The sequence below is a fragment of the Macaca thibetana genome, chromosome 19 (assembly GCF_024542745.1).
Source record: "Macaca thibetana thibetana isolate TM-01 chromosome 19, ASM2454274v1, whole genome shotgun sequence".
NCBI classification, from domain to species: domain Eukaryota; kingdom Metazoa; phylum Chordata; class Mammalia; order Primates; family Cercopithecidae; genus Macaca; species Macaca thibetana.
In genome coordinates this window covers 19466810-20575518 of record NC_065596.1, presented here as the reverse complement: position 1 = coordinate 20575518, position 1108709 = coordinate 19466810, and the positions used below count along the sequence as shown (strand labels likewise).

General features: G+C 55.1%; 35 protein-coding genes, 1 long non-coding RNA gene, 1 other non-coding gene and 2 pseudogenes across 82 annotated transcripts in view; 17 read left to right on the top strand and 22 right to left on the bottom strand.

The window, feature by feature from the left end:
- The window catches only part of CACTIN (cactin, spliceosome C complex subunit), a 16725-nt gene extending 1070 nt beyond the window's left edge, over window positions 1-15655 (bottom strand). Inside the window, exons 1-10 of the mRNA XM_050770206.1 lie at window positions 15445-15655; window positions 11766-12240; window positions 9054-9149; window positions 8496-8641; window positions 7437-7599; window positions 7227-7341; window positions 2696-2888; window positions 1775-1897; window positions 1364-1671; window positions 1-699 (exon numbers count right to left, since the gene is read on the bottom strand). The exon at window positions 1-699 is cut by the window's left edge and continues 1070 nt beyond it. Coding sequence (XP_050626163.1) covers window positions 209-699; window positions 1364-1671; window positions 1775-1897; window positions 2696-2888; window positions 7227-7341; window positions 7437-7599; window positions 8496-8641; window positions 9054-9149; window positions 11766-12240; window positions 15445-15617 — 2283 coding nt within the window. The 5' untranslated portion in view covers window positions 15618-15655 and the 3' untranslated portion in view covers window positions 1-208. The remainder of the gene's footprint in view (window positions 700-1363; window positions 1672-1774; window positions 1898-2695; window positions 2889-7226; window positions 7342-7436; window positions 7600-8495; window positions 8642-9053; window positions 9150-11765; window positions 12241-15444) is intronic.
- A 3389-nt stretch (window positions 15656-19044) lies between these two features.
- On the bottom strand, window positions 19045-86482 carry PIP5K1C (phosphatidylinositol-4-phosphate 5-kinase type 1 gamma). 7 transcript variants are annotated; one of them, XM_050770242.1, is made up of 19 exons: window positions 86293-86482; window positions 58068-58099; window positions 54757-54849; window positions 51806-51936; window positions 50605-50722; window positions 46138-46290; window positions 42652-42951; window positions 41198-41403; window positions 38418-38501; window positions 37197-37245; window positions 36248-36332; window positions 34324-34488; window positions 33454-33592; window positions 32841-32873; window positions 31314-31418; window positions 27277-27409; window positions 26131-26208; window positions 22311-22394; window positions 19045-22025 (listed from the first exon to the last, which is right to left on the bottom strand). In XM_050770242.1, exons 1-19 carry the CDS (start codon window positions 86384-86386, stop codon window positions 22023-22025), a joined length of 2085 nt encoding a protein of 694 aa, XP_050626199.1. In that variant the 5' UTR covers window positions 86387-86482; the 3' UTR covers window positions 19045-22022. The 7 variants fall into 7 exon arrangements, with proteins under 7 accessions (XP_050626199.1, XP_050626200.1, XP_050626201.1 ...); XM_050770243.1 differs by having other exon boundaries at window positions 33460-33592; window positions 86293-86477; XM_050770244.1 differs by lacking the exon at window positions 26131-26208 and having other exon boundaries at window positions 86293-86477.
- An 8117-nt stretch (window positions 86483-94599) lies between these two features.
- On the top strand, window positions 94600-142386 carry TJP3 (tight junction protein 3). Of its 2 annotated transcripts, none has more exons than XM_050770108.1 (21): window positions 94600-94819; window positions 116953-117009; window positions 117134-117243; window positions 119459-119561; window positions 119785-120136; window positions 121667-121770; window positions 124708-124867; window positions 125277-125385; window positions 126489-126547; window positions 127098-127164; window positions 127393-127549; window positions 130078-130186; window positions 130423-130660; window positions 131979-132190; window positions 135420-135515; window positions 137802-137872; window positions 138509-138719; window positions 138800-138900; window positions 139658-139945; window positions 141706-141752; window positions 142155-142386. In XM_050770108.1, the coding sequence occupies exons 2-21, from the start codon at window positions 116962-116964 to the stop codon at window positions 142255-142257; spliced, it is 2745 nt and encodes a 914-aa protein (XP_050626065.1). In that variant the 5' UTR covers window positions 94600-94819; window positions 116953-116961; the 3' UTR covers window positions 142258-142386. The 2 variants fall into 2 exon arrangements, with proteins under 2 accessions (XP_050626065.1, XP_050626064.1); XM_050770107.1 differs by lacking the exon at window positions 94600-94819 and adding an exon at window positions 110007-110303.
- On the top strand, window positions 112329-160738 carry MRPL54 (mitochondrial ribosomal protein L54). 2 transcript variants are annotated; one of them, XM_050770896.1, is made up of 5 exons: window positions 112329-112332; window positions 155726-155857; window positions 157805-157970; window positions 160172-160317; window positions 160380-160738. In XM_050770896.1, exons 2-4 carry the CDS (start codon window positions 155740-155742, stop codon window positions 160302-160304), a joined length of 417 nt encoding a protein of 138 aa, XP_050626853.1. In that variant the 5' UTR covers window positions 112329-112332; window positions 155726-155739; the 3' UTR covers window positions 160305-160317; window positions 160380-160738. The 2 variants fall into 2 exon arrangements, with proteins under 2 accessions (XP_050626853.1, XP_050626852.1); XM_050770895.1 differs by lacking the exon at window positions 112329-112332 and having other exon boundaries at window positions 155682-155857; window positions 160387-160400.
- Window positions 142479-154427, bottom strand: APBA3 (amyloid beta precursor protein binding family A member 3). The gene is made up of 11 exons (XM_050770359.1): window positions 154294-154427; window positions 152421-153033; window positions 152293-152332; window positions 145793-145938; window positions 145617-145703; window positions 145361-145522; window positions 144414-144584; window positions 144103-144315; window positions 143035-143154; window positions 142792-142932; window positions 142479-142700 (listed from the first exon to the last, which is right to left on the bottom strand). The coding sequence occupies exons 2-11, from the start codon at window positions 152994-152996 to the stop codon at window positions 142629-142631; spliced, it is 1728 nt and encodes a 575-aa protein (XP_050626316.1). The 5' UTR covers window positions 152997-153033; window positions 154294-154427; the 3' UTR covers window positions 142479-142628.
- Window positions 160739-162295: 1557 nt separating the features above from the next.
- RAX2 (retina and anterior neural fold homeobox 2) lies at window positions 162296-165700 on the bottom strand. Of its 2 annotated transcripts, none has more exons than XM_050770739.1 (3): window positions 165635-165700; window positions 165012-165491; window positions 162296-164133 (listed from the first exon to the last, which is right to left on the bottom strand). In XM_050770739.1, exons 2-3 carry the CDS (start codon window positions 165363-165365, stop codon window positions 163795-163797), a joined length of 693 nt encoding a protein of 230 aa, XP_050626696.1. In that variant the 5' UTR covers window positions 165366-165491; window positions 165635-165700; the 3' UTR covers window positions 162296-163794. The 2 variants fall into 2 exon arrangements, with proteins under 2 accessions (XP_050626696.1, XP_050626697.1); XM_050770740.1 differs by having other exon boundaries at window positions 165012-165236.
- A 7239-nt stretch (window positions 165701-172939) lies between these two features.
- MATK (megakaryocyte-associated tyrosine kinase) lies at window positions 172940-184316 on the bottom strand. Of its 3 annotated transcripts, XM_050770455.1 has the most exons (14): window positions 181131-181387; window positions 180028-180250; window positions 179790-179849; window positions 179301-179414; window positions 179088-179203; window positions 178779-178998; window positions 178118-178211; window positions 176581-176646; window positions 174670-174769; window positions 174506-174590; window positions 174348-174421; window positions 173963-174158; window positions 173484-173570; window positions 172940-173396 (listed from the first exon to the last, which is right to left on the bottom strand). In XM_050770455.1, exons 2-14 carry the CDS (start codon window positions 180097-180099, stop codon window positions 173157-173159), a joined length of 1524 nt encoding a protein of 507 aa, XP_050626412.1. In that variant the 5' UTR covers window positions 180100-180250; window positions 181131-181387; the 3' UTR covers window positions 172940-173156. The 3 variants fall into 3 exon arrangements, with proteins under 3 accessions (XP_050626412.1, XP_050626411.1, XP_050626413.1); XM_050770454.1 differs by lacking the exons at window positions 180028-180250; window positions 181131-181387 and adding an exon at window positions 184223-184316; XM_050770456.1 differs by lacking the exon at window positions 180028-180250.
- Window positions 184317-200906: 16590 nt separating this feature from the next.
- On the top strand, window positions 200907-312173 carry ATCAY (ATCAY kinesin light chain interacting caytaxin). The gene is made up of 14 exons (XM_050770738.1): window positions 200907-200912; window positions 272446-272576; window positions 277350-277467; window positions 290170-290228; window positions 291335-291556; window positions 294069-294254; window positions 294687-294789; window positions 296235-296366; window positions 297549-297635; window positions 301695-301793; window positions 304227-304262; window positions 305283-305354; window positions 306973-307005; window positions 311889-312173. Exons 3-14 carry the CDS (start codon window positions 277391-277393, stop codon window positions 311896-311898), a joined length of 1116 nt encoding a protein of 371 aa, XP_050626695.1. The 5' UTR covers window positions 200907-200912; window positions 272446-272576; window positions 277350-277390; the 3' UTR covers window positions 311899-312173.
- ZFR2 (zinc finger RNA binding protein 2) lies at window positions 201622-240163 on the bottom strand. Its single transcript, XM_050768337.1, has 20 exons — window positions 240111-240163; window positions 237572-237664; window positions 231228-231438; window positions 230161-230275; window positions 228192-228410; window positions 227834-228087; window positions 224804-224986; window positions 222588-222765; window positions 220656-220813; window positions 219534-219653; window positions 218800-218939; window positions 217514-217610; window positions 216382-216572; window positions 213097-213268; window positions 211033-211171; window positions 207528-207622; window positions 207028-207123; window positions 204941-205052; window positions 203762-203859; window positions 201622-202725 (listed from the first exon to the last, which is right to left on the bottom strand). Exons 1-20 carry the CDS (start codon window positions 240161-240163, stop codon window positions 202549-202551), a joined length of 2901 nt encoding a protein of 966 aa, XP_050624294.1. The 3' UTR covers window positions 201622-202548.
- Window positions 240398-464619, bottom strand: LOC126942871 (uncharacterized). Of its 2 annotated transcripts, XR_007721619.1 has the most exons (3): window positions 464574-464619; window positions 260758-260825; window positions 240398-241126 (listed from the first exon to the last, which is right to left on the bottom strand). It is a non-coding gene; the product is annotated as an uncharacterized LOC126942871 (long non-coding RNA). The 2 variants fall into 2 exon arrangements; XR_007721620.1 differs by lacking the exon at window positions 464574-464619 and having other exon boundaries at window positions 240398-241121; window positions 260758-260836.
- Window positions 261119-263987, top strand: LOC126943293 (ferritin light chain-like; annotated as a pseudogene).
- Window positions 263857-438882, top strand: PIAS4 (protein inhibitor of activated STAT 4). Of its 2 annotated transcripts, XM_050770451.1 has the most exons (12): window positions 263857-263861; window positions 408593-408643; window positions 413322-413748; window positions 424300-424384; window positions 427679-427720; window positions 428101-428191; window positions 428310-428438; window positions 428521-428626; window positions 432714-432787; window positions 433029-433189; window positions 436878-437008; window positions 437119-438882. In XM_050770451.1, the coding sequence occupies exons 2-12, from the start codon at window positions 408617-408619 to the stop codon at window positions 437376-437378; spliced, it is 1533 nt and encodes a 510-aa protein (XP_050626408.1). In that variant the 5' UTR covers window positions 263857-263861; window positions 408593-408616; the 3' UTR covers window positions 437379-438882. The 2 variants fall into 2 exon arrangements, with proteins under 2 accessions (XP_050626408.1, XP_050626409.1); XM_050770452.1 differs by lacking the exon at window positions 263857-263861 and having other exon boundaries at window positions 408592-408643.
- Window positions 265373-267586, top strand: LOC126943292 (60S ribosomal protein L35a-like; annotated as a pseudogene). The gene is made up of 3 exons (XR_007721732.1): window positions 265373-265416; window positions 265542-265605; window positions 267179-267586. The product of XR_007721732.1 is annotated as a 60S ribosomal protein L35a-like (transcript).
- Window positions 322795-331968, top strand: NMRK2 (nicotinamide riboside kinase 2). Its single transcript, XM_050770737.1, is given in 8 exon segments — window positions 322795-322999; window positions 327521-327611; window positions 328193-328241; window positions 328722-328878; window positions 329997-330068; window positions 331027-331072; window positions 331074-331134; window positions 331634-331968. Coding segments are annotated over 8 exon segments (693 nt in total). The 5' UTR covers window positions 322795-322973; the 3' UTR covers window positions 331825-331968.
- DAPK3 (death associated protein kinase 3) lies at window positions 346132-444251 on the bottom strand. Of its 2 annotated transcripts, XM_050770408.1 has the most exons (10): window positions 444090-444251; window positions 364986-365065; window positions 363640-363795; window positions 351184-351544; window positions 350769-350898; window positions 350400-350448; window positions 350148-350174; window positions 348685-348837; window positions 347721-347766; window positions 346132-347301 (listed from the first exon to the last, which is right to left on the bottom strand). In XM_050770408.1, the coding sequence occupies exons 3-10, from the start codon at window positions 363699-363701 to the stop codon at window positions 346765-346767; spliced, it is 1365 nt and encodes a 454-aa protein (XP_050626365.1). In that variant the 5' UTR covers window positions 363702-363795; window positions 364986-365065; window positions 444090-444251; the 3' UTR covers window positions 346132-346764. The 2 variants fall into 2 exon arrangements, with proteins under 2 accessions (XP_050626365.1, XP_050626366.1); XM_050770409.1 differs by lacking the exon at window positions 444090-444251 and having other exon boundaries at window positions 364986-365084.
- Window positions 368594-465952, bottom strand: EEF2 (eukaryotic translation elongation factor 2). Its single transcript, XM_050770174.1, has 16 exons — window positions 465949-465952; window positions 377967-378052; window positions 376734-376948; window positions 375676-375857; window positions 375373-375584; window positions 374809-374987; window positions 374491-374596; window positions 373894-374007; window positions 373401-373539; window positions 373081-373276; window positions 372372-372630; window positions 371839-371946; window positions 370325-370678; window positions 369934-370116; window positions 369721-369853; window positions 368594-369267 (listed from the first exon to the last, which is right to left on the bottom strand). The coding sequence occupies exons 2-16, from the start codon at window positions 377967-377969 to the stop codon at window positions 369074-369076; spliced, it is 2577 nt and encodes an 858-aa protein (XP_050626131.1). The 5' UTR covers window positions 377970-378052; window positions 465949-465952; the 3' UTR covers window positions 368594-369073.
- LOC126943664 (small nucleolar RNA SNORD37) lies at window positions 375073-375138 on the bottom strand. The gene has a single exon (XR_007721804.1). It is a non-coding gene; the product is annotated as a small nucleolar RNA SNORD37 (small nucleolar RNA).
- On the top strand, window positions 436814-729891 carry FSD1 (fibronectin type III and SPRY domain containing 1). The gene is made up of 14 exons (XM_050771035.1): window positions 436814-436832; window positions 714729-714890; window positions 716066-716161; window positions 716318-716449; window positions 718068-718169; window positions 719110-719132; window positions 719312-719433; window positions 720590-720799; window positions 724265-724363; window positions 725779-725938; window positions 726305-726384; window positions 729037-729288; window positions 729399-729487; window positions 729583-729891. Exons 2-14 carry the CDS (start codon window positions 714876-714878, stop codon window positions 729691-729693), a joined length of 1491 nt encoding a protein of 496 aa, XP_050626992.1. The 5' UTR covers window positions 436814-436832; window positions 714729-714875; the 3' UTR covers window positions 729694-729891.
- Window positions 447631-465273, bottom strand: ZBTB7A (zinc finger and BTB domain containing 7A). Of its 2 annotated transcripts, none has more exons than XM_050770355.1 (3): window positions 465180-465273; window positions 453828-455104; window positions 447631-448209 (listed from the first exon to the last, which is right to left on the bottom strand). In XM_050770355.1, exons 2-3 carry the CDS (start codon window positions 455087-455089, stop codon window positions 447717-447719), a joined length of 1755 nt encoding a protein of 584 aa, XP_050626312.1. In that variant the 5' UTR covers window positions 455090-455104; window positions 465180-465273; the 3' UTR covers window positions 447631-447716. The 2 variants fall into 2 exon arrangements, with proteins under 2 accessions (XP_050626312.1, XP_050626311.1); XM_050770354.1 differs by lacking the exon at window positions 465180-465273 and adding an exon at window positions 455230-456872.
- On the bottom strand, window positions 494898-530851 carry MAP2K2 (mitogen-activated protein kinase kinase 2). 2 transcript variants are annotated; one of them, XM_050770583.1, is made up of 11 exons: window positions 530510-530851; window positions 523807-524017; window positions 515685-515831; window positions 507336-507413; window positions 506204-506255; window positions 505994-506118; window positions 504203-504416; window positions 502283-502347; window positions 500088-500149; window positions 498838-498883; window positions 494898-495285 (listed from the first exon to the last, which is right to left on the bottom strand). In XM_050770583.1, the coding sequence occupies exons 1-11, from the start codon at window positions 530599-530601 to the stop codon at window positions 495175-495177; spliced, it is 1203 nt and encodes a 400-aa protein (XP_050626540.1). In that variant the 5' UTR covers window positions 530602-530851; the 3' UTR covers window positions 494898-495174. The 2 variants fall into 2 exon arrangements, with proteins under 2 accessions (XP_050626540.1, XP_050626541.1); XM_050770584.1 differs by lacking the exon at window positions 515685-515831 and having other exon boundaries at window positions 530510-530841.
- On the top strand, window positions 562526-580415 carry CREB3L3 (cAMP responsive element binding protein 3 like 3). Of its 3 annotated transcripts, none has more exons than XM_050770511.1 (10): window positions 562541-562698; window positions 563823-563951; window positions 565814-566111; window positions 569100-569218; window positions 572334-572471; window positions 576158-576264; window positions 577940-578008; window positions 578900-578984; window positions 579192-579288; window positions 579465-580415. In XM_050770511.1, exons 1-10 carry the CDS (start codon window positions 562672-562674, stop codon window positions 579776-579778), a joined length of 1383 nt encoding a protein of 460 aa, XP_050626468.1. In that variant the 5' UTR covers window positions 562541-562671; the 3' UTR covers window positions 579779-580415. The 3 variants fall into 3 exon arrangements, with proteins under 3 accessions (XP_050626469.1, XP_050626468.1, XP_050626467.1); XM_050770510.1 differs by having other exon boundaries at window positions 565811-566111; XM_050770512.1 differs by lacking the exon at window positions 576158-576264 and having other exon boundaries at window positions 562526-562698; window positions 565811-566111; window positions 579465-579607.
- On the bottom strand, window positions 581750-868314 carry SIRT6 (sirtuin 6). Its single transcript, XM_050771037.1, has 9 exons — window positions 868305-868314; window positions 590278-590356; window positions 588599-588726; window positions 586858-587040; window positions 584758-584817; window positions 583506-583601; window positions 583344-583424; window positions 582669-582792; window positions 581750-582587 (listed from the first exon to the last, which is right to left on the bottom strand). Exons 2-9 carry the CDS (start codon window positions 590341-590343, stop codon window positions 582258-582260), a joined length of 1068 nt encoding a protein of 355 aa, XP_050626994.1. The 5' UTR covers window positions 590344-590356; window positions 868305-868314; the 3' UTR covers window positions 581750-582257.
- ANKRD24 (ankyrin repeat domain 24) lies at window positions 591666-633089 on the top strand. Of its 3 annotated transcripts, XM_050770065.1 has the most exons (21): window positions 604116-606570; window positions 608018-608104; window positions 608211-608341; window positions 608418-608506; window positions 610383-610447; window positions 611238-611295; window positions 615251-615321; window positions 615511-615617; window positions 615797-615984; window positions 617781-617809; window positions 619050-619130; window positions 619257-619364; window positions 621641-621679; window positions 621765-621863; window positions 624173-624245; window positions 624484-624602; window positions 624750-626351; window positions 626749-626916; window positions 630890-631015; window positions 632410-632475; window positions 632711-633089. In XM_050770065.1, exons 1-21 carry the CDS (start codon window positions 606496-606498, stop codon window positions 632786-632788), a joined length of 3459 nt encoding a protein of 1152 aa, XP_050626022.1. In that variant the 5' UTR covers window positions 604116-606495; the 3' UTR covers window positions 632789-633089. The 3 variants fall into 3 exon arrangements, with proteins under 3 accessions (XP_050626023.1, XP_050626022.1, XP_050626024.1); XM_050770066.1 differs by lacking the exons at window positions 604116-606570; window positions 608018-608104; window positions 608211-608341; ... (1 more) ...; window positions 610383-610447; window positions 611238-611295 and adding exons at window positions 591666-591780; window positions 593801-593872; XM_050770067.1 differs by lacking the exons at window positions 604116-606570; window positions 608018-608104; window positions 608211-608341; ... (2 more) ...; window positions 611238-611295; window positions 615251-615321 and having other exon boundaries at window positions 615517-615617; window positions 615781-615984.
- EBI3 (Epstein-Barr virus induced 3) lies at window positions 636786-646566 on the top strand. The gene is made up of 5 exons (XM_050770733.1): window positions 636786-637095; window positions 639102-639234; window positions 641253-641431; window positions 643109-643266; window positions 645979-646566. The coding sequence occupies exons 1-5, from the start codon at window positions 636984-636986 to the stop codon at window positions 646129-646131; spliced, it is 735 nt and encodes a 244-aa protein (XP_050626690.1). The 5' UTR covers window positions 636786-636983; the 3' UTR covers window positions 646132-646566.
- Window positions 655805-677822, top strand: YJU2 (YJU2 splicing factor homolog). Its single transcript, XM_050770636.1, has 8 exons — window positions 655805-655906; window positions 657818-657918; window positions 659616-659760; window positions 662161-662295; window positions 666350-666531; window positions 669364-669484; window positions 675148-675298; window positions 677312-677822. Exons 1-8 carry the CDS (start codon window positions 655883-655885, stop codon window positions 677422-677424), a joined length of 972 nt encoding a protein of 323 aa, XP_050626593.1. The 5' UTR covers window positions 655805-655882; the 3' UTR covers window positions 677425-677822.
- On the top strand, window positions 687722-768732 carry MPND (MPN domain containing). 3 transcript variants are annotated; one of them, XM_050770466.1, is made up of 14 exons: window positions 687722-687745; window positions 750032-750058; window positions 750150-750436; window positions 752065-752301; window positions 760846-760978; window positions 762589-762673; window positions 762868-762964; window positions 763518-763590; window positions 763667-763743; window positions 765989-766157; window positions 766253-766323; window positions 766816-766905; window positions 767816-767908; window positions 768570-768732. In XM_050770466.1, exons 2-14 carry the CDS (start codon window positions 750052-750054, stop codon window positions 768654-768656), a joined length of 1506 nt encoding a protein of 501 aa, XP_050626423.1. In that variant the 5' UTR covers window positions 687722-687745; window positions 750032-750051; the 3' UTR covers window positions 768657-768732. The 3 variants fall into 3 exon arrangements, with proteins under 3 accessions (XP_050626423.1, XP_050626421.1, XP_050626422.1); XM_050770464.1 differs by lacking the exon at window positions 687722-687745 and having other exon boundaries at window positions 749975-750058; XM_050770465.1 differs by lacking the exons at window positions 687722-687745; window positions 763518-763590; window positions 763667-763743 and having other exon boundaries at window positions 749975-750058.
- Window positions 687744-700526, top strand: SHD (Src homology 2 domain containing transforming protein D). Its single transcript, XM_050770649.1, has 6 exons — window positions 687744-688659; window positions 691858-691963; window positions 692042-692230; window positions 694437-694560; window positions 697800-697919; window positions 700250-700526. The coding sequence occupies exons 1-6, from the start codon at window positions 688363-688365 to the stop codon at window positions 700434-700436; spliced, it is 1023 nt and encodes a 340-aa protein (XP_050626606.1). The 5' UTR covers window positions 687744-688362; the 3' UTR covers window positions 700437-700526.
- Window positions 701906-712833, bottom strand: TMIGD2 (transmembrane and immunoglobulin domain containing 2). 2 transcript variants are annotated; one of them, XM_050770711.1, is made up of 5 exons: window positions 712292-712833; window positions 707603-707962; window positions 704454-704495; window positions 704250-704360; window positions 701906-702561 (listed from the first exon to the last, which is right to left on the bottom strand). In XM_050770711.1, exons 1-5 carry the CDS (start codon window positions 712335-712337, stop codon window positions 702293-702295), a joined length of 828 nt encoding a protein of 275 aa, XP_050626668.1. In that variant the 5' UTR covers window positions 712338-712833; the 3' UTR covers window positions 701906-702292. The 2 variants fall into 2 exon arrangements, with proteins under 2 accessions (XP_050626668.1, XP_050626669.1); XM_050770712.1 differs by having other exon boundaries at window positions 704262-704360.
- Window positions 730108-744349, bottom strand: STAP2 (signal transducing adaptor family member 2). 4 transcript variants are annotated; one of them, XM_050770561.1, is made up of 13 exons: window positions 744066-744342; window positions 739882-739953; window positions 739604-739726; window positions 737959-738015; window positions 735798-735898; window positions 734580-734714; window positions 733377-733446; window positions 733185-733287; window positions 733003-733068; window positions 731143-731313; window positions 730968-731060; window positions 730520-730594; window positions 730108-730262 (listed from the first exon to the last, which is right to left on the bottom strand). In XM_050770561.1, the coding sequence occupies exons 1-13, from the start codon at window positions 744165-744167 to the stop codon at window positions 730198-730200; spliced, it is 1233 nt and encodes a 410-aa protein (XP_050626518.1). In that variant the 5' UTR covers window positions 744168-744342; the 3' UTR covers window positions 730108-730197. The 4 variants fall into 4 exon arrangements, with proteins under 4 accessions (XP_050626518.1, XP_050626520.1, XP_050626519.1 ...); XM_050770563.1 differs by lacking the exon at window positions 731143-731313 and having other exon boundaries at window positions 744066-744347; XM_050770562.1 differs by lacking the exon at window positions 733003-733068 and having other exon boundaries at window positions 744066-744345.
- SH3GL1 (SH3 domain containing GRB2 like 1, endophilin A2) lies at window positions 769587-971069 on the bottom strand. 2 transcript variants are annotated; one of them, XM_050770620.1, is made up of 11 exons: window positions 971060-971069; window positions 809656-809790; window positions 776083-776151; window positions 775059-775131; window positions 774071-774214; window positions 772769-772902; window positions 772412-772570; window positions 772090-772193; window positions 771323-771447; window positions 771031-771087; window positions 769587-770493 (listed from the first exon to the last, which is right to left on the bottom strand). In XM_050770620.1, exons 2-11 carry the CDS (start codon window positions 809698-809700, stop codon window positions 770297-770299), a joined length of 1107 nt encoding a protein of 368 aa, XP_050626577.1. In that variant the 5' UTR covers window positions 809701-809790; window positions 971060-971069; the 3' UTR covers window positions 769587-770296. The 2 variants fall into 2 exon arrangements, with proteins under 2 accessions (XP_050626577.1, XP_050626575.1); XM_050770618.1 differs by lacking the exon at window positions 971060-971069 and having other exon boundaries at window positions 809656-809908.
- Window positions 814141-856284, top strand: CHAF1A (chromatin assembly factor 1 subunit A). Of its 2 annotated transcripts, none has more exons than XM_050770096.1 (15): window positions 814141-814345; window positions 817457-817507; window positions 820517-821373; window positions 830831-830887; window positions 836014-836243; window positions 837112-837172; window positions 837585-837653; window positions 841711-841937; window positions 842488-842656; window positions 842758-842838; window positions 843722-843814; window positions 845120-845384; window positions 846285-846748; window positions 855168-855264; window positions 855797-856284. In XM_050770096.1, exons 1-15 carry the CDS (start codon window positions 814294-814296, stop codon window positions 855895-855897), a joined length of 2874 nt encoding a protein of 957 aa, XP_050626053.1. In that variant the 5' UTR covers window positions 814141-814293; the 3' UTR covers window positions 855898-856284. The 2 variants fall into 2 exon arrangements, with proteins under 2 accessions (XP_050626053.1, XP_050626054.1); XM_050770097.1 differs by lacking the exon at window positions 814141-814345 and adding an exon at window positions 814461-814572.
- UBXN6 (UBX domain protein 6) lies at window positions 857900-1039749 on the bottom strand. 3 transcript variants are annotated; one of them, XM_050770529.1, is made up of 12 exons: window positions 1039746-1039749; window positions 870546-870735; window positions 866552-866715; window positions 866072-866136; window positions 864983-865111; window positions 861228-861325; window positions 860448-860523; window positions 859747-859831; window positions 859411-859630; window positions 859206-859336; window positions 858973-859121; window positions 857900-858517 (listed from the first exon to the last, which is right to left on the bottom strand). In XM_050770529.1, the coding sequence occupies exons 2-12, from the start codon at window positions 870626-870628 to the stop codon at window positions 858392-858394; spliced, it is 1326 nt and encodes a 441-aa protein (XP_050626486.1). In that variant the 5' UTR covers window positions 870629-870735; window positions 1039746-1039749; the 3' UTR covers window positions 857900-858391. The 3 variants fall into 3 exon arrangements, with proteins under 3 accessions (XP_050626486.1, XP_050626488.1, XP_050626487.1); XM_050770531.1 differs by lacking the exons at window positions 870546-870735; window positions 1039746-1039749 and adding an exon at window positions 869696-869873; XM_050770530.1 differs by lacking the exons at window positions 870546-870735; window positions 1039746-1039749 and adding an exon at window positions 869074-869143.
- Window positions 886007-921655, top strand: HDGFL2 (HDGF like 2). 3 transcript variants are annotated; one of them, XM_050770258.1, is made up of 16 exons: window positions 886007-886256; window positions 889327-889403; window positions 889497-889635; window positions 905741-905941; window positions 908942-909058; window positions 909140-909211; window positions 913168-913327; window positions 913445-913520; window positions 913628-913937; window positions 916028-916131; window positions 917671-917744; window positions 918002-918072; window positions 918511-918612; window positions 919057-919270; window positions 920744-920870; window positions 921449-921655. In XM_050770258.1, the coding sequence occupies exons 1-16, from the start codon at window positions 886185-886187 to the stop codon at window positions 921543-921545; spliced, it is 2013 nt and encodes a 670-aa protein (XP_050626215.1). In that variant the 5' UTR covers window positions 886007-886184; the 3' UTR covers window positions 921546-921655. The 3 variants fall into 3 exon arrangements, with proteins under 3 accessions (XP_050626215.1, XP_050626216.1, XP_050626214.1); XM_050770259.1 differs by having other exon boundaries at window positions 886008-886256; window positions 913171-913327; window positions 921446-921655; XM_050770257.1 differs by having other exon boundaries at window positions 886008-886256; window positions 921446-921655.
- Window positions 921728-939389, bottom strand: PLIN4 (perilipin 4). 7 transcript variants are annotated; one of them, XM_050770035.1, is made up of 8 exons: window positions 939235-939389; window positions 939071-939138; window positions 938398-938542; window positions 937474-937550; window positions 933301-934308; window positions 931050-932706; window positions 929730-929917; window positions 921728-924774 (listed from the first exon to the last, which is right to left on the bottom strand). In XM_050770035.1, exons 2-8 carry the CDS (start codon window positions 939119-939121, stop codon window positions 924280-924282), a joined length of 3621 nt encoding a protein of 1206 aa, XP_050625992.1. In that variant the 5' UTR covers window positions 939122-939138; window positions 939235-939389; the 3' UTR covers window positions 921728-924279. The 7 variants fall into 7 exon arrangements, with proteins under 7 accessions (XP_050625992.1, XP_050625989.1, XP_050625991.1 ...); XM_050770032.1 differs by having other exon boundaries at window positions 921728-924612; window positions 924688-924774; window positions 931050-934308; window positions 939235-939384; XM_050770034.1 differs by having other exon boundaries at window positions 932905-934308; window positions 939235-939384.
- Window positions 943126-956706, bottom strand: PLIN5 (perilipin 5). Of its 2 annotated transcripts, XM_050770509.1 has the most exons (9): window positions 956632-956687; window positions 956317-956386; window positions 955534-955617; window positions 952819-953014; window positions 950565-950647; window positions 949888-950068; window positions 947061-947260; window positions 946398-946511; window positions 943126-945192 (listed from the first exon to the last, which is right to left on the bottom strand). In XM_050770509.1, the coding sequence occupies exons 3-9, from the start codon at window positions 955594-955596 to the stop codon at window positions 944641-944643; spliced, it is 1389 nt and encodes a 462-aa protein (XP_050626466.1). In that variant the 5' UTR covers window positions 955597-955617; window positions 956317-956386; window positions 956632-956687; the 3' UTR covers window positions 943126-944640. The 2 variants fall into 2 exon arrangements, with proteins under 2 accessions (XP_050626466.1, XP_050626465.1); XM_050770508.1 differs by lacking the exon at window positions 956317-956386 and having other exon boundaries at window positions 956632-956706.
- On the bottom strand, window positions 959301-961921 carry LRG1 (leucine rich alpha-2-glycoprotein 1). Of its 2 annotated transcripts, none has more exons than XM_050770639.1 (2): window positions 961809-961921; window positions 959301-960772 (listed from the first exon to the last, which is right to left on the bottom strand). In XM_050770639.1, the coding sequence occupies exons 1-2, from the start codon at window positions 961838-961840 to the stop codon at window positions 959761-959763; spliced, it is 1044 nt and encodes a 347-aa protein (XP_050626596.1). In that variant the 5' UTR covers window positions 961841-961921; the 3' UTR covers window positions 959301-959760. The 2 variants fall into 2 exon arrangements, with proteins under 2 accessions (XP_050626596.1, XP_050626597.1); XM_050770640.1 differs by having other exon boundaries at window positions 959301-960742; window positions 961809-961906.
- Window positions 963969-1006475, bottom strand: SEMA6B (semaphorin 6B). Of its 2 annotated transcripts, none has more exons than XM_050770137.1 (17): window positions 1006246-1006475; window positions 981744-981893; window positions 981435-981558; window positions 980574-980634; window positions 980365-980427; window positions 979374-979475; window positions 978860-978950; window positions 978362-978481; window positions 977772-977860; window positions 974586-974803; window positions 972383-972514; window positions 971705-971854; window positions 969873-970055; window positions 969637-969783; window positions 967709-967786; window positions 967533-967591; window positions 963969-965903 (listed from the first exon to the last, which is right to left on the bottom strand). In XM_050770137.1, the coding sequence occupies exons 2-17, from the start codon at window positions 981862-981864 to the stop codon at window positions 964978-964980; spliced, it is 2664 nt and encodes an 887-aa protein (XP_050626094.1). In that variant the 5' UTR covers window positions 981865-981893; window positions 1006246-1006475; the 3' UTR covers window positions 963969-964977. The 2 variants fall into 2 exon arrangements, with proteins under 2 accessions (XP_050626094.1, XP_050626093.1); XM_050770136.1 differs by lacking the exon at window positions 1006246-1006475 and adding an exon at window positions 982943-983216.
- A 34987-nt stretch (window positions 1039750-1074736) lies between the features above and the next one.
- TNFAIP8L1 (TNF alpha induced protein 8 like 1) lies at window positions 1074737-1090956 on the top strand. Its single transcript, XM_050770872.1, has 2 exons — window positions 1074737-1074874; window positions 1086728-1090956. The coding sequence occupies exon 2, from the start codon at window positions 1086731-1086733 to the stop codon at window positions 1087289-1087291; it is 561 nt and encodes a 186-aa protein (XP_050626829.1). The 5' UTR covers window positions 1074737-1074874; window positions 1086728-1086730; the 3' UTR covers window positions 1087292-1090956.
- Window positions 1090957-1094213: 3257 nt separating this feature from the next.
- Window positions 1094214-1108709, bottom strand: part of MYDGF (myeloid derived growth factor) — a 408533-nt gene continuing 394037 nt past the window's right edge. For 2 of the 4 annotated variants that reach the window (XM_050770876.1, XM_050770877.1), the window contains exons 2-7: window positions 1107259-1107449; window positions 1105512-1105562; window positions 1101266-1101327; window positions 1097054-1097135; window positions 1096310-1096382; window positions 1094214-1094732 (exon numbers count right to left, since the gene is read on the bottom strand). In XM_050770876.1, the coding sequence (XP_050626833.1) occupies window positions 1094653-1094732; window positions 1096310-1096382; window positions 1097054-1097135; window positions 1101266-1101327; window positions 1105512-1105562; window positions 1107259-1107432 (522 nt within the window). In that variant the 5' untranslated portion in view covers window positions 1107433-1107449 and the 3' untranslated portion in view covers window positions 1094214-1094652. Of the gene's footprint in view, window positions 1094733-1096309; window positions 1096383-1097053; window positions 1097136-1101265; window positions 1101328-1105511; window positions 1105563-1107258; window positions 1107461-1108709 lie in introns of all 4 variants that reach the window. The other 2 variants (XM_050770875.1, XM_050770878.1) reach the window with 2 other exon arrangements.

Sequence of the window (1108709 nt, the reverse complement as noted above, 5' to 3'; positions counted from 1 at the left end):
GTGTCCTCAGGTCACCAAGGCAGGCTCTACGGTGACCCTCCTTTTACATAGGGGGAAACAGAGGCCCGGCGAGGGGAAGATGCAGCCTGAGGTGAGACGTGAACCCGTGGCCCTTCAGCCCAGACAGTGGCCCTGGAGTGACTGTCAGCTTCACCAAAGTCCCTTTATTGCGGCCCCCGGGGACACCTGCCTGCCGTTCCCCGGGGCATCACCGCCGGTAGCGGTAGCGCTTGAAGTGGAACCACAGCTGGAAGATGCCGTTGGCAAACTGGCAGCGGAAGCCGTGGCGGTGCGAGTATTCCCACTCGCGGTTGACGATCTTGAAGGCGATGTCCTCATAGGGCGGCCCCGCGTGGAAGCGCAGGATGGCGAAATCCTTGTTGTCGGGGCAGGCCTCCAGGAAGTACTCGGGCGTGGAGCGCTTGTCGATGAGGTCGGGGTAGAAGATGTTGAACTTGTAGCCCTGCACGATCTTGGGCGGCGGGTTGTCGAAGTCGTAGTGTGTCTGGTTGTACTTGTTCCACTCGAAGCCCGTGTGCACGCGGTTGAAGAAGCGCGGCTTGCGTGGCCGGTACTTGTCGGCCCACAGGTAGGCCTTGCCGGTGAGCGGCATCTCCACGCTGAACTGCGCCTCGTCCTGGCCCATGCCCTCCTTGGCCCGCCGGAAGAAGATGTCCTCGGCGCTCTCGCTGGCGTCTCCTGCGGGCGGGACGGCGTTCACCCGGGCCTCGGCCTCCCCCTGCGTCCTGGCCTCCCTCCCAGCCTCTCTGACAGGGGAGGCCGCTGGTGTCTCCCACAAAAGGGAAACAGGCTGGGGCGGGCTAAGGCACATGGTGGGGGACAGGGCCTGGGGGACCCTAAGACCCGCACTATCCACCCTGGGCCCCGGACCTTGGTTGTCCTATCTATCGTCCTCCTGGGTGGGGACCAAGCGCAGCGCGCTTCCCCGCCAAGCAGCAGGAGAGCCTGGTGGTTAGGGCCTGGCTGCGGGGTCCAGCCCCACGCACGACCCCCGAGGGGGTCCTGGCCCAGGAATTTTCTGAAGCTGGTATTTTCTCCTCTGTCTTAGGACGGAGGCCGCCCAGGGAGTGCTCGGACAGCAGCCGGTGAAAGCTACCACCACCTGTGGCCCCAAGGCCAGCGGGCCAGCAAGCCCAGGATGAATGAGTGAACGCCCCAGGGCACGTGCAGGTGACTGAATGGATGCTCAGAGACCCGGGGAACAAGAATGGAGCAGCTCCCCATTGACGCCAGGGGCTTCCCCCAGGAAATGAGGCTGGAGGAGCCCCGCCCCCTGCATCTCCAGCCCCGCCCCCAGCTCGACCCACTGGCCCCGCCCCCTGGCCTCCAGCCCCGCCCTTACCCGTGACCTGGAGCTGCTGGCGCGAGAGCTGCAGGCGCTGCAGGTCCTCGTCCGGCTCCAGCACGTGCGCGTCCAGTGGCAGCTCGTGCGCCGTGAGCAGCCGCGGGCTGTACCTGCCAGCGTCGTAGTCATCCAGGCTTTGCTGAATCAAGTCCTCCTCCATGAGCACCGCCTCGCCCTCGCCCTCGCCCTCACCGTCGCCGTCGCCCTCGCCCTCTGTCGGGGCTGCGCCTTCCACCTCGGCCTCCACGGGGCCGCCCTCCGAGGAGGGCCCGGGCGGGGTGGGCGCCGCGTCCTCAGGCTCCAGGCTGGGGAGGAGAGAGCGTTGGAGGGGCGGAGGCCGCCCACGGCCCCTCCATCCTGTTCCGCATCTGCATCGGCGTCCCGGGGTGCCGGCCGGGCCGGGCCTACCTGCGGCTGGGGGACTGAGGCTCCTGCTTGAGGATGGGGAACAGTGGCTCGCTCTCCACGCCCTGCTCCTGCTTCAGTTTGTACAGCTTCTGCCGCAGCACGTCCTGGTGGCGCTCGCGCAGCCTGGGATGCAGGGCCGGGGTCACCCACGTGGAGGCGAAGGGGCTCCGCGCCCCACCCCCACAGAGATTCTCATCCCCCTTTTTGCTGCAAAGACCCTGAGAAGGTGGCGAGCAGCCACAGCTCTGGCTGGGACGCTTGGCCAGTTCAGGGTCAAGGCTTATGGGAGCGAGGACGAGGGGACCCAGCTACCCGGAGAACCATCCTGGGGCAGGGAGGGGTGGGTCTGGGTCTCACGTTGGAGTCTCAGTGTCTTGTGGCTGGGGCTGGCCAGGAGAAGGGGCCCAGCAGGACACCAGCCAACAAGCATGATAAATTTAGAGACGTTTACAGATTAGCAAGGGAAACATGTATTTACACAGCGGTGCCAAAAGCACTCCAGGAATCTGTACACAGCCAGAGGCCAGGAGGCAACAGCGCCGGGAGGGCTCGGGCCTGGGTGGAAGGCAGCATGGACAGGCAGGCGGCCTCAGGGCTTCCCGTGATGCCATGGCTGCTGGAGCCAAGTACTCGTTAAACGGCAGAAGCTCCTGGGGAGCCCTGTGAGACCAACGGGGCTCAGGACTCCGGGTGAGGGCACCGGAGCATCCTGGGGCCTTCCCGCGAGGGGGCGGGCCTGCGCGACCCCCGGCCCTCCTTCATCACTCATATAGGTGGGCCCCGGCCAGTTGGCACTTTCCTGCCCCCTCCACCCCACAAGGTCCCAGGAGGAGGCGAGACCCACCCCACCCAGGACCCAGGAGGGGCGAAACCCACCCCACCTGGACGGCACCACCCCTGGTGCCCGCACCCAGTGCTCACCGGGCCCGCGCCATGTGGGCACGCAGCTGCTGCAGGAGGCTCTCCCAGTAGCCCATGTCCAGGTTGGGGCCCCCAGCGCGGATCTTGCCCTCGATGCCCTGGAAGATGACCTGCAGCTGGTTGTATGTCTTCCCCTTGAACACCGACTGCACATCGGAGCTGACGGAGGCGTTGACCCCCTCGCGGCGCTCACCTGCAGCGGGGTGGGGCCATGGGGGTGGTTCCACATTGCCTGGATGCTCCTCCACCCCATCAGGGCCTCCTCCCCTGCCATGGGGGGGTCCCTCTCCCTCACTCTTCCCCCACAGGGGTCCCATCCAGTCCTGTTCCCTCCCCTCACAGGGGTCCCGCCTCCTCCCTGGTCTCAGGTTGCCCCCGCCCTGGCCGCAGCGGAGGGGAGGGGTGGGCGGAGGCTGGGAGCCATGTTAAAATGCAGATGCTGCCTTGCCTGGAGGCCCAGGCCCCTAGCGTCGGGGAGGCCACAACTGGCATTCTCAGCCCTGAGAATGACCTCCCTAGGTGAGTCTGACGTGGGTCTGGGAACCCTGGTCGTGGGCCCGGCCCACCAACCTGGCGCAACTCTGCCCTGGCCTTGGGCAGCCCATGAGGGGGTGAGGGGTGTGCTCGGTAGCCAAGTTCTCTGGAATTCAGATCTGCTCTGCCAGCCTGGGCTGTGTGACTGTGGGCAAGTGGCTTGCCCTCTCTGGGCCTTGATTTCCCTCTGTGAAGCCCAATGATCCAGGGAGCTCTGCCCTGGCAAAGAAGGCCGCCCTGCTGGCCCCTGGGGAAGTCCTGGGGCCGCCCCCCATCCTACAGGGAGTCTGTCTGGCATCTACCACTGGCCCGGGGGCCCGAGGCTCAAGTCCCTCCTCGATAGACGGGGAGGCCACTGACGGCGGGAGTGGGTGCTGGGAGGCTGGAGCCCAGCCTGCCTCCACGTGCTCTGCCCACACCACGTGGCATGCTGGCAGCCTCAGGGCTGCTTTGAGGACACTGCCACCCACCCCGCTGGGTCTGGCCTCACCTCACAACCCTGCCCCCACCTCACAACCCTGCCCCCTTGCTGCCCATGCCTGACCCCTGCCACCTCTGGGCCTTTGCACGCGCTGTGCTTCCTGCCAGCCACCCATCCTTCTCTGTCCCGTTCGCCTCCTGCATTCCTCGCATCCTCCATGCTCAGTGAGAACATCCCTTCCGCCAGGAAGCCCTCCCTGACCATCCAGCGATGGCAGCTTCCCGAGGCGGGCACTGAGGCTCGCTGCTGCCGCTCCCCGCACCGTGCTGGGCCCACAGGCAGCTTGGTGTATGGTTGTTGGGGACACACCAGGTGGAGGTGACCAGCACAGGCACCCTGCTCGAAACCTGCCTTCTCCAGTCCCCACTGGCGGACAGAGGGTCAAGAGGCCCACACCCAGACCATAGGGGACTGGATAGAGTCTAGACGAACCCGACTCCCCTCCAGCCAATCACCTGGGACCGTGGAATCGGCACCCAGAGCTGCAGCCCCTTTGCTGGGCCCTAAGTGGCAATGGAAGCTGTGGCAGCCGCAGCCAAGCAGAGCGTGGCTGTGCTCGGACAGGCGGGGCTGCCACGAACACTGAAACCCGAGCAGAAGAGCCCAACTGCGCGGCTCCCGGGACGCCAGGCGCCGCCGAGTCAGCGTTTATAGAAAGTCGGTCTGGACGTGCTGCTGCATGTCTGGTCACCTCCCGAATGCCCACAAGGGGGCCCACAGGGTTTAGGGGGGCCCCAGCAGCTGCTAGAGGCTGGGGGTGCAGGCCAAGGGCCCCAGGGTTGCGTGGAGAGAGGCCAGGCCCTATACAGGGTGGGAGGCTAATGAGGCTGAGCTGGGATGACACCCATTTTCTTCTGCACAACCTACTGTAGGGTTAGAACTTCCTAGAAAAAGCTAGGTGCACCAAAATCTCACAAATCACCATTAAAGAACTCATTCATGTAACTGGCCAGGCGCGGTGGCTCACACCTGTAATCCCAGCACTTTGGGAGGCTGAGGTGGGTGGATTACGAGGTCAGGAGATCAAGACCATCTTGGCTAACATCGTGAAACCCTGTCTCTACTAAAATACAAAACATTACCCGGGTGTGGTGGTGCGCCTGTAATCCCAGCTACTTGGCAGGCTGAGGCAGGGGAATCACTTGAACCCGGGAGGCAGAGGTTGCAGTGAGCTGAGATCGTGCCACTGCACTCCAGCCTGGCGACAGAGCAAAACTCCGTCTCAAAAAGAAAAAGAAAAAAACCAAAAACAACAACAAAAACACCTTATTCATGTAACCAACACCACCTGTTCCCCAATAATGTACAGAAATAAAAAACTTAAATAATTTTGTAAGAAAAGAAAAAGTATGCAGTGGCTCACGCCTTTAATCCTAGCCCTTTTGGAGATGAGGCAGGAGGATTGCTTGAGGCCAGGAGTTCAAGACCAGCCTGGGCAACACAGTGAGACCCCATCTCTACAAAAAAATTTAAAAAGTGGCTGGGCACGGTGGCTCACACCTGTAATCCCAGCACTTTGGGAGGCTGAGGCGGGTGGATCATGAGGTCAAGAGATTGAGACCATCTTGGCCAACATGGTGAAACCCCGTCTCTACTAAAAATACAAAAATTAGTTGGGCGTGTTGGCACGCGTCTGTAGTCCCAGCTACTTGGGCAGCTGAGGCAGGAGAATCGCTTGAATCTGGGAGGCAGAGATCGCAGTGAGCTGAGATCGCACCACTGCACTCCAGGCTGGTGACAGAGTGAGACTCCTTCTCAAAAAATAAGTAAAATAAAATAAATTAGCTGGGTATGGTGGTAAGTGCCTGTAGTCCCAGCTACTAGGGAGGCTGAGGCGGGAGGATCACCTAAGCCCAGAAAGTCGAGGCTACAGTGAGCCTCGATCATGCCACTCAACTCTAGCCTGGGCGACAGAGCGAAACCTTGTCTCTGAAAAATGAAAAGTAAAAGAAAAAGCGCAATTAATTTAAGAAGACCAAGACAGAGGCTCTGTGGGTCTCTGGGGGGACAGCAAAATCAAGACCCCTCGTTTCCCTACTCCTGGAAATCATGCTGAAAGGAGAATCAGAAAAACTCCCTCAGAGAACACCAAAGCCACCTGGGGTCCCCAGCTGTAATGTGTGAGGGGGAAGGTGGGCTGAGGCAGACGTGGTGGAGGCAGAAGGCCATGGAAGGGACGGAAGAGGCTGGGGCCTAGGACAATGGGGCATGCTGGAAATACCTCCCAGGCTTAAGGGAGAGGGCAGGGCCTAGGCAATGGTGGAAATGCCTCCCAGGCTTATGGGAGAGGGCAGGGCCTAGGCAATGGTGGAAATACCTCCCAGGCTTCCTGCAGCCAGCCTGTAGGGTCTGGGGCTTCTGAAGGAAAATGTGCTGCCCCCAGAAGTCTTTCTCCAGCCCTACTGCCACCAGCAGGAGCACACAAAGACCCTTACGGACACATCTCTGATGCTGGAGAACTGCCCTGCCTCTCTGAGGTTACGGGAGGATGCGCCCCACCGAGGCAACCACTGGAGGGACGGGATGGCTGAGTGACCTCCACCTCTGGGGAAGACAAGCTCCCCTGGAAAAGAGGAAAGTCACAGGCTCTTTCCTAGAAGGACCTGCCACAGACCATGCTAAGGGCTGTAAATGACACTGACCCAGCCTCCAGGGATCCTCGGCCACCATGGGCTGGTGGCAGCCAAGGCCTGAGAGAGAGGGCAGCGGAAGGACCGGGTCTGCTGACAGGGATGCGTGGCCCATGAGAGCCAGGCATTGTTACAGCAGCTGCTGGGGTGTGGATTTTGGGGGAGAGGGGCCGGGGCTGCTGTGGTTGGCTTTTATACGGGGGGTCCCATCTAGGGCAATTCTGCCCCCAGGGGACTCTGGGTGATGTCTGGGACATCTGCGGTTGTCAGGACTAGGGATGTTCCTGACCCGGGGTGGGTGGAGGCCGGAGACGTTGCTCAGCACCCCGCAGTGCCCAGGACGGCCCCACCCTAGGGAACGGCCCAGCCCGAATGTCTGCAGTGCTCGGGGTAGACGCTTTAGAGCGTCCCGGGTGACCATATGTGTGCACGGAGGGGAGGGAAACGTGATTTTAAAAGCCCATCAGGTTGGAGGAGCATGGACTGACCCGTGGGAGGAGGAGCGCCCTGAACCAGGGCTGCACGGCCTTCAGGCCGCGTGGAGTGAGACCTGCTCACACAGGCAGGACCACCGTGAGCACTGAAACCCGAGCAGAAAGCCCTGCAGCTCCGGGAGGCCAGGCACCGCCGAGCCAGCGTTTACCGGATGCTGGATCTGGACACTGCTGGCCCTGCACCCCAGACAGAGGCCCGTCCCCCTGCACCCCTCCCAGGGCCTACTGCCTGCTGCTGCCGCCCCCTGGTGGCTCGGCCCAGAAGGGGAGGCTCCAGTTGGGGAAACTGAGGCCTGAAGAGAGCACCAGGCCCCACAGCAAGTCTGAGGCTTCCGGGTGAACCCTGCAGCCCCCGCAGCTCCCCCAGAGCCCAGGTGCACACCCACAGTTACCTGGCCCCTTGCCCGAGGCCTCCAGCTTGCGGAGCTTGGAGATCTCGTCCTCGGTGATGGTGGTCATATCCCGCCAGAAGTCGGCATTCTTGCCCTGCTCCAGCTCCATGTAGACCTGGGGGCAGGGGGCGGGGGTCAGGGCACAAGCGTGGCTGGGGTGGGATGGGGCCGAGTGTGCAGGTTGGAGGAGCATCGGGTGGGACCGGGTACCTGGATGTCCTCCAGCAGGTCCTCCATGTCGGCCACGGTGAGGCCGTTGAGGAACGTGTAGGGCTCGTGCATCTCCACGGCCAGGTCGTCATCCTCGGCGCTGATGTACTTGGCCAGCAGGTCGATGGGCTTGGCCCGCCCGTCCCGGATGCGGATCTTGGAGCTGTGGGAAGCGCGGAAGGTGGTGTCAGAGCCTGGGCTGTACCCTCCACGCTGAATGCCCTGCCCTTGGGGTGACTGCACCAGTGGGAGCTGGGAAGGGGACCTAACATGCTGGGGGTGGTCAGGGAAGGCTTCCTGCAGGAAGAGGAGGAGGCACAAGGTAGAGTGAGCCGGGTCAGCCAGAGGGCACAGGCCAGCAGGGCAAAGTGCACACAGCGTGGGCCCAGAGCGTGGGCCAGGTGGGAGGGGCTTCCTGGAGGGCCTCTGGGCTGTGCCCGGGAGGGCGGCTTCTATGTGGACGGTGATGGGGAAGAGTGGAGGAGCGGAAGCAGAGGCAGGCTGAGGGGCCAGAGCAGTCCCTGCCTCACAACCACCTCCTCCCCCAGGCAGACAACTCGGGCCGGAGAGCCAGGGCTTCTGCTCTGGGCCTGCAGGGGTACGTGTGGCGGGCGGCCCCTGGTCCAACCCAAGAGAACCCGTCACCAGGCAGGCCTGAGCTGGGAGGAGCCTGATGTCACCCACCACAGGGCCCAGGGCAAGCAGGAATACCCCGGAGCCTCAGCTTCCTTGTCTGTAAACCGGGTGGACAGGGGCGCCGCCCTCGTGGGCAGAGTGTGGGAGGGACACCCGCGGTTGGTGCAGGCCCGGCGTCCAGCACGCACGGTGGCGTGGGGTGCCGTACACCTGGGCCCGTCTCCTCTGCACCCAGTCCAGCGGGGGAGGGCAGGAGGCAGGAGCCTTGCTGCCCGGGAAGGGGTCAGGAAGCGAAGGTTCCAGGAAGTGCCGCGTGGGACCCTGAGGGGTGGGAGAGCAGTGGCCTCCAGACAGGGTGCAGGGTGCCAGCCAGTGCCCGGCCCTGGCTCGAGTCTGAGTCGGGGGAGGGAGGCCCCGGCGCACCGCAGTTTGGCCTGCTGGAGGTGGAAGTTGTCCTCCTGCTCCTCCCACGTCTTGAAGTGCTCCGCCTCCTTCTCACGCTGCAGCATCTCCAGCTCCTGCTCGCGCATGGCCTTCTCGCGCTCCCGCTCCAGTCGCAGCTGCTTCACCTGCAGGCACAGGAGGCTGAGGGCAGCCGGGGCCGTGGGGTCTGCTGGGCTGCGATGGGGGCCCAGCCCCCACCTGGCTGCCCTGGGCACAGGGATTGGTCCGGAGATGCCTGTGCTGGTGGACAGACCTTGGGAAGGGAGGGCCCTCCTGCCTTGAGACTCAGCAGCTCAGAGCACTGGGGTCCTCTCGGCGACCCTGAAGGGAGCATCTCGGAGTGAAGGCCCGAGGCCAGCAGAGCCAAGGTGGAGGGAAACGGCTTCCTGGGTCCATGGTCTGAGACCCTGGATCCAGCCTTACCTGAAGCCAGCCCCTGGGACTTCCCACCTAAGCCCCTTCAAGTTCCGCCACAGGGGGTGGGCCTCCAGGCCCTGGAGAGGGAGGGCCCTGCCCAGCAGGCTGGTGGGCGCCTACCTTCTGCAGCTCCAGTCGGTTGTCCTCCTGGATCCTCTTGTTCCGCTCCTTCAGCTCCTTCTCCTCCAGGTGGCTGATCCCCTTCTTCTCTAGGGCCTGGAAGCACCAAGCACACCCGTCTGAGCACAGACCTGCCCCCTCGCCTCCCTCCTCGGCTCCTTCGTCCAAGAGATTGACCACGGCCCTCGTTTTGCAGAGAGAGGCAACCTGCCCGCACTGCACGTCTTCCAACCCCCTCCTCAATGCTCCTGAAACCAAGTGGATCCAATTCAGCACAGACATGGGGCCCCACTGGGAGTGAGGTGTATGCAAAGGGGAAGAAGGGGCCACCCCAACTTCCAACAGGGGCCTCACTCAGGGCCACCCCAATCCCAACAGGAGGGACTTGCTTGGGGCCACCCCAACTCCCAACAGGAGGGCCTCGATCAGGGCCTCCCCAGCCCCCAACAGAACAGCCTTGCTCCGGGCCTGCTGACTCGCTTTACCCAGGAGTCTGGCTGCTTCGGATGTGAAGGCCATGACCTCAGCAAGTCAGGGTCCCCCACTGCGCGTGGAGGGGGGCAGGAACAGTGAGTGGAGGCAGCAGCGGCTCTGAAAGCAAACCTGTGGGGTCATGGGGCCCGGCCCACACAGCAGGGCACGGGGCAGCCATGGATGGGCACCGTCCCAGCCTGGAGCCCCTCAAAGCTGGCTTCTTCCAGCAGCTATCTAGGAGCCTGGTACGGAGCCCCCACTTCCCAACCACCCTCCCCAGGTTCCAGGTGCCCCATCGCCATGAGGGTGTTCCAGGACCCCCTGCCACCCAGAAGAACCTGCCTCCAGGGACACAGGCTGCCCGGCTGGGGACCACCCCCTAGATGCCCAGGCCACTCTGTGGTCTATCCAGCCCAGCCTGGGGCCACTTCCACAAGTGTTAATGATGACCGCATCTTCCTCCTCCACGGCTGCCCTCCCAGGGCTCACGGCGGTGCCCAGCACACCGCAGGTGCACAGCACACAGTGGCGATGAAGTGCCAGGCAGCGGTGGGTGCCTCAATAAAGAACCCTGGGGGGCCTGGGGAGCAAGGGGCCAGGAAGGGCTCTCTCAAGGGGGGACATGTCAGTTGAGGCCTGACAAAAGAGAACAGCCCGGGAAGGGGCAGAGTGTGGCCAGGCAGGGGTGCAGCGGGGTGAGGGCCCCAAGGCGGAAGGAGCCCGCTGTGTTCTCAGACGACACTGGGCAGAAGCCACCTGGCGACCCCACAGCTCCCAACTGCACAACCGGCGAGCAGGTGCAGTCGGCCCAGCCCACCCGTTGCCTGCTCCACCCCCTCCACAAGTGGGCGCTGCTTCAGATGAGCTGTGTCCCACACAGGCACATCCCCGTCTGAACCCCTGGAGCTATAACCATGACCCTATGTGAAAGGAGGTCTTGGCCGGGCACGGTGGCTCACACCTGTAATCCCAGCACTTTGGGAGGCCAAGGCAGGCGGATCACTTGAGGTCAGGAGCTCGAGACCAGCCTGACCAACATGGTTCAACTCCATCTCTACTAGAAATACAAAAATGAGCCGAGTGTGGTGGCACACGCCTGTGATTCCAGCTACTTGGGAGGCTGAGGCACGGGAATCACTTGAACCTGGGAGGCGGAGGTTGCAGTGAGCCAGGATCGCGCCATTGCACTCCAGCCTGGACAACAGAGCGAGACTCTGTCTCAAAAAGAAAAAAAAAGTGATGACGTCTCGTAGACGTAGGTAAGATGACGTCATCCTGGAGGTGGCAGGCCCTCATCCAACGCCTGGTATCCTCACGAGAAGAGGAACATTCAGACACAGACGCACGGAGGAGAAGGCCGTGTGGAGGCGGGGATGGGAAGAGAGCCAGCCACGCAACACAGGAACAGGCCGGGTTCTGCGGCTACGAGCCAGGGAGGGCTCAGGAATCACCAGCCATGACTGGGAGCTGGGAGAGGCAGGAGGAGCTTCCCCTCGGCCCCCGGAGGGAGTGCGGTCCTGCCCACACCTGCCCGCGCCTTGATTTTGGACTTCTGGCCTCCAGAACGAAGAGATGAAAAGTTCTGTTGTTTTTTGCCACCAGTGTGGCTAGTGGTTACATGCGAGGCGCAGAACGAAACAACCAGCTCAAAACGACAGAGCACCTGGAACTGTGGAACCCTGTCCTGGGTACGTGATGCCAAGAGCTGGCTCTCCAGACAGGTTTCAGGTTGGGCTGGTGTTCGGGGCAAAGAATAGCTGAAGCTTACACCGCAAGAGACACAGCTAATGGCAAGAAAGTGATGGTGAGCCGGGCGCAGTGGCTCACACCTGTAATCCCAGAACTCTGGGAGGCTGAGGTGGGAAAATCACTTGAGCTTAGGAGTTCGAGACCAGCCTGGCCAACACAGTGAGACTCCATCGCTACAAAAAAATACAAAATTAGCTGGCCACGGTGGTGGTGCTTGTGGTCCCAGAAAGTCAAAAGGTTGAGGAAGGAGGATCGCTGGAGGCCAGGAGGTCAAGGCTGCAGTGTGCCACAATCACGCACTGCACTCCAGCCTGGGCGACAGAGCGAGACCCTGTGTCCAAAAAAAAAAAAAAAAAAGCTGATGGCGGCAGAAGCTGGCTCATGCGATCTTTCATGATTGAGTGCGGGCTGGGAGTGTCTCGAGTGTTGGGGTCTCCAGAAACAGCGGAAATGCTACAGGGACAGAGGCCGCCACCCGGCGGGGCCCACCTTGTTCCAGATGAAGGTGCCCAGCAGGTTGTTGTCTCCGAAGGGGTTGTCGGTGTTGGTGTAGCCCATGTACTCCTCACCCCAGCCCATCTTCTCCCGCTTCTTGCGCTCCTTGGCCTCCTTCTTGGCCAGCCGCCGTGCGCGCTTCTCCTCGGGCGTCTCGAAGGCCTTCATCAGCTCCTCCTGCTGCTTCCGCTCCTCCCGCAGGCGCAGCCGCTCCTGCAGGTTCTGCTGCTGGCTCAGGGCGGCCGCGGCCGCCCGGGGGCTCTGGGATCGCCGTGGAGACGCAGAGCTGGATGCTGAGGAGCTAGGGGACCAGGAGCGCGCACGCCGTCGCCGGTGAGCCCACTGGCCCCGTGACTGCTCCTCTCCCGAGTCTGACTGAGAGGACCCATCCCTCGAGCACCACCGGGACCGCGGGGGGCTCCGGCTTCGCATCCCTGAGTGCTGCCACCGCTCTTCCTCCGAATCTGACCTGCAGAGAGGACCCATGGACGCCTGCTCAGTGCCTGCTGCTGTCATCTGCTCCACAGATGCTTACTGGGTGCCCATAGGGGGAGGGGGGCAGGCACTGTTCTAGGTTCTGGGGATGTAGCAGTGACTCAAATACTGATGGCTTCTGCCTTCCTGGGCTTACCCTCTGGTGGGTCCCAACAAGGAAGAGAGCAATGAATAAACACACCATGCAACAGCAGGCAGAGGCAGAAGCCACAGAGAGTAGATGCCGAGCACAGGGGCTGGGGCTGCAGGGCCCAGGGCAGAGAGGGGCTCTCTCAGGAGCTGACACTGAGCCAAGGTCTGGAGGGAGTGGGGAGGCAGCGATGGGTGGATTTGGAGGGAGAGTGTTCGAGGCAGAACAAGAGCAAGGGCCTAGAGGCACTGACTTGGCACGTTGTAAGAACAACAAGGAGGCTGTGTGGCTGAGACAGAGTGTGGCGGAGAGGGAGGAGGCGACGGCAGGGAGGTGGCTGGGGCTGGTGGTGCAGGAGTTATAAGGGTATGAACCAGGCGACCCGAATGCATCTAGGTTGTCAAGGGAGGGCTTCCTAGATGGAAGTGGCATTTGAACTGGTCCCACAGGATGGAAAGCAGTTAACACAATAGAGCGCAGGGAATGGAAGATGCACAACCCCAGGGGTGGTTCAGGGGCCTTTAATTTTATTTATTAGAGACAGGGTCTATTAGACACAAAGTCTACTGGAGACAAGGTCTATATTTTTATTCATTAGAGAGAGGGTCTGCCTCTGTCACCCAGGTTGGAGTGCAGTGGCACGATCAGAGCTCACTGCAGCCTTGACCTCCTGGGCTCAAGCCATCCTCTTGCCTCAGCCTCCTGAGTAGCTGGGACTACAGGCGCACACCACCACACCCAGCTAACTTTTTACATTTTTTGAACAGAGGGGTTCTTGCTATGTTGCCCAGGCTGGTCTTGAACTCCTGGGCTCAGGCAAGCCTTCTGTCTTAGCCTCCCGAAGTGCTGGGATTACAGATGTGAGCCACTGCACCCAGTCACGTTTAGGCGTCTTTGTACACACAGAACTGCCAAATATTTTGTTAAATGTTCTACCCATTAAGCTCATACCAAAAAATCTAAACTATGTTGAAACCAATCATTGCGGAGCCCTTAAATATTGGCCACAAATTCGATTGAATTTTCCTGAACATTAATTCTAACTATATATCTAGTGTGGCAAATTATTGCAAATAATTCCACTACCAGAAAATGGCAGACAAAAACACACAAAGATGACATTAACAAGACTTATGCGGCCAGGTGCAGTGGCTCACACCTGTAATCCCAACACTTTGGGGGGCCAAGGTGGGCGGATCATGAGGTCAGGAGGTCGAGACCATCCTGGCTAACACGGTGAAACCCCTTCTCTACTAAAAAATACAAAAAAACTAGCCAGGCAAGGTGGCGGGCGCCTGTAGTCCCAGCTACTCGGGAGGCTGAGGCAGGAGAATGGCGTGAACCCGGGGGGCGGAGCTTGCAGTGAGCTGAGATCCGGCCACTGCACTCCAGCCTGGGGGACAGAGCGAGACTCCATCTCAAAAATAAAAAAAATGGCCGCGCGCGGTGACTCAAGCCTGTAATCCCAGCACTTTGGGAGGCCGAGACAGGTGGATCACGAGCTCAGGAGATCGAGACCATCCTGGCTAACACGGTGAAACCCCGTCTCTACTAAAAAAATACAGGCCGGGCGCAGTGGCTCAAGCCTGTAATCCCAGCACTTTGGGAGGCCGAGACGGGATGATCACAAGGTCAAGAGATCGAGACCATCCTGGCTAACACGGTGAAACCCCGTCTCTACTAGAAAATACAAAAAACTAGCCGGGCGAGGTCGCGGGCGCCTGTAGTCCCAGCTACTAGGGAGGCTGAGGCAGGAGAATGGCGTGAACCCGGGAGGCGGAGCTTGCAGTGAGCCGAGATCCGGCCACTGCACTCCAGCCTGGGTGACAGAGCGAGACTCTGTCTCAAAAAAAATTAAAAAAAATAAAAAATAAAAATAAAAACAAGACTTATGGCCAGGCATGGTGGCTCATGCCTGTAATCCCAGCACTTTGGGAGATCTCTTGAGGGCCAGGATCACTTGAGGTCAGGAGTTCAAGACCTGCCTGGCCAACATGGAGAAACCCCAGCTCTACTAAAAAATACAAAAATTAGCTGGGTTGGCAACATGCACCTGTAATCTCAGCTACCCGGGAGGCTGAGGCTGAAGAATCGCTTGAACCCGGGAGGCACAGGTAACAGTGAGCTGAGATGGCGCCACTCCACCCAAGCCTGGGCGACAGAGAAAGACTCCGTCTCAAAAACAAACAAACAAACAACCACAGCAGATGAATGAACTTGGCCCAGAGTGAGGCAAAACTGGCCTGAGTGTCACAGCCACGAAGGGGCTGAGCCAGCACTGGAGCCCCGGTCTGGGAATCAGTCCCTGTCACCATTCTGGTTTCTCTGTACAGGACCCAGCTCAAGGCAAATCCGACTAAGTGTCCCATCTCCAGAAGCAAAGGACCGTGGGCCGTGGGGAACCTGAGATTAAGGTACTAGGAGTCAGCTGTGAATCCTGCCAGCTGACACCGAGTCTTCTTCCCTCCCACAGTCCACCTCCATTAGCAAATGCTGTCACCTCTACTTCCAGAATCCCTCTGAAATCTATGCACTTTCCCCGCTGTGGTTGCCTACAGCCTCTCTCTCATCGAGGCTGCCATCATCTACTCTCTGGACAACCGTGCCGTCCTCCTCTGGTGCCGCTCCTGCCCACCCCGCTCCATCCCTTCTCCACCTCAAAGCCAGAAAGTTTGCACAGTCAGTCAGTCCACGTCACTCCCCTGCCCAGACTCATCTCAAGGCTCCCCATTTCCCTCCGACTAATAACCAAGATCCAATGTGCTGAGCACACAGGGCTCGATATGATCTGGTCTCTGGTTACCTCCCCGCCGCTTCGCTCACCCGGCTCCGGGCTGTCCCTCCAACCACCCGGTCCCCTGCCTGGAACGCCTCTCGCCTTCCTTCCGCTGCCAGGTTAACTGCGACTCGTGGTCAGTTGTCCCCTTCTCCAGGAAGCCCTCCCCGAGTAAGTCGGGGATCTCCCAGTTCCCCGGGATCTCCAACCCTCGGTCGGGCGCTCCTGAGGTAGGAGCCGGATCCCCAGCGCTGCTCCCGCAGCGACCCCACCTACGCTCCCGGCTCCGCCGCCTCCGTCTGCGCCGTCCCTCGTCCTCCCGGCGCCGCCGGTTTCGCCGCCCATGGCTCCTGCTCCGACTTCGGCTCCGGCTCCCGCTCTGGCTCCGCTGCCTTCGGCCGCGGCGACCCGCTGACCGCGAGCGCGAGCGTGTGTCCCGACCCATCGGCTGGGCCAGTGGCCGCGACGCTGACACCAATAGCCGAAGCCGGCGCTGGGGGCTTTTCTCGCTCACGGCGCTCTCCAGACTGCCCCGTCCGGGCCTGAGCCAGGAGAGAACAACCCATCACGCCGCCACAGCCTGCAAGGACTCCGACGCCCCAGACTCTCTACTACATCTGAAAATGTGGACCGCGTGATCGACTCCACTGACATTGTAGGCTCCAGGGCGAGGGGTTCTCCTTTCAGGCAGTGTCGGAGGCAGCCCCAGGCGGGTCCCCGCGCCTCAGGGGGCCTGAGAAACTGTGGGCCGGGCAAGGGCAAACTAGGCACCTTATGCGGGGAGGGGCCTGCGGAGGCGGGACCAATAAGAAGCTGGTCTAGACCCGAAGTGGCACTTCATTGGCGTGACCAGGGGCGTGGCCAAGGAGAGGCGTGTCTGGGGAGCGAGGTCCCCGAAAGGCAAAGAACCAGGAAGGGCTTAGGTACCAGGCAGCTCCAGAGGGCAGAGGGTGGGCGCGGGGACAGAAACTGAAAAGCCTTCCTATGAGACTCATCGTTATGCTCCACCACCTGCCAATGAACCACCTGCCAATGAACACCTGTGTATTTTGGGAGTTAAGCTTTAAAAAAAAACTTTGATAACTCCTTGTATTGCCCCATCAACTCATTTTAGAGATGGGGAAACTGAGGCTCGGGGGGGAAGCTGAGGCTCAGGGAGGGAAAGTCACATTTAACACCTACCTTCTCAACCCAGGCTGCCCAGCTTTGTGGTGTGGGTGCTGGGGACCCGTGGGAGGGTTGTGAGCAGGGTTTGGGGGACTTGCTGTTGAAACAAGTTTGGCATGGGAGGACGGACTTCAAGGGCAAGGCTGGAGGCACCTAGAAGACGCTGATGTGCCGTCTTGGGCTCCCCCAGCCCACGGTCGCTGCTACCACCACGCCCTGCAGTTCTAACCACTCAGAGCTAGGAAGGCCTGTTTCTGGAGGATGATGGTAATTGAAGCAAACTTTTAAAATGTTTATCTTGGTCGGGTGCGGTGGCTCACGCCTGTAATCCCAGCACTTTGGGAGGCCCAGGCAGGCGGATCACCTGAGGTCAGGAATTCAAGACCAGCCTGGCCAATATGGTGAAACCCTATCTCTACTAAATAATACAAAAATTAGCCAGGTGTGGTGGCAGGCACCTGTAATCCCAGCTACTTGGGAGGCTGAGGCAGAGAGAATCGCTTGAACCCGGGAGGCAGCGGTTGCAGTGAGCCGACATTGTGCCACCGCACTACGGCCTCGGTGACAAAGCAAGACTCTATCTCAAAAAAAAAAAAAAAAAAAAAAAATAAAATGTTTATCTTGAGTCGGGCACAGTGGCTCATGCCTGTAATCCCAACACTTTGGGAGGCTGAGGCAGGTGGATCTTGAGGTCAGGAGTTCGAGACCAGCCTGGCCAACATGGTGAAACCCCGGCTCTACTAAAAATACAAAAATTAGCTGGGCATGGTGGCACGATTGTACCACTGTAATCCCAGCTGTAATCCCAGCTACTCGGGAGGCTGAAGCAGAGAATCGCTTGAACTCAGGAAGCAGAGGTTGCTGTGAGTTGAGATCGCACCACTGCACTCCAACCTGGGCGACAGAGCAAGTCTCCGTTTCAAAATAAATAAATAAAATGCTTATCTTGGAATACAACTTCCTAACATCCCCACAAACGCTGGCTTTGTATGCTTTGCTTGGTGTTAAGGCAAGGATGGAACCTTACAGAGGAAGCAGACGACCATCTCCTGACACTCTAGATGATGACCTTGCCGGTCCTGAGATGTGGGTTGTCATGGTGTTGGGATGGTCCAAAACAAGGTGAAGGCCCGACCCTGTGCTTCCCAAAATTCAGATGCATCCTTGCAGCACATTAGAGACTGGCTGCATGGGCTGGGCACAGTGGCTCAGTCCTGTAATCCCAGCACTTTGGGAGGCCAAGGTGGGTGGATCACCTGAGGTCAGGAGTTCGAGACCAGCCTTGTCAACATGGTGAAACCCCCATCTCTACTAAAAATACAAAATTTAGCCGGGTGTAGTGCCGGGCACCTGTAGTCCCAGGTACTCGGGAGGCCGAGGCAGAACTGCTTGAACCTGGGAGGCAGAGGTTGCAGTGAGCCGAGACCGTATCATTGCATTCCAGCTTGGGTGATAGAGCGTGACTCCATTTCAAACAAACTAACTTAAAACGAGATCACCTCCATGTTCAGTTTATAAAACAGCTGTGCTGAAAACGGCATTGTTCCAAGGGCTCCCTTACTAAAGGCAGGATCTTACTTTTCTTTCTTTTTTTTTTTTTTGAGACAAGAGTCTTGCTCTGTCGCCCAGGCTGGAGTGCAGGGGCGCGATCTCAGCTCACTGCAAACTCTGCCTCCCAGGTTCAAGCAATTCTCTGGCCTCAGCCTCCCGAGTAGCTGGGATTACAGGTGTGTGCCACCACGCCTGGCCAGGATCTTACTTTTTTTTTTTGAGACGGAGTCTTGCTCTGTCCCCCAGGCTAGAGTGCAGTGGCCGGATCTCAAGTCACTGCAAGCTCCACTTCCCGGGTTTATGCCATTCTCCTGCCTCAGCCTCCCAAGTAGCTGGGACTACAGGCGCCCGCCACCTCGCCCAGCTAGTTTTTTTTTTTTTTTTTTTTTTTTTTTGTATTTTTTAGTAGAGACGGGGTTTCACCGTGTTAGCCAGGATGGTCTCGAACTCCTGACCTCGTGATCCACCCGTCTCGGCCTCCCAAAGTGCTGGGATTACAGGCTTGAGCCACTGCGCCCGGCCTATCTTACTTTCAATGTAGTTTCTCAATCTGGGAGACCTAAGAGAAATCTTTTCCCTTCAAGGGGTCCAAACCTGACTGAATTTGAACCGCCCTAGCAGAACAAATACAAACTTTGGAGGGCTGCACAGATGTTGGAAGCACAGATGTTTTCTGAGCTGAACTGGGACCTAAAGGAGGTTCACAACTGGTAAGGTGTCTGGGTTCTATTACTGATAATTAGCATCAATCTCACAAAGGTTTCTTTCTTCCCTAAGAATCAAAGTCAGACCTCAGGCCGGGTGCGGTGGCTCATGCCTGTAATCTCAGCAATTTGGGAGGCTGAGGCGGGCAGGTCCTTTGAGGTCAGGAGTTTGAGACCAGCCTGGCCAACATGGTGAAACCCCGTCTCTACTAAAAATACAAAAAAATTAGCCGGGCGTGGTGGTGCGCGCCTGTAATCCCAGCTACTCGGGAGGAGAATGGCTTGAACCTGGGAGGCAGAGGTTGCAGTGAGCTGAGATTGCACCACTGCACTCCAGCCTGGGTGACAGGAGACTCCATCTCAAAAAAAAAAAAAAACCAGAAAACAAAGTCAGTCCTCAAACTCCCAACCAGACCCCGGAACCCACAGAAAGGCAGACAAGCGGGTGGATGCTTATTACCCGATTTATTAGAGAGACCTCTAAAAAGACGGGGTGTGGTGGGGATGGGTGGGCGGGGAACCTGGGCTGCAAACCAGTGTTGTTTGGGGCCAGGAGTGGCTGTATGGTTTCAGAGGCGCCCACGGCTCTGGGTTTGAGGGACACAGCACCCTCGTCTCGGCCACGAGGCGCGGCGCTTTGGATTGTCACGCACCAGACCACAGGGCAGAGGAATGCAGTGGAATCCCCGGGGGGAGTTAAGACACACGAGGTTTGCAGTTTCGTTTTGTTTCAGAATCAGTTCAGCCATAAAAATGGGACTGGGGTGGGGACAGGAGGAGCGATTGACCACCGGAGACGAGGAGGAGGTGGTGGGCGCCTATCCTGGGGTGGGGACTGAGGGGCTGTGGAGACAGTACCATGGTGAAGGACCCCATGGCAACGGGAGTATTGCACTGAGCCAGGTTTCGGGGGAATGGGGACATGTTGGGATGGCGTAGGGGGACAGAGCCTGGCAGGAGACACATGGAAGTTTCTGCCTTGTCAGTCTCAGAGAAAACGCCTTTTAGTCATTACAGTACAGGAATTTGGACACTGTCCACATTCTCAGTGGACGGCGGCCATCAGAGGTGACCCAGGAGGGGAAGTGGGCATTGGTCACCAAGGTATTTACAGACTTCTATCGTGGGGGACAGCGGGGTGGGTCCAGCGGCCTCCCTCGCGGGGGATCTGAGGGAGGCCGAGTTTGCTAAATATTATAAATAGGTCTTGCCGTCCTCCTGCCCCGCCCCTCGGCACAGTCAGTGGGGCACTTCAGCCTCGGTTTACAGTTCTCTGAAAGGAACCAAAAAACACAACCAACAAAGTAGATCTCCAAAGGGGCCTTGGAGACAACACAAAAATGGAAATGTGGTATCCACAGAGGTTTGCAAATTTCTCCTGCAAGGGAGTGTTGGCCGGGCACTGGTATCATGTGACTCGCTCAGCGGAGGGAGGCTGCCCTGGACGTGGTGCTGCCCGCCCGGGACCACACCTGCTGCTCCGAGTCACCCCCACAGGCTCTCCACGTCTCTGGTGCCAGGGCTCTGGGCAGGGGGACTCGAGGGCTCCCTGGGAGGCTCAGTGTGGCCTCTGGGGGTGTGGGCCGTTGAGATGACGACAATGCCCCGTCCCTGTTGGTCATCCAGGTCCCAGACACCCCTTCTGATTTCTGCCCCCGCCTCCCCGGGGGATGCCCGCCGGGTGTCCTTCGGAGGGATGGGGGAAGCTGATTGGTGGATGCCCGGTGCCAGCAGATGAGCACCAGGCTGTGAACTGGGGCCAAGGTGGCTTCCCGGGGCTGGACAGACCCTTCAAGCAGGCAGGGAGGACCCCACGCGGGCTGGTCCTGACGGGAGCCACGCGGGTAGCTGGTTCCCGAGGAGGGTGAGCCCCTCTCCTCGGCGGAGAGTGGAAGGGCTGCTCTCGTGGAGCGTGTCCTCGCTGAGGGCCTCGGGGATGGGGCCGGCTCCTCCACAGCAGGGCCCTTCCAGGCGCAGCGCGTGGGCTGTGCGGGAGGCCGACAGGATGTGAAGAGCGGGTGACGTGGCGTCGTACAGAGCTTGCAACAGACAAAACACAGAGCCCTGCCTGGGAGGTTCTCTGACCGTCTCAGACCCCACACCAGGGTCTGCCAGGGCTGGAGAGGAATTCTTCCCGAAGGTGCAGCTTCCACGCCAGCTCCTCCCATCCTGGGCACATCTTGGGAGTGGGGAACCCCACGGCCGTCACCAACAAGCCCCTCTCAGGGGTCCTGGGGAAGGGCAGGGTGGGCGACTGTGCCGAGCTCTCGACTCCAACCAGCACCCTCTGAGCGCAGCGGCCCCAGGAAGCTGCCCCAGGGCAGTCTGGGCTCAGTCCCACCACCGGGAGTGCTGCCCTCTTGGAGGGGGATGAGCCGGAAACAGTCTCTCCTCTCCTCGGAGACATCACGTCACTTAACCAAGAAAGAGGCCGCGGCACCCACGCCAGTCCTGAAGGACACTCCTGTGGAGCCGCGCCTGGCCCCCTAGGCCGTGCCTCCAGGTGGAGGGGTCGGGGAGCCTGACCTTCCACCCTGAGCTGGTCTCCTGTGGCCCAAAGCCCGGCCTCCCGCTCCGTCCGTCCGCGGAGTAAGCGTCTCTGTTGCCTGAGCCCTCCGTGCCAGTTGCCGAGTGGCCCACATCGGAAGAGAACGGCAAGTCCCCAGCCCTGAGCTCCGCCAGAATGGGTAGTGGCCTGGGGGAGAGGAGGCCTGGGCCTCCAGCTGTGGTGGGTCTGGATCGGAGGCGCCAGAGGTTTTTGCTCAAGGGGCACCTGGAAGGTGGGTGTCAGGGCCCCACTGCGGCGGGAACACAGCTGCTGAGTGGCCGCAGTGCTTGGCAGGGCGAGGGCTGTCCCCACAGTCGATGCTCAGGCCAGATGTCCTGCACTGAGGCCCCCAAACCCAAGCTGAGGGCCGGAGGGTCCGCTTCCCAGGTGGACAGAGGCAGAGTGGCTTGGGACCCCAGCCGTCCCCTCTGCAGGCTGATGGGGCCCCTGGGGCTCAGGTCCCAGAGGCCACCGGGAACAGCCTGGCTCCCTCCTCAGGACACATGCAGGCACAGCAGAGAACCAGAGTGCAGTGGGCGGGGGCTCTTCTTCGTCTGGTTTGGGTTTTTGTCTTTTTTGGTCTTTTACTAAAACAGCACACACGTGCTTCCGTCTCTGGGCCGAGTAAGGACTCAAATGCGATTTGCCGCTCGGAAGGGTCAGTCTCACTGGGGCAGGCTGCCGACGGGGGTGCCGGGGCCCTGGGAGGCTTGCTGGGGAGGGGTCCGGCCATCGGCATCCGTGCAGGGGGAGGATGAGGTCCAATGGGGCGGCGAGGCGGGCATCTCCCGAGCTCTGGGCCTCAGCAGGGTGGGCAGCGCCTCCAGGGGCGGCCGGAGCGAAAGTGGAGCTCGGCTCTGGGTTGGGGACTGCATAGAAATTACTGTAAGAGCAAGAGGACAAATGAAGGTGGGCGACGGGCGGGGCGAGGCCCACCCCAGGCCACCCGCCAGGCCCCCTGCCAGGGACTGGCTTCCTTGGGCCAACACAGGCCCTGAGACACTTACCCCACGGCCACCTCAGAGCCAGAGAGCCCAGGGTGGAGCTCTGGGCCACCTGTGCCCTCCCGCCCCAGGCCTCAGTCCCTGCCTGTCCCAGTGGCTGGGGACCACGCTCAGTAGGACCTTGGAGCCCACAGGGCCGGCGGGCGCACCTGGGCCGCACTTACTGTGTCGCTCTCGCCGTCGGAGGCCGGGGGGGCCTGGGCGCTATAGTGGAGTGGGGAGTACACCCAGCTCCTCTCATCGGTGGGCTGGCGGGTGGGCGCGCGTGCAGGAGGGCGCAGAAGAGCAGGGTGCGAGGAGGCGCAAGAGAGGCAGAGGGAGGAAGGAAGAGACAGGAGAACATAAAAGAGGCGAATCCCCCACGGAGGACAAGGGGTGGCTCAGCCTGGCTGCCCTCTCTGACCCGGTGGACCTGCTCCCAACCTGGATGGGCCCGGGTCTCAGCTCAGCGTGGCACGGCGGGGCGGGTGGCAGAAAGCGGTTAGTTCAGTCAAGGCAGGGCCTGAGACAGCAGGTGACAGAGCCGGCGGAAGCGGGTGGGGGTCACAACCTGGAGCACCGAGTGTTCCTCCTCCTCCTCCACAGCCCGGCCCCACCACAGCCCTCAATCCTGCCTGTGCCGTGGGCACCAGCGCACAGGCTCCTGGGGGCTCTCTGTGAGAGTCCTGGTAGGTCAGGGTGCCGGACCTACTTCCCAACCCAGAAGCCTTTCAGGACCTGAACACGTGGCTGCCCGTGGGCAGGGCCAGCCCCCTCTGCCAGCACAGATGTGCTCGGGAGAGACTAAGGCTCGGACCGCCCACCCTGCAAGAGCCAGGAGACACCTTCCTGAGCAGCGGGGCAGAGGGAGGGCCAAGTTCAGGGCTAGGCACAGGCAGGGCCGTGTGCTGGGACACGGACATCTCTTCCCAGCTGTGCCTGCATCAGGGGTCCCAGGTCTGGGTGGGATCTGGGGAGGGAGGAAGGGTGCGTTCTTCAAACACCTCCGCCCCGCCCACTGAGGAGCCCCCGACCCCTCAAGCTTCCTCTGCTTCTCCTGCCCCCAGGCTGCTTCCTCAGGGCTCCAGCCTGGCCTCCCTGTCTTCTTGTTACATCCTCTTCTCTCTTGGGCCTCTGTTATCACCCCAGCGTTCAACGCCCCTCCCGGCACAGACGACCTGTGAATTTCCACCAGGCCCGGCCTCAGCCTGAAGTGCCAGGCCTGAATACACAGCTGCCTGGCCACGTCCACCTGGCAGCCCTCGGCCCCTAAACTTGTCACAGCCACAGCCCAGTCCGTCACCCCAAGACCCACTGCTTGTCCTTCCAGTCAGGACAGCGCTGCCCACCCGCTGCCCAGGCCAACCCATGCCTCCTTATCAGGCCTGCGCCCCTGCCTATGCCAGCTCCCAGCTCCCAGCCTGGGCCAGCAGGAGCCTCCCTCGCGCTCCAGGTGAGCCCAGGCCTCACCTGCAGAGGCACTGCCTCTCCCTGCCTCGGGTCCTGCCTCCATGCCCCCTCTAAAGGGCTCACTTCTGTGCTTACTCCACCCTGCCCGATCCTACAGCTCCCACCAGACCCCCGTTCCCGGCCCCTGGGCACCGAGGGCAGCGCGCTCCTGCCCTGCGAGGCCGCCATCGTGGAGGACTGACTCCTGCACTGAGGGGCCGGGACCCCAGCGCAGGCCTTGCCCATTCCTCTGGGAGGATAGCAAATGTAGCCTGGAATTTCCGATGTGGGAACGGCAGGTCAGGTCCGCCCCTGCAATGTCCCTCGAGAGCCAGGTGTGGGAAGCCTGCGTGTGTGCTTGGTACTGATTTGGTGGCTGCACTGATGGCTCCCATGGGGACTTGAAAATGTGGGGCCAAAACAGGGTCCCCACCTGAGCCCTGAAAGAGCTGGTCCGCAGGGAGGAGGGTGGCAGCAGCCACTCAGAGCTGCTCTCTGGGAGGGGTGTCCTGGGCGGCACCGTGCACACAGCACCTGGGCAGGGACGATAGTACCCTTCTGCTACAGCGTTAGAAATGGGGGTACAGGCCAGGTGCAGGGGCTCATGCCTGTCATCCCAGCACTTTGGGAGGCCGAGGCAGGTGGATCACTTGAGGTCAGGAGTTCCAGACCAGCCTGACCAACATGGTGAAACCCCATCTCTACTAAAAATACAAAGATTAAGGCTGGGCGTGTTGGCTGATGCCTGAAATCCCAGCACTTTGGGAGGCCGAGGCAGGTGGATCACCTGAGGTCAGGAGTTCGGGACCAGCCTGACCAACATGGTGAAACCCCATCTCTACTAAAAATACAAAAAATTATCAGGGCATGGTGGCAGAAGCCTGTAATCCCAGCTACTCGGGAGGCTGAGGCAGGAAAATTGCTTGAACCCAGGCGGCGGAGGTTGCAGTGAGCCGAGATTAAGCCACTGCATTCCAGCCTGGGCGACAGAGTAAAGCTCTGTCTCGAAAAAAAAACAAACAAAAAACCCAAAATTAGCCAGGCGTGGTGGCAGGCGCCTGTATTCTCAGCTACTCAGGAAGCTGAGGCAGGAGAATCGCTTGTACCTGGGAGGTAGAGGTTGCAGTGAGCTGAGATCATGCCATTGCACTCCAGCCTGGGCGACAGAGCGAGACTCTATCTCAAAAAAGAAAAAAAAAAAAAGGGCATAACAGCTGGTTTCCTTGTCCTGCAGGAGTTGGGGGGACAGAGAGGGACCTCCTCAGCCACCAGCTGGGCAGAGAGGGGAAGTGGGGGGCAGTGGCAGCTGGGACCCAGAACCGGGTGACCCCAGGAAGACCAGAACCAAGGGCACAGCCTCTTCAGCACTCAGGCCTTGGGGTGCTTTGAACGGCTGCCCTGCCTCCCCTCTGGCCCCCACACTTCTGCTGCGCCTGCTGCCGAGACCACCCTCCCCACATCTGCCCTTTCAAACCAGGTGTTTTCCAAAGTCCAGGCACCCCCCTCTGTAGGCGGCCTCTGCGAACGGCTCCCTGCCTGTGGTGGGGTGACCGGCAGGGCCGCTGGGTCTCTCCAGTGCTCCCCCTCCCAGCAGGCCCCTCTGGGAAGCTCCCTGACGATCTCCGGGGCGTGGGTCTGCGGTGGCTGGCTTCCTGCTGGCTCTGTGGGACGGAGCTGCCTGGAGCAGCCAGGGAAGTGGTCTCCACCTCCCGGGGATCACTCCACAGTGCCTGGCACACAGCAGTGTTCAGACAGGTCTGCTGATGGGCAGGGAGTCAGGGCGGCCTCGGCGGGGGCTTTGTCTTGAGGAGACACTCCTGCTTTGGGTCTGCGCCCTGTTCTGGCTGTGCGGCGCTGGGCAGGTCTCTTAGCCTCTCTGGGCCCCTTGCTTATTGGTCATAATGACCACAGCAGGCCCTGAGGATCTCACGGCTACGTGGGGCCCATGTGGCGTTCCAGGGGGAACTCCTTGAGAGCTTGGGGATTTGGATTTTGACTAAACCGTGTGGTCTCCCAGGCTCCCAGGGGAGCTGAGGCCTCAGCACCTCCATCTGTGAGGTGGGTGCGGAGAGACCATCTCCTCCCCGTCTCCATGGCCCTGCAGTTCAGAGCCCGGCTCTGCAGCCACTCTGCTGACCTGTGCGACCTCCCCTATACAGTCAGGTAGGCCAGGGGAGCCAGGTCTATACGAGTGAGAAGCATCCACCCAAGACACCCTGACATGGGAGGGCTGGGTCCAGGGGCAGAGAGGGGCTGGTTGGGGTCCGGCCGGGGTCCGAGGCAGACCCTGGGCCTCAGCTGTGCACCTGGCGATGGTGCTGCCCTATGGAGTGCCCGGTTCGACTTGGGGCTGAGTGACATTCCCAGTGGTGCACGCAGCCCAGCACTCGGTCCGGGGCCAGCGTCGCTGACCTCAACCACGGCCGTCATTTCCCCAAAGCCCTTCTGGAAAACAACGGATGTCAGACACTGAGCTTCCAGCCGGGGACCTGCAGCTCCCTGCTGCCCGAGGGGCACCGCCCCTTCTCCCCAGGGTGGCCGGCTGCGGTCACTTACAGTCCCTGAGGCGCTCAGCGTCATGGCCCGCAGTCGGCGATGGTGGGGAGAGTAAATCCAGTACCTCCCATCCGTGAACTGGACGGGGCAGGCCGGGTGGGCCAGAGGAGGAAGGAAAACAGAGGATAGCGGATGAGGCGGCTACCCCCGTGGTCGGGTGGGAGAGGTGGAGGGAGGCAGCGGGGAGCGGGTGGGCACAGCTGACTGCCAAGCAGAAGGTGGGGGGTGCCAGGGTGGGACTGAGGACCCTTCTCCCTTCTCCGCTGCCCACCCAGCAGGGCATCAGCACACAGACACACAGCAGGACGTGGCCCCCAGGGCCCCCGTACCATCCAGAGACCAGGACACGCACGAACCAGTCCTGGGGAAAGGGGTGACGACATGGGGTGGCTGGGGGCACAGGCACGTGGCCCGTCCCTCCCTTCTCCAGGGCCAGGTCGGGGCATGGGGACCCCAGAGGCGCCACTGGAGACAGAGCAGGGAGGTTAGTTATGAAGCAGCCAGTAGGTGCCCGCAAAACAGGCCCTGAGGCCTGGCGCCTGTGCCCAGCCCACCTTCCCAGGAGGGTAAGAACAAACCATCTGGGAAGTGGGCTGCAGCCTCCAGCCGTCCCTGTGACCTGGGGCTGCCTGACCTGAGTGGGACCACTGGGGAGTGGAGACGCTACCTAGATACCCCAGGCCTTGCTGGTTGCCCGGCAGCTGCCTCACCCAGACCCTGGCAAGGGGGAGCAGGGATCCCAGGTCCGGGCAGACCCAGCCCTGCCCAGTAGCAGTCATGAGTCCCCAGCCCACAGCGTGGGAGCATGAAGCCCTCCTGCCACTGCCCGGTCCCCTGGTCCTCCTCAAGGATGAGCCCACCTGGCCACGCCCATGGCGACAGGGAGAAGGTCCAGACAGGCCTGGTCTGGAGGAGATTCTCACTCCGTGGGGTTAGACCAGGAAGAGAAGGTGGGTGTGAACGTGGCTGGTGGGTGCGTGTAGGCGTGTCGTGAGAGTGCTGGCTGGTGAGAAAGCATGTGGGTGGGTGGACAGAGCACACTCACGTGCCTGTGTGTGGCTGTGTGTACACGGTGTGCACACAGTGGAGCGTGTGTGAGAGAGTCTGGTTGACGAGCCGGTGGCAAGAAGAGCCCGGGGCACTTACAAAGTAGATGTCAGTGGCGGGCGTGTCCTCCTCGTCCGAGGCCTGGCTGGCGGGTGCGCCCTCCTCGTCCGAGGCCTGGCTGGCAGTTTCTGCTTCAACAGCAGCAGTGGCACCGGCCATGGAAGCCTCCACCCTGGGGACAGGGATAGACAGAGGGTCTTGACCCTCATCCCCCACACAGAGGCTCCCTGCGCCCCCACACTCAGGATCCAGGCAGGGGCTTCACACGGTCATCACTGAGACGAAATCCCAAACAGCTGATCACAGGCCACACGCTCCTGCGCCGAAAACCCAGACAGCTGATCACAGGCCACACGCTCCTGCGCCAAAAACCCAGGCAGCTGATCACAGGCTACACGCTCCTGCGCCAAAAACCCAGGCAGCTGACCACAGGCCACGCGCTCCTGTGCCTGCCATTTAACGCAAATCAGAACAAACCTCCCAAGAAGCCCCCAAATGCTGACCCTAGGAGTGACCTGCCAGCCCACTGACAGCGTGGCCCTGCTACTCCCAGCTCAGACACACACACCTGTGGGCAGGTGCTGGCCTCACCCTCACCAGCTGTGCCACCCTGGGAGGGCCGGTTCCTCCTCTGAATTTCAGTTTCCTCATCTGTAAAGTGGGGAGAGATGGCACCTAGCCACTGGGATCAGAGCTTCTTTCTTCTTTATTGATGTGTTTGAGACAAGCTCTCGTTCCATCAGCCAGGCTGGCATGCAGTGGTGTAATCACGGCTCACTGCAGCCTCCACCTCCCGGCTCAAGCGATCCTCCAACCTTGGCCTCCCAAGTAGTTGAGACTATAGGTGTGTACTGCTGGCCCAACAAATTTTTTTTTTTATTCTGTAGCGATGGGGTCTCACTATGTTGCCCAGGCAGGTCTCCAACTTGTGGGGTCAAGCAACCCTCCTGCCTCAGCCTCCTTTAGGAGGGATCACAGATGGGAGCCCCCGAGCCCAGCCTCTCTCTCCTTTTCACTGAGCACTTACTACATGCCAGGGCCGGCTCCTGTGATTAACCCACTGAGTCTATCAGGGGGGATGCAGAGGGTGCGGCTACTGCTGTGTTGCATTTGCGGAAATGGAGGCACAGAGAGGAGGTGAGGAACGGCCTTGGCCTTGGCTATGGCCACACGGTGCACAGTGTTCATCCCATGAATGAGGGTAAACACGCCCTCCTGCCACATTGGAGGTTCAGTTCCTTTTAGCAAAGCCTGAAATTTCATGGTGCGAGGTTCGGCAATGGCAAGGAACTGACAGTGGCAGTAGCACCGGGTGGAAGATAAACCCTCAGGGCTTTATTTTTCGGTCTGTGCTGCTGTGAGTGCTAAAAAAGCTCTCTTGGAACAAAAATAAAAAAAGCATCTCATGCAAAAATCATTAAAAAGGCAGGAAGAATCTGGTAACAATGCAAGCATGGGATTACACACACCAGACAGATGACAAAAAAGTAAAGACAGGCCGGGCGTCGAGCCTGTAATCCCAGCACTTTGGGAGGCCGAGGCAGGCAGATCACGAGGTCAGGAGATCGAGACCATCCTGGCTAACACAGTGAAACCCCGTCTCTACGAAAAATACAAAAAATTAGCCAGGCCTGGTGGGAGGCTGAGGCAGGAGAATCACTTGAACCCAGGAGGCAGAGGTTGCAGCGAGCCGAGTTCACGCCATTGCTCTCCAGCCTGGGAGACAGAGCAAGACCCTGTCTCAAAAAAAAAAAAAAAGGCCAGGCACGGTGGCTCACGCCTGTAATCCCAGCACTTTGGGAGGCCTAGGTGGATGGATCAAGTGGTCAGGAGATCGAGACCATCCTGCCTAACACAGTGAAACCCCATCTCTACTAAAAATACAAAAAATTAGCTGGGTGTGGTGGCGGGCGCCTGTAGTCCCAGCTACTCAGGAGGATGAGGCAGGAGAATGGCTTGAACCCGGGAGGCGGAGCTTGCAGTGACCCGAGATTGTGCCACTGCACTCCAGACTGGGTGACAGACCAAGACTCCACCTCGAAAAAAAAAAAAAAAAAAAAAAAAACCACGAAAAAGTAAAGACACGCAGGGGCCAGCACGGAGCTCACACCTGTCATCCCAGCATTGTGGGAGGTCGAGGCAGGAGAATCACCTGAAGTCAAGAATTCGAGACCAGCCTGGTCAATATGGTGAAACCTCACCTCTACTAAAAATACAAAAAAATTAGCTGGGCGTGGTGGTGAGCGCCTGTAATCCCAGCTACTCAGGAGGCTGAGGCAGGAGATTCGCTTGAGCCCAGGAGGTAGAGGTTGCAGCGAGCTGAAATCACGCCACTGCACTCCAGCCTGGGCAACAGAGCAAGACTCTGTCTCAAAGAAAATAACAGCAGGTGACGCCATATCCCCAAAAGGGCCACAACCATTGTGTCCTACGTTTTTTAAAACATAGATACTTCTTTTAAACCTCTTTTTTCTTTTTTTTTTTTTTTTTTTGAGACGGAGTCTCGCTCTGTCGCCCAGGCTGGAGTGCAGTGGCGCGATCTCGGCTCACTGCAAGCTCCGCCTCCTGGGTTTACGCCATTCTCCTGCCTCAGCCTCCCGAGTAGCTGGGACTACAGGCACCCGCCACCTCGCCCGGCTAGTTTTTTGTATTTTTTAGTAGAGACAGGGTTTCACCATGTTAGCCAGGATGGTCTTGATCTCCTGACCTCGTGATCCGCCCGTCTCGGCCTCCCAAAGTGCTGGGATTACAGGCTTGAGCCACCGTGCCCGGCCAACCTCTTTTTTCAAATCAAAACTCAATAAAATTAATCCCAGCATTCTGGGAGGCCAAGGTGGGCAGATCACTTCAGATCAGGAGTTTTTTTTTTTTTTTTTGAGGCAGAGTCTTGCTCTGTTGCCCAGGCTGGAGTGCAGTGGCACGATCTCGGCCACGCCCGACTAATTTTTGCTATTTTTCAGTAGAGATGGGGTTTCACCATGTTAGCCAGGATGGTCTTGATCTCCTGACTTCATGATCCGCCTGCCTCAGCCTCCCAAAGTGCTGGGATTACAGGCGTGAGTCACCGTGCCCGGCTGAGGTCAGGAGTTTGAGACCAGCCTGCCCAGCTGGGTGATGGGAGAAACCCTGTCTCTACTGAAACACACAAAAAATATTAGCCAGGTGTGGTGGTGGGCACCTGTAGTCCCAGCTACTCGGGAGGCTAAGGCAGGAGAATCACTTGAACCCAGGAGGTGGAGGCTGTAGTGAGCCAAGATAAAGCCACTGCCCCCCAGCCTGGGCAACAGAGCAATATTCTGTCTCACAAAAAAATAAAAATAGGCCGGGCGCGGTGGCTCAAGCCTGTAATCCCAGCACTTTGGGAGGCTGAAACGGGCAGATCACGAGGTCAGGAGATCAAGACCATCCTGGCTAACACGGTGAAACCCCGTCTCTACTAAAAAGTACAAAAAGCTAGCTGGGCGAGGTGGCGGGCGCCTGTAGTTCCAGCTACTCGGGAGGCTGAGGCAGAAGAATGGTGTAAACCCGGGAGGCAGAGCTTGCAGTGAGCTGAGATTGCGCCACTGCACCCCAGCCTGGGTGACAGAGCGAGACACTGTCTCAAAAAAAAATTAAAAATAAATAAATAAAAATAAAGAAATTAAAATTAAAAATAAAACAAAATAAATACTAAAAAGGTAAAAAAAAATTCATTAAACGCTTGGAGGTTCAGAGATGTTCTTACACAGCCCTTAACCCAGGGTCTCTTGCCTCGGCCCTGTGGATACTGGAACCAGGTCCTTCTCTGGGGTGAGGCCATCCCGGGCACTGCAGGCTAATGCTGAGCAGCGTCCCTGGCCACCACTCACTGCCACAAATGCCCCCAGGCATTGCCCAGTTTCCCCTGGGGGCCAGGATCACCTCGGCTAGTGAAGAACCACTCTCTTCAATCAAAAAATAACCTTATGGGAAAATCCACCGTCTGCGGATACAACCCAGTAAGAAAGAACGGCTTCAGGACGAAACCTCGGGATGCTCTTGGCTCCTTCTGGCCCGCAGGGGGAGGGCACCCCGACCTCCCACCAAGCCAGGCTCACCCTGCGTCCTCCTCTTTGGGGACCACGATCTCCACACTGCACGCAGGCTCCACCTGCACTGTAATCTGCTGCAGGTCCTCTTCTGCGGGCGGCTCCTCCTGCGGCCTGCAGGCAATGGGAGGTTGTGTCTCAGTTTCCCTCCTTGCTTCCCCCCGTCCTACCCCCAGGAGTGCCCAGTGAACTCCAGGGCCAGTCCCAGAGGGGAGTTGGGAGCCTCCTGCTTGGGCCTCGTCTTTCTGGCTGTCACTCCCAGCCGGGGGACTGTCCACCTGGGTCCCTTGGTGACTGTGGTGCTGGCAGGGCCTGGGGTGTAGCAGGTTCTGGGGGCGTATGAGCGAATGGCAGCCCCGACCAGCTTGCGTGCCACAGACCCTGCCCACCACCTGGGGGTGCCTGCACCTGGCAGCTGAGGCCTGACACAGGTGAATCAGCGTCCCAGCAGCCGGGCCTGGCTGTGTAGCCTCTCCAAATGGCACGCTGGACCAAGGGGAGGGCCACATCCCACCCATGGCACCAAGGGGTTTCTTTCATCAGGAGGCAATGATTAAAACACCGTTAAGGAAAGCAACACCTCGCCACTGCCCTGGTGTTCACAAGAGCGAGACCCGGGGAACCTCACAAATGTCCCCGAGGGCTGGGCATTAAAACCAGGTGCAGTCCATGGGATGGAAGGACAGCACGCAGGCGTGACAGGAACGGTGCACACCCGCCTGAGATCCCCGTCAGTCGAGTGACAACAGCAAGATGCGGGCGGCACGCACGGGTGTGCCCACTGGTGTGAAAATAAAAGAAGAACAAAAGTCTGGTGCACGTCTGCTGTGTTCCCAGCAAGTATCTGCCAAGAGACAAAACCCACAGTCCCAGTGGTTGCTCCTGGGGAGGAGACCGGCCTTGGGCAGGAGGGGAGCATTTCACGATGTTCCCGCTGTATCTTAAGTTAAAAAAAACTTAATAGAAGAAGAAAAAGAAGGATCCAACAGGCCACAGCTGTCCCAGGGTGTAAGAAAAACAAAGTGGCTCCAAGATTGTGTGCAGTGCTAAGGCCGAGTGCTGGAACCTTAAATCTGTTCCCAGAAAAGGCCGGGTGCGGTGGCTCAAGCCTGTAATCCCAGCACTTTGGGAGGCCGAGACGGGTGGATCACGAGGTCATGAGATCGAGACCATCCTGGCTAACACGGTGAAACCCCGTCTCTGCTAAAAAATACAAAAAACTAGCCGGGCGAGGTGGCGGGCGCCTGTAGTCCCAGCTACTTGGGAGGCTGAGGCAGGAGAATGGCGTGAACCCGGGAGGCGGAGCTTGCAGTGAGCCGAGATCACGCCACTGCACTCCAGCCTGGGCGACAGAGCGAGACTCCCTCTCAAAAAAAAAAAAAAAAAAATTTGTTCCCAGGAAAGAATGGGCAGAGAGCAGACGGACTGGAGGGCAGGAATGGGCTGGGGAGCGGGAATTCGGGAGTGGGAATGGGAGCTGGGAGCTATGCAGGAGGAGCTGGTGAGACCCAGGGAGGGAAGGGGGCAGGGTCTCACCTGCCATCCTGTCCGGAGGACTGTGTGCGCCGCCTGTAGAGACACAGCAAACAGGTGACACCCAGAAAGAGGATGGCCCGCCTGCTCAGTCTACCTGCCCTGCCTATCTGCCTGCCTACCTGGCAGCCCCGCCCACCTGTACAGATGCCCCTCCCTCCTACACATCGGATGCCCCCCTCTTCTGTACATAGAATGCCCCACCCACATTCGCAGCAGATGCTCCGCCCACATGCACAGCAGATGCCCCACCCTTCTGTACATAGGATGCTCCGCCCACATGCACGGCAGATGCCCCACCCTTCTGTACATAGGATGCTCCGCCCACATGCACGGCAGATGCCCCACCCTTCTGTACATAGGATGCCCACCCTTCTGTAAATAGGATGCTCCGCCCACATGCACAGCAGATGCCCCACCCTTCTGTACATAGGATGCTCCGCCCACATGCACGGCAGATGCCCCACCCTTCTGTAAATAGGATGCCCCACCCTTCTGTACATAGGATGCCCCGCCCACATGCACAGCAGATGCCTCACTCTTCTGTACGTAGGATGCTCCACCCACATGCGCAGCGGATGCCCCGCCCACGTGCACAGCGGATGCCTCCGCCCACCTGTACCGAGGTTGCTCCGAAGTCTCCGAGGGGGACCGCTCAGGAATGGAAAGGGATGTGGATGACAGAGTGGTGGCAATGGAAGCTGTAGTGGCTTCTTCAAAAGAAGGTGGCGTGCAGGGCAGAAGGTCAGGCCGGCCTGTGGGGAGAGGACTGTGGGTACCTTGCGGAGCCTCCAGGCCCCCAAACACACACAGTGGATTCTCCCTGAGGCTCGGCTCACCCTGGGAACCCACGCCCAGTGCCCGCCCGCCTCCTGGACATGCCCACCTCCCCACACGGCAGGGAAGGACGACCTTCCCCCTTCACACGAAGGCTTCTGACCGCTCTCAAAATAGAATCCACAGCCCTACACAGCCCAGAGGGCCCTGTGCAGCCTGGCCCGTCACCTCCCTACCCTCTCTCCCCACCCTCTTCCCCTCCCCACTGCTCTCTTCCCCTCTCCCTCTCTTCCCCTCCCTGCTGTTGGCTCCTTGCTGTTCCCCCAGCAGTGTGGTCCTGCCCCAGGACCCTTGCATGGCTATGTCAATTCCTTCATTCTGTCCCCTGCCCTCCCTGACATCAGGCGTAGCCTGGGGGCTGCATGCCTTCGATGGCATCCTGGTGCGCCTCAGATAACAGTGACCGTGAGAGAAGGCGGGAGCTGTCACCACCCCACCCAGTGGAGCCTTCTACACTCAGCTCTCCCTGGGCTCTTCCCTGGGGCCGTCCCAGAAGCCCCCAGTCCCTGGGCAGGAGGTTCTGCAGATCGCAGATCCGGAGGGGAAGGCTGAGTGATGAGTACTCAGGATGAGGCGGCGCCCCACCCACTGGGCTGCTGCTGACACACCCTGGAGCCCCCACAGGTGCACTCTGCCTTCTGCCCCTCACCTTCGTCCTCCAGCGTGGGGTAGCTGCGGGCCCCCCGCAGGTCGTACTGGGCCTCCTCCCGCTCGCTGGGGATTTGGCTGGCCGAGAAGGCAGCTGTGGGCCCCAGGGGTTTCACAGCCAGCAGGGCTCCGCTGCGCCCCTTCTTGGAGGGCGAGGACTTCAGGGCTGCAGGGGAGGGTGGGTGTTGGCGCTTGGGGTTGCTGGGGGCTCATAGCAAAGCCCAGACAGGGCCGCTGCCCGAATATACCCGTGTCCCTGAGACCCACCAGGCCCCTGCCCATCCCTGAGGCCGGGAAGCAGCCAAGCCTCTTGGTGGAAAACTGAGCTCCGCCTGGGGAGGGACTGAGAGCCTGAGTTGCCTGTCCTGCCCACCCGACCGTCTCTATGACACACACTGGGACCCTGGCACAGTGCCTGCCCCTCCCGGGGTCCTGCAGACCTGTGACTCCCGTCTATCCAGCTGGCCAGGGATGCCTGCAGGCTTTATTCCCTTCCATGTGTGGCCCAGCCTGGGCAGGGCCCCCATTTTCAGATGGACACTGACAGTCTTAGACAGCACCAGGTATTGTGGTTAGAGAAGCCAATGGTTCAGCATGTAGGGCCTGAGCCCAGATCCAGGCTCGCCCGCTGGCTGTGTGGCTCAGTCTCTCTGGGCCCCGTTGGCCGATCTCAGCAGTGGGGTGTGGTGCAGCAGGTGATGCCCACACAGGGCCGAGCCTGTCCTCAGTGTTGTGCGAGCTCTGCCTCCTCACCAAGCTCTTGTGACCTCTGCCCCCAGAATGACCCACACAGCTCCTGGTAAACAGTAGGTGCTCAGTTTGCCTTGTGCAGCTTCCTACAGTCGCCAAAGGCTGGCAAACAGCCCTGGATGACTGGGAATGATCCTGTGGCATCAGTCCCAGAGGGTGGGGTGCGGGGACAGGCTCGACAGCCAGCTCTCTGGAGACAGATCCCGATGCGTGGTGTCTGCCAATTCCCACGGTGTCAATGAGAGGGGGTCCCTGGCCTTGGGGCCGGGAGCAGGTGTGCAGGCCGGGAAGAGCAGCCTGACTGCAAGTGCTGGGCACTGGTGTGCCTGTCCCTGCTGTCTCCCAGGAGCAACCCCGTGGGTGCGGACCCGCAGATCATTCATGCCCACCCGACACTTCCCAAGCACCTCCGTGTGCCAGGCCTGTGCAGGATGCTGGGGAGCCCGAGAGCCTTCTAGTGGGGAGGGTGGCTGAGAAACAGACCCCAGGGAGGAACCCGTCTGGCAGCAGGTGGGCCACGGGCTGAGCTCTGTGCGGGGGCCTGGAACCCTGAGTCTGCGTCCAGATGCTACAGTGGCCCATGAGGGGAAGCTGAGCCCTGAGAAATGGGGACCTCCCCCGGGTACCCTGTGGGTGAACCCTGAGTCCCCACCTTCCCCACCATTGTTTGCCCTGTGACCTCCTTGGCCACGCCCTGCTATGCCAGCCTCCTGGGTTCCCCTGCCCGGGATGCGTTTCCGTGGTGATGGTGATGCTGTCGGAGCCCCACACACTGAGCTGACTGCTGGGCCAGGCCCGCCCATCCCATATATCAACACTGTACTCTCACAGTGCTGTGCCAATGGGGAAACCGAGGCACAGAGGGAAGTGCCTGTTCAAGGCCACAAGGCAGGACGAGGCCAGGCCAGGATTCAGGATTCAGGCTCCAGCAGTGGCTCCTGTGCAGAGCAAATGTCCTGACTATCCTGCCTCTGGATGAGGCCCGGTTTGAGGGGGACACAGGGGCTCTGGGTTTACTGCCTCCCCCAGAGTCCCTCCCGCCCCACGGGGCTCTCAGCCTCCCCCGGGGTCCCTCCCACCTCACGGGGCTCTTGGCCTCCCGGGTCCCTCCTGCCCCGCGGGGCTCTTGGCCTCCCCCGGGGTCCCTCCCGCCTCGCGGGGCTCAGGTGGCTTACAGGAGTTCTTCCGAAAGACTGTGTTGCTCATGAACTTGAAAAAGCGCTCGGCATAGAAGCTGGGGCGGTGGACAGACACCGTATCCTGGAAGAGAGTTGGGGTGCCCGGGGGCAGAGGGCGCATCAACCAACAGCTGGAGACAGCCCTGGACAGACGCTGTATGTGTGCGGGGGGCACCTTCTGTGTGAAAAGGCTCGAGATGGGTCCATGGTGCTGTGGCTTCCTGGGAGGGGCTCACGGAACAGGGGACAGTGGCTCCCTCTGGGGAGGGAGACTGGGTGCCAGGGAACGGGTGGAAGCTTTTCCGCCAGAGACCTATTTGCATTTTTGACTTTTTCAACCAGCTATGAATAAAGTATTCCGGCCAGGCGCAGTGGCCCACATGGACTTGTAGGGGAGGCTGAGGTAGGATGGTCTGGCTGGGGCCCTGCTGGGATGTGACCCTTGGCCTCCCAGAATGCAGCCTCCTTTCCTAGCCTCCTTGGGTGAGGAGTGGCCACGTACCAGGACTGTGAATGACTCTACCCTCGAAGGCTGCAGTGGGAGGCGGTGCCCGGCCACTGTGGGCCAGGGGACAAGGACAACCCCAGCGATGTAGGGTGGCAGCACAGGACACCCTGGCCGGCCTCGTCAGAGCAAGACAGCACTCCTATCTGCCCTAGGCTCGGGTTCTGGGCCTTGGCAAGGTCTAAGACATCCCCAGAGGCCTCTGCTGGCCGCCACCCTGACATGCTCAATGCTTGTTCTGGAAGCTCCTGCCTGGACTTTCTACACACTCTTGAAAAATGGGGGTGCCTGTTGGGATCTTGGATTCTACAGGCTGTTAGTTAGTCCTCAATGCTCGGCCCCAGGAGGTAGTCTGCGTTTGCGGAGTGATGGATGGGAGGAAGGCCAGGACGACCGACAGGAGGACAGAGGAAGGATGGGAGGAGGGGTGCAGGCGCTCACCCCATCATGGACGAGGGCCTTCCAGGTGTGCTCCAGCTTCTTGATGAACCTGTGGAGAGAGCGCCCGGAGTGACAGCTGACATCAGCCAAGCCCATGCCAGGCCGCCTCACTCAGGGGCCACTGTGCACCCCCGAGGACACTGGGCCATGGCCTTGAGCAATCGTGGCTGTCAAAACTCAGGGTGGCAGGCGCTCCTGGCAGGCAGTGGGTGGAGGCTCTCTGCTTAGTACCCTGCAGTGCCCAGGACGGCCCCACTCCAGAGAACCATCTGGTCCCAATGTCCATAGTACCGAGAGAGTGACCCTGTCTTTCAACATTCTAGAGCCCCAGCCAAGCACGGTAGCTCACACCTGTAATCCCAGCACTTTGGGAGGCCAAGGTAGGTGGATCACCTGAAGTCAGGAGTTCGAGACCATCCTGGCCAACATGGTGAAACCCCGTCTCTACTAAAAATACAAAAATTAGCCAGGCATGGTGGCACGTGCCAGTAATCCCAGCTACTCGGGAGGCTGAGGCGGAAGAATAGGGTCGACTCAGAAGGCGGAAGCTGCAGTGAGCCAAGATCGCACCACTGCTCTTCAGCCTGAGTGACACAGCGAGACTTTGTCTCAAAACAAACAAATGAAAAACCAAAAAACAAATATTCTCAAACCCACTCCTTGGATTTTCTTTTTTCTTTTTTTTTTTTGAGACAGGGTCTTGCTCTGTCACCCAGCCTGGAGTGCAGCACGGCCATCATAGCTCACTGCTGCAGCCCTGAACTCCTGGGCCCAAGGAATCCTCCTGCCTCGGCCTCCTGAGTAGCTGGGACTGCAGGAGCACGACCAAGCTCGGTTAATTTTTTTGATATTTCGTAGAGACGGGGTCTTGCTATGTTGCCCAGGCTGGTCTCAAACTCCTGGGCTCAAGTGATCCTCCCGCCTCGGCCTCCCACAGCGCTAGATTACAGGTGTGGACCACTACGCCCAACTCACTCTGGATTTTCAAGGTGACCAGACACCTTCCTTTAGGGCTCAAGAAGGGGCAGCCAAGCAAGAGCTTTCCAGAAGGTTGAGGAAGCCCCGAGAGCTGCTGGTGCAGCTGTTTCCACAGGCAAGTGCCCCTGTGCATGGGTGTCCTGGGGGCACCCACCCACCTGTGGGGCTGCAGACCCGGGGTGTCCACCCGTAGGACTGCAGACCCGGGCACCCCCCTGTGGGACTGCAGACCCTGGCACCCACCTGTAGGATTGCAGGATATCAATGATGCCAATGTGCAGCAGCAGCCGCTCCCCGCGGCCGTTCACAGCGGGGATCCCGCCCATCCTGGGGAGAGAGGATGAGGGCACCGTCAGCATCCCACAGAGCCGGGACTCAGGGCAGGCAGGGCTGGGGACTCCAGGGCTGGGGAGTCCACCTGCTCCCGTGGGTGGCAGCTCGGCCAAGCTCTTGGAGTGGGGCCTGGCACCCGGGAATCTCCGTCCTGATGTCCCTCCATCATCCCCAGTCTCAAACCCAGGCCCAGGCGCTGCTGAGGAGTCCCAGCTAGGAGGCCCGGGCACATACCCTGCCACCACACACGTGTGCATGGACACACACATGCACACACATGGACGTGCACACACACGCACGCTGCATGCCCAGGTAGGGCCACGGGGTCTCAGGTACAGCCTGGGGAGTTAATTGTCACCCGGCACCATGCCCAGCGCAGTTAGTGAGGTCACACGTGCAGCAGCCATCCTGAAGCCACCAGGAGCCAGACCCGCTGGGCCAGGGCCCTGCACGCTCTGCTCACGCCACAGGCTGGTGCGCTCACCTGCTCCCCTGCCAGGCCCACGAAGACCCTACAAACGCCAGGATGGTCTGACGGGGAGTTGTGCCTGGCCTTGGCTCCCGCACTCCCCACAGCTACACCCGGGTTGGGGCCCCGGCTCCTCCTCTGCCATCCATGGGAAATACCACCACCTTTGCAAACCAAAGCCCAGCTAGTGGCCTAGTGCGAGCCCGCACCACCCCTGGGGCCAGGCCAGGTGGGACTTGGCTCCACACCTGCGTGGCTCCGCTGGGGAAGGCTGCCCCCCAACCTAGGAGCCTACTTCCTCAGCTGGAAACGGGGGAAGCCCACCTCCCTCCTCCAAGGCTGCTGTGAGGACCGAACAGGTACCAAAGTGAAGGCTCGGGCCTGCCCCCACTGTCAGGGTGCTGCTGTGACCAGGGCACTATCTCAGCACTGCTATACGACACCTGTCCAACCCGCCCCCTGGGGCCACATCTGGGGACATCTGTGGTTGTCACAACTGGGGGGTGCTCCTGGCCCGGAGTGGGTGGAGGCCCAGGACGCTGCTCAGCACCCTGCAGTGCCCAGGACAGCCCCAGGACAGCCCCATACCAGCGAATGAGCTGGCCCTAACATTCATAGTGTCCCAGAAGGGCTCTGTGAGAATCTCCCCAACCAAGCCCCGAGCCCTGTGAGGGCAGGGCCGGTCTGCTCCCTCTGCCCCTAGCGTCCAGCAGAGACATAACTGTAGGCCACTGAGGTGTGGCCTCCTCTCTCTACCACCGTTCCCATCTTCTGTGGCAGCATTTTTTTTTTTAAGACAGAATTTAGCTCTTGCTGCTCAGGCTGGAGTACAACAGCTCAATCTCGGCTCACTGCAACCTCTACCTCCTGGGTTCAAGCGATTCTCCTGCCTCAGCCTCCCAAGTAGCTGGGATTACAGGCATGCACCACCATGCCCAACTAATTTTTTGTATTTAGTAGAGGCAGGGTTTCACCATGTTGGCCAGGCTGGTCTGGAACTCTTGACCTCAGGTGATCCGCCTGCCTCAGCCTCCCAAAGTGTTGGGATTACAGGCGTGAGCCACCGTGCCAAGCTTTTTTTTTTTTTTTTTTTTGAGACGGAGTCTCGCTCTGTCGCCCAGGCTGGAGTGCAGTGGCCGGATCTCAGCTCACTGCAAGCTCCGCCTCCCGGGTTCACGCCATTCTCCTGCCTCAGCCTCCCGAGTAGCTGGGACTATAGGCGCCCGCCACCTCGCCCGGCTAGTTTTTTGTATTTTTTAGTAGAGACGGGGTTTCACCATGTTAACCAGGATGGTCTCGATCTCCTGACCTCGTGATCCGCCCGTCTCGGCCTCCCAAAGTGCTGGCATTACAGGCTTGAGCCACCGTGCCCAGCCGCTTTTTTTTTTTTTAAGACAGGGTCTCACTCTGACGCCCAAGCTGGAGCGCAGCGGTGTGATCTCGGCTCACCGCAACCTCCGCCTGCCACGCTCACGCCTGCCACACCTTCAGTCTCCCAAGTAGTTGGGACTACAGATGCACATGCCACCATGCACAGCTAAGTTTTATATTTTTTGTAGAGAGGGGGTCTCGCTATGTTGCCTAGGCTGGTACTGAACTCCAGGGCTGAGGCAGTCCTCCCACCTTGGCCTCTCAAAGTGCTGGGAGCACAGGCATGAGCCACCGTGCCCGGCCAGCAGTCACTTTGATCTGTGTGGAATCAGATTTTGCAGTCCCTCCTTTTCGTGGGCTGTGTCCTGCTGTGAGCCCTGCCTCGCCCGATCCCTCTGGCCTCCCATGCGCCTTCCACACCTCTGTGGCTCCTGTCTGCACGGGCAGCGAGTGGACCCCTCTGAGTGCCACGGGGAAACGCTATCTCTGTCTCATTCCTGTGGATGGCCAGTGGCCTCGGCCCACTCACGGGTGAATGGGAAATGCTACCACCATTGCAAGCCAAGGCCCGGAACTCAGCACTCAGCCTGCGGCCCGCACTATGGCCTGGCTTCGCTCTGAGGCCCTGGCGTGAGGCTCTCAGACTCTGTCACCACGGATGCCCTCGCCAACCCTCCTTGCCTGCTTTTGCTTTGAGGCCCTGGCGTGAGGCTTCCAGACTCATCTCTCTGTTGCCGCGGATGCCCTCGCCAGCCTTCCCTGCCTGTTTTCACACTTGAGCCGGGGATGGGGGACCGGAGCCTGTGGGGAAGGGAAGCGGGACGGGTCCGGAGGCCCCCCGCCCACCTACGTGTCATCCGACTCGATGGGTTCTCCACGCGCGGCGCCGCCCTGGATGGACTCCATGGCCGTGGAGTAGAGTGCCTTCTGGCCTACTGGCCGCTTCTCGTCTGAGGTGCCCCGGGCGCCCTGCGCCTGCCGCTCGCGCTCGTGCTGGTCGATGTTGTGCACACCCAGCAGTAGGCTGTAGTCCATGATCTTGAAGCTCTCCAGGACCTGGCGGGACAGACGGGCAGGAGCACACCACGCCGTCAGCTGTCTCCACCCCCACCACAGCTCCTGGACCTTATGGGGGCCTCAGCCTGAACAGCTCCGTGGGCTCGGGCGTGAGGGATGGAGTCCCACGGCCATGCAGGGGTGGGGGTTCTAGTATTATCCCGAGGGATGGAGGGGCTGCGGTCACACAGCGGCATCAAGGCGGGCCAGAGTGGGGCTTCCAGCCTCACAGCAGGCCGCCCCAGGCACTGGGACGGGGACTCCCTCCCTGGCTTTGCTCCTTCCTGAGAGACAGGGGGCCAGGCCTATGCTCTGACCAGCCCAGGCCCGTGGGCAAGGACCTGCCAGCCTGACAGGTGACACCTAGGTGCGTGGATGCCCAGGGTAGCCTCGAGGCCCCTCAGTGGTCTGCGCAGTTCTCTGGGGGTGCGGGTCAAGTTCTCAAAAGGGTCGGGGAGCTAGGGGTGGTCAGCAGGGGGTCCTGGGTGGAGTGGGGGAGCTGGGAGGTCCCAGGCTCTGCTCGTGACAGGCTGGGGCCTCCCTCCCTGGCTCCATGGCTCGAAGCTGCCGGGGTGGGGCGGGGACGATGGAGCTAGCACAGGGAGAGGAAGAGCTGCGTGCATCGTTCTTTCCCTGATACGGAGCCGGTGCAGGCTCCACGGGGACAGGAGCCAGACCCCCCATCGGACAGACATGGGCCCTCGCCATGGCCTGCAGAGCAGGTAGTCATCCTGTTTGATAGGTGAGGAAACTGAGGCACAAGCTCTCATGGCTGGCCGGGAGCTCTGGGCTCGTGACCACAGCATCTGAAGGCTGGGCTCTCTTCTCGGGGGGGTGGGGGGACTCTACCACTGTCACCATGTAACCTCCAGAGGAACCGCTTCTTAGCGGTGCAGACACTCCCAACCCCCAAGGGCTGGGTCTGGAGACATAAGTTTTCTGTTTTCTTTGTGAGACAGGGTCTCACAGTGTTGCCCATGCTGGTCTTGAACCCCTGGGCTCAAGCCATCTGCCCGATTCCCAAAGTGCTGGGATCCCAGGCATGAGCCAGTGTCCAACCACGTTTTAGGTTAAGGCCATAAAAGCCTGAGCTGCTTCCGGATCCCACGTTGGGGTGGGGCCTGCTGTGGGCTGCGGGGCAGCTGGGCCTCAGCCTGGCACCCTCCCTGGCCCTGCCTGCCTGGACCGTGGCCTCACCAGGCAGTCCCACCTGCCACCCTCCCTCCCCCGCCCGGGCCGAGCCCTCACCAGACAGTCCCGCTGCAGCGTCTTGACCAGGGCGCTGAAGGTGTCGGCGTCCAGCAGGAGCCCCTCGGGCATGTCCTGCATGAAGTCCAGGTCCTTGTAGGTGGGGAAGCTCTTCTCCTTCTCCTTCTTGCTGGCGCGCCGCTTGTAGGTGGAGCCCTTGAGGTCGAACTTGAGGTGCATCTTGACCACGCGGGGCAGGATGTTGTTCATGACCACCACGCGGATGTTCTTGCCCCCCGACTGCACGCAGTACAGCCCGTAGAACTTGGGTAGCAGCGTCCGCGGGTTCTGGTTAAGGTTCTGCCAGGGGAAGAGGGGACGTCATGGAGGGCGGCCGGGCCACAGACCTGCGGGGGCGGGCAGAGCTGGCCTCTGCCTTAGGGGGCTCATGGATGCCCCTGGTCAGCCCCCCTCTCTCCCCAGAAGCCCTCAGGGACCCCTTTCCTCTGCAGGGGCCCAGCTGACCTTCCCACAGCACCCCGACTCTCACAGGCCACAGGGTCTCCCCGCCCAACTGTGAGCTCCAGGAGAGTCTGTTTCTACAGAGCCAGGCCCCGAGGCAGGCGCTTCTGTTCCATCAGAGGCTTCCACACTCCCTGCCTGCCCACAGGACATCGCCCTGGCTGGGCTCGCCTGTTGGGAGGTCTGGAGGCCGGAAACGCAATGCTCTATCCTAAAATACATACATATACATACATATATGTGTATGCACACACGCACACACACACGCACACACACACATATGTATTTTCTCGAGACAGGGTCTCACTCTGTTGCCCAGGCTGGAGTGCAATGGTGCGATCACAGCTCACTGCAGCCTCAACCTCCAGGGCTCAAACCATCCTCCCAGCTCAGTCTCCCAAAGTCCCAGGACTCCGGGCGTGAGCCCAGCCTCTATGTTGGTTATGCTTTGCTGTGTTGGACTGATCAACTCAGACCTTCACTCCAAATCTGGGTCCCCAGGCACAGGTCTGGGTCCTGCTCTGCCCAGTAGACCCCAAGCGGGCACTGGGTGACCCAGGGGCACCCAAGTGAATCAACAGCTTCCCCTGCCCAGAGCCTCTCAATGACGAACCCAGTGGTTTGCTGCCCAGGTGTCGGGGCTGGGACAGACCCACAGGGAGAGGAGTAGGGGGCACGGCCTCAGGCACCAGCCTGGGCAGGCTCAGCAAACTCCAGCCCCTGGGCCAAATCTGGATGCCACCTATTTTTATAGGGCTGTGAGCTAAGAATGGTTTTTCCAGTTTTAAAAAGTGGAGAGGGCCGGGTGCGGTGGCTCACGCCTGTAATCCTAGCACTTTGGGAGGCCGAGGTGGGTGGATCACCTGAGGTCAGGAGTTGGCCTAGCCAACATGGTGAAACCCCGTCTCTATTAAAAATAAAAATTAGTTGGCCGGGCACGGTGGCTCAAGCCTGTGATCCCAGCACTTTGGGAGGCCGAGACGGGCGGATCACGAGGTCAGGAGATCGAGACCATCCTGGCTAGCACGGTGAAACCCCGTCTCTACTAAAAAAATACAAAAAAAAAAAAAAACTAGCCGGGCGAGGTGGCAGGCGCCTGTGGTCCCAGCTGCTCCGGAGGCTGAGGCAGGAGAATGGCGTGGACCCGGGAGGCGGAGCTTGCAGTGAGCTGAGATCCGGCCACTGCACTCCAGCCTGGGCGACAGAGCGAGACTCCGTCTCAAAAAAACAAAAACAAAAATTAGCTGGGCGTGGTGGCACATGCCTGTAATCCCAGCTACTTTCGAGGCTGAGGCAGGTGAATCGCTTGAACCTGGGAGATGGAGGTTGCAGTGAGCCAAGATTGTGCCATTGCATTCCAGCCTGGGCGACAGAGCAAGACTCCATCTCAAAAAAAAAAAAAAAAAAAAAAAAAAATGGTGAAGAGGCCAGACATGGTGGCTTACGCCTATAATCCCAGCACTTTGGGAGGCCGAGACAGGCAGATCATGACGTCAGGAGATTGAGACCATCCTGACTAACATGGTGAAACCCTGTCTCTACTAAAAATAAAAAAAAAATAGCTGGGCATGGTGGCGGGCGCCTGTAGTCCCACCTGCTTGGGAGGCTGAGGCAGGAGAATGGCTTGAACTTGGGAGGGGGAGGCTGCAGTGAGCCGAGATCGTGCCACTGCACTCCAGCCTGGGCGACAGAGCGAGACTCCATCGCAATAATAAATAAATACATAGATAAATAAATAAGTGGGGAAATAGAGAATAGTCTTTGATGACACGTGACAGTGATATGGAATTTGCATTTCTTTTTTTTTTTTTTTTTTTTTTTTTTTTGAGACGGAGTCTCCCTCAGTGGCCCAGGCTGGAGTGCAGTGGCTGGATCTCAGCTCACTGCAAGCTCCGCCTCCTGGGTTCACGCCATTCTCCTGCCTCAGCCTCCCAAGTAGCTGGGACTACAGGCGCCCGCCACCTCACCCGGCTAGTTTTTTCTATTTTTTAGTAGAGACGGGGTTTCACCGTGTTAGCCAGGATGGTCTCGATCTCCTGACCTCGTGATCCGCCCGTCTCGGCCTCCCAAAGTGCTGGGATTACAGGCTTGAGCCACCGCGCCTGGCCAAGGAATTTGCATTTCTTGGTCTATACATAACACCTATGGGCACACGGCCGTGCCCGTACATTCTCATGTGGTCATGGCGGCTTGGTGCCACCCAGGCAGAGCTGAGCCCTGGAGACACAGGACACTGGCTCGCAGAGCCAAAAACACTCACTCTCTGGGCCTTTAAAGATTGAGTTTGCTGAGCCTGATAGAGGGAGCCCGGGCCCCTCGCTAAGCATCACAGAGAGTGGATGGAGGAGGGCTCAAAGGGGAAACTGAGTCACGGGTTGCACGGCGCTGCCCAGAGCCGGGCAGCAGCTCAGGCCCGGCCACATGGGAGGCGCCCACCTCGTCTGGGCGAGTACCGGAATCCCAGACCAGGGAACACAGCCGCAGCCGCCGGCTCCTCCTCCCGCTCCCGGGGCCTGACGCGCCCTTTCTGTGAGTCACGCGGGGTGAGGGGGGGGCCGGATGGAGCTGCCTCACGCCTGCCCGAGCAGCTGGTCTTTTGTGGGGTGCCAGCCGGTGGCCCGTCCCCTCCTCTCTGGATCCCTCCGAGGCACCCTTGGGCTGCTTGGGCCTCCGTGGCAGCTGAGACACTGTCCACGGGCCGCCGCTTCTGGGGCCCACGGCTCAATAGGGGTGTCGGCCAGGTGGGGATGGGGAGCCAGGCAGGAGCCGATGCCCACCCAGCCCTGCCCGGGGACGGCCCTCAGGGCGTGTGGCCACAGGAGGAAGAGAGGGCAGCTCCTGAACACTGGTGACTGGTGCTGGTGAAGCCTGACGGGGGACCCCCGAGGGTGAGTCCCTGGGGCCCAAGATGCCTCTGGATACGCCCCAAGGACGCCTGCCCAAGCCCCGCAGACACCTGCTCCTGTCGGCCGGGAGAAGGGGGCTGATGGAGGAGCCGCCCACCCCGCAGGGCGGGCCACGCACCATGTAGTAGCCGGGGAGCAGCTTCTGCAGGAACTCGGCCTCCTTGTGCATGACAGTCTTGATGATGAACTCGTCGTCGCTGGTGACGTAGAAGAGGGAGCCGCTGGCACCCGGGTTGGACAGCTCGATCAGCGGCTCATTGCACAGGGAATACTGGAAGCAGAGGAGGCGGGTCAGCGGGCCCCGAGCTGCTGGACACACAGACGGCACTGGCTTCCGTCTGCCCAACAGCCCCAGGACCCGACGACGTGTCGCTGCAATTTACAGATGCGGAAAGAGAGGCTCAGAGAGGGGGAGCGACTTGCCTGAGGCCAGCCAGCAAGGACCGGAGCCTGAGGCCGAGCTGACTCTGCAGCCCGAGGGCTGGCCTGCTAGGACGCACTCCCCAGGCTGCCTCCCGCTCTCGTTAGGAGCAGACACCGGATCGTACGGGGGTGCTGATGTGAGTGGCTAAGAGGTGCTCCCAGCACCCTGCAGCTGGGTGTGGCCACAACGCCAGCTCTCCCCCATGAGTCACAAGCAGAAGCTGTGGGGTGGAACTCAGGGAAGGCTCCCCAGATGGGCGACAGGCAGCTGGAGTACCTGCATATTTGCCCTTCTCTCCTTCCCACCTAGTTCCCTCCTGAGATGCTGATGTGATGGCCAGAACCTCAGCAGCCACACTGGACCAGAAGATAACCTCTGGGATGGAAGCTGCATCTCTGCTGGGCAGGCCCCACTCTGGCCCCTGGCACCCCAGTCCAAGCCCTTCCTCCCCACCTCTCTGCCCCTTTTTCTCAGCCCCTGCTGTTTGTTTCATGATGTGCTGTCTGTCTGCCTCCACGCCCTCTCCTAGACATTCGGCAGTAGGTCTGTGGAGGCGAAAGTTTTTGCATCACTGACACACGACAGGTGCTCTATTTGTTAAGGACGAGAGTGAAGATGAGACCCACGGGCGCTACCCTGAGTCTTCTGGGTATGGAACCAATGAAGTGTGCGTGTGGCTAAGGCCATCTGGGTCACGCCCTGCAAAATCCTAACTGGTCGCAGATGAGGTCAGAGCCAGCTCCCCATCAGCGGAGTGAGGCAGGCCCGCCCAGGGTTAACGCTGGGTCCGTATCTGCCGGACAACAGAAGGGTGGTCTCTGAGTGCTGAGTGCCGCCTGCCCCGCTGGGAAGAACGCTGCTGTGCTAAGCAGGTGGGGGGTGTCCCCAGAGTCAGGAGCGGTGGCAAGTAGAAGCGAGGGGAGGCCAGGCACAGCGGCTCACCCAGCACTTTGCAATCCCAGCACCTTGGGAGGCTGAGGAGGGAGGATCGTTTGAGCCCAGGAGTTCAAGACCAGCCTGGGCAACAGAGCGAGGTCTCATCTGCACTAAAAAACAAAACAAAACAAAGCAAAACACAGGCGTGGTGGTGCACATCTGTGGTCCCAGCTACTTGGGAGGCTGAGGTGGGAGGATCACCTGAGCTCAGGAGGTCGAGGCTGCTGTGAGCTGGGACAGCACCACTGCCCTCCAACTTGGGCAACAGAGTAAGAAAGACTCTGTTTCAAAAAAACCCCAACAAGTGAGGGGAACCACCTTTGGAAAATGCTGGAAGAGCCAGAGGCTTGAGGTGTGAGTTGGGTCCCCAACGCCACACATGCTCTGAGGTGTGAATGTGCTTGGGGGCCAGAGGACGCCGGAAACATGAGGTCACTTCAGGCCCAGGGCCTGGGAATGCCCCCCTCCCTCCTTGGGCTCAAGTCACCACCCCCGCCCTCCACTGCCCGAGGTGGTCTGGGGCCAGGGAACGGCGCCATCAGTTATCACACGTCGGTCAACACAGGCTGGATTCTGTGGAGTCAGCAACGGCCCTGCCAACCTCGGCAGCTCAGAACAGCGAGCGTCCTTCCTCCTGCACGCGCTGCTTCTGCCATGGCCTGGCTGGGAGTGACGGTGCAGGGTGAGAGAGCCGTGTGGGGTGGACTCAGAGGCTGGAGGGAGATCTGTCCAGGCCACTGCTGTCGCCCAGCCCGGCCATCTGCCTGCCTTTCTCCGCCCACAGCCATGAGCCACAAGTATCCACGGGAAACACAGAGCCCACGTGGTTCCTCCACCCTTCCCGCCGCAGCAGGATGCCCTCCAGCCTCCCCGATACAGACGCAGCAGTGCAGAGCGAGGGCGGGTCTCTCCTGGGGCTGGTGCCCTCCCTGGGAGGCCAGGGGACTCTGCCAAGCCCTGGGCCACTGTCCTCAGGTCACCTGCAGCAGGGGATGCCCCACGCAGCTGGAGTGTCCCCCCGAGGCACAAATCACTGCTCCCTCTCCACGGTGGCAGGAGGGGGAGGCTGATCTCACCCGCAGAGCGGAAAACACTGCGGAAAGGCACGTTCGGCTTTGTGCAAACACCACCAACGACGGAAATTCTGAAGCCACACGGCTCATGGCAGTTGCGGGACTGTGGCCTCCATGGGCCTCAGCTGCCACGGGGAAGCAGGCCCCATGAGTGGGTTTCTGAGCCAGACAGTGCCAGGACAACCCCCCAAGGCCTCCTTCGTCGGTGCTGGGGCTCTCGGCAGCCGTGCCACTGACCTCGGCCTCCTCTCCACCCTCCGCTGGCTGCTGGGCAGGGCTGAGCCCCACCCCGCGTCCAACCTCCGCCTTCTCCTTCCTGGCTGTCCTGAGCTGGGGCCTTGCTGGGGCCACCCCTTTTACCAGCGTGGACTGTGACCTCAGCTGTCCAATCAGAGAAGTACCGGCAACCCCCAGTCCCCCCCGAGCCCCACCTGTCCCCACTCAGGTTCAGGGGCCCTGTGGACGGCAACACACACACTGGCCCGTCCTCCCGCCACTGGCTCATGGCCACACGCACACCACAGCCTGGACGGAGGCTGAGGGCCCCCAGGAGAATTCTCACACTCCTGGGACGGATTCGGGGGTCACCAACACCAGGCTGGCCCCCAAGACGCTGTGGGCGCACACCCGGCCTGAGGCCCCGGAATGCGGTCTCATCGGGTTCTAGGCGAGACCCAGACGGCCCAGCTCGGCTTGTATCCGTCCACTCCTGCTAACGGACGCGGGTGCCGTCTCTGCTATGAGCCAGGCCGCCGCCTCCCATTCCCGGCCGCCTCACACGGGGGCGTCCAGGTCACCCGAGGGCCATTTCTAGGCAAAAACCCCAGCTGTCTTTTCACTCCCCACTGCCCTGCCGAGCTCAGGCAAACACTGGGACACTGAAGTCAGGAGGCTGGGCCTTGGTGACACAGCCCAGGGGCATGGTGACTCCCGGGCACCTGAAAAGGGCTGGCGTTCTCGGGGGGTCGCATGTACCCCCGGCTGCAGCACATGCTCATTCTCCCCGGAAGAGCGCAGCCTCGGGCGCTTCCTACAGCCTGAGAGAAACCAAACGCCTGCACGGTCAGCAACCACCACAGGCACAAGGAACCGACCACCGTGGGTGAGGGCAGGATCGGAGAACCACAGGCTCCCGGCCCCGGGGACCGCGCTGCCGTGACAGCCAGAACGCCAACCGCACTCGTCTGCAGAGTTCGCGTTTTCCCTGACACAAAGTCCTCCGAATGACCAGCAGGCTTGGGAAAAGGCCACCCAGAGCTTTGAGAAGTGGTGCTGGCGCTGGTGAGCTCCGGGGCCGCCGCGGTGAGCGCCGCCTTCCACACGCCTCTGTCAGGAGCCCGGATGATGGGCTGCTAGGTCAAAGGGGTTGGCCTAGATTTTGACTTTTCTAACTGGAAACAACAAAGCCACGGCTAGAGCTTGGGAGGCCCGACTCTACGCTGGCCCCCAGTGGCACCCACGTCCCAGGGCCTTGTTTTTTTTTTTTTTTTTTTTTTTTTTTTTTGAGACAGAGTCTCGCTCTGCCGCCCAGGCTGGAGTGCAGTGGCCGGATCTCAGCTCACTGCAAGCTCCGCCTCCCGGGTTCCCGCCATTCTCCTGCCTCAGCCTCCCCAGTAGCTGGGACTACAGGCGCCCGCCACCTCGCCCGGCTAGTTTTTTGTATTTTTTAGTAGAGACGAGGTTTCACCGTGTCAGCCAGGATGGTCTCGATCTCCTGACCTAGTGATCCGCCCGCCTCGGCCTCCCAAAGTGCTGGGATTACAGGCTTGAGCCACCGCGCCCGGCTTCAGGGCCTTGTTCTAACCCTAAGTCTGAAGATGGGTCAGTCACTTTGGCACCAGGCTGCAGAAGACTGTACCATCTCTTTGGTGAGCGGACGCTTTGATGACAAGACCCGCATGACAAGGAATGGAGGAGGCTCCCAGCCAACGCCAGCCAGGACAGAGTTCCGCAGCCGCCAGCGATGTGAGCTTGGAGGCCGATCCCTCCCCCTTCCCCAGAGAGACTCACGGAGACCCCGGCCCCGAACCTCACCACAACCCTACACCAGGAACCCAGGGAGGCTGCCCCCAGTGCCTGACCCACAGACCCTCCGACACCCAACACATGTTCTGTTTCAAGCCAGGAAGTCCGTAATAGCAAATACGCTTACCAAGTAATCGTCTGGCCGGATCCCGAAGAGCTCCCGGAAGTAGCGGAAGGCGACAGGTGCATAGGTCTTGAAACGGAAGTCCTGGAAGTGGTGGGCGGGGGTGAGGTTGCTGCCTTCACTGTGGAGGAAGGACAGGAGGAAGCCTGTGAGGGGGGTGGGCACCTCTCCCCCACCCCTGCCATGGCCCCTCCTAGTGCCTCTAGCGGCTCAGCTCCAAGGCTTCCTGGAAATGGCCCAATCCCACAAGCAACATGGGGCTCCTGATGGAACTGTCCCCCAGTAACCACCCTCTCTTCTTTCATTAACAATGGGGCCCACAGTGTTGGTCAGGCACATGGCTGCCAAGAATAGGACCACACCGCCCTAGGCTCTTGCAGCTTGGTGTGGTCATGTGACTGCACCCAGCCAATGACACAAGTGCAGCAGAAACACTGGTTATGTTCTAAAGGGAAGGGTTGTGTTGTTCTCCTTCTCTTTCCTCCTGTGGCTGGAATGCAGCCGTGATGGCAGGAGCCTGGGCAGCCACCTGGGGCCACCGGTCACAGAGCTGTATATTGAGGATGGTGGTGTGGGGTGACCAGAAGGATCCCAGGACCCCAACACCATGGAGCCTCCTGACCAGCCCTGCACTGCCCGCTGGTATTTGTAGATTAGAAAAGAGCTAACTTCTATCTTTTCTTTTTCCTGTTTTTTTTTTTTTTTAAACGGAATCTCGCTGTGTCACCCAGGCTAGAGTGCAGTGGCCGGATCTCAGCTCACTGCAAGCTCCACCTCCCAGGTTTACGCCATTCTCCTGACTCAGCCTCCTGAGTAGCTGGGACTACAGGCGCCTGCCACCTCGCCCGGCTAGGGTTTTTTTTTTGTATTTTTTAATAGAGACGGGGTTTCACCGTGTTAGCCAGAGGGTCTTGATCTCCTGACCTCGTGATCCGCCCGTCTCGGCCTCCCAAAGTGCTGGGATTACAGGCTTAAGCCACCGTGCCTGGCCTCTTTTTCCTGTTCTTAAACTGCTTTTACACTGGGTCTCTGATTTAGCAGCACACCAATGTCCTGGCGGACAGAGGGCCAGAGCCCAAGGCCAAGGAGGCGCCAGGAGGGGCCAGGTGCTGCTTTCAGCAGAGAAGGGCGCTCAGGACGGGCCACTCCATATCACAGCCACACGTGTGCCGGGTGAGGCCTGAGGCTCCGGGGCCCAGCCCACCTGGGGAAGAAGATGCTCTCCACCACGTAGAAGTCCTGCATGAGCACATCGCGCTCGGGCTTGGAGCTCAGGTGGCCTACAGTGTAGCCGATGCCCAGCTGGATGGCGCCCTTCAGGGTAGAGGAGGTGGTCTGCGGGGAGACCAGAGCGTCAGGGCCCCCGGCTGCTCCCCGCGCTGCCCTGCACCCGCTGTGTGCACCAGGGGGTGGAGACCGTGTCCAGCTGCAGCTCGGGACCCCGCACCTGCCAACCCCCTCCCGGTGGCCCCCGGGGTCGCCTGTCCTGCTGCTGTTGAGCCATGGACATCAGGCCAGGGGGTGAAGCCACCCTCCCTTGGGCCACACAGCCAGGACAGGGCTTGGCTGTGACTGCTGCACCGCGTCACTCAGCCCTCCAGTCCTGTTGGCTAGCTAGGTTCTAGAAGGTTCTCACATTTTGAAACAGCTCCAACCTAGCAAGGGTTGGTTCACTGTCAGGGTTTGCTTTTAGGGGGTACCGTTTACAGCGAGATGCCCAGATCACTTTCACGTCTTCAGATGCGGGTTCCTGCTAGCTGCTTTCTAAGTAATGCACGTGGTCACACTGGGCAACCCATATGGCCGCTCTGTGCTTCAGTTTCCCTGCCTGTAGACAGGGACGGGTACAATGGTTCTGGCCCTCTTGGGGACATGGTGTCAGCTGCTGTTATTATTATTTTTATTTGTTTATTTTTTGAGACAGGCTCTTGCTGTGTCACCCAGGCTGGAGTGCAGTGGCGCAATCTCAGCTCACTGCAAGCTCCACCTCCTGGGTTCACACCATTCTCCTGCCTCAGCCTCCCAAGTAGCTGGGACTACAGTCGCCCGCCACCACGCCCAGCTAATTTTTTGTATTTTTAGTACAGACGGGGTTTCACCATGTTAGCCAGGATGGTCTCGATCTCCTGACCTCGTGATCCACCCGCTTCGGCCTCCCAAAGTGCTGGGATTACAGGCGTGAGCCACCGCGCCTGGCCGTTATTTTATTTTATTTTTTTTTTGAGACAGAGTCTTGCTCTGTTGCCCAGGCTGGAGTGCAGTGGGGCAATCTCGGCTCACTGCAGCCTACGCCTCTCAGGTTCCAGTTATTCTCTGCCTCAGCCTCCCGAGTAGCTGGGATTACAGGCACGTGCCACCACACCTGACTAATAATTTTTTTGTATTTTTAGTAGAGACAAGGTTGCGCCATGTTGCCCAGGCTGGTCTCCAACTCCTGACCTCAGGATCCTCCCGCCTCAGCCTCCCAAAGTGCTGGAATTCCAGGCGTGAGCCACTGCGCCCTGCCAGCTGCTGTTATATTTGCCACCAGCATTGTCAGCATTATTCTCACTGTGTGCTCTCGGGGCCATGTTCACGTCAGCCCTGGGAAGCCGGGCCCATACCTCTGGTCTCTAACTCTGGCCTCCGGTTCTCCCGTCGCAGGTGCGAGGGGCAGGGAGGGAGGTCGGGAGCTGGTTTCTGCCACTGCCCAGGTTCGGTCGCTGCCTCCCTCCTAAACCACACTCTGGGTGGTGGGGGTCTGGCCTGCACCTTCACCTCCCCGAGATGTCACGGACAGAACAGACATGTGCCCGGAGATAACGTACAAATGGCCCTGAAGCCCGCAAAGACGCTCCATGTCACTGGGTACCAAGGGAAAGCAAATCAAACCACAGGGAGGCCGTGCGCGGTGGCTCACACTTGGAATCCCAGCCACTCGGGAGGCCGGGGTGGGAAGATCGCCTGAGCCTAGGAGTTCGAGACCAGCCTGGGCAACATGGCAAAACCCCTGTCTCTACAAAAACAAACGAACAAAAAAACACCTTGAAGAGACACCACCTCACACCCACCCACGAGGACGCCAGAATCAGAGACAACAATCACGAGGGCTGGTGAGGATGCGGGGACACCGGGCCTCAGTCACCGCTGCTGGGCGTGGAAAATGGTACAGCGGCTGCGGAGAACAGTGTGCAAGTTCCTCAAAAGTGACACTGAGTTACACGTGACTTGGCAATTCTGCTCCTGGGTGTCTGCCCAAGACAAACGAACACACGTATCCACACACAGACTCACACACACGTGCCCTCAGCAGCACAATTCACAACGGCCAGGAGTGTGAACCACGCCAGCGTCCACGACGCAGCAAAGGACAAGCGCAGCACAGGCGCCCCACGTGCCAGAACACGACTCAGCCGTGAACAGGAGCGAGGCTCTGCCACGGGCCCCAGTGCGAATGAACCCTGAGGACGCCACGCTCAGTGAGATGCCAGACACAGAAAGCCACACAGCGTGTGATTCTATTTCCATGAAACGTCCAGGACAGGCCAATCCACAGAGCCAGGAAAGGGATGCGGGGTGCCGGGGCTGGGAGTGGGGGATGGGGGCGACTGCTAATGGGGACAGGGGTGCTATTTGAGCTGATGGAATGTTCTGGAATTAGAGGTGATGGCTGCACAACTCTGCAAATGCACTAAAAGTCACTTACTGCACACTTTAAAGGCTGAATTGTACAGTATATGAATCACATCTCAGTAACAGTTATTTTTGAAGAAACAAGCCCTAGGTGGGGGTGGGAACAGAGCGGGGGTCAGGCTTCCCACCAACACGGTGTGAGCCAGGCCAGCCTCAGAGTGTCCCGTTCACCGCCCGAGGTGGTGGCGGGGACCGTAACCCCTCTCCCTCACCAGGGCCGGGAGCCCAGGCTCTGCCCAAGGTTTCAAGGACTCAGAGCCGGGCAGACATTGCAGCCAGGCTGAGCCACGGAGCACACTGCCCAGCCGCCCGGCAAGGACAGCAACTGAGGACTCGAGTCTCTGCCCTACACAGCCCACACCTGTCCCTGTGCAGACCCTGGTTTGTGTCGGGGGTGACGGGCCCCATCGATGGTACCAGTGGGAACTCCCACCCCTCCGCTCCCTCCCGCTCCCCCCAGCCAGCTAAGGGGAGCCAAGGAACCTTCTTGTAGGTGGTTTCGCCGGATGCGTCCACACCTCGATGGCCCAGCTTCTTCCCATGGCCAGGGCCCGGCTGTGCCGTCATCGACAGGGCCTGGGAAGAGGAAGCAGGAAGCGTTAACTCCGCGAGGAGCACACCCACCGGGGCAGGGTGTGCTCTGAAACCCTGGGAAGAAAGAGTTTAGTGGTTGGGCCCAGCAGGGGTGCACAGGGCAGGGGGCAGGTCCGGGCAACTCCGAGATGCAGCAGGAGGTCCCTCACCCACGGGCGCCTAGTGGGCTGGCTGGGGCCCCTCAGTGTCCCACACTGGACACCCAGAAGCGCTCACTCCGTGGTGGAGACCTCTGGGTCCTCAAGAAGGGAAAGAGGATTGGGCAGCCCCAGCCCCCTAACTTCAGGGTCTCCCCCAGGTGCTGTGGACACTGGGGCTGGACTGTTCTTTGGGGTGCTGAGCAGCATCCCTGGCCTCCACCCACTCCATCCCAGGAGCACCTCCCAGTTGTGACAACCACAGATGTCCCCACACAACTCTGTGAATGTACCAAAAGTCATTTACTGCACACTTCAGAGGGTGAGCTGTATAGCATGTGAATCACATCTCAGGAAAGTGGGTATTTTTTAAAAACAGGACTGCGGGCACCTGTAGTCCCAGCTACTCAGGAGGCTGAGGCAGGAGAATGGTGTGGACCCGGGAGGCGGAGCTTGCAGTGAGCCGAGATTGAGCCACTGCACTCCAGCCTGGGCGACAGAGCGAGACTCCGTCTCAAACAAAAACAAAAACAAAAAAACAGGACTGAGGTGGGGGTGGGAACACAGCGGGGGTCAGGCTTCCTGCCAACACGGTGTGAGCCAGGCCAGCCTCAGAGCATCCCATCCACCACCTGAGGTGCTGGTGGGAGTCGTAACCCCTCTTCCTCACCAGGGCCCCTAACTGTTGGACCCCTGGGCTGGAAGGATTGTAAAGAGCATCTCGTCCTTGAGGGAGACAGTCTCACTGGCCAGGGTCAGGCCCGGCTCCTACAAGCTGTCGGGCAGCACAGGCATACCAGCACATGGATGAGCTGCTGACCCCAGGGGGCCTCAGCCTGCTACCCTCGTGGGAGCCTGAAGGGACACAGAGGCCAACCAAGGAGAACAGCCCCGCCTGGCACCATCATTTAAAGAGCACCACTGCGTTTGCTAGGAGAAGCCACGGACCCTCCACTGGCCAGACCCCATCCCACTGCTATCGGCCCCAGGGACGCTCCTGCAGCCCTGACCCCTGCCCTGCCCTCCCTCCGCAGCCGACGCTGCTCAGCCATGTTCCATGCATTCTCCCAGGCGGCCGCCAGGGGGCAGACTCTCCCCAGTAATTCATCCCGCCACCCGCGCCACCCTCCACACTGCCCCTAGGCCGGGGGACTCTGAAGAAGGATCCCAGGGTCCCAGGCCTGGTGGACAAAGCCCTCCCAGCTCTGGCTATGGACGCAGGGCTCAAGGGCGGCACAGGTGGGGCGGGTGCCTTGGGGACTCCTCCTGGGAATGGGGCTCAGGATACAGGTGCCCTGAGGACTGCAAGTGGGAAAACAGGAGATGCAGCAGCTAGAGCGCCCTCGGGGGACGGCCCACCCCACCGCGCCCACTGGGGCTAGGAAGAAGGCCACTAGGTGCCATGGGGCTGGCAGAAGCTGCAAAGGGAGGGCCACTGTGCAGAGAAAGCTCTCCGGAGAAGACAGGCAGCAATGACAGGGCATGGAAAGGACCCATCTACACGCACATGTGCACACACACAGGCAAACATGCACACCGGCAAACACACGTGCACACGTGCACACAGGCAAACATGCACACAAGCAAACACACGTGCACACGTGCACACAAACATGCACACCGGCAAACACGTGCACACACGCACACAGGCAAACACACGTGCACAGACGCACACACAGGCAAACATGCACACAGGCAAACATACGTGCACGCACACACAGGCAAATATGCACACTGGCAAACACGTGCACACACGCACACAGGCAAACACACGTGCACACAGGCAAATATGCACACAGGCAAACACACGTGCACACGCGCACACAGGCAAACATGCACACCAGCAAACACATGTGCACACGCACACACAGGCAAACATGCACACCGGCAAACACACGTGCACACGCGCACACAGGCAAACATGCACACAAACGTGCACACACACACAGGCAAACATGCACACCGGCAAACACACGTGCACACGTGCACACAGGCAAACATGCACACAAGCAAACACACGTGCACACGTGCACACAAACATGCACACCGGCAAACACATGTGCACACATGCACACAGGCAAACACATGTGCACAGACGCGCACACAGGCAAACATGCACACAGGCAAACATACGTGCACACGCACACACAGGCAAACATGCACACTGGCAAACACGTGTACACACGCACACAGGCAAACACACGTGCACACAGGCAAACATGCACACAGGCAAACACACGTGCACACGCGCACACAGGCAAACATGCACACAAACGTGCACACACACAGGCAAACATGCACACAAACACACGAGCACATGCGCACACAGGCAAACATGCACACAGGCAAACACGCACACAGGTAAACACACGTGCACACAGGCAAACACGTGCACACGCGCACACAAGCAAACATGCACACTGGCAAACACACGCACACACAGGCAAACATGCACACCGGCAAACACACATGCACACAGGCAAACGCACACAGGCAAACATGCACACCGGCAAACACACGTGCACACAGGCAAATGCACACAGGCAAACGCGCACACGCACACAAACACACACACGTAGGCTGCACACAGCCTGTGCACTACGCCTGTGTGGCTCACAGACACCGATGGTATGGGTGGAGCTGGTAGCCTCGGGCATCGCCCTCTGGGCAGCATCTGACCCTCCAGCTGGGTCTTCCATTCCTGCCCCCAGTGCCCCTGTGAGAGCTGCTCTCTCCCCACCGCCCACCCCCCAGAGTCCTGGCTCCACGTGGCCTGGAACCCAGAGAAGCCCTTCCTGCCCCTGCAGCCCTGACCAGGCACCCCTGCCACTGGGGGCGCGGCCCCTCAGATGCGGGGCCCCCTCCTCCATCACAGAATTTCACCCTGACCTCTCAAGACGCGGCTGGCACAGACCTCATGTTCATCCTGCCTGTGGACACTGGATGGCATCTGGGGCCCAGAAAGGTGCGGTGAGCTGCCTCAGGCCACACAGCTTCTCCGTGGGTAGGGAGGAAGCGGTCAGGGTGGGGACCCCAGGCCCTTCGTCCCCTCCAGACACTCACCTCTGTTGGGGCCGCCTTCTTCTGAGCCAAACCTGCAGAAGAGACAAACCGGTATCAGACAGGAAACTGGGGACCCCCCAGGAGCCCTGGGCCCAGCCCCCGGCCCACTTCCTGGCCCCCCAGGCCTGGCGTGTGTAACTCCGCATGGGGCCTGTCTCAAGGCTACACACATGTGAAGACATGGACTGAGTGTGCTGGGAGGATGTGATGAGGGTGGGGGCCACTGAGACCTGCCATGGTCACCCTGGTTGGCGGTCACTGGGGCCTAGAGCAGGGCAGAGGCTTTGTAGCTTCAGGGAGGTGGGCAGCCAGTGACGCCCAGGCTTGGCACCCACCATGAAGGGCCTGGGGCTTGGACCTGCCTGGAGGAGGGGAGGGGAAGTGGGGAGCAAACTTCCCCCGGCTCTTGACCCCCTTCATGCCCAGACATCAGGTTCTGGGCAGTCACCGGCCGAGCAGGTCTGAACTGACCAAGCCCCGCTTCCCCAGAGGCAGGTGCCAGGAGAGGCTCGGGCATGGGGAAATCAGGTGCCAGCGTGGGGAGTGAGGGGTGCAGGCCCCTGCTGGGGCGAGGGCAGGCTGGAGTTGTGGGGAGTGCCCAGCAGCACCCAAGCAACTGCAGTCAGTGGGAGTTGGCCAGGGGTCCCCAGGGCGGCGCCCTCCCCATCCCTCTCCAGGGTGAGGTTTGTGGAACAATAAGGGAGCCTGCGAGGAGACCCCCAGCCCTGCCCTGGGTCCTGGGCCCACAGCCTCCAGTCAGCGCCTGCAGCAGGGCCTGGGCCGCAGCTCCAGAGAGGACGAGAGACGAGAGGGGCCTGCTGGGTTCAGCTCCAGAGAGGACGACAGGGGCCTGCTGGGTTGAGCCAAAGCTCCCTCCACACGAGGAGGCTGGGACGAGGGGAACAGGCGAGACTCGGCTCCTAGGACCCAGGACCACATTCGCAACCCTGGCTCCCAGCAGCGGGGCCCTGGGGTCCTCATCTGGAGAATGGGAACAGACTCGACAGCTGTGATTACGGGCCCTGAGACCGACGGGAGATGATCCTGGGGGACTTGGGAGTCCGATGTCCTCACAGGGTCCTCACGAGAGGAGGTGGGCGGGTGAGTCAGAGAGAGAGGGGAAGAGGCTGTGCCGTGGCTGTGATGGGGGAGGAAGGAACCTGAGCCGACAGGTGTGGGTGCCTCTAGACGCTGGGAAAGGCAGGAAACGGATTCTCCTCTGCAGCCTCTGGTGGGCCCAGCCCTGCCCACAGCTTGACTCTAGCCCGGTGAGGCCCTGTTCTGGGGTCAGACTCCTGGCCCGGGAGCCCTGAGGTGGGAAGTGGTGTCGGTGACTGCAGGGAGCGCACGCACTGGCATCCACCACGCGGGCCCTGGGCAGACCTGGCCTCGCCCTCAAGGGGCTCACGGTCCACAGGGGTGGGCGCAGGGCTAGGTGTTTGATGTGGGGTGACAGGTGGGGTGCGGATCAGCAAGGGAGGCTTCCCTGGGCTGGTCGTGTCTGAGCTCAGTGCCGAACAAGGATGCCGGGGGAGCGGGAGGGATCCAGGCGGAGGGAGCCGCGGCGCAAAGGTCACACAGTGGCTGAGGCGGCCGCGCTGCTGCACGGATCACAGCAGCGTTCTCCAGGCTCACACAGAGGCGGCTGCCGAAGGGGAGCGCCTCCCTGTTGGATTCCAACGCTGGCACCACCCGGGGCCCAGGGCATGGAGACAAATGTGTCTTGAATCACACAGGGGCTGTGGGGCAGGGCCGACTCCGCCCCAGCACTGCCTGTACCTTCTCACTCCCTTCCCCAGTCCTAGAGGAACAGGCTGAGGGTCGGGGAAGGGAGGGCTGGCCAAGGTCCTGCAGCCGGGGGTGCTGAGGCAGGCCCTCAAAGGGGATTATTATGAGCCCGTGGAGACGCTCGGGCTGCGCCTGGATGCGGGCAGGAGGGTGTGGCACGTGCCCTGCTCCGTGGGGCTCGGCCCTCTGGCTGCCTCGCTGCTCTGGGCTGGGCAGCAGTGCATTGGAACTGGTCTGGCCCTGGCTTCCAGGCCGGCTGAGGTGAGCAGGGGAGGCCAGGACACGTGAGGGGCCAACTGGGCGAGGTTCAGGGAGGTGCAGACAGGTAAGGAGGTGGCTGTGGAGTCCGGAGTGCAGACGGGGACCGTCGGGGGTGGGGACCCGGCTGGGGGGGGACCGGGGAGAGGGGACGGAGGAGAATTTCCCGAGACAAGAAGTCTTTCTGGACCAGGGCCTCACAAAGCCAGCAGAGCGCGGAGGGAGGGAGCCCCTCTGTTCTAAGACTCGGAAAGAGACTGTCAGAGGGAGGGGTGAACCCACCCAAGGTCACGCCGAAGGAGAGTCAAACCCGGGCCTGGGTCATCGACGCCCCGCCCTGTCAGCCCTGCCAGTGCCCCTCGGCCCCCTGCGCTGCTCTCAGTGGGTGCACGGGAGACCCACATGTGTCCCATCTAGAGGCCGCGCCCGGCGACCGCCCTGCCATCTGAAAATACGTCCACCGCAGGCGCTGAAGGCACTGAAGGCACGGCTTTGCTCTGCTGCCAGGTCAGAACCGCCAGGGACCCGGCGAAAGCACGAGGTGGAAAACTTTGCTGGGGTCAGGAGCCTCGGAGCAAGGGGCATGCCGGGGAAGGGGCCGGGGTCAGGAGCCCGGGGCAGCAGCAGGCCGGGGAAGGGGCCGGGGTCAGGAGCCCGGGGCAGCGGCAGGCCGGGGAAGGGGCCGGGGTCAGGAGCCCGGGGCAGCGGCAGGCCGGGGAAGGGGCCGGGGTCAGGAGCCCGGGGCAGCGGCAGGCCGGGGAAGGGGCCGGGGTCAGGAGCCCGGGGCAGCGGCAGGCCGGGGAAGGGGCCGGGGTCAGGAGCCTGGGGCAGCGGCAGGCCGGGGAAGGGGCCGGGGTCAGGAGGCTTAGGGCAGGCCGGGGAGGGGGCCGCATCCGAGACGCTGGTGGGGCCCTGTTGTCGTGATCAGTCCCCATGCCTGCCTGGGGGTGCGGGGTTGGACAGTGTCCCCCCGACGTTCACGTCCTTCCAAGAACCTCAGCCTGCAACCTTATTTGGAAAGACAGTCTCTGCTGATGTCACTGGGTAAGATGAGGTCGTGCCGGAGTAGGGTGGGCCCTGGATCTGCTGCTGTCCTTATAAGAGAAGCCGCTCGGAGAGGCCAAGATGCCATGTGGGGTGGAGGCGGGGAGGGCACAGCTCCTGCAGGCCCAGAGACGCCAAGGATGCCCGGAGGCACGCGGAGCAGAGGGGCGTGAAGCTTCTCCACGGTGGGTCGGGAGGGTGCAGCCCTGCCCACTCCTGGACCTCGGGCTTCTGGCCTCCAGAGCAGAGCCAGAACAAATGCCTGTTCCAGGCTTGCTGCTCCAAGCCCCCCAGTCCCAGGGACTTTGTCTGGGCAGCCGAGGACCTCACACCGGGCGTGGCCCTCCAGTGCGGACCCCGGCCCTGCACGGGAGGGGCGTACTTCTCGAGGCAGCCAGAACAGCGGAAGGGTCCTCCCCTCGGGCCACCTGGGCGCCCTGCGGGGCTGGGTGGGCACCTGGAAGGGCCATGGAAGGAACTGGGGGACGGACCGCGGTGCTCACTGCAGGGGCGGGGGCGGGGACGGAGGGAGGGAGGTAACTCAGGATTCCGCTGCCTGCCCTGGTGCAGGGAAGGACGGGGCTGCTTCTCCGTCCTTCCAGAGGACAGGGCTGGTCGCCCCAGGTCTCTGACAGGCCACACAGGGCCTGCTCTGGGCTGCAGGGGGCGGAAGGTGCTGGATGCTGACGTGATGTTTGGGTTGGCGCCCTGGAGCAGAACAATTCACGGTTTTACGTCCAGGGTGTGGGGGAAGGAAAAGAAGAGAGGGCAGGAAGCCAGTGGTGGGCCGGGGCGGGATATTCCAGACCTCATCGGGGGCCTGGGCGTCCCCCTGCTCGGCCTGTCTGGGGCCTCCCTGCCCACAGTCCTGACTCTACTCCTGAAACCGCCCCTCTGGGGCTCCCCCACACCCACTTGGGTGACTCAGCTGTTTTCCTCAGTGGCCCCGAGGCTGAGAGGTCACAGCCCTCGGGTCCACCCCTGCCCGGACTCTCCCAGGCTCCCTACTGCCCAGGGACCGAGTGGACACGGTGAGGCCCTCCAGACCCGGCACTGCTGACCTCACCAGGCACCTCAGGGTCACCTGCATTGGGTCTAGGCCCCTTGCCTCAGTTTCCCTTCCTGGTTCCACATCTTCACCTGCCCAACTCGCCTGAGCTGTCTGACAAGGGGGAGAGGAGAAGGGCGGCCAGCTCGGGCCCTGCTGGGAACGGCCCTGCACTGGGGGGTCTGTAGGTTAAGGGACTGGCCAGGGCCGAAGCACCAAGGCGGGGGTTGAGCAGGACGGGGAGGGGATGCACTCGGTTGGGGGACCCCAGGGAAAATGTGGGGCTCCCAGGGCAGGCAGGCAGGGACAGCAAGGGGAGACCAGAGCCGAGTGTCCTGTGGAGGAGAGGGGACAGGGGAGGAAGCAGAGCCTTGCAACCACCGCCCAGCCGAGTGGGCAGGTAAGCGCCATTTTCACTCAATCCTTGCTCCCCACGAGGCCCACTCCGGCACGGAGCCTGCCGTGACCCCCATGAGGGGCTGTCATGACATCGAGCTCTGCTCAGCCTGAGACGTGACTAATTATCTGCAGAATGAGCCACCCCGTTTTCGAGGAAATTAGGTTTTAAAAATAGTCGGGGGAGGAGAGGCGTGCCGCGCCGCAGAGCCGGGAGGTGGCCCCTCTGAGCAGTTTCCTCTGGCCGGACTGAGTGCCCGAGGCGGGGGCTCTGCCGCTGGGGCCCCTCTCTCCTGGCCCCAGCACAGGACCTGGCGGCAACGCGACCCGGGCCTGCGGCACACGGCTCTGATTGCTGGCTGCACGGTGACCTCATCGGCCACCCCACCTCCCTGTGTGCCCGGGGCTTCTCTCCGAGCCTCAGTCTCTGCCTGTAAAGTGTGGCCGAAGCCAGCTCGAGCCCTCGAGGCACTGCCGTTCTCCACGGGGACACATGGCCGCCTCTGCACCCGCTGTTCCCTGGCCTGTGCCCGGTCTCTGCCCTGGCCCTGCCGTGACCCATGGACGCCGTGTCCCACACCAGCCACCTTTGCACCCCACCGACGCCCCCCCATCCTGCAGACCAGCCTGGTCTCTCCTGGTGACTCCCTCAGGGGACTCCCTCAGGACGGGGCCTGCCCTGGGCTGACAGCCTGGGCGTTTGTTGACTGACTCATGGACTGACAGATACCCGTTCCTCTTCTCTCTGCACACAGGCCTCTGCCAGAGCTTCCTCTCCACATCTGTCCGACGTGGACACTGAGGCCGCGAATGACTAAACTGCGGGAGGAGGCGGACTGTCAGGCTGGCTCCACAGTAAGACCCAGAGTAAGAATGGGGACGGAGAGACCTGGACAGGTGGCCGGAGGGAGGGAGGCATTGCAGGAGAGGAAACAGGGCGCAAGCTAGGCTCACTGACAGAGCGCCGCTGGGCAGAAGGCCCAGTGAGGGCAAGCTCGAGGGTGGGTGGAAGGCACCTCGACCCACGTGGGCACCTGCAGGGCCCCGCGACAGCAGGCGGGACAGGCACAGTGGTGGCCTCATCCCTGCATGACCGAAGTCCAGGCCCCCGTGGCTGTGAGGAGGAAGCCCCAGCCCTGGAGGCAGTGGGGGTTGGGGGAGAGTGGGCAGCGCCCTGGAAGGTCCAGGATGAGGAAGCCGGGGACTGGGGGGCCAGGGAGAGCTCAGGGCAGGGGAGGGGTTCTGGGAAAGGGGGCCCACCCACCCCGTCCCCACCAGAGACAAGGGTCTCCCCAGGCCCCACTACAGCCCTGCAGGGTAAAGACCAGGCCCTGTTACCCCACCAGACCGTGCGTGGCCCCCTCCCTGCCCTCCACTCCTCCCTCTGCTCCAGCCACACGGGCCCTTGCCGTCCCTCCAGCACACCAGCGCCAGCGCCACCCTGCGTCACAGCCTCTGCATGAGCGGGGCCTCTGCCTGGCCTGCTGGTCCCAAGATTCCCTCAGGGTTTGTTCCTTTGCTTCACCCCAGACCTGGCTTAAACATCACCCCCTCAGAGGCCTCCCCCAGCCACCCTGTGCCAAAGAGTCCCCTCCTCACTGCCCAGCACATGGCACCACCTGGCATATGGCTGTTGTCATCCCCACAACAGGGGGCCCAGGCCTGCTCTGTCACCTGCCCCCCACAGATTCTGGCAAAGCTCTCTGAGGGCAGCAAGGGAGGGCCAGTGGGAAAGTGGCGGCACTGGGACCCAAGTGTGTCAGAGTAGCACAGGGGGCCTGCACCCCTGGGTGGGGCCGCTGCCCAGAGGGTAGCTGCTGGGCGCCCAGCACAGGTGCGGGCTCACCATGACACTGCAACCCGAGTGCATGAGGACGGCCCAGGCATGGGGTCCTGCGATCCTGCAAGCAGGAAGCAACCCCGGGCCAGAGCTCATGGTCACCTCCCTCATTCGCTGGACAACCCATCCTCTGGCCTCCCGCCGTGAAGGCCTCTGACCACAGGGACCACAGGCCCTTTTGAGGACCTGCCAGGAAGGCCAGGCTGGGCAGCAGCACTCCACGACACAGGCTGGGTTGGGGACCCAGAGGGGGCGGGGCCAACCCTCAGCTCTGGTGAGGCTCAGCCCAGGACCCAGTGGACAAGGGCAGGCCATGCGAGAATCTTCTCTCGCTAAACTGCAGAAAGGCCTTCTGTGGCTGTCCACAGATGGCTGCGATGCTTGGCAGTGGTGTGACTTGGGAGGAAAGGGACAGCATGGGTGTGAGGAAGGCTGGCACTTCTCACTGCGTCTCTGGGAACCTGGGCCATGACGCTCAGAGGCCGGCTCCCTGCAGAAAGGCCGGGCGGCCCCAGCTGTTCCTGCCATCCCAGTTGAGGGCTGGACAGGCAAGTGCAGGACAAGCTTGAATTTCCTGCCACCGCCGACCACAGCCACGGGACTAACCCCAGCTATGACCTACAGAAGAACCACCCAGCTGAACCCAACCCAAAAAACAGAATCGCAAGCAAATACATCGTTGTCTGAAGCCTCTATCTGGCGGTGGTTTGTTACACGGCAATAGCTGACTGAAACAGATCTCAGCTCACTGTAACTTCTGCCTCTTGGGTTCAAGCAATTCTCTTGCCTCAGCCTCCCCCGAGTAGCTGGGACTATAGGCACGCACCACCACGCCCAGCTTTTTTGTATTTTTAGTAGAGACAGGGTTACACCATATTGGCCAGGACGGTCTCGATATCTTGACCTCGTAATCTACCCGCCTCGGCCTCCCAACATGCTGCAATGACAGACATGAGCCACCGCACCCGGCCTATCTGTGGACTTCTTTGGAACAGGAGGAGTTACAGTTTTTAATTCCTTTGTCTTACTTGGATTTCTTACATTCAAAGGAGCATTAATAATCTGTATAATGGATTATTCAGCCATGAAAAGGAATGAGGCTTTGAAGCAGGCCACGGCACGGATGCACCTTGAAGACGTCATGCTCAGCGAGAGACACCAGACACAAGAGGCCATGCAGTGTGTGACCCCATTTCTACGAAATGCCCAGGACAGGCTGATCCAGAGAGACAGGGAGGGGATGCGTGGGTGCTGGGGCTGGGGAGGGATGGGGAGTGACAGCCACTGGGCACGGGGTTTGCTTTCGGGGTGATAGAAATGTACTAGAATTAGTGGCAGCAACTGAACAACTCTGTGAATACACCGAAAAGAATTTACTCAGTTGCAATAAGTAAGCAGTAAGACGCTTTCAAAGGGTGAATTTTGTGGCAGTGAATTATGTCCCAGAAAAGCAAAATGAAGATGCAGATCCCGTTAGTTGCAAAAGTATTGCCCAGTGACACACACCATCTGGAACCTTCTCCAAACTCTTGTCATCCCCCAGGGCCTCACAGTTTGCTTGTCTCTAAAGGAGGTCGGGGGACTTGGTCAAGGCTTAACCAGAAGGGCAGCCAGTCCTGCAGGCTGGAGCTTCTCACACTGTCTGTGCCTGCAGGACTGAGTTCACTCTTTCTTTTCTCTCCATCATGGACCAAGGCTTTTGTAAATCGTAGTAAACACCAACTGCCAAGGTCTGGAAGGCTGGTGCCGATTCTCGGCTTCTACTCCTCTCTGGTGTGGACTGAGGTGGACAGTCCTGTCCACGGTGACACCAAACGGCCCTGCTTCAGGCCTCTTCTCTCTTGATAGGAGTGTACCAACATGCAAACAGTTTGGGGGCCTCCAGGCACCCCCCAAAGCCCATGCAAACCAGGGTCTCCTCCCTCAGCACTTAGGGCTGGACTGTTCTCTGGGCTGGTCACTGGGGTTGTCCTGGGCGCTGCAGAGTGCTGAGCAGCGTCCCTGGCCTCTACTCACTCCATGCCAAGGGCATCCCCCAGCTGTAACAACCACAGATGTCTCCAGCCAAGGCCCAGTGTCCCCAGGGGGCAGAACGACCCCAGGTGACGCCCCAATGTGCTGGCCCCTGAGGTTAAACCCTTGGGTGACAAGTTCAACACGGCTGCAACAGCAAATATCTGCTCCAGGTGCCAACCAAGCTCTCCTCACGCAGAGTCCCACCCGGCCTGACCAGGCAGCCACTCCTCAAGGCTTCATCTGACACATGGGGAAACTGAGGCTGGGAGAGGTGGAAGGATTCCGACAACGTTGGGGAGAAACCACATGGCCAGGCTTCCTTCCTGAGGTTAGATCGTCTCTAACCTCATACAGGCCTGGCGTGGTAGGCAATGGCGTCCCTGTTTGGGGACAGGAAGCACCCGACTGACGGTCCCCACCGGGAAGTGACGAGAGACGTGAACTCAGGTACCTGCCTGGCCCTGCAGCCCCAAGACAGGTGAGTCGCCGTAAACTGTCACCCGGTACATCCGCGGTCCCGGGCACCCACCGTTCCCAGCACACCTCGGGGAGTGGCCCGCCTGAGCTTGGTTCTAAGCCCTGTGGTGTTTGGGTTCGGTCAACCTTAGAAATCACAATGTTTTGGAGAAAAACCTGGGTTTCTCCAAAAACAGGCCGATCTAAAAATAAAAGGCTGCACCATCACTCAGTCCCGCCCAGCACGCTCGCCTCTGCCTTCGTCCCCCACGGCCCGCTCCCCAGCGGTGTGTGGCCAGAAGGTGCCTATGGACATCTGATCCAGCTGCCACCTAATTCATGATCACTGTTTGACAGGCCGGGAAATGGGTATTTGGGGACATCTACTAAGTTACCCAAAGCCAACGGTGAAAAACTCTGTGATCCCATCTATGAATCCAGAAAAACCTTCAACGAAATTCAGTATGAATTTCATGTCCCCCCAAAACACTACCAACAAAGAAAAAAAGGAGAGAAAAGGAGAATGCTTCTACTTTAAAAAGAAATGTAAGACCAGGCGACGTGGCTCTAGCACTTTGGGAGGCCGAGGCAGGAGGATGGCTTGAGCCCAGAAGTTTGAAACCAGCCTGGGCAACATAGTGAGCCCCCCCATCTCTACAAAAAAAAATTTAAATATTAGCCAGGAGTGGTGGTGCACGCCTGTGTTTCTAGCTACTTGGGAGGCTGAGGCAGGAGGATCACTTGAACCCAGAAGTTTGAGGCTGCAGTGAGCTATGACTGCACGACTCTCTCTCCCACCCAACCTTGTTCAGGTCTGGATCAAATGTCACCTCCTCAGGGAGGTCCCTCCCTGGTCACCCTGTCCCCGCTTGGTTTACTTCTCTCTACTCCTTGGATCCTCTGAGGCCATGAGCCCAGGGCAGCGACCTCATCTTTCCTCCCGCAACAGTGCAGGGAGCACGAGCATGGCACGTGGGTAAGGCTGCCTGTGACAGCGTTCTCCTCCCGGGAGTCCCACGGAGGTCTGGGTCCAGGGCACAGCGGGCTTGGCTCAGGAGGGAAACGGGGTTGGATGGAGTCAAGAGCCTGGAGGCACAGGCTGCTTCCCGTCTCTAACCCCTGAGCCGCCCTGGAATAGCTGGAGCGTGGCGAGGAGCTGGCCAGAGGCCCGCTAGCCCACCTTTGCCGTGTGTGCGGCGGGGCCCGCACCATGAGAACCCCATGGCTTAGTCATGCAGTCGTCCCAACAACCCCGTGATGTAGGCACTGTTACTGCTCCCATTATGCAGAGGCGGAAACTGAGGCTCAGAGAGATCAGATCACTTGCCTGAGATCATGCAGCAAAAACGTGGGGGTGGACGCACCTGATTCCAGGAGGTCAGGCCCCAGGCTGCGTCACCACAGCAGGGATGGGAGGAGAGTGAGGAGGAGCCGGGCGGGGGAAGGGCGGAGGGGCCTCCCAGGCAGAGGCACAGCCAGTGCAAAGGCCCCGGGGCAGAATCGTGTCTGGAGAGTTGGGATCTGTCCGGGCACAACCGGAGAGTCCTGAGCAGAGCACAGCCAGCCCCCACTTCCCCTCCTGGGCAGTCCCACGCCTCCCCCACGTTGGAGCCCCTGGCACCCTGGCCAGTGATGACTCTGCAGCAGGCCCGGCCCCCAGCACAGGAGAGGCAGAGCAGACGCTTCGGTGCCTGGAGCACCGCCCACAGCCTCCTGGCTGGGAAATGGCCTCTGTGTCACCCACTGGACCTCACGATGCTTCAAAATAAAGACAGACCGATAAGAAGAGCCTCCCGCTCACAGTGCGGCGGTGGTAACCACACCAGTCATGCATGAGCACTTTTTTGCCTTATAATTAAAGGCATCAAACAAGATGAGCTCATTGCCACCCCCTCACCCCCCACACATCAGCCAGCGCACGATCTCACAGCACTCACTGCACAGATGGGGACACCTGCTGCCTGCCAGGATCCCTTTGGTCCCAGGAGCGGGGCCGACCTCCCTCCCCTTGAAAGTGGGCAGGTCTCAAGCCCTGCTTTTGGCCAATCACATGATGCAGAAGTGACACGGGGTGGGGGGGGGGCGGTGAGTTCTCCCATCAGCCTCTGCTCTCTTGGGATCCCTCCAGTACGATGTTGGGGCCAGGCTGCACAGCAACAGTGATGCAGAGAGAGGCCTGGGAGAGGAGGCCACCGGGGTGTGCCGGCACCAGCCAGATGCCGCTGCCTAGGTGATCCAGGCCAACAGCAGTGATGGGGAAGAACCAACCTGCTGAGCCCAGCCAAGCCCGAGAAACCGACAGCAAAAGCACTGTGGTGTGAATCCTCTCAGTGTGGCAGTGGTCTGTTGCATAATCCATGACTTCCACCACAGACACACCCAGAGTGGGACCACCACCTGCTCAAGGTCACCCGGCACGTAGGGCCCAGGCAGCAAAGTTCTGGGCGGCTGTCTCCCTCTGAGCACCAGGATCTGGTTCCCTGTGACCCACCAGGAGAACTCAAGCTCTTAGTGCTACGCGGCTTCCACCACTGCAGACACGTCATTCAGCAGTCAGGGCCAGACACGTGAATCTTAGAAGGTTCCGAGTTATTTCTGGGTGTTGGATGGGGGAAGGTCTCTTACTTTGCAACTTGCATCCTTTGGTGCTGTTTGAAATACATATTTTGTCATTTTTATTTATAGAAATGAGGCTTTTCTCAAAGCATTAACACAGTCAACTTGTAAAACAGGCAAAGGAGAAGAAAACAAACAGTGTGAACATCTGAGAAAGACGCCCAGACCCCTCTCATGATAAAAGACGTGATATGAAACTGGCTGCCAGCAATCGGGGGGAGACGCAGGGTGTCTTCACACAGCCGGGGTGATGCCAGTGTCAATGGGTTCACCCCCAGGGGCAGCCTGGCAGCATTGCTAATGTGTGTGCCGTTGGCAGCAACTTCAATTCTAGAACTTTCTCCTAAACTTCAGCACAGGTAAAAAGACAGGAGTCTCGCTGATTATGTTGAAGTCATAGGGTCCTACAGAGACTGTCTAAAGCAGGGGCTGGCAAACCACAGTCCAGGGGCCGAATGCAGCCCACTAAAGAAAGTTTTCTTGGAACACAGCCACAACCATTTCTTCACAGATTGTCTGGCTCCTTAAGTGCTAAAACCGCAGCGTGGAGGAGTCGTGACAGAGACCACCTGGACCACAAACCCTAAAATGCTCATCTAGATTTTTTTTGTAGAGACGGGGTCTTGCACTGTCACCCAGGCTGGAGCACAGTGGTGCCATCATACCTCTGCAGCCTCCAACTCCTGGGCTCAAGTGATTGTCCTGCCTCAGCCTCCTGAGTAGCTGGGACTACAGGCGCCACCACGTCTGGCTAATTCTTTTCTTTTTCAGAGAAAAAGGAGGTCTCGCGTCGTTGCCGAGGCTGGCCTCAAACTCCTGGGCTCAAGGGATCCTCCTACCCTGGCCTCCCGAAGCAGGCGTGAGCCACCGTACTTAAGAGTAAAAGCTAAAAAATTTACTCCTCAGCCCTTTACAGCAAGTTTCCTAGCCAGGCAGTGACTCACACCTGTAATCCCAGCACTCTGGGAGGCTGATCCTCCTAAAAGGCGAATCACCTAAGGTCAGCAGTTCGACAGCAGCCTGGCCAACATGGTAAAACCCTGTCTCTACCAAAAATACAAAAATTAGCCAGGCGTGGTGGTGCACACCTGTAATCCCAGCTACTCTGGAAGCTGAGGCAGAAGACTGGCTTGAACCTGGGAGGCACAGGTTGCAGTGGGCTGAGATCACGCCACTGACCTCCAGCCTGGACGACACAGCAAGACTCTGTCTCGAGAAAAATAAATAAAATAAAGACAGATCAAGTGAACTTCATCAAGACTTTTGTGCCTCACAGGACACCAGCAAGAAACTGGACCTGTAGAATGGCAGAAAGATTTGAATCATCTATGTGGTGAGGGCCCCACATCTAAAAGACACGAACTCACAAGTCACTAATAAGAACCAGGCCAGGCAGTGTCACACCTGTCATCTCAACTCATCTCAACGCTTCGGGAGGCCAAACAGGGAGGATGGCTTGAGTCCAGGAGTTTGAGACCAGCCTGGGCAACAGAGCAAGACCGTGTCTCTACAAAAATACAAAAATTAGCTGGGGGTGGTGGCGGCACCTATAGTTCCGGCTACTTGGGAGGCTAAGGTGGGAGGATCGCACCACTGCACTCCAGCCTGGGCAACAGAGTGAGAGCCTGTCTCAGAAAACAAGAAGCACAGACAACAAGAAGAGCTGGTGAAGATGTGGAAAAATGAGGAGCCCTGTCTGCCGCGGCGGGAATGTAAGACGCTGCAGCCACCGTGGGAAACAGTCTGACAGTTCCTCAAACTGTCCCACACCAGGTTTCTGCGGCCCCGCAATCCCACCCTTGGACATCAACTCAAGAGAAGTGAAAACCTCCGTCCACACAAAAACTATGCAAATGTTCGCAGGGGCACATCCACAACAGCCAAAAGGGGGAAGCAGCCCAGGCGTCCATCGTTGGGTGAATGGGCCAGCACAGCCTGGCCATCCACACGCTGGGGCGGGACTCAGCTGTGAAAAGGACGAGGCTTTGACACAGGCCGCAGCGCAGACGCACCTGGAGGACGTCACGCTCAGCGAGAGGACACAGAAGTGTGATCCCATTTTCCCTTTTTTTTTTTTTTTTGAGACGGAGTCTCGCTCTGTCGCCCAGGCTGGAGTGCAGTAGCGCGATCTTGGCTCACTGCAAGCTCCGCCTCCCGGGTTCACGCCATTCTCCTGCCTCAGCCTCCCAAGTACCTGGGACTACAGGCGCCCGCCACCGCGCCTGGCTAATTGTTTTTGTATTTTTAGTAGAGACGGGGTTTCACCGTGTTAGCCAGGATGGTCTCTATCTCCTGACCTTGTGATCCGTCCGCCTCGGCCTCCCAAAGTGCTGGGATCACAGGCGTGAGCCACCGCACCTGGCCCCATTTTCCCACTTCTATGAAATGCCCAGAAAGTGAGTGAGGTGTTGTCAGGGGTTGGAGGAGGGGTGGCAGCGACAGTTAATGAGCTCTCCATGGACAGCTTTTGGCTGATGAGAATATTCTGGAATAAGAGGGGACAGCTGTACAACTGTGAACATACTAAAACCTATGAACACATGTACACACTACAAATAGGTAAAACGTAGGGTCTGTGAATTATATCCCAATAAAGTTGCTATTTAAAAAGAATTTAAGGCCGGGCGCGGTGGCTCACACCTGTGATCCCAGCACTTTGGGAGGCCAAGGTGGGCAGATCACGAGGTCAGGAGTTTGAGACCAGCCTGACCAACATGGAGAAACCCAGTCTCTATTAAAAAAAAAAAAATACAAAAATTAGCCAAGTGTGGTGGCACGTGCCTGTAATCCCAGCTACTCAGGAGGCTGAGACAGGAGAATCACTTGAACCTGAGAGGCGGAGGTTGCAATGAGTCGAGATTGTGCCACTGCATTCCAGCCTGGGTGGCAAAGACTCAGTCTCAAATGAAAAAACACTAAGTAAGAAGTCCAAGTGCATTCCAGGCATGGTGGCTCAAGCCTGTAATCCCAGCACTTTGGGAGGCCGAGACGGGCGGATCACGAGGTCAGGAGATCGAGACCATCCTGGCTAACAGGGTGAAACCTCGTCTCTACTAAAAAATACGAAAAGCTAGCCGGGTGAGGTGGCGGGCACCTGTAGTCTCAGCTAGTCGGGAGGCTGAGGCAGGAGAATGGCGTGAACCTGGGAGGCGGAGCTTGCAGTGAGCTGAGATCTGGCCACTGCACTCCAGCCTGGGCGACAGAGCGAGACTCCATCTCAAAAAAAAAAAGAAAAAAAAAAACTCCAAGTGCAAAACAAGGTATATGTCCCAAACGCAGGGCAGGAAAGGAAGCAAGGACCCACAGGGGCAGGGAGCGGTGAGGGCCTGTGGGAAGGGGACACAGATGTACATACACGCACACACGTGCACACATGCACACACACGCACACATGCACACACACAGATACACACACGCACGGACACGTGCATACACACACGCAGATACACGCACACACACACAGATATACGCGCACACACACGCACACATGCAGATACGCACACACATGCACACATACATGCACATACACATGCACACATGCATGCACATACACATGCACACATGCAGACACACACATGCACACATACATACGCAGACACACGCACACATACACGGACACATGCACACACACGCACAGGACACTTGCAGGACACAGCAAGGAGGGGGTGAGCTGGCTGCAGGGGAGGGTACACCTGGGGGACCCCAGCACAGTGGGGGGACAGCCTGCGTTCCACCGGAGTAGTCGGCCGCCCCTCCTCCTTGCCCCGTTTTCCCTTCTCCCTGCTGGGTGCTCCCCACCAGGCCGCAGAGTCATCGCTTTCCCAAGCAGGCAGGCGGGCAGGAGCCAGGGCGGTAAACAGGAAGCCCTGCGCGGGCGGGCGGAGCGTCCAGAACTCCACAGGCCCTGAGCTGTTGGGCCATATCCCAGGGCCCCAGTGTCCAGGGAGAAAGAGGCTCCAACGTCAGCACCAAGCTTCTGGGCGGGTCGGTGCCGGAGGCTGTGGGGCGTGGCCAGTCAGCAGGTGGACGGGTCAGGGTCCACAGGACACGCCGGCCCCTGGGGGAAGCCCGGCCCGTGCGGGTTGCGGGAGATTCTGATGGGCCCCGAGCTGAGGTTCCCGCAGCCAGGGTCTGCGCGGGGTCCCCACCCCTTTGCGCGCTCCGTCTCCAGCACAGCAGAGGTGGACGACCCTCGCGGCTGGCTCCCCAGCGTCCCTGTCCTCCAGGGTCCCTCCGGCGAGTACGGTGGCCCTGAAGGGAATTCCGCCCGGAGCCTGAGGTTAGGCCGCGGTGGGAAACAGAGCAGAGTGCCGCAGGGCAGCCTCCAGGGGCTTGTGTGTTCCTCATCTGCGGGTGGGACGGCCCCTGGCCCCCTGCTGTGGGCGGGGGGGGGGTCTGGAAGACCCGAAGGCTATTTCCAGGGCAGCATCACCAGTACTTTGGGGCACACACATCCCCAGGCGGCTCCGGTGAGGCCCCTCGCCCCTGGTTTCAGCTCCTGCTGTGAGCACCTGGCTTTCCCTGGTCCACTGAGGTCTGCGTGTGTTTTGCAGTTTTGCAGGTGATTGTGCTGTTGAAATTGCCCCCCAGGCATTGTCCTCAGGTGGTTTCGTGTCCCTCAGGGCTAGAGACCAGGATGAGCCCGCGGAGAAACCCGCAGTGAGAGAAGCTTTGCTCAAACAGGACTGAGAGTGGAAAGAGAGAGGAGAGAGAGGGGGGAGAACGAGAGCAAGAGAGAGACACCGAGCGGGCCGGTCGAGGGAGGGGGACCCCTGCCCACGTGGCCACAGCCCCCTACCCCGTTTTTGAGCCCCCACCCAGCTGAATACATGCGCCGGGGTCCCCCTTCTGGCCTCGCCCGCAACCCAGAGCCTGCGAAGGGGGGGTGGGGCCGGGAAAGTGCCCAGCATGGGCGGGGAGGGGGCGGGCTTGGCGCAAGGCCTGCGGTCCGTGAGCTCCCTGTGGATAAATCAACAACATGGGTGTCTTTAAAATTTTCTTAGGATCTCACTCTGTCGCCCAGGCTGGAGTGCAGTGGCGCAATCACGGCTCACAGCAGCCTCAAACTCCTGGGCTCAAGCGATCCAGCGATTCTCCTGCCTCAGCCTCGCAAAGTGCTGGGATTACAGACGTGAGCCATCGCGCCCAGCCCTAAAGAAAGATGCCTTGAAATAGAAACGGACACACAACAAGGTCACGTTATCGACTGGCTGATGGAAACGTCGTGCCCAGAGGCTCACAGGAACCCAACCTTGGGTTTCCCCTGGAGTCAGGGCTCAGTGTGCGCCTGAAGTGTCTGCAGCAGCGTCACAAACTAACTACCACAAACAGGCCCAGCGCGGTGGCTCACGCCTGTAACCCCAGCACTTTGGGAGGCTGAGGTGGGTGGATCACGAGATGAGGAGTTCGAGACCCGCCTGGCTAATATAGTGAAAACCCATCTCTACTAAAAATACAAAAAATCAGCCGGACGTGGTGGCGGGAGCCTGTAATTCCAGCTACTCAGGAGGCTGAGGCAGGAGAATCGCTTGAAACCGGAAGACGGAGGTTTCGGTGAGCCGAGATGCACTCCAGCCTGGGCTAAGGAGCAAAACTCCGTCTCAAAAAAATAAATAAATAAATAAAAGATAAAATAATTAAAATAAAATAAAGAACTACCACAAATAACGGAACTGGCTGCTTCAGGCAGAGAGGCACTGTGCCAGCAACCAACATGCAAATGGCCTGACAAAATCACACATGCACACGCTACCTCACGCACTCACACACACAGACTCGCACACACGCACACACTAACACACACACTCCCACACACACAGAATGATAAAGACATGGCAAAACGTTAGCAGCTGGCAGATCTCTGTGTGGGCTGTATGGGTGTTCACTGTAGCATTCCTGCCCCTTCTATAGACTGGAAAGCTTTCCAAACACACTATTTTTAAAAGCCTAATATAATCTGAGGCCCAAGTGTACGGACCAGAGAAACACCTGCGGTGACAGTCGTTATCCACAGAGATGGAGAGGGTGAGGTGGGACTCGCCTTTTACTCACTGCACGTCTGACTACTTTTTTTTTTTTTTTTTTTTTTTTTGAGACAGAGTCTCGCTCTGTCGCCTAGGCTGGAGTGCAGTGGCCGGATCTCAGTTCACTGCAAGCTCGGCCTCCCGGGTTTACGCCATTCTCCTGCCTCAGCCTCCCGAGTAGCCGGGACTACAGGCGCCCGCCACCTCGCCCGGCTAGTTTTTTGTATTTTTTAGTAGAGACGGGGTTTCACCGGGTTAGCCAGGATGGTCTTGATCTGCTGACCTCATGATCCGCCCGTCTCGGCCTCCCAAAGTGCTGGGATTACAGGCTTGAGCCACCGCGCCTGGCCCTTTTTTTTTTTTTTTTTTTTTTTTTAACTGTGAACATGTTATCATTTTTTCAAGACAAAATATGGCTGTAGCATGAAGGCAAAGGCAGAGGAATGGAGCAGAACAGAAAGTCCAGAAATAGGCCAGGCGCACTGGCTCACTCCTGTAACCCCAGCACTTTGGGAAGCCAAGGCAAGAGGATCACTTGAGGCCAGGAGCTGAAGACCAGCCCAGGCAACATGGCAGGACCCTGTCTCCACAGAAGATTAAAAATTAGCCATGCACAGTGGTGCACACCTGCAGTCCCAGCGAGTTAGGAGGCTGGTTTGAACCCAGGAGGTTGAGGCTGCAGCAAGCTACAATCACGTCACTGAACTCTAGCCTGGGTGACACAGTGAGACACTGTCTTAAAAAAAAAAAGAAAAAAAGAATTGTGAACAAAAAAGAAGCTAAGTTATAAAAGTCTTAGCAGAATTTAATCATAACCTCAGAACAGGAAGACTTTCCCATCCATGACACCAAACTAGGAAACCAAAAAAGGCAAGAATGATAAGTCTGACCACATAAACCCCAAAATACCTGCCGAGTGTTAACGATCATCATAGGAGAAGATGGGCAAAGAAGTACTTGCACTTGTGTCACCAATACATGAATAGCTGCCATAACAAATAAAGAGCTCCTATGAATCAACAAGATGGTAATAGGTAACTGTAGACTGGGAAAGACACAATCATACAGGTCCCAGAAAATGAGGTCAGAGTTCAACCTGACATGTGTGTGCTTACAAGAAGGAACTGTGCAAGGAAAATGGGCCAAGGAGGGTCGAGGCCGGGGCCATGGAGCTTGCAGGAGCTGAGGCAGCTCGGAGCCGGCCTCGGTGGTGACCCTGTCTCCCTGGTGGGGACACTCCATTTTCTAGCTCTGATAGAAACACAGGTGACCGTTGGGAGGAGCTCGAAGGAGCTCCTGTGGGGCGAGTCCCTTCTCCTCGAGTGGTTTCTGCTCCCCTTGTGGAAACGCAGTTCCAAGAAAACAAAGAGGAAATGCTGAGAAGATCCACGAGGACTTTTTCTCTGAGTCACAGGAAGATGAATATACGTTGCAATGACGCAGGGAGGGAAGAAGTCGCCTCGCGCCCATATGGCTGGTGAGGATGGGAGAGACGGACGCATCCTCTGCTGCCGGAACACGAGCGCCCGGTCTGTACAGTGCTGATGCTGCGTTTTGTTTTCCAGATTTTACGACATCTTGGGGGCCTCGCTGATCTGGGGATGACGGCCCCTTCCACGGTTAGCGGATTGCTGCGAGCGCACTGTGACGTGCAGAGCAACCAACTGCGAGCCCACACGCCTCATCAAACTCTCACGTGCCACGCCCAGGTTCCCTGTCCTGAATCACCCCAGGGCTAGCTCCCAGACCAGGGACCACCCCAACAGCCAGGAGCTGCAAACAGCTGGGGGTCAAACCAGCCCATCCCAGGCACACCCAGCCCACCTACCCCGCCTGGCCCATTCCTTCCCACCAAAGCCTCACACAGGCCCTGGCCCGACCCTTCTGCCCTCTGGCTCCTGCCTGACGCCGGTGCTGCATGGGGTGGCCCTGCGTGGGTCGCAGTCGGGCCCCTTCACCCTGCGTGGGTCACAGTCGGGCCCCTTCTCTCGGGAACTTAACACAAGAGCTTTTCTTTTTTTCTTTTTTTTTTTTGAGACGGAGTCTCGCTCTGTCGCCCAGGCTGGAGTGCAGTGGCCGGATCTCAGCTCACTGCAAGCTCCGCCTCCCGGGTTCCCGTCATTCTCCTGCCTCAGCCTCCCGAGTAGCTGGGACTACAGGCGCCCGCCACCTCGCCCGGCTAGTTTTTTGTATTTTTAGTAGAGATGGGGTTTCACCGTGTCAGCCAGGATGGTCTCGATCTCCTGACCTCATGATCCGCCCGTCTTGGCCTCCCAAAGTACTGGGATTACAGGCTTGAGCCACCGTGCCCGGCACAAGAGCTTTTCAATAGCAGTCACCTCCTGCTCTCTTGGCCTCACCAGACCTGATTAAAACCAATCACAGTGCATTTTAATACACGTACCACCTTTCTGGGTTACAGAAGTATGGAGCCTTTACTGCACTAAGGGTGACAGCACCTCTGTCAACCTGGATCTGAGAGATCAGGGGAGCAAAACCACCATAGCCCCCAACACAAGCAAGAAACAAGCCTCTGGGATGGCCAGGAGAGCGGGGATGTTTGTTTTAGCAGCAGACGCCAAGCCAGGCTGACTCATATGTGCCTGGGGAAATGCATTCGCCCCAGGAGGATGGACCAGCCAGACATGGATGCACAGGGGCTGCAGGCACGGGGCCCCAAGGCAGCTACTCCCACCCCAGGCTCTTTTCCCTGCCCAAGCAGCCCTGCTGATGTCAGCGCACATAGGTGGCCAGGCCCAGCACCGCACGGGAAGGGCGCACAGTGGGAACTGCCCGCTCACGTCCCCCTCCCTGCTCCCTGGGCGCTCACCATGGGCAGGGCCGGCTCTGAGCCTTTTGTGTGCATTGACTCATCTAATCCTCAAGGGACCCTGCTTTCCGAATGAGGAAACTGAGGCACGGAGCGGCTGAGCAACCGAACCCGCTCATCTCAGCTGTCCTCCTGCCAACAGCGCGACGGAACAGAGACACCGTCCACTGAGCACGGCCACCACCAGGGTCCTGACGGCCCCACCCAGTCACACTGCCGGCTCTCCCCACTGCCCCCGACGCTCCCCACAGGGGCTTCTGGGGTCTTACACGCAGTTCGGCCATGCTGGGCACTGGCGGCCCCCACGCTGCCCTTTCTGCATCTATCTTGGCTGACGGCGGCTCTGTCCTTCCAGGGCTCAGGCTCAAACCTTGATATCAAACTCAAGCCCCCTCAGCCCCACACTCAACCCTTCAAAAGGTCCTGCTGGCTCTGCTCCCAAAATCCATCCCAGGTGGCCCACTGCTCATGTTCCCCTCTGCCCTGGTTCCCCTAGCCCAGCTCCCGCCCTCACCCCATCTGTCCTCCCTACAGCAGCCACCAGGGGGTGCCTGTGAGCTCCTGAGTCGGGGCCCAACCCTCCTCTGCCCTCAGCCCTCCATGGCTCCCACCTCCCTCGGGGTCAAAGCCCAAGTCCTCCCTGCAGCCCACAAGGCCCTGCACACCCTGCCCCGTCCCCTCCCTACCCTCCCCTCCTCACTGTTCCTCTAAAACACCAGGCGTGGTCCTGCCCCAGGGCCTTTGCACAGTGCCTCTGCTGGAGGGCTCCCCCCACACTTGCACGACCCCCTGGCTTCCCCTGGACCTCTGTTCAAGCATGACCCCCAAGTCCCCGGCCTTGAGGGCACCTCCTCTGCCGCTCTCTCCCCTCCTCTGCTCAGCTCTTCTCCCCGGCACTTGTCTCGTCCACTGCATTACGTGTTTTGCTTTTCTTTGCTGTCTGCACATCCTGGCCCCACTTCCAGGGTTCCTTCGGGGGCCTGGCCTTCTTGTTTCCCTGGCCCCCAGCACCCGGCCAAAGCACACATAGGAGAGCACATGTTGGCGATATCCGAACCGCAACCCACTCCCCCAAACCGTCATCAGCAGCCCCGCCTGAGTGGAGGACAGCGGCCAGGCAGGGTGCTGGGGTACTCTCTTCACTCAGCCAGAGGCCCGGTCCCCTGGCACCCCCACGTCAGCTCAGGCACCTGGGGGCCCTCATCCTCAACTCCAGCCCCTCCCAAGCTGGCCTCTCAGCATGGCGGGGAGGCAGGTGCAGGGGCTCCGAGCTAATCCCCTCAGGCTGTAATCCCCACGAGCACTGGCACCACCGCGGGCCCCTGTCCAGCTGGCGCCTGCCGGCAAATCCTTACAGGGTCTTGCCCAGCCTGGTCCTGTGTAAAGGGACATGCTGCCCAAGCCAGGTGGCAGGCAGCAGGAAGCAGGGAGGCCTAGGCCCCGCTCCTCGTTCACAGCCCCACCCTGTGTGGACTTTCCAGCCCTCCTGGAGCCTCGGTTTCCCCATCTGTAAAGAAAGACCCAGGTCGGCCGGGCGCGGTGGCTCAAGCCTGTAATCCCAGCACTTTGGGAGGCCGAGACGGGCGGATCACGAGGTCAGGAGATCGAGAACATCCTGGCTAACACGGTGAAACCCCGTCTCTACTAAAAAATACAAAAAACTAGCCAGGCGAGGTGGCGGGCGCCTGTAGTCCCAGCTACTCGGGAGGCTGAGGCAGGAGAATGGTCTAAAACCCGGGAGGCGGAACTTGCAGTGAGCTGAGATCCGGCCACTGCACCCCAGCCTGGGCGACAGAGCAAGACTCTGTCTCAAAAAAAAAAAAAAAAAAAAACAAACAAAAAACTAGCCGGGCGAGGTGGTGGGCGCCTGTAGTCCCGGCTACTCGGGAGGCTGAGGCAGGAGAATGGCGTAAAAAAATCCGGGAGGCGGAGCTTGCAGTGAGCTGAGATCCGGCCACTGCACTCCACCCTGGGCGACACAGCGAGACTCCGTCTCAAAAAAAAAGAAAGACCCAGGTCATGCAGCTTCCCAGGGGCTGGGCCCTCACCCATCCCTGTCCTGCCAAGTACTCAAGACACCTGCAGCTGTCGTTCCAAAAGGCAAAGAAGGGGCCACCGTCGGGGCCATGCCTGTAATCCCAGCACTTTGGGAGGCGGAGGCAGGAGGGCTGCTTGGGACAGACCCTTGGACCCTGGACAACATAGTGAGACCTCATCTCTACAAAAAGTTTTAAAATTTTAAAACAAAGAGAAGTCACTTGCTCAGAGGCACACGGGTCTCCGTGGCCAAGGCAGGCTCAGCTCAGTCCACACCAGGCTCTGGGACCACCCCGCCCAGACTCCTGGAGGCTCCCCCTGCTTTGGGGGTCCCCACTGCCTGCTCATCCCACATCGGCACACACCTGCCACAGAGCCTGGGCTGTCCTGCTCTGTCCCACAGTCCTGCTCTGTCCTCAGTCCTCGCCACCCTGGCCACCAGCTCCAGGGCTTAGGCCAAAATCCTTCCGGGCCCCTCATCTCCCTCACCAGCCCTCACCTCCCCATGCCCTGTCCAGGCACCGGCGCCACTCACCTGGACACCTGCCCCAACCCCACAGAGCATGGCTGCCCACAGACCATCCCCCACCAGGCGCCGGGGCTGTGAATGGGTGCTCGCCGCCCCACTCAGACGCCAGTGCCGCCGGCTGTCCTCACGTCCGACCTCACACGACCCTCTCGCACCGCACGGACTTCACTTCTGCAGCTCAAGTGGGTGCAGCACGTTCCCACCCCACGGGCTCGGCGCGGCTGTCCCACCGCCTACGTCGCCTGAGCCACAGCCCATCCTTATTCAGCTCGTGGTGACAGTCACCTGCCTCCGAGTCCTTGGCTGTCACAGGCCTGGCCACTCGACCTCCCAGGTACCCTCCCCACACTCACCACCGCCCAACGCAGCCCGGCTCTGGGCTGGGCAAACATCTTCTGTAAAGGACCGGGCAGCAAGTGTTTTTGGCTCTGCGGAACACGCAGTCCCAAGCGTGACACTCAGCTCCCAGCTCTGCCGCTGCAGCATGGAGGCCACCAAGGCCGGCAAGGGAACAAATGGTGTGGCTGTTGCCAATAAAACTTTGTCGACAAGAACTGGCATGGACAGATTCGGGCTGGGGCTCATGTGGCCACTTGTTGCCATCCACAGCCTGACGCCCAGCAACTGAGGGCTCCAAGGGGTCAGCGAGGGAGTCCCGTTGGCACCAAAAGACCGGGCACCCTGAGCCCCACCCGGCCCACACGAGGTATTCAACAAAGGTCTGGAGCCCATGCGAGGACCTGCAGGAATGGACCCCACGCTTTCGCGAGCCCTGACTCCCACGGTGGACCCCAGCACCCAGGTGAGCTCGCTTGGCACCTGGTCCCCCACCGGAAGCAGCACACGAAGGGGACTCCTCCTCCAACGGCAACCTGGGAGGGAGGGGGCATCCTAGCTCTCTCGCGGGGCCGGCTGCCTGCCCTGTGCCTTCTAAGGGCTTTACCCCTCGATTCTCCACGCAGCCCAGGAGAAAAGCAGCCATCACGCCCACTTTACAGACAGGGACACCGAGGCCACACGTCCCCGGCTGGCATGCAGTGGCGCTGGGTGTGAACCCAGGAGGGCCGACTCCCGAGGCCTCTCCACCGGGACACCCAGGCTGCGGCAGTCACAGTGCCTTACCTGCATCCTGGGAGGAGGCCAGGGCGGGACAGAATGAGGAACTTTCCGTCCCCAGCGTCCTCAGACTCCGCCTGGGCCCTGTTGACTTGCAACGAGAGACACCACAATCCCACTGACCCTTTTGTGTTGTTGTGGTTGTTGAGACACTATTTCGCTGTTACTCAGGCGTGCAGTGGCACGATCACAGCTCACTGCAGCCTCGGCCTCCCAGGCTCAGGTGATCCTCCTGCCTCAGCCTCCTGAGTAGCTGGAACTACAGGTGCATGCCATTACGTCTAGTTACTTCTTTTAATTTTTTTTAGTAGAGACGGGGTCTTGCTACGTTGCCCCAGGCTGGTCTCAAACTCCTGAGGTCAAGTGATCCTCCTGCCTCAGCCTCCCAAAATGCTGGGATTACAGGTGTAAGCCACCATGCCAGGCCTCCCTGACCTTTTATGCAGACCACCACAGCTATAGGGGAGGCCCTGGTGGTGGTGCTGACTCCCTGCCCGGCCCTGTGACCACACTACACTGTGCTCCAGGCACGCGGGGCCTCTGCTGGGGCCATGCCCTCTTCCTGCCCACCACCCACAGGTCTCCCTCAGATGCCACCTTCTTGGCAAGCCCTTCCCAGTCACCCCATTCTACCCTGCCCTTCCTCCCTGGCACTGCTGCCCTCGTGCACCTGATGTTCACCAGGCTCTGCCCTGTGCTGAGCTCTTCCGGGTGCAGGGGATGCCGCGGGAGCAGCACAGACAGCCTTGGCCCTGGCGGAGCTCTCGCTCAGGAGGAGATGGTCAGAAAACACGTCAGCAGAGCCATATGTTTCAGGTGGTGACAAGTGCTATGGTGACACAAACAAGGAAGAGGAACCGGGAGGGCAGGGGACGGAGGAGGGGAGGCCGCTGTGTAGTGACAGCAGGGCGGGGAGGCCTCACGGAGAGGAGATGCTCCCGCAAAACCTAGAGAGTGCTAAGGGAGTGAAGGACACAGAAAGGAGGAGGGGCATTCCAGGCAGGGGGCGAGGACAGCAGTGCAAAGGCCCTGGGGCAGGACCACACCCCGCGTGCTGGAGGAACAGCAAGGGGCCCATGGGCGGCATCAGAGTGCGGAGGGGAGGGCAAGGGCCCGGCGCAGGCTGTGCAGGGCCTGATGGGCTTCAAGGAGGACTGTGTCTTTGACCCTGAGGGAGGTGGGAGCTATGGAGGGCTGCCAGCAGAGGAGGGGTGGGACTTGGGCTGCTGGTTTTTAATGGGGTCCTCCTGGAATGTGGGACAGGGAGCAGAGGAAGAACAGGAGCGCTGGGCCTGGCTCAAAGGGAGAAGGAGAACCAAGCTGGATGGAGGAGGACCGAGCTGGATGGAGGAGGACCGAGCTGGTGCAAGGAGGACTGAGCTGGACGGAGGAGGACCGAGCTGGACCGGGGAAGACCGGGCTGGACTGGGGAGGGTCGAACTGGACCGGGGAGGACCAAGCTGGACCCGGGGGAGGCAGAGGACAGGGAAGGAGTCAGTGGGTTCTGGGCCAGTTCTGAAGGTGAAGCTGACATCATTTGCCGCCAGATCAGCCGCGGGAGTGGGGCAGGGGCAGGGATGTAGCTGACCTTTCAGGGCATCATAGAGACAGATCAGCCGTGGGAGTGGGGCAGGGGCAGAGATGGAGCTGAGCGTTCTGGGGCATCACAGAGATAGGACAGCCTGGAAGAGGCTCAGACACACCCAGGCCAGAGCTCAGACCAAACCCCACCACAGGCCATCGGCCCCCACAGCGGGCACAGCCGCATCCCAAGACCCGGCCTTCCCAAGACGGCCCCCATGTGCCCCACAGCCATGGCCCGTGGAGACGCCATTCAGGCCACGTCTCGGGAGCCAGGAGCCCGGGCAATTAGAGGAACCAGATTTTAAACACCAACGAGACATTGCTTTGCCTCCCACCGGATCGGCCAAAATCGCCAAGGACGACGACATTGGGAGCTGGCAGTGCCACGGGAAACGGGCAGCCTCCCTCAGCCTGTCGGACAAGGCTCCCGCTGTAGCTGAGCTTTCTGGAAGGTGTCACCATCGCCTCTAACAGCAAGAGTTGACTCCAGAAACCACCGGCACGGGCCTCAGCAGGGGCCTGGAGGCACTGACGATGGAGAGGCCCGAAGGGGGCGGCCAACCGGCACACAGTCACCAAGCGTGAGTGCCAACTCATCCCAGGCTCAGCCAGCCCCCGGCAGACACGGTCATCACCCCATTTTACAGACAGGACACTGAAGCCCAGGGAAGTGATGGCCACACAGCAACTGAGGCGCGGAGCTGGGAGGGGTACCCTGGTGGGAACAACTCCAGGGGCTCCCCCTTAACCACTGCCTGGCACTCGCCCTCTCTACAAACCGATACCAACATAGGGTGGGGAGACTCCAGATGACCACAGATAAAAAGCAAGCAGTTCACAGAGTCATAAACGTGTGGCATTTCTCACCAGGGCCGTCCTGCCCCCAGGGGACACTGAACAATGTCTGGGTCACTTGTGGCTGTCACAACTGGGAGGTACTCCTGGCGTACAGTGGACAGAAGCCAGGGGCGCTGCTCAGCACCCCTCATTTCCTGGCTCAACATACCTCTGCCAAGGCAGAGAAGCCCCAGTGAGACATGAAACCATCTCGGTGAAGAACAAGCAGGCCCCTTTATGTGCTCAGGTCTCCGCGGCCCAGCCAGGCACAACCTAAACTCACCAGCACTGACATAGAAGAGATGGCGTTGGAGGAATGAGGCAACTCTGAATTTTAAAATTTCAGAGGCAATATATGGCCAGCTGGAGTCCGATTTCTGTGGATTTCAGGGATGGGCAGAGATGCCGGACCCTGACCTTCCAGCTGTCCCCTCCCCGCCCATGCTCAGCCCCAGCCATGGCTCCTGCAGCTGGCAACTTTATCTGTCCCCAGTGCTCCCAGAGCCCCTGATAAGATGAATGGTCACAGTGCGGTTTTCTCGTGGTCAGCGAGTCCTGGGTTACTTTGTCTCTGACCAGCTGGGGTCAGAGGGCTGACAGCGGAAGTTGGGGGGCCCGAGAAAGGAACCCGGGCTAGGGCCTGCTGCCCTGCCTGGGTTCCTCCACCATGTCTCGTGTTAGCCAGGCCAGGACACTGGCTGCCCGCAAAGAAAGGGGCGAGGCCACTGGCTCTGGGGAAGGAACCGGGTCATCCACCAAGCAGTTCCATATGGCCGCCAGGAGGGAAGCCACGAGTGTCTTTCAAGGCTGGGGGCGGTGGGGGGGGGGGGGACTTGATAACTTCCACACTCTCTCTCTCTCTCTCCAGACATTTCCCCCAACTCCCAGGCAGCACGCATCGCCCGCCCGCCCGCCCGCTTGCCCGCCTGCCAACCAAGGAAGCTTCGGGAGGCCCGGGGGGAGAAGGAGGACGGATGCCCGTGTGGGTGTCTACAGAGACGTTGCTGCTGCCGGCTGCCTGGGAGGAGCAGAGGATTTTGTGAATCCGGAAACTTCCGATTTGGGAGCTTGTGACCTCGACAGAGAAGGAGCCGTTCCCTTCCTCTGGGCTCTGCACACCGTCCCCACAGAAGGGCAGGCCCAGCTGCCCGCACCTACCCGGCTGGAGGGCCAGGAAGCAGCCAAAAGGGGCATGAGACAACCGCGCCCCCCGCCCAGCCCGCAGCCCCACCAGTGTGTCCCGGGGGAAGGCTCGGGGAGAGGGAGAGGGGGCGACAGGGCACCCTGTGTGCACAGCCGGGGCGGTGGAGGTATCTTGAAATGTCACCCTTTTCCTCCCCTCATTGTAGCAAGGAGGTAAACTGAGGCCCAGGAAGGTGAGGAAAGGTCGTGCACCCGTACCCAGGTCTGGGGACTTACAGAAAGGGAGGTGACATCACGAGGTGGACACGCACGGCCTCAGAGACCCCCGCCTTCTCCACCCAAGCAGCCGCCACTCACACGCCGGGCAGCCCCGGGGAGTGGATCCGAGCAGAGGCCGGCAGAACGGGGGTCCCCAGCGGCGCCCACGCCGAGTCGCCCCCGGCCCTGGAGCGGTGGGAGGTGGCACCCCGCAGGCCTCCCACTTCCCGGCGCGGCCCCAGCCCCGTCCTCCCCGGGGCTCCAGGAGGCTGCCCCGCCCCAGGCTACCGGAACCAGCGGGGACCCCGCAGCGACCGTGCAGCCCCAGTCCCGGCCCCACAGCCCCGCGACCCTCAGCGCTCGGACGAGCCCAGCGGGCCGCAGCCCCCGGAGGCCGGGCCGTTACCTGCCGCCGCCCCGCTCTCCGCCGCCCACGCCGCCTCCGAGGGCACGGCCCCCGCCTCGGCGCTCTCCGCCTCGTCCGGCACCTCCAGCTCCATGGCCGCGCGCGGACGGCGGCGGGGGCGCCCGAGGGGTACCCGAGCTGCGACCGCCGCCGCCGAACAACAAGCGCCGCCGGCCAAGGGAGGGCGCGCCGGGCCGGCGCGGGGCGGACGGGGCGGGGCCTGCGTGCGTGCGACGCCGCGGACGGCGCGCAGCCAATCGGGACTCGGGGGCGGGGCCGGCGTGCGACCTACGGCCAGAAGCGCCTCGAGTGCCCCCTCGCGCCCAGGGGTGGGAGGACAGCGCCAGGCTCGCCATTCCATCGTGTTAGGTAAGAAAGATTGACAGGCACGATAAGTATCAATAACATTGCTGTGCACACTGCATACCAATGACATGGAACTACACAACACATCCCAATAATATGGATCTATACATCACATGCCAATAATATGGATGTACACAGCACATGCCAATAACATGGATCTAAACAACACATGCCAGTAACAGGGACCTGCGCAGCACATGACAGTAGCATGGATCCAGCAGGGCGCGGTGGCTCGCGCCTGTAATTCCAGCACTTTGGGAGGCCGAGGAGGCGGATCACCTGAGGTCAGGAGTTCGAGACCATCCTGACCAACATGGTGAAATCCTGTCTCTGCTAAAAATACAAAAAATAGCTGGGCGCGGTGGCGCACACCAGTAATCCCAGCTACTCGGGAGGCTGAGGCAAAAGAATCGCTTGAACCTAGGAGGTGGAGGTTGCAGTGAGGCAAGGTCGCGTGGTTGAACTCCAGCCTGGGCCACAGAGTGAGACTCTGTCTCAAAAACAAAAAACACATGGACCTGCACAGCACATGCCAATAATATGGAGTTACCCAATAGATGCCAATAACATGGATATACACAATACATGCCAACAACACGGATATACACATCACATGCCAATAACATGGATATACACAGCACTTGCCAATTACATGCATATACATAATACATGCTAATAACCCCAATAACATGAATCTATACCAGATCATTAACATGGATCTACAAAAAACATACAAATGGCATTGCTGTATGCAATACATGCCAATAACATTGCTATACACGATGAATACCGATAACATTGATCTACACAATACATGTGACTAACATTGATCTATGCAATACACATTATTAACAGTGATATACACACTACATGTCAATAACACTGATATGTACAAAATATGCCAATAACAGTGATATACACAGTACATGTAAATAATAATGATCTACACGTGGCCGGGCGTGGGGCTCAAGCCTGCACTTTGGGAGGCTGAGGCAGGCAGACCACAAGGTCATGAGATCGAGACCATCCTGGTGAAACCCTGGTGAAACCCCGTCTCTACCAAAAATACAAAAAATTAGCCGGGCGTAGTGGCGGGCACCTGTAGTCCCAGCTACTCGGGAGGCTGAGGCAGGAGAATCACTTGAACCCGGGAGGCAGAGGTTGCAGTGAGCCCACATGGCACCACTGTACTCCAGCCTGGGCAACAGAGCAAGACTGTCTCCAAAAAAGAAACAGATGGTGAAAATGGGCCGGGTGTGGTGGCTCACGCCTGTAATCCCAGCACTTTAGGAGGCCGAGGTGGGTGGATCACGTAAGGTCAAGAGTTCAGGACCAGCCTGGCCAACGTGGCGAAACACTGTCTCTACTAAAAATACCAAAAAAATAGCCGGGAGTTGGCACATGCCTGTAATCCCAGCTACTCGGGAGGCTAAGGCAGGAGAATCACTTGAACCCGAGAGGCGGAGGTTGCATTGAGCCAACATGGCACCACTGTACTCCAGCCTGGGCGACAGAGCAAAACAAAAAAAAAAAAAAAAAGAAATGGTGAAAATGGTGAATTGTGTGTTATGTGTATTTTACTACCATTTTTTGTTTTTTTCTTTTTTGAGATGCAGTCTTGCTCTGTCACCCAGGCTGGAGTGCAGTGGCGCGATCTTGGCTCACTGCAGCCTCTGCCTCCCAGGTCCAAGCGATCCTCCCACCTCAGCCTCTCAAGTAGCTGGGACCACAGGTGTGTGCTACCATACCTGGCTAATTTTTGTAATTTTAGTAGAAACGGGATTTCTACTAAAATTGGCCAGGCTGGTCTCAAACTCCCGACCTCAGGTGATCCGCCCACCTTGGCCTCCAAAAGTGTGAGGATTATAGGCGTGAACCACCACACCTGGTCTCCACCATTTTAAGGCTCCAGGAAGAGTTATTTGGACTCAGGTCATCAACAGAGCCCCTGATTCATCCAGAATCTATCTTGAAAAAAAGATTTAGACCACTGGTTCTCAAGGTATGGTCTCTGGGCCAGCCACATTAGCCTCACTTGGGAGCTTGTTAGAAATGCCGTTTCCGAGACCAGGTGCGGTGGTTCATGCCCGTAATCCCAGTGCTTTGGGATTGAGGCTGAGGCAGGAGGATCACTTGAGCCCAGGAGTTCAAGACCAGCCTGGGCAACATAGCAAGACCAGATCTCTACAAAACAAATTAAAAATTAGCCTGGCTTGGCCAGATGCAGTGGCTCATGCCTGTAATCCCAGCACTTTGGGAGGCCGAGGCAGGCGGATTGCCTGAGGTCAGGAGTTCGAGACCAGCCTGACCGTCATGGAGAAACTCTGTTTCTACTAAAAATACAAAGATTAGTTGGGCGTGGTGGCGCATGCCTGTAATCCCAGCTACTTGGGAGGCTGAGGTGGGAGGATCACTTGAGCCCAGAAGTTGGAAGCTGCAGTGAGCTATGATCACACCACTATAGTCTAGCCTAGGCAACAGAGCAAGACCCGGTCTCAAAACAAACAATGAAAAGGGAAAGAAATGCAGGTTCCCAGGCCCCCACTCAGACTTCACACACCAGAAACTGAGCAGAGTTGGCGGGGGGCACAATCTGGGTGTTCATGACTCCCCGCTTCCAGGAAATTCAGATGCCAGATAAAGTTCGGGGGAAGGGGCTGGGCGTGGTGATTCATGCCTGTCATTCCAGCACTTTGGGAGGCCGAGGTTGGTGAATCACTTGAGGTCAGGAGTTCGAGACCAGCCTGGCCAACATGGTGAAACCCCATCTCTACTAAACATACAAAAATTGGCGGCCGGGCGCGGTGGCTCAAGCCTGTAATCCCAGCACTTTGGGAGGCCGAGACGGGCGGATCACGAGGTCAGGAGATCGAGACCATCCTGGCTAACACGGTGAAACCCCGTCTCTACTAAAAAGTACAAAAAACTAGCCGGGCGAGGTGGCGAGCGCCTGTAGTCCCAGCTACTCGGGAGGCTGAGCCAGGAGAATGGCATGAACCCGGGAGGCGGAGCTTGCAGTGAGCAGAGATCCGGCCACCGCACCCCAGCCTGGGTGACAGAGCGAGACTCCGTCTCAAAAAAAAAAAAAAAAAAAAAAAAAAAAAAAAAAAAAAAAAAAAAAAAAAAAAAAAAAAAAATTGGCTGGGTGTGGTGGTGGGCGTATGTAGTCCCAAGTACTTGGGAGGCTGAGGCAGGAGAATTGCTTGAACCCGGGAGGCAGAGGTTGCAGTGAGCCGAGATAGCCCCATTGCACTCCAGTCTGAGTGACAGAGCGAGACTCCGTCTCAAAACAAAGAAAAGGAAAAGAAATGCAGGTTTCCAGGCCCCAACGCAGACTTCGCACACCAGAAACTGGGCAGGGTGGTGGTGGGGGGTACAATCTGGGTGTTCATGACTTCCCCCTTCCAAGCAATTTGGATGCCAGATAAAGTGGAGGAAGGGCTGGAGGTTAGATCATTGATGAGGATAATGAAGAGGAAATATATATTTTTTAAAAAATGCTAAAACTGGCCGAAGAGTCATAACTTAGAGACGCGGAAGTCAACATTAAAACAAGCAGTTAAAAGCAGCCTGTTGGCCGGGCATGGTGGGTCACGCCTATAATCCCAGCACTTTGGGAGGCTGAGGAGGGCAGATCACCTGAGGTCAGGAGTTCCAGACCAGCCTGGCCAACATGGTGAAACCCCCATCTCTACTAAAAATACAAAAATTAGCCGGGCATGTTGGTGGGCATCTGTAATCCCCAAGTACTCGGGAGGTTGAGGCAGGAGAATCGCTTGAACCTGGGAGGCGGAGGTTGCAGTGAGCCAAGATTGTACCACGTCCAGTCTGGGTGACAGAGCAAGACTACATCTCAAAATAACAACAACAACAACAACAACAACAAAGCAGCCTCTTGTGAGGGAAATTGTAGGGAGGCGACATCACACGTATAATTTTCTGAACAAATCTAGATGACTCAGCTCTTAAAAATGCACATGGGCCGGGCACGGTGGCTCACACCTGTAATCCCAGCACTTTGGGAGGCCGAGGCGGGTGGATCACGAGGTCAGGAGTTCAGGACCAGCCTGAACAACATGGTGAAACCCCGTCTTTACTAAAAATACAAAAATTAGCCGGGCCTGTTGGTGCATGCCTGTAATCCCAGCTACTTGGGAGGCTGAGGCATGAGAATTGCTTGAACCCGGGAGGTGGAGGTTGCAGTGAGCCCAGATCACACCATTGCACTCCAGCCTGGGCAACAGAGTGAGACTCTGTCTTAAAAAAAAAGAAAAATAAAAAATGCACACTGTAGGCAGGATGCGGTGGCTCATGCCTGTAATCCCAGCACTTTGGGAGGCCAAGGCAGGTGGATCACGAGGTCAAGAGATCGAGATCATCCTGGTTAACATGGTGAAACCCTGTCTCTACTAAAAAAATACAAAAAATTAGCTGGGCGTGGCGGCTGGCGCCTGTAGTCCCAGCTACTCGGGAGGCTGAGGCAGGAGAATGGCGTGAACCCAGGAGGCGGAGCTTGCAGTGAGACGAGATCGCACCACTGCACTCCAGTCTGGGTGACAGAGCGAGACTCCCCCGCAAAAAAAAAAAAAAAAGGCACACTGTATAACTTTATTATTATCATTATTATTATTATTGAGAAGGAGTCTCGCTGTGTCGCCCAGGCTGGAGTGCAGTGTGGTGGGATCTCCGCTCACTGCAACCTCCGCCTCCCGGGTTCAAGCGATTCTCCTGCCTCAACCTCCCTAGTAGCTGGGATTACAGACGCACACCACCACGCCTGGCTAATTTTTGTATTTTTAGTGGAGATGGGGGTTTCACTGTGTTGACCAGGCTGGTCTTGAACTCCTGACCTCAGGTGTTCTGCCTGCCTTGGCCTCCCAAAGTCCTGGGATTACAGGAGTGAACCACTGCACCGGGCCGCATGTGTAACTTTAATGCAAGATAAAAACTTTGAAAAAAAGGCCAGGTAGGCCGGGCGCGGTGGCTCAAGCCTGTAATCCCAGCACTTTGGGAGGCCGAGACGGGCGGATCACGAGGTCAGGAGATCGAGACCATCCTGGCTAACCCGGTGAAACCCCATCTCTACTAAAAAATACAAAAAAAAATTAGCCGGGCGAGGTGGCGGGCGCCTGTAGTCCCAGCTACTCGGGAGGCTGAGGCAGGAGAATGGCGTAAACCCGGGAGGCGGAGCTTGCAGTGAGCTGAGATCCGGCCACTGCACTCCAGCCTGGGCGACAGAGCGAGACTCCGTCTCAAAAAAAAAAAAAAAAAGAAAAAAAGAAAAAAAGGCCAGGCGCGGTGGCTCATGCCTGTAATCCCAGCACCACTGCACTCCAGCCCGGGCGACAGACTCTGTCTCAAAAAACAAAAACAAACAAACAAAAAACTTAAAAAAAAAAAAAACTAGGGCCGGGATGGGGTGGCAGGAGGGGAGAGGCAAGGGACAGCGAGGAGGGGCTGGGGTCTGGGAGAGCCACCAGCCTCTGTGCCTTCCCCGCATCCCCCACACCCCTGCTCCGCTGTTTCCATTACGCAGAGTGGAAAACCGAGGCTGCCGGGCGGGGGCCGATTGTGTGGTTTCTGGCGCCCCCTGGTGGCCATATTGGCTACTGCCGTCAGCAGGAGGTACTGCAGGCTGGAGGGACCGTAGTCCATTCACGCCCAAAACATATATTGAGCACCTACTGTGTACCAGGCACTGTGCTAGGCCATAGGACACGCCAGGGATGAGCACGACAAAATCCATGACCTCTGTAAGGTGTCATTCTAATTTATTTATTTGTTGATTTTTGAGCCAGGTTCTTGCTCTGTTCCCCAGGCTGGAGTGCTGGGGTGCAATCTCGGCTCACTGCAACCTCTGCTTCCTGGGCTCCAGCGATTCTCCTGCCTCAGCATCCCAAGTAGCTGGAACTACAGGCGCCCGCCACCATGCCCAGATAATTTTTGTATTTTTAGTAGAGACGGGGTTTCCCCATGTTGGCCAGGCTGGTCTTGAACTCCTGACCTCAGGTGATCCGGCCTCCTCAGGCTCCTAAAGTGCTGGGATTACAGGCGTGAACCACTGCGCCCAGACTTAATTGCTTTAGTTTTAATTTTAATGTACTGGTAAAGATGGGGGCGGGTCTCACTATGTTGCCCAGACTGGTCTCGAATTCTTGGCCTCAAGTGATCCTGCCACCTTGGCCTCCAATGCCCTGAGATTATAGGTGTGAGCCATCATGCCCAACCTTTCCTGTATTATTTTATTTTATTTTAGATAAGATCTTGCACTGTTACCCAGGCTGGAGTGCAGTGGCACAATTATACCTCTCTGCAGCCTCAACCTCCCAGGTTCAATTGATCCTCCTGCCTCAGCCTCCTGAGTAACTGGGACCACAGGTGTGCGCCACTACATCTGACTAATTTTTAAAAGAAGTTTTCTTGGCCGGGCGCAGTGGCTCAAGCCTGTAATCCCAGCACTTTGGGAGGCCGAGACGGGCGGATCACGAGGTCAGGAGATCGAGACCATCCTGGCTAACACGGTGAAACCCCGTCTCTACTAAAAAATACAAAAAACTAGCCGGGCGAGGTGGCGGGCGCCTGTAGTCCCAGCTACTCGGGAGGCTGAGGCAGGAGAATGGCGTAAACTCGGGAGGCGGAGCTTGCAGTGAGCTGAGATCCGGCCACTGCACTCCATCCAGCCTGGGCGACAGAGCGAGACTCCGTCTCAAAAAAACAAAAAACAAAACAAAAGTTTTCTTGACCGGGCGCGGTGGCTCAAGCCTGTAATCCCAGCACTTTGGGAGGCCGAGGCGGGCGGATCACTTGAGGTCAGGAGTTTGAGATCAGCCTGGCCAACATGGGGAAACCCCGTCTCTACTAAAAATAAAAATACAAAATTTAACCAAGCGTGGTTGTGGGTGCCTGTAATCCCAGCTACTCGGGAGGCTGAGGCAGGAGAATCACTTGAACTCAGGAGGTGGAGGTTGCAGTGAGCTGAGATCGTGCCACTGCACTCCAACCTGGGTGATAGAGGGAGACTCTGTCTCAAAACAAACAACAAACAAAAGATGTAGGCCGGGCGCGGTGGCTCACGCCTGTAATTCCAGCACTTTGGGAGGCCGAGGTGGGTGGATCGCGAGGTCAGGAGATCGAGACCATCCTGGCGAACACGGTGAAACCCCGTCTCTACTAAAAATATAAAAAAATTAGCCGGGCGTGGTGGCAGGCGCCTGTAGTCCCAGCTTCTAGGGAGGCTGAGGCAGGAGAATGGCGTGAACCCGGGAGGCAACGGAGCTTGCAGTGAGCGGAGATAGTGCCACTGCACTCCAGCCTGGGCGACAGAGCGAGACTCCGTCTCAAAAAAAAAAAAAATTTTTTTTCTAGAGATGGGTTTCACCGTGTTACCCAGGCTGGTCTCAAATTCCTGGGCTCAAGTGATCCTCCCCACCTCGGCCTCCCAAAGTGCTGGGATTACAGGTGCGAGCCACCACACCTGACCCTTCCTTGTTTTTTAGATGAGGACAGCGAGAAGCCCCTGTGATTTGCCCAGAGCCACACAGTGGGGAAGTGGCAGAAGCTTCTCTATGTAGGAATCCAGTCACTTCGTAGTAGAGAGGCAGACGGTGCACGCAGATCTGCGGTGGGTAAGAGAGTATGCCAAGCCGCAACCTGATGGGCCGGCGTGCCTGGCGGGAGGCTCAGCACACACAGAGGCTGGGCAGCTCCAGATGCAAGAAGCAGGAGGGAGGGGGACTCAGGGGGTGCGGTCCATTCATGCCTGAATATAGCCAATGAGGGTTTCCTAAGCACCTACTATGTGTGGACGCTTGATGCCAGGGCCTCGGCGGTGAGGGCGCAGGCAGGAGCAAGCTCACCTCTGGGCAAGCAGGGGTTAAGGCCAGCTGCTCCCACGTGAGGGCACCTTGCGACAGAGGTTCACACCCAGCCCGCCTGCTGGCCCGCCCCCTCACCCTGGTCCGTCTCCCTGTGTCTGTGGTCGTTGGTTCCACTGGCAGGGGACCTGCCTCCCTGTTGCCACCACAGGAGAGGAAAAGTTGGTCAAACAGGTGGGGAGGCCAGAGCTACAAGCCTCGGGATCCCTCCCCACCACCCGTGCCAGGGGGGCACCCGGGCCCTGGCACCTGCCGCCTGCCCAGAGGCCACCCAGCCTCCTAGACAGGTAAGTCCCCCGCCCCACTCTGCTTTTCCACCCAGGGTGCATTGTCTGAGCTGGCCTTCCCCAGCTGAGGGTCCTGGGACTCCTCCCCAACCTCCCCCGCCTCGAGCCGTCTCCCCTGCTCCTCGGAAAGCAGGAAACTGACACTCCTGCGTGGGCATCTGACATAGTTTCGTAGGGATTATCTGACCGGCAGTTACTGCACCTGGCGGCCTGCCCAGGACACTGAGCTAGAGACTTCAAAGGGTCATTGTTATGTAGGTGGTGCAGGGATGGGGAGGCGGCAAAGACGCACAGGTTGGTCTGTGATCCCCCAAACTGAGGAGGGGAGGGGATAGCAGTCCGGACAGAGCCTGGGTTTACCTCCTGCAGCCTGAGGCCAGGAGGTGACAGGTGGGAAAGGCTGCGACCTCACCCATCCCTGAGCCTCCTGGAACTTCTTAAAAGGCTCCCAAGTTTTCAAACAACTGCATCTCCGTCCCCCAACCCCTCACCCTGTTCTCACCGCTGGAACCTCCGGGAGCTTTGCAGGGAGGAGCTGGGGTGGGCTTTCTTTTGTTAATCTTTTTTTTTTTTTTTTTTTTGAGACGCCGTTTCGCTCTTTTTGCCCAGGCTGGAGTGCAGTGGCGCGATCTCAGCTCACTGCAACCTCTGCCTCCGCCTCCTGAGTAGCTGGGATTACAGGCGTCCACCACCACGCCCAGCTAATTTTTGTATTTTTAATAGAGACGGGGTTTCACCATGTTGGCCAGGCTGGTCTTGAACTCCTGACCTCAGGTGATCCACCTGCCTCGGCCTCCCAAAGTGCTGGGATTACAGGCGTGAGCCACCGCGCCCGGCCTTCCTTTGCTAATCTTTACGCCTCTGAGCAAAATCTCTGCAGGATTGGGCAGGCGGGAAGGAGGAAGGAGCTCTCAGAGTCAGAGAGGGGAGGGGTTGGCGGCAAAAGTGTTTTTCTGGGTCATTTGCTCCCAAATGGGAGAACCAAGGGAGCTTCCTGGTGAGCCAAGTGTCCGATTTTTGCATCTCAAATCTCTTTCTCCAGCACCAAGAGGGTGCCCCGGGGCTGAGGAGGCGTGGATGATCGCATGGTAGGGGACAGAGCAGCCCAGCATTGGGGTCACCTTGTGGCCGTGTGGCCGCAGAGCTCTCAGGGAGCAGGCTTGCTTGAGATTCAGGAGTCTGTAGGGGTGGGCGACATGGATCCCACCTTGCCTGGGTTTTGAGAACAAACCTGTGGACTCAGGTAGATTTGGCTTCCACTCCTCCCTTCTCTCCGGGCCTCTGTTTCCTGCTGTAAAATGCAGACATTGAGGGCCGGCGCGGTGGCTCACACCTGTCATCCCAGCACTTTGGGAGGCCAAGGCGAATGGATCATGAGGTCAGGAGTTTGAGACCAGCCCGGCCAATATAGTGGAACCCTGTCTCTACTAAAAACGCAAAAATGAGCCAGTTGTGGTTGTGGGTGCTTGTGATCTCAGCTACTCGGGAGGCTGAGGCAGGAGAATCTCTTGAACCCGGGAGGTGGAGGTTGCAGTGAGCCGAGATCGTATCACCACACTCCAGCCTGGGCAAGAGTGAGACTCTGTCTCAAAAAAAAAAAAAAAAGGCCGGGCGCAATGGCTCAAGCCTGTAATCCCAGCACTTTGGGAGGCCGAGACGGGCGGATCACGAGGTCAGGAGATCGAGACCATCCTGGCTAACCCAGTGAAACCCCGTCTCTACTAAAAATACAAAAAATTAGCCGGGCGTGGTGGCGGGCGCCTGTAGTCCCAGCTACTCGGGAGGCTGAGGCAGGAGAATGGCGGGAACCCGGGAGGCGGAGCTTGCAGTGAGCCGAGATTGTGCCACTGCACTCCAGCCTGGGTGACAAAGTGAGACTCCGTCTCAAAAAAAAAAAAAAAAAAAAAAAAAGGCAGGATATTGAGTCACCGAGTCACAGGGCTGTTGAGTGCCGGACATAATAGAGCAGGTAACAGATTCTTGGTCATTCTGGGGTCAAGATGAGCTGTCCTGTTCCCAATGGGAGTCCTGTGGTCTCATCAGCTTCGTGGTTTGTAGAGGATGAACCCTGGCTCAGAGAAGGACAGCCGCTTACCTCGGGCTGCACAGCCAAGTAGAAATGTCAGGCAGGCAAGAGTCAAGATGCAGAGGATGGGGAGCTCGTTTGTGGGCGGGGATGGGGCGGGGTGGGGGGGAGGCCGCTGCTCTGGAGGCCGGCCCTGCCCCCAGCGGATGCCTCAGGCTCAGCATCTGGAGAAAGGCCTGCCCCCTGGCTTGGTGCTTCCTCATGGCCCTGAGTCCCGGGGAAAGTCCAGGGCAGGGATTATGGGTGCTTGTTCTTCCTCTTTAGGGCTGGCCGGGTGCCAGAGGAGCTGTGTTTGCTCAGGGTGGAGCCTGACACCCTTTGGAATGGGTTGAGGTTAGCGGAAGCCTAGGCTGGGGGAAGGGGTCACCCAGGGAGGGAACGGGCATTTATGGAGCACTTACTGTATGCGCGAGTGTGGGGTCACCAGGCCTTGGAGATTCAGCAGTGAGCAAGGCAGACCATGCTTCCTGCTCTCGTGGGGCGTATGTTTTGGTGGGGAAAGACAGACATGGAACAAGAAACACAATAATTGAGCCAATGGCTGCACAGATGATAACATGCATGAGAGGCGCTTTGTAATTTATTTTATTTTACTTTTCTTGAGACGGAGTCTTGCTCTATTGCTCAGGCTGGAGCTCAGTGGCATGATCTCCGCTCACTGCAACCTCCACCTCCTGGGTTCAAGTGATTCTTCTGCCTCAGCCTCCCGAGTAGCTGGGATTATAAGCACCCACCACCAGGCCAGCTAATTTTTGTATTTTTAGTAGAGACAGGGTTTCGCCATATTGGCCAGGCTGGTCTCGAACTCCTGATCTCAGGTGATTCTCCTGCCTCGGCCTCCCAAAATGCTGGGATTATAGCCATGAGTCACCACGTTCAGCCAAAATGAAGAAAGAGCTTTGAGTGCTGGCCTGAAGACATTTGGCTTTATGATATTAAAGGATATTTTTTCCCAAAATAGTAAAATCATAACTCCCATACAAGTACAAAATGAGGCCAGATGCGGTGGCTCACGCCTGTAATCCCAGCACTTTGGGAGGCCGAGGCGGGTGGATCACCTGAGGTCAGGAGTTTGAGACCAGCCTAGCCAACATGATGAAACCCCATCTCTACCAAAAATACAAAAATTAGCCGGGTGTGTTGGAGGGCGTCTATAATTCCAGCTACTTGGGAGGCTGAGGCAGGAGAATCGCTTGAACCCGGGAGGCAGAGGTTGCAGTGAGCCGAGATCGCACCGCTGCACTCCCGCCCCAGCGACAAAGTGAGACTCCATCTCAAAAATGTCATTCCGTGCCCAGAATGACAACATCTTAGTGCAGACGGTTTTCAGGGGGCAGGGAGCCCCCTCTAACCCTGAGACACTGTAATTCACCTTTGATTTTCCTATGGGGGGCCCGAGTGGAGTTAGAAGCTTGGAGAGGCAGCCCAGGGGATCCTTAGCGGTGGATGCTTAAGCCTTTGAACCTTCCCCGAAATATTGCTCAGGGTCAAAACCGGGATCTCCATTTTACAGATGAGGAAACTGAGGCAGGAGCTGGAATTCAAGGGGGCTCTGCTCTTCTCTCTCTGCTGTGGAACCTCCTTCTAGAGCTCAGCCGTCCTCTCTTTTGGGGGAAATGGCATCTTTGGCATGCCTTGGTGGCTGCCGCCTGGAATCCCAACATTTTGGGAGGCCAAGGTGGGAGGATCACATGAGCCCAGCAGTTCAAGACAGGCCCGGGCAACATAATGAGGTCCTATCTCTACAAAATATACAAAAATCTGCTAGGCGGCGTGGCGTGTACCTGTGGTCCCAGCTACTCAGGAGGCTGGGGTGGGAAGATCACTTGAGCCCAGGAAAGTGGAGGCCACAGTGAGCTATGACTGCACCACCGCACTCCAGCCTAGGTAGCAGAGCAAGACTGTCTCGGCCGGGCGCGGTGGCTCAAGCCTGTAATCCCAGCACTTTGGGAGGCCGAGACGGGCGGATCACGAGTTCAGGAGATCGAGACCATCCCGGCTAACACGGTGAAACCCCGTCTCTACTAAAATACAAAAAAAATTAGCCGGGCGAGGTGGCGGGCGCCTGTACTCCCAGCTACTCGGGAGGCTGAGGCAGGAGAATGGCGTGAACCCAGGAGGCGGGGCTTGCAGTGAGCTGAGATCCGGCCACTGCACTCCAGCCTGGGCAACAGAGCCAGACTCCGTCTCAAAAAAAAAAAAAAAAAAAAAAAACTGTCTCAAAAAAAAGAAAACAAGTCCCCGGTTGAACCCCCTGAGCTGCATTCCATACTGCAAGCTTCTAGTAGTTTCCACACTCCCCTCCTACTTCAAAGTGCCCCCCATGAGGTCCTCCAGCCTCCCAAGGATGCCAAACCCTGAGACATTCTTCAGCCCTCCTGTGCATTAGGGCTGAGCCGACCACACCTAGAATCCGTCCTTCCTCAAAGGTCATTCGACTCTTGGCAACCCACAGACCGGCGCGTCTCCTCCCACCTGGCTGACCTCCGTCTTTGCTCTCTGTCTCTGCTCCTGCGCCGTCCTCTCCACACAGCTTCCTTAAAACCTCCCAAGGTCCCCCAAAACCCATCACCCCAGTCTCGTCGTGAGGGAAGCAGCTGGTCCCCAGTGTCCCCACATTGAGAGACATTCTGCAAAAGACCTGCCCAGCACAGACTGACGGGTCACCGAACAGGAAAGACAGACTCGGTCACAACCCAGCGGTGTCTAAGGAGACGTGACAGCCAAACGCCAGGTGGGATCCTGGATGGGGGCCTGGGGCGGCAAAGGGCCTGCGGAGAGACGTGAAATAAATTGGCCTAAAATTATTTCAAAATAAATAAATAAAATGTTCATTAAAAAATAGGCTGTGCGCGATGGCTCATGACTGTAATCCCAGCACTTTGGGAGGCCAAGGCAGGAATATTTTCTTTTTTTTTTTTGAGACGGAGTCTCGCTCTGTTGCCCAGGCTGGAGTACAGTGGCCGGATCTCAGCTCACTGCAAGCTCCGCCTCCCGGGTTCACGCCCGAGTAGCTGGGACTACAGGCGCCCGCCACCTCGCCCGGCTAGTTTTTTGTATTTTTTTTTTAGTAGAGACGGGGTTTCACCGTGTTAGCCAGGATGGTCTCGATCTCCTGACCTCGTGATCCGCCCGTCTCGGCCTCCCAAAGTGCTGGGATTACAGGCTTGAGCCACCGCGCCCGGCAGGAATATTTTCTTGAGACCAGCCTGGGCAACAAAGTGAAACTCCAAAGTCTCCAAGAAAAACACGAAAATTAGCTGGCCGTGGTGGCATGCGCCTGTAATCCCAAATCCTATCTACTCGGGAGGCTAAGGTGGGCAGATTGTTTGAGCCCAGGAGGTCGAGGCTGCAGCGAGTCATAATTGTGCCACTGCACTCCCAGCACTTGAGAGGGCTGAGGCAGGAGGATCACTTGAGCCCAGGGATTCAAGACCATCAGGGGCAACAGACAGCAACCCTGTCTCAAATAAAAGAATAGAATGGAGGATGGGTGCGGTGGCTCAGGCCTGTAATCCCAGCACTTTAGGAGGCCGAGGCGTGTGGATCACCTGAGGTCAGGAGTTCGAGACCAGCCTGGCCAATATGGTGAAACCCCGTTTCTACTAAAAATACAAAAATTAGCTGGGCACGGTGGCGGGCTCCTGTAATTCCAGCTACTTGGGAGGCTGAGGGTGGAGAATTGCTTGAACTCAGGAGGCAGAGGTTGTAGTGACTGGAGATCACAGTATTGCACTCCAGCCTGGGTAACAAGCACAAAACTCCATCTCAAAAAACAAACAAACAAACAAAAAACAAAAAACAAAGCAAAACAAAAGAATGGAATGGAACGGAACAGAACGGAACAGAACAGAACAGAATAGAATGCTCAACAGGAATAAGAAAAAAAAGAATAGGCTGGGTGCAGTGGCTCATCATATCACGGTGGCTTACGCCTGTAATCCCAGCACTTTGGGAGGCTGAGGCGGGCGGATCACGAGGTCAGTAGATCAAGACCATTCTGGCCAACATGGTGAAACCCTGTCTCTACTAAAAATATAAAAATTAGCCGGGCATGGTGACGGGCACCTGCAATCGCAGCTACTCAGGAGGCTGAGGCAGGAGAATCGTTTGAACCCGGGAGGCGGAGGTTGCAGTGAGCCGAGATCGCACCACTGTACTCCAGCCTGGCGACCGAGTGAGACTCTGTCTCAAAATAAATAAATAAATAAATAAATAAATAAATAAATAAATGAATAAAAGAATAAACACCTTGCTGGCTTTCCCCTGGGTCCGGGACTTCCCCCTCTGCGCTGGCTTCCCCCTGACATCCCCAGGAGCGTCTCTGTCCAGCCTGACCACATCCACTGCCGCCCCCATCTCCCTCCCACCCCTTCCACCTTGTCCCATCACAGAGGCTTCACCTGCCCCTTCCAGAGGTGCAGGCACCCACACCTGGGAGTGGCCTCTCTTCACCTCCCACATCCTGTCTGTCCCCAGTGGGAGAGGCTCTGCTTGCAGCTGTTTTCAGAATCTGCCCACGTTTCACCCGCCTCCGTCCCCACCTGATCCCGCTCCAGTATCGCCCACCTGGGCCAGTTCAGTTCCCACCACCCTGGTCCCCAGCTCCCACCCTTGTCCCCAACTGTCTGTCCTTCCTGTAGCAGCCACCAGAGAGCACCTGTGAGCACCTGAGTCAAGGCCCATCTCTCCCTGCCCACAGCCCTCCATGGCTCCCACCTGCCTTGGGATCAAAGCCCAAGTTCTCCCTGTAGCCCACAAGGCCCTGCCCCATCATCTCATCTCCCTGCCCTTCCTTTCTTCCTCTCTCCTCCTCACTCTGTCCCAGCCACACAGGCCTCCTCACTCTCCCTGTTCCTCCAATGTGCCAGGCATGGTCCTGCCCCAGGACCTTTTCACAGGCTGTGTCCTTGCTCGCCTCCTGCAGATCTAACTATTCCCTGCCTGGATTCCCCTCACCTCGGTCACTCCCCCACTCTTTTTTCTTTTTTTCTTTTTTTTTTTTTTTTTTGAGACAGAGTCTCGCTCTGTCGCCCAGGCTGGAGTGCAGTGGCGCAATCTCGGCTCACTGCAAGCTCCGCCTCCCGGGTTTACGCCCTTCTCTTGCCTCAGCCTCCCGAGTAGCTGGGACTACAGGTGCCCGCCACCTCGCCCGGCTAGTTTTTTTGTATTTTTTAGTAGAGACGGGGTTTCACCGTGTTAGCCAGGATGGTCTCGATCTCCTGACCTTGTGATCCACCCGTCTCGGCCTCCCAAAGTGCTGGGATTACAGGCTTGAGCCACCGTGCCCGGCCACCCCACTCTTTTTTCTTTTTTGCCTGGAGTACAGTGGCACAATCACAGCTCACTGCAGCCTCAACCTCCCAGGCTCAAGTGATCCTCCCACGTCAGCTTCCTGAGTACCTAACACTACAGGCGTAGGCCACCAGTATGCCCAGCTATTTTTTTTTTTTTTGAGACAGATCTTGTTCTATCACCCAGGTTGGAGTACAGTGGTGCAATCTCGGCTCACTGCAACCTCTGCCTCCTGGGTTCAAGCGATTCTCCTGCCTCAGCCTCCCGAGTGGCTGACGTCTAGCTAATTTTGTTATTATTATTTTTTTTTTAGAGATGGAGTCTTGCTACATTGCCCAGGCTGGTCTTGAACCCCTGGGTGCAAGGGATCCTCCTGCCTCAGGCTCCCCAAGTACTGAGATTACAGGCATGAGCCACTGCACTGCACCTGGCTGGTCACTTGTCTTAAAGCTCAGTCCTCTTCTCCAGCACCAGCTCCTGAGGGAAGCCCTCCCTGAGCCCTCAGCCTGGGTAAAGTCTCCCTGTACCACTCCCTCCCTCCCTGGAGGGCAGTGGTGCAATCATAGCTCACTGCAGCCTCAACTTCCTGGGCCCGAGCCATCCTCCCGTTTCAGCCTCCTGAGTAGGTGGGACTGCTGGATGCCGTCAGAGCCTAGATTGTACTTTTTTGTTGTTGTTGTTGTTGAGACGGAGTCTCACTCTGTTGCCCAGGCTGGAGTGCAGTGGCGCAATCTTGGCTCACTGCAACCTCTGCCTCCTGGGTTCAAGCGATTCTCCTGCCTCAGCCTCCCGAGTAGCTGGGACTACAGGTGCCTGCCTCCACGCCCGGCTAATTTTTGTATTTTTAGTAGAGACAGGTTTGACCATCTTGGCCAGGTTGGTCTCAAACTCCTGATCTCGTAATCCTGCCTCAATCTCCTGGGTAAGTGGGATTATAGGCGCCTGCCACTGTGTCTGGCTAATTTTTGTATTTTTAGTAGAGATGGGGTTTCATCACCTTGGCCAGACTGATCTCAAACTCCTGACTTTGTGATCCACCTGCCTCGGCCTCCCAAAGTGCTGGGATTACGGGTGTGAGCCACCGCACCCACCCGTTCTTTTAGTATTTATTGAGCGCCTACTGCATACACAGTGATGGGGCTGCAGGAGGACTGATTGACAGGCACAGTGGAAGCCCCACAGTCTTTAGGGGAGACAGACAATAATTGAATAATCGCATGTGAAACTAAAAAGTACAATTAGGCTGGGCGCGGTGGCTCAGGAGTTCGAGACCAGCCTGGTCCTGCTTCACTGGGGGACCTCGGCCCAGCCCCTGTTATCTCTGGACCTCAGTTTCCCCACAGGCACTCAGAAGAGGTTGAGCTGGGTCATCACAGGGAGACCTCCAGGATACCACCTTCCCTTCATCCTCCTGTCCCTCACCCTGCTCAGGCCACACTGGCCCTGGACGTTGGTTCCCAATGACGTGTTGTATACTTGGCTTGCAACAGTTTTGTTGAGCGAGTGACTGAATGGACAGAAGAATGGAGGCATAAATGAAGTAGACTGCTGAAAAGCAGATTTTCTCTTTTTTTTTTTCTTTTCTTTTTGCTATTGTTATTTTTACTTCGTGAGGCACCATTAGAAAAGCAGGTTTTTAATTCATTAAGGTGATCTGAAGGTCAGGGGTGGGGGGAATAAGGGGCTCAAGGCTATGCCCATCTCCAAAGCCTTGGATTTCAACCCAGGTTCACAGGATGGTACTAGGGAGCCACTGAATGCTCTTGAGCAGGGCATGGATATGAGAGCAGACGGTGGGTGGTTGGAGGAAGACAATGTGTCCTGGTGCGGTTATCCAGCTTCCTCTCTTTGAGGGGTTGACAGTGGAATTTCTCTGCGTTGGCTATTGATGTTCTCTGGGATGGGGCCGTCCTGGGCAATGCAGGGTGCTGAGCGGCATCCCTGGCCTCCACCCACCCATGCCCAGAGCACCTTCCAGGTTTTTAAAATTTTTTTATTGTTTTATTTTTGAGGTAGAGTCTTGCTCTGTCGCCCAGGCTGGAGTGCAGTGATGCGATCTCGGATCACTGTGACCTCTGCCTCCCGGGTTCAAGTGATTCTCCTGCCTCAGCCTCCCGAGTAGCTGGGATTACAGGTGCCTGTCACCACGCCCAGCTAATTTCTGTATTTTTAGTAGAGACGGGGTTTCGCCCTGTTGGCCAGGCTGGTCTCGAACTATTGACCTCAAGTGATCCACCCATCTTGGCCTCTCAAAGTGCTGGAATTACAGGTGTGTCACCGCGCTCAGCCTGGTTTTTTTTTTTTTTTTTGAGACGGAGTCTGGCTCTGTCGCCCGGGCTGGAGTGCAGTGGCCGGATCTCAGCTCACTGCAAGCTCCACCTGGGTTCACAGCGTTCTCCTGCCTCAGCCTCCTGAGTAGCTGGGACTACAGGCGCCCGCCACCTCGCCCGGCTAGTTTTTTGTATTTTTTAGTAGAGACGGGGTTTCACCGTGTTAGCCAGGATGGTCTCAAACTCCTGACCTTGTGATCCGCCCACCTCGGCCTCCCTAAGTGCTGGGATTATAGGCGTGAGCCACCAAGCCCGGCCTTTTTTTTTTTTTTTTTAATTAGCCAGGCTTGGTGGCACTTGCCTGTACTCCCAGCTACTTGGGAAGCTGAGGTGGGAGGATTGCTTGAGCCCAGGAGGTGGAGGCTGCAGTGAGTCATGGTCACACCCCTGCACGATCATTCCTGGGCAACATAGTGAGATCCCATCTCCACATCCACAACAAATTTTTAAAATATCTGAGGCAGGGTGCAGTGGCTCACACCTATAATCCCAGCACCTTGGGAGGCCAAGGCAGAAGGATCACTTGAGTTAGGAGTTCGAGGCCAGCCTGGCCCACATGGCAAAACTCATCTCTACAAAAATACAAAAAATTAGCCAGGTGTGGTGGCGGGCACCTGTAATCCCAACTACTCAGGAAGCTGAGGCAGGAGAATCACTTGACCCCAGGAGGCGGAGGTTGCAGTGAGCTGAGATCGCACCACTGCACTCCAGCCTGGGTGACAGAGCAAGACTATGTTTCAACATATATATATTAGCTATGGCTGGGCACAGTGGCTCAAGCCTGTAATCCCAGCACTTTGGATGGCCAAGGTGGCCGAATCACTTGAGGTCAGGAGTTTGAGACCAACCTGGCCAACATGGTGAAATTCTGTCTCTATTAAAAATATAAAAGTTACCTGGGCGTGGTGGCACCCACCAGTAATCCCAGGTACTCAGAAGGCCGGGTCAGGAGAATTGCTTGAACCTGGGAGGCAGAGGTTGCAGTGAGACAAGATCATGGCACTGTCTCCAACGTGGGCGACAGGGTGAGACTCTGTCTCAAAAAAAAAAAAAAAAAAATATATATATATATATATACACGTACCCCCACACACACACACACATATATATATACACACACACACAGGTATGTATATATATATATGAGCTGGGTGTGATGGCAGGCACCTCTAGGCCCACCTCCTCAGGAGGCTGAAGTGCGAGGATCACTTGAGCCCAGGAAGTTGAGGTTTCAGTGAGCCATGATCTTGCCCTTGCACTCCAGCCTGGGTGACAGAGCTAGACGCTGCCTCAAAAATAAATAAATAAATAAGTGGGTTAAACTCCTAGCAACAAATGGGGCTCCTGGGCCATGTTTCCTGGCATATGCCTGGATTCAGCCACAGTTACACCCGACATTCGTGTGCCCACTTTGCAGCTGAGAAAACTGAGGCCAGATGGTGAGCTGACCTGTGGGATTTGGCTGCAGCTCTGTTTGCCCCTGCATCTCGAACTCCAACGTGGTGCCTCTTACCGGAGGGGGACCCTTGGCTATGTCTTGAGACATTTGGGTGTTCAAAACCAGGCCGAGGCCGGGCGCGGTGGCTGACGCCTGTAATCCCAGCACTTTAGGAGGCCGAGGCGGGTGGATCACGAGGTCAGGAGATCGAGACCATCCTGGCTGACACGGTGAAACCCTGTCTCTATTAAAAATACAAAAAATTAGCCGGGCGTGGTGGCGGACGCCTGTAATCCCAGCTACTTGGGAGGTTGAGGCAGGAGAATCATTTGAACCCAGGAGGTGGAGCTTGCAGTGAGCCGAGATTACGCCAGTGCACTCCAGCCTGGGCGACAGAGCAAGACTCCCTCTCAAAAAAAAAAAAAATTTGCTGGACCTTATTCATCTAAAATCTTTTTTTTTTTTCGCCACCTGCTGGTGGCCGGATGTCACACAGGGAAGGGCTAAGCTGCCTGTAGGTACACAGTAGGTGTTCAGCAAGCCTTAGTTTTGGTTAATGGTGTTTCTACATTGGCTTAGCATGGGGTCTTGGAAAGAGTCTGGGGCTCCAGGAACCCACGCTGTGCAACCTTCACTGAGACTGGGACCCTTTCTCAGCCTTCATCTATAAAATATGTGTCTGTGGCTGGGAGCGGTGGCTCACGCCCGTCATCCTAACACTTTGGGAGGCCCAGGTGGCCGAAGATCCAGACCAGTCTGCCCAACATGGGGAAACCCCGTCTCTACTGAAAATACAAACATTAGCCAGCCGTGGTGGCAGGTGCCTGTAATCCCAGCTACTCGGGAGGCTGAGGCAGGAGAATCACTTGACCCTGGGAGGCAGAGGTTGCAGTGAGCCGAGATCGCGCCACTGCACTCCAGCCTGGGCAACAGAGCAAGACACTGTCTCAAAACTAAAATAAAGTGAAGTATGTGTGTGGGATTCCCTGATAAAAATAATAGCCAACACTTAGTGGGAGCTTTCTAAGAATATTGTGTGCATTTACTCACATAATGCTTGGAGTCAGGTGCTATTATTACCATTTACAGATGGGGAAAATGAGGCACAGAGTGGTTTGCAGAGGACACACCACTGGGATGGGGCAGATATCACATTTATGTCCTATCCTAGGCCCCTTTTATTTATTCATTTATTTATTTTTTTGAGACGGAGTCTCGCTTTCCTTGTATTTGCCCTTTTCCTTTCCTTTCCTGGTGAGATTTGGCTTTCCGTTCAAGGATCTTCTTGCCGCCTTTGTCCAGTTTTAGCCTAGTGATAACCACCTAGGTCAATGCCTACGTGGACAGTTGTGCCGTTAGCCTTTTCCTGCTGCACCCGTTCAATGTAGATAACATATTTCTTCCTGTAAACCTGGACTACTTTGCCAATTTGCTGACCTTTATAGTGTCCTTGCACAACCTGAACTTCATCATCGTTTTGAGTGGGCATGGATCGCAGGTGGTACTTGTGTCTCAGCTCTTTGGAAAGAGGGAAAGACATAGAATCTTCCTGCGAATGTGGGAAGGTGCATTAAAATGCCTTTTGTGATTCTTGCTTCGCTGGGAAGTCACAAAGGGACTGAACTTCATCTTGGTCACTCCCGCTTTAGTGATGGCCGCAAAAGTGAAGAGAACTACACACTCCTTTTTGTTTATTTATTTTCTTTTCTTTTTCTTTTTTTTTTTTTTTGAGACGGAGTCTCATTCTGTCACCCAGGCTGGAGTGCAGTGGCGCGATCTCCACTCACTGCAAGCTCCACCTCCCGGGGCCACGTCATTCTCCTGCCTTAGCCTCCCGAGTAGCTGGGACTACAGGTGCCTGCCACCGTGCCCGGCTAATTTTTTTATTTTTTTAGTAGAGACAGGGTTTCACCGTGTTAGCCAGGATAGTCTCGATCTCCTGACCTCGTGATCCGCCCGTCTTGGCCTCCCAAAGTGCTGGGATTACAGGCATGAGCCACCGCGTCCGGCCTCCTTTTTATTTTTTACAGAGATTGGGTCTTGCTATATTGCCCAGGCTGGTCTCCAACTCCTGGCATCAAGTGATCCTCCCACCTGACTCTTCAAAATGCTGGAATTACAGGAGTGAGCCATTGTGCCTGGCCTCTAGGCTCCTTTTAATCCTCCTGACAACCCTGTGATGTAGGGCCTATTATTTTCCCCAATTACAGATGTGGAAACTGAGGAACAGAGAGGGGCAGTAACTTGCCTGAGGTCACACAGCAAATAGGTGAGAGCTGGTTTTAGAACCCTCCCAGCTCTGAAGTTCCAAGTGGGTCCCCACAAGAGGCTTTGGTAATGCTTTACTGGGGCCCTTGGAGACCCTTGAGGGACACCCTTGAGGGACTGACTGTAGCTGACTCGGGTCTCTGGGCTAGTGTTTTGGGTAGAATTGTAGTGAAGGAGGTGAGATGTCATCTTAGTGGGCCCTCTGAGACGTTGATATTGTTTGCCTTGTTTACTTAGCAAACTCTTTTTTTTTTTTTTTTTTTTTTTTTTGAGACGGAGTCTCGCTCTGTCACCCAGGCTGGAGTGCAGTGGCGCGATCTCGGCTCACTGCAAGCTCTCCCTCCTGGGTTCAAGCCATTCTTCTGCCTCAACCTCCCAAGTAGCTGGGACTACCGGTGCCCGCCACCATGCCTGGCTAATTTTTTTTTGCATTTTTAGTAGAGACGGGGTTTCACAGTGTTTGCCAGGATGGTCTCGATCTCCTGACCTCGTGATCTGCCCATCTTGGCCTCCCAAAGTGCTGGGATTACAGGCGTGAGCCACTGCGCCCGGCCTACTTAGCAAACTCTTAACCAACCTTCAAATCCCCAGCTGCGATGCCCCCTCCTCCAGGAAGCCTTTCTTTTACCCGCTAGAGTTTTCTCTGTGCTCTTCACCCCTAACCACAACCTGGGGCTCCTCTCCCTGCCCAGCCCTGACTGTATAAGGCTGGGGAGGGGTGTTTATGTGTAGGTTTGCCCCTTTAACTCTGGGGTGGGGCCCAGGCACAGCTGGGCTCAGGTTTTTTTTTTATAGTAAGGAATGTGTGGGTGCAGCCATGACCAGCCCCGCCCACCCAGGTGACTTGAAGTTTTTCTACACTGGTCCAGTCCCTCCTAGGTCTAACCTTAAGAATCCCGGAATCCCAGGCGCCTGAGGGGGGAGGGTGGGCTGGGCTGGGTGAGAAGAAGGAAACGACCTTTACTCGCTCCCAGAGCCTGAAGAATTTCCTCGTGCCCTGCTCCCCTGCCCCTTTCTTTCTTTCTTTTCTTTTCTTTTCTTTTCTTTCTTTCTTTTTTTTTTTTTTTTTTGGAGACAGGGTCTCGCGCTGCTCTGTCACCCAGACTGGAGTGCAGTGGCGTGATCTCAGCTCACAGTAGCCTCCGCCTCCTGGGTTCAAGCTATTCTCTTTCCTCAGTCTCCCGAGTAGCTGAGGCATGCGCCACTACGACCGGCTAATTTTTGTATTTTTAGTAGAGACGGGGGTTTCAACGTGTTGGTCAGGCTGGTCTCGAACTCCTGACCTCGTGATCCGCTCGCCTCGGCCTCCCAAAAAATTCGGGGATTACAGGCAGGAGACACCGCGCCCGGTCCCGCCCTGCCCCTTTCTTTCCTCGGTGCTGGGTGTGAAGACAGAGCCCGGAGGCCAGGACCACAGGAAAGAGGCACGCAGCCGCTGTTGCATCTTCAGGGCGTCCACGCCCCTGGCCTCTGGGGCCTCAGGTTCCCCTCTGGGGAATGGGGCAAACCTTCCGGAGATAAGATGGCCCAGGACCCAGCCCTATGCTGAGGAGGTCTCCGGCCCTCGACAAGCTTCTAATCCAAGAGGCCTCCCAGATGCACCTCAAAATGTGCCCATTTCGCGGACGAAAACACCGTCCAAATAGTAGGCTCCGTTCCAAGGGCGGAGGTCATTCCTGCCGGGTCTTGCTGGCAGTCTTGTCGGGCCGGGATCTGGTCGCGGCCGCCTGCCCCAGCTCGGCTGCGTGGATAACCCGGCCTGGAGTTTCCGCCTTAGGACCTGGCTCCTGTGATGGGAGGGGGGAGAGAAACCTCCGCGGCGTCCAGGGGGCGTGTCTGGGCAGGGGCGGGGCTGGCCTGGGACCTGGAGGAGGAAGAGGGGGCAGGTGCAGCCGGGAGCTGCGGAGCTGGAGGGAGGAGGACGAGAGCCGCCAGGCCCTCAGAGGCTGTGACCCTCCCCAGCCTCCTTCGCCAGCCCGGGGTGGGGGCCGATTGACTGTTTCCAGGCCCCGTCTCGGGTAGGGGGGCTGGAGAGCCCCCAGGTGGACCATGGCGGTGAGATTCCAGGCGAGTAACCCTCCGAGGGCGGCGAGGGGAGGGGTTCGGGCTGGGGTGGTGGGGGGAAGCAGGGTTTGGGAGTCGACCCAGGACAGCAGAACACCTTCTACCTACATAACAGGCAGGGAAACTGAGTCCCAGAGGGATGAAGTGGCTAGCTGGAGGTTGCACTTCAAGATGCTTCCGCGCCCCCCATCCCTGCCTCCAAAGACCATCCCTGCTGGAACCTCCTCTGCCCCAGGACTGGCCTCCTTTAATCCCACAGAGCTGGGTTCAAATCCCCAATTTTCTGTCCACTATGCTGTGTGTAACGTGGGCCCAGTGAGTGAACCCTCTCTTTACCTCATCTGATAAATGGGTGATCAACATTTTAAACAGAGGGAAAATGTATTTGAAGAGCTTGGCGCATCGTAGGTGGGCTGGCGAGATGTTCATCCCCCTTTGCTGGGGGTGTGCAGCCGGCTGAGCTCGGGCGCCCGTGGTGGCACCGTGGGCAGTGACTTCATTTGTGGGCTGGGGTGGCTTTGGTGAACATTCACCTCCTACAAGGCTGCAGGAGGGAGCACCAGCATTTATTGGGTGCCCACTGTGTACAGAGCCGTTAACAGGCATTACCAGGCAGAGGCAGGGGTGGGGTGAGCAAGCCGGCTGGGGTGCGCTGTGGTAGGGGCGGGGTGGAGGGGCGATCCTTGTCTCCAGAGGGATTTCACCCTCCAGGCATGGAGCCTGGACTGGCTCCTTCACACCCACCAGCCAGGGTAGACTGGGGTTGCAGTGGTATGTGGCCAGACCCAGGCCACTCAGCCCCAAGCTTCAGGACCTGGCACTTCTGGTTTCCACTGACTTCCTCCTGGCCTCCAGGTACAGCTCTCAGAATCCCCTCCCCAGTCGGTGTATCTGTTGGCTGAAACCTCCCCCTCTGCCATTGTTTCTGGAAGTGGGGTGGAGGGGGGGAGAAGGGTGGCCTGGGAGCCCCGTGCCCCGGGGCCGTGTGACTTGGTACCGCTGTCCCCTCTGGGCGGGCCTCTTGTTCGGCGTTTGTGTCCAGCCCTGGGCGGGGGGCGGGGACAAAGACCCAAGCCCCACCCTCTCGGAGCTCACCTGGACAGGGGCAGGGCCGGGAACTCAGGACGCACCTGTTGAGCACCTGCCACAGTGTGTTTTATTCAACCATTCACTCGTTCCTCAAACTCTTCCCTAGGGGGACCTGGTCTTATGGGGTCCCAGGGGCCCATCCCTGCCCATCGGGAGCCCTCAGACTGAGCGGGAAGGTGTAGGGTGGAGAAATGCACTCTGACATCCCACATCCCAATCATCACAGTTGGGCCAGACGGAGGATGTATGATATGCGTACGGAGGAAGACTGGGGCTGTGAAGGATGAATAGGAGTTTGCCAGGGAGTCCAGCACCAGCACCCAAGGCCTGGAAAGGAGGCTGATGGCCGATCACCTGGGCCTTAAGTAGTCAGAGAGACAGACATGCCTCCTTTCACAGACGAAGAGAAAAGACCAGAACCATACCAACTGATGGTTAAAGGGAATAAAGATGAGTTTTAGATGCCTTGAATAAAAAAATCATAAAACAGGCCGGATGCGGTGGCTCACGCCTGTCATCCCAGCACTTTGGGAGGCTGAGGCGGGCAGATCACCTGAGGTCAGGAGTTTGAGACCAGTCTGACCAACATGGTGAAACCCCGTCTCTACTAAAAATACAAAAATTAGCTGGGCGTGGTGGTGGGTGCCTGTAATTCTAGCTACTTGGGAGGCTGAGGCACGAGAATCGCTGGAAACCGGGAGGTGGAGGTTGCAGTGAGCCAAGATCGCACCATTGCACTCCAGCCTAGGCAACAGAGTGACACTCTGTCTCAAAGTAATAATAATAATAATAATAAAACAAGCAGGAGTGATTGGGGATCAGAGAAGACTGGTTAGTTAGGTGGTCAGGGAGGACTTCCTGAGGAGGTGGCATTTGAGCCTAGACTTCAGTGGCTGGGGCCAGCCAGGCAGGAATCCCATGAAACATGTCCCAGATTCAGGGGACAGACGGGGTAAAGGTTTGGAGGTGAACTAAGATGAGGTGGGCTGTGAGGTTAGGCTTAATCCCTCGGGCACTGTGGAGCTCTGGAGGGTTTAGACAAAGCTTCTGGTTTCCGTGGAGACGAACCCGCACAAGCTGGGACAAGCCTGGACCACCTGGACTCCTTCACCCCTCTCCCCATCTGCGGCCCTGGTTCCCTGGGACTGTCTCTCTCTTTTTTTTTGAGACAGAATCTCACTCTTTTTTTTTTTTTTTTTTTTTTTTTTGAGACGGAGTCTCGCTCTGTCGCCCAGGCTGGAGTGCAGTGGCCGGATCTCAGCTCACTGCAAGCTCCGCCTCCCGGGTTCACGCCATTCTCCTGCCTCAGCCTCCCGAGGAGCTGGGACCACAGGTGCCCGCCACCACTCCCGGCTAACTTTTCTATTTTTTGTAGAGATGGGGGTCTCACTATGTTGTTCAGGTTGGTCTCGAACTCCTGGGCTCAAGCCATCCTGTTGCCTCGGTCTCACAAAGTGCCGGGATTATAGGCAGAAGCCACTGTGCCTGGCCCTGGGACCATTTAATGACGCAAAGTATAACATCAAAGCAGGTTAAAAAAAAAAAAAAGATGCAATTTTGAAAACTAAGCTCAGAAGAAAAACAGTAAATAATCAGAAAGCCACTATGGCCTGGTGGTTAAGAGCAAGAGTGAGGCTGGGTGCGGTGGCTCACGCCTGTAATTCTAACACTTTGAGAGCCTGAGGAGGGAGGATCGCTTGGGCCCAGGAATTTGAGACCAGCTTGGTCAACATAGCAAAAACCCCATCTCTACAAAGGAAAAAAAAAAAATGCCAGGTGTGGTGGTGCATGCCTGCGGTCCCAGCTTCTCGGGAGGCTGAAGCAGGAGGATCCCTTGAGCCTGGGAGTTCAAGGCTGCAGTGAGCTGTAATTGAGCCACTCCAGCCTGGGCAACAGTGAAACCCCGTATCAAAAACCAACCAACCAACCAAAAAAGAGCCAGAGAACAGGGCAGGCTGCCAAAGTTCACCACTGTGCTGTGTGACCTCAGGCAAGTTACTGAACCTCTCTGGGCCCCTTTTAATCTCACTGCTAAAGTAGGAATAGTAACCGTGCCACTTCCTAAGGTCACTCTGAGGATGAAATGAATAGGTCCACATCAAGCGCCCACTTGCAGCCAGCATGGACGAGGAGAGCTTTGGGAGGCCAAGGCAGGAGGATCACCTGAGGAGTTCAAGACAGCCTGGCCAACATGGTGAAATCTTGTCTCTACTAACAGTACAAACATTAGCTGGCTGTGGTTGTGGGTGCCTATAATCCCAGCTATTCAGGAGGCTGAGTCAGGAGAATCGCTTGAACCCAGGAGGTGGAGGTTGCAGTGAGCTGAGACGACGCCATTGCACTCCAGCCTGGGCGACAAGAGCAAAAAACTCCTTCTCAAAACAAACAAACAAACCAACAAACAAACAACTACGCAAAGGAGAAAGTCATTATTTGGCCGCCACCTCCCCAAGCCTCCTTCTCCTTGTCATGCGTTAAATCTGTCCCCTTCTCTCAAACCACATCCCTGGAAGACAGGGCAGCGGTGCCATTTCACAGATGGGGAGACTGAGGCTGGGAGAGGCCCTGCCATAGCTAGCACGGGTGGGCGGACGTGCGATTTGAGTCCGGTCCTGAGTGCTGTCCTGCCTCCCTGGGAACTGCAGAGCCCTGCCCTCTGCTCTGTTTCTCTCCCCTCCACCCCGCTTCTCACTCCTGGAGATCAGGAATGCTGGCCTCCCTGGAGACGCTGGAGCTTATAAGAAAATGGGGGGTGCCTGGGCAGAGGCAATCACACACCCGCTGTGCCAAGCCTGGAAAACCGGCTGGGGAGGAGGAGGAGTTACTTCTACAAACTCCCTCCCCCGTCCCTCCACCTGTCCCCTGCCTGGGGAGCAGGGCATGGTCTGTGCTGGCAGGAGGGAAGGGGGGTGGAGGCGTGGCCAGGTGACCTTGCACCTGAGTCTAGTGTTCTCATCTATGCCATGGACATGAAAATAACAGAATCGGCCAGGCGCGGAAGCTCACGCCTGTAATCCTAGCACTTTGGGAGGCCGAGGCGGGCGGATCACCTGAGGTCTGGAGTTCAAGATCAGCCTGGTCAATGTGGTGAGACCCCCGTCTCTACTAAAACTACAAAAATTAGCTGGGCGTGGTGGCAGGCGCCTGTAATCTCATCTACTCAGGAGGCTGAGGCAGGAGAATCGCTTGAAGCTAGGAGGCGGAGGTTGCAATGAGCCGAGATTGCACCACTGCACTCCAGCCTGGGCAACAAGAGCAAAACTGTCTCAAAAAAACAACAACAAAAAAGATAGTACATGTAAAGCACCTGGCACAAAAGAAGTGCTTCATTAATTCACTCACTCACTCATTCATTCATTCAGAAAATCCTTCTTGAATCCCTGCTGCAACTCATGCGCTCTTCTAGGCAGGGAACTGAGGGCTCAGTTATGGACAAAGACAAAAATCTCTGCCCTCTAGAGCTGATATTCTAGACGGTGGGGGTGGATAGTGAATAGGCTTTAAAAATCGAGAGAATGTCCAAGGATTGCAAATTCCTTTTTTAATTTTTTTCTTTTCTTTTTTGAGATGGAGCCTTGTTCTGTTGCCCAGGCAGGAGTGTAACGGCGCGATCTCAGCTTACTACAGCCTCCACCTCCCAGGTTAAGCCATTCTCTTGCCTCAGCCTCCCAAGTAGCTGAGACTACAGGCACCCGCCACCATGCTTTGCTCATTTTTTTTTGTTGTATTTTTAGTAGAGACAGGATTTTGCCATGTTGGCCAGGCTGATTTTGAACTCCTGACCTCAGGTGATCTGCCTGCCTTGGCCTCCCAAAGTGGTGTTGGGATTACAGGCATGAGCCACCGCACCCAGGCATGAGGCATGAGCCTACCTTTTTTTTTTGAGATGGAGTCTTGCTCTGTCGCCCAGGCTGGAGTGCAGGGCGCAATCTTGGCTCACTGCAACCTCCGCCTCCCGGGTTCAAGCAATTCTCCTGTCTCAGCCTCCCGAGTAGCTGGGATTACAAGTGTGCACCATCACACCCAGCTAATTTTTGTATTTTTAGTAGAGATGGGGTTTCACCATGTTGCCCAGGCTGGTCTCAAACTCCTGACCTCAGGTGATCCACCTGCCTTGGCCCCTAGAGTGCTAAGATTACAGGTGTGAGGCATGGTGCCCGGCCGGGTTGAAAATTCTATGGAGGAAGATACACTAAGGAGAGAGGGAAAAGGTGGTCTGTTGTGGTCAGGAGGGGGTTACAGTTCTAAACGGGGTGGTCAGCGGTGACTCCATCAAGGGAGTCACGTTTGAGTTAAGTCCTTGAAGGAGGGTGAGGGATATGGGGAAGGCGCTCCGTGCAGAGGGCACGGCTGGTGCAAAGGCCCTGAGGCAGGACTGCGCCTGGCGTGTTGGTGTTGGAGGGACAGTGAGGAGGCCCGATTGGCTGGAGCAGAGTGAGCTCCCTCTGCCCTGCAGGCCTGGCTCGATCCTCTCCAGGGAGCTGAGCCAGACCTTCCAGAGGGAGAGGGACCAAGAACTTGCTTTCTCTCCGCACCTGCTACTGTTCAGTTCACTTCAACCAGGTCTCTCCCCCTTGGCACTGCTGACATTCACAGCCGGATTGTTCTCCGGGGTGGGGCCGTCCTGGGCACTGCAGGGTGCTGAACAGCATCCCTGGCCTCCACCCACTCCATATCAGGAGCTCCCCCAAGTCATGACAACCACACGTGTCCCCAGACATCACCCAGTGTCCCCAGGGCGAAGCAGAATTGCCCCTGTTTGAGAGCCACTGACTTAGACCCATTTTGCAGATGAAAAACTGAGTACGGGCCAGGCGCCGTGGCTCACGCCTATAATCGCAACATTTTGAGAGGCTGAGGTGGGTGGATCACCTGAAGTTGGGAGTTTGAGACCAGCCTGGCCAATATGGCGAACCCTGTCTCTACTAAAAATAGAAAAATTAGCCCGGCATGGTGACAGGCACCTGTAATCCCAGCTACTCAGGAGGCTGAGGCAGGAGATTCACTTGAACTTGGGAGGCAGAGACTGCAGTGAGCAGAGATCGTGCCACTGCACCCCAGCCTGGGCAACAGAGTGAGACTATGCCTCAAAAAAAAAACAAGGCTGGGCGCGGTGGCTCACGCCTGTAATCTCAGCACTTTGGGAGGCCGAGGTGGGTGGATCACTTGAGGCCAGGAGTTAAAGACCAGTCTGGCCAATGTGGTGAAACCCCATCTCTATTAAAAATACAAAAATTAGCCGGGCATAGTGGTGTACCCCTGTAATCCCAGCTACTTGGGAGGCTGAGGCAGGAGAATCGCTTGAACCCGGGAGGTGGAGCTTGCAGTGAGCTGAGATTGTGCCACTGCACTCCAGCTTGGGTGACAGAGTGAGACTCCATCTCAAAACACAAAACAAAAAACAAACAAAAAAACCTGAGGCCCTGAGAGAGGTAGTAACTTGTCACAGGCTCCAACCACAGGCCTGTCAGAGCTGGACTCCTCATCCTGGGGCTGGGGACCCCCAAGTGCTCGGATGAGCCTGTGTGACCTCACACCCGTCTTCCCCGTTCCCCTTGACCAGGTGGCCGACATGGAGGAGCTGACCATCTGGGAACAGCACACGGCCACGCTGTCCAAGGTGAGGCCTCCCTCGCCCTGTCTGGGTGCCGGGGGGCAATGGTGGCTTAGGCCCAGCTCAATAGAGGGGAGATGCTTTACCCTGCGGGAAACAACAGCTCTTCCTCCCCCTCATCCTCTGTCAGGACCCTCGCCGGGGCTTTGGCATTGCGATCTCTGGAGGCCGAGACCGGCCCGGTGGATCCGTGGTTGTGTCTGACGTGGTACCCGGAGGGCCGGCGGAGGGCAGGCTACAGTGAGTATCCAGGCAGCTGGGTTCTGTCAGGGGGAGGGCACGTCGAGAGGAGAAACCAGGCCGGGCGCGGTGGCTCACGCCTGTCATCCCAGCACTTTGGGAGGCTGAGGTGGGTGGATCATCTGAGGTGAGGAGTTTGACACCAGCCTGGCCAACATGGTGAAACCCCATCTCTACTAAAATTACAAAAATCAGCCGGGAGTGGTGGCACGCACCTGTAATCCCAGCTACTCGGGAGGCTGAGCTGGGAGAATCGCTTGAACCTGGAAGGTGGAGGTTGCAGTGAGCCGAGATCACGCCACTGCACTCCAGCCTGGGCGACAGAGGGAGACTGTGTCTCAAAAAAATAAAATAAAATAAGAAAGAAAGCAAGGCGGGCAGGGTGCAGAGGCTCACGCCTGTAATCCCAGCACTTCGGGAGGCCAAGGCGGGTGGATCATGAGGTCAGGAGTTCAACACCAGCCTGGCCAAGATGGTGAAACCCTGTCTCTACTAAAAATACAAAAAGTTAGCTGGGTGTGGTGGCATGCACCTGTAATCCCAGCTACTCCAGAGGCTGAGGCAGAGAATTTCTTAAACCTGAATGGGCGGAGGTTGCAGTGAGCTGAGGTCGTGCCGCTGCACTCCAGCCTGGGTGACAGAGCGAGACTCTGTCAAAAAAAAAAAGAAAACAAGGTGAAACCTTTGTAAGCCAAAGCAAGGAGACTGGAAAGTGCCTGGCACCTTCTAGCTCTGTCAACACAGGGCTCGGAGTTGGCAGTAGGACAGCGTCAGAGACTTGAGCCTCACTTCCCTAAAGTACTTCCGGGTTCTTCACGGCAGTTCCTGGGGTCATAGTGGCCCCAGGGCCCTTTTGGAACATAAAGTCCTGGAAACCATCTTTTTTTTTTTTTTTTTTTGGCAGGAGGGAAGGAGACCCAGTGTCCTGAGTCTTTAAGGGTTTGAAGCTTCTTGGAATTGTGTTGATAAAATGGTTCTGGGCCCCAAGTGGCTGACAGGTGATATGGCTCAGCCCAGCCCAGAATTAGGGACCACCAGGTTCAGAGAGAAAGAGCTAGAGAGAAAATATGAAATACAGACAGGGATAGAGGGAAAGAAAAGCAGGAAGTGGGGATTTGTGGTGGAGGAAGCGAGGAGCAAGAAGATGCCAGGTGTGTGTAGTTGTAGCTTCCAGGCCGGGCATGGTGGCTCAGGCCTGTAATCCCAGCACTTTGGGAGGCTGAGGCGGGTGGATCATGAGGTCAGGAGATCGAGACCATCCTGGTTAACATGGTGAAACCCCATCTCTACAAAAAAATACAAAAATTGGCTGGGCGTGGTGGCTCACGCCTGTAATTCCAGCACTTTGGGAGGCCGAGGCAGGCGGATCGCAAGGTCAACAGATCGAGACCACGGTGAAACCCCGTCTCTACTAAAAATACAAAAAAAAACACATTAGCCGGGCGCGGTGGCGGGCGCCTGTAGTCCCAGCTACCCAGGAGGCTGAGGCGGGAGAATGGCATGATCCCGGGAGGCGGAGCTTGTAGTGAGCCGAGATCGTGCCACTGCACTCCAGCCAGGGGGACAGAGCAAGACTCCGTCTCAAAAAAAAAAAAATACAAAAAATTAGCCGGGCGTGGTGGCGGGCCCCTGTAGTCCCAGCTTCGTGGGAGGCTGAGGCAGGAGAATGGTGTGAACCTGGGAACCAGAGCTTGCAGTGAGCCGAGATTGCGCCACAGCACTCCAGCCTGGGTGACAGAGCAAGACTCTGTCTCAAAAATAAAATAAAATAAAATAAAATTAAATTAAATTAAATTAAAAAAACTAAAAAGTACAAAACTTAGCCAGGCGTGGTGGCGGGCACCTGTAGTCCCAGCTACTAGGAAGGCTGAGGCAGGAGGATCATTTGAAATGAGGAGGTGGAGGTTGCAGTGAATTGAGATCGTGCTACTGCAATCCAGCCTGGGCAACAGAGTGAGACCCTGTCTCAAAAAAAAAAAAAAAAAAAGTTGCTTCCACTCTATGATTATAGCAGGTTCTACAATTGGCCCCGTTTTACAGATGAGAAAACGGAGGCCCAGAAGGCTGAATGTCTTTGTGAACCTAGGGACGCCAATGAATTAGAACCAGGCCTTGTAGACCTGGAGGTTCCAGAGACACCCCCTCCTCAGCGAGGGCTTGTTACGAGGGTCTCCCCTGCAAAGCCTCCTCCGTAAGACCCACCCACCTCTCTCAGGACAGGTGACCACATCGTTATGGTGAACGGGGTCTCCATGGAGAATGCCACCTCCACGTTTGTCATTCAGACACTCAAGACCTGCGCCAAGATGGCCAACATTGTGAGTAGGCAGCCCCTGGCATGGCCGGCGTCTCTGACCCCAGCCTGGGTCCTGCCGCTGTAGAGGTTGTAAGCTTCAGAGAGCAACGAGTCATCTTCTCATCTTACACTTCGGACATTGAGGTCCAGAGAGAGACTGGTGTCCCCCAGGGTCACCTGGGGGCTGAGCAGAGCCTCCCCCAGCCCTTCCTGTAGTTGACCCCTCCTGTCCCTTCCTCTAACAGACAGTGAAACGTCCCCGGAGGATCCAGCTGCCCACCACCACCAAGGCCAGCCCCTCCGGCCCAGGGCGCCAGGACTCGGATGAGGACGATGGGCCACACCGGGTGGAGGTGGACCAGGGCCAGGGCTATGATGGTGACTCATCCAGTGGCTCCGGCCGCTCCTGGGATGAGCGCTCCCGCCGGCAGAGGCCTGGTCGCCGGGGCCGGGCCAGCAGCCATGGGCGTAGGAGCCCGGGTGGTGACTCTGAGGCCAACGGGCTGGCCCTGGTGTCTGGCTTTAAGCGGCTGCCGCGGCAGGACGTGCAGATGAAGCCCGTGAAGTCGGTTCTGGTAAAGAGGAGAGACAGCGAAGGTGAGGCGGGAGGTCAGGCGCGATCGGACCTGGACCACAGGGCACCGTGGTCGGGTGGGCAACGGTTTCAAGCCCTCCTCCTGCCTCAGCCTTCCTGGTGACTGGGACTACAGGCACTCGCCACCATGCCTGGCTCATTTTTGTATTTTTAGAAGAGACAGGGTTTCACCATGTTGGCCAGGTTGGTTTCGAACTCCTGACCTCAGGTGATCCCCTGCCTTGGCCTCCCATAGTGCTGGTATTGCAGGCGTGAGCCACTGTGCCCGGCCTGGAGGCTACAACTACACCTGGCATCTTCTTGCTCCTCACTCCCCCCACCACAAATCCGCACTTTTTCCCTTTTCTGTCCCTTTCTCCCTGTCTGTATTTCATGTATTCTGTCTAGCTCTTTCTCTGTGAACCTGGTGGTCCCTAATTCTGGGCTGGGTTAAGCCATATCACCTGTCAGCCACTTGAGGCCCAGAACCATTTTATCACCATGTCCTCTCCCTGATCCCCAGAACCTCTGCTTAGGCCACCTCACTTAGCAAAAGGGACTTAGCATGTGGGATGGAGTGAAGGACCCTGAGCTCGGAGGTGATCCTGGATGATGTGGGGGGCCCAATATCACCACAGGGTCTTTATAAGAGGAGGCCTGGCTGAGTGTGGTGGCTGATGCCTGTAATCCTAACACTTTGGGAGGCCAAGGCAGGTGGATCACTTGAGGCCAGGAGTTTGAGACCAGCCTGACCAATATGGTGGAACCCTGTTCCTACTAAAAATACAAAAATTAGCCAGGCGTGGTGGCATGCACCTGTAATCTCAGCTACCTGGGAGGCTGAGGAATGAGAATTGCTTGAACCCAGGAGGCGGAGGTTGCAGTGAACCGAGATTTCGCCACTGCACTCCAACCCAGGTGATAACAGTGAGACTCATTCTTGAAAAAAATTAAAAAATAAAAAATAGGCTGGGCCTGGTGGCTCAAGCCTGTAATCCCAGCACTTTGGGAGGCCGAGATGGGTGGATCACGAGCTCAGGAGATCGAGACCATCCTGGCTAACCAGGTGAAACCCTGTCTCTACTAAAAAATACAAAAAACTAGCCAGGCGAGGTGGCGGGCGCCTGTAGTCCCAGCTACTCGGGAGGCTGAGGCAGGAGAATGGCGTAAACCCGGGAGGCGGAGCTTGCAGTAAGCTGAGATCCGGCCACTGCACTCCAGCCTGGGTGACAGAGCGAGACTCCATCTCAAAAAATAAAATAAAATAAAAAATAAAAATTGAAACAATTATGATGTCAGGAGCAATATAATACCCTTAGCCTGGGCATGGCAACATCGCGAGCAGCAGGTGACCTGGTGTCCCTGCCCTCTGGAGATGTCATTGACACTTTCAGATCTCAGATCCCACAGGCGACATCGCCGTTCTCATTATGATGCCATCAAAGTGTTAGGAAGGGAGGGCCCACACCTGGACTCTGTCCTTGCAACAGGAGAATGCCCCCAGGCACCCGTTTCCAGAGTCCTGCCTCAGTTTCCCTCCTCCCCCCTTACAGAGTTCGGTGTCAAGCTGGGCAGTCAGATCTTCATCAAGCACATTACAGATTCGGGCCTGGCTGCCCGGCACCGTGGGCTGCACGAAGGAGATCTCATTCTACAGGTGAGGCCAGGCTGCTTATCCTATGGGCAGGGAGACCAAGGCAGGGTGGGGACGGGCAGTGCCACTGAGTCATACAGCAACGACAGCAGAGCTGGGCCCCAAACCATTTACCTTCAGTGTTGTTGCTTGTATCTCAAAGGTTGCAGATGGCCACGCATAAAACCACCTTTCTCGGCCGGGCGTGGTGGCTCACGCCTGTAATTGCAGCACTTTGGGAGGCCGTGGCGGGCGGATCATGAGGTCAGGAGATGGAGATCATCCTGGCCAACACGGGGGTCAGGAGATCAAGACAATCCTGGCTAACACCGTGAAACCCCGTCTCTACTAAAAAATACAAAAAAATTAGCCGGGCACAATGGCGGGCGCCTGTAGTCTCAGCTACTTGGGAGGCTGAGCGCCACTGCACTCCAGCCTGGGAGACAGAGGGAAGACTCCATCTCAAAAAACAAAAAACAAAAAAGAAAAACACCTTTCTCTCCAGCTACTGCTAATCCATGGCCAAATGTCGGTTTCTAGTATCCCCATGGGGTCTGTTTCTAATACCCTGTAGCTTTGATGTGCATCAGAGAATCATGTGGGCAGCTGACTCCTGGACCTACCCTAGGTGGCTGGATGCTAATGACCCAGTCACCATGTTTAGGGGAGCTGCCCTGCCCTAAAGGATGGTTTCTTTCTGGATTCTTCCCCCTGAAAATCTGTTTCTAGTGACTCCTAGTGTTTGATTTCCAAACTGCTTTCAGCTGGTTATTTCCAGTGTCTTTAACAAGTTATCTGTTTCTTTTCTATTTTTTTTGAGACAGAGTCTTGCTCTGTCGCCCAGGCTGGAGTGCAGTGGCGCAATCTCGGCCCACTGCAACCTCCGCCTCCCAGGTTCAAGTGATTCTCCTGCCTCAGCCTCCCAAGTAGCTGGGATTACAGGTGCCCACCATCACACCTGGCTAATGTTTGTATTTTTAGTAAACACAGGGTTTCACCATGTTGGCCAGGCTGGTCTCGAACTCCTGACCTCAGGCGATCCACCCACCTCAGCCTCCCAAGGTGTTGGGATTACAGGCGTGAGCCACCGCATCTGGCTAAGTTATCTGTTTCTAGTGACCTGAGCAACCGTGTTTCTAGTGTACTGCAGCAGATACAAGAAATAGATAACTTGGTGGGGGTACTAGAAATTTACAATCCCAGAGCCAGGCCTGGTGGCTCACGCCTATAATCCCAGCACTTTGGGAGGCCGAGGCAGGAGGATCTCTTGAGCCCAGGAGTTCAAGACCAGCCTGGGCAGCAGAGTGAGACCCCATCTCTACAAAAAAGAAAATTAGTGGTGCCACACACCTGTGGTCCCAGCTACTTGGAGGCTGAGGTGGGAGGATCACCTGAGCCTGGGAAGTTAAGGCTACAGTGATGTTGAGCTGTGATGATGCCACTGTACTCCAGCCTGGGCGACAGAGCGAGACCCTGTCTCAAAAATAAATAAATAAATACATAAATAAAATGCCAGGTGTGGTGGCTTATGCCTGTAATCCCAGTATTTTAGGAGGCTGAGATAGGAGGACTGCTTGAGCTCAAAAGTTTGAGACCAACCTGGGCAACACAGCAAGATGGCCATCTCTATTAAAAAAAAAGGAAAAAAAGGTGGCTGGGCACGATGGGTCACGTCTGTAATCCCAGCACTTTGGGAGGCCGAGACGGGCGGATCACAAGGTCAGAAGATCGAGACCATCCTGGCTAACACGGTGAAACCCCGTCTCTACTAAAAATACAAAAAATTAGCTGGGCGTGGTGGTGGGCACCTGGAGGCTGAGGCAGGAGAATGGCGTGAACCCGGGAGGCGGAGCTTGCAGTGAGCTGAGATCCGCCCACCGCACTCCAGCCTGGGCGACAGGGTGAGACTCCGTCTCAAAAAAACAAAACAAAACAAAACAAAACTAGAAGAAACTGACAATCCCCAGGGTTACTGAAAATAAACTTCCCAAGGGAAAATGTTAGAAGTGGGTTTTTGGGGCTACTGGAGATGACATTAAGTTCGTTCTTTCTTTTTTTTGAGACGGAGTTTTGCTCTTGTTGCCCTGGCTGGAGTGCAATGGCGCGATCTCGGCCGGCCTCCCAAAGTGCTGAGATTACAGGCATGAGCCACTGCACCCGGCTGACATTAAGTTCTTTCTAGGAATTGTGTGTTTCTAATCTACCTCCAGATGACTTTTTTTTTTTTCTTTCTTTCTTTTTTTTTTTTTTTTTTTGATATGGAGTGTTTCTCTGTCACCCAGGCTGGAGTGCAGTGGTGGGATCTCGGCTCACTGCAACCTCTGCCTCCCGGGTTAAAGTGATTCTCCTGTCTCAGTCTCCTGAGTAGCTGGGACCACAGGCGCCCACCACCATGCCCTGCTAATTTTTGTATTTTTAGTAGAGAGGGAGTTTCACCATGTTGGCCAGGCTGGTCTCGAACTCCTGACCTCAAGTGATCCATCTGCCTCTGCCTCCCAAAGTGCTGGCATTACAGGCGTGAGCCACTGCGCCCAGCCTTAAATGTCTGTTTCTAGTTATGTCCCAGAAGATTGTGTATTTCTAGTATCTTTTAAGTATCTGATACTCCTTCTCCTCCAATTAGAGTTGTTTATAATGTCACCCTCACATCTGTTCCTAGTATCCCCTGAGAAATTTCCACTTTTGGTAAGAAAGGAGAGTCAACCTGTTTCTCATTTTCTCCGGTGTCTCCCACCCCTGGATGTTCTAAGGAACATTTTCTGTTTCTAGAATTCAGTGCTTAGTTCTTGGTGGGGTCTCCACTCACAGCAGGAATCCAATTCTAACATTTTCCTTAGGGTGTGTCTGTTTTTAGCAACCCCTGGGGGAATTGTCTGTTTCTAGTTCCCCCACCAAACTATTTCTACTGTCTCCTGTCTCTCATTAACTCACTTCCTCTCTTTCATTCCTGGTCCCTTTCAGATCAACGGGGTGTCCAGCCAGAACCTGTCACTGAGTGACACCCGGCGACTGATCGAGAAGTCGGAAGGGAAGCTAAGCCTGCTGGTGCTGAGAGATCGCGGGCAGTTCCTGGTGAACATTCCGCCTGCCGTCAGTGACAGCGACAGCTCGCCGTTGGAGGGTGAGGACGCAGAGGGTAGGCCTTGGGAGGGGGTTGAATGGACGGCAGGGAAGGCGGGAAGCCCCAGGCAGGGCCAAGGACGAACCAGTGAGCCTGGTCCCTAGAGGCTCAGAGAGTGGCAGGAACTTGCCGAAGGCCACACAGAAAGTCAGGAGTACAGGGGGGACGATCTTGGCTCACTGCAAACTCCGCCTCCTGGGTTCAAGTGATTCTCATGCCTCAGCCTCCTGAGTAGCTGGGATTATAGGCGTGAGCCACCGTGCCCACCTCCAGAGCTGAATATTCTAACTGAGCTTCTGACTTTGGTCTGGGGCCCTTTGTTTAGAGGGGTCTTGATATGCCCCTCTGTAAAATGGGTCCAGTCCGGAAGGCGTGACCATGGCTGATGAGATGTCCTCTCCCCCTGCAGACATCTCGGACCTCACCTCGGAGCTATCGCAGGCGCCACCATCCCACATCCCGCCACCACCCCGGCATGCTCAGCAGAGCCCTGAGGCCAGCCAGACCGACTCTCCCGTGTAAGTATCACCCGTCAGAATAGTCGGTGGGAGGGAGAGGGGAATGCGGGGGTAGCTTTCCAACTGGGGGTAACCTTGAGGATGCAGACCTGTATTTCTAGCACGTGCCTCCAAATACCTCCAGCCTCTACCCATTACCCAGCTCCAAAGCCGTGTCCACATTTGTAGGTGTTGGTTACAGCAGCACCCCACTTCTTAGTATCAAACTCTGCCTTAGGCTGGGAGTGGTGGCTCACGCCTGTAATCTCAGCACTTTGGGAAGCCGAGGAAGGTGGATCATCTGAGGACAGGAGTTCGAGACCAGCCTGGCCCAACATGGTGAAACCCCATCTCTACTAAAATACCAAAATTAGCCCGGCGTGGTGCCAGGTGCCTGTAATCCCAGCTACTTGGGAGGCTGAGGCAGAAGAATCACTTGAACTCAGGAAATGGAGTTTGCAGTGAGCCGACATCATGTCATTACACTCCAGCCTGGGCGACCACAGCAAAACTCCGTCTCAAAAAAAATTTTTTTTTCCTCTATTTATTTATTTGTTTTGAGACTGAGTCATGTGAGACTGGCTAATTTTCGTATTTTTGGTAGACATGGGGGCTGTGTTGCCCAGCTATGTTGCCCAGGCTGGTCTTGAACTCCTGGGCTCAAGCATTTGGCCTGTCTCAGCCTCCCAAAGTACTGGGATTACACGTGTGAGCCACCATGCCCAGCCCAGATAAATTAAAATTCTTTTTATTTTGTTTATTTATTTGTTTTTTTGGAGACAAGGTCTTGTTCTGTCGCCCAGGCTGGAGTGCAATGGCGTGATCTTGGCTCACTGCAACCTCTGCCTCCCGGGTTCAAGCGATTCTCCTGCCTTAACCTCCTGCGTAGCTGGGATTACAGACACCCACCATCATGCCTGCCTAATTTTTATATTTTTGTAGAGACGGGGTTTAACCTCGTTGGCCAGGCTGGTCTTGAACTCCTGACCTCAGGTGATCCACCCGCCTCGACCTCCCAAAATGCTAGGATTACAGGCGTGAACCACCGCAGCCGGCCTAAAATTCTTTCTAAAATGGCCCCTTGACCTCCACCCCTGCCTCACTCCCAATGTGTTCCCCACCAGGGAGAGCCCCCGGCTTCGGCGGGAAAGTTCAGTCGATTCCAGAACCATCTCGGAACCAGGTGAGCAACAGGCAGGTGGGTGGTGACTCTGAGCACCCCTGTCCCTGATATTTCTTTTTTTTTTTGAGACACAGTCTCCCTCTGTTGCCCAGGCTGGGGTGCAGAGGCGCCATCTCAGCTCACTGCAACCTCCGCCCCTCCAGGTTTAAGCAGTTCTCTGCCTCAGCCTCCGGAGTAGCTGGGATTACAGGCGCCCGCCACCACGCCCAGCTAATTTTTTTGTATTTTTAGTAGAGACGGTGTTTCACCATCTTGGCCAGGCTGGTGTTGAACTCCTGATCTTGTGATCCACCCCCCTCGGCCTCCCAAAGTGCTGGGATTACAGGCGTGAGCCACCGCGCCCGGCCAATCCCTGATATTTCTGATCCCCGACAGCAAGGCTGTGCCAGGCAGAGCCAGGGGAGGTTGGCCTGAGCCTAAGTGGTGAGACATGGTTTCCTGAGAAGGACTCGAGGTGGGTGACGGTCCTTCCAGGATGAGGACATAAAGCAAAGGTTTGGAGACTGGACCGAGCCAGTGTGCTGGGGAAAGACTGGCTTTTCCCTTTCAGAGTTGCCCAGGGAAAGCAGCTATGACATCTACAGAGTGCCCAGCAGCCAGAGCATGGAGGATCGCGGGTATGTGCGCCAGAAGAAAGCCCACCCGCTCGAAACTCCTGCATCCCAGGCTGCCTCCCTCATCAGCGCAGTCCTGCCTGCTTGTATCCCTTGTGTTGAGTGGGACAATTAATTGGGGATTTGGGGGAAACTGAGGCCTGGAGGGGGTGGGGGTTTCCCAAGGACAATGCTGAGCCCTCCCCCTGTCCGCCCACTCTGGTCTGACCCCACCTCTGCCTCCCCTTGCAGGTACAGCCCCGACACGCGGGTGGTCCGCTTCCTCAAGGGCAAGAGCATCGGGCTGCGGCTGGCCGGGGGCAATGACGTGGGCATCTTCGTGTCCGGGGTGCAGGCGGGCAGCCCGGCCGACGGACAGGGCATCCAGGAGGGAGATCAGATCTTGCGGGTACTCCCGGGGCAGCCGGCCAGCCCCACCGGTCATGGGCGTGTCGTGTGCTAGGTCCTGCCCTTGTTTGCTAAAACCTGTGGGTCCTCCCCTTGGGTCCACCCTGGGGACTGTTGAGACCCCAGATGCGTATTTCAACATTTCAATGTCCCCTTGGCTGTGTCACGATCTGGCTGATGTCAAGACCTTATCTTCCAGGTCATGACGTCATCGTCCAGTCACAGCCTCCTTGTCTGTGCCTTGACCGTATCCGAGTTCATCTTTTTTGTTTGTTTGTTTTTGAGACGGAGTTTTGCTCTTGTTGCCCAGGCTGCAGTGCAATGGTGCGATCTCGGCTCACCACAACCTCCGCCTGCCAGGCTCAAGCGATTCTTCTGCCTCACCTCCTAAGTAGCTGGGATTACAGGTGCCCACCACCACGCCCGGCTGATTTTTATATTTTTAGTAGAGATGAGTTTTCGCCATATTGGCCAGGCTGGTCTCAAACTCCTGACCTCAGGTGATCCACCTGCCTCAGCTTCCCAAGTAGCTGAGATTACAGGCATAAGCCACTGCGCCTGGCTAACTTTTTTTTTTTGAGATGGAGTCTTGCTCTGACACCCAGGCTGGAGTGCAGTGGTGTGATCTCGGCTCACTACAACCTCCGCCTCCCGGGTTCAAGGGATCATCCTGCCTCAGCCTCCCAAGTAGCTGGGATTACAGGCGTGCGCCACCACGCCCAGCTAATTTTTGTATTTTTAGTAGAGATGGGGTTTCACCGTGTTGGCCGGGCTGGTCTTGAACTCCTGGCCTCAAGTGATCCACCCACCTCACCTTCCCAAAGTGCTGGGATTACAGGTGTGGGCCACTGTGCCCATCCTGGGTTACAATCTTCTTGTTCATGTCATATGACCTTGTCCATGTGACAACCTTGTTATCAATGTCACCGTCTCCTTGTTATCAACGTCAGGACTTTGTCTGGGCCAAAACCTCATTGCCTATGTCATGACCTTGTCTGGGTCACAGTCTTCTTGTTCCTGACATGGCTGTGTTGACTGTGTCATGACCGTCTCGGATGTCCTAATCATGTGGTCAGGTCACGGATCATTCTCGTATGATCTCCATGTCCACGTACAGTCATTTTCTGTGCCACCACCCCCTGTGTCTGTGTTGTGACCTTGCTTGGGTCCTGCCTTCATGACAGTGTCATAACTACCTCCAGGATCCATCATCGCCCTGTCTCTGTCCTTGCCTCATCTCATCCCCAGGCTGTCTCCCCTGTCACTTGCACAAGTTCACTCACCAAGTCGCACCCCCAGTTTGCTCCCATGACCTTGTTTGTGTCTTGACCTTGCAGTGTGAGTTGTGATTCGTGAGGGAGTCACAGCTCCCCACTTTCCATGTCCTCGGCCCACTGGCTGGGTGACAACTTGATGCCAAGTTGCCTGAGGGTCATGGTATTTTTTAGTGTATTTCTGCTCAGTTTGCTTGTGGGATTCTAACCTTGACATCCATGTCATGACCCCGAGAGTAGGTGTCTGTGCCCACAGGCTGTGCACGTGTATTGCTGTCCCTGTTATGACCCCAAGAGCAGGTGGCTGTGTCTGTATATTGCTGTCCCTGTCGTGACTCTGAGAGCAGGTGTCTGTGTCTGTATATTGCTCTCCCTGTCACAACCCCAAGAGCAGGTGGCTGTGTCTGTATATTGCTGTCCCTGTCACAACCCCAAAAGCAGGTGGCTGTGTCTGTATATTGCTGTCCCTGTCATGACTCTGAGAGCAGCAGGTGGCTGTGTGTATCGCTGTCCCTGTCGTGACCCTGAGAGCAGGTGGCTGTGTCTGTATATTGCTGTCCCTGTCGTGACCCTGAGAGCAGGTGGCTGTGTCTGTATATTGCTGTCCATGTCACGACCCTGAGAGCAGGTGTCTGTGTCCACAGGCTGTGCACATATATTGCTGTCCCTGTTATGACCCCAAGAGCAGGTGTCTGTGTCTGTATATTGCTGTCCCTGTCACAACCCCAAGAGCAGGTGGCTGTGTCTGTATATTGCTGTCCCTGTCGCGACCCTGAGAGCAGGTGGCTATATCCATTGGCTGCATCCGTATATTGTTGTCCTTGTCATGATCCTGATGGTAGGCATCTGTGACCCACTGTGTGTCCATATATTGTTGTCCCTGTGACTACTGTGATTATGTCTGAATTCTTTTGAGCATTTCACAGTTTCCACCGAGCTCCATGTCATGACTTCTGTTCCCATGTTTTGATACAACCCACCATGACTTGGTTATCTGAGGGCCAGCGCAGTGCCTGTGCCCCTGTTTCTGTGTCAAAAGCCTTGTATCCTTATGATGCCACCAGCTATCTGTGTCACACATCACACAGCCATAGGGTGATACCCCAGTCAGAAAGCCCTCTGGGAACTGCCGGGGCCCTTGGAAGCAGCTCCAGAAGCCGTTGGGGCTGAGTTTTGCCCAGAGGAAGGTCCAGGATCTCGTGCACGACCAGGAGGTACTGGAGCTTGGTCTATAGCTGCACCCGCTTTCTGGCAGGTGAATGATGTGCCATTCCAGAACCTGACACGGGAGGAGGCGGTGCAGTTCCTGCTGGGGCTGCCACCGGGCGAGGAGATGGAGCTGGTGACGCAGCAGAAGCAGGACAGTGAGTGCGCGTGGATGTGGGTGTGCCTGTGTGTGTCGGGGGGAGGACCTGGCTGTGTGGCCTGGTGGCGAGTGCAGGGGTGTGGTTGAATCTGCATCTCTGCACCCTCCATCCCTCTCCCCAGCCCCTGCAGGGACAGTGCCCAAGTCTCCTGGGTGGGTTCCCTCCAGCCAGACCCACTCTCCGCAGGGGAGGGCTCAGATCAGGCAGCTCATGCGGCCTTCTGCTCTCCCCAGTTTTCTGGAAAATGGTGCAGTCCCACGTGGGTGACTCCTTCTACATCCGCACGCACTTTGAGCTGGAGCCCAGCCCACCATCCGGCCTGGGCTTCACCCGTGGCGACGTCTTCCACGTGCTGGACACGCTGTACCCGGGCCCTGAGCAGAGCCACGCGCGGGGAGGCCACTGGCTGGCGGTGCGCATGGGTCGCGACCTGCGGGAGCAAGAGCGGGGCATCATTCCCAACCAGAGCAGGTGGGGACTGCGCACCCCTGCAGCGGGGCCCTTCTGCTTCAGCCTCAGTCTCCCCGTTAGAAATGGGCTCGATATCGGCCAGGTGCTGTGGCTCACGCCTGTAATCCCAGCACTCTGGGAGGCCGAGGCGGGTGGATCATGAGGTCAGGAGATTGAGACCATCCTGGCTAACACGGTGAAACCCCATCTCTACTAAAAATACAGAAAAATAAAAAGCCAGGTTGGTGACAGACGCCTGTAGTCCCAGCTACTCGGGAGGCTGAGGCAGGAGAATGGCGTGAACCCGGGAGGCGGAGCTTGCAGTGAGCCGAGATCCCGCCACTGCACTCCAGCCTGGGTGACAGAGTGAGACTCCGTCTTAAAAAAAGAAAAATTAGCCGGGCACGGTGGTGGGCGCCTGTAATCCCAGCTACTCGGGAGGCTGAGGCAGGAGAATCGCTTGAACCCAGGAGGCAGAGGTTGTAGTGAGCTGAGACTGTGCCACTGCACTCCAGCCCCACTCCAGCATGGACAACAGAGCAAGACTTTGTCTCAAAAAAACCCAAAATAAGGCCGGGCGCGGTGGCTCAAGCCTGTAATCCCAGCACTTTGGGAGGCCGAGACGGGCGGATCACGAGGTCAGGAGATCGAGACCATCCTGGCTAACACGGTGAAACCCCGTCTCTAATAAAAAATACAAAAAAAAGGCCGGGCGCGGTGGCTCAAGCCTGTAATCCCAGCACTTTGGGAGGCCGAGGCGGGCGGATCACAAGGTCAGGAGATCGAGACCACAGTGAAACCCCGTCTCTACTAAAAATACAAAAAATTAGCCGGGCGCGGTGGCGGGCGCCTGTAGTCCCAGCTACTCAGGAGGCTGAGGCAGGAGAATGGCGGGAACCCGGGAGGCGGAGCTTGCAGTGAGCCGAGATCGCGCCACTGCACTCCAGCCTGGGCGACAGCGTGAGACTCCGTCTCAAAAAAAAAAAAAAAAAAAAAAAATACAAAAAAAAAACTAGCCGGGCGAGGTGGCGGGCGCCTGTAGTCCCAGCTACTCAGGAGGCTGAGGCAGGAGAATGGCGTGAACCCGGGAGGCGGAGCTTGCAGTGAGCCGAGATCTGGCCACTGCACTCCAGCCCGGGCGACAGAGCGAGACTCCGTCTCAAAAAAAAAAAAAAAAAAAAAAAAAAAAAATAATCATCATCATCATCATCTCATTTGCAGAGTCCCATTTGCCATACAAAGTGGCCCGTCCACAGGCTCCGAGGGGTAGGACGAGGATACCTTTGGGGCCGCGATGCTGCTGACCCCAATGCTCAGTACTGTCCCCTCTCCTCCCCAGGGCGGAGCAGCTGGCCAGCCTGGAAGCTGCCCAGAGGGCCGTGGGAATCGGGCCGGGCTCCTCCGTGGGCTCCAATGCTCGGGCCGAGTTCTGGCGGCTGCGGGGTCTTCGTCGAGGAGCCAAGAAGACCAGTCAGCGGAGCCGCGAGGACCTCTCAGCTCTGACCCGACAGGGCCACTACCCGCCCTATGAACGAGTGGTGCTTCGAGAAGGTGGGGCCCGGGGTGGGAGGGGCCCTGGGGAGGCCTCACACAGAGGTCCTGGTGCACCTGTTCCCTCACATCCAGCCTCTAAAAGGCACAGTCTTGGCCGGGCGTGGTGGCTCACACCTATAATCCTGACACTTTGGGAGGCTGAGGTAGGAGGATCGCTGAGGCCAGGAGTCCCAGACCAGCCTAGGCAGTAAAGCAAGACTACATCTCTACATCAAATCTATTTATTTATTTACTTTTTATTTTATTTTTTATTTTTGAGACGGAATCTTTTTTTTTTTTTTTTTTTTTTTTGAGGCGGAGTCTCGCTCTGTCGCCCAGGCTGGAGTGCAGTGGCCGGATCTCAGCTCACTGCAAGCTCCGCCTCCCGGGTTCCCGCCATTCTCCTGCCTCAGCCTCCCGTGTAGCTGAGACTACAGGCGCCGCCACCACGCCCGGCTAATTTTTTGTATTTTTAGTAGAGACGGGGTTTCACTGTGTTGAGACGGAATCTTGCTCTGTTGCCCAGGCTGCAGTGCAGTGGCGTGATCTCCACTCACTGCAAGCTCTGCTTCCCGGATTCACACCATTCTCCTGCCTCAGCCTCCTGTGTAGCTGGGACTACAGGCACCCGCCACCGCGCCTGGCTAATTTTTTTAAATGTATTTTTAGTAGAGACGGGGTTTCACCGTGTTAGCCAGGATGGTCTCGATCTCCTGACCTTGTGATCCGCCCATCTCGGCCTCCCAAAGTGCTGGGATTACAGGCTTGAGCCACCGCGCCCAGCCTATTTATTTACTTTTTAATTTTTTTTTAGACAGAGTCTTAGGCTAGAGTGCAATAGCGTGATCTTAGCTCACTGCAACCCCTGCCTCCCTGATTCAAGCTATTCTCCTGCCTCAGCCTCCTGAGTAACTGGGATTACAGGTGCCCATCACCACGCCCAGCTAATTTTTTTGTATTTTTGGTAGAGACAGGGTTTCACCAGGCTGGCCTTGAACTCCTGATCTCATGATCCACCCGCCTCAGCCTCCCAAAGTGTTGAGATTACAGGCGTGAGCCAACGTGCCCGGCCTCTACATCAAATTTAAAAAGATAGTTGGGCATGGTGGTGCGTACCTATAGTCCCAGCTACTTGGGAGGCTGAGGCACGAAGATCGCTTGAGCCCAAGAGGTCCAGGTTGCAGTGAGCTATGATCGCACCACTGCACTCCAGCCTGGGCCGCAGATTGACACTGTCTTTAAAAAAAAAAAAAAAAAAAGACAGGCCGGGCGCGGTGGCTCAAGCCTGTAATCCCAGCACTTTGGGAGGCCAAGACGGGCGGATCACGAGGTCGGGAGATCGAGACCATCCTGGCTAACGCGGTGAAACCCCGTGTCTACTAAAAAAATACAAAAAAAACAACTAGCCGGGCGAGGTGGCGGGCGCCTGTAGTCCCAGCTACTCGGGAGGCTGAGGCAGGAGAATGGCGTGAACCCGGGAGGCGGAGCTTGCAGTGAGCTGAGATCCGGCCACTGCACTCCAGCCTGGGCGACAGAGCGAGACTCCGTCTCAAAAAAAAAAAAAAAAGACATGTTTCTAACCACATTCTCCTTCTATCAAAAATACTTTTGCAGCTGGGTGCTATGGCTCACACCTGTAATCCCAATAGTTTGGGAGGCTGAGGCGGGTGGATCACCTGAGGTCAGGAGCTCGAGACCAGCCTGGCCCACATGGTGGAACCGCATCTCTACTAAAAATACAAAAAATTAGCCAGGTGTGGTGGCAGGAGCCTGTAGTCCCCTCCCGATAGTTTGGGAGGCTGAGGGAGGAGAATTGCTTGAACCTGGGAGGCAGAGGTTGTGAGTCGAGGTCACATCACTGCACTCCAGCCTAAGCGACAAGAGCAAAACTCCATCTCAAAAAAACCAAAAATACAAAAAAACCCCCAAACTTTTGGGTTATTTTACGGGACAGAAGGAGAGAGGAAGGGGGTTCTTTCCTTAAAAATCTATTTGTGTCGGCTGGACATGGTGGCTCACACCTGTAATCCGAGCACTTTGGGAGGCTGAGGCGGGTGGATCACGAGGTCAGGAGTTGAGACCATCCTGGCTAACACAGTGAAACCCTGTCTCTACTAAAAATACAAAAAATTAGCAGAGCATGGTGGCGGGTGCCTGTAGTCCCAGCTACTAGGGAGACTGAGGCAGAAGAATGGCATGAACCTGGGAGGCGGAGTTTGCAGTGAGCCGAGATCACGCCACTGCACTCCAGCCTGGGCGACAGAGCGAGACTCCATCTCAAAAAAATAAGTAAATAGGCCAGACGTAGTGGCTCATGCCTGTAATCCCAGCACTTTGGGAGGCCAAGGTGGGCGGATCATGAGGTCAGGAGTTCGAGATCAGCCTGACCAACATTGTGAAACCCCGTCTCTACTAAAAATACAAAAATTAGCTGGGCAAGGTGGCATGTACCTGTAATCCCAGCTACTCAGGAGGCTGAGGCAGGAGAGTCGTGTGAACCTGGGAGGCAGAGGTTGCAGTGAGCCAAGATAGCGCCACTGCACTCCAGCCTGGGTGACAGAGCTAGACTCCGTCTCAAAAAAAAAAAAAAGTAAATAAAATGAAAGAAAGGGAGAAGGAGAAGGATTAAATTGCAAAGATCCTGGGCTGCCACTTTTCTCCCCTCAAGATGCTCTGAGACTGTTTCTTCAGTGGTAAAACGGTGTATCTGGTAGGCCAGGTGTCAACATACTTTTCCTGCAAAGGATCACACAGTAACTATTTTAGGCTTTGTGGGCTAGTCTCTGGCAGAACTACTCAGCTCTGCTCAAAGGTAGCCATAGACAGGACATAAAGAAATGGCCGTCACTGTGTTTTGATAAAACTTTATTTACAAACACATGCTGTGGGCCAGATGTGGCCCTCAGGTTGTAGTCTCCTGACCAATGAGTTAGCTAGGTTCAACTGCTCAAAGAGGCCCTACAGCCAGGGAGAAAGGAAATGAAGGCTGGAGAGGGGCTTATTCCTGCCCTTGAAGGCGGAACCCAGAAATGCACACATCAATTCTGCTTGTGTTCCATTGGCCAGTATTTGGTCACATGGCCATCCTAGCTGCAAGGGATACTGGGAGATGTAGTCTTTGGCTGGGCAGCTATGGTCCTAGCTAAATAGGCTGTTTACTATAAGGAAGTGGAGGGGTTTGTACAACACACTAGCTGTCTTTAACGGCAAATGGGACCCTGATTCTTTCACTGTGTCTGCCCCTCAGCCAGTTTCAAGCGGCCGGTGGTGATCCTGGGACCTGTGGCCGACATTGCTATGCAGAAGTTGACTGCTGAGATGCCTGACCAGTTTGAAATTGCGGGTGAGACTCCAGATCCCCTGGAAACCTCGTTGATGAATCGTTTCACGACTGGTTTTTTGTGGGGGGTGGGCGGAGAGTCAGAATAATGACGGCAAATAAGAAGCAGATGGGCCACCAGTGCCCCCTCCAATACCCAAGCCAGATAGCCTCAATCCATCTTGGCACCGTTTGTCTGGATAGAACCTCCACATCCTTCTTTTTTTTTTTTTTTTTTTTTTGAGATGGAGTCTGGCTCTGTGGCCCAGGCTGGAGTGCAGTGGCGCAATCTCGGCTCACTGCAAGCTCCGCCACCCGGGTTCATGCTATTCTCCTGCCTCAGCCTCCTGAGTAGCTGGGACTACAGGCGCCCACCACCGCGCCTGGCTAATTTTTTGTATTTTTTAGTAGAGACGGGGTTTCACCGTGTTAGCCAGGATGGTCTCGATCTCCTGACCTCGTGATCCGCTCTCCTAGGCCTCCCAAAGTACTGGGATTACAGGTGTGAGCCACTGCGCCCGGCCTACATCCTTCTTAATACAGTTCACCAGGTAGCCATTGCCAGTTGAGGCAAAGTGCCACCTGTTATTTGTTTAAGAGAAATTTATTGATCTTCTGAGACAGCAGCGAACAGGACAGGCAAGGTCCCTGGAGAAGACTCCAAATTAACAAGTATAAAAACAACTGGCACAGTGGCTCACGCCTGTAATCCCAGCACTTTGGGAGGCCGAGGCGGGCGGATCACGAGGTCAAGAGATTGAGACCATCCTGGCTAACATGGTGAAACCCCGTCTCTCCTAAAAATACAAAAATTAGCTAGGTGTGGCGGCAGGCGCCCATAGTCCCAGCTACTTGGGAGGCTGGGGCAGGAGAATTGCTTGAACCCGTGAGGCAGAGGTTGCAGTGAGCTGAGATCACGCCACTGCACTCCAGCCTGGCGACGGAGTGAGACTTCATCTCAAAAAAAAAAAAAAAAAAAAAGAAAAGAAAAACAAGATAGACTAACTAGGAGGCTGGGCGCAGTGGTCAGGAATTCAAGACTAGCCTGGCCAACATGGTGAAATCCCGTCTCTATTAAAAACACAAAAAATTAGCTGGATGTGGTGGCACATGCCTGTAATCTCAGCTACTCAGGAAGCTGAGGCAGGAGAATCGCTTGAACCCGAGAGGCGGAGGGTGCAGTGAGCGGAGATCACACCACTGCACTCCAGCCTGGGTGACAGAGGGAGACTCTGTCTCAAAACAAAACACAAAAAATAGTTAAGATTGCAAATTTTGGCTGGGTGTGGTGGCTCACATTTAACTCAGCACTTTGGGAGACCAAGGTGTGAGGATGACTTGAGCCTAGGAGTTTGAGACCAGCCTGGGCAACATAGCAAAATCACATTTCTATAAAAGAAAAAAGAATTTTTTAATTAAAAAAGATGCAAATTTTACGGTTTTTTTGTTTTTTGTTTTTTTTTTTTTGAGTCGGAGTCTTGCTCTGTTGCCCAGGCTGGAGTGCAGTGGCAGTATCTTGGCTTACTGCAACCTCCGCTCCTAGGTTCAAGTGATCCCCCTGCCTCAGCCCCCCAGTAGCTGGAATTATAGGCACGTGCCACCATGCCTGGCTAATTTTTGTATTTTTAGTAGAGATGGGGTTTTGCTGTTTGGCCAGGCTGGTCTTGAACTTTTGACCTCAGGTGATCCACCCGCCTTGGCCTCCCAAAGTGGTGGGATTACAGGCTTGAGCCACTGCACCCTGACGATTTTACGTCTTTAACCAAAACAAAAAGAGGGGATGAGGTCATGTCTCCCTCCTTGAACCCCTCCATGCCAGGCTGTGTCTCCTTCCTGAAACTTTGCACAATCCAGGAGGGCTTCCTGGAGGAAGCAGTGCTCCTCTCAGATCCTAGAAGACAGATATCGGCAAGAGTGGAGCTTCCTGTGGGGTTGTAGCCTGAGCAGAACCCTGGAGTTGGGACTGAGTTTGGGAGAGCCAGGGGTTGCAGCTCAGGCTCAGTGTCTGGCCTCTGACTGTGCGACCTTGAGCAAGTAGCCTTTTGTCTCTGAGCCTCAGTTTCCCCACCTGCCACATGGGCCAGTACCAGCCACCCACTCCTCAGGAGGACGTGAGAGCTTGAGGTCAGGAGGGGATGTGAGTGCAGTGCCTGGCACTTGGCCAACAGGAGTTGCTGCTGCTGTTAGGATTTCTCTCCAGGGCAATGGGGAGCCTGGTCGTTTCTTGAGCAGGGGAGGGGCAGGTAGGTGTGAATTTGAGGGGCCGGGGGCTGCCCTCCTGAAGCTGGTGGTCCTGTTTCCCCTCCTCAGAGACTGTGTCCAGGACGGACAGCCCCTCCAAGATCATCAAACTGGAGACTGTGCGGCTGATTGCAGAAAAAGTAAGCCGGGTCCTGCTACGGGTCCCATTTCATGGATGGGGGAAACCGAGGCCTGGGCGTCCAACTGAATGTTCTGACCTGTTCTCAGCCCACACCCCACAAGTGCAGTCTCCCATGGAGCCCCTTTCGGAGGCTTTGTGAGGCAGGAGGCCCAAGAGAGACAAGGGCTTCCCGGAGTCAAACAGCACTCAGCCCTGGGCACAGGCAGAGAAAGTTGGGGCTTTGATGCCCAAGATGCTGTGGCCTGGGCTATTACCACCACCATCCCCACCATGCTAGCCTGTGGATGTGAGAGGCTGGGGTCCACTCTGACCTCAAACTCTTCATCTTTCCATCTTTCTCTCTGTCTGCCAAGATGCTGTGCCCTAGGCTATTACCACCACCATCCCCACCATGCTAGCCTGTGGATGTGAGAGACTGGGGTCCACTCTGACCTCAGACTCTTCATCTTTCCATCTTTCTCTCTGTCTGCCAAGATGCTGTGCCCTGAGCTATTACTACCCTCATCCCTAGCATGCTAGCCTGTGGATGTGAGAGACTGGGGTCCACTCTGACCTCAGACTCTTCATCTTTCCATCTTTCTCTGTTTACCCTGCTGCAATCCCCCTCTCCCCAACCTCCGCGGGCCTGGCCCAGGACAAGCACGCGCTCCTGGATGTGACCCCCTCCGCCATCGAGCGCCTCAACTATGTGCAGTACTACCCCATCGTGGTCTTCTTCATGCCCGAGAGCCGGCCGGCCCTCAAGGCGCTGCGCCAGTGGCTGGCGCCTGCCTCCCGCCGCAGCACCCGCCGCCTCTACGCACAAGCCCAGAAGCTGCGGAAACACAGCAGCCACCTCTTCACAGGTGTGGGGCTGCGTGTCCCAGGGTAGGCGGGTGGGCCCCAGCCTGCGTCTCCCGCGCATACTAATGTCTCCTCCCTGCAGCCACCATCCCTCTGAATGGCACGAGTGACACCTGGTACCAGGAGCTCAAGGCCATCATTCGAGAGCAGCAGACGCGGCCCATCTGGACAGCGGAAGATCAGGTACTGCCGTGGTGAGGGTGGGTCGGGGACAGGGGGGCCCCACAGACCCCGTGCAGGCCCAGCTGGGGTTTGGGGCCTCTGTCGGGAGTTAGGTTTTGCTCAGGGGTCAGGATTCTGGCCAGAGTCAAGATGGGACCTGAGACAAGGGTGTTGGACTGGAACTTGGATGAGATGAGATTGGAGGAGCTGTTTTTTGTTGTTGTTTGATTTGAGATGGAGTCTCATTATGTCACCCAGGCTGGAGTGCAGTGGTGTGGTCTCAGCTTGCTGCAACCTCTGCCTCCTGGGTTCAAGTGATTCTTCTGCCTCAGCCTCCCGAGTAGCTGGGACTACAGACGAGCGCCACCACGCCCAGCTAATTTTTGTATTTTTAGCAGAGACAAGGTTTCACCATGTTGGCCAGGCTGGTCTCGAACTCCTGACCTCAGGTGATCCGCCCGCCTCAGCCTCTCAAAGTGCTGGGATGACAGGCCTGAATCACTGCGCCCGGCCTGGAGGAGCTGTTTTGAGAGAGAGACGAGTCTTCTCTTGGTGCTGGAGTCAAGGTTTAGGGCTCAGCTTGGATTTGGGGGCTGAGCCTCTCAGGTGAAGGGTCAATGAATACAATTAATCCTGGAGTCAACAGTGAAGCCTCCACTGAGGCTAGAGGCTCCAGGATCGTCTCGATTTGGGACTGGAGTTTGAAGGTGGGGGCTGTCGTGGGTGGCGGCTGGGGTCCTGGCCGGGGCCAGCTGCAGCATCCACACCCACCCCACAGCTGGAAGGTTCCTTGGAGGACAACCTAGACCTCCCCCACCGCGGCCTGGCCGACAGCTCCGCTGACCTCAGCTGTGACAGCCGTGTTAACAGCGACTACGAGACAGACGGCGAGGGCGGCGCGTACACAGACGGCGAGGGCTACACGGACGGCGAGGGGGGGCCCTACACAGATATGGATGATGAGCCCCCGGCTCCAGCCCTGGCCCGGTCCTCGGAGCCTGTGCAGGCAGATGAGCCTCAGAGCCCAAGGGATCGTGGGAGAATCTTGGCTCATCAGGGGGCCCAGGTGCGTGGGGCATGGGGGGCAGTCCTGGGAAAGGTCTCTGGCAGGGACGCTGGCACAGAGCAGACACACACTGGGGAGCCTGTTTTCTACCAGGACGCCAACAAACCGCTTCCCTGGTCAAATCGGTTTCCGGGACTCAGACCTGGGGTAGCTAAGAGCCACGTGGCACTGAGCAACTTGCAGCCATTTTTTTTTTTCTTTTTTTTTGAGACGGAGTTTCGCTTTTGTTGCCCAGGCTGGAGTGCGATGGCGCCAACTCAGCTCACCGCAACCTCCGCCTCCCGGGTTCAAGCGATTCTCATGCCTCGGCCTCCTGAGTAGCTGGGATTACAGGCACGCACCACCATGCCTGGCTAATTTTGTATTTTTAGTAGAGACAGGGTTTCTCCTTGTTGGTCAGGTTGGTCTCAAACTCCCAACCTCAGGTGATCTGCCCGCCTCAGCCCCCCAAAGTGCTGGAATTACAGGCGTGAACCACTGCACCCGGCCTCATTTTTTTTTTTTTTTGAGTTAGAGTTTCACTCTGTCGCCCAGGCTGGAGTGCAGTGGCATGATCTCGGCTCACGCCAGCCTTGGCCTCCTGTGTTCAAGCAGTTCTCCTGCCTCAGACTCCCAGGTAGCTGGGATTACAGGCGAGCACCACCATGCCCAGCTATTTTTTTTTTCTTAAGGTATTCTTAATAGAGACAGGGTTTCACCATGTTGGCCAGGCTGGTCTCCAATTCCTGACCTCAGGTGATCCACCTGGGCCTCTCAGAGTGTTGGGATTACAGGCGTGAGCCACTGCACCTGGCCTCCAGCCAACATTTTAACCTCTCTCTGCACCTGTTTCCTCATCTAGGCCACAGGGTGGATGGTATCAGACTTGGTGGCACAGGGCAGTGGCAAGCACTCAATGTACTCAGCCCAAGTCTTGGCACATAGTAGTTGCGTGTTTTTTTGAACTTGCCCTAACTTACCTAATTTATGTATTTTACTTTTTCAATTTTAGAGATAGGGTCTTGCCCTGCTGCCCAGGCTGGAGTGCAGTGGTGCAATTATAGTTCATAGCAGCCTCCAGTTCCTGAGCTAAAGGGATCCTCTCACCTCAGCCTCCCGAGTAGCTGGGACCACAAGCACGCACCATCACCCATGCCCAGCTAATTTTTTTCACTTTTTGCAGAGATGTGGTCTTGCTATGTTGCCCAGGCTGGTCTCTAACTCCTAGGCTCAAGTGATCCTCCTGCCTTGGCATCCCAAAGTGCTGGGATTACAGGCGTGAACCATGGCACCCAGCTGTAGTTGGGTGTTTAACAAAGGTGTATGTAGCTCTTAGTGTATATGCCTCAGCATCTTCTTCCACACCCTCTCTGGGTCAATGTAAAAATCTATGAATCGATGACATCTCTGATTAGAATGATTTTCCTAGGGTTGTGCAGTACCCAACCTGTTCAACTGTCCATGGCGGCCGCATATGGAGCAGCCACTATACTAAGTCCTTTACATACATGAACTCATGGCAGTGGCCCTATGAGGACCTGCACAGATGAGAAACCCAATTCCCCTTTTGCTGACAGGCTAGGAGGTCTCAGCTAAGGCCTTCCCCTATCCCAGCCTGTTTTCTCATTTATATTTGGGGATGACCTGCAGACTTGTCATGGGGTTAGCAATTGGGCAGCATGGCCCCGGCCAACGTGGGGGATGGGATGGAGGTGGTTATTGATCTCGACTTACCATGCTCTGGGGGGAATTTTGAAGCTCCTCTCTCCCTCTCCTCCAAGGTGGACAGCAGCCATCCCCAGGGTCAGTGGCGACAGGACAGTGTGCGGTAAGAACTACATATTCCAGACTGGGGGCCCCTCAACCCTTCCCTTGGGACTCAGACTCTGGGGTTAATAAGGAGATCTATATCCAAGCTATGCCTTCATGTGCCCCTAGCCTAGTTGGGAAGACAGAGCCTGCCAAAGCCTCTCTAAGCCCCATATAATCATGGCCAAGGGAGTAGGAATCCACTTCCTGGGAGAGCTAGGAAGGCTTCTTGAAGGGCAGGACATTGAAGCTGGGGCTTTGAGGGATGCATAGGAGTTGTTAACAAGGCGCTACCCATGAATGCCCAGATGTGCTTATCTCTGCCCACACCCACTGTGCCTAGCACAGTCAGCCTCAGTTTACAGTGGGAAAGCTCACACGCTCCCCACCCACAGCATCTATTCTATTTCCTGATCCCCAGAACCTATGAACGGGAAGCCCTGAAGAAAAAGTTTACACGAGTCCGCGATGCGGAGTCCTCCGATGAAGAAGGCTACGACTGGGGTCCGGCCACTGACCTGTGACCTCTCCCAGGCTGCCAGCTGGTCCGTCCTCCTTCTCCCTCCCTGGGACTGGGACTCAGTTTCCCATACAGAACCCGCAACCCCACCTCCCTCCACCTGGTCTTTAATAAACAGAGTATTTTCACAGCACCGGCTTCTAGTGGCTTCCGGGAAGGATAAGGTGGTGAGAGGGCCAATCCCCGGGCTCACCTTCCTCGGTCTCGTAGACCCTGATCCGAGACTTTGCCGCTTGCATAAGCTTTTACTGTTTTTATATCAGGAAATCATACAGGACCAAGAACCGCTGGGGTCCTGGGCAGCCAAGGCAGGCCCAGGATGGGGCTCCGGGGCCATGGAGGCGAAGGCACAGTGGCAGGCGAGGGACATGGTGGTCACAGGTACACGGGCTGCTCCTGGCCTGTGAGGAGGCGGTATGTGGCGGCTGGCATCGTCTTGATATGTACCTGGGGAGTGGAGGCAGAATGGGGTTCAGGGCAGGCCTGGGCTTGCCGGGGACGTGGGGGCGCCCCTGGCCACCACCCACCACCTGCACACCTCGCCGTAGGCCTCGGTGAGCAGCTCGATGATGCGGGCGTGTGGCGTGGCCACCACGCTCTGCCCATTGATCTCAATGATGCGGTGGCCCACACGGATGCCCCCGCGCTCGGCGATGCCGCCGCGGAGAAGGCTGCAGATCTGGGGGAGGAAAGCAGGGAATGGGAAAGAGGTGGGGGCTGCTCAGGGGCCGTGCTCAGGGCCGCCCTCCTCCCCACCTCGGGCCAGGGGCCGGGGCCTCACGATGCCGTCCTCCACGCAGAAGCCCAGTTGCTCGCGAGTGTGGGGCCGGTGGATGATGGCGGTGGTGACGGGCGGGCAGTGGACGATGCTGAGTGTCACCGACGTCTGCGACTTCGTCTCCTGCAGGGCGGGGGCCGTTGGCCTCACTCAGCTGCCGGACAGCCTGGCAGGCTGTAGCCCCCTCTGGGCCTCAGTTTACCCTCTCATAAACCAGAGACCTGAAGTGCAGGGGCTCAATTCTGGGAGACCCCTCAGATGTGGTGGAGAACAGACTCGGGCCCGGTGGGCTTGGGGTCGAAGCTGTGTGACCTGAGCCATATCACTTCCTTATGGCCAAAAGCCAAGCCGACAGCCGGGCTCTCCAGGCAGGCTGCAAACGTCTGTAAGAGGCTGCACGGACTGTGGCCTCATCCCTCTGACGGGGGCAGGTCCCTCCCTATCTCTGGGCCTCAGTTTCCCCATCTGAACAACAAAGGTTAAGACTCAAAAACATGGCCAGGCGCAGTGGCTCACGCCTGTAATCCCAGCACTGTGGGATTAGGCAGGTGGGTCACTTAAGGGCAGGAGTTCAAGACCAGCCTGGCCAACATAGTGAGACCCCATCTCTACAAAAAGTAAAACAATTAGCTTGGCGTGGTGGTGCACACCCGTGGTCCCAGCTACTCGGGAGGCTGAGGCAGGAGAACTGCTTGAGCCCAGGAGGTCAAGGCTACAGTGAGCCACAGATGCACCACTGCACCCCAGCCTGGGCAAGAGAGTAAGACCTTGTCTCAAAGAAACAAACCCCCCTAGAAATCAGCTGTCTCTTGTTAGACAGTGAGCCGCCCAGCCCTGGCGCTGGGCCACCCGCATTTCCATCCTGGCTCTGGTTCTAGGGAGGTGCCCTGGACAAGCGGCCTCCCTTCTCCAGGCCTCAGTTTCCCCAAGGGCACACGAGTGGGCAGGACTTAAAGGTTAGACTTTGTCCCTCCCGGATGGCCTGGAGAGACCTGGCCAGGGAAGAGACCTCTCTGGGACTCAGTTCCCCTTCTCGGGAGTGTGGGGGCCCCGCCACCCCAGGAAACTCACGCGGACGGCGGCCTGGCACGCGGCCAGAGGCAGCCCCACCAGGCTGGTCCCATTGATGGCGGTCAGGCGGTCCCCGATGCTGAGGGCTCCCGAGCGCTCAGCGGGCCCCCCGTGCAGCAGGTTGGCGATGACCGCTGTGGGCAGCAGGGAGCCCCAGCCTGACTCCACCAGGGCCACGCCCAGGCCCTCCCCTCGCCGCTTCTCGAGGAGCACCTGGGACAGAAAGGGGATGCGGAGGCTGCTTGGCAGGGCCTGGTGCAGGTGCACAGGGGGGCAGGGGCCAGGTGGGGGCTGCCCGGCGCCTCACTCACCTCCCGGCAGTTGTCGCTGTTGGAGAAGTGGTCCAGGTCCCCGTTGTGGAGGTGCCCGGGGCCTGGGCTCGGCTGCACGCCCACCTGGCTGGGGTCGATGCCGCTTTCCCGCAGGAACTGGCTGTAGGCGGCGGCGAAGGCCTGGCCGATGGCCTGGGCGATGAGCTGGGCCTGCGAGGAGGGGCGGCGCGTCCCTGGGGTGTCCCACCCACCTCCTCCAGGTCCCCGAAGTCCCCAGGGTCCTCAGAGCTGAGCCGTCCTGTCCTCGCCTGGGGTGAGAGTCCCAGGACACAGCCGCCTGCCCTGGGGCTTCGGGGGAGGTGGAGAGACTGCCGTATCTTGGGGAATCTACAGGGAGAAGGAAGGGTAGGGGCAGCCCTGGGCTGGGGCGACGATGAGGGAGGCAGCTCCCTGAGCATGGGCTGTGGGAAAAGCTACCAGAGACCCAGCCAGGGGCCCGGGGGCCTGATGGGTGGCAGGGACAGCCCAGGAGTGGGCGAGGTTTCAGGGAGACAGCTGAGGGTCTTGGAGGCTTATGGGAGGATGGGCGCGGTAGCTCACGCCTGTAATCCCAGCACTTTGGGAGGCCGAGGTGGGTGGATCACTCGAGCCCAGGAGTTTGAGACTCTATGTTCACCTGGGCAACAGAGCGAGACTCTGTCTCTATCAAAAATCCAAATATTAGCCAGGCATGGTGACACCCTGTGGTCCCAGCTACTAGGGGGGCTGAAGTGGGAGGATCGCTTGAGCCTGGTAGGGGGCAGAGGCTGCAGTGAACTACAATCGTCCCACTGCACTCCGGCCTGGGTGACAGGGAGACCCTGTCCCAAAAAAAGAATTAAAAAAATAAGCTTATGGGAGGGAGGCTAAACGCGTGGCCCAGCAAGGCGGTAACAGTTGCCGTGAGGAGGGCCTCAGAAGGGTGGCCCCACGCCCTGGCTGCTCACGTCCTCCGCGTGGAACACGTGGCAGAGCATCTTGTACAGGCGACGGCCGTGGTCCTGGGGGGCCGGCCTCCGCGCCAGCCGCCGCCGCGCCATCAGCACCAGCACGCAGCCGATGTCGGCTATGTAGGAGATAGTATGCAGGGCGTGGTCCATCATGGCCTCCTGGGGGCGGGAGAGGCAGCCTGGGTGGGCTGGGAGGCCCTGCCAGGCTCGATCACCCCACCCGCATCCCTGGGGCCAGGTCCCTGCCCCGTACCTGGGAATCCGCTGTCAAGACCTTGATCCTCTTGGTGGAGACGAACAGGTCCACCTCCGTCATGGGCTGGGTCTCCCCGTCGGGGGCCTGTGGGGGGCAGCGTGGGAGGTGGAGGCTCCCACAGACCCAACCCGCAGCCCACCCGCCTGCCCACCCGCCCCCGGCCGCCCCCTCACCTTGACGCGGTCCATGGCCTCCCGGGCCTGAGCCATGCGTGTGCTGGTGGGCGGGTTCCGTTCTGATACCAGCTGGGTGGAACCCAGGTACCTGGCCCCAAATATGACACCATCCAGGAGGTCTTCATGGTCACAGGGACCGGGCACTGAGGGCGACAGCGGAGAGGGTCGGCCCTCAGGGGCCCACTCCCACGGGCTCTGCCCCAGGGCTGTGCTCTCCGAGATGGTCGGAAGACACAGTGTTCTAGCTGGTGGCTGAGCACTCTCCAGCCAGGAAGCACAGCCCACTGTTCTAGAACCATCCAAGCAGCCTGGCCCTCACAGGTCTAGAACCTTCTGTCCATCCTGCAAGGACTCACATGCGGGAAAGCCAGTGAGTCCAGGCCATGGCTGGATTCAAAGCCAGATCTAGCACCCACAGATACCTTCACCCCGTGTCCCCAGAATTCCAGGATCGCGCCAGAACCAGACAGTCCCACTCCTACATTTTTTGAGACACAGTCTCGCTGTCGCCCAGGCTGGAGCTCAGTGGTGTGATCTCAGCTCACTGCAACCTCTGCCTCCCAGGTTCAAGTGATTCTCCTGCCTCAGCCTCATGAGTAGCTGGGATTACAGGCGCCCGCCACCATGCCTGGCTAATTTTTGTATTTTTAGTAGAGACGAGGTTTCCCCATGTTGGCCAGGCTGGTCTCAAACTCCTGACCTCAAGTGATCCACCCGCCTTGGCCTCCTAAAGTGCTGGGATGATAGGCGTGAACCACCGCGCCCCACCCCCCACTCCTATTTCTAAACCTCCACAACATTCTAGAACCACAGTGGACCTCTGCTTCTCGGTTCTGGAGTTCCCTCAATCAATCTAGAACTGGCCCGCATTGCCCACTGTTCTAGAACTGTCTCCAGTCAGCCCAGGATAGCAGTCAGCTCTGTGCCTCGGTTGTAGAACTGCCCAGAAGAGAGAGAGAACTGGCTGCCTGTCTAAAAAATTCCCATACTGTCCAGAACCCCAGTTGGTTCTGACCCTTGATTCTAGAACTCTCTGACAGGTCTCATAACAATTCTGTCAGGAGTTCTAGAAACTTATTATCCCCCTAGAATCAGACTTCTCCGTGATTCCAGAACATCTTAATCACAACGGTGTCAGGCAGCTCTCCCTGTGGTTCTAGAATCTCCTTCAGTAGTTCACACCTTTGGCTACACCAGTGATTCTAAGAATTACCTGACCAGTCGAGGAACAAACAATTGTGTTCCAGGAGAATTCCAGAACAGTTCTAGAATACTCCCAACCCAGCCCAGAACTACATAAAGTTTTACTCCTGGCCAGGCGCAGTAGCTCACGCCTGTCATTCCAGCACTTTGGGAGGCCGAGATAGGTGGATCACCTGAGGTCAGGAGTTCGAGACCAGCCTGGCCAACATGACGAAACCCTGTCTCTACTAAAAATACAAAAATTAGCTGGGCGTGGTGGCACATGCCTGTAATCCCGGCTACTCGAAAGCTGAGGTGGGAGAATCACTTGAACCCAGGAGGTGGAGGTTGCAGTGAGCCGAGAGAGAGCGCGCCACTGCACACCAGCCTGGGCGACAGGGCAAGATTCCGTCTCCAAAAACAAAAAGGGGGAAAAAAGGGCCGGGCGCGGTGGCTCAAGCCTGTAATCCCAGCACTTTGGGAGGCCGAGACGGGTGGATCACGAGGTCAGGAGATCGAGACCATCCTGGTGAACACAGTGAAACCCCGTCTCTACTAAAACTACAAAAAAAAAAAATTAGCCGGGCGAGGTGGCGGGTGCCTGTAGTCCCAGCTACTCGGGAGGCTGAGGCAGGAGAATGGCGTGAACCCGGGAGGCGGAGCTTGCAGTGAGCTGAGATCAGGCCACTGCACTCCAGCCTGGGCGACAGAGCGAGACTCCGTCTCAAAAAAAAAAAAAAAAAAAAAAAAAAAAAAGGGGGAAAAAAGAAGCTTGACTCCCATGGTTCTAGAATTCCCTGAGCTACCTAAAGCCAGACAGCTCTGCTGGTGGCTCTAGAATATTCTAAGTAGTAACTACTGCTCTTTGGTTTAGAACCACAGGCGTAGGGCCCAGTTCTGGACACCCCTCAGTGAAATTCATCCTACACCACAGTCGGTTCTGGCCACTGTCATGATTTCATGATCTAAACATTCTGGAACAAGAGCTCCACTCTGGGGTTCTACAGATGCACCATTCAGTGTGTAGCACCAAGCACATGTACCTGTCACACACTTGAAATGTGGCTTGTCTGAATAGAGACGTAAATAGAAAATATACACTAGATATTGAAGATTAGCATGCAGAAAAGTAATTTAAGGCCAGGCGTGGTGGTTCACGCCTGTAATCCCAACACTTTGGGAGGCCAAGGCGGGCAGATCACCTGAGGTCAGGAGTTTGAGACCAGCCTGGCCAACATGGTGAAACCCTGTCTCTACTAAAAATACCAAAATTAGCCAGGCATGGTGGCGGGTGCCTATAATCCCAGCTACTCGGGAGGCTGAGGAAGGAGAATCACTTAAACCCGGGAGGCAGAGGTTGGAGTAAGCCGAGATTGCGCCACTGCACTCCAGCCTGGGCAACAGGATGAGACCGTGTCTCAAAAAAATAAAAAAGTAGGCCGGGCGCGGTGGCTCAAGCCTGTAATCCCAGCACTTTGGGAGGCCGAGACGGGTGGATCACGAGGTCAGGAGATCGAGACCATCCTGGCTAACACGGTGAAACCCCATCTCTACTAAAAAATACAAAAAACTAGCCGGGCGAGGTGGCGGGCGCCTGTAGTCCCAGCTACTCAGGAGGCTGAGGCAGGAGAATGGCGTAAACCCGGGAGGTGGAGCTTGCAGTGAGCTGAGATCCGGCCACTGCACCCCAGCCTGGGCGACAGAGCAAGACTCCGTCTCAAAAAAAATAATAATAAAAATAAATAAAAAATAAAAAATAAAAAAGTAATTTAAAAATATTGATTAAAAAAATATTGATTATATGTGGAAATAATATTTTAAATATGTTAGCTTAATTAAAATGTTATTAAAGTTAATTTCTTAGCCAGATATGGTGGCATATGCCTATAGTCCCAGCTACTCAGGAGGCTGAGGTGAGAGAATCGCTTGAACCTGGGAGACAGAGGCTGCGGTGAGCTGAGATTGAGCCACTGCACTCCAGCCTGGGTGACACAGCGAGACTCCGTCTCAGTTAAAAACAAAAAAAAAAGTTATTTCACCTGTTTTTAATTTTTTAATGTGGATAACTATAAAATTTTAAATCATATATGGCTCACATTATATTTCCATCATTCCATCTAGAACTTTCTGATTACATTATAATTGGACAGCTCTGCCCACGGTTCTAGAACACCAGATAACTATTCCCTCCATGGTTCTGGAATTTTCCAGTCTTGAGTAGAAGCAGATGGCTCTGTTCACCAATTCTGAGCATATTCTCATCAGCCCAGACTCCTTGAACCTAGAAACACAGACAAAACGCCAAGCCCGGGAACTCCCAAGGCGTCGCAGCTCTGCTCATGATTCTAGAACCTTCTTAGAGCTATAGGTTCAAACCAATTCTTCTCTCTACAACCACAGAACTGCTTTTTTTTTTTTGAGACACGGTCTCCCTGTGTCACCCAGGGTGGAGTGCAGAGGCACAATCTTGGCTCACTGCAGCCTCAAGTGATCGTCCCACCTCAGCCTCCCAAGTAGCTGGGATTACAGACCCATGCCATGCGCCCGGCTAATTTTGGGCGGGGGGCGGATTTTATTTTTGTAGAGACAGGGTTTTGCTGTGTTGCCCAGGCTGGTCTCCAACTCCTGGGCTCAAGCAATCCTCCCACATCAGCCTCCCAAATAGCTGGGATTACAGACCCATGCCATATGCCCAGCTAATTTTTGGAGGGATTTTAGTTTTGTAGAGACAGGGTGTTGCTGTGTTGCCCAGGCTGGTCTCGAACTCCTGGGCTCAATCAATCCTCCCATTCTGGCCTCCCAAAATGTTGGGATTACAGATGTGAGCCACCCTTCCTGGCCAGAACTTACTATCTGACCTATATTCTTAGGAAAGTCTAGAACGCAGGCTGGGCGCGGCGGCTCACACCTGTAATCCCAGCATTTTGGGAAGCCGAGGTAGGTGGATCACAAGGTCAGGAGTTCGAGACCAGACTGACCGAGATGGTGAAACCCCATCTCTACTAAAAATACAAAAATTAGCTGGGCATGGTGGCAGACGCCTGTAATCTCAGCTACTCAGGAGGCTGAAGTAGGAGAATCATTTGAACCCGGGCGGCAGAGGCTGCAGTGAGCCGAGAGTGCGTCACTGAAAAAAAAGTCTAGAACATTCCAGAGGGCCAGAAATTGTTCTTCCCATGCTTTTAGGGCAGCGATTGGCAAACATTTTCTGTAAAGGGCCAAAGAGTAAATATTTTCAGCCCTGTAGGTCACAAGGTCTCTGCTACAGCTACTCAGCTCAGCCATTCTAACAGCAGAGCAGCCATGGACAACACATGAATGACCAAGCATGATGTGTACCAATAAAACTTTATTTATGTACATTGAAATTTGTTACTATTATTATTATTATTTTTTTTTTTTTTGAGACGGAGTCTTGCTCTGTGCCCCAGGCTGGAGTGCAGTGGCGCGATCTCGGCTCACTGCAAGCTCCGCCTCCCGGGTTCACGCCATTCTCCTGCCTCAGCCTCCCGAGTAGCTGGGACTACAGGCGCCCACCACCTCGCCCGGCTAATTTTCTTGTATTTTTAGTAGAGACGGGGTTTCACCGTGTTAGCCAGGATGGTCTCGATCTCCTGACCTCGTGATCCGCCCGTCTCGGCCTCCCAAAGTGCTGGGATTACAGGCTTGAGCCACCGCGCCCGGCCGAAATTTGTTACTATTATTATTATTTTTTGAGACGGAGTCTCACGCTATTGCCCAGGTTGTAGTGCAATGGCGCAATCTCGGCTCAGTGCAGCCTCCACCTCCCAGGTTCATGCGATTCTCCTGCCTCAGCCTCCCGAGTCGCTGGGATTACGGGCACGCACCACCACGCCTGGCTAATTTTTGCATTTTTAGTAGAGACAGGGTTTCACCAATGTTGGCCAGGCTGGTCTCAAACTCCTGACCTCGTGATCTGCCTGCCTCGACCTCCCAAAGTGCTGGGATTATAGGCATGAGCCACCATGCCTGGCTTATGCACACTAAAATTTGAATTGCGTTTTTTTATTTTTGAGACAAGGTCTCGCTCTGTTGCTTTGGCTGCGTAGTGCATTGGCATGATCTCGGCTCACCGCAGTCTCAACTCCCTGGGCTCAAGAACTTCTTTCACCTCAGCCTCCTGAGTAGCTGGGACTACAGGCATGCACTGCCACGCCTGGCTAATTTTAAACATTTTTTGTAGAGATGGAGTCTTGCTATGTTGCCCCAGCTGGTCTCCAACTCCTGGGCTCAAGCAATCCTCCTGCCTCAGCCTCCCAAAGAGCCGGGATTACAGGTGTGAGCCACCATATCCAGCCTAGTATATCATTTTCATGTGAAGAAACAGTATTCTTCAGCCCGGTGCAGTGGCTCACGCTTGTAATCCCAGCACTTTGGGAGGCCAAGGCGGCCGAATCACTTGAGGTCCAGAGTTTGAGACCAGCCTGGCCAACACAATGAAACCCCAACTCTACTAAAAACACACAAATTAGCTGGGCGTGGTGGCAGGTGCCTGTAATCCCAGCTACTCGGGAGGCTGAGGCAGAAAAATTGCTTGAACCCAGGAGGCGGAGGTTGCAGTGAGCCAGGATCGCACCACTGCACTCCAGCCTGGGCGACAGACTCTGACTCAAAAAAAAAAAAAAAAGAAAGAAATAGTATTCTTCTTTCAATTAAAAATGCAAAGGCCACCCGGGCACGGTGGCTCATGCCTGTAATCCCAGCACTCTGGGAGGCCAAGGCAGGCAGATCGCTTGAGCTCAGGAGTTTGAAACCAGCTTGGGCAACATGGTGAAACCCCATCTCGACCCAAATAAATACAAAATAAAATTAGCTGGGCATGGTGGCATGCACCTGTAGTCTCAGCTATTTGGGAAACTGTGGTGGGAGGATCGCTTGAACCTGGGAGATGGAGGTTGCAGTGAGCTGAGATCAAGCCACCGCACTCCAGCCTGGAAAACAGAAGTCATCAAAAAAAAAAGTTAAAAGAAAAACACACACAAAAACCATCTTTAACTAAAGACCTATGTGAGCAGGCAGTGAGCTGGGTCTGGCCCGACGATGATGATTTACCAAGCCCGGCTCTAGAAGCGAGTGCTGCCAGTGGCCAAAGCTGCCCCACAGCCCCCTTCTCACTCTACCCCGTTCTCAAGACTGGCTCTCCTCTCCCTGGCCAGCCGGGATCTGCTCGAAACCACCCTCAGAGCCTCCTGAGAACCTCATCCTTCCTGGCAAACTGTTGCCAGACTTTGGAAGCCTGATTCTGGCTGTCTAGGGGCCTTAGTGCCTGAGGCTAGGGTGGGCGGGACACTCACCCTCCTGGGGGGCAGGGTAGGAAGCCAGGGTCTCGGGGCTCTGGAAGAAGACAGAGGAGGGGCAGGACTGAGTCCCCCTGCTTGGTTCCAGGCAGTCCAGGACACCTGGAGGGTGGGGCGGGCACTACCTGGGCACCAGCGGGTGGCTCTTCAGGTGCGACTAGAGGCACCGTCTCCAGCCAGGGTTCCGGGGAACTGCTTGAGCTCCTGCTGCCCCCCTGCTCAGCAGAGGCCCCCTCCACCCATTCTGGGGAGTCAGAATCCTCATCTGGGTCCTCAGGGGGCTGCAACAGTCGGGGGGCAGGCTCTAGAGGCTCTTCAGGACCAGGCTGGGAAGGTGAGCATTCCTCGCAGTGCAAGAGGCTCAGCAGGTCATCCCGGCCAGCTTCAGCAGACAGGAGCCCGTGGGCGTCGGCGATCTCCTGGGAGGCCAGGCCGTGGCCTGTGGCAATGTGTAGGGGACAGGGGGTTCCATCTGGGGATGGGCCTACCAGATCACCCGGCAGAGCTTCAAACTGCTGCACCAGCTCCTGAATGCTTGACTCATCAAGTTCCATCCGACTCAGGCTGCCGGGGCCTCCTGGCACAGGGTCCCACTGGCTGTGAGGGGTGAGGTCCTCAGAGGGCACAAGAATGTCCCTAGGCTCCTCCAAGTCCATGGCTGGAAGCCCCGAAGAGGATCGGGAAATTGTGGGGAAGTCCATGCCTGGACTCCAGGCTTAGGCTAGCATCTTCAAGCAGCTGAAAGACAGAGAGTCAGCGCTGAGAGTCAGCGGTTTCACCCGGGTACAGTGGTTCATGCCTGTAATCCCAGCACTTTGGGAGGCCAAGAAGGGCTGACTGAACCCAGGAGTTCAAGATTAGCCTGGGCAACAGAACAAGACCCTATCTCTACAAAAAATACAAAAAAAATTAAGGCCGGGCACAGTGGCTCATGCCTGTAATCCCAGCACCTTGGGAGGCCAAGGCAGATGGATCACAAGGAGTTCGAGACCAGCCTGACCAACATGGTGAAATTCCGTCTCTACTAAAAATACAAAAAATTAGCCAGGTGTGGTGGCGGACGTCTGTAATCCCAGCTACTCAAGAGGCTGAGGCAAGAGAATTGCTTGAACCCGGGAGGTGAAGGTTGCAGTGAGCTGAGATCGCGCCATTGCACTCCAGGTTGGGCGACAGAGCGAGACTCTGTCTCCAAAAAAAAAAAAAAAAAAAAAAAAAAAATTAGCTAGGGGTGGTGGTGTATGCCCGTAGTCCCAGCTACTTGAGAGGTTGAGGTGGGAGGATCACTTGAGCCAGGGGAGGCAGAGGCTGCAGTGAGCCTTGATTGTGCCACTGCACTCCAGTCTGGGCGACAGAGTGAGGCCCTGTCTTAAAAAAACAAAAAACAAAAAACCCAAAAACCATAAAACCTGAGGTTTCCTGGGTGCCTATCCGGTGCTAGGCTCTAGCGGGTACTGTTCACACAGGGTACGTAATTTAATCCCCGACAACCCTTACAAGGAGTTAGGATTCCCATTTTACAGATGAAGAAACTGAGGCGCAGAATGGGGAGGTGTGAGGCAGTGGCTTCCCGAGCCCCTGTATATGTCATCCCAGACCTCTCCCAACTAATGACGTCTGCTCACTCCAGCCCTGGTTCTTCCAAGTCCTCCTCCCTCGAGACGCGGAACCCACAATGGAGACCCAGACCTCACACCCTAACTCTACAGACTCGTCAGAAGCAGGTCCCCAAGACCCCAGACCCAAGACCTCAGTCCCATGACCTCAACCCCCAATACCTCCATCCAGAACTTTAGACCCAGGACCCTGGACTTAATACCAGAGACCCAAGACGCCATAAAGCAGACCCGAGTCTCCAAATCTCCAATGTTACCCCAAGATCGACTCCAGACTGAGATCCCGACTTCAGGACCCAGCCCCAAGCCCAGACTCCAGTCCGCCCTCAGACCGAAGACCTCAAGCGCCGACTCAGACCCCACTCTGCACCTCGAGGACACTCACTTCCCAAATCGAGGCCGCCTCAGCCCCGCGCAGCCTCCAGGACCCCGCGCCCCCAGTACGACCCCGACATAGCCCAGACCGCGCCCCCAGAAGACGCACCTCGGAGATTCCCGGTCCCAGCGCTGGCTCCTCCATCCGCACAGCGCCCTGGCCCACTGAGCATGCGCGGCCTCGCGAGGCCTGCTGGGAAATGTAGTTCTCTCAGCCAGCCTCGACACGAAGGGGCGCTGGGACTCCTGGAGGTGTTGGAGCCGGGGTTCGAATCCCATGCTTCCCTGCCCGCAGGCAGCCCGGGCTGGCCCCAGGACCTGTTTCTTCCCCTGCAAAATAGGGTTAATAATCACTGCCTGGCTCCGGGGGCCGTGTTCATTATTCCAAAGGATGGCAGATGGGGAGAAGTGGGGTTGGGAAATATTAAAGAAGTGTGAGACCTTGAGGCACTGGAAGCGACATGGGAACCCTGTTGAAGACGGACTTCCGGTTTGGCTCACAGTAGGGAGACAGGTTGGTGCACCCTGGATTTGCGGTCGGCCTGGGAACTTTACCTCCCTGAGTCTCAGTTTCCTCACTAATAAGCTGGGGAAAAAAATAGTACCTACCTCCTAATTGTGAGGATTAAATTAGATCGAGTGGGTTAAGGATTTAGCAGTAGGGCTGGAAAATAATATATAAAATACATATTATTAATTTGTATATTGTATATAATACATACTATGTGTTATATATATATATAAAATATATAATAATGTTAAAAATATGATGTTACACAAATTAACAGTGATTAGACTCCAGGCCTACTGGGGTATATTAGACTCATTGTTTTTTTTTTTTTTTTTTTTTTTTTTTTTTTGAGACGGAGTCTCGCTCTGCCGCCCAGGCTGGAGTGCAGTGGCCGGATCTCAGCTCACTGCAAGCTCCGCCTCCCGGGTTCACGCCATTCTCCTGCCTCAGCCTCCCGAGTAGCTGGGACTACAGGCGCCGCCACCTCGCCCGGCTAGTTTTTTGTATTTTTAAAGTAGAGACGGGGTTTCACCGTGTCAGCCAGGATGGTCTCGATCTCCTGACCTCGTGATCCGCCCGTCTCGGCCTCCCAAAGTGCTGGGATTACAGGCTTGAGCCACCGCGCCCGGCCTAGACTCATTGTTAATCTCTTTAAAGCTTTGAATAATTACTCATTGGATGGAATCGGGAACATATAAAGTGTGATATTTTTAGTAAATGTTATGTAATTGAAGAAGGGCAAGAAGAAGTCAATGAAATAGCCCTTGAACGCCTCCTTCTACAGTAACTACGTATGTCTACAAGTCTAAAGAAATCACCATAGAGTATGAGAACTTGGGAGACTACATTTCCCAGACACCTCCACGGGGCTTACAACTCCCGAGCACCCCTTGGACCACTGACGTCTTCCGGAAACGTGCACGTGCAAGCTGCCCGCAATACGTCATGGCGACCAGACGCCTTTTAGGGGCTGCCCGGATATGGGCCGGCTGGGGGACCCGGGAGTTCCTAGACCCCGCCTCTCCTAGAAGGCTCCTGGTCCGGGATTATGCTAAGAAACCAGGTGAGCTGGGTTAACAGGAACCAAATGAGGACGGTGGGTACTCTGAGGAATTGGCAGTGCGCAGGCGCTGGTTGGGGAGGCGGTGGTAGAACTAATGCGCAAACGCAGAGAGGCGGATGCCAGGCTGTAGGCGCAGGCGCAGTTTGAGGGACCCAGCGCCGCTTGGAGCTCGGGCGTCTGGCTTGGAGATAACCTTAGCGATTGGACGCAGGGCGCAGGCGCCAGCTGGGGAGAGGCCTGGGAGGAGGGTGTGGGTTACGTGGAGCCCACGCGTTTCACTGCGCAGGAGCGGGTTGGAAGGGATTTGCCGGGAGTCTGGGGAGGTCATGAACTTGGGTTCCAGTCCTGTTTCTCTGCCTGCCTCCAAATCGCAGGGTGACCTTGGCCAAGCCGTTACCAAAAATTCAAAGAAACTATGGAGCCTATTTAAATCTTAGCCACTTCAGCAAGAACAAACCAAGGTTATTAAGGTTTAGCTGGATACAGCCTTGCCTGATCTCCTTTGTTGAAAGGGGAAAATTGGCAAATGTTCGGCCTTAAAGACAGACACATAGCAGACAATATAACTTGAATGACTTGGTCATTCCAAGCATCGGTGTTACTTAATGCTATGTCTAAATCCCACTTAAAGTGATTTTGAGGCCAGGCATGGTGGCTCACATCTTTATTCCCAGCACTTTGGGAGGCCAAGGAGGCATGATCGATCGCTTGAACCCAGGAGTACGAGACCAGCCTGGGCCACATAGCAGGACCCTGTTTGTATAAAAAATAAGTGCCTGGCACGGTAGCTCACGCCTGTAATCCCAGCACTTTGAGAGGCTGAGGCAGGTGCATCACTTGAGGTCAGGAGTTCGAGACCAGCCTGGCCAACACGGTGAAACCTCTACTAAAAGTACAAAAAATTAGCCGGACGTGGCAGCTCGTGCCTGTAATCCCAGCTACTCGGGAGGCTGAGACAGGAGAATCGCTTAAACCCGGGAGGCGGAGGTTGCCGTGAGCCAAGATCGCACCACTGCACTCCAGCCTGGGCGACCCAGTGACACTCCGTCTCAAAAATAAATTAAAAAAAATAAAAATAAGTGGGGCATGGTGGCTCACACCTGTGATCTCAGCTACTGGGGAGGAGGATCGCTTGAGCCTGGGAGTTTGAGGCTGCAGTGAACCATGATTGTGCCCCTGCACTCCAACCTGGGCTGCCTTTATTTTTAAATTTTTTTAGATTTTTTTTTTTTTTTTTGAGATGGAGTCTTGCTCTGTTACCCAGGCTGGAGTGCAGTGATGTGATCTCGGCTCACTGCAAGCTCCGCCTCCTGGGTTCAAGCGATTGTCCTACCTCAGCCTCCCGAGTAGCTGGGATCACAGGCATGCGCCACTATGCCCAGCTAATTTTTTTTTTTTTTAGTAGAGATGGGGTTTCACCATGTTGGCCAGGCTAGTCTTAAACTCACCTGACCTCAAGTGATCTGCCCACCTCGGCCTCCCATAGTGCTGAGATTACAGGCGTGAGCCACTATGCCTGGCCGAGACCCTGTCTTTAAAAAAAAGTTTTGAGTGGCCGAACGTGGTGGTTCACGCCTGTAATCCCAGCACTTTGGGAGGCCGAGGTGGGCAGATCACGAGGTCGGGAGATCGAGACCATCCTGGCTAACACAGTGAAACCCCGTCTCTACTAAAAATACGGAAAAATTAGCCGGGCGAGGTGGCGGGCGCCTGTAGTCCCAAGCTACTCGGGAAGCTGAGGCAGGAGAATGGCGTGAACCTGGGAGGCAGAGCTTGCAGTGAGCCAAGATCATGCCATTGCACTCCAGCGTAGGCAACAGAGTGAGACTCCATCTCAAAAAAAAAAAAAAAAGTTTTTAGTGTGGCAGAGTCCAGTGAGGGGGTGAGGCCACCTTGGCTTCCAGGGGAGGGACTGGGCTGAAATGACTCTCCCTCTCCTCCCCCCAGTTATGAAGGGGGGCAAATCCGGAAAAGGTGCAGTGCCCAGTGAGGCCCTCAAGGACCCCGACGTATGCACAGACCCTGTCCGGCTCACCACATACGCCATGGGCGTCAACATCTACAAGGAAGGGCAGGATGTACCCCTGAAACCGGATGCTGAGTACCCTGAATGGTGAGTGGACCAGGCTGTGTCATCCTGCACTGACTATTCCTTCCTCCGCCCCAGGAGGACCCCTTCTGGGAGAGGCGGATCCCCACTCCAGCCAGAGCCTAACAGTCATACCTACCCATCCTGGCTTCAGGGCAGGGGCTTCAGGGCTCTGCATCTGGGTGGTCTCATCTGTAACGGGGTGATGGGACCCATCCCTCCCTCCAAGGGCTGTGAGGAATTCATGAGATTAGAACGCCTGTCAAGTACCTAAAACGATGCTCTTTCTTCTTAAGCAAATACTTAAAAAGTTTTTTTTTTCAGGCTGGGCTCAGTGGCTCACGCCCATAATCCCAGCACTTTGGGAGGCCGAGGTGGTTGGATCACTTGAGGTCAGGAGTTCGAGACCAGCCTGGCCAACATGGTGAAACCCCGTCTCTACTAAAAGTATAAAATTGGCCGGGTGCAGTGGCTCACGCCTGTAATCCCAGCACTCTGGGAGGCCGAGGCGGGCAGATCACGAGGTCAGGAGATCGAGACCATCCTGGCTAACACAGTGAAACCCTATCTCTACTAAAAAAAGTACAAAAAGTTAGCCGGGAGTGGTGGTGGGCGCCTGTAGTCCCAGCTACTTGGGAGACTGAGGCAGAATGGCGTGAACCTGGGAGGCGGAACTTGCAGTGAGCCCAGATCGCACCACTGCACTCCAGCCTGGGCGACAGAGCGAAACTCTGTCTCTCTCTATATATAACATGTATATTTTATGTATTTTACATATGTAATATATAATATATATATATAAATTAGCTGGGTGTGGTGGCTCATGCCTGTAGTCCCAGTTACTTGGGAGGCTGAGGCACGAGAATTGCTTGAGCCTGGGAGGCGGACGTTGCAGTGAGCCAAGGTCACACCACTGCACTCCAGCCTGGGCGACAGAGTGAGATTTGGTCTCCAAAAAAAAAAAAAAAAAAAAAAAAAGTTTTTTTCTTTGAGATGGAGTCTCACTCTGTCACCCAGTCTGGAATGCAGTCACACGATCTCGGCTCACTGCAAACTCTGCCTCCTGGGTTCAGATGATTCTCCTGCCTCAGCCTTCAGAGTAGCTGGGACTACAGGCATGCGCCCCCATGCCTGGCTAATTTTGTGTGTGTGTGTGTGTTTTTTTGTTGTTGTTGTTTTTTTTTTTTTTTTTTTTTTAGACAGAGTTTTGCTCTTATTGCCCTGGCTGGAGTGCAGTGGCATGATCTCAGCTCACTGCAACCTCTGCCTCCCAGGTTCAGACGATTCTCCTGCCTCAGCCTGCCGAGTAGCTGGGATTACAGGTGCCCGCCACCACACCCAGCTAATTTTTGTATTCTTAGTAGAGACGGGGTTTCCCCATGTTCTCCAGGATAGTCTCGAACTCCTAACCTCGCGATCCACCCGCCCTGGCCTCCCAAAGTGCTGGGACTACAGGTGTGAGCCACCGCACCCGGCCTGCAAATACTTATTGACCACTGACTGCCTGCCAGGCCCTTGCTCTAGGCTTCAGGATACAGAAGGGCTCAAAATAGACACAAGTCACCACTGGCAGAACTAGCTGGGGAGGCAGACGGGAAGCAGGAAGTCAGGCAGCTGTGGTGGTGACACTTCCGGGAAGGGGGCAGGAGAATGAGTGACAGAGCAGGGACATCTGGCTGCTCTGGTCTGAGGTTTGGGGGACACAGAAGCCAAGACGTGAGTGGGTGGAAGGGGTTTTTCAGGCATGGACACAGCCTGTGTAAAGGCCCCGGGGCAGGACCGCACCTAGTGTGCTGGAGGAACAGCCGGGAGGCGTGTGTGGCTGGAGCAGAGTGAGGAGGGCGAGAGAGCGAGGAGGCGAGGACAGGGCCTGTGGGCTGCGGGAAGGGCTCTGCTGTGGCCCCAAGCTGATCTGCAGCCTGGGGAGGGTCAGGAAGTCTGAGCAAGTGGGGACAGGTGGCCTGGTGTGGACAGTACTGGGAGGCAGGAGAGGGCTTGGCATGTGCCAGCCTCAGATGTTGTGCCATTGGGGTGCAGTTGGCTGCACTGCTGCACGGCCAGGCACCCTCCCAGCCCAGGATCCGGGAAGGACCACCCCGAGATCATGCAGCTAACCAGTGGGCTTGGGACCCGGCCCTGTCGCCGCCTCTGCCCGAGGTGCCCAGGACACCAGGTGGCCCAGGGGGTCGCCGTGTAGCTCTGATTCCTGCCTGCGCCCTCGTCAGGCTGTTCGAGATGAACTTGGGCCCCCCAAAGACCCTGGAGGAGCTGGATCCTGAGACCCGGGAGTACTGGCGGCTGCTGCGGAAACAGAACATCTGGCGCCACAACCGGCTGAGCAAGAACAAGAAGTTGTAGCGTGGTGGGCCCGGCACCCCCGCCCCCCGACCCCCGCCCCGAGGGCTTGCCGCGTAGCGTAGCGTGGTGGGCCCGCCCCCCGCCCCCCGCCCCCCAGGGCTTGCCGCGTAGCGTAGCGTGGTGGGCCCGGCACCCCCGACCCCCGCCCCGAGGGCTTGCCGCGTAGCGTAGCGTGGTGGGCCCGGCACCCCCGACCCCCGCCCCGAGGGCTTGCCGCGTAGCGTAGCGTGGTGGGCCCGGCACCCCCGACCCCCGCCCCCCGCCCCGAGGGCTTGCCGCGTAGCGTAGCGTGGTGGGCCCGGCCTCCCCCACGCCCACACTGAGGACTTGCCAGTTTCCCAGAGGACGCCGACTTTTGTGAGACAAGAGGCCTGGGTTTCCATGTGACCCCACAGTGGGGCTGGACTAGGGCCCTGAAGACCAATAAAAACCTTTCTGAGTAGACCCTGGTGCCCCTTGGTATTGTCTGGCGTCGGTCTGGTGGGAAGTGGGCCCTTCAGACCCCAGGGATCCCGGCCTCCACGCCAGCCACTGGCGGGCCGTCTGCAGGTCCCCTGTGCCGCTGGACCCTTGGTGGGCTTCTCTTCCCAAATCCTGGAGTTCCTGACACCGCCCACGAGGCCCGAGCCCCAAATCTCAAGCTGCTGGGTGAGGGGGTTGTCCTAGCTAAGCCGCTCTTGGTTGCAAGGGACTCAAACCTAACTCAAGCCGTCAGAGTCAGAAAAGAGGCTTTATGAGCTTCAAGAACAGAGATGTCCGGGGGGGTAGCGGTGTGGCTGCAGGTGTGGCTGGATCCAGGTGCTTCCATATTCAGACCCAAGGCCCTCTCCATCTCAGGGTCCTTGGATCCCCCAGGGGCTCGCACTCATGGGCAGGGTAGCCCCAGGGCTCCTGGCTGATGTCCTCACCAGCACAGCAAGTAGAATCAGAGGGAAGGGACTGCCCCTTCCTTCCTGCCACAGTCACAGCGTGGTCCTCGATGGCCTATCCCTGGAGCCCAGGGGCTTGGGCCTTCCTTCTCCACCCCCAAGTCCTCTGTCCACTCCACTGGAGCCCAGGTCTCAACCTCCGCCCCCAGTCCACCCTCTGGAGTCTGCTTTTAGCACCCTGACCCTGACCCACAGCCCGAGTGAGGACTGGCCTCCCTGCAGTCCCAACTCCTGCCCTGCCGGGCTGTGATGAGGAGCAATGGGGCGGGATCCTGAGGGCTGGAGCGCACCAGATTGGAGGAGGCGGGGGGGGGGGGGGGGGACACCTAGTTAGGGAGTGATGGGGCCTCTTGGTGGGGGTAGATCACCTCATGGACCCCACATCCTGCAGAACCCCCAAGGGTCATGCCCTCATCCCCACCCTTGCCACAGCAGCCCCACCCATTCCTAGGTGGGTACCCTAGGGGCTTTGGGCTGGGCTCACCCACCCTCTGGCTTCCTCTGTCCACAAGCTGGATGGGCGGGGTGAGGACCCGAGGCTAATTCTTCCCGTCCCAGGGAAACCCTAACCTTCATCCTCTTAGGGAACTCTGGAGTGGAGCGGATTACCACGCACCTGCTGTCCCTGGTGGCCTCCCTGGGCAGGCGGGGGTGCGAGCACGCCTTCTCTTGCACTCACAGCAGGTGGTGCCAGCCCTGTTCCCACCCTCCTGTTATTCCCCAAGGTTCTCAGGGCAAAAATCAAAGTTATAAGAGCCACTGCCCTGCCTGGCCTCCCCGTCACCTCCCTCCTCCCCCTCCTCACTCTACTCCAGCCACATGGGCCTCCTTGCTATTCTGCCAATGCACCAGGCGCGGCTCTGCCCCAGGGCCTTTGCACGGCCTATGCCTCTGCCCAGCCCCCTCCTCCCCTAGACCACCTCCCTCCCGCCCCGGTCTCCACCTTCACGCCAGCCTCCCCTCCTCCAGAACTCCCTGTTACAATTGCAGCCCCTGCCACGCTCCCCATCTGCCTTTCCTGGTTGGTTTTTCTCCCTATCGCTTATCACTGAAGTCTTATGCTTTAGGTTTGTTTTTTATTTATTTGTTTTGAGTCGGGGTCTGGCTCTGTTGCACAGGCTGGAATGCAGTGGTGTGATCACAGCTCAGCCTCGACCTTCTGGGCTCAAGCAATCCTCCTGCCTCAGCTTCTCGGGTCCCTGGGATGACAAGTGTGCACCACTACACCTGGCACGTTTTAAAAATGTTTGTGGAGACTGAGTCTTGCTATGTCACCCAGACTGGTCTCAAGCAATCCTCCCACCTCAGCGTCCCAAAGCACTGGGATTACAGGCATGAGCCACCGCACCTGGCCTGGTTTAGGTTAAAAAGAAAAAAAAAATCTTTCTTGTGCTTACTGCCGTGTCCCCAGTGCCTGGTGCACAGTGACATTGGCTGGGCGTTGGGCCACAAGACTAGTGTGTGAGGTGCCGCCTGGAGATGGGGTGCCCCGGTGATCTGGGAGTGATCTGGGGAGCCCGGGCTGGAGACGAGGAGGGTAGCTACTGCAGCTCCTGCCCTGGTGCCGCACTTCTGTCTCAGGGGGTGGCCCTGGCCAAGACTGTCCCATCCCATGGCTCAGGGCCCCTCCTGCTGCACTGGGCCAGCCATGCTTGCCAGTCACAGCGGGTTCTCAGCCCCGCGACAGCCTCCTTCCTCAGAGCTCTTGGGCAATGCAACTGGGTTGGACAGAGCAGACGCCAGCCGTGCCTCCGCAGGGCTGGAGGACATGCACGGGGCCTGGGGTCTGTGGGGACGCAAGGAACAGGGGCTGATGACGACACAGCCAGCACCAGCCCGCCTCCACACGAGACCACACCCTCCCTCCAGAACCTGCTGCCGTGCCTCGGATGGGGGGGCCGGTGATGGGTCTGAAAGGCAGCTTCACCCACTCCTAGCCGTGCAATCTTGGGGACCTGGCTTCCTGCCTGAGCCCCAGTTTCCCTCTCTGTAGAATGGGCTGACGGCTGTGCCCGAGGTCCAGGGCGCAACGGAGAGGGGAGCGCTCACGTGGTGGGTGCACCGTGAAAGGAGAGCAGGCTCGCGGGAGCTGCCGTTACTGTCATTTCGGGGGGACCGGGAGCCTGGAGAGCGGGCAGCTCTGCTGATGGGGAGTGGGAGCAGCAGAGAGATGTACACTCATCTTACAGAGTCAGCGGCCCCGCCACTCAGCTTCACAGCCCGGGAACCTCAGAGGCCCCCACACCCCATTAACAGACGGGAGACTGAGGCCCCAGGAGGGGAGGAGGGTCCCCGTCCCTGGCCTAGGAATACTTGGGTCACCTCCTGCCTGACACTGGGGCCGGTCCGCTGCCAGCAGGACGGGTGGTGATCGGGTGGGGGACAGGATGGGGGCGGGGGACCCAGCAGCCTGTCTCTGGTCCCGCTCGCCAGTGATGGTGGCCTGGCCTGACCACGGTTGCTCCGTGACCTCAGCCTAGGCCAAGGCGTGGTGGCTGTCACCAGGGCACGTCTCCAGCTCTCAGGCTGAACCGAGGAGGGGGCCCAGGAGGGCAGCAGGCTCAGGCTGGCGGCCAAGCCCTGTCCAGAGCCTGTGCGTGTTCCTTGGCCAGCAGCCGCAGGGACGCCTCCTCCAGGGCGAAGCCGTCTGCGAAGGTAGGAGCAAAGGCATGAGGCCCGAAGGATGCTTGCAGCCCCGGGCCCGGGCCCAGGAGGCGGGGGAGGCCTGGCACGGCCGGCGGTCCAGGGCCCAACCAGGGCTCCAGGGGCAGCGACATGGCCGGGGGGCGGGCGAAGGGCAGCGCCGGGGCCTCAGGAAGTCTCGGGGCTGCCACGGCACCCGAGCCTGACTCCAGCCGCTCCTGGCGGCGCCACTTGGCCCGGCGGTTCTGGAACCACACCTGGAGGGTGTGAGAGGGAACGGGGGGGATGCTGTGAGCTCAGCTGCTCCCCGCCACTCCTTGGAGGTCCTCTGCACACCCCAGCCCTGGGGGTTCCGCCTCCCAGCTGACCCAACTCACACCTGCTGCTTTGCTGTTTCGTCCCAAGAAGATGAGGATCTCCGAAGCGTTCCCTAAGCCCAGGCTCCCCTCCAACTCCTCACTCCCCTCCTTGGTCTCCCTTGGCCCTTATCATTCAAGGCCTCCAAAGGCATCGTTACCCGCACCATTCTCTGCCTCCTCCTTCACCCACTTCACACCTGGCTCAAGGGAAACGCCTCCAACTTAACCCCTCCACGCCTTTGCACACACTGTTCAGGATGCCTAGAAAAATGCCCCTTTTCCTTCCCAGCTGGCACACTCCTACTCAAATGTCTTTGTTTTGTTTTGTTTTGTTTTGTTTTTTGAGACGGAGTCTTGCTCTGTCGCCCAGGCTGAAGTGCAGTGGCCGGATCTCAGCTCACTGCAAGCTCCGCCTCCCGGGTTCCCGCCATTCTCCTGCCTCAGCCTCCCGAGTAGCTGTGACTACAGGCATCCGCCACCTTGCCCGGCTAGTTTTTTTGTTTTTTTTTTTTAGTAGAGACGGGGTTTCACCGTGTTAGTCAGGATGCTCTCGATCTCCTGACCTCGTGATCCGCCCGTCTCAGCCTCCCAAAGTGCTGGGATTACAGGCTTGAGCCACCACGCCCGGCCCCAAATGTCAAAACCTCAGCTCCCACACCCCCTCCTCCAGGAAGCCTTCCTAGCTTCTCTTCTGCTCATGCGCCGGGAGGGTCAGGATCTTGCTTCGCCTCCCTCCACAGGCTGTGAAAGGTGTGTGTTTTGGGGGGTGCCCTCACCTGCACGCGCACCTCAGGTAGGTGCACCTTGGCCGCCAGCTCCTCACGGCTGTAGACATCCGGGTAGTGGGAGGCCTCGAACGCCCGCTCCAGCTGGTGCAGCTGGTAGGTGGTGAAGGTGGTGCGGTTCCTCCGGTGCTTCTTCTTGGGGGCCTCCTCGCCCGGCCCCAGACTCCCACCCTCGGCCGCCGGGCCCTCGCCCGGGCTCAGGAACATGGCTCCCACCTGGCGAGACGGCAGCGGGACAGATGGCGGGGAGACGGCTGGGGGGGCTACCGGCAGGGACAGGGCAGGGGAGCCCCAGGCTTGCCTCCCGGCTCCGGGGAGATCTGTTCCCTCCACTGGGGCCGGCATGCGCTCTGCATCCCCGGGCTGTCCTCCTCGGGCTTGTGGCGGTCTCCTGCTGGGCCTCTGTCTGTTCTTCCTTCTCTGTGTGTCACCGTCCCTGTTTTCTCTTCCCCTCTCTGTGGCTGTCACGGCCTGTGTGTGTGGCGGGGGGGGTCAAGGATGCCCCCCCCAAGGAAGGCAGGATCCCTTCTCACACCCTAATCCCTCCACCCTGGGGGGGATCTCTGCCCCCACCACCTCCCACACAGGCCCACCAGTGCCCACCCTGCACTCACCGCCCACGGCAGCCCCTCTGTCAATCTCCACAGGGCACCTGCCCCAGCGGGCCCGGCGCCGCGTCTGCTGTGGCCTGGCCCTGCCAGACCTGAGCCGGGTCGGGGTTGGGTGGGGGAGGATTAGCTCAAGGTGATTAATTGAGGCGGCACCTCCCACTCGGTCCCCGGGCTGTCCTGAGCCAGGAGGGAGGGCAGGGTGGGCGGAGGGCTGCAGCTCCAGGTGGAGGCTGGGGGGATAGTCTGCCGGGCTCCACCGCCCCTCGCCATAAGATGCCACGGGGCTCTTCCTCCCTGGGCCTCAGTTTCCCTGGCTGTAAAACTGCCACACTAGGACCTACCCTGGGGGGATTTCAGCTTCTCAGAGCATCGCACAGAAATTGGCATACAGGGGGCACTTAATGAATGCCCATTGTTAATACTTTTATCTGCTGGGGGCAGAAAAAGGTGTCTTAGGACTCACAGAGGTCAGAGGGGGTTGGGGAAGCTGAGGTCCCAGAGGTGAAGGCACTGCAGTTGGCTCTTTTGGACACAAGGGGCAGAGGCCCTTTTAACTGGGTCTTGAGGTATGAATAGGAGTTCACCATTCACAGACGGGCGCGGTGGCTCACACCTGTAACCCCAAGACTTTGGGGAGGCTGAGGCGGGTGGACCACCTGAGGTCAAGAGCCAAGATCGCGCCACTGCACTCCAGCCTGGGCTGGAGTGAAACTCCGTCTCAAAAAGAAAAAGAAGTTCACCATTCATTCGTTCAATAAGCACTTATTGAGCACTTACTGTGTACCAGGTACTGCTCACAGCAGTAGTGACCAAAACAGACAGAAGACATGGGGCTGACTTTCTAGCGGGGCAAACAGACAACCAGCGACTGTGTTAAAATGCAGAGCATGGCCAGTGGCCACGAGCCTGGGGAGAAAACCCACGGGAAGGGGTCTGTGGGGGCAACGTGGGTTCCTATTTTATTTTTTTTGTTTGTTTGTTTTTTTTATTTTTTGAGACAGAGTCTCGCTCTGTCACCCAGGCTGGAGTGCAGCAGCGTGATCTCAGATCTCAGCTCACTGCAACCTCTGCCTCCCGGGTTCAAGCAATTCTCCTGCCTCAGCCTCCTGAGTACCTGGGATTACAGGCACCCACCACCACGCCCAGCTAATTTTTGTATTTTTTAGTGCGGACAGGGTTTCACCATGTTGGCCAGGCTGGTCTCGAACTCCTGACCTCGTGATCTGCCCGCCTTGGCCTCCCAAAGTGCTGGGATTATAGATGTGAGCCACCGCACCTGGCCTATTTTTGTTTTTTTGAGACTGAGTCTCCCTCTATTGCTCAGGCTGGAGTGCAGTGGCGCAATCTTGGTTCACTGCAACCTCTGCCTCCCAGGTTCAGGCGATTCTTCTGCCTCAGCCTCCCGAGTAGCTGGGATTGCAGGCACCTGCCACCACGCCCAGGTAATTTTTTTTTTTTTTTTTTTTGAGACAGACTCTTGCTCTGTTGCCCAGGCTGGAGTGCAGTGGTACGATCTCGGCTCACTGCAAGCTCCACCTCCCGGGTTCACGCCATTCTCCTGCCTCATCCTCTCGAGTAGCTGGGACTACAGGCGCCCGCCACCACGCCCAGCTAATTTTTTGTATTTTTAGTACACACGGGGTTTCACCGTGTTAGCCAGGATGGTCTCAGTCTCCTGACCTCGTGATCCACCTGCCTCGGCCTCCCAAAGTGCTGGGATTACAGGCATGAGCCACCATGCCCGGCTAATTTTTATATTTTTACTAAAGATGGGGTTTCACCATGTTGGCCAGGCTGGTCTTGAACTCCCGCCCGGCCAGGTTGCTATGTTACGGAAGGTGGTGAGAATGGAAGATGGAGTGCAAAGCCGCAAGTTCTAGACACATGGGGTGTGAAGGATGGGGTGCTGGGGAGCCATGGGAGGTTGTGGAGCAGGGACACACTGGCATTTTATACAAACATCAATGATGAGCAGCTGAGAAACCAAGGGCAGGTGCCCGGCAGGCGAGGCTAAAGGGCCTGGTCAGGCCAAGGGCTGGGGGATGGGGAGGACAGAAGGGAGGGGGTAGCGATTCCAGAGGAAGGAAGTTGGAGAGGGGCAGGGTGTGGGCGTGGAGGTGCAAGGGCGATGTCCAGGCGCATTCTGGACTGTGAGGTGGGACTGTTTCAGAGGCGGAGGCCTGAGAGGTGGAGTGGGCTCCAGGAAAGCTCCAGAGACCAGTGCCCCCCAAGTCCAAGGAGCCAGGGGGCTCAGGCAGGGGAGCGCCCTGGACACGGAAAGGAGAGGGTACTCCAGGGGCAGTGGGAAGGGGAGATGAGGGGAGGCTTGATTTAGTGACACGGAGGACATGGGGGAGGTGACTGCAGTGGAGTGAGGGGAGACCCAGGCCTGCGGATGGGCGAAGGGGCGGGTGCAAAGTGAAGTAGAGAGAGATCCCTCCAGAATGTTGGCATGTTGGCTTTGAAGGGAGAGAGACACACAAAGAGAGACAGAGAAAGGCGTGACACACACACATATGAGAAACCGGGTGCCCAGGCCCCAGAGGAGTCCGGGTCAGAACCCAGGGGGCAGGTGGCTTCGACTCTGGATCCGGGTGTAGCTCCCCAATCCCAGGGGCCAAGTTCAGGTGGGCAAGGTGCGGAGGGACACAGGGGTTCAAGCCTGGGCCAGAGGGGCGGCTGCAGCTTCTGAGGCTCCAGGTGCCTCCCCCGGCCTCAGCTGCCCATTGGCAAGGTGGGCCCACCAGGCTCTGTGTCCAGGGCGGAGCCAGGCCTGTTGCCCATTGAGGTACAGGGCTGCGGGGTGGGGAGAGAGAATTGCCCTGATTGCTTCATCACTTTAGAGCGCTAACGAGCTGCTTCAGATCTCAGACCCCAATTAACTAATTGGCCAGTGTGGGTTAAGAGGCCGCAGGAAGGATCGTGGCGTGAGGCGCCGGTTGGGGGGGGGGGCTTTGGGCGACTTAGCCGGACAGGCAAAAGCTGCAGACGCTGTGTCAGCTTAGAGGGCCGGATTAGGAGTGTGGGCCGGGCGGGCAGGGCCCAGGGGACAGGTGGCCCCCCGCAGCGGATTAGGCAGGGGCCAGGCCCCTCCAGCTTCTACCTTTCAATTATCCCCCAGAAAGAACCACTAACCTGCCTCCGGTGCTGGTGTGGAAAGTGAGCCCTGAGGGTGTGCAGGGCTTTAAGGGGGCCGCATAGGAGGTCAGCATGACCTTGGGACATTTCCGTGTCTCAGCTTGGCCAGGATGGGAGGGTGGCCCGGGAGTCCTGGAGTGGAAGCCGTGCCCAGCCTGGCCAGAGACTCCTCTCTGTGTATCCTCAAGGCTGGCTCCATGGGAGACTCAACTGAGAGCAGGTGTTGGACCGTCCCAGCAATAATGGGGCACCAGCTATATGCCTGCCTTCTAGGTGCCCCTCCCTTCACTGCTGTGGGCCTCGGGGCCCTGCTGCCCCTCTAGGAAAAGGTGCCCGTTGACTGGAGGAGGCTGCTAAGGCCCAGAGAGGGAAAAAGCTTTCCCAGTAGGGGCCGCCTCGCCCCCGTTTGCCCGGGACTTTCCCGGTTTTAGCTCTAAAGTCGCATACCCTGGAACAGCCCTCACCCCTGAGCAAACCAGGGCTGTCACCCCAGGGCCAGCGTCACACAGCTGGGGGGCGAGTCAGGATTGAACCTGCATGTGCAAAGTGGATCCAGACCCACTGTGCCAGAGTGGGCAGGAGGGCCAGTGTTTCCCTGCCATTCTGTCCCCCAGAGTCACAGGGTCAGCCTGCTAGGTCCCTGGACATTTGGACTGCCTCTGTCCAAGGACAGTGTCATCTGAGAGCTGTCACTGCAGCAGCTGCAGTGATACTCAGTACCCAGAGGGCCAGCACAGTAGCCTTGAGACAGAGGCCGGGGCGCCCGTGCCGCACAGCTCCCAGGCCAGCTTCTCAGACAACTTGTGGAAGGTGCCTGGCAGGTGGGCTCTGCCTCCCAGCTGCTGCTCTGAGGATGTACACGGGGCCTGGACAGCCCTTGGGGGGCTCCATGTGGTACCCCTTCTCCATGGCCTCTGATACCTCCTTCAGCCTGGCTTTGTTAAGTGAAGAGGAGGGGTGGATGGATGTGTGAATGGATGGTGGGTGGGTAGGTGGATGGAGGGATGGATGAATGGGTGGGTGGATCAGTGGAACAGTGGATGGAGAGATGGATGAATAGAGTGGATGGGTGGGTAGATGAATGGATGGGTAGATGGATGGACATGGGAATGGGTGGGAGATGGATGCGTGGGGAGATGGATAAGTGGATGGATGCATGCATGGATGGGTGAATGGGTGGGGACAGGAGGATGGGTGGGTGGATGGATGAATGGAAGGATGGATGGGTGTGTGGATGGATGATGGGTAGATAAATGGGTGGACAGATATGTGAGTGGATGGTAGGTGTATGGGTGAATGGATGGGTGGACAGGTGGATGGATGCATGGGTGGATGGATGGATGGAGGTGGATATGTGGGTGGATGGATGATTGGTAGATGAGTGGATGGTGAGTGGATGGATGGATGGGTGGATGGATGCATGGGTGGATGGATGGATGGATGGGTGAGTGGACAGGTAGATGTGTGGGTCGATGGACACGGGTGGATGGATGAATAGGTGGGTGGATGGTAGATGTGTGGGTGGATGGATGATTGGTGGATGAGTAGATGGTGAGTGGATGGATGGATGGGTGGATGGATGGATGAATAGGTAGATGGGTGGATGGATGAATGGATAGTAGGTAGATGGATGGGTGGACGGGTGAGTGAACAGGTAGATGTATGGGTGGATGGACACATGGGTGGATGGATGAATAGGTGGGTGGATGGTGGATGATTGGGTGGATGGATGAGTGGATGCTGGGTGGATGGATGGATGGATGCGTGGATGGGTGGATGGTAGATGTATGATTGGTCGGTGGATGGGTAGGTGGATGGGTGGATACATGGGTGGATGGATAAATAGGTGGGTGCACAGGTGGATGGGTGGGTGTATGGATGGATGGATGGATGGGTGGGTGGACGGACAAGTGGATGGGTGGGTGGATGGATGCATGGATGGATGATTGGTGGGTGGATGGATGGATGGGTGAATGGATGAGCGGATGGGTAGATGTGTAGGTGGATGGATGGATGGGTGTATGGTTGGGTAGATGGGTGGGTGGATGGATGGGTGAGTGGGTGGATGGACACATGGATGAATGAATAGGGTGGGTGCATGGGTGGATGGTGGGTGGATGGATGAATGAGTAGATGGTGGGTGGGTGGATGGATGGATGAGTGGATAGTGGATGGATGGATGAGTGGATGATGGGTGGATGGATGGATGGATGCGTGGATGGGTGGATGGTAGATGTATGATTGGTCGGTGGATGGGTAGGTGGATGGGTGGATACATGGGTGGATGGATAAATAGGTGGGTGCACAGGTGGATGGGTGGGTGTATGGATGGATGGATGGATGGGTGGACGGACAAGTGGATGGGTGGGTGGATGGATGCATGGATGGATGATAGGTATGTGGGTGGATGGATGATTGGTGGGTGGATGGATGGATGGGTGAATGGATGAGCAGATGGGTAGATGTGTAGGTGGATGGATGGATGGGTGTATGGTTGGGTAGATGGGTGGGTGGATGGATGGGGGAGTGGGTGGATGGACACATGGATGAATGAATAGGGTGGGTGCATGGGTGGATGGTGGGTGGATGGATGAATGAGTGGATGGTGGGTGGGTGGATGGATGGATGAGTGGATGATGGGTGGATGGATGAGTGGATGGTGGGTGGATGGATGATGTGTGGGTGGATGGATAGGTGGGTGGATGTATGGATGGGTGACTGGGTGGGTGGATGGATGGATGGGTGATTGGGTGGATGGATGAATGAGTAGATGGTGGGTGGGTGGATGGATGATGTGTGGGTGGATGGATAGGTGGATAGGTGGGTGGATGGATGGATGAGTGGATGGTGGGTGGGTGGATGGTGGGTGGATGGTGGGTGGGTGGATGGATGGGTGGATGGTGGGTGGGTGGGTGGATGGGTGGATGGTGGGTGGGTGGGTGGATGGATGAGTGGATGGTGGGTGGGTGGGTGGATGGATGGATGAGTAGATGGTGGGTGGGTGAATGGATGGGTGGATGGTGGGTGGATGGATGGATGAGTAGATGGTGGGTGGGTGAATGGATGGGTGGGTGGGTGGATGGATGGATGAGTGCATGGTGGGTGGATGCATGAGTGGATGGTGATTGAGTGGATGGATGGATGAGTGGATGGTGATTGGATGGATGGATGAGTAGATACTGGGTGGATGGGTGGGTGATGGGTGAGATTTTCATGATTGGTTCAGACCATGATGAAAGAAGCAGAAGTGAGGGACATGCAGAAGTGGGAGAGGCTGGAGCGGGAAGAGAGGGGAACGAAACCTGGGCTGTGGACCCAGACAGGCCCAGATTCAAATCCAGGCTCTACCATATCTTCTTGTGGCAACCCAGCGTGAGCGACCTGCCCTCTCTGGGCTTCAGTGTCCACGTCTGTGAAATCGGTGTAATCTTGGCACTCACCTCCAGCGGCATTTTGGGGATTTGACCTGAAAGTGCTCAACATGGTGGCTGCCCATGAATGGGGGAGGCAGGAGGAGGAGGGTGGCCTCCCCAGGCCATCCCTAAACAGGGCAGCTGCCACACACACAGACCTTCCTGGGGCTCCCATCATGGGGGCTCCCATAGGGATGTAGAGGGCTGGGGCCTGAGAAAGGGATGTGGTGGGAGGGGAGACTTGGACCTTGAGGGCTGCTGGCAGCCTCCCGAGATCCCATGGGTTGGGACGGGGTCCCCACCACTGAATACAGCATCTCCTGGGGGACTGCAGTGGGGAACCCACGGGTAATGGCAAGTGGGTCTCCTGCCCAGAATTCCCCGGGGAACGATGTCCCCACAGTGGCCAGCGGGCAGGTTCCAGCTGGGTGGATCCTCCATGGGCAAAGATGCGGAGGCCCCGTGTGCAGGCACATGGCTGCAGGAGGCAGGGGCTTGGGGCTGGTGGGTGCCAAAGACAAGGCCAAGGATCAGTGGGGTCCCAATTAATCGATCCCATCATGTGGGCTGCAGTGGGTTCCACAGAGGAGGGAGGTGACTGCTGGGGCCAGGGCACACAGGGCATCCGGGTGGGGGGGTGGACCTCTACGGGAGGACCCAGGATGCCTGGCGCCTGGGGGTGTCCGAGAGCAGATCGCCAAAAGCGGCCTCCGGGAAAGAGGGCATGGGGACAGAGAGAGACACACAGGCGCCTACAGTCCTTGGAATCCGTCTTTATCGGGGCGATCATCCTTCGCCTTCGCAGGTCTGGGGTGTTCACGGGCCGCCCAGAGCCCCTTACGCGGGCCAGCCCCTGCCGTGGGCACCAGGACGATGCCTTGCCGACCTGGACCCTCCTTGGGCCTGGCCGGTGTCCCCACGCCGCACTGCCCACTCTCTTGGTCCTCTGGGGCCAAGGGCCCCACCGGGTGGGGTCAGGGCTCCTGGCTTCGGGGCGAGGTGGAGCCGTCGGTATCCTGCCCTGAGACGGAGGCCGGGGCACCCGCGCTGCGCAGCTCCCGGGCCAGCTTCTCAGCCAGCTTGCGGAAGGGTGGCCGGCGGGCGGGCTCTGCCTCCCAGCAGCTGCTCATGAGGACGTGCACGGGGCCTGGACAGCCCTCGGGGGGCTCCATGCGATACCCCTTCTCCACGGCTTCCGACACCTCCTTCAGTGACTGTGGACAGCAGGTGTGGGCAGGGGTCAGGGCCACAGCCTCTGGACCTGCCCGGAACCCAGTGCCTCCCTGGGGCCCCCTGCTCACCATTTTAGGGTATGGAGCCCGTCCATATGAGAAGACCTCCCAGAGCAGCACCCCAAAACTCCAGACATCCGACTTGCTGGTGAACTTCTGTGGGGCCCGAGACAGGGGTGAGGAGGGACCTCTCAGGGTTTCTGCTCCAGCCTCTGCTTCCTCCAGGAAGCCCTCCTGGGTTGACCCTCACTCTCCGGTCTCCTAATTGATTCCTCCCCCAACGCCGCCCACAATCGAGTCTAGCTCAGCCTTCATGCATGAAGGAAGCCTGGTCATTCTTCACCTCAGTCCTGAGCCCATGCCTTTTTCAGAGATGGAGAAACTGAGGCCCAGAGGGAAGCTAAAAGGAACAATTACGGGCCAAGAGCTTCCTGGGGAGGCGGAGCCATTGCCCTTGGAGTTTCTGAGAGGCCAAGTGACATAGCCAGGGTCATACAGCAGAGCTGGGGGGACCCCAAAGCCCCAGGGGTGTGTGAAGGAGGGCTCACCCCGTGTTTGAGAGCCTCGGGCGCCGTCCACTTGACGGGCAGCCGGCTCGAGTCCAGCCCTTTCCGCTCTGCTTTGGCCAGGCCAAAGTCGCTGACCTTGGCCACCAGGTCCTCGGAGACCAGGATGTTGCGGGCGGCCAGGTCGCGGTGCACCAGCTTCTTGCTCTCCAGGTACTCCATGCCCTCGGCCACGTGCCTGGGGGGAGCAGGGGGCAGTGGGGGCTCAGGTGCCAGGACGCCTGCATTCACGGCTCAGAAAGCTCTGGGTGCCTGGGCCACAAGCTCAGAAAGCCTCCCTGCCCCATGCCTCAGTTTCCCCTTGATGGATCTTGGAATCTGCCCCCCGACGACCCCCACGCCCCGGCACCCTGAGAGCCCCACTTACAGGGAAAACTGCAGGAGCTGAGCGGTGTTCACGAGGGCTCGGCCCCGGGTCCGCAGAAAGTTCACCAGGTTGCCCTGTTGGGGGTGGGAGACAGCCGTGGGGGATGTTAGGGCTGCTCTGCCGTGTGGGACCCCCTCCCCGCCTGAGCCCCGCCCCACCTTGCTCACGTGCTCCATGACAATGTACAGCCCCTGGTGCAGGATCACGCCCAGGAGACGCACCAGGTTCTTGTGTTGCATCTTCCTGGGGGCGGTGGGGTGGGCGTGAGGGCGGGGCTGGGACCCCCCATCCCAGGGTCCCCAGCCCCCACCCCGGGACTCACGTCATGACGGCCGTCTCATCCAGGAAGGCCTGGGCCGTCACGTCGCACTTGATATTCTTCACGGCCACCTTTTGCCCCAGGTACTCACCCTGCAGGACGGCTTGGGGGTGGGGGCGGGGAACGGGGTGAGATCGGGACCCCCAACAAACAGCGACAGAGAGACAAACGGACAGGCCCGCTCACACCGGTGCCCATGTAACACTCACACAGCTGCGGGTCCCCAGACCTTGAAACGCAGCCCCCACGCTCCCCATCCCCCCCACCCTCACAAGCTCCAGACCCAAGATCAAAGAGAACCGTCTGGTCCTGGCGCGGTGGCTCACGCCTGTATTCCCAGCACTCTGGAAGGCTGAGGCAGGCAGATCACCTAAGGTCAGGAGTTCAAGACCAGGCTGACTAACATGGAGAAACCCCGTCTCTACTAAAAATACAAAACTAGCCGGACGTGGTGGCACATGCCTGTAGTCCCAGCTACTCGGGAGGCTGAGGCAGGAGAATCGCTTGAACCCTGGAGGCGGAGGTTGCAGTGAGCCAAGATCACGCCATTGCACTACAGCCCGGGCAACAGAGCGAAATTCCATCTCAAGAAAAACCAGAAAAAAACAAAACAAAAAAAAACAAAAACAAAAACAAAGAGAGAACCATCTAAGCCAGGGGTCTGTGAACCTCCACCCCCCAGGGGCCAAATCTACCCTGTCAATTCTTTTTGCAAGACCTTTGAGCTCAAAATGTTTTTTGCATTTTTATTTTTAAAATATTGATACAGGGTCTCACTCTCTCACCCAGGTGAAATGAAGTGCAGTGGCATGATCACAGCTCAGTGTAGGTTCAAATTCCTGGGCTCAAGGGATCCTCCCATCCCAGCCTCCTGAATAGCTGGGACTACAGGCATGCTCCACTGTGCCTGGTTATTATTTTTTTTTGTACAGATGGGGGTCTTGCTATGTTGCCCAGGCTGGACTTGAACTCCTGAGCTCAAGGGATCCTTCTGCCTCGACCTCCCAAAGTGCTGGGATTTCAGGCATGAGACACCACGCCTGGCTGGTTTTTGGGTTTTTTGTTTTTTTTTTTGAGATGGAGTCTCGCTCTGTCGCCCAGGCTGGAGTGCAGTGGCGCTATCTCGGCTCACTGCAAGCTCTGCCTCCCGGGTTCACGCCATTCTCCTGCCTTAGCCTCCCGAGTAGCTGGGACTACAGGCACCCACCACCACGCCCAGCTAATTTTTTTGTATTTTTTTTTAGTAGAGACGGGGTTTCACCGTGTTAGCCAGGATGGTCTTGATTTCCTGACCTTGTGATCCACCTGCCTCGGCCTCCCAAAGTGCTGGGATTACAGGCGTGAGCCACGGCGCCCGTCTGGTTTTTGCATTTTTAAATGGTTGTAAAAACAAATCAAAAGATGAGTACTGTTTCAGGACATGTGAGCATTATACAAAATTCAAATTTCTGGGCCATAGTTTTCATGGCCACGCCCATATGTTTACATATTGTCTGTGGTTGCTTTCACTCCACAAGGGCAGGATTCAGCAGCTGTGACAGCAGCTCCCTGACACACGAAGCAAAAAATATTATTACAGAGAGTCTGCTGACCCCTGATCTAAACCCCAGAGCCTTCCAGAATAATAATTTCAGGGAATGGTGTTCCAAACATTCCAAACAGAGGGACTGACCATACAAGACCCTGGCAGTGTGAAGTCACTAACATTGACTGCTTAAGTTCATTGACCCCTCATGACAGCTGCCATTACCCCGTGTTCCAGAGGGGGAAACTGAGGCTCAGAGGATTTGCATGTCTTCAGTTGCACAACTAGTAGGTCGTTAAGTATGGGTTTGAATTCAGCTCTGTGACTGCAAAGCCTCAATATGCACCTCCCACCTTCCTTCAGCACCCCCAACCCGGTCCGCCACTCACCTCCAAATTCTCCCTCTCCGATCTGCGCTCCCAATGTCAAATGCTGCAGGTTCAGTAACCAGCCCGCTGTGGAGTGAAGACCCAGTCAGAGGGGTAATGGGTCCCCCAAACCCTCCCATTGGGGGTTCTACTTGGTGAGAGACTAGGTGAAGTCTCTCACAGTGCTGCAGCTGTGGATACACATTTGAATGGCTGCTGGACCTGGCAATGCCCCTAGGACGTATCAGAGACACCCCACTCCTGGTACCAATTACTGTTGTTGCAACAGAACTATCTCAGGTTGACCTGAGCAAAAACGGGCTTACAGGAGGGATAGTGGTGTGAATGGTCAAAGCTGGGGGCCTGCCTGGCTGAGACCCTCAGATTCCACATTTGCCTTCCAGGAACTCCCTGTCAGGCTCAGGGGACAGTGCCAGGAAACACTTCAGGTCTCAGGTCTCAAGAGAGAAGAGCTGCCCTTTTCTCTTTGGCTCTCTTGTCCCTCCAAATACCTGCTGGGCTCTTCCCTACACAGTTCTTTACCTCTGACCACTCAGAAACACACACAGAGCAAAAAAAAAAGAAAAAACAAACAAACAAACAAATAAACAAACATGGAGACCCATAAAGGTTCCAGAATATTCCAGGGCTCTGGCCTCCCTGACCCTTCTCCCAAGCACTCCTGTGTTGTCCCCTCCACTGTCCTCTGGTTGGTTCTGCAGGCGTTCTCTTCTCCCTCCAGAAAGTGACCCCTCCAAATGCCATGGTCTTAAGGGATCATTGGTCAGGGTGATGCTAGTGTCCACCTGGGTGCCATCCCTGATGGATACAGATTTCCCTAGGAGAGATGTACTTTCGAGGAGACAGACATGGGGTGGGAAGAGGCATTTGCTTTTAACCTTAAACACTGAGGATTTCACTACTCAGGGGCTGGAAAAGCATTTCAGGTGAAGGGAACAGAATAAACAATGGCTCAGAGGCATGAAGGAAAGGATGATCACAGTTGACCTGGGAGGGGTGGATGCGTGGAGGAAGGGCTTTGCAGATGAGGCTGGAAAGGTGGCTCAGGCCATGCGGGCAGGTTCTGGAAGGTAGTGGAGCTGCCGGGCCTCTCTCCCTGGAGGCACGATTTCATGACAGAAAGATAACCTTGAGGCCGCACTCAAGGCCTGGGCTGGAAGGGGGACTCGCCCTCTGGGAAGGAGGCAATCTGATGGGAGGGCCTGAGGCTGGACTGTGGGGAGGGGAGGGGAGCAGATTCACCAGGTGTTGGTAACCTGGCCAAGGAGGGAATGCTGGAGGGTGGGGTGGGTGGAGGTTCAGGGCCAGGTTTCTGGCTCAGATGGTGGATGATGGCGAAGCTGGGGACCTATCAAAAAAAGGACTGATCTGTGTCTGTGGGTACCCCCAAGGCAGCCCACGTCTTCTATCCCATAGTTGGGCATGGAGACAGGCTTGGGTGATCTGGCCTCAGAGGCGCGGGGGCCCCAGGGCCTTTCCTCCCGGGCTGGGCTAATGCGGTCAGGGAAGGGGGTCTGCCCTCCTGGGCGTCCCCTACCCCTGGCCAGCTCCTCCTCGGCAGACTTGGTCCCGTGTTTCCGCTTTGGTCTCACCAGCTTGGTGCAGATAGCGCCCTTGTCCTTGCTGTAATGCTGCAGGATGTGGGGACAGCCATGAGCCCAGCCCCAGGGCAGGGAACCCCGGCATCCTGTCCCCTTCCTGGGTGGCCTCTTGGGAGGGTGGGTGGGACCGGGGAGGAGAAAGGCTGGTTTCCATAGGAACGGGAAAGGAGGCAAGCTAAAAGGAGGCGGAGTCCTCTGGATTGGTATCAACTTGGGGGGGTCCTGGGGGTCCCCAGAGGAGTCACCCTAGTCCCTGGAGGTAGAACCAGACTGACTCAGACCACCTGTAGGATGGGCGGTCCATAGGGATCAACCCCCTGCCCATTTATGCATTAAGGAGAATCCTACTGTGAGGTCCTCCTGTCTGCCTATCTGAGATGGGATGGGGGCCTGGGGGGCCCCAGGGACTACCCCCTTCATCTCCACATTGGGGAAGCACAGAGCTCAGGGGGGTCCCGGGCGATCAGCACAGAGGCAGGGATGGTGCCTGCCCAGCTGCTGGGGAAGGGATAGAAGTCAGGCGACCGGCCCCTCCATCTCTACATAGGGGAGTCTCCAGGGCTGCAGGGACGGGGTGGGGCCTCTGGATGGCAGCACCTCCACCATGTCCATGAGGTTGCAGAAGAACACGGCCTCATCGATGGTGAGGTGGCCGTCGCGGTGCAGCACGCGGTAGTGGATGACGTCACGGCCAAAGCTCACGCACAGGACGTAGTCGCCAGGATGGCGCGCGGACTCCCGCACCAGGAACAGCCCATCCTCAGGTGGCTGCAGCTGCTGGACAGCCTCCTGACCCGAGATCTTCCCGTGGAACCACCTGGGGCCACAAAAGGGGTGGGTTGGACCAGGCTGTGGGGGGCGGTCACCTACTGCCCCCCACTCCAGGCCCCTGTCCCGCCCACTCACGGCATGAGGCTGAGCTTGGGGTCTGTGGAGAGGGCCTCCCGCTCCCGCAGCGCCCCAGCTGCCAGCAGCCCCTCCTGCCCGCTGGTGTGGTGCTTGACGCGGTACCAGCTCTTGTTCTGCCAGGGAGGAAGCACAAGGTTGATGTGGGGGGTGTGAGGGTGGTCCTGGTGGAGCCCCCAGCCCCCACGCACCCACACCCTGGCCGCCTCTCACCTCGCAGGCCTCCAGGATGGTGACCACGTCGCCCTTGCGGAAGGCCAGCTCCCCTGGCTTGGGGCGGGTGTGCTCGCATTTGGTGATGCACTGGGTACCCGGGGCCCAGCGCCTCTGCAGAGAGGGCCAGGAGAGGGGCGAAGGGAGGACATCACGGAGATGTGGGGAGCAGAGGCATGGGAGGGGAAAGAGGACAGGAGGGAGAAAGACATGGAGATTGGAGAAGAGCAGAGAGGCAGAGAAAACAGATGCAGACATCGGGGAAGGAGCGAAACGGGGTGAACAGCGCTCAAAGAGAGAAATCGTAAAGTCACAAAGAGAGGACAGGGACAGAAGGTCAGGAAGCCAAGATGACTGAGAAAGGCCAGGCAGAGCCCAGCAGAAGCGGGTAGAGGGCAGAGAGTACAGCCCTCCAGGAAGGGGGCTGAGGGTGTGGCTGGAGTTGAAGAAGGACCCGGGGGATAGAGGAACCAGGCTAGACACACTCACCGTTGGCATCCTGGCTGAGACAGGCGGGGGGTGCCAGGCTCGTAGGAAGCGGGGGCTCACCTGGGGAGGGGGCAGAGTCCAGGTGGGAGCTGGGCTGGGACCCAGGGTCCAGTTCCCACCACTTCCAGCCCAGGCCAGGTGGGGGCAATGGCCAGGCAGGCAGAGAGAGCCCCCCAGAGGCATCCTGGGTGGGACCCAGAGCTGGCTCCCCAAGTCCCTTTGGGGAAGTGATCTTTACCCGGGGAAGTTCTTTAGCAGAATCACAGCCATGAAATGCCCGCCAGGAAAGCAGGGAGCCTCGCCCCGCCATCGCCCCCAGAGGGAAACTGAGGCAGGGGAGAGGAGCACTGAGCAAGTGGCCACAGTCGGGGACGCTGGGAATGGCCTGCCACAGTCCGGGCGGCTGGCACAGGAGGTAGGGAGCTGGGTGCCACTGGACCGAGCCTGGTTCTTCCTCTTTTCTGGTAAGTAGGCAGGGGCAGGGTGGGGAAATAGGGATGAGTCAAGGTCATTCCCAAGATTCTCTGACCGTGGGGTGGAACTGGGGGCAGGGGTGGGTCCAGTAGCCCTGCTGGGCTCCTCCGGCCACCCGCTGAGCCTCTCTGATCCCCCCAAACCCAGGACAGACACACAAAGTCGCTCACTGCTGCAGGGGTGGGGGACCCTCCCTGCCTCCCCCATCTCCAGGACCGCTGGTGGCTGGGAAGTGGGCGGTGCTGGGGGGGTGAGTCTCAGCCCCTCCAATATGCGCCTCCCCTGAAATCCTCCAGTCCCACGTGTACTCACACGCATACGGATGCATGTACACGCACAGAAACACACGGGGCTCGGACACAGGTGCGCGCAGACAAGCAAATGACCACGTCCACCTGGAAACAGGTGTGCGCACACGTCCCCGCGCGTCCGCGCGCATAAGCGCTCCACACCTGGGAACGTGCGCACCTGTCCCCCGCCCCCGGCACACACACAGCCGCCCCACACTGGAACACCTGGGCGCCAGCACCGGGCCACTCGGGCACGCAGGGCGCTACGCAGGGCCGCGCACACGCTTCTCGGCCACACGCGCACAGCCCTCCACGTGGACGCGCGGGTACACACGCCCGGGGCTCGTAGCCGCGCACACTCGCACCCAGGAAACCCCCGCCGCCACCACGCCGGGTCCGATCTTCTCTGAGCACCCTCCGCCCCAGCCGCGCAACCGCCGCGCGCCCGGGTCGCGCACACTCGCGCGCACACCGGCCCTTCCTGCGCACGTCCCGGACCCACCCCCGCCCAGAGCCCTCGGGGTTTCCCCCACCCCGGCCTCGGGGTCTCTCCACCTCTCCCCGCCGAGGTGCTCACCTGCTTAGGGGGCGCCCCCGGGCCGCGCCCCGCGCCCGCCCCCAGGAGGGCCTCCGCGAGCCGGCTGCGCACACCGAGGCGGTCCCGGCTGCACAACTTGGAGCGAGTTGCTCCGTTTCCTCATTTTGGGGGCAAAGGAGGGTCGGGGAGTTGGGGGAAGCGGGAGGCGCCGCGGCCTGGGAGGCCCCCGCGGGTCCTAGCGCCGGCCGCACTGCGGTCTGCTCCGCGCGCCGCCGCCGCCGCCGGCCCCTCCCCGCCCCGCCCCCGCGGCCCCCGGCGCCTCCCGCGCTCCCCGGGCGGGGTCCCGGGGCGCGCGCGGGCGCCACGCCTGGCCTTGACCCAGCCCTGTCGGGCGTGCACCCCCCACACACCCTGGGAAGTGGGGTTCTTGGAGCGTGGAATGGGCGCCGCCAGCGCGCGTGGCGGGGGCCGGGGGTGAGGGAGAGTGAGCTGCCCGTCCGGGGAGGTAAGCAAGGCGCCAAGCCCGGACACCCAGAGGATCCTTCGTACTCTGCAATTCCAACTCCCTCAGTGCCGCCCATTTTAGCACCCACCGTCTCAAGGGCTATTGGTGGTTGTCAAAAAGCCTTCAAAAATGTCACTCACTATCTATATCCTTATCATAATCATCAACATTAAGGGAAAATTGGGGTAACAGAATCATCGGGAACTGTAATCATCCGGATGCAAATTTCTTAGAGCTGCCCTCCTCGGAGGGTAAAAGGGGGGCCTGAGAGTTGGGGGGACCTGGCTCTGCCCAGAGGTAGGCGCTACCGCTTTTCCAGCAGGGATTTCCTCCCCCATAGGGAGGGTGGGGGCCCCACCCACTTTCACCTCACAGAACAGTTTGATCTCACTTGGTCTTGGTGGACAGGACCCTGGGCCCCACCGATGGCTTTGTGGTTGGGGTGACCAAACCGCCCAATCCGCTTTCACCCAATGCAGGCCTTTATTTTTATTTTTTATTTATTATTATTATTATTATTTTTTTTTTTTTGAGACGGAGTCTCGCTCTGTCGCCCAGGCTGGAATGCAGTGGCCGGATCTCGGCTCACTGCAAGCTCCGCCTCCCGGGTTCACGCCATTCTCCTGCCTCAGCCTCCCAAGTAGCTGGGACTACAGGCGCCCGCCACCTTGCCCGGCTAGTTTTTTGTATTTTTTAGTAGAGACAGGGTTTCACCGGGTTAGCCAGGATGGTCTCGATCTCCTGACCTCGTGATCCGCCCGTCTCGGCCTCCCAAAGTGCTGGGATTACAGGCTTGAGCCACCGCGCCCGGCCTATTTATTATTATTATTATTTTTTTTTTTTGAGACGGAGTCTTGCTCTGTCGCCCAGGCTGGAGTGCAGTGGCCGGATCTCAGCTCACTGCAAGCTCTGCCTTCCAGGTATACGCCATTCTCCTGCCTCAGCCTCCCGAGTAGCTGGGACTACAGGCGCCCGCCACCGCGCCGGGCTAGATTTTTGTTTTTTTTTTTTTTTTTTTTTTTTTGAGACGGAGTCTAGCTCTGTCGCCCAGGCTGGAGTGCAGTGACCGGATCTCGGCTCACTGCAAGCTCCGCCTCCCGGGTTTATGCCATTCTCCTGCCTCAGCCTCCCGAGTAGCTGGGACTACAGGCGCCCGCCACCTCGCCCGGCTAGGGTTTTTTTTGTATTTTTTAGTAGAGACGGGGTTTCACCGTGTTAACCAGGATGGTCTCGATCTCCTGACCTCGTGATCCGCCCGTCTCGGCCTCCCAAAGTGCTGGGATTACAGGCTTGAGCCACCGCGCCCGGCTGTATTTTTTTTTTTTAGTAGAGACGGGGTTTCACCGTGTTAGCCAGGATGGTCTCGATCTCCTGACCTCGTGATCCACCCGTCTCGGCCTCCCAAAGTGCTGGGATTACAGGCTTAAGCCACCGCGCCCAGCCATATTATATATTACTATATTATATTATATTATATTATATTATATTATATTATATTATATTATATTATATTATATTATATTATATTTCCCAGGCCATCCAGGATGCTCTCTCATCTCACTAGCATCAATTTAATCCCAGCTGCAGGCTGGGCCCAGTGGCTCACGCCTGTAATCCCAGCACTATGGGAGGCCTAGGTGGGCAGATCACCTGAGGTCAGGAGTTCTAGACCAGCCTGGCCCACATGATGAAACCCCGTCTCTATTAAAACTACAAAAATTAGCCGGGCATGGTGGCACACACCTGCAATCCCAGCACTTTGGGAGGCCGAGGTGGGTGGATCACAAGGTCAAGAGTTCAAGACCGGCCTGGCCAAGATGGTGAAACCCTGTCCACTAAAAATGCAAAAATTAGTCTGGTGTGGTGGTGGGCGCCTGTAATCCCAGCTACTTGGGAGGCCGAAGCAGAGAATTGCTTGAACCTGGGAGGTGAAGGTTGCCATGAGCCGAGATTGCACCACTGCACCCCAGCCTGGGCAACAGAGTGAGACTCTGTCTCAAAAAAAAAAAAAAAATAGAGGTGGGATCTGACTATGTTGCCCAGGCTGGTCTCAAACTCCTGCACTCAAATGATCCTCCAACCCGGGCCTCCCAAAGTGCTGGGATTCCAGGTGTGAGCCACCACGCGATCTCAGCTCACTGCAACCTCTGCCTCCTGGGTTCAAGCAATTCTCCTGTCTCAGCCTCCTGAGTAGCTGGGATTACAGGCACGTGCCACCACACGCAGCTAATTTTTGTACTTTTAGTAGAAATGGGGTTTCACCTGGTCAGGCTGGTCTCAAACTCCTGACCTCAGGTGATCCACCCACCTCAGCCTCCCAGAGCGCTGGGATTATAGGCGTGAGCCATGGCGCCTGGCTTACCGGCCTCAACTTTCTTTCATGGGGTTGTAATTTACTATTAGAAGATCTTTGGGGAGGATGCCCCCGTGTCTATGGTTTTAGCAGCACCCACAGCTTCATGGATCTGGCTGTGGGATAGTCTAGGGTGTGGCTCCCCAAAAGGCTGGGGACGCTGCAGCTGTCCTGTCACGGTCACTGCGGGCCCACCATATATGGCAAACCACCATCACTAGAAGTGTCAAAATACCTGCAGCGGAAAACCCAGCCACCTAATGTGCTTCTCACCGGAAGCTGCTGCTGACCACAGGTGCTCCGCCGAGGTCTGCCTTCTCTTCGTTCGCGAGGGAAATGTCCCTGCATGGGAGGGACATTTAAGACGCTCTAGCACCCCATGGAGACTTTCTCCTCTTCCTCTCTCTGCAAATCAATGATATTTAGTGTCAGTCCTCCCAAGGAACCCCAGGGCTCCTGGCAGGAGGCCTCACCCCAGAAGAAATAATAAGAGGAACCAAAAGGGTCTTGAGCCCAGAGAAGGACGGACTTAAGGAGCTGGTGTTGGGTTTCCAAATCGTCAAGGGCTGGCCTGGGGTGCAGGGAGCTCCTCCAACTGGGTGGGGACATAGACACTGAGCTGTGCCTGACTCTCAGGGATAGATTTGAGCCTGCGGTTTATCTGAATCAGAGCCACAGAAGGGGTAACTTCAGGAGGGGGTGAGCTCTCTGTCCTGGGAGGCATCCAATAATTGGCCACTTTGCTTTTTTTTTTTTTTTTGAGACGGAGACTTGCTCTGTTACCTGGGCTGCAGTGCAGTGGCGCTATCTCGGCTCACTGCAACCTTCAGCTCCCAGGTTTAAGCGATTCTCCTTCCTCAGCCTCCTGAGTAGCTGGGATTACAGGTGTGCACCACCACGCCCGGCTAACTTTTGTATTTTTATTTTTATTTTTTTTTGAGATGGAGTCTCACTCCCGTCACGCAGGCTGGAGTGCAGTGGCGCGATCTCGGCTCGCTGCAACTTCCGTCTCCCGGGTTGGAGTGATTCTCCTTCCTCATCCTCCTGAGTAGCTGGGATTACAGGTGCCGCCACCACGCCCAGCTAATTTTTGTATTTTTAGTAGAGTTGGGGTTTCACCATGTTGGCCAGGCTGGTCTGGAACTCCTGACCTCAGGTGATCTACCTGCCTCGGTCTCCCAAAGTGCTGGGATTACAGGTGTGAGCCACTGTGCCTGGTGCAAATAATTGGCCACTTTGAATCACAAAGACTCTAGGTCTCTTTCAGGCCTCAGAGGTGGCCTCACCTGTTCCTAATGCCTCCTGCCGAGGAGCTGGGGGACTCACCCCTCCCTTATGCCAGCCTGAGTGGGTAGACTGGACTCCCAGATTCCCCCAGTCCTGAACTCCCCACCCTCCACCTCTCATCCTTGGTGACCCCCTGTCAACTTGATTTCAGAAGTTCTCTGATCTGCAGATCACCCTCCTGTTGCAGGCTGGTGACACAGCAGTCCCCTTTCTGGTGTCCTGGCTGCCTCCAGATCTTCACCTTTCCCTGCATAGCTAAGGGATGGAAATGTGATGGTGGCCCTCCCTCACTCTAAATCCTTCCATGGCTCCCCACTGCCTGCAGGCGAGAGCCTAAAATGCTCAGCCTGGCATCCAGGGCTCTTCATGTTTGGCCTCCAACTGATCTCCCAGGTCCCATTTTTTCTTCTCCTCTCACCAGGGAACTAATATTCTAGTGAGTCCGAACTGCAGGAGTTTCCATGCCTTTGTGCTGGCTGTTACCTCTCCCCTGGAATGCCCTTCCCCCGGTGTCCAGCTGGCCTCTCCAAGCTCACCCTCCCATGTGCAACTCACGTGGCAGCATTTGGGGAAAGCCTTCCTCGAGGACATCCCGACACTTCCTAGAGCAAGGTCCCCCTGAAAGGGCCCCTTGCTAGAGGCACTAGTTCTCTTGTCTCACTGTGTGGTGGGTGCGAGCCTGGCCGTCTCTCTTTGGTCTTGTCTCACTGTGTGATGTGTGTCAACCCGGCCGTCTCTCCTTGGTCTTGGTGACTGAGCCCATTAGCTTGCCCGAGAAAGAGGCCAGACTGGAGGAAACACAGCCAAGAAACAGGGAGAGACACTGAATCCCAAGGGAAGGACTGGTTCCATATCCTTGGAACAAGCGATGCCTGGAATTCACGTGACACCTAGTTTTAGCAGCCAGTGTTTCTTTTTTGATTTCTTCCCGAGGGGGTTCCTGCCACTTACAAACAAAGGGATTCTTAATACTCAAAATAGTACCAGAAGTGGGGAGTTGACATTAACAGACTAATGTGGAATTGCTGAGTCAAATTAGATTGCCCTGATCCCAGCTGGGAAGAGGGATGCCTTGAGCTTCTCTTTCCATAAGTCCATAAATCCGTCTTCCATTCCCTGAGTCAGGCGGCAGTAGGCTTCTGTCCTTTGCAGTGGAACAGCCCAGTGGACACAGTAATCTCTCCACCTCCTCCCCTTCTTCTTCTTCTTTTTTTTGAAACAGAGTCTTGCTCTGTTGCCCATACTGGAGTCCAGTGGCACGATCTCGGCTCACTGCAACCTCTGCCTCCCGGGTTCAAGTGATTCTCCTGCCTCAGCCTCCCAAGTAGCTGAGATTACAGGTCCCTGCCACCACGCCTGGCTAATTTTTGTATTTTTAGTAGAGACAGGGTTTCACCATGTTGGCCAGGCTGGTCTCGAACTCCTGACCTCAAGTGATCTGCCCGCCTCGGCCTCGCAAAGTACTGGGATTACAGGCGTGAACCACCACGCCCGGACTTCTTGACTGCTTTTCTATTTCTTTCCTATCCCAATCTCACCATTCTTCATATCCCACTCTCCTCCCATAGATCCCCCTCTGGGTGTCATAATCTGCCTAACCCACTACTCTCCAAATTCCTAGAGATCACTGGGACCAGCCTTCTCATTTTAGAAGTGGAACAGCTGAGGCCGGGCATAGTGGCTCACACCTGTAATCCCAGCACTTTGGGAGGCCAAGGCAGGCAGATCACCTGAGGTCAGGAGTTCAAGACCTGCCTGGCCAACATGGCAAAACCCTGTCTCTACTAAAAATACAAAAATTAGCTGGGAGTGGTGACGGGTGCCTGTAATCCCAAGTACTCGGGAGGCTGAAGTAGGAGAATCGCTTGAATCCGGGAGGTGGAGATTGCAGTGAGCTGAGATCGTACCACTACACTCCAGTCTGGCAACAGAGTGAGACTCCATCTTAAAAAAAAAAAAAAAAAAAAATGTGGAAAGTAGAACAGCTGAGACCCAGAGAGGCGAGACTACCTGTCCTTAGTCACACAGCTGGCCGGGGGCTAAAACTCAGGCCTGTAGACTCCCCCAATTGGATTGCAAACTTCTCTAAGGCACGGCACCATTCTTATTCTTCTCTACAAATACTGTTGGAAATCGTAGTAGGCAATGAACATAGTAGGTGATGAGTCACGTGACAGGCACTTTACATAATTTATCAATCAGGGCTGGGATTGGCTGCCTGGGATGGAGAACTCCAAATGCTAGAGGCTTGAAATGGATAGAAATGCATCATGACTGAGGCAGGCAATGCTGGACAGTGTCAGGGACCCGGGCTCCTGCGTCTTGTTCAGCCTTTTCCAGCACATGAATTTCCAACTCTTTTTCTTTTTTTCGAGACGGAGTCTTGCTCTGTCACCCAGGCTAGAGTGTAGTGACACGATCTTGGCTCACTGCAACCTCCACCTCCTGGGTTCAAGCAATCCTCCTACCTCAGCCTCCCGAGTAGGTGGGATTATAGGCACCTGCCAGCCACCACGCCTGGCTAATTTTTGTATTTTTTTTTTTTTTTTTTTTTTTTGACGGAGTCTCGCTCTGTCGCCCGGGCTGGAGTGCAGTGGCCGGATCTCAGCTCACTGCAAGCTCCGCCTCCCGGGTTCACGCCATTCTCCGGCCTCAGCCTCCCGAGCAGCTGGGACTACAGGCGCTGCCACCTCGCCCGGCTATTTTTTGTATTTCTTAGTAGAGACGGGGTTTCACCGTGTTAGCCAGGATGGTCTCGATCTCCTGACCTCGTGATCCGCCCGTCTCGGCCTCCCAAAGTGCTGGGATTACAGGCTTGAGCCACCGCGCCCGGCCTAATTTTTGTATTTTTAGTAGAGATGGGGTTTCACCATGTTGGCCAGGCTGGTCTCGAACTCCTGACCTCAAGTGATCCACCCGCCTTGGTCTCCCAAATTGCTGGGATTACAGGCATGAGCCACCATGTGCAGCCTCACAACTGAGCTTTCTGAACCTGGAGGACAGGCCGGGGTGTGGGGGGGCCACTGCAGCCGGACGTGGGGACACCCGAGCCACTGTGGCCTCCGTGGAAGTCGTCCCTTGCCTAGCCAGTCCTTGACTGGAGTCTGCAGTTAGATCACACTGCCCCAATTAGCATGCCTTTAAATTTAGCTTTCTCCCCCCAGCCCGGGGACTCCGGGATTCAGAGGAGGAACGCTGGCTCTTTCGAGGAAAAACGCTGCATCACTCATTCTGCAACCGCAGTCGCTGTCTGCCAGGCCATTCTCGATTCCTTGAGCGAAGGGCCTCTCGGGGCGAGCTGCTTTGGGTGCCTTTGCTGGAAAACCCTTGCCCCATCTTCCTCGTCCTTAAGATGCAGCCCGGCAGGTTGTTTTCCAGCCATGTTTGCAGGTTTCATCCATGGAGACTGGGTCTGCGTCACATCCGGCCTTAAAAGCTTCCCGGCCAGGTGCTGTGGCTCATGCCTGTAATCCCAGCACCTTGGGAGGCCGAGGCAGGTGGATCATCTGAGGTCAGGAGTTTGAGACCTGTCTGACCAACATGGTGAAACCCCGTCTCTACTAAAAAAACACAAAAATTAGGCCGGGTGCGGTGGCTCACACCTGTAATCCCAGCACTGTGGGAGGCCGAGGCAGGCGGATCACAAGGTCAGGAGACCGAGACCATCCTGGCTAACACGGTGAAACCCCATCTCTACTACAAATACAAAATATTAGCCGGGCGTGGTGGCGGGCGCCTGTAGTCCCAGCTACTCAGGAGGCTGAGGCAGGAGAATGGCGTGAACCAGGGAGGCAGAGCTTGCAGTGAGCTGAGATCGCTCCACTGCACTCCAGCGTGGGTGACAGAGCTCTGTCTCAAAAAATAAAAAATAAAATAAAATAAATAATAGATAAATAAAGTTTAAAAAGAAAACAAAAACTCGGCCAGGCGCGGTGGCTCACACCTGTAATCCCAACACTTCGGGAGGCCGAGGCGGGCAGATCACGAGGTCAGGAGATCGAGACCATCTGGCTAACACGGTGAAACCTCATCTCTACTAAAAATACAAAAAAATTGCCAGGCGTGGTGGCAGGTGCCTGTAGTCCCAGATACTTGGGAGGCTGAGGAAGGAGAATGGTGTGAAGGGAGGCGGAGCTTGCAATGAGTGGAGATCACGCCACTGCACTCCAGCCTAGGTGACAGAGTGAAGACTCCATCTCAAAAACAAAACAAAACAAAAATACAAAAATTAGCTGGGTGTGGTGGCGCACGCCTGTAATCCCAGCTACTTGGGAAGCTAAGGCAGGAGAATCACTTGAGCCCAGGAGGCAGAGGTTGCAGTGAGCTGAGATCACGCCACTGAACTCCAACCTGGACAATAGAGTGAGACTCTCAAAAAAAGCTTCCTATGGCTCCCACTAAACTCAGCATGCCTCCTAGCACTTCATTACCTGTGCAGTCCAGTGGCTGTCACCTCTCTGCTCCCAGCTTCTCCCTTGTCTCCCAAAAGCTCAGGCATGGGGCAGCCACAGGACCTTTGCACATGCTCTTCCCATCTCCTAGTACTATGTCCTTCCCCCAGCTCTTCTCAAGTCCAACTACTTCTCTGCACTTTCAGCTTCTCTGAGAGACCCTCCCTGGCCACCCCATAGTGGCCACCCTTAGTCACTCTCTATTGTCAAAGCTGGAATCCCCACCTGTTATCCTGTCTCGCTTTTTATTGTCAATCTCCCTCTGTCCTTGCTTCCCACGACAGACTATATGTTCCTAGTGAGGGTAACAACCAGCCCTGGCACCAGCAACCATTTAGGTCTGGAGCCTGGCACATAAAAGACCCTTACAGAACAAATAAACAGAAGCAGATAAGAGGGTAAAGTCTGAGGAAGGAGGCCCGGCATGAAGGCTCACGCCTGCAATCCCAGCACTTTGGGAGGCTGAGGTGGGAGGATTATTTGAGCCCTAGAGGTGGAGACCAGCCTGGCCTATATAGTGAGACCCTGTCTCTACAAAAAGTAAAATAAATTAACTGGGTGTGGTGGTGCATGCCTGTAGTCCCAGCCACTTGGGAGACTGAGGCAGGAGGATCACTTGAGCCTGGGAGGTGGAGGCTGCAGTGAGCTATGAGTATGCCATTGCACTCCAGTCTGGGCAGCAGAGCAAGACCCTGTCTCAAGAAAAGAAAAGAAAAGAAAAGAGGAGGGGAGGGGAGGGGAGGGGGAGGGGGAGGGGAGGGGAGGGGAGAGGGGAGGAGAGGGGAGAGGGGAGGGGAGGGGAGGGGAGGGGGAGGGGAGGGGAGGGGAGGGGAGGGGAGGGGAGGGGAGGGGAGGGGAGGGGAGGGGAGGGGAGGGGAGGGGAGGAGAGGAGATCAAGTAAGGAGAATGGGAGATACACATTATTCCGGAAGACAAGCCATGTCTACTCAAGAGCAGCTCCTAAATCTCTCCTCCAGGATCCCTCTTCATCCTCCCATGACCTCATCCTCTAACTCAGGGCCCAGCAAACTGTCTCTGTCCTGCTGGCCTCTGTCCCAACTGCTCAGCTCTGCCACTGCAGGGATGCCATAGATAACATGGAAGCCAAAGACCATGGCTGATTCCAATAAAACTTTATTTATGGACATGGAAATTTGACTTTTATATTGCTTTTTCCTTTCCTTTCTTTCCTTTCTTTCTTTCCTTTCTTTCTCCCTTCCCTTCTCCCTTCCCTTCTCCCTTCCCTTCCCTTCCCTTCCCTTTCTTTGACAGAGTCTCACTCTATTACCCAGGCTGGAGCACATTAACGTGATCTCGGCTCACTGCAACTTCTGCCTCCTGAGTTCAAGCGATTCTCATGTCTCAACCTCCCAAGTAGCTGGGACTACAGGCATGTGCCACCACACCCGGCTAATTTTTGTGTTTTAGTAGAGACAGGTTTCCTCATGTTGGCCAGGCTGGTCTCGAACTCCTGACCTCAGATGATCTGCCCATCTTGGCCTCCCAAAGTGCTGGGATTACAGACATGAGCCACCATGCCCGGCCTCATATTACTTTTCATATGTCGTATAATATTATGATTCCATTTTCCTTCAACTATTTACAAATGTAAAAAAACAATTTTAGCTGGAGGAGTTGTGCGGATACAGAGAGCAGGTTGGACTTGGCCCTCAGACTGTAGTTTGCTCTCACAGTCTTTATTTTCTTATAAGTAGGTGCTTTTTTTTTTTTTTTTTTGAGATGGAGTCTTGCTCTGTCACACAGGCTGGAGTGCAGTGGCGCGATCTCGGCTCACTGCAAGCTCCGCCTCCCGGGTTCACGCCATTCTCCTGCCTCAGCCTCCCGAGTAGCTGGGACTACAGGTGCCCACCACCGCACCTGGCTAATTTTTTGTATTTTTAGTAGAGACGGGGTTTCACCGTGGTCTCGATCTCCTGACCTTGTGATCCGCCCGCCTTGGCCTCCCAAAGTGCTGGGATTACAGGCGTGAGCCACCGCGCCCGGCCCTGGTGCTTTTATTTTTTAATGGAGTCTCCCTGTGTCGCCCAGGCTGGAGTGCACAGGCGTGATCTTGGCTCACTACATCCTCTGCCTCCCGGGTTCAAGCTATTCTCCTGCCTCAGCCTCTTGAGTAGCTGGGATTACAGGCACGTGCCATCACACCCGGCTAATTTTTGTATTTTTAGTAGAGACGAGGTTTCACCATGTTGGCCAGGCTGGTCTTGAACTCCTGACCTCAAGTGATCTGCTCGTCTTGGCCTCCCAAAGTGCTGAGATTACACGTGTGAGCCACTGGCTGTATTTTTCAATCTGTTAAATTAAACCTGCTGATACTCATGGCCTGTAATAAGCTCTCAAGAAGTTTTTAAAAAAATAAAACTCTACCGCTTCTCGGCCTTTTGCCTAAGATCAAGTGTAAAAATAAAACCCAAAATATATAAATAAAGCTCCTCAACTCAGCGATGAGTCCCTCAAGGGTAAGTATATTCTTTTTTTTTTTTTTTTTTTTTTTTGAGACGGAGTCTTGCTCTGTCGCCCAGGCTGGAATGCAGTGGCCGGATCTCAGCTCACTGCAAGCTCCGCCTCCCGGGTTCATGCCATTCTCCTGCCTCAGCCTCCCAAGTAGCTGGGACTACAGGCGCCCGCCACCTCGTCCGGCTAATTTTTTTTTTGTATTTTTTTAGTAGAGACGGGGTTTCACCGTGTTAGCCAGGATGGTCTCGATCTCCTGACCTCGTGATCCGCCTGTCTCGGCCTCCCAAAGTGCTGGGATTACAGGCTTGAGCCACCGCGCCCGGCCAGGGTAAGTATATTCTTGTTGGTATGAATAGCAGCTGAGATTTACAGGGTGTTTTACTGTGTGCTGAAGACAAAGCAATATAATGTGCCTCTCCTCAGGGGTTGCTGTTGCTGTTTTCAAGCATTTACCTCCATATTTCAAAATAATGTGTTTTACACATCCCTTGATTTATCAGTTGGATGTTGTCCATTGACTTCCTATTCCTGAAGGTCAAAATTTAGCTCTCTTAGGCATTCTGCGCCCCCAATAGTTAAATCACAATTTTTGCTTAAATGAAAATTCAGTGCTTATACTATATATTAATATAAATATTATTGACAGTGGAGCAATGTATCCTAAGAACGTTATTTTCTGGGACCTGCTTTTTTATTTCCCTGGAGTTAGTCATCGCCTTGGTTTTATGTGTCTGTGACACTTTCTTTCCCCCAGCCTCTCCACCAGAACTGGCGTCTCCACTCAGGACTGGTTGCTCCTACTGCCCAGCTGTGATCCTGGCCCCTCTCTTCTTCAGCACAAGGGGATTCTTGGGATGTAGCTCCTGTTTCTTGGGCGTGGGTCTTCCTGTTTCTTGGTTTGGTCCCTTGTTTTAGGAATGGGCACCCCCTAGGGTTTCCAGAGAAAGTGTTTTCCTCCTACTCTCCTGGGTAATTAGTGGTTTGGCTGACAGTATTGTGGGTGGATACTTTTCTTTTGCCCCATGTTTTCCAGCTTCTAGTCTTGGGCAGCTGAATGATCAGAAGTTGTCCTGTTTCCTCATCCTTTGCCTGTCCCATGGCTATTCTCTCTCTCTCTCTGGAAGCTTGTAGAATCTTCTTGTTCCCTACATCCTGCACTTTCACAGTGGTGGGTTTGGTGTGGGTCTATTTTCAACTATTGTGCTGAGTACTTTGTGGGCTTTTCATGTGTTCTCTTCCTGGGAAACTTTCTTGAATGATATCATTGGTGATTTCTTCCACTTTGGTTTCTCTGGTGTCTTTGTGGAACACGTTATTGTCATAGGGTGGACTTCTTGGATTGATCTTCTCATTTTCTTGCCTACCTTCCTCCCATCCTCCGACTTTCTACTTTTTCTTCCAACCCTTCTATTGACATTTTAATTTTGACTATTACTTTTTTTTTTTTTTTTGAGACAGGGTCTCACTCTGTTGCTCAGGCTGGAGTGCAGTGGTGCAATCACAGCCCACTGTAGCGTTGACCTCCAGGGCTCAAGCGATCCTTCTGCCTCAGCCTCCCAAGTAGCTGGGACTACACTTGCCTGCCACCATGCTGGCCAATATTTTTTATTTTTAGTTTCACTGTGTTTCCCAGGCTGGTCTCAGACTCCTGAACTCAAGCGATCTGCCTGCCTTAACCTCCCAGAGTGTTGGGATTACAGGCATGCACCACCATACCCAGTGACCATCAGAGTTTTCATTTCCAAGAGCTCTTTGTGGTCCTTTTATCATTTCTCTTGGAAAGACAAACTTGGCCGGGTATGGTGGCTCATGGAGATCAGGAGTTTGAGACCAGCCTGGGCAACATGGTGAGACACCCTCCCCGCATCTCCAGATAATATGTAAATAAATAAAATAATTTCTCAGCCAGGTGCGGTGTCTCACGCCTGTAATCCCAGCACTTTAGGAGGCTGAGGCTGGTGGATCACCAGAGGTCAGGAGTTCAAGACCAGGCTGGCCAAAATGGTGAAACCCCATATCTACGAAATATACAAAAATTAGCCAGGTGTGGTGGTACACACCTGTAATCCCAGCTACTCGGGAGGCTATGGCAGGAGAATCACTTGAACTTGGGAGGTGGAGGTTGCAGTGAGCCACGATCACATCACGGCACTCCAGCCTGGGCGACAGAGGGAGACTCCATCTCAAAAATAAAAATAATAATAAATAAATAAATAAATAAATAAATAAATAAATAAATACAGGCAAACTTATACTTGTTTCCTGGCTGTTATATCCTCTATGGTCTCTCTGAGGATAAGATGCATACAGGTTTTGTTTTTTTCTGTTCTGTGTTTTTTTTTTTTTTTTTTTGGAGACGGAGTCTCGCTCTGTCACCCAGGCTGGAGTGCAGTGGCCGGATCTCAGCTCACTGCAAGCTCCGCCTCCCGGGTTTACGCCATTCTCCCGCCTCAGCCTCCCAAGTAGGTGGGACTACAGGCGCCTGCTACTGCGCCCGACTAGTTTTTTGTATTTTTAGTAGAGACGGGGTTTCACCGTGTTAGCCACGGTGGTCTTGATCTCCTGACCTCGTGATCCGCCCGTCTCGGCCTCCCAAAGTGCTGGGATTACAGGCTTGAGCCACCGCGCCCGGCCTCTGTTCTGTGTTTTAATCAGGAACATAAGGATTTTTCTAGAACTGTTTTCTTCTACCCTCTTTGTCTCTCCTTCAAGTTACTTTTCTTTTCTCTTTGTGGGTTTTGGTCTCTCTGTTGACTAACAATTATGACAGAGTGCTACAGAGCTCACGGAAGCCTCCTCACCACGGGGCGGCTTCACTGTGGGGTGGTTGGCGGGTTGGGGGTGGTCACTGGGCGGGAATCCCAAAACATTAGCAGCATCTGGAAGGCTTTTCTCATAGCCTGGCATCCAGCGTTCTAGAAGCCACAAGAGAGTACGCATCTGGGGTCACTATTTTATGTGTGACTTTAATGGCCTAGGTTTTTTGTTTGTTTTTGTTTTTGTGTTTGTTTTTTTGCAATGGCACGGTGTTGGTTCACTGCAATCTCTGCTTCCCAGGTTCAAGTGATTTTCCTGCCTCAGCCTCTCAAGTGGCTGGGATTACAGGCATGTGCCACCAAGCCCGGCTAAGGTTTTTTTTTTGGTGGAGATGGAATTTCACCATGTTGGTCAGGCTGGTCTTGAACTCCTGACCTCAGGTGATGCCCCTGCCTCAGCCTCCCAAAGTGCTGGGATTACAGGCGTGAGCCACCGTGCCCGGCCTGGTTTTTTTTTAAAAACAGGGTCTCACTCTGTCGTGCAGGATGGAGTACAGTGGCATGATCATAGCTCACTGCAGCCTCGACCTCCAGGGCTCAAGTGATCCTCCTGCCTCAGCTTCTCAAGCAGCTGGGACTACAGGCATGGATCGTCATATCTGGCTATTTTTTGTTTTTTTTTTTTAGAGATGGTGTCTTGCTGTGTTGCCCAGGCTGGTCTCAAACTCCTGGGCTCAAGTGATCCTCCTGCCTCAGTCTCCTGAAGTGCTGGGATTACAGGCATGAGCCACTGCACTTGGTCTTAATGGCCCATTTGCAGAGCCCCTCCCTCATCCCTGCCCTCCATGGAGCCTGGGTCCCTGTGCCTGAACCTTTCTGTGCAGCAAGCATTTTAAAATGCATTTTCTTTTTTTTTTTTTTTTTTTTTTTTTTTTGAGACGGGCTCTCGCTCTGTCACTGAATTCTCACAGCTCCCTGCACGGTTGGTGCTACCAGTTTGTCCCCAGTTTTATGGAAGCTTAAGACGGTAACATGAGCTGTCCCCACGCTCCAAAGCTGATAAGTTAAAAGGACCATGAGCTGTCCCCACGCTCCAAAGCTGATAAGTTAAAGGACCACGCTGTGACTAAAGCCCGGAGCCCAGAGTCCCCCTCACTGCGTGAAGTGACGGCTTCTGGCTCAGCCTTGGCTTCCCCAAGGAAGGCGATGAGTGTTTGTTGATTGTCTACGGAATAAATGTCAACATCCTCAACGGGAGAAATGGAGAAACCACATGAATGGTGGCCCAGCACACATCACAGGCGTTCAACACACATACGGAATGAATGAGCAGCTGAAAGAACAGGAGTTGAGGCCGGGCGCGGCGGCTCATGCCTGTAATCTCAGCACTTTGGGAGGCTGAGGCAGGCAGATCACCTGGGGTCAGGAGTTCGAGACCAGCCTGGGCAACACAGTGAAACCCCGTCTCTACTAAAATACAAAAAAATTAGCTGGGCGTGGTGGGAGACGCCTGTGTTCCCAGCTACTTGGGAGGCTGAGACAGGAGAATCACTGGAACCCAGGAGGCGGAGGTTGCAGTGAGCCGAGATCATACCATTGCACTTGAGCCTGGGTGACAGAGCGAGACCTTGTCTCAAAGAAAAATAAAATGTGTCTTGTAAGGTCATGAGAAGAATTAAGTTAGATCGTAAGCACACAGTAAACAGGTGATGAATCAATGTCGTTATGATACCCAGTGAAGAAAAGCAGGAAGCAAGATGGTATAAATGATCCACCCATAAACAACCAGGCATTCAAGAATAGAAAGCGGGATGTCTGGGCGCGGTGGCTCAGGCCTGTAATCCCAGCATTTTGGGAGGCCGACGTGGGTGAATCGCCTGAGGTCAGGAGTTTGAGACCAGCCTGACCAATGTGGTGAAACCCCATCTCTACTAAAAATGCAAAAATTAGCCGGGCGTGGTTGCACACGTCTGTAATCCCAGCTACTCGGGAGACTGAGTCCAGGAGACTCACCTGAACCCGGGAGGCAGAGGTTGTGGTGAGCCGAGATTGCACCATTGCACTCCAGCCTGGGCAACAGGAGCAAAACTCCGTCTCCAGGAAAAAAAAAAAAAAAAAGAAAAGCAGAAGGGAAATGGAGTGTTCACAGTGGCTGATTGTTTTGTGACGGTTTTGTTTTCCTTCTTCCATTTTTCTGGATTGTCCAAGTTTTTCATAATGGGAAAAACCCAATTCACAGTAAAAACATTTATGTGGAAAAAATACATGTAACATTAAATTTGCCATCATCATTTTTTATTTTATTATTTTTATTTATTTTTTTGAGACGGAGTTTTGCTCTCTCATCCAGGCTGGAGTGCAGTGGCACAATCTCGGCTCACTGCAACCTTGGTCTCTGGGTTCAAGCGATTCTCCTGCCTCAGCCTCCCGAGTAGCTGGGATTATAGGCGTGCGCCACCACACCCAGCTAATTTTTGTATTTTTAGTAGAGACGGGGTTTCAAACTCCTGACCTCAGGTGATCCGCCCGCCTCAGCCTCTCAAAGTGCTGCGATGACAGGCGTAAGCCATCGCACCTGGCTGATGCTACCTAATGCATTTCATGTGCAAAACTTGGGAGGGACCATTTTCCACCCAGGGTGGCTTCTCCACCTTAATTAAGACCTTAAGTGGGTCTTAATCCGATCACCCGAAACATCTTCTCTGTCCCAGAAGCTAACCCAGGGAGGCATCCCGGGACAAGACCAATCTTTTCCCAAACGCCCCCTGAGCCTGGCCAGGGAGATGCTGCCTGCAAGGCTGATTGTGACTGGGCCGGGGGACTCAGGGCATCTTAGCGGCCGCCTCTCCGTCCTGTCCTGTCCCTGACCTTGCAGATGCAGGTGACAGCCTGCCCTTCCGTTTTTGTCTTTCCAGCCCCGCCTGCCGGATTGGGTTCCAGCCCTGCCCACACGCCCGGTATCATCCCGCCCACACTCACCGATGTCGCCTAGCAACCCGGCTCGCCGCCAGCATCCGCAGCCCAGGTCCCCGCGCTCCAGTGCTCTGGCGGGGAGGGAGGGAGGGGTTGCCTCTCCAGCCCCCTGCAGCCCGGTGGCTTCCCGCCACCCGCCGGCCTGCTCCGGGGACCGCGGCCCAGTGGGACGAGGGCTGGGCAGGACGGGTCAGGAGCGACTGCTTTTCAGGCCCGTGGGCTCCGTAGCCCAGACGGTCCCTCCATCTGCACCCAATCCTTTTGCTAACCAACTGCTTGATTTTGCTGTCGCGCCGCCTAAACTTGGTTTTTTGGAGTTGCTAGGAGGGCCGACTTAACTCTTTGTCAGCGGGGCTGGTTTTCAACCACCTGGTGGTGGGAATCCTGTTTGGCTTCCCGGGGAGCCGGGGATGGGAACGGGAACCGTGGGTGGGAGGCTTCCGAGAGCCGCCTCTCCCAGAGCGTAAGGGAGGAAGCAGGCTGCCGGTAAGGCCTGGGGTTCACAGCAGGGGACGAGGTGCCTCCCACCAGGGGCTACTGTGACGGCCAGGCCTGCCAGGGCGTGCCCCTTCCCCTGTCCCTTCCCTCTGTCCCCGCAGCCTTAGCTGTAGTCTCTCTCCGGTAATGAGATGGAGACAAATTTGAGACAGAGTCTCACTGTGTTGCCCAGGCTGGAGTGCAGCGGTGCGATCTCAGCTCACCACAACTTCTGCCTCCCGGGTTCAAGCGATTCTCCTGCCTCAGCTTCCAAGTAGCTGGAATTACAGGCGCCCACCACCATGCCCAGCTAATTTTTGATATTTTTAGTAGAGACAGGGTTTCACCATGTTGGCCAGGCTGGTCTCAAACTCCTGACCTCAAGTGATCCTCCCGCCTCGGCTTCCCAAAGTGCTGGGATTACAGGCACAAGCCACTGCTCCTGGCCGACAAATGGTGTTCTGTTAACCACCAGAAAGAGACACGTCTTTTGGTGTCAGAGCGTGGCTCTAAGCACTGAGGTTGACTCAGTTGCTAGTGTCCACCTGGCCTGCCCGAGATCTGGGAATACAATGACGATCCAAGATCTGGGAATACAATGACGATCCAATTGGTGGTAACAGGCTTCCTGACAGGCAGAGAATTCACATTCTAAAGGGGAAGACACATACCAAATCGTTTCAAAGATGCATGGTTTAAACTCAAGGAACAGGCCAGGCGCGGTGGCTCACGCCTGTAATCCCAGCACTTTGGGAGGCTGAGGCAGGCAGATCACCTGAGGTCAGGAGTTTGAGACCAGTCTGGCCAACATAGTGAAACCCTGTCTCTACTAAAAATACAAAAAATTAGCTGGGCGTGGTGATGCAGGCCTGTAGTCCCAGCTACTCGGGAGGCTGAGGTGGGAGGATTGCTGGAACTCAGGAGGCGGAGGTTGCAGTGAGCTGAGATCGAGCTGCTGCACTCCAGCCTGGGTGACAGAGTGAGACCCTGTCTCAAAAAAAAAAAAAAAGTGGAACTGGAATTGACAAGATATCCTCCTCATGGATTGGCCGGGAGCACAGAGGAATCCGGGAGGGCTCCCTGGTGGTGGTGGCCGTCATCTTGGGCCCTGAGTAAATGGCCATGCTGCTGCCGCGATGCTGATGAAGAGAGGGGCTGTGTGTAGGAAGGGAGGTGAAGTTCCCAAGAAATTTGGAATAGAGTGGAAAGCAGGAGAGAGGGTGTGAGGTGGAAGAGGCCAGTGGCCTAGAGGCAGCCTGCCCTCCGGGGAGGCTAAACCAGCAATTCCTGTTGCTGACAGATAATCCCTACTAGAAGGGGACCCCTTGGTGGCTCCCCACCCCCTTCCTTTGGTCTAGGCATGAAACAGCAGTCCCTCCACACCCAGCCCCTGCCACTCCCGTCCCGCCGCCCCCACCCTGCATCTGCCTCCTCCCCACTCTGCTCCCCACCTGCCCCGACAAACACTGCCAGGGAAGTCCTGTGGGCCGGAAGCTGTCACGAAACTCTTCCACTGTGACCAGGCCTTAGCATCTGAACACCCTCCACCTGCCTTCTGAGGGTTTGGGAACGTGGCGGGGGAAGTACTCTGTGGGCAGAGCCATCTCTTCCAAACTCAGCGTAGTTACCTCCTCCTCCAGGAAGCCCTCGGGGAGCCTCCGGAGCATCTCACTGTGTGTCTCTAGGATGGGGCCAGGGGAACCCTCAAGGACCGAGGCAGAGAGCTGGGTTATGGGAGACGTTGGGACGGGTGATTCTCAGCCGGTGTGTCTGTGTTCCCAGGGGACCCTTGTGAGGGGACAGCCTGAGGATGCCCATGCCTTGGGGAGCAGCCACTGAGCGGTGCCAGCCCCTTGGGACCCTCCCAGTCCACATTCAGGCTGCAGTTTCTGGGAGACCCCCACCCAGGGCCCTGAGAAGGAGGTGAAGAGGCCAGCATTTGGGGTCACCTACATCCCACGGGAAGGACGGCACGGCTCACACGGAAGACAAATGATTTCCTTTATTTCCCCCGCCTCCCAGTTTCCAGGTAGCTCTACAAAGACATTAAGAGCCACACGCAGGCTGTCCTTCAAACACGGAGAAACAAAACCAAGCCAGTGGCTGGAGCCCACATATGCCCAAAGGTGGACTCTTCTCATTCAATGCCACTGGGCAGCTGGCCATAAAAACTGACCAAGCGGGAGGTTTGAACAGGTTGGGGTGGGGGCTCAGAAGGGGGTGCCCTCACATCCATCAGTGCCAGGAGGCGCCTGCCCACCATGGCCAGCATCCATAGGACGGCGGCACCTCCCCGGGTCCCCCAGGCACGGGTCCTGGGCCCTGCTCCCACAAGGGGGTATTTGGGGACCCCCTGCCTCAGGGCCAGCCGAGGCGTACATCAGGGAGGGAGGGAGGAAGGATGAAAGCTAAACTCCAGGCCTCAGCGACACATGGCAGAGCAGGTTTTCTCTGTGAAAGGCACTCAGTGGTACAGGGCTTAGGGCAGGTGGGGGTGCCTCTGGGCTCCGGGTCTGACTGTCGGGCACAGCTGTTCCGGGGGGAGGCCCAGCCAGGATCCTCATCGCCCGTCGGCTGTGTCCACCTGGCCCTGTGGCCCTCCCAACAGGGGACAAGCCTGGCTCAGGCCCTGCTGACACCCCGGTTGTGGAAGTGTCTGTTTGGAGCAGGCTGGGCTGGGGACGCGGGGATGCCAGCTGGGTGCTCCCCTGGGCTTGTCCTGCACACGTGGTAGGGCCCCAGAACAGGGCCTGATTTCAAATCCATGCCGCAGAAGCATCCAAAGAAAGTTTGTTTGTTTGAGAAAGGGTCTCGCTCTGTATCCCAGGCTGGAGTTCAGTAGTGCAATCTCGACTCACTGCAACCTCGACCTCCTGGGCTCAAGGGATCCTACAGCCTCAGCCTCCTGAGTAGCTGGGACTACAGGCTTGGGCCACCACATCTGGCTAATTGTTTGTAAAGATGGGGTGTCACCATATTGCCCACACTGATCTCAAACTCCTCGGCTCAAGCGATCCACCAAGCTTGGATTCCGAAGTGCTGGGATTGTAGGCATGTGCCACCACGCCCGGCCCAAAGGAGGTTTTTTTTTTTTTTTTTTGAGACAGAGTCTCGCTCTGCCGCTGGGGCTGGAGTGCAGTGGCCGGATCTCAGCTCACTGCAAGCTCTGCCTCTCGGGTTTACGCCATTCTCCTGCCTCAGCCTCCCGAGTAGCTGGGACTACAGGCGCCCGCCACCTCGCCCGCCCGGCTAGTTTTTGTATTTTTAGTAGAGACGGGGTTTCACTGTGTTAGCCAGGATGGTCTCGATCTCCTGACCTCGTGATCCGCCCGTCTCAGCCTCCCAAAGTGCTGGGATTACAGGCTTGAGCCACCGCGCCCGGCCCCAAAGGAGGTATTTTAAATTCACCCCTTCCTAAACAAGGTGAAGTTAGAGTCAGCAAGAAACTCCCCAGTTTAGAATCTGCTTGCTATACTGCTGGCCCACCTGGCAGTGGGGGACCAGGCCCTCCAGGAGGGGGTGCTGCTCCCGGGGCTGGATGGTGTCATTTCTCTAACAATTTAAGCACAAATGTTAAAAAAAATTTCTTTTAAGTGACAAGGTCTTCTTCTGTTCCCCAGGCTGGAGTGCCATGGTGCAATCACAGCTCACTGCCCTCCTGGCCTCAAGGAATCCTCCAGACTCAGCCTCCCTATTAAGTAGCTGGGACTACAGGTACACACCAACACTCCAGGCTAATCTGTGTGTGTTTTTTTTTTTTTACTAGAGACAGGGTTTCGCCATGTTGGCCAGGCTGGTCTTGGACTCTCTGACCTCAGGTGATCTGCCCACCTCGGCCTCTCAAAGTGCTGGGATTACAGGCATGAATCACTGCGCCTGGCCACCAACCACGCCAAGCTGATTTTTAAAAATATTTTGGAGAGATGGGGGTCTCACTCTGTCATCTAGGCTGGCCTTGAACTCTCAGGCTCAAGCAACTCAGCCTCCCAAAGTGCTGGGATTAAAGGCATGAGCCATGGTGCCCGGCCTGAAGCACAAGTGTTTTAAAAGAAACCTACAGAGCATTACTCAAAAGGAAATGACCGTCGTCCAACGTCAGGGATGATGCTGCCATTGGTCAGTGGGCACACGTCCAGGAGTGCAGGGATGCGAAGGCCCGCAGGCTGGGGAGGCAGGTGGCTCACACGAGCCCCTCTCCATCCCGCTGGCCCCGCTTCTTCTCCCCTGGGCCCTCCTCGGCCTCGCCAGGTCCCCGCTGCCTCTTCCGGAAGCGGGCCCCAAGCCGGTGTCTGGGTGGCAGGAGATCCATGCCCAGGACCTTGTGGGTCTGCCGGAAGGCCAGCATTCTCAGGGCGTGCTGCGGGGCACATACAGCCCATCAGGACCCCCGCCCACCCTGCTCCCCGAGTGCTGAGGACACAGAGGGGCTGGCATCTGTAGCCACTAGCAGATGGGCCAGGCCTATCCTGTGTCCCTCGAGACACTCCCCCTACCTTTTTTTTTGGAGACAGAGTTTGCTCTGTTACCCAGGCTGGAGTTCAGTGGCGCAATCTCAGCTCATTGCAACCTCCGCCTCCCGGGTTCAAGTGATTCTCCTGCCTCAGCCTCCCAAGTAGGTGGGATTACAGGCATGTGCCACCACATCTGGCTAATTTTGTATTTTTAGTAGAGACAGGGTTTCACTATGTTGGCCAGGCTGGTCTCGAACTCCTGACCTTGTGATCCGCCCGCCTCGGCCTCCCAAAGTGCTGGGATGACAGGTGCGAGCCACCCGGCCTGGCCGACACGGCTTCTTATGACTGCTGAGCTTGGGCCACCGCAGGGCCTGAGGAATTTTCGCTTGGTGCTAGCTGACTGCAAGGACTGTCCCAGGAGGCCCCCCACTCCACTGACCACCAGCTCTTTCCACCTCACTGCAGGACCCCACATCCTGCACCGCGAGCCATTTCACTGATCCCTTTAAAAGCAAAATTCAGAAACGTCAGACCCGCTGTGGTTTGGTTTTCGTGCTGCTGGGAGATTTTTCTTATAAACAAATTTGCAAACAAGGAAACCACAGGTGAGGGCCGGACAGGCCGAGCTGCCGGCTACAGCTGGGCTTCTAGGACCATGGTCAGCGATGTGGAGGGAGGACAGTCCCTGCCCGTGAGACTTGAGGTCTGGGCCTCGTTGCAGTGGTGGCTTTGGCTCTGAGCTGCCAGCCCCATGCCACCATGCCAGGCTGGCCCTGTCCCCATGCACGGTCCTGCCACCTACGGGCCACCCTCCTGTTCCTGTACATCTCAGTGGGAGGGAGAGAAGGTGGAACCTGGGCCATTTCGGGGAACACTGCACAGCTGCAAGCTGGAGCTGGGACCTGGGTGTCACCCCTGCCGTGGACTTGGCCCTCCTACCTGGGCGCTGGCGGTCACGTCTTCCCGCTCTTGGAGGGTCATGGGCTCAAGGGCGTCTGTCTGGTCTCTCTCGCAGGGATCCTGGAGTCCAGGCCCATCTTTGTGAGGGGGAGTGGGAACAGCAAAGAAGGCAAGAATGCCCTCATGAAAGACGGTGTCAGGGCCGTCCCTCGACGCCATGGGGCCCCAGGGGCCCGTGCAGAGGGCTATACTTGCAGCCTCTGACCCTCAGGCCTCTCTCAGCAGGTCAGGGTTTCACCGGGCTCATGGGGGAGTCCTCCCAGCCCCTCAAAGCCCGTTGGGCTGCCAGCACCTCCTGGGCTTTGTGTGTGTGTGCCTGTGTGCACCCGTGCATATGCACATGTATGCTGATGTGTCCATGTGGGCCCATGTGCGCCCATGTGCCCATGTGTGTCCATCTGTGCACGTGTGTGCCCACGGGTGTATGTGCATGTGTGCCGCGTGTGCATCTGTGTGCATGCATGTCCGTGTGTGTCTGTGCATGCATTCATGTCTGTGTGTGCCCGTATGTGCAAGCATGTCCGTGCATGCCTGTATGTGCACTCATGTCCACGTGTGTGCCTGTGCGTGTGCGTGCCTACACGTGTGCTTTACATAATGGCTCAGGCAACGGGCCCAAAGCTTTATGCTCCCTTTTCACTTGATATCCTATGTCACTAAAAATGACTCAAAAACACCCTCTTCCGTATCTGACCGCCACCCTCTCACACGAGTGTGTCCTGCCGCGTTCTCTTCCCTCTGCTGGTGTAGAACGCACTGTGCTGGGCAACTCTGCGCCCCCTGTCATCTGAGCTCCTGGCTGTTCCCTCTGGATAGTCTTTGGAGGACAGGCGCCGGGGTGGCTCTGTGCCGGGGTGGCTCTGTGCCGGGGTGGCCCTGTGCCGCCGCCGGCGGGCGCGGCCACCAGATAACATAACCGTTGTCTCCTGGGTGGAGGCTGAGACCTCCCTTCGGGGACCTGTGTGTCTGTGCCCTGCGTGCAGGGTGGTGTCCTCCATGGCCGGGGCCCTGTCTGCCTTCCTGCTGGGAGCATGTGTGTGTCGTGGGCCGCTCTCGTGCCTGGGCTGGACACTTCCTCTGTGTCTGTGACCCCAGCTGTTTGTACCACGGCCATGGGTTTGCTGCCCACCTTCTGGGCCCTCCGGCCCGGCGACTGACCTGTCAGGAGCGTCCCGGTGGCCACGCACTCCAGGACTCGTCTGACCGCGTCCCCAGGGCCCAGGGGCCCCGCCGCACTGCTCACAGCCTTCTCCACCAGCAGCTCCATGGCCTGGTGGGGACAGAAGAGCGGCTGCTGTGCTTTTGGGGGGTGCCGCAGCCCCTGTCTGCCTGGGAGGTCCTGGGGTCCCTGGGATAGGAGGCCCCCTCGGCTCTTTCTCTAACTCCCACCACCCACTGAACTTCCGCCGAGGAGGGCGGCCCGTGGCGTGGCTCTGCCACCTCCTGGCATGGCCATGGGCTGGTTTCTTTCTTTTTTTTTTTTTTGAGAGCAGAGTCTTGCTCTGTCGCCCAGGCTGGAGTGCAGTGGCGCAGTCTCGGCTCACTGCAACCTCCGCCTCCCGGGTTCAGGTGATTCTCCTGCCTCAGCCTCCCATATGGGCTGGTTTCTCCATCCCTCCGAGTTTCAGTTTCCCCAGTTGGTCCACAGTAACATCACACACCAGTGTCACGCGCACTGTCTGCCGCGTGGGGCCCGCCTCAGCTGAGGGGAAGGAGCCGCCCTACCCCACCACGTCCCCGTGTGGCCAGCTCCCGAGGGCAGGAGGGGATGGGGCAATGCTGGCCTCCACGGCACTGTGTGGCCACCTCTTCAGCCACAGCCGGAAAACAGGTCTCAGGGAACACAGGTTTTCTGCACGTCGGGACAGCCGCACGCTGGTCACCCAGCACGGAGCTGGCTGCTGTGACCTCCTCCCAGGAGTGGAGAAGACGTTTCCCCTAAACAATGGGTGTGAAAGGCCGGGCGCGGTGGCTCACGCCTGTAATCCCAGCACTTTGGGAGGCTGAGGCGGGCGCATCACGAGGTCAGGAGTTCATGATCAGCCTGGCCAACATGGCCAAACCCCATCTCTACTAAAAATACAAAAATTATTAAATCCCAGCACTTTGGGAGGCCGAGGCGGGCGGATCACGAGGTCAGGAGATCGAGACCATCCTGGCTAACACGGTGAAACCCCGTCTCTACTAAAAATGCAAAAAATTAGCCGGGCATTGTGGCGGGCGCCTGTAGTCCCAGCTACTCGGGAGGCTGAGGCAGGAGAATGGTGTGAACCCAGGAGGCGGAGCTTGCAGTGAGCCCAGATCACGCCACTGCACTCCAGCCTGGGCGGCAGAGCGAGACTCTGTCTCAAAAAAATGACTACAAAAATAAAAGTAAAAAAGAGACTTAATCTCTACCAAAACAAACAGCCTCTGTACCACGCTGCATTCTGGACGCTGGGCAGTGGGTGGGTGTGGATGAAGGACATGGGCCCGGTGGCGGGGACCACAGGCAAGACATCACTGCAGTGTGGGATGGGGGACACCACTGCAGTGTGGGATGGGGAGACACCACTCCAGTGTGGGATGGGGGGACACCACTGCAGCACAGGATGGGGGACGCCACTGCAGGGTGGGATGGGGGACACCCACAGGGCAGGGGAGGAGGCTGGGTGTGGCTGGCTGGCTTGTGGCTGGTGGAGAAGGTCTGGGGACTGGATGGGTTCCTGGGGTCTCTGTGGGGGGCATGGGCTTGGGGCCTGCTCCATGAACCTTGTGTGTGGGGGGTTCTGCTGCTGCTTCTCCCTCTTCTTTCTACCAGGATAGGCGGGGGGTGGTGTTAGAGCCACAGGGGGTCTCCTCTCCAAAGCAGGTGGGTCTGGGCTGGGTCACCCAGAGGCCGGTGTGCAGCCAGGATGGGGAGTCCGGCTTCCGCCCCTCTGCCTGGGCCCCTCTGCCTGGGCCCCTCTGCCTGGGCCCCTCTGCCCTGATGCCACGAAGTCGGGCCGACACCGCACATTTCCCTGGCCGGTCCCGCATTTTCATGTGAGGTTCTGGGTTTTGAATAATGGTAGTCAAATGAGGCTGTGGAGAGGGCCGTCTCCCCCGCCCAGGGGACCTCAGGGACTCCCACGGCCTCTCTTGAGTGCTACGTCTCCCGCCGGCTCCTTCACGGGAAAGCGTTTGTCTCTCGACCTGGGCCTGTCATGGCCACGGAGCCCCTCGGGGGTCCCAGTGGAGGGCTGGGCCACCAGGCACTGCCTTACCCAGGCTGGCAGGGCTGCCCAGGTGGGCACACGCCGGCAGAGGTCCCTCAGGACCCTGATGACGATCACGCATGGCTGCAGGCTGCTGGCTCGAGCCTTCGGGGGAGAAGCACACGGTTCACTTTCGGGGGCTCACACAGCCACATGGTGTGGCGTCGTGAGCATGAACCCCGGGGAGGACAATGGGGAGCCCTGGCGGCCTCGAAGGTGGCAAGTGGAAGCAGAGTCCACTTCCAGGTGAGTCCGGTGCCACCAGGCCATTGAGTGGCCACGGGACGGCAGCGTCCCCACCCCTAGGACAACACCCACTCCTTCCACGTTTCCTGACCCCATCAGCCAGGAGCCAGCGTTGGTTGTCAGCCAGGAAGCTGATGGAGGGCGTCCTGGTCTGCGCTGGGAGCCCATGAGGCTGAGGCGGCCACGCCGGCTCAGGCTGGTGCCTCTGAGACACATTCCTCAAAGTCACCCCTCTCCCCCTGCTCCACCCCTGCCCCCCTGACCTGAAACCACCGGGCATGACGGAGGGCGGCCAGGGACTCGAGGCACTTCTCGGAGCTCAGGACATCACCTGGGTCAGCCTGAGGCTTCTCCACGCCTTCTAGAAGAAAAACCTCAAGGTGTGCGGGGAAAGCACCTTATCCCGCTCTGCTGCTGACGGGGTGAGGGGCTCGGTTTGGGCCCCTCAATCCTTTCTTTTTTGAGACACAGTTTCACTCTGTCACCCAGGCTGGAGTGCAGTGGCACGATCTCGGCTCACTGCAACCTCCATTTCCTGGGTTCAAGTGATTCTCCTGCCTCAGCCTCCCAAGTAGCTGAGATTACAGGTGCCCGCCACCACATCTGGCTAATTGTTGCATTTTTAGTAGAAATGGGGTTTCACCATGTTGGCCAGGCTGGTCTTGGAACTCTTGACCTCAGGTGATCCTCCCACCTCGGCCTTCCAGAGTGCTGGGATTACAGGCGTGAGCCACTGCGCCTGGTCTCAATCCTTTAGGCCTCGTTTTATCCATTTGGGGAATGAGGGTTCCTCCCAGATTGTCCTGCTAAGACACAGTGAGGACCAGACAAACCGTTCCTGGAAAAGCTCATCATCTGGGAAGTTCTGAGCTTACCTGTTGCTACTGAGGGATTTCAGCCCTGAAGCTCTCGCTTAGCCGATGAGGGTGAAGATGGGAAACTAGGAATTAAGCCAGATTTCTAGAAACTTCCACATGCATCATGAAAAGGGAGAAAGTGGGTCACATTTCAACACGTCCTGTTGTTGACGACAATGGCCCCAGAGTCTGGGAGAGATGTGGGTCCCTTTTCCGTCCCGGGTTATTATTTTCCTTCAAGAATATTTTTCTCGGTTGGGCGTGGTGGCTCACACCTGTAATCCCAGCAACTTTGGGAGGCCAAGGGGGGGCGGATCATGAGGTCAGGAGTTCAAGACCAGGCTGGTCAACATGTCGAAACCCTGCCTCTACTAAAAATACAAAGATTAGCTGGGCATGGTGGCACACGCCTGTAATCCCAGCTCCTCGGGAGGCTGAGGCAGGAGAATAGCTTGGACTCAGGAGGTGGAAGTTGCAGTGAGCCAATATCGTGCCACTGCACTCCAGCCTGGGCAACAGAGTGAGACTGTATCTCAAAAAAAAAAAAAGAAAGAGAAAAAAGAATATTTTTCTCAACTGGAAAACAGTGGTTCATTCCTAGAATCCCAGCACTTTGGGAGGCTGAGGCAAGAGGACTGTTTGAGCCCAGGAGTTTGAGATCAGCCTGGGCAACAAGGCGAGACCCTGTCTCCACAAAAAATAAAATTAGCCGGGCATGATGGCACACACCTGTGGTCCCAGCCAATGGGGAGGCTGAGGCGGGAGGACTGCTGGAGCCCGGGAGGTCGAGGCTGCAGTGAGCTATGACTGCACCACTGCGCTCCAGCCTAGACTACAGTGACACACCAAAAACCAAAACAGGATATTTTTCTTATTTCATTATATACAACACTGTGGGAGGGCCTGGTTCATTTAGGTCAGGGGATGGTGCCCAGGTTTCCCACTGGTTCACAACCATCCCCGCTGATCTGTCAGGGAAATGACTCCTTTGGGGCAGAGAGGGAAATGGCAGAGGTGTATATGAGGAACGGTTTTGGGTTTTTTTGTTTTTTTTTTTTTGACGGAGTCTTGCTCTGTCTCCCAGGCTAGAGTGCAGTGGTGCAATCTTGGCTCACTGCAACCTCCGCCTCTTGGATTCAAGCAATTCTGCCTCAACCTCCTGAGTAGCTGGGACTACAGGCATGTGCTACCATGCCCAGCTAAGTTTTGTAATTTTAGTAGTGATAGGGTTTCACCATGTTGGTCAGGCTGGTCTCGAACCCCTGACCTCAGGTGATCTGCCAGCGTCGGCCTCCCAAAGTGCTGGGATTATAGGTGTGAGCCACTGCGCCTGGCCAAATTTTTTTTTTTTTTTTAGAAATGGGGTCTCACTACGCTGCCCAGGCTGGTCTCGAGTTTCTGGGCTCAAGCGATCCTCCCACTTTGACCTCCAAAAGTGCTGGGATTAGAGAGGTGGGCCGCTGTGCCCGACCTAGAAAGGGAGTTTTAGAAGCTCACCTCCCACCCACCACGCTGGGCCTGGGGAGGGGAAGCGGGGGCAGGAAAAGGCCGACAGGAAGTACAGTTTCCTGGGGGGTGGCTCACGGGTCTTTGGTCGCTGATCGGTCCTCACAGGATTTCCGCTCACTTCATCACCCACCCAAGCCAGGAAAGAGCCGCTGTCTAATGGCCGCCAACCCTTAACCCGCCCCCACCACGGTGCTACTCCCCAGCCACCGCATTTGTGTCAGAGCCTTCCGCTAGCGCTGAAAGCCACTCTCTTCCCCACACTGTACTTAGTTTTCAGATGACTATTTGCGGGGACCAATCGTGGCTTTCCATTTAATGATTCAAAGGCTCTTCTTAAAAAAAAAAACAAACAAAAAATTGAAGCTTTAAAAAACAAATTAGGCCAGGCGCGGTGGCTCACGCCTGTAATCCCAGCACTTTGGGAGGCTGAGGTGGGCGGATCACCTGAGGTCAGGAGTTCGAGACCAACCTGGCCAACCTGGTGAAACCCCATCTCTACTAAAAATACAAAAAAATTAACTGGGTGTGGTGGCGCACACCGGTAGTCCTAGCTACTCGGGGGCTGAGGCAGAAGAGTCGCTGGAACCCAGGTGGCGGAGGTTGCAGTGAGCCAAGATCGCGCCACTGCACTCCAGCCTGGGCGACAGAGCAAGACTCTGTTTCAAAAAACAAACCAACAAAAAATACCAAATCGATGGAAAGAGAAACCTCGGTAGGTCATGGCCCTCAGTTATGACCAAAAAAGATTATAAAGGGGGTGAAAGATGATAGAGTTTGGAAAACTGCCCTAGAGACTGTTCTGGAAGATTCCACAGCTGGCTGAGACTTCGGGAGCAAAGACGTGCAGTGTGTTACCAATGGCTGCCTCCGCTGTGGCTGCTGGCCAAGACCCTCGCTGCCCCCAGCCTGGCCCAGCCCCTCACCCACCCTCCCAGGCCTGGCAGGTCTGGCTTTAAGCCCCCCGATCCCCCAGGTTCCTAATCAGTGGTACTGGGACCTCGGTGACTGACGGACAGAGTCAAACTGAGCTTCTACTGTGACCCGGGGGAAATGGCTCAGACCTGTCTATTGCCGCTGGGGCTGGTGTCGCCAGGGCCGGAGAAGCAGGTGCCAGCCCTGGGTCAGGGCAAGGGAGGAGACACGGTGTCACTCGCCCGAGCACGGCCCCTGCAGCCAGGCTCTAAGCCCGTCTGACGCTGTCACCGACTCGCCTCCTCTGCTGCCCGGAGACCCAGCTCTTGTGTGACCCATGGAATCCTCGGGGGGACAGCAGTGCTGGAGTGTGGCTGCTGTGGCATTTTCTGCTCAGCGCAGAGGCGGACACTGCCCCAGGCCTGGGTGTGGGGAGCGCCCTCGGGAAGCGTGTGGGGGACAGTGGTTGGAAGGAAGGGCTGGGCCGCACCTGGGTCTGTGGAGGGGTCCTCTCGCATCAGGGGTGAGGTGATGGATACGGTGACCTGCATCCTGGGCTCCTTGCAGGAGGAGATGACAATGTTGGCTTCAGGGTCAGAGGAGACCTCATACTCATCCTCGGTCACCATCTGGGAGAGATAAATACAACACAAGGCCACCTTACTGCAGCCCAGATTCATGTGTAAATCAGCCAGGATGTGGTTGGTGTGTGTAAGTTAATCCTGTCGGGTCTCCCACACTTGCTGCCTGGGTGCCAGGCCCTGTGCCCTGTGTCTGAAACCTCCAAGTGACCAAGACACAGCTGCAGCCCTCCAGGAGCACACACATGTAGAGATATGTACAGACAACAGACCCTGTGATATAAGGAGCCTCCATATGTAAAGAACACCTATAATTCAATAACAAGAAGATCAGCAATCCAATAAAAAATTGGTGAGTGAAGTAACAGATACTTGGCAGAAAAAGAAACACAAATGGCCCTTTTTACACAATGACACACATTACCCCATAGTCAGGGAGGAGTAAATTAAAACTAATGAGACGCCACCATCTCCTGTCGGAAGGACATAGTTCAAGAGGTCTGTGTCACAGTCTGCTCTTCCTGTCCATGGTCATCACCCTCCATGCGGCCTGTGCTCACACCTGAGCCTGGCCTCCCACCTGAAACCCACCTCTCTCCCCTCTCTCCCCGATCTTCCATCCCTTCCCTTCTCAGGGCCTCCCTGCTGCAAGTCAGCCCCCAGGAGCTCTGTTGACATGACTGGGGTGGAGGCTGCCAGCTTCCCCACAGCCTTAGCCATTCTCATGGTACTCAGTTATTGTCTCTGCCACCGGGCTGCAAGTCTTCCAGAAAGCAGGGGCTGTATCTGTCACGTTGTAGCCACTGACATGTTGTAGGTGTGCAGGAAATGTGAGATGCCATCATGGAAGTCAGAGCATGTCACTCCCCTGCCCAAAACCCTCCAGCCTCCCCACTTCCCTGAGAATGCAATCCTAGCTCCTGGTATGGCCTTCAGGCCCAGCTTGATCCAGGCGCCCCCTCATTCCCTCATGCCCACCCCTCCTTGCTCTGGGCCTCCTGCTTTTGGCCTCTGCAGGTGCTGGTCCTTCTATGGGGAACACTGTCTCCCCGACCAGGCGCTGCCCATCCCCTGGGCATCCAGTGTCCACTGGAAAAGTCAAAGGAGTAAGGCTGAGTTATCCCAGGGATGGTGACAGACGCTCAGGAAGAAGGAACGACTCTGGGGACCAATTTTTCATTTTTCTTTCTTTTCTTTCTCCTGAGTAGCTGGGATTACAGGTGCCCACCACCATGCCCGGCTAATTTTTCTATTTTCAGTAGAGACACGGTTTTACTATGATGGCCAGGTTGGTCTTGAACTCCTGACCTCAGGTGATCCAACCGCCTCAGCCTCCCAAAGTGTTGGGATTACAGGCATGAACCACCATTCCCAGCCCGATTTTTCTTTTTAAACCTAAGATGATCAATTTAAATCCTTCAGTGTGAGAAGAGTATATGAAAATTCTCTAGAGGAAAAAGTTCAGCTGACATCTCACAGCCCTAAAATTGAAATTGGGTTTTTGCCTTTTCTTACGGCTTCCTAGTCATCATCGCTGCAAATGTTTTCTGTGCAGCTTTAATCATCATTTACTTTTTTTTTTTTTTGAGACAGAGTCTCGCTCTGTCGCCCAGGCTGCAGTGCAGCAGCGCAATCTCAACTCAGTACAACCTCCGCCTCCTGGGTTCAAGTGATTCTCTCACTTCAGCCTCCCACGTAGCTGGGATTACAGGCATGCGCCACCAGGCCTGGCTAATTTCTGTATTTTTAGTAGAGATGGGGTTTCACCATGTTGGGCAGGCGGGTCTCAAACTCCTGACTTCAAGTGATCCACCCCCCTCAGCCTCCCTAAGTGCTGGGATTATGGACGTGAGCCGCTGTGCGTGGCTTAATGCTTCTTGTATCTTAAAGTCGTTTAGTAACAGAGGTTCCCTGTGGGGAGAGGGCTGGCAGCCAGACGCCTGGAGCAGCGATGGGCGGGGTCCTGACCTTACCTGGAGCTGCCGGGGCAGCTGCTGGGCGATCCTCCGCAGCAGGCTGTGCGTGGGCTTCTTGGAACAGAGCAGAGCGAGGCGCACGTTCCTGTCCCCGCGCAGGAGGAGGCCTTTCGCCAGGATGCCCACCCGCATGACGCCTTTCAGGACCCGAGCCGGGGGGGTAACGCTGCTGTGGGGACAAAACCACGGACGTGAGCCGTCAGTGGAGAGACGCGGGGTACCCCAGCTGCCTCGCTCCTGAGCGACAGGGACCCTGCCATTTGCAGAGCCCCTCTGTGCCTCGGCATCCTCATCCATGAAATGGGACCAGGCGACTCTGTGGGAGGCGCTTGCGGGATGAAATGAGACACTGTGAGATCGATCTCGGAGGTGCTGTCACCAGGCTTGCCTCGGAGTAGCCGGGACGAGTGGCCACACCCATGTTTTCCTTCCCCATGAGCAAACGCTAAGCCCCAGGCCCGCCCTGTGAGGTCTGATGGCTCCAGCGTTCACGGACTCTGTCACCCTGTTGTTTCGGCTCCACATGGTTCAAGAGAGGACAGAAAGCAAGGCTGCATTCTGCCTTTGCTTCACAGGGGTTAAGAAAATTCACAAACTGGCCGGGCGCGGTGGCTCACGCCTGTAATCCCAGCATTTTGGGAGGCCGAGGCGGGCAGATCACTTGAGGTCAGGAGTTTGAGACCAGCCTGGCCAACATGGCAAAAACCCATCTCTACTAAAAATACAAAAATTAGCCAGGCATGGTGGCGGGTGCCTGCAGTCTTAGCTACACGGGAGGCTGAGGCAGGAGAATTGCTTGAACCCGGGAGATGGAGATTGCAGTGAGCCGAGATTATCTCACTGAACTCTAGTCTGGGAGACAGAGCAAGACTCCGTCTCAAAATAATTAATAATAATAATAATAATAATTAGCTCGGTGTGGTGGTATATTCCTGTAGTTCCAGTACTTGGAAGGCTGAGGCAGGAGAATGGCGTGAACCTGGGAGGCAGAGGTTGCTGTGAGCCGAGATCACGCCGCCATACTCCAGCCTGGGCGACAGAGTGAGACTTGGTCTCCAAAAAAAAAAAAAAAAAAAAAAAAAAAGGCCGGGCACGGTGGCTCACGCCTGTAATCCCAGCACTTTGGGAGGCCAAGGCGGGCGGATCACGAGGTCAGGAGATCGAGACCATCCTGGCTAACACGCTGAAACCCCGTCTCTACTAAAAATACAAAAAAGCCGGGCGTGGTGGCAGGGGCCTGTAGTCCCAGCTACTCGGGAGGCTGAGGCAGGAGAACAGCGTGAACCCGGAAGGCGGAGCTTGCAGTGAGCCGAGATCGCGCCACTGCACTCCAGCCTGGGCGACACAGCGAGACTCCGTCTCAAAAAATAAAATGAAAAAAAAAAAAAAAAAAAAAAAAGCAGAGGGCAGGTCCCTGGGTGCTCGTTGTACTGGGACACTTTGCAACCCACAGGTGCGAGGCTCAAATTTCCTATATGGAGTCAGTACTCTATGCTCCAGCAAAAGGAAGCCCTCAGGCCGAGTGGATCAGCCAGACACAAAAGGTCACACGGTGTGCGACTCCGTTTCTGTGAACTGTCCAGCACAGGCCAATCCACAGAGACAGGGCGGGCACGCGTGGGTGCATGAAACAAAATGAGGAGTTTGCTTAATCGGGACAGTTTCTGTCTGGGAAGATGAGACAGCTCTGGAGATGACAGGGGTGTTGTTGGCACAACTGTGTGAACGTGCTGCGTGCCCCTGAACTATGCACTTAGACAGGTTAACATGCTCGGTGTTGTGTGATGTGGATTTTACCACAATAGAAAAGCATTCAAAGATTAGAGTGAACCTGTAATCCCAGCACTTTGGGGGGCTGAGGTGGGAGGATCGCTTGAACCCAGGAGTTCAAGACCAGCCTGGCCAACATAGCGAGACCCCTCATTGCTACAAAAAGTTAACAATTAGCTGGGTGTGGTGGTGGGCGCCTGTAGTCCCAGCTACTCGGGAGGCTGAGACGGGAGGATAGGTTGGGCCCAGGGGTCTCAGGGTCAGTGAGCTCCGATCACGCCACTGCACTCCAGCCTGGGTAACAGAGCGAGATCTGTTTCTTTTTTTTTTTTTTTTTTTTTTTTTTGAGACGGAGTCTGGCTCTGTCGCCCAGGCTGGAGTGCAGTGGCCAGATCTCCGCTCACTGCAAGCTCCGCCTCCCGGGTTCGCGCAATTCTCCTGCCTCAGCCTCCCGAGCAGCTGGGACTACAGGCGCCCGCCACCTCGCCCGGCTTATTTTTTTTTGTATTTTTAGTAGAGACGGGGTTTCACTGTGTTAGCCAGGATGGTCTCGATCTCCTGACCTCGTGATCCGCCCGTCTCGGCCTCCCAAAGTGCTGGGATTACAGGCTTGAGCCGCCGTGCCCGGCCGATCTGTTTCTTAAAAAACAAAAAGCGGCCGGGCGCGGTGGCTCAAGCTTGTAATCCCGGCACTTTGGGAGGCCGAGACGGGCGGATCACGAGGTCAGGAGATCGAGACCATCCTGGCTAACATGGTGAAACCCCGTCTCTACTAAAAAATATTTTTAAAAAACTAGCCGGGCGTGGTGGCGGGCGCCTGTAGTCCCAGCTACTCAGGAGGCTGAGGCAGGAGAATGGCGTAAGCCTGGGAGGCGGAGCTTGCAGTGAGCTGAGATCCGGCCACTGGACTCCAGCCTGGGCGACAGAGCGAGACTCCGTCTCAAAAAAAAAAAAAAAAAAGAAAAGCAACAAAAACCAGCAGCTGCCAGAGCAGGAAGGACTTCAACAAAAGGTAACTCCCGCCTGGATGAGTTAACTCCATGGCGATTACTTAGACGACGTAGGGACCTTCTCGCTTCCTAAGAGTCATAAGGGTTTGGAGCTGATTCACACCGGTGCTCAGTGACACAAACCACTCTGATTACTCAACTACTCCCTAAGGCGGAGAAGTCCGTTCAGAATCACGCTCAGCTTCCTTCTGCCCATGAGGAAACTGAGGTTTACAGAGACTGTCAGTCCCTCGTGAACGACGTTTTTAGATGCGCCTTCAACAGCAAAAGGGAACGCTGAGGCATTAGAACCGCGTGGACCACCCGCTGCAAACCAGCCTCGTTCGGTGCCAAGAAGCTCTGAGACCTGGGGAACTTCCCCCTCCCAGGGCTGGAAAGCTGCCGCGGGCCACCGAGGGCTGCGGGCCCATCAGAGCTGGGGGTTCCTGCAGGGTCTCGTCCCGAGGAGCTGACCTCTGTCCTGGCTGAGAGCTGGTCCCCGGGGAAGGGGATCTCCAATGACCTGCGCTTGCCGCCCTCTTCCTCTCCGCCGCCCTGGTCCTCCTCGGCCAGCGTGTCAGACACCAGCTTGAGGGCCCGCTCCGCGTGGGACACGGCCCTCTGCACGGCGAGGAGCTCCTGCTCCGTGGGGTAGATGGTGGCGTGCTTGCACATGACGTGCCGGTCGTCGCTGGATGCCGGCCGCCGCCCGGGCTGTGGGGAGAGGCCGCACGTGTCAAGGCTGGGCTGTGGGGTCCCTTGGGGAGTGCTGGGCAGGCGGGCAGGTGGGGGCAGGTGGCCGTGGCCAGCCGGGTTACCAGGCAGCAGCACCGCCAGATGAGAATCCAGTACACACAGAGAGCCCCGGGGTGGGGAACAGGGAAGTGCCTGGGGCTGCCCCTGATGGCTGCAGGAAGCTTGGGTCTGAGCGAAGGAATAGGGGGGAACCTCTGACACCTTTGGCCATACTTTTAAATTTCCAGACCAGAGGCTTTTGAGTCAGCCTGGAAACCCCTTTCTCACAGCAAGGTGCAAATCTGAGGTTCCCATTTAGGCTGGGCGTGGTGGCTCATGCCTATAATCCTAGCACTTAGGGAGGCTGAGGATCACCTGAGGCCAGGAGTTCCAGACCAGCCTGGGCAACATGGTGAAACCCCATCTCTACTAAAAATACAAGAGAGCCCGGCATAGTGGCAGGTGCCCACGGTCCCAGTTACTTGGGAGGCTGAGGCATAAGAATTGCTTAAACCCGGGAGGCAGAGGTTGTAGTGAGCCAAGATTGCACCACTACACTCCAGCCTGGGTGACAAGTGAGACTCTGTCTCAAAAAAAGAGGTTCCCATTGAACCTGGACACTCGGGCTGCAGGGACAGGTTCCTCTGGGAAGAGACAGTAGCAGCCACAGAGGCACGAGGCTCCCCAAGGGAGGCGACCACCCGGGGCTCCAGGAAGCAGAAGGGTTCTCTGTGGCCCAACGGTAGGGGCTGGGGCGCTGGGGCTCCCACCTGTGGAGTGAGGCAGTCCGGGCCGTGGAGCCCCATCCCCTGAGTACTATATGGGAGTTGGCGGGGAGGTCAGGTCCTCCTAAGGAGGTGTCCGCTGCCCTGGGGGGTGTGAGGTTGCCCGCATTTGCACACAGAGGAAGCTGTACCTACCTGGAGTTGGGTGCTGGTGGGTGGCTCCGGCCTGCCCATGAGCAGAGAGTGGGCCCAGTCGGATGGTGCATCCTGGGAAGGCTCCTCCTCCAGCCGCCTGCAGGACCGAGACAGGACAGAGCGTGGTCAGGCCAGCAGCGGCCCTGAGCTGGGGGCACATCAGAGACGCTGGGGACTCATGCTCCCAGCAAGGAAGGCAGGGCCGAAGCTTTTGCTGGGGCTCCGCTGCACTGCATGGGCGCCTGCTGTATGCACAGAAGACTGAGGCTGGGAAGGCTGGTGCGGGGGGGAACCAAACACCCCTTAGGCAAGAGAGGCTCAGCCTGGGCAGCCGTAGCCTTCAGGAAGTCCTGGTCCCCTTCCCAATGCAGACCTGCTGCTGCTGGACACACCAGAGTGACATGTTACATCAGAAAATGCTCTGGGACGGACACAGGGGACTCCAGAGGTCAGGGACACTGGGACACCGGGGGTTAAGGGGACACAGGAGACACTGGGGATGAGGGGACACTAGGAGATCAGGGGGACACAGGGGACTCCAGGGGTCAAGGGGACTCAGGGGATACCAAGGGTCAGGAGACACAGAGACACCAGGGGACACAGGGACACCGGGGTCAGGGGACACCAGGGTTCAGGGAACGCAGGGGCATCAGGGGTCAGGGGGTCACAGGGCACACCAGGGGTCAGGGGGACACCAGGGGTCAGGAAAACACAGGGGACTCCAGGGGTCAGGGGTCACAAGGCACACCAGAGGTCGGGGATACAGGGGACACAAAGGTCAGGGGACACAGAGGACACCAGGGGTCGGGGGACCCAGGGGACACCGGGGGTAAGGAGTCACAGGGGACACTAGGGGTCAGGGTACATAGGGACACTAGGGGTCAGGGGACCCGGGGCCACCAGGGGTAAGGGGTCACAGAGGACACGAGGTGTCAGGGTACATAGGGACACTAGGAGTCAGGGGACACAGGGGTCAGGGGGACACAGGTCACCAGGTGCCTCTGCAGCCGTGCGGTCCAGTGAGTTGGCAGGCAGTGTCCCTGCGCCTGCAGAGGCGCCTGGCACCCACGTGTCAGGTCTGCACACCACTGTGCCTTTGCCCGTCTGCTCTGGAACCCTCTCTCGCTCCCACACCAGGACGTGCCCACTGCCCGGGCACCCGACTCCCCCCACTGCCTGAGAGCTCACACGGGGGATCCCCATAATCTGCAGCGGCGGGCGTCTGGTTCCACGCTGGACCTGCCCTCCCTCGCCAGGCCCCCTTGCCAAGACCCGCAGCCGGGCACCTCCTCTCCACGTGCCAGCGCCGCAGTTGCTCCAGCCGCTCCTCCGCCAGGCGCCGCTGCTTCCTCATCCGCTCCTCCAGGAGCTTCCGAGCCCTGCTGCTGGGCTCCATGGCAATGGGAAGGTCCGGGTTCACTTTCTTCTGGGAAGGAGAGGCAAGGCTCTGAGAGTAGGGACCTTGCCTTAGACAGGGATGCCGGGAGGGTCTTGGGGTGCAGGGAGAGACCCAGAGACTAGAACTGTTGGGCTGAAATCTCCCAAAGCCTTTTTTTTTTTTTTTTTTTTGGAGACGGAGTCTCGCTCTTGTCTCCCAGGCCCGTGTGCAGTGTTGTGGTCTTGGCTCATTACAACCTCCGCCTCCCGGGTTCATGCCATTCTCCTGCCTCCGCCTCCCGAGTAGCTGGGATAACAGGTGCGTGCCACCACATCTGGCTAATGTTTGTATTTTTAGTAAAGATTTCACTATGTTGGCCAGGCTGATCTCTAACTTCTGACCTCAAATGATCCGCCCACCTTGGCCTCCCAAAGTTCTGGGATGACAGGTGTGCGCCACCGCACCGGACCCAAGATACCCTGTTGAGACGTGGAGCAAGACTTTGAAAACACAGAAAATCATCCCACCCTCTTAAGTTCATGGGATTACACGGGCAGAAGAGGCCAGACCAGAGGCCTCCCAGCGCCCGCCCGGGCCGAGCACACCCCGGACGGGGGTCGGGGCTCCCCCTGCTGGACGCACCCGGTACTGCAGCCGGTGCCGCCGTCCCCTCACGTGCAGGTCCTTGGCGTTAAGGTCGTTGAAACTGCACTCGCACAGCTTACACTGGAAGCGAAGCACTCGCCCTTCCTCGCTGCACACCTGAGACACAAAACAGCTGCACGCACACCAGGCACGAGGCCGGGGGGATGTGAGATGCTACCTACGCCAGGTCGTTGCGGAGCCTTCCTCATTGCTGGTCATTTTGTGTTATGTATGTATTTTCAGAGACACGGTCTTGCTGTGTTACCCAGGCTGGACGGCAGTGGCTCGATCTCGGCTCACTGCAGCCTCAAACTCCTGAGCTCAAGCGATCCTCCCACCTCAGCCTCCCGAGTAGCTGGGACCACAGGCATGCACCACCATGGGAGACGGGAGGATTGCTTGAGCCCAAGAGTTCAAGACCAGCCTGGTCAACATAGCGAGACCCCGTCTCTACAAAAAATAAAAATAAAAAAATTAGCTGGGAGTGGTGGCTCACACCTGTAGTCCCAGCTACTCAGGAGACTGAGGTGGGAGGATTGATTGAGCCATGACGGCATCACTGCACTGCAGCCTCAGTGACAGAGCAAGACCCTGTCTCTTAAAGAATCCCAGGACTGCAGTCAAGGCAGAGGAAACCCAGCCCTGCCTCTTTGGCACGCACAAGGCCAACCAGGGTCTGAACTGCCGCTGGCCCGGGAACTGGCAGACCTGGCTCAGGAGCTTGGCTCCACTGCTCAGTAGCCTGGCTTTGGCAAGTCCCAAGATCCCCCAGACCCAGGAAAGGAGCTGGATGGAAGGGCCTCCAACCTCCTGGGGAGCTTTCTCCTGCCCGGAGCCCTTCCACCTTCCAGACAGATGGCTCCAGGGGGCCCCTGTTGGGACTGCCTCGGCCTGTCTCTGGCCCTCACGAGGCCATATTCATTTCCTGTTGGTATCCGAAATCTGGCACCCAAAGTGTCAAGCGGGTCTTGCACGGGGTTTGGTCTATGGAGGTCTGGCCTGTGCAGCTCGGGAATGGGGATGGGTCTGTAAATCCCACTGGGAGAAGCCGGGTGAGGTCTCGAAGACTGACCCATGGGAAAGTCCTTCCCTGACCAGGGCTTGACAGCCTCGGCTTACCTCCTCCACATATTCTGGGCCCACTGGCTGCGCATCAGAGCAGCCCAGGGGAGCTTCCTCCAAGCCTCCTTGGGCGGGTGTTCCAGGACCCTCTGACTTGGGTTGGGCCGGTCTCCCCCTCTGGGGTCTGCAGCCTGCTATCTGCGGCTCAGGAGGCCCTGAGGGGAAAAACCATGTCACTGACACCCTGTTCCAGGAGAAAGCACTGTGGCTGCGAACCAGCCAGGTGGCATGGGGTGGAGAGCCACCCAGACCCCAGGCTCGCCTCCTGTGATGTCGGGGGGAACGGCCCCGGGCAGCGACCTCGCTCTCCCTTTCATGCCTGCGTGTGACCCAGCCGAGAAACCGAGGCCAGTTTCAATCCGTCAGTGGGGACGTCCTGGATTTAGGTCCTCGCTTGAGGAACCCACCGACAGCACAAAATCCACAGTTAATAGATGATGAAGTATCAGGCGGACCAAGGCTCGTACTTAACCTACCCCCGTTAGGCAAAATTATGGAGCCTCGGGTGAGACAAGTATCTTTGTTATCAGAATGACTTGATGGTTTGATCTTCAAAATCATGTTGCTATTCAAGAATCAAGGCTGCTGAGGTTAAAAACAGAATGCGGCTCCCTCAGCCCCTGCCCACGCACAGCACGGTGGTCCAGGGCAGAGACTCTTAGACAGACCCAGGTTCCAATCCCACCTCCACCGTTTACGGCTTTTCCATCTACACATTGGGACTGGTGACAACATTGACTTAAATGGGTTGTGGGCTGGGCACAGTGGCTCATGCCTGTAAACCCAGGGCTGTGGGAGGCCGAGGCGGGAGGATCACTTAAGCCTAGGAGTTTCCGACCAGCCTGAGCAACATAGCAGAACCCCATCGCTACAAAAAAAAAAAAAAAAAAATACAAAAAGTAGTGGGATGTGGTGGTGCACACCTGTAGTCCTAGCTACTCAGGAGGCTGAGCTGGGAGGATTGCTTGAGCCCAGGGGTGGGGGCTGCAGTGAGCTATGATCGCACCTCTGCACTGCAGCCCGGGTGACACAGTGAGACCGTCTCAGAAACAAAACAAACCACGAAAAAAGATTTGTCATGGAGGTAAAGTGAAGCAATGCACACAAAGCAGCGAGCGGATGCCTGGCATTGAATCCTGGTTAACGCGGGCCACCTCTGACAGCTGGGGCTTTGCACGCAGGGAAGGTAGGGTCACAGGCAGAGGGGCGCAAGGAATCCACCTTCATTTCCCGGTACCCACGTAACTCTGGTTCTGAGCCCAGTTTGTTCACTGTGACCACCAGGGTGCGCAGGGGAGCAGAGTCGAGGTGGCAGCCCAGGGAACCCGCTAGGTGCAGGGCGAGGGCTTCCAGTGAACCCCAGCACCCAGCACCAGCCCAAATTCTGCTGGAAGAGGCCGGGCACGGTGGCTTATGCCTGTGATCCCAGCACTTTGGGAGGCCGAGGATAGTGGATCACTTGAGGTCAGGAGTTCGAGACCAGCCTGGCCAACATGGTGAGACCCTGTCTCTACGAAAAATACAAAAATTCGCCGGGTGTGGTGGCGGGCGCCTGTAGTCCCAGCTACTCGGGAGGCTGAGGCAGGAGAATCGCTTGAACCCGGGGGGCAGACGTTGCAGGGAGCCGAGATCGCACCACTGCACTCCAGTCTGGATGACACAGAGCGAGGCTCCATCTCAAACCAAACCAAAACAAAAAAACTCTACAGGAAGAAATGGCATTACCATTGTATCGGTTCTGCCAGCACTCTCTCGAAACGGTCTCAGAGGGTCCAGGGCGGTGTCGGTCAGTGGGAGGCCCTCTCGCTCCGCTGGACCCGGAGGACGTGACGAAAACCAACTGGATGGTCGATTTTCTCACGAAATGTTCACCGGGCAGGGTGGCCAGGGCTCCCGTGGGTAGGCGAACACGCATGCAGACACACATACCCTCGCGTGAGGCCTTCAAGGCCACAGGTCTCTTGGCCAGTGCTGGCCTGCTCGGGGCACACACGCTGGGGCCGGTGGCGGATGTGGGCTTGGCCTCCACCCTGGGGGTGCTCTCTGCGGCCGGTGCAGGCTCCAGGGTGGGAATGGGCTTCCCCAGTTTGGTGTGCAGCTTGAAGACCTGCAACAGACAGAGCCGGGCTCCTGTGGGAGGGCCGCTCCCAGCCTGATGGCCTTTTCAAGAGGCAGGAAGGGCCTCCACGGGCGGGCAGCGGGAGTGTGGGCGGGCTGGTCCCGGGGACCCCGCCTCTTGTCTCCTCCTGCTCTCTGGATATCACCCACTCCAGAAGGCCCTTCCCAGGTGGCCTCCTGCCTTGCACACGTGCTTATGAGTCCTCTAGCGCGGTGACACTCCTCTGACGTGTGAGCACGTGGCTCACCGGCTCACATGGACGCTCTTCCTCCTCTTCCACCACGTGGGCTGCCAGATGGGGCCTCTCAACCTCCCAAGCCCCATCCTAGTGCCCCCGACTGCCCGGGACTCAGCGTGTGTGGATGGATGGTGGACGTGCATGTGTCCCTGGACGGACACCCACGTTCTGCACGCGCGTGTGCACGTGGTCACATCTGTATTCTGGCCGTGCCCTATTCTCAGCACCTCCGGGTGCAAGGCGCTTCTGGCAAAGGTGTCGTGTGCACAGGGCCGCGGTGTGTGTGCTGGGGACCATCTCAGACACATTTCCAGCTCCGAGTCTCTGACACGCGCTGCACAAGACCTGCCCTGTAACCCCCGACCCCACAATGGGTGGCAGGGCCTGCCTGACCCCCAGACCAAGCCCCAGCCTGTGGGGGTGATGCCAGCCCCTAGCTCTCCGGTCCCCAGGCCAGTGAGTCTCCTTCCCCCGTTTCTCTGCCCCCCTCCTTCCCTCCTCCATGCCTCCCTGCGCATTCCTCTTTCCCCCGTGGCTTCACACAGGCCCTCAGCAAGCTGTCCTGAGCCGAGCCAGGGAATGAGGCCCTGGATGAGCCTTCAGGCAGCTGAGGGAAAGAAGCCAGGTCCTCGGCCAGGCCTCCCAGGGTGGCTCAGCCTGACAGCCCGGGCTACAGCACAAGCCAGCTGTTCCCCTCCCTGCCCTCAGGTGGGGACTCCATCCCCTCCCGGCCGAACTTGACATAACCCAGGCCTTTTTTCTTTTTTTTTTTTTTTTGAGACCGAGCCTTGCTCTGTCGCACAGGCTGGAGTGCAGTGGCGAGATCTCAGCTCACTGCAACCTCCACCTACCGGGTTCAAGCAATTCTCCTGCCTCAGCCTCCTGAATAGCTGAGGTTACAGGCGTGCACCCCCACGCCCAGCTAATTTTTGTATTTTTTAGTAGAGACGGAGTTTCACCATGTTGGCCAGGCTGGTCTCAGACTCCCGACCTCACGTGATCCACTCGCCTCGGCCTCCCAAAGTGCTGGGATTACAGGCATGAGCCACCGTGCCCGGCCTAACCCAGGCCTTTTTAAGGCCACAGGAGAACAGTGATTATTACAGCAGGGAGTGTGAAGAGCAAGACCCCAAAGGGAACACAGCGTTGGATCTCAAGGCAAACCCTGTCCGTCGCCAGGCCTGAACGCCAAGCTTTCTTGGAAGTCTGGGTGTGAGTGTCTCGGCCACTTCATGTTTTTGTGCAATAAGGAGGATCCCCTTTTATAAGCTGAAAGGAGTCCAGGTGCAGTGGCTCACGCCTGTAATCCCAGCACTTTGGGGGGCTGAGGCAGACGGATCACTTGAGCTCAAGAGTTCCAGACCAGCCTGGCCAACAAGGTGAAACCCCGTCTCTACTAAAAGTACAAAAATTAGCCGGGTGCGGTGGTGGGTGCCTGTAATCCCAGCTACTCGAGAGGCTGAGGCATGAGAATTGCTTGAACCCAGGAAGCAGAGTTTGCAGTGAGCCGAGGTCACGCCACTGCACTCCAGCCTGGGGGACAGAGTGAGATTTTGTCTCATGTAAAAACATAATAAAATGAAAAATAAGATAAAATGACTGGAAAGGAGTTTGGATCCTTGAAGATGAGGACGCATGGGCCTGGGCAGCCGGCGCTTGGGCGCGCTCCACTTGGAGAAGCTTCTCCGGGCTCCCTTTGATCTCCGCAGGCATCTCTGTGGGTCCTAAGTGCTGACCTGGGTGCCTCCTCCCCAGGGGTGGCAGAGCCTGGGATGGGTGGGGCCGTACCTTCTGGTGCTTGGCTCCCCGGATGTGGGCCGTGTAGGCATCTGCCCCAGTGCAGGACACGGCGCACAGGTCACAATGTAGCTGCGCCTGCACCCCGCGCGGGCTCCCGTTGGGCTGCACGCCTGTCTTCTGGGCCGCCTCCTTCTTTCTGTGCTTCTGCCCTCCCAGATGTTCCCGGTAGGTCTGCAGCAAGGGGTGAGAGGCAGCCTGAGTGGGGGTGTGCACACTGGCCACGCCCCCTCCCCTGCAGGCCCCCGGCTTAGCACGCAGGAACTCGATGGTAACAGACGCCCACTGTCCCCAGCCCTCCATCCCCTGGTGCCACGGAGGTTCAAGTGTCCCTTTATTCTTCTTATTTTTATTTTTTATTTTTTGAGACAGTCTCGCTCTGTTGCCCAGGCTGGAGTGCAGTGGCGCAATCTCAGGTCACTGCAACCTCCGCCTCCTGGGTTCAAGTGATTCTCCGTCCTCAGCCTCCCAAGTAGGTGGGACTACAGGCGCGTGCCACCATGCCCGACTAATTTTTGTATTTTTAGTAGAGACGGGGTTTCACTATGTTGGCCAAGCTGGTCTTGAACTCCTGACCTCAAGTATCCACCTGCTTTGGCCCCCCAAAGTGCTGGGATGACAGGAGCACACCACCGCGCCCAGCCTATCTTCTTACTATAGACTTCTCGAATTTTCTTTTTTTTTTTGAGACAAGGTTATGCCCTGTCACCCAGGCTGGAGTTCAGTGGCGCTATCTCAGCTCACTGCAACCTCTACCTCCTGGGTTCAAGCGATTCTCCTGCCTCAGCCTCCCAAGTAGCTGGGACTACAGGTGCCCGCCACCATGCCTGGCTAATTCAAGCATCCCTTTATGAAGCCCACGTAACAAACCCACAGGCTCAGACTGCTAGACATAAGGCTTCTCCCTTCTTCTGAAACTCAAGGAGTTTCTTAGGAAAGCATGCTCCACGCATCACGTGTTCCTTTCAGGGGCTGCTGTATACAGAAAATTCTGACTTTTCAGAATTCAACCTCGGAAACCAAGCAAGGGCACCTGCTGCCCGAAGGACAGTCATGTACACTTCCGTCTTAGGAAACTGCTAATAGACACAGGGGCTCCACCCGGGGGAAGCTACCGTGAGTCACAGGCCTACGCATCCGGTACTCCTGGGCCCAAAATATCTGATTGCATCTGGGGAAGCGACAGCCAAGCCCTCAGGCAGAATCCTGGGTGTGCTCCTTAAAATCCTGAAACGAAGCCCACCACAGAGAAGACGCGGCAGGTGGGCCACGAAACCCACAAGCCCTGACAATGCCAAGAATGAACGTTCTGCAGACTGAAAAGTGCCCCTGAAAATACTGGGGCACACTGGACACTGCCCGCTCCCCTGAAGGCCACCGGCTTAGCGCTCAGGAACTCAGTGACATCGTCTGGTTTTAGGGAAGAAACATAGGATGTGGGAGAGGCACACATTTTACTGTATGTATGCTCTCTAGAACTTAGGAATCTTTCTTTTTTAGATGGAGTCTCACTGTCACCCAGGTTGGAGTGCAGTGGGGCAAACTCAGTTCACTGCAACCTCCGCCTCCCAGGTTCACGCCATTCTCCTGCCTCAGCCTCCCAAGTAGCTGGGACTACAGGTGCCCGCCACCATGCCCGGCTAATTTTTGTATTTTAGTCGAGACGGGTTTTCACCATGTTGGCCAGGCTGGTGTCGAACTCCTGATCTCAGGCAATCCTCCTGCCTCAGCCTTGCAAAGTGCTGGGATTACAGGCATGAGCCGCCGCGTCCGGCCAATAGGCTGTCTGTGTGCACTTTTGGCGTATTCTGGAATAAGTAGCCACATGGGCTTCAACACATCTTGGTTTGATTTCTGCCTGGGTCACTAAAACTGACTCTGAGTTCCCCAAAGTACTGACCCTTTCTGAACCTCTGGGATTTTGTCTGCCACACAGAGATGGTAGCCACAAGGCAGACATAAGGATTAAATAACCCACATGCGTCTGGTGCAGGGACTCAGCTTGTCATCCTGGCACGATGGGAGGCTGAGGCAGGAGGATGCCTTGAGCTTAGGAGTTCGAGACCAGCCTGGGCAACATAGTGAGACCCCATCTCTACTGAAAATAAAAAAAGTTAGCTGGGCATGGTGGTTCGTACCTGTCTCAGCTACTTGGAAGGCTGAGAGGAGGACCTGAACCCAGGAGGTGGAGGCTGTAGTGAGCTGTGATTGCACCACTGCACTCTAGCCTCAGCAACAGAGCGAGACCCCTTGTCTCCAAACAAAACAAAACAAAACCTCAAACTTGTATCCGAGCACTCTGCAAAGAAGGCCAGGGTCTCTCCTAGCATGAGATGCAGTGGAGATGCCGGGGCAAAGAGCCTGAGACAGGGAAAGGATGATCTGTGGCGGGAGGGGTCCCGAGCAGGGTCGGGCCCCCCATCCCCAGCTGGGTCAGGGGTCCTGATAGGGTGTCCTGAGCGGTCTCACACCTCTCCAGAGACTCCGCGTCTCTCGCAGTCCAGAGCTTGCTTTCAGAGCATTCAAAACAAAAGATCAGGGTGTGTGTTTTGCAAAGATAGAGCTCTAGGGTCTGATTATCTTTCCAGGAAACGAGCCCACGATCTCTGCGGGGTGATCTGCAAGCTTTAAAACCTCAAGCGGCTGTGTTTGGTAAAGAGTCTTTCACGTGTGTCCCAGACAAGCACTGCCACACACAAGCACACGCGCACCCACAGGCGCAGGCACACACATACACACGCAGGCACACATGCGCACACATACACGCACACTCACGTTTGCACACACATATGCACACATATACACATGCATAAGCACACACGCACTGGCACACATATGCACCCTTGCACTCACACACGCACACACACACAAGCGCTTGCACACACAGGCACATGCATACACCATGCAAGTTTAACACCGGACCTTTTTTCAGCAGGCAGCGACCCTGACCCCCCGGCGCTCACATTCGGGTTCAGACCTTAGGAACAGAGAGGTCCCGCCCACGGCGGGAGGGCGACTGACCTGGGGGCCCGCGCAGCTGATCTTGCAGATGTCGCAGTAGTGAAGCTGGAGCTGCCTGGGCCCGGCCTTGGGTCTCGGCAGTTTGCTGGGAAGCGGTGGCTTCGAGTCGGCCCTGGGGCTGCTTCCTGAGCCTGCGGGCGTGGGCGGCGGGGGCAGCTGCTGTGGGGGTCCCGGGGGAGGCGGGGGCTGCGCTGGAGGATAGAAAGGGCTGGCGGCGCAGTACACCGACGCGTCATAGCTCGGGTAGCTTGGTGCTAAGGAGCAGAGAAAACAGTGAGTCGCGGGGAGATGCTGATTCCACTCGAGTTGAAGCGGGGGCCGACCGAGTGACCGCCTGGGCAAGGAACGCTGGTCTTACCCGTGTAGGCGGTGCAGGTGGGATCGTAGGAGGGCGGGGGGTAGGAGGTCACGATGGACGCCGAGGACTCGGGCTGGACGCCTGTCGCCGTGGGATAGGTGTATCCCGAGGACAGGGCGCTGGCTGGCTGTCCGGCCTCCACTCTGGGCGCCTGTTGTGGGGGCTGAGCGCAGCTGTGACCGCCATGGGGGCTGGGCTGCCTGCAGGCCTCTTGGGTCCCTAGGGGACAGGCACAGGCCCTCTGCAGAGCCAGCCCCCACCCCACTGCCCCTCACCTGCGGATGGACCCCGGGCTCAACTGGCTGGAAATGCTAGATGCTTAAGCCGGGACCAGAGGTCAGAGCCTAGGGCCAGGTCCCGGCAGCGACTCGCAGGTGACCTTGTGCCCACCTGTCCTTTCCAGAGCCCAGCTTCTCCCTCCTGCCGTGGGGGAGGAGGGCTCCTCCGCGTCTCCGGCTCCTTCACCCACAGAGCTCACCTCCTGCCACCCGGGGAAAGCTTCCTTGGAAAAAATGTTAGCTGCATTTTAGGTTCTCACTTTCCCTCATTCATAGGCCCACACCTGGCAGAGATCCCAGGGCCCATCTGAACAGCCAGCCCTGAGGCTCACCTGCAAATCTAGGATGATGATGATGATGATGATGATGATGATGATGATGATGATTGAGACAGAGCCTCGCTGTCGCCCAGGCTGGAGTGCAGTGGCGCGATCTCGGCTCACTGCAACCTCCGCTTCCCAGGTTCAAGTGATTCTCCTGCCTCAGCCTCCTGAATAGCTGGGATTACAAGCATGTGCCACCATGCCCGGCTAATTTTTCTATTTTTAGTAGAGATGGGGGTTTCACTGTGTTGGCCAGAATGGTCTCGATCACTTGACCTTGTGATCCGCCCACCTCAGCCTCCCAAAGTGCTGGGATTACAGGTGTGAGCCACTAGCCTTTATTTTGTTTTTTTTTTTTTAGAGACAGGGTCTCGCTGTGCTGTCCAGGCTGGAGTGCAGTGGTACGATCACAGCTCACTGCAGCTCAGTTCCTGGGCTCAGGTGAACCTCCTATCTCAGCCTCCCGTGTAGCTGGGACTATAGGTGCACACCACCATGCCTAGCTAACATTTTTGCATTTTTTGTAGAGAGAGGGTCTTACTATGTTGCCCACGCTGGTCTCGAACTCCTAGGCTCAAGCAATTCTAACACCTTGATTGGGCCTCCTAAAGTGTTGGGATTACAGGCATGAACTACCTTGTGCCACCTCTAGGATGGTTAAGATGTAACTTTCACCAGTGCAGTGGCTCACACCTGTAATCCCAGCACTTTGGGAGGCTGAGGCAGGCAGATCACCTGAGGTGAGGAGTTCGATACCAACCTAACATGGTGAAACCCTGTTTCTACTGAAAATACAAAAAATTAGCCAGGCATGGTGACACGCACCTCTAGTCCCAGCTACTTGGGAGGCTGAGGCAGGAGGATCATTTGAACCCAGGAGGCAGAGGGTGCAGTGAGCTGAGATCACGCCACTGTACTCCAGCCTGGGCAACAGAGCGAGACTCCATCTCAAAAAAAAAAAAGAAAGAAAGAAAAGATGTAACTTTCAGGCCGGGCATGGTGGCTCATGCCTGTAATCCCAGCACTTTGGGAGGCCAAGGCGGGCGGATCACGAGGTCAGGAGATCGAGACCATCCTGGCTAATACTGTGAAACCCCGTCTCTACTAAAAATACAAAAAATTAGCCGGGCATGGTTGCGGGCACCTGTAGTCCCAGCTACTTGGGAGACTGAGGCAGGAGAATGGCATGAACCCGATAGGCAGAGATTGCAGTGAGCCGAGATTGCGCCACTGCACTCCAGCCTGGGCAACAGAGGAAGACTCTGTCTCAAAAAAAAAAAAAAAAAAAAATAGGTAACTTTCCCAAGGTTTTCCTGTGCTGCAGGGAATGTCTCCTCGTCCGCAGCCCCGACCCTGCAGATGGCTCACCTGGCTGGCAGGAGTCTGTGGCTGTCATGCGCCCAGGCTGGAGGGCAGGAGGCTGGAAGTACGGCCTGTCCTCGTAGCTCCTGGCAGCCACCGACTGTCCGTAGCTGTAACTGTCCTAAGTGGGGGTTTCCGCAGGAGAGCAGCTCAGGCGGCAGGTGCAACGCGCCCTGGCCACACTGCACTCTGCATTTAGTCCTTCCCGCAGCGCTGGCTCCTAAGCATCTGCCCAAGACCAGGCCCTGGCCCGGGGGCAGGGGGCACGGGATGTGGCTGACACAGCAGCTCTCATGGAGCTGACACTAATTTCCAAGAGTCCGACTGCGATTTACAGGAGGACGCTGGGTGTGGCAGGAGAGGGTGGGTTTGCAGGGAGAAGCCCCCGAGGCCTTAGCAAGGAAATGGAGAAGGGAGGAAGAGGGTGGGGTCAGGTGGGTGCTGAGCTCGGGTGACAGGTGGCCTTTGATGCCGTTGACCGACACGACCTGGGGACGAGGTGCAGGCGGCAGGGCTGGGGAGTTGGAGCATGGTCATGGGGGACATCTTTGCGACACCAAGTGGGAACACAGTGGCTGGGTCTGCAGCCTGAGTGCCTCGGTTGGGAAGGTGGGATTGTCACCACCCAGCTGTGCCCCACATGCCACAGACACCCTCTTAGAGAGGCAGGAACCCGGAGCGTGGGGAAGGGGGGGTGAGTCCTGGTCTCTCTGGGGCCAGGAGACTGAGGCCATCTGTCCTGGCCAGGGAGGGGTCCTCCAACCCAGGTGACCCTCGTCCTCTTTCACAGTCACTGCTGAGGCTGGGACAAAGCTCTGTGCTGTCACTGTCCCCACTGCCCCGATGTGGAGGTATGCGTGGGGCCTGTCCCCGAGAGCAGTGGATTCTTTTGGAAGCGGCTCTGCCCTGATTTCTCCCCACTGCAGGTACGTAATGCCAGCAGAAGGGCCCCGAAGGAAGGATCACGGTTAAGAGGCCTGGGAGAAGGAGTAGCTGCGGGGAGCCCACCGCTCTCACCCACGCAAGGCGATCCACATTTCCCGGCAATGCTGGTCAAAGAAAGGACTGGATACCTGGTAGGTAGCCATGGTGGTGGTCGTGGGGACGGGCTCCTGGGATCGGCTGCCGTAGGTGAACTCCGGGCTGGAGTGGGGCTGGTATCCACCGTACCCTGCTGGGGCAGCTGGGGGAAAGGCCGGGTTCGCGGCGGGGTCCATCCCAGGAGTGGGTTGTGCAGTATAGCTGGCCCCCGTGGTGAGCAGGGGAAGAGTTGGAGTCTGGGCGCTAGAACCACAAACACACACACAAGCCCCACGGGGTTAGAGCGAGTTCTAACACCACCGGACCTGAGCTGCCCTGCTTGGTGGAGACCCTCCTAGGAGCCCAGGCACAGCTGGAAGCACTTTCCACAAATTAACACCATCTCACAAGAACGCTGTAATGCTGGGACTATCACTGCACCCAATTTACAGATGAAGAAACCGAGGCACTGTCAGTGGCAGAGGTGGGACTCGAACCCATCTGAGTTCCGCTTTGTGGATGATCTACTTACGTGGCAGGGCTTTTTCTGGATTCTTCAAAGAAAACTGAATTTTTTTTTTTTTTTTTTTTTTTGAGACGGAGTCTGGCTCTGTCGCCCAGGCTGGAGTGCGGTGGCCGGATCTCAGCTCACTGCAAGCTCCGCCTCCCAGGTTCACGCCATTCTTCTGCCTCAGCCTCCCGAGTAGCTGGGACTATAGGCACCCGCCACCTCACCCGGCTAGTTTTTTTGCATTTTTTAGTAGAGACGGGGTTTCACCGTGTTAGCCAGGATGGTCTCAATCTCCTGACCTCGTGATCCGCCCGTCTCGGCCTCCCAAAGTGCTGGGATTACAGGCTTGAGCCACTGCGCCCGGCCTGAACTTTTTTTTTTGGAGACAGAGTCTTGCTCTGTCACCCAGGCTGGAGTGCAGTGGCGCGATCTTGGTTCACTGCAAGCTCCGCCTTCCGGGTTCAAGCGATTCTCCTGCCTCAGCCTCCTGAGTAGCTGGGACTATAGGTACCCACCACCACACCCAGCTAATTTTTTTTTTATATATATTTTTAGTAGAGACGGGGTTTTACCATGTTAACCAGGATGGTCTCAATCTCCTGACCTTGTGATCTGCCCGCCTCAGCCTTCCAAAATGCTGAGATTACAGGAGTGAGCCACTGCGCCCAGCCAGAAAATTGAACTTTAACAGTACAGTGTCTGGCCGGGTGTGGTGGCTCACGCCTGTAATCCCAGTACCTTGGGAGGCTGAGGTGGGAGGATCGCTTGAGCTCAGGAGTTTGAGACCAGCCTGGACACCATAGCGAGACGTTGTCTCTTCTAAAATAAAAATAAAATTAAAAAAAATTAGCGAGTGTGATGCTACACGCCTGTAGTGCCAGCTAGTCAGGAGGCTGAGGTGGGAGGATGGCTTGAGCCCAGGAAGTAGAGGCTGCAGTGAGCTATGATCTCACCACTGCACTCCAGCCTGAGCAACAGAGTAAGACTCTGTCTCAAAACAAACCAAACAAAAAACAGTACAGCTGTGATCAGTAGCTCTCTTAACCTCCTTGGGGTTGAGACTTCTTTTTTATGACAAAATATTTCAAACATAGAACCACCGAACAAACGCACATCACTGAGATGGATAAGTGTTAATGTTTGGCTGTATTTGTGTCAGAGCTTATTGCTTAAATAAATAGAATTGAAGCCCACCTGGATCCTATTCCTCTCTCTTCCTCCCTAGGGTTGGTGGCTGTCTTTTGTCCGCTCATGATTCTTAGACTTTTACTACGTATGTATGAAGGTTTTGTTTGTTTGTTTTAGAGATGGCAGGGCTCGCTTTGTTGCCCAGGCTGGATGGAGCGCAATGGTGTGATCATGGTTCACTGCAGCCTCTAACTCCTGGGCTCCATGTGAATCTTTTTTTCTTTTTTTTTTTTTTGAGACGGAGTCTCGCTCTGTCGCCCAGGCTGGAGTGCAGTGGCCGGATCTCGGCTCACTGCAAATTCCGCCTCCTGGGTTTATGCCATTCTCCTGCCTCAGCCTCCCGAGTAGCTGGGACTACAGGTACCCGCCACCTCGCCCGGCTAGTTTTTTTGTATTTTTTAGTAGAGAGGGGGTTTCACCGTGTTAGCCAGGATGGTCTCGATCTCCTGACCTCGTGATCCGCCCGTCTCGGCCTCCCAAAGTGCTGGGATTACAGGCATGAGTCACCACGCCCGGCCCCGTGTGAATCTTTATACAACACGGTGTTGTGCTTTTCAGTAACGTGTGCAAAATTATGTTCTTATTGTGCATCTCACACTGCAACTTGCTTCTCCAATGGCCGGCAAAAAAAGGACAGAATGCCCAGACATGCACAAAAATACTGTCACCCCTGAATGTCTGTGGGAGATGAGTTCCAGGACTCCCCAGTGGGTGCCAAAATCTTTGGATGCTCAAGACCCTGATATAGAAAGGTGTAGCAGCCGGGCGTGGTGGCTCACACCTGTAATCCCAGCACTTTGGGAGGCCAAGGCCGGTGGATCACCTGAGGTCAGGAGTTTGAGACCAGCCTGACCAACATGGTGAAACCCCATCTCTACTAAAATAGATAAACACAAGATACAAAAAGGTGTAGAATTTGCACATAGCTTCCTGTATACATTAAATCATCTCTAGATTACTTGCCACCTAACGCAGTGCCTGCACATTACTTCATTTGTGTGGATTCAACATGGTACTTGGCATGTGGCAAATTCAAGTTTTGCTTTTTGAAACTTTGTGGAGTTTTTCCAAGTATTTTAGTTTATTTTATATTTCTAGAGACAGGTTCTCACCCCAGATGCCCAGCTAGAGGGCAGCAGCATGATCATAGCTCACCGCAGCCTCAAATTGCTGGGCTCAAGCAATCCTCCCATCTGAGCCTCCTGAGTAGTTGAGACTATAGGGACATGTGACTATGTCCAGCAGATTTTAAAAAAATTTTTAGTAGAGACGAAGTCTTGCTCTTTTGCCTAGGTTGGTCTCAAACTCCTGGGCTCAGGTGATCCTCCCACCTCAGCCTCCCCAGTAGCTGCAACTACAGGTGTGCACCCATACCTGACCATTTTTCCATATATATATATGAGACAGAGTCTCCCTCTGTCACCCAGGCTGGAGTGCAATGGCATGATCTCGGCTCACTGCAACCTCCGCCTCCCGGGTTCAAGCGATTTTCCTTCCTCAAGTAGCTGGGATTACAGGTCCCCGCCACCATGCCCAGCCTAATTTTTGTATTTTTAGTAGAGACAGGGTTTCACCATGTTGGCCAGGCTGTTCTTGAATGCCTGACCTTAGTGATCCACCCGCCTCAGCCTCCCACAGTGCTGATTACAGGCGTGAGCCACCACGCCTGGCCCGTTTTTCCAAATATTTTTGTTCGGCAGTTGGTTGAATCCACAGATGCGGAACCCATGGTCAGGGAGGGCTGGCTAATTAAATCCAGTCATCTTTGATGTTCTGCTGACTCAAAAAACCACAGCACCACACAGTTTTTGTGTATGTTGTTAGAAAGGTGTGTTTGTCATGGTGAGCGGGACAGAACATACTGTATTTAGCTTTAGCCAGCTTGGTTGATAATGTTAAAATATGTAGACATATGGTAGGCAGGCTTCCATCTGTACTTCTGCCCTGGGCCTCCCAAATGTAAAGACTGATTAGTTACATACGCAGAACACGCATCTAAAAAAAAAACAGTTTACTTGTTTGAAACTGTCACGATTCATTCACCTTTTTCCTATTTTCCTTACTACATAAGCGGAATGTGCTTCCAAAAGAAGAATAATTGTTTACTTGTTTGAAAAATATCACAATTCATTCACCTGTTTTCCTTAATTATGTAAGCAGAATATGCTTCTAAAAAAGACTTGTTTACTTGTCTGAAAATATCACGATTCATTCACCTGTTTTCCTTAATTACATAAGCAGACTAGGCTTCTATAGAAAAGACTGTTTACTTTGAAAATATCATGATTCATTCACCTATTATCCTATTGGTGGACATTGATACTATGTATTATTTATCTCCTGCCGAGTGATAGACTAACCCCACAGAACAACGTAGCTTTAAACACTGTGTCTGTGGATCAGGAATTTGGGACCGGCTCCTCGGGGTTCTGGCTTGGGGTCTTTTATGAGGTTGCCAATAAGAAAGAGGTCAGCGGCGGGCAGCAGGATCTGCCTCCAAGATGCCTTCCTCCCAGGGTTGGCAAGTTGGTGCCGACTGTTGGTGGCAGTCCTTGTTCCTCCCATGCGGGCCTTTCCTCGGGTGGATTGAGTGTCCTCACAACATGGCGGCCGGCTTCCCCCAGAGCAAGGGATATGAGGGAGAGCAGGGGAGAGGGAGGCACACACACCAGGTGGAAGTTGTCCTTGTTATGATGCAGCTTCAGGAATCATTTCATAGAGACGAGTGACTCACACCTGTAATCACAACTACTTGGGAGGTGGAGGCGGGAGGATCACTTAAGCCTAGGGGTTCTAGACCAGCCTGGCCAACACGGTGAAAGCCTATCTCTACTAAAAACACAAAAATTAGCCCAGCGTGGTGGCGCATGCCTGTAATCCCAGCTACTCGGGAGGCTGAGGCAGGAGAATCACTTGAACCCGGGAGGTGGAGGTTGCAGGGAGCTGAGATTGCACTACTGCACTCCAGCCTGGGCGACAGAGCGAGACTCCTTCTTAAAAAAATATATATATATTTTTCGAAAATTAAAAAAAAATGTGTAAAAAGGAATCATCTAGCATAACTTCTGCCACATTCCATTAATTAGAAGCGAATCACTGAATCCGACCCGCGCACATGGTGAGAGGCTCCGGCCGCACCTTTGGAGGAAGGCATAGGGAGCAATTTGCAGATGTATTTCTAGACCGCCTCGCATTGTTTCCAACCTTTCGCCATTAAAGCATGCTCCAAGGTTTACTCTCGAGTGGCTTCTTGTCCTGCCTGAGCCCTACACCACCCACAAGCCACTAAGAGTCAACGGCAAAGAGGCCGGGAGAGCTGATTTAGAATCATCAAGATCTACTCCTGGAGCTGGGACCACCTTCTCCTGAGACACCCAGGAGAGGGGTGGAGTCCAAACCAAGCTGGCCAGGAGAAAGGATGGGATGGAGACTGGAAGGACACCCACAGGCCCTCTCTTTGGTTTTGTATGATATACAAGGCTCAACAAGAGGGTATGATCGGCCCAAGCTACAGTGCAGGGGCAGGGAAATCCACGTACGATCGCGGCTCTAGAGCCCTTTGGACTGAGACCTGATGCCTCTTTTGTATAAAAAGCTTTCATGGCCGGGCACAGTGGCTCACCCCTGTAATCCCAGTACTCTGGGAGGCCGAGGCAGGCGGATCACCTGAGGTCAGGAGTTCGAGACCCGACTAGCCAACATGGTGAAACCCTATCTCTACTAAAAGTGCAAAAATTAGCCGGGCATGGTGGCAGGCACCTGTAATCCCAGCTACTTGGGAGGCTGAGACAGGAGGATCACTTGAACTGGGGAGGTGGAGGTTGCAGTGACCTGAGACTGTGCCATTGCACTCCAACCTGGGCAATAAGAGTGAAACTCTGTCTGAAAAAAAAGCTTTCATGGCCAGGTGTGTTGTCTCACGCCTGTAATCCCAGTATTTTTGGAGGCCAAGATGGGAGGATCGCTTGAGCCCAGGAGTTTGAGACCAGCCTGGGCAACACAGCAAGACCCCATCTCTACAAAACAGAAAAATTAGGCATGGTGGTGCATGCCTGCAGTCCCAGCTCTTCAGGAGGCTGAGGCAGGAGGATTTCTTGAGCCCAGTAGGTTGAGATCACACCACTGCACTCCAGCCTGGGCCACAAAGCAAGACCCCATCTCTTAAAATCACAAAGCGTTAGGCCGGGCACGGTGGCTCACGCCTATAATCCCAGCACTTTGGGAGGCCAAGGCAGGCGGATCACGAGGTCAGGAAATCGAGACCATCCTGGCTAACACAGTGAAACCTTGTCTCTACTCAAAATACAAAAAAATTAGCCAGGTGTGGTGGCGGGCGCCTGTAGTCCCAGCTACCCGGGAGACTGAGGCAGGAGAATGGCGTGAACCCGGGAGGCGGAGCTTGCAGTGAGCCGAGATCGCACCACTGCACTCCAGCCTGGGTGACAGAGCAAGACTCCATCTCAAAAAAAACCCAAAAAAAACCAAAAAAACAAAAAAACCCACAAAGCATTCAGTACTAGGTAGCAAATCGTGAGTCGCTTTCTGGGGAGGAAGCTCCATTCTTCTCTGGCTTCCCTGGGTCCTGAGACCTTGCCCCTCAAACCTGGAGGCCCAGGCGTGCCAAGCAGCACCAGCAGAGGGCTGTGGGCACAAGTGAACCTCAGGTGGAAGGCTGAGCGGAGTCCTTCAGCCCAGGACCGCAAGGAAGGAGCGGGAACCTGTGGAGCTTTCTCTGCCTGCTCCCGCTGTGCCTCCGCACACAGCTTTGTCTCCACCTGGTGGACGCCCCACCTAAGAGGACAGTGGAGGCGGCTGGTTGGCGAACTGGCTCCATGGCGGAGATCAGACAGCCCATGCAGCAGAAGGTAGAGTTTTCCAACTCAGGCACTGCAGACATTTGGGACAACATTCTTCTCTGGGGTGGGTCCTGCAGGGTGCTGAGCAGCGTCCCCAGCCTCCACCCACTTCATGCCAGGAGCTCCCCCAAGTCGTGACAATGACAAATGTTCCCAGTTAAGAACCGATGGTCTAGGACAAGCTCGATGCCAGGGCGTAGCCTTGTGCAGGTGGACAGAGCCGAAGGCTGCTTCCTGCCTGGTCCAGCCCCTACTCTGGAAGGATTCCCAGGACGTTGTGGGCTGGCCTCTGACTTGGAGTCAGGCTTGAGTCAGCACCATGAAGACAGTGAATGAAAAAGAACACGCTCTTCTTGTAGACCACCCTGAACAGCAACGCTCAGGCCTGCTACAGTTTGGAATCCACTGAGCCAGGGTGCAGGGAGGATGGAAGCGTGACCAGCGTGCAGATGGCTGGACATCCGCTGGCTGAGGACGGGTCTCAGCATCCCTGCTGGCCTGCAGGGCAACTCCCACTGGTTTCAGTGTTACACCCTGTGAACGTCACAGCTGTGAGCAGACTGAGGACTACAAGGTCAGGGTGACGTCAGTCGAGATACCCTTGACCTCGCCGGAGGTCACTGCCCTGTCCTGCCACTCTGTTGTCTGATGGCGGGAATGGAGCGCCTCTCCTGCATAGATAGCAGAGATGCAGGGGGGAGAGGCAGGGAGACCCAGGCACCCTCTGGGAGAAGGAAGGGCATGCCAACTGCTCTGAAGACCCCGGAGGCTCCCCCAGAGGCTGGAAAAGGCCCGGGGAGCCCTGGGAAGGGTACCTGGGATTTCAAAGAGGAGGGGCTCAATGGAGTGCCCTGAGAGAAGCGTGGGAGAAATGGGGAGGGCGGGTGGGGCGACTGTCCTGGGTGCTGAGGGACAGAGGCTATGGGGAGTGAGGGGTGGCAGGAGGCAGCTCAGCGTTCTCCACTGCCAGGCAGAATCTGGGTTTTATCCTCAGCCACGAGGAGTCACCTGGACATCTCATGACAAACTTTGGCCTGACTTACGTCCCCCCACTCCCAATTCTTATGTTGAAGCCCTAACCCCCATTTGACTATATCTGGAGATTAGGTCTTCAGGGAGGGAATGAAGGTTATATGACGTCATCAGGTGGGACTGATCTGAATAGAACTGGGGTCCTTATAAGAAAAGGAAGAGGCCAGGCACAGTGGCTCACGCCTCTAATCCCAGCACTTTGGGAGGCTGAGGCAGGAGGATCACTTGAGCCCAGGAGTTCAACACCAGCCTGGGCAACATACTGAGATCCCATCTCTACAGAAAAAACAACAAAAACAAAAAGGCTGGGCATGGTGGCTCATACCTGTAATCCCAGCACTTTGGGAGGCCGAGACAGGTGGATCACATGGTCAGGAGATCGAGACCATCCTGGCTAACACGGTGAAACCCTGCCTCTACTAAAAATACAAAAAATTAGCTGGGCGTGGTGGCGGGCACCTGTAGTCCCAGCTACTTGGGAGGCTGAGGCAGGAGAATGGTGTGAACCCGGGAGGCGGAGCTTGCAGTGAGCCGAGATCACGCCACTGCACTCCAGCCTGGGCAACAGAGCAAGACTCCATTTCAAAAAAAAAAAAAATGTGCTCGTGGATACTTGGGAGGCTGAGGTGGGAGGCTCGATTAAGCCCAGGAGATTGAGGCTGCAGTGAGCTGTGACCTCACCACTGCACTCCAACCTGGATGACAGGGCAGTCTCTTTAAAAAAACAAACAAAAAAAAAAGAAGGGAAAGAGACACCAGGGGTGCACATGGACAGAGAAAAAGCCACAGGAGGACACTGTGAGGAGGTGGCCATCTGCAAGCCAAGGAGAGAGGCCTCACCAGAAACTACCCCCTGCTGGCACCTTGACCTCACACTTCTGGCCTCCAGAACAGGGAGAAAATAAATTTTGTTTACGTCCCAGTCTGTGGTATTGTTAGGGCAGCCCCAGCCAACCAAGACAGATGGTGATGGTTAGAGAGGGGAGCAGTTAGAGGGAAGGCTGGTTAAGGACACGAGATACACAGGGGCCAGAACTAGAGAGGGTGATGGACAGGGGGACAGAACACATGCGCCATCATGTCACCTGCAGGAAAGCACAGTCAAAGCCAGCTCTCAGCAGTGTAGGGCTTTACAAACACCTAAAACAGGGCCTGGGAACAGCCAAGGGTAATACGTGTCTGGTGACTGTGACCAACACAGTGACCATGACTGAGGAAGGGAACACTTGGCCTGCCTCAAGTCATTGCTTGTGACCCCAGAAGCCACCAACACATGCACATGCATGCACACGCATGCGCACACATGTGCATGCACACACTGCTGGTTATATTCCACTAAGCACGCTTACACGAGGAAGTGGAGCATGGGGTTTGTCTCCAATGGGGCAGCCCGCATCTTCATGGGTCTCACACCCACTCTCAGGGGAGACCATGGCCTGGCAGAGCCCAGAATTTAAGGGAGGAAGGGAGGCACAGAAGAGTTTTTAAGATGGAGTCAGCCATGTGTGGCCAAATCTGGCCTGCCTGTTTTTGTACAGTGGCAAGCTAAGAATGGTTTTTATACTTTTAAGTGACTGGAAAAAGTTAAAGGGGTAATAATATTTCATGGCATGTGAAAAATTACATGAAATTCACATTTCAGTGTCCAAAAAAAATAAAGTTTTATTGGCACACAGCCAAGCCCATCGGATGACGCATTGTCCGTGGCTCATCTTGCAATACAATGGCAGGGTTCACTAATGTGACAGACATGGTGTGGCTCACAAAGCCAAAGATATTCACTATGTGGCCCTTTACAGAAAAGGTCCGCTGACCTCTCGCTCAAAGCAATGATCATGTATGTCACTTGTGATTCTACAGGCAGGGCTCAGCTGGGCAGCTCTCCTGGCCAGGCACGGCTCAGCTGGGTGGCTCTTCTAGCCAGGCATGGCTCAGCTCGGTGACTCTCCTGGCTGAGGCACGGCTCAGCTGGGTGGCTCTCCTGGCTGAGGCGGGGTTCAACTGGGTGGCAATCCTGGTGGAGGTGGGGCTCAGTTGGGTGGCTCTCCTGGCCAGCTGGGCGGCAATCCTGGTGGAGGTGGGCCTCAGCTGGGCGGCTCTCCTGACCATGGCTGGGCTTCTCTGCCCCTGGAAGGCAGCTACCTGTTGGATGGGGCACTGTGGTTCTTCTTGTATCTCCTCCTCCGGCAGGCCTGCCTTGGGTCCTTCACCACGCAGGGTCCCACAAGATGGAGCAGATGCAGGCAAGGTCTCTTAAGCTTGGGCTCAGGGCAGTCACAGCGTCACTTGCACTGCACCCTGTCCAAGGCAGGGCACAAGGAAGTCCAGATGCAAGGGCCAGTGGGGGGCGGTCTCCACTTCTGGACTGGAAGAGTAGCAAGGACATGGTGGGAATGGCATGGATATAAGGGGGATGAAGGATGAGGGCATTTTGGCAACAATCTGCCACATCGTGGTTTCAGGAGCAGAGCCAGCAAAAACACAGCTCCTGGGAAGAACACCCCACAGCATCACTAATACAGACACCAAAACCCAGGCAGCCCAGGGCAGCGGTTCTCAGAGAGGGTAGATTTTGCCCCCAGGAGACACTGGGTGATGTCTGAGGACATTCGTGGTTGTCACCATTTGGGGGAGCTCCTGGCATGGAGTGGGTGGAAGCCAGGGACGCTGCTAAGCACCCTGCAGTGCCAAGAATGACTCCACTGCAGAGAATAATCCAGCCCCAAATGTCAAAAGTGCAGCTGTTGGCCAGGTGCAGTGGCTCGCACCTGTAATCCCAGCACTTTGGGAGGATCACTTGAGCCCAGGAGTTGGAGACCAGCCTGGGCAATACAGTGAGACCCCGTCTCTTAAAAACTGCTGCTGTTGAGAAGCTCAGATCTGGGAAGGACAGGCTAGGGTCCCTGGGGCTGGGGACTAGGGATTAGAACCTGGCTCTGCAGATGGCCGGCAGCCAACACTGCTGCTTCTGCCAGGTCTCAGGTGTGACAGGGCGAGGCCCACAGCCCTCCCCAGGTTCCCAGGGTGGGTGGTCACGCTGATCCCCTCTTGCCTTCTCACAATTTAGAGTCAGATGAAAGCTGTGGCCTCCCGCCCTGCCTTGATCCCCTGAAAATGACAGAGACAGATGTGCCTGTAGTTACCTTACGTTTCCCAGACCCCGGCTTGAGAATCCCTGCTGTCACGGGTGGATCAAAAGGCATTTGTTAAGGTTAAATGGAAAATTTTAGGTTATATATATTTTGCCATCAAAAGAAAAAAAAAAAAAAGACACTCCAGCACACGCTGCATGGATGAACCTTGAGGACATCACACTGCGTGAGAGAAGCCGGACACAGTATGTGATTCCATTTCTATAGAATGTCCAGGAGAGGCCAATTCACAGAGGCAGGAAGGGGATTTGTGGGTGCCAGACCCTGAAGGAGGGGGTGAAAGTGATGGTTAATGGAGATGGAATTTCCTTTTGGGCTAAAGAGAATGTTCTGGAATTTGAGGTAATGGTCACACAGTTCTGTTAATATACTAAAAACCAGGCTGGGTGTGGTGGCTCACGTCTGTTAATACCAGCACTTTGGGAGGCTGAGGCAGGAGGATAGCTTGAGCCCAGAAGCACAGTTCAAGACCAGCCTGGGCAACACAGTGAGACCCTGCCTCTACAAAGTCTCTACAAACTACAAAAATTGGCCCGGCACAGTGGTGTGCACCTGTAGGCCCAGTTACTTGGGAGGTAGAGGTGGGAGGATTGTTTCAGCCCTGGAGTTTCAGGCTGCAGTGAGCTTTGATTGCACCACTGCACTCCAGCCTGGGCAACAGAGTGAGATCCTGTCTCAAAAAAAAAAAAAACAAAAAAAAAAAAACACTGTGCCCTGAGGCACAGTAGCCCACACCTGTGATCCCAGCACTTTGGGAGGCCGAGGTGGGCAGATCACTTGAGGTCAGGGTTCAAGACCAGCCTGGCCAACATGGTGAAACCCCATCTCTACTAAAAATACAAAAAAATTAGCCAGGTGTGGTAGGTAGCAGGCTTGTGTAATCCCCGGCTACTCTGGAGGCTGAGGTAGGAGAATTGCTTGAACCTAGGAGGTGGAAGTTGCAGTGAGCTGAGACTGCACCACTGCACTCCAGGCTGGGTGACAGAGTGAGACTCTGTCTAAAAAAAAAAAAAGTCTCGTTCTTTCTAGCCTTTTCTAGCAACTACCACATAACAGGCGCTTCAAAGCCATCTGCAGAGTCTGATTCAGAGACACCGGTGGTAGCTGAGACCAGCGATCACGTGAACACACCAACTCCGGACCAAAACCTAAAGTTGATTATTCCAAAAATGGTCAGAGCTCAGATTCCTACATCCCAGAGAGAAACCACTCAGGGGCTGACATAGATGGCACTAGACAGTCAGGGCAGGGGTCCTGATGTAGAGCCAGTGCCCGTAAACTCTGCAATAAACTCACAGGACAGGAAGCAGCCCTTTTAAATTCTTGCAGAGCAAAAGAGCTGGGCAGAAAACAAGAGCTCTGCTAAACTACATCATGAAGAGGGTTTTTGTTTTTGTTTCTGTTTTCAGGGTCTCGCTCTGTCCCCCTGGCTGGAGTGCAGTGATGCAACCACAGCTCACTGCAGCCTCCAACTCCTGGGCTCAAGTGATCCACCTCAGCCTCCCAAGTAGCTGGGACAACAGGTGTGCACCGCCACATCCAGATGATTTTTCAATTTTTTGTAAAGTCAGGGCCTTGCTTTGTTGCCCAGGTTGGTCTTGAACTCCTGGCCTCAAGCAGTGTTCCCGCCTCAGCCTCCCAAAGTGCTGGGATTACAGGTGTGAGCCACTGCGCCTGGCGAATTTTTTAAATTTTTAGTAGAGATGGGGTCTCACTATGTTACCCAGACTGGTCTCGAACTCCTGGGCTCAAGCCATCCTCCTGCCTTGACCTCCCAAAGTGCTGGGATTACTGGCATAAGCCAATGTGCCCAGCCAAGTTTTTCTTTTTTTAATGTGAATTTTTTACTTCTACTTGAAATTCCAACTTAGCATGAAAAATCATTTGCATTTTCAGAACAAAGGAGGCCATCTTCTGGCTAAGCTGAAAAAAAAAAGTCATTATAGGCCTGAGGCACCATTTTAAACATGATGTTGCTTTTTCGGGTTGCACTATGAGGAATTCTGTGTGTACAAAATACCTCAACAGAAAGTGAAAGCAGCCCTGGGCGATCCGGGGACAAATTCATTGAGTCACTGGATAAATACTTCCTGGGTGCTTCTGGGGGCCAGCTGCTGTCACGGGCGCTGTCACAGCAGCGGGGAATAACCAAAGTCCTGTCCTCCAGGAGGGCGCTGCACGATAGTCCACGGAGACACGGGGTAAGCAAAATAACTCAACGCGATCTGATGGTTCTCATGCCGTTGGGAAGAATAGGGCAGGCGGTGAGAGCAGGGGATTGCACTTTCTCACGGGCTGGTCATGGCCAGCCTGGTGGGTGAGGAGGAGGGTGAAGACACAAAGCTGGGGAAACAGGGAAGCGCATTTGAGCAGAGGGAACTGCATGGGAAGGGCCTGAGGGTGGAATGCCCAGAATCTGGAATGGTCCAGAAGGCAGTGCGACTAGAGCGGAAGGAATGAAGGGAGATGGGGTCACAGAATAAAGGGGGTGGAACAGGGGGTAGAGGACACCATGATGGACGTCACAGGCCATCGCAGGGCAGAGAATAAAGGGAGTGGAACAGGGGACACCGTGATGGATGTCACAGGCCATCGCAGGGGCTCCGGCTTGTCCTGAGACCCCACGGGGGTTTCCAGCGGAGGAGGGACACGGGCTACGTTGTGATAGGGCCTCTTTGGCGCTGTGCGCGGATGGAAATGGGGGCCAGAGCAGAAGGAATCGTGCAGGTCCAAAATACAGACGAGGCAGGCTGGCGCACGGTAGAGGCGGTGCGCGTGCAGGGGCGTGCGCTCAAGGTCAGAAGAAGGAGAGGAGACTGGGCTGGCTCCTCAGTTTGGGATCCTCACGAGGGACTGCAGGCAGCCCTGCCTGCCGTGGGGAAGTCAGCAGGATGAAAGGGTTTTGGAGAAGCGCGCAGGTGTTTGGACTTGGATATGATCAATCTTTGAAATGCCAGTCAGACATCCACAGAGCGTGCTGCACCGGCCGCTGTATGCAGGGGACAAGACTAGAGCTCCAGGGAGAGGCCTGAGCCGGAGTCAGAAACTGGGTGTCATCGATAGATAATATTTTTTAAAGATTGAGATAAGTCCACACTGTAACATCTCCGCTTTAAAGTGCACCGTTCGGTGGCTTCTAGCACATTTACAAGGCTGTGCAAACATCCCCTCTACCTAATTTCAGAACGTTTCCACCACCCCAAAAAGAAACCCATCCACTTCAGCATTCTCTCCATCCCTCCCCAGCCCCCAGAACCACTAATCCATGTCCTGTCTCTGTGGATTTGCCTGTTCTGGAAATTTCATAGGAAAGAATCATGCACTATACAGCCTTTTGTTTTATTTATATTTTAGAGGCAGGGTCTTGCATCTCAGGCCATCTGTGTGGCTGCAACAGAAGACCCCAGCCTGGGTGATGTACAGAGAGCAGTATTTCATTTTCTCATAGTTCCACAGGCTGGGAAGTCCAAGATCAAGGCGCTGGCACCTGGTGTCTGGTGAGGGCCTTCCTCCTGCACCCTCACACGGCAAAAGAGCAAGTGAACCAGCCAGCCTCCCCCTGCCCTGCGTGATGCCCCTTCATGAGGGCCCAGATCCCATTCACAAGGAGCCCTCATGGCCTAACCACATCTCTTTTTTCAGGTAGTGTTTTGCTCTGTCTCCCAGGCTGGAATGCAGTGGCATGATCATAGCTCACTGCAGCCTTGACCTCCTGGGCTCAAGCGATCCTCCTGCCTTGGACTCTCAAAGCACTGGGATTACAGGTGTGAGCCACTGGTCCAGCCCCAAGCACGCCTCTTAATGGCCACATCTCTTAATACTGAATTTTGGAGGGGACACAAACCACAGGTGCCAGGTGACCAGAGACCACCCCTGTAGCCTGAAGCCCCCTGGAATGAGCTAGCCAATCCCCAGGTGTGCCCTGCCCCACCGTGCCTGGAAACTCCAATAAAGGCCATGGCCTCAGCCTGCCCTTGCTCCTGCTCCTGCCCAACCCGTGTTCCCCCCGTGTGGTGTGGCGAGCCCCTTCTCCTGCAGCAAGCATCGGTGATAAATTCCTCTTTCAACAGCACGGGCCTCCTGTGTCACCACTTAGTCACTCCATAAATGACAACCCCATGGTTACCAAATGAGCCATTCTCCAAGAACAAGAAGGTGAAGGAGAGAGGTTGAGAGTGTGAGGGATCCTGGGCGGGGACTGGGAGGACACCCATAAAAACTGGCGCCAGGCCGGGCGCGGTGGCTCACGCCTGTAATCCCAGCACTTTGGGAGGCCGAGACGGGCGGATCACGAGGTCAGGAGATCGAGACCATCCTGGCTAACACGGTGAAAGCCCGTCTCTACTAAAAAATACAAAAAAACTAGCCTGGCGAGGTGGCGGGCGCCTATAGTCCCAGCTACTCGGGAGGCTGAGCAGGAGAATGGCCAGAGTGAACCCGGGAGGCGGAGCTTGCAGTGAGCTGAGATCCGGCCACCGCACTCCAGCCTGGGTGACAGAGCGAGACTCCGTCTCAAAAAAAAAAAAAAAAAAAAAAAATTCAAAAAAAAAGCTGGCGCCAACTGGCCGGCTTCCAGACCTGGCTCTGCCCACTACGGGGCTCTGAGTCCCTTATTCTTTCTTAGACTCAGTTTACTCACCTGTAAAATGGGAATAGCTAATTTGCTATGGGGATGGTGTGATGATTAAACAAAAACTCACAGGCTACGGGGCCCACCATGTGGCAGGAGCTTCGGATGTAGCCCAGGGTGGCCAGAGTTTCCTTTTTTTTTTTTTTTTTTTTTTTTTTTTTTTTGGAGACGGCATCTTGCTCTGTCACCCAGGCTGGAGTGCAACGGCACCATCTCAGCTCACTGCAACCTCCACCTCCCTGGTTCAAGAGATTCTCCTGCCTCAGCCTCCCCAGTAGCTGGGAATACAGGCACCTGCCACCACACCCAGTTAATTTTGTATTTTTAGTGGAGACAGGGTTTCACCATGTTGGTCAGGCTGGGTCAAACTCCTCACCTCAAGTGATCTGTCCACCTCGGCCTTCCAAAGTACTGGGATTACAGGCGGGAGTCACTGTGCCTGGCCCCAGAGTTTCCAATTTTAAGTGATGCTAGGAACCAGAGGTTTTGTGAAATCTTTCTTTTTTTTCTTTTTTAAGACGGAGTCTCATTCTATTGCCCAGGCTGGAGTGCAGTGGCGTGATCTTGACTCACTGCAACCTCTGCTCCTGGGCTCAGGTGATTCTCCTGCCTCAGCCTCCCAAGTAGCTGGGACTATAGGTGCACCCCACCATGCCCAGCCGAATCTCCCACTTTTAAATGCTGGCAACTAATTCAAATAAAGCAAGCAGAAAGCTGACTGCACAGGGGTGAGAACCAAACATGGCCTGCAGGCTGTCAATTTTCAAAGTCTGACCCAGACTGAGGAGGTGAGAGTGAGAGTTGAGAAACAGGTATAAAAAGTCACAACTTTGGGAAGCCGAGGTGGGCGGATCACAAGTCAGGAGATCGAGACCATCCTGGTTAACACGGTGAAACCCCATCTCTACCGAAAATACAAAAAATTAGGCCGGGTGCAATGGCTCAAGCCTGTAATCCCAGCACTTTGGGAGGCCGAGACGGGCGGATCACGAGGTCAGGAGATTAAGACCATCCTGGCTAACACGGTGAAACCCTGTCTCTACTAAAAAAATACAAAAAACTAGCCAGGCGAGGTGGCAGGCACCTGTAGTCCCAGCTACTCGGGAGGCTGAGGCAGGAGAATGGCATAAACCCGGGAGGCGGAGCTTGCAGTGAGCTGAGATCTGGCCACTGTACTCCAGCCTGGGCAACAGAGCAAGACTCCATCTCAAAAAAAAAAAAAAAAAAAGTCACAAACTGGCCAGGCGCAGTGGCTCACACCTGTGAACCCAGCACTTTGGGAGGCTGAGGTGGGCGGATCACTTGAGGTCAGGAATTCGAGACCAGTCTGGTCAACACAGCAAGCCCTCATCTCTACTGAAAATACAAAAATTAGCTGGGCACAGTGGCTCACACCTGTAATCCCAGCACTTTGGGAGGCCAAGGCAGGAGGATCATTGGAGATCAGTTCAAGACCAGCCTGACCAACATGGCGTATACAAAAAAAAAAAAAAAAAGCCAGGCATGGTGGTGCATGCCTGTAATCCCAGCTACTCAGGAGGCTGAGGTATGAGAATCGCTTGAACCCGAGAGGCACAGGTTGCAGTGAGCCAAGATTGCGCCACTGCACTCCAGCCTGGGCAACGGAGTGAGACCCTTTCTCAAAAAAAAAAAGGAAAAGTCATGAATTTACTCTCAGTAAAGCCTGCCCGTAACCCATAAGCCCAGGCTGTTTGCTGCTGCTGCTGCTGTTCGGAGTCACCTTTTCCTGGAAGGAAGCGTGCCACTGTACCACGCCAGAGATGGCTGCCGTCTCCATGACAACAAGCACGCGCTGGTGCTGCCTGCCTGGGAGGGGAGAACAGCGCGGGCAGGAAATGGAGAGCCTGGGCTAACCTGGGCTTACAAACTGTGGTGACAAACGTCTACAAGTCCTGCCTGGCACTCCCACCTTCAGGCCCCAGGCTAATGTCTTTTGATGGCTTTCTGGTCAGAGAGTTTGTTTTGGGAAGTCAAGCTTTTTCAGGTGCATCCTTCTAAGCTGAATTTTGGGATGCAAAGCTGGCGAGCCCCACTGATCTCATTCTGTTCATGTGGCCACCAAGTTCAAGGGGACGTCGAGGCCTAGGGGATGGAATGGACCCATCTGAGCCACCCACGTCCCCTGGCCCAGAGCTCTTTCCGTGGGGCCATGTTCTCGTTTGCTCCGAAGGGACGGAGTAGGCTTGGGTGTGGTCCACACTTCAGACGGACACGGGTGGGATCTGCAGGTAGAGGCAGGTGGCGAAATGTCTTAGGGACAGCCAGGAAGATGGGTCATTCTCTCTCTGTGTATAATGATTTCTACTGAACACTGCATTGAATAACTCAATGGGAACACACACACACAAAACCCAAAAAACATTTAGAGTCCAAGGAAAAACTCAAGTGGAAATAAAGATTTTCCTAGAATCACAGGCTGAGAAATGTCATCGTTCGTTCTTTCTAAAAACAAGGACTTGGCCAGGCGCAGTGGCTCACACCTATAATCCCAGTGCTCTGGGAGGCCAAGGCAAGAGGATCACCTGAGGTCAGGAGTTCAAGACCAGTCTGGCCAACATGGTGAAACACTGTCTCTACCAAAAATACAAAAATTAGCCAGGCACGGTGGTGTGTGCCTGTAATCCCAGCTACTCGGGAGGCTGAGGGATGGGAATCACTTGAACTCGGGAGGCAGAGGTTGCAGTGAGCCAAGATCACACCACTGCACTCCAGCCTGGGCAACCAAGTGAGACTCCATCTCAAAAAAAAAAAAAAAAAGCCACATAATTAAAAACAAGGACTCTTTCTTCCCGAACACAGCTCATCACCTATTTCTCTATCACCCCCATGGCAGACGGAGATGAAGGCTGAGGCCACCCAGCTGGAAACGGAAATATCATAGGCCCTGTGATGGTTAATACTGAGTGTCAATCTGATTGGACTGAGGGATGCAAAGTATTGTCCTGGGTGTGTCTGTGAGGGGGGCTGCCAAAGGAGAGTCACATTTGAGTCAGTGGACGGGGAGAGGCAGCCCCGCCCTCACTCTGGGTGGCCACCATCTAATCAGCTGCCAGTGCGGCCAGGGTAAAAGCAGGCAGAGGAACGTGGAAGGACTGGACTGGCTCAGTCTTCTGGCCTCCATCTTTCTCCCGTGCTGGGTGCTTCCTGCCCTCGAACATCAGACTCCAAGTTCCTCAGTTTTTGGACTCTTGGGCTTACACCAGCAGCTGGCCAGGGACTCTCAGGCCTCTGGTCACAGACTGAAGGCTGCTCTGTTGGCTTCCCGACTTTTGAGGTTTGGGGACTCGGACTGACCCACCCCTGGCGTCCTTGCTCCTCAGCCTGCAGACGGCCTAGCTGGGACTTTACCTTGTGACTGTGCAAGTCACTTCTCCTGGATAAGCTCCCTTTCATGGAGACCTGTATCCTGTGAGTCCCGTCCCTCTAGAGACCCTGACTCATCCAGCCACCAACTTCCGTGACCCTGGAGAACACCCGCACTCCAGCGTTCTGGCCTTGGCGCACCCAGGTGGAGGGCGCAGTGCCTCAGGGGCCAGAGAGACAACGTGCCCTGCCACACCAGATGCTGATGCACCCAGTCAAGTCCTTCATCAGGGAGAGTATTTTCAAGTCTGTTTTACTGGCAGTAAGATGATGGTTCAATTGCGGTGTGTACACACACCACACACACACACCCCCCAGAATTTCATTTTTTGGCACTTCTGTTCACAGGGGTTTTATATTCAAAATGCATCTTACACATTCATACCCATAACAGTTCTGATTGTAACCAGTTTTTTTCTTTCTCTTTTTTCTGACCATGAAACCCTTAGGTGCAGTCTCCACGTGAAATGCCCATTTCAGATCCAGAAACCCCCAAGATGTCCCAACGTATCAGAAAGGAGTTCTGTTAACTCAATCCTTGGGAAGATACCAAAAGGACTTATTGGCTTTTTGAGTCAGGGTCTTGCTCTGTCTCCCAGGCTGGAGAGCAGCAGCACAATCATAGCTCCCTGTGGCCTCAAACTCCTGGGTTCAAGTGACGCTCCCGCCTCATCCTCCCGAGCAGCTGGAACTACAGGTGTGCACCACCATGCTTGGCTAATTTTTTTTTTTTTTTTTTTTTTAGAGATGGGGGTCTCACTATGTTGCTCAGGCTGGTCACAAACTCCAGAGCTCAAGCGATCCTCCTGCCTCGGCCTCCCAAAATGCTGGGATAACAGGCGTGAGCCACTGCACCCAGCCCGAAAGGATTTTATTATCCCAGGCTCACTTTCAAACCGTCTTCTTTTGAATGGAGTCAAGAAGCCAGCTCCAAACCGGGACCCGCCTGGTTCCTCAGGACGGAGCCACCATAGGGCGTCAGGTTCTTGAGGTGGGAACTGGATTCCAGAGCCTGGGCGTCAAGTTTCCCGAGCCTCAGGGGCGAGCCAGGCTGTGCAGCAGTGGGACTGATGGGCTTGTCCTCTGCTCTGAGAAGGAACATGGTCCCATGTGGAGGCGGCTGCGTGGTGAGCCCCACCAGGCAGGTGCTTGAGAACACCATCCTGACGATACCATGCCGATCACGCCAGAGAAAGCATTAGCTACGTGCCCCCCCAGAAGCAGCAGCGGCTCACTATAGCAACACCTTTTTACTCTTGTGCACCAAACTGGCCCACATCTCAGGAACAAGGAGGGGTCGTCTCCTGTTCCAGCCCTCTCCTGCTGCTTTAAGAAACCGAACGGCCTGCAGAGCCCCGTCTGTGCTGGCTCGTGAGCCGCTCATGTCAAGGGCAGGACAAGATGGCAAACCTCAGGTTCTCATGAGCAACTACAACCGGCCTCAAACTACCAACCTGGACTCAACCAACGACTCAAAACAACAGACACCACTGGCTCTTTATACATCCACGGCCAAACGACACTTAAAACAATAGACACTCCTGGCTCTTTAGACATCCACAGCCCAGTGACACTCAAAACAGACACCCCCGGCTGTTTATACATCCATGGCCCAACGACACTCAAAACAACAGACATCCCCAGCTCTTTATACATCCATGGCAAGGGCCTGGGGACATTACAGGTCACTCTGCTCCCGAGGGACAGAGCTCACCACAGACTTCACCTCCTGAAGCAGGACTGGCCTTCCCAGATCCACAATGACACGGAATCAAAGCCATGCCGCCTCTCCACTCTCCACCAACCGCGACAAGTAAATGACTTGCCGTAGGTCCATTTAAAAAGGCAAATGGAACTTACCTTAGGGGAGAAAAACCTGCCCAAAGCAACATATCCACCAAAAAAAGAAGTGTCATTCCCCAAAATATTTACAAATTAACTTTCTAGCTAAAAGAAATCTGGCAACTTTAAAATTAAAGTTGAGCCAGGCGCGGTGGCTCAAGCCTGTAATCCCAGCACTTTGGGAGGCCAAGACGGGCGGATCACGAGGTCAGGAGATGGAGACCATCCTGGCTAATACGGTGAAACCCCGTCTCTACTAAAAATACAAAAAACTAGCCAGGTGAGGTGGCGGGCACCTGTAGTCCCAGCTACTTGGGAGGCTGAGGCAGGAGAATGGCGTAAACCCGGGAGGCGGAGCTTGCAGTGAGCTGAGATCTGGCCACTGCACTCCAGCCTGGGCGACAGAGCGAGACTCCGTCTCAAAAAAAAAAAAAAATTAATTAATTAAATTTAATTTAATTTAATTAAAGTTGAACAGAGCACGGTGGCTCACCTGTAATCCCAGCACTTTGGGAGGCCGACGCAGGTGGATCACTTAAGCTCAGAAGTTTGAGACCAGCCTGGCCAATGGCAAAACCCCGTCTCTACAAAAAATTCATTTAGCCTGGTGTGGTGGTGTGTACCTGAAATCCCAACTACTTAGGAGGCCAAGGAGGGAGGACTGCTTGAGGCCAGGAGGTTGAGGCTGCATTAAGTTATGATCGCACCACTGTGCTCCAGCCTGGGTGACACAGTGAGACCCTACCTCAAAAAATAACTGAAATAGGGCTGGGCACGGTGGCTCACACCTGTAAGCCCAGCACTTTGGGAGGCTGAGGCAGGCAGATCACCTGAGATCAGGGGTTTGAGACCAGCCTGGCCAACATCGTGAAACCTTCTCTCTACTAAAATACAAAAATTAGCCGGGTCTGGTGGCATGCGCCTGTAATCCCAGCTACTGGGGAGGCTGTTTGATTGCCTGAACTCGTGAGCCAAATGTTGCAGTGAGCCGAGATCGCGCCACTGCACTCCAGCCTGGGCAACAGAGTGAGACCCTGTCTAAATAATAATAATAATAAAATACAAAGAGTATGAACACAAGGTTTACAAGTCCCCTTTCTAAGTGTTTTCCTTATTTTTCTAGGGTTGCCTATTTATCTTGATCAGGGCCTTTGTCCCATGACCCCCAGAGCCCCAGGAAAGAACACCGATATTCATTACACTCACGTGAAAAGACTTTTCCAGGGCCATTCGAAAATGCTTTTAAATCTGATGTATTTGTTCTGATCATTCTAAATACACATGTTGGTAGACCCAGACAAGAGACAAATACAAAATAAAACTATTAAAAATCCAGAAACAGAGAATATGTTTAGGGGAGAAAAAAAGTCTCCTAGGAATTTACTTCTGCCCCAATGTGTATGAGCTAATTTTCGGTTCTTTTTTTTATTTTCTTTTTTTTTTCTTTTTTGAGGCGGAGTCTCGCTCTGCTGCCCAGGCTGGAGTGCAGTGGCCAGATCTCAGCTCACTGCAAGCTCCGCCTCCTGGGTTCACGCCATTCTCCTGCCTCAGCCTCCTGAGTAGCTGGGACTACAGGCGCCGCCACCTCACCCGGCTAGTTTTTCGTATTTTTTACTAGAGACGGGGTTTCACCGTGTTAGCCAGGATGGTCTCGATCTCCTGACCTTGTGATCCGCCTGTCTCGGCCTCCCAAAGTGCTGGGATTACAGGCTTGAGCCACCGCGCCCGGCCTGGTTCTTTTTTTTATTTTGAGATGGAGTCTCATTCGGTTGTCCAGGCTGGAGTGCAATGGCGCAATCTCAGCTCACTGCAACCTCCACCTCCCAGGTTCAAGCGATTCTCTTGCCTTAGCCTCCCAAGTAGCTGGGATTACAGGCACCCACCACCACACCCAGGTAATTTTTGTATTTTCAGTAGAGATGGGGTTTCACCACGTTGGCCAGGCTGGTCTGGAACTCTTGAGCTCAGGTGATCTGCCTGCCTCAGCCTCCCCAAATGCTGGGATTACAAGTGTGAGCCACCACACCTGGCCTAACTTTTGGTTCTAAAACAAGATGAAAAAACAAAATCCACACTTCAAAAATATTCAATCTACCTAATTTCTTGTATAGGAGCTCAGACCCCAAGTCCTATTATTTGAAAAGGTTTCCAAAAAATATACTTCAATCCAAGTTTTTACCTGCAGCCAGCAGCTGCCTCTCAGATTCTCTTCTGAGGAGTTCAGCCTCTAACTCAGATTCTCTTCTGAGGAGTTCAGCCTCTAACTCAGATTCTCTTCTGAGGAGTTCAGCCTCTAACTCAGATTCTCTTCTGAGGAGTTCGGCCTCTAACTCAGATTCTCTTCTGAGGAGTTCGGCCTCTAACTCAGATTCTCTTCTGAGGAGTTCGGCCTCTAACTCAGATTCTCTTCTGAGGAGTTTGGCCTCTAACTCAGATTCTCTTCTGAGGAGTTCGGCCTCTAACTCAGATTCTCTTCTGAGGAGTTCGGCATCTAACTCGTATCTCAGCCTTGCTGAGAAGGGCTTGAAAAAGACCACAGCGGCACTGGAAGGGGCAAGTCCCCCTCGCTCCTGCAGGGTCGTGCGCCCTGAAAGAACAGGTGCAGCAGAGGCGCAGTGACTGATTAGGATGTGCAAACAGCTTGAGGGGTCCACAGTCTCACTTTCCTGGGGCTTTCTGGACCTAGTGGTAGGAGTCCATTCAGGAGCATGAGCCCCAGCCCCCATGGTGGCGACATCGGATTCTCCAGGGCAGCCTGTGCTCCTTGGACCTAAGCTCAAAGGGACGGGGCTGGCCTTGGCGGGTGGGGTTTCCACTGGAAGGACCTGGAGGCCTGCAGGAGGGTGAACGTGGCGTCTGGGCTGGGTATGACCAGGTTGGCTTCCTTCTGAAGCCAGTCGCAGCCACACCTGGCAGACAGGGGCTCCCATCGGAGGTATTAGCAGGTTCTGTCACCGGCACTGGGCTGCCAAGCTGCTCCCACGGTCAGCATGGGCTCCGGGTCTTTCTCAAGCTACCTGCTGCCCAGGACACATTTCTGAGAGAGATGGGTTGGGTCACCATTACTTTCCCAGTGACACGGGGCCATGTGCTATCTCAATGTCCCCACTGCGGGGAGGGGCTCTTGTTTTTTTGTTTTTTTTAGACAGGGTGTCACACTGTCACCCAGGCTGGAGTGCAGTGGTGCGATCATAGCTCAATGCAGCCTCAACTTCATGGCCTCAAGCAATCCTCCCTCCTTGGCCTCCCAAAGTGCTGGGACTACAGGTGTGCACTGCCACGCCCGGCCATGTCTTTTTTAATGTTTGAAGGATGTAGCCCTAAACTACTATCTGACCGGGCCCGAACTAGCAGGGCAGGGTGCAGGTGACAGCGTAAAGGATGGCAATAACACAGTCTACCACAGGTGCCACTGCTAAGCTGACATGGTCAGGGCTGGGTTCGACACCATGGCTGCCTCTCTAGGCTCCGGCAGCCCTGACTGTGAGTGAGGCACTGGCCTGGGCTGATTCCTAGCCGAGGCGACCACTGGGCCCCCACATCAGTCCAGTGACTTCCCCCAAGCCTCAGTTTCCTTATCAGCAAAATGGGCTTCACAACACCGATCCCAAGGATCACGTGAGGGCTCAGTCAGTATCAGGTGCCCGGGACTCACCTCACACGGAGAATCAATAACCAGCAGGGAGCATCCTGCCCATGACTAATAGAGTGTGATGGCGTTCAACCCTGCCTCCCACTTCCTGAAACTCTCCAGGGGAAGGAGTCCAGCTTATAATGTATGCTAACAGTGTCAGAATTTAATTGCAGGGAGGAAGTGCCTGTAATCCCAGCACTTTAGGAGGGAAAGGCGGGAGGTCCCTTCAGGCCAGTTCAAGACCAGCCTGGGCAAAATAGCAAGACCCTATCTCTACAAAAATAAAAATCGCCAGGCATGGTGGTGTGCACCTGTAGTCCCAGCCACTCCAGGAAGCCGAGGTGGGAAAACTGCCTGAGCCCAGAAGTTACAGGCTGGAGTGAGCCGAGCCTGTGCTACTGCACTCCAGCCTGGGCAACAGAGTGAGACTCTGTCTCACAAACAAACAGACAAACAGACAGACAGAGATTCTCTGGACAGGACATCAAGAATTACACCAAAAGCCAGTAGTCCTCTAACTTAGATTTAACAAGAATGCAAAGGCACAGCTAGCCGACTGTGTAATACTGGTGGAACTATGACAAAACCGCTAAACGAAGAGAAAGGTAACGGCAGAGGCCGCCGGCCGTCACCTCCCACCACTCTGCATTTCTAACACGCCGCTTTGAGCTCTCACTGCTTCATGACCAGTGTGACTTAAACATTACAGACCCTGTTGGAGCTCCTCAGCTATTCTCAGCTAAAAAACTGTGCTCGGTGCTAATTTTTTTTTTTTTTTTTTTTTTTTTTTTGAGACAGAGTCTCCCACTCTGTCACCCAGGCTGGAGTGCAGTGGTGCAAACTTGGCTCACTACGACCTCCGCCTCTCAGGTTCAAGCGATTCTCCTGCCTCAGCCTCCCGAGTAGCTGGGATTACAAGTGCCTACCACTACATCTGGCTAATTTTTTGTATTTTTAGTAGAAACGGGGTTTCAACATGTTGGTCAGGCTGGTCTCGAACTCCTGACCTCAGGTGATCCGCCCGCCTCAGGCTCCCAAAGTGCTAGGATTACAAGTGTGAGCCACCGCGCCTGGCCTGAGCTCAGTGCTAATTAAAAGCACTGCTGCATTCACTTTTCCACATGGGATTAATGTTTCATTCTGAATACTTGCAGCACTAATTCAACTTCTAAAAAAACTATGAGATTCATAAGACCATATAAAATAAAATAAAGATAATCAACATTATCAACAGGTAACTGTAAACTTTTCTCATACCTTCAAGAGTGAATGTGCATCCCATTCTCACTGACCAACAACTAAGCAGCTCACATACCAACCCTATTTATGGATGAAAATGTCAAGGAAATTCCTACCCAGGGCTATGATTATCATTTTTTGTTCATTTGTTTTAGAGACAGTGTCTTGCTCTGTTGCCCAGGCTGAAGGCCGGTGTCACAATCCCAACTCACTATAGCCTCAAACTCCTGGGCTCAGGTGATCCTCTTCCCTCTGCCTCCCAAGCAGCTAGGGACTATAGGTGCACACCACCACATCTAGCTAATTGTTAATTTTTTTATAGAGATGGGGGGAAAGGTCTCATCATTTTGCCCAGGCTAATCTCAAACTCCTGGGCTCAAGGTGGAGTGAGGTGACGCGATCTCGGCTCACCGCAAGCTCTGCCTCCCGGGTTCACGCCATTCTCCTGCCTCAGCCTCCCAAGTAACTGGGACTACAGGCGCCCACCACCACGCCCAGCCAATTTTCTGTATTTTTAGTAGAGACGGGGTTTCACCATGCTGGCCGGGCTGGTCTTGAACTCCTGACCTCATGATTCGCCCGCCTCGGCCTCCCAAAGTGCTGGGATTACAGCATGAGCCACCGCGCCCTGCCTGGTTATCAATTTTATAAGCTAAGAAAACCTACCCAGCCGGGCACGGTGGCTCACGCCTGTAATCTCAGCACTTTGGGAGGCCGAGGCGGGCAGATCACAAGGTCAGGAGATCAAGATCACGGTGAAACCCCGTCTCTACTAAAAATAAAAAAATTAGCCGGGCACAGTGGCGGGTGCCTGTAGTCCCAGCTACTCAGGAGGCTGAGGCAGGAGAATGGTGTGAACCCGGGAGGCGGAGCTTGCAGTGAGCCGAGATCACGCCACTGCATTCCAGCCTGGGTGACAGAGAAAGACTCCACCTCAAAAAAAAAAAAAAAAAAAAAAAAAAAAAAAAAGGAAAACCTACCCAAAACTCCTAAAAAATAAATTGCCGTCTTTGTTTTGGCAATTCTTGAAACAGGCTTTTGTAAATACTGCTGTCCAAATGCCGCCATAAAATTGGTACACAAAATCTGTTATCTGATCAGTTTTCTCATGGCAGGTTATATAAAACATAGGTACTTTTTTGTTTGTTTGAGACAGTCTCACCCTGTCGCCCAGGCTGGAGTGCAGTAACGCAATGATCTCAGCTCACAGCAACCTCCACCTCCCAGGTTCAAGCGATTCTTCTGCCTCAGCCTCCCAAGTAGCTGGGATTACAGGCGTGCGACAACATGCCTGGCTAATTTTTGTATTTTTAGGAGAGACAGGGTTTCACCATGTTGGCCAGGCTGGTCTCGAACGCCTGACCCCAAGCGATCCGCCTGCCTCAGCCTCCCAAAGTGCTGGGATTACAGTCATGAGTCACCACGCCCGGCCAAAACTTATATACTTTAAAAGCAGCCAATGTTTCTAAACAAAAGTCATTTCCTGCAAGAAAGAATGTCTAGTTAACCTAAAGTCATTCAAATAATGCATATCATCTTGTTTCAAGGTTTTATGAGACTGAAATGCATTTTGCTATGATTCCAGTGTTATTTTGAGTTTTAGTTCATAGCTTACTCTTTTCTTAAGGAAGAACACATTCTCCCTGGAGCAATTCTAAGGAGGGACTAACTCAACAACTCAACACCGGGTTCGTGGCAGTTTCACACCCTTGGTTATGTGTGTACTATATCACCTAAGCCATCAGAACACAGAAGGTAGCTGCACTAAAACGCTAAAACGTATAAGCACATTAATTCAAATCAAGACAGAAGCGGCTACTGAAGTTTAGCAATTACCTATTTGAACAACGTAAATATTCAATTTCTCCTGTGGAAGGTAATTTTAATAGCAAGCATAATATTCAAGTGATTTTCCACGTCTGATGGAAGAATGCGAGGGAGAAAGAAAGAAGAGAAAGAGAAAAGAAGGAAGAGCTAGCAGGCAGAGGGGTGGAATGTGTCCAGAAGTTTCTACCAGCCTGGAGTGCTAGCTGAGTCAAGCCACTTTAACTGAGCACCGGCCAGCAAAACACCACTGAGGATGAAGAAAGCAAAAGAGAAGATCAAAGAAAAATTAAACATTCCGTTCTGGGAAATCAGCAGGTCATAGATTCTTTCCCTAATAGGAAATCCATTACTAGCCAAGTACTCCATCGGAGAAACCACTCCAAGCGCAGGCAACAGGTGCACTCCTCATTCCCACAGCCCTAGTTTCCAAGCCCTGGGTGGTTTCTCTTTGTGATTCCACTGGAAAGGGCACAGCAATATCACAGCCACTGGTGGAAGGATCGGCACTGCCGCTCCACCGCTGGAGGCTGAAACACCAGCCTGGATCTCTCTTCCACGTGCTGAAATGGAGTAAGAACACCGAGGGGGAGCAAAGACCCCGGAGCTCAGCAGACGCCCCTCTATGAGGTGCCCAAGGGGTGGTTTGTATCTGTGGGGGCTCAGTAGGGGCTGTGACCCACAAGGTTATAGCAAGCTAGCAGCTGGAAACCGACACAAGGGTGACACGCGGAAATCATCAACTGTTGTGGGGGGGATCTGCTCCCTCCAGAGATGCCAGCCCTGGCTTTCAGACTGGGACTCTAGTCTTGGGGGCAGACGGAAGGGCTGAAGATAGCAGAGATGCTCCGAGGAGCAGGCCTGGGAGAAGAGTGTAGAGTGTGTGTTTGTACATTCAGGGTACAAACTTACCCTGTGTCCCTACCCACTGAGCCCTCCTGGCCAGTTCCCAGTGTGTCCCCATCCCCTGCCATCTCTCCTCCAGGATCCTTTCTCTCTCTCCCCTCCCAAACCACTAGATATTTAAGACCTAGAAAAGGATCATAAATACCCAAACACTCAGTGCCCTTTCTCCCGCCTCACTGTCCCAGAAGGGTCCCAGTTCCCTGGAAACCCAGGTGCCCACCCTCTTATTTGACCTCAGGACCTCCTCCCACATCTTACTGGCTTCCCGCCAAGTCTCTTTCGCCCTTCCCCAATCAGGCCTCAGTTCCCCACACCAACCTCTGTTTCTGCCCCTGCCTGGGGTACCCTCCCAGGTCTCTGCCTTCTCCCCTACCCCCATCATCAGGGTCAGTGAACCCTACAATCGAATGTGGCTGTCCCCTGCCCAGCCGGGAACCCTCCCAGCTCTCTGCCTTCTCCTCCTCCAGCAATCGGGGGTTAACACCCCTCTGCCCTTCCCCTCCTCCTGCCCAGCCGGACACCCTCCCAGGTCTGTATTCTCTTTCCCTACCAGCAATCAGGGGTCAGCTCCGCTCTAGCCCTCCCCTGTTCAGTCAGGCACCCTCCCAGGTTTCTGTCTTCTCTCTTACCCCCATCAGCGGCCAGTTCACCCTCGACTGTGGCTTCCTCCTGCCCAGCTGGGAATCCTCGCTGATCTGTTTTCTCCTCCCCTACCAATAATCAGGGGTCAGCTCCCCTCTGTCCATCCCCCTGCCCCGCCAGGCACCCTCCCAGGTCTGTGTCTTCTCCTACCCCGGCAATCGGGGGTCAATGCCCCTCTGCCCTTCCCCTCCTCCTGCCCAGCCAGACACCCTCCTAGGTCTGTGTCTTCTCTTCCCCTACCAGCAATCAGGGGTCAGCTCCTCTCTGCCCATCCCCACCCCCTCCCCGGCCAGGCACCTCCCAGGTCTCCTCTCTGCATTGGGTCAGTTCCCGTCCCCTCCCCCTCCTCTACTCTGTCCCTCCCCCTCCCCGGCCAGGCACCCTCCCGAGTCTGTTCCCTCTCGCTGCCCCCTCCTCGGGGCGTCCCGGACCCCCTCACGCCGCAGAGGCCCAGGCCCCCTCCCACTTCAGAAGCCCCCTCCCGCTCCCGCCGATAGACACCGTCGGCTACAGAGACGTCTCAGCCGGAGCCCCGGAGCCCGCGTCCCGCCCGGTGCCGAACCTGAGGCAGCCCTGCCGGCTCCTCCCGGCGCCGCGGCTCTCCACAGGCCAGGGGTCCAGGTTGGGGCTGGGGCTGGGGCTGGAGCCGGGACTGGGGCTGGGGCCTGGCCCGGGCCAGGTGCGCGGGACGGGAAGAGGGGCAGGCGGGGTCCTGGCCAGGCTGCAGGAGCCGGGACTGTTACCTGTACTGCAGGCCGCTGCCCTGCGCGAAGCCGAAATAGTGACTTGCAGCCATCTTGGCGTCTTCCCCGAGCCCGGCGTGCCCCCTAACGTCACCGGCCCCGCCCCCGAGCCGCGTGCCGCTCGCGCCCAGCCACGCGCCCCAAGCCCCGCCCCCTGCGCGAAGCCCGCACCTTCTCGCTTCCTTCTCTTAGGTTGGGGAGACACCGCCTCGTGACCCGCCCGGCAACGAGGCCCCGCCTCCTACGCAGAGCCCCGCCCTCCTCTTGACTACCAAAATGTGGAGGTCTCTGCTCAAGCCCCGCCCATGCTAGAAGCCCCGCTTCTTTTTTGGAGCCCCACATTCCCTTTAACCACTCACATATGGAGGTATCTGATCAAGTCCTGCCCATGCTACAAGCCCCGCCTCTTACTCAGAGCCCTGCCTTCCGTTTACTCACTCATAGGTGGTCTCTGCTCAACCCCCACCCATGCCACAAGCCCCGCCTTTTTCTTGGAACTCTGCCTTCCCTTTAACGACTCAGATGTGGATGTCTCTGCTCCAGCCCCATCCATGCCACAAGCTCCGCCTCTTTCTCGAAGCCCCGCCTTCCCTTTAACCACTCACATGTAGAGGTCTTTGCTCAAGCCCCACCCATGCCACAGGCCCCGCCTCTTACTTGGAGCCCGGCCTTCCCTTTACCCGCTCAATTATGGTCTCTGCACAAACCCTGCCTCTGTTTCCGAGCCCCACCTTCCCTTTAACCACTCAGATGTGGAGGTCTCTTCTCAAGCCCCACCCATGCCACAAGCCCCACCACCACAGCCAGCTAGTTTTTTAATTTTTTGCATCTAGCCTCAGAATGATTCTTCAGGAGGCCCCATGGTCTCTGCCTCCTGTGTTCACAACCTGATATAAATAAATGATAGGCCAGGCACAGTGGCTCACATCTGTAATCCCAACATTTTAAGAGGCTGAAGCAGGAGGATCTTGAGTCTTAGGAGTTTGAGACTAGCCTGGGCAACATAGCAAGACCCCGTCTTTACAATTTTTTTTTTTTTAATTAGCTGGACGTGATGGTACATGCCTGTGGTCCCAGCTATTCAGGAGGCTAAGGTAGGAGGATCACTTGAGCCTGGGCGGTCAAGGCTGCAGTAAGCTGTGATTGTACCACTGCACTCCAGAGTGAGACCTTGTCTCTAAAAAGAGAAAAGAAAGGGCTGGGCGTGGTGGCTCACGCCTGTAATCCCAGCACTTTGGGAAGCCAAGGTGGGCAGATCACCTGAGGTCAGGAATTCAAGACCAGCCTGGCCAACATGGCAAAACACTGTGCCTACTAAAAATACAAAAAAAAAAAAAAAAAAAAAAAAAAAAAAAAAATTCTGTCTCTTGGCCGGGCGCGGTGGCTCAAGCCTGTAATCCCAGCACTTTGGGAGGCCGAGACGGGCGGATCACGAGGTCAGGAGATTGAGACCATCCTGGTTAACACGGTGAAACCCCGTCTCTACTAAAAAATACAAAAAACTAGCCGGGCGAGGTGGCGGGCGCCTGTAGTCCCAGCTACTCGGGAGGCTGAGGCAGGAGAATGGCGTGAACCCGGGAGGCGGAGCTTGCAGTGAGCTGAGATCCGGCCACTGCACTCCAGCCTGGGTGACAGAGCGAGACTCCGTCTCAAAAAAAAAAAAAAAAAAAAAAAAAAAAATTAGCCAGGCCTGGTGGTGCACACCTGTAATCCCAGCTACTTGGGAGGCCAAGGCAGGAGAATCACCTGAACCTGGGAATCAGGATGCAGTGAGCCGAGATCACACCACTGTTCTCCAGCCTGGACAACAGAGTAATACACTGACTCAAAAAAAAAAAAAAAAAAGAAAAGAAAAAAGGAAAAGAGAGGAGAGGAGAGGGGAAGGGAGGGAGAGGAGAGGGAAAGGAGAGGAGGAGAGGAAAGGGAAGGGGAGGGGAGGGGCAGGGAGGGAGGGAAAGGTAGGAAGGCAGGGAGGGAGGGGAAAGAAAAGAAAAGAAAAAAGAAAAAAGAGAGAGAAATAATTGAATGAATAAATAAATAAATGGAGGCAAACAGACAAATGTCTTATGTAGAAGAATTCCTAATTTGTGTAGCTACACTGCCCTTAAGGAGATAGAGAGTAACTCTACACCTCTTGAGTGTGGGCTGTGCATAGTGACTTCCTTCCCAAGAGTGCAGCGTGGAAGGAGGGGGAGGGAGAGTCACTTGACAATATTGAAACCCGACAAGCAGCAGAGCGTTTGGCGGTCCCGCAGTCTGTCTCCTGCTTCAACAGTGTTTGGACGGAACAGATCCGGGAACTCTCTTCCAGCCTCCGACCACCCTCCGATTTCCTCTCTACTTCCAACCTCCAGGACCATCTTCTCAGTCCTCTCCTGCTTCTCGGACCAGCCAACACCGTTTCTGTGGTTAGCTCCTTCTTGCCGACCAACCGTGTGCTCCCAGATTCGTCAGAATTATTCCATCGCCTGGTCAATTTGCACCTGCGGGCCTCCTACACCTCCTCCCTCCGCGCTTCTATTTCCACCACCATGATGTGGCTCCGGAAGGCGGGGGCCACTTCTTCCATGAATTGGCCAAGGAGAAGCGCAAGGGCATTGAGCGCCTCTTGAAGATGCAAAACCAGCGTGGTGGCCCTGCTCTCTTCCAGGACTTCCAGAAGCCAGGTCAAGATGAGTGGGGTAAAACCCTGGAAGCCATGGAAGCCGCCATGGCCCCGGGAACGGCATGGCGACCAGGGTCTTTTGGATCTTCATGCCCTGGGTTCTGCCCCCACAGACCCTCATCTCTGTGACGTCCTGGAGAGTCACTTCCTAGATGAGGAAGTGGGCCGCACGCGGTGGCTCACACCTGTAATCCCCGCACTTTGGGAGGCCGAGGCGGGCGGATCACCCTAGGTCAGGAGTTTGAGACCAGCCTGGCCAACATGGCAAAACCCCAACTCTACTAAAAACACAAACATTAGCCGGGCGTGGTGGCGCACGCCTGTAATCCCGGCTATTCAGAAGGCTGAGGCATGAGAATCGCTTGAACCCTAGAGGCCGGGGTTGCAGTGAGCCGAGATCATGCTACTGCACTCCAGCCTGGGGAATAGAGTGGGGGGGTCTTTGAACGCTAGACTCCAAAAAGCATCATAAAAAAAAGAAGAAGAAGAAGGTGGGTGACCCCCTGACCACCCTCTGCAGGCTGGCCGGCCCAGAGGCTGGGCTTCATATCTCTTCGAAAGGCTCACTCTCTTTTTTTTTTTTTTTTTTTTTTTTGGAGACGGAGTCTTGCTCTGTCGCCCAGGCTGGGGTGCAGTGGCCGGATCTCAGCTCACTGCAAGCTCCGCCTCCCGGATTTACGCCATTCTCCTACCTCAGCCTCCCGAGTAGCTGGGACTACAGGTGCCCCCCAACCCGCCCGGCTAGTTTTTTTGCATTTTTTAGTAGAGACGGGGTTTCACTGTGTTAGCCAGGATGGTCTTGATCTCCTGACCTTGTGATCCGCCCGTCTCGGCCTCCCAAAGTGCTGGGATTACAGGCTTGAGCCACCGCGCCCGGCCAAGGCTCACTCTCAAACACGACTAGGAACCTACTGAGCCCAGCAACTTCTGAAGGGCCCCTCATAAAGTAACAGGGCTTCTGCCTAAGCCTTTCCCTCCAGCCACTAGGCAGTTTTTTTGTTTATTTGTTTGTTTGTTTTGTTTTGTTTTGAGATGGAATCTTGCTCTGTCGCCCAGGCTGGAGTGCAATAGCACAATCTCAGCTCACTGCAACTTCCGCCTCCCAGGCTTTGGTGATCCTCCGACCTCAGCCTCCGGAGTAGCTGGGTTTATAGGCACACGCCAGCACACCCAGCTAATTTTTGCATTTTTAGTAGAGACGGGGTTTCACCATGTTGGCCAGGCTGGTGTCAAACTCCTGAGCTCAGGTGATCCACCTGCCTCCGTCTCCCAAAGTGCTGAGATTATAGGCGTGAGCCACCACGCCCGGCCCAGTCTATGGTATTTTGTTGTAGCACCCTGAACAGACTAAGATGCCCACTTTGAACACTAGACTCCAAAAAGCATCATAGAAGTCATGGGCTTCTGTTAGATGGGTGTGGTGGCAGGTGCCTCAGGAAGTTGAGGTGGGAGGATCACTTGAGCCCAGGAGGCAGAAGTTGCAGTGAGCCAAGATCACACCACTGCACTCCAGCCTGGGTGACAGAGCCAGACCCCCTGTCTCCAAAAACAAAAACAAAAACAAAAAACAAAACAAAAAAAAGGGATCGGGCGCATGCCTGTAATCCCAGCACTTTGGGAGGCAGGCGGATCACCTGAGGTCACGAGTTCAAGACCAGCCTGGTCAGGATGATGAAACCCTGTCTCTATTAAAAAATACAAAAATTAGCCAGGCGAGGTGGTGGGTGACTGTAGTTCCAGCTACTCAGGAGGCCAAGGCAGGAGAATTGCTTGAACCTGGGAGGCAGATGTTGCAGTGAGCTGAGATCGTGCCATTGCACTCCAGCCCAGGTGAGAGAGTGAGACTCGGTCTCAAAACAAAACAAAACAAACAAAAAGGAAGTCTTGGGTCTTGGGCATCTATGAACTTTTGCTTTGCTGAAGTCTTTCAAATCAGTTGGCTTTTTGACAATGGAGTATTACGAGAGCATTAAAGTAAGAAATGCATTCAGCAGGTACAGGACTACTAATTCTTGGACAGGCTCCATGGAGAGCCCAGGGTGCTGCAGGAAGCCACATTTGATGATTTAGTGGATGGCACTCTTCCATCTGTATCTCCATGACCATGTGTGGCCACCAGGAATGGTTTGGTGGGTCTGGCCAATGCAGCTCCCCCTGCCATGCCCTGGCTAAAGTCCAACAAGGTAATTAATTGCACATGGCCTCTCTCCAAGTCCCTGCCATTCTAATTAGGTAACGAAGGCTGCATCTCTTTACAAAGGATCTGTTGTAGTGTTTTCTCGGGCTTGCATTTTTTCTCTTATGTACTACAAGGATTGTGCCAAATGCTTTCCATGCAAAATGTAATCTAGTTCCCATAATAGCCTTCAGAAGGCACTGGCTCATGCCTGTAATCCCAGCACTTTGGGAGACCGAGGTCGGGAGTTCGAGACCAGCCTGGCTAATATGGTGAAACCCCATCTCTACTAAAAATACAAAAAAATTAGCTGAGCATGGTGGTAGGTGCCTATAATCCCAGCTGCTCAGGAGGCTGAGGCAGGAGAACCGCTTCAATCCAGAGGGCGGAGGTTGCAGTGAGCTGAGATCAAGCCACTGCTCTCCAACCTGGGTGAAAGTGTGAAACTCTGTCTCAAAAAATAAAACAAAACAAAAGAAACAAAAAAACAGCTTTCAGAAGTAGACACGGGCCAGGCATAGCGGCTCAAAGCAGTAACCCCAGCTACTTCGGAGGCCAAGGCAGGAGGATCGCTTGAGCCCAGGAGTTTGAGACCAGTCTAGGCAACACAGGGAGACCCCATCTCTACAAAAAATACAAAAGTTAGCCAGGTGTGGTGGCATGTGCCTGTAGTCCCAGCCACTTAGGAGTTTTTTTTGAGATGGAGTCTCACTCTGTCGCCCAGACTGGAGTGCAGTGGCGCGATCTCAGCTCACTGTAGCCTCCACCTCCCAGGCACAAGCGATTCTCCTGCCTCAGCTTCCCAAGTAGCTGGGACCACAGGCGCGTGCCAGCATACCCAGCTAATTTTTGTATTTTTAGTAGAGATGGGGTTTCACCATGTTGACCAGGCTGGTCTCGAACTTCTGACCTCTGACCACCCACTTTGGCCTCCCAAAGTGCTGAGATTATAGGCGTGAGCCACCCCGCCCGGCCTGTATCAGGCATTCTTTTAGGGCAGAATTTTTCCTGCTCAGTACTGTGGACATTGGGACCAGATTGTTCTGTGGATTGGGGCCTTCCTGGGCACTGCAGGGTGCTGAGCAGCGTCCCTGGCCTCCACCCACTCCATAACAGCAGTATCCCCCAGTCACAACAATCACAAATGTCCCCAGAAATCGCCCGGTGTCTGCTGGGGGCAGGATCAACCCCCCCGCTCCCGCCAGGTGAGAGCCACAGGTCTAGAGGTTAAAGATACAAAATTGTGGATCTCTCATCTCACATGAAGCTTACATTACAGGTGACAAAGGGACAGATAAACAAAAACATATGCAAAGCAACACATGGTGCCAAGTACTATATATGTTTGCTATAATTTTATTGAAGATTTTTGTGGCTAGGCACTGTGGCTCACACCTGCAATCACAGAACTTTGGAAGGCCAAGATAGGAGGCTTATTTGGGCCTGGGAGTTTAAGAGTAGCATAAGCAACATAGGGAGAATCCATCTCGAAACAAAGAAGGAAAGGAAGGAAGGAAGGAAGGAAGGAAGGAAGGAAGGAAGGAAGGAAGGAAGGAAGGAAGGCCGGCTCTTCCCGCCATCTTGGCTCCTGTGGAGACCTGTTGGGAACGGGACTTCCAAAAGGAACTATATCTGGAAGGCTGTGGTCCAAGGCCATTTTTGCCAGCTATAAGCGGGGTCTCCAAAACCAAAGGGACACACAGCTCTTCTTAAAATTGAAGGTGTTTATGCCCGAGATGAAACAGAATTCTATTTGGGCAAGAGATGCGCTTATGTATACAAAGCAAAGAACAACACAGTGATTCCTGGTGGCAAACCAAATAAAACCAGAGTCATCTGGGGAAAGGTAACTCGGGCCCATGGAAACAGTGGTATGGTTCGTGCCAAATTCCGAAGCAATCTTCCTGCTAAGGCCATTGGACACAGAGTCCGAGTGATGCTGTACCCCTCAAGGATTTAAACTAATGAAAAATCAATAAATAAACGTGGATTTGTGCTCTTGTAAAAAAAAGGAAGGAAGGAAGAAAGAAAGAAAAGAAAATAAAAGAAAGAAAGGAAAGAGAGAGAGAAAGAAAGAAAGAAAAAAGAAAAAAGAAAAGAAAAAAGAAAAGAAAAGAAAGAAAAGAAAAGAAAAGAAAATTAGCTAGGTATGGTGGTGTGCGCCTGTGGTCCCAGCTACATGGGAGGCTGAGGTGGGAGGATCACTTAAACCCCAGAGGCTGAGGCTCCAGTGAGTTGGGATTGTGCCGCTGCACTCCAGCCTGGGCAATAAAGCAAGACCTTGTCTCAAACAAACAAACAAACAAACAAAAACGAAAACTAAGGCCAGCTTCAGTGGCTCATGCCTGTAATCACAGCATTTTGGGAGGCCAAGGTGGGAGGATTGCTTGAGGCCAAGAGTTTTGAGACAAGCCTAGGCAACATCGTGAGACTCTATCTTAAAAACAAAGTAAAAAACAAGTCTGGAAACGTCACAAATTCCACCCATAAGATGGGCTGGTTGAAGAAACTGTAGAATTTAGTATGTGCAGCTGTAAAACAGAATCAAGATTAGCTTTAGATGCTGGTTGAAGTGATCTCCAGGATGTATTAATAACTAGGTAAAGAAAAGTGTGTAGTGTGTGAGTGTGTGCAGGTGGGTGGCTGTGGGGGTATATGTGGGCGTTGTTATAAAAGTATTATATATATAATATATATATAGTTATGTTAAAAGAATGAAAAGAAAGAGCCAAGACTGCAGATTTTGTGTGTGTGTGTGTGTGTGTGTGTGTGTGTGTGTGTATGTTTGTGGGTTTTTTTGTTTTTTGTTTTTTTTAGATTGAGACAGAGTCTTGCTCTGTCACCCAGACTGGATTGCAGTGGCGCGATCTCGGCTCACTGCAACCTCTGCCTCCCGGGTTCAAGTGATTCTCCTGCCTCAGCCTACCGAGTAGCTGGGATTATAGGGACCACCACCCCGCCTAGCTAATTTTTGTATTTTTAGTAGAAACGGGGTTTCGCCGTGTTGGCCAGGCTGGTCTCAAACTGCTGGCCTCAAGTGATCCACCCGCCTCAGCTTCCCAAAGTGCTGGGATTACAGGTGTGAGTCACTGCACCCAGCCCACAAGAACATTTTCTACATGCTCACCTTCAGAAAAGTTTCGAGATCCTACAAAATCTAGCCCTTTGTGCCTTTCCAAGCTAATTCCTCAGGGGTGGCCAGCACAATAATGGCTCCTAAAGATATCCACACCCACTGGGTGTGGTACGTATGCCTGGGCAAAATAGCAAGACCCATCTCTACAAAAATTTTAAAAATTAACCAGGCGTGATGGCATATACCTGTAGTCCCAACTACCAGGGAGGCTGAGGTAGGAGGATCGCTTGAGCCCAGGAGGTTGAGGCTGCAGTAAGCCATGATCACACTCCTGTACTCCAGCCTGGGCTACAGAGCAAGACCCTGTCTCAAAAAAATTAAACTAAATTAAAAATTTTCCATTTTTAAATTAAATGAAAACAGACAGGGTCAGGTGCAGTGGCTCACACCTGTAATCCTAGCACTTTGGGAGACCAAGGTAGGCATATCACCTGAGGTCAGGAGTTCGAGACCAGGCTGGCCAATATGGTGAAACCCCATTTCTACTAAAAATACAAAAATTAGCCTGGCGTAGTGGTGGGTGCCTGTAATCCCAGCTACTCGGGAGACTGAGGCGGAAGAATCGCTTGAACCCGGGAGGCGAAGGTTGCAGTGAGCCGAGATTGCACCACTGTACTCCAGCCCGGGTGATAGAGCGAGACTGTGTCTCAAAGGAAAAAAAAAAGAAAAAGAAAAACAGACGGGGAACCGAGCTCAGGTCACACGCTGTGGCTTCTTGGTGTTGGCTCTAGCACCACGGACAGCTCCCGGGGCCTTGGTGGACTGGGGAGGAGCTGTGGCTCTTTAAATGCCAGTCTGGGCAGGCCTGTCTGTCCAGAATACGCCGTCCTCCCTCTTTTTTATTCATCTAACTCCACTCACTCCTCAGGGGTCTCACTCATACAGTCACCATCCCTGTGCCCCACCAGGAAACCTCCCCAAGGGTCCCCCAACCTGCACCACTCCAAAGATGTCTCTAGATGGGCCCAGACTCTTGTCCACCTGTTTCTCTCAACTGAATGGGAATTCTTTTGTTTTGTTTTGTTTTGTTTTTTGAGATAGAGTCTCACTCTGTCACCCCACCTGGAGTGCTGTGGCTTGATCTGGGCTCACTGCAACCTCCACCTACCGGGTTCAAGCGATTCTCCTGCCTCAGTCTCTCAAGTAGCTGGAATTACAGGTGCCCACCACCACGTCCGACCAAGTTTTGTATTTTTAGTAGAGACGGGGTTTCAGCATGTTGTCCAGGCTGGTCTCAAACTCCCAATGTCAAGTTATCCGCCCGCCTTGGCCTCCCAAAATGCTGGGATTACAGGTGTGAGTGACCTCCCAAAGTGCTGGGATTACCTGCCTGGCCTCAACTGAATGGGCATTCTAAGAGAATTCCCAATCCTGCACACAAAAACAGCATGAATTAACTGTCTTAGGGAAGCTGCGCCTTTGCCAGCCGTGAGCTGAGAAGAAGCAGATACCTCAGAGGGAGGGCGCACAGGCGGGTGATGACAAGAGAGGCCACAGCCGCAGCCCCGCGCAGGGGAGCCCATCACTAACTCCGCACCCCACCCATGCTCAAAAGAGGTGGCAGGCACTTGCAACCTTCCTCAGAGGCAGAATCCACCCCTAGCAGCATCCTCCTCCACCGATGCTCTGGAGGCCTGGGGAGCCTGAGAGATGCCCGCTGCACCCGGGCAGGGCTTGCTTTGTTTGCCAGCAAGGAGAGGACCGTGAGTAATGGGAATTACTCACATCTTGTGCCCAGTGCCCAGCACAGGGACTAATCGAATCCACCCCTCAGTTAACACAAGTGTCTCTTACAAGACCTCTGCTTTCTCCAGCCAGGAGATGTGAAGCCCAGCTGTGTGCCGAAGTCTCTGGGGTCTCTGTTTCCCCGTCTGGGCTTTCTGCCTCTGCTGTGGGCAGGTTGCCTTCATGCCTTGGAGGGGTGCAGACCCCCATGCAGTGGGTGAGGCTGACAGCCTAGGTGGGGTGTCATTGAATGTCATGGAGGGAGCCAGCCTTCATGCACTCTGCCTGCGTTTCCTGAACAGCTTTGCACCAGGAGTTGCTACTTTGTGCGGAGAATGTGCGATGAATAAGACCAACTGAGCCTCTGCTCTTCGAAAATGTATATTCTGGCCAGGCGCGGTGGCTCACGCCTGTAATCCCAACCGTTTGGGAGGCCGAGGTGGGCAGATCACCTGAGGTCAGGAGTTCAAGACCAGCCTGGCAAACATGGTGAAACCCCGTCTCTGCTAAAAATACAAAAATTAGCCAGGCGTGGTGGTGTGCACCTGTAATCCCAGCTACTTTGGAGGCTGAGGCAGGAGAATCACTTGAACCTGGGAGTCGGAGGTTGCAGTGAGCCAAGGTCGCACCACTGTACTCCAGCCTGGGCAATAGAGCGAAACAAACACATAAACAGCTTTTCTTGTGCCCCAGCACTGTGTTTAATGCTGTCTATGCATTATCTCATAACGTGAAAAAGCCATAGCGGCTCCATTTCACAGATGAGGAAAACTGAGACCCGCAGGTAAGATCATTCACATCCCCTGGTCCACCAGCTGGAGAGTGGCTGGGCTAGAGTTTAAAGTCACTTCCAGTCTGACTGCAGGGCCTGCACGCTCCACCCTACCATCTTCACTGTGTCCTTGAATTCTTCCAGGGTGAGGTCACACCGGTGCACAACTGCACGGGGCGCCGTTCCCACAGCAGCCTTGCAGAGCAAGTGTGCCTGATAAACTTCTGCCTCCCCTGCACCCAGCCCTGTTTAGGGCATGAGGCTCCATCCACTGTAAATGACCATCTAATAGACCCACAACATGGTGACCTGGGCACAGTCATTTCTTTCTTTCTTTCTTTCTTTTTTTTTTTTTTTTTTTTTTTTTGAGACAGAGTCTCCCTCTGCCTCCCAGGCTGGAGTGCAGTGGCACCATCTCGGCTCACTGCAACCTCCGCCTCCCGGGTTCAAGCGATTCTCCTGCCTCAGCCTCCCGAGTAGCTGGAATTACAGGCGTCCGCCACCACGCCCGGCTAATTTTTATCTTTTTAGTAGAGACGGGGCTTCATCATGTTGGCCAGTCTGGTATCGAACTCCTGTCCTCAGGTGATCCTCCCTCCTCGGCCTCCCAAAGTGCTGGGATTACAGACGTGAGCCATGGCACCCGGCCTGGGGACAGTCATTTCTTTGCCTGCACAGACTTTTTGGGGGGATGCCACCCCTCACCCCTGCTCCCTTTGCAAGGAGAAGTGCCAAGAGGACCTTCCTCAGCCCTCCCCACCCCCGTTCTCTAAGGAATGAGGCCATCTCGCCATTTATTTATTTATTTGTCTGTTGTTTTGTTTTTAAATCTGTGATGCGCCATCAGAAAATGATTTCTGCCTCTGCCCCTGGCGTGGCTTTCGGAGATGCTTGTCTGTCAGCCAATGGAGAGGACCGGATTCTGGCAGGGGGCTGTGCCTTTCGGTCAGGCCGCCACCCCCCACCCCCTCCTCCCTGCACACAAAAGCAGCATAAATTAACCGTCTTCGGGAAGCCGAGCCTCTGCCAGCCGTGAGCTGGGAAGAAGCAGCTACCTCCGAGGCAGGGCGCGCAGGCGGGTGGCGATGAGAGCGGGCGCAGCCGCAGCCCCGCGAGGGGGAGCCCACCGCTAACCCTGCACCCCACCCACCCCTGCACAAAAGAGCTGGCGGGCGCTGGCCACGTCGCCCTGGGTGACCTTCCTCGGATGCAGAAGCCGTCCCTGCGAGCATCCTCTTCCTCCCAGGCTCTGAAGGCCTGGGGAGCGTGAGCGATGCCCAGCTGCACCCGGGCAGGGCTCGCCTTTGTTTGCCAGTAAGGAGGAGAGGCTGTCTCAGCTGCAGAGGTGAGTGCGCGCATCTCCCCTTCGCCCAGGATAAACCGTCTCCCTGGAAGGTTTATCCGGCAGCCTTTTGCCGCCTCTAAATCCCTTTCCAGCAGATGGGGCGGGTGGGAGCAGAGAGCCACGGTCTTGTGACTCCGTGAAGGCCCTCACATCCGTGTTCCCGGTAGCAGGGGAAACCGTTCCCCGAGCTGCGCCCGGCAACACAGTTTACCTTCCGCGCGCACCGTTCCCCTGGAAGGCAGATAAGTGCACCATTTTCAGGACACGCTGAGAGCTTGGGCGGATGAAAACCTGGGCTTCTCTCTGGGACGCTGAAATAGACCCATCCTAGCCCCGTGTATTTCCTATTTATAACGCTGGGAAGGCCACCAGCTGCCGATTTGGGGGGAAAAAAAAAAAATTAAGTATGTCGATAAAGGCTTGCCTGTGGGGTGGGGAGGAAGGGGGTGGCTTATGGTTTAAGACCCAGATGCCTCCTCCTTATCGGAACTCGTTTGTGATTTGCTAATAATCAGACCTCAGGGCTCAAATGAGCGCTTCACTCTGGTTCCTTGATGTCACTGTCTTCTTTTGGCCGTCCCCAAATGCGAAGCCAGGATCTGAGTGCAGGAGCGTCCGGGGCCCACTGAGGACCCACCACACCCCATCCTTAGAAGACTGTGGAGTCAACGCCTGTGGCTGCAGCTGGCAGGGGGTGGGGGTCGGGGGCGGGGCTGGGGGAAGTGTTCCTGGGGGCTGAGGTCACACCCAGCTCTGTATAAGGAAGGCAGAGGCGAAGACCCCCTTCCTCCGGAAAGCAAACGCGTTTCTACTGCCGAGGAGAACTTACCGTCGCGGGAAGGGCCTGGCTGGCAGCTGCCACCCCCGCCCCTCACCCCATAGCATCCAGGAGGGATTTTTTTTTTTTTTTCCATGCTGCGTGTTACTGTCCCTCCTCCAAGAATGAATGACGACATTGAGGACAGAGAATCGAGTGAGAAACGCTCACCCTGTACGGGGGAGGGTCTAGTTTTAGCCATCCCCTCCCCCACTTCCTCATCTGACTGAGGCTGCCTCTGGGTCCTTCCTTGGTAATCCACCGTCTCCGATGTAAAGCCGATATCTAAGGCTGGGGGGCTGCAGGTAACCTACTCCGCAGAGAGGCAGTCAGGACGCCATGCGAGTTGGGGGCCTTAGATGCTTTATGTATTTGTTTTTTTGAGACAGGGTCTTGCTATCTTGCCCCGGCTGGTCTTGACCTCCTGTGCGCAAGCGATCCTCCCAAAGTGCTGGGATTACACGTGTGAGCCACTGCCCCCAGCCAGATGCTTTATTTATTTATTTATTTTTTTGAAATAGGGTCTCTGTTGCTCAGGCTGGAATGCAGCAACACGATCAAAGCTCACTGCAGCCTCGACCTCCTGGGCTCAAGCAGTCCTCTCACCTCAACCTCCTGAATAGCTAGGACCTCAGGCACCAGGCACCCAGCACCATGTTTGGTTTTTGTATTATTATTATTTTTTTTAGAGATGGAGTCTTGCTATGTTGCCCAGGCTGGTCTTGACCATCTGGGCTGAAGCGATCCTCCTATCTTAGCCTCCTAAAGTGCTGGGGATTACAGGTGTGAGCCACTGCACCAGCCAGATGCCTTATTTTATTTTATTGTTTGAAATAGAACCTTGCTCTGTTGCTCAGGCTGGAATGCAGCAGCACGATCAAAGCTCACTGCAGCCTTGACCTCCTGGGCTCAAGCAGTCCTCTCACCTCAGCCTCCTGAATAGCTAGGAGCTCAGGCACCAGGCACCCAGCACCATGTTTGGTTAATTTTTGTATTTTTTTTTTTTTAGAGATGGGGTCTTGCTATGTTGCCCAGGCTGGTCTTGACCTTCTGGGCTCAAGCAATCCCCCTATCTCAGCCTCCCAAAGTGCTGGAGATTACAGGTGTGAGCCACTGCACCCGCCAGATGCCTTATATTTTATTTTATTATTTTATTTTTTGAAATAGAACTTCACTCTGTTGCTCAGGCTGGAATGCAGTGGCATGATCATACCTCACTGCAGCCTCGACCTCCTGGGCTCCAGCAATCCTCCCACCTCAGCCTCCTGAATAGCTGGGACCTCAGGCACCCACCATCATGCTTGGTTAGTTTTTGTAAATTTTTGGAGAGATGGGGTCTTGCTATGTTGCCCAGGCTGGTCTTGAACCCCTGATCTCAAGCGATCTGCCCAAAGTGCTGAGATTCCAGGCATGCACCACTGCACCCAGCCCCCAGATTATTTAAAAAGTGGATCTAGCGGCCAGGCGCAATGGCTCACGCCTGTAATCCCAGCACTTTGGGAGGCAGGCGGATCACTAGGTCAGGAGTTCGAGACCTGCCTGGCCAATATAGTGAAATCCCGCCTCTACTAAAAATACAAAAATTAGCTGGGCATGGTGGCACGCACCTGTAGTCCCAGCTACTCAGGAGGCGGAGGTTGCAGTGAGCCGAGATCGCACCACTGCACTCCAGCCTGGGTGACAGAGCCACTCCGTCTCAAAAAAAAAAAAAAAAAAAAAGTGTATCTTGCTACTCAGGAACTGTTGAGAGGACACACGGAGGTAATGGAGTATACCATGCTCTGTAATGACTGCCGGACACGGACCTGAAATCCTTTTGCAAACACGGGAATGCACACAGAAATGACTATTGCCTTTAAGACGAGATTTCTCTACCTTGGATCTATGGATATTTGGGGCCCAGTCATTCTTGGTCATGGGAGGCCATCCTGGGCACTGTAGGGTACTGAGCAGCACCCCTGGCATGCCCCAGGGGGCACTCCTTTCCCTCAGTTGTGAGAAAAGTGCCTCTAGATGATGCCAAGTGTCCCTTTGCAGGAGGGGTGGCAGAATTGCCCACAGGTGCAAAGCACTGGTTTCAAAGCACAAAACAGATGGGGTTGGTTGAGTCATAAAATGCCGGTATGTTATATCCAAAAGGTATCATAGAGGTCATCTCTAATTCAACTCTTGTTCACAGAAGGGGAAACTGAGACCCAGAGAGGGAGATGGTCTGAGAGTCCATCATGCCCCAGAGCAGACCAGAACTCAGTCTCACCTGGCAGCTCTGATCCTGGCCCCCACCTAGACTGCTTCCCCCTGCCCACTGAGCTCCTTAGAACAAGAAAAACAAAGCTGGTGTGGGGGGTGGGGTGGTGCAGTGGCTCACGCCTGTAATCCCAGTGCTTTGGGAGGCTGAGGTAGGAGGATCACCTGAGCCCATAAGTTCAAGACCAGCCTGGGTGACATAGCAAGATCAGAAAAATTAGCCAGACATGGTGGCACATGCCCATGGTCTCAGCTACTTGGGAGGCTAAGGCAGGAGGATCGCTTGATCACAGGAGTTGGAGGCTGTAGTGAGCCGGGATCACACCACTGCACTCCAGCCTCAGTGACAGAGCAAGACCCCATCTCTAAATAAATAAATAAATAAAGTGACATTTTGTGGTTAGTAAAGATGAGGGTCTCCTTTCTAACCCCAGTCTCTTTCCACACTGTCTTTGTGAGCCCTGGGATCAGAAGGTCACTTGGACTTGCTTGAGGGAGGACAGAGGGGCAGGACAGGTAGCCTGGTAGAGATGGCAGATAGTGATGGGTTAAGCCTACTGGATTCTCTTTGAACTTGGCATTCCCAGCAGGGCAGCTGAAGTATATCAGCCATTCACACTTTAGTATGAATGATGGTTCGGATTTCTTGCTTTCTAGTTGAGGTCCAAGGTACAAGAAGGAGGATAAGTCTATTTGGGTCATGGCTTACCCTGGAGAAGGTGGATTTCAGAGTTTCCAAGGGAGCAGGACTTGTATCCGAAGGCTCAGCCTCTCGCCCACGTTCAAACTCTGAACCCCACTGTGCATCCTAAGCTTTCTGTGCCTCCGTTTTCTCATCTGTAAAACAGGGGAACCTCATGGGACTGGGTGATGGTTCAATAAGAAGTGTTGGCCGGGCGCAGTGGTTCACCCTTGTAATATCAGCGCTTTGGGAGGCCGAGGCAGGAGGATTGCTTGAGCCCAAGAGTTTGAGACCAGCCTGGGCAACATAGCAAGACCCAAACTCTTAAAAAATATTTTAAAAAATTGCCCAGGCATGGTGGTACACACCTGTGGTCATAGCCACTGGTGGGGGGGCTGAGGCAGGAGGATTGCTTAAGCCGAGGAGTTCAAGGCTGCCATGAGCTATGATTGTGCCCCTGCACTCGAGCCCAGGCAACAGAGCAAGATCATGTTTAAAAAAAAAAACAAAGAGCCAGGCTCAGTGGCTCACCGCTGTAATCCCAGCACTTTGGGAGGCTGAGACGGGCAGACCACTTGAGCTCAGGAGTTTGAGACCAGCCTGGCTAACATAGTGAAACCCCGTCTCTATTAAAAATACAAAATTTAGCTGGGCATGATGGCTCACACCTGTGATCCCAGCACTTTGGGAGGCGAAGGCAGGAGGATCACCTGAGGACAGGAGTTCGAGACCAGCCTGGACAACATGGCGAAACCCTGTCTCTGCAAAAATACAAGAATTAATCAGGCATGGTAGCAGGTGCCTGTAATCCCAGCTACTTGGGAGGCTGAAGCGGGAGAATCACTTGAGCCCAGAAGGTGGAGGTTGCAATAAGCTGAGATTGCACCATTGCACTCCAGCCTGGGCAACAGAGCAAGACTCTGTCTCAAGAAGAAGGAGAAGGGAGGGAGAGGGGGAGGGGGGAAGAGCTGCATGGGGTAGGGCACTGTCATTAGGATTATTGTCCAGTAAAACCCATTCTTTTCAGGGGTCACCCCTGCTTCAAGCCGGTGCCTCTTTCCGGCTCCTATGGGGACCACAGAAGCCACGCTCCGGATGGAAAACGTGGATGTGAAGGAGGAATGGCAGGACGAAGACCTTCCCAGGTAGGACTTCCACACGCCTGAGTCAGCCGTCGGGGGAGCAGGTGTCTCTCCCAGGTGGGACGCAGGAGCCAGGCCGTCTCTAAGTGGGAACGGCCCGGGGCTGGCCTGGTTCCATCTCCGTGTCCTCATCTCCCGCACACTCTGGGAGGGCTGAGGCCCTGTGTGTGAGTGTTCTCTGTGGTTTCACAGTGGAGTAGTCCAGGCCAGGCACATAATGGGTATTTGCTCATTCATTTAAGATTCATTTCTGTCCTCCCTGCCCCAAAGCTCCAAAGGAGCCCCCACCTCTACACCATTTTAAGAGTTCTTAACATTCTGGCCGGGTGCAGTGGCTCATGCCTGTAATCCCAACACTTTGGGAGGCCGAGGCGGGTGGATCACTTGAGGTCAGGAGTTCGAGACCAGCCCAGCCAACATGGCAAAATCACGCCTCTACTAAAACTACAAAAATTAGCTGGGCATACCGGGAGTGGTGGCTCACGCCTGTAATCCTAGCACTTTGGGAGGCCGAGGTGGGAGGATCACAAGGTCAGGAGATTGAGACCATCCTGGCTAACACGTTGAAACCCCATCTCTACTAAAAATACACAAATTAGCCGGGCCTGGTGGTGGGCGTCTGTAGTCCCAGCTACTCCAGAGGCTGAGGTGGGAGAATGGTATGAACCCGGGAGGCGGAGCTTGCAGTGAGCTGAGATCTTGCCACTGCACTCCAGCCTGGGTGACAGAGTGAGACTCCATCTCTTAAAAAAAGAAAAAAAATTAGCTGGACATGGTGGCAGGCGCCTGTAATTCCAGGTCGAGGCAACATGGTGATTTATTAGCAGCTTTTAGGAGACACCTAACTCCCCTAAAATGCTGAATTTTTTTTTTTTTTTTTTTTTTTTTTTTGAGTCTCGCTCTGTCCCACAGGCTGGAGTGCAGTGGCATGATCTTAGATCACTGCAACCTCCGCCTCCTGGGTCCAAGTGATTTTCCTGCCTCATCCCCCCCCGGGGAGCTGGGATTATAGGCGCCTGCCACCACGCCTGGCTGATTTTTGTATTTTTAGTGTAAATAAATAGTAGAGACCGGGTTTCACCATTGTTGGCCAGGCTGGTCTCGGACTCCCAAAGTGCTGGGATTCCAGGTGAGAGCCACCAAGCCCGGCCCCTATGCTGAACGTTTTGCAGAGATACCTTGTCTACACTCCGTTTCCCCACCACAAGGAGCCCCACAAGAGCACAGGTCTTTGTTTAGCTCACTGCTGTATCCCAACATAAGGATAGTGCCTGGCATACAGTCGGCGCTTAACAAATATTGGGTGACAGGTGCTGGTCACTAATCAGAATAAGAAATCACAGGGGCTGGGTGCGGTGGCTCACGCCTATGATCCCAGCACTTGCAGAGGCTGAGGCTGGGGAAATGCTTGAGCTCAAGAGTTCGAAACCAGCCTGGGCAAGTTAGTGAGACCCCATTTCTACTAAAAAAAAAAAAAAATAGCTGGGCATGGTGGTGTGCACCTGCAGTCTCAGCTACTTGGAAGGCTGAGGCAGGAGGATCACTTGAGCCCAGAAGGTGGAGGTTGCAGTGAGCCATGATTGCACCACTGCACTCCAGTTTGGGTGACAGAGCAAGACCCTGTCTCTATTTATTTATTATTTATTTATTATTTTTTTTTGAGATGGAGTCTTGCTCTGTTGCCCAGGCTAGAGAGCAGTGGCGCGATCTCTGCTTGCTGCAAGCTCTGCCTCCCGGGTTCACGCCCTTCTCCTGCCTCAGCCTCCCAAGTAGCTGGGACTACAGGCACCCGCCACCACGCCCGACTAATTTTTTTGTATTTTTAGTAGAAAGGGGGTTTCACAGTGTTAGCCAGAATGGTCTCGATCTCCTGACCTCGTGATCCACCCACCTCAGCCTCCCAAAGTGCTGGGATTACAGACGTGAGCCACCACGTCCAGCCGCCTATCTCTATCTAAAAAGAAAGAAAAAAAAAGGCCAGTCGCAGTGACTCAGGCCTGTAATCCTAGCACTTTGGAAGGCCGAGGTGGGCGGATCACAAGGTCAGGAGTTTGAGACCAGCCTGGCCAACATAGTGAAACCCTGTCTCTACTAAAAATAAAAAAATAATAAAAAATTAGCTGGGCATGATGGCAGGCGCCTGTAATCCCAGGTACTCAGGAGGCTGAGGCAGGAGAATCACTTGAACCCGGGAGGAGGAGGTTGCAGTGAGCCGAGATGTACCACTGCATTCCAGCCCAGGTGACACTGCGAGACTCTGTCTCAAAAAAAAACTACGTGGAAAGGAAGCTGTGCGAATTTGCTGTTGAGATGTGTGACTCTGATTTGCTGGCTAGAGATAGCCGCTCATCCCCCTTCCCTTTCAGAGCCAGGAATTCATCCATCCGCCAGACACAATGCCTGCGGGTCAGTTATAGAAACTACTGGGTGAGGTTCAGTCAAAAAAACCAGGTGTGTTCCGCCTGAAAAAGAGAATTTGAAAAGAATCTCCAGGCCGCCCACAGTGGCTCAGGTCTGCAGTCCCAGCAGTTTGGGAGGCCGAGGCGGGCAAATCACTTGAGGTCAGGAGTTTGCGGCCAGCCTGGACAATATGGCGAAACCCCATCTCTACTAAAAATACAAAAATTAGTTGGGCGTGGTGGCAGGCACCTGTAATCCCAGCTACTCAGGAGGCTGAGGCAGGAGAACTGCTCGAACTCGGGAGGTGGAGGTTGCAGTGAGCCAAGATCATGCCACTGTACTCCAGCCTGGGCAGTGGAGTGACTGAGACTGTCTGAAAAAAAATAAAAAAAAAAGATTCTCCAGTTCCAGAGAAATCTCAATCTGAGAGGGTTCCGGAGGGCAGGACAAAGCCGAAAGAACGAACTTAAAAGAGAATGGGGTTTGAAGGAGATACAGAAGAATGCCTCGAAGCAGTCGGTCTCCGTCAAAATGAGTCAGGTTGGTGTGGGAGGCCGAGAGCTTCCTTCCCATTCACATCCAAGCAGAAGGAGGACTGTTGAAGATGGCAACTTGATATTCAAGAACTTCAGCCCTCTCCTGAATCCAGTCATTGCCAAGCCTCTAAGGCCCACGCACCTGTGTGTGTTTCTTTGTAGCAAGAGGTCCCTGTTCTCAGAATAGCCGACAATCATGACTGGGAGTGGAGGCTGACATCTGTAATCCCAGCTCTTTGGGAGGCCAAGGTGGGAGGATCCCTTGAGCCCAGGAGTTCGAGATTAGCCTGGGCAATATAGCAAGACCCCATCTCTTAACAAAAACAAGCAAAAACTGGCCGGGCCTGGTGGCTCACACCTATAATCCCAGCACTTTGGGAGGCCGAGGCGGGCGGATCACCTGAGGTCAGGAGTTCGAGACCAGCCTGACCAACATGGAGAAACCCTGTCTCTACTAAAAATACAAAATTAACCAGGCCCGGTGGCCCACGCCTGTAATCCCAGCTACTCGGGAGGCTAAGGCAGGAGAATCGCTTGAACCCGGGAGGTGGAGGTTACAGTGAGACAAGATCGCACCACTGAACTCCAGCCTGGGCAAGAAAGTGAGACTCCATCTTGAAATAAATAAATAAATAAATAAAATAGGAAATGAAAAAAAATTAGTCAGGTATGCTGGCTTGCACCTGCTACTCAGGAGGCTGAGGCAGGAGGATCGTTTGGACGTGGGAGACAGAGGTTGCAGTGAGCCAAGATCGCACCACTGAACTCCAGCCTGGGCGACAGAGTGAGACTCTGACTCAAAATAAATAAATAAAATAAAATAAAATAAAAATAGTCAGGTATGCTGGTGTGCACCTGTAGTTCCAGCTTCTTAGGAGGCTGAGGCAGGAGGATTGTTTGGACCTGGGAGATTGCAGCAATGAGCTATGATCACACCACGGCACTGCAGCCTGGACAACAGAGCAAGACTGCATCTCTAAGAAAAATAATAAAAATTTTAAAATAATGTCATTTCAAGCAGCACAGCATAAACAAAGGCACATAAGCTTTGGGATCAGACGCCCATGGTTCAAATCCCAATTCCCCAGCAAGTTTGCTCTGCCATCTGGGCTACCTCTTTGGGCGTCTCAGTGCCTCTGTTTTCTGATCTGTAAAATGGGACAATAATCTCCCGCACACCAGGTGGTTGTGGAATTTCGATGAAACAGCCGACATGGGCTGTGCAAATGACGAAGGCAGCACAAATAAATAATCATCTCCAGTGTTACTATTATTATTAGCTCCCTTTCCCCCTACTGATGTTTTTTTCTTTTTTTTTTTTTTTTTTTTTTTTTTTTTTTTGAGACAGAGTCTCACTCTGTCACCCAGGCTGGAGTGCAGTGTGCGATCTCAGCTCACTGCAACCTCCGCCTCCCGGGTTCAATTGATTCTCCTGCCTCAGCCTCCCAAGTAGCTGGATTACAGGCACCCGCCACCATGCCTAGCTCATTTTTGTATTTTTAGTAGAGACGAGGGCTCACCATGTTGGCCAGGCTGGTCTCGAACTCTCAACCTCAGGTGATCTGCCCACCTCAGCCTCTCAAAGTGCTGGGATTATAAGCATGAGCCATTAGGCCCAGCTCCACTGATAATTTTTTTGTTTGTTTGTTTTGAGACAGTCTTGCTCTGTCACCTAAGCTGGAGTGCAGTGGCACAATCTCGGCTCACTGCAACCTCCACCTCCCGGGTTCAAGCAATTCTCCCACCTCAGCCTCCCGAGTAGCTGGGATTACAGGCACCCACCACCACACCCAGCTATTTTTGTATTTTTGGTAGAGACGGAGTTTCAACATGTTGGCCAGGCTGGTCTCGAACTCGCAACCTCAAGTGATCTGCCTGCCTCGGTCTCCCAAAGTGCTGGGATTACAGGCGTGAGCCACCCCACCCGGCCTCTGCCGATAAGTTTAAAAGCTCTCGTCTCACCCAAGCCTTCTTGAGACAAAGACCGAGGCTGAGCGCAGCTGCAAATGTGAGCTGGAGGCCGTTCTGGAAGGGGTGAGGCCAGCGGGAGCGGGAGGAGGGAGTGCTTCTGGTGGATTTCTTACAGCTGCAAGGCTGCTCGCCCCCCCCCCCCCCCCCCCCCCCCCGCTGCAGCAGCTCTGCGTTTGCAGGACAGCGGCCTCACTGTGCCAGCCTGGGCCCCACAAGCTACGCCTTTGCCAACAGGGCACTTCCTCCACGAGGCCTCTGTCTTCCTCGTCTCCGGAGGGACCGAGTGCAGCTCCTCGGTGCAGGTCCAGCTGCGGCCACACATAACCACCTCTGTCTGCTGCAAAACAGCTCACAATTCTATTTCTTCCAGCCCAGCCATCCCCTCCCCTGGCGACTGCAGAAATGGTCTTTGTACTTCCCCTAAGGATGTCGGACAGAGCTCGGCATGGCCTCTGTCCTTCAAGCCCTTTTTTTTTTTTTGAGACAGAATCTCACTCCATCACCCAGGCTGGAGAGCAGTGGTGCAGTCTCGGCTCACTGCAACCTCCGCTTCCCGGTTTCAAGCAATTCTCATGCCTCAGCCTCCCAAGTAGCTGGGATTACAGGTACGCACCACCACGCCTGACTCATTTTTGTATTTTCGTTAGAGACAGGGTTTCACCATGCTGGTCAGGCTGGTCTTGAACTCCTTACCTCAAGTGATTTGCCTGCCTCGGCCTCCCAAAGTGCTGGGATTACAAGTGTGAGCCACCGCGCCTGGCCTCCTTCTAGCATCTTCCTTCACTCTCACCCTTCTGCAGCCTGCTATGGAGCTAGCGCTGAAGGCAGCCCAGAGATTGCTTGCTGCCTCGATTTCTCCATTCATTCATTCTGATGCTATGCACTGACCGTATACCAGTCCCTTATAGCCTCACAACCCAATGCAAGGTGGCAGCTGGGTTCATGGTGCTTCTGACCAGGTCAGGGAGGGAAGGGGAGCTGTGATTCCTGGCTGCGAAGGGTGAGGAGGGATGAGCCGGGGAAGGAGGTGGGGTGTAGGGGCCCCGCATTCCAAGCAGAGAGGACAGCATGTGCAAAGGCCCTGGGCTCAGTGGAAGCAGGTTGAGGGACTGAAGAAGGCTGTGTGGGGAAACTGAGGACTGGGGGAGGAGCTTGCCCAGGGCATCATAGCCGAGGAGTGTCAGGTGCAGTGTGAGTTGCCTCACAGCTCCCTCTGCTCTCTTCCCCTCACAACTGAGTGGCTGCCGGTTTTGTTTCCTTGCTCGTAACTTTTTGTTTTTCGTTTTGGGTTTTTGGGGGGTTTTATTTGTTTATTTATTTGAGACAGAATCTCGCTGTAACGCCCAGGCTGGAGTGCAATGACGTGACCTCGGCTCGCTGCAACCTCCACTTTCCAGGTTCAAGCAATTCTCCTGCCTCAGCCTCCCGAGTAGCTGGGATTACAGGCGCCCACCACCATGCCCAGCTAATTTTTATATCTTTAGCAGAGATGGGGTTTCACCACATTGGTCAGGTTGGTCTCGAACTCCTGACTTCAAGTGATCCACCCACCTCAGCTTCCCAAAGTGCTGTGATTACAGGTGTGAGTCACCATGCCTGGCTGCTTGTAACTTTTTTTTTTTTTTTGAGACAGAGTCTCGCTCAGTTGCCCAGGCTGGGGTGCAGTGGCCGGATCTCAGCTCACTGCAAGCTCCGCCTCCCGGGTTCATGCCGTTCTCCTGCCTCAGCCTCCCATGTAGCTGGGACTACAGGCGCCCGCCACCGCGCCCAGCTAGTTTTTTGTATTTTTAGTAGAGACGGGGTTTCACCATGTTAGTCAGGATGGTCTCGATCTCCTGACCTCGTGATCCGCCCGTCTCGGCCTCCCAAAGTGCTGGGATTACAGGCTTGAGCCACCGCGCCCAGCCCTCCCTCCCTCCTTACCCTCCATCCTCCAACCACTCCCTCCTCCCCCACTGCTCTCTCTGCGCCAGGCATCCTGGGTCTGCTTTCTGATGTGCCCTTGAACTTGGCAAGCTTATTCCGGTCCCAGAGCCTGGAACTCTGAACTGCCTTCCATCTGGAGTGCTCTTGCCTGGTCTCTGCAGGATGCCAACGTCATGCTTAAAAGTCTACACTTAAGGCCGGGCGCGGTGGCTCAAGCCTGTAATCCCAGCACTTTGGGAGGCCGAGACGGGCGGATCACGAGGTCAGGAGATCCAGACCATCCTGGTTAACACGGTGAAACCCCGTCTCTACTAAAAAATACAAAAAACTAGCCGGGCGAGGTGGCGGGCGCCTGCAGTCCCAGCTACTCGGGAGGCTGAGGCAGGAGAATGGCGTGAACCCGGGAGGCGGAGCTTGCAGTGAGCTGAGATCCGGCCACTGCACTCCAGCCTGGGTGACAGAGTGAGACTCCGTCTCAAAAAAAAAAAAAAAAAAAAAAAAGTCTACACTTAAAAGTCACTTCCAGACAGGCACAGTGGCTCACTCCTGTAATCCCAGTGCTTTGGGAGGCGGAGGCGGGAGGATCACTTGAGCCCAGGAGTTCAAGACCAGCCTGCAAGACCCCATCTGCAGAAAAATATAAAAAGTATGTTTTTTATTATATTAGCTGGGTGGCCGGGCGCGGTGGCTCACACCTGTAATCCCAGCACTTTGGGAGGCCGAGGCGGGCGGATTACAAGGTCAGGAGATTGAGACCATCATAGCTAACACGGTGAAACCCCGTCTCTCCTAAAAATACAAAAAGTCAGCCGGGCGTGGCGGCAGGCGCCTGTAGTCCCAGCTACTTGGGAGGCTGAGGCAGGAGAATGGCGTGAACCCAGGGGGCGGAGCTTGCAGTGAGCCAAGATCATGCCACTGCACTCCAGCCAGGGCGACAGAGCGACTCCGTCTCAAAAAAAAAAAATAAAATAAAAATTGCCGGGCGCGGTGGCTCACACCTGTAATCCCAGCACATTGGGAGGCTGAGACGGGCGGATCACGAGGTCAGGAGATTGAGACCATCCTGGCTAACAGGGTGAAACCCCGTCTCTACTAAAAAATAGAAAAAATTAGCCGGGTGTGGTGGCGGGCGCCTGTGGTCCCAGCTACTCGGGAGGCTGAGGCATAATGGTGTGAACCCGGGAGGCGGAGCTTGCAGTGAGCTGAGATCTGGCCACTGCACTCCAGCCTGGGCAACAGAGTGAGACTCCGTCTCAAAAAAAAAAAAAAAATTAAAAATTGATCGTTTTAAAGCTCATGATTCAGTGGCAGAGTCCATTCATAATGTTCTGCAACCCCACATCTATCTAATTTGAAGACATTTTCATCACCGTGAGAGGAAATCCTACTCTGTTAAGTCAACCCCCATTTTCATCCCTCTCCCCCAACCCCTAGTGACCACATATCTACGTCCTGTGAAAATTTACGTGTTCTAAACATCGCTCTCTTTTTTTTTTCCTTTTCTTTTTTGAGCAGGGTGTCATTCTTTCACCTAGGTAGAGTGCAGTGGTACAATCATAGCTCACTGCAGCCTTGACCTCCCAAGTTTGAGCAATCCTCCTGCCTCAGCCTCCTGAGTACTTGGAACTAGACATGTACCACCACACCCAGCTAATTGTTTTGTATTTTTAGTAGAGATGGGCTTTCGTCATGTTGCCCAGACTGGTCTCAAACTCCTGGGCTCAAGGAACCTGCCCGCCTCAGCTTTTCAAAGTGCTGGGATTACAGGCATGAGCCACCACACCCAGCCAACATTTCATGTAACTGGAATCACACACTGTGTGGCCTTTTGTATCTGGCATCTCTCACTGAGCATGATGTCTTCAAGGTGCATCCATGCTGTGGTCTGTGTCAGAGCCTTGTTCCTTTTCAGGGCTAAATAGTATTCCATTGAATGGATATACCACATTTGTTGATTCAGTCAGCTGTTAATGGACTGGTTGTTTGTTTTTGAGATGGAGTCTCATTGTGTCCCCAGCCTGGAGTGTAGTGGTGCGATTTCGGCTCACTGCAAACTTCGCCTCCTGGGTTCAGGCGATTCTCTTACCTCAGCCTCCCGAGTAGCTAGGATTATAGGCATGCGCCACCACGTCCAGTTAATTTTTGTATTTTTAGTAGAGACAGGTTTCACCATGTTGGCCAGGATGATCTCGATCTCTTGACCTCATGATCTGCCCACCTCGGCCTCCCAAAGCGCCGGGATGACAGGCGTGAGCTACTGCGCCTGGCCGTCAATGGACTCTTGAATTGTTTCCACTTTTTGGTTTTTATGAATTATGCTCCTATGAACATTCAAGTATGAGTTTTCGTGTGAACAGATGTTTTCATTTCCTTTGGGAATCTGCTCCATTTTGATCTTTGCCATGAACAGGAGGAGGGTGACATCTGATTCCTCCTTTACCTCCAAGCCCCGTAGATGCACTGGAGACGCAGTGGTTACGCAAAAACATTTGATGAATGGAGAAAAGAGAGAGGGAGGAAAAGAGAGAGGGAAAAAAACATTTGATGCATGGGTGAATGGGCAAAAGAGAGGGAGGGAAAGGGAGAGGGAAAAAGCGTAAATAGGTTTATGCCCCAAAAAGGTTACCAGCTCGTGCCCTAAGTGGAACAGAAATGAGGGGAATAAATCTTTTTTTTTTTGAGACAGAGTCTCACTTTGTTGCCCAGGCTGGAGTGCGATGGCGCGATCTCGGCTCACTGCAACCTCCACCTCCAGGGTTCAAACGACTCTCGTGCCTTAGCCTCCCGAGTGGCTGAGACTGCAAGCACGCACCACCACGCCCAGATAATTTTTGTATTTTTTAGTAGAGACTGGGTTTCACCATTTTGGCCAGGCTGGTCTTGAACTCCTGACCTCAGGTGATCTGCCCGCCTCGGCCTCCCAAAGTGCCAGGATTACAGACATGAGCCACCACGCCCGGCCAATAAATCATTTTTTTAAAGGAAAGGAACACGCATTCCACCGCCCTTCCTGTCTAAACAGCTTGCCTTGCAGCTGAGCCAGGAATGTTGAGTTACAGAGATGAATTAAGCTGTAGCCTGGCTTCCCTGAGTCAGCACGCCCTGCCGCTAGGACCTCTGGCAGCTCCGTGCAAAATGTTCTGCCCGGAATGGAATATTTCCCAGGGTAGCCAAAGAGCCAGAGCTCCTGGGTCAAACTCGGGCGGCAAGGGCTGTGGCTTCAAGAAGTGGTCCGGGGCCAGGTGCAGTGGCTCACACCTATAATCCCAGCATTTCCGTCTCATAAAAAAAAAGAAAAAGTTGCAAAGTTAGTACAAGAATTCCTGCAGACTGGGCACCTGTTTTCTCCCATAATTAACATCTTATATTAGCTGTGTATATTTTATATTTGTCACAATTGATGAATCAATATTGATACTATTGGTTATTGATAACCAACACTGATCAATAACGATATTGATCAATGTTGGTTATTAGTTGCCAAAGTCCACGCTTTTTTAGATTTTCATAGTTTTTCCTAATGTCCTCTTTTGCTTTTTTCTTTTCTCTCGTTTTTTTTTTCTTTGTTTGTTTGTTTTAAGAGACAGGGTCTCACTCTGTCATCCAGGCTGGAGTGCAGTGGTGCGATCATACCTCACTGTAGCCTCCACCTCCCGGGCTGAAGCAGCCCTCCCACCTCAGCCTCCAGCGTAGCTGGGACTACAGGCACCACCATGTCCAGCTAATCTTTGTATTTTTTGTAGAGACGGTGTTTTGCCATGTTGCCCAGGCTGGCCTACTGTCCTTTTCCTTCTGCCCCACAACCCCATCCAGGATCCCAGATGACATTTAGTTATCACATCTCCTGACACTCCTCTGGACTGTGGCGGTCTCCCTGTCTTTCTTGTTTTGATGCCCTTGATATTTTTCTTTGTTTGCTTGTTTGTTTTGAGACGTAATCTCGCTCTGTCACCCAGCCTGGAGTGCAGTGGCACGATCTCGGCTCACTGCAACCTCCGCCTCCTGGGTTCAAGCAATTCTCCTGCCTCAGCCTCCTGAGTAGCTGGGATTACAGGTGTCCTCCACCACGCCTGGCTAATTTTTGTATTTTTTAGTAGAGACGGGGTTTCACCATGTTGTCCAGGATGGTCTCGAACTCCTGAGCGCAAGTGATCCTCCCACCTCAGCCTCCCAAAGTGCTAGGATTACAGGCGTGAGTCACTGCGCCCGGCCCATCCTGTATTTTTTGGAATGACATCACTACACACAGCCTACAGAGAGTTATCCTTCATATTCTTCTTTTTTTTTCAGATGGGGTCTTGCTCTGTTGCCCAGGCTGGAGTGCAGTGGCACAATCTCAGCTCACTGCAAGCTCCGCCTGCCGGGTTCACGCCATTCTCCTGCCTCAGCCTCCCAAGTAGCTGGGACTACAGGCGCCGCCACCAGGCCTGGCTAATTTTTTGTATTTTTTAGTAGAGACGGGGTTTCACCGTGTTAGCCAGGATGGTCTCGATCTCCTGACCTCGTGATCTGCCCGCCTCGGCCTCCCAAAGTGCTGGGATTACAGGCGTGAACCACCCACCGTGCCCAGCCTATCCCTCGTCTTCTTGAGGGTAGATCTGTACATAAACTATCTTCAATTCTTCTGCACAAGAAATGTGTCTCTTCTCTGCTGTTTATTTGTTCAGTGACTTATCTATATCTGTATGGACTCGTAGACATGTATTTCCTCTCTTGGGTTATAATTCAATATTGCATTATGTATTTGGTTGCACAAACTGGTTCACCAATGACACAGATCTCTTCTGGTTGACTCAGGTTTTTGTGGGGTTTTTTATTTATTTATTTTTAACACTTTTTGCTGCATTTGAGAGTCAACAGCTCATCAGAGACCGAATCTCGCAGGGTTGCCCTAGAGAGAATTCAACTTCTTAACATATTTCCAAGGTTTTGAAGTCGTGTGCTCTCTGGGGAAAACCTTCATTCTCCTCAAGCCATCCAAAAATCTCCAAAAATCTTAATATTAATTTGATGATTAAAAGGAGCCCTTCAGCCCTGATGCATTATAATTTTCTTCCTCTGCTAAAGAAAAAACATGCTGGCCAGGCGCAGTGGCCATCACGCCTGTAATCCCAGCACTTTGAGGCCGAGGTGGGTGAATCACAAGGTCATGAGTTCGAGACCAGCTTGGCCAATATGGTGAAACTCCGTCCCTACTAAAAATACAAAAATTAGCCGGGCACGGTGGCGGGCACCTGTAGTCCCAGCCACTTGGGAGGCTGAGGCAAAAGAATTGCTTGAACCCGGGAGACGGAGGTTGCAGTGAGCCGAGATTGCGCCATCGTACTCCATCCAGCCTGGGTGACACAGCGAGACTCTGTCTCAAAAAAAAAAAAAAAAAAAAAAAAAGAACGAATGAACGAACAAAAAGAAAAAGAAAAAATGTGCTGCTTGTGGTGGCTCACGCCCGTAATCCCAGCACTTTGGGAGGCCAAGGTGGGAAGATGGCTTGAACCCAGGAGTTCAAGAGCAGCGTGGGAAACATAGCGAGATCCCATCTCTACAAAAAACTACAAAATTAGCTAGCCATGGTGGTGTGTGCCTGCAGTCCCAGCTACTCAGGAGGCTGAGGCAGGAGGATCTCTTGAGCATAGGAAGTTGAGGCTGTAGTGAGCCATGATCACGCTACTGCACTCCAGCCTGGGTGACAGAGTGAGGCTCTGTCTCCAAAAAAAATGTATATATTTAAGTCCAGTGATTCTCCAGAACTAACTGCGTTTTGCTTTTGTTCTTGTCTGACTTGCCTGGCTGGACCTGTCTGGGCGACTCCACTGTCCTCTGACTGAATCTCTGGTGCCCGGCGACTGATGCCCATTCCTGGATGGGTCCGTAGGCCGCTCCCAGAAGAGACGGGGGTGGAATTGCTTGGCAGCCCGGTAGAAGACACATCCTGTAAGTTTCCACGTCCACAGAAGGGCAGAAATGGGCTCAGTGCTTCTGGGTTTCAGCCCTGCCTGGGGCTGTAACTGTAGAAATGTCACAGGCCACACCGTGGGCAGAATGTTCCGTCCTGGGGTCTACGGTGGAAGTGGCTGTGGTGGGTGAGAGACACAGTGGACAATGGCGCTGTCATGAAGCCAGCACGCTGTGTTGCTGTGTGTCCCTGTGCTAGTCACTCAGCTTCTCTGTGCCTCCAATGCCTCATCTACTAAATGTAGGTAGTGAGCTTCTCACAGAGGGGGCATGTAAGGATTAAATGAGGTGATGCCAAGCGCCCTGGAGGCACAAAGTCAGCACAGCCAAGGGCACCCTGGGAGGCTCTGCTATCCAGAGCTCTAAACATATACATTTTAAGGTATAATACATTATATTGGACCCAAATATATACATTTTTTAGGAGACCAGGTCATAACTCTGTCATCCAGGCTGGAGTGCAGTGGCGTGATCCTTCCTTTATTTATTTATTTATTTATTTATTTATTTATTTTTGAGATAGAGTTTCGCTCTGTCACCCAGGCTGGAGTGCAATGCTATGATCTCAGCTCACTGTAACCTCTGCCTCCTGGGCTCAAGTGATTCTCCTGCCTCAGCCTCCCAAGTAGCTGGGATTACAGGTGCCCACCACCACAACTGGCTAATTTTTGTATTTTTAGTAGAGACGGGATTTCGTCATGTTGGCCAGGCTGGTCTCGAACTCCTGACCTCAGGTGATCCGCCCGCCTTGGCCTCCCAAAGTGCTGGGATTACAGGCGTGAGCCACCGCAGCCAGGCCAAAGTCAGGCTTTGAACTCATGTCTACCCAATGTCCAAGCATCCATCTTTAATCTCTGAGGCAAGTGCCCCGCCCCTGCCCACAGGACAGTGGTTATAACATTCACCCCGTCAGGATGATGCCTGCTTAATTCTGCCCGCCCCCAACAATGGCATGGACACAGAAGGGAGCCTACCCTCTCTTCCCCATTCCTGTATGATAAAACAGCTTCCACCAGGTAGGAAAACGGGGAGGAGGTAAAAGAGAGAAAGCAAAGATTTTTTCCGTGTTTCTCATTTCCCTGCAGCTCCTCCCAACACGCTAAACTTCAACGGAGCGCATCGTAAGAGGAAGACGCTGGTGGCCCCAGATATCAACATTTCTCTGGATCAGAGTGAGGGATCCCTGCTGTCCGATGACTTCTTGGATACCCCTGATGACCTGGATATTAACGTGGATGACATCGAGACCCCCGATGAGACTGACTCGCTGGAGTTCCTGGGGAATGGCAACGAACTGGAGTGGGAAGGTAAAGTTCGGGGTCTCTCGGGGGCCTGCGGGAGGGCCCCCACCTTTCTGTCTCTGGATTCCTATAGGCTCAGAGAGTCACAAGTGGGGCAGTCTAAGCTAGTCTAAGCTGTCTAGCCTTAAATCCAGGAGATCAAGGCTGCAGTGAGACGTGATCATGCCACTGCACTCCAGCCTGGACAACAGAATGGGACCCTGTCTTAAAAATAAAATTTTTGCTGGGCGCGGTGGCTCATGCCTATAATCCCAGCACTTTGGGAGGCCGAGGCGGGTGGATCACAAGGTCAGGAGATCGACCTCATGATCACCGTGGCTAACACGGTAACACCCTGTCTCTACTAAAAATACAAAAAATTAGCCAGGCATGGTAGTGGGCACCTGTAGTCCCAGTGACTCGGGAGGCTGAGGCAGGAGAATGGCGTGAACCTGGGAGGCGGAGCTTGCACTGAGCCGAGATCATGCCACTGCAGTCCGGCCTGGGCGACAGAGCGAGACTCCATCTCAAAAAAATAAAATAAAATAAAATAATAAAATAAAATAAATAAAATAAAATAAAATAAAATATTTTAAAAAGAGTGAGACCCTGTCTCAAAAATAAAATTTTTTTTTTTTTTTTTTTTTTGAGACGGAGTCTCGCTGTGTCGCCCAGGCTGGAGTGCAGTGGCGCGATCTCGGCTCACTGCAAGCTCCGCCTCCCAGGTTCACGCCATTCTCCTGCCTCAGCCTCCGAGTAGCTGGGACTACAGGCGCCCGCCACCACGCCCAGCTAGTTTTTTGTATTTTTAGTAGAGACGGGGTTTCACCGTGTTAGCCAGGATGGTCTCGATCTCCTGACCTCGTGATCCACCCGCCTCGGCCTCCCAAAGTGCTGGGATTATAGGCTTGAGCCACCGCGCCCGGCCTAAAAATAAAATTTTTTAAAAAGAGAGCGAGGTGGGGCTGGGCGCCATGGCTCACGCCTGTAATCCCAGCACTTTGGGAGGCTAAGGCAGGCAGATCGCGAGGTCAGGAGATCGAGACCATCCTGGCTAACACGGTGACACCCCGTCTCTACTAAAAATACAAAAAGTTAGCCGGGCGTGGTGGCAGGTGCCTGTAATCCCAGCTACTCGGGAGGCTGAGGCAGGAGAATGGCGTGAACCCGGGAGGTGGAGTTTGCAGTGAGCCGATATCACACCACTGCACTCCAGCCTGGGCGACAGAATGAGACTCTGTCTCAAAAACAAAAAAAAGAAAAAAAAAGAAAGGGAAGGAGGGAGGGAGAGAGAGAGAAAGAAAGAAGGAAAGGAAGGAAAGAGAGAGAAAAAGAAAGAAAAGAATTAAGGACCGGCCAGCACGGTGGCTCAAGCCTGTAATCTCAGCACTTTGGGAGGCCAAGACGGGTGGATCACGAGGTCAGGAGATCGAGATCATCCTAACACGGTGAAACCCCGTCTCTACTAAAAAATACAAAAAACTAGCCGGGTGAGGTGGCGGGCGCCTGTAGTCCCAGCTACTCGGGAGGCTGAGGCAGGAGAATGTCGTAAACCCGGGAGGCGGAGCTTGCAGTGAGCTGAGATCTGGCCACTGCACTCCAGCCTGGGCGACAGAGCGAGACTCCGTCTCAAAAAAAAAAAAAAAAAGGAATTCAGGACAATGCAGTGTCTCATGCCTGTAATCCCAGAGCTTCGGGAGGCCAGGGTAGGAGGATTGCTTAAGGCCAGGAGTTTGAGACCAGCCTGGGCAACATATCGAAACCTTCTCTCTACAAAAATACAAAAATTAGGCCGGGCGCGGTGGCTCAAGCCTGTAATCCCAGCACTTTGGGAGGCCGAGACGGGTGGATCACGAGGTCAGGAGATCGAGACCATCCTGGCTAACACGGTGAAACCCCATCTCTACTAAAAAATACAAAAAACTAGCCGGGCGAGGTGGTGGGCGCCTGTAGTCCCAGCTACTCAGAAGGCTGAGGCAGGAGAATGGCGTAAACCCGGGAGGTGGAGCTTGCAGTGAGCTGAGATCCGGCCACTGCACCCCAGCCTGGGTGACAGAGCAAGACTCCGTCTCAAAAAAAAAAAAAAAAAAAAAATACAAAAATTAGCTGGATGTGGTGGTGCCCAACTGTAGTCCCAGGTATCTGGGAGGCTGAGGCATGAGGACCGCTCTCTGTGTGCCAGGCTCCTGGGAGAGTAGAACCCAGGCACGCATGTCCCGAGTGCCCTCGTGGTTTGATGAAGCAGATGCGTTCACCAGCTCTGAGAAGCTCCAGGACACAGGTCCTTAACCAACAGAGCACCCTGGGAGGCCAGCAAAGGGAATGTCCAGAAAGGCTTCCTGGAGGAGGCGGCATTTGAGCCAGGCCTTGAAGCGGGAGTGGGAGAGGAAAATGGGTCAGCAGGGCAGCCAGGTGGGGAGAAGAGAAGGACGTGTGGGTTCCGGCACCAAGGGACACGGGAGAGGGGAAGGAAGGCTGAGTGGGAGGGCGGGAGGTATCTGGACTCGCATCCATGCGACTCTTCCCCTCCTGCTTCTAGATGACACCCCCGTGGCCACCGCCAAGAACATGCCCGGGGACAGCGCAGATCTATTTGGGGACGGCACGACGGAGGACGGCGGTGCCGCCAACGGGCGCCTGTGGCGGACGGTGATCATCGGGGAGCAAGAACACCGTATAGACCTGCACATGATCCGGCCTTACATGAAAGTGGTCACCCACGGAGGTGAGACCTGCCCCTTGGCGCCCCCTTGGGGCTCCAGCCCGGCCCGTGGGGCATCAGGAGGCTCGTCAGTGCCCCTCTCTGAACCTCAGTCTCTTTGTCTGATGCACTGGGATGTTAAGCCGTCAACTCGCTTGGGGTGGACGGACTATGGGCAAGGTGTGCATGGCCAGGCAGGCGCAGTGAGGGCTCCTGATGGTCACTGTCATTCCCCAACAAAGGCAGAGACTGGCTGAGGGGTCACTGGCTACTGTGGCTCAGAGCCTTGCCCTCCGGAGCGTGTGGGCACCGACTGGCTGAGGGGTCACTGGCTATTGTGGCTTAGCGCCTTGCCCTCCCGAGCGTGTGGGCACCGGGACGTGGTGGGTGGTGCGCAGGAGGCAGCTCAGGGCTGGGAGAGGAGTCTGACGTTGCCGACCAGCTGCCTCTCCGCAGGGTACTATGGCGAAGGCCTCAACGCCATCATCGTCTTCGCAGCCTGCTTCCTTCCAGACAGCAGCCTCCCCGACTACCACTACATCATGGAGAACCTCTTCCTGTGAGTCCCCGCCCGCGTGGGCAGCCTTGGGCCAGCTCTGACGCCTCCCTGGACGCAGGGGCACCAGGTTGCAAGGATTGCATTGTGGGCCTAGGAAGCCTGCCTGGCACCAAGGAAGGGCGTGGCGGCCACAGACCTTGATCTGAGTCCCTGCTGGCCCTGAGGCTCACAGTGGCTTTCCTTCTGGGCCACCCTGTTCTCCTCACCGTCCTCCTCCTCTTCCTCCTCCTCCCCTTCTTCCTTCCCCCTCCTCCCCTTTCTTCTCCTCCTCCTCCCCCTCCCTCTTCCTCCTCCCCCTCCCCTTCCTCCCTCTCCTCCTCTTCCTTTTCCTCCTCCCCTTCCTCTCTCTTCTTTTCTCCTCTTCCTCCTTTTCGTCCTCTTGTCTATCATTTACTGAGCAGTTACTCTGTGGCAGCCGTGGGCTAAGGGGTTCCCATCTGCTAACACATCCCACCCTGACCACAGCCCTGTAAGGCAGACGCCATTCCCTCCATTCTACGGGTGAGCACCCTGAGCACAGAGAGGTTGAGTCACTTGCCCAAAGACACACAGGTGTCATTTTATGATGACAGATACAGGCAATACGCACACAGCACCTGATAGCTGATATGAAGAGCTCATCAATCATGACAACTCTTATCATTGTTATTAGTAAGATTTCCATCTTCAAGCCGGGCACAAGGCCTCACGTCTGTAATCCCTACAGTTTGGGAGGCTGAGGTGGGAGGATCGCTTGAGTCCAGGAATTTGAGACCAACCTGGCCAACATGGTGAAACCCCATCTCTACTAAAAATACAAAAATTAGCCAGGCATATTAGCGGGCGCCTGTGGTCCCAGCTACTTGGGAGGCTGAGGCAGGAGAATCGCTTGAACCCGGGAGGCGGGGGTTGCAGTGAGCCAAGATGGCACCACTGTATTCCAGCCTGGGTGACAGTACGAGACGCCGTCTCAAAAAAAAAAAAAAAAAAAAAAAAAAAGCAAGGTCTAGAGACCAGCCTGGCCAACATAGTGAAACCCTGTCTCTACTAAAAATACAACAACTTAGCTGGGCTTGGTGGCAGGTGCCTTTAATCCCAGCTACTAGGGAGGCTGCGGCAGGAGAATCGCTTGAACCCGGGAAGCGGAGGTTGCAGTGAGCCAAGATCGCACCACTGCTCTCCAGCCTGGGCGACAAGAACGAAACTTCATCTCAAAAACAAAAAAAAGCAAGACTCAATAAAAGGGTAACTGCCCTAGGAGGCTGCCCGCTGACACTCATGTGGAGTGTGCTGGGATCATCCATGTCCGCTCCCACCCTGCAGTCCGCCAGGACAGCAGACAACACCAGGACCAGTGCGGCTGGCCCAGCCAGGGCAGGGGTGGAGGCAGGCGGGGTCGGCACCACAGGTGTCCTGACGCTGGACCCCTCCATGTTGGGTCCCTGCCTTCTGTGCCCCGTGAGCAGGTACGTCATCAGCAGCTTAGAGCTCCTGGTGGCTGAGGACTACATGATCGTGTACCTGAACGGCGCCACGCCCCGGCGAAGGATGCCGGGGATCGGCTGGCTGAAGAAGTGCTACCAGATGATCGATCGGAGGTGAGGTGGGGATGCCTCAGGAAGCACAGCGGGGGCATGAAAATCACACAGGGGGCCGGCCTTGGTGGCTCACACCTGGAATCCCAGCATTTCGAGAGGCTGAGGTGGGAGGGTCCCTTGAGCCCAGGAGTTTGAGACGAGCCTGGGCAACACAGCAAAACCCTGTCTCTACAGAAACACTTATAGGCTGGGCGAGGGGGATCACACCTGTAATCCCAGCACTTTGGGAAGCCAAGGTGGGCGGATCACCTGAGGTCAGGAGTTCAAGACCAGCCTGGCCAACATATAGTGAAATCCTATCTCTACTAAAAACATTCAAAAATTAGCTGGGCGTGGTGATGAATGCCTGTAGTCCCAGCTGCTTGGGAAGCTGAGGCAGGAGAATCACTTGAACCCAAGAGATGGAGTATGCAGTGAGCCAAGATCATGCCACTGCACTCCAGCCTGGGCGACAGAGCAAGTCTCTGTCCCCATGAAACAGTCACTCCCAATTCCTTCTCCCCAGGCCCTGGCACCCCCCATCCTACGTTCTGTCTCAGTGAATCTGATGACTCTAGGGACCTCCTAGGACTGGAATCACACAGGATTTGTCCTTTTGTATCTGGCTTTCCTCACTGAGTGTGACGTCCTCAGGGTGCATCCACATTGTAGGCTGTGTCAGAGCCTCCTTCCTTTTCATGGCTGCATAATATTCCATTGCATGGACGTACCACATATGGTTTGTCCACTCCATTCATCTTGATGGGCAAGGGCTGCTTCCACCCGGGGTTATCGTAAATAGCCTCAGAGTGACATTAAAATTGAGCCAGCAAATCCGTCCTTGCACCCAGGTTAGTGGAGGGAGGCTCCAAGGACAGGCTGGTCCCTCCTAGGGCATTAGGTGGTGAAAATACAATCTTGGCTGCTCAAATAACTGCCAACCTGGTTCACCTGCTCTGCACCACGAGGTCTCTATCTACCTCATCCACCTTGGGGTCTTAGGGACTCAAAGGGTGTGTCTTTATCCCACCATGGGACCCCCATGTCTTGGATGGGGGCAGGGATTTGACAGGTACCTGGAGACCACATGTGAAATGAGCAAAGTGACGAATGCTTGCCTGTGGCTCTCCCGTCCCACCCAACTCCTCCCTCCCGAGGGCTCGCCCCAGGAGCCCATCTTGCTTCCTTTGCGGCCCCACACAGATTGCGGAAAAACCTGAAGTCCTTGATCATCGTCCACCCCTCGTGGTTCATTCGGACTGTGCTGGCCATCTCTCGCCCTTTCATCAGGTAAGATGAGGAGGCTACAACCCGAGTCTGGTGGCCTGAGTGTGTGTGTGTGTGTGTGTGTGTGTGTATGCATGCATTTGTGTGTGCATCTGTGTGTGCACATGTGTACGTGTGTGTGCATCTGTGTGTGTGTGCATCCATGTGTGTGTTTGATCTGCATGTTCCAGCTTCTGTATGATGATACATATTATTGCTTTAAACAGTTTTAAATTGCACACAGCCAGGCACCGTGGCTCACACCTGTAATCCCAGCTACTCAGAAGGCTGAGGTGGGAGGATCGTTTAAGGCCAGCCTGAGCAACATAGCAAAACCCCCATCTCTACAAAAAATACAAAAATTAGCAGGACATGGTGGTGTGCACCTGTAGTTTCAGCTACTTGGGAGGCTCATGTGGGAGGATGGCTTGAGCCCAGGAGGTCAAGGCTGCAATGAGCCGTGATCAAGCCACTGTACTCCAGCCTGGGTGACCGAGTGAGACCCTGTCTCAAAAGAAAATCAGCCATGCATGGCATCACACGCCTGTAGTCCCAGCTACTCAGGAGGCTGAGGCAGGAGGATCACTTGAGCCCAGGAGGTAGAGGCTGCAGTGAGCTATGATCGCTGCACTGCACTCCAGCCTGGGAGACAGAGCAAAACCCTGTCTCTAAAAATAAAAAATATATATACATAAATAAATAATATGATTAATTAACAACAAATTTAAAATGTAAAACTATATATATTCTATAATGTGTATCATAGTTACTACGTTAAGCATAGAGTAAAACAGATCAAGGGAAATAAAATTAGGCATGTTAAATGCCTTATTCAATCCAATAAAATGTCATGCAAATTTAATTTAATCTGATGCAAAACACTGAATTGAATAAAGATTCCTAATGTTCATGTTCCCAGTTACAAATCTGGGATGAGTGAAAGAGACGACAGGACACATTCACAGCAGGCACGATTTTCAAGGCAGACTCTTTGAACATGCTGTTTTCAAGGACTGCTAAGTACCCTGAAGGGGTTTATTTACATATTAGCAAAATGAGATGAGGAATACACTAATTATGGATCATTTGCACTAATAATGAATCACGCAGGCAAAATGGAAAACACGCATTTCAGTCTAAGAGAATTGCACTTTCTCCTCTATATTCCAGAATTCAGAAACATAGATTGCCTTTGCCTTTTTTTTTTTTTTTTTTTGAGACGGAGTCTCGCTCTGTCGCCCAGGCTGGAGTGCAGTGGCCGGATCTCAGCTCACTGCAAGCTCCGCCTCCCGGGTTTACGCCATTCTCCTGCCTCAGCCTCCCGAGTAGCTGGGACTACAGGCGCCCGCCACCTCGCCCGGCTAGTTTTTTGGTATTTTTAGTAGAGACGGGGTTTCACCGTGTTAGCCAGGATGGTCTCGATCTCCTGACCTCGTGATCCGCCCGTCTCGGCCTCCCAAAGTGCTGGGATTACAGGCTTGAGCCACCGCGCCCAGCCCACCTTTGCCTTTAATGTAGATATTGGGTTGGTGCAAAAATAATGGGAGTTCTTGCCACACTTTTCATTACAAAAACTACAATCACTCTTGCACCAACCCAATAATTCTATTCTTCACAGGGCGCCATGGCTCATGCCTGTAATCCCAACACTTTGGAAGGTCGAAATGAGAGAATCGCTTGAGCCCGGGAGTTCAAGACCAGCCTGGGCAACACAGCAATACCCTGTCTCTACAAAAAAAAAAATTTTTTTTAATACGGCCGGGTGTGGTGACTCAGGCCTGTAATCCTAGCATTTTGGGAGGCTGAGGCAGGTGGATCACTTGAGGTCAGGAGTTCCAGACCAGCCTGGCCAACACAGCAAAACCCCATCTCTACTAAAAATGACAAAAATTAGTGGTGGCTCACGCCTGTAGTCCTAGCTACTCGGGAGGCTGAGGCACAAGAATTGCTTGAGCCTGGGAGACAGAGGTTGCAGTGAGCTGAGATCGGGCCACTGCACTCCAGTCTAGGTAACAGAGCAAGACTCTGTCTCCAAAATAAATAAATAAATAACAAAACAATTAAATTCTATCACTTTTGGTTTATTTGGCCATGGAGAATGTTGAAGATGTAATTTTTGAATCTACAAAGGGGGAAGGAGCTGTAAGCTATCCCCATTTAAAAGCCAACAAGACTGGAGGCTGATTATGGGCTCCTATACAACCCTGAGGTTTCATGATTATATAAATGAAAAGGAAATTTCTGGCTGGGCGCGGTGGCTCAAGCCTGTAATCCCAGCACTTTGGGAGGCCGAGACGGGCGGATCATGAGGTCAGGAGATCAAGACCATCCTGGCTAACACGGTGAAACCCCGTCTCTACTAAAAAAATACAAAAAAAAACTGGCCAGGCGAGGTGGCGGGCGCCTGTAGTCCCACCTACTCGGGAGGCTGAGGCAGGAGAATGGCGTGAACCCGGGAGGCGGAGCTTGCAGTGAGCTGAGATCCGGCCACTGCACTCCAGCCTGGGCGACAGAGCCAGACTCCGTCTCAAAAAAAAAAAAAAAAAAAAAAAGGAAATTTCTATCTGTGCCACGATGATCTAAACATTCGGCATGTGGCCGGGCGCGATGGCTCAGCCTGTAATCCCAGCACTTTGGGAGGCCAAGATGGGTGGATCACCTGAGGTCAGGAGTTCGAGACCAGCCTGGCCAACATGGTGAAACCCCATCTCTACTAAAAATACAAAAATCAGCCAGGCATGGTGGCGCATGCCTGTAATCCCAGCTACTCGGGAGGCTGAGGCAGGAGAATCGCTTGAACCCTGGAGGCAGAGGTTGCAGTGAGTTGAGATTGCGCCACTGCACTCCAGCCTGGGCTACAGGATAAGACTCTGTCTCAAAAATAAATAAATAAATAATTTAAATAAATCTTTAACCTCTAAAAATACACATAAAACACCAGGCACGGTGGCTCACACCTCTAATCTCAGCACTTTGAGAGGCTAAGGCAGGAGGATCGCTTGAGGCCAGGAGTTGAAGACGAGTCTGGGCAACAGAGCGAGACCTCCATCTCTACAAAAAAAATTTTTTTTAATTAGCCAGGCCTGGTGACACGCACCTGTGATCCCAGCTACTCAGAGACTGAGAGGGAGGAGGATCACTTGAGCCCAGGAGGCCAAGACTGCAGTGAGCCATGATTGCACCACTGCACTCCAACCTGGGTGACAGAGTGAGACTCTGTCTCTAAAAAAAAAAAAAAAAAGAATACCATGATGTGCTGGTGACGAAACACCACGTGGTACCAGATGGCCAGAGCTCAGGGCTGGACAGGAAAGAACCATTCATCCCTAAAGAACAGAGAATTGGGCCAGGCGGGGTGGCTCATGACTGCACTTTGGGAGGTAGAAGCGGGCAGATCATGTGAGGTTAGGAGTTGGAGACCAGCCTGGCCAACATGATGAAACCCCATCTCCACTAAAAATACAACATTGGCCGGGAGTGGTGGTATATGCCTGTAGTCCCAGCTACTCCGGAGGCTGAGGCAGGGGAAATCGCTTGAACCTGGGAGGTTGCAGTGAGCCGAGATAGCACCGCTGCACTCCAGCCTGGGTGACAGAACGAGACTCTGTCTCAAGAAAAAAAAAAACAAAACGAGAATCAATTGGCAGCCCCACGTGCCCCCTTCTTGTGCCCAACTGAGTGTTGGCTGTGCCGTCCTGTGCAGTGACATGGAGGGAAAGCATTCTTGGGAAAAAGTAACACAGACGAGCAACTTTTAGATGATGGTAAAACAGCCTGTAGAGCCTAAGACCATCTCCCCGCCTCCTGACTTCCTTCCAACAAGATCCTCATTGCAAGAACCCATGTCGAGTGCATGGCCCTGCTTGCAAGGGCCTCGGGGCAGACCCGGGGTCTCCACCCCATTCATGGGGTGCAGGAGAATTAAGGCTGTCATCGGGCGCAAGGGAGGTATCGTCATCTGCCCTGGGGCATCCTGGAGTGGGGTCCTGTGGGCATCCCTGTCGCCACGGCTCTGTCTGGACCTAGGTAACCCCCACCCCACGGGTTGCATTTCAGACCTCTCTCTCCTTCTCCCCTTGCCAGCGTCAAGTTCATCAACAAGATCCAGTACGTGCACAGCTTGGAAGACCTGGAGCAACTCATCCCCATGGAACACGTCCAGATCCCAGACTGCGTCCTGCAGTAAGTGGCCCCACAGTCCTCCCCGCCGTATTAGTCCATTTTCGTGCTGCTGATAAAGACCTACCTGAGACAGGGCAATTTACAAAAGAGGTTTAAGGGGCCGGGCGCGGTGGCTCACGCCTGTAATCCCAGCACTTTGGGAGGCCGAGGCGGGCGGATCACGAGGTCAGGAGATGGAGACCATCCTGGCTAACACTGTGAAACCCCGTCTCTACTGAAAATACCAAAAAACTAGCCGGGCGAGGTGGCGGCGCCTGTAGTCCCAGCTACTTGGGAGGCTGAGGCAGGAGAATGGCGTAAACCCGGGAGGCGGAGCTTGCAGTGAGCCGAGATCGCCCCACTGCACCCCAGCCTGGGCGACAGAGCGAGACTCCGTCTCAAAAAAATAAATTAATTTAAAAAAGAGGTTTAAGGTAAGGGACTCACAGTTCCATTAGGCTTGGGGGAGGTGTAGCTCCCAGTCATGGTGGAAGTCGCATATGTCCCATGGCGGCAGACAAGAGAAGGCAATTTGTGCGGGGAAATTCCCCTTTATAAAACCATCAGATCTCGTGAGATTTACTCACTATCACGAGAATAGCACAGGAAAGACCTGCCCCCGTGATTCAGTGACCTCCCACCAGGTCCCGCCCACAACACGAGGGAATTATGGGAGCTACAATTCAAGATGAGGTTCAGGTGGAGAGACCAGGCAAGGTGGCTCACGCCTGTAATCCCAGCACTTTGAGAGTCTGAGACGGGCAGATCACCTGAGGTCAGGAGTTCGAGACTAGCCTGGCCAAGATGGTGAAACCCCGTCTCTCCTAAAAATACAAAAATTAGCCACGTGTGGTGGCGCACGCCTGTAATCCCAGCTACTCAGGAGGCTGAGACAGGAGAATCGCTTGAACCCGGGAGGCAGAGGTTGCGGTGAGCCAATATCGCACCATTGCATTCCAACCTGGGTAACAAGAGTGAAACTCCATCTCAAAAAAATATATATATATAATTGGGTGGAGATATAGTCAAACAATACCACTCCAACACCCCCCTACTGGGTCCCCCTGGCTGCCAGGAGCCAGCAATGAGGGGAAACGCAGACTTGGAATGGGGGGACTGGAACCCATCAATTTATTTCCTGGAGCCCCTCAGGGACCTGGAGCTTGGGGAAGGGATGGGCAGTATCAAGTCCCGTTCTTTTTTCACTGAACGTTACATCATCAATACCTCCTCTAGGTTCATGCTGCAAAAATCTCCTTAAACATACATTTTTTTTATTGTGGTAAAATACACGTAACATTGAACTTGCCATGTTAGCCATTTCTTTTTTTATTTTAATTTTATTTATTTATTTATTTGAGAAGGAGTTTTGCTTTTGTTGCCCAGGCTGGAGTGCAATGGTGCCATCTCGGCTCACCACGACCTCGCCCTCCCAGGTTCAAGCAATTATCCTGCCTCAACCTCCCAAGTGGCTGGGATTATAGGCATGCACCACCATGCCCGGCTATTTTTTATTTTTATTTTTTGTATTTTTAGTAAAGACAGGGTTTCTCCATGTTCACCAGGCTGGTCTTGAACTCCTGACCTCAGGTAATCTGCCCGCCTCAGCCTCCCAAAGTGCTGGGATTACAGGCATGAGCCACTGTGCCCGGCCTGTTTTTTGTTGTTGCTTGTTTGTTTTGAGACGGAGTCTTGCTCTGTCACCCAGGCTGGAGTGCAATGGCGCAGCCTCGGCTCACCATGTCCTCCGGCTTCTAGGTTCAAGCAATTCTTGTGCCTCAGCCTCCCAAGTAGCTGGGATTACAGGCGCCTGCCACCATGCCCAGCTAATTTTTGTATTTTTAGTAGAGATAAGGTTTCACCATGTTGGTCACGCTGGTCTCAAACTCCTGAGCTCAGATGATCCACCCGCTTCAGCCTCCCAAAGTGCTGGGATTACAGGAGTAAGGCACCGTGCCCGGCCAACACATAAACATTTATAATAAAAAATGCACCTATGGGCCAGGTGCAGTGGCTCATGCCTGTAATCCCAGCACTTTGGGAGGCCGAGGTGGGTGGATCACAAGGTCAGGAGTTTGAGACCGGCCAGGCCAACATAGTCAAACCCCATCCCTACTAAAAATACAAAAAATTAGCTGGGCATGGTAGCAGGTGCCTGTAGTCCCAGCTACTTGGGAGGCTCAGGCAGGAGAATCACTCAAACCGAGGAGATGGAGGTTGCAGTGAGCCAAATCGCGCCACTGCATTCCAGTCTGGGCGACAGTGCAAGACTCCATCTCAAAAAAAAAAAAAAAAAAAAAAAAAAAAAAGAAGAAGAAGAAAATAAAAAAGAAGAAGAAAAGAAAGAAAAAAGAGAGCTTGTTTCTCTGCTTGAAAAGGAAAAGGAATTCCCCCAGAAAGTGTATCTCAGGGGAAAAAGGAAGGTCGTCTCTGACATATTTTTCTTTCTTTCAGATACGAAGAGGAAAGACTGAAGGCCAGGAGGGAGAGGTGTGTGCAGAGTGGCGTCTGCTGGGGCTGGGTCGGGGCAGTGGGGGGCTGAGCTGGACTCTCAGTTAGGAAAACCCAGTGACTTCCAGGCAGCAGGGACCGTTGTCCTGTGCAGGGCTTAAGATGCTACCCCTCTGGCAAGGACGTTAAACTCAGACCTGGGTTCAAATCCTGGCTCCCACATTTAGCTGCAAGGTTACATTAAGCAAATAAAATGCTAACAACCACCTTGGAGGTTATTGTGCAAGATGAGGGACCCTTGGCAAAAAAAGGTTGAGCACAGACTTCACCCTCCATAAAGCATAAAAGTCAGGACGGCCTCAGTGGCTCACCCAGCCCTTTGGGAGGCTGTAATCCCAGCACTTTGGGAGGCTGAGGCAGGAGGATCATGTGAGGGCAGGAGTTGGAGACCAGCCTGGGCAACATGGAATAACCCCATCTCTACCAAAAATACAAAAATTAGCCAGGCGTGGAGGTTCGTGCCTGAAATCCCAGCTACTTGGGAGGCTGAGACAGGAGAAGAACTTGAACCCGGCGGCGGAGGTTGCAGTGAGCCGAGATCGTGCCATGGCACTCCAGCGTGGGTGACAGAGCAAGACTCTGTCTCAAAAAAAATAAATAAATAAAAATTAGCCAGGTGTGGTGGCATGCGCCTGTAGTTCAGCTACTTGTAGGAAGACTGAATTGGGAGGACTGCTTGAGCCCAGGAAGTGGAGGCTGCAGTGAGCCATGATTGTACCATTGCACTACAGCCTGGGCAACAGAGCAAGACCCTGTTTCAAAGCAAAAAAAAACAGCCTTTATCATGCTAGATCCGATGTCAGCTTTGAAGGGAAACAGAGGCAAATAAGACAGAGTCTTGGTCCCAGAAGTTTTCTCAAATAGCAAAAGTGGGGAACGTCTCACTGGTTCGGAAAACAGGTCCCAGGGACAGGAAAATCAGAGAGGCCAGTACTAGCCGAGAGCCCCTTGGCCTGGCCAGGCTGGTCACCCTCATCACCTCGTTCTCTCTGTCCACAGCGCGAGGCCCCAGCCGGAGTTTGTGATGCCCAGATCTGAAGAGAAGCCAGAGGTGGCACCAGTGGAAAACAGGTAGGTGTGCAGGGGACTATGGGCAGAGAGCTGACAGTCACGGGAGGCTGCCTAGTCCCTTGGGGGAGGCTAAGTAGGAGGCGGGTCCTTGTTCAGGGACAGAAAATGGAACTAAGTGGCTGGGCGTGGTGGCTCACGCCTGTAATCCCAGCACTTTGGAAGGCCAAGGCAGGCGGATCACATGAGGTCAGGAGTTCGAGACCAGCCTGGCCAGCATGGTGAAACCTCATCTCTACTAAAAATACAAAAATTAGCTGGGTGTGGTGGTGGGTGTCTGTAATCCCAGCTACTTGGGAGGCTGAGGCAGGAGATTCACTTGAATCCAGGAGACAGAGGTTGCAGTGAGCCGAGATAGCACCACTGCACTCAGTGACAAAGTGAGACTCCATCTCAAAAAAATAAATAAGGCCGGGCGCAGTGCCTCAAGCCTGTAATCCCAGCACTTTGGGAGGCTGAGTCGGGCGGATCATGAGATCAGGCAATTGAGACCATCCTGGCTAACACGGTGAAACCCCGTCTCTACTAAAAAATATAAAAAACTAGTTGGGCGAGGTGGCGGACACCTGTAGTCCCAGCTACTTGGGAGGCTGAGGCAGGAGAATGGCATAAACACAGGAGGCGGAGCTTGCAGTGAGCTGAGATCCGGCCACTGCACTCCAGCCTGGGCAACAGAGTGAGACTCCGTCTCAAAAAAAATAAAATAAATTTAATTAATTAATTAATTAAAAATAAAAATTATCAGGCGGGCGCAGTGGCTCATGCCTGTAATCCCAGTATTTTGGGAGGCCGAGGCGAGAGGATCACAAGGTCAAGAGATCGAGACCATCCTGGCTAACACGGTGAAACCCCATCTCTTCTAAAAATACAAAAATTAGCTGGGTGTCGTGGCTCACGCCTATAGTCCCAGCTACCCGGAAGGCTGAGGCAGGAGAATCACTTGAACCCGGGAAGCGGAGCTTGCAGTGAGCCTAGATCATACCACTGCACTCCAGCCTGGCGACAGAGCAAGACTCCATCTCATAAATAAATAAACAAATTAATTAAAAAAATAAATATCGAGGTGTGGTGATGTACACCTATAGTCCCAGCTACTCAGAAGGGTGAGGCAGGCAGATGGCTAGAGCCCAGGAGTTCAAGGCTACAGCAAGCTATGATTGCACTCCAGCCTGGGCAACATCACAAGACCCTGTATCTCTTTTTTTTTTTTTTTTTTCTTTTTTAAGACAGATTTTCACTCTTGTCGCCCAGGGGCTGGAGTGCAATGGTGCGATCTCGGCTCACTGCAACCTCCACCTCCTGGGTTCAAGTGATTCTCCTGCCTCAGCCTCCCGAGTAGCCGGGATTACAGGCACCCGCCACCATGCCCAGCTACTTTTTGTATTTTTAGTAGAGACAGGGTTTTACCATGTTGGCCAGGCTGGTGTCGAACTCCTGACCTCGAGTGATCCGCCCGCCTCAGCCTCCCAAAGTGCTGGGATTACAGATATGAGCCACTGCACCCAACCAAGACCCTGTTATCTTAAAAAAAAAAAAAAAAAATCAAGTTAAAAAAAAAAATGGAAAATGCCCAGGCTCCCAAATAAGCAAATAATGCCCAGTCTCCGTCTCTTCTCCACAGGTCTGCTCCGGTCACAGAAGATCAGGAAACAAGGTGGGTGTCACGCACGGTGGTCTTCGTGCTGTTTTCAGAACATCCTGCATGGACCTGTATTAGTCAGAGTTCTCCAGAGGGACAGAAAATCGAATCAGCTGCCAGCGAATATAAAGCAGGCAGGGAGCCTAATCCCAGGAAAACTGCCCCATGACTTATTGGGAGTGGGGGATACGGCACCGGGGAGGCAGGGAGGTAGTGGTTCCCTTAACCAGTCAGGCCGTCCTTGCACAACTCCAGGGGGCGCCATTACCCAGACCAGGATGCAAATGAGGCCCCAGAGTTATGCAGTGGAGCGGCCCTCAAGGAAAAACCCACACAGAGCCAGGCTCCCCGAAGCCCAGGATATGATGCCACAAAAGGGCAGACGGTCCACACTGTGCCTCCGATTCTCCACTTGGTTCTGGATGCCAAGAAAAGCCTCCCTGTGGCCGGGCGCGGTGGCTCACGCCTGTAATCCCAGCACTTTGGGAGGCCGAGGCAGGCGGATCATTTGAGATCAGGAGTTCAAGACCAGCCCGGGCAAGATGGCAAGACCCCTTCCCTACAAAAAATACAAAAATTAGCCAGGTGAGCCAAGATTGTACCACTGCACTCCACAGCCTGGGCAATAGAGTTAGACTTTGTCTCAAAAAAGGAAAAAAAAAAAAAAAAAAAGGAAAGAAAAGAAAGCCTCCCTGTGTGTTAGTTTCCAAGACCCTCAGATGCAATGGTTTGCCAGAGGGACTCACAGAGCTCAGTAAAGCTGTCATACTCACGGTTATGGTTTATCACAGTGGAATGGTTTATTACAGTACACTTAAAAATCAGCAAAAAGCCGGGCATGGTGGTTCATGCCTGTAATCCCAGCACTTTGGGAGGCTAAGGCAGGTGGATCACTTGAAATCAGGAGTTCAAGACCAGCCTGGCCAAACGGGGTAAAACCCCATCTCTACTAAAAATACAAAATTAGCTGGGCGTGGTGGCACACACCTGGAGTCCCAGCTACTCAGGAGACTGAGGCAAGAGAATCGCTTGAACCTGGGAGGCAGAGGTTGCAGTGAGCTGAGATTGCACCATTGCATTCCAGCCTGGGCAACAGAGCGAGACTCCGTTTCAAAAAAAATATATATCAACAAAAGGAAGAGGTGCATAGGGCAGGATCCAGGAGAGATCGGGTGGAAGCCTCCAAGTGTCCTCTCCCAGTGGAGTTGTGTGGACATCCTTTATTTCTCCCAGCAGGGATGTGTGGCAAAACACACAAAGTGCTGCCAATTAGAGAAGCTGACCCAAGCCTTAGTGGCCAGGGTGTTCATTAAGAGTCAACTACATACACCTGGCTGACTTCTGCATGGCTGTTCTTAGCCTCCAGCCCCTGCACAGATCGAGCTGATGCCACACGGCCCAAGTTTCCACCCTAAGTCACGTTGTGAGTGTATTAGTCCGTTCTCTTGCTGCTATGAAGAAATACCCGAGACTAGGTAATTTATAAAGAAAAGAGGTATAATTAACTCACAGTTGTGCATGGCTGGGGAGGCCCCAGGAAATTTACAGTCCTGGCGGGAGGCACCTCTTCACTGCACAGCAGGAGAGAGAAGTGCTGAGCAAAGGGGGAAAGCCCCTTACAAAACCATCAGATCTTGTGAGAACTCACTATCACGAGAATAGCATGGGGGTAACCGCCCCCATGGCTCAGTTACCTCCCACTGAGTACCTCCCACCACAAGTGGGGTTACAGGAACTACAATTCAAGATGAGATTTGGGTGAGGACACAGCCCAACCATATCAGTTAGCATAGACTATCTGGCATGACCCACATAGACACTCCAGGCAGGATGCTCCAAGAGTTTAGAGGTTACTCACAGGAGCCAGGGAAGGACCAAACTTTTCTTTAAAATGTGTGGGATTTATCCTTGACCATACAGTTGTGGTGTTGTTGTTGTTGTTGTTGTTGTTGTTGTTGTTGTTGCGACGGAGTCTCGCTCTGTCACCCAGGCTGGAGTGCAGTCGCGCGATCTCGGCTCACTGCAAGCTCTGCCTTCCAGGTTCACTCCATTCTCCTGCCTCAGCCTCCTGAGTAACTGGGACAACAAGCATCCGCCACCATACCCAGCTAATTTTTTGTACTTTTTAGTAGAGACGGAGTTTCACCATGTTAGCCAGGATGATCTCGATCTCCTGACCTCTTCGTGATCCGCCCGCCTCGGCCTCCCAAAGTGCTGGGATTACAGGCATGAGCCACTGTGCTCAGCCAACCACACAGTTTTATACAAATCTATAAATCTCTATGCCTTACTATCCATGTGACCCAGGAAGCTCCAAGCTAAGAAATAAATATCAAAAAGGGCCTTAGAACAGTGCTGCTTCAGGGGCACTGAGTAAAAGCAAGTTCTCAATGCATTTCTGAAAAGACCACCTCAACCCAGGCTCTCTGGAGATGAGTTCACATATGCAGACAGGAAACACAAGGAAATCATCCACCATGAGCAAAAGACAGCAGAGAAAGCAAACAGAAGAATTAGATCCTGTCTGGAGATCCTTAGGTGGAGAAGATATAATAAGCATGTTTTAAAAGATTAAAAACACAAAAGAAGGAATTTTAAGAAGCAATAGATGAATGGATGAATGGATAGGTGGATGGATGGATGGATGTATGGATGAGTGGACAGATGGATAAATGGATGGATGAGTGGGTGAATGGAAGGATGGATGGATGATGATGGATAGATGAATGAATGAGTGGATGGATGGATGGATGGATGCGTGGAGGTTGATTCTGTGGATGGATGGGTGGATGAATGGATGGGTGGAGGGATGGAAAGATGGATTGATGGATACATGGATGGGTAGGCAGATGGATGGGTAAATGGGTAGATGAATGGTTGGTTGGATGAATGGTTGGGTAGATGAATGGGTGGGTGGATGGATGGATGGATAGATGGACGAGTGAGTGGCTGGATGGGTGGGTAGATGGATGAATGGATGAGTGGGTGGGTGTGTGGATGGATGGATGGATGGCCGGATGGATGGATAGATGGATGGGTGAGTGGGTGGGTGGGTGGATGGATGACTGAGTGGCTGGATGGGTGGGCAGATGGATGAATGGATGGGTGGGTGGGTGGACGGATGGATGGATGAATGGATGGATGGATGGATGGAAGGATGGATGAATGGATGGATGGTTGGACGGAAGGATGGATGAGTGGATAGATATGTGGGTGGCTGTATGGTTGGGTGGATGGATAGATGGATGAGTGGGTGGGTGGATGGATGGATGGATGGATAGTTGGATGGGTGAGTGGGTGGGTGGGTGGATGAGTGGCGGGATGGGTGGGCAGATGGATGAATGGATGGGTGGGTGGGTGGATGGATGGATGGATGAGTGGATGGATGGATGGATTGATGGATGGATGGATGGATGGATGGATGGATGGATGGATGGATGGATGAGTGGATGGATGGATGGATGGATGAGTGGATGGATGGATGGATGAGTGGATAGATGTATGGTTGGTTGGATGGATGGGTGGATGGATAGATGGATGAGTCAGTGGGTGGGTGGGTGGGTGAATGGATGGACGGATGGATGAGTGGATGGATGGATGGATGGATGGGTGGATGGATATATGGATGAGTGGGTGGATGGATGGATGGATGGATGAGTGGGTGGATGGATGGGTGGGCAGATGGATGAATGGATGGGTGGGTGGATGGATGAATGGATGAATGGGTGGATGGATGGATGGATGAGTGGATGGATGGGTGGATGAGTGGATAGATGTGTGGGTGGTTGTATGGTTGGTTGGATGGATGGGTGGATGGATAAATGGATGAGTCAGTGGGTGGGTGGGTGGATGGATGGATGGATGGATGGATGGATGGATGGATGGATGGATGAGTGGGTGGATGGATGGGTGGGCAGATGGATGGATGGGTGGGCAGATGGATGAATGGATGGATGGATGAATGGATGGATGGATGGATGAGTGGATGGATGGATGGATGAGTGGGTGGATGGATGAATGGATGGATGGTTGGATAGATGGATGAGTGGATGGGTGGGTGGATGGATGGATGGATGGATGTGTGGGTGGGTGGGTGGATGGGTGGATGGATGGATGATTGAGTGGCTGGATGGGTGCACAGATGGATGAATGGATGGGTGGGTGGGTGGGTGGATGGATGGATGGATGGTTGGATAGATGGATGAGTGGATGGGTGGGTGGATGGATGGATGGATGGATGGATGGATGGATGGATGAGTGAGTGGTTGGATGGATGATTGAGTGGCTGGATGGGTGTACAGACGGATGAATGGATGGGTGGGTGGATGGATGGATGGTTGGATGGGTGGGTGGATGGATGGATGGTTGGATGTGTGAGTGGACGGGTGGATGGATGGAGGAGTGAGTGGCTGGATGGGTTGGCAGATGGATGGTTGGATGTGTGGGTGGACGGGTGGATGGATGGAGAAGTGAGTGGCTGGATGGGTGGGCAGATGGATGAATGGATGGGTGGGTGAGTGTGTGGATGGATGGATGGATGGATGGATGGATGGATGGATGGATGGATGGATGGATGGATGGATAGATGTGTGGGTGGTTGTATGGTTGGTTGGATGGATGAGTGAATGGGTAGGTGGGTTGAAACCTCCCTCCGGGCTGATTGAGGGTGCCAGTCTCCAGGGCCTGTTCTGCTGAGGTACCAGGAAGGAGGCCCTCAGAGCCACACTTAGAAAGTGCATGGCAGGAGCCAGGCCCTGAAGGTCATGCGCCACTCTTGCTGCTGGGAGCTCACCCATGCCGGGTGGGGTCATTATTTTGGATTACATACATGTGGAAGAGAGCACTTTGCACTTTTAACATTAACAGTAATAACTTGGCCTGTGTCTTTCCCTCCCTAGCATGTCCTGAGGCGACGTGAGCATAACGAAGGACATGAAAGAAGATTCCAGATGCCAGGAAACCTCTGTCAGACGCCCACTGGCCCCAGATCTCATCCTGCCTCATCCTGAGTCCCAGTCTTCCAAGGGTGCCAGCCCCTCCGTTCATCTCTGAAACCCAGCATCCTTTTCAGCTGCTTGAAAACATTGTATTTTTTTTTAACGATGCAGTATTCGTGCATTCCAGAAAAGGGCCCAGCTCTGAGCCCCTCACCCTTCCACACTCACAAACTCTCAGCCGAGGAAGGCAAGAAGCACAGGGGGTGGCCCGTGTGGCGTCGGTGGCCTCTGCTTCTGCTCGCAGCCGCCGTGGTCAGAGCTGGATACAAGATTCAAGACCCTTCTCTTGCTTGTCACCCGCTCTGGGTTGGAGCCACAGACGCCCACCACCACCCCGGCTGGGTCTGCGTCCTTTCCTGTGCCTTTCCCCCCAGAACGCGGCCCTGGACCTAGAAGCTCAACACCCCAGGAGGGCCACGTCCTGAGGTACCTCCTGGCCTCCGACCTTACGTCCAAAATTCACACCCGTGGTTTTTCATTTGACCCGCCCCCTCCTCGCTCATAATGCCACCCAGCTCCTTTGAGAGGATCAGAGCCCATTGCACAAGAAGAGCTGCTGCCAACCATCCTTGTCCTCTGATTGCAAAACGACACCCCGATAATCTAGAACATTCTCAAGCCCCTTTAACTCAGATGCCAAGCCACAGGGCAAACCCAGTTAATACCTCCCACCAAGGAATGAGATATGTGGACCTCACTGCTCCCCCAACCCGGCATCAGGCTGGGACACGCCAACGCTGTTCCGGGTTGGAACAGCAGAGGCTCAGAAGCTGGCTCTGAAATAGACCTAGCAAAAGGAAGATACAGGGTATCCAGCGGGTTCTTGTTCGGGAGGCAAATTTCCCTTGGAAAAAGAAGACAGACTTTTCTAATGTGGTCCAAATGCCGGTCACTGGTCAGAGGGACTCTAGAAGCAGTGAGCTCCCTGTCTCTGGAAGCATTTAAGAAAAGGCTAGGCCAGGCACGATGACTCACGCCTGTAATCCTGGCACTTTGGGAGGCCGAGCTGGGCGGATCCCCTGAAGTCAAGAGTTCGAGACCAGCCTGGCCAACATGGTGAAACCTCATCTCTACTAAAAATACAAAAATTAGCCAGGCATGGTGGCAGGTGTCTGTAATCTCAGCTACTTGGGAGGCTAAGGCACGAGAATCACTTAAACCTGAGAGGCAGAGGTTACAGTGAGCCAAGATCGTGCCACTGCACTCCAGCCTGGGTGACAGAGCAAGACTCTGTCTCAAAAAAAAAAAAAAAAAAAAAAAAAAAAACTAGTCAGGGCACAGTGGCTCATGCCTGTAATCCCAGCACTCTGGGAGGCTGAGGTGGATGGATCACCTGAGGTCAGGAGTTCGAGACCAGTCTGGTCAACATGGGGAAACCCCGTCTCTAAAAAAAAATACAAAAATTAGCTGGGCATGATGGTGCACACCTGTAATCCCAGCTTCTCGGGAGGCTGAGGCAGGAGAATTGCTTGAACCCCGGAGGCGGAGGTTGCAGTGAGCCGAGATCACGCCGCTGCACTCTAGCCTGGGCAAGAAGAGCAAAACTCTGTCTCAAAATAAAAAGCAAAGAATGGACAGTGTTTGCAGAGAGTTGCTCACGAAGTTCCCCCTAATCCTAAATGTCTTCATGTCTATCAACCTGAGCAGACGGCGAGTAGAGCGGGCACATTCTCCAGGCCCTTATTCCTGGCTCTGTGGTTGGCCTCTCAGCAAGTGCTGTCCAGGCTGGGCCAACCAGACCCACAATTGACTGAGCCTCAGTGAAAGCGTCCAGTGCATCTCGACCTGAGACAGCAAGGAAGTGCATTCTGGGCTATTCCAACAACGATGGCAGGGAACTGGTGGTGCTTAGTGCTGAGGGGCAGCGGTACAGAAAAATGCGCCCTGTGGGACGGGGTCCTGCGCAAGCCCCGCCCCCAAAACCCAGCAGCTTCTGCCATGAGGAAGGTGAGGTTTCTGAGTGGGCTTAGGCCTGCAGGTTCCCATGGAGCCCCCGGCTGTGATGGGACACTTCTGGGTCTCAGCATTGCCCTGGGGAGGCTGGGACATTTAGGGACATGGTAGGGTTTTAACATTTGTTTCCCAAATGTCAAATCTCGGCCGGGTGCAGGGGCTCACACCTGTCATCCGAGCACTTTGGGAGGCCGAGGTGGGTGGATCATTTGAGGTCAGGAGTTTGAGACCAGCCTGGCCAACATGGTGAAACCCTGTCTCTAGTAAAAACACAAAAATTAGCCAGGCGTGGTGGTGCATGCCTGCAATCCCAGCTACTTGGGAGGCTGAGGCAGGAGAATCACTTGAACCCGGTAGGTGGAGGTTGCAGTGAGCTGAGATCAAGCCACTGCACTCCAGCCTGGGCGACAGAACAAGATTCCATCTCAAAAACAAAAAAAAAGAAAAAGAAAAAAAAATCGTGTCCTGGAACCAGCTGTGTCACGTGGAGCCTGAGAAGCAGAGGCTGATGGATGGGCCTCTCCCCACTGCTCTTCAGCAGACCCTGCTGCCCTGGGCCTGCCTCTCCCCTGCGCCCACTCAGGGCACCTCCTTTTATAAAAGGTGTTCTGAGAATCTGCCCAAGTTCCAGGCTCTGGAGCCGGCCCTGCAGAACTGAGATCCGTGCATGGCTTAGAAGGTCCCAAACTCAGCCAGGTGCGGTGGCTCACATCCGTTACCCAGCAGTTTGGGAGACCAGCCTGGGCAGTAGAGCAAGACCCCATGGCTACAAAAAAAAAAATCAAAATTAGCTGGATATGTTGGAGTGCACCTGTCATCCCAGCTACTTGGGAGGCTAAGGCGGGGGAGGATTGCTTGAGCACAGGAGGTGGAGGCTGCAGTGAGCCGAGATCAAGTCACTGCACTCCAGCGTGGGTGACAGAGCGAGACCCTGTCCCGAATTCCCACCCCAGTGAATGGTGCCACTGCCAAAGCCAACACAAGATAACAGAAGTGGCCAGGCATCGTGGCTCACGCCTATAATCCCAGCACTTTGGGAGACCAACACAAGCAGATCACCTGAGGTCAGGAGTTCGAGACCAGCTTGGCCAACATGGTGAAACCCCATCTCTCCTAAAAACACAAAAATTAGCTGGGTGTGGTGGCAGGTGCCTGTAATCCCAGCTACTCGGGAGGCTGAGGCAGGAGAATCGCTGGAACCCGGGAGGCGGAACTTGCAGTGAGCCCAGATTGTGCCACTGTATTCCAGCCTAGGAGACAGAGCGAGACTCTGACTCAAAAAAAAAAAGACAGAAGCCTGCTTATCAGACTGCCCTGAGGGGAGAGGCTCCAGTAGAGAGATGCCAGCCGGGCCCAGCTGCCACGATGTGTCCCCGGTGACCAAAGGCACATGGCTCCAGCATGAATCGTTCTAACCCGACAGTGACAAGAACTCCTGGGCCTTAATCTTCGTGGAAGACTGCAGGGTGGAGGGGGGCCGCTTCCAAGTCACAGACAGGAGACACGGACAGGAAAGAACTCGTTCCACCCAATCGGACACCGAATAATTGAGTGTCTACAGCAGCAGCCAAGTGACAAGTGAGGCTCGACCTGACCCAGAAGGTGCCTGCCGGCTGAACATTCTGCCCCCACCAGAACCTCCGGGGGGTACCGCCCGTCATGCCGTGGTTCACCCACGCCCCTTTGGATCACCAGCAGTCACAGACAACAGGCAGGCGAAACTGAAGACCCCAACTCAGCCCCAGCGGACCCTCCCGAGCAAAAGAGACCCCCGGCGAGGCCAGCTGTCGGCAGGCATGCCGAGGTGGAACAGCCAGGCCCACCGTTCCCAGCTGGGCTGCAAACTGCACCACCCACAGATGGGCTTTGAGATGGATTGGTATCAGGGTGGGGGGTGTGGTTTTGGCTAAAATGTGATGGACCCCTACCCCTCCTCGTAAAAGGACGCTGGGTTTCCCTCTGGTGACACGTGGGATGCGTCAATCATAAGCCCTCCCCCAAAGTCCTGGCCAGCACGCCCATCCTTCGAACGATGAGTTTTGCGGTTTTTCAGAACAGAAATGATCATTATGATTGATGATGGTCGTGAGGTTAAGGCGTCGTCTCCGTGAGCTTTGGGGGGATTTTTATGTGGAATAAAGAAATTATCACTGAGAAGGGAGGTTTGTTCCTTTTCAATACTAGTAACAGGCAGGGCCCAGTGGCTCATGCCTGTAATCCCAGCACATTGGGAGGCGGAGGCAGGAGGATCACCTGAGGTCAGGAGTTCCAGACCAGCCTGGTCAACATGGTGAAACACTCGTCTCTACCAAAAATACAAAAATTAGCCAGTCGCGGTGGCGGGCGCCTGTAGTCCAAGCTACTCGGGAGGCTGAGGCAGGAGAATCACCTGAACCCAGGAGGCAGAGGCTTCAGTGAGCTGAGAAGGCACCACTGCACTCCAGCCTGGGTGACAGAGTGAGACTCGGTCTCAAAATAATAATAATAATAATAATAATAATAGCCTCTGCCAACCTAGTACAGTTGCCATGTTACTGAGAGGGAAACTGAGGCACAAAACGATGACATGGCTCCCCCAGGGTCACACGGGCAGTGAGTGAGGGTTCTGACGCCTGATCCTGAGCCCTATAGCTACAGTCACCCCATCCCACAGCTGGGGGTACCTGTGGCCCTCTGACGGCTGCAGAGAACTGGGGGACCGTGCTTCTCAAAGGGTTGGAGTTGGACCTCCAGCTCCAGGTGCAAGAGGAGTTGCACCATCGTCCATGCCTGGGACTTTGGGACCTGCTGGTGACACAGACATCAAGGTGGGTATGACATGGCCACCGCACAATGTCCCACTGGGTGGACGGAGAGAACTGGCAGGTGTGAGGCCACCTGGGCATATCACCCTCTGTCCTGTGACGTCAGACCAGGGGCCCTTCCTGGAGGGGCTGGCTTGGGAGAGGTGTTTATGTCAGCAGGTGCCGTTTAGGGGAAAAGGTAGGGTCTTCGTGGGTGGATGGAGGGGATAAAGAGGGTGGAGCTGGTGCTGGGATCCTGGGGAGCCACTCCCAGTTTGGAGGTGACAGCCCCCTCCTTTATCCCACTGCACGGAGTCTCTGATTACCCTGAGAGGTTTCTTGAACATTTCATTCACAGCCAGGCTCGGTGGCTCACGCCTGTAATCCCAGCACTTTGGAAGGCCGAGGCAGGTGGATCACTTGAGGTCAGGAGTTTGAGGCCAGCCTGGACAGCGTGGCGAAACCCCATCTCTACGAAAAATACTAAAATTAGCCGGGCGTGGTGGTGCGTGTCTGTAATCCCAGCTACTCAGGAGGCTGAGCCAGGAGAATCGCTTGAACCCGGGGGGGCGGAGGTTTCAGTGAGCAGAGATCGTGCCACTGCACTCCAGCCTGGGCAACAGAGACTCCGAACCCCCCACCAAAAAAACAGAGAAGGAAACCTCACTCCTTCATGCATTTCGGGGCACGGGGGGTCCAGTCCCTCACGCCACTCCCAGCCCAGGGGGCGGGCTCAACCCAGGGACATGGGGCCTTCCTGGGAACCAGAAGGAAGGGACCTTTCTTTTTTTTTTTTTTTTTTTTTTTTTTTGAGACGGAGTCTCGCTCTGCCGCCCAGGCTGGAGTGCAGTGGCCAGATCTCAGCTCACTGCAAGCTCCGCCTCCCGGGTTTACACCATTCTCCTGCCTCAGCCTCCCGAGTAGCTGGGACTACAGGCGCCCGCCACCTCGCCCGGCTAGTTTTTTGTATTTTTTAGTAGAGACGGGGTTTCACCGTGTTCGCCAGGATGGTCTCGATCTCCTGACCTTGTGATCCGCCCGTCTCGGCCTCCCAAAGTGCTGGGATTACAGGCTTGAGCCACCGCGCCCAGCCGGAAGGGACCATTCTGATCAGAGAACCAACACACAAGCAGCTGTCAGCCAAGCCAGCAGGAGGAGGGATGTTCCCCGGCAGAGTGACCCATGGGGACCAAGGCCTGGGGCAGGCAGAGCTGGGGCAGCCAGAGAGGGGTCCGAGGGCAGGATCAGCTGTCACCAGTGTTTCAGAAAAACCCAAGACTAAATTAAAGCCTTCATCGTTTGGTCACTTTCTTTTTATTATCATTACTACTTTTTTTTTTTTTTTTTTTTTTTTTTTTTTTGAGTCTCACTCTGTCGCCCAGGCTGGAGCGCAGTAGCACAATTTCAGCTCATTGAAACCTCTGCCTCCTAGGTTCAAGCAATTCTCTTGCCTCAGCCTCCCGAGTAGCTGGGATTACAGATGCCTGCCACCATGCCTGGCTAATTTTTGTATTAAGTAGAGACAGGGTTTCGCCATGTTGGCCAGGCTGGTCTTGAACTCCTGTCCTCAAATGGTTCTCCCACTTTGGCTTCCCAAAGTGCTAGGATTACAGGTGTGAGCTATTGTGCCCAGCATTTTTTTTTTTTTTTAAATCAGGGTTTTCCTCTGTTGCCCAGGCTAGAGTGAAGTGGTGCAATCACAGCTCGCCGCAGCCTCGACTTCCTGGGCTCAAGGGTTGGATCCTCCTGCCTCAGCCTCCCAAGTAGCTGGTACTACAGAAGCACACCACCACACCCAGCTAATAGTTTTTATTTTTGGGTGGAGACGGTGGGGGGCAAGGAGGCGGAGGTCTCACAAGGTTGCCCAGACTGGTCTTGAACTCCTGCTCCTGGTCTCAAGCAATCCTCCCACCTTGGCCTCCTAAAGTGCTGGGATTACAGTAGTGAGCCACGGCAAACACTTTTTTTTTTTTTTTTTGAGACGGAGTCTCGCTGTGTCGCCCAGGGTGGAGTGCAGTGGCCGGATCTCAGCTCACTGCAAGCTTCGCCTCCTGGGTTTTTACGCCATTCTCCTGCCTCAGCCTCCCGAGTAGCCGGGACTACAGGCGCCCACCACCTCGCCCGGCTAGTTTTTTGTATTTTTTAGTAGAGACGGGGTTTCACCGTGTTAGCCAGAATGGTCTCGATCTCCTGACCTCGTGATCCGCCCGTCTCAGCCTCCCAAAGTGCTGGGATTACAGGCTTGAGCCACCGCGCCCGGCCACTTTTTTAATAAATCAAGGTGAGAGTCACTTAACATAAAATTCATCTTTTTTTTTTTTTTTTTTTTTTTTTTTTTGAGAGACAGAGTCTCGCTCTGTCACCCAAGCTGGAGTGCAGTGGCGCGATCTCAGCTCACTGCAAGCTCCGCCTCCCAGGTTCATGCCTTTCTCCTGCCTCAGCCTCCCGAGTAGCTGGGACTACAGGCGCCCACCACCACGCTCGGCTAATTTTTTTTTTTGTATTTTCAGCAGAGACGGGGTTTCACCGTGTTAGCCAGGATGGTCTCCACCTCCGGACCTCGTGATCCGCCCACCTCGGCCTCCCAAAGTGCTGGGATTACAGGCATGAGCCACCGCACACAGCCAAAATTAACCATTTTTAAGAGTACATTCTGCAGTACTCAGTACCTTCACAATGTTTTGCAAATACCGCCTCTATCAAATTCCAGAACATTCCATTACCCCAAAAGCAAATCCGTCCCCAGCAGCCACAGTCATCCCCACCCACCTCCCCCAGCCCCTGGCACCCACGCCTCCCCTTCCTGTCCCTGTGGATTGGCATGTCCTGGGCACTTCATGTAAATGGGATCACGCGCCGTGTGGCAGTGACGTTGCTAATCAATACCCTGGGATCTGAGATTGCTTGGGGACTGGCAGGCATTTGTAGCTCCTGTGACACCTCCCTCTCCTTCCTGCCGGGGTGGGCTGCCACAGGGAGGCCTCCCAGAGGTGCCCTGCCAGGGCCTTTATCTGGGCATGTCACTGTCACCTGAGGCCCCAGGCCACGTGACCCACCAAGAGGCTGCCAGGAACTGCTTGCCACCGAAACTGGGCCAGAGGTGAAGCCCAGGAGCCGGGCTTTCCTGGGTGTCTATCTGAGCACCTGGAGGAGCTCAGGCCACAAACACAGCCACCCTGCCACACTGCCACAGATCCTGTGGCTGAGGGACTGCTTTTCTGAGCTTTCCTCATGAATACCCCAAGATTTCCAGTCCATTTTGCAAGAGCTCTTGAAGCCCAGGCTCACAATTTTGTTAACAGGACTCATAAAATACATCACTGGTCGGGCATGGTGCCTTAAGGCTGTCATTCCAACACTTTGGGAGGCTGAGGAGGAAGGATCGCTTGAGGCCAGGAGTTCGAGACAGGCCTAGGTAATGTTACAAGATCTCATCTCTTAAAAATTCTCTCTCTCTGTGGTGTATTGATCTCTTACTGCATACAGGCATACACACCTGGCCGTCCTGTCACCCCACCTTCCTAGTCACTTCCCATCCTCTGATCACCCCCTGCTCCTGGGCTACAATTCTCCACTTTTCCTTGCATTGGTGGAAGGGGAGAAGATTGAATCCAATCTCCCTCCCATACTACAAAGCCCCATGGTAGTAGTCCCCCACCCCCCTCAATAAAGTCAGCCTTACTGTTTTAAGAAGCATCAGAGGCCGGGCGCGGTGGCTCACGCCTGTAATCCCAGCACTTTGGGAGGCTGAGACGGGCAGATCATGAGGTCAGGAGATCGAGACCATCCTGGCTAACACAGTGAAACCCCGTCTCTACTAAAAATACAAAAAAAATTAGCTGGGCGTGGTGGCGGGCGCCTGTAGTCCCAGCTACTCGGGAGGCTGAGGCAGGAGAATGTAGTGAACCTGGGAGGAGGAGCTTGCAGTGAGCCGAGATCGCACCACTGCACTTCAGCCTGGGCGACAGAGCAAGATTCTGTCTCAAAAAAAAAAGAAGCATCAGAAAAATTATTTTCTGGCTGGGAGAGGCATCCCATGCCTATAATCCCAGCACTTTGGGAGGCCGAGGCGGAGGAATCATCACTTGAGGCCAGGAGTTCAAGACCAACCTGGGCAACACAGCAAGACCCCATCTCTACAAAAAATTAAAAAGTTAGGTGTGGTGGTGCGAACCAGTCGTCTCAGCTGCTCGGGAGGCTGAAGCAGAAAGATCGCTCCAGTCTGAGAGTTTGAGGCTACAGTGAGCCGTGATCACATCACCACACTCCAGCTTGGGCCACAGAGTGAGACCCTGTCTCAAAAAATTAAAAAATGTGGGCCGGACGTGGTGGCTCACACCTGCAATCCCAGCACTTTGGGAGGCCTGAGGCAGGCGGATCAACTGAGGTCAGGAGATCGAGACCAGCCTGGCTAACACAGTGAAACCCCATCTCTACTAAAGAATACAAAAAATTAGCCGGGCGTAGTGGTGAGCGCCTATAGTCCCAGCTACTCGGGAGGCTGAGGGAGGAGAATGGCGTGAACCCAGGAGGTGGAGGTTGCAGAGAGCTGAGATTGTGCCACTGCACCCCAGCCTGGGCGACAGACCAAGACTCCATCTCAAAAAAAAAAAAAAATTAAAAAATTAAAAAATGTTGGCCGGGCGTGGTGGTTCACACCTGTAATCCCAGCACTTTGGGAGGCCTGAGGCAGGTGGATCAACTGAGGTCAAGAGTTCGAGATCAGCCTGGCCAACATGGTGAAACCCTGTCTCTACTAAAAATACAAAAATTATCTGGGTGTGGTGGTGCACGCCTATAATCCTAGCTACTCGGGAGGTTGAGGCAGGAGAATCGTTTGAACCCGGGAGGCAGAGGTTACAGTGAACCGAGATGGCACAACTGCACTCCAGCCTGGATGACAGGACAAAACTCCATCTCAAATTTATTTTTTTATTTTTTATTTTTTATTTTATTTATTTTTTTTTTGAGACGGAGTCTCGCTCTATCGCCCAGACTGGAGTGCAGTGGCGTGATCTCGGCTCACTGCAAGCTCCGCCTTCCAGGTTCACAACATTCTCCTGCCTCAGCCTCTCAAGTAGCTGGTACTACAAGCGCCCGCCACCACACCCGGCTAATTTTTTGTATTTTTAGTAGAGACGGGGTTTCACCATGTTAGCCAGGATGGTCTCGATCGCCTGACCTCGTGATCCGCCTGCCTTGGCCTCCCAAAGTGCTGGGATTACAGGCGTGAGTCACTGTGCACGGCCTAATTTTTTTTGTATTTTTAGTAGAAAAGGGGTTTCACCATGTTGGCCAGGCTGGTCTCGAACTCCTGACCTCGTGATCTGCCCGCCTCGGCCTCCCAAAGTGCTGGGATTACAGGCGCCCGGCCCCATCTCAAAACAAAAAAAAAAAAAAAAAAAAAAAAAAAAAAAAATTAAAACATTAAATAAGAGAATGCTTTTTCCCTTTACCAGTAGAAGAGAGGAGCGACAGAATGTCATTCCTCCCCATTACCCCCCTCCCCGCCCCGCCGGCCCCCAGTCAAAGGACTCCAGCCACACGGCAGGTGCTGGATGAATGGTGCCTGGTGTCACGCTGAGATCTTGTGGCTGAGCACCCCCCCGCCCCCGGTCACCAGGGCAAGGCTATCTCGTGATTCACTGCTAAGGATCTGAAGCCCACCTTGGCCTTGACCTTGTTGGAAAAGGAGGCTCCCCACAGGGCCCCGGCTTCTAGGGCTGCTGTGCGGGCGGGGGTGGGTGAGTTCGCTTCCTTGACGCCCGGAGAACCAGTCTTAATGTCAGGGTCAGGCCACAGGACACACAGAGTGGGATATTTTTAGGGAGAGAAAAGTGTGGGGTTGCTCATCTGAGCTCTGGCCAGGAGGAGGGAAGGGGGTGGAGGTGCAGAGGAGGGAGGAGGGAGGAAGAAGGGGAGGGGAGGGGAGAGGAGGGGAGGAGAGGAGGGAGTGGAGAGAGGGCAGGGAGGTGGGAGGAGGGAAGAGGCAGCCCCCTGCCCGGCCAGCTCGTGACTAATTTAGGCAAAAAGCAGCCTGAAGCTATTTCCATTCGGCGGCGGGAACAGGTGCCGGCGCCTCCGCCCCACCCCCACGGGCCACCTCCCCCGGGGCGGCCTCCAGGTTGCCGAGACCTATAAAGGCCCCCGGTTTTCTCAATGAAGCCGGGACGCGCTCCGGAGCGCACTGCGTGGTCGCGCCCTGCCCGGGCTGCTTTGGAAGTCGTCCCCGCCGCCCCTCCGCGCCGGCATGAAGCTCATCGTGGGCATCGGAGGGTGAGCGCCGGGGGACCTGGCGGGCGGCCCTGCGGAGCAGAGACCCCTGTGCGCGCAGAGGGGGAGGCCCGGGAATGAATGGAGGGATGCCCGGCGCCTGAGGTCGCCGACTCGCCGCCTGAGGTCTGAGTGCAGGGAGGATTTTCTGCTCGGGGGTCTCGGTGTCCCCAGTGGGGAGGGGGGCTGGACACTGAGCCCCGTATTTCGTTTTTTAAATGGAAATGATTCCCGCCACCTTGCAATTATACTCAGCATGGAAAAAAAAAAAAAAAAAAAGACCAGGCACGGTGGCTCAGGCCTGGAATCCTAGCACTTTGGGAGGCTGAGGTGGGTGGATCACCTGAGGTCAGGAATTTGAGAACAGCCTGGCCAACATGGTGAAACCCCATCTCTACTACAAATACAAAACTTAGCCGGGCACGGTGGTGCATGCCTGTAATCCCAGTTACTGGGGAGGCTGAGGTGAGAGAATTGCTTAAATCCGGGAGATGGAGGTTGCAGTGAGGCGAGATAATGCCACTTCGCTCCAGCCTGGGCGACAGAGTGAGACTGCGTCTCAAAAAAAATCGGTAGGAATAGAAAATCAACTAAAGCTCCGGTGAACCCTGCTCCGGCCTCGGGGCTGTCCTGGCTAAATCGGGGACTGACACGCAGCCAGGTGGGGCGGGGTCCTCAAAGCGTCATTCCACATGACTGTGCCTTTGGAGCCTCTCTCAGGTGACCTCAGGCTAGAGGAGATTAAAACGCTCTGTAACCTGCAGGGCTGGTTTTGTGGTGCTCATACCCCCGCCTTGGAAGGGACTGGAGCTTGGTCTGATGCTGGCCGGCCTCCCTCTTGAATTTCCTATTTTTTGCTTTTGGAGTGTTGTTGTTTTTTTTTTTTTTTTTTTTTGGTGGGGGGGTTGTTGTTGCTGCTGTTGTTTGAGACAGAGTCTCGCTCTGTTCGCCCAGGCTGGAGTGCAGTGGCGTGATCTCGGCTCACTGCAACCTCCGCCTCCCGGGTTCAAGCGATTCTCCTGCCTCAGCCTCCCGAGTAGCTGGGATTACAGGCGTTCACCACACACCTGTCTAAATTTTGTGTTTTTAGTAGAGATGGGGTTTCACCATGTTGGCCAGGCTGGTCTCAAACTCCTGACCTCAAGTGATCCAACCCTCTTGGCCTCCCAAAGTGCTGGGATTACAGGCATGAGCCACTGTGCCCAGCCCCTAATATTTTTCTTTTTTTTTTTTTTTTTTTTTTTTTTTGAGACGGAGTCTCGCTCTGTCGCCCAGGCTGGAGTGCAGTGGCCGGATCTCAGCTCACTGCAAGCTCCGCCTCCCAGGTTTATGCCATTCTCCTGCCTCAGCCTCCCGAGTAGCTGGGACTACAGGCGCCCGCCACCTCGCCCGGCTAATTTTTTTTTGTATTTTTTAGTAGAGATGGGGTTTCACCGTGCTAGCCAGGATGGTCTCGATCTCCTGACCTCGTGATCCGCCCGTCTCGGCCTCCCAAAGTGCTGGGATTACAGGCGTGAGCCACCGCGCCCGGCCCCCTAATATTTTTCAAATAAGAGGCCTTGAATTTTCATTTTGCACTCAGCAAAATTAAATGCAAATGTCACAGCCCACCCGGGGCACAAGTTAACTTGGATTCATGTGAAGCACTTTCTTTTTATTAATTTTTATTTAAAAAATTATTAATACCTCGAGACCATCCTGGCTAACGCGGTGAAACCCCGTCTCTTCTAAAAATACAAAAAATTAGCCGGGCGTGGTGGGGGGCGCCTGTAGTCCCAGCTACTCGGGTGGCTGAGGCAGGAGAATGGCGTGAACCCGGGAGGCGGAGCTTGCAGTGAGCTGAGATCCGGCCACTGCACTCCAGCCTGGGTGACAGAGTGAGACTCCGTCTCAAAAAAAAAAAAAAAAAAAAAAAATTATTAATACCCGGGGGCTTACATTTTAAAAATTGGTTTTTAAATTTTATAATAGAGATGGGAGTCTCACTATGTTACCCAGGCTGGTCTGAAACTCCTGGGATCAAGTAATCCTCCAGCCTCAGCCTCCTGTACAACTGGGACTACAGGTGAACACCACTATGCCTAACTAATTTTTTAATTTTTTGTAGAGACAGGGTCTTGCTATGTTGCCCAGGCTGGTTTCAAACTCCTGGGCTCAAGCAATCATCCTGCCTCAGCCTCCCGAAGTTCTAGGATTACAGGCAGGAGTCACCACACCTGACCAACATCAGGCATTTTTCTTTTTCTTTTCCTTTTTTTTTTTTTTTGAGACAAAATCTTGCTCTGTCACCCAGGTTGGAGTAGAGTGGCACAGTATCAGCTCACTGCAACCTCCGACTCCCAAGTTCAAGTGATTCTCCTGCCTCAGCCTCCCTAGTAGCTTGGATTACAGGTGCCCACCACCACACCCAGCTAATTTTTGTATTTTTACCAGAGACGGGGCTTCACCAGGTTGGCCAGGCTGATCTCGAACTCCTGACGTCAGGTAATCTGCCTGCCTCGGCCTCCCAAAGTGCTGAGATTACAGGCATGACCCACCGCACCTTCCTAAAATTGTTTATGTTATTTGTTTATTTATTTAAAGACAGGGTTTCACTCTCACCCAGGCTGGACTACAGTGGGGTGATCACAGCTCACTGCAGCCTCGAACTCCCAGGCTCAGGCGATCCTCCCATCTTAACCTCTGGAGTAGCTAGGACTATAGGCATGCACCACCACAACTGGCTAGTTTTTAATTTTTTGTAAAGATGGGGTCTTACTATGTTGCCCAGCCTAGTCCTGAGCTCAAGCGATCCTCCTGCCTTGGCCTCCCAAAGTGCTGGCATTAGAGGCGTAAGCCACTGTGCTGTTTTATTTTTTTTTTAAGCCCTGCTGAGACAAAATCAGGCATGGACCTCAGTTTCCTTATCTGTAAAGATAGGTGGGCTGGGCCCAGTGGTTCACACCTGTAATCTCAGCACTTTGGGAGGCCAAGGCGAGTGGATCATCTGAGGTTAGGAGTTCGAGACCAGGCTGGCTGACATGGCAAAACCCCATCTCTACTAAAAACACAAAAATTAGCTGGGTGTGGTGGCGGGATGCCTGCAATCCCAGCTACTTGGGAGGCTGAAGCAGGAGACTCTCTTGAACCCAGGAGGCGGAAGTTGCAGTGAGCTGAGATCGCATCATTGCACTCCAGCCTGGATAACACAGTGAGATGCTGACTCAAAAAAAAAAAAAAATAGGTGAATGGTCCCACCTCCTGTGTTTTGGTAAGGATGACATGAGCCCACACATCAGAGGAGGACAAAGAATATTCTGGGTGCACGCCACGTCTGTGTACATTAGCGTTTGTGTGTTTGTGCTTTCTGCCTCTTTTCTTTGCCCAGAAAGCCTCCGTGAACACAAATGTTCTGTCTTCACTACAGTTTTACAGTTTTGTGTTTTATATTTAAGTCTAATCCTAGGACTGGATGTGGTGGCTCACACCTATAATCCCAGCACTTTGGGAGGCAGAGGTGGGAGGATCACTTGAGCCCAGGAGTTTGAGACCAGCCTGGGCAACATGGCGAGACCCCATCTCCACAAAGAATAAAAAATTCCCCGGGTGTGGTGGCAGGCGCCTGTAGTCCCAGCTACTAGGGAGGCTGAGATGGGAGGATCACCTGAGCCCAGGAGTTCAAGGCTGCAGTGAGCTACAATGGTGCCACTGCACTCCAGCCTGGACAACAGAGTGAAACTCTGTCTCTAAAAAAAAAATAGAAAAAGAAAAAAAAAAAAAATTGCCAGGCATGGTGGCTCATGCCTATAATCCCAGCACTTTGGGAGGCTGAGGATGCCGGATCTCCTGAGGTCGGGAGTTCGAGACCAGCCTGGCCAACATAGTGAAACCCCATCTTGCCGGGTGCGGTGGCTCACACCTGTAATTCCAACACTTTGGGAGGCCAAGGCGGGCAGATCACCTGAGGTTAGGAGTTCGAGACTAGCCTGGCCAACATGACAAAACCCCGTCTCTACTAAAAACACAAAAATTAGCTGGGTGTGGTGGTACACGCCTGTAATCCCAGCTACTTGGGAGGCTGAGGCAAAATAATTGCTTGAACCTAGGAGACAGAGTTGCAGTGAGCCGAGATCATACCACTGTACTCTGGCCTTGGCAACAGAGTAAGACTCCGTCTCAGGGAAAAAAAAAAAGAAAGAAAGAAACCCCATCTCTGCTAAAAATACAAAAATTAGCCGGGTGTGGCAACGTGCACCTGCAGTCCCAGCTACTTGGGAGGCTGAGGCAAGAGAATCGCTTGAACCTGGGAGGCGGAGGTTGCAATGAGCTGAGATCACACCACTGTACTCCGGCCTGGGCAACAGAGCGAGACATGGTCTCAAAAAAAAAAAAAAGATAAAGAGAAATCCTGGGAGCTCATTTGCAGGAAGACCCTGAGACTTGGACAGGCCCCGGGGAGCCCAGGCTATACCTCAGGCCCCTTTCTGAGCACCCTGACCTTCTAGGGGGTGCCCAGGCAGTCTCACGCACACGATCTCTCCCCAGCATGACCAACGGCGGCAAGACCACGCTGACCAACAGCCTGCTCAGAGCCCTGCCCAACTGCTGCGTGATCCACCAGGATGACTTCTTCAAGGTGCCCGCCCTCGCCCAGGGAGGTGGAGCCGGGAGGGGACACAGGGCGGGCAGCCAGGCCCCAGCCAGCCCCGCCCTCCGCTGCCCAGTGCCCATGTGGGCTGGGCACCGGCTCTGCTCCCCGCCTGACCCCTCCCGGGGTCTCTGGGATAAACTGGGCCAGGAGAGCTAGGGATGGGTGTTGTGTTCCCATTTCCTGAGCACCTGTTTCGTACCCAGCCCATTCCCACTGGACATCCCTACAGTGGGGACCCCGATTAGACGGACGGGAAAATCACCATTCCTCAACAGGACCAGCCGGCTGTGGCTTTCTGGGCGAATACCCTTTATCCTCCCCACTTCCCCTTTCCCATCTGCAAAATGGACTCTGAGCCCAGCTCGCTGCGTGGGTGGGGGTGAGGGCTAATGAGGTGATTGATGGTCTGGGGAGAATCTGAGGGTCAGCCAGAGCCCCCACCCCTCAGGGACCTCGGACCCTGTCAGCAGCAGCTCCAGCGAGGGACCCCTTAAGACTCCATCACCCAGGGCAGGGGTTAGCCAGGACTGGGCACTGGGCCTGAGATTCAGGCTCCTCTGTTTCAGCCCCAAGACCAAATAGCAGTTGGGGAAGACGGCTTCAAACAGTGGGACGGTAAGGACAATGGCAGCCCCTGCATCACCTCCAAGCCCCACTGTCTCCCGGGGTCCGCCCTCCCGCAATGCCTGCTCCCGTCCACTGTCCCCCGGGGTCCGCCCTCCCGCAATGCCTGCTCCCGTCCACTGTCCCCCGGGGTCCGCCCTCCCGCAATGCCTGCTCCCGTCCACTGTCCCCCGGGGTCCGCCCTCCCGCAATGCCTGCTCCCGTCCACTGTCCCCCGGGGTCCGCCCTCCCGCAATGCCTCCCCGCCACTGTCCCCCGGGGTCCGCCCTCCCGCAATGCCTGCTCCCGTCCACTGTCCCCCGGGGTCCGCCCTCCCGCAATGCCTGCTCCCGTCCACTGTCCCCCGGGGTCTGCCCTCCCGCAATGCCTGCTCCTGTCCACTGTCCCCCGGGGTCCGCCCTCCCGCAATGCCTGCTCCCCCTCCGTCCCCCGGGGTCCGCCCTCCTGCAATGCCAGCTCCCCTGTCCCCAGTGCTGGAGTCCCTGGACATGGAGGCCATGCTGGACACCGTGCAGGCCTGGCTGAGCAGCCCACAGAAGTTTGCCCGTGCCCACGGAGTCAGCGTCCAGCCAGAGGCCTCGGACACCCACATCCTCCTCCTGGAAGGCTTCCTGCTCTACAGCTACAAGTGAGCGTCTGCAGGCTCTGGCCCCAGGCATGGCCCTCCTTGGGCGGGTATAGCCATCTCTTGTTTGTTTGTTTGAAACAGAGTTTTGCTCTTGTTGCCCAGGCTGGAGTGCAGTGGTGAGATCTTGGCTCACTGCAACCTCCACCTCCCAGTCCAAGCAATTTTCCTGCCTCAGCCTCCCAAGTATCTGGGATTACAGGCCTGCGCCACCACACCTGGCTAATTTTTGTATTTTTAGTAGAGATGGGGTTTCACCCTGTTGGACCAGGCTGTTCTCAAACTCCTGACCTCAAGCCATCCACCCGCCCCGGCCTCCAAAAGTACCGGGATTACAGGCGTGAACCACCACGCCTGGCTCACATCTCGATTTTAATAGGCAGGAGACCCAGGAGCAGAGCCACCATGAGAAGTCAGGAGTTGGGGGCACAGCTGGGATCAACCCAAGCCTGGAGCCTGGCGTGGTGGCTCACGCCTGTAATGCCACCACTTTGGGAGCCAAGGTGGGTGGATCACCTGAGGTCAGGAGTTCTAGACCAGCCTGGTCAACATGGTGAAACCCCGTCTCTACTAAAAATACAAAAAATTAGCTGGGCGTGGTGGCGGGCACCTGTAATCCCAGCTACCTAGGCGGCTGAGGCAAGAGAATCGCTTGAACCTGGGAGGTGGAGGTTGCAGTGAGCTGAGACTGCGCCACTGCACTCCAGCCTGGGCGACAGAGAGAGACTCCGTCTCAAAAACAAAGTTAAATTAAAAAACTCAAGTCTGCGGTAAACAGCCACCCTTCTTGGGGAAACTGAGTCTTTCTTCTGGAACCTCAGCCTTCTCGGGCAGACCAGTAACCTAGGCTGCGCCCTCCAGCCTCACTGTGTGGCCCTGAGCAGGACATTCTGTCTCTGTGTGCCCGTCCAAGTTGGAGAAGAGGCATGATTCAATTTTGTGGGGGGCAGCTGCAGGGATGTTGGTCAATTCAGCTTCCCTCCCTGACCCCTAAACTCACTGGCCCAGACCACCCCTTGCCCTCGCCACCCTCTGAGAGCCAAGGCTAGGGGGCTGGATATTTTGACCGCAGTTGAAGGAAAGCTCACAGGTGCTGACCGTGTCTCCCCCGCCCCTCCCAGGCCCCTGGTGGACTTGTACAGCCGCCGGTACTTCCTGACCGTCCCGTATGAAGAGTGCAAGTGGAGGAGAAGGTGCGCTTGGTGTCTGGGGTGTGGTGGGCTCCCGAGGGCCCTGTCTTGAATTCCCAGGTGGGACCAGCAGTAACTTAGAAAATGCCACTAGGGGCCAGGCGCGGTAGCTCCAGGCTGTAATCTCAGCACTTCCGGAGGCCGAGGCTGGCGGATCACCTGAGGTCAGGGGTTCGAGACCAGCCTGGCCAACATGGTGAAACCCTAATCCCAGCTACTTGGGAGACTTGGGAGGCTGAGGCAGGAGAATCGCTTGAACCCGGGAGGCAGAGCTGAGATTGGGTCACTGCACTTCAGCCTGGGTAGCAGAGGGAGACTCTGTCTCAAAAAAAAAAAAAGGGGCGGCCAGGCACGATGGCTCACGCCTGTAATCCCAGCACTTTGGGAGGCCGAGGTGGGCGGATCACCTGAAGTCAGGAGTTCGAGACCAGCCTGGCCAACATAGTGAAACCCCGTCTCTACTAAAAATTTAAAAATTAGCCCGGCATATTGGCGGGTGCCTGTAATCCCACCTACTCGGGAGGCTGAGGCAAGAGAATGGCTTGAACCCACGAGGCGGAGGTTGCAGTGAGCCAAGATCGGCTACTGCACTCCAGCCTGGGCAACAGAACGAGACTCTGTCTCAAAAAAAACAAAAAAGAAGAAAACACCACTGGACACAGGCCACATCCCAAAGCCACAGGCACCGGGCACTTAGCTGGCTAGAGCTCTGTGCCAGGCGCCCAGAGCCCGAGGCCTGAATAGCACGGCCCACCCCAACCCTGTCCAGAGCATTTCCTGGGCCTGTAGGGGGAACATGCTGGAGGTTGGAGCCTGCAGCCCAGGACTTCTGACCGAGGGTCCCCTTGCTCAGAGGTTCTGTCCCTGACTGTGACAGCTTTCAGGTCCCCCCCACCCCGGGGATATATTCTTGGCATCACCCTTCTGTGCTCTAAGCCATCCTTGCCTTCTCCCTCTGCAGTACCCGCAATTACACCGTCCCTGATCCCCCCGGCCTCTTCGACGGTCCACGTGTGGCCCATGTACCAGAAGTATAGGCAGGAGATGGAGGCCAACGGTGTGGAAGTGGGTAAGCCCCTGAGCATGACCAGGCCTTGCCCTGGGGAGGACCCTGAGCCCAGTCCCTCTCCATCTTTTTTTTTCCAAGACAGGGTCTCGCTCCGTCGCCCAGGCTGGAGTGCAGTGGCGCGATCTTGGCTCACTGCAACCTTGCCTCCCAGGTTCAAGCCATTCTCCTGCCTCAGCCTCCCACATAGCTGGGATTACAGGTGTGCGCCACCACGCCCAGCTAATTTTTGTATTTTTAGTAGACATGGGGTTTCGCCACTTTTGGCCAGGCTGGTCTTGAACCCCTGACCTTGTGATCTGCCTGCCTTGGCCTCCCAAAGTGCTAGGATTACAGGTGTAAGCCGCCGCGCCCGGGTCCCTTCTTGCTGTTGGTCCAGGAAACGGACTCCAGCAGCCCGACTCTGCGGGTCTCCTTGCTCCCGACCCAACCATCCACTCCTCCCCCTGTGCTCTGGCCCCCTTCCTCCTGGCGGCCCTGACCGCGGCCTTTCTGATTTCAGTCTACCTAGACGGCACGAAGTCCCGAGAGGAGCTCTTGCGTGAAGTCCTGGAAGATATTCAGAACTCGCTGCTGAACCGCTCCCAGGAATCAGCCCCCTCCTCGGCTTGCCCAGCCAGGCCACAGGGACCCGGACACGGATGCGGCCACAGAACAGCCAGGCCTGCGGCGTCCCAGCCGGACATTGTGTGACTGTTTCCCTAAGCGGGAGGTCTGTACGTTGGAGAATGGAGGCCCCACTCCCAGTTGGGTGTCCCAGAGCTCAGGGACTGAGCCCCAAGGTGCCTCTGTAACCTCGCTACAGCTTAAATATTAAACTGGGTCCTGTTTTTTTAACTGTTGGTGTCTACTGTGTTCTGTTTAAGATCCTGTCAGGCCAGGTGCGGTGATTCATGCCTGTAATCCCAGCACTTTGGGTGGCCGAAGGGGGCAGATTACCTGAGGTCAGGAGTTCGAGACCAGCCTGGCCAAAAGGGCGAAACCCTGTCACTACTGAAAATATAAAAATCAGCCAGGCATAGTGGCGCATGCCTGTAATCCCAGCTACTTGGGAGGCCAAGGCAGGAGAATCGCTTGAACCCAGGAGACAGAGCTTGCAGTGAGCCAAAATTGCACAACTGCACTGCAGCCTGGGTAACAGAGCGAGAGCTGTCTCAGAAAAAAAATTAAAAATTAGCTGGACATGGTGGTACACCTGTGTGGCCCCAGCTACACAGGAGGCTGAGACAGGAGGACTGCTTCAGCCCAAGAGGTTGAGGCTGCAGTGAGCTATGATCGGGCCACTGCACTCCAGCCTAGGTGACAAAGCGAGACCCTGTCTCAAAAAAAATTTTTTTCTCAATGTCTATAAATAAAGTTTTATTGGCACCTGGCCCCTGCCATTTGCATGTGTCAGCCCTGTGGCTGCTTTAGTACTACAATAGCACGTTGAGTCACCCCGACAGAGGAGGTCTGTCTGCAAAGCCTGCAAAGCCTTCAAAGCCAAAAATATTTACTATCTGCCCCTCTGTGCAAAACGTGTGCTGAACAGTGTGGTGTACGGCAGGTCGAGTCCAGGGCCACAGGGAAGGTCTGAGGTCTGTGTGCTGGAGGGGAGGCAGGAGTGGACATGGAATGAGAGGATGACGTGGAAGAGGTGGCTTGCCAAGGCTTGTCCTTCACCATAAGCACGGAGTGTGGTAAGGATGATCTGCCAGTCACTGCGCCCAAAATAGTCCAGGACAGGACAGAGACGTAAGAGAGAGAGGTGGCTCCAGGACAGCAGAAGCCCTGCCTGGCAGCCCAGACACCTTGGGCATTATTGTTTAAAAAAAAGAAAGGTTCATGCCTGTAATCCCAGCACTCTGGGAGGTTGAGGTGGGAGGATCAATTGAACCCTGGAGTTCCAGACCAGCCTGGGCAACATAGTGAGACCCCCGTCTCTACAAAAAATGATAAAATATTAGCCGGGCGTGGTAGCTCATGCCCGTAATCCCAGCACTTTGGGAGGCCGAGGCAGGTGGATTGCTTGAGCCCAGGAGTTTGAAACCAGCCTGGGCAACATACTGAGACCCCGTTTCTGTTTTTGTTTTTATTTATTTATTTATTTTTGAGACGGAGTCTCGCTCTGTCGCCCAGGCTAGAGTGAAGTGGCACGATCTCGGCTCACTGCAAGCTCCACTTCCCAGGTTCAAGCGATTCTCCTGCCTCAGCCTCCCAAGCAGCTGAGATCATAGGCATGCACCACCATGCCCAGCTAATTTTTTTATTTTTAGTAAAGACGGGATTTCGCCATGTTGACCAGGCTGGTCTCGAACTCCTGATTTTAGGTGATTCACCCGCCTAGGCCTCCCAAAGTGCTGGGATTACAGGCACGAGCCACCACGCCCAGCTGTGAGACCCTGTTTCTGCAAAAAATTAGCCAGGCATGATGGCACACGTCTGTAGTACCAGGTACTTGGGAGGCTGATGTGTGAGGATCCCTTGAGCCCAGGAATTCGATGCTGCAATGAGTTACGATTGCATGAGTGCACTCCAGGCTGGGCAACAGGGCAAGACCCTATCTCGAAAAACAAAAAAACAAAAAACAACAACAAAAAAACCCAACAACAACAACAACAACAAAAAAACAAGAAGGGGAACAGCAGCCATAGGGTAACCAAGGTAACCAACTGAAAAACGGAAGATGATAAGGGTTGGCGAGGATGTGGAGAGAGCAAAACCCTTGTGCTCTGCAGTGGGAAATGGAACACGGTGAGCATGGGGAGAAACAGTCTGGCCATTTCTCAGAATTAAACATGGAATTATAGGCGGGGCCCGGTGACTCATGCCTGTAATCCCAGCACTTTGGGAGGCCGAGGCAGGTGAATCACCTGAGGTCAGGAGTTCGAGGCCAGCCTGGCCAACATGGAGAAACTCCATCTTTACTAAAAACACAAAATTAGCCAGGCGTAGTGGCACATGCCTGTCATCCCAGCTACTCGGGAGGCTGAGGCAGGAGAATCGCTTGAACCCGGCAGGCGGAGGTTGTGGTGAGCGGAGATTGTGCCACTGCCCTCCAGCCTGGGCAACAAGAGTGAAACTCCACCTCAAAAAAAAAAAAAAAAAAGGCCGGGCGCGGTGGCTCAAGCCTGTAATCCCAGCACTTTGGGAGGCTGAGACGGGTGGATCATGAGGTCAGGAGATTCAGACCATCCTGGCTAACACGGTGAAACCCCGTCTCTACTAAAAAATACAAAAAAAATTAGACGGGCGCGGTGGCGGCGCCTGTAGTCCCAGCCACTCGGGAGGCTGAGGCAGGAGAATGGCGTAAACCCGGGAGGCGGAGCTTGCAGTGAGCTGAGATCCGGCCACTGCACTCCAGCCTGGGTGACAGAGCGAGACTCCGTCTCAAAAAAAACAAAACAAAACAAAACCTGGAATTACCGTAGGGACCAGCAATCCTGCTCCTGGGCAAGGCCCCAAGGAACTCACAGCAGGGACCCAAAGAGGTCCTTGCACAGCCACGTTCATGGGAGCATGACTCACAACAGCCAAAATGCAGAGGCAACTCAAGTGTCCATGGACGGAGCAATGAATGAACACAACGTACTCCATCCACACAATGGACTATTACCCAGCCATGAAAAGGAAGGAAATCTGGATACAGGGTACAACAGCATGACCCTTGAAGATGTCGCACTCGTGAAATAAGCCAAGGTCAGGCATGGTGACTCACGCCTGTAATTCCAACACTTTGAGAGGCAGAGAGGGGTGGATCACCTGACATCAGGAGTTCAAGACCGGCCTGGCCAACATGGCGAAACCCCATCTCTACTAAAAATATAAAAATTAGGTCGGGCGCGGTGGCTCAAGCCTGTAATCCCAGCACTTTGGGAGGCCGAGACGGGCGGATCACAAGGTCAGGAGATCAAGACTATCCTGGCTAACACGGTGAAACCCCGTCTCTACTAAAAATACAAAAAACTAGCCAGGCGAGGTGGCGAGCGCCTGTAGTCCCAGCTACTTGGGAGGTTGAGGAGGGAGAATGGCGTGAACCCGGGAGGCAGAGCTTGCAGTGAGCTGAGATCACACCACTGCACTCCAGCCTGGGAGACAGAGCGAGACTCCGTCTCAAAAAAAAAAAAAAAAAAAATTAGCCGGGCATGGTGGTGGCATGCCTATAGTCCCAGCTACTCTAGCGGCTGAGGCAGGAGAATTGCTTGAACCCGGGAAGTAAAGGTTGCAGTGACCTGAGATCGTGCCATTGCACTCCAGCCTGGGCAACAGAGCAAGACTCCATCTCAAAACAAGAGAGAGAGAGAGAGAGAAAGAGGGAAAGAGAGAGAGAAAAGAGAGACAGAGAGAAAGCAAACAAGCAAGGAGGCAGGCTGGGCGTAGTCGCTCACACCTGTGCATCCCAGAACTTTGGGAGGCTGAGACAGGAGGGACCAAGGAGTTTGAGGTCAGCCTGGACAACATAGCAAGACCCTGTCTCTACTTTAAAAAAAAAAATTGGGGGGCCAGAGCAGTGGCTCATGCCTATAATCCCAGCACTTCGAGAAGCCAAGGCAGGAGGATCGCTTGAGCCCAGGAGTTTGAGACCAGACTAAGCAACATAGTGAGACCCTGTTTCTTTTTTTAATTTAAAATTTTATTCTTGGCCGGGCACAGCAGCTCATGCCTGTAATCTCAGCACTTTGGGAGACTGAGGCGGCCAGATCGCTTGAGGTCAGGAGTTTGAGATCAGCCTGGCCAACATGGGGAAACCCCATCTCTGCTAAAAATACAAAAATTAGCCGGGTGTGGTGGGGGCACCTGTAATTCCAGCTACTTGGGAGGCTGAGGCAGGAGAATCGCTTGAACCTGGGAGGCAGAAGTTGCAGTGAGCCGAGATCGCACCACTGCACTCCAGCCTGGGTGACAGAGTGAGATTCCATCTCACACACACACAAAAAAAATTAAATTTAAAAAGTAAAATAAAATGAAATATTTTATGGCCGGGCATGGTGGCTCACGCCTGTAATCCCAGCACTTTGGGGGGCCGAGGCAGGCAGATCACGAGGTCAGGAGTTTGAGACCAGCCTGGCCAACATGGTGAAATCCCGTCTCCACTAAAAATACAAAAATTAACCGGGCATGGTGGCACACGCCTGTAATCCTAGCTACTTGGGAGGCTGAAGCAGGAGACTAGCTTGAACCAGGGAGGCAGAGGTTGCTGTGAGTTGAGATCACGCCACTGCACTCCAGCCTGGGTGACAGAGCAAGACTCTGTCTCGGGGGGGAAAAAAAAAGTAATAATTAAGATGGCAAATTTTGCTATGACAAATTTTGCTCTGTGTGTTTTGCTAAAAGTTAAAAAAATAGGAACAGGAGGCCGGGCGCAGTGGCTCATGCCTGTAATCCCAGAACTTTGGGAGGCCGAGGCGGGCAGATCACGAGGTCAGGAGATCAAGACCATCCTGGCTAACATGGTGAAACCCGTCTCTACTAAAAATACAAAAAATTAGCCGGGCGTGGTGGCGGCGCCTGTGGTCCCAGCTACTTGGGAGGCTGAGGCAGGAGAATGGCGTGAACCCGGGAGGCGGAGCTTGCAGTGAGCCGGATCGTGCCACTGCACTCCAGCCTGGGCGACAGAGGAGACTCCGTCTCAAAAAAAAACAAAAACAATAGGAACAGGAGCACTAGGGTAGCTCGCTCATGCCAGAGCACTAGGGTAGCACTAAAGCTCATGCCAGTTTTACCACTCTTTTTTTTTTTTTTTTTTTTTTTTGAGACGGACTTTCCCGGTGTTATCTCAGCACTCAAAGTTCTGTTTGTTCTCTCTGCCTCAGCCTGGTAGAGAAATAGGAGGATTAGTCTGGGATTACAGGCTCTTAGGGGGCCAACCAGTCACTCATGTCAACCAGCTCAGTCAGATCATTCCATGACCCCATTCCTATAGGGCTCAGAGAGGGAAAGAAACTTGCCCAAGGTCACTCAGCAGAGCTGAATTTTTTTTTTTTTTTTTTTTGAGACGGAGTCTCGCTCCTCAGGAATCCTTGTTCCACCAGAGGAGACACCTCCTGCTCCTGTGTGGGACCCCCCTCCACCACCTCCAACTTCCTGGAATCCCCTCTGGGTCCCACCAATCCTCCAGGGCTTTCTGGTCCCCTCAGCAGAGGCCCCAGCCCCCAGCAACCACCCCGTTGGCTGGATCCTTCTAAAGTCCCTCATTCTCCTCCTGCACTCACGATGGGGCCACAGACACCCCCACACACAAGTTTGTGTATTTACTTTCTTTCTTTCTTTCTTTTGAGACAGAGTCTTGCTCTGTCGTCCAAGCTGGAGTACAGTGGCACAATCTCGGCTCCCTGCCTGTAACCTCTGCCTCCCGGGTTCAAGTGATTCTCCTGCCTCAGCCTCCCGAGTAGCCGGGATCACAGGCGTGCACCACCACGTCCGGCTAATTTTTGTATTTTTTAGCAGAGATGGGGGTTTCACCATGCTGGCCAGGCTGGTCTCAAACTCCCGATCTCAGGTGATCCTGCCTCGGCCTCCCAAAGTGTTAGGATTACAGGCGTGAGCCACCGCGGCTGGCCTGTATTTACTTTACAAGTCCCACTTATTTATTTATTTATTTATTTATGTTTATTTTTTTGAGATGGAGTCTCACTCTGTCGCCCAGACTGGAGTGCCGTGGCAGGATCTCGGCTCACTGCAAGCTCTGCCTCCCGGGTTCACGCCATTCTCCTGCCTCAGCCTCCCGAGTAGCTGGGACTACAGGTGCCCGCCACCACGCCCAGCTAATTTTTTGTATTTTTAGTGGAGACAGGGTTTCACCCTGTTGGCCATGATGGTCTCGATCTCCTGACTTCATTATGCGCCCGCCTCGGCCTCCCAAAGTGCTGGGATTACAGGCTTGAGCCACCGTGCCTGGCCTGTTATATTGATTTTTAACTAAATTCCTCTGAAGAGGAAACTTTCTGACATGATATGAGGAAAACTGGATTTTCTGACACATGTTAAAATAAACACAGAGGAGCTCAGTGGCTCATGCCTGGAATCCCAACAGTTTGGGAGGTCGAGGCTGGAGGATCACTTGAGCCCAGGAGTTCAAGACCAGCCTGGGCAACATAGCAAGACCCTGTCTCTACAAAAAATATTAAAAATCAGCTGGGCTTGGGGGTGCACGCCTGTGGTCCCAGCTACTAGGGAAGCTGAGGTGTGAGGATTTCTTGAGCACAAGAGGTGGAGGCTTCAGTGAGCTATGATCACGCCACTGCACTCCCGCCTGGGTGACAGAGCAAGACCCTGTCTCAAAAACAGTGCAAAAAGCCACAGAACTTGTACCACCTAAAATCATCCTTGCCTTCACCTTCCTGAAATGCTCCCGGCCAAGAGCAATCTCAGGCCAGTGGTTCTCACCCGGGGGTGATTCTGCACCCCTCAACCAGGGGACACTGGATGGTGTCTGGAGACATTTGTGGTCCTCACGTCTTGGGAAGGTGTGAGTGGAGGCCAAGGATGCTGCTCAACCCCTGCAGTGCCCAGGACAGCCCCACCCAGAGAACAGTCCAACCCCAAATATACACAATGCCCCAGGGAAGAAAACTATTCTAAGAGCAGAGAATGGACTCCAATCCTATCCTGGGCCGGGCGCGGTGGCTCACACCTGTCAACCCAGCACTTTGGGAGGCCGAGGCGGGCAGATCACTTGAGGTCAGGAGTTCGAGACCAGCCTGGCCAACATGGTGAAACCCTGTCTCTACTAAAAATACAAAAATTAGCTGGGCGTGGTGGTGGGTGTCTGTAATCCCATGTACTCAGGAGGCTGAGCAGGAGAATCACTTGAACCTGGGAGGAAGAGGTTGTGGTGAGCCAAGATCGCACTGCTGCATTCCAGCCTGGGCGACACAGCCAGACTCTGCCTCAAAAAAAAAAAAAAAAAAAAAAAAAAATCCTGCCCCGCTCCCTTAAGGTACCCATCGTGGGCCCAGGAAGGGACTGAGAGTCCAGGGCGGGCACCAGCCCTCACACACAGGCCCCCATGCTGTCCCGTGGCTGACACTTCTCTGGGCCAAGTCATTTCTGGGGTGTGAGGAACTTGGCTGAGGGAAGCCTAGCTCTGGTGAAAGTCCCCTGCCTGGGGGTCTTCCTCCTTGACCCCTGCAGGACCCCCGGGTGACAGGCAGCGCACGGAGTCTGCGGAGGGCAGAGGACCTCGTTGGAAGCTGGCCTTCTGAGCTCCCATGTGAGGGTGGGAGTCTCAGGGCCACACTGGGGAACTTGGTTCAGGGCTTCTGAGGGCTCTCCCTGTGAGGGGCTGGGGAGGGGTGTCTCAGGGTCCCCAGGGTCTGGGGCAGACAGGCAGGACCCCGCTGTGCCCCTGACTCAGTGGCTTCTCCAGCTGGGAAGGCAATCTTTAGGGGGTTTTTTTTGAGGCAGGGTCTCACTCTGTCACCCAGGCTGGAGTGCAGTGGCACCATCGTGGCTCACGGCAACCTCAACCTCTTGAGCTCAAGCGATCCTCCCGCTTCAGCCTCCCAAGTAGCTGGGACTACAGGGCGTACCACGGCACCCAGCTAGTTTTTTTATTTTATGTAGAGACGGGATCTACGTTTCCGAGGCTGGTCTCCTGGGCTCAAGGGAGACTCCCACCTCAGCCTCTCAAAGTGCTGGGATTACAGGTATGAACCACCTGGGTCATTAGGAAGCCAGTCTGCAGCCCCCTCCCTGTCTGGGAGGCGCTGGAGGGTGTGTGCACAGACAGATGGACAGTCCCTTCCATGGAGAACCGGAATGCGCTGCCCTGCCCGCTCCCCTGGGACCGCCCAGTCCTCGGACTCTGCCCTCGGGCCCTTCCCCAGAAGTCCTGCCCGCCATGGGAAGAGAGAGGCTGAGACCCACCCCGATGGAAGCAGAGAGGCCCTGGAAGGTGGGGGAATGCGCCTTTGGTGCCGGCCTCCCCCCAACTCTATTTCAGGCACCCCCACCCCACTCCCAGCATCTGCCACTCACATCAGGTAGCAGTCAGCCGGCCTCTTAATCAGCAGTTACTCTGTTGGCACCGCCCCTGCCCCCCACCCCAGGGCCCTACCGGAGCCAAAGCTGTCACTTCCAAGGCCACCGAGCTTAGGCGCCCCGGACTCCCCGCTACCAGAGCCTTAAGGGGGTGTCCTTGGGGCCAGCTGGGGGCCCAGCCAGGGCCTGGGGGAGAAGCAGGCTGAAGGGCCCAGGCAGGATCCACCCTGCACATTCTGGGGGAGCTGCGGGCTCCCGAGAATTGGCCTTGTCTCCTCTCTGCCCCCATTAAGCTTCTGCAGCATTCAAGGAGGTGGAGAAAGCGCTGAGCTTCAGGGAGGACCACGGCCCAGCCCCCTCCAAGGTAGGGGAGGGGGTGACAAGGTGGGGGTCCGGCCGGCTCTCCAAGCAGGGAGCCCGTGAGGTGCAGTCCGTCCAAACAGGGCTCATTGAAGACACGGCCTGTAAGTTCTCCCCTAAAGGGTCCCTGAAACTGTGAAACCCCAGAGAGGGGCAGGAGACCCCGGAATGGCCAGGGGCGGGGGTAGGGACGGGGCCGGAAGGAGGGAGCCCCCACCTCCGTCCTCACCATTCGCCTTCCCCAATGAGGGAGCCATGGCCGTGGCCACATCATCGCAAGACACACATGCATTGTTGGGGTCGCCCGGCCTGCAGCAGGATCCCCGGCTCCGTCCCCTCTTAGATAAGGAGAAGCAGTGAGCAGGCCCAGCCTCCAAACAGCTCAGCCACTGCCACCGCTGCCTCCTCCTCCTCCTCCTCCTCCTCCTCCCCACAGCCATCTTCCCTGCTCCTTAGGCAGGGACGGGCCTGGGCTGTCCTGGAGGCCACCAAACCGCCTGGGACAATAGGTACCACCCCGGATCTGTGCTTCGGACGTCCTTTGAGGGGATCTCGTTTCACCATTGTTCTGTGTCTGACTTCTGGCCACCGAACGGGGGCCCGTGTTCTGCACGAGGCTGACCAGGGGGACGGGGGGTGGGAAGAGATGGTTTTGGTACTTACTTTTCTTTTTGTCTCACAACAGGGGGGTTAAGGTTCTCGGGGGCTGAAGGAGCCGCTTGGGGCTGGCAGGCCTGGCTTTATAGCGGCCGTCACCCCGGACCTGGGCAAAGGCGCTGTGGTTATTAATAGTGACTGCAGCTTCATGCCCGTATATGGTCAAGGCCACGGCAGCTGCGGGCTCTGCCGGACTCAGGCCTCCTCCCAACACCTGCTCTGGGCCCTGACCTGGAGGCGCCGGGCAGCACTTGCCCCACCCAATGTGACTTGGCGATGACTACATCAGAGACCCTAGAATCAAACAAGACTCACAGTTGGGGGCCCTCCAGAGGGTGCCGGGCCCCGCTGCACCCCTTCCTTCCGCCCTCACCATCGTCTTGGGAGGCAGATGGAATCCCTGTCCCCGGGGAGGGGGAAATGGCAGAGAGAGAGGCAGCACTGTTTACCAGGAGCGCAGCCAGGATGTGCTTCAACCCAGGACACATTTTTGCAGACGGTGTGTAACTAAATCCAGGCTGCGGCCTGAGGCCTCAAATGGGTGTTGTGTGTCCTGTGCTGCCTTAACTCAGCCTGGGGAAACCGGGAGGATCCATGGCCTCCTCCGCTCCTGCAGGTGGGTCCCCTAGACAAAGAGCTCTCCTTCCTCAGAGGGGGCTGGGCGGGGTCCTGCTTCTCCTTTAGTAGCTAGTTTCTGTCCCCTGCCAGCCTTGGAACTCTTCTCTTTTCCTCTTCTCCGCTTCTCTTCTCCGCTCCTCTTCTTTTTTTTTTGAGACAGAGTCTCACTCTGTTGCCTAGGCTGGAGTGCACAACCTCGGCTCACTACAACCTCTGCTTCCTGGGTTTAGAACGATTCTCCTACCTCAGCCTTCCGAGGAGCTGGGACTACAGGTGCCCACCACCATACCCGGCTAATTTTTTGTATTTTTTTTTTTTTTTTTTTTTTTTTTTTTTTTTTTTTTTTTGAGACGGAGTCTCGCTCTGTAGCCCAGGCTGGAGTGCAGTGGCGGATCTCAGCTCACTGCAAGCTCCGCCTCCCGGGTTCACGCCATTCTCCGGCCTCAGCCTCCCGAGTAGCTGGGACTACAGGCGCCTGCCACCTCGCCCGGCTAGTTTTTTGTATTTCTTAGTAGAGACGGGGTTTCACCGTGTTAGCCAGGATGGTCTCGATCTCCTGACCTCGTGATCCACCCGTCTCGGCCTCCCAAAGTGCTGGGATTACAGGCTTGAGCCACCGCGCCCGGCCCTAATTTTTTGTATTTTTAGTAGAGACGGGGTTTCACCCTGTTAGCCAGGACGGTCTCGATCTCCTGACCTTGTGATCTGCCCGCCTCGGCCTCCCAATGTGCTAGGATTACAGGCGTGAGCCACCGCGTCCAGCCTCTTTCTTTTTTTTTGAAATGGAGTCTCGCTCTGTCGCCCAGACTGGAGTGCGGTGGTGCAACCTCGGCTCACTACAACCTCCGCCTCCTGGGTTCAAGTGATTCTCCTGTCTCAGCCTCTGGAGTTGCCGGGATTATAGGCGCCCACCAACACACCTGGCTAATTTTTTGTATTTTTATTAGAGACAAGAGTTTCACCATGTTGGTCAGGCTGGTCTCGAACTCCTGACCTCAGGTGATCCACCCGCCTCGGCCTCCCAAAGTGCTGGGATTACAGGTGTGAGCCACTGCCCCTGGCCTGCTGTGTGTACTTTAACCACAATAAAAACATACTTGAAGCTGGACATGGTGGCTTATGCCTGTAATCCCAGCACTTTGGGAGGTGGAGGCGAGAGGATCACTTGAGCCCAGGAATTTGAGACCAGCCCGGGAAACATAGTGAGACCTTGTCTCAACAAATAACAATAATAATAATAATAATAGTAATAATAACACATCTAGTACATCCAATCTGGTTGATCGTCACAGCATTCAGCACTTCCTACCAGATCCCCTAGGGCTCCTCATCCCCTGGTGCACAAAGCATCAAGCCCTGGCCTCTTGGAGGCCTCTGGGATCCCACCGGAGGCCGGGACCATCACCCCCTCAGCCGTCAGAAGACCAGGAGGCCCCTCCGGTCAGCCCCTCTGGTCAGACAAGGAAATTGAAGTCCGTGGAAGCGCAGCAGGGCCCCAAACTCACACTCCCAGCCCTTTTCCTGGAACCAGCAGAACGTGAACCCTGCTGGGGTGGGGGGACAGACCAACCACACCAGGAGACCAGGACCCCTGGGGGCTCCCACTGCTAGGAGCGTGCGACCACACCTGGCCCAGCCTCCCTCAGCGGGGTGACCCTGAGCCCCTGGCCCCGTCTCTGGCCTTCCTCTGGGCATCTGAGATGGAGCTTGAGTGAGAACCCTCGCCTCAGCCTCCCAAAGTGCTAGGATTACAGGCATGAGCCACTGCACCCGGCGCTGTGTGTGTGTGTGTTTGAGATAGGGTCTTGCTTTGCTGCCCAGGCTGGAGTCCAGTGGTACAATCATGGCTCACTGCAACCTGAACCTCCTGGGCTCAAGCGTTCCTCCTCCCTCAGCTTCCCTAGAGGCTGGGACCACAGGTATGGGCCATCACGTTAAGCTAATTTTCTCATTTTTCATAGAAGCAGGGGTCTCACTGTGTTGCCCAGGCTTGTCTCAAATTCCTAGACTCAACAATCCTCCTGCCTCAGTCTCCCAAAAGTGGTGGGATTACAGGCGTGAGCCACTGAGTTGGGCCACATTCCTGGAACTTTCTCACCTTCCCAAACTGAAACTCTGTCCCCTGAAACACTCTCCACCCACCTCCCCAGCCCGACACCCCCCATCCTACTTTCTGTCTCTCTGACTCTGATGGCTCTAGGGACCTCCTAGGAGTGGAATCGGTGTTCGTCCTTTTGTGCCAGGCTTCTCAGCAAGCGTGACATCCTCAAGGTGCATCCATGCTGTGGCCCTTGTCAGGGTTCCCTTTTTTCAGGCTGAATCATGTTCCATCACAGAAGGGACCCTCCATTACTCCATTGATCTGTGGATGGGCGCCTGGGTTCCCTCCACCCTTTGGCTGTCAAGTTGTGCAGCTGTGAACATGGGTGTGCAAACGCCTGTCTGAGCCACGGGTACTTAAATCCCTTGCCTGGTCCGTCCACACTTGGCTGCCCGGCCCAGCATCATCCTGGACCTCCCAGGCAGAGTCCAGTTGCAGGGATGGGGCGCTGGACCGGTCGGCCTCCTCAGTGCCACCTGGTGGCTGTGTCCCACAAGGTTCCTCCGTGGCCAGGCTGCAGTTCCCAGTGGCTCTGTGGCAGGTGACCGTTGGGAGTTCTAAGGCATCCTTTCTGCCTACGGGGCCAGATGAGATGGGCAGGAAGAGGAAGGCACACGTGATCCACTGACTTAACATGCTCACAGCTGGCACCAGGAGACACACTGTGCTTTTTTTTTTTTTTTTTTGAGATGGAGTCTCGCTCTGTCACCAGGCTGGAGTGCAGAGGTGCTATCTCGGCTCACTGCAAGCTCCGCTTCCCGGGTTCACACCATTCTCCTGCTTCAGCCTCCAGAGTAGCTGGGACTACAGGTGCCCGCCACCACGCCCGGCTAGTTTTTTTACGTTTAGTACAGACGGGGTTTCACCGTGTTAGCCAGGATGGTCTCAATCTCCTGACCTCGTGATCCGCCCACCTCGGCCTCCCAAAGTGCTGGGGATACAGGCGTGAGCCACCATGCCTGGTGCACTGTGCATTTCTTTATGAGACAAGGTGTTGCTCTGTCACCGAGGCTGGAGTACAGTGGCGGGACCACAGCTCACTGCAGCCTCCGCCTCCTGAGCTCAAGTGATCCTCTTGTCTCAGCCTCCTGAGTACTGGGGACCACAAGCAGCCCCACGATGCCTGGTTCACATACAATTTTTGTGTGGATGTACATGTTCCTGCCTCTGTGAATATACTAAAACCACTGAATTGTACACTTAAAAAAAAAGATTTTAGGGTGTGTGAATCATAGCTCAATGAAAAAAAATAAAGTAAAAAAAAAATGGCCAGATGCAGTGACTCACGCCTCTAATCCCAGCACTTTGGGAGCCCAAGGAGGGCGGATCACTCGAGGTCAGGAGTTCGAGACCAGCCTGGCCAACAAGGTGAAACCCCGTCTCTATTAAAAATACAAAAATTACAGCTGGGCATGGTGGCTTACGCCTGGAATCCCAGCACTTTGGGAGGCCGAGGTGGGCAGATCACCTGAGGTCAGGAGTTCGTGACTAGCCTGGCCAACATGGTAAAACCCTGCCTCTACTAAAAATACAAAATTAGCCCAGCGTGGTGGCACATGCCTGTAACCCCAGCTACTTGGAAGGCTGGGGCAGGAGAATCGCCTGAACCTGGGAGGTGGAGGTTGCAGTGAGCCAAGATCGTGCCATTGCACTCCAGCCTGGGCAACAAGAGCAAAACTCCATCTCAAACAAAAACAAAAGACAAAAATTAGCCACGTGTGGTGATGCACGCCTGTAATCCCAGCCACTTGGGAGGCTGAGGCAGGAGACCCACTTGCATCCAGGAGGCGGAGGTTACAGTGAGCCGAGATCACACCACTGCACTCCAGCGGGCGACAGGGCGGGACTCCATCTCAAAAAAAAAAAAAAACAAACCTCCTCAGGAAGGCCGAGCAGGGTGGGGCACTCTCTGAAACCACGTGTGAGTGAGACCCAGTGGCTGTGCTGAGCCTGCTCCTCCAAGGCCACTGGCCTGTGGCTCCAGGCGGGGCAGGGGCTCCCACGTGGGACACAGCAGCATCTGGTAAGGCGCAAAAGGACAAGAAATGGCTCTGATCCACCTCGGCGGCCTGGAGCTTCCATCTCATTGCAATCCAAACACCCAGGGGTGCCAGAGACCAAGATGCAGCAGCTCCCAGGACACCGTGAGGGTCTGCGAGGCCACCCAACTTTGTCCCCTTCTTCCCAAGGAGCACAGCGGCAGGCAGGGAACACAGACAAACATGAAAGCCTCGGAGGGCACATCCCCGGAGGCCAAAGGCTGCTTATCCCCTGCCAAGGTCTGAAGCACACAACACGCTGCGTATCTGGAAGCCGGTGTTTTATTTCTCTTGGCTGCACAGGGCCGCTCTTGTCTAGGCCTGCACACGCGCCATGACGGGGCTCGCGGAGGAGTCCGCAGCAGAAGACCCCACATCCAGGGAACCGACCTCAGCAAGGAGGGCACATGGTAGAAGACCCCACCAAGCCCGGCGCCACCCAGAAGTGCGGGGACTGCCTGTCCGCCGTCTACCCCACCCTCGCTGTCCCACGACCTCCTCCTGGGCCAGTGGCAGCAGCGGGCAGCACCCCGCCAAACTGCCCGCAAACCCTCCCCCAGGCCTGGGCCTGGGCCAGGGCTGCATTCGGACGGCCGCTGTGCCTCGGTAGCCAGTCCCATCCTGGGTCCCAACCCTCACAGCGCCAGAGGCCACGCTGCCTGGAGGGTCCCAGCGTCATTGATGATGCAGGAGCGAAGGTGAAGGCCGGCTTGGAGGCTGTGCAGAGAAGCAGCCCCGTCCCACACCCACCCTTGCCCTCCAGCTCTTCCCACTCCGCCTCCAGCCTGGGGGCGGTGTACAAGGGCTGGAACGGGACAGGAGGAGCAGCGTCCAAGTAAGCGCCCCCACCGAAGGCCGAGCTCCAGCTGTCCTGGGGCCTGGCCCATCCCAGTAGGCCTAGCGCAGCCCGCACTCCACGCCCTGCAGCTTCTCCTGCTCCAGGGCGCGCACCAGGTCCTGTACGAAGCGCATCTCGGAGGCCACCTGCTTGGCCAGCGCCTCGTAGCGGTTCTCCAGGCGGCTGAAGCGGCGCTTGAGGCCGCTGGTCCCCAGCAGCGCGCCCTTGGCCTCCTCCTGCGCCTGCCGCTTGAGTGCCTCGGTCTTGAGCAGCTCCTGCCGCAGCCGCCGCAGGTCCTGGCCCAGGCTGTCGCTCTCCTCGCGGTACCAGGCCTCCTTCTCCTCGTAGATGGCGGCCAGCGCCTCCACGTCCTCATGGCAGAGCCGCCGGCTTCGCTCCAGCTCACGCAGGCCCTCCTCGGCCGCCGCCACCTCCTCCAGCACCTTGGAGAAGCGCTCGAAGTTGGCGTAGCTGTTGTTGGGCGGCATGCTGGAGTGCGACTTGATGGTGTACTCCTTCAGACGCGTGGTCTTCAGGCGCCGCCGTTCGGGCTTGCGGCCGCTGTCCTCGCCACGCACGTTCCGCCGCCGGATGGCCTAGGAGGGAGGGAGGCCTGAGGGGGTCCCCGCGATGCCACCCAGCCCTGCCAGCCCCCGCCTGCCAGTGTGAACTGAGGTTCAGGGGCTCATCCGGCAGCCGAGTCAACGCCTCATGACAGAGACTGCCCGGCCCAATGCCAAGCCAAAAGTGCTCCCTCGAGAAAAACGTTGCAGCCCTGGCCCTGGGAGTCTCAGCCCTGCTGGACACACACCAGCCGAGGACGCCACCAGGTCTGTCGGGTGCCACATGTCCCACGCCCAGGACCCGACCCCCACCACCCAGGCCCACTCCTCTGGGGACCCTTCCCAGCCACTGGGGTTTGTCACATCCACAAGCCTTAAATGCTGAAGGCCATCCGGACCCCAGTGAGAAGGCCAAGGCGGGAAGCCCAGGGAACTCCCCCCGCTCCACTTACCTTAATCCAGGAATGTTCCAGGCTCTGGGCAATGGTCATTCTCTGCCTGGAAGACCCCTGCCCTGGTTAGTTACACCTGCACCATCTGTCCCGTCCTCCCGCGGATGCCTGACTCCCAGGACCCCCAAAAGCCCTAAAGTCACCCCCCAGCCTCTGCTCAGCCAACCACAGGAGCTGAACAACGGGACTTCAGGGAGCGCAGGGTTATCTGGGGGACGGTGGAGAGAGCCGAGACTTCAGGCTGGAGTAGCAAACCCAGGTGCCCGAGAGAGAGGCTGGGTGGCCGGGGAGGCCCAGGGAGGTCTGGGGGTCTGGGGAGGCCTGGGGACACCCAGGGAGGCCCGGGGAGGTCAGGAGAGGCCCAGGAAGGCCCTATGAGTGAGGGCTCAGCACTGCCAGGATTCTAAGTGTTTACAGGAAAACAAGTCACCTGGAATTTTACATGGAACCTTATTTTACACACTGGCAACTAAAAGTTTGTTAAATACACGGCAAGCAGCCAGACACAGTGTGTCACGCCTGCAATTCCAGAACTTTGGGAGGCCAAGGCGGGCAAATCACTGGAGGTCAGGAGCTCAAGACCAGCCTGGGCAACACGGTGAAGCCCCGTCTCTACTAAAAATACAACAATTAGCCAGGTGTGGTGGCGGGCACCTGTAATTTCAGCTACTCAGGAGGCTGACATGGGAGAATATCCTGAACCCGGGAGGCGGAGGCTGCAGTGAGCTGAGATCGCACCACTGCACTCCAGCCTAGGTGACAGAGCGAGACTCCGTCTCAAGGAAAAACCATGGCAATGGCCAACCTGCGCCATCAGTTTCCTCTCTCCAGCCCAAGAGCGAAGCCATGTCTGATCCCCAGCCGCAGGGAGGTGGCGCTGGGAGGAGAGTCCCCTGCAGCCTCCATGGGTGGAGTGGGCCCGTGTCCCATGTCCCACCCCGTGCCCTCTGCTGGCCCCTCGTACTTGGGATCTTTGACGAGCAGCCGGCGAATGAAGTCCTTGGCCAGCTCACTGGTGTTGCTGAAGTACTCCTCGTCGAAGTCATAGTTCACGGCTGAGATGTTGGTGAGCGTCTCCTGCTTGGTCTCGCCCAGGAACGGGGATGCACCGCTCAGGCTGTGAGACGGGCACGGGGTTCAGTGGGGTCCTGGGGTCCCACCACAACCGTGCCACCTCCCCGGCTGCCCCCAACTCCGTTCTGCCCACGACAGGCAGAGCACAGACGACAGGCTGACAGCAGGGGCCTGGGCCACTCACATTCCTGAGCCCCTAGAATCTTCCCGCAACGATCCCAGCCACCACCCAATAGGCATTCAAAATCCACCCCCACACCCTGACACTGACAGCAGCAGCAATGAACGGGCAGGGTCTCCTTGGAGATTCGAAGTATCTGTGCAGATGCAGGACCCGAAAGACCCCAGTCCTCAGGAACGCCGAGGGGAGGAGGGTAACTGCAGGGGGGAGCCCAAGCTGACAACACCTTAGCCAAGAGATCAAGGTCAACAGCCCAGCAGCAAGAGGGCCCGACAGCGTCTGCCTCCCAGCCTGATGCTGGGCAACAAGAGCAAAACTCCGTCTCAAAAAAAAAAGAAAAAAAAAAAAAAAATTAGCCAGCCGGGCATGGTGGCTCACACCTGTGATCCCAGCACTTTGGGAGGCCGAGGGGGGCAGATCACCTGAGGTCAGGAGTTCAAAACCAGCCTTGACCAACATGGTGAAACCCCATCTCTACTAAAAATACAAAAATTAGCTGGGTGTGGTGATGGGCACCTGTAATCCCAGCTACTCGAGACTGAGGCAGGAGAATCACTTGAACCCGGGAGATGGGGGTTGCAGTCCACAGCCGAGATCGCACCACTGCCCTCCAGCCTAGGCAACAAGAGTGAAACTCCGTTAAAATAAATAAATAAATAAAAGCCGAGCATGGTGGTGTGCACATGTAGTCCCAGGTACTCGGGAGGCTGAGGTGGGAGGACTGCTTAAGCCTGGGAGGTGCAGGCTGCAGTGAGCTAGGACAGCACTCCAGCCTGGGCAACAGCTAAGACCCCGTCTCAACAAATAAAAATAATAAACAACGGCAGGCCCATGTGTGGCCCAGGGAGGAGTCAAAACCCAGCCTGGGGCCAGGTCCCTTCCTTGCACTTTGAGGAGGCTGGCCTCCCTAGCAGCAGCAGGGACAGGAGCATACACACCCCCGAACCCGGGGCCTGCTCAGGTGCTCTGTGAGCGTCCTGCCTTCAGAACTCTTCAGAAGCCTCTGGAACAGCAGCCACAGAGAATCACTCATCCGTTCACCCGGTATACCCTGAGCACCCGTGATGGGTCACAGCCAGGCTGGGGAACCCCAGCATCCGCATGAAACACACGGAGCCCGGGACCCGTGCCAGCTGTGCTGCACAGCTGAGGGGCCCCCACCAGGTACTCACAGGATGTAGGTGATGACGCCGATGCTCCTGGGGACAGACAAGAGGAAGAGGTCAGTGCGGTGTGGGGCCGCCTCCCCTCCCAGTGCAGGGCCCCGCCTGCCCTCCTAGGACGAGGGCGTCCAGAGCCCCTGTTCTAGGGCAATGGTCCCCCCATACTCGAGCAGCAGCAAGGCCCCGCTTCATCCCCAGCTGCAGCGCTGGCCTGCGCTCCAGGACAGCAGGGAGGCCCGGGGGAGGGGGTGGCACACTCACCACATGTCCGCCTCCAGGCCCAGCGGCTCATAGTTCACAATCTCTGGGGCTGCAGAACAGGGAGATGTGGATCAGGCACTGGGGACACACGGGCCAAGGAAGAGGCTCACGACACAGGCACGGGGTCAAGGCTCAACACATCACAGCCCTTGGGGCAGGAATGCGGCAGAGCTGGCCCTCAGGGCCTGACGGTAGGACAGCTGGGCTGCACCAAACGGAGGCCCTGACCTCCTGCAATGCCGGGCCCAAGAGGGGCAGCCTCAGGGCTATGGAAGCGGCAGCTGGCGCCGGGCATGACCCACCCCATGCCCAGCAGGCAGCCCCAGACCACCCTCCCCAGGCTGGGCTGCCCACTGGGCAGGGCCTCACCCACAAACTCTGGGGTGCCGAAGATGTTCTTGAACTCATTCCCCGCCTCGATTTTGTGCGCGATGCCGAAGTCGATGAGCTTGATGCGTGGGTTGGGCACGTTCTTGTCCAGCAGCATGATGTTTTCCGGCTGGGGCGGGAGGGGGCTCAGCGGGAAAGCACGGGCCTCCCCCAACCTCACCCCGACGCTCCCCCTAACCTCACCCCCATGCAGCCCCCACTCTCACCCCCACGCTCCCCACAACCTCACCCCCACGCTCCCCCCCTCACCCCCATGCTCCCCCCAACCTGACCCCCACACACCCCCCACTCTCACCCCCACGCTCCCAAGCTCCCCCCACCCTCACCCCCACACGCAAGAGGTGCTCTCCAGGCTCTTCCCCGCCCCCACACTGGCCGGCCCCACGGGGCTCACCTTCAGGTCAAAGTGCGCAATGCGCTTGGAGTGCAGGTAGTGGACGCCGTCCAGGATCTGCTTGAGGAACTGAGTGGCCTCATCCTCCGTGAGCGACTCCTTCTCCGCCAGGAAGTCAAAGAGCTCCCCGCCAGAGACCAGCTCCAGGATGAGGACTACGTCCGTCTTGTTCTCGAAGATGTCGTGCAGGGTGATGATGTTGGGGTGCCGGATCTCCCGCAGGATGTTCACCTCCCGCTCGATCTCCTCCCGGCTCACCCCGCGCCGGCTGGATGACAGGCGGCGCTTCTTGATGAACTTGGCCGCGTACTCCTTGCCCGTTCCCTTCTGCCGGCACTTCCGCACGATCGCAAACTGGCCGCTGGAGGAAGGGGAGTGAGTGAGTGGGGGTGGCTGGCTCCCCGCCACCTCCACCTGCTCCTCTGGGCGCAGCCCTGCACCAGGCACATCGAAAGACATGAGCCAGTCGCTGCAGGGGAGCAGACTCCACGCCTTCTCAAAGAGCAATTCCCCAGAGTCCCGCACCATCAGACGCAGCGTTCCCACCCATCACAGGGCTATGCCCAGCAGGTGTGCGGAGGCGAGTGCAGAGCCAGCACTCACCATATGGCACCAGCATATTATTGAAAAGTGAAAGAACGAAGAGTTCAATGCATATCAAGAGGGAACTGAGGGGGGACCAGTCACGGTGGCTCAGGCCTGTCGTCCCAGCACTTTGGGAGTTCCAGGCGGGCCGATGACTTGAGCTCAGGAGTTCAAGACCAGCCTGGCCAACATGGTGAAACCCCGCCTCTACCAAAAATACAAAAAATTAGCTGGGCTTGGTGGCGGGCGCCTGTAATCCCAGCTACTCAGAAGGCTGAGGCAGGAGAATCGCTTGAACCCGGGAGGCAGAGGGTGCAGTGAGCTGAGATGGCGCCACTGCACTCCAGCCTGGGCAACACAGCAAGACCCTGTCTCAAAAAAATAAAAGTAAATTTAAAAAATAAAGAGAGAACTGAGCCAGGTGCAGTGGCTCACACCCGTAATTCTATCACTCTGGGAGGCTGATGAGGGAGGATAGCTTGAGCCTAGGAGTTTGAGACCAGCCTGGGCAACACAGTGAGACCCCATCCCTACAAAAAAGAAATACTAAAAAATAAGCAAAGGCCGGGCGCAGTGGCTCAAGCCTGTAATCCCAGCACTTTGGGAGGCTGAGACGGGCGGATCACGAAGTCAGGAGATTGAGACCATCCTGGCTAACACGGTGAAACCCCGTCTCTACTGAAAAAAAAAAACACAGAAAACTAGCCGGGCGAGGTGGCGGCGCCTGTAGTCCCAGCTACTCAGGAGGCTGAGGCAGGAGAATGGCGTAAACCCGGGAGGCGGAGCTTGCAGTGAGCTGAGATCTGGCCACTGCACTCCAGCCTGGGCGACAGAGCGAGACTCCGTGTCAAATAAATAAATAAATAAATAAATAAAAATAATAAAAATAAATTTAAAAAAATAACCAAGGTGACCAGGCACAGTGGCTCATGCTTGTAATCCCAACACTTTGGGAGGTCAAGGCGGGCGGATCACTTGAGGACAGGAGTTCAAGACCAGCCTGGCCAACATGGTGAAACCCTGTCTCTACTATAAAAATACAAAATTAGCCAGGCATGGTGGTGGGCGCCTGTAGTCCCAGTGACTTGGGAAGCTGAGATAGGAGAATTGCTTGAACCCAGGAGGCGGAGGTTACAGTGAGCTGAGATCACGCCATCGCATTCCAGACTAGGCAACAGAGCGAGACTCTGTCTCAAAAAAACAAACAAAGAGCAAGGTGTGTGGTGCACCTGCAGTCCCAGCTGCTCGGCAGGCTGAGACAGAAGCACTTGAGCCCAGGAATTCAAGGCTGTAGTGAGCTGTGATCGCACCACCACCCTTCAGCTTGGGCGACAGAGTGAGACTTTGTCTCTAATAAAAAAAAAAAAAAAAAAAAAAAAAAGAGAGGCACTCATTTCCAGACAAATAACTGAAAAGAAATAAACGGGAACTGGGAGAGATTTGGATTAATCCAGGGGAATTTTACTCAGTCACAAGAAAGAATAGGCCAGCTCTTTACGTGTGGACAAGAAGAGACCTTCGTGACGTCACCCACTCCGTGAGGCGGAGAACACGGTCTTTTTCGTCAGAAAGGTCCCGAGGCTACACAGCAGCCTGTCCGCAGCAGGCCCCCAGGAGGGGGGTTGAGGGCGTGCGCACAGAGGGAGGGTTTGCTTTTTATTTGCTGCAGTTCCATCCTGACCAAACTAGTCACCGCAGAATTCATTTCACCATTTTCGTAAATCTACGCCACTGACCTCGAAAGAGCTCCCTACTCAGCGTACAGAGGGAAAGAAACACGCATGTTCACGAGACAAGAGACCAGAGTGAGGATGTGGGGCCGGAGCCGCACGCGCCCGGGTGGAGCTGTGGAAACAGCCTGGCCCCTCGGAAGCTTCAACACGGAGTTTCCACGTAACCCACAATTCCACTCCCGGGATCTCCACAAGAAACGCACACACACGTCCACGCGGTAACTTCCACAGGGACGCTCACAGCAGCACCGCCACAGCAGCCGCGGGTGGAGACAGCTCAAAAGCCCGTCAGCGGAAGCATGGTCAACACAGGGTGGCCCATCCACACACCGGAGCCCGAGCCAGCCACGAACAGGAACAAGCCCCACGACGGGCCACAGCATGGAGGAACCTTGAGGACATCACGCCAGACACAAAAGGCCTAAGCCCTGCTCCAGGCGCTGGAGTCGCTGCCATGGGCTGGGCGTGGGCCTGTCCTTCCGGGCCTCACGTCCCAGCAGCATGGAGGGCCACAGATAAACAATGTGTGCTCACTGCACCTCCAGGAGACCCAGGTCAGGGTGTGCTGGTAACAACTCCCATGGCGGGCCACCAGGGACATGCTCTGCACGCCGGGGGTCAGAGGCAGGGACATTTGAGATGGGCAAGGGGAGGTGCCCAATTATTACTGATCATGGGGGAGACTAAACATAACAGCCCCTTCAAAGACATCATCCACGTGCTAACCCCTGGGACCTGCCAAGATGGCGTCTTAACAGCAGAAGGGGCTCGGCAGATGGGATGAGGTTAAGGATCTGGAGACGGGAGAGCATCCTGGGTAATCCGGCGCCCAGTGTCCTCGTAGCATCCTCGTGAGATGAGAGTCAGAGAGAGACTGGAAGAGGCTGCGCTGTGGCTGTGAAGGGGAAGGAAGGAGTCCCCGAGAGCCAAGCAGGTGCCTCTAGACTCTGGGAAAGGTGGGAACCGAATTCCCCCCTGGAGCCTCCAGGAGGGCCCAGCCCTGTGGGTCCACGGTAGACTCGGAACCCCCGAGGGAAGCCATGGTCATCCAGGGCACTCACTTGTGGGGTTTGTTACAGCGGCTGCAGGAGCCTCACGCTGACAGCCAAGGGCAGAGGTGGGAGGAAAGCGAGGCAGTCCTCATCAGACTCGGCCCACCCGGCCCAGGCTGCGTGCAACACGACGTCCCCTGCATACATTCTGCTCCCTCAGACTCGGCCCACCCAGCCCAGGCCGCCTGCAACACAACACCCCCTGCATACATTCTGCTCCCACCCTGGCGCCGTCCTTGCTGTAGCACTCCCTGCACCTGGAGCTCCTTCCTCCTTCCCCTCTGCCTGCACCCACCAGGCTGACGGTAATACTTCCACCTCCTATCGCAGGAGGACTCCCACGGCCACAGCATCCAAATCCAGTGGTACCCGCGTGCCAGGAACTCGGAATATCTGGACGTGTTGCCTCTTTATTTATTTATTTATTCATTTATTTATTTTTGAGACAGAGTCTCACTCTGTCACCCAGGCTAGGGTGCAGTGGTGCGATCTCGGCTCACTGCAACCTCTGCCTCCTGAGTTCAAGTGATTCTCCTGCCTCAGCCTCTCAAGTAGCTGGGATTACAGGCGCGCACCACCACGCCCGGCTAATTTTTATATTTTTAGTGCAGATGGGGTTTCACCAGGTTGCCCAGGCTGGTCTCAAACTCCTGACCTCAAGTGATCTGCCTGCCTTGACCTCCGAAAGTGCTGGGATTACAGGCATAAGCCACCACGCCTGGCCGGGCTGCCTCCTTTTTAAACACGCAGATTTTATCCCTCTAGTGTTATTCCAACCTGAACTAAAAAATAAAGAGGAGGCTGGGTGCAGAGGCTTATGCCTGTAATCCAAACACTTTGGGAGGCTGAGATGGGAAGATCACTTGAGGTCAGGAGTTCGAGTCCAGACTGGGTGTAACACAGTGAGACCCTATCTCTACAAAACATAATTAGCACACACACACAGGCGCAAAAGAAGCGTGTCCATGCTCCTTCACCCCCAGTGAGTCGGGTCAGCAGTAGCCTGTGGTCCTACCCACCCACTGCAGATCCAGTCTACACTGCCTCCCCGACTGCAGGGCAGATCCGGTCCACACTGCCCCCCAACCCTGGGCGGATCCAGTTCACACTGTCTCCCCGACTGTAAGGCGGATCCGGTCCACACTGCCCCCCACCCAGGGCTGATCCAGTCCACGCTTCCTCCCCACCCAGGGCTGATCCAGTCCACGCTTCCTCCCCACCCAGGGCTGATCCAGTCCACGCTTCCTCCCTACCCAGGGCTGATCCGGTCCACACTTCCTCCCCACCCAGGGCTGATCCGGTCCACGCTTCCCCCCCCACCCACGGCTGATCCGGTCCACGCTTCCTCCCCACCCACGGCTGATCCGGTCCACGCTTCCCCCCCCCACCCACAGCTGATCCAGTCCACGCTTCCCCCCCACCCACGGCTGATCCGGTCCACGCTTCCTCCCCCACTGCAGGGCTGATCCAGTCCACGCTTCCTCCCCACCCACGGCTGATCCGGTCCACGCTTCCCCCCCCACCCACGGCTGATCCGGTCCACGCTTCCTCCCCACCCAGGGCTGATCCAGTCCACGCTTCCTCCCCCACTGCAGGGCTGATCCGGTCCACGCTTCCTTCCCACCCACGGCTGATCCGGTCCACGCTTCCTTCCCACCCACGGCTGATCCGGTCCACGCTTCCTCCCCCACTGCAGGGCTGATCCGGTCCACGCTTCCCCCCCCACCCACAGCTGATCCGGTCCACGCTTCCTCCCCACCCAGGGCTGATCCGGTCCACGCTTCCTCCCCACCCACGGCTGATCCGGTCCACGCTTCCTCCCCACCCACGGCTGATCCGGTCCACGCTTCCTCCCCACTGCAGGGCTGATCCAGTCCACGCTTCCTCCCCACCCACGGCTGATCCGGTCCACGCTTCCTCCCCACCCACAGCTGATCCGGTCCACGCTTCCTTCCCAGCCAGGGCTGATCCGGTCCACGCTTCCTCCCCCCCCCACGGCTGATCCGGTCCACGCTTCCTTCCCAGCCAGGGCTGATCTGGTCCACGCTTCCTCCCCACCCACGGCTGATCTGGTCCACCTTCCTCCCCACCCACGGCTGATCCGGTCCACGCTTCCTTCCCAGCCAGGGCTGATCCGGTCCACGCTTCCTCCCCACCCACGGCTGATCCGGTCCACGCTTCCTCCCCACCCACGGCTGATCCGGTCCACGCTTCCTCCCCACCCACGGCTGATCCGGTCCACGCTTCCTCCCCACCCACGGCTGATCCGGTCCACGCTTCCTCCCCAGCCAGGGCTGATCCGGTCCACGCTTCCTCCCCACCCACGGCTGATCCGGTCCACGCTTCCTCCCCACCCACGGCTGATCCGGTCCACGCTTCCTCCCCACCCACGGCTGATCCGGTCCACGCTTCCTCCCCACCCACGGCTGATCCGGTCCACGCTTCCTCCCCAGCCAGGGCTGATCCGGTCCACGCTTCCTCCCCACCCACGGCTGATCCGGTCCACGCTTCCTCCCCACCCACGGCTGATCCGGTCCACGCTTCCTCCCCACCCACGGCTGATCCGGTCCACGCTTCCTTCCCAGCCAGGGCTGATCCGGTCCACGCTTCCTCCCCACCCGGGGCTGATCCGGTCCACGCTTCCTCCCCACCCACGGCTGATCCGGTCCACGCTTCCTCCCCACCCGGGGCTGATCCGGTCCACGCTTCCTCCCCACCCGGGGCTGATCCGGTCCACGCTTCCTCCCCACCCGGGGCTGATCCGGTCCACGCTTCCTCCCCACCCAGGGCTGATCTGGTCCACGCTTCCTTCCCACCCACGGCTGATCCGGTCCACGCTTCCTTCCCACCCGGGGCTGATCCGGTCCACGCTTCCTCCCCACCCAGGGCTGATCTGGTCCACGCTTCCTCCCCCACTGCAGGGCTGATCTGGTCCACGCTTCCTCCCCACCCGGGGCTGATCACTGGAGGGTCTGAGTTCCAGGCTGTCTTGGTGTCATTTCCATCCATCTCCGAGTTAACCCTACAAAGCAAGGGCTAGACCCACCCTTTTTTTTTGTTTTTTTGAGACAGGGTCTGGTTCTGTTGCTCAGGCTGGAGTGCAGTAGTTCATTCATGGCTCACTGCAGCCTCGACCTCCTGGGCTCGGGCAATCCTCCTGCCTCGGCCTCTCAAGCAGCTTGGACTACAGGCACACACCACCACACCCAGTTAATTTTTTTTTTCTTTTTGTAAAGATGAGGTCTCACTCTGTTGCCCACGCTGGTCTCTAACTCCTGGGCTCAAGCGATCCCTCCCAAGTAGGTGGGACTACAGGCACATGCTGCCACACCTAATTTATTCATTCTATTTTTTGTAGAGACAAGATCTTGCTGTATTGCCCAGGCTGGTTTGGAACTCCTGACCTCAGGAGATCCTCACACTCCACCCCCCCAAAATGTTGGCATTACAGGTGGAGCCACTGCACCTGGCCACTATTCACATTTTAAAGAAACTGAGGCTGAGAAAAGGAAAGCAACTAGCCCGAGGACATGCAGTCAGCCAGCGGCGGGAGGATTCAAACCTTCAAAACAGGTGCTGCAGGCTCCAGAGCCCAGGTGCTGTCACAGGAAGCGGGCACCTGGGGCTGGGCACCGGGCTTCTGCCTGCCCAGCTCCCAGCTCCACCCGGTCTCCTAATAGACCCAGCTGTCCCAGGGCAGCCTTTACTGCTCACTCCCAGTCCGTGGGACTCAGTGGTCCAGGAAAGGGGTGGAAGGGGACATGACTGGACCTGGACAAACAGAAAACCACACCCCCCAGCCCAAAGAGACCGATCCAGTCCACACGGCTCGAACGCCTGCCCGGAAGAGAGCCTCTCTCTCTCCCTCTGCTGGGCTGGGATTCGGGCTCGCGGCAGGGGCCACCATGTAGAATGCTGCCTAAGAACAGATCAGGCCAGGAGAGGGGAGCCACCAGGCACTGCGGGTGGCACGTAAGCCCTGTCACTCACTCTGCCAGGGCGCCTCCTCCACGCTGGAGTGGACCTCGGCCCGGGGGACACAGGGCACTGCACACACCAGCACCCAGCCACACCTGCGGCCGCCGCACACCTGGACTCCCCGGTTCCGTAAACCACGCCTTTCCCTGTTTTGCTATTGCCAACGGGATTTCAGGTTCTGCCACTGAGTCCTCCTACAGCAACACCAGACCACAGCTGCCCACCTCCAACAGCTCCCGGTCTCTCTGGCCACAGACGGACTTGCCCCATAGAGGCAAGGCCACCAGCATGCTCTCAGTTCCTCTACAGGTGGAACTCTACAGGTGCTTGATCTCCCCAACCAGGAAAGAAACTCCGAGAGCCGAGCCCACCTGCTTCGCTTCTCTGTAACTTCCCTGGCCCCCAGCGCAGGTGGGGGACACAGCAAGCCCTCCTCAATGATGGTCTCAGGTATCACTCCCAAACCACTTTTTTTTTTTTTTTTTTTTTTTTTGAGACGGAGTCTCGCTCTGTCGCCCAGGCTGGAGTGCAGTGGCCGGATCTCAGCTCACTGCAAGCTCCGCCTCCCGGGTTTACGCCATTCTCCTGCCTCAGCCTCCCGAGTAGCTGGGACTACAGGCACCCGCCACCTCGCCCGGCTAGTTTTTTGTATTTTTTTTTTAGTAGAGACGGGGTTTCACCGTGTTAGCCAGGATGGTCTTGATCTCCTGACCTCGTGATCCGCCCGCCTCGGCCTCCCAGAGTGCTGGGATTACAGGCTTGAGCCACCGCGCCCGGCCCCAAACCACTTCTTAAGTGCCTGCCACAACCCAGACACGGCCCAAGCGTGGCCTACACACTGACGATTTCTACTGATAGGGTTTGTGATGTTTAAAAATGTGGGCTGGGAAGCCAGGGCACGGTGGCTCACGCCTGAAATCCCAGTACTTTGGGAGGCAAAAGCGGGCAGATCACGAGGTCAGGAGTTTGAGACCAGCCTGGCCAACATAGTGAAAGCCCTTTCTCTACTAAAAATACAAAAAAATTAGCCAGGCGTGCTGGAGGGTGTCTATAATCCCAGCTACTCGGGAGGCTGAGGCAAGGAGAATCGCTTGAACCAAGGAGATGGAGACTGCAGTGAGCTGAGATCGCGCCATTGCACTCCAGCCCGGGCGACACTGCAAGACTCCGTCTCAAAAAATAAATAAATAAAAAATAGTGTGGGCTGGGGCCAGGCACAGTGGCTCATGCCTGTAATCCCAGCACTTTGGGAGGCAGAGGCGGGCAGATCATTTGAGGTCAGGAGTTCGCGACCAGCCTGGCCAACATGGCAAAACCCCATCTCTACCAAAAATACAAAAATTGACCAGGCATGGTGGCAGGCGCCTATAATTCCAGCTGCTTGGAAGGCTGAAGCAGGAGAATTGCTTGAACCTGGGAAGCGGAGGTTGCAGTGAGCCAAGATCGAGTCACTGCATTCCAGCCTGGGCAACAGAGCCAGATTCCGACTCAATTAAAAAAAAAAAAAATGTGGGCTGGGCACAGTAGCTCACACCTGTAATCCCAGCACTTTGGGAGGCCAAGGTGGGTGGATCAAACTCCTGAGGTCAGGAGTTCGAGACCAGCCTGGCCAACATGGTGAAACCCCCTCTGCACAAAAAATACAAAAAAATTACCCAGGCGTGGCATGGTGGCGGGAGCCTGTAGTCCCGGCTACAGCTACTTAGGGGGCTGAGGTAGGAGAATTGCTTGAACCCGTGAGGTCGAGGCTGCAGTAAGCAGAGATCTCACCACTATACTCCAGCCTCGGTGACAAAGTGAGACCCTGTCTCAAAAAAAAAAAAAAAAAAAATAAAATTCCAAACCATTCCTAGCTTGCAGACCATATAAAATCAAGTGTCAGGCCGGGCGCAGTGGCTCAAGCCTATAATCCCAGCACTTTGGGGGGCTGAGACGGGTGGATCACGAGGTCAGGAGATCGAGACCATCCTGGCTAACCCGGTGAAACCCCGTCTCTACTAAAAAAAAAAAAAAAAATACAAAAAACTAGCCGGGTGAGGTGATGGGCGCCTGTAGTCCCAGCTACTCTGGAGGCTGAGGCAGGAGAATGGCGTAAACCCAGGAGGCGGAGCTTGCAGTGAGCTGAGATCCGGCCACTGCACTCCAGCCTGGGCGACAGAGCGAGACTCCGTCTCAAAAAATAAATAAATAAATAAATAAATAAAATAAAATCAAGTGTCAGGGAAAAAGAAGTGTTTGCCCCAGTTGGGTTTGGCCCACGGGCTGCAGCACGCGCTGACTCCTGAGTAAATGAATCAGGACAGCAGACATGAGGGTGCACAGGCAGTCCGTGCTTGCAGTTTAAAAAAATTAGGCCGGGTGTGGTGGCTCACACCTGTAATCCCAGCACTTTGGGAGGCCAAGACGGGAAGATCACTTGAGGTCAGGAGTTCAAAACCAGCCTGGCCAATATGTTGAAACCCCATCTCTAATAAAAATACAAAAAAATTGGCCAGGCGTGTTGGCAAGCGCCTGTAGTCCCAGATACTCAGGAGGTTGAGGCGTGAGAATCGCTTGAACCCGGGAAGCAGAGGTTGCAATGAGCTGAGATTGCACCATTGCACTCCAGCCTGGGCAACAGAGTGAGACTCCATCTCAAAAAAAAAAAAAAAAAAAAAAAAATTACAGCAAGTTATGCTGCATTCTGGGCCTTCATCTTGCACTTTATGTGTCTCTGAGAACGTTCCAGACCACTACCTGAAGCAGTGCCCTCAGAACGGCATACACTGGCCACCCAGAGCTGTCAAACCCGTGAGGTGTGGCCAGTCCTGGGAAGAACTGTGACATGAAATACACACCAGACGTCCAAGTCTTCACAGCAAAAACAGAAGGCTAAATATTTTTTTTAATTATGAATTTCTGTTCGTTTGAGAGATGGGGTCAATTTATGTTACCCAGGCTAGTCTTGAAGTTCTGGGCTCAAGCGATCCTCCCGCTCTGGCCTCCCAAAGCGCTAGGATTACAGACGGAAACCACCACACCGGCCCTGCCTGGTTCTTTTTAAGAGCTGCATCCTATTCCAGCCCTGATGCAGTGGTTTGGGGGGCCATTTAAGAGGCTGTTGTTCCCAGCAGGGCGCAGTGGCTCACGCCTATAATCCCAGCACTTTGGGAGGCCAAAGCAAGCAAATCACCTGAGGTCAGGAGTTAGAGACCAGCCTGGCCAACATGGTGAAACCCCATCTCTACTAAAAATACAAAATTTAGCTGGGGGTGGTGGCAGGCGCCTATAATGCCAGCTACTCGGGAGGCTGAGGCTGGAGAATACCTGGAACCCAAGAGGCCGAGGTTGCAGTGAGCCGAGATCTTATCACTGCACTCCAGCCTAGGCGACAGAATGAAACAGTGTCAAGAAAAAAAAAAAAAAAAAAAAAGGCCAGGTGCCGTGGCTCACACCTGTAATCCCAACACTTTGGGAGGCTGAGGCGGGCGCATCATGAGGTCAGGAGATCGAGACCATCCTGGTTAACACGGTGAAATCCCATCTCTACTAAAAATACAAAAAAATTAGCAGGGCATGGTGGCAGGCGCTTGTAGTCCCAGCTGCTGGGGAGGCTGAGGCAGGAAAATGAGGAACCCGGGAGGAGAAGCTTGGTGTGAAAACCCAGCCTGGGTGATAGAGGGAGACTCCGTCTCAAAAAAAAAAAACAAAAAGTCGGAGCTTGCAGTGAGCCTTTGGGAGGCCGAGACGGGTGGATCACGAGGTCAGATCGCCATCCTGCTAACACGGTGCCCCGTCTCTACTAAAAAATACAAAAATCTAGCCGGGCGAGGTGGCGGGCGCCTGGGTGATAAGAGGGAGACTCCGTCTCAAAAAAAAAAAAAAAAAAAAAAAAAAAAAAAAAAAAAAAAAAAAAAAAAAAAGGCTGTTGTCCTGGTAAACGTTGTTCTAGCAACTACCCCAGTCTTAAGTCATTCCATTCATGTATTTACATTTTTCCAAAGAATTACTTCCTAGAGGTGAAATCAGCGGGTTAAAAGAAATAGACATAATCAATTTGGCTGAATTTTGCTGACTTTTGCCAAATGACCCCTGGCAGGGGTCCTAACACATTTTCAACACTGAAGCAGGAGAAGTCACTATGGGAGGAGGGGGCGTGCCTTCTCTGCCACTAAGGGAGGAAATTCCTGAAGGAGGGACCTCAGGATCCCAAAAGGGCCGCAGCACTCTCCCCGGCCTGACACAGAGCTCAGTTATTTACATTCCCTTCTGGTGACATCATGGGGCGGCTCCAGGGAGGCTGGCCAGCAGCAAACTCACCAAATAAGGTTGGAGGCTCTACAAAAGGAGGCAGGGCCTAGTGGTGTCTGGCTGGTCTGGAGGGGGCGGGGTCTCAGGGGACCCTACAAGCTCCAGACAGGCAGGAAATCGGCTGCCTCCCTGGAAGAGGAAACCTCTGCTTTTTCCCACAAGAATGTTAAACAATTGACAGAGGTGTGGGCGCAGCTGGGAGACACGCCCCTCCCTCCCCCTCCTTTAAATATCCAAGAGCTAGGAAAAAACTCAAGGGCCTCCCACAAAAGACGATCCACACACGGAGAATTTTTTTTTTTTTAAATAAATGGGGTTTTACTGTGTTGCCCAGGCCGCAGTGCGGTGGCACAATCATAGCTCACTGCAGCCTCCGACTCCTGGGCTCAAGCCATCCTCCTGTCTCAGCTTCCCTAGTAGCTGGAACTACAGGCATGAGCTACCACACCTGGCTAATTTTTTTCATTTTTATTTTTTGTAGAGATGGAGTCTTGCTATGTTGCCCAGGCAGAAGACACACCTTTTAATAACAAAAGCAGCTGGCATCTGTTGCTCTGGTGCCCCATGCCAGGCACGGTATTGGCTGCTGTAAAGACTCAATTACTTTCCTCCCCACAGGAAACTGACGATTCACAAGCAGGAATTCACAGCCAGGGCTGTCTGACTCCACCGCCCAAATTTGTTCCACCAGCACACGGTACTGACTCATTCCTTCTCAAGATACAGGATAAAGAACAGGAAGGAGAGTTGCTGTTCAGAAAACCCCACAGCGCCTCCCTCCTATCCCTGGAGCCCAGCCGTGGGGGCGGACAGCTCACCTGCCCAGCTCCTCCCCCATCTCATAATGGTCCTCCACGTCCTCCTGCCTGAACGTGGACATGGCGGCCCGTCTGCCTTCCAGCAGCTTCCACTCCAGAGAAAGTGTAGTCACCGCAGCCTGGAGACAGGACCTCAGGAGTCCCCTAATGGTGACCCTGGAGGAGACAGGGAAAGAGAGAAGTGAGGAACTGAGACACCACCCTTTTCTCCTAGATTAATGGACAGACCTGCCTACCAAACAAAGCCTCCCACCTCTCCACTCTGAAGCTCCAGACTCCTCATAGAGGTGCTGTGTTTAGTGGGCTGGGTCCTGTCATGTCACCTCTTTTAAAGCCCCATAACCACTCAAAAGGTTAGTAACAGCCCCACTGGGCCACCTTCACCCCACAAAACTCTCCAGACACATAATTCTGACTTCCCTGACGCTGCCGGCGCCTTTCTTTGCCTCTCCTAGACTTCTCCCAACCTGCTCAGCCAAAATCCCCCACCATTCCTGCACGTTCCCCACGCTCCCCTCAACCTCAAATCCCAGGGCTACCTTACTCCCTGGCCAATGTCTTAACGAAGTTCTCAAGTCTACTTCTTTTTGTTGTTGTTGTTTTGAGAAGGAGTCTCGCTCCGTCGCCCAGGCTGGAGTGCAGTGGTGCAATCGTGTCTCACTGCAGCCTGGAACTCCACGGCTCAAGCGATCGTCCCACCTCGGCCTCCCAAAGTGCTGCCATTCTGGTCAAAATTCTCAAGTTAAGTTACTACCTTAACCCCTCCCTTGTCCTTGCCCTCGGTAGGTCTCTGAAGAACCTCATCGATGGAACACCCCCGCCCACCCCTAACCATCTCTGACTCCCTCCAATTCTGAATTTTCCAGGAACTGGACGACGCCTTCCACGCTCCTGCAAGCCCACTTTGCCTCCCTCCGGCGCTGACCTCCACCGTCCTCGCAAGATTAACCTCTTCCTCCCCGCTTCATGTATCAAAGTCCCCCAACCACAGTCTCCCCTACCCCCCAAAACGGGCCTCCAAAAAGGACACCATCTGAGTGTCCTCCACCGTCCTCCACCCCCTCTCGCCCCAAATCTCCGCACAAGCCCCTAGGCAGACCCCAATGGCTACCTTTGCAGAACCGCCCCCAAGGCCTTCCCCATCCCTAAGGCTCCGCTCCAGCATCCCTGGTGCCGCCACGCCCCTCGCAGGCCCGGCCGAGCCCCTTCCCCGGCCCAGTCAACCAGATGGGTCCCCAAACCTACCAGCCCCTCAGGTTCTCTCCCTCCCTCGTCCTCCGCGGGCCCCCGGAGCGCCGCTCCGAACCCACCCAGCCCTTCAGTCTCGGCCCGAGTCCGCTCCTCACCCTCCGTCGACCGGAGTCCACGGCCGGCGCCGCCTCGCTGGCCACCACCGCCTCCTCCAGAAGCCCCGCGCCCCGGCGCCGCGACGCGCCTGCGTCGACGTCACCACACTCGCCAGTGCCCGCCCCCGGGAAGCAGATCCCGCCGCCTATTGGCCGGTCCTCCCGCCGCCTATTGGCCGATCCGCCCGCCGCTCGCGCCGCACCTCAACGCCCCGCCCCCAGCTGCCTTTTCGGCCCCCGCACCCGGATGCAGCCTCGCCATTGGCTGAGGACTCGCCATCCCTGATTTGATTGGCTGCAGTCGACGCTGGGCCGCGGACGGAAAAAAGGCCGAATTCTGGCCCCTTGATCGCCCCGCCCGCCTCTCCTCTGACCCTGGTGCTGAAGCTAGAGAAGTGAAGCTGAAGCCCTACATCCCGCTTCCTGCCTTCCCAGAGCACCGGATGCGCGAATGGATGGTTCACCTGTGGCTGAGCGCGAATGGCAGCTCCTGGAGTGGACCCCGGGAATGCTTTAGGCCCTATGTGGCAGTTTCCTCCTCTGAAAACTGTTACCCACATTCTAAATACTTAAAATGCAAATGAGGCCAATCCGGGGTTGTCATTCACAGGGCTCCTGTTCGTCTCAAAATAGAGGATAACAGGCCGGGCGCGGTGGCTCACGCCTGTAATCCCAGCACTTTGGGAGGCCGAGAGAGGCGGATCACAAGGTCAGGAGATCGAGACCATCCTGGCTAATACGGTGAAACCCTGTCTCTACTAAAAATACAAAAAAAAATTAGCTGGGCGTGGTGGCGGGCGCCTGTAGTCCCAGCTACTCGGGAGGCTGAGGCAGGAGAATGGCGTGAACCCGGGGGGCGGAGCTTGCAGTGAGCCGAGATCGCGCCACTGCACTCCAGCCTGGGCGACAGAGCGAGACTCCGTCTCAAAAAAAAAAAAAAAAAAAAAAAAAGGGTAACAGCAAGCATTGTATTGAGACTTAGTATGTGCCAACTGACAACACTGGGAGGTAACTTAATTTTTTGAGACAGAGTGTCACTCTGTCACCCAGGCAAGAGTGCAGTGGAGGTATCCGGCTCACTGCAACCTCCACCGCCCGCGTTCAAACGATTCCCGTGCCTCAGCCTCCCAAGTAGCTGGGATTACAGGTGCCCATCACCAAGCCCGGCTAGTTATCCTATTCTTAGTAGAGACGGGCTTTCACCATGTCACCCAGGCTGGTCTCTCCTGAGCTCAAGCAATCCTTGATCTCTGTGATCCGCCTGCCTCGGTCTCCCAAAATGCTGGGATTACAGGTGTGAGCCACAAGCCGGCCTTTACATTTTTTATTTACGTTTTCAACATATAATGGGTTGGTCAGGTGTGGTGGCTCGCACCCATAATCCCACTTTGAGAAGTCGAGGCCAGTGGATCACGAGGTCAGATGGAGACCATCCTGGCTAACATGGTGAAACCGTCTCCACTAAAAAATACAAAAATTAGCCAGGTGTGGTGGCGAGCACCTGTAGTCCCAGCTACTCGGGAGGCTGAGGTTGGAGAATGGCATGAACCCGGGAGGCGGAGCTTGAAGTGAGCCACATACCACCTTAACTTTTGTACTATTAAAAAAGAACAGAGGCTGGGCGTGGTAGCTCACACCTGTAATCCCAGCACTTCGGGAGGCTGAGGCAGGAGGATCATGAGGTCAGATCGAGACCATCCTGGCTAACACGGTGAAACCCCGTCTCTACTAAAAATACAAAAAATTAGCCAGGTGTGGTGGCGGGCACCTGTAGTCCCAAGTACTCAGGAGGCTGAGGCAGGAGAATGGCGTGAATCCAAGAGGCAGAGCTTGTAGTGAGCAGAGATCGCACCACTGCACTCCAGCCTGGGCGACAGAGCGAAACTCCGTCTCAAAAAAAAAAAAAAAAAAAAAAAAAAAAAAAAAAAAAACAGAACAGGACCCGGTATGGTGGCTCACACCTATAACCCCAGCACTTCGGGAGGCTGAGGCCGCTGCTCTCTTGCAGTCGAGAGTTTGAGACCATCCTGGCCAACACAGTAAAACCCCATCTCAACTAAAAATACAGAAATTAGCCAGACATGGCAACAAGGCACCTGTAATTCCAGCTACTTGGGAGGCTGAAGCCCAAGAATTACTTGAACCCTTGAACCCGGAGGTAAAGGCTATAGTGAGCAGAGATGACGCCACTGCAGTTCAGCCTGGGCGATAGAGCGAGACTCACTCTCAAAACACAGTAATCCAAGCCGCCTACAATTTCCCTGACTGCTGGGAAACATAGTTCAGTTACAGCCCAAATTCAACAGCGAAGCCAAACCTCAGGCATACCTACATGTGGGCAAAGCCTCAGCTGAGGCTTGGCCTTGGCAGTGCGGGGCCAGAGTGCCCCCTGCTTTGCCAGGAACCCCACAGTGCTACTTCACAGTCCCCACCTGCCTTCCTGAGGACACAGAAACACGCAGAAAATGATCATGTTAACTTTCTTACCAGCATTGACAAGATTAGGCCTCCTCACATCTTTGGCACCATTTAGAGAACAAATGAGGTGTGGTGGCTCACACCTGAGATCCCAGCACTTTGGGAGGCTGAGGCAGGAGGATTGCTTGAGTCCAGGAGGGAGACCAGCCTGGGCAACACGCCACAGTGGCTCACACCTGTAATTCCCAGCACTTTGGGAGGCCGAGGCAGGCAGATCACTTGAGGTCAGGAGTTCAAGACCAACCAGGCCACAGAAAAATTCTCAAAATAAATAAAAATTAGCTGGGCATGGTGGCACATGCCTGGAGTCCCAGTTACTTGGCAGTTTGAGGCAGGAGAGTCCAGGAGGTGGAGGATGCAGAGAGCTGATTGCACTACACCCATCTGGAAAACAGCAAGACTCTGCCTCTAAAACGTTGTTTAAAAGGCCGGGCACAGTGGCTCACGCCTATAGTTGGCCAAGGCAGGCAGATCACAAGATCAAGAGATCGAGACCATCCTGGACAACATGGTGAAACCCCCGTCCCTACTAAAAATACTAAAAATACAAAAATTAGCTGGGCGTGGTGGTACACGCCTGTAATCCCAGCTACTCAGGAGCCTGAAGCAGGAGAACTGCTTGAACCCAGGAGGTGTAGGTTGCAGTAAGCAGATGGTGCCATTCCACTCCAGCCTAGGAAACAGAGACTCCATCTCACAAAAAAGTTTCAAAGCAAGCAAATGGATTTCTAGCAAACTAGTCAGGACTGGGATGACCACAGAAAATCCTGATGGTGGATAGAACGCGTGAGCTTGTCAGCAATTCAGAGGGCTGCTGAAGTCTGCCAAGTTCAATCCGGTGCCCCTCACTCCACAGGGCCATCCAAATGCATTCAAAGTGACATCTTATAATTCTTTGCCACGCTAATTCCCTGAGCACTTCAAATGCTCAGCAGACCCATGCAGCTGGCAGCTGCTTCTCTGACACAGGGGTAGGGCATTCCAACCATTCCACAACGTTCCACCTAACACACCGAGGCAGCCCCAGGCTGCACCTAACTAGGGCCCGGGTCCCCTTCTAGGCTCTGGTAAGCCCGGTACTGGGCAGCCCTGCTCCCCTAGGAAGACACGGTGAAAAACGCAGAACGGAGTCACCACCATATCAAATTTATTATTCCAATGGCACTAGTACAGCTGGAGGTGCTCATGGTGACACCGCACAGGACTTCCTGCCTGCTAGAAATCATCTACCCGCTTGTTCCTTTCCCCTTTCCGGGGCAAAAGCCACTACGGGCCATTTACCCAAATAAACCTCTTAATGCGTTTGTTAAAATTTGTTTGGACATCTGAGTTTCCCTCTGAAGAAATGGAAAAAGTGTTGGGTGTCCCATCCCACCTCCCCCTCCCCGACCAGCCCAGTAAAAGTCCCTGCTAAGAGGGCGTGTCTGCTGCCTCTGGACTCTGGAAATAAATATCGAAAGAAACGGCATCAAGTGTTAAGGTTGAGTGATGGCACGCAGCGGGCCCCAGAAACCTCTCAGGGGAGCGTCGCTGTGTCGGGACAGTCTCCAGGACGTGGTGCTGTGGGTGCTGCGAGTCCCCAGGGCAGCAGATGCTGCAGGAAGGGCCGCCTACAATTTGTCCAGGAAGTTGTCCAGGGCCGGGATGCCTTCCTTCAGGCCCTTGCGTTTGCGGGTCTCAGCCACCACCTGGCTGGGGCGGCTGCTGTTGTCAAAGGGGTCTCCGGGCAAGATCTGCCAGTGGTCAAACACACACTGCGGGAAGGCCTGGCCGCCTGTGTTGGACCTCAGGTCAGCGGTGAAGCCTGCAGAGGGAAGCAAAAGGCTCACTGGGCTGCCAGGAAGGTGGCAGGACGGAGGAAAGTCCTGTCGGGAGCTCAGGCTAGTTCCTCAGCCCAAGTCACCCTGCAGACCAGACACTCGGCCTGGTGCCCAGCACTCCACCAAGGGCCTGCTCAAAGGCCTCAGTCCCTGCTTGTTCGGGATGACCCTGTGCTATAGCTCAGCTACTCTACTGGCAGGAGGCCTAAGCCTTCAGAGCTCCAGGCCCAGAGCCCTTCTCACACTGGGAATAGGAGAGTCCCTCCCTTGTGAATTCAGTGATTTGGGGTCACAAGCAGTCAGAAGCTGGGCCACCTGCTAAGTCCATCACCTGCTCCCATCAGGACACCTCCTTTAACACCCTGCTAAACTTACTGGGCTTCTGGTCCCCAGACTAGCCTGCCGGGCTCTGCAGGCCACGCTGGGTAAACACTCACCAAAGGACTCGTTGACAGGCAAGTAGGCCTTGACGACAAACATGGGGGTGCCGGCCACTTGGGACTCCTCAAACACATGGCCCCGCTTCCTGTTCAAAACTCCATAGATGCCACCGACCACTTGCTCTGGACACTGCCAGAAGGGAAAGAGAAGCTGTCAGCGGCTGCTGGGCAGGACGGTGGCAGGGTCAGCGGCAGGCAGGCAGACCTCACCTGGATCTCCACAAGGTAGATGGGCTCCATGAGGCGCGGCTGGGCGGTCAGCACGCTGGCGTAGAGGCAGCGCCGCGCTGTGGGGATGATCTGGCCGCCCCCACGGTGGATGGCGTCAGCATGCAGAGTCACATCGTGGACGTCGAAGCGCACACCCCGCATGTTCTCCTCACACAGCGCACCCTGAGGGAGGGGGAGAGCCGCTGTCAAGGGCCGAATGCATCTCGGCTGCTTGCCTTCCACCTGCCAAGTCCTGCAAGTCTCCACCAAGGGGACCTGGGGCCTTGCCCGCCTTGGCCCCATTAGGGTCCCTGACTCAGCAGGCAGGATCATAAGGTCCCTCTAGAGCCTGGAAATGGGTGTGGTCTGCATGTGCTGAGCTGTGCCTCACCTCCTTGGTGGCCCACTGGAAGCCGGCCACCACACTGTCCTTGATCTCGTTGAGGTACTGCACGCCCTTGGTGATGTCGGTGAGGATGTTGGGGCCGGTGCCGTCAGGCCCAAAGCACCAGATCTTGCGGGCCTCGGCCACGTCCCACTCGTACTTCTCGGCCAGGTAGCGTGCCCGCTGCTTGAGCTCCTGGCGGGCAGACACCTCGCCTTTATCGATGTCCTCGGCCAGGCCATCGGGGAAGGGCCGCGCCTTCATGTACAGTCGGTTGTGCTTGTTGGGGGACTTGGAGAGGCAGAGCACGTTTGACTCTTCACTGACTGTCTCGCGGTACGAGACGACCGGGTCAGATTTCTGCAGAAAGAGGAGGAAGGTCACACACTTGCCTGTCAGAAGAGGGGACCTTACACGCAAAGGCATCCTTAAACGCTTTTCCCAGTAAGGCAGACCTAATACAGTCTGGCAGAGCCACATCAATCAGAACCAAGTGGAATCAGTATTGCACCACCAAGGACATCTCACTCCCCGCAAGGACAAGCAGCAGGGGCTCCACTGAGCTCTCCAGCACAGAAATCACAGGCTTGCGGAATTTTAAGCATTAACAGGAAAGAAACAAGGTCTGGAGCAGGCCTGGCCCGATCCCACCAGAGCAGCTGTGTTTGTGGACAGAAAACAGCAAGATGAGCTGTCTCTGAGTTAACTCAAAAAACAGCCCTGGAGGCTGGGCACGGTGGCTCACACTTGTACTCCCAGCACTTTGGGAGGCCAAGGCGGGTGGAACAAGAGATCAGGAGATCAAGATCATCCTGGCTAATGCGGTGAAACCCAGTCTCTACTAAAAATACAAAAAATTTGCCAGGCATGGTGGGCACCTGTAGTCCCAGCTACTTGGGAGGCTGAGGCAGGAGAATCACTTGAACCCGGGAGGCAGAGCTTGCAGGGAGCTGAGAGCGCGCCACTGCACTCCAGCCTGGACAACAGAGCGAAACTTTGCCACAAAAAAAAGAAAAAAAAATAGCCCGGGCCAGGCACGGTGGCTCACACCTGTAATCCCAGCACTTTGGGAGGCCAAGGTGGGGGACTCACGAGGTCAGGAGATTGAGACCATCCTGGATAACACAGTGAAACCCCGTCTCTACTAAAAATACAAAAAAAATTAACCAGGCGTGGTAGCACGCGCCGCCTATAGTCCCAGTGACTCAGAAAGCTAAGTGAGACAGGAGAGTGGCGTGAACCCAGAAGGTGGAGGTTCCAGTGAGCTGAGATCACGCCACTGCACTCCAGCCTGGATGACACATCAAGATTCTACCTCCAAAACAAAACGAACACAAAACAGCCCCACATGTTTGGAGAAGACCCTAGAGAGGAGACTTGAGGAACCTAAAATGCTGAGACCAAGGCTAAGATCGAGTCTAGGCGCCTGCACGGAGCCCACTTGGGCTCAGCTTTAAAACAGAGAGCAGGAGTCGGTGCCTGGGGAGGGGCGTGGGGACGGCTGGTCACTGGCGCCTCACCTTGATGGGGATGCAGGCATGGTCCTCCTCCAGGTCCTTCAGGCAGATCTCCAGGTGCAGCTCACCGGCGCCCGCGATGATGTGCTCTCCCGACTCCTCGATGATGCACTGAAAGGGACACGAGTTAGCACCAAAGGGGCAGGGGGCTCGGAACAGGGGGGACACCAGGCTACCAGCTTCCATTTAGCTAGGGAGAAGCTGGACCCCGCCAGGACAAGATTTCAGGGGAAGGTGCCGGGAGCCTGGGACCAGCACAAACTCCTGAAGAAATGTAAGGCCCACAAGCTACAGTGAACATGCACAGGGCAGCCTAGGAGAGGGCGGGGGCCTCCTGGGCGTGAGTCCCCGTTTACACAACTTCCATCTGAGAGGTGTGAGCCCCACGGAAGCAGGGGTTTTTCCCGCAGCTGGGAACCCCTCCTTTCATGACATGTCACCCCAATCTCACCACCACAGCAACCCACACAGCCACAGCTGAGGCCACAAGCCGCCCCCCACAGTGACTGCTCCCAACAGGTACACTCCCTGCCCACCTGCACCATGGGGTCGGACTTGGCCAGCCGCTTCAGCCCCTCCACCAGCTTGGGTAGGTCAGCCGGGTTCTTGGCCTCCACGGCCACTCTGACGACAGGGCTGACGCTGAACTTCATCACCCGCATGTTGTGTGCGTGCTCGAAGGTGGTGATGGTGCCCGTCTTCACCAGGAACTGGTCCACACCCACCAGGCCCACAATGTTCCCACAAGGCACGTCCTCGATGGGCTCCACATAGCGGCCCATCATCAAGATTGTTCTGGAGAAAGCAAAAGGTGGCAGCAGGCCGCAGGAATGATTCTGCTGGATCCTAGGCTAGGGCAGGTCCCTCCCAGGGTTGGCAGCCCTCCTGCCTGGTCCCAGGGCAGGCTGGGGGCTTCCGCAAGTCCCTGACTGCTGTGTGGGGGCTGCCAGGAAACATACCCTCTTCGGAGTCACTGCCCTCTCCCTGGGTATGGGTCAAGACTGTCACCACCCACCTGGAGCCCAAGGATACAGATGAGCGGGGATCTGCTGTGCCCTAGGACTTGTGGCTTCTCCAGGAACACCCTCACTGGATTCTGAGGATCAAAGCTGTGGCTGGCACTAATATCACCCTACACTCCCTCTACGCTCCTCACTTCTAGCTCCTGACCGAGGCGCCAAAGACCTGGAGCGGGGCAGGGCCCACAACAGTGCCGAGGGGCCAGGCCATCACCCAGCAGCTCACCTCTGGATTGGCTTCAGGTAGAGGTCCTCCTTCTTCCCGGGGGTGTAGTTGGGCCCCATAATCCTGACCTTCAGGCCGGTGGAGACCAGGCCCGAGAAGACCCGTCCAAAGGCGTAGAACCGACCTTTGTCGGAGGTTGGCACCATTTTGGAAATATACATCATAAGGGGGCCTTTGGGGTCACAGCTTTTAATGCCTGAGGGACAGAGAAAACCCGCAACCTTTATTCCAGTGCAGCTCAGCCTTCTGGAACCCTGCAACCCGCAACCTCAGGAAGTCCTCCAGCTGCAACTCAGGACTCAACCACCAGGACCACGTACCCATGGCAGCCTCGTCGTCCGGGGGCCCCTCGTACAGGAGCTCGCAGCGGTACTTTTGGGCCGTCACAGGGGAGGGCAGATGGATGGTGATCATCTGCAACAAGGCGTCTCCGGCGGGCAGCCAGCGGCGCATCACAGCCTGCAGGGGCGGAGGGTGGCGCATCAGACACCTGGGGAGCCCAGGAAGGCCCCATACACCCTTCCTCTCTTGAAGCCAAGGAAGCCAAAGTCACGAGTCATGTTCTCCAAAGCATGGCCCCTTTTGGAAGGAGGCAAAGGCCACGCACACTCCTGCCAAGGCCCTTGTCCACACCTGTCTCAGATGGAGCTAGCTGCTAGGATGTGTCTCCAGCAACACCTGAAGACTAAATCGAGAGGGACAGCAGCTGTCCCTGCGCAGCTGCGGACCTCAGCCCCCAGGGCCTGGGCTGTCAAAGCATCCAGAAGCCGCAGCCTGCGTTCCCTCCACCCGCGGGCCGGGCCCAGGCCGCACCTTTAGCAGGGGTTTGCCTTCCTTGTCCTTGTCTTCACTGTCCAGTTTGATGTCCAGTTTCTCTATCAGTTTTGCTGTCTCCTCTTTCTTGAAATTCATGATGGCATCAAACACCTAAATTCACCACGACGAGACAGGAAAGCCCATTTGGGAACGGCAGGAGGAAGCCTTGTGCTTCCTGCTCGGGAGACTAAGGTCAGCGCAGGGGGACGCAATGCGGAGCAGGAGCAGGCCTGGCCTGCCTACCAGGGGCCCAGCCGAGCGAATGGGGAGCTGGAGGAAGCCTCGAGATAGAGCAGAGAAAAAGCCCACTCTGACTCATAGACAAGAGCACGAGTTCTGACTTACAAGCACTGAATGGCCACCTGTAGCCAAAACCGCAAGTTACCCACACCCCTCCTTGCAAGGGAGGTCCCAAGCTCTGGCTGTGTAGTCCAGGCCTTAAGAGAAGAACCCTGACTCCACCTCCGTTAGGAGCTGCCCTCCTCCCACCTTGCACCTGCCCCACAGGGAGATGGACCCAATCAGCTGACAAGCAACCGGCCAGAACCAGCAGGACCAGGGGCCAATAGGCCCGGCGCAGCCCTCACTCCTCACCTTGAAGATGGGGTCCAGGATCAACTGGCAGAAGGTGCGTGGCAGCTTCTTCCCATCGGGGCTGGTGGCTGACTTGCTGAACTTGCCGTTGGCTGGGTCAAAGTACCTGGCAGGGAGAGGCAAAGCCAAATCGAGTTAGGGCCTCGAAGGCATGCGGCGGGGGGGCGGTGGGAGGATCGCCAAGGGGACGTGCTTGTGCCAGACTCTCTGGGGTGACTGGTGGGCTTGAACCGTGCTGTGAATATGGCACCACAACCCTGGGCGATGCCACTCCCCCCAGGTGTCAGGAACCCCACAACGATACCCCACAGGGCTCACCTGTCACCCCACAGCTTCTTCATCATGTCCTCCACTTTTTTGGCCCGCTCGGCAGGCCCCAACTGGCCCTCCCCTTTGGCAGCAAACTTGGCCACGTACATCTCCGCAAACTGCTTCAGGGTGAAGGCCCACCCATGGAGACCAGACCCGAAGCCCACGGTACCGAGGACAGGATCGATCTGGAAGTATGAGAAATGGGAAGCGACTGTGAGGAGGGCCCCTGGGCAGAGCCTGCAGTTGCGGACTGGGTGCCTCAGGCATGGGCCTCAGACGCTGGATTTCTTCAGTAGACATCAGGTCAAAGTGAAGAAATGATCAGTCATCACGAACAAGGGGGCCGGCCCCTCCACCACCCACAACACCGTTCCTTGTGCTCGCCACTTCCAGCTGCCCAAAGATCAAGGGCTGGGTCAAGAAGGTTGAGAACATTCCAGCCCCCTTCTCTGTCACCCCAACATTCCTGGCAAAAACACACTTCCAGTCCCCTCAGCTCAACTCCGCTCCCCGCCAGCTCCTGCGGTGCCCAATGCGGCGGGCACACCACCCAGCCAGGGAGGGCCGTACCATGATGTTGCCCATGGGGCCGCTCTCGCCCTCGCCGTAGGTGGAGATGATGACGTTCACGTTCTCCACAATGCGCTGGAAGGTCTGGTAGAGCTCCTCGGGCTCCAGCTGCAGCTCCAGCAGGGCACGGTCCATCTTGTTCATCATCAGCACAGGCTTGATGCGCTCCGCAATGGCCTGCCGCAGCACTGTCTCCGTCTGCACACACACGCCTAGGGATGCAGGGCACGGGGCGGCGCTGTCATCCTCAAACAGGGAAGGCCCCGGGTTCTAGGCCCTGCCTCAGGGGGACCCGCTGCTTACCTGACACGCAGTCCACCACAACCAATGCACCATCAGTGACTCGGAGGGCAGCGGTCACCTCCGAGGAGAAGTCGACGTGCCCGGGGGAGTCGATGAGGTTAATGAGGAAGCCGGCGCCGTCCTTGCTCTGCTTGATGAAGTTCAAGTCATTCTCCGAGAGCTCGTAGAAGAGGGAGATGGCACTGATGGAGGGAGGGATCCATCAGGGGGACAGGATGCACACACCTGGCCCAGGGAGGCTGGGATGCTGTCAGAAGCCAGGCTGCTCCTCCCTCCATGACTCATCCCTTGAGAGGCTCCCACAAGACCCAACCCACCCTTGTCCTTTGCCTCCACAATACTCTGTCCGAGACAGGCCCCCCGCCCCCCCGACAGGGAACTCCTGGTACCAGCCCCACAGCCAGCTACTCAGAGCCCTCCTGACCAGACACTCTGCCCCACCGACTTGATCCCCCCAAGACTCATCACACCTGACTCAAAGTAGCAATGAAAAGACCCCGCAGGACAGCAAAAGCCTTCAGAGACTCTGACCCTTCCCTCCTCACTTCTGCCCCTGCTCCAGTGAAAATGAAGAGCTTTAGCCAGAGACCCTCACTATGGTGCCAACCCAGGACAAAAGGCATTTGGGATCACTGTGCTCTGCGCTCACGTTTTAGACTCTCACCCCACTCACGTCAGGGGCCAGAAACTGTCACGGAATGAACGCCATCCAGTGCAACACAAGAGCTTCCCGCATCCTGAGTGCCAGGAACACCCCCCCTTCCAGGTGTGACAGCAAAACCCCTCCAGATATTGTAGGAGTGGCGGCAAGTCCCCCAGGGAAGGAGAACCACTGAGTGAAGCCCCTCCTCAAGAAAATCTTCCGGCTCGCAGTACCCCCAATCCCTGTGACTCTTGATCCCCGTCTCACTGGACTGAACCTCACTCATTCTCCCATGAATTAAGAAACCAGGAGAAAGAGACGTTGCCTAGTCTCTCCCCGCCCACCCTGGCCCAGTGGCCTCCAGCTGCCAGGCCAGCACCTCCCTGCCTGGGTACAGAGGGCACGGGGAGCTCACGTTGACTTGATGGTGATGCAACGCTCCTGCTCATCCTTCCGGGTGTCAGTGAAGCGTGTCTCCCCGGCCCGGGCCGAGGCGATGATGCCCGCCTTGCACACCAGGGAGTCTGTCAGCGTGGACTTGCCGTGGTCCACGTGGGCGATGACAGACATGTTTCGGATGTTGGCCTTCTTGTCCATGATGGCGCGGATCTGGTCTACCGTGAAGTTCACCTGGGCAAGAGGGGGAGGCTCAGACCAGCTCGAGATTTCCAGGAACACGGCTTGGCGTGGAGCCTTCGGTCCAAACGAACCAGCATGCCCAAGGCCAGGAGGGGACTGGTGTTGGGGTACCCGAAGCCCACCCAATCCTGCCAGCCTAACACGCCTTGAGAACTACCCCACAATCTCCAAGGATCCACTGTCAACAGATGTCATCCAGAACGGACAACCCAAAACTAAAAGCGCTCAGAAATAAAACTCAGTGGCAACAGATTTCCTTGATACCAAATACAAACACTAAAAAGTTATTAGAGGCCAAACACGTAAGAGATGAAGCTTCTCCCAAAGCCCCCTCCACGTTGTCATCGGGCCACCCAGGCTTCCCCGACCAAAAACCTTCATAATAAAATGCAAGGTCAACCCTCGGCAAGAGGGATCACACAAGGCCACCCACCCCAGGAGATAACGGGGAGCCGGAACGGCCCTAACAGCCACAAGCCTACACCTCGTGTCTCAAAACGAGTCTTTGCACATTTCGGAGTCACAAGGACAAGCGCCTAGGGCCGACAGTTAACAGCATCAGGAGAAGATATTTGGGAGAAAAAGCGGGAGCCTTTCAGGTGTCGCTTTGCTCGTTCTGCCATTTCCCTGCCGCCCCTAGTCCCCCGGCAGAAAATCGATCTCAAACTCGCGGCCCGCGAGTTACATAAGGCGCCTCCCCGTCTCCCCGCTTCCACCGCGGTGCCCGCCATTACAACGCCTGCCACATCATCATACCCCACCCCCATCCTCCCTAACACCCCAGCTCCAGCCAGGTCTGGGCAAGGTTACGGCGCCCCCGGAAGCGGAGAAGGGGCTCCGGGAACAGTGCGGCGCAGACATGGCGGCGACCGCTGCCCCAGCCCCGGCTCCTCCGGCTCTGCCGCCGCTACGTCTCCTCCCGGCACAGGCGGCCCCAGCGTCTAGGCAGCGTCGGCCCCGCGGAGGTCCCGCCGCCGTTCCGGGACACCAGCGAGGCAGGGTTACTCACCATGGTGGCGGATGGCGGTGGATTCTCCCAGGTAGAACCGAATGAAGCGAGTCGCGCCGAGGATGGCGACGACGACGGCGGAAGAGAACGCTGACGTCAACACTCAGCACTTTATAGGCGGACGCCGGTTGGGCGGGTCATGTGACTGCGCTGCGGAGGCGGGGCGAAGCGACGCCGCGCAAGCGCACGGAGGCGTTCCCGCACACCTCCCCCGTTAACCCATTCGGCGCTGGCGAGGCTGCTTTAGGATACAGTCTGGGCGTCTCGGGGATGGTGGTCGCCCTCGGTGTGCAGTGTTCAGGTGCACAAAGCAAAGAGCGCCGTTTTAGCTGAGAATAAGAACCATAGCAACGATATCAGCTTACAAAATGTCCAGCACTTCTATTAAAGCCACATTGCAAGGTGAATAGAGTCTGTGTATTTTACCCAAGTCAATTTCCCGGTTTGGGCGTTGTTATGTAAGCCGATATCCCTGGGAGAAGCAGAAGGAAAAAGGACACTCGCGACGACTATACTGTTTTTCAACTCCTTACCTGCAATTATTTCAAAATAAAAAGATTTATAAGAAGCAGGCATCGGAATCACTGATCCCACAAATGCATACTGAGCATCTATGCACCAGGCATTGTTAGAGGTTTTGTAGATACAGCAGTGGACAAAACACCTTGCTAGCTTGACCACACTGCGTGCACTTCTACTAACTACTAGGATTTCTCTTTGCCTCAGTTTCCTCGTCTGTAAATCGGAGGTGATCAATACCACTCTATTGTTTGAGGTGGGCTAAAACGAACTAAAGACATCTAAAAGAATTAGCACCGTGCCTGATACCCAACGCTCAATAAACGCTATGTATTTTAATTAGCTAAGATTGCTATTAATAAAACATTTATTTCAGGACTGGTTTGCCATGTCCCAGGCACCCGGCTAAGCGCTTTACTGGCACAATTTCATTTTCTAGTTCATTTCCTCTCCAGGGGGAGGCGCAGGAAGACTGTTTAGCATTTGTGTCCTAATCTGACCCTAAGAAACAGTTGAATGTGTTTCATAGCTCATGAATTGGCATTCAATTGAGTATCTCTATTCCTTATGAAAAGCCCAGCCCGCTGTTTAGCACATAGTAGGTACTCAGTATTTCTTGCATGAATGATGTTCTCGCAGTGCAAATGAACCCCCTGCGGCACGTCTTTCCCTAAACTCACTTTGTGAAACAGAAGAGCCACTGCAGTGCTTTTCCTGGGCTGAGAGAGGGGGAGGTGTGGATCCACAAAAAGCAATGCAAATTCCAGCCTGGACTCTAAAATAAACCTGTACACTCCTCCCCCTCACAAATGCTTCGGGCACTTTGCTTTACAAAGCGCTGTCTCAACCTTGGTTTTCATTTAATGGATGATTGCTCTTGCTATCACCATTTAACCCGATGGAAAACGGAAAGTATCTTCTGAAAGAATTGAGGCTCCGAAAGGCAGATGGCATGGCAGGGAGCAGATGTGAGCGCCCGGGGTCCCTAACCACCTACACCTGTGCCGGTGACGCGTTTAATGTTAAGTTACAAGTCAAGCGCATGCGCCATTTGGGGGCTGAGTTTTGAGCAGAGAGGTATTCCGTTTCTCGTTCTTAATAATAAAATTCTTCAAAATCTTTAAATGCACTAAGCACCTACTACGTGTTGGGTTCCCTATTGGGCGCTTCGCAGCCGTTTTTTCCTTGCAAGGTGGGGGCATTTCAGAGATGTAATGGAAAGGTTTTCATTGAAAGAGGGGTTAGGCGAGAGGCGGAGGTTGCAGTTAGCCGAGATCGCGCCACTGCACTCCAGCCTGGTGACAGAGCGAGACTCCGTCTCAAAAAAATTAAAAAATTAAAAAGGGGTTAGGCTGGGTGCAGTGGCTCACGCCTGTAATCCCAGAACTTTGGGAGGCCAAGGCAGGCAGATCACCTGAGGTTGGGAGTTCGAGACCAGCCTACTCAACATGGAGAAACCCCGTCTTTACTAAAAATTTAAAAAAAAAAAAAAAAATAGCCGGGCGTGGTGGTGAACGCCTGAAATCCCAGCTACTTGGGAGGCTGAGTCAGGAGAACCGCTTGAACCCGAGAGGCGGAGGTTGCAGTGAGCCGAGATCAGGCCACTGCACTCCTGCCTGGGCGACAGAGCGAGACTCTGTCTTAAAAAAAAAAAAAAAAAAGGGTGGGGGGGCTGTTCACATCTATCCCGGAACTTAATAAAACAGGGGTTGAATTTGTTCTCAAGTGCACGGATTGCTTATTGAAAAATTCTAATATCATGTAATTTAAAGAAGTAGGGGGAGAGCTTAAGGGAAAAAGGGGTATTTTCAACCCCACAGCTGCAGGGATGGAGCCAGGTGTTGGCAGGGAAGGATCTCTCCCACTGTCATCCCCACATCCACGAATAGCAGAATCCTGGAGTACCACAAGCAGCCACAACCAGGTCAGCTGTCATAAGTACAATAATAAATACAGGCTGCGTTTAAAGGGTGGGGACCAAGAAAAAAATTCACCTCTGCAGAGAAGCTCCGTTGCGCATGCGCCTGCTGCGGCGCCAGGAGGGCTCAGAGACCGCAGTAGCGGCCTCTGCTGACCGACAGTCGCCAGTGCAGGCCTCTCGACACTGCCTTTTTTTTGGGGGGACCTAGTCTCGCTCTGTCGCTAGGCTGGAGTGCAATGATGCGCTCTCGGCTCACTGCAACTTCCGCCTCCCGGGTTCAAGCGATTCACCTACCTCAGCCTCCCGAATAGCTAGGATTACAGGTGCGCGTCACCACGTCCAGCTGATTTTTTGTATTTTTAGTAGAGACGGGGTTTCACCATGTTGGCCGGGTTGGTCTTGAACCCCTGACCTCGTGACCCGCCCGCCTCGGCCTCCCAAAGCTCTGGGATTACCCGCGTGAGCCACCGCGCCCGGCCAACACTGCCTTTTAACGGTTTATTGAGCGTTTACTAGGCCCTGACCTCACGGTCCTTTAAATCAAATACTCCACCTAACCTAACCACACCCTGGGCTTTGGGTGGGCTCCTTTACGCCTGAGAAAATGGAGACTCAGAGATGTTAAGTCATTTACCCACGTTCACAGAGCTAGTAAAGGTGCAGCCGAATCCGACTCGAGGAGTGGTTTAATCGGGAAGGAGCCCGGCCCTGCGACTGTTGCCCAGATGCATTTCAGATTTGGAAAACGGACCGGGCATGGTGGCTCATGCCTGTAATCCCAGCACTTTGGGAGGCAGAGGCGGGTGGATCACCTGAGGTTAGGAGTTCGAGACCAGCCTGGCCAACATGGCAAAACCCCATAATACAAAAAATTAGCCAGCCGTGGTGGTGGGCACCTGTAATCCCAGCTACTCGGGAGGCTGAGGCAAGAGAATCGCTTGAACCGGGGAGGTGGAGGTTGCAGTGAGCCAAGATCAGGTCACTGCACTCCAGCCTGGGTGACAGAGTAAGATTGTCAAAAAAAAAAAAAAAAAAAGCGGGGGGGGGGAACAAAGCCAGATGCGCTGAGTTTACACTCGGCTTCTTCCCTCTCTGGCTGTGTGACCTTGGGCAAGTTACTCAACCTCTCTGAGCCGTGGGTGCTGCATGTAATATATTGAATCATAATAGAATCGGTTTTATAAGGCTCTCGTGAGATTTAAAGAAATGAATAGAAATAGGTTAGACATGGTGGCTCACACCTGTAATCCCAACAATTTGGGAGGTCGAAGTGGGAGGATTGCTTGAGCCCAGGAGTTTGACCCCAGCCTGGGCAACATGAGACCCCCATCTCCATTAAAATAATAATAATAATAATAATAATAACAAGCCAGGCGTGGTGGCGTGTGCCTGTAATCCCAGTTACTCAGGAGGCTGAGGCACGAGAATTGCTTGAACCTGGGAGGCAGAGGCTGCCATGAGCCAAGATCTCACCACTGCACTCCAGCCTGGGCAACGGAGCGAGATTCTGTCTCAAAATAAATAAATACATAAATGAGCTTGGCTTGGTGGCATATGCCTGTGGGCTGAGGTGGGATCATTGCTTAAGCCCAGGAGTTTCGGGCTGCCGTCAGCTATGATTTCACGACTGCACTCCAGCCTGGGGGACACAGCAAGACTCTGTCACACACACACAGACAAATAAATATAAATAAAGCACCTAATATTACCAGTACCTGGTATAAGATAATCCATATTAAGAGTTGACTCTGGCCGGGTGTGGTGGCTCATGCCTGTAATCCCAGTACTTTAGGAGGCCGAGGCGGGCGGATCATGAGCTCAGGAGATCGAGACCCTCATGGCCAACACGGTGAAACCCTGTCTCTACTAAAAATACAAAAAGATTAGCTGGGTGTGGTGTAATCCCAGCTACTCGGGAGGCTGAGGCACGAGAATCCCTTGAACCTAGGAGGTGGAGGTTGCAGTGAGCTGAGATTGCACCACTGCACTCCAGCCTAGGTGACAGAGCGAGACTCCGTCTCAAAAAAAAAAAAAAAAAAGTGGATTTTCTCTTTTGGGTGATTAAACAAATGGGTTCAGGGAGGCCTGGTGAGTCTGCGTAGTAAGAACAGGCACAGTGGCTCATGTCTGTAATCCCAGCAGTTTGGGAGGCAGAGGTGGGTGAGTCACTTGAGGTCAGGAGTTGGAGACCAGCCTGGCCAACATGATGAAACCCCAACTCTACTAAAAATACAAAAATTAGCCGGGCGTGGTGGCGGGCGCCTCCTGTGGTCCTAATTACTCAGGAGGCTGAGGCAGGAGAAACACTTGAACCCAGGAGGCTGAGGTTACAGTGGGCAGAGATCATGACACTGCACTCCAGCCTGGGTGATAGTGGGAGACTCCATTACCCCAAAAAAAGAAAAAAGGAAAAAGGCCGAACGCAATGGCTCGCGCCTGCAATCCCAAAACTTTGGGAGGACAAGGCGGGCAGATCACCTAAGGTCAGGAGTTCGAGACCAGCCTGGCCAACATGGTGAAACCCTGTCTCTACTAAAAACACAAAAATTAGCTGGGCCTGGTGGTACGTGCCTGTAATCCCAGCTACTCGGGAGGATGAGACACGAGAATCGCTTGAACCCGGGAGGCAGAGATTGCAGTGAGCCGAGATTGCGCCATTACACTCCAGCCTGGGCAACAAGAGCAAAACTCCATTTCAAAAAGAAAAGAAAGAAAGAACAGAAGCTCCAAGCAAAAGCTGGTACTTCTGACCACAGAGCTATGCAGAGTCTTTATGGTGAATATGGATTTATGCAGCCCCAGATTACTGAGGCTTAAACTGAGGGTCTCGGTCTGGGTCTGTCCAGACTCCCCGTTCTGCTGAGGACCCCAGTGCAACCTTAGGGACGTGCATTAGAGCCTTCAGCTACCTGTTTTGCATTTCTTTGTTTTTTTGGCTGCCCTGGGGGCCTCTGGGCTAGGGGACTTTCCACTGGGCCACACCCACATTGCCCGCAAACACAAGCATCAGTTTTTCCCCTGGTTTTCAACTTCTCCCGAAAGCCAGTTCCTAACATTCCTCAGACCCTGGCACTCGTGTGTCCAGCAACCATGGGACCCAGCTTTAAAAGAAACAGAGAGAAATCCTTGCCCTCAGGAGATGGTGGGCTGGAGAGAAAATAGCCAATCAAATATCTGCACAAATGGAAGCTCTCAAATTGCACTAGGAGGGCGAGGGAGACTGAGTAAAGACACGGCGGCTGGGCGCGGTGGCTCAAGCCTGTAATCCCAGCACTTTGGGAGGCCGAGACGGGCGGATCACAAGGTCAGGAGATCGAGACCAGCCTGGCTAATACGGTGAAACCCCGTCTCTACTAAAAAATACAAAAAACTAGCCGGGTGAGGTGGCGGGCACCTGTAGTCCCAGCTACTCGGGAGGCTGAGGCAGGAGAATGGCGTAGACCCGGGAGGCGGAGCTTGCAGTGAGCTGAGATGCGGCCACTGCACTCCAGCCTGGGCGACAGAGCGAGACTCCGTCTCAAAAAAAAAAAAAAAAAAAAAAAAAAGAAAAGACACGGCATAAGAGAGGAGGGTAGGCCAGGCGTGGTGGCTCATGCCTGTAATCCCAGAACTTTGGGAGGCAGAGGCAGGATATTCACTTGAGGTCAGGAGTTCGAGACCAGCCTGGCCAACATGGCAAAACCATCCTTCTACTAAAAATACAAAAATTAGCTGGGTGTGGTGGCGCACGGCTGTAGTCCCAGTTAGTCGGGAGGCTGAGGCAGGAGAATCGCTTGAACCCAGGAAGCAGAGGTTGCAGTGAGCTGAGATTGAGCTACTGTACTCCAGCCTGGGCGACAGAGTGAGACTTCCTCTCAAAAAAAAAAAAAAAAAAATGAAAAAACAAAAACAGGAGAGGATTGAGATCTAGCATGGGGAATCAGGGAGGGCATCATGGAGGAGGTGTTTTCTTGTTTGTTTGTTTTTAAGCCGGAGTCTTGCTCTCTCGCCCAGGCTGGAGTGCAGTGGTGCAATCTTGGCTCACTGCAACCTCCACCTCCTGGGTTCAAGCAATTCTCCTGCCCCAGCCTCCCGAGTAGCTGGGATTACAGGTGTACGCCACCACGCACAGCAAATTTTTGTATTTTTAGTAGAGACGGGATTTTGCCATGTTGGCCAGGCTGGTCTCGAACTCCCGACCTCAGGTGATCCATCGCCTCGACCTCTCAAAGTGCTGAGATTACAGGCTTGAGCTACTGCGTCCGGCCAGAGGAGGTAATTTTTTTTTTTTTTTTTTTTTTTTTTTTTTTTTTTTTTTTTTTTTGAGACGGAGTCTCGCTCTGTCGCCGGGGCTGGAGCGCAGTGGCCGGATCTCAGCTCACTGCAAGCTCCGCCTCCCGGGTTTACGCCATTCTCCTGCCTCCTCAGCCTCCTAGCTGGGACTACAGGCGCCCGCCACCTCGCCCGGCTAGTTTTTTTTTTGTATTTTTTTAGTAGAGACGGGGTTTCACCGTGTTCGCCAGGATGGTCTCGATCTCCTGACCCCGTGATCCGCCCGTCTCGGCCTCCCAAAGTGCTGGGATTACAGGCTTGAGCCACCGCGCCCGGCCCAGAGGAGGTAATTTTTAAGCTGTTACCTGAAAGAAGAAAAAGAGCTAATTAAGCAAAAGTATAGAGGGGAACCCAGGGTGAAAGAACAACACAGGTGCAAATCCCTGGGGGTGGGAAGCAGGGTTAAGAAGTTGCACAGAGGCCAAAAAAAAAAAAAAAAAAAAAAAAAAAAACGGCCGGGCATGGTGGTGGGCGCCTGTAGTCCCAGCGACTCAGGAGGCTGAGGCAGGAGAATGGCGTGAACCTGGGAAGCGGAGGTTGCAGTGAGCCGAGATCCAGCCACTGCACTCCAGCCTGGGTGATAGAGCGAGACTCTGTCCCAAAAAAAAAAAAAAAAAAAAAAAAAAGGTTGCACAGAGGCCGGTGCAGTGGCTCATGCCTATAATCCCAGCACTTTGGGACGCCAAGGCAGACAGATCACTTGTGGTCAGGAGTTGGAGACCACACTAGCCAACATAGCAAGACCCTGTCTCCACTAAAAGTACAAAAATTAGCTGGGCGTGGTGGCGGGCGTCTGTAATCCCAGCTACTCGGAAGGCTGAGGCAGGAGAATTGCTTGAACCCGGGAGGTGGAGGTTGCAGTGAGTCGAGATCTTGCCACTGTACTCCAGCCCGAGTGACAGAGGGAGAATCTGTCTCAGAAAGAAAACAGAAGTTGCACAGGGCCGACGTAGTGGCTCACGCCTGTGATCCCAGCAGGTTAGGAGCCCAAGGCAGGAGGATCGCTTGAGCCCAGGAGTACCAGGCTGCAGAGAGCTATGATCGTGCCACTACACTGCAGCCTGGGCAGCAGAGCAAGACTCCCACCCACCACAACATTGTCTCTTGAAAAATAATAATAGGCCAGGCACAGTGCCTCATGCCTGTAATCCCAGCACTTTGGGAGGCTGAAGCAGGCAGATCATGAGGTCTGGAGTTCAACACCAGCCTGGCCCACAGGGTGAAACTCCGTTTCTTTTTTTTTTTTTTTTTTTTGAGACGGAGTCTCGCTCTGTCGCCCAGGCTGGAGTGCTGTGGCCGGATCTCAGCTCACTGCAAGCTCCGCCTCCCGGGTTCCCACCATTCTCCTGCCTCAGCCTCCCGAGTAGCTGGGACTACAGGCGCCCGCCACCTCGCCCGGCTAGTTTTTTGTATTTTTTTTAGTAGAGACGGGGTTTCACTGTGTTAGCCAGGATGGTCTCGATCTCCTGACCTCGTGATCCACCCGTCTCGGCCTCCCAAAGTGCTGGGATTACAGGCTTGAGCCACCGCGCCCGGCCGAAACTCCGTTTCTACTAAAAATATAACAATCTATTGCTTCAAGCCAGGGGGCAGAGGTTGCAGTAAGCCGAGCTCGTGTCACTGCACTCCAGCCTGGTCGACAGAGTAAGACTCCATCTCGGAAAAAAATATGTATATTATAATAATAATAAAATTAGGCCAGGCTTGGTGACTCACATATATAGTCCCAGCACTTTGAGAAGCCAAGGCAGGTGGACCACTTGAGGCCAGGAGTTCGTGACCAGCCTGGCCAACGCAGTAAAACTGTCTCTACTAAAAATACAAAAAATTAGTTGGGTGTGGTGGTGTGCGTGTGTAGTCCCAGCTACTTGGCAGGCTGAGATGGGAGGATGGATCCCTTGAACCCAAGAGTGGAGGTTGCAGTGAGCTGACATTACACCACTGCACTCCAGCCTGAGTGAGAGAGGGAGACTCTGTGTCAAAAAATAATATTAAAATAAAGTGTAACCTATATACAGAAAGAACATGAATTGAATGTATAAAGCCTCGTGATTTTCACAAACTGAAAACACTCCAACACCCAGCACCAAGATCAAAAAAACATACAACATGATCAGGCCCCAGAAACACCCTCTTCCCTGCTAAGGGTAACCACCCTATCTCCTGACACAGATTGTTTTGTGTGGCCTATTTTTGAGCTTCTCACACCTTGACAGTGCAGCACGGCCTCTTCTGGATCCAGCCTCTTCTTGCACTCAACATTACCTAGAAGAATTCGTCCACTTTGTGGGTCACTGGTATTTGTGCATCCTCACTGCTGTATTCTCTTTTTTTGAGGCCAAGTCTCACTCTGTGTCCCAGGTTGGAGTGCAATGGCGCAAGCTCAGCTCACTGCAACCTCCGCCTTCTGGGCTCAAGCGATTCTCCTGCCTCAGCCTCCCAAGTATCTGGAACTAAAGGCATGCGCCATCATGCCCGGCTAATTTCTGTATTTTTAGTAGAGATGGGGTTTCACCATGTTTCCCAGGCTGGTCTTGAACTCCTGGCCTCCAGTGATTTGTCTGCCTCTGCTTCCCAAAGTGCTAGGATTACAGGCATGAGCCACCGCGCCCAGCCGCCCCAGGGGATTTCTTTTTCCCGCAAGATGTTGCCCAGGCTGGTCTGGAACCATAGGCTCAACCGATTCCCCGCCTCAGACTCCTGAGCACCTGGTGTTACAGGCAGGAACCCGTGCACCTGACTAACCTCCTGTGTGGGTTCTGCTCCAAGGGGACACTTAGCAACCTCTGGGGATATGCATGGTTCTCATGACTTGGGGTGCTCCTGGCATAGAGTGGGTGGGGGCCAGGGATGCCGCTCATTGCCCTGACGGCCCCACCCCAGAGAAGGATCTGGCCCCAAATGTTGATGATGTTGAGGTTGCAATTGAAATCCTGCCTCAATTATTTGGAAAAAACATTAAGACACAAGAAAAAACTCCCGATGGGGTGAACAGCATATATCAGGGAGACCGCAGCTCCCGGATTCTCCTCCTCTCTCCCTCCCCACTCAGGGTGTGGATTTCAATGTGTGTGGCCTCCTGGGACCTCAGCAGGGCAGAGGATCAAGAGACACAAGAGTCTCTTGGAGGTCCATGGAATCCCCTAACCCAGGGGGTCTCAGCCAAGGTCGATCCTGCCTCCCCAGGGCACAACGGCAACATCTGGGGACATTTGTGCTTGCCTTGGCAGAGTGGGTGCTGTTCAGCACCCTGCTTTGGACAGCCCCACCCAAGAGAATTATCTAGCCCAATTGTCAATAGTTCTGTGCTTTAGAAGTGCTGGATATAATTGTTTAAAATTATGAAGCCGGGAGCGGTGGCTCACGCCTGTAATGCCAGCACTTTGGGAGGCCAAGGCGGGCGGATCACGAGGCCAGGAGATCGAGACTATCCTGGCTAACACAGTGAAACCCCGTCTCTACTAAAAATACAAAAAAAAAAAAATTAGCTGGGCGTGGTGGCGGCGCCTGTAGTCCCAGCTACTCGGGAGGCTGAGGCAGGAGAATGGCATGAACCTGGGAGGCAGAGCTTGCAGTGAGCTGAGATCGCCCCACTGCACTCCGGCCTGGGTGAGAGCGAGACTCCATCTCAAAAAATAAATAAATAAATAAAATAAAATGAAATGAAATGAAATAAAATAAAATAAAATAAAGTTATGAAACGCAGAAACTATTTCAGAGTTGCTACGCAGGTTGTATTCACTCATTCCACACATACGTACAGGGCACTTTGTATCTGCCAGACATTAACTGAGGGACTGGGGACACAGACCTGGTGGGGCTGGCATTCTAGTGGTGACAGCAGGGAGGTGATGGAGCAGGTTGTGCACCGCCTTGTGGGCCTCAGCAAAGACTCGAGCTTTTATCCCCAGGAAGGTGGGAGCCATAGAGGGCAGTGGGCAGAGGAGGGACAGGGTTTGACTCAGGTGCTCACACACGCCCTCTGCTGGCTGCTGTAGGGAGAACAGACTGTAGGTGGGAAGGGCAGGAGGCTGAGATCCGCCCAAAAAAAGCGGCAGGTTCTCCCAGCTCAGGGTATCTTAGTGCAGTGGAAACCGAACGTGTGAGCAGCTTGCACCCGGGCCCTTTGCACTGCCCCATGGGACTTGGAAGACTTGGGAAACAGATGTCAACATGATATTCATTTGGCCTCCTGTGGTGTGAGTTTGTTTGTTGAGACAGTCTCGCACTGTTGCCAGGCTGGAGTGCAGTGGCACAATCTCGGCTCACTGCAACTTCCGCCTCCTGGTTCAAGTGATTCTCCTGCCTCAGCCTCCTGAGTAGCTGGGATTACAGGCCCACGCCACTATGCCCAGCTAATTTTTGGATTTTTAGTAGAGACCGGGTTTCACCATGTTGGCCAGGATGGTCTCGATCTCTTGACCTTGTGATCCACCCGCCTTGGCCTCCCAAAGTGCTGACATTACAGGTATGAGTCACTGCACCTGGCCCTTTTTTTTATTTCCATAGGTTTTGGGGACACAGGTGGTATTTGGTTACATGAGTAAGTTCTTTTTTTTTTTTTCTTTTGATACAGAGTCTCTCTCTATCGCCCAGGCTGGAGTGCAGTGGCGCGATCTCGGCTCACTGCAAGCTCCACCTCCCAGGTTCACGCCATTCTCCTGCCTCAGCCTCCAGAGTAGCTGGGACTACAGGTGCCCTCCAACACGCCCCGCTAACTTTTTTTGTTTTTTTTTTTTTTTTTTTTTTTTTGAGACGGAGTCTCGCTCTGCCTGGCCGGATCTCAGCTCACTGCAAGCTCCGCCTCCCGGGTTCACGCCATTCTCCTGCCTCAGCCTCCCGAGTAGCTGGGACTACAGGCGCCCGCCACCTCGCCCGGCTAGTTTTTTGTAGTTTTTAGTAGAGACGGGGTTTCACAGTGTCAGCCAGGATGGTCTCGATCTCCTGACCTCGTGATCCGCCCGTCTCGGCTTCCCACTGGGATTTGAGCCACCGCGCCCGGCCCTTTTTTTGTATTTTTTAGTAGAGACAGGGTTTCACCGTGTTAGCCAGGATAGTCTCGATCTCCTGACCTCGTGATCTGCCCGCCTCGGCCTCCCAAAGTGCTGGGATTACAGGCGTGAGGCATCGCAGCCGGCCTACATGAGTAAGTTCTTTAGAGGTGATTTGTGAGATTTTGGTGCATCCATCACCCAAGCAGTGTACACAGAGCTCAATTTGTAGTCGTTTATCACTCACCCTTTCCCAAACTTTCCCTTGAGTCCCCAAAGTGCAATGTATCATTCGTATGCCTATGCATCCTCATAGCTTAGCTCCCACTTATGAGAGAGAACATACACTGAGACCACGGTGAAACCCCGTCTCTACTAAAAATACAAAAAAAAAAAAAAAATTAGCTGGGCGCGGTGGCAGGCGCCTGTAGTCCCAGCTACTCAGGAGGCTGAGGCAGGAGAATGGCGAGAACCCAGGAGGCGGAGCTTGCAGTGAGCCAAGATGGCGCCACTGCACTCCAGTCTGGGGGACAGAGCAAGACTCCATCTCAAAAAAAAAAAAAAAAAAAGAGAGAGAGAACATACTGTTTCGTTTTCCACTCCTGAGTTATTTCTCTTAGAATAATAGTACCTAATCCCATTCAGGTTACTGTGAATGCCATTAATTTAATCCCTTTTATGGCTGAGTAGTATTCAATCATATATATATGCCACATTTTCTTTTTCTGTCCTTTTTTTTTTTTTTTTTTTTTTTTTGAGACGAAGTCTCACTCTGTTGCCTAGGCTGAAGTGCAGTGGCAGGATCTCAGCTCACTGCAAACTCTGCCTCCTGGGTTCAAACGATTTTCCTGCCTCAGTCTCCCAAGTAGCTGGGATTACAGGCATGTGCCACCAAACCCAGCTAATTTTTTTTTTTTGAGACGTAGTTTCACTTTTGTTGCCCAGGCTGGAGTGCAATGGCAGGATCTCGGCTCACTGCAACATCTGTCTCCCAGGTTCAAGCGATTCTCCTGCCTCAGCCTCCCGAGTAGCTGGGATTACAGGCATGGGCTACCAAGGCCGGCTAATTTTGTATTTTTAGTAGAGATGGGGTTTCTCCACGTTGGTCAGGCTGGTCTCGAACTCCCCACCTCAGGTTATCTCCCTGCGTCAGCTTCCCAAAGTGCTGGGATTAGAGGATTGAGCCACTGCACCTGGCGGAGTCTATCTTTTCAAATCTCTCGGGTATACACCCAGGAGTGGGATTGCTGCCTTGTTAATGTTTCTCAAACAGCCGGGCGCGGTGGCTCACGCCTGTAATCCCAACACTTTGGGAGGCCGAGGCGGGCGGATCACGAGGTCAGGAGATCGAGACCATCCTGGCGAACACGGTGAAACCCCGTCTTTACTAAAAATACAAAAAAATCAGCCGGGCGAGGTGGCGGGCGCCTGTAGTCTCAGCTTCTAGGGAGGCTGAGGCAGGAGAATGGCGTGAACCCGGAAGGCGGAGCTTGCAGCGAGCGGAGATTGCGCCACTGCACTCCAGCCTGGGCGACACAGCGAGACTCCGTCTCAAAAAAAAAAAAAAAAAAAAAAAAAGAGACAATTGAAACAATTACCCTCCCAGGTAGAAATTCCCGGCTGATGGGGTGCAGCTGTTCAGCATCGGTGTTGAGAGCGCAAGCTTTTTTTTTTAACGCTTTGCCTCGCTGTCCCCAAAGTATTCCTTCATCCTCATAGTCCAAGGTGTCCACCATCGCATTCACATTTCAGCCAATAGCAAGAAGGAAAGAGAAAAACAGGAAGAGTTTACATGCCACTCCTGCTATTGGCCAGAATCGTGTAATGTGACCACATTCAGCTGCAAGGGTCGCTGGGAAATGTAGTCTTTTTTTTTTCTGAGCGGCCACGTGTTCGGCTTAAAATTGTCTTTTCTTTTTCTTTATTTCTTTTTTTTTTTTTTAGGAGGACTTTTGCTCTTGTTGCCCAGGTTGGAGTGCAGTGGCGCGATCTTGGCTCACTGCAACCTCCGCCTCCCGGGTTCAAGCGATTCTTCTGCCTCAGCCTCCTGAGTAGCTGGGATTACAGGCGCCCACCACCACACCCAGCTAATTTTTTGTATTTTTAGTAGAGACGGGGTTTTACCATTTTAGCCAGGCTGGTCTCAAACTCCTGACCTCAGGTGATCCACCTGCCTCGGCCTCCCAAATTGCAGGGATTACCAGGGCCTTTTTCTTTATTTATTTCCTTCCTTCCTTCCCACCTTCCTTTCTTCCTTCCTTCCTTTGTTCCATCCTTCCTATTTTCGTTCCTTCTCCCCCTCCTTCCTTCCTTCTTTTTTTCTTTCCTTACTTCCTTCTTTCTTTTTTCTTTTCTTTTTTATTTTTCTGAGACAGAGTCTTGCTGTGTCACCCAAGCTGCAGGGCGCAGTGTTGCCTTCATAGCTCATTCTGGCCTCAAACTCCTGCGTTCAAGCAATCCTTCTGTCTCAGCCTCCATAGTAGCAGGCATGCACCACCACATCCAGGTAATTTAAAAATATTTTTAGAGTTGGAATCTCACTATGTCGTCGAGGCTGGTTTTGAACTCCTAACCTCCAGGAGCCCTCCTGCCTCTGTCAGTTTATTTTATTTTATTGTTTTGTAGAGATGGGGTCTCGCTGTGTTGCCCAAGCTGGTCTTAAACTCCTGGGTCCAAGGGATTCTCCCACTTCAGCTTCCCAAGGTGCTGGATTACAGGGATGAAACATCACACTCAGCCAGATTTTTTGTTTTCATTTTCACAAAGCACCAAAGAAGCAGCACAGTTGCGTTGTTTTGTTTTTTGTTTTTTCGTTTTGTTTTGTTTTTGTTTTTGTTTTGAGATGGAGTTTTGCTCTTGTTGCCCAGGCTGGAGTGCTGTGGCGGGATCTCAGCTCACCACAACCTTTGCTTCCCAGGTTCAAGCGATTCTCCTGGCTCGGTCTCCTGAGTAGCTGGGATTACAGGCATGTGCCACCACACCCAGCTAATTTTGTATTTTTAGTAGAGATGGGGTTTTTGCATGTTGATCAGGCTGGTTTCAAACTCCGGACCTCAGGTGATCCACCCACTTCGGCCTCCCCAAAGTGCTGGGAATACAGGTGTGAGCCACCGCACCGGGCTTAATTTTTGTATTTTTAGTAGAGATGGGGTTTCCCCATGTTGGCTAGGATGGTCTCCATCTCTTGACCTTATGATTCGCCCGCCTCGGCCTTCCGAAGTGTTAGGATTACAGGTGTGAGCCACCGCGCCCCGCGTATTTTTTTTTTTTTTTGAGACGGAGTCTCGCTTTGTCGCCCAGGCTGGAGTGCAGTGGCCGGATCTCAGCTCACTGCAAGCTCCGCCTCCCGGGTTTACGCCATTCTCCTGCCTCAGCCTCCCGAGTAGCTGGGACTATAGGCGCCCACCACCTCGCCCGGCTAGTTTTTTGTATTTTTAGTAGAGACGGGGTTTCACCATATTAGCCAGGATGGTCTCGATCTCCTGACTTCGTGATCCGCCCGTCTCGGCCTCCCAAAGTGCTGGGATTACAGGCTTGAGCCACCGCGCCCGGCCGTATTTTTTTTTTTTTTAATTGAGATAGCGCAATCTCAGCTCACCGCAACCTCCCTTTCCCAGGCTCAAGCAATTATCCTGCCTCAGCCTGTTGAGCAGCTGGAATTACAGGTGCCCGCCACCACGCCTGGCTAATTTTTGTATTTTTAGTAGAGATGTGGTTTCGCCATGTTGGCCAGGTGGGCCTTGAACTCCTGACTTCAGGAGATGGGCCCACCTTGGCCTCCCAATATGCTGGGGTTACAGGCGTCAGCCACCATACCCAGCCTTTGTATTTTTGTGTTTTTTTTTTTTTTTTTTTTTTTTTGAGATGAAGTCTCACTCTTGTACCCCAGGCTGGGGTGCAATGGCACGATCTCAGCTAACTGCAACCTCTGCCTCCCAGAATCAAGCAATTCTCTTGCCTCAGCCTCCTGAGTAACTGGGATTACAGGCGCCTGCCTCCCCATCCAGCTAATATTTGTATTTTTAGTAGAGACAGGGTTTCACCATGTTGGCTAGGTAGGTCTTGAACTCCTGACCTCCAGTGATCCGCCTGCCTTGGCCTCCCAAAGTATTGGGATTACAGGCATGAGCCACTGCGCCCGGCCTGTTTTCATTTTAAACTTTTTTTCTTCCTTCAACTTATTTTAAGTTCTGGGGTACATGTGCAGGATGTGCAGGTTTGTCATATACGTAAATGTGTGCCACAGTTGTTTGCTGCACAGATCAACCCATCACCTAGATATTAAGCCCAGCATCCCTTAACTGTTCTTCCTGATGCTATCCCTCCCCCTACCCCAAGTCCTAATTTTTTTTTTTTTTTTTTTTTTTTTTTTGAGATGGAGTCTCATTCTGTTGCCCAGGCTGGAGTGCAGTGGTGCAATCTCGGCTCACTGCCAGCTCCTCCTCCCGGGTTCACGCCATTCTCCTGCCTCAGCCTCCCAAGTAGCTGGAACTGCAGGTGCCCACCACCATGCCCAGCTAATTTTTTGTATTTTTAGTAGAGACAGGGTTTCACTATGTTAGCCAGGATGGTCTTAATCTCCTGACCTCGTGATCCGCCCGCCTTGGCCTCCCAAAGTGCTGGGATTACAGGCGTGAGCCACCGCGCCTGGCCAAGGTCACACCTTATGTACAACATCAGAACAAGAAATATGACATTAGTACAATGTGTGTATACAGTTCCAAGTTATTGTAGCTGGACACCGTGGCTCATACCTGGAATTCCAGCACTTTGGGAGGCCAAGGAAGGAGGATCCTTTAAAACCAGGAGTTTGAGACCAGCCTGGGCAACATCATGAGACCTTATCTCTAAAAAAAAAGAAAAAAAAATTAGCTGGGGGTAGTGGCACATGCCTGCAGTCTCACCTCCTAGGGAGGCTTGAGCCCAGGAGGTCAGGGCTGCAATGAGCTATGATCATGTCACTGCACTCTAGCCTGGGTGACAGAGTGTGACTCTGTTAAACCAAAAACAGACGCTGGGCACAGTGGCTCACGCCTGTAATCCCAGCACTTCGGGAGGCTGAGGCAGGTGGTTTGAGGTCAGGAGTTTAAGACCAGCCTGGCCAACATAGTGAAATCCCGTCTCTACTAAAAATACAAAAATTGACCACGTGTGGTCATGGGCACCTGTAATCCCAGCTACTCGGAAGGCTGAGGCAGGAGAATCACTTGAACCTGGGAGGCGGAAGTTGTGGTGAGCCGAGATCGCACCACTGCACTCCAACCTGGGCAACAAGAGCGAAAGTTTGTCTCAAAAAATATGTATAAATAAATAAAATAAAAACACACAGAACTATTTCATCACCACAAAGATCGCTGTTCTGTTACCTCCTTATTGTTACAAACTATTCCCCTCCCCGTGGCCCTGCCCTGATTCCTAGAAATGACTGATCCATGTTCCAGCTCTATAATTCTGTCATTTCAAGAATGTTTTTATTGTTGTTGTTTTGAGACGGAGTCTCACTCTGTCACTCAGGCTGGAGTGCAGTGGTGCGATCTTGGCTTACTGCAACGTCTGCCTCCCGAATTCAAGTGATTCTCCTGCCTCAGCCTCCCAAGTAACTGGAATTACAGACACCCACCTCCACACCCAGCTAATTTTTGTATTTTTAGTAGAGACAGGCTTTCATCATGTTGGCCAGGCTAGTTTTGAACTCCTAGCCTCCAGTGATCCACCTGCCTTGGCCTCCCAAAGTGCTGCGATTACAGGCGTGAGCCGCTGTGCCCAGCCCAGATTGGCTTTTACCCCCCACTCAGCAGAATGCCCTTGAGACCCTCTTGTCCTTTCTAAATTAATGGCAATCTAATAATATTTCACAATTCTTGAGGGTGTACCGTGTACCAGACACTGAGCTAAATACTTCGTGGCCCTACAATCACCCTGTAAAATAGATACTATTTGTGGTGCCCAGCCTGCACGATTGTGCCAACAAATCTGCCCTCCTGACATCCAGGTATGACCTGCTCACATTGAACAGGGCTGAGCTTTATGGGGTGTTTTGAAAATGGGAGTGTGCTATTTCAGGCTAGGTTATACAACACATCATGGCAGGTCCCAGTAGCTCACATCTGTAATCCCAGCCCTTTGGAAATGGGGAAGATTGCTTGAGGCTAGCAGTTCAAGACCAGATTTGGCAACCTAGGGAGACCCCGTATCTACCAAAAACCTTTTTTTCTTTCTTTCTTTTTTTTTTTTTGAGATGTTGTCTTACTCTGTAGCCAGGCTGGAGTGCAGTGGCACAATCTTGGCTCACTGCAACCTCCGCCTCCCGGGTTCAAGTGATTCTCTTGACTCAGCCTCCCAAATACCTGGGATTACCAGTGCCCGCTATCAAGCCCAGCTAATTTTTTTTTTTTTTTTTTTTTTTTTTTGTATTTTTAGTAGAGACGGGGTTTTACCATGTTGACCAGGATGGTCTCGATCTCTTGACCTCGTGATCCACCTGCCTCAGCCTCCCGAAGTGCTGGGATTACAGGTGTGAGCCACCACGCCCGGCCCTCCAGAAACCTTTTTTAATAAGCTGGGCATGATAGTACACGCCTGTAGTCTCAACTACTTGGGAGGCTGAGGTAGGACGATCACTCAAGTCCAGGAGTTTTTTTTTTTGTTTGTTTTGTTTTGTTTTTTGAGACAGAATCTCGCTGTCGCCAGGCTGGAGTGCAGTGGCATGATCTCAGCTCACTGCAACATCCACCTCAAGCGATTCTCCTCATCTCTACAAAAGCTGCAAAAAAAATTAGCTGGGCATGGTGGCATGTGGCTATAAAACCAGCTACTCAGGAGGCTGAGGTGGGAGGATTGCTTGAGCCCAAGAGGCGGAGGTTGCAGTGAGCCAAGATTGTGCCACCGCACTCCAGCCTGGGTGATAGAGTGAGACTCAGTCTCAGAAAGAAAAAAAAATAGTAGGTGGGTGGTTATTTCTATGAAAGAGACTTCTGTGTCCCTGAGAAGATGCCCTGAGGGTGGGGTGGTGGGAGAGAGAACAAATTCCTTAACTCTCAATTCAATTATTTACTTATTTGTTTTTAGACAGCATCTCTCTGTTACCCAGGCTGGAGTGCACTGGTGTGATCATAGCTCACTGCAGCCTCGACTTCCCAGGCTCAAGCAGTTCTCCCACCTCAGCCTCCCGATCAGCTGGGACTACAAGTTCACACCACCATACCTGGGTTTTTTTTTTTTTTTTTTTTTTTTTTTTTTTTTTTTTGAGACGGAGTCTCACGTCTCGCTCTGTCACCCAGGCTGGAGTGCAGTGGCACAATCTCGGCTCACTGCAAGCTCCGCCTCCCGGGTTCACGCCATTCTCCTGCCTCAGCCTCCCGAGTAGCTGGGACTACAGGCGTACCCGCCCCCATCGCCCGGCTAATTTTTTTGTATTTTTTAGTAGAGACGGGGTTTCACCGTGTTAGCCAGGATGGTCTCGATCTCCTGACCTCGTGATCCGCCCGTCTCGGCCTCCCAAAGTGCTGGGATTACAGGCTTGAGCCACCGCGCCCGGCCGCATTATCATCATTTTAAAGACGGAGTCTCCCTCTGTTACCCAGGCTGGAGTGTAGTGTCGTGATCTCGGCTCACTGCAACCTCCGTCTCCCAGGTTCAAGAGATTCTCCTGCCTCAGCATTATAAGTGGCTAGGGTTACAGGTGCGTGCCACCATGCCCCGCTCATTTTTTTTTGTATTTTTAGTACAGACGGGGTTTCACCATGTTGGCCAGGCTGGTCTTGAACTCCTGACCTCGTGATTTGCCCGCCTCGGCCTCCTAAAGTGCTGGGATTACAGGCGTGAGCCACCGCGCCTGGCTCATAGGTATTTTTGCCCAGGGAACGACTCCATTTATTTAAGTGCAAAAAGGGAATAACGCTCTGTATGTATATCTATCTCTCCCCATCTATCTCTATGTATCTTACATAACAGTGGAGGTGGTTTGTGAATTTTGTCAGAATTGCAAAGGATCTGATTTAGAACTGATGAATTTTGTCCTAAAACAGGCTGTAAAGCTTTAAATTGGTCATGCGGGGATTTTCCATAGCTTCCCTCTCCTCTTGTCTGTCTACCTCCCATCAGTGTCTGAACATGTTCTGTATTTAGCCTTTTTTTTTTTTTTTTAAGATGGAGTCTCCCTCCATCGCCCAGGCTGGAGTACAATGGTGCAATCTTGGATCACTGCAACCTCCATCTCCTGGGTTCAAGCGATTCTCCTGCCTCAGCCTCCCAAGTAGCTGGGATTACAGGTGTGCACCACCACGCCCAGCTAATTTTTGTATTTTTGGTAAAGATGGGTTTTCACCATCTTGGCCAGGCTGGTCTCGAACTCCAGGCCGCAGGTGATCTGCCCACCTCGGCCTCCTAAAGTGCTGGGATTACAGGTGTGCGCCACCGCGCCTGGACCTTCAATTAGCTTTTGATTTTGTTTGTTGTTTATCTCCCTCCTGGAATGTCAATTCCACGAGGACAGGGAATTTTGCCTTTTGTGGTCACCGCTGAGTCTAAGCATCTCTAACAAAGATTAGGAAGCTACAGCCCTCAGCCCTAATCTAACTTGACACCTTTGTTATTATTTTATTTATTTATTTATTTATTTTTGAGACGGAGTCTTGTTCTGTCACCCAGGCTGGAGTGCAGTGGCATAATCTCAGCTCACTGCAAGCTCTGTCTCCTGGGCTCACGCCATTCTCCTGCCTCAGCCTCCTGAGTAGCTGGGACTACAGACGCCCGCCACCACGCCCAGCTAGTTTTTTTGGGTGTGTTTTTAGTAGAGACAGGGTTTCACCGTGTGAGCCAGGATGGTCTCCATCTCCTGACCTCATGATCCGCCCGCCTCAGCCTCCCAAAGTGCTGGGATTACAGGCATGAGCCACCACGCCTGGTCTTTATTTATTATTTTTTGAGATGGAGTCTCATATGTTGCCCGGCCTGTTGCCTAGGCTGGAGTGCAGCGGCACAATCTCAGTAACCTCTGCCTCTCGGGTTAAAGCGATTCTCCCGTCTCAGCCTCCCAAGTAGCTGGAATCGCAGGTGCGCACCACTATGCCCCAGCTAATTTTTGTACTTTTAGTGGAGACGGGGGTTTCACCATGTTGTACGGGCTGGTCTCAAACTCCTGACCTCAGGTGATCCTCCTGCCTCGGCCTCCCAAAGTGCTGGGATTACAGGAGTGAGCCACCATGCCTGGCCTACAATCTGTTTTAGAGCCACAAAATGCAATCAATAGTGATAATACATTGCACACTGAGCCACCACGCCCAATGTATTATTATTATTATTATTTATTATTATTAGTGAGACAGAGTCTTGCTCTGTCACCCAGGCTGGAGTGCAGTGGCACAATCATGGTTCACTGCAGCCTAGAACTCCTGGGCTCAAGCCATCTACCCGAGTAGGTGAGACTGTAGGTGTGCACCACCATGCCCAGTTAATTTTTTATTTTTTTGCAGAGACAGGATCTCATTATGTTGCTCAATCTGGTGTAGAAGTCCTGTGTTCAAGCAGTCCTCCCACCTAGATCTCCAACAGTGCTGGGATTGCAGGCATAACCCACAGTACACAGCTTTCTTTCTCTTTAAAATGTTCAAACAAAAGCATAATAATAATATAACGACCTGTGAAAATACATAAGATTGAACTCTCTGTGTTTATGAAGTTTTACTAGCATATAGACTCAGTGGCTCACACCCGTAATCCCAGCATTTTGGGGGGCCCAGGCGGGCAGATCACTTGAGGTCAGGAGTTTAAGACCAGCCTGGCTAATATGGTGAAACCCTATCTCTACTAAAAATACAAAAATTAACTGGACGTGGTGGCGCATGCCTGTAGACCCAGCTACTCAGGAGTCTGAGGCAGGAAATCGCTTGAACCCAGGAGGCAGAGGTTGCAATGCGTCAAGGTCAGGCCCCTGCACTCCACCTTGGGCAACAGAGCAAGACTTTGTCTCAAATAAATAAATAAATAAATAGATAAATAAATAAATAAATGAAGTGTTACTAGCATACAGCCATGCTCACTTGTTTGTTTATTTATTTATTTATTTATTTTTATTTTTATTTTTTTTTGAGACGGAGTCTCACTCTGTCTCCCAGGCTGGAGTGCAGTGGCACAATCTCGGCTCACTGCAAGCTCCGTCTCCCGGGTTCACGCCATTCTCCTGCCTCAGCCTCCCAAGTAGCTGGGACTACAGGCGCCCGCCGCCACACCCGGCTAATTTTTTGTATTTTTAGTAGAGACAGGGTTTCACCATGTTAGCCAGGATGGTCTCGATCTCCTGACCTCGTGATCCACCCGCCTCCACCTCCCAAAGTGCTGGGATTACAGGCATGAGCCACCGTGCCCGACCCACTTCTTTATTTATAGTCTACGGTTTCTTTTACCCTTAGATGGCAGAATTGAGTAATTGCTCCAGACATTACATGTGGTCCAGAAGCAGAAAATACTTCCCTGATCTCTACAGAAAATGTTTGCAGATCCCTGAACCAGAAAAGAAGACTGGCTTAGTCAATGCCTGGGCAGGTGTTCCTATCTGATCCTGGCTTTCATCATCAGAGAATGAGGGGTCGATGGGGATGCAGCTAACATGGAAACACCTTATTCTGACAGTTTCGAGGACAGGGCTCAGCAATTTTTTATTTTTTTAATTTTTATTATTTTTTTATTTATTTTTATTTATTTTTTTTGAGACGGAATCTCGCTCTGTCGCCCAGGCTGGAGTGCAGTGGCCGGATCTCAGCTCACTGCAAGCTCCGCCTCCCGGGTTCACGCCATTCTCCTGCCTCAGCCTCCCAAGTAGCTGGGACCACAGGCGGCCGCCACCACGCCCAGCTAATTTTTTGTATTTTTAGTAGAGACGGGGTTTCACCGTGTTAGCCAGGATAGTCTCGATCTCCTCACCTCGCGATCCGCCCGCCTCGGCCTCCCAAAGTGCTGGGATTACTGGCGTGAGCCACCGCACCTGGCTGCAATTTTTTATTTTTTTTATTTTTTTTATTTTTTTTTTTTTGAGACGGAGTCTCACTCTGTCGCCCGGGCTGGAGTACAGTGGCCGGATCTCAGCTCACTGCAAGCTCCGCCTCCCGGGTTTACGTCATTCTCCTGCCTCAGCCTCCCGAGTAGCTGGGACTATAGGCGCCCGCCACCTCGCCCGGCTAGTTTTTTGTATTTTTTTAGTAGAGACGGGGTTTCACTGTGTTAGCCAGGATGGTCTCGATCTCCTGGCCTCGTGATCCGCCCGTCTCGGCCTCCCAAAGTGCTGGGATTACAGGCTTGAGCCACCGCGCCCGGCCTAATTTTTTATTTTTTTTAATTTATTTTTTATTTTATTTTTTTTTTGAGACGGAGTCTGGCTCTGTCGCCCAGGTTGGAGTGCAGTGGCATGATCTCCACTCACTGCAAGCTCCGCCGCCTCCCGGGTTCATGCCATTCTCCTGCCTCAGCCTCCCGAGAAGCTGGGACTACAGGCGCCCGCCACCATGCCTGGCTAATTTTTTTGTATTTTTTAGTAGAGACGGGGTTTCACTGCATTTGCCAGGATGGTCTCAATCTACTGACCTCGTGATCTGCCCACCTCGGCCTCCCAAAGTGCTGGGATTACAGGCGTGAGCCACCACGCCCGGCCTTTTTTATTTTTTTGAGACAGAGTCTCACTCTGTCGCCCAGGCTGGAGTGCAGTGGTTCGATTTCAGCTCACTGTAACCTCTGCATCCCGGGTTCAAGCAATTCTCCTGCCTCACCCTCTTGAGTAGCTGGGATTACAGGTGCCCACCATCATGCCCAGCTAATTTTTGTATTTTTAGTAGAAACCGGGTTTCACCACGTTGGGTAGGCTGGTCTCAAACTTCTGGCCTCAAGCAATCTGTCTGCCTCGGCCTCCCAAAGTGCTGGGATTACAGGTATGAGCCACTGCACCGGGCTACGGCTCAGCAATTTTAGGTACAGAATGTCCTGAGTCCCTCCTCATCCATCCTTCAGGTTCAACAATTGGCAACACAAAATCCATTTTGTTTTATTTTTCTCCCTCAATACTCTTCCCCTTCCCATTATTTGTTCTCTTCTTCTTTTTTTTTTTTTTTTTTTTTTTTGAGACCGAGTTTTGCTCTTGTTGCCCAGGCTGGAGTGCAGTGGTGCTATCTAAGCTCACCACAACCTCTGCCTCCCAGGTTCAAGTGATTCTCCTGCCTCAGCCTCCTGAGTAGCTGGGATTACAGGCCTGTGCCACTACACCCGGATAATTTTGTATTTTTAGTAGAGACAGGGTTTCTCCACGTTGGTCAGGCTGGTCTCGAACTCCCAACCTCGGGTGATCTGCCTGCCTCGGGCTCCCAAAGTTGCTGGGATTACAGGCGTGAGCCACAGTGGCCGGCCTCTTCCAATTATGTCATTGCAAATCCTATACCATTTTTTCTGTAAATATGCTTGGCAGTTGTTTGTAACTGATAAAGACTCTTTTTTTTTTTTTTTTTTTGAGACGGAGTCTCACTCTGTCGCCCAGGCTGGAGTGCAGTGGTCAGATCTCAGCTCAAGCTCCGCCTCCTGGGTTTACGCCATTCTCCTGCCTCAGCCTCCCGAGTAGCTGGGACTACAGGCGCCCGCCACCGCGCCCGGCTAGTTTTTTGTATTTTTTAGTAGAGACGGGGTTTCACCGTGTTAGCCAGGATGGTCTCGATCTCCTAACCTCGTGATCCGCCCGTCTCGGCCTCCCAAAGTGCTGGGATTACAGGCTTGAGCCACCGCGCCCGGCCGATAAAGACTCTTTATTGATTTATTATAGTTACTTTTGAGACAGGGTCTGGCTGTCACTCAGGCCGGAGTACAGTGGTGCTATCATAGCTCACTGCAGCCTCAAAGTCCTGGGCTCTAGTGATCCTCCTGCCTCAGTCTCTGGAGTAGCTGGCACTAAAGGTATGTGCCTCCATGGCCAGCTAATTTAAAAAAAAAATTGGGGGGGCCGGGCACAGTGGCTCACACCTGTTATCCCAGCAGTTTGGGAGGCCGAGGCGGGCAGATCACCTGAGGTTCAGAGTTCAAGACCAGCCTGGCCAACATGCTGAAACCCCGTTTCTACTAAAAATACAAAAATTAGCCGGGTGTGGTAGCACGCAGCTGTAGTCCCAGTTAGTCGGGGGGCTGAGGCAGAAGAATTGCTGGAACCCAGGAGGCGGAAGCTGCAGTAAGCTGAGATCACGCCATTGCACTGCAGCCTAGGCAACAGACCCAGACTCCATCGCAAAAAAAAAAAAATAATAAAATAAAATAAAATAAATTTTTTTGTAGAAATGGGGATCTTGCGTTACGTTTCCTGGCTGGTCCCAAACTCCTGGGCTTAAGTGATCCTCCTCCCTCAGCCTCCCAGAGGGCTGGGATTACAGGCTTGAACCAGGCACCCAGCCCAAAACATATTTTAAAACACAGACACAGTACCATGATTACACAGAACCTTCAAACCACAAGGGTTGCAGGAATCTACAAGTGAGACAAAATTTCACAGAACTGCCAGGCACACTGTCTCATGCCTGTAATCCCAGCCCTTTGAGAGATTGAGGCAGGTGGATCACTTAAGGTCAGGAGTTCAAGACCAGCCTGGGCAACATGGCAAAACCTCGTTCTCTAGTAAAATTATAAAAATTAACTGAGTGTGGTGGTGCCTACCTGTAATTGCAGCTACTCGGGAGGCTGAGGCACGAGAGTTGCTTGAACCTGGGAAGCGGAAGTTGCAGTGAGCCGAGATCACACCACTGCACTCCAGCCTGGGCAACAGAGTGAGACTCTGTCTCAAAAGAAAAAAAAATAAAAAATTCATAGACCCAAACACACACACAGAGGAAAGTGCACGTAAAAATGGGTGAAATCCAAATAATGTCTGCACTTGAGTTGATTCCATTATACTAACATTAACACCCAGGTTTTGACAACACAACATGGTTTGTTTGTTTGTTTGTTTTTTTGAGACTCTGTCACCCAGGCTGGAGTGCAGTGGCTCGATCTCAGCTCACTGCAACCTCCACCTCTCAGGTTCAAGCAATTCTCCTGCCTCAGCCTCCTGAGTAGCTTGTATTACAGGCGTGTGCCACCACGCCTGGCTAATTTTTGTATTTTTAGTAGAGGGGGTTTCACCGTGTTGGACCAGGCTGGTCTAGAACTCCTCAGGTGATCTACCTGCCTTGGCCTCCCAAAGTGCTGAGATTACAGGTGGATCCACCATGCTCTGCCCATTCTTTTTTTTTTTTTTTTTTTTTGATCTGGAGTCTCACTCTGTCGCCCAGCTGGAGTGCAATGGCACAATCTTGGCTTACTGCAACCTCCGCCTTCTGGGTTCAAGCGATTCTCCTGCCTCAGCCTCCCGAGTAGCTGGGATTACAGGCACATGCCACCATGCCCGGCTAATTTTTGTATTTTTAGTACAGACAGGGTTTCTCCTTGTTGGCCAGGCTGGTCTCGAACTCCTGACCTCTGCCTTGGCCTCCCAAAGTGCTTGGAATACAGGTGCGAACCACCGTGCTTGGAATACAGGCACAAGCCACCCCGCCTGGCTTTTTTTTTTTTTTTTTTTTTTTTTTTAACACGGAGCATGGCTCTTGTCTGGGCTGGAGTGCAATGGTGCAATCTCAGCTCACTGCCACTTCTGTCTCCTGGGGTCAAGCGATTCCCCTGCCTCAGCCTCCTGAGTAGCTGGGATTACAGGCGCATGCCATCACGCCCAGCTAATTTTTGTATTTTTAGTAGAGACAGGGGTTTCACCATGTTGGCCAGGATGGTCTCGAACTCCTGACCTCAGGTGATCCACCCGCCTTGGCCTCCCAAAGTGCAGGGATTACAGGTGTGAGCCACCACGCCCAGCCAGTTATATAAAATGTTATCACTGGGGAAAGCTGGGAGAAAAGTGCACAAATCTCTCTGTACTGTTTTTGCAACTTCTTGTAATCTGGATCTTCACCAAAACAAATATAAATTATACTTAAAAAAAAAAAAAAACACCTGGCCAGGCATGGTGGCTCACACCTGTAATCCTAGCACTTTGGGAGTCTGAGGCCAGCAGATCACTGAAGGTCAGGAGTTCGAGACCAGCCTGGCCAACATGGTCAAACCTTGTTTCTACTAAAAATACCAAAAATTAGCCGGTGTGGTGGTGCACACCTGTAATCCCCACTGCCTGGGAGGCTGAGGCAGGAGAATCTCTTGATCCTGAGAGGTGGAGGTTGAAGTGAGCCAACATCCCACCACTGCACTCCAGCCTGAGTGACAGAGAGAGACCCTGTCTCAAGAAAATAAAAATAAAGCCGGGCGCAGTTGCTCAAGCCTGTAATCCCAGCACTTTGGGAGGCCGAGACGGGCGGATCACGAGGTCAGGAGATCGAGACCATCCTGGCTAACATGGTGAAACCCCGTCTCTACTAAAAATACAAAAAAATAAGCCGGGTGAGGTGGTGGGCGCCTGTAGTCCCAGCTGCTCGGGAGGCTGAGGCAGGAGAATTGCGCGAACCCGGGAGGCGGAGCTTGCAGTGAGCGGAGATCTGGCCACTGCACTCCAGCCTGGGCGACAGAGCGAGACTCCGTCTCAAAAAAAACAAAAAACAAAAAAAGAAAATTAAAATAAAATAAAATAACATTACAAAAATTAGCCTGGTGTGGTGGCACACGCCTGTAATCCCAGTTATTTGGGAGGCTGAAGCATGAGAATCACTTGAACGTGAGAGGCGGACATTGCACTGAGCCGAGATCGCACCACTGTACTGCAGCCTGGGCGACTCAGCAAGATCCTGTCTAAAAAAACAAAACAAAACAAAAACAAAAACAAAAACCCATCCCCAGCAGAATCAGCAGGGCTGGAATGAAGGTGAGGTCAGACTCATACGTGCAATGGCAGAGCTGGGTTCTGTTGTCAATGGACAACATTTTAACACATTTAAGGACATTAACTGGCTTCACTGCAATTTGCTACACTTCATTCCATAAAATAGGGTAATTGTTCCAATCAGTTGGGCAGAGGAGGTTGACTCTACAGGCAGAGAAGGGTTGTAGAGAGCAAAAGCAAAGAACAGGCTGAGCCGGGTGGCTCATGTCTGTAATCCCAGCACTTTGGGAGGATCCCTTGAGCTCAGGAGTTCGACAGCAGCCTGGGCAACTTGTCAAAATCCCATCTCGACAACAAATACAAAAATTAGCCAGGCGTGGTGGTGTGCATCTGTAGTCCCAGCTACTCAGGAGGCTGAGGTAGGAGGATCACCTGAGCCTGGGCAGTTGAGGCTGCAGTGAACCATGATTAAACCACTGCACGACAACCTGGGAAACAGAAACCCTATCTCAAAAACAAACAAACAAACAAAAAACCCAACAGCAAAGAATGTGTTAAGTCATTAGTTACCATTAGGTTGTTTCAGGCTAGTTTTTTTTGTGTAAGGATTAAAGCAATTAAGCAGAGGGAACTTCAGAGCATTGCCCACTGAAGACTGAAACTGGCCTGTTTGGAAAATTGACTGGCCGGGCAGTGGGGGCTGACGCCTGTAATCCCAGCATTTGGGAGGCCAAGGTGGGTGGATCATCTGAGGTCAGGAGTTCGTGACCAGCCTGGCCAACATGGCGAAAACCCATCTCTACTAAAAATACAAAAAAATTAGCCGGGTGTGGTGGCAGGTACCTATAATTCCAGCTACTCAGGAGGCTGAGGCAGGAGAATCGCTTGAACCTGGGAGGCAGAGGTTCCAGTGAGCCGAGATTGCGCCATTGCATCCCAGCCTAGGCGACAAATGCGAGACTCCTCCAAAAAAGAAAAGAAAAGAAAAGAAAAGAAAATTGGCTGATAGGGCTCCCTCCTGATTTCCCCAAAGGTCAGATAACAACTTAGTTTTGTCGTGGTGACTTAGAATCTGAGTGTGAGTAGCTGTGTTTTGTTTATTCCAGTCTGTTGGTGCCTAGTGCAAGAGCTTAGTCCAAAACAACCGTGTCCGATAATTTTGTCGCCCAGTGACATGATCAAAGCTCACTGCAGCCTCGAACTCCTGGGCTCAAGCAATCCTCCTGCCTCAGCCTCCTGAGTAGCTGAGACTACAGGCGCACACCCCTATGTCTGGCTCTTTACTTCAAATTTTGGTATTTCAGGCCAGGCGCGGTGGCTAACACCCGTAATCCCTGCACTTTGGGAGGCCGAGGCAGGTGGGTCACCTGAGGTCAGGAGTTCATAGACCAATCTGGCCAACATAGCGAAGCTCCATCTCTACTAAAAATACAAAAATTAGCTGGGTGTGATGGTGCCCATCTGTAGTCCCAGCTACTCAGGAGGCTGAGACAGGAGAATCACTTGAACCTGGAAGGCAAAGGATGCAGTGAGCTGAGATGGCACCACTGCACTCCAGCCTGGTGAAAGTGAGACTCCATCTCAAAACAAAACAAAACAAAACAAAACAAAAATTAGCTGGGTACGGTGGTGCACACCTGTAATCCCAGCTACTAGGGAGGTTGAGGCAGGGGAATCGCTTGAACCCAGGAGGCAGAGGTTGCAGTGACCGGAGATTGCTCCACTGCACTCCAGCCTGGGCGACAGAGCAAGACTCTCAAAAAAAAAAACAAAACAAAACAGGCCGGGCATGATGGCTCATGCCTGTAATCCCAGCACTTTGGGAGGTTGAAGCGGGCAGATCACTTGAGGTCAGGGGTTCGAGACCAGCCTGGCCAAAAAAAAAATTAGCTGGGCGTGGTGGCAGTCACCTGTAATCCCAGCTACTTGGGAGGCTGAGGCAGGGCAATCCCTTGAATCCGGGAGATGGAAGTTGCAGTGAGCTAAGATCGTGCCATTGCACTCCAGCTTGGGCAACAAAAGTAAAACTCTGTCTCGTAAATAAATAAATAAATAACAATTTGGTATTTCATCCATCATGGACTCTTTTGCATTGGTTTTTCTAAGTTTAAAATGTTGGACTAGCCGGGTGTGGTGACTCATACCTGTATTCCCAGCACTTTGGGAGGTCCAGCCAGGAGGATCATTTAAACCCAGACATTCGAGACCAGCCTGGACAACATAATGAGATTCTCGTCTCTACAAAAATAAAAATAAAAAATAAATGCACTAAAATACTTCATTACTGAAGTTTGAACTCCACTTCTACGGGCACTAAGCCACTCGGCTCCAAAGCCAACCAAGGAGCGCTTTGGAGCAGGAGAGGTCCCAGCTGGTGCAGATCCAAGGTTTCCCATGGGTGGGGAGGCAGGATGGGAGGGTGCAAAGACGTGAGGGCTGCACGATCTCCGAAGAATTTGGGAGCAGGTGTCTCGCTTTTCTCCGCCTGGCGCCCCCAGCCAACTGGGTGCCGAGCCCACGCCCCATCTGCACACCAGGACCCGGATGTGCAGCGCGCGGGGCGTCGGGGCCCGTGGAGCGTGCACCACGCGGCGCTGCAAGGCGTCGCACTGCACGCACTGGCGACTGCTGCGGCGGAGCAACCATTCCCTGCCCGACGCCGCCGGGAGTCTGGACACGCACCTGGCGGCCGCCGCGCGCAGGAAGCCACGGCACCTGGTCGCATTGTTGTCACTGCCACCGCCCCCTCCCGCCCTGCCTCCCTCCCTCCCTAGAGGCAACCCAGCACCCGTCCCCACCTGCGCAGGGCTCGTACCCCTTTAAGGAGTCAGACGCCGCCAGGGGTGGGCGTGGTCGCCGCGAGCGAGAGAAGAAGGGTGGAGGGGAGGGGCCGGTGTAGGGCAGACCTGATTGGCCCGAGGCCCGGGCGGCGGCCGCGCGCGCCTGCGCAGGACGCAACAGCGCGCACGGGCGGCGGGAGGAGCGCGCGCGGGTGCTAATTGGCTCGGGTGGCGGCCCCGCCCGCGAGTGGTGGGCGGTCACGTGACGCGACGGCTGGGGGCTCCCGGCGCGGGGGACGCTGGTGGCCAAGATGGCGGCGGAGCTGGTGGAGGCCAAAGTGAGTGAGCGGCGGCGGAACCGGCCGGGGCAAGTGGGCGAGAGGGCGGGGGCCGGGCCGCAGGTCGAGGTCTGCGCCTTCTGTCCGGGGCCCCACAGCGCGGCCGGCCCGCGGCTCGCGGTCCCGGCCCCCAGACCCCGACCCCGGGTCTCAGGGTGAGGGCGGGGGGCGGGGAGGCCGGGGGCGGGGCCCTCCTGCCTCACCCGGGTCTTCGCTCCGGGGGTCGCTTCCCCGGCTTCAGGCAGGCTCCCCCCCACCCAGCCCGAGCCCTTGGAGTCCCGGTCCCTAAGCGCCAGGCCAGGGCCGCGCCTCCCGGTTGAGGCACCGTTCTCCCGGGCTGCGGGACGTGTTGAGCTTCTCGTTGCTCTCTTGGTTCCGAGCCGGGGTCTTTGCTCTTTGGCTGGTGTGTAGGGGGGAGTGTCTGCGCCTCCCCGCCCGCAGGGCTCCCAAGAATGGTATCTGGGTCCCGTCCCCGCCCAACAGGCCAGACTGGGGTTTGCGAGTCTCCTGCTTGGAAGGGTCCCCTGAGTCCCGGAGAGTGTCCTGCCACAGTCCAGGTAGAGGAGTCAGGGCCCTGAGGCCACCTCCAAGACACAGCACGTCCTCTTGGGGTCTGGAGTCCAGGCTCGGGCTTGAGCCCCTCTGCAGCTCCTGCATTGGTCCCAGAACCCCGCCCCCTTCCCGACACCGTCTCTCACACGCTGGAGTGGGCGCTGGGGAAGACTGGGCCCCCTCTTTCCCTCCCCATAGAATGGAGTCCTGACCACTTTTCTTGGTCAAAGACTTTTCTTATTCTCCTTTTTTTTTAATCTTAAATCCTGGACTGTGCTTTGGTCCTACCTCATTCCCGTTGGGACAGAATCTAAGGCTACTAATTCTGCTTCAGGGGCCTCTAAACCTTACCTGTGCAGCATCAGATACTGTCTTCAAACCTTGGGTGCTTCTCTTATTTTCTGTTCTTGAGCGAGTCTACTTTTTAGGTCAGACACCCTCCCTCCCTACACAGCCCCCAGAATCTTTATGCACCCCAGCTTTGGTTTTTAAGGTCTCCTGTCTTTCTGCCTATTCTCTTATGTTGATCTCTGGAGGGTCCCCACTGGGTCCAAGATTGGCTTCTTTAGAATAACTTCTGCTGCTAGTCTTTTATACTACGGATCCTGTGCAGGTCCCATGTCCCATAGATACCATCTCCTAGCTTGGAACCCATTTTAATCCTAGGATTGAGCTCCGAGTATCCGCATTCCAGGGGATGTACCTTCTTGTAGGTGCCTGCCTAAAGCTGAGGGTCTAAAACCCTTAGAAGTGCCCGCAAAACCACGGCTTCCAGGGAGGTTAGGGGACCTCTCCCTCCCCCATCCCTCTTCACGTCTTGCCTCCCCACAGTCCTGACCTGTACATATTTTCTTCTCAGTCCTCTCACATTACCCACTGGGATCTGAAAACACAGCGCTCAGGGCTCTGTGATTACAGCACACACCTCTCTTTGCCTCCCAACCCTGCCCCTCTCCCCCGCCCCGCACACACTTCTGTCCCTCTCTAGAGTTTTGAAAAGTGGAGACTCGCCCTGGAGATGTGGAGGCCTAAACTCTGTAAACCCGAGGTGGCAGGCTCTGGGCTTGAAGTGCCCTGGAGTCCTGAAATGTAACCTCCTTTCTGGACTTGGAGCTGTGACCCTGGACTCCCCACCCCCACCCTGACTGAGGGCAGGGTCTGCACTCTTTTGTACCATCCAGGCCTTGAAATATGATCTGATGAACTTTCCTTGACCCTCTGGTGACGAGGTCCCCCCACCTCAATTAAATCAAGTTGATCCTTCTTTCAGGTTCTCTAAACCGTGAGCTTCCATTCAAGGGGGCCTGGACCCCGGGGAGCCTTCTTTCTTCTTGAGTCCATTGCTACCCCTCTAAGTACCTTAAATGTCATTGAAACATCCCCTTTTTTACAGGGGCCTTCCCCAGCCTGTCATATTCATGGCTGCAGATTCTGTCTTTTGGGGTGCATCACAGACTGCTCGGAGGGACGAATGTTGGGGGCTTGTTGGTGAACTTTGAAATCTGAGACTCTCAGCTTGAGACCTGGAGGCAGGTTTGGGGCAGGGGTGTCTGTGAGCTCCCTGAAATAGTCCGCAGCACACATCTCCCCTTTCCTGGAAAGAGGCGCCTTCCTGAGCTTCCCCCAGTGCTCCGAGGGGCCTGTGCTAGAGGAGAGGTTCGGCGCAGCTGCTGTGTCTCGGCTGATGTCTCCCCACGCGACTTCCAGGCAAGCCTGGAGTTGAAACTCTGGAAGCTGCCGGGGCCTGGCGCTGTTTATAAACACAGCTCTGACGGCAGGCAGGTCAGCTCAGAGCCAGGGCAGGAAGTGATCCTGGGGCATTTGGGGCTTCTTCCTGAATGCTTGTCCCCCCCGCATTCCCTCCAGTGTCAAGGGCAGGCTCCTCTGAGGTGGCAGCTGCCGGGAAATCTGAGTCGTGAACATATGGCCGCCTAAGGGGTGTGCTCCGGGAAGTGGGAGCTGGGGCTCCACTGTCCAGCCTGGGCGGGGCGGAGGCTCCCGGGGTGCCAGGATGTCAGCAGGTTCCTGAGCCCACCTGCCTTCGACCAGGCTGCCAGTGTGAAGTGTCCACATGACATCGTCTCTCCCTGCTAAGGCCTTGGGCCACTTCCAGAAGAAACATCTTGTCCACAAGCCTTTGTGTTTTCTACACAAGGTAGGAAGTCAGGCTAAGGGAGGTGAGGCATTTTTGTTTTCAAAGCATCACTGACTCTGAGGCCCAGCAGACCATGCAGGTCCCCATAGCCAGTGTGCTGGTGAGTGAGGGTCCCCGGCAGCGGACGGGAACACCCTGGGGAGCCCAGGGGCCGAGGGGCCGATGCCAGTCCCATGCATGTACTAGGGAGGCTCTGGGCCAGCCACTTCTCTCTGTGAGCCTCGGTTTCCTCACCTACACGATGGGTGTGGTCATTGTGAAATTAGCGACATAGGCCTCGCTGGTGCCTGGCAGGGAGCAGACGCTGGCATCCCGGTTCTTCACGGTCATGGGGCCGCGCAGCCCTGATACGGGAAGAGGCTTCTCCCGAGGCTCTTAGGGCAGGACTGGGCCACCCACACGTGCGTCCCTGTCGTTTTGAGCCGGGACAGCCTCTTCGTCTCCAGCAGGATCCTGGCCTGGTACAGCTGGAAGGAATCAGAGTTGACAGATGAGGACCCCGCCAGCGGCCCCGGCTGCTGCAGCCTTGGTGCTGAAATGGGCGGCTAGGCTCCTGGCCTCACCCTGGGGCAGCCGGGAGCTGGAAACCCCAGCACTTCCTGGCACGGAGGCCGCAGTGTAGACACTCCAGTGGGACTGCCTCTGGCTTTGACCCTCAGGGTCTTTCGAGTGGAGTTTGGATGACTTATTGGTTTCTTCGGGTGCCTGCCAGCTTTGCTTACCACCCTTGACACTTGAGCTTTTTCTCCATTCCTCCTGGAAGTTTCTCTTTCCCACCACATCTCATTCATCCCAGGCCAGCTTCAGGGCTGAGGGTGGGTGGCCCCGAAACCCTGCCAGCCCATGCCTCGAGGACACCTGGCTTCTGCAGCCTGGTGAGCCCTCTTTCCCTTTCATGGTCCTACCCCTCATGGAGGGGAGGCCACTGCCAGGCTACCCCACATCAAACACTAGGGTCAGCTGGGCTCTGTTGTTTGGTTTGATTTCGCTGGAGAGGTACTGTCGGGGGATGAGGGCCAGGTCCTGCCAAGCCTCTTTCGTCACTTTGGCCCAGGTCCCGCAACAGCCCCTGTGGCTGCTGCCTTCCCCTCGGACCAGTCCCCCAGGGACTCAGGGCGATGTCTGGAGATGTATTTGGTTGTCATGAACTGTGGGTGTTTAGCACCCCACAGTGCCCGGGACGGCCCCAGCGTCCACAGGGCCGAGGGGACGAAACCCTGCTGGAATGATGGGTAGACGTTTCGGAGGCCCCCACAGGCCCGGCCCTGTGTTGCTGTCCGGAGGAGAGTGTGGCAGCAGGGACCGCCCCTGGCTTCAGAGCCAGGTCTGGGTTTGAATCTTGGCACTGCCACCTCTGAGCCTACAGTTCTTTTGTGACAGAGCTCACACACCAGCCTAGCAGGGGTGTTTTAAGGATCAGAGTTAAATATATAATCACATGACCGACTTGGTTCCCGGCAGGTGATTAGTGCTAAGTAAACTGTGGCTACCGTTGGCGAGACCGAAGGGAAAACATGTCTGTGGCTGACAAGGGTTGAGCGCCCGCCCAGCCAGTGCTTTATGTCATTATCCTCCCGACGAAGAGACTGAGGGTCAGAGAGGCACTTGGTGTTTGTCGGCAAGGCACTGGCAGAGGCCGTTTACAAGTAAAGCACGATTCCCAGTTCCTGCCCTGGGGATGCTTTCAGGCTGAAGACAGGGAAAGAGAACCTAAAATAGAAGGGGGGCCTAGTCAGAGGCGCTTTTGCTGCGTTGGCGATGCTGGGGAAAGTTTGATGAGGAGGAGGGAGGGGGCAGGGCTTTGCTGGGAGGGGGCACCGTAGGGGCAGGGCACTCCACCAGCCCCAGCCAAGGCTGGCGCTTCCTGGCGAGTGGGTGTCTCTCACGGCCCCCGCCTCAGGGCCTGGCCTCTGCGGAGTCCCCTGCCTCGCAGCTCTGCCCTCTGAGTTGTGTGTGCTTGCTCCTCCTCAGAACATGGTGATGAGTTTTCGAGTCTCCGACCTTCAGATGCTCCTGGGTTTCGTGGGCCGGAGTAAGAGCGGACTGAAGCACGAGCTTGTCACCAGGGCCCTCCAGCTGGTGCAGTTTGACTGTAGCCCCGAGTTGTTCAAAAAGATCAAGGAGCTGTACGAGACCCGCTACGCCAAGAAGAACTCGGAGCCTGCCCAGCAGCCGCACCGGCCCCTGGACCCCCTGACCATGCACTCCACCTACGACCGGGCCGGCGCTGTGCCCAGGACTCCGCTGGCAGGCCCCAATATTGACTACCCCGTGCTCTACGGGAAGTACTTAAACGGACTGGGACGGTTACCCGCCAAGACCCTTAAGCCAGAAGTCCGCCTGGTGAAGCTGCCCTTCTTTAACATGCTGGACGAGCTGCTGAAGCCCACCGAGTTAGGTGAGTGGCCGCCCCGGGGAGGCTGCGACGGGAGGCCTCACCTAGGCCCTGTCGCCCAGCCCAGCCACGCAGCCCACCTTTGGTGATGTTCTCTGGCGCGGCCAGGGCGGGAGCCACGGTGGCCAGGGCTGTCCTTCCCTGGAAGCAAAGGGACCATCTTTGATATTGGTCACCTCTTGCTGTGGTACAAGTTACCCTGAAATGGAGCAGTGGGCGTCTGTTAGCTCTCAGGAACCAGCGAGCCACGTTGCGGGGCGTTGGGGCTCGGGGGCTCTCATGAGGCTCAGTCGGGCCGGAGCCACCTCATCCGGAGGCTCGACCAGGGCTGGAGCAGCCACTTCCTCGTGTGGTGGCTGGCAGGCTGCAGCTCCTCACCGGCTTTTGGCCGTCGTCCCCAGGTCCTCACTGTGCGGCCTCCTGCACGGGCTGCCCGGGCTTCCTCAGCCTGGTGGCTCCCTCACCCTAGGGTAGCGAGCGTGCACGTCCAGCTGGGAGCTGGAGCCCTTTTTATGACCCAGCCTCGGACACGCCTTGCCGTCTCCCCCATGGAGTCCATTGCTCACAGACTCTGTGGCACAGGCAGGGACCACACCAGGCTGTGACTGCCAGGGCCAAGGGTGACCAGGGTCACCTGGGAACCTGGTTTCCCTGCTTATTCCCCATGGAAAGGGGGCTGGCCAGTGGCATCGGCCTTCCCTCCTTCCCCCAGGCTCTGGTTCCTCGCTGGCAGCCTGCAGGTATGGCCTTGGTCAGCGGGCTCAGGTCACTGCCAGGCTGTGCGCACCAGGCGTGCTGGGGGCTCAGGGCGATCCCAGGCAGAGGAGAGGTGCTGGGCTCCACGCTTCTCTCTCTCATGTCTTTGTCTGCAAGCACTGACTGAGCAGGAGTGTGTCAGGACCTCGCAGCCCGCAGCAGTGTGGACAGGCCCCTGGCGCCTCCCAGCAGCCGTGACCATTCAGGCTGCAGGTGGGTATCAAGCCCGGTCTCTGCCTCAACCATAGCCCTGAGCTCAGGGCCAGGGAGGCCAGAGCAGCCCCAGCCCCCAGGGCAGGGAGAGTGTGCAGCCTCTGGGACTCCCAGTTAGGGAGCGGAACATCCTGGGCCTTTTGCGGACCTGTGCCCCAAGGCGCTCAGATTTTACCAGGTCCTCTGTGTGCCTGGAGGTCTCTCCTTCCTGCCTCCCTTCCCCTGCCCCCACTCTTTCCTTCGCAGTAAACGTCGCGCAGTAAACGCCGGAGTGCAGTAAACGTGGGAGTGCCTGCTGGGTGGGTGCGTGATGGGCACCAGGCATGGACACGCAGCAGGGAACGGGACCAAGGCCGCGAGGTTCAGGAAGCCTCTGCACGCCCCCTCCCACCCTGCTGACCCAGCTACCTGCCTGGTCCCTGCTGTGGCCTGAGGGCTCCTCTCTGGCACGCTTCAGTCCACTGGGTGCCAGCTGGCCCCACTCCCCTGCCCCGGGAGGCAGGGTCAATGGGGGTGTGGGGAAGGGGAACTGGCCGCCATTCCCCTCCCACCTACAGCCCTGGGACTTTGTGAGGTTAGGTTGGAGGGGCTGGGCTTCCAAGTGAGGTTGGAGGAGGTGGAGGAGGTGGAGGAAGTAGGAAGATGCTGCTGGTGGTTCCTGAGACAGTGAGGCTCCTCCCTCTAGCCTGAGGCTCCGCCTTCCAAGTGAGGCTCCGCCTCCACCTTTTTTCTTTTGCAGGAGGTGTCTAGCGGCAGCCTCCTGGGGAGCAGGTTGGCCCAGCAGCACCTGTCCTGGGAGACTCGGGGCCTTGGCCTGACTTTCCCGGCCTTTGCTGCCTCATGAGGGAAGCGGTTCCCCCTGGCGGGTTCTTGGGCAGAGCTGGCTATCTCTGAAGCTTGGGCCTTGGGAAGGACCTGCATCACAGGGAGGCTGGGCTTTCCCGGGAGCGGCAGGGCAGGCTTGGTCCAGGGCGGGGGACGGGGCTGACCGTCTTCCTTCCTGCACGGGGACCAGTAGCTCCATCCCACAATGCATCACTGTGCCCTGAGCCCCCAGGGACCCCGGTCACCTGATCTCCGGGAGAGCCAGCTCCCCTGTCTACACCAGTATGACTGCTGGCGGCTCAGAACAAAGAGGCCAACCCCACCCTGCCTCTCCTTCCCACTGGCCCCCTCTGCATCCTAGGCCACCAGGTGAACCTCCTTTCCTGGATTCCCATGCTCTTGGGGGACCCCCCCGGGGAATGCCTGGGTCCTCAGAGGTTTCCTGGAGCATAGACCCTGGCCCCAAAGCAGTGCTCCCCTTGGTTTCAGGGCCTGAGATGCCATTCCTCCACCCCGACCCTGGGCTGTGTCCCTCCCCAGGGTGCACTCTGTGGTGCTGGCCTTGCGGGGGACCGCCTCAGGAGGACCCAGTTCCACCGGCTTCCCCCTTGCCCCCGCCTCTGGCTGTGACCCACCGGCCAGCGTGAGGCCCACTGCTCTGGTCTGTTTCCCCGGAATAGCTGCCGGCCGGCTCCAGGATGGAGACTGCGCCAGGCGGACAGGAGCCATAAATCACGTGGCGCGGAATGCTGGGCTGGGGGAGGGGGTGACAGAGCTGCAGAGCAGGCTACGGGGGCCTCGGGCCACAGATGATCGGCTCCAGTGGGAGGTACCATGTGTGGGGACGGGGCTGGCGCCCAGAACAGTGCGGAGAATGGCCCAAGGTCACACAGCGGCCTGCCTTCCCTTATTCTGAGCCGACTGGGTCCTGCCTCTGAGCAGAGGCTCTGGCCTGGACCTCGTGAAGGCTGGGGACCCTGTCCTGCCTCTCAGCAAGGAAGCCCGCCCCACCGCTTCCCAGCCTGCACCACCTGGGGAGTCCGGCTAGGGGGCCTGACCCTCCTGTCAGGGCACATGGGAAGAGAGGCTGTCAGGAGATGTGGGGCGGAAGGAAGGACACACGCTGGCCGGGCACAGAGCTGCTTCTCCAGGGCCTCGGCCCACAGCGGGCACCCCGAGGAATCTGCCTGCTTGCCCGCCTGCTGTGCAGAGTGGAGCCCCTGTCGCCACGGCTTCAGACGCCCCCAGAGGCAGGAAGCCCTGGCACTAGCCAAGAGCCGCCAGTCGGGCATGTGCTGTGCTGTGCTGTGTGTAGGCACATGTGCCCTTCAGTCTCTGAAGCCCTTGGGTGAGCATTGCCCAGGCCACAGCAAGGTAGCATGGTCCCTGCTCAGGTGCCACACAGAAGTGCCAGGTGATGAGTGTCTCGTGGCTGGCAGAGGGCTTTCAGGGGCAGCTGTCAGTAGCAGGAGCCATTCACTGTACATTTGGGAGGAGGTAGCAGTCAGGAAGGCTTCCTGGAGGCAGCAGCTTCCAGTCCAGACCTGAGGGTGATTCCCAAGAAGCCAGGCAGCGAGGAGGGGGCAGAGGAGTGTACTCCAGGCAGAGATGGGGGGCAGGGGAGTGTACTCTGGGCAGAGGGGAGGGGACAGAGGAGTGTACTGCAGGCAGAGGGCAGTGAGGGCAGAGGCCGATGGCCAGAGAGGGCTCATTCACAGGGCTGAATGGAGTCCATTGTGGCCAGAGTGTGGTGTGTCCAGGAGGAGGGACGCAGCAGCCTGGGTGCAGGCGGCAGAGGCTGGAACCCGAGAATGGTGGGTCCAGGGAAGGTTGGAAGCTACCCTGCTTTCCCCGAGGGCTGCAGCGCCCCTGAGGTTCTGGTGTGATTTTGGGGGTCAGTGAGGAAACTGAGAGGTGCAGGAGGCAAGTGGCCACCTGCCTTCCACAGCCAGGCCTGCTGCCCGCCCAGGCCCACCATCTGTCTGTCTGCACACTGGGAGCCTGGGGGGCACGGGGCATCCTGTGTCACTGTCCCGTGTGTAGGGTAGTCTGACCCACTCGGCCCGCTGGCACTTCCCGTGCCTATGATTGGGGAACAAGGGGACTCCGCCAGCTCTGCCCCAGGTCCGGGCCTTCTGGTTGAGGAGGAGGGATGGGCCCACCGCTACCAACTGGGGGACTGCTGGCAGCCACCCCCACATCCCACTGGTCCTTCTCCTGTCCCCTGTGGCCCCTGCCCTGCCCAGCCCAGTTCCCCACCTGCCCGCCGGCCACAGCCTCCTGCTCTGCTTCCTGCCCACTGGTCCCCCTCCCATGGCAGCCTGTGAATGTTCTCGCTGATGGGTGGAGCTGTCAGCACCGCCCCTTGTGCCTAGCCAGGGGCACCTGTTCCCCACCCCTCCAGGACAGTGCCCCCTGTGTCCCTCATACCTGACTGTGCTGCCTCTACTCTTGATCTGGGGGACCTGGGGTGGGGAGTTGGTGCTGGTAGCTCTTAGCTGGACAGGGCGGGGCTGGGAGTTAGAGAACTTGTATGTGCTGGGGAGGGGACAGCCTGGAGGAGGGGGCCAGCACATGGGCCAGCTGGAGGCAGAATGGTCCCATCCGATCAGCTTTTTTTAAATTTTTTTATTTTTGAGATGGAGTCTTGCTCTGTTGCCCAGCCTGGAGTGCAGTGGCCGGATCTCGGCTCACTGCAAGCTCCACCTCCCGGGTTCACATCATTCTCCTGCCTCAGCCTCCCTAGTAGCTGGGACTACAGGCGCCGCCACCGCGCCCGGCTAGTTTTTTGTATTTTTTAGTAGAGACGGGGTTTCGCCGTGTTAGCCAGGATGATCTCGATCTCCTGACCTCGTGATCCGCCCGCCTCGGCCTCCCAGAAGTGCTGGGATTACAGGCGTGAGCCACCGCACCCGGCCCCGATCAGCCTTTTAAAATCTCCCCGTGTTTCATTTCTATTTACACTTGCACAATGATGCGCCTGTCCCAGAAAACTGGAGTCAACAGCAGAGCAGCCCGGCTGGCGCCCTGCTGCCCGAGTGGGCCGCCTCAGCGCAGCGGGCCGTGCATGCCGCCTTCCCCCTTTGCCTGTGTGATTGTAGGAGCGTGTGGCTGTCCTGGCTGCTGTTTTATAACCACGCCCCATGCTGTGAGCATCTGCTCCTGGCGTTAAATATTCATGTCAGCAGCATCTCGCGAGGCTCCCTGGCAGCCTTGGGTGGAGCCAGCGGCTGGGCCCTTCTTGTTGGGCTCTCGGATTGGGCCCATGGGCTGCTTTGCATGCCCGGGCTGGAGGGCCTGGCTGGGCACCTCATCCCAGAACCGGCTCTGCCTGGCAGGGCCCAGCCTCGCACCTGGCCGCAAAGGTGCATCTGGTTCAGCAGCGCCTGTGCCTTGGTCCTGTGGCCCGTGGGTGCCGGGCAGTCCACGAAACCGTCTCCCCCTCGGGGAACTTCATGCTTCAATGGCCCAACAAGAAGGAGCAGCAGAGTGATGCAGGGAAACTGAGTCGATCCTTGGAGGGAGAAGGTTTGGAGAAAAGCGGGGCGGGGGGTGCAGTTTTTAAATGAGGTGCTCAGGGAAGCCTTTCCTTCTGGTTACATTTGTGCAAAGACAAATATAGGGCCATGAGGCTGGTCGGGAGAGGAAGGTTCCAGAAGAGGGAATGGCGTGTGCAGAGTCCCCGAGGCAGCATGGCTGGTAGGGCCCAGGCAGGAGGCCAGGGTTGGTGTGGCCCTGAACAGGGGTGCTGAGGGCCAGGGGTCTCCTGCAGAGCCAGCCCAGGGAGCAGGCTCTGGCTGCTGAGACCAGCAGAGCTGGGGGCAGGTGGCCGCGTCGGGTGGCATTTGAAAGCAGAACTGACAGGACTGGCTGGGGGAGTGGATGTTTGCAGGACAGCAGAGGCGGGGGCTGCGTGGATGCCACCTGGGTTTCTGGCCCCAAACAGCTGACCCCGAGGGCAGAAGAGGAGGTTTGTGGTAGCCCCTCTTCCCGAGGGCCAGCCACAGCCCCTTCCCCAGCAGAGGGGGGCCAGGTGTTTGGGGGGATCCGTGAGCGGCCTGGGGCGAGTAGCACAGCAGAGCAGTCAGAGCACAGGGCATCTCCCGGGTCCCCAGCAGAGAAGCACAGCCTGGCCTCCCCCAGAGGGAGCCTCCCGGGGCAAGGACCCCAGAGTTTTGGTCTTCAATGACTGGGCCCTTTCTGCCCCAGGCATGGACTTGCTGCTTACTGGGGACCCACCCTCCTCCCCTAATTCCTCCTGAGACACTGAGGGGTGGAGTGTCCGTGTTTTCACCTCTGACCCAGCCTGGAAGCTCAAGGCCCAGCTCAGGTGTCGGCTTCTGTGAGGCCTCCCTGCCCCGAACCATTGCTCCCCGGCGCTTGGGGCAGATCTGGGCGCGTCTACAGGTGGCCTGTGTGCCCCACCCTCCCAATTAGGCGGCCTTCCTCAGGGGCCCAGCTGGGCATCCACAGCCCATCACCTCTGCAGAGACTGGCTGTGCCCTCAGCACATAAACGGGAACAGGCTGTGGCACTGTGGCCCTTGTGGCAACGCCACTGCTGTGGTAGCACCCTCTTCCTGAGGGCCAGCCACAGACCCGGCACTGGTTCCCGCAGAAACGGGTCAGCATGGGCCGGACATGCAGGCTCAGGCCACAAAGGCCCTGGCAGGGCTGGGATCCCAGCCCAGGCAGTCTGGCTTCTTTTTTTTTTTTTTTTTTTTTTTTGAGACAGAGTCTTGCTCTGTGGCCCAGGCTGGAGTGCAGTGGCACAACCTCGGCTCACTGCAAGCTCCACCTCCTGGGTTCACGCCATTCTGCCTTAGCTTCCCCAGTAGCTGGGCTTCCCGTGAGCCACCACACCCAGCCGGCAGTCTGAGCTTCTGAGCCTAAAGCAGATGTACTTTTTACATCGTTACCCGTTCTCATGGGTTTTAATTGAGAAAGTTCCAAGACGGTGCTGGCAGTTGAGGTCCGATGCCACGGCTCCGGTTCTTGTAAAGGCCCTTGTCATAGGTGCAGGCCACACTGCTGTGTGCACTGCCGTCCTGGGAGCACCTTTCCAGGACCGGGCAGTCTCTGCTCATAACACAGACAGTGTGGCCTGCGAAGCTGATGAACTCCAGCCTTTACCAGGGCAGTTCGCCGTCCTTGTTCTGAAGGGCTTGCCCGTCATCTTGTCTCCCGGCCACTCCAAGGCTGCCATTGTGGCCAGATTCTCTCTCCCCCACGCTCCTCCGATATTTTTTTATACTTATAGACAAATAGGCATTTACTCAGATTCCTTCCCTCCGTTTTCGTTACACAAGCGATGGCAGGGTATACATGCCGCTCAGTGTTTTTGATTTACGTCTAAATATATTTTTTAACGTAGACACAGTCTTGCTGTGTTGCCCAGGCTGGTCTCACACTTCTGAACCCAAGCAATCTTCCCGCCTCAGCCTCCTGCGCCGCAGGGATGACAGCTGCACACCAGCACACCTGGCTCAGGCTCATTTAAAAATGGTTTTTTAGAGACAAGGTCTCACTATGTTACCCAGGCTAGTCTCCAACTACTGTGCTAAAGCGATCCTCCTACCTTGGCCTCCTAAAGTGCTGGGATTACAGGCATGAGCTGCCGTACCCGGCCTGCAAGTCTCTGAATGCATGTTTCCATTTACTTTGTTTTTTTTTTTTTTTTTTTTGAGACGGAGTCTCGCTCTGTCACCCAGGCTGGAGTGCAGTGGCCGAATCTCAGCTCACTGCAAGCTCCGCCTCCTGGGTTCACGCCATTCTCCTGCCTCAGCCTCCTGAGTAGCTGGGACTACAGGCGCCTGCCACCTCGCCCGGCTAAGTTTTTGTATCTTTAGTAGAGACGGGGTTTCACTGTGTTAGCCAGGATGGTCTCGATCTCCTGACCTCGTGATCCGCCCGTCTCGGCCTCCCAAAGTGCTGGGATTACAGGCTTGAGCCACCGCGCCCGGCCGCATGTTTCCATTTACTGAAGGAAAATACTTTGAGTGGGATTCCTGGGTGCTGGGGTAGGTCTGTGCTTACCTTTATAAGGGCAGTTTCCCAAAGTGATTGTACTGTCTTATAACCCCACCAGCAGAGAGTTTGCTCTACACCCTCGCCACCTCGTAGAGTTGCCAGTCTTTTCATTTTAGCCATGCTAGTGGATGTGTAGAGAGATATTTTACTTTATTTTACCTCATTTTATTTTATTGATACGGAGCCGCACTCTGTCACCCAGGCTGGAGTGCAGTGACCCAGTCTCGGTTCACTGCAACCTCCGCCTCCTGGGTTTAAGCGATTCTCCTTAGCCTCCCGAGTAGCTGGGATTACAGGCGTGTGTCACCATGCCTGGCTAATTTTTGTATTTTTAGTAGAGATGGGGTTACCATATTGTCCAGGCTGGTCTTGAACTCCTGACCTCAAGCGATCCACCCGCCTTGGCCTCCACAGTGCTGGGATTCCAGGCATGAGCCACCGCGCCTGGCCTGTGTGTGTAGAGAGGATTTATACCAGTCTTAGATTTCTCACACAAATCGCAGGGGCCTGAAATACTGGCTGATATTTTGTGGAGGATTTTACATCTGTGTTCGTGAGGGGCATTTATTGGTAATTTTCCTTCCTTGACGCCGTGTTGTGAGGTTTTGGTATCAGAGTTATGCTGGCCTTGTAAAATAGGTAGTATTCTTTCCTTCTCTGTTGTTTGAAAGAGTTTACGTACAGTTTATGTGGTTTCTTTCCAAAATGTTTTATAGAATTCACCAATATGGACCTGCAGTTTTCTTTTTCTTTTTCCTTTTCTTTTCTTTTTTTTTTTTTTTTTGAGATGGGGTCTGGTTCTGTTGCCCAGGCTGGAGTGCAGTGGTGCGATCATGGCTCACTGCAGCCTCCACCTCCTGGGCTCAAGCGATCCTCCTGCCTCAGCCTCCAAGGTAGCTGGGACTACAGGTGGTGCGCGCCTCCACACCTGGCTAATTTAAAAAATTTTTGTAGAGACAGGGTCTCACTGTGTTGCCCAGGCTGGCCTCAAACTCCTGGGCTCAAGCGATCCGCCCACCTCAGCCCCCAAAGTGCTGGGATTACAGGCGTGAGCCACCGTGCCCGACCTGGACCTGCAGTTTTCAGAAAAGGTTTTAATTATGGATCCAAATTCCTTAACAGGTAACAAACTTTTCAAACTTCCTCTATCTTTTGGTACCCGTTTTGGTAATGTGCATCTTTGGAAGAATTTGTCACTGAGTTGTCAGATTCATTGGCATGAAGGTACACCTTTTCTTCCCCTGTTGGACCAAAAAGCGGTAGGGTCTGTACTGTGGTTCTCTTTCATTTCTGATATGGGTAGTTTGTGTTCTCACTGTCTTTTTGTTGTTCAGCTAGAGTTTCGTTCGTTTGTTTTTGTTTTTGTGTTTTGGGGGTTTTTCTGGAAACAGTCTCGCTCTGTCGCCCAGGCAGTGGTGTGATCTCCACTCACTGCAACCTCCACCTCCCAGCTTCAAGCAGTTCTCCTGCCTCAGCCTCCCAAGTAGCTGGGATTACAGGTGCCTGAACCACGCCTGGCTAATTTTTTTTTTTTTTTGAGACGCCACACCATGCTGTTTTTTTTTTTTAAGAGATGGGGCAGCCAGGTGCAGTGGCTCATGCCTGTAATCCCAGCACTTTGGGAGACCAAGGCGGGCGGATCACCTGAGGTTGGGAGTTCAAGACCAACCTGACCAACATGGAGAAACCCTGTCTCTGCTAAAAATACAAAATTAGCTGGGCGTGGTGGCACATGCCTGTAATCCCAGCTGCTTTGGGACGCTGAGGCAAGAGGATCGTTTGAATCCACGAAGCGGAGGTTGTGGTGAGCCGAGATGATGCCATTGCACTCCAGCCTGGGTGACAAGGGTGAAACAAAGTCTCAAAAAAAAAAAAAAAGATGGGGCTGGCTGAGCGCAATGGCTCACGTCTGTAATCCCAGCATTTTGAGAGGTTGAGGTGGGCAGATCACCTGAAGTCACGACTTTGAAACGAGCCTGGCCAACATGGTAAAATCCGATTTCTACTAAAAATACAATAATTAGCCAGGCGTGGTGGCTATTTGGGAGGCTGAGGCAGGAGAATTGCTTGAACCTGGGAGACGGAGGTTGCAGTGAGCCGAGATCGTGCCATTGTACTCCAGCCTGGGCGACAGGGTAAGACTCCATCTCAAAAACAAAACAAACACACACAAAGAACAGTGTTTTCTGACTGCGCCTCTGCTCGTCAGTCCAGTTGTAAGTAATAGGGTAGGGCCCAGGCTTGTGAGCGCCATGGCCTTCATCCCGTCAGTACCTCCGGCGCCACCTCTGTCCATGTGACGCCATGGCCACCTTGCAGGCACGAGGAGAGCAAGGGCCGGGTCCATTTTGTACTTAGGAGGGAGGAGGGATGGCAGGTCCTGCAGGCCTGGCTGGGTCCAGCTCTCCCGCCAGGCAGCTGGGCATTTTTCAGCCTTCCTAAATAGACGCCTGCATCCCATGGGCTGCAAAGGGCACTGGCTCTCTGAGTGGCCCTCAACAGGACACGGGCCGTGGTGAATGGCCCCGAGAAGGGGATGGGCGGGAGTCCTCCCTCATTCTCCTCCCTCATCCTCCTCCCTGGGCGGCCCCCACCTCTGCCCCACATATCTGTCCCGCCAGCTTCCCATTTCCTGTTTCCTGATCTGAAGAGGAGAAGGCCGGGAAAAGCGACTGGGCTCGGGGGACCTGCCAGGGACCAGACATGCCCATGACCCTGTGTTTGTCTTCAGTCCCACAGAACAACGAGAAGCTTCAGGAGAGCCCGTGCATCTTCGCATTGACGCCAAGACAGGTGGAGTTGATCCGGAACTCCAGGTGCGCGGCTCCCCCCCAGCCCCGTGCCCTGCCGCCCGCCCGCTTTCTCCTGGGCTCACTGGAAGAGCCGGCAGCCACGCCCACTGCAGGCCCGGCTCGGGCTCAGTCCAGAACTGTGCTGCGAGGCAGTGGCCGGGTTCGCTGCCTTCCAGAAAACCCCGTCCTGAGTGTCACCCGCTGGGCTGTGCCCACTGCCTGTACCCTGCAGCCCGCTAGAGAGAGGCGGATTGACCGTCCCCTTTTAACACGGTCTTGCCCTCTGCCTGTGGGACCATCCTGGGCGCTGCAGGGTGCTGAGTAGCATTCTTCGCCTCCACCCACTCCATGCCGAGAACACACCCATGTTGTGACAGCCACAGATGTCCCCAGACGTTGTCCAGTGTCCCCTGGGGCAGGATAACGCGGGTGAGACCTCCCTGGGTTATTGGATTCCACGTACCCCCAAGAGACTCTGCGTCCCCTAATCCTCTGCCCTGCTGAGGTCCCAGAAGGCTGCACACATTGAAATCCACACCCTGAGTTGGAGGGGGAGAGAGGAGGAGAATCCCGGGAGCTGGGGTCCCTGGTTTACACCGCCCGCCTTATCCGGAATTTATTCTGGTGTCCAGCATGAGCAGGAAGTTAGGTGTTTTGTTTTGTTTGTTTGTTTTTGAGACTGAGTTTCACTCTTGTTGCCCAGGCTGGAGTGCAGTGGCACGATCTTGGCTTCCTGCAACTTCCACCTCCCGTATTCAAGCGATTCTCCTGCCTCAACCTCCCAGGTAGCTGGGATTACAGGCGCCCGCTACCACGCCCGGCTGTTCTTGTATTTTTAGTAGAAATGGGGTTTTGCCATGTTGGTCAGGCTGGTCTCAAACTCCTGACTCAGGTGATTCACCCACCTCAGCCTCCCAGAGTGCTGGAATTACAGGCGTGAACCACCGCGCCCGGCCAGAGTCAGGTTTTTTCCCAGATAATGAACGCAGGGTTTACCCCTGTGCACCGTGGATAGTGAGGTGGGATCGTTCCCTCGGATGTCCCCAGACACTGCCCTCAGATGAGGACGGTTGAACTCTAGCAGGTGAGGGGCCAGTGTGGCTGCCCGGTGCTCTGCTCCTCCCTCAGTCTCTCTCAGGCTGTCCTGCCTCCAGCTGAGACAGATTCTTGCCGGGGCAGCCTCATGGTGGGTGCTAGACCCTCAGGACAGGGGAGGCCTTTTGCCCAGGTCACCGCTGAGTCCGTGGCAGGGCTGGGCTGGGCGCCCCCATTTGATGCCCAGCTTCTCATGCTCAGCTGCTTCAGACCCACCACCTCTACTTGCTGTGGGGCCAGGTTCCCGGGGCCTCCCAGCCTGGCCCTCACACCTAGTAAGGGTTCAGAACCAGCTGAGCCAGGCTTGGCCACGGAGGCCTCTCTGCCTGGGTGACCCAAGGTGGTGACGTCACCTTCCTCCTCTTCCTTGTCTGTGAACCTGGGTCCACACAGCTCCACCCGCACTGCGTCCCTGCTGCGGGGTGCTTGAGCCAGCCACACAGTATAAAAAAATCAGTTTGGGTTTCTCCTCAGAAAGCTTCTGGACATTTCCTTTTCTTTTTTTTTCTTTTTTTGAGACGGAGTCGCTCTGTCACCGGGCTGGAGTGCAGTGGCGCGATCTCGGCTCACTGCAAGCTCCGCCCCCTGGGTTCAAGCGATATTCTTCTCCTGACTCCGCCTCGCGAGTAGCTGGGACTACAGGCATGCGCCACCACGCCTGGCTAATTTTTGTATTTTTAGTAGAGACAGGGTTTCACCATGTTGGCCAGGATGATCTCGATCTCTTGACCTCGTGATCCACCCGCCTCTGCCTCCCAAAATGCTGAGATTACAGGCGTGAACCACCGTGCCCAACCCGCATTTGTATTTCTTACGTTGAGATATGATTTGCATGCCATAGAATACGCAGTTTTTAAGTGTGTCATTGAGTGGGTTCTCGTGGATCAATAGGTAGTGCAGCTCCCACCACTGCCTAGTCTCGGAGCAATTGTGTCCATCCCCATCAGCCACCACCCTTCATCCGCTGGCCCCCACGCATCCCCTCCTATCTCCGTAAATGGGCTTGTCCTAGACATTTCGTAGAAGTGGAGTCACACACTGTGGCTTTTTTAAATGATTATTATTTGAGACGGAATCTCACTCTGTTGTCCAGGCTGGAGTGCAGTGTCGCGATCTCAGCTCACTGCAACCTCCGCCTCCCAGGTTCAAGTGATTCTCTTGCCTCAGACTCCTGAGGAGCTAGGATTACAGGCATGTACCACCGCATTCAGCTGATGTTTGTATTTTTAGTAAAAACGAGGTTTCATCATGTTGCCCAGGTTGGTCTGGAACCCCTGACCTCAGGTGACCCACCCACCTCCGCCCCCCAAAGTGTTGGGGTTACTGGCGTGAGCCACCTGCCCTGTGTGTCCTTTTGTGTCTGGCATCTCTCACTGGGCGGGACGTCCTCACGGTGCACCTGTGCTGAGGCCCGGGTCAGCCTGGCTCCTTTCCGTGGCTGGGTCACGTGCCGTGTGTATTGGTCTTTCCGTCTGTGGAAGGACACTCAGGCTGCTGCTACTTTGTGGCTGTCGTGGTCATTTCTGCTGTGAACATCCACGGATGCGTCTTTGGGTAGAGAGACTTTTTCCTCTTCTCCTGGTGATGTTTCTTATTAAAGTTTATTCTCAGGTGTTAACTGGGTTTTTTTTGTTTTTTTTTTAATTTGGAGAGTGTTTCTCTTTGTTACCCAGGCTGGTGTGCAGTGGTGCAATCATAGCTCACTGCAGCCTCCGCCTCCACGGGTTCAGATGATCCTCCTGCCTCAGCCTCCAAGCAGCCGGGACCACAGGTGTGCACCACCATGCCCGGATAATTTTTTGTATTTTTTGTAGAGACAGTTTCACCATGTTGCCCAGGCTGGTCTCAAATTCCTGGGCTCAAGAGCTCCACCGGCCTCGGCCTCGCAGACTGGGCATTTTCTTGCTGTTGTGAGCTGGCTGCTACATTCCAGCATGCACGTTTTAGCTGTTTCCTCGCAGTGAGAGGCACCTGGCTGCCCTCTCTGGTTCAGGGTTTTGCGGTCGATTCTCTTGCATTTTCCAGGGAGGCCAGCCCCTCTCCTGACCCCACAGCCACTCCTGTCTCACCTGGCCTGCACAAAAGAGTCCTGGGCCTCAGTTTCCCAGCTCTAGGGGAGGGAGCCTTGTGGGGTGGCGGTCTCCACCTTGTGGGGCAGGCTGAGGTTGCGCCTTCCTCACTCCGCTCTCCTTTCCTTTTCTCTGGTTTGCTCCACACCCACAGAGAACTGCAGCCCGGAGTTAAAGCCGTGCAGGTCGTCCTGAGGTATGCCCAGGTGTGCCCACGACCCCAGGGCTGGACCCCCGGCCACCTGCCCCTCCTCCCCCCCGCCCCCCAGTCCTGGTCCAGGCTCTTCTCAGTCTCCCCTGCCAACAGCAGAGCCCAGCTCCCCCCAGCCTGCCATCTGTCCCTGTCTGGGGATACGCCACCATCCCACCACCTGCTCAGGCCACACCCGGGGGCCCCAATACCCCCCATGTCACCTTCTCCAGTGCCCCCATCACCGCCACTTGACTCCCACTTGTGTACCCCTGCAGCGGCCCAGCCCCTCCTGTGCGCCTCATGGTCCCCATTGTTCCCCACAGCGGCCTAGCCCCTCCTGTGCGCCCACTCCTGCCGCCCCATGGTCCCTGTTGTCGTTGCAGAATCTGTTACTCAGACACCAGCTGCCCTCAGGAGGACCAGTACCCGCCCAACATCGCTGTGAAGGTCAACCACAGCTACTGCTCAGTCCCAGTGAGCACGGCCCGCCCCGCATCTGCTACACGGGTTTGGGGGGCGTGGAGGGAGGGTGGGGGCCGTTGGATTTTCCAGCCATTCTTGGCTCGAGGCTGAGCGGTCTGTCTGCTTGCAGGGCTACTACCCCTCCAATAAGCCTGGGGTGGAACCCAAGAGGCCGTGCCGCCCCATCAACCTCACCCACCTCATGTACCTGTCCTCGGCCACCAACCGCATCACCGTCACCTGGGGGAACTACGGCAAGGTGAGTGCATGCTCGGTGCCCACCCTGCCCCCCTGCCCCGGCCCCCGCCCTGCCAGCCCTGACCCCGCCCCTCTGTCCCCAGAGCTACTCCGTGGCCCTGTACCTGGTTCGGCAGTTGACCTCGTCAGAGCTGCTACAGAGGCTGAAGACCATTGGGGTGAAGCACCCGGAGCTGTGCAAGGCACTGGGTGAGCAGCTCAGGGCCACCTCGGCCGAGGGGCAGGCCAAGTCCCCCCTGGAAACCTTCCCTGTACTGGGCGAGGGTGGGGGGGCCTGCACCTGAAGGAGATGGGTAAGGGGCTGCCTGTCACTCTAGGGGTCCATGGCCTCCCCGCTGTGGCTGAGGAGGTCTGTGGAGGATACGGATGGCAGAGGGGGCACTTGGCAGTGGGAGTTGCTGTGCAGAAGCCTGTGGGGTCACACCCCGTGTTGCTGGCCCCAGGCGCCCCAGCCTACAGGGGTCCAAGCAGCAGAAGAGCTGGGGCCTTGTTCCTCATTCCGGGGCAGCACAGAGGCCGGGAGGGGTGAGAGGAGTCCAGAGGGAGCTGCACTCTAAGCAGGCTCTTCTGGTTGCCTCAGCGGGGTCAAGGGTGCTGCGGGGCCTGGCGGGGCACGGACAGCGATGGCCATGGAGGCAGTTGCTATGGGAGGAAGGTGAACAGTGGCGGTCTGACCTCACGTGGTGAGGCCCCATTTTATCTTTTTTTTTTTTTTTTTTTTTTTTTTAAGAGAGTCAGGGTTTCTAGGAGGTGGAGGTTGCAGTGAGCTGAGATTGCACCGCTAGACTCCAGCCTTGGCTGCAGAGCGAGACTCCACCTCAAAAAAGAAAAAAAGAGGGTCTCACTGTATCGCCCAGGCTACAGTGCAATGGTGTGCTCGTGGCTCACTGCAGCCTTTGACTCAGGCTCCAGCCATCCTCCTGCCTCAGCCTCCTGAGTAGCTTGGGACCGCATGTGTTTACCACCACACCCAACTAATTTTTTTTTTTGTGTGTGTGAGACAGAGTCTCACTGTCACCCAGGCTGGAGTGCAATGGCATGAGCTTGGCTCACTACAACCTCCGCTTCCTGGGTTCAAGCAATTCTCCTGCCTCAGCCTCCCGAGTAGCTGGGACTACAGGCACCCGCCACCGCACTCAGCTAAATTTTTGTATTTTTAGTAAAGACAGGGTTTCACTGTGTTAACCAGGATAGTCTCGAACTCCTGACCTCGTGATCCGCCCACCTCCGCGTCCCACAGTGCTGGGATTACAGGCGTGAGCCTCCGCACCCGGCCCCAACTAATTTTTTAATGTTTCCTAGAGACAGGTTCTTGCTGTGTTGCCCAGGCTGGTCTTAAACTCCTGGGTTCAAGCGGTGCACCTGCCCCAACCTCCCAGAGTGCTGGGATGACAGTCTTGGCCTCTTTTGCACCTGTTCTCTTTTGTACTTGTAACAATGAAAACAATATTTTTTAAGTGACACGTAGAGCAATTTTAAAAGAAAGCCTACTGGCCAGGCGCAGTGGCTCACGCCTGTAATCCCAGCACTTTGTGAGGCCGAGGCGGGCGGATCACGAGGTCAGGAGATCAAGACCATCCTGGATAACACGGTGAAACCCCGTCTCTACTAAAAATACAAAAAACTAGCCGGGCGAGGTGGCGGTGCCTGTAGTCCCAGCTACTCGGGAGGCTGAGGCAGGAGAACGGCGTGAACCCAGGAGGCGGAGCTTACAGTGAGCCGAGATCGCGCCACTGCACTCCAGCCTGGGAGAGTGAGACTCCGTCTCAAAAAAAAAAAAAAAAAAAGCCTGCCAAGCTGGGCAGGTGAATGAGTCCCCCCCATGCAGCCGCACAGCACAAAGCCAGCGTACAGTTAGCCCTGCTTGGTGGCTGTGTGGCCTTGGAAAGTCACTGGCTTTCTCTGGTGGCCACTGTCTTCAGGAGAATAGATCTGAGCCATCTTGAGGGCACCTGGGCCTCTCTCTGGACCCCACATGCTTGGGGCTCAGGCCTCAGTGGGCTCCACAGGCCTGTTCTATGGAGAGGCTAGGCCTAACCTGGAGTCCTTTGGAGCTGGGAGTGGGAGTTGGGCAGGTGGGCGAGGACTGGGACCACCTGCCAGACTGAGAAGAGGGTGGTTCTGGGCCAACCGGGTTAGCTCGTGCCCCCTTCCAGAATGCTCACTGTTTTCAGGTGGAATCTGGGCACCACCCCGGCCCCTTGGCAGAATGGGGGCCAGAGGGTCTCCCAGCTGCCCTTCCTAGCTGCCCAGGGCTCCTGTGCCCAGGCCTGAGAGTTCCCCATGAGCACTGCCCTCCTGGCACAGCCAGGCCCGGGCCTCTGGCCCCTGTTCCTGACCACCAAAGGGCACCTACTAGCCTGGGTGTCCAGAAGCCTGGAGCAGTGGTGGGACTGCCAGGGGCCTGCGAGCCCCATCGTGTTGAAGCTTCCTGCACACTCCGGTCCCCCAAGTCAGGAAGGATAGCCGGCAGCACCCCCTCTGCAGAGCAGGATGTGCAGGAGTGAGGGTGCCCACTGCAGAGTCCCGCATCCCCGGCCAGCCTCCTCCAGGCTCAGGGAGGGAGGGCCTGGCGATGTCCCCGTGGGACCAGTGGGGACACTGAGGCACAGATTGGCAAAGTTAGGGTTCTGTGACCTGGGTTTCCCCGCCCTGCCTCCCTCTTCCCTCAAAGGGCCCTTTCTTCAACCCCCCCCCCCACCTTCCTTTCCTTTGGGGACAATGGCCAACTTGAGGGAGGAGGCTGGGGCCGGGCAGGCCTCTTCTAGGCCCATGGGGTGGGGGCCGGCCTTAACTCCTCAGTGACCAGAGCCCTGCAGTGCTGGGGGCTGCAGGGTCAGATTTCCTCTCTGAAGGGGTCTCCTGCCGCTTCCCACAGCTGGCCCCAGCCTTAGCCTCTTTGTCACTGGATTTTTTTCTCGTTGCACCTAGGAAGTCCTCACGTTTGCCTCACTTGAACCCTTCCTGCTGCACATGTCTTTCTGTACATGGAGAAGGGAGAGCTTGCTTTAAAATCAGATGGGCACCTGCATCCCCTCCTAGCTGCCCAGGGCCCCTTTGCCAGGCGTGAGGGTCCACGTGGGCACCGGGTAGCCAGAGCTGGGTCCCAGGGGTGGAAACTCAGCCAAGGAGTGAGCGACTAGGGCAGCCTTGGCTCAAGCAGGAGAGCTGCTGGGAGCCTGCGAGGGGGCCAGACCATGCTGGCCAGCTTGTGGCTGCCACTGCGTCCCTACGGGAGAAGGAAGAACCCACTGCTGCACACACAGGCCGGGGGGCTGGGTGGGGGTCAGGAAGGAGGAAGTGGCTTCCAAGCGGCCAGAGATAAGTGGTGTTTCAGGCCGACAAGGGGTGGTAGGAGCATTTCCAGACAGAGAAACGTCAGGACAGCTGGGGGAAGCGGGGAGACAGGCTGGCACCATCACTCTGAACCCCAAGTCGGTTGGGCAGGTGGCTTCCTAGAGGAAGCAAAACTGGTCCACTAGGCAGCTGAGGGCCGGGTGGTGGATGGAGAGGCCCCGTGGACTGTGGGCCAGGGTGGTCTGCCCTGCAGGGCCCAGGGCTGGGGGCTGTCCTGAGCTAGCTGAGGATGGAGTTCAGCCGCATCCCAGAAGTGTCAGGAGGCAGCCGGGGTCGCCGCGTGAGTTCCTTCTGGCTGTGGGCCTGCTGCCTGTGGAGGGGAGGGCGGTGCCTGCCCCGAGCCTTCAAGTTTCACGTGTTTGCCCGTGTTCCGTGCAGCTTGCTGGCGGGCACCGTCTTTTCCTTTAAAGAAGCGGCTACACTCCTGGGTGTGCGGGCTGCCTCGGCGTGGTGTCCGGGGCTGGGCGGCGGCCGCTTCCTGGCTCACAGCCAGGAGGCCCCCGGGTCCATCTCCCAAAGGAATCCCTGCCTCATTCCCCACTGTGGCCTTGGGGATGGTGCGTCAGTGACGGAATTAAGTCACAGCAATGACCCCGTCGGTGGCTGTGTTGCATGAAACTTTCCAGAAAAGTCCCGTGGGTCACAGCCCACGCGGGGTAGGGGAGGCCACATAGGCCACCTGCGTGTGGGGGCTTCGGCTGGGTCTGTGGTGTGCCCAGGTTGTGGTCAAATCTAATGGTGGTCGCCGCCTGACTTCCTCTGGTGCCTCGTGGCCCTGTGCCACACAGCGAGGCTCAAGGCTCGTTTTGGGGGCATCCGTTCTGGGAGGTGGTCATGGGTGCTGGAGAGAACCCGAATCCCAGTCCTGTGCCCCACTGTGCCCACCTCTCTGACGGCGTCCTCCGTTCCCTCCCCACAGTCAAGGAGAAGCTGCGCCTGGATCCCGACAGCGAGATCGCCACCACTGGTGTGCGGGTGTCCCTCATCTGCCCGGTGAGTTGGGGCAGCCTCCTCCTTGGGGCCTCTCCTGCGGCTGTACTTCCTCCCTGGTGGCCCTGGGCCCAGGGCATCTTGGCTGGACCGTGAGCCTGCGGGGGCAAGGCTGGTCTTGGTCCCCCCGTGTTCCTGAGGCATGAGCGTTGGAACAAGCCACAGGATGGAGCTGGGGGTGAGGGGTGCCGGGTGGGCGGGCACAGCAGACGGGTGCCATGCTCACGCAGCCCCTCCCCCGCAGCTGGTGAAGATGCGGCTCTCTGTGCCCTGCCGGGCAGAGACCTGCGCCCACCTGCAGTGCTTCGACGCCGTCTTCTACCTGCAGATGAATGAGAAGAAGCCCACCTGGATGTGCCCCGTGTGCGACAAGCCAGCCCCCTACGACCAGCTCATCATCGATGGGTGAGCCTGGGGCCCCGGGAGGGCGGCCGGAGCCGGGCGGCCGTGGAGATCTCGGTGGCACCTTGCTTCCTGCAGACCCCGTGCTGCCCCAGCAAGACACAGCAGTGGGGACACGCGGTCCCGGAGCTTTGGAAGCCCCGGGCTGTGAGAAGAGCCCGTTTCTTCCTCGCGGAACTTTTCAGAGCCTTTGCTGTGCAGGCGATAGGCATGTAGCTTAGGCTGCAGAAGGCGGGCTCAGGTCCACCCCGCTCCCACATGACCTCAGGCAGGTGTGACCTTGAGCTCCAGGAGTGTGGTTTTTGCCCCAAAAAACCAAGCCGGACTCTGCTTTCACACGGCGTTCGCCCCAGGACGCGCAGCAATGGGGGTGGCTCCTCACAGAGAGGCGAAGGAGGTGGTGCCCCTGGAGTGCTCTGGCCACGCCATACCCTTCCCTTCCTGGGTGGCACAGCTGTGGCCAGGCATTCCCCAGGCACCAGGGGACAGGAGGACAAGACCTTTCTCCCTGGAGGGAGGCTCTGCCCAGGGCTTAAGTTTCCAGAAACTGAGCCCTGTTGTCTGTGGCACCTGATGCGGCTCCTGCATGGCGCCGGCCACGCCCACCTCTCGTCCCCAGAGCCTCTGGCAGGGCGTGAGGCCACAGCGGCACGAGCTGGTGCCCTCACAGGCGGGAGCAGGCCCTGCCTGGGGGGGTGAGCTGGGCCCCCAGCCCTCGGGTGCACGGCCTCAGTGGACCGTGCGGGTGAAGGCAGGGCTGGCCTGCCTCTGGGGTCATAGATTTGGTCCCTAAGTAGACCTCCGGTTTGTGCAGTTGTCCCCATCCTGGGAGGCAGACCTGTGAGCTTCCCCATTTTACAGACGAGGAAACAGGCTCAGAGGAGGCAGCCAGCAGCCGGAGCCCCCCTCGGCTCACAGGGGGCCAGACTGGGACTTGAACTTGGCCTGAGTCTGGGTCCCCTCTGTGGAGGGCTGGGTGGCCACCCCCTTGCATCCCAGCTTCGGGTAGAGAGAGGAGACCCTGGGGCCGGGCACGTGGACTGCCTGAATGGCTGCTCTGTTCCCAGCTTGACAGCTGTGCAGCCGGGTACCCGCCTTCCCCCACAGGCCCGGAGTGGGGCTTGGGCTTGGGGTGGCGGCAGCTCTTACAGCTCTCACAGCTCCAGGGCCACCAGGGCTGGGGCAGACAGCTGTATCCCACACAGGCCTTGGCCTCAGCAGCCCACGGGACTCAGTGTAGCCAGGGAGGCTTCCCGGAGGAGAGGTCCTTGATTCATACTTTGTTCCATGAGCCCTGTCGTCTCTTTCCCTGGCTCTGAGTGGGTGACCCCAGGGTCCCCAAAAGAGTCCTGTTCCAGACCCTGCCTACAGGGAGCCTTGTTCTTGGCGGGGGGAGCGGATAGAGGAGCAGAGCCAGACATAAACTGCTGTGTCTGTCTTGGAGAGGAGGAAGAGAAGCTGTGGGGTGGGACTTTGGAGGGTGAGAAGGAGTTTTGCAAACAGGGCAGTGAGCAGGCAGAGCTGTGCTACGCCTGGGGTGGCCCCCCGGCACAGGGGGCTCTGAGCATTGCCTCAGAGAGACCTCGGTGGGGCGGGCGGGGGACTGGCCTGGGTGAGAGGAGTCCCATCAGCCTCAGAAAGTGTCGCCCAGAAGGCTGGGTATGGTGGCTCACGCCTGTAATCCCAGCGCTTTGGGAGGCCGAGGCGGGTGGATCACGAGGTCAGGAGATCGAGACCACAGTGAAATCCCGTCTCCACTAAAAATACAAAAAATTAGCCGGCGCGGTGGTGGGCGTCTGTAGCCCCAGCTCCTCGGGAGGCTGAGGCAGGAGAATGGCGTGAACCCGGGAGGCGGAGCTTGCAGTGAGCCGAGATCCGGCCACTGCACTCCAGCCTGGGGGACAGAGCGAGACTCCGTCTCAAAAAAAAAAAAAAAAAAAGAAAATGTCGCCCAGAGCGGGACGAGGGCTGTCCTGTGTGATGAGAACGACACCACTGCAGACGCCTGGGAGCAGCTGTAGCCTTGACAGTAACAGGCCAGCCTGGGCCCTGCATGGACCCATCATGAGGCATGGGGCCTCTCCCCAGACGCCCCCCGGCCACTGCGCCCTTCCCATCCTGCGGGTGGGGAGACCGAGGCCCTTTGGCCAGGACGGGGTCGGGGAGCAGAACCAGTGCCTGCCTCCAGTTGGCCCTGTGGCCTCAGGGAACTCATCCCCTTCCTGAGCCTCTGTTTCTGCGTTTGTGAAATGGGACTGGCGGGACCTCCAAGGAAGAAGGCCGTACACAGCGGGGACGCTCTGGAGAGGCTGTGGCTGGGGTGGGCATGGGGAGCCCTGGCTCTGCTTCCAGTGCTGCCCTCACAGCCTCTGCAGGGGCTTTGAGCAGCCTTCACTGCAGGCCGTTTCCTGATCTGGGGGGTACACAGTGCAGTATGAAAGCAGATGTGGGCGCACACCCGCATGCCCACACATGGATGTGGTCCACACCGTCTCACACACCCCCACACCCATACAGTCCACACCGTAACCCACACCCACATCCCTACAGTCCACACCGTCACACACACCCCCACACATCCATAGTCCACACCCTCATGCGAACACACCCACACATCCATACGGTCCACACCATCACACATAAACCTATACAGTCCACACCATCACACATACACAATCCATACGGTCCACATCACACATGCACACACCTATACAGTCCACACCGTCACACATACATCCATACAGTCCACACCATCATATACACACACATCCGTACAGTCCACACCATATACACACCCATACAGTCCACACAGTCACACATACACACAAATACATCCATACATTCCACACCATCACATACACACCCATCCATACAGTCCACACTGTCACACATACAAACACATCCATACAGTCCACACCATCACACACACACCTATACGGTCCACACCATCACACATACATTCATACAGTCCACACTGACACACACAGTCGATACAGTCCACACTGTCACACACACAATTGATACCACACCGTCACACAAATTGATACAGACCACAGTGACACACACACAATCGATACCACACCGTCACACACAGTCTACAGTACAGTCACACACACAATCTATATAGTCTACACTATTACACATCCATACAGTCCACACTGTCACACATCCATACAGTCCACACCGTCACACATACACACATCCATACAGTCCACATTCACGTATGCCCACATGCATCCACACATGGATGCACACATACACTCACGTGCGTGCTTGTACACATGCATCCATGCACACGTGTGCACACATGCACAGATACACTCACATCCCCACACAAACATGCATGCACACCTGGAGGTGCCCAGAGGGGCAGGGAGGGCCGGACCCCTGCAGCCCCCACATCCCCTACATCCCCTGCTCTTGTGGGTGGTTGGGGGCCACTGGTTTTGTGCATCCTTGCCCCACCACCCCTGGCGGTGCCGTGCGCATGACCTGCCGGGGATCAGCAGCTGCAGGAGCCTGAGGCCAGGGGAGGGAATTCAGGGCCCCTGGACCCTGTAGTCAGGGCGTGAAGCTGCTCTTGCAGAGAGCAGTGGGAAGTGCCTGGCGGCATCCAGGAGGAATGGAGGGCTGGGGAGTTGGGGGGGCGGGGCACCCCCAGCCGCATCGTCAGCTGTCCGCCTCGCCCCAGGCTCCTCTCGAAGATCCTGAGCGAGTGTGAGGACGCCGACGAGATCGAGTACCTGGTGGACGGTTCGTGGTGCCCAATCCGCGCCGAAAAGGAGCGCAGCTGCAGCCCGCAGGGCGCCATCCTCGTGCTGGGTGAGTGCCTCGCCACCACCAACCGCGCAGTCCCCAGCCAGGGCCGCCTGTTTCCCCATTTATCAGTGGTTGCATCCTAAGTACCTGCACCCTGTCGCTGTCACCCGCAGGCCCCTCGGATGCCAATGGGCTCCTGCCTGCCCCCAGCGTCAACGGGAGCGGTGCCCTGGGCAGCACGGGTGGCGGCGGCCCGGTGAGCGGCGTGGAGAATGGAAAGCCGGGCGCCGACGTGGTGGACCTCACGCTGGACAGCTCATCGTCCTCAGAGGATGAGGAGGAAGAGGAAGAGGAGGAGGAGGAGGACGACGAAGAGGGCCCCCGGCCCAAGCGCCGCTGCCCCTTCCAGAAGGGCCTGGTGCCGGCCTGCTGACCCCGGCCGCACACTCGACTTTCCTGGTGCTCACCACGCAGAGGGGCGCGGGCCAGCCTCAGGCACAGAGGGAGGAGTGACCTTTCTTGTTCTTTTTCTTGTCGTTCCTTTTGTTTTTCCACCCCTTTGCCTGGCTCCTGGCACCTGTACCTCTGGACTCTCCTATGGGGGATTAAAAAAAAAGTAAAATGACAAAAAAAGATACAAAAAAGAAAAATGAAACAAAAAAGTCAAACTCTTCAAAACAAGGCCGGCCACCCACACAGCCGCCTCCCCGGCTGGAGTCCGAGCCGGGAAGGGGTAGTGGGCGGGAGGGACCAGGACGCTGCCCCGCGCCCTCCCCTCCGGATGCCCAGCTGCCCGCCACCCTCTTCCCACGACCATTCCAGCCGGTGCGCAGGGCCCCGGGCGGCGGGCGGCGGGGCACAGCCCCTCTCTGGCGACCACTTTGATGTTTGTCTCTTCCTTTGCTTTTTCTCTGCAAACACATCCTCACCCAGAGACCCTCATGCACCGAGCAACGAGCGTTGTAGCCAAGAAGCCATGGAGTGGGTTGGGGCTGGGAGGGGCAGTGGGGCGGGGGGATGGGCGGGCAGGATTGGGGGACGGTGGGCGGCTGGGGAGGGTTTAGCCACAGATGTGTTGTATTTTTTGAAAGTGCAATAATTTGGTATTTTGAAGACCCGGCGTGTGGCCAGGAACCCCCGGGGAAGGCGGGGGCCCAGGGTGCGGCACCGTGTGGCGTGGGGGGGTCTCAGTTTTCTAGCCAGCTACCTCGGTAACTCCAATTCAGGTTAACTTCCCTACGGAACAGCACAGATGTCCACAGATGTCCACAGCTGCCGCCGCCGCTGCCGCCACCATACCCCAGTCCTTGGGGCACGGAGGGGTGGTCGCTTCCCAAGGGGCAGCAGGGACTCCGGCCACCCCAGCTCTTGTTTGGGTTGATTCCTCTCCTTTTTGCTCTTGGTTTTCCGACGGGTACGAGGCTGGCACCCTGTCCCCGGGGAGCCTTGCTTTTCCAGCAGGACCAGACCAGGGGCCTCCCTCCTGTCCCCAGGGGTTCCCGGCCCCTCGCAGGCCCCACCCATGCCCTTGGCCTCAGGGTCCAACAACTGGGGGCGCTTCCGGGGCTCTGCCTCCAGGATCCCGCAGCTGGGCACCCCCCTCGCCCCCCAGGAGACCGGGGCACAGGCAGGGCACCGACCTTACCTGGTTCTCCAGACCTGCTGCCTGCGGTCTGTTTTGCTTTTATCCTCCCCAGCCCAGAATTTTCCTTTGTATAAACAGAACTCCTAGTCAGGAAGCAATATCATTTCAGGTCTAAAGAAAGGGACGTGCATCTGGCCGAGGGCAGTTCAGTCTCGCTGCAGAGCCCGCAGCCCGCTGCGCAGCTCGGCCCCTCCCGCCCGCACGGGCAGCTGAAGGCCGCTGTTTTCTAATATTTGTATTCTAATTTAATTGTTTTTAAAAAATGCAAATAAAAAAGGTCGAGGTGAAGCCACCCAGGCGTCCGCTTTTGTGTGCCCTGTGTCTCTCAGTGTGTACCCTGTAGTGGGGGGTGGGGTTGTGGGAAGGACAGAAACAGCCCCACCCACATCTCTCTGTCATGGTTATTGCTGAGTTTCAGAATTCAAAAGGTGCTGCTCGTGGTCAAATGAGGCAGATTTTTATTATTTATTTATTTTTAATAGACATGGGGGTGTCTCGCTATGTTGCCCAGGCTGGTCTTGAACTCTGGGCCTCAAGTGATCCTCCTTCCTCAGCCTCCCGAAGTCCTAGGATTACAGGCATGAGCTACCATGCCCGACCTGAATCAGGCCAGTTTTACTGTGTACTGTACTGCCTGGGCCCGGTGTCCACGAAGCTGGGAGACTGGGTGAAGGGGCTTGGGCCATACACGTAGTTCAGGTCCCAGGATTGTCCATGGCTCTCTGGGTGGCCAAGAAGATACACAAACGTTTTGCTTTTGTCAGAGAAAAAAAAAAGGCCAGGCGCAGTGGCTCATGCCTGTAATCCCAGCACCTTGGGAGGCCAGGGCGGGCGGATCACCTGAGGTCAGGAGATCGAGACCATCCTGGCTAACACAGTGAAACCCCATCTCTAGTAAAAAAAAAAATACAAAAAGTGGCCGGGCGCGGTGGCTCAAGCCTGTAATCCCAGCACTTTGGGAGGCCGAGACGGGCGGATCACGAGGTCAGGAGATCGAGACCATCCTGGCTAACACGGTGAAACCCCGTCTCTACTAAAAAATACAAAAAATTAGCCGGGCGATGTGGCGTACGCCTGTAGTCCCAGCTACTCGGGAGGCTGAGGCAGGAGAATGGCGTGAACCCGGGAGGCGGAGCTTGCAGTGAGCTGTGATCCGGCCACTGCACTCCAGCCTGGGCGACAGAGCGAGACTCCGTCTCAAAAAAAAAAAAGTACAAAAAGCTGGGCGTGGTGGTGGGCCCCTGTAGTTTCACCTACTGGGGAGACTGAGGCAAGAGAGTTGCTTGAACCCAGGAGGTGGAGCTTGCCGTGAGAGAAGATCACACCACTGCACTCTAGCCTGGGTGACAGAGCGAGACTCCATCTCAAAAAATAAAAAAAAAGACAACCATGGAGCACATGAGATGTTAGGGGTGTGAGATACCTGTCACCCTCACCAGGACAGCAGCAAGGGTCAGGGAAGCTGCAGTCCACACAGCTGGGGAGGACAACGCAGTGCAGCCCCTTGGAAACAGCTGGACATTTGTTCAAAAGGCTAAACGTGGAGTTAGCGTGGGACCTGCAACGCCAGCCCAGACATGGCCCCGAGGTAAGTGAACACATCCGTCCACATTGAAATGTGTTCATGGATATGCACAGCAGCCAAATGTGGCCACGACCCTTGTCCAACCAGGGAGTGAATCAGCGCAGCGTGGCCATCCACACCGCGGTATGACAGCCATGGAAAGGAGCGAGGCTCTGACACAGGCCCCAGCACAGACGAACCCTGAGGATGCCAGGTAAGCTTAGTGAGAGACACCAAAGGCCACGTGGCATGTGGTCCCGTTTCTATGAAATGTCCAGGACAGGCCAACCCACAGAGACAGGAAGGGGATTCACGGGTGCTAGAAGGTAGAGAAGGGGATGGAGAGTGATCACAAATGGATATGGGGCATCCTTTGGGCTGGATAGAATGTTCTGGAATTAGTGGTGATGGGTGCATAATTTTTTGAAGGAAATTTTTTTTTTTTTTTTGAGACAGAGTCTCACTCTGTCTCCCAGGCTGGAGTGCAGCGGCGGAATCTCGGCTCACTGCAAGCTCCGCCTCCCGGGTTCACGCCATTCTCCTGCCTCAGCCTCCCTAGTAGCTGGGATTACAGGCACCCGTCACCATGCCCGGCTAATTTTTCATATTTTTAGTAGAGACAGGGTTTCACAATGTTAGCCAGGATGGTCTCAATCTCCCGACCTCGTGATCCACCCACCTCCGCCTCCCAAAGTGTTGGGATTACAGGCGTGAGCCACTGCACCCAGCCTAAGTTTTTGTACTTTTCTTTTTTTTTTTTTGAGACGGAGTCTCCCTCTGTCGCCCAGGCTGGAGTGCAGTGGCCGGATCTCAGCTCACTGCAAGCTCCGCCTCCCGGGTTTACGCCATTCTCCTGCCTCAGCCTCCCGAGTAGCTGAGACTACAGGTGCTCGCCACCTCGCACGGCTAGTTTTTTGTATTTTTTTTTAGTAGAGACAGGGTTTCACCACGTTAGCCAGGAGGGTCTCGATCTCCTGACCTCGTGATCCGCCTGTCTCAGCCTCCCAAAGTGCTAGGATTACAGGCTTGAGCCACCGCGCCCGGCCAATTTTTTGTACTTTTAGTAGAGACAGGGTTTCACTGTGTTAGCCAGGATGGTCTCAATCTCCTGACCTCGTGATCTGCTCACCTTGGCCTCCCAAAGTGTTGGGATTACAGGTGTAAGCCACTGTGCCCAGCCTTTTTTTTTTTTTTTTTTTTGACACGGAGTCTTGCTCTGTCGCCCAGGCTGGAGTGCAACGGCACCATCTCGGCTCACTGCAACCTTCACCTCCCAGGTTCAAGTGATTCTCCTGCCACAGCTTCCTGAGACTACAGGCATGTGCCACCACGCCTGGCTAATTTTTGTATTTTTACTAGAGATGGTGTTTCACCATGTTGGCCAGGATGGTCTCAATCTCCTGACCTCGTGATCCATCTGCCTTGGCCTCCCAAAATGCTGGGATTACAAGCATGAGCCGCCACACCCGGCTTTGAAGAGAATTTATGTGGTGTGTGAATTACACTTATTTTTATTTTTGAGAAAGGGTCTCACTCTGTCGCCCAGGCTAGAGTGCAGCAGTGCCGTCATAGCTCACTGCAGCCTCAACCTCCTGGGCTCAAGCAATACTTCCGCCTCAGCCTCCAGAGTAGCTGGGACCACAGGTGTGCACCACCACACCCAGCTAATTTTTGTATTTTTTGCATAGACGTGGTTTCACCTTGTTTTTCTGGCTGGTTTCGAACTCCTGGGCTCCAGCGATCCTCCCTCCTCAGCCTCCCAAAGTGCTGGGATTACAGGCATGAGCCACCACGCCTGGTCATCCCTGAAGCACAGAGGTTAAGGAAGCACCTAACCCTGGCTTATGGTCCTGAGGCTGCGGCTCCTTCAGCTTCCCGACGCTGTGGGACCTCTGAGCAGAGGCCTCAGTGTGCCCTGAGGGTCCAGGGCACAGGGGGCTCAGGACATGGCTGTAGAACCACTGACCCCCCACCCTGCCCCAGCCCGTGTTGGGGACTTGGGCACAAATCCTGGCTGCAGCAGGTTCACGGGTGGCCTCGCACAGGTATGGGGCTTTGCCATGGGGTCCACACAAGGACCCGGAGGCCCTCAGGCTTCATGCTGTGGCCTCTGTAGTGTTTCCTGGCAAGGGCTGGGCCAGGCTTTGTCGACTTCCTGTGGCTACTAGGAAGAGCTCAATCCACAGAGGAGGAGCTGGGGGTCTGAGTGGACCCAGTGCCCGGCTCAGTGCGGCCACCGGTGCCTGACTGTACCATCTGCTTCCATGAGTGCCTCATCCATCCCTTGGGGCTGGCCCCATCCCCACCCTTACTGGCCTGGACAGATTCCTTGGACATGGGCCGAGTCTGGTTGGAGGACAGGAGGTAGGAGGAGGCTCTCCCTCAAAGACCCTACCCAGAGGTAAGGGCTGCAGCTAGCTGAGGCTTCCAGCTCCAGATCCTGGCTCCTGGCCCTGGGGCCTGGCATGGGGCAGCACCCTGGGGTCTTCTAGCAGAGTCAGGTGGCCCCCAGGTGAGGCTACCCCGCCTGGGGCCTCGGGGAAGCCTGGAGTCAGTGGTGCCCAGGGCCCAGCCCTGGATTCTGCTGACAACCCGCCCGGCCGGTTCTCCCTGCTGCCCCTCTGGCCTTATCCTGTGCCAGCTGCCTGCCCACACCAGGGGCTGTGGGTCACCTTTCTCGCAAGAGGGGCCTCTGGGCCTGGGCACTCCTCGGACACTCACCCCCCACTCCGGTGCTCTGGGTCACTGTCCACACCCGGCCTCCCCGCCATGCAACAGATGGACCCCAGAGAGACGGGCCTGGCTTCTGAGGCCGGATAGGAAGAGCAGGAAGGGTCGGGGACCTGGAGCTTCTCTCCTTGAGACCCAGGATCCAGTCACCCTGGGCCCGAAGGTGTGGTGTGGACGAGGCGCTCAACCCACCCAGTCTCTTCAGGGCCAAAAGGGGAAAAGGGGACCCCCCCAAGCCCCCCCTGCCCGCTCCCCAGCCTCCCCCGAACAAAACACAGAGAACATCAAATGAGGCGACTGAGGCGGCAGCGGTCGTAACAGGCTGCGTTTAGTGGTTTTTTTTTTTATGTACAAGAAAAATGAATTTTTTTGTTTTTTCATCTTTTGTGTTTTTGTGTTTTTTTATTACTTTTAAAGCTTCTCCCTCCCCACTCCCAAAAAGTGCATTTTTATCAGTTTTTTTTGTTGTTTTGTTTTAAATCTCCCACACTTTATAAAGACTCTCAAATACAGTCTCTGGAATGTCTATCTGTGCTTTGTACCCTGAGGGCGCTGCCCCGCCCCCCATTCAACCAGGCCTGGCCCCTCCAAAGTCCAAGGCACCTCGATTCTGGGCCTGGGGTGGGGTGGGGGGCGGGACCTGGGCATCAGACCCTCGTCCACAGCCTCCAGGCAGCCCCGGCGAGGAATGGGGGTCTCCCCAGCCCCCTCCACCTCCTGGCCCCAGTCCCCCCACCCCCCCCATTGTAAATCTATGTATTTAATGCGAGCTAGTCTTAACTCTGAGGTTGTAGCTCCTGGGGCACCCCCCAGCCTCCAGGCCCCTGACCCGTCCTGCGCCAGCCACCCACCCCCCCACCTCCGGGAAGGCTACTTCAACTTAAATAACTTTTTAAAATAAAACTGCAAATATAAATATCTTTCTTTCTCAAAAAATAGGATTTTTGCTTTTTTTTGTTGATTTTTAATATTTTTTTTCTTCTGTTTTTCCTTTCATTCTCTCTGTCTCGCCTCCAACCACTCTGGCTGCCTGGACTGTCCCCGTCCAGGGAGGGGGCACCCTGAGGCCCCTGCCTCAGTGTCACCGCCTGTGAGATGACCGCTCCTGCCACGGCCCCGGGGACTGAATTGTGCAAAGGACCCCGTCCCCCACCTTCCCCGCTGCCGCCCACTTCCAGGGGAAGACCTTGGAAGAGGCTGGGGGACCCCCCCTTGGAAGGAAGCAAAAAGACAGTGACAGGACTCCACAGCCACAATGGTGGGGGGTCTCCTGAGCGGACCACCCCGTGGGGGCGGACTTTGGTATCGCCCGCTCGAGTCTGGCTGGCTGCAGGCCCACACCCGTGCCAGGCTGGGCCTGCTCTGGCATTTTACATTCACTGGTTTATAATTTTTTTTTTTCCTTTTTAAAAACTTTTTTGCCTTTTTTTTTTGTTTTTTTTTTTGTTTGTTTGTTTCCTTAATCTCAAAAGGCAGGGGGGCGTCGTGGGGCAGAGGCAGGTAGCAGCAACAGCTAGTAGCAGAGGTGCTTCTCTCTCTCTCCTGGGCCCGGCAGGCTGGGGGCCGCTGCAGACGGGGGCTCCGGCCTGGCCACCTCCCCGGCCCCCCGGGCGCCCCCACCTGAAGCCCCGCCCCCAGCCTGGACCTCACTCCCGCTCTCTTGCACACACGCACACACACGTCCACGCAACTTCACCATGAGAATGGAAATAACAATTTCGCATTGTTTTTCTTTTTTTTCTTTTTTTTTTTTTTTTTTGTACCAGGCAGTTAAAAAAAAAAAAAACACCCCAAAAAAAGAAAACACAAAAAAACCCCAAACAACCAAACAAAAAAGCTTTTAGCTGTGTCCTTTCTTATGGAGTCAACACGACCCTCCTCAAATATTTCATTATTTTTTGTTTGTTTGTTTCCTGAAACGCGAGAATTCAGCAGGTATCTTTGGCAACACTTTATCACGACCTTAATTTAAAGAATAAAAATAAAATCGATTCACGTCTATATACAGTATGTGATTGCGCGGAGTCTGGGGAGGGCGGGGCGGGGCTGGGCTGGGGGGTCCCGGCTCTGGGCCCATGCAGAGGCTGTGGCCCCCAGGACGGGCGGGCAGTTAAGGCAAAGTGGGCGGGCAGGACAGGCGAAGCTGAGTGCGGAGCTAGGAACGAGGGTTTAGTGCAATCCCCGAGGTCTGTGTAAGTGTCGCGGTGGGCCGCAGCCCTTGTTCCTACGGAAGTCCCAGACCCCCCAAGTCCGGTCGCCCCCACTGGCCAGGACGACAGCTGTGATTTTAGAGTTGGTTTTATTGCGAGGGGGTGCATGGATAGGGAACGTGGAAAGAGGGATCCCCGCTCAGGGGCCTCTCTGGGAGCTGGGGAGGGGTGTCCCTGGCCTGGGTGTTCAAGCTCCCTGCTCAGCCACGACAGATGGTTTTCTCTCCAGAACAGCTCGCCCTGTGACACTGGGGTGTGAACGCAGCCGGGGTGCTGTCACCCAGCCCCAGGGGAGAGGGGGGATCCTGAGACATTTGGAGGGGGCTGACAGGCTTAAGGGGGGGTGGGAAGGGAACCAAAACCATCCTGTAGAAACAACATGAAAATTGCCTTCTTAAAAAGCTTCCCTTTAAAAATGAAAGAAAAAGAGACGAGAAGATGTGTGTGTCACAGAGAAGGGGTATGGGGAGGTCGGGGGCAGGGAGACACCCCCCTTGGTCGGGCATTGACAAGAAGTCTCAGTGCAGTAGAGCGTCTATTTTCAGGGTCCCATGCTAGGCATTGCATATGCAAAAGGGGTGAGGGCATCCTGGCATCTGGCGACATCGTCTCCCCAACCCCGGCCCCTGTCCGTGGCCTGTGGCTCGGTCAACACCGGGCCTTGTAGGAGCCAGAGGTTGGGGGGAGGCAGGTCCCAGCCCCCCTGGATTACAGTCAGTGCCTTTGAGTAAAAAGAGGGGTGCCTGGGGTGGGGAGGGGGGCGGTGGTTCTAAGGCCCTGGAGGTGGGGGGCCCCTGTCACCCACCTCTACAGGGCAGGCGCATCCAAGGTCCAGCTCCTTGGTGGCCATGTGGGAGGATAGGCGTGTTGGAGGATTGGGGGGTGCCGGTTGGGGATCGGGGTGCTCCGGCTGGAAGGCCCATCCCTGAGCTAGGGAGGAGGAAGGAGACCCCGTGGACAGACGGCCCTTTGTAGGTCTAGCGGGCACTAACACCTCTTCACGTCAGAACCAAAAAAGGGGACAGAAAGGGGGAGCGGGGGAAACAGCACAAACACCCCACAGTCCTGCCTTCAAGGCTGACGTCCGGGGGTGAAGCACAAACACCTCGGGGCGTCTCCCAGGTCCCCTGCGATGGCTTCCTCCTGAACCCCCCTTCTCGCTTTTTGGGGAACAGAAGTGGATTCTACGTTTGTGGTGGGTTTTTTTTTTTATTATTTTGTACAAAAATAAATCGACTTTTAGGAATTTCTTCTGCTCTCGCTCTCTCTCTCGCTCTCTCTCTCTCGCTCGCTTTTTTTTTTTTTTTTTTTTTTGTCTTTTCAACTTTTCATAGAAGTTGGTTGTAACTTGTAAACATGTTTTTAAATTAAGAATTAAGATAAAGTGTAGTACCCGTTCCGTTACAAAGTGCCAAGACTTCTAATGTGGTTGGTTGCCTTTTTTTTTCCTTCCTTTCGTTTTGTAAAATCTTTTTTTTTTTTTTTTTTCTAGTTTGTTTTATTGCTTTTGTGACATTGGAATTTGTGGATTTTCTCTCTCTCCCCCTGTCCCTGCCATCACCAGACCCTGGGGTTCCTCTGATCATAACTCTGTTTATCCCACACTGTTGCCTGCTCCTCTGAGGAAAAGTATATTATTTATATATATATATATATCTCTATATATAAATTTTGTTTTTAAGGAGGAAAGAGAAAAAAAAATCAAAAAAGTGCTTTAAAAATTTGGGAGACGGGGCTCGGGGGAGAGGACGAAGACAGAAGTTTTGAATCTCCAAACGTGGGGGTCTAGGTGGACCGGGCTGGGGTGGGGGGCGCCCTGAGGGGTGGTCCCTGGGGGTCCCGCCGGTTGTAAGTGCCGTGAAGGAAGGCGGCGGGAGCCCCCCCAGGAGCCATCCTGGTGCCCCACCGGGAACCCCAGTCCGATCTCCTTTCTCCAGGCCTAGAAATAAATAGGTTTGTGTCTCAGTGGCCAGGAGATGTGGGGCGGGCAGGGGGCGGCAGGCAGGGTTGGAGGCAGGGAGGCCATTGGGGAGATGGAGAGGGAGACCCCTCCCTTAGTAAGTGCCCTGAGGAAGGAGGGTGCGGATCGGGGACGGGGGCCCATTTTAACGTCCGCTCAGAGCAGACAGAAATCATTTAAGGTCTTGTCTGAAAGACTCATAGAAACCAGCGAGGGGAGGAAATTAAAAGCCCACCCCAGTAACCCCCCCAGCCCCCCCACGTCTACCCTCACCCCAGCCCAGGGCCTCGGATCGGGCCCCAGGCCCCATGCCGGGTGCCCAGGGGGCTGTGCGGGGTCTCGGATTCCTTGTGTCCTACAAAAAACCCCAAACCAAGCCCCGAAACCCAGCGATGGGGTGGTGGGGGGGAAGGGGAGCCAGGGAGGGCCGGGGCCCCTGTGGAGGGAGAAAAACGTCAGAAAGGAGGGAAATCTGAGAAAGCGCTACCCTAGATTCTGTGACGCGTCATATATATATATCTGTATATATATATATAGATATAGATATCTGTATATAGATAGATTTTCTTTTTTTGTGTTTTTGGGGGGGTGGTAGGTGATTTTTTTTCTCTCTCTCTGTCTCTCTCTCTCTCTCTCGGGTTTCTGTTTTCTCTTTTTGGTTTTTAGGCGAGTCCGGCTGTGAAGTTACCGTCGGTGGCGGCCCCGGGGCCACCTCCGCTGTCACCTCCTCCACCGGCGCCCGCTACATTCAACCGGCCCAAGCCGTCGGGGCTGGCCACGTCCTCGTCCTCGTCCTCGTCCTTAAAGTGCTTCTCCTGGCCGTTGCGCCGGGCGTCGGGGGAGCTGGGCTGGGCGGGGGCGCCGGGGGTCGCGGTGGCCCCCGGGCTGGGGTCGGGCCCCCCGCCCCGGACGCGGGGCTTGCGGCCGCGGCGCGAGGGGACGCCGTTGCAGCCGTCTTTCTTGAGGTGTCTGTGCAGGTGGTCGGAGCGGACGAAGGTCTTGCAGCAGCTGTCGCACTGGTAGGGGCGCAGGCCCGTGTGCACGCGCATGTGGTTCTTCAGGTCGTAGTTGTGGGCAAAGGCGGCGCCGCACTGCTGGCACAGGTACGGCTTCTCGCCCGTGTGCTTCCGCATGTGCACCTTCAGCTTGTCCTGCCTGTGGACGGGGCACGGGGCGGGCACGGTCAGCGGGGCCGGGGACCCCCGATCCCCGCCCAGGGACCCACACGGACGCGCGGCAGGCCCCGGACCGCCCTGGCAGAACACGGACCGTGCACCAGAGGTTTCGGCGCCCGGATGGGGACGGTCCCTCGAAAAACGGAACGAATGGGGGCGACTTCGCATTCTGAACATCTGAAGAGGGGCTCGGACCCCGCGTGCTGTGCGGCCTTGGGAAAATGCTAAGCCTCTCTGAACCCCGTTTCCTTTCCTTTTTTAACTTTTTAAGAGACAGGGTCTAGGCCAGGCATGGTGGCTCACGCCTGTAATCCCAGCACTTTGGGAGGCTGAGGAAGACGGATCACTTGAGGCCAGGAGTTTGAGACCAGCCTGATCAACATGGTGAAACCCTGTCTCCACTAAAAAAAAAAAAAAAAAAAAAAAAAAAAAAAAAAATTAGCCGGGCATGGTGCCAGGCACCTGTAATCCCAGCTATTAGGAAGGCTGAGGCAGGAGGATCACTTGAACCTGGGAGGTGGAGGTTGCAGCAGTAAGAGCAAAACTCCGTCTCAAAAAAAAAATTTTGCCAGGCGTGGTGGTGCAGGCCTATAATCCCAGCTACTTGGGAAGTGGAGGTTGCAGTGAGCCAAGATCATGCCACTGCCTTCCAGCCTCAGTGACAGAACGAGACTGTCTCCAAAAAAAAAAAAAAAAAAAAAAAAAAAAAGAGAGACAGGGTCTGGCTTTGTCCCCCAGGCTGGAGGGCAAGTGGCGTGATCACGGTTCCCTGAAGCCTCGAACTCCTGGGCTCAAGCCAACATATATATATATATATGTAAGTTTGAGAGATGCGGGTCGAGCTATGTTGCCCAGGCTAATCTCAAACTCCTGGGCTCAAGCGATCCTCTCGCCTCGGCCTCCCAAAGCTCTGGGATTACAGGTGTGAGCCACCGTGCCCGTCCTGAACCCCCTTCCCTATGGCAGAAGGAGACAGTGGGCTTCTGCCACTCCATCCTGCCCCTACCCCTGAGGTAGGACAAGGCCAGCCAGTGCCTGGTGCCTTCATTCATGCCCCAGACCTTTGCCGAGTGCCTGCTGAGGGCCAGGCCCTGTTCCAGGTGCTGAAAATACCGCAGGGAACAAGACAGGCGATTATCCCTGCCCTCTTGAGGCTGGCAGTGGCCGAGGTGTTTGGTGACAGATAGGGTGACCAACTGTTCTGGTTTTAGCACTGAAAGTCCTGCATCCTGGGAAACCCCTCTGTCTGGGACAAAGTGGGGCAGTTGGTCACCCTAGTAACCGAGTCCCCACCCCATGGCACCCAGGACCGCCCACTCTCCCCTCACTTCAGTGTCACTCCCCTATCTGGGCTCCACCCTGACATGCAAAGCGTAAGCTACCCGGGAGCCTTTGCAGGTGCTGTTCCCACTGTCCGGGGCACTTTCTTTTATCCTCCTGGATCTTCACAGTCAAATTTGGGCTCAAATTTGGCCTCCTTCCCCAGCCCTGTCTCTATCCTCCTGCCATCATCATCTGACTCTTGTTTTTCTTTGTTGTTGTTTTGTTTTTTGAGATTGAGTCTCACTCTATCTTCCAGGCTGGAGCGCAGTGGCATGATCTCGGCTCACTGCAACCTCCATCTCTCGGGTTCAAGCAATTCTCTTGCCTAGCCGGGATTACAGGCCCCTGCCACCACACCTGGCTCATTTTTGTATTTTTAGTAGAGATGGGGTTTCACCGTGTTGGCCGGGCTGGTCTCGAACTTCTGACCTCAGGTGATCCACCTGCCTTGGCCTCCCAAAATGCTGGGATCACAGGCGTGCACCACCACACCTGGCTGATTTTTGTATTTTTAATAGAGACAGGATTTTCACCATGTTGGCTGGGTTGGTCTTGAACTCCTGACCTCAAGTGATCCGCTTGCCATGGCTTCTCAAAGTGCTGGGATTACAGGCGTGAGCCCCCACGCCTGGCTAGTCTATCTTGCTTCTATTGATTTCCTTATTTCTCCTGTCTTCCTGATTGGACCATGAGCCCTGAGATAGCAGGGGTTGGGTGTGACTCGAGGGCCCCTCCCTACCCATCTCGCCCCACGGGGGCAGTGTGGATCCAGCTCAGCCTGGCGCCTTTAGCCTACAAAGGCAGTCACCATATCAGCCCTGGGGTGCCTGTGGCCTAGGTGGCTCCTGAACCCTTGGAATGTGGCCACTCTGAACTGATGTGTGCTGGAAGTGCAAAAGGCACCCCAGCTTTTGAAGACTTGATATGCAAAAGGTGATGTAAAATTGCTCACTGAGGATCTTGCATATTGACTACACATGGAAATGCATCTACTGGGTTAGGTAAAATGTTTCAAGTCACTTTCACCAACTCCCTTTGACTTTTTTTTGAACGGGGTTGTCAGAAAATGTTAAAATATGTAGGTGGCTTGCTGGCTGGGCGTGGTGTCTCAGGCCTGTAACCCCAGCACTTTGGGAGGCTGAGGCAGGCAGATCATCTGAGGTCAGGAGTTTGAGACCAGCCTGGCCAACATGGTGAAACCCCCGTCTCTACTAAAAACACACAAAAAAATTAGCCGGGCATGGTGGTGGTGGGCGCCTGTAATCCCAGCTACTTGGGAGGATGAGGCAGGAGAATCGCTTGAACCTGGGAGGTGGAGGTTGCAGTGAGCTGAGATCGCGCCACTGCACTCCAGCCTGTGCGACAGAGCAAGACTCACCTCAAAAAAAAAAAAAAGTAGGTGTCTTGCTATTCCCATTGCATGATGCCAATCCATAATAATAAAGTGTACTCCTTCCTGGGATCCAGAGGGCAGGAGGGAGCCCTGGGTCTTAAGAGCCCTGGCTAGAATCTGACCTGTTCCTTGCTGCTGCCTATTGTGCTCCACATCTGAGCTACTTTGGATTTCTTCCTTGTCACACTCAACAGACTGAGGACTTCTTTAGTGTGGGGACTAGCAAACTCCTATTCATCCCTCAAAGCCCTACCTTGAATGCCCCTCTATCTTTCCTAATTCCCAAAGACCTGGCTCCCCTCTGGGTTCCTCCAGCCCTAAGTCCTTCCCTCTGGGACCAGCTACAGAGGTGGTGTCCCTAACTTTAACCCCTCCTTGGCTCTGTTGCCCTGAGGGTCAAGGCCTGGCCCTTTGCAACCAGATCCCTACCTTATCTCTAGCCTTGCTGCCCCACTGAAGCCAACAGCACATGGTAACTTGCTAACAGAACCCTGGCCTAACCAGGTCTGTTACCAACCTCCAGGCCTCTGGTTTACTGATCACCTTCTGCAGAGCCCACGGAGAGGTCTCCAGGCTGCCCTGCCTAGATCTGGCCCAGGGCCGGGGTCACAGAGGGGACGGCAGCCATAGGTTTTTCTAGAACTGTGCAGAGACTCCCCAGATGAGCCTGGGAGGCCCAGAGAGAGGAAGGGACTTGCCTGGGGCTGCACAGCAGGCTAGAGGGCCACACAGAGGTGGGGTGGGGGCGGAGGTATCCCTAGTTTCATCACCCCGAGCCCCAGCCTGGGTAATTATAGCCCCGGCCACCACAGGCCCCACTTACTCAACGCCCTGCTGTGACTCAGAGGGGCCTCGGGCTCCCAGGCTTTTGGAGGGTGGGGGTGCTGGTGCCCTGGGGAGGGGGGATCCGGGCACGGGGTGGGGGAAAAGAGGAAGCAGGTGGGTCTAAATTGGGGTGGAAGAGGCCTCAACAATCGTCCCTCTCTAAGCCTCAGTTTCCCTGACTGAGGGGATCAGCCCTAGGTCGGGTGGGATAGCCAGCAGTGCCCGAGTCAGAATGAAACCAGGTCTGTGGCCTGTGGCCAGGGAGGCAGGATGGGGGCCATCACCTTCGCTCAGCCCGGTCCCCTCTGCAGACCCCGGTTCTCTGCACCCCACCAAGCTGCTCTTCCTGAGCTCAGAGACGAACCCACAGTGAACCCTGCCTGGAGGAAGAGGCGCCCCCCAAGACCTCCAGTACCCCAACCTCACCAAGGAGGAGTAAGCCACCAGCTACACTGCCTGCCTCCCAAAGTGCCCTTTGCCCCCTGCCTGGCACTCCTGGGCGCCGGAGTCCAGGCCGCACCCTCCTCTCCTGGCCCGCTGGGGAGGGGGCCGGGGTGCTGGGGAGGGGTCAGTCCCAGTTCCTGTCCCTACGGGGTGCGGCTGGGAGCTGGGACAATGGCCTCTTTCTTCAGCCTCGGTGGGCGTGGCTGGGGGAACCCCAGGGCGGGCGGGGGGCAGGGGGTGGTGCTGAGTCACCCGGCCTGGCCAGGTCCCTGCCTGTCAGCCCCCTGCCCCCACCGCTACAGCCATGGGGATCTACGAGGCCTAGCCAGCCACCTCTGGACTCCTGAGACCAAATCGCAAACTGCCCTGACCTGGCCTTGAACTCCTGCTGTTTAGGGACCAAGCCCCGTGGCTCCCACAGGGGCACGGTGATCTTTCAAGCTGAGCTGGCCTCAGGGCCTCTGCACTGACTGTTCCCTCTGCCTGGAACGCCCTTTCCTACAGCTCCTTCGGGTTCCAGCAAGGCCTGTCCCCGGCGCCTAGAACAGGCCTGGCACCAGCAGATGCTTCATAAATGTTGGCTGATTGAAGCAAATTACCCAGGCTCACGGGAAACTCAGAAACCGCTCAACAGCCTGGGCTCTCCCTCCCTAAGCCTGAGGTTCTGTCACCCTCTCCCAAAGCAGAAACAGAAAAACATCCAAAAGTGCAGAAGAGAAGAATCAGCCCTCCAGGGAGGAAGAGCGACTGTACCTTCCCGAGACCTCCCGCAGCTCAACCCTGTCCGGCACGCTTTGCATATGACCTGGCTGTCATCTTATGTCTGGCCTGCGCTGTCACCCACCGGGATGTCCACACACAAGGGCAGGGCCTAGTCTAGGTTGTTCTTAACAGGCACGTGGGTTAGGGAAGCAGTGGCTTTGGGCCCAAGAGGTGGGGTGTGTCTGTGTGCATGTGTGTGCATGTATGTCTGTGGGTGCATGTTTGCAATGTCTGCACATATGTGTGTGTATGTCTGTGCATGTACATGTCTGTGTGCATGTGCCTGCGTGCATGTTTCTGTGTGCATGTCTATCCGTGTGCGTGTCTGTGTGCACGTGTGTGTGCATGTGCGTCTGTATGTGCATGTGTATGTGGTGTGCATGTGTCTGCATGTGTCTGTGTAGCATGTGTGTGCGCATGTGCATCTGTGCATGTGCACGTGTAGTGTGTGTGCGTCTGTATGCATGTGCAAGTGGCATGCATGTGTGTGCATGTGCGTGTACATGTCTGTGCATGTGCGTGTGTGCGTCTGGGTGTGTGGATGTGTACCTGGCATGCATGTGTGAGTCTGTGTGCGTGTCTGCGTGTGCACGTGTCTGTGTGTATGTGGCACGCGTGTGTGTGTACGTGTCTGTGTGCATGTGCATATATGCATCTGCACGTCTGCGTGTCTTGTGTGTGCGTCTGTGTACGTGGCACGCATGTGTGTATGTCTGTGTGCATGTGCGTGTGTCCGTGCGTCTGCGTGCAAGTGTGCGTGCGGTGCAGGGAGAGAGGCGCCGAGGGGCCTGCGAGTGGCCGATGCCGGGGCAGGGAGCAGGGCGGCGCCACCCCCGCGGCGGGCAGCTCACCTGGTGAAGCGGACCTTGCAGATGTTGCACTCGTAGGGCTTCTCGCCCGTGTGGGTGCGGATGTGCCGCGGCAGCTTGCCGGCGCCCTGGATGACCTTCTCGCAGATGGGGCACTTCTGGAAGGCCTTGGCTCGGATCTTCTTCTCCACCTTCTGCGACCAGGCCGGGTAGACGTCGCCGTCGTGGGCGCCGCTGAAGTACTTCAGGTAGTAGTCCATGACGCCCTTGTCGTCGGCCCGCGACTCGTCGTCGCTGTCCCCCGCCGCGGCCCCCGCCCGGCCCACCGAGGACATCATCTGCTGCAGCAGCGTGCTGGCCGCCAGCCCGTCCACGTCGGGCCCGTCCCCGTCCTCGCCCTCGGCCGCTCCCGACAGGAAGCCCGGAGAGTCGCCCGGCTCGGGGGCCGCCTCCGACAGCGACGCGGCCTCCTCCTCTCCGCCCCGGCCGTAGTGGCCGTTCTGCGTGGCGGCCGGCGGGGCCACCGGCGGCGGAAACAGACCCCCGGTGGGGGCGTCCTCATCCCGCTCCGGCCACAGACCCGGGTTGCTGTCGCCCTCGTCCCCGTCCCCCGTCGGGGGTCGCTCGGCCGGGGGGCCCGGCCCATAGAAGTCTAAGCCGTTGCAGTCACCCGCGGCCACGGCGGCCACGGCAGCGGCCACGGCCTCCTTGGTGGCATCCAGGTCATCATCGGACGCCCCGAAGGCGGACCACGGGAAGCTGGCAGCGGCGGCGGCGGCCGCGGGGGGCAGGCTGTTCATGGGGTTGCTCTGGAAGAACTCGAGGTACTCCTTGGCGCGGAGGAGGTTGCGCTGATCAATTTGATCTACAAGGTCCAGCTGCCCGGCGTCGGCGCCCGCGTCGGCCGCCAGGATCTGCCGGTCCAGGAGGTCGGCGCACACGTGGCTCACGGCGGGGATCTCCAGCAGGCGGGCGGCACTGAGGATGTCACCCACGTTGGCCGTGCTGACGGTGAGCGTGGCCGTGTAGGCGAAGTCCATGAGCGCGGTGAGCGCCTCGGCGCTGACGAAGTCGATCTCGTACACGTTCTGCTGGTCCACCACCGCGCCCGACGTGAACAGCTTCTTGAAGTACTGGCTGCAGGCGGCCAGCACCGAGCGGTGCGTGGGGAACTCGCGGCCCTCCACCAGGATCACCACGTCGCACAGCAGGCCCTGCGTCCGCTGCTCGTTCAGCCCACTCAGGATGTCGCTGCTGTGGTCGGGGAACGGGATCCCGATGGGGCCGTCCACGCCGCCGGCCATCTTCCGCGCCGAGACCTGCAGCAGTGGGGAGGAAGAGGGTGCTCGTGAGTCGGGGTGCGGGGGTTCCTGTGCCCACTGACGAGGGCCCCAGGCCCTTGAGAAGCAGCGTTCCACCCTGCTTCCCCAGCCTCGATTCCCACCTGCACGTGAAGGCGGTCAGATGTCACGCCTTTCCAGCCCAAGCTTCCCCAGCTGTGCACCAAAGCGATACATGTCCTGCCTCCAGCCTCTTTTCTTTTTTGGTGTCTTTAGTAGAGAAGAGCTTTCATCATGTTGGCCAGGCTGTTCTCAAAACCCTGGCCTCGGCCTGGCGCGGTGGCTCACGCCTGTAATTCCAGCACTTTGGGAGGCCGAGGCGGGCGAATCATGAGGTCAGGAGATCAAGACCATCCTGGCTAACACACTGTAACCCTGTCTCTACTAAAAAATACACAAAATTAGCCGGGTATGGTGGCGGGGGCCTGTAGTCCCAGCTACTGGGAGGATGAGGCAGGAGAATGGCATGAACCAGTGAGATCGCACCACTGCACTCCAGCCTGGGCGACAGAGTGAGACTCCCTCTCAAGAAAAACAAAACAAAACAAAAAACCCTGGCCTCAAATATCCAACCGCCCCTGCCTCCCAAGGTGCTAAGATTACAGGCATGAGTCACTGCGCCCGGCCAAGACTCAGTTTTCCATCTGTGCATGAGGATAGCCAGATGTCCTGGCTCCCCAGCCTCAGTTTACCCAGCTGTTCCCAAGGGCAGTCAAATGTCCTATTCTCTAGCCTCAGTTTCCCCAGATGTGCATGAGAATGGTCGGATATCCTGCCTCCCCCAGCCTGTCTCCCCAGCTGTGCACAAAAGCAATCAGATGTCCTGTCCCCAGCCTCAGTTTCCCCAGCTGTACAGGAAGGTGATCAGGTGTCCCACTCCCGGCCTGTTTCCCATCTGTACACGAAGGCGGCCAGATGTCCTGCCTCCAGCCTCAATTTCCCCAGCTGTGCATGAGGACAGTCAGGTGTCCTGCCCCCCACCAGCCTCAGTTTCCCCAGCTGTGCCCAAGAGCAGTCAGATGCCCTGTTCTGTCTCATCAGCGTGAGATTATGCCGGCAAAACCCACACTGGGCGCTTAAGTGTCACAGGCACACTGGCACCACCCCTCCCAGGACGACCCCCGGGAATGCGTGTTGAAAGGGGACTTTGAGGCCGGGCTCGGTGCTCACACCTGTAATTCCAGCATTTTTGGGAGGGTGAGGTGGGCAGATCACTTGAGGTCAGGAGTTCAAGACCAGCGACCAGCCTGGCCAACATGGTGAAACCCTGTCTCTAATAAAAATACAAAAATTAGGCTGGGTGCGGTGGCTCACACCTGTAATCCCAGCACTTTGGGAGGCCGATGCGGGCGGATCACCAGGTCAGGAGATCAAGACCATCCTGGCTAACACAGTGAAACCCCATCTCTACTAAAAATACAAAAATAGATGGGCATGGTGGCACACGCCTGTAATCCCAGCTACTCAGGAGGCTGAGGCGGGAGAATCGCTTGAACCCGGGAGATGGAGGTTGCAGTAAGCCGAGACTGCACCACTGCACTCCTGCCTGGGCCACAGAGTGAGACTCCATCTTAAAAAAAAAAAAAATCAGCTAGGCATGGTGGCGCGTGCCTGTAATGCCAGCTACTCGAGTAGGAGGCTGAGGCAGAAGAATCACTTGAACCCGGGAGGCGGAGGTTGCGGTGAGCCTGGATGGAGCCACTGCACTCCAGCCTGGACAACAGAGCAAGACTCCATCTCAAAAAAATAAATAAATTAATTAAAAAAAAAAAAAAGGGCTGGGCGCTGTGGCTCACACCTGTAATCCCAGCACTTCGTGAGGCCAAGGTGGGCAGATCACGTAAGGTCGGGAGTTCAAGACCAGCCTGACCAACATGGTGAAACCTCGTCTCTACTAAAAATACAAAATTAGCCGGGCGTGGTGGCGCATGCCTGTAATTCCAGCTACTCGGGAGGCTGAGGTAGGAGAATCGCTTGAACCTGGGAGGCCGAGGTTGCGCCATTGTACTCCAGCCTGGACAACAAGAGCGAAACTCCTTCTTGGATAAATAAATAAATAAATAAGGAAAGGGCACTCCGAGGTGCTACAGGAGCACACAGTAGGTGCTCGAAAAAAGTGCCCTGATTTGAGCCATTTTCCTGTTGGTCTGAGCATGGGCTTCGGCCGATACGGAGGGGAGGCCACGCAGTGACCTTTACAAAACACCTACTTTGGCCGGGCACGGCAGTTCACGCTTGTGATCCTAGCACTTTGAGGGGCCAAGGCGGGTGGATCACAAGCTCAAGAGATGGAGACCATCCTGGGCAATATGGTGAAACCCCATCTCTAACAAAAAATTAGCAGGGCGTGGTGGCTCACGCCTATAGTCCCAACTATAGGGAGGCTGAGGCAGGAAAATCACTTGAACCCAGGAGGTGAAGGCTGCAGTGAGCCACCTAGATTGTGCCACAGCACTCCAGTCTAGTGACAGAGCAAGACTCCATCTCAAAAAAAAAAAAAAAAAACCAACAACAACAACAACACATAACACGTACTTCCCGCCGGTTCCGCCCAAACCCCACCAGCAACACCCACTCCATCATGGGCTGAGGCCACTTGCCCGAGGCCCCACCATGAGGCCACAGTTGCGTCTGAACTCAAACCGGGGGTGGACCTAAGAGCCGACCCCTTGGCCTCCCCAGCCCTGCCTCCTGCCTCCCGGTGGGGCCTGGTCCTTTTCAGGGGGCTCTGAGTCAGCAGGAAGGGGTGTGGCAGCCCAGGCACAGGGACCCAGTGCCGAAACCCAGAAGAGGTCAAGGCCATCGTGGGTGTGCCCCGTCCGGGCAGGGCCAGTGACTCTGCAGGCTAAACCCCTTCCTGCCCCTCAGATCCCCCAGCATAGGGCTCAGCCCTAGCTGTGAGTAACAGAGAGCGGGCTGTAGCCCGGGAAGAGCAGGGAGCTGGGGGAACCCCTAGCCACCTCCTGCCTGCCCACAGGCCCACCTGGCAGCTCCTCCTCAACTCTCAGCCGCCCCAGCTGAGCTGTTCAGTCCCAGGCAAGGCCTTGGCCCTCTCTGGGCCTCAGTCTCCCTATCTGTCAAATGGGCAGAGCTTTCGGGCAGTGCCGGGCCCTGGGGGGACTGTGTCTGTCCCACCCCTTTCTCCCCCTCCCTTTTTTCCGCCTTCCCCTCGGCTGTGACTCATCCACCCACTCAGAGCTTGTGCAACCCTCTGGCCCCTGTCCCCACCCCTCCGCCCTCTCCTGGGAGCCCCCGGCTGCCCCGAGTCACCCAGCACAGCTCACATTCCTCCAGGCCGGCCGGTGGCTCTCGGGCCAGAGCCTCTGGGCAAGGCCCCTGGGGAGAGGGCCTGAGCTGGGCCTTTCACAGCCTCCTCCAGGCCACCGGACCCTCCTGTCCCCCAGCCCGGCAGCCGAGGCAGGCTCTGACGCTGACGAGCTTGAGCCAGGCCCCACGAGGGAGGCACAGTGTCGGTCCAGCCGGACCCAAAGCCCGGGTCCCTCAGCGCCGGGCCTGAGCTGCCGGGCGACACAGAGGCCTTTGTGAGCTTGCTCAGTGCCACCAAGCTCCCCAGGCCCCTCCACCCGCCTTCCTTCCCTCCTTCCAGCCTCGGCCCAGGGCCCAGCTGCTCAGCACCCCCGTCCACTCCGAGGCCTGTGGTGGGGCGGTGGGCTCAGATGTGGCTGCTGGGAGCAGGGAGGGCAGGAGGGGGGCGACCCCACCCAAGGCTCGGTCCTAGGAAGCCTCTGAGGAGCCCCCTTTGGTGGTGTCCACCCCCTGCCACCATCTGCCGTCTGGCCCCGGGCCGCGGGGAGCGCGTGAGCAGATGGAGCTCCGGATCAGACGGGCCCGGGCCCTCCTGCCCACCCCTGCATGGGGCAGACCTCTGACCCAGGCCACCAACGCCCCAAGATGGCCACCCCGGGCCTGCTGGGCCGCTCTTCCCCTCAGGTGACCAAGGCCCCCGCTCTGGAGTGGCTGGGAGCTATCTTTCCTGGGTCCTGGAGGATGGGCCCAAAATAATCCAGGTGGCTGAGTCACCTCCGGGAGACCCCACCGGTGTGAAGATTCCATCTCCAGGTTGGGTCCGGGGGTCCCAGTCTCTGCCCTCTCCAGCCTGGGACCCTGTCTTGGGTCCCTTTTCCCCCCCTAAATATCACTGAGGCCCTCCCTCGAAGCAGTCAGGCCCCGGGTGATGTCAGCCAAGGAAAGCTCCCACGAGAGGACCGTGGCCACGTTTTACAGATGAGAACGCCGGGGCCCAGAGAGGCCTGCAGCCTAAGGGTGCCTGGCAGGGCTGACTCCCTGGGGCTCGGGGCCAGAAAATGATGGAGGGGCTGGCCCCCCACCCACTCAGGGCAAGGCCCTGCCCTCACCCTGGAAACTAAACTCGCTCTGAGACAACTGACCCACACCCTCACTCAAGGAACACAAGCCACCTGCTGGCCACGCCCTGCGCCACTGCCCCCACCTGGGCCTCCTGGAGGCCTCCCCTAAGGAAAAGGCCGAAGACCCTCCCTCCGAGGCGAGAAAGGGGGAGGCCGGGCCCAGGCAGGGCACCCTCGGGGGCGCTGCAAAGTCTTGGCAGTAGAAAGTCCCCAAGTGCTGAAGCCCCACTGTGCGCCCGACACACGGTACACGCCTCCGGAGGCGGTGGTTTCGTTCCCCTCCTCCGGGAAGCCCCAGCCCCACGCCAGCCAGGTTCCCACCCCTGCCGGCCAGGGTCCCCTGGGCTCGGCCCACACCCACCCGGGGCCCCATCTTTCATCACAACTCCTCCCCCGCGCTGGCCTCCGTGGGATTTCCGGGGCTGCTCGGTGCTGACTCGGCGGCCGAGGGGCAGGCCCTGGCAGGCCCCTCCTGGGCTGGAGGTGGGGCGCCCTCCTCCCGCTGGGCCACTCCCAGGGAGGGCGGCGCACAGTAGGGGCGCAGCAAACTGCTGGATAAACCAGAGACAGCCCACGCCCGGGCCCGCCCAGCTGGCTGCAGGGCCTACTCAGAACTAGGGGGCGGTGCAGCCTACCAGTCCCACCTCCCATCTAACCTAAGGGTCACTTGCTGTAGCGTCTGTCAAGAGCCACGGCACCCAGGCCGCATTTTGGCCTCCTCTGTGCTCCCAAACTAACTGGGCACCTTCCCTTCGTCTTCCCAGGTCCCTGAGAGGCTCAGAGAGGTGAGGTGGCCCAGTCGAGGTCACACAGCACCCCTCTGACCTGGGCGGCTGCCACTCCCAGCTCTGCTGGGGATGTGCCGTGAGCTCGGAAGCTCCCTGACATGGATCAGGCAGTAGCAGGTGTCGCCCAGGAAGGACACCGGCATCCCGAGAAGGGCGCCCCAGCACAGGGAGCATCAGGAACGGAGGCCTGGAGGTGGGCGACCGGGGAAGGGGGACCGGCTGAGACGAGGCTGCATCGCTAGTGCAGGGTGTGGGAGCCAGGGGCCTCCCCAAGGTCACATGACAAGGTGAGGGCTGGGCAGGTAACTGCCACCCGCCACCTTCCCCAAGGCCACTTCCTGGAGCAGGGGGCCGTCTAATGAGGGGCTCAGGGCCCCCACCCAACCCCCTGCCCAGGGAGAGCAGAGAACGAGGCCAAAGGGACCTCTCACCCCTCCTACGTGCTGCACAGAGCAGCTCGGGTTCAAGCCTCAGCTCCCCCACCTCCACGCTGTGTGACCTTGGGCAAGATGCGAGACCTCTCTGAGCCTCCGTCTCCTGGGGGACGTGAGAGTGGAAAGGGGCCCCCCACTGTGGTCAGGGTCCCCGCTCACATCCATTCAGCAAACTTAGCCCAGGGACCTACTGCGCGCCAGAGCCAGTCCCCAAAACACATCGCCAGGCCGTTCACCGCCCCTCACGGATAGGAACTTTGCTCCTGAATGCTATTCCGGGAATTCAGTCCCCTCCTCACCTACCAAGGGAGTGAGTGGTGGGGTCTGAGGAGGAAGCTGGAAGGGGAAACCAGGCCCAGAGAGGGTGGGCGGCCAGCCCAAGGTCACATTGCAAGCCTGGTGTGCAGGTGCGGCTGCCAGGCCCGCACCCGGCAGCCCCCGCCCCCTCCCCGCCCAGAGGCCTGTGTTGCAAGGTTAGTCCCGACGGGTAACCCCGCCCTGACCTGGTGCCAAGCCCCGCCTGGCCCAGTCCTCGGCCTGGGTTTAATGGGACAGGAATGCAGTGTCCCGATCGGGGGGCACCAACGGCCTGGGGTGGCTGCCAGCTGCCAGCCCGCCCCCTGCCCGCCTGCCCTCGCCCGCAAGCCTCCCTCTGGGCCAGACATGGAGCAAACAGGCCCTCGGCCATTTTACGTGTCCATTTATTGCCCTAAATGGGGAGGGGCTTCCTGCCCGGGACTTAAAGGGCCAGAGGCAGGAAGGCGGCGGGGCCCAGTGGGAAGTGTGACGGCGGGGATGGGGGCAGCGATGAGGAGGCCAGAGGGATCCTATCTGACGCCCAACTCATGGGTGGGACTGAGGCCCACCCTGTTCCCACAATCTGAGGTGTCATGGGCCAGGAAGCCCAGACTGCAGCCTGAGCCCAGGTTCCAAGAGAAAGCTTCACAACTTGACAGTGGAGGGGCTGAGCTTCCCGTCACCGGGGGCAAGCAAGGCCAGACTCTCGGAAGCCCATCCTTGTCCACCCTGCCATCAGCCCAGGCTGCACCTGCTTAGCCGAGATGCCTGTGAGAGGCCGGGGTGACCTCTCTCTCCCTCCCCTGAGGGAGGCCTGCTTGTCACCTGGAGATACCTGCCCCACCCCCACCCTCTCCTGAGCAGGTGGAAGGCTCAGCCCGGGAGGCCAGCGGCCTGCAGAATCCGGCCGGATCCTTCTCTCAGGCATCCTGATAGGTGGGATGGGCCTTGTTTTCCAGTCAAACCAGAAAGGCGTGGGTGGCGACACTTCCACTGAGTGGCCGTCCACAGCCTGCTGGGGGGACAGATGGAGGGGCCGGTCCTTTGGCCACGCTCTTCCCGAGCGCCGGATTCTCTGAGGGGCACCTTCTGCGCTTTGGGGCTCTGGACTCGGCGCTTGGGGCCCAAGGGCCAGAGCTGCTCCTCCCAGCAGCTGGGGGAGGCTGGGCCTCAATAATCGCCCCAGAGATCCACGGTATGCGCCGGCGCCCACAGTGCTGGAAGGCAGGATCTGTGTCTGTGCCCCATTTTGCAGATGGGGAATGGGATCAGAGAGGGGGAGCAGCTTGGCGAGGGTCACACAGCAGAACTGGAATTTGAGGCTGTCCATCTGGCTCCGGCCTGCCTGACTAGTCCTCCCACAGCTCCTTCCATACCCTTTCCTGGCCCCCGGATACCAGCAGGAGATGAAATCCCCCTACCCTGGGGGCTAAGAGGAAGGACGGCTTATTCTCATACCCTCAGAGTCGCCTTGCAAGGGAGCCCGGGGCAGGGCTGGAGTCCAGCTGACATGGGCCGCACAGGGAGGGGCCTCTGCCCCTGCAGCTTTCAAGACAGCTCCCCACAGGCCTGACACAGTGCACAGCAGTCGCTCAACAAACATTCCCAAGGCCCCAGTGAGGGAACCCTCTAGGGCTGACGACCATCTCCCCACTGTCCCGATGGGAAGACTGAGGCTGGCAGAGGGGGAGTGACTGCCCGGGGTGGGCCCAAGGGCTGGGCTGGGATTGGACCATGCTCACCCCCACCCAAGCTCGTTCCTCTGGTCCTTGTTGCCCAGGGCTACTGCAGGGCGGTTTATGGGCTGGCAGGTGACAGGTGGGGGTGCAGGTGTCTCACGCAGCTCAGACCCACACCCCACACTCAGGTCTCTGGCATGCCCTGAGCTGACCTGGGAGTTTCCGCCACGGAGGAGAAAAGACAACAAGGGTGACTTTGCAGGCACCAGCTGGGGGACCCTCCTCAGTCCCATGCACACAGTACACCCCGGCTGCAGGGGTCACGGGGCTCGTCCAATGTCGCAGAGCAAGCGTGCCGGCATTCCAACCCGAGGAGCCCTCCTTGGAGCATCTGGGCTGCAGAGGGCCGGCTCTGGTGAGGTGACCTCGGTCTCCTCTGGTCGTAAAACCCAGAGCCCTGCTCGGCAGGATTGGAGAGGGGCCTCATACGCACGTGCGCCAGCAAGGGCCTGCCTGGTGAGGCAGGGAGGCGAGAGGGCTGTGGCTCGTGCTGTGTGACCTTGGGAGCCATGCTGGCCCTCTCTGAGCCTCAATGTCATCTTCGGACACAGGGTTTAATAAGCCTGTGTCGGTGACGCTCCATTTGCAGGCAGGTACCTGCAGTTGAGCCTCTACTGCCAACCTCTGGCCCTGCTCAAAGACAGGTGGGCAGGCGCCCCTCGGTGGAGCAGGCGCCCCTCAGCCACCACACGGCGGGAGGAGACTTTGGACAGGCCCCGAGCTGGAAGGATGGTGCACAGGGGGCAGCTCTGACTCCACCTGAGTGACCTTGGGCCGCTCTCTGCTTCCCCTTACACCTCAGTCTCCCCTGCCCAGCACCAGCACCTGCTCCGAGGCTTGATCTAACCTCCGGAGTTTCCAAGCTCACATGCGACCTCCCCTCCTGGCCTCAGTTTCCTCCTCCTATGGCAACGGGGATCTGCCACCAGGTGGACCCAGCTATAGGTCAGAGGGACTCAAGGAAAGAAAAGAAACAAACAAACAACAACAACAAAAAACCCAGCAGGGACTGTGATCACCCCAGGAACCTTCCCCACCAGGCCCCAGACTGGGCTCTGCCTCGGCCGGCCGGGCCTCAGTCTCCCGCACAGAGCAAAGGACTCATCCACCGCCTGCGGCCGCCCGCGGGCCTCTGCCGATGCGTGGCTGCCCGCCCGGGCCCGGGTGCTGACTGGCCGCCACGCAGCCAATCGGAACTGAATAATAAATACCCCCCGGACCGACCCACGGATTAAAATGTCAGTGTCCCGGTTGGCTCTTCTTTCCTTCCTTAGACTTCGCTTTTCCAGCGGCCGGCTCCTGCCCCCCCTTCTCCCCCAGGCTCTGTCTCCACAGCGATGGCTGGTGGTAAACAGAGGCCCCGGCCTCGCCGATAGGTGCTCTCGGGGCCCCATGGGGGGTGGCCCTCGGGGACAAACGCCCCCGGCCTGAAGCCCTCAGGCTCCCGCAGCAGCAGGGCTGGGCCTAGGCCTGGCCTGGCCTGGGCCCCTGCCCCAGCCTGGCCTCCCCGGGACCTCTCCCAGACCAGCTTGCCAATAGGAAGTGATCGGCCGGTGGTGGGGAGGCACCCCCCAGTGTGGGAGCGGCACGCTCAGGGTTACGCCCTGGTCCAGTTCTGGGGTTGGGGCGGGGGGGCTGACACGGAATCCCGACGCCCTCTCCGGAGGCAGCTGGCAGGGAGGTGGGGGGGCCCAACGAGCTCTCCACCCATGGGTGAGCCAGGTGGGTGCCGCGGGTGGCAGGGGCACCAGCACCTCTGTGACTTCCGCCGCCTGGCTAGGGGGGAGAGGAATTGCTGCCTCCCCCCGCCTCGCCGCCAACTCCTGGCTGCATTTCGCCAACATTTAGTGGGCGCCGACTGGGTGCCCGGGCCCGGGTGGACAGCACCCTCCCGCCGCGGCCCACCGTGCGCCCCCGCCAGCCAGCCCGGGCAGCGCCTCCCAGAACCCGCAGAGGCCCGGGCCCTGGGGGGGGGCACCCGATCCTGCGCTCGGCGCAGCCCCCGGCCAGGCTCCCAGGCCCAGGGGGACTGGGTCTCCCGCCCGGGAGGTAGGGAGCGGGAGGGAGGGGGCCGGATCCCACCAGCTCCCCCCTCCCCTGCCCGGGCTCAGGCTTCGCACGTGGTGGTGGCGTCAAGGGGAAGGGGGGGGTCCGGGCCAGAGGAGACGGGGTCACGCGCTTTGGGGGCGCGGACGGCGGGGACTGGGGTGCTCTCTCCGCCCCCTCCCACGGGTTGGAGCCGGACGGCCGTCCAGGCAGGGCGAGGGGCCAGGCCGGGCCCCCCACCCGGGGCTGAGTCAGGCCCGGGCGGGGGCAGGAAGCGGCCCCCTCCCCCGCCCTGGCCGCAGCGCGCGGCCCCCACCCGGCCCGCGGGCCCCCGCTGCCTCGCCCGCGCGGGGGGCTCCTACCTCCTTCCCGGGGCAGCGGCGAGGGGGCCCGGCCCCGGCGGCGGCGGTGGCGGCGGCTGCGGCTGGGCTGGCTCCCTCCGAGGGGCCGGGAGGCGGCAGTGAGCCTGGCCCCGCGCCACCCCCCGCCGCCGGCGGCCAATCCCCACCCGGGCTGGGGGGAGGGCGATGCAAATTACCCCGGATCTGGGTCCGCCCGCCCGCCTCCCCCACGCCCGGGCCCGGCCTGCGCTAGGCCGCGCATCCCCGGGCTCGCCTGCACCGCGCGGCCGCCCGGGCCGCCGCCCTCCCCGGGGAGCGCGGGGAGGGTGACCCCCCCCACGGGCGGGGGGCCGAGGGGAGGGGGGCTGGGGACGGTTACACAACCAGGCGGGGAGGGGCCCCGGGGCGGGGAGGGGGCCGGCCCGCGGGCCGCGCAGCCGGAAGCCGGGACCGCCACCGGCCCCCGGCGAGGGGAGCCCGGCTCCAGGCCCCGCCCCCGGGCCGGCTGGCCCCGCCCCAGCGCCGCGCCGCGCGATCGGCCCTCGCCCATTGGCTCTCCGGCCCGCCGCTCACCGCCCCTCCTCCGCACCGCCCCTACCCGCGGGCCGCGGCGGGCTGCCGGCGCGGGGCATCCTGGGACTTGTAGTCCAAGCCGCTTGCCACCTGCCGGCTGCAAACGGCGGGGGGACTACGACGCCCAGAGGTCCCCGCGGCCCCGCCCGCCCACCCGAACACCCCACCCCTTCCCCCTCCTTTCCAAAGCCCCCCTCCCTGTTTTTTCAGCCCCCTCCCCCCCATCCCCCATGGAGCTCAATCCTGGCCAACTCCAACGTATGCACGCAGCACCGAATAGGCCCCCGGGGGGCGAGAGCGCCCCTCGTCTTCAGCTGGAAACTTAGCAGGCGACGCGCCCCCCTATCTCCCCACGCCGGCTCCCCCCACCCTCAATGCAGCCCTGCTTCCCCTCCCCCGCTCCCCGCGCGCCTGGGAGCCCCGAAAAGCCATGCACCCGGGTTAGGGGGGGGGCTGGCGCACAAGCCCATGCACTTAGCCCCCAATCTCCCCTTCCCGGGTGGCGCCCCCTCCCCGCGCTCGGGATCCAGGGCGCCTCCAGCCTCCGGGCAGCTGCCAACCACCCCCTCCTCTGAAACTTGGGGGAACGTCCCCGGCCCCCCGGATCTCCCCTTCCCGAGGGGGCAGCGGTGGGCGCAGCGACCCCCGCTCGTCCCCGCCCTGCACTCCGTGCCGGGGGCCGCGCCGGGCGCTGACTTACCTCGCGGGGCCGGGCCGGGGCGCGCGGGGCCGGGGCCCGGAGTTGGGACTGGGCTCCCTCGGCCGCTCGCCTCCGGGGTCCGCGGCGCTTGCTCTGCCCGCGTCGCGCTGCCCTGGTCGCTCCCTCGCGCGGCGGCGGCGGCGTCACTGCCCCTACAGTAACTGTACAGTACAGCCAAAGCCCCGTATGATGCTCGCGACTCCCTTCCTGGTTTCTCCGAGGGCAAGAGGGGTCCTCCCTTGTCTTAAAGGTGCCGCAGCCGCCGGCCCCCCCACGCCCAGCCCGCCCCCCCCAGCCCGGCCTCGGAGGCCAGAACAGGCTCGGCAGGTCCCCTCTTGCCACGTCTCTGCCCTCCCGTGGGGCTTCGCCCGCTGCGCCGGGGAGACCGGGCTGTTATTAGGTTTTGTCAAGTGGGGGGGGGGTCCGGCCCGCCCCGGCGCGCCCCCCCGCCTCTGACCTCTCCGCCCCGCCGCGCGGCGCCGTGCCAGCTTGCCAGCTTATCTGGCCCCAGAGCTCCCCGGGGCGCGGGGGGAGCGGGCCCCCCGGGGTGGAGGGGGGGTGGGGGCCTCCAGATAAACAGGCCCCCAGCCTCTGCGCAGGGGCGGGGTGCGGGGGGGCGCGGGCTGTGCCCCCGACGCCCGGGGCGTGGCAGGATGGCAGCGGGGGCGGGGAGCGCGGTGCGCACAGCGAGGAGCGACGCGGGCGTGTGGGTCGCGCGCCCCGGGCTGCCGGGGGTGGGTGGGGGGCGAGGCGGTGGGCGCCCCCCCGCAGGCCAGATGCTGGGCCTCCCCGGGCCTCAGTGCGACTTGCCGCGCCGGGGACCCCGGGGGGTGGCTTTGCCAAGGACGGCTCGGGTCCGCGGGGCTCCCGGGTCCCTAAATGAAACCACCAACCTGCCCTCCCGCGATTATATAAAGGAGTCGCCTCCACCCCGCTGCGCTAGGGGCGTCAGCGGGGGAAGGGGTTGGCGAGGGGCGGGGAGGGCGGTTGTTTTCCCGGCTTCGCGAGTTCCCCCACCCGGCTGCGGGCCGCGGGGCGGGACGGGGACCGGACCCTGGACGCCTGGGCCCGCGCGGGTCGCTCCTTGGCACAAGGGGGTCTGCATGGCTCGCGAGGGGCGGAGGTGGGAAGTGGGGAGGCGTTGGCCCAGCTCTTTTTTTTTTTCTCCTGTCCGTTTCTCCCACTTCCTCCCCGGTCGTGGGAGAGGTCCGGCGGGGGACGGGGAAGGGGGAGGAGGGCACGAGTGGCGAGAACGTCCTGGCCCGGCCCGGGGAGGGCTGGCTGGTGCGACCAGGCGCCTGGGGGGCTCCGGGACTCAGTTTCCCCTTCCTCATTCCTCTGGACCGGGAGTGCTGACAGCTGCTTTAGCTGCCGTTTACTGAGCACTTATCCAGTGGGTGACCCTGTTCCGGTGCTCACTGTGCCTTCATTCTAACCTAATTCCAGGGTCATTATTATGTTTTATTATTATTTGTCATTCTTAGTACCAACACCACCTGACAGCGGGAACTACCACCGGCCTGGGTGTAGTGTACCCAGCCTGTCCTCTGACTTCAAAGCCTCTCCTGCGAGAGACACAGTTTATAGCTTCTTAGCACAATTTATTAAAAGCGCCTTTCAACACCCAACCGGGTTGAACTGGCTTTTGTAATAATCTGGCTACGAGGGGAAACCCGGGAGGGCCCCCCGGAGGGGAAGTGGACTGTCTCAGGACTCGCAGCCTGAAACCAGCCGAGTAGGTGGGAAGGGACCCAGGGAGGGGTCGCGTGGATCTAGAGCGAGGGTGTCACCCAGGGACTTTGCTCCAAGGACCCTGCCTTGGATACAAGCCCTTCTTCCTTCAACCACCAGCCATCAGCCTCGGGACCAGGAGGCCACGCTGAAGCACGAGTCTTACCAGATCCCACTGTTGTGTTTGGATTTCTGCAAATGATGCCCGGCCTTTTTTTTTTTTTTTTTTTTAAGGCAGACTTGCTCTGTTGCCCAGCCTGGAGTGCAATGGCACGATCTTGGCTCACTGCAACCTCCGCCTCCCCAGTTCAAGCAATTCCCCTGCCTCAGCCTCCTGAGTAGCTGGGATTACAGGCACCTGCCACCACGCCCAGCTAATTTTTTTTTTTTTTTTTTTGTATTTTTAGTAGAGACAGGGTTTTGCCATGTTGGCCAGCCTGGTGTCCAACTCCTGACTTCAGGCAATCCACCTGCCTTGGCCTCCCAAAGTGCTGGGATTACAGGTGTGGGCCACCGTGCCTGGCCTTTTTTTTTTTTTTTTTTTTTTTTAAATAGAGATTTGGTGGGGCTGGGGGGGGTCTTGCTATGTTTCCCAGGTCTCAAACTCCTGGGCTTCAGTGATCCTCCCACCTGAGCCTCCCACAGTGCTGAGATGACAGTCATGAACCATCGTGCCAGCGAGACGCCCAGGCTCTAAGCTCTACATGGTCTAACCTCCCCCACACCAGGAGCAGCAGGTGACTCAGTTTCCCCTCCTGTACCGCCAGCCTCAGATCCGATTCTGCAGGAAAAGGATAGAGAATGCCCTACACAGATTCTCCATGGTGAGAAGCTGACTCAGAAGGGACAGGGACTTCTCTGTAAGACAGGCATTTACCCTAATCCTCATCGCAGCCCTGAGAAAAAGCAGAGAGCACAATTTCCATCATACCGTTGATGGAATTGAGGCCCAGAGATGGACAAGGAGCAAGGATGTTAAATCCAGCATTCACGTGTCTCTGGACACTGCCGGGGGACTGAAGGGAGGTCCTTCAGTAAGTGCCAGGATGTGGCACACCCCAAACCACGCCCCCCACCCCTGTCATGAAAACAGAACGAAGGGGACCCAAAGCTTCCTCCTGACCTCTGCCCTTCACTTCCTTTTTCCTCCCCCAACCAAAAAAAAGAAAAAAAAAAAACGAGTTGATACTATTTGAAAACTTAATAAAGTATAAAAGATTGATTTGCTGTGTGATCTTGGGAAGGTTGCTTAACCTCTCTGATCCTTAGACTTCTTTGGAGAGAAGAATCAATGCAACTTCCTAGGGTTGTGACAAGGGAGAAATGAGACGGTGCATGGAACGCTGAGACAGAACAACCCCTGCACCAGGGAGGTCTTCAATACATGATAGGTGTGATTATATTATTAATGTTTGGGCCACGCCTATTATTTTTGTCTCTGTGTAGCCAGGGGTTTTCTGTTGGTTTGTTTGTGAGATGGAGTTTCACTCTCATTGCCCAGGCTGGAGTGTAATGGCACAATCTTGGCTTATCACAGCCTCTACCTCTGAGGTTCAAGCGATTTTCCTGCCTCAGCCTCCTGAGTAGCTGGGATTACAGGCTTGCGCCACTACGCCCAGCTTTTTTTTTTTTTTTTTTTTTTTTGAGACGAAATCTCTCTCTATTGCCCAGACTGGAGCGCAATGGCGCGATCTGGGCCCACTGCAACTTCCGCCTCCTGGGTTCAAGCGATTCTCCTGCCTCGGCCTCCTGAGTAGCTGGGATTACAGGCGCGCACCACCAAGCCCAGCTAAGTTTAAATTTTTAGTAGAGACAGGGTTTCACCATGTGGGCAAGGCTAGTCTCAAACTCCTGACCTCGTGATCCGCCCGCCTTGGCCTCCCAAAATGCTGGGATTACAGGCATAAGCCATTGTGCCCGGCCTCTAATTTTGTATTTTTAGTAGAGACGGGATTTCTCCATGTTATTCAGGCTGGTCTTGAACTCCCGACCTCAGGTGATCTGCCTGCCTTGGCCTCCCAAAGTGCTGGGATTACAGGCATGAGCCACTGCACCCGGCCATAGCCAGGGTTATTATCCTTGGTGGATAGACGTAGACAGGGGACCAGGGAGGAGGAATAACTTATCAAAGACACATAGGGGGGGGGGGACTTGAATTTCAGTTCTGTTGACTAGACTTTGCTGTGAAGCCTGTAATCTTTTATTTTATTTTTATTTAGTTATTTATTTTGATACGGAGTCTCACTCTGTTGCCCAGGCTGGAGTGCAGTGCCGCAATCTCAGCTCACTGCAACCTCCACCTCCTGGGTTCAAGCAATTCTTGTGCCTCAGCCTCCAAGTAGCTGGGACTACAGGTGCATGCCACCATGCACAGCTAATTTTTGTATTTTTACTAGAGACGGAGTTTCACCATATTGGCCAGGCTGGTCTCAAATTCCTGACCTCATGATCCACCCACCTTGGCCTCCCAAAGTGCTGGGATTACAGGCATGAGCCACGGTGCCTGGCCCCATCTCCATTTTTAAAAAATAAACGAATAATAATAATAATGAAATAGAATGTTTATAACAGCATAATTCACAACAGACAAAAGGTGGAAACAATTCCAGTGTCCATTGGTATTTTTCTTTTCTTTTTTTTGTTGTTTTTTTGAGACAGAGTCTCCTGTGTCGCCCAGGCTGGAGTGCAGTGGCACAATCTCAGCTCACTGCAACCTCCACCTCCCAGGTTCAAGCGATTCTCCTGCCTCAGCCTCCCAAGTAGCTGAGATTACAAGCACCTGCCACTACGCCTGGCTAATTTTTGTATTTTTTAGTAGAGACAGGGTTTCACCATGTTGGCCAGGCTGGTCTCGAACTCCTGACCTCAGGTGATCCACCCACCTCAGCTTCCCTAAGTGCTAGGATTACAGACGTGAGCCACTGTGCCCAGCTTTCATTATTAGGTCAATGGATAAACACAGCATAGGGCCGGGCGCGGTGGCTCAAGCCTGTAATCCCAGCACTTTGGGAGGCCAAGACGGGCGGATCACAAGGTCAGGAGATCGAGACCATCCTGGCTAACACGGTGAAACCCCGTCTCTACTAAAAACACAAAAAATTAGCCGGGCGAGGTGGCGGCGCCTGTGGTCCCAGCTACTCGGGAGGCTGAGGCAGGAGAATGGCGGGAACCCGGGAGGCGGAGCTTGCAGTGAGCTGAGATCTGGCCACTGCACTCCACCCTGGGCGACAGAGCGAGACTCCGTCTCAAAAAACAAAAAAAACAAAAAAAAAACAAAAAAAAACACAGCATAAGACATCCACACAGTGGAATATGACTCAGCCATGAAAAGGAGCGAGGCTCTGATGCAGGCCACAGTGTGGATGCACCTTGAGGATATCACACTCAGTGAGAGAAGCAAGACACAAAAGTTCAAACTGTGTGATCCCGTTTCTCTGAAATGTCCTGAAGAGGCCAATCCACAGAGATAGAAAGTGGATGCATGGTTGTCAGAGGCTGGTTGGGGGGAATGGGGGTGACTGCTATTGGACATGAGGTTTCTTTTGGTGATGATGATAATGTTGTGAAATTATATAGAAGTAATGGTTCCGTAACTCTTTCAATATTCTAGAAACAACTGTGCTTTTTATTTTTTATTTTTATTGTTGTTTACTTTCTTTCAGAGGAAGTCTCGCACTGTTGCCCGGGCTGGAGTGCAATGGCACGATCTTGGCTCACTGCAACCCCCACCTCCCAGGTTCAGGCGATTCTCCTGTCTCAGCCTCCAGAGTAGCTGGGATTATGGGTGTCCGCCACCACGCCCCACTAATTTTTTGTATGTTTAGTAGAGACAGGGTTTCACTATGTTGGCCAGACTGGTCTTGAACTCCTGACCTTGGGATCTGCCTGCCTTGGCTTCCCAAACTGCTGGGATTACAGGCGTGAGCCACCATGACCGGCCTTGTGCTTTATTTATTTATTTATTTAGAGACGGAGTCTTACTCTGTCGCCCAGGCTGGAATGCAGTGGCGCAATCTTGGCTCACTGCAACCTCTGCCTCCCAGGTTCAAGCAATTCTGCCTCAGCCTCCCGAGTAGCTGGGACTATAGGCACATTCCACCACGCCCGGCTAATTTTTGTATTTTTAGTAGAGACAGGGTTTCACCATATTGGTCAGGCTGGTCTTGAACTTCTGATCTTGTGATCCACCCACCTCGGACTTCCAAAGTGCTGGGATTACAGGCATGAACCACCGCGCCCGACCTATTATTTATTTATTTGTTTAGAGACAGAGTTTTGATTTTGTTGCCCAAGCTGGAGTGCAATGGCATGATCTCGGCTCACCACAACCTCCACCTCCCGGATTCAAGCCATTCTCCTGCCTCAGCCTCCCGAGTAACTGGGATTACAGGCACGCACCACCACACCCGACTAATTTTGTATTTTTAGTAGAGACAGCGTTTCTCCCTGTTGGTCAGGCTGGTCTCAAACTTCTGACCTCAGGTGTTCCACCTACCTCGGCCTCCCAAAGTGCTGGGATTACAGGCTTGAGCCACCGTGCCGGCTTAATTATTTTTCTTTTTATTTTGTAGATAGAGACAGAGTCTGGCTGTGTTGCCTAGGCTGGTCTCAAACTCCTGGGCTCAAGTGATCCACCCGCCTTGGCCTCCCAATGTGCTGGGATTATAGGCATGTGCCACCGTGCCCGGCCATGCCTTCCTATCTCATTTATTCACTGGACAAAAATGGACCATGTGCTTTCCATGGGCCAAGTCCCTGCTCTCCAGCGTACAGGCTAGAGGAGGCTAAAGATAGTAAGAAAGAAGACAAATGAATACAACAATTCCAGACACCATGAGTGCAATGAGAAAAGCAAGCCATAGGAATGGAAATACTAGGACCAGTCCTGAGGAATTGTTTTTTGTTTGTTTGTTTGTTTGTTTTTGAGATGGAGTCTCGCCCTGTTGCCCAGGCTGGAGTGCAATGGTGCCACCTTATCTTAGCTCACTGCAACCTCCACCTCCCGATTCAAGTGATTCTCCTGCCTCAGCCTCCTGAGTAGCCAGAATTACAGGTTCCCGCCACCACCCCCAGCTGATTTTTGTATTTTTAGTAGAGATGGGGTTTCACCATGTTAGCCAGGCTGGTCTCTAACTTCTGACCTCTGCCATGGCATCCCAAAGTGATCCACCTGCCGTGGCGTCCCAAAGTGCCGGGATTACAGGCATGAGCCACCACACCCGGCCAGGGAATTTTTTTTTTTTTTTTTTCATAATTAGGAACCAAGCACAGTAGTGCATGTCTATAGTCCCAGATATGTGGAAGGCTGAAGCAGGAGGATCACTTGAGCCCAGGAACTGATGGCTATAGTGTGCTATGATCGTGTCCGTCAGTATCCTCTGCAGTCCAGCCTGAACAGAGCAAGACTCCATCTCTAAAATTTAAAATAATAATAATGGGCTGGGCATGGTGGCTCCCACCTGTAATCCCAGCATTTGAGGAGGCCGAGGCAGGTGGATCACCTGAGGTCAGGAGTTTGAGACCAGTGACCAACATGGTGAAACCCCGTCTCTACTAAAAATACAAAATTAGCCAGGCGTGGTGGCACATGCCTGTAATCCCAGCTACTCAGGAGGCTAAGGCAGGAGAATCACTTGAACCTGGGAGGTGGAGGTTGCAGTGAGCCATGATCGTGCCATTGCACTCCAGCCTAGGCAACAAGAGCAAAACTCTGTCTCAAAAAAAAAAAAAAAAGAAAAAGAAAAGAAAAAGAAAAAAAGAAATAGGCTAGAATGAATCTACAAATAGAAGGAAGACACGATACACAATTTGTTTTCTTGTGGACAAGCATCGTTGCAATTATTATCAGTTTTCGACAACTTACTGAGTTGTGAAATAATTCAAAGATAGCAAAAGACACAGAGATCCCACAGAATCAGACAAAACCTACTTGTGCCTAGAGGCTATTTTATTTTTTAAATAGTCCTGAAAGGCCGACACGGTGGCTCATGTCTGTAATTCCAGCACCTTGGGAGGCCAAAGCTAAAGGATTGCTTGAGCCTGGGAGTTCAAGATCAGCCTGGGCAACATAGTGAGACCCTGTCTCTACCAAAAAGAAAAAGAAAAAAAAAGACCAATGATTTCTTCAAAGGAAGTGATGTTTGAGCAGAGACCCTTCCTTCCTTCCTTCCTTTCCTTCCTTCCTTCCTTCCTTCCTTCCTTCCTTCCTTCCTTCCTTCCTTCCTTCCTTCCTTCCTTCCTTCCTCCCTCCCTCCCTCCCTCCCTTCCTTTCCTTTCTTTTCTTTTTTCTTTTTTTTTTTTTTGAGATGGAGTCTCGCTGTGTCACCCAGACTGGAGTGCAGTGGCGCAATCTCAGCTCACTGCAAGCTCCGCCTCCCGGGTTCACGCCATTCTCCTGCCTCAGCCTCCCGAGTAGCTGGGACCACAGGCGCCCGCCGCCACGCCTGGCTAATTTTTTTGTATTTTTGGTAGAGACAAGGTTTCACCGTGTTAGCCAGGATGGTCTCCATCTCCTGACCTCGTGATCGACCCGCCTCAGCCTCCCAAAGTGCTGGGATTACAGGCTTGAGCCACCACGCCCGGCCTCCTTTCTTTTCTTTCTTTCATTTTGGAGACAGAGTCTTGCTCTGTCACCCAGGCTGGAGTGCAGTGGCGCAATCTCGGCTCACTCCAACCTCTGTCTCCCGGGTTCAAGAGATTCTCTTGGCTCAGCCTCCCAAGTAGCTGGGATTGCAGGCTCCTGCCACCATGCCTGGCTACTATTTGTATTTTTTGTAAAGATGGGGGTTTCACCATGTTGGTCAGGCTAGTCTTGAACTCCTGACCTCATGTGATCCACCCACATTGGCCTCCCAAAGTGCTAGGGTTACAGGGGTGAGCCACTGCGCCCGGCCATGAGCAGAGATCTGAATGAAGATAGAATCACCTGAAGACCTCCGTATGTTTCCTAGGTGAGAGGAACAGCCAAGGTGACCAGAGTGGCTGCAGTTGGGAGCCAGAGGGCACCCACGGGGGACCTGTGGGCCATGGTGCAGGCTGTGGATTTTATTTAAAGTGTCCTGGATTCAGCCATGAAAAGGAAGGAGGCTCTGACTCAGGCCACCGCGTGGATGAACCCTGAGGACCTCACACTCAGTGAGGGAAGCCAGACACAAAAAGCCACACAGCGTGTGATCCCATTTCTATGAAATGCCCAGGACAGGCCAAGCCACAGAGACAGGAAGGGGATGCGTGGGTGCTGGGGCTGGGAGGGGGATGGGTAGTGACTGCCAATGGGGACGGGGCTTCCTTTTTGGGGTGATAGGTTCTGCAACTAGATAGTGGTGATAGTTGCACAACTTTGTGAATGTATTGAAAATGACTGAATCTCACCCTTTAAAAAGGACAGGCTCGGCCGGGCGCGGTGGCTCAAGCCTGTAATCCCAGCACTTTGGGAGGCCGAGACGGGCGGATCACGAGGTTAGGAGATCGAGACCATCCTGGCTAACACGGTGAAACCCCGTCTCTACTAAAAATACAAAAAAAAAAAAAAACTAGCCGGGCGCGGTGGCGGGCGCCTGTAGTCCCAGCTACTCGGGAGGCTGAGGCAGGAGAATGGCGTAAACCCGGGAGGCGGAGCTTGCAGTGAGCTGAGATCCGGCCACTGCACTCCAGCCTGGGTGACAGAGCAAGACTCCGTCTCAAAAAAAAAAAAAAAAAAAAAAAAAAGATAAAAAGGACAGGCTCAAGGCTGGGTGCGGTGGCTCATGCCTGTAATCTCAGCACTTAGGGAAGCCGAGGTGGCTGGACCACCTGAAGTTGGGAGTTCAAGACCAGCCTGGCCAACATGACAACACCCTATCTCCACTACAAATAAAAAAATGAGCCGGGCGTGGTGGTTCACGTCTGGAATCCCAGCACTTTGGGCAGTCGAGGGGGCCGGATCACCTGAGATCAGTAGTTCAAGACCAGCCTGGCCAACATGACGACCCCATCTCCACTAAAAGTACAAAAATCAGCCGGGCGTGGTGGCGGGTGCCTGTAATCCCAGCTACTTGGGAGGGTGAGGCAGGAGAATCACTTGAATCTGGGAGGCGGAGGTTGAAGTGAGCCGAGATTGCACCATTGCACTCCAGTCTGGGCAACGGAGCGAGACTCTGTCTCAAATAAAGTAAATAAATAAATAAGGCCGGACACGGTGGCTCACGCCTTAATCCCAACACTGTGGAAGGCCGAGGCAGGTGGATCACCTGAGGTCAGGAGTTGGAGACCAGCCTGACCAACATTGAGAAACCCCGTCTCTACTAAAAGTACAAAATTAGCCAGGCGTGGTGGCTCATGCCTGTAATCCCAGCTACTTGGGAGGCTGAGGCAGGAGAATCGCTTGAACCAGGGAGGCAGAGGTTGCAGTGAGCCATTGCACTCCAGCCTGGGCAACAAGAGTGAAACTGTCTCAAAAAAATAATAATAAATAAATAAATAAATAAATAAATAAAAGGTACATATTCTGGTATGTGAATCACATCTCTATTTATTTATTTGGTATTTTATTTTATTTTATTATTATTTTTTTGAGACGGATTCTTGCTCTGTTGCCCAGGCTGGAGTGCAGTGGCCAGATCTCAGCTCACTGCAAGCTCCGCCTCCCAGGTTTACGCCATTCTCCTGCCTCAGCCTCCTGAGTAGCTGGGACTACAGGCGCCTGCCACCTCGCCCGGCGATGTTTTTTGTATTTTTTTTAGTAGAGTCGGGGTTTCACCGTGTTAGCCAGGATGGTCTCGATCTCCTGACCTCGTGATCCGCCTGTCTCGGCCTCCCAAAGTGCTGGGATTACAGGCTTGAGCCACCACGCCCGGCCAGTATTTTATTTTTTGAGAATGAGTCTCGTTCTGTCACCCAGGCTGGAGTGCAGTGGTGTGATCTCGGCTGACTGCAATCTCCACCTCCTGGGTTCGGGCGATTCTCCTGCCTCAACCTCCTGAGTAGCTGGCATTATAGGTGTGTGCCACCACACCTGGCTAACTTTTGTATTTTTACTACAGATGTGGTCTTACCATGTTGGCCATACTGGTATCGAACTCCTGAGCTCAGGTGATCCACCCGCTTCGACCTCCCAAAGTCCTGCGATCGCAGGTGTGAGCCACCGTACCCGGTGTAGGAGAAATACTTTCTGAGCTGCCGACTTCTCCACGGCCTCTGAATTCACAGCGGTTGGGGAGATGGTGCCTGGGTATTTTCATTGGGCAGCTAAGAGGCAACTTCAATTAGTTCCGGAAGTCAGAAGCCCTGGTAGCGATGCTGGGACTGGGTCTGTCTCCACCACACCACTCAGTATTCCCATCTGTGCAATGGGTCCTTCTGTCCCGTTTTTACCCAGCCCAGGCCTCTCTCTGCACCTAAGCGGCAGCCTCTTGCCCCACCCTCTCTCTTCCAGACTGGATGGCTGCCTCCCAGGCACCTCTCAGGACCTGGCCACAGAGCTCCAAAGCCCAGGGCCTGCTGCCTTTTGGATCATGGCTCAGGGCCCAGTCTCTACCTCTCTCTATGGCCCAGTACCCTTTAGCTCAGGAGGTCTCATCTGCACTGACTCTGCCTCCTTCCAGGGGACACTGGGTGATATCTGGAGACAGTTTTAGGTGTCGTGATTGGGGAGGGGGTGGGTGGAGGCCAGAGACACAGCTCAGCACCCTGCAGTGCCCAGGACGGACCCGCCCCAGAGATCGATCCTGCTCCATCGTGTCACCGCACCGAGGGGCCAAAATTCTAGCCTGGGGCTCACTTCAGTCTTGCTCCCTGTGGAAGATGCCTGCATACTTCTCCCGCTCTGTGCTCTGCAGAGAAGAAAAGCCGCTGGCCAGTGACCTCTGGGCGAGGCGGGACTTCAGCCATCCACCGCCCTCTACCACCACGCCTGGGGTCAAGCCCCTACAGGCACCCCCTTGTCCAAAGCAGACAGTCCCTACTTTGGCATAAGGGGGGGCCCCTGGCCCCTGGCTTTACCTACTTTGGGGTGATTCCTGGACCCTGGAGATGAACCCCAAGGGTCACCCTCACACCACGGGACCCCCCAACAATGGACAAGGCCAGTCTGTCCTCTCCCTCAGCCCCCAGTTGTGCAGAATCCGCCGCATGACACCCCCAGCGAGCAGCTGAAGAGTCACTCCAGACTTCGGGGCGGGGGCGGGGCCGTGGGAGGGGAGATCATGGCTGCGGTTCTGGTCCAGTCATACGTCCTGGGTTGGTTCTTTTTTTAAGAATCACCGCAATTTAAAGAGCAGAATCCTCCCTCCCTCCAGCCCACCTGCCACGTGGGCTGGCCCCTGTCCCCCTCTCCTTCTCTCTCTGTCTCTGCCAGCCCGGCTTGGCTGCGGGGACCCGGGCTTCGGTTTCACTTTGGTATCACCGGTTTCACTTTCAGGGCTGGGGACAGAGAGAGGAGAGAGGGACAGAGAGAGGGACAGAGGCGGGGACGGTGGCATCGTCAGGTCAGGGGCCGGGGAGGGGTCCACCACCTGCCGCTCCTTTTCCTGACCTTCCTCTGGCCTGGGGGCGGACACTGAAAGTCAAGGTCACGGGGTCAAGGTCAAATTCTCCCCGTGTGACCTTGGGTGGGAAAAGCAACTTCCTACTATCCCTGAGCCTCCTTTCCTGGACCCCCCAGTTACCCAAAAGTGGGGCTAAGAATCATGTACACCCCATCCGGCGCTGGGAAGTTCAAAGGCTCCTCCGGCACCGTGGACCATCCCATCATGTCCCTGTGGGAGGGGGCGGGGCAAAGCCCCAGGCAGAACAGAATGTCGGCCGCTCCACTCCTTTGGCCAGGGAGAGACCCTTGGCCCAGAAACCACCAGGAAGGAGGCTCTGGGCTGCCCGTGTCCCGGGCCCGGGGTAAGCCACTGTCCCCCAGAACCCCCACCCAGCAGAGGCTGGAGCTCTGTCCGCTGGCAGATCCAGACTGGAAATTCAGTTGGGCATGGCCTCGTCCCCACCCCACCTCCATCCCCACCCCACCCTTAGGTCCTTCCTGCTTGGTGGGGGCCTGGGGCTTGAGCTACTCACTCGAGGGCGGGGACTGGGACCCACTGGCCTTCCTGTCCCCAGCACCCCCACAGGGCTCGGTCAAGGTGCGGCAGGTGCTTGGTGCTGGTCAGGTAGGATAAGGGAGTGACTATTTGCATGTCAATATCAATAACATATCTCAGTAGAGATAGGCGGTTAGTCTGTGTCAAAATGTGAGAGGGTGGTAGTTTTTTTTTTTTTTTTTTTTTTTTAACAGCTTTATTGAGATATAATTCACATACTGTGCAATTCACCCATTTAGTGTATATAGTTCACTGGGGTTTTTTTTTTTTTTTTCTTTTTTCTCTTTTGGAGACAGTCTCACTCTGGAGTACAGCAGTACAGTCTCGACTTACTGCAGCCTCCACCTCCCAGGTTCAACTGATTCTCGTGCCTCAGCCTCCTGAGTAGCTGGGACTACAGGCGCCCACCACCACGCCTGGATAATTTTTGTGTTTTAGTAGAAACAGGGTTTCACCATGTTGCCCAGGCTGGTCTTGAACTCCTGAGCTCTAGCAATCCACCCTTCAGCCTCATAAAGTGCTGGGATTACAGGCATGAGTTACCTCACCCAGCCTCAGTGGTTTTTAGTATAGTCACTTGGCTAGGCTGGATGGCTCACACCTGTAATGCCAGCACCTCAGGAGGCGAAGAGGGGCGGATCACTTGAGGTCAGGAGTTCAAGACCAGCCTGGCCAACGTGGTGAAACTACATCTCTACTAGAAATGTAAAAGTTAGCCAGGCACGGTGGCGTGCACCTGTAATCCAAGCTACGTCAGAGGTTGAGGCAGGATAAGTGCTTGAACCCGGGAGGCAGAGGTGGCATTGAGCCAAGATCACGCCACTGCACTCCAGCCTGGGCAACGGAGCAAGACTCCATCTCAAAATATAAAAATTAAAAATTAAGAAAATAAAAATTAGCCTCTTCATCATAAAACGGGAATAATAAAAAGAGAGAAAATAAATAAATAAATAAATATTAACCAGCCGTGGTGGCGGGCGCCTGTAATTCCAGCTACTCAGGAGGCTGAGGCAGGAGAATCACTTGAATCTGGGAAGTGGAGGTTTCAGTGAGCTGAGACTGCACCACTGCACTCCAGCCTGGGCAACAGAGTGAGACCCTGTCTAAAATAATAATAATAGGCCGGGCGCGGTGGCTCAAGCCTGTAATCCCAGCACTTTGGGAGGCCGAGACGGGCGGATCACGAGGTCAGGAGATCGAGACCATCCTGGCGAACACGGTGAAACCCCGTCTCTACTAAAAAATACAAAAAACTAGCTGGGCGAAGTGGCGGGCGCCTGTAGTCCCAGCTACTTGGGAGGCTGAGGCAGGAGAATGGCGTGAACCCGGGAGGCGGAGCTTGCAGTGAGCTGAGATCCGGCCACTGCACTCCAGCCTGGGCGACAGAGCATGACTCCGTCTCAAAAAAATAAAAAAAAATAAAAAATAAAATAAAAAAATAAATAAAAAAAAAATAATAATAATATGGATAGAGAGAAAGACAGCGCTGGCTGACTGAGGTGCTGAGGGGATCCACCTGGGCTGGCAGCTCAGTGCTCCTGGAAAAGCCCCTTCTCCACCCCACACAGGGTGGGAACCCAGGACTTCCAAACAGGAGGCTTAGGGAGGCTGCTGCTGGAACCTTAGAAACCCACATTAGCAGCCCAGCATGGTGACTCATGCCTGTCATCCCAGCACTTTGGGAGGCAGAGGCAGACGGATCACTTGAGGTCAGGAGTTCGAGACCAGCCTGGCCAACATGGTGCAACTCCAGCTCTACTAAAAATACAAAGATTAGTCGGGCATGGTGGCATGTGCCTGTCATCCCAGCTACTCAGGAGGCTGAGACAGGAGGATCACCTGAGCCCAGGAGGCTGCAGTGAGAGGTGACCATGCCGCCACTGCACGCCAGCCTGGGTGACAGAGTGAGATCCTGTCTCAAACAAACAAAAACAAATGCTGGGCAGGGAAGGGGAAGGGAAGAGGGGAGGGGGAGGAGAAGGGAGGGAGGAGGTGGAGGGAGAGAGGGAGGGGTGGGGAGGGGAAGGGGGAGGGGGAAAGAGAAGAGGAGGGGAAGGGGGAGGGGATGGAGAGGGCAGGGGAGAGGAAAGGAGAGATGGAGGGGAAGAGGGGGGAGGGAAAGAGCAGGGAGGGGAAGACAGGGAGGGGAGATGAAGGGAGGGGGAGGGAGAGAGGGAGGGTAGGGATGGGAAGGAGGAAGGGAAAAGAGGGTAGGAGGGGTCCAGATGTGGTGGCTTATACCTGTAATACCAGCACTTTGGGAGGCCGAGGCGGGCGGATCACATGGTCAAGAGATGGAGACCATCCTGGCTAACACGGTGAAATCCCGTCTCCACTGAAAATACAAAAAATTAGCCGGGCGTGGTGGCGGGCGCCTGTAGTCCCAGCTACTCGGGAGGCTGAGGCAGGAGAATGGTGTGAACCCGGGAGGCGGAGCTTGCAGTGAGTCCAGATCACACCACTGCACTCTAGCCTGGGGCAAGACTCTGTTTCAAAAAAAAAAAAAAAAAGAAAAGAGAGGAGGAGGGGATGGGGAAGGCAGGGAAGAGGCCGGGAGATGGAGAGGGGAAGTAGGGAAGGGGAGGGGAGGGGAGGGACGGGGCACCTCTGCCCTGCTCTGGGCTTCCTCCTGGGTGCAGATGGGCAGTTGCTTGTAACTTGTGCCTCCCACCTCAGGCAGGGGAGCACCTTGGGCAGGGGGAGGAGGAGGGAGGCGCTAAGGATCCTATTTCTGTCGCCTGGGAACGGAGTACTGCTCTTTCCTGTGAAGGATTCCGTGGGTTCCGTGGGGGTGCCCTCTCCCTGCACTCGCCTCCCCTGTGCTCCTGCCACACCCCTAATCCTGGGTCAAGGTCATTTCTCACCTCCCCGTATGCAGGGGTATTGAGCGTCCTGGGCAGAGACCCCAGCCCTCTGCAGACTAGGCCAGACCCCCATGAATTCAGGCCCTCCATAGTCCCCAGTTCTGCCTAAGCTCCCGAGGGGCACGTCCCACACCCCTCCCGGACTCAAGCGATGCTCCCACCTCAGCCTCCGGAGTAGCTGGGACTACAGGCACGCACTCCCACGCCTGGCTAATTGTCTTTTTTGGAGAGACAGCCTGTTTCCCAGGCTGGTCTTGAACTCCTGGGCTCAACTGATCCACCCACCTCGGCCTCACAAAGTGCTGGGATTATAGGTGTGAGCCACCACGCCCGGCCTGTTCCCCTGTTCCCTTTTTTCGTTGAGCTGTTTGTTGTTTCGTTGATGAATTGACAAAGCGATTTATATATTCTGGATCCTAGATGTCTATCCCATACGTGATTTTGCAAATATTAATATTTTCTCTTTTGAACCTTTTTTCTCTTTTGAGAAATATTAATATTACTTTCTCAATATTAATATTTATCAATATAATATCAAATTAATATTTTCTCTTTTGAGCCTTTGGCAGGGGAAGGGAAAGTCTGCCCAACAAGGGGATATTGACCCGGAGCCTGAAGTTTGAGCAGGAGGTGGAAGTGGAGATGAGGGATGGAAGAACCTTCCAGAACAAGGAACAGCAGGTGCGAAGACTAGAAACGAGTGAAGGATTTGCACCTGGGAGGTCAGACGCACTCTTTTTTGTTGCTGTTTTGAAACGGAGTCTCGCTCTGTTGCCCACGCTGGAGTGCAGTGACACGATCTCGGCTCACTGCAACCTCCACTGCCTGGGTTCAAGCGATTCTCCCACCTCAGCCTCCTGAGTAGCTGGGATTACAGGCACCCACCACCACGTCCGGCTAATTTTTGTGTTTTTAGTAGAGACGGGGTTTCCTCATGTTGGCCAGGCTGGTCTTGAACTCCTGACCTCAAACGATCTGCCCGCCTCGGCCTCCCAGAGTGCTGGGATTCCAGGCGTGAGGCACCGAGCCCGGCCTGGATGCACTCTTTACTCCGAGAGAGAAGCGTGCTGATGTCCTTCTCCTCTTTTAAGCATCCCCCACCTCACGCCTGCCCACCAGAGAGGCAGGCCCAGCCCCGTGCATATAGCCCTGAGCACCAGGTGGCCTGGACGCAGGCTCAGTGGGGCTTCGGAGCTGTGTGACCTAGAGCAAGTTACTCCCCCTCCCGACCTCAGCGTCTTTACCTGTAAAATGGGACTCACATTTCTGGTCCCCAGAAGGGTAGCTGGGAGGATGAAGTGGGTGGATTAGATATGGGAAGTGTAGGCCGGGCGTGGTGGCTCATGCCTGTAATCCCAGCACTTTGGGAGGCTGAGGCAGGTGGATCACCTGAGGTTAGGAGTTCAAGATCAGCCTGGACAACATGGCCAAACCCTGTCTCTACTAAAAATACAGAAGTTAGCCGGGCGCGGTGGCTCAAGCCTGTAATCCCAGCACTTTGGGAGGCCGAGGCGGGCGGATCACGAGGTCAGGAGATCGAGACCATCCTGGCTAACCCAGTGAAACCCCATCTCTACTAAAAAATATAAAAACTAGCCAGGGGAGGTGGCGGGCACCTGTAGTCCCAGTTACTCGGGAGGCTGAGGCAGGAGAATGGCGTGAACCCAGGAGGCGGAGCTTGCAGTGAGCCGAGGTCGCGCCACTGCACTCCAGCCTGGGTGACAGAGCGAGACTCCGTCTCAAAAAAAAAAAAAAAAAAAAAAAAAAATACAGAAGTTAGCTGGGTGTGGTGAGGCGCTCCTGTAGTCCCAGCTACTCGGAGGTTGTAGTGAGCCGAGATCGCGTCATTGCACTCCAGCCTGGGCAACAAAGTGAGACTCTGTCTCCGAAAAAAAAAGATATGGGGAGTGTAGAGTGACACCCACAGGTGCCAGCTAGGGCTGCAGCCTAATCTCCCTTCCAGGGTTCCACATTCAGGATCTCTTCTTTCCTCAGCCCACCTGGCGCTGGCACTAGGATCTTATGAAGTCCCAGAGAGCGTCCTCCTATGTCTGTGACCATTGCTCCTCCTCCCTCCTGCCTCCTCCTCGATACTCCTCCTCCTTCCTCCCTCCTCCTGCTCCTTCTTACTCCTCCCCTCCTCTTCCCTGCCCCTCCTCCCTCCTCCCTGCGTTTCCCTGCTCCTCCTTCCTCCCTCCTACTTCCCCCTCCTCTGTGCCCCTCCTCCCTCCTCCCTGCTCCTCCTTCCTCCCTTCTACTCCCCCTCCTCCTCCCTGCCCCTTATCCCTCCTCCCTGCCCCTCCTTCCTCCCTCCTCCTCCTCCTTCTTCCTCCCTACTCATCCCTGCTTCTCCTCCCTCCTCTTCCCTACTCCTCCCTCCTTGTCCTCCTCCCTGCCCCTCCTTCCTCCCTCCTCCTCCTTCTTCCTCCCTACTGACCCTTGCTCCTCCTCCCTCCTCTTCCTTACTCCTCCTCCCTCCCCCTACTCCTCCCTGTTCCTCCTCCTTCCTCCTCTCTGCCCCTCCTCCCTCCTCCTCCATGCCCCTCCTCCCTCCTACCTGCTCCTCTTCCTTGCTCCTCCTCCCTCCTTCCTCCTCCAAGAGCCCAGGGAGCCCAGGGTCGGTGTAACACAGCTGCAAAGCCCTGACAGGAAGGGTCTCCCGCGGCCTGAGAAACGGTGTGAGCTGGGATTCTGGGAGGAAGGGGGACCCAGGACAGCCACTCAGGGCCCAGCCTTTGTCTCTGCACAGAGTTCAAGTCCAGATTGAGGGAGGAGGGGAAGGAGACCTGGACGGCGGTGTTCCTGGGAATTCTAGATAGTTCTAGATACTGACAGAAGTTGCAGCAACATCTGCGTTTGAACCTGCCACTGCTCCAGGCCTGGTGACCTCCAGCCTTTAACCTTGGTGCTCAGTGAGCCTCACTCCAAGAGGCAACCAGCCACCAGCCACCAGCCACACTCAGGGGGCCCAGTAGGCACCCCGCAGCATGGAAGGCCTTTGGTGCTATCTCTGCAGCGATCCCACAGCTCAAACCTGCCCCATTTTCTTGCCTGGAGGGAGGAAGGGATCTCAGCTGCATGGCCATATTTTGAACCTCGTTGCTCCCAACCCACGCCCCCAACCAGGCTGGTCCTCTCCAAGGACCCCTGCCACCCAGTCCTGCCACTGAGCCTTTGCTGACACAGTTGCCCGTGTTGGCCCTGCCACCATCAGGAATGTCCTTTCCAGCGCTCAGCTGTGGATTCCCCTCCTTCCCAGGACTTCTCCTCTAGGTTCTGGCTAAATTTGCCTTGAGCCCTTAGGGCGGCTGTAAATTCTAATTTCTGGGCCCCAGCACGGAGCACCGTGGTGAGGCTGCAGGCTCCCCAGGGATGGACAGGGGCTCTTATCTTTTAGGGTCCACAGGTCACTGCAGGAGAGCCCCGAACATTTGTGGGTCATGAAAGCAATGTCCTGTGAGGGGAGAGAGCAGGGTGGCGGGACCACAGGACTGCCCATGTCTTCCCCGGCAGAGGTTCGAGTCACCTTCAGCAGGTCACCTAACTTGCAGGGACTCAGCTGTCGCAGAGGTTGTGTGGGGAGAGGCAAACCTGGTCAGCCTATTTGTGGGGTGCAAACAGAAGGGATGTGGGCCTCACTGGAAGTCTGCAGAGAGGATTTGCCCCTCCGTGGACGCTTCTCTCTTGGTCTATGATGAGGTCCTTTTTTTTATTTTTTATTTATTTATTTATTTATTTTGAGACGGAGTCTCGCTCTGTCACCCAGGCTGGAGTGCAGTGGCCGGATCTCAGCTCACTGCAAGCTCCGCCTCCCGGGTTCCCGCCATTCTCCTGCCTCAGCCTCCCGAGTAGCTGGGACTACAGGCGCCCGCCACCTCGCCCGGCTAGTTTTTTTTGTATTTTTTAGTAGAGACGGGGTTTCACCGTGTTCGCCAGGATGGTCTCGATCTCCTGACCTCGTGATCCGCCCGTCTCGGCCTCCCAAAGTGCTGGGATTACAGGCTTGAGCCACCGCGCCCGGCCTTTTTTTTTTTTTTAAACGGAGTTTTGCTCTTGTTGCCCTGGCTGGAGTGTAGTGGTGCGATCTCGGCTCACCACAACCTCTGCCTCCCGGGTTCAAGCGATTCTCCTGCCTCAGCCTCCTGAGTAGCTGGGATTACAGGCATGCAACACCACACACGGATAATTTTTGTGCTTTTAGTAGAGATGGGGTTTCCCATGTTGGTCAGGCTGGTCTCGAGCTCCTAACCTCAGGTGATCCGCCCGCCTCGGCCTCCCAAAGTGATGGGATTACAGGCATGAGCCACCGTGCCTGGCCTGTGATGAGTTCCTTTGCGGACAGGGAAACTGAGGCTCTCAGAGGGGATTCTATCTTCCCCAAGGTCACAGGCCAAAGGACAGCAGAAATATCGTCAGGCCTGTGGCCTGATGTTCAAACAGGAGGCCCTGGTCGGCCGCAGTGGCTCACATCTGAAATCCCAGCACATTGGGAGCGGAAAGATTGCTGGGGGCCAGGAGTTCCAGGCCAGCCTGGGCAATGTAAGGGGTGAGATCCTGTCTCTATGAGAAAGTTTCAAAAAATTAGCCGAGCATGGTGGCTCGCACCTGCAGTCCCAGTTACTCAGGAGGCTGAGGCAGGAGGATCGCTTGAACCCGAGAGGCAGAGGCTGAAGTGAGCTATGATGGTGTCACTACACTCCAGCCTGGGCGACAGAGTGAGACCCTGACTCACACGAAAACATAAACAAAACAGGAGGCCCTGCTGTCCTGAGGGGCTGGTGGTGAGTCACTGGTGTATGAGGAGAGAGCTGGTGTCCAGGTCCCAGCTGGGGTTGAGTCCTCACCTGTGCTGTCCCCCAGGGGGGCCTCTCTGCAGACCTCCATCCCTCCCCTGGGAAGCCCAGCAGAAACCTGAGACTGGGCCTCCAGCTCCAGGTCGCCACTGGGCCCAGGGCTCTCCTGCCCACCCTCCAGGGACTGGGGAACAGGTAACTCCTGCACCACCCTCAACCCACCTGGCCTGTTGCTCCAGGTGTGGCCTGGAGGCCCCGGGGCCCGCACACCTGGTCAGCTCACAGGCCAGGAAGGGGAGCGGAGGGAGGGGTGGGGCTGCCGGCCGCTGCTGGTTTCGTTTTGAGCTGGGCCCCTTCTCCTTCCTCCCTCCCTCCCTCCCACTCCTCGCCAGACCCCTGCTTTCTGGGAAAGGCTGTGACAACTTCCTCTGAACTCTCCTTAACCTGCCCTGGAGCCCAGGGCCCCCAGGAGGCTGAGTTCCGCCTGCGGGACCTGAGGCTTCCTGCGGGTGACACACCTCCACCCATGGCCACGTGGCCCCAGACCGCCCACCTTCTAGAAGGTTCTTTCTGTGCTGCCCCATCATGTCCCCACCCCAGGTGGAGCTGTCCCCTGCCTGCACCCCATCCACCCTGTGTCCCAGGCTCTGCACACAGGAAACTGCTGTGGCCCCAGGGAGGGCTGCCTGAGACCCCCGCCTCCACCCCACATTGTGGACATCTGGGCTGGATGGTTCTCTGGGGGTGGGGCCGCCCTGGGCACTGCAGGGTGCTGGGTGACATCTCTGGCCTCCACCCACTCCATGGCAGGGGCACCCTCCGTCTTGACAACCACAGATATCTTGGAGTTGCCAAGCCTCCCCTGGGTGGGGGGACAGAATTGTTCCTGCTAAGATCCAGTGGGCTGAATGACATCTGTGGGGAGACAGAAATGACTGAGTTTTGTGCCGGCCGGTCAGGCAGTCCCTGGCAGACAAAATTCCCAAGAATTTGCATCCAAAAAAACAAAACAAAACAAAACAAAACCACTGGGCGAGGTTGCACTTGCCTGTCATCCCAGCACTTTGGGAGGCCAAGGTGGTCGGATCACTTGAAGTCAGGAGTTCGAGACCAGCCTGGCCAACATGGTGAAACCCTGTCTCTACTAAAAATACAAAAATTAGCCGGGGGTGGTGGCACATGCCTGTAATCCCAGCTACTTGGGAGGCTGAGGCAGGAGAATCACTTGAACCCGGGAGATGGAGGTTACGGTGAGCCGAGATCATGCCACTGCACTCCAGCCTGGGCAACAGAGCGAGACTCTGTCTCAAAAACAAAAAAAGAAAAAACCCTAAATTTTTCATATTGATTCCAAGGTGAAATGGGAATATGCTGGCTCTGTAGGGTTAAATATACTATCACATCATCTGTTCTTTCTTTTTCTTTTTGAGACAGAGTCTCGCTCTGCCGCCCAGGCTGGAGTGCAGTGGCCGGATCTCAGCTCACTGCAAGTCTGCCTCCCGGGTTCACGCCATTCTCCTGCCTGAGCCTCCTGAGTAGCTGGGACTACAGGCGCCCGCCACCGCGCCCGGCTAGTTTTTTGTATTTTTTAGTAGAGACGGGGTTTCACCGTGTTAGCCAGGATGGTCTCGATCTCCTGACCTCGTGATCCGCCCGTCTCGGCCTCCCAAAGTGCTGGGATTACAGGCTTGAGCCACCGCGCCCGGCCCACATCATCTGTGCTTTTCTTCTATTTTGTTTATTAATATATTTTTATTTATTTATTTATTTATTGAGATGGAGTCTCCCTCTGTCGCCAGGCTGGAGTGCAGTGGTGCAGTCTCAGCTCTCTGCAACCTCCACCTCCCGGGTTCAAGCGATTCTCCTGCCTCAGCCCCGCAAGTAGTTGGGATTACAGGCGCCCACAACTATGCCCAGCTAATTTTTGTATTTTTCGTAGAGATGGACTTTCACCATGTTGGCCAGGCTGGTCTTGAACTCTTGACCTCAGGTGATCACCCACCTCGGCCTCCCAAAGTGCTGGGATTACAGGCATGAGTAACCACACCCGAACAGTATTTATTTTTTTTTGAGACAGAGTCTCGCTCTGTCACCCAGGCTGGAGGGCAGCAGCACAATATTGGCTCACTGTAGCCTCCGCCCCCTGGGTTTAAGCGAACAGGCCAGCTAATTTCTGTTTGTTTGTTTTGAGACAGAGTCTCGCTCTGTCGCCCAGGCTGGAGGGCAGTGGCACAATCTTGGCTCACCGCAGCCTCCATCTCCTGAGTTTGAGTGAACACGCCGGCTAATTTATGTTTGTTTTCAGATGGAGTCTCGTTCTGTTTTCAGATGGAGTCTCGCTCTGTCGCCCAGGCTGGACTGCAATGGCACGATCTCGGCTCACTGCAAACTCTGCCTCCTGAGTTCAAGTGCTTCTCCTGTCTCAGCCTCCTGAGTAGCTGGGATTACAGGTGCGTACCACCACGCCTGGCTAATTTTTGTATTTTTAGTAGAGACGGGGTTTCATCATGTTGGTCAGGCTAGTCTCGAACTTCTGACCTCGTGATCTGCCTGCTTCGGCCTCCTAAAGTGCTGGGATTACAGGCCTGAGCCACTGCACCCAGCCCGTGGTTTTTTTTTGAGACGGAATCTCGCTCTGTCCCCCTGGCTGGAGTGCAGTGGCACAATCTCGGTTCGGTGCAACCTCTATCTCCCAGGTTCTAGTGATTCTCCTGCCTCAGCCTCCCTAGTAGCTGGGAATACAGGTGTGTGCCACCATGCCTGGCTAATTTTTATATTTTTAGTAGAGATGGGATTTCACCATGTTGCCCAGGCTGGTCTCGAACTCCTGACCTCAAGTGATCCTCCTGCCTTGGCCTCCCAATGTGCTGGGATTACAGGCGTGAGTCACCAGGTCCTGCCTTTTCTTTTCTTTTCTTTTTTGACAGAGAGTCTTGCTCTGTCGCCCAGGCTGGAGTGCTGTGGCAAGATCTCAGCTCACTGCAAGCCCCTCCTCCCGGGTTCATGCCATTCTGCTTCAGCCTCCCTAGCAGCTGGGACTACAGGCGCCCGCTACCACACCGGCTTTTTGTACTTTTTAGTAGAGACAGGGTTTCACCATGTTGGCCAGAATGGTCTTTTTTTTTTTTTTTTTTTTTTTTTTTTTTGAGACGGAGTCTTGCTCTGCCGCCCCGGCTGGAGTGCAGTGGCCGGATCTCAGCTCACTGCAAGCTCCGCCTCCCGGGTTCACGCCATTCTCCTGCCTCAGCCTCCCGAGTAGTTGGGACTACAGGCGCCCGCCACCGCGCCCAGCTAGTTTTTTGTATTTTTTAGTAGAGACGGGGTTTCACCGTGTTAGCCAGGATGGTCTCGATCTCCTGACCTCGTGATCCGCCCGTCTCGGCCTCCCAAAGTGCTGGGATTACAGGCTTGAGCCACCGCGCCCGGCCTAGAATGGTCTTGATCTCCCGACCTCGTGATCCGCCTGCCTTGGCCTCCCAAAGTGCTGGGATTACAAGTGTGAGCCACCGCGTTCAGCTGCCTTTTCTATTTAAAATGTTTTAACAGGGAAATTCTGCTAAAACTGGGACATGTACATAATGTACATTTCGTCTGGGGTGCAGCATGCACATTGGGTTGGGGTGGAAGGGATGGGGACAGGATGGGGACGCCATGGCGTGGGGGCCCTTGTGGAATCTCACCCTCTGGGCGGCCGGTTGCTTCTCCGGCCTCATTTCATTTGATGACCTTTCCACTTGCCCCACCCCGGGGCGGCTGTTGCAGGAGGAGAAGGAAGTGTGTGCCTGTCCCAGGGCCAGCCTGGGTCCCATCTGGGGAGAATTCCACAGGATGAAGCGAGCGGGCCGTCGCCTGTGACCCCCCCTTCATAAATCGAATATTTCAGCAAATCCTGCCCAGCACACAGCCTGGGACACTTGCATGGAGCCCGTGACTTTCTGGTGTGTCTGGAGACAGACTGCGCTATGGAGATGGATGTGAGGGCTGCCCATGCTCTCCAGAGACAGAAGCCAGCACACATGACCAAGTCAAGTGCTGTTTATGTACGATGAAAATACCCAGCTGGGGGGCCGGGCATGGTGGCTCACGCCTGTAATCCCAGCACTTTGGGAGGCCGAGACGGGTGGATGGCTTGAGGTCAGGAGTTTGAGACCAGCCTGGGCAACATGGTGAAACCCTGTCTCTACTAAAAATACAAAAATTATCTGGGCGTGGTGGCACATGCCTGTAATCCCAGCTACTCGGTAGGCTGAGGCAGGAGAATTGCTTGAACCCTGGAGGCGGAGGTTGCAGTGAGTTGAGATCGTGCCACTGCATTCCAGCCCGGGCGACACAGCAATACCCTGTCTGAAAACAAAACAAAACAAAAAATACCAAGCTGGGAAAACAGCCGATAAAAAGCTGTAGGTTGTCTCCTTGGGGCCACAGGTGGTATACCCTAGGTCCAACGTGGGCCTCAGACATGGGGGCAGGGCTATCGTGTTGTCTGGAGGGTTTTGTTTGTTTGAGACGGAGTCGCGCTCTGTTCTCCAGGCTGGAGTGCAGTGGCGTGATCTCAGCTCACTGCAACCTCCGCCTCCCAGGTTCAAGCGATTCTCCTGCCTCAGCCTCCCGAGTGGCTGGGATTACAGGCATGCGCCACCACACCTTTTTTTGGTATTTTTAGTAGAGACGGGGTTTCACCATGTTGGCCAGGATTGTCTTGATCTCTTGACCTGGTGATCCGCCCGCCTCAGCCTCCCAAAGTGCTGGGATTACAGGCATGAGCCACTGCACCCGGCCGAGGTTTTTAAGAGTAACCACAGAAAACCTCAACACGTTTGTGTAAAACCTTCCAATGTCTAGGAATGAGCTGCCCCCGGGCGCCCCAAGGCCTGGCCTTCAGTGATACCCCCTTCACCCTAAAGTCCTGTAAATGTTATTTATTTTTTGAGACGGAGTCTCGTTCTGTCGCCCAGGCTGGAGTGCAGTGACGCGATCTCGGCTCACTGCAAGCTCCGCCTCCCGGGTTCACTCCATTCTCCTGCCTCAGCCTCCAGAGTAGCTGGGACTACAGGCGCCCGCCACCTCGCCCGGCTAGTTTTTTTTGTATTTTTAATAAAGACGGGGTTTCACCGTGTTAGCCAGGATGGTCTCGATCTCCTGACCTCGTGATCTGCCCATCTTGGCCTCCCAAAGTGCTGGGATTACAGGCGTGAGCCACCGCACCCAGCCAATTTTTTGAATTTTTAGTACAGACGGGGTTTTGCCGTGTTGGCCAGGCTGGTCTTGAATTCGTAACCCCAGGTGATCCACCTGCCTCAACCTCCCAAAGTGCTAGGATTGTAGGCGTGAGCCACTGCACCAGGCCAAGTCCCGCAACCTTTTTTTTTTTTTTTTTTTTTTTTTGAGACAGAGTCTGGCTCTCTCATCCAGGCTGGAGTGTGGTGGTGCGATCTCGGCTCACTGCAACATCCGCCTCCCGGGTTCAAGTGATTCTCCTGTCTCAGCCTCCTGAGTAGCTGGGATTATAGGTGCCCACCACCATGTCCGGCTAATTTTTGTATTTTTTGGTAGAGATGGGGTTTCACTATGTTGGCCAGGCTGGTCTTGAACTCCTGACCTCAGGTGATCTGCCCACCTCGGCCTCCCAAAGCGCTGGGATTAGAGGCATGAGCCACCGCACCCAGCCCATGCCCTGCACACTTTAAAATGCTGCATGTTTTACAGGAAAGGGTCTGGCCCCGGGATGCAGGGCAGTCCTACCCCCGGACTGCAGCGCGTCTGTGGCCAGGGCAAAACGGGGCATCGCCCGGTGTGTAGCCAACTTTGGGAGCACCCGGGATCCCTTCCCAGGCCTCCGCAGTGGAGAGCATGAGGCGACAAGTCCAAAGGGCAGCAGGCGGGAGGGGGGTCTCGGATGAGGCGGCGGTTGCGTCTGGGGAGTTTCTTGTGGGGAGCAGGAGCTGACAGACCTAGAAACTGACGTCATGGACGCACTCTTGCCACGTCTACAAAGTAGTTTCTAGAAGCCTGGTCCTGAAGTGAGGCGGGGAGACAGGCAAGACCACAGTTTCTCTCCCGTCCTTCCCTCTGGGGTGCTTTGGGGTTCCAGTGAAACTGCAGGATGGCCTCGCACACCGCGGGGACCCTGGCGCGGAGTCCGTCCCCACCCAGCCCAGACTGCCCCTGCTCCCCTGGAACCCCGTGTCCTTTCACTCCTTGCCAGTGGCAGGGGGTGGCCAGGACCCTGGGGTTTCCAGGACCGCCCAGAGGTCCCGCCTGCTTGGAGCACACACAGGCAGCCAACAAATTCCCCTCAGCCCTCCCAGCAATCCTGAGGGTCCTGGTTACCCACAGGGCGGCCCCTTCAACACTTTTATTTTTCTCCTATTTTTTTATTTTTTGGAGCCACACTGTCGCCCAGGCTGCAGTGCGGTGGTGTCATCTCGGCTGACTGCAACCTCCACCTCCACCTCCACCTCCCCAGGCTCAGCTGATTCTCCTGCCTCAGCCTCCTGAGTAGCTGGGACTACGCTGTGCACCCCACGCCCGGCCAAGGTTGTTTTTTTTTTTTTTTTTGTAGAGATAGGGTTTCACTCTGTTGCTCAGGCTGGTCTTGAACTCGGCTCAAGTGATCCTCCTGCCTCTGACTCCCAAAGGGTTTGGATTACAGGCATGAGCCACCAAGCCTGGCTTTTTTTTTTTTTTTTTTTAAAGTCATGTGAGACTTTAGGGGAAAAATATGAAGGAGCAGAGAAGCCTGGGGAGCTGTTTGCAGGAGGTATCAACTCACCTCTTCCTTGGTGTCTGCAGAAAAAAAAAACCCACACAAGACTAGAAGGGTCACCCTAAGAAGAAAAGGACGATCCAGCAGTTCCCACAGAGCCACAAGCTCCCACCTTCTGCTTTGTTTTCTCCAGAAATACAGTGCCGGCCACCCTTCCCCTACAATTCGCCTGCAGATAAGTATCAGCTTGCTGGTCGTCTCCAGGAAGTACTGAAGGGGGAGGCTCGCAGCCTCACGAGCTTTACAGAGCTCAGAGGGGCCCTAGAGCGGCCCAGCCGCCCCCACATCTAGCCCAGAGGGCGACTCCTCTGTCCAGGGACACGGCCCTGAAGGCAGAAAGGCTGGGCGTTGGGTCTCGGACAACTGGAGAAGCAGGTGACGGGCCTCCGGGAACCCTGAAGATCCCAGGACAAGCCCTCACCGTTTCATCTGCAACCCACTGCGGCGGAAAGGCTCAGAGGCCCGAAAGGGTGACATGCCCTGGTGGTCACTTCTGATTTGTTGGGCGAGGAGAGGTGACAGAACCGCCCGCCTGGGCTGGGCCTGCTGCAGGCACGGGGGCGAGGGGGGGGTGCAGGGCGTGTCTCGGGACCTGCTGGGGTTTCCAGCCACACCGACAGCTTGGAAAGCCGGTACTTCCTTTCTGCGGGCCGAGTCTCAGCTCAGCAGCCACTGCTGGGAGCCGCCGCTCTCTGAAGCGCGGGGACAGGGAGAGGACGGTGTCACACTGGGGAAGAAGCAGGGGCGGCCTTCCCTCGGAGGCTATGTGACAGGAGCCGCGTGGAGGAAGTGGCTTCCATCACAGAAGGCTGAAACTCTGCCTTCCACAGAGGCAGCGACAGTGGTGGGGAGGACAGAGGGAAGCCACGTGGCACTTCCCTTCTTTTCCAGTCAGAGCCCTGCTCTGTCGCCCAGGCTGGAGTGCGCTGGCACCATCGCGGTTCACTGCAGCCTTGATCCCCTGGGTTCAAGCGATCCTCCCACCTTAGCCTCCTAAAGCAATGGAATGACAGGCAAGAGCCGCCGCCCCGGCCTCGCTCTCCTTCCTTTCCGTGAGAGCCGCCATCCCCTGGGGGCTCACTGCAGGTCTTCATCTCTGACCCAAAGGGAGCGGCTGGCCCTCGGGAGAGCCCTGTGCCCTCAGCCTTGGCGCCCCGCAATGCGGGCCAGCTCAGGGATGCCCTCTCCATGCCAGGCTGAAGCGAAACCCAGCACCCAACGCCGAACGGAAGAAAGAAGCACGATGGTGCGGTTTGCTTTTTCTCTCCCTGTTTCGTTTTGTAACCTAAGGAAGCAGAGGCTCTGAGACCACACACAGCAGCATCGCCCGTCCCCGGAGGCACCTCGGCCGGGACGGGCAGGAGAGGAGACCCCCGTCCCTGCGTGCGCAGTTGCCCCGCCATGGTGCTCTCCGCAGGGGTGAGGCAGGAGGGTGGGTGGAGGCGCCAGCCTGTCCTCAGCTGGAAGGGCGGGGCGTGGACAGGGACGGTGGGCAGGTCACCAGCGGGACGCGGGGAGCCCAGCCGCTGTCACACGGCGGTGCGTGTGGGTGTGCCGGGCTGGTTCAGTCGCAGGGTTTTACACAACCACCCGGCAAAATCCACTTCTTCCACCTCGGACCGCTTGATGAAGGTGTGGTTCTGCAGGGAAAGGGGAGCCGTGAGTATCCGGGCCTGGAGTCCCAGTAGACCGGGGAGGGCCAGGGTCTGCCCAGCGCTGGCAGATGGTGCAGGACGGAAAGCAAAAAACAGAGGAGACCCTCCCTCCGTCCCAGGAAGACGCACTCGGGGCAGGAGAGGGAGAGCCACCCAGGAAGGGGCAGGGGCGTCCACCAGGCCTGCGAGGGGTCTCAGGATGCTGCGCTCCACCCGGGGCGGGGACACCACCAGCCCGGCAGCCTGGGCTCCCAGGGCAGGGTCTACGCTCACGCAAGCCGGGTCCTCCGGCCTCTGTGGACACTGGGGCTGGATCGTTCTCTGGGGTGGGGCCATCCTGGGTACTGCAGGGTACTGAGCAGCACCCCTGGCCTCCACCCACTCCATGCCAGGGGCTTCCCCAAGTCACGACACCACAATGTCCTCAGCCATTGCCAGGGTCCCCCGGAGCAGGACAGTCTAGGCAAGAACAGGCTGTTCCACAGAACTGCCTGCAAAGCACTGTACAGGCACCGTCCCACCCGCCAGCACATGAGGCTCCAGAGCCCCGGGAGTGGCTCCTGTGGCTTGAGAACAAAAGCCTCAATTGTATTTCAGTTCAACAAATTAAATTAATTACTTTTAGTTTTTTTTATTTTTTATTTTTCTGAGACAGAGTTTTGTTCTTGTTGCCCAGGCTGGAGTGCAGTGGTGTGATCTTAGCTCACTGCAACCTCCGCCTCCTGGGTTCAAGAGATTCTCCTGCCTCAGCCTCCCCTGTAGCTGGGATTACAGGGATGTGCCACCACACCCGGCTAATTTTTGTATTTTTAGTAGAGACGGGGTTTTACCATGTTGGTCAGGTTGGTCTCGAACTCCTGACCTCAAATGATCCACCTGCCTCAGCTTCCCAAAGTGCTGGGATTACAGGCATGAGCCACCGCAACCAGCCTTAATTTTTATTTTTTGAGACCGTCTTGCTCTGTCTCACAGGCTGGAGTGCAGTGGCACAATCTCAGCTCACTGTAATCTCTGTCTCCCAGGTTCAAGTAATTCTCCTGCCTCAGCCTCCCAAGTAGCTGGGATTACAGGCCTGTGCTACCACGCCCAGCTAATTTTTGTGTTTTTAGTAGAGACCAGGTTTCTCCATGTTGCTCAGGCTGGTCTCGAAATCTTGGCCTCAAGTGATCCACTCGCCTCGGCCTCCCAAAGTGCTGGGATGACAGGCATGAGCCACTGTGCCCGGCCCCATTTAACACATTTAAACAGCCATGTGTGGTTAGTGGTTCCTGTACAGGACAGCACGACATGAGAAGCCTCCCGGTTAGAAGGGCTGGGGGAGGAGGGCGGGTGCCCTTAGGGAAGAGGCTGGGCTGGGCCACCCCACGGCGGGTGAGCAGAGGCCTTTGGGGTTCCCAGGAGGGTGGCGTCCAGGACCTTGGGCCCCCGAATGCTGCCTCTTTTGCAGCTGGAGGCAGGCAAGGGTGTCTCCCTAAAAGTCGGTGCAGGTATGGGTGAAAAAACAACCAACTTGATAGGACACATCTCGGCTAGGTCCACAGGTTACTAGACTACCCCACAGGGGAACATTTTTAAGAAGCTGGTTCAAAAAAGGCTATTTCAGCCAGGCGCAATGGCTCATGCCTATAATCTCAGCACTCTGGGAGACCAAGGTGGGTGGATCACAAGTTCAAGACCAGCCTGGCCAACATGGTGAAACCCCATCTCTGCTAAAAACACAAAGATTAGCCGGGCGTGGTGGCACGAGCCTGTAATCCCAGTTAGTCGAGAGGCCGAGGCAGGAGAACTGCTTGAACCTGGGAGACGGAGGTTGCAGTGAGCTGAGATTGCGCCACTGCACTCCAGCCTGGGCGACACAGCAATACTCTGTCTCAGGGGAAAAAAAAGAAAAGTGATTTCAACATTAGTACTCCTCTCTATTTATGTATTTATTTTGGAGAGGCACAGTCTCACCATGTTGCCCAGGCTGCCCTTGAACTCCTGGCCTCAGCCATCCCCCCATGGCACTAGGATTCCAAGCGCCCAGCACTGTGCGCAGCCTGCCTCATTAAAAAAGAAAAAATGGGCCGGGCGCGGTGGCTCACGCCTGTAATCCCAGCACTTTGGGAGGCCGAGGCGGGCGGATCACAAGGTCAGGAGATCGAGACCACAGTGAAACCCCGTCTCTACTAAAAATACAAAAAATTAGCCGGGCGCGGTGGCGGGCGCCTGTAGTCCCAGCTGCTCAGGAGGCTGAGGCAGGAGAATGGCGGGAACCTAGGAGGCGGAGCTTGCAGTGAGCCGAGATTGCGCCACTGCACTCCAGCCTGGGCGACAGAGCGAGACTCCGTCTCAAAAAACAAAACAAAACAAAACAAAACAAAAAAAAAAAAAAAAAATGTCACATATGCCAGGTGCAGTGGCTCACGCCTGTAATCCCAGCCCTCTGGGAGGCTGAGGTGGGAGAATCATTTGAGCCCAGGAGTTTGAGACTGGCCTGGACAGTTAGCAAAACCCTATCTCTCTAAGAAACTAGCTGGGCAGGTTGGGTGCGGTGGCTCATGCCTGTAATCCCAGCACTTTGGGAGGCTGCGGCAGGTGGATCACCTGAGGTCAGGAGTGTGAGGCCAGCCTGGCCAACATGGTGAAACCCCGTCTCTACTAAAAATACAAAAATTAGCTGGGCGTGGTGGCGGGTGCCTGTAATCCCAGCTACTCGGGAGGCTGAGGCAGGAGGATTGCTTGAGCCTGGGAGGCTGAGACTGCAGTGAGCCGAGATTGCTTCATTGCACTCCAGTCTGGGAGACACAGTGAGCCTCTGTCCAACCCTCAAGAAACATACAAAGCTGAAAGCCACATTCCGGTATCACAAGGTGCACGGGTTGGGCACCTGTAGCTGGCATCTCTTCTTTTCTTACAGGCACAGAAAGTAGCGGGCTGTCTAGGAGGGCGTTCGAAGCTGTGGAGGGGTTCGAAGGCTGCTGACGGTGGCCGTGGTGCGGGACAGCACCCGGGGTGTAGGCTGGGCTGAGGGGCAGGAGGATGACGCCCAGGGCCCTCCTCTGAGGGCATAGTCCCCGCTGGGAAGGCGAGTTTTGGTGAACAGCTAGGCTTCCGAGGGTATCAGAGGATGGGAGTTTAAGGAGACACCAAAGCACCCACAGCCTCAGGGGACCTGCCTGTCACAGTGTGCACAACAGGGACGGTCACCCTCTTGTTTGCAGGGAAAGGAGCTCGGGGAGCTGAGAGCTGCCTCCAGCCTCTCATGAGGGCAAATGAGCCTGGGGTCCCATCCTGTGGGTGCGGGACCAGCACCAGGCAGGAGCGGTGGGGCTCAGAGCCCACCCTATGCTCCCCGCAGCCACTCCAGGATGGCTTCTCTCGTGGACGAGGGAGACCCACAGAGGGTCCTCGGTGTGGCCTGGCACACCTGGACTGCCCACATCCTGGTCGCAGGTGCTGGCTCCCGGGGCAAAGCCAGGCCCAGCAGCCTTATTTCCTGGGGCCCGGGTGGCAGCCTGCACCCTCCCGGCCCCAGAACCCGCTGGCATCACTCACCGTGAGCATCTTCAGGTCCGCCCGCTCCGCTGGGTTCTTGATGAGGCTGGGGGTTCCAAGAGGCAGGACCGGGAGGCAGTAGGGGAGACAAGATAGGGCAGTTAGTTGGTGGCCCCAGGGCACCTGCGTTTTGGGCTGTGGCCGGGGGACGCCTGGATCTGTGGCACAGACCTGCCTGCTCTGCTCTGCCGCCTGGCAGCGGACGAGGGCTCCACCTCTGCCCTTTGGTGCCAGGGGCAGGACACCCGTGGGGAGGGTGAGAGGGCGGGAAACCCCGCCTGGTGGGTCAGAAGCCTGGATGCAACCCCAGCTAACTTTCTTTTTTTTTTTTTTTGAGACGGAGTCTCACGCTGTCGCCCAGGCTGGAGTGCAGTGGCCGGATCTCAGCTCACTGCAAGCTCCGCCTCCCGGGTTCATGCCATTCTCCTGCCTCAGCCTCCCGCGTAGCTGGGACTACAGGCACCCGCCACCGCGCCCGGCTAGTTTTTTGTATTTTTTAGTAGAGACGGGGTTTCACTGTGGTCTCGATCTCCTGACCTTGTGATCCGCCCGCCTCGGCCTCCCAAAGTGCTGGGATTACAGGCTTGAGCCACCGCGCCCGGCCTACCCCAGCTAACTTTCTAATAAAAACCTTCTTCAGACACAGAGCAGCCCCGTGTGTGGGTCAGATGCTGTCCCCGGCCTGCCGGAGGACACGTCAAGGGCCCAGGACAACTTTAGCACCAGGAGTGCGGTGCCATTTCACAGCGCCCCCAGCTCAGACACACGGACTGGCCCTATGGGCAAGCGGGTGTCCCCAGCTCCTCCCCCGTGGTCTGTGGCCCATGCCTGAGGCCCACGCCACAGATGCTGCTGGGTGCTTGGGGGCAGGAGAATGGAGAGGGGTTGGCAATCCTCCTAGAACCTGCAGGCGGGCCTCGGGGAGCCCATGGCCAGCACATCAGGGGTCCGCAGACCAGGCAGAGGCTTCTCCGGCTGCAGACGGTGAGGCAGGGACACCGTCATGTCCACAGGGCCTGCAATCCTGCTTCACCCCCAGGCTCGGGGACAGGATGGCATGGCAGCCAGGAGCTGCAGCGCCACAGCCCTGGGAAAGGGAATCTGGCTTCCTGTTGGGCTCAGAGTCCTGCATGACCCTGCTGCACTGGGATTCTGGATGGGCAGGCTGGGCCAGGGGCCCCACCCAGGACCTGGAAGGAGTGGCACATCTGGGTCCTGGCCAGGGGTGCGGGCGGCCCGGCTCCACCTACCATTTATTGACAAACTCCTGGAAGTCGGGGGTGAACACACCGTTGGGCAGCTTAGGAGGCGGCTGCGGAGGAGAACAGAGGGCGGGGTCAGCCCTGGGCGTCTTCAGGGACCCTTGGCTGTAGCCCTCCCAACCCCTGCCTGTCCTGTCCAGTCACCCACCCTGCAGGCCTGGCCGACGCCACATGCCAGCTGAGCTGCACCCTGTGAGAGCTGGCCTTCTCCCGGAACTTCTCGTTTGAGAGTCATGGCTGGTTGGAGGGAAGGAGAGAGGGGTGCACCCCCCTTTTATAAACAGGACAACCCCTCGAGTATCATCAATTGCTTCCTTCCCCAGTGACGCTGGCTGAAGGATGAGCTTTGGGACTGGGCCCCACAGAGGAACAGCTGGGTCCAAAGTTCTTTGGTTTTGAGACAGAGTCTCGCTCTGTCGCCCAGGCTGGAGCATAATGGAGTGATCTTGGCTCACTGCAGCCTCCGCCTCCAGGGTTCCAGCGATTCTCCAGTCTCAGCCTCCCGAGTAGCTGGGATTACAGGTGCCCGCCACTGCACCTGGCTAATTTTTGTATTTTTAGTAGAGACAGTATTTTTTACCAGGTTGGCCAGGCTGGTCTCGAACTCCTGACCTCAGGTGATCCACCCGCTGTGGCCTCCTAAAGTGCTAGAATTACACACCTGAGCCACCGTGCCCAACCAAACGGGGTCCAAAATTTTAAGCCCAAGCACTGGAGAGCCCGGCCCAGCACACACGTCCCTGGAGTGGGAGTGGCCGTGGAAGTGGTGCCGGCAGTGCGGGGTCAGGCCTCTCCTGCGCAGGGGTGGGAAGAGGCAGGGGAGCAGTGGGGGGATGTGTGCACCAGGCCTGGGTGTGGCTGCCAGGTGCAGGGAGGGCTGGGTCACCAGGGCCACCCCACCTGGCCCTGTCATCATCTCGCCACCCAACCCCAGGCCTTGCCCAGTCTGCAGGCAGCTTAGATGCCTGTTTCTCTGCCCCAGCTCCAAAGGGCTGCCAAAGACACAGAAGCCCACAGAAAGCTCAGGGAGGTGGCCCGGTCTGGTCACGTGGCCAGCAGGACCTTGGGGTGCAGTCCTGTGCCTCCCTGACAGCTGCAGGCCTGGGAGGAGGCCAAGCCCCTCCTTGTGCCTTGGTTTACTCATCTGGGCGGTGGAAACCCTCACACTTGGCTCACGGGGTGGTTACAGGGACTGACGGAACAGGAGCCACTCCAGGACCTATAGGTCCTTCTAGGCTCTCTGGCCTCCTTCCAAGAGGCAAGGGCCACGCCTGTCCCTTTCTCCGTGGAAGTGGGGTGATTTATGAGTCCACACCCATGGGCTCCTGGACGCTCTAATGCAGAGACACTGGACCACCGCTCAAGCGGTAGGCTGGCTCCTTGGCCTGAGCCCGGGGCTGCTGGCACGCACCTCCCGCTAGACTCAGGGCGAGAGGCTGCGGGGGGAATTCTGGGTGCGTCTTCATAAAAAAACAAGGCCCTTGGGAAGGAGCTGGGCTTGTGCAGCACAATGGAAGACGGGAGATGCGATGCACGTGGAATTGGTTCAAGAATCACTTGAACCTGGGAGGCAGAGGTTGCAGTGAGCCAAGATCAAGCCACTGCACTACAAAGCTAGACTTTGTCTCAAAAAAAAAAGAAAAAAATAGCTGGGTGTGGTGGTGCACACCTGTAATCTCAGCTACTCGGGAGGCTGAGGCACGAGAATCACCTGAGCTTGGAAAGTGGAGGTTTCAGTGAGCCGAGATAGCATCACTGTACTCCAGCCTGGGTGACTTTTTTTTTTTTTTTTTGAGGCGGAGTCTTGCTCTGTCGCCCAGGCTGGAATGCAGTGGCGCAATCTCCGCTCACTGAAACCTCCACTTCCTGTGTTCACGCCATTCTCCTCCCTCAGCCTCCCGAGTAGCTGGGACTACAGGTGCCTGCCACCGCGCCCAGCTAATTTTTTGTATTTTTAGTAGAGACGGGGTTTCACTGTCTTAGCCAGGATGGTCTCGATCTCCTGACCTCCTGATCTGTCCGCCTCGGCCTCCCAAAGTGCTGGGATTACAGGCGTGAGCCACCGTGCCCGGCCCAGCCTGGGTGACTCTTGCTCTACTCAAGAGAGAGATTTTGCTTCCAAAAAAAAAAAAAAAAAGAAAAAGAGAAAAGAAAAGAAAAGCCAAAAGGCGTCGAGCACCAACCTCATTCACAATATAGTCCAGCAGTTCGAAGATGGCCATGGCGGGCCGGCTATCCATCCCGTGACCTGCACAGGGAGAGAGATGGAGGTGAGAGGGGCCAGTGGCCACCTCACTACTTCTGGGGGTTGGGCTCCCAGGGGCTGATCACCACCGGGCACCCTCCTCCCCACGCCAGCCTAAATCGGAGGTGGGTGTGCAGAGGCACAGGACAAAGCCCCTCTGCCTGACGCTGAGTTCCATTCCCCGGGATGCCTGAGCCTCTAGTGAATTAAAAAAACGGCAAAAGGAACATGAACATTTTTTGAGAAGTCACACATTTCGCTCGGTGAGGCTTGCCGGACGTGCCAAAGTCATCACCCTCCTCTCTGGCGGGCAGGGGGAGGGACGGTGCTGACCGCAGGCAAGGACAGCACTGTGACCTTGCATGGAGCTGCTGGCGGTGATGGTGGCAGGCCCCGAGTGCCATTCAGGGCGGAAGACCGGCTAGGGGTGGCTGACCCGTCTGAGAACCAGCTGGCCAGGCCTGGGCTTGGCCGCTGGACTTTTGCCTTCTGCCTGTCCCAAAATGGGCAGGCAGGCTGGGGCCCTGGGCTGGGGGCAGGGCTGGGGATGGTGTACCACCTGGGAGGGGCTGAGGCCAGGCCTGAGTATAAGGACTTGGGGGACTCTCCCTGGGACCAGATCAAGACATCCCAGCAGTCTGGCTGGAGGGGAGGGCTTGGGTTTGCCAGTGCTGTGAAAATCACCTTCTCACAGCCCCAGCCCGTCCGGGGTAGAAGGACCACAAAACGTGGCCTGCTCGTGTCATAAAATACCAGTCAGCCTTTCAAAAGGAGCCAGGCTCTGACACGCACCACGGCGTGGAGGACCCTCGAGGACACCGCTCCGGGAGAGAAGCCACACACAAAACACAGAAGGCCACACAGTGTGCGATCCCGTTTCTGTGAAATGCCCAGGACGGGCCAGTTCACAGAGGCAGGAAGGGGACGGAGAGTGACGGCTGATGGGGACGGAGAGTGATGGCTGATGGGGACGGGGTTTCCTCTTGGGAAGCTGAGAAGGTTCTGGAATTAGAGGTGATGGGGCGCAGCACTGTGACTGAAAACCACTGAAATGAGTGAGTTGTGGGGAGTGTGCTTCAGTTCGGAAACGTGGTTTTAAAACCAACCAGAGTCCGCTACAGGGTCCTTTGGGGTCTAACTCCACTAACTCTCCCTGATGTCTGACTTCAAAAAAAATCACAGGACCCTCCCGTGACTCTGCACCAAGCAGGGTCCGCCCCTGGTTCTTCCCTCAGGCGGTGGAAGTGTCCGCTCAGGCGTCTCTGGCTGGCGTCTGGGAGCTCCCGCTCCCGAGGTGCCCGCCCTAAGCGTCGGATTGTCCTCTGCGAGCCCAGCTGTCCCTGGGGCCTGAGCCCTCCCGCCCCCTCCTGGGCTGCGTCCCCTCCTGTGTGTGTTGGGGCCGGAGCCAGCAGGCCACTGAGGGCCATGCCAAGTCAGATCTCCACTTCGGGGCTCCCTGGAAGGCTTGGCCTGCACACAGGAGCGTGTCACCTGCAGAATCCAGGCTCTGCAGTGGCCAGTTTCTTCCACTTTTCTGTACGTCTGAAGGCGTTCAGGATAAAATGTTGGAAAATCTAACTACCCAGGGGCTTGGCGGCAAAGCTGCGCTCCCAGATCCCGCCAGCTGGCAACAACAGGTGCAACTGCCTGGACAGAACAGGTTTGGGGCACTCACTGCTTCCAGCTCTGTCCCGGGAAACCCCAGGACCATCTGAGGACTGCTGACCACAGTCGGCACCATCCAGGGGGACAGGTGGTGCGACAGGGGCAGAGGAGAGGCAGCTGCTGGCCCAGGCACAAGCAGGCCCCGCACAGGGTACTGCGCGTCCGGACCGGAAGTTGCAGACGCAGGCCGTACCGCTGATGGGGCGCCCGGGGGGTCTCGGCCGAGGCGAGATGCTGTGAGGCTCTCCTTCTTCCCCGTCGACCACTGGCCGGCCAAAGATGGCCTCCAGCTCCTTGGCGTCGGGCGGGGGGATGGGGTACCTTCCGATGGCCAGCTCCACCAGGGACAGGCCCATGCTCCAGATGTCCGACTGCACCGAGTAATGTGTGCCCTGCAACCGCTCCGGCTGCAGCAGAGGCAGGAAGGAAAGAGCCCAGAGGGGCGAAGATGGCAGCTGGAACCCGGGAGGCTTGCCCCATTACAGCTCCAGTCACCCTCTCCATGGCTAATGACCACAGCAATGGACGGAGAGCTGTTAAGCAATTCTACCTCCCGGCTCAGCAACCCAGGGCCTCCCTGCAGCACTTGCTGAAGAGGCTCCAGCCCGACGCCTGGAGCTGGTGTCGACCGCAGCTCTTGAAGAGCCCACAACGCTCAGCGCTTTTGGGAATGGACGATCGGCCCCAGGAAGCAGGGGCCTCCTTCTCCACGGCTAACATCCAGAGCCTGCTCCAAGGCTCAATTTGGCAGGCTGCTGAATCCCCAGTCATTTCCTAAAAGACCCCAGAGTCCAATTTCTTGGTCCAGAAATGAAGTAAGGGCCAGGTGTGGTGGCCCATGCCTGTAATCCCAGCACTTTGGGAGGTTGAGGTGGGAGCCCAGGAGTTAAGACTAGGCTAGCCCCTATGGCGAGACCCCGTCTCTACCAAAAGCATTTTTTAAAAAATCAGCCAAGGCTGCTGGGTGCAGTGGCTCATGCCTGTAATCCCAGCACTTTGGGAGGCTGAGGCGGGCAGATCATGAGGTCAGGAGATCGAGACCATCCTGGCTAACACGGTGAAACTCCATCTCTAGTAAAAATACAAAAAATTAGCCGGGCGTGGTGGTGGGCGCCTGTAGTCCCTGAGTCTCCTACTCAGGAGGCTGAGGCAGGAGAATGGCGTGAACTCGGGAGGCGGAGCTTGCAGTGAGCCGAGATGGCGCCACTGCACTCCAACTTGGGTGACAGAGCGAGACTCCGTCTCAAAAAAAAAAAAAATTACCCAGGTGTGGTGACAACATGCCTGTAGTCTCAGTTGCCTGGGAGGCTGAGGCAGGAGAATTGCTCAGACCCAGGAGGCACAGGTTGCAATGAGCCAAGATTGTGCCATTGCACTCCAGCCTGGGTGACAGAGCAAGACTCTGTCTCAAAAAAAAGAAAACAAAGAAAAAGAAAAAGAAAGAAAGAAAGAAACCTGGCAGGCATTGCTAGAGACAAAAACCTCCGTGAGAATTCCAATAGGAAGGGGAGATCTGGCTGGGTGTGGGGCTCAGGCACACCTGCTGGCAGAATCCCAGCACTTTGGGAGGCCGAGGCAAGAGGGTCACTTGAGCCCAGGAGTTCATGACCAGCCTGGGCAATACAGCGAGACCCCGTGTCTACAAAAGACTGAAAAATTAACAAATAAAAAATAGCAAGGGGAATCCGAAAAGCAGGCTCCCAGGAGGCACCCAAGCCTTGTGGCAAGTGGGCAGAGCTGACGGAGGGGAGGGTGCAGCTGGGGTGGGAATGTCCCGGGGGCGCTCACGGCCATGTAGGCGCGTGTGCCCATGAAGTAGCTGGGAAAGCCTTGTGGGAGGTGGGGAGAGAGCTGCGCAGGAGAACTGGCGGGGAGAGCGGAGGGGAAGAGATGGAGGGGAGAGCTACGTGGGAGAACTGGGGGCGAGAGCTGAGGGGGAGAGTTGAGGGGAGAGCTGGGGGGACTCACAGCCGGGGGGACTCACAGCCATGTAGGAGCGTGTGCCCACGAAGGAGTTGGCCATGGAGTCGATGAGCTGGCCGCTCACCCCGAAGTCACACAGCTTGATCTCCCCTCTGGAGTTCACAAGGATGTTGGAGGGCTTCACATCTGGGGGCGGCAGGCGGCGAGTGAGGGGCGCCCAACATTTGCCTGCCAGCCCACAGGGCTCTGAGGAGGGCGGGTTGGGCCTTACCTCGGTGCATGATCTGGTGCTTCTCTCGGAGATACGCCAAGCCCCGGAGAACCTGCAGGGGAGCACGGAGAGGGTCACGGGACAAGGCCGCCAGGACTTAGCTCCTGACCGAGCCCAGGGGTTGGACCTGAGCAGCCAAAGCTGGAGCGAGGGACCTGCGGCAGGAACCCTGTTTCAGGCTGCGAGGAGCTCGCTGGGGCGGAGCAAGCGAGGGCAGACGATGCTGATGGTCCTGTGCTGTGTGCAAGTAAACCCCGGTTCCCACACGGCTGCAGTGCGGCCGATGCCATTACTGCCTCTGAATCAGGGCACACGGCTGAGCCCCAGGGAAGCTGAGACGGTGGCCCACAGCCCGGGAGTAGGCCGGGCTGCTGAGTTTGCCCACACCAGCCTGAAGGGCAGCATCTGTAACGCATCTGGGGCCCCAGGGACTGTGCTAAGGGCCCACAGATGGGACGGGCTAAGGGTGCCCGGGAAGGACGCTGCTTCCCCCAGGCCCACCCTGGAAGGAGCATCCCGAGAAGTGAAGGAAGCAGCACAGGCAGTGCTGACGGCAGCTTTCTACTCTGAAGCGCATGTCTGGCAGCACGCAGCCTGTGTCTTAATCCCAACTCCGGTACGGGCAGGCGGGACTCGGCCCCTGCTATGGGCAAGGTGCAAGCTCCTAGAAGCAACACGCACGGTCTGCTGAGGCCACACGGCTCTGCGGAGCAGCTGCGCTGGAGACCGGGCAGCAGAGACGCCCTTGGCCCCGGTGGCATTTCTAACAGCAAGGGGGAGTGTGTCTGGAGGTCCTGGCGTCCCACGTCCCACCCCAGGGTTTCCCCTTCAACAAGCTCCTGTCCCCTGCAACGTACCAGCGGCCAACATCCCCCTGCCACGAGGGTCAGAGAGGACCAGCATGGCAAACAGAGGATACTAAGAGTGAAGAGGAAACCTAACGTCTTCACTCGGCAGATGGTGACCTCGGGCCCCAAAAGGGACGTCACTTGTTCAAGCTCCACAGGGGGTGGGCACAGCCTTGGCCACTCTCTTTCTGCAGGGGCCACCCTAACCCCCACCGCACCGTGAGTGGCTCCTGGAACCCTGGCCGTGTGGAGGAGGCCTGTGCGTGGTCTGCGGCGGGACTCACCGCAATGCTGACTTTCCCCAGGATCTCCTCGGGGATCCTCTTGGCCTCCTTCAGCACCTGGTCCAGGGAGCCGCCATCCTAGAGGGCACACGACGAGTGAGTGCAGGCTCTGAGCAGGTGGCTGGGAAGCCACGGATGCGTCCCCCCACTCCCGGCGAGGGGGCGGTCTGCCTCCTGACTGATGGGAAGCAGGGGCGGGAGCCCAACTCCACCCACTGGTCAAGGGGCCTTCTGATAGTTTTGCTTCGGGTCTGCACACCCGCCCACAAGGTGGCAGAGAAACAGGGCCCAGGGCGCCCCCGCCTCCCGTCCCTTCCTGGAATCAGTTGCGTGACTCGGCCCTCCTGACGTCGCCACGGCAGAGGCTCTGCTCCAGGCCAGCCCAAGCCGTGGCCGGGGGCTCAGCCAGCTGTGGGGCCTGCACTCCCTGAAGCCTGCATGGTAGGCTTGTCTGTGCACCATGGGAGGCGGCCAGGCTGGAGATCAGCTTCCTGGGCCTGGGTCCTCTTCCCAGCACACGAAGGGAAGGGGAGGGTGAGGGCGTGGAGGAGAAGCGGGTGCTGCCCATGTGGGAGGAGACGGAGGGTTGCTGTGTGCCTGTCCAGACCCCCACAGGGGCTCCCTAACCAAGCCCTGCGCCTGTCCCTGCCGCTTAGGACAGAAAGGCCAGGTTGAGTAGGAACAGGTGCCAGGGGGTGCATGGACTGTAGGACGGACCCCAGTGAGGCCAGCCCAGGTGACCGTGACCTTGGCCACTCCCCACAGCCTCGGTCTCCTCGCCGCTGTGCCGGGCATCCTGTGGAGGCCTGGGAACCAGTCATCATGGCTAGGCTGGCCCCTGGGTGCGGCCCCACCTCCATGTCACGAATGGTGAAACAGAAATTCCATGTCTTGCCCAAGGCTGCCTGGCAACAAGCCTGGGGACCCAAACCCCCAAATGCCAAAACCCCAGGCCCTGGGAGCCACCCAAGATGCCTCTTCAGAGGTGGAGGCTCCGGACACACCTGCCAGGCCACCCCCAGGACAGCAGGGGTGACCGGCCGAGTTCCCACTGCCACCGTCTGGCATGCTTCTCTTCTGCGCTCAGCAGGAGGAAAGCGGAACTGAGGCTGGAGAGGCGAGCCAGGGAGCCTGGATTTCCCCACCACGCTGCTCCAGGACTCCTGCAAAAGCCCAGCCTTCCCCAGGACGGCTTTCATTCACATGGGTGGGAGGAGCCGGGGGAGAAATCCTGGGACTCAGGGGTGCCCGGGTTGCCGCTTTCTGGCCACTTCTGCCCAGCTAGGCTCGGAGAGAAAGGCCGAGGGCAGTTCTAGAGAACCCGACACGCTCTGAGGCCTCTAGAGCACAGATGTGACTCCATCCACCAGCTCCAGGCTGAAGATGCAGACACACAGGGTGGGAGGGCAGGTGTGGCCAGGGTCCAGACAGCCCAGGAGGAGGGGCTGGGATGGGAGCTCCGGTGAGCCAGGGCCAGGTGGAAACTGCTTCCATTCTCAGTTGTTATCAATCTACCTTAAACTAATTCTTTAAAAAGAGGCCAGACATGGGCTAGGAGCAGTGGCTCACGCCTGTAATGCCAGGACTTTGGGAGGCTGAGGCAGACGGGTCACTTGAGGTCAGGAGTTTGAGACCAGCCTGGCCAATACGGTAAAACCCCACCTCTGCTAAAAATACAAAAAATTAGCTGGGTGTGGTGGTGGGCGCCTGTAATCTCAGCTACTCCGGAGGCTGAGGCAGGAGGATCGCCTGAACCCGGGAGGACCGCCTGAACCCGGGAGGACCGCCTGAACCCGGGGGGACCGCCTGAACCCGGGGGGACCGCCTGAACCCGGGGGGACCGCCTGAACCCGGGGGGATCACCTGAACCCGGGGGGCAGAGGTTGCTGTTGGTCGAGATCACGCCACTTTTCTCCGGCCTGGGTGACAGAGCGAGACTCCTCAATTTAAAAAAAAAGGCCAGACATGGTGGCTCACACCTATGCTCCTACCCCTTCGGGAGGCCGAGGAAAACGCATGCTTGAGCTGAGGAGTTTGAGACCAGCCCGAGCCACACAGTGAGACCCCATGTCTACAAAAGGTACAGAAATTAGCTGGGCGTGGTGGCGCAAGCCTGTAGTCCCAGCTACTCGGAAGGCTGCAGTGGGAGGATCCCTTGAACCTGGGAGGTCAAGGTTGCAGTGAGCCGAGATCGCCCCACTGCACTCCAGCCTGGGTGACAGAGGGAGACCCTACCTCAAAAAAACAAAAACCAGAAAGAGACCAACAACTTCAAAGAGGCAGGGTGGCGGAAAACAACCAACACAAACCAACACAACAAATGCAACCAACACAGCCAACGCAGCCAATGCAGCCAGCGCAGCCAAGGCAGCCAACGCAACCCTAAAACCCTAAAACCCCTGCTCCCCAGCACAGCTCCTTCAGTCTCCGTTCCTCAGAGGGTCACAATCAATGTTTGCTGCGTGAGGAAACTGAGAAAGCCCTTCCCAGGAGGTGAGGGCGGGCGGAGTGCTGGGCTGCGAGCCTCGTGAGCTGGCGGGAGGCGCCTCACAGGAGCTGTCTCTGCGGCCGTCTTTCTTCACTGTGACATCGGCGCCAGGTCACTCTCTGGGGTGGGGCCGGTGTGGGCACTGCAGGGTGCTGAGCAGCGCCCCTGGCCTCCACCCACTCCACGCCAGAAGCACCCCGCAGACGTGATAACCACACACGTCCCCAGACAGCGCCAGGTGTCTCCTGGGAGGGAGAACTGCCCCTGGTTGAGAAGGGCTGGTCTCCAGCTATAAAGACCAACGTCTGGCAGGACAAGCAGTTTGTCTGAGTCACAGAGACAGGATGTGGCGCAGAGGGTATTGCAGCTGTGTACTGCTGGCTCCAAATCTCACTCTGTGCATGACCACACACTTCTACCGTGTGTGCGTGTGTGTGTGTGTGTCCGTGTGTGTGTGTGTGTGTTTCAAATAGTCTTGTAACTGTACTTTTGTTACATAGGTAGTAGGCGAACACATTTTTCTTGTATAAAATTCAAACGAAGATAAAAAACCCAGACGCCCCATCGCTTCCACCATTCTCCCCTCAAGTGTGACTCAGATTGTTCCAGATCTTTTCTTTCTCTCTGTGAGACAGGAGTTGCCCAGACGGCAGCAGAGTGGTGGGATCTTGGCTCGCTGCAGCCTCGACCTCCTGGGTTCAGGCAATCCTCCCACCTCAGCCTTCCAAGTAGCTGGGACTACAGGCGCGACATCAAGTCCTGCCAATTTTTTGTAGAGACTGGGGTTCCTCACGTTGCCCAGGCTGCTCTCAAACGCCTGGGCTCAAGAGGTCCTCTCGCTTCAGCCTCCCAAAATGCTGGGATTACAGAAGTGAGCACCTGGTCCCCAGATCTGACTGTGTATTTGGAAATACAGTCTCAGGACTCACTCTGTTGCCCAGGCTATAGAGCAGTGGCTCAATCATAGCTCGCTGCAGCCTCGACCTACTGGGCTCACGTGATTCTCCCAAAGCGCTGGGAGGCCGAGGCAGGAGGGTCACTTGTGGACAGGAGTTCAAGACCAGCGTGGGCAACATAGAGAGACACCATTTCTACAAAAATAAGCAAATAAATTCGCTGTGCATGGTGGCTCGTGCCTGTGGTCCCAGCTACTCGGGAGGCTGAGGTGGGAGGATGGCACCAGTGTACTCTAGTCTGGGCAACTCAGCAAGACCCTGACTTGAAAAGACAATAAATAAATGAAAGAGCCAATGCTATGTTTCTTTTTCTTTTATTTTGAAACGGAGTCTTGCTCTGTCGCCAGGCTGGAGTGCAGTGGCATGATCTCGGCTCACTGCAAGCTCCACCTCCCAGGTTCGTGTGATTCTCCTGTCTCAGCCTCCTGAGCAGCTGGGACTACAGGCGTGCACCACCGTGCCCAGCTAATTTTGTATTTTTAGCATAGATGGGGTTTCAACATGTTGGCCAGGATAGTCTTGAACTCTTGACCTCGTGATCCGCCTGCCTTGGCCTCCCGAAGTGCTGGGATTATAAACGTGAGCCACGGTGCCCAGCCCATGAGATGTTTATTTTCTACAACCACCCCTCCACTACATGAGTAGTGTTGTATTTGGGGATACTCCCATTCAGTACACCCTTGTGGATTTCACTTTGCCACTGCAAAGCGGCCAAATATCATTCTTGAATCACTCCCTTAGTGATGGACACGTCCAGTTTCCATTACTGCAGAACAACGTGGGCATTCCTCAGCAGATTTCACGAGACCCCGAGAAAGGCCAAGGGGCACCTCTATGAGGTCCCTAAGTCACTGGCTCTCCTCTCCCATCCCATGAGGTCCCAGTGTCCACTGGGTTCTTGCCCCGAGTTATCCAGCAATAGGTTCAGGCCCAAGGGAAGCAGCCAGCCCCACTGTTCCTAAGCTCCAGTCACCAACAAGTGCTGGCCATTTTATATAAATACATGACTGCGCACGGTGGCTCACCCCTGTAATCCCAGCACTTTGGGAGGCTGAGGCGGGAGAATCATTTGAGCCCAGGAGTTCAAGATCAGCCTGGGCAACATAGTGAGATCCCATATCTACAAAAAACTTAAAAAACTACCTGAGCGTGCTGGTGCACCTGTAGTCCCAGCTCCTTGGAAGGCTGAGGCAGGAGGATCGCTTGAGCCCAAGAGGTGCAGGCTGCAGTGAGCTAGGATCATGCCACTGCACTCCAGCCTGGGTGACAGAGAGAGACCTTGTACCCCCCTACTCCTCAAATAAAAGAAAATAAAGAAGACACAGAAATATGGGGCAATTGCATAGAAATACAGGGAAATGGCCGCAGGACACGGATGCAACACCCCGTGCGTGCCAAGTGCCATCCTGGGGAGAGCTCACATAGTCCTCACCACAGCAGGGACTACCGCCTCCCTCGGCTTCACAGCAGAAGCAGCAAGAGTCCTGTCCTGAACTCGTGGTGAGAGTGAGCAGTGGGGCCGAGACCTCATCTGGACGCCCATCCTCAGCCCTGGTGCTAAGCTGCCTCTTTGCCTCACTGGGGTGGCCTGGAAGGGAATGAATCAGGTGCTGGGCAGGCCCTGCCGTGGAAACCTATGGGCACATGGGTGAATTCCGAGGGCACCGTTCAGCATGGAGAGGATTCACAGGGCCGGCGAGGGTGGCAGGGATGGCCCCCTTGGATGGCTTTACTTCCTAGGATGCTGCCCTGTCAGGGCTCACCTGATGCTTTAAAATCAACATGTTCCACATTGTTTTTTTTAGTTCTTTTTTTTTTTTTTTTGAGACGGAATCTCACTCTGTCGCCCAGGCTGGAGTGCAGTGGCGCCATCTTGGCTCACTGCAAGCTCCGCCTCCCGGGTTCATGCCATTCTCCTGCCTCAGCCTCCTGAGTAGCTGGGACTACAGGCGCCCGCCACTTCGCCCGGCTAATTTTTTTTGTATTTTTTTTTTTAGTAGACACGGGGTTTCACCATGTTAGCCAGGATGGTCTCAATCTCCTGACCTCGTGATCCACCCGCCTCAGCCTCCCAAAGTGCTGGGATGACAGGCGTGAGCCACCGCGCCTGGCCGACTTTTTTTTTTGAGACAGTCTTGCTCTGTCGCCCAGGCTGGAGTGCAGTGGCGCCATCAGCTCACGGCAAGCTCCGCCTCCAGCGTTCAACCGACTCTTGTCCTGAGTAGCTGGGACTACAGGCGTGCACACCACACCTGGCTAATTTCTGTCCTTTCGTAGAGATGGGGCTTCACTACGTTGCCCAGGCTACTCTTGGACTCCTGAGCTTAAGTGATTCACCCACCTCAGCCTCCTAAAGTGCTGGGATTATAGGCGTGGGCCACATTTTTTTTTTTTTTTTTGAGATGGAGCCTTACTCTGTTGTTGGAGTACAGTGGTGCGATCTCGGCTCACTGCAACCTCTGCCTCCCAGAGTCCAGCGATTCTCCTGCCTCAGCCTCCTGAGTAGCTGGGATTACAGGCACTCGCCACCGTACCTGGCTAATTTTTACATTTTTAGTAGAGACAGGGTTTCACCATGTTGGCCAGGCTGGTCTTGAACTCCTGACCTCAGGTGATCCTCCCACCTCGGCCTCCTAAAGTGCTGGGATTACAAGTGTGAGCCACCGCCCCTGGCTAGACAAACTTGGAACTTTTAAAGAATGCACCCCATAAACACAGACAGCATGGCCTGTGTCTCCCTCTTGCAGCTTGGTGGTCTGTGTGGTGTCCCCTGGGGTGCCAGCACCCACTCAGGGAACCCCCATTTTAAATTCACCAAGAACAGAGGTTGGGGGAGGGTTGCCATGCTCTCCCGTTTCCGCATGGGAAGCAGGGGTCTTGAGAGCTGAGTCAGCCACGTGAGGGGAGGACGAAACTCCTGAGTAGAGCGGGTGCCTGATGGGCGCGAGGAGCGGGAAGACGAGGAAGACGAGGAGGAATGGGGAGCACTACATGACAGAGGGACCACCTCAGACCACAAAGCACTTCCTCATCCTTTCCTCGCCCTTTGATGCCGCCGGCACCGTGACTCTGCGAGCAGCGGGGCAGACGCCAGGTCTCCCTTGCTGGCGGGAAAGGGGTTCCAAGGCGGGTGCCGCCTTGCCCGAGTCACATGGCTATGTGGGGGCCTTGCTCAAATTCACTTCCTGCCTTTATTACAAAATTGTCAAAGGGGATCGCACGTTTGCAGGGTGTCACCCAAGCATTCTGGTTTTGCAAAGGATGCCGTGTGGCGGGCAATCTGATACCTGATGAGCTCGGTGTAGCGGGGTCGGCAGCGTTTCCTCCGGGGTTTTGAGCTCTGGCCACTTCTCCTTTTGTTCCACCCAATCTTACCCACTTCTGAGCTTCAAGGCCAGATAGTCTTTTTTTTTTTTTTTTTTTTTTTTTTTTTTTGTGACGGAGTCTTGCTCTGTCACCCAGGCTGGAGTGCAGTGGCCGGATCTCAGCTCACTGCAAGCTCCTCCTCTCGGGTTCACGCCATTCTCTTGCCTCAGCCTCCCGAGTAGCTGGGACTACAGGCACCCGCCACTTCGCCCGGCTAGTTTTTTGTATTTTTTAGTAGAGACGGGGTTTCACCGTGTTAGCCAGGATGGTCTTGATCTCCTGACCTCGGGATCCGCCCGTCTCGGCCTCCCAAAGTGCTGGGATTACAGGCTTGAGCCACCGCGTCCGGCCGGCCAGACAGTCTTAACAAGGGGGCACGTCGGAGTCCATGGAGGGGGTGCCTGTGCCCCACCCTAGAGACTGTGATCCCACAGATCTGAGCTGGGGGAGGCACAGACCCGCCTTGACAAGCTCAGACTGCCACACCTTCCTGAGAAGGCCATTTAAAAACGGTCATCAGCTTAGTTTTGTTTTGAGACAGCGTCTCGCTCTGCTGCCCAGGCTGGAGTGTAGCGGTGTGACCAAAGCTCACCGTAGCCTCAACCTCCCGGGCTCAAGGGAGCTTCCTGCCTCAGCCTCTCACGTAGCTGGCGCTACTTTTATCCCCATTTTTAAATGTTGTTAAAAATCTTAAAACAGGCACGTGCCACCACACTCACTTAATATTTTCAATTATAGAGATGGTTTCTCACTCTGTCGCCCAGGCTGGTCTCGAACTCCTGGGCTTAAAAGATCCTGATTACAGGCATGAGCCACTGTGCCCGGCCTGATAATGATCAATTTTTAATCGCATCTGGCCTGGAACCCAGCAATTCCCTCACACGGTTTAACCTCACAGGTTTGCCTGCGAGTCAGTACCTTGTTACTTGAGATGGGGCAGAGACTGGAAACAACCTACGTGACCCCCAAAACGGGAGTGTTTTCCCTCTCTGCTGTCCTAACGATACCCGGGATACAGCAAGAGAAAAAGCAAAGCCGGGAGGAAGGCATGAGTGCTTAAAAAACAAAATCATTGGCCGGGCGCGGCGGCTCATGCCTGTCATCCCAGCACTTTGGGAGGTCGAGGCAGGAGGATCACTTGAGGTCAGGAGTTTGAGACCAGCCTGGCCAACATGGTGAAACCCTGTCTCTACTAAAAATACAAAAATTAGCCGGCATGGTGGTGGGCACCTGTAATCCCAGCTGCTCGGGAGGCTGAGTCAGGAGAATGGCTTGAACCTGGGAGGTGGGGTTGCAGTGAGCCGAGATTGCGGCACTACTAGACTCCAGCCCGGGCGACACAGTGAGACTGCCTCTCAAAAAACACAAAAGGAAACAAAACAAAACCAAAGCATCTATATACACAGCTGTATGGCATCCCCTGGAAGCCGGCGCACTGCTGCCTCCGAGGAAAGGGGCCATGACGGGGAGCCTTCCTTCTCCCCAACATGCTCTATTCCAGGGAGGCCCTGCCCCTGCCTCTGTCCCGGACGCACTCACCATGTGCTCCATGCAGATGCTGATCTCCCCGTCGCTGTAGAAGGCCCCGTAGAAGCCCACGATGTACGGCGAGTTGCACTCATGCAGGACCTGCAGCTCGCGGATGATCTGGTTCCGGATGGCCGGCTTGATCTCAAGGTGGATCAGCTGCCGGGGAGAGGGGGGAGACCAGCTTGGGGGCGCCCGAAAATGGGATGAGGACATTTGGGGCCTCTGCTCTGCAGGCGTTCACAACAGTGGTCAAGACCAACTCAGCCCCCGCTCCGCAATTCCACCCCTAGATGTTCGCCTGGGAGAAGTGGACACGTGCGTCCGCACAGAAACGTGTCCACAAGCGCTCATACCACCACGATTCACAGCAGGCAAGGGTGGAAAGAGCCCAGGCGCCCACTCAGGGCAGAGCAGGCCAACCCAGCGCAGCCCATCCCCCACCGAAACAGGACTCAGCCGTAAAAAGGAACCAGGCCTTGACCCCGGCCACGGCGTGGATGGACCCTGAGGGTGTCACACTTAGTGCGAGATGCCAGACACAAAAGGCCACACAGTATGTGATCCCATTTCTATGAACTGTCCAGGACAGACTGATCCAGGGACAGGAAGGGGATGCATGGGTGGCGGGGGCTGGAGGAGGGGATGGGGGTGACTGCTGATGAGGACAGAGTTCTTTCTGGGGTGATGGAATACTGTAAAATTGACTGTGATGATGAGGACAATGTCATGAATATACTACAATCCACTGAGTCACATACTTTCAAAGGGGACACTGTAAGGTATGTGAATTACACCTCAATAAACCTGTTTTCAAAAAAGACCAACGAAGCAAATACTTAATTCCCGCTCAGTTGTAGTGGGAGCTGTGTGAAAGCGTTTTTCCCCGTCAAACCAGACTTTGACAAAGTGCTCACCTTTCCCAGGAGGGAGGCAGGGCAATGGCTCCCCTCCAGCCCTCTCCCTGCTTGGGGTGGGTCTATCTCGAGCCCCTTCCCACCCTCAAGCTGGAGACACCCCGTGGAGACGTTAGGCACACAGAGCCGCGGACGCCCCTGAGGATTCTCCCTCTCCTTCCACCCAAGTTCAAGACGGCAGGGGAAATCTTCATCACATTGACCCTGGTGCCACTTTAAAAAGGCAAGAAGCCAAAGATCCACTCAAGAGGTCAGAAAGGAGCCTGGCGTGGTGGCTCACACCTGAAATCCCAGCACTCTGGGAGGCTGAGGCGGGTGGACTGCTTGAGGTCAGGGGTTTAAGAACAGCCTAACATGGGGAAACCCCGTCTCTACTAAAAATACAAAAAAATTGGCCGGGCGCAGTGGCTCACGCCTGTAATCCCAGCATTCTGGGAGGCCAAGGCAGGCGAATCACCAGGTTAGGAGTTCGCGACCAGCCTGGCCAACATGGTGAATTCCCATCTCTACTAAAAATACAAAAAATTAGTCAGGCACCTGTAATCCCAGCTACTCAGGAGGCTGAGGCAGGAGAATCACTTGAACTCAGGAGACAGAGTGAGATTCCATCTCAAAAAAAAAAAAAAAGGTGCAGAAAGGACATCAGATAAAACACCACGAGCAACCCCTAACCCCATGGACAAGCCCCAGGAGAGGCAGGACCCCCCACACGGCAAGGAGCAGCCTAAGGCTTTGGCCAGCGCTCTGGAGAATCAGAGCATCCTGCTCCAGCCGCTGCAATAAGACAAGAAAAAGTCATGGTTTCCACTCATCTGCCACGGAGGCAAAGCCAGGCCCAGGTGTGCAGTCAGTGAAGAAACAGCCACGGACTGAGACGGAGACGGCTCCTTCCTGGGGGAGACCCGGGCTCAGGACGGGAACAGGAATGGGTCAGACCACCTCGACGTGGCAAAAATGCCGCCAAGGAGAAGCAATCCGGGTGCCCGGGGAGCAGAAACAAGGAGGTGACACTGGGGCCGGGCCTTGAGGAAGGACAGTCACCGTGAGGAGGAGATGGGGGAGGGTGTTCCAGGCAGAGGGACAAAGAGCCGCCTGTCAGCGGGCACGGAGGCATGAAGGAGCCCTCGCTGTGTTCGGGGCAGCAGGAGGCTGACCGTGGCCACAGCACAGGGCATGTGTGGGGTGTGCCCCCTGCTCCAGGCCTGTGACCTTGAAAAGCGTGGCAGGGACCAGGGGCACAGTGCCCAGCTCCCCCCACCCAGCCACTCCTCAGGCAAAGGGTGTCCCACCTTGACTGCAGCCCTGGCACCGCCTGCCCCTGTAGCTCTGGCTTCTCGCCTCAGGCCAGCCTGCAGAGTCCAGCTCCAGACGGGGCCCCTGGGCTACTCCACTCCCTCATGGTGACTCCACAGGCCCCAGGGCCACCCCAGCACCCTAGGATGCTCTCCCCTACAGCCAGGCTATTATCTGAGAGGTGCCCACTCCCATTCCACAAGGGCCCGGTACTGAAGCTTGGATGTTCACGTGGAGGTTGGGAGATTTACTTGAAAAGGCCACATTTGGGCCGGGTGCAGTGGCTCACGCCTGTAATCCCAGCACTTTGGGAGGCCGAGGCGGGCAGATCAGGAGGTCAGAAGATCGAGACCACGGTGAAACCCCGTCTCAACTAAAAATACAAAAAATTAGTGGCATGGTGGCGGGCGCCTGTAGTCCCAGCTACTCGGGAGGCTGAGGCAGGAGAATGGCGGGAACCCAAGAGGCGGAGCTTGCAGTGAACCGAGATCGCGCCACTGCACTCCAGCCTGGGCGACAGTGCAAGACTCCGTCTCAAAAAAAAAAAAAAAAAAAAGAAAGAAAGAAAAGGCCACGTTTGTTTTCACACCAAGCCCTTGAAGCTTGGTGCGTGTTTTCCACGTTCAGCACATCCGGACTGACTGCATTGTAAGAGCCCAGTAGCCACATCTGACCGGGGGCTGCTGTCTTGGACGGCTCAGCTCCTGACCAAAAACTTCAAAGGAGCCGTAGATGGGTGACAAGAAGCAGGAAAGAGCGCGTGTTCGGCCGTCACAAGCCGTGACTGAGGAGAGGAAGTGGCGGACAGGCACTGGGAGGGATCCCAGAGGCCTTGGAACCCAGGAGCCCCTAACATGAAATGAGGCCGTCGGAAGCGACAGGCCTTCTGGAAGGCTGTAGTAAGTAGCAGATGTGCGGAAGGCCGGTCTGCGCAGGGCGGCTGCAGAGTGATCTCAGTTTTAATGGTTCTGTAATACCTGGGGCCTGTCGAGCAAGCATTCCAGATGAACAGGCAGCCACCACTGAGGGTGTGCGAGGGGAAAGGAAGACAGACAGGCAGGGAGGGGGCGTTCCTGAGCACCTGCACCCTCTGAAGTTCACCCTGACAACCCCGGGGGACGGGTGGGCTGTCCCGCTCCTGCTGACTGAGCAAGCCCAGGTTCGGAGCCTCGGAGCCATGTTCCCAGTGGCATTAGCTGCTAAGTCAGGATGGGGGCTGCCTCGGGGAACACTGCAGCCCGTATTCTTTCCAGGACACCACAGCCCAGGCCCTGCCAGCTCTAATAGCTGATTAAATGCGGGTGGTGTCAGGGTGTTAAAACTGAATGCCAGACCTGGCTCGGAGGTGGAGACGGTTTCTACAGAAGAATGAGGAATTTGGGCCAGGGGTGGGGTTGGGCATTTGGAGTAGGAAAGGAGAGGAAAGAGCTTCACTGAGTGTCCGCGAGAGCCGGAGTGGGACGAGGACCAGGCTGCCGCCCCGCAGGCCTGGGTCTGGAATGAGCTCAGCAATATCGTAAATCATGGATCAGAAACTGACAGCTCCAGAGCTGGATGTAGCCCACAGTCACGTGTGGCCCACACTGCGCTTCCAAACATTCTGAATTAGCTGTTGTAAAAATCGGAACAGAGCCCGATGCAGTGGCTCACATCTGTAATTCCAGTGCTTTGGGAGGCTGAGGCGGGAGGATCGCTTCAGGCCAGGAGTTCAACACTGGGCAACATGGCAAGCCTTCCTCTCTAAAAGAGATTTTTTTTTTTTTTTTTTTTTTTTTTTTTTTTTTGAGACGGAGTCTCGCTCTGTCGCCCAGGCTGGAGTGCAGTGGCCGGATCTCAGCTCACTGCAAGCTCCGCCTCCCGGGCTCACGCCATTCTCCTGCCTCAGCCTCCCGAGTAGCTGGGACTACAGGCGCCCACCACCTCGCCCGGCTAGTTTGTATTTTTTTAGTAGAGACGGGGTTTCACCATATTAGCCAGGATGGTCTCGATCTCCCGACCTCGTGATCCGCCCGTCTCGGCCTCCCAAAGTGCTGGGATTACAGGCTTGAGCCACCGCGCCCGGCCTAAAAGAGATTTTAAAATGAACACACAGGATGGGAGTGGTGGCCAGCTAGGGGACGTGCAATGGATTCCGGAGGCTATGCCCTGGCAGCCGCTCCCAAGTCCAAGAGGGTTCAAATCCAATTCGGTCACTGACCCCACTCAGCCTCGGTTTTTTTAACTGCAAAACGGGGCTGATGCTCAATTTCAACGAGAACATGCGTCAAAGGTGTTGGCAGTGGCTTCGCTCAGGTCACCACTTGTGAGACAGCAGCTGGTACTGTGAGGTGGCCTTGGGCAGGCCGTGTGACCGCCACCCTGGAAGTGAGCTACGGCGGAGTGGAGGAACTCAGAAGCAAGAACCAACCAACCCACCTCTGCTACGAGCACGGGCAACTCAAGCCCCACGTGCGTAATAAGCAGCAAGTTCTTCACCTGTCTCCCCGGCCCAGGGAATGCAGGGAATGCAGGGGTGCCACTCCAATGGGAGGGGGTCAGAGGCCACCGTCAGGCCAAGAAGACACTCACAAGCCAGCATGACCTTAAACACTGAGACTGGGCCAGGCGCAGTGGCTCACGCCTGTAATCCCAACAATCTGGGAGGCCAAGACGGGTGGAATCCTTGAGGTCGGGAGTTCGGGACCAGCCTGGCCAACATGGTGAAACCTCGTCTCTACTAAAAATACAAAAAGTAGCTGGGCATGGTGGTGGGCACCTGTAATCCCAGCTACTCAGGAGGCTGAGGCAGGAGAATCGCTTGAACCTGTGAGGTGGAGGTTGCAGTGAGCCGAGATCACGCCACTGCACTCCAGTCTGGGTGACAGAGCGAGACTCTGTCTCAAAAAAATAAATAAATAAAAATAAAAATAAGTAAATAAATGAGATGAAAGGAGCCCTCGCAGCCCCACCTGCATAGCAGCCAGAGCTGCTGAGCCCGCGCGCTCAACGCATCCTCTCCCACCCCCGAGTCTGCAGGCGCTTAAAAGAAAACCTAATTTTGAAAGAATTATAGAAGCACAGGAAGTTGCAAAAATAGTACCGACAGTCCTGTGTGCCCTTTCCCCGCCTTCCCCAAGGTGAATGACAGCTTCATGACGGAAGGACAGAACCAAACCCCAGAGCCGACGCTGGGACGTCCCCATGCACCAGACCACAGAGCCTGCCCAGCCACGCCTGCCCTCAGGTTTAAAGGCCCCGACCTCCCTTTCCCGGCTGTGGTAAAGCTGCAGGTGAGCCCGTCTTCACCTGTGCCGGTCAGCAGGAGCAGGAGCTGCTGATGCAGCAAGCACTGGGTTCATGTCCACTGCCCAGCCCATCAGGGACCACTGGAGGCTCCCTGAGAAGCCCGAGGGTCCCTGGCACACACGGGGACTGGCACTCTGTCTCAAGGCCCTGCTGTGGCTCTGTCAACCACAAGCTTGCTTTTTTCCTCCCGGTGCTTCGGGCGGAGGCGGACCTGAGCTTTCCAAGGCTGCTCTGGTTTGGAAGAGGCTGCCTGCAGCACGGGGACAGAAATAGCAAGTCCGCGGCTGCAGACTTCAGGAGGGAGGGAGGGCGGCACTCTAGAGGCCAGAAGACAGAGCTGCAGAGCTAAATCCCCGCAGGAGCTGAGCCGCTGCTCCCGAGGAAGGCAGGCCCCCCAGCAATGCTGCCACCTGCGCGGACCCACAGGACTGGGTGCGGTCAGGTTCCCCCAGTTTGGGGGACTACAGGATGGTGGGCTTCCAGGAAGAGGCAGCATTCTATGTCTGCAAGAACACAGGTGAGGAGCTGAACGCCCCGTCAACACTAAGTCCTCTGCTTATGTGTTTAAGAGCCGCTGTCCCCGAGTGGTCACAACCTCCCTGTATCCCCTGGGCACTCTTCTCAAACACAGAGCAGAGGCTGTCATGGCCCAGGAGCCCGGGATGACTAAGCTCGGGGGCTGTCAGCGCCAGGGCTTGCAAATTCTCAAAGAGTGGGGTGACAGTCAGCTTTATGCGTCTCCTGGGTGAGACCACGGTGCCCCGTCGTCAAACGCCAGTCTAGAGGTTGCTGGGAAGGTACGTTTTTAGGATGTGATTAACCTTTAAATCGGCAGACTCTGAGCAAAGCAGATTACTCCTCCCCAGAGTGGGTGAGTCTCAGCCAATCGGCTGAAGGCCTTCAGGGAAAAGCCTGCCCAGGCGCGGTGGCTCGTGCCTGTAATCCCAGCACTTTGGGAGGCCGAGGCAAGAGGATCACTTGAGGTCAGGAGTTCGAGACCAGCCTGGCCAACACAGTGAACCCCATCTCTACTAAAAAAACAAAAATTAACTGGGTGTGGTGGTGCACACCTGTGATCCCAGCTACTCAGGAGGCTGAGGCAGGAGAATCCCTTGAACCCAGGAGGTGGAGGTTGCAGTAAGCCAAGAAAAAAAAAAAAAAAAAAAAAAAGAATATAGGTCAAGCACAGTGGCTCATGCCTGTAATCCCAGCACTTTGGGAGGCCGAGGCGGGTGGATCGCCTGAGCTCAGGAGTTCGAGACCAGCCTGGGCAACAAACCAAGACCCCATCTCTACAAAAAATAAAAAAATTAGCCAGGCCTGGTGTTCTCTTTAGTCCTGGCTACTTGGCAGGCTGAGGCAGGAGGATCACTTGAGCCCAGGAGTCTAAGACCAGCTTGGGCAACATAGTGAGACTCTGTCTCTACAAAACAAACAAACAATTAGCCGGGCGTGCACCTGTGGCCCCAGCTACTCTCAGGATGCTGAGGTGGGAGGATCGCTTGAGCCTAGGAGGCGGAGTCTGCAGTCAGCTATGATCGCACCACTGCACTCTAGCCTGGGTGACAGAGGGAGACCCTGTCTTGGGGAAAAAAGAGAAAAAAAAAACAACCAAAAAAAACACGCCCAAGGCCCCCGAAGAGGAGGGCCTGGATCTCAGCCGCAGCGTCAGCTGTTCCGTGGGGCTCTGGTCAGTCCTGCAGATTTCAGACCCACCAGCCCAGGGACTGTGTGAGCCAATTCCTTAGAATAAATCTCTCTCTACACATACAGTCAAGTATCGTTAAGGACGGGGATACACTGAGAAATCCCTCCCTGGGCGAGGTCGTCACTGTGTGAACACCGGAAAGCCCATTCTACACCCAGGCTCTTGTACTCTGTACGGTGCGGTGCTGATAAGCATCTGTTTATCTAAATATAGAGAACCGAGGTGGGCAGATCACCTGGGGTCAGGAGTTCCAGACCAGCCTGGCCAACACGGCGACACTCCGCCTCTACTAAAAACACAAAAAAGTTAGCTGGGCACGGTGGTGTCCACCTGTCATCCCAGCTACTTGGGAGGCTGAGGCAAGAGAATCCTTGAACCCAGGAGGTGGAGATTGCAGTGAGCCAAGATCGTGCCACTGCACTCCAGCCTGGATGACAGAGTGAGACTCTGTCTCAAAAATAAATAAATAAATAAAAATAAACATACAGAAGGCACAGTAAAGACATGGCCCGATCATCTTACGTCACCACCGCTGCATAGGCGGTCTGTCATTGGCTGAGCCATCGCCATGAGGTGCGTGGCTGTACACACAGGCGCGAACGCACACACGCTTCATCGCTTGTTTCTCTGGAGAACCGTAACACATTCACATTCCTGAAATCCACACTTGTTAGCTTTCTGCGAATGTGGATTTCAAGTGCCCTCCAGGGCAGAAGGTAGCCACCGGAGGGCACAGCTGTGTGTGGCTGGCACCGTTCCCATCTGCCCAGAAGCTGGGCCCTTTCTCAGTACCTAGAGTCCCTGGTGGGGATGAGGAACGGAGCCTGGAGCTAATCAGAATGCAGAGACCCGGCTGCCTTCCCAACCTCCCTTCTGTTTCCAGGGGGAACCTTCCCCACCACTCCCCAACCTCCGACCCCGCAGCGCTCACCTTCCTGGCCATGATGAGGCCCGAGGGTCTGTGCTGGACTTTGGTGACCACCCCGCCGTTGCCCGCGCCCAGCTCTGAGATCCTTTCGAAGTCATCGTCTTTGAGTTCGCCGACCTTGGCTTTCTGGGTGAGAAAGGCTTCCAGACGCTTCTTCTGCTGCTCGTCAAGTTCCAGCTCCTCCAGCTTCTTCTGCAGGTCCACCAGGTTTGCCCTGCAGAGACCCCCAGGGCAGGGGTTAGCTACCTAGGGAAAGTCTACCTTTCCACATGGCCGTTTACCGCGTGGCCGTGGCGCGCCGGCCCCCAGAAGGACACAGACTGGATTCCTGCACTTCAGGGGTTTGTGGTATAGAAGGAAAGAAGGATCCATGCTGTGTACACCCAGCAGACACACCAATGACCAGAATCCAGGGCCGCTCCCCGGGAACTGAGGATGCTGCCTTGATCCCGTCTCAGCAAGTCTAGCAGACCTCAGGATCTCGAGGATAAGCCGCAGCTCAAAGGCCTCCATCTGCTTTTTCTTTTTCTTTTTTTGTGAGACAGAGTTTCCCTCTGTTGCTCAGACTGGAATGCAATGGTGCGATCTCGGCTCCCTGCAACCTCCGCCTCCCGGGTTTGAGAGATTCTCCTGCCTCAGTCTCCCAAGTAGCTGAGATTACAGGCGCCCGCCACCATGCCTGGCTAATTTTGTATTTTCAGTAGAGACGGGGTTTCACCATGTTGGTCAGGCTGGTCTCCAACTCCTGACATTAAGTGATCCGCCCGCCTCAGCCTCTCAAAGTGCTGGGATTACAGGCGTGAGCCACCACACCCAGCTGGGAGGCCTCCTTCCTAGGGCACAAGCTCTGGACCATGTCGGGAGGACACGAGGGAGGGATCAGGTGAACGGAGCCCAGGCCAGGATGCCTGTCTTTGCAGGAGATAGAGGAACAAGTGTTCTGAGCACAGTACGAGAACCGAGAGCGGAAGGCAGAAGGCTCAGTACAAAAGCTGCACCAGGCAGGCCCGGTGGTGCACGTCTGCAATCCCAGCCACTTGGGAGGCTGAGGCACGAGAACTGCTTGGACCCGGGAGGCGGAAGTTGCAGTGAACTGAGATCTTCCCACTGCACTCCAGCCTGGGTAGCAGAGGGAGACTCTGTCTCAAAACAAAACAAACCAAAAAACCAAAAAACAAGCATGACGAGCCTGGGCAACAAAGTGAGACCTACAGTCGAGCATGGTGGCTTAAGCCTGTAGTTCCAGTTACTCAGGAGGCTGAGGTGGGAGGATCACATGAGCCCAGGAGGTTGAGGCTGCAGTGAGCCATGATCATGACAATGCACTCCAGCCTGGGCGACAGAGCAAGACCTTGTTTCTACACAATAAAAAAATTTTAAAAAATTTAAACGAGCATGTACATTGCACTTTATTGGGTGATTCCAAGAATTTTCGACAGTAAGCTATTTTCACAAATGCCTCGACTCAGAACCAGATCCTGGAGTAACAGACAACTTCTCTGTAACAGACAATTGAGCCCAATGCACACAAGAACCAAGTGCTGTGCAAAAGAAATGGAATGTAAGCCACGTGTACAAATTAAAATCTTCTAGTACCCATGTTTAAAAAGAACAGGTGAACTGATCTCATTTATTTAGAGACATGGTCTTGCTCTGTCTCCCAGGCTGGGGTGCAGTGGCAAGATTATAGCTCAGTGTAGCCTCCAACTCCTGTCCTCAAGTGATCCTCCCACCTCAGCCTTCCTAGTAGCTAGGATCACAGGTGTGAGCCATCATGTCTGGCTATTTTGAATTAATTTTTGTTTATTTATTTTTTTTGAGACAGAGTCTCACTCTGTCACCCAGGCTGGAGTGCAGTGGTGCGATCTTGGCTCACTGCAACCTATGCCTCCCAGGTTCACGCCACTCTTCTGCCTCAGCCTCCCAAGTAGCTGAATATAAGCACCCGCCACCAAGCCCAGCTAATTTTTGTATTTTTAGTAGAAACAAGGTTTCACCATGTTGGTCACACTGGTCTTGAATTCCTGGACTCAAGTGATCTGCCCACCTCAGCCTCCCAAAGTGCTGGGATTACAGGCGTGAGCCACTATACCTGGCTGAAATTAATTTTTTTATTTATTTTTATTTTTATTTTTGAGATGGAGGCTCGCTCTGTCGCCCAGGCTGGAGTGCAGTGGCCGGATCTCGGCTCGCTGCAAGCTCCGCCTCCCGGGTTCACGCCATTCTCCTGCCTCAGCCTCCGGAGTAGCTGGGACTACAGGCGCCCGCCACCTTGCCCGGCTAGTTTTTTGCAATTTTTAGTAGAGACAGGGTTTCACCATGTTAGCCAGGAAGGTCTCGATCTCCTGACCTCGTGATCTGCCCGTCTCGGCCTCCCAAAGTGCTGGGATTACAGGCTTGAGCCACCGTGAAATTAATTTTAATAACACATTTGATTTAACCCATCAAAAATGTTATCATTTCCAACATACAACCAGTATGAAAAATGAATGAATGTTTCACATTGTTTCCATCTTAAGCCTTTGAAATCTACAACGGCATTATTGCATTATTGCGCCTATGCTCTTGTGGGTCTGGGCAATTCTCATTTTATGTGTTGCCTGTAGCCAGGGGCTACTCAACCAGGCAGTGCAGCTTTAAACGTCTCCCTGGAAGAGCAGGCCAACTCGAGAGGTCCCAATTCCGGAAGGAGCTAGAGTCATGGTGGACAGCCATAGAGGGGACAGAAGCAGGGAATGAAGGCGTGGACGGCTCCTTCCATCTGGAACCTTCCAATCCCGAAGTTTGACCACTGTTTGCCTACAGCTGGAAGTGGCATAAGCCATGGGACACACAGGCCAGAAATGAGGTGATGGCGCTGGAGCTGGTGCTGCAAAGAGCTCGCCAAAAGGCAGGGGCCTGGGCACTGCTTCCTGGGCTGGACGAACACCATCTCATTCCATTCACACCATCTCATTCCATTTTCCCCATCATCCCCGGAAGCCCAGGCAGGAGGGAACAGACTCACAGGGGTGGAGGAACCTGCCCCAGGTCACAACACCTGCCCCAGGTCAGGACAACTCCTGCTCATCTCAGTGTCCCCTAGGAGGGGAAACAGAGCCCTGGTAGGTGCTCACTGAGCAGCTGCTGAACAAGGACCCAGAAGCAGCAGGAATGGCGAGACCCTGGGAGTGGGACAGAAGAGGGGGGGGGGACATGAATGAACGAATAACATGAATGAATAAATGAATATTTCTTTTTTTTGAGACAGAGCCTTGCTCTGTCGCCCAGGCTGGAGTGCAGTGGTGCGATCTCAGCTCACTGCAACCTCTGCCTCCTGGGTCCAAGCGATTATCTTGCCTCAGCCTCCCAAGTAGCTGGGATTACAGGTGTACGCCACCACACCCAGCTAATTTTTTTGGCATTTTTAATAGATACTGGGTTTCGCCATATTGGCCAGGTTGGTCTTGAACACCGGGCCTCAAGTAATCTACCCACCTTGGCCTCCCAAAGAGCTGGGATTACAGGCGTGAGCCACCGCACCTGGCCATGAATGCACACTTCTGATGGCACACTCGGAAGATCTCAAGTACTGCTCAAAACACTGAAAATGCATCCCGGAGTCAGCTGACTAATCCATCTGAAATTTGCTGGCAACCCAACTGTGGTTATTAAACAAAACCAAACCTTGGCATCCCTACAGCCGGCTTCCTCTCCTGGGGGTAATCCTTCAAGGGATGGAAATCAAACCCCACACGGAAGAGAATGTGAAGGGCGAGTTCCGTGCGGAGAATGAGGAACAGGCCCCCGGGTCTGGCTGTGCCCGTGTTGACTTGCACACATTGGCATCAAGAGTCTTCTTCATCCGGGTCACAGAAGGCCGGCCCCCAAGCGGGAGAGGCCACCAGACATGCCACAGTCCCTGACACCTGGTTCTCAAGGGGTCACACCACAGGTACAGCACCCGGACCCTAGCCAAGCGCCCGGGGGATCGTCCTGCCCTGCCCCACTATGCCCTGCAGAACGTAAGTGCAGAGATCACCCTGGCATGACCCCACCAGTGTGTGCCCCCAACACCCAGTCCCCTCCCTCGTCCTGGAGCAGTGCGATTCTGCCAGCACGTGACCCCAACCCCAGCATGCCCCTTTCTCTGACCCCTTCGCCCAGGCCTCTGGTCTCCCTCCACCTCCTCAAAGCTTCTGCACTGGGTCAGCCCCTCAGGAGGGTTTTCCAGTCCACCTGCTTCAGAATCTGCACCTCCGCTTTCAGGGGCCAGCAGGGTCCCCTGATCCCCGAGCCTCCTCATTCTTCACACGCCAGCTTCCCTGTCTCCTCACCACACTTCCAGCTTCAGGGACTCCACACACCAGGCACCGCCACAAGCAGGAGATGCCCTCTCAGAGATGCCCAACCTGACCCCCCGGGACCCCCTGTCCTGATCCCCCTAGAACCCAACATGAGACCCCTAGGACCCCCTGCCCTGACCCCCCAGAATCCCCCAACATGACCTCCCTAGGGCCCCTGCTGACCGCCCCAGAATCCCCCAATGTGACCCCCCGGTACCCCCTGCTCTGACCCCCTCAGAACTGCCCCAACACGACTCCCCTAGGACCCCCTGCTCTGAACCCCCAGAACCCAACACGACTCCCCTAGGACCCCCTGCTCTGAACCCCCAGAACCCAACACGACTCCCCTAGGACCCCCTGCTCTGAACCCCTAGAACCCAACATGACCCCCCAGGACCCCCTGCCCTGACCCCCCCAGAATCCCCCAACATGACTCCCCTAGGACCCCCTGCCATGGCCCCCCCAGAGTTGCCCCAACATGATCCCCCAGGACCCCCTGCTCTGAACCCCCAGAACCCCCCAACATGACCCCCCTAGGACCCCCTAACCTGACCTCCCCAAACCCCCACAACATAAGCCCCCTAGAACCCCCATCCTGACCCCACCAGATGACCCCCGCAGAAACCCCTCCATCCGGAACCCCTAGAACTCCCATCCTGACCCCGCTAGAGCCCCCCCACATCCTGACTCCCCTAGGACCCCCCCTTGTCCTCAGATACCCCAGAATTCCCACTCTGATCCCCCCTACAGCCCTTCTATCCTGACCCCTCTAGGGTCTCCTACCCCATCCTGACCCCTCTGGGAGCCCCCCATCCTCTCCTCTCTTCTCTTTTTCCTGGTTGTCTATGGACCTCCCTCAGCCTATTCTCTCCCCTAAGGGACCCCCCTGCCCCACCTTAGCCCCCTAGGTGCCCTCCTCATCCCACCCCAACCTCATTACTCAGGGACTCATTCCACAGAAGGACTGCTCCCCGCCCCCCAGGACCTCTCAGCCTGTCCTCCCCACCCAGGTGCTGAACTGTCAACTCGTGGCCCAGGGACCCTCCCACCCCATGTTTCCCCCATAGGGAATCCCTCACCCATCTCTCCCCCGAGGGACTCGCTTCACTATCATTTCACTGCACAGGACACCCCTCGCTTATCCTTCCCCCTACAGGTACCCACCGATACATCCTATCCTCTCAGGAACCCCCTCGACCCCATCTCACAACTCAGGGGCCCTGCACCCCATCCTCTCTCTGCAAGGACATCTCCTTGGCCCGATCTCATGACTTAAGGACTCCAAACACCATCTTTTCCCCAAAGGGATTTCCCCTCATTCCAATCTCATTACTCAGGGACCCCCCCCATCTCCCTGATTTCACTATTCAGGGACCACACACCCCATTTCACTACTTAGAGATCCACCAGCATTCTGCTACTCAGAGCCTCCATGCCCTGTCTTTCCCCACAGGGACCTCCTTGGCCCAATCTCATTACTGAGGGACCCTACTCCATTTCAGTCTCATCACTCAGGGACCCCTCACCCCATCCTCTCCCCTCTGGAGCCCCCTTGCCCAAATTCCTTCCTCAGGGGCTGCCTAACCTCCCCTCACCCCATCCTCTCCTCTTGGGAACGCCCTGCACCCCGATTTCCCTACTCAGGGGCTCCCCTGACTCTCATCTCATGACTAAGGCAACCCTCACTCTGTCCTTTCCTCTTAGGAACCCTTCACCCTCATTTCACTACTCAGGGACCCCACACTCTGTTTTCTCCTCTTAAAGAGACCCCTCACCCCGATCTCACTGCTCATCCTGTTCTCTCCTTATGGGCACCCCTCACTCCGATTTTCCTACTGAGGGACTCCGCTCACCCCAGCTTCACTTTTCAAAAGCCCCACACCCCATCTTCCGCACTGCAGGGACCTCCCCTCACTCAATCTCACTGCTCAGGGACCCTTGCCCCCATCCTCTCCTCTTAGAGACACCCTTCACCCCAACTTCACTACTCAGAGACTCCCCTTATCCCAATTTCACTTTTCAGGAATCCCACACCCCATCTTTTCCACCACAACGACCTCCCCTCGCCCAATCTCACTGCTCAAAGATCCTCGTCCCATAACCGGCCCAGACCGCCCTGCCCTGTGCACCCTTCAGCCCGTCCTCCAAGGGCCCCCTGCCCCGTCTTCCCCCGAAAGTTCCCTGAACCTCTCGCCCCATCCTCCTTCGAAGGCCCCCTGCATCCCTCGCCCTGTCCTCCCCTCGAGAACTCCCTGCCCCGTGCACCCCTCACCCCATCCTCCCTCGTGACCCTCCTGCCTCCTGCACCCCTCGCCCCGTCCTTCCCCGAGGGCTCCCTGCACCGTGCACCCCGAGTCTCCGGCCGACCCCTGCCCACTCACTCGGAGGCGCCCTCGCTGGTAGGGGACGGGCCCTCGGCGATGGTAGGGTTGATGGTGAGCGCCGGCAGCACCGGCTTCCTCCGGGCCAGCATCGGGACTCCGCGGGCCGGCGGCGGCGGCGGCGCCTCTAGCCGGGGCCCATAGGGGGCGGGCCGGGAGCGATCGGCGCCTACGCGAGCCCGGGGCTGCGGCCGCGGCCTAGGCCGGCGTCGGGGCGGCCGAGGGCGGGCGGTGCTGCGGGCCTGGGCCGAGGGTAGCCGAAGGGCGCTGGGGCCGAGGCGCCGGAGCCGCCACCTCTGCCGAGGCCCGCGAGAGGCTGACGCCGCAGCCGGAGTCCAAGAGGCCGGGGGAGGGGAGGGGCGGCCACAAGATCGCGGACCGGCCTCTCGCGATAACAGGATCGGGAGCCGCGATGGACCCGACCCCAGGCCGGTGCGCCTGCGCAGAAGCCCGGGCCGCCTTTCGGAGGGGAAAGGGGCGGACACCGAGGCGAGGCGGTGCCCGGAGCGTGCGCATTCGCTTGCCTTCCCACGGCGCGTGTGCGCATGCGCCTGGGGCACGAGGCGCGGGCGCAGGGGAGGAGACGGATGGATGAGGGCGGGGGGGGTTGATGGTCTAGCACAGGCGGGAAGGGAGCCAGACTCCTGAGAGCCTGTGGTGCCCTAGGCTGGGGCTGAGACAACCCAAAAGACCCCAGAACAGTGGACGAGACCCACCCAGAGTCCATTTAATCTTTTTGGCAAGGGTGGACACATGCCCCGGCTCCCACCGCCTTAAAGTGTCAATTACTCCCCCTCTTTCATCCGAGCAAGGCCACTCCAAAACATTTTTTAAAATTTATTTTAATTGACAAACAAAATTGCATGTATTGTTATGTGCATATTAAAACATTTTTATTATAAAATGCACATAACGGCCGGGCGCGGTGGCTCAAGCCTGTAATCCCAGCACTTTGGGAGGCCGAGACGGGCGGATCACGAGGTCAGGAGATCGAGACCATCCCCGTCTCTACTAAAAAAAGACAAAAAACGAGCCGGGCGCGGTGGCGGGTGCCTGTAGTCCCAGCTACTCGGGAGGCTGAGGCAGGAGAATGGCGTGAACCCGGGAGGCGGAGCTTGCAGTGAGCCGAGATCCGGTCACTGCACTCCAGCCCGGGAGACAGAGCGAGACTCTGTCTCAAAAAAAAAAAAAAAAAAAAAAAGCACATAACATAAAACTTGCCATTTTCACCATTTCTGAATGCACAGCTTAGAGGCATTAAGCGACCACCATCACCAGGTCCAGAAGTTTCTCATTTTCCCAAACTGAAACGCTGTCCCTGTGAAACCTCACTCCCTATCCCCCTCCCCAGCCCCTGGAACCCACCATCCTACTTCCTGTGAATCTGATGATCCTAGGGACCTCATATGGGTAGGATCACACAGGTTTTGTCCCTTTGTGTCTGGCATATTTCACTGAAGGCAGTGTCCTCAAGATGCATCCACGTTGGAGCCTGTGTTAGAATTTCCCAACATGACTGGTCTAGGCATATTTCCAATCGGGTAGCCCTGCTCCAAAAAGGAGCAGAAGGAAAAAAAATAAAAGAAAAATTTCCTCCTTTTTTTTTTTTTTTTGAGATGGAGTCTCGCTGTGTCACACAGGCTGGTGTGCAGTGACGCGATCTCAGCTCACTGCAAGCTCCGCCTCCCGGGTTCACGCCATTCTCCTGCCTCAGCCTCCCAAGTAGCTGGGAGTACAGATGCCCACCACCACGCCTGGCTAATTTTTTGTATTTTTAGTAGAGATGGGGTTTCACCGTGTTAACCAGGATAGTCTCGATCTCCTGACCTCGTGATCCACCCGCCTCGGCCTCCCAAAGTGCTGGGATTACAGGCGTGAGCCACTGCGCCCGGCCAGAATTTTCCTCCTTTTAAAGACTGAATAATATTCTATAGTGTGGATGGACTATATTTTGCTCGTCCATTTATCTGCCACTAGACACTTTGGTGAATTGTACTGCTATGAACACAGATGTACAAATATCTGTTTGAGTCTTCGCCTTGAGTTATTTTGGGTATATGTTCTGAAGAGGAATTGCTGGATTATATGGTAATTCTATGTTGAACTTTTTGAAGCACCACCTTACTGTTTAATACAATAGCCGTACCACTTCATAAGAAAGGTCATGTTATTTACCTGGTGGTGTAACCCATTAAAAATGTATTTAATTTGGCCAGGCATGGTGGCTCATGCCTGTAATCCTAGCACTTTGGGAGGCCGAGATGGGCAAATTGCCTGAGCCAAGTTCAAGACCAGCCTGGGCAACACAGCGAAACCCTGTCTCTAGTAAAATACAAAAAATTGGGAAGGGCGCAGTGGCTCACGCCTGTAATCCCAGGACTTTGGGAGGCCGAGGCAGGTGGATCACCTGAGGTCAGGAGTTCAATACCAGCCTGGTCAATACAGTGAAACCCCCTCTCTACTAAATAAATAAATAAATAAATAAATAAATAAATAAATAAATACACCGGTTGTGGTGGCGTGTGCCTGTAATCCCAGCTACTCAGGAGGTTGAGGCAGGAGAACTGCTTGAACCCGGGAGGCAGAGGTTGTAGTGAGTTGAGATTGTGCCATTGCACTCCAGGCTGGGCAACAAAGTAAAACTCCGTCTCCAATAAAACAAAACACAACAAAAAAAAGTTAATTTTTGGCCAGGCATGGTGGCTCACGCCTGTAATCCCAGGACCCTGGGAGCCTGAGGCAGGCTGATCACTTGAGGTCAGGAGTTCGAGACCAGCCCAGCCAACATGGTGAAACCCCATCTGTACTAAAAAGACAAAAATTGGGCTGTAGTCCCAGCTACACGGGAGGCTGAGGCAGGAGAACTGCTTGAACCCGGGAGGTGGAGGTTGCAGTGAGCCAAGATCACGCCACTGCACTCCAGCCTGGGTGACAGACCAAGACTCCGTCTCGAAAAAAACAAAACAAAACAACAAACAAAATACTGCTCCTAGGGAAGCCTGCTCCTGGGTTTTTACAATCTGGGCCTTTCAGTTTGACTTCTCTTCACTCCCACCTGCTTGTCCAAAATTCAGATGGACGCTCATCTGGCCTCAAATAAAGACAGGCCCTTTCAGAGACCGGGGTATTTCCATGTTCCTTCTGTTCTGCCCAGCAATCATTCTCCCATTTTATCCTATTTTAAGCTTTTTTTTGAGACGTAGTCTCGCTCTGTCGCCCAGGCTGGACTGCAGTGGCGCAATCTCGGCTCACTGCAAGCTCCGCCTCCCGGGTTCACACCATTCTCCTGCCTCAGCCTCCTGAGCAGCTGGGATTACAGGCACCTACCACCATGCCTGGCTAATTTTTTTTGTATTTTACTAGAGACAGGGTTTCACCGTGTTAGCCAGGATGGTCTCAATCTCCTGACCTCGTGATCCGCCTGCCTCAGCCTCCCAAAGTGTTAGGATTACAGGCGTGAGCCACCACGCCAGGCCGGCTTTTTTTTTTTTTTTTCAAGACAAGTTCTCACTCTGTCACCCAGGCCCCAGGCTGGAGTGCAGTGGCACAATCATAGCTCACTGCAGCCTCCACCTCCCTGGCTCAAGCGATTCTCCCACCTCAGCCTCTCTAGTAGCCCTGGCTACAAACATGCACCACTATGCCCAGCTAATTTTTGTATTTTTTGTCCAGACAGGTTTTCTCCATGACGCTCAGTCTGGTCTCACACTCCTAAGCTCAAGTGATCCTCCTGCCTCGGCCTCAGCAGTGCTGGGACTAGAGCTGTGAGCCACTGCGTTCAGCCATTAATGCACAATTCTCCAAAGTTCAATTTCTTGAACTGTTACAAGTCTATACATCCATGTAACACTTGCCCTTACTCCAGAAAGTTTGTTCACTGCCTTTTTAGTTCATTCTCGGCACCCAGCAGTAGTGAGCTGGTGAATGTTTAATGAGCTGGTAAATGTTTAACAATGAGCCATTAAAATAAGGAGAGGCCGGGCGTGGTGGCTTATATCTGCAATCCCAGCACTTTGGGAGGCTGAGGCGGGCAGATCACTTGTGGTCAGGAGTTTGAGTCCAGCCTGGCCAACATGGTAAAACCCCATCTCTACCAAAAATACAAAAATTAGGATGGTCGCGGGTGTTATCCCAGCACTTTGGGAAGCTGAGGTGGGCAGATCACCTGAGGTCAAGAGTTCGAGACCATCCTGACCAACATGGTGAAACCCCATTTCTACTAAAAACACACAGAAATTAGCCGGGCATGGTGGCGGGCGCTGTAATCCCAGCTACTTGGGAGGCTGAGGCAGGAGAACTGCTTGAACCCTGGAGATGGAAGTTTCAGTGAGCCAAGATTGTGCCTCTGCACTCCAGCCCAGGCAACAGAGTAAGGCTCTGTCTCAAAAACAAACAAACAAAAAAAATTAGCTGGGCATGGTGGCAGGTGCCTGTAATCTCAGCCACTTGGGAGGCTAAGACATGAGAATCACCTGAACCTGAGAGGTGGAGGTTGCAGTGTGTCAAGATCATGCCACTGCACTCCAGTCTGGGTGACAGAGGGAGACTGTCTCAAAAAAAAAAAAAAAAAAAAAAAAAAGCCCGGGCGTGGTGGCTTATGCCTGTAATCTCTGCAGGGGAGGCTGAGGCGGGCAGATCACCTGAGGTCGGGAGTTTGAGACCAGTCTGACCAACATGAAGAAACCCCGTCTCTACTAAAAATACAAAACTAGCCGGGCGTGGTGGTGCATGTCTGTAATCCCAGCTACTAGGGAGGCTGAGGCAGGAGAATCGCTTGAACCGGGGAGGTGGAGGTTGTGGTGAGCCGAGATGGCACCACTACACTCCAGCCTGGGCAACAAGAGTGAAACTCAGTCTCAAAAAAAAAGAAGTTGACGACGGTATCAAAGATGCTTTTGAGTGGCTGTAAGCCAGCTGCAGTCCACTACCACCCCAGAAACCCCCTAGATTCTGCGTTCTATCCCCATAGATTCATTTTTCCCTGTTCAAGAGTTTCCTGTAAATGGAATTGCACTCATGGTGTCAGCTCTTTGTGCTTTAGGACAATCTTTTGGTTTTGGTTTTGGTTTTGGTTTAGACAGGATTTTGCTTTATTACACAGGCTAGAGTGTAGTGGTGTGATCTCAGCTCACTACAGCCTCCACTTTCTGGGTTCAAGCCATCCTCCCACCTCAGCCTCCGGAGTATCTAGGACTACAGGCTCGCACCACCATGCCCAACTAACTTTTGTATTCTTTGTAGAGATGGGGCTGTCATCATGTTGCCCATGCTGGTCTCGAACTCCTAGGCTCAAATGACGCTAGTACCTTGGCCTCCCAAAGTGCTGGGATTACAGGCGTGAGTCACTGTACCAGATCCTGAGACAGTATTTTTGAGGTTCATTTATATTGTTTCACGTAACAATAATTTGTTCGGTTTCCTTGCTAGATGATATCCCATTGTATGTACTGTGGGCATTGCCCTTGACATAGAACAGTAAATGAATTCTCCTTTTGGCTGGGCACGGTGGCTCACACCTGTAATCTCAGCACTTCGGGAGGCCGAGGTGGGTGGATCACGAGGTCAGGAGATCAAGACCATCCTGGCTAACATGGTGAAATCTTATATCTACTAAAAATACAAAAAAAAATTAGCCGGGCGTGGTGGCGGGCGCCTGTAGTCCCAGCTACTCGGGAGGCTGAGGGAGAATGGCGTGAACCCGGGAGGCAGAGCTTGCAGTGAGCCAAGATCACATCACTGCACTCCAGCCTGGGCGAATGAGCAAGACTCTGTCTCAAAAAAAAAAAAAAGGAAAAAAGAATTCTTCTTTTTTTGGAGACAATCTCACTCTGTTACCCAGGCTGGAGTGCAGTGCTGTGATCACTGCTCACTGCAACCTCTACTTCCTGGGATCAGGTGATCCTCCTCCCGCCTCAGCCACCTGAGTAACTGGGATGACAGGTGCACACCACCTTGCCCAGCTAATTTTTTATTTTTTGTAGAAATGGGCGGGGGGAGTCTCACCATCTTACCTAGGCTGGTCTCAAACCCATGGGCTCAAGCGATCCTCCTGCCTCGGCCTCCCAAAGTGCTGGGATTACAAGCGTGAGCCACCAAGCCCAGTCTGTTAGAAACTTTTTTTTTTTTTGAGACAGAGTCTCGCTCTGTCATGTGGGCTGGAGTGCAGTGGCGCAATCTTGGCTCACTGCAACCTCCGCCTCCTAGGTTCAAGTGATTCTCCTGCCTCAGCCTCCTGAGTAGCTGGGATTACAGGCAAGCACCACCACACCCGGCTAATTTTTGTATTTTTTGTAGAGACGGGGTTTCACTATTTTGGTCAGACTGATCTGGAACCCGTGACCTCATGATCTGCCTGCCTCGACCTCCCAAAGTGCTGGTATTACAGGCGTGAACCACCGTGCTAGGTCTGTTATGAATTTTTTGAGGCCAAAGAAGATGTTGGATGTATCTCCTTCTCTCCCGCTTTACCTCCACGGACGTAACAGATGCTGGATACATATGGGCTACTTGAAGGAATGACCTGGTGTTCTTGTCCTCGAGGAGACAGGTTGCCTTATTAAAAGGCAACCATTCGCAGCACTTATGATAAAACAGGAGCTTTACTTGCTGAGGTTACAGTGCAACCTCACCCCCTCCACCCATTCTCTATCTTTACTACCAAGCATCCTTTGCCCTGTGACCTCTCTCTGTGATATATTTCCTACTTATCGTTGCTTCCAATAACACTTTTTCTGAGTACATCTGTCCCTTGGTCCCAGAGACGTGGTATCTCCTAAATTGCTCCTCCCAGGAAATAAATTTCTAATAGCTTTCTTGATAGATTCAATCCATGGTGACATTTATCTTGTAGAGGCACATGCTGGCATTAATATCACAAGTGTACATTGTTTCCAACTAGCAATGTCCTGTGAACTTTATCTCTCTCACCTGTGCAGTGGATTAACTGCCAGAACAGCGGAAGAGACCCCTTTGGAAAGCAATTTAACCCTGTCGTGACCACGCTGTGACTCAGTAGTTGGAATCGTGGGCATATGACTTAGAGAAACTCCTGCCTGGGCCGGGCGCGGTGGCTCAAGCCTGTAATCCCAGCACTTTGGGAGGCCGAGACGGGCGGATCACGAGGTCAGGAGATCGAGAGACGATCCCGGCTAACACGGTGAAACCCCGTCTCTACTAAAAAATACAAAAAACTAGCCGGGCGAGGTGGCGGGCGCCTGTAGTCCCAGCTACTCCGGAGGCTGAGGCAGGAGAAATGGCGTAAACCCGGGAGGCGGAGCTTGCAGTGAGCTGAGATCCGGCCACTGCACTCCAGCCTGGGCGACAGAGCAAGACTCCGTCTCAAAAAAAAAAAAAAAAAAAAAAAAAAGAGAAACTCCTGCCTGTATGCACAGAGGAAACTCACACAATAATGTTCTCAATGGCAAAAATTTGGAAAGTACACAGGGTCCATTGATGGGAGAATGGAAAAATACGTCCCAGCGCAGCCCCACAGAGAAATAGGAGACAGCAGAAAATTCCTACGCGACAACAGCATGAAAGAATCTTAGTCTCAGCTACTTGGAAGGCTGAGGCGTGAGGATTATTTGAGCCCAGGGATTCCGGGCAGACCTGGGCAACATAGTGATCCTCGCGTCTCGGCCTCCCAAAGTGCTAGAATTAGAGGCGTGAGCCACCACACCCAGCCTTTTTCTTTCTTTCTTTTCTTTCCTTTTTTTTTTTTTTTGAGACGGAGTCTCGCTCCGTCTCCCAGGCTGGAGTGCAGTGGTGCGATCTCCGCTCACTACAAGCTCCGTTGCCTCCCAGGTTCATGCTATTCTCCTGCCTCAGCCTCCCGAGAAGCTGGGACTACAGGTGCCCGCCACCACGCCCGGCTAATTTTTTTTGTATTTTTAGTAGAGACAGGGTTTCACCGTATTAGCCAGGATGGTCTCAATCTCCTGACCTCGTGATCTGCCCGCCTCAGCCTCCCAAACTGCTGGGATTACAGGCGTGAGCCACCGCGCCCAGCCCTTTTATTTTTATTTATTTATTTATTTATTTATTTATATATTTATTTATTTATTTATTTATTTTTTGAGATGGAGTCTTGCTCTTTTACCCAGGTTGGAGGGCAGTGGTGTAACCTCGGCTCACTGCAACCTCCGCCTCCTGGGTTCAAGCGATTGATTCTCATGCCTCAGCCTCCTGAGTAACTGGGATTACAGGCATGTGTCACCACACCCAGCTAATATTTTTGTATTTTTAGTAGAGATGGGGTTTCACCATGTTGGCTAGACTGGTCTTGAACTCCTGGCCTCAAGTGATCTGCCCGCCTTGGCCTTCAAAAGGGCTGGGATTACAGGTATGAGCCACCGTACCTGGCCTTATGACACCATTTTTATAAAATGAAAATGGCTCAGTGTTATTAGCTATTAGACAAATGCAAATTAAAACCACAGTGAGATACTTCCATACGCCTATTAGAATGGCTAAAATAAAAACACTGACCAGGTATAGTAGTTCTGCCTATAATCCCAACACTATGGGAGGCTGAGGTGGGAGGATGGCTTGAGGCCAGGAGTTCCAGACCAGCCTTGGCAACATAGTGAGATCCTTGTCTCTACGAAAAAAAAAAAAAAAAAGCTGGGTGCACAACTGTAGTCCCAGCTACTTGGGAGGCTGAGGTGGGAGGATCACTTAGGCCCAGGAATTCAAGGCTGCAGTGAGCTATGATTGAGCCACTGCAGTCCAGCCTGGGTGACAGAGCAAGACCCTATCTCAAAAGGCAAAAGAGGCTGGGTGCGGTGGCTCACGCTTGTAATCCCAGCACTTTGGGAGGCAGAAGCGGGCGGATCACCTGAGGTCAGGAGTTCGAGACCAGCCTGGCCAACATGGTGAACCCTCCCCTCTCTACCAAAAAATACAAAAATGAGCCAGGTGCAGTGGTAAATGCCTGTAATCAGAGCTACTCGGGAGGCTGAGACAGGAAAATCTCTTGAACCCAGGAGGCGGAGGTTGCAGTGAGCTGAGATTGTGCCACTACACTCCAGCCTGGGCAACAAGAACAAAACTCGGTCTCAAAAACAAAAATAAAAACAAAATTTGGCTGGGCACAGTGGCTCACACCTATAATTCCAACATTTTGGGAGCACAAATGGGCAGATCGCTTGAGCTCAGGAGTTGGAGACGAGCCTGGACAACATGGCAAAACCCTGTCTCAGCCGGGCGCGGTGGCTCACGCCTGTAATCCCACACTTCGGGAGGCCAAGGTGGGGGGATCATGAGGTCAGGAAATCGAGACCATCCTGGCTAACACAGTGAAACCCCGTCTCTACTAAAAATACAAAAATTTGCGAGGGTGGTGGCGGGTGCCTCTAGTCCAAGCTACTTGGGAGGTTGAGGCAGGAGAGTGGCGTGAACCCAGGAGGCGGAGTTTACAGTGAGCCAAGATCACACCACTGCACTCCAGCCTGGGCGACAGAGTGAGACTCTGTCTCAAAAAAAAAAACAAAAAAAAAAAAAAAAACAAAAAAAACCCATCTATAGAAAAAAAAAAAATTAGCTGGGGGTGTGTTGGTGCACGCCTGTTGTCCCAGCTACTCAGGAGGTTGAGGCAGGAGGATGGCTTAAGCCTGGGAGGTTAAGGTTGCAGAGAGCTATAATGACACCACTGTACACCAGCCTGAGCAGGAGAGCAAAACCCTATCTCAAAAAGAAAAAAAAAATCAACAAAAATATTAAGATGGTACATTTTATGATATACATGTATTTACCACAATTTTAAAAAGATTGGGGCCGGGCGCAGAGGCTCACGCCCGTAATTCCAGCACTTTGGGAGGCCGAGGCAGGTGGATCACGAGGTCAGGAGATCGAGACCATCCTGGCAAACACGGTGAAACCCTGTCTCTACTAAAAATACAAAAAATTAGCTGGACATGGTGGCAGGAGCCTGTAGTCTCAGCTACTCAGGAGGCTGAGGTAGGAGAATCGGTTGAACTCAGGAGGCGGAGGTTGCAGTGAGCCAAGATCACGCCGCTGCACTCCAGCCTGGGCAACAGAGCAAAACTCCATCTCAAAAAAAAAAAAAAAAGAAAAGAAAGAAAGATTATATAGAAATTATAGATTGTAGAAAAGGAAAACTGCGCCTTATAATGTTTAGGGATATGAACACATGATTAATTGAATTTCGTGAAGTCTGTGAGTTCCTGGAATGCCGGGAACTCATCCATCTTGGCGTCCCTGGCTGCCAGCACAAAGCCTGACACACGGGAGGTGTTTGGTGAGCACAGATGTGAGCAAGTGAACGTGGCTGCTTTGGGGACCTTGTGGCACGGTGGCAGTGTGCAACCTGCAGGGGTTTGGGGCAAACACACCTGGCTCGAAGCCTGTTCCCTTGGATCACAGGATGTTCTCATCCTATTCTAGTGAGTTACTGATGAAACCTCTCGCTCTTAGCCTGTGGCCAAGCTCCCAGGATAGAACTCCAGAAACCAATCTGAGCTTTCTTCCAGAGCTGCAGCTGATTAACTTAACATCCTGGGGCGCAGCGTTCAAGGAGAAAAACAGGATGCTCTGAGAGAAGCTTAGCAGTGCTGTGCCGAAGCCAGCTCCTACTGGTGGGTAAGAGCTTATTTGTTCAAGTTTTGGGAAATTTGGGAACTGGTAGTTAATAGCTATGATTAAAAATTAGTCCAGGCGCGGTGGCTCACGTCTGTAATCTCGGCACTTTGGGAGGCTGAGGCGGGCGGATCACAAGGTCAGGAGTTTGAGACCAGCCTGGTCAACATGGTGAAACCCCGTCTCTACAAAAAAAACTACAAAAATTAGCTGGGTGTGGTGGCGGGCGCCTGTAATCCCAGCTACTCGGAAAGCTAAGGCAGGAGAGTCATTTAAAACCGAGAGGCAGAGGTTGCACTGAGCCGAGATTGCACCACTGCACCCCAGCCTGGGACAGACCAAGACTCTGTCTCAAACAAATAAACAAACAAACAAAAATTCGGCTAGGAGCAGTGGCCCACCCCTGTAATCCCAGCACTTTGGGAGGTCAAGGCAGAAGGATCATTTGAGGTCAGGAATTTGAGACCAGCCTGGTCAACATGATGAAACCCTGTCTCTACTAAAAATAGAAAAATTAGCTGGGAGTGGTGTTGGGCACCTGTAATCCCAGCTACTCAGGAGGCTGAGGTGGGAGAATGGTTTGAACCCGGGAGGCGGAGGTTACAGTGAGTGGAGATTGCGCCACTGCACTCCAGCCTGGGCAACAAGGGCAAAACTCTGTCTTTAAAAAAATAAAGAAAGAAAGAATAGGGAAATATTTTCCAGTATTCAGAAACGATTATGTGATTCATCACAGAAGTCATCCACATTTTTGGCCGGGCGCGGTGGCTCAAGCCTGTAATCCCAGCACTTTGGGAGGCCGAGACGGGCGGATCACGAGGTCAGGAGATCGAGACCATCCTGGTTAACACGGTGAAACCCCGTCTCTACTAAAAAAAAAAAAAAAAAATACAAAACACTAGCCGGGCGAGGTGGCGGGCGCCTGTAGTCCCAGCTACTCAGGAGGCTGAGACAGGAGAATGGCCCGAACCCGGGAGGCGGAGCTTGCAGTGAGCTGAGATCCGGCCACTGCACTCCAGCCTGGGCGACAGAGCGAGACTCCGTCTCAAAAAAAAAAAAAAAAGAAGTAATCCACATTTTTGATGAGCAAGTGAAGTTTTTTTTTTTTTTTAGACAGAGTTTCACTCTGTTGCCCAGGCTGGAGTGCAGTGGCGTGATCTCGGCTCAGTACAACCTCCACCTCCCAGGTTCAAGCAATTCTCCTGCTTCAGCCTCCTGAGTAGCTGGGATTACAGGCACCTGCCACCACACCTGGCTAATTTTTGTATTTTTAGTAGAGACTGGGTTTCACCATGTTGGCCAGGCTCTTCTCGAACTCCTGAACTCAGGTGATCCACCCACCTTGGCCTCCCAAAGTGCTGAGATTACAGGTGTGAGCCACCACACCCAGCCTTTTTTTTCTTTTCTTTTTTTTTTTTTTTTTGAGATGGAGTCTTGCTCTGTCACCCAGGCTGGAGTGCAGTGGAGCCATCTCAGCTCACTGCAACTTCTGCCTCCCAGGTTCCAGGGATTCTCCTTGCCTCAGCCTCCCAAGTAGCTGGGATTACAGGAACCTGCCACCGCACCCAGCTAATTTTTGTAGTTTTTTTTTAGTAGAGACGGGGTTTCACTATGTTGACCAGGCTGGTCTTGAACTCCTGACCTCAGGTGATCTGCCCGCCTTGGCCTCCCAAAGTGCTGGGATGACAGGCATGAGTCACCACACCCAGCTGGTTTCTAGAATTTCTTTTCTTTTTCTTTTTTTTTTTTTTGGAGATGGAGTCTCACTCTGTCACCAGGCTGGAGTACAGTGGCGCAGTCTCAGCTCACCACAACCTTCACCTCCTGGGTTCAAGCAATTCTCCTGCCTCAGCCTCCCGAGTAGCTGGGACTACAGGCACCTGCCACCACACTCGGTTAATTTTTTTTATTTTTAGTAGAGACGGGGTTTCACCATGTTGGTCAGGATGGTCTTGATCTCTTGACCTTGTGATCCACCTGCCTCGGCCTCCCAAAGTGCTGGGATTACAGGAGTGAGCCACTGTGCCCAGCCTGGAATTGCTTTATGACTTTGTGCCACATCCTGGCCGATGGATGCTCATAACTATTTTATTGCTCTGCAATCAAGGATTTGTGCAGATTAACGGAAACTGCGAGGGAACATGGGAAAATGAAAGGCGTTTAATTGTGGGAGCAAAGAGAACACAAAAAATTTATTTTTCACTTTCCCATGATTGATTTATTTACACATATTATTATTATATTTTGAGATAGAGTCTCGCTCTGTTGCCCAGGCCGTGGCATGATCTCGGCTCATTGCAACCTCTGCCTCTCAGGTTCAAGTGACTCTCCTGCCTCAGCTTCCCCAGTAGCTGGGATTACAGGCACGTGCCACCATACCCGGCTAATTTTTGTATTTTTAGTAGAGACTGGGTTTCGCCATGTTGGCCAGGCTGGTCTCGAACTCCTGACCTCAGGTGATCCACCTACTTCCACCTCCCAAATTGCTAGGATTACAGGCGTGAGCCACCATGCCTGGCCTTACCAAGTTCTGATTGAAGTGAGATGCCTGTAAGAAAGATAAAGTTAAAATGAGGTTTTCACATGTCGAAATCGCTCTGATCAAAGTTCCAAACCCAAGGTTCTAGAAAGTGCAATGACTTTTTTTTTTTTTTTTAAACAAGGGCAATTAAAAATTTCCGAGGCTTAGCAAGATCAAATAGGTGTGTGCAGTGCTCTCTCTGACATGCATTTTATGGAACTGTTTATTCGTAAATGTGATCTCTGTACTTCCTGTGAAGCATTTGAGGTCCTATTTGGAGAATTTGGTAAGTAGGAAGTCTCTCAGAAACACGGGGTCTTCAGAAACGCATCTCAACCTTCTGGGCCTCAGTTTCCACTTTTCTTGTTTTAGAAAGACAGGGTGTCTCTCTGTCACCCAGACTGGAGGGCAGTGGCACGATCATAGCTCTCCATGGCCTCTAATTCCTGGGCTTAAGTGATCCTCTCACCTTCGCCACCCAAGTAGCTGAGACCACAGGCACATGCCACCATGCCCGGCTAATTTTTAAATTTTTTGTAGAGACAGGTTTCACTTTGTTTCCCAGGCTGATCTCAAACTCCTGGGCTCAAGCTCTCTTCCCACCTTGGCCTCCTAAAGTGCTGAGATTATAGGTGTGACCTATTATGCTGGCAATAAAATAACTTAAAACGATTTTTTTTAGAGACAGGATCTCACCTGGCACCCAGGCTGGAGTGCAGTGGCTCAGTCATAGCTCACTGCAGCCTCAAACTCCTTGGCTCCAGTGATCCTGCCACCTCAAACCCCTGAGAAGCCTGGACTACAGGCACCTCCCACCATGCCCAGCTAATTTTAATTTTTTTTTTGTAGAGACAGGGACTCGCTATGTTGCCTAGGCTGATCTTGAACTCCTGTGCTCAAGCAATTTTCTCACCTCAGCCCCTCAAAGTCCTGGGATTACAGGCGTGAACCACCATGTCCCGGCCATAAATTCAGTTTTTAACTCAGGCAGTGAGCTGTGGTCTCTAATTTGCCTACCGCAATACATGGTGTGATTACATTGGGAGGCATTTGAGACATGAAACATGGTCATGTTTGTTTGTTTTGTTCTGTTTTGCTTTGGGCCATGTTCCTTTTTGTTTTGTTTTGTTTTCTGAGACAGAGTCTCGCTGTGTCGCCCAGGCTGGAGTGCAGTGGCGCGATCTCGGCTCACCGCAAGCTCCGCCTCCCAGGTTCACGCCATTCTCCTGACTCAGTCTCCCAGGTAGCTGGGACTATAGGCGCCCGCCACTGCGCCCGGCTAATTTTTTTTTTTTTTTTTTTTGTATTTTTAGTAGAGACGGGGTTTCACTGTGTTAGCCAGGATGGTCTCAATCTCCTGACCTCGTGATCTGCCTGCCTCGGCCTCCCAAAGTGCTGGGATTACAGGTATGAGCCACCGTGCCCGGCCGGCCATGTTCTTTATTATGAAACTACTGTGAGTCACTTCTCTTAAGGGTCATTGATTTGACACATTTTTATAGAAACCCTACTAAGTGCCAAGCGTTGGATGAGGAAAACCCCTGCCCTCACGGAGTTTACAATCTGGGGGAGAAATAGGCTACAAATAAGATGCCAGGAAGAGCCACAGAGATTAATAAAGTAGGGAAGGAGCTTGGGTGCAGTGGCTCATGCCTATAATCCCAGCACTTTGGGAGGCTGAGGTGGGAGGATCACTTGAGTCCAGGAGTTCCAGACTAGCCAAGGCGACATGGTGAAACCTTGTATAAAAATTTAAAATAAAGGCTGGGCGCGGTGGCTCATGCCTATAATCCCAACACTTTGGGAGGCCGACGCAGGTGGATCACCTGAGTCAGGAATTCAAGACCAGCCTGCCCAATGTGGCGAAACCCCGTCTCTACTAAAAATTACAAAAATTAGCCGGGTGTAGGGGCAGGCACCTGTAATCCCAGCTAGTCGGGGGGCTGAGGCAGGAAAATTGCTTGAACCCGGGAGGCAGAGGTTGCAGTGAGCCAAGATCGCGCCACTGGACTCCAGCCTAGGTGATAAGAATGAAACTCCGTCTCAAGAAAAAAAAGGCCGGGCGCGGTGGCTCAAGCCTGTAATCCCAGCACTTTGGGAGGCCGAGACGGGCGGATCACGAGGTCAGGAGATCGAGATCATCCTGGCTAACCCGGTGAAACCCCGTCTCTACTAAAAAATACAAAAAACTAGCCGGGCGTAGTCCCAGCTACTTGGGAGGCTGAGGCAGGAGAATGGCGTAAACCCGGGAGGTGGAGCTTGCAGTGAGCTGAGATCCGGCCACTGCACTCCAACCTGGGCGACAGAGCGAGACTCCGTCTCAAAAAAAAAAAAAAAGAAAAAAAAAAAGTGGGGAGGAAGGGGATAGAACTGTGGAAGCAGAGAGTTGAGGAAAGGTTGGAGTTTTTGCTTTTGTTTTGTTTTTTTCAGACAGTCTTACTCTGTCACCCAGGCTGGAGTGTAATGGCTTGATCTCGGCTCACCGCAACCTCCACCTCCTGGGCTCAAATGATTCTCCTGCCTCAGCCTCCTGAGCAGCTGGGACTACAGGTGTGCACCACCACGCCCGGCTAATTTTTGTATATTTAGTAGAGACAGGGTTTCACCATGTTGCCAAGGCCGCCAATGCTTGAACTCATGAGCTCAAGCGATCTGCCCACCTCAGCCTCCTAAAGTGCTGGGATGGGAGGCGTAAGCCACTGCGCCTGGCCAAGGTTGCAGTTTTAAGAAGGCTGTTGGGGTAGGTCTCAATGAAAAGGTGACATTTGGGCAGAGGTGAGAGTGTACCCCACAGATATCAGGGAAAGAGGGCACAGCCCATGCAAAGGCCCTGAGGCTGGACCATGCTTGGTGTTGGAGGAGCAGTAAGGAGGCCTGTGTAGCTATAACAGAGTGAGCAAGGGGGAGAGAAGGAGGAGGGCAAGATGGGGAGGGGGTAGGGGTAGAGGACAGGGCAGGTCATGCAGCGCATTGTGGACCACAGGGGCGACTTGGGCTTTGACCGCCAAGGAGGTGGGAGCCATAGAGGGTTTCGGGCAGAGGAGGGACAGGCCCTGACTCGTGCTCCCGGGCGCCCTCTGGTGTCTGCTATGGGGAAGATCAAGTTTGCAGGGCGAGAGTGGGAGCTGAGAAACAGGTTGGAGGAGAATGGGCTGGTTCAGGCCTGCTAAGGTGAGGTGAGGCTGCACCAGGTTGCATTTTGAACATGGAGCCAACAAGACTTTCCTGGTGTAGAGTTTTGCAGGTATGAGAGAAAAAGTCAGGGATAATGAGAAATTTGGACCTGACCCCTCTGGAAGGATGGTGCTTCTGTTTGGTAAAATGGGAACGTCAGACCAGGCGCAGTGGCTCACGCCTGTAATCCCAGCACTTTGAGAGGCTGAGGCGGACGGATCACGAGGTCAGGAGATCAAGACCATCCTGGCTAACACGGTGAAACCCTGTCTCTACTAAAAACACAAAAAATTAGCCCCGTGTGGTGGCGGGCACCTGTAGTCCCAGCTACTCGGGAGGCTGAGGCAGGAGAATGGCGTGAACCTGGGAGGCGGAGCTTGCTGTGAGCTGAGACGGCGCCACTGCACTCCAGCCTGGGCGACAGAGCGAGACTCTGTCTCAAAAAAAAAAAAAAAAAAAAAAAATTAACTGGGCATGGTGGCACATGCTTGTAATCCCAGTTACTCAGGAGGCTGAGGCAGGAGAATTGCTCAGACCCGGGAGGTGGAGGTTGCAGTGAGCCGAGATCATACCACTGCACTCCAGCTTGCGTGACAGAGTGAGACTTTGTCTGGAAAAAAAAAAAAAAAAAAAAAAAAAAAAAAAAAGGAATGGCAGCAGGAGGTACAGGTTGGGGAGAAAGTGAGGAGCTCAGGTGTTCAGCTGTGTCTCCTGAAGTGGGCAGATCACCTGAGGTCAGGAGTTCTATACCAGCCTGGCCAACATGTTGAAACCCCTATCTCTACTAAAAATACAAAAATTAGCTGGACATGGTGGCGCATGCCTATAGTCCCAGCTAATTGGGAGGCGGAGGCAGGAGAATTGCTTGAGCGTGGGAGGCATAGGTTGTGGTGAGCTGAGATCATGCCACCATATGCATTCCAGCCTGGGCGGCAGAATGAGACCCTGCCTCAAAAAAAAAAAAAAAGCCTGGGGTAGTGCTTAGGTTGGAAGTTGGAGACCAGCCTGGCCAACATGGTGAAATCCCGTCTCTACTAAAAATACAAAAAAATTAACTGGGTGTGGTGGTGGGTACCTGTAGTCCCAGTTACTCAAGAGGTTGAGGCAGGAGAATCACTTGAACCCGGGAGGCAAAGGTTGCAGTGAGCTGAGATCGCGCCACTGCACTCCAGCCTGGGCAACAAGAGCAAAACTCCATCTCAAAAAAAAGAAAAAAAAATAATATAAGAGGTTATCGGCATATTTATGAAAGGGCTTTGAAAATCCACACTGCTGTTCAAATTTGCTAGTATCTTTGACACTAATTAAACACCAAAACATTTAATTCCAGCCGGGCACGGTGGCTCACGCCTGTAATCCCAGCACTCTGGGAGACCGAGGTGGGCAGATCACCTGAGGTCAAGAGTTCGAGACCAGCCTGACCAACATGGTGAGACCCCCTTCTCTACTAAAAATAGAAAAAAAGAAAAAAACTGGATGTGGTGGCAGACGCCTGTAATCCCAGCTACTCGGGAGGCTGAGGCAGGAGAATTGCTTGAACCTGGGAGGCGGAGGTGGCAGTGAGCTGAGATGGCATCACTGCACTCCAGCCTGGGCAACAGATCGAGACTTCATCTCAAAAAAAAAAAGAAAAAAAACCCAAACTTTCCCCATAGCAGAAGAAAGACTGGGGGAGGTTAGGTAGTTCCGGCCGCAGTAGAGAATGTCAGTATCTCGTAAGATCCTCTAGAGGGAGCCGGGAGCTGGGACGCGGGTCCATCCTCCTATCCCACGTCTTCCTGGTATCCCCAGTTCCCCAAGCAGGACGGGCCTGGGTGGAAAAGGTGGTGGGGTCAGCAGGGGTGGTCTCTGTCTTTGGAACTTGAAAGCCCTGTCTACCCTTCCAGACTTGGGGGCTTGGAGGAGAGGGGGTGCCAAATTAGCACAGGGGCTGGCAAACATTTTCCTAAACAGCCATATAACAAATACACACACACTAAATAAATATATACACAGTTTAGGCGGGGCATGGTGGCTCATGCCTGTAATCCCAGCACTTTGGGAGGCCGAGGCGGGTGGCTCATTTGAGATCAGGAGTTCAAGACTAGCCTGGGTGGTCGGGCGCGGTGGCTCAAGCCTGTAATCCCAGCACTTTGGGAGGCCGAGACGGGCGGATCACAAGGTCAGGAGATCGAGACCATCCTGGCGAACACGGTGAAACCCCATCTCTACTAAAAAATACAAAAAACAAGCCGGGCGAGGTGGCGGGCGCCTGTAGTCCCAGCTACTCGGGAGGCTGAGGCAGGAGAATGGCGTGAACCCGGGAGGCGGAGCTTGCAGTGCGCTGAGATCCGGCCACTGCACTCCAGCCTAGGCGAAAGAGCAAGACTCCGTCTCAAAAAAAAAAAAAAAAAAAAAAAAAAAAAGACTAGCCTGGGCAACATGGCGAAACCCAGTCTCTACTAAAAATACAAAAATTGGCCAGGCATGGTGACGTGGGCGCCTGTAATCCCAGCCACTTAGGAGGCTGAGGCAGGAGAATCGCTTGAACCCAGGAGGTGGAGGTTGCAGCGAGCTGAGATCATGCCACTGCACTCCAGCCTGTGCGAGAGAGCAAGACTCTATCTCAAAACAACAACAAAAACAAAACACAGACACACATACACACAGCCACCCAGCTTAAACTGTCTCTGTTACAACTCCTAAAATCTGCTCTTGCAGTTTACAAGAGGCCTTAGATAACCTGTAAGCAACTGGGCATGGCTGTGTTCTAATACAATTTTATTTTTAGACACTGAAATCTGAATGTCACATCATTTTCTGTGAATACTACCATGAAATAATTTTTTTTTTTTTTTTTTTTTTTTGAGACGGAGTCTCCCTCTGTCGCCCAGGCTGGAGTGCAATGGCGCGATCTCGGCTTGGAGGGGGGGGGTGCCAGATTAGCACAGGAGCTGGCAAACTTTTTTCTGAAGAGCCATATAATAAATACACACACACTAAATAAATATATACACAGTTTAGGATTGAACTCGGGAGGCGGAGGTTGCAGTGAGCAGAGATCGCGCCGTTGCACTCCAGCCTGGGAGACAGAGCTAGGCGTCGTCTCCAAAAAAACAAAACAAGCTGGGCGCGGTGGCTCATGCCTGTAATCCCAGCACTTTGGGAGGCTGAGGCAGGCAGATCACGAGGTCAGGAGATGGAGACCATCCTGGCTAACACGGTGAAAACTTGTCTCTATTAAAAGTACAAAACAAAATTAGCTGAGCATGGTGGCGGGCGCCTGTAGTCCCAGCTACTAGGGAGGCTGAGGCAGGAGAATGGTGTGAACCTGGGAGGCAGAGCTTGCAGTGAGCTGAGATCACGCCACTGCACTCCAGCCTGGGCAACAGAGCAAGACTCCATTAAAAAAAAAAAAAAAAGGAGAGACAAATTAGCAAATACGTGTTAAAGTACCCAATGTGTGGGGCGGTGGCTCACACCTGTAATTCCAGCACTTTGGGATGCTAAGGCAGGTGAATCACTTGAGGTCAGGAGTTCGAGACCAGCCTGGCCAACACGGTGAAACCTCGTCTCTACTAAAAATACAAAAATTAGCTGGACTTGATGGCGGGCGCCTGTAATCCCAGTTACTCAGGAGGCTTTGTCAGGGGAATTGCTTGAATCTGAGAGGTGGAGGTTGCAGTGAGCTGAGGTTGTGCCACTGCACTCCATCCTGAGCAACAGAGCAAGACTCCATCTCAATAAATAAATAAATAAATAAATAAATAAATAAATAAATAAAATAGAGTACCCAATGGAGAGTTCCCTTATATAACAGGAAGGCTTAAAAGAGCCTGGGTGGGCGGGGCGCGGTGGCTCACGCCTGTAATCCCAGCACTTTGGGAGGCCGAGGCAGGAGGATCACAATGTCAGGAGATTGAGACCATCTTGGTTAACATGGTGAAACCCCATCTCTAATAAAAATACCAAAAAAAAAAAAAAAAAAAAAAAAAAAACTAGCTGGGCGTGGTGGTGCGCGCCTGTAGTCCCAGCTACTTGGGAGGCTGAGGCAGGAGGGTGGCGTGAACTCGGGAGGCGGAGTTTGTAGTGAGCTGAGATCATGTCACTGCACTCCAACCTGGGCGACAGAGCGAGACTCCAACTCACACCCACACACACACACAGAAAAAAAAAATCATAATAATACTTATTAGTGGACTGAAATGTCTTCCATCATTACTTTTTCCCTCTGGTGAATTGTAATATTTCTTTTGTTTTGTTTTTGTTTTTCGAGATGGAATTTCACTCTTGTTGCCCAGGCTGGGGTGCAGTGGCGCAATCTTAGCACACCGCAAACTGCGCCTCCCAGGTTCAAGTGATTCTCCTGCCTCAGCCTCCCAAGTAGCTGGGATTACAGGCGTGCACCACCACACCCAGCTAATTTTGTATTTTTAGTAGAGACAGAGTTTCTCCATGTTGGTCAGGCTGGTGTCGAATTTCCAACCTCAGGTGATCCACCTGCCTCGGCCTCCCAAAGTGCTGGGATTACAGGCATGAGCCGCTGTGCCTGACCTGCAATACTTTTTTTTTTTTTTTTTTGAGACGGAGTCTCGCTTTGTCACCCAGGCCGGAGTACAGTGGTGCGATCTCGGCTCACTGCAAGCTCCGCCTCCCAGGCTCACACCATTCTCCTGGCTCAGCCTCCCGAGCAGCTAGGCCCTTACAGATGCCCGCCACCATGCCCGGCTGATTTTTTGTATTTTAAGTAGAGACAGGGTTTCACCGTGTTAGCCAGGATGGTCTCGATCTCCTGACCTAGTGATCTGCCCGTCTCGGCCTCCCGAAGTGCTGGGATTACAGGTGTGAGCCACTGCGCCTGGCCAATACTTCTTTATTTATATTACTGGCATGATTATATACACAATGTTCAATAAAATAAAAAATTTTTACTCTATTTATTTTCTTGCCATTACTATTACTTGTTGCATTTTATAATCATCACTGAAGCTTTTCGTCATTTGGAGAAGGCAATATTAAAACAGTGTTCACTGCCAGGCTCTGTGGCTCACGCCTGTAATCCCAGCACTTTGGGAGGCTGAGGCGGGCAGATCACGAGGTCAGGAGTTCAAGACCAGCCTGACCAACATGGTGAAACCCGATCTTTACTAAAAATACAAAAAGTTACCTGGTGTGGTGGCGGGCACCTGTAGTCCCAGCTACTTGGGAGGCTGAGGCAGGAGAATCGCTCAGGAGGCGGAAGTTGCAGTGAGCCGAGATCGTGCCACTGCACTCCAGCCTGAGCGACAAGAGCAAAACTCCATCTCAAAAAAACAGAGAAGGAATGAATCCTGCCCACACCTTGATCTTGCGGACTAGATAGGGAAGCATGCGAAGGGATAATTCAGTTTCTGGGGCCTGGAGATGCGATCCTCCTCAACCCCCGCAGGCCAACCAACTCCCATAGGATGAAGCAGAGGAGACACACCCTGCCTCTGCCCTGTTTCCTCCTCTGCCAACAGGAAGGATGCAAGCTGACCGCCTCCACAGCCAGTGGGGGCCTCCTGTCCCTCCTTTTCCAGGTGAGAGGGTCCGCTATGACCCTTGGACCCACCAGCCATAAAGCAATCACCGGGAGCAGGTGGTGGCGAGACTGGGAGGTGCGGACTGGACTGAGGGGTGTGGATGAGGAGATGAGATGGGGTAGGTGCCGGCTCTCAGTACCGCCCTGCTGACAACCTGTTGCCCTGAAACTGGGGACTGACTGACTTTCTTTTTTTCTTTTTTTTTTCTTTTTCTTTTTGAGACAGTCTCACTCTGTTGCCTAGGCTGGAGTGCAATGGCGTGATCTTGGCTCACTGCAACCTCTGCCTCCCGGTTCCAGCGATTATCCTGCCTCAGCCTCCAAAGGAGCTGGGATTACAGGTGTGCACCACCACACCCAGCTAATTTTTTGTATTTTTAGTAGAGATGGGGTTTCACCATGTTGGCCAGGCTAGTCTCGAACTCCTAACCTCAGGTGATCTGCCCACCTCAGCCTCCCAAAGTGCTGGGATTACAGGTGTGAGTCACCGCATCCGGCCTATTTACTTCTTCTACAGTAATGATATCATTCAGCATCTTCCTGTCTTGGGTGAGGAGTGTGGAATGCCTCCTCAGTCTTGTTCCCTGTTGGATCCCAGCACCCGGTACACAACAGGTACTCAATAAATAACAGTCAAAGGAATGAATGAATGAATGAATGAATTCTCAAGCACAGTGTCCTCCATTCTTTAGGAAGGGCAGAGTGAGTCCCCCAAACTCATGGGATCTGGAGGTTCTGGCTCCAATGTCCTGTCTTCACCCACCCCTCTGAGAGCAGAGGCTGGAACTCCCAGGATCCACCCAGGACATCAGAGGGGAGTTGGATGCCTGGAGGGTCAGGTCCTAATCAGTGTCATTGCCCATGAGGCCGATCATAGTCCCCCTGTGGCCTGCCAGCCTCTGGCTGGCCCCTGGCACACCCACATCACAAGGGTTATACTCACTGCCTGGCTGTATTACAAGGGAGGGAAGAGGAGGAGGGGGAGACGGAGGAGGAGGAAGGGAGGAGGGAGAGGGGGAAGGGGAGGAGTGGGAGGAGGAGGGAGAAGAGAGGAGAGGGGAGGGAAAGGAGGAGGGAGACTAATGGAGAAAGAAGGGGAGGAGGGGAGGATGAGGAGGGGAAATGGAAGGAGAAGGAAGGAAGCACGGATGAGGGGGAGGAAGAGGAGAAGGGGGAGAAGGGAGAGGTGGGGAGGAGGGGGAAGAGGGGAAGGTGGGGAAGAAGGGGGAGGAGGGTGAGAGACAGGAGGAGGGAGAAGAGAGGAGGCAGAGGAGGAGGGAGAGGAGGGAGAGAAAAAGAAGGAGGGAGAGGAGTGCGGAAGGAGGGGAGGATGAGGAAGAGGATGGGGAGGGGAAGGAGAAGAGAGAAGGGAGCAGGGAGGAGGGGGAGGAAGGAGAGGGGGAAGAGGAGAGGCAGGAGGAGGGAAAAGGCCAAGGAGGAGGGAGCAGGGAGGAGGAGGAAGGCAATAGGAACAGAGTGGAGAGGGAGGAGGCAGAGGAGGGAGAGGAGGAGGGGGAGCTGCCGCCACCTGGACGCCCTCACTTGTTCCACCGGGAACTGGCCCACAAGCGAGGTGATCGAGGACCCCGGGGCAAGTCCCCCCCACCTCCCATCTGGAGCAGGGGACCTGGGTGTTGTCACCTCTTCTGCCTGACTCATGTGATGGCCAAGTGAGTCATATCCCCTTATCAGCTCCTCTGTCCTCCTGTGCAGACTGGGGACTGTCCTTAATGATCAGAGCTGTGCAGAGGCCAAAGGGCTAAGGCAACCGGGAAGGGACAGCTGGGCATCCGCTTGGCGTCACGGAACTGCAGCGAGACAGATTTCTTTTTTTTGAGACAGAGTCTTGCTCTGTCGTCAGGCTGGAGTGCAATGGCAAAATCTCAGCTCACTGCAACCTCCACCTCCCAGGCTCAAGCGATTCTCCTGCCTCAGCCTCCCTGTAGCTGGATTACAGGCATGCGCCACCACGCCCAGCTAATTTTGTATTTTTAGTAGAGACAGGGTTTCACCACGTTGGCCAGGCTGGTCTCAAACTCCTGGCCTCAGGCAATCTGCCCACCTCGGCTTCCCAAAGTGCTGGGATTACAGGCGTGAGTTACCTCACCAGGCTGGAAGTCCCTTTTTAGCACTTTCCATGGGAATGCTCCCAAGTGTGGTTGGTCCTTTATCCCTGGCTTTACACATGAGGAAACTGAGGCAGGGGGAAGCAGTCGTTTGCCCACAGTCACAGGGGGGCAAGTGGCAGAGCCAGGATTCTGTCCAATAGACCACATAGACTTTTTTTTCTTTTCTGAGACGGAGTCTCACTCTGTCACCCAGGCTGGAGTGCAGTGGTGCAATCTGGGCTCACTGCAACCTCCACCTCCCGGGTTCAAGCAATTCTCCTGCTTTAGCCTCTTGAGTTGCTGGGATTACAGGCGCAGGCCACCACGCTTGGCTAATTTTTGTATTTTTAGTAGAGACAAGGTTTCACCATGTTGGCCAGGCTGGTCTTGAACTCCTGACCTCAGGTCATCCGTCTGCCTCGGCCTTCCAAAGTGCTGGGATTACAGGCATGAGCACCTGTGCTCGGCTAATTTTTGTATTTTTAGTAGAGATGGGTTTTCACCATGTTGGTCAGGCTGGTCTCAAACTCCTCACCTCAGGTAGATCACCTCAGCCTTCCAAAGTGCTGGGATTACAAGCGTGAGCCACCATGCCCGGCTCACGTAGACTTTTTTTTTTTAGAAACGGAGTCTCACTGTCGCCCAGGCTGGAGTGCAGTGGCCTGATCTCCGCTCACTGCAAGCTCTGCTGCCTCCCAGGTTCGAGCCCGGCCTCACATAGACTTTTATTTATTCACTTATTTATTGTTTATCTCCACCTTCCTGAGGTATCCTCTTAAGTTTTCCAGCAGCTATATTTTAAAAGTTCAGGGCAAAATTAAATTTCACTTAAAAAATATATTTGGGTTCCAGCCTTGCCAACATGGTGAAACACTGTCTCTGCTAAAGATACAAAAATTAGCCGGGCATGGTTGTGGGCACCTGTAATCCCAGCTATTCAGGAGGCTGAGGCAGGAGAATTGCTGGAACTCAGGAGGTAGAGGTTGTAGTGAGCCGAGATCACGCCATTGCACCCCAGCCTGGGTGACGGAGCAAGACTCCATCTCAAAAAAAAAAAAAAACCCAGGCCGGGCGCGGTGGCTCAAGCCTGTAATCCCAGCACTTTGGGAGGCCGAGATGGGCGGATCACGAGGTCAGGAGATCGAGACCATCCTGGCTAACATGGTGAAACCCCGTCTCTACTAAGAAATACAAAAAATAGCCAGGCGAGGTGGCAGCGCCTGTAGTCCCAGCTACTCGGGAGGCTGAGGCCGGAGAATGGCGTGAACCCGGGAGGCGGAGCTTGCAGTGAGCTGAGATCCGGCCACTGCACTCCAGCCTGGGCTACAGAGCGAGACTCCGTCTCAAAAAAAACAAAAACAAAAACAAAAAACCCAAAATTTAAATAATGATAAACTATTCCTTGTTTGATGACATCGTATTTTTTGCACAATGGGAAACTCCTGTGGTTCTGGGCCAGCACGCTGTTGTATGCTCTGCTGGATGGGTTTATGAGAACTGACAACAGTATGCAAACACATTAGGCAATGCAAGGCTTTATCCATGGACGTGTTCCATTGTCAAGCTTTTATTGACTTTACCCACTTGGTTCAAAACATGGGAGGGGCCGGGTGTGGTGGCTCACACCTGTAATCCCAGCACTTTAGGAGGCCGAGGCAGGCAGATCACCTCAGGTTGGGAGTTCGAGACCAGCCTGATCAACATGGTGAAATCCCGTCTCTACTAAAAATGCAAAATTAGCCGGGCGTGGTGGCAGCCACCTGTAATCCCAGCTACTCAGGAGGCTAAGGCAAGAGGATTGCTTGAACCCGGGAGGCAGAGGTTGCAGTCAGCCGAGATCGCAGCCAGTGTACTCCAGCCTGGGCAAGAAGAGTGAAACTCAGTATCAAAAATAATAATAAAATTTAAAAAAAAATGGGGGGCCCAGCATGGTGGCTCATGCCTGTAATTCCAGCACTTTGGGAGGCTGAGGTCGGAGGATCACTTGAGCCTAGGAGTTTGAGAGCAACCTGGGCAACATGAGGAAACCTCATCTCCACACACACAAAATACAAACATTAGCCAAGCGTGGTGCCACGCACCTGTAGCTTCAGCTACTTGGGAGGTTGAGGTGGGAGGATCACTTGACCCTGGCAGGCAAAAGTTTCAGTGAGCCGAGATGGTGCCACTGCACTCCAGCCTGGGTGACAGAGTGAGACCTTGTCTCAAAACAAACAAACAAACAATGATGTGTTAGCAATAAAGTGACAGATAGTCGGCCGGGCGCGGTGGCTCAAGCCTGTAATCCCAGCACTTTGGGAGGCCGAGACGGGCGGATCACAAGGTCAGGAGATCGAGACCATCCTGGCTAACACGGCGAAACCCCGTCTCTACTAAAAACACAAAAAATTAGCCGGGCGAGGTGGCGGCGCCTGTGGTCCCAGCTACTCGGGAGGCTGAGGCAGGAGAATGGCGGGAACCCGGGAGGCGGAGCTTGCAGTGAGCTGAGATCTGGCCACTGCACTCCAGCCTGGGCGACAGAGCGAGACTCCGTCTCAAAAAAAAAAAAAAAAAAAAAAAAAAAAAAAAAGTGACAGATAGTCTACAGAGGGAACATGTACTTAAACACATTGCTGGAAATGACTGTAGGAGTTTTACTTTAGATTCCGAGTTATTGTTGCTTTGAGATATGTAGTCGTGTTCAGTGGATAAAATGCTATGAGGTCAATGGCAGTGAAAAGTCCTTCTGTTCCAGCAAGTGCTTCTCCCTCCCCCTCCCCCTCCCCCTCCTTCTCTTTCTCCTTTTCCTTCTCCTTCTTCTTTTTTGACAGAATCTTTCTCTGTCCCAGGCTGGAGTTTAGTGGCATGATCTCAGCTCACTGCAACCTCCACCTCCTGGGTACAAGTGATTCTCCAGCCTCAGCCTCCTGAGTAGCTGGCATTACGGGCGCGTGGCACCACGCCCAGCTAATTTTTGTATTTTTTAGTGACTGGGTTTCGCCACGTTGGGCAGGCTGGTCTCAAACTCCTGACCTCAGGTGATCTGCCCACCTTGGCCTCCCAGAGTGCTGGGATGACACGTGTGAGCTACCATGTGGGGTCAAGTGTTTATTCTTATCCTCCCTGTTCACGGATACCTGAAATCCCTTCACTGAGGTGTACAAAAGGCTTCTAAAGTTCATGATAATAAGTATTGTTATTTTTGAGACAGAGTCTCACTCTGTGGCCCAGGCTGGAGTGCAATGGTGCAATCACAGCTCATCGTAGCCTCAAACACCCAGGCTCAAGCGATCCTCCTGCCTCAGCCTCCCAAGTAGCTGGGACTACAGGTGCGCACCGCCACATCTGGCTAATTTTTCTATTTTTAGTAGAGATGCGGTTTCATCATGTTGGCCAGGCTGCCTGGCTAATGTTTTAACATTTTTGTAGATATGGGGTCTTGCTCTGTTGCCCAGGCTGATCTGGAACTCCAGGGCTCGAGCAATCTTCCCGCCTCAGCCTCCCAAAGGACTTGGATTACAGGCATGCGCTGCCATGTCCAGCTCCAGCAGATCTTGATAAGAGAAGGGGGAGGGATCTCTCTCGAGGGCACTAGGGCTCCCAAGAGTCATAAACGGGGTGAGGAGAGGCAGAGAGGAGTCCAGAAGTCAAACTTCACCTACTTGATCCACCCACTGTGACGGCCCTGGAAAAAAACCTCCATGACAAATGCTGAATAAATATTATGACTGGCATCGCTAAAGCCAAAGCCAAGGCAAACAAAGCCCTTAAAATCCAACACAGAGCCGTTTAAAAGGAAATCAGAAAAATGCAGGGGTCAAGGGCGAGATAATTCTAGCAGCACCCAGAGAGGGACAGATACTGTTATTGGGGTCTCTCCTTGGGCCCCGTGGGCCTTGGGGACCCGGATGGTTCTATGGGGTGGGGCCATCCCGGGCACTGCAGGTTGCTGAGCAGTGTCCCTGGCCACACCCACCCCACGCCAGGGCCACCTCCCTTTTTTGTAACAACCATAGATGTCCCCAGATATCAACCAGTGTCCTGGGGACGGGGGCGTAAAATCACCCTGGGTGAGTTGCTGCCCTGGATTAGGGGATTCCATGGGCCCCCAAGAGACTGCATCCCGTGATCCTCTGCTCTGCTGAGGTCCCAGGAGGCTGCACACATTGAAATCCATGCCCTGAGTGGGGAGGGAGGAGGAGGTGAATCCCAGGAAATGGGATCCCCCTGGTTTATACCCTCTGCCCCATTGGGAGTTTATTCTGGTGTCTGATGTGAGCAGGGATCCCACTCAATTTTTTTCCAAATAATTAATGCAGTCCTTCTCCCCCTGGACCCCGTGGCTGTGGGGTGGAGTTGGTCTCTGGGGTGGGGCCGTCCTGGGCACTACAGGGTGCTAAACGGCATCTCTGACTTCCACCCACTCTATGCCAGGAGTACCTCACACTCATGACAACCACAAATGTCCCAGACATTGCACAGTGAGTGTCCTGAGCTTCAGCCTGGAAGGTTGAGGCTGCCGTGAGTTTTGATCACACCGCACTCCAGCCTGCCCTGGTGGAGGACAACTGCAGTAATATGAGTTAGTGTTAGATAAAAGAATCATGGCCGGGCGCGGTGGCTCACGCTTGTAATCCCAGCACTTTGGGAGGCCGAGGTGGGCGGATCACAAGGTCGGGAGATCGAGACCATCCTGGCTAACATGGTGAAACCCCGTCTCTACTAAAAATACAAAAAAAATTAGCCGGGCGCGGTGGCGGGCACCTGTAGTCCCAGCTACTTGGGAGGCTGAGGCAGGAGAATGGCATGATCCCGGGAGGCGGAGCTTGCAGCGAGCCGAGATAGTGCCACTGCACTCCAGCCAGGGGGACAGAGCAAGACTCCATCTCAAAAAAAATAAATAAATAAAATAAAAATAAGATAAAAGAATCATATCGGGCATGGCATACGGTAGCCCCTTACTGAATTTTGGTTTCCTAAATACGTATGAGTGATCCATTGAAAAATAAAAACCAGGCCTGAGCCTCAGTTTTGTCAACTCTCCAATGGGACCAAGAAGAGCTCATAGCAAGTCTCAAGGGACAAAGGTCACCCAGAGGCCAGGTATCTCCAGCCAGGGCTCTGCCTGGCCCGCCGGGACTGCTTAATCAATAGAGTAAATCATTACTGATCTACTGTTCCCCACATCTAGGAGGGGCACCCTGGAACCTGGGACCCCGTAACCTCATTCACTTTTATGGAGCATCTACAGGCTGGGCGTGGTGGCTCACGTCTGTAATCCCAGCACTTTGGGAGGCCGAGGAAGGTGAATCACTTGAGGTCAGGAGTTCGAGACCAGCCTGGCCAACATGGTGAACTCTCATCTCTACCAAAAATACAAAAATTAGCTGGGTGTGGTGGTGTGGGCCTGTAATCCCAGCTACTCGGGAGGCTGAGGCAGAAGAATCACCTGAACCCAGGAGGTGGAGGTTGCAGTGAGCCAAGATTGTGCTACTGCATTCCAGCCTGGGCGACAGAGCTAGACTCTGTCTCAAGAAAGAAAAGAGAGAGGCCGGGCGCGGTGGCTCAAGGCTGTAATCCCAGCGCTTTGGGAGGCCGAGATGGGCAGATCACGAGGTCAGGAGATTGAGACCATGCTGGCTAACACGGTGAAACCCCGTCTCTACTAAAAAATACAAAAAATTAGCCGGGTGAGGTGGCAGGCGCCTGTAGTCCCAGCTACTCGGGAGGCTGAGGCAGGAGAATGGCGTGAACCCAGGAGGTGGAGCTTGCAGTGAGCTGAGATCCGGCCACTGCACTCCAGCCTGGGTGACAGAGCGAGACTCCCGTCTCAAAAAAAAAAAAGGAAACAGAGAAAGAGAGAGAGGAAGGAAGGAAGGAAGGAGAGAGGGAGGGAGGGAGGGAAGGGAGGAACAGAGGGAGGGAGGGAAGGAAGGAAGGAAGGGAGGAAGGGAGGGAGGGAGGAAGGAAGGAACAGAGGGAGGGAGGGAGGGAAGGAAGGAAGGAAGGAAGGAAGGAAGAAAGGAAGGAAGGAAGGAAACAAGGAAACAAACCAGGATGTGAATGTTTTTAGAGCAAGAAGGGCACATAAATTACCCCTTCCAACCTAGCACATGGCATTTTGTCCAGCAAATAGAGAGCTTGATTTAGTCACCTATTTGCTAAACTTCCAACAGTGATGTTTAGCACAAACCAGACTCCTTGCCACAACGCACAGGGCTGTGCATGACCTGCCCCATCCCCTCCTTGCCTTCCCCTCCTCCCTCTCTTCCTCTCCTCACTCTGCTTCAGCCACAGGGACCTTGTCACTGTTCCTCCAATGCACTAGGCATGGACTTGCCCCAGGGCCTTTGCACAAACTGTGCCTCTGCCTGGGACACCTTCCCCTAGATCTCCCCAGGGCCAGTTCCATCTTATTCTTCAGGGCTGCACTGAACATGCCATTTTTTTTTTTTTTTTTTTTGAGACAGAGTCTCACTGTCGCCCAGGTTGGAGTGCAGTGGTGTGATCTCAGTTCGCTGCAACCTCTGCCTCCTGGGTTCAAGTAATCCTCCTGCCTCAGCCTCCCTAGTACTGGGATTACAGGCACGTGCTGCCATGCCCGGCTAATTTTTGTATTTTTAGTAGAGATGGGGTTTCACCATGTTGGCCAGGCTGGTCTTGAACTCTTGACCTCAGGTGATCCACCCACCTCGGCCTCCCAAAGTGCTGGCATTACAAATGTGAGCCACCACACCTGGCCTAACATGTCATCCACTAAAGGGGAACTTTGTCTGGGCACAGTGGCTCACACCTGTAAACCCAGCACTTTGGGAGGCTGAGGCAGATGGATCATTTGAGCCCAGGAGTTTGAGACCATACTGGCCAACACAGTGAGACCCCATCTCTATAAAAAAACAAAATTAGCCAGATGTGGTGGTGCACGCCTGTAGTCCTAGCTACTTGGGAGGCTGAGGTGGGAGGATCACTTGAACCCAGGAGTTGGAGGCTGCAGTGAGCTATGATCGTGCCACTGCACTCCAGCCTGGGTGATAGAGTGAGACCCTGTCCCCCACCACCACCAAAAAAAGAAGCAGGGCTCCTCTCTCTTGGTGGGGGGTGGAGGGGAGGTCAGAGACAGCCTCTCAGCTACCTGGGCTGATTCACAAATATCGAACATTCACGAAAATGTCAATACAGTGACCTAGAGCCAGAGGGGAAGAGCGAGGGTGCGAGAGGAGAGTTCCAGGCAGAGGGGTCAGCAGGTGCAAAGGCTCTAAGCAGGGACCAGTTTGGCTCCATAAATATTTGTTGACTCAATGAACGATAGAAGATTCTAGAGAGAATTGATTGCACAGAATCGGCCATGGGGACTCGGAGGTGGAGTCCAAGCTGGTCTCGGAGGGGGCTGGGGGCCGGAGGTTGGCAGGTGGGGTGAAGGATGGGAGCTGCTGGCAGGAAAACTGACTTCAGTGAAGATCTGGGCTGGTCCTCTTGGTTTGTTTCTGTCCAGGGAGTGGACGGGACCCATGTAAGGGCCCTGGGCTATCCCAGAACCCATCTAGGAATTCTGAAGAGAAAAGGTTCCGTTAACTGGCCGGGTGCGGTGGCTCACGCCTGTAATCCCCACACTTTGGGAGACCGAGGTGGGCCGATCACGAGGACAGGAGTTCAAGACCAGCCTGGCCAACATGGTGAAACCCCGTTTCTACTAAAAATACAAAAGTTAGCTGGTCGTGGTGGCCGGGACCTGTAGTCCCAGCTACTCGGGAGGCGGAGGCAGGAGAATCACCTGAACCCAAGAGGCGGAGGCGGAGGTTGCAGTGAGCCGAGATGAGATGGTGCCACTGCACTCCAGCTTGGGCCACAGAGCGAGACTCCGTCTCAAAAAAGAAAGAAAAAAAAGAAAAAGTCCTCGTAAGTGGGGGAGAGGTCACGGCAGAGCTGAGGTATCCCAGACTTCGACCTTTGCCCACTGAGGGCTGGAAAACCACAAAACACCCAGATAACGGTCTTCCCTCCCCTGCCCCCGCCTGTCCCCGTGTCACTGGCTCTCAACCCTGTCTCTCCACGCTGTCCACCAATCAGCACCTGGAGGCGGGCTGGGAGCTGCCCAGGACTGCTTCAGCATCTTTTGGGAGTGGTGACAGAGCCACAGAGGGCTGTGAGCTTGCCCGGCCCCGGGTAACGCTGGCGGTGGGTGGGCCTCCAGCTTGGAGCAGAGACCCCCCCCAGGCATCTGCAGACAGAGCTGGATGGACCCATGAATATGGATTTAGCTGCTGGAAAGGTGAGCCCTGCTAGGTCCTGAGCGAGACTGGGAGTCTAGGCTGGGAAAGCCTCCCCAAGCTGCTAGAGCTGCGAGGAACCCCATCTCCACGCCCATTGTACAGATGGGAAGACTGAGGCCCAGAGAAAGGATGCAATGAGCAAAACTGTGTGTCTTTGCTCTGGGGTTGCCCTTGTCTTTCTTCCAAGTGCCCCTGCCTCCCAGGAGTGGGCACTTGGGGAGGCTGTGAAGGCCTGAGAGGCAAGCGGCATCTCTAGCTAGGGCCTCTCCCCAGCACTTTTTATTTTATTTTATTTTATTTTTATTTTTATTTTTTGAGATGGAGTCTCCCTGTCACCCAGGCTAGAGTGCAATGGCACGATCTCAGCTCACTGCAAGCTCCACCTCCCGGGTTCACACCATTCTCCTGCCTCAGCCTCCCAAGTAGCTGGGAGTACAGGTGTGCACCACCGCGCCCGGCTAATTTTTGTACTTTTCATAGAGACAGGGTTTCACCATGTTGACCAGGCTGGTCTCAAACTCCTGACCTCAGGTGATCTGCCCACCTCGGCTTCTCAAAGTGCTGGGATTACAGGCGTGAGCCACCGTGCCTGGCATACTTTTTTGTTTTTTGAAACAAGGTCTTGCTCTATGACCCAGGTTGGAGTGCAGTGGGGCGGCCATAGCTCACTGCAGCCTCAACCTCGTGGGTTCAAGGGATCCTCCTACCTCAGCCTCCCCAGTGGCTGGGATGACAAGTGTGTGCCACCACAGCCAGCTAATTTTTTAAAATTATTTTTAGTAGGGATAGGGGTCTGCTCTCTATCTTGCACAGGCTGGTCTTGAACTCCTGGGCTCAAGTGATCCTCCTGCCCTAGCCTCCCAAAGTGCTGAGATTACAGGTGTGAGCCACCACATCCAGCCTCTCCAGCACTTTAAGAGAAATTGGCTCTCACACTGTGGAATTCTATCAACCTCAAAGTCCAGATTTGGAAGGGGAGTCCCAGCGAGGGGCAGTGGCTGGCCCAACCTGGAGGCAGAGCGGCCACTGAACTCGAGCTGGAAGGAGCCGCAGTTGTGCGCACATGGGAGGTGGGGAGGAGAGGGGCTATGTGTGACCCTCTCACCTGTTCCTCGCACCCCAGATGGCTTGTTCTGCCTGCCCCATGGACCCCATCGACAGCTTTGAGCTCCTGGATCTCCTGTTTGACCGGCAGGACGGCATCCTGAGACACGTGGAGCTGGGCGACGACTGGGGCCACGTCAAGGACCAGGTGAGGAGCCCACTGCAGTTGCCCCGGGGCCACAGAGCTCCAGGCGGTCCCACTGAGGCCCTGCGAAGGTCTTAGACCTGCCAGAGCCCAGCCAGAGCTCTGCTTGGCTCTACAGTGCACTAATGGGTCACGGTGCGTGATTTTAGCCAAGCACATCATTTTGCAGGTAGCATCAGCTCCTTCTCACGGGTGGGAAGTGGAGGCCCAGAGCAGGGTGGAAACTCATCCAAAGTCACACAGCAATTTGAAGTTAGGTTCAAACTCAAACTTGGGGCACCTCCCTGGCTGGGTTCAGTTCTCTTCTTCCTCTCCTTCCTCTCCTTCCTTTCTCTCTTTCTTTTTTATCTTTCTTTTCTCTCTCTCTGTCCTTCCTTCCTTCATCTTTTTTTCTTTCTTTTCTCTCTCTCCTTCCTTCCTTCTTTCCTTCCTTTTTTCCTTCCTTCCTCTCTTTCTTTTTTCCTTCTTTTCTCTCTCCTTCCTTCCTTCCTTCTTTCCTTCCTTTCTCTCCCTTTCTTTTACTCTCTTCCTTTTTCTTTTTTTCGAGATAGAGTTTATCTCTTGTTCCCTGGGCTGGAGTGCAATGGCGCGATCTTGGCTCACTGCAACCTCCACTTCCCAGGTTCAAGCGATTCTCCTACCTTCAACCTACCGAGTAGCTGGGATTACAGGCACCTGCCACCACGCCCGGCTAATTTTTTGTATTTTTAGTAGAGATGGGGTTTCACCATGTTGGCCAGGCTGGTCTCGAACTCCTGACCTCTCAGGTGATCTGCCTGCCTAGGCCTCCCAAAGTGTGGGGATTACAGGGGTGAGCCACTGCACCCGACCCTTTTCTCTCTTTCTTTCTCTCTCTCTCTCTTTTTTCTTTCTTTCTCTCTCTCTCCCCCTCTCCCTCCCTTCCTCCCTTCCTTCCTCTCTCTCTCTCCCTCTCTCTCTCTCTCTCTCTCCCCCTCTTTCCCTTCCTCCCTTCCTTCCTGTCTCTCTCTCTTTCCCTCTCTCTCTCTCTCTCTCTCCCCCTCCCTCCCTTCCTACCTTCCTTCCTCTCTCTCTCTCTTTCTTTCTTAGACAGAGTTTCACTCTTGTTTTGCCCAGACTAGAGTGCAGTGGCGCAATCTCGGCTCACCACAACCCCCGCCTCCCAGGTTCAAGCGATTCTCCTGCCTCAGCTTCCCAAGTAGCTGGGATTACAGGCGTGCGCCACCACGCCTGGCTAATTTTGTATTTTTAGTAGAGACAGGGTTTCTCCATGTTGGTCAGGTTGGTCTCAAACTCCCGACCTCAGGTAATCTGCCTGCCTTGGCCTCCCAAATTGCTGGGATTACAGGCGTGAACCACCGTGCCTGGCCCTTTTGTTCTTTTTTTTTTTTTTTTTTTTTTTTTTTTTTTGAGATGGAGTCTTGCTCTGTCACCTGGGGTGGAATGCGGTGGTGTGATCTCGGCTCACTGCAGCCTCCGTCTTATAGGTTCAAGCGATTCTCCTTCCTCAGACTCCCAAGTAGCTGGGACTACAGACACCCACCACCACGCCCAGCTAACTTTTGTATTTTTAGTAGAAATGGGGTTTCATCATGTTGGCCAGGCTGATCTTGAACTCCTGGCCTCAAGTGATCCACCCTCCTCAGCCTCCCAAAGTGCTGGGATTATAGGCAGGAGCCACTGTACCTGGCCCTGGCTGGGTTTTTTACGCTATGTTACTGTGTTTGAGCCTCAACAGCCCCGGGAGGAAGAAGCATTAATTCCATCTTGGAGAAAGGAAGGACACCTAAGGCCCAAAGAGGGTCACTGGTTTGCCTGGGGCCAGACAGCAATCTAGAAAGAGTGTGCACCTCCTAATTCCTATCCCTCCCTGTCCACCCCAGCAGGTCCAGCCAAACCCTGACCCTGACGACTTCCTCAGCTCCATCCTGGGCTCCAGAGACTCACTGCCCAGCTCCCCACTCTGGTCCCCCGAAGGCAGTGACAGTGGCATCTCTGAAGACCTCCCCTCCGACCCCCAGGACACCCCTCCACGCAGCGGACCGGCCACCTCCCCAGCCGGCTGCCATCCTGCCCAGCCTGGCAAGGGGCCCTGCCTCTCCTATCATCCTGGCAACTCTTGCCCCACCATACCCCCAGGGCCAGTGGTCCAAGGGCCTGACGCCTCTGTGACCATAGACCTGGGTGAGTTCTGTTGTATGTCTGCCCACCGCCCTCACCTTGTTCCAGGGCCCTTCTTGTAAGTGACGAAATGGAGGCCCAGAGAGGGTTGGCATCTTGTCCAAGGTCACACAACAATTTGGAGTTGGGCCTAAACTCAAACTCAGGACACGTGTCTCCCTTGGCTAGGTGCTTCCATGTTTTCATGTGGATGCTATTGGGAGCCCATTTTCCAGATCGTGAGACTGAGTCTCATCGGGCTGAGCAATGAGATAAAACCACAGAGCTAGGATGCAACCCCGGCGGGTGGCTCAGGCACCAGGCATGGCTCTGACAAGCACAGCCCAAAGTCAGGATCTTGCCTTCTACGTGTCTACCCCATGCCTGGTTCCTAGTAGATTTTTTTTTTCTTTTTTTTGAGACAGAGTCTCACTCTGTCACCCAGGCCGGAGTAAAGTGGTACAATCTCTGCTCACTGCAACCTCCGCCTTCCGGGTTCAAGCAATTCACCTGCCTCAGCCTCCTGAGTAGCTGGGATTACAAGCATGTGCCACCATGCCCAGTTAATTTTTATTTTTATTTATTTATTTATTTTATTTTATTTATTTATTTTTTGAGACGGAGTCTCGCTCTGTTGCCCAGGCTGGAGTGCAGTGGCGTGATCCTGGCTCACTGCAAGCTCCGCCTCCCGGGTTCACGCCATTCTCCTGCCTCAGCCTCCTGAGTAGCTGGGACTACAGGTGCCCGTCACCACGCCCAGCTAATTTTTTGTATTTTTAGTAGAGATGGGGTTTCACCGTGTTAGCCAGGATGGTCTCGATCTTCTGACCTCGTGATCCGCCCGCCTTGGTCTCCCAAAGTGCTGGGATTACAGGTGTGAGCCACCGCACCCAGCCTAATTTTTATTTTTTAGTAGAGATGAGGTTTCACCATGTTGGTCAGGCTTGTCTCAAACTCCTGAGCTCAGGTGATCCGCCTGCCTCAGCCTCCCAAAGTCCTGGGATTACAGGTGTGAGCCATGGCGCCCGGCCTGTAGATGCTCCATAAAAGTGCGTGAGGTTACGGGGTCCCAGGTTCCAGGGCGCTCCTCCTAGACGTGGGGAACAGCAGATCAGTAATGATTTACTCTGTTGATTAAGCAGTCCCGGCAGGCCAAGCAGAGTCCTGGCTGGAGATACCTGGCCTCCGGGTGGCCTTTGTCCCTTGTGCCTTGCTATGAGCTCTTCTTGGTCCCATTGGAGAGTCGACAAAACTGAGGCTCAGGCCAGGTGTGGTGACTCACGCCTGTAATCCCAGCACTTTGTGAGGCTGAGGCAGGCGGATCACTTGAGGTTAGGAGTTCACCAACATGGTGAAACTCCGTCTCTACTAAAATACAAAAATTAGCCGGGCATGGTGGGGGGCACCTGTAGTACCAGCTACTTGGGAGGCTGAGGCAGGAGAATCGCCTGAACCCGGGAGGCAGAGGTTGCGGTGAGCCGAGATCATGGCACTGCACTCCATCCTGGGTGACAGAGCCAGATTCTGTCTCAAAACAAAAAACAAACAAACAGCCGGGCGCGGTGGCTCACGCCTGTAATCCCAGCACTTTGGGAGGCCGAGATGGGCGGATCACGAGGTCAGGAGATCGAGACCATCCTGGCTAACACGGTGAAACCCCGTCTCTACTAAAAATACAAAAAACTAGCCGGGCGAGGTGGCGGGCGCCTGTAGTCCCAGCTACTCGGGAGGCTGAGGCAGGAGAATGGCGTAGACCCGGGAGGCGGAGCTTGCAGTGAGGTGAGATCCAGCCACTGCACTCCAGCCTGGGCGACAGAGCAAGACTCTGTCTCAAAACAAACAAACAAACAAACAAAATAACCAGCTGGGCACAGTGGTTCACACCTGTAATCCCAGCACTTTGGGAGTCCAAAGCGGGCGGATCACAAGGTCAAGAGATCGAGACCATCCTGGCCAACATGGTGAAACCTCTGTCTCTACTAAAAATACAAAAATTAGCTGGGTGTGGTGGCGGGCGCCTGTAATCCCAGCTACTCGGGAGGCTGAGGCAGGAGAATCACTTGAACCCAGGAGGCAGAGGTTGTGGTGAGCCAAGATTGCACCACTGCACTCCAGCCTGGCGACACAGCGAGATTCTGTCTCAAAAAAAAAAAAAAAAAAAAAAAAAACCTCTGAGGCTCAGAGAGGTGAAGTCAGTTACTCAAGGTCACACAGCCCTGCCCAACCAGGATGAGAACCAAAGGTTATCTGACCTGAAGTTTGTGTGCTCAGACAGCATGCCTACTGCATGCCGGGTACCAGGAGGGGACAACCAGAGGTGAATCAGACCTCATCCCTGCCCCTCGGGTGAGATAACGCCTGGCGGGCTGCAAATCTAACCTGTAATTCTGTGTGATAACAGCCACTCCCTTTTGAATCAGCTGGTGTCTCCTGACAATGTCCTGTGTCTTCCTCAGCCTTGTGGGACAGACAGAATCAAGCCCTGTTGAATTTGGGTCCCCATCTTTTTTTTTTTTTGAGATGGAATCTCGCTGTGTCATCCAGGCTGGAGTGCAGTGCCGCAATCTCAGCTCACTGTAACGTCCACCACCTGGGTTCAAGTGATTCTACTGCCTCAGCCTCCCGAGCAGCTGGGATTACAGGTGCACGCCACCAGGCCCAGCTAATTTTTGTATTTTTAATAGAGATGGGGTTTCACCATGTTGGCCAGGCTGGTCTTGAACTTCTAACCTCAGATGATCCTCCTGCCTCGGCCTCCCAAAGTGCTGGGAATACAGGCGTGAGCCACCATGCCTGGCTGGGTTCCTGTCTTATAGCAGAGGGGAGACTGAACCACTAGTGAGGGCTGCCTCCTTCAACCCAGGCCATGGGAACTCCAAGCTCTGGCAAAAGTCCTACGAATGTTGAGATGAAGCATGGGAGACTTGGTGGAGGAGGTGGTTAGAGGCTGGAAGCTCAGGACTCCTCCCATCTCACACTCTCCCTGTTTCCGTCCCCAACTGCCCTGGTCAGAAATGTGGAGTCCAGGAGGAAGGACCTATGCTGAGAAACAGGCTGACCCGGTGCACGTGCCCCCACGATGCAATCTCACCGTGAAGGACCTCCTCCTTTCGGGCAGCAGCGGGGACCTGGTGAGCACCCCCACACCCTCCCACGGGGCGTTGGATCTGGGAAGGCTGCTCGGGTTCGAGGAACCTAAATATCCCCATTTCAGAGACTGGAAAACTGAGTCACAGAAAGGCATGGAATTTGCCCACAGTTAGAGAACATTCCAGTCCTGGGTTCACTGTCGCCTGGGCTGGGGCGTCTTCCTCTGTAGTATTTAGCAGTAACAACAGCAACAACAAAAAAAGCTAAAACTGGCCGAGTGTGGTGGTTCACACCTATAATCCCAGCACTTTGGGAGGCCAAGGCAGGCAGATCGCTTGAGCTCAGGAGTTTGAGATCAGCCTGGGCAACATGGTGAAACCCCATCTATAGAAAAAATACAAAAATGAGCCTGGCATGGTGGCACATGCCTGTGGTCCCAGCTACTTGGGAGGCAGAGGTGGGAGGATCGCTTGAGCCCAGGAGGTCAAAGCTGCAGCGAGCTGTGATTGCACCACTGCACTCCAGCCTGGCCAACAGAGCAAGACTGTCTCAACAACGACAACAAAAGGAACAAAGCTAAAACTGAGGATGCACCTGCTATATGCCAAGCACTCTTCTAAATGCTTTATTTATCATCTTAAAAAATTTTTTTTGAGACACGATCTCACTCTGTTGCCCAGGCTGGAGTGCAGCGGCACAATCCTAGCTCACAGCAGCCTCAAACTCCTGGCCTCAGGCAATCCTCCTGCCTCAGACTCCCAAGTAGCTGGGACTACAGGCGTGCACCACCACACCCAGCTAATTTTTCTTGTCTTTTTTTTTTTTTTTTTGAGACAGAGTTCTCTCTTGTTACTCAGGCTGGAGTGCATGGTGCAATCTTGGCTCACTGCAACCTCCCTCCGCCTCCCAGGTTCAAGCGATTCTCTGGCTCAGCCTCCCAAGTAACTGAGATTACAGGCATGCGACATCAGGTCCAGCTAATTTTGTTTTTCTTTTTTTGTTTTTGTTTTTGTTTTTTTTTTTTTTGAGATAGAGTCTTTCTCTGTCACCTAGGCTGGAGTGCAGTGGCGCGATCTCGGTTCACTGCAAGCTCCGCCTCCCGGGTTCACACCATTCTCCTGCCTCAGCCTCCTCGGCAGCTGGGACTATAGGCGCACGCTGCCACACCTGGCTAATTTTTTTGTATTTTTAGTAGAGACGGGGTTTCACCGTGTTAGCCGGGATGGTCTCGATCTCCTGACCTTGTGATCCACCAGCCTCGGCCTCCCAAAGTGCTGGAATTACAGGCGTGAGCCACTGTGCCCGGCCTAATTTTGTATTTTTTAGTAGAGATGAGGTTTGAGGTTTCACCATGTTGGTCAGGCTGGTCTCAAACTCCTGACCTCAGGTGACCCACCTGCCTCAGCCTCCCAAAGTGCTGGGATTACAGCAGGCATGAGCCACTATGCCCAGTTTAGACCCAGCTAATTTTTCTTTTAATTTTTTTCTGTAGATATGGGTCTTGCTATGTTTCCCAGGTTGGTCTTGAACTCCTAGCCTCAGGTGATCCTCCTGCCTTGGCGTCCCACAGTGCTGGATTATAGGCATGAGCTACTGCACCCCGCCTGTAATCCCAGCACTTTGGGAGGCTGAAGTGGACAGACTGCTTGAGACCAGCCTGGGCAACATAGTGAAACCCCATCTCTACAAAAAAATTCAAAAATTAGCCAAGCATGGTGGCACGCCCTGTGGTCCCAGCTACTCGGGGAAGCTGAGGCTGGAGAATCGCTTGAGCCTAGGAGGCGGAGGTTGCAGTGAGCCAAGATAGCACCACCACACTCCAGCCCAGGCGAAGTAGCAAGACCCTGTTTCAAAAATAATAATAGTCATAATAAAATTAAAAGAAGAAACCTCTCAAAAGGGCCGGGCGCGGTGGCTCACACCTGTAATCCTGGCACTTTGGGAGGCCGAGGCAGGCAGATCACGAGGTCAGGAGATCGAGACCATCTTGGCTAACACGGTGAAACCCTGTCTCTACTAAAAATACAAAAAGTCAGCCGGGCGTGGTTGCGGGCGCCTGTTGTCCCAGCTACTCAGGAGGCTGAGGCAGGAGAATGGCGTGAACCTGGGAGGTGGAGGTTGCAGTGAGCCAAGATCGCGCAACTGCACTGCAGCCTGGGTGACAGAGCAAGACTCCGTCTCAAAAATAAAAAAACAACAAAAAACGCCATTTTGTGCATGAGGATATCTGTAGGACTGATTTCTGAAGGTAGAATGGCCAAGTCAAAGGACTGTGTGTTGGTTATTTTGAGTCCTGGTGCCAAGGGAGATTGTGGGGTGATAGTTTTTGTTGTTGTTGTTTTGAGACGGAGTTGCTGTTGCCCAGGCTGGATCTCGGCTCACTGCAACCTCTGCCTCCCAGGTTCAAGCAATTCTCCTGCCTTAGCCTCCCAGATAGCTGGGATTACAGGCGCCTGCAACCACGCCCGGCTGACTTTTTGTATTTTTAGTAGAGACAGGGTTTCACCATATTGGCTAGGCTGGTCTCGAACTGCTGACCTCAAGTGATCCACCTGCCTTGGCCTCCCAAAGTGCTGGGACTACAGATGTGAGCCACCTTTTTTTTTTTGAGATGGAGTCTTACTCTGTCTCCCAGGCTGGAGGGCAGTGGCGTGATCTTGGTTCACTGGAACCCCCGCTTCCCAGATTCAAGCAATTCTCCTGCCTCAGCCTCCCGAGTAGCTGGGATTACAGGTGCCCGCCACCAGGCCCAGCTATTTATTTATTTATTGAGACAGAGTCTCACTCTGTCACTAGGGCTGGAGTGCAGTGTCACGATCCCGGCTCACTGCAACCTCTGCCTTCCGGGTTCAAGCAATTCTCCTGCCTCAGCCTCCCAAGTAGCTGGGACTACAGGCACACGTCACTACGCCTGGCTCACTTTTTGTATTTTTAGTTGAGACGGGGTTTCACCATGTTTCACCGTGTTGGCCAGGCTGGTCTCAAACTCCTGACCTCGTGATCCACCCACCTCAGCCTCCCGAGTAGCTGGGATGACAGGTGTGAGCCACCGTGCCCAGCCTGGGGAGATAGTGTTTTCAATCTGATGACTCTTTCATTTCCTGAAGGTGGTTGGTGTCCCTGCACCCGCCGTCATTCCTCTGCTTTCTTCCGTAGCAACAGCATCACCTGGGGGTCTCCCACCTCCTGAGACCTGGGGCTGAGCACTGTCAGGAGCTGGTGCTCACTGAGGATGAGAAGAAACTGCTGGCTAAAGAAGGCATCACCCTGCCCACTCAGCTGCCCCTCACTAAAGTGAGTCTGGGGGGACTTCCAGCCCCGGGTCTATCTCCCCTTCGTGCACTTACCTGCGTGTGTGTCCCACATTTACTTATTTATTTACAGTCTTTCTGTGTCACCGAGGCTGGGGTGCAGTGGCACGATTTCAGCTCACTGCTACCTCTGCCTCCCAGGTTCCAGCGATTCTCCTGCCTCAGCCTCCTGAGTAGCTGGGACTACAGTCGCCCGCCACCTCGCCCGGATAATTTTTGTATTTTTAGTAGAGATGGGGTTTCACCATGTTGGCCAGGCTGGTCTTGAACTCCTGACCTCATGTGATCCTCCCGCCTTGGTCTCCCAAAGTTCTGGGCTTACAGGCATGAGCCAGTGCGCTGGCTATGTGTCTCACCTTTAGAATACCCGTACTAGAATGCTACAGTGTGTGTCACCAGATCCAAAACAATCAGCCAGAAACTCCATTGTAAATTCAACTCGGAGGTTAATTATCAACATCCAGGAATGAATGGCGGACTCCAGGTGGCAGCAATTTGGGTGCAGCAAACTGCTTTTTTGGAGATAGGGTCTTGCTGTGTCTGGCTGGAGTGCAGTGGTGCCATCATAGCTCACTTCAGCCTTGACCTCCTGAGCTCAACAGATCCTCCCGCCTCAGCCTCTCAAGTAGCTGAGATGACAGGTGCACGCCACTACACTTGGCTAATTTAAACTGTGTGTGTGTGTGTGTGTGTGTGTGTGTGTGTAGAAACGGAGTCTTGTTATGTTGCCCAGGCTGGGCTGGAACTCCTGGGCTCAAGTGATTCTCCGATCTTGGTCTCCCAAAGTGTTGTGATTACAGGCGTGATCTATCATGCCTGGCCCTGCAGACATGTTTTGATTTGACTGTACTGCATTTTATACATTTTTTAATTGCTTGACAATGTTTTTTCTGACCGGTAGATTTTAAATGAGAACTCAGTGACTTGAGGCCGGGCATGGTGGCACCTGTAAGGTGCTTCTCAGCCTCCCAGCTTCTCAGGAGGCTGAGGCAGGAGAATCTCCCTTGAACCCAAGAGGCAGAGGTTGCAGTGAGCCGAGAGGGTGCCACTGCACTCCAGCCTGGGTGACAAGAGCAAAACTCTATCTCAAAAACAAAAACAAAACAAAACAAAAAATCAAAAACATAAACAAAACAAAACCCAGAAAACCAACTCAATGACTTGAATGGCCTCTGTTCCATATTCTGAAACCTCCATAGGCACCAGTCAATGGCTGGGTAGCTGCTTGGGCTCTAGCTAACCACAGTCCCTACTCAGCCTGCTCCACTCTCAATGCCTGAGTTTGATATTCTCATCTGTTTTTTTTTTTTTCCTTTGAGACAGGGTCTTACTCTGTCGCCCAGGCTGGAGTGCAGTGACATGATCTTGGCTCACTGCAGCTCCCTGTCTGGAGTTCAAGTGATTCTCCCACCTCAGCCTCACTAGTAGCTGGGACTACAGGTGTACCCCATTATGCCAGCTAATTTTTTTTGTTTTTTTTTCTGAGACGGAGTTTCGCTCTTGTTGCCCAGGCTTGAGTGCGGTGGCGCGATCTCGTCTCACTACAACCTCTGCTTCCCAGGTTCAAGCAATTCTCCTGCCTCAGCCTCCCAAGTGTCTGGGATTACAGGCGCCTGCTACCATGTCCAGCTAATTTTTTGTATTTTTAGTAGAGACAGGGTTTCTCCATGTTGGTCAGGCTGGTCTTGAACTCCCCACCTTAGGTAATCCGCCTCCCTCAGCCTCCCAAAGTGCTGGGTTTATAGGCGTGAGCCACCGTGCCCAGCCTCTTTTTTTTTTTTTGAGACAGTCTCGCTCTGTTGCCCAGGTTGGAGTATAGTGGCGTGATCTCGGCTCACTGCAACCTCTGCCTCCCAGGTTCAAGCGATTCTCCTGCCTCAGCCTCCTAAGTAGCTGGGATTACAGGCGTGTGCAACCACACCCAGCTAATTTTTTTTCTTTTTTTTTTTGTAGTAGAGATGGAGTTTCACCATGTTGTCCAGGATGATCTCAATCTCTTGACCTTGTGATCTGCCTGCCTCAACCTCCCAAAGTGCTGGGATTACAGGCATGAGCCACTGCACTCAGCATTTTTTTTTTTTTTTCCGTAGAGACAGGATCCTGCTATGTTGCCCAGGCTGGTCTCAAATTCCTGGCCTCAAGCAATCCTCTAGGGTTGGCCTACCAAAGTGTTAGGATTATAGGTGTGAGCTACCATGTCCCATCTGTTTCTGTTTCTGTTGTTGTTGTTGTTTGTTTTGAGATAGGATCTCACTTTGTTGCCCAGGCTGGACTGCAGTGGTGTAATCTGCAGTTAGTAGCTCCTGGTCTCAAGGGATCCTCCTGCCTCAGCCTCCCAAGTAGCTGGGACTACAGGCATGTACCACCACACCCAGCTACTTTTGTTTTTGTTGTTTTGTTTTAGTAGAGACAGGATCTTTACTAAATGTTGCCCAGGCTAGTCTTGAACTCCTGGACTTAAGCAATTCTCTTGCCTTGGCCTCCCGAAATGCTGGGATTACAGCACTGTGAGCCACCGCGCCCAGCCTGACATTCCCATTTGAAGACACTTACTGGCCGGGCGCAGTGACTCACGCCTGTAATCCTAGCTCTTTGGGAGGCAAAGACGGGTGGACCACCTGAGGTCGGGAGTTTGAGACCAGCCTGGCCAATATGGTGAAACCCTGTCTCTACTAAAAATAGGCATGGTGGTAGGGGCCTGTAATCCCAGCTACTCGGGAAGCTGGGGTGGGAGAGTCACTTGAACCCAGGGGGTGGAGGTTGCAGTGAGGTTGACATCTCACCACTGCACTCCAGCCTGGGCGACAAGAGTGAAACAAGAAAGAGAGAAAGAGAGAGAGAGATTGAGGGAGGGAGGGAAGGAGGGAAAAAGGGAAGGAAGGAAGGAAGGAAGGAAAGAAAGAAAGAAAAGGAAAGAAAGGAAAGCAAAGAAAGAAGAAAAAGCATGTATCAATTAGTCTTGAAACACTTCCTGTCTCCAGGGAAAGGTACTGTTTCCAGAGATGGCCCCAAGGTGACACAGTGGTACCCGTGCCCAAAGTCCGGTGGGCAGTTGCCCATTTTACAGTATTGGGAGCTGGGAAGAGACCCTCAGACCCAGGCGCCTCCCAGAGACTCTGTGAGGGTGTGCGCAAAGCGTAGCTTCGAGTTATTAGGAATCTGCCTGTGGGTCCTCGGGGATGTCTCATATGGAAAGAGGATGGGGTGAAGTTGTGGAGTAAAGGTTAGGTGAAGTGGGGTCAGGACAGTGGGGACTGTCCCACTGTCCCCAAAGTGAAGACTTTAATTATTTTATTTTATTTTTATTTATTTATTCATTTATTTATTTATTGAGATGGAGTTTCGCTCTTGTTGCCCAGGCTAGATTGCAATGGCACAATCTTGGCTCACTGCAACCTCCGCCTCCCACGTTCACACCATTCTCCTGCCTCAGCCTCCCGAGTAGCTGAGATTACAGGCACCTGCCACCGCGCCTGGCTAATTTTTGTATTTTTAGTAGAGACAGGGTTTCACCATGTTGGCCAGGCTGGTCTTGAACTCCTGACCTCAGGTGATCCGCCCGCCTCGGCCTCCCAAAGTGCTGGGATTACAGGCGAGAGCCACTGCCCCCGGCCTCCAAGTGGGGACTTGCTGTCCTGACATCCTCCTCCTCTCTATTTCACTTGGCAGTACGAGGAGCGAGTGCTGAAAAAAATCCGCCGGAAAATCCGGAACAAGCAGTCGGCCCAAGAAAGCAGGAAGAAGAAAAAGGAATACATAGACGGCCTGGAGACTCGGTGGGTAGTGCTGGACCCAGACTCTACACTCGGGGAGGGAACTGAGGCCCAGAGAGAAGGAGACGTGGCTAATACCACACAGCTTAGGGTCTGACAAAATTGGAGGTGATTCTCCTCTCTGGAAGAGATCATGCTTCTTACTGATTGCAGGGATGGGAAGATGCCTAGAGACAGTGTAGGACAAGGGTTTGGGAGACCCTTTGCCCCCTGGAAGGTGTGCGGAGAAAGGACAGTGTGACCCATCCTATTCTGACCCTCTGCCTGAAGATAGACACTTCCTTTTCTTGTGTGTGGCAGAGTCTCACCCTGTCACCCAGGCTGGAGTGCAGCGGTGCGATCTCGGCTCACTGCAACCTCCACCTCCCGGGTTCAAGCAATTCCCCTGCCTCAGCCTCTCCAGTAGCTGGGATTACAGGCACCCGCCACCATGCCCAGCTAATTTTTTTTGTATTTTTGGTAGAGATGGGGTTTCACCGTGTTGCCCAGGCTAGTCTCGAACTCCTGACCTCAGGTGATCTGGCCGCTTCAGCCTCCTAAAGTGCTGGGACTACAGGTGTGAGCCACTGCACCTGGTCTGTCCCCTTTCTTTCTTTCTTTTTTTTTTTTTTTTCAGACGGAGTCTCACTCTGTCACCCAGGCTGGAGTGCGGTGGCGCAATCTGGGCTCACTGCAAGCTCCGCCTCGCGGGTTCACGTATTCTCCTGCCTCAGCCTCCCGAGTAGTTGGGACTACAGGCACCCGCCACCGCGCCTGGCTAATTTTTTGTATTTTTAGTAGAGACAGGGTTTCACCGTGGTCTCCATCTCCTGACCTCGTGATCTGCCCGCCTCGGCCTCCCAAAGTGCTGGGATTACAGGCGTGAGTCACCACGCCTGGCCCTAGTCTGTCCCCTTTCTTAAATGCAATCTGCTAAGCTTCTCATCATCTTTATCCAGGGTCATTCTCCCCACCACCCTATGTCCTGGGTAATTGTATCCCATTTCACAGACACAAAAACTGAGACCAGAGAGTGAAGTGGCTCAAGGTCATGGGTCGGTGGGGAGAGTTGAAACTTGAATCTCCTAGGATGTCCGGTTGTCCTGATATTTCATCTTCTGGAAACATCACTGCCTGAATCTAGGAGGCTCGGCGGGTTTTTGTTTGTTTTCGTTTTTTGTGACAGAGTTTCATTCTTATTGCCCGGGCTGGAGTGCAGTGGTGTGATCTTGACTCACTGCTCGTCCACTTCCCGGATTCAAGCGATTCTCCTGCTTCAGCCTCCCAAGTAGCTGGGATTACAGGCGCCCACCACCAAACCTGGCTAATTTTGTATTTTTAGTAGAGATGGGGTTTCACCACGTTGGGCAGGCTGGTCTAGAACTCCTGACCTCAGGCGATCCGCCCGTCTCGGCCTCCCAAAGTGTTGGGATTACAGGTGTCAACCACTGCGCCCGGCTGGGGGCTCAGCTTTGAATGAAGCCACCTCCGTATTAATGCAGAAATGGGACCTAGGAACCAGGCCGATGTGGGTTCAAATCCCGGCCCCATCTGACCTGCCAAGTAACCTTGGATGACTGACTTCCCCTCTCTGGCCTTGGGTTCCCTGTTTGTAATGTGAGGCCTCCCGGGGAAGATGTCAGTGCGGCCGTCTGGTGACTGGCGTATGCTGAATGTCAATGTGTCTTTCTCCTTTCAGGATGTCAGCTTGCACTGCTCAGAATCAGGAGTTACAGAGGAAAGTCTTGCATCTCGAGAAGCAAAACCTGTGAGTCTGGGTCCTGCTGGGGCAGAGGACAAGGGAAGCAGCCCCAGAGTCCCTTGCAGGAAAAGCAGAGAACCCATGTGATAGCAGAATGACATAGGAAATAAGAGTTTCACCTATGGGTCAGGTGCGGTGGCTCACACCTGTAATCCCAGCACTCTGGGAGGCCAAGGCAGGTGGATCACCTGAGGTCAGGAGCTTGAGACCAGCCTGGCCAACATGGTGAAACACCGTCTCTACTAAAAATACAAAAAATTAGCCGGACATGGTGGCAGGCACCTGTAATCCCAGCTACTCGGGAGGCTGAGGCAGGAGAATCGCTTCAACTCGGGAGGCGGAGGTTGCCATGAACCAAGATCACACCACTGCACTCCAGCCTGGGTGACAGTGCAAGGCTCTGTCTCAAAAATAAATAAATAAGTCTGTCTCAAAAATAAATAAATAAGTCTGGGCGCAGTGGCTCACGCCTGTAACCCCAGCACTTTGGGAGGCTGAGGCGGGTGGATCACAAGGTCAGGAGATCAGGACCATGCTGGCTAACACAGTGAAACCTGGTGTCTACTAAAAATACAAAAAAATTAGCCGGGTGTAGTGGTGGACGCCTGTAGTCCCAGCTACTCGGGAGGCTGAGGAAGGAGAATGGTGTGAACCCAGGAGGCGGAGTTTGCAGTCAGCTGTGATCGTGCCACTGCACTCCAACCTGGGCAACAGAGCAAGACTCTGTCTCAAATAAAATAAAATAAGTAAAATAAAATAAATAAATAATAAAGAGCTGGAGGTCCTTGAAGCATGGATGGAATTTGGACTTTAGTGGGGCTGGAGGACCCCGGAAATGGACGAGAAGCAGGACCGAGGCCCTTTAGGGCTCAGCGGAGGCCTGCCTGTCTCTCTAAGGTCCCTCTTGGAGCAGCTGAAGAAACTCCAGGCCATTGTGGTGCAATCCACCAGCAAGTCAGCCCAGACAGGCACCTGCATCGCGGTGAGTCCTGGTGCCCCCAGGAAAGCCGGGGACCTAGGCTTCAGCAGAGGGGCCCATAGGGAGGTGACAGTGAGTCCAAGCTCTCCTCGTGCCACAACTCTAGTATGATCCAGTCTGGTCTTTGGGGCCTCAGTTTCCCTGCCTGTGGGATGGAGGTGCTTGTAGGGGAGGGGAGGGAGGGGGTGACCCTGCTGCTGTCTCCACCAGGTCCTGTTGCTGTCCTTTGCCCTCATCATCCTCCCCTCCATCAGCCCTTTTGGCCCCAACAAAGCCGAGAGTCCCGGGGACTTTGCGCCTGTGCGAGGTAGGGGATCCCCACCTTTGAAACCCTCGTCTGGGCTCCCCAAGTCTCCGTCCTAGGCCTCTGGGGGAGGGGAAGAAGACCCCTGTGCCCCTGTTCCCTGAGGCTGGGGGCCAGGGAAAGGAGCATAGGACCCCACCTCCACCTTGTCCCCTGTGATGCCCCCCTTCCCCGATCAGTGTTCTCCAGAACTTTGCACAACGATGCTGCCTCCCGCGTGACCTCTGATGCTGTGCCGGGCTCCGAGGCCCCAGGACCCCAACCCGAGGCTGACACAACCCAAGAAGGGTCTCCAGGAAGCCCTGGGGCAGACTGGGACTTCCCGGACAGTGCGAACCTGACCAATTCGACGGAGGAGGTAGATAATGCCACCCTGATCCTGAGGAATGCAACAGAGGGGCTGGGCCAGGTCACCCTGCTGGACTGGGTGGCACCTGGGCCGAGCACTGGCTCAGGACGTGCAGGGCTGGAGGCGGCGGGAGACGAGCTGTGAGCCCCGCCAGGACTATGCTCCCAGGCCCCTCTGCCCAGGGGTGCCTTAGGGATACTGCGCTGGACAGCGACCCACCTGGGGATGGGACGTGAGGCCGAGACCCCAGCAGAGATGCCAGAATGGGGGAGGCACAGCTCAACAGCCACACACCCAGGGCCTGGCTAGGGCCCACGCAGGAACTGACACTCAGACACATGGCAAAGAGAGAGCCACAGGACCCGGGAAATACACACAGAGCCAGGAGCAGAAGCAAAGAGCAAACACACATACAGCCTGAAACAGACCCGGACAGACAGACACAGCCTGAAACAGACCCAGACAGACAGACAGACACAGCCTGAAACAGACTCAGACAGACACAACCTGAAACAGACCCGGACAGACAGACCCAGCCTGAAACAGACCCAGACAGACAGACAGACACAGCCTGAAACAGACTCAGACAGATACAGCCTGAAACAGACCCAGACAGACAGACAGACACAGCCTGAAACAGACCCAGACAGACAGACACAGCCTGAAACAGACCCAGACAGATACAGCCTGAAACAGACCCAAACAGACAGACAGACAGACAGACACAGCCTGAAACAGACCCAGACAGACAGACCCAGTCTGAAACAGACCCAGACGAACAGATAGACACAGCCTGAAACAGACCCAGACAGAGAGGCAGACACAGCCTGAAACAGACCCGGACAGACAGACAGACGCACACACATAACAGATGCCCAGCAACCGGCCTCCCTCGCACACTGGAAGGAGGCAGCCGCCGAGACTGCAGGGAGCCTGGCCCCGGAGCCCTGGGTGCGCCCTGGTCTTCGGAGCAGCCACGGCCCACAATCACCCCCCTTTTCTAAGACTGCCTGATCCGAAATAAAGTATTTTGACAGAACCTTGTTTTGGTGTGGAGGCGGAGTCTGGGACTCCTCGACTCCCCAGAAGGAGGGGCTGGGCCAGCCTGGGATGGGGGAGAGAGGTGTGGGCTCCACACCCCCGCCAGATGCCGGCGCTGGAGCTGCGGTGGAGAGGCGCCGGGCACGACTTCAGCACCTTGGAGAGCGGCGGCGGGCGGAGTGCGGGGAGGCAGTCGTGGCGCTTTCAAGGTGTCGCGCCGAGGTTGCGGGGAGGCAGCTGCCTTCCCGGGGATCTGCGCGGTCCACCCTGCTCGTTTTGCGGGTGAGGACACGGAGGCGTCGGAAGTGGAGGGACTGCCCAAGGTCACAGCTGGGGAAGGTGGAACCCGGCTGCGCCTGCGCTCTTCTGTGGGGTCGCCCCCCACTGAGGGCTGTGTGCGCCTGCCAGGCTGCAATCCCAGTTGGGCCCAAAGCACTGGAGGGGGCTCATAGCCTGGCGGCAAATGTTAAACAAACAAACAAAAAATGCACATAAGTGTATAACTACAAACTGAGTGCTTAGAAAATGCCAGCTACCATGTTGACTTCATCAGAAAACTGGCCTGATCCCTCCAGAGGTGGGGTGGGTGAGGTGAGCCCTCTCCAGAGGCGGGAGAAGTGAGCCCTTGTTCCTCGCCCCCAGGCTTGAGGGGCAGGGATTGCAACGGAGCCCAGGCAGGTGGTTCAGGGAGGAGGGGACCACGAACTCCTGACCCGGGGGTGAGGACCTGCCACAAATTGGTAATTTAAACACTTACTGGGCACGGCGGCTCACGCCGGTTAAGTCCAGCACTTTGGGAGGCCGAGCTGGCCTGGCTGCTTGAGCCCAGGAATTTAAGACCAGCCTGGGCCACAGAGTGAGACCCCCGTCTCTACAAAAAAAAATGCAAACAAATAGCTGGGTGTAGTGGCACAAACCTATAATCCCAGCTACTTGGGAGGCTGAGGCAGGAGAATCGCTTGAACCCAGGGAGGCAGAGGCTGCAGTGAACTGAGATCAAGCCACTGCATTCCAGCCTTGGTGACAGAGTGAGACTCTGGCTCAATAAAATAAAATAACATAAACACACTGAGATGCAAGAAGGAAATTTTTTATTGCATTGAGGACTTTTCCAGAAGCCTGGTGGACCCACGTCTCCCTCCAGCCCCAAAGGCAGTGCAAAGCCTCTACTGTGTCCCCCACTTCGAGGTGGGTCTCCCCTCCTGCAGGGTCCATGGAGGAGGGGTAGGGTGGGGTGTAGGGGGCCCAGTGGGGAGGCCCTGGGGGCAGAGGGAGTTCACTCCTGTTTAAGCTGGAGACCAGGGAAGGCCCAGCCGCACCTCTGGACAACACTCCAAGTCAGAGGATGGGGTGTGGCAGGGGCTCAGCTGTTAGCTCTGGGGTGTGGCTTCTTCTCCAAACCCCACCAAAGGCCCCTAGAGCCCAGGGAGAGACCATGGAGGTCCGGTGCAACCCCTGGCCTGTAGCACAGCTCTCAGAGCCCTGAGGCTCCCGGGGACAGAAACAAGTAACAAAGTGAGACCACGAGAGGAAAAGAATCCACAGTTGCTACAAAAAGCCCCACCCTCCCCAAGCACCCTGGTCAGCTGGGGACCGCCTCGGCCTTCACCCTTTTGGGGGGTCTGTTGGGGGCAGGGCTGGTGGGCCGCTCCCGTTTGGGGCTGGCGGGCTCTGAGCCGTTGTGCTGGGCGCAGGGCTCCTGCTTGGGGCCGGCAGGGATAGAGCCGTTGATCCGGGTGGGTGATTCCTCCTTGGGCTCCAGCTTGGGGGTAGGCGGGCGGGGCAGGGGTGGCAGCGCCCTCTCCAGCACGTGGGGGCCGTCCCAGGCAGGGATCTCCAGCCCCAGGTGCTTCATGAGCCGGGTCATGACCTCGTCGACGTAGCCGTGGATGCGGAGGTCAGCATGGCGGTCCTGCCGGGGGACGGGATGGGTCAGGCATGTGGGGCAGAGGGTGCATGGTGGCCCTGGGCAGGGGTGGGCTCAGACACCTACGTGCTTGGTGGGCTGCAGGTTGACAATGACCAGGCGGCCCCCCCGGCGCTTGGTAGCCAGCGGCAGGTTCCCACTGGGTCGGATCTGCAGTGATGTTCCCAGCGTGATGGACAGGTCGGCGTTCCTGGGGCCAGGGAGTGTGGGCTTAGCCTGATCCCTTCCCCAGCCCTGCTCCTGCCAACATCTCGAGCCAGCCCTGGGGTCTGGCTCACACCTAGGTCATCTGTGCTCACTGGGGCGGTCAAGGCCAGCCCCGCTCCCGAGTCAGCCTTCGGGATCCTACCCCGCCCTCCTCTGCTGTCCGCTGGCAGGGTCATGGATCTGGGCCAGCCCTTAGACACTCCTAAGGAGCATCACAGTGTGGTAAGAGCTTGGATGCCTAGGGTGGGACCCTGGCTCAGCCACCTCCCCCTGGGCAGCACTGGATAGAGGAGACACCTGGCCAAAGCCTTGGTTTCCTTGTGCAGCACCCACCCAGAGCCATGAGGCGAGGAGTGTGTGTGTGTGTGTGTGTGTGTGTGTGTGTGTGTGTGCAGCCCCTGGCCTGGCCCACCTCCTCCAGGAAGCCTCCCCTGACTGCCTCTGAGCCAGAGCCACTGCCCCGTGCTGGAGCTGGCTGTGTTTGTGCTGTTGCCCCGGCCCGCCCCACCATAGGCTCCCTGGGGGGGGTCAGACCTGCTGGCCTCATCGGCGAGTGCCAGGTCCCGGTCGGGCAGGGAGTCCTCCCAGTCTAGGATGGTGTCCCTCAGCTCCCCCCTGCAATGAGGAAGCCGAGGAGAGTCCACAGGGGCCTAGCAGCCTCCCCTGGAGCCCAGGGCATGGGTGGGGGTGGCTCACCTGCAGGCCCGCAGCCCCCTTGCCTTAGCCACGGTGCAGAGCCGGCCCGTGGCCTTCAGGCCCATGGTGCCCACGACTGTGTCCCGGACATACTGCCTGTGTCGGGGAGGAAGGGGGAGGATGGGGCTGGGTCAGCCCCCGTGGGTGACTCTCGCACTGTTTCTAGGGTGACGTTCTCCCAGGAAGGTGGGTGGACAGGTCACCAGAACTAGCACCCAGAGACACGAACGAGGAGCCTTCCAGGAATAACAGGTCAGGATGCTGTTCGGTGCCCACACACAGAAAACAAAGCAGGAAACTGTCTCAGACAAAGCTCGAGAGACAGGACCCCGCATGGGATCCCGGACCAGGAGAAACAGGAACCACTGGAGCATGGGGACAACAGGCCGAGTCTGGATTCAGGATTAGAGAAGGCGATGTCCACTTTACTTTTCCTGACTTTAATCGTCATACTGGGACGGGTGCGGTGGCTCATGCCTTTCATCCTAGCACTTTGGGAGGCTGAGGCAGGCAGATCATGAGGTCAGGAGTACAACACCAGCCTGGCCAATATGGTGAAATCCCATCTCTACTAAAAATACAAAAATTAGGTGTGGTGGCGGGCGCCTGTAGTCCCAGTTACTCGGGAGGCTGAGGCAGAAGAATTGCTTGAACCCGGGAGGTAGAGGTTGCAGTGAGCTGAGATTGCGCCAGTGCACTCCAGCCTGGGTGACAGAGCAAGACTGTCTCAAAAAAAAGGAGAAACACAGAGATAAGAAGGCCCCTGTAGCTATAGGCCCAGGACCACCAAGGGTGGCTGGCTGCCACCAGCAGCCACGAAAAGGCAGGAAAAATCCTCCATTACAGGTTGCAGAGGAGCACGGCCCTGCAGACACCTGGATTTTGGACTTCTGGCCCCCAGAACTGTCACAAATTTCTATTGCTCTAAAATGCTTATCTGCGGTAGGTTGCTATGGCAGTGCCAGGACATGGATGTACCCCCCCAGGAGGGAGGCATGCCCCAAAATCCCTCTAGGAGGCAGATATGCCCCTCAGATCCCCCCAGGAGGAAGGCATGACCCTCAGATCCCCCCAGGAGGGCCACACCCCAGTCCCCCCACATCCTCTGGGTCTCTGGGACAACAGATTCGGCCCCCAACCCCTCTGGCAGAGCCTGCCCTGAGGGAGGGATGGTGGCTGCATGGCTCACACTGTGCACCCGCCTGGGGGAAGCCTGGCAGAGCCTCTGCCCCTGCACCCAGGTGGCACTCACGTCTTACACTTGGCACATTCTTCCACGAACATGTTCCCATGAAGCTCTGCCAATTTGTCCCTGTGGGAGAAGAAGAGGCTCGATGGTGGGAAGGGCTCCCTGGATGCCCAGGCTTTGGGGCTGGTGCTAAGCCCCTCTCCTCCAGGAAGGCTTCCTGGACTCCTCTCCCACAACATTGATCAACTCCTTTCTGGCTCTTCTAGCTCCTGGCTCCACCACTCATCTGCTATGTGTCTCTGGGCAAGTGGCCCAACCTCTCTGAGCCCAAGGAATCATTAACCCCTGCGGTTGAACCCACCTTAGATAATGGGAAGCCCTTTCCACTCAGAAAATGCCCGTCCCCTCCGACAGCATATGGGAACCTCTTGATGTCACCAGGTCAGAAGCAGAGGAATTCAAATTCCCAGTTTATAATGGAAGAAACCGAGGCAATGAGTGGCCCTGAAGCATGAGATCCAATCCCAGCTTTATTTTATTTATTTATTTTATTTTATTTTTTTGAGATGGAGTCTCGCTCTGTCGCCCAGGCTGGAGTGCAGTGGCGCGATATCAGCTCACTGCAAGTTCTGCCTCCCAGATTCAAGCCGCCAGCTCACTGCAACCTCCGCCTCCTGGGTTCAAGCGGTTCTCCTGCCTCAGCCTCCTGAGTAGCTGGGACTACCGGCACCCGCCACCATGACTGGCTAATTTTTCTTTTTTTTAAGATGGACTGGCTAATTTTTTGTATTTTTAGTAGAAAGGGGGTTTCACCGTTTTAGCCAGGATGGTCTTGATCTCCTGACCTCGTGATCTGCCCGCCTCGGCCTCCCAAAGTGCTGGGATTACAGGCGTGAGCCACCGTGCCTGGCCTAATTTTTCTATTTTTAGTACAGACGGGGTTTCACCATGTGGCCAGGATGGTCTTGATCTCCTGACCTTGTGATCCACCCGCCTCGGCCTCCCAAAGTACTGGGATTACAGGCACAAGTCACCATACCCAGCCCTCCTTTGCTTTTTTTTTTTTTTTTTTTTTTTTGAGACAGAGTGTTGCTCTGTCGCCCAAGATGGAGTGCAGTGGCACCATCTCGGCTCACTGCAACCTCTGCCTCCCGGGTTCAAGTGATTCTCCTGACTCAGCCTCCCGAGTAGCTGAGATTACAGGTGTGTGCCACCATGCCCAGCTAATTTTTGCATTCTTAGTAGAGATGGGGTTTCACGATGTTGGCCAGGCTAGTCTCGAACTCTTGACCTTGTGATCCACCCTCCTTGGCCACCCAAAGCGCTGGGATTACAGATGTGAGACACCGTGCCCGGCCTCTCCTTTGCTTTCATAAGCAGAGAAAAAGCTCTTCCTCACCCCTTACCCCTGGGTGCCCAGCTCCTTGTTCAACAACTGACCTGGCTGTCACCGGCTGCTTCAGGGGTGAGACCCGGCAAAGAGGGGCAGGGGAGGGCCACACCTCTATCAGGAAATCAGTCAGCCCCAGAGCACAGGTTCACTTCAGTGTTAGACACGTTTAGTGTCAGATTAATAAAGATGGAAATTAAAAACACAACAGGCCGGGCGCGGTGGCTCACGCCTGTAATCCCAACACTTTGGGAGGCCGTGGCAGGCGGATCACCTGATGTCAGGAGTTCAAGACCAGCCTGACCAACATGCAGAAACCCCGTCTCTACTAAAAATACAAAATTAGCTGGATGTGGTGGCACCTGCCTGTAATCCCAGCTACTCAGGAAGCTGAGGCAGGAGAATTGCTTGAACCCGGGAGGCTGAGCCGAGATTACGCCATTGCACTCCAGCCTGGGCAACAAGAGTGAAACTCGGTCTCAAAAACAACAACAACAACAACAACAACAACAACAACAAACTGCAACTTCTAGACCCTGACAGCTCTGCTCCACTCGGCCCCATCCCAAGGGAAATTCTGCCTCTGGCCCCGGCGGGGACAGCTCTGAGCCATGGGGCTCAGAAATCTCCACACACTGGGCCAAGAAAGATCCAGAGAGCTCAGGGCTAGAATCTTACAGAACCAGGAAAAGGGGACTTTCCCCCTAAAAACGCAAACCCGGTTTATGGGGCCCCAAGTGCTTTCCTGGGGGGGGGCGGGGCCCGGGTGTTACCTAGGGAAGCCTGAGCGCACATGGAGCCCGTCCACGTTCTGGCTGACCAGGAAGCGAAGGAGGCCCACGCGTTCCAGCTGCACCAGCGCCATGTGGGTCTGCGTGGGCCGTGCGCTCTCAAAGGTGGTGTCGAACTTGGGGGCCAGGCCTCGCTCCTCCATGGTCCAGACTCCGTGGGGACCCCTGAGGGTGACAGGCCGGGAGAGATGGACAGGCAGAGGGGAACAGAAAAAGAGACAGAGGGAGCATCAGAGAGGCATAGAGAGAAAGTTGGAGAGAGAGACAATCGGGAGACAGAGAGAGACAGGGAGACAGAGAGAGACAGGGAGACAGAGAGAGGGAATCAGAAAGAGAGAAATAGAGGGTGAGTCGGAAGAACAGGGAGAGGGGGATAGAACAAGACACAGACAGAGAGAGAAAGAGTGAAAGACAAAGAAAGCAAGTCAGAGACAGAATAGGAGAGAGAAAGAGAGAGGGAGAGGCAGAGAGAGATGAATTCACACCAAGGCAAAAATGACTTGTTCTATTCAACCAGCACTGCTGCTGCAATGAGCCCGGACGATGCCCACATGGACCCAAGCCCTGCCCTCCAGAAGCCCTTGATCTTGGGGGAGACATGTGGACACAGACCCTCTGGCCCCAAGAGTCAAGCCTGGACCAGAGGAGGTACCCGGGCTTAGGGAAGCCCAGTGGAGGTGTTGGGGGCCCTGGGCTTCTCCAGGCCCAGGTATCTCTTTTGGTCCAGGCTTGACTGGGCTTCCTGGAGGAGGCTGAGCAGTTTCTTGAAGGGTGAGAGGGAAGATCAGCCAGAAGGCGTAAACAAAGGCCTGGGTGCTGGGAAGAGCTGGGAAATGCAGGTGTTTTGGGGCTGCAGCAGGAGCAGGAGGGGCTGAAGTTGGAGAGGTGATTCAGGGCTGGAGCAGGAAGGGCTTCAGCTTCCAGCACAAGGTATTCAGAACTCTACACTGCCTGGCAATGGGAAGCCACAGCAGGTTATGGAAGAGGAGGAGGAGTAGAAATTCACGCCTTGGAATTCTTTTTTTTTTTTTTTTTTTTGAGATGGAGTCTGGCTCTGTCGCCCAGGCTGGAGTGCAATGGCACGATCGTGGCTAACTGCGAACTCCACCTCCCAGGTTCAAGCGATTCTCCCACCTTGGCCTCCCAAGTAGCTGGGATTACAGGTGCCCGCCACCATGCCTGGCTACACTTGCAAGTGTGAAAGACTACATTTCCCAGCATTCCTTGAAGCCAAATGTGATCCGGCAACTGTGTTCTGGCCAATGGGGTGAGTGGAATGCTGGTTGTGACAGGGACACATCTTCATTTTGTTTTGTTTGTTTTTAGACAGAGCCTCACTCTGTCGCCCAGGCCGGAGTGCAGTGGTGCGATCTCGGCTCACTGCCTCCACCTCCCAGGTTCAAGAGATTCTCCTGCCTCAGCCTCCCAAGTAGCTGGGACTACAGATGTGTGCCACCACACCTGGCTAATTTTTGTATTCTTAGTAGAGACAGGGATTCATCATATTGGCCAGGCTGGTCTGGAACTCCTGACCTTGTGATCCCCCACGCCCAGCCAAGGGACACATCTTACGGGGAGGGGGTGTTACCCCTTTCCAGTACCCAGGACACATCCAGGAGAACAGCAGATGGATGGGTTCTAATTCCCAGATGTATATGGCTCGCAAGGAAGCCCCTGGCAGCCTGGTGGGCCTTGCCTCGAATTCCCCTGCACACTCACAGACCTGAAGTCGGGAATGCCAGAGGCAGTGCTGATGCCGGCACCCGTGTGGAACACCACATGGGAAGACTGCCAGACCAGCCTTGCCAGCTCCCACACCTTCCGCTCCAGCTCCTCCGGGGGGTCGAAGATCTGTGGGGGGAGAGAGCAGATGGAGGGGTCAAAACAGTTCCCCAAGTGGCAAGGCCACACACAAGCCACAGACTGAGCTGTCCCTGTCTTGCCTGAAGGAGGAAAACGGATTGGAAAAGGCAGCTTGTCCTCATGCCCCTCCTCTGCCTACAACCTTCCATGACTCCCACTTGCCTTGTCAAAGCCCTAGCCCTCCCCACGGCCCACCAGGCCCTGTACTACCTCCCCTGCCCCCTCCCTGCCCTCTTCTCCTCCCTCTCCCCGCCTCACTCTGCTCCAGCCACACAGGTCTCCTCCCTGTTCCTCCATCACACCAGGCACAGTCCTGCTTCAGGGCCACACCCTTTAATGCTCTTCCCCTAGACACCCACATGGCTCCCTCCCTCACCTCCTGTAACTTGTGGCTCAGATGTCACTTCTGTGACAGTGACGCCTCCCTTGGCCACCTGGTTTCCATGCAACCCCTAGTCAGTCTCTCTTACTAGAAAGAGGGGTTTTTAATTTGTCTTGCTCCTGGCTGTGGCCCTAGTACCTAGAAAGTGCCTGACCCACGGTAGGTACTCCATAAATGTTGGTAGAATAAAGTGACTAACAGGCCGGGCGTGGTGGCTCACGCCTGTAATCCCAGCACTTTGGGAGGCCAAGGTGGGTGGATCACTTGAGGTCAAGAGTTCGAGACCAGACTGGCCAACATGGTGAAACCGCGCCTCTACTAAAAACACACAAATTAGCTGGGCGTGGTGGCAGGTGCCTGCAATCTCATCTACTCTGCAGAGGAGGCTAAGGCAGGAGAATCACTTGAACCTGGGAGGGGGAGGTTGCAGTGAGCCGAGATCGTGCCACTGCACTCCAGCCTGGGCGACACAGAAACTCTCAATAATAATAATAAATAATAATAATAATAATAAAATAAAGTGACTAACAGCAGCATGAAGAGTGGGGCTTCTGGACGGGCGCACACCATCGGCTCTCATTAAATACATGATTCAGAATGCATGGGCCAGCCTTTTTGGAATGGGGCCATCTTCCCCTCCTTTGCAGGAAGGATGGAGATGGAGACCCAGAAGGGAAATGACTTCCCCAAAGTCCCACAGTGCGCGGTGGGGGCAGCCGATCCCTCCACTTCCCCTCCGAGTGGCTGGAGGGATCTTTCTGGCACATTCTGTCCAGGCCCCTCGCCAGGGCAAAACCGTTCCCCATCACCCTCAGGATAAAGTACCAACTCCCCAGCCTGGCATTTGAGCCCCGTCCTGGCCCAACTCTGGAAACCTCCCAGGCCTAATCGTTCTCCAAATGTGTTTATTCCCACCTCCCTGCCTTTGCGCCTGTCGTCCCCTCCTCCTGGAACTACATCCCCTCTCTCCCCCATCAGCCCGGACAGGCTGGCCACAGAGTTGGGCGTGTTCGCGTCCCCGGGCGCGCAGGGGCGTCACTTCCCGCCCCTTCCTCACTGGGAAGTCCCTCCCATGGTCTAGCCTCAGTGCCTCCTGATATTCCCACAATGCCTCGCGGCCCCGGGGCGCGAAGCTCGGGACCCTCGGACGCGCTCACCTCAGGGAGGCCGCACTTGCCCTTGTCCGCGTACGGCGACAGCCCCGCCGCATAATTCACCGACATCCTCGCCTACCCCACGGGAACAATAAAGTTTCCCTTGTTGAGGCCGCTTCCGCCGGAAGCGGGGCGGGGCGGGGAAGAAGGAGGAACGGCGTTCTCGTCCTGCGCACCCGGCCTCCCACAGCAAGGCGCATGCGCCTCGTGCTGACGCCGCAGGCGCCATGTTAACTGCTGTCAGAAGGAAACCTGGCTCTTTGCATGCAGGCGTTCGCGCGGCTTGGGAAGAGGCTGCCCTATGACCCGGGCGGGAAATTGGGGCGGTCACCTACGTGACAGTTCTCCAGTCACCTCTAAAATGAGGGACACAGGCTATCGATGCCCCCACAACCCCTTTTACGGATTAGTAAATTCCGTAAGGACGGAGCCGGACGGCAGGGACCCCAGTCCAACGGTTTTGAATGCCACTCAGAGTTATCAGAGTATCTTTTTTTTTTTTTTTTTTTTTTTTTTTTTTTTTTTTTTCTGTGAGGGGGAGCTTCGCTCTGTGGCCCAGGCTGGAGTGCAGTGGAGCGATCTCGGTTCACTGCAACCTCCGCCTCTCAGGTTCAAGCGATTCTCCTGCCTCAGCCTCCCTAGTAGCTGGGATTACGGGCGCCCGCCACCACGCCCAGCAAATTTTTGTATTTTTTAGTAGAGACGGGGTTTCACCATGTTAGTCAGGCTGGTCCTGAACTCCTGACCTCAGGTGATCCGCCGGCCTCGGCCTCCTAAAGTGCTGGGATTACAGGCCTGAGCCACTGCGCCCGGCCAGGTTATTTGAGTATCATCCAACTGGAGGTTCTGCGTTCTGCAGGACGGTCCTGCTCAAGGTCAATGGGGCTGGTGGCCTGGAGGACTCATTTAAGAATCATGTGTTGAGTACCTACTTTGAACAAAGGTGGTGCCATCTATGCCCTGGTGGCTGGGGGTGGACACAAACATGTGACCAGGTAATGGTGACATGGTGCGGTTGGGGTGCAATGGGTGACAAAGAGGGCACAGGGCAATGAGGGAGCTCACAGGAGGCACCTGACCCAGGCTGGGGGCATCCGGGAGGGCTTCCTGGAGGAGGAGATGTTGCAGCAAAGATCTAAAGCCAGGTAGAGCCGGTTGGGGGTGACATGAAGTACAGAAAGAATGTTCATGGTCAGGGGAACAGCAAGTGCAAAGGCTGAGAAGAGAGGAAGAGCATGGCTCCTTCCAGAAACTGAAATCAGTCCAGTGATGACAGGGAAGATCGTGGGTGTCTTCCCGCCAGAGCCAGTTGGCCAACAGGCAGTCCGCTGCCAGCCTGTCTCCTCCCTCGGCTCATCCTCGGCCCCCTGGGGCGGCCGCCCGCTCAGAGCCGATCAGGTGTCAGAGTGGAGCGGCTGGAGCTGCTCGTGGCCCAGCTGGGAGTGGGTAACCGGAGCCGGCAGTGGGCACTGTGGCCGGGAGCTCGGGGCACTGGAGCTGCAGGAGGTAGGGGAGGAAGGAGGTGGGAGAGGCCCAGGATGGAGGATCCCTTTAGGGCCCCAAGCCCCTGAGCCCTTGTGTGTGGGAGAAAGAAGCTGTGCTGGGTCCCAGCCAGGCTTCAGAGCTACCCGGGTACCCTGACACACACATGCACTCCTTCACCCACGCACTTCGCACTTGCCGGCCTGTGCCCTGCCTCACTTCCTCCAAGGCTGGTGCTCAACATCCCACCCGGCCATCAGGCCCTTCTTATTTACCATCACCTCTTCCAGCAAGCAGCTCCCTAAATTTAGCAGGCATTTTTCCCTCCCCCAAGCCCACAGACTGTCTTCTCCCAAGCAGCCTGTGAACTCCTCTGTTGGGTGTCTTATTACCCCCTGCTTTGGGTGTGATTGAATCCTCCAGTCAGAGGTAGAAGAAGAAAGGGTAGGTAGTGAGTGAATGGGTACTGGTGGAGGGGTAAGTGAATGGATGGGTGGGTAGATGGATGGGGGGCGAATAGATGGATTGGCGGTTCGGTAGATGGATGAATGGGTAGATGGATGGATGGATGGATGGATGGATGGATGGATGGATCGATCGATCAATGCATGCATCCATGGATGAATGGGTGGATGAATGGATGGACTGGTGGGTGGGTGGGTGGATGGATGGATGGATAAGTGGATGGATCAGTGGATGAGTGGATAGGTAGGTGGGTTGATGGGTGGGTGATTGGGTGGGCAGATGGATGGATGGATGGATGGATGGATGGATGGATGCGCGGATGGATGGATGGGTGGTTGGGTGGATGGATGGAGGGATGGATAAGTGGATGGATGGGCAGATGAGTGGATGGATGAATGGTGGGAGTTGGTAGGTGTTTGGGCAGGTGGATGGATGTGTGGGTGAAGCCTGAATAAAGGGTGATGAAGAACCATGAGAACACAAATTGGGTGGGTGAGTTTGTGGGTGGTGGCCAGTGGGTGGGTGTACAGTGCTTAGGTGGGAGGATGGATGCCCAGGTGAGTGCATAGGTGGTAACTGGGTGGAAGGGTGGCTTGGAGAATTCACAGGTAGGTAGGTGGACAGATAGAGGCCATCCCAACCCCTACTCCCTGGTAAGAGGCAAATACAGATTCTCCATCACAAAGATCCCTTTCAGACATAGGGCCTCACAGTCACACCCCTCAAAAAACACACCCCCTCGAGATAGTCCTGCCTGACCTCCGTGCCTGCATATGCGGAACATAGAACAGGCCCAGGTGTACAGACGTGCACATGCCCCACGCTCACGTCACACACATGCATGCAGCCATCGCCCCAGACCTCCACCCACTATGGGTGAATTGCTGTCACATGGAGGTTCCCTCTGATTATCTAGGAAACAGGCCTCTGTGCTGAGAGCCCTCAGCCCTGGCTTCAGTCCCCAGGGAGCCCCCGACTGTTGCAAAAGACAGAATCAGCCCAGACCCTTCCAGCCCATGGAGCCAGGGGTGAGGCAGAGGAAGAGACCCAGCCAGCGTAGGCGGGAACCCGATTTGGGGAGTTAGATCTCTGCTTGGGAACGAGAGGCAAAGCTGATCAGAGCAAGGGATTTTGGTAACTGGGTTTTGAAGGATGAGTAGGAGTTCAGAGAAGAAAAAGGAAACCATTCTAGGCAGAAATAACTGCACAGAGAGAAAAGTTAGACCAGAGAAGGCTTGATCTGTTTGGACAACAGGAAATACCAGCGAGATGCATTTATGGAGCCCCTCATGTTTGGCCAGGCTCTATGTTGGGACCATACTGAAAACTGACCATGAGTTGCTCAAGAAAGGATCGTTTCTGTCATTTTATAGATGAGGGAAATAAAAACAGAGAGGGCAAGTAACCTGCCAAAGGACACACAGCAGGTAGGAGAGACAGCAGGTCTGTGTCTTGTTCTAGGGGGCCAGGACTGGTCAGGGAGGAGGAAGTGGCCCTTTTGAGGAGGGAGAGGCAAGGGACCCTGCCGCCCACCGGGACTGGTATCCCTCACCTTACCCCCACCCTTGACCTTCCTCAGGTGGCCTGGGAAGAGGAGAAACGCAGGGCACCGACCATGAAGACTCTCAGGGCGCGATTTAAGAAGACAGAGGTGAGTGTGAGGCCTTAGATGCCGGATACACGCCCCCCCAACTTCAGGCTTCTCTCTCCTGGGGCTTGGCTGAAGACCCTCCCTTTCATTCCAGTACCCACCTCTTCTCCTTTCCTCTCTGCTGCCCCCTAGCGTCCTGACCTCCCCCCTGCTCCCCGTACAAGCTTTCCAGCCCAGGCCTTTGCCCAGGCCCTAGTCTGCTCCCCATGCAATAGCTTCTCCCTACATTGCCACCTATCAGACCCTCCTCATCACAGTTTGGCCCCAGTACCACCTCCCCATCCAATCTCCGCTCTCCCCGGCCACAGTGACCCCTTGCTTTTCCAAGGACCCACTTTCCCTTGGACCTTGATCTTTTGCTTTGGAGCGTGTGTACTCAGCACATATTTAGATAGCAGGCGCTGCTCCAGGCATCGGGGAATCAGCCAGGGAATAGGGTAGGCAAAAATCCTTGCTCTCGTGGAGCCGACCGCTGAGTACGGGAGATGAACACGAAACAAGATAAATAAGTGACAATGTGTGTTTTGTGTCGCGAAGACAGACAAAACAGGAAAAGGGAATTGAAGCATCCTGGGCAGGGGAGGTGGCTGCAGTTTTTAAGAGGGTGGCCAGGGAAGGCTTCCCAGAGAAGGTGATATTGGAGCAAAGACTGGAAAGGGAAGGGGAGAGCTGGGTATGGTGACTCATGACTGTAATCCCAGCACTTTGAGAACCCGAGGCAGGCAGATCACTTGAGGTCAGGAGTTCGAGACCAGCCTGGCCAACATGGTGAAACTTTGTTTCTACTAAAAATACAAATATTAGCTGGGTGTGGTGGCGGCCACCTATAATCCCAGCTACTCTGAGCCCAGGCTGAGGCAGGAGAATTGCTTGAGCCCGGGAGGTGGAGGTTGCAGTGAGCCAAGATTGTGCCATTGCACTGCAACCTGGGCAACAGAGTGAGACTCAATCTCAAAAATAAAAAAATAAAAATAAAAATAAAAGAAGCGGAAGGGGAGTGGGGGAGGGAGTTTGCAGGAATTGCATTCCAAGTGGCTGGAACAGCCAGTTCAAAGGCCGTGAGGTAGATCCAGCTGTCTTCTCTTGCATCCGTCTCTTTAGCTATGAACTCCTAGAAAGACATGCTTCTTCCTCCATCATCCTCACTCCCTCTCAGCTCCCCAAGTCCCTGTGGCGGCCAGTTCAGGGCACAGATGGAGAGGATGACAGGGAGGACTCCCCTCCAGGGACAGGCAGGCAGCCTTCCTGAGCACCTCTTTGTGCCTGGCCTGGGTGGGCAAACTTGACTTGGACCCTTTAATTTTCCCATCATGGGATACAACCTCCCCAACCGGTGTGGCCTGGAGAAATCAGGGAGTCTGCCTGGAGGAGGCAGCACCAGAGCAGAGCCTGGAAGAATAGGGAGGATTTAGAGAAGTGAAGGCAGGCATGTGAGGAGCGGAGCACGGACCCGTGTGGGGACAGATTCGGAGGCTGGACCAGGTCTGCTTGATTCACGGGCATGACAGGCGGATTCTCTTGGCAGGAGCGGAGAGTGCAAGTGAGTGGGAGCTCAGGATCTTTGAAAGCCATTTTTGAAAAGTCAAAAAGAGAGGCCTGTGGAACAAACCTAGATTTCATTTTTTATTTTATTTTATTTTATTTTATTTTATTTTATTATTATTTTTTGAGACGGAGTCTCGCTCTGTCGTCCAGGCTGGAGTGCAGTGGCCGGATCTCAGCTCACTGCAAGCCCTGCCTCCCGGGTTTACACCATTCTCCTGCCTCAGCCTCCCAAGTAGCTGAGACTACAGGCGCCCGCCACCTTGCCCGGCTAGTTTTTTTGTATTTTTTAGTAGAGACGGGGTTTCACCATGTTAACCAGGATGGTCTCGATCTCCTGACCTCGTGATCCGCCCGTCTTGGCCTCCCAAAGTGCTGGGATTACAAGCTTGAGCCACCGCGCCTGGCCGAGCTTAGGATCTTTAAAAGCCATTTTTGAAAAGTCAAAAAGAAGCCGGGCGCGGTGGCTCACGCCTGTAATCCCAGCACTTTGGGAGGCCGAGGCGGGCGGATCACAAGGTCAGGAGATCGAGACCACGGTGAAACCCCGTCTCTACTAAAAATACAAAAAATTAGCCGGGCGCGGTTGTGGGCGCCTGTAGTCCCAGCTACTCGGGAGGCTGAGGCAGGAGAATGGCGTGAACCCGGGAGGCGGAGCTTGCAGTGAGCCGAGATCGCGCCACTGCACTCCAGCCTGGGCGACAGAGCGAGACTCCGTCTCAAAAAAAAAAAAAAAAAAAAAAAAAAAAAAAAAAAGTCAAAAAGAGAGTCCTGTGGAACAAGCCTGGATTACATTTTTTATTTTATTTTGTTTTTGAGATGTAGTTTTCCTCTTGTCGCCCAGGCTGGAGTGCAATGGCTCAATCTCGGCTCACTGCAAACTCCACCTCCCAGGTTCAAGCGATTCTCTTACCTCAGCCTCCTGAGTAGCTGGGATTGCAGGCATGCACCACCATGCCCGGCTAATTTTGTATTTTTAGTAGAGGCAGGATTTCACCATGTTGGCCAGGCCGGTCTTGAACTCCTGACCTCAGGTCATCCACCTGCCTTGGTCTCCCAAAGTGCTGGGATTACAGGCATAAGCCACCACGCCTGGTCCAATTTTTTTTTTTTGAGACAGAGTCTCTTTCTGTCATGTAGGCTGGAGTGCAATGGTGCTATCTCAGCCGACTGCAGCCTCCAACTCCTGGGCTCAAACGATCCTCCTGCCTCAGCCTCCCAAAGTGCAGAGACTACAGGCGTGCACCACCACACTGGGCTAATTTTTATTTTTTGTAGAGATGTGTTGCCCAGGCTAGTCTTACACTCCTGGCCTCAAGCGATCCTCCTACCTCCTACCCAAAGTGGTGGGATTACAGGAGTGACCCACTGCACCCAGCCAAGCCTGGGATAGAATCAGGTGGCTCTGAGTTCAGATTCTTCCTCTGTCCCTGGTGTCCTGGGTAACTCTGGGCATGTCATGACCCCTCTGTGGCTTCCTTCAGTTGTTTGGGTTCATTTTATTTATTTTTGAGACAGAGTCTCACTCTGTTGCTGAGGCTGGAGTGCAGTGGCATGATCTCTGCTCACTGCAACCTCCGCCTCCCGGGTTCAAGCAATTATCCTGCCTCAGCCTGCCAAATAGCTGAGACTACAGGCGCCCGCCACCATGGCTGGCTAATTTTTTTGTATTTTCAGTAGAGACAGGGTTTCACTATGTTGGTCAGGCTGGTCTCAAACTCCCGACCTCAGGTGATCCGCCCACCTTGTCCTCTCAAAGTGCTGGAATTACAGGCGTGAGCCACTGCACCCAGCCCATTTTATTTTTAAACTATTAATTATCATGTTCCCTTTCATTTCATTATTCATTTTAATTTTATTTAAAACATTTTAATTTAATATCATTGAATACACTTTTATTTCTTTTATTTCTTTTAAGTTTTTCTTTCTTCTTTTTTTTTGTTTTGAAGGAGTCTCACTCTGTTGCTCAGGCTGGAGTGCAGTGTTGTGATCTTGGCTCACTGCAACCTCCGTCTCCTGGGTTCAAGTGATTCTTTTCTTATGCCACAGCCTCCTGAGTAGGTGGGACTATAGCACACTACCACGCCCATAATTTTTTGTATTTTTAGTAGAGATGGGGTTTCCCCATGTTAGCCAGGCTGGTCTCAAACTCATGACCTCAAGTGATCCGCCCACCTCGGCCTCCCAAAGGGTTGCCATTACAGGCATGAGCCATTACAGACATGCCTGGCCCTAAGTTTTTTTTTTTTTTTTTTTTAAGAGATGGGGTCTCACTGTGTTGTCCAGACTGGTCTCAAACTCCTGGGCTCAAGAGATCCTCCTGCCTGAGCCTCTCAAGTAGCTGGGACCACAGAAGTGCGATACTGTGCCTGGCTTATTTATTTTATTTTCATTTTTGTTGATTTTTGAGCACGATAGAGAACATAAGATGTGCTCTGCAGGTGTCAGCTCATTTAATCCTCACCACCATGTAATGAAGCAGGAGCTTTTATTATCTTCATTTTATAGATGAGGGCGGGAAGCCCAGAGAGGTTAAGACACCTGCTCAAGGTCACACAGCTAGTAAGTGAGACACAAGCCTTCTCCTAGGGCTGCATTACTATGAACATGATTGGCCTGGAGGTGGGAGGGGGGTGCATTGACTGAAAAGAGAACAGGTGGAGACAGACAGTGGGAGAGAAAGAGGTGAAAAATGGCTCATTAACTGCCTACAAAATGTGGCATTGGGTGAGTTTCATTCACTGTGGAGTGATCCTAAAATTTTTCTTCCCATTTGGAATCAATTTCTCAATTATAGTTGCCCTTTGAACAATTACAGCCCACCACCTGCACAGTCAAAAATCCATGAAGAGGCCAGGCGCTGGGGCTCATGCCTGTAATCCCAGCACTTTGGGAGGCCCAGGCGGATGGATCACCTGAGGTCAGGAGTTTGAGACCAGCCTGGCCGACATGGCGAAACCCAATCTCTACTAAAAATGCAAACATTAGCTGGGCGTGGTGGCGCGTGCCTGTAATCCCAGCTACTCGGGAGGCTGAGGCAGGAGAATCGCTTGAACCCGGGAGGCAGAGGTTGCAATGAGCCGAGATGGCACCACTGCACTCCAGCCTGGGCAGCGGAGCGAGACTCCATCTAAAAAAAAAAAAAAAAATTCTGGCTCTGCATGGTGGCTCACACCTGTAGTCCCAGCACTTTGAGAGGCAGAGGCAGGCAGATCATCTGAGGTCAGGAGTTCGAGACCAGCCTGGCCAACATGGTGAAACACCCTCTATACTAAAAATGCAAAAATTAGTCGGGCGCAGCGGTGGGCACCTGTAATCCCAGCTACTCAGGAGGCTGAGGCAGGAGAATCGCTTGAATCCAGGAGGCAGAAGTTGCTGTGAGCCGAGATCACGCTACTGCACGATTGCCCAGCCTGGGCGACAGAGCGTGACTCCATCTCAAAAAGCAAACAAAAAATCCACATGTAAGTGGACCTGGGCGTTCAAACCCATATCGTTCAGGGGTCAACTCCTGAATGCTTTTTTCCCCCAAGCATTCCCCAGAAGTAGTAGCCACTGTTAAATCAAGCCGTATGATTGCTTCATTTCCAAAGCACGGTTATATTTAATATTTAAATCAAATCCTTCAAGAAGCGTGGGCGGCTAAAAAAGAGATGCCTCATTCGGGACGTGGGTGTGTTTTGATATGTTTGCAATGGGAGGGGTCGGGACAAAGTCAAAATTGGACGGAGACAGGATAGGTGTTAAAACCTCAGATGGGTGTGAGGGCCTCTGAGGGTGTCTGGAGCTGGAGGGGCCTGAGGTCGGCCCACAGCCTGCGGGAGCTGTTGCAGCAGATGGGAGGCCTGGCTGTTGGTGGGGAGCTGCATGGCCTCCATCCTCCCCTCCCGGGGCACCTGGCCATCCGTCCCTCCACCTGCCCTTCTCCAGTTTCGCAGCAGGCAGCCAGAGTCAAGTTCAGCTTTTGTTCAGCAGCCCCGAGGGAAGAAAGCAAACACCCGTGACTGCAGGGGCCTGGCCTCCTCCTGTCCCTGGGACCTTGTGTTCCGTGTCTTCTAGCCACTGCTACCCCTCTCCTCCTCTCCTTATCCCTGCCTGGTGGCCTCTCTGCGTGCCTTTCCTGGTCTCTAACACCGGCTTTTTCTTATTTATGTATTTACTTTAATTTAATTTGTTTTATTTTTGTTTATTTATTATTATTTTTTTGAGACGGAGTCTCGTTCTGTCACCTAGGCTGGAGTGCAGTGGCACAATCTTGTCTCACTGTAAGCTCCACCTCCCGGGTTCAAGAGATTCGTCTCTCTCAGCCTCTTGAGTAGCTGGGATTACAGGCGCGCCACCACACCTGGCTAATTTTTGTATTTTTAGTAGAGACTGGGTTTCACCATGTTGGCCAGGCTGGTCTTGAATTTCTGACCTCATATGATCTGTCTACCTCGGCCTCCCAAAGTTACTGGGATTACAGGCGTGAGCCACCACCCCCAGCCTATTTATTTATTTATTTATTAGACAGAGTCTTGCTCTGTTGCCCAGGCTGGAGTGCAATGGCATGATCTCGGCTCACTGCAACCTCCGCCTCCTGGGTTCAAGGGATTCTCCTGCCTCAGCCTCCCAAGAAGCTGAGATTACAGGCGCCCACCACCATGTCCGGCTAATTTTTTTGTTGTTGTTTTTGTATTTTTAGTAGAGACGGGGCTTCACCATGTTGGCCAGGCTGGTCTCAAACTTCTGACCTCCAGTGATCCACCCGCCTCGGCCTCCCAAAGTGCTGGGATTACAGGCGAGAGCCACCGTGCCCGGCCACCACCGTCTCTTTCTTCAGGGTCCCAACAGTTGGCATTGCTGACTCTGATGCCCCTTAGGCTGTCCGTGGGCCTCAGTATTTCCATCCATAAAATGGGAGTTACCTGGAGCTGTCCATCTGGGACCTCACTGACCTCCTGCCTTTGTTTTAGGTTTCAGGAAAATCTCCCAAGTGGCAAGATTGGGGTTTCTAGAGATTCACAGATGCCATACATCAATGCTTCGTGGAAAGTCCTCTCTCTCTTTCTGTCTTTTTTCTTTTCATATTTTTATTTTTTACTTAAGTATGCATTTTTTTTTTTTCAGAGATGAGGTCTCGCCACGTTGCCCAAGCTGGTCTTGAACTCATGGCCTCAAGCGATCCTCCTGCCTTAGCCTCCCAAAGTGCTGGGATTACAGGCATGAGCCACCACGCCTGGCCAGGCCTCGTATTTTCATTTTTTCACTGAGGCCTACGAAACCTGTAGTTGGTCCTGCATGGAATACAGCAGTGACTAAGATAGACAATAATCGCTGTCCCTAAGGAGGTGACATTCTAAGGAAGAGATCAGGAGGAAACAAGCTGGGCACGGTGGCTCACGCCTGTAATCCCAGCACTTTAGGAGGTCAAGGTGGGAGGATCACCTGAGCCCAGGAGTTCAAGACCAGCCTAGGCAACATAGCAAGACCCCGTCTCTTCAAAAAAATTCAAAAATTAGTTGGGTATGGTGGTGTGTGCCTCTGGTCTCCAGTTACTCAGGAGGCTGAGGTGGGAGGACCACTTGAGCCCAGGAGGTTGAGGCTACAGTGAACTGTGATTGCACCACTGCACTCCAGCCTGGGTGACAGAGCAAGACCTGTGCCAAAATAAATAAATAAATAAATAAATAAATAAATATAAGAGTAAACACAATATTTTAAAAAAGATATGTAGGTGGTGATAAAAGGCCCGGCGCGGTGGCTCCCACCTGTAATCCCAGCACTTTGGGAGGCCGAGGTGGGTGGATCACTTAAAGTCAGGAGTTTGAGACCAGCCTGGCCAACATGGCAAAACCCTGTATCTACTAAAAAATACAAAAGTTAGCCAGGTGTGGTGGCGGGCACCTGTAATCCCAGCTACTCGGGAGTCTGAGGCAGGAGAATCACTTGAATCTGGGAGGCAGGGGTTGCAGTGAGCCCAGATCCCTCCACTGTACTCCAGCCTGGGCAATACAGTGAGACTCCGTCAGAAAAAAAAAAAAAAAGCAATAAAGGAAAAATATAGTCTAAGAAAGGGCTGTCAGAGAAGGGCTCTTGGAAGAGGCATCTCCAGGTGTGGACAGCAGTAAATTAAGCAGCCATGTGTGTGGTGGGGCAGATGCTCCAGGCAGAAGGAGCTGCAGACGCCAAGGCTCAGAGGTGGGACCCAGCCGTTTGAAGGACAGGAAGGAGGCTGCTATGGCAGCATGGGTTGCACCAAGGGAAATGTAAACAGAGATGATGGCAGGCGCGGTGGCACATGCCTGTAATCCCATCACTTTGGGAGGCTGAGGCGGGCGGATCACCTGAGGTCAGGAGTTCAAGACCAGCCTGGTCAACATGATGAAACCCCGTCTCTACTAAAAATACAAAAATTAGCCAGGCACGGTGGCGGGTGCCTGTAATCCCAGCTACTCGGGAGGCTGAGGCACGAGAATCGCTTAAAGCTGGGAGGTGGAGTTTGCAGTGAGCCGAGATCGCACCACTGCACTCCAGCCTGGCGACAGAGTGAGACTCCGTCAAAAAAGAAAGGAAGAGAGGGAAGGAGGGAGGGGAAATTCCATGAGGTCAGGGACTGGCAAAGAGGGGCTGCTCAGAGAAGGGTTGGCAAATTTTTTCTTAAAAGGCCAGAGGGTAACTATTTTTGGTTCGTGGTGTAGATCAGCCTCAGCTCTGCCATTGCAGCCTGAGAATAGCCTTTGATTATCTGCACTTTTTTTTTCATACCCTGCGTGTGGCATCCAGCCATCTATAAATGAATGGGCAGGGCTTGGCCCCAATACAACTTTATTTATGGACACTGAAATGTGAGTTTTTTTGTTTTGTTTTGTTTTGAGGTAGAGTCTGGCTCTGTCGCCCAGGCTAGAGTGCTCTCGGGTTACTGCAACCTCAGCCTCCCACGTTCAAGTGATTCTCCTGCCTCAGCCTCATGAGTAGCTGGGATTACAGGCGTGCATCACCACGCCCGGCTAATTTTTGTATTGTTAGTAGAGACGGGGTTTCACCATGTTGACCAGGCTGGTCTCAAACTCCTGACCTCAGGCCATCAGCCCACCTTGCCCTCCCAAAGTGCTGGGATTGTAGGCATGAGCCACTGTGCCTAGCCAGAAATGTGAATTTCATATCATTTTTCACGTGTCAGGAAGGATGATTCTTATTTTGCTTTCCCCCGCCCCCCCAACGACTCACACGTGTAAATACCATTCTCTGCGGAAACAGGCAGTGGGCAGGATCTGGGCTGCTGTGAGCAGTTTGCATTTTAAGCTGAGTGAGGTCTCTGGAGGCTGCTGTGCAGGAGAGAGAGATGAGGTCTGATGCAGGGTTTAGGAAGCCGCCTCTGGCTGCTGGGGGAGAAGGGACAAGGCGACAAGGTCAGAGGCTGGAGACTGGGAGGGATGCATCCCAGAGGCAGAACCTGCAGTGATGGGGCTAGACTACGGTGGTGACCATGGAAGGGGTGAGAAGGGGCAGAACAGGACCCAGTGTGCAGCCAATGGGCTTGGCCGGTGGACCGAATACAGGGCAAGAGAGAGGCATCAAGGTGATGCCAGGGCTTGGATGAATCCTGGAGGGATGGCATTATCCATGGTATACCTCAGTGGGCTCCGAGGGGCATTTGCTCTGATTTTTTTTTTTTGAGATGGAGTCTTGCTCCGTCTCCCAGGCTGGAGTGCAGTGGCGTGCTCTCAGCCTGAGCCACTGCACCCAGCCTTTTTTTTTTTTTTTTTTTTTCCCCTCTGAGGCGGAGTCTCACTCTGTCACCCAGGCTGGAGTGCAATGGCGCAACTTCGGCTCACTGCAACCTCCGCCTCCCGGGTTCAAGTGATTCTCCTGCCTCAGCCTCCCAAGTAGTTGGGATTACAGGCATACACCACCACGCCTGGCTAGTTTTTTGTATTTTTAGTAGAGACGGGGTTTTGCCATGTTGGCCAGACTGTTCTCGAACTCCCTACCTCGGGTGATCTGCCTGCCTCAGCCTCCCAAAGTGCTGGGATGACGGGCGTGAGCGACCGCGCCTGGCCATTTGCTCTGATCTTGTATGGCATCCAGGAGGACAAGTGCAGGAGACAATTGGAAACTGAATCCCTGAGCTCAGAGATCCATTTCAGTCTCTTCTCTGGAGAAGCTCAGAGGACCTCCCCACTGAGGTGAAAAGAGAGAGGAGTTCCAAGGACACCCTCCTTCTCAAATGCCTGTCACTTTCCATTTTCCTGTCTTGGTTCCCACTCCTCCCTCCTCTTGTCCAAAGGTTTCTAAGAGGGCCAGGCGCGGTAGCTCATGCCCGTAATCCCAGCACTTTGGGAGGCCAAGGCAGGCCGATCACGAGGTCAGAGTTTAAGACAGCCTGGCCCACATGACGAAACCCCGTCTCTACTAAAAATACAAAGATTCGTGGCCGGGCGCGATGGCTCAAGCCTGTAATCCCAGCACTTTGGGAGGCCAAGACGGGCAGATCACGAGGTCAGGAGATCGATAGCATTCTCCTGGCTAACACGGTGAAACCCCGTCTCTACTAAAAAATACAAACAACTAGCCGGGCGTGGCAGCGGGCGCCTGTAGTCCCAGCTACTCGGGAGGCTGAGGCAGGAGAATGGCATGAACCTGGGAGGCGGAGCTTGCAGTGAGCTGAGATTGCGCCACTGCACTCCAGCCTGGGCGACAGAGCGAGACTCCATCTCAAAAAAAAAAAAAAATACAAAAATTCGCTAGGCGTGGTGGCTCGTGCCTGTAATCCCAGCTACTCGGGAGGCTGAGGCAGGAGAATTGCTTGAACCTGGGAGGCAGAGGTTGCAGTGAGCTGAGATGATGCCACTGCACTCCAACCCAGGCGACAGAGCAAGACTCCTTTTCAATAAATAAATAAATAAATAATGTCTAAGAATAATCACAGACCACACCGACATGTGAATGAATGCTCAATGCTCACCCAGCCCTAAGCCAGTGGTCAGTGTGTTAATAGAGGGACACTTGCCAATGTTGGGACATCTGTGGTTGTCACAACTTGGAGGTGCTCCGGATGTGGAGTGGGTGGAGGCCAGGGATGCTGCTCAGCACCCTGCAGTGCCCAGGACAGCCCCACCCTAGAGAAAGATCCAGCCTCAAGTGCCCACAGTGCCTCCTTGGTGCCTGTCCCATTATCTATCTAATTTAACTGTTAAGAAATTGAGAGGGAGAATTTCAGAGAGGGAAATCGATTAGCTCAAGGTCACACAGCAAGGATGATATAACCAAACTGAATTCAAGCCCCTGTCGCCTGTCTGCTGGGTCGTTCTTAAATTCTGGCTCCGGAAGTCCTCGTTTTTTGTTGTTGTTGTTTGTTTTTGTTATTATTTGTTTGTTTTGCAATGGAGCCTCGCTCTGTCACCCAGGCTGGAGTGCAGTGACGCCATCTCGGCTTACTGCAACCTCTGCCTCCCGGGTTCAAGCAATTCTCCTGCCTCACATCCTGAGTAGCTGGGATTACAGGCGCCCGCCAGCACACCCAGTTAATTTTTGCATTTTTAGTAGAGACAAGGTTTCACTATGTTGGTCAAGCTGATCTCGAACTCCTGACCTCAGGTGATCCGCCCGCCTCGGCCTCCCAAAGTGCTGGGATTAGAGGCGTGAGCCACCGCTCCTGACCTCCAGGGCTCCTTCTAAAATGCCAGCTACCTGTAAGGGTCTTGGTTGTGCTCCCAGAGTCTCCAGGCCTGCGAATGCTGCGTGGCATCCAGTAGGTGCTCAATAAATACTTATTGCATGAAGGAGCACTCCCCCAAGTGTTCATCTGATGCATATTTGCGGAGCACCTGCCGTGGGCCAGGCAATTGGGTACGCAGCAGTGACTAAGAGGAACCCATGGCTCCTCCTCTGCTGGAGGAGCTGCGGGTCCCGGGAGTGGCGGAAATGGACCGGAAATGGCTAGAGAATGTCAGAGCTGCGCCAGGGCCAGCTAGCTGTTTCTGTGAGTCAAAGTTTTATTGTGCGCTTACTGTATGCCAGGCACCGGTCGACTGAGTGCTGCGTAGTACTTGGGAATCCTCCCAGTAACCCTCCGCCGTAGGAACTATTTATTATGAAACCCATTTTAGAGAGGAGGAAAGTGAAGTCCAAAACTGGTAAGTCTGTTGGCCCAGTCCTATAGGCAGGAAAGGCTGGGGCAGGGGCGGGGTGCTGGATTCAAATTCAGGTGTGTAGGACTGCAGATCCCCATTGATGAATGAATGAATGAATGAATGAATGGGTGAGCCAGTGGGTGAATGAATGAACGAATGGGCATGCCAATGAATGAGCAAATGAATGTGAGAATGAATGAATGGTGCGGGAATGAACAAATGAATGAATGGGTGTGTGAACAAATGAATGGATGAATGGGTGAGCCAACAAATGAATTAACAAATGAGTGAATGAATGAATGCAGGAATGAGTGAATGCAGGAAGGAATGGTGCGGGAATGAATGAGTGGGTAATACAAGAATGAAAGAATGAACAAATGGATGAGCCAGTGAATGAATGAAAGGGTGAGCAAATAAATGGGTGAAGGAATGAACGAGTGGGTGAACGAATGACTGAGTGAATGAACGAATGAATAAACCAATGAACGAATGAGTGAGTGAATGAATGAATGGCTGAGCCCGTGAATGAATGAACGAGCGAATGAATGAATGAGTGACTGAAAGGGTGAGCGAATAAACAAATGGATGAATGAACGAATGAACAAGTGAATGAACGAATGAATAAGTGAATGAATGAATGGGTGAGTGAATGAATGAAAGTAAGCGAATAAACAAATGGGTGAAGGAATGAACAAGTGGTTGATCGAATGAACTAGTGAATAAAGGAATAAGTGAATGAACGAACGAATAAGTGAATGAACGAATGGGTGAGTGAATGAATGAATGGGCGGGACGGTGAATGAATGAACGAATGGTTGAACGAATGAGTGAGTAAATGAATGAAAGCGTGAGTGGCGAGAGCCTGCCGGCCGCTTGGCGGTGCGAGGCTGCGGAGGCCCGGAGGCACCTGCGCGCCCTTGGCGGACTCGGAGGAGGCGGAGATGGACGCCCGCGGGTCCCCTGGAGATGCAGCCAGCCGCTTGCGCGGGTGAGGGAACCCGGCCCCCGGCGCCGCGTCCTCATCCTCCTCCAGGCGACAAGGTCAGGAGGGGCCGGGGCGGCGCCCCCTCCCTCAGCGCCCAGCCCCCTTCCTGGGTCTTCCCATTCCATCCCGTGGGGGAGGGGGCTGTCGAGGGGGGCGAGGGGGAGGGGGCGGCACCAGGGAGGGCGGGACCGGGCGGGCGGGGCGGGGAGCTCCGGCAGCGCCCAGCCCCGCCTTCCGGCCGCTCCCCGCGGTCCCTCCAGCCCCTCCGGCCGCCGCCTCATCCTGGAACCCCGTGCGCCCCCCGCGCCCCGCGCCCCGGACGCCATGAAGCAGCTGTGTCTGTGCGCAGCCGCCTCCTTCGCGGTAGGGCCTGGGGAGGGGGCGCGGGAGCGGGCGGGGCGCGGGTACTTCCTCTTCCCTCTCTTCCCAGTCCCCGGCTGACCTGGACCACCCCCTCATTCCAGACCCGGGAAAGATGGGCGGGGGAGGGGACAGAGGTTGGGGCAGCTTTTGGGGGGATGGAAGAGACATTTGGGGAGACATGTGGACATGTTGTGGAAGACACTTGGAAACAAACGGGGACATTTAGGAGCATTTAGAGGGCATTGGGGGGTGCAGTTTTGGGAAAACATTTTGGAGACAGATGGGGTCACTGAGGGGACAACTTGGAGGCTATTTTGGGAGAGCCGATTTTGCGAAGAGGTAATGGTTTGGAGAACAGTTTTGAAGAACAGTTGAGAGATGTTTTTGGAGGATATTTTTGGGACATGACGGGCTCATTGGGAAGGATGGTTTTACAGAACACTTCAGGAATTTCGGGGAGACATTTTGTAATGCATTTCAGGCTATAGTTTTGGGAGGAGAAGCCTCGGGATGTTTAGGGGACAGTGGTGGCATTTCAGGGCAGTTGTGGATAAACAGTGCAGAGAATGATCCTGAGAGACGTTTAGGGGGCCTTTTAGGGGTTCAGATGGGACTTTGGAGGGTAGTTTGGAAAAGACTGATGGATCCATTTGCTGGGGGCGATGTTGCAGGGGTGGTTTTCACTAACGGATGAGTTGTGGGACAACTTTTTTTGTTGTACACACAAGGGGTCTTGCTGTGTTGCCCAGGCTGGTCTCAAAATTCCTGGGCTCAAATGATCCTCCCACCTCAGCCTCCCAAGCAGCTACAGGCATGAGCCACCACGCCCTGCTGACTTTTTTTATTTTTTGTAGAGACGGGGTCCTACTGTGTTGCCCAAGTTGGTCTCAAACTCCTGGGCTCAAGCAATCCTCCCACCTTGGCCTCCCCAAGTGCTGGGATGACAGGCGTGAGCCCCCGCGCCTGGTCCAGGGAACAACCTTTTGGAAACAGATGCCAGGGGGCTGCTCAGGGGATGATGCTGGTGGTGGGCTTTTGTTGGACAACTGGGGTGATGGGCCTGGGGGCAGATGCTGGGGGTCGCAGGCTTGGGGAACACTGTCTGAGGACCCCCTCGCCCAGGACCACCTCCCCCTGCAGCTGCGGCTCAGCCCCTCTGACCTTGGCTCCTGCCCGCCCTGCGGCCCCTGCCCCATCCCGAAGCCGGCAGCCAGAGGCAGGCGCCAGGCAAGTGCCCAGGGGCAGGTGGTGAGAGCCCGGAGGCCCTGTCAGGGGGCACGGGGAGGGGGCAGGGGCCAACCCTGCCCCACGCACCTCTGGGTGTGCCCTGCAGAGTCAAGACTGGGGCAAGAGTGACGAGAGGCTGCTACAAGCTGTGGAAAACAACGATGCACCTCGGGTGGCCACCCTCATCGCCCGCAAGGGACTGGTGCCCACGAAGCTAGACCCCGAGGGCAAGTCCGCGTGAGTGCCCGTGACCCGGGAGAGAGATGGCTGAGGGGTGCAACCTGCTGGCTGAACCCTTGTCTCTCACTTCCAGGTTCCACCTGGCAGCCATGCGGGGTGCAGCCAGCTGTCTGGAGGTGATGATAGCTCATGGTGCCAATGTCATGAGCACAGATGGGGCAGGTACTGCCAGCTGGGCCCCAGGGAGGGAGGAGGAACTCAGCCCAGGTGCCCAGTCTGAGCATCCAGCCAGGCCCTGATTCCAGGCCTCAATGTTGCCCGCTGAAAATGGGGGAGGCTCCCTCTGGCACCCCTCCCCTGGCCCCGGGGAGACACACAGGGGCATGTTAGGATGGGGTGTCCAAAGACAGAGACTGTGGCTGGCACCGAGCAAAGCGAGTGGACAGCTTGTGGATGGGGAGTGACTAGGATTCAGGTATTGGTTCAGTTGGTTGAGGAAATAGCTGGCACAGGGAAGTAGCTGGGGCTTGGGGGATAGCTGCAAAGTCTCTGGGGTTTTGTTGTTTTGTTTTGTTTTTCTTTTTTTAGGGGAGGGACACAGTCTCCCTTTGTCACCCAGGCTTGAGTGCAATGGGCATGATCTCAGCTCACTGCAGTCTCCACCTCCCGGGCCCAAGAGATTCTCCAACCTCAGCCTCCCAAGTAGCTAGGACTACAGGCGCACACCACCACGGGCCCAATTAATTTTTCTATTCTTAGTAAAGATATGGTCTCCTTGTGTTGCCCAGGCCAGTCTTGAACTCCTGGGCTCTAAGTGATCCTTCCACCTCAGCCTCCCAATGTGTTGAGATTATAGGTGTGAGCCACCATGCCCAGCCTGGGGAAGTTTCTAGAAAGTGACTGAGGCAGAGGAAGAACCTGGGGCTTGGGAGATAACTGGGACTATTGGACGAACTAAGCTTTGAGGTGTATCTGGGATGTGGGAGTATCCGAGATCAAGGAAGTGACTGAAGGGAATTACTTGGAGTTTGGAAGAGGAACTGGATTCGTGAGAGTAGCTGAGCTTGCAAAGTATCTGGGGCAGGAGAATAACAAGTAGAGTTTGGGGAATATCTGAGGTATGTGGGATAGCTGGGATCTAGAAGTAGCTGGAGTTGTGGGAGCAGGTGGAGCTGTGGGAGTAGCTTGAGCTCTTGGAGTAGCTGGGGTACAAGGAGAACTTGTATGTATGTATGACTTACCTGGGGACCTGGGGGGAATAACTGAGATAAAAATGTGTGGCCAAAAGGACTAGTTGGGGCTCAGGAGGCAACTAGCATGGGGACACAGTTAAATCTGAAGCTTTAGGGCCACAGGCATGATGGGCAGGGTATATGGAGTAGCTGGGGATTCTTGGAGCATCAAACAGGGACAGAGTTGGCATGTGGAAGAGCAAGGGTATGTGGATTGGAAGAACATGTACGGCAACTGTGGGTTTTGAAGGGCAGAGCTGAAACTTTGGTGTAGTTGACCCTGTAGAGTATCTGGGGATATGGGGAGTAGCTGAGGCAGTAGGGCTTGAGGAATAGGGGGGTGTGGAGAGTCACTGAGGTGGGATTGTCTGGAATACAGACTAGCCACGGCTTGGAGAGTCTCTGGGTACAGGGAATAGCATGGTTTTGAGAAGCACCTGACGGTGGGGCACAATGGCTCATGCCTGTTAATCCCAGCACTTTGGGAGGCTAAGATGGGAGTATCGCATGAGCCAAGGAGTTCAAGACCAGCTTGGGCAACATAGCAAGACCCCCGTCTCTACAGAAAATACAAATACAGTAGCCGGACATGGTGGCACTTGCTTGTAGTCTCAGCTACTCGGGAGGCTGAGACAGGAGGATCGCTTGAGCCTAGGTGTTGAAGCCTACAGTGAGCTATGGTCACACTGCACTCTAGCCTGGGTGACAGAGCAAGATCCTGTCTGTAGGGAAAAAAGAGAGAAATACTAGGGTTCAGGGGCTTTGCTAGATACAGAAATTCATCACAAGTCATTGACATGGCTTGGGGAGCAGCTGGGAGCTACTTGAATAGCTGGAGCTCCAGTAAATCTTCTTTCCTTCCCCAGGTTACAATGCCCTCCACCTGGCTGCCAAATACGGGCACCCACAGTGCTTGAAGCAACTACTGCAGGTCATTTACTTTCTTATCTCAGCTACTCCGTTGGCCCCTACTACTCCTGAGTTCCAGCAGTTCCTTGAACCCCCAGATGCTCTATGAATCCTAGATATTCCTTGGCCCCTTTTACTCCAGAACCCTAGCTACTCCCTGGATAACCAGATACTCTCAGACCATCCACATGCTTCTCTTATTTAAGATATACTCCCAAGCCGGGCGTGGTGGCTCAGGCCTGTACTCCCAGCACTTTGGGAGGCTGAGGCCGGTGGATCGCCTGAGGTCAGGAGTTCGAGACCAGCCTGGCCAACATAGTGAAACCCTGTCTCTACTATAAATACAAAAAATTAGCTGGGAGTGGTGGCGTGTGCCTATAATCCCAGCTACTAGGGAGGCTGAGGCAGGAGAATCCCTTGAACTCGGGAGGCGGAGGTTGCAGTGAGCCAAAATCACGCCATTGCACTCCGCCTGGGCAACGAGTGAAACACCATCTAATAAAAAAATATATATATATATGTACATATACTCCCAGTGCCAGGTATTTCCTGAGTTCTGTTTCTCCCCAAGCCCTAGGTCCTTTCTTAGACCCAGACACTCGCAGAGTTCCCAGCTACTCCCCAAATTCCCAGCTGCTTCTCAGCTCCCAGCTATTTTCTTTTCTCACCAAGTTTCATGAAAATGGAGTCACGTGGGGACCAGGGAAAGGTGGGGCTGAAGTATAGCAGAGCCCAGGGTGGGGAAGACAGTCCTAGAGAAATCAGGCAGCAAGAAGGATGGCTCCGCCTCAAAGGACTCGCCCCATCCCCAGGCTTCCTGCGTGGTGGACGTCGTGGACAGCAGCGGGTGGACTGCCCTACACCATGCAGGTGGGTGCAGCCCAGCCCTGCCCTGACCCCGTAGCCCAGAGGGTGCTAGACTTGGGGGTTATTCTACCCAGGACCCAAGGGATCTGACATGCTGTGAAGCTTTCTGTTTCCTCCTTTCTTTTTTTTTTTTTTTTTGAGACAGAGTCTCACTCTGTTGCCCAGGCTAGAGTGCAGTGGCGAGATCTCAGCTCACTGTAACCTCCACCTCCCAGGTTCAAGCAGTTTTCCTGCCTCAACCTCCCCAGCAGCTGGGACTATAGGCACCTGCCACCACGCCTCCTAATTTTTTTGTATTTTTAGTAAAGACGGGGTTTCACCATGTTGGCCAGGATGGTCTCGAACTCCTGACCTCAGGTGATCCACCTGCCTTGGCCTCCCAAAGTGCTGGGATTACAGGCGTGAGCCACCACTCCTGGCATTCCTTTTCTTTTTATGAAATAGGGTCTTGCTCTGTTGCCCAGGCTGAAGTACAGTGGTGCAATCATGGCTCACTGCATCCTTGACCTCCTGGGTTCAAACAATCCTTCTGCTTCAGCCTCCCAAGTAACTGGGACCACAGGCACGCACCACCATGCCTGGCTAATATTTTAAATTTAGTTGTAGATACAGGATCTTGCTATGTTGCCCAGACTGATCTCAAACTCCTGGGCTCAAGTGATCCTCCCACCTCAGCCACTCAAAGTGCTGGAATTACAAGCGTGAGTCACCCCACCTAGCCTCCTTTTTTTTTTTTTTTGAGATAGAATCTCCCTCTGTCGCTCAGGCTGCAGTTCAATGGTGCAATCTCGGCTCACTGCAACCTCCACCTCCCAGGTTCAAGCAATTCTTCTGCCTTAGCCTCCTGAGTAGCTGGGAATACAGGCCTGTGCCACAACACCTGCCTAAAATTTTTTTGTATTTTTAGTAGAGGCAGGGTTTCACCATGTTGACCAGGCTGGTCTTGAACTCCTGACCTCAGGTGATCTGCCCGCCTCGGCCTGCCAAAGTGCTGGGGTTACAGGCGTGAGCCACCATGCCAGCCCTTCTCCTCCTTTTTTATTACCTACTGTATGCCAGGCACTGGAGCCCATCATAAATCCCAGTTACCCTTTGAACTGCAGGCTTTTAGCCCATTGCACAGATGAGGCTTAACTTGTCTGCAGGTAAGTCGTAGGGAATCCAGGTCATCTGACCTCAAGGAGCAGCCGATTGTACTCCTGGTCTTTGTGAGGATGAGGAGAGGTCCCTAGGGTTTAATTTCCTTTGAGGAGCTCCTAGGAGATATCAGGAAAACCATAACTTCAGGCAGCTGGCACCCTCATAATCACCAAATCCAATCTCCTTCCCAGAGGGAGGGAAAGGGGCCCACGGATGTGCACCAGAACCCACAGCCCCCGATCTGTCCGCTGTGCCCATGAAATTCAGGCGTGGCTTTCGCTGCCGACTCACGAAACATCTGTTCTTTTGGAAACTCAGAATAAAATTGGGCTTTTGGGATTTTAGTCCCTGAGTGAGAATTCCCTGCAGTTGGAGTATGCTGCCACCTAGTGGCAGCAATGCCTCTGGTCACAATACAGGAGCCCGTTGGTTTTTGTCATTCAACAGTTACCTAGCACTTTGGAAGGCCCAGGCAGGCAGATTACTGGAGGTCAGGAGTTCGAGAATAGCCTGGCCAACATGGTGAAACCCTGTCTCTACTAATAATAAAAAATTAAGGCCAGGCGCGGTGGCTCACGCCTGTAATCCCAGCACTTTGGGGGCCCGAGGCGGGCGGATCGAGACCATCCTGGCTAACCTGGTGAAACCCCGTCTCTACTAAAAATACAAAAAATTAGCTGGGTGTGGTGGCAGGCGCCTGTAGTCCCAGCTACTCGGGAGGCTGAGGCAGGAGAAGCGCTTGAACCTGGGAGGCGGAGGTTGCAGTGAGCCGAGATCGCACCACTGCGTAGCCTGGGCAACAGAGCAAGACTCCATCTCAAAAAAAACACACAACAACAGAAAACAGTTATTGAGTACCTACTGTGTGTCAGGCACTGTTCTACATGTTTTAGATAAGGTTTGCAGCAATCAAAACCTCATACTCCCTCAGACACACAGCAGGTACCCAAATAGAGTTTATTGACTAAAAAATGGATTTTTGTGCATAGACTGTATGTCAACCTGCTGGAATTCACACCCAGGGATTCCAGAGACTGTGTTCTTGTCTCAGCTGCACAGCCTCCTGGGGAGCCTCCCTGTCTCCACTCTGGTCCTGCGCAAATGGCAGTAGGAGGGATCTCTTAAAATATAAATAGGCCAGGCACAGTGGTGCAGGCCTGTAATCCCAGCGCTATGGGAGGCAGAGGTGGGAGGATTGCTTGAGCCCAGGAGTTTGAGACCAGCCTGGACAACATGGCAAAACCCCATCTCTACTAAAAATATAAAAATTAGCCAAGTGTGATGGCTCATGTCTATAATCCCAGCTACTCGGGAGGCTGAGGCAGGAGAATCGTTGGAACCCAGGAGGCGGAGGTTGCAGTCATCCAAGATCATACCCCTGCACTCCAGTGTGGGTGCAGAGGGAGACTCTGTCTCAAAAAATAAAAATAAAAATAAAATAAAATAAAATAAATAAATACAGAAGCGGGGCCGGGCGTGGTGGCTCCACCCTATAATCCCAGCCCTTTGGGAGCCAGAGGCAGGAGGATTGCTTGAGCCTGGGAGTTTGAGACCAGCCTGGGCAATATAGTGACATTCCATTTCCATAAAAAAAATCCAAGGCCGGGCGCGGTGGCTCAAGCCTGTAATCCCAGCACTTTGGGAGGCCGAGACGGGCGGATCACGAGGTCAGGAGATCGAGACCATCCTGGCTAACACAGTGAAACCCCGTCTCTACTAAAAAATACAAAAAACTAGCCGGGCGAGGTGGCGGGCGCCTGTAGTCCCAGCTACTCGGGAGGCTGAGGCAGGAGAATGGCGTGAACCTGGGAGGCGGAGCTTGCAGTGAGCTGAGATCCGGCCACTGCACTCCAGCCTGGGTGACAGAGCAAGACTCCGTCTCAAAAATAATAATAATAATAATAAAATAAAAAATCCAAAAGAAAATTAGCCAGGAGTGGTGGTGCATGCCCACACTCCCGGCCACTCAGGAGGCCAAGGCGAGCAGATTGCTTGAGCCCAGGACTTCAAGAAAAGCCTGGGCAACATAGCAAGACCCTGTCTCTAAAAAAACAAAATAAAGTAAAAATTAGCCAGTCATGGTTGCACATGCCTGTAGTGTGGGTCTCATGCCTGTAATCCCAGCCCCTCAGGAGGCCGAGGCAGGAGGATTGCTTGAGCCCAGGAGTTCGAGACCAGCCTAGGCAACACAGTGAGACCCCGTCTCTACAGAAAGTAGAGGGAACCACAGTGCTTGGGACTAGCAGTTGGCAGACCTAGATCCTAGATCTGACTCTTCCTGTGACCCCACTGGGTGACCCCAGGCCTGGTTGGGCCTCGCTTTCTGCATCTGTAAAATGCAAAATTTGCCTTTGTTACAAATCTCCCAGGGTACGTGGGAATTTCTCATGAAATAAAGGGGCAGGGTCACACCCAGGCAGAAAGTCCCCAGAAAAGGTTGAAGTCTCACTCTACCCCTACTCTTCCCCCTTTTGTTTTTCTTCCTTTCTTTTCTTGGTTTTTGAGACAAGGTCTCACTCTGTCACCCAGGCTGGTGTGCAGTGGCGCCATCATGGCTCACTGCAGCCTTGAACTCCTGAGCTCAAGCAGTCCTCCTGCTTCAGCCTCCCGAGTAGCTGGTTCCACAGACACATGCCACCACACCCAGATAATTTTTGCTTTTTTTTTTTTTTTTTTTTTTTTAGAGACAGGATCTTGCTATGTTGGCCCAGGTTGGTCTCGAACTCCTGGGCTCAAGTGATCCTCCTGCCTCGGCCTCCCAAGGTGCTGGGATTACAGGGTTGAGCTACCACACCAGACAACCTTTTCTCTTTTGCAGTGGCTGGTGGCTGTCTCTCCTGTTCAGAGGTGCTCTGCTCCTTTAAGGCACATCTAAACCCCCAAGATCGGGTAAGCTTCTGGGATCTCTTTGGGGAAGATGTTATGCTTGAGGTATGCTGCCACCAAGTGGCAGTATCTCAGGCACCCTTTGAAAGCCTGAGAAAGTTCAAGGTGAAAACTCAAGGGCGGTTATATAGGCTTCTGCACCTCCCGGGGGTCAGTTTCTCATGCCATCGCATCCCTCCTCCTCCCTACCAGTCAGGTGCAACACCCCTCATTATAGCAGCTCAGATGTGTCACACAGACCTGTGCCGTCTCCTACTGCAGCAAGGGGCTGCCGCGAATGATCAGGACCTGCAAGGCAGGTGAGCATCTCCCCTCCCAGCCAGTCCACCCTATGCTGTGTGACCTTGGGCAAGACTCTTAACCTCTCTGAGTAAAGCGATCTAGCCAGCCTCCTCTTCCCAGCCCGGCCTGGGTGCTGAGGTGGGTGTGGGGGCTTGGGGGATGTTCTCATCTCCTCAGTAGCCCCCTCCCCTGGTAGGACGGCCCTGATGCTGGCCTGTGAGGGGGCCAGCCCGGAAACAGTGGAAGTCCTGCTGCAGGGCGGAGCCCAGCCGGGCATCACCGATGCGCTGGGGCAGGACGCGGCTCACTATGGCGCGCTGGCGGGGGACAAGCTCATCCTGCACCTTCTGCAAGAGGCGGCCCAGCGCCCCTCCCCACCCAGTGGTATGCAAGCCCCATCTCCCGGCTGCATTTGCTTCTTGGCAGCTTCTTGTCACCCCTTTTCTTTATCGTGAATAGTTTCAAGGTACCCCCGACTGTCTGCATTCTAGGAGGTCCCAGAGCTTACCCAATTCTACTCAGAACAGTTTCATGGAGCCCCAGGGCATTTAGAGTAGTCTAGGAGGGGGTCTGCTTCTCCTTTCATGGGTCATCTGTACACTAAGAACTTTGTTGGCCATTGGTGGCTCACGCCTGTAATCCCAGCACTTTGGGAGGCCAAGGTGGGTGGATCATGAGGTCAGGAGATCAAGACCATCCTGGCTAACATGGTGAAACCCCATCTCTACTAAAAATACAAAAAAATGAGCCGGGCGTGGTGGCGGGCGCCTGTAGTCCCAGCTACTTGGAAGGCTGAGGCAGGAGAATGGGGGTGCGCGGTGGCGGGTGCCTGTAGTCCCAGCTACTTGGAAGTCTGAGGCAGAAGAACGGGGTGAACCCGGGAGGCGGAGCTTGCAGTGAGCCGAGATCGTGCCACTGCGCTCCAGCCTGGGCAACAGAGCGAGACTCCGTCTTAAAAAACAAAACAAGGCCAGGCGCGGTGGCTCAAGCCTGTAATCCCAGCACTTTGGGAGGCCGAGACGGGTGGATCACGAGGTCAGGAAATCGAGACCATTCTGGCTAACACGGTGAAACCCCGTCTCTACTAAAAAATACAAAAAACTAGCCAGGCGAGGTGGTGGGCGCCTGTAGTCCCAGCTACTCGGGAGGCTGAGGCAGGAGAATGGTGGGAACCCGGGAGGCGGAGCTTGCAGTGATCTGAGATCCGGCCACTGCACTCCAGCCCGGGCCACAGAGCGAGACTCCGTCTCAAAAAAAAAAACAAAAAACAAAAAACAAAACAAGGCCGGGCGCGGTGGCTCAAGCCTGTAATCCCAGCACTTTGGGAGGCTGAGACGGGCGGATCATGAGGTCAGGAGATCGAGACCATCCTGGCTAACCCAGTGAAACCCCGTCTCTACTAAAAAATACAAAAAACTAGCCGGGCGAGGTGGAGGGCGCCTGTAGTCCCAGCTACTCGGGAGGCTGAGGCGGGAGAATGGCGTAAACCCGGGAGGCAAGGCTTGCAGTGAGCTGAGATCCGGCCACTGCACTCCAGCCTGGCCGACAGAGCGAGACTCCATCTCAAAAAAAACAAAAACAAAAAAAACCCAAAAAACAAAACAAAACAAAACTTTGTGTCTCCTAAGAAGGGCATCCCTGCTAGGCAAGGTGGCTCATGCCTGTAATCCCAGCACTTTGGGAGGCCGAGGTGGGCGAATCACTTGAGGTCAGGGGTTCGAGACCAGCTTGACCAACATGGTGAAACCCTGTCTCCACTAAAAATACAAAAATTAGCCACACGTGGTTCAAACAAATCTCCTGCCTCATCCTCCTGAGTAGCTGGGACTCCAGGTGCCTGCCGCCACGCCTGGCCAATTTTTGTTTTTTTAGTGGAGTCGGGGTTTCACCACATTGGCCAGGCTGGTCTCGAACTCCTGAACTCAGGTGATCCACCCACCTCGGCCTCCCAGAATGCTGGGATTACAGGCATGAGCCACCACACCCGGCCTGTCCTCTCTTTTTAAGAGTCCCAAGTTGCTCTATCAGCACTCTACCCAAGCACCAGATTTCTACCTTAAAGGCCCTGATTCTTGGGGAAATCAGGAACCCCCTACAAGTCCCTGGGGCCCACCAATGCCCTTCCTGGGGCTGGGAACAGAATGTCTGACCCTGCTTCCCTCTCTCCCCGGCCCTCACAGAGGATGACTCAGGCGAGGCGTCATCTCAGGTATGGACCCCTAAGCAGTGAAGGAGCCCCTCCTCCCTGCAACCACACTAACTTCTCCCCTGCCCCAAGCTCTGTGAGAAGAGAAGGAAGTTAGACCTGGGAAAACCTGTTTGGAAAGAATCCTACCTTCAGGGTATGCTGCCACCAAGTGGCGGCAGTGTGCCCAGCCTAACTCCCAGAACTGGGTGAGAATACTGGGGGGATGGGGCCAAATTATGGGGCTGGGGTGGGAGGGCAGTGGGGACTGAGGTTGTTGAGGGTTGTTGTCTTCAGGGAGGGAAGCAGATCTGGCCTCTTCCCCTCTTTCAGTTTTTTTTTTTTTTTCCCTGCGAGACGGAGTCTTGCTCTGTTGCCCAGGCTGGAGTGCAGTGGCTCAATCTTGGCTCACTGCAACCTCCACCCCCTGAGTTCAAGCGATTCTCCTGCCTCAGCCTCCCTGGTAGCTAGGATTACATGCACCCACCACACCTGGCTAATTTTTGTATTTTTAGTAGAGACGGGGTTTGACCATGCTGGCCAGGCTGGTCTCAAACTCCTGGCCTCAAGTGATCCACCCGCCTCAGCCTCCCAAAGTGCTGGGATTATAGACGTGAGCCACCGTGCCCAGCCCCTCCCAGTTTTTTTGTTTGTTTGTTTTTTGTTTTTTGTTTTGTTTATTTTTTGAGAGATGGAGTCTCGCTCTGTCACCCAGACTGCAGTGCAGTGGTGTGATCTCAACTCACTGCGACCTCCACCTCCCGAGTTCAAGTGCTTTTTCTGCCTCAGTTTCCTGAGTAGCTGGGTGCCACCACACCCAGCTAATTTTTTGTATTTTTTAGTAGAAACAGGGTTTCACTGTATGTTGTTCAGGCTGCTCTCAAACTCCTGACCTCCAGTGACCACCCGCCCTGGCCTCCCAAAGTGCTGGGATTACAGGTGTGAGCCACCGCGCCCAGCCCCTCTCCCAGTTTTAAAGCATCTCTGTTCCACAGAGGAGTGAAAACATGTGGGCACTGTGGTCTAGCTGGGCAAAGAACTGAGGCACAGAGAGGAGCAGAGAGTGAAGAGTAAGATCTGGAACTTACAGGGAGGTGGTCTTGTCTGCATTTTGCTGGGATAAGCAAGGGGGAGGAGGCAGGGGCTGGTTCCGTGTTTACGGGAAGTCAGGACATGACTGGGGCTGGCTAGGTTGGTTTACTGTCGGGGAGGCTGGCATGGACCCCGATCTGCCCCCTTCACCCTCTCTCCCCTCCCTTCCCAGAACTCTATGTCCAGCCATGGAAAGCAGGGGGCCCCCAAGAAGCGGAAGGCGCCTCCACCTCCCGCCAGCATCCCCATGCCGGTGAGAGATGCTCCGGGTACGGGAGGAGGCGTGGGGAGCCCCAGGCACAGGGTGGGGCTCTGGCTGAGGCCTGGGATGGGGAAACTTTAGGCCCCATCTAAAGGCCGCGGGCCGGGAGGGGAACAGGATGATCGAGATGCCTATGAGGAGATCGTGAGGCTGCGCCAGGAGAGGGGCCGCCTCCTGCAGAAGATCCGGGGCCTGGAACAGCACAAGGAACGGAGGCAGCAGGAGGTTAGGAGGCCTCCAAGATTTGGGTGTGGGGCCAAGCCCGGGTGGGGTCAATGCAGGCATGAAGAGCCCCCTACTTTTCTCCCACCTTCCCTCCTCCGTCTCTCCCCCTCCCCACTCTGCTGCGGCCACCTGGGCCTCCTCGATGTTCCTCCAACTCACCAGGCGCGGTCCTGCCTCAGGGCCTTTGCACGGCCTGGGTCCTCTGCCTGGAATGCTGTAGCCCCAGATGTTCCCACAGCTCTTTACCTCACCTACGTTATAGGCCCCTTGCCAAAGACACCTCCCATGCCCACTTCTTAAAATTGTTAACACCCAACCAGGCGCAGTGGCTCCACCTGTAATCCCAGCACTTTGGGAGGCCGAGGCAGGTGGATCACCTGAGGTTGGGAGTTTGAGACCAGCCTGACCAACATGGAGAAACCCCAGTTCTACTGAAAATACAAAACTAACCGGGCGTGGTGGCACATGCCTTAATCCCAGCTACTCAGGAGGCTGAGGCAGGAGAATCGCTTGAACCTGGGAGGCGGAGGTTGCTGTGAGCCGAGATCGTGCCATTGCACTCCAGCCTGGGCAACAAGAGTGAAACTCCATCTTAAAAAAAAAAAATTGTAACACCCGCTCCCCCCTGCCAACTCGCTAGTTCGCTTTATTTTTTATTTATTTATTTTTTGTTTTGTTTTGTTGCCACTCTTGTTACCCAGGTTGGAGTGTAATGGCACAATCTCAGCTCACTGCAACCTCTTTCTCCCAGGTTGAAACAAGTTTCCTGCTTCAGTCTCCCAAGCAACTGGGATTACAGGCGACCACCACCACGCCCAGCTAATTTTGTATTTTTGGTAGAGACGGAGTTTCACTACATTGGTCAGGCTGGTCTCGAACTCCTGACCCCAGGTGATCCACCCACCGCGGTCTCTTAAAGTGCTGGGATTGCAGGTGTGAGACACTGTGCCTGGCCTCTTTATTTTTATTTGCAGCACTTACTGCTATTGGGCATCCATTTATTTTATGTATGTCCACCCATTTGACTATGAGCCTGTGAGGGCAGGCATGGCCGGTCGTGCCTGGGTCACAGTATGGGCATCATCAATATTGATTGGGTGAATGAATATTCAAGTGAGTGGATGAATGAATGGCCGAAACCAGGGTCTGCCCTAGAAGAGGCACTCAGTAAAAACTTTCTGGCCGGGCGCAGTGGCTCACACCTGTAATCCCAGTACTTTGAGAGGTTGAGGTGGGCGGATCACTTGAGGTCAGGAGTTGGAAATCAGCCTGGCCAACATGGTGAAACACTGTCTCTACTAAAAATACAAAAAAATTTAGCTATGCCGGGCACCGTGGCTCACGCCTGTAATCCCAGCACTTTGGGAGGCCAAGGCAGGTGGATCACCTGAGATCAGGAGTTCGACACCAGCCTGGTCAACATGGCAAAACCCTGTCTCTACTAAAGTACAAAAAATCAGCCAGCCGTGATGGTGCGCACCTGTAGTCCCAGATACTTGGGAGGGTGAGGCATGAGAATCGCTTGAACCCAGGAGGCTGAGGTTACAGTGACCTGAGATTGCACCACTGCACTCCAGCCTGGGTGACAGAGCATGTCAAAAACAAAAAAAATTAGCTGGACCTGGTGGCAGGGGCCTGTAATCCCAGCTACATGGGAAGCTGAGGTAGGAGAGTTGCTTGAACCTGGGAGGCAGAGGTTGCAGTGAGCCAAGATCGCGCCACTGCACTCCAGCCTGGGTGACAGAGCAAGACTCCGTCTCAACAACAACAACAACAAAAAACAAAATAAACTTGTCGAGTGAATGAATGAGCGGATGGAACAGTGCCTGACATACAGCAGGTGCTTAATAAGTACTTAGTAATGAATGGCCAGAATGGTGCATACTGGCACACAGCAGGCACTCAATAAATACTTAGAAATGAATGACTGGTCAGAATGGTGCATGGTGGCACACAGTAGGTGCTCAATAAATACTGAGTGAAAGGTCAGAACAATAGCTAGCACAAAGTAGGCACTTAATAAATAGGAATGAATGCGGCCCAGCATACAGCAGGTGCCCAATAAATACTTAGTAATGAGTCATTAAACAGAATGGTACCTGGTACACAGCAGCCACTCAATAAATAGTAATGAGTAAGCAGGCAGAATGCAGTAGGTGCTCAATAGTTGCACATGGCCTGCGTGAATGTGCATGGAATGGAGGCTATGAAGCAGGAGGTGGGGCAGGGAGACCTTCTGCCCAGATCCAACCCCCTGTTCCTGCTTCTCCCATCAGTCCCCGGAGGCCAGCTCCCTGCACAGCCTGGAGAGACAGGTAGGTGGGAAGGTGGGGAGGAGCCGGCCTCCCCCTGCCCAGCCTTTCCTGCCAGAGGCAGCTGAGCGTCCACTGCTGCTCACAGGTGCAAGAGCTGCAGCAGCTGCTGGTGGAGAGACAGGAGGAGAAGGAGAGCCTGGGACGGGAGGTGGAGAGTTTGCAGAGCCGGCTGTCCCTGCTGGAGGTAGGAGCAGTGATGAGTCGGGCTGGGCTGGGGCTGGGGCTGGGTGGGGGAACTTCTCTCCTGCAGCAGTGAAAAGACAGCCACACCAGTGCACGCACAGCCTCACACACATGCAAACGTACCCACCAGACACATGCACTCACAAACCCATAGTCACAGCCGGGCGCAGTGGCTCACGCCCATAATCCCAGCACTTTGGGAGGCCGAGGCAGGTGGAGCACGAGGTCAGGAGATCGAGACCGACCTTCCTTCCTTCCTTCCTTCCTCCTTCCTTCCTTCCTTTTTTTTTTTTTTGACAGAGTCTTGCTATGTCACCCAGGCTGGGGTGCAATGGTGTGATCTCGGCTCATGGCAACCTCTGCCTCCCGGGTTCATGCCGTTCTCCTGCCTCAGCCTCCCGAGTAGCTGGGACTACAGGTGCCCGCCACCTCGCCCGGCTAACTTTTGTATTTTTGGTAGAAATGGGGTTTCACCATATTGGTCAGGCTGGTCTTGAACTCCTGACCTCAGGTGATCCGCCCACCTTGGCCTCCCAAAGTGCTGGATTACAGGTGTGAGCCACCGCACCCAGACCCAGAAAGGACTTTTCTTTAAGCATACGTATACACACAGGGATGGATAACCACTCTCTAGGCACGTGGCAGAGCATACATAACAGCAGGCACACCCACAAACACACAGTTTACAGACACGCAAGAAACACATCCAAGAATACATCATCACACACGCAGGCACTGTGTATGCATCCGTCTCATGCAGTCGCGCACAGACAACATGCCCACAGATACATACACATGCAACAAATACTTCTTTTTTTTTTTTTTGAGACAGGATCTTGTTCTGTTGTCCAGGCTGGAGTGCGGTGGCATGATCATGGCTCACTGCAGCCTTGGCTTCCCTGGCCTCAAGCAATCCTCCCACCTCAGCCTCCTGAGTAGCTGGGACCATAGGCGTGTGCCACCACACCTGGCTAATTTTTTTTTTTTTTGGAGAGATGGCGTCTCACTATGTTACCCAGTCTGGTCTCGAACTCCTGGCCTTGAGTAATCCTCCCATCTCTGCTTTCCAAAGTGCTGGGATTGCATAAGCCACTGTGCCCCGCCAGTATTTCTGAAAACACATAATTATGCAAACATATATACATACAGACAACCATAGACACAAACACAGAGATCCACAGACACATTAAAAACACAGCCCAAGCCTGTAATCCCAGCACTTTGGGAGGCCGAGACGGGCGGATCACGAGGTCAGGAGATCAAGACCAGCCTGGCTAACACGGTGAAACCCCGTCTCTACCAAAAAAGACAAAAAACTAGCCGGGCGAGGTGGCGTGCGCCTGTAGTCCCAGCTACCCGGGAGGCTGAGGCAGGAGAATGGCGGGAACCCGGGAGGCGGAGCTTGCAGTGAGCTGAGATCCGGCCACTGCACTCCAGCCTGGGCGACAGAGCGAGACTCCGTCTCAAAAAAAAAAAAAAAAAAAACACACAGCCACACACACCCGCCTAAAACTCAAGCATGAGGCCGGGCACCGTGGCTCACACCTGTAATCTCAGCACTTTGGGAGGCCGAGGCGGGTGGATCACCTGAAGTCAGGAGTTCGAGACCAGCCTGGCCAACATGGGGAAACCCCATCTCTACTAAAAAATACAAAAATTAGCCGGGCATGGTGGTACATGCCTGTAATCCCAGCTACTTTGGAGGTTGAGGTGGGAGAATCGCTCGAATCTGGGAGGCGAAGGTTACAGTGAGCCAAGATCGTGCCACGGCACTCCAGCCTGGGAAAAAGAAAAAAAATGGGGCCAGGCACAGTGGCTTACGCTTGTCATCCCAACACTTTGGGAGGCTGAGGCAGGAGGATGGCTTGAACCCAGGAGTTCGAGACCAGCCTGGGCGACGTGACGAGACTGCATCTCTGCAAAAAAAAAAATTAAAAATTAGCCAGGTGTCGTGTTGCACACCCATAGTCCCAGCTGCCTGTTAGGCTGAGGTGGGAGGATTGTTTGAGCCCAGAAGTTGGAGACTGCAGTGAGCTATGATCGCACCACTGCACTCCAGCCTGGGTGACAGATTAAGACCCTGGCTCCAAAATAATAATTTTAAAAAAGCAGGGGAAAGGGGAGTGGCAAAGGACATAGAAGGCGCTCACTAAATCCTTGTGGGCCAAATCTAGTGGGCCAAATGCAGCCATCTGGTACTCATGGGAGACATACAGATATGTGAACAGCCCAGTCCCCACTGGAGTCTTGGTGGGAACACACAGGGGCTGAGAGCAGAACCCCGAGCTGGACTCTGCTCCCTACCCCCAGAACGAGCGGGAGAATACTAGCTATGATGTGACCACTCTGCAGGATGAGGAGGGTGAGCTGCCTGACTTTCCAGGTGAGCCCCCACCTCCCCACGCACTCCTGGCCGCCTTGTCCCCTGGGGCCCTGGGAGACGGAGCCTGGACCTCTAGGTGTGGGGGAGTTTGAAGCTGGGAGGGAGGTATGTACTCTTCCGTTTTTTAAATTCTGCTTGCCTAAGTCTGCCCTGGGGACCCTGATCCACCACTCCAGCCCTCCACCTCCTGTCCCCTGTGGCCCAGGCCCCCGGGGCCTGACTCTGTGTCCCCCTCCAGGGGCCGAGGCGCTGCTGTCCAGGCAACTCAGCCCGTCGGCCCAGGAACGCCTGGCCTCACTGCAGGAACAGGTGGCTGTGCTCACCAGACAGAACCAGGAACTGATGGAGAAGGTCCAGGTAGGGAAAGTGAGGCTGGGGACAGATCTGAGGACCTAGGGCTGGTTCCCTGAGGTCAGGGTGGGCAGGGAAAGTGGCAAAGCTGCCCTGTGTCCCCACGGTCACATCAACCCCTGCCAGACTCCTGCCCCCCACCCCACTCCCCAGATCCTGGAGAACTTTGAGAAGGATGAGACACAGATGGAAGTGGAAGCTTCAGCAGAGGTCATCCCTCTTGCCCTCTATGACTCTCTCCGGGCCGAGTTTGACCAGCTGCGCAGGCAGCACGCTGAGGCCCTGCAGGCACTGAGGCAGCAGGAGACACGAGAGGTCCCCAGAGAAGAGAGGGCGGCCTATGGGGAGAGTGAGGGTGTTGGAGCCACAGCCACCAAAAACGGGCCAACCCACATGGAGCTAAATGGCTCAGTGGCTCCAGAAACCAAAGTTAATGGAGCTGAGACCACAGATGAGAAGGCTGCAGGAGATGAAACCATGGAAGCCAGGACTATGGAAGCCACGTCCACGGCAGCTGAGGCCACGGGAGCCACGGCCATAGAGACAAAACCCACAGGGGCTGAGGTCAGAGAAATGGAGACTGTAGAAGAGGAAGCAAACATGGAAACTAAGCCCACAGGAGTGCAGACCACAGACACAGAGGCCACAGGAGTGGAGGCCATGGGAGTGGAGGCCACAAAAACAAAAGCAGAGGAAGCAGAAGTGCTGGCCTGCAGAGCGGGTGCTGGGCAACCAGAGCCCCCAGTCACAGGGACCACAAACATGGAGGCCACAGGCTCTAGGGCCACGGGGGTAGAAGCCACAGGATTCGGTGCCACAGGTGTAGAGAACCCCGGGGTAGAGGCCATGGCCCTGGGGGTCTCTGCTGGCCCTGTCCTACATCCTGGTGCTGCAGAGGCCTCGGAAAAGCTTCAAGTAGAGCTGGAGACCAGGATTCGCGGCTTGGAGGAGGCGCTCCGGCAGCGGGAGCGGGAGGCAGCTGCGGAGCTGGAGGCGGCCCTGGGGAAGTGCGAGGCCGCTGAAGCTGAGGCGGGCCGGCTGCGAGAGCGCGTCCGCGAGGCCGAGGGCAGCGGGGCCAGCGTGGAGAGGGGTGGCGGCGACACTGCACAGCTGCGGGCCGCCCTGGAGCAGGCCCGGGAGGATCTCCGAGACCGGGACTCCCGCCTGCGGGAGCTGGAGGCGGCCTCGGCCTGCCTGGATGAGGCTCGCGCCAGCCGGCTACTCGCCGAGGAGGAGGCCCGGGGCCTGCGGGCGGAGCTGGCCCAGCGGGAGGAGGCGCGGCTGGAGCAGAGCCGGGAGCTGGAGGTGCTGCGGGAGCAGCTGGCCACGGCCAAGGCCACGGGGGAGCAGCAGCGCACGGCGGCCGCGGAGCTGGGCCGGGCACGGGACGCGGCCGAAGCCCGAGTGGCTGAGCTGGCTGCGGCCTGCGAGGAGGCGCGGCAGGGCCTGGCCGAGCTGCGGGAGGCCTCCGAGGCCCTCCGCCAGTCCGTGGTGCCGGCCACTGAGCACCGCCGGCTGCAGGAGGAGGCCCTGGAGCTGCGGGGCCGGGCAGCCAGTCTGGAGCAGGAGGTGGTGGCCACGGGCAAGGAGGCCGCCCGGCTGCGCGCGGAGCTGGAGCGGGAGCGTGTGTGCAGCGTGGCTCTCTCCGAGCACGAACGCATTGTGGGCGTCCTGCAGGCCAACGTGGCACAGCTGGAGGGGCAGCTGGAGGAGCTGGGACGGCGGCATGAGAAGACCAGTGCAGAGGTCTTCCAGGTGAGCAGGCTGGCCCCCACCCAGCACCCCAGCAGCCACGTGGCGGCCCTTTTTTAGCCCCCCAGCCCTGAGGTGTTTTGACCCCATCGATTTTACTTGAACAGACTTATTTTATTTTTTAATTTAATTTTTTTTATTTTTTATTTTTTGAGAGGGAGTCCACTGAGCCAGCACCTCCTGAGGCAGGAGAATGGCGGGAACCCGGGAGGCGGAGCTTGCAGTGAGCCGAGATCTGGTCACTGCGCTCCAGCCTGGGCAACACAGCAAGACTCCGTCTCAAAAAAAAAAAAAAAATACAAAAATACAAAAACAAAGTAGAAGGGTCATATGAATTCTGGGGTCTAGCATCATTGGAGTCTTTAGTGTCCTGAGAGTCACGCGTGGGCTTGGGCCGCAGGTGCAGCGTGAGGCCCTGTTCATGAAGAGTGAGCGACATGCCGCCGAGGCGCAGCTGGCCACAGCAGAGCAGCAGCTACGGGGGCTACGGACCGAGGCGGAAAGGGCTCGCCAGGCCCAGAGCCGGGCCCAGGAGGCTCTGGACAAGGCCAAGGAGAAGGACAAGAAGGTGGGTGCCCCCTCTCCCACACCCGGTCAGGGAGGCATTCACTCAGCAAAGGTTGAGGACAGTCTATGAAGGTCCCCGCTGTAAGGGCCTTGGAAAATCAACCCATTTTCCAGAAGGGAAACTGAGGCTCAGAAACAGAAGGGGACCTGGTTACAGCCTCTGATAAGTCAGACACACAGAGGCTGCTGTTCCAGCTACTAATTATAACCACAGTTACTTTTATTTTATTTTATTTATATATTTTTTGAGATGGAATCTCGCTCTGTCACCCAGGTTGGAGTGCAGTGGCGCCATCTCGGTTCACTGCAAGCTCTGCCTCCCGGGTTCACGCCATTCTCCTGCCTCAGCCTCCCGAGTAGCTGGGACTACAGGCGCCCGCCACCACACCTGGCTAATTTTTTGTAGTTTTGGTAGAGATGGGGTTTCACTGTGTTAGCCAGGATGGTCTTGTTCTCCTGACCTCATGATCTGCCCACCTCGGCCTCTCAAAGTGCTAGGATTACAGGCATGAGCCACTGCACCCAGCCTTATTTTATTTTATTTTATTTTATTTATTTATTTATTTTTTTGAGACAGAGTCTCGCTCTGTCACCCAGGCTGGAGTGCAGTGGCCAGATCTCAGCTCACTGCAAGCTCCGCCTCCTGGGTTTACACCATTCTCCTGCCTCAGCCTCCCGAGTAGTTGGGACTACAGGCGCCCACCACCTCGCCTGGCTAGTTTTTTGTATTTTTTAGTAGAGACGGGGTTTCACCGTGTTAGCCAGGATGGTCTCCATCTCCTGACCTCGTGATCCGCCTGTCTCGGCCTCCCAAAGTGCTGGGATTACAGGCTTGAGCCACCGCGCCCGGCCGGCCTCGAACTTCTTAGCTCAAGTGATCTGCCTGCCTCAGCCCCACAAAGGGCTGGGGTTACAGGCGTGAGCCACCGCATCTGTCCCCACAGTTACATTTATTTTTTATATATTTATTTACTTTTGAGACGGAGTCTCGCTCTGTTGGCCAGGCTGGAGTGCAGTGGTGTGATTTCGGCTCACTGCAAGCTCCACCTCCTAGGTTCACACCATTCTCCAGCCTCAGCCTCCCGAGTAACTGGGATTACAGGCACCCACCACCACGCCTGGGTAATTTTTTGTAGTTTTAGTACAGACGGGGTTTCACCATGTTAGCCAGGATGGTCTCGATCTCCTGACCTCGTGATCCACCCACCTCAGCCTCCCAAAGTGCTGGAATTACAGGTGTGAGCCACCGCGCCCAGCCCAGTTACATTTGTTGAGTGCTTTCTGCATGCCAGACCTTATGGACTTGATGCATTTAATCATATCCAGTTCTCACAGGATAGGTGCTTTTATTATCCCCATTTGAGGAAACATAAGCACAGAGGGGGGAAGTCACTTACCCAGGGTCACACAGCCATGCAGTCTTTCAGCTGGGTTTGTACCCACGCTCCCACATTCCCACGTTTGTTCCTAAACAATGATGATAACAGCAGCCTCCAGTTGTTAGATTGGGAATTTTTCACACATTACTTTTGTTTTTTTGTTTGTTTGTTTGTTTTTTGAGAGAGAGTCTCGCTCTGTCGCCCAGGCTGGAGTGCAGTGGTGCGATCTCGGCTCACTGCAAGCTCCACCTCCCAGGTTCACGCTATTGTCTTGCCTCAGCCTCCCCAATAGCTGGGACTACAGGTGCCCACCACCACGCCCAGCTAATTTTTTATGTGTTTTTAGTAGAGATGGGGTTTCACCATGTTAGCCAGGATAGTCTCGATCTCCTGACCTCGTGATCCACCCGCCTCGGCCTCCCAGAGCGCTGGATTACAGGTGTGAGCCACTGTGCCCGGCCTTACACGTTACCATTTTTAATCTTCCTGCAACTCTAAAAGCCAGAAAGCCTTTTTTTTTTTTTTTTTTTTGGGGACAGGGTCTCACTTTGTCACCCAGGCTGGAATGCAGTGGCACAATCTCAGCTCATTGGACCTTTGACCTCCTGGGTTCAAGCGATCCTCCTGCCTCAGCCTCCTGAGTAGCCGGGACTACAGGTGTGTGCCACCACACCTGGCTAATTTTTTTGTTTCTTCTTTTTTTTTTTTTTTTGAGACGGAGTCTGGCTCTGTTGCCCAGGCTGGGGTGCAGTGGCCAGATCTCAGCTCACTGCAAGCTCCGCCTCCTGGGTTTACACCATTCTCCTGCCTCAGCCTCCCGAGTAGCTGGAACTACAGGCGCCCGCCACCTCACCCGGCTAGTTTTTTTTGTATTTTTTAGTAGAGACGGGGTTTCACCGTGTTAGCCAGGATGGTCTCGATCTCCTGACCTCGTGATCTGCCCGTCTTGGCCTCCCAAAGTGCTGGGATTACAGGCTTGAGCCACCGCGCCCGGCCTTGTTTCTTTTTTTGAGAGAAAGTTTCACTCTGTCGCTTAAGCTGAAGTACAGTGGTGCAATCTCGGCTCACTGCAACCTCGCCTCCTGGGTTCAAGAGATTCTCCTGCCTCAGCCTCCTGAGTAGCTGGGATTACAGGCATGCACCACCACACCCAGCTAATTTTTGTATTTTTAGTAGAGACAGGGTTTCACCATGTTGGCCAGGCTGGTCTTGAACTCCCGACCTCAGGTGATTCAGCCTCCCAAAGTGCTGGGATTACAGGCGTGAGCCACCATGCCTAGCCTGTTTTGTTTTTGTTTTTGTTTTTTTTGGTAAGAGACAGGGTTTCAAACGCCATATTGCCCAGGTTGGTCTCAAACTCTTCAGCTCATGTGATCTGTCTGCCTCAGCCTCACAAAGTGGTAGGATGACAGATGTGAGCCACTGCACCTGGTTTCAGAAAGTATTTTTGCCCCCATTTTCCAGATGAGCAAACTGAATCTTTAAGAGATGAAGTTAGTGGCTCAAAATCACGCAACATGTCACTGGACAGGAGATGAGACACCCAGAGTCCCAGGCGCTTCAGCGTAAAGAATGACCCAGCCTCGACTCACTGTGTGACCTTAGACCAGACACTTCACCTCTCTGAGCTTCAGTTTCCGCCTCTAAACAGAGGGCAAAATTGCAGTTAGGACGATGGTTTATCTATAGCCTGGTTTCTTCCCCTGCGCACTCTGGACGTGAGGCAGGATCGTTTCCTGGGCTGGGGCTGTCCTGGGCATTGGGGGGGACTGAGCAGCATCCCTGACCTCCACCCACTCCATGCCAAGAGCTCCTCCAGGTCGTGTTGTCCTCACACAACACCCAGTGTCCCCTTGGGGGGCAGAATTGCCTCAAGTTGAAAGCTCCTGATGTATAGTAATAATAAGGCCCTGCATTTATTGAGTGCCTACTGTTGACCAGGCACAGTTTAAACATACTTTCTGTGGAGGATCACAGCTACTACTAAGTTAAGAACTTGGCTGGGCACAGTGGCTCACGCCTGTAATCCCAGCACTTTGGGAGGCCGAGGCAAGTGGATCACCTGAGGTCAGGAGTTCGAGACCAGCCTGGCCAACATGGCGAAAACCCGTCTCTACTAAAAATATAACCATTAGCCAGACGTGGTAATGGGCACCTGTAGTCCCAGCTACTCAGGAGGCTGCGGCAGAAGAATTGCTTGAACCTGGGAGGCGGAGGTTGCAGTGAGCGGAGATCACACCAGTGCACTGCACTGCAGCCTGGGTGACAGAGCGAGACTCTATCTCAAAAAAAAAAAAAAAGACAAAAACAAAAAACATGAAAACCAATTTTAGCTTGTGGGTTGTATAAAAACAGGCTGTGCTGGTAACCATAAGCATCTAAAATATAAATAAATAAATAAATAAATAAATAAATAAATAAATAAATGAAATTAAAACAGGCTGTGGGCCAGACGTGGCACTCAGGCCAGAGTTTGCCTGGGACAGGACCTTCCCTCGAAGGCCTTTATCCCTGGCCTTTTCCTGCGGCTGCAGAGAGGTCCTCAGCCCCCAGCCCTGGGCCCAGGGTGATGGCTGACAGCACTCGCACCCCCAGATCACAGAACTCTCCAAAGAAGTCTTCAGTCTTAAGGAGGCCTTGAAGGAGCAGCCGGCCGCCCTGGCCACCCCCGAGGTGGAGGCCCTCCGTGACCAGGTGAAGGATTTACAGCAGCAGCTGCAGGTAAGGGCCGGGCCGGGCGGGGGCCGCGGGACCATCAGGATGGAGGAGTCCAAATATTTACCAATCAGCACAGCATGGGTGGGGATCCCAGGAGAGGGGCTGGGGTGGGTCGGTGGCGTCCACATCACCTGCACGGTGCGGCCAGGAAATATTTCCTTTATTTCTTTTGAGACAGGGTCTCACTCCATCACCCAGGTGGAGTGCAGTGGCACAGTCTCGGCTCCCTGCAGCCTCAGCCTTCCGGGTTTAAGCAATTCTCGTGCCGTAGCATCCTGTGTAGCTGGAATTACAGACACGCACCACCACACACCCAGCTAATTTTTGTATTTTATTAGAGACAGAGTTTCCCCATGTTGGCCAGGCTGGTCTCAAACTCCTGGGCTCACATGGACCTCCCAAAATGCTGGGATTGCAGACGTGAGCCACTGCTCCTGGTACCCACTCCCCCTTTTTTTTTTGGACACAGGATCTTGTGCTATCAGGCTGGAGTGCAGTAGTGCAATCATAGCTCACTGGGCAGCCTCAAACTCCTGGCCTCAAGCAGTTCTCCACCTCAGCCTCCCAAAGTGCCTGGCCATATTTCCATATATCTATATCTATATCTATATCTATGTAAAAAGACAAAAATATATATATAGATATAGATAGATAGATAGACAGACAGACAGATAGATTTTTTGAGACAGTCTCACTCTGTCACCCCGGCTGGAGCGGGTGATCTTGGCTCACTGCAACCTCTGCCTCCCAGCTCCCAAGTTCAAGTGATTCTCCCGCCTCAGCCTCCTGACTAGCTGGGACTATAGGTGTGAGCCGCCTTGCCTGGGAATTTTTTTTTTTTTTTTTTTTTTTTGAGATGGAGTCTCGCTCCGTTGCTCAGGCTGGAGTGCAGTGGCACAATCTCAGCTCACTGCAACCTCCGCCTCCCGGGTTCAAGCGATTCTCCTGCCTCAGCCTCCCGGGTAGCTGGGACTACAGGCACCCACCACCATACCCATCTAATTTTTTGTACTTTTAGTAAAGACGGGGTTTCACCGTGTTAGCCAGGATGGTCTCGATCTGTTGACCTCGTGATCCGTCCACCTCGGCCTCCCAAAGTGCTGGGATTACAGGCATGAGCCACCGCACCCAGCCAATTTTTGTATTTTTAGTAGAGACAGGATTTCACCATGTTGGTCCAGGCTGGTCTTGAACTCCTGACCTCAGGTGAGCCGCCAGCCTCAGCCTCCCAAAGTGCTGGGATTACAAATGTGTGCCACTGTGTCCGGCCATCCTTTCATATTTTAGCAGTCGTCCATCAAAATACAGGCTTGGGGAGCAAAGGGCACTTTTTGGTGTGTTTTGCTGTGGGGGGAGGTGGTCCTGTTCTTCTGAGCACCCCTCCCTCATACCTCCAGGAAGCTGCCAGGGACCACTCCAGCGTGGTGGCTTTGTACAGAAGCCACCTCCTCTACGCCATTCAGGTGAGTGGCCAGCTCCCGGGTGCCCGGTGGCTTTGGGCAGGCCACGATTGTTCTCTCGGTCTCAGTTTCCCCTTCTGTACAGTGGGAGGCTGGTCCTGGGGAGAGGTTCGTGGCAGGTGGGAGCCCACCTGTGTGCATTTCCCTCCTGGCTGGCTTGGTCTTTGGGAGTGGTGGAGGGGCCTGGGGCAGCCGTCGGGGGTACACTCAGGGTCCCCCTCTACTCCCCCCACCCTAGGGCCAGATGGATGAAGACGTGCAGCAGATTCTCAGCCAGATTCTGCAGATGCAGAGACTCCAGGCTCAGGGCCGCTGAGAAAGGCCAGGCCCAGTGGCTACACTGACCACACCCATGCAGGGGCCTCACGCCCCTGAAGGCCCCTTGCAGACCGGCTTCACTTGGCCCCATCCGGACCCATGCACTTGGAGACCAGCCTGGGTCCCTGCCCGACCGTCCCCAACTGGCTCCATCGCCCCACCTGGTCTCTGCACGCAGGCACTGGTCAGTCTGGACCCGGGGCGTCACTGCCCCTCCCCCACCACCGGAGAATCTGTGAGTCCCTGTGTCCTCCACATCCAGACGCCAGCCCAGGAATAAAGGCATTCTGTGCACAGGACCAATGCGTGCCGTCTGGTTGCTGGGCTTCCCCTGTGGGGAGGGAAGGGGGTGGCCCAGAAAAGGAAGCACTCACACCCCTCCCCACCTGCCCCACAGCACAACAAATCAACCATCAGGATAAACTCCAACTTTTTTCTTCCTTTTCTTTTTTTGAGACAGAGTCTGGCTCTGTCGCCCAGGCTGGAGTGCAGTGGCGCGATCTCGGCTCACTGCCAGCTCCGCCTCCTGAGTTCACGCCATTCTCCTGCCTCAGCTTCCCAAGTAGCTGGGACTACAGGCACCCGCCACCACGCCCAGCTAAGTTTTGTATTTTTAGTACAGACAGGGTTTCACTGTGTTAGCCAGGATGGTTTCGATCTCCTGACCTCATGATCCGCCCGCCTCGGCCTCCCAAAGTGCTGGGATTACAGGCATGAGCCACTGCACCTGTTTTATTATTATTTTTTTTTTATGTGGAGTCTCCCTCTGTCACCCAGTCTGGAGTGCAGTGGAGCGATCTCAACTCACTGTAACCTCTGCCTCCCGGGTTCTCGTGATTCTCCTGCCTCAGCCTCCCAAGTAGCTGGGATTACAGGCGCCTGCCACCACGCCCAGCTAATTTTTGTATTTTTTCTTTTTTTTCTGAGACGGAGTTTCATTCTTGTCCCCAGGCTGGAATGCAGTGGCATGATCTCGGCTCACTGCAACCTCTGCCTCCTGGGTTCAGGTGATTCTCTTGCCTCAGTCTCCCCAGTAGCTGGAATTACAAGGCACACACCATTACGCCTGGCTCGTTTTTGTATTTTTAGTAGAGATGGGGCTTCACCACGTTGGCCAGGCTGGTCTCAAACTCCTGACTTCAGGTGATCCACCTGCCTCGGCCTCCCAATGTGCTGGGATGACAGGTATGAGCCACTGTGCCCGGCCTTTGGATAAACTCCATCTTTTTTTTTTTTTTTTTTTTTTTTTTTTTTTTTTTTTTTGAGATGGAGTCTTGCTCTGCCGCCCAGGCTGGAGTGCAGTGGCATGATCTCGGCTCACTGCAAGCTCCACCTCCCAGGCTCACGCCATTCTCCTGCCTCAGCCTCCCGAGCAGCTGGGACTACAGGCGCCCGCCACCTCGCCCGGCTAGTTTTTTTTTTGTATTTTTTATTAGAGACGGGGTTTCACCGTGTTAGCCAGGATGGTCTCGATCTCCTGACCTTGTGATCCGCCCGCCTCGGCCTCCCAAAGTGCTGGGATTACAGGCGTGAGCCACCGCGCCCAGCCCGATAAACTCCATCTTAATGCAATATTTCAAAAAGGCAAAATGGGAGCAAAAAAAGTGCATGATGAACTAAGTATGGAAATGTCAAAGAAAGGCAGGATTGGCTGCGTGCAGTGGCTTTTGCCTGTAATCCCAGCACTTTGGGAGACCAAGGTGGGAGGATTGTTTGAGCCCAGGAGTTGAAGACCAGCCTGGGCAACATGGGGAAACTCCATCCCTATCAAAAATACAAGAATTAGCTGGGAATGATGGTGTGCACCTGTGGTGCCAGCTACTCAGGAGGCTGAGGAGGGAGGATTTCTTGAGCCCAGCAGTTAAGAGGCTGCAGTAAGCCATGATCGCACTACTGCACCCCAGCCTGGGTGACAGGGCAGGACCCTGCCTCTAAAAACGGGAAAAAAGAAAAAAAAAAAGACACTCTCCTAAATCCTAAGCCTGGCCATGGTGGGAGCCCCTCCCCCCAACCTCTCCCTGCCCCTTGGCAAATCCCTCGAAATCCCCACGAGTTTCTTGGCATTTTTCAGCAAACACAGGGGAGGTGGGAGGGGAGGTGGGAGTGGGAGTGGAGATCCCCGAGCCTGTCCAGCCTGCCCCTGGGGCTTTCCTTTATTCTGGGCGTACTGATGACTGGGACATCTGTGGTGGCAGCTGCTTCCCCAGGCCTGCACTTGTGTGTCTCTCTGTCTCTCTTCTCCATGTCTCTCTCTTTTTTTTTTTTTTTTGAGACGGAGTTTCACTCTTGTTGCCCAGGCTGGAGTGCAGTGGCGCGATCTGGGCTCACTGCAACCTCCACCTCCCGGGTTCAAGCGATTCTCCTGCCTCGGCCTCCAGAATAGCTGGGATTACAGGCACGCACTACCACGCCCATCCGATTTTTATATTTTTAGTAGAGACGGGGTTTCACATGTTGGTCAGGCTGGTCTCGAACTCCTGACCTCAGGTGATCCACCCATCTTGGCCTCCCAAAGTGCTGGGATTACAGGCGTGAGCCACTGTGCCCAACCTCCATGTCTCTGTCTCTATGTCTTGGTCTCCATCTCTGTCTCCCTCTACCTTTGTGTCTTTCTCCTCTCTTACCTCTTGTCTCTCTGTGTCTCTTTTGCTCTCTCTCTCATCTCCCCATCTCCCATCTCTCTGGCTCTTTCTATCTCTGTCTTCTTTTTCTTTGACACAGAGCCTCACTCTGTCTCCCAGGCTGGAGTGCAGTGGCGCGACCTCAGCTCACTGCAACCTCCGCCTCCCAGGTTCAAGCGATTCTTCTGCCTTAGCATCCCAAGTAGCTGGGATTAGAGGTGTGCACAACCATGCCCAGCTGATTTTTGTATTTTTAGTAGAGACGAGGTTTCACCATATTGGCCAGGCTGGTCTCAAACTTCTGACCTTGTGATCCGCCCGCCTCAGCCTCCCAAAGTGCTGGGATTAGAGGCATGAGCCACCGCGCCCGGCCCTCTGTCTTCTTCTCTTCTCTCTCTCTCTCTGTGTCTCATCTCCCCGTATCTCTATTTCTGCCTTCCTCTCTTGTTTCTGTCTCTCTTTCTCTGTCTCTGTCATCTCGCCATCAGTCTATCTTTTTTGTTGTTGTTGTTTTTGAGACGGAGTCTTGCTGTGTCACCCAGGCCGGAGTGCAGTGGTGTAATCTTGGTGTACTGCAACCTCGGCCTCCCAGGTTCAAGTGATTCTCCTTCCTCAGCCTCCAGAGTAGCTGAGATTACAGGCACCCGCCACCACGCCCAGCTAATTTTTGTATTTTTAGTAGAGACAGGGTTTCACCATGTTGGTCAGGCTGGTCTCGAACTCCCAACCTCAGGTGATCCATCTGCCTCAGCCTCCCAAGGTGCTGGGATTACAGCCGTGAGCCACTGCACCCCACCATCTCTCTATCTCTGTCCATCCTACTCTCTCATCTCTGTCTCTCTGTCTCTGACTCTTCTCATCTCTGTCTCTCTGTCTTCCTCGCTTATCTCTGTCTCTCATCTCTCTGTCTTCCTCGCTTATCTCTGTCCCTCTGTCTCTCTTCCTCTGTCTGCTCTCTGTGTGTCTCTTTCTGTTTCCATCATCTCCCTGTCTCTCTCTCTCTGCGTCCTCCCCTCATCTCTGTCTCTCTGCCTCTCTCATCTCTGTGTCTCTGTCTCTGTCATCTCCCTGTCTCTCTATCCCTCTACCTCTGTGTCCTCCTCTCATCTGTCTCTTGCCTCTCATCTGTCTCTCTCTGTGTCTGTCTCTGTCATCTCCCCGTCCCTCTAGCTCAGTGTCCTCCTCCTGTCTTCTCTGTCTCTCTGCCTCTCTCTCCAGTGTCTGCCTCTGTCTCCCTCCATGTCCCCGAGCCCCTGCCTGCCTGCCCGGGGTTTCCCCGACTGCAGGGCAGCGGAAGGAAGGCCAGCAGGACACGCTGTGCTGGGAAAAACCAGCAGGTCTCCACTTCTCCCTTTCACAGCCTCCTCCCCCTGCCCCCACCCTCGGGGCCTTCCGCGCAGGGGTGGCCTGCACTCCCCAGGGGGCTGGGGCTCCTCCGCACCCTAATTCATCTCCCTAGGAGCCCGGCCAGTGAGTCAGACCTGAAGGAAGTCGAAGGGGGTCCTTGACCCTGGACTGGGCTTTCCCCTGGGCAGGTCCCAAGTCCTCACCACCTCCCCTCTCAAGTCTCCCATGACGTTCCCACCCCCACTCCTGAGAGCAGAGCTGGCCGCAGCCATGACCTCGCAGCTTCTCCTGGCCCTTGTCCTCTGGGCTGGCTGCCTGCCCTGCAGTGGAAGGAAAGGTATGTGGGGTCCCTGGGGGGCCTGGGGGACCCAGGCAGACGGACATGACGCGCGGACTAGCCTCGGATCATGTCTGAGGTGGGAACTCACAGGCCTCCTGTGTGCCCACTGGTGGGATGGGGTTACCCTCCCATTGTACAGATGGAGGAACTGAGGCACAGAGAGGCAGTGCCACATTAGGGGTGGAAGCATGTCACCTTGTGGGTGATAGGGACTGGCAGTCACAGCTTAGAGGTATCCATAGAGCTGCACAGACATAAGTACGAATTCAAGTCATAGTCATTCATTTTGTTTCTTTTGGTTTCTGTTTTTTGAGACGGAGTCTCTGTTGCCCAGGCTGGAGTGCAGTGGCACCATCTCGGCTCACTGCAACCTCCACCTCCTGGGCTCAAGCGAGATTCTCCTCCCTCAGTCTCCCGAGTAGCTGGGACTACAGGTGCCCGCCGCCACGCCTGGCTAATTTTTTGCATTTTTAGTAGAGACGGGGTTTCACCGTGTTAGCCAGGATGGTCTCGATCTCCTGACCTCATGATCCACCTGCCTTAGCCTCCCAAAGCGCTGGGATTACCCACTTGAGCCACCGCACCCGACCAGGTTTCTGTTTTTTGAGACGGAGTCTCTGTTGCCCAGGCTGGAGTACAGTGGCACCATCTCGGCTCACTGCAACCTCCACCTCCTGGGCTCAAGCGAGATTCTCCTTCCTCAGTCTCTCGAGTAGCTGAGACTACAGGCGCCTGCCACCACACCCGGCTACTTTTTGTATTTTTAGTAGAGACAGGGTTTTACCATGTTGGCCAGGCTGGTCTCCAACTCCTGACCTCAGGTGATCCACCCTCCTCGGGCTCCCAAAGTGCTGGGATTACAGATGTGAGCCACCGCGCCCGGCCGACATTCATTTTGCACTAGAGAACATTTCCATGTCCTTGAAGACAAAATGGTTACAGCAGGGCATGGTGGCTCATGCCTGTAATTCCAGCACTTTGGGAGGCCAAGGCGTGAGGATCACGTGAGGCCAGGAATTCGAGACCAGCCTGGGCAACATAGTGAGACCGGCCCCCACCAATCTGTACAAAAAATTTAAAAATTAGCTAGATGTGGTGGCACGTGCCTGTAGTCCCAGCTACTTGGGAGGCTGAGGTGGGAGGATCGCTTGAGCCCAGGAATTAGAGGCTGCAGTGAGCTGTGATTGTGCCACTGCACTCCAGCCTGGGTGATAGAGTGGGATACCTTGTCTCCAACATAATAATAATAATAATAATAATAATTTATAGGCTGGGTTTGGTGGCTCACACCTGTAATCCCAGCACTTTGGGAGACCAAGGCAGGTGGATCACCTGAGGTCAGAAGTTTGAGACCAGCCTGGCCAACATGGTGAAACTCCATCTCTACTAAAAATACAAAAATTAGCCTAGCATGGCAGTACAAGCCTGTAATCCCAGCACTTTGGGAGGCTGAGACGGGCGGATCACGAGGTCAGGAGATCGAGACCATCCTGGCTAACACGGTGAAACCCCGTCTCTACTAAAAAATACAAAAAACTAGCCGGGCGAGGTGGCGGGCGCCTGTAGTCCCAGCTACTCGGGAGGCTGAGGCAGGAGAATGACGTGAACCCGGGAGGCGGAGCTTGCAGTGAGCTGAGATCCGGCCACTGCACTCCAGCCTGGGTGACACAGCAAGACTCCGTCTCAAAAAAAAAAAAAAAAAAAATTACAAAAGAGAGAACACAGTAAAACCTCTCCCTTTTACCCAAGTTCCTCTCTGTAGATGCTTAAACCTCAGCTTCCCTATCTGGAAAATGGGCTAATAGTTCTCACTTTGATGCACTGCATTGGGGATAAAAGATGACAGACGCCTTTCGTCCATGTACCTATTTATTCCACAAGCCTTTAATAGGCACCTACCATGTGCCTGGCACTGGCTGGCAACGTGGCAGGAGCCCAGCGCACAGGAGGGCTGTGACAATCTGGGGGTAAACCAGAAGCTCACTCTTTCTGTCTCCCTGCAGGGCCCCCAGCAGCTCTGACATTGCCCCGGGTGCAGTGCCGAGCCCCTCGGTACCCGATCGCTGTGGATTGCTCCTGGACCCTACCACCTGCTCCAAACTCCACCAGCCCCGTGTCCTTCATTGCCACGTACAGGTCGGAGAGCCTGGAAGGGGGCCTCAGGGACACTGGACTTCCTGGAGAGCCTAGAACTCTGGCCCTGAGAGCCCTGGGGTCAGGAGAACTGGAGACCCAGACATCCTGAACCCCAGGCCGATGGAATTCTAGGGCAGCCCTGCCAAATAGAAATATACTTTCAGGGCCAGGCACTGTGGTGCATGCCTGTACTCCCAGCGCTTTGGGAGGCTGAGGAGGGCGGATTGCTTGAGGTCAGGTGTTTCAAACCAGCTTGGGCAACATAGTGAGACACTATCTCTACGAAAAATTTTAAAAATTGGTCAGGTGCAGCGGCTTATGCCTGCAATCCCAGCTACTCCAGAGGCTGAGGCAGGAGAATTGCTTGAACGCAGGAGGCAGAGGTAGCAGTGAGCTGAGATGGCGCCATTGCACTCCAGCCTGGGCAACAGAGCGAGATTCCATCTCAAAAAAAATAAAATAAAATACTTCCTGGGTTGGGCACCGTGGCACATGCCTATAATCCCAGCACTTTGGGAGGCTGGTATGGGAGGATCACTTGAGGTCAGGAGTTTGAGGCCAGCTTGGGCAAAATAGTGAGATCCTGTCTCTACAAACAATTTTTAAAATTAGCTGGGCATGGTGGCTCATGCCTGTGATCCCACAACTTTGGGAGGCCGAGGTGGGTGGATCACGAGGTCTGGAGATGGAGACTATCCTGGCTAACATGGTGAAACCCTGTCTCTACTAAAAATACAAAAAAAGGCCGGGCGCGGTGGCTCAAGCCTGTAATCCCAGCACTTTGGGAGGCCGAGACGGGTGGATCACGAGGTCAGGAGATCGAGACCATCCTGGCTAACACGGTGAAACCCCATCTCTACTAAAAAATACAAAAAACTAGCCGGGCGAGGTGGCGGGCGCCTGTAGTCCCAGCTACTCAGGAGGCTGAGGCAGGAGAATGGCGTAAACCCGGGAGGTGGAGCTTGCAGTGAGCTGAGATCTGGCCACTGCACCCCAGCCTGGGCGACAGAGCAAGACTCCGTCTCAAAAAAAAAAAAAAAAAAAAAAAAAAAACAAAAAAAATAGCCAGGTGTGGTGGCGGGCGCCTGTAGTCCCAGCTACTCGGGAGGCTGGGGCAGGCAGGACAATCACTTGACACAGGAGGTGGAGGTTGCAGTGAGCCAAGATCGTGCCACTGCACTCCAGCCTGGTGACAGAATGAGACTCCGTCTCAAAAGAAAAGAAAAAGAAAAAAAATTAGCTGGGTATGTTGGTACCTGCCTGTAGTCCCAGCTACTCTGGAGGCTGAGGTGAGAGGATCACTTGAGTCCAGGAGTTTGAGATCAGCCTGGGCAACATAGCAATATCCTGTCTGTACTTAAAATCAAAAAAATTAGCTGGATGTAGTGGCACACATCTGTAGTCCCAGTTACTTGGGAGGCCGAGGTGGGAGGATCACTTGAGCCCAGAAGTTAGAGACCAGCCTGGGCAACATACTGAGACACCTGTCTGTAGTAAAAAAATGTAAAAATTAGCCAGGAGTGGTAATGAGGCACCTGTAGTCCCAACCGCTCTGGAGGCTGAGACAGAGAAGATCCCTTGAGTTAGGAGTTCAAGGCTATAATGAGCTAGGATCCTGCCACTGCACTCCAGCCTGGGCGCCAGAGGGAGACCCTGTCGTGAATGAATGAATGAACGGATGAAAGAATGAATGAACGGATGGATGGATGGATGAATGAATGAATGAATGAATGAATGAATGAATGCTGACATCCCAGAAACCTTTAGAATACGGGACCCTAGTATCTAGCTTGGGTTGTAATCCCCGACCTGAGCCATCAGGGGCACTGTGATGTTGGGGCCCATGCCCCGCTCCCAGGAGGGTGGCACGGCCACCACCAGGACCCCACCCTGGGATGCCCATCCGCTGCCCTTTCCTGTTCCTGCCTCTCCTTGGGGTCCCGGGTCAGGCCCGGCAGCAGGAGGTGCTGAGGCCACAGGCGCTCCCCGAGACGCTCAGCGAGCCCCACCCTGTGCAGGTTCGGCATGGCTGCCCGGGGCCACAGCTGGCCCTGCCTGCAGCAGACGCCAGCGTCCACCAGCTGCACCATCGCGGATGTTCGGCTGTTCTCCATGGCGCCCTACGTGCTCAATGTCACTGCCGTCCACCCCTGGGGCTCCAGCAGCAGCTTCGTGCCTTTCATAGCGGAGCACATCAGTGAGTGCGGGCGGCCCTGGGCGTGGGGGCGGAGCTGCCGTCTCCTTCCAGCTCCCCCCACCCCACCTCACTTCCCACCTGTCCTCCAGTCCTGCGGCTGCACCTTCACACTTCAGCAAAAATCTGACTCCTTCTTCCTCCTCCTCTACCAGTACGTGGAGCACCCCCATCATTGACAGCCCAGTCCCCTCCCTCCTGAGCCCTGGCCCCACAGTCTGTCCTTCCCACAGCAGCCACCAGAGGGCGCCTGAGAGCACCTGCGTCAGGGCCCGCCCCTCTGCCTACAGTCCTCCATGGCTCCCACCCGCCTTGGGGTCAAAGCCCAAGTCCTTCCTACTGCTCACCAAACCCTGGACAACCTGCCCTGTCTCCTCCATGCCCTCCCCTCCTCCCTGTCTCCCCCTTGCTCACTCTTCTCTAGCCACATGGGCTTTCTCGATGTTCCAACATGCCAGGAACGGTTCTGCCCCAGGGCCTCTGCATGGGCAGTGTCCTCTACGTGGAACACCTGTCCCCATGACTTATTCCCTCACCTCCTTCGGGTCTCTGTGCCTACATCACCTCCTCAGTGAGGCCTCTCCTGAGTAGATTATTACAAATTGCAAGCCCTGGCTAGGCGCGGGGGCTCACACTTGTAATCCCAGCACTTTGGGAGGCCGAGGCAGGCAGATCACCTGAGGTCGTTTGAGACCAGTCCTGGCCAATATGGTGAAACCCTGCCTGTACTAAAAATATAAGAATTAGCTGGGCGTGGTGGCAGGTGCCTATAATCCCAGCTACTCAGGGGGCTGAGGCACGAGAATCACTTGAACCCGGGAGGCGGAGCTTGCAGTGAGCTGAGAGCGTGCCACTGCACTCCAGCCTGGGCGAGAGAGCGAGACTCCATCTGAAAAAACAACACAAAATAAAAAATGCAGCCACTGCCGTTCTTGCACTCCCCAGCTTTCTCCTCTATTCTGTGTGACTACGGATTTCTCATTTCCTGCCTTCCCTCTGAGGGATTACGAGTTCCATGAGGACAGGGGTAGGTCAGTTAAGGTCACTGCTGTGTCCCCTCTGTGGCAGCCCCAGGCACACAGTTTCTCAATAAATATTTGTTGGCCGGGCGCGGTGGCTCACGCCTGTAATCCCAGCACTTTGGGAGGCGAGATGGGCGGATCACAAGGTCAGGAGATCGAGACCATCCTGGCTAACCCGGTGAAACCCCGTCTCTACTAAAAAATACAAAAAACTAGCCGGGCGAGGTGGCGGGCGCCTGTAGTCCCAGCTACTCGGGAGGCTGAGGCAGGAGAATGGCGTGAACCCGGGAGGCGGAGCTTGCAGTGAGCTGTGATCCGGCCACTGCACTCCAGCCTGGGCGACAGAGCGAGACTCTGTCACAAAAATAAATAAATAAATAAATAAATAAATATTTGTTGGTTGAGTCAGGCATGGTGGCTTACAGCTACTTGGGAGGCTGAGGCAGGAGAATTGCCTGAACGTGGGAGCCAGAGGTTGCAGTGAGCTGAGATCGTGCCACTGCACTCCAGCCTGGGTGACAGAGTGAGACTCCGTTTCAAAAACAAAAAACAACCAAACCAAATATATATATAATATGTTGGTTGGTTGAATGAATGAGTGAGTGAATGAATGACTGGACTTATTGTCCCCTAACGCTGCTTCTTGCTTGTCCGTCAGTCAAGCCCGACCCCCCAGAAGGCGTGCGCCTAAGCCCCCTGGCTGAGCGCCAGCTCCAGGTGCAGTGGGAACCTCCCAGGTCCTGGCCCTTCCCGGAGATCTTCTCACTCAAGTACTGGATCCGTTACAAGCGTCAGGGAGCTGCCCGCTTCCACCAGGTGAGGAGGATGAGGGGGAGGCCGGGAAGCGCGGTGCCCCGCAGAGGGAATGGCTTCTACCAAGACCACCAGGTGTGCTGGGCTCTCGCGTAGCGCTTCGGATTCCAGGTGCATTAAATAAGGGCAGTCCAGGCCGGTGCGGTGGCTCACGCCTGTAATCCCAGCACTTTGGGAGGCTGAGACGGGCGGATCACGAGGTCAGGAGATCGAGACCATCCTGGCTAACACGGTGAAACCCCTAAATAAATACAAAAAAAATACAAAAAAAAACTAAAAAAAAAACTAGCCGGGCGTGGTGGCGGGCGCCTGAGGCAGGAGAATGGCGTAAACACGGGAGGCGGAGCTTGCAGTGAGCTGAGATCCAGCCATTGCACTCCAACCTGGGCAACAGAGCGAGACTCCGTTTCAAAAAAAAAAAAAAGCAGTCCGGCAATCTGATTCCTGGGCCTCTGACTAAACAGATGGAAAGCAGGGGCTCGCACAAGCAGTTGCACACCCGCTTTTGTTGTTGTTGTTCTTGTTATTGTTTTGAGACAGAGTCTCGCTCTGTCGCCCAGGCAGTGGCACAATCTCGGCTCACTGCAAACTCTGCCTCCCAGGTTCAAGCGATGCTCCTGCCTCAGCGTCCGCAGTAGCTGGGATCACAGGCACGTGCCACCACGCCCGGCTAACTTTTGTATTTTTAGTAGAGATGGGGTTTCACCATGTTGGCCAGGCTGGTCTCAAACTTCTGCTCTCAGGTGATCTGCCTGCCTCGGACTCCCAAAGTGCTGGGATTACAAGCGTGAGCCACCGAATTGTTCACTTTATTGATGGATTGATTGATTGAGACAAGGTCTCGTTCTGTCACCCAGGCTGGAGTGCAGTGGCGCGATCTCAGCTCGCTGCAACCTCCACCTCCCAGGTTCAAATGATTCTCCTGCCTCAGCCTCCTGAATAACTGGGACTACAGGCCACCACACCCACCTAATTTTTATATTTTCAGAAGAGATGAGATTTTGCCATGTTGCCCAGGCTGGTCTCAAACCAATGAGTTCAGGTGATCTGCCTGCCTGGGCCTCCCGAAGTGCTGGGACTACAGGTGTGAGGCCTTCATCTGGCCAAATTAACCATTTTAAAGTGGACAACTCTGGCCGGGCAGGGTGGCTCACACCTGCAATCCCAGCACTTTGAGAGGCCAAGGTGGGAGGACTGCTTGAGTCCAGGAGTTGGAGACCAGCCTGGGCAACATAGTGAGACTCCCATTTCTACAAAAAATTTAAACATTAGTTAGGTGTGGTGACACACACCTGTGCCCCCAGTTACTCAGGAGGCTGAAGTGGGAAGATCACTTGGGCCTGGAAGATTGAGGCTGCCGTGAGCCGTGTTGGCACCACTGCCTTCCAGCCTGGGCGACAGAGAGAGACTCTGTCTACCAACTTAAATAAATTAAATAAAATAAAAAGCATGGTTAGGCTGGGTGTGGTGGCTCATGCCTGGAATTCCAGCACTTTAGGAGGCCAAGGCAAGCAGATCACTGGAGGTCAAGTGAAACCCTGTCTGTATTAAAAATACAAAAGTTGGCCAGGCATGGTGGCTCATGCCTGTAATCCCAGAACTTTGGGAGGCTGATGCGGGCAGATCACGAGGTCAGGAGATTGAAACCATCCTGGCTAACACGGTGAAACCCCGTCTTTACTAAAAATATGAAGAATTCGCCAGGCGTGGTGGTGGGCGCCTGTAGTTCCAGCTACTCCGGAGGCTGAGGCAAGAGAATGGTGTGAACCCGGGAGGCAGAGGTTGCAGTGAGCCGAGATCGCGCCACTGCACTCCAGCCTGGGCAGCAGAGCAAGACTCCGTCTCAAAAAAAAAGGGCTGGGCGCGGTGGCTTATGCCTGTAATCCTAGTACTTTGGGAGGCTGAGGCAGGTGGATCACGAGGTCAGGAATTTGAGACCAGCCTGACCAACATGGTGAAATCCCACCTTTACTCTAAAAATACAAAAATTAGCCGGGTGTGGTGGTGGGCACCTGTAATCCTAGCTACTCAAGGGGCTGAGGCAGGAGAATCACTTGAACCTGGGAGGCAGAGCTTGCAGTAAGCTGAGATTGCGCCACTGTTCTCCAGCCTGGGTGACAGAGCGAGACTGCCTCAAAACAAACAAACAAAAATTAGCCAGGCTTGGCGGCGGGCACCTGTAATCCCAGCTACCTGGGAGGCTGACGTGAGAGGATTGCTGGAGCCCGGAAGCAGAGGTTGCAGTAAACCAAGATTGCCCCACTGCACTCCAGCCTGGGCGACAGAATAAGACTGTCTCAAAACAAAACAAAACAAAACAAAAAACATAGTTAATATAGTGGGACCAGGGGTAAAGGGAGGTATGGGGTCCTAGCCCATAGATCCTAGTTGAGTTCCGAGGAGGAGAAAGAAGAGGATTCTAGGGATCGGGGTGTCCTGATGAACAAAGACCCTCATGGGTGGGACATCCGCAGGGGCTGGTGTGGTCCAGGAAGGATTCGTGAGAGAAGTGGCTCTGGGGGCCAAACAGACAGAGGCTGGGATTGGGAGGAACCCATGATGCTATTTGGGGTGGGGCCGTACAGCTGGGGCCAGCGTCCTGGATTGGAGCCTGCAGCGGGCAGGGAGGACTGCGGGGTCTGTGGTGTGGTTCTGTGCACAGTGGCCCCTCTCCATCTTCTCGTTCTAGTGACCTGACGCTCTCTCTTCCCTCAGGTGGGGCCCATTGAAGCCACGTCCTTCATCCTCAGGGCTGTGCGGCCCCGAGCCAGGTACTGCGTCCAAGTGGCGGCTCAGGACCTCACAGACTACGGGGAGCTGAGTGACTGGAGTCTCCCCGCCACTACCCCGATGAGCCCGGGCAAGTAGTGAGGGCTTCCCGCTGCCTCCAGACACGACCTGGGTCCTCGCCACCCTAAGCCCCGGGACACCTGTTGGAGGGTGGATGGGCTCTGCCCAGGCTGGGCTGGAGTCCTTGCTTTGCTGCTGCTCAGCTGCTGGGCAACCTCAGATGACCAGCTTTTTCCTTTGAGCCTCAGTTTCTCTAGCTGAGAAATGGAGATGTACTACTCTCTCCTTTACCACAGTGCGGGGCTTACTGAACCATCACTGTGAGATCTTTTTTATTGTTTAATTAGAAAAGAATTATTGTTGGGCTGGGCACCGTGGATCGCACCTGTCATCCCAGTTATCAGGAAGCCAAGGTGGGAGGGTGGCCTGAGGTAGGAGCTCGACACCAGCCCGGGCCACACAGTGAGACCCCATCTCTGACAAATTAATATAAAATAAATTAGCCAGGTGTGATGTGGCACACCCACAGTCCCAACTGCTTGGGAGGCTGAGGTGGGAGGATCGCTTGAGTCCAGGAGGTTAAGGCTGCAGTGAGCTGTGATCATACCATTGCCTTCATGCCTGGGCAACAGAGCAAGACCTTGTTTAAAAAAAAAAAAATCATAGTTGAGGCCGGGCCTGGCGGTTCACGCCAGTAATCCCAGCACTTTGGGAGGCCGAGGCAGGCAGATCATGAGGTCAGGAGTTCAAGACCAGCCTGACCAACATGGTGAAACCCCATCTCTACTAAAAATACAGAAATTAGCTGGGCGTTGTGGCGCATGCCCATAATGCGAGCTATTCAGGAGGGTGAGGCAGGAGAATTGCTTGAATCTGGGAGTCGGGGGTTGCAGTGAGCTGAGATTGCGCTACTGCACTCCAGCCTGGGCAACAGAGTGAGACTCTGTCTCAAAATAAAAACAAAGAAATCATAGTTAAAATGAAAACTCCAGCTGGGTATGGTGGCTCATGCCTGTAATCTCAGTACTTTGGGAGGCTGAGGCAGGTGGATCACTTGAGGTCAGGAGTTCAAGGCCAGCCTGGCCACCACAGTGAAACCGTGTCTCTACTGAAAATACAAAAATTAGGCAGGCGTGGTGGCGGGTGCCTATAATCCCAGCTACTCGGGATGCTGAGGCAGGAGAATTGCTTGAACCTGGGAGGCAGAGGTTGTAGTGAACTAAGATTGTGCCATTGCACTCCAGCCTGGCCGACAGAGTGACTAAGACTCCGTCGGAAAAAAAATACAAAGAAATGAAGATTCCTCCCTTCGATTAGATGAGATCCGGCGAGGACTCAGCCCTAAACCAAAGGACACAGACACCACAAATCCCCACTGCCATACTGTCAGGGCTAGACCAGGGGACATCATGGGCCTGGGGATGTCAGGGTGGGGGGCTGGAGGTTCCACCTGGAGTGGGACAGTAGAGTCCATTCAGGGGCAGGCATGGTGGCTCACACCTGTAATCCCAGCACTTGAGAGGCCAAGGCGGGTGGATCACAAGGTCAGGAGTTCAAGACCAGCCTGGCTAAGATAGTGAAACCCCATCTCTACTAAAAATAATAATACAAAAAATTAGCCAGGCATGTTGGTGTCTGCCTGTAGTCCCAGCTACTCAGGAGACTGAGGCAGGAGAATCGCTTGAACCCGGGAGGCGGAGGTTGTAGTGAGCCAAGATCGCGTCACTGCATTCCAGCCTGGGTGACAGAGTGAGACTCCAACTCAAAAAAAAAAAAAAAAAAAAAAAAAGAATCCATTCAGATTAGCAGTTAGGTTGATTCACTTCCTTCTTTTTCTCTTTCTTTTTTTTTTATTGAGATGGAGTCTTGCTCTATTGCTCAGGCTGGAGTGCAGTGGCGCAATCTTGGCTCACTGCAAGCTCCACCTCCCGGGTTCATGCCATTCTCCTGCCTCAGTCTCCCCAGCAGCTGGGACTACAGGAGCCCTCCACCACGCCCGGCTAATTTTTTGTATTTGTAGTAGAGACGGGGTTTCACCGTGTTAGCCAGGATGGTCTTGATCTCCTGACTTAGTTATCTGCCCACCTCAGCCTCCCAAAGTGCTGGGATTACAGGCATGAGCCACTGCGCCCAGCTGGTTCACTTCCTGAAAACCTGCCCAGATGTCAGCCCCATTGAGGATAGACACCCATAAGGTATGAGTGGCTCTGGGGAGATTTAACTGAACAGTGGGCAAGGAAGGCAGCCAGGCCCTGAAGGAGAGAGAAACAGCCTTGGGCTTGTCTGTGGGTTCCACTTGGGTCGCCAGTCAAAAGTCACCTCCTCCAAGAAGCCTTCCCTGACTACCCCATCTGTGGCAGGTAGAGTAACACTCCGCAGTCCCTCAAAGACATCCATGTCCCAATCTCCAGAGGTCATGAATATTTTGCCTGACGCAGCCAAAGGAACTTTGTGGGAGTAATTACATTAATAATCTCAAAGATCTTTAAAGATTAAAGATCTTTCATCAAATTAATGAAAATGGGCCAGGCATGGTGGCTCACGCCTGTAATCCCAACACTTTATGAGGCCAAGGCAGGAGGATTGCTCGAGGCCAAGAGCTCCAGACCAACCTGGGCAACATAGTGAGACCCTCATCTCTAAAAAAATAAAACAGGCCGGGCATGGGGGTTCATGCCTGTAATTCCAACACTTTGGGAATCAAAGGCGGGAGGATCATGAGGTCAGGAGTTCGAGACCAGCCTGACCAATATGGTGAGACCCTGTCTCTACTAAAAAATACAAAAATTAGCCAGGCGTTGTGGCATGCACCTGTAGTTCCAGCTACTCAGGAGGCTGAGGCAGAAGAATCACTTGAACCTGGGAGGCAGAGGTTGCAGTGAGCTGAGATCGCACCACTGCACTTCAGCCTGGGCAATAGAGCGAGACTCTGTCTCAAAAAAATAATAATAAAATAAAATAAAATTTAATAAAATAAGTTAGCCAGGTGTGATGTCATGTACTCATAGTCTCCCAGCTAATCAGACTGAGGTGGGAGGATCTCTTGAGCCCAGGAGATCAAGGCTGCAGTGAGCTATGATCTCACCACTGCACTCCAGCCTGGGCAAAAGAGCAAGACCCTGTCTCAAAAAAAAAAAAAAAAAAAAAATTGGCCGGTCTCAGTGGCTCACGCCTGTAATCCCAGCACTTTGAGAGGCTGAGGTGGGCAGATCACGAGGTCAGGAATTTGAGACCAGCCTGGCCAATATGGTGAAACCCCATCTCTACTAAAATACAAAAAAAAAAAAAAATTAGCCAGATGTGGTGGCACACACCTGTAGTCCCAGCTAATTGGGAGGCTGGGGCAGGAGAATCACTTGAATCCAGGTGGTGGAGGTTGCAGTGAGCCAAGATCGTGCCACTGCACCCCAGCCTGGCAACAGAGTGAGACTCTGTCTCAAAAAAAAAAAGTATTTCTAAAAATTTAATAGATGCCAGGCACAGTGGCTTACGCTGATAATCCCAGCACTTTGAGAGGCTGGGGCAGCTGGATTGCTTGAGCTCAGGAGTTTGAGACCAGCCTGGGCAACACAGTGAGACACCATCTCTACAAAAAATACAAGTTAGGCAGGCATGGTGGCACATGCCGGTGGTCCCAGCTACTCTGGAGGCTGAGGCAGGAGGATTGCCTGAGCCCAGGAGGTTGAGGCTTCAGTAAGCTATGATCGTGCCACTGCACTCCAGCCTGGGTGAGACAGTGAGACCCTGTCTCAATAGAAAAAAAAAAAAGACTAATAGGGATGGGGTCTCACCATGTTCCTCAGACTAGATTCCAACTCCTAGTCTCAAGCAATCCTCTCACCTTGGCCTCCCAAAGTACTGGAATTACAGGGCTGATGAGCCACCATGCCCAGTCCATTTTTTATTTCTGACCTGTAAAACTATAATGAATGTTGTAGACAGACGCAGTGGCTCATGTCTATAATCCCAACACTTTGGAAGGCCAAGGTGGGAGGATCACTTGACCCCAGGAGTACTAGACCAGCCGTGGCAACCTATCAAGACCCTGTCTCTCAAAATAATAATTTAAAATGTAGCTGGGCATGCTGGCATGCACTTTTAGTCCCAGCCACTCAGGAGGCTGAAGGGGGAGGATCTCTGAGCCTGGGAGCTCGAGGCTGCAGTCACTGTGATCACAGCACCACACTCCACCCTGGGTGACAGAGCAAGACCCTGTCTTAGAAAAAAATATAAATACATAAAACAAATGCGTGTTGTTCTCAGACACTGAGTTGGTAGCCATTTGTTACAACAGCCATAAGCCCCTCAAGCATCACCTACAATTGCCCCCTTTCCATCACTATCCATGGTCAAAAGACAAAGCTGCAACCTTGGCCAGGCACAGTGGCTCACACCTGTAACCCCAGCACTTTGAGAAGCTGAGGCAGGTGAATCACTTGAGGTCAGGAGTTCAAGACCAGCCTGGCCAACATGGTGAAACCCCATCTCTACTAAAAATACAAAAATGAGCCTGGTGTGGTGGCACAGGCCTGTGGCCCCAGCGACTTGGGAGGCTGAGGCAGGAGAACTGCTTGAACTCAGGAGGTGGAGGTTGTGGTGAGGTGAGATCACATCACTGCACTCCAGTCTGGGCAACAGAGTAAGACTGCATCTCAAAACAAAACAAATGCTGCAACCTATATAGTTCAGAGATCTTAATTGGGTTTTCTTTGCAATTCTGGAATCGGGCAACACCTCATTTCATCAGATCGAATTAGCTACTAAAACGCCAGCTGTTTGGTCTAGGTCTTGCTGCCGTCTGCACAGAAAGCCAATCACTGAGACAACAAGGATTGCCAGGGAGGAATGCTTTATCCTGGGGCTGCAATCAAGGAGAAGGGGTGGTAAAGTCCCATATGTCTCCCTGACCAACTAAAATTGGGGAGTTTACATAGCTGGGGAATGGGAGAAAACAAATTCAGGGAGGATGTTAAGGAAATAATCTTGATGGATGATGGGGTCTGGACTCTCATTGTCTGGATATGATGATCTGATGAGTTTCAGTTCCTTGCCTGATGGTCATGAGACAAATGTTAAGATCTTGCTCTGTCACCCAGGCTGGAGTGCAGTGGCCGGAGTTCCTCCTCAGGGTTCCCATTGCCTCAGCCTCCCGAGTATGGTCATTTTTTTTTAGTTTGGGGTTTCCTGAGGAAGGAATCTCCTGACCAAGATGAGACAAATGTTAAGTTTTACAGGTTTGAGCCACCGAAGTTTCAAGTTTTAAGACTAGGGAGGATCCATTTCTTTGTTTATTCAAATAATCATAAGTGTTCGTTCTATGGAACAATTGGACCAGTTTCAGAATGTTTCCATGAGCTGAGCAGAGAATATTAGGGGTTCTTTTTCTTTCTTTTTAAAGTCTGTTGGCCGGGCGCGGTGGCTCAAGCCTGTAATCCCAGCACTTTGGGAGGCTGAGACAGGCAGATCACGAGGTCAGGAGATCAAGACCATCCTGGCTAACACGGTGAAACCCCGTCTCTACTAAAAAAATACAAAAAATTAGCCAGGCGTGGTGGCGGGCGCCTGTGGTCCCAGCTACTCGGGAGGCTGAGGCAGGGGAATGGCGTGAACCTGGGAGGCGGAGCTTGCAGTGAGCCGGGATGGTGCCACTGCACTCCAGCCTGGGTGACAGAGTGAGACCCCTTCTAAAATAAAATAAAATAAAATAAAGTCTGTTAAACCTTCCACTTTTGCAAAGCAGGTTTTATTTATTTATTTAGAGACAGAGTTTCGCTCTTGTTGCCCAGGCTGGCGTGCAATGGTGCAATTTCGACTCACTGCAACCCTTGCCTCCCGGGTTCAAGTGATTCTCCTGCCTCAGCTTCCCAAGTAGCTGGGATTACAGGCATGCACCACCACACCTGGCTAATTTTGTATTTTTAGTAGAGACGAGGTTTATCCATGTTGGTCGGGTTGGTCTTGAACTCCCGACCTTCACCACCGTGCCTGGCTAATTTTTTTTTTTTTTTTTTTTTTTTTGAGACGGAGTCTCGCTCTGTCGCCCAGGCTCTGCAGTGGCGCAATCTCGTCTCCCTGCAGCTCCGCTGGACGTTCTCCTGCCTCAGTGGCGCGATACAGGCGCCCGCCCCTGCGCCCGGCTAATTTTTTCTGTAGAGACGGGGTTTCAAGGTCTCGATCTCCTGCCTTGTGATCCACCGGCCTCCCAAAGTTGGGATTACAGGCGTGAGCACGCCATTTTTTTTTTTTTTTTTTTGGTGGTGGAATCTTCCCCCAGGCTGGAGTGCAGTGGCGCGATCTCGGCTCACTGCAAGCTCCGCCTCCGGTTCAGCCATTCTTCTGGCCTCCGACTGGGACTACAGGTGCCCGCCACCACGCCCGGCTAATTTTTTGTATTTTTAGTAGAGATGGGGTTTCACCATGTTAGCCAGGATGGTCTCGATCTCCTGAGCTCAGGCAATCCGCCCTCCTTGGCCTCCCAAAGTGCTGGGATTACAGGTGTGAGCTACCGCGCCTGGCCCTTTCTTCTTTTTTTGAAACAGAGTCTCACTCTTGTTGCCCACAGTGGAATGCAGTGGTGTGATGTTGGCTCACTGCAACCTCCGCCTCCCGGGTTCAAGTGATTCTCCTGCCTCAGCCTCCGGAGTAGCTGGGATTACAGGCGCCTGCCCCACGCCTGGCTAATTTTTGTACTTTTAGTAGAGTTGGGTTTTTGCCATGTTGGCCAGGCTAGTCTCAAATTCCTGACCTCAGGTGATCCGACCATCTTGGCCTCCCAAAGTGCTGGGATTACAGGCATGAGCCACCACGCCCGGCGACTATAACGATCGTAAAAGCATATATTGCTGCACGATATCAGGACCTCTGGACCTTCCATTGTTGTAGGAGTGCATCCTCCCAGGCATTTGTAAGATGTTTTCTCAATTGTAAACATCTTATGACCCTGGGTCGTGACTGGCAGCAAATGTGCCTTGTTACTTTTAAGATGGAATTGATTTGTGGCCGGGTGTGGTGGCTCATGCCTGTAATCCCAGCCCTTTGGGAGGCAGAGGTGGGCAGATCACCTGAGGTCAGGAGTCCGAGACCTGCCTGGCCAAAATGGCGAAACCTCATCTCTACTAAAAATACAAAAACTAGCCAGATGTGGTGGTGAGTGCCTGTAATCCCAGCTACTTGGGAGGCTGAGGCAGGAGAATCACTTGAACCTGGGAGGCGAAGATTGCCGTGAGCAGAGATCACGCCACTCCACTACAGCCTGGGTGACAGAAGCAGACTCTGTCTCAAAAAAAAAAAAAAAAAAAAAAAAAAAAAATGGAGTTGATTTTAAAATGGTGTCACCCGGCTCTCCTATGCTCCTGTTTCCCTAACATTCTGATCATTCCTCATGCCCTGAAATGACCCTTTTTAATCTATTGTCTGTCTGTCCCATCAGACAGTGATCCCTGTGAGGGCAGGAATCTTGTGTCTTTTCTTTTTTAAAGTAGAGACGGGGTCTTGCTATGTTACCCAGGCTGGTCTTGACCTCCAGGGCTCAATCACTCCTCCCACTTCAGCTTCCCAAAGTGCTGGGATTCCAGAGGTGAGCCACCTTGCCTGGCTGGAGTCTTAGGTCTTGTTGTCTCATGGGTCCGCATTTAGTGAGCAAGTCATCTTGTTAGAGGCATTCGAAGCAGTGACTCCATTTTGAGTAGGGGCTGGGTAAAATAAGGCTGAGACCTACTGGGCTGCATTCCCAGACGATTAAGGCATATTGAGTCACAGGATAAAACAGAAGTTTGGCACAAGATACAGGTCATAAAGACCCTGCTGCCGGGCGTGGTGGCTCAAGCCTGTAATGCCAGCACTTTGGGAGGCTGAGACGCACGGATCACGAGGTCAGGAGATGCAGACCATCCTGGCTAACCCAGTTAAACCCCCTCTCTAGTAAAAAATACAAAGAAAAAAACTAGCCGGGTGAAGTGGTGGGTGCCTGTAGTCCCAGCTGCTCGGGAGGCTGAGGCAGGAGAATGGTGTGAACCTGGGAGGCGGAGCTTGCAGTGAGCTGAGATCCAGCCACTGCACTCCAGCCTGGGTGACAGAGCCAGACTCCGTCTCAAAAAAAAAAAAAAAAAAAAAAAAAAAAAAAAAAGACCTTGCTGATGAAACAGATTGCAGTGAAGAAGCCGGCCGAGACCAAGATGGCAACAAGAATTACCTGTGGTTGTCCTCACTGCTACACTCCCACCAGCGCCATGACGGTTTACAAATACTATGGCAGGCTGGGCGTGGTGGCTCACACCTGTAATCCCAGCACTTTGGGAGGCTGAGGTGAGTGGAACACTTGAGATCAGGAGTTCGAGACCAGCCTGGCCAACATGGGGAAACCCTGTCTCTACTAAAAACACAAAAATTAGCCAGGCATGGTGGAACACGCCTGCAATCACAGCTACTTGGGAGGCTGAGGCAGGAGAATCACTTGAATCCTGGAGGCGGAGGTTGCAGTGAGCCAAGATCGCACCACTGCCCGCTAGCCTGGGCAACAGAGCAAGACTCTTTCTCAAAAGATAAATAAATAAATAAACGATTGCCACAGCAACGTCAAGAAGTTACCCTATATGGTCTAAAAAAGGGAGGTATGAATCATCCACCCCTTGTTTTAGCATATCATCAAGAAATCACCATAAACATGGGCAACCAGCAGCCGTCGGGGATGCTCTGTCCATGGAGTAGCCATTCTTTTATTCATCTACGTTCTAAATAAACTTGCTTTTGCTTTGCACTGTGGACTCGCCCGGAATTCTTTCTTGCACGAGATCCAAGATCCCTCTCTTGGGGTCTGGATCCGGACCCCTTTCCTGGAACAATCTGACATAGAGGAAACGTCCATGAAAGGTGGGGAGGAGGCTGGAGAAGGAATGGGATGGGAAGTCCTCTTTATTTTTATTTATTTATTTATTTATTTTTTTTTTGAGACGGGGTCTCGCTGTGTCACCCAGGCTGGAGTGCAGTGGCGCGATCTCGGCTCACTGCAAGCTCCGCCTCCCGGGTTCACGCCATTCTCCTGCCTCAGCCTCCGAGTATCTGGGACTACAGGCGCCCGCCACCACGCCCGGCTAGTTTTTTGTATTTTTAGTAGAGACGGGGTTTCACCATGTTAGCCAGGATGGTCTCGATATCCTGACTTCGTGATCCACCCGCCTCGGCCTCCCAAAGTACTGGGATTACAGGCTTGAGCCACCGCGCCCGGCCGGGAAGTCCTCTTTAAAGGGAAGGCACAGGTGGGCAATGGAGGGACATTTGGGAGACACTGCGTATGTTTAGGAAGTGGGTTTGGAGCCTGATCTTTAAGTCAATGTCTGTGACTCAAGAGGCGTCCAGGGTCCTCTTAAGTCATCCTATATGTGGCCCCAACCCCATGTGAAAGCTGCGGGCACAGGAACGATGTGTGGATTCCCAGAGCCCAGAATACAAGGCAGGCGCATAATACATATTTGCTGAATAAAAGAATGAAGAACAAGGGCTGTCGCGACCCGCAGCCAGGTCACGTTACAAAATTTTAATGAGCCGCTGCCCGCTTCTAGGGGGCGCAGCGCACTCTACAAAACTCTCCAATTCCGTATGGATCCCGGAACCCTTATTTCACGCTACTCAGGTTGCAACTCCGGAGGGAAGACGCCGGGACTTCCAGCTTGATAGACGGGGATTGGAACCAATGAAAGAAGTCGACTATGTATGCTGCAGCCAATAACAGGATGAAGGAAGTGACGTTTACGGAAGTGAGGCTTCCGTCGGACAAGCTTGGTACTTAGGCTTAGCATTTCTCAGGTGCTTGCGAGGTGATTAGGAGGCAAAGATGTCGGAGCGAAAAGTATTAAACGTAAGTGTTGGGCGACTGGGGCTTTCCAATCGGAGCGGGACATCCCGGAACTCCGGGAGAGGGAGGAGCTTCCTGGTATCTCTTCTTTGGAACCCTTCTTTCCCAACGGCCCTCCATGGGATGGGGCTTCCCAGACTCTTCCCCAGACTCCTCCCCATCGCCTTCCGTGGGGGGTGGGCCTTCGCTAAGTCTTCCCTTCCGGGCAGGGGTGTAGCCATCACCTGTGGGGCGTGGCTTGGGCTTTTACCCAATCACTTCACCAGATAGGGTTTTTCCCGGAGGGAATGATCCAATCATGTTATCTGGGGGCGGGGCTTCCTTAAAATACTGGCGGTCTTGTGCCAACTTTTTGAGGGGCGTGGCCGTATGAAGCCCTGCCCCTCTTGGGGCCTGTAGCCAATCGTGTTCTTTGGAGAGGGGTGTGTGTGTTTGTTTTTGTTGGGGTCTGGTCATGCAGATACTCTCTGCCTGACAGTGGCCAAGATTCCAGACTTCCAGAAGAAAAGCAGAGGTTCAGTATAAACCATAGTGTTGGCACAGTTCTGTTTTTTTGTTTTTTGAGACTGAGTTTTGCTCTTGCTGCCCGGGCTGGAGTGCAGTGGCACGTTCTTGGCTCATTGCAGCTTCTGCCTCCTGGGTTCAAGCGATTCTCCTGCTTCAGCCTTCTGAGTAGCTGGGATTACAGGTGCCCGCCACCACACCCGGCTAATTTTTGTTTTGTATTTTAGTAGAGATGAGGTTTCACCATGTTGCCCAGGGTGGTTTCGAACTCCTGAGCTCAGGCAATTCGCCCACCTCAGCCTCCCAAAGTGCTGGGATTACAGGCGTGAGCCACCGTGCCCGGCCGCACGCAGGTCTTTCTAGGAGAGCGGTCCCAGGCTTGCTGTAGGAACTCCTGGGAAACAGGAGCCCCGGGATACAAAGGCAGTGTGAGTATGGATTATGACAGATAACTCTACTGCACCACTGGAAAATAAAGCACTTTGTGTTTGAAGCACCTGCTGGGTACCAGACACTGCAAAGAGCAGTTTATCCCCCTTGCCTCAAGGAACCTGTGTAAAGACTCTTGGAGACAGAAGACAATGTGCCCGTTTCACAGAGGAGTAAACTGAGCCCCGCAGGTTTCAGCTACTTAGGATTCAGATCCAGGGACATGACTGTGTAGGAAACGATGTAGTATAGTAATTGGGAGGCTGAGCTAACAGTGTCCTGGTTTAACCTCTACAGAGTTGCTGGGGAGTTGGGACACCTTGGGGAACTCAGTCTCCTGCCGGAACAACAGAAGCACTAAGCAAAGCTTAACCTCTACAAAGGGCAGGGTATGGGGCCTCACACATGTAATACCAGCACTTTGGGAGGCCAAGGAAGGTGGATCACCTGAGGTCAGGAGTTCAAGACCAGACTGGCCAACATGGTGAAACACCATCTCTACTAAAAATACAAAAATTAGCTGGGTGTGGTGGTGGGTGGCTGTAATCCCAGCTACTCGGGAGGCTGAGGCTGAGGCAGGAGAATCGCTTGAACCCGGGAGGCGGAGTTTTGCAGTGAGCTGAGATCACGGCACTACACTCCAGCCTGGGTAACAAGAGCAAAACTCCGTCTCAAAGCAAAAACAAACAAAAAAACTGGCTTTTTAGAGCTTCCCGTGTAGATAACATTTCATGTGTATTGTCGTGACTGGTATTTAGGAGAATCAAATGCATCCTGTATGTCTCCACTGAGAGAGAGTCAGGAAGCTTGTGCCTGGCCTCCCTCCGACTGTACTGAGTCCTGCCAGTCCTCTCTGCCTATCGCAGAACCTAGGGTGGGCTTGGGGACCCCCGACACAGCTCCCCAGAGCCCCTTCCCTCTGCCATGTCCTGCCCCTGCTTCTGAAAATAACTCCCCCAATGTTTCCTTCCTCCCCCGCAGAAATACTACCCGCCGGACTTTGACCCGTCAAAGATCCCCAAACTCAAGCTCCCCAAAGACCGGCAGTACGTGGTGCGGCTGATGGCCCCCTTCAACATGAGGTGAGCACCCCCCGCGAGACCCTACACACCAGCCGTGGCTGAAGGACGCAGTGCCTGACATCGACAGAGGTGATTCGTCCTGTGTTCAGACCAGATCACTGGTCCTGGCTCAGACATTGACCACTCTGGCCCTCCTTCGCCTCACCATTTGGAATTAAGCTCTGGACCTTTTAGAACCTCCGCCTCCGCCAGTGCCTGCCTTGAGATCTTGGTGGTTAGTAAACATATGAGCAGAGAGGATAGGACCCCACAGAGTTGCAGCCCCATAGATATATTTCAGCTTCTCCAACAGCCAAGTTCATCCTATCCCAGGGTCTTTGCACACACTGCTGCCCCTGCTTGGAACTCTCTCCCTCTACTTTCTTTCTTTTGTTGTTGTTGTTGTTGAGACAGAGTCTTGCTATGTTGCCCAGGCTGGAGTGCAGTGGTGTGATCTCGGCTCACTGCAACCTCCACCTCCCGGCTTCAAGCGATTCTCCTGCCTCAGCCTCCTGAGTAACGGGGATTACAGGTGTGCGCCACCATGCTCGGCTAATTTTTGTATTTTCAGTAGTGTTGGGGTTTCACCACGTTGGCCAGGCTGGTCTCAAACTCCTGACCTCAGGTGATCTGCCCTCCTCGGCCTCCCAAAGTGCTGTGATTGCAGGCATGAGCTACCACGCCTGGCTTTCTCCTTCTACTTACACGTGGTGGGCTCCTCTTGTCTGCCATAGGTCATGGCTCCAATCTCACCCCCTCCGGGAGGCCTCCATTGTCCCCACTCACGGTACCCACATCTTGCCCTTTGTAGCACTTTAGAATTATTGTATTTCACCAACTCTAAACCCCACACCTCTTCATGCTGTAGCGTATCTGAAATCACACACCTGACGAGGAAAGAGCCATCTGGGTCAGTGAAATCTGGTTCATGCCCATGTGTTGATGGCCTGTCTGCGCCTCCCCCTCCTTCATTCATTTATTCATTCAGCTCTCATTTATTGGGCACCTGCTGTGTGCCAGGGTCTGTACTGGGCACTAGAAACAAAGTCCCTGGCCTCATGGAGCCCGCAGTCTACTGGGAAGTGGAGATCATTGGTAGTCAGGCAGGTGCACGGGCCCCGGAAGTCAGGCAGGAGAGGGAGCCCCTGGGGCAGTGGCGGAGGAGGGAGGGCTGTAGGTAGCGGGGGTGGTCAGGGCGACATCAGGCAAATTGCTGATGGCACTGAGGTCTGAGGATGAAGGGCGTCACCGGCCATGGGACCGTAGGAGCAAAGGCCTTGAGCTGGGACTGAGCGGGGGGTGTTTGCAGGCTCAGACAGGAGGCAGGCGTGCTGGGCTGGGGAGCAGAGCCCCGAGTAGGAGCGGAAGAGGGAGGTGGGGCGGCATTTTTCTGTGCAGCGTCTTTCCTCCTGGGGGGTGGGATGCCCCGTAAACACCAAGATTGCTTCTAGCAGTGCATGACAGGCAGGCGTCACCTACTCCGGGGGCTTCCCAAGCAGGCGACCCTTGGACCGAGCCCCAGAAAGATATGAATGAGAACACAAAGCTCTCAGGTAGAACAAATTTGGACACAGGGTGGGGCAGCCTGCCTCGTGAAGGAGGAAGCTCCCCGTCGCTGGAGGCAAGCAAGCAGTGATCTTGCAGGATGCCGCAGGGACAGCCCACCAGTGGGAGCCAGAGTTCCAAGACAGCTCGCTCCCCTACATCCCGCCCCGCAGGTGTAAGACGTGCGGAGAATACATCTACAAGGGGAAGAAATTCAACGCTCGGAAGGAGACGGTGCAGAACGAGGTCTACCTGGGCCTGCCCATCTTCCGCTTCTACATCAAGTGCACGCGCTGCCTGGCAGAGATCACCTTCAAGGTAGACGAGACGGCCAGCCAAGCCGGTCCCTCTCTCCCAGCACACCTCAGATCAGGGCAGGCCCTGGGGTTCCTTACTCCGATCCTCTCCATGCAGGGAATCTTATTTCAGTTTATCCCCAATTAACAGACAACAGTTTGGGGGAGATGTTCATGGCAGCATTCTATATAAAGGCAAAAAAACAGAAGCGACCTAGATAGATAATAATAAGGCATGAGAAGAACAAATTAGCTTGCAGGCTGGGCACGGCTCATACCTGTAATCCCAGCACTTTGGGAGGCCAAGGCAGGTGGATTGCCTGAGGTCAGAAGTTCAAGACCACCCTAGCCAACATGGCAAAATGCCGTCTCTACTAAAAATACAAAAATTACTGCGCATGGTGGCGGACTATAATCCCAGTTACTCAAGAGGCTGAGGCAGGAGAATCGCTTGAACCTGGGAGGCAGAGGTTACAGTGAGCAAAGATTGCACCGCTGCACTCCAGCCTGGGCGACAGAGTGAGACTCCATCTGAAAAAAAAAAGCCGGGCACAGTGGCTCATGCCTATAATCCCAGCAGGTTGGGAGGCCAAGGCAGGAAAGAGAGCCCCTGAGGTCAGGAGTTCAAGACCAGCCTGGCCAACATTGTGAAACCCTGTCTCTACTAAAAATACAAAAACAAGCCGGGCGTGGTGGCTCTTGCCTGTAATCCCAGGTACTTGGGAGACCAAAGCAGGAGAATTGCTTAAACCCGGGAGGCAGAGCTTGCAGTGAGCCAAGATTGCGCCATTGCATTCCAGCCAGTGTAACAAAGTGAAACTCCGTGTCAAAAAAAAAAAAAATTAGCATGCAATGGAATATTACGCAGCCAATAAAAATCACAATTTGACTTTTAATTGTTACCCTGAGGATTTGAGGAAAGGCTGAAGAGAACTTAAAATTTTCTCTTCCTATGCTTAAGTACTCTTTGAGTACTTTTTTGCCATAAACTTTCTTTCTTTGATTAAAAAAAACATTTTGGGCTGGGCACAGTGGCTCACAGCTATAATTGCAGCACTTTGGGAGGCCAAGGCAAGCAGATCAGTTGAGGTCAGGAGTTCGAGACCAGCTTGGGCAACATGGCGAAACCGTGTCTCTACCAAAAAGAAATGTAAAAATTAGCCAGGTGTGGTGATGCATACCTGTAGTCCCAGCTACTCGGGAGGCTAAGGTGAGAGGATCACTTGAACCCAGGAGGCTGAGGTTGCAGTGAGCCATGATCCTGCCACCGCACTCCAGCCTGGGCAACAGAGCGAGACCCTCTCCCAAAAAAACCAAAAAAACGGCCGGGCGCGGTGGCTCCAGCCTGTAATCCCAGCACTTTGGGAGGTCGAGACGGGCGGATCACGAGGTCGGGAGATCGAGACCATCCTGGCTAACACAGTGAAACCTCGTCTCTACTAAAAATACAAAAACTTAGCCGGGCGAGGTGGCAGGCGCCTGTAATCCCAGCTACTCGGGAGGCTGAGGCAGGAGAATGGCGTAAACCCGGGAGGCGGAGCTTGCAGTGAGCTGAGATCCGGCCACTGCACTCCAGCCTGGGTGACAGAGCGAGACTCCGTCTCAAAAAAAAAAAAAAAAAAAAAAAAAAACCAAAAAAACGTAGTGTTACTATTAGCATTTAGACCGAAGGTAGATTTCAGTTTTTCTGCTAATGTCACTTTTCTGTTCCAGTGTGTAATTGAAGATACCAGGGTGTATTTAGCCTCTTTGTTCAATAAACAATAACAGGGGCATGCTCTATACATATTCGTACATAGGGTTTATAATCAAAGAAAAGGTGTTAATAAATACAAAGGGCAGAAATCACAACATGTGCAGAGCCTTGGAGATCTTTTTTTTTTTTTTTTTTTTTGAGACAGGGTTCCACCTTGTAGCCAAGGCTGGAATGCAGTGTCACAATCTCAGCTCAGTGTAACCTCAACCTCCCAGGTTCATGCGATTCTCATACCCCAGCCTCCAGAGTAGCTGGGATTACAGGCATGTACCACCTTGCCCTGCCTAATTTTTGTATTTTTAGTAGAGACGGGGTTTCGCCATGTTGACCAGGCTGGTCTTGAATGCCTGACTTCCAGTGATCTGCCCGCCTTGTTGGAGATTTTATTTGCAGTCATGTTGAGGGTAGGGAGTGGAGGCTGCGGGGAGGCAGTGGGCAGATGAGAAGAGTCTTAAAGTCCATGCCAGGGCGTTGGGCATTTTTGCCCAAGGAGATGGGAGGAGCACTAGAAAGAAATCTCACCGGCCAAAGCAATAAGACAAGAAAAAGAAAAGGTAGTAGAACCAGTAAAAATCAGAGACTAGGGGCCCTGAACTGCTGGCGCTGCTTTAGAAGATTCCGGTGCCTGGGGATGTAGGAGCTGATGTCTGTCTATCTTCCCCCCAGACAGACCCTGAAAACACAGACTACACCATGGAGCACGGAGCCACGCGGAATTTCCAGGCTGAGAAGCTCCTGGAGGAGGAGGAGAAGAGGGTGCAGAAGGAGCGGGAGGATGAGGAGCTGAACAACCCCATGAAGGTGAGTTGGGGGCCGTGCAGATGTTCATGAGCACTGTGTGTGTGTGGGGGTGCATGTGTGTGCTGGGGAGTGTGCCCTTCCTGCCTCAGGTCCCCAAGGAAGGAAGATGGGGTGGGGGACGTGGTTGGCAAAACTTCAAGATGTCCCCAGGAGGCCAGGCATAGTGGCTCATGCCTGTAATCTTAGCACTTTGGGAGGCTGAGGTGGGAGGATCACTTGAGGTCAGTAGTCCTAGACCAGCCTGGCCAACATGGAAAACCCTGTTTCTACGAAAATTTTAAAAAATTAACACTGGCCGGGCGCGGTGGCTCAAGCCTGTAATCCCAGCACTTTGGGAGGCCAAGATGGGCGGATCACGAGGTCAGGAGATCGAGACTATCCTGGCTAACACGGTGAAACCCTGTCTCTACTAAAAAAATACAAAAAAACTAGCCGGGCGAGGTGGCGGGCGCCTGTAGTCCCAGCTACTCGGGAGGCTGAGGCAGGAGAATGGCGTAAACCCAGGAGGTGGAGCTTGTAGTGAGCTGAGATCCGGCCACTGCACTCCAGCCTGGGCGACAGAGCGAGACTCCGTCTCAAAAAAAAAAAAAAAAAAAAAAAAAAAAAAAAACACTGGGTGCTGTGGCTCACGCCTATAATCTCAGCACTTTGGGAGGAAGCCAAGGTGGGCAGGTCATGAGGTCAGGGGTTTGAGACCAGCCTGACCAACATGGTGAAACCCTGTCTCTACTAAAAATACAAAAATTAGCTGGGCGTGGTGGCGCGCTTCTGAAATCACAGCTAGTCAGGAGGCTGAGGCAGGAGAATCACTTGGACCGGGGAGGCGGATGTTGCAGGGAGCCAAGATGGTGTCACTGCACTCCAACCTGGGTGACAGAGTGAGACTCTGTCTCAAAAACAAAAAAAAGTTTAGTCAAGCATGGTGGTGCATGCCTGTAATCCCAGCTACTTGGGAGGCTGAGGCAGGAGAATCGTTTGAACCTGGGAGGCAGAGGTTGCAGTGAGCTGAGATCACATCACTGCACTCCAGCCTGGGCAGCAAAGCAAGACTCCATCTGAAAAAAAAAAAAAAAAAAGAAATTATGTTCACTTCCAATAGGACAATTTTGTTTTTTCTCAGAAATAATAAAATGAGCCAGGCATAGTGGCTTGAACGTGTAGTCCCAGCTACTTTAGGGGTTGAGACGGGAGGATCACTTGAGTCTAGGAGTCCAAGACCAGCCTGGGCAACATAGTGAGACTCTGTCGTTATGAAACATTAAAAAATTAGCCCAGTGCTGGCCAGGCACGGTGACTCACACCTGTAATACCAGCATTTTGGGAGGCTGAGGCAGGTGGATCACGAGGTCAGGAGTTCAAGACCAGCCTGGCCAAGATGGTGAAACACCATCTCTACTAAAAATACAAAAAATTAACCGGGCATGGTGGCAGGCACCTGTAATCCCAGCTACTTGGGAGGCTGAGGCAGAGAATTGCTTGAACTCAGGAGACAGAGGTTGCAGTGAGCTGAGATCATGCCATTGCACTCCAGCCTGGGCGACAGAGCAAGACTCTGTCTCAAAAAAAAAAAAAAAAATTAGCCAGGTGCTTTGGGAGGCCGAGGCAGGTGGATCACCTGAGGTCAGGAGTTCAAGACCAGCCTGACCAACACGGCAAAACCCTGTCTCTACTAAATATACAAAAATTAGCCGGTCATAGTGGCCCATGTCTATAATCCCAGCTACTCAGGAGGGTGAGGCAGGAGAATTGCTTGAACCCAGGAGGTGGAGGTTGCAGTGAGCCGAGATCACGCCATTGCACTCCAGCCTGGGCGACAAGAGTAAAACTCTATCTCAACAATAACAACAACAAAAATTAGGCAGGTGCACTGGTGTGCACCTGTGGTCCCACCTATTGGGGGGCTGAGGCAGGAGGATCACTTAAGCCCAGGAAGTTGAGGCTGCAGTGAGCTATGATCATACCACTGCACTCCAGCCTGGGAGGCAGAGCCAGACTGTCACTAAAATATATATATATACACACACACACACACACATATATATACACATACATATACACACACATACGTATATACATGTGTATATATAATAAATTTTAAATGACTGTTCCCTGCTGTCCCGTCCTGCTTCCCTATTTCCCATCCATTCCTATCTATTCCTAGACCCACCCACCTTTGCCAAATGTGAGTTTTCTGAGCAAGCCACATCAGAGCAGATCCAACATTTTCTATGGCCATGTGGAACAACTGGGAGGGAAATGAGCCTTGGCGAGGGTTTGGTGTGTGCCTGGGCCTGTCGCACTGCTGTCTGCGTGTGAATTTAGTTACACTGACAGCAAGGGGCTCTTACCCTGGTATTAGTCAGCTATTGCTACATAACAGGTTATCCCAAAACTTAGTGACTTAAAACAACAAACATTTATCATCCCACAGTTTCTGAGTGTCAGGCATCCAGAAGTAACTGAGCTGGATGGTTGTGGCTTAGGAGCTCCCATGAGGTTGCAGTCAAGGTGTTGGCCAGGGCAGTATCATCTGAAGGCTGGACTGGGGCTGGAGGAGCCACTCACAAACTGGCTCCCTCTACTGGCTGTTGGCTGTCGGCCTCAGTTCCTCACTGTGTGGGGAGCTGCTTGAGCATCCTCACAACATGGCTGCTGCCTACCCCAGAGCACGTGACCCAAGAGTGAGAGCAAGGAGGAAGCCTTGTGCTTTTACTTCCTAGTCGCAGAAGTTAATATGTCGTCACTTCTGTCATATTTCATTAGAGCCAGCCCCTGCTCAAGGGGAGGGGAGTCACCTCCACCCCTTAGAAGGAGGAGCATCAGAGTTTGTGGACGTATTTTTAAACTGTCAGAATTGCCATTTTCCAAAGGGCAAATACGACAAGGTCACAGCACTGGGAAGCAGCCAGGCGGGATTCACTCCCAGCCCTGCCTGGCTCCTCAGGGGCCTGTGGCCGCCAGACTTGCCTCCCTCAGCCTCAGTTTCCTTTTCTGTAAAATAGGGGTTGTTAGGATTAAATGAGATGGCATATGGAAACATCTTAGCCCAGGGCCCAGTGTACAGTAGGTGCTCAGTTTGTCTTTTACAATTTTTCCTTTTTATTATTGTTTTTGAGATGGAGTCTCACTCTGTCACCCAGGCTGGAATGCATTGGCATGATCTCAGCTCACTGCAACCTCTGCCTCCCGGGTTCAAGTGATTCTGCTGCCTCAGCCTCCCAAGTAGCTGGGATTACAGGTGTGTGCCACTACGCCTGGTTAATTTTTGTATTTTTATTTTTATTTATTTATGTTTTTGAGATGGAGTCTCACTGTCACCCAGGTTGGGGTGCATCAGTGCAATCTCGGCTCACTGCAACCTCTGCCTCCTGGGTTCAAACAATTCTCCTGCCTCAGCCTCCCAAGAAGCTGGGATTACAGGCACATGCCACTACGCCCGACTAATTTTTGTATTTTTAATAGAGATGGGGTTTCGTCATGTTGGCCAGACTGGTCTCGAACTCCTGACCTCAAGTGATCCGCCCGCCTCAGCCTCCCAAAGTGCTGGGATTACAGGCGTGACCAATAACACCCAGCCTGTATTTTTAGTAGAGATGGGGTTTCACCATGTTGGCCAGGCTGGTCTCGAACTCCTGACCTCAGGTGATCCGCCCCTGCCCCCCCCGGCTTCCCAAAATGCTGGGATTACAGACATGAGCCACCGCGCCTGGCCAAATTTTTCTTTATTATTCTTACTGAAAGATGGCACCAGGCCGGAAATCCAGGCCACCTGAGTCCAGAGCCAGCCTCTTTCCACCCCACCCTGTCCAGGGGCTCAGATCCTGGCTCCACCACTGCTCAGCCCCATGTGGTCACTTTCCCTCCCCAGACCTGAATGTTCTCACCTGTGAAATGGACACAGAGCTCTGGGCGTGGGCAGGGGGTTCCCTGAGCAGGATGGAAACATGTGGGTAGGGGATTCCTCCCTTGGCCCGTGGTGGCCCGCGAGGCCGGGCAGGATTTGCCCCGGGGTGTGATCCCCATGCACTCAGCCCCACCACCCTGCCCCCACCAGGTGCTGGAGAACCGGACCAAGGACTCCAAGCTGGAGATGGAGGTGCTAGAGAACCTCCAGGAGCTGAAAGACCTGAACCAGCGGCAGGCACACGTGGACTTTGAGGCCATGCTGCGGCAGCACCGCCTGTCCGAGGAGGAGCGGCGGAGGCAGGAGCAGGAAGAGGACGAGCAGGAGACCGCGTGAGTCTGGGCCGGTCCCACCCAGCCCCACCTCACAGCCTCTGCACTGGCAGGCGCTGCCTCTGCCCCAAACCCTTCCCCTGCTCTCTGCAGTGTCGCCTTTTCAGGGACCCCTTTCCCACAGCCAATCTCACTTTCTCCCTTGTGGCGTCTGTCTCAGGGGTCCCCAGCCCACTGCCAGGCACGGTGACTCAGCACGTGGTCACCCGCATGACTGCGGTTTGTCACAGTGAGAGGACACAGCAGATTCAGCAAAGGGAAAAGGCATTTGGGATGTGTTGGGGGCCGGGACTTCCAGATCCTCTCCTGGTGCAGCTTCGCAGGACGCGCCTCATCCCCCAGCCCGAGCTGGGAGGACTCGAGAGAGGCGCCATCCCCAGGAAAGCTCCTAGAGACCCAGCGTGGGGTTCCTATGGGAGGTCCCACAGGCCCCGCTGCCTGGCCCATGCCGGGATTCCAGACTCGACAGGAAAACAGGGCTCCGGCATAAACCATGGTGTTTGCCGGAACAGCTGAGGCCCCAGAGCCCGTCCCATCCATGAGGGTGGGAGGTCCCCCGCACAGGCTCCCAGACACCCACCAAGGGCCACCCTCACCAGCCGCCTTCTGAGGACACAGCCTCAGGCCTCCCGGGTGAACACTCTTCTTTTCTTTGAGACAGGGTGTTGCCGTGTCACCCACGCTGGAGTGCAGTACTGCAGCCATAGCTCATTGTAGCCTCCATCTCCCAGGCTCAGGCATTCCTCCTGCCTCAGCCTCCTGGGTAGCTGGGACCACAGGGGCACATTACCATGCCCAGCTAACTGTTTTTATTTTTGTAGACGGGACCTCGCTATGTTGGCCAGGCTGGTCTTGAACTCCCGGCCTCAAGCGATCCTCCCGCCTCAGCCTCCCGAAGTGCTGGATGACAGGTGTGAGCCCCTGCGGCTGGCTGGTGAATGCCTTTGACGCCGACCACCTCTGAGCCCACATGCTGATCCCCTCCTTTCCTGGTACCTCGTCTCCCCTCCGTCCTTTAGAATCTGAGCTGTAAGGACAGGGATGTGGTGGCCTCTCCTGCATCCCCAGGGCTTCCAGCAGGTTTGGGTTTATGGTAGGTTCCTCATCAGTGCATAATTGGTGCACAGATCAGCGATGCCGTGCAGAACAGTGTTGCGAGCCTGCATTCATCCCGTACCTTCCGGGCGCCGGGCGCGGCTCTAACCTCACTACCCACACAGCCCTGGGAGTCAGTGTGATTTTCGTCATGGGCAGGAGGGCTGAGGTCCAGGGAGGTCCAGACATGGGCCCCACCAAGATGACCCTCCAGGCTCCATCCAGACAGGCTGGTTCCAGCATCCAGGCGCTTAACCCCACCACTGCCCTCAATGGACATGGAAAAGTTAATGTAAAAATGTAGAAGGGGCCAGGCACGGGGCCTCCTGCCCCCCATCCCGCACTGTGGGAGGCCGAGGTGGACGGATCACCTGAGGTCAGGAGTTTGAGTCCAGCCTGGCCAGCATGGCCAAGGGCCATCTGTACTAAAAATACAAAAACAAATTAGCTGGGCGTGGTGGTGGATGCCTGTAATCCTAGCTGCTCCGGAGGCTGAGACAGGAGAATTGCCTGAACCCAGGAGGCGGAGGTTACAGTGAGCCAAGGTGGTGCCGCTGAACTCCAGCCTGGGCGACAGAGCAAGATTACGTCTAAAAAAAAGTTAAAAATTAAAAAGCAGACTGGGTGCGGTGGTTCACGCCCGTAATCCCAGCACTTTGGGAGGCCGAGGCGGGCGATCACCTGAGGTCAGGAGTTTGAGACCAGCCTGGCTAACATGGAGAAACCCCACCTCTACTAAAAATACAAAAATTAGCTGGACATGGTGGTGCCTGCCTGTAGTCCCAGCTACTTGGGAGGCTGAGGCTGGAGAATTGCTTGAATCCAGAAGGTGGAGGTTGCAGTGAGCCAAGATCGCACTACTGCACTCCAGCCTGGGCGACAGAGAAAGACTCCATCTCAAAAAAACACACACACACACACACACACACACAAATTAGCCAGGCATGGTGGCAGGCACCTGTAGTCCCAGCTACTCGGGAGGCTGAGGCAGGAGAATCGCTTCAACCCAGGAGACAGAGGTTGCGGTGAGCCAAGATTGCCCCACTGCACTCCAGCCTGGGCCACAGAGCGAGACTTTGTCTCAAAAATTAAATGCAATGAAAATTAATGAGGCATAGGGACACACGCCTGTGGACCCAGCTACTCAGGAAGCTGCGTGGGGAGGATCACTTGAGCCCAGGAGGTGGAAGTTGCAGTGAGCTATGATTGTGCCACTGCACCCCGCCTTGGGTGACAGAGTGAGACCTTGTGTCTTTTGTTGTTGTTTTTAGACAGAGTCTCGCTCTGTCGCCCAGGCTGGAGTGCAGTGGCGCGACCTCGGCTCACTGCAAGCTCCGCCTCCCGGGTTCACGCCATTCTCCTGCCTCAGCCTCCCGAGTAGCTGGGACTACAGGCGCCTGCCACCGTGCCCGGCTAATTTTTTGTATTTTTAGTAGAGACGGAGTTTCACCGTGTTAGCCAGGATGGTCTCGATCTCCTGACCTCGTGATTCACCCGCCTCGGCCTCCCAAAGTGCTGGGGTTACAGGCGTGAGCCACCGCGCCCGGCCTAGACCTTGTCTCTTTAAAAAAAAAAAAAAAAGACAGTAATCTGTGTGCCCCCACTCCCTCCCACCCCTGCTCACTGAGGACAGAAAGAGATCTCTGGGCACCCAGGCCCCTCGCCACCCCAGCAGGCGCATCCCAGGCCCTGTTCCCCGTGCAGAGCACGTCCAGGTTCCCATCTTCCATCCCACAGAGCCCTGTTGGAGGAAGCCAGAAAGCGAAGGCTGCTGGAGGACTCCGACTCAGAGGATGAGGCTGCCCCCGCGCCCCTGCAGCCAGCCCTTCGGCCCAACCCCACCGCCATCCTGGACGAGGTGAGGGGGGCTGCCTGAGTCCCGGGGACTCCCAGGTGAACTAGGGATAACTGAAGCCAGGGGTCAGCTTGACTTTTTCTTTTGTTTGTTTGTTTGTTTGTTTGTTTGTTTGAGACAGAGTCTTGCTCTATCACCAGGCTGGAGTGCAGTGGCACAATCTCGGTTCACTGCAACCTCCGCCTCCCAGGTTTAAGTGATTCTCCTGCCTCAGCCTCCCAAGTAGCTGGGACTACAGGCGCCCACCACCACACCCGGCTCATTTTTTGTATTTTTAGTAGAGACGGGGTTTCACCATGTTGGGCAGGATGGTCTCAATCTCTTGTCCTCGTGATATGCCTGCCTCGGCCTTCCAAAGTGTTGGGATTTCAGGCCTGAGCCACTGTACCCAGCCAGAGCTTGACTTTTTCTTAAAAGGCCAGTCTGCATCCTAACTCCTCCACTGTGTGGCTATAGCCCAAAACAACCATGATCAGGTGTAAATAAGTGGGCGTTGCCTGGTGCCAATAAAAGCTTTATTTATAGGGTGGGTGCAGTGGCTCTTGCCTGTAATCCCAGCATTTTGTGAGGCCAAGGCAGGAGGATCGCTTGAGGCCGGGAGTTTGAGACCAGCCTGGGCAACAAAGTGAGACCCTTTCTTTACAAAATTACAAAAATTAGTCATGGGTGGTGGTGCATGTCTGTGGTCCCAGCTACTTGAGAGACTGAGGCAGGAGGACTGCTGGAGCCCAGAAGGTCAAGGCTACAGTGAGCTGTATCAGTGTCACTGAACTCCAGCCTGAGCAAGAGTGAGACCCTGTCTAAAATAAATAAAAATTAAGGCTGAGTACAGTGGCTCACGCTTATTAATCCCAGCTACTCGGGAGGCTGAGGCAGGAGAATCGCTTGAACCTGGGAGGCGGAGGTTGCAGCGAGCCAAGATCGTGCCACTGCACTCCAGCCTGGGTGACAGAGTGAGACTCTGTCTCAAAAAAAAACTTAATTTACTAAAACCTGTGCCAGGCCTATGGGTCTGTAATTTGCCAACCCCTGTTTAAGCTGCTGAAATAAGGGAATGTAAAGAAAGAACATAGAAGTTTATTTCTCAATCATGTAAGAGCCCTGGGCTGACACTCTAGGACTTCCAGGCAGCTCTGCTCCATGGAGCCATTCAGGGATTCAGGCTCCTTCCTTCTCCTGGAGCACGGCTTCCTGCGCTGTGTTCACAGCTGGCTCAGAGCACCTTCAGGGTCTGGTTGTGGGAAGGCAAAAGGTGCGTGGAGGACCACTCAGCCTCAGATGCGGCCCAGCTCAGTTCTTCTCTCATGCCATAGGCCACAGCACAGGCACAAGGCCCCATCTGGCTGCGAAGGAAACTGAGATGCGTCCTCCAGCTGGTCTGTGCCTGGCTGTGCTGCTAACTAGAACGAAGGGAGGCCGGGCGCCGTGGCTTAAAGTGCTATAATCCCAGTACTTTGGGAGGCTGAGGCAGGCAGATCATCTGACATCAGGAGTTCAAGACTGGCCTGGCCAACATGGGGAAACGCCATTTCTACTAAAAATACAAAAATTAGCCGGGCATGGTGGTGCATGCCTGTAATCCCAGTTACTCGGGAGGCTGAGGCAGGAGAATCACTTGAACCTGGGAGCACAGGTTGCAGTGAGCCGAGATTGCACCATTACTCTCCAGCCTGGGTGAAAGAGTGAGACTCCATCTCAAAAAACAAAAAAAGAAGGGGGGCAGGATCTTTGGCAGATGACCAGCATTTTCCACCACAGCTGACTCATCCAAGGTGGCCTCAGCCACTCTGGTTTGTTCATTGAAGAAGGTGGTAAAAGTAGGGGCTCATAAACCAATAACACAGACACACAGAAACGATTGTTCTTTTTTTTTTTTTTTTTTTTTTTTTAAACACAGAGTCTTGCTCTGTTGCCCAGGCTGGAGTGCAGTGGTGCAGTCCCAGCTCGTTACAGCCTCAACCTCCTGGGCTCAAGCAATCCTCCCACCTCAGTCTCCTGAGTAGGTGGGACCACAGGCACACATCACCATGCCTGACTAATTTTTCTTTTCTTTTTTCTTTTTTTAGACAGTTTCACTCTTGTTGCCCAGGCTGGAGTGCAGTGGTGTAATCTTGGCTCGCTGCAACCTTCGCCCCCCGGGTTCAAGCGATTCTTCTGCCTCAGCCTCCCAAGTAGCTGGGATTACAGGTGCCTGCCACCATGCCTGGCTAATTTTTGTATTTTTTTTTTTTTTTGAGACGGAGTCTCGCTCTGTTGCCCAGGCTGGAGTGCAGTGGCGCGATCTCGGCTCACTGCAAGCTCCGCCTCCCGGGTTCACGCCATTCTCCTGCCTCAGCCTTCCGAGTAGCTGGGACTACAGGCACCCACCACTACGCCCGGCTAATTTTTTTGTCCTTTTTGGTAGAGATGGGGTTTCATCATGTTAGCCAGGCTGATCTCGAACTCCTGACCTCAGGTGATTCAACTGCCTCGGCCTCCCAAAGTGCTGGGATTACAGGCGTGAGCCACTGCGCCTGGCCCCTAATTTTTCAAATTGTTTTTGCAGAGATGCGGTCTGGCTGTGTTGCCCAGGCTGGTCTCCTGCTCCTGGCCTCCAGCAGTTCTCCTGCCTTGGCCTCTAAAGGCACAGGGATTACAGGCATCAGCCACCATGGCTGACCCCAAGACAGTTTTCTAAAAGATCCTTTCTTTGAAGCTATATCCCCTGATTCGAGTTCTCACACTGTGGTTCTTGCATAAACCACTCCCAGAATTCATTGTCTACTACTTCCTCTCTCTTTTTTTTTTAAAATGAATCAACAGAGTAAAGCTACTTTGAAAGCAGTCCAACCTTTTATGATGTATTCCCTCAGTCTTGTGCCTGTACCTGATTTTATCGCAGGTGTTTTATTTGGTTTTACATGATACACCTTCATCAAGACTTTTCAAACCTTCACCCTAACTTTTATAGGAAGGAATATCTCCACACTTGCATTTTCTTGGTTTATTTTAGAGATGAGGTCTTGCTCTGTCACCCAGGCTAGAGTGCAGTGATGTGATCACAGCTCACGGCAGCCTCCAACTCCTGGGGTCACATGATCCTCCCACCTCAGCCTCTCACATAGCTGGGACTACAAGTGCATGCCACCACAGCCAGCTCATTTTTAATTTTCTTTTCTTTTTTTTTTTTTTTTTTTTTTTTTTTTTTTGAGACGGAGTCTGGCTCTGTCGTCCAGGCTGGAGTGCAGTGGCCAGATCTCAGCTCACTGCAAGCTCCGCCTCCCGGGTTTATGCCATTCTCCTGCCTCAGCCTCCCGAGTAGCTGGGACTACAGGCGCCCGCCACCTCGCCCGGCTAGTTTTTTGTATTTTTTAGTAGAGACGGGGTTTCACCATGTTAGCCAGGATGGTCTCGATCTCCTGACCTCGTGATTCGCCCGTCTCGGCCTCCCAAAGTGCTGGGATTACAGGCTTGAGCCACCGCGCCCGGCCTTTTTTTTTTTTTTTTATTAGAGATGAGTCTGTATGTTGTCCAGGCTGGTCTCAAACTCCTGTCTTCAAGCAGTCCTCCCACCTTGGCCTCCCAATCCTTCGTTTAGTTTAATGATGATGAGTACCACCTGTAGAAACAGGTTTGGGAACTAACCTAGGTATCTTATTTTTATTTTTGAGACGGTCTCGTTCTTTCGCCCAGGCTGGAGTGCAGTGGCACAGTCTCCGCTCACTGCAAGCTCCGCCTCCCAGGCTAAAGTAATTGTCCTGCCTTAGCCTCCTCAGTAGCTGGGATTACGGGCGTGTGCTGCCACACCTGGCTGTTTTGTATTTTATTTTTATTAATAAAGTGACAGGGTTTCACCGTGTTGACCAAGCTGGTCTTGAACTCCTGACCTCAAGTGGTCCACCCGCCCCAGCCTCCCAAAGTGTTGGAATTACAGGTGTGCGCCACTGCACCTGGCCATCTGTGCCTTTTGACTTGTTTTCCTGGTTCTAACATCAGCCCAGAGCCACGACTTTTTTTTTTTTTGAGACAGAGTCTCGCCCTGTCACCCAGGCTGGAGTGCAGTGGCACAATCTCAGCTCACTGCAACCTCCACCTCCCAGGTTCAAGCGATTCTCCTGCCTCAGTCTCCCGAGTAGCTGGGATTACAGGCATGTGCCACCAAGCCTGGCTAATTTCTTGTATTTATAGTAGAGATGGGGTTTCACTGTGTTAGCCAGGATGGTCTCGATCTGACCTCGTGATCCACCCACCTTGGCCTCCCAAAGTGCCAGGATTAGAGGCGTGAGCCACCGCACCCGGCCCAGAGCCACAACTTTAAGGAGGCCTCTCCACCACCTTAGCAGTGGCCGCCCCTCACACCATCGGCTTGGCACTCAAGGCCTCTGCCCATTCTCCATCCCACATAACCTGCCCTGGCACTTCCTGAATCACACGGTGACTTCTCATCACACCTTTACCTGTGCCATTCCCCTTACCTGGGATGCCCCCTTTTCCTTCTCGCTTGGTGAACTCCTACCCACCCTTCAATACCCAATGCAAGACACCCTTCCTTTGAGAAGCTCATCCTCACAATTCAAGCTCATGCCCCCTGGCTTCTCTCTCACCCAGATGGATGTAGTCCTGCGTGTTGGTCTCCTTGTTCCTCTCCCTCCCCACAGTGAGCTCCGTGAGGGTAGAGCACCCATTGGGACTTCCTTAACCCAGTGGTTACCACTTCCTCTATTTAAACATAAAACAGATTAAAGAGGCCAGATGCAGTGGCTCACGCCTATCATCCCAGCTCTTTGGAACGCTGAGATGGGAGGATTGCTTGAGCCAGGAGTTCGAGACCAGCCCGGGTAACAGAGTGAGACCCTGTCTCTATAAAAATTAAAAATGTTAGCCCGGCATGGTGGCGTGCACCTGCAGGAGGCTAAGTCAGGAGAATCGCTTGAGCCCAGGAGTTCGAGGCTGCAATGAGCTATGTATGATTGCACCACTGCACTCCAGCCTGGGCAATAGAGTGAGACCTTCTCCAAAAAAAAATTTAATAAATAAAATAGATTAACAGGTCCCTTCTGTTCCAGTGAAGGAACTGGAAGTCTTTTCTATCTGCCCCTAACTCTTTCCCAAGGCGGCTTCCTCCATTTTCATGCGTTCTCTCAAGTACATTGAGCACCTCCTTGTGCCAGGAACTGTTTGTGGCACCACAGAGCCAGCAGTGGGGAAGACAGGAGCTCACGGCAGAGCTGGCGAGAGAGTTATAACAGCCAGCAGAGGGCACTGTGGGCACTGTGAGCGTGGACATGCAGCCTGCATGTGAGCTTGAACCATGATGGGCTTCTCAGGAGGGGTGTCTTGTGTTGGGTATTGAAGGGTGAGTAGGAGTTCACCAAGTGAGTGCATGGAAAAGGGGCCATCCCTGGTGAAGGGAATAGCATAGGTAAAGGCGTGGAGATGAGAATTCACAGTATGATTCAGGAAGTGCCAGGGCAGGCTATGTGGGATGGAGAATGGACAGAGACCTTGAGTGCCAAGCCTGGGGCAGTGGGGAGCCATAGAGGAGTTTAGAGCAGAGGAGGAACATGGTCAGTGCAGCCAGCAGTGGAAGAGTGTGCATGGGGCAGTGAGCAGGGGTTGAGGGCAGAGGGGCCTGACTGGGCCCTGGATCCGGGCCAGACCCCCACACATGTCCCCATCACCTGCAGGCCCCAAAGCCCAAGAGGAAGGTGGAGGTCTGGGAGCAGAGCGTTGGCAGCCTGGGCAGCCGGCCCCCGCTGTCGAGGCTGGTCGTGGTGAAGAAGGCAAAGGCCGACCTGGACTGCGGCAATGGGCAGCCTCAGGCGGCCCCCGCCCCAGGTAAGGTCACAAGAGTTCCCAGAGCCGGGCGCGGTTTCCATAGTGACCTCCAGGTGGTGGCAGCGCTCCCTGTGCAATTACAGAAGCTTCATGGGGTGGGTTGAGGGTGGCCTGCAACCCCCACAGGACCAATTAGTGGAGTGAGCAGAGAAGGCGGGCAGCTTATTTTTGTCTTTTTTCTTTCTTTCTTTTTTTTTTTTTTGAGTCAGTCTTGCCCTGTTTCCCAGGCTGGAGTGCAGTGGTGCCATCTCGGCTCACTGCAACCTCCGCCTTCCCGGTTCAAGCAGTTCTCTGCCTCAGCCTCCCAAGTAGCTGGAACTACAGCACCACACCCGGCGAATCTTTTGTATTATTAGTAGAGACGGGGTTTCTTCATGTTGGTCAGGCTGGTCTTGAACTCCCGACCTCAGGTGATCTAGTCACCTCGGCCTCCCAGAGTGCTGGGATTACAGGTGTGAGCCACCGCGCCCGGCCTCTTTTTGTCTTTCAATTACAAAAAGAGCCAGTGCTTGCTTTTAAAGCCCAAATCCTGTGGGAATGTATAAAATCAATGTTGAATCCGTGTTTCCCTGCCCAGCCTTCGCTGCCAGCAGGTGCCAGGATCCCCCGTCCCACCTCCGGGGCTGTCTGTATGGCATGTGTGTCTCTGTTGTCACACACCTGGTGCTCTGTAGGGACGAGAGTCCCACACCCCCAGCCCTGGGGGATGGAGGATGGGAGTGGGGTCAGCATTGCCAGGTGGTTAAGACCAGAATTCAGAGCCAAGCATCCGGGGGGCAGGTACTTTGCACCCCTACCTGCTTGTCCTATGGCCTTGGCCAAGGGACTTTCCCCCCAGCGGGGCCTCAGTGTCGTGTCCTGTAAAATGCAGCCAAGGGGACCTACCTCACGTAGGTAGAGTCGGCTCCCGGTTTGGGTTGATTCCGTGAGCGGTGGCACTTGAGTAGACCCTGGCACACGACGAGACTGTGAGACATTTGAGACATTTTTATCAGTGCTGGTAAAAATTATGCCGTCTGGGCCGGGCGCGGTGGCTCAAGCCTGTAATCCCAGCACTTTGGGAGGCCGAGGCGGGCGGATCACAAGGTCAGAAGATCGAGACCACAGTGAAACCCCGTCTCTACTAAAAATACAAAAAATTAGCAGGGCGAGGTGGCGGGCGCCTGTAGTCCCAGCTACTCAGGAGGCTGAGGCAGGAGAATGGCGGGAACCCGGGAGGCGGAGCTTGCAGTGAGCTGAGATCACGCCACTGCACTCCAGCCTGGGCAACAGCGTGACTCAAAAAAAAAAAAAAAAAAAAAAAAAAAAAATTATGCCGTCTGGCCAGGCGCAGTAGCTCACACCTGTAATCCCAGCACTTTGGGAGGCCAAGACCGGCGGATCACTTGAGGTCAGGAGTTCAAGACCAGCCTGGCCAACATCATGAAACCCCATCTCTACTAAAATTAGCCAAGCATGGTGGCGGGTGCCTGTAATCCTAGCTACTTGGGAGGCTGAGGCAGGAGAATTTCTTGAATCTGGGAAGCGGAGGTTGCACTGAGCCAAGATCGCGCCACTGCACTCTAGCCTGGGTGACAGAGCGAGACTCCGTCTCAAAAAAAAAAAAATTATCCCATTTGTCAGAGGAAAAGACCGAGAGTCAGAGTGGCTTTCACAGCTGGGCATAGAATCTGCCCCTCTTAATTGCATTAGTATGATTTTTCCTAAGGTGATTAAGTCCACAGTGACTGGACTTTGAACTTTGCGCCATTTCCATTTTTGACAGTGCACGTTGCCTGCCTGGGCAGGGTTTGCATGGGCCATTGTTCGGAAGCGAAGCTGTTGAGTCCCAGGTGTGCAGACGTAAATCTGCGATGGGTCCCATCAGGTGCCATCCGGAAAGGCCAGGCCATTCACATGCTGTCGCCTCTGGGCTTTGCAAACCTGCAGAGGTGGCCGGTCCTGTGCTCCAGGCCTTGTCCCTGGCCCGTCTGCTCTGGAGCTGAGATGAGCTAACTCTCCCTCTCCCCCCAGGAGCCCCGCAGAGCAGGAAGGAGGCCGACCCTGCACCCCCGACGCCTGGCGCGTCCTCCCTGAGCCAGCTGGGTGCGTACCTGGACAGTGACGACAGCAACGGCAGCAACTGAGCCCTCCTAGGACCCCTGCCCTGGGTCAGGGCCACACATCCAGCTTCAGCCACATTGAGGCCAGCGTTGCTGGTGGTCGGGGCAGGAGGCCTTGGCGTAACCGGAGACCCTATAGACAAGTGCCAGCGTGCTCCAAGCACGTAGGGCCAACAGGGACCTCAACCCCGGGAGGTCGCTTCTCTCTGCCCTCACCAGCCTCTCAACACATCGGGGACACCTGCTGCTCCTGCCTCCACCTGTCACCATGCTTAGGGCTGCAGTATCCCTAGTGCGTCTCAGATTCCAACACTACTTCAGGGTGTCAGTGTCTGGGGCACTGGGCGAGCCCACTGGCCTCTAGACGGCCTCATCTCTTCCTTCCACAAACTGTCTAGAACCAATAAAAGGAAATCTGCCAACCGCCCGGGCCCCTTCTCTCTCCCAGAGTCTGAGGAGGCCCCAGGACAAGGCTCTGTTAGCACAATTCGAGGGGCATTCACAGAGGTTTGTTTTTTGAGACAGGATCTAACTCTTGCCCCGGCTGGAGTGCAGTAGCGTATTCTTGGCTCACTGCAGCCTTGAACTTCCGAGCTCAGGTGATCCTCCCTCCTCAGTCTCGTGAGTCGCTGGAACCTCAGGTGTGTGCCACCATTCCTGGCTAACTTTTTGTATATTTAGAAGAGACTGGGTTTCGCCATGTTGCCCAGGTTGATCTTGAATTCATGGGCTCAAGCGATCTTCCTGCCTCGGCCTCACAAAGTGCTGGGGTCACAGGCATGAGCCCAGATATTTATATTTAGTTGTCGCCTAAGTGTGCCCAGGCTTACCATCTGGGCTTTTTTTGTTTTCTTTTATTTTATTTTATTTATTTATTTTTTTTGAGACGGAGTCTCGCTCTGTCGCCCAGGCTGGAGTGCAGTGGCGCGATCTCAGCTCACTGCAAGCTCCGCCTCCCGGGTTCACGCCATTCTCCTGCCTCAGCCTCCCGAGTAGCTGGGACTACAGACGCCCACAACCGCGCCCGGCTAATTTTTTGTATTTTTAGTAGAGACGGGGTTTCACCGTGGTCTCGATCTCCTGACCTTGTGATCCGCCTGCCTCGGCCTCCCAAAGTGCTGGGATTACAGGCATGAGCCACCGCGCCCGGCCTTGTTTTCTTTTATTTATCTTTTTTCTTTTATTTATTTTTTTTCTTTCTTTACGTTTATTTTTATTTATTTTTTTTTTTTTTTGGAGATGAAGTCTCGCTCTCGTCTCCTAGGCTGGAGTGCAGTGGTGCGATCTTGGCTCACTGCAACCTCCACCTCCCGGGTTCAAGCAGTCCTCCTGCCTCAGGCTCCCGAGTAGCTGGGATTACAGCCACCTGCCACCACACTCTGCTAACTTTTGTATTTTTAGTAGAGACGGGGTTTCACCATGTTGGCCTGGCTGGTCTCGAACTCCTGACCTCAGGTGATCCGCCTGCCTTGGCCTCCCAAAGTGCTGGAATTACATGTGTGAGCCACCATGCCTGGCCTTTCTTTCTTTCTTTCTTTAAAAAAAACAAATTGAGAAACAGGGTCTGGCCATGTTGCCCAGTCTGGACTCAACCTCCTGTCCTCAACCAACCCTCCTGCCTCAGTCCCCTAAAATCCTAGGATTACAGGAACATGCCGCAGTTCCTATCCTGGGCCTAGCTTCCCTCACCCAACCCCCACCTTTTTCATGCAGGATCTTGGTCTTTCACCAAGGCTGGAGTGCAGTGGTATAGTCACAGCTCACTGCAGCCTCAATCTCCCAGGCTCAAGTGATCCTCCCACCTCAGCCTCCCAGGTAGCTGGGACTAGAGGCAGAGCCACCACACCTACCTAATTTTTAAATTTTTTTTCTTTTTTTTCTTTTTCTTTCTTTTTTTTTTTTTTTTTGAGATGGAGTCTCGCTCTGTCGCCCAGGCTGGAGTGCAGTAGCACTATCTCGGCTCACTGCAAACTCCACCTCCCAGGTTCACGCCATTCTCCTGCCTCAGCCCCCTGAGTAGCTGGGACTGCAGGCGCCCGCCACCACGTCCAGCTAATTCTTTTTGTATTTTCAGTAGAGACGGGGTTTCACCATATTAGCCAGGATGGTCTCGATCTCCTGACCTCATGATCCGCCCGCCTCAGCCTCCCAAAGTGCTGGGATTATAGGCTTGAGCCACCACGCCCAGTCCCGACACCCCTTCTTATGTTAACTTTTTTTTTTTTTTTTTTGAGACAGCATCTCACTCTGTCACCCAGGCTGGAGTGCAGTGGCATGATCTTGGCTCACTGCAACCTCTGCCCGCTGGGTTCAAATGATTCTCATGCCTCAGCCTCCAGAGTAGCTGGGATTACAGGCACACACCACCATGCATGGCTAATTTTTCTATTTTTAGTAGAGATGGGGTTTCACTATGTGGCCAGGCTGGTCTCGAACTCCTGACCTCAAGTGATTTGCCCACCTCATCCTCCCAAAGTGCTGGAATTACAGGTGTGAGCCACTGCGCCCAGCCAAAAAAAAAACTTCTATGTATTGTTTTACAATAACATACAAATAAATAATGTATACCAAAAGTGGTGATGACTATGATGAAAATAAAGCAGGTAAGTGAGTTCTAAGAGGGTGCAGAGAGGATGCCTTGGGGGGCGTGTTTATTGCTCACCTCTTCCTCTGTTTGTTTTCTTGTGCTGCATAACAAATTATTCCAAAACTGAGCAACTTAAAAACAACAGAAAGCTGGGTGTGGTTTCACTGGGTCTCCTGCTTTAAGGTTTAGCAAGGATTCAATCAAGACAGAGGCCAGGCTGGGCACAGTGGCTCACGGCTGTAATCGCAGCACTTTCAGAGGCTGAGGCAGGCAGATCACCTGAGGTCATGAGTTCAAGAGCAGCCTGGCCAACATGGCAAAACCTGTCTCTACAAAAAATACAAAAATTAGCTGGGCGTGGGTGGCTCATGCCTGTAATCCCAGCTACTTGGGAGGCTGAAACAGGAGAATCACTTGAACCCAGGAGGTGGAGGTTGCAGTGAGCCAAGATTGTGCCATCACACTCCAGCCCGGGGGACAAAGTGAGACTCTGTCTCAAAGAAAAAAAAAAAAAAAGGACACAGGCCCGGGCTGGGGTGTCATCTGAAGGCTCAACTGGAGAAGGACCTGCTTCCAAACCTTTGTGGTTGTTGACAGAATTCAGTCCCTCATGGCTGTTGGCCACAAGACACTCTCAGTTTCTTACCTACACAGACCTTGTCTGCAGCTTCTATCTTTGTCCATCTGCTGCTGCTTTCGCAGAACACCACAGATGGGGTAAATTATGCACAGTAGAAGTTTATTTGGGCCACACGTGGTGGCTGATGCCTATAATCCCAGCACTTTTGGAGGCCGAGGTAGGTGTTTCACTTGAGGTCAGGAGTTTGAGACCAACCTGGCCAACATGGTGAAACCCTGTCTCTACTAAAAATACAAAAATTAGCTGGGTGTGGTGGCAGGCGCCTATAATCCCAGCTACTCCAGAGGCTGAGGCAGGAGAGTAACTTGAACCCAGGAGGCGGAGGTTGCAGTGAGCCAAGATCGTGCCACTGCACTCCATCCAGCTTGGGCAACAGAGTGAGGCTCCATCTCAAAAAAATTGGTGCAACCCAGCACACTGAAACCAGCTGGCACATTGTGCGTGCTCACAAATGGGTTGAGTGGGCATCACCCCATTCCTCGGTGAGGAAGCAGGCTCAGGGAGCCCCAGGTTTCACCTCCTCCCTTCCCACACGCCACTCTTTCATACATCACTGGAATTTTATTTTTATTTCTTTTTTTTTCTCCTGGGAAGCTTTGTTCTCTCACCCTGTGTCCCAGGGGCAATTCTGCTGTCGGCTCCCAGTTCACTCCTGGGGGTTCCCAGGGCTGAGGGAGTCGAGGGGCAGGCACAGCCATGCATCGGGCTCTGTCCTTCCTGACCAGTGGGGGCCCCTCCCTGCCCTGCCCCACCTCCCAGCACCCCCTACCTTCACCCTCTGAAGCCTGCCCTTCCCCCATCCCTGCCGACAGTACCCGTTCCCCACCAGCCCGCGTCTGTCATCCTGTCTTCGGGAGCTGTCAGCCTTCATCTGAGATCTCCTCCATCAACTCCTCCGGGGCTGCCTGGCTGCCGGAGCACATCAGAGGGATGGGGAGGAGGGGTGATGGGATCCCCTTCCGCTGGAGCCCACTGCCACCCCAGCCTGGGCTTACAGGAGAAGAGGGGCCCACGCCGTGTGAACCTGGGGCTCCCTGAGCCTGTTTCCTTATCTGGGAATGGGATGACACCACCCACTCGGTCCACAAACACCCCCGGGGACACGCTCTGTTGCTGCCCCATTTATGGGTAAGGGAGGCTTCTCAATCTCCAGGGTGAGGGAGGGACAGGGCCCGGGTTTGAATCTCCAGGCTCCAAGGCCATGCCTTTGGTTATCCACCCCACTGCAACTTCACTGCAATTGCCTGCATGTCAGACTGGAGTCCTGGACGGGCTGGATCATGCCTCCCCCATCAGATAGGGGCCTCTAGAAGGAAGGCTCACGTCTCCTCTAATAGACTGAGACCTTGTGAGTTAGTTGGGGCCATGCCTTCCGTGTTGGACTGGGGCCCTTGAAGTTTACACCATGCCTCTGCCATCTGACTGGGGACGCTTGAAGTTTGGACTATGCCTCCCTTTTCAGACTGGGGACCCTTGAAGGCAGGCCTGTGTCTCCTCCATTACTCTGGGATGCTTGAAGTCAAGGCTATGTCTCCTGCATTAGACAGGGGGCCTCTGAAGGTTGGACCTGCCTCCCCCATCAGACTGGAGACTCCCGAAGACAGGTTCATGTCTCCTTCATCAGAGTGGGAACCCCTCAAGGTAGGGCCGCATCTCTCCCATCAAATGGAAGTTCCTGAAGTGAGACCCACAACTCCTCCATCAGACTGGGGGCTCCTGTGGACAAGGCCATGTCTCTGCCATCAGACTGTGAGTTAAGAAAGGCAAAGCTGGCTGGGCACAGTGGCTCACGCCTATAATCCCAGCACTTTGGGAGGCCGAGGCGAGCGGATCACCTGAGGTCAGGAGTTCAACACCAGCGTGGCCAACATGGCGAAACCCCGTCTCTATTAAAAATACAAAAATTAGCCTTGTGTGGTGGCATGCGCCTGTAATCCCAACTACTCAGGAGGCTGAGGCAGGAGAATTGCTTGAACCTGGGAGACGGAGGTTGCAGTGAGCCAAGGTCATGCCACTGCACTCCAGCCTGGGTGACAGAGTGAGACTCCGTCTCAAAAAAAAAAAAAAAGAAAGATGGCTGAGTGTGGTGGCTCTCACCTGCAATCCCAAAGTTTTGGGAGGCCGAGGCAGGAGGATCACTTGAGGCCAGGAGTTCAAGACCAGCCTGGGTAACATTGCAAGACCCCAATTCTAGAAAAAAAAATTTTTTTTTAGATGGAGTCTCATTCTGTTGCCCAGGCTGGAGTGCAGTGGCACGATCTCAACTCACTGCAACCTCTGCCTCCCAGGTTCAAGCGATTCTCCAACCTCAGCCTCCCGAGTAGCTGGGATTACAATGTGCCCGCCACCAAGCCTGGATAATTTTTGTATTTTCAGTAGAGATGGGGTTTCACCATGTTGGCCAGGCTGGTCTCAAACTCCTGACCTCAGGTGATCCACCTGCCTCAGCCTCTGCAAGTGCTGGGATTACAGGTGTGAGCCACCACACCCGACCCTCTAGAAGAATTTTAAAAATTAAAAAACACAGGCCTGGCCAGGTACAGTGGCTCAAGCCTATAATCCCAGCACTTTGGGAGGCTGAGGCGGGTGGATCACGAGGTCAAGAGATGGAGACCATCCTGGCCAACATGGTGAAACCCAGTCTCTACTAAAAAATCACTGAATTGTACACTCTAAATGGGTGAATTGTAGGATATGTGAGTCATGGTTTTTGGGTTTTTTGTTTTTTTTTTTTTTTTTGAGATGGAGTCTCACTCTGTTGCCCATGCTGGAGTGCAGTGGTGCAATCTTGGCTTATGGCAACCTCCGCTTCCCGAGTTCAAGTGATTCTCCTGCCTCCCGAGTAGCTGGGTTACAGGTGCCCGACACCACACCTGGATAATTTTTGTATTTTTAGTAGAGACAGGGTTTCACCATCTTGGCCAGGCTGGTCTCGAGCTCCTGACTTCAGGTGATCCACCTACCTTGGCCTCCCAAAGTGCTGGGATTACAGGTGTGAGTCACCGCAGCCGATGTGAATTATATCTTTTTTTTTTTTTTTTTTTTTTGAGACGGAGTCTTGCTCTGTCACCCAGGCTGGAGTGCAGTGGCCGGATCTCAGCTCACTGCAAGCTCCGCCTCCCGGGTTTACGCCGTTCTCCTGCCTCAGCCTCCCGAGTAGCGGGACTACAGGCGCCCGCCACCTCGCTCGGCTAGTTTTTTTGTATTTTTTAGTAGAGACGGGGTTTCACCGTGTTAGCCGGGATCGTCTCTCGATCTCCTGGCCTCGTGATCCGCCCGTCTCGGCCTCCCAAAGTGCTGGGATTACAGGCTTGAGCCACCGCGCCCGGCCGAATTATATCTTTAAGAAAAAACAACAACAACAAAAAAACACAGCAAGTCTGTACATGGTGGCTTACTCCTGTAATCTCAGCACTTTGGGGGGCCAAGGCGGGTGGATCACAAGGTCAGGAGCTCAAGAGCAGCCTGGCCAACATGGTGAAACACCATCTCTACTAAAAATATAAAATTTAGCTGGACATGGTGGCGGGCACCTGTAAACCCAGCTACTTGGGAGACTGCAGCAGGAGAATCGCTTGAACCCGGGAGGCAGAAGTTGCCGTGAGCTGAGATCGCACCACTGCACTCCAACCAGGGCGACAGAGCGGGACTCAACCTCAAAAAAAAAAAAGAGCAAGGAAACCAAGCAAAAAGCACCAAAATCAGTGCCTGGCCATAAGTGCTTAACAGGGGTGAGCTGTTATTCTCTCATTTACCCACTGTCATGGGCCAGTGTCTGACAGGCTGGGATTCTGGAACCTGGGAGAACCTCCTGAGGATAGTTCCTTGGGCCCCACCCACCCTGGAGGAGCCCCCCATGAGCTGCCTCTCAGACCCAGAATGCTGGGGAAGGAGGGTCCCCGCTGCCCCGCCCACCTCCTTGTTATTACCCACTCAGCACCCACCTCCTGGTAGCCCTCCCTGGTTCCCTCCTCTCCTGGTCAGAAATCCAAAGCTGGTGCAGTGGCTCAGTCCTGTAATCCCAGCACTCTGGGAGGCCAAAGGGAGTGTAATCCCAGCACTTTGGGAGCGGGGAGGATTGCTTGAAGACAGGAGTTCAAGTACAGCCTGGGCAACATAGCGAAACCCCATCTCTATAAAAAAAAATTAGCCAGGTGTTGGCCAGGTGCGGTTGCTCATGCCTGTAATCTCAGTACTTCAGGAGGCTGTGGCAGGTGGATCATGAGGTTAGGAGTTCGAGACGAGCCTGACCAACATGGTGAAACCCCATCTCTACTAAAAATACAAAAATTAGCCATGCATGGTGGTGCATGCCTACTATAATCCCAGCTACTCAGGAGGCTGAGGCAGGAGAATTGCTTCAACCTGGGAGGCGGAGGTTGCAATGAGCCGAGATCACACCACTGCACTCCAGGCCTGGGCAACAAAGCAAGACTCTGCCCCCCAAACAAACAAACAAAAAAAATTAGCCAGGTGTGGTGGTGTGCACCTGTAATCTTAGCTACTGGGAGGCTGAGATGGGGGGATCGTTTGAGCCCAGGATGTTGAGGCTGCAGTGAGCTGTGATTGCAATGCTACACTCCAGCCTGGGCAACAGAGCGAGACCCCTGTCTCAAAAAAAAAAAAAAAAAAAAAAAAAAAAAGAAGAAAAGAAAAGAAAAAGAAAGCCATCCAAAGCTCACGAGATTACGTGGCTGATTCAAGGTCACAAGGCAAGGTGACTGGACCCCCAGCCTGGATCTCTGTCTCTTCTACCTCCTCCTCCTGCCTCTCCTGCCAGCCTCTCCCCTCTCCCCTCCTTGGGGTAGGGTGGGGGTGCAGCCCCAGGAGAAGCCAGCTCCAAAGCACAGGAAAGTCAAGTGCCGTTTGATTCTGGCCCGGGGGCCTCTAATTGCTATTCCTGGCACAGACTGTAATTAGAAGGCCCCTTTCAAATATTTATACCTCAGACATCTAGTCTTATCCGGCAGGGAGACGACTCGGATTTGATGAGATCTGTCAACAGCTCATCCCCGCGCCCTGGAATTGCCTTGCGGCTGACAGAAAGCACGACAATTATCTGCTGTGCTCCCTGGCCGCCCCGTGGGACGCCGCCTTGTCGCTGATCTGAAAGGGTGGGGGGAAGCGGGGGTGACCATGCACCTCAGGAGGGAGGAAGGAGTTCAACAGGTGTGTGTTGGGGAACACAGCCAGTGCAGGGAAGGGGAGGAACAGAAGGGTCTAGACACCTGCATCCTTCAGGGGCTTTGCCTTGTTGGCTCCAGGCCTCAGTTTTCCCATCTGGATAATGGAGCTCATCATGGAAAAGGAGTTGCAGAACAGATTCCATGAAGAGCACTTTGGGAGGCCGAGGCCGGCGGATCACCTGAGGTCAGGAGTTCAAGACCAGCCTGGCCAACATGGTGAAACCCCATCTCCACTAAAAGTACAAAAATTAGCTGGGCGTGGTGGCAGGAGCCTGTAATCCCAGCTACTCAGGAGGCTGAGGCAGGAGAATCGGTTGAACCCGGGAGGCGGAGGTTGCAGTGAGCCAAGATCACAACACTGCACTCCAGCCTGGGTGACAGGGCGAGACTCCGTCTCAAAAAAAAAAAAAAAAAAAAAAAGAGATTCCAGTGCCACCCTAGGCCAGGTCCCATGGCAGTGTCCAGGCAGAATGAGCTGTGGAGTGGCTCTGAACAAGTCCCTCCCATCTCTGTGCCTCGGTTTCCCCATCCATAAAACGAGGAATCCAGGTGATAACTCGGTCCCTCCTGGAATCCTTCCTAGAGCTGTCTGGCTTTTCCTGTTAGAAACCACATCTTTCAAATAAGGAAAACCAAGACTCAGGGGGTGACAGACCCTGCCCTGAGCCCCGCCGGGCTGCTAGGAGGGCCCAGTCATAGCAGTGTTAGTTCTGACTGCTGTCTCGTCCTCCAGCTGTCGCCTCCAAGCTATGACCTGTGCCCAACGGGGGGGCTGGCCACCAGAGGAGAGAATCTGGGGTCCCATCCTTCCTGGCCACCCCTCACTCCAGTCATTAGGGGGAGCTGGGCAAGCCCCTTTATGGGGAAAGAAAAAAAAATGGTTCTGCACTGGAAAATTGGCCAGTGGCTTCCTTTTCCTCTCCCACCCCCCAAACCTCTCAGTGCCCTCACCCCCAGACAACGGCAGCAGCAGCTGACAACAGGCAGCCAGTTCAGGCCAGGCCCCTCTCACTTCTGCCCCTCTTCCCGCCCCCCGCCCCCCAGAAGCCACAAAGGGACAGATGCAGAGGACAGGCGCCAGGCACAGATACCATCTCCCTTCCCCAGGCCAGCTGCCCCCAACCCTCCCCCTGCCCGCAATTAGTCCCCTGGGAAGGGATCGGGGAACAGAGCAGAGCCCTCTTGGGGGAGGGGAAGCCTGATCCCCACCGTCCCTTCCTTTGCCCCCCTCTTCCTTCTGCTGCATCAATATCAATTTCAACCAGTGACCTCTCCACCAATTTCCACACCCCCACTCTGCCGGTCCGTTTCACCGCCAGACATCGGTTCCATTTCGACCCTCAGTGGCGGTCATTCCCACCCCCTCTGCTGGTCAATTTCACCCCTTCTGGCGGTCAAGTCCAGTCCCCCATTTCCCGGGCAATTTCCCCCTCCCCTCCTTCTCCCCCTCCCCTCTCTTCCCTCTCTCCCTCCCCAGCAGTGTCACTCCCAGCCGGTCCCCACCTCCCGCGCTCCGCGCTCGCTGCGGCCAGTCTCGGGCGTCCGGGTCAGTGTCCAGCTGCCGCGGCCTCGGCCCCGGCGACTCCCGCCCCCAGCCCCCCTTCCCTCCGCGGGCAGCGGCTCCCTCCCTCCCCAGAACAGCTGAAGGTCTCAGTCACCTCCGAGGGGAGCGCAGGGGGAGGGGAGGGGCGGGGGACGCGGCCGAGGGGAGGCGGGGGAGCCTGGACGCTGCTGCCCGGGACGCGGCCCGGGGCTGGTGGGAACCGGGGCGTCCTCCCGCGCTCTCCCCTCCCCAGCGTCCCACCTCCTGGCGGCGGCGGGGAAAGTGTCTCTGAAAGCGTGAAGAGGGATTGGAGGAGGTTTTTATTTCCCTTTGTGCGGGTGGCTGGGGCCGGATCGAGGCGGCCCGGCCGGGGACCGCGGGATTGGGGGCTCCCCGCTGAGCCGAGAGGAGCGCGACAAAGGATGCGTCCCGCCGGGGTCACCGTCTCCGCGGCCCAACTTTGCGCGCGGCGCCTGCGCCCCTGGGGAGCCCGCCCGCTGCGCTGAGAACCCAGGCGTCCGGACTGGGCGAGGGGCCGGGAGCGTCCGCAGGTGGCGCTGGCCCCGATCTCCCGACCCCAGGAAGGGATCCCGGAGCTTCCCGGAGGCGGCGGGCGGCCGAGTTGCTCCAGGGAACCGCGCTGCCCGCGGAAACTCCGCGCGCCTCCGCGGATGCCCCTCGCCCTAGCCCCTAGCGCGCGGCACTCAGGGCCCTGCGGGACGCCCCCTTCCCCTGCGGTGCTTGCCAAACCCGGCTAAAGCGGGCTTGTCCTCCCTCCCTCCTCTGTCGCCTCCTTCCCCCCCCCTTCACCTTTTCCTTGCCTCTATCCATCCAGAACCCCGCCAAAGGGCGCACCTGATCTTTCTCCTCCTTCCCTGCTCTTCCCTTCCTCTCCTCCTCCTCCTCCTCCTCCTCCTCCTCCTCATCCTCCCTGAGGAAAGGGGCCTGGAGAAGGGTATGTGGGGGCCCCTCTGACAGTGGCCCGATTGGGGTGACAGGCGCCCAAATGGCCAAGTGGCTACGGGACTACCTGAGCTTTGGCGGTCGGAGGCCCCCTCCGCAGCCGCCCACCCCAGACTACACCGAGAGCGACATCCTGAGGGCCTACCGCGCGCAGAAGAACCTGGACTTCGAAGACCCCTATGAGGACGCGGAGAGCCGCTTGGAGCCGGACCCAGCGGGCCCTGGGGACTCCAAGAACCCCGGAGATGCCAAGTACGGCTCTCCCAAGCACCGGCTCATCAAGGTGGAGGCTGCGGATATGGCCAGAGCCAAGGCCCTTCTGGGCGGCCCCGGGGAGGAGGTGCGTGGCTGGGTGGCCCCGGGAGACTGGGTGGAGGGGAGGCTCAGGCTGGGCTCTCTGGATCCTGGAGAGCTTGTTTTATGTGTGAGCACAGCGGGGAACCGGACAGCAGACAGACCCTTCCCAGTACTCCAGACCCCCACCTGCCTGGGGAGGTCTGTTATTTTTATTTTTTTATTTTTCGAGACAGAGTCTCCCTCTGTCACCCAGGCTGGAGCGCAGTGGTGGGATCTCGGCTTATTGCAACCTCCACCTCCTGGGGTTCAAGCGATTCTCCTGCCTCAGCCTCTCAAGTAGCTGGGATTACAGGGGTGCACCACCACACCCGGCTAATTTTTGTATTTTCAGTAGAGACGGGTTTCACTATGCTGGCCAGGCTGGACTCAAACTCCTGACCTCAGTTGATCCTCCCGGCTCTGCCTCCCAAAGTACTGGGATTACAGGTGTGAGTCACTGTGCCCAGGTCGATATCTGTCCCTTTTCAATGCATAATGCTGGTTATCCTCCTGCCTCTCTGACCACCCTGCTTGGTCTCTGGATCCTCCTCTTCCATGGCCATCCCCCGTGCCCCCCCAGCCCCCTCCCCTCAGCACCCCTTCCCTACGAACCTGGTGGGATCTTCCTAAAATAGATCTGAGGGAGTTGCTCCCCTGCAGGGCACCTAAACATCCCCCCGATGACGCTGCCCTTTCCTGCCACTATGTTCCCATTTTGTGTACGTGAAACTGAGACTCGCAGAATGGCAGTGACTTGCCTAAGGTCTCATGGGGTTCTAGCTTACTAGGATTTGAACTCAGGCCACCAGGTGCAGTAGCTCATACCTGTAATTCCAGCACTTTGGGAGGTTGAGGTGGGAGGATTGCTTGAGCCCAGGAGTTGGAGACCAGCCCAGGCTAACAGAGTGAGACCCCGTCTCTACAAAAAAAAAAAAAAAAAAATCAAAACATTAGCCAGTTGTGGTGCACACCTGTAGTCCCAGCTACTCAGGAGCCTGAAGCAGGAGGATCGCTTGAGCCTTAGAAGATCAAGGCTGCAGTGAGTCATGATTGCGCCACTGCACTTCAGCCTGGGTAACAGAGCAACACCCTGTCTCAAAAAAACAAAAACAAACAAACAAACAAAAAGCCTGGGTGTGGTGGCTCACATCTGTAATGCCAGCACTTTGGGAGGTCCAGGCAGGTGGATCACCTGAGGTCAGGAGTTTGAGACCAGCATGGCCAACACGGTGAAACCCGGTCTCTACCAAAAATACAAAAATTAGCCGGGTCGCCTATAATCCCAGCTAATCGTGAGGATGATGCAGGAGAATTGCTTGAACCCAGGAGGCAGAGGTTGCAGTGAGCTGACATCGCACCACTGCCCTCCAGCCTGGGTGACAAGAGCAAGACTCTGTCTCAATAAACAAATAAATAAATAAATAAGAAGTAAGACGTTGGTAAGAAGAGCCAGGGACTCGAGGAAACCCGTTACACGGGATCAAACTCTGCCTCTTACTTACCAGCTGTGCGTCCTTGAGCAAAACACTCTGTGCCTTGGCTTCCTTGTCTGGAAAATGGGGACGGTGTGCTTACTACGTGTTGGTATTACAAATCAGCACAGGTAAAACCTTGACAACAGTGCTGGCACCTGAGACGCATTGAAGTGGGCGAAGGAGGGAGGCAGGTGTCTGTTTGGGGGAAATGGGATCAACATAGAGGGAGACGTGGGAAGCCATCATCTGTTTGCAAGCACTTTTGGGTAATAGACTCCCTCTCCAACCCCCAAAATGAACTCTTGGAAAGTTATTTTTGCGCGGTGGCTCTTGCCTGTAATCCCAGCACTTTGGGAGGCTGAAGCGGGCGGTTCATCTAAGGTTGGGAGTTCGAGACCAGCCTGGCCAACATAGCGAAACCCCATCTCTACTAAAAATACAAAAATTAGCCAGGTGTGGTGGCAGGCACCTGTAATCCCAGCTACTTGGGAGACTGAGGCAGGAGAATCACTTGATCCTGGAAGTCAGAGGTTGCAGTCAGCCGAGATCACGCCACTGCACTCCAGCCTGAGCGAGGGAGCAAGACTCCATCTCTAAATTAATTAATTAATTAATTAGGGCCAGGTGCAGTGGCTCATGCCTGTAATCCCAGGACTTTATGAGGCTGAGGCGGGCGGATCACGAGGTCAGGAGATCGAGACCATCCTGGCTAACACAGTGAAACCCCGTCTCTACTAAAAATACAAAAAATTAGCCGGGCGTGGTGGTGGGTGCCTGTAGTCCCAGCTGCTCAGGAGGCTGAGGCAGGGGAATGGTGTGAACCCGGAAGGCGGAGCTTGCAGTGAGCTGAGATCTGGCCACTGCACTCCAGCCTGGGTGACAGAGCGAGACTCCATCTCGAAAAATAAATTAATTAAATAAAAATTAATTAATTAAAAATAAAAACTCGGCAGGGCGTGGTGGCTCATGCCTGTAATCCCAACATTTTGGGAGGCCGAGGCAGGCAGATCATGAGGTCAGGAGATCGAGACCATCCTGGCTAACACGGTAAAACCCCGTCTCTACTAAAAATACAAAAAACTAGCCGGGCGAGGTGGCAGGCGCCTGTAGTCCCAGCTACTCAGGAGGCTGAGGCAGGAGAATTGCTTGAACTCAGGAAGCGGAGGTTGCAGTGAGCTGAGATCGCGCCACTGCACTACAGCCTGGGTGACAGAGCGAGACTCCGTCTCAAAAAATAAAAATAAATAATAAATTAACTAATAAAAATAAAAAATAAATAAAGGCCGGGCGCGGTGGCTCAAGCCTGTAATCCCAGCACTTTGGGAGGCCGAGACGGGCGGATCACGAGGTCAGGAGATCGAGACCATCCTGGCTAACACCGTGAAACCCCGTCTCTACTAAAAATACAAAAAACTAGCCGGGCGAGGTGGCGGGCGCCTGTAGTCCCAGCTACTCCGGAGGCTGAGGCAGTAGAATGGCGTAAACCCGGGAGGCGGAGCTTGCAGTGAGCTGAGATCCGGCCACTGCACTCCAGCCTGGGCTACAGAGCAAGACTCCGTCTCAAAAAAAAAAATAAATAAATAAATAAATAAATAAATAAATAAATAAATAAATAAAAAATTCTTGGAGAGGTGTCAGATGGCCCTGTGAGCAGGCAAGAGGTGCAGCATCACTTAGCAGGGATGCCCCTCTGAGTCCTTGTCTTCTCGCCTTCCTTCTCTCCACAGCTGGAAGCTGACACTGAGTATTCGGACCCCTTTGATGCTCAGCCTCATCCTACACCCCCGGATGATGGGTACATGGAGCCCTACGACGCCCAACGGGTCATGAGTGGTGAGTGGGCAGGGCTTGGGAGAAGGTAACAGGGTCCCAGATGGGAGCAGGAGCTGAACAGTATCCCCGACCTCCTAGAACTGCCCGGCAGAGGGGTGCAACTCTATGACACCCCTTATGAGGAACAGGACCCAGAGACAGCAGATGGACCCCCTTCTGGGCAGAAGCCTCGGCAGAGCCGGATGCCCCAGGAGGATGAACGGCCAGCAGATGAGTATGATCAGCCCTGGGAGTGGAAGAAAGACCACATCTCCAGGGCGTTTGCAGGTGCTTCTCAGACCCACACTCTGACATCTGAATGCCCCATCCCTGCATTTCCTCACCCGTCATGTCTCCTGTTTCAGTTTACAAAGTAGAGTCCAATTGGCCGGGCGTGGTGGCTCACACCTGTAATCCCAGCACTTTGGGAGGCCAAGGCGGGTGGATCACGAGGTCAGGAGATCGAGACCATCCTGGCTAACACGGTGAAACCCCGTCTCTACTAAAAAATACCAAAAAAAAAAAAAAAAATTAGCCGGGTGTGGTGGTGGGCTCTTGTAGTCCCAGCTACTCGGGAGGCTGAGACACAAGAATAGCGTGAACCCGGGAGGCAGAGCTTGCAGTGAGCCGAGATCGCGCCACTGCACTCCAGCCCGGGCGACAGGGCAAGACTCTGTCTCAGGAAAAAAAAAAAAAAAAGTAGAGTCCAATCACTTGCCACTTTGGTAGTTTATTAATTCTCACTAGAGTGTGAATGACTGATAGTCCTAAATTCTTTCTTCCAAGACAACCTACATCTTCCTTGGAAACGCAAATGCTTTTTAGAGTGGAATGGAACCTACTTATCCTGCTCAGTGTGGTGTGGGGCGGGGAATATGGCTTGCTTTTGGAATAGGATGTGGGGGTGGCAGGGGCAGCGTTTCTTACTAGCTGCTGGTAAACTACAGGTTAATTTCCAGCTGAACTGGATGAGCTTAGACAAGTCTCTGAACCTTAGTTTTCTCTTCTGTAAAAGAGATAATGATAAAATCAGCTTTAAAAAATAAAATAGCCTGTAATCCCAGCACTTTGGGAGGCCGAGACGGGCGGATCACGAGGTCAGGAGATCAAGACCATCCTGGTTAACACGGTGAAACCCCGTCTCTACTAAAAAATACAAAAAAAAACTAGCCGGGCGAGGTGGCGGGCGCCTGTAGTCCCAGCTACTCGGGAGGCTGAGGCAGGAAAATGGCGTGAACCCGGGAGGCGGAGCTTGCAGTGAGCTGAGATCTGGCCACTGCACTCCAGCCTGGACGATAGAGCGAGACTCCGTGTAAAAATAATAATAATAAATAAATAAATAAATAAATAAATAAATAAATAAATAAAATAGTTGCCAGGCATGGTGGCTCACGCCTGTAATCCCAGCACTTTGGGAGGCCGAGACGGGTGGATCATTTGAGGTCACGAGTTCGAGACCAGCCTGACCAACATGGAGAAACCTCCGTCTCTACTAAAAATACAAAATTACCCGGGCGTGGTGGCACGTGCCTGTAATCCCAGCTGCTCAGGAGGCTGAGGCAGGAGAATTGCTTTGAACCCAGGAGGCGGAGGTTGCGGTGAGTCAAGATCGCGCCACTGCACTCCAGCCTGGGCGACAACAGCTAAACTTGCACAGCACAGCACAGCACAGCACAGCATAGCATAGCATAGCATAGCATAGCATTTGGACCAGATTCTAGTTGTGCAAACACGACTTTGCCCCCAAACACGACTTTGCCCCCAAAGTGTTATTACTGGGAGGGTATTTAGAGCTCAGTGCCTTGGTCCACCTGTCTGTAGATTGGGGGTGATTTTCCAGTTTTAGGACTTGGCTCCAGTCTAGCCTGAACCCAGAAGGGATTTAGGAAGTAGGGCTTCTCTCTGGAAACGTCTTTTTTTTTTTTTTTTTTTTTTTTTTTTTTTTTTGAGACGGAGTCATGCTCTGTCGCCCAGGCTGGAGTGCAGTGGCCGGATCTCAGCTCACTGCAAGCTCCGCCTCCCGGGTTCACGCCATTCTCCTGCCTCAGCCTCCCAAGTAGCTGGGACTACAGGCGCCCGCCACTTCGCCCGGCTAGTTTTTTGTATTTTTTAGTAGAGACGGGGTTTCACCGTGTTAGCCAGGATGGTCTCGATTTCCTGACCTCGTGATCCGCCCGTCTCGGCCTCCCAAAGTGCTGGGATTACAGGCTTGAGCCACCGCGCCCGGCCTCTGGAAACTTCTAAACTACCCCTCTAGCCAAGATCCTTGTGCGCCTTGCCACCAGATTTATAAATGACCACACCTATTTCTTCTGAAGGCCAATAGGTTACACCTGTGGCCAATCCAGCCCCTGCCTTAAGCCCAGCCCCTGGGCTCTGATAGGTTGTCCCAAGCTGGCCCTGCCTTCCTACTGAGATTCCATTGGCTTGCCCCTGCCCCGCCCCCCCAAGATAGGCTGGACTTAACCCTTTCCTCTCTAAATCTCCCTTCCAGTGCAGTTTGACAGTCCAGAGTGGGAGAGGACTCCAGGCTCAGCCAAGGAGCTCCGGAGACCCCCACCCAGAAGCCCCCAGCCTGCGGAGCGTGTGGACCCAGCCCTGCCCCTGGAGAAACAGCCGTGAGTGGGGAAGCTGAAGGTGGAGGAGCCCCGTTGAACGTTATCTGCAGACTCCAATGTATCAGGCAGAAGTTTTTTCGTTTTCCCAGATTAGAGGAACTGGGAGAACTTCGATTCATTCATCCACTTATTTCATTTCTTCAGCTACTCTTTACTGGGCGCCAGAGCCTGCTCTGTGCCAGGCACCCAGCTAGACACAAAACCGAATCTGATGGGGTCCCTTTCCCTCTGGTATCAAGTTCTAGGTTCAAATCCCCGCTCTCCCCTCCTGGCTGTGTAGCCTGGGGCAAGTCACTTAACCTCTCTGAGCCTCAGGTTCCAACAGAAAAGGGAATTTCCTTCCTTAACCTGGGTGGGACTTACAGCCTCAGAGCCAAGAGACAGAAATCATTCTCAGCCCGAAGTTTTTGGTTCCTGGGATGGAGCCAGGAGGCACAGCATTTTGGTGGGCTCGCAACTCCGTGCTGGGGTCACACATGAGCTGGGAGACGCTGACTATGTTCCCTTCCAGCCTGGGAGGTCCTTGAGGGACTGCCCAAGTCCCCAGAATCCAGGCCATGTTATCAGTCACCCCTAAATCTCTTCGGTGGGCAATACAGAACTGGCTATTTAACTCTGAGGCCTAGGGAGTGAAGATTGTTCTCTTTTTCTCTTTCTCTTCCTCCCTTGCTCCCTCCCTCCCTCCCCAAGTCTTGCTCCGTCGCCCAGGCTGGAGCACAGTGACGCCATCTCGGCTCACTGCAACCTCCATCTCCCAGGTTCAAGTGATTCTCCTGCCTCAGCCTCCAGAGTAGCTGGGACTACAGGCCTGCACCACCACGCCCAGCTAATTTTTGTGTTTTCAGTAGAGACGGGGTTTCAGTATGTCGGCCAGGCTGTTCTAGAACTCCTGATCTCGTGATCTGTCCACCTCAGCCTCCCAAAGTGCTGGGATTACAGGTGTGAGCTAGTGCGCCCGGCCCTTCCCTCTTCCTTCTTTTCTCTTCTCTCCTCTCCTCTCTTCTGTCTTCTCTTTTCCCTTTTTTTTTCGACAAAGTCTTGCTCTTGTCGCCCAGGCTGGAGTGCAGTGGTACATCTCAGCTGACTGCAATCTCCGCCTCCCCGGTTCAAGCAATTCTCTTGCCTCAGCCTCCCAAATAGCTGGAAATACAGGCTCCTGATACCACACTTGGCTAATTTTTGTATTTTTAGTAGAGATGGAGTTTCACCATGTTAGCCAGGCTGGTCTCAAACTCCTGACCTCAGGTGATGTGCCTGCCTTGGCCTTCCAAAGTGTCGGGATGACAGGCGTGAGCCACTGCCCTTTCTTCTTTCCTCTCCTTCATTCCTTCCTTCCTTCCTTCCTTCCTTCCTTCCTTCCTTCCTTCCTTCCTTCCCTCCCTGCCTCCCTCCCTCCCTCCCTCTGTTCTTCCTTCCCCTTTCCCTTTCCCTTCCCCTTCCCCTTCCCCTTTCCCTTTCCCTTTCTCTTTTTCTCTTTCTCTCTTTCTTTCTCTTTCTTTCAGACAGGGTCTCGCTCTGTTGCCCAGGCTGAAGTGTAGTGGCACAATCATAGCTCACTGTACCCCTGAACTCCTGGGATCAATGCATCCTCCTGCCTTCGCCTCCTCCATGGGACCACAGGCGCGCCATATGTGCTTATTCTCTTTTCAGATTTCTTTCATTATGAACAACAGCAAAGGCTCTGGTGCTTCTCTGTCTTTGATACCTTGCTTGCAACTGCAGACCCCTTTGTGAGCACATTGAAGCAAAACATTAGGCCGGGCGCGGGGGCTCACGCCTGTAGTCCCAGCGCTTTGGGAGACCGAGGCGGGCAGATCACGAGGTCAAGAGATCGAGACCATCCTGGCCAACATGGTGAAACTCCAACTCTACTGAAAATACAAAAATTAGCTCTGTATGGTGGTGCATACCTGTAATCCCAGCTACTTGGGAGGCTGAGGCAGGAGAATGTCTTGAATCCAGGAGGTGGACGTTGCAGTGAGCTGAGATCACGCCACTGTACTCCAGCCTGGTGACAGAGAGAGACTCCATCTCAAAACAAAACAAAACAAAAAAAATTAAGAAAGGGGCTGGGTGCGGTGGCTCATGCGTGTAATCCCAGCACTTTGGGAGGCCGAAGCAGGCAGATAACCTGAAGTCAACAGTTCGAGACCAGCCTGGCCAACATGGTGAAACCCTGTCTCTATTAAAAATAGAAAAAAATTAGCCAGTTGTGGGCTGGCACCTGTAGTCCCAGCTACTCAGGAGGCTAAGCCATGAGAATAACTTCAATCTGGGTGGCAGAGGTTACAGTGAACCAAGATCGTGCCACTGCACTCTAGCCTGAGAGACAGAATGAGACTCCGTCTCAAAAGAAAAAAGAAAAAAAGGGACAGGTGGGTGAGGTACAAGATGAAGCACTGCTTTTGTGAAAGTGATTGAAGTTGACAAGGACACTAGGGAGGCTGTGAAAATCAATGTCAGGTATATTATAACCAGGCCTCTTCTTGAAAAATCCAAGGGGATCGGCCAGGCGCGGTGGCTCAAACCCGTAATCCCAGTACTTTGGGAGGCTGAGGAGGGCAGATAACCTGAGGTCAGGAGTTCCAAACCAGCCTGGCTAACGTGGTGAAACCCCATCTCTACTAAAAATACAAAACTTAGCTGGGTGTGGTGCTGCGCACCTGTAGTTCCAGCTACTTGGGAGGCTGAGGCAGGAAAATCGCTTGAACCCGGGAGGTGGAGGTTGAGGTGAGCCAAAATTGCACCACTGCACTCCAGCCTGGCAACAGAGCAAGACTCTGTCTCAAAAAAAAAAAAAAATCCAAGGGAATTTTCCTTCTTCATTTGCCCCGACGCCACAAGCCCACGCACAAGCTGTGCATGGACCCGACTGATCTCAGAATGTGTTTTGTTTGTTTGTTTGTATGTTTGTTTTGTACGGAGTCTCACTCTGTTGCCCAGACTGGAGTGCAGTGGCTGGATCTCAGCCCACTGCAACTTCCACCTCCCTGGTTCAAGCAGTTCCCCTACCTCAACCTCCGGAGTAGCCGGGATTACAGGCACCCGCCACCACGCCCAGCTAATTTTTTTGTATTTTTAGTAGAGATGGGGTTTCACCATGTTGGCGAGTCTGGTTTCCAACTCCTGACCTCAGGCAATCCGCCCACCTCAGCCTCCCCGAGTGCTGGGATTACAGGGCCCCAGAGTGTGTTTGAAGGGGAACAGTCCTTGATGAGACGTCTGTCTGCACTCCGTAGGTGGTTTCATGGCCCCCTGAACAGGGCGGATGCAGAGAGCCTCCTGTCCCTCTGCAAGGAAGGCAGCTACCTAGTGCGGCTCAGCGAGACCAGCCCCCAGGACTGCTCCTTGTCTCTCAGGTGAGCCCTCAGCCTCACAGGGATTGCATGGGTCACAGGATTGTATGAGTCACCCTTTTGGGTTAATTCACAGGGAACGGGAGGGTGTGGCTCCAGCAGCCATTGGGAAGGGCTTCCAGGCCAGTGGGTGGGACTTCTAGGAGAAGGGGTGGGACTTCCGGGGAGGCCATTAGCTGGCTGCAAATTGAGGATGAGCTCCCCATCACTGGAGGTATACAAGAAGATGGAGTGGAAGGCACAGAGGAGGTCCAGGCCTCAGGTAAGACGAGGAACTAGGTGCACAAGATTCCTTTGGACTTCCCTTGTCCAAAAATGGAGGTATATCAATTTGTGTCTGTCTGAAGCCAAAATTTCAGGGTGTGCCTGTAAGCGTTTTAGGTTGAGACCCTGTTTGTATGCACTTCCGTCCCTAAAATTCTGTCTAATTATAAACCACTCCTAAGATTCTGCTAGGTGTCTGAGTGTAAGATCTAAAAGCACAAGATTGGGGCTGGGCATGGTGGTTCATGCCTGTAAACCTAGCACTTTGGAAGGCCGAGGAGGGCGCATCACTTGAGGTCGGGAGTTCGAGACCAGCCTGGCCAACGTGGTGAAACTCCTTCTCTCCTAAAAATATGAAAATTAGTCGGGCATACTGGTGCATACCTGTAATTCCAGCCACGTCGGAGGCTGAGGCAGGAGAATTGCTTGAACTCGGGAGACGGAAGACTACAGGCACACACCACCATGCTCGGCTAATTTTTGTATTCTTAGTACAGACAGGGTTTGGCCATGTTGGCCAGGCTGGTCTCAAACTCCCGGTCTCAAGCAATCCGCCTGACTCGGCCGCCCAAAGTGCTGGGATTACAGGTGAGGGTCACTGTACCTGGCCTCTTTTTTTTTTTTTTTTTTTTTTTTTTTTTTTTTGAGACGGAGTCTGGCTCTGTCGCCCAGGCTGGAGTGCAGTGGCCGGATCTCAGCTCACTGCAAGCTCCGCCTCCCGGGTTCACGCCATTCTCCGGCCTCAGCCTTCCGAGTAGCTGGGACTACAGGCGCCCGCCACCTCGCCCGGCTAGTTTTTTGTATTTCTTAATAGAGACGGGGTTTCACCGTGTTAGCCAGGATGGTTTCGATCTCCTGACCTCGTGATCCGCCCGTCTCGGCCTCCCAAAGTGCTGGGATTACAGGCATGAGCCACCGCGCCCGGCCATCCTGGCCTCTTACTATTATCATTTTTATTATTATTATTTGAGATGGAGTCTCACTCTGTCACCCAGGCTGGGGTGCAGTGGCACAATATCAGCTCATTGCAGTCTCTGCCTCCCAGGTTCAAGGGATTCTCCTGCCTCAGCCTCCGGAGTAGCTGGGACCGCAGGTGCCTGCCACCATGCCCGGCTAATTTTTGTATTTTTAGTGGAGATGGGGTTTCACCATGTTGGCCAGGCTGGTCTTTTTTTTTTTTTTTTTTTTTTTGAGACGGAGTCTCGCTGTGTGGCCCAGGCTGGAGTGCAGTAGCGCGATCTCGGCTCACTGCAAGCTCCACCTCCCGGGTTCACACCATTCTCCCGCCTCAGCCTCCGAGTAGCTCGGACTACAGGTGCCCGCCACCACGCCCGGCTAGTTTTTTGTATTTTTTTTTTTTTTTTTTTTTTTTTTTTTTGAGACAGAGTCTCGCTTAGTCGCCCAGGCTGGAGTGCAATGGCGCGATCTCGGCTCACTGCAAGCTCCGCCTCCCGGGTTCACGCCATTCTCCTGCCTCAGCCTCCCGAGTAGCTGGGACTACAGGCGCCCGCCGCCTCGCCCGGCTAATTTTTTTTTGCATTTTTAGTAGAGACGGGGTTTCACCGTGTTAGCCAGGATGGTTTCGATCTCCTGACCTCGTGATCCGCCCGCCTCGGCCTCCCAAAGTGCTGGGATTACAGGCGTGAGCCACCGCGCCCGGCCTGTTTTTTGTATTTTTAGTAGAGACGGGGTTTCACCATGTTAGCCAGGCTGGTCTTAAACTCCTGACCTCAAGTGATCCACCTGACTTGGCCTCCTAAAGTGCTGCGATTACTGGCGTGAGCCACCGTGCCCGCCTAATTTTTTAATGTTTTTCTGTGGAGATGGGGTCTCACTCTGTTGCCCGGGCTGGTCTCTAAGTCCTGGCTTGGAGCAATCCTATAGCCTCAGCCTCCCATATCACTGGGATTACAGGTGTGAGCAACTATCCCAGCCAGCACACTGCTGTTTACCAGAGAATGGAGACGCATGAGCACCTGGCCCTGGGCACTGTGGGAGGTGGCTTTGGGGATGGTGGCTTTCTGGGTGTGTCTGGGGTGCTAGGAGTCCCTTTCTCCCTCATCACCCAGGAGCAGCCAGGGCTTCCTGCATCTGAAGTTCGCACGGACCCGAGAGAACCAGGTGGTGCTGGGTCAACACAGCGGGCCCTTCCCCAGCGTGCCCGAGCTCGTCCTCCACTACAGTTCACGCCCACTGCCGGTGCAGGGCGCTGAGCATCTGGCTCTGCTGTACCCCGTGGTCACGCAGACCCCCTGACAGTGACCCTCGGCCCCCTTTTGAGTCCTCGGACCCAGAATTGTATCCCAAAGCCGTCCCATGGCCTAGAAAATAAATAAGTTATTGTTTTTGTTAGTTTCCTTTCTGGGCTGCAGAGGGAAGTGGGATCGCTGACTCCCAGCGGGAAAGCCCTAGGCAGTGCTGGAGAGGGGGATGATGGGGTAATTGAAACCCTGGAGGAGGCCCGGCGCGGTGGCTCACGCCTGTAATCCCAGCACTGTGGGAGGTTGAGGCGGGCAGATCACCTGAGGTTGGGAGTTCGAGACCACCCTGACCAACACGGAGAAACCCCGTCTCTACTAAAAATACAAGATTAACCGGGCGTGGTGGCGCGTGCCTCTAATCCCAGCTACTCAGGAGGCTGAGGCAGGAGAATCGTTTGAACCCAGGAGGCGCAGATTGCAGTGCGCTGAGATCACACCATTGCACTCCGGCCTGGGGAATGAGAGCGAAACTCTGTCTCAAAAACAAAACAACAAACAAACAAAAAACCTCGAGGCCTCACGGGCCAAGCACATCCCCAGCTCTTTGTTTTGGGGGCAGAGTTGGGATTGGAACCTGAATCTCCCATAGGGAGGGATCAGAGCTCAGAGAGTAGGAGACAGAGCAGTCTCTTAGTGCTGAAGAAAGACAGAAGATGAAAACCGCACTCCATAGAAACCGACACACAAAGATGGAGAAACTGAGGGGGCCAGGCTCTCGGACCAGCCCCGCTCCCTCCTCCCGGCAGCAGGGGCTTGATCTGCAGAAAGGACATCTGTCCCCATGGAAACAGCAGAAGTAGGGGAGGGGAGCTGGGCCTAGCTGGTGTCACTTCAAGGTGACAGTCAGGCAGAAGACCCGGGGGGCTGGTAAACACCACGAATCCCCTGCCCTGCCCGCTCCTCCCCCTACCTCCAGGCCTGCCTGGGGGTGATGCCAGCTGCGGACGGGGTCTTCCAGGGCAGGGGACCGTTTGGAAGCCAGAGCACCATTTCCTGCTCCTTGGATTTGTCCCTACAAGTATAAGGTGGGAGGGGGGCTTTGAGTTGTCACCAAGTCCCTTGGCCCCAGTGGGCCTCTCCAGCCACCCCTGGGAGCTCTGGGACCCCCACATGACCCCTTAAATCTTTTTGGTGCATGTATGTGACAGGGACTCTACCACCCAGGCTGGAGGACAGTGATATAATTATAACTCACTGCAACTTCAACCTCTGAGGCTCAAGTGATCCTCCCCCCTCAGCCTCCCAAATAGCTGAGACCACAGACATCAGCTGCACCACTACGCCTGGCTAACTTTTGTATTTTTAGTAGAGATGGGGTTTCTCCATGTTGGCTGGTCTCGAACTCCCGACCTCAGGTGATCCGCCCACCTCGGCCCCCAAAGCGTTGGGATTACAGGCGTGAGCCACCGCACCTGGTTTCTTCAGATCTTTTTAGCACTCCCAAATCACCACACACACACCAGCTTTGCTTTTTCTTCACAAGTCTTTATTAAGCGTTCTTGGGGGGAAAAGTGGGAGCGAGATCCATCATCATAGAAATGAGGACGGGGTCTCAGGATGGGGCTGTCGGGCTCCCAATCCTCCCGCGTCTTTTTTTTTTTTTTTTTTTTTTTGAGACGGAGTCTCACTCTGTGGCCCAAGCTGGAGTGCAGTAGCGCAATCTCAGCTCACTGCAACCTCTGCCTCCCAGGTTCAAGCCAGGCTGGTCTCAAACCCCTGACCTCAACTGTTCCACCCGCCTCAGCTTCCCAAACTGCTGGGATTACAGGCGTGAGCCACCGTCCCTGGCCTCGATCCCCCTTTTTTGTGTGTACCTATGGGTGGGGTCCCGTCGAGGTCGCCTGGGATCTCTTACTCCTCTCCCACTTTGGGGAACCCTCTTGGCCTCGGCTGCTGGGTGGGGCCTGGGCTAGGAAAGACCCTGACCATAGAAATGGGGTGGCCGGGCCTGGGGCTGGGGCAGGGTCTGGGAGCCAGGTGCGGCTGGCAGGTGACCGGCTGCGGGAACGAGGTTGAATAAATGCTCTGGCCTCTCTGGTCCTTCGCCTCTCCAGAGCAGTCCTCAGTCTTCTTTGGAGCCCCCCGGGGCCGGTATAGGACATTGCTATAGAATGCATTTCCTAGGATGGATAACACAGATCGAGAGGGAACAGTCACTAAAGACAGCCCAGCCCTCTCCGGCTAACCTCAGGGGGATTTATCTCTCTTTTCTTTGTGTATGTGTGAGACGGAGTCTCGCTCTGTCGCCCAGGCTGGAGTGCAGTGGCGCGATCTCCGCTCACTGCAAGCTCTGCCTCCCGGGTTCACGCCATTCTCCTGCCTCAGCCTCCTGAGTAGCTGGGACCACAGGCGCCCGCCACCACGCCCGGCTAATTTTTTGTATTTTTAGTGGAGATGGGGTTTCACCGTGTTAGCCAGGATGGTGTTGATCTCCTGACCTCATGATCCACCCACCTTGGTCTCCCAAAGTGCTGGAATTACGGGTGTGAGCCACTGCACCTGGCCTTTTTTTTTTTTTTTTTTTTTTTTTGAGACAGAGTCTTACTCTGTCACCCGGGCTGGAGTTCAGAGGCGTGATCTCAGCTCACTGCAAGCTCCGCCTCCCAGGTTCAAGTGATTCTCCTGCCTCAGTCTCCTTAGTAGCTGGGATTACAAGCCCCTGCCACTATGTCTGGCTAATTTTTTGTATTTTTAGTAGAGATGAGGTTTCACCGTGTTGGCCAGGCTCGTCTTGAACTCCTGACCTCGTGATTCGCCCACCTTGGCCTCCCAAAGTGCTGGGATTACAGGCATGAGCCACTGCGCCCGGCCATTTTTTTTTTTTTTTTTTTTTTTCAAACTTTGGTTGGTTGTTTGTTTTTTGAGACAGGATCTCTCTCTGTCACCCAGGCTGGAGTGCAGTGGGGAAACTATAGCTCACTGCAGCCTCTGCCTCCCAGATTCAAGCAATCCTCACCCCTCAGCCTCCTGAGCAGCTGGGACCACAGGCGTGTGCCACCAAGCCTGGCTAATTTTTTTGTTGTTGTTGAGATGGAGCTTGCTGTGTCGCCCAGGCTGGAGTGCAGTGAGGCAGTCTCGGCTCACTGCAATCTCCGCTTTCTGGGTTCCAGTGATTCTCCTGCCTCAACCTCCTAAGCAGCTGGGACTACAGGCACAGGCCACCAAGCCTGGCTAATTTTTATATTTTTAGTAGAGACTGGGTTTTACCATGTTGCCCAGGCTGGTCTCAAACTCCTAACCTGCCTCGACCCCCCGAAATGCTGGGATAACAGGCATGAGACACCATGCACAGCCTAATTTTTCTTTTTTTTTCTTTTTTTTTTTGATACCAAGTCTTGCTCTGTCACCCAGGCTAGAGTGCTGTGGCGCAATCTTGGCTCAATGCAACCTCTGTCTCCTGGGTTCAAGCGATTCTCCTGCCTCAGTCTCCCAAGTAGCTGGTATTACAGACGTCCGCCACCATGCCTGGCTAATTTTTTGTATTTTTAGTAGAGTCAAGGTTTCACCATGTTGTCCAGGCTGACCTCAGGTGATCCACCCACCTCGGTGTCCCAAAGTGCTCAGATTACAGGCATGAGCCACCACGCCCAGCAATTTTTAATTTTTTTTGTAGAGATGGGATCTTGCTAGGTTGCCCAGGCTAGGGGCTTTGTCTCTATTTCTGAAAAACATGAGTATAGGATATAGGAGCCAGGCTTCTCTTCCATCCCTCCTCCCTCCTTCCCCTGGGTGGGAGCACAGATGCAATGGGTCTTTGTCAAGCAGCTGCAGTTCCCACCTCCACCTCCTCTGCCCCACCCTCCCTTACCTGGGCTGTTACCTGAATCCCTTTGCTGGCAGCAGCGGCGGCCCCTGAACCAGGCGCCCAGCACGATCGCCATACCCACGCTTCCCGCCCCCAGCAGCATGAAGAGGAGTCCTGTGCCGGGGCGAAGAGATGGTCTGAGCAGGAGGGGAAGGGGTGGTGGTGGGGGAGGAAGATGCTGGGGGAGGAACACAGGGCAGGGCTCACCTGGGAAGCTTGGGGTCGGGTTTCTGTTCTGTGTGGGGTCATCTGCAGAGAAGAAATCTATGTCATGGGGGGTGCCAGGCTTCTGCACCCTCCAAGAACAGAGCTCACGTGGGGGGACCTAAGTGTTCCTCCTCCTGCCAGGTCTTGTGGTTTTGGGCAGGTGTTCACTCTGAACCTCAGTTTCCTCTTCTGAAAAATGAGGCTCGGCAGGATGCGGTGGCTCAGGGCTGTAATCCGAGCACTATGGGAGGCTGAGGCAGGAGAATCACTTGAGGTCAGGAGTTCGAGACCAGCCTGGCCAATATGATGAAACCCCATCTCTACAAAAAATATAAAAATTAGCCGGACATGGTGGTGGACGTCTGTAATCCCAGCTACTCAAGAGGCCGAGACAGGAGAATCGCTTGAATCCAGGAGGGGGAGGCTGCAGTGAGCTGAGATCGTGCCACTGCACTCCAGCCTGGGCGACAGAGTAAGACTCCGTCTCAAAAAAGACGAAAAAAAAAAAAAAGAAGAAGAAGGCCGGGCGTAGTGGTTCACATCTGTAATCCCAGCACTTTGGGAGGCCAAGGCGGGCGGATTATGAGGTCAGGAGATCAAGACCATCCTGGCTAACACGGTGAAACCCCATCTCTACTAAAAATACAAAAAAATTAGCCGGGCGAGGTGACGGGTTCCTGTAGTCCCAGCTACTCGGGAGGTTGAGGCAGGAGAATGGTGTGAACCCGTGAGGCGGAGCTTGCAGTGAGCCAAGATCGTGCCACTGCACTGCAGCCTGGGCGACAGAGCAAGACTCCGTATTCCTCCATCTTTATCCTGGGATTTATCACTCTCCGGATCCTGTTTGGTTGTTTTTGTTTTTGTTTTTGTTTGAGCCTCTACTCCATGCCATGCCCATTTTATAGACTGGGAAACCGAGGCTCAGAGAACCTAAGTCACTTGTCTAGGGTCCCCTACCCAGACGGCAGCGGGGACCAGCTTTGAACAAAGCCCTGCCTCACGTCAGCTCAGAGATCCTAACACTTAGTTTCCTTGAGCACTTACTATGTCTCAGGCCCTGTGCTAAGCATTGTTTTGTTGTTGTTTGTTTTTCTGGAGACAGGGTTGCTCTGTGTCGCCCCAGCTGGAAGGCAGTGGCGTGATCATAGCTTACTGCAGCCTCCAACTCCTGGGCTCAAGTGATCCTCCCACCTCAGCCTCTCACATAGCTGGGACTATGGGTATGTGCCACCATGCCCGGCTAATTTTAGAATTTTTTGTAGAGATGGGGTCTTGCTGTGTTGGCCAAGCTGGTCTCAAACTCCTGGCCTCAAGCAATCCTCCTGCCTCGGCCTCCCAAAGTGCTGAGATATCAGGCGTGAGCCACTGCACTTGGATGATAGGAAGCACTTTAGCGATAACTGCTCTAAAGTCACCTGACCTGATGAGGAAACACTGTATGTATTTTGACAGCTAAGAGAACTGGCACAGAGAGGTCAAGTCACTTGCTCAAAATCACACAGCAAGTAAATGAAACAGGCTTGAATCCAGGTTTGTATAATTTACAGGAACCCCAGCTAAAGGCTGTGAATGCCACAATTAAGATAAGGTCCAGCACCCCAACTCCCTCCTCTTGCAGCCTCTGAGGTTGGCAGGCGATCCCTGGAGGCTGCCAAGCTGCTGTTCAGGGTTGGTGGGGGGGTGGGGAAGCCAGCTGTGTGGGGCTGGACCCGCGCCCATTCTCGCAGCTGCCAACGCACAGCCTGGTGCCTCCACCACCCCGCCTCCTCTAATTGCTAATTGGCCCCTTTGACATTGGAGGGGTGGGGAGAGGTGGGCAACGCACCATAACACGCCCCTCCCTTGAGGCAGGCACGTGTCCCCACCAGCAGGCTGGTCCTACCAGCTGGAGAGGAATGAGCATCTCGAGGGGCTGAGAGCTGGGTGCTTCATTCTGCCAGAGGGGGCTGGTCAGAGGCCCAGGGCCCACAAGCACCTCTCACAGAGCAGGAGGCAAAGCCTGGATCCCCTTGGGTTTCCCGATTCTGCCCAGGGTGGGTCCATAAGTGGGGGACATGGCAAAGGGCACAGTGCACGGGGAGCACCCCTACCTAGTGCGTAACGCTAGACATGTCTTGGCCCTCTCTGGCCTCCCCTGTCTCCTCTGTAAAATGAGGCAGCTGGTGTTGCTGGTCTGGAGAGCTATCTGGAGGGTTTCTCCCAACTTTGAGAGTCTATGGCTTTATTTATTTATTTTTTTATTTTGAGACGGAGTCTTGCTCTGTAGCCCAGGCTGGAGTGCAGTGGTGCGGGTGTGATCTGAGCTCACTGCAACCTCCCTCTCCTGGATTCTCCTGCCTCAGCCTCCTGAGTAGCTGGAATTACAGGCTGATGCCACCATGACCAGCTAATTTTTGTATTTTTAGTAGAGAAGGGGGTTTTCATCAGGTTGGCCAGGCTGGTCTCGAACCCCCGACCTCAGGTGATCTACTCACCTAGGCCTTCCAAAGTGCTGGGATTACAGGGATGAGCTACCATGCCCAGCTGATGGCTTTATTTTATTCAGAGACAGGGTCTGGCTCTGTCGCCCAGGCTGGAGTGCAGTGGTGCACTCATAACTCACTGCAGCCTCCAACTCCTGGGCTCAAGTGATCCTCTCACCTTTGCCTCCCAAAATGCTGGGATTAGAAGCATCAACCACTATGCTTGGCTGATGACTTTCAATTCTGTATTCTAGAATTCTTGGATTATGGGCTAGGCATGGTGGCTCACGCCTATAATCCCAGCACTTTGGGAGGCCGAGGCAGGCGGATCATGAGTTCAGGAGTTCGAGACCAGCCTGGCCAACATGGTGAAACCCCGTCTCTACTAAAAATACAAAAATTAGCTGGGTGTGGTGGCACGTGCCTGTAATCCCAGCTAATCAGGAGGCTGAGGTAGGAGAACTGCTTGTCCCGGGACCCGGGAAGTGGAGGTTGCCGTGAACCGAGATCACCACCATTGCACTCCAGCCCGGGCAACAAGAGTGAAACTCTGCCTCAGAGAAAAAAAAAAAAAAAGTTTGATATGAAGAATTTAGAGCTTTTTATTTCTCAGAGTTTGAGACTCAAAAGTCTTAAGATTTTAGGATCCTCCCCACCGCCCTTCCCTCTCACCACTGGCTTCAGTACCTGGGTCCACTAAGAGCCTTGTTACGTTGCCCTCAGCCTCCTCCAGCTCAGGAATCTCTATGGCCGCTGAGCACACATACGCCCCGCTGTGGTTGAGGCTCACAGGGTCCAGCTTCAGGATGAGATGGCTGGGTGCCTGCCAGGAGAGCTGTCCCTGGGGCCCGCAGACCCCCAGGCTGAGGCTGCCGTTGGTGATGTATGGTTGGCACAGGATGGCCCCATCCTTGGTCCACCTAACACGGAGCCGTTCCCAGGCCGGCGCCTGGTCCACCTGGCAGACCAGGGTGGCCTGACTGCCCTGCCTCACCTGCAGGGAGTTGGGCCCCTGCTGCACACTCAGGCTTGAGGCTCCTTGCAGGGCTGGAAGACAGAAGAGGTAGAGGCAACCTTTCTGACGGTGTGCATGTGAGGCTGTGTAACTCACTCCCCTAGTGAGCCGGCAGTCTGGGTTTGAAACCTCACTTGCCTAAGCCGGGTGCCGTGGCTCACGCCTGTAGTCCCAGCACTTTGGAAGCCTGAGGTGGGAGGATTGCTTGAGCCCAGGAGTTCCAGACTAGCCTGAGGACATAGCAAGACCTCATCTCTACAATAAATATTTAAAAAGTAGCTGGGTTTGGTGGTGTGCACCTGGGGTCCCAGCTATTTAAGAGACTGAAGTGAGGGGATCGCTTGAGCCCAGGCATTTGAGGCTGCGGTGAGCTATGATCACACCATTGCACTCCAGCCTGGGTAACAAAGCAATACCCTGTCTCTAAAAATTAAACATAAAGGCCCCGCGGTGGCTCACGCCTGTAATCCCAGCACTTTGGGAGGCCAAGGCGGGCGGATTATGAGGTCAGGAGATCAAGACTATCCTGGCTAACAAGGTGAAACCCCATCTCTACTAAAAATACAAAACATTAGCCAGCGTGGTGGCGCACGCCTATAGTCCCAGCTACTCAGGAGGCTGAGGCAGGAGAATGGCCTGAACCCGGGAGGTGGAGGTTGCAGTAAGCTGAGATCAGGTGCCACTGCACTCCAGCCTGGGGGACAGAGTGTGAGACTCCGTCTCAAAAAAAAAAAAAATTTTTTTTAACTAAAAAAAAACCCAAAGAACCTCACTGTCTGTATGACCTTTGGAAGGTCATGACTTGCTGAGGCTCAACAACCCCACCTGTAAAATGGGTATAAGTCGCTCAGAGCTTGTGGAATTCTGAGATAGTCTCCAGTACTCCACTACACAAATACCGCCTAGCATGTGCCAGGCCCTATGCTGGGTGTGGGGGACACAGACACAGGGGCGACCAAAGCAGATGAAAATCCCTGCCCTTCAGAAGCTGACAATCTAGGGTAAAAGAGACACAGGAAGTCATGAAATGAGAACTGCAATGGGGGAAAGGAATGGCAGTGGCCACAGAAGACACCAGTGAGGTCAGGGAACATCTATTCATTGAGAGTAATCAAGGAAGGCCTCCTTGAGGTGGTGACTTTTTTATTTTTTTATGTTTTTAGAGTTGGGGTCTGGCTCTAAGGTCCAGGCTGGAGTACAGTGGCACCATCACAGCTCACAGCATCCCTGAACTCCTGGGCTCAAGTGATCCTCCTACCTCAGCCTCCCAAGTAGCTGGGACTATAGGCATGTATCACTATGCCTGGCTGATTTTTTTGGTTTTGTAGAGGTTGGGGGTCTCATTATGTTGCCCAGGCTGGTCTTGAACTCCTGGGCTCAAGTGATCCTCCCACCTACACCTCCCAAAGTGCTGGGATTGTAGATGTGAGCCACTATGACCAGCCTTTTTTTTTCTTAAGACCACGCCACTGCACTCTAGCCTGGGCAACAGAGCGAGACTCCATATATAAGAAAAAAACGACTCCGTCTCACTCTGTTGCCCAGTCTGGAGTGCAATGGCACCATTAAAGCTCACTGCAGCCTCAACCTCCTGGGCTCATGGGCTGGGTGCCATGACTCATGCCTGTAATCCCTGCACTTTGGGAAGTCGAGGCTGGTGGATCACCTGAGGTCAGGAGTTCGAGACCAGCCTGGCCAACGTGGTGAAACCCTGTTTCTACTAAAAATACAAAAATTAGCCATTGTGGTGGCGGGCGCCTGGAATCCCAGCTACATGGGAGGCTGAGGCAGGAGAATTACTTGAATCTGAGAGGCAAAGGTTGCAGTGAGCTGAGACCATGCCACTGCACTCTAGCCTGGGCAACAGAGCAAGACTCCATATCAAAGAGTAAAAGACTCCATCTCATTCTGTTGCCCAGTCTGGAGTGCAGTGGCACCATCATAGCTCACTGCAGGATCAACCTCCTGGGCTTATGGGCTGGGCACAGTGGCTCACGCCTGTAATCCCAGCACTATGGGAGGCCGAGGTGGGTGGATCACCTGGGGTCAGGAGTTCAAGACCAGCCTGGCCAACATGGTGAAACCCTGTCTCTACTTAAAATACAAAAATTAGCTGGGCATGGTGGCAGGCACCTATAATCCCAGCTACTTAGGAGGCTGAGGCAGGAGAATCACTTGAACCTGGGAGGTGGAGGTTGCAGTGACCTGAGATCGTGCCGGTGTACTCCAGCCTGGGTGACAGAGCGAGACTCTGTCTCAAACAAAACAAAACAAGGCCGGGTGCGGTGGCTCATGTCTCCAATCCCAGCACTTTGAGAGGCCAAGGCGGGCGGATCCCAAGGTCAGTAGATCAAGACCATTCTTCCCAACATGGTGAAACCCTGCCTCTACTAAAAATACAAAAATTAGCCGGGCGTGGTGGCACACACCTGTAGTCCCAGCTACTTGGGAGGCTGAGGCAGGAGAATCGCTTGAACCCAGGAGGCGGAGGTTGCAGTGAGCTGAGGTCGTGCCACTGCACTCCAGCCTGGGCAACAGAGTGAGACTCTGTCTCAAAACAAAAAAACAAAATAAAACACTCCTGGGTTCATGTGATCCTCCCACCTCAGCCTCCCAAATTGCTGGGATTACATGCACATGCCACTGTGTCCAGCCTGACCACAGATCTTAATGGAAAGGGGTAACCAGTGTGAGAAGGAAGGTATTGGAGGGTAAGAGCATTCCAGACAGTGCACAGTCCATGCAAAAGCCCTGGGGCAGGACTGTGTCTGACGTGTTGGAGGAACAGTGAGGAGGTCGGTGTGGCTGGAGCAGAGTGAGGAAGGGGAGAGAGGGAGGAGGGAAGGAGGAAGGGTTGATCAGGGCCTGTGAGCCTTGGGGTGGTGTGGAGAGATGAGGAAAATTGGAAAATTAAGCAGTTTACGTTATAATCTAAGTGTGATGGAAAATCAGACAGCAGGGTAGAAATAGTCCAATTTAAGTTTTTGTTTGTTTGTTTGTTTTGTTTTTTTGAGACGGGGTCTCACTGTTGCCCAGGTTGGAGTGCAGTGACATGATCTTGGTTCACTGCAACCTCTGCCTCCTGGGTTCAAGTGATTCTTGTGGCTCAGCCTCTTGAGTAGCTGGGACTACAGGCACTCGCTACCATGCCTGGCTAATTTTTGTATTTTTAGTGGAGATGGAGTTTCACCAACATGGCCAGGCTGGTCTGGAACTCCTGACCTCAAGTGATCTACCTGCCTCAGTCTCCAATTTAAGTTTTAATAAAAAAGACCTTGGTTGGGCATGGTGGCTCATGCCTGTTATCTCAGCACTTTGGGTACTCAAGACTGGATGATCGCTAGAGGCCAGGAGTTCAAGACTAGCCTGGGCAACATAGTGAAACCCATCTCTAAAAAACAAAAACGGCTGGGCGCAGTGGCTCACGCCTGTAATCCCAGCACTTTGGGAGGCCGAGGCGGGTGGATTATGAGGTCAGGAGTTCTAGACGAGCCTGGCAAAGATGGCGAAACCCCGTCTCTACTAAAAATACAAAAAAAATTAGCCAGGAGCGGTGGCCTGCGCCTGTAATCCCAGCTACTCGGGAGGCTAAGGCAGGAGAATCGCTTGAACCTGGAGGGTGGAGGTTGCAGTGAACCGAGATCGCGTCACTGCACTCCGGCCTGGGTGACAGAGCAAGACTCCTTCTCAAAAAACAAACAAACCAAAAAAATACGAAACAAACAAACAACAAAAAAAGTGCAAGCGGCTGGAATTGGAAGAGAGGGAAAGAGGAATGGAGGGTTTCGCCGGAGGAAATGTGTGAAGGGCAGTAGCTTTTGTCCTTAATTTGAAACACAGAGGGAGCTGCTGCCGGAGTAGAAAGTTTGCTTTTAGCTGTGAGAAGTCTGACGTGTCTGTTAGAGTCCCGGAGAAGGTGAGGTTATGTGAAGTTCCCGGCATTTGAGATGCAATTGCAGAGGAGGGTAGAGACATGAGATCTGGAGAAGGGTATTAGGCAGCTGGAACAGCAGGTGCAAAGGCTTGAGGGCCAGATCCAACCTTCCCACTGGGGAAACAGAGAAAGAAAAGCTTCCAGGCTGGAGCAAGGGGGAGGGAGCAAAGGCATCGCGGAGGGTGAAGATGAGAGAGGTCAGGCCAGGCTGGTATGTAGGGCAAGGTTTAGATTGTATCCTAGGGGCCCTCAGAAGATCCTTCCTTAACCCTCCAGCCCCCATCATGTTCTGAGTCTCGGAGGGAGATGAGCCTTATCTGACAGAGTAGAGAGACTTAAGTTTAGAGGGGCCCTGAGCTGGGGGGGCAGGCAGCCGGGGATGACAGCAAGAGGTGGGTTCGGAGGGGAGGGAGACCCAGATACTCACCCCAGAACTGCACCAGGAGGCCCAGCACCATACCTGGGGACCCCATTCCTGGCCCATCAGACCCCTCTCCCCCTCCCAGTTGACAGACTTCCTGCCACAATCTCCGCCTCCCGCTGCAGAGACAGATGTGACACCCAGGGCCAGACAGCAGACGTCCGGTGTTCCAGGCTGCTGGGGGCTCCACTTCCTGCCACCTCGTGCCTCAGTTTCCCCAATGCATTTCCTATCTGAAAGGCAGCGTACAGACCAGGTGACATGGCTCATGTCTGTAATCCCAGCATTTTGGGAGGCTGAGGCAGGTGGATCACCTGAGGTCAGGAGTTTGAGACCAGCTTGGCCAACATGATGAAACCCCATCTCTGCTAAAAATACAGAAATTAGCTGGACATGGTGATGGATGCCTGTAATCCCAGCTACTTGAGAGGCTGAGGCAGGAGAATGGCTTAAACCCGGGAGGTGGAGGTTGCAGTGAGCCGAGATCACACCACTGCACTCCAGCCTGGGTGACAAGAGTGAAACTCTGTCTCAGAAAAAAAGAAAAGAAAGGCAGTGTACGTAAGTGAGTTGGGGGAATGCACCCCTGTGAGCTTTCTGGAAGGCTCTACATAAACACATTTGGGTACAGGAAGACAGTGTGAGAGCAGGTGGCTCCGTGGGGGAGGGGCAGGCAGCCTAAGCCTGAGCAGTGAGTTAAATGACAGGGTCCCTACCTCAATTATTTTGCTCCCAAAATGTCTTTCTTTTGCTGGGCACTGTAGCTCACACCTGTAATCCCAGTACTTTGTGAGGCTGAGGTGGGAGGATCACTTTAGCCAAGTTTAAGATCATCCTAGGTAACACAGCGAGATCCCATCTCTATTAAAAAAAAAAAAAAAAAAAAAAAAGATACAGGCCGAGCATGCTGGCCCAGGCCTGTAATCCCAGCACTTTGGGAGGCCAAGGCAGGTGGATCACCTGAGGTCAGGAGTTCGAGACCAGCCTAGCCAACATAGCAAAACTCAGTCTCTACTAAAAATACAAAAATTAGCTAGGCCTAGTGGTGGGTGCCTGTAGTCCCAGCTACTCAGTGGGGTTGAGGCAGGAGAATTGCTTGAACTGGGGAGATGGAGATTACAGGGAGCCGAGATCCTGCCACTGCACTCTAGCCTGAACGACAGAGTGAGACCCTGTCTCAAAAAAAAAAAAAAAAAAAAAAGATACAAAACCGTTCCTGTCTCTAAAAAAAGAATAATAGGCTGGGTGCGGTGGCTCACGCCTGTAATTCCAGCACTTTGGAATGCTGAGGTGGGTGGATTGTGAGGTCAGGAGATCGAGACCATCCTGGCTAACACGGTGAAACCCCATCTCTACTAAAAATACAAAAAAAAATTAGCCGGGCGTGGTGGCGGGCACCTGTAGTCCCAGCTACTGGGGAGGCTGAGGCAGGAGAATGGCGTGAACCCAGGAGGCAGAGCTTGCAGTGAGTCGAGATCGTGCCACTGCACTCTGGGCAACAGAGTGAGACTCCGTCTCAAAAAAAAAAAAAAAAAAAAAAAAAAGAAAAGTCTTCCTTTGAGGTTCAGAGAAATAGATTTCTGTTGATAACTTTGGGTCCTATTACATGGCCTGGAGAAGCTTGGGGGTCCCGTGGAGGAGGTTCATGGGCTCTGGAGTTCCTCCCAGCCCTGCACCCCTCACCCCTGATTCTGTAGTGCCTTCTGGGAGGAGGTGGTGAACCCACAGACCTCAATGTCTCAGACCCAACTGCAGAGTGACCTCCTTTCTCACTCGGACGGAGAAGGCCTGCATCGTACGCAGCGTTCCTCTCCACCACAGTGAGGTTCTGCGGTGCCTGTGCCTGCACCTCCCCTGCAGACATACACACCCTCCCAGCCTCTCCTGCCCACTCCTTCCCGTAGTCAGAACATTCTGAAGCTCCACCCTTCCCCCCACCGTCTGTGGAGGGACCCTGGATAGATTAGGTCCCAGGTCCTTCCAAAGCTGGACACAGACATTCTTAGCTTCGCGCCTGGGCTGGCACGGAGACTTCTGGAGGAGCTGTTGGAACCTGGGGCTTTGTGGGGTGTATAGGAGTTTAGTTGTGACATAGGGACAAATGGAAACAAGGCATTGGAGGCTGAACACCCTCTTGGGCAAAAGCCTTAGATTTTCAGTAAATGCAAGACGTGAGAAGGCGGGCTAGACAATTTGAGTAGCAACGGATAACCTGTGTGAGTGAACAAGTGAGGAAACTGAGGCACGGGAGCACTAGAGATGATTCTGACGTCCCACGGCAGGGCCGGGGGTCGAGCCCCCTGTCTTCTGAGCCAAGGCTCTCTCCAGCTCACATATCACCACCGACACAGCCCGGTGAGCCCCAGGCGCTGGACGTGAGGGCTCTCGGCGACGCCAGCGCGGAACTACATTTCCCAGACGGCCGCGGCGGGCGCGCCTGCGCAGTGCGCGCGGTGATGGAGCGCTAACCGGGGGCGCGGCGGCAGCGAGGGCTCGGCGGGCCATTGGCTACCGGCCGCGGCACAGGCAGCTTGGGGACTCAGCGTGCGCGGGGCCCGCGGGCCGGGCCGGGGTGACCTGGGTTGCAGCCATGGAAGAACAGAGGGTAGGACGGGGTGGGGCGGGGCGGGCCCTCTGGGGCGTCGGGGGCGGGGGAGGGGACCAGGTGTTGCCGCAGCGCCCCCACTCCCTCCCCGCCTCCGCCCCAGCTGCTCTGCGGCCGAGGCCCCACCCCGTCGCGACCCCGCCCGGATCTAGCCCCCTACCCCAGTTTGGGACGCAGTCCCCCCGACATCTTGGCTTGGGGCCAGGCACGTGCCTTCTAAGCCCCCCACCCTGCCCAGTATCCCAGTCCCATCCCTGACCCCCATCCCCCACGCCCTCCTTCCTGGCTGCGGACCAGGCATCCCGGCCCCCCGCCCCACCCTCGGAGGACGCCCCGCCAGCTCCGCAGTGCGGACCCCACCGACCCTGCCCCGGGGAAAAGAGCCAGTCGGAAGCCTGGGTCAGAGCAAGAGGCTCCTGAGCAGGATCCTCCCCCCCAGAATACCCTGCCCTTCCCCAAGACCTCCCTGCCCCTCCCCACTTACCTGGCGCCCCTGCATCCCTGGCCCGCAGGTTCCACCTTTGCCCAGGTAATTTCTTTCTCCTTGCTTGTCCTTGTCCCCCAGGTAGGCCCCACCCCTGTTCTGAGGCTAGCCCCTATCCCAGGCTATCCCACCTCCCTGGGATTTTTCTTCCACCGAGAACCCTTTCCCCAGGTTAGCCCATTTTCCAGCAGGCAACCTTTTCCTCTGGGGTTTTCTGTCCCCAGGCTAGCCCCTCGTGCCCCACCTTCAGGGTGTAGGTATCGGGTTGTAGCCTTTGTGCTCAAGCACACCTGGTTCGGGCCGGGGTCTGTCCCTTCCTGAGAGGTTCTCTGTGAGCGTCAGTTTCCTCTCCTGTAATATGGGGTAGCTTAGGGCGCCCAGCTGCTATAGGTGAGTTGTATCAGTCCGGAGCTTCACCTCCTGGCTGGTGCCCAAGTTCGAGAACGTGGCAGCCCCCACATGTCCTCTCTGGATCCCTGGAGGGGAGCATGGGTCAGGGAGCCCGGCCAGGCTGAGGGACTCACCTGCCTGCCGTGTGTGTGTGCACGCGTGTGTGCATTTGTGTATGTGTGTGCATATGTGTGCACGTGTACACGTGTGCGTATACGTGTGTGCACGTGTGTGTACCTGTTTGCACACCTGTGTGTGCGTGTGTGTGCACCTGTGTCTGTCCACACTTCTGGTGGTGCAGGAGGCCCTGAGGAAGATCATCACAACACTGGCTATGAAGAATGAAGAAATTCAGAGCTTTATCTATTCCCTGAAACAGATGCTGCTGAATGTGGAGGTGAAGGTGGTGGGGGAGTCCTGGGCAGGTGGGGGGAGGGGAGGAGCCTGGAGGGTGCAGCCATAGGAACTGGCCTCTTGCTGTTAATGCCTGTGGGAGGTCTCAGTTTCCCCCTCTGAACACGGGCTTTGGCCAATCCTGGCTGTTCCGACCCAGGCGAACTCGACGAAGGTGCAGGAGGACCTCGAAGCAGAGTTCCAGTCCCTCTTCTCCGTCCTGGAGGAGCTGAAAGAAGGCATGCTTATGAAGATAAAACAGGACCGTGCCAGCCGCACCTACGAGCTGCAGGTGAGGGCTGGGGGCATCTTCCTCTCCCCGCCCACCCCCCTACTCAACAGAACGTAGCTGGCTCTCATCTTCTTCCCAAAACTGGGTGCTTCTTGAGTTTCTGATCTCTCCCCTGACCCCTCCCTGTCCATGGCCCCATCAATGCTCCATCCACCTGTACTCTCTCTTTTTTTGTTGTTTTTTTTTTTGAGATGGAGGTCTCGCTCTGTCACCCAGGCTGGAGTGCAGTGGCAAGATCTCGGCTCACTGCAACCTCCACCTCCTGGGTTCAAGTGATACTCCTGCCTCAGCCTCCCAAGTAGCTGGGATTACAGGCACCCGCCACCATACTGGGATAATTTTCGTAATTTTAATAGAGATGGGGTTTCACCGTGTTGGCCAAGCTGGTCTCGAACTCCTGACTTCAGGTGATCCTCCCGCCTCAGCCTCCCAAACTGCTGGGATGACAGGCGTGAGCCCCTGTGCCCAGCCTGCCTGTGCTTTCTCTGAATCCCTTCTCCATCATGGTGTCCCCGCGTCTGGCTCAGATCTTCCCCTTCTGTCTTCACTCAGTGCCTCCGGTTTCTCAGCCCTTCCCACTGGCCCCCCAGATCTGAAGGTATCACCTCCACTTATACACCACCCATGGCTCCCGTGGGCTCTCACTCAGACTCCAAGCTGGGGTCACACAGGCTGCATCCAGACCTCCTGGGCAACTTCCTGACATCCCAGATTCCTGTCCCCAGGCAATCTGGCACCCTGGAGCCTGGGTGTGGCCTGGGCATGTGAGTTTTTGGTTTGTTTGTGTTTTGAGACAGAGTCTTGTCCTGTCATCCAGGCTGGAGTACAGTGGCGCAATCATGCCTCACTGCAGCCTCCGCCTCCCAGGCTCAAGCGATCCTCCCACCTCAGCCTCCCAAGTAGCTGGGACCACAGGAAGGTGCCACTACTCCCAGCTAATTTTTGTATTTTTTGGTGGAGACTGGTTTTCACCATGTTGCCTAGACTCGTCTTGAACTCCTGGGCTCAAGCGATCTTTCTGCCTTGTCCTCCCAAATTGCTGGGATTACGGGTATGAGCCACTGCACCTGGCTCATGTGAGTTTTTTTTGTTCTGTTTTTTGTTTTTTGTTTTTTTTTTTTTGAGATGGAGTGTCGCTCTGTCACCCAGGCTGGATCAGTGGCACAATCTTAGCTCACTGCAACCTCTGCCTCCCAGGTTCAAGCGATTCTCCTGCCTCAGCTTCCCGAGTAGCTGGGATTACAGGTGCACACCACCACACCCAGTTAATTTTTTCTACATTTAGTAGAGATGGGATTTCACCGTGTTGGCCAGGCTTGTCTTGAACTCCTGACCTCAGGTGATCCTCCCGCCTCAGCCACCCAGAGTGCTGGGATTACAGGCATGAGCCACCGCACCCAGCCTTATGTGAGTTTTTAAGGAAGGAATTCCCCATGGATTCTGTTCTGCTCCCGGAGCCCAGCCCCATTTGGTGGGGCGCTTGAGGCTCCAATCTCCGTCTCTCACCTGGAGTTCGAGAAGGGCGTGGTACCCTGGATTCTGAATGGGGTGGGGAGCCCTCGGGGGGCCTGAGGCAGTGGGGTGAGTTGTCCCCTCCTTTGGTGCCTGGTGTCCACAGAACCAGCTGGCTGCCTGCACGCGGGCCCTGGAGAGCTCCGAGGAGCTTCTGGAGACAGCCAACCAGACTCTCCAGGCCATGGACCGCGAGGATTTTCCTCAGGTGGGTGCCTGTGATGCTGCCAGGCAAAGAACGATGCGCCCGGTCACGTTCGCATTTCAGGTGAACAAGCACATTTTTAGTGTAAGTGTAGCCCACCCATGCGATACTTAGCCAAAGCACATACTGATACCAAGAAAGTGTCCAGGCCAGGCACAGTGGATACACCTGTAATCCCAGCACTTTGGGAGACCAAGGCGGGTGGATCAGCTGAGGTCACGAGTTAAAGACCAGCCTGGCCAACACGGCGAAGCCCCGTCTCTACTAAAAATACAAAAATTAGCTAGATGTGGTGGTGGGCGCCTGTAATCCCAGCTACTTGGGAGGCTGAGGTGGGAGAATCGCTTGAACCTGGGAGGCAGAGGTTGCCGTGAGCTGAGACTGTGCCACTGTATTCCAGACTGGGCAACAGAGTGAGACTTCATCTCAAAACAAAAAAAAGAAAAGAAAAGAAAGAAAGCGTTCAGGCTGGGTGCAGTGGCTCATGCCTGTAATACCTGCAGTTTGGGAGGCCAAGGCAGGAGGATTGCTTGAGGCCAGAAGTTTCAGACCAACATGGGCAACATAGTGAAACCCCATCTCTACAAAAAATAAAGTTATTGGCTGGGTGCGGTGGCTCACGCCTATAATCCCAGCACTTTGGGAGGCTGAGGCAGGCGGATCACGAGGTCAAGAGATCGAGACCATCTTGGTTAACACGGTGAAACCCCGTCTCTACTAAATATGCAAAAAGTTAGCCGAGCATGGTGGTGGGCACCTGAGGTCCCAGCTACTCGGGAAGCTGAGGCAGGAGGATGGTGTGAACCCGGAAGGTGGAGGTTGCAGTGAGCTGAGATCACCCCATTGCACTCCAGCCTGGGCGACAGCAAGACTCCGTCTCAAAAAAAAAAAAAAAAAAAAAAAAAAAAGAAATCTTTGAATGTTGTTCTGTTCCTCTCTCTAGGCTGCCAAGCAAATCAAAGATGGGTAAGACGCTGGGGTCTGGCCCCCACCCCACTTCCCTGCCCCTGGTGTGAAGACAGGGGCCGCCTGGTGAGGGTGTCTCAGCCCAGAGCCCCAGACGGGAGCCCTGGGGAGGGGCCCGCTTGCACCACAGATGACCAGGTCTGGGCCCCCGCGCAACGTCTGCCACCTCCTTCCCGCAGAGTGACCATGGCCCCTGCCTTCCGGCTATCACTGAAAGCGAAGGTCAGTGACAACATGAGTCACCTCATGGTGGACTTCGCACAAGAGCGGCAGATGCTACAGGCACTCAAGTTCCTGCCTGGTGAGAGGGGCACGCACTGGAGGGCCACGACTTCCGGGGAATGACCTGGGAGGCTGTGAGGCCCTGAAACAGGACCTGGAGTAAGGTGGACGGCCAGGTGTCTGAATTCTACCTGGGGGAGGTGGAGCCCTAATAATTCCACGCCCGGTGGGGGGTGGAGTCCTCATGAAGCCCCACCCCTGGGTGGAGTCATGGGAAGACCCCACCCACTGGGTAGTGGCATCCTGGGAAAACTCTGTCCTCAGGAATGGAGCCCTGGGAATACCACGTCCGGGTTGGGGGGCGGTTGTATTCATCAAGCCCCGCCCATGGGTGGAGCTATCAGAAAGCCCCACCCACCAGGGGGTGAGGTCCTGGGAAAACTCTGTCCCCAGGGGAGGAGCCATAAGAACACCACACCCTGTTGGTGGGGGGTCTCATGAAGTCCCGCCCATGGGTGGAGCCATCAGGAAGCCACACCCACCAAGGGGTGCAGTCCTGGGAAAACTTTGTCCCCCGAGGGTGGAGCCCTGAGGATACCATGTGCTTGGGGGAGTGGAGTCCTCCCGAGACCTCCTCCCTGGATACAGCCATGAGAAGGGCACACCCACCACATGGTAGCTCCTGGGAAAACCCTGTCCGCAGGGGTGGAGCCCTGAGAAGGCCATGCGCCGGAGGAGAAATGGGCTGAGAACCCAACCTGTCTATGATGCAGCCTCAAAGAAAGTCACGCCGGGCGCGGTGGCTCAAGCCTGTAATCCCAGCACTTTGGGAGGCTGAGACGGGCGGATCACGAGGTCAGGAGATCGAGACCATCCTGGCTAACACGGTGAAACCCCGTCTCTACTAAAAAATACAAAAAACTAGCCAGGCGAGGTGGCGGGCGCCTGTAGTCCCAGCTACTCGGGAGGCTGAGGCAGGAGAATCGCTTGAACCAGGGAGTCAGAGGTTGCAGTGAGCCAAGATCGTGCCACTGGACTCCAGCGTGGGTGACAAGAGAAAGACTCTGTCTCCAAAAAACAAAAAGTCTCCACCCCCGCAAGCGTGGAACCCCCCCAAAATTGGGGGCCATGCCCCCAAAAGTGTCCCTCATGTAGTTGGGCGGCGCTGCAGCAAGCCCCCTGCCCCCTGCACCAGGCACAGAACCCTGACCCCCTCTCCCTTCCGTCCGGGGCAGTGCCCAGTGCGCCGGTGATCGACCTGGCCGAGTCCCTGGTGGCAGATAACTGTGTGACCCTGGTGTGGCGCATGCCGGATGAGGACAGCAAGATTGACCACTACGTGCTGGAGTACCGGCGGACCAACTTCGAGGGCCCGCCCCGTCTCAAGGAGGACCAGCCCTGGATGGTCATCGAGGGAATCCGGCAGACAGAGTACACTCTGACAGGTAAGGGCAGCGTGCGCCAGCTCTGCCCAGCTGTGAACAGCAACCCCTTCCAGGCTGCCGTCTCGCCATCAGTCACTGGGGGCCTTGGGCACGATCCCCAAGACTCACAGAGTCTGGAAGCAGCCTGAGGAGGCGGATCAGAAGTATGAGACAGTGGCCGGGCGCGGTGGCTCACGCCTGTAATCCCAGCACTTTGGGAGGCTGAAGTGGGCGGATCGCCTGAGGTCAGGAGTTCAAACCAGCCTGGCCAATATGGTGAAACCCCGTCTCTACTAAAAATACAAAAAAAATTAACTGGGCATGGTATCAGGCACCTGGAATCCCAGCTACTCGGGAGGCTGAGACGGGAGAATCGCTTGAACCAGGAAGGCGGACGTGGCACTGAGCCAAGATCACGCTATGCCCTCGCACGAGATGCCCTCCAGCCTGGGCAACAAGAGCGAAACTCATCTCAGAAATAATAATAATAATAATAATGAATATATTTTTCTAGACATGGGATCTTGCCATTTCCCTAGGCTGGTCTCCAACTCCTGGCCTCAAGCAGTCCTGCCTCAGCCTCCCAAATAGCTGGGTACTGTCCTCGGAGCAGGGCACAACGCAGACAGTAATCTTTTCCCTCCTGGAGCTAGCATTCTGGATTCACCCTCCAAGTATTTGGGGTCCTCCTTGGCAGTTAAAGAAACTGAAAGCTGACCAGGCATGGGGGCTCAATCCTGTAATACAGCACTTTGGGAGGCTGAGGCAAGAGGATTGCTTGAGGCCGGGAGCTGGAGACTAGCTTGGGTAACAAAGCAAGAGCCCATCTATAAAAAAAAATTTTTTTTTTAAAGTTATCTGAGCATGGTGGTCCCAGCTACCAAGGGAGGCTAAAGTGGGAGGATTGTTTGAGCCCAACAGTTGTAGACTACAGTGAGCCATGACTGCACCACCGCACTCCAGCCTGAACAACAGGGCGAGAGACCCTGTCTCTCCAAAACAGAGAGAGAGAGAGAGAGAGAAAAGGAAGGAAGGGAGGGAGGGAAACCCAAGGAATCCACTCAGCTGTTGGAGGTAGGGTCTGAAGGGGGAAAGCCTCATGAGATTAAAAAGCCATCCTGGCCGGGTGCGGTGGCTCACGCTGTAATCCCAGCACTTTGGGAGGCTGAGGTGGGTGGATCCCTTGAAGTCAGGAGCTCAAGACCAGCCTGGCCAGCGTGGTAAAACCCTGTCTCTACTAAAAATGCAAAAACATTAGCCGGGTGTGGTGGCGGATGCCTGTAATCCCAGCGACTCAGGAGGCTAAGGAGTGAGAATCACTTGAACCTGGGAGGGGAGGCTGCAGTGAGCAGAGATCGCGCCACTACACTCCAGCTTGGGCAACAGAGGGAGACTCCGTCTCAAAAAAAAAAAAAAAAAAAAAAAAAGCCATCCTGATCGGGGAAACCCTCAGGGGCGGGGAGAAGCTGGCTGAAGGGTTAACTGTCCACATTCTCTAGCTGCTTTTGGGCTGTAATCAGCCGGCTGGTTATCTGTAATTAGCATACAAGGTTAATCATGAGCTCGCTAATTGCAGGGGAAAAAGTCACCAGCCGCAGGAGAGCTTGCGAACAGCTATTGGCTTATCCTTCTCTTGAGAATCAAAATAAACACACCCCTTTTATTTGTTGTAAATAGGATTCCTCAAATCCCTCCTCCAAGCGTCCCCGCCTTTTGGTTTTGTTTTCTGGTAACTTTGTATTTTGAAATAAATATAGATTCACAGGGAGTTGCCAAAACAACTAATACAAAAAGTACAGAGAGGACCCATGTAGTTAGCATAAAACCCGGGAAATGGACACGGGTGCAGTGGACTCACATCTTACCAGTTTTTTTTTTTTTTTTTTTTTTTTTTTTTTTTTTTTTTTGAGATGGAGTCTTGCTCTGTCACCCAGGCTGGAGTACAGTGGCGCAATCTCGGCTCACTGTAAGCTCTGCCTCCGGGATTCCCGCCATTCTCCTGCCTCAGCCTCCTGAGTAGCTGGGACTACAGGCGCCCGCCACCGCGCCCGGCTAATTTTTTGTATTTTTAGTAGAGACGGGGTTTCACCGTGTTAACCAGGATGGTCTCGATCTCCTGACCTCGTGATCCACCTGCCTCGGCCTCTCAAAGTGCTGGGATTACAGGCGTGAGCCACCGCGCCCGGCCACCAGTTTTTTGTGTTTTGTTTTGTTTTTTGTTTGTTTTTTTTTGAGACACCTGAGTCTCGCTCTGTTGCCCAGGCTGGAGTGCAGTGGCGTGATCTCAGCTCACTGCAACCTCTGCCTCCTGGGTTCAAGCAATTCTCCTGTCTCAGCCTCCCTAGTAGCTGGGATTACAGGCGTGAGCCACCGTGCTCGACCTTTTTTTTTTAAAGACAGGTTCTTGCTAGGTAGCACATGCTGGACTGCAGTGATGCAATCATAGCTCACTGCAGCTTCAACCTCTTGGGCTCACATGCTCCTCCTCCCTCAGCCTTCTGATTAACCGGGACTACAGGTGTGCACCCACCACACCTGGCTAACTTTTTTTGTGGGGGGATGGAGTTTTACTCTGTCACCCAGGCTGGAGTGCAGTGGCGTGATCTTGGCTCACTGCAACCTCTGCCTCCGGGTTCAAGCGATTCTCCTGCTGCAGCCTCCTGAGTAGCTGTGATTACAGGCACCACCCACCCCCCAGCCGCTCATTTTCGTATTTTTAGTAGAGATGGGGTTTCATCATGTTGGCCAGGCTGGTCTTGAACTCCTGACCTCAAGTGATCTGCCCACCTTGGCCTTCCAAAGTGCTGACATTACAGGCGTGAGCCACCGCACCCAGACTAATTTTTTATGTTTTATTATTTATTTATTTGAGACAGAATCTCAAATAAATGTGTCGCCCAGGCTGGAGTGCAGTGGTGCAGTACAAATCTCTGTATTTTGTGACAGGATCTGAAAGCATCCTGATTGGTCTATGTGAGTTGGAGGTAGAGTCAAGTAATTCATAGCCCCTCAGGGAGAGGAGGGCAAGGATGGTTTCTCAGGGATAGGATGTTTATTTTTTATTTTTTATTTTTTCTTGAGACGGAGTTTTGCTCTTGTTGCCCAGGCTGGAGTTCAATGGCATGATCATGGCTCACCGCAACCTCTGCCTCCCGGGTTCAAGCAATTCTCCTGTCTCAGTCTCCTGAGTAGCTGGGACTACAGGCATGCGCCACCATGCCCGGCTAGTTTTGTATTTTTAGTAGAGATGGGGTTTCATCATGTTGGTCAGGCTGGTCTTGAACTCCCAACCTCAGGTGATCCACGTGCCTCGGCCTCCCAGAGCGCTGGGATTACAGGCGTGAGCCACTGCGTGTGGCCAGGTAAGGTGTTTATAAGGTGGTTCTTTGAATGGCGTTGGGAATCACAGTGGGACATGACAGCTTTAACCCATGACTCAGAGTCTCAGGGAATACACGGTGTTGAAATGCCTCTCTTGCCTCCCAGGTCTCAAGTTTGACATGAAATACATGAACTTCCGCGTGAAGGCCTGTAACAAGGCAGTTGCAGGAGAGTTCTCTGAGCCGGTGACTCTGGAGACACCAGGTGACTGGCTTCTACCCTTGCCCTACCTTTGACTCCATGGCCCTTTCCTCCCACGGCCCCCAGAGACCATGAGAATCCTCAAAGCAGGGCAACTTTGTTGCCCTGGCTGCCAGGAAGCTCAAAGCTCCATCCACAGTGGCTTCCTTAGCCTGAGTATCTGCTATAACCCTGTTTTTGTCCTTTGCTTCTGAGGTTTACCCCAGTGTATCTCGATGGTTTTTATATACAGCCACACACACCCTCTCTTTGCCCAAAAATAGATAAGTCTTCTGTAGAGCTGGGGATGAGATTTGAGTAGTGAAGACCGATTCCAGAACCTTTCACAGTGACACCTTCGCATGCCCTGCTAGGAAGTCCCTCTGAAATCTAGCCTAACTCCCTCGTGCTGTAGCCCAGCCCCTTTCTTGGGATTAGCCCTCCATGGAAGCACAGGGTAGTGCAGTTGGCTTGAAAATGCCTCCAGAGGTCGGGCGCAGTGGCTCACGCCTGTGATCCCAGCACTTTGGGAGGCTGAGGTGGGCGGATCACAAGGTCAGGAGTTCGAAACCAGCCTGGCCAATATGGTGAAATCCCGTCTCTACTGAAAATACAAACATTAGCTGGGTGTGGCCGGGCGCGGTGGCTCAAGCCTGTAATCCCAGCACTTTGGGAGGCCGAGATGGGCGGATCACAAGGTCAGGAGATCGAGACCATCCTGGCTAACACGGTGAAACCCCGTCTCTACTAAAAAAATACAAAAAAAACTTAGCCGGGCGAGGTGGCGGGCGCCTGTAGTCCCAGCTACTCGGGAGGCTGAGGCAGGAGAATGGCGTGAACCCGGGAGGCGGAGCTTGCAGTGAGCTGAGATCCGGCCACTGCACTCCAGCCTGGGTGACAGAGCGAGACTCCGTCTCAAAAAAAAAAAAAAGAAAAGAAAAGAAAACAAAACAAAACAAAAACATTAGCTGGGTGTGGTGGTGGGCACCTGTAGTCCCAGCTACTTGGGAGGCTGAGGCAGGAGAACTGCTTGAACCCAGGAGGCGGAGGTTGCAGTGAGCCAAGATTGTGCCACTGCACTCCAGCCTGAGTAACAGAGCGAGACTCCGTCTCCAAACAAAAAAAAAGAAAATGCCTTCAGACCTGGGAGGGAGGCCTTTAGGCCACAACCCTCGGCCTTCGCGCCTCTGGCTCCATGTTCTGTCCCCTCTGCCCTTTGCCATATCGTCTCTCCTGTTGTCTTTCTGCTGGTCTCTCTATATCTGTCTCTCTCTGAGCCTTTGTTGGTCTCTCTGTCTCCGTCTTGGACCCTTGTCTCCTCGGCTCTCTGATTCTCTGTCCCTGTCTTGGTCTGTCTTGGTCACTGTCTGTCTCTCTGTCTCTCTCTGTGTCTCTCCGGGTTTCCCATCTCTGTGACTCCCACGTCTGCCCGGCCCCAGCGTTCATGTTCCGCCTGGATGCGTCCACATCCCACCAGAACCTGCGGGTGGATGATCTCTCCGTGGAGTGGGACGCTATGGGCGGGAAGGTGCAGGATATCAAGGCTCGCGAGAAAGATGGCAAGGGGCGGACGGCGTCTCCCATCAATTCCCCGGCCAGGTAGCCTGCCCCCTCCCCTCCCTAAGTCTCTGGTGGAGAAGATCAATCTGGACATGGACACAGAGCCCAGTGTGGTCACAGCTGGGGTGGAGAGGGGACCCAGGGCTGGGGGAACCCAGAGAGGGAATGAGGGGAGAGGAGATTTTGAGTGGGGTTTTGATGGGTAAATAGGAGTTTCCCAGATGACAGAGGGCACAGGCATATTCTGACATAAACATGAGATGCTAGATATATAGAAAGAGCCAAATACTGCCAGAGATTGACCCAACATCCACAGTGGCTGGGGTGGACTAGGGGAGCCATACCCTGGGAGAGATGAGTGTTAAACTGAGTCTCCTGAGACTGCCTACTCCCTGCCCACCACAGAGGTACTCCATCTCCCAAGAGGATGCCCTCAGGTCGTGGGGGACGGGACCGCTTCACCGCTGAGTCCTACACAGTGCTGGGTAAGGAAGGGGAGAAAAAAGGGGAGAGGGGAGTTTTGGGCAGGGGCCTAATGGTGGGGGTTGAGGGAGAAGCTTTGCCTTTGGCTGCGGAAACAGGTAGCCATCAGCAAATCTGCTCCCGGAATAATAGGTTGTTCTGTCACTGCCGAAAAGGAAATATTTGGGGATAAGGGATTGCTGGGGAAAGCCAGAATTTATGGAGTGAAGGAAAGAGACTGTGGATCAGATGGTGCCTGGGCAGGAGCTTGGGGGCAATTGTCTGAACTCCGTGGAGTATCTGGGACTTGGGGAGTAGCTGGAATTTGAGGATTAGCTGGGATTTGAGGAGTAGCTGGGATTTGAGGAGTAGCTGGAAAGAATGGTTGCCTGTAGAGCAGCTGGGTTTGTGGGGAAGCTGAAGCCAGGCAGGAGTTTTGGGGGATTGTCTGAGGGTATGTGGAGGAGCCAGAGAGAGCAGCCTGAAGAGAAGTCAATAGCAGCATAGGAATGATGGGATCCTGTGAAGAAGAAGCTGGAGTTAGTGGAGGAACTGGAGTTTAGGGGAACTGCTACTGTTCAGAATAGAGCTGGAGAAAGAGGCTAAAGTATGAGGAAGTCAGTGTGGTCAGGAATATCTAGGGAGAAGGAAGTTAGGGGGTAGCTGGGGTCATGAGGATAAGCTAGGGCCTGAGGGGAAGTTATGGTTCTGTGGGGATCTAGATTTTCTTGGGAGCACCAGGGATTGGTGAGAGTTTGGTTTAGGGAGAAGCAGAAGATACAGGGAGTTGTCACTGGAGTTGCTGAGATTTGTGAGAGAGAAACAGAGAGAAAGAGAGAGACATAACCCTTGGGAAAGGGCCTGGATAATTTGTGATTTGGGGAGTAGCTGAGATCAGGGAGGAGCAGACCTGGAGAAGACATGTATGTAGAGGTTCATTTTGTATCTGGAGAGGAGCTGAGATATGATACAAAGATCAGCTGTGATCTGGGAGGGGCAAGAGTATGAGGAGAAGCTGAAGCTCGTGGAATACCTGCACTGGGTGAAGGAGTAGCTGAGATGGCAAGAACCTGGATCTGGGGCCTGGAGAGGATCTCAGCTCTGGAGAGAATCTGCACTGTGTACAGAGCTGAAGCCAAGGGGTATCCCAATTCAGAGGGTTCCTGGAGAGTGTAATGGAGGTTTGAGGAACACCTGGATTCCAGGAGGAGCTGAGGCCTGGAGAGTATCTGGCTTGAGGAATGCCTTGGGGGAACTTCTGGCCTCAGCAGTAGCTGAGGCCTGGGAGAACCTGCCTTCCACGCGGAGTTGGGGTCTGGATAGAATCTGGAGTCAGAGAGCAGGAGGAGGGAGTCTTGAGTCCTGAGGAGTATCTGAACTCTGTCACAGCCAGGAGCTAGAGGGAGCTTCTAGATTCTGCCAGAGCCAAGAAGTAGGGGGAGCATCTGGACTCGAGGAGGACTTGAGGGCTGTGGGAACACTATGAGTCTTCCAGGAACAAGGGTTTGAGGATGATCTAGTTTCTGGGAAGAACTGAGGGGCATTTGGACATGGGGAGGAACTGAAGGAAGTTTCTATGGCCTGGAGGAGTCTGGAAGGAGTAGCTTGGGCTTGTAGAGAATCTGAAAGGAGTAACTGAAGCTTGGGGAGTGTCTGGGCCTACTAAATTTCTGGAGGAAGTTGATAAAGCTTAGGAGTATCTGGGGGGAATACCCAGGAATCAAGGAATATTAGGAGGGAATAGATGGGACTTGAGGAGCATCTGGAGGGGAATCACTGGGACTGAGGAGTATCTGGGGGGAATAGCTGGGACTGAGGAGTATCTGGGGGGAATAGCTGGGACTGATGAGTATCTGGGGAAATAGCTGGGACTGAGGAGTATCTGGGGGAAATAGCTGGGACTGAGGAGCATCTGGGGGAAATAGCTGGGACTGAGGAGTATCTGGGGGAAATAGCTGGGACTGAGGAGTATCTGGGAGAAATAGCTGGGACTGAGGAGTATCTGGGGGAAATAGCTGGGACTGAGGCGTATCTGGGGGAAATAGCTGGGACTGAGGCGTATCTGGGGGAAGTAGCTGGGACTGAGGCGAATCTGGAGGGGAATAGCTGGGACTTGAGGAGCATCTAGAGGGGAATCGCTGGGACCGAGGAGTATCTGGAGGGGAATCGCTGGGACCGAGGAGTATCTGGGGGAAATAGCTGGGACCCTGAAGAGTATCTGGGGGAAATAGCTGGACTCGAGGAGTATTTGGGGGAAATAGCTCGGACTCTCAGGCATATCTGGGGGTAATACCTGGGATCCCAAGGAGTATCTGGGGGGAATAACTGGGGTCTGAGGATATTTGGAGGGAATAGCAGGGACAGTGGAGTATCTGAAGGGAATAGCTGGAGCCCAAGGAGTATCTGGGGGGAATAGCTGGAGCCTAAGGAGTATCTGGAGGGAAAACTGGAGCCCAAGGAGTATCTGGAGGGAATAGCTGGGGCCAAAGGAGTGTCTGGGGGGAATAGATGGGAACTTGAGGAGTATCTGGGGGGTACAGCTAGGAACCTGAGGGGTATCTGAAGGGAGCAGCTGTGGTGTAGGGAGCACCTTGGGGGCTGGCCCTTTGTGGAAGGGCATCTGTGGCCCGGTTCTATCCAGTTCCCCTGTTCACCCCTCCTGCCCTGCGCCACAGGGGACACGCTGATCGACGGCGGGGAGCATTACTGGGAGGTGCGCTACGAGCCGGACAGCAAGGCGTTCGGTGTGGGCGTGGCCTACCGCAGCCTGGGCCGCTTCGAACAACTGGGCAAGACGGCCGCCTCCTGGTGCCTGCATGTCAACAATTGGCTGCAGGTCAGCTTCACGGCCAAGCATGCCAACAAGGTCAAGGTGCTGGACGCCCCCGTGCCCGACTGCCTGGGTGTGCACTGTGACTTCCACCAAGGTGACCCCAAGCCCCAGCTGCCGTCTCTGGCTGCCCCTGCCTGAGTCCCCTCCCTCTTCCCCCATCCCACTTCTGACCGTTCCCACTGTCACTCTGCCCCCCCACCCCAGGCCTCCTGTCCTTTTACAACGCCCGCACCAAACAAGTGTTGCACACTTTCAAGACCAGGTTCACACAGCCCCTGCTGCCTGCTTTCACGGTGAGCTGCCCTCCGCGGCCCAGGGGGAAGAGAGGGTGGTACGGGCGCTGGGGTTCGAAGCGGAGCCCCTCCCACCTCCCCCTGCTCTCCCTCAGGTATGGTGTGGCAGCTTCCAGGTGACGACAGGCCTGCAGGTCCCCAGTTCTGTGCGCTGCCTGCAAAAGCGAGGCAGTGCTACCAGCAGCTCCAACACCAGCCTCACCTAGGCCCCCAGGCACCCACCCAGCTGGGGTGTTCTTGGGGGAGCCGCTGCCAGGCCCAGGCTGCTGGAGCCAGGCACCCTACTCTGTCATTTGCTGCTTGGAGCCTTAACTCTGGATGGGGGGTCACCAAGAGGGAGCGGGCACCCTGGCGGGCCCTCCTCCCCACCTCACCTCTTAATAAAGGTCAAACACTGGCCAGGCCAGGCCGCGGTGCTGGTTCTTCAGGCCTGGGTGGTCCTCTCTGCTGTGTGGCACTGGGACCTCAGCCTTCCTGGCTGTAAAATGGGCTTTTCTCACAGGATACGCTGGTAGATTTCACTGAGCTGAGGGTCACTGGGAGTAAATGGGGCCATCTGTAGGCAGACATCTGACGGACCCCTCGTCCCCTACTCCCCGAAGCCAAACCAGACACATGGGTCCTGGGGTCAGAGTTTTAATCCTGGGAGAAAGAATCTGGCCACTGGGCCATGCCCTGGGACTGGCCCACTGGTCCCCGGCGTGTCCGAATCAGTGCTCCAGTGCCCGCCTCTTCTCCAGCTTCTTCTGTAGCTCTGCCGTCATGTCCGCCAGCCCTGGGGGTTCAGGACCGGGAGCTGCAGCTGGCCCAGGGATCCCCAGTCCATGTCCTGCCCACTGACAGCCACCCATGACCAGCTACAGATTTGCAGGGCCCCATGCAACATGACAGTGTGCTCAAAGGCATTAGGAATTTCAAGACAGAAACAGCAGAGCCTTAAAAGACAGGGTGCTTAGGAGTGTGAGGCCCTGTGTGACTGCATGGTCACACGCCTGGGAAGCCCGCCCCGCACTGAACCCACAGACCCCTTACCAGCTGCGGGGAAGAGAGGCTGGGCTGAGCTGGCTGGCAGCTTCCTGGCCAAGCCACCATTAAAGACTCTGGGCTCTGGAAGAGAAGACAGATGAGGCCAGGTGCGGTGGCTTACGCTGGTAATCCCAGCACTTTGGGAGGCTGAGGTGGGTGGATCCCTTGAGGTCAGGAGTTCAATACCAGCCTGGACCACATGGTGAAACCCCTTCTCTACTAAAAATACAAAAATTAGATGGATGTGGTGGCAGGTGCCTGTAATCCCAGCTACTTGAGAGGGTGAGGCAGGAGAATCGCTTGAACCTGGGAGACAGGTTACAGTCAGCCGAGATCGCACCGCTGCCTGGGGCGACAGAGTGAGGTTCCATCTCAAAAATAAACAACAAAGACAGATGCGGGCTGAGGCTGGCGTGCCATCAGGTGAGGGCAGGATTTGTGGGGGGACCCCTACCTGGCTTGGGTCCAATGGAAGGCTTTGGAAGCTTTGCAGGAGGCTTTGGCAACTTCTTTGGCTTCACAATGACCGGCCGACTAGAGGAAGCCACTGCGTGGACAAAAGTGTAATGTCACATCAGCTGTTAACCTGCTTCCCCAGCCCCCAGCTCTCAGCAGCTCTCCCCACCCACCATCTTGGTTCTCATAGTCAACAACTGGGGCATCTCCAATGGGAGTCACGTAGTTCTCTTCCTGGTTCGGTAGTGGGGGCAGTGGGGGTAACAGGGGCAGCTTGTCCTGGCTGGACACAGGCACAGATGCAGGTGGCAGCGGCTTGGGGCCACCTGTGCAGGGTGCAGGACCTGATGGGGAAAGGTGGTCACTGTCAAGACCCACATCATACAGGGACACCTTGGTGGGGGGTCTGTGTGCGTGCCTGGAGACATGCATATGTCCCTGTGTGTCTGTGTGCCCCCATGTATAAGTCTGTCTGTCTGGGCTGGGTGCAGTGGCTCACACCTGTAATCCCAGCACTTTGGGAGGCCGAGGTGGGCGGATCACCTGAAGTCAGGGGTTCAAGACCAGTCTAGCCAATATGGTGAAACCCTGTCTCTACTAAAAATATAAAAATTAGCCTTGGCTGGGCGCGGTGGCTCAAGCCTGTAATCCCAGCACTTTGGGAGGCCGAGACGGGCGGATCACGAGGTCAGGAGATCGAGACCATCCTGGCTAACACAGTGAAACCCCGTCTCTACTAAAAAAAATACAAAAAACTAGCCGGGTGAGGTGGCGGGCGCCTGTAGTCCCAGCTACTTGGGAGGCTGAGGCAGGAGAATGGCGTGAACCCAGGAGGCGGAGCTTGCACTGAGCTGAGATCCGGCCACTGCGCTCCAGCCTGGGCAAGAGAGCCAGACTCCGCCTCAAAAAAAAAAAAAAAAAAAAAAATTAGCCTGGCATGGCAGCAGGCTCCTGTAATCCCAGGCAGGAGAATCGCTTGAACCCAGGAGGGAGAGGTTGCAGTGAGCTGAGATCGCGCCACTGCACTCCAGCCTGGGTGATAGAGCGAGATTCCGTCTCAAGAAAAAAAAAAGGTCTGTATGTCTTTGTATGGCATATGCATGTACACTAATTGAATCTGGATAAGTTAAAGTACCAGGTTTGTACAAACATGCCTGTTGTGTGTATACATGTGTGACTCTGCACGCCTGCTAAGGTAGCTGCTTTAGTCCTTGTCTAGATGAATGTGTTATGCCCATGTATCTAAACATGTCTGATTTTGTGCCTGTGCATGGATGCGTCTGCATTTATGTGTACACACGTGATTGTGGGATGAGACAGGTGTATCTGTGCCACATAGTGTGTGTATGTGACTGGAATTGGGGGACATGTGTATTCATGCATGTGTGGATCTGTTGTGGCCACACAAGTGTATGTCAACTTCTGGCTAGGCAGGTGGCCATAGTTCATGGATCATGCATGTGTGTGTGGATGTGGCACTTGGGGGTCCTTGCATACGCCCAGCCCAGGGAAGACCAGACTACCCACGCTACGTTCCTTTCTAGTGTGTTCTCTGCCTCCTCCTCTCACTCCATAAACAGGACCAATTCCCACCTCTTTCCCAACACCCACCCTGATTCCCGGTCCCTGGGGGGCTACTGCTGCTCTGGATGCACCTTCTGACCCCCTCAATGCCCATTTCTACCTAAGAAGATCCTTTGGGACCATCTACAAAGACCCACTCTTCTAGGAAGCTCTCCTTGCTCTGCCCCCATCTTCTCCCGAACTCCAGGCGCCTCCCCCAAGCCCAGGTTTTTCCTCCAAATTCGACCCTACAGGATGAGAGTGTCTGTGTTTAGTTCTGTCCCAAGCTGGGACTCCCGCCCTCTCCCCCAACACACACCCCGATGGCAGGGTCTGAGTCATTTCTGTCCTTGCAACTTTGGGAACAACATCAGACACAGGCGGTGCAGCCACCAAGCTGAGTGAGGGGGCGTGGCTGAATGCGGGGTCCTCGATCCCTCCCACCTCGGCCCGCGGGGAGGGGGCGTCACCTGGGCCCAGGGCGGAGGGCGCCACCCACACACTCTCGCCATTCTCCTTATCGGCTTCCACGTAGCCTGGAACAGAGAAGGCGTCCTGGAGGAAGCGCGGCGGCCAGGGGCGGCTCCGTCCGTCCAAGCCGGGGCGGGAGAGGTGAGAACTGGGCCCCCAAACTCCCCGAAGGCGCACCCACCTAGCACCTTCTCGTAGTCCTCGTCCAACAGGAATGGCACCAGCGCCTTTTTGGTGTGCGACACGAAATAGTTGACCACGGCGTCCAGGGAGGTGCAAGAGAACTGGGGGCAGATGGGGGAGGGGTCAGGCTGCTGGGGAAGGGCCGCGGATCCCACAAAGGCACTTCTAGGGACCCCGGCCCAACGCTCACCGGCTCTTCCACGTCGATCACGTACTTGGGGCCCTCCCGCTTCACCTTGTAATGCCGGACCACGTGCGTCCTGCACCAGCAGAAAGCGAGTGAGTGGCTCAGCCCAGGCTCCCACACCGCCCCCCAGGGAAGGCCCCGCTCCGACTCCAGGCTCCTCCCCCAATAGAAACAGGTCCATACTGGCTCTGTCCCCACAGAAGGTCCAGCCACTGACTGGCTCCACCCTGTGAAGGACCTAAGCCCCTCTATCCTCCCGCAGCATTGACTGAACCGACCCACCCCCACAGAAGACCCCACCCCTAGTTTTGGCACCACCTCTAGGGAGGGACCAGGACAGACTGACAACAGTCTGGGAAAGGTCAGCCCCTAATTCTGGCACCGCGCCTAGGGCGAACCAGGCCCTAAAGACTCCGCCCCAGGTAGGCCCCTCCCCCTGTAGTGGCTCCACCCCCCGGCCCCGAGTCCACCTTCTACATCGCCTTGCCCAACCCTGGACTGGGCTTGAGGATTTGGCAAAAGGCTCTAACTCCGCCCCTAGGGTGGCCCCGCCTCCATAGCCCTATTCAACTTCCAAAGGGTCATGGCCGTGACTCCACCCATAGATCCGGACTCTGCCCAAAGAGCCCATTCCCACCCTTGGATTTGACTTCATCCCCTCCAGTGGCCCAGACCTGGCCCTTGCGTACCTGACGTTCCGGAGGAGCCGACCCTAACCGAGGGGTCTGACTCCACCTGCAGGGAGTCCCAGCTCCTAACCCAAGACCTGACTCCTCCTGCCTGGGCTCTACCTTCTTCCCCAGGCATTGACCCCGTACTTGGGGCAAGGCCAACCTCAGGATCCCACGACCCCGGAGCTCTGACTCCGCCCCCAGCCTCTCCTGCTTAGCTCTGACTGCACCCCCATCCCGCCCACCCCAGCTCTGACTCCGCCCGCAGTGTGCTCTGCTCAGCTCTGGCTCGGTCCCCAGTCTCCCCTGCTGAGGTCTGACTCCGCCCCCAGTCTCCCATGCTCAGCTCTGACTCCACCCCCAGCCCGCCCAGCCCAGCTCTGACTCCTCCCCCAACCCGCCCAGCTCAGCTCTGACTCCGCCCCCAGTTCGCCCTTCTCAGCTCTGGCTCGGGTAGGGCTCCGCCCCTGCTTCTAACCACGCCCCCCCGCCTACCCTCCTCCCCACCCAGGGCTCCCGAGACGCGCATGCGCACCCGTTGTGCATCTGCCGCGTGGTGACCGACACGCCGTCAGCACCGTCCCCGCTGGGCCGCAGCAGCAGGTTCCCGCACTCGGGGTAGCGCTCCAGGAGCAGTTGTGCCTCCAGCCGGCTCACCTTCAGGAAGCACCTGTGGAGGGCCGCGTCACCCACTCGGGACCCCGGAGACCAAGTCCGCTCTTCCGCACGTAAACCCCGCCTCCTCTGAGACCCAGCCCCGTCCCCATCCCCTAGGCCCAGGAGACCCTGCCCTGCTCTCCAGACCCAGGCCCCTTCCATGGAGGCACAGTCTGGCCTTCCGGGCTCCTAGTTTTTGTGGCTTCTTTTTTTTTTTTTTTTTGAGACAGAGTTTTGCTCTTGTTGCCCAGGCTGGAGTGCAATGGAGCGATCTCGGCTCACCGCAACCTCCGCCTCCCGGGTTCAAGCGATTCTCCTGCCTCCGCCTCCCGAGTAGCTGGGATTATAGGCATGCGCCACTAGACCCGCCTAATTTTTGTATTTTTAGTAGAGACGGGATTTCTGCATGTTGTTCAAGCTGGTCTCGAACTCCCGACCTCAGATGATCTGCCCGCTTAGGCCTCCCAAGGTGCTGGGATTACACGCGTGAGCCACTGCACCCGACCGGGTTTTTTGTTTGTTTGTTTAGAGACGGGGTCTCGCGATGTTGCCCAGGCTGGACTCGAACTGGGGTCAAGCAATCCTCCCGCCTCGACCTCCCAAAACGCTGAGATGACAGGCACGAGCCACCGTGGCCAGCCAGGCTGCTAATTCTGGCCCCGGGGGGAGGCCCTGCCCGCCTTCCTAATCACCAAGAACCGCCCACAAAGATGATGCTCCGCCCCCAATCCAGGCCCCGCCTCTGGGGTCCCGGATACCCTCTCCTACAAATAACCCCTCCCCGGAGACGAAGCCCCACCTTCTAGACACCTAGACTGACCACCCCCAGACCCTGTCCCCACTCCTCAGGCCTAGGCCCCGCCTCTGAAGACCCTTCCAGTCCTCTAGGCCCCTAGACCCGCTCCTGGAGATCCTGCCCCGCCTCCCAGCATGTGCCTTAACTCCCCCTCCCCCTTCCCCACCCCCCAGCCCCAATGCCATCGTCTTGCAAAATCCAAGACCCAACTCCAGGGGACTCAGCTCACGGCCCACCCTCAGCCACACACCCACCTCCCGTCCCCATTCTGCAGCCCCTCGGGACAGGCGGGGCACTCACGAGGGTGTCTCCAGTGCACGACGCGCCTCCTCTTTGGCCAAGACTTCAGCCATCATGTATAGGTGCCCAGGAAGCAGGGTCAGGTTGGACGGGACACGGAGCTGAGGGGCGATCGAGGGACAGTGACTGCACCCGGCCGGCCGGGAATGGACGGCTGTGCCCAAGTCACAGAGTGGCAAACTGAGGCCAGAGCTCAGAGCCATGAACTCTGACACCTCAGAGGGCAAAGAGGGCATCGAGAGGGTGCAGAGGAGTTGAGTGAAAGTAGATGCTGGGGCTAGGCGCGGTGGCTCACGCCTGTCATTCCAGCACTTTGGGAGGCCGAGGCGGGCAGATCACCTGAGGTCAGGAGTTTGAGACCACCCTGGGCAACATGGTGAAACCCCGTTTGTACTAAAAATACAAAAAATTAGCCGGGCGTGGTGGCAGACACCTGTAATCCCAGCTACTCCGGAGGCTGGGGCAGGAGAATCACTTGAACCCGGGAAGGCGGAGGCTGCAGTGAGCCGAGATCACGCCATTGCACTCCAGCCTGGGTGACAGAGTGAGACTCCGTTCCCCGCTCCCCTCACCCACCAAAAAAAAAAAAAAAAAAAGCAGATGCTGGAATCTCAAACTAAAGTCTTCAGGGGCCAGTCTGGTCTCAAACTCAATGGCCTGCCAGGGCGAGGCAGGAAACAGTCAAATCAGAGGGAAAATGGGAAGGTAGACTAAAATTCCCTGTTGATAAATGACGTCAGCTAATTTTTTAAAATTTAGCACTCTGTGGCGAGGCATGGTGGCTCACGTCTATAATCCCATCACTTCGGGAGGCCAAGGAGGGTGGATCGCTTGAGCACAGAAGTTGGAGACCAGCCTGGGCAACATAGTGAGACCCTGCTCTACAAAAAAGTTTAAAAATTAATGAGATGTGGTAGTGTGTGCCTGTAGTCCCAGCTACTTGGGAGGCTGAGGCAGGAGGACGGCTTGAGCCTGGGAGTTGGAGGCTGCAGTGAGCTATGATCACACCACTGCACTCCAGCCTCGGCAACAGAGAGAGGCCCTGTCTCAAAAAAATAAAATAGGCCGGGCGCGGTGGCTCATACCTGTAATCCCAGCACTTTGGGAGGCTGAGGTGGGTGGATCACGAGGTCAGGAGATCGAGCTGACACAGTGAAACCCCGTCTCTACTAAAATACAAAAAAAATTAGCCCGGCGTGGTGGCGGACGCCTGTAGTCCCAGTTGCTGGGGAGGCTGAGGCGTGAACCCGGGAGGTGGAGCTTGCAGTGAGCCAAGACTGTACCACTGCACTCCAGCCTGGGCAACAGAGCCAGACTCCATCTCAAAAATAATAATAATAATAATAATAAAATAAAATAAGAAATACAGCTGGTCGCTGTGGCTCACGCCTGTAATCCCAGCACTTTGGGTGGCCGAGGTGGGCCGATCACTCGAGGTTAGGAGTTTGAGACAAGCCTGGCCAACAGGTTGAAACCCCATGTATACTAAAAAAACAAAAATTAGTCAGGCGTGGTGGCGGACGCCTGTAATCCCAGCTACTCGGGAGGCTGAGGCATGAGAATTGCTTGAACCGGGGAGGCAGAGGTTGCAGTGAGCTGAGATCGTACCACTGCACTCCAGCCTGGGCAACAGAGCAAGACTTAGTCTCAAAAAAATAAAACAAAATTTAGCATTCAGTTGATAAAACAAAGGATGTTTATGGGGTATATTTGCTCCAAGGTTTGAGGCCAGTGTACTATACCCTGGAGGCTTGTTTGGAGAATGAAAGATGGAAAGAAAAAGGCCTTTTTTTTTTTTTTTTTTTTTTTTTTTTGAGACGGAGTCTTGCTCCGTCGCCCAGGCTGGAGTGCAGTGGCCGGATCTCAGCTCACTGCAAGCTCCGCCTCCCGGGTTTACACCATTCTCCTGCCTCAGCCTCCCGATTAGCTGGGACTACAGGCGCCCGCCACCTCGCCCGGCTAGTTTTTTGTATTTTTTAGTAGAGACGGGGTTTCACCGGGTTAGCCAGGATGGTCTCGATCTCCTGAGCTCATGATCCGCCCGTCTCAGCCTCCCAAAGTGCTGGGATTACAGGCTTGAGCCACCGCGCCCCGCCAAAAGGAGGCTTTTTGAGGAGATCTGGCGAATGGGACAGAGGGCGCAGAGAGCCACTGCTCTTACCTCCACCACCGTTAAGATGAAGCCTTTCCACATTTCCCGACACTCCAAGGTCTCTACCTAGGGAACAAAAGAAAAGAATCCATGTCAGTGAATCTCAGTCTACTCATCAATGAAATGGGACTAGGGAAGAGTCCCTGCTTCAAAGGGCTGTTTTCTTTTTTCTTTTTCTTCTTCTTCTTCTTTTTTTTTTTTGAGATGGAGTCTCATTCTGTCTCCCAGGCTGGAGTGCAGTGGCATGATCTCAGCTAAGTGCAACCTCCACCTCCCGGGTTCAAGTGATTCTCCTGCCTCAGCCTCCTGAGCTGGGACTACAGGCATGCACCACCTCGCCCAGCTTTTTTTTTTTTTTTCTCTTAGACATGAGGGTCTCACTTTGTTGCCCAGGCTAGTCTTGAACTCCTGGGCTCAAGCTATCCTTCTGCCTTGGCCTCCCAAAGTGCTCAGATTACAGGTGTGAGCCACCATGCCTGGCTGATGTTATAATTTTTGATGTTATTATATCTACATTTGAAAAACATAGGTCAGGCTGGATGCAGTGGCTCACCCCTATAATCCCAGCATTTTGGGAGGTCAAGGTGGGAGGATCACTTGAGCCTAGGAGTTCAAGACCAGACTGGGTAACATAGCGAGCCCCCGTCTCTACAAAAAATAAAGTCTTAGCCAGGCATAGTGGAGTGTGCTTGGCTGAGGTGGGAGAATTGCTTGAGCCTGGGAGGTCCAGGCTGCAATGAGCTATGATCTCATTACTGCACTCCAGCCTGGGCGACGAGCAAGACCCTGTCTCAAAATAAAATCATAAATAAAATAAAATAATAGAAAAACATAGATCAGTTCGCAGACCTGTCATGCTCTAAACCCTTCCATAGGCCAGGCACAGTGACTCTCGCTTGTAATCCCAGCACTTTGGGAGGCCGAGGTGGGCGGATCACTTGAGGTCAGGAGGTCAAGACCAGCCTGGCCAACATGGTGAAATCCTGTCTCTACCAAAAATACAAAAATTAGCCGCATGTGGTGGCACACGCCTGTAATCCCAGCTACTAAGGAGGATCACTTATACCTGGGAGGCAGAGGTTGTAGTGAGCCAAGATTGCGCCATTGCACTCCAGCCTGGGCGATAAGAGTGAAACTGTCTCAAAAAAAATAAAATAAAATAAACCCTCGGCTGGGCGCAGTGGCTCACGCCTGTAATCCCAGCAGTTTGGGAGGCCGAGGTGGGTGGATCACTTGAGGTCAGGAGTTCGAGACCAGCATGGCCAACATGGTGAAACCCCGTCTCTACTAAAGATTCAAAAAATTAGCCAGGAGTGGTGGCACACACCTGTAATCCCAACTACTCGGGAGGCAGAGGCAAGAGAATCGCTTGAATCCGGGAGGCGGAGGTTGCAGTGAGCCAAGATCGTGCCATCACACTCCAACCTGGGTGATGGGATGAGACTTGGTCTCAAAAAAAAAATAAATAAATAAAATAAAATAAAATAAACCCTCCCATAGCACCAGCTCCTTTGGGGTCAAGACCCAAGTCTTACCCAGGGCCCACAGGGCCCTGTAATACCTGCCCCTTTGTGGTTGGCACAGTGGAGGGGAGGGGCATTTGAGCATCTCATGCCAGCACCTCCCCTCAGCACCCCTCCACCGAGGGACCTACCTTGAACTTGATCTCCTGATTCCGGAGAATCAGGCTGAAGTGGGTGCCAGGGTCACGTGAGCTTCCCCAGGGAATCTCATCAGTGAGTTTCTCAAATGCTCCCAGGTTGAGCTTCTCCACGTGCTGGGGGCACAGAAGCAGGGGGTCTGGGCACCAGTTCCTTGGCCTCCAGGCCCCCTGGATGATGTAGCAGCCATCATGGCCACACCATCCTCATTGTCTGCTTGGTCTCTGGGGTCAAGGGAAGGCCAGCTCTGGAGCCTCCATTCCCATCTTACCTGGAAGTCCCGATTGCTATTGTAGAAATAAATGGTGAGACCCTGGAGGCCTGCCCAGAACTTCTTGTAATCCTGGGGACCAGAGGTGCAGAAAGAGGAGGTGAGGTGGCCAGGCTGAGTACCTCTCATGTACTCAGTGCTGCCTCGGGGCCTTTGCACTGATCGTGCTCTCCCACGCTGCCCCCAGATCTTGATCACCTCCTGCCTTGAGTTTCTGATCAAATGTTGCCTTCTCGGGGAGACCCACCCCACCCACATCCCAGCTTCTGGGTATCCGTTTTCCTCTGAGAAAGGACCAGACGGAACCTTGACATGATGAAGGACCCAGAGCAACCCCCGCCAATCTATAGAGATGGGGGCTCTAGGGGTGAGTTGAACTAACTGGTTTAATGGTGTCCCATCCATCTTCCATCATCCAGCTACCCACTAGCCATCTATCTATCATCCATCTATCCATCCATCCACCCACCCATTCATCCATCCACCTACCATTCACCCATTCATCTATCCATGCATCCACTCACCATCCATCCACCAATCCGTCCACCCACCCACTCATCCATACATCTATCCATACAGTTACTCATCCACCTACCATTCACCCATTCATTCATCTATCCATCCACCCACCATCCATCCACCAATCCGTCCACCCACCCACCCATCCACACATCTATCCATCCAGTTACTCATCCACCCACCCGCCCACCCATTCATCCATCCACCTACCATTCACCCATCCATTCATCTGTCCATCCACCCACCATCCACCCACTCATCCATCCATCACCCCATCCATCTATCCATCATCCAACCATTCATGATCCATCCATCCGCTCATTCATCCATACATACATCACCCACCATCCATCCAGTCATCCATCCACCCACTTATCCATCTGTCCACCCATCCGTCCATCCATCCATCCCTACATCATCTATGCATCCATCTATCAATCCACCCACCGTCCATCATCCATCCACCCACTCATCCATGCATCCATACATGCATCTACTCATCTATCCATGCATCCCTCCATCATCCATCCATTCACTCATCCATCCATCTACTCATCCCTCCATCATCCATCCACCTACTCATCCATCCATCCACTCATCCCTCCATCATCCATCTATGCACTCGTCCATCTATCCATCATCCATCCACCCACCCATCTGCCCATTCATCCATCCATCCCGCAACTCATCCATCCATCCAGCCATCCACTCATCCGTCCATACATCCCTCCATCATGCATCCACCTACTCATCCATCCATCCATTCATCCCTCCATCATCCATCCATGCACTCGTCCATCTATCCATCATCCACCCATCCACCCAACTGCCCGTTCATCCATCCATCCCCCAACTCATCCATCCATCCATCCAGCCAGCCAACCATCCACTCATCCATCCATACATCCCTCCATCATGCATCCACCTACTCACCCATCTATCATCCATCCACGCACTTGTCCATCCATCCATCATCCACCCACTTGTATATGCACTCATCCATCCATCCACACATCCTCTCAGCCACCATCCAGCCCGCATCTATCCATTCACCAAGCCTCCACTCATCCCCCTATCTACTCATCCACCTGTCCATCCGTAGACACACGCACAGGTACACACAGGCATTTACCTAACATTTGCTGAAGGCTTTTTATGTGCTAGCCCTCCTCCGGGCACTGGGACTAGATCAATACGGGATTAAACACCATATTACCAGTTACCATATTGCTTTACTATGTACCCACGATGTGCTGTTGGGCAAGTTATTTGAGCCATCTTTTTCTGTTTCCCCAGCTGTAAAATGGTGATAACAATGGTGCCAAGTTGATAACAATGGTGCCAAGCTGGAGGATCTCATGAGAATTAGGTGACTTTCCACATGGGAAGCACTGGGGCCTGCGCTGAGTTGAGTCCTCAACATGTGAACTGTGACTACAGCCCTAACTCCCCTATTTCCGAAGACAAAAAACTGAGACTCAAAGATTAAGTCACTTGCAAAAGGCCTGGGAGTAAGGAAAGTGTGGAGCCGGGATTAGAACCTGGGTCTTCTGAATTCGGGTCCATGATCTTTTTTGTTTTGGTTTGTTTTTTGTTGTTGTTTTGGGTTTTTTGTTTTGTTTTATTTTGTTTTTGAGGCAGAGTCTCACTCTGTCACCCAGGCTGGAGTACAGTGGCATGATCACGGCTCACTGCAAGCTCTGCTTCCTGGGTTCACACCATTCTCCTGCCTCAACCACCTGAGTAGCCGGGACTACAGGTGCCCGCCACCACGCCCGGTTAATTTTTTGTATTTTTAGTAGATACGGGGTTTCACGATATGTTGGCCAGGCTGGTCTCAAATTCCTGACCTCAAGTGATCCACTAGCCTCGGCCTCCCAAACTGTTGGGATTACAGGTGTGAGCCGCTGCGTCTGGCCTTCTTCTTTTTTTTTTTTTTTTTTTTTTTTTTTTTTTTGAGACAGAGTCTCACTCTGTTACCCAGGCTGAAGTACAGTGGCACCATCTCAGCTCACTGCAATCTCCGCCTCTCAGGTTCAAATGATTCTCCTGCCTCTGCCTCCCAAGTAGCTGGGATTAAGGTGCCTGCCACCATGCCTGGCTAATTTTTGTATTTTTTAGTAGAGACGAGGTTTCACCATGTTGGCCACGTTGGTCTCGAACTCCTGACCTTGGGTGATCTGCCCACCTCGGCCTCCCAAAGTGCTGAGATTACAGGCATAGCCACTGTGCCCGGCCTTCCCCATTATCTTTCTTAACCGCAGTGATCCACTGCCTCCAAAGCGTTTGCTGGTTGGGGAGGATTTGGATGCATGGAGGTAGAAGGGAAGTCCACTCCACTACAGGTAAGGGAACCTCAGGGGCAGAGGCGGGGACATGGGCAGGGCAGGGAAGAGCTGAGGTGTTTGTTTTGATCTGTATCAGAAAATGAGGCAGGCACGGTGGCTCACACCTCTAATCCCAGCACTTTTGGAGGCTAAGGCAGGAGGATCACTTAAGGCCAGGAATTTGAGACCAGCCTGGGCAACATAGCAAGACCCCAATTTTTATTTTTTATTTTTTATTTTTTTAGGCGTAGTCTAGCTCTGTTGCCAGCCTGGAGTGCAGTGGCATAGTCTCGGCTCACTGCAACCTCTGCCTCCTGGGTTCAAGCGATTCTCCTGCCTCAGCCTCCCGAGTAACTGGGATCACAGGTGCGCACCACCACACATGGCTAATTTTTGTATTTTTAGTAGAGACAGGGTTTCACCGTGGTGGCCAGGCCAGTCTCGAACTCCTGACTTCAAGTGATCCACCTGCCTTGGCCTCCCTAAATGCTGGGATTACAGGCGTGAGCCACTGCACCTGGCCAGCAAGACCCCATCTTTAAAAAAAAAAAAAAAAAATTAGGCCAGAAAAATTAGGCCAAAAAATTAGCCAGAAGAGGCGGTGCACGCCTGTAGTCCCAGCTCCTCAGGAGGCTGGGGCAGGAGGTTCACTTGAGCCCAGGAGTTTGAGGCTACAGTGAGCCATGATCATGCCCCTGCACTCCAGCCTGGGTGACAGAGTAACTCTGTCTTTAAAAAAAAGAAAGAAAGAAAATGAATATGGGGCATAGGGAAGGAGAGATGGGGCCTCAGGGAGAACGGAGGGGCTGGGGGAGACATAAGGATACACACACACATGCACGCACTGTCCATGGCCACTATCTGTCCTGTGGAATGTGGCCCCCACCAGCTCTTACTGTCCTCATATGTCACCTGTCCCGGCCTTCACCCCAGCAGCTGAGGTTCCCGGAGTTTGTCCTGGGCTGGGAGCAGGAGGAAGCCCGGGAGTCAGAGGGCTCCCCGTTTCCTGGAGAAAGTGCCTGATCTTGTTTGTATTCAGGAGAATGAATGAGAGACAAAAGCAAAGATTGAGACGAGAGAGAGAGAGACTGAGACGGACATTGGGAGAGACAGAAGGGCCAGGGAGAGAGAAGGAGAAAAAGAAACCAAAGACACATGGAAACAGAGATGACGCACAGAGAGGCAGATGGCCAGAACCCACGCCAACCCCCAGCACGCGCCCTGCCCCATCCAGCACCCACTGCACCCCTCTTGGCGAGTGAGGAGACTGGGGCTCAGAGAGGTGCTGCAGCTCCCCGCGGTGACCCAACAGGGCCAGCCCCCGCCTCCCTACCTTACCCGGTCACAGGACCCCTTCTTCTCTAGAAAGCTCTCATAGTAGTGTGAAGGCAGGACACCCTTAGGCTTGGGGACCCGGGGTGGCCTCACGGCAGAGGCCATGGCAGGGCCAGGGTCTTCCGCCTGGCCTCTCCTTCCAGTGGGTGCCCCAGCTGGGCCAGAAAGCTGAGAAACAGGTTCCAGGGGAGTTTCCTGTGTCAGCCCGTCAACTCCCTCCCCTGCCAGGGCTGGGCAGAGGCTGAGGCGGGCAGGTCCATGATCCTAGGGAAATCCCCGCCTCTCTGGCATGGAACCAAGAAGAAAGAGAATGTATACGTTTACTTTTTTTTTTTTTTTGAGATAGTCTCGCTCTGTTGCCCAGACTGAAGTACAGTGGCACAATCTCGGCTCACTGCAAGCTCCGCCTCCTGGGTTCACGCCATTCTCCTGCCTCAGCCTCCCAAGTAGCTGGGACTACAGGCGCCCGCCACTATGCCTGGCTAATTTTTTGTATTTTCAGTAGAGATGGGGTTTCGCTGTGTTAGCCAGGATGGTGTTGATCTCCTGACTTCGTGATCCAAGCGCCTGGACCTCCCAAAGTGCTGGGATTACAGGCGTGAGCCACCGCGCCCAGCCAAGAATGTGTAAGTTTACTTGAATGGGAGAATAATCTTGGCTATATCTGCAAAGAGAGATACATTGTCTGTCTCTTTATTTATTTATTTATTTATTCTATTCTGAGATGGAGTTTCACTCTGTTGCCCAGGCTAGACTGCAGTGGTGCAATCTTGGCTCACTGTGACCTTTGCCTCCCGGGTTCAAGACATTCTCCTGCGTCAATCTCCTGACTAGCTTGGACTGCAGGTGCTTGCCACCACGCCTGGCTAATTTTTATATTTGTAGTAGAGACAAGGTTTCACCATGTTGGCTCAGGCTGGTCTCGAATTCCTGACCCCAAGTTTTCCGCCTGCCTTGGTCTCCCAAAGTGCTGGGATTACAGGCATGAGCCACCACGCCTGGCCCTTTCTCTTACTTTGATGGACCCTAATGATTACATTGGGCCCACCTGGATCATCCACGCTAATCTTCCTATTTTAAAGTTAGCTGACTAGGCCGGGTGCGGTGGCTCAAGCCTGTAATCCCAGCACTTTGGGAGGCCGAGACGGGCGGATCACGAGGTCAGGAGATCGAGACCATCCTGGCTAACACAGTGAAACCCCGTCTCTACTAAAAATACAAAAGCTTAGCCGGGCGAGGTGGCGGGCGCCTGTAGTCCCAGCTACTCGGGAGGCTGAGGCAGGAGAATGGCGTGAACCCGGGAGGCGGAGCTTGCAGTGAGCTGAGATCCGGCCACTGCACTCCAGCCTGGGTGACAGAGCGAGACTCCGTCTCAAAAAATAAAAAAATAAAGTTAGCTGACTAGTAACTTTAAGTTCATCTGCAATTTTTTTTTTTTTTTGACGGTGTCTCGTTCTGTTGTTGATGCTGGAGTGCAGTGAGATGATCATAGTTCACTGTAGCCTTCACCTCCCAATCTCAAGTAGTCCTCCTGCCTCAGCCACCTGAAGAGCTGGGACTATAGGGTGGCAGCACCACACCCAACTAATTTATTTTACTTTTTTTTCTGACACAGAGTTTCGCTCTGTCGCCCAGGGTGGAGTGCAGTGGCCCGATCTCGGCTCACTGCAAGCTCCGCCTCCCGGGTTCACACCATCCTCCTGCTTCAGCCTCCTGAGTAGCTGGGACTACAGGCGCCTGCCACCACGCCTGGCTAATTTTTTTTTTTCTTTTTTTTTTGTATTTTTAGTAGAGACGGGGTTTCACCGTGTTAGCCAGGATGGTCTCTATCTCCTGACCCCATGATCCGCCCCCTCGGCCTCCCAAAGTGCTGGGATTACAGGCGTGAGCCACCGTGCCCGGCCATTTATGTTACATTTTTAAGGATGTGTTCTCACCATGTTGCCTAGGCTGGAGTACAGGGGGGCAGTCATAACTCACTGTAGCCTCGACCTTCCAGGCTCAAGTGATCCTCCAGCCTCAACCTCTAGAGTAGGTGGTACTACAGTTGCATGCCACCACGCCCAGCTACTTTTTTCACTTAGTAGAGACAGGTTTTTGCTATGTTGCCCAGGCTGGTCTGGTCTTTTTTTTTTTTTTTGAGGCGGAGTTTTGCTCTGTCGCCCAGGCTGGAGTGCAGTGGAGCCATCTTGGCTCAGTGCAACCTCTACCTCCCGGGTTCAAGCAATTCTCTTGCCTCAGCCTCCCGAGTAGCTGGGATTACAGGTGCAAGCCACCATGCCCAGCAAATTTTTTGCCTTGTTTTTTTTTTTTTAGTAGAGATGGGGTTTCACTGTGTTAGCTAGGATCGCCCCAATCTCCTGAACTTGTGATCCACCTGCTTCAACCTCCCAAATTGCTGGGATTACAGGCGTGAGCCAGTGTGCCTGGCCCTCAGGCTGGTCTTGAACTCCTGGGCACAAGTGATCCTCCAGTCTAGGCCTCCCAAAGTGCTGGGGTTACAGGTGTGTGCCACTGTGCCTGGCGTCTATCTTTAATCTTCAAACCCGTTTGCCACGTATCCTAACATATTCACAGATTTTGGGAATTAGGACATGGATATCTTTAAGAGACCATTATTCTGCCTACCACAGCCTGTTTAAGATGGTGGACAATTGATGAATTTTTGAATATTGAACCAGTCTTGGGTCCCTGGAGTAAACCCCACTTGTCATGGTGTATCATTCATTTGATATATTGTTGAATTCTGCTTTCTTTTTTTTTTTTTTTTTGAGACGGAGTCTCGCTCTGTCACCCAGGCTGGAGTGCAGTGGCCGGATCTCAGCTCACTGCGAACTCCGCCTCCCAGGTTTACGCCATTCTCCGGCCTCAGCCTCCCAAGTAGCTGGGACTACAGGCGCCCGCCACCTCGCCCGGCTAGTTTTTTGTATTTAATAGAGACGGGGTTTCACCGTGTTTGCCAGGATGGTCTCGATCTCCTGACCTCGTGATCCGCCCGTCTCGGCCTCCCAAAGTGCTGGGATTACAGGCTTGAGCCACTGCGCCCGGCTGAATTCTACTTTCTAATATTTTGTTAAGGATACCAAAACCTGGTTTTGGTATCAGGGTCATAGTTCCATAAAATGAACAGGGAAATATCCCCTTCAATTTTCTGGAAGAGACTATGTGAAACTGGTGTTAATTCTTCTTTGAACCTTTGGCAGAATTCCTTAATGAAGCCATCTGGGCCTAGAGATTGCTTTGTTGGGAGTTTTTTAATTACAAATTCAATTTCCTTAATAGTTACCAGGGCTAGACTTTGTATACGTAGCAGAACAGGTGTTCTAGAAACCACAGAAAGGCCGTGGGACTATGGGCAATGTGTTCATCCACTGAACTGTCTGTTAAAGTTGATAGTATCAGCTATACTAAGTAAGGTCAGTGAGTTCGTTTTTGTTTCGTTTTATCTTTGTTTTTTTTTTTTTTTTTTTTTTTTTCAGACAGGGTTTCGCTCCTTTTGCCCAGGCTTGAGTGCAATGGCATGATCTCGGCTCACTGCAACCTCCACCTCCCAGGTTCAAGCGATTCTCCTGCCTCAGCATCTGGAGTAGCTGGGATTACAGGTGCCCGCCACCACCCCCCAGCTAATTTTTAAATTTTTAGTAGAGATGGGGTTTCACCATGTTGGTCAGGCTGGTCTCAAACTGCTGACCTCAAGTGATCCCAAAGTGCTGGGATTACAGGCGGGAGCCAACGCGGCCAGCCAGGGTCGTTAGTTTTCATTGTATTTGTCTAAGGCAATGTGGAGCCACAGGAGGATTTAGAGCATGGGAGGGGGGCAGGGTGCGGTGGCTCACACCTGTAATCCAAACACTTTGGGAGCCTGAGTGGGAAGATTGCTTAAGGCCAGGACTTGGAGACCAGCATGGGTAACATAGTGAGATCCCCTTCTCTTATAAAAATATTAAAAATTAGCCAGGCATGGTGGTCACACCTGTTGTCTCAGCTACTCTGGAGGCTGAGGCAAGAGGATCATTTGAAACCAGGAGGCCAAGGCTGCAGTGAGTCATGCTTGCACCAGTGCACTCCAGCCTGGGAGACAGAGCAAGGCCCTGTCTCCAAAAGAAAAGAAAATAGGCTGGGCGCAACAGCTCACACCTGTAATCCCAGCATTTTGGGAGGCTGAAGCAGGTGGATCACCCAAGGTTGGGAGTTCGAGACCAGCCTGGCAAACATGGTGAAACCCCTTCTCTACTAAAATTACAAAAATTAGCTGGGTGTGGTGGCGTGCATCTGTAGTCCCAGCTACTTGGGAGGCTGAGGCAGGAGAATCGCTTGAACCTGGGAGGTGGAGGTTGCAGTGAGCCAAGATCTTGCCATTGCACTCCAGTCTGGGTAACAGAGCAAGACTCCATCCCAAAAAAAAAGAAAAAAAAAAAAAGAAAAAATAATAATATGGGAGGCAGGTGGTAACAGTGGTAACAGGTGCATCTTAGAAAGAGCCCTCTGGGGCAACGGTGGAAGACCGACAGGGTGGGGCATGAGTTTGGAGGCCTGAGACCCATTGCGACAGCCAGGATTCGGCCAGGATTCGGGTGCAAGAGGCTGGAGGTGTGGCTCAGGGTTTTGGAAGCCAGGGGACGGGCAAAAGCCAAAGAGAAGGTGTGTAAGGACTTGGGGAAATAAACTGAGGCCGGTTTGGGCCATGCTGCGTCTGGAGGCCTTGGGGATGCCGGTTGTTGGCTGGACAGTCAGGGTGGGGTCCCTAAAGGGTGCCTGGGCTGAACAATAATAATGATAATAACAATAGTTCACATGTACCCAGCTCTTGCTCTATGTTAAGTCTTCTTCCTGAGAACATTCCCGAGCACCCTGGAGAGCCTCCCGAGCACCCCTACTGTCCAGTTCCCACTTCCCGACTGCGGTCTGGGCAAAGCCACCCGTATTTGAGCCCATCCCACGGCGTCCCGGAGCTTTAGGAAGTCCCCATCCTGGACTTTCAGCCCTGCCAGGGACTGAGGGAAATCCCAGCGCTCAGGCTTGGGGACGAAGGTCCCAGGACAGGGTCGAGGACGAATTTCCCTAAACAAGGTAGGTGACAAAGGCCGGGGATACACTGATCCGGCGCGCAACCAGCCCGGCCCCGCCCCCTGCTCCGCCCAAGGGTATGGAGGGCTGGACTCGGCTGGCCTTATACCCGGAGCTGATTGGCTGGTAAGTCCGGTCCCTGCCTCTGATGGTTTGCGCTCTGAACTAAGGGTTTCTGCTGATTGGCATATGTGGACGTCTGCCCATTGGTCAAATGCGAGTGTGTGTAATCAGAAAGTTAATACGGATTGGTTGGTGCGGGAATGCAGCAGCTTGTTATCGATTGGTTGAGGGTGAAATAAATGGGACTCTTATCATTGGCTGGCCGGCTCCGCTACGGTCCAATCACGGAATCAGTCGAGGGCCGCCCAGAAGGGTGGGAGTTAATTCTTTAGCAACTGAGGCCGGCTGGAGCATTTTGACTCCACCTGTGTCTGCGCGAGGCTGTTGCCTATTGGAGTCCGCATTGTTCCCCCGGACCTCAGTTTCTCCCCTGGCCCTAAAGACCGAGGCCTCTGAGTTTCTCAAGTGCGGTGGCCGCAGGCCTCAGCTTCTCCTCTCCTTGCAGCAGGCTGGGCCACTCGCGCACCCGCCCCAGGCTTCCACCTTGCAACCTCTATCCCTGGACAGCGAGGCCTCAGTTTTCCTATTAGCACCAATGAGCTCCCGGTCACCACCCCGTCCCCATGGAGCGGTGCTTCAAGCCTCAGTTTGCCGAATGTTCCCGGAGGGCTGAGTTCCCGGTCTCTCCCGCTTGGACAGCCCGGAGGCCTCAGTTTCCCCGCCCACCCCAGCGCACCGAGTCCTTCCCCCGACCCCGGCGCCGGCCAATGGTTGGGGCCCCCCTCCCCTCTCCGAGGCGGGGCCGCGTCACGTGCCGGGAAGCCGGAGTCTGGGGCTCCGGGCGCGGGGAGGCGCGGCCATGGCAGGTACGGCGGGCCCGGCGGGGCGGAGGCGCGGGGCGCGGGGCTGCAGCTGCTGGGGGCGCGCGGCCTCCCTGCAGCCTCTCGCTGTCCGCAGCTCCGGAGCCGCTGTCCCCGGCGGGCGGCGCGGGCGAGGAGGCGCCGGAGGAGGACGAGGACGAGGCGGAGGCCGAGGACCCCGAGCGGCCGAATGCGGGAGCGGGCGGCGGACGCAGTGGCGGCGGCGGCGGCAGTAGCGGCAGCGGAGGAGGCGGCGGCGGGGCCGGGGCGGGGGGCTGCGGCGGGCCGGGGGGCGCGTTCACCAGGCGCGCGGTCACGCTGCGGGTGCTCCTCAAAGACGCGCTGCTGGAGCCCGGCGCCGGGGTGCTGTCCATCTACTACCTGGTGAGCACCCCGCCTCCCTCGTCCCTTCGCGGCTCGGGCAAGAAGAGGAAACTGAGGCCCGGGGCTCCCTTGCTGCAGGACAAGCCGCAGTGTAGGGAGGGGAAACTGAGGCCCGGAGCGTCCCTGCTGAGGGACGAGCCCCGGTGTGGGGAGGGGAAACTGAGGCCCAGAGCTCCCTTGGCTGCAGGAAGAGCCCCGGTGTGAGGAGGGGGAGACTGAGGCCTGGAGCTCCCTTGCTTTAGGACAAGCCCCAGTGTGGGGAGGGAAAACAGGCCCGGAGCTCTTTTCCTGCAGGAGGAGCTCCTGTGGAGGGGACACTGAGGCCCGGAGCTCTTGTTGCAGGACAAGCCCCATGTGGAGAGGGGAATCTGAGGCACAGATGGGTCCTTCTGATTGGGAGGACGTAGATTTCCAAACACCCCATCCCACAAAGGAGAAACTGAGGCTCAGAAAGGAGCCGCCACCCGCCCAGGGTCAGATGGGCAACACCCCCCGGCCTTCTTGCAGTTTCCCAGCCGTAAAATGGAATATTTCCCCACCATGGGAAAATTAGGGGAGGGTTAAATGAATGAAGCCTTTAGCAGGCGCCTGCCACGTGCTAAGCGCTTTCTTTGTGGTCGGTATTACTTTTTTTTTTTTTTTTTGAGACGGAGTCTCGCTCTGTGGCCCAGGCTGGAGTGCAGTGGCGCTATCGCGGCTCACTGCAAGCTCTGCCTCCCAGTTCAAGCGATTCTTCTGCCGCAGCCTCCCGAGTAGCTGGGACTACAGCTATGCGCCACCACGCCTGGCTCACTTTTTTTTTTTTTTTTTTTGTAGTTTTAGTAGAGACAGGGTTTCACTATATTGGCCAGGTTGGTCTCGAACTCCTGACCTCGTGGTCCGCCCGCCTCAGCCTCCCAAAGTGCTGGGATTACAGGCTTGAGCCACCGCACCTGGCATTTTTTTTTTTTTTTTTTTGAGATGGAGTCTCAGACTGTTGCCCAGCCTGGAGTGCAGTAGCATGATCTTGGCTCATTGCAACCTCCGCCTCCCAGTTCAAGCAATTCTCCTGCCTTAGCCTCTTGAGTAGCTGGGATTACAGGCACCTGCCACCACGCCTGGCTAATTTTTATATTTTTACTTGAGACGGGGTTTCACCATGTTGGCCAGGCTGGTCTCAAAACTCCTGACCTCAGGTGATCTGCCCGCCTCAGCCTTCCAAAATGCTGGGATTACAGGCGTAAGCCATGGCGCCCGGCCCTGTGTTATTACTATTACTGCTATCATTATTGTTTGTGAATGGGAGCACGTTGTTCACCTTGTGAATGGGAGTTTCTGAATTGAGCAACTGCTGAGTGTGTTGCATCCTAGAGACACAGCAGTGATCAAGACAGACCCTGTCCCCGATCTTAGGGGTTTGTTGGTCCTGGTGGGCGGGGTGCAGGTACCTGCTGGCAGCTTCGTGCAGGCCGATCAGGTGTGTGGAACTGGAGTCCCAGGCACTGAGGAGGCCCTGCAGCCGTCCTGGGAGGCGTTCCTGAAAGTCCTGTAAAGGGATGCCTCAGGGAGTGTGGGGCTGGGGAGGACCCCTGGGAGAGAGGGCATGGTGGATGTTGGTCCCAGGCCCCGCCAGCTGACTGTCACTGCAGGGGAAGAAGTTCCTGGGCGACCTGCAGCCGGACGGAAGGATCATGTGGCAGGAGACTGGGCAGATCTTCAACTCACCCAGCGCCTGGGCCACCCACTGCAAGAAGCTGGTGAATCCTGCCAAGAAGTCGGGCTGTGGCTGGGCCTCTGTCAAGTACAAAGGCCAGAAACTGGACAAGTACAAGGCCACCTGGCTCCGGCTGCACCAGCTGCACACGCCTGCCACTGCTGCTGATGAGGTATGTGCTGCAGCCTCCTCCAGGAAGCCGCCCAGGTCACTGTGGAATGAGGGGTGCCCAGCCTGACACAGCTGTCTCAGGAGGAGGTATTATAGTAATATATATAAACATGGATGGAGCCCTTACCATGTGACATGCCTCTTCCATCCCTCCAAGACTGGGGTGGAGAGAGGGGACATGGGAGCTTGGGCTTTGAGGGATGAGCAGGAGTTTTTCAGAGCAACTTGAAGGGAAGGGCTTTCTTTTCTTTTCTTTTTTTTTTTTTTTTTGAGACTGAGTCTCACTCTTGCCCAGGCTGGAGTGCAGTGACGTGATCTTGCCTCACTGCAAGCTCTGCCTCCTGGGTTCACGCCATTCTCCTGCCTCAGCCTCCTGAGTAGCTGGGACTATAGGCGCCCGCCACCACCCCTGGCTAGGGAAGAGCTTTCTAGAAGGATGGAATGGCATATGCAAAGTCACGTAGGCAAGAAGACAGACATGCTGGTGTCGTGGGTGGCTGAGGGGGCTGGAAATGTTGGCAGGGACCAGAGGGGCCCTGGGGAACTTCAAATGCTATAATAATAAATGTTCTTTGAGTGTTCACCAGCCGGGTGAACTTGGCCAAGAACCCTTTGTGTACCTTAGTTTTTTTTCTTTTTCTTTTTTTTTTTTTTTTTTTGAGACAGGGTCTCACTCTGTGGCCCAGGCTGGAGTGCAGCGCCCCCATCTCGGCCCACTGCAGCCTTCACCTCCTGGGCTCACGCAATCCTCCCACCTCAGCCTTCCTTGTAGCTGGACTACAGACATCCGCCAACACACCTGGCTAATTTTTGGATTTTTAGCAGAGATGAGGTTTCACCTAGGAGTTTGCCTAGGCTGGTCTCAAACTCCTGGCCTCCAGCGATCCTCCCACCTGGGCTTCCCAAACTCTTGGGATTATAGGCGTGAGCTACTGCACTGGCCAATGTTTTTTTTTCCTTATGTGAAATGGAGATGGTAGGCCAGGTGCAGTGGCTCACGCCTGTAATCCCAGCACTTTGGGAGGCCGAAGCAGGCAGATTACAAGGTGAAGAGATCGAGACCATCCTGGCCAACATGGTGAAACCTCATCTCTACTAAAAATACAAAAATTAGCCAGGTGTGGTGGTGCGCGCCTGTAGTCCCAGCTACTTGGGAGGCTGAGGCAGAGGGATCGCTTGAACTTGCTAGGTGGAGGTTGCAGTGAGCCGAGATCACGCCACTGCATTCCAGTCTGGCGACAGAGTGAGACTCCATCTCAAAAATAAACAAAACCCCAAAATGGAGATGTGAATAATGCCCATGTGTGAAATCTGTAGGGCAGGCAGGAAACTGAGGCAGGAGCAGATGCTGTAGTCTTGTGGCAAAATCTTGTTTCTTTTTCTGTGTTTGCTCTTATGGCCTTCAACTGATTGGATGAAGCCCACCCGTAGTATCAGGAGTAACGTCCTTTCTTCTTTTTGTACATGCTTTTATAAACTTTTTATGTATGAAGTTTATTGCATGAAGGCGTTAACAGTAGTCCCCGTTAAAAGCAGACCACAGCCGGGCGCGGTGGCTCACGCCTGTAATCCCAGCACTTTGGGAGGCTGAGGCGGGCGGATCACAAGGTCAGCAGATCGAGACCATCCTGGCTAACACGGTAAAACCCCATCTCTACTAAAAATACAAAAAATTAGCCAGGCGTGGTGGCGGGCGCCTGTAGTCCCAGCTGCTCAGGAGACTGAGGCAGGAGAATGGCGTGAACCCGGGAGGCGGAGCTTGCAGTGAGCCGAGATCGCGCCACTGTACTCCAGCCTGGGCGACAGAGCAAGACTCCGTCTCAAAAAAAACAAAAAAACAAACAAAAAAAAGCAGACCACAACTGCTTACCTTATACAAGCTGTGAGGTTTTTAAACTTGTGACAAAGGACAGAAAGGAAATTCTACTCATTGCAAGGCAATCCTCACTTAAGCTTCAGTGAGCCACAAGCACTTAAAACCCATGAACCTGCCGGGCGCAGTGGCAAAAAACCCCTGACCCTCGACATGATCCTGCTCACTGCAACCTCTGCCTCCCGGGTTGGTTCAAATGATTCTCCTGCCTCAGTCTCCCGAGTAGCTGGGATTACAGGTGCCCACCACCACACCCGGTTAATTTTTTTTTTTTTTTTTTTTGAGACGGAGTCTCACTCTGTCGCCCAGGCTGGAGTGCAGTGGCCAGATCTCAGCTCACTGCAAGCTCCGCCTCCCAGGTTTACGCCATTCTCCTGCCTCAGCCTCCCGAGTAGCTGGGACTACAGGCGCCCGCCACCTCGCCCGGCTAGTTTTTTGTATTTTTTTGGTAGAGACGGGGTTTCACCGTGTTAGCCAGGATGGTCTCGATCTCCTGACCTCATGATCCGCCCGTCTCGGCCTCCCAAAGTGCTGGGATTACAGGCTTGAGCCATCGCGCCCGGCCAAATTTTTATATTTTTAGTAGAGTTAGGGTTTCACCATGTTGGCCAGACTGCTATCGAACTCCTGACATCAGGGGATCCGCCCGCCTCGGCCTCCCAAAATGCTGGGATTACAGGCGTGAGCCACCAAGCCCAGCTGACTTATCCATATTCTGGATGCTCAATTACAGCATCATTGCAGGCGGGCAAATTGCAAATTTCTTTTCTTTTCTTTTTTTTTCGAGACGGAGTCTCGCTCTGTTGCCCAGGCTGGAGTGCAATGGTGCAGTCTTGGCTCACTGCAACCTCTGCCTCCCAGGTTCAAGTGATTCTCCTGCCTGAGCCTCTTGAGTAGCTGGGATCACAGGCCTGCACCACCACGCCCGGCTACTTTTTGTATTTTTAGTAGAGATGGGGTTTCACCATGTTGGTCTGGCTGTTCCCAAACTCCTGACCTTGTGATCCGCCCCCCTCAGCCTCCCAAAGTGCTGAGATTATAGGCGTGAGACATTGCACCCGGCCTAAATTTCTTTTTTTTTTTTTTTTTTTTTTTTTTTTGAGACGGAGTCTCACGCTGTGTCTCCCAGGCTGGAGTGCAGTGGCCGGATCTCAGCTCACTGCAAGCTCCACCTCCCGGGTTCCCGCCATTCTCCTGCCTCAGCCTCCTGAGTAGCTGGGACTACAGGCGCCCGCCACCGCGCCCGGCTAATTTTTTGTATTTTTAGTAGAGACGGGGTTTCACTGTGGTCTCGATCTCCTGACCTTGTGATCCGCCCGCCTCGGCCTCCCAAAGTGCTGGGATTACAGGCTTGAGCCACCGCGCCCGGCCTAAATTTCTTCTTAAACACCTTCACTAATTTCTTTTTATCATAATCGTCTCTGATCTCTTGGACAGTAGTAAGGGTTTTCCTTCTATTTCTCTGTTGAATTCTCTTTTTTTTTTTTTTTTTTTTTTTTTTTTTTTTTTGAGATGGAGTCTCGCTCTGTCACCCAGGCTGGAGTGCAGTGGCCGGATCTCAGCTCACTGCAAGCCCCGCCTCCCGGGTTCACGCCATTCTCCTGCCTCAGCCTCCCGAGTAGCTGGGACTACAGGCGCCCGCCACCTCGCCTGGCTAAGTTTTTGTATTTTTAGTAGAGACAGGGTTTCACCGTGTTAGCCAGGATGGTCTCGATCTCCTGACCTCGTGATCCGCCCGTCTCGGCCTCCCAAAGTGCTGGGATTACAGGCTTGAGCCACCGCGCCCGGCCAAATTCTCTTTTTTTTTTTTGAGATGGAGTCTCGCTGTGTCACCCAGGCTGGAGTGCAGTGTCGTGATCTTGGCTCACTGCAGCTTCTGCCTCCTGGGTTCATGCCATTCTCCACCTCAGCCTCCCAAGTAGCTGGAATTATAGGTGCCCGCCACCAGGCCTGGCTAATTTTTTTATTTTTATTTTTATTTTATTATTTATTTATTTATTTATTTATTTTTGAGACGGAGTCTCGCTCTGTTGCCCAGGCTGCAGTGCAGTGGCCGGATCTCAGCTCACTGCAAGCTCCGCCTCCCGGGTTCACGCCATTCTCCTGCCTCAGCCTCCTGAGTAGCTGGGACTACAGGCGCCCGCCACCTCGCCCAGCTAGTGTTTTTTTTTTGTATTTTTTAGTAGAGACGGGGGTTTCACCGTGTTAGCCAGGATGGTCTCGATCTCCTGACCTCGTGATCCGCCCGTCTCGGCCTCCCAAAGTGCTGGGATTACAGGCTTGAGCCACCGCGCCTGGCTAATTTTTTTGTTTTTTGTAGAGACGGGGTTTCACCATTTTGGCCAGGCTGGTCTTGAACTCCTGACCTCGTGATCCACCTGCCTCAGCCTCCCAAACTGCTGGGATTACAGGCGTGAGCCACCACGCCTGGACTCTGTTGAATTCTTATATGGATACAATCCTCAGTGCCAGCAGGAAGCAGGTCATCACTGTTACTTGCATCAGCAAAGGGGTCGAAAGAGTGGAGGTTCTGGATAGTGGACGAAAGATACAATTCCGTTTTTGAGATGGAGTCTCGCTCTGTCATCCAGGCTGGAGTGCAGTGCCGTGGTCTTGGCTCACTGCAACCTCCCATTCACGGGTTCACACAATTCTGCCTCAGCCTCCCCAGTAACTGGGACTACAAGCGTGCGCCCTCACACCCAGCTAATTTTTGTATTTTTAGTAGAGATGGGGTTTCACCATGTTGGTCAGGCTGGGCTTGAACTCCTGACCTCAAGTGATCCACCCGCTTTGGTATCCCAAAGTGCAAGGATTACAGGCATGAGCCACCACAACCAGCCACAATTCCTTTTCCTTGGTGGGAATGGCCTGTGGAAGGCATTGGTGGTGGGAGAAGGTGGGTGGTATGGATGGAGCAGTGGGAAGTGAGGGTGTTCAAGGTGAAGCTGCAAAGTCCTTAGTGGCTCAGTGACTGGGTCTCTTTTCTTTACTTTTCTTTTCTTTATTTTATTTTATTTTTTTGAGATGGAGTTTCGCTCGTTGCCCAGGTTGGAGTGCAATGGCGCGATCTTGGCTCATCGCAACCTCTGCCTCTTGGGTTTAGGCCATTCTTCTGCCTCAGCCTCCCGAGTAGCTGGGATTACAGGCTCCCACCACCATGCCCAGCTAATTTTGTATTTTTAGTAGAGACGGGGTTTCTCCATGTTGGTCAGGCTGGTCTTGAACTCCTGACCTCAGGTGGTCCGCCCACCTCTGCCTCCCAAAGTGCTGGGATTACAGGTGTGAGCCGCCAAGACCGGCTGGGTCTGTTTTCGTAAATTTTTTTTTTTTTTGAGACAGTCTCACTCTGTTGCCCTGGCTGGAGTGCAGTGGTGTGATCTCGGCTCACTGCAGCCTCCACCTCCTGGGTTCAAGCGATTTCCTGTCAGCCTCCTGAGTAGCTGGGATTACAGATGTCCACTACCACACCCAGCTAATTTTTGTATCTTTAGTAGAGATGGGGTTTCACCATGTTGGCCAGGCTGGTCTCAAACTCCTGACCTCAGGTGATCCACCCGCCTCTGCCTCCCAAAGTGCTGGGATTGCAGGCGTGAGCCGTGGAGCCTGGTCAAGAGCAATGTCCTTTCTGAAAGTCACCTTACTGTAGAAGTGAATCACATGTAACAAATGCCATCGAAGTAATGCCTAGATCAGTGTTCCATTAAATTACCAGGCACTGTTGCCTAGCTAAGTTGACACAGGAAACTATTCTTTCAGTATGTATTCAGTAAGCGCCAACTGTGCGCAAGCCCTGTTTTAAGCACTGTACATAAAGCAGAGGGCAAAGAAGTAAAAAACCCGTCTTTGGATGGTGTTGTGGGGGAAGAAGGTAGTCAGGGGAGGCTTCACTGAGAAGGTGACATTTGAACAGAGAACTGAAGGTGGGGAGGGAGGGAGGGAGCTATGATGACTTCTGGGAAACAGCCCCTGCAAAGGCCCTGGGTCACGACTCTGCCTGGTGTGTTGGAGGAACAGTGACGACCTTGTGTGGCTGGAGCTGAGTGAGTAAGGGGGAGAGAAGGAGGTGGGGAGGATGGGAAGGGGACAGGGCCGGTCATGCAGGTCCTAGTGGGTCATGGGGAGAACTTGGGCTTTGATCTGGAGGAAGGTGGGAGCCATGGAATGATGCAGGCAGAGGAAGGACAGGATCTGACTGAGGTGCTCACAGGCGTTCTCTGGTGGCTGCTGCGGGGACTAGACTGTCGGGGGTGAGGGTGGGATCTAGGGACTAGGACAGAGGTGAGGGAGCTGGTCCAGGTGAGGGATGATGGAGTGGCCCAGGCCAGCCATGAAGCAGGGAAAAAGTGGGCAGGTTCCAGGTATTTTTGGAAGTGTATCCGCCAGGTTTGCTGATAGATCAGATGCTGGAGTCCTGAGCAAGTGGGTGGATGGAGCTGCCAAAACTGGGGGATGTGGGAAGGGCAGATTTGGGTGTTCATTGGGCCCAGCATGGCTGTGTTGAGTGTGACCCTGTGAGGCCCCACATGGAGACATGGAGAGGCAGCTGGGCCCTGAGTCTGGAGCCGGGCGAGGCCTGGGCTGGAGACAGGACCCTGGGCAACATTGGGTGTAGACAGGATTTGGAGCCCTGAGAGGGGACGAGGCCACCTGGGAGGGGTGTGGAGGGAGGAGGCCTGAAAACCCAGCTTGGGGCCAGCAACAGGGAGAGGGGAGGTGAGAGGGAGCCAGGCGAGCATGGGATCCGGGGGTCATGTGAGGACCATGTCCCTGTAGGTAGGAGGATGCGCTGGGTCGGATGCTGCCGAGAAGGTGACGAGGACAGGAACTGAGATGTGACCCAGAGAGGTCACCTCCACAAGGGTGGTTTAGGACAGAACCGGAGGAGAGGTTATTTTTAATTTTTATTGTTTTAGACAAGAGTCTCGCTCCATCACCCAGGCTAGAGTGCAATGGTGTGATCTGAGCTCACTGCAACCTCCGCCTCCTGGGTTCAAGTGATCCTCCTGCCTCAGCCTCCTGAGTAGATGGGATTGCAGGTGTGCACCACCACGCTTGACTAATTTTTGTATTTTTAGTAGAGATAGGGCTTCACCATGTTGGCCAGGCTGGTCTCGAACTTCTGACCTCAAGTGATCCACCAACCTCAGCCTCCCAAAGTGCTGGGATTACAGACGTGAGCCACCATGCCCGGCTGGGAGGAAAGGTTACTGAAAGACATTAAAATCATCTATGTATGGTGCTAGCTCGCTCAATGAACGGAGCATCTGTGTGTATGCTAAATGATTTGTGCGCATGATTTCATTTCACCCTGATGAAATGACCCCATGGGGTCATTCATGGGGTCAGAGGTCATTATGCCCTTTTACAGATAAGAACAGAGTTGGCGGCCGGGCTCACACCTGTAATGCCAGCACTTTGGGAGGCCGAGGCGGGTGGGTCACTTGAGGTCAGGAGTTTGAGACCAGCCTGGCCAACATGGCAAAACCTCATCTCTACTAAAAAGACAAAAATTAGCCAGGCGTGGTGGTGGACAACTGTACTCCCAGCTACTCAGGAGGCTGAGGCAGGAGAATGGCTTGAGCCCGGGAGGCAGAGGTTGCAGTGGGCCAAGATCATGCCACTGCACTCCAGGCTGGGTGACAGAGTGAGACCCTGTCTCAAAAAAAAAAAGGAAAGAAAGAAAGAGTTCAGAGAGTTTAAATCCATTTATGCCTGAGGTTGCAATTCTTTGAATTTTTGCAATCAGACCTTGGCGAAGACTTTGAGCAGTTGGATGTAAATAGCTCCCATATGCTTGGCGTTCCAATAATGGAACACTAGGCATAAATGCGGTGCTCACCCTAGGTTGCAGGGCTTGTATTATAAAATGCGAGGTCAGGCCGGGCGCAGTGGCTCAGGCCTGTAATCCCAGCACTTTGGGAGGCCGAGGCGGGCGAATCACGAGGTCAGGAGATCGATACCATCCTGGCTAACATGGTGAAACCCCGTCTCTAGTAAAACTAAAAAAAAAAACTAGCCGGGCGTGGTGGCGGCCGCCTATGGTCCCAGCTACTCGGGAGGCTGAGGCAGGAGAATGGCGTGAACCCGGGAGGCGGAGCTTGCAGTGAGCCGAGATCGCGCCACTGCACTCCAGCCTGGGTGACAGAGCGAGACTCCGTCTCAAAAAAAAAAAAATGCGCGGTCAGCCGGGTGTGGTGGCTCATGCCTGTAGTCCCAGCACTTTGGGAGGCCGAGGTGGGCGGATCACTTGAGGTCGGGAGTTCGAGACCCGTCTGACCAACATGGAGAAATCCTATCTCTACATACAAAATTAGCCAGGCGTGGTGGCGGGCGCCTGTAATCCCAGCTACTCCAGAGGCTGATGCAGGAGAATGGTGTGAACCCGGGAGGCGGAGCTTGCAGTGAGCCGAGATCGCACCACTGTACTCCAGCCTGGGTGACAGAGTGAGACTCCGTCTCAAAAATAAATACATAAATTACAAATATATAAATGAGTAAAATGTGAGGTCTTAGCTTAAGACCTTCTCTGCTCCCTCCCTCCCTCTAGTGGTCAGCTGGGGCAATGGCACCTACGGCTTAGGCCGAAGGGCTGGGGTGGGACTTAGTAGGGAGAGTAGGGGGCACCCAGCCAAGGGTCCCACAACTGTCCCTGACCCCTAACCCCTCCAGAGCCCAGCCAGTGAAGGGGAGGAGGAGGAGTTGCTGATGGAAGAGGAGGAGGAGGACGTTCTGGCGGGGGTCTCAGCAGAGGACAAGAGTCGGAGACCACCGGGGAAGAACCCTTCAGAGCCTGCCCACCCGGGTGAGAGGCGTGGGTAGGGGAAGCAGGCTGGGGGGCGGGTACAGCTCGGGTTGGGGAGGAGGCTGGGGAGAGGTTGGGCCTTGATCTTTCCCTAGGACCCCCAAGATGGCGACATGGAGAGGCAGCTGGGCCGTGAGTCTGGAACCCGGCGAGGCCTGGGCTGGAGACAGTCCCACTGCCCAATTTCACTGGCTGCCTGACTTCTCAAGCTCAAGTGCTGGATTTTATTTTATTTTATTATATGTATGTATTTATTTTTTTTGTGATGGAGTCTCTCTCTGTCGCCCAGGCTGGAGTGCAGTGGCGCAATCTCGGCTCACTGCAACCTCTACCTCCCGGATTCAAGCGATTCTCCTGCCTTAGTCTCCCAAGTAGCCGGGACTATATAGGTGCACGCCACCACGCCTGGCTAACTTTTGTATTTTTAGTAGAGACGGGGTTTCACAATGATGTCCAGGCTGGTCTTGAACTCCTGAACACAGGTGATCCACCTGCCTCGACCTCCCAGAGTGCTGGGATTGCAGGCATGAGCCACTGTACCTCTCTTTTTTGAGACAGGGTTTTGCTGTCCCCCAGGCAGAGTACAATGATGCAATCATGGCTAACTGCAGCCTCGACCTCCTGGGTTCAAGTGATCCTTTCACCTCAGCCTCCTGAGTAACTGGGACCACAGGCGTGCGCCACCACACCCGGCTAATTTTTTTTTTTTTTTTTTTTTTTGAGACGGAGTCTCACTCTGTCGCCCAGGCTGGAGTGCAGTGGCCGGATCTCAGCTCACTGCAAGCTCCGCTTCCCGGGTTTACGCCATTCTCCTGCCTCAGCCTCCCGAGTAGCTGGGACTACAGGCGCCCACTACCTCACCCGGCTAGTTTTTTTGTATTTTTTAGTTGGGACGGGGTTTCACTGTGTTAGCCAGGATGGTCTCGATCTCCTGACCTCGTGATCCGCCCGTCTCGGCCTCCCAATGTGCCGAGATTACAGGCTTGAGCCACCGCGCCCGGCCATTTTTTTTTGTTTTGAGATGGAGTCTCACTCTGTCACCCAGGCTGGAGTGCAGTGGCACAATCTCGGCTCACTGCAAGCTCAGCCTCCCGGGTTCACCCCATTCTCCTGCCTCAGGCTCCCGAGTAGCTGGGACTACAGATGCCCGCCACCACGCCCGGCTAGTTTTTTGTATTTTTAGTATAGATGGGGTTTCACCATGTTAGCCAGGATGGTATCCATCTCCTGACCTCGTGATCCGCCCTCCTCGGCCTCCTAAAGTGCTGGGATTACAGGCGTGAGCCACCACGCCCAGCCTGTATTTTTTTTTTTCAGAGAGCTCATCATCTTGTCCAGGCTGGTCTTGAACTCCTGGACTTGAGCAATCCTCCCACCTCAGCTTTCAAGTGAAAAAAAATTTCTTTTTTGTAGACAAGAGTCTCACTCTGTAACCCAGGCTGGAGTGCAGTGGTGTGATCACAGCTCACTGCAGCCTCAACCTCCCATGCTCAAGCGATCCTCCTGCTTCAGCACTGGGATTATAGGCATGCACCACCACACCCAGTGGCCACCTAGTTTGTTCCAACTTGGGCTGGGGAGGGACTGACCCTGCCTTTTTCTCCTCCCAGAGGCCACAACCCCAGGGAAGCGGGTGGACAGCAAGATCCAGGTCCCGGTCCGCTACTGCATGCTGGGCAGCCGCGACTCGGCCAGGTCAGACTCACCTCAAGCTCTGCCCGTGCCCCAGCTCACCTGGATCTCTTGCTGGTCTGAGGGTAGCAAGGGCAGGGATGGGGGGTGGGACAGAGCCTCAGATCCTCAGAGCTGTGGGGTGGGGGGAGTCAGCATGGGGGTGAGGGAAGAGCCTGGGGGTTCCTGAGACTATGTGACCCTCCTGGCCCCTACAGGAACCCCCACACCCTGGTGGAAGTAACATCCTTTGCAGCCATCAACAAGTTCCAGCCGTTCAATGTGGCTGTTTCCAGCAACGTGCTGTTCCTGCTGGTGTGTGGCCCACCTTGTCCAGGGGCAAGGGGTTCCCAGGCCTGGGCAGGGGCCTGGGGAGCCCAGTCAGTGGGCAGCGGGTAGGGCTCCCCTGCGTATCAGCTCCATGAGACCTGGGACCTTGTCTGCTTTGTTTGCTACTGGTACACTGTGGGTGCTCAATAAATGTATGAAGGAGGGTGCATGGCCAGGCGCGGTGGCTCACACCTATAATCCCAGCACTTTGGGAAGCTGAGGCAGCCGGTCACCTGAACTCAGGAGTTCGAGACCAGCCGAGCAACACTGAAACCCCATCTCTACTAAACATACAAAACTTGGCTGGGCGTGGTGGTGCATGCCTGTAATCCCAGCTACCTGGGAGGCTGAGACAGGAGAATCGCTTGAACTGGGGAGGTGGAGTTTGTGGTGAGCTGAGATCGTGCCACTGCCCTCCAACCTGGGTGACAGAGCAAAACTCAAGTCTCAAAAAAGGAGAATGAGGGCACAGGCTGGCTCCAGCATTGGGGCAGGGCCACAGCCTGAGCCAGTCTTCTGCTGTTGCTCCCTTCCCCAGGACTTCCACAGCCATCTGACGCGGAGTGAGGTCGTGGGTTACCTGGGGGGCCGCTGGGACATCAACAGCCAGAGTGGGTATCCAGGGCCAGGTGGGCAGGGGGCGTTGGGGGACCGGGGTCACGGGGTCACAGCTGCCCCTCCCCACAGTGCTGACGGTGCTCAGAGCCTTCCCTTGTCGGAGTCGGCTTGGGGATGCAGAGACTGCAGCTGCCATCGAAGAGGAGGTGAGGGGCTGCCTGGGAGGTGGCATTCTGGGGAGGGTTGGGAAGGGACATAGCTGTCCTGGCAACTGCCCAGTGGTTGGCAGTGTCAACACCCAGCAAGTGTGCAGGTGAGTATGCCTGCCTCTGAGCCTGGGACCCCACGGTGAAGGGTGAAGAACACTGCTTTTTTTTTGTTGTTTTGTTGTTTGAGACGGAGTCTTGCTCTGTTACTGAGGCTGGAGTGCAGTGGTGCGATCTTGGCTCACTGCCACCTGCACCTCCTGGGCTCAGGCAATTCTCCTGTCTCAGCCTCCCAAGTAGCTGGGACTACAGGCGCGTGGCACCACACTTGGCTAATTTTTTGTATTTTTAGTAGAGACAGGGTTTCACCATGTTGGTCAGGATGGTCTTGATCTCTTTACCTCATGATCTACCCACCTTGGCCTCCCAAAGTGTTGGGATTACAGGTGTGAGCCACTGCTCCCGGCCAGGATGGTCTTAATCTCTTGACCTTGTGATCTGTCCACCTCAGCCTCCCAAAGTGCTGGGATTAAAGGTGTGAGCCATTGCGCGCGGCCTTTTTTTTTTTTTTTTTTTTCCTTGAGACAGTCTCGCTCTGTCGCCCAGGATGGAGTGTAGGGTGTGATCTTGGCTCACTGCAACCTCCACCTTCTGGATTCAAGCGATTCTCCTGCTTCAGCCTCCTGAATACCTAGGATTACAGGTGTGCGCCACCATGACCAGCTAATTTTTGTATTTTTAGTTGAGACAGGGTATCACCATGTTAGCCAGGCTGGTCTCGAACTCCTGACCTTTGGTGATCCACCTGCATCAGCCTCCCAAAGTGCTGGGATTATAGGCGTGAGCCACCGCGCCCAGCCTAAGAGCACTGCTTTTGGATCTCCTAGCCCTGGTGCTGAAACCTCGCCAGCCCCCTCCCCTCTCAGAGCCTTGGTTTCCTTGTCTGTATAATGAGTGGCTTCGATGAAAGGTCATCGGATCCAGGCGTTCACACCTGGCATCCCATCACTTAGGGAGGCTGAGGCAGGAGGTTTGCTGGAGCCCAGGAGTTCGACACCAGCCTGGGGCCACAGCAAGACCCCGTCTCTACAAAAGATAAAAACAATTAGCCAGGCATGGTGGTATGCTCCATCTATTTGAGAGGCTGAGGCAGGAGGATGGACTGAGTCCAGGAGGTTGAGGCTGCAGTGAGCTGAGATGGTGCCACTGCATTCCAGCCTGGGTGACAGAGCAAGTCCCTATATCTAAAAAAATAAAAAGTGAAGGGCTGCCAATATTGAATGCTCAGTGCCAGGCCTCATCTATTCAAGGCTACTTTAAGTGCCAGCTGCTATTCTTTTTTTTTCTCTTTTTTTTTTTGAGACGGAGTCTCGCTCTGTCACCCAGGCTGGAGTGCAGTGGCGTCGGCTCACTGCAAGCTCCGCCTCCCAGATTTACACCATTCTCCTGCCTCAGCCTCTTGAGTAGCTGGGACTACAGGCGCCCGCCACCTCGCCCGGCTAGTTTTTTTGTATTTTTTAGTAGAGACGGGGTTTCACTGTGTTAGCCAGGATGGTCTCGATCTCCTGACCTCGTGATCCGCCCGTCTCGGCCTCCCAAAGTGCTGGGATTACAGGCGTGAGCCACCGCGTCCGGCCTTTTCCTTTTTTTGAGACACGATCTTGCTCTGTTGCCCAGGCTGGACTTCAGTGGCGTAATCACGGCTCACTGCAGCGCCAACTGCCCAGGTTCAAGAGATCATCCTGCCTCAGCCTCCACAGTAGCTGGGAGTACAGACACGTGCCACCACACCTGGCTAATTTTTGTATTTTTAGTAGAGAAGGGGTTTCTCCATGTTTGCCAGGCTGGTCTCAAACTCCTGACCTCAAGTGATCTGCCTACCTCAGCCTTCCAAAGCGCTGGGGTTACAGGCGTGAGCCACCATGCCCAGCCTATTTTTAACTATTTGTTGAGTGCTTACTGTGTGGTGACCATTATTCCGTAAGCTGGGCTACAGCAGTTAACAAAACGACTTCCATGTCCCAGCTTTGTGGCAGGGTGCGCCTTTTATATTAACAGATGTACTTGTTGGCTGTCTCTCCAGCTCCCACTGGACTCAGTGGTGGTGGGGGCAGGGCCTGTCTTGGTCATCACTGAGTCCCCAGGCCTGATACACAGCAGGAGTTTATTCAGGGCTGGCCGGCTGCATGAGCTCACTAGAGCCATTCAGGTCCCTGTGCCCCCTGAGCTGCGCCTCTGTCCCCAGGTCTACCAGAGCCTGTTCCTGCGGGGCCTGTCCCTGGTGGGCTGGTACCACAGCCACCCGCACAGCCCGGCGCTGCCGTCTCTGCAAGACATCGATGCACAGATGGACTACCAGCTGCGGCTGCAGGGCTCCAGCAACGGCTTCCAGCCCTGCCTCGCCCTGCTCTGCTGTATGCCGGATGGGGCGGTGGGGGGAGCAAGGAGGGGGGATGCTGGGCCAGCCGAGCCTCCCAGGCCCAGCCCCTCTCTCCCTCTTCTCTGCCAGCCCCTTACTACTCTGGCAACCCAGGCCCCGAGTCCAAGATCTCACCTTTCTGGGTGATGCCTCCTCCCGAGGTAGGTGGGGCTGCTGGGAGAGCCTGGGGGGCCCAGGGACACTGGGGCATTTGGGTCACAACTAGGCAGGGGCCCCTGGTTCCGGGCTCCACTGGAGAGTTGGGGCCCCAGTTTGTCTGTGAAATGGGGACATTACTGCTGCCCTGCCGAGGCTTTGGTGAGGGCTTGGGCGGGGGACCTCCATGGGTAGCTGGCTGCTTGGCACAAAGAGGGCTCCCTTCCTGACCCAGCCTGGCTTCACTCCCCAAGCCTGCCCTGAAGTCAGAGGTCAGCCCTGGGAAGTCATTTCAGGGCCCTGGCTCTCTTTGGGGCCTCTCCCAGAGGGAAGATGCTACCCCGCCTCCCTAGTCCCACCGCCAGGTGCCGATCCCGGTGCAGAGCTGGGCCGAGGTGTGCACTCTCCCATTCCCAGCCCAGGCACTACCCGTTGTCCCCAGCTGCTATGGGCTGGGGGCTAGTGAGGCTTCTCTGACTGGTCTGTGTCCCTGCCAGCAAAGGCCCAGTGACTATGGCATCCCCATGGACGTGGAGATGGCCTACGTCCAGGACAGCTTCCTGACCAATGACATCCTTCACGAGATGGTGAGCTCGCTGCAGGGTGGGCAGGCGGGGGCTGGCAGTGCGCAGCTGGGCACACAAGATGGGCTGGTCTGCTTCCCACTGGTGGGCTTGGGAAGCTACGGCTGGTGGCGCCTTGGGGGCCTGGGTCAGGGCTTCTTCCATCACTCAGGACAGAGTCCCAGGCCCTTGCCAGGGCCCCAACTTCTGCTCTCCCTCACCTCCCCACCTGCTATTCTCCAAGGCGCTGGCCTCTTCTGCCTGGCTGTCCAGTAGAGAAACCCCAGGGACTTTGGGTGGTACCTGGATGAACACTTAACAATTATGTGTTCAATGTGCATTTAAAAACACTAAACTAAGCCAGACATAGTGGCTCTCACGGCTGTAATCCCAGCACTTTGGGTGGCTGAGGTGGAGAGACTAGTCTAGCCAACATGGCGAAACCCTGTCTCTACCAAGATAGAAAAACTAGCCCAGGAGTGGTGGCGGGTGCCTATAGTCCCAGCTACTTGGGAAGCTGAGGCAGGAGAATCGCTTGACCCCGGGAGGTGGAGGTTGCAGTGAGCCGAGATCGCACCACTGTACCCGTCTGGGCCACAGAGTGAGACTCCATCTCAAGGAAAAAACCCAACAAAACCCACACTAGTTCATCAAACCTGTGACCTCACAGGTGTCGCTGCTGGGGATGAGGCCGAACCAGGGGGCCATGTCAGGCCTGTGTGGTTCTGGAGAGCTGGGCTCAGTGGGTGCAGGTCCAGGTGGACCTCTCGTGGCAGCCACCTGGGCAACGCTGCTGCCTCCCCGATCTCTGTGGTTGCTTTCTTAGTGACTGGGCTCATGTCTCGGGGCTGCCTGAGACTGGAGCCCCAGGAGAGGGGCTGGTGCACCTCCGGCTGGGAGGGAGTCTGGGAGTCCATGCTCCCCTGTCCTGTAGATGCTGCTGGTGGAGTTCTACAAGGGTGCCCCTGACCTCGTGAGGCTCCAGGAACCCTGGAGCCAGGAGCACACCTACCTCGACAAGCTTAAGGTGAGCCCCAAGTCCCTGCAGGCCTCCTAACGAAGCTCCAGGAGGGGCCCCCGGGCAGCCTGAAAGGTGGCAGCAGTGAGCCCTGTGGGCCTCAGCGGCCCGGGACAGCCCAGCTGGCAGAATGCTCCTGACCCTGGTCACCCCGCAGCCACCCCAGCAGGGTGCAGGCCAGGTTTGATTGGACTGTGGAGCTTTAAGCTCCTGCAGTGCTGGATGAGGTCCCAGCAGCGGGTTTGGGAGTGTTTCCCCTGCAGAGGGCCCAGGGTCCTGGCCACCCCTGAGTGTCTCAGGGTAGTAGTTCCTGGTCTCCCTCCACCTGGCATAGAAAGGGGCTCCTTCTGCTCAGCTCTCGGCTAGCTCTGGAGGCTGTGGTATCCCCATGGGTGTCTGGGACCCAGGCAGGGAGGGGCTGAGGTGGGGGCAGGATCGGGGGCGTGCAAGAAAGCTCCACCCTCCACACAGCACCACTGCCCCCAGGAGCCAGGCCTCCGGTTACACACCGCCCCACTGGGTAAGCAGCAGGCTGTGCTGCGGGACCCCAGCCCTATGCCTTGGTCTCAGGGGGGCTCACTCAGGTTGCTGGACTTGGACAGTAGACTGTGAGGTACCGGGCTGGCTAGGACCCCCGGGTGCAGCCTGAGGCCCAGCCCCCTTGTTTCAGATCTCCTTGGCCAGCAGGACGCCCAAGGACCAGAGCCTGTGCCACGTTCTGGAGCAGGTGTGCGGCATCCTTAAGCAGGGGAGCTGAGCCTCCCAGGGCAGGGTGGGCTCCAGTTGTCTGGAGGGTCCGGATGGGCTCAGGTAATAAAGAAATGGAAGCAGCAGCCAGCCACGCTGGTCTCCCCAAGGCTGGGGTGAGGGTGGCTGGGTGCCCAGGCTGGTACCATCACCCCTGCTTCCTCACTTCCAGGGCAGGGCATTAAACTCCAGGGCACCCCTCAGCCCCTGCACCTGGGAACTGGCACAAAAGCCTCAAGCCCTATCCCACCTGCCTTGAGCACGTGGGGTGCCGGGGGGACCTCCTGGGGTGTGTGTGGCCATGGGGAGCCTGCCCCTCGGGAAGGCGGTGGGTGGCAGGCCCACCCCTGCACCAAGATGAGGCAAGGGGCTGTAGAAAGAGACATTTAATACTTCTGTTTACAAAATTCAGGTGTACATTTCAGTTTGCCCTGGACCATGCCCAAGGCTGTGTGCTCACCTCTGCCAGGTGTCTGTGCCCCTCATGTACTTCTGACGAGGGGGGTGCAGGGCAGAGCCTGGGGTCCAGAGGCTTCACTGGGCCACAGGAGGAGGGGAATGTGAATGTGGCCCAGCCCAGAGGAGCCCCCATTTCATCGATTTTGGATTGGGCAACAGGAAGCAGATGTTGGGGCTACAGACCTGCTGATCTGGGCAGGGGTCTGGGGACCCTGGGGCTGCCTGTGTTGGTCTAGAGGAGATGGCCGGGGCCACTTCCCACAGGATGGGGTGGCAGTGGCAAGGGGAGGCCTGGCCACCAGGGACTGGAACTCGCTCACTGGAGCCTTTGTGCTTGGCCCTTGGTGGCGCAGCTGCGGCTGGGGCTGTGGTCCCATGCGAGGTGTGCTGGGGGGGTGTGTGGGTGGCTGGTGATGGCAGCTCGTGCCAGAGTGACACAGGCCTCCATGGGCCTGGCTGGGGGCAGTTAAAAAGCTGAAAAGGTACTTGGCTTTGTAAGGGTGGGGCTTGGGAGGCAGGGCCCTGCAGGAGACCATGTTCTCTGTCCTCTGGCAGATCCCAGCTGGCCTCTGTCCCCAGGCTGTAAGCTAACAGCAGGCCGGGGAGGCGGTGAGGCCCTCTGCCCTGGCCTTGGGGAGAAGGAGTGCATGTGTGAGGCGGAAGTGCAGTGGCCCTGGAGTAGGGCCAGGGCCCATCGCCAGCACCAGGCTGGGAGGGGATTTAAAACCAGGGTCCTGTCTCTGAGCCACCCCACAGGGATGCTCGATCCCATCCCGTTAAGGCTGTGGGACTCGAGGGTAGGCAGTGGGCCGGGCCCCTGTGGGGTCAGGATGGAGGTGGGGGCTGCCCTGGAGGAACATTAGTGTTTCTGAGAGCACCTTAGTGTTGCCCCGCCTGGGCCAGCTGGGCGAGGAGTTGGGGAGCGGGGAGGAGGCCGGCGCCATGGAGTGGGGAAGGGAGCCGTCACGGTTGGGGGTCAGCGCTAGTGTAAACAGGCATCCCCACCCACCCAGATAAACCCCCTCACCCAAGTGTGGGGCCCTGCCAAGGGAGTACCTCGAGGGCCGGGGCCCAAGTGGCGCCAGCAGGCTCAGACACTGCCCTGGCAGCAGGGGCTCCGTGGAATGCAGGAGACCCAGCAAAGGGTGCCAGCCAGTGTGGACGGAGGGGTGGGGCGGGGGCGCCGGCGAGTCACTGCGGCAGGGGCACAAGCACCTCCACATAGCTGAGCGGAAAGAAGCCCGACTGGCCGTCCAGCATGCCCTCGTACCAGTTCTCGTCAATCTGGTTGGTCAGTGTGATGACGTCGCCCTCACGGAAGCCCAGCTCCCCGTCATTCTCCGGCTCGAAGTCGTACAGCGCCTTGCAGCTTGGCTGGTCCAGGGGCACTGGGGGAGGAAGCAGGCTGTGGGGATGGCGCCTAGGGCTGGGGCTGCTACACCTCACCCCTCCCAGTCTGGGGTCTCAAAGCTGCTGTGACCTGGAGACTGTGGGTGGGCAGAGGCCTCCCTCCACCCTGCCTGGGCCACCCCCTGCCCCTGCCATTTCTTCTGGGGTCTGGCCTCTACTGCCACCCAGGAGGGAGAATGGGAGAAGCTTGGTAAGTGGTCACCAAAGCTACTCCTGGGAGGTGCTGGGGACACCCAGTGCTGCTGTGGTGACAAGAAATGACCAGATGCCCTCAGCCCTTGCAGCCACCACATAGCCTAGAACTGGGCTAGTGCCTTTGGCAATCCCTCATTCACACAATGAGGCTGAGACCCAGAGGGGTGGCGTCTCGCAGGCTGTGGGGCCTGTGCCCCCCGCTGCTGTCTGAGCCTGGCTCCTCCCTGCTTGAGATGGACAGAGGACAGAGAAGGAGAAACACCCTCCCCGAATGGCTGAGAAGGCAGCACTGAGGTCAAGGCAGGCCTGGGAACACTCACGCATGCTCCGGCTAGGGGTTCGGATGGGCTTGTCGGAAGATCGGAAAGACGACGAAGCTAAAACAAGCAAAACGAGGAGGTTGTGGGCTTAATCGGGCAGGGCCCCTTCTGCAGAGGACCGGGACCAGCCCTTCCCATCTGCCTTGGTGGTCCAGATGGAGTAGGGCTGAGAGCTGCAGCCAGGGGTCTGGGGTCTGGGGTCTGGCACTCAAGAGAGCCAAGATGAGGCCAGCCCTCGGCCACTCCCACCCGCTGGCATGTGCCTCCAGAAGATGGCTCCATGTCCGGTTACCTGCGATCTTGGGGGCTGTGGTGCAGGGGAAGCCCCCGTTGGACTGCTCAGGCTCTCCGAGGTCAAAGGGCTCCCGGGGCTTGGGCTTATACTCCCGCCTGGGGCGTGACGAAGCTTCCCGCATCCTGTGAAGGGAGAGATGTGAGTGGCCCGAGCCCGTGAGTGTCACCGCTGAGGCAGCCCCACCCTTGTATTTATGCTGCTGCCTAGTAACCTAGCCTGGGACTGCAGGAAGAGGCTGTCAGTGGGGTTGTGACACATGGACCCTGGGACACAGCTAGACTGGGATGTCTACCCAGAGGGCCTCCAGCCTGGACCCCCACCTTGGAGCCATCTCAGAGACTGCCAAGTAGCTGGGTCCTGCCACGGCCTCTACCTACAACGCCCCCAGTCGCATCCCCCCACCTCCACCCCCCATTCCCTACCACAGCTGGTGCCTGACACATGCCTAGGCCCCCAAAGCAGGTCTGGCCTCTGTGTTCAGAGAAGGGAGCCTGGGTGTTCCTGTGGCAGCAGAAAGTGCAGCCAGGGAAGGAACAGGCACGTGGTTAGGAGTCGCCAGGGCCTGCATCTGGGGCAGGGCTGCGTGTTGACTCAGAGTTCTCACAGCCCAGGCTCCTCCTCCTCCAACCTTGTGGCCCCCCAGGCCATTCCACTCGGTCCCCAGGAAGAATCCAGGATGCTGCTCTGCCATGCCATGCGCTCACCCCAGAGTGAGGTGTGCTGCCCACGCGTGCTGGCAGAGGCCCATGGCAGCCCAGGCTCACCTGCGCTTGAGCTTCTCGGCCAGCTCATCCAGGATCTGCACGGCCTGCCGGTGGTAGTCCAGCTGTGCGTCCACCAGGGCCGAGAGCTGACTCACCTGCTCGATCTGTGGGGACAACAGGGCTCAGGGGCTCCTGCCAGCACCACTGTCCTGTGCCTTCCCTGACTCACGAGGTGAAGCCACAGGAGGCAAGGGGGCCGAAAGGGGACAGGGGACTGGGGCCTGTACCCTCAACCTCCCCTGCTGCAGAGGCCAGGTCACTGCCGCCTCCGGCCTCCCAAGGGCATGGGGCTTGTCAGGACGTGGCAGCCCCAGCTACTCACGTCGGTCTCCAGGAGGTTGTGCATGCTGGTTTCTGCCACCTCCTTGGACTCCTCGAACTTCTCCAGTGCCTGGCGTAGCTCCTCATCAGGGATCTTGCCCTGCCGCTTCTTCTTGTAGTCAAAGTCCAGGCGGCGGCCCTCCAGCTTCTTCAGGTGGTGCTGGAGATAGTGGGGGACATGGGTCAGGCCAGCAGCGGCCAGAGACCTGCCCCATGCATGGCCCTGACCCACTGTCCCTGCACCACTGGGGATCCCACCTGCCCGCGACCCAGAGGGCAGTGCCAAGGGTGGCAGGAATGGGGCTGCCCCATCCAGCAGGGGGAAGGGATAGGCCCCGGGCTGGCGCAGCAGCAGCACCTGGATCTCCTTCAGGTCTTTCTCACACAGGTTCTGGAGGGGGTCAATGAAGTTCTGCTTGACCTCTATGTCCAGGGAGTCCTTCACCTCTGCCAGGCGCTTCATGGATTCGCCGGCATCCAGCAATGCGTCGCCTGGGGAGAAGCCGGGCCTGAGACCACTGGACTAAGACACTCCTCAGCCTTTGTTTTTGAAACAGGGTTTCGCAGGCTGGAACACAGTGGCGCTGTCCCAGCTCACTGCAGCCTCGAACTGGGTTCAAGCCATGCTGGCACCTCAGCCTCCCAAGTAGCTGGGGCCACAGGCGTGCACCACCACACCCGGATCCTTTCCAACGTCTTTTTTTGAGACGAAGTTTCGCGCCACTTAGTGCAGTGGCACGATCTCTGCTCACTCAAACCTCTGCCTCCCAGGTTCAAGTGATTCTCCTGTCTCAGCCTCCTGAGTAGGTGGGATTACAGGTGTGCACCACCACACCCAGCTAATTTTTGTATTTTTAGTAGAGATGAGGTTTCACCATATTGACCAGGCTGGGCTCCAACTCCTGACCTTGTGATCCACTCGCCTCGGCCTCCCAAAGTTCTGGGATTACAGGTGTGAGCCACTGCGCCCAGCCTTTTTTTTTCTTTTAGATGGAGTTTAGCTCTTGTTGCCCAGGCTGGAGTGCGATGGTACAATCTGGGCTACTGCAACCTCCACCTCCTGGGTTCAAGTGATTCTCCTGCCTCAGCCTCCTGAGTAGCTGGGGTTACAGGCATGCGCTACCACACCCGGCTAATTATATCATATATATATATATATATATATATATATGTTTTTTTTAGTAGAGGCAGGGTGGGGTTTCTCTATATTGGTCAGGCTGGTCTTGAATTCCCAACCTCAGGTGATCCACCTGCCTTGGCCTCCCAGAGTGTTGGGATTACAGGCATGAGTCACTGCACTCAGCCCCATCCCAACTTCTAACAGCCCCCACACTCCAGGCCAAGGGCCTGGAAATTGGAACTCAGAACAAAACAAAGGATCCTAAAATCCCAATCAATACTGGATGTTAAACCAGCCCCCTCCCCACGCTCCTAAAAGTGCCTAGGTTTGCCCTTAACAGGCTGAAGGTGGTGGAAGGATAGATGCTGGGGGCGGGGGGTGCGTCCAGACTCTGGGGAACCAGCTGGCTTGAGCTGGGGTTGAGGTCTGGAGCTACAGGAAGGGGCCCCATCGGCTGGACCTGGACCTGCACCTGCCCTGCCTGTGTTGAGGCGTGGCCTCCAGGGAGGGTGGGCGTGGCTTCCAGAGAGCACCACTCACCAAAGTTGGACTCGCCGCCTAGCTCCTTCCCGTGGCGGATCATGCACTCGCCCAGGAGCCCCTCCGACTGTGGGTAGCCGGGGTTCTTCACCTGGCCCCGGATCTTGGACACCGTGTTGAGCATGGTCAGCTTAGCCCGCGAGGCTGGGATAGGATGGCCAGGTAGGTGTGGGCTGCGAGGCCTGCACTCCTCCGCCCTGGCAGGCTGCAGCCCCCACATCCCCTGCCCCACCTTTGCCTCCCGTGCCTGTGGACAGTCCAGGCCACACAAAGCACGGTGGAATCCCTAGAGGGTCCCTTCCCTGCTCCCCCGCTAGCCTCGAAGGAACTGGCAGCGGGTGGAGAGGTGACCAAGCTCCTCAGGGGGCAACACATCCTCCTTCCAAGGGCTGCTCCTCTTGGAATGTGGCTATACCTCTCATCTGGGGGGTCCCAGGGAGGAGGCACAGCAGTGATACGCAGTGGGGGGTGGTGAGGCCAAGGCTCCCAGGGTAGGTGAGGAGCCGTGTCCCTTCTGCTGCCTGCTCCTGGCAGGGCCTGAGTGGACGCTGCTGGGTGTGCGTCTACCCACTGTCCTTGGCCTCCTATGGAGCCAGTGTTTGGGTTTTCCTTGGGGAAAGGTCCGTCTCTCGGCCAGGGAGACCCATCCCAGGGGCACTGGGTGAGGGGGCGGCCAATACAAATAGGTCCCACAAGTGAGCTGAGGGAGAGGCTCCCTGCCAGGACTGCTGGTTGGAAGAGGGGTTTAAGGCTGGGACAGCCTCGAGGAACCAGTCGGCATGATAGTGAAGTCAACAGGGGGACTGAGCTGCTGGCTGAGGTGGAAAGGCAGCATGTGGCGCCAAGGATGGTCTCTGCACCCCTGAATCCAGCTGTGCCTGAAGCCTGCCACCCATGAGCCTGGTGGTTCTGTCATCCCCTACGTTCCCTCTGACTGACAGAGGCCAGAGGGCCTGCGGCAGGCCCTGGCAGTGGCTAGAACACCCACCTGGGTTGGGCTGCAGGTACTCGATGGTCCTGGCCAGCACTTCTGTCACCGCCTTGCTGGTGACATCCACCTTCTGTGGAGAGAAGCAGCATATAAGATTCCACAGCCAGGCCGGGTGCGGTGGCTCAAGCCTGTAATCCCAGCACTTTGGGAGGCCGAGACGGGTGGATCACAAGGTCAGGAGATCGAGACCATCCTGGCTAACACGGTGAAACCCCGTCTCTACTAAAAAATACAAAAAACTAGCCAGGCGAGGTGGCGGGTGCCTGTAGTCCCAGCTACTCGGGAGGCTGAGGCAGGAGAATGGCATAAACCTGGGAGGTGGAGCTTGCAGTGAGCTGAGATCTGGCCACTGCACCCCAGCCTGGGCGACAGAGCAAGACTCCGTCTCAAGGCCGGGCGCGGTGGCTCAAGCCTGTAATCCCAGCACTTTGGGAGGCCGAGACGGGCGGATCACGAGGTCAGGAGATCGAGACCATCCTGGCGAACACGGTGAAACCCCGTCTCTACTAAAGAAACACAAAAAACTAGCTGGGCGAGGTGGCGGGCGCCTGTAGTCCCAGCTACTCTGGAGGCTGAGGCCGGAGAATGGCGTGAACCCGGGAGGCGGAGCTTGCAGTGAGCTGAGATCCGGCCACTGCACTCCAGCCTGGGCTACAGAGCGAGACTCCGTCTCAAAAAAAAAAAAAAAAAAAGACTCCACAGCCACTGGGGGCCCAAGGCACACAAGGCCCCCACTGCTGCACCACCTCCTGCCGTAGGAGCCCATACCAGGACCCCCCAACCCCCTCTCCATGTCTTCAGCTCAGCCATGTCCCCACAGCTGCCTGCCCAGGGCAGGGGAGAGAGCTGGTGCCTGTCAAGTCCAGCTGACAAGGCCCCCACACCACCCCAGCTCTCCACGCCTGCAGGGCCCCAGGAGTCCAGACCCAGGCCCATCAGCGTTGGCCGCCTCCACTATGCCCTGCAGAGGTCAGGCCCCAGCAGCGCCGCCACCACACAGAGCATGCAGTTTATTCCTCACCTTCTCCATCTCTTTGAAGTCATCGTCCAGCTTGGTCCCCTCGGCCCCTCCGACCTTCTCACTGACCAGCTAGAGGGCAGAAGAGGTGAAACGCTGTGAGCCCAGGGGGAGGAGAAAGAAGAGCACAGGAGGCCCTGGGTGGCCTTCCAGCCACATGGCATCCACAGCCAGAGGCAGTAGGCCAAGTGATCAGGACACATACCTCGGGCACTGCCGTGGGCACCCCAGGGCCACACACTGCCTGTGGAGCAGGACGGGCCTGCAGGACAGGGAGGGTGAGGGTGGGGGTAGCCTGCCCGCCTGTGTGTGTCCTGACTGCCACTCACATGCCCACTGGGGACCCCGCCACAGTAGGCCCCATCTCGGCCACAGTGGAGTCCAGAACCTCAGCCTGGGAACACATGGCTCAGAAGACACTGCTTCCAGAAGTGCCTACACAAACATCCCCACAGATAGCAATGTGGGGATTTGCCCCCATCCTTGAGTACTTGGGGTCTACTTAAAAAAAAAATCCTGCCAGCTCGGTGGGGAGAGGCAGCAGGAGCTGACAGGAGCAGAGGTGCAGGCGGCTGGGCAGGGAGGCCACCACTCTCCTGTACTCTGGTGCCCGTGTCTCAGGATGGGACAGCCTGGCCCCTGCCCCATGTGGACACTGAGTTTCACAAGGCAGTCGACACAGGCCTGGCACACCTCAGTCCTCATGGCTCTCAGCTACAGTGAAAGCGATGACAATGACAGGCACTTACAGCATCTCTTTCCTCGTGTAGTGAGAAGGCAGAAGCAGGCACTGAACTCCCAAACCACTCCCTCTGACAGCGCCTGGGATGCGAAGAACAGCCCTGAAATGTCCCATGGAACATAGCAGGAGCCCCTGAACCCCAGCACCGCTGTCGGTGCACAGGCGCTGCTTTCTTCACCCCGGGCACTCCATGTGTGCCTGGCGCCAAGGGATGCCGAACAGAGCGAGAGGGATAGTGTGAGGCCCTTCCCAGCAGACAGCACTTCATGAAGAGCCGAGTGGCTGCCGGGCCCTGCCAGAAATGGAGGCTCCCAGAGGGAGGCTGCCTGAGGTCACACGCTTGGCCCTGCCCTCTGGGGGCCAAGTGTCACAGGGTGTGCCATCTCTGAAGTCATCGGCAACTTTAACGTCCCGGGTCTGATCACTTGTGTGAAGATGTGCACACACAGCCTGGGCAGGAGAGGGAGGTGTTGTGTGCCGTGGGCTGGTGACTATTGACACGGGCCATGGCCTGTGCCCCTGGACCAGGCAACCACGGTGCTCTCCAGGTCCGGTTGGTGCTTGCCTGCCCTGAGCTGTCACAAGATGTCGCCAAGGGATGTCATGAGTGTCCCTGCGGTGCCACATTGCGTTGGCTGTGTGGGGCTGGGGGGTGTCCAGCAGGGCAGTCAGGAGTTCAGGACCTAAGAGCAGGAAGTGCGGGGGCGGGAGAAGCTTGAGCCTGGGGCTCTGCCCATGCCAGGCACCTGCTGTACCCTCCAGCCCATGCCTGGAGGTCACAGCCCAGGGCACCACGAGTGCAAATGCCCCCAACCCCAAGCTCTGCAAAAGGTAGCCTGCCCAGAGTACACTGCTGGTCTTGTGTCCTGGCATCCTGCCCAAAAAGACAGCCGCCCCTTTCCCAAGGAATTCCCGGCCCTCCTCCAAGGCTTGGCTCTGGAAGCCCCCACACCACGGGACTATCCTCACCCACGCATCGGGACCCTTTCTGTCCACCTGCCTTCATGTGCGCCGGGCATTCAGTGAACACACGACCTCCAGGCCCCACGCCTCTGACCCGTCCCTTCCCTGCCTGTGAGTTGGTGGTTCTCAACTCAGCCACACAACACCTTGGAAGCTTCTTAAAAACCCCCTCGTCACACCCACCGCGGGAGGGCTAGACTCTGGCACAGGTGAAAGGCAGGAAATGGCCCTTGCACGGCAGGAGAGTGGGGCTGCCCTCCATTTCTGCTGAAGGCAGGAGGAGGAAGGAGCCGCCCTCCCTAGGTGTTTTTGGGGCGTTCCACTCTATTTCCTGGGACAGTTTCACTTCTTGTGATTGTGGCGAGAGAGGGCGTGCTCAGAGCCAGCGGCTGCCGGAGAGGGAAATGAGTGGCTGATGTGAGACTGGACTCTTCTGGGAAGCCGGGAGGAGAACTGAAGCCAGCGGGCCGCGAAACCACATCTTCTGGGCTGAGGCCACCCCGGCCCCATGACCTGCCCAGGCAGGACCTGGTGTGCAGGCTGGCGGGAGCGGCTCCGTTAGGGCCCTTCCCCAGCCCCCTGCCTCACGTAGGGCAGGAGGAGAGGCCCTGCCGGCGGGGACCACATCCTGCCTCTGAGGGGAGGGGCTGGGGACCCGCCATGGCACCAAAGACCCATCTGGTGGCCTCTGGCTCTGGCCCCGGCCCCGCCTGCCCATCTCACCTGGGAATCCAGGACCCTGCCTTCCTGAGCCCCAGAACGACTTCTTGAACCCCCACAACCACCTGACTCCTCGCACCCCTGACACCCAGGAGGCTGTGTCCTAACTACCCAGGTCCCTCTGCTCAGCTCCAGCTAAGTCCCTTGTGGTGACTGATAGTCCCCCATGGGCCAGGCACTGGGCAGGGGACACGACCCTGTAAGGTCCCTTCTCTCCAAGGCTCACAAACTAGAAACCGGCACAGATGGACACAGGGATGAATGGCCACAAGGGAAACACGGGAAAAGCAAGGCAGCCAGGCCAAGTGCAGCGCCAGCTGCAAGCGCGGAAACCAAGCGTGGGCTCCTGCCCGTCAGAGCCCTACTCACTGCGGCCTCAGCACCAGCACTGCTGAGCACGGAGGGGACCGAGAGTCTGTGGCAGAGCTGGGCGCCACAGGGAGGCTCAGCAGAGAGCGCCTCTGGGCTCGCCGTCTGGAGTGGGCGTTCCTAACCCTGGTGCCATCTACCCGGCAAGAGCTGCCTGTTGTGGGGCACCCAGCCCCGATGCCCCTGCATCAGAGACCCTGCCGGTAGGGAGGGAAGACCGAGGCCATGGTCCCAGCAGTCCAGCCCTGCCGAAGGAGACTGCAAAGACCACCCTCCACTGACTGAGCCTGTATCAGGGTAGCAGGATGGGTGGGGGACCCCTCCCCACTCCCCCAAGGGCCCCACCTGGACGGGGTCAGAGTACCAGCTGCAAACCCCAAGTGACGAGCCGCAGGCCCCACAAGGGCTGCCATCCTCAGAGCGACACCAGCGCCTCCTCTCACCAGTCTTGGAACAAATATAGGCCAGGCCCAAGAGGGAAGACTCTGCCCCTGCTTCAGATGCTGGCCTCCCACAGAGGCTGTGACATGTCCCCACCTGGGGCAGGGGGAAGTGAGGTTTGGCCAACCCTGCCAGGTGAGAAGTCACCATGGGAGAGGCCCCGGCTCAGTCAAGCCTGGCAGTGGCTTCTGGGAAGGAACCCACTGTTGCCTGCCAGACACTTCCCCAGGGCTTGGCCAGACTGGCTCGTAGTCTTTCAGATCTTTGCCCAGAGGCGCCCAGCGGAGACCTGCCCACTCCATGCTCACGCATCCCACCTGCACCCACCACCTGCACGCCTCATGCATTTTCTGCCTGACCCTGACTTGTCACCTGTGAGCCAGGCGCCTGGGAAATGACAGAGCTGGACACGAAGAAGGGGTTTTGCCCCAGAGCATGGGACTCCTGTGCCCCTGGGAGAAGGGGGCTATTCCTTTGAAGCCTGGCATTCATTAGAGTTTAGACCTTTGGCTCTCTTTGGAGAGGAGCAAGGGATGTGACATACAGAAGAACAGAGAATACATGGTGGAAAAACGCAGAAATGAACTGTGAAGATGCTGTGGACCGAGAGCCAGGGCAGGGCTGCCGCAGGCAGGAGAATCCCAGGTTTTACCCAGAGGGATGTGGGCTGCTGCCCTGTGCCCGGCAGGCTCAGCTGTGGTGGCCGCTTGGCAGGAGCAGGAGGAAAATTCCGAATCCTGCCGAGTGGAGCTGGCTGCTGATTTAAACATCTCAGCCGCGAAACCTGATCCACACGGCACGGAACACAAACGCCCGTCTCAGGCTTGGTGCCCCAGCAGACAATCTGCTCTGATGAATTAACAGGGTTGTGTTTTTTTTCTCTTTTAAAGGAGAAGGCCAGCATGGGGGAGGGCAGGGGAGGGCTGCTGTGGCCCAGCCTGCAGGGATGCGCCACATTTGCCTGCGGAGGGGTCGGCCCCAGGGTCCTCAGGTCTCACTGGCAGCCATGCTGGGGCGCTCGGTAATTTCTAGGTTCACAGCAGAGGTCACCTGTCCTCCCTCGGCTGGGAAGCGCGTCTCTGGCTGGTGTCCACCTGCCCATTGGCGTTGGTGGTGCTGTGGGGGTGCCCACGCTGTGCCACAGAGCCACCTCCATATCCCTCCCTGCAGTCTTCCTCAGCGGACTCTGTGAGCGCACAGACCACAGGGGCCTCACCCAGTGCCAGACACAGGGTGAAATGGCAGGTGGGCACAGCTGTTAACCACAGCGAATACCTGTGAGAAAGCCTCATCTTTTTTTTTTTTTTTTTTTTTAAAGAGGCAGGGGTCTTAATATGTTGCCCAGGCTGGTCTCGAACTCTTGGCCTTAAGCAATCCTGCTTCAGCCTCCCAAGTGCTAAGACTACAGGGGTGACACTGTGTGCCTGTCCAAGACCATATATTTACAGGACTAGGGGACAACAGCTCTGGGACAGGGCACGGGTTGGGGAGCTGGGGACCATAGTAAGGGTCCAGGCCCAGCCACCTGCAGGACCAGGGACAGGGCAGGCAGGACACATGGAACAAGAGCCACTATTCACAGTCCCCATGCTAGGTACTCTGCGCGGCGCCCGACACCACGAGGAGAAAGCTGAAGGGGACGTGGAGGAGGTGAGGGCTCAGCCCCTCCTCACAGTGGGCGCAGTTCTAACACTGCAGCCGTGTTCAAGGCCTGGTCGGCCACGGAATGGGGCGAAGTCAGGGTAAGGCCTGCAGGAGCAGCAGAATCCTGATCAGACCTGTGTGCAGAACAACTGGAATGCAGGGTTGGGGTGGAGGCCCCAGGGAGGGACGCAAGGATCCCTGCAGCGTAGAAAAAGCCCTGACATGGGATGAGGGCAGAGGCAAAGGATATAAGGATGTATCATATCCGTGTGTCTCTAAATCCCTTTACAACTGCAATGCCCTTCCCTGATTGCCCAACACACATGGCCACCTCCTCAGGTCCATCACAGCTTCTTTCCCATGAGTCAAAAAGTCCAAGACGCGCACAGCCTGGAGGCGGCCTGCTGCCCGGCGGCACAGGAAGCCACTGGCCTTCGTGTCCCCTTTTCCATGTGTGCTCCCAGGCTCCTAGCTTGGTAATGTGTCTGTCTGTCCTTGCTGGAAACCTCCAGTGGCCCCAGTGGCATGGGGACTCTCCGGACCTGAGGCCCTTGTGTGATGACTATGAAAGCTCACCTATCCACAGGGGCTGCACTGCTGCAAGCAGCTCTGAGCTTTCGCATGGCAGTAAGCACAGGCGTGGGTGGGGTTGTGGCCGGGGGCTCCTGGTCCAGGAGCCTGCAGGGCATCCCCAGGTGGAAAGCAGTAGTAGTCATTCCTGAACATGTGCAGGGACGAGGCCGGGAGCGGGAGGGAAAGGAGCAGTGGGAGGGGCCACAGGAACACCACGGGTGCCAAGTGACCCTCACGGGTGCCAGGTGATCCTCATGGCCTGGCAGTGAGGAGTCAGATGGCAGAAACCCACTCCCCAGCCCAAGGGAAGATGGAGGGAGGCTCTGCCCCGGGGCCCACTGGGTCATCACCCACTGTGTGTGATGCATGGAGGGAAGGGTCCCGACAGCCGGGGCTCCCCTCAGCATCTGGGCGTTCTGAGAGCCCTGCATTTGCACTGTCCTTCAAGCCTCCAGCCTCTCAGCAGAGATCTCCCCTCCTGTCCATCAAGGCTGAATGGTTTTTAAAAAGCAGTCTTTGGGAATGGGGGCACTGAAAACAATGAATCGGGACAAAGTTTCTGAAATCATTTTCCCACGGAAACCCCAAACCAGACGCCGCCACCATGGCCAGATCGGGCACCAGGGGACAGCCACAGACCCACCTCTGTGGTGGTTCAGGGGCTCCTCTGGGAACGAAGCTCTGGCAGCAAAAGGACAGTGGCTCTGGAAGCCCCAGGCATCCTCTTAGCCAAAGGGGCAGTCCCTTGGGCCTGGGCTGGCAACCGAGATACTGGCTCTGGACTGGAACCAGAATGGGCTCTGCCTCAGACCAGGCCACAGAGGGCCCCCTGAGAGCCTGGGTTCGCCATGGCCTCCAGCCTGTGGGGACAAGCCTGCCGCAGACTTCCTGGCCAGAGGTGGGGCTAGGTGCCATGGTAGGGAAAGAGAGCCAGACACTGGGGGCCATGGTCAGGCCCAGCCACCGCAATCTAAATCGCCTCAGGAGTGCATTTCTGCCAACTGTGGTGCTGGCCATTCACGCCATCTCTCAGGTTGTCTGGGCCCTGCCCTGCCTGGCTCCTGGCTCTTGGAGCTAGAGAAGGGACTCTCAGGTTGGCAAAAGAGAGATAAATGCTTTGCTGTGTGTGCGGCAGCGAGCCAATACCATTTGAAGTCACAGCCACCGCTCTCTTGCCCGGTACATGAAAATGAGGGGGAGAAAAAAACTTAGGCAAGATAAATCCTCCAGATGGGCCCTGGGGGCTCCATCCAAGAGTCTGAGGCCGACGCATCAGGGGAACTGGAAGCAGAGTGGAAATCAGCCACCGGAAAGAAGTCACGCAGACGAAGTGGTGATGGCCACGGGGCAGCTCTGTCACCATCCCCGAGACAAAGGGGACAGTCAGGCCTGATCTATGATGGTCTGGTGGCCGGAGGCTCTGTGAGGGCAGCCCCAGGGCCAGACGGACCTCTCCTGTGCTGACAGCGAAGTCACCAGCGGGAGTCCAGCCCACACTGCCTTTCTGATGAGGCCTCCAGCTCTGGCTGCTGACTTTAAGCCCCAAGGAACCCTGTGCAGGGCCTGCATCCCAGAAGGCCTCCACCAGCCCGAACCTGACCTGTCCGCCCTAGCTGGGGCAATCAGCGTTTCTCCCGGGACAGCCTCCTCCCTGGCCTCCTGGCCCTCATCTGCATTGAGAGGCTCGGCCTCTGGTCCACATGCTGCCCTTCCCATGCCACGGCCTTGCAGCCTGGCCTCTCCCGTGCTGACCCCTTGGCTCTGGCCTGGCCCCTGGGCCTCGACCTCTGCGTTTCTTCTGTGAGGGGCTTGGGAGCATGGGGGCTCCGGGTCTGTCCCCTCAGTCCAAGTCGCAGGCCAGTCCCCAGAGCATGGGGCTGCGTCTTGCTCTCTCCCGTGGCCACTCCCCGCCCCACATCAAGTTGCCCTGGGGACAGCCCTCACTGGCCCTCTCATCGCCCCCACACCCTGGGCAGTGCCTGGCACTCAGGAGATACCCACGAATGTTACGCTCTTGGTCAGGGTCCCACACTCCAGCCTCTCCTTCACTTCCCAGACGACCCAGAGCTGTGGTACAGGCCTCCGAGATGCGGGCTACGGAATCTGACCACTAGGCTGGGAGCAGGGAGTGAGGGGTCAGGTGGACTCGGGTGGTCGCTCAGGGCCTTTCTCTGCAGATCCAGCTCCAGCTGCAACAAGGCTGGGAAGGCACCTTGGCCCTGGTTGAGGGAAGGGCCTCCTCCCCAAGGTGACTCAGCAGTCCTTGGAAACCCTTGTTGAGGACGCACCCTGCCTGGCCCAGCTCCACATGGGTGTGGGGGAGGCTGCGGGCTGCGCCCGGCGGCCGTATGGGTCCCAGGCTGGCCAGCGCTGCCCAATGGTGGGGGCTCCATCACGGCCCATCTGGCAGAAGCCATGGGTCACACACTCTCCCAGCACATGGTGGCGGGGTGGTGAGCTGGGCTGGGCTCTAATGACCAGCAGCCCTGGGGCTCCCATCACCGCTACCAGTCTGCCCAGGAGGAAACAGCACTGAGCCCGACCTGCTACTCTCTGGCACCTAAGAGACCCACCTACCCCTCCATGCGTGGTGAAGGAGGGGTGCCCTCTGCTGTGGAAAGCTGGGACCTACTGTCTGTGGCGCGAGAAGGACCCCAAAGAGCTCCAGGACAACCCCGTGAGGAGTGGACAGAGCCAGATGGGCCCAGCAGCCGCCTCTGGGCAGATGTCTCCACATGATAAACAGGACAGCTAAGGGCCTAGAAGGGATGAGCCTGGCCCAAGGCCAGATGGCAGGGGTGGTTAGGGAGGTCAAGGGATCCCCACTGCAGGCCCCACCAACCCTGGCTGTGCCTGGAATGCAGTCCGGGCAGGTGGAAGGGGAGGGGCAAAGCCCCAGGGCTGGCTGAGGAATCTGGGAGCAGGTGGAGTGGGAGCCAGGAGCTCATGCTACCTTCCCAGGAGATGGGAGGACAGGCCTGCTGACCAGGGGGCTCAGCTATGTGGGACACATGCTCCCGCCCTTGCCCGTGCACAGAGTTTCACCCAACATGGAGATGCCAGTGAGTGCTTGGGGCTCTCCTAGGACCAAGCCACACCCGGAGCTCTAGCCCAAGCGAACACATCTACATGAAAATCAGCCTCGTGCATCATGCATTGTAATTTCTCAGCTTGGGGACCAGGCAGGAGGGCCGTGTGACATACAACTGGTAAAATCAGTTTCCGATGAAAACTTATAAAAGGAAAAAGCCAACCCACAAACAAATGAGGCGCTAAATCCCCTGAGACTCCGCCTGGCGGGGAAACACCAGCTCTGCAGCACTGAGCGCAGGCTGGTGTTCCCACTGGGGGCAGCACCCAGCGTGGAGGATCTGCATCCAAGGGGCAAAGTGTGATGACATCACCCACGTGCAATGGAACCATAAGGCTTTCTTTCTTTTTTTTTGAGACGGAGTCTTGCTCTGTCGCCCAGGCTGGAGTGCAGTGGAGCGATCTCGGCTCACTGCAAGCTCCGCCACCTCCCGGGTTTGCGCCACTCTCCTGCCTCAGCCTCCCAAGAAGCTGGGACTACAGGCGCCCGCCACCACACTTGGCTAATTTTTTTTTTTTTTTTTTTTTTTTTGTATTTTTAGTAGAGACGGGGTTTCACCATGTTAGCCAGGATGATCTCGATCTCCTGACCTCATGATCTGCCCGTCTCGGCCTCCCAAAGTGCTGGGATTACAGGCGTGAGCCACTGCGCCCGGCCAAGACTTTCGCAAAAATGGATCTTTTCTGAACAGCAGAGCTGAGGCAACGCACAGCCCTGCAGTTTGAAGAGACTGGAAATGGGGCTTGGAGAGAGAGCCGCAGGGCATGGTGACAGCACTGGGAGGCTGCAGGTGCACAGGTCTCAACGAGGGGCCGTGAGTTCCCTCACTCCCTGAGAGCTGAGGTGACTGGCCCAAAAGCCCAGAGCCCTTCCTGAGACACAGAAACCATCTTCACTATCTCTAAGATCCCTTCCATTTCTGAAGGACTAATGAGAGGCCTCCCACAGGAAGCCCTCCTGATTGATCCCCATCACTGGTCTCCTGACCCTCTCCCACCACACCCCTGATGCCTCATCTCTCGTGCGCCTGCCCCTTCACACCTCATCTTACACCCCCATCTGCCTGGGTGCTCCCCCACCCCTCCTCAGAGCTTTTGCTCTCTCTGTTCCTTCTCCTTCTCCTTCACTGCGCCTCCCTGGATCTTCCCAAGCTGGGTCACCAGGGCTCCGTCGTCCGTCCAGATGTCCCCATGGCTGCCAGGCTGCCCCGCCCACCCCGCCCGTCCCACCCTCCTGCTATCCTCTTGCTTGCTTGCTTGTGGGGCCCCTGCTGTCCCGTCTCAGACACAGGAAGCACTCTCCAATGCTTAGCGCCCTAGAATGAAGGACTCCAGGAAATCTCTTGGGGGTCCTTGCCGCATCCCACCCCTTGACAGCGGCTAAGCTCTGGGGGCAGCAACTCCCCGCAGTGACCCAGAAGGCAGCCAGATGATACTCCTCCCACCACCTTCTTTTTTGTGGCTCATGGACAGTTCACCTGGGCTGATACTGACGGAGGCCACCAGGCCCATTCCCAGCCTGGAGCTGGCTCCCTCCCCAGAGAGCTGCAAGGTTGGGAGAACTTGGAAAGAATAAAACGTGAGCTAGGCAGGCTGATCCTGACTCATCCTGGGGACCCAGTTCCCACAGTTGGGCAGTTTCTTATCTAGGAAGATGCCCAAGAACACTGACAGGTCTGAGGTCTGGGCGGATAGCACATGGGAGAGGCAGGCACCGGAGGCCAAACAGAAACCGCCTAAATCCCTGCCTGGCTGCCAGCAGGGAGGAGGGTGCTAAGGTTCTCTACAGAATGCGCGGTGGGCAGAGCTGTGAGCAGGCTCTGAGGAATGTGCCTTCACCTGTCTCCTCTGCCCACCTGGCACACCTGCACAGGGACACCAGGCTCTGGTGACAGGTGACTCATGCCCACGGTGGCTCACAGTCACGGAGGCTGGTTTTCTGAGGTGTGGCTACCAAAAGCACCCAGGCTGGAAGTCATCCCAGGCGGCACGGGGCAGGGCAGGTGGTGGTGAGAGGCGGTCAGCAGCTCTACACAGCCAGCCGTGCCTGTGCACTGGGACCCTCCACGAGCGTCAGGTGCCAGCAGCTGTCACCTTGCAATGGCCACCCCTGCCCATCGCCAGGTCGCGTGCACTGGCTCTGGTGCATGGGTGCCCCCAGCCGCTCAAAGGCACCACCTGCTCCTTACACAGTGGCGTCGGTGGTGGAAACCCGGGCTGGGAATCTCAGGATTGCTGACCACGGCCTCAGCACAGAGGAAGCAAGCACATGGCCCGAGTTCCCCCGCCATCTCCCCTGCAGCGAGAAGACTGCAGCCTCTCCTCTCTGAAGACTGGTGTTTGGGTCCCAGGCCCGGGAGATGCTGGCGGGTACAGCCTGCTTCCCAGGGCCCCTTCTGCCCCGCTGTGGCTCATCATCCTTGGAGGGACACCACTCAGGACAGGCTCTCGTCACCAACCCATCCCAAGTTCCCTGTTCTCAAACACGAGCTTCCTGCCAGCAGAGCCGAGCACGGGGACAGGACTAGCAGAGGCAGCACAGGGCCTGGCATCCAGGTGGAGTCAGTCACTGAGTACATGTTGAGATAATAAATACTATTTGTTGAGATAACAAACAAATAAGAAGTGGCCCTGCCCTCGGGAGCTCAGGTGTGCCAGTAACACATCAGAGCAAAGGTGTGCCACGAGGTCACGAGGCAGGCAGGCTGACGCGGGATGAGGGTGCCTGGATGGGCGGCACCAGGACTGGATATGGTTCCAGCTCTGCCATTCGGGGCAGTGACTCCGAGCAGGAACGCAAACCCCTCTCTCTTGGGTTCCTCAACTGTCTCAGGCGTGGATGTGCTTTAGAAACCACATACCACCCTACGATCCTAGGCTACTGTGCACTGAGCAACTGAGTCCCGAGGAATGATGGGTGTGGGGCCAGGGACTTCGCCTCCACCCCGTGACATGACCTCTGAGCCCAGTTTTTCTGGAGCAAGAGGCTTCATGCAGGCCCTTCTTTAAGAAGAGGGAGAAAAGGAACACGCCTTCCCTGAGTTACACCCATCTCCAGGGCACCCTGGTGAGGCACTCACAGGACCACACACACCAGGAAAAACCGTCTACAGCTGGCTGACTGCACGAACTCTCACGCTGCGCCCAGAGCGCCTCCAGATCAGCCACAGAGTCAAGTCCCGGTTCCGAAACACTCACGGCACCGGACATATTTGTCAATGGCCGTGACACAAATTCTGAGGTTCTACTGGGGGACGAGGGCGGGAGGAAAGAAGCAAAGGACTGCCGGGCTTGGTGGCTCATGCCTGTAATCCCAACATTTTAGAAGACCAAGGAAGCAGATCACCTGAGATTGGGAGTTCAAGGTCAGCCTGGCCAACATGGTGAAACCCCAGGCATGGTGGCTCATGTCTGTAATCCCAGCTACTTGGGAGGCTAAGGCAGGAGAATTTCTTGAACCTAGCAGGTGGAGGTTGCTGTGAGCCAAGATCGCACCACTGCACTCCAGCCTGGGTGACAGAGCAAGACACTGTCTCAAAAAAAGGAAAAAAAATAAATAAAGAAGCAAAGGACCAAGAAAGAAATGACTCGACTTAAGGAAGGTTGGTAGAAAATTCCCCACGTCCCTGACACATACCTGCTGCTGTGTCACACCCCAGGCAGCTGCCACAGCCTCTGTGCCCCTTCTCCTGTTTCCCAATCAGCCTGCATTCCTGTCTTCCTACCAGCCGGCAACATGGCACGGCTGCCCATCCTGACCTCCTGAGCACCTGACTTCCCGCCTTGCCCGTGGTGAATACAACTCTTTCCCTGGGGATGTCCCGCCCTCCCTCCACCTCTGCACACCCACGCTCTCCCTGCCTTCCAGAACGTGCCTCTGTGCGTGAGCGAGCCTGTGGCCGTGACTGTGACCCCTCACTGCCAGGATGTCTGCTGCTGCGACGCCAACACAAAGCATGCTGCAGCCCTGCCTTATGCTTACTTGTATTTTGGGGGGAAAGCAGCCCTGCCTCCCGGGCCCGCAGCCCTTCTCCCTAGGGTTTGCTTCTCTGTTGTCATTGCCCCAGAGAACAAGGGACTAGTGCTGCCACTTCCTGAGCTAGGAGCAGTAAGAATATTCAAATCTCTCCCACCCTGCCATCACAGTCTGCTAGCCAGGCTCCTCCCAGCACCCAGGGCGGCTTCCGCTCCCCTAGAAGGACTGGCCCCATGGATGCTGCCTGGGCTCAGGATGGAGGGGAGGGACACGGCAAGGCAGACCCACGCTGCTGGGGCCTCCCTCCAACACCTGCCTAGGGGATGCCCAGGGCAGGGCTCTCTCCCTGCACCAGAAACTCTCCCTCCTTTCCTTGCTTCTTCCTACATCCAAATTCTAACTATCCTTCAAAGCCATGGTCAGGAGCCATCACTGAGGTCCAAGTCAGGTTGAATGAGTATTTACCTGTGTCAGGTACAGTGAAAAAGGAAAGACGTATAACCCAGGCTCATACACACACAAGAACCTAAGGCCTTATGACAGACAGGAGGCCAGCGGGGAGGGAGCCAGGGTGAGTCAGGAAGGAGGTGGCTGTGGCCGTGGGCTTTGAAGGATGGGTGGGATCTGGGCGTATGCAGGAGAGAGGGGCACGACACGAGGAAAGGCAGGAAGGGGAGACACGGGGCCTGCAGCAGTGAGGCTGGCTTGGAAACAAGCCCAGGACAAGGTTCGGAAGTGCCCGTTTTGAAGATGTGGGAGGGCATCACGGGTGGGTATCTGGTGTGGGCTCCAGCTCCTGGATCGGAAAAAACGTGCCGTCAAACTCAGGAACTGTCAACTGTCTTCGGGACAGTCAGTGGTTTTGAACATGATCTGCTCTGGTGTTTCCAGGGTGCGTGGTGCCCTCAGGCTTAGACAGGCAATAGCATGTTCTGTGTAAACCTGAACGAGTGGGCGGTTTTCAAAATCCAAGTTAAATTATAGGAACTGAATTTCCTATCAGTCCACTAGCTTTTAAGTCACCAAGGTGGGATTCCAGAGACCAGGGAACAACTTCTGCGGAGCTGAAGATTAGCTCCACAGAGCGTCACAGCCAAGGAAGGCTGGATGGAACCCCAGCTCTTAGCAGGGCACCTCAAGCCAACACAGCAAAGTGAACCGGTCCTATTTTCTTGATTTCAGTTGATTTCAGGGATGAGAGCTAACAGAGGACAAAACAATTTTCTCTCCACAGGCCTCCTCTGCCTCTCTCTGTCCCCCTGCCTCTGTCTCCCCTGCCTCTCTGTCCCCCTGCCTCTGTCCCCCTGCCTCTGTCCCCCTGCCTCTCTGTCCCCCTGCCTCTGTCTGTCCCCCTGCCTCTGTCTCCCCTGCCTCTCTGTCCCCCTGACTCTGTCTGTCCCCCTGCCTCTCTGTCCCCCTGCCTCTGTCTGTCTCCCCTGCCTCTCTGTCCCCCTGCCTCTGTCTGTCCCCCTGCCTCTGTCTCCCCTGCCTCTCTGTCCCCCTGACTCTGTCTGTCTTCCCTGTCTCTCTCTGATCCCTCTGCTTCTCTCTGTCTGCCTGTCTTTTGCTGTCTCCCCCTGCCTCTGTCTCCCCTGCCCCTCTCCATTTCCCCTGCCCCTCTCCATTTCCCCTGCCTCTCTCCATTTCCCCTGCCCCTCTCCATTTCCCCTGCCCCTCTCCATTTCCCCTGCCCCTCTCCATTTCCCCTGCCTCTCTCCATTTCCCCTGCCTCTCTCCATTTCCCCTGCCTCTCTCCATTTCCCCTGCCTCTCTCCATTTCCCCTGCCCCTCTCCATTTCCCCTGCCCCTCTCCATTTCCCCTGCCCCTCTCCATTTCCCCTGCCTCTCTCCATTTCCCCTGCCTCTCTCCATTTCCCCTGCCTCTCTCCATTTCCCCTGCCTCTCTCCATTTCCCCTGCCTCTCTCCATTTCCCCTGCCTCTCTCCATTTCCCCTGCCCCTCTCCATTTCCCCTGCCCCTCTCCATTTCCCCTGCCTCTCTCCATTTCCCCTGCCTCTCTCTGTCTCCCCCCACATGCCTCTTAAGGATTGAGATGAAAACCATAATCAGGACAAGGCTTTAAGACAGTGTGAACCTGTGTGAGTTTCTTGTTGCCACCATAACAAATCGCCATAAACCTAGTGACTTAGAGCCACATACACGTCTTCAACAACACGCTAAAGCAACACAAAGTCTTCACTAAGTTAGATCCTGACAGGGATCTCCCCGGGCTAAGATTGAGATGCTATGAGCTGCACTCTGTTCTGGGTGTTCTGGGGCTTTCCTGCCTTTTCCAGCATCCAGAGGCCACCCACACCCCTTGGCTCACAGTCCCCTCCTCCCTCCATTGTCAGAGCTAGCAGGCACTGGCCCCTCAGCAGCTACCTCTGTTCTCTCTTGTTTCAGCTCCCTCTGACCACAGCGGGGAAGGTGCTCCGCTTTCTGAGGGCCTTCTGATGGGACTGGGCCCTCGTGGATAAGCCGGGATAACCTCCCACCCCCAGGTCTTTACCCTTCGTCCCACCCGCAAAGTCCCCTTTGCCATGTGAGGGAACAGTCATGGTTCCAGGGGTGGAGGTGAGGGGCAGCTGTGAGGAGTACTGTCCTGCCTGCCACAGGAGCTGGTCACTTCTCGTTATTCGTGGCAGCTCTGTTCTAGAAAGTTACCTCAAGCACAGAGTTGGCCAGTACCAAGCCACTGCTCACAGGGGAAACACACAGCTAGGTTTCTGTGAGCCTCTGGTCACAACATGTTCACCAAATGATCACTACGTAACCGTTCTGTGTATTCCATTTTTTCTTTTTTCTTTTTGAGACAGAGTCTCACTCTGTCGCCCAGGCTGGAGTGCAGTGGCACAATCTTGGCTCGCTGCAACCTCTGCCTCCCGGGTTCAAGTGAGTCTCCAGCCTCAGTCTTCTGAGTAATTGCGATTACAAGTAATTACAAGTAATTGCGATGACACCACCATGCCTGGCTAATTTCGTATTTTTAGTAGAGAAGGGGTTTCACCACGTAGGCCAGGCTGGTCTCGAACTCCTGACCTCAAGTGATCCACCTGCCTTAGCCTCCCAAAATGCTGGGATTACAGGCATGAGCCACCGGGCCTGGCCTTTTTTTTTTTTTTTTGGAGAACAGGTCTTGCTCAGTCGCCCAGGCTGGAGTGCAGTGGCATGATCATGGCTCACTGCAGCCTTGACCTCCCAAGCTCAAGCAATCCTCCTGCCTCAGTCTCCGAAGTAGATGGGACTACAGGCATGCATCACCACACCCAGCTTTTTTTTTTTTTGGTATTTTTCTAGAGACAGGGTTCCACTTTGTTGCCCACGCTAGTCTGGAACTCCTAGGCTCAAGCGATCCTCCCACCTCAGCCTTCCAAAGTGCCGGGTGACAGGCGTGAGCTGCTGCACCTGGTCTTTATGCGTATTTCCTTAGTCCATATCTACCGTGATTCACCCACACTGAACTCCAGGACACGGCGCTATCACTCCTACCTGAGCAAGCTGCTCTCACACATGGTTTCTCTGTGAGGCTCATCCCAGTCTCCTCGCACTGAAGAACACGAGATAGCGCTGCTGCATGATGCTGGGGCCGTTCTCAACAGTGAAATCACTAACAAAATCCACATAAATGTGAGAAACATGGCGCTAAAAAGCCTGCAAATCCATGCCGGAACACAGCACAAGAGCCGGCAGAAGGCAGTGTGGCTTTGTTTGACCTGGGCTAGGAACATACGCACTGGGTGACAAAAAAAAAAATTTTTTTTTTTTTTTGAGATGGAGTCTCGCTCTGTTGCCCAGGCTGGAGTGCAGTGGCGCGATCTCGGCTCACTGCCAGTTTCGCCTCCTGGGTTCACGCCATTCTCCTGCCTCAGCCTCCCTAGTAGCTGGGACTACAGGCACCCACCACCACGCCCAGCTAGTTTTTTGCTTTTTGTTTTGTTTTTTTTTTTTTTTTAGACCGAGTCTTGCTCTGTAGCCCGGGCTGGAGTGCAGTGGCCGGATCTCAGCTCACTGCAAGCTCCGCCTCCCAGGTTTACGCCATTCTCCTGCCTCAGCCTCCGGAGTAGCTGGGACTACAGGCGCCCGCCACCTCGCCCGGCTAGTTTTTTGTATTTTTAGTAGAGACGGGGTTTCACCGTGTTAGCCAGGATGGTCTCGATCTCCTGACCTCGTGATCCGCCCGTCTCGGCCTCCCAAAGTGCTGGGATTACAGGCTTGAGCCACCGCGCCCGGCCTTTTTTTTTTTTTTTTTTGAGACGGAGTCTGGCTCTGTCGCCCGGGCTGGAGTGCAGTGGCCGGATCTCAGCTCACTGCAAGCTCCGCCCCCCGGGTTTACGCCATTCTCCTGCCTCAGCCTCCCGAGTAGCTGGGACTACAGGCGCCCGCTGCCTCACCCGGCTAGTTTTTTGTATTTTTTTTTAAGTAGAGACGGGGTTTCACCGTGTCAGCCAGGATGGTCTCGATCTCCTGATCTCGTGATCCGCCGTCTCAGCCTCCCAAAGTGCTGGGATTACAGGCTTGAGCCACCGCGCCCGGCCTTTTTTTTTTTTTTTTTTTTTTTGTATTTTTAGTAGAGATGGGGTTTCACCATGTTAGCCAGGATGGTCTCAATCTTCTGACCTTGTGATCTGCCCGCCTCGGCCTCCCAAAGTGCTGGGATTACAGGCGTGAGCCACCGTGCCTGGCTGCTACAAATAAATCTTAGCAAGTAGGTGAATTTGCACGGGGAGCGTGTGAGGAATGGGGATGGTTCGTGCGTCCTGGCCCGAGCTGCCCTCTGTGACGAGCCTGGGTGCTAGGTGCTTTCTGTAAGCATGGCCTCACTGTGCACAACAAAACTGAAAACATGGACTCCAGAGGAATTTACAGGCTGGAAGGGATGTTACATCTGTGAGGAGAGCGCCAGGCAGAAGCAGAGTCCTCAGAAGTGATGGCGCAGGAGCCACCCCAGTTCATCCCGCTCCGGACCACACAGAGCTAACCCTGAGCTGGGAGCCTCCTCCCCGTCCACTTGGCTTCCTGGCCAAGGCCCCAGGCACATACAGCACAGTGGAGGAGGGCTGAAATAACACACTTTACGAGTGCGCAACACATGATATTGCTAGCCACGGGTCCAAGACTTTGGGTCATGCAAACTGAACGGGCTGTTTTTTTCCAGGCTAGGACCGTTGAAAACCTATGTGGCTATTTTTCTTTTTTTGAAAGCAGGGTCTCGCTATGTTGTCCAGGCTGGAGTGCAGTGGCTATTCACGGGCACAGTCATCAAGCACTACAGTACATGATCATATTAAGTATGGTACCACGCTGGAGAAGCTCTCAGATGTGTCGCAAAGGACTGCTCACTGCCAGGCTGTGCGAAAATACAGAAACTTGGAGACTCTAAATGTCCACTGGCCGGAGAATGGACAGACACGCTGTGGAATAATCACGAGGGAAAGCCACACAGCTGCGGATGTGAGCAGAGCCTCGTGTGCCAGTGTGAATGGTACTCACAAGCAGTGCTCAGCCTAAAAAGCAGGTCACCAGGTACGGTGGCTCATGCCTGTATCCCAGCACTTTGGGAGGCCGAGGCACGCAGATCGATGGAGCTCAGGAGTTCGAGACCAGCCTGGCCAACATGGTAAAACCCTGTCTCTACTAAAAATATGAAAATTATCCAGGTGTGGTGGTTGGTGCCTGTAATCCCAGCTACTCGGGAGTCTGAGGCAGGAGAATTGCTTGAGCCCGGGAGGGGGAGGTTGCAGTGAGCTGAGATCGTTCCATTGTACTCCACCTTGGGTGACAAGAAACTCCATCTCAAAAAAAAAAAAGTAGGGTACAAGAAACCAAGCAAGAAAGCACATGATCCTGCTGACAGGCCGTGTAGACTGCCACACAACCCCGCACGTTTTGGAGCAGTGACCCCATGCGCAGTAAAGGTGTGCCTGCCCTGTTCTGGCTTCATTTGGGTGGCGTGGTGGGCACCTGGTCATCAACTGGTCATTCTTAGGTGTCTTTCTGTATCTGAAACCCTTTATGATACAACCTTTATGAGGTGCCTGAACAAGGGAGGTGTCCTGTGCCACATATTGGTGCCGACCAGCGTGCGGCCCGGGGAACGTGTTCTGAATGCAGTAAGAAGCAACCCTTCTTGGAAGGATGGCGACCCCCTACCGGCTCCTCTTGACAGCCGAGTGGACTCCTGGGCTCCAGAAACGTGATTGCAGCAGACGGACCAAAGGTCTTTCCCCTGCCCTCCCTCTCAGGGCCCCAAGGACCCTCCCTGGTTGTGCAGCTGCCCACTATGGAACCCTCAGCCAGTCTAGATGGTGACACAGGGACCCCACTCAACAGAGGGGCCCACTAGTGCCTTCTTCTGACGGGCACAGGGTGCTCTGGGGCTAGCCGGGGAGGCTGTTGTGGGAAGGCTGGGCGTGGGAGAACACTGGAAAAATACACAGGATTCTGCAAGTATGAAATAAAAATGTAAAAGCTGGGGGAGCAAAACCACCCACAGGGCAGCATTCCAGCGGCCTCCGAGTCGGCCTCTGCAGTGGGCAGTACATACCTCCTGGACACCCACACTATGCTCAGCCAGGGGGCCGGCAGCTCCAAGGTTTCTCATGGGTGCAACACTGACTTGACCAGAGTAAGCAAGAAGCAAGAGACTTGCTCTGCAGTTCTGGGGGTTGTTCTTCCTTCCTAAAATAATAGCGGTGATTCTCAACCTCAGAGAAAACCGTCAGAGGCCTCAGGAGAGGATGAAGACGATCTTATGCTGGGGTGGGTGAAGGCTGGGAGATGGAGAAATTCCATCCAGGTCCCTGGGCTACCCTCTTCTGAGCCACAAAGGCTGGTCTTGAAGGGCCAGGGCTGCCCGTCTGTTTCAAACAATCGAGACTCTGATGAGTGAGGCTGTTAGGCTGATGGATGCCTGCCTGAGTCAGCCGTGGGGCCTCATCCCACAGAGGCGGGTGGCAGGGGATTGCGGCGAGGGCGGGCAGAAAGTTCCCAGAACTTCCTTCCGCAGGGGCTTTCTGAGAACAAGGGTCTCTGCTTAGTACTGGGGTAGAGTCCCAAAATGACAGCAGAAAAATAATCAGTCAGCAGTTCTGCTTCCAGCAGGCAGGGCTGGATGGGGGGGTCCTGGAGGAAGATATTTGCATTACTGCTTGGGTGATGTTTGGGAACTCTTTTTATTTCTTTTTTTACCTTTTTTTTTTTTCCTGGAGAACACAGTCTTGCTATACTGCCCAGGCAGGTCTTGAACTCCCGGCCTCAAGCGCTCCTCCTGCCTCTGCCTCCCTCAGAGCTAGGATTACAGGTGTGAGCCACCGTGCCCAGAGATACTTGGGAACTCCCTAAGAATGCTGACTGCAGGGTCTCCAGCCTCCATGCCTTTCCCCAGGCACTCAGGACCTGGCTGTTACCAAGCCATCAGCCCTCTTTCCTGAGCTTGAATCCCAGTGTGCGGGATCCCTCGATCCTATGAGATGAGACTGCAGAGGGTATGGCAGCAGGCCCCAAGGGAAAAGGCAACGTGCCTTCTGTGAGGCATTTCCCACAGCGTGGCAGCTAACACAGGCACAAGGCACACGAATCATGTGGTCAGAACACAACTGCCGCAATTCCCCTTCCATATTTCTTATTCTGGCAAGAAGGAACTTCCAGGTGGGCACTACTATAGCACAGATTTTTTTTTCTTTTTTAAGCAGGTTCTTGCTCTGTTGCCCAGGCTGGAGGGCGATGGCACGATCACAGCTCACTGCAGCCTTGAACTCCTGGACTTAAGTGATCCTCCCACCTCAGCCTCCCAAGTAGCTGGGGCTACAGGTGTGCACCACTATGACTGGCTAATTTAATTTTTGTACAGACGGGGTTTCATCATATTGCCCAAATGAGCTTGAACAACTGGGCTAATGCAATCCTCCTGCCTCAGCCTCCCAAAGTGTTGGGATCACAGGCAAGAATCACCACGTCCAGCCTGAACAGCTCTTTCACAAGAGAGGACACCTCAGGCTCAGGGGTGGGGTATCCAGGAAGATTTTATTCCATTGTTTTGTTGCTGTTGTATTTGTTATTCCACTTACTGTGTGGGTTTTTTGTTTGTTTTGTTTTGTTTTTGAGACGGAGTGCAGTGGTGCTGTCTCGGCTCACTACAACCTTCACCTCCAGGGTTCTAGCGATTCCCCTGCCTCGGCCTCACGAGTAGCTGGGATTACAGATATGCACACTACCACACCCGGCGAATTTTGTTTTGTTTTTGTTTTTTTGAGATGAAGTCTCGCTCTGTTGCCAGGCTGGAGTGCACTGGCGCAATCTCAGCTCACTGCAACCTCTGCCTCCTGGGTTCACGCAATTCTTCTGCCTCAGCCTCCTGAGTAGCTGGGACTACAGCCACACGCCATCATGCCCAGCTAATTTTTGTATTTTTAGTAGAGAGGGGTTTTCACCATATTGGCCAGGCTGGTCTCAAACTCCTGACCTTGTGATCCACCTGACTCGGCCTCCCAAAGTGCTGCGATTACAGGCATGAGCCATTGTGTCCGGCCTATTCCAGTTACTGTTATTGAGCAAGGAAAACACCACTATCCCCTTTAAAATAAATTTTAAAAGTGATAAAATAAAAGTAATTTAAGAGGAAAGAGGCCGAATCAACCAATGGGTTCAAGCTAAAGGACAGGCGATGAACCCTGGCTGTCGGTTCAGGGCATTACCGCTAGCCAGCTGCATGCTGTGGTCTGAGAGTCATGAGAGTGTCACGTCTGAACGCCGGGACAGGGGATGCAGGCTTAGAAGGCAGGTACAGAGAGGGGTGGCGAACGCACAAGAGACAGCAGGCTCAGAGACAGAAGGGGCCGTCCACAGGAAGAATGGGGAGGAGCTGCAGGGCCGACTGTGGCAATCAGAGAGAAGTCACTGCAGCGCCTGGGCACCGAGGCCAGGGAAGGAGCTGCACAACGAGTAGCCAGGCCCAGCCATGGCGAAAGCCCTAAGAATCTTGGCAAACAGGGCTGGGGAGGCCGGGAATGGTTTAGCTTGGGGAAGCATTCAAGCCAGGGAACCACCAACTCTGAGCAGACTGGCCCAGCCGGGCAGCAGCAGGTACACTTCAGCCTGGCCTCAGTCAAGGGGGGAAGCAGACGTCTGGGCTCGGCTTCCTCGGGACCCTGCTCAGGCAGGCTCCGGGTCAGAAACTGCCTGTGACACAGTCAGGCCCCTCTGACCTGGCCAAGTTCAGGTGACTGTCAGCTGCAGCCCTGGAGCTGGACACACACCCTAAACCACAAGAAACATTCTCCGAGCTGCTGATTTTTTCAGAGCAGTTGGACCTGTTCCTAACCGAGTTCTCCGAGGCCTTGCCAGCCACCTGCCCCCCGGTGTTCTGTCACAGCCTGGTCAGATGCCTGGCTGGCGGACCAGGGCTGCTGCTGAGCCACCACCACGGGGACACTGCAGGGGCCCCGTGGAGGACAGCCCCCCACTCTGTGAGAAGGAGCCCCCCAGCTCAGCCTCTGCAGGGAGCGTCTCTGGCGACCTCATCAGCAGGCTAGTGCCCAGCGGAACATGGCCCATCACACATGCCCGGGCACAACCCAGCCTCAGGAGCTGCCATCCGACAGGAGGAGAGCACCTCACACAAACACCAGCGTGTGGTGTGTGGGTGGGGGACTCCAAGGCCAGATGCTCCAAGGGCTGAGAACTCAGTTCCCACATGCAGCCCCAGAAGATGCCAAGGATAAGGGGAGATAGAAACGCATTCATTATAGGGCAGACAGGAAGTGGGGAGAGAGTGGGGTTGGGAGGTAGAAGAGGCCAGTGACATGGACAGGAGGCAGGAGAGCACAGGGCCCCACACAGGATGGGCGGGAGGGGTTGACTGTGTGAGTTCGATATGCAGGGGAAGAGTAGCATTTAAAGCTGGGACCAAGGCAGGGGCTCCGGAAGCTCCCAAAAGTCAGCTGAGAGCTTGAACTGTACCCCAGGCCAGGTGGGGACATGCTTCTCCTCTTCCTCTAGGGCGTGCTCACATAAACCTGACACACAGCCATCCGCTGTAGGGTGGGGGTCACAGTGGCCCATCCGTCCTTCCATGTGATATTTACTGGCTTCCTGGGGCAGGCTAGCCATTAAACCGAACACTGGGGATGCAGCAATGAGCAGAAATGCCTGGCTCTGACGGCAATGGGCTCATAATCCAGTGGCAAAGGCAATGGAATAACCACTCCCATCAGCCTGAAACTACGTGGGGATCTGTCCACTCGGGCCAGGGCAGAGAAGACGCCCGTTTCCGGCCCAGGGAGGGGAGTGGGCCCACTCACCCCATGCCCTCGCTGGCCTGAGGCCGTCTGGATCCTGGGTATCTGCCATGACCACCGCCCCTACAGACACGCGGCATGACCCCTGCTGGGTGCTTTGTCCCCTTACCCACGTGTGGAACTGCGGCCCGCCAGGTTGGAGCCCTCTCTCCCAGGCGGTCAGTGGGCCGCTGCTGAGTCAGGTCCAATGGAGGAAACGGTCGGTCTATTTTCCTGCTGTGGTGAGGAAGTCTCCCCATGACCCCGCTCTCAGGGCCTGGTCAGCAGGTTTTTCTAGGAGTGCAGAGGAAAAGGAAGACAGGGCCGTCCTCCCAGAGCCTGAGTTCAGGGAGCCCTGGGTACTGCTTAACAGGAAATGAGCAGAAATGCACCAAGCTGCAGCGCTCAGAAAAAGTGCTTGCCAAATCCAGCCCTGCAAAAGGCAAGAGACAGAGAAAGACAGAGACAGGCAGGCAGACAGACAGACAGGAAGAAGGCGTGGAGAAGAGAGAGAGAGAGAGGAAGAAGGGGTGAGAAGGCAAAAGAAGGGAGAGACAGAGAGAAAGACAAGGAAAGAGTGAGAACAGAGAGAGACAGGAAGAAGAGGGGGGAGAGAGAGAGAGAGAGAGGAAGAAGAGGACAGGAGAGAAGAGAGAGAGAGAAACCCGCTGTAGCCCTGGCCACCACATTCTTCCATATGCTCTCCGCTCTCCGGGGACAGCTTTGAAAGAGAACCAGAAGAGACCGCCCCTGACACTTCAGCTCACACATTAAAAAGCCATTAGAGTTGGAGAGCTCAAGTCCAGCTGAGATGCCTCCAGAGCCTCTTGAGCTTCCTGACACCCACCCCACCCCCGCCCCGGGGCAATGCTTCCCCATCCAACCCTCCTGGAGCTTAGAGACCTCAGGGGCTTGGAAAGGAGAAACATGGAGGCTACTCTGAGCTCCTCCTTTAAGCTATGCCCATGGCAGTGGCGAAACCTGCAGCTGCCTCCGAAATCCTACTGCGGACGTTGGCAGCACACTCCAACACGACGTTTCCCCAGATCAGCTCAGTTACAAAACACTGGCGACAATCACAGAGGCGGAAAAGGGCCAAGGCAGCAGTGAAGGCTTGGCTGTACCCTAGGCCCCTGGATCAAAGTCCACTGGACCAGAGACACGGGCAGGTCTGAGCAGGACGGGCCCCAATCCGCAGATTTCTCCTCTGAGAAAAAAATGCAACACACAGAGACACCTGAGGGGCCCAACAGCCAGCTTAGACCTCAGGTGGACTGCGCACATGACAGCGGCCACCCCTGGGCAGCCAGGGGCGGAGTGAGCAGTATCACGTTCTCTGTGTGCTTGATAGGTCTGGGGTCTCAAAATGTGACAGGCCCCAATGTCTTCAGCTGAGCGGGATAAGGTGAGACACCTCATCTTGCACTCGCAGGTTGTTATTAGGGGCACCCGGAATGTAATTATGCACTGCAGGGCTGGGTTTTAACACACACCCAGATCAGCAGGGTGATCGGCACCCACAGAGCCCCAACTGGTCTTTGGTGAACACGGGATTCTGAGTCAGAGATGAACTTTTGGCCGAACTTTCAGACCTTGACTTGATTTCCAGGGCCTGATGTACAGCAGTCACGGGGGCAGACACCGGAGTTTGTTAGACGGGAAAACGCAGGATGCTGCTTGATTACAAAGTGCCCAGTGACCACCAACAGCCAACCCTGCGGGCCAGGCGAGCCAGGTTGCACAGACAGGCCCGAGGAGCAGCAGGGTGTAAGGAGCCTCCAGCTTCCTTCGAGGAAGGGCAGTCTCAAACCTCTGTGTCTACACAGCCCAGCCAGCACACAGCTCAGGCCTCCACACAGCTGCTGGTTCCACCCATCTGCAAGCCAGAAACACAGCGGAGTGGGGAGAGTGAGCCCTGCCCGTCCTGGGGGGAGCCCAAGGTCCACACCGCCGGCTCCAATGCCTCAAGGCACACACCAGCACATGCCGCACGTTCCAGACTCAGTCACCAGAGCTTCCTGCAAGGGTGGACTTAACCCCATTCCCATCATACATGGACATCACAAAGCAAAGCCCGTTCCTACATCTGTTGCCAGCACCTCCCCGAGGGAGACGGGGCTTCCGGAGGTCAGCCTGCAGCTGCTGGACTCACCAGCCTTGTCTCGGGCACAGCCTCTGAATCACCAACACCGCCCCTTACCAGCCCACACAAAAGGGCCTCAGAATCACCTGTCACTCCCAGCACAAGGGTATACGTTTTTATCTGTGCCAAGGTTAAGGGGTTATGAACCCCATATTTTTGTATCTTAAGATCATTCCCAGGGGCTCACGCCTGTAATCCCAACACTTTGGGAGGCTGAGGCAGGAGGATCACAAGGTCAGGAGTTCAACACTAGCCTGGCCAACATGATGAAACCCCGTCTCCACTAAAAATACAAAAATTGGCCAGCTGTGTTGGCGCACACCTATAATTCCAGCTACTCAGGAGGCTGAGGCAGGAGAACTGCTTGGACCCAGGAGGCGGAGGTTGCAGCGACCTGAGATCGGCCCACTGCACTCCAGCCTGGGACAGAGCAAGACTCCGTCACACACACACAAAAAAAGATCATTCCATGTTTATGGCTTAACAAGTCAAGCACTTTGGTAGGAAAACCAAGAGTGGCCCCACAAAGTGAGGTTTTAAAAAAGAGGTCAGGGTTGGGCGTGGTGGCTCACGCCCATAATCCCAGCACAATGGGAGGCCAAGGAGGGCGGATCACCTGAGGAGTTCAAGACCAGCCTGGCCAACAAGGCAAAACCCCGTCTCTACTAAAAATACAAAAATTAGGCAGGCACCTGTAATCCCAGCTACTCAGGAGGCTGGGGCAGAAGAATCGCTTGAACTGGGCGGCAGAGGTTGCAGTAAGCCAAGATCGTGCCACTGCACGCCACCTTGGGAGTGGAGACAGAACAAGACTGCATCTCAAATACATAAAATGTTTAAAAAATCATAATAACCCAGGCATGGTGGCTCACACCTGTAATCCCAGCACTTTGAGAGGTTGAGGCAGGAGGATCACCACCTGAGGTCAGGAGTTCGAGACCAACCTAGTCAACACGGTTATACCCCTTCTCTACTAAAGATACAAAAATCAGCCGGATGTGGTGTGACGCGCTTGTAATCCCAGCTACTTGGGAGGCTGAGGCAAAAGAATTGCTTGAACCCGGGAGGCAGAGGTTGCAGTGAGCTGAGATTGTGCCACTGCACTCCAGCCTGGGCAACAGTGTGAGACTCCGTCTCAAAAAAAACAAAAAACAAAAAACAAAAAAAACCACAATAAATAAACTAAAAATAGGTCAGGGCCGGGCACGGTGGCTCACACCTGTAATCCCAGCACTTTGAGAGAATGAGGAGATAGGATCACTTGAGCCTAGGAGTTCAAGACCTGGAGTGGTGAGGTTTAAGGAGCCTCCAGCCTAGGCAACTTAGTGAGACTCTGTCTCTACAAAAAATTAAAAAAGAAATAAAAATAGGCCAAGCATAATGGCTTACGCCTGTAATCCCAGCACTTTGGGAGGCCAAGGCAGGTAGATCATGAGGTCAGGAGTTCGAGACCAGCCTGAACAACATGTGAAATCCGTCTCTACTAAAAATACAAAAATGAGTTGGGCGTGGTGGCATGTGCCTGTAATCCCAGCTACTCAGGAGGCTAAGGCAGGATAATTGCTTGAACCCAGGAGATGGAGGTTGCGGTGAGCCAAGATTGCGCCACTGTACTCCAGCCTGGGTGACAGAGCTAGGCTCTGTCTTAAAAATAAAATAAAATAAAAATAAAAATAGGTCAGAACAAGCAGTATCGTGGACATTCTGAAACACCAGCCATGTCCCAGACACTGCTTACTCTGACCTACAGCCCCCCAATAGGTGGGGCCCAGGATCCCCCAGCAGACAGTTCTCCCTCAACCCCCCAGCCTCTCTTTTTCTCCTAGGCACAAACCCAGGGCCTAAGGAGCATCAGACAGATTTCAAAGCTACGGGAGGTGACACTTGTGAATGTTCCTCCTAGCTCAGTCTGAAGCAATCTTTCCGTTCAAACGTTCAAACCCTCTCCCTCCTTTCACACACCAAAAAAAAAAAAAAAAAAAAAAAAAAAAAAAAGCCAGCATTCCAGGCAGCTGCCAGCTCTATCCCTAGTTACACTCTCAATCTCACACAGCCCGGCCACAAGATTTATCAGGAAGCCAGTTAGCAGCTTAGGCCTGGAAATAACGTCACCCAAACCCCCAGCACACCAAGGGAACTTCTGAGAGCAGCTCTCACTAGTGGCGTTCTTTAACCCTCCTTAGTCCCCCAATTTTAGTTGCGAACGGATGCCAGGAGGCTCTTGAGGGAGTGGGTGTCACACAGGCAGAAAGGAGGGAACCAGGGAGATGGGACCACGATGGATGGCTATTTCTTTTACCGCTTTCTTCCAGAAGATTCAACTTTCCCCAGCTCAGGCCTTCAACCAGTCTATGGCCAGTTCATGATAAGAAGTAAAAACTCACAAACTGCCCACTCAAGCCCAAACCAATTTTGAACAAGTAGATGAACTAGCCTGGAATCCACTAAGGTTCTTACCATTACCAGCAATGAGATCAGAAACTCGGAACCAACAACACAGCCTCGCCTGCTAGAAAGTAAGTTTATCTTTCCCAGCACTCTCTCCCGGATCCTCCCGGCCTCTGTTTCTCAATTTAGAAAGGGCACTGTGAGAACCCTTGGAAGTCTAGAGCCTGGTTTAAAGCAGGGTTTCTTAAGCTCAACTCTACTAACATAGGGCTGGAGAATTCTTCCTTTGCAGCGGGGGGAAGTTGTCCTATGCATTGTAGGATGTTTGGCAAGCATCCCTGGCCCCATCCCCTCAATGCCATGAGCACTCTCTCCCAATCGCCAAGCGGAGGAGTGAGGAGGAATGAGGACGGGGTCTGCGCTGTCCCCGGCTGACAGCGCTGATGGGAGTGTGCACCTCCTTCAGGAGCCCCGATGCCTGTGTCTCTCAACTATCAAATCAAGTTCTGGCAAAGAACTGGAAACCTTTAAGCTGTGTATAGAACCATTGTGTGTAGCACTGGAAACTCTCCCTTTTCTAAGTCCCTGTAAATGGTGTTTTTTTTTTTTTTGGAGACAGGGTCTGGCTCTGTCTCCCAGGCTGAAGTGCAGTGGTATAATCAGGCTCCCTGCAGACTTGACCTCCCCAGGCCCAAGTGATAAAGGTTCCTCAAGATCAGTTGGAAGGTTCACACTGAAGAACATTAGTGGATGGTGGCATTTGGGGCCAGGAGTGAAAGTGTTTCCTCTAAAATAGTTCCCTACACAGCGGGAGACATGGTTCTTCTGAGATTCATGTAATATGTTCTGTGTTTCTCTGTGAACCATTTTTCAGTCTTTGTTTCTGTCATCAAATATAAGGGAAATTCCATAGAGACTATATCAGACAAAACTGACACTGTTAATTAGGAGAAAATACAGGTGCTTACCTTTTCAAAGCTTATTAATACATATGGTTGCCACAATACATGTATGTGATAAACAGTGTACATATACATATGAATTGTTTAGGCCAGGCATGCTGGCTCACGCCTGTAATCCCAACACTTTGGGAGGCTGAGGCGGGCGGATCACTAGGTCCAGGAGTTCAACACCAGCCTGACCAACATGGTGAAACCTCGTCTTTACTAAAAATACAAAAAAAAAAATTAGCCAGGCGTGGTTGCGGGTGCTTGTAGTCCCAGCTACTCGGGAGGCTGAGGCAGGAGAATGGCGTGAACCTAGGAGGCAGAGCTTGCAGTGGGCCGAGATCATGCCACTGCACTCTAGCCTGGGCTACAGAGCGAGATTCCGTCTCACAAAAAAACAAAAATTTAGCCGGGCATGGTGGCGTGTGCCTGTAATTCCAGCTATTCGGGAGGCTGAGGGAGGAGAATCGCTTGAACCTGGGAGGCGGAGGTTGGTTGCAGTGAGCCAAGATCGTGCCACTGCACTCCAGCCTGGGCGACAGAGCGAGACTCCATCTCAAAAAAAAAAAAAAAAAAAAATATATATATATATATACACACACACACACACACAAGTTGTCACAATACATATACGATAAACGGTGTACACATACACATAAAACGTTTATGATGGACCTAGCTCCCTGCTAAAAAAGAGGCCCAGACACTGAAAGATACGTGAGTGTTTCTAAAGACTTGGGGGTAGGCTTGACCTTGGGGTCTGGAAGTTGAATTTTATGTAAATATCTACCTGTGGGCGGGGCACCATGGCTTACGCCTGTAATCTCAGCACTTTGGGAGGCTGAGGCAGGTAGTCACCTGAGGTCAGGAGTTTGAGACCAGCCTGGCCAACATGGTGAAACCCCGTCTCTACCAAAAATAAAAAAAAATTAGCCGAGCATGGTGGTGGATGCCTGCAATCCCAGCTACTCGGGAGGCTGAGGCAGGAGAATTGCTTGAACAGGGGAGGCGGAGGTTGCAGTGGGCCGAGATCATGCCATTGTACTCCAGCCTAGGCAACAAGAGAGAAACTCTGTCTCAAAAACAAAACAAAACAAAACAAAACAAAAAACAAAAAACAAACTATGCCTGTGGCTATCTGTGTTTAACAAACTAGGAAAATCTTTATTTTATTTTTTACTTTATTTTTTTTTTTTTTGGAGACGAAGTCTGGCTCTCATCCCCCAGGCTGGAGTGCCTCCCAAACTGCTGGGATTAAAAGCGTGAGCCACCGCACCCGGCCAAACTAGGAAAATCTTAAGAATGGCTCAGTGGGGATTTTTTTGTTCCTTTGTTTTGGTATAATTATCCTCATTTTTTTTCAAAATCTTAAAGCAGGGTTTCTCAAATTTGGTACTATTGACATTTGGGGCCAGGTAATTCTTGGGGGGCAGTGGGGAGCCCTGGGCCCAGGAGGATGTTGAGCAGCATCCCTGACTTCTACCTACTAGTAGCCAGCAGCACCTCACCAAGCTGTGACAACCAAAAAGATCCCAGACATTGTCAATGTCCCCTGGAAGACAGAAGTGACCCTGTTTTATAGAAAGATAAACATCCCCAAATCCTTTTGTGTAAAAGGGGGAATGTTTTTACCCTTAGGCCGGATAAGCAAGACCAGCTGAGACCTACTGGTATAAAGCATACCGCCCGTTCACATGGTGAGAATGCAGTAAATGTTCATACCACTAGGTAAGGAGAGATCCCGAGAGATGTCACTTTTCAACAGGCACAGGAGAGGGTGAAAGAGTTGTTATTATACTAAAAACAAAAAAAGAAACACAAATAGTTGGATATGTCCAGATAACAGCTGAGATGTCAGAGGGAACCATGGCAATGATCGCAGAAGAGCAAGGAACGCAGTCAGGGCGACTTCTAAGAGCATGACTCGAGACACAATTGACCAGGAGGCCAAGACGACAGCCCTGACGGTGGGCTGTGGCCATCGTGCTTTGGGACTAGGCCTCAGGATGTGGAAACAGGCAATCCTAAGCCCAGCTAACACCACACTGTGCTTTCCAGGCTTCAAGGCGCCATTCACAGATCTGAATGCAGGTCATCCTGCTTCCCTCGAGAGAGACAAAGTCCTGGTGGCTGGCATGAGAGGCCTGGCTCGTTCCTCCAAAGAGGGTGTCAGCTCAGGACAACATGGGCACAGGCCCTGATCGCTGGGGGTGGGGGAGGGGGTGGCTTCCAGAAACCTGTCTATGGCACGGAACAAAGTGGCCCAGGAATTCCTCTGAGACCTCTGAGAACATCTTTCCTGCTAGGGAGCAGCGCTCTACGATGCTCTAATCCGCAGGTGAGGGTCTGACGCCTGCTGGGCAAGGTCTAACCCAGGGCCAGGCCATCTGCTTTCAAACTGCTGGGGCAAGGGGGTGGGGCTATTCTCAGCGACAATCCTAAAATTCATCCGGATTAAATCTTTCTCCAGGGTTTAACCATCACCTGGGGTCTAGAGATAGACCCTAAGTATCTATATCCCTAGACAACCACTAGGGTTGTTACTTTATTTTTTGAGACAGGGTCTCACTTTGTTGTCCAGGCTGGAGTGCAGCAGCACGATCATAGTTCACTGTAGCCTTGAACTGCTGGGCTCCAGTGGTTCTCCCACCTCAGCCTCCCAAGTAGCAGGGACTACAGGAGTACATCGCCACACCTGGCTAACTTTTCGATATTTTGTAGGGATGAGTTCTCCCTATATTGCGCAGGCTGGTCTTGAACTCCTGAACTCAAGGGAACCCCTACCTCAGCCTCCAAAGTGCTGGGATTACAGGCATGAGCCACAGCACCTGGCAGGGTCCTTACTTTTTTCTTTCCAGGGACAAAAGGTACCAGCTGGGTGTTACTGGGGACTTGTTTCTCTTTGCTCCCACTGGGCCTCTCCAAACTGTGGGCAGAGAACCCTGTTTGCCACCTCGGCCCAAGCATTTGCTAAGATCATTGCTCAGGCCGGGCGCAGTGGCTCATGCCTGTAATCTCAGCACTTTGGAGGCTGAGGCGGGCAGATCACAAAGTCAAGAGATCAAGACCATCCTAGCTAATATGGTGAAACCCCATCTCTACTAAAAATACAAAAAATTAGCCAGGTGTGGTAGCCGGCACCTGTAGTCCCAGCTACACGGGAGGCTGAGGCAGGAGAATTGTGTGTACCCGGGAGACAGAGCTTGCAGTGAGCCAAGATTGCGCCACTGCACTCCAGCCTGAGCGATAGAGAGACTCCATCTCAAAAAAAAAAAAAAAAAAAAAAACACATCATTGCTCATTCCTCGGTGGACTCTATCCACACAAATTCCACACAACCTCACCCTGCAGTGCATGGACCAATAGGATTCAACAATCTGAGGCTTTTTTTTTTTTTTCAAGACGGAGTCTCGCTCTGTCACCCAGACTGGAGTGCAGTGGCGCAATCTTGGCTCACTACAACCTCTACCTCCTGGATTCAAGAGATTCTCCTGTCTCAGCCTCCTTAGTAGCCGGGGTTACAGGCAAAAATACAAAATTTTTGTATTGTTAGTAGAGATGGGGTTTTGCCATGTTGCCCAGGCTGCTCTCAAACTCCTGGCTTCAAGTGATTCTCCCACCTCGGCCTCCCAAAAGTGCTGGGATTACAGGTGTGAGCCACTGTGCCCAGCCAAATTTGAGGCTTGCTGGATTTGAAATTGCAAAGTGAAAATTTTAAGTGTGCCCAGTTTTATGGAGAGTGGATCCACAGCTTTCACCACATTCATGGGCAATGGGTCCTGGACTTTCCAAAAAACCCTTTATCTGTCCAAATCAAATGCACTTAGGCTGGGATGCAACATTCTACTTCCGGGAATTCATCCTATAAAACGAATCCCACTGGTGAGCAAAGATATTCACTGGCTATTCATTGTAGTAATGGTAGCAGAAAATTCCGGTAAACAGAAATATCTATCAACTGACAACTGGTTAAATAAATTATGGTACACCTAATGGAATGAAATACAATGTACCCATTAAAAAGATCCAAGTAGGCCAAGCACAGTCGCTCACACCTGTAATCCCAGCACGTTGGGAGGCCGAGGCAGGCGGATCACTTGAGGCCAGGAGTTCGAGACCAGCCTGGGCCAAATGGAGAAACCCTGTCTCTGCTAAAATTACAAAAAGTAGCCGGGTGCGGTGGCACATGCCTGTAGTTCCAGCTACCAGGGAGGCTGAGGCAGGAGAATTGCTTGAACCCAGGAGGTGGAGCTTGCAGTAAGCTGAGATTGCACCATTGCACTCCAGCTGGGCCGACAGAGAGTGACTCCGTCTCAAAAAAAAAAAAAAAAAAATCCAAGAAGTGTGGAGTATGGTCTAGTGCAGTAGTCCTGGGGGACAGGGAAGGAAGGGAGGAAGGAAAGAAGAGAAGGAAGGAAGGGAGAGAGACAGGGAGGGAGGGAAGGAGGAAGGAAGGAAGGAAAGTAGAGAGGGAAGGAGATTGATTCTATTCCTCAGGGGACACAGGGTGATGTCTCAAGATATTTTTGGTTGTCACGACTTGGGGGTGCTCCTGGCCTGGAGAGGGAGCGCTGCTCAGCACCCCGCAGTGTCCAGGATGGCCCCACCACGGAGAACAATCCGGCCCCAGATGTCAACAGTGCTGACGGAGGGGTAGAAATCTCGCTCCAGTGTGACCTCCAAGTAATGAAAACCACAGCACACAGGATTCTGTGGCAAATGCTATCAGTGTACGTGTTTTTAAAGGAAAGGCACACACGTATCTTACGAAAGGGACATACGGAGTCGATGACAGTCCCTGTCTCTGGGGAGAGAGACGGGGCTGGCTGCCCGAGGAGCAGAGAGGGGAAACTGACTTCTCCCTCTACCTTTTCAACTTTGTACCTTGCCCATCCGGAGGATTTTGAACAGAACTGCTCTAGAAGCAATTTTCCCTGGCTCTGGGTTATCTGGCAAGAATCCTGTGTCGACAGCCTCGGGACTCCTCTCTTCCCCTTCTCTCCCCGCACCCCGCCTTTGCAGGGGAGGGGAGGAGGGGTGAGGTCCGCGTCCCTGGGCAGCCCCTGGGTGCCTCTCCCCTCCTCCCAGGGGTTCTGTCCCCGCTTCTGGAGCCCGCATGGCGGGCAGGGCCTGAGCCACCTCATCGCCCCCGTCCGTGCCTTGCTCTTCCCACCCGGCGGGGGACACGCACCAACGTCCCTACCTCGGTCCCTCCGGCCCCCTCCCGAGCCAGGTCGGGCCTGGCCCCCTCATCCGGGCAGCCTGGGGCCCAGGACTCGGCCCCTGCCTGGGCCTGAGCTCACCTGGCTCGCCTTGTAGAACTGCTTCTTCAGCCCCGCCACCGACATGCTGCCGCCTGCCGCCGAGCCTCCCGCCCGGACCGCGCCAGCGACAGGCTCCCGGGCGCCGCCGACCCTCTGCGCGCCTCAGCAGCCCCCGTCGGCGCCGCCTCCGCCAGCCGCTTGCCAGCTCCGCGCCCGCCCCGGCGCCGCCTCAGCCGCTCGCGCGCCCGCGCGGCCAGGATATTACATGGCAACCGCACGCTTCCGGTGCCGGCCCCCGCGCGCGCCCCCGGCCCCGTCTGCGCACGCGCGCCCTCTGCCGGCTGGAGAGCGCACGTGCACGTTGTCTGCCGGGGGATACACCGCCTCTGTCAGTGAGTTGAGCCGGGGGAGCCTAGAGGGGCCGTAGCAGGTTCAGCGCCCTCTGGAGTCCCGGAGGTGACCCTAACGTCTTGGGAAAGGCGCTTAGTTTAAACCTGGCCAGGGAGGTTGGGAAGTAGAAGGGGCCTCTGCCTGGTTACGATTCTCCAGATTCCTGTTTGCTCATCTTAGCTAAATCTAAATCCAGTTCCTCTAAGTGTTCAGGCTCCCTCCCCTTCTTTCTTTTTTTTTATTTTTTGCTTTTTTTCTGAGACGGAGTCTTGCTTTGTCGCCCAAGCTGGAGTACAGTGGCGTGATCTCGGTTCGCTGCAACCTCCGCCTCCCGAGTTCAAGCGGTTCTCCTGCCTCAGCCCTCCGAGTAGCTGGGATTACAGGCGAGCACCACCATGCTCGGCTAATTTTTGTATTTTTAGTAGAGACAGGGTTTCGCCATGTTGGCCACGCTGGTCTCGAACTCCTGACCTCAGGTGATCCACCCTCTCCTCCCCTAGCCTCCCAAAGTATTGGGATCACAGGTATGAGACACCGTGCCTGGCCACCTCTCTTCCTCTCTCTCTGTCCTGTGTTCATCCATTCAGTTGCCCACGTGACACATGGAGACATCTAGGTCTGTCTTCATGCCCTGGCATGGCGGCCAGAAAGATGCTTCTAGAATGCAATTCAGGGTCGGGCGCAGTGGCTCACGCCTGTAGTCCCAGCAGTGAGGGAGGCAGAGACGGGTGGATCACGAGGTCAGGAGTTCAAGACAAGCCTGGACAACATGGTGAAACCCCGTTTCTACAAAAAAAAAAAAAAAAAAAAACACACACACACACACACAAAAATTAGCTGGGCGTGTTGGCGCACTCCTGTGATCCTAGCTACTCAGGAGGCTGAGGCAGGAGAATCGCTTGAACCTGGGAGGCGGAGGCTGCGGTGAGCAGAGATCGCACCACTGCACTCCAGCCTGGGCGATGGAGTGAGACTCCATCTAAAGAAAAAAAGAATGCAATTCAGATCACACCAGTCCCCTGTTTTAATTCGGCCTACCACCCTTAGGATACACTCCAGACTTCCTAACATATTTTACAAAGCCTGCATAATTTGGCCCCATCAACTCTCTCTGTCTCTGTTTTCTTTCTTTCTTTTTTTTTTTTTTTTTTTGAGATGGAGTCTTGCTCTGTCGCCCAGGCTGGAGTGCAGTGGCACAATCTCGGCTCACTGCAAGCTCCAGCTCCCAGGTTTATGCCATTCTCCTGCCTCTGGGAGAATGTAGCTGGGACTACAGGTGCCGGCCACTTTGCCTGGCTAATTTTTTTGTATTTTTAGTAGAGACGGGGTTTCACCATGTTAGCCAGGATGGTCTCGATCTTCTGACCTCGTGATCCACCTGTCTCAGCCTCCCAGAGTGCTGGGATTACAGGCGTGAGCCGCCGTTCCCAGTCCCCATAGATTCTTCTCAACTATTCTTTCTTCCTCTTCTATAATTCATAATCCTTGCTGTCTATGAGACTCTGCTAACGTCGTTTCCCTCTTCTACATTATTCCTGAGTCTTTCCTCCACCCTTTGTACCTAAAGAGGACGCTGTGTGGTGTGTCGCCTCTTCCAGGAAGACTTCCCAGGTTGACACCTGGTTATTGATATGGATTTTTATATCAACCGTTATTGATAAAAATGTACAAAATGAATTGGAAATAATTAATTGGAATGACTAAATGAATCAAAAAAGAGAAACTAGAAAATGACTACAGTTAAAAAGCTTGGTACTTAAAAGTGTTGAAAATTGGCCGGGCGCGGTGGCTCAAGCCTGTAATCCCAGCACTTTGGGAGGCCGAGACGGGCGGATCACGAGGTCAGGAGATCGAGACCATCCTGGCTGACACGGTGAAACCCCGTCTCTACTAAAAAATACAAAAAACTAGCCGGGCGAGGTGGCGGGCGCCTGTAGTCCCAGCTACTCGGGAGGCTGAGGCAGGAGAATGGCGTAAACCCGGGAGGCGGAGCTTGCAGTGAGCCGAGATCGCGCCACTGCACTCCAGCCTGGGTGACAGAGCCAGACTCCGTCTCAAAAAAAAAAAAAAAAAAAAAAAAAAAGTGTTGAAATCGCTGAGAGATTTTGTTGATTTTTTGAAGCAGAAGATTGCTGGAAGTTTCCAAAAGCCTCAAAAGAAAGTAGTAGACTAGGCCGGGCGCAGTGGCTCACGCCTGTTATCCCAGCACTTTGGGAGGCCAAAACGGGCGGATCACGAGGTCAGGAGATCGAGACCATCTTGGCTAACACAGTGAAACCCCGTCTCTACTAAAAATACAAAAATTAGCCAGATGTGGTGGTGGACACCTGTAGTCCCAGCTACTTGGGAGGCTGAGGCAGGAGAATGGCGTGAACCTGGGATGCGGAGCTTGCAGTGAGCTGAGATCACGCCACTGCACTCCAGCCTGGGCTACAAAGCGAGACTCTGTCTCAAAAAAAAAAAAAAAAAAGGTAATAGACTAGGTCAATCAGGGGGTTATTTCAGAATATATACACCCTAACCTCACTTCCCAAGATTTTTATGAGGCTATTAGGAATACTTTGAAAGAGCTTATTGATGTGCTCTGATAAGCTCTGATAAGAGCTTGTTCATGTGCCCTTAACTGTGATCCACCGCTGTAAATCAATGAAAAATGCCAGAATGTCAGAGAAGGGGTTGAAAACATCTTCATAGCTCAGACAGGGAAAATGAAATATTGAGCAATGATATGACTTGCCCAAAGTTGTGTCCCCAAATTTTCTATTTCTCCACACTTTTCCCAACAAACACTACTGGCTTAATTATCCAATCTACTTCAATAGAATTTCAAACTTGGGCTAAAGTCCAATCTTCTCTGCTCACCTCTCCTTCTGAGATTAAATTGGTGTGGAAGAAAACCTGTTTCCGCTGGGCGCGGTGGCTCACGCCTGTAATCCCAACACTTTAGAAAGAAAAAGGAAAGGAAAAAAGGAAAGAAAGAAGAAAGAAAAAAGGAAAGAAAGAAGAAAGAAAAAAGAAAAGAAAGGAAAGAAAAAAAAGAAAGAAAAAAGAAAGAAAAGAAATAAAAAGGAAAGAAAGAAGAAAGAAAAAAAGGAAGAAAGGGAAAGAAAGAAAGAAGGAAAGAAAGAAAAGAAAGAAAGAAAAAAAGAAAGAAAGAAAAGCAAGCAAGCAAGCAAGCCAGCCAGCCAGTCAGCCTGTTTCTAGACTCACAAGCTGACACTGAAGTTCTCTGTTTTGTGTGAGGCTTTGAATCTGTTTGATCTACACAGTTCAATCAAATATTTATATATTCACTCAAATATTTATTGACCTGGTAAATATGATCAGTTACTAACAGGTTCTGGGGTTCCAGTGAGGAATGAGTCCTACCTCGTCAGAACTAATGACAAAAGCAGAAATTAATTCATTCGTCAAATAACAAACTAATACAAAGACACAGCTGTAATTGCTTTAAGAAAAAGAACAGTGCTGTAGGCACTTGATCTTGTCAGGGTTGGGGAAGAAAAGGCTTCCTGGGGTGCCGATATAAGATCTGAAAAGTATAAATTGTCCAGGAAAAGAGCTGCGAAAAGATTATTCTAGGCAGAGAAATAACATGTGCCAATTTCCCGAGGATTAAACCAGAAACCATTTCGTCCATTTCGTTCATTCTACATGTTATTTACTGAATGTCAAATACGTCTGAAGCGCTCCCCAGACTTCGTTTTATTGTTCTTGTAGAAAGCAATTTATAAGTTTAATTGCTGTTGCTATATTTAGCCGATGTCCCATTAGGATAAACTCAAAACTCCAGGTTCCTCATCTAAATCCCACTTTTAAGTTGTCATCTGCGCCCTGCGTAAAACGTTCTCCTGGTGACGTAAGAGCCTGGGCCTCCCTCCTCTTAGGGACTATCCCACGCGATCAGCCAGTCACAGCCCAGGACAATCAGCTTGACACCTTCTTTCCCCAATTGCAGGGCAGCTCCTCCCAGCCAATGACAGGCCTCCGAGGGGAAGCCCCGTCCCCCGCGGAAATGTCAATGGGCGAGCCCTGGGAGGAATAGAAGTCACGGCTCTCGCGAGGATGCCCCCGGCGCTCCTCAATTCCCGAGGCGGGCCGTCACGTGACCCGGGCTCGCCCAATTAGCGCGCGGACCACTGGGGTAGTCGCGGTTCCCGCCAAATACGAGCGCGGCGGCCGCGGCGGCAGCAGCTGCGGCGCGGGCGGGAGGGCGAAGAGCAGCGGCCGCCTGAGGGGAGCCCGCGCCTCCGCCGCCTGAGAGGAGCTCGAGCCGCTGCCGGGGTGATGCTGGAGGAGCCGGAGTGCGGGGCGCCCGGCGCCAGGGGAGCCACCGCAGGTCGGTTCGGGCTCGCGCCGAGGGGAAGGGGGGGCGCGGCGCGCGGCCTGGACGGGCCGAGGCGGCGATGGGAGGCGGACGGGCCTCCCGGCGCCGAGCCTGGTCCTGTGGGCCGGGCGTTCACCCCCTGGAGTTTTCTCATCCCCAGCGAAGGCCTGGCGTCCCCAAGGGCACCCTGCTTGACGTTATTGTTGTAGCCGCGACCATATTGTTTCCGGCGCTTTTGGGTCAGTTCGTCCCTCCAGGGCCCTCTGGGGCGACGGGTCGGAGGAGCCGAGAGGGGAAACTGAGGCCCAGGGAAACGAAAGGGCTTGCCCTGAAGGTTACTGGGTGCGTTTGTGTCCCTTGACCATGTTGGATCTTGCAACGGGTGGGGAAACTGAGGCCTGAGCTCACACGAGCTCGGGGACCGGGACCGATGCCTCTGCGGGTCGGGGCAAGCCCGGGTAAGAGACCCGGATGGTGGGGATGGCCAGGAGGCTGGGACTCCCAAGTTCTTGCTACTGCCTGATAAGCACCGTGACTTTCTCCTCCCTGTGCCTTGGAACGGGGTCTTTGGATCCCACAACAAGCCTTCCCGAAACGTGGGAGGGTGAACCAAGGAAGACCAGACTGCTCCTCTCCCTTGCTGGACTCTGCATTACATAACGCTTTGGCAGCGCTTGGCATTACGCTTTGGCACATAGTAGGTGCTCACTAAATAATGTGAACGAATGAAGGGCTAGAATGGACACCAGTCCAGTTTCTCAATCTCAGCAGTGTTGATATTTGTTGCTGTCCTGGGCACGGCACTGCAGGGTGCTGAGCATCATCCCTGGTCTCCGCCTTTTGCAGGCCAGTAACAGCCCCTCTCCCCAACTCTTAGTAACAACCAAAAATACCATTGCCCTGTGTTCCCTATGCAGCAGATTCCTCCTTGGTTGAAAATCTTGGCTGTAGTTCCTTCTAGCCTTTGGGATTTCACGGAGACATGAAATTAATATAAAGTTGGTACTGTCCTGGAGCTGTGATGTTTTAAGTCAGGATGTTTAACTTTATTTTATTTTATTTTATTTTATTTATTTTGAGACAGTCTTGCTCTGTTGCCCAGGCTGGAGTGCAGTGGCAGGATCTCAGCTCACTGCAACCTCTGCCTCCCCGGTTCAAGTGATTCTTCTGCCTCAGCCTCCTGAGTAGCTGGGATTACAGGCTTGCACCACCATGCCTGGCTATTTTTTTATTTTTCAGTAGAGACGGGGTTTCACCACGTTGGGCAGACTGGTCTCGAACTCCTGACCTCAAGTGATCCACCCGCCTCGGCCTCCCAAAGTGCTGGGATTACCGGTGTGAACCACCATGCCTGGCCAGGATATTTAATTCAAAAAAAAAAAAAAATTGCTACTCGCTAGGACCATACTATCATGAAAGGAAAGTATATTTTAGTGCCAAATAAAATTAGGATGTAATCGCAGAATAAAGAGCAGTTAGTAACTTTATACACACATATGTGTTAATTGTGCGTATCTTTGGATCCCTGGATTGGGAGTGTCTGTTTTATATACAGGATTTTTTAATGAGGGGGGTCCTGTTTTTAGTGAGGTTGTTTCTGTTCCACTTGCATCAAAGCTAGTGACTCAAAACCACACAAATAGATCTTTGTGATTGTCCTGAAAATAAAGTTAAGTGACTAAAAATCATATCCTTCAGCTGGGTGTAGAAATCCATGTCTTTTGGTAACTGGAAACTTGAGAATGATATTCTCTGAAGTGACTAGAAAGGAAACGAATTTTCTCAGTACCTTTACTTATTCGCTAAGCTTGGGGCAGAGGGTGGGGTGGTTTCATGTATGGATGATGAAGTTTTTTAGGAAGCTCCAGTCTGCTTTTAAAAAATACTCATATAACGCTTATAAAACATACGTAGATTAACCAAAATAACTAGGTTTTTCCAAGCCAGATGTCCTGGTAAGTGTGAACTTCCTAAACTTACTCTGTTTAAGGTATTTATCTAAAGACTCGGTTCTATTTATGGTCACTTCGGCATCTGCTTTGATATTATTAGATGCTTTTCTTGAGATTTTTTTTGCAGTAAAATGTTCTGTCTTATCATCTCTTGATAGCACTTCAGCTCCTGCCTGGCATGCTCCAGGTGCTTTAAATTGTGGTACCTTCATGAATTCTCTTTAAAAAGGAAAGGATCCCTTTTCTAATTTTACAAATTTGGTGGTGGTGTGGGGGCTTGGGTTGGAGGAGGATGTTTGGGGATCATGTGAATGAAATAGGTAATCCGATGTTTTCTCTCATCCCTACTTTTACTCATTCCACTTTCATTTCATGAAACAGTTCCTGTTTCTCTCTTAGCTGGCTTTCTGATGTATTCCAGACCCTAACCAGGTACCATAGGTGCAGCATGGAACAAATCTTTCTGCTATCATAGAGTTGGCATTTTGTTTAGGGAGAGACATAATAAACACGAAAGTTTCAGATTAAATGCCACAAAGAAAATAAAACAAGACATGACAGTGTGTCTAGGGTAGGATTTCTCGAACTATTAACATTTTGAGGCCAGGAGCTGTGGCCAGCAGTTTGGGAGGCCGAGGCGGGCAGATCACGAGGTCAGGAGTTCGAGACCATTCTGGCTAACATGGTGAAACCCCGTCTCTGCTACAAATACAAAAATTAGCTGGGGGTGGTGGCATGCGCCTATAGTCCCAGCTACTTGGGAGGGTGAGGCAGGATAATCACTTGAATCCGGGAGGTGGAGGTTGCATTGAGCTGAGATCGTACCATTGCACTCCAGTCTCAGCGACAGAGCAAGACTCTGTCTCAAAAAAAAAAAAAAAAAAATTTTTTTTTTTTGGCCATATAATTCTTCATTGTGGCATGCTGTGCATTGCATTGTGGGATATTTAGCAGAATCCCTGGCCTCTACCCATCGGATGTGAAAAGCATCCCTTCGAGCCCTCCCCACATCATGACAACCAAAAGCATCTCTAGACTGTGCCAAATGGCCCCCGAGGGCAGAGGGGTCAGAATTGCCTCCACCTTGTACATAATTGGCTCTACATATGTGTTTGCTAACTTGATTATTTGCAACATTTAACAATTTACCCTTTGACACTTTTATTTGCAGCCATGGATTGCAAAGATAGACCAGCTTTTCCAGTTAAGAAGTTAATACAAGGTAATTATTTGGAAATGGGTTAAAGAGTTGTTCCTAGTTTATAGTCTTCCTTGTCTCTTGTTGGAGACCTCAGTGGAAGCGTGGAGCTAGAAGGGAGAGAAACAGTCCCTCTTCAGACTAGGAAGCTGGGAAAATGCTTTTCACACAGTAATGTCTGGTGGGATTCCCACAAGTAAACCCCGAGGCCTCCACTCACCCACAATTGGCATTTTGTAACCTGCAGCTGGGGAGCTGTCCTGTGTATTGTAGGGAGCTTAGCAGCAGCCCTGGCGTCTTCCCACTGGATGCCAGTAAGTGCATCCTCCAGGTTGTAACAACCAAAAATATCTCCATATATGGCTGATGTCCCCTGGGAGGTAGAACTGCCCCCGTGGAAAACCACTGTTGTCCTGGAAGATAAATGTTCCCAAATCCTTCTGTGTAAAACGGGGAGTGCATTTACCCTTAGGCCACATGAGTGGTCGGATTTTTTTTTTGGAGACGGAGTCTCACTCTTGTCAGGCTGGAGTGCAGTGATGCCATCTCGACTCACTGTAACGTCTGCCTCCCGGGTTCAAGCAAATTCTCTTGCCTCAGCCTCCCAAGTAGCTGGGATTACAGGCGTGTGCCACCACACCCAGCTAATTTTTGTATTTTTAGTAAAGACAGGGTTTCAGCATGTTGGCCAGGATGGTCTCGATCTCCTGACCTTGTGATCCCCCTGCCTTGGCCTTTCAAAGTGCTAGGATTACAGATGTGAGCCACCGTGCCCAGCCCAGATTGTATTTTTAGAAACTACAGTTTTGGGTTTTTCTTTTTTTTTTTAATTTTTTTTTATTTTTTTATTTATTTTTTATTTTTTTTTGAGACGGAGTCTCGCTCTGTAGCCCAGGCTAGAGTGCAGTGGCCGGATCTCAGCTCACTGCAAGCTCCGCCTCCCGGGTTCATGCCATTCTCCGGCCTCAGCCTCCCGAGTAGCTGGGACTACAGGCGCCCGCCACCTGGCCCGGCTAGTTTTTTGTATTTCTTAGTAGAGACGGGGTTTCACCGTGTTAACCAGGATGGTCTCGATCTCCTGACCTCGTGATCCACCCGTCTCGGCCTCCCAAAGTGCTGGGATTACAGGCTTGAGCCACCACGCCCGGCCCAGTTTTGGGTTTTTCAAACTTGGGCTGGGTGCAGTGGGTGCATACCTGTAAAACCAGCTATTTGAGTGGCTGGGATGGGAGGATTGCTTGAGCCTGGAAGTTCAAGGCTGCAGTGAGCTATAATCACACCACTGCACTTCAGCCTGGATCACAGGAAGACTCTGTCTCTTTTTTTTTTTGAGACGGAGTCTCGCTCTGTCACCCAGGCTGGAGTGCAGTGGCCGGATCTCAGCTCACTTCAAGCTCCGCCTCCCGGGTTCACGCCATTCTCCTGCCTCAGCCTCCCGAGTAGCTGGGACTACAGGCGCCTGCCACCTCGCCCGGCTAAGTGTTTGTATTTTTAGTAGAGGCGGGGTTTCACTGTGTTAGCCAGGATGGTCTCGATCTCCTGACCTCGTAATCCGCCCGTCTCGGCCTCCCAAAGTGCTGGGATTACAGGCTTGAGCCACCGCGCTCGGCCGACTCTGTCTCTTAAAAGAAAAAAAGGGAGAAGCCAGACACGGTGGCTCACACCTATAATTCTAGCACTTTGGGAGGCTAAGGTGGGCAGATTGAGCTCAGGAGTTTGAGACCAGCCTAGCCAACATGGTGAAACCCCATCTCTATTAAAATACAAAATAGCTGGGCATGGTGGGGGGCACCTGTAGTCCCAGCTACTTGGGAGGCCGAGGCAAGAGAATTGCTTGAACCCGGGAGGAAGAGGTTGCAGTGAGCCAAGGGTGTACCATTACACTCCAGCCTGGTGACAGAGTGAGACTGTCTCAAAACAACCCCCCCTCCAAAAAAAACCAGGTTTTTATTTGGTCTATTACATGATGAAATAGTTAATAAAAAGATGAATTGGCATGGAAGTAAGTGAACATAGGTTCCTTGGGATGTTCACTCTCTAAAGTGTTTCTGCGTCCCTCCTAACGAGCCCGAATCCTGGCAGGCTCTGGGAGAACAGTCTGATTGATGAGAAAAGCCTAACAGAGCCTGGGGTGCTGAGGCCAGGAAAAAAACAAAACAAAACAAAAAACCCTGTCCACAAATATGTCTGTGTATTTTCTACTTGAGAACCAGATGCAGTTATCATCAAATGAGATTTTCACCCATTATAAATAAATTTGGAATATGAATTGGATCTGAAATCAAAAAATGTCTCTTGAAATTCTGGCAGTAGCTCTGCTAAAAGACTTGTCAGGATTTTGTTTTTGTTTTTTTTTTGAGACGGAGTCTCGCTCTGTCGCCCAGGCTGGAGTGCAGTGGCCAGATCTCAGCTCACTGCAAGCTCTGCCTCCTGGGTTTACACCATTCTCCTGCCTCAGCCTCCTGAGTAGTTGGGACTATAGGCGCCCACCACCTCGCCCGGCTAGTTTTTGTATTTTTTAGTAGAGACGGGGTTTCACCATGTTAGCCAGGATGGTCTTGATCTCCTGACCTCGTGATCCACCTGTCTCGGCCTCCCAAAGTGCTGGGATTACAGGCTTGAGCCACCGCGCCTGGCCAGGATTTTGTTTTTTTTTAAATTAGGATGTTGAAGTGGGGCATGGTGACTCACGCCTGTAATCCCAGCACCTGGGTTCAAGCTGTTCTCCTGCCTCAGCTTCTCAAGTAGCTGGGATTACAGGCACGTACCACTACACCCAGCTATTTTGTATTTTTAGTAGAGACGGGGTTTCACCGTTTTGGTCTGTCTGGTCTCGAACTCCTGACCTTGTGACCTACCTGCCTTGGCCTCCCAAAGTGCTGGGATTACAGGTGTGAGCCACTGCCCAGATAGACCCTTTTTAAACTTTAAAATTATCCCCCACGCCTGTGTCCCAACAAGTCAATAATTTTCAAGCTCATGAGTGGTTGTAACTTTAAACGTTCACTAAAGATGGCTTTCTCTTTGTTTCAGCCCGTCTGCCGTTTAAGCGCCTGAATCTTGTCCCAAAGGGGAAAGACGATGACATGTCAGATGATCAGGTTACTTCTGTGCAGAGTAAAAGCCCCGATTTGGAGGCCTCTTTGGACACCTTGGAAAACGACTGTCCTGTGGGTTCTGACATAGACTTTAGACCAAAACTTGTCAATGGGAAGGGTCCCTTAGATAACTTTTTAGGAAACAGAGTCGAAACCAGTGTTGGCCAGAGCACAGTCATCATTGATTTGACAGAGGACTCAAATGAGCAGCCAGACAGTCTTGTGGACCACAATAAACTGAGTTCTGAAGCTTCTCCCTCCAGGGAAGCAGTAAATGGCAACCGAGAAGACACTAGGGATCAGCAGGGGTCGTTGAAGGCCAATCAGAATGACAAGTTGGCATTTCCTGGAGAGACCCTTTCAAACATTCCTTACAAAACAGAGGAGGAGGGTGTTGGCTGTGGAGGTGCAGGGAGGAGAGGTGACTCCCAGGAATGTTCACCACAGAGCTGCCCGGAGCTGACAAGTGGTCTGAGACTGTGCTCCAGAAAGGAGCAGGACAGTTGGAGTGAAGCTGGGGGCATCCTGTTCAGAGGGAAGGTGCCCATGGTGGTCTTGCAGGACATCTTGGCTGTGAGACCACCCCAAACCAAGTCCCCTCCAGCCACACCCCAAGGCAAGGACATGACCCCTGAGAGCGGGGCGCTGGAATCTTGCCCTGAAGAAGACTCTGTACTCAGCCATTCGTCCCTGAGCTCTCCCTCTTCCACCAGCTCTCCCGAGGGGCCGCCTGCTCCCACAAAGCGACACAGCAGCACCAGTCCCTTCCCCACCTCCACGCCCGTGCGCAGAGTGAGTATCTCCCATGGAGTCCCTACACATCAGTGCTCATGGATCTCAGAGCACGCTGTCAGTCTCCACCGGGTCACCCAGCTGGTCTGTGGCAGAGTGAGCGGGGCCACAGGCTGGGTCCTGGGACTCAACACGGAGTTCTTGTATCAAAACTCAGTGTTCGGTTCTGCATTCGTTGTGTTGCGCCTGGGACTTAATTCATCAACAGTGTACCTGGTGTACTGTGTGGATAACACCCTGCTGTTTTGCCTTCGTTGTTTACATCTAATTAGTGATAGCTTAGCCATTTTAGGGAATTAGGATCTGAGCTGGTGCTGTAACCCCTCACTTGAGATTCCAGGTCCAGCTCTCTCTGTGCCCCTTCCATCCAAGCATAGAACTGTAGGGACGGGGCTATGGAGGCATTGAGCACTGAAGTGGCAGTGAGACGGCAGGAAGCATGACATGGGGAATTCTGTAGAGTCAGCACAGCCACCCATCTAAAAAACCTCACCTGGGGCCAGGCGCAGTGGCTCATGCCTGTCATCCCAGCACTTTGGGAGGCCGAGGTGGGAGGATCGCTTGAAGATCAAAACCAACCTGGACAACAAAGACACCATCTCTACAAAAAAAAAAAAAATTATTTTTTTGACAGAGCCACTCTATCACCCAGCCTCTGGAGTTCAGTGGCGTGATCTCTGCTCACTGCAACCTCCGCCTCCCAGGTTCAAGCGATTCTCCTGCCTCAGCCTCCCTAATAGCTGGGATTATAGGTGTGCGCTACCACACCTGGCTAATTTTTATATTTTTAGTGGAGACAGGGTTTCACTATCTTTGCCAGGCTAGTCTTGAATTCCTGACCTCAAGTGATCTGCCCATCTTGGCCTCCCAAAGTGCTGGAATTACAGGCATGAGCCACTGCACCCAGCCCTGCAAAAAAATTTTTTTTAATTATCCGGGCATGGTGGCACATGCCTGTAGTCCCAGCCACCTGGGAAGCCGAGGCAGGAGGATCACTTGAGCTGAGGAGTTGGAGGCTGCAGCAAGCTGTGATCACACCACTGTGCTCCAGCCTGGATGACAGAGTGAGACCCCATCTGGAACCATTTTTAAGGACCCCATAAGAGGGACTTTTGCATGGACTGTCTCTGTTACTGTTTTTTTATTAGCACGATGGTGTCCTTAGGATCTTATGGACCAAACTGATAAAATCAGTCACAAGTTCCATGCTGTGTTTAATGGTGTCTTTTTTTGGTTTATATATTTTTACTTTTTATCTTAAGTATGTAGAACCAGAAGAGACAGTGCCTTTTTTTTGTTTTTGGTTTTGTAGCACTTTTGTTTGTTCATGCTGGTTCTTTATATGAGAGTAGATCCTGAGATGGGTCATTTAATCTCTACCTGTAAGCAGGTACAGTAGACCACCTGGACTATAAACCACCAACCTTGTTCGCTTTTGGGATTTTGAGCTCTAAGGAACCATTTCTTTTTCTTTCTTTCTTTCTTTCTTTTTTTTTTTTTTTTTTTTTTTTTTTTTTGAGATGGAGTCTCGCTCTGTCGCCCAGACTGGAGTGCAGTGGCCGGATCTCAGCTCACTGCAAGCTCCGCCTCCCGGGTTTACGCTATTCTCCTGCCTCAGCCTCCCGAGTAGCTGGGACTACAGGCGCCAGCCACCTCGCCAGCTAGTTTTTTGTATTTTTTAGTAGAGACAGGGTTTCACCGTGTTAGCCAGGATGGTCTCGATCTCCTGACCTCGTGATCCGCCCGTCTCGGCCTCCCAAAGTGCTGGGATTACAGGCTTGAGCCACCGCGCCCGGCCTCTTTTTTTTTTTTTTTTTTTTGAGACAGTCTTGCTCTGTCACCCAGGCTGGAGTGCAGTGGCGCCATCTAAGCTCACTGCAACCTCCGCCTCCTGGGTTCAAGCAATTCTGCCTCAGCCTCTCAAGTAGCTGGGATTAGAGGCACCCGCCACCAGGCTCAGCTAATTTTTGTATTTTTAGTAGAGATGGAGTTTTGCCATGATGGCCAGGCTGGTCTTGAACTCCTGACCTCAGGTGAGGGGAGGCCTTGGCCTCCCAAAATGCTGGGATCACAGGCTTGGCCGGGACCATTTATTTTTCCGAATGACATCATTTCTTGTCTTTCACTTGAGAAGAGGCAAAAGGAAAAAATGACTTCCTCTTTAGGTTCATGAAATGTTGATTAAAAAATGGAGCAAATTTTTTTTTTTTTTTTTAGACATGGTCTCACCCTGTCGCCCAGGCTGGAGTGCAGTGGCATGATGTCAGCTTACTGCAACCTCCACCTTCTGGGTTCGAGAGATTTTCCTGCCTTAGCCTCTGAGTAGCTGGGATTACAGGTGCCCACCACCATGCCTGGCTAATTTTTGTATTTTTTTGGGTAGAGAACAGGTTTCACCACGTTGGCCAGGCTGGTCTCAAACTTCTGACCTCAAGTGATCCGCTCGCCTTGGCCTCCCAAAGTACTGGGATTACAGGCATAAGCCACTGCCCCGGTCTTCTTTTTTTGTGTGTGCTGGTTTGTTATATAGGTAAACTCTTGTCATGGGGGTTTGTTGTACAGATTATTTCATCACTCAGGTACTAAGCCTAGTACCCTTTTCTAAGATGCTAAATGTGCCAGACTGGGATGTACACATTTCAACTTCTACCTAAGGCACCACACAGTCTCCCAAAATCAGAGTTGAAGTCTTTCCCCATTGGCCATCCTGTAGTGTACATTCGATCACTTTAATTTCTTCCAGGCTGCTGCCGCTTTGCAGAATTTCGTCCTGTGGTGTGTTGCAGCCGTTTAGCAAGAACAGGACACATGGCCGGGCACGGTGGCTCACACCTGTAATCCCAGCACTTAGGGAGGCCGAGGTGGGTGGATCACCTGAGGTCGGAAGTTCGAGACCAGGCTGACCAACATAGAGAAACCCCGTCTCTACTAAAAATACAAAAAAGTAGCTGGGTGTGGTGGTGTGTGCCTGTAATCCCAGCTACTCTGGAGGCTGAAGCAGAAGAATCGCTTGAACCCAGGAGGCAGAGGTTGCGGTGACCTGAGATCGTGCCACTGCACTCCAGTCTGGGTAACGAGCAAAACTCTGTCTCAGAAAAAAAATTAAAAAAAAGAACAGGGCCGGGCGCGGTGGCTCAAGCCTGTAATCCCAGCACTTTGGGAGGCCGAGACGGGCGGATCACGAGGTCAGGAGATCGAGACCATCCTGGCTAACACAGTGAAACCCCGTCTCTACTAAAAATACAAAAACTTAGCCGGGCGAGGTGGCAGGCGCCTGTAGTCCCAGCTACTCGGGAGGCTGAGGCAGGAGAATGGCGTGGACCCGGGAGGCGGAGCTTGCAGTGAGCTGAGATCCGGCCACTGCACTCCAGCCTGGGTGACAGAGCGAGACTCCGTCTCAAAAAAAAAAAAAAAAAAAAAAAACAGGACACAAGCACATGTTTCCATTAAGTTTGTTTCCATGTCCACAGCCTAGTCTGCAAACTGGGAAGTCCCCTCGTTGGTCATCATGGTGACACATCCTACCTGCTTTCTAAAACAGCTGAGCACATGAACCCAGTGTGCGACATTTAGGAAACCCTGCATTTAGGATGCTAGATCTTGTTCTGAACACAGGCTCGAGGTTTTGGAATGCACTCGAAGGCAGTATTATCCCAACTCTTCAGATAATTTGCAAGTGGTAAAGGCTTCAAGCTGGCCCAGAGCCTATGGCAGAAAGCGGCCACAACCACTCCCAGAGGGCCTGTCAGTCACCAAAGCTATGAGGGAAGCGATTATCAGGAGGCCTCCGCATGCCCTGATGGCAGGGCTCCCAGAGATCCCAGCTGGAAGAGACTTCACCCCCAACCCCTAAGTTATCTCTGTACCTTTGAGGAGTCCTGCATTTTTGGGTTGGTTGATTTGCTTCATACTTGGTACCTAACTGTTTTTTTTTTTTTTTATTTATTTTAATTTATTTTTTTGAGACAAAGTCTCACTCTGTTGCCCAGGCTGGAGTGCAATGGTGTGATCTCGGCTCCTGCAACCTCTGCCTCCTGGGTTCAAGTGATTCTCCTGTCTCAGCCTCCCAAGTAGCTAGGATTACAGGCATGTGCCACCAGGCCTGGCTAATTTTTGTATTTTTAGTAAAGACGGGGTTTCACGACGTTGGTCAGACTGGTCTCGAACTCCTGACCTCGTGATCCACCAACCTCAGCTTCCCAAAGTGCTGGGATTACAGGCATGAGCCACCGTGCTGGCCAGTTGGTACCTAACTCTTAACACCTTTCCTTGCCATGAGGTCCGAGCCACCCCCTGCCGACAACCCCTGTTACTCTGGGGAATACATTGTTTTCACACTTTCCCTCCCCACCAGCAGCTCTTTCCAGATTGCAAGGGCGAGCTGGTAGGAAGCTTGCAGATTGTTTCGTGCTGCTGTGTAATCTGTGTGCTTGGCCGGGCGCGGTGGCTCAAGCCTGTAATCCCAGCACTTTGGGAGGCCGAGACGGGCGGATCACGAGGTCAGGAGATCAAGACCATCCTGGTTAACACGGTGAAACCCCGTCTCTACTAAAAAATACAAAAAACTAGCCGGGCGAGGTGGCGGGCGTCTCTAGTCCCAGCTACTCGGGAGGCTGAGACGAGAATGGAGTAAACCCGGGAGGCGGAGCTTGCAGTGAGCTGACATCGTGCCACTGCACTCCAGCCTGGGCTACAGAGCGAGACTCCGTCTCAAAAAAAAAAAAAAAAAAAAATCTGTGTGCTTGTCACTGGGGTCTGTTCTTCGTGGAGTTGGTACAGTGAAATCTGCATTGAGCCCCGGGGCAGCCATTGCCACTGTACTTTGTGAGCTGGCTTGCCTTCTTTTTTCCTTCTTAAAAAGAAAATGGGAGTTTGTTTCTATACAGATCCTGCTGTCCCTTTTCAGGGAGCTTCAGGGCGTGTTTTTGTTTGTTTTGGTTTTTGTTGTTTTAGTACTGCAGGATCTGGAGAATCTCACTTTGGAAAACAATGATTTAGAAAGATCCATCTTTAGATACTCCCGGGGTCCTTTGAATGGCTGAAGTGTTCCTTTTTAGTATTAGAGTTTTCTACCCTGTGGGAAAGAACCATTTCTGAAGTTTGTTTGCAATCAGACTTGTAATTTAGCCTTTTCTGTTAGTGATCGAGATGATTATTCCACAAATGATCATGTTGGTGCAGTTGTATTCCTGGAATCTTTGGCTTGCCTCTCTTCTGAGATTGCTGGAACTTCTTCCCATATACTTGAACTTACATTTGTAATAAATTCTCCATGTTTAAAAGAAATAATGGTCCAGGTGTGGTGGCTCATGCCTGTAATCCCAGCACTTTGGGAAGCCGAGGTGGGAGGATCGCTTGAACCTAGGAGTTCGAAACTGGCTTGACCAACATGGTGAAACCCTGTCTGTACAAAAAATACAAAAATTAACAGGGTGGTGGTATGCACCTGAAGTCCCAGCTCCTTGGGAGGCTGAGGTGGAAGGATCACTTGAGCCAAGTAGGCAGAGGTTGCAGTGAGTCATGATTGCACTGCGCTCCAGCCTGGGCAACAGTCAGACCCTGTCTCAAAAAAACAAAAAGGAAAGAAAGAATGGAAACCTCGCAGCCCTCTGTTCTCCCAGGAGGTTGCCATTATTATCATCATCATCACTTTGTATTTTTCTGTGTTCTGCATATCCAGAGAGATCTCTAGGAAACACCCAGTATCATTTTGTTTCCTTGTGTATAATATATACTGTAAATATCTGTCTTTGTTACTCAGGGGTGTCTTAGATGTTTTTTATGTTAGGATGGAAAGATCGAACTCTGTTGCGTGATATCCCATAGTGTGGGTTACAGAGCTGTCTTCTCAGTTCTGTTGTTTCTGTGTTTGGCTTTCACAAAATGATTGTTCCCTTGAGCTTCCTTCTACAAGTGGCCTTGGGCTGTTAAGGAGAACTGTGCGTTCTTATTTTCCCAGCTTGCACTCTACTCGGGCCAATTTCAGGTTTTCTCTTTTCCCCCTGCCTTCGCTCCCCTGCTGTTAGGTTTTATCTGCTTATCTGGTCTGGGCTTGGAAATTAGATACCCTTTAGTATAAAGTCAGAGTCCATAGGCTCTGAGAGGATTATCCGGGAAAGGGTGCAGGAATTTTCATGCCCACACATAGTGAGCTCTGTCCCGACTCCTTGGGATTGTCGGGTTTTGTGTTTTGGCTTCCTTCTGGGATCCTGGATCACGTTTTTGGCAGTTGAGGGTGCTGTGTGACCCGGCTGCAGCTGGGTAGAATGTGGCAGCGTTGCATAGAATTTTGAGAGTGAGATCTATAAACACCTGGGTCAAATTTCAAGAAGAGAAAGTTCCGCCAGACATCAAGGTCTGTCTGAGTGTTTGGTAAAATAAAAGAGATACTGGTTTTAAATTAAGCCGTAATTGCTCTGTTTTGGTTGTTGGGGATTATTGAGCGGGCTCTTGCAGGTCACATCAAGTCTATTATTCCTGGACTCACAGCAGAGGGGGGAGCATTGTAAAAGGCAGGAGATTGTGCAGCTGAGCTTCAGGTATGGGCAGGACTAAGCAACTGAGTTCCCCGCGCCCCAAGATCACATTCCATACTATAATCTCTGAACACAAAGGGCAGCCCCGGAGAGCTGCGCGTCCCACATTCTGCAGTTAAATCCCTCAGAGGGGGGCGGGGGGCACACAGCCTTGGCAGGCAGAATGGATGCTGGAAAGACATGCCTTTTCTGCAGCATTTGGTGAGGCTGCCTCTAGCTGGCATTTCTGTTGCCACATTCTCAGTAAAGACTGAGCACCCTGCCCGATCTCGGTGGTGAAGGAGCTCCCGCCAACATGGGCAGCCTTCTCACAACGACTTGGCCTTTCCCTAAAGAAAGGTTTAGTCCAGAAAGGACTCAGTGGGACCCAGGTGGAAAGGCTGTCTTCTTGAGTTCATTCATCTGAAGCTTTTATTCTGTGAGGGCCTAGTCAGGGATTCAGCTTTCCCAGATAAAGAAATCACTGTTGGCCAGGTGGGGTGGCTCACGCCTTTAATCCTAGCATTTTGGGAGGCCGAGGCGGGCGGATCACGAGGACAGGAGATCGAAACCATCCTGGCTAACACGGTGAAACCCCGTCTCTACTAAAAATACAAAAAAATTAGCTAGGCATGGTGGTGGGCGCCTATAGTCCCAACTACTCAGCAGACTGAAGCAGGAGAATCGCTTGAACCCGGGAGGCAGAGCTTGCAGTGAGCCTAGATTGCACCACTGCACTCCACCCTGGGCGACAGAGTGAGACTCCGTCTCAAAAAAAAAAAAAAAAAAAAAAAAATTCGCTTCCATAATTTGACCCATCAGACCATTGCTAGGAAAATGGGCCTTTGGTTTTTCAGTTCAACTTCAGCCTTACACTGCAAGTCTGCAATTAACCCAGAGAACTATTTCTTCCCAGTGTTAAGCCTGTCTTCCCACTGCTCTTCACTTCTACTAGTTTGGTTTTCAGGATTCTCTGTCCCGGTGGGAGATAGTTTAGGCCAAAGTCCAGACTCCCTGTTCGTCTTCCTCCCTGGGACCATTCAGGTGGATGGTGACTCACACCATGGGTCCTATTGGTAATTCCTAGTAGTTCATGCTCGGTTTGAAGGTAGGTGATAGAAAATATTGTGCCCTAGAATGTAGAGGTCCTAGACAACCCCAGCAAGTTTCCCTTTTTTCTTAAGCTTTCACTCCACACTCTAAAAAGCAGGGTTGGCTAGGCATGGTGGTTCACACCTGTAATCCTAGCACTTTGGGAGGCCGAGGTGGGTGGATCACCTGAGGTCAGGAGTTCAAGACCAGCCTGGCCAACATGGCAAAACCCCGTCTCTACTAAAAATACAAAAATTAGCCGGGCGTGGCAGTGCATGCCTATAATCCCAGCTACTTGAGAGGCTGAGGAGGGAGAATCGCTTGAACCTGGAGGTGGATGTTGCAGTGATCAGAGATCATGGCACTCACTGCACTCCAGCCTGTGCCACAGGAGTGAGACTCCATCTCAAAAATAAAATAAAAAGCAGAGTTGAGCTAGACAGAATGTAAATTAGTGGTGCACAGGAAACCAGCCTGGAGACATGTTTTATTTGATTTAGTAACCTTTTTTTTTTTTTTTTTTGAGACAGTCTCACTCTGTCACCCAGGTTGGACAGCTCAGTGCAGCCTCAGCCTCCTGGGCTGAAATGATCCTCCCACCCCAGACTCCTGAGTAGCTGGGACTACAGATGCGCACCACAACACCTAACTAATTAAAAAGTTTTTTTAAGGCCGGGTGTGGTGGCTCAAATCTATAATCCCAGCACTTTGGGAGGCCGAGACGGGCGAATCACGAGGTCAGGAGATGGAGACCATCCTGGCTAACACGGTGAAACCCCGTCTCTACTAAAAAAATACAAAAAACTAGTCAGGCGAGGTGGCAGGCGCCTATAGTCCCAGCTATTAGGGAGGCTGAGGCAGGAGAATGGCGTAAACCCGGGAGGCAGAGCTTGCAGTGAGCTGAGATCCGGCCACTGCACTCCAGCCTGGACGACAGAGCCAGACTCCGTCTTAAAAAAAAAAAAAAAAAAATTTTTTTAGAGACGGGGTCTTGCTTTGTTGCCCAGGCTGGTCTTGAACTCCTGGACTCAAGCGATCCTCCTGCCTTGACCTCCCAAAGTGCTGGGATTACAGGCATGAGCCACTGTGCCCATCTGTGTTCATTTTTTAACACCTAAAAAAATTCACATGAAATTCCCAATATCAGCTTCTCTTGAAGAAATTGGAAGGATCAGCAAACAGGGACCTATGTTCCTGTAAGAGCTCCATTCCCTTTGGACAGGCAGGTCCTCTCTCATTTGCTACAAATCCATCCTCCCTGTTGCCCAGGCCAGCTGTCTTTTTTTTTTTTTTTTTTTTTTTTTTTTTTTTTGACAGAGTCTCACCCTGTTGCCCAGGGAGGAGTACAGTGGTGCAATCTTGGCTCACTGCAACCTCCTTCTCCTGGGTTCAAGTGATTCTTCTGCCTCAGCCTCCTGAGTAGCTGGGATTACAGGCACCCGCCACCACACCCGTCTAATTTTTGTATTTTTAGTAGAGATGGGGTTTTGCCACGTTGGCCAGGCTGGTCTCAAACTCCTGACCTTAAGTGATCTGCCCACCTTGGCCTCCCAAAGTGCTGGGATTACATGCATGAGCCACTGTGCCCAGCCTTGTCTGTTGCCTTTATTTCTCAGCTTGCCTTCTTTGTCTTGTGCATGGCATGCTTCACTCATTTCTTTATCTGCCTCCACAGTCTCCCCTGTTATCTAATCCCAGATACACACATGTGTGCATGCTAACTGGAGTTTGTGACCCTACTATGACATTTTGGTTCTATTGGTGGAAAAACTGATCACCTGGAAAGGTTTCTCTTTTGCTCGAAGCGATTGAAATAACCCATGTTTAAAGATAAACGTCTTCTGTTTCAGATAACTAAGAAATTCGTCAAAGGCTCTACAGAGAAGAACAAGCTCAGACTGCAAAGAGTAAGACATTTTCCCTGAAATAGAAAATTAACCTGCTGTGCTTTTTGCATTAAATAGTAAGCAAAGCCCTTTGGAGTTCCTTTGGTCCAGTTTTTATGTTTTCCCCAGCCTTCTCTGACCATCATTTTGATTCCTGCTTCATTTTAAGTACTTGGACTTCATGGATTGTGGATTGTGTCATTTTTTGCTTTGCTGAGTGAGTCCTAAGGTTTTGTGTGTGGCCTTTTCTAAGCTTTTATCAGTAGTACTACCACTGTCTTAACGCTTCAGCATCCCATTGTAGCTTCAAATTACCTTCCAAAAACGTAGTACATTTCCCTGTAGTCCTGTCTCTCTTTTTTTTTTCTTTGAAATGGTGTCTCGCTCTGTTGCCCAGGCTGGAGTGCAGTGGTGTGATCTCGGCTCACTGCAAGCTCCACCTCCCAGGTTCACGCCATTATCCTGCCTCAGCCTCCCGAGTAGCTGGGACTACAGGCGCCCGCCACCACGCCCGGCTAATTTTTTATATTTTTAGTAGAGACGGGGTTTCACCATGTTAGCCAGGATGGTCTCGATCTCCTGACCTCATGATCCACCCGCCTTGACCTCCCAAAGTGCTGGGATTACAGGCGTGGGCCACCGCACCCGGCCAGTCCTGTCTCTTTAATAGGGATTGAAGTTCCACTTATTCCTAAGTGCTGTAACTTCTTAATAGCCCCTACACTCAGTGGGTGATTATCCTTTAGTGACTCTGCTGAGTCTCTTATTCTCTGGGGGGATCACCACATTTTCCACACAGCAATGCAGGGGTCTTTTGTTTCGTTTTGTTTTTGAGACGAAGTCTCGCTCTGTCACCAGACTGGAGTGCAGTGGCGCGATCTTGGTTCACTGCAACCTCTGCCTCCCGGGTTCAAGCAATTCTTCTGCCTCAGCCTCCTGAGTAGCTGGGACTACAGGTGCATGCTGCCATGCACAGCTAATTTTTTTTTTTTTTTTTTTTATTTTAGTAGAGATGGGGTTTCACCATGTTGCCCAGGCTGATCTGAAACTCCTCAGCTCAGGCAGTCCGCCTGTCTCGGCCTCCCAAAGTGCTAGGATTACAGGCCTGAGCCACCACGCGTGGCCGCAGGGGGCTTTTTACTTATAGCTTAAAGGTTAGAGAAATTGAACGTCAGATCATACTGAAACAAACCAAAACTCCAGGGAAGGCCTCTGGGCTTTGCCTACCCAGTGCCAGCTCACAGGAGGGCCCTGGTGACCACGGGCTCTGCGTTTACTCAGGGTTTCCTGAGCTTCCTGATGTTCACTGGGTGTTTCCCGAGCTTCCTGAGGGCCGCACTGAGTTTTTGTGGGTCAGATTTGGGGTTGATTTTTTTTTTTTTTTTTTTTTTTTTTTTTTTCTGAGACGGAGTCTCGCTCTGTCGCCCAGGCTGGAGTGCAGTGGCGCGATCTCGGCTCACTGCAAGCTCCGCCTCCCGGGTTCACGCCATTCTCCTGCCTCAGCCTCCCGAGTAGCTGGGACTACAGGCGCCCACAACCGCGCCCGGCTAATTTTTTGTATTTTTAGTAGAGACGGGGTTTCACCGTGGTCTCAATCTCCTGACCTTGTGATCCGCCCGCCTCGGCCTCCCAAAGTGCTGGGATTACAGGCGTGAGCCACTGCGCCCAGCGATTTTTATTTTATTATTTTTTTTATTGAGACGGAGTCTGTCTCTGTTGCCTAGGCTGGAGTGCAGTGGTGTAATCTCAGCTCACTGCGGCCACTACCTCCTGGGTTCAAGCGATTCTCCTGCCTCAGCCTCTCGAGTAGCTGGGATTACAGGCACACACCACCATGCCTGGCTAATTTTTTTGTATTTTTAGTAGAGACAGGGTTTCGCCATATCACGCTGGTCTCAAACTCCTGGCTTCAGGTGATCCACCCACCTCGGCCTCCCAGAGTGCTGGGACTAGAGGTGAGCCAACGTGCCTGGCCTGATTTTTATTTTTACAGTTTATCTCATTCTTTGGAACAAGAGCTCTTTTAAGCTCATTGGAATCTCCGAGTCCTGCATACCTGGTTGGGGGTGCGGAGAAAATGCCCAAGTGTGGCTGAAGACACCTGATTCACCTGCAGTTTCTAGAAGCCTTCTATTTCCTGCTTAGCAACAGGGCGGGAGACTCTTCTCCACCCAGTTATGTTTATAGTCTACTTGTTCAGTCCAGACGGTCATCTTCCTCATGTGTCTCGTATGTCAGATGCAGTCACACAGGACGCTGGCAGGAAATGAACATCAGACATCTTCCAGGCCGTGTCTCCGTGGCTTTTGTTAAAGCTACCAGAGATGTATTGGAATACATTTAGAATATTTCCTTAGAGACAAGGGCAGATACTCCTAACCCAAACTGAAAGCTGAGCTGTCAGACTCCAGACACGTGGGAAGCCCATATTGGATGACACGTGGTCCTCATGCGGTGTTAGGAGCGGGTACCTGTGGAGCTGGGCAGGTGAGCGTGGGTTTTTGTTTTTGTTTTTGTTTTTGTTTTTTTGAGACAGAGCCTTGCTCTGTTGCCCTTGCTGGAGTGCAGCAGCGCGATCTCGCTCCCTGCAACCTCTGCCTCCCAGGTTCCGAGCGATTCTCCTGCCTCATTCTCCTGAGTAGCTGGGATTACAGGCGCCTGCCACCACGCCCAGCTAATTTTTGTATTTTTAGTAGAGATGGGGTTTCACCATGTTGGCCAGGCAGGTCTCGAACTCCTGACCTCAAGTGATCCGCCTGCCTCAGCCTCCCAAAGTGCTGGGATTACAGGTGGGAGCCACTGCGCCTGGCTCAGCATGTTTAACATTGAACTTCAGATTACGTAAATGATTCAGTGTCCCAGGCCACTGCCAAGTCTTCGGAATGAGGAATGTAGTGATGAAGTGTTACTCCCTTAAAGAATTTGAGGCCGGGCGTGGTGGCTCAAGCCTGTAATCCCAGCACTTTGGGAGGCCGAGACGGGCGGATCACGAGGTCAGGAGATCGAGACCATTCTGGCTAACACGGTGAAACCCCGTCTCTACTAAAAAATACAAAAAAGTAGCCGGGCATAGTGGCGGGCACCTGTAGTCCCAGCTACTTGGGAGGCTGAGGCAGGAGAATGGTGTGAACCCAGGAGGTGGAGCTTGCAGTGAGCTGAGATCCGGCCACTGCACTCCAGCCTGGGTAACAGAGCGAGACTCCGTTTCAAAAAAAAAAAATTTGAAACAAGGCTGAGTGCAGTGGCTCACCCCCATAATCCCAGCACTTTGGGAGGCCAAGGTGGGAGGATTTCTTGAGCCCAGGAGTTTGAGACAAGCGTGGGCAACATAATGAGACCTTGTCTCTACTAAAAAGAAAAAGAATTCCCGGGCTGGTTGCAATGACTCATGCCTGTAATCCTAGCACTTTGGGAGGCTGAGGTGATCAGATTACTTGAGCGCAGGAGTTCAAGATCAGTCTGGGCAATATAGTGAGACTCCATCTCTACAAAAATTAGCCAGGTGTGGTGACAGGTGCTTGTGGTCCCAGCTACTCAGAAGGCTGAGGCAGGAGGATTGCTTTGAGTCCAGGACGGAGGTTGCAGTAAGCCAAGATAGCACTGCTGCACTCCCTCCAGCCTGGGCACTAGAATGAGACTCTATCTCCAAATAAATAATGTTTTTTTGTTTGTTTTGTTTTTCAGACAGAGTCCTGCTTTTGTCACCCAGGCTGCAGTGCTGTGGTGTGATCTTGAACTGCCTTGTGGGTTTAAGCGATTCTTGTGCCTCAGACTCCTGAGTAGCTGGGACTATAGGTGTGCGCCACCACATTCAGCTAATTTTTTTGTATTTTTGGTAGAGTTGAGGTTTCACCTTGTTGGCCAGGCTGGTCTCAAACTCCTGGCCTCAAGCAATTTGTCTGCCTCAGCCTCCCAAAGTCCTGGGATTACAGGTGTGAGCCCCGTGTGCCCAGCAGGATTGTGTTTGAAATGAATCTTACATTGAATTGCCCACAAGTACCGGGACACAGGGCTAATTCTTAACATTTTTCTCATGATGGAAGGATGCATAATGGATTATAAAAATCACTCCTGTGGCTGGGTGCTGTGGCTCACGCCTATAATCCCAACACTTTGGGAGGCTGAGGCAGAGGGATTGTTTGAGGCCAGGTGTTCAAGACCGGCCTGGGCAACACAGCAAAACCCCATCTCTAGGAAAAATACAAAAATAGCTGGGTATGGTGACGTGTGCTTATAGTCCCTGCTACTCAGGAGTCTGAGGTAGGAGGTCACTTGAGCCTGGGAGGTCGAGGCTGCAGCCAGCTATGACCGCACCACTGCACTCCACCATGGGCGACAGAGTAGACTTCATCTCAAAAAAAATAAAATCACTTCTGTGTAAGGTTGTTGACTGGAGGCTCCTCCTGGAGCTGGTCTCTGAATTCTTTCTTATTCATTTATTTTTTTTAACTGAGTCTCACTTAGTTGCCCAGGCTGGAGTGCACTGGTGTGACCTCAGCTCACTGCACCCTACGTCTCCTGGTTCAAGCGATTCTCCTGCCCCAGCCTCCTGAGTGGCTGGGACTACAGGTACCTGCCACCACGCCTGGCTAAATTTTTTTTTTTTTTTTTTTTAGATGGAGTCTCACTCTGTCGCTGAGGCTGGAGTGCAGTGGCACTGTGTTGGCTCACTGCAACCTCCGTCTCCTGGATTCAAGCAGTTCTCCCGCCTCAGACTCCCAAGTAGCTGGGATTATAGGTGCCCACGACGCCTGGCTAGTTTTTTTTTTTTTTTTAGTAGAGATGGAGTTTCACCATCTTGGTCAGGCTGGTCTTGAACTCCTGACATCAGGTAATCCACTCACCTCAGCCTCCCAAAGTGCTGGGATTACAGGCGTGAGCCACCGCGCCCGGCCAATTTTTGTATTTTTAGTAGAGACAGGGTCTCACCATGTTGACCAGGCTGGTCTCAAACTCCTGACCTCAGGTGATCTACCCACCTCGGCCTCCCAAAGTGTTCGAATTACAGGCGTGAGCCACTGCGCCCGGTCTTGGTCCCTGAATTCTGTTCTTCCCATCCAGGCCCAGCTGTCCTGCATGCTCTGAACCGAGCTTCCTCCTGGGAGCTGGAGGGAGGGCCACCTGTCACCTGCCACACTGTCTTGTAGGATCAGGAGCGTCTGGGCAAGCAGCTCAAGTTACGCGCAGAAAGGGAGGAAAAGGAGAAGCTGAAAGAGGAGGCCAAGCGGGCCAAGGAAGAGGCCAAGAAGAAGAAGGAGGAAGAGAAGGAGCTGAAGGAAAAGGAAAGGCGGGAGAAGCGGGAGAAGGATGAGAAGGAGAAGGCGGAGAAGCAGCGGCTCAAGGAGGAGCGGCGCAAGGAGAGGCAGGAAGCCCTGGAGTGAGTGCCCTCAGAGGCCGTGCTGGGCCTGCCTCCTTGCTGCTGGATTCCGCTCCTGGCCACTCTGATGGGGCCTTTCCACTTTGCAGGCAGATGGCGGCACCCTTCAGTTCCTTCCCATTTCTCCCGCGTGAGGTGCCCGTGCGGCCCCAGCGTGGGAGTGGTGGAAAGCAGCTCCCTGCTCTTTTGTGCTCCTCTACGTCCAACTCACCCCGGGCCCCTTGTCTCTGCTGACTGTCCTTCCAGTTCCCAACCAACTTAGACATTTGCATCGCAGGATTGTGGGTTTTGTCTGTGCTAATTATGCGCCGGCTGGCTAAAGGTTTTTTTGTATATATTCTAGTCACAGGAAAAATTTTATTGACTCTCTTCCTTTTTTTTTTTTTTTTTTTTTTTTTTTTTTTTTTGAGACGGAGTCTCGCTCTGTCGCCCAGGCTGGAGTGCAGTGGCGCGATCTCAGCTCACTGCAAGCTCCACCACCTCCCGGGTTCACGCCATTCTCCTGCCTCAGCCCCCTGAGAAGCTGGGACTACCGGCGCCACCACCATGCCTGGCTAATTTTTTTGTATTTTTAGTAGAGACGGGGTTTCACCGTATTCGCCAGGGTGGTCTCAATCTCCTGACTTTGTGATCCACCTGCCTCGGCCTCCCAAAGTGCTGGGATTACAGGCGGGAGCCACCGCGCCCGGCCAACTCTTTTCCATTTTTATTGTGAAGACCTATGTAAAAGCCTTATAGTAAACATGAAAATAACTTATATTCATTTAATGTAAAATGAAATACTAGTCATATACTAACAGTTGAGTGCTGCGGTCCCTTCCAGAGCCAAAGCAAAGAGTTGGCTGAAATGTCATTTGCTGTCTCACAGGGCTAAACTTGAGGAAAAAAGGAAAAAGGAAGAAGAGAAACGGTTAAGAGAAGAAGAGAAGGTAGAGCGTTTCCCACAGAGCTTCCCCATCCCAGCCTGTTGGAGAAGCAGATGCCCAAAGTGGGAATTCTTGCCACAGCCGACACCTAATATTCTCTTGGTTTGGGGAAACCAAATGGCGCCCACAGGGAGGGGCGGGTCTGTCTAGATGCGTTCTTGTTGCTTTTTCCCAGTGCTGGCCTGTCACATGCCTACTGGCCCCGCAGTCCTGGCGCTTCTGCCCACAAGGGCGACTCGGACATTTTGAGATTAGCTGGCTCGGTTTTGGGTCCGTGGGTTTTGAGAGCTAAAAATCACAGTAGTGCCTTCACGCTAAAACGCTTGAGCTTCGGTTCTGGGGCCTTTGCATGTTTTGCAACATGTACTATTTCTCTTCCTCTCTTCTTTCTCATCACCGTCTCTTAACATCACAGCGCATTAAAGCAGAGAAGGCCGAAATCACGAGGTTCTTCCAGAAACCAAAGACTCCACAGGCCCCCAAGGTGAGCAGCCGGCTGCCTTTGCTTTCGGGTTTCAGCTCTGTTCGACTTTTCCTTTCTGAAAATGAAAGGGTCTCTCCCCAGCCAGCTCCTCTCATGAGGATGGGAGCCTCCGGTGACCTCGGGCACTTCTATTTCTAGTAAAGTCTTGAGGCTCAATATTTTGTCCTTCGCCTTGTCCCAAAGAGGTAAAAAGTGGCGTGTCTGATTAAACAGCGCTGTTTTCAGAAGTTACTTCATGAATAATTTTGTGTTAGGCGTAGGAGAAATTCACCATGTTTTTACCCGTGGGAAACTTACGCTTGAGGGAGCAAGGTTAGCTGTAAAACAACAGTAGAATTCACAGAGGTTTACTTTCCCTGCCTGGCATCGGTCACCTGGCATCTCAGACCTCCTGAGCCACCATCTGTGCATGAAAACCGCAGCCTCCTTTCCTTTTACCCCCTTCCCTTTTACCCCATCTCCGATGTCAGGGGTTCTTCAGTGCCTTTCCCTGCTCCACTCACTGTGTTTATACACGTGTACTTAGCCACCTCAGATTTGTGCCACGTTGCCACATTTAGATGTATTTCATTCTTTTTAATTTATCTGGCCTTTATTTTTTGAGGAAGGGTCTCGCACTGTCACCCAGGCTGGAGTGTAGTGGCACAATCATAGCTCACCACAGCCTTGACCTCTCAGGCTCAGGTGATCCTGTCACCTCTGCCTTCCGAGTAGCTGGGACTATAGGCATGTGCCACCACGCCTGGCTAATTCTTAAATTCTTTTTTGAGATGGAGTCTCACTCTGTCGCCCAGTCTGGAGTACAGTGGTGCGATCTCAGCTCACTGCAACATCTGCCTCCCGGGTTCCAGTGATTCTCCTGCCTCAGCCTCCCAGGTAACTGGGATTCCAGGCGCATGCTATCACACCTGGCTAATTTTTGTATTTTTAGTATAGACGGGGTTGTACCATGTTGGCTAGGCTGGTCTTGAACTCCTGACCTCAGGTGATCCGACCGCCTCGGCTCCCGAAGTGCTGGGATTACAGGCGTGAGCCACCATGCCCAGCCTAATTTTTTAATTTTTTGTAGAGACTGGGTTTTGCTGTGTTGTCCAGGTTGGTCTCGACAACCTGGCCTCAAATAATCCTCTAAGCCTTGGCCTCTCAAAGTGCTTGGATTATAGGCGTGACTCCCAGCACCTGGCCTGTCCTTTGTATCTTGAAGCATTTGACAACAATTGCATATCTTGAAGGTGCACAGTGTGACATTGTTGTACCCACACATCCTGTCGTGACAGCCAGAGATCCACATCATGTATTTTCACTGCTGCATAATACTTCATAATGCAATGATACGGTTTACAGTTTCTCTCTTTTTTTACAAAAATTATTATTTATTTATTTAGAGACGGAGTCTTGCCCTGTCACCCAGGCTGGAGTGCAGTGGCGCCATCTCTCGGCTCACTGCAACTTTTGTCTCCTGGGTTCAAGCGATTCTTCTACCTTAGCCTCCCGAGTAGCTGGAATTACAGGTGCCGGCTAATTTTTTGTGTTTTTAGTAGCGACGGGGTTTCACCATATTGACCAGGCTGGTCTTGAACTCCTGACCTTAGATGATCCACCCATCTCAGCCTCCCTGATTTTATTTTTAGTAGAGACTGGGTCTCACTGTGTTGCCAGGGCTGGTCTCGACCTCCTGGGCTCAAGCAGTTCTCTCGCTTTGGTCACCCAACGTGCTAGGATCATAGGCATGAGCCACAGAGGCTGCCACTATCTCAGTCTCTATGCCCCTCAGTGGTGCAGTGGGGGTCCCTGCGCATGCTTCTCTGCACACATGCATTCCTCCGGGACAGCCAACTAAGCATGAGTTTGCCTCTAGGACAAAATAGCACATTGCTGAAGCGTCATGAGCCATGGCCAGAGTGCCCGCCAGACGGGAAACTTAGATGCACATTCCTGGCAATACGTGGAAATCTCCCATTTTCTGCTATCACTCCATGGGGATTAATTTTCTTTTAACTTTGCTAGTCTGATGGATTACAAAAAAAATTTATACTGTTTTACTTCCCATTTTTACTTGACTCTTGGTGCAGTTGAGCATCTTTTTATTTTCGTTTGCCATTTTAGTTCTTCTATGACTTGCCAATTCCTTTTTTTTTTTTTAACCTATTTTTCTACAGTATTTTTTTTTTTTCTGCTCTGTAAGAGGTTTTTTTTTTTTGTTTTTTTTTTTTATAACATAGTCTGGTATTTGATCCTCTGATATTTTGTCTCAGCCTGTTACCTCTTCGTTACAGTGTCTGTCTTTTTTTTTTTTTTTTTTTTTTTTTTTTTGAGACGAAGTTTCACTCTTGTTGCCCAGGCTGGAGTGCAGTGGTGCGATCTCAGCTCACCACAACCTCCGCCTCCCAGGTTCAAACGATTCTCCTGCCTCACCCTCCCGAGTAGCTGGGATTACAGGCATGCGCCACCACACCCAGCTAATTTTGTATTTTTAGTAGAGACGGGGTTTCTCCATGTTGGTCAGGCTGGTCTTGAACTCCTGACCTCAGGTGATCCACCTACCTTATCCTCCCGAAGTGCTGGGATTACCGGTGAGCCACCGCGCCCAGCTACAGTGTCTTTATTATACTGACATTTCTCCTTTTGGCCAGGTGCGGTGGCTTAGGCCTGTAATTTCAGCACTTGGGTAGGCCAAGGCGCGTGGATCACCTGAAATCAGGAGTTTGAGACCAGCCTGGCCAACATGGTGTCTCTACTAAAAATATAAAAATTAGCCTGGCATGGTGGTAGGCATCTGTAATGCCAGCTACTCATGAGGCAGGCAGGAGAATCGCTTGAACCCAGGAGGCAGAGGTTGCAGTGAGCCGAGATTGCGCCACTGCACTCCAGGCTGTGCAGTGAAGCGAGACTCCATCTCAGAAAAAAGAAGAGGAGTTGTGATCTTTCATAAAAAAAAATTTTTTTTTTTTTTTTTTTTTTTTTTTTGAGGAGTCTTGCTCTGTTTCCCAGGCTGGAGTACAGTGGTGCGATCTGGGCTCACTGCAACCTCTGCCTCCCGAATTCAAGTGATTCTCCTGCCTCAGCCTCCTGAGTAGCTGGGATTACAGGTGCCTACCACCATGCCCAGCTAATTTTTGTTTTGTTTTGTTTTGTTTGAGACGGAGTCTCGCTCTGTCCCCCAGGCTGGAGTGCAGTAGCACGATCTCGGCTCACTGCAACCTCCGTCTCCCGGGTTCAAGTGATTCTCCTGCCTCGGCCTCCCAAGTAGCTGGGACTACAGGTGCATGCCACCATGCCCGGCTAATTTTTTGTATTTTAGTAGAGACCAGGTTTCACTATGTTGCCCAGGCTGGTCTCGAACTGAGCTCAGACAATCCACCCGCCTCGGCCTCCCAAAATGCTAAGTTTACAGGCATGAGCCACCGCACCTGGCCTAATTTTTGTATTTTTAGTAGAGACGGGGTTTTGCCATCTTGGCCAGGCTGGTCTCGAACTCCTGACCTCATGATCCACCCGCCTCATCCTCCCAAAGTGCTGGGTTTACAGGCATGAGCCACCACACCCAGCCTAATCTTTGTGTTTTTAGTAGAGGTGGGGTTTCACCATGTTGGCCAGGCTGGTCTCGAATTCCTGACCTCAGGTGATCTGCCCTCCTCGGCCTCCCAAAGTGGTGGGATTACAGACATGAGCCCCTGCCCCCGGCCTTTTTTTTTTTTTTTAAAGCGAGGTTTGTTGAGATATAATTTACATCCAATAAAATACACCCTTTTCAGGACATTTGTGTTGACAAATTACAGGGCCAGCTAACCATAACGAAGATAATACACTATTTCCATCACTCAAAACAGCTCCCTTGTAGTCTGTCCCCCCACCGCCAGCCCTTGAGACTACCAGTCTGCCCTCTGCCCTGTATCTCTGGAAACTCGCCTCTGTGGACCCACACAGTGCCTGGGCTTTTGAGTCTGTGCCTTGACCTTAGCCTGGATGAATCCCACCAGCACCCCGCTGTGTGCGTCCATGGTGCCTCCTTTCTCCCATTGCTGGAAGACCCCATCGGGTCTTTTCTTGATTTCAGACCCTGGCCGGCTCCTGTGGGAAGTTTGCCCCCTTTGAAATTAAAGAGCACATGGTCCTGGCCCCTCGGCGTCGGACCGCCTTCCATCCAGACCTCTGCAGTCAGCTAGACCAGCTCCTCCAGCAGCAGAGCGGCGAGTTCTCCTTCTTGAAAGACCTCAAAGGCCGGCGGCCCCTGAGGTCCGGACCCACCCAGGTTTCCACCCGGAATGCAGATATTTTTAACAGGTCAGAGCCTGAGGAGGTTGGCCTTCACCCACTAGTGACGCTGGAGGGCAGCATCCTGAACCCTGGGGTCCCCGAGGTGGGAACTTGGGGTCCTTCTGCTGCTTGCCTCCTAGTGCCCTCGGGCCCTGGACTTCGGTGCTGACTAAGGCCTCTCTCCACCTGGCCTTCCTGTGAGCCCCTGAAGTCTTCCTCTCCCTGCCTTCCTTGCTCTTCCTGGAGGAATCTTACTTCCCTGCTGGTCTCCAGTGAAGGATACCCCTCCCCTCCCCCCATCTTGCAAATTTCCTGTTTCCACAGAACCTCCCTTGGTAAAAATGCTCTGCAGCTGCACCTGGGCAGCCTTCTTCCCTCTCCCCTGCAGGCTGCACCCTCCTCCGTCTGTCCTTCCAGTCCATGTTCCTGACCTTTCTTTGGGGATAGGCAATGCTGCTTTTTAACAAATGCCCATCTTTCTAGAATTGTTAGGCCATCTTCACTGGGAGGTTCCCGAGAGGTTTGTGAGCACGTCTGTAAGGCAGCGCAATCCTGAGCCTGGGGTTTTCCTTCTCAGTGACGTCGTGATCGTGGAGCGTGGGAAGGGCGATGGCGTTCCCGAGAGGAGGAAGTTCGGCAGGATGAAGCTCCTGCAGTTCTGTGAGAACCACCGGCCGGCCTACTGGGGTACCTGGAACAAGAAGACGGTGCTCATCCGCGCACGAGACCCCTGGGCCCAGGACACGGTGAGCCGGCCCCGGAGTGCCTCTGTCCCTGCATCTCCTCACTGTGCCCCTTTCCTCCAGCCCTGAAGGCAGCTGTGAGTCCCGTGTGTTTCTTTTCTCAGAAGCTCCTCGACTATGAGGTGGACAGTGATGAGGAGTGGGAAGAAGAGGAGCCCGGGGAGTCCCTGTCCCACAGTGAGGGGGTAAGGATGTGCCCTAGCTGTGTTCACTGACAGATGGCTTGTATTTGAGTCCCTGTCCCACAGTGAGGGGCTAAGGACGCAGCCCAGCTGTGTTCACTCACTGACAGCTGGTGTTTGACCTGCTGTGCGGCCTGAAACCCGAACGTACCTCCTCTCCCAAAATCTCATCTGGTGACACTCGCCCACATGGCTGCTGGGGGTGGGAGCCCGTCCGCATCTGCACCATGGCCCCACAGCCCCCTCTCGCCTCCTGCCGGCCTGCCACGCACCATTTCCACCTGACTGCCCAGCTGCTGTGACCTAGTGGGCTTTCTGCCGACGCTCACAGTGTCTGTCAGGAGGCCATGCCGAGCAGATGTTCACAGCTTTACATTTTTTTGTTTCTTTAAGACAGAGTCTCACTCTATCGCCCAGGCTCGAGTACAGTGGCGTGATCTCAGCTCACTGCAACTTCTGCCTCCCAGGCTCAAGTGATTCTTCTGCCCCAGCCTCCAAGTAGCTGGGACTACAGGCGCCCGCCACTACGCCCAGCTAATTTCTTTTTTGTATTTATAGTAGAGACGGGGTTTCACCATGTTAGGCAGGATGGTCTCCATCTCCTGACCTCGTGATCCACCCATCTCGACCTCCCAAAGTGCTGGGATTACGGTCGTGAGCCACCGTGCCCGGCCAAGATTTGTATTTTTAGTAGAGACGGGGTTTCACCATATTGGCAAGGCTGGTCTGGAACTCCTGACTTAAGATGATCCACCCACCTCAGCCTCCCAGAGTGCTGGGATTAGAGGTGTGAGCCACTGCGCCTGGCCTACTTTATGTTTTTAACAAGGCATATACTCTGCTTTTCTATCTGCTGAACTCTTTTTTTTTTTTTTCTCCTTTTGAGGATGATGACGACGACATGGGAGAGGATGAAGATGAGGACGATGGTTTCTTTGTGCCCCATGGGTACCTGTCTGAGGACGAAGGTGTGACAGAGGTGAGGGAGTGAAGAGGGAGTCACTGGCTCAGAAAAAGCTCATTTCCGGACTGGTGCTCAGTGGCCTGACCTGGCAGGGTGACGGGGGTCCCAGCCCAGCCATACGAGATTTGGACTGCCTTCTCAGCAAGCAAGCTCACTTGTGGGAATGGCTGGGCCTGAACTTGGTATTACCCGGAAGGGTGGCAGACAGAGGAGGAGCTTGCAAGTGAGGGGAGCCATAGGAGGAGACACCCTGGTGAGGGAGCGTGGCCGTGGTCTGGGTTAGAAGGCTGGAAACCACCCTAGCTGACATACAGTCAGCATGCAGCAAGACGTGTGAATCATAAGTTTGCATTTGATGACTTATAACAATCAAGTGAATGTAGGTAACCACCGCCCAAAATAAAACATAGAACTTCCCTGTCTCTCCAGAAGATTCCCCACGTCTCTGCAGGTGAACCTGCCTGCCACCCCTTTCTGGATTCCGTAAGGTTGTGGAACTTTCTTTCTTTCTTTTTCTTTTTTTTGTTTTTGAGACGGACTCTCATTCTGTTACCCAGGCTAGAGTGCAATGGCCTGGTCTTGGCTCATTGCAACCTCCACCTCCCGGGTTCAAGCAATTCTACTGCCTCGGCCTCCCGAGTAACTAAGACTACAGGCATGCGCCACCACAACTGGCTAAGTTTTGTATTTTTAGTAGAGACAGGGTTTCACCATGTTGGCCAGGCTGGTCTTGAACTCCTGACCTCAGGTGAGCCACCGCACCCGGCAGGAACTTTCTTTCAAGCAAGTTGTTTTGGGGCTCTGAAGGCCTGTCATTTGGGAAGTGGGGATTTGGTGGGAGTATCTCAGGCCTGTTGTTTGGGAAGTGGGGATTTGGTGGGACCGTCTCATGGTTGTGCTGGAGGGCTATGCATTCCTTGTGCATATCTGACCACCAAGGCCTGAACGGTCTGTCAGAGAGTGGTCTCAGGCCCTACATGTGTCTGCCAGATGCCCGGGCCATGTGGGTAGGCACCCGACCCTGTTAAACAGCTCCACGATCACACATTCACCAGAAATTCAGAGGGGTGTTAAAAGAGGCCTCATGGGTGAGCTCAGAAATATCTTGTGACTCTCCCAAAGGAGACCAGGTGTGAATTACTCCATCTGGAAGAGGGGCAGCCAGCGCACGGTGTGCTCTGCCCTGGCCCTGACACTGTGAGTTTTGCGCCCCTGTCCTTTCCTCTGGCTCCCCAGCCAGCTGAGACTGGAACCTCAAAAGAGTGCCCGGGCATAGGGGAGCATGAACCCCAAATAAACTTCTGCTTTCTAACCCACAAGGAGTGTGCCGACCCTGAGAACCATAAGGTCCGCCAGAAACTGAAGGCCAAGGAGTGGGACGAGTTCCTGGCTAAGGGGAAGCGCTTTCGCGTCCTGCAGCCCGTCAAGATTGGCTGCGTGTGGGCAGCTGACAGAGACTGCGCAGGCGACGACCTGAAGGTACTGCAGCAGTTCGCAGCCTGCTTCCTGGAGACCGTGCCTGTCCAGGAGGAGCAGACGCCCAAGGCCTCCAAGGCCTCCAAGCGGGAGAACAGAGACCAGCAGAGTGAGTGTGGGTGGGGCTTCAGGCAGGGCCTCCCCTTCTCAGGGGCGTGGCCGGGCCACCCACCTGTTCCTGGGCCCAGCTAATTTCAGGGCTGAGGGCAAGAGTCTCACAGGCTAGTGGGTCCATGATGCAAATGTTCTTTCCACAAATAACAGAGGCCAGCCCTCTTCCCGCACACATCCGTACATTCGATGATGTCCCCAGCGGCAGGACGAGGCAGGTCCAGGCTTGTTTTATCAACCAGGACTCAGGCGCAGAGTGTGCTGGAGTAGGGGCTACGCTTTCTCAAAAGCCAGGGAGGGGCCGGGCACAGTGGCTCAAGACTGTGATTCCAGCACTTTGGGAGGCCAAGGTGGGAGGATCGCTTGAGCCTAGTGCTTCGACACCAGCCTGGGCAACATGGCAAAACTTCATCTTTGCAGAAAATACAAAATTACCTGGGCATGGTCTCATGCACCTGTGATCCCAGCTGCTCATGAGGCTGAGGTGGGAGGATTGCTTGAGCCTAGGAGTTCCAGACTACAGTGAGCCATGATACTGCCACTGCACTCCAGCCTGGGTGACAGAGCGAGACCCCATCTAAAAAAAAAAAAAACAAAAAAAACTCAAAAAACTGGGGAGGGACTATGGCACACAAGGAGAGCAGGGCTGCCATTTGGGTAGGAACAGCAGGCATTTGAAGTCAGCCCTGGCAACGCATGTGCCCGGCCAAGGCTCACTTCTGGGCAGGTGCGTGGGTGCTTCCCTGTCTTACGACCGCCCTCATGAGGCCACCTATCCCTGAAGCTGGCCATGCCCGGAGCCTCAGTGGCGAGGAGGAGCTGTGTGTGTTTTGGTTTTTGGCCTGTGGTGATAGGTGGCTCCCCAAACCTCATGCCCGTCCATGTTCCCTCCCGCCAGTCCTGGCCCAGCTGCTGCCGCTCCTGCATGGCAACGTGAACGGGAGCAAGGTCATCATCCGGGAGTTCCAGGAGCACTGCCGCCGGGGACTGCTCAGCAAGCACACCGGCAGCCCCCCAAGCCCCTCTGCTACCTGCCTGCACACCACCAGCGAGGACGCTGCCATCCCCTCTAAGTCCCGGCTCAAGCGGCTCATTTCCGAGAACTCAGTGTACGAGAAGCGGCCCGACTTCAGGATGTGCTGGTACGTGCACCCGCAGGTGCTACAGAGCTTCCAGCAGGAGCACCTGCCCGTGCCATGCCAGTGGAGCTACGTGACCTCAGTGCCCTCAGCCCCCAGAGAGGACAGTGGCAGCGTCCCCTCCACGGGACCCAGCCAGGGCACTCCCATCTCACTGAAGAGGAAGTCAGCGGGCAGCATGTGCATCACCCAATTCATGAAGAAGCGCAGGCACGACGGCCAGGTGAGGCGGGGCGGGCAGTGGGTGCCCCTGGGGGCGGTTTTCTTTGTTTGTTTTTTGTTGTTTTGTTTTATTTTTGAAATGTAGTCTTGCTCTGTGTCACCCAGGCTGGAGTGCAGTGGTGCGATCTCGGCTCACTGCAACCTCTACCTCCCGGGTTCAAGCGATTCTCCTGCCTCAGCCTCCTGAGTAGCTGGGATTACAGGTGTGCACCACCACACCTGGCTAATTTTTGTATTTTTAGTAGAGACAGGGTTTCACCATGTTGATCAGGCTGGTCTCAAACTCCTGACTTCGTGATCCACCTGCCTTGGCCTCCCAAAGTGCTGGGATTACAGGCGTGAGCCACCTCGCCCGGCGCTTTTGTGTTTTTTTAAAACTACCTTTTTTTTTTTTTTTGAGACGGAGTCTCGCTCTGTCACCCAGACTGGAGTGCAGTGGCCAGATCTCGGCTCACTGCAAGCTCCGCCTCCCGGGTTTACGCCATTCTCCTGCCTCAGCCTCCCGAGTAGCTGGGACAACAGGCGCCTGCCACCTCTCCTGGCCAGTTTTTTTGTATTTTTTAGAGATGGGGTTTCACCGTGTTAGCCAGGATGGTCTCGATCTCCTGACCTCGTGATCCGCCCATCTCGGCCTCCCAAAGTGCTGGGATTACAGGCTTGAGCCACTGTGCCCAGCCTAAAACTACTCTTAGAGCAGTTTTAGGGTCACAGCAAAATCGATTGGAAGGTACAGAAAGTTCCCATACACCTCCTTCCCCAAAGCCAAGCCAAGCCACGCGTTACCAACATCACCTTCCAGAGCAGTGGACCGGTTACAGTCATTGCACTCAGGCCGGGCACTGTGGCTTAAGCCTGTTATCCCAGCACTTTGGGATGCCGAGGTGGGAGGATCACTTGAGCCTGGGAGTTGGAGACCAGCCTGGGCAACATGACAAAACTCCATCTCTATAAGAAAAAATTTTAAAATTAGCCAAGCAGTGGCGGTGGCATGCATCTGTAGTCTCAGCTACTCAGGAGACTAAGGCGGGAGGATTGCTGGAGGCTAGGAGATTGAGGCTGCAGTGAGCTATGATCATGCTACTGCACTGCAACCTGGGCGACAGCGAGACCCTGTCTCTAAAAATAAATACATAAAATCACCACCACCCAGAGTCTACAGTCTCTGTTAGGGTTGGTTCCTGGTGTAGAGGGTTCTGTGATTTGAATGGATGTTGGATGCTGTGCGTCCACCTTTATTGTTCTGAACAAAGAGGCCTCTCCCTGCTGAAAGGCCCCTGTGCTCTGTCCGTCCAATCCCCTGGAAATCACCAACCTGTCTGTCTCCGTGGATCGGCCTTTTCCAGATTGCCCTGTAGCTGGAATCGCACCGCGTGTGGCTCCTTTCACTTGGCAGTATGCATTGACAGTTCCCCCATGTCTGTTCGTGGCTTGATAGCTCATTTTTTTTTCACACCGAATAATATCCCATGTGGTAGCATTTTTATTTTTGTTCAACGGTTCTTGAATTTTGCATTCAAGCACAGTTATTAAGCACTTACTGTGTGCCAGGCACTCTGATCGGTCTTTCAGACACAGGGATATGCAGAACGCCGCCCAGTGTAAGCCACAGACAGGAGCCTGTAAGGGGAATGAATGGCTGTGTGATTCCAGCCTCATGGGTGCCTCAGAGGCACAAGTGCATGGAGCCATGGGGTGTGTGGTGGGGGCACTGCCTGATCTTAGGAAAAAACTCCCATGCCCATAGAGCCAGTGGCCCCTGGCACCCACCCCTGGCCATAGATCAGCTTTAGTAACATTCATTGCATACTTTTTGTCCTTATCACACTGTTCGTAACTGAGTTTCTCTCTTTTTTTTTGTTTGTTTTGTTTTGTTGTGTTGTGTTTTTGAGTCGGGAGTCTTACTCTGTTGCCTAGGCTGTAGTGCAGTGGTAAGATCACCACTCACTGCAGCCTTGACCTCCCCAGTCTCAGGCGATTCTCCCGCCTCAGCCTCCTGTATAGCTGAGAGGGACTACAGGTGCGCGCCACCACACCCAGCTACTTTTTTGTAGAGACAGGGTTTCACCATGTTGCCCAGGCTGGTCTCCAACTCCTGGGCTTAAGCAATCCCCTTGCCTTGGCCCCGCAAGGCACTGGGATTGTAGGTATGAGCCACTGTGCCTGGCTCCCTGAGTTTCATTTCTAATCTGTACTCTTAACACAGACCTATCTGTCCCTGTGAACCTTAGGCTTTCCTCCGAGGCCACGATCTGATGGAGTTACAGGTTTTCAGAGACTTGGAACAAGGAGCAAGACAGTGGATAACCCCAGGCCCCCACGTGCATCCTCTTCTCTGAGGTTAAAAGTGGTTGTTGGCTGGGCGCGGTGGCTCGCTCCTGTAACCCCAGCACTTTGGGAGGCCGAGGTGGGCAGATCACCTTGAGTCAGGAGTTCGAGACCATTCTGGCCAACATGGTGAAACCCCGTCTCTACTAAAAATACAAAAATTAGCTGGGCATGATGGCGGGCGCCTGTAGTCTCAGCTACTTGGGAGGCTGAGGCAGGAGAATCGCTTGAACCCAGGAGGTGGAGGTTGCAGTGAGCCGAGACCATAATATTGTACTCTAGCCTGCGCAACAACAACAACAACAACAAAATGGCTGGGCGCGGTGGCTCACGCCTGTAATCCCAGCACTTTGGGAGGCCGAGACGGGCAGATCACAAGGTCAGGAGATCGAGACCATCCTGGCTAACACGGTGAAACCCCGTCTCTACTAAAAAATACAAAAAAAAATTAGCCGGGCGTGTTGGCGGGCACCTGTAGTCCCAGCTACTCGGGAGGCTGAGGCAGGAGAATGGCGTGAACCCGGGAGGCAGAGCTTTCAGTGAGCCGAGATCGCGCCACTGCACTCCAGCCTGGGCAACAGAGCGAGACTCCACCTCAAAAAAAAAAGGTGGTCATTAGGGGCAGGGAGGCGAGAGAAATGGCTCCTGAGATGATGCTGCCAGCATAGCGGGGCCTTGATATGCTGCCAACCTCCCTCAACTGTCACAGCAGGAGGGGCCATCAGAACATCCCAAAGGGTCTGGGGCTGTGACTGAAACTGTTCCTGGCACTCCCTAGAGCCTCTGTGCCTTTACAGCGTGTCATATGCATAGCTCCCCTGGCTCTGTGGAGGCCGCTTGGCGCCAAGGGGAGCCCAGTGCATTGGAGCTGGGGCCCCAGGAGGCCCCCACACAGCTTTGATGGACGTGTTTTGTCCAGGCCCTGTGTGAGCAGTGCTTTTTTCCCTGGTCACCTGAACAGCCTTAGAGGGAACCAGAGCTCCCCAGTCTGAAAATGATCGGGGCGGGAAGGTCCTATCTGGCTGTGTCACTATGCAAGCAATGTTCCAGGGCCTTTACCAATCAGCCCTCCCCTGGGAACCCCTGTGTCCCTCAGATGTTCCTTCGGGGTCTCATGCTCCACACAGCAGTCCAGACCCTGGACGGCCTCCTTCCCCACCCACCGCCACTGATTTGATGTGGCAACTGACTCTCCCAGCTGGGGTGTGGTGCCCTGCCTCGGCCTCCCAAGCACTGCTCTTGCTCCCTGTCAACATGTGGAACCTGCATTTCCCCACCCAGAAAATGGCGCCCTGAGCCCCACACGCCCAGCACCACGTGTGAGTTACTGTGTTTTGGGGACAGTGAGTGCCTATTATCATCCCTAACCACAAGGAAAGAGGGGTGCACCCAGTTTAACTAGAGTGGGTCAGAGAGGTTGGGAGGGCCTTGGAGTCAGCAAAACATGGCATCTCACCTGCTAATGGATGGCAGTGGTGGCTGCATGTGCGTGATTGGTGGTCTCTGCTGCGTGGCCCAGGTGAGGGCCTCCTGGGGCTCAGCAGTGCAGTGGACACACGAAGGTCACACGTGAAGGAGTGGAGACCCAGGCCCAGCTTGATGCTTACCCTCCAGCGCTGAACCTCCTGCAGTTTGAGACAAACATGCCAAAAATGGTTGGCACCACACGTGCCACCATGCCCAACTAATTTTTCAGTATTCTGTAGAGACAGGGTCTATGTTGCCCAGGCTGGTCTCCAACTCCTGGGCTCAAGCGATCCTCTCTCCAGCCTCCTGGCATTTGGTAAAGCTGCTGACTGATGCTTCTGCACCCCGGGTAGTGATAAGCCGTTCATCTGCAAGTGGGTGTACGTCCATATGTTTTTACTAGGTTACACTTTTTGTCCCGATTTGAGAGTTTTCATCTTTCTTTGTTTTGTTCTTGTTTTGTTCTAATTTAAAGAAACAGGGTGTTGCCCTGTTGCCCTTCATTATTTTAGGTTCAGGGGTACATGTGCAGGTTGGCAAACTCATGTCACAGGGGTTTGGTGTATAGATGATTTATTGGGTATTAAAGTATTTTTTCTGAATTTCTCCCTCCCACCGTCACGTAGGCCCCAGTGTCTGTTGTTCCCCTCTTTATGTCCACATGTTCCTATGAGAACATGCGATGTTTGGTTTTCTGTGCCTGCGTTAGTTTGCTGAGGATAATGGTTCCCAGCTTCATCCATGTTCATGCAAGAAGAGGTTTATTATTATTATTTGTAGATATTGGGTCCTGCTACATTGCCCAGGCTGGTCTTTGAACTCGTGGGCTCAAGCAATCCACCTGCCTCGGCCTCCCAGAGTACTGGGATTACAGACCTGAGCCAAGGAGTCTTTAAATCTTTTCATTTAGAGCTCAAAAGAGATACTCATAAGGCATTCTGACCTAGTGGGGTGAAGTGCCATGTATCTGTGAAGCCCTAGGACACCTCAACTCTTTGGGCCTCCGTTTTATTTAAAAATTTTAAAATACAAGGAAGGATGTGTTTGCCCTTGCCGACAAAACATTATGTGATCGAGATAAAACTAAAGAAGCATAGGTGGCTGGGTGTGGTGGCACAGGCTTGTAATTGCAGCACTTTAGGAGACCGAGGCAGGCGGATCACTTGAGAGGCCAGGAGTTAGAGACCAACCTGGCCGACGTGGTGAAACCCCATCTCTAAAAACACAAAAATTAGCTGAGCATGGTGGTGCATGCCCATGATCCCAGCTACTCAGGAGGCTGAGGCAGGAGAATCACTTGAACTCAGGAGATGGAGGTTGCACTTGAGCTGAGATTGTGCCACTGCACTCCAGCCTGGGCAACAGAGCAAGTCTCCATCTCAAAAAAAAAAAAGGCGTAGATGGGCCGGGCGCGGTGGCTCAAGCCTGTAATCCCAGCACTTTGGGAGGCCGAGGCGGGTGGATCACGAGGTCAGGAGATCGAGACTATCCTGGCTAACATGGTGAAACCCCGTCTCTACTAAAAATACAAAAAACTAGCCGGGCGTGGTGGCGGGCGCCTGCAGTCTCAGCTACTTGGGAGGCTGAGGCGGGAGAATGGCGTGAACCCGGGAGGCGGAGCTTGCAGTGAGCCGAGATCACGCCACTGCACTCCAGCCTGGGAGACACAGTGAGACTCTGTCTCAAAAAAAAAAAAAAAAAAAAAAAAAAAAAAAAAAGGCGTAGATGTTAGTGACACCATCTTCATCCCATGTAGTCGCTAAACATTTTCCTGACTCCCATTTTCTATAGTCTGCACTCCTCCGTGTCTGCGTTTAGCACTTGCAGTGTTGCTGGCGAGATGACAGCTATCCCCGTGAAACAAGCTGCCGGCTTGGTGTCATGTGTTAAAGCCTGTCTTGAGCCTGAAGGGTGAAGAGTGGTGATTGCTCTGAAAAATTTTAGATCCAAAAAAAGCCTAGTGTGTCAGCACGTCTCCTGTGTGGAGCAAGGGCCCAGTGACTTGAGGTGGCTCTGAAGAAATTGGCGTGTTCCTTTTGTTTAATGTCCCCAGACACCTCCAAATCAGAATGTCCCTCAGCAGAGTCTACAGGGGACTCTTAGACTCTTCTTTGCTTAACTATTCTTTCAAAAAGGTAGTTGAAAATGGCCATAGGCCAGGCTCCGTGGCTCATGCCTGTAATCCCAGCACTTTGGGAGGCTGTGGCAGGAGGATCACTTGAGGCCAGGAGTTCGAAGGTGTAGTTACCTATGATTGCACCACTGCACCCCAGCCTGGGTGACAAAGCAGGACTGTTTCTCCTATGTCCTCACAGGGTCAACCCATGCTGCCTGGGGAGAGGGACAGCCTGGGCTCCCAGCCACTGAAGAGGATCCAGGAGGGGAGCCCCTACCCAGGCATTGATGGGGCTACGATAGGAACCCAGTCTGCCTGGCCAGGCGCTGTGCTCTTACGTGACAGCCCACGAAACCAGCCTACTGCCTGGCCATTGTGTTGCTGTGCAGTCACTTTTCTAGGCGAATGGAGGTTTTTGTAAAGGAAGACTTCCTGGAGTGTTTTGAGGACGAGCCTCCCTGCTGAAATAAGTGTGGCTCTGTGTCCTGGGAGGGGCTTGTGTTCATGCACGGAGGGTCAGCACTGATGCAGAGGCTCGTGGTGGCCTCCATGCATCCTGTCTTTCTCCTTTGGGGAAAGCAAATGGAAACGGCTCAGGAATTTCACTAGGGCCAGGTGCGGTGGCTCACCTGTCATCCCAGCACTTTGGGAGGCTGAGGTGGGAGGATGGCTTGAGCCCAGGAGGTCGAGACCAGCCTGGGCAACATAGTGACACCCCCTTGTCTCTACTGAAAAAAAAAAAAAAGGCCAGGCGCAGTGACTCACGCCTGTAATCCCAGCACTTTGGGTGGCCGAGGCAGGCGGATCACAAGGTCGGGAGATCGAGACCATCCTGACTAACATGGTGAAACCCTGTCTCTAATAAAAATACAAAAAAATTAGCCAGGCGTGGTGGCGGGTGCCTGTAGTCCCAGCTACTCAGGAGGCTGAGGCAGGAGAATGGCGTGAACCCGGGAGGCGGAGCTTGCAGTGAGCCAAGATCTGGCCACTGCACTCCAGCCTGGGCGACAGCGAGACTCCACTTCAAAAAAAAAAAAAAAGGCCGGGCGCAGTGGCTCACGCTTGTAATACCAGCACTTTGGGAGGCCGAGGCAGGTGGATCACGAGGTCAGGAGATCGAGACCATCCTGGTTAACATGGTGAAACCCCGTCTCTCCTAAAAAGTACAGAATAGCCGGGCGTGATGGTGGGCGCTTGTAGTCCCTGCTACTCGGGAGGCTGAGGCAGGAGAATGGCGTGAACCCGGGAGGTGGAGCTTGCAGCGAGCCAAGATCGCACCACTGCACTCCAGCCCAGGCAACAGAGTGAAGAGTCCATCTAAAAAAAAGAAAAGTAATCACAAGTCACAGTCATCGCTTCACGTCAGGGATGTGTTTTGAGAGGTGTCCTCAAGCAATTTCATGGTTGTGCTGATGGGCTAGGTTGCTCTTACATACCCTAGATGGACAGCCTGCCACACGCCTGGGCCATGTGGTACATAGCCCAGGGCTCCTGGGCTGTGGACCTGTGCAGCAGGTGACTGACTGACTGCTCAACCCCATAGGCACTTGCAACCCAGTGGTATTTGTGTCTCTAACATAGAAAAGGCACAGCAAAGGCCAGGCACGGTGGCTCACGCCTGTAATCCTAGCACTTTGAGAGGCCGACACGGGCGAATCCCAAGGTCAGGAGTTCGAGACCAGCCTGGCCGACATGGTGAAACCCCGTCTCGACTAAAAATACAAAAAATTAGCTGTCCATGGTGGCGGGCACCTGTAATCCCAGCTACTCGGGAGGCTGAGGCAGGAGAATTGCTTGAACCTGGGAGTCGGAGGTTGCAGTGAGCCAAGATAGCACCACTGCAGTCCAGCCTGGACGATAGGGCAAGACTCTGTCTCAAAATATATACATACCAAATAAGTAAATATACAGTTGTCTGTAATCCCAGCACTTTGGGAGGCCGGGGCGGGCAGATCACAAGGTCAGGAATTTGAGACCAGCCTGACCAACATGGTGAAACCCCGTCTACTAAAAATACAAAAATTAGCCTGGCGTGGTGGCATGCACCTGTAATCCCAGCTACTCAGGAGGCTGAAGAATGAGAATCACTTGAACCCAGGAGGTGGAGGTCGCAGTGAGCTGAGATTGTGCCACTGTACTCCAGCCTGGGTGACAAGAGTGAGACTCTATCTCAAAAATCAAAAATAAAAATAAATACAGTTGTAATCTGATGGGACCACTATCAGGTATGTGGCCTGTCACCGACGAGATTATTCTGTAGTCGGCAATGATGGCCATTTGTGGAGATATGAATCCAGTTCATTTGAGGGAACCCCCAAGGTTCTCTGGTTGTGGCCTCTCGAATAAACCTCACATTTGGACAGTTTGTTACCAAATTGGGTTCTGGATGTTGGGTTCCCTTCAGTGTTGGGGGTGGGAGGGAGGGGTCACACCCGCAGAGGCCCCCCACCCCCGCCAGCACCAGTGTGGCTGCCACCTGTAATGCTGATGGCCATGCACCTTGTCTTTCCAGGTTGGTGCTGAGGACATGGACGGCTTCCAGGCAGACACAGAGGAGGAGGAAGAGGAGGAGGGCGAGTGTATGATCGTGGATGTCCCGGACGCTGCGGGTGAGAAGGGCTCTAGATAGCAGAACGCACTGGTGAGGGGTGGGGGAGGTAAACCTCAACAGGGAAGGGATGGCACCGCCTAAGACTCGCTCCATTGTGAGCTGCCAGGAGGATTTGCAGCTGGAAGTGGCTCCTACCCTGCCATGTCCTCTGCCACTTGGGCAGAGCCACAAGGACCTGTGCTGGGAGTCTCAGGTGGCGGGACGTTAGATGGGGGTCAGGGAAGACTGCACTGAGGCGGCAAGGGAGGGCCAGGTGGATTTCTGGAGGACTCCCCAAAGAGGAAGTGCAGAGGCCTTGCAGCAGGCTGTGCGGGAGGAGTGTGCCTAGGTGGTGGGGGGCAGGGTCAGCCTGAGAGCAGGTGAGCAGGTCACCTCTAGAAGGGGCACAATGCCCCAGCTTCCGCCTGCCCCCACTGTCAGGTGAAGGGTTCCGCCCTGGGGCCGTTGCAGGCCCCATGAGGCAACAGGTCCTCCCCCAGGGAGCCCAGCAGGCACAGCCAGCTCAAGACCTTCCCTTTCTTGCCCTGCAGAGGTCCAAGCCCCGTGTGGAGCCACTTCCGGAGCTGGGGGTGGTGTGGGGGTGGACACCGGCAAGGCCGCCCTGCCTGCGAGCCCACTGGGCGCGTCGTGAGAGCAGTGGTGACGTACGTAGAACGCTTAGGGTGTCCTCCCCACGGAGCAGATACTTGAACCGACTCGATTCCTGTGTAAAGAGCACTTTGTCCTGCTTCACGGACCTCCCCAAGGTGTGCAGAGTTCTATATAGGATGCTGGATTAGTTACTTTGATATTTGTAAAAATTCCCCCAAGAGCTGCATATGAATCTGCCCTTTAATAAAGCATTATTGAGATTGCTGGCCTATCGGGGAAGCCTGCGGGCACAGGAGCAGGCGTGGAATCCAGTACTTGTAAATGAATTGAAGAGCCAGGACCACCCACCTGGCCATGTGCACGGGCCCCATGTATAAACGAGGCAGTGTGTAAAGAGGCAGTGTATAAACTTATTCTCTAGCACTGAGCTGCTCTGTCTTTTCTGAGAACATCGTGTTTCTCTCCGAGTGTGTCGTGTCTGGGGCCAGCCTTGTGCCCTGCAACAGCGCTGTCCCATCTGTTTGACACTAAGTCATCCTCATACCAGGCTGACCTGGGTCAAGGTGCAGGTTTTCCGCATATGCTTCTGTCCAGCGATCCCTCCTGCCCTGGGTTGGGGGGTTAGGAGGGGGTGTTCCCGGGGACCTGCTGGGGTCTCCTTCCTCAAACCAGAGCTGCTGGGAGCTGAGTTTGGCTTGGAGTCTGAGACTTCGTGAGAGCCCACCCCTAGGTCGGGTGCATCTTTTGTGAGTGCTGGAGCTAGGAGGTGACCTCCTCCCTGCCCCACGTTGAGTGGGCTTTATCCCCACTGTCCCCGAGGGAGGACTCTGTGGTGCTGAGCAGCTCAGAGCACACGCAGCCACGGGGAGGGTCACGCTCGCCAGCCCTGCTCCTGGCCACACCCCACCTGAAATCTAAGCTTCCCTTCAGGGAACTCCATGTGGGAAAGGTGTCAGCTACCTCCATCCACCCAGTCAGGGACGGCAGGAGGCCCCGGCCAGGCCTTCCTGCTGGGAAGCAGGATTCAGCTGTGCATGAAGCAGAGGCTGCCCCTGTGCCACACCTTTGACGAGCTTTAGAGGGGCTCCCGACAACCCAGAGTCAGGGGTTCCTGACAACCTGGAGTCAGGTCCTGGGGCCTGCAGGGACGCAAGACTGGAGTGACAGCCTTCATTCTCAACAGGCCGGGTGCCCACACCAGCTAGGGCAGTATCAGGGGCGAGGGAGGGACCAATGCAAGGTCAGGGGCAGGAGCATAGGCCCTGGGCACCTCCCCCAGGTGCAGACCTGCATCCCCAAGTCAGCAGTGGGCCCGGCGTACGCACGCCTTCCACACTGCAGGGCGGAGTCCCTGTGTCTCCTGGGGCTGCCACACCGCAAACCACCTGGTTTAAAGCAACAGTCACCATCTCACAGCCTGGGGGTCAGAGTGCACGCGTGCCTCACCAGGCTGACATCAAGCTGTGGGCAGGAAGACCAGGCCCTCCTGAGACTTTCCCAGTACTCAGAGGCACTGCATCCCTCAGCTCAGGGCCCCTTCCTCCACCTTCACAGCCACAGTGCAGCCTCTTCCAGTCTCTCTCTGACCTCTGCCTCACCCTCCTGCCACCTCTTGTGAGGACACTGGGTCCCGGACCACCCAGGATCATCTCAGCTCAAGACCTTTCATCATACAATCCAAGCCCCTCTTGCCAGGTGAAGTCACGCATCTGCAGGTTCCAGGAAGAGGATGTGGCTGTCTCAGGACGCCCTGTCCCTCTGGCTACAGGGAAGCCAGGCCTGTGACAGCACTCGCCTCCCAAGCTGGGGGAGGCCCACGGGGACTGGGCCTTTGTGGGCACAGCACAGCCTCCCCTAGCGCATGGGATTTCCTCCCCAGGCAAGTGGCTCATCGGGCACTTGTGGCCAGGCATTGGCCCGAGAGCAGGTATCCGCCTGGTGCCGCCTTGACAGGGAGCCATGCCCAGCCCCCGTGCCGCCTGCTCTATAGCAGGTGAGCCTGCCCTGTGTCCCATGGTTTCAATGGAGCACCAAAAAACTAGATTCAAACACCCTGTTTATTTGGGCTTATGATTTACTAACTGCAGGTCTGTGTGCGGGAAGGCCAGCGTCCCCTCCTGCCGTCGTCACCCACATCCACAGAGCAGCCCTAGTGCCAGGCGCAGCCGCTGCCACCCACAGCACACGGGAACGGGACCCGTGCTGCAGGCCTGCTCTCCTGCCCAGGGAGATGCCACGTGTGTCTGCCTGGCAGCTTCATGACACAGTTACCAGCAGCTAGGGAGGACTTAGATTTGATGGCATCCCCAGGCCTCTCCCTCGGGGGCTTGGGCGCATCTCCACAGCCCCCAGGAGATGGGGGCTCTGCCACGGGGCCCAGTTCCACAGCTCCACAGCTAGCTGGCGCGCCTCCCGTGCCCATGGGGCAGAGCCAAGTATTTCCAGAGGTGGCTTGGAGGCCCTGGGGTGGTGGGGGGAGGAACAGGGAGAGCATGAGACAGACCCACAGGGCTGAGACCAACCCTGCTTTTATTTCAAGAGAGCTTCTCGATGGCTGACAGGAGCTCAGGTTTCAGGATGGCGTCCGGCTCGACCCCCGCAGCCTTGATGTCCTCCAGCACAGCCATGTCCCACGAGAAGGTCAGGAGGGCAGAGGGCACCTGCGGTGGGGGCAGGCTGTCATTCTGTCTCCACGTGGCCGTGCAGTGGAAGGACAGAGCCGAGCACAGTCGGCCCTTCCCGCTGCGGGAAACTCAGCGGGCAAGCTGGGCTCGGGGATACCCTGGCCTGGAAGCCATCTCAGCTGGTGGAGGCTGTGGCTCACACCCCGGCCTCCTGCCCTCTCCCTCCGGGACTCCCAGAACCTAAGCCTAAACTTACTGCACTAGCTAACATGAGTCACTGCTCGCATTTGACAGGGGAAACTGAGGTGTGGAGTAGTTCTGAACTCGCTCAAGGCCCTGTTGCCAGTAAGTGGGAAAGTGGGATTCAAACCCAGGGACCTGTCCGGGCCCCCTGTTCTGAAACAAGGAGGCTCCCTCCTGAGGGGCTGTGCCGGTCCCCGGAGAACCTGCAGAGGCACCGGGTCAGCAGTCCCCTGCGGGCCAACACTCACCAGCCCGCACTCATTCAAGGCCAGGTTCTCGTCCTCTGACAGCTTCTGCCCTCCCGAGGCCAGCAGCTCAAAAGGCAGCCAGTCGCTCTGCAGGGCCTCCCGAACGAACCCGTACACTGCCCCCAGCCGTTCCCGGGCGTAGAAGGTCCCTGGGGAGTGGGGAGGTCAGAGGAGGTGGGGCCCAGGGCCCCCACCAACCCAAGCCACCCTCCCTGAGTGTCGCAAGTGCCCACCCTGCAGGAGGCAGCCGTCGGGGAGGCGCACGCGCAGCAGCGTGTAGGTGTACTTGCGCAGCCCCCGCTGCTCTTCCTTCTCCCGCATGGCCTTGGTCCGCAGCACGCTCAGCCGCTCCACTGCGTCGGACCTGCACATGAGGGCCAGGTCAGGAGCTGGCCCGGGTTCTCCCGCCCCACTCCGCTCCACGGACACCAGGCCCACCTGAGCCTCTGCTCCCGCTTGATCTCCTCTGCCGTGAGGTTGAAGAAGTCCCCGGGCAGTTCGAACTGCGAGGCCAGGGGCGAGGGCTGGAAGACGCGGCGCTGCCGGTCCAGCTTGGCGCGCACGGGCTCCGCAGCCAGCAGCTGTTCCTTGTGCCTCTCCAGGCTCTGGGGCTGGGCCAAGGTGGTCTCGCTCAGCACGTAGAACTCCTCGGGGTCCTCTACAGCGCGGCAGGATATGGGTGTCACTGTGCAGCAGAGAGACCCCCAAGCCCGGCCCTCCTGCCCCGAGGCCCCTTGTCCCCATTCCCCACTCAGCCAAGCCCTGTCCGCTTACCCTGATCCTGGATGGGAAGCAACACCTTCTGGAACCCAATGGCCTCAAAAAACTCGTGGGTCCCTTCCAGGCAGTTAATGCGCTCCTGGGGGTGGAGATGGGAGTCACTGGGGACCCCTGGCTTCCTCCATGGCCCGGCCACGCCCCACCCGGTCCAGGGGCCCAGCTCTCGCTATTGGGAGCAGCTGTTGACCCCTGTATGGGGCCCAGCCCTGGGGGTGCCTCAGTACTAGGTGCAAACCTGCTTTTCTAAGGTGGGAGTCTCCACCAGCTCCGCACAGAGGAAAAAGTCACAACCAGGCACGAAGAGTGAGGCTGAGGAGCCAGATACTGCTGGGGCCTGAAGCGAGGCTAACACAGGCCAGGGCGGCCAGACCCTGCCGTTTCCCCCAGAAGAACCAGACATCTGGTTTGCATGAGAAACCTCCCCACTGCCGACATGTTCCCAAACAAGCCCAACTGAAGAGGAGGAAAAGGATGTGGGTGAGGAGAGGCAGAATTTGTTGATTTGGGGTGACTGGTGCATTAAAATCTTGCTCCCTATCTTGTCCTGCTACCTTCTACTGGCCAAACGCTTCACTGCTTGGGGCTCAACTCTCGCTAGCTCCTCCAGGGACTGCCTGGTGTGGGCCACCACCGGCTCCTGCAGGCCGGCTGCCCCCACCCCCAGCCTGGGCCCAGGGGCCACAAGGCACGCCCACCTGGAACACCTTGTTCTGCAGCTTGATCTTCCGGTACTTCTCCTCCTCGGGGTGCAGGTGGATGTTGTCCAGGTACCTGGGGTAGGTGGAGAGGGTGAGTGGGGCACAGCCGAGGCTGCCCGCCCGGCCCCTCTGTGCCTCCTGCCCCAGGTCAGTGGCTCAGCCACACTTGGCCTCTAGTCAGAGGGAAGAAGCGGCCCAGTGACCCCAGGGCAGGAGACCATCTCCGGGTGGAAGGCATACCTCGCACACCCCACGGAGCCCACCCCTGGTGCCGGCAGGAGCCCCATGGAACCCCTCACTGTCCCACCAGTCCTAGAAGGGCACCAGTTAACCACAGCGGTGGGGGAGCCACAGGGCCGGAAGAGTGGAGAGCCAGAGCCGGGGGGCTGCAGCGGCAGCAGGGGGCTCCTGTGGGGGGCTCCCTCGGGGCTGGCGGGCAGCGTGGACTTCCAGGCCTGCCCCCAATCCTGAGACTCGGGGAGTGGGGTGGGACCCCGCCTCCTCCACACGCTCCCCGAGTGGTCCCCAAGGAAGCCAGGGTGGGCAACCCCTGATTCCATAAACACCTTCATTTCACACATGGGTAAACAGACCCAAAGAGGCCCAGTCCTTTGCCCGAGGCCTCTGGGTGGAGCTGCCTCACTACTCCCGGCCTGTGCTCCCTTCCTAGCCCACCTCAGCAGGTCATGAGGGGACCAGAGAGGGTGACAGCCCCGGTGGGAAGGGTGCTGGGGCGAGCCGGAGGGGCCAGGCAGGGCAAAGGGGCCACGCACTCACTTGGCAATGGTGTCCACGCCCAGCTTCACCCGGTCCCGGTCTTTGTTGAACGTGTGGATCTTCATGATGGAGGCAGCCACTGGGTCGGTGGAGAAGTGCTGGGAGGAGGGAAACAGGGAAAGCTGCTCACTGAGAACCCCGGCCACACGGCCCTCCGCTGCCCAGGTAACAGGGACAGGAAGAGGAAGGCAGAGCGGCGGCGTGGAGCAGCCCTTAGCTGTGCACTCATCACAGAAAGGAAAAGAGAGACCCTCGAAGACCCTGGCCCTGCCCACATGCCAGGGCAGAGGCGACACAGCCAAGACGGAGCAGAACTCAAGTCTGCCCTTCCGCCTTCTCAAGGCTAGACCCACGGGACTTGGGGGCCGGTGTGACGTGACAGAACTTTGCCTCACACTCTGGCTTTAGAACCCGACCTCAGTGCTGAGATCCACCAAGGCCGCTGCCCCTTACAGAACCTCCCGCCACCATGGACACCGCATCCCTCCTGACCTCACAGCCCCATGATGGACGTTCTGGAATGACTCCCGGGTCTCATGTCAAGAAAGAGACCCAGAGGCCCCTTGTCACAGGGATGGCAGGTGGCAGAGAGGACACAAATGAGTCTGCAACCCTCAATGTCTGAAACTCAATGGCTGGAAGACGGATACCCCCAGCCCCTGCCCCACCCCGAGGTCCCGCCTATGTTACTAGGGGAGGGGAGAAGTCACAGCCGGAATTCCTGGGGTTTCCCAGAGCCAGCCCTGCTGACTGTGAGGTACAGCGTCCCAGCACGGAGAGGCTGAGAACAGGTACCCTAAGACCCGGACAACACTGAGGCACAAATCCATTCACGCTCGGCACAGCTACCGCACACGGCCACACCCAGAGAGCCACCCATGGCCTGAGAAGCACGGCTGCCACCCGCACCTCCCTGGGCTGCCCAGATGAGGGCGGGTGAACAGCAGGGCCGCCCAGGACCACGTGTCAGGATTCGGGCCACCTGCCCAGGCAGCCCAGAGCTCCACCCACCATCCCCCACCCTCAACTGCACAACAGGGTCCCTCAGCAGCCCCCTGCGTCACACAGACCCATGACCCACACGCTGAGCCGGGGCTCAAGCCAACAGAAAATTGGGAGCCAGCCCAGTCTGCCGGTTTAGTTGCCGAGGTGATGTGGGGAGTGGGGCAGAGCACGCGGCTGCAGAGAGAGGCAGAGCTGCGAGACACCCCCGCCGTCCCCAGGACAACAGCTTCCTGGGGATCAGAGTGCCCGGGACAGCACACCTGCCAAGGGAAGGGCGTCAGCTCCAAAAGCGGCCCTCGGGCGTTTTGGGCAACTGGCTGCCAGGCTTAGGTCAGGAGCTGGGTACGTGCACAGACAAGGGACGAAGCAACAGTGGCCAGGAAGGCGACCATATCCATACAGGAATGTACTTTGTAAGAAAGGTGGGATTTCACAGCTGTGAGCAAAAGACAGGTGCTCTCCACAGGTGGGGCTGAGAAGAGAACTGAGCCAAGATCTAGAAAAAAATAACATCAGCGCCACCCTGCCGGGTTACATAATAACACGCTCCAGCTGGATCAAAGCTTCAACCATAGAAACAACAAGCCAGCAGTCAGTGAGAAGCCAGAAGAAAAGCACTGGAGGCCGGGCGCGGTGGCTCACGCCTGGAATCCTAGCACTTTGGGAGGCCGAGGCGGGTGGATCACAAGGTCAGGAGATCGAGAACATTCTGGCCAACATGGTGAAACCCCATCTCTACTAAAAATACAAAAGTCAGCCGGGCGTGGTGGCGGGCACCTGTAGTCCTAGCTACTTGGGAGGCTGAGGCAGGAGAATCCCTTGAACCCGGGAAGCGGAGGTTGCGGTGAGCCGAGATTGCACCACTGTACTCCAGCCTAGTGACAGAGCAAGACTCTGTCTCAAAAAAATAAAATAACCCTGGAGAGGCCACAAAAGAATTCTCTCAGCATGGAAGCGGGTAAAGCATTTCTAAGAATAGCCCCAAACCCAAAAGCCATGAAATAAGACTGACACATTTAATTATACAGAGATCAAAAAATCCTACGCAGCAAAGCGACCATAAGCAGAGCCAGCATATGAGCAACTAGAGGGAAATATGTGCAACTCATATCATAGGCAAAAGCCTGAATTGCCTAATATATAAACAGTGCCTACAAATCACTAAGAAAAAGACAAACTATCTAATAATGTACAAAGGATGCATTTTCATATGAAACATGGCCAACCCAACCTAAAATAAGGAAAGTGCAAATTAAATCTATCCTGGGATGTTATTTTCACTTGTCAATAGGGGTAAAGATCAAAGTTTGGTGATTTACAGTACGGTGAGAGGATGGGGACACGGGTGCTTTCGCACACACTGCTGGAGTAGGTGTGAGTCTGGAGAGTCTCCATGGAACTGTTACTATTTTTTTTTTTAGACGAAGTTTTGCTCTTGTCGCCCAGTGCCCAGGCTGGAGCTCAATGGCACGATCTCGGCTCACGGCAACCTCTGCCTCCGGGGTTCAAGTGATTATCCTGCCGCAGCCTCCCGAGTAGCTGGGATACAGGTGCCTGTCACCATACCTGGCTAATTTTTGTATGTTTAGTAGATACGGGGTTTCACTATGTTGACCAGGCTGGTCTTGAACTTCTGACCTCAGGTGATCCACCTGCCTCGGCCTCCCAAAGTGCTGGGATTACAGGCATGAGCCACCGCGCCTGGCCACTGTTATTACTTTTTGAGAAAGGGTCTCACATATCACCCAGGCTGGTGTGCAGTGGCCTGATCACGGCTCACTGCAGCCTCCACCTCCCAGGCTCAAGCAATCCTCCTACCTTGGCCTTCTGAGTAGCAAGGACTACAGGTGCACGGCAGCATGCCCAACTAATTTGTTTCTGTTTTTGTTTTTGGTAGAGACAGGGTTTTGCCATGTTGCCCAGGCTAAAGCCGAGGTTTCTGAGAACCTATTGATGGTGTTAAGTGAGGACTTGCTGTATTAGGGGAAAAAAGATGCTGTGGAAGTTATTTTTGTTCTTTTGTTTGTTTGTTTTTTGTTTTTTGAGACCGAGTTTTGCTCTTGTTGCCCAGGCTGGAATGCAATGGCACGATCTCAGCTCACCACAACCTCCGCCTCCCAGATTCAAGCAATTCTTTTGCCTCAGCCTCCCGAGTAGCTGGGATTGCAGGCATATGCCACCACACCCGGCTAATTTTGTAGGAAGTTCTTTCTGTACTGAAGCAAATAATACATAACCTTTTATGAAAAACAAAACCAGGCCAGGCACGGTGGCTCACACCTGTTATCCCAGCACTTTGGGAGGCTGAGGCGGGTGGGTCACTTGAGGCAAAAGTTCGAGACCAGCATGGTCAACATGGTAAAACCCCATCTCTACTAAAAATACAAAAATTAGCTGGGCGTGGTGGCAGGCACCTGTAATCCCAGCTACTTGGGAGGCTGAGGCACGAGAATCGTTTGAATCCAGGAGGCAGAGGTTGTAGTGAGCCGAGAATGCACCACTGCACTCCAGCCTGGGTGACAGAGTGAGACTCCAGCTCAAAAAGAAAGACAAACCTAGCTGGGAGAGAGGAGATACGGATGCATACACAATGGTGTGCCTGGATTCGGGGTATCAGAAGAGGGACTTCACTACTAGCAGTGGGCTCTGGGGACTCTGGGAGGGACCTGTACCACCTGGGCTTCCGATGGGGGGTGGCGCAGGCACAGGAAGCTACAGGTTGGGGCAGGAGCACACGGGGCGCCACTCACCGAAAGAATGGCTTCCTTGATGCGGGCGTCCCGCTGGTCCTTCCTCAGGGTGGCCCCAGTGAGCGGACAGGTGAAGTACACACCAGGCACGGCCAGGTGGGCAGAGCCTTCCTCTCTGGGCTCAGATACCTGGGGCGGTGAAAGTGTCCGAGTCTGGACTGTGGACAGAAGCCACCCCGAGCCTCGCCGAGCACCACAGTCCTGAGTGTGGCCCGCAGAACCAGACATCTCTAGCCCCCATGCTGTCCCTTCCACTTGGTGGCCATGGGAGACACCCTGGCCAAGTGACTGGATCCCTCAGCCTGTTCCCTGGTATGTCAAATGTCCCTGTGGGGCCTATTCAGAACTAAACAAGGTAAGGAAAGGAAAGCACGGAGCAGCTTCTGACACGCAGGAAGCACTCAGCAGACGGCAGCTGGGCTCCTGCTGGTCCTGTCCCCAAGCTGGTGAGGAAGGAGCTCTGTGTGGGATTCCGTGGGCACAGTGCCCTGGACAAGGCCTGACTTTTGGGCCTCCGTTTCTAGGCCATCTCTAAGGTCCCTGCGTGCTAAAATTCACTGAATCCTCGAGGATCAAGCTGCTTAGAACTCCTTTCAGCAGAGCTCTCAAGGCCCACCTCCTACAGGAAGGCCTCCCTGATTCCACCCGTCTCCACGGAGCCCCTTGACCTCCAAGCGGCAGGAGCAGGCAGTGGTAGGGGACAGGCTCTGAAGCCACAGACTAGCCAGTCCTGTCTTTGCTGGTTCTGGGGGTGTAGGAGAGAGGACAGCTGGTTTGACCTCTCTCAACCCCGGTTCTCTTTCTGAAAAGTGAGAACTGTAACTGCATCCACCTTAACGGCTTAAGGGGAAGGAGCGATGGGCTTATGTACCTGAGGCCCACTTCTCCAGGCCTGAGCCAGCATCCTCAGCTGCCGAGCCCCGAAGGTCCGGACAACACCATGTTCCACCACAACCCGCCTCCACCTTGCAGGGCAAGGTTTCCTAACCACCCTGGAGCCCCAAGGGCAGTGGCCACATCTCCCCCATGATGAAGTCAAGCTGTCCCCACCCCTCAGCGTGGGACAGTGCCACCAGTGGCTGTTCTTACCACGTTGGTCCCTGGGGCCTCGGGGCTCCCGCTGACGGTGGCTTCGGCTTGAAGTTCCTTTCTCACTGGAAGGCAGCCCAAGAAGGAGAAGCAGAGACAGGGTGGTGAGCACGCCTCTGTCCTGGCCCGAGCCCCCTCATTCCTGGGGTGGGCCCGTGAGCCATGCACAACACCCCAGCCTGCTGCTGCTGGAGGTCAGGCTGGAGGTCCCCTGCAGGACTCGCTCTGCACCCACCCCTCAGCCTGAGCCAGCACCCCACTGCCTGCGCAGTCCCTGTTTCTGCTCCAAGTCTCTGCTCCCACCCGCTCCCCAGGAAGCTGCCCTTCCCCCAGCACCTGCCCTTGGTGAGTCGCTCCCAAGGGTGACCCTCACACCCCCACAGCTGCTTCCAGGCCCTGGACTTCTGCGTCCAGGGCCAGGCACTAAGGCTGGGAACCTCAAACAGCCCCGACCTGGGCCCGGGGCGGGCCACATCTCACCCTGGTTTCGGATGCTGTCCTGCGACGTGGGGCCCCAGGCCCGGGACTGCTTCTGCTCCAGCCGGGCCAGGGCGGCAGCAGCCGCCATCTGTGCCTCATTGGTGGGTCCCTGGCGGGGCGGCCTCGGGGCCGGCTGGCTGCACTTCTGTTTGGAGGCCTTTTCCCTGGGGACGGACCGAGGGAGAGCGAGTGTATCCTCCTGAGGTGGCCGGCAAACCTGACGTGCGGTCACACAGGGGAGCTTCTGCTGCTCCCCAGCTCCTGCCACCAGCACCACCAGTCAGACGTGTCCCTGCCTATGGGGGCCAGGACGCCTGCTTCCCAGGGGCCACCCGCAGCCACCAGATGGTTCTTCTGCAAGCGGAAGAGCCCCTGGAGGAAGGAGATGCTGGTTCCGCTCAGTTCTGCACCACAGGGCAAGTCCTGCCCCACTGGGCCTCAACATCCTCGTTTGTAAAATGGGGTGGCAGCACCCCTCCCGAGGCGAAGGCACCTTGATATCCTCAGGGCCTTTTTTTTTTTCTTTTTGAGACAGGGTCTTGCTCTGTCACCCATGCTGGAGTACAATGGCACGATCACGGCTCACTGCAACCCTGAGTTCCCAGGCTCAAGGAATCCTCCCGCCTCAGCCTCCCGAGTAGCTGGGACTTGGAGGCAAGCATCATCACGCATGGCTAATTTTTCTTTTTTTTTTTTTTGAGACGGAGTCTCGCTCTGTCGCCCAGGCTGGAGTGCAGTGGCCGCATCTCAGCTCACTGCAAGCTCCGCCTCCCGGGTCTACGCCATTCTCCTGCCTCAGCCTCCCGAGTAGCTGGGACTACAGGCGCCCACCACCTCACCCGGCTAGTTTTTTGTATTTTTTAGTATAGACGGGGTTTCACCGTATTTAGCCAGGCTGGTCTCGATCTCCTGACCTTGTGATCCGCCCGTCTCGGCCTCCCAAAGTGCTGGGATTACAGGCTTGAGCCACCGCGCCCGGCCACGCATGGCTAATTTTTCTATCGAGACAGGGTCTCGCTGTGTAGCTCAGGCTGGTCTCGAACTCTTGGCCTCAAATGATCCTCCCACCAGGGCCTCCCAAACTGCTGGGACTACAGGCATGAGCCACAGCACCCAGCCCACATCCTCAGGAATTGAGGAGACTCAAGGGATGCCACATCCTCCCCCACTCCCTGCTGTGAGAGTCTCCACCCTCAGGTCACAGCTTCGTTTGCTGAGCACCTACTGTGTGCTGGGCCCCCTGCTGGGAGCCGGTCGGCTTGGTTGGTTGACTCCTCCTAACAAGCTGCCAGGGAGGCCTCCCCATCCCGTTCCCAAACCCAAGAGGGTCAGGAAGTCCGGGCAATGTGCCCCATGCCACACCACCCTTGTGGCAGGACCCTGGGGTCAGCGGACAGCAGAACCAGCCTCGCCCTGGCCACTCCATGCCAGGCCCGGGGCTGTGCAAGTACCAAGAGCTCATGGACTCGCGGTTCCGCCCTGCTGAGCCCTACACCAAGGAGGGTTCCATAATCCACTTGGCACAGTGGCCTGGCAGAGAAGCCCTTTCTGCCAACCTGCTCGGACGCGTCTGTCTCGCCTGTCTCCTCTCAGGCCCCTCCCGTGAATTCAGGGACTGTGTCACTTTCCATGTCGTAAGTCTATTAACACTTCCTGGAGGCCAGGCTCTCAGTTCAAGCCCTGTACTCCTCTGGCTCTGCTTAGATACTCGGGCAGCCCTCCCTCCTCGTCTCGAGGCTTAGCTTCGTGCCCACCCCTGCCTATCTAGTCCTCCCACAGCGCAGCATCTTGGGTGGAAGAGGAGATGACTCATGAAGACCCATCCCAGCCCCATCCGATATCTAGGTCTTTCCAACAAAATGGCATTTCCCGGGGCACCTCACCCCAACCGGTCATGGACCCTGCCCGCCCTGGGCAGCCACAGGGACCCTTCTGCAACCTCAGCCAGGGAGCGTCAGCATCACTCCACTGCACGACGCCCGCCCACCACGAAATCCTAAAGCCTCCCTCGGCCGGAGAGCCCTTCCCGGCCTGGCCCACTGCCCTCCCCTGGCCTGGCTCCCCTGGGCTCCCCGCGGTTCTTCCCATACCCCAGCTGCTCCCCGCCGCAAGGCCCTGCACCGTCTGCGCCTTCTGCCCACAGTGTTCTCCTGCGGGGAGGGAGGAGGACAGGGGATCTGGAAAGGGCTAGAGCTGCCACAGGGAGAGAAGGAGGGGGCTGATTTCCCCACGGCTGAGTCTCACTGTGTCCTGGGAGAGGCCTTCCCAAACCACCTGATGGCGTCTGCTCACCCTCCTTCAAGGCCCTGGGCACCGCCTGAGCCCTCCTCTGAGGTCTGTTGGTTTATTTGTCCATCAGCTCCCTCTAGAAGGTGAGCCCTGGGACAGCAGAGGCCTTCTCCTGTCCACCACTGCAGCCTAAAACAGGACTTGGTGCCCACACGCCCCACACACCCTGGATATCCAGTCTCGCTCCAGAGGGGACCTCCGCACCCCTTCCCTTCCCGAGTCTCCCCTCTTACCTTCCCCTCTCCGCCAGGCTCTGGGCTGACCCAGCCATCACCCTGATGCCCTGCATCCTTCCTGTCACGCCCAGTCCTAACCCCACCCACTACTGGTTGAATCAATGAAGGGCTCCCCCCATTTGTCCACTTCTCTCCCTGACCCCCCTCCCTCTCTCACTCAGCCTTTGCTCTCCTGCTCTCCCCTAGGAACCCTGAATTCCTCGCTATGCCCCTACCTCCATCACCACCCCACCAACCCGTGATTCCCTGACCCCCACTTCCTGCCACCTCCCTGCCTCTCCTCCTACCCCCTCCCAGCCCCCACCCCTTCACAATCCCTTCCATTATTGCTTACAGACCCCTACCCTGGCTGCCTGGCTGACCTCCTTCCTCAGTCACTCTCCATCAGTCTCCACCACCCCCTGGCCAGCCAGCTCCCTGCAGCAGCCCCAGCTCTTCCAGCTTCCCTTTTCTCAGCCCAGCAGCCCTCAGCCTCGCACCCTCTCCAGCGCCACTTCTTTCCCGGCCCTCCACCTGCCCTCCCAGCTGGCTCAGCCCTGCTCAGGCCCTTCTCTCCAAGTCCTCCCTAGACGATCCGGAAGCCTGCCCGGCACTTATCTCCTTTCCCCTCCCCTCTCACCTCCATAATCCACTTGGCACAGTGACCTGGCAGAGAAGCCTCGCAGAGAAGGCCTTTCTCCCAACCTGCTCAGACGCGTCAATCTCGCCGGTCTTCTCCTCTCAGGCCCCTCCCGTGTCACAGTCCATCTGTCAGAGTCCCTCACCTCCAGTCTCCTCACACACCTTCCTCAGCCCCTCCCAGGTGACTGAAGACGCTACCCACCCCGGCCTCCTTGGCCTTCCAGACTCTTCCTAGTCTCCCATCAGCCTCCCACGTGCTCCAGATCCCAAGTCCAGAACCCCTCTTCCCATGGATGCCTCAGAACAACTCTCCACCACCCCACCCCACAGTTGTGCATCTTCCTCCAAGCTCAGCTCTCATCCATGGTCACCTAGATTCCCCCAAATCATCCCGGCCACTTAAGGACCAGCCGGGTCCCCAGACCTCTCCCTTATCACCCGTCTCAGAACTGATCATCCCTTTTTTCCCCCAGGGTCGCTCCACTGACCCCCAACTTCCTGCAGCCCCGCCGCCCTAATCCCCCGCCACTGCCTCGGACCCTCCTGCGGCCCCGCCCCCGAGACCTCCCCTCCCACCCGGCCCCCTTGCCCCGCCCCCTGCGCATGTTCCCCTCCCCCCGCCTCCCTTGCCCCGCCCCCGGCTCACACCCGCCCCCTCCTGCCCTGACCCCAGATCTCTCTCCCCTCCCCCGGACGCCCATCCTCGGCCCCGCTTGCCCCGCCCCCGGAGCCTCTCCCCCTCCCCTGACTCTCGGCTGCCTCTCCCCAGCCCCTCGCCCTCTCCGATCTCCCGAGCCGCCCGAGGCCCCAGACCCCTCTCCCCGGCCGCCCCTGCGTTCCTCACGCACCCCACGGACTCTGTGAGCTTCTGACCGGGTCCCGCGCTCTTGAACTTGATGTCGGCCTTGAACTCCTGAAAGAATTTCTTCATGGTGGCGGCTGGCCCGGCGGCGAGGGGCCGCGGGGGCGGGGGGCACAGGGCCCAGTCGGGGAGGGGCCGCCCGGGACCAGCCACCGGAAAAAAAATACCGCGCCGCCGGAAGTCCCGCCTTCCCGAGGCCGACCACGTGACAATAGGCTAGAAGTGCCTCTCTAGCGCTCGGTGCCTCGCTGGCCCAGGGCGGCCGCTCTGTACGCTGGAGCCGCATCTCTGTGGTTCTTCCGGACTCCGTTGCCAGGGCGACGAGTGCGCCTCTCGATTAGAGTCAGTGCCTTGCCTGGCAGCTTCCGTGGCGCTCCCCAAACGGTGACAGACGGTGACAGGACGACTGAACCTCGCAGAGAAAGCACTGGGCCCTGTCCCTTTCCCTGCTCAACCTAAGCTGGGCACGGTGGCTCACGCCTGCAATCACAGCACTTTCGGAGGCTCAAGCGGGAGGATTGCTTGATTCCAGAAGTTGGAGACCAGTCTGGGCAACATGGCAAAACCTCGTCTCTATTTAAAAAAAAAAAAAAAAAAAAAAAAAAAAAAAGTAAAATAAAACAATAGCCGAGGGTGGTGGCGCGCACCTCTCAGCTACTTGGCAGGCGGAGGCGGGAGGACCACTTGAACCCAGGAGGTCGAGACTGCAGTGAGCTGTGATCAAGCCACCGCATTCCAGCCTGGGCAACAGAGAGACCCTGTCTCAAGCAAAACAAACAAAAATCCAACCTTCCCTGTCTCCCCAGAGCTTACGTGATAAAGTCCCAATTTAATGTGGGGTATTGGAGGCCCCCACCTTCTGGCCCTGTTTTGGTCCCTGAAGCCCCCCACCCCACCCCACCACCACCACCACCACCACCACTTACCCTAGGTAGAAGCTGTTTAAGAGGATGCATCCAATTGGGACCTGGGGATCCACTTTGGTGAACAAGACAGAGAAACCAGTTAATAGTGGCGTACTTTGGGCTGTGCGATTCGCAAAGAAGATACACAAAGTGACAGTTAAAACAAGCCTCCAGAAAAGGAAGTTGGGGGTCAGACGTGGTGGCTCATGCCTATAATGCCAGCACTTTGGGAGGCCGAGGCCGGCGGATCATTTGAGGTCAGGAGTTTGAGACCAGCCTGGCCAACATTGTGAAACCCTGTCTCTACCGGCGCCGGTAATCCCAGCTACTTGGGAGGCTGAGGCAGGAGAATCGCTTGAACCCGGGAGGTGGTGGTTGCAGTGAGCGGAGATCTCACCACTGCACTTCAGCCTGGGCAACAGAGGGAGACTGTGCCTCAAAAAAACAAAAACAAAAACAAAAACAAAACAAAACAAAAAAGGAGCTGGAATGAGATTCACAGAGACTGAGGGAGGAGAGGCCTCCAGGTAAGGAAACAGCCCACTCTAAGACTGAAATTGAAATAACATGGGTTGGACAAGTGACTCAGGCCTGCAGTCCCAACATTTCGGGAGGCCAAGGTAGGAGGATTGCTTTAGCCCAGGAGTTTGAGGCTGCAGTGAGCTATGATCACACCACTACACTCCAGCCTGGGCAAAGAGCCAGACCCTGTCTTATTAAAAGAGGAAAAAAAATTAGGCTGGGCACAGTGGCTCACACCTATAATCCCAGCACTTTGGGAGGCCAAGGCGGGTGGATTACTTGAGGTCAGAAGTTCAAGACCGACCCAGCCAACATAACAAAACCCCATCTCTACTAAAAATCCAAAAAGTAGCCAGATGTGGTGGTGTGCGCCAGTAATCCCAGCTACTTGAGAGGCTGAGGTGGGAGAATCGCTTGAACTCAGGAGGTGGAGGTTGCAGTGAGTTGAGATTGCGCCATTGCACTCCAAAAAAAAAAAAAAAAAGAACATACTGAGTTGGTTGTACTACTCTTTTCTTTGTTGTTGCTTTTTTTTTTTTTTTTGAGACAGTCTTTTTTTTTTTTTTTTAATTCTTTTTTTTTTTTTTTGAGACGGAGTCTCGCTCTGTGCAGTGGCCGGATCTCAGCTCACTGCAAGCTCCGCCTCCCGGGTTCATGCCATTCTCCTGCCTCAGCCTCCCGAGTAGCTGGGACTACAGGCGCCCGCCACCTCGCCCGGCTAGTTTTTTTTGTATATTTCAGTAGAGACGGGGTTTCACCGTGTTAGCCAGGATGGTCTCGATCTCCTGACCTCGTGATCCGCCCGTCTCGGCCTCCCAAAGTGCTGGGATTACAAGCTTGAGCCACTGCGCCCAGCCTTGAGACAGAGTCTTACTCTGTCGCCCAGGGTGGAGTGCAGTGGTGTGATGTAGGCTCACTGCAACCTCCGCCTCCCAGGTTCAAGCGAGTTTCGTGCCTCAGCCTCCTGAGTACCTGGGATTACAGGTATGCTCCACCATGCCCAGCTGATTTTTGTATTTTTAGTAGAGACGGGTTTTCACCATCTTGGCGAGGCTGGTCTCAAATTCCTGACCTCAAGTGACCCACCTGCCTCAGCCTCCCAAAGTGCTGGGATTACAGGCATGAGCCACTGTGCCCAGACTCTTTTCATCATTTCTTAATATTTTATATGGAAAACGACAGGCTGGAATCAGTGACTCATGCCTATAATCCCAGCACTTTGGGAGGCTGAGGCAGGCAGATTGCTTAAGCTCATGAGTTGTTGTTGTTGTTGTTGTTGTTGTTTTTGAGACGGAGTCTTGCTCTGTTTCCCAGGCTAGAGTTCAGTGGTGCCTGCGATCTTGGCTCACCACAACCTCCACCTCCCAGTTTCAAGCAATTCTCCTGCCTCAGCCCCCCAGGTAGGTGGGATTACAGGTGTTCACCACCACATCCAGCTAATTTTTGTATTTTTAGTAGAGGTAGGATTTCACCATGTTGGCCAGGCTGGTCTCCAACTCCTGACCTCAAGTGATCTGCCTGCCTTGGCCTCCCAAAGTGCTGGGATTACAGGTGTGATTGACCATGCCTGGCCAAACTCATGAGTTTGAGGCCATAATCGGCAACACGGTGAGACCTCTTCTCTACAAAAAATACAAAATATTACGCCGGTGTGGTGGTGCACACCTGCAGCCCCAGCTACTAGGGAGTGGGCGGTGGGAGGATCACTTGAGCCTAGGAGGTTAATGTTGCAGGGAGCTGTGATCCTGCCACTGCACTACAGCCTGGGTGACAGAGTGAGATCTTTTTTTTTTTTTTTTTTTTTTTTTTTTTTTTTGAGACGGAGTCTCGCTCTGTTGCCCAGGCTGGAGTACAGTGGCCGGATCTCAGCTCACTGCAAGCCCCGCCTCCCGGGTTCACGCCATTCTCCTGCCTCAGCCTCCCGAGTAGCTGGGAGTACAGGCGCCCGCCACCTCGCCCGGCTAATTTTTTTTTTTTTTTTTTATTTTAGTAGAGACGGGGTTTCACTGTGTTAGCCAGGATGGTCTCGATCTCCTGACCTCGTGATCCGCCCGTCTCGGCCTCCCAAAGTGCTGGGATTACAGGCTTGAGCCACCGCGCCCGGCCCAGAGTGAGATCTTATCTTAACAAATAAAAAATAAAAAAGGAAGAAAAAAGATAAAAAAGAAAGGCAAAGTCTATTTCTTCTCTCTTTGATTGTCAGCTAAACTTTGTGACTCATTTTTAACAATAGAATAAGGCAGAAGCAACAATGTGGGACTTCTGAAACTAGGACATAAAATTCACTGATGCTTCCTCTTTGCTCTTTCTCTGGGCTCACTCACCTGGGGAAAGCCATCCGCCATGATGGGAGGAAGCTCAAGCAGCTCCACGGAGAGGCCCACGTGGTGAGGAACTGAGGCCTCCCGCCAACAGCCGCATACAGCAGCCACCTCGGAAGGGGCTGGGTGACAGAGCAAGATCATGTCTTAAAAAAAAAAAAAAAAAAAAAAAAGAGTGGACACAGTGGCTCACGCCTGTAATCCCAGGACTTTGGGAGGCCAAGGCAGGCAGATCATGAGGTCAAGAGATCGAGACCATCCTGGCCAATATGGTGAAACCCTGTCTCTACTAAAAATACAAAAACTAGCTGTGCATGGTGGCACGTGCCTGTAGTCCCAGCTCCTCAGGAGGCTGAGGCAGGAGAATTGCTTGAATCAGGGAAGTGGAGGTTGCGGTGAGCCAAGATTGCATCACCGCACTCCAGCCTGGGCGACAGAGTAAGACTCCGTCTCAAAAAAGAAAAGAAAAGAAAAGAAAAGAAAATTACAGCTCATTGTTGTGAATAAGGAATTGTATACCCTATAACTGAAATAAAGGTACAACACTGGGCCAAAGTCACACAGCTAGAAAGTGGCAGAGACCTGGCCAGGTGCGGTGGCTCACACCTGTAATCCCAGCACTTTGGGAGGCCGAGACGGGCGGATCACAAGATCAGGAGATTGAGACCATCCTGGCTAACACAGTGAAACCCCGTCTCTACTAAAAATACAAAAAAAATTAGCCGGGCGCAGTGGTGGGTGTCTATAGTGCCAGCTACTCGGGAGGCTGACGCAGGAGAATGGTGTGAACCTGGGAAGCGGAGCTTGCAGTGAGTGAGATCTTGCCACTGCACTCCAGCCTGGGCAACAGAGCGAGACTCTATCTCAAAAAAAAAACCAAAAGAAAAAAAAAGAAAGTGGCAGAGACCCACCCCACTTCTCCAAGAATAAAATCCTATGGGGCCCCTCAGCCTGGTCTAAGGAGGTCCTAACATTAACAGGCCCTAATAAATTTCTATTTCAGGTTCTAAGTATTCTGGGGGTTTCAGAAACCTCTTTTCTTGTTATTGCCCACGTTTCCACCTCTGCCTCAGTTACCTGGAATTATTTCCAGCTCACCTCTGCGCCTTTGCCTAGGCATTCTCCTTTACTAGAAGGGACTTCTCTTCATCTGTCTTACCTCAATCATCTTCCACCATGACACTCTCCTTGACTATCTTCCTCATGTCGGATGAAGTTATGAAATGGAATAATTCAACATTTCTGCCAGGAGCTGTCGGTGGCTCACGCCAGTAATCCCAGCACTTTGGGAGGATATTTCTTTTCCTTTTTTCTTATTTTATTGTATTTTATTTATTTATTTATTTATTTAGACAGGGTCTCACTCTCCTCCCCAGGCTGGAGTGCAGTGGCAAAATCATGGCTCACTGTAGCCTAGAACCCCTTCTGGGCTCAAGCAATCCTCCCCACTCAGCCTCCCAAGAAGCTGGGACTGCAGGCATGTGCCACCACACCCAGCTAATTTTTTTTGTTTTGTTTTTTGAGACGGAATTTCGCTCTTATTGCCTGGGCTGGAGTGCAGTGGTGCAATCTCAGCTCACCACAACCTCCATCTCCCGGATTCTCCTGCCTTAGTCTCCCGAGTAGCTGGGATTACAGGCACCTGCCACCACGCCTAGCTACTTTTTTGTATTTTTAGTAGACACGGGGTTTCTCCATGTTGGTCAGGCTGGTCTTGAACTCCCAACCTCAGGTGATCCACCTGTTTCAGCCTCCCAAAGTGCTAGGATTACAGGTGTGAGCCACCGCACCCAACCTCTGGGTAATTTTTAAAAACTTATTCAACCATGCACAGTGGCTCACGCCTGTAATCCCAGGACATTGGGGGGCCAAGGGAGGAGGAATGCTTGGGCCCTGATGTTCAAGACCAGGATCGGTAACATAGTGAGACCTTGTTTCTTTTCTTTCTTTTTTTTTTTTGAGACAGAGTCTCACTCTGTCACCCAGGCTGGAGTGCAGTGGCATGATCTCGGCTCACTGCAAGCTCCGCCTCCCGGCTTCATGCCATTCTCCTGCCTCAGCCTCCCAAGTAGCTGGGACTACAGGTGCCCACCACCACGCCCGGCTAATTTTTTGTATTTTTAGTAGAAACAGGGTTTCATGTGTTAGCCAGGGTGGTCTCGATCTCCTGACCTCGTGATCCACTCGCCTCGGCCTCCCAAAGTGCTGGGATTACAGGCGTGAGCCACCGCGCCTGGTCAGTGAGACCTTGTTTCTTTTTTTTTTTTTTTTTGAGACGGAGTCTTGCTCTGTGCCCCAGGCTGGAGTGCAGTGGCGCGATCTCAGCTCACTGCAAGCTCCGCCCTGCCGGGTTCACGCCATTCTCCTGCCTCAGCCTCCTGAGTAGCTGGGACTACAGGCGCCCACCACCACGCCCAGCTAATTTTCTTGTATTTTTAGTAGAGACGGGGTTTCACCGTGTTAGCCAGGATGGTCTCCATCTCCTGACCTCGTGATCCGCCCATCTCGGCCTCCCAAAGTGCTGGGATTACAGGCTTGAGCCACCGCGCCCAGCCAGAGACCTTGTTTCTACTAACAAATAAAAATAACAGGCCAGGCGTGGTGGCTCACGCCCGTAATCCTAGCACTTTAGGAGTCTGAGGCAGTTGGATCACGAGGTCAGGAGTTCAGGACCAGCCTGGCCAACATGACGAAAATTTGTCTCTACTAGAAATAAAATAACAAAAATTAGCCTGGGGTGGTGGCAGGCACCTGTAGTCCCAGCTACTTGGGAGGCTGAGGCAGAGAATTGCTTGAACTTGGGAGGTGGAGATTGTAGTGAGCCAAGATCGAACCACGGCACTCCAGCCTGGGCGACAGAGCGAGACTCCATCTCAAAAAATAATAATACTAAAAAACAAAATAAAAATAACACCCTGGCAACATGGTGAAGCCCTGTCTCTACAAAAAAAAAAAAAAAGAAAAAAGAGAAAAAAATGAGTGCTGGTGCATCCCTGTAATCCCAGCTACTTGGGAGGCCAAGGCACAAGAATTGCTTGAACCTGGAAGGCAGAGGTTGCAGTGAGCCGAGATCACACCACTGCACTCTGATTTGTGAGACTCTGTCTCAAAAAACAAACAAACAATAAATTAGTGAGGCATGGTGGCACGCACCTGAAGCTTCAGCTACTTGGGAGGCTGAGGCAGGAGGAGGTTGAGACCAACCCGGCTAACACAGTGAAACCCTGTCTCTACTAGAGATACAAAAAATTAGCCAGGTGTGGTGGCGGGCACCTGTGCTTCCAGCTACTCGGGAGGCTGAGGCAGGAGAATGGCGTGAACCCGGGAGGCGGTGCTTGCAGTGAGCGGAAATCGTGCCACTGCACTCCAGCCTGGGCGGCAGAGCGAGACTCTGTCTCAAAACAAAACAAAAACCAAAAAAAACTTTAAAAGGTAAACTCAAAGTAAATAAATAACTTTTAATTTTAAAAATAAAATTTTGCCGGGCGCGGTGGCTCACGCCTGTAATCCCAGCACTTTGGGAGGCCGAGGCGGGCGGATCACAAGGTCAGGAGATCGAGACCACGGTGAAACCCCGTCTCTACTAAAAATACAAAAAAAATTAGCCGGGCGCGGTTGTGGGCGCCTGTAGTCCCAGCTACGCGGGAGGCTGAGGCAGGAGAATGGCGTGAACCCGGGAGGTGGAGCTTGCAGTGAGCCGAGATCGCGCCACTGCACTCCAGCCTGGGCGACAGAGCGAGACTCCGTCTCAAAAAAAAAAAAAAAGTAAAAATAAAATTTTATTATACTGATGGGGTCTCGCTAGGTTGCCCAGGCTGGTATAGATCTCCTGGTCTCAAGCGATCCCTCTTAGCCTCCCAAATCACCAGGATTAGTGGTGAATGCCCAGCCTTTGATTGTAAAGCTGTTGGAACTTTAAATTCTTCTTCTTCTTCTTCTTCTTATTTTTAAGATGGAGTTTTTGCTCTTATCGCCCAGGCTGTAGTACAATGGTATAATCTCAGCTCACTGCAACCTCTGCCTCCCAGGTTCAAGTGATTCTCCTGCCTCAGCCTCCTGAGTAGCTGGGATCACAGGCGCATGCCACCATGCCCAGCTAATTTTTGTATTTTTAGTAGAGACAGGGTCTCACCATGTTGGCCAGGCTGGTCTTGAACTCCTGACCTTGTGACTGACCCACCTTGGTCTCCCAAAGCAGTGGGATTACAGGAATGAGCCACCATGCCTGGCCCAAAAATTTTTTATACAGATATGATCTTCCTATGTTGCCTATGCTGGAGCACAACTACAGTGGCCATTCACAGGCGCAATCACGGGTCACTGTAGCCTGGAACTTCCAGGCTCAAGTGATCCTCCCAACTCAGCCTCCTAAGTAGCCGGGACTACAGGCATGAGTCACTGCACCTGGCTTAACCATTGCAACCTCCGCCTCTCGAGTTCAAGTGATTCTCTTGCCTCAGCCTCCCGAGTAGCTAGGATTACAGGCATGTGCCACCATGCCCAGCTAATATTTGTATTTTTAGTAGAGATGGGGTTTCACCATCTTGGCCAGGCTGGTCTAGAACTCCTGACTTCATGATCCACCTGCCTCAGCCTCCCAAAGTTCTGGGATTACAGGTGTGAGCCACCGTGTCCCGCCTTTCTTTCTTTTTTTTTTTTTTTTTTGATAAGGAGTCTTGCTGTGTTGCCCAGGCTGGCTGGAGTGCAGTGGTGCGATCTCGGTTCACTGCAACCTCTACCTCCTGGGTTCATGCCATTCTCCTGCCTCAGCTTCCTGAGTAGCTGGCACAAGTGCCCACCACTATACCTGGCTAATTTTTTGTATTTTTAGTAGAGATGGGGTTTCACTGTGTTAGGATGGTCTCGATCTCCTGACCTTGTGATCTGCCTGCCTCAGACTCCCAAAGTGCTTGGATTACAGGTGTGAGCCGCCGTGCCCGGCCATTAACCACTTTTTTTTTTTCTTTTTTTAAACGGAGTCTCGCTCTGTTGCCCAGGCTGGAGCGCGGTGGCCAGATCTCGGCTCACTGCAAGCTCCGCCTCCCGGGTTTACTCACTGCAAGCTCTGCCTCCCGGGTTTATGCCATTCTCCTGCCTCAGCCTCCCGAGTAGCTGGGACTACAGGCACCTGCCACCACACCTGGCTAGTTTTTTGTATTTTTTTAGTAGAGACGGGGTTTCACTGTGTTAGCCAGGATGGTCTCGATCTCTTGACCTCGTGATCCGCCCATCTCGGCCTCCCAAAGTGCTGGGATTACAGGTTTGAGCCACCCTGCCCAGCCCATTAACCACTTTTAAGTGTACAGTTCAGTGGCCTCAGGAACATTCACATTGTTGTGCAACCTTTACAGCAATCATTACATTTCATCTTGTGAAACGTAAATTCCGCCTAATTAAGTAATAACTACCCCCAACGCCTGGTAACCTCTAGTCTCCTTTTCCTCTCTAGAATTTGACAACTCTAGGGACCTCCTACAAGTGGACACATAGAAGACAATACTTGTCTTTTTACGTCTGGCTGATTTCATTGAGGATAACGTCCTTAAGGTTCGTCTACGTTGCAGCTTGTGTAACAGATAGCTTTTAAAACATATTGCAGGCCAGGCACGGTGGCTCATGCCTGTAATCCCAGCAATTTGGGAGGCCGAGGCTGGCGGATCACTTGAGGTTGGGAATTCAAGATCAGGCTGGCCAACATGATGAAACTCCGTCTCTACTAACAATACAAAAATTAGCCGGGCGTGGTGGCAGGCGCCTGTAGTCCCAGCTACTCGGGAGGCTGAGGCAGGAGAATGGCGTGAACCTGGGAGGTGGAGCTTGCAGTGAGCCGAGATCGCGCCACTGCACTCCAGCCTGGGCGATAGAGTAAGACTCTGTCTCAAAAAAAAAAAAAAAAAGAAAAGAAAAATTGCTCCAGCCTTGGCAACATGGTGAAATCCCATCTCTACAAAAAAAAAAAATTAGCCTGCCATGGTGGTACACATCTTTAGTCCCAGCTACTTGTGGGGGCTGAGGCAGGAAGATTCCTTGAGCTCAGGAGGTCAAGCCTGTAGTGAGCCAAGATTACACCACTGCACTCCAGCCTGGGTGATATAGTGAGACTCCTTCTCAAAAAAAAAAAAAAAAAAAAAAAAAAAAATGGCCGGGCGCGGTGGCTCAAGCCTGTAATCCCAGCACTTTGGGAGGCCGAGGCGGGCGGATCACAAGGTCAGGAGATCGAGACCACAGTGAAACCCCGTCTCTACTAAAAATACAAAAAAAAAAAAAATTAGCCGGGCGCGGTGGCGGGCGCCTGTAGTCCCAGCTACTCAGGAGGCTGAGGCAGGAGAATGGCGGGAACCCGGGAGGCGGAGCTTGCAGTGAGCCAAGATCGCGCCACTGCACTCCAGCCTGGGCAACAGCGTGAGACTCCGTCTCAAAAAAAAAAAAAAAAAAAAAAAAAAAAAAAAAAAAAATTGCATAGGGCCGGGCAAGGTGGTTCATACCTGTAATTCCAGAACTTTGGGAGGTCGAGGCAGGAGGGCTGCTTGAGTTCAGGAGTTTGAGACCAGTTTGGGTAACAAAGTGGGACCCTGTCTTTATAAAAAATTAAAAATTAGCCAGGTGTGGTGGCACATATCTGTAGTCCCAGCTACTCAAGACGCTGAGGCAGGAGGATTACTTGAGTCCGAAGGGTAGAGGCTGCAGTGAGCCGAGATCATTTCACTGCATTCCAGCCTGGTCAAGAGAGCAAGAGCCTATCTCCAAAAAAAAAATAATAGTAATAATAATTGCTGGCCGGGGGCGGTGACTCATGCCTGTAATCCCAGCACTTTGGGAGCCTGAAGCAGGCAGATCATGAGGTTAGGAGATGGAGACCATCCAGAGAGGCCAACATGGTGAAACCCCATCTCTACAAAAAATTAGCTGGGCGTGGTGGCGCACACTGTAGTCCCAGCTACTCGGGAGCTGAGGCAGGGGAATCACTTGAACCCGGGAGGTGGAGGTTGCAGTGAGCCAAAATCGCGCCACTGCAGTCCAGCCTGGTGACAGAGCAAGACTCTGTCTCAAAAAAATAAATAAATAAGCCGGGTGCGGTGACTCACGCCTGTAATCCCAGCACTTTGGGAGACTGAGGCGGGTGGATCACGAGGTCAGAAGATCGAGACCATCCTCCCTAACGTGGTAAAACCCTGTCTCTACTAAAAATACACAAAATTAGCTGGACGTGGTGGCGGGCGCCTGTAGTCCGAGTTACTACGGGAGGCTGAGGCAGGAGAATGGCGTGAACTTGGGAGGTGGAGCTTGCAGTGAGCTGAGATCATGATACTGCACTCCAGCCTGGGCGACAGAGCGAGACTCCGTCTCAAAAATAAATAAATAAATAAAAATAAATAAATAAATAAAAATTGTATGGGGAGATATTTATAATAATAAATCATTCAGCCAGATGTTGTGGCTCATGCCTGTAATCCCAGTACTTTGGGAGACAGAAGTGTAAGGATCTCTTGAGCTCAGGAGTTCTCAATCACCTTAGCCAACACAGTGAGATCCTGTCTCTAAAACAAAGAAAATCATGTGATGTGTATATCTGCTCTTCAGATGTAACTTGACATACTGAATTTTAACTGGAAATTCTAACTATAGCCCTTCTCAATGTAGCAGGCTAAAGGATCTTTTTTTAAAAAATGGCTTTGGCTGAGCGCGGTGGCTCACGCCTGTAATCCCAGCGCTTTGGGAGGCCGAGGCAGGCAGATCGCAAGCTCAGGAGTTCGAGACCACCTGGCCAATATGGTGAAACCCCGTTTCTACTAAAAAGTACAAAAATTAGCCGGGCGTGGTGGTGGGCATCTGTAGTGCCAGCTACTCAGGAGGCTGAGGTGGGAGAGTCACTTGAATCCGGGAGGCAGAGGTTGCAGTGAGCCGAGATCATGACACTGCACTCCATCCTGGGCAAGAGAGCAAGACTCTGTCTCGGAAAAAAAAAAAAAAAAAAAAAAAAGGCTTTCTTTGTTTCTTTATGTTTTGAGATGGATTCTCACTCTGTTGCCCAGGCTGGAGTGCAGTGGCACGATCTTGGCTCACTGCAACTTCTGCCTCCCAGGTTCAAGCGATTCTCCTGCCTCAGCCTCCTGAGTAGCTGGGATTACAGGTGTGTGCCACCACACCCAGCTAATTGTTTAGTATTTTTAGTAGAGATGGGGTTTCACCATGTTGGTCAGGCTGGTCTCGAACTCCTGACCTTGTGATCTACCGGCCTTGACCTCCCAAAGTGCTGGGATTACAGGTGTGAGCCACCGCGCCCAGGCTGTGTGTATATGTATATTAAAAAATATATAAATATATATATAATATATATACAATATATAAAAATGTGTAAATACATCTTTATATATAAAAACATATATGTATGTTTTTTTTGAGACAGATTCTCGTTCTACTGCCCAGGCTGAAGTGCAGTGGTGCCATCTCGGCTCACTGCAACCTCCGTCTCCTGGGTTCAAGCAATATTCCTGCCTCAGCCTTCTGGGTAGCTGGGATTACAGGCGCCTGCCACCACGCCTGACTAATTTTTGTATTTTTAGTACAGATGGGGTTTCACCATCTTGGCCAGGCTGGTTTTGAACTCCTGACCTCGTGATCCACCTGCCTCAGGCTTCCAAAGTGCTGGGATTACAGGCGTGAGCCAGCACACCCAGTTCCTGTTTGTTTATTTTTAGTATGGACAGTCTTGCTATACTGGCCAGGGTGGTCTCAAACTCCTGCCTTCAAACAATCCTCCCACCTCAAGTGCTAGGATTACAGGCATCAGGTACCATGGTCACCCAGCTTTATTGATATGTAATTAACATACCATCAATTTCACTTCTTTTAGTATATAATTCAATGAAGTTTATAACATATTTACAGAATTGTACAACCATCATCACAATCTAAATTTGGAAAGTTTGCATCATCCTAAAAAGACACCTCAGGCCGGGCTTGGTGGCTCACACCAGTGGATCACGCCTGTGGTTCACTTTGGGAGGCCAAGGTGGGCAGATCACCTGAGGTCAGGAGTTCAAGATCAGCCTGGCCAAAATGGTGGCATGCACCATCACTTCAGGTTAATTTTTGTATTTTTAGTAGAGACAGGGTTTTACCATGTTGGCCAGGCTAGCTTCAAGCTCCTAACCTCAGGTAATCCACCTGCCTTGGCCTCCAAAAATTCTGGGATTACAGGTGTCAGTGACTGTGCCTGGTCAGCCTCCTTAAAGGCCATATCCATGGGCGGTCTGTGCTTCCACATGTGCATTTGGGAGGACGATACAAAATTCAGTCCCTAGCAGCTAGAAATGGAATTGCTGGGTCATATGGTAAGTCTATGTTTTTTCTTTTTGTTCTTATTTTGAGACAGAGTCTTGCTCTGTCGCCCAGGCTGGAGTGCATTAGCACAATCTCGGCTCACTGCAACCTCTCTCTCTCGGGTTTAAGCAATCCTCCTGACTCAGCTTCCCAAGTAGTTGGGATTGCAGGCATGCACCATCACACCTGGCCAATATTTTTGGTATTTTTAGTAGAGACAAAGTTTCACCATGTTGGCCACGCTGGTCTCAAACTCTTGACCTCAAGGGATCCGCCTGCCTCAGCCCCCCGAAGTGCTGGGATTACACGTGTAAGCCGCGGCGCCTGGCCTATGTTTAATTTTTATTTTATTTATTTATTTAGTTTTTTGAGACGAAGTCCCATCTCTCTCTGTCGCCCAAGTTGGAGTGCAGTGGCGCGATCTCATCTCACTGCAACCGCTGCCTCCGGGTTCAAGCGATTCTCCTGCCTCAGTCTCCTGGGTAGCTGGAATTACAGGTGCGCGCCACCACGCCCAGCTAATTTTTTGCATTTTTAGTAGAGATGGGGTTTTACCATGTTGGCCAGGGTTGTCTCGAACTCCTGACCTCAAGTGATCCACCCACCTCGGCCTCCCAAAGTGTTGGGATTACAGGCGTGAATCACCGCGCCTGGTCTTGTTTTTTGAAACGAAGTCTCGCTCTGTCACCCAGGTTGCAGTGCAGTGGCGCGGTCTCGGCTCACTGCAACCTCTGCCTCCCAGGTTCAAGTGATTCTCCTGCCTCAGCCTCCCAAGTAGCTAGGACTATAGGCGCCACCACCACGCCTGGCTAAGTTTTGTATTTTTTCTAGAGATGGGCTTTCACCAAATTGGCCAGGCTGGTCTAGTACTCCTGATCCTTACTCCTTAAGTAAGGATCAGATGCTTGTTTTTGCTCTTCCCTGTGCTCCTCATGCCCTCCCAGGGCTCGCCTCACTATAGCGTCCAACTTCTGTTCATCCTCCCAGTGTCTGGTTAAACTGACTTCATCCAGTAACCCTCTGTGATCCCCCAGGAGAGAAGTCGTCTCCATTATTCAGCTTTTTTTCCTCAAGCACCCTGGTTCTTTTTAGTTCTTACCATGGATCCTAATTACAAAAAAAAAAAAAAAAAAAAAAAGCAAAACAAAACATAACAACATCAACGAATTTAAAAAGTTAACATTTCTTGGCCCTGGTGTACTTGATTCCTGGAAGGTAGAGTTATAGCTTCTTGTTTTTTTTTTCCCGCTCTGTCGCCCAGGCTGGAGTGCAGTGGCGCGATCTCGGCTTACTGTAACCCCCACCTTCTGGGTTCAAGTGATTCTCCTGCCTCAGCCTCCCGAGTAGCTGGTATAGGTAAGCGGCCACCACGCCCGGCTAATTTTCGTATTTTTAGTAGAGACGGGGTTTCACCATGTTGGCCAGGCTGGTCTGGAACTCCTGACCTCGTGATCCGCCCGCTTCGTCCTCCCAAAGTGCTGGGATTACAGGCGTGAGCCACCGCACCCGGCCGAGTTATAGCTTCTAATACTTCCTGTATTTCCTGTTGCCCGGCTCAGTCTAGAGCAGGGTCCTCACAATCCTATAAGATCTTGTAAGATCGGAACCATCATGGGCCCCATTTTCCAAGTGCAGAGACTGAAAGCCCAGGACAATCAAGCGCCTCGGCCCCACGGTATTCAGTACATTTTTCTTGAATGAATATGTCTGTGGGGCGTTTGGCGGCCCTGGCATATAGTAGGTACTCAGTAAGTTTTTAACTAAGAAATAACTATTCTGTGCATTTTGCTACTGTTTATCCTAAGAGCTCCCCGAGAGCCTGCCCCTTCCTCTAAGCCCCGCCCCCTCGAGCTGGCAATCTCCCGTCTCTGTTTTATGTTGTATCGCTCTTCTTTCGATAGCCAATGGCCGACGTTCCCGCTGAAGCCCCGCCTCTTGTAATGGCCAATGCCTGCTCCCTACCTTGAGGCGCTTCTCTTGTGGTATCCAGTGTCTTGCATCTCTACTTTAAGCCCCTCCTCCTGAGCGAGAGAGGCTGTCAATGACTCGCCCCTTGCGTTGACTGATTGGCCTTCTTTTCTGCGGTATCCAATGTTCTGCCCTACTTATATCCCCTTCTCTTGTAGCGGTCTATGTCCCGCCTCTTTCCCTTAAGCTCCACCCCTTCACTCTCTTAGCGCCTCTGTTCGTCTCCTCCCACCTTTCCCTTTCACCTCCCATAACCTCCCATTAGAGTATCTGGGTTACGCCCCTTGGTTCTGTCCGTTATCCAATCCCGTTACCTACTGTGCTCCAACCTCTGTTCTCATTGGTCGCCTAGCTTCTCTGTCCTCCGCACGTGGTCCTGAACGACGGCTTTGCAGGCCCGTGACGGCCGGAGGGCTGAACTTCCGTTGGCGCAACGCCCAATAAGCGCGCGCCGGCAGGCTGCCCAGGCAGCCGCCCCCGCCCCCTTGGCGTCCCGCTCCCGCCCCCGGCTTCGCCTCCCGCTGCCGCCGCTGCTGCCGCCGCCGCCGCAGCCGCTTTCCGCGGCCTGGGCCTCCCGCCGTCAGCATGCCACACGCCTTCAAGCCTGGGGACTTGGTGTTCGCTAAGATGAAGGGCTACCCTCACTGGCCGGCCCGGGTGAGGCCGCGCGGGTGATGGGGCCGCTGGGGGGGGTGGGGCAGCGGGGGCCCCGGGCCGGAGGCAGGCGCGCTCCGGAGGGCAGGGGGTGTCCTGGGCCTGAAGGAGCTGCGCCCCTGGGGTCTGGGGTTCCTGGGATCTGGGGGTGTCCGGGGCCCGAAGCGGCCGCGCCCTGGGGGTCTGAGGGTCCTGGGCTGCAGGGAGCTGCGCCCTAGGGGTCTGGGGGTGTCCGGGGCCTGCCGAAGCCGCGCCCTGGGGGTCTGGGGGTGTCCGGGGCCTGCAGGAGCCGCGCCCCTGGGTCTAGGGGTCCTGGGCCTCAGGGAGCCCCGCCCTTAGGGTCTGGGGGTCCTGGGCTGCAGGGAGCCGTGTTCTTGGAGTCTGGGGGTGTTCGCATCCTGCCGGACCCGCGGTCTGGACCTGCAGGAGCCCCTCCCGGGGTCTGGGGGTCCTTGGCCTCAGGGAGCTGAGTCCTGGGGTTCTGGGGGTGTCCGAGCCCTGCAGAAGCCGCGCCCCGGGGTCTGGGGGTCCTGGGCCTCAGGGGGCCACGCCTAGGTGTTCTGGGGCTGCCTGAGCCCTGCAGGAGCTGCGCCCTGGGGTCTGGGGGTCCTGGGCCTCAGGGGGCCGCGCCCAGGGGTTCTGAGGGTGTCTGGGGCCTGAGAGACTCTCGCCCTTGTGTTGTGGGGGTCCTGGGGTTCAGGGAGTCGCACCCTGGGAGTCTGGGGGTGTTCTGGGCCCGAGGGAGCCACACCTTGGGAGTTTGGGGGTGTTTGGGGCCTGAAGGAGTCGCTTGCCAACGTTCTAGGGGTCCTGGGCCGGAGGAAGCCGTGCCCTGGGGCTCTGGGGCCTGATAAATTCTCACCCTGGGGGAACGGGGGTCCTGGACCTGAGGGAGCCATGCTGTGGCGGTCTAGGGGGTGTCCTGGGCCCAAGGGAGCCGCGTCTTGGAGGTTTGGGGGTGTCCAGGGCCTGAAGGAGCTGCGCGCCAATGGTCTGGGGGTCCTGGGCCTGAGAAAGCTGTGCCCTGGGGTTCTAGGGGTATGTAGGGCCTTAGAAACTCGCCCTGGGGGTCTGGGGGTCCTAGGCCTGAGGGAGCTGCGCCCTGGGGGTCTGGGGGTGTCCTGGGCCGGAGGGAGCCGCGCCTTGTGTATCTGGGGGTGTCCGGGGTGCCTCGAGGAGCCAGGTGCAGGGTGTCTGGGAGGGTCTGGGACCTGAGGGACCCTCGCCTGAGGGTCTGGGGGTCCCAGGCCTGAGGGCTCAAGGTTCAAGTTTGAGCAAAACTGGGTAACTTGAGATTTGAGGCCAGGGGTCAGATGTGATGGGAGGCTGAAACACTCCATTGCAGGTCCTGCAGAAGCCCAGTTTTGAGGGGCTGGGGGGCCGAGGGCCATGTGCTAGGGGTCCACGGTTGGAGGACGCAGTCATGGGGGAAAGTTGAGGATCAAGGCTAAGGGAAGCTGGGACTTCTGAGTGAGGTGCTGGGGTTGGGGTAATGGGGCTGGAGGCTCTGTTCACAGGGTCATTGGGACTCAGGGAACTAGACCTTAGAATGAAGTCAGCATCAGGGCTGTTGGGGGACCCTGGGAACTGGCCCCCTGTGGGGAGGAGGATGTAGAAGCTGGTTTTGGAGGGACTTGAGGGTGGGGTGGTCCAACCCTAATGCTTGAAATGGAGACAGGCACAGGCCCAGGGAGTGGGAGGGCATCTGAGGGAAGGGGGCTGGCCGAAGGGACCTTGGATGCCCCTTTATGGAAACTGGGGTCCCGAGGACCTGGATAGTCCCAAGTGTCCTGGCTTGAAGGATGTTCTGCACCTTGGAGTCCCAGGTGTGGAGGGGGTGAGTTCCAGGCCCTGAGCGGGACAGGCCAGCGGGGAGCAGGGACCCCAGGCTTTTGTCATCCCCAGGTCTTAGGGCTGAGTCTCCCAGGGCTGAGGTTGGTAGAGTTGGCCGGGCAGGACTGAGGAATTTGGCATTGGGGGTGGAAGGCTGGGGCAGCAGGGAGGGGCCGTGGAAGGGGAGGCCAAACGGTGCCCTGGTCCAGAACTAGCCCAGGGCTGAAGCTGGCATTGCCGCTGGGATGGGTGGGCCTTGGAGTACCGTGGGCGGGTCCTGGGTGAGGCAGGAGGAAAAGGGGCCTGTGAAGCATGCCAGGCTGGTCGTTGGGTGGACTGAGTTTGGGATGCTTCTGGTGGGAGAGGGATGCTGGGCCTGGCTGCCCATGGCCAAGCCCAGGGGCCGGGACTCTGAGAGTAGCTCCGAGGAGACCCAAGCAAGAAGGAAGCTGGGTGAGTGGGGCAGGGAAGATCAGGAGCCCCCAGAAGCTGGAGAGGTGGATGGGGAAGGAATGCATTGGGAGCGGAGAAACCACTCTAGCCTGCTGTGCTCGCGCTGACTTTCTTGGGGGAGACCAGAGCAATGCAACTTTCCAGGCACTTCCCTCCCTTTCCCAGCTCTCTTCTTCCCAGAGCACTCGCTTTTCTCTACCCCGTCCCCCCTTCTCCAGCCTGCTCTCCTAGCCCCAGACGTTTCCAAGCACCTGATTGGAAGTGAAGGGGCTGTTAGCCTCCAGTGGGGAGGTGACTGACAGCTGCCGGAGCCCATGGGCCTGCAGGGAGAGGGTGGGACTTCCTGGATGCTCAGGGCCGTTTCTTGTAGCCCACCCCCCACCCTCTGCATCCTTGGAGCTGCCAGCTGCATCCTCTGGGGGACCACCCATGAGCCCCTCTTTGCGGGAGGGGTCCCCAGGGAAGGTCCTGGGAGTCCATAGACGCTGAGCTTGGCCCCACGCCCTGGTTGCTTCAGAGGGCCGGATCTGGCTTTGCTCAGGTAGAGCACCTGCCCTGGGTGGGCCAGCTCTCTCCCTGTAGTCAGGGGCGATCTCTCTGGATGAGGCACAGCTTTGCAGTGGAGGGGACGCAGAAGAATGCAGCTTCCCATTGGGAAGGGGCTGCTGCTTCCCGGGTTGAAGGCTCCCCTCCTCCCAGCGTGATTTGCCCCAAATAACTTGGCTGATTTCTTGGTGATGTCCTGGGTCCGTGGGTAAAGCCGCCCCTGACTGGCCTCTCACTGCAGATTGATGACATTGCTGACGGCGCCGTGAAGCCCCCACCCAACAAGTACCCCATCTTTTTCTTTGGCACGCACGAAACGTAAGTGTCCCCTGCTGGGGCTTGGTTTTCTCCTCTGGTGCCTCCTGGGGTGGCCACACTCACCTGAGACTGGCCCCCGTTTCCCTTCTCCAGAGCCTTCCTGGGACCCAAGGACCTGTTCCCCTATGACAAATGTAAAGACAAGTACGGGAAACCCAACAAGAGGAAAGGCTTCAATGAAGGGCTGTGGGAGATCCAGAACAACCCCCACGCCAGCTACAGCGCCCCTCCGGTGAGTACCCGTGGTGGAGAGCGAGCGCGAAGGGTGCTTCTGAGGCGAGAAGAGGCCTCCAGACAGGGTCTCTCGCCTGGGCACTGTGGACACATGGGGCGCGATCATTCCCTGTGGTGGGGCGTTCGGGTCCCCGCAGGTGCTGAGCAGTGTCCCTGGCCACCACCTACTCCATGCCAAGGCCACCCCCACCCCATTCATGGTGATGATAGATGTCCCCAGACATTGCCCAGTCTCCCCTGGGTGGAGGGGAATGGGACAGAATCAGCCCTGGCAAGAACCCCTGCTCTAGAATCAGCCCAAGTTTCTTTTTTCTTTCTTTCTTTTTTTTTTTTTTTGAGACAGTCTCGTTCTGTCGCCCAGGCTGGAGGGCAGTGGTGCAATCTTGGCTCACTGCAAGCTCTGCCTCCTGGGTTCCCGCCATTCTCCTGCCTCAGCCTCCCGAGTAGCTGGGACTACAGGTGACCGCCACCACCATTTTTTTGTATTTTTAGTAGAGACGGGGTTTCACCGTGTTAGCCAGGATGGTCTCAATCTCCTGACCTGTGATCTGCCCGCCTCGGCCTCCCAAAGTGCTGAGATTACAGGCGTGAGCCACTGCGCCCATCCTTTTTTTTTTTTGAGACAGAGTCTTGCTCTGTTGCCCAGGCTGGAGTGCAGTGGCGTGATCTTGGCTCACCGCAATCTCTGCCTCTGGGTCCAGCTGATTCTCCTGCCTCAGACTCCCGAGTAGCTGGGATTACAGGTGCCCTCTCCCATGCCCAGCTAATTTTTGTATTTTTGGTAGAGACAGGATTTCACCATGTTGGCCAGGCTGGTCTCGAACTCCTGAACTCAGGTGATCCGCCCGTCTCAGCCTCCCAAAGTGTTGGGATTACAGGGGTGAGCCACTGCGCCCAGCCAGCCCAAGTTTCTAACAGAGTGTTGTCATAGCTCTCTTAAAACTTTGTTTTCTTAGGAAAACACGATTTTTTCTTTTGAGAACAGTCCCCTCTTCCACTGTTACTGCCAGATTTTAGAGGAGTGAAAAGGCCATGGTGTGTAGACGTGAGCGTTCTCAGGTGGAAAAAAACATCAAGAATCAGATGACATGTCGTTGGCAAATGGGTTTCTAGAAATAGGGAAAGAAAGGAATATAGAACAGTGGAAGGCAAATGGCTAAAAGGCCGTGGAAGGATGGGAGAAAGGTGCCTTACTCTTCAGTATTTTGGAGTGAGATGGGGAGTGGGGAAACTGGGTTGGTGTTCTTTCCGCCGCTGTAACCACACGTTTTGAGGTTTCTGTGAGAGGCTGGGGGCCAGGGGTAGCCCAGGCTTAGCAGGGGCAGGCATGAAGTTGGCAGGGAGGCCCAGGGAACTGACCACAAGCTAGGGAAAGCTTGGCCGTTAGGGAAGAAAAGGACCCCCGAGGTGGTCTGAGTGGAGGAAGGCAGGAGGGGCCCAGCCTCTGGCTTTTGTGAGTGGAGGATGGAGTCTCTTTGCGGTGCCTGGTCCTGCTTGAGAACCCGGGGTCTTGAGGCGGCCTGTCTGTGCCTCTCCTTCGTCTCGGCCTGGGCTGGGTGGTGCCTGTGAGCATTTGCTCCAGGATCCGCAGATGTTTCTTTTTTTTTTTTTTTTTTTTTTTTTTTTTTTGAGACGGAGTCTCGCGCTGTCACCCAGGCTGGAGTGCAGTGGCCGGATCTCAGCTCACTGCAAGCTCCGCCTCCCGGGTTCACGCCATTCTCCTGCCTCCGCCTCCCGAGTAGCTGGGACTACAGGCGTCCGCCACCTCGGCCGGCTAGTTTTTTGTATTTTTTAGTAGAGACGGGGTTTCACCGTGTTAACCAGGATGGTCTCGATCTCCTGACCTCGTGATCCGCCCGTCTCGGCCTCCCAAAGTGCTGGGATTACAGGCTTGAGCCACCGCGCCCGGCAGATCCGCAGATGTTTCGATGGTGACACCTGCCATGCACATGTGTCATGGGGACCAGGAACAGTCAGGCACAGTCCTTTGTCTTCTGGGAGCTCATGGTCCAGAACTGAGGATTCACTCAACAGTTGTACTTTGAGCGCCGAGGATCTGGCAGCCCCTTCTCAGGGGTCCGGGGCCCACTGATGTTGCATGCTGAGGGTAGTTTACTTCAACACCTGTGGTGTGTCTAGGAAACTGAGGTTTTCCTGGTTTCATACTTGCCATCTTTCCCCAGGCTGTGACTGTCCCCAGCCTGGATGGATAGGTCGGAAATCCTTCAAGGTAGCTGTTGCGTGAGATCTTTTTCTGGCCCCAGGTCAATTTCTCTTTGGTTCCATCCTGAGCTCATTACCTCCTGGTGAATCATCACACCATTTAATATTTATTGGACACCTACAGCTTGCTAAGCACTGTATGGAGGCCTGTCTTCGAGGAAAGGAAATTAAACAAGCCCTGTACAGATCCCCCAAGATGAGAAGTAGCTTTAGTTGAGGCCACTGCTGCTCTTAGCTTCTCTAGCCCATCTATGCTTCCAGATGGAACGTGTGTTTAAGATGCAGATTCCTGGCCGGGCACTGTGGCTCACGCCTGTAATCCCAGCACTTTGGGAGGCTGTGGCTGGTGGATCATGAGGTCAGGAGTTCAAGACCAGCCTGTCCAAGATGGTGAAACCCAGTCTTTACTAAAAATACAAAAATTAGCCCGGTGTGGTGGCAGGTGCCTGTAATCCCAGCTACTTGGGAGGCTGAGGCAGGAGAATTGGTTGAACCCAGGAAGGAGAAGTTGCAGTGAGTCAAGATCGTGCCACTGCACTTCAGCCTGAGCGACAGAGAGACTCCATCTCAAAAAAAAAATGCAGATCCCTGGGCCATTTTCCTAGAGGCATAGATTTAATCGTGTAGGATAGGAGCTCTGAAGTTTTTCTTGCCAAGTTTTGTCTTTTTTTTTTTTTTTTTTTTTTGAGGCGGAGTCTCGCTCTGTCGCCCAGGCTGGAGTGCAGTGGCCGGATCTCGGCTCACTGCAAGCTCCGCCTCCTGGGTTTACACCATTCTCCTGCCTCAGCCTCCTGAGTAGCTGGGACTACAGGCGCCCGCCACCTCGCCCGGCTAGATTTTTGTATTTTTTAGTAGAGACGGGGTTTCACCGTGTTAGCCAGGATGGTCTCGATCTCCTGACCTCGTGATCCGCCCGTCTCGGCCTCCCAAAGTGCTGGGATTACAGGCTTGAGCCACCGCGCCCGGCCCTTTTTTTTTTGAGATGGAGTCTTGCTCTGTCGCCCAGGCTGGAGTGCAATGATGTAATCTCGGCTCATTGCAACCTCCACCTCCCGGGTTCAAGCGATTCTCCTGCCTCAGCCTCCTGAGTAGCTGGAATTACAGGCATCCACCACCATGCCTGGCTAATTTTTATAGAGATGGGGTTTTACCATATTGGCCAGGCTGGTCTCGACCTCCTGACCTCAGGTGATCCGCCTGCTTCAGCCTCCCAAAATTCTGGGATTACAGGCGTGAGCCACCGTGCCTGTCCTGTCCTGGATGCTTCTGATGTAGCCAGTACATATCCGGTGTTTGGAAGCACAGCTTTGTGGAAATCCGAGCAGTCTCTTTTTTTTTTTTTTTTTTTTTTTTTTTTTTTTGAGGCAGGGTCTCATTCTTTTTTTTTTTTTTTTTTTTTTGAGACAGAGTCTCGCTCTGTCGCCCAGGCTGGAGTGCAGTGGCGCTGTCTCGGCTCACTGCAAGCTCCGCCTCCCGGGTTTACGCCATTCTCCTGCCTCAGCCTCCCGAGTAGCTGGGACTACAGGCGCCCGCCACCTCGCCCGGCTAATTTTTTTGTATTTTTAGTAGAGACGGGGTTTCATTGTGTTAGCCAGGATGGTCTCGATCTCCTGACCTCGTGATCCGCCCGTCTCGGCCTCCCAAAGTGCTGGGATTACAGGCTTGAGCCACCGCGCCCGGCCGAGGCAGGGTCTCATTCTTTCGCCCAGGCTGGGATACTGTGGTACAGTCATGGCTCACTGCGGCCTCAACCCTCCAGACTCAGGTGATCCTTCCTCCTCAGCTTCCCGAGTAGCTGGGACTTAAAAAAAAAAAAAGGAAAGATGCAGATTTGTCGGCCATTTTCCTAGAGGCGTAGATTTAATTGTGTAACCCAGGTAATTTCTGTATTTTTTGTAGACATGAGATTTCATTATGTTGCCCAGGTTGGTCTCAAACTCCTCGAGTAATCCTCTCACTTTGGCCTCCTAAAGTACTAGGATTACAGGCATGAGCCATTATTCCCAGCCCCGTCTCTTTTTTCCATCTTTGAAGTTATTTGTTTGTTTGTTTATTTATTTATTTAGAGACGGAGTCTTGCTCTGTTGCCGAGGCTGGAGGGCCGTGGTGCAATCTCGACTCCCTGCAACCTCCACCTCCTGGGTTCAAAGAATTCTTGTGCCTCAGCCTCCCAGGTAGCTGGGATTACCAGCATGAGCCACCATACCCGGCTAATCTTTGTATTGTTAGTGGAGACGGGGTTTCACCGTGTTGGACAGGCTGGTCTTGAACTCCCGACCTCAGGTGATCCGCACCCCCGTTGGCCTCCCAAAGTGCTGGGATCACAGGCATCAGCCACCGTGCCCCGCCTATTAGTTTGTTTTTATGTTTTGAGTAGGAATACAGACGTTAAAAATTCAAAAGGAACAAACGGGCCTACAGTGAGAAGCCAGTCTCACTCCCGTTCCTGCCTGCTGGTCACTCTGTTTTGTTTTCCTCTCAAGATAGCTGCAGCTCCCAGTCCCATAACATCCTTCCCAGATTCTTCATTCCTAGAAAACCATCCCCAGTTTTCTGTTGTTAAGCATGTAATTCTGAACTGTGTTTTATTCACCCAACTTTATATCTTGAAACTTGGTCCACACCACGATGCAGAGAACAGGCTCTTTTTTTTTTTTTTTTTTTTTTTGAGATAGAATTTCGCTCTTGTCGCCCAGGCTGGAGTGCAGTGGCACGATCTCGGCTCACTGCAACCTCTGCCTCGCGGGTTCAAGCGATTCTCCTGTCTCAGCCTCCCGAGTAGCTGAGATTATAGGCGCCCACTACCATGCCTGACTAATTTTGTATTTTTAGTAGAGACAATGTTTCACCATGTTGATCAGGCTGGTCTTGAACTCCTGACCTCAGGTGATCCACCCACCTTGGCCTCCCAAAGGGCTGGGATTACAGGTGTGAGCCACCACATTCCAGCCCAGGCTCATTTTTTTTAACAGCCTTAGCGCAAGTAGTAATGCCACCAAGAGCGGACAGGAAGGCCTGGGTCCCATCCCCTCGCCAAGCCAGTAGGTGAAACATGGCAGCTTGGCCTGGTTCCAGTTGCATCGCCTTTTGGTCCTCATAGTAATCCTCAGAGTGGCCCGGACGGGAGGTTTTTGGTTTTTTTTTTTGAGAATGTGTCTCGCTCTGTCACCCAGGCTAGAGTGCAGTGGTGTGATCTCTGCTCACTACAACCTCCGCCTTCCAGGTTCAAGCGATTCTCCTGCCTCAGCCTCCCGAGTGGCTGGGATTACAGGCACCCACCACCACGCCCGGCTAATTTTTTGTATTTTTAGTAGAGATGGGTTTCACCATATTGACCTCGTGATCTGCCCACCTCGGCCTCCCAAAGTGCTGGGATTACAGGTATGAGCCAGCACACCCAAGAGTGGAAAATATTTTTTCCATTGAGTAGATGAGCAGAATGAGACTCAAGGGGTTGCTCAGATGTGCCAGGCGTGATGGCTCACACCTGTAACCTCAGCACTGTGGGAGGCCAAGGGGGGTGAATCGCTTCAGGTCAGGAGTTCCAGACCAGCTTGGTGAACATGGCAAAACCCCATTCTACTAACACTACAAAAATTAGCTGGGCTCATGCCTGAAGTTCCAGCACTTTGGGAGGCCGAGGAGGGGTCACCTGAGGTCAGGATGTCACGACCAGACTGGCCAACAAAATGAAACCCCGTCTCTACAAAAATACAAAAATTAGGCCGGGCGCAGTGGCTCATACCTGTAATCCCAGCACTTTGGGAGGCCGAGACGGGCGGATCACGAGGTCAGGAGATCGAGACCATCCTGGCTGACACGGTGAAACCCCGTCTCTACTAAAAAATACAAAAAATTAGCCGGGCGAGGTGGCGGGCGCCTGTAGTCCCAGCTACTCGGGAGGCTGAGGCAGGAGAATGGCGTGAACCCAGGAGGCGGAGCTTGCAGTGAGCCGAGATCCAGCCACTGCACTCCAGCCTGAGTGACACAGTGAGATTCCATCTAAAAGAAAAGAAACCCCGCCTCTACCCAACTACAAAAATTAGCCGGGCTCACATCTGTAATCCCAGCACTTTGGGAGGCCAAGGAGGGTGGGTCACCTGAGGTCAGGAGGTCAGAGCAGACTGGCCAACACAGTGCAACCCTGCCTCTACAAAAATATAAAAATTAGCCAGGTGTGGCAGTGGGCACCTGTAATCCCAGCCACTCGGCGGTTCAGAGAATCTCTTGAACCCAGGAGGCAGAGGTGCAGTGAGCCGAGATTGTGCCAGTGCACTCCAGCCTGGGTGACAGAATGAGACTCTGTCCCCCCAAAAAGAAAAAAAAGTTTGCTTAGATGCCCAGAGGAACCCAGGTGGTGTCTGAGGCCTTGTAGACATAGGCCACGGTTTCTCAGCATCAGTACCTTACAACAGAGTATAGCAGTGATAGTTGGGGCCAGGTCATTCGGCCATTCTGCAGCATACGGTCTGTCCTGGGCACTGCAGGGTGTTGGGCAGCATTCCTGGCTCCTACTCACTCCATGCCAGGAGCACCCACCACTAACCTTGATGACCAGAATGTCTCTAGACATTTGGCCTAGAAGGATCCCACCTGATACATCCCTGTTGCTTGGTAGATGAAGAGGTAGAGAGACCTGTCCAAGGTTCTCAAGCTTGTGAGCAACAGAGCTGAGCTGGGGTCAGAAACCAGGACCCCCAGCTCGCAGTCCCCCCGACTCCCAGATCCTCCGACTCCCTGGTCCCCCAGCTCCCAGGCTGGCATTCTTTTCCTTCTGGCTGGTGCAAGCCGGGGGCAGGCCCTGGAGGATGGGGGCCCCTGGGAATAACCTCTCAGAAGTGGGAGCTGGGAAGCGCAGTGGTTCACGCCTGTTAATCCCAGCACTTTGGGAGGCCGAGGCAGGTGGATCACTTGAGGTCAGGAGTTTGAGATCAGCCTGGCCAACGTGGTGAAACCCCATTTCTACTAAAAATATGCTGGTGCCTGTGATCCCAGCTACTTGGGAGGCTGAGGCAGGACCATCACTTGAACCTGGGAGGTGGAGGCTGCAGTGAACTGAGATCCTGCCATTGTGCTCCCGCCTGGGGTACAGGGTGAGACTCCGTCTCAAAAAAAAAAAGAAGTAGGAACTGAGGAACTGGGGCCAAGAGCCTGTTGTATGAGCAGGTGGGCCTGGGAGCCAGGCCTGGCTCTGCCCTGTGCTCACTGCGAATCTTGACCATTGACATCCCCTGTGACCATTGACATCCTCTCTGTGTGCCTCAGTTCCCTTTTCTTTCCTTTTTTTTTTTTTTGAGGCCGAGTCTCACTCTGTTGCCAGGCTGGAATTCAGTGGCATGATCTTGGCTCACTGCAACCTCTGCCTCCCAGGTTCAAGCTGTTCTTCTGCCTCGGCCTCTCTAGTAGCTGGGATTACAGGCATGCACCTCCACACCCAGCTAATTTTTGTATTTTTATTTATTTATTTATTTATTTATTTATTTATTTATTTTGAGATGGAGTCTTGCTCTGTCTCCCAGGCTGGAGTGCAGTGGCACGATCTCGGCTCACTGCAAGCTCCGCCTCCCGAGTTCACGCCATTCTCCTGCCTCAGCCAGCCGAGTAGCTGCGACTACAGGCGCCCGCCACCACACCCGGCTGATTTTTTTTTTGTATTTTTAGTAGAGACGAGGTTTCACCGAGTTAGCCAGGATGGTCTCGATCTCCTGACCTCGTGATCCGCCCGTCTCGGCCTCCCAAAGTGCTGGGATTACAGGCGTGAGCCACTGCGCCCGGCCAAGTTTTGTATTATTTAGTAGAGATTTCACTATGTTGGCCAGGCTGGTCTCGATCTCTTGACCTCAGGTGATCCTCCTTCCTCAGCCTCCCAAAGTGCTGGGATTACAGGCATGAGCCACCGTGCCCGGCCCTCAGTTTCCTCATCTAAAACAGAGGATTTGGTAGTGCTGGCCTCTCATTGGGCTCCTGGGGAGAGTCCAGTGAGAAACTACACATCGACACTCAGGAAGCGCTCGGTGGATGGCAGAGGGGATATTTGGGAACAGGGAGGCAAAGCTGGATTTGACCTTCCCTTTTCCAATTTAGTCACACCCCCCACCCTGATCCTCTAAGACAGCTGGAGAAATGAGCTGTTTCCCTCACTCTCAGCTGGGGGGACTGGAAGTTGGCTGGCTTTGGCCATTTTTTTTTGTTGTTGTTTGTTTTGTTTTGTTTGAGATGGAGTCTCACTCTGTCACCCAGGCTGGAGTGCAACGGCACGATCTCGGCTCACTGCAAGCTCCTTGTCCCAGGTTCACACCATTCTCCTGCCTCAGCCTCCCAAATAGCTAGGACTACAGGCAGGCGCCCGCCACCACGCCCGGCTAATTTTTTTGTATTTTTTTAGTAGAGACGGGGTTTCACCGTGTTAGCCAGGATGGTCTCAATCTCCCGACCTCATGATCTGCCCGCCTCGGCCTCCCAAAGTGCTGGGATTACAGGCGTGAGCCACCGCACCTGGCCTGGCTTTGGCCTTTTATTGCTGGGTTCTTCTCTGTACCTACAGCATTCATGTCCTCCAAACCTCTTGGTGTGGGTTAGATTTCCTAAAACCTTTGCTGTTCGACCCCAGGACACCCAGGGGTCCCGTCTTTATCCACATGCACAGTGTAGAGGAAGTCACTTCCCTCCCAGAGACTCATTTTCCCCACTTGTGGGACATGCGCAGTCTTCCCAGTTGCCTGACGGGGCTGCAGAGGCACAGAGTAGGTCACAGGTGGTCAAGAGGAAGGAGGGTTTTTTGGTCTGTTTGTTTGTTTTGTTTGAGGTGGAGTCTTGCTCTGTCGCCCAGGCTGGAGTGAAGTGGCACCATTTCAGTTCACTGCAACCTCTGCCTCCCAAGTTCAAGCAATTCTCCTGCCTCAGCCTCCCGAGTAGCTGGTACTACAGGTGCCAACCACCATGCCTGGTTAATTTTTGTATTTTTAGTACAGACATGGTCCTGACCTCAGGTGATCCACCCGCCTCAGCCTCTCAAAGGGCTGGAATTACAGGCGTGGCTCACCGCCCCCCACCCCCAGCCTTGTTATTTTTTTCTTTTTCTTTTTTTTTTTTTTTTGAGATGGAGTCTTGCTCTGTCGCCCAAGGCTGGAGTGCAGTGGCATCATCTCGGCTCACCGCAGCCTCCGCCTCCCAGGTTCACGTGATTCTCCTGTCTCAGCCTCATGAGTAGCTGGGACTACAGGTGCGCGCCACTGAGCCCAGCTAATTTTTATATTTTTAGTAGAGATGGGGTTTCAACCTATTGTCCAGGCTGGTCTCGAATTCCTGACCTTATGATCCGCCCGTATCAGCCTCCCCAAGTGCTGGGATTATAGGCATGAGCCACCGTGCCCGGCCATTATTTTTTTCATAGGGACAGGCAACACTTTGTTGCCCAGGCTGGTCTGGAACTTCTGGGCTCAAGTGATCCTCCTGCCTCAGCCTTCCGGCGTGCTGGGATTACAGGACTAAACCATGGCACGGGACTAAAGGAAGGATTTTTATTTTTTATTTTTATTTTATTTTATTTTTTTTGAGACGGAGTGTGGGTCTGTCACTCAGGCTGGAGTGCAGTGGCGCAATCTCGGCTCACTGCAAGCTCCGCCTCCCAGGTTCACGCCATTCTCCTGCCTCAGCCTCCAGAGTAGCTGGGACTACAGGCGCCCGCCACCTCGCCTGGCTACTTTTTTGCATTTTTTTTTAGTAGAGACGGGGTTTCACTGTGTTAGCCAGGATGGTCTCGATCTCCTGACCTCATGATCCGCCCATCTCGGCCTCCCAAAGTGCTGGGATTACAGGCTTGAGCCACCGCGCCTGGTCAAGGAAGGATTTTTAATGAGGAGTGGCTGTGACCCAGGCTTCGAGGCCAAGACTAGCTCATGCTTTCATCTCAGGTCTGTAGTTACTCGCTGTGATATCCTGAGCTGTTACTTGACCTCTCTCTGCCTTTTTTCCTCATCTGCAGAATCAGGCTCGTCATGCCCACCGGTTAGATGGGGGCATTGATAAGTCCTGTAACTGATGGTGGCTCCTAGGTTCGTGGCACTCACCAGCTCCTCCTGTGGAAGATCCTGGGGCATCAGGGCTGGGTCAGGGGCGGGGCTGGGTGGAGGGAGCAACCTGGAAGGAGCCTGGGGCTCCTCATCTCTGAGCTGCTACTCCCCACCCCCAGCCCTTGTCTCCTTACCAGGGATGCTCCAAAGAGAAACCCCAGGTGTGCGAGCCCTCCCCCGAAGGCTCTGTGGAGAGGCGTGATCGAGATTGGCCATGAGAGCGTTATTGAGAGCGTTATTACTCTCAGCCTTCTCCGTTTGGGGCCTGACCTACTTAGTATTACCCTTTTTAATCTTGTCAAAAATTACACAGACAGGGCCCTGTTGCTTGGGCCATGAAGACGAAAGGGGGACAAAACGTGCTCGGGGCTGAGCAGCGAGGGCGTTGCCAAACTCGGTTCTCATTTTCCTTGTGTGCTGATTGGGGACGGCTAGCCTGCGTCTGTGCACAGGGAGGCTGGTGTGCGCCTGCTGTGGGCTCCCAGCCTCTCCTCAGGGCGCGGAGGAACAGGCTAAGCCTGGAGGGAGCCGGGAAAGTGAGGAAGGGCCAAGGTTCCCTCCTGTGGTTCCCTCCTCCTGGCCACCTCTCCTGACCAGCACTGATGCTTACATTCCTCAACCCCCACTTCCATTCTGTCCGGGCATTGCTACTCAGATGCTGGCCTCACCTGCAGCATCCACCCAGCCCTGCACCGTGTCCTCCCTGCTCCCTCTGGCCCAGTCGCAACACCCAGTCACAAACGTGGTCCTCACTCTGCCTGTCTTTCCTGGCCTCATCACCCGCGAACCCCGTGACGTGCCTCTAACCCGTTCTCAAACCCTTATCTCCTCCACCTTGCTGTCTCCTGGACATCATGCATGCCCCACTCCAGCCTGTCACATGCCATCTTGGTCATCACACCAGGAGAATGGGGCGTTTGTGTTTCTTTTTTTTTTTTTTTTTTTTTGAGACAGTCTTGCTCTGTTGCCCAAGCTGGAGTGCAGTGGCATTATCTCGGCTCACTGCAACTTCTGCCTCTTGGGTTCAAGCGATTTTCCTGCCTCAGCCTCCTAAGTAGCTGGGACTACAGGCACATACCACCATGCCTGGCTAATTTTTTGTATTTTTACTAGAGATGGAGTTTTACCATGTTAGCCAGGATGGTCTTGATCTCCTGACCTCGTGATCTGCCTGCCTTGTCCTCGCAAAGTGTTGGGATTACAGGTATGAGCCACTGTGCCTGGCTTTTTTTTTTTGAGACAGAGTCTCTGTCACCCAGGCTGGAGTGCAGTGGTGTGATTTCAGTTCTCTGAGAGGCAGAACCTCTGCCTCCCAGGTTCAAGTGATTCTCATGCCTCAGCCTCCCGAGTAGCTGGGACTATAGGCGCCTACCACCAGACCCAGCTAATTTTTGTATTTTTAGTAGAGACAGGGTTTCTCCATGTTGGCCAGGCTGGTCTCAAAATCCTGACCTCAGGTGATCCACCTGCCTCGGTCTCCCAAAGTCCTGGGAGTGCAGGTATGAGCCACCACACTCGACCTGTTTTATGATTTTTTTTTTTCATCGAGATAACTTCACCATTTTAATATCATTTAATAGTATACCTTGCAGTAGCTTTTAGTACCTTCTCAGTGTACCATTTCTGCTAATTCCAGGATATTTTCTTTTTTTCTTTTTTCTTTTTTTTTTTGAGATGGAGTCTTTGCTTCGTTGCTCAGGCTGAAGTACAGTGGTATGATCTCGGCTCACTGCAAGCCCTGCCTCCCAGGTTCACGTCATTCTCCTGCCTCAGCCTCCCCAGTAGCTGGGACTACAGGTGCCCACCATCACGGCCGACTAATTTTTTGTATTTTTAGTAGAGACGGGGTTTCACCATGTTAGCCAGGATGGTCTTGATCTCCTGACCTCCTCATCCGCCCGTCTCGGCCTCCCAAAGTGCTGGGATTACAGGCGTGAGCCACCGTGCCCGGCCCAGGATATTTTCAGCGCTCCACAAAGGAATCCTCTACCTGCTAGGTATCCCCACAATTCTCTTCCCCGCGCCAAGCCTCAGGCAACCATGGATCCACCTTCTGTCTCCGGATGGGCCTATCCTGGACATTTCACAGAAATGGAATCACACACCGTGTGGCCTTTCATCTCTCACTTCTGTCACCTGAGCATGACGTCCTCAAAGTTCATCCATGCTGTGGCCTGGGTCAGAGCCTGGTTTCTTTCCATGGCCAAGTCATATTCTATTGTTATACCACATTTGTTTATCAGTTAATGGACATTTGGGTTGTTTTCAGAGAATGTATCTTTTAAAAATCTCAATTTTGGCTGGGCGCGGTGGCTCACACCTGTAATCCCAGCACTTTGGGAGGCTGAGGCGGGCGGATCACGAAGTCAGGAGATCAAGACCAACCTGGCTAACATGGTGAAACCCTGTCTCTACTAAAAATACAAAAAAAAAAATTAGCCAGGCGTGGTGGCGGGCGCCTGTAGTCCCAGCTACTCATGAGGCTGAGGCAGGAGAATGGTGTGAACCCAGGAGGCAGAACTTGCAGTGAGTCGAGATCGTGCCACTGCACTCCAGCCTGGGCGACAGAGCGAGACTTTGTCTCAAAAAAAAAAAAAAAAAAAAATCTCGCAGGGTGCGGTAGCTCACACCTGTAATCCCAGAGCTTTGGGAGGTCAAGATGGGAGGATTGCTTAAGCCCAGGAGTTTGAGATCAGCCTGGGCAACATGGTGAAACCCCATCTCTACAAAAAAAGAAAAAAAAAGACAAAAAAATTAGCTGGGTGTGGTGGTGCAAACCTATAGTTTCAGCTACTCAGGAGGCTGGGGCAGGAGGATCACCTGAGCCCAGGAAGTTGAGGCTGCAGTGAACCGTGATCGCGCCACTGCACTCCAGCTTGGGTGACAGTGTAAGACTCTGTCTCAAAAACAAAACTTCAGTCTCTCTCTCTCTTCTCAAAAAAAGCAGTTATTGAGAAAAGAAGTGACCTGAAATCCTGAAATCACTCGGTCAGGTGTTCCATGCTGGCGAGGCTGGCCTGCGTGCTGCTTGGTGCCTTTGCTGGGAGCTGTGGCAGCACAGCTTGAGTTTGTTGTAACCGCATGGACTTGTCTGTCTCCCCGGTAGACCATGAGCTCCCCAATAGCAGGGACTACGTTTTAGCTGTCTTAGCAGGTGTCCCATGACGTTTGTTGGAGGATCTAGCAGGTGTCCCATGATGGTCCCTGAATGAATGAGTAATGAGGCTGAGGCAGGAGAATTGCTTGAACCCGGGAGGTGGAGGTTGCGGTGGGCCGAGATCGCGCCATTGCACTCCAGCCTGGGCAACAAGAGTGAAATTCCATCTCAAAAAGAAAAAGAAAAAAAAAATCGCCATCTCTGCCGAGTACGGTGGCTCACATCTGTAATCCCAGCACTTTGGGAGGCCAAGGCGGGCGGATCACAAGGTCAAGAGATCGAGATCATCCTGGTAAACGTGGTGAAACCCCGTCTGTACTAAAAATACAAAAAATACACCTGGTGCTCATACATTTTCCTCCCGCAAACATGAGCCACCCACGGCCTAAGTCTTCATCTTCCTCTTCACCACCTCCACCACCTTCTCTGTGCCCCATATGGGTTTATGTCTGCTGCTTCCGGTTCCCAGGGGGACCTTTACTGGTGCCATTCCTGTTCTCTGGAACGCGGCTAGCTCCTACCCCTTCCCATGCTTCTGACAACTCCTCTGTGAAAATGTGACATCCTCCAAGGGGCCTCCCCGACCACCCAATGCTAAATGCTCTCCTCTCTTTTCTCTCTCTCTCTCTCTTTTTTTTTTTTTTTTTGAGGGGGAGTCTTACTCTGTCATCCAGGCAGGAGTGTAGTGGTGTGATGTCGGCTCACTCCAACCTCCGCTTCCTGGGTTCAAGCAATTCTCTGCCTCAACCTCCCGAGTAGCTGGGATTACAGGCGCCCGCCACCACACCTGGCTAACGTTTTTTGTATTTTTAGTAGAGACAGGGTTTCAGCATCTTGGCCAGGCAGGTCTTAAACTCCTGACCTCATGATCCACCCACCTCAGCCTCCCAAAGTGCTAGGATTATAGGCGTGAACCACCGCGCCCGGGTTCTCTCTCTTTTAGAAACAGGGTCTTGCTCTTTCATTCAATCTGGAGTGCAGTGGTGTGATCACAGCTCACTGCAACCTCTGCCTCCTGGGCTCAAGCGATCCTCCCATCTCAACCACCTAAGCAGCTGGGACCTCAGGCCCCCGCCACCACACCTCGCTAATATGTGCATCTTTTGTAGAGAGGGGGTTTCACCATGTTACCCAGGGTGGTCTTGAACTCCTGGGCTCAAATGATCCTTCTGCCTTGGCTCCCATAGTGCTGGGATTACAGCCGTGAGCCACCAGCCCTCCTCCTCCTCTCTGAATCCTCACAACCATACGCCCGTGTTTTCTTCCTGCCTGTCACCACGATTTGGAATTGTCTGTGTTTAAATGGCAATGTTCAGGGTCTCCCGCTAGAAAATCAGCTCCCAGGGGCAGGGGAGCATGCCACGGTCACTTCTATATTCTTGATGCCCCCGGCCCAGTGCCCGACACTCATGACTGCTCAGCAGACTTTGGCTGAGTGTGTGACCCGGTCATGTGCCTGGCACACAGGAAGCATCAGATAGGTGTTTGTGATTTCTGTGGCTGTCACTGCCTGAGCAGGCATTTTGAGCGTAGGAGAAATAGCAGTGCCTGGACGGTAGAAGCCCAGAGGTCTTGTCCTAGTTTGGCTTCCTCCTCATGATAATTGAATGACTTAAAAAAAAAAAAAAAAAGCAACCATTTCTTTTCTTTATTTTTTTGAGACAGAGTCTCGCTCTGTCGTCCAGGCTGGAGTGCAGTGGTGTGATGTCGGCTCACTGCAGGCTCCGCCTCCCATGTTCACGCTGTTCTCCTGCCTCAGCCTCCCGAGTAGCTGGGACTACAGGCGCCCGCCACCACGCCTGGCTAATTTTTTGTATTTTGTAATAGAGACGGAGTTTCACCGTGTTAGCCAGGATGGTCTCGATCTCCTGACCTCGTGATCGGCTCGCCTCGGCCTCCCAAAGTGCTGAGATTACAGGTGTGAGCCACCGCGCCCGGCCCATTTCTTTTCTTTCTTTATTTTTCTGAGACAGAGTCTCACTGTTGCCCAGGCTGGAGTGCAATGGTGCGATCTCGGCTCACTGCAACCTCCACCTCGCCGGTTCAAGTGATTCTCCTGCCTCAGCCTCCTGATAGCTGGGATTATAGGCACCTGCCACCACACCGAGCTAATTTTTGTATTTTTAGTAGAGATGGGGTTTTGCCACATTGGCCAGGCTGGTCTTGAACACCTGACCTCAGGTGATCTGCCTGCTGCAGCCTCCCAAAGTGCTGGGATTACAGGCGTGAGCCTCCGCGCCTGGCCAAGGCAACCATTTCTGAACCTCTTGACATGGTTTGGTCACTGCCCTAGGTGTTCTACCTCCCACTTCCATGCTTTCCTGGTCATAGGCCTCTGAGGTCAAAACTGAGCCATCCCCATTGCCCAGATGTGGTCACTGAGGCACAGAGAGGTTGAAGTTACTTGCCCCAGGTTTAACCCTGAAGCCCATGGCCCAACCCCAGTGCCCACCATACACGAATCCACTTCACTCTCCTGCCTTCGTTCTCCGGCCCTTCTGGGCCTCAGTTTCCCCGTTTGTAAAGCCAGAAGACAACACCCCTGACATTCAGGATCCCGTGTGCGGTTGCTGTCCTCTGGGTCACAGTCTTGATGGGGAAATCCGCCCAAGACTGGCGGTGACGCGCAGTCTCTGCCCCGACTCCCACAGCCGGTGAGCTCTTCCGACAGCGAGGCCCCCGAGGCCAACCCCGCCGGCGGCAGTGAGGCTGACGAGGACGACGAGGACCGGGGAGTCATGGCCGTCACAGCGGTGACTGCCACAGCTGCCAGCGACAGGATGGAGAGCGACTCGGACTCAGACAAGAGTAGCGACAACAGTGGCCTGAAGAGGAAGACGCCTGCGCTAAAGGTAGGAGAGGACCAAGGCGGGCTGGCCCTTCATCTCCTCGCCCTGATGTCTCTCCTGGCAGCTTGCTGTCCCTCCCCTGCCTTTTTTTTTTTTTTTTTTTTTTGAGACAAGGTCTTACTCTGTCACCCAGGCTGGAGTGCAGTGGCGTGATCTCGGCTCACTGCAACCTCCGCCTCCCAGGTTCAAGCAATTCTTCTGCCTCAGCCTCCCTAGTCGCTGGGATTACAGGCACCCGCCACTGCGCCGGGCTAAGTTTTGTATTTTTAGTAAAGATGGGGTTTCACCAGGTTGCCCAAGTTGGTCTTGAACTCCTGACCTCAGGTGATCTGCCCACGTTATTCTCTCAAAGTGCTGGGATTACAGTCTTGAGCTGCTGCACTTGGCCGCCTTTTTATTTTTTTGAGACACAGTTGCCTCTGTCACCCAGGCGGGATTGCAGTGGCACACAATCTTGGCTCTCACGGCAACCTCCGCCACCTGGGTTCCAGCGATTACCCTGCGTGAGCCTCCCCAGTAGCTGGGAATATGGGCACCCACCATCATACCACACCCGGCTAAATTTTTTTTTTTTTTTTTTTTTTTTTTGAGACAGAGTCTCGTTCTCTTCCCAGGCTGGAGTGTAGTGGCATGATCTCAGCTCACTACAACCTCCACCTCCTGGGTTCAAGAGATTCCCCTGCCTCAGCCTCCCAAGTAGCTGAGATTACAGGCGTCCACCAGCACGCCTGGCTAATTTTTGTATTTTAATAGAGACAGAGTTTCACCATGTTGGCGAGGCTGGTCTTGATCTCCTGACCTCGTGATCCACCCACTTCGGCCTTCCTGTGCTGGGATTACAGGCGTGAGCCATGGTGCCTGGCCTGGCCCCTTTCTTTAATATAACTGTTTTTCAGTATGCATTAAACACAAATTGAGTTATAGTCCATACACCATGAGATTCATCCTTCCTGAGTATACACCTCAGTGGTTTTTAGTGTGTTCACGGAATTGTGCAGCCATTACTATTATTCCAGGAGATTTCCATCACCCCAGAAAGAAAACTGGTCTTCCATCAGCTGTCACTCCACAGCCCCTCCTCTGGCCCCAGGCACCCACGCATCCCCTTCCTGCCTCTGTGGAGGGGCCTGTCCTAGACATTTCATAGAAATGGGATGACACACTGCATGGCCTTTGTGTCTGCCTTCCTTCGCCAAGTTTGACGTCCTCAGGGTGCATCCGTGCTGCGGCCTGGGTCAGCTCCATTCATTTTATTTATTTATATATTTTGAGACGGAGTCTAGTTCTGTCGCCCAGGCTGGAGTGCAGTGGCATGATCTCTGCTCACTGCATCCTCCACCTCCCGGGTTCAAGCAGTTCTTTTGCCTCAGCCTCCCGAATAGCTGGGATTACAGGGGCCCGCTACCACGGCCGGCTAATTTTGTATTTTTAGTAGAGATGGGGTTTCTCCATGTTGGCCAGGCTGGTCTCGAACTCCTGACCTCCTAATCAGCCCGCCTTGGCCTCCCAGAGTGCTGGAGTTATAGGCGTGAACCACCACGCCCGGCCGCCTCCCTTCCTTTTCCTGGCTGGGTCAGATTCCAGTGTGTGGAGGGAACACGGTGTGTTGATCCACCTGTCACTGGCCATTTGGGTGGTTTCCACTTTTGGGCCGTTCCAGATCAGGCTGCTGTGAACGTTTCTTGACAGGGTTTTGTGCAGATGTGTGTTTTCCATTCTCCTGGGTATAGTCTCTGTCCTGCCTTTTGACCACTTCTTATTTGGGTGTAGAAAGATTCTAGCAGCAAATTATTTTGATAGAGTAACGTGTATTTTGTATTATTTTTTGATTCTAAAGTGATAAGCCATATTTATAGTAGGTAACTTGGAAAATGCAAAAAACATAGAGAAGCTTGAAAAAAATACCTGTAATATATGAGGGGTTTCTGAGCCAAGCAAGGATTATTTCTTTTTTTTCTTTCTTTTTTAGGGGGGCGGGGGGCGGGGATGGAGTTTCACTCTTGTTGCCCAGGCTGGAGTGCAATGGTGCGATCTCGGCTCACCGCAACCTCCACCTCCCAGGTTCAAGCAATTCTCCTGCCTCGGCCTCCTGAGTAGCTGGGATTACAGGCATGCGCCACCACACCTGGCTAATTTTGTATTTTCTTTTTCTTTTTTTTTTTTTTTTTTTGAGACGGAGTCTCGCTCTGTCACCCAGGCTGGAGTGCAGTGGTGCGATCCCGGCTCACTGCAAGCTCTGCCTCCTGGGTTCACGCCATTCTCCTGCCTCAGCCTCCCGAGTAGCTGGGACTACAGGCACCCACCACCATGCCTAGCTAATTTTTTGTATTTTTAGTAGAGACGGGGTTTTACTGTGTGAGCCGGGATGGTCTCGATCTCCTGACTTCGTGATCTGCCCGCCTCGGCCTCCCAAAGTGCTGGGATTACAGGCGTGAGCCACCGCGCCCGGCCCTAATTTTGTATTTTCAGTAGAGATGGGGTTTCTCCATGTTGGTCAGGCTGTTCTCAAACTCCCGACCTCAGGTGATCTGCCCGCCTCGGCCTCCCAAATTGCTAGAATTACAGGCATGAGGCACCGCGCCCAGCCAAAATTAGCCATTTTTAAGTGCACTGTTTGGCAGTGTTAAGCACATTCACGTGGTTGTGCAATCATCACCACCATCATCTCCAGAACTTTCTCGTCTTCCCAAGCTGAAATGCTGTCCCATGAAACACTCACTCCCACCCCGCTCCACAGCCCTGGTGTCCCCACCCTACTTTCTGTCTCTGTGAATCTGATGGCCCTAGGGACCTCCTATAAGGTCTTTTTGTGACTGGCTCCTTTCACCAGGCATAATGTCCTTGAGGTTCAGGATCCCTGGCTTTGATAGGTTCTCACAGGGTTGCTGGCCCTCCATAGAGATCCAGAGCTCAGCTCTCGCGGGCGGTGGGCAGTCAGCGGGAGGCTTCCTGCCAGGAGCCCGGCCTGCCCGTCGCTGAGCATTCAGGCGGTTCCCTTTCCAGATGTCGGTCTCGAAACGAGCCCGAAAGGCCTCCAGCGACCTGGATCAGGCCAGCGTGTCCCCATCCGAAGAGGAGAACTCGGAAAGCTCATCTGAGTCGGAGAAGACCAGCGACCAGGTGGGCTGGTGGCTCCTTGGGAGGACAGGGAAGCGCGGTGGCTGCCAGTGGGCCCCAGTTCAGCTCACTTCTGTCCCCCAGGACTTCACACCTGAGAAGAAAGCAGTGGTCCGGGCGCCGCGGAGGGGCCCCCTGGGGGGACGGAAAAAAAAGGTAGCGTGCATTTGACTTTGTTTCCCATGCCCACTCCTGGGGCACCTCTGCGGTCTCTGGCACTGTCCCCAGGACAGGAGTGGGCCATTTCTGGAGGGGGTGGGACCCAGGCCGCAGGGAACCCCAGGGGACCGCGTCTGCCCTGAGCATGGCACCTCGCTATGGCCACGCTGCCTCCAGGAGCCCACTGTCCGGTTTGGAAAGGGGCATTCTGGGATGCTGGCATCAGAAGGGAGGGAAGCAGTCCTGAGGCGCCTGTGTGAGAGTGAGACAGCGAGAGAACGAGAGAGTGAGAGGGAGAGAGAAGAGGGGAGACAGCGAGAGGCAGAGAAGAGAGAGAGGTGTGTGCCGGTGCATGTGTGAGCATATTGTGTGTCTCTGTGCACGCGTGTCCATGTGCGTGTGTGTGTGTGTACTTGTGTGCATGCATGTTTGTGACCATGTACGTGTGTGTGCAGTGTGTGTGGAGACTGTGCATGTGTGATGTGTGTGTTGTGTGTGCACCTGTCGTGCCTTTTCTGGTGCCTGTGTCCCTGTGCCTGTGTGTGTGTGTGCTGTGCCTCTCCTCTGTGTGTTGTGCCTGTGTTCCAATGTGAGTATATGTGATGCCTGTGTGTGTGCGTGTGTCTGTATGTGTCCATGTGTATGTCCTTGTGTGTGTCTGTGTTGCATTATGTTTTGCTGTATGTGTATGGTGTGTGTTTGTATCTGTGTGTTGTGTCTGGTGTGTCCGTGTGTGTGGTGTGTGTGTGGTACATGTGTTGTGTGTATGTTTTTTTGTGTGTGTTGTCTGTGTGGTGTATCTGGTGTATATGTCTGTGTTGTGTGTGTATGATGTGGTGTGTTGTCTGTGTGGTGTGTGTGTGGTCTGTGTGTTGTGTGTTAGGTGTGTGTGTCCTGGTGTGTCTGGTGTGTTATGTGTTATCTGTGTGGTGTGTGTGGGGTATGTGTGTCTTTGTGGTGTGTGTGATGTGTCTGTGTTGTTATCCGTGTGTGTGGTGTGTGGTATGTGTTGTCTGTGTTGTCTGTGGTCTATGTGTGGTGTATGTGTATGGTGTGTGTGTGTGCTGTGTGTGTGGTGTGTGTATAGTATGTGTGTCATGCATGTGTGGTCTGTGTGTGTGGTGTCTGTGTTGTGTGTGGTGTGTGTATGGTATGTGTGTTATCTGTGTGTGGCGTATGTGTCTGTGTGGTGTATGTTGTGTGTTATCTCTGTGTGTGTGGTGTGTATGTTGTCTGTGTTGTGTGTGGTGTGCGTGGTGTGTCGTGTGTGGTGTCTGTGGTGTGTGTGTTGTCTGTGTGGTATGTGTATCTGTGGGTGTGTGATGTGTGTCTGTGGGTGTGTGGTGTCTGGTGTGTGTGGTGTGTGGGTGTGTGTCTGTGGGTGTGTGGTGTGTGTGATGTGTGTGTTGTCTGTGTGGTGTGTGTGATCTGTGTGGTGTGTGTTATCTGTGATCTGTGTGGTGTGTGTGTTGTCTGTGAGTGTGTGGTGTGTGTGGTCTGTGTGGTATGTGTGTGGTGTGTTGTCTGTGCGGTGTGTGTTGTGTGTGGTTTATGTGTGTGTCTGTGGGTGTGTGGTGTGTCTGGTGTGTGGTGTATCTGTGTGGTGTGTGTGGTATGTTGTCTGTGTGTGGTGTATGTGTTATCTGTGTGGTGTGTGTGTATCTGTGTGGTGTGTGTGGTGTCTGTGTAGTGTGTCTGTGTGTGGTGTGTGTGTTATCTGTGTGGTGGTGTGTCTGTGTGGTGGTGTGGTGTCTGTGTGTGTGGTGTGTTATCTGTGTGGTGTGTGTGGTGTCTGTGTGTGGTGTGTGTGTTATCTGTGTGGTGTTGTGTCTGTGTGGTGGTGTGGTGTCTGTGTGTGGTGTGTTATTTGTGTGGTGTGTGTGGTGTCTGTGTGTGGTGTGTGTGTTATCTGTGTGGTGTGTATCTGTGTGGTGTGTGGTGTCTGTGTGGTGTGTGTGTTATCTGTGTGGTGTGTGTTATCTGTGTGGTGTGTGTGGTGTCTTTGTGTGGTGTGTGTGTTATCTGTGTGGTATCTGGTGTGTGTGGTGTGTTGTGTGTTATCTGTGTGGTGTGTGTGGTGTCTGTGTGGTGTTGTGGTGTCTGTGGTTGTGTGGTGTCTGTGTGGTGTTGTGGTGTCTGTGTGTGTGGTGTGTGTGTTATCTGTGTGGTGTGTGTGGTATCTGGTGTGTGTGGTGTCTGTGTGTGGTGTGTGTGTTATCTGTGGTGTGTATGGTATCTGTGTAGTGTGGTGGTGTGTAGTGTGGTGGTGTGTGTGTGGTTGTGTGGTGTCTGTGTGTGGTGTGTGTGTTATCTGTGGTGTGTGTGGTGTCTGTGTGGTGTGTGTTGTGTGTGTGTGGTGTCTGTGTGGTGTGTGTGGTATCTGTGGTGTCTGTGTGGTGTTGTGGTGTCTGTGGTTGTGTGGTGTCTGTGTGTGGTGTGTGTGTTATCTGTGGTGTGTGTGGTATCTGTGTAGTGTGGTGGTGTGTTTGTGGTTGTGTGGTGTCTGTGTGTGGTGTGTGTGTTATCTGTGGTGTGTGTGGTATCTGTGTAGTGTGGTGGTGTGTGTGTGGTTGTGTGGTGTCTGTGTGTGGTGTGTGTGTTATCTGTGGTGTGTGTGGTATCTGTGTAGTGTGGTGGTGTGTGTGTGGTTGTGTGGTGTCTGTGTGTGGTGTGTGTGTTATCTGTGGTGTGTGTGGTATCTGTGGTGTGTGTGTTATCTGTGGTGTGTGTGTTATCTGTGTAGTGTGGTGGTGTGTGTGTGGTGTCTGTGTGTGTGGTTGTGTGGTGTCTGTGTGTGGTGTGTGTGTTATCTGTGGTGTGTGTGTTATCTGTGTAGTGTGGTGGTGTGTGTGGTGGTGTGTGGTGTCTGTGTGTGGTGTGTGTGTTATCTTTGGTGTGTGTGGTATCTGTGGTGTGTGTGGTATCTGTGTAGTGTGGTGGTGTGTGTGTGGTTGTGTGGTGTCTGTGTGTGGTGTGTGTGGTATCTGTGGTGTGTGTGGTATCTGTGTAGTGTGGTGGTGTGTGTGTGGTTGTGTGGTGTCTGTGTGTGGTGTGTGTGTTATCTGTGGTGTGTGTGGTATCTGTGTAGTGTGGTGTGTGTGTGTGTTGTGTGTGGTGTCTGTGTGTGGTGTGTGTGTTATCTGTGGTGTGTGTGGTGTCTGTGTGGTGTGTGTGGTGTGTGTGTGTGGTGTGTGGTGTCTGTGTGTGGTGTGTGTGTGTATCTGTGGTGTGTGTGGTATCTGTGTAGTGTGGTGGTGTGTGTGTGGTGGTGTGTGGTATCTGTGTAGTGGTGGTGGTGTGTGTGTGTTGTGTGGTGTCTGTGTGTGGTGTGTGTGGTATCTGTGGTGTGTGTGGTATCTGTGTAGTGTGGTGGTGTGTGTGTGGTGTGTGTGGTATCTGTGTAGTGTGGTGGTGTGTGTGTGGTTGTGTGGTGTCTGTGTGTGGTGTGTGTGTTATCTGTGGTGTGTGTGGTATCTGTGTAGTGTGGTGGTGTGTGTGGTTGTGTGGTGTCTGTGTGTGGTGTGTGTGGTATCTGTGGTGTGTGTGGTATCTGTGTAGTGTGGTGGTGTGTGTGTGGTGGTGTGTCTGTGTGTGGCATGCGTGTTTGGCAGGGTACTCAGGGGTGGAGGCGGTAGAGCAGAGCAGCTTGTGTGGCGTGGCCTCCCCGCAGGATTTTGCGCAGAGAAGTTCCCCCTGGGAACCCGGGGTTCTGATCTGCCCCGGTTCACTGAGGAAGATGAGGTGAAAGGCCAGCAGCTGCCCGCGTGCCCAGGGCCGCCTGGGATCCCGGTTTCCACTTGGGGCGGAGGTGGGTTTTGTGGGTCGGAGGGGTTCGGAGCCGGGGCCTGCAGAGCCTGGCGGCTGCCGGGGTGCAGGAGCCTCCTCTGGCCTGGGGCGCCCCGCTTCTCACGGGGGGGTTCCTGATGCTCACGCCTGTCCCTGCTTCTCCCCAGAAGGCGCCGTCAGCCTCCGACTCCGACTCCAAGGCAGATTCGGACGGGGCCAAGCCTGAGACGGTGGCCGTGGCGCGGTCGGCGACCTCCTCCTCGTCTTCCTCCTCCTCCTCCGACTCCGACGTGTCTGTGAAGAAGCCTCCGAGGGGCAGGAAGCCAGGTAGGGTCCTGGTGCTCGCAGCCTCTTGGCTGGCCCGTGCCGGGGCGCTCCCGGGCAGTCCCCTGGTCACCTTGGAGCCCTGGAAGGGAAGGTCACCGCCCCCTCCTCTTCCTGTAGCCGAGAAGCCTCCCCCGAAGCCGCGAGGGCGGAAACCGAAGCCTGAACGACCTCCGTCCAGCTCCAGCAGTGACAGGTGGGTGCTGGGGCTGGGGTCCCCCTGGCGGCGCCTCCATCGGCTGAGGGGCAGGGCGGGCTCCCGAGGGAGGAACGGAGGTCCCCAACCGCGCCCTCCGCCTCCAGTGACAGCGACGAGGTGGACCGCATCAGTGAGTGGAAGCGGCGGGACGAGGCGCGGAGGCGCGAGCTGGAGGCCCGGCGGCGGCGCGAGCAGGAGGAGGAGCTGCGGCGCCTGCGGGAGCAGGAGAAGGAGGAGAAGGAGCGGAGGCGCGAGCGGGCCGAGCGCGGGGAGGCTGAGCGGGCCAGCGGCGGCAGCAGCGGGGACGAGCTCAGGGAGGACGATGAGCCCGTCAAGAAGCGAGGACGGAAGGGCCGGGGCCGGGGTCCCCCGTCCTCCTCTGACTCTGAGCCCGAGGCCGAGCTGGAGAGAGAGGTGAGCCGGGAGGGCGCCCGGAGTCCCTGCATTCACACGTTCATCGAGCATCTACTAGGTACGAGGCAGCGTCCCCGGTTCCGGGACACAGCAGGAAAGCAGTGTGTGGGCCCAGAAACCCCTGCCTTGAGGGGTTCACGGGAGTGAGCGTCCTGGGCATGGTGGCTCAGGCCTGTTATCTCAGCACTTTGGGCAGTTGAAGTGGGACGATTACTTCAGCCCAGTTCAAGACCAGCCTGGGCAAGATAACGAGACCCCGTCTATATAAAATCCTTTAAAAATTAGCTGGGCCGGGCGCGGTGGCTCACGCCTGTAATCCCAGCAGTTTGGGAGGCCGAAACGGGCGGATCACGAGGTCAGGAGATTGAGACCATCCTGGCTAACATGGTGAAACCCCGTCTCTACTAAAAAATACAAAAACCTAGCCGGGCAAGGTGGTGGGCACCTGTAGTCCCAGCTTTTCGGGAGGCTGAGGCAGGAGAATGGCATGAACCCGGGAGTGGAGCTTGCAGTGAGCTGAGATCCAGCCACTGCACTCCAGCCTGGGTGACAGAGCAAGACTCCATCTCAAAAAAAAAAAAAAAATAGCTGGGCCTGGTAGTGTGCGCCTGTAGTCCCAGCTGCTCAGGAGGCTGAGGTGGGAGGATTGCTTGAGTCCAGGAGTTGGAGGCTACAGTGAGCTGTCATCAATCCACTGCACTCCAGCCTGGGCGACAGAGCAAGACCCTGTCTCAAAACGAGGGAGGAGCTGTACAGATGATGACATCAGGGTAGTGCATGCTGTCCGGAGTATTTGCTGCTAAGGAGAAGGGTAAACTGTGGTAGGGGGTTTCTCTTTTAAATAGGGCGGACCCCGAAGGTGTGAGTAGACTCCAAAGGCTTGCGTTTGAGTTTAAGGCTCCGAATGGGCCAGGCGCAGTGGCTCACGCCTGTAATCCTAGCACTTTGGGAGGCCAAGGCAGGCAGATCACGAGGTCAGAAGATCAACCAGCCTGGCTAACATGGTGAAACCCCATGTCTACTGAAAATACAAAAAAAATAGCCAGGCGTGGTGGCAGGCGCCTATAGTCCCAGCTACTTGGGAGGCTAAGGCAGGAGAATGGCGTAAACCCGGGAGGCAGAGGTTGCAGTGAGTCAAGATTGTGCCACTGCACTCCAGCCTGGGTGACAGAGCGAGACTCTGTCTTAAAAAAAAAAAAAAAAGACTCCGATTGAAGGGAGGGGATCTATGAAGACTCCTGGGAGGGGACACATTCTAGGCAGGAGAAGCAGCTCACACAGAAGCCCAGAGGGCTGCTCCTGGTGTGCTGGAGGAACAGTGAGGCGGCCTCTGCGGCTGGAGCAGAGGGAGGAGGGGAGAGAGGGAAAAGGGGAGGGCGGGGAGGAGGGGAGGGGACAGGGCAGGCCGGACACGGCCTCGTGGGCTGCAGGGAGGATTTGGGCTTTGACCCTGAGGGAGGTGGGAGCCACGGAGGGCACTGGACAGGGGAGGGACAGGCCCTCACTCGGGTGCTCTCGGGTGCCCTCTGGCTGCCGCTGGGTGCAGCTTGCAGGTGAGCGTGGGAGCAGGTAGGAGGCCTCCTAGAGTGGTGACTGTTGGGCCTCTCCTGTATCACGTGTGGGGCTGCGGGCCCTATCACGCCCTCTACCCTCGTGGAGATTCAGGCAGTGTGGCCTGAATCCAGAGAGTCTGACCTAGACTGAGCCCTGGACCCCACGTGTCTCTCGGCCAGGCCTGCCTTCTTTGGGGAAAGCAGGAACAACGCCGTATTCTCTCTGTCACTCCCTTTGTCACAGAAGGGGCACGGAACTCCTGGTGCAGGAGGCGCTCCAGCCACAGCCCAGGACTGCTGGGCAGGAAGAGTGCAGGGGGCTGCTCCTCTGCTGGGTGGGCCTGGGCTCCAAGAACTCCACGATCCACTCAGGACCGGACACTGGGTCCTCCCTCCCCTCCCATCCTGCCCCAGCACCTTCAAACAGTGTGGAGGGCAGCAGAAAGGGTCCAGCTGCGTCCCCTAATAGTGGGATGGGCTAGGGGTCTGGGTAATCCCCTTTCCACTGCTCCAACGCGCCCTTCCTGACTGCTGTAGGCCAAGAAATCAGCGAAGAAGCTGCAGTCCCCAAGCACAGAGCCCGCCAGGAAACCTGGCCAGAAGGAGAAGAGAGCACGGCCCGAGGAGAAACCACAAGCCAAGTGAGCCCTGCTCCGCCCCCTCCACACCCCGGGGACCCTGCCCGCTGCATCACCCCGCAACCCTCACCCCTTCCAGGGGCAGCCCCAGCTCTGAGCTCAGCCTTGGAGCCAGACCCAGTAGAAGTTCCTGGTCCTTGGGTTGTATGGGCTGCGTAGGAATCGCTGCTGCGGGAGCGGGATCTTTTCCCAGCCCAGGGGCCTCCCCCGAGGTGATCCCGCCCCCAGAGACACTGGGCCACGTCCAGGGACATCTGTGGTTGTCATGACTGGGGGGTGCTTCGGGAATGGAGTGAGTGGAGGCCGGGGACACTGCTGAGCGCCCTGTAGGGCCCAGAACGACCCATCCCAGAGAACAGTCCATCCCCAGTGTCTACAGAGCAGAGGAGGAGGGAGAAACTGCACCCCGGCCTAGGGGCTTGCATCTTGGTTCCCCTATGGTGGGGAGACAGCCCATCTCCCAGCTCAGTTTCTTTTTTCTTTTTTTTGAGACGGAGTCTCGCTCTTTCTCATAGGCTAGAGTGCAGTGGCGCGACCTCGGCTCACTGCAACCTCTGCCTCCTGGGTTCAGGCGATTCTCCAGCCTCAGCCTCCCGAGTAACTGGGATTACAGGCACCTGCCACCATTCCCAGCTAATTTTTCTATTTTTAGTAGACACGAGGTTTCACCATGTTGGCCAGGCTGGTCTCAACTTCTTAACCTTGTGATCCGCCCTTCTCAGCCTTCCAAAGTGCTGGGATTGCAAGCATGAATCACCGCACCCAGCCCCAGCCCACTTTCTTTTCTTTTTGTCTTTGAGATGGAGTCTCGCTCTGCCAGGCTGGAGTGCAGTGGCGCAATCTCGGCTCACTGCAACCTCCGCCTCCCGGGTTCAAGCGATTCTCCTGCCTCAGCCCCCCAAGTAGCTGGGACTACAGGCGCATGCCGCCATGCCCGGTTAATTTTTTGTATTTGTAGTCGAGACGGGGTTTCACCGTGTTAGCCAGGATGGTCTCCAGATCCTGACCTCGTGATCCACCTACCTCGGCCTCCCAAAGTGCTGGGATTCCAGGCGTGAGCCACCGCGCCCGGTTCCCCAGCCCACTTTCTAAATGGCATCTGGCCTCGGGTGGGCAAACCTGCCCATGAGGACTTGGCATGAGGGTATGGCAGTGACAGGGTGCAGAGCGGCATGCAGCACCAAGCCTCAGCAATGGGCCTCGCCTCCTGCATGCGTGTCACCCTTGAGGGCCTTTTCCTAGCTCACTGACTCGGGTAGAAAAAGCCAGCCCTTGGCTACGTGAACGAGGAAAAGAATCCCGGGATTTCTTAAGAACCCAGGGAAAGGCTTGTATCTTTGGTCAGCTCGAGCCTGTGGCCGCCCTGGTCTGCCCTAGGCCTAGGCCATGGCAGGGCCTCCCCGTCTCCCATTTCCTGGCTTAGCTCTCAGGGCCTCCCAAGGTTTCCTTTGCAGCGGATTTGGGTCCACCCCCTCGGGCGCTAGCCCCTCAGTGGCAGAGCGCCGGTGGCGGGGCCTGACTAAGGGGAGCGCTTCTCCACAGGCCCGTGAAGGTGGAGCGGACCCGGAAGCGGTCCGAGGGCTTCTCGATGGACAGGAAGGTAGAGAAGAAGAAAGGTGAGGCCTGGCTGCCCAGCACTGCCCACACTGAGTTCGCTGAGGGGAACGGGGACAGCCATGGCGTGGCCGGCCTGTCTTGCCTATCCCTAGAGAGGGTGCTCAGCACATCGGGGGTGCCTGCATGGTTGGGGGCTGAGCCTGCAGACCTGGGGCCCCCATTTCAACTCCTCCAGAGGCTCTCAGTCTCCTGTCCCCGAGCAGCTGGCCCCCCGTGACCCTGCCTGGGCCCACGCAGTGCTCTCTCCCCCGCCCAGAGCCCTCCGTGGAGGAGAAGCTGCAGAAGCTGCACAGTGAGATCAAGTTCGCCCTCAAGGTCGACAGCCCGGTAAGACCCTCGGGGCCCCTGAGCCAAGCAGTTCCCACTGCCACCTCCCCGCGGGGCTCCCTTAGAAGTCTGGGGAAACTGAGACAGCCGGGGTCCTGCGGGTGGGTGGGCCGGGAGTCTGTTCCAATTGGTAGTGAGCGTATGGGGTCTCCTGGCCCAGGGCCCTGGGGGAGCCGGTCCTGACATGCAGCACCCAGTGTTCCCAGCAGGTGGTTCGTGGAGGCCCCCAGGACCAACGCCCACGCACCTGGGACCCCAAGTATCTGCCTGTCCCTGGAGTTCCGCGTCAGCCGGACAGGGGCTTGGGGGTGGGGCTGTTCTGCGGATTCCGCCCCCCTCAGGGAGAGCCCAGGATGTACTCCTCCGCCCGTTGGGGCCCTGGGACCCCTGGGGACCCCTCGGCCAGGCCGTCCCCCTCACTCCCACCCCACCCTACAGGACGTGAAGAGGTGCCTGAATGCCCTAGAGGAGCTGGGCACCCTGCAGGTGACCTCTCAGATCCTCCAGAAGAACACAGACGTGGTGGCCACCTTGAAAAAGGTATGGCGGGAACCAGAGGCGCAGGGTGCGGGCGGGGGAGCTGGGAGCAGGTGTCTGCCCGGGAGCCCAGGCCCCCAGCAGGTTCCTGTCGGGGCAGCCCTGGGTCGGTGAGGAGGACGTGGGCTGCCGGGTAGAAATGCCCGTTGCTGGCCAGGCGCGGTGGCTCACCCCTGTAATCCCAGCTATTCAGGAGGCTGAGGCAGGAGAATCACTTGAAGCTGGGAGGCAGAGGTCGCAGTGAGCTGAGATTGTGCCACTGCACTCCAGCCTGGGTGACAGAGCGAGACTCTGTCTCAAAAAAAAAAAACAAAAAGAAACGCCTGGCATACAGAGCTGTACTCCCAGGAGGCGCTGTGGGAGGGTGCATTGCCGGGGCAGGGGGCCCAGGGCCCGGGCTAGGGCTGTTGCACTTGGGTGAGCCAGGCCTCTTCTCTTGGTGGCCAGATTCGCCGTTACAAAGCGAACAAGGACGTGATGGAGAAGGCGGCAGAAGTCTACACCCGGCTGAAGTCACGGGTCCTCGGCCCAAAGATCGAGGCGGTGCAGAAAGCGAACAAGGCTGGGACGGAGAAGGAGAAGGCCGAGGAGAAGCTGGCCGGGGAGGAGCTGGCTGGGGAGGAGGCCCCCCAGGAGAAGGCGGAAGACAAGCCCAGCACCGGTGAGGGGCAGGTGGGGTGGGCCCTGAATCTCTGTCTCCTCAGCTGAAGAAGCAGATGCTTTGCAGAACGTTCCAGAAGGGGAGCACAGCTCTGCTCTCTGCCCCAAACCCGCCAGAGTGTTGTGTCCTGTTGGGGTCTCCGCGCAAACCCGGCTTTCATCCCCGGGGCAGCCAGTGAGGGGCATTCAGCCCCACTGTATGCCAGGCAGCCAGGGTACAGGCAACCTGGAGCTCACGCCAGAGGGGTGACGGGAACAGTGCATGACACCACACGCCTCCACCGCCTCCAGCCCTGGGACGCCCAGAGCGGGGGTGGCTCTGTGCAGCAGGGGCAGAGTGGGACGTTGTTCAGAGATGCAGTCGGTGGAGGTTTGGGGGCGAAGGCCTCAGGTGCCTTTGTTTGCCTGGTGGTCCAACAGGAGACGGGGGTGTGACCCTCGGGGCTGCTGGGCTGACATGGCCCCATCACAGGTATGCAGAGCAGCCCTTTGGAGATGGGATGGGCAAACTTGGGACAGGGCTCTGCGGCCCAGGGGGGCAGCCGGAGGCTGGTGTCTTTATTTCTTTTCTTTTTTTTTTTTTTTCTGAGATGGAGTCTCGCTCTGTCCCCCAGGCTGGAGTGCAGTGGTACAATCACAGCTCACTGCAACCTTGACCTCCTGGGGGCAAGCCATCCTCCCACCTCAGCCTCCAGAGGAGCTGGGATTGTAGGCCTACACCACTACGCTCTGCTAATTTTTTTTTTTTTTGAGACAGAGTCTCGCGCTGTCCCCCAGGCTGGAGTGCAGTGGTGAGATCTGAGCTCACTGCAAGCTCCGCCTCCTGGGTTCACGCCATTCTCCTGCCTCAGCCTCCCGAGTAGCTGGGACTACAGGCGCCCGCCGCCACGCCCGGCTAGTTTTTTGTGTTTTTTAGTAGAGACGGGGTTTCACTGTGTTGGCCAAGATCTCCTGACCTCATGACCCGCATGCTTTGGCCTCCCAAAGTGCTGGGATTACAGGCGTGAGCCACTGTGCCTGGCCAGGCCTCGCTAATTTTTGTATTTTTTGTAGAGACAGGGTTGCTGGCATGTTGCTCAGGCTGGTCTTGAACTCCTGGGCTCAAGTGAGCCTCACATCTTGGCCTCCCATGTGCTGGGATTGTGAGCCCCCGTGCCCAACCTCATCTTCCTTTGTCTTTCCCAGGCTGCTGTGGGCTTTTTTCAGGGCTGCCAACGTTCCCTTATTTCCTGGGCCCCCAGTTCTCCGGGCCAGTGTGGCTGGGGCTGGGGCCGGCTGCAGGATGGGACCATGCAGAGCCCGGCCTCCATGTCGGGAGCTTGCAGACCAGGCAGCAGGTGCCGGGGTCCAGGTGGATGGGCATGCGTCACCCACGGTGCTCAGCTCAAACCCTGGTCCAGTCCTCGAGGGGGAAGGGTTCTGGGGTTCCCAGCTGGAGCCCAGCAGTGACCTGTGACCCCTCTGTCCCACTCAGATCTCTCAGCCCCGGTGAATGGCGAGGCCACGTCGCAGAAGGGGGAGAGCGTGGAGGACAAGGAGCACGAGGAGGGTCGGGACTCGGAGGAGGGGCCGAGGTGTGGTTCCTCTGAAGACCTGCACGAGTGAGTGTCCCGGGCCGTGGGGTGTGGCCTCCTGAGCGGCAGTGGCGTGATGCACACCGTGTCTGAGCCGCTCCTCCTGTGCCAGTCCCTCTGGGAAGGGTCCCAGGGATGTCACCCCCCATGCAGGGGCCTCCCATCCTCACAGCTGACCCCAGGGCCCCTCTGGCTGGCACTTCCTTCCAGTGGCCCCCACTGAGGCAGTTCCAGGGCTTTGAGCTGCCTGCCCCTGGCCTCCCGGGAAGGCCGCTTCTTGCCGAGCCTCCAGGGTGGCCCAGGCAGGCCCTGAGCACGGGCACCCGGCACCCATCACCGTGGCCTGCTGTCTGGTACAAGGCTCAGTGGAGTCAGTCGCTTACACAGCAGCTGCCTTGTGCTAGGCCTGGCTGGCGCCAGCGTGGGAACCCTGGAAATGTTTGTGGTCTCTAGTGGCAGAAGACAGGCAGATAGGAGGGTGGCACTCCAGCCTCAGGTGCCACAAAGGGGCGCCCACTCCTCAGTGCCCGTCCCATTGACCGCCCCACAGGCAGGGCAGGGGCGGGAGGGCATCCTCACACTGCCTTTGCTGTTCCCACCAGCAGCCTACGGGAGGGCCCCGACCTGGACAGGCCTGGGAGCGACCGGCAGGAGCGCGAGAGGGCACGGGGGGACTCGGAGGCCCTGGACGAGGAGAGCTGAGCCGTGGGCAGCCAGGCCCCGCCCCCGCCCGAGCTCAGGCTGCCCCTCTCCTTCCCCGGCTCACGGGAGAGCAGAGTGGAGAACTGTGGGGAACGCCGTGCTGTTTGTATTGGTTCCCTTGGGTTTTTTTTTTTCTGCCTAATTTCTGTGATTTCCAACCACCATGAAATGACTATAAAGGGTTTTTTAATGAAAAAAGAAATCACTTTTATTGGCTTGGTTTTCTAGCATTGCTGGTGCAGTGGGGGCCTGAGCTGGGGAGCAGCTGGCAGCGTCACTGGGCCTGTTTGGGACTGGGTTGAGCCATCGAGCCACCGTGAGAAGCAACTAAAAGGCACGCTGGGCCCAGCCCAACCCTGAAAGGCCGGTGGCGGGAGAGCTGGGCGGGAGCAAGCCCTTCCCAGGAGACAAGAGGGAGAAACCGGGGCTGCTAAGCTTTGATGCCTGCTCCCCGCCCCCCACCCAGGAGGCTGGGGTTTGATGCTTCCTGTGTCTGGCAGCCCAGCATCCAGGCAGGTGAGCAGGTCAGATGTGGGGAGGGCGAGGGCCCCTGAGGCTGGGCTGGGCAGGTGGAGACCGGGCCTTGCCTGAGGACCACTGCTAGCTGACAGTGGTCTCCAGTGTGCAAGGGGCGTGGGCCTCAGGGGCCAGCCTGGACTCACCCGCACACTGTGTGACTTTGGGCAAGTTGCCCTTCCACTCTGGGCTTCTCTTTCCTTCTCTGCATAAGGGACTGTCACGTGGGCATGGCCCCTAGCAAGTCACACCGTGCACCGAAGTTGCTAATTCCACAGTGGCATCTCGGGTTTGTCCTCCTGCCCAGCATGGCCGAGTTGCCTCCGTCCCAGTAAGAATTAGGCTGTGGTATGGCGGGAAGGGACTTCCTGAGCCCCGGCTCCATGCTTGGTTGGCTGGACGTAAGCTGCAGTCCCTGTGCCGCATTTCTGCAAATGGCTGTGTCTGGCGTCCTAGCCTCCGCTGGCCATGGGTGTCAGGCTGAGAAGGCTCAGGAAGGCTCCTGACCCGTCCCCTCTCACCTGAGGCTGCCCCTGCTGTGCCGGCTTCCCTGGTTCAGAGCTGAGCTGAATGCCCTGGCCCCTCACGGTCCCTGGTGCACACCGTGACCCCTGGGGACCAGCAGTCCCTCCACCCTTCCTCTCCCCCGGGTCTGGGGTTCCTGGGCGCGTGTCCTAGGAGACTGTGGGAAGGTGATAGAAAGGTTCTCTTACCGGGTGAGTGGGGATATGGCTTCCTGGGGAGGCCGGGCTGAACGGCTCTTCCCCCTGCACTGAGCACAGCCGCAGCGCACTTCTCACACCTGACCTGAGCCTGCCAGCCTCCACGGCCTGGGCCAGCCTGAGAGCACCGGGTCGGGCGACCTTGCCAGGTGGGTGGGTCCGCTGCCGCCCGTGTCTCTGATGCCCACAGTCTCCCCAGCCCCGCTTCCTCTGCAGCCCAGCGCTTGGGTGGGTGGGTCCTGAGGACCCAGGGGAGCGTGCAGGGGAGAAGGTGCCGTGTCACAGGCACGCAGCCTCTGTGGCTGTTCCCAGCCCTGTCCGATCCCTCCATGAGGCACAGTTCCCTGTAAGGAAGCCCTTTGCCTGTGTTCTCCGGGGCAGCCGCTGGGCCCAGCCTCCCCGGGGGCCTCAGAGCCCCAGGTGCCCGGCCAGGCCTCTGGTGGGCAGCTGGAGGCAAGAGAAGCCTGTTTGCTTGTTTTTGTACCCCCCACCCCCTGCAAATCGCGCAGTCTCAAGCCAGGCTGGTGCAAAGCCCCAGCTGTGGCTGCTGTGGCTCCTGGCAGCTCTGTCCCCACTGTGAGGCCACCCCAGGGGTCAGCAAAGGCAGTAGCAGCCTGCCTTGGGATGATGGCAGTTTGACATTTTCTTTTTTTGGAGACGGAGTCTCGCTCTGTCGCCCAGGCTGGAGTGCAGTGGCACGATCTCAGCTCACTGCAAGCTCCACCTCCCAGGTTCACGCCCTTCTCCTGCCTCAGCCTCCAGAGTAGCTGGGACTACAGGCGCCCGCCACCACACCCGGCTAATTTTTTGTCTTTTTAGTAGAGGCGGCGTTTCACCGTGTTAGCCAGGATGGTCTCGATCTCCTGACCTCGTGATCCGCCCGCCTCGGCCTCCCAAAGTGCTGGGATTACAGGCGTGAGCCACCGCGCCCGGCCAAGTTTTACATTTTCTAGTACCTTCTAGTATGAGAGAATGTGGTTCTTAAGACCCTCAAGGTGTGCTAAGGCCAGAGACCCACTTTGAGCACAAGGACGGAGCTGCCTGGAGCCTGGGATGCCACAACGCTGCCTGCACTGCTGGTAGCTGGGGGCCCGTGCTGCAGGACTGGAAGAGCCCTGCTAGATATAAAAGGGTTGCTATCAGGGCAAATGGATGCCCTTCCAGACTGGGCATGCTGCTTTTTCTCTTTCCTAATTGCAGTACTCGCTCAGGGTCTTCAAGGGAAGGCTCCTGGCTGGCAGCTGAGTGACCCCAGGCTCCGAGGGGAGCACGCAGTGCTGGGGAGGAGGTGGGAAGTGCAGGCAGGCCCGGAGCAGGGCGTGGGGTGGCTCCGCTCAAAAGGTCACTGCCTCCGCAGCCCCTCAGAGCTCAGCCAGCTGCAGCCCCAAAGGTCTAGGGCTTTAGGAAACCGATCCAGGTTTGGGGCTGGAGAGAATGTTCTGAGGCAGCTCCTCCCTGGGCAGAGCAGGGCAACCCTGCCCCGGGCCTGCAGGCTCCTACAGCTGCTGCCCGCCGGGGGGCAAGGCGAAGGGCCCTACCAGCCAGCTGAGCGGGGGATTGTGCTGTAGGCCCTCCAGCAGCTGCTCTAGCCCCTGCCACGCCTGGTGCACACCCTCGTGGCACTGCACCAGCTGCTCTGCGGGCAGCGCCTCTACAGAGCCGGCCGAGGCCACGACACCATAGAGCTCACAGAGGCTGCGCCGCGCCCGCTTCACCGGCTGCTGGAGCTCGGCGGGCAGGCCCTGGAGGCTGGAGGCCAGGCCACTGTAGGCCGTGTGCAGCTGCTGGAGAAGGCCGCAGACCCTGGACAGAGCCCCGGCGTCCCGCTCCTGTGGGAGGAAGGTGCGAGGTGAGTGGAGACCCACGGGCGGGGTGGGGGGACCCCAGCCATGTGCCAGACCCACCTCCTGGACAGCAGCATCCTCCACATGGGCACCTGAGCCCTGGTCCAGACACGGCTGCCCGTCTGGAGCCTGCTGGGCCTCTTCAATCTGGAGAGAGAGTACAGTGGGGAGATGACGGCTTCTCGGCAAATGACCTTTCACAGCCCCCACCTCCCCCCGCCCCAGGACCTGGGCACATTCAGAGTCCTGGGACAAAGGCCGCGAATTCCACATCAGTTGTACCACAAGTGGACGTGTTATTTCGCAGAAAGAAGTGGTAGTTCACACTTCCCCACGAGGTCATCAGGGAGACATGTAACACAGCATTCGTGGTGTCATGTCACTCCTCACTCCTAAACCCTCCTGTGGCTGCCCAGTACCCTTAAGATAAAACCCAGCTCCTCAGCATGGCCTTGGTGGGCTGGCCCCTGGGACACCTCTGGCCTCACCTCCCATCACACCCCACTGCTGTCTCCACTGCGGCCACACTGGCTCCGTTCTGCCCTGCAGCCACTCCAGCAGCCTCCTGCCCCAGGGCCTTTGCACACACTGCCCACTCAGCCCAGAGCCTGCTTCCTGGGCCCTTCACAAGGCCTGCGTTCAGCCTCAGCTCCAGGTGACTCTTGGCGAAACCTTCCCGGCCCGTGGGGTGGCAGCCCCAGTCCCTCCCGTCATATCTGCTCCTCTCCTCGGGGGCACAGCGTGCAGCTTTGGTGTTCGTTGACTTGGTGTTTATCCGCCCTTTGAGGGGGAGCACTCAGGGCTCTGTCCTCGTTGCTGTGTCCCCAGCACGTGGCACCCACGCCCTGCCACCCTGTCCACAGGACCCCATCTTCCTCATCATCTCAACGGCTGGTGGGGATGCAGCACGCAGTCAAAATGTCAACTCCAGACTGCTGTCGCCCTCCCAGCCCTCGCCGCACCAGTGCTGGACACCTGAAGCCAGCTGTGTAGACAGACGAGTCCCCTCGGTGCTCCCCCAGGCATCTCCCCTCACCCTGTCCAAGGCCAGGCTCCTAATATCCACTCTGCAACCCACCCGGCCTCCCCTCAGGCCCCTGCTCTCCTTGTCTGCTCAGATTACAAGCCTCAGGGGTCTCTTGGGGTCCCCTCTCTCTCACCACCTACATCGGACCCGGGCAGCTCTGACTTCAAAACACCCAGAGCCTAGCTGCTTCGCACCACCACAGCGTGACTCCTGACGTCCAGCAACACTGGTCTGGGTTTACATCCCACTGTCTCCACCTCCGGCCCTTGCCCCCGCCCGGTGGCCTGACCTCATCAGAGCGATCCTTTTAAATGAGACCCGCCTTGGATCAGGTCACTCCTCTGCCCAGAGCCCTCCAGGGCTTCCCCCCCTCCCTTGAGGTGGAAGCCCAGGTCCAGCCCGACCTGCCCCATCCCCTCCTCACTCGGCTCCAGCCACCCAGACCTTGCTGTTCCTCCAACACGCCAGGGATAGTCCTGCCCCAGGGCCTTTGCACGGCCTGTGCCCTCTTCTCAGATCACACTCCTGCCCATTCTGACACACTCCCTCTGTCATTTAGACCTGACTTCAAGAGTCCCCTCTTCAGGGTGACCAGCCCCAGCACAGCCACTTCCTTATCCGGGTACATGTTCCATGTTTCCAAGCATCATCCGACACCCTAAACATTCATCTATGAATTGTCTTCCCCAACAATGGCATCCCCACATCGAGGGCAGGCCTGGGTTCTTGGGATATCCAAGGCCTTCAGTAGCACTTAAAGGAACAAGCGAGGCATGATGAGTCACACACCACATCCCATTTCCCAGCCCAGCATCCTGCACGTGTGGCCCTGAGCACAGCTCTTCTCTTTCTGTGGCCTCCGTCTCCCCTTCTGAAAAGTGTCTGGGCTGAGCTCTGGCCCAGGCTACTTTGCTGTGAGGATTCAAAGGTGGGAAAAGGCTTTGTGATCAGCCGCTCGCACCGCGTCACGAGGGTGGGCCCGTTCCTTCATTCCTCCACGGCGTTTACAGAACACCTTCCAAGTGTGCCGTTGGCCCACGTGCCAGAGGTACAGCAGCGACTGTCCAGCTGGGGGTGGCCACAGTGACGTGAGGTGTCCCAAGGGTCCCCAGGACAGACTGGCCCCCAGCACTGTGGACACAGGGGCCAGATGGTTCTCTGAGGTGGGGCCGCCCTGGGCACTACAGGGTGCTGAGCAGCGTCCCTGGCCTCCACTCCCTCCACCAGGGGCTTGCCCCAGTTGTGACAACCACAGATGTCCCCTGGGGGCAGGTCATCCACACTGAGAACCCTGGGTTAGACCCTCAAACTGTGGCTTGTCGGCTGGGCACAGTGGCTCACACCTGTAATCCCAGCACTTTGGGAGGCTGAGGCGGGCGGATCACGAGGTCAGGCGATCGAGACCATCCTGGCTAACACAGTGAAACCCCGTCTCTACTAAAAATACAAAAAATTAGCCAGGTGTGGTGGCGGGCGCCTGTAGTCCCAGCTACTCGGGAGGCTGAGGCAGGAGAATGGTGTGAACCCGGGAGGCGGAGCTTGCAGCGAGCTGAGATCCGGCCACTGCACTCCAGCCTGGGTGACAGAGCGAGACTCCGTCTCCAAAAAACAAAACTGCAGCTTGTCACAGACAGACCCCTGGATGTTAACTGAAAACACAGTGGCCTGGGCTGCATGCCAGGAATCCTGACCGAGGGCGGCATCTCGAGGTCTCTCACGGTCCGCTGGGGTGGGGTTGCTGTCCACCAACATGTAACAGCTGTGACTGCTGGGCACGGTGGCTCACGCCTGTCGCCCCAGCACTTTGGGAGGCCGAGGCAAGAGGATCGCTGGAGCCCAGAAGCTCAAGACCAGCCTGGGCTACATAGGGAGGCCCCATCTCTACAAAAAGTTTAAATTAACCAGGTACACCCAGAGGCTGAGGCAGGAGGATCACTTGAACCCAGGAGTTTAAGACCAGCCTGGGCCACATAGCAAAATCTAATCTCTACTAAAAATACAAATAAATACTAGCTGGGTGTGGTGGTCGTGCCAGTTGTCCAGTTACCTGGGAGGCTTAACGGGGAGGATCTCTTGAGCCCAGTAGTTTGAAGCTGCAGTGGGCCATGATCAAGCCCCTGTAGTCCAGCCTGGGTGGCAGAGCAAGACCCTGTCTCACTGTCTCAAACAAACAAAACCCGGCCGGGCGCAGTGGCTCACGCCTGTAATCCCAGAACTTTGGGAGGCCAAGGCAGGCGGATCATGAGGTCAGGAGATCGAGACCATCCTGACTAACATGGTGAAACCCCATCTCTACTAAAAATACAAAATTAACCCGGCGTGATCGCGGGCGCCTGTAGTCCCAGCTACTCAGCAGACTGAGGCAGGAGAATGGCGTGAACCCGGGAGGCGGAGCTTGCAGTGAGCGGAGTTCACGCCACTGCACTCCACCCTGGGCGACAGAGCAAGACTCCGTCTCAAAAAACAAACAAAAACAGAAATCAAGACCATCCTGGCTAACATGGTGAAACCCCATCTCTACTAAAAAATACAAAAAAAAAATTTAACACAGCGTGATGGGGGGCGCCTGTAGTCCTAGCTACTCAGGAGGCTGAGGCAGGAGAATGGCATGAACCCGGGAGGCAGAGCTTGCAATGAGCCGAGTTCACGCCACTGCACTCCAGCCTGGGCAACAGAGCAAAACTCCGTCTCAAAAAACAAACAAAAACAGAACTCTAGAGCAGTCCTGTGAGATTCTGCCTCCAGGGATGCACAACGGCATCTAGAGCAAATGTTGGCCCTCAGGACTGGGGAGGGGGAGACTGGAGGCCAGGGACACTGCTCAGCTCCCTGCAGGGACCAGGATGACCCCACCCCAAAGAATGATCCGACCCCAACGTCCACATTGCCAAAGGGGAGACCCTAGGCCACAGGAAGAGAGCGGGGCCAGTGGGAGGAGAGGACCACTCTGGCCAGGGCACACGACCCCTGGGTGCATCTGAGTCACCTTGAGTTGGGTCCTTTCCTGCGTGCACTGCTGCCCCAGGCCCTGTGGCCTCCCTGGAGCCCATCCCGGCTTCACTTTCCCCAGCCACAGCGCCGCTTTTCCATCCCCCGAACACACCCAGCTTGCTCCCCGGTAGCTTGCTGTCCTGTCCCTGCTTTTGGGGGGCTTTGTATAGCTGTCTCCCCCCATCAGTCAGGACGGGACTCAGAGGGACGGCCTTCCTGCTCGGCCCACATCTCCCTCTGCAGACATTGTTTTGCTATCTTTGTGTACCTACTGTCTTTATTTATTTATTTATTTATTTTTTTTTTTGAGACAGAGTCTCGCTCTGTCACCTAGGCTGGAGTGCAGTGGCCGGATCTCAGCTCACTGCAAGCTCCGCCTCCCGGGTTTACGCCATTCTCCTGCCTCAGCCTCCCGAGTAGCTGGGACTACAGGCGCCCACCACCTAGCCCGGCTAAGTTTTTGTATTTTTAGTAGAGACGGGGTTTCACTGTGTTAGCCAGGATGGTCTCGATCTCCCGACCTCGTGATCCGCCCGTCTTGGCCTCCCAAAGTGCTGGGATTACAGGCTTAAACCACCGCGCCTGGCCTATTTATTTTTTTCTTGAGACAGAGTCTTGCTCTGTCGCCCAGGCTGGAGTGCAGTGGCATGATCTTGGCTTACTGCAACCTCCGCCTCCTGGGTTCAAGTGATTCTCCTGCCTCAGCCCCCCAGGTAGCTGGGATTACAGGCGTGCGCCACCACGCCTGGCTAATTTTTGTATTTTTAGTAGAGACAGGGTTTCTCTGTTGGTCAGGCTGATTTCGAACTCCTGACCTCAAGTGGTCCGCGTGCCTCAGCCTCCCAAAGTGCTGGGATTAGAGGCGTGAGCCACCGCTCCCGGCTACCCGCTGTCTTTAAAGATCTGATCTAGCTCTGTCGCCCTTGCCGGGAGGCAAGCCCCGTGAGTGCAGACCCATGGCCGTCGGTGGTGCTGACGGCATCGTCTCCTAGACGCTCAGTCAGTATCTTCAGCTAGGTGAGTCCTGGGCAGGGGTTCTAAGAAGTGCCCTGGGGAAGGGGCAGCAGTAGAGGGAAGCTCTTACCAGCTTGAAGCAATCCTGGAGCTGGGCCAGAGTATCTCTGGCTTGGAACTGGCCGTGCTGCAGGTGGCTCACCGTGTGTTCAAATGCCCGCTGGCGGAAGCTGGGACCCAGGTCACCTAAACGAACGAAGTAGCTCCCCTGCTCCGCCGACAGCACCTTCGGCCCGGGCTGGGAGGCAGCCAGCTGAGCTGGAAAGGAAGGTGCACTGCTCGGTCCCAGAAGCCCCTCAGAGCACTGGGGCTTGGTCTTTATAAAAGTTAAGTGAGGCCGGGTGCAGTGGTTCACGCCCGTAATCCCAGCGCTTTGGGAGGCCAAGGCGGGTGGATCACCTGGGGTCAGGAGTTCGAGACCAGCCTGGCCAACATGGTGAAACCTTATCTTTACCAAAAATACAAAATAATAATAGTAATTAGCCAGGTATGATGGTAGGCGCCTATAATCCCAGCTACTCAGGAGGCTGAGGCAGGAGAATCCCTTGAACCCGGGAAGCATGGAGGTTGCAATGAGCCGACACTGTGCCACTGCACTCCAGCCTGGGCAGCAAGAGCAAGACTCTGCCTCAAAATTAAGTAAAAATAAAAAATGAAGCTGGGTATAGTGGCTCATGCCTGTAATCCCAGTACTTTGGGAGGCTGAGGCTGGAGGATCACTTGAACCCAGGAGTTTGAGGCCAGTTTCGGCAACATAGGGAGACCTGTCTCTACAAAAAAATATATAGCCGGGCATGGTGGTCCTAGTTCCTTGAGAGGCTGGAGCAGGAGGATCACTTGAGCCCAAGAGGTTGAGGCTGTAGTGAGCTATGAACACACCACTGCACTCCAGTGTGGGCGACAGAGCAAGACCTTGTCTCTAAAAAAAACGAAAAAGGGCCAGGTGCTCTCATGTGGAATCCCAATACTTTGGGAGGCTGAGGCAGGAGGATCATTTGAGCCCAAACCAAATAAATACGTCTTTTTAAAAAAAGTCAAGGGCCCGCCTGGGGACGGTCTCTCACACCTGTAATCCCAGCACTTTGGGAGGCCAAGACAGGAGGATCACGAGGTCAGGCGATCAAGACCATCCTGGCTAACATGGTAAATCTCCGTCTTTGCTAAAAATACAAAAAATTAGCCGGGCATGGTGGCGGGTGCTTGTAGTCCCAGCTACTAGGGAGGCTGAGGCAGGAGAATGGCGTGAACCCGGGAGGCGGAGATTGCAGTGAGCCGAGATTGTGCCACTGCACTCCAGCCTGGGTGACAGAGCAAGACTCCATCTCAAAAAAAAAGAAAAAAAAGTCAAGGGCCCGCTAGCAGCTGTGCCTGAACCCGGGCATCCCCTCACCTTGCTCCTCTGCATTCATGGGGTGGAAGATGTCCCCCAGTCCCTCCAACTCATTCTGCAGCATCGCCAAGCGTGGGGTTTCTTCGGGGCTGTGTGTGGTGGCCAAAGGCCCTGTGTCCTCCCTGCCCAGGGCGGCCCCTTGGGTGAACGTGGCCACGTCAGTCGCAAGGCTCTTGGTTGTGGCTGCAGCTTCCCAGACAGGCTCTGGGCCTACGCTGAGCATCTCTGGGGGCCTGGAGACACCAGCAAACAGGGCCTCTCGGGGGCTCAGGGCAGTCTGCTCCCCACCATTGTCTGTGGTCCTGGAACTGGTGCGTCCACCCCAGGAGGTGGCCTGGGTACTAGGTAACCAATTCTGGAAGGTGCTGAGGCCAGTGTGGACGGCCCCTGTTGCCACGTTCCCTGACCCCATGAGCCCAGCAGACGCTGCATCTTTGGTTCCGGTCAGCACTGCCTTGGTGGTGTCCAGGCCCGCCTGGACGGCCCCTTTGGCCATGCTCATGGCACCGGTCACCCCACTGCAGACGGTGTCCTTGGTACCCGTTAGCACAGCCTTGGAGGTGTCCACGCCAGTCTGCATGGTTCCTTTGGCCACATTCACTGCCCCCATGACTCCAGTAGTCACTGCATCTTTAGTGCCACTCAGCACCGCCTTGGCTGTGTCCACACCTGTCTGAACGGTCCCTTTGGCCACATTCACAGCACCAGTGACTCCACTGCAGACGGTGTCCTTGGTACCGGTTAACACAGTCTTGGTGGTGTCCACGCCGGTCTGGACAGTCCCCTTGGCCAAGTTCACAGCCCCTGTGAGCCCAGTGGACACAGCGTCTTTAGTGCCAGTCAGGACAGACTTGGTGGTGTCCAGGCCCCCCTGGACGGCCGCTTTGGCCACATTCACGGCACCGGTCACCCCACCGCAGACGGTGTCCTTGGTGCCGGTTAGGACAGTCTTGGTGGTATCCATGCCAGTCTGGACAGTCCCTTTGGCGACATTCACTGCTCCCATGAGCCCGGTAGTCACTGTGTCCTTAGTGCCGGTCAGCACGGTCTTGGCTGTGTCTACACCCGTCTGGACAGCCCCTTCCGCCACGTTCACGGCACCGGTCACCCCACTGCCAAGGGTGTTCTTTGTACCTGTAGCGATATTTTGGGTCGTTTTCAGTCCAGTTTGCACAGCCCCCTTGGCCACGTTCACGGCACCGGTGACCCCACTGCAGACGGTGTCCTTGGTACCAGTTAACACAGTCTTGGTGGTGTCCATGCCGGTCTGGACAGTCCCTTTGGCCAAGTTCACAGCCCCTGTGAGCCCAGTGGACACAGCGTCTTTAGTGCCAGTCAGGACTGACTTGGTGGTGTCCAGACCCCCCTGGACGGCCGCTTTGGCCACATTCGCGGCACCGGTCACCCCACCGCAGACGGTGTCCTTGGTGCCGGTTAGGACAGTCTTGGTGGTGTCCATGCCAGTCTGGACGGTCCCTTTGGCGACATTCACTGCTCCCATGAGCCCGGTAGTCACTGTGTCCTTGGTGCCGGTCAGCACAGTCTTGGCTGTGTCTACACCCGTCTGGACGGCCCCCTTGGCCACGTTCGCTGCCCCCGTGAGCCCGGTGGACACTGTGTCTTTCGTACCCATGACCACAGACTTGGTGGTGTCCAGGCCCCCCTGGACGGCCCCTTTGGCCACGTTCATGGCACCAGTGACTCCACTGCAGACGGTGTCCTTGGTACCGGTTAACACAGTCTTGGTGGTGTCCACGCCGGTCTGGACAGTCCCTTTGGCCATGTTTACAGCCCCTGTGAGCCCAGTGGACACAGCGTCTTTAGTGCCAGTCAGGACAGACTTGGTGGTGTCCAGGCCCCCCTGGACGGCCCCTTTGGCCACATTCGCGGCACCGGTCACCCCACTGCAGACTGTATTCTTAGTGCCGGTCAGCACGGTCTTGGTGGTGTCCACGCCGGTCTGGACAGTCCCTTTGGCGACATTCACTGCCCCCATGAGCCCGGTAGTCACTGTGTCCTTGGTGCCGGTCAGCACGGTCTTGGTGGTGTCCACGCCGGTCTGGACAGTCCCTTTGGCGACATTCACTGCCCCCATGAGCCCGGTAGTCACTGTGTCCTTGGTGCCGGTCAGCACGGTCTTGGCTGTGTCTACACCCGTCTGGACGGCTCCCTTGGCCACGTTCGCTGTCCCCATGAGCCCGGTGGACACAGCGTCTTTAGTGCCAGTCAGGACAGACTTGGTGGTGTCCAGGCCCCCCTGGACGGCCCCTTTGGCCACATTCATGGCACCGGTCACCCCACCGCAGACAGTGTCCTTGGTACCTGTTAGGACCGTCTTGGTGGTGTCCATGCCTGTCTGGATGGTTCCTCTGGCCAAGTTCATGGCACCAGTTACCCCACTACAGACGGTGTCCTTTGTACCTGCTGCGATATTTTGGGTTGTATTCAGCCCAGTTTGCACGGCCCCCTTGGCCACGTTCGCTGCCCCCATGAACCCAGTGGACACTGTGTCTTTTGTACCCATGACCACAGACTTGGTGGTGTCCAGGCCCCCCTGGACGGCCCCTTTGGCCAAGTTCATGGCACCGGTCACCCCACTGCAGACGGTGTCCTTGGTACCGGTTAGGACAGTCTTGGTGGTGTCCACGCCGGTCTGGATGGTTCCTTTGGCCACGTTCACGGCACCGGTCACCCCACTACAGACGGTGTCCTTGGTACCTGTTAGGACAGTCTTACTAGTGTCCACACCGGTCTGAATGGTTCCTCTGGCCACATTCACTGCCCCCGTGAGCCCAGTGGACACAGCATCTTTGGTGCCAGTCAGCACAGCCTTGGAGGTGTCCACGCCGGTCTGGACAGTCCCTTTGGCCAAGTTCACTGCCCCCATGACCCCAGTAGTCACTGTGTCTTTGGTGCCGGTCAGCACAGTCTTGGTGGTGTCCACACCGGCCTGTACGGTCCCTTTGGCCACATTCACTGCCCCCGTGAGCCCAGCGGACACCGTGTCCTTGGTGCCGGTGAGGACAGCCTTCGAGGTGTCCAGACCCCCTTGGGCGGCCCCCTTAGCCATGTCCACAGCCCCCGTGACCCCGCTGGACACCACCTCCTTGGTGCCCGTGAGTGCAGACCGAGTGGTATCCAGGCCTCCCTGGACCACTCCCTTAGCCGCATCCACCACGCTGGCCATCCCGGAGGAGACGGCATCCTTGGCCCTGGACATCTTGGAACACACCAGGTCTTTGGCCCCGGACGCCATTTGCTGAGAAAGGACACAGGTGATCAAGAGAAGGACTGAGAGGCATACTCCACCCCGATGTCCGCCAGCCCAGCCCCCTAGTGTGCCTTGAGGCAAGGAACTGCAGCCACCCAGAGGCCCCCACCTTCTCAAAAAGCAAGCTGCTTCCTCACCCCAACCCTGGTCAACCACTCATCAGGCTGTAGGGTGGCACCCTGGCTCTCCAGGACAAAGTCCTCATGAGCTCACAGCACCAGCCTTTCATTCTCACGCGCCCCCTTCCCCTGCTGTAGGCAGGCCTCGTCCATGACAGCACGTCCCACGCCTGGACTCAACCAAGGTCCCCAGGCCTGGACTCGGCGCAGGTCCTACAGTTACCTCTCTGTTCCTCTTGCTTATTCTCCATTCATGGCAAATGTTGAGCCTGGTGCCCTAGTGACACCAGGGAGACCAAAATTGCTTATTAAAAATCATTATATCCAGGCTGGGTGTGATGGCTGATGCCTGCAATCTTAGCACGTTGGGAGCCCAAGGTGGGAGGATCACTTGAGCCCAGGAATTCAAGATCAGCCTGGGTAACCAAACAAGACCCAGTCTCTACAAAATTTTAACAATTGGCTGGGTGGTGGTGCACACCTGTAGTCCCAGCTACTTGGGAGGCTGAGGCGGGAGGATTGCTTGAGTCCAGGAGGTTGAGGCTGTAGTGAAATATGATCATACCACTGTACTCCAGCCTGGGCAACAGAAAAAGATTCTGTCTCAAAAATAATAATATATTCAGGCTGGGCGCACTGGCTCACGCCTGTAATCCCAGCACTGTGGGTGGCTAAGGTGGGAGGATTGCTTGAGCCCAGGAGTTTAAGAGCAGCCTGGGCAACAGTGAGACCCCATGTAATTACAGGGAGTAATTGGGGCTCGTGCCTGTAATCCCAGCACTTTGGGAGGCCAAGGCAGGTGGATCACCTGAGGTCAAGAGTTCGAGACCAGCCTGACCAACATGGTGAAACTCCATCTCTACTAAAAATACAAAAATTAGCTGGGCCTGGTAGTGGGCACTTGTAATCCCAGCTACTCTGGAGGCTGAGGCAGGAGAATCGCTTGAACCCAGGAGGCGGAAGTTGCAGTGAGCCGAGATCGCGCCATTGCACTCCAGCCTGGGTGACAGAGCAAGACTCTGTCTCAAAAAAATAATAAAAGTAGGCCAGGCGCGGTGGCTCACGCCTGTAACCCCAGCACTTTGGGAGGCCGAGACGGGCGGATCACGAGGTCAGGAGATTGAGACCATCCTGGATAACACAGTGAAACCCCGTCTCTACTAAAAATACAAAATATTAGCCGGGCATGGTGGCGGGCGCCTGTAGTCCCAGCTACTTGGGAGGCTGAGGCGGGAGAATGGCGTGAGCCAGGGAGGCAGAGCTTGCAGTGAGCCGAGATCGCGCCACTGCACTCCAGCCTGGGCAACATAGTGAGACTCGGTCTCAAAAATATATATATATATTAATAGTAATAAAAGTAAAAAAATAAAAGCAAAAATGAATGACGGTGATAGCCTAGGAGTTCTAACACTCAGGTGTACCTATGAGGTACTGTTTTGTTTGTTTTTTGAGACAGTCTCACCCTGTCACCCAGGCTGGAGTGCAGTGGCACAATCTCAGCTCACTGCAGTCTCTGCCTCCTGGGTTCAAGCAATTTTCCTGCCTCAGCCTCCTCAGTAGCTGGGATTACAGGTGCCTGCCACCACGCTCGGCTACTTTTTGTATTTTTAGTAGAGACGGGGTTTCACCATGTTGGCTAGGCTGGTCTCAAACTCCTGAGCTCAATTGATCTGCCTGCCTCAGCCTCCCCAAAGTGTTGGGATTACAGGCATGAGCCACCACGCCCGGCCAAGGTGCTGTTTTAATTCAGTAAGTTCTCAACTGGGTGATTCTGCCTCCAGGGGGCACTGGGTGATGTCTGGAGATATCTGTAGTTGTCACAACTTGGGGAGACTCCTGGCACGGAGTAGGTGGAGGCCAGGGATGCTGCTCGGCACCCTGCAGTGACCAGGATGGCCCCACCCCAGAGAATGATCCAACCCCAAATATCCGCAGGACTGAGATTGAGAAGCCCTGAAATTATCTTCTCAGAACCCGTCTCCCCACTAACTTTGGCTCAGGTGAGCACCTTGGGCTCTGTAGTTGGAGAGACCCAGATTCAAGTCGCAGCTTTTTACCCTCTCCTGCCCGACACTCACTGTGTGTCCTTAGGCAAGTCACATGCCTTCTCTGAGCTCATATCCTCGTCTGGAAAATGCTGATTAAAACAGCTCCTCTTGCCGGGCGTGGTGGCTCACGCCTTTAATCCCAGCACTTTGGGAGGCTGAGGTGGGTGGATCACGAGGTCAGGAGTTCGAGACCAACCCGACCAACATGGTGAAACCCCATCTCTACTAAAAATACAAAAATTAAGGCCGGGCGCGGTGGCTCACACCTGTAATCCCAGCACTTTGGGAGGCTGAGGTGGGTAGATCACGAGATCAGAAGATCGCCACCATCCTGGCTAACACGGTGAAACCCCGTCTCTACTAAAAAATACAAAAAATTAGCCAGGCGTGGTGGCGGGTGCCTGTAGTCCCAGCTACTCGGGAGGCTGAGGCAGGAGAATGGTGTGAACCTGGGAGGCGGAGCTTGCAGTGAGCCGAGATCATCCCACTGCACTCCAGCCTGGGCGACACAGCAAGACTCCATCTCAAAAAAAAAAAAAAACATTAGCCGGGCATGGTGGTGGGCACTTGTCCCAGCTACTCGGGAGGCTGAGGCAGGAGAATCGCTTGAACCTGGGAGGTAGAGGTTGCAGTGAGCTGAGATCGTGCCATTGCACTCCAGCCTGGGTGAAACAGCTAAACTACGTCTCAAAAAAATAAAAGTAGAAGAAATAAAGTGGTTACGCTGCTGTTGATTTGGTTGCATCGTGCCAGGCACAGCCCTGTGTAGACTGGAGCCTTACGTGATTAGAGTGAGGTAGCACCGCACCCATTTCACAGATGTGGAAATAGAGGCTCAGAGGGGAAGCTCTGCCTGGGATCCCCAGGCTGTCTGCCTTCCCTCAGGCCCACAGCAGCCCCCCAGATGGCAGGAGCTAAAATGTCCCAGGAGGGGGCACCCCCAGGGCTCCTGCCACATCAGACCCTGCCCTGCACGTGTCTCTCACCTTTTCCGAAGGTTGCAACTCCTTCTCCGTCCATGGGGCCGTCTGCTCTGGGTGGGCGGCCACTGTGGGGACAGGGGCTGGTCAGGGAGGGCGAGGGGATGCAGGTTAGGACCATCTACCGGGCTGCCCATTGTGCAATAGCCAGGCACGGCCTGAAAGGTCAGGAATGTTTCAGCTACCCAGCCAGGGACAGCAGGAGGTGACATCCACGGCTACCAGCCAGAACTGGTCTCCCCCCAACAGTGCTGGGGGCTCCCCCCAAGCCTAGGGCCGCTGTTCCCCGAAGCAGGGTTCCATGGTACTTCCTCTGCTGGGTGCTGGACACCAACCCTGAGTCCCGGGATTCACAGAGCCTGGGGTGGGGGAGCAGCCCCTTGCCCAACCCACCCCGCCCCCGCTGCAGCTGCCTGCTGCCTGTCGCCAGGCCAAGGTATGTGGAGCAGAAGTCAGCTGCCTGGGGCTCTGGGCCCAGAGGGAGGCCCAGCTCAGGCGGCCGCCCCATCCCTGGGTTCCGTCATTGTCCCTGATTGCTCAAGCTGAGCCACAGGAGGCTGGGGAGCTCCCGGGCTGTGTGACCCCAGGGGAGCTGCTGCTTCTGCCTGGGAGTCTGGATCTCACTCTGATGAGCCCAGAGGGGCAGAGCACCCAGCCTGGTCCATGGTGCATCAGAAACGGGGTGCAGGGTGGGGGAACGGCCGAGGGACTGAGTGGGGGGCATTGCAGGGAGACAGGCTGGGTTGAAAGCCACCTTCGGTCACTCACCCCCCATATTTATGCCTCAGTTTCCCCATCCGCCACAAGATGTCCCCCACACAGGCAAATATGGAGGGCTCGCCAAATGGCCAGAAGTCCCTGCCGGGGGAGCTCCTCCTCCCAGGTCCATGTGTAGAGTCCCCCCGCACCCCCAGCTGGGCCGGCACTCACCCTGAGCCTGTGGTCGGGCAGCCTCGGCGGCAGGCGCTCCTGCGGGGTCAGTGGCTGGCCGGGCTCTCGCCGAGCTATGTGCATTGGCCACCAGGTTCCGGGCAGAGCTGAAGCCAGGCAGGGACCCAAAGAAGCTGCCCAGGGTCTGCATTGGGGAGGGGGAGGTGTGCAGGATGAGCGGGCAGAGCCTCGGCAGGGACAGGGGTCCCAGGAAGCATCGATCAGCCCAATGCCGCCCCAGCCCCTTGCTCCCAGGTGACCTCGGGAAACTGTTTCAGCCACTCAGCCTCAGTTTCCACACCTGGGCAATGGGCAGACTCAGCTTGCCTTCCGTGCACAGAGGAAAAGATCTCCAAAGACCTTTTCTCCAAAGACCTTTTCCTTCCAGGACCTCCACTGCACAGATGGGGAAACTGAGGCTCAGAGAAGAGCAGAGCTGAGGCCGGCCCAAGGTCACCCGCTGGGGAAGGTGCCAAGGTCTGCGTGGGTCCCCCACCTCCAGCTTGGGTCAGGAAGGAAGGGGTTGGCATCATGGCTCCCAGAGCCTCCCCGCCAGCCCACCAAGGAAGCACCTCTCCAGACGTGAGACCCCAGAACTATGGAGGTCACCTTCCCTGACTCTGGAGCATCTCCAGGCCCCAGCAAGAATCTGCCCCCCGTTTCCTTTCTTTACCTTGCCCTTGGGTTTGGGGGGATCCCGTCTCCCTTCGTCCGGAGCAGACATAGTGAGAATGTGAGGAGCTGGAAGGGGGTAGAGAAGGTGCGTGAATAGGGGTTCCCCAGCCTCCCATCCCACACCCACTCCTCCCGAGAGCCTCAGCAGTCCCCGACACCCACCTGCAGGCCTGGCCTCACCCTGGTGTCACTGAAGCAGACGCGGCCCCGTTCACCTGGACTGCGCGAGGGTCCCCCTGAGGACGGACTGGCCCGGCTGGCAGCTGGCTCTGCCCTCGGCTCCCTGGCCTTATAGGGTCCAGGGCAGGCGCAGGCCCAGCCGGCAGGGGCAAGCGGCCAATGGGCCCGGGGGAGGCGGCCTGGACGGTCACGTGACCACCTGCCCAGCCCAGTGTGGGCCCGGGCCCAGCACCTTTCCCCTGTTCCCTGCCCACAGCTTGCACCAGGCTGAGTGGCTCACAGGCCAGCTGGGCTCCCTTCCCTTCCCCCCCAAGGGACTGCCTGTGTGCCCATCCTGCCTCCAGTTCCATCCACAAGATGGGTATAGTTCAAATCCCCACTGTGCCAGGACGCCTTGACTCGTTACCATCTTTGTGCCTCAGTTTCCTGTCTCGTACTCTGCACCATGTCCCGTAGTGTCCAGCTTCCTCCTTCACTTGCTGCACCCCAGTCACACAGGCCTCCTCGCTGTGCCTCTAGCACACCTGGCACTGTCCTGCCTTAGGGCCTCTGCATGGGCTGTGCCCTCTGCCTGGAACACCTCCCCACAGGTTCCCACAGAACAGTGCCTGGCATACATTTGGTGCTTAATACCGTTTGGCTCAGTAGAACAACAGAGAGTGATTGTGAGCCTCTGTGAGATGAGGTCATGCACTGAACAAATGCTACCTTTGCGTTACCCAGGCAGAAGCAGGGTCTCAGGGTCTCTGTGAGGAGCAGAGGGTGTCCTCAGTGTGGAGGGGAGCCTGTCACTCTCCAGAAGGGACTTAGACCAAAATGCAGACCAAGATGGAGCACCAGCCAAGCTGGGGGCACCCTAGGAGTGAAAACGCAACCTGGGGGGCTTGGGCCAACCCACGGAGGCTCCCTGGAGGAGGCGTCCTGTTCCAAAAAAAACCGGTGAGGATGGGATTCAAACCCAGACCCGGAACCTTCGTGCCGAGCCCAGCCTATGTGCTGGGCTGGCTGTGGGTGGGTGGGCAGAGGAATGGCTGTGACGCCCACCCTGGGCTGTGTCCCCCTCCTACCTGCCTCCGAGACAGGATTCCTAGCCCTGTGTTATTGGGGGTGAGAGGGCAGACCCCATGGGTGGCTCTGGGCACTGGGCTGGGAGGAGGGAGGGTCCAGCCACAGGATCTGATGATTCCCAGGCCGTCTGTCTCCTTGGAGCCGACACTGTGTTTGCTAAACAGTGGGGGAACAACGGGGGGGTGTCCCCCAACCTCTCCTACCAGCCAGTGCTTCCCAAGGGTGGCTGGGAGAGCTCTGGGTGCCCCTCCCCTTCCCAAAGGGCGGCCACAGCCCAGTGTGTGGGGAGAAAAAATAAATAAGTGATCACAAACATCCCAGCCAGGACCTGCCCCTCCTCTGCCCAGCACCCTCCATGGCTCCCACCTTCCCCGGGGTAGGAGCCAGGGGTCAAAGCCCAAGTCCCCCCTCCCTACAGCCCGCTAGGCCCTGCATAACCTGCCTCATCCTCTCCCCACCTTCCCCTCTTCCTTCTCCTCACTCTGCTCCAGTAACACGGGCCTTTTCACTGTTCCCATAACACACCAGGACAGTGGGAGTCCCTCAAAGACACACGTGACTGTGCCTGCTTAGCCCCCGACACCCTGCCTCAGGGCCTTCATGCAGGTTGTTGCTTTTGCCTCCAGCACCCTTTCTCACATCCCTCACCTCCTTCCAGATCTTTCCTCAAATATCACTTCCTCCAAGAGGCCTTCCTGGATCCCCTCTCCCTTTAAAAAATATATACCTCAGGCCAGGTGCCATGGCTCACTCTGTAATCCTAGCATTTAGGGAGACCCAGGCAGGACGATTGGCTTGAGATCAGGAGTTTGAGACCAGCCTGGGTGACAGAACAAGATCCACGTCTCAAACGAAAAATAAATAAAATAAATTTACATATATTTATGTATATTTAAATATATATTTTTTTTCTTTTGAGACGGAGTCCCGCTCTGTCACCCAGGCTGGAGTGCAATGGTGCCATCTCGGCTCACTGCAAGCTCCACCTCCTGGATTCATGCCGTTCTCCTGCCTCAGCCTCCCGAGTAGCTGGGACTACAGGCTCCCGCCACCACACCCGGCTAATTTTTTGTATTTTTAGTAGAGACGGGGTTTCACTGTGCTAGGCAGGATGGTCTCGATCTCCTGACCTCGTGATCCACCCACCTTGGCCTCCCAAAGTGCTGGGATTATAGGCGTGAGCCACCGTACCCGGCCGCCCAAAAAATATTTTTAAATAAAAATTAAACAAATTAATGGGCCAGGCACGGTGGTTCATGCCTGTAATCCCAGCACTTTGGGAGGCCAAGGCCGGTGGATCACCTGAGGTCAGGAGTTTGAGACCAGCCTGACCAACATGGCGAACCCTATCTCCACTAAAAATACAAAAATCAGCTGTGTGTGGTGGCACACGCCTGTAATCCCAGCTACTCAGGAGGCTGAGGCAGGAGAATCACTTGAACCCGGGAAGTGGAGGTTGCAGTGAGCTGAGATCGCACCACTGCACTCCAGCCTGGGTGACAGAGCGAGACTCTGTCTCAAAAAATAAATAAGACCCAGAGCTTAGCTCAACCCATTCTCTTTTCCTCACCTCTGCTCCAGTGAAACTGATTTCCCTACTGCTGTGCCTTTCCCTAAGCTGTTCCCTCTGCCAAAATGCTTATCCCTGTGTGTTGTTCTGATCATCCTCAACAGGCCTGGCCCTGCCAGGAGCCCCCAGCCTCATGTGGGAAAAGACGACAAGGCTGCCTGTTGTTATAAGTCAAGGTGGAAAGGGCAAGAAACCTTGAGAAGGTGACCTGTGGAAGACCGGAGGAGGGAGGTATCCAGCTGGGATAGAGTCCAGGAAGCCTTCCTGGAGGAGGTGGCATTGAGGCTGGGCCTTCAGGATGTATGAGATGTGTCCGAGGGATGGATAGGGGGTGGGAAGGGTATTCCAGGTGGTCACACAGCCTCAGCAAAGGCCCGGAGGTGGGAATGTGCCCACTTCCATGGGAGTAGAGCAAAGTATCCAGGTCAGGCTGGAGGAGGAAGCTGGAAGGTGAAGAGTTTGGTCTGTGGGCAGCGGGGACTTGTGGGAAGTTCCAGAACAGGAGCAGGGAGACGGATTTGGCTGGTGGAAGTGGTCGGAGATCCCAGAGCCGCCCTCTGGACCACGTCCCAGGGAAGTCAGGGGCCACCCTGACCTCACCATACCACGCTATGGTTTCCTAACACCCCACCCAGTCCCAGGGGAGTTGACGGAGCAGCCAGAAATGCGGTCAGAGGACAGGAGGGAACCCCCGAGACCAGCCCATGGCCCTTGCCCTGCCTCTGTCTTCCCATCCTGACCAGCGCAGCTGGAGAGACCACAGCAACACCAGCTCCTGCAGGACCAGAAGGAGGGAAGACAGCTGCCCCATCTGACTCCTTCCCCTTCTGTTCTGCTCCCTGCAATTTCCACGAAATTCACCTGGACCAAGATGCGAACAGCTTCCATGCGACCGAAGGGGCGATGCTCTTGTTTATTTTTAGAGACAGGGTCTCGCTCTGTTGCCCAGACTGGAGCGGAGTGGTTACCGATCAAAGCTCACTGCAGCTTCAACATCCTGAGTTCGAGGGATCCTGCTGCCTCAGCCTCCTGAGTAGCTGGGGCACAGGCTCGCACCATGCCTATTTTTAAAATTTTTTGTAGAGACAAGGTCTCGCTATGTTGCCCAGGTTGGTGTCAAAACTCCTGGGCTCATACAATCCTCCCACCTCAGCCTCCCAAAGTGCTGGGATTACAGGTGTGAGCCATATGCCCGACTTTTTTTTTTTTTTTTTTTTTGAGACGGAGTCTCGCTCTGTCACCCAGGCTGGAGTGCAGTGGCCGGATCTCAGCTCACTGCAAGCTCCGCCTCCCGGGTTTACGCCATTCTCCTGCCTCAGCCTCCCGAGTAGCTGGGACTACAGGCGCCCGCCACCTCGCCCGGCTAGTTTTTTGTATTTTTTAGTAGAGACGGGGTTCCACCGTGTTAGCCAGGATGGTCTCGATCTCCTGACCTCATGATCCGCCCGTCTCGGCCTCCCAAAGTGCTGGGATTACACGCTTGAGCCACTGCGCCCAGCTGCCCGACTAGTTTTAAGTTGCAATGCTTACCCCACGTGGGCTGGGCAGTAATGATGGATCCCAGACAGGATGACAGGCAGGTCAGAGAAGCACCATTCTTCCAGATCTTGAACCCTGGCTCTACACGGCCCCTCCCTCTCCGTCTCTGCGGTGACACACCTCCGTGGCCCCCAGCCCCCTGGGATTGAGACCCACCCTGGCTGGAACACACATGGGCCTTTCAACAACAAAAACGACCTTTATTCTGGGGGCAAATCTCAAACAGCAAAGCAAGCGGGTGTGGCAGGCTGAGCAGCACAGCCCACGGGCATCTTCAGGGAACCCACCAGTCCAGGATGTAAAAACTGAGGGAGGAGGAGGACTCCCTTTTCCAAGTTCCAAATAGGGCAAAAGGTGTGTTTCCCTGGAAAGTATTTTTTAAAAAAATGAGATAAGGTCTTGCTTTGTCACCCAGGCAAGAGTGCAGGGGCCAGATCATGGCTGACTGTAGCCTCCAACTCCTGGGCTCAAGCAGTCCTCCCACCTTGGCCTCCCTAAGTGCTGTGATTACAGGCGTCAGCCACCACACCCAGTCAGGGCTCACTTTTCAAAGCCCCAAACAGCAGGCATTGGGCAAAATGTGTGTTTGTTTCTTGGGGAGGCTGTTATTATTATTTTTTAGATAGAGTCTTGCTCTGTCACCCAGGCTGGTGTACAGTGGCGCAATCTCTGCGCACTGCAACCTCCCGCCTCTCGGGTTCAAGCAATTCTCCTGCCTCAGCCTCACAAGTAGCTGGGACTTACAGGTGCACACCACCACGCCTGGCTTTTTTTTTTTTTTTTTTAAATAGAGATGGGGTTTCATCATGTTGGCCAGGATGGTCTCGAACTCCTGACCTCAGATGATCCACCCGCCTCGGCCTCCCAAAGTGCTGAGATTAGAGGCATCAGCCACTGTGCCCAGCCTCTTGGAGAGGTTTGGATTAGCTTCATGGAGCCAGGGAGCAGGACATAGGTGAAGAACCCAGCTCGTGGCTCAAGTTGGCCTGAATTGGGTTCGAGGTCCTGCTCCCCCTGGGCCTCTTTGTCCATGTGTGCAAGGAAAAAATGGGAGAGTCTAATACCAAAAACGTGGTCAGGGATCCTGAGTTGGGTCTGATTCTACAGAAGGGTCAAGGCCAAGACCTCGTGCTTACGTGTGGCCACCAGGGGGCAGCAGGGATCTGGGCATGTAGGTGGCCTTTCCTCCCAGCCTCCACTGGCCCATGTGGTCAGAAGTCCAGCTCGGGCATCAGGGTGTGCTTGACCGAGCAGCTGGGGGTTTCGGGTTCCTGCTCACAGATGTCCCCGGCGACACCCATCCCATCCCCATCACCATTCCCATCCCTGTGCTGGGCCTCCCAGGCTCTCTGCTGGGCCGGCCAGTCCAGGTGCGCCCAGCGGGGGTCAGGGCCCCCGATGACCTCATCCACCTGGTCCGCCAGGTCAGGCAGGGGCTCGGGTCGCTCCACAAGGATGGGTGCAAAGGGTCCCACCAGCCAGGGCAGCGGCACGGCCTGCACCACCAGCTCCAGCAGCTCATCCACGCAGGCGTGTGCACGGGCCACGCTACCCCGGCCCTCGGCCAGCACGGCTGCTGGCACATCCCCGAAGCAGCGGGCATCAGCGAAGGCAGTCTGCAGGGCGTCCACGCTGCGCCGCACCTCAGCCACCTTCTCCTGGGCGCTGGGGGGCAGGCCCCGCACACTGGACTCCAGGGCCTCTACCGTGCCCTGCAGCTCCTGCGTCAGGCTGCGGGACAGCACCAGCGTCTCCAGCTCTGCCTGCAGGGGGCAGGGACCTCAGTTCCCCCTATGGACGCCCAGGACTGCTGTCCTGCCTCAGTTTCTCTGATGGACCTACAGTGGGGCTGTCAACCTGTCTCATAGACCTCATAGTCCTGTCCCCCATAGACACAGAATGTGACCCAGCCCTGCCTTGGTCTCCTTTATAAACACACAATGGGGCTGGGCGCGGTGGCTCATACCTGTAATCCCAGCACTTTGGGTGGCCAAGTCGGGCAGATCACCTGAGGTCAGGAGTTCAAGACTAGCCTGGTCAACATGGCAAAATCCCGTGTCTACCAAAAATACAAAAATTAGCCAAGTGTGGTGATGGGCGCCTGTAGTCCCAGCTACTCAGGAGGCTAAGACAGGAGAATCGCTTGAACCCGGGAGGCGGAGGTTGCAGTGAGCTGAGATCGCGCCACTGCACTCCAGCCTCGGCGACAGAGTGAGACTCCATCTCAAATAAATAATAAATAAAAATCAAGTGGGCTGGGCACAGTGGCTCAAGCCTGTAATCCCAGCACTTCGGGAGGCTGAGACAGGCGGATCACGAGGTCAGGAGATCTAGACCATCCTGGCTAACACGGTGAAACCCCGTCTCTACTAAAAAATACAAAAAACTAGCCGGGCGAGGTGGCGGGCGCCTGTAGTCCCAGCTACTCGGGAGGCTGAGGCAGGAGAATGGCGTGAACCCAGGAGGCGGAGCTTGCAGTGAGCTGAGATCCGGCCACTGCACTCCAGCCTGGGCGACAGAGCCAGACTCCGTCTCAAAAAATAAATAAATAAATAAAGTGGAAGGTGGAGACATGGTTTCTAGGCTATAGGATCAGGGAGAGAATGTGGAGGGCGGGAAAGAGAAGGAGCGGGAAGCCAGGGACAACTGCCTGCCTGGGCCAGCACCCCTTCTTCCCTCACCTCCCTGCATCTCAAAAATAAATAAATAATAAAACAATAAAACTCCATCTCAAAATACATACATAAGTAAAATAAACACACAGTGGGACTTAAACCTGCCTCAGTTTCCCCCCATGGACACCTCGACTAGCTGACTCAGCACTTGGTTTGAGATAGCTTGAGCTGGGTCCCTGACAGCACTGGGCTGATCTGCAATCCGTCACTCCCCGTCTTTCTCCACGGCCTGGCGGCAGACACCACCTCACCTGGCACTCCTGCGGTCTCACCTGGCGCCCTGAAAGTCTCACCTGGCTCCGGCGGCGGGTCTTCGGATTGCACTGGCCCCATTCCCCCCATAGTTCGTGCACCTTCCCGGGGCAGGCCGGGGTGGTGGGGGTCACCCCACACTGCATGTGGTCTATCTGCAAGGACAGAGATGGTGGTCTTCAGAGCTGAGGGGTGGGGGTGGGGGTCCAGGACCAATGATTTGGCCTCAGTAAGCATTTAGGAGACAGAGGCAGGTTGTGCAGGGCCCTGGGGAAGACTTGGGCTTGGACCCCAAGGCAGGTGGGAGCCATAGAGGGCTGTGGGCAGAGAAGAGACGGACCTGACTCAGGGGCTCACAGGTGCCCTCTGGTGGCTGCTGTGGGGAGGGACGCGCTGAGGATGGGAGGATTCTGATGAGGAGGGCACCAGAAGAGGAAGGTTCTCTTCTGACCTACCCTAACTCGCTCTAAATTCCAGCTCCTCCTTCCCCTCTTCCACAAAACCCCTCCCCGACTCCCCAGAGTCATGACACCCCTGGGCTCCTCCAGGCCCGGGTCCCCCAGCGCTGAATACACACAGCTGGAGACAGCTGCACCCAGCTCCGCCTCCCGCTTCGGGCTAGCCCGGGATCCGGTATTCAGTTGGCGCTCAATCCATACTGATTGGCCTGCATCCTGGAGCAGGGGTGGGCCGCGGGCTCTCACCAGCTCCAGCGTCTCCTGCAGCTGGGCCAGGGTGTCCTGGGCACGGTGTTTGCTCTGCCTCAGTTTCCCCAGAGAGTGCTCGTAGGCCAGGTGGCGAATCCGCGCCGACAGGGAGCCGAGGCGCACAAAGTAGCCCTGCTGTCTCCTCTGATCCTCCACCGAACCCACTTCCGGGCCCTCGGCCTCAGCCGCCAGTGCCGCTGGAGGACAGGATTCGGGGACAGCGCGGGGTCAGCACGGTCACCCCCCCTCCACCTCAGCTCTCCCACCTCTGGGTACAGAAGCCACAGGTTCCCACATTCACAGTTCCCCTCGACTGACATCAACCCATTTGGTCTTCCCCAAGCTGTAAGATGTAGGCACTATGGTGGGTCCTGTTTTACACAGGAGGAAAACTGAGGCAAGGGAGAGGTGAGATCCTGCAAGATGCAAGAAGCATATCTGGATGGGAATCCAGGCACGTTGGCCCCAAACTGCTTAACCTTTTTTTTTTTTTTTTTTTTTTTTTTGAGATGGAGTCTTGCTCTGTGCCCCAGGCTGGAGTGCAGTGGCGTGATCTCGGCTCACTGCAAGCTCTGCCCTCCGCCCCGGGTTCACGCCATTCTCCTGCCTCAGCCTCCCGAGTAGCTGGGACTACAGGCGCCCGCCACCTCGCCCGGCTAATTTTCTTGTATTTTTAGTAGAGACGGGGTTTCACCGTGTTAGCCAGGATGGTCTCGATCTCCTGACCTCGTGATCCGCCCGCCTCAGCCTCCCAAAGGTTTTTTTTTTTTTTTTTTTTTTTTTTTGAGATGGAGTCTTGCTCTGTCCCCCAGACTGGAGTGCAGTGGCGCTATCCTAACTCACTGCAACCTCCGCCTCCCAGGATCAAGCGATTCTCCTGCCTCAGCCTCCTAAGGAGCTGGGACCACAGGCGTGCACCTCCACACTCGATTAAGTTTTGTATTTTTAGTAGAGGTTTCACCTCTATTTTTAGTAGAGGTGAAACCTCTACTAAAGTTTTGTTTTTTTAGTAGGGTTTCACCATGTTGGCCAGGCTGGTCTAGAACTCCTGAGCTCAACTGATCCGCCTGCCTCGAACTCCCAAAGTGCTGGGTTAAGCAGCCTTTAAAACATATAGGTTGGGTGCAGCGGCATGCACCTGTAATCCCAGTACTTTGGGAGGCCGAGATAGGAGGACTGCTTGAGCCTAGGGAGGATTACTTTGAGACCAGCTCAGGCAATATAGCAAGACCCCATCTCTAGAAAAGAAATACAGAAATTAGCCAGGGCCGGGCACAGTGTGGCGTGTGCCTGTAGTCCCAGCTGCTTGAGAAGCTGAGGCAGGAGGATCACATGAGCCCAGGAATTCAAGGCTGCAGTGAGCTATGATCACGCCACTGCCCTGTAGCCTAGGTAACAGAGCAAGACCCCATCTCAAAAAAGATTAAAATTTAAAAAAGAATGAAAAAATTAAAAAAAAATCCACACAAGACATGGTGAAAATAAAAAAGAATATATCGTAGTCCAGGCACAGTGGCTCACACCTATAATCTCAGCACTTTGGGAGGCCAAGGCAGGGGGATCACTTGAGCCCAGGAGTTGGAGACCAGCCTGGCCAACATAGCAAGACCCCATCTCTAAAAAAAAATTTTTTTTAATCAGCCAGATGTGGTGGTATGCACCTCTATTCCCAGCTGTCCAGGAAGATGAGGCAGGAGAATCACTTGAACCCCGGAGGCAGAAGCTGCAGTGAGCCGAGATCACACCACTGCACTTCAGCCTGGGCGACAGAGCGAGACTCCATTTCAAAAAAAAAAAAAAAAAAAGTGATTGGGTGTGGTGGACTCATGCCTGTAATCCCAGCACTTTGGGAGGTCAAGGCAAGCGGATCACCTGAGGTCAGGAGTTTGGTCAACATGCGAAACTGCATCTCTACTAAATACACAAAAATAGCCAGGTGTAGTGGTGGACGCCTGTTATACCAGTTAATCAGGAGGCCGAGGCCGGAGAATCGCTTGAGCCCAGGAGGCAGAGGTTGTAGTGAGCTGAGATCGCAATACTGCACTCCAGAGTGACAGAGTGAAATTTTGTCTCAAAAAAAAAAAAAAAAAAATTCAGGAGCGCCTGGCACACAAGAAGTACCTAATCAATGCCTCACTGCGGTTTTTTTTTTTTTTTTTTTTTTTTTTTTTTTTTGGAGATGGAGTCTTGGTCTGTCACCCAGGCTGAAGTACAATGGTGCCATCTCGACTCACTGCAAGCTCCGCTTCCTAGGTTCAAGTGATTCTCCTGCCTCAGCCTCCCAAGTAACTGGGATTACAGGCACCCACCAACACACCCAGCTAATTTTTTGTATTTTTAGTAGAGATATGGTTTCACTATGTTGGCCAGGCTGGTCTCGATCTCCTGACCTCGTGATCCGCCCGCCTTGGCCTCACAAAGTGCTGGGATTACAGGCGTGAGTCACCGTGCCTGGGAGTGTCTCTAGTTTTTCAAAACAAGCCAAGAATTGGGACATGTAATGCAAAATCTGGTTGTTAAATGCATGCAAAGAATGAAAATATTTAAAACACACTGCATGGGCATTTGGGGGTCCACCAGTTTGGGACCTCAAGTCTAAAAGGCCTATACGCCCTTAGGGTCTGGGTATTCTGACTCCTGGCAGGATGCAGGTTGGGAGACCATGGAAGTGACTGGGAGGGAGGACGGGCCTGGTTTCAAGTACTGTGTTTCCTGATCTGCTGTGTGACCTTGGGTGAGTCTCAGACCTCTCTGATCTGTATCACAGGGGGATGTGGACTGGGCAGGAGGACTCAGCGGTTAGGGATGAGGGTGTCGTCCTCACCGAGCTCTTCCTCCGTCATGGGCAGGAAGTGATCCACCAGCTCCTCTGATTTTTCCAGCACAACGTCCATGGCATGGCTCACAGAGCGCTTCAGCTCCACGCTCCAGCGCCGGCCACGCCGGGCCAGGTCCACCACACCCGTGACACTGCTGGCCACCGCGTCCTTGGCCGAGGTCACCACCTGGAAGGAAGGGCCCCCCCTACTCCAGGCACCGCGGGACTCCAGCTCCATTTCTGCCACCCTAGTTCCCTGGGGCTGGGACTCAAAGATCCCTGGACTTCCTCCTGGCTCCGTGCCTCAGTTTCCCCTATAAAAGGGATGATGAAACCCTTCCCTCAGAGGGTGTTGAGGCAGTTACCCGCCCTTACTAGCAATACATATATATACACACACACATATATACACACACATACCTCTATATGCATATATACACATACATATATACATGTATAAATATATGTACATGTATACTATATGTACATGTATACTATATATACATGTATGTGTGTGTGTATATGTGTGTGTGTGTGTGTGTATATATATACTGCAGTTATCTTAACCTGGCTGTTTTTTCTCGAGTTAACTAAAAGCCTGGCTGGCACCATCCCTGCCTCCCTCCCACCTCTACTCCGGCCTGCCCCCACTGGAGGTCCCCGTGTCTAGTTATCTGGGGTACCGTCTCCGAAGGTTGCTGCAGAAACGGAAGCTTCTCCTCCAGCTTGTCCAGGCCCCTGCAGGCGAAACTGTTCACGGAGGCCACTGAAGGGAGGGAGAGAGGCAAGGAGACTCGGGGGGATGCAGAGGGAGATAGGGACACAGTGAGAGCTGTAGAGGGAGGGAATGCTAGAGAGAGAAGCAGAGACAGAGAAGGACGGAGACCAGGAGAGACAGGGAGAGACCACACAGAATGATGGAGACGAGACCCACACCAGGAGAGGCACAGGCTTCCTGAGACCTTACAGCAAGAAGCCACCAAGACGCTGGAGCAGATACCTGAGGCTCCTGGAGACAGACGCCAGCAGAGGGAGATGTGGAGAAGGCTTAGACCACAGGGGGACCTGGCTGCCTCCCTAGGTGAGACCGGGGGCCCTGAGGGTGTGGGTATGCCACTGGGTTGGGCACTGCCTCCTCTGTTCTCCTGCCTGGGCTCTGCCACCCACCCTATTCTCCCAGCACCAAGGTGACTTTGCAGCTGTGCCCAGCTCAGATGGCCCAGCGGACAGACTCAAGGGCACAGAATCTGGCTGAGAGGCAGGTGAGGAGGTGCTAGGCTGGGACCCTCAGGTGACCTTCTTCATGGGTCAGACTATAGGCCAAGGGTCCTACAGTCCCCCCCCACCCCCTCACCCCGTCATCGGCTCAGGGGTCCACAGAGATGTGAGAACTGCAGAGCGGAGGCTGCAGGGCTCAGGACAGGCAGAGGCAGGCACAGAGGGGAAGGGGCCTGGAGAGACAAATGGACCCAAGGCACGTCAGGCCAACAAACGAGGGGGAACAGGGAGACAGATGGAATACGGACAGAGAGGAGGGGCCCCACCAGTAAACAGGTAAGGGGAGAGGGCCGGAGATCAGATTTATTTATTTTTGAGACACAGTCTAGCTATGTCACCCAGGCTGGAGTGCAGTGGCACAATTTCGGCTTGCCACTGGACCCTGGGACCCGTCTCCCAGGTTCAAGCGATTCTCCTGCCTCAGCCTCCGTTGGAGCTGGGATTACAGGCGCCCACCACCATGCCTGGCTAATTTTTGTATTTTTAGTAGAGATGGGGTTTCACCATGTTGGCCAGCCTGGTCTCGAACTCCTGACCTCAAGTGATCCGCCTGCCTCAGACTCCTAAAGTACTGGGATTACAGGCATGAGCCACCATGCCTGGCGGGGGATCAGATTTTATATATATACACACACATACATACATACATACACACACACACACACACACACACACACATATATATATATATATATATATTTTTTTTTTTTGAGATGGAGTCTCACTCTCTTGCCCAGGCTGGAGTGCAATGGTGCAGTCTTGGCTCACTGCAACCTCTGCCTCCCAGGTTCAAACAATTCTCCTGCCTCAGCTTCCTGAGTACCTGGGATTACAGGTGCCTGCCACCACACTCGGCTAAGTTTTATATTTTTAGTAGAGACGGGGTTTCACTATGTTGGCCAAGCTGGTCTCGAACTCCTGACCTCAAGTGATCCGCCTGCCTCAGACTCCTAAAGTACTGGGATTACAGGCATGAGCCACCATGCCTGGCAGGGGATCAGATTATATATATACACACACACACACACACACACACACATATATATATATATATTTTTTTTTTTTGAGATGGAGTCTCACTCTGTTGCCCAGGCTGGAGTGCAATGGTGCAGTCTTGGCTCACTGCAACCTCTGCCTCCCAGGTTCAAACAATTCTTCTGCCTCAGCCTCCCGAGGACCTGGGATTACAGGTGCCTGCCACCACACCTGGCTAAGTTTTGTATTTTTAGTAGAGATGGGGTTTCACTATGTTGGCCAGGCTGGTCTTGAACTCCTGACCTCATGATCCGCCTACCTCAGCCTCACAAAGTGCTGGGATTACAGGCATGAGCCACCACACCCAGCCAGATTTAAAAAAAAAATTTTTTTTTTTGAGATACAGGATCTCACTATGTTGCCTTGGCTGGTCTTGAATTCCTGGCCTCAAGTGAGGCCTCCTGCCTCGGCCTCCCAAAGCACTGGGATCATAGGCATGAACCGCCATGCCCAGCTGGTGATCACATTAAAGAGGGACTTAAGTGCAGAGATTGAGGAGAGGTGGCATGGCAGTGGGACAGGTGGCTAGGCTGAAGATGACTCCCAGGAATGTCATGCAGATAGACCAAGGAGGATGGGACGGGGACAAGCCACAGTTCTGGGAAAACGAGCTGGGGCACTCACGCTGGGGCTGCAGGTGCTCGAGCAGCGGCTGGGCGTGGTCCAGGGCACGGGTGGTCAGGCCGCACACGCAGTTCTCAGCCAGGCGGCAGGCAGAGCCCAGCAGCGGGTGCCTGTCCTTGGCTGCGCTGTAAGCATCGCAGACCGCGGTGCACGTGGCCCTGACCAGGGGCAGAGCCACCACACGCTGCACCACATTCTGTGGGAAAGGCTGGCATCAGGGGAGCCCTGGGGGAAGTGGGGCCCCAGCCATACCTCAACCTACTTCCCCTCTCTAGGCCAGGACAAGGGATGGGAGAGTGGAAGGATAGAGTACTGAACACCCCACCATGTAGAGGCAGTGAAGATACATGTGGATGTGAGAATGTCATGGTTCCTTAACTCACAGGCTCCTCTTCCCATGGTGTACACAGAACATTACAATTTTGTTTTCTTTTGTTGAGATGGGGTTTCACTCTTGTCACCCAGGCTGGAGCACAGTGGCACCATCTCAGCTCACTGCAACCTCCTCCTCCTGGATTCAAATGATTCTCCTGCCTCAGCCTCCCAAGTAGCTGGGATTACAGGCGCCCGCCACCACACCTGGCAATTGTTATTGTTATTATTGTTATTTAAGACAGAGTTTTGCTCTTATTGCCCAGGCTGGAGTGCAATGGTGTGATCTCAGCTCAGTGCAACCTTCGCCTCCTGGGTTCAAGTGATTCTCCTGCCTCAGCCTCCCGAAGAGCTGGGATTACAGGGATGCACCACCATATCTGGCTTTTTTTTTTTTTTTTTTTTTTGTATTTTTAGTAGAGATGGGGTTTCTCCACGTTGGTCAGGCTGGTCTCAAACTCCCAACCTCAGGTGATCCACCCACCTCGGCCTCCCAAAGTGCTGGGATTACAGGTGTGAGCCACCGTGCCCAGCCAATTTTTTTTTTTTTTTTTTTAAGTAGAAACAGGGTTTCACTATGTTGGCCAGGCTGGTCTCGAACTCCTGACCTCAGGTGATCCACCCAACTCAGCCTCCCAAAGTGCTGGGATTACAGGCTTGAGCCACGGCGCCTGGTCACAATTTGTTTGTTTTCAATAGAGACAAGGTCCTGCTCTGTTGCCCAGGCTGGAGGGCAATGATTCAAGCATGGCTCCCTGCAGCCTCAGCCTCCCAGGCTCAAGCAATCCTCCCACCTCAGTCTCCAAGTACCTGTGATTACAGGTGCACACCACTGTGCCCAGCTAATTTTATTTTTTATTTTTTTTTTGAGACGGAGTCTTACTCTGTCGCCCAGGCTGGAGTGCAGTGGCCGGATCTCAGCTCACTGCAAGCTCCGCCTCCTGGGTTTACGCCATTCTCCTGCCTCAGCCTCCCGAGTAGCTGGGACTACAGGCGCCCACCACCTCGCCCGGCTAGTTTTTTGTATTTTTTAGTAGAGACGGGGTTTCACTGTGTTAGCCAGGATGGTCTCGATCTCCTGACCTCGTGATCCGCCCGTCTCGGCCTCCCAAAGTGCTGGGATTACAGGCTTGAGCCACCGCGCCCGGCCAATTTTATTTTATTTTATAGAGATGGGGTCTTGCTGTGTTACCCATGCTGGTCTTGAACTCCTGGCTCAAGTGATCCTCCCGCTTCAGTCTCCTAATATGCTGGGATTATAGGCGTGAACCACTGCACCTGGCCAAATACTATATTTTTTTATCTGCATTTGGTTGGAAAAGGTCTGCATACTTCTGTCTCCTGGGTTCAAGAGATTCTCCTGCCTCAGCCTCCCAATTAGCTGGGATTACAGGCAGCCACCACCCCACCTTTTTTTTTTTTTTTTTTTTTTTTTTTTTTTTTTGAGATGGAGTCTCGTTCTTGTTACCCAGGCTGGAGTGCAGTAGTGTGATCTCGGCTCACTGCAACCCCCATCTCCAGGGTTCAAGCGATTCTCCTGCCTCAGGCCTCTGAGTAGCTGGGAATACAGTAGGTGGCACCTGCCACCATGCCCGGCTAATTCTCGTACTTTTAGTACAGACAGGGTTTCACCATGTTGGCCAGGCTGGTCTCAAACTCCTGACCTCAGGTGATCTGCCCGTTTGGCCTCTCAAAGCGCTGGGATTACAGGCGTGAGCCACCGTGCCCAGCCTGACCTGTGCATTTCAAACCCGTGTTGTTAAAGGGTCGACTGTGATCTGTCTGCTCGAGGGAGGAGATGTTAGAGTTTGGGGGTTCAGATCACCGCCCCTGGAGCACAGTGGCCTCTGTTCACTTCTGGTTCAACTGCCTCCAAGCTGTGTAAACTTGGGCAAGGAACTGAACCATTCGGTGCCTTGGTTTCCCCATCTACGAAATGCATTACTAGGGTTGTGATGGGGTATTCAAGGAGCCAATATACATGGAACTCTTGCAACCGATACAGTGATTGCTGCTCTTACTATTGTTGTTATTGAGGGCGCCATGATGGTGGACGTGGAGACAAAAGGATACAGGTGGAGACCCAGGGATCAGAGGAGAGGGAAAGGGTTGGGTAGGGGCCACAAAAGCCAGCTGGGTGTCTTTGAGACACTCCCCTCCCAGGGCCTCATTAAGCCCCCACTAGGAAATAGACCGTCTCCTCCATGGACCAAAATATTTTATGAGTCAGGTTTTCCCAGCAAGGAGAGGAGTGGGGCGGGATACCTGGCCTGAAACGCTCCTAGAAGGGACTGTCCCACACAATTCCTTGTGTCCCCGCTCCATGGGAGGCGCAGCCCTCACCTGCTGGGTCTGGGAATCTGAGCCGCTGGGTCTGGGGATGTGAGCCGCCTCCTCTTCGGACATCGTGCTGCAAATAGGGTCACCCTGCAGGGCAGGATTGAGTAAGGGGGAGCACCTGCCCAGGCGTCAGATCCTGTCAAATAAACCTCTTGGGGCCTCAGTTTCTTCATCTGAATAATGGGGCATTCTGCGGGGTTCAGACAATGCATGTCCAGAGCTCTGTACACAGAAGGTGTCTAATAATGAGCCTCTGGCAAGGTGGGGTTGCTGGAGTGACTTGAAGCATGGTCTCTGAGGTGAGAGAGACCTGGGTTCAAATGCTACCATTAATTGCGGTGTTATTTTTATTTATTTATTTATTATTTTTTAAAGACAGAATCTCTCTCTTGCCCAGGCTGGAGAGCAGTGGCGCCATCTCAGCTCACTGCAATCTCCGCCTCAGCCTCCCAGTTAGCTGGGATTACCCACGTGCCACCATGCTCGGTTAATTTTTTAATTTTTAGTAGAAACGGGGTTTCACCGTGTTGCCCAGGCACGTCTCAAACTCCTGGGCTCAAGTGATCCGTCCGCCTCAGCCTCCCAAAGTGCTGGGATTACAGGCATGAGACACTGCACCTGGCCTGCTGTGTGATTTTTGGCAAGCGCCTTCACCTCTCTGGGCTGTTTCCTGTTTTGTTAGATGGGGGAGGTCCCTGCTACCCCTGCAGCCCCTGCCTGGGCCCAGAACTGCCCAAGCACCCCGGACGGCTGGAGGTGATAGCTACTGAGTCCTAGTCCACTCACAGCTCATTTGACAGGCAGGGCAACTGAGGCACGCAACAGGTCCACACTGGTCCCAAGGTCACGCAGCCAGCTAGAGTTAGAGGGGGGAGTTCGACTTGCCGCCTGCGATCCCTCCGGTTGCACCCCGCGTCCTCTGAGGACTGGTCCTCGCCCAACTGGGTCCTGAGCTGGGGCCAACTGGGCCAAGGGTCCCAGCCACCTGCTCTGGCCCGTCGTACCCGTCCCACGCCGCCAGACATTCGCCCAACCACTCTATCTGGAGCTCCTCTCCTGAGCCCGGGGGACGCCCCTGGACGCCGCCCTCAGGGCACTCACCTGTGCGCGAGCGGCTTCAGACCCCAGGTGTCTCCGCTGACCCCACGCTGAAGTCTCCACCCCCTGCTCACCGGCCCCGCCCATCTTATATCTGCTTGCGGAGTGGGGGCCTCCGGAACTGACCAATGGGGAGAGGCCGTGCGGGGGCGTGCCCAGGGGGTGTGGCTCCAGGCTTCCCTCGCCCTCTCCTTGGGCTAGCCCCATGCTCTGCGGTTGCCATAGCAATCTGGGAACGCTGGATGCAAAAGACTGATCTATTACACTTTATTATACCAAGTTTGTCCACCTGTCACCCTCACTGCTGTTGCCATGGAGATGGTCCATGCGATCACAGCCCCCATGGCCCTGCTGAGTGACCTTGGCCAAGTCGCTGATGACTTTTCTTATCATTAATTATTATTATTTATCGATTTTTGAGACTGGGTCTTGCTCGGTTGCCCAGGGCTAGAGTGCAGTGGTGTGATCACAGCTCACTGCAGCCTTGCCTTCCCAGGCTCAGGTCATCCTCCCGCCTCAGCCTCCTGAGTAGCTGGGACCACAGGCACACACCACCACGCCCAGCTAACTTTTTTTTTTACTTTTTGTAGAGATGAGAGCTCCCTGTGTTGAGCAGGTTGGTCTTGAAGCCCTAAGGCCCAAGTGATCCTTCCACCTCAGCCTCCCGAATTGCTGGGATTACAGGTGTGAGCCATTGCACCCAGCTTCTTTTTATTTCTTAATCTGCTCCTTAACTAACCAGAAGCCAGGCCTGCCCTTTCCCTAGGATCCCCATTTTACAGCTGAGCAAGCTGAGGCTCAGATATGGTAAATCACTTGCCCTGCGTACCATAGCAGGTGAATATCCTATTCCTTTTTATTTATTTATTTATTTTTTGAGACAGCATCTGACTCTGTCACCCAGGCTGGAGTGCAGTGGTGCAATCTCGGCTCACTGCAACCTCCACCCCCTGGGTTCAAGTGATTCTCCTGCCTCAGCCTCCCGAGTAGCTGGGATTACAGGCGCCTGCCACCATACCTAGCTAATTTTTGTATTTTTAGTAGACACGGGGTTTCGCCATATGGGTCAGGCTGGTCTTGAACTCCTGACTTCATGATTCACCCGTCTTGGCCTCCCAAAGTGCTAGGATTACAGGCATGAGTCACCACGCCCGGCCAGGGATCCTATTCAAACCTAGCCCTGCTGGACCCCAGAACCCTGCCTGTTCATTGCCGTGCCTGGAATGACCACAGATGTAGGCATGGTCTATTTATTTATGTACTTATTTAGAGACACAGTTTCACTCTGTCGCCCAGACTGGAGTGCAGTGGCACGATCTTGGCTCACTGTAACCTCCACCTCCCAGGTTCGAGCGATTCTCGTGCCTGACCCTCCCGAGTAGCTGGTATGACAGGCACATGCCATTATGCCTGGCTAATTTTTGTATTTTGTATTTTAGTAGAGACGGGGTTTTGCCATGTTGGCCAGGCTGGTATCGAACTCCTGACCTTGGGTGATCTGCCTGCCTCAGCCTCTCAAAGTGCTGTAATCCCAAAGGGATTACATGTGTGAGCCACGGCACCAGGGTGTACGTCCATTTTTTAGGGAGCTGTGAAAACTGGACATATCCCCAATCCCCAGGGTCTCCCAAATCTGACTATAGCCCCCACATGGTCAATGCCATATAAGCAGGTGGGCCTGGGACCCCGCCCATCCCTTCGGCCCCATCCCGCCCCTGCAACCTTGCACGGGGCAGGTGCCCCCTTAGATGATCTCAGGCCGGCATGACAAATTGTTTGGAGACCTGGGCAATCTGGTTTAACTTAAACCTTCTCCTAGGACACAAGCCCTGGCAGAAATCCACTGGTAAAATGACACCCGGGCAACGGTCAAGGTTTTATTTCCAGTTAGGTCCCAGGATGGGGGAAGGGAGAGGAAAAGTCACAGGTCTTTGATCCCAACTGTCACCCCCTAGGGAGACCGCCTCCCACACCCCAGGGCCTGGGCCATGCCTCTTTTCCTCCTGCACCCTGGAGTCCTAGGAAGTTGATTTGAGAAGATGCTAGGAACACAACAAAAGCCAATTCATCCTATCCAGTTTTCAAGAGTTATTTATTAAACCCCTTGGGTCTGACCCCAAGCTAAGTGGGACTCAGCAGCAGACCCTGCACTCAGAGAGCCCCCTGACTTGGGGAAGACAGAGTCAGAGAAAGGCAGGCCCAGTGTGGCCAGGGCTCAGCCGGAGGGAAGGACAAGGGGGCTGGGAGAACCCAGAGATCAAGAGATCTGGGAAACGGGGAACGGCATTCCAGAGAGAGGGCACATCTTGGGCACGGGTCAGGAAAGTCCATCGTGTGTTTTAGAAGCATGCGTGGGTGAGGCCGGGCGCGGTGGCTCAAGCCTGTAATCCCAGCACTTTGGGACGCCGAGACGGGCGGATCATGAGGTCAGGAGATCGAGACCATCCTGGCTAACACAGTGAAACCCCGTCTCTACTAAAAATACAAAAACTTAGCCGGGCGAGGTGGCGGGCGCCTGTAGTCCCAGCTACTCGGGAGGCTGAGGCAGGAGAATGGCGTAAACCCGGGAGGCGGAGCTGGCAGTGAGCTGAGATCCGGCCACTGCACTCCAGCCTGGGTGACAGAGCGAGACTCCGTCTCAAAAAAAAAAAAAAAAAAAAAAAAAAAAAAAAAGAAGCATGCGTGGGTGAAACGGGGTCCCAGCCATAATGGACAGCCCTGAGTCTCACCTGTAAAAGGCAGGATTATTTGTTTTTTATTTTTATTTTTTATTTTTGAGACGGAATCTCGCTCTGTTGCCCAGGCTAGAGTGCAGTGGTGCAATCTCTGCTCGCTGCAAGCTCCGCCTCCCCGGTTCACGCCATTCTCCTGCCTCAGCCTCCCGAGTAGCTGAGACTACAGGTGCCCGCCACCACATCTGGCTAATTTTTTTTGTATTTTTAGTAGAGATGGGGTTTCACCGTGTTAGCCAGGATGGTCTCAATCTCTTGACCTCGTGATCCGCCCGCCTTGGCCTCCCGAAGTGCTGGGATTACAGGCGTGAGCCACCGCGCCTGGCCAAAGGCAGGATTATTTGCTAAGTGGGTTGCAGTGTTCTACCAGACCCCCCACCCTCAACCCCAGCCCCAGGTCTCACTGGGACTCGGCCACTGCCAGGAGCGTCTGGCCCTTCATGGCTTCAGGCCCAGCACAGCGCGTGTCATTCTGGGAAAACATCTTGTCTTTTTGGGCCTGAAGCCAACGATAGAGGTCGCTCAGGTTCTGGTCACAGATCCAGGGGTTGCTGGAGATGTCAAAGCCATCCCGCATGTCCCGGTTTGGCTGCCCTAGGGATGTCCAGAGCCCCTCGGGCACACTGGCCAGCGAGTTATTGGAGAGGTCCAGCATGTCCAGCTGCCGCAGGCCCTGGAAGGCACCGGCTGCCACCCTGGCCAGCTTGTTGCCGTTCAGGAAAAGGTAGCGCAGGTCTGGCTGCGGCACGAGGAGATCCTTTCCCAGTTCTTGCAATTTGTTGCCTTCTAGATGTAGCCGTTCTAACTGCAGCGGACCCTGCAGAAGGTGAGGGGGCAAGGTCTCCAACTGGTTCTCCGCAAGGTCAAGGGTGCGCAGGAGGGTGAAGTTGGCCAGCAGCCCAGGGGGCAGTTTCCGGAGGCAGTTCCCAGACAGGTCCAGATGCCTCAGGGCTTTCAGACCGTGCAGCCACGAGGCCTCCAGGACCTCCAGCTGGTTTTCTTTCAACACCAGGGTGTCCAGGGTGGCTGAGGCCTGGAAGAGGCCTGGGGGCAGCCCGGTCAGGGAGTTTCGAGTTAGATCCAGCACCCTCAGCTGCGGCACTGGCCGCAGGAACTCGGGTGAGAGGCTTTCCAGCCTGTTGCTGGAGAGGTGCAATTCTTGGAGCTTAGAAGCGCCCTGGAGGAGGGTGGCTGGCAGGAGGGTCAGATTGAAGAACTCCACGGCCAGGTGCACAGTGTCGGCTGGCAGGTAGCTGGGGATTTTGGCAGGTGGTTGGCAGGAGATGGAGCTGCCATGGTCTGAGCGGAACACCTGGCAGTCTTTGGGGCTCAGGGTGACCCCACAGGCTGAGGCCGCCAATAGCAGCAGCAGGAACAGGGTTCTAGAAAGATGGGGTTGAAAGCCCCCTGGGCTGCAGGCAGTAACGGAAGATGCTTACTAACCCACAGTGAAAATACACTCAGCTAGGTGAAAATACACCCCCAAATTTGCCCACTTCTTCCCATCTCTGCGGCTACCAGCCTGGACTATGCTGCCTCATCTCTTACCTGGACTAGGGCAGTTGCTTCCTTCTCCTCTCCCAGCTTCTACCCTCACCCCCCACAGCTGCCAGAAGTGGCGCCTGTTGCAGGGAGAATTACAATTCTAGGAAAGTTGAGTTTCTGGGTGTAACTCCCACATAATATGAATACACTTCCCCATCACCAGCCTAGCCCCCATGAGCTGCTAATTATTCACAGTCCAACTTGCTAGTTTCTTCTGATCTGGCTTGTTTTCTGGGTCAGTCCTTGTCTCCCTGGCTCTGTGTTTTGATGTGAACTCCTATTCATCCTGCAAAGCCCCAGCTCCAATGCCCTCTTTTCCATGAAGACTTCTCTGCTCTGGGATCCTGGTCTTTCTGTCCAGCCTTGACCAGTTGGGTGCTTGGAGGAAGACAGACGTTCAGGTTCACGTTTTTGAGACAGGGTCTTGCTCGGTTGCCCAGGCTGGAGGGCATTGGTATGATCATAGCTCACTGCAGCCTCTGAACATGAAAAGTGTATCCTGCTTTGGCCCGGTCTGAGGGTGGGCATTTGGCCTTGGGAAGGGGTGGTTTACATTTAGCACCCTTGGAAGCCTGGGGCTTCCCCTCCGTCTCCAGGGCTTCCCTGGCCCAGCAGCCATCAGACATGATCTGGACAGCCTTGGTCACTGTGGCCCCAGACCTCTAACAAAAAGCCTCCCCTGGCTCCATCCTGCCCATGCCCACCTGGGCCCACCTCTGCAGGGGGGTGTGTGTGTGTGTGTGTGTGTCTGTGTGTGTGTGTGTGTCTGTGTGTGTCAGTCTTTCTGTCATAGTTAAGGTTGATCTGTCCCAGGCTCCAGGTCTGTATCTGCTCCCTGTGACTTCAGTGGGTCAGCTGGAATGTGGGTCAGACCTGCCTAGGACAGGTAGTGTGGGGACTTACCTTTCGGGTCGCTGTCGGCTCCAAGAGGCCATGGTAGCTCTTCTCTTTTGCTTCTGGGTTGTCCTGGCCTGGGGAGGTGGCCTTATACCTGCCTGGACTGGGGGCCGGGGAACCAACCCCGGGAAAGTCCCCACCCCCATCAGTTCCTGACAGGGGCTGAGGCTAAGCCAGGCGGGAAAAGGGGAGGGGTCAGGATTACAAAATTGCTTCCTGGAAATTGTTTCCTGTTCAACCTCTTTTTGACCCTGCTTCTAAAACCCAGGTTTTTCTTTCCTTGTTTCCTGATTTTTGGGGGACATCCAAGAGTCTCTCTAGTTGCATCCTCACTTCCCCCAACCCAGAGTTCAAGGATCAAGGTTTGCAAGGCACCATTCCTGGAGATAGCGACAGCTCTTAGCAAGAGGAGTTATTTACCATAAACTTGAGCAACCAGAAAGCTCACTGAAAAGAACAAAAAAACTCTTGTCTTGACTTCGTGGTATGTTGATATTGCTTTTTTTAAATGAAGTCATTTAAAAAATACAATTCAATAGTGAGTAAAGCCAAAAGTCTCTATGGTTCTTGGACAGTGGCTTGGGAGGAACCAAACCTGGTTCTGAATTCCAGCTCTGTCATAAACAGCTTTGCTCTGTAACCTTTGGCAAGTGACTTAACTGTTCTTGGCCTCAGTTTCCCCATCTATGAAGCTGAACTCAGATCTCTGAGGGCTCTTTCTGCCCCTTTTTCTCTTCATCTGAATCTGACATCCATGCTATTGTTTCCATTCCTCCTCATTTCCTATTAAATGCATTTGGAGGCTACAAATTTCCCTTTGAGAACAGCTTTGGCTGCATCTCATGGACTTGGCTACAGAGTGCTTGCATTCTTGTTGAGTTCTAAATATTTAGGTATGATGTGTCAGCTTTATCTGCACCTATGACTTTTTCTTTTCTTTTTTTTGAGACCGAGTCTTGCACTGTCGCCCAGGCTGGAGTGCAGTGGCACGATCTCGGCTCACTGCAACCTCCACCTCCTGGGTTCAAGCAATTCTCCTGCCTCAGCCTCCCGAGTAGCTGGGAATATAGGCACATGCTACCATGCCCAGCTAATTTTTAAAATTTTTTTTGTAGGAGGAGGCTGGTCTTGAACTGCTGGGCTCAAGGAATCCTCTCAGTCTCTCTGAGCCGTGAGCCACTGCACTCAATCTGTCTTGTACCTTGCCCTGTCCCCAGAGCCCAGCCGTTCGTAGGTCTTAATCAACATGGGCTGAGAGAAAGGAAGGCTTGTGAAATGTGGTGACACAGTAACAAAATGATCCCTTAAAATGCCGTCTCAAAAAAAAAAAAAAAAAAAAAAAAAATGAAATCAGATCACATCCCTGCTTAAAACTCTCTGGTGACTTCCTGTCCCACTTAAAACAAAATTCATAAGGCTGGCCGGTCATGGTGGCTCACGCCTGTAATCCCAGCACTTTGGGAGGCCGAGGCAGGCAGATCACCTGAGGTCAGGAGTTCAAGACCAGCCTGACCAATATGATGAAACCCCGTCTCTACTAAAATTACAAAAATTAGCCAGGCATGGTGGTGGGTGCCTGTAGTCCCAGCTACTCGAGAGGCTGAGAAAGGAGAATCACTTGAACCTGGGATGTGGGGGCTGCAGTGAGCCGAGATCACACCACTGCACTCCAGCCTGGGCGACAGAGCGAGACTCCGTCTCAAAAAAAAAAAAAGAAAGAAACTGGCTGCTATGCAGATGAAGACGTTCCCACACTCAGCTCCCCAGATTTGTTTTGACCCAGCCTTTTCTTTCTTTCTTTCTTTTTTTGAGATAGTCTTGCTCTGTCACCCCAGGCTGGAGTGCAGTGGTATGACCTCAGCTCACTGAAACCTCTGACTCCCAGATTCAAGCGATTCTCCTGCCTCAGTCGGCCGAGTAGCTGGGATTACAGGCACCCACCACCACACCTGGCTAATTTTTTCGTATTTTTAGTAGAGACAGGGTTTTGCCATGTTGGCCAGGCTGGTCTTGAACTCTTGACCTCAAGTGATCCGCCCACCTCGGCCTCCCAAAGTGCCAGGATTACAGGCCATGAGCCACCACACCTGGCCTGGTCTTGACTTTTGAGGGTGCCCTCCCACCCATGCCACCCCTACGAGGCAGAGCAGAGCCAGAGTCATGGGGGCCGGTGGTTGTAAACAGAGTTTTATTGATGGGGAGGGGGCTGGGGGAGGCAAACTCCAGAGAGGGTGGAGGACCCAGCCGGCCACGTGGCATGCATGGTCAGCTGGAGGTCAGAGGGGGTAGGTCACAAGGGGACGGGTGGCATGGGAGTCTCTCACCACCCTGGGGCCGTATTTACAGAGGGGCCCCGCCCACCTTCAATGTCCCCCAGGCCCCAAGCCCTTTAGACAGCTGCTGCCGATGTGACTTCTGGACAGGCCCTCCCCGTGTCCCCTGCCTGAAACCCCGGCATTGTCCCCGCTTCCCTCTGCAGAGCGGGGTTCAAACTCCTAACCGGCACCTCGGAGGCCCCCGGCCTTCTGGAAGCCCCAGCGTCGGCTCAGCCAACGCCCAGGCCGCTGGAGGCACCACGATCGTCGCTTGTGGACACACACCCTGCACGCGTGGCCCACCTGACACACACGCCCACAGCAGCCCTCGCTGGCACGCACACGCACGCCCACCTCCCCGGCCCCTTGCACACGAACACGGCACACACACGCACGCACACCCACACACGCCAGGGGCCTGGGTTGGGGAGGGACCTTTCCAGGGGTGGGGGAGGGCTTGAGTCTGCAGCTGTGGCCCCCCATTCCTCACCGGCGTCCAAGCCTCCCCTACCTGCCGCCACCCCGAGAACGGAGTTGTGCAATTGGTTAGAAAACCGCAAAAGAAACCAAAACTGCAAAAGAAACCAAAACCTACGCGCATAAGGTCAACCTCAAATCCATAGCAAAGTCCTCCCGCCCACCCACCCCCAAACCGTCTCAGCGTCCTGCGGCCCCGGGTGGGGGGAGGGCGAGCTGGTTGTGCTTCCTTGTGGCGGAGGGGGCCCCCTACTCCGCGGGTGGGTCGCGGGGGGGGGGCTTGAGCACCCACTCGGAGTTGCCCCGGGCCCCGGCGTTCTGGCACCGTCTCTCGCTCCTGGTTCCCGTGGCTGGCACTGCCAAGGCATCGGGGGGCCCCTGGCCTAGGGCACGGGGGGCGCAGTCCTGTCCGCCCCCCCATAGGGGAGGAGGTGGGCCAAGTCTGTGCCGGGCCGGGCGTGGCAGCCGCGGTGGCGGTCCCCAGGCCGGGCCTCGCCGCTGTTGAACGTGTGGGTGCGGCGCAGGGTGGCGGCCGGAGGGGCGTGGGGGCCCGGCGGCCTCCGCAGGCTGCCCGTCGGGGGCGGGCTCCAGGGCCGCGGGAGGCCATCGGCGGCTGAGGCTGGGTCCAAGGGGCCCGTGGGCGCCGACACCACCCGCCGGCGGTCCGGGCTGGCGTGGGGGGTGAGCGGGAAGTCGCCGTGGGAGGCGCGGCCGGGCCGGGCAGCATAGAGGCGGGCGTCGGGGGTCGGCTCCCCAGGCGCAGAGGGCTGCTCGGGGGCCCGGGAGGGCGCCAGAAGTAGGAGGGAGGACGAAGCGGAGGCGGGGAGCAGGGGGTGGCCGTGGTCCCAGGCGCGGGGGCCCAGGGCGTGGGGGTGCGGGTGCGGGGTGGGCAGGCGCTTCTGCGGCAGCGGCGTCTGCTCGGGCGTGGGCAGCAGCCCCGAGTCCAGGTCGTGGGGCCCGCCCTGCAGCAGCGTGGCCTTGGCCCAGCCGTTCTGCATCAGGGGCGCCAGCAGGGCCTCGGGGGGAACCCCGGCGCCGCCGCCGCCTCCGCCCCGGCCCCCGGGACCCTGCGCCCTGCGCTCGCCCAGGCGGCTGACGCTCAGCACCGCCTCGCCCGCCCCATGCGCCAGGATGGCCTCCTTGTCCTTGCGCCGGGCCAGCTCCCGCCTCTCACGGAGGCCCACGAACCAGCCCACGCTGAAGCCGGACACCACGGCTCCCACCACGAAGGCCGCCACCGACGATGTCACCAGCAGGTTCACCGACACCAGCCCCGCGCGGTCCTCTGAGAGGCTGGCCCGCAGGAGTCCTAGCGGGGGAGCACAGGGGGGTTAGCGGGGCCGAGGGGGGGCCCGGGCACCTCTCCTACCTCCTCAGGCCCTCTGTCCTCTTTCTCATTATTTTTATTTGTTGTTATTATTATTTTATTTTTATTTTTATTTATTTTTTTATTTTTTTTTGAGAGGGAGTCTCGCTCTGTTGCCCAGGCTGGAGTGCAGTGGCCGGATCTCAGCTCACTGCAAGCTCCGCCTCCCGGGTTCACGCCATTCTCCTGCCTCAGCCTCCCGAGTAGCTAGGACCACAGGCGCCACCGCACCAGGCTAATTTTTTGTATTTTTAGTAGAGATGGGGTTTCATCGTGTTAGCCAAGATGGTCTCGATCTCCTGACCCCATGATCCGCCCACCTCGGCCTCCCAAAGTGCTGGGATTACAGGCGTGAGCCACTGTGCCCGGCCTTTTTATTATTTTTTTAGATGGAGTCTTACTTTGTGTGCCAGGCTGGAGTGCGGTGGGGTGATCTCGACTCTTTGCAACCTCCACCTCCCAGGTTCAAGTGATTCTCCTGCCTTAGCCTCTAGAGTAGCTGGGACTACAGGTGTACGCCACCACGTGGACCCAGCTAATTTTTGTATTTTTAGTAGAGACAGGGTTTCACCATGTTGGCCAGGCTGGTCTCAAACTCCTGATCTCGTGATCCGCCCACCTCTGCCTCCCAAAGTGCTGGGATTACAGGCATGAGCCACCTCACCTGGCCTAATTGTTTTATTTTTAAATTTTTTTGTTTTTGTTTTGAGACAGAGTCCCCCAGGCTGCAGTGCAGTGGTGCAGCTCAGTGCGACCCTGCCTCCAGATACCTCTGTTTTATTAAAGACAGGATCTCGGCCAGGCACGGTGGCTCACACCTGTAATCCCAGCATTTTGGGAGGCTGAGGCGGGCAGATCACCTGACGTCAGGAGTTTGAGACCAGCCTGGCCAACAAGTCAACTGAACCCAGGAGATGGAGGTTGCAGTGAGCTGAGATCACACCACTGTACTCTAGCCTGGGTGACAGAGTAAAACTCTGTCTCAAAAAAAAAAAAAAAAAGACAGATTCTTGCTCTGTTGCCCAAGCTGGAGTGCAGTGGCCTGACCACAGTTCATTGCAGCCTCCACCTCCCTGGCTCAAGCGATCCTCCTGCCTCAGCCTCCCGAGTAGCTGGGACTACAGGCATGCACTGCCACGTCTGGATTATTTTTGGGTTTTTGTTTTAGAGACAGGGTTTCACTATGTTGCCCAGGCTGGTCTCGAACTCCTGACCTCAAGTGACCCTCCTGTCTTGGCCACTCAGAATGCTGGGATTATAGGCAGGAGTTGCCACCGCCTGGCCCCTTCTGTCCTATTGAAGTTCGTCTGTCTGCCTTCTGTTGTCTCTTCGTCCTTGTCAAAGCCTGTTTCTTGGTGTGTCTGTCTTCTGGGGTCTCTGTTCTTCCCCTATCTCCCTCCCCAATAACCTTTAGAAAGGCATAGAAAGACCTTTCCATGCCTTTCTAAAGCTCTGATGGAGTCCAGTTTCCCCACCCACCTCCCAGAGGATTCGAGGGTCCTGTAGCCTCCTCCCTCCCCTCCCCCATGGTAGTGGGGGAGGGGGTCTTAGCCTGCCATTCTCCCAACTCACCTGTGCAGTCCCCTAAGCCTGAGGTGCTGGCCCCGGACACGTCCTGCTCAAAGGTGGCTCTAATGGGGAGAGGAGGCACCGTCAGCAGAGGCCCCTTTCACAGTCAGAGGTCCAGGGGATCCTGGATCATGGGCAGGTCTGACACACCCTCCACCCACCTCCCTCTCCCACAGTACCTGGTGCCTGGGCTGAGGAAGATGCAGGAGCCATCTGGGGCCCACCCGCAGTAGGGGTCCTGACTGCCGATACAGTTCCTAGAGCAGACCAGGGACCGAATGGGACAAGTGTCCAAGTCACTCACACAGCCTCAACGGTGATGGTGACCTGTGGGCCCTGTTCCAAGCACCTGCCTCTTTATTTTTATTTTATTTATTTATTTATTTATTTTTGAGACGGAATTTCACTCTTGTTGCCCAGGCTGGAGTGTAGTGGCAGCATCTTGGTTCACTGCAACCTCTGCCTCCCAGGTTCAAGCAATTCTGCTGCCTCAGCCTCCCAGGTAGCAGGGATTACAGGCACATACCACCATACCTGGCTAATCTTTGCATTTTTAGTAGAGTCAGGGTTTCACCAGGTTGGCCATGCTGGTCTGGAACTCCTGACCTCAGGTGATCCATCCGCCTCAGACTCCCAAAGTAGTGGGATTACAGGTGCGAGTCACCATGCCTGGCGTTTTTTTAATTTTTAAATTAAAAAAAATTTTTTTTGGCCGGGCACGGTGGCTCAAGCCTGTAATCCCAGCACTTTGGGAGGCCGAGACGGGTGGATCACGAGGTCAGGAGATCGAGACCATCCTGGCTAACACGATGAAACCCCGTCTCTACTAAAAAATACAAAAAACTAGCCGGGCGAGGTGGCAGGCGCCTGTAGTCCCAGCTACTCGGGAGGCTGAGGCAGGAGAATGGCGTGAACCTGGGAGGTGGAGCTTGCAGTGAGCTGAGATCTGGCCACTGCACTCCAGCCTGGGCAACAGAGCGAGACTCTGTCTCAAAAAAAAAAAAAAATAAAAAATAAATAAATAAATAAATTTTTTAAAAATTAAAATTTAATTTTTTTTTAAAGAGACAGGGTCATGCTCTGTCACTTAGGCTGGAGTACAGTGGCATGATCATAGTTCACTGCAGCCTCAACCTCCCAGGCTCAAGTGATCCTCCTGCCTCAGCTTTCTGAGTAGTTGGGACCACAGATGTGTGCCACCACGCCCTGCTGACTTTTTTTTTTTTTAGAGACAGGGTCTCACTATGCTGTGTTGCCCAGAGTGGTCTCGAACTCCTGGGCTCAAGCAGCAGTCCTCCTGCCTTGGCCTTCCAAAGTGCCGGGACAACAGGCGTGAGCTATGAAGCCCAGTCCCTCCTCTTAATAGCAACTCCTGGAGTCCTTAGAACAAACCCGTGTGCAGGACACTGTTCACTCCCCATTTTACAGGTAAGTGAACTGAGGCTCCAGAAAGTAAACGTCTGCCCAAGCGGCAGAGCTGAGATGGGAGGCCAGGCCTCGTGCCAGAGGCTGTGCCCTTGGACTTGGAGCCACCGGGTCATCGTGGCGATAACGGTGGGCAGGAGGCAGGGTCCTCTGCACTGACGGCTCACACGGAGCCCAGGCGTGCGCCAGCACTGGCATGCATCCTAGCTTTCCTCCCATTTTAGAGACAGGGAAACAGCTTCCGCCGTGGTCCCTGGTTCTCCTTCCCCTGCAGTCTCCTCCTGGAGCAGCCACCAGAGGGCACCTGTAAGCACCGGAGTCACGGCCAGTCCCTCCTCTGCCTGCAACCCTACATGGCTCCCACCTCCCTCGAGGTCAAAGCCCAAGTCCTCCCTGAGGCCCACAAAGCTCTGCACAAACCGCCCCGTCCCCTCCCATCCCCTCCCCGTCCTCCCCTCCTCCCTCTCTCCCCCTTGCTCATTCTGCTGCAGCCACACCGGCCACCTCACTGTTCTTCCAACACACCAGGCGTGGTCCTGCCCCTGGGCCTTGCATGGGCCGTGCCCTCTGCCCAGCTCAATGACTAGGATGTTGTTGGGCTGTTGATTGGAACCCAGCTCTCCCTCCCTGTGCCCATCCTCCCTCATTTCCTGCCCATGGCGGGCCTGGGGTAGACACTCACTTCATACACCCAGAGTACTGCTGGCAGCGAGCCACGGGCACTCGGACCACGCAGCGGGGGAAGGCAGCCAGCAGGCCCCCTGAAGCTGCGTCCAGCTCCAAGCTCAGCAGCCGCTGCCCTGTCTCGCCACCGCCCGGCCGTCCACACCTGGGGACAAGCAGAGTGGTGAGGCTGAGGGCAACTCAGCCCATCTCCCCTCCTGCTGGCGACCCCTCCCCATCTTTGCCTGGACCCACCTGTCTGGCCGGTAGGTCTCAAACTCTTCCAGGAAGACACTGAGCCCAGATGTCCCTGAGGTACTGGCGTTGGGCCGGACGAGGAACTTGAGGACGGTCCCTGCCTCAGAACCCAGGAAGACAACAGTCTGGTTGCCCCAGGGGCCGGCTCCCACGTCCACAGCCACTCGAGTCAGCTGGTGCCTGGGGGACAGGGCAGGGGAGGGTCAGGCTGGCCCCATATCCCCCAGGGGTCCTCCAGCCACCACCTGCCACCAACACGGGCATGGGCATGGTTACACGGGTGCACACAGTGACACACCACGTGACAGCAACAAATGCGTGTGTGCATGGATGCCGGAGACATGGGTGATCACACAGGCACGTGGGCACACTCGCCAGAAACATAACCCCAACCCAGACTCTACTTGGCCCTGTCGCTTTTGTTGAGACAGAGTCTCGTTCTGTCGCCCAGGCTGGAGTGCAGTGGCACAATCTCAGCTCACTGCAAGCTCCGCCTCCCAGGTTCAAGCGATTCTCTTACGTCAGCCTCCTGAGTAGCGGGGACTATAGGTGCGTGCCATCACGCCTGGCCAATTTTTGTTTTGTTTTGTTTTGTTTTGTTTTTGAGACGGAGTCTTGCTCTGTGCCCCAGGCTGGAGTGCAGTGGCGCGATCTCGGCTCACTGCAAGCTCCGCCCCGCCGGGTTCATGCCATTCTCCTGCCTCAGCCTCCCAAGTAGCTGGGACTACAGGCGCCCGCCACCTCGCCCGGCTAATTTTCTTGTATTTTTAGTAGAGACGGGGTTTCACCGTGTTAGCCAGGATGGTCTCGATCTCCTGACCTCGTGATCTGCCCGTCTCGGCCTCCCAAAGTGCTGGGATTACAGGCTTGAGCCACCGCGCCCGGCCTTGTTTTGTTTTCTTGAGACAGAGTCTCGCTCTGTCGCCCAGGCTGTAGTGCAGTGACGCGATCTCGGCTCACTGCATCCTCTGCCTCCTGGGTTCAAGCGATTCTCCCGCCTCAGCCTCCCAAGTAGCTGGGACTACAGGCGCCCGCCACCACACCCAGCTGATTATTTTTGTATTTTTAGTAGAGACAGGGTTTCACCATTTGGCCAGGCTGGTTTCAAACTCCTGACCTCAAGTGATCCTCCCACCTCGGCCTCCCAAAGTGCTGGGATTACAGGCGTGGGCCACTGTGCCCGGCCCCCCTTTCTCCTGATGTGTATGTGTGTCTGTGTACCTTTTAGTCTCTTTCTCTCTCTGTCTCTTCCCTGTCTGTCTCTTTGGGTGTCTGTCTCTGATTGTCTCTCTCCTTGTCTCTGTCTCTCTCCTCCTTTGTTCTCCTAGTGTGTGTCTGTCTGTCTGTCTACCTCTTTTTTTTTTTTTTTTTTGAGACGTAGTCTCCCGCTGGCCCAAGGTTGGAGTGCAGTGGCATGATCTTGGCTCACTGGGTTCAAGTGATTCTCCTGCCTCGGCCTCCCGAGTAGCTGGGACTACAGGCACCTGCCACCACGCCTGGCTAATTTTTGTATTTTAAGTAGAGACGAGGTTTCTCCATGTTGGCCAGGGTGGTCTCAAACTCCTGGCCTTAGGTGATCTGGCCGCCTCGGCCTCCCAAAGTGCTGGGATTACAAGCATGAGCCACTGTGCCTGGCACCCTGCCTGTCACCTCTTGATGCCTCTCTATCTCTTTATTCTCTCTCTCTCTCCTAGTGTCTCTCCATCTTTCCCTCTCTGTCTGTGTCTCTGTCTCCAGCTCTCTGGGCAGCGCCGGCAGCCATGGGCTCAGCTGTGTTCAGCATCTGCATCCTCTCTCCCCTCGCCACGCCGTGCCCCTCCAGGACTGACCTCATCAGGGTCCGCACGATCCAGGGCGAGTGGCCCAGCGAGGGCACCGCCTCGTCCATCAGAGGGTGGGTCTTGACAAAGTTTAGGATGTCGTCCGGCAGGGCGCTGGAGGCATTGTACTGCATCCCGGGGGCTGCGCAGCACCCAGGCCTGGGGGTGGCAAAGGGTGTGGTCAGGAAGAACGCAAAGGTCCTCATAAAGGGGACTGGTTCACCAGGGGTACCCATTGCTTTGCCCAACGGCCCTCAGTTTTTTTTTCTTTTTTTTTTTTTGAGATGGAATCTCAATCTGTCGCCCAGGCTGGAGTGCTTTGGCTCACTGCAACCTCCACCTCCTGGGTTCAAGCGATTCTCCTCCTCAGCCACCCAAGTGGCTGGCATTACAGGCATAGTGCCACCACGCCCAGCTAATTTTTGTATTTTTAGTATAGACAGGGTTTCGCCACGTTGGTCAGGCTGGTCTGAAACTCTTAACCTCAGGTGATCCGCCCACCTCAGCCTCCCAGAGTGCTGGGATTACAGGCGTGAGCCACCGCGCCCAGCCTCAGTTTTTCCTGTTTGCATAATGGGTACAGCTGAACTCAGCATCAGCTAAATAACCACCTGGAAGCCTCAGTCCCCGGCCCTGGGGATCAGGACCTCATCTGGGCACGTGACTCAGGATGGGGGGGATTCTCACCGGGGTCGAGGCACCTGATCCTCCGGCACCGGCGTCCAGATGGACTCGGGGGACTTCTGCTCTCGGAAGCGGCCTTCAAACACAGCCGCCACCTGTGTCATGTCAAAGGCGCAGACAGCCGAGCCAGGGATGCTGAGGGGTTGGGATGAAAGAATTTGGTGAGCCCAGTGGGAGGCCCCATCTCAGACAATCACATGCAGGAGCCTCTGTCTGCAGGATCCAGCGAATCTTCAGTCTTCCTGCGCCAGAGAGATCCCGTGTCCCTCCCGCATCTGTCAAATGCAGCCGTTCCTCCTAAGTAACATCTCAGATTGGACCACAGTTCAGGGTCTACGAGGCCGCCCCCTGTCCAGGCCCCCATCCCTGTTTCATTGGATGTCCTGCCTCCTCACTGCCACTGTTAGAACCCATTCCCCGGCCGGGCGCGGTGGCTCAAGCCTGTAATCCCAGCACTTTGGGAGGCCGAGGCGGGCGGATCACAAGGTCAGGAGATCGAGACCACAGTGAAACCCCGTCTCTAGTAAAAATACAAAAAAAAATTAGCCGGGCGCGGTGGCGGGCGCCTGTAGTCCCAGCTACTCAGGAGGCTGAGGCAGGAGAATGGCGGGAACCCGGGAGGCGGAGCTTGCAGTGAGCCGAGATCGCGCCACTGCACTCCAGCCTGGGCAACAGCGTGAGACTCCGTCTCAAAAAAAAAAAAAAAAAAGAACCCATTCCCCAGCAAGCTTTTTCTTTTTTTGAGACCCAGTCTTGCTCTGTCGCCCAGGCTGGAGTGCAGTGGTGTGATCTCGGGTCACTGTAACCTACACCACCCGGCTTCAAGCAATTCTCCTGCCTCAGCCTCCCAAGTAGCTGGAATTACAGGTGCCTGCCACCACACCCAGCCAATTTTTGTATTTTTAGTAGAGACGAGGTTTCACCATGTTGGCCAGGCTGGTTTCAAACTCCTGACCTCAAGTGATCTGCCCTCCTCAGCCTCTCAAAGTGCTGGGATTACAGGCATGAGCCACTGTGCCCGGCCCACAAGCAGGCTTTTTAAAAACGAAAATCTGGGCTGGGTACGGTGGCCCACGTCTGTAATTCCAGCACTTTGGGAGGTCATGGAGGGTGGATCACGAGGTCAGGAGTTTGAGACCAGCCTGACCAAAGTGGAGAAACCCCGTCTCTACTAAGAATACAAAATAAGCCGGGCATGGTGGCATGCGCCAGTAATCCCAGCTACTCAGGAGGCTGAAGCAGGAGAATTGCTTGAACTGGGGAGGCAGAGGTTGTGGTGAGCCAAGATCGTACCACTGCACTCCAGCCTGGGCAACAAGAGTGAAACTCCGTCTCAAAAAAAAAAAACCAAATCGCCGGGTGCGGGGGCTCACGCCTGTAATCCCAACACTTTGGGAGGCCAAGGCGGGTGGATCACAAGGTTAGGAGTTCAAGACCAGCCTGGCCAAGATGGTGAAACCCCATCTCTACTAAAAATACAAAAAAAGTTAGCCAGGAGTGGTGGTAGGTGCCTATAATCCCAGCCACTTGGGAGGCTGAGGCAGAGAAATGCTTGAACCCGGGAGGCGGAGGTTGCAGTGAGCCGAGATAGTGCCACTGCACTCCAGCCTGGGCGACAGAGCGAGACTCGTCTCAAAAACAAACAAACAAACAAAAATGCAAATCTGATCTCATCCCTCTTGCTCTTCACTCTTCCATGACTCCCAGTGCTCTCAGGAAAAAGCCCAGGTTTCTGCCTGCAGCTCACAAGGCCTTGCCTGATCCGTCCCATCACTTCCCTGCCCTCGTGTTGTCCATTCTCCCCTGGTTCCCTTCCCACACAGGCCCTCTCGAGATTCCTTAAATATACCGAACTCACTGCAGCCTCAGGACCTTTGCATGTGCTGTTTCTCCAACTTTGAACACCCTTCCCTCTTCCTCCATCTCACACCTGAAGCCTAGCTCCAATGTCCCCTCCTCCAGGAAGCCTTCCCTGCTCCTCTCCCCAAAGGCAGAGAATGAGGATATCTCTGGCCCAGTTCTGACCAAAGGGACTTAGAGGGTCATTGTCAGCTTGTCTCACCCCAGCCTGGGGCCGAGGCCTCTCAGGGGTCTAATCCAGTGGTGCCCAACCTAGGACCCTGGGCATATCTGAGGAGTGAATGCAAGCCCTCTCTACCCATGCCTACCAAATGCTCCCAGTTCGCTCCCATTGGTGGGCGCTGACCTGTTGCTGGGTGTGGAAAACACAGCCAGGACCACGGGCCGGCCCCCGAGGCTGACCACGCTTGTGACAGCCTGCAGCACGTTGAAGTAGAAGTGGGAGTCCCCGGGCACAGAGCAGTTGAGCCGCGCCTTCAGGAAGGACGTCCACTGCTTCTCCAGCACGCGGGGGGAGCCTCCCACGTCGTTCTTGCACACTCGGGCCACGCGGGACACCACCACCTGGGCGTGACAGTGGACAGACGGAGGCCTGAGCTCTGTGTCCCAGGAAGGGCTGCTCACAGGCTGTACCACCCACCACCCAAGCCGGGATGGAGGAGTCTGACCCTGGCTCTGGTGGGACCCCGGCCAGTCACCGTTCCTCTCTGGGCACCGGCTTCCCTTGCAGAAATCCCCAGTGGGAATGTCAGTGATGATAATAGCAACAGTGACAACCGTAATCATCACTGCTTCCGTGAAGAAATGTTTTATTCTCACATCTCTTACACTCTTTCTGAGGGCTGCCTACTGATATCCCCCCATCGTACATATGGGGAAACTGATAAGAGGCACGGATAAAAGGAAGGGACTGGCCAAGGTCACAATAGTAGTTAGTGGCAGTCTGTGCACTTCAGCCCAGGATGCCTGGATGGATGGATGAGTGGATGAATAGATGGATGGATGATTACAATAGAGGGATGAGTGGGTGGATGGATAAATGAATACGTCTGAAAAAGGATGATAGATAATGGAGGAGATGATGACAGAGGACAAGGTAATTAGGCAGTTGGTAGATAAGTAGATGGATGGGTGGGTGGATGGATGAACAGATGGATGGAGAGAAAGCTAGGTGAATGGATGGACGGATGCATGGATAGGTGAATAAGTGCATGAATGAATGGATGGATAAGTGGGTGGATGGATGGATGGATGGATGGATGGATGGATGGGTGGGTGGATGGAAGGAAGGAAGGAAGGAAGGATGGGTGAGTTGGGTGAGTGGATGGTTGGATCAGTGAGTGGGTGGGTGGATGGATGGGTGTGTGGGTGAATGGGCAGATAAATGGATGGATAGATGGGTGGGTGCATAGATGATGAGTGTGTGGATGAGATGGATGGATGCATGGGATGGAAGGGTGGATGGATGAATGGATGGTGGATGGATTGGCAGATGGATGGACAGATGAATGATGGATGGATGGATGGGTGGTTGGATAGGTAGATGGATGAATGGATGGGTGGATGGATGGATGGATGAATGATGGATGGATGGATGGATGGATGGATGGATGGATGGATGGATGTGTAGGTGGATGGGCAGATAAATGGATGAATAGATGGGTGGGTGCATAGATGATGAGTGGGTGGATGAGATGGATGGATGGATGGGATGGAAGGGTGGATGGACGGGATGGAAGGGTGGATGGATGAATGGATGGCTGGATGGATTGGCGGATGGATGGATGTGTGGATGGATGGATTGGTGAGTTGGGTGGGTGGATGGTAGGATGGGTGAGTGGGTGGATGGATGGATGGATGGGTGAGTGGGTGGACGGATGGATGGATGGATGGATGGGATGGAAGGGTGGATGGATGAATGGATGGCTGGATGGATTGGCGGATGGATGGATGTGTGGATGGATGGATGGATGGATGGATGGATGGATGGATGGATGGGATGGAAGGGTGGATGGATGAATGGATGGCTGGATGGATTGGCGGATGGATGGATGTGTGGATGGATGGATGGATGGATGAATGGGTGAGTTGGGTGGGTGGATGGTTGGATGGGTGAGTGTATGATGGTTGGATGGATGGATGGATTGGTGAGTTGGGTGGGTGGATGGTAGGATGGGTGAGTGGGTGGATGGATGGATGGGTGAGTGGGTGGATGGATGGATGGGATGGAAGGGTGAATGGATGGGTGGATAGATTGGCAGATAGATGGACAGATGAATGATGGATGGATGGATGGGTGGTTGGATAGGTAGATGGATGAATGGATGGGTGGATGGACTGGCAGATGAATGGGATGGATGGATGGATGGATGAGTTGGGTGGGTGGATGGTTGGATGGGTGAGTGGATGGATGGATGGATGGATGGATTGGTGAGTTGGGTGGGTGGATGGTTGGATGGGTGAGTGGGTGAGTGGATGAGTGGATGGATGGATGGATGGATGGATGGATGGATGGATGAGTTGGGTGGGTGGATGGTTGGATGGGTGAGTGGATGGATGGATGGATTGGTGAGTTGGGTGGGTGGATGGTTGGATGGGTGAGTGGATGGATGGGTGGATGGATGGATGGATGGATGGATGGATGGATGGATAGACGGCTGGATGGGTGTGTGGGTAGATGGGCAGATAAATGGATGGATAGATAAGTGGGTGCATAGATGATGAGTGGGTGGATGAGATGGATCGATGCATGGGATGGAAGGGTGGATGGACAAATGGATGGGTGGATGGATTGGCAGATGGATGGATAGATGAATGATGGATGGATGAGTGGCTGGACAGGTAGATGGATGAATGGATGGGTGGATGGATTGGCGGATGGATGGGATGGAGGGATGGAGGGATGGATGGATGGATGGATGGGTAGATAAATGGATGGATGGGTGGGTGCATGGATGGGTGGATGGGATGGACGGATGGATGAATGGATTGGCAGATGGATGGATAGATGATGGCTAGATGGACGGACTGAGGGATGGACTCATGGACGGATAGGATGGAAGCGTGGTTGGATGAACTGATGGGTGGATGGATGCGTGGACAGATGGATAAGTGCATGGATGGATGGATGGGTAGTGGGTGGATGAGTAGATGGATTAATGGATTCATGAAAGTGTGGGTGGGCTGAAAAACAGGCAGATGGGTAAGTGGGAGGGTGAGCAGGTAGATGGATGGACAGGGGATGAAGGATGGATAAGTGATTGTGGCTGGGTGGGTGGACAGGTGAACAGCAACGGCACCAGGTGTATCTAACTTCCAACTCATGTCCGTCGTCAGGACTGAGTGCTCCACAGCTGCTCTGTAGATGCCTTCAGGCTCGGGGCCTGATCATGGCTGGAAGGGAGGCCCTGGGAACCAGAAATGGAGGGCAGGACCCTCTTGCCCCATGTAGGCATTCATGGATCCACCTCTGCCCCCTCTACTTTGCATGATCACAGCCTCTCAACTCCATGCCCCACTGCACTGGCCTCACCTTCTCCAGGTAGTTAAACTCCATCGCGATCTCCCGGAAGAAGAAGTAGACATGGCTGCCCCACTCCACCGCATGGACAAAGTAAGGCTCTGCAGGAGAGGAGGGGTCAGAACTCAGCCCCTGACATGACAAAGGGGATTTCTGGGGCTAAGAACTCACTGGCTTTTATGGTGAAGGGGGGACCTAGGCTGCTTACCCAGGCAAAATGAAACAGACTCAAAGTTTGGTTTTTTGCAGGGGAAGGGAGGTCAGAAGAGCCTAAAATCGCTGTGTCTCTTGCTGCAAATGGCAACATCAACTATTTTTTGTTATCTTCCTCCCTCATGCGTTGAAGAGCTGAGTCTTGCTGTATCTTTTCTGTGGTTCCATTTTGGGCTTCTAAGCCACCCACTTCCAGCAGGTTCTACTTTAGATCCAACTAAACTTGTTCCTCTAGCTTTCCAGCCTTCAAAAAGGCCAACAGATTCCAAAGATGTGGTGGAAATCCTCCCACCAAGCTCCTCTGGGACTCTTATTCTGGTGGGGGGACTTGATAAATGTCAGGTTCTGGGCCCTGCCAGGTCTGGGCCCACTGCTCTTCCTGGTCTCACCTTTGAACCACTTGGAGTCGTGTTTCACGGTGCGCAGGGTGGGCCTGTCCCCGAGGCTGCGGTAGATGACAGCGTCAATGGCTAGGAAGTCGGTAACAGTAGCTGTGAAGAGCATCCCGTCTGGATGGGGTGGGTGGGGAAGGCAGGCAAGAGATGAGACCGCAGAGGCCAGGGGCTGGGTGGGTCGAAACTCGATTTTCTGAGATTGAACCCTGAGCCTAGGGGAGCCCCTGTCTCCAGGCTGAGCCCTGATCCCATCCCAGCCCCACCTCCATCCAAGCCCTGACCTTAACTGAGCCCCTGACCCTGGCTAAGCCCCGAGCCCTGCTGAGCCTCAATCCCAGCTGAGCCCCAAACCTGGGCTAAGAGTCTGCCCACGTCACAGCTGGGATGAGTGGCCATCCAGCTGCCTTCTAAATGACCCAGACGCTGGAGTAGAAAACGCTAGGTCTTGCCTCTGGCTGGGGCTGATCAGATGGAGGTTGGGGGGGTACTTACCAGAGAAGAGGGCAACATTGGCGTGCTTGGGGTCGTACGGGCAGCGGGCCATACCACTGATGCTGTCTCCCACGGGCTGCAGGGTGTCTATCTGCAGGGACCATGGGGGCTGAGTGACAGATCTCCTGACCCCGCCTAGCAGCCCCTGGCTCCCTCAGCCCCCCACTCTAGGGGGAATCCTGGTCCACCATGGATTACTGTGTGACCTTGGCCACTCACTTAATCTCTCAGGGCCTCAGTTTACTGATCTGTAAATGGGTTTAAGAGTCGATCTCTAGTTAGACCTGCAACTGGCTCATTGTCTAAGTAGCTATGGCTTCCCTGGCACTCTGTACAGGCCTTGTTTGGACAGCAGTGACTCCTCTTGAGCTCAGGGGCAGGAGGCAGGGAGAGTATATCCAGGAAGGCTTCCTGGAGGAGGTGACATGGCCTGGGGAAAAGTCATGGCCAGCAGAGGTCGGGCGAGCAGAGGCCTGGAGGTTGGACCTGGGGCGCAGGGAGTCTTAAGACTCACGCTGTAGTTGGCGCACACCGGGTTGAAGGCGTTGGAACCGCACACAAAGAGCGTGGACTCATCCCGAAGGAGCAGCACCTTTACAAAGTTTCGACACTCGCCCTGGGGTGGGGACAGGAGGAAGTGGGGAGCGCGATGTGGGCGTGCTCATGGTCACAGGCGTGGCCAGAACCTGAGCTTTGTGGGTGGAGGGCCGGTCTGTGGTGTGCATGGCCAAGTCTGGGGCCCTCCTTGGGGTCAAGGCAGGGGCTGAACCTAGGACTGGCTGGGGACACGGTGCGGCCCAGACAGGGTAACACTTTGTATCAGCAGTGCAGGCAAAGCCAGGATTGTGGGCATGTTCAGACTGTGGGCATAACCATGGCAACAGCAGAGTCCCAACCTGGGATGGAGGAGGAGAAGGATCCGCCCTGGGTGTGGTCGGGGCCAACTGGGGTGGGGCATGGGCGTGACCAGAACTAACTGGGGCGTGGTGGGCATGGTTATGGCTGATTGGGGCCAGGTTGGGAGCATGGCCAGAGTTGGTGGGGTGGGTGTGGCCTGGGCTTATTGGGGCGGGCCAGGGGCGGGGTGGGGCGGGCAGGGCTGATAGGGGAGGGGTCGGGATGGGGACCTGATCGATTGGGTGGGGTATGAGCGATTGGGTGGGGTGTGAGCATGGCCTGGGCTTGTTGGAACGAGAATGGGGGTAGTGGTAGGACTGACTGGGGCAGAGGTGTGGGCGTAGCCAGAACTATTTGGGGCGTGGTTATGGCTAATTGTGGCTAGGTTGGGGGCCAGGCTAGGACCAATTGAGTGGGGACGTGGCCGTGGCCATGGTTGTTTAGGGATGTGGCAGGGCTGGCGGTTGGGCGTGGCCAGGGCTGACAGGAGGTGGGTTGGGGCGTGGCCAGGGCTGGCGGAGTGGGCGTGGCCTGGCCTGATTGGGGCGGGGCATGGGTAATGCCAGGGCTGATTTGCGGGGGCCGGGACCCAATCAGGGCTCACTCACCTCCTGTTTGCCCTTCATCCGACACACGTTTATATCGCTGGGATTCGATCTCCAGGTCAGCTTCTGCAGACAGAGAGCTGGTGAGGGGGTATCGGGTCCCAGCAGCCCTAAGTGATCCCGTCATGCAGGGCCGAATTCACCCAGCCCTGCGGTGCAGTGCCAAGCCCCCCCGCCCTACCCCTCCACTCCCACCTGCACCCCTTCCTCACCCTCTGGTACCGCAGCTCCGTGGACGTGGGGGGCTCCAGCTCTACCCTGTAGAGGTTGTCCCTGGGGGAGGGGCATAGTTAGTGAGACATGGGGGCTCCACCGCTCTCTCCCATTCCATCCTTCCCACTGCCAATGTGGCGTGCACACGGGGGCACGCAGGCACATGCCAACGTCTCTGACACCAGCAACTCCAGCGCCGACCACACCCCTCCTAAGGGCCCCAGCAGGACTTCATACCCTGCCCTCCACCTCCTGTCCGACACGCCCCACGGGCTGCCCCCAACACCTCGTCCCATGGCCTTAGGCCAGGTGCCCCATTCGGCGCCTCCCAGGCGCCCACCAGTCTCTCCCCGGTCACACCCATGCCGAGGAAGTCGCCCTGCTCAACATCATTGGTGACCTTGTGTGGTTAAGCCCAGTGGTCACTTCTCCATCCTCCTCATTCTCTCCAAAGCATCTGATCTGTCCGGCATCTCTCCTTCCTGGGATGCCCATCCCTAGAAGCCCCGTAATCTCACACTCGCTTCTCCCCACGACAGCTTCCACCTGGTCCAGCCTCATCATAGCCAGCCTGGAAAGCCCAGTCCCCTCCACCCTGGTCCCCTGGCTTCCATTCTCGCCCCCTCCCAGAAGCAGCCACCAGAGGGCGCGTGTGAGCACCTGAGTCAGGTCCAGTCCTCCCTCCACCTACAACCCTCCGTGGCTCCCACATTCCTCCGGGTCAAAGCCTAAGTCCTCCCAATGACCCAACAGGCTCTGCACGATTTGTCCCGTCCCCTCCCTGCACTCCCCTCCTCTCTCTCCCCCCTTCGCTCATTCTGCTCCAGTCACACAGGCCTCCTCGCTGTCCCCAGCAATACCTGTCGCCAATGAACAGCGTCCTGTTGACTCGCAGGACTCGCTGGATGTTGAGGTCCTCAGCACCTTCTGCGGGGGCGAGGCGTCCGGGTCCGCTGCCCACAAACACGGGATAGTGGTTCAGGTCTGAGTGAGGGGGTGGAGAGGGGTGTGAGCAAGGGCTGGGGGTGAAGAGAGGGCGGCTCGAGGTCATGCCCCTTCTAGGGGTGTCTCCTGAACTGGTTGAGTCCCCCAGTGGGGGCAGCAGGCCCAACCGGGAACCCAGACACTCCCACGGGACTCCATCCCCCGCAAGATACCCCCAGACTCACAGTCCCTGGGGGCCACGCTGAGCGGTGGCGGCTCCTCAGGAAAGAGGCCGTGGGCGCCCCCCAGTAGCAGCAGCAGAAGTAGCAGGGCCGGGCGGGGAGGGGACGCTTGCGGGGTCTGCATGGCGAGGGCGAGGCGACAGGAGGTGACGCCTGCGGGTGAGGGGCGGCGAGGTGAGCGGCCTGCAGTCCGACTCGCGGCCACAAGAGGGCACGCGAGAGCCTCAGCCGCTCCTTCAAATCCCAGAAAAATTGCCCCCGGGGATGATAATTAATAATAACAATAGTGGCAATAATAATAATAATATACAGCACTGATTTAATTATCAGAACAGCTTTATGGTCACGTGTGCGTGAAAGCCCAGGAAACGACTTCAAACAAAAATGCATTCAGTAATTAAAAACTAATAATAATTATAATAGATACGAATATCCTAAAACACACATTTAAAAATGCAATCTCAAAATACACGCATAAAAATCCTTCGAATTAAAACACAAAAATATTAAACTCAAAGGCAAAAAAAAAAAAGTCAAAGACAGTTGGAATTTTATAAGCCACAAGCTGGCTGTGTGCAGTGGCTCACGCCTGTAATCCCAACACTTTGGGAGGCCGAGGTGGGAGGATCGCCTGAGGTCAGGAGTTCAAGACAAGCCTGGCCAACATAGCGAAAGCCCGTCTCTACAAAAAAAATACAAAAATTAGCCTGGCGTGGTGGCGCATGCCTGTAATCCCTGCTGCTGGGGAGCTGAGGCAGGAGAATCCCTTGAACCCAGGAGGTGGAGGTTGCAGTGAGCCAAGATCGCACCATTGCATTCCAGCCTGGGCAACAAAGCAAGATTCCATCCAAAAACAAAAAACAAAAACAAACAAACAAAAATGCCACAAGCTGGGAATGACAGTACTACATAACTACAGAGTCACAGACTATTCCCCATGCCAAGGGCCTCTGTGACCCTGGAGGTCTGACCTCCTTCTCAAGTCCAGCCTTTTCGTCCTCCGCTTGCATACCTCCATGACAGGCGCCTCACTACCTCTCAAGGGGGCCTGCTTCTCACTCCCATTCAAGGTAATTTTGCAGAAACTTCTAGGTGTGTGGAGTGGAGGCCCTCTCCCACCCAGGTAATGACATGGAAGCAGAATTCAACCTCTGAGTCCCCGCCCTCCATGCCTGAAGGTCTCAGTTCAGGGCACCCCCTACCAGAAAGGGGTACAGTCCAGGTCCCGGAGCCCCGAATGAGAAGCTCAGCAGCCTCGTCCTTCTGGGAAGTACTGGGCAAGCTCCGTGCCCATTTCCCTGTCTGAGCAGCAGGGGTATCCCCCAGCCCTGCCCCAGCTTTGTGGCTCAGGGATTCTGAGCCCCCAGAGGTGAAGGTGATTCGAGACGATCGGCCCTGGAGTGCCTGCCTCCTCCAAAAACAGGAAGACCTTGCATAGAGCGGCAGGGCTTCCTCTCCACGACCCTGAGCTTCCAGGATTTGTGACTCAGCGAGCACCCGGATTCCACGTGTGTTCAGGGCACGGCCCTGTTTCCTTCAGAGTTTCCTGCCCTGGCTCCTCCCCTACTCTACAGCCTCCTGTGGCTCCCAGGGACCCCTGAGTCCAGGCCCCAGCCTCTCCCTGGGATTCAAGGCTCCTGACCTCAGACTCCCCTTCGGCCTCCCCTCCCCTCATATCACGGGCTCTTCTAGCCCCTACCCCAGAACCTACCGAAGAGCCATGTCTGCCCTGTGCCTTTAAAAAAAAAATGGCGGTCGGGCGCGGTGGCTCACGCCTGTAATCCCAGCACTTTGGGAGGCCGAGGCGGGTGGATCACGAGGTTAGGAGATCGAGACCGTCCTGGCTAACACAGTGAAACCCAGGCTGAGGCAGGAGAATGGCGTAAACCCGGGAGGCGGAGCTTTCAGTGAGCAGAGATCCGGCCACTGCACTACAGCCTGGGCGACAGAGTGAGACTCCGTCTCAAAAAATAAATAAATAACTAAATAAATAAAATTAAAAATAAAAAAAAATTTTAAAATGGCTAAAATAGGCCGGGCGCGGTGGCTCAAGCCTGTAATCCCAGCACTTTGGGAGGCCGAGACGGGCGGATCACGAGGTCAGGAGATCGAGACCATCCTGGCTAACACGGTGAAACCCCGTCTCTACTAAAAATACAAAAACTTAGCTGGGCGAGGTGGCGGGTGCCTGTAGTCCCAGCTACTCGGGAGGCTGAGGCAGGAGAATGGCGTGAACCCGGGAGGCGGAGCTTGCAGTGAGCTGAGATCCGGCCACTGCACTCCAGCCTGGGCGACAGAGCCAGACTCCGTCTCAAAAAAAAAATAAAATAAATAAAATAAAATGGCTAAAATACATGTAACATAAAAGTTGTCCTCTTAACCATTTTCATTTAATTATTATTATTATTATTTGAGAAACAGTATTGTTCTGTCGCCCAGGCTGGAGTGCAGTGGTGCCATCTCGGCTCACTGTAGCCTCTGCCTCCCAGGTTCAAGCGATTCTCAGGCCTCAGCCTCTCGAGTAGCTGGGATCACAAGCGCCCGCCACCATGCCCGGCTAATTTTTGTATTTTTAGTAGAGAGGGAGTTTTGCCATATTGGTCAGGCTGCTCTTGAACTCCTGACCTCAGGTGATCCGCCCACCTTGGCCTCCCAAAGTGCTGGGATTACAGTTGTGAGCCACCGCACCGGGCCGTCCTTAACCTTTTTTTTTTTTTTTTTTTTGAGACAGAGTCTCGCTCTGTCGCCCAGGCTGGAGTGCAGTGGCCTGATCTCAGCTCACTGCAAGCTCCGCCTCCCGGGTTCACGCCATTCTCCTGCCTCAGCCTCCCGAGTAGCTGGGACTACAGGCGCCCGCCACCTCGCCCGGCTAGTTTTTTTTTGTAGTTTTAGTAGAGACGGGGTTTCACTGTGTTCACCAGGATGGTCTCGATCTCCTGACCTCGTGATCCACCCGTCTCGGCCTCCCAAAGTGCTGGGATTACAGTTGTGAGCCACCGCACCCGGCCGTCCTTAACCATTTTTAAGTACACACAGTTCACTGGCATTAAGAACATCCACATAATTGTGCAACCATCACCACCAGCATCTCCAGAACTTTCTCAGCTTCCCAAACTGAAATTCTGTCCCCATGAAACACTCACTCCTCACCCCCCTCCCCACCCCCCGACACCTCCCATGCCACTGTCTCTGTGAACCTGATGACTCTAAGGATTCCTAGAAGTAGAATCACACAGTGTTTGTCCTTTCGTGTCTGGCTTCTCTCACTGAGCGTGATTGCCTCAAGATGCATCCACACTGTGACCTGTGTCAGGGTTTTCTTCCCTTTTTTTTTTTTTTTTTTTTTTTTTTTTTTTTTGAGACAGAGCTTTGCTCTGTCTCCCAGGCCGGAGTGCAGTGGCGTGATCTCAGCTCACTGCAACCCCCACCTCCCGGGTTCAAGCGATCCTCCCGCCTCAGCCTCCTGAGTACCTGAGACCACAGGCACGTGCCACCATGCCCAGCTAATTTTTGTATTTTTAGTATGGACAGAGTTTCACCATGTTGGCCAGGCTGATGTCGAACTCCTGACCTCAGGTGATCCACCCGCCTTGTCCTCCCAAAGTGCTAGGATTACAGGTATGAGCCACCACACCTGGCCACCTTCTGGTTTTTTGACAGTAGCCATCCTAATGGGTGTGACATGGTGTGCCCTTCATCTTGTGTTTTATCAGATAATATTTAATTATAGAAACTGTTTCTTTAAATATTGTTTTAAGAGACAGGGTCTGGCTCTGTCGCCCAGGCTGGAGTACAGTAGCACAATCACCACTCACGACAGCCTTGAACTTCCGGGCTCAAGCGATCCTCCTGCCTCAACCTCCCAAGGAGCTGGGACCACAGGTGTGCACCACCATGCCTGGCTTTTTTTTGCGGGGGGGCGGGGAGCGGGGGGAGGTGGACAGAGTCTCGCTCTGTCGCCCAGGCTGGGGTGCAGTGGCATGATCTTGGCTCACTGCAACCTCTACCTCCCAGGTTCAAGCGATTCTCGTGTCTCAGCCTCCTAAGAACCTGGAATTACAGGTGCACACTGCCACGCCCAGTTAATTTTTGTATTCATTTTGTAAAACTTTGGGAGGCCAAGGCAAGAGGATCGCTGGAGCTCACGAGTTTGAGACTAGCCTGGGCAATATAGCAAGACAACCCCCCACAATCTCTACAGAAAATAAAAGATTAACCAGGCGTGGTGGCACATGCCTGTAGTCCCAGCTGCTTGCAAGGCTGAAGCAGGAGGATTGCTTGAGCCCAGGAGTTCAAGAATGCAATGAGCTATGATTGGGCCATTGTACTCCACTGTGGGCGACCAAGTGAGATCCTGTCTCAAAATAGTAAAATAAAATAAAAACAACAACAAAAAAAAAACTAGCAAACACAGAGCACTTGCTAGGTGCCGGGCACTATCATAAGTACTTAAATTAACTCATTTAATCTTTATAACACCCCCAAGGAGTAAGTGCACTTTTTTTTTTTTTCTTTTTTTTTTTTTTTTTGAGACAGAGTCTTGCTCTGTCACCCAGGCTGGAGTGCAATGGCGCGATCTCGACTCACTGCAACTTCGGCTTCCTGGGTTCAAGCAATTCTCCTGCCTCAGCCTCCTGAGTAACTGAGATCACAAGTGCCCGTCATCATGCCCGGCTAATTTTTGTATTTTTAGTAGAGACGGCGTTTTGCCATATTGGCCAGGCTGGTCTTAAACTCCTGACCTCAGGTGATCCGCCTGCCTTGGCCTCCCAAAGTGCTGGGATTACAGTTGTGAGCCACTGCACCCGGCCGCCCTTAACTGTTTTTAAGTACACACAGTTCACTGGCATTAAGAACATCCACATAATTGTGCAACCATCACCACCAGCATCTCCAGAACTTTCTCAGCTTCCCAAACTGAAATTCTGTCCCCATGAAACACTCACTCCTCACCCCCCTCCCCAGCCCCTGGCACCTCCCATGCCACTGTCTCTGTGAACCTGATGACTCTAGGGACTTCCTAGAAGTGGAATCACACAGTGTTTGTCCTTTCGTGTCTGGCTTCTCTCACTGAGCATGATTGCCTCAAGATGCATCCACACTGTGACCTGCGTCAGGGTTTCCTTCCCTTTTTTTTTTTTTTTGAGACAGAGCTTTGCTCTGTCTCCCAGGCCGGAGTGCAGTGGCGTGATCTCAGCTCACTGCAACCCCCACCTCCCGGGTTCAAGCGATTCTCCTTTCTCAGCCTCCCAGGTAGCTGGGACTGCATAGTGCATGCCACTATGCCCGGCTAATTTTTTTTTTTTTTTGCATTTTTAGTACACACAGGGTTTCACCATGTTGGTCAGGCTGGTCTTGAACTCCTGACCTCAGGCAATCCACCCACCTCGGCCTCCCAAAGTGCTGGGATTACAGGCATGAGCTACCATGCCCAGCCTCCTTCATTCTTATTATTTTTTTGAGATGGAGTCTCACTCTGTCACCCAGGCTGGAGTGCAGTGGCATGGTCTTGGTTCACCGCAATCTCTGCCTCCCGGGTTCAAGCGATCCTCCCGCCTCAGCCTCCCCAGTACCTGAGACCACAGGCACGTGCCACCACGCCCAGCTGATTTTTGTATTTTTAGTACAGACGGGGTTTCACCATGTTGTCCAGGCTGGTATTGAACTCCTGACCTCAGGTGATCCACCCGCCTTGGCCTCCCAAAGTGCGAGGATTACAGGTGTGAGCCACCAAGCCCAGCAACCTTCCAGTTTTTTGACAGTAGCCATTCTAATAGGTGTGACATGGTGTGTCTTTCATCTTGTGTGGTTTTTTTTTTTGAGATGGAGTCTCGCTCTGTCGCCCAGGCTGGAGTACAGTGGCGCGATCTCGGCTCACTGCAAGCTCCGCCTCCTGGGTTCACGCCAGTCTCCTGCCTCAGCCTCCCGAGTAGCTGGGACTATAGGCTACTGCCACCACCACGCCCGGCTAGTTTTTTGTAGTTTTTAGTAGAGACGGGGTTTCACTGTGTTAGCCAGGATGGTCTCGATCTCCTGACCTCGTGATCCGCCCGCCTCGGCCTCCCAAAGTGCTTGGATTACAGGTGTGAGGCACCGCGCCCGGCCTCATGTGTTTTATCAGAATAGTATATAACTCTAGAAACTATTTCTTTAAACATTGTTTCAAGAGACAGGGTCTGGCTCTGTCGCCCAGGCTGGAGTACAGTGGCACAATCACCACCCACTGCAGCCTTGAGCTCCGGACTCAAGCGATCCTCCTGCCTCAGCCTCTCGAGTAGCTGGGACCATAGGTGTGCACCACCACGCCCGGCTTTTTTTTTTTTTTTTTGGTGGCAGTGGGGGAGGGGCGAGGACAGAGTCTCACTCTGTGGCCCAGGCTGGAGTGCAGTGGTTCACTATTGGCTCACTGCAACCTCCACCTCCCAGGTTCGAGCGATTCTTGTGTCTCAGCCTCCCAAGAAGCTAGGATTACAGGTGCGCACTGCCACACCCAGTTAATTTTTGTATTAATTTTGTAAAACACTTTGGGAGGCCAAAGCAAGGAGATTGCTTGAGCTCATGAGTTTGAGACCAGCCTGGGAAACATAGTGAGACACCCTCCCACAATTTCTACAGAAAATAAAAAATTAACCAGGCGTGGTGGCACATGCCTGTTAGTCCTAGCTACTTTCCAGGCTGAAGCAGGAGGATCGCTCGAGCCCAGGAGTTCAAGAATGCAATGAGCTATGATTGGGCCACTGTACTCCAGTCTGGGCGACCAAGTGAGACCCTGTCTCAAAAATATAAAGTAACAACAACAAAAAACCACCTAGCAAACACAAAGCACTTGCTAGGTGCCAGGCACTGTCTTAAGTACTTAACTCATTTAATCTTCACATCACCCCCAAGGGATGAGTGCTTTTTTTCTTTTTTTGGAGACATAGAGTCTCGCTCTGTCGCCCAGGATGGAGTACAGTGGTACGATCTCTGCTCACTGCAACCTCGGCTTCCCGGGTTCAAGCAATTCTCCTGCCTCAGCCTCCTGAGTAGCTGGGATTGCAGGTATGCACCACCACACCCAGCTTATTTTTGTATTTTTAGTAGAGACCGGTTTTCACCATGTTGCCTAGGCTGGTTTCGAACTCTTGGCCTCAAGTGATCCACCCTCCTCGGCCTCCTCTCAAGTGCTGGGATTACAGGCGTGACCCACCGCGCCCAGCCTGGTAAGTTCTCTTAATAGGCCCCAAGGCCGGGCGCGGTGGCTCAAGCCTGTAATCCTAGCACTTTGGGAGGCCGAGACGGGCGGATCACGAGGTCAGGAGATCGAGACCATCCTGGTGAACACAGTGAAACCCCGTCTCTACTAAAAATACAAAAACTTAGCCGGGCGAGATGGCAGGCGCCTGTAGTCCCAGCTACTCGGGAGGCTGAGGCAGGAGAATGGCGTGAACCCGGGAGGCGGAGCTTGCAGTGAGCTGAGATCCGGCCACTGCACTCCAGCCTGGGCGACAGAGCGAGACTCCGTCTCAAAAAAAAAAAAAAAAAAAATAGGCCCCTTATACAGACAGAAACTGAGGCATAGAAAGGTAAAGTCATTTGCCCAAAGTCAGGGATCACAAAGCCCACATTAGATCCCGCTCAATTTTACTTATTTTGATAATAACACACAACGGAACCCCAAATATTCATTGCGGGGAGTCCGGGCCACTTCACAACGAACCCCATCTACCTGGCCTCAGTTTACCCCCTCAATCTGGGGTTACCCGAGGCCTGTGCACCTCCCGCTACCCCCAAGGCCATCTGCTTCTCTCCATGAAACTCGAGGAGCCTCCGCCAGCAGCTGCTCGGCGCCTGCCCGCCCGGAAGCGGCCCCACCACCTGCCACGCTGCGGCTGCCGGACACCTGGTCACAGGGAGCCACGGGGCTGCCGGTGGTGTGCAGGGTTCTCCAGGGCACCCGTGCACCCACATGTCTGCGTGCCCCAGGGATTGGGGGACTCCTGCCTGCAACCCTGGGGACTTGCATGTAAGCTGTGGGGGCGCGTTGTTGCGGGAGAGGGGCCAGAAAGCAACAGTTCCCTCCCGGAGACCCCCGGCTGTCCCTCCAGCTCTGCAGACACGAGCCCACTGTGCAGATGTGGAAACTGAGGCTCGGGGATGGAAATGTCCTCGAGGACCCCCTAGTTCAGCTCCTCTTCCTAGGAGCTCTGTCCTCTGGTGGCCCCCCGTGCCCCACACTCGCCAGCCTCACTCCCAACTTTGTCCCGCCCTGCACCCTCCTCGACCGCCACCTCTCTGTCTCTCTTTTCCCTCCACTCACACCCGTCTTGGGCGGCCCTGTCCACTCCTGGGGCTCTAAACCCCGTCTATACCTGATGACACGCACAGTCCTGACTCTAGCCGGGCCTCCCCCAGCTCCGGATTCGGGGTACAGCTGCCCCTCAGCCGCTCCACGCATGGGACTCATGAAGTCTCACCCTGAGCCATGCTGGGCGCGACCCCAGAACCACGCGGCCCCAGCTATTGCCGCCCTGTCATGGGCCTGAATTTCCTGGGGGAGCTCTCACCCCACCTTCTCTCCTCCAGGCCAGCGTGTCTGGGCTGTTCTTGGTCCCTGAGGCTTCGGTGTAAAGTTTAGGATCCGGCTGTGAGTTTGAAGACAAACAAATAAAACAAAAACCCTAACGGGGTTCTCGCTGGAGTGGCGCTGAGGCTACCGATCCAATCGGGGTCAACGGATGGTCGATGTCCCTCCTCCTCGGCCCCACTTCTCCTGCGTCCTCCGTCTCAGCTGATGGCTTAGGCCGCACCTGGAGCTCATCTCGACTTCCCCGCTACACCCCACTCCACCAGCCTCACAGCCAGCATTAGCCACTCCTGCGGCCTCTGCCTTCGAGTTTATGCAGAACTCACCGCTTCCCATCCACACCGTGGCCACTCGCATCCCCGCCTGCCTGGCCCAGCCCAGCCCAGTCCCCTCTTGCCCTGGTCCCCAGACTGTCCTTCCAGAAGCAGCCACCAGAGGACGCCTCTGAGCACATGAGTCAGGTCCCGTCCCTCCTCTGCCCTTACCCCTCCATGGCTCCCACCTGCCTCGGGGTCAAAGCCGGAGTCTTCCCTGCAGCCCACAAGGCCCTGTACGACCTGCCTCATCCCCTGTCTACCCTCTCCTCCTCGTTCTCTCCCACCCCTGACTTGACTCTAGCCACACGGGCCTCCTTGCTGTTCCTCCAACAGGCCAGGCATGGTCCTGTCCTAGGGCCTTTGCCCAGGCTGTGCCCTCTGCCAGGAGCACTCTTCCCAAAGATACACACACAACTCACTTCCTCACTTCCGGTCATCTAAGACAGGCTCCCCCTACACCTTCCTGGAACCCGGACGTCTCTGCCCTCCCCACGTTATGCCCTCCTCTCCTCCCCCATCACACTCAGGCTGCTGGGAGTGTGGGTCTCGGAACAGCAGCATGGCCACCACTGTCAGAAATGCAGAATCCCGGGGCCCAGTCCCGCTCACCCAGGCCTGCACCTGATCAAGATCCTGCAGGGATCCACGTGCATCACAAACTCTGAGAGGTGCAGCTTCATGTGTGGATTCCACAATTAAAATAATCACCTGGGGTCGGGCACGGTGGTTCACACCTGTAATCCCAGCACTTTGGGAGGCCGAGGCAGGTGGATCACAAGGTCAGGAGTTTGAGACCAGCCTGGTCAATGTTGTGAAACCCCGTCTCCACTAAAAATACAAAAATTAGCTGGGCGTGGTGGCACGCACCTATAGCCCCAGCTACTCGGGAGGCTGAGGCAGGAGAATCGCTTGAACCGGGGATGCAGAGGTTGCAGTGAGCTGAGATTACACCACTGCACGCCAGCCTGGGTGACAGAGCAAGACTCCATCTCAAAAAAAGAAAAAGAAAAAAATAATGGGCCGGGCGCGGTGGCTCAAGCCTGTAATCCCAGCACTTTGGGAGGCCGAGACGGGCGGATCACAAGGTCAGGAGATCGAGACCATCCTGGCTAACATGGTGAAACCCCGTCTCTACTAAAAATACAAAAAAAAAAAAAACTAGCCGGGCGAGGTGGCGGGCGCCTGTAGTCCCAGCTACTCGGGAGGCTGAGGCAGGAGAATGGCGTAAACCCGGGAAGCGGAGCTTGCAGTGAGCTGAGATCAGGCCACTGCACTCCAGCCTGGGCGACAGAGCGAGACTCCGTCTCAAAAAAAAAAAAAAAAAAAAAAAAAAAAAAAAAGAAAAAAATAATGAGGCCGGACATGGTGAGCCACACTTGTAAGCCCAGCACTTTGGGAGGCCAAGGGCGGGGGGCGGGTGGATCACCTGAGGTCAGGAGTTCGAGAACAGCCTGGCCAACATGGCGAAACCCTGTCTCTACTAAAAATACGAAAAATGAGGCGGGCGTGGTGGTGCGCACCTGTAATTCCAGGTACTCGGGAGGCTGAGGCAGGAGAATTGCTTGAACCTGGGAGGCAGAGGTTGCAGTGAACCGAGATCGCGCCATCACACTCCAGCCTGGGCGACACAGCAAAACTATGCCTCAAAAAAATAATAATAATCAAACAATAACAAATAAATATAAATAAATAAATAAACAAAACAATTGCCCCCTATGGGACTGCTCAGAGCCCATCTACCTCGCTGCACCGGAAGCCCCTTGAGGCAGGGCAGATGAGTCCTGGCGAATGACCTCTGCCCCCAAGGTCCAGCACACCACTGGGACTCAATTGCTGGTTGGGCCGGGTGTGGTGTCTCATGCCTACAATCCCAGAGCTTTGGGAGGCCAAGGCGGGAGGATCACTTGAGCTCAGGAGTTTCAGACCAGCCTGGGCAACATAGAAAGACCCCATCTCTACAAAAAAATGCAAAAATTAGCTGGGCGTGGTGGTGATGTGTGCCTGTGGTCCCAGCTACTTGGGAGGCTGAGGTGGGAGGATCGCTTGAGCCCAGGAGGTTGAGGCTGCAGAGAGCTGAGATTGTACCACTGCACTCTTGAGTGACACAGCAAGACCTTGTCTCAAATAAAATAAAATAAAAATAATTGCTTGCTGGGGCCGGGCATGGTGACTCACACCTGTAATCCCAGCACTTTGGGAGGCGGAGGTGGGTGGATCACCTGAGGTCAGGAGTTTGAGACCAGTCTGGCCAATATGGAGAAGCCCCATCTCTACTAAAAATACAAAAATTAGCCAGGCGTGATGGTGCATGCCTGTAATCTCAGCTACTCAGGATACTGAGGCAGGAGAATCGCTTGAACCGGGAGGCAGAGGTTACTGTGAGCCGAGATCGCACCATTGCACAATCACGGAAACCGGGGAGGCGGAGGTTGCAGTGAGCCAAGATTGTGCCATTGCCTGGGTAACAGAGTGAGACTCTGTCTCAAAAAAAAAAGAATAGGCCGGGCGCGGTGGCTGAAGCCTGTAATCCCAGCACTTTGGGAGGCCGAAGCGGGCGGATCACGAGGTCAGGAGATCAAGACCATCCTGGCGAACACGGTGAAACCCCGTCTCTACTAAAAAATACAAAAAACTATCCGGGCGAGGTGGCGGGCGCCTGTAGTCCCAGCTACTCGGGAGGCTGAGGCGGGAGAATGGCGTGAACCCGGGAGGCGGAGCTTGCAGTGAGCTGAGATCCGGCCACTGCACTCCAGCCTGGGCGACAGAGTGAGACTCCGTCTCAAAAAAAAAAAAAAGTCCCAGAAGAGGTTTGGCTCCAGAACCACACAGCCCAGGTTCAAACCCCAGCTCTGCCTCAGCTGTTTGACTGTAGACAGTCACTTCCCTTCTCCAGGGTTCAGTTTCCCCATCTATACACTGTGGGTGATTTAAAATTCAACCCTAAATCACCTCCATGAGGAAGAAAGAGTGTAATAATCTGAACCAATACACAGCAGGTGAAATATGTTTCTTTCTACATCTTTTTTGTTTCCTGATAGCTGGTCTGTAGCTAAAATTCTCTCTCTTTTTTTTTTTTTTTTTTTTTGAGACGGAGTCTCATTGTTTTTGCCCAGGCTAGAGTGCACTGGGCTCACTCAACCTCATTCCATCTCAGCTCACTGAAACCTCCGCCTCCTGGCTTCAAGCGATTCTCCTGCCTCAGCCCACCGAGTAGCTGGGATTACAGGCACCTGCCACCACGCCCAGCTAATTTTTTCGTATTTTTAGTAGAGATGGGGGTTTCGCCATGTCGGCCAGGCTGATCCTGAACTCATACCCTCAGGTGATCCGCCTGCCTCGGCCTCCCAAAATGCTGGGATGACAGGCGTGACTCACGGCGCCAGGGCCTTATTTTTTTTTTTGCCTGAGCAGGGAAGTTCTACTTTCAATCTACTTTGAATCCTTCTTGCTTCCACAAGCTGGCTTGGTCCCTGGCTCTGTCCCAAGGGGCATTCCTAGCCTGGGTATTGAGCTGTCCTTCAAGGACAATGCCCACTCTCCTCTCTGACCCCGGCACCACCACCAAGCCACCCCTTTACTGTGTATTCCAAGCTCAGCTCTGACCCTGCCACTCCCCTGCTCAAAGGCCTACCATGGCTCCCCAGTGCCCCACAGAAGAAGAACCAATTTTTTTTACACCTCAATGTTCAAGGACACCTCCCGCCCTAGGAATGACTTGAACCTTCTTCTTGCCCTCACCTACTATCAGGCATTTCCAGCCCCTTCCTGCAGACCTTGGCTCAGGCTGTCCCCACTGCTGGGGAACCTTTTTAGCCTTCTCAAGGCCCAGCTGCCCTCCCAACCAGTCAGACATAGTAACCTCACTCTCTGTCCTCCAAGCCCTACAGCTGACTCCTGCTCACCAGTCAAGGCCATGCATGCGTGTCCCTCCCCTCCAGGAAGCCTTCTCTGACTGCCCTGACTGGGCTTCAATTTCCCTGGGTTCCCCCAGCCACAACCACCCTGCCCTCGTCTTCACTCAACCGCCAACCTGGAAGCAACTACGTCCAGCTCTGGCTCCCTGCGCCCCAAACTGGAAGTCATTCACTTACTCATTGGATTAGTAATTATTGGGCACCAGCTGTATACCAGACACGTGCTCCGGGCATGGGGACACAGCCATGACCGAGACAGCTACAAAAGCCCTACCGGTATGGGGCTCCCAGCGCCGTGGGGGAGACGGGGGTATACTACACACGTTAACCAACATCGGAACTCAGTAGCTTCTGACAATAATAAGCACGACCATAAAAACACGAGGAATGATTAGAGCAGGGGACATCTGAGCTGAGGCCTGAAGGTCGAAGGGGAGACCTCGTGACAAGGTGAGGAAGGTGCTCCAAGGGGAAGGAACTGCAGAGGAAAAAGCGTGGAGACTGGGACCACTAGAGGAAGAGACAGAAGGTCAAGGTGGACGGGGAGGCTGGCACGTCGCAGAAAGGACTCCTGGGACTCTCCCCTTCACTCAGACATGACACTCAGCCTCATTTCTTGTTTGTTCCCAAGGACAGGGTCTTGGTCTGTTGCCCAGGCTGAGTACAGTGGTACCATCATAACCCACTGCAGTCTCAACCTCCCTGGCTCAAGCAATCCTCCTGTCTCAGCCTCCCCAGTAAGCTGGGATCATAGGTGTGCGTCACCATCCCCAGTCCATTTTTGTACTTTTTGTAGAGATGGGGTTTCGCTATGTTGGCCAGGCTGGTCTCAAACTCTTGGCCTCAAGTGATCCTGCCACTCCGGCCTCCCAAACTGCTGGGATTACAGGCGTGAGCCACTGTGCCCAGCCAGTCTCTTTTTCTTGTCCATAAAATAAAGACACCAGCTCAGGGCCTGGCACACAAGCATTCACTTTAGGTTAAATGACCTTGCTGTGTGACCTTTGGCCAGCTACACACCCTCTCTGGGCGTCTCTGTTCCAAGATAAAAGACAGTGATCCCAGGCAGGCTTGGAGCCTCCATTTCTCCATCTGCCACAGCACAAGGGACGGGGGTGGGATGTCTGTCTCCAGTTCCATACAAGGAGCTCCCTATCGTCCCGGCTGCCCCAGTATTCTGGCTCCAGGGCCAGCGTCCCCAGGGGGATCGAGTAACCTGGTCCCGGCAACGGGGCCCCAGGGCCGTCCAGGTCTGGTTACGGGCTCTGCTTACAGCTGCCCCTCCAGCTGCTTCGGTCGCCCCCATCATAGCCCAGCCAGGCTCTGGGGCTGTCTAGGAACTTGGCAGGAAGGCTGGAGGGAGTCCCTAGGGCCTGGGCATGAGGGGTGGGGCAGAAGAGAGAGGTCCCCATACCCCCCATCCTACTGGATGTCGGTTAACTCATCCCTGCCCAGCCTGGGAGGTGGCTTGTGAGCCTCCCCTCCACTTTTATTTATTTTTTTCTAGCCTGTGTCACCCGGGCTAGAGTGCAGTGGCATAATCTAGGCTCACTGCAACCTCCGCCTTCCAGTTCCAAGTGATTCTCCTGCCTCAGCCTCCTGAGTAGCTGGAATTACAGGTGCATGCCACCACACCTGACTAATTTTTGTATTTTTAGTAGAGATGGGCTTTCACCAAGTTGGCCAGGCTGGTCTCGAACTCCTGACCTCAGGTGATCTGCCCGCCTCGGCCTCCTAAAGTGCTGGGATGACAGGTGTGAGCCACTGCACCCGGCCTAAGCCACTGTGCCCGGCCTCCCCTCCACTCTTGACCTCCCTTACCGAGTCCTCAGTTCTCAGAGCCTCAGTTTCCCCATCAGCGAACCAAGCATGATAACCATCCACATCGGCTTCTCACGAGGGGTAATGAGCAATCGTGATACGTGCTTAATTAACTGTTGTGATGCTGCACTGCCATGGGTTAGAACCCTCCCATCTCTGAGCTTGTTTCCTCCTCTGAAAGATGAGGATAAAAACATTGGCTCCACAGGGGCAGGGGGTGTGTCTCAGTTACTGCTGTGACCCCAGTACCCAGCATGGGGCCTGGCACACAGTAGGTGCTCAACAAATCAGCTGAATGAATGTCCCAGGAAGAGCCCCCACTTATAAAATAGTTCCAACGGGGCCGGGCAAGGTGGCTCACGCCTGTGATCCCAGTGCTTTGGAAGGCTGAGGCAGGGGCTCCCTTGAGGCCAGTTCGAGACTAGCCAGGGCAACACAGCCAGACCCCATCTCTAAAAAAAAATAGCAATAGGCCGGGCGCGGTGGCTCAAGCCTGTAATCCCAGCACTTTGGGAGGCCGAGACGGGCGGATCACGAGGTCAGGAGATCGAAACCATCCTGGCTAACACGGTGAAACCCCGTCTCTATTAAGAAATACAAAAAACTAGCCGGGCGAGGTGGCGGGCGCCTGTAGTCCCAGCTACTCGGGAGGCTGAGGCCGGAGAATGGCGTGAACCCGGGAGGCGGAGCTTGCAGTGAGCTGAGATCCGGCCACTGCACTCCAGCCTGGGCGACAGAGAGAGACTCCGTCTCAAAAAAAAAAAAAAAAAAAAAAAAAAAAAAAAAAAAAAAAAAAAATAGCAATAATTAGCTGAGTGTGGTGCGACATGCTACTTGGGAGGCTGAGGTGGGAGGATCACTAGAGCCCAGGAGGTCAAGGCTACAGTGAGCTGTGATGGCCTCACTGCACTCCAGCCTGGATGACAGAGAGCCCTGACTCAAATAATAACAAGAATGATAATAATAATAATAATAGTTTAAAAATAAAATAGTCGGCCGGGTGCGGTGGCTCACGCCTGTAATCCCAACACTTTGGGAGGCCGAAGCTGGAAGGTCACCTGAAGTTAGGAGTTCGAGACCAACCTGGTCAACATGGTGAAACCCCCGTCTCTACTAAAAATACAAAAATTAGGTGGGCGTGGTGGTGGGCGCCTGTAATCCCAGCTACTCGGGAGGCTGAGGCAGGAGAATGGTGTGAACCCGGGAGGTGGAGGATACAGTGAGCTGAGATGGCACCACTGTACTCCAGCCTGGGCGACACAGCAAGACTCCATCTCAAATAAATAAATAAATTAATTAAAATAGTTGCAAGGATATGTTCATTCCAGACTTCTTAAACACCTACTGTGCACCAACATGGCTGGAGACTCAGCCACGCTCGGGGTTGTGCACGTCCAGGGCTTGGCACAGAGCCCAGCATGCAGGAAGCACTCAATTAATGCTGAGTGCGTCTTTTGCAGAGGATGGGACTCTACCCTGAGCCACCTTCCACATTCAACTCACAGCAGGCCAGGAGAGCGGGAATTCAAGAACAGATTTAGGAAGGCTGCACCTGCTATGCGCCATGCTTTTCCCGCATATGAACTCATTTCCTGCCCGCATCAACCCTCAGAGACCAGCACGCTCATCCCTGTTTGCAGATGAAAAACTGAAGCTCAGAGAGGTTAAGCCATTTTGCTGAGGTCACATAGCACATAAGGGTGCCAGGGATGCAAAGGTGATCTTGCTTCTTGCTGACTTTTTTTTTTCTTTTTCTTTTTCTTTTTTTTTTTGGAGATAGGGTCTCTGTCACCCAGGCTGGAGTGCAGTGGCGTGATCTCGGCTCACTGCAACCTTGACCTCCCAGGCTCAACCAATCCTCCTGCCTCAACCTCCTGAGTAGCTGGGACTACAGGTGTGCACCACCACATCCGGCTAATTTTTTGTAGAGAGGGGTATGATACCCAGGCTGGTCTTGAACTCTTGGGTTCAAACGATTCTCCTGCCTCAGCCTCCCGAAGTGTTGGGATTAAAGGTGTGAGCCACTGTGTGAGGTCACCTCTTGCTGACATTTACCAAGTGCTCACAACGCGTTCCCTGCCCATGATGGTGGCACACCCTACATTTTGTTTTTCTTTTTTGAGACAGAGTCTCGCTCTGTCACCCAGGCTGGAGTGCAGTGGTACGATCTAGGTTCACTGCAACCTCCTCCTCCCGGTTCAAGCGATTCTCCTGCCACAGCCTCCCAAGTAGCTGGGACTACAGGCACGTGCCACCATGCCCGGCTAATTTTTATATTTTTAGTAGAGACGGGGTTTCACCATGTTGGTCAGGCTGGTCTCAAACTCCTGACCTCTAGTGATCCACCTGCCTCGGCCTGCCAAAGTGTTGGGATTACAAGCGTGAGCCACCGCTTCTGGCCAGCTAAAGTACTTCACAGACAGGCAAGCAGAGACCCAGAGAGAGGCTGTCCCTGTCCCCAGGCCACTTGGGAAGTCAGGGTGTGGGAGCCCAGGCAGAACCTCCAGTGGGGACATGGATATGTCTCTGGGGCTCCTGGGCCTCCTCCCCTCTGGGGAGGGGGCTCCTGGGTAATTAATTTTAATCACTGTTTTGAAATTGGGCCACCAGGAGGCAAGTCGGAAACAGCAACTTGTAATTAGGAATGGGTGGCAGGTGGGGGGGGTTGCAACGACCATTCAGAGGAAATTAAAGTGTCATTTACACCCAGCGGGTAATTAAGGGGTCCAGGAGGGGCGGCTCGGGGAGGCTGGGGCTTCCAGGGAATCCAGGCTGGGGCTGGGGCACCAGGCACCCACAGATTCCCAAGCAGGTTTGGGGATGGACAGGTCCTCCCTTCAGACCCGATTTGGAGGAAGTACAGAGTGGTGGGTCCTGAGCTTGGGACCCAGCTGTGGGGTTCAGAGGAGAATAAGGCTCTGTTATAGGGACTCCACTTAGGGAGGAAGAAAGAAAGATGGCCCCGCCTTTGGGAGCTTGATCTAGGGGCAGACGAGGAGCCTTTCCCCTCCAACTTGGAGTTCTGGGCGCCCTTCCCCCCACTGCTGAACTCCTCCCCCAGAATTCCTCCAGTCACTGCCCCTCCCCAGAGGCCGGGGATCCCCAAGTGGTCGGGACCGGTGTGAGAGGCCTGGAGGGGGTCCCCGCTGAGACCTGTGGTGGGGAATGGGGGTGGGGGGTCTCAGGGAGTGCCAAGTGCTGCTGGGAACGGAAGACCTGGTGAATGAACTTGAAGAAGACAAAGGCGGGAAATAGGTCCCAGGGGAAAGGCCCGGGGTCAGAGCGGACCACAAGTCCTGGTGAGTCAGGGCTCAGGAATGGTGGAGGGGCTGGCAGAGTGACGTGGGCACTGGGGGATGGGGCTTGAGAACCGTCAAACTGTGGAGAACAGCGTTTGAGGGGAAGGGGCCCCCCGGTTTGCTGGGTCATCTCAGGGAACCTGTCACCCCCATCTGTGCCTCATTGCTCCCCAGAGCCTGAGGCACTGACCTTCAAAGACGGACGACAGCAAACACTTACGGGGCGCCTACCCCATGCTCCCAGCCCTGTCCCTCAGCCCAGCACGGGAGGTGAGAGGGGCTCTTCTGACGATTCCATAGGTGGGAAAACTCGGGGCCAGGGTGGGCAAGGGATGGGCCCAAGGTCGCACAGCCCAGAAATGGCCAAGCTGGGATTTGAACCCAGGCCCAGGAGTCCAGACGCTGCGCTCTTAACCACAGCACTGCCCTGCCCCAGAGAAAGGAGCTTTCAGCCTCTTCACATCCATCTCAGCAAGTTTTCCCTATCCATCCACCTTTTCCCCCTCTACTGCCCTTGCCTGGCCCACCCCCATCAATTATTACCAGGACCTGGTCTTCAGTTGCAGCCTTGCCCCGTCTGTCTTTCCCAAAGATGCCACCAGAGGGCACCAAGAGTCAGATCCCATCTGTCCTCTTCCCGCGGCACTTCATGGCTCCCACCTCCCTGGGGATCAAAGCTCAAGTCCTCACTGCAGCCCACAAGGGCCCTGCATGACCGGCCCGTACTCTCCTTGCCCTTCCCTCCTCCCATTCTCCCCCTCCGCACTCTGCTCCAGCCACATGGGCCTCCTTGGTGTTCCTCCAATACCCCAGGTGAGGTCCTGCCCCAGGACCTTTGCACGGGCCATGCCCTCTGCCTGGAGTGCTGCTTCCCAAGATCTCTGCACGACCAGCTCCTTCTCATCTTCCAGGTCTCAGCTCAAATGTCACCTCCTCAGAGACACCCTCCCTGACAGCCTCAGTGAACACAGCCCCGGCCTTCTCAGTCACTTCCAGGATAATTGTCTTCAGGGCACTGACTATACCTGATTTACCTTGTCGCTTTCTCTAGTTAGTGTCTGTGCTCCCCTGCCCGCCCCCACCCCCCGCCCAGCTGGGAATTCGAGAAGGACTGGACACAGTAGTCTGCCTTGGTCGTTGCTGGGTCCGTGGCACCTGGCACTTAATAGGTGCTCACTAAACATCAGTCCACTTGTTAAATGCAAGCAACGCTCCCACAGCTCCAAATGAGATCATGACCAGAAGCTCCAGTTTCTGCTTTGCAAGATTGTTCCTTTTTCTGGAGTCAGAAGCCCAAGAGAACTATATTTGGCATTTTGCCTGCATCCTCTCATTTAAATGGTCAACCCTAAGGGAGGCAGAATAGCAACCCGTTTTACAGATGGGGAAACTGAGGCTCAGAGAGGGGGCATGAGTGAGAGAAGAAACTGATTCAATCTCAAGTCAGTCTGATCCAAATGCTACGGCTGCCTCTAAGGGAGATAATTCAGAATTGCTACTTCATCTTCCCCAGGGGCTCTGAGTCCATGGCCTTCAGGGGAGGGAGGTTCTTCTGCAATCATCAGAAAACATATGGCCACCCCCTAGTGAGGTCCTAAACATCCATCATGGCCCTAGCTACAGTGCCCCTTCCTGGTACATCTTCCCTGATCCATGAGGCAGGGTATAGCTTTCCCTAGCCCCAGTTGCTCCCTCTGCCCTAGCCCTGAAAACGCATAGCACAGGGGGCCAATGCCTGCCCCTGTTTCTCTTCCTCTAGCCTGGAAGCCCCTCCAACTAGACAGCGGAGTTAAGGTTACCTCTTTGGGATCCTAGCATTACCCAGCACAGGGCACAGCACACGGGGGCCGCTGGCAGCATCTGTTGACTGACTGATTGACCTAATTTCCTGGAACCAGGCCCACCTGAGAACCCACAATCCTCCTCTGGGCTCCGTATTTGGGAAGTTCCCTCCTAAGTCCGTCCTTGGAAGGCTGGCTTAGCCGGGCCATGGTGCATCCTGGGAAATGTAGTCTAGAGTGGGCTTTACCTCCCAGTGGGGCCCTGGGGTGGCCACCTTTGGCCCCTGGGGCCAGATGGAGAAGGGCCATTGAGGGTGGCAAGTAGTGGGGACCCAAAGAGCCCGAAGGGTGGTCCCCAGCCTCCCAAGTCTCTTACTTTTTCTTTTTCTTTTTTTTTTTTTTTTTTTTTTTTGAGACGGAGTCTTGCTCTGCTGCCCAGGCTGGAGTGCAGTGGCCGGATCTCAGCTCACTGCAAGCTCCGCCTCCCGGGTTCACGCCATTCTCCTGCCTCAGCCTCCCGAGTAGCTGGGACTACAGGCGCCCGCCACCTCGCCCGGCTAGTTTTTTGTATATTTTAGTGGAGACGGGGTTTCACCATGTTAGCCAGGATGGTCTCGATCTCCTGACCTCGTGATCCGCCCGTCTCGGCCTCCCAAAGTGCTGGGATTACAGGCTTGAGCCACCGCGCCCGGCCCTTTTTTTTTTTTTTTTTTTTTTGAGAGGGAGTCTCGCTCTGTCCCCCAGGCTGGAGTGTAGTGGCACAATCTCAGGTCCTTGCAACCTCCGCCTGCTGGGTTCAAGCGATTCTCCTGCCTCAGCCTCCTGAGTAGCTGGGATTACAGGCACCCGCCACCATGCCCGGCTAATTTTTGTATTTTTAGTAGAGACGGGGTTTCGCCATGTTGGCCAGGCTGGTCTTGAACTCCTGATTCGGCCTCCCAAAAGTGATCCTCCTGCCTCAGCCTCCCAAAGTGTTGGGATTACAGGCGTGAGCCACTGCGCTCGGCCTCAAGTAACTTTCTTTCTTTCTTTCTTTCTTTCTTTTTTTGAGACGAAGTTTCGCTTTTGTTGCCCAGGCTGAAGTTGCCCAGGCTGGAGTGCAATGGCGCGATCTTGGCTCACTGCAACCTCTGCCTCCCGGGTTCAAGTGATTCTCCTGCCTCAGCCTCCCAAGTAGCTGGGATCATAGGCACCTGCCACCGCACTCGGTTAATTTTCTTTTGTATTTTTAGTAGAGACGGGGTTTCACTATGTTGGCCAGGCTGGTCTTGAACTCCTGACCTCAGGTTATCTGCCCGCCTCGGCCTCCCAAAGTGCTGGGATTACAGGCATGAGCCACCGCTACTTTCTTACTTGTCCTAATGTCTGCACTTCATCTGGATGTCCCTGGAGGAGAGGTGATGAAGGACTGTGATAAGGAAAGAGGACTGTGTGCCTGGGTTCCTATGGCCACATGCCTGACCCCAGCACCGCCGTTCATGATGGTGAGGGTGTCTAGGGTGAAGGGTCTGTTTTGGGATAATTCAGCCAGAGGACATGGGGCTGGTGGCTGGGGCCTGAGTCTTCGGCTGCTTTGAGCCTGTTTCCCTACTGCTGCTACATGAAGACAGGGACAGAAGAACAGCACCACCATGGCCAAGAGAAAGCCACAGCCCAACCAAATCACAGCTGGGTTTTGGAGGAACCACAGCCTGAGGCCCACAGCCCCTTAAACACCTGAGAATCTCAGAACCCTGGTATCTTAAACAGGACAGCAGTTCAGAAAACCCACAGGACCTGGAAATTGAAAGAAAAAAAAATCTAGAAGGTCACTTGGGCCTGACCAATATCAGGATTATTCATCCAGGATTCTGGAAAGACGGCCGTCCAACCCCTCTGGCCTGCCTCCCATGAGGGGCAGCTCACCACTCCTTCCAGCAATGCATTTGGTTTCCAAGGAGCCTGTCTCCTTGTAGCTACCCTTCCTCAAGATCTGAAATGTGACCCATGCCCCTCCCCCCCTGCTCTATAACTTTCCATGGCTCCCTATTGCCCTTGGGATAAAGTTCGCTCCTCGGCTTGGCATTCAAGGCTACTACCTACCTCATGGTCCTCTTAAATAGTCCAGCCACTCAGGCCTCCTCCAACATACCCTGCCTTGCTGTTCCCTCTGCCTGCAATGCCTGTCCCCCTCTCCTCCTGGCAGAATCCTTCTCCGCCTTCAAACCCAGTCCCAGTACTCCCTCTTCCGGGCAGCCTTCCCTGCTCCCAACTGTCCTGACCACTGCCCTGGAAGTTTCTCCCTCCAGCATCTCCCTTTCCAGGCCCACAGGACAGGGCCACGCCCAGGGTCAGCTCGGGACACCTTCCTTCCTGGGAGACGGACGGTGACCAGCGATATCCTTCAGTCCCTGGGGATCCAGCTCACCTGTCCCGCAGGCTGACGTCATGATCACCTTTCCAAGGGCAGTTTGATTTCTATCTTCCAGGCCCAGTCCCAGTAACCCCAGCAAACTTCTGCCGCCAGCTCGGTGTGGCCACTGCAGAGGACATGCCACATCTCCAGCCCCTTCTATGCCCATCAGACAGAGGCGAGGACTGAGGTCTCAGGGGGAAAGGACCCTCCTGGGGGGACTCAATACCTAGGCTTGGAGACAACTCCAAAGCCGAGGAGGCAACACGGGCCCTAAGATCCTGTCGGGGCTCAGCCGCAGCGGAGTCTGCTGGGGGAACCAGAGGCAAAGTGGGGCAGGCACAGATCAAGACAGTCTCAAGCGACCTCTCTCTGCCTCACCTCCCCCCACTCCAGTCCAAAACCAAAGCACATCTCCCGGGGAGACTGAAGCCCAGAGAGGACTAGGGACCAGCCTGAGGCCACACAGCGAAGCGCCTCCTCTCAAAGCTCCAGGTCTGAATCCTGCATAGCCCAGAGTCAAAGGGAAGAAGGGAGGAGCACAGCTTCAGGGCAACCCTTAGCGAGGAGCTGGGATGCAGCAGGGTTCTTGGGTTTCAGCGGCTTCCTCGGGCCTCAGTTTCCCTGCCTGCTGTTGGGAATGGGCCAGTTCAGAACAGACAAGAGGCTGACGCCAGGCTGCCACCTACCCAATATCCGAGGCGTCTCTGTGTGGGTGGCAGTGACTCCCAGACAACTTCCCGTAGAGTTTAAGACCCCCTTCCAGGTGGGTTCCAACTCAGCCTCGGTCCCAGCCATCCCCCTCCACCCACCCGACAACCTGTACTCTCCCTAAGTAGAGTTTAAAGCAATGGGGCAGGCACAGCCCGAAGTCCCACCCCTGAAAGAAACTGGTCTCCTGCGATGTGGGAAAGGGTTTGGGGGCAAGGCGGATGCCCCAGGTGTCCGGAATTTTTATTTTGGAGAGGGAGTTTGGACCTTCTGACATGCTAAAGGAACACAGAAAAATAGAAATGCGATTTTGCAAATGGGGCAGAGGCCTCCTTCAGTCACCACAGCCACGAGTCCCTCTCCCCCTCCTCCCTCCTTCAACCCAAACCCAGAACCCCAAAGCCTCAGGGCACCCCAGTAACTCCAAGCACCTATTCCGCTCCAGTCTAGGGGTCAAAGATGACAGCCTCAGGTAGAGGATGTCAAAGACCTCAGCGAGAGAGGGAGGGCCACATGGGGGCGGGGGCGAGGGTCTGCGAATCCCTCCCCCAACCCCAGGACGCCTGCAAACGCTCCTAGCTCCAGCATTAACCCGGCCGGGGCAGAGGTGGGGGTTCATGACAGTAGCGCCCCCTCTGGGAGGTGCCCCAAACTCGGAGGGCGCCCACAGGCGGAGAGCAGGACAGGAGGGGCACGTGACCCCCGCCCCGGGGACCAATCAGCGCCCGCGGGAGGGGGCCACACTCGGCGCCCCCCACCCATCCCGGGGGGCCACACTCGGCGCCCCCCACCCATCCCGGCGCGCGTGGAGAAAGACGTTTTCTTTGTCCTTTTGTCAGCTCTTGGGGGGCCCCGAACCCCCAGGCCCCCACTGCGGCGGGGGGCATCCAAACCGGCCGGCCCTCCCCTCCAACACCACTGTGACCCCTGCCTCGCGGCCTGGAGCCGGGACTCGTCCTGTTCTGGGCTGGACAGGAGGCCGGAGAGGACTCGGGCGCCCAAGGTGCGGCGGCAGGACGCGAAGTGGGGCACGCGAAGTGGGGCGGAGGGGCCTCCCGGTGTCAGGACCCCCACACCAGCCCCGCGTCGCCTCGACTTGGCTCTCAGGACCCCGCCCCCCAACGCCACCCCCAACCCCCGACCAACAGGCCCCCTGCCTGCCCCGAACCCCCCACCTGGGCCCCAATCCAGCTCCCCAGCGGCGCAGCCGCGAGTCCCATTATTATGTCTCCTCCGGGCCCCCCCAGGACAAAATCTCCACCCGCTGCGGTGCCGACAGAACCCCCAACCTAGCTGCACATACAGGCCCCCAGTCAAGAATCCAAGCGCCCCCCCACGTTGCAGTGCCATTAGACACCCCCATAATGGAGCCTCAGGGAGCGCCCCAGGCCAAAATCCAGCCCCTCCAAATCGATGCCACCGGACCCCAACCGGACCCCTCCATACCGCCAGCGACCCCCTCTCCAATCTGGTCCCCTCCCCAGTTGCGTGGCTGAGAGATTCCTCCCCTCGTTCTAGCGCTCCCCAAACCCCCTCCCCAGCCCAAATCCGTCCCCTCCCAGTGGCAGGGCCCGCAGGCCCCCCAATCCTAGCGCCTGACCCGGCCACCCCAGCCAGCCTTTCGGCCCCCTAGCTGCGTGCCGACAGACGCCCCCATCCCCGCGCCTCCCCCAACCCCCTCCGCAGACGCCCCGGGGCGCTTACCTCGGAGCCGCGGCCGCCGCGAGTGCGCGGGCGGGAGGCGCGAGGGCGGGAGGGCGCGGGCTGGGGGGGTCCGTGCGCGCACCTGTCCCGGCCGGGGCGCTCAGCCCGGCATCCCCGGCTGGGGAGGGGGGCTGGGGGCGCGCGCTCACCCCGCCCCCGGGCCCGCGGCGCTGCGCTGGGGGAGGGGGCTCAGCCCCGGCCCCCCGCGCGCTGGCGTCGGCTCCCGGGGGGGCGCTGCGCGGCGGCCGGACCGGGGGCGCGCCGCGGCCGCATCTCCTCCGCCCGCCGCGGCCGCCGCTGCGACTCGCGGCTCTGCCACCTCCGCCCCCCCTTTCCAGCAACCCCCCCACCTCCCCAAAGCCAAGCTGGAGCCGCGCAAAACCCGGCCCGGAGCGACCGCGGCGCGGAGCGGAGGGCGGAGCCGGTGGGTGGCGTTTGGGTGGGTTGTTGGGGGAGACCCAAGGGGGTCACCATGCTTTGGTCCAGGTGGTGGGCTTATTAATTGAGCCGCTCCAACTTCATCTCCTGGTCCCCTCTGTTCAAACTCGCGTCCCCAGGATCCAGCTCCAATCACACCCAGCCCATGGGGTCAATGAGGCTGTCAGGAACCCTGCGGTCTGCGTGGCCCCCTTCATAGACGAGGCCATTTCTTTAATCCACAAGCATTCCATTTAGCAACACTCACTCGACACTTCAGGAAACTGAGGCACAGGGAAGTCTTGTCCAAGGTCACCCAGTTAGAGAGTGGCAGGGGGTTTTGAACCTGAGCAAACTGGCCGCAGAGATCTACATGGTTCACCTCTCCCGGACCTGCCCTTCTGTCACCAGCCCCCTGTGGGGTCTGGCCCAGAAAGGAGTTCTTCGAGGACTGCAGGTCCCCCCATGAATTTGAGACCCCAGGGCAGAGCCTGGAGGTTTCAGAGACCTTCCTGTAACCTTCCTGACCCTTCAAATGAATTCAGGACAGCAGGGGCCCCTCTTCCTGCCTCAGTGCCCCTGCCTGCCCAAAGTACCTCCCCATGTGGATGTGACCCTGTACATCTCCCCCACTGGACTGAGTGCTGTCCTGGTCGCTCTGACCTCTCTCGATGCAGTAGATGCTCTGTAAACACTTATTTTTTCTTGTCTTTTCTGTTTTTCTTATCTTTTTCTTTCTTTCTTTGAGATGGAGTCTTGCTCTGTCACCCAGGCTAGAGTTCAGTGGTATGATCTTGACTCGCTGCAGCCTCCGCCTCCCAGGTTCAAGCAATTCTCCTGCCTCAGCCTCCTAAGTAGCTGGGATTGCAGGTGCCTGCCACCATGCCTGGCTAATTTTTGTATTTTTAGTAGAGATGGGGTTTCATCATGTTGGCCAGGCTGGTCTCAAACTCCTGGCCTCAGGTGATCCACTCACCTCGGCCTCCCAAAGTGCTGGAATTATAGGCGTGAGTCACCGCGCCGGTCCTCTTTTCTGTTTTTCTATAATTTAGATAGATAATAGAGAAGTGGGCCGGGCGCGGTGGCTCAAGCCTGTAATCCCAGCACTTTGGGAGGCCGAGACGGGCGGATCACGAGGTCAGGAGTTCGAGACCATCCTGGCTAACACGGTGAAACCCCGTCTCTACTAAAAAATACAAAAAACTAGCTGGGCGAGGTGGCGGGCGCCTGTAGTCCCGGCTACTCGGGAGGCTGAGGCAGGAGAATGGCGTAAAAACCCGGGAGGCAGAGCTTGCAGTGAGCTGAGATCCGGCCACTGCACTCCAGCCTGGGCAACACAGTGAGACTCCGTCTCAAAAAAAAAAAAAAAAAAAAAAGATAATAGAGAAGTGGGGGAGAGAGAGGATGGATGATTGTTTTTAAAAATTTGTTATTATTTGTAGAGACCGGGGTCTTGCTACATTGCCCAGGCTGGTCTTGAACTACTGACCTCAAGTGATCCTCCCACCTTGGCCTCCCAAAGTGCTGGGCCACTGAGCCCAGCCAACACTTTGTTATTATGTAGCTCGTGACTTTTCTTGCACACTTACTGAGTGCTGGGACCACTATGCCCCATCCTTGGCTCCCTGCCATCCAAGGGGTCCAGAAAGGTTGTGTACTGGCTTCCAGCAGCCACTCAGTGGGGACTGGGTGTCAGAACTTGAACCCCACTCCCCAGGCCACCCCAGGCCCAGGGCAATTTGCAGGCTCCCTGGCACCCATGGAGACAGCCCTGGTCTTCCAATTCCTCGGCATGTTCCCAGGGCCATTCTGGTGACCACAAACCTCCGGGAGCAGCCAGGCCTTCCTGCTCGTGGTTTTGCCCTTCCCGCCTTCCGGCCGCCCCAGCATCCCAGGCAAATCAGCCAAGGCACCTGCTGGTGTCTGGTCCCCACCCCGCTGGGTGTCCTGCCCACTGGGGGCCACTGAGGCTTGCTCCACGAGGGAGGGGCCCAGCCTCCCACCTACACTCCCTTCCCTGCGCTGTACCCAGCCTCTGGCATCCCCTCCCTCTCCTGACTTCTTGACTGTGACCAGCTGGGCAGTTCTGCACCCCAGTCATTCAACAAACATTTATTGAGAGCCTACTGTGTACCAGATCCTGGACTGAGCTGTCAACAAGACAAAACTGCCCCTTGCCTTCTGTCTAGCCTGGGGATACAGAAACCAGTGGGCACAGAACTGCAGGCTGAGATAGACTGGCTGGAGGTCCAGGAGGAGCTCGAGGAGGTGACACGGAGGCCTCAGAGGGACCATAGATCCAAGCAGGGGGTGGGGGTAGGGGGTGTGCAGGGAGGGCGTTCTAGGCAGAGAGACCTGCGGGACAAAGGCCTTGAGGGAGGCCCCACCCCCACCGGTGGCTCAGCTGCCACCCAGGCTTCTGCGACCATGAATGGGTCTTTCATGTCCTGGACCGGGGCAAGGTCAGGCCGGGCCTCTCCCTCCTCCCGCCTAGGGCTCCTGGCTGTCTGAGCCCTGACCTGGAGGACAGCGGCAGGATGGGCCAGGGAGGCCCAGGGAGGGGCAGGGCCTTGCCCGAGGTCACCAGAGCCAGCAGCGCCCTCCCAGCCGTGGGATTCTGAGCAAAGACCTGCCCCGCTGAGCCTCAGTTTCCCCGGCCTGGGCGGGCGCGTTGGCAGCGCAGCGCTCCCGTCCTGCTCCGACCGGGTGGATTCCAGTGCGGGTTTTTGCGAGCGCCCGCGGCCACCGACACCTTCCCAGTGCGGCCCGGGCTGCGGCCCCGGGTCCGAGGAGGCCCAGGGAGACCCGGAGGAGGTCAGAAGGCCTTCGGCGCCCCCGGGATGGGGTGAGGCTGAGCTCGGCCCCTTACTGCCGGCGCCTGCGAGGAAGGGAAGCCCCGCCCCAATGCCTGTGCGCCCCCATCAGGACCACTCGCCTCGCCGCCCCGCTGTGTGACTCCCGGGGGTCCCTGGCCCTCTCTGGGCCGGGCTGGAGTCAGGCTCACGGGCAGCCGCTCAGAGAGGTCGCCTGCGTCCCATCCCTTCCCCAAAGGGCCCCCAGCCTCAGTTTTCCCTGTCAGGTGCAGACCCTCTTTAACCCCAGATTGGGGGTCCTCGCTGCCAGGTTGCACCCCCGGGTCTCTGCTCAGGCCAGGGAATCCCCTGGGGGCTCCGAAAGGGCAGCTCCGATTGGCTGGGGCCACATGTGACGTCAGAGCCTCCCGACGCCCCCTCCCCTAGAGGCACGTGGGGACGGTCGCGGCGGGGGAGGGGCCCGGGGTCCGAGCGGATTCGGGGTGTCCCCCCAGCTCAAGCAGGCAGCTGGGCCGCGCAGACGCGATTCTCCTCGGACAGATTTTTCCCTCGTCCCAAATCCCCCTCCAGCCCCCCCAGAACGGCAGCTGCTCAGGCGGCAGATGCGCCGGCTAAATCCGCCCAGCTGGTCCTCCGCGGAGCTAACCGCCTGGAGCCCCGGGGCTGGGGGAGTGGTGGCCGCATGGTTCTGACCCTTCCTCGCTCCCTGTTCTTTGACCCATGACTCTTCGCGGAATGGGGCAGGGATTCTGTTGAGGACCCTTTCTCAACCTCCAATTCCCTCCTGGAGCTGCTGAGAGGCTTTGGGGGAGTCTGGCGCCCAGAGAGGGTGGAGCCCTTTCCAAAAACCACACAGCATCCCTGGGCCTGCTGCCCAAAATATGCCCTGTATTGCGCATATATTAATAATTATAATGATGAGTTAACATATTAGGCCTCTGCTATATGCACCCCCACGATTCTAGGACTATTATGCTATTATTCCATTTTCAAGGGTGGAAACTGAGGCCCAGAGAGCCGTGACTTGACTGATCCCATAGCCAGGAAATGGTGGAGCCAGGATTTGAACCCCAGCTTTTAAGAAGAAGGTGCCGCTGTCCTGGAAGAACTCTCAGGACATTAGTGTCTCAGGGATCCCCTAATTGGAGGGGTCCTAAGGCAAGTGAGTGTGACCTGGGCTGAGTGAGTGGGGTCTCTTAGACCTCTTCCCTGTCCCCCTGCCTGGTGCCCTGGAGCCTGACATGGACTGCCTCCCCACCTTGCTTCTTCAGCCTAATCATGATTGTCATTGAAGATCCAGGAGGGCTTCCTGAAGGAGGAGGAAGCTCCATTCTGAAATGCCAAGGGTACAGCTTTATTGGGACAGCCAGTGTCTCTGAGTATGTAGGGTTTGCACAGAGCTTGTACTGCCCCAGAGCCTGTACACTGCCTGTCCCCTCTGCCTGGTGCACTCTTTCCCTAGATGTCCAAATGGCTCCTTTCCTCACCTTCCCCAAATCTCAATTCCAATGTTTCCCTAGCCTCCCTCATTTCAGTAATCACTCTGCAGTGATCTAGGATTGCACCACTGCATTCCAGCTTGGGTAACAGAACAAGACCCTGTCTCTAAACTGAATACATAAATAAAAAATAATAATTTCCCTCCTCATCTCTCTTTACCCTGTTTTGATGGCTTTGCCCAACTTTTCACCAATAAGACTTTCTCTCATGCATTTACTCGTTTCTCTTCCAATCCCTCCCCAAGACAGTCAAGTTCCCAGGTCTGTCCAGGACTCCACTGTGTCACGAGGCTTAAAACAGAGCCAAGCACACAGTAGGCACTCAACCCATGTGGTGAATGAATGAATGGAAGTCTGAGATTTCAATGGGACTTGCCTTCATTGTATCAAAGGGGAAACTGAGGCCCATTGATCAGAAAATGAGACCAGAGTCACTTATTTTTCTCTTTAGCAAAACAGGACATAATGGTGGCCACCTCCCCAGTATGCAATAGAGGTATCCAGGGAAATAATAACCTCAGAAACACTTATTAAGCACCTACTGTGTGCACTGCACAGCTCCAGGTGCTTTGCACATTTTGAATGGAGGCAAGGACTCCAACCCAGATCCCAGAACTCCTGGTCCCACGGTCAGCCTGAGTTCCCTACAACTCGCTGCCTCCTCGCACATTGAGAGAGGGGTTATATATGCAAGCTCTGGGTGCACAGGAGACCTTCAGCCAGGGAGGCAGTGGTCCCCACTGTGCCTGAGGCCCCCTCTGCAGCCCCTCAGACCCTGGGCCCGAGGTTCGGGCTGTGTGTCTGGCTGGAGCTGACAGCACCACGCTTGCAAGCGGGAAACATTAAATTAGAGACGGAAGCAGCAGGACCTGCCGCCTGATTTATAAGTCGAAATTAGAGCAATTACAAGGCTTCCTCCTTCTCAGAAACTGAGAAATCCCCCAGAAAGGCCCGTGTGTGTGCTGGGTTGGCGGAGAACCCCACTCCCCCTAGGCATGGCAAATGAGGCAGTGGCATCCTGGTCTCCATAACACGGAATCTGTGGGTGGAGGGAGGGTGTCCAGGGACCTTCAAGCTCCCTGGGGTCTGTCCTTGGGCATAGATAGGAAACTGAGGCACAGGAGGTGAGTGTCATTTGGACAGGGGCAGGTGTCACATCCTCCGCATTCAAAATCTCCCCTCTGGCCGGGTACGGTGGCTCACGCCCGTAATCCTAGCAATTTGGGAGGCCGAGGAGGGCGGATCGCCCGAGCTGAGGAATTCGAGACCAGCCTGGGCAACATGGCAAAACCCCATCTCTACTAAAAACACAAAAAGTCAGCCGATGCGGTTGTGCATGCCTGTAATTCCAACTACTCGGGAGGCTGAGGCAAGAGAATCCCTTGAACCCGGGAGACGGAGGTTTCAGTGAGCCGAGATGATCGCGCTGCTGCACTCCAGCCTGGGCAACAGAGCAAGACTCTATCTCAAAAAATAAAAATTAGGCCCGGCGTGGTGACTCACACCTGTAATCCCAGCACTTTGGGAGGCCAAGGCGGGCAGATCGCAAGGTCAGGAGATCGAGACCATCCTGGCTAACATGATGAAACCCCGTCTCTACCAAAAATACAAAAAAATTAGCTGGGCATGGTGGCAGGTGCCTGTAGTCCCAGCTACTCCGGAGGCTGAGGCAGGAGAATGGCGTGAACCCGGGAGGTGGAGCTTGCCGCGAGCTGAGATCGCGCCACTGCACTTCAACCTGGGCGACTGAGCAAGACTCCGTCTCAATCAATCAATCAACCAATCAATCAACCAATCTCCCTTCCCCTAGGCTTTCCATTCTGGACTAGTGAGCACACTCAGCTCACTCCTGCCTCCGGACCTTGGCACTTGCTGTTCCCTCTGCCTGGAAGCTGTTCCCCACCAACGTTCCCTTCTCTGAGAGGCCTTCCCTGATCATCCCGAGTTGGAGGAGGCGGCTGTTTTCCACCCCCTGCCTTCTTTTCTCTAAAATCAGTGATGCGGTAGTGAGCTGTCTATCATCAGAGGCAAGCAAGCAGATAGTGGACTGGATGTGATCTCTGCAGCTCACACAGTGGCATCCAACCCCCAGCTTTACCACTCACCAGCTGTGAGCAAGTTGTTTAACATGAGAATACTCCAAAAGATGCCGGGGCCTAGGACGGACGCCATGGCTCCTGCCTGTAATCCCAGCACTTTGGGAGGCTGAGGTGGGTGGATCGCCTGAGGTCAGGAGTTCGAAACCAACCTGGCCAACATGGTGAAACCCTGTCTCTACTAAAAAAAATACAAAAACTAGCCAGGCATGGTGGTGTGTGCCTGTAATCCCAGCTACTTGGGAGGCTGAGGCATGAGAATGGCTTGAACCCGGGAGGCAGATGTTGCAGTGAGCCGAGATCGTGCCACTGTACTCCAACCTGGGCGATAGAGTGAGACTCGGTCCCCTCATTAAAAAAAAAAAATACTGGGGCCTGTCACATAGTTGGTGCTTAATAAAGGTAAGTAATCTCTTCCATGGGAGGTCCTGAGATTCTTTGTTTCTTCCTCTTAGTGATTTTTCCTAATCTTCATCCTCTCTTGGAAGCTGTGGGAAGGAGCTTTGATGCCCTTATGGTTGTGTAGGGTGTTGTCAAAAGAGAAAAACAGATGACCAGAACAGATCCTTGCACACCCATGTTCACAGCAGCAAAAGGTCAGAAGCAAACCAACTGCCAAAGAACAGATACATGGATCTACATAAGAGGGTCCATAGACACAGTGAAATATGATTCAGCCATCACAGGCTTCAGATGTGGACGCACCTTGAGGACGTCACACTCAGTGAAATAAGCCAGACGCAGAAGGCCAAAGCCTGTGTGGTTCCACTCCTAGGAGGTCCCGAGAGTCATCAGATTCACAGAGACAGAAAGTAGAATGGGGAGTGCCAGGGGCTGGGGAGAGGCGTGGGGAGTGAGTGTTTCACGGGGACAGAGTTTCAGATTGGGAAGAGGAGAAAGTTCTGCAGAGGATGGCTGTGATGGTTGCACAACCACGGGAATGTGCTTAATGCTGCTGAACTGTGACTTAGAAATTGTTAAAATTGTGTGTGATGCGTGTTTTACCACATTTTTTTCTTTAAAGATAGAGAAAAAACCAAAACTGGTGTGCAGAAAGGGTGACAAGATCCAAGCACAGAAAAAAAAAAATGTATTAAAAACACAATATGGCCGGGTGCGGTGGCTCATGCCTGTAATCTCAGCACTTTGGGAGGCCGAGACAGGCGGATCACCTGAGGTTGGGAGTTCGAGACCAGCCTGCCCAACGTGGAGAAACCCCATCTCTATGAAAAATACAGAATTAGCCAGGGGTGGTGGTGCACGCCTACAATCCCAGCTATTTGGGAGGCTGAGGCAGGAGAATTGCTTGAACCTGAGAGGCAGAAGTTGCGGTGAGCTGAGATAGCGCCATTGCACTCCAGCCTGGGAAACAAGAGCGAAACTCTGTCTCAAAAAACGAAGAAACAAACCAAAAACAAAAACAGAAACAAAAAACAATATCCTGGGCACGGTGGCTCACACCTGTAATCCCAGCACTTTGGGAGGCCGAGGCAGGTGGATCACCTGAGGTCAGGAGTTCGAGACCAGGCTGGCCAACATGGAGAAACCCCATCTCTACTAAAAATACTAAAATTAGCCCGGTGTGGTGGCAGGAGCCTGTAATCCCAGCTACTCAGGAGGCTGAGGCAGGAGAATCACTTGAACCCGGGAGGTGGAGGTTGCAGTGAGCCGAGATCATGCCACTGCACTCCAGGCTGGGCGACAGAACGAGACTCCGTCTCAAAAAAAAAAAAAAAAAAAAAAAAATTAGCCAGGTGTAGTGGTGGGTGCCTGTCATCCCAGCTGCTTGGGAGGCTGAAGCAAGAGAATACTTCAATCCAGGAGGCAGAGATTGCAGTGAGTCAAGCTCATGCCATTGCATTCCAGGCTGGGTGGCAGAATGAGACTGTGCCTCAAAATGAATAAATAAATACAAATAATAGCAACAGCAGAAACAGGCAGTGACGGTGGAGGGTGTGTGAGTGAATGACCTCAGCTAGTGGCAGTTTGTCATTGCCACCAGGGCCAGTCACACAGGTGACACTGACAGTGTGCAGAGAGGCCATCAAGGGTGTTGAGCTCAGATCACACCCTTCCCACCCCAGCAGGGGCCTGCTCAGCCTTGGCTACAAAACCTCCGACACCTTCAGGAAGCAGAACTGAGCCTCAGGGGCCTTGCCCCGGAAGCAGAACTGAGCCCCTTGCTGGCGTATTATTCAGCTAGCTTTATTGAACACCTACTGTGTACTGGGCTCTACTAGGCAGTGCTGGGGACACAGTGGTGAACAAGACACAACTGGACCCTCATCTTGGCAGAGTTCAGAGATCAGAGGAGAGGATTCACTCGTTTGATTTTAGTTTTTAGAGATACAGTCTCACTCTGTGGCCCTGGGCTGGAGTGTAGTGGCCTGATCACAGCTCACTGCAGCCTCCAACTCCCACGCTCTAGGGATCCTCCCACCTCAGCCTCTTGAGTACAGGCACATGCCACCACGCCCAGCTAAGTATTTTATTTTATTTTATTTTGAGACAGAGTCTCGCTCTGTCGCCCAGGCTGCAGTGCAGTGGCACGGTCTCCGCTCACTGCAAGCTCCACCTCCCAGGTTCACGCCATTTTCCTGCCTCAGCCTCCTGAGTAGCTGGGACTACAGGCGCCCGCCACCGCGACTGGCTAATTTTTTGTATTTTTTTTTTTTTTTTTTTTTTGAGACAGAGTCTCGCTCTGTCACCCAGGCTGGAGTGCAGTGGCCGGATCTCGGCTCACTGCAAGCTCCGCCTCCCGGGTTTACGCCATTCTCCCGCCTCAGCCTCCCGAGTAGCTGGGACTACAGGCGCCCGCCACCTCGCCCGGCTAGTTTTTTGTATTTTTTAGTAGAGACGGGGTTTCACCGTGTTAGCCAGGATGGTCTCGATCTCCTGACCTCATAATCCGCCCGCCTTGGCCTCCCAAAGTGCTGAGATTAGAGTCGTGAGCCACTGCGCCCGGCCAAGTATTTTGTTTTTTTGTAGAGATAGAGAGATCTCACTGTGTTGTCCAGGCTGGTCTCAAACTCCTGGCTGTGAGTGATCCTCCTACCTCAGCCTCCCCAAAGTGCTGGGATTACAGGCATGAGCCACCACGCCTGGCCTAGCAGAAAGATTTTTAAACAGGTGGTCAGGGAAGGCTTCACTGAAGAGGTGATATCTGAGCAGAGACCTGAAGAAGAGGGAGTAGAAAATCATGGGCCGGGCGCAGTGGCTCAAGCCTGTAATCCCAGCACTTTGGGAGGCCAAGGCGGGCGGATCACGAGGTCAGGAGATTGAGACTATCCTGGCTAACATGGTGAAACCCCGTCTCTACTAAAAATACAAAAAACTAGCCGGGCGAGGTGGCGGGCGCCTATAGTCTCAGCTACTTGGGAGGCTGAGGCAGGAGAATGGCGTGAACCCGGGAGGCGGAGCTTGCAGTGAGCCGAGATCCGGCCACTGCACTCCAGCCTGGGAGACACAGTGAGACTCCGTCTCAAAAAAAAAAAAAAAAAAAAAAAAAAAAAAAAAAAAGAAAATCATGGAGTGGCCAGGCACGGTGGCTCATGCCTGTAATCCCAACACTTTGGGAAGCTGAGGTAGGTAGATCACTTGAGGTCCCAGGAGTTCAAGGCCGGCCTGGCCAACATGATAAAACCCCATCGCTACTAAAACTACAAAAATTAGCTGGGCGTCGTGGCACACACCTGTAATCCCAGCTACTCAGGAAGCTGAGGATCACTTGAACCCGGGAGGCGGAGGTTGCAGTAAGCAGAGATCGTATCTCTAAAATTGTATTGCCAACCTGGGCGACAGAGCTGTCTCAATAAATAAATAAATAAACAAATGAATAAATAAATAAATAAATCATGCAGGTACCTAGGGAAAGAGTGTAATAGGTGGGCGAGCACAGCCCGTGCAAATGTCCTGGGGCAGGACCGTGCCTGGCGTGTTGGAGGAACAGTGAGGAGGCCCGTGCGGCTGGAACACAGTGAGGAGTGGGAGGAGGGGAGGGCAGGCAGGTGAGGGGGCCTTTGGAATTAATTCAGCTCATCTAGGGTGCCAAGCTCTACCCTGCCTCAGGGCCTTTGCACAGGCTCTTCTCTCCTCCTGGCCTTCTGCCTCCCTCTCCCCCCAGGTTGACCTGTTCAACCCGTCCTCCTTCATTCCCAAGGTAAATGTCTTAGTTTGAATCCCCACACCAGACTGGGAGCCCAAGGACCTGTCCCAGAACTGTCCTGACCAAGGTGGTGTCCAGCACTGCCCAACATAGAGTTGGCATACAGTAGGCACTCAATAAGTGTTTGGTAAGGTTCAGGAGACTGTCAAGGAAGCCTCCCTGCCGCTGCCCTGCAATAATGGTGAGGCTGGTGGCTCTCCTTATCTGGACTCAGTTTTCCCTTCCAGAAGATTCCAAGAGGCTGCGTCCAGGATGGAGATGGGAAGGTCATTCCTCTGCTCCAGAAGCATGGCGGGGGACAGGTCCCTCTGCAGTCCGTGCCCAGTCTGCTCTGAGGCTGCAGGGGGAACCTGCCTTGCCCTCTCACCTCACCCCTCCCGGCCTCTCTCCTTTCGTCTCTGTCTCTAGGTCCGTCTCGCCACCTGCTTCCTCATCTCTCAATTTTCCTCTCTCACTGTCTCTGTCTCAGTCTTTCCCCTGGGTCTCCAGATTCTATCCCCCCATTCCCATCCCCACCCCAGGGTCTAGAGATTTGCTCACCTTTGGGCAAAGCCTGGAGGCCAGGGAGGAGGAGGGGGTAGGGGAAGTTCAGATGCTCCAAGACTACTCCCTCAGCCCTCACCCACTTAAGTGTGGGTGGGTCCCCAAGGAACCTGGGCTGAGACAGCTCTCTCCCCTCCCCGGCTTCTTTGGGGATCCCCAAGGCCAGTGGGGAATTTCTAGGGAGAAATAAACATCCGTGTCATTTACATAAAATCTGCATCAATTATCATATCGATTACAAGAGTCTACAGAACCAGGCAAGCCGTTTGCAAGAAAAATAGTAAATTTAATGACAAATGAGGCTGGCAGTTTCTCCATGGAAGCGACTTGTCACACTCCCACACTGCTTTACAGATGGGGAAACTGAGGCCCGTGGAGGTGAGTTCCAGACAGAGACAGGGAGATAATCTAGGTGGTCAGGGTCTCTGCCCTCTCCAGGCATTTGCAGACAGATAATGGGGAAACAAGTAATTGGCTACAATGATTTCAGATTATTATAAGGACCAGGAAGAAAAGAAATGAAGGAGGCCGGGCACAGAGGCTCACGCCTGTTATCCCAGCACTTAGGGAGGTCAAGGTGGGTGGATCACCTCAGGTCAGGAGTTCGAGACCAGCCTGGCCAACATGGCAAAACCCCGACTCTACTAAAAATACAAAAAAATAGCCAGGCATGGTGGCGGGCACCTGTAATCCCAGCTACTTGGGAGGCTGAGGCAGGAGAATCATTTCAACCCGGGATATGGAGGTTGCAGTGAGCCAAGGTCATGCCACTGCACTCCTGGGCAACAGTGAGACTCCGTCTCAAAAATAAAATAAAATACAAAATAAAATAAAATAGCCAGGCATGGTGGCACATGCCTGTGGTACCAGCTGCTCAGGAGGCTGAGACGGGAGGATCGCTTGAGCCAGGGAGGTTGAGGCTGCAGTGAGCTGTAGTGGCACCACTGCACTCCGGCCTGGATGACAGAGTGAGACCCTGTCTCAAAAAAAAAAAAAAAAAAAAAAAAAGGAAAATAAAAATAAAAAAAGAGAGAAAATGAAGAGCAGCAATTCTCTGGGGGCATCAGGGAAGACCTGAGGAGGTAACATTGAGCTGAGACCTGAAAGAGGAGTAGGGGTCAGATGGGGAGGAAATATATACATATGAAGAGGGAAGAATGAAGGAGGACTCTGAACTCTTTCCCTTCCATACCCCTCCCCACCTGTTCTTCACCCTCTCCATCATTCCCATCATCCTTTGGGCTCAGCTCGTATCACCTCCACCAGGAAGCTCTCCTTGACTGCCCCAACTAAGTCAGCCTTGTTCTTGCCAGCTTCCCAGAGCCCAGCACAGGGCAGAAGCCCTACAAGTTTCCCAGGAGACGGAAAGAAGATTCCCGGGTTCTGGGGAGTGAAGATTTTGACAAGCTGGTAATGCGCACCTCTGGTCAGAACCACATCTGCACTTGTCAGGGACAGACCTGGCCATATCCCTCTTTTCTCAGCTGGCTGATAGGGAACAAGAGGGCAGAGGAAGTTGAGTTTCTTGGGGGAAACTGGGGTGCCATCGGCTGTTCCCCTCCACTGCCTTCCTGTAGGGGGTCCCTGGGGTTCAGGGCTTCAGCCCAGCTCCTGGGGTGGGAACCCAGTCAGGAAAGATCTGGAGTGGGAGAGAAGGAAGACTGGGAGGGGCCAGGAAAGTGTCTATTTTTCCTCCTGCAGCTGTATTTATAGATTCCCTTTGATGTCCCAGCGTTGGGCTGACCTGGTTCTTGGCTGCGGCAGGAGAAAGACAGGTTCTCAGAGTTGCTTCTAGAAGTTGGGCGGGCAGTGGGAGGGTGGGTGCTCAAATGAGGAAAGCTAGGTATGCAACTGGACCCCTGAGCTTGGAGGGGGTCTGGGATGGAGGGGAGGCAAGGAGCTGGCCTCAGTTTCCCTGTCTGCAAAATGGGGATTTACATGTACATTTCTCTTCCAGGTTCAGTTCAGTTAAAGATAAGATAAACTTAAAAAAAAAAAAAAAAAAGACATGTACAGTTCTCAAAAAGTTGAGGCCGGGCGCGGTGGCTCAAGCCTGTAATCCCAGCACTTTGGGAGGCCGAGACGGGCGGATCATGAGGTCAGGAGATCGAGACCATCCTGGCTAACATGGTGAAACCCCGTCTCTACTAAAAAATACAAAAAACTAGCCGGGCGAGGTGGCGGGCGCCTGTAGTCCCAGCTACTCGGGAGGCTGAGGCAGGAGAATGGTGTAAACCCGGGAGGCGGAGCTTGCAGTGAGCCGAGATCCGGCCACTGCGCTCCAGCCTGGGCGACAGAGCAAGACTCTGTCTCAAAAAAAAAAAAAAAAAAAAGTTGAGACTGGGCAACACAGCAAGACTCCCTTCTCTAAAAAACTTTTTTTGAAAACATTAACAGGGCATGGTGGTGCTTGCTTGTAGTCCCAGCTACTTGGGAGGCTGAGGCAGGAGGCTCGCTTGAGCCCAGGAATTGGAGGCTGCAGTGAGCTATGATTGCACCACTGCATTCCAGCCTGGGCAACAGAGCGAGGCCCCATCTCTAAAAATAAATAAAGAAAGAAAAGCAAAGCTGAAAACTTGAGTCACCCAAACGTCAAGTAAGCACATGTCCATGATTCATTAGCTTATTACTCAGGGAGCCAATCAAATGTTGAGGCTGGTTCTAAGAGTATTTGAGGAACTAGGTATCTATGGAGATTTTTTTTTTTTTTTTTTTTTTTTTTTTTGAGACAGAGTTTTGCTCTTGTTGCCAGGCTGGAGTGCAATGGCGCAATCTTGGCTCACTGCAACCTCTGCTTCCCTGGTTCAAGCAATTCTCCTGCCTCAGCCTCCCAAGTAGCTGGGATTACAGGCACCCACCACCACGCCTGGCTAACTTTTTGTATTTTTATTAGAGACGAGTTTTCACCATGTTGGCCAGGCTGGTCTGGAACTCCTGACCTCAGGTGATCTGCCCACTTCAGCCTCCCAAAGTGCTGGGATTACAGGCATGAGCCACTGTGCCTGGCCAAGATTTTTTTTTTTTTTAGACGGAGTTGCACTCTTGTTGCCCAGGCTGGAGTGCAGTGGCGTGATCTCAGCTCACTGCAACCTCTGCCTCCTGGGTTCAAGCAATTCTCCTGCCTCAACCTCCCAAGTAGCTGGCATTACAGGGTGTGCCACCATGCCCGGCTAATGTTTTTGTATTTTTAGTAGAGACTGGGTTTCACCATTTTGGCCAGGCTAGTCGAGACAGGGTTTCATCATTTTGGCCAGGCTGGTCTTGAACTTCTGACCTTATGATCCGCCCACCTCAGCCTCCCAAAGTGCTGGGATTACAGCACTTTGGGCCACCTTGCCCAGTCCGAGATTTTTTTTTTTTTTTTTTTGAGATGGAGTCTTGCCCTGTTGCCCAGACAGGAGTGCAGTGGCACAATCTCCACTCACTGCATCCTCTGCCTCCCAGATTCAAGCAATTCTCCTGCCTCAGCCTCCCAAGTAGCTGGGATTATAGGCAGGTGCCACCAGGCCTAGCTAATTTCTTTTTTTTTTTTTGAGATAGAGTCTCGCTCTGCCGCCCAGGCTGGAGTGCAGTGGCACGATCTCGGCTCACTGCAAGCTCCGCCTCCCGCGTTCACGCCATTCTCCTGCCTCAGCCTCTGGAGTAGCTGGGACTACAGGCGCCCGCCACCTCACCTGGCTAGTTTTTCTTTCTTTCTTTCTTTCTTTTTTTTTTTTTTTTTGAGACAGAGTCTCGCTCTGTCGCCCAGGCTGGAGTGCAGTGGCCGGATCTCAGCTCACTGCAAGCTCCGCCTCCCAGGTTTACGCCATTCTCCTGCCTCAGCCTCCCGAGTAGCTGGGACCACAGGCGCCCGCCACCTCGCCCGGCTAGTTTTTTGTATTTTTTTAGTAGAGACGGGGTTTCACCGGGTTAGCCAGGATGGTCTCGATCTCCTGACCTTGTGATCCGTCCGTCTCGGCCTCCCAAAGCGCTGGGATTACAGGCTTGAGCCACCGCGCCCGGCTGCTAATTTTTTGTATCTTTAGTAGAGATGGGGTTTCACCATGTTGGCCAGGCTGTTTTTTTGCTTTTGTTTTTTGTTTTTTTCGGGATGGAGTCTCACTGTCGCCCAGGTTGGAGTGAGGTGGCACAATTCCGGCTCACTGTAACATCTGCCTCCCAGGTTCATGCGATTCTCCTGCCTCAGCCTCCCAAGTAGCTGGGATTACAGGCATGCACCATCATGCCCAGCTAATTTTGTATATTTAGTAGAGATGGGGTTTCACCATGTTAGCCAGGCTGATCTCGAACTCCTGACCTCAGGTAATCCTCCTGCCTCAGTCTCCCAAAGTGCTGGGATTACAGGCGTGAGTCACCACACCCAGCCCGAGATTTTTTTTTTTTAAGGGGGAATGTTAGATTAAGATCCGGCTAGATCGGCCGGGCGCGATCTAGGGCCCGAGCTCTCATCATATCTGTGCCAAGTCACAGATAAGTAGATTCTCCCACAGCAAGGTTCCAACAGAACTTCCTGCAGTGAAAGAGGTGTTTGAAATCTGCGCTAACACAGTAGTCAGCAGCCATGTGGCTATTCAGCGCTTACATGGTGACTTGAGGCTGAGTGCACTGGCTTACGACTGTAATTCCAGCACTTTCAGAGGCTGAGGTGGGTTGGGGGATGGCTTGAGCCCAGGAGTTTGAGACCAGCCTGGGCAACATAGTGAGACCCTGTCTCTACCAAAAATAAAAAATAAAATAATAAAATAAAATTAGCTGGGTGTGGTGGTGTGTGTCTATAGTCCTAGCTACTTGGAGGCTTAGGTGGGAGGATTGCTTGAGCCCAGGAGGTCGAGGCTGCAGTGAGCTCTGATTGCACCACAGCACTCCAGGCTGGGCGACAGAGTGAGGTCGTGTTTCAAACACACAAACAAAAAAACGGTGACTTGAGCAAGTGAGGAACTGAATTTTTAATTCAATTTCATTTTAGTTGACTTAATTTATTTTTGAGACAGGCTGGAACACAGCGGTGCGATCTCGGCTCACTGCAGCCTCCATTTCCCAGGTTCAAATGATTCCCCTGCCTCAACCTCCCAAGTAGCTGGGATTACAGGTGCCAGCCACCACGCCGGGTTTTTTTTTGTTTGTTTGTTTTGTTTTGAGACGGAGTCTCACTCTGTCTCCAGGCTGGAGTGCAGTGGTGTGATCTCGGCTCACTGCAACCTCTGCTAGCTGGGTTGAAGTGATTCTCATGCCTCAGCCTCCCAAGTAGCTGAAACTACAAGTGCACACCACCACATCCAGCTAATTTTTGTAATTTTAGTAGAGACAGGGTTTTGCCATGTTGGCCAGGCTGGTCTCGAACTCTTGACCTTAAGTGATCCACCTGCCTCAGCCTACCAAAGTGTTGAGATTACAGGCATGAGCCACCGCGCCAGAGACTGTGGTTATTATTGACTGGATTATTTTGCCCTGTAAGTCAGGTAGCCTCTCTTCATATCTTAGTTTTCACATCTGTGAAATGAGGTCAATAATACTTGGGAACACAGAGAGCTGTTACAGGAATAGAGTTTATTCATGAAATTTTTTTTTTTTTTTTTTTTTTTGAGATGGAGTTTCGCTCTCGTCACCTAGGCTGGAGTGCAGTTGCACGATCTCGGCTCACTGCAACCTCTGGCTCCCAGGTTCAAGCGATTGTCCTGCCTCAGCCTCCTGAATAGCTGGGATTAGTCACGCACTACCATGCCTGGCTAATTTTTGTATTTTTAGTAGAGACAGGGTTTCACCATGCTGGCCAGGCTCATCCTGAACTCCTGACCTCAGGTGATCCACCTTCCTCAGCCTCCCAAAGTGCTGGGATTACAGGCGTGAGCCATCACGCCCAGTCTTTTTTTTTTTTTTTTTTTCTTTTTTGAGACAGGGTCTCCTTCTGTCACCCAGGCTGGAGTGCAGTGGCACAATCATGGCTTTCTGCAGCCTCAAACTCCTGGGCTTAAACCAACCTCCAGTGTCAGCCTCTCGAGTAGCTGGGACTACAAGCACGTGTCATCATGTCTGCCTAAAATTTTTATTTTCATTTTATTTATTATTTATTATTTATTTATTTATTTTTGAGACGGAGTCTCGCTCTGTCGCCCAGGCTGGAGTGCAGTGGCCGGATCTCAGCTCACTGCAAGCTCCGCCTCCCGGGTTCCCGCTATTCTCCTGCCTCAGCCTCCCGAGTAGCTGGAACTACAAGCGCACGCCACCTCGCCCGGCTAATTTTTTGTATTTTTTAGTAGAGACGGGGTTTCACCGGGTTAGCCAGGATGGTCTCGATCTCCTGACCTCGTGATCCGCCCATCTCGGCCTCCCAAAGTGCTGGGATTACAGGCTTGAGCCACCGCGCCCAGCCTTTTTATTTTTTTAGAGACAGAGTTTTGTCATGTTGCCCAGGCTGATCTGGAACTCCTGGCCTCATGCGATCATCCCGCCTCGCCTCTCAAAGTTTTACAAAATTTGTGAATTCTTTGTAATTTGTAAAAAAAAAAAAATTTACAAAGAATTACAGGCCTGAGCCACCATGTCATCTTGTTAGTATTCTTACTGGTGGAGATGACCAGAGAGGTTGGCTAAATTTCCCAAGGCCACACAGCCAGGCAAGGCCAGAGCTCGGAGGTGAAGCAAGGTCTTTCCAGTGAAGGCTGGGAGCAGTGCCCGGGCTCTCTATGGGGTCAAGAGGGATGGCGTCGGGCCTCTGAGGACCCGGCGCCCAGGCTCCAGGGTTAAGCCCGTGTGGCAGCTGAACTTCCGCGGACCTGTCCCTCTAAAATCCCTGGGAAGCAAGGCATCAGGCGTTCCGGAACAGGCGCCTGCTCCTGTCGGGCTGGCGCACACATGGAGAGACAGCTGGCAGGGGACTGGTGGGCCAAGGAGGAGGGGCCTGGGGGGAGAGGGGGCCTTGGCCAGGAGAAGAGGTCAGGAGCTGTTCCAACCCACCCACCTCCAGATGGGAGGCAAGCGCCTCCTCTTTTGTATTCTCTAACGCCTCTCAATTCCTTCATCCACATTTGACAAATATTATTCAGCGCCTATTGTATGCCAGGTGCCCTCCTGAACCCTTTAGTTGAGTAACATGTCAGGATTCCGCTTTACAGATGTGGCGATCAGGCTCAGAAAGCACCAGCCACTTGTCCCAGACACACAGCAAGAAAACGGCTAAGCTGGGATTGCCAGCCCTGGCTGTTGGTCCTGCCTCAAGGCCTTTGCACTGGCTCTTTCCTCTGCCCGGCATAGGCATGAGCCTGCCCGGCGAATGGATTTTTTTTTTTTTTTTTTTTTGAGACGGAGTCTTACTCTGTCCCAGGCTGGAGTGCGGTTGTGCGATCTCAGCTCACTGCAACCCCCACCTCCCGGGTCCAGGGGATTCTCCTGCCTCAGCCTACAGAGTAGCTGGGATTACAGGCGCCTGCCACCAAGCCCGGGTAATTTTTGTATTTTTAGTAGAGACGGGGTTTCACCATGCTGGCCAGGCTGGTCTCGAACTCCTGACCTTGTGATCCGCCGGGCTCGGCCTTCTAAAGTGCTGGGATTACAGGCGTGAGCCACCACGCCTGGCCGATAATGGATTTCTTTAGCCCTCAGGTTAGATCACATGTCCTGCGGAAAGCCTTCAGGAAGCCACCATAGACTCCCGTGCGCCCCCCAGCCAGGCCCTCTGACCCCTATCACCGCAATGACCACCGCCCCCACTGGACTGCGAACCTCATTGGGGGCGGGGCTGGCTCTGTCGGGGTCACATATCCCTGTATCCCTGTCCCCTAGCACAGGTTTGCAGAGTTCATGACTGTAGGTACTAGACGCTTGCTCTACACACGAATGAAAGGATGAAGGGATGAAGTCAGAATTTCTGCCCATCGCGCACTTCCACGCTGGCGGAACCCCAGCTCAAGGATAAAGAGTCATGTGCTGAGGTCCACGCTGGGATCTGAAGGGGTCTTGGATGGAGGACGGTCCTTCTGGCAGGGTTCCTGTTCAGGCGAGCCCAGTCTGGGACTGGTGTGCCAGGCAGGGGGTCTCCGTAGCGGGAATCCCTGCAGAAGGGGCTGGAACTGTGCGGGGCGCCCCTGAAAGACCGAACCTGGAGAGCTTTGTTGCTCAGATGAGGAAGGGCCAGGGAGGCCACCATGGACCAAAGGGTCACGTTTCTATTCTTCCTGGCCCAGAATGGACAGCCCCAGAAGAAGCTGACAGAGTCAGGGTGCGCCCCGCAAGGGGAGGAGCTGAGAGAGGGGCGGGGCTGAGAGAGGAGGGGGCTGAGGGAGGAGAGGCGGCTGAGAGAGGGGAGGGGTTCAGAGGGGAGGGGTGAGGGAGGAGAGGGGGCTGAGAGACAGGAGGGGCTGAGAGAAGGGAGGGGGCCGAGAGAGGACGGGGTTGAGAGAGTGGAGGGGCTGAAAATGGCAAAGCTGAGAGGAGAGGGGACGGGCTGAGAAGAGGCGGCGAGGCGGGGAGGGGCAGGGCTGAGAGGAAATGGGTGGGGCTGAGGAGGGGCGGGGCTGAGAAGAGGGGCGGGGCTCGGAGGGGGTGGGAGTTGTGGGGCAGGGCTGAGTGGGGCGGGGTTGAGAGAGGAGAGGAAGCTGAGGTTGGGGAAGGGTGCGGAGAGGGGAGGGGGCTTTTCGAGGGGCGGGAACAGGGCTCAGGGAGGCTGAGTGGGGCAGAGGGGGCCGTAGGACACAGGGTCAGGAGTGTATCAAGTCACCGAGTTTCTGACCATTCAGAAACCTGACCGCGTGCGTCTCCGGGGCTCGGGGTCGCCCCCATCCCATGCTCTCCCTCCCTCCCTCCCTCTCCTCGGGCCCTCCCGGCTCCCTCTGACCTCCCCACCCCCAGTCAGCTGTGTCTGTATTTAGAGCGGTGCAGGCCTGTGTCACTTTACTTCCGAAAGGGATTACATCCCTTAGTGCTGCCTTCAGAACCCCCCACACCTGTTGCGGCGCAAGCCCGTGCCATGGGGAGGGGGTGGTCTCGCTTCTGGAGCCACTGTGGGGGAGGAGGCTCAGCTGCCTCCCCTCCTCGAGAAACCTTCTCCCTTTGTGCAACCCCTCCCCTCTGAGCCCCTTCTCTAAGTCCCCATGTCCCCTTCCCGTCCCGGAGTCCCCTTCTCTAAGTCCCCCCGGCCCTGCCCCTTCCCCTCTCGGAGCCCCCTCTCTGCACGCCAACTCAGAGCCGCCTCGTTCCCAGGCTCCCCAAGGCCCCGCGCCCTGCCTGTCGCCCTCCTCCCCTGGCCTGCCCATTGTCCTGGCGAGGGGGTCCCGGAGGCTGGGCGGGCCGGGGTCTGCACGCAGGGGGCGGGAGTCTCCTGCTACCCAGTTGTCTCTGGGCAACGCTGGCAAACTTCGCGCCTAGACACAGAGGCTGCGCTGTTCTCTGGGAGGGGACAGGCGGCACAAGCTGACTGGGGAGATGCTGGCGGTGACGGCTGTGGATGTGAGTTTTCAGGCAGGGGGTGCCAGAGGCAGCTCCAACTGCTCCAGGTGGGAGAAAGGCTCGGGAACGTGGCCATGGGAAACGTTGTCCCCCTGCCGTCCCCACGGCGACCCCCAACTCACTCGACGTCCTTCCTTCCTCTGCAGGCCCTCCTGCTCTGCCCTGTCCCACAGTGGGGTCTTCCGTGCCTGCTCTGATACGTTCATCATCACAGCCTTCCCGGTTGGATTTTGCAATTAAACCTACTTTACAGATGAGAAAACCGAGGCCCAGAGAGCATTTGGTGATTGAAGTAGTGAGAAGACCACAATTTTTGGGGCTGTGGCTCAGGACCCGAGCCCCAGCTCTCCTGTTTTCTCTCCACATGACCTGACAGCTTCTCTGAGCCTCAGTTTACTCATCTGTACTGTGGGCAGACGGTGGCACCCATTTCCTGGGCTGTTTTTACTGTGTGGGGAATCAGATGCTTAGTATAGTCTAGGGTCCAAACTTGGGCTGCCAGTTACCAGCTGTGCAACTGGTCAGGCCATGTTGCCACTCTGTGCCTCAGTTTCCCCATCAATAAAATGGGGGCTATAATAGCATCTACTTCATAAAGTGGCTGTGACAATGAAAGTTAGTTCTAGGCTGGGCGCGGTGGCTCACGCCTGTAATCCCAGCACTTTGGGAGGCCAAAGTGGATGGATCACTTGAGGTTAGGAGTTCAAGACCAGCCTGGCCAACATGGTGAAGCCCTGTCTCTATTAAAAACACAAAAATTAGCCAGGCGTGGTGGTGGGCGCCTATAATCCCAGCTACTCAGGAGGCTGAGGCAAGAGAATTGCTCAAAACCTGAAAGGCAGAGGTTACAGTGAGCCGAGATCGCACCACTGCATTCCAGCCTGGGCCACAGAGGGAGACTCTGTCTAAAAAAAAAGAAAAAAAAAGTTAATTCTAGTATATACTGACTTGTAGGAAACCCTTTATAAATATTATTGTTACTATATTTTTCCCTCTGAGTTTGTGCCTTTTTTCTTTTTGGTGATAGGGTCTCTGTCACTCAGGCTGGAGGCCAGTGATCACAGCTCACTGCAGCCTCAAACTCTCAGGCTCAAGTTATCCTCCTGCCTCAGCCTCCCAAGTAGATGGGACTACAGGTGTGCACCACCACGCCTGACTGTTTTATTTTTTTGTAGAGATGGGGTCTTGAAGTGTTGCCCAGGCTGGTCTTGAACTCAGGCTTAAGTGATCCTCCCGCCTCGGCCTCTGAAAATGCTGGTATTACAGGCATGAGCCTCCGCACCTGGCTTGAGTTTAGGCTTTCTATGAGCTTCAGAGAGGCTTGTGTGTGGGGAGGTCATCGTCCCAGGCCCTTCCAGGCCCTCAGGCTTGGAGTCAGGGATTGAGGGTGTGAGATGGTTCCCTGGGGTAACTCTATCTGGGAACCAGTCCCCGTGCCTGTTGAGTGATATAGCGGATTCCCCTGCCACACCCTTGGTCTCCCCTGCCTGGACTGTGTAGACCACTCAGGATCCCTGATGGTGGGGACTTGAGTCTGCCCCTGTCAGGATAATTGCCAGAGAGTGCACAGAGCAAAGGCTCCATAGCCCCCACCCTGGACTGTGACTCCCTGGGTGCAGAGGGGGTGCAGACCCTGCACATAAACAGGTGCACCTGGTGGGTCCTCACCTGAGGCTGCTGGGCCAGCAGCCCTCTAGCTCTCCCCCTACAAGCAGAGGGGAGAAGGGGCATAGCTGCCCCCTCTGCCTGCCGCAGCAGTCACCAAGGTTCCTGCCAGCTGCTCCCTTCTCAGAGTTCACTGGGCTTCAGACTGTCAGGCACCCACAGCCATGCCCTACCTCCTGGGGTTACCATAAACATACATTAACAGCCCCACCCAGCACTTACTGAACCCAATATGTCACACGTGTAATTGCACGCAATACCCCCCTCAACAGTCCACAAGGAGGCAGGTGCTATTATCAGCCTCATTTTATACATGGGAAACAGTCTCAGAGAGGTTCTATCACTTGGCCAAGGTCACACAGCAGGGGAGTCACACCGCAGGGACTCAAACTCCAGGCTGCGTTATTTTTTATTTTTTTTTCTGAAACAGGGTCTTACTCTGTTGCCCAGGCTGGAGTGCAATGGGTCCATCTCGGCTCACTGCAACCTCCTCGTCCTGGGCTCAGATGATCTCCTCACCTCAGCCTCCTGAGCAGCTGGGACTACAGGTGTGCACCACCGCGCCTGGCTAATTTTTGTGTGTTTTTTTTTTTTTGTAGAGGCGGGGTTTCTCCATGTTGCCCAGGCTGGTCTTGAACTCTTGGGCTCGAGCAATCCTACCGCCTTGGCCTCCCAAAGTGTTGGGATTCCAGGTGTGAGCCGCCACGCCCAGCCCAGGCTGCACTCTTAACCACCACCCTTCGCTGTCTGTCACAACAAATAACAGCGTGTGTGGTCTGAGGCCACTGTGCAGGGCTTGGAGGTCTGTGCTATCATCAGCCTAATTGTGCAGAGGAGGAAAGCGAGGGGCAGAGACAGGAGGGCCTGGCCTAAGGGCACAAAGCAGGCAGGGGGAGGAATAAAGATGAGCATAGGAGTCAGCCTGCCTCTGAGTGAATGAGTGCATGAGGAGGGAGTGAGGGTGGATGGGTTGGTGGATGGATGGGTAGAAAGGTGGTGAATAGGGGCTGGGCGAGGTGGCTCATGCCTGTAATCCCAGCACTTTGGGAGGCTGAGGTGGGCGGATCACCAGAGGTCGGGAGTTCAAGACCAGCCTGACCAACATGGTGACACCCCGTGTCTACTAAAAATACAAAAATTAGCCGGGTGTGGTGGTGGGCGCCTGTAATCCCAGCTACTTGGGAGGCTGAGGCAGGAGAATCACTTGAACCCAGGAGGCAGAGGTTGCAGTGAGCCGAGACCGCACCATTGTACTCCAGCCTGGGCAACAGAGCAAGACTCCGTCTCAAACAAAACAAAACAAAACGAAACAAAACTGTTGAATGGATGGGTGATTAGATAGATGGATGGATGGATGAGTGGATGAATGGATGGATGAATGGATGAGTGGGTGGATGGACGAATGGATGGATGAATGAGAGGTGGGTGGGCAGGTAGGTGGGTAAATGGATGTATGAATTTATGAGATGATAGTTGTATGGATTATGGATGGATGGATGAGCAGGTGAATCTATGCATTATGGGTGGGTGGACTGATAAATGGGTGCATGTATGGATTATGGATGAATGGATGGATGGATGGATGGATGAATAGAGAGGTGGGTGGGGAGGTAAGTGGGTAAATGGATGTATGATTTGTAAGAGTATGAATGTATGAATGTATGGATTATGGATGGATGGATGAATGGATGGATGAATAGAGAGGTGGGTGGGTAGGTAGGTGGGTAAATGGATGTATGAATTTGTAAGAGTATGAATGTATGGATTATGGATGGATGGATAGATGAACAGGTCAATCTATGAATTATGGGTGGGTAGACTGATAAATGGGTGCATGTATGATGGATGGATGGATGAATAGAGAGGTGGGTGGGTAGGTAAGTGGGTAAATGGATGTATGAATTTGTGAGAGGATGGATGTATGGATTATGGATGAATGGATTTGGATAGATGGATGAGTGGATGGATGGATGGATGGATGAATGGATGGATGAATGGGTAGATTGATGGGTGGGTAGATGGATGGATGGATTGATGCATGGGTGGATGGATGAGTGAGTGGATGGATATATGGATTATTGGTGGATGGATGGATGAGTTAGTGGGTGGGCATATGGATTATTGGTGGATATATTAATGGGTGAGTGAATGGATATATGGATTACTGGTGGGTGGGTGGATGGATGGATGGATGGATGGGTTTTCACCCTTCCGCTGTAGGGAGCTCTAAGCTTGGTTCACACAGCAGATGGGGTGAGAGGGTGGTGGGTGGGATAGACACTACTGGAGTCCGTTCCAAGTAGGTAGAGAAGGATTCTGGAATCAATTCCAGGGCAGCATCTAAGAGAGCATCCAGCCATTCACTCCTTCAGCAAACATGTATTGAGCACCTGCTGCATGCCAGGTGCTCTTCCAGGCACTGGGCGTCTGTCCGGCAGAGAACGGAGCAGACAAAATCCCTCTTCTGTGGGGCCGACAACTTCAGGAGGGCGTGGGGGGTGTGAGAGCCCCATTGGAGCAGATTTAGGAGGGAACAGGAAACGGGGAAGTGGAGACAGCAAGTGTTCATGGCTCTCAGAATTTTACTATAAAAAGAACCAGGCCGGGTGCGGTGGTTCACACCTGTAATCCCAGCACTTTCGGAGGCTGAGGCGGGTGGATCACTTGAGGTCAGGAGTTCAAGACCAGCCTGGCCAATATGGTGAAACCCTGTCTCTACTAAAAATACAAAAATTAGCCGGGCGTGGTGGCGGGCGCCTGTAATCCCAGTTACTCAGGAGGCTGAGGCAGGAGAATCGCTTGAACCAGGGAGGTGAAGTTTGCAGTAAGCGGAGATCATGCTACTGCATTCCAGCCTGGGCAATAGAGTGAGACTCTGTCTTAAAACAACAACAAGAAAAACAACAACAACAACAACAAATCATTATCCGAATGGGGTTATTACCAGTTCCTGACGCTTCAGGCATTCTCCAATGGCTCCAGAGTCTGTCATGCCCTTGTTCACAAGGTTAAAAGTGGCAGCAGGCAGCCAGGGCCTCACAGCCCAAGGTCTAGGCCCAAGGATCTCCATGTGGAAGTTGTTGATTTCGATTTTAATGTGTTGATTTCAAAGCCCTGAAGGCTGCAGGTTCTTGCATCTCAGCCCTAGAGGAGTAATGAGCTTCTCCAGGGAGAATGAGAAGCTGGAAACAGCTTCAAGAACTCGGGTTACTGAGGCAGGGACAGGCCTGATGAAGGCTGGGAGGTGGGAGACCCCTGTCTGGCCTATCCCACCTGCCAGTTTATAGATTATGTGTGACGGGGCAGCACCCAGGAGCTGGGCCTGAATCTCATCCTTTCAGCCAATGGACATTTAGCGAGTGCACAGCAGGTGCAAAGGCTCTGGGGCCACGTGGAGCATGGACTGTTACAGAAACGGTTACAGGTTCCTGAATTAGCCCATTTTGTTTTCGTCTCAGAGCCTCATTTACCCCATCTGTGAAATGGGAATAAGAGAACCTACCTCTTTAAGTTGTGTATGTATGTTTTACACCATATTCAGACTGTGTGTGTGTGTCTACCTGTGTCCTTCCCAAAACACTTTAACACTCACTTGTTTTTTCCCTTGGAGACAGGGTCTCTCTGTCACCCGGGTTGGAGTACAGTGACACAATCACAGCTCACTGCAGCATTGAACGCTTGGGCTGAAGCAATCATCCTGCCTCAGTCTCCTGGGTAGCTAGGACCACAGGCATGTGCCACCATGCCTAGCTAATTTTTAATTTTTTTTTAAGAGCTGGGGTCTTGTGGTCAGGCACGGTGGCTCGTGCCTGTAATCCCAGCACTGTGGGAAGCCGAGGCGGGCAGATCACTTGAGGTCAGGAGTTCAAGACCAGTCTGGGCAACACAGTGAAACTCCATTTCTACTAAAAATACAAAAATTAGCTGGGCATGGTGTAATCCCAGCTACTCAGGAGGCTGAGCACCTGTAATCCCAGCTACTCAGGAGGCTGAAGCAGGAGAATCACTTGAACCCAGGAGGCTGAGGTTGCAGTGAGCTGAGATCCAGCCACCGCAATCACTCCAGCCGGGGCGGCAGAGCAATACTCTTTTTGTTTGTTTGTTTTTAAGATGGAATTTCGCTCTTGTCGCCCAGGCTGGAGTGCAATGGCGCAATCTTGGCTCACTGCAACCTCTGTCGCCTGGATTCAAGCGATTCTCCTGGCTCAGCCTCCTGGGTAGCTGGGACTACAGGCGCCTGCCACCATGCCTGGCTAATGTTTGTATTTTCAGTAGAGGCGGGGGTTCACCATCTTGGCCATGCTGGTCTCGATCTCCTGACCTCATGATCTACACAACTCGGCCTCCCAAAGTGCTGGGATTATAGGCATGAGCCACCGTGCCCAGCCCACAATACTGTCTTAAAAAAAAAAGAAGAAGAAGAAGAAGAAAAAAAAAAGGGTCGGGCGCGGTGGCTCACGCCTGTAATCCCAGCACTTTGGGAGGCAGAAGGCGGGCGGACCACCAGGTCAGGAGATCGAGACCATCCTGGCTAACACGGTGAAACCCCGTCTCTACTAAAAATACAAAAAACTAGCCAGGCGTGGTGGCGGCGCCTGTAGTCCCAGCTACTCGGGAGGCTGAGGCAGGAGAATGGCGTGAACCCGGGAGGTGGAGCTTGCAGTGAGCGGAGATCGCGCCACTGCACTCCAGCCTGGGAGACAGAGCGAGACTCCGTCTCAAAAACAACAACAACAAAAGGTAGTTGTATTAGGATCCCATTTTATAGATGGGAAAATTGAGGCATAGAGCAGTTAGATTTGAACCGCTCCCCGCCCCCAAGTCCCCCCCCATGTGCTATCATCTCTGGCTCTGGACCTGGGGGTTTGTCAACATGTGTTCCTGGCATGACCAGCTGCACGAACATCACACATACCAGGAGCTTGCGCGGGTCTGGTGTGGGGTCCACAGCCTCCGGAACCTGAGCCTGTAGGTCAGCGCGTGCCCCAGTCCCGGGGGCCAGAGGAGGGAGCGCGTAGGTAGAGGCGGCAGGTCCAAACTCCACGCCTTGTTCCCTCTCCGGGAGCCGGCTTCCCTCCCGCTGCCTCGGCCTGGACCCGGCCCAGCTGCTGACCTCGGGAACTCGAGTACCTCCAGGGACGCAGGCAATCAATTAGAATTGGCAGCGCCTGCCTAAGTAAAAGGCCTGCTTTAATGAGGAGGCCGTGGCGCTGCCGTGGGCGCAGGCGCTGGGCTGAGCCCAGAGGGGGCTGGAGCTGAGGGGTCACGTGGCCACCAGGGGCCACCTGCCTGTCACAATTATGAGTCCCCGTGTGTGCGCTCATTCTGTTTATCATTAGGCCAGGGCTATTTACAGCTCGGGGGAGAGCAGCCCCTAAGTCATGCAAGCCGCAGACATTTATTGAGCACCAACTGTGTGACAGGTCTTGTGCTGGGTTGGAGGAAACAGTAGGGGCAAGATGCCCTCCAGTGGGGGCCAGAGGAGGCATCAGGGTGGGCTTCCTGGAGGAAGCAACACATACATTGAAATTGGAATGATGACTCGAAATTCAGTCCCGAAGAAGGGAAGGGAGGAGGACTGTGGAGGCCTGGTTAAGAATGAGGCCAGGGCCGGGCGCGGTGGCTCAAGCCTGTAATCCCAGCACTTTGGGAGGCCGAGATGGGCGGATCACGAGGTCAGGAAATCGAGACCATCCTGGCTAACACAGTGAAACCCTGTCTCTACTAAAAAATACAAAAAAAAAAAACTAGCCGGGCGAGGTGGTGGGCGCCTGTAGTCCCAGCTACTCGGGAGGCTGAGGCAGGAGGATGGAGTAAACCCGGGAGGCGGAGCTTGCAGTGAGCCGAGATCTGGCCACTGCACTCCGGTCTGGGCGACGGAGCAAGACTCCGTCTCAAAAAAAAAAAAAAAAAAAAAAAAAATGAGGCCAGGCGCCGTGGCTCACATCTGTAATCCCAGCACTTTGGGAGACCGAAGCAGGTGGATCACCTGAGGTCAGGAGTTCCAGACCAGGCTGGCCAACATGAAGCCCCAAATCTACTAAAAGTACAAAAATTAGCCAGGTGTGGTGGCAGTTGCCTTTGATCCCAGCTACTCAGGAGGTTGAGGCAGGAGAATCGCTTGAATTTGGAAGGCGGAGGTTGTGGTGAGCCGAGATTGCGCCACTGCACTCCAGCTTGGACAACAAGAGCGAAACTCTGTCTCAAAAAAAAAAAAGAATGAGTCCAGCCTGGATTGTAGGGGCGCTCCTACCTGTAATCCCAGTGCTTTGGGAGGCCGAAGTGGGAGGATCACCTGAGGCCAGAAGTTAAAGACCAGTCTGGGCAACATAATAAGACCCCCATAACATTTAAAAATAAAAATAAAAAAATTAGCCAAGTGTGGGCTGGGTGCGGTGGCTCATGTCTGTAATCCCAGCACTTTGGGAGGCGGGGGGATCATAAGGTCAGGAGATCGAGACCATCCTGGCTAACATGGTGAACCCCCGTCTCTACTAAAAATACAAAAAATTAGCCGGGCGTGGTGGTGGGCGCCTGTAGTCCCAGCTACTCGGGACGCTGAGGCAGGAGAATGGTGTGAACCCGGGAGGCGGAGCTTGCAGTGAGCCGAGATGGCGCCACTGCACTCCAGCCTGGGTGACAGAGCAAGACTCCATCTCAAAAAATAAAAATAAAAAAATTAGCCAAGTGTGGTGGCACACATCTATAGTCCAGCTACTCGGGAGGCTGAGATGGGAGGATTGCTTCAGCCCAGGAGGTTGAGGCTGTTGTGAGCTATGATTGTACCTCTGCACTCCAGCCTGGGTGGCAGAGTGAGACCCCATCTCAAAACAAAAAATTGAATTAGTTCCCGTGTACAGGTTGTCCAAATGAAGATAACACAGCAAAGGACCATGAAGGCTGCAGATAGAATTTCTTCTCAAGGTCCTGAATCCATTACATCTGCAAAGACCCTATTTCCAAAAAAGCTCACATTCTGAGGTTCTGGGTGTGTATAATTTTTTTTTTTTCCAGACAGGGTCTCACTCTGTTGCCCAGGCTGGAGTGGGTGCAGTGGCGGGATCTCGGCTCACTGCAGCCTTCACCTCCCAGGTTCACATGATTCTCCTACCTCAGCCTCCCGAGTAGCTAGGATTACAGGTACCTGCCACCACGCCCGGCTAATTTTTGTATTTGTATTTCTATTATTTATAATTTTTTTTTCCTGAGACCAAGTCTCACTCTGTCGCCCAGGCTGGAGTGCAGTGGTGCAGAGGTTGGCTCACTGCAACCTCTGCCTCCCGGGTTCAAGCGATTCTCCTGTCTCAGCCTCCAGAGTAGTTGGGAATACAGGCGTGTGCTACCACCCCTGGCTAATTTTTGTATTTTTAGTAGAGACGGGGTTTCTTCATGTTGGCCAGGCTGGTCTCAAACTCCTGACCTCAAGTGAGCTGCCTGCCTTGGCCTCCCAAAGTGCTCAGATTATTACAGGTGTGAGCCACCACGCCCAACCTATTTATTTATTTATTTAGTTTTGAGATGCAGTCTCACTCTGTTGCCAGGCTGGGGTGCAGTGGCGCGATCTTGGCTCACTGCAACCTCCACCTCCCGGGTTCAAGCGATTCCCCTGCCTCAGCCTTCCGAGTAGCTTGGACTACAGGCGTATGCCACCATGCCTGGCTAATTTTTTTTGTGTGTGTATTTTAGTAGAGACAGGATTTCACTATGTTGACCAGGATGGTCTCGCTCTCCTGACCTCGTGATCCGCCCACCTCGGCCTCATGAGCCACCGCGCCCGGCCTTTTATTGTTATTTATTTATTTATTTATTTTTGAGATGTAGTTTCACTCTTGTTGCCTAGGCTGGAGTGCAGTGGCGCGACTTCAGCTCACTGCAACCTCTGCCTCCCAGGTTCAAGTGATTCCCCTGCCTCAGCTTCCCGAGTAGCTGAGATTACAGGCACTTACCACCATGTCTGGCTAATTTTGGTATTTTTGGTAGAGACAGTGTTTCATCATGTTGACCAGGCTGGTCTCTATCTCCTGATCTCAGGTGATCCACCCACCTCGGCCTCCCAACATGCTGGGATTACAGGCATGAGCCACTCTGCCCGGCCTATTTTTTTTTAATTAATTTTTTTTTTCGAGATGGAGTCTGGCTCTGTCACTCAGGCTGGAGTGCAATGGTGCAATCTCGCTTCACTGCAGCCTCCGCCTCCCAGTTTCAAGAGATTCTTCTGCCTCAGCTTCCCTATTAGCTGGGACTACAGGCGCCCACCACCATGCCCAGCTAATCTTTGTATTTTTAGTAGAGACGAGGTTTTACCATGCTGCTCAGGCTGGTCTCAAACTCCTGACCTCAAGTGATCCTCCCACCTCATCCTCTCAAAGTGCTGGGATTACAGGCCTGAGCCACGACTCCAAATGAAGTGTATGTAATTTTTTTTTTTTTTTTTTGAGACGGAGTCTTGCTCTGTCGCCCAGGCTGGAGTGCTGTGGCGTGATCTCGGCTCACTGCAAGCTCCGCCTCCTGGGTTCACGCCATTCTCCTACCTCAGCCTCCTGAGTAGCTGCGACTACAGGCGTCCACCACCAAGCCTGGCTAATTTTTTTTTGTATTTTTTTTTAATAGAGATGGGATTTCACCATGTTAGTCAGGATGGTCTCGATCTCCTGACCTTGCGATCTGCCCCCCTCGGCCTCCCAAAATGCTGGGATTACAGGCGTGAGCCACCGCGCCCGGCGTGGTTTTTTTTTTTTTTTTTTTTTTTTTTGAGACAGTCTCGCTCTGTTGCCCAGGCTGGCGTGCAGTGGCACGATCTCGGCTCACTACAACCTCTGCCTTCCGGGTTCAAGCAATTCTCCTGCCTCAGCCTCCCGAGTAGCTGGGACTACCAGGTGTCTGCCATCACGCCTGGCTAATTTTTTGTATGTTTAGTACAGATGGGGTTTCACCGTGTTAGCCAGGATGGTCTCAATCTCCTAACCTCGTGATCCACCCGTCTCAGCCTCCCAAAGTGCTGGGAGTACAGTCCTGAGCCACCGGTCCCAACCGAGGTGTATGTAAGTTTTGAATTTATTTTTGCAAGCAGGCACTACTCAACATAGTACAATATGTGCTTGTTCCCATCTGCCTCCTGCTCTGGAATGTCAACTCCAGGAGGGCAGATTTCTGTCTGTTTTGAACACCACAGTGTCCCCTGTACCTCAAATACTGTTTGGCACACAGTAGGCATTCGATAAATGTTTTTTTTTTTTTTATTCCGCAAACAACTATGAAGCACCCACTGTGTTGTTCTCACACAGAAATGGAGTTTTTCATGCTCTGAGGACTCGGGGCAAAGAGAGAGAAGGACAAGGAGGAGCCACGGTGACTGCAACTTCCGTTTTTTTTCTGCAGCCTCGGGTGCCAGCAATAATAACACAGGACCTCTAGGCAGAGGAAGAGAAGAGGTGCTGAGGGAGGCGGGGCTTCTGGAGGGGACACAGCCCCTGGGGATCAGGCCGGGGAGGCGGGAGTCCAGCTGGAGTCCCTGGAGTCCCCAGCAGAGAGGCTGGCTGGCTGGCTGGCTGCCCTGGCCTGCCCGCTTTTTCTGGGGTGGATGGGAAGGGCTGACACCACCAGAGGAAGGCAGGGTGGAGGTGGGGAGGGCGTCTGCACCTGGACCCAGGAGGAGGTGGGGGAAAGAAGTAGAGGCTGGGAGGGGGAGACACAGGAGGTGAGGAGAGAAAGAGAGAACCAAAGGGAGATGGAAAGAGACCCGCACAGAGAAGCTGAACTGAGGTCAGACAGATAAAAGACAGAGGGACTCACACAGAGGGTGACAAAGATAGAAACACAGAGAGATGGACAGGGGCAGTCAGAGATAAAGGGAGACTCAGAGAGACAGAGGAGACCCACAGAGATACAGACTTAGAGAGATAGAGAGAGAGAGACAGAGACCTAGAGAGACAGAGAACAAGAGAAAAGAGACAGAGATAGAAAGAGATAGTCAGAGATAAAAGGAGACTCAAAAGACGGAGAACCAGAGAGAGAGAATTAGCCATGCGTGGTGGCAGGTGCCTGTAGTCCTAGCTACTTGGGGGGCTGAGGCAGGAGGATCCCTTGAACCCGGGAGGCAGAGGTTGCAGTGAGCTGAGATTGCACCACTGCCCTCCCGTCCTGGGAGACAGAGGGAGACTCTGTCTCAAAGAAAAAAAAAAAAAGAGAGAGAGAGAGAGAGACAAAGAGACTTAGAGAGACAGAGAGGGAAAGAAAAACAGAGAAAAAGGTAGATTCAGGACAGGCGCGGTGGCTCACACCTGTAATCCCAGCACTCTGGGAGGCGGAGGTGGGCGGATCACGAGGTCAGGATATGGAGACCATCCTGGCTAACACGGTGAAATCCTGTCTCTATTAAAAGTACAGAAAATTAGCCGGGCGTGCTGGCGGGCGCCTGTAGTCCCAGCTACTTGGGAGGCTGAGGCAGGAGAATGGTGTAAAACCCAGGAGGCGGGGCTTGCAGTGAGCCCAGATCACACCACTGCACTCCAGCCTGGGCGACAGGGCAAGACTGTCTCAAAAAAAAAAAAAAAAAAAAAAAAAAGGTAGATTCAAAGAGACAGAAAGAAAACAAGAAAAAAGAGACCAACAGAGATCAAAAGAGGCAGTCAGAGATAAAAAGACTCAGAGAGACCTAAAGACAGAGAAAGACAGAGAGAGAGATCTAGAAAGAGACTCAGGAAGAGATAGAGAGATAGAGACAGGCGAGAGGCCCCTAGCCCGTCCCCCTCCCCAGTTTTCCTCTCTGGGGCACCCCTGGGGTCTGGGGCTCCAACCCAGTCCTGGTCCCCACCCCTCCCCGCTGCTGGTACTTCAGACCCCCTCCATGAACCGCTGAGTGCCCCCGGTCCCTAACTCAGGGTCTTCCCAGCTCAGAGATCTGGGGCTCAGCCCTGAGACCTTCTGGGATTCAGGATCCAAATGCCCAGTGGAGTCAGAGTTTGATCCCAGAGGCAGGGACACCGTTAATCCTGGAAAGGGGGTGCCTCCTCCACCCGGGCCTGAGCTGAGAGTGAGGAGGCTGTCTATATGAAGCCCCCACTTCACGCTTCCCACAGGAGAGATTCACCCCATTTCACAGGGGAGGAAACTGAGGCTTGGAGAAAGATGGGATTGTGGAGAGGAGCACGTTTGTTCATCCAGAACACATCGCTGAGATGGACGCAGCGGCTCACGCCTGTAATCCCAGCGTGATTGGGAGCCCAAGGCGGGCAGATCACCTGAGGTCAGGAGTTTGAGACCAGCCTGACCAACATGGTGAAACCCCGTCTCTACTAAAAATACAAAAATTACCTGTGATCCCAGAGCTTTGGGAGGCCGAGGCGGGTGGATCATGAGGTCAGGAGATCGAGACCATCCTGGCTAATATGGTGAAACCCCGTCTCTACTAAAAATGCAAAAAATTAGCCAGGCGTGGTGGCGGGCGCCTGTAGTCCCAGCTGCTTGGGAGGCTGAGGCAGGAGAATGGTGTGAACCTGGGAGGCGGAGCTTGCGGTGAGCCGAGATCACGCCACTGCACTCCAGCCTGGGCGACTCAGCGAGACTCCGTCTCAAAAAAAAAAAAAAAAAAAAAAAAAAAAAAAATTAGCTGGGCATGGTGGCGGGTGCCTGTAATTCCAGCTACTCAGGAGGCTGAGGCAGGAGAATCGCTTAAACCTGGGAGGTGGAGGTTGCAGTGAGCCGAGATCACATCACTGCATTCCAGCCTGGGTGACAGAGCAAGACTCTGCCTCAAAAAAAAAAAAAAAAAAAAAAAAAAAAAAAAAAAAAAAAAGAAAAAAAATGGGAGAAGGAAAGAAGAAAGAATTCTTGGTATCATACATATAACTGACTCATAAATATTTCAAATTTTCAATTTGAGCTGAGATCACGTCATTACACTCCAGCCTGGGCAACAGAGTGAGACTCTGTCTCAAAAAAAAAAAAAGCCAGGCGCTGTGTCTCATGCCTGTAATCCCAGCATGTTGGGAGGCTGAGGCGGGTGGATCACGAGGTCAGGAGTTCAAGACCAGCCTGGCCAAGATGGTGAAACCCTGTCTCTACTAAAAGTACAAAACTTACAGCACTCCTGTAATCCCAGCTATTTGGGAGGCTGAGGCAGGAGAATCACTTGAACCTGGGGGGTGGAGGTTGCAGTGAGCCAAGATCATGCCACTGCACTCCAGCCTGTCTCAAAAAAAAAAAAAAAAAAAAAAGCTTAAAATTAACAATTTTTTTTTTTTTTTTTTTTTTTTTTTTGAGATGGAGTCTTGCTCTGTCGTCCGGGCTAGAGTGCAGTGGTGCAATCTCGGCTCACTGCAAGCTCCGCCTCTCAGGTCCACGCCATTCTGCCTCAGCCTCCTGAGTAGCTGGGACTACAGGCACGTGCCACCATGCCCGACTAATTTTTTGTGTTTTTAGTAGAAACAGGGTTTCACCATGTTAGCCAGGATGGTCTTGATCTCCTGACCTCGTGATCCACCTGCCTTCACCTCCCAAAGTGCTGGGATTACAGGTGTGAGCCACCGCGTCTGGCTAACAATAATTTTATAATATCAGCAAATATCTCATCAGTGTCAAATTTCTAATTATATCAAAAGTGTCTTTTTGTTTTTACAGTTTGGAGCATGACCAAATATAGTTCACACATGTATTTGGTTGATATGTCTTAACATCTCTTTTAGCCTACAGGTTCCTATCCATCTCTTTCTCTTCTTTTTTTCTTGTAATTTATTTGCTCATGATCCATTATTTTATTTTAAGTGTATTCAAAAGAACATACACATGGATTTTGTTTGTTCTTTGTTGTTTCTACGTATCCAACACAACAGTCTGTGTCTTTTAAGTGGTCAGTTTAATTCATTTATATTTATTGTGTTTGCCAATGTATTTGGCTTTATTTTCATCACTTTCTTTGATTGTGTTTTATAGTTAACATGAGTTTTTTCTGCTGCTCCCTTTTTGCCTTCTCTTCAACCTCCTGCAGAATTTGTCAGATTTTCTTTGTTCCTTCCCTTTTTTTTTTTTTTTTTTTTTTTTTTTTTTTTGAGGCAGAGTTTCGCTCTTTTTGCCCAGGCTAGAGTGCAATGGCGTGATCTTGGCTCATTGCAACCTCCACTTCCTGGATTCAAGTTATTTTCCTGCCTCAGCCTCCTGAGTAGCTGGGATTACAGGCATGTACCACCAAACCCGGTCAATTTTATATTTTTCATAGAGACGGGGTTTCACCATGTTGGCCAGGCTGGTCTGGAACTCCTGACTTCAGGTGATCCACCCACCTTGACCTCCCAAAGTGCTGGGATTACAGGTGTGAGCCACCGTGCCCAGCTGAATTTGATTTTCTTTGTTTGTTTCTTTTCTTTTTTTTTTTTTTTTGAGACGAAGTCTCACTCTTGTCCCCCAGGCTGGGGTGCAATGGCGCCATCTCAGTTCACTGCAACCTCCGCCTCCCAGGTTCAAGTGATTCTTCTGCCTCAGCCTCCTGGGTAGCTGGGATTACAGGCATGCAGCACCACTCCTGGCTAATTTGGTTTTTTTTTCTTTTGAGATGGAGTCTTGCTCTGTCGCCCAGGCTGGAGTGCAGTGGCATGATCTCGGCTCACTGCAAGCTCCACCTCATGGGTTCATGCCATTCTCCTGCCTCAGCCTCTGAAGTAGCTGGGACTACAGGCACCTGCCACCACACCCAACTAATTTTTTTGTGTTTTTTAGTAGAGATGGGGTCTCACCGTGTTAGCCAAGTGGTCTCGATCTCCTGACCTCGTGGTCTGCCTGCCTTGGCCTCCCAAAGTGCTGAGATTACAGGCATAAGCCACTGCGCCCGGCCTAATTTTGTACTTTTAGTAGAGTCAGGGTTTCACTATGTTGGTCAGGCTGGTCTCAAACTCCTGACGTCAGGTGATCTGCCTGCCTCGGCCTCCCAAAATGCTGGGATTACAGGCGTGAGCCACCGTGCCCACCCCAAGTCCAGCTAATTTTATATTTTTAATAGAGATAGAGTTTTACCATGTTGGCCAGGCTGGTCTCGAACTCCTGACCTCAGGTGATCCATCCGCCTCAGCCCAAAGTGTTGGGATTACAGGCATGAGCCACCGAGCCTGGCCTTCTTTGTTTCCTTTCTTATTCCCCCTCATGATTTGGAAATTATTCATTCCATTTCTGCCTTTGAGTAGTCACCCTTACACTCTTACCATGTATACTTAGCTAACTACAACTGGAAGTTAATCAACATCTCTTTGTTCCACTGAATGAGACAAGGACTTCAGATGTGTGCATACTGGAGCCTTCCTCCACTCTGCATGTCACTCTTATCCCACATTTGAGTTCTGCCTTGGCACACCTAAGGATGAAGATGAGGACAGGGGGTAGTGTGTGCCCCTGTGGGTCACCATTCTCCCGGACAAATGGCAGATGTGGATTTGGATTCTAGAGACCCTAACTCTCTGTGTGAGTTCAGGCAGGTTCTGCATTGGGCCTCAGTTTCCCCATTTGTAGGACAGCACTGAGTCTCTCTAGGGCTAATATCTGAAGACTGTGAGCTCCCACCCTCTCCCTTGTTCCCACCACTCAGGATGACCAGAGTGCAGGGGCCTCCGGTTACACTGCAGGTAATGAGGGGCCTCTGTCGCTAGGCCCACCGCAAAATGAGCTTGTGGGAGAACGCGACAGCTAATGTCATTATTTACTTCACTGAGCTAAATAATCTAGGGAATTGCTCATCAGGGCCTGATAATTTGATTGGATTTCATGCACAATTAGGCCTTCAGAGCTGAGGTGTTAGTCGGCGAGTTCAGGGAAGACACCAGTCTCCCTGCCGGAGAGGCTCCAGGGTGAGGGGACAGTGACAGGGGTCCCCAGTCCCAGGAAAGGGTCAGGTGTGCAGGCCAGAGGGAGGCCTGAATTGACCAAAGTCAGGGGATTCAGCCTCGGCAGGAGCTGGAGACCCACCCGTCACAGTCAACTTGACATTGCTTACTTACGAGTTGGTCGATATTAGGAGAATTATTATTATTATTATTTGAGATGGAGTTTTGCTCTTTTGCCCAAGCTGGAGTGCAGTGGCCTGATCTCGGCTTACTGCAACCTCCGCTTCCGGTATCAAGTGATTCTCCTGCCTCAGCCTCCCGAGTCGCTGGGATTACAGGCACCCGCCACCACGCCCGGCCAGGAGAATTATATCATGGGAGGACCAAACCATAGTGAACACAGTTAGTGTTTGGTCTGTTTTGCTTGAGATGTTTATTTTTCTTCTTACACGAAAGAATTCAAGATGACCCCTTTAAAATCTAAGTCAGGAGGCCGGGCGCGGTGACTCAAGCCTGTAATCCCAGCACTTTGGGAGGCTGAGACGGGCGGATCACGAAGTCAGGAGATCAAGACCATCCTGGCTAACACGGTGAAACCCCGTCTCTACTAAAAAAAAAATACAAAAAACTAGCCGGGCGAGGTGGCGGGCGCCTGTAGTCCCAGCTACTCCGGAGGCTGAGGCAGGAGAATGGCGTGAACCTGGGAGGTGGAGCTTGCAGTGAGCTGAGATCCGGCCACTGCACTCCAGCCTGGGCAACAGAGCGAGACCCCGTCTCAAAAAATAATAATAATAAAAAATAAAATAAAATCTAAGTCAGGGCCGGGTGCGGTGGCTCACGTCTGTAATCCTGACACTTTGGGAGGCCGAGGAGGGTGAATCACCTGAGCCCAGGAGTTCCAGAACCAGCCTGGCCAACATGGCGGAACCCCGTCTCTACTAAAAAATACAAAAATTAGCCAGGCGAGGTGGCAGGCACTTGTAACCCCAGCTACTCTGGAGGCTGAGGCAGCAGAATCGCTTGAACCTGGGAGGCAGTGGTGGCCATGAGCCAAGATCATGCTGCACTCCAGCCTGGGCAACAGAGCGAGACTCTGTTTCAAAAAGAAGAAGAAAAAAATCTAAGTCAGATCTGTCCTTCTTCTGCCTGCAGCCCTCTGTGGCTCCTACCTCCCTCTGTGTCAAAGCTCAAGCCCTCCCAGAGGCCCACCAGGCCCTTCACAACCTTCCCCACCCACTTCCTGCCCTCCCCTCCTCCCTGTTTTTGCTTCGTTCACTCTGCTCCAGCCAGATGGGCCTCGGCACTGTCCCTCCAACACCAATACGCCAGATGCGGTCCTGCCCCAGGGCCTTTGCATGGGACGTGCCCTCTACCCGGAACAGCTGTGCCCCAGATCCCCTCAGAGTTGTCTCATTTTCCTGTTCTAGGTCTCAGCTTAAACATCGCCTCCTCAGAGAAGTCATCCCTGGCTACAATAACCTCATCCCCACCATCTGCTATGACGTCATCTTGTTAAACTGTTATCTAGGTTCAGCACCCCAATCCAAAAACCTAAAATCCAAAATGCTCCAGTTGGAAATGCTTTGAGCGCCGACATGGCACTTAAAGATAGTGAGGCTCGTTGGAGCATTACCGATTTCGGGTTTTCGGATTAGGGACACTCAACTGGCAAGTATAATGAAAATATTCTGAAAACCAAAAAAAATCCCCAATCCAAAACACTTCTTCACCATGGAAAAATGCTTCTGTTCCAAAGCTTTATTTATTTATTTATTTATTTATTTATTTATTTATTTATTTATTTTTGAGACAGAGTCTCGCTTAGTCGCCCAGGCTGGAATGCAGTGGCGCGATCTCGGCTCACTGCAAGCTCCGCCTCCCGGGTTCACGCCATTCTCCTACCTCAGCCTCCCGAGTAGCTGGGACTACAGGCGCCCGCCGCCTCGCCCGGCTAATTTTTTGCATTTTTAGTAGAGACGGGGTTTCACAGTGTTAGCCAGGATGGTTTCGATCTCCTGACCTTGTGATCCGCCCGCCTCGGCCTCCCAAAGTGCTGGGATTACAGGCGTGAGCCACCGCGCCCGGCCTATTTATTTTTTTTTATTTTTTTATTGAGACGGAGTCTCGCTCTGTCGCCCAGGCTGGAGTGCAGTGGCGCCATCTCGGCTCACTGCAAGCTCCGCCTCCCGGATTCACGCCATTCTCCTGCCTCAGCCTCCCGAGTAGCTGGGACTACAGGCGCCCACAACCGCGCCCGGCTAATTTTTTGTATTTTTAGTAGAGACGGGGTTTCACCGTGGTCTCGATCTCCTGACCTCGTGATCCGCCCGCCTCGGCCTCCCAAAGTGCTGGGATTACAGGCGTGAGCCACCGTGCCCGGCTATTTATTTATTTTGAGACAGAGTCTCACTCTGTCCCCCAAGCTGGAGTACAATGACGCGATCTTGACTCACTGCAACCTCCGCCTCCCGGGTTAAAGCGATTCTCTCGCCTCAGCCTCCCAGGTAGCTGGGATTACAGGTGCCTGCTACCATGCCCGGCTAATTTTTTGTATTTTTGGTGGAGAAGGGATTTGCCATGTTGGCCAGGCTGGTCTCGAACTCCTGACCTCAGGTGATCCACCTGCCTCGGCCTCCCAAAGTGCCGGGATTACAGGTGTGCGCCACCATACTTTGGTATTTCTTTTTTTTTTTTTTTTTTTTTTTTTTTTTTTTTGAGACGGAGTCTCGCCCTGTCACCCAGGCTGGAGTGCAGTGGCCGGATCTCAGCTCACTGCAAGCTCCGCCTCCCGGGTTTACGCCATTCTCCTGCCTCAGCCTCCCTAGTAGCTGGGACTACAGGCGCCCGCCACCTCGCCCGGCTAGTTTTTTGTATTTCTTAATAGAGACGGGGTTTCACCGTGTTAGCCAGGATGGTCTCGATCTCCTGACCTCGTGATCCGCCCATCTCAGCCTCCCAAAGTGCTGGGATTACAGGCTTGAGCCACCGTGCCCGGCCCATACTTTGGTATTTCTAGTGGAGATGGGGTTTCACCATGTTGGCCAGGCTGGTCTCAAACTCCCAACCTCAGGTGATCTGCCTGCCTCAGCCTCCCAAAGTGTTAGGATTACAGGCGTGAGCCACTGCGTCCAGCCATCCCAAGCATTTTGGATAAGGGATTCTCAGCCTGTTTTATCCCAGGGATCAGTGTCTGCTGCCCCCACTCTCTTCCCCTCTGAGCTCCCCAGGATTGTCCCTCTGCCCCAGCTCTGACCCCTCGGTCAGCGTCCAGCTGTGTCCAATTTTAATTCTCCACAGCCTGGTGGCTCCTCATGAACCAAACCAAGACGGAGGACTCTCTGGGCCCCAATGCCTGTATTTTGGGGTACATGACCCTGGAGGCCTTTCCTGCCTCATCTCCACCCGGTCCCCTCCCCAGCACCCATTCCAGCATGAGCCACAGGACAATCTTGCCATGTCCAAGTGCACTGACTTTATTTCTTTTTTTTTTTTTTTTTGAGACGGAGTCTCGCTCTGTCACCCAGGCTGGAGTGCAGTGGTGCCATCTCGGCTCACTGCAAGCTCTGCCTCCTGGGTTCATGCCATTCTCCTGCCTCATCCTCCCGAGTAGCTGGGACTACAGGTGCCTGCCACCTCGCTGGGCTAATTTTTAAAATATTTTTAGGAGAGACGGGGTGTCACCGTGTTAGCCAGGATGGTTTCCATCTCCTGACCTTGTGATCCGCCCACCTTGGCCTCCCAAAGTGCTGGGATTACAGGCGTGAGCCACCGCGCCCGGCCTGCACTGACTTTGTGTCACCCCAACCCGGCTTTTGCACCTGCTAGTCCCTCTACCAGAGTGCTTTTCCCCAAAGCCTTTTCTTCCTGGCAATCAATTGCCTTCAATAGCTTTGCTTCTAGCTCCCCTTCTTGAGCCCCTCTGGCCACTGCCCACCCAGTTCTGGGTTCCTTCCACCCCAGCCTGACCATGAGGGGCTGTGGGGTGGACACTGGGAGACCCCGAGGCTCCAGCACTGGCCAGGACTGGCCCGAATACCCAATGCTGCCTGCTAAAAGAACCCCTAAAACTACTCAGGCAACTATGATCCGGACAGCACTCGGTGTCTAGGGCTGGCCACATCTCTCCCTCTCTCCCAGTTCTCCACGATGATCTCTTCATCTCTCCTTATCTCTGTGTGGATCTCTGGGTCTCTACACGTCTCTCTGTGTCTACTTCTCCCTTTCTCCCTCTCCCCCGACTTTCCCTCCGTTTCTCTTTCTCCCTCTCTCTCTCCCTCCTCTTTCCTTCCCTGTCTCTTTCTCTCTCCCCGCTTTCTCATTCTCTCCTCCCCCTCCCCCATCTCTTTCTCATTCTCTCTCCCCCACTCCCTTTCTCATTCTCTCTCTCCCCTTTCTTTCTCATTCTGTCTTTCCCCCTCTCTCCTTGCCTTTTCTCATTCTTTTCTCTCTCTCCCCAGCCCTCTCTCTGTCTTCCCCGCACCCCCCACCTGGGTCTCTCTGTTTCTGTCTCTTTTTGTCTCTGCTTCTCCCCATGGGGCACCTGCTTCAGCCACCACCTTCCTCCCCACCCCTCCCTCTCCTCCAAATTCTCCCTTTCCCACGCCTGTGGACCTGCGTTCCCCTCCGCACTGGCTGGCACAGGGGGATGGGCTGGTCTTCCTCCCCTGCCCCTCCTGTCTCTGCCCCTCCCCTGTCTCTGCCCCTCCCCTGTCTCTGCCCCTCCCCTGTCTCTGCCCCTCCCCTGTCTCTGCCCCTCCCCTGTCTCTCCCCTCCCCTGTCTCTGCCCCTCCCCTGTCTCTGCTCTCCCCATGTCTCTGCCCCTCCCCTGTCTCTGCCCCTCCCCTGTCTCTGCCCTCTCTGACTCTGCCCCCCCTGTCCTGCCCCTCCCCTGTCTCTGCCCCTCCCCTGTCTCTGCCTCTCTCCCTGCCCCTCCCCTGTCTCTGCCCCTCCCCTGTCTCTGCTCCCTGTCTCTGACCTCCCCTGTCTCTGCCCCTCCCCCTCCTGCTCTGCTCCCCTGTCTCTGCCTCTCCTGATTCTGCCCCTCCCCTGTCTCAGGTCTCTGCCCCTCCCCTGTCTCTCCCCTCCCTGGTCTCTGCCCCTCTGTCTTGTCCTGCCCCTCCCCTGTCTCTGCCCCTCTCCTGTCTCTGCCCCTCTCCCCTGTCTCTGCCCCTCCCCTGTCTCTGCCCCTCCCCTGTCTCTGCTCCCCTGTCTCTGCCCCCCCTGTCTCTGCCCCTCCCCTGTCTCTGCCCTCCCCTGTCTCTGCCCTCCCCTGTCTCTGCCCTCCCCTGTCTCCCCTGTCTCCCCTGTCTCTGCCCCTCCCCTGTCTCTGCCCCTCCCTGTCTCTGCCCTCCCCTGTCTCTGCCCCTCCCTGTCTCTGCCCCTCTCCCCCTCCCCTGTCTCTGCCCCTCCCTGTCTCTGCCCCTCCCCTGTCTCTGCCCTCCCCTGTCTCTGTCTCTGCCCTCCCCTGTCTCTGCCCCTCCCCTGTCTCTGCCCCTCCCCTGTCTCTGCCCCTCCCCTGTCTCTGCCCCTCCCCTGTCTCTGCCTGTCTCTGCCTCTCCCCTGTCTCTGCCCTCCCCTGTCTCTGCCCTCTCCCTGTCTCTGCCCCTCCCCTGTCTCTGCCCTCTCCCCCTGTCTCTGCCCTCCCTGTCTCTGCCCCTCCCCTGTCTCTGCCCCTCCCCCTGTCTCTGCCCCTCCCCTGTCTCTGCCTCCCCCTGTCTCTGCCTCCCCTGTCTCTGCCCCTGTCTCTGCCCTCCCCTGTCTCTGCCTCTCCCTGTCTCTGCCCCTCCCCTGTCTCTCCCCTGTCCCTGCCTCTCCCCTGTCTCTGCCCTCCCCTGTCTCTGCCCCTCTCCCCTGTCTCTGCCCCTCCCCCCCTGTCTCTGCCCCTCCCTCTGCCCCTCCCCTGCCTCTCCCTCTGTCTCTGCCCCTCCCCTGTCTCTGCCTCTCCCCTGTCTCTGCCCTCCCCTGTCTCTGCCCCTCCCCTGTCTCTGCCCCTCCCCTGTCTCTGCCTCTCCCTGTCTCTGCCTCCTCCCCTGTCTCTGCCTCTCCCCTGTCTCTGCCCCTCCCCTGTCTCTGCCCTCCCCTGTCTCTGCCCCTCCCCTGTCTCTGCCCTCCCCTGTCTCTGCCCTCCCTGTCTCTGCCCCTCCCCTGTCTCTGCCTCCCCTCTCTGCCCTCCCTGTCTCTGCCCCTCCCCTGTCTCTGCCTCTCTCTGTCTCTGCCCCTCCCCTGTCTCTGCCTCTCCCCTGTCTCTGCCCCTCCCCTGTCTCTGCCCTCCCCTGTCTCTGCCCTCCCCTGTCTCTGCCCCTCCCCTGTCTCTGCCCTCCCCTGTCTCTGCCTCTCCCCTGTCTCTGCCCCTCCCCTGTCTCTGCCTCCCCTCTGCCTCTCTCTGTCTCTGCCCCTCCCCTCTCTGTCTCTCTGATCTGCCCTCCCCTGTCTCTGCCCTCCCCTGTCTCTGCCTCTGCTCCCCTGTCTCTGCCTCTCCCTGTCTCTGCCTCTCCCCTGTCTCTGCCCCTGTCTCTGCCCCTCCCCTGTCTCTGCCCCCTGTCTCCCTGTCTCTGCCCCTCCCCTGTCTCTGCCCTCCCTGTCTCTGCCCCTCCCCTGTCTGCCCCTCCCCTGTCTCTGCCCTCCCCTGTCTCTGCCCCTCCCCTGTCTCTGCCCTGTCCTGCCTCCCTGTCTCTGCCCTCCCCTGTCTCTGCCCCTCCCCTGTCTCTGCCCCTCCCCTGTCTCTGCCTCTCTCTCTGCCCTGTCTCTGCCCCTCCCCTGTCTCTGCCCTCCCCTGTCTCTGCCCCTCCCCTGTCTCTGCCTCTCTCTGCTCTGCCCTCCCCTGTCTCTGCCCTCCCCTGTCTCTGCCCCTCCCCTGTCTCTGCCCCTCCCCTGTCTCTGCCCCTCCCCTGTCTCTGCCCCTCCCCTGTCTCTGCCCCTCCCCTGTCTCTGCCCCCCCCCTGCCTCCTCCCTGTCTCTGCCCCTCTGCCCCTCCCCTGTCTCTGCCCCTCCCCTGTCTCTGCCCCTCCCCTGTCTCTGCCCCTCCCCTGTCTCTGCCCCTCCCTGTCTCTGCCCCTCCCCTGTCCTGCCCCCCCTGTCTCTGCCTCTCCCTGTGTCTCTGCCCTCCCCTGTCTCTGCCTCTCCTGTCTCTGCCCTCCCCTGTCTCTGCCCCTCCCCTGTCTCTGCCCCTCCCCTGTCTCTGCCCCTCCCCTGTCTCTGCCTCTCCCCTGTCTCCTGCCTCTCCCCCTGTCTCTGCTCCCCCTGTCTCTGCCCCTCCCCTGTCTCTGCCCCTCCCCTGTCTCTGCCCTCCCCTGTCTGCCCCTCCCCCTGTCTCTGCCCTCCCCTGTCTCTGCCTCTCCCCTGTCTCTGCCTCTCCCCTGTCTCTGCCTCCCCTGTCTCTGCCTCTGCCCCCCTGTCTCTGCCTCTCTCCCCTGTCTCTGCCCTCCCCTGTCTCTGCCCCTCCCCTGTCTCTGCCCTCCCCTGTCTCTGCCTCTCCCCTGTCTCTGCCCCTCCCCTGTCTCTGCCCCTCCCCTGTCTCTGCCCTCCCCTGTCTCTGCCTCCTCTGTCTCTGCCCCTCCCCTGTCTCTGCCCCCCCTGTCTCTGCCCCTCCCTGTCTCTGCCTCTCCCCTGTCTCTGCCCTCCCCTCTCTGCCCTGTCTCTGCCTCTCCCCTGTCTCTGCCCCTCCCCTGTCTCTGCCCCTCCCCTGTCTCTGCCTCTCTCTCTGTCTCTGCCCCTCCCCTGTCTCTGCCTCTCTCTGATTCTGCCCCTCCCCTGTCTCTGCCCCTCCCCTGTCTCTGCCCTCCCCTGTCTCTGCCCTCCCCTGTCTCTGCCCTCCCCTGTCTCTGCCCTCCCCTGTCTCTGCCCTCCCCTCCCCTGTCTCTGCCTCTCCCCTGTCTCTGCCTCTCCCCTGTCTCTGCCTCTCCCCTGTCTCCCCTCTCCTGCCCCTCCCCTGTCTCTGCCTCTCCCCTGTCTCTGCCTCTCCCTGCCTCTCCCCTGCCCTCCCCTGTCTCTGCCTCTCCCCTGTCTCTGCCTCTCCCCTGTCTCTGCCCTCCCCTGTCTCTGCCCCTCCCCTGTCTCTGCCCTCCCCTGTCTCTGCCCCTCCCCTGTCTCTGCCCCTCCCCTGTCTCTGCCCTCCCCTGTCTCTGCCCCTCCCCTGTCTCTGCCTCTCCCCTGTCTCTGCCTCTCCCCTGTCTCTGCCTCTCCCCTGTCTCTGCCTCTCCCCTGTCTCTGCCTCTCCCCTGTCTCTGCCTCTCCCCTGTCTCTCTCTGCTCTGCCCCTCCCCTGTCTCTGCCCCTCCCCTGTCTCTGCCCCTCCCCTGTCTCTGCCCCTCCCCTGTCTCTGCCCCTCCCCTGTCTCTGCCCCTCCCCTGTCTCTGCCTCTCCCCTGTCTCTGCCCCTCCCCTGTCTCTGCCCCTCCCCTGTCTCTGCCCCTCCCCTGTCTCTGCCCCTCCCCTGTCTCTGCCTCTCCCCTGTCTCTGCCTCTCCCCTGTCTCTGCCTCTCTCTGACGTTCTATTTCCGTCTCACAGGCTCTGGCTGCACATCTCCTGCGGGGCTGCCAGCCTCTGGGCTCCACACTCGCCTCTCTCCTGCAGCGCCCCCCTCTCCGCTACTTCCAGATCCCCCACCAGCTCCTGCCTCCCAGGTACTGAGGCAGAGGTGGGAGATGAGTTTATGTATTTTTTTGAGACAGGGTCTCACTCTGTCGTCCAGGCTGGAGTGCCTCATAGTGGTGCAATCGTAGCCCACTGCAGCCTCGAACTCCCGGGCTCAAGCAATCCTCCTGCCTCAGCCTCCTGAGTAAATGAGACTACAGGTGCCTGCCACTGCGCCCAGCGAATGTTTTAATTTTTTTTTTTTTTTTTTTTTTTGAGACGGAGTCTCGCTCTGTCGCCCAGGCTGGAGTGCGGTGGCGCGATCTCCGCTCACTGCAAGCTCCGCTGCCTCCCGGGTTCACATCATTCTCCTGCCTCAGCCTCTCTAGAAGCTGGGACTACAGGCGCCCTCCACCACACCTGACTAATTTTTTTTGTATTTTTAGTAGAGACGGGGTTTCACCGGGTTAGCCAGGATGGTCTTGATCTCCTGACCTCGTGATCTGCCCATCTCAGCCTCCCAAAGTGCTGGGATTACAGGCTTGAGCCACCGCGCCCGGCCTAATTTTTGTATTTTTAGTAGATACAGGGTTTCACCATGTTAGCCAGGATGGCCTCCATCTCCTGACCTCGTGATCCGCCTGCCTCGGCCTCCCAAAGTGTTGGGATTACAGGCGTGAGCCACCGCGCCTGGCCGTAATTTTTAAATTTTCTGTAGATGGGATCTCATTACATAGCCCAGGCTGGTCTTGAACTCCTGGCCTCAAGTGGTCTCCCCACCTCAGCCTCCCAAAGCGTTGGGATTCAGGCATGCACCAGGACACCTGGCCCAGGGAGATGGAATTCAAATTGATTTTAAGCCTTCACCTTCTCCTTGGCTGGCTGGGAGCAAAAGAGAGGGGAGGGGCCTCCCTGAGGTCACACAGCACCTGGCCTAGGACCCCCTGCAGCTTTGAGTGGGGGGGGGGTCCCCACAGGCTCTGGATTTGAGTTCCAGCAGCCCAACCCTTGCTGTGTGATTGGCGGCAGTCAAATGTGCATCTCGGAGCCTCAGCGTCCTCCTCTGTGTAGCAACAATGACTGTGCCGCCTCCATGGGTGATGGTGAAGCCAGCCAACATAGGGAAGGTGCTTCTGACTTTAGAACACGGGAAATCGGAATCATGGGAACTACTGCAGACATCTATTCCCGTTCCCAGGAGGTGGCCGGGCGCCGTGGCTCACACCTGTAATCCCAGCACTTTGGGAAGCTGAGGCGGGCAGTAAAACCCCATCTCTACTAAAAATACAAAATTAGCCGGGCATGGTGGCGCATACCTGTAATCCCAGCTACTTGGGGAGCTGAGGCAGGGGACTCACTTGAACTGGGGAGCTGAGATCGTGCCACTGCACTGCAGCCTGAGCAACAAAGTAAGACTCTGTCTCAAAAAAAAAAAAAAATATATATATATATATGTGTGTGTGTGTGTGTGTGTGTGTGTGTGTGTGTGTGTGTGTGTGTGCGTGTTCCCAGGAGGCAGAATGGGAGGATGGGAGGTGGGGAGGGGTCAGCTTTATGTGCAACCCCTCATCTAGAGGGCAATTTTGTTCTGAGAGAGTGCCCAGGAGTGCATGGGCTTGGGGGTGAGGCGGCTGGGAAGAGCTTGTCTGTTTCACCAAGAACTAAGTGTGAATGTGGGGAGATGGGGGTGGAGGAGAGCACTGGGGTTGCCTAGCAACAGAGATGAAGCTGACAGACAGGATCCAGACCACTGCTGTCCAGGGTCTGGGGGGGTTTCAAGAAACGGGGGCGCTGATATTTGGGATCTTGTGTTTCTCTGGCCGAGAAGGTATCCCCACCATGGCCCTCCAAACTTCAGCAGAGTTGACCCCAGACTCGGGGGTCTTAGGGACCCCGGAGCCTAGAACAGAGATTCAGTGGTAGCCGGAGATTCATTTACTGGGGAATGAAGCAGTAGAGACAAAAGCAGACTCGGCCCCCTTTCCAGCCCCGGCCCTGACAGTTGCAGAGATGTTGATGGCTAAGAAGAACCGGATTGCCATTTATGAACTTCTTTTTTTTTTTTTTTTTTTTTTTTTTTTCTGAGACTGAGTTTCACTCTTTTTTTTTTTTTTTTTTTTTTTCTTTTGAGACGGAGTCTTACTCTGTCGCCCAGGCTGGAGTGCAGTGGCCGGATCTCAGCTCACTGCAAGCTCCGCCTCCCGGGTTTACGCCATTCTCCTGCCTCAGCCTCCCGAGTAGCTGGGACTACAGGCCCCCACCACCTCGCCTGGCTAGTTTTTTGTATTTTTTAGTAGAGACGGGGTTTCTTTTTTTTTTTTTTTTTTGAGACGGAGTCTCGCGCTGTGTCACCCAGGCTGGAGTGCAGTGGCGCGATCTCGGCTCACTGCAAGCTCCGCCTCCCAGGTTCACGCCATTCTCCTGCCTCAGCCTCCGAGTAGCTGGGACTACAGGCGCCCGCCACCACGCCCGGCTAGTTTTTTTTTTGTATTTTTAGTAGAGACGGGGTTTCACCATGTTAGCCAGGATGGTCTCGATCTCCTGACCTCGTGATCCACCCGCCTCGGCCTCCCAAAGTGCTGGGATTATAGATGTGAGCCACCGCGCCCGGTCTATGAACTCCTTTTTAAGGAGGGAGTCATGGTGGCCAAGAAGGATGCCCACCTGCCTAAGCACCCAGAGCTGGCAGACAGGAATGTGCCCAACCCACACATCATGAAGGCCAAACAGTCTCTCAAATCACGAGGCCATGTGAAGGACCAGTTTGCTTGGAGACATTTTTTTTTTTGAGATGGAGTCTCGCTGTGTCGCCCAGGCTGGAGTGCAGTGGCGCGATCTCAGCTCATTGCAACCTCCGCCTCCCAGGTCCAAGTGATTCTTCTGCCTCAGTCTCCTGAATAGCTGGGACTACAGGCGCCCGTGGCTAGTTTTTCGTATTTTTTTTTAGTAGAGACGGGGTTTCACCGTGTTAGCCAGGATGGTCTCAATCGCCTGACCTCGTGATCCGCCCGCCTCGGCCTCCCAAAGTGCTGGGATTACAGGCGTGAGCCACCGCGCCCGGCGACTGGAGACATTTCTACTGGTACCTTACCAATGAAGGTATCTAGTGTCTCCATGATGACCTCCATCTGCCCTCAGAGTGTGCCTGCCGCTCTACACCGCAGCCATCCAGAGACTGGCAGACCTTGGCCTAAAGGTCTGGAAGGTGAGTGCCCTCCAAGACTCCCAAAGGGGAAGCTGACAGAGACCCACAGGTGGGGTTCTGTGCCCCCTGGTGCTGGCCAGGAAGCCAAGGCTAGGGCTGGGTCAGCAACCGAATTCCAGTTTAGAGGTGGATTCCAGTTTGGTGGTGGATGTGGTCAGCCACCTTGGTAAAATTGGAGAGGATTAGTTTGCATTGAATAAACTTATAGCCAGAAAAACAAACAAACAAACAAACAAACAAACAAACAGAAAACAGACTTGGCCCTGTCTTCCCGGCAGTTCCAGCCTCAAGGGGAGGCAGACATTCGTCAAAGAATCTGTGTGCGTGTGAATTTATTTGTTCAATGAGTGTTTACTGAGCACCTACTGTGCGTTAGCATGGAAACACAGCAGTGAACAAAACAAAAGAACAAAAATTCCTGCTCTGGGGTGGCTCCTGCCTGTAATCCCAGCAATTTGGGAGGCCGAGGCAGGCAGATCACAAGGTCGGGAGTTCAAGACCAGCCTGGCCAACATGGCGCAACCCCATCTCTACTAAAAATACAAAAACTAGCCGGGCGTGGTGGCGCATACCTGTAATCCCAACTACTCGAGAGGCTGGGGCAGAAGATCGCTTGAACCCGGGAGGCGGAGGTTGCAGTGACCCGAGATCATGCCGTTGTCTCCAGCCTGGTTGCCAGAGCAAGACTCCATCTCAAAAAATAAAATAAAAAATAAACTAAATAAATAAACAAAATTAAATGTGTGGTGTTTTAAACCTCTAAGTTTTTGGGTAATTTCTTAGGCAGCTAACGATGACCAGGACAAAATCCAGGACTTCTTTCTCTGGGTCCTTTTCTGGAAGGATGGAGAGAGGCCAAGGGAATAGCCCAGGCTTAGGCTTGGAGTGAGACTGACACAGAAGAGTGGTTGGGTTTTTTAAGAAAAGTTCTATAGGCCGGGCGCGGTGGCTCAAGCCTGTAATCCCAGCACTTTGGGAGGCCGAGACGGGTGGATCACGAGGTCAGGAGATCGAGAGCATCCTGGCTAACACGGTGAAACCCCGTCTCTACTAAAAAATACAAAAAAACTAGCCGGGCGAGGTGGCGGGTGCCTGTAGTCCCAGCTACTGGGGAGGCTGAGGCAGGAGAATGGCGTAAACCCGGGAGGCGGAGCTTGCAGTGAGCTGAGATCCAGCCACCGCACTCCAGCCTGGGCGACAGAGCGAGACTCCGTCTCAAAAAAAAAAAAAAGAAAAGTTCTATATACATATATATCATTGTTTGTTTTGAGACAGAGTCTCACTCTGTCACCCAGGCTGGAGTGCAGTGGTGCAATCTCTGCTCACGGCAACCTTTACCTCCTGAGTTCAAGCAATTCTCCTGCCTCAGCCTCCCGAGTAGCTGGGATTACAGGCGTGCGCCACCACACCCGGCTATTTTTTGTATTTTTAGTAGAGATGGGGTTTCACCATATTGCCCAGGCTGGTCTCAAACTCCTGACCTCAGGTTATCTGCCCACCTTGGCCTCCCAAAGTGCTGGGTTTACAGATGTGAGCCACCGCACCTGGTCAGATTCCAGATTTTAGATTGGCCAGTCTGGTCTTGGCCATGTGGAGACCCAGCTGTTGGGGGCAGGATTGGAGAAGGTGGGAGAGGCTGGGAAGGGCCTTGGGCAGAGGGGAGGGAGGGATGGAGATGGGGAAAGACGTGGGAGCTATGCAGAGGGCAGGACAGGAGGTGAGCTTGATGCCTGCCTGGGGCTGGGGCCCTGGACCCTCCCCTCTAGGCAGCCCTGCTCTGGAGCTGTTTCTGAGTTTTCTGCCTTCCCCATCCTCTGAATTTCCCTGTCTCTCCCCGCCTCGCTCCCTCTGCTGCCCGTGATGAAGAATGGAATTATATTTTTATAACTTCTTGTTTTTCCTGAACCAAAGTTCCATGTGCACTGGGCTAAATTTAAAAAGCGGATGGATGGAGAGATGATCATGTTCACTTTCACTCCCTCGGAAAAAAATAAACGCCTTGATTCAGGTGCCATTTCCCTCGGGGACGCTGGGGGCGGGGTGGTGGCCTTTCTGCTCACAAGTGACAGGGCTGGACAGAGATAAGTCAGATCTGGATTCCAGCTGCCTTCTCTCAGAAGCCTTGCCTGACCTGTACCTGAACCAGGCCCACCCCTCAGATCTTCTAATACCCTGGGCATCCCCCAAAACAGCCCTGGTCACCCTGGTCACCCTGGTCACCCTGTGCTGGAACCAACTGTTTGCTGGTTCTCTCTGCCTGGTCCTCCTTTCCCATCTTTTTTTTTTTTTTTTTTTTTTTTTTTTTTGAGACAGAGTCTTGCTCTGTTGCCCAGGCTGCAGTGCAGTGGGGCGATCTTGGCTCACTGCAACCTCCGCCTCCCAGATTCAAGCAATTCTCCTGCCTCAGCCTACCTAGTAGCTGGGATTACAGGCGCACACCACCACACCCATCCTTTGCCATCTTTAGGGCTAGCTTCTCAAACTTTAGGGCTCAGCTCCAATGTTACCTCCTCCAGGAAGTCCTCCCTGACCACCCTGACTAAAGAAGCTGCCAAGCTGTTTTCTGTCACGTCGTCATCATCATCATCATTTTTTTTTTTTTTTTTTTTTTTTTTTTTTTTTAGGCAGGGTCTCCTGTCGCCCAGGCTGGAGTGCAGTGGCATGATCAGCCTTGAACTCCTGGACTCAAGCAATCCTCCTGCCTCAGCTTCCCCCATAGCTGGAACGTAGCTGGCACGCCACTATACCTGGTGCTTGTATTTTCTTTAGGACATTTTTTATCACCTGGAATTCTCTTAGGCTAATATTTGTAATGTGTTAAGCACAATTAAGGGAACTCGATCTGGACTGCCCAAGTCCCAACTATAGGCTGGCCCCTGCCAGCCTGTCCCCGTAGCCTTCATTTTCACTCTCCCTACATAATTCAGTCACCACTCAGCAAACATGTTTTAAGTGGGTACTGCACTAGACCGTGTATCTCATGGCTCCCAGTCCTGCCCTGCAACACCTTCCATCCCTCCCCTCCACTGGAGATTCTGAATGAATTGGTCAAGAGCTGGGGGCTGGGCAAAGGATTCAAGTGTGCCCCTGGACATAGAATGATTGCTGTAGGTTTCCTTTTATCCTTTTTTTTTTTTTTTGAGACAGAGTCTTGCTCTGTCGCCCAGGCTTCCGTGCAGTGGCATGATCTCAGCTCAATGCAACCTCTGCCTCCCAGGCTCAAGTGATTCTCCTGCCTCAGCCTCCCTAGTAGCTGGGATTACAGGCATGCGCCACCACGCCTGGCTAATTTTTGTATTTTTAGTAGAGACGGGGTTTTGCCATGTTGGCCTGGCTGGTCTCAAACTCCTGATCTCAAGTGTCCCTCCCACCTCGGCCTCCCAAAGTGCTGGGATGACAGGCGTGAGCCACCGTGCCCTGCCTCTGCAATAGATCTTCTTATCTCCCAAAGGCCGTGCTCACTGCTGCCTCCCAGCCTTTGCTGAAGCTGGTACCTCTGCTGGAACACACTCCTACTTCCTCCCCACCTATTTAAATCCTCCATAACTTTATTTATTATCAACATTTTTTTTTTCTAATTTTGAGGAAAGTAAAAAAGAAAGACAAGGGCAAAGACAAATAGAGCAAGCACCTGAGTTTCCTCCATGCACGACCAGCAGTGCTTAACCCTTCTCATATTTGTTTCAGGTCTGTTCTGCTTTGTAAGAAAGAATGGAAATCCTAGAAGTCAAGGCACAGTGGCCTTTGACCTTCTCCAGTCACACATTTTTCTACACTCTTTTTTTTTTTTTTTTTGAGACGGAGTCTTGCTCTGTCACCCAGGCTGGAGTGCAGTGGCGCGATCTCGGCTCACTGCAAGCTCTACCTCCCGGGTTCAAGCGATTCTCCTGCCTCAGCCTCCCGAGCAGCTGGGACCACAGGCGCCCGCCACCACGCCCAGCTAATTTTTTATATTTTTAGTAGAGACGGGGTTTCACCGTGTTAGCCAGGATGGTCTCGATCTCCTGACCTCGTGATCCGCCCGCCTCGGCATCCCAAAGTGCTGGGATTACAGGTGTGAGCCACCACGCCCGGCCCCATTTTTCTACATTCTTATGCGTATAAACTCACCCATCTATCCATGAACGTGACTAGTGTAATTTCGCACACTAAAAATAAATATTAATATTCCCATAAGGTATATATCATCCTGCAATTTGCTCTTTTCACTTAGTATTTTATTTTACTTTTTAAAAATTTTTATTTTATTATTTATTTATTTTTTTGAGACAGAGTTTCAGTCTTGTTGCCCAGGCTGGAGTGCAATGGTGCGATCTCAGCTTACCGCAACCTTCGCCTCCTGGGTTCAAGCGATTCTCCCGCCTCAGCCTCCCAAGTAGCTGGTATTACAGGCATGGACCACCACTCCTGGCTAATTTTTGTGTGTGTGTGTTTTTTTTTTTTTTTTTTTTTTTGAGACGGAGTCTGGCTTTGTTGCCCAGGCTGGAGTGCAGTGGCACAATCTCGGCTCACTGCAAGCTCCACCTCCCGGGTTCACGCCATTCTCCTGCCTCAGCCTCCCGAGTAGCTGGGACTACAGGTGCCTGCCACCACGCCCGGCTAATTTTTTTTGTATTTTTAGTAAAGAAGAGGTTTTACCTTGTTAGCCAGGATAATCTCGATCTCCTGACCTTGTGATCCGCCCGCCTCGGCCTCCCAAAGTGCTAGGATTACAGGCGTGAGCCACCGTGCCCAGTCTCATTTTTGTATTTTTAGTAGAGATGGGGTTTCTCCATATTGGCCAGGCTGGTCTCTAACTCCTGACCTCAACTGATCCACCTGCCTCGGCCTCCCAAAGTGCTGGGATTACAAGTATGAGGTACCACGCCCTGCTCTGTCCATGAACTTTTAGGTTAATTCCTGGTTTTGTTTTTGTTTTACAGATGCAGCCTTCCTATGCTGCCCAGGCTGGAGTGCAGTGGCTATTCACAGACACAATCATAGCACCCCACAGCCTCCAACTCCTGGTCTCAAGTGATCCTCCTGACTTGGCCTCCGAAGTAGCTGGGACTATAGGTGCATACCACCGCACCCTGCTCTATTCCTGGTTTTTAACATTACAAACGCCGCTACTATGAAAAGTCTTTTCCTCTCTCTTTATGCACTTGGCAAAGTATTTCTCTAAGAACTATGACTAGAAATGGAATTGCTGGAATGTTGGATGTGTGCGTGGTTTACCTGACTATTTAATGCCCAAGTGCTTTCTAGGATTAAGCTGCAACCGGTAACTGTGGAAGCTCCCCTTCTTCTTCATATATATATATATATATATATATATATATCTTTGAGACGGAGTCTTGCTCTGTTGCCCAGGCTGGGGTGCAGTGGTGCGATCTCAGCTCACTGAAAGTTCTGCCTCCCGGGTTCACGCCATCCTCCTCCCTCCACCTCCTGAGTAGCTGGGACTATGAGGCGCCCGCCAGCACGCCCGGCTAATTTTTTTTTGTATTTTTAGTAGAGACGGGGATTCACCATGTGAGCCAGGATGGTCTCGATCTCCTGACCTCGTGATCCGCCCACCTCGGCCTCCCAAAGTGCTGGGATTACAGGCTGAGCCACCAGCCAATTTTTTTTTTTTTTTTTTGAGACAAAGTCTTGCTCTGTCACCCAGGCTGGAGTGCAATGGTGCAATCCTGGCTCACTGCAACATCCACCTCTCAGGTTCAGGCAATTCCCCTACTTCAGACTCCCGAATAGCTGCGATTACAGGCGCCTGCCACCAAGCCTGGCTAATTTTTGTATTTTTAGTAGAGATGGGGTTTCACCATGTTGACCAGGCTGATCTCGAACTCCTGACCTCAGGTGATCCACCCACCTCGGCCTCCCGAACTGCTGACTGCTGGGATTACAGATGTCAGCCATTTCACCTGGCCGTCTCCCACGGTTTTACTGACACTTGAAACCTCGGATTTTTCAGGCTTTCTCTTCAAATCTCCCCCAGTCTATTGTGGCCTTTTTGGCCTCCAGGCTCCTGGGTTTTGCCCCAGGGCCACCTCACTGCACTGTTATGGTGCTAGGCACCCTTGCCTGCAGTACACCATCACTACCCAGTTTAAGCATGAGACTGTCTCTGGCTTCAGACTCTTAACCAGTTGGAAGTGGAACCAGCCAGGCATTGTGGCTCATGCCTGTAACCCTAGTACTTTGGGAGGCTGAGGCAGGAGGATCTCTTGAGGCCAGGAGTTTGAGATCATCCTGGGCAATATAGCAAGACTCTTGTCTCTACAACAAATATATAATAAAATAATAGGGCCGGGCGCGGTGGCTCATGCCTGTAATCCCAGCACTTTGGGAGGCCGAGACGGGCGGATCACGAGGTCAGGAGATCGAGACCATCCTGGCTAACATGGTGAAACCCCGTCTCTACTAAAAAAACACAAAAAACTAGCCAGGCGAGGTGGCGGGCGCCTGTAGTCCCAGCTACTCGGGAGGCGGAGGCAGGACAATGGCGTGAACCCGGGAGGCGGAGCTTGCAGTGAGCTGAGATCGCACCACTGCACTCCAGCCTGGGTAACAGAGCGAGACTCTGTCTCAAAAAAATAAATAAATAAAAATAAAAATAAATAAATAAATAAATAAATAGGGAATGACTCTCAGGTCATAGCGCTTTCCCCCCACAGCTGTTCCAGAAATTGCAAGATCTCACACATTATTCAGAAAAGGTGCTCATCGGCATTCTTTTTTTTTTTTGAGACGGAGCCTTGCTCTGTCGCCCAGGCTGGAGTGCGGTGGCACGATCTCCGCTCACTGCAAGCTCCACCTCCCGGGTTCACGCCATTCTTCTGCCTCAGCCTCCTGAGTAGCTGGGACTACAGGCTCCCGCCACCACACCCGGCTAGTTTTTTGTATTTTTAGTAGAGACGGGGTTTCACTGTGTTAGCCAGGATGGTCTCGATGTCCTGACCTCGTGATCCACCCGCCTCGGCCTCCCAAAGTGCTGGGATTACAGGCGTGAGCCACCGCGCCCGGCCGCTCGTTGGCGTTCTTTTGCCAGTCATTAAAAGAACCACTCCCACAATAACAACAAAAAAGAAAAAGTGGCCGGGCCAGACTCCGTCTCAAAGAGAAAAAAAAAAGAATAAAAGAAAAAAAAAGGAAATTACTACCCAGGCTCATTGACAAGTGCAATATTACAGCTTCAGGTATGGTTGGATCCAGGAACTCGACTCATGACATTAGCAATTTTTGTCTTGCCATCTCTCCACTCTGCTTTCTTCCGGGCTGGCTTCTCCCAGCCTCACCCTCGAGGTGGGCTTCCCCTTCTTAGTGGCAAGGGTGCCCCTCAGTGGCTCCAAACTCCATCCTCCCAGCTCTATGTCCTGGTGGTAGGGAAAAGGCGAGCCTCCTTTCCTCATTCTCACTGGCTCAGTCCTGAACCAATCATAGCAACCCCCAAAAGAGGTAGTGCGCTGATTGGCCAGAACAGCTGGGGGAGGTCAGAGTCAGCTAACTCCTGGGACTAGAAGTGCGGAAAGGGCTGCTCCCCAAGGAAAATTGGGGTTGCTGGTTGCTAAGGAAGAGAGTCGGCAAAACCATTTGTGATCGCCACTAGGAAACTCAAGGCAAAGGATTCTCAAATTCTTTTTTTTTTTTTTTGAAATGGAGTCTCACTCTGTCACACAGGCTGGAGTGCAGTGGCGTGATCTCTGCTCACTGCAACCTCCGCCTCCCGGGTTCAAGTGATTCTCCTACCTCAGCCTCCTGAGTAGCTACGATTACAGGTGTGCACCACCACGCCTGGCTTATTTATTTATTTATTTTAGAGAGAACGTTTCACCATGTTGGCCAGACTGGTATTGAACTCCTGACCTCAGATGATCCGCCCACCTCGGCCTCCCAAATTGCTGGGATAACAGGCGTGAGCCACCACGCCCGGCCTCCTTGGGGTTCTGAGTTCTCTACTAAAATCAAGGCGACTGCAGGATTGCATTCCTTCTGGAGGCTCTGGAGGAGAACTGCTCTCCTTGCTCTTCCAGCTTCTAGAGGCTTCGTTTTTAATTTAATTTTATGTTGTAGAGACTGGCGGGGTCTCTCTTTGTTGGCCAGGCTGGTCTCGAACTCCTGACCTCAAGGGTCTTCCTACCTTGGCCTCCCAAAGTGCAGGGATTACAGGCATCAGCCACCGTGCCCAGCCTTCAGAGGCTTCTTGAATTCCTTGGCTCGTGGCCCCTTCCTCCATCTCCAAGCCAGCAAGGGCTGATGGAGTCTTTCTCAAGCTACCTCACCCTGGTTGTTTCTATTATCAAGTCTACTTCTCTGAACCTGGCATTCCTGCTTCCTTCTTCTTCTTCTTCTTTTTTTTTTTTTTTTGAGACAGTCTCCAGAGTCTCGCTCTCTTGCCCAGGCTGGAGTGCAGTGGTGCGACCTCGGCTTACTGCAACCTCCGCCTCCTAGGTTCAAGCGATTCTTCTGCCTCAGCTTCTCGAGTAGCTGGGACTACAGGTGCCTGCTACCACACCTGGCTAAATTTTTTTTGTAGTTTTAGTAGAGATGGGGTTTCACCATATTGACCAGGCTCGTCTCGAACTCCTGACCTTGTGATCCACCCGCCTCGGCCTCCCAAAGTGCTCGGATTACAGGCATGAGCCACTGCGCTGGGCCCCATCTTTTTTTTGGTTTAGTTTGGTTTGTTTTTTTGAGACAGAGTCTCACTCTGTCACCCAGGCTGGAGTGCAGTGGGGCAATCTCAGCTCACTGCAGCCTCCACTTCCTGAGCACAAGTGATTCTCCAGCCTCAGCCTCCAGAGCAGCTGGGATTACAGGCGCCCGCCACCACCCTCAGCCAATTTTTGTATTTTTAGTAGAGACGGGGTTTCACCATGTTGGCCAGGCTGGTCTCGAACTCCTGACCTCAGGTTATCTGCCAGCCTCGGCCTCCCAAAGTGTTGGGATTACAGGCATAAGCCACTGTGCCCAGCCTCCTGCTTCCTTCTTATAAGCACCCTGTGATTGCACTGGGCTTATCCGGATAATCCAGGATCATCTACTCATCTCAAGATCCTTAATGTAATCCTATTTGCAAAGTCCTTTTTGCCAATTGAGGTACTGTATGCATAGGATTTGGGAATTAGGATGTGGACATCTTTGGACGGGGAGGTGTCAGTATTCTACCAAGCACAATGGGCCATAAGGAGGAAGAGACATGGGTGCATTCGTTTATGTCACAAACATTTATTGAGCACCTACTGTGTACCCACCTGTTCTAGGTCCTGAGAACACAGCAGAAAACAAGACAGGCCAGATACAGTGGCTCAGGCCTATAATCCCAACACTTTGGGAGGCAGAGGTGGTCAGATTACTAGGGGTCAGGAGTTGAAGACCAGCCTGGCCAACATGGTGAAGCCCCGTCTCTACTAAAAATACAAAAATTTGCTGGGTGTGGTGGCGGGCACCTGTAATGCCAGCTACTCGGGAGGTGGAGGCAGGAAGATCGCTTGAACCCAGGTGGCAGAAGTTGCAGTGAGATCATACCGCTGCACTCCAGCTTGGGCAACAGAGCGAGGCTCTGTGTCAAAAAAAAAAAAAAAAAAAAAATAGGCCAGGCGCGGTGACTCACACCTGTAATCCCAACACTTTGGGAGGCCAAGGTGGGTGGATCACCTGAGGTCAGGAGTTTGAGACCAGTCTGGCCAACATAGTGAAACCCTGTCTCTACTAAAAATACAAAAATTAGCTGGGTGTGGTGGCAGGTGCCTGTAATCCCAGATGTTCGGGAGGCTGAGGCAGGAGAACTGCTTGAACCCGGGAGGCAGAGGTTGCAGTAAGCCAAGATCGTGCCATTGCACTGCAGCCTGGGCGACAGGAGCGAGACTCCATCTCAAAAAATATATAAATAAATAGATAATAAACAAAAATAAATAAAAATACAAAAATTAGCTGGGCGTGGTGGTGTGCACCTGTAATCCCAGCTACTCAGGAGGCTGAGGCAGGAGAATGGCTTGAATCTGGGAGGCGGAGGTTGCGGTGAGCCGAGATCACGCCACTGCACTCCAGCCTGGGCAATAAGAGCGAAACTCCGTCTCAAAACAAACAACAAACAAAGAACAAAACAAAATATGACTTCAGAGTGTTTGGCGTGGTATGAAATAACCTGGAACCCCAGTTGCACAGTGACCCCTTTGAATATCTGTTCTGTGTTTCTCAAGTCTCAGTTGGCTGCTGCCAGGGGCGAGGGGTTGGGGGAGTGGTTCAAGTCTCTCCCACATGTCATTCCTTCCATCGCTACGGGATCCATTTAAGTCAATGAGACTAAATTGTATTTTCAGTTACCTTCAATCTCTGGTGAGAGAAGCTGATTTTCCTTTCACCTTTTCGATTAAAAAAAAAGGGGTCCGGCGCAGTGGCTCACGCCTGTAATATCAGCACTTTGGGAGGCCGAGGCGGGTGGATCACGAGATCAGGAGATCGAGACCATCCTGGCTAACAAGGTGAAATCCGTCTCTACTAAAAATACAAAAAAAACTAGCTGGGCGTGGTGGCGGCCACCCGTAGTCCCAGCTACTTGGGAGGCTGAGGCAGGAGAATGGTGTGAACCCGGAAGGCAGAGCTTGCGGTGAGCCGAGATCGCGCCACTGCACTCCAGCCTGGACGACAGAATGAGGCTCCATCTCAAAAAAAAAAAAAAAAAAAAAAAAAAAAAGGATTTATTTTTTGTTTTATTTTTTTAGAGACAGGGTCTCATTCTGTCACCCAGGTTAGAATGCAGTGGTACAATCATGGCTCACTGAAGCCTGAATGTATTGGTCTGTTCTCACACTGCTATAAAGAACGTCCCTGAGATTGGGTAATTTCTTTCTTTCTTTTTTGTTTGTTTGTTTATTTATTTATTTATTTTGAGATGGGGTCTCGCTCTGTTGCCCAGGCTGGAGTGCAGTGGTGCGATCTTGGCTCACTGCAAACTCCAACCTCCGCTTCCCTGGTTCAAGTGGTTCTCCTGCCTCAGCCTCCCGAATAGCTGTGACTACAGGTGCGTGCCACCACGCCCAGCTAATTTTTTTGTATTTTTTAGTAGAGATGGGGTTTCGCCATGTTGGTCAGGATGGCCTGGATCTCTTGACCTTGTGATCCGCCCGCCTCGGCCTCCCAAAGTGCTGGGATGACAGGCGTGAGCCACCGCGCCTGGGTAATTTATAAAGGAAAGAAGTTTAATGGACTCAATTCTGCATGGCTGGGGTAGCCTCAGGACATTTACGATCATGGTGGGAGAGGAAGCAGCCACCTTCTTCACAAGATGGCTGGACGCAGGAGAAACTTCAAACACTTATAAAACCATCAGATCTCGTGACAACTCACTCACTATCAGAAGAACAGCATGGGGGAAACTGCCCCCATGATCTAATCGCTCCCTCCCTCAACACATGGGGATTACAATTCCAGATGAGATTTGGATGAGGACACAGAAGCAAACCAGATCATTCGGCCTTCCAGGCTCAAGTGATCCTCTCACCTTGGCCTCCTGAGTAGCTGGGACCACAGGCGTGCACCACCATGTCTGGCTAATTTTTGCTTTTTTTTTTTTTTTGTAGAGATGGAGTCTCGTTATGTTACCCAGGCTAGTCTGGAACTCCTGGCCTCAAGCAATCCTCCCGTGTCAGCCTCCCAAAGAGCTGGGATTACAGGTGTGAGCCACTGCGCCCGGCCCTAAAAAATATTTTTAAAATGCATTGGCTGATATTTCAGATGTGAGGTTTAAAGGAAAACAGATAACTGTGGATATGGGGAAATGGAAGAAAATATGAGAAACCACTGGCAGGGATTTGGGAAGCGTTACCTGTCTCTTCCAAATGGGAAACAGAGGCCCAGCCATGACCATGACTCACCAGGTGGGCTGAAGGTCTTACTTCAGTAGGAGAGATGAAGGGAGCTAGAAACGGTTTCATGGGTTGGGTGCGGTGGCTCACGCCTGTAACGCCAGAACCTTGGGAGGCTGAAGCAGGCGGATCACTTGAGGTTAGGAATTCGAGACCAGCCTGGCCAACATGGTGAAACCCCTCTCTACTAAAAATACAAAAATTAGCTTGGTGTGGTGGCACGCACCTGTAATCCCAGCTACTTGGGAGGCTGAGGAAGAGGAAAGAGAATCGCTTGAACCCGGGAGGCGGAGGTTGCAGTGAGCTGAGATCACGGCATTGCACTCCAGCGTGGGTGACAGAGCAAAACTCCGTCTCAAAAAACAAAAACAAAAACAAAACCAAAAACGACAGCGTTTTGTCAGCATTCCCCTATCCCTCTGTGAGTGGTTTTCTCCCTTTCCCTTGCTCATCCTGAGCTGATTAGAGCAAGTGCTCTAGGAAGATCTACAGGGAACAGCATCCCAGGCTATGGGCACCATGAGTGCAAAGGCCCTGGGGCAGGACCACACCTGGCGTGTTGGAGGAATAGCAAGGAGGCCCATGTGACTGGAGTAGCGTGGGTGAGGGGTAGAGAGGGAGGAGGGCAGGGCAAGGAGGGGATGGGGCAGGTCACGCAGGCCCTCATGCGCTGCAGGAAGGACTTGGGTCTCGACCTTGAAGTAGGTGGGAGCCATAGAGGGCTGTGGACAGAGGAGGAACAGGACCTGAGTCAGGTGCTCACGGGCACCCTCTAGTGGCTTTGCAGAGAATGCACTGAAGAGGCAGGACAGTAGCCAAGGAGAGACCAGTCCAGCTCTCAGCACATGCTGTGTGTCTGGGGGCATGGGACGTCACTCTCTGGGCTCACTTTCCTTATCAGCTAAAAGGGGAACTTTAACAGCAGGCAGAGACTCAGATAATGAGCAGAAGGAGCTCGCTGCCTGAGATTCAGGCCAGGCGTGGGGCTGCTGAGTTAATCTTTAGCAGGTCAGGATTCTGCTCGCCACGCTCTGGGAGGTGGGAAGATGAGGTCAGCCACACCCCCAGCTCAAGCTCTGAAGTCATCGGGACAGATGGGTAAGTGTGAGGACAGCTGTGGAAATATTTCCCACATGTTCCCTGTGCCTTCTGCAAAGATGTAGAGGAGCAAATCAACCGGCATTTCACAGTCAGACACAGCTCTCAGCACACTGTGCTGTCTGGGAGCTCTTCCTGCAGGAAGCCCTCCTGGATTGCCTGGGCCCTGTGGGGTCTTCCTGGAAGCTATGGCGGGGGTGAGGGGCATTTCAGGGAGATAAGGAGCAGAGAGGCTGGCCAGATCGAGCCATGGTGGGCAGGGCGGACGGCAGAAGTGCTCCATGAAGTGACGTGCTGGGCCATGAGTCACATAAGTCTGATTTGAATCCTGACCCCGATTCCCACTTGCTTTGTGGACAAGTCTGCTACCCTTCCTGGGCTTTGTTTTCTCAACCACAAATTGAGAAAAGAAATCTCATTTGATTGCTTAACGCTTATCTAAGTGAGCACCTACTGTGTGCCAGGCCCTGTTTTGGGCACCAGGGACATGGCAGGAGAAATATGGGCCCAGACCTGCTCTTCCAGGACTCTCAGTTCAGTAGGGGAACTGAACATATCACTGAGCTGTTAAAATACAAGGTGTTAGGGCTGGGTGAAGAGGCTTGTGTCTGCAATCCCAGCACTTTGGGAGGCTGAGGCAGGAGGACTCTTGCTCACTATGTTGTCCAGGCTGGTCTTGAACTCCCGGCCTCAGCCTGGACAACACAGTGAGACCCCATCAAGACAGAGAGGGGGAGGGGGAGAGAAAGACAGCGAGAGAGAGAGAGAGAGAGAGAGAGAGAGAAAGACAGCGAGAGAGAGAGAGAGAGAGAGAGAGTCCTTGCCTACTCTAGAGGCGCTTCAGGCACAGTTTGATCAAGGGACCCCAGTATGCAGTCTCCTTCCCAGACTTAGCTCTGTTCTTCTCCCCTGGCTTTTGCCAGAAGGCAGATCTCATACCAACCTTTACCAGATCCCAGCTGGTATTTCCCCAGCCTGGTGCTGCCTTCTCTAGTTCTGGACTAAGCCCCAGGGCTGGCTCTCATCAGCCTACACTGAGTCATGTCCTGTAGCAGCTGCTCAGAACCACAGACATATCTTCCTGTTTTGGGGCGTTCTCTCTGCCCAGAGCTAAGGTTCCTGGGAGCAGTCCTTTGCCAATGCTGGTTGAACATGGGGCGATAAATACCCTAGCTTTTCTGATCTCTGGGTGGGGCAATTCTCAGCTGTTCTCTCTCTCTCTCTCTCTCTCTCTCTCTCTCTCTCTCTCTCTTTCTTTCTTTCTTTTTGGACAGAGTCTTGCTTTGTCACCCAGCCTGGAGTCCTGTGGCACAATCTCTGCTCACTGCAACCTCCTCCTCCCAGGTTTAAATGATTCTCCCGCCTTAGCCTCCTAAGTAGCTGAAACCACAGGTGCTCACCACCACGCCCGGCTAATTTTAGTATTTTTTGTAGAGGCGGGGTTTCACCATGTTGGCCGGGCTGGTCTCAAACTGACCTCAAGTGATTTGCTCGCCTTGGTCTCCCAAAGTGCTGGGATTACAGGCATGAGCCACCGCACCCGGCTGCTGGTGTCTTATCGAGGCCGTCAGCCAATGCAAGAGTGCTGAGTCCCAGCACCCCATCCTTGTAGTTTTACACATCTCTGAATCCGCTACGATCACTGCACCCATCTTCCAGATGTAGTCACTGAGGTTCCAAAAAGTGAAGTTTCCTTTCCTGCCCGGGATGACTAAGGACTCTCTAGCCCCAGGGGCAGAAGCAGATCGTGATGCCCTCACCCCAAACACACCCACCCACCCACAGGAGCACACAGGCACACACGCGCCTTCTACCTCCCCAGACACCCGGCTGACACATGCTGGCGTCTGCGCGGCTGACACTTGTAAATCCATCCTCCCTTGGGGGCAGCCTGGCTCCTTCTCTGGCAGCAGGAGGACAGAGGGAGTTGGTTTAGTGGCTTGGGGGAAAGGAGTGTGCCCCTAACCCCACGCCCAGCCCCTGATCCCAGGGAGGGTGACGGCCCCTCCCTCTCTTCCAGTGACCTTGGGAAAGTTCCAGGAGACCCCCGGGCCTGGACTTTGAGAGGTGAGTGCTCCAGCAAGATGCACTCCCTCCTTCCGTGCCTGCTCTGGGCCCGCCCACCCACCCACTCCCTTTCTCAAGTGGCCTTGGAAAGGGTCTTGCAGAGACAGACAGATGGGCTGGGGACAGATGGATGGCGGACGTGTAGGAGTTACCATTGGAAGAGGGGGGTGGGGGAGGGGAGTGCGTTCTGGCCCCCAAGACGAGTCCTCCAGGCTCCTGCAGAACAGAATAAGCCGCCTCCTCCAGGCCCCTCAAATGGGATCTCATCGGTCCCCCGCAACCAGGGTCCCATCTCCCACCTCAACCAAGGTCTCATCATCCCCGCAAACGGAGTCCCATTGCCCCCACATTCCAGGTTCCATAGCTCCCCCAACCGGGATCCCATGGCACTGGGCCGGGGCAGAGGTCCGGAGAAGGGGGTCGCTAGCTGCGGGTTGCACAGCCCGACGGGATGCGAGGCCTGGCCTGGGGGTGCGGGTGACGCTCCTGTGTCTAGGCTCAGGGGAGACTTGGGCCCGGAGACCCCGCCCCGCACGCAGATCCCGCCCGCCCCGGCCGCGCGTTCCGGGGAAGCGAAGGCGCCGCCAGCCCGGACTGTGGGCAGAGCGCGCCCTCTGCCGGGCATGATCGGAAGCGGCGCGGCGGCGACCCCCAGGACCCTCGGGACTCCGCATCCGACTCCCACCCGGCGGCGCTTTACCGGGTTATAGAGCCCGCGACTCTGAATCGAGCCCCGACCTCCTACGGAACCGCGACACTGGGCTGAGCTCCCGCCTTGGGCTAAACCTCAATCCCAATAGAGCTGGCACCTGGACTGAGACCCCAACCTTGGATAGAGCCTCTGATCCCTCTCTGAGCCCTGGGCCTGGGCCAAGCCTCAAACCCAAAAGAGTCTCCATCCGCCTGAGCTCCCAACTCAGGGCTGAGCCCCTCGCTAGGCTGAGGTCTGACCCGAAATAGAGCCTGCGACCCCGTCTAAATCCCGACCCTGGGTTGAGCCTGGACCCTCGATAGAGCCTCCAACTCCAGGCTGAACTCTGCCCCGGGACTGCACTCTTACTGACCCTCATCACCCAGTGAGCCTGCATTCCTGGCCAAGATCATCCCTCCCCCACCCCTACACACCCCACTGAACCCCAGCCCTCTGAGCCCCAACCTTCTTATCTGATATAGAAAAGAGACCAGGTTTGGTGGCTCTTGCCTGTAATACCAGCGCTTTGGGAGGCAGAGGCAGGAGGATGGCTTGAGGCTAGGAGTTCGAGACCAGCCTGGGCAACATAGTGAGACATCCCCTATCTCTATAAAAAATAAAAATAAAAATTAGCCAAGCTTGGTGGTGCACACCTCTGATTTCAGTTACTTGAGAGGCTGAGGCGGAAGGACTGCTTGAGCCCCGGAAGTTGAGGCTGCAGTAAGCTGTGATGCAACACTGCACTCCAGGCTGGGTGGCAAATCGAGACCCTGTCTTAAAAAAAAGAAAGAAAGAAAAAAGGCGAAATCACACTAGGCTCAGATGCCTCCAGTCCTCCTACCCTGATGCGGAGACCCCCTTGATGCTGGGGTTGTGACGGGAGCTGTACACACCACACCAAAGTCAAACCTAATCAGGTCCTCATCCCACTCTGCCTCATCTGGCTGTGTGGCCTGGGACGCATCACTTCTTCCCTCCAGGGCTCCATTTCATCATCTGTGAAACGGGACAGTCACTCCTGACTCTACCACCTTGTGCCTGTGTGACCTCAGGCAAGTTACTTCCTCTCTCTGGGCCTCAGTCTCCTCCTCCAAAATGAAATAAGAAGGTGTTTTGTTTTGTTTTGTTTTGTTTCTCGAAACAGAGTCTCGCTCTGTCACCCAGGCTGGAGTGCAGTGGTGCAATCTCAGCTCACTGCAACCTCTGCCTCCTGGGTTCAAGTGATTCTCGTGCCTCAGTCTCCCAAGTAGCTGGGACTACAGGCGTGCACCATCACTCCTGGCTAATTTTTTCATATTTTTTATTCTTTAAGATGAACTCTTGCTCTGTAGCCCAGGCTGGAAGTGCAGTGCCACGATCTTGGCTCACTGCAATCTCGGCCTCTAGGGTTCAAGCAATTCTCGTGCCTCAGCCTCCCAAGTGGCTTGGACTACAGGCGTGCACCACCACGCCCAGCTAATTTTTTTTTTTGTTTTGTATTTTTGTATGTTTTATTTTTATTTATTTATTTATTTATTTTTGAGGCAGAGTCTCGCTCTGTTGCCCAGGCTGGAGTGCAGTGGCCAGATCTCAGCTCACTGCGACCTCCGCCTCCCGGGTTTACGCCATTCTCCTGCCTCAGCCTCCCGAGTAGCTGGGATTACAGGCATGTGCCACCACACCCGGCTAATTTTTGTATTTTTAGCAGAGACGGGGTTTCATCATGTTGGCCAGGCTGGTCTCAAACTCCTGACCTCAGGTGATCCGCCCACCTCGGCCTCCCAAAGTGCTGGGATTACAGGGGTGAGCCATCGGGCCCGGCCAATGAGACATTTAACTTACTTTTGCCTCCTGAGGCCTGTGCCACGGTCTTCCTGAATCCCGGGTGAAGGTCAGGACACACAACAGGCCCTCAACAATTTGTTGTCTGGCTTCCTGGAGGAAGAAACAGCGAGGCTGCTATGGGCTCCCTAGGCCCCAGCCCCAACCCGGACCCAGAGTTGGGGCTGCAGAGCGGAAACGGAGCCGCAGAGGGCCTGGGAGTAGCTCCAGGGCCTGGTTCCCAGGACTCACAGCTGCATCCTCTCTGGTGGACCCCAGCTGGCGCTGCGCAGCCGGGGAGCTCCTGTGTGTCCTGCAGGCTCATTCCTGTGGAAATTGAGGCTGGATTTGGCGATCCTCTGATGGTGTTTCCAGGCGTCCTCCACCTCACCCCAAAGATTTATCTTAGCCCCACAACCCTGGGTTACATTCATCCCTTCTAGTGGCACAGAAATCTGTATTTTTAAATTTTTAACTTCTTTTGTTCTTTTTTTGTAGAGACAGGGTCTCCCTATGTTGCCTGGGCTGGTTTCAAACTCCTGGGCTGAAGGGATCCTCCTACGTTGGCCTCCCAAAGTGCTGGGATTCCAGGTGTGAGGCACCACGCCTAGTTGGAACCTGCATTTTTTTTTTTTTTTGAGACGGTCTCGCTCTGTCGCCCAGGCTGGAGTGCAGTGGCGCGATCTCGGCTCACTGTAAGCTCCGCCTCCCGGGTTCACGCCATTCTTCTGCCTCAGCCTCCTGAGTAGCTGGGACTACAGGCGCCGCCACCACGCCCAGCTAATTTATTTTTATTTTATTTATTTTTTTTTTTTTGAGACGGAGTCTGGCTCTGTCGCCCGGGCTGGAGTGCAGTGGCCGGATCTCAGCTCACTGCAAGCTCCGCCTCCCGGGTTTACGCCATTCTCCTGCCTCAGCCTCCCGAGTAGCTGGGACTACAGGCGCCCGCCGCCTCGCCCGGCTAGTTTTTTGTATTTTTTAGTAGAGACGGGGTTTCACCGTGTTCGCCAGGATGGTCTCGATCTCCTGACCTAGTGATCCGCCCGTCTCGGCCTCCCAAAGTGCTGGGATTACAGGCTTGAGCCACCGCGCCCGGCCAATTTATTGTATTTTTAGTAGAGACGGGCTTTCACCATGTTAGCCGGGATGGTCTCGATCTGCTGACCTCGTGATCTGCCCGCCTCGGCCTACCGAAGTGCTGGGATTACAGGCGTGAGCCACCGCGCCCAATGCATTTTTACATTGCCTCTCAGATCTTTCTGACGCGAAAGGTTCCCCGAGGCCGAACTTTGAGAAACATGCTTCTGCCGAAATTCCTATTACCCACGTAGGTAAACTGAGCCCCAGAAGGAGGAAGGGGCCCGTGCAGAACCACGTGGTTGCTCTGTTTTGCCTTTTGGCTCTCCGGTCTCTTCCTGTTGGTGCCTCTGTGCCTCCCTCCCCAGGTTCTCCGTCTGTCTCATACTCTTATCTTTTCCCTTTTCTGTGGCCGGCGCCCCGACTACGGCCTCGCCCCCGCATCCGGGCCCCTTCGCGATTCCGGAGGAATCCCCCAGACCCGCCTGACCCCGCCCCAGGCTCCGCCCATTCCCCCACCGCCTCCCGTCGCAGTGCCCTGCTCCCATTGGCCTCTTCGTACATTGCCCCCCTGTCATTGGCTAATCCGAAGCGCTCGGCCCGCCCTCCATGCCTGGCAACTCTCCGGTCCCTTCCTGCGGGCGGGGCGAGTGGAGGGCGTGTCCTGCCGAGGGGCGAGGCAAGTGGAGGGCGGGGCCGCGCTGCCGCCCCGCCCCGGCCCCGGCCCCGCTCCGGCGCTGCTCCCACTGCCGCGGCAACGGCCCCAGCCCACGGAGGCGGCTGGACTGACCCCCGACGGTTGGACGCACGGACTCTGCTCCGAGAGCAGGTGAGCGAGAAGTGCCGGGGCGCCCCCTATTTCAGCTCATCCCGGGGACCACCTGGCCGCCCTGTCTCTCCCGCCCGGTAATGCTTCTGCACCCCGCCGCCTGTCCGTCTGCATTCCTGCCTCAGTTTCCCTCTGTCTCTCTGTCCCTCTTGCTGTATAGGTTAGGGAGAGACAGGTTGAGTCTCAATTGCCCCCCTTGGCGTGGGGCTCTGCTTGGGACCAGCACCCCCACCCCTCCGTGGAATCTAGTGGACTCTGCCCCCTTTAACTGCAGGGCCACAGGTGCTCAGGACAGATTCCAGAACCCCGAGGGCATTCCAGGAGGTGGGCAGCTGGGCCAGCCATGCGGAGGTGGGCATGACTGTAGCTTTGACTGTAGCTTCTGGCTAAACCAGGCATCGGTGGCGGGGAGCCAGGCCTAGGCCCGCTCAGGCCCACCCGGACTGGCCCCTAACGAACTCCCAAGTGGCCTGTGGGGCCGTGGCCTCAGTTTTGCCAGCTGTGAACTGGGACCGTCGCTGCCAAGGTAATTGGCAGGTGATCTGAAGGACGTCTGTCGCCTCCTGGCCTTTTCTGTGAAGTCGAACTAGGTCCATTTCCTGGGATGGTAAACTAAAGCCTAGAAAGAGGCCAATGCTTCCAATGTTTGGCCAGGGAGGTGGGGACACAGGAAGGACAGAATCTGTTTTCTCTGCATCCTCACATTTTCCAGCACCTTCTCTATGGTGGGGGGAAGGGCTGGGGGAGGAGCAGCTCTAGGTGTAAACAGGCTACCAGAGGTTCTTTCCTGAGCCAGTCCCAGCTCAGCTGGGGGCGGTGAACGCCTCGGGAGGTCCCAGCGGGGTCAGCCCAGTCGTGGCGGAGCTTGGGCAAATCTAGATTTGAACTCTGCCACCCGCATGGTACCTTGAACCAGTTTTTCAATTCTGCTGAGCCTGTTTCCTCATCTGTAAAACAGGAGTGGGTCGTAACTCACCGAATTACGACTGCTGGGGGATCAGGTGCAGGAATACAGGCCCTGCTTGTAACCCCCCTGACCCTCGCTGTGGCTCTGCCCCAGTCGCACTGGCCTCCTCCTGTTCCTCCAGCACCCCAGGCGAGGTCCTGCCTCAGGGCCTTTGCATGGGCTATGCCCTCTGCCACCATGGCAGGTCCGAGGGCGCCAACTTTGAAACATAACAAGCTCCCTGTATGGGCCGGCCCAGGACCTGCATAGGCAAGGGCTGGGAGGGGCAGAGGAGGGGCCGTTCAGGGACGCTGTACCTATGGAAACTGTGAACAAAGGGCTGTCTCCAGCCACACAAACACCTGGGTGAATTGGGAACTGGCCAGAGGCTGGAGCAGCCTGGGACACAGGTGGCGGGTGAGTGCTTAGACCCCTGGGGGGACTATGGGCTGGAGGGGACTTGAATCCTGCTCTCATCGTGGGGTACCAGGGGGTCCCTAAAGGAAGCGGCTCTGCAGACGGGTGCAGGTCTGAGGCCCCGCCGTGTGCCCCTCCCTCTGTGTGGCCTTGGACCAACTGTCAGGTGCCCCCAGAACCTCAGTTTCCTCGTCCCCGTTCCTCCAGGGGTCAGCCCAGGTGGGCGAGGGGTCCTTTGATTGCCTGACAATTCAGTATGGTGGGTTCCAGAGGACTCGGTGTCCCTGTCTGTCCAATGGGGCCACGAAAGGGTGCCTTGAGGACAAAACTCCAGCCATTGACGGGGAAACACTTCTCCCAGAGAGACGTCAGCGCTAAAAAATGACTCACACTTGCCCAGGTACAGCCTCAGGTGTTACAGACGGGGAGGGGCGCGAGGAGGCAGATCGAGAGGGAGGAACCGCCTGGTTCCACAGCCTGCCTGCCCCTTCCCAGCATCCCCCGACACCCCTCAGCAGACAACTTCCCTGGAATCACACCCGCCCGAGCTTTGACGCAGGGACCTCTGGCAGAGTTCCTGGGATCTTGTAAATTCCCAGCTTCTAGGCCTCAGTTTCCCCATCTGTCCAATGGGGCTGGTCATCTCCTTTTTCTTGTGGAAAGGGGCTGAGATAACTGGGGGGAGGGAGGGTGCTTTGAGGTGTGGGGGAGATTCAGCAAGACATTGTCAAAGGCCCGAGGAGGGGATTACAGGACACAGTGCTTCTAGAAGCTTCCTAAGGCTTCCATCCTTCCCCTCTGGGGTGAGCTCTGGGAGAGAGGAGACTTGAACCCCAAATGTGCTGTGGACTAGGATGGGGAAAGGATTGCGCTACGTTAAAGGCTGGGTTCAAATTCTGATTCTGCCACATCACTGCTTTATAAGCTCGTGACCCTCTCTGACTCAGTTTCCCCATCACCAAAACCTTGCAGGTCCATCTAGAGAATTTCCCAGCCTGGGCAACATGGTGAAACCCTGTCTCTACTGAAAACAAAGAAAAAGAAAAAAATTAGCCAGGTGTGGTGGCGCGGGCCTGTAGTCCCAGCCACTCTGGAGGCTGAGGTGGGAGGATCACCTGAGCCCAGGGAGGTTGAGGCTGCAGTGAGCCGAGATCACACCACTGCGCTCCAGCCTGGGTGACAGGAGTGAGACCCTGTCTTAAAGAAAAAGAAGAGAATTGGCTGGGCGCCGTGGCTCACGCCTGTAATCCCAGCACGTTGGGAGGCCGAGGCGGGCGGATCACCTGAGGTGAGGAATTCGAGACCAGCCTGGCCAACAGGGCAAAACCCTGTCTCTACTAAAAATACAAAAATGAGCTGGGTGTGGTGGTGGGTGCTTGTAATCCCAGCTACTCAGGAGGCTGAGGCAGGAGAAACACTTAAACCCGGGAGGCAGAGGTTGCAGTGAGCCAAGATCGCACCACTGCACTCCAGCCTGGGTTGACAGAGTGTGAGACTCCGTCTCAAAAAATTAAAAAAATATATACACATAAAATAAATAAAATAGACGGGGGATCTGGGAGGGCCTCCTGAGGAGGGGCCATGTAAACCCAGACCTGGATGACAAGAAAGAAACAGCCATGTAGAGACCTGGGGGAAGAGCAGCTTAGGCAGAGGGCATAGGTTGTGTAAAGGTCCTGGGGCAGGATGCCGCCTGGCATGATGGATGAGCAGCAAGGAGGCCCATGGGGCTGGAGCGGTGAGGAGGAGGAGAGAGGGTAGAGGAGAGGGCAGGGAGGGGACAGGGCATGGTGTGCAGATTCTTATGGTTGCCAGGAACACTTGACTTTGACCCCAAGGGAAGTGGGAGCCATGGAGGGTGGTTGGCAGGGGAAGGATAGAACCTGACTCAGGTACTCACTGGCACCCTTTGGCTGCTACAGGAAGGATAGACCGGGGGCATGGGGATAGATGGTGCCAGGAGACAAGGGGACCAGGCTGTGGGGGAGGTAAGAAGTGGGTTGCATTAGGCCAGGCATGGTGGCTCACGCCTGTAATCCCAGCACTTTGGGAGGCTGAGGCAGGCAGATCACCTGAGGTCAGGAGTTGGAGACCAGCCTGACCAACATGGTGAAACCCCTTCTCTACTAAAAATAGAAAAATTAGCCAGGGATGGTGGTGGGTGCCTGTAATCCCAGCTACTCAGGAGGCTGAGGCAGGAGAATCGCCTGAACCCAGGAGGCGGAGGTTGCGGTGAGCCGAGATCGCGCTGCTGCACTCCAACCTGGGCAACAGAGTGAGACTCTGTCTCAAAAAAAAAAGAAGAAGAAGAAGAAGAAGTGGGTTGCGTTGGGACACATTTAGGGGCTGGATGCACCTCCTGCCAGGTGATCCTAGGCTTCTCTACAGTGTAAGAACCTATTGCTTGGGCTGAGGCAAGCCTGTCCCCTCCTCTGCAGAGCCATGAGCTGTGGGTACCTGATATTCATGTTTGGCCCTCGAACCCTTTCTCCAGTGGAAATCTGGCCACAGTGGAAAGTGTCCAGGCTCCCTGCCACAACCCAGCAGGCAGCTGGACCCTGCCCATCCGTACGGTGGTCCTGAGGGTTCTGGGGAACCCAGTTTGAGAACAACTGATGTCACCCCCAACTTGGGCCAACAGATTCCCCTCTCTCTTTTGCCATAACTAAAATGGACACTGGCCAAGTGTGGCGGCTCACGCCTGTAATACCAGCATTTTGGGAGGCTGAGGCAGGAAGATCGCTTGAGTTCAGGAGTTTGAGACCAGCCTGGCCAACATGGCAAAACCCGTCTCTACTAAAAGTACAAAAATTAGCCAGGCATGGTGGCAGGTGCCTATAATCCCAGCTATTTGGGAGGCTGAGGCAGGAGAATCGCTTGAACCCAGGAGGTGGAGGTTGCAGTGGGCTGAGATCTCGACATTGCACTCCAGCCTGAGCAACAGAGCGAGATTCCATCTCAAAAAATAAATAAATGAAAATAAAATTGGCTGGTCACGGTGGCTCATGCCTGTAATCCCAGCACTTTGGGAGGCTAAGGTGGGCGGATCACCTGAAGTCAGGAATTCGAGACCAGCCTGACCAACATGGAGAAACCCCGTCTCTACTAAAAATACAAAATTAGCCGGGCGTGGTGGTGCATGCCTGTAATCCCAGCTACTTGGGAGGCTGAGGCAGGAGTTTGAACCCAGGAGGCAGAGGTTGCAGTGAGCTGAGATTGCGCCATTGCACTCCAGCCTGGGCAATAAGAGCGAAACCCCGTCTCAAAAAAACAAAACAAAAATAAAATGAAATGGACACTGGCCAGGTGTGGCAGCTCACACCTGCAATCCCAGCACTTTGGGAGGCCGAGGCAGGAGGATCACTTGAGACCAGGAGTTCGAGACTAGCCTGGGCAACATAGCAAGATGCCATCTCTACAGAAAAAAAAAAAAAAAGAACCAGGCGTGGTGGCACATACCTGTAGTCCCAGCTACTCAGGAGGCTGAGGTGGGAGGATCACTCGAGCCCAGGAGGTCGAGGCTATAGTGAGCTATAATGGTACCACTGCACTCCAGCCTGGGCAATAGAGTAAGACCTTGTCTTAAAAAAAAAAAAAAAAAAAAAAAGAATAAATAAAAATAAAATGGACACCGACTTGCAAGGCCTGAGTCATGGATTTTTTTTTTGTTTTGTTCTGTTTGAGACAGAGTCTCACTCTGTTTCTCAGGCTGGAGTGAAGTGGAGCTCACTGCAACCTCCGCCCCCCAGAGAATCGTGCCCTCCGCGATTCTCGTGACACAGCCTCCCATGTAGCTGAGATTACAGGTGTGTGCCACACACACACACACTCGGCTAATTTTTGTATTTTTAGTAGAGATGGAATTTTCGCCATGTTGGCCAGACTGGTCTTGAACTCCCAACCTGAGGTGATCCACCCACCTCGCCCCCCAAAGTGCTGGGATTCCAGGCGTGAGCCACCGCGCCCAGCCTGTGAGTCATGGGTCTTAAAGGGCTTGGTGCAATGGGACCCTGGGAGTTGGTGGGGTGAGGCCTGGGATCACTGGCCTCAGTGGGAAGAGACCTGAAGCCCCCCGGACTCCCGGAGCGCAGTCGGGGCTGTGACAAGACAGATGGAGCGGCTGGGCTGGCCCTGCTGAGCAGACCCATCAATTATTGACACTCTCTGTGAGGGGCATGAAGAATTAATGGGACAGGGATGGGGATGGCAGGGACTTGTCACATAATTGCAGCCAGCTCACCAGAGCCACCTCCTGTGTTTTCAGGAATTTTGCTATCTGGTTGTTAAATGCAGCCATTACTTAATGAGGGAGAATATAAACTTATACTTAAGGCTGGGCATGGTGGCTCCCACCTTTTAGTCCCAGCAATTTGGGAGGCCGAGGCGGGTGGATCACTTAAGGCCGGGAGTTCAAGACCAGCCTGGCCGACATGGCCAAAGCCCATCTCTACTAAAAAAAAAAAACGAAAATTAGCTAGGCGTGGTGGCACGCTCCTGTAATCCCAGCTACTCGGGAGGCTGAGGTAGGTAAATCTTTTGAACCCAGGAGGCGAAGGTTGCCGTGAGCCAAGATGGTGCCACTGCATTCCAGCCTGGGCGACAGAGTGAGACTCTGTCTCAAAAAAAAAAAAAAAAAAGAGCCGGGCACAGTGGCTCACGCCTGTCATCCCAGCACTTCGGGAGGCCAAGGCGGGCAGATCACAAGGTCAGGAGATGGAGACCATCCTGTGAATGGTGAAACCCCGTCTCTACTAAAAATACAAAAAATTAGCCGGGCGAGGTGGCGGGCATCTGTAGTCCCAGCTACTCTGGAGGCTGAGGCAGGAGAATGGCGTGAGCCCGGGAGGCGGAGCTTGCAGTGAGCCGAGATCGCGCCACTGCACTGCAGCCTGGGCGACAGAGCGAGACTCCGTCTCCAAAAAAAAAAAAAGAATATAGGGACCAGGGAAATAATCAAGGGAGCCAGGGAGTTGGTACCTGGTCACCCATTTTGCAGATGGGAAAGCTATCCCCATGCATGGGATCTGTCGAGGGTCACAGCAGGGAGACCTCAGCGCTGTGGATGGACCTGGACGGGCTGTGGACAGGGCTGAAGCCTCCTGGCTGTTCCTGTAACAAGCGTGACACAGCCCTGCCCCAGAGCCTTTGCACAGGCTGCGCCCTTTGCCTGGAGCATCTTCCCGCAGACCCTGTCATTGCAGGCCCAGCTCCACCAGCCCAGCCCCTCCCTAGAGAGGCTCTCCTGGTTACCCTGACCTTCATCCCCCGCCCCCGTGGCCCATCTCTCTCTCTCAAATTAACTTGTTGGTTTCTATTTATTGGTTACTGGTACCTCCTCCTTCCAGCAGGGGAACACAGTGTTTTTTTTTTTTTTTTTGAGACGGAGTCTCACTCTTGTCACCCAGGCTGGAGTGCAGTGGCGCAATCTCGACTCTCTTATACCTCTGCCTCCCGGGTTCATGCCATTCTCCTGCCTCAGCCTCCCGAGTAGCTGGGACTACGGGCGCCCGCCACCTCGCCCGGCTAATTTTTTGTATTTTTAGTAGAGATGGGATTTCACTGTGTTCTCCAGGATGGTCTCGATCTCCTGACCTTGTGATCCGCCCGCCTCAGCCTCCCAAAGTGCTGGGATTACAGGCATGAGCCACCGCGCCCAGCCTAATTTTAGTACTTTTAGTAGAGACAGGGTTTCACCATGTTGGCCAGGCTAGTCTCAAATTCCTGACCTCAGGTGATTCACCCGTCTCAGCCTCCCAAAGTGCTGGGATTACAGGTGTGACCCACCGCATCCGGCCAATGGTATTTCTTAGAGGGCCAATTTAGACATTTGGAAGCTTTTTTTTTTTTTGGGACGGAGTCTCACTCTATCACCCAGGCTGGAGTGCAGTGGTGCTGCTGTATCCCCGGTGACTTTGTGGTCTCTTTTGCAAAACAGGCCACCTGGCCAGTACCAGGTGAGAATGACAAATAGGCACACGTCACTGGTTCAGGACATTGGGGTTTGGCCACGAGCTTCTGCCCCAGGACAGTTGGTGCTCCATAAATGCTTGTCAAGCCACTGAATGGGTGTTAACACCCGAATCCCAGAAGCTGTAGCGGTCTGTGTGTGCTTGTGATGACGGGGTGCCCTGGCATTTGGAGGGTGATGCCCCTAGGCCCCAGGCAGTCCCTGGGAAGGCCCCTGCCCTGTAAGGGCTGATGCGGCCGCTACACCGCCTCCTGCAGGAAGGAAGACCCAGGTTTATTTTGGTCCTCGGCTGTTCCCCTGGGAGAGCAGTCATCCTCCTGTCTGGCTGCCTGGATGGGAGCGTTTCTGGCAGAACAATGGGTCAGGGAGGAGGAAGGGGAAGGCCAGGCAACTGGGCCGCGCCAGGTGTCAGCAGGACCGGGGCTGCCCCGATGGTCTTCGGAGTGTGGGGTCAGGAAGGGAGGCCACAGCTGCTTGCCCCCGTCCCTCTTCCTGTTGGCCTTGTAGGGGGCGGGGGTTGCTCTTGGGAGCCCAGGCCCTTCCTGAAGCTGTAAACAGGCCTGACTCCCCTCCAGAATCAACTTCTCCAGCCTCACGACTCGTAGATGGGAAAGTCAAGGCCCAGGGAGGGGCACAGCCCTGCCTGGGGTCACGCAGCTCCTGAGATGGGCAGAAAGATGTGGGCTCCAGTGCCGATGGGGTCCAGGGACCTCATCCCCAGATGCAGAGAAAGGCCTTTTCCTCTTTGAGTCCCCTCAGTTTGTTCATCTATGAATTGGGGAGACGGGACCCAGGGGTTCGGGAATTCGCTCTTGAAATCTGCAGACTTTTTTTTTTTTTTTTTTTTGCGATACAGTTTCGCTCTCATTGCCCAGGCTTGGAGTCCAGTGGAATGATTTCAGCTGACTGCAACCTATGCCTCCTGGGTTCAAGCGATTCTTCAGTCTCAGTCCCTCAAGTAGCTGGGACTACAGGAGCCCACCACACCACGCCCGGCTAATTTTTGTAGTTTTAGTAGAGATGAGGTTTCACCATGTTGCCCAGGCTGGTCTCAAACTCCTGACCTCAAGTGATCCACCTGCCTCGGCCTCTCAAAGTGCTGGGAGTACAGGCGTGAGCCACCGTGCCCAGCCATGTGTGGCTTTTTTTTTTTTTTTGAGATGGAGTCTCGCTCTGTCGCCCAGGCTTGAGTGCAGTGGTGCAATCTCGGCTCTCTGCAACCTCCGCCTCCCGGGTTCAAAGCAATTCTCCTGCCTCAGCCTCCCGAGTAGCTGGGACTATTAGCCACCATGCCCAGCTAGTTTTTTGTTTTTAGTAGAGATCGGGTTTCACCGTGTTAGCTGGGATGTTCTGGATCTCCTCACCTCGTGATCTGCCCGCCTCAGCCTCCGAAAGTGCTGGGATTACAGGTGTGAGCCACCGTGCCCGGCCAGCTTTTTTTTTTTTTCCGCACAGGGAATCTCACTGAGATAGAACTAGGTTTGCAAATTCACACAGCTGAGAGGCACGGAAGGGCGGAATTCCAGGCACTGGTTGCAGCCTCTTCAGAGGAAGCTCACAGCTTAGTGGAGATTGGGGGTTTGGTCACAAGCTTCTGCCCCAGGACAGAGTTAGTTCTGATCTTCCCCGTATTTCAGATGGGGAAACTGAGACCCGTTGTTAAGTTGCTTGCTGCAGAGGCCAGAGCTGGGAGCAGGCCCTAAATATCAGGGTTGCCCTCTAAGACTCAGGGCCAGTTGAGGGTGTTAGATGGGGAAGGCAGAGGGAGTTGGGGTTCAAGGGCGTTGGGAGCCAGTGGTCACTGTATTGCTGTGCGGCCTTGGGGAAGTGGCTCAGCCTCTCTGAGCCTTTGTGGTCTCTTCTGCAAAACAAGCAACCTGCCTAGTACACAGTGGGGGTGATGAAGTGGGCATATGTCGCTGACTCAGGGCCTGCCACGTGGCACTGAGTCAACAGCACCCCTTTTCTGCGCAGAGCCAGGGTCTGGTGACCGAGGTCAGAGGGCAGGGGCGGCCCATCCAGTAATTCCCGTGCCTGCCCTGACCTCAGAGGGCGGCCGAGGGTTTGGAACTTCTCCCGGAGTCTGAACTCACACAAAGACCTGCTTTGTGGGGGCTCCTGGGGTAGGTGGGTGCCCACATGGCATTCCGAGACTGGCAGCCTGGCGCTGGGGTGGGAGTGGAGGCTGAGCAGGGCCTGGGGCAGTGAGGGAGACCGGGGGCGGGTCTCAGGCCCTCCCTCCTCCCCCAGTTCATTCAGCAGATGTTTCTGGAGTCTTTAGGGACGCTGTGGATAAGGAATCGGGCCCATGACCTCCCCTGCAGCCTGGGGTGAGGCAGACCAATGGGGGTGCAGAGCCGGGGAGCAGAAGAGCAGTGGGGATGCCTGGGACACCTGCATCTCAGAGGAGGCAGAGACTTGGGGGCCAAAGTGATGGGGATGTATAGGAGTTTACCAGGGAAGAGGCAGGTGCTTCGGGACCAGGGCTTTGGGGATGTATAGGAAGGAGTTCACCTGGGAAGAGGCAGGGGCTTAGGGGCCAGGGCTTTGGGGGATGTATAGGAGTTCACCAGGGAGGAGACAGGGTTGTAGGGTATTGGGGTCCACAGGGAAGAGTCAGGGCTCCAAGTGAGGTATGGGGCTTGGTCCTGGGAGCTTCGGGGAGCTGTCAGCTGGTTATCAGCAGGTAAGGGCTATGCCCCACTCTGAGATTTAGGAAGAATTCCGGAGCTGCAGGAAGGAGGTGGGTGGAGGGGGAAGCTCCAGGGCTGGGGAAATTGGGCAGGCTACAGGGCAGAGTGGACAGAGAAAAGGAGCAGACAGGGACAGTGGGGTGGCTCTGCAGTCAGAGGCCTGGCTCTTGTGCCTCGAGAGCTGGCCAGCCTCTCACCTTGGCCACCTCCCCTGCCCCAGCCTGGACAGGGGCTGTCCAAGTCAGTGTTTCCCTGCTGGAGGAATCATCGGAGCCATGCCTTCCCAGAAGCCCCACAAATGTCTGCCTGTGAACCCATCACCCCCTGGCTCACTTGGAGTCGAAGGCCTTAGGCATGCCTGTGATAAACCCTGTGGAGGCTGGGCGCGGTGGCTCCCGCCTGTAATCTCAGCACTTTGGGAGGCCGAGGCAGGCGGATCACGAGGTCAGGAGATTGAGACCATCCTGGCTAACATGGGGAAACCTCATCTTTACTAAAAATACAAAAAATTAGCTGGGTGTGGTGGCGGGCGCCTGTAGTCCCAGCTACTAAGGAGGCTGAGGCAGGAGAATGGCGTGAGCCCGGGAGGTGGAGCTTGCAGTGAGCCGAGATCGCGCCACTGCACTCCAGCCTGGTCAACAAAGCGAGACTCCGTCTCAAAAATAAATAAATAAACAAACCCTGTGGGGGCAGTGGGGCTGAAGGCACTGCCATAGTAATGGGGCTCCTCCACCCTGAGCAGCCTGGAGTCTGGGGCTTACTTGGAACCCCATCTCACAGAGCTGTGGGGTGAGGGTGGGGAGTGTTGAGCTGGACCTAGGGGTATGGAACGGAACCCCTGTAATGATCACCTTGAACCCCTTCTCAGCTCATAGCAAGGAAATGGTGAGTTTGAGGGCTGGTGTCAGGCCCTACAGATAGTGGGTTTCAGAAGGGCCTTCTCTGTTTATAATAATAATCAAATAATAATAAATAAAAAATAAAATTTTTGATTTTGTTTTGTAGAGATAGGGTCTTGCTATGTTGCCCAGCCTGGTCTCAAACTCCTGGCCTCAATTCACCTGCCTCAACCTCCCAAAGCACTGGGACCACAGGCTTGAATTACAGGCTGGAGTGCGGTGGCATGGACTCAGCTCACTGGGTTCAAGAGATTCCACCTCCCGGGTTCAAGAGATTCTCCTGCCTCAGCCTCCCAAGTAGCTGGGATTATGGGTGCCCACCACCAAGCCTGGCTAATTTTTGTATTTTTAGTAGAGACAGGGTTTCTTTTTTTTTTTTTTTTTTTTTTTTTTTTTTTTTTTTTTTTTTTTTTGAGACGGAGTCTTGCTCTGTCACCCAGGCTGGAGTGCAGTGGCCGGATCTCAGCTCACTGCAAGCTCCGCCTCCCAGGTTTACGCCGTTCTCCTGCCTCAGCCTCCCGAGTAGCTGGGACTACAGGCGCCCGCCACCGCGCCCGGCTAGTTTTTTTGTATTTTTAGTAGAGACGGGGTTTCACCGTGTTAGCCGGGATCGTCTCTCGATCTCCTGGCCTCGTGATCCGCCCGTCTCGGTCTCCCAAAGTGCTGGGATTACAGGCTTGAGCCACCGCGCCCGGCCAGAGACAGGGTTTCACCATGTTGGCCAGGCTGGTCTCGAACTCCTGACCTCAGGCGATCCGCTGGCCTCGGCCTCCCAAATTGTCGCGATTACAGGCGTGAGCCACTGCGTCCAGCATGACACTTTTTAAAGAAACACATTCTGTCAGGCCCTCTGGGGTCTGTGGTGGTGTCACCTCTTCTGTGTGAGTGCCCCAGTGTGCGAAACTGATGGCTGGTCCCTGTCCCCCGCAGGCCATGGACACCTTCAACACCAAGAGTCTGGCTCTGCAGGCGCAGAAGAAGCTCCTGAGTAAGATGGCATCTAAGGCAGTGGTGGCCGTGCTGGTGGATGACACCAGCAGCGAGGTGCTGGACGAGCTGTACCGTGCCACCAGGGAGTTCACGCGCAGCCGCAAGGAGGCCCAGAAGATGCTCAAGAACCTGGTGAAGGTGGCCCTGAAGCTGGGGCTGCTGCTGCGCGGGGACCAGCTGGGCGGGGAGGAGCTGGCGCTGCTGCGGCGCTTCCGCCACCGGGCCCGCTGCCTGGCCATGACGGCCGTCAGCTTCCAGCAGGTGGACTTCACCTTCGACCGGCGCGTGCTGGCCGCCGGGCTGCTCGAGTGCCGCGACCTGCTGCACCAGGCCGTGGGCCCCCACCTGACCGCCAAGTCCCACGGCCGCATCAACCACGTGTTCGGCCACCTGGCCGACTGCGACTTCCTGGCCGCGCTCTACGGCCCCGCCGAGCCCTACCGCTCCCACCTGCGCAGGATCTGCGAGGGCCTGGGCCGGATGCTGGACGAGGGCAGCCTCTGAGCCCCGGGGCCGCCCGACTGCGCCTCTCGCGCCTTCTGGGGCTCTTCTGCTGGGCGCGGTGGGCTTTTGTGGGTTTTTTCCACCTCTTTTCTCCCGATCGGACTCTGGTCGAACTCCCCCAGACAGGTGGGTGACCTGGCCCCTTTGAGAGGACGCTGAGCCATCTGTAGCAGCTGTTTCAGACACGGATGTCACCTCCTCCTGGCCTCCGCCCAATGGGGAGAGGAATTTGGGGCCCTACTCTGGGGACCACCTTCCACCCCTATTTGTACTTCCTGGGCCACGCCGACCCCTGGGTCGCTTGATGTAAAAGTCAAAAGTTGCTGCTTCCCACTTGGTGACGTCGCCTGGGATTTTCATCCCCGCACACAAGGACTAGTTAGGGGGCAAATCGCGGCACCCCCACCCCCCCGCCCCATCCATAAATTCACGTGCTAACCCCCAGGACCAGAAGATGATCTGATTTGGAAATAGGATCATTACAAATGGGATTAGTTCAGAGGATGTCATCTTGGAGTAGGGTGGGCCTCAATTCAAGGACTGGGGTCCTTAAAAAAAGTGGGCTCGGGGCAGGGCCCGGTGGCTCACGCCTGTAATCCCAGTACTTTGGGAGGCCAAGGTGGGCGGATCATGAGGTCAGGAGATCAAGACCATCCTGGCTAACACGGTGAAACCCCATCTCTACTAAAAATACAAAAAATTAGCCAGGTGTGGTGGCGGGTACCTGCAGTCCCAGCTACTCGGGAGGCTGAGTCAGGAGTATTGCTTGAACCAGGAGGTGGAGCTTGTAGTGAGCCAAGATCGTGCCACTGCACTTCAGCCTGGGTGATAGGGCAAGACTCCATCTCAAAAAAAAAAAAAAAAGTGGGGGAATTGGGGCCAGGTGCAGTGGCTCACTCCTGTAATCTCAGCACTTTGGGAGGCTGAGGCAGGAGGATTGCTTGAGCTCAGGAGTTCAAGACCAGCCTGGGCAAGATGCTGAGACCCCCATATCTACAAAAAAAAAAAAAAAAAAAAAAAAAGGCCGGGTGCAGTGGCTCACGCCTGTAATCCCAGCACTTTGGGAGGCTGAGGCGGGCGGATCACGAGGTCAGGAGATCGAGACCATCTTGGCAAACATGGTGAAACCCTGTCTCTACTAAAAATACAAAAAAAATTAGCTGGGCATGGTGGAGGGCGCTTGTAGTCCCAGCTTCTCGGGAGGCTGAGGCAGGAGAATGGTGTGAACCTGGAAAGTGGAGCTTGCAGTGAGCCGAGATCATGCCACTGCACTCTAGCCTGGGCGACAGAGCGAGACTCCATCTCAAAAAAAAAAAAAAAAAAAAAAAAGAAAAGAAAATTATTGTGGTGGGCCGAGGGTGGTGGCTCCCAGCACTTTGGGAGGCTGAGGCGGGCAGATCACAAGGTCAAGAGATTGAGATAATCCTGGCCAACATGGTGAAACCGTCTCTACTAGAAATACAAAAATTAGGCCGGGCGCGGTGGCTCAAGCCTGTAATTCCAGCACTTTGGGAGGCCGAGACGGGCGGATCACGAGGTCAGGAGATCGAGACCATCCTGGCTAACACAGTGAAACCCCGTCTCTACTAAAAATACAAAAACTTAGCCGGGCGAGGTGGCAGGCGCCTGTAGTCCCAGCTACTCGGGAGGCTGAGGCAGGAGAATGGCGTAAACCCGGGAGGCGGAGCTTGCAGTGAGCTGAGATCCGGCCACTGCACTCCAGCCTGGGTGACAGAGTGAGACTCCGTCTCAAAAAAAAAAAAAAAAAAAAAAAAAAAAAAAAATACAAAAATTAGCCAGGCGTGGTGGCGGGCGCCTGTGGTCCCAGCTACTGGGGAGGCTGAGGCAGGAGAATCGCTTGAACCTGGAAGGCAGAGGTTGCAGTGAGCCAAGATTGTACCACTGCACTCCAGCTTGGTGAAAAAGTGAGATTAGTCTCAAAAAAAAAAAAAAAAAAAAAAAAAAATTATTGTGGTGGTGGGCATCTATAGTCCCAGCTACTTGAGAGACTGAAGAGGGAAGATCACTTGACCCCAGGAGTTAGAGGCTGCAGTGACCAATGATCGTGCCACTGCACTCCAGATTGAGTGAGGGTGGGTCCCTGTCTTCAAAAAAAAAAAAAAGGATTTGGACACAGACATGCATGCAAGGAAGGCCAAGGATGCCAGCTACCACCAGGAGCTGGGAGAGGCCCGGGGCAGATTCCCCTCAGCCTTGGAGGGACCTAGCCATGGCCACACCTTCATCTCAGACTTGTGGTCCAGAGAACTGAATGAGAACAAATGTGCATGAAGCCCATCAGTCCATAGGACTTTGTCCTGGAAGCCCCCACTCAAGAAGGCTCCAGGGAACGCTGGCACGTTCAGCCAGGATGCCTGCATGACACTGGAGACCTCTGCCCTGGGTCGGGAGGAGAACAGCTTCAATCCAGGGACTGTCACGTGGGAGGGGACGGAGCGTGCCCCCCACCCAGGGGTAGGGGAAACCACCTGAGATGTTATGCACATCTTATTTATTGTTTTGAGGCAAGGTCTCGCTGTGTCGCCCAGGCTGGAGTGCAGCGGTGCAATCTCGGCTCACTGCAGCCTCGTCCTCCCAGGCTCAAGTGATCCTCGGCTGGGACTACAGGCGTGCACCACCACACCTGGCTAATCTTTGTATTTTTTGTAGACACAAGGTCTCACCATGTTGCCAGATGGTCTCAAACTCCTGGGCTCGAGCGATCTACCTCCCTCGGCCTCACAAAGTGTGCACGTTTGTAATATCCTGATTTCATGTTTGGAGAATCAGCAACCAACCAGCCAACCATGTTGCTTTTATAAGACAGACCCAAGAAAGCAAAGCTCAGCCGTCATCTTGGCTCTGGTACTACCCAGAGGCGCCGCGATTCTTAGCTCGGGGCGTGGAGGCGTGCTGTGGTGGAGTCTATTTGCCATTTTTGTTTGTCAGCAGGGGGCATGGGTTCTCAAAGGTTGCAAAATGGTGCTGTAGGTCAGGAAGGTTATTTTGGGTGCCTGTGGGGGAGGGGAAACGAGGTCCCATGACTGTTTTGCAGAACCTCGTCTATAGAGGGTAGAGGTTGCCGCAGGGGCCTGTGGGCCTTACTCGGTGAGAAGGTAGGTCTAGCCGGCTCCATCCAGTATTTGAGACATTTGAAACGTGCCAGCATTTAAAAACCAAGATCACACACACCCGTCCGGATTTGGAGTTTCTCTTGCAAACTCGCCAGTCGGGGCCATCAGAGCCTGCACTGACCCCTGGTGAAGCTGTGCAGGGGCTGCCCCTCTCCCTTTTGCCACAGTCCTCTCCACTCCCTTTCGCCTCTCCCTGGCCTGCCGCACTCACTGATAGGAAATCCTGACCCCAGACTCGGAGCAGGTTTCCTGTGGTTTGGTTTTTGCTTCCGTGAAAAAGCCAAAGGTCTTGGCCAGAGAGCCAGCTGTTCCTACCTCTACCCCACGCTTCCAAGGCAACCTTTTCCGCTTATCTTAGGCCGAGAGACAGACCTTCAAGAACTTACGTGGATTCTGATTCTCTCACGAAGCCCCGATGGAACCGTGTGCTGTTGAGACATCAATGGGCAAAACTCTACGTGTCCCTGCTGGGCTGTCCAGCCAGTCTGGACTCTTGTAAATTTGAGATTTAATTAAAGGAAACAAACCAAATAGAACTACGGAACAAATTTTTTTTTTTTTTTTTTTTGAGATGGAGTCTCGTTCTGTCGCCCAGGCTGGAGTGCAGTGGCGCAATCTCGGCTCACTGCAAGCTCCGCCTCCCGGGTTCACGCCATTCTCCTGCCTCAGCCTTCCAAGTAGCTGGGACTATGGGTGCCCGCCACCACGCCTAATTTTTTTGTATTTTTAGTAGAAACAGGGTTTCACCGTGTTTGCCAGGATGGTCTCGATCTCCTGACCTCGTGATCCACCCGCCTCGGCCTCCCAAAGTGCTGGCATTACAGGTGTGAAGTGAGCCACTGTGCCCGGCTGGAACAATTTAAATAAAAGCACACACCAGCCTGGGCACAGTGGCTCATACCAGTAAACCTAGGGCTTTGAGAGGCCGAGGCAGGAGGATCACTTGAGCCAAGGAGTTCGAGACCAGCCTGGGCAACATAACAAGACCCTATCTCTAAAAAAAATATAAGACTGAGTGTGGTGGCTCATGCCTGTAATCCCAGCACTTTGGGAGGCTGAGGCAGGTGGATCACCTGAGGTCAGGAGTTCAAGACCAGCCTGGCCAACATGGTGAAACCCCGTTTCTACTAAAAAGTACAAAAATTAGCCAGGCATGGTGGCAGGTGCCTGTAATCCCACCTACTTGGGAGGCTGAGGCAGGAGAATCACTTGAACGTGGGAGGCGGAGGTTGCAGTGAGCTGAGATCGTGCCATTGCATTCCAGCCTGGGCAACAGAGTGAGACTTGGTCTCAGAAACAGAATTAAAAAAATGAAAATTATAGCCAGTCAGGGTGGCATGCACCTGTGGTCCCAGCTATCTGGGAGGATGGCTTAGACCCAGGAGGTTGAGGCTGCAATGAGCCGAGATCACACCACCGCACTCCAGCCTGGGTGATGGAGCAAGATTCCGTCTCAAAAACAAACAAAACAAAAAAGCACACACATGCACATGTGGGCTCAGAGGGGAAGCTCCTGTGTATCCTGAGATTGTCTGGCGTGTGCTGGTGCATCAGGCCGCCCAGGCATCATCCTTGATGCCCGCAGCCACGGATCCGGAAGCTGTGGGTGATTCCCAGCTGACCATGGCAGAGTCCCCCACCCTTGGCCGGGGTATGGGCGGTGGGCACCATTTCCCATGGCCTTTTCTGCACAGGAGGCTCTGGCAACCCTGTCGTGCTTATCTTCTGGGCCCTGTGGAGCCTCAGAGTCGAGAGCTGGAAAGGCTCCTGGCCCCGGAGGGGTCCCCAGACCTCAGAGCACTGCCATTCTTGGTCTAGGGGCCCTTCCTGCTGATGTGTGCTGCTGTCAGGCCTTTCCTCACGTGGTGGCATCAAGTGTGCAGTGGGAGGCCGGGCGCGGTGGCTCAAGCCTGTAATCCCAGCACTTTGGGAGGCCGAGACGGGCGGATCACGAGGTCAGGAGATCGAGACCATCCTGGCTAACCCAGTGAAACCCCGTCTCTACTAAAAAATACAAAAAACTAGCCGGGCGAGGCGGCGGGCGCCTGTAGTCCCAGCTACTCGGGAGGCTGAGGCAGGAGAATGGCGTGAACCCGGGAGGCGGAGCTTGCAGTGAGCTGAGATCTGGCCACTGCACTCCAGCCTGGGCGACAGACCGAGACTCCGTCTCAAAAAAAAAAAAAAAGTGTGCAGTGGGAAGGCTGGCTGGTTTTCTTTTTTTTGAGACAGGGTGTCGCTCTGTAACCCAGGCTGGACTGCAGTGGTGCGATCTTGGCTCACCGCTGCCTTGGAGTCCTGGGTTCCAGCGATTCTCCTGTCTCAGGCTCCTGAGTAGCTGGGATTACAGGTGTGTGCCACCACGCCTGGCTAATTTTAAAATGATTATTTTTTTTTGTAGAGATGGGGGTCTTGCTATGTTGCCCAAGCTGGTCTTGAACTCCTAGTGTCAAGTGATTCTCCTGCCTTAGCCTCTCAAAGTGCTGGAATTTATAGGCATAAGCCATCACGTCTGGCTTGTTTTTGTTTTTTAGTCACTGTGTTGCAACCCAGCTTCAAAAAACTAAGGGAGGCTGGCCACAGTGGCTCATGCCTCTAATCCCAGCACTTTGGAAGGCCGAGGCAGGTGTGGATTGCTTGAGCCCAGTTCAAAACCAGCCTGAGCAACACGGCAAAACCCCGTATCTATCAAAAAAAGAGACAAAAATTAGCCGGGCATGGTGGCGCGTGCTTGTAGTCCCAGCTACTTGGAAGGCTGAGGTGGGAGGATCACTTGAGCCCAGGAGATGGAGGTTGCAGTGAGCCGTGATTATGCCACTGCACTCCAGCCTGGGTGACGGGAAGACCCTGTCTTTTTTTTTTTTTTGAGACGGAGTCTCGCTCTGTCGCCCAGGCTGGAGTGCAGTGGCCGGATCTCAGCTCACTGCAAGCTCCGCCTCCCAGGTTTATGCCATTCTCTTGCCTCAGCCTCCCGAGTAGGTGGGACTACAGGCGCCCGCCACCTCACCCGGCTAGTTTTTTGTATTTTTTAGTAGAGACGGGGTTTCACGGGGTTAGCCAGGATGGTCTCGATCTCCTGACCTCGTGATCCGCCCGTCTCGGCCTCCCAAAGTGCTGGGATTACAGGCTTGAGCCACCGCGCCCGGCCTACCCTGTCTTAAAAGAAGAAAAAAAAAAAAAAGGCCGGGCGCAGTGGCTCACGCCTGTAATCCCAGCACTTTGGGAGGCCGAGGTGGATGGATCACCTGAGGTCAGGAGTTCAAGACCAGCCTGGCCAACATGGTGAAACCCCGTCTCAACTAAAAATACAAAATAATGAGCTGAGCGTGGTCGCAGGTGCCTGTAATCCCAGGTACTTCAGGAGGCTGAGGCAGGAGAATCACTTGAACCTGGGAGGCAGACGCTGCAGTGAGCCGAGATGGTGCCATTGCACTCCAGCCTGGGTGACAAGATGGAAACTCTGTCTAAAAAAAAAAAAAAAAAAAACACACACTAAGGGGAAACAACGCCCACAGGCTGCGGAGAGCAGGTCGGCCTTGCAACATCCTCCTTGGCTGGGGCCTCTGGCAGGACAGGAACCTGAGTGTGCAGCATGTAGGAGGCCCAGGGACAGCGAGTGCCAAGGGGGGAAGGAGGCAAGTTCACATACAGCCACCTTGGGATCCAGTGCTTTGATGCCTGCAGAGAAGTCCCACCCAGAGACACCACCCACCTGCCCTCAATGGGGCAGTGTCAGCCGAGTCTGAGCCCCCGACGCATAATGGCCAGCCGGGAGGGCCCAGGCTGTGGGGTTGCTTTTTAACGTTCTTATTTATTTAAATATGAAAAAACATTTAATCTCTTCCCAGTTCATCTGAAAGGAGGTCCGTCCCCTGGGTAAACAGAGGAAAGCAGTTCTGAGGGTTGGGGGGAGCATGGCTGCTTTCCCCAGCGTGGCCCCCGTGTTCCCCACCCTCTTTGTGCCCCGGATCTGCGATCCTGAGTCCAGAAGAGCTCAGCAGGAAGCGGGGACTGGGAAGCTGTTGGGAGCCAGGAGGGCCCCGGGGCCTCTGTTCTCTGCCCCAGGGCTTCAGCCACCCTGCAAGTCCCTCCGGACAAGGCAACGTCAGCCCAGGCAGAAAACTTAAGAGTCCCTCCTAGAAAACCAGTGATGTGCTGGCCTTTTCAGGGCCACAGGCCCCTTCAGCTTCACCAGAGATGAGAAGGTGCCGCCCGCAACAGGGCTGCTGGTCACAGCTCAGTGCGTGATGCCTTGGCCACAATCACCAGCTTGGACAGCTCGGCCTTGAAAGCCCCGGGCCTGTGAGCCACTACAAGAAAGAAACACATGGTTGCGCCCTGAACGTTGAAAATTCTCAGAAGTCCTGAGGATTTGGGGTGGGGTCCACGGTGGGGGCTGAGCAGGGAAGGGGAGCAGTCTCCAAAGCAGACTCCCATGTGAAAAGGCCCCAGGCTCTGAAAGTCTTACAGGTGATAAGACAGGAAAATGGTGGTGTGGAGGGTGAGGTTGGTGGGGCTAACAGAGGTGGCAGGCAGCGGGAAGCCACGGAAAGACCTGAAGTGGGAAGAACCCTGGTCATTTGTGCCATGTTGTTGAGAAGAGATGCAGAAAGGGGCCAGAAGCAGCCCAGGAAGGAGATGATCCCGGCCTGAACAGGATGCAGGGTGGGTCAGGCTGCAAGACCTCCTGCTCAGTGAGTGAACCTGTCTGAGGCCCACATGACACTTCTCCAGCAGGGTCAGAACTCTGGCTTCCACTGCTACACCCAAGTCTCCTGGCCCTACCTGCTCTGTCCACTCCCTCGCCTCCCACCCTTGCCCCAGCTCGGCACCTCCGATTCCTCTTTCTGCTTAGCACTGGCCCCATGCAGCTGAACATGGCTTGAGGACCCTGGTGCTGCTCAGGCAACCAAAGGAGGACCCTGATGTTTCCCAGTGACCCCTGCAGCTTCCCCTCGGCATGCCACGGTCCCAACTTCAAAGCCCTGATGGCTTCTACTTTATTTCATTTATTTATTTTATTTATTTTTTTGAAATGAGAGTCTTTCTCTGTTGCCCAAGCTGGAGTGCAGTGGTACGGTCTCGACTCACTGCAACCTCCGGCTCCTGAGTTCAAGCGATTCTCCTGTCTCCACCTTCTGACTAGCTGGGATTACAAGCATGTGCCAACATACCCGGCTAATTTTGGTATTTTTAGTAGAGACGGGATTTCACCACCTTGGCTAGGCTGGTCTGGAACTCCTGGCCTCCCAAAGTGCTGGGATTACAGGTGTTAGCCACCACGCCCAGCCCTGTTTATTGTATTTGAGACAGAGTCTTACTCTGATGCCCAGGCTGGAGTCCAGTGGTGCGAACATAGCTCAATGCAGCCTCAACCTCCTGGGCTCAAGTGATCCTCCTCAAACTCCTGACCTCAAGTGATCTGCCCACCTCTGTCTCCCAGAGTGCTGGGATGACAGGCGTGAGCCACCACGCCCAGCCTAATTTTAAAAAAATTTTTGTAGAGACAGGGTCTTGCTACGTTGCCCAAGCTGGTCTTGACCTCCTGGGCTCAAATGATCCCCCACCTTAGCCTCCTGAGCAGCTGGGATAACAGGCATGAACCACCGCGCCCAGCTAAGATAAAGTTCTAGTGGCACACAGCCATACCCATTCATGGACATACCGTCTGCATCAGCTTTGTGCCACAATGGCGCAGCTCAGACAGAACGTACAGTGCCACAAAGCTGAAGATATTGATGAGGTGGCCTTTACAGAACCCGTTTGTGGATGCCTGGTCTACAGTCTCCAGGGACCCCTATGGCCGACCCCCCTCTCCAAACCGCCCCGATTGCCCGCCCTTGGATGGGGGTGTCGTCACCTCTACTCCATCCCCATCTTTCCATACCTGCTGTTTTGGTCACTTCGAATTCCTCCGTTTTCAGGGGGACGTCGCTTTCCCTTTCAAATGCAGCTTTAGACTGAAAGAGAACGAGCGGAAACTTTACCAGGGCCACTTCAACGCTCATCATTACAACGATTCAGTTTGCTTTCCAAAGAAGCACAGACTAAAGCTTTGTGCTTTTACTAAAGAGGGAGAGGAGACTTTTTTGTTTTGGAGCCAGGGCCTCACTCTACTGTCCAGGCTGGAATGCAGCAGTGCAATCATAGCTCACTGCAGCCTCAAAGTCCTGGACTCAAGTGATCCTCCTGCCTTGGCCTCCTGAGTAGCTGGGACTACTGGTGCACAGTAACACATCTGGCTATTTTTTTAACTTTTGGTAGATATAGGGTCTTGCTATGTTGCCTAGGCTGGTATCAAATTCCTGGCCTCAAGCAATCCTCCTGCCTCAGCCTCCCAAAGTGCTGGGATTACTGGCGTTGAGCCACCGCACCTGGCCTGGAGAAGTCTTTTCTGGCATATACAAGAGAAGCCAGCAGCAGCAGGTTACCAACCTCCCCGTGTCCCGGCGCCTCCTGGTCTGGGGGCGTCTGTGTGCCAGGTTCCTCCAAATTACATACCCTACCTCTGCAGGATTCGCTGTCCCCTCTCCTCCCTGTCCCCACGGAGCCCTCTCGTGGCGGGACATCTCACAGCTGCCCCAGTGCACAGAAACCACACTCAGAGCCTGCCCCACCCCAAGATACTCACGTAGGCCATAGCGTACTCGATTTCGGCGCCTCGCACCTCTGCCTTGAACTGTGTGAAGTACAGATAGGACTTCCCCTGGGGCCTGCAGAGGAAGGGGGGCGAGGGGGTCAGGCCAGGCCTGCTGGGTCTGGGTCTGTGAGCCCTGGAAGTAGCCCCACCAGGGACCTGGGCTGGGGTCAGCAAGTCTCATGCCTGCTTCTCAACATGGACACCATTCCCAAACACTGCTGACTGGGAAGGATGGATAGGGCCCTCTCAACATCAGAGCCTCTTTCCTTTGTGTCAGAATGTTTTGGGTTTTTTTTTGGAGACGGAGTCTCACTCTGTTGCCCAGGCTGGATTGCAAGAGCACAGTCTCACTCACTGTGGCCTCTGCCTCCTGGGTTTAAGTGATTCTCCTGCTTCAGCCTCCCTTGTAGCTGGGATTACAGGCACCTGCGACCACACCCGACTAATTTTGGTATTTTTAGTAGAAACGGGATTTCACCATGTTGGTCAGGCTGGCCTGAACCCCTGACCTCAAGTGATCTGCCCGCCTGAGCCTCCCAGAGGGCTGGGATTAGAGGCGTGAGCCACCGTGCCTGGCCCCTTTGTGCCAGAATGTTCTTCCAGCTCATTCACAGACATGCCTCTCTCCTCTGTGGGCTGGGAGCTGCTCTGGGACAGGACCCCATGTCCATTCACTGCACATGGCTTCTCGGGTGCCGACAGCAATCCAGGTACTACGATGGGGGCTAGGGCTGGACAATGAGAGGACAGTAAAGGCTTCCCAGAGGGCGCTGACTAGGAAGTACAGGAGTTAACTAGGAAGTGGGGAGGAGCATCTGCCCAGGTCTCTAGGAGGCTACTAACGGGGGCTTCTATGGAACTGGAGTGGCAGGTGCCGGAAGGTGACAGCAGGGGATGATGGCATCTCTGGTGTGAAGAGAGTGTGATGGGGATGGAGGAGCAGCAGGGCGGCCATTTCTGTGGAAGCCCTGGCTGCGGTTCTACGTGCATGGGTGGGGCGAGGGTATCCAGGGAGCCCCTGGATTCTTCTTTAAGCCCTAGCACTGCCAACAGGCCTGGTCAGGGAGGGTCCAGTCACTGTCTGAGATGGGGAGGCCTGGGGTGGCAGGTCTCCGGGGCTGAGCATGCCCCTGGGGAGCTTTTGTGGCGGTTGGACAGGAGGATTCAGGCTCAAGGTGAGCCCAGCCACCATCCCAGCTGCTCCAGGCCTGCACCTGCCCAGATGCTTTCTGGGGAGCCGGCACTCAGGGCTCAGGGGTCCGTGCGGGGCAGTGGCCTGCACAGACAATGGTGACCGTGGGCTTCCCCGTGACTACAGGGCGACCTCTGCAGGGTCTCTCCGGGGTGATGGGGCCTGTCTCCTGTCAATGACCCTGCTGATGCCTCCTGGGCTGGCCTTGGCCTGCCTGTGACGCAGCCAGTCCCATGGAGTGGGTGAGAATCTCCCCAGAAATGACTGGGTGAACACCTGCTGTTTGTAAAGCACCCTTCAGGGGATGGCGGGTCAACGCCCACACGAGGCAGCAAATCACACCCTGTCCTTCAATTAAACGTCGCCATTCCCTGATCTCCATCTCTCATTTGTCAACGTGCTTTAACCTGACCACAGCGGTGGAACTACAGCTTGGACTTCTCCCTCCAAAGTGTCTGCACAAAATAAATGCTCAAGAAATACCCACCATTTGGGCTGAGACATTCTGGGCCAAGGATCAGGGAAGAAGGGACAAGATTCCTGAAGCCCCTGACCTCCTCCCCACTAGGGGCCCGACGGCTTCCTTCCCTTCATGTCCTTTCCCAGATCAAGCTGGGATTTAGGCAGTGGAGTTACGAGAATGAGTGGGACAAGTGGAGCTGGATAAGCCCATAAACCATGAGCCTGACTGAGGATAGCAGCAGAGGCCGAACCAGGCAGTGCCTGGGGAGACTTGGGGAGGGGCTGCGGACCCAGACGCGTGTGTGTTTGGGCAGATGGAAGAGAGGCACAGCTTTTGTGTGATTCCCAGATGTCTGCACCCCAAGAAGGCTATGAGCCATCAGGCTGGTCCTTCAGAGAACATGCTGGTAAAGACACACCTGAGGGGAAACAGGAGGTCATGCTGGGGTCCCTGCAGGCGCCAGCTGGGGCCCCTTCTGGCGGGACACACTCCCTGGGAGATGGCATCATCCAAACCTCCACGGCCATTACCCCACAGACTCCCACACCTGTCACTGGCTTAGCTCGTCCCCAGTCCAGACCTGCACCAGCTCCGCCAGTTCCACCAGGACTCTTCCCAGCATCTCCCTCCTCCTCCCACCCCAGCTGGCTGATTCCACAGTCTCCAATCTGTGCCCTCCCCATCCACCCTGTCCTCATTCTACAGCTTCCAATCTACCCTCCCCACCCAGCCTATCCTCATTCTACACAGCCTCCAATCCCCTCTCCACCCACCCCATCCTCCTTCCACACAGCCTCCAATCCCCTCTCCACCCACCCCATCCTCCTTCCACACAGCCTCCAATCCCCTCTCCATCCACCCCATCCTTATTCCACACAGCCTCCAATCCCCTCCCCACCCACCCCATCCTCATTCCACACAGCCTCCAATCCCCTCTCCACCCAGCCCATCCTCATTCCACACAGCCTCCAATCCCCTCTCCACCCAGCCCATCCTCATTCCACATAGCCTCCAATCCCATCTCCACCCACCCCATCCTCATTCCACACACCCTCCAATCCCGTCTCCACCCACCCCATCCTCATTCCACACAGCCTCCAATCCCGTCTCCACCCACCCCATCCTCATTCCACACACCCTCCAATCCCCTCTCCACCCACCCCATCCTCATTCTACACACCCTCCAATCCCATCTCCACCCACCCCATCCTCGTTCTACACACCCTCCAATCCCCTCTCCACCCACCCCATCCTCGTTCCACACAGCCTCCAATCCCGTCTCCACCCACCCCATCCTCATTCTACACAGCCTCCAATCCCCTCTCCACCCACCCCATCCTCATTCCACACAGCCTCCAATCCCGTCTCCACCCACCCCATCCTCATTCCACACATTCTCCAATCCCCTCTCCACCCACCCCATCCTCATTCCACACACCTTCCAATCCCCTCTCCACCCACCCCATCCTCATTCTGCACAGGCTTCAATCTGGGCACACCCCCTACCCCCGACTCCGTCCTTGTCGGTGCCTGGAGGGGCTCCCTGCCTCAGTCTGCCTCCTTCAGTCAGAGGCTTATGAGCTCCACAGGTTCCTGCAGGGAGCCCTATGGAATGGGACTCAGCCAGGAAAAGAAACGAGGCTGACACACGCCTCAGCACGGATAAGCCTTGAGGATGTCACGCTCAGTGAGAGAAACCAGACACCAAAGGCCACACAGGGAGGGTCTGATCCCATTTCTATGCAATGTCCAGGACAGGCCCATCCATAGAGACAGGAGGGAGATGCGTGGCTGCCATGTGCTGGGAAGGGGAATGACTCTGATGGGAACAGTTTATTTTCAGGGGATGAAAATGTTCTGGATGCAGAGGTCTGGCTGCACACCTCTGAGAAAGTACTACATGCAGCTGAATTGTGAGCTTAAAATGCTGTGTTTTATGGAATTTTATCTCAATTTTTAAACATTGCCAAAAAGGGCCAGGCATGGTGGCACACGCCTATAATCCCAGCTACTCAGGAGGCTGAGGGAGGAGAATCGCTTGAACCCAGGAGGCGGATGTTGCAGTGAGCCAAGATCGCACCACTGCACTCCAGCCTGGGCAACAGATGGAGACTCCATCCCCCCCCCCCCAAAAAAAAAAAAAAAAAAAAAGAAAGAAAACTTGCCAAAAAGCCCTTTGGTGAGTTCGTGTCACCCTCAGGGGAGGGTGGAGCCCCTCGGGGCCTTCCTGGGCCCTGGTCGATGCTCCGTACCCTCTGAGCTGCTTCTCCTTTTCCTGGGACGTTGCCCCGCACAGGCTCCCCTAGTCTCCCCCAGACCCTCTCAGCCTCTGCATCAGTGCACTTCCTTGGGGAGCAGTCGCGCCCCAGCCACCCCCCACCTGCACGTGCATGAGTCCCCCTGCTGGCCTATCTTCCCCTCCAGGGGTGCCGCCCCCATCTGTCTGGCCGTCCTTGTCCTCTCTCGTTCCCTGCCTTCCGAAGCAGCTCCCGGGGCCAGCGGGCAGGCCAATGGCAGCCGGAGATGCCATCCCCACCCCGAGCCTCACCTCCAGATGGTGCAGGTGAAGTGCTGGTGGTCTTCGCTGGTCCCCAGACTCATCTGCCATTGCTGGGGAGAGAACACAGCGTGGGTCAGCGCCGGACACACAGGTGCTCTCGCAGAGTTCCAGGTGTGCCTCTGATTCTACAGTCAGGCCACCTCTTCTGCACCTCCCAACTCAGGGGCTTGCCACTATATCCCCTGCCCCGCCCTCCTGGTGGCCTGGGGTTTGCTGTCCATCTGTGATCAGGGAGCCTGCCTGCGCCACATCCTTCCCATAAAAGTGGTGCCTCAAATGAGAACCACCCCAAGGTGGCTCCCAAGGATGGGGAGATAAGAACAACGTTTTTTTGTTTCTGAGACGGAGTCTCTCTCTGTGGCTTGGGCTGGGGTGCAGTGGCAGGATCTCGCCTCACTGCAACCTCCACCTCCTGGGCTCAAGCAATCTTCCCACCTCAGTCTCCCAAGTAGCTGGGACCACATCCAGCTAATTTCTGTGTTTTGCAGAATCACTGTCTTGCCAATATTGCCCAGACTAGTCTCAACCTCCTGGCCTCAAGCAATCCTCCTACCTTGGCCTCCCAAAGTGGTGAGATTACAGATGTAAGTCACCACGCCAGGCCTAAGAACAACTCTTAAACATATAAAAGTATGTCCAACATCGTTTATGAAAAAAAAAAAAACGAAACGCAAGCTGAACTACAGTGATACCTTTTTCTCCTAGGTCAGAAGGGCAGAAGGCCCACTGTCTGCTAACACACCATATGGGTGTGAAAACCAAGGCTATCCCGAGTTGTCGGTGGAGCTGCAACAGGTACAAACAAAAGGGAAAATGCAGGCCGGGCGTGGTGGCTCACGCCTGTAATCCCAGCACTTTGGGAGGCCGAGGCGGGATGATCACTTGAACCCAGGAGTTCAAGACCAGCCTGGACAACATAGTGAGATCCCCAATCTCTAAAATGACTAGCATCTTGCAGGATGTGACCACTGGGGAACCTGGTTAAAGGGTACTTGGATCTCTCTGTAGGATTTCTTTTTTTTTTTTTTTTTTTTTTTTGAGACGGAGTCTCGCTGTGTCGCCCAGGCTGGAGTGCAGTGGCGCGATCTCGGCTCACTGCAAGCTCCACCTCCCGGGTTCACGCCATTCTCCCGCCTCAGCCTCCGAGTAGCTGGGACTACAGGCGCCCACCACCTCGCCTGGCTAGTTTTTTTTGTATTTTTAGTAGAGATGGGGTTTCACCATATTAGCCAGGATGGTCTCGATCTCCTGACCTCGTGATCTACCCGCCTCGGCCTCCCAAAGTGCTGGGATTACAGGCTTGAGCCACCGCACCCGGCCTCTCTGTAGGATTTCTTACAAGTGAACATATATCTACCAAGATCTCAAAACATATAGTTTTACTTTTTTTTTTTTTGAGACGGAGTCTCACTCTGTCACCCAGGCTGGAGTGCAGTGGCGCGATCTCGGCTCACCGCAACCTCTGCCTCGAAGGTTCAAGCGATTCTCCTGCCTCAGCCTCCTGAGTAGCTGGGATTCCAGGCGTGTGCCACTACGCCTGGCTAACTTTTGTATTTTTAGTAGAGATGCGGTTTCACCAAGTCAGCTAGGCTGGTCTCGAACTCCCGATCTCATGTGATCCACCCGCCTCGGCCTCTCAAAGTGCTGGGATTACAGGCGTGAGCCACCGCGCCTGGCCCAGTTTTACTTTTAAGAAAACGGACCCGGCCGGGCGCGGTGGCTCAAGCCTGTAATCCCAGCACTTTGGGAGGCCGAGACGCGCGGATCATGAGGTCAGGAGATCGAGACCATCCTGGCTAACACGGCGAAACCCCGTCTCTACTAAAAACACAAAAAATTAGCCGGGCGTGGTGGCGGCGCCTGTAGTCCCAGCTACTGGGGAGGCTGAGGCAGGAGAATGGCGGGAACCCGGGAGGCGGAGCTTGCAGTGAGCTGAGATCCGGCCACTGCACTCCAGCCTGGGCGACAGAGCGAGACTCCGCCTCAAAAAAAAAAAAAAAAAAAAAAAAAGAAAAGAAAATGGACCCAAGAATCCCACTTCTGGGCGGTTTCCCCACAGATGTAACTGCACTTGTACAATGAACCCTGGCCAAGGTTATTCACAGACTGGGTTGGAAGTAACCCTCGATCCATTAGTACGGGGCTGTCAACTAATTCCACATGTCCATGCAATTGAAGCTCTTTACATAGGATACAGAAAAATCTCTAGGCGCCTGGGCGCTGGTGGCTCACACCTGTAATCCTAGCACTTCAGGAGGCCGAGGCGGGCCAATCATTTGAGGTCAGCAGTTCAAGATCAGCCTGGCTAACATGGCGAAACCCGTTTCAAGGTGTTCACCGGGCTAGGCTCTCATTGGTAGCTCAAGGTCCTCTTCCAAGCTCTTGTGGTTGTGGCAGATTTCAGTTCTTCCCGGTTGCGGGACTGAAGTCTTCATTTCCTTGCTGCCAGCCAGAGGCTGTTCTCAGCTCCTAGAGGCTGCCTGTATTCCCTGCCCCGCAGTTCCCTCAAGGGCAGCAGTGGCATATGTGTCCATGTGCTTCAAATCACTCTTTTTTTTTTTTTTGAGACAGAGTCTACCACTGTTGCCCAGGCTGGAGTGCAGTGGCGCGATCCTGACTCACTGCAACCCCCACCTCCCAGATTCAAGTGATTCTCCTTCCTCAGCCTCCCAAGTAGTTGGGATGACAGGCATGTGCCACCATGCCTGGCTAATTTTTGTATTTTTAGTAGAGACGGGGTTTCTTTTTTTTTTTTTTTTTTTTTTTGAGACGGAGTCTCGCTTTGTCGCCCAGGCTGGAGTGCAGTGGCACCATCTTGGCTCACTGCAAGCTCCGCCTCCTGGGTTCACGCTATTCTCCTGCCTCAGCCTCCGAGTAGCTGGGACTACAGGCACACACCACCACGCCCGGCTAATTTTTTGTATTTTTAGTAGAGACGGGGTTTCACCGTGTTAGCCAGGATGGTCTCGATCTCCTGACCTCGTGATCCGCCCGTCTCGGCCTCCCAAAGTGCTGGGATTACAGGCTTGAGCCACCGCGCCCGGCCGAGACAGGGTTTCACCATGTTGGCCAGGCTGGTCTCGAGCTCCTGACTTCAGGTGATTCGCCAGCCTTGGCCTCCCAAAGTGCTGGGATTATAGGCATGAGCCACTGTGCCCGGCCCAAATCATTCTTACTGGCTCTTCTGCCACCAGCTGGAGAAAAGAGCAAGCAAGGAAATGGGGACCTTGGTCTTCGAACCACAAGTAACTGAATTCTGTCAACTAAGAGCTTGAAGGAGAGGATTCTTCTCCCAGACCAGAGACTTTTTTTTTTGAGACAGGGTCTTGCTCTGTTGCCCAGTAGCACAATCACGGATCACTACAGCCCCGACCTCCTGGGCTCAAGTGATCCTCCTACCTCAGTCTCCCAAGTAGCTGGAACCATAGATGCACGCCACCACATTCAGCTAATTTTAAAATTTTCTGTTAATTTCATGCTCTTAGAGACGGGGCATGAGCCACCATGCCTTGCCTGTGATACCTTTATTTATTATTTACTTTTTGAGAGAGTCTCACTCTGTTGCCCAGGCTGGAATGCAGTGGCACAATCTTGGCTCACTGTAACCTCTGCCTGCTGGTTTCAAGTGATTCTCCTGCCTCAGCCTCCTGAGTGGCTGGGACTACAGGCGTGTGCCACCATACCCAGTTAATTTTTGTATTTTTTGTAGAGATGGGGTTTTGCCATGTTGGCCAGGCTGGTCTCAAATTCTGACCTCAGGTGATCTGCCCACCTCAGCCTCCCAAAATGCTGGGATTACAGGCATGAGGTATCATGCCCGGCCTGTGATACCTCGAGTTTGGTTTTATGAAGCACACAGCTGAGCTGACCCAGACTTCTGACCTACAAAGCTATGAGATAATAAATGGGTGCTCTGTTTTAAGCCCCTAAGCTGTGATAACTTGTTACACTACACATAAAATACAACACCCCAACAGATGCTCATGGGGATGGCAGACTCCCATTTTCCATCCCTCCTTTTGTCCAGACATTTGCTTGCTCTGTGAAATAATGACAGCAGAATCTGTCATCACTGTTTAATGCCAATACTCTCCCTTTTTATTGGTTTAGGAAGAATCATTCAATGAGTGTAAGGTGATGTATGTGAGACCCAACCCTGTTGTCTGCTACAGAACATCTCCATACAACAACGGATACTGTCACAGTAAGCTAGAAGGAATTTTGAACAACTCACCTCATTCGTCCCTCCTTGAGAGGCATAAGTGAACATACACGTATATTTGTCCTAGAGAATGAAAGAAAAAGAAAGATCTGATAGAAGGAAATTTTTATTTTGTTTAATAGACGGGGTCTTGCTGTCACCTAAGCTGGAGTGCAGGGGCGTAATCACAGCTCACTGCAGCCTCAAACTCCCAGGTTTGAGCGATCCTCCTGCCTCAGCCTCTCAAGTAACTGAGACAATAGGTGCGCAACCACCACACCCAACTAATTTTCCTTTCTTTTTCTTTTTTCTTTTTTTTGAGGCAGAGTCTTGTTCTGTCACCCAGGCTGAAGTGGGATGATCTCAGTTCACTGCAACCTCTGCCTCCCGGGTTCAAGCGATTCTCCTGCCTCAGCCTCCCATGTAGCTGGGATTTACAGGCGCTTGCCACCACGCTTGGCTAATTTTTCATATTTTTGTAGCGATGGGTTTTGCCATGGGACATGGGGACCCTGGACAAGTGAAAACTTTTCTGAGCCTCTATTTTCTCTCTGTTTCTCTTTTTTATCTGAAGCATTTTCTCATCCGTATCTTGGGCGTAACATATAAAGGACTTGGCATCACACCTAGCTTTAAGGAAGTAGTCAGCAAACCGGCCTGGCACGGTGGTTCATACCTGTAATCCCAGCACTTTGGGAGGCCACGGCAGGCAGACGCCTTGAGATCAGGAGTTCAAGACCAGCCTGGCCAACATGGTGGAACTCCATTGCTACTTACACAAAAATTGGCCGGGCACGGTGGATCATGCCTGTAATCCCATCACTTTGGGAGGCCAAATTGGGAGGATCACCTGTGGTCAGGAGTTCGAGACCAGCTAGCTAACATGGTTAAACTCCCTCTCTACTAAAAATACAAAAATTAGCTGGGCATGGTGGTGCATGCCTGTAATCCCAGCTACTCGGGAGGCTGAGGCAGGAGAATCACTTGAACTTAGGAGGCAGAGGCTGCAATGAGCCAAGATCACGCCACTGCACTCCAGCCTGGGCGACAGAGTGAGACTCCATCTCAAAAAACAACAACAACAAGAATTATCCGGGTGTGGTGGCACGCGCCTGTAATCCCAGTTATTGGGGAGGCTGAGGCAGAATTGCTTGAACCCAGAAGCCAGAGGTTGCAGTGAGCCGAGATCCCGCCACTGCACGTAAGTCTGAAAAAATGAAGTAGTCAAAAAACAGTAAGGATATCATTATTACAGGCGGGGAAAGGGAGGCTGAGAGGGGAAGAGACTTTGCTGATAAGCTGATAACCCTTACAGGGCTGAAGACCCGGCCTCACTTCCTCGGTGAGGGGGGATCTTGTGCAACGGAAGGAAGAGGAACTTCCTCCCTCGTCGGAGCTGCAGCGACTGACTTCCTTCAGGCCCAGGAGGGCAGATGCCCCTTAGCCTCCAGCCGCTCCCATCACTGCCCCCTCCCCACCTCTGCGTCTGGAGGGCAGGGTTGCCTGGACACTCTAGGCAGGTGACAAGTGATCACGCCCCCTCAACGCCGCTGGCGCCCACAAGGCACAGCTCCCCATGAGTTCAGTCCTGCCCCAGTGGTGACCCCGGTCTCAATGTGCCGCGCTCACCAATCAGCCTCCAACCCTAACAAACCGCACCCCTTCCTCAGTACCCACCTCCGCGGTCCGCGCCCCTTCCTCAGGCCACGCCCCCAGTGCTCCGCGCCCCCTCCCCCGGCCTGCCAGCACTCGAAATACCCGGGACGGCGGTGGCACGTACCCCCGGGCCCACGTTATGGGAGAAGGAATGCACGACGCCGCCGGGCCGCACGTCAAACGCCACCGTCGTGGGCTCGGACACCGCCTCCGCCGGGCTCAGCGCCACGGCCCCTAGGAGCAGCGCAGCCCACAAGCTCGCGCCTACGCCGTTCCACCCTCCGCTGGGCGCCGCCATGTTGGACAAGGGTCCTCAGGGCAAGGGCGGGCGGACGGGGCGCGGCGAGGGACACGTGGGGCGTCCGCTGGAGGCCACGTCGGCGTAGGCTGTATCACGTGACCTGGCGCTCCCCGCCCGGGGCCGCCATCTTGGGGGCAAGACTTTGCCGAGGGGCTGCTTACCCCTAGAGACCCTGCGTAACCGGGCGGTCATTGGAGGGTCCCTCAGGTGGTAATGGAGTTCGTTTCGGGGGCTCAGGATCCCTCACCAGCCGTGTGGCTGACTGCAGCTCTTTCAGTTAGGAAATGTACAGGGAGTGAGGGAAATCGAAAGTCACCATTAAGCGAACTTCTCATAATCGTTGCAGTCAAGATGTGTGTGCATCGATATTCAAAATTAGCGGGGGGAAAGTAGGATGAGAAGCAGGATACTTGCTTTTGTTTCCCTCTTGTTGCCCAGGCTGGAGTGCAGTGGCGCGATCTCGGCTCACTTGTAACCTCCGCCTCCCGGGTTCAAGTGATTCTCCTGCCTCAGCCTCCCGAGAGGCTGGGACTACAGGTGTGCACCACCACGCCCGGCTAATTTTTGTATTTTTGGTAGAGACAGGTTTTCACCATGTTGGCCAGGCTGGTCTCGAGTTCCTGACCTCAAGTGATCCGCCTCCCTTAGCCTCCCAAAGTGCTGGGATTACAGGTGTCAGCCATCAAGCCCGACCAGCCTGTGTATTTGTTAATAGGATTATGTGGGTGTTCACTTCCTGGCTTTGATAAACTGGCTTGTCCTAGGGTTACAGACGATGTTCACATTAGGGGCAGTTGGATGAAGCGTGTTAGGAAACCCTACAGTTTCTGCAGGTTTTTTGGGAGGCTAAAATTATTTCAAAATAAAAAGTTAAAAAGAAAATAATCCCTACCTCAAGGAGTTGTTGGGAGGATTAAGTGAGGGAATGAAGTTCCCACACCAGGACGAATCAACTAAGAATTATATATTCTAGCTGTTGCTATCATTAGATCCCAAGTTTTGGGAAGTCATTCTTTGATTACAGACGCCTTAACATTTTAAGAAAACACCAGTGGCCAGGTCTGGAGGGTCAAGAATTAAACTGGTGTTTCCAGTTCTTCCCAACTGGCAAAAAGACAGAATCCAGAGAGAAAACATCAGAGATGACTCCTAAGATGGGTTATAATGCACCCTTCGAGGAAGTAAATCACTCTGCTCCATAGCTGAGCCCCAGGGAGGTGAGAAGGATCCCAGTGGAGGCTGACTCCTCTGCCAATGACAGAAGTCCAAGCCAG

Excerpts from the sequence above, each read along its gene's own strand:
- PIP5K1C (XM_050770248.1), bottom strand. The coding sequence starts at position 86,386 with ATGGAGCTGGAGGTGCCGGACGAGGCGGAGAGCGCCGAGGCGGGGGCC. Across the intron at positions 32,874-33,453 it reads TCGGAGCAACCTCGGTACAG|GCGGCGCACACAGTCCTCCG; the intron begins GTGGGCGGAGGC and ends GTGTCTCTACAG. Across the intron at positions 31,419-32,840 it reads TCCTCCGGACAGGATGGCAG|GCCGCAGGAGGAGCCGCCCG; the intron begins GTGAGACCCTGC and ends CATTGCCTGCAG.
- TJP3 (XM_050770107.1), top strand. Across the intron at positions 117,010-117,133 it reads ACACGGCCACGCTGTCCAAG|GACCCTCGCCGGGGCTTTGG; the intron begins GTGAGGCCTCCC and ends ATCCTCTGTCAG. Across the intron at positions 138,720-138,799 it reads CAGCAGCCACCTCTTCACAG|CCACCATCCCTCTGAATGGC; the intron begins GTGTGGGGCTGC and ends TCCTCCCTGCAG.
- APBA3 (XM_050770359.1), bottom strand. The coding sequence starts at position 152,996 with ATGGACTTCCCCACAATTTCCCGATCCTCTTCGGGGCTTCCAGCCATG. Across the intron at positions 145,939-152,292 it reads CTACCCTGCCCCCCAGGAGG|TGCCCGGTCCCTGTGACCAT; the intron begins GTGAGTGTCCCG and ends TGTCGCCCTCAG. Across the intron at positions 145,523-145,616 it reads TCTTGACAGCGGATTCCCAG|GAGGCCATGATGGACCACGC; the intron begins GTACGGGGCAGG and ends TCCCGCCCCCAG.
- MRPL54 (XM_050770896.1), top strand. The coding sequence starts at position 155,740 with ATGGCGACCAGACGCCTTTTAGGGGCTGCCCGGATATGGGCCGGCTGG. Across the intron at positions 155,858-157,804 it reads GGATTATGCTAAGAAACCAG|TTATGAAGGGGGGCAAATCC; the intron begins GTGAGCTGGGTT and ends TCCTCCCCCCAG. Across the intron at positions 157,971-160,171 it reads GATGCTGAGTACCCTGAATG|GCTGTTCGAGATGAACTTGG; the intron begins GTGAGTGGACCA and ends CGCCCTCGTCAG.
- RAX2 (XM_050770739.1), bottom strand. The coding sequence starts at position 165,365 with ATGCCGGCCCCAGTGGAGGGAACAGATCTCCCCGGAGCCGGGAGGCAA. Across the intron at positions 164,134-165,011 it reads TACCTGAGGTGCGCGTGCAG|GTGTGGTTCCAGAACCGCCG; the intron begins GTGAGGGCACCC and ends CACACCCTCCAG.
- MATK (XM_050770454.1), bottom strand. The coding sequence starts at position 184,297 with ATGCAGGGACATTTCCCTCGCGAACGAAGAGAAGGCAGACCTCGGCGG. Across the intron at positions 178,212-178,778 it reads ACCTCATGGACATGGTGGAG|CATTACAGCAAGGACAAGGG; the intron begins GTGCTGCCATCC and ends CACATCCTGCAG. Across the intron at positions 173,397-173,483 it reads GGGCTCCATACCCTAAAATG|TCACTGAAGGAGGTGTCGGA; the intron begins GTGAGCAGGGGG and ends TGCTGTCCACAG.
- ZFR2 (XM_050768337.1), bottom strand. The coding sequence starts at position 240,163 with ATGAAGATGCGGGCTGCCCCATTGGAGACAAACCCCATGCTCCACTTC. Across the intron at positions 228,088-228,191 it reads CACCTGCACCGCCTACACGG|CACCAAGCTACCCGAGCTAT; the intron begins GTAAGACCAGCG and ends TCTGCTCCTTAG. Across the intron at positions 207,124-207,527 it reads GTCATGCCCGGTGGTTTCAG|GCTCGAGCCAGCAGCCTGCA; the intron begins GTCAGGGGGGCA and ends TCTCCCCCGAAG.
- ATCAY (XM_050770738.1), top strand. The coding sequence starts at position 277,391 with ATGGGGACCACAGAAGCCACGCTCCGGATGGAAAACGTGGATGTGAAG. Across the intron at positions 277,468-290,169 it reads CAGGACGAAGACCTTCCCAG|GCCGCTCCCAGAAGAGACGG; the intron begins GTAGGACTTCCA and ends ATGGGTCCGTAG. Across the intron at positions 297,636-301,694 it reads ATCTCTCGCCCTTTCATCAG|CGTCAAGTTCATCAACAAGA; the intron begins GTAAGATGAGGA and ends TCCCCTTGCCAG.
- DAPK3 (XM_050770408.1), bottom strand. The coding sequence starts at position 363,701 with ATGTCCACGTTCAGGCAGGAGGACGTGGAGGACCATTATGAGATGGGG. Across the intron at positions 350,449-350,768 it reads CGGCACCCCAGAGTTTGTGG|CCCCAGAGATTGTGAACTAT; the intron begins GTGAGGCCCTGC and ends CCTGTTCTGCAG. Across the intron at positions 347,767-348,684 it reads CTGCTCGTCAAAGATCCCAA|GCAGAGAATGACCATTGCCC; the intron begins GTACGAGGGGCC and ends GGGGTCTTCCAG.
- EEF2 (XM_050770174.1), bottom strand. Across the intron at positions 370,679-371,838 it reads ATGCCTGCATCCCCATCAAG|AAATCTGACCCGGTCGTCTC; the intron begins GTGAGGCGCCAG and ends CTCTTTCTGCAG. Across the intron at positions 369,268-369,720 it reads GCCTGTCAACGAGTCCTTTG|GCTTCACCGCTGACCTGAGG; the intron begins GTGAGTGTTTAC and ends TTCCCTCTGCAG.
- PIAS4 (XM_050770451.1), top strand. The coding sequence starts at position 408,617 with ATGGCGGCGGAGCTGGTGGAGGCCAAA. Across the intron at positions 424,385-427,678 it reads GAGTTGATCCGGAACTCCAG|AGAACTGCAGCCCGGAGTTA; the intron begins GTGCGCGGCTCC and ends CCACACCCACAG. Across the intron at positions 428,627-432,713 it reads GGAGCTGTGCAAGGCACTGG|TCAAGGAGAAGCTGCGCCTG; the intron begins GTGAGCAGCTCA and ends CCCTCCCCACAG.
- ZBTB7A (XM_050770355.1), bottom strand. The coding sequence starts at position 455,089 with ATGGCCGGCGGCGTGGACGGCCCCATCGGGATCCCGTTCCCCGACCAC. Across the intron at positions 448,210-453,827 it reads TGCAAGGTCCGCTTCACCAG|GCAGGACAAGCTGAAGGTGC; the intron begins GTGAGCTGCCCG and ends CCCCGTCCACAG.
- MAP2K2 (XM_050770583.1), bottom strand. The coding sequence starts at position 530,601 with ATGCTGGCCCGGAGGAAGCCGGTGCTGCCGGCGCTCACCATCAACCCT. Across the intron at positions 502,348-504,202 it reads CCCCGGGCGCCCCATCAGCG|GTCACGGGATGGATAGCCGG; the intron begins GTACGGCCTGCG and ends CTCCCTGTGCAG. Across the intron at positions 500,150-502,282 it reads TGGACTATATTGTGAATGAG|CCGCCTCCTAAGCTGCCCAA; the intron begins GTTGGTGCTCGA and ends TCTCCTCCGCAG.
- CREB3L3 (XM_050770510.1), top strand. The coding sequence starts at position 562,672 with ATGAATATGGATTTAGCTGCTGGAAAG. Across the intron at positions 578,009-578,899 it reads CATCTCGAGAAGCAAAACCT|GTCCCTCTTGGAGCAGCTGA; the intron begins GTGAGTCTGGGT and ends TGTCTCTCTAAG. Across the intron at positions 579,289-579,464 it reads GGACTTTGCGCCTGTGCGAG|TGTTCTCCAGAACTTTGCAC; the intron begins GTAGGGGATCCC and ends TTCCCCGATCAG.
- SIRT6 (XM_050771037.1), bottom strand. The coding sequence starts at position 590,343 with ATGTCGGTGAATTATGCGGCGGGGCTGTCGCCGTACGCGGACAAGGGC. Across the intron at positions 588,727-590,277 it reads GCAAGTGCGGCCTCCCTGAG|ATCTTCGACCCCCCGGAGGA; the intron begins GTGAGCGCGTCC and ends CTCCCCCCACAG. Across the intron at positions 582,588-582,668 it reads ACCTGCAGCCCACCAAGCAC|GACCGCCATGCTGACCTCCG; the intron begins GTAGGTGTCTGA and ends GTCCCCCGGCAG.
- ANKRD24 (XM_050770065.1), top strand. The coding sequence starts at position 606,496 with ATGCAGCCAGCCGCTTGCGCGGGTGAGGGAACCCGGCCCCCGGCGCCG. Across the intron at positions 606,571-608,017 it reads ATCCTCCTCCAGGCGACAAG|CTGCGGCTCAGCCCCTCTGA; the intron begins GTCAGGAGGGGC and ends CTCCCCCTGCAG. Across the intron at positions 617,810-619,049 it reads CAGGCGAGGCGTCATCTCAG|AACTCTATGTCCAGCCATGG; the intron begins GTATGGACCCCT and ends CTCCCTTCCCAG.
- EBI3 (XM_050770733.1), top strand. The coding sequence starts at position 636,984 with ATGACGTTCCCACCCCCACTCCTGAGAGCAGAGCTGGCCGCAGCCATG. Across the intron at positions 637,096-639,101 it reads GCCCTGCAGTGGAAGGAAAG|GGCCCCCAGCAGCTCTGACA; the intron begins GTATGTGGGGTC and ends GTCTCCCTGCAG. Across the intron at positions 641,432-643,108 it reads TTTCATAGCGGAGCACATCA|TCAAGCCCGACCCCCCAGAA; the intron begins GTGAGTGCGGGC and ends CTTGTCCGTCAG.
- YJU2 (XM_050770636.1), top strand. The coding sequence starts at position 655,883 with ATGTCGGAGCGAAAAGTATTAAAC. Across the intron at positions 655,907-657,817 it reads CGGAGCGAAAAGTATTAAAC|AAATACTACCCGCCGGACTT; the intron begins GTAAGTGTTGGG and ends CCTCCCCCGCAG. Across the intron at positions 659,761-662,160 it reads TGGCAGAGATCACCTTCAAG|ACAGACCCTGAAAACACAGA; the intron begins GTAGACGAGACG and ends TCTTCCCCCCAG.
- SHD (XM_050770649.1), top strand. The coding sequence starts at position 688,363 with ATGGCCAAGTGGCTACGGGACTACCTGAGCTTTGGCGGTCGGAGGCCC. Across the intron at positions 688,660-691,857 it reads TGGGCGGCCCCGGGGAGGAG|CTGGAAGCTGACACTGAGTA; the intron begins GTGCGTGGCTGG and ends TTCTCTCCACAG. Across the intron at positions 697,920-700,249 it reads GACTGCTCCTTGTCTCTCAG|GAGCAGCCAGGGCTTCCTGC; the intron begins GTGAGCCCTCAG and ends CTCATCACCCAG.
- TMIGD2 (XM_050770711.1), bottom strand. The coding sequence starts at position 712,337 with ATGGGGTCCCCAGGTATGGTGCTGGGCCTCCTGGTGCAGTTCTGGG. Across the intron at positions 707,963-712,291 it reads CCTCCTGGTGCAGTTCTGGG|CCCTGCAAGGAGCCTCAAGC; the intron begins GTGAGTATCTGG and ends TCTGTCTTCCAG. Across the intron at positions 702,562-704,249 it reads GGATTCAGGTAACAGCCCAG|GAAATGCATTCTATAGCAAT; the intron begins GTAAGGGAGGGT and ends TATCCATCCTAG.
- FSD1 (XM_050771035.1), top strand. Across the intron at positions 729,289-729,398 it reads GCACTGTGACTTCCACCAAG|GCCTCCTGTCCTTTTACAAC; the intron begins GTGACCCCAAGC and ends CCCCCACCCCAG. Across the intron at positions 729,488-729,582 it reads CCCTGCTGCCTGCTTTCACG|GTATGGTGTGGCAGCTTCCA; the intron begins GTGAGCTGCCCT and ends GCTCTCCCTCAG.
- STAP2 (XM_050770561.1), bottom strand. The coding sequence starts at position 744,167 with ATGGCCTCTGCCGTGAGGCCACCCCGGGTCCCCAAGCCTAAGGGTGTC. Across the intron at positions 738,016-739,603 it reads ATCAGGAGATCAAGTTCAAG|GTAGAGACCTTGGAGTGTCG; the intron begins GTAGGTCCCTCG and ends TTTGTTCCCTAG. Across the intron at positions 730,595-730,967 it reads TTCCATTGGACCCAAGCCAG|AGCCCAGAGTCTTTAATGGT; the intron begins GTAGGGGTCCCC and ends CTTCTCTTCCAG.
- MPND (XM_050770466.1), top strand. Across the intron at positions 750,437-752,064 it reads TGCTGTCCATCTACTACCTG|GGGAAGAAGTTCCTGGGCGA; the intron begins GTGAGCACCCCG and ends CTGTCACTGCAG. Across the intron at positions 760,979-762,588 it reads TTCAGAGCCTGCCCACCCGG|AGGCCACAACCCCAGGGAAG; the intron begins GTGAGAGGCGTG and ends TTCTCCTCCCAG.
- SH3GL1 (XM_050770620.1), bottom strand. The coding sequence starts at position 809,700 with ATGTCGGTGGCGGGGCTGAAGAAGCAGTTCTACAAGGCGAGCCAG. Across the intron at positions 772,903-774,070 it reads AGGCGGCGAGTCCAACTTTG|GCGACGCATTGCTGGATGCC; the intron begins GTGAGTGGTGCT and ends GCTTCTCCCCAG. Across the intron at positions 772,571-772,768 it reads AAGACCTGAAGGAGATCCAG|CACCACCTGAAGAAGCTGGA; the intron begins GTGCTGCTGCTG and ends CACTATCTCCAG.
- CHAF1A (XM_050770096.1), top strand. The coding sequence starts at position 814,294 with ATGCTGGAGGAGCCGGAGTGCGGGGCGCCCGGCGCCAGGGGAGCCACC. Across the intron at positions 817,508-820,516 it reads AGTTAAGAAGTTAATACAAG|CCCGTCTGCCGTTTAAGCGC; the intron begins GTAATTATTTGG and ends TCTTTGTTTCAG. Across the intron at positions 846,749-855,167 it reads AGCGCAGGCACGACGGCCAG|GTTGGTGCTGAGGACATGGA; the intron begins GTGAGGCGGGGC and ends TTGTCTTTCCAG.
- UBXN6 (XM_050770529.1), bottom strand. The coding sequence starts at position 870,628 with ATGAAGAAATTCTTTCAGGAGTTCAAGGCCGACATCAAGTTCAAGAGC. Across the intron at positions 866,716-870,545 it reads AAGCTCACAGAGTCCGTGGG|GGAAAAGGCCTCCAAACAGA; the intron begins GTGCGTGAGGAA and ends GTCCGTCCCCAG. Across the intron at positions 858,518-858,972 it reads CCTTGAATGAGTGCGGGCTG|GTGCCCTCTGCCCTCCTGAC; the intron begins GTGAGTGTTGGC and ends CCCCCACCGCAG.
- HDGFL2 (XM_050770257.1), top strand. The coding sequence starts at position 886,185 with ATGCCACACGCCTTCAAGCCTGGGGACTTGGTGTTCGCTAAGATGAAG. Across the intron at positions 918,613-919,056 it reads TGGTGGCCACCTTGAAAAAG|ATTCGCCGTTACAAAGCGAA; the intron begins GTATGGCGGGAA and ends CTTGGTGGCCAG. Across the intron at positions 920,871-921,445 it reads TCCTCTGAAGACCTGCACGA|CAGCCTACGGGAGGGCCCCG; the intron begins GTGAGTGTCCCG and ends TGTTCCCACCAG.
- PLIN4 (XM_050770029.1), bottom strand. The coding sequence starts at position 939,121 with ATGTCTGCTCCGGACGAAGGGAGACGGGATCCCCCCAAACCCAAGGGC. Across the intron at positions 938,543-939,070 it reads CCCCCAAACCCAAGGGCAAG|ACCCTGGGCAGCTTCTTTGG; the intron begins GTAAAGAAAGGA and ends TCCCCAATGCAG. Across the intron at positions 937,551-938,397 it reads TGCCCGACCACAGGCTCAGG|CCCCTGTCCCCACAGTGGCC; the intron begins GTGAGTGCCGGC and ends CTCCCTGACCAG.
- PLIN5 (XM_050770508.1), bottom strand. The coding sequence starts at position 955,596 with ATGTCCGAAGAGGAGGCGGCTCACATCCCCAGACCCAGCGGCTCAGAT. Across the intron at positions 947,261-949,887 it reads CATGACGGAGGAAGAGCTCG|CGGCACTGGCGGCTGAGGCC; the intron begins GTGAGGACGACA and ends CCTGTCCTCCAG. Across the intron at positions 946,512-947,060 it reads TGCAGGAGACGCTGGAGCTG|ATAGACCACATGCAGTGTGG; the intron begins GTGAGAGCCCGC and ends CTGTCCTTGCAG.
- LRG1 (XM_050770639.1), bottom strand. The coding sequence starts at position 961,840 with ATGGCCTCTTGGAGCCGACAGCGACCCGAAAG. Across the intron at positions 960,773-961,808 it reads AGCCGACAGCGACCCGAAAG|CCCAGGGGGCTTTCAACCCC; the intron begins GTAAGTCCCCAC and ends TACTGCCTGCAG.
- SEMA6B (XM_050770137.1), bottom strand. The coding sequence starts at position 981,864 with ATGCAGACCCCGCAAGCGTCCCCTCCCCGCCCGGCCCTGCTACTTCTG. Across the intron at positions 978,482-978,859 it reads CAATGTTGCCCTCTTCTCTG|ACGGGATGCTCTTCACAGCT; the intron begins GTAAGTACCCCC and ends CACCCCATCCAG. Across the intron at positions 971,855-972,382 it reads GATCAGGTGCCTCGACCCCG|GCCTGGGTGCTGCGCAGCCC; the intron begins GTGAGAATCCCC and ends TGCCACCCCCAG.
- TNFAIP8L1 (XM_050770872.1), top strand. The coding sequence starts at position 1,086,731 with ATGGACACCTTCAACACCAAGAGTCTGGCTCTGCAGGCGCAGAAGAAG.